The sequence below is a fragment of the Schistocerca cancellata genome, chromosome 11 (genome assembly GCF_023864275.1).
Source record: "Schistocerca cancellata isolate TAMUIC-IGC-003103 chromosome 11, iqSchCanc2.1, whole genome shotgun sequence".
Taxonomy (NCBI): Eukaryota; Metazoa; Arthropoda; class Insecta; order Orthoptera; family Acrididae; genus Schistocerca; species Schistocerca cancellata.
Genome location: NC_064636.1, coordinates 25,636,781 through 26,683,659, shown reverse-complemented (window position 1 = coordinate 26,683,659; position 1,046,879 = coordinate 25,636,781). Strand labels below are relative to the sequence as shown.

At 44.0% G+C, this 1,046,879-nt stretch overlaps 3 protein-coding genes and 3 non-coding genes across 10 annotated transcripts; all 6 read right to left on the bottom strand.

Moving 5' to 3' along the window:
• Positions 1–86,755: 86,755 nt before the first annotated feature.
• Positions 86,756–687,450, bottom strand: LOC126108960 (neprilysin-2-like). 4 transcript variants are annotated; one of them, XM_049914349.1, is made up of 16 exons: positions 687,137–687,450; positions 625,848–625,953; positions 239,375–239,508; positions 179,115–179,243; positions 170,522–170,770; positions 162,821–163,035; positions 161,512–161,688; positions 157,508–157,725; positions 152,225–152,383; positions 150,047–150,190; positions 142,137–142,233; positions 133,011–133,182; positions 112,877–112,995; positions 98,328–98,459; positions 96,793–96,974; positions 86,756–90,149 (listed from the first exon to the last, which is right to left on the bottom strand). In XM_049914349.1, the coding sequence occupies exons 2-16, from the start codon at positions 625,919–625,921 to the stop codon at positions 89,987–89,989; spliced, it is 2,364 nt and encodes a 787-aa protein (XP_049770306.1). In that variant the 5' UTR covers positions 625,922–625,953; positions 687,137–687,450; the 3' UTR covers positions 86,756–89,986. The 4 variants fall into 4 exon arrangements, with proteins under 4 accessions (XP_049770306.1, XP_049770309.1, XP_049770307.1 ...); XM_049914352.1 differs by having other exon boundaries at positions 179,115–179,195; positions 687,137–687,449; XM_049914350.1 differs by lacking the exon at positions 133,011–133,182 and adding an exon at positions 121,062–121,230 and having other exon boundaries at positions 687,137–687,446.
• On the bottom strand, positions 143,271–143,345 carry Trnat-ugu (transfer RNA threonine (anticodon UGU)). Its single transcript has one exon. It is a non-coding gene; the product is annotated as a tRNA-Thr (tRNA).
• Trnal-cag (transfer RNA leucine (anticodon CAG)) lies at positions 151,195–151,269 on the bottom strand. Its single transcript has one exon. It is a non-coding gene; the product is annotated as a tRNA-Leu (tRNA).
• Positions 687,451–813,485: 126,035 nt separating the features above from the next.
• Positions 813,486–813,560, bottom strand: Trnat-agu (transfer RNA threonine (anticodon AGU)). Its single transcript has one exon. It is a non-coding gene; the product is annotated as a tRNA-Thr (tRNA).
• Positions 813,561–879,160: 65,600 nt separating this feature from the next.
• LOC126108129 (immunoglobulin domain-containing protein oig-4-like) lies at positions 879,161–910,508 on the bottom strand. Its single transcript, XM_049913380.1, has 4 exons — positions 910,333–910,508; positions 892,593–892,785; positions 884,779–884,928; positions 879,161–879,361 (listed from the first exon to the last, which is right to left on the bottom strand). The coding sequence occupies exons 2-4, from the start codon at positions 892,767–892,769 to the stop codon at positions 879,203–879,205; spliced, it is 486 nt and encodes a 161-aa protein (XP_049769337.1). The 5' UTR covers positions 892,770–892,785; positions 910,333–910,508; the 3' UTR covers positions 879,161–879,202.
• Positions 910,509–953,521: 43,013 nt separating this feature from the next.
• On the bottom strand, positions 953,522–1,029,243 carry LOC126108127 (immunoglobulin domain-containing protein oig-4-like). Of its 2 annotated transcripts, none has more exons than XM_049913378.1 (4): positions 1,029,075–1,029,243; positions 987,318–987,537; positions 974,136–974,285; positions 953,522–954,070 (listed from the first exon to the last, which is right to left on the bottom strand). In XM_049913378.1, the coding sequence occupies exons 2-4, from the start codon at positions 987,519–987,521 to the stop codon at positions 953,912–953,914; spliced, it is 513 nt and encodes a 170-aa protein (XP_049769335.1). In that variant the 5' UTR covers positions 987,522–987,537; positions 1,029,075–1,029,243; the 3' UTR covers positions 953,522–953,911. The 2 variants fall into 2 exon arrangements, with proteins under 2 accessions (XP_049769335.1, XP_049769336.1); XM_049913379.1 differs by having other exon boundaries at positions 987,318–987,532.
• Positions 1,029,244–1,046,879: the final 17,636 nt, after the last annotated feature.

Below are 1,046,879 nucleotides of genomic sequence, written 5' to 3'. Positions count from 1 at the left end.
GACAAGAAGAGAATAGAAGCTTTTGAAATGTGGTGCTACAGAAGAGTGCTGAAGATTAGATAGGTAGATCACATAACTAATGAGGAGGTATTGAATAGGATTGGGGAGAAGAGAAGTTTGTGGCACAACTTGACTAGAAGAAGGGATCGGTTGGTAGGACATGTTCTGAGGCATCAAGGGATCACCAATTTAGTATTGGAGGGCAGCGTGGAGGGTAAAAATCGTAGAGGGAGACCAAGAGATGAATACACTTAGCAGATTCAGAAGGGTGTAGGTTGCAGCAGGTTCTTGGAGGTGAGGAAGCTTGCACAGGATAGAGTAGCATGGAGAGCTGCATCAAACAAGTCTGAGGACTGAAGACCACAACAACAACAGCATGCACCAAAACAAGATAAACGTGAGCTCTAAAGTTCATACCCTGAGAGCTGCGAGTGCTTATTCATTTTCCATACTTCTACTGAAGAAGTGCTTATAGTTCTTAGCTATGCATTTTAGAGCCGATGTTTACTACACTTTTGTACTCCGAATGATCGTTCATGTCGGATCTCTGAATATTCACAATTGCTCCTTGGACACCCTGTACATTTAAGAACAATGTTACACGAGTCATTGACTTTACAGTGAATATTATTTTTGTCATAAGTCAAAGACCGCAGACGACTTGGGAGAGATTGGATAATCTTGAGAAGAGCTTGTAGGATGAACACCGGCAAAGCTAAAAGGAAGTGATCGAGAAATTGTCGAAATTAATAAGGTGACACTCAAGATTGTAGATTAGAAAACCAGACACTAAAACAAGTAGATAAATTTTGTAATTTAGTCGAGGAAATAACTGATGGCAGATTAAGCAGGGAAGATAAAAAATGCAGGTTGGCAATATCAAGGAAAACATTCCTGAAAAAGAGAAATTTGTTAGGATCTAATATAAACTTAAATGTTAGAAATTCTTTTCGGAAGGTATTTGCACGCAGGAAGTTTTGTGGGTGATACGGTACTCAGACAAGGAGGCTTAGATTGAGAGATTGAATAACTAAACAAGAGGTAATTGAGTCAAACAAAGAAAAAATTAAATTTGGTGCACAAGGCACAACTTGACTAGAAGAAGACATCGGTTGACAGGACATAATTCCCGGAACAACATCACTTCCTACATGGTTATGAGCATGGTTTCCTCATTATGCATTTCTAACACACGACGTCTTCAGTGTCATAGGTATAGATAACTTTCGGAAAGTTTTTGTTTCAGTGCCATGTAAAAAGAAAAGAAATCATGTTCGTACAGTGTGTCTAGTGTGGTTTGTTCCTGGATCGAATATTGATTGTCTTATGGTATGTCCACAGGATACTTTAATTGTCGTGCACAATCGCAGGCGCACGGAAATAAGAGAGCATGCTCAAAAATTTGTGGAAAGAACGCATGGGCGTTCTCGTGTCCAAACGTTGCCTCATTGCGCAAGCAGTCTGCTGTGAATCTCCTTCTCTGCTTGGGACCTTGTGTTTAATGTGACGAAAAGGCGACAGAAAAAGAAAACCCAAAAGTGACTGTAAGTAAAGAGGTATGCAGGGAAATTTTTTCCACCTTGTACAAACTCTAGGGATTGACCAATGAGAAGATACGGAACAAAAAAGATCTAATGAACTTATATCTCGAAATGCATTATTTCCATGCTAGAGACCATTCATTCAATCATACTTTGTTACAGAGACTTCGGTCTAATACGCAGTGTGCCGTACAGCCACAGTTACAGTTTGCATGGTTTCCTCCTAGAGGGTGTTAGTGTTCTTCAGACGTCATGCCCTAGCGCCCTCTCCTGCCACAGTAATTGGTGATGTTGTATCCGATTCACTTCTCTGGCTGACTCACCTTGTAGTGGATGTGATACAGCGTTCTACACAATGGTTTCGTATTCGAATCGAGAGCTTGCCGACATGGTGTTTACTTACGGAAAGGCAAATGGCAGCGGGCGGTGGGGCAGCAAAGTTGTATCACCCATCGCCCGCCGACAACAATCATTCAATGTTTGTAACGCTGTTTCGCCGTTTTGTCCGAGACAGGGTCGTTCCAGGAAGCAGGAAATGATGAAGACCGTACCTGAAATGTTCGGACAGCAGACTTTGAGGAAAATGTGATTAACACTGTGGAAGGGGACCACCCGCCAGGGTAGCCGAGAGTGCTAATGCACTGCTTCCTGGACTCGGGTAGGCGCGCCAGCCCCGGTTCGAATGCGCCGGGCGGATTGACGACGAGAGCCGGTGTGCCGGCCAGCCTGGGTGTGGCTTTTAGGCGGTTTTCCATATCCCGCTAGGTGAATACTGGGCTGGTCCCCACGTTCCGCCTCAGTTACACAGCTCGCAGACATCTGAACACATTCACACTATTTCGTGGACTCCACTAGACACAGACAGTTGGGGTACACTAATTCCGTCCTGGGGGGTACAGGATGGCGGCAGAAAGGGCATCCGGCCCACCCCTTCAACTTAACATGCCACACCCGATTAACCGTGGCCGACCCTGCGTAGCCGCGGGACAAGGCGCAAGTGAGAGATAGGTAGATAGACTGTGGAAGGCGACCCCCGTGTCAGTACTAGGCAGTTGGCCCTCCAGTACAGGGTAAGCCAGACGACGACCGTGTGGAACATCCTCCGTGACAGTTGTGACTACTATTGTATTGTATGGAACTGGGGGGACCTAGAAACGACGGAGAGGCTTCGTCCCCGCCGCAGCCCGCATTGGTACACAACCGCACAACAGGCTACAGCAGTCCACTCACCCCACCGCCGCCCCACACCGAACCCAGACCCAGGGTTATTGTGAGGTTCGGCCCAGGGGAACCGCCCCCCCCCTCCTTCCCCCCGCCCAGGAACGTCTCACACCAGACAAGTGTAACCTTAATGTTTGCGTGCTACAGTAATTATGGTGATCGCGTACGTGAAGAAAGTATTAGGCAGCAATCGCCGACATAGTGTAACTGAGGCGGAATAAGGGGAATCAGTCCGCATTCGCCGAGCCAGATGGAAAACCGCCTTAAGGGGCTCCGGAACGCCCTATACTTGCAATGTTAAAATAACGCTTATAAATTACATCTTTCCTCAGAAAGTATTTGAGGTAGGAAGTTGAACTTTTTACAGATTATTTATTGGAATATGGGCTACAACTTAACACAGGGATTTTACAAAATTTTAGTTCAGTTATTAAAGATGATTTTTTTTCAATTGTAATGAAAATTCACAACATTTTTTTGCAATTTTTATTTATATATTCAAAAATATACAGTTTTTTGGAAAAAGGCTGTGTTAAATTATGCAGAAGGTACTGTGTAACATTTACTGAAAGTTTGAAACAAATATGTTTGGAAGATCCTTAGAAAACATGTAATCAGTATGAGAAAATAAAAGTTTTGGGAATCGAGCGACAAAGATTGGATTAACTTTTTAGTGCATTCCAGGTCCATAGGATGGATTATCTTCATCCTCTGCAAACTCCTCCTCCGGCTTCCTCTTGTTCCTCCTCCTGTTTACTCTTGCTTGTATTTCTAGACTCTTTACAGCCCTGTCTGCAGACCTAAGGCGTTCCTTGTCTAAAGCAAGCATCGCTCGTACCATGTTAGAATGTTATTATTTACAGTAATAACACATACCTTTGGCTTTCCAATATTTCTCCTTTTCTTAAAAGCCTTCAGAGGATTTCTAATAACTTTACTTTTACTCATTATTATACTTCAACAAAACAGAGACTCAAGAAACAGAACTAATTACGAATATTTTCGAGATAACGACAGGGTAAATAAATATGAAACAATCGACAATCACACCAGCGATATACAGTATATTGAACCATCACAGGTTAGCCACAACACATACTTTATCTCACATCACTAAAATGTACCTGATGAGCACGGACGTTAATAATACCACCATTTGACAGCAGTTTAACAGCGCCACAGTGGGTCACGCCCATGTAGAACACATTTCAAAAAAAATTTAAAAATAGTTATAGTCTTCGGAATTGAATAAATTATATATCTATTAAAAGGTAATAGTCTGCAGATTCAGAAAACGCAAAAAAGTAAAAATTGAACTTTTCATGATTTTGAGCCTTTCCGGAGCCCACATGCTGGCCGGCACACCGGACCTCGACACTAATCCGCCAGGCGGATTCGTGCCGTGGACTGGCACGCCTTGCCGCTCGGGAAGCAGTGCGTTAGACCGAACGGCTAACCGGGCCGTCGTTACTACCATTATCACTTACAGCTTGTGCAGGACTTGCTACCAACAGGCTTTCCACATCGGGAGTGACTGGTTTGTTCTACGTCTACATCTGCGTGATTACTCTGCTATTCACAATAAAGTGCCTGGCAGAGGGTTCCAATGAACCACCCTCATGCTGTCTCTCTACCGTTCCACTTTCGAACAACACGCGGGAAAAACGACCACTTAAATTTTTCCGTGAGAGCACTGATTTCTCTTATTTTATCGTGATGATCATTTCTCCCTATGTAGGTGGGTGCCAACAGAATGTTTTCGCAATCGGAGGAGAAAACTGGTGATTGAAATTTCATGAGAAGATCCCGTCGCAACGAAAAACGCCTTTGTTTTAATGATTGCAATTCACGTATCATGTCTGTGGCACTACCTCCCCTATTTCGCGATAATACAAAACGAGCTGCCCTTCTTTGTAATTTTTCGATGTCATCCGTCAGTCCCACCTGGTGCAGATCCCACACCGCACAGCAGTACTCCAGAACAGGGCAGACAAGCGTGGTGTAAGCAGTCTCTTTGGTAGGCCTGTTGCACCTTCCAAGTGTTCTGCCAATGAATCGCAGTCTTTGGTTTACTCTACACACAATATTATCTATGTGATCGTTCCAGTTTAGGTTATTTGTAATTGTAATCCCTAATTATTTAGTTGAATTTACTGCCCTTTGATTTGTGTAACTTATCGCGTAATCGAAATTTAGCTGATTTCTTTTAGTACTCATGTGAATAACTTCGCACTTTTCTTTATTCAGGGTCAATTTCCTCTTTTCGCACCATACAGATATCCTATCTAAATCACTTAGAAAGTCGTTTTGATCATCTGATGACTTTACAAGCCGGTAAATAACAGCATCATCTGCAAACAATCTAATACGCGCTGTACCGTGCAACCACAGTTACAGTTGTTGTTGCTGTTGTGGTCCAGAGACTGGTTAGATGCAGCTCTCCATGACACTCTATCCTGTGCAAGCTTCTTCATCTCCCAGTACTTACTGCAGCCTACATCCTTCTGAATCTGCTTAGTGTATTCATGGCTGTTGATATACTTTCCGGGATGTGAGGTCGTGCTCCAAGAACTTTTCTGCTCCTTACGTTTCGTCCAGGACTGCGCTGGACTTCCTCAGAGGCGCTGCTCCGCTGAGTCTTGCCGACTGACTGGTCGGGTGTCTGAGTGCGACTTATATATTGTGAGAAAGGGGGGCGTGGTTCAGGTGACACGTGATGAGCAGTGATAATCCATAGCAAAGTAAGGTTGACTATCGATTACCACCTTGTTAAAGATAAAAATTGTTAGCAATTCTGTAGAGCCACTGTCCATATATCGCTAAGTTTCATAGCCTCCTCTTTCCTATTAAAATTATCGTGATGTTTATAAATTTCGATAGCTTCTCTATATAGCCGTGGATAGTAATTTAACGTTGTAGATAAAACTTGGGTATCCGAAAACTTCACTTGGTCGTTTCCTGGTTGAAGAGCATGTTCCGCTACAGCTGACTTTTCTATTTTTCCAAGTCGACAAAGACTTTTATGCTCTTTCAGTCGCGTGTTTACGCTTCTTTTGGTAGTACCAATGTAATAGAATTTTATACACACCACATGTCGACAGGGGAGGGCGTTTATCCTTCACAGATCGTAGTACTTGACTTATTTTCTTTGTTGGTTTAAAGACCGGTTTTATGTCATGTTTTCGTAAAATCTTACCGATTCGATCTGTTACTTTTTTAATAAAAGGGAGAACTACTGTATTTTTCTGTCGTTGTGGTTCATTCTTATCTTCTGGGTTTCTGTTCCTTGGACGCAATATTCTATTTATCTCTTTCCTTGAGTAGCCGTTTTTTTTTTTCAAAAGCCTGATTCAGATGTTTCACTTCAGCATCCAAATGCTCAGGTGTACATATCCGTTCCGCTCGATCGACAAGGCTTTTTATGACACCTCTTTTTTGTTGAGGATGATGATTAGAATTTTTATGTAAATATCTGTCCGTATGTGTTGCCTTCCGAAAAACTTTATATTCCAAGCTTCTATCGGACCGTCTCATAACTAAGACATCCAAGAAAGATATTCTGTTATCCTTTTCTATTTCCATGGTAAACTGTATTTTTGGGTGAATTTTATTTAGATAATCAAAGAAATCGTCCAAGGCCTTTCTGCCATAGGACCAAACCACAAATGTGTCATCTACATATCGATACCAACGAGATGGTTTGTTATTAGCTTTGTCTAGGGCTGATTGTTCAAACTTCTCCATATAAAGATTGGCAATCGCAGGGCCTAACGGATTACCCATTGCTACTCCATCAAGTTGTTCATAAAATTCATTATCCCACTGGAACTGACTTGATGTAAGACAATGTCTGAAAAGAACAGTCAAATCTTCTGGAAAAATATCCGCTATGAAAATCATAACTTCGTTAACAGGAATCATTGTGAATAAGGACACAATGTCAAAACTTACAAGAATAACTTCAGGGGCCAGAGTTACTCCCTCTAGTTTTTCAATAAAATGACGCTAGTCTTTTATATATGAGTCAGTTTTTCCAATAAATGGTTGTAAACAAGTTGTTAAATATCTTGCTATTTCATAAGTGGGAGAATTGATGGCACTGACTATGGGTCTTAAAGGAAATTCTATTTTATGAATTTTAGGTACACCATACAATCGAGGACACATAGCTTCACTTTTCAATAAAGTTCTTTTATCTTCTTTTCGGATAGAGGTAGATGACTTAATCAAATTATTTGTTTTCCTAAGTACACTGGCAGTAGCATCCCTCGCAAGTTTTTTATACTGTCCTGACGTTAAAAAATTCAAAATTTTCCTTCGGTAATCTTCTGTATTCATAACAACAGTAGCGTTCCCTTTATCTGCGGGAAGAATCACTATTTCTTCATCTGCATTCAAATCCTTAAGAGCCTTCCTCTCACCTTTTGTTAAATTACTTTCTAGAGGTCTGCTGTGGCTTAAAACTCTAGTGGTTTCAATTCGAATTGCATCGCGGTTGCCTTACGGATATTTCGTATACCTGCTTCTACATTCGCGATAATATCTTCAAGTGGTACTTTTACAGGTGTTATAGCGTAATTTCCTCCTTTTGCAAGGAAGGAAATCTCGTCTTGATATAACACTTTCTTTGACTTGTTTATAACAGTATCAGTCATCATCGTATTACTTGTAGTTGTTACATTAGCTTGTAACTTTCCGAACTTTTTCTTATGTCTACTAGTAGTCATTTCTATCGTAGCTTCCATAGTTGTAAACGTAAGATAATCAATTTTATTCCACAGGTCTATCTGTATCTTACAAGCTAAGAATAAATGAAGCTTTAGTAACTCACAGTCAACAGAATCCATTTCTCGTCTTGTGTAATGTATCCTTTTTCGGAGTAATGCTCTTTCTGTATAATCATAAATCCGGTGTACACGAGCTGTCCGGAACATCCTCTTCAGCTTTAAAAAGTTCGGTATAGAAGACGAGTCTCTACAACGTAACAAAAAAGTTAAAGTACAAATTAAATGTGCTCTCTTCTTTCTTAAAAATTCCAGGCGTCTAACTGATTTTGAGAAATCCTCCCCGAGATAAGAATGAACCACGACGACAGAAAAATCCAGTAGTTCTCCCTTTTATTAACAAAGTAACAGATCGGATCGGTAAGATTTTTACGAAAACATGACATAAAACCGATCTTTAAACCAACAAAGAAAATAAGTCAAGTACTACGATCTGTGAAGGATAAACGCCCTCCCCTGTCGACATGTGGTGTGTATAAAATTCCATGTACCTGTGGTAAAGTTTACATTGGTACTACCAAAAGAATCGTAAACACGCGACTGAAAGAGTATAAAAGTCTTTGTCGACTTGGAAAAATAGAAAAGTCAGCTGTAGCGGAACATGCTCTTCAACCAGGCAACCACCAAGTGAAGTTTTCGGATACCCAAGTTTTATCTACAACGTTAAATTACTATCCACGGCTATATAGAGAAGCTATCGAAATTTATAAACATCACGATAATTTTAATAGGAAAGAGGAGGCTATGAAACTTAGCGATATATGGACAGTGGCTCTACAAAATTGCTAACAATTTTTATCTTTAACAAGGTGGTAATCGATAGTCAACCTTACTTTGCTATGGATTATCACTGCTCATCACGTGTCACCTGAACCACGCCCCCCTTTCTCACAATATATAAGTCGCTCTCAGACACCCGACCAGTCAGTCGGCAAGACTCAGCGGAGCAGTGCCTCTGAGGAAGTCCAGCGCAGTTCTGGACGAAACGTAAGGAGCAGAAAAGTTCTTGGAGCACGACCTCACATCCCGGAAAGTATATCAACAGCCATGTCACCCGCTCGTGAAAGCCTTCATTCTACAATTAGTGTATTCATCTCTTGGTCTCCCTCTACGATTTTTACCCTCCACGCTGCCCTACAATGCTAAATCTGTGATCCCTTGATGCCTCAGAACATGTCCTACCCACCGGTCCCTTCTTCTAGTCAAGTTGTGCCACAAACTTCTTTTTTCCCCAATTCTATTCAATACCTCCTCATTAGTTATGTGATCTACCCATCTAATCTTCAGTATTCTTCTGTAGCACCGCACTTCGAAAGCTTCTATTCTCTTCTTGTCCAAACTATTTATCGTCCACATTTCACTTCCATATATGGCTACACTCCATACAAATACTTTCAGAAACGACGTGCTGACACTTAAAGCTATACTCGATGTTAACAAATTTCTCCTCTTCAGAAACGCTTTCCTTGCCATTCCCAGTGTACATTTTACATCCTCGCATAATCTTTATAGAATCTTATAGGTATCTCATTTGGTCCTAATGCCTTTCCACTACTAAGCGATTGTAGCTGCTTTTCAGTTGCGCGATCGGTTATCTCAATATCTGCCGTTTCGAGTTTCCGTCGACGATTGAAAGGAGGGACAGTGTTAAGATCTTCCGCGGTGAAACAACTCCGGAAGACCGAATTCAGTATTTCGGCCTTCTCTCTGTTATCTTACGTTTCGGTGCCGGTGTGGTCGCTGAGAGAATGAATAGATGATTTTGACCCGCTTACTGATTTCAGATACGACCAAAATCTCATAGGCTTACTTGCCTCCCCTGTTGGAAAAAGTGCCATTGGTAATTCGAAGGGTTATGTGGCTGCTACGTGATGGTGCTCCGACCCACTTCACTGTTAACGTCCAGACACACCTCAGTCGTGTCTTCCCTGGTAGATGAATCAGTTGCATGGCCTGCTCGTTCACTGGATCTCAACCCGTACAATTTCTGGTTATGGTGCCATCCCAAAAGTATCGTTTTTGCAGAGTCCATTCCAGATATGGAGCAGAGTATTCATGCTGCCTTTGACACTGTTGGTATGCAGGCTGGGAGATGTAAACGTGTGAAACAGAACACCCAACGGCGCATACACGCATGTGTTGACCCACATGGAAACCACTTCCAACACATACTGTAACTGGAATACTCTCTTTCAAATTCTGAAGGTGGCAGGGGTAAAATACAGGGAGCGAAAGGCTATTTACAATTTGTACAGAAACCAGATGGCAGTTATAAGAGTCGAGGGACATGAAAGGGAAGCAGCGGTTGGGAAGGGAGTGAGACAGGGTTGCAGCCTCTCCCCGATGCTATTCAATCTGTATATTGAGCTAGCAGTAAAGGAAACAAAAGAAAAATTCGGAGTAGGTATTAAAATCCATGGAGAAGAAATAAAAACTTTGAGGTTCACCAATGACATTGTAAGTCTGTCAGAGACAGCAAAGGACTTGGAAGAGCAGTTGAACGGAATGGACAGTGTCATGAAGGGAGGATATAAGATGAACATCAACAAAAGCAAAACTAGGATAATGGAATGTAGTCGAATTAAGTCGGGTGATGCTGAGGATATTAGATTAGGAAATGAGACACTTAAAGTAGTAAATGACTTTTTCTATTTGGGGAGCAAAATAACTCATGATGGTCGAAGTAGAGAGCATATAAAATGTAGACTGGCAATGGCAAGGAAAGCGTTCATGAAGAAGAGAAATTCGTTAATATCGAGTATTGATTTAAGTGTCAGAAAGTCGTTTCTGAAAGTATTTGTATGGAGTGTAGCCATGTATGGAAATGAAACGTGGACGATAAATAGTTTGGACAAGAAGAGAATAGTAGCTTTCGAAATGTGGTGCTACAGAAGAATGCAGAAGATTAGATAGGTAGATCACATAACTAATGAGGAGGTACTGAATAGGACTGGGGAGAAGAGGAGTTTGTGGCACAACTTGACTAGAAGAAGGGATCGATTGGTAGGACATGTTCTGAGGCATCAAGGGATCACCAATTTGGTATTGGAGGGCAGCGTGGAGGGTAAAAGTCGTAGAGGGAGACCAAGAGATGAATACACTAAGCAGATTCAGAAGGATGTAGGCTGCAGTAGGTACTGGGAGATGAAGAAGCTTGCACAGGATAGAGTAGCATGGAGAGCTGCATCAAACCAGTCTCAGGACTGAAGACCACAACAACAACAACTGCTGCAACTGTGGTTGCACGTTACAGCGCGTATTAGACCGGCGTCTCTCTGACGATGATCGTTGAAGAAATGGTCTGTAGCATGAAAACCGTGCATTTCCGGGCATAAGTTCATTAGACCATTTTGTTTGGTGCTAAGTTCCTATGGAACGAAACCGCTGAGGTCATCGGTCCCTAGGCTTACACACTACTTAAACTAACGTACGCTAAGAACAACACACACACCCATGCCCGAGGGAGGACTCGAGCCTCCGACGGGTAGGGTGGGGGGAGGTGGGAGGGGGAGCCGCGCGAACCGTGTCAAGCCTTTTTTTTCCGCACCCTCTCATCGATAAATCCCTAGAGTTCGTACACGGTGGAAAAAATAACCCTGCGTAAACAACAGAGGTATGAGAATTACTAAGTGATAAAAACGTTTTGTCTGCAAATGCCGGCCGGATTGGCCGAGCGGATCTAGGCGCTACAGTCTGGAACCGCGCGGCCGCTACGGTCGCAGGTTCGAATCCTGCCTCGGGCATGGGTGTGTGTGATGTCCTTAGGTTAGGTTTAAGTAGTTCTAACAAGGGGAAGGCCTCAGATACGCCTAACCGATTCGGCTCAAATTTGGCAGGTCGCTTGTGTACGACCTAAAACGAAGGAATCTAAGATATTTTGGGTCAACAGCCACGCGTTTTTGAGAAAATCACCCCTAAAGGTTATGACGAGCAATCGACTCAAAATTGGCGAGGTCGATAGATAATTGTAACTAGAGCATTTTTCATCATCAGGTATGGGGTCCGAAAACGCATACTTTTCTAGAAATCAAGGTAAGAAAGTTTCACAACTGCCGCTTCTGTACCCACATGGTAAACGCTTTTCGCCGACAGCACCGATAGCGCAACGGCCAAGGCGCCGGTACGGTAGCTCAGCGTGTTCGGTCAGAGAGCTGGTTGGCCTCTGTAATAAAAAAAACTGAGTGGAAGGATCAACTTTAGCGAATGTCATAACAATAAGGAATGATAATAAGGTAGGCAAATAAATTTATCAAATCTCCTGGGGTAGTTAACAACTAAAATGTTACTCCAGGTAACTTTACAATGGCTCTTCCAGTCACTGTTACGTGTCCTCACTTTTCTTCGAACAACTACATCGATGGAACTTGTCATATAAACATTCGAAACAAATATACTCACGGCACCAAGAACACCTAATGAATGCAATCTTTAGACAGCTACACTGTTCCTTCCGAAGAGTCGGCGGAAAACAAACTTGGTTTACATTTAAAAATGTGTCTTTTTCGGGAATTAATTTTGATGTGTACCAAGCGTACGATATCATTGCCTGAAAAATCGGTGCTGAAAGTTGGTTATGAATTATGCTGTGAATAGTTATTGCATCCGTGAGGTTGCGCAATTCCCGCTGAGTCTCCAGAAGCTCACTGCAATTCTGAAGCCTGTAAATAAAGTTTTTAGCCTGGCGATAGAAATAAACATCACACGGCCGGCACACAGGTGTGCAGTTTGGCGGTATTACTTTTACTGTGCACGTCGGCTGACCCTCGTCATCTATAAACATTGTGTCATATATTGTAGTATCAATTTGTCCACTGCAGGAATCCAATATTAGACAAAACATGTTATAATAAACGTATGGTTTTAAAACATTCTCAAGAAATGTTCTGTAAATCGCATTCGTCAGTTTCCCGGATTTGGAGCAGATAATGTAAACATTTCTCAACGAGTCGGTTAAACGATTGATCTCTTCTACAGGGTGTTACAAAAAGGTATGGCCAAACTTTCAGGAATCATTCCTCACACACAAAGAAAGAAAATATGTTATGTGGACATGTGTCCGGAAACGCGTACTTCCCATGCTAGAGCTCATTTTATTACTTCTCTTCAAATCACATTAATCATGGAATGGAAACACACAGCAACAGAACGTACCAGCGTGACTTCAAACACTTTGTTACCGGAAATGTTCAAAACGTCCTCCGTTAGCGAGGATACGTGCATCCACCCTCCGTCGCATGGAATCCCTGATGCGCTGATGCAGCCCTGGAGAATGGCGCATTGTATCACAGCCGTCCACAATACGAGCACGAAGAGTCTCTACATTTGGTACCGGGGTTGCGTAGACGAGAGCTTTCAAATGCACCAATAAATGAAAGTCGAGAGGGCTGAGGTCAGGAGAGCATGGAGGCCACGGAATTGGTCCGCCTCTACCAATCCATCGGTCACCAAATCTGTTATTGAGGAGCGTACGAACACTTCGACTGAAATGTGCAGTAGCTCCATCGTGCATGAACCACATGTTGTGTCGTACTTGTAAAGGCACAGGTTCTAGCAGCACAGCCATGCAAGCTGCTTCATCTCCCAGTACGTACTGCAGCCTACATCCTTTTGAATCTGCTTAGTGTATTCATCTCTTGGTATCCCTCTACGATTTTTACCCTTCACTCTGCCCTCCGATACAAACTGGTGATCCCTTGATGCCTCAGAACGTGTCCTACCAACCGATCCCTTCTTCTAGTCAAGTTGTGCCACAAACTGCTCTTCTCCCCAGTTCTATTCAGTACCTCCTCATTAGTTATGTGATCTACCCATCTAATCTTCAGCATTCTTCTGTAGCACCACATTTCGAAAGCTTCTATTCTCTTCTTGTCCAAACTATTTATCGTCCATGTTTCACTTCCATACATGGCTACATACAAATGCTTTCAGAAACGACTTCCCGACACTTAAATCTATACTCTATGTTAACAAATTTCTCTTCTTCAGAAACGCTTTGCTTGCCATTGCCAGTCTACATTTTATATCCTCTCTACTTCAACCATGATCAGTTATTTTGCTCCGTATGAAATCATGATAACGTGCTCCAGTGAGTGTAGATAGAAGAACATGGGGCCCAATCGAGACATCAGCAACAATGCCTGCCCAAACGTTCACAGAAAATCTGTGTTGATGACATGATTGTACAATTGCGTGCGGATTCTCGTCAGCCCACACATGTTGATTGTGAAAATTTACAATTTAATCACGTTGGAATGCAGCCTCATCCGTAAAGAGAACATTTGCACTGAAATGAGGATTGACACATTGTTGGATAAACCATTCGCAGAAGTGTACCCGTGGAGGACAATCAGCTACTGATAGTGCCTGCACACGCTGTACACGGTACGGAAACAACTGGTTCTCTCGTAGCACTCTCCATACAGAGACGTGGTCAACGTTACCTTGTACAGCAGCAACTTCTCTCACGCTGACATTAGGGTTATCGTCAACTGCACGAAGAATTTCCTCGTCCATTGCAGGTGTCCGCGTCGTTCTAGGTCTTCCCCAGTCGCGAGTCATAGGCTGGAATGTTCCGTGCTCCCTAAGACGCCGATCAATTGCTTCGAACGTCTTCCTGTCGGGACACCTTCGTTCTGGAAATCTGTCTCGATGCAAACGTACCGCGCCACGGCTATTGCCCCGTGCTAATCCGTACATCAAATGGGCATCTGCCAACTCCGCATTTGTAAACATTGCACTGACTGCAAAACCACGTTCGTGATGAACACTAACCTGTTGATGCAACGTACTGATGTGCTAGATGCTAGTACTGTAGAGCAATGAGTCGCATGTCAACACAAGCACCGAAGTCAACATTACCTTCCTTCAATTGGGCCAACTGGCGGTGAATCGAGGAAGTACAGTACATACTGACGAAACTAAAATGAGCTCTAACATGGAAATTAAGCGTTTCCGGATACATGTCCACATAACATGTTTTCTTTATTTGTGTGTGAGGAATGTTTCCTGAAAGTTTGGCCTTACCTTTTTGTAACACCCTGTATAACCCGAGGGCCAAAAGTAAAATTCGTTTCTTGTAAACACAGGAAAACCTTAGGCAACCCTTTTCTAGAGGCTGTGATGTCATCTTGCGCCGTGTACGAATGTGTTAGTTTGTTTTTACTACCGACTGCGACAAGGGTTCGTTTTTCTCCCTTATGCGATAACGTGCGTTGAATGTTCACCCGATACTCGCATCCTGTTTGATCGGTGTTGATCACGTAATCACAATTAAAACCGGTCAAAAGCGACGCCGTTTGCGTGCTGAAAAGAGCCGCCACTTTCTGTATATCTTCTATATTTTGTACCTCCTTATGAGAGACGTATTTAGTGACGTGCCGTTGACTAATTTTATACTCCGATTTGAAATTTCTTGCCCAAGGTAATAATGCAGCAAACGTAAAATCCTTGTTGCCCGTATACTGAAGCGCTGCACCTGGACCCCAGTCCTGAAGTATTTTCGTTGTTACATTCTCGTTACGGCAACGAGATTCGACAAATCGGTCGTATGTCCACTTATTTATCGCCTGGTATTTGTCGTATCTTGTCCCTCCTTTAACGATATCACTTTCCCACAATTTCAACTTCTTCCTTTTCAGGGCTGTTGTTGTTCCATTCTTTTGCAAATGGTTCAAATGGCTCTGAACACTATGGGACTTAACATCTGAGGTCATCAGTCCCCCAGAACTTAGAACTACTTAAACCTAACCAACCTAAGGACATCACACACATCCATGTCCGAGGCAGGATTCGAACCTGCGACCGTAGCGGTCGCGCGGTTCTAGACTGAAGTGCCTAGAACCGCTCGGCCATTTCGGCCGGCCCATTCTTTGGCAGTGTTTGTAAGTTCCAATTTGTATGACTCCTGGCTAGCGCTACCGCCTTTACTTTTACTTCAAGGGGTATACCGCCGTAGTTCGATCGTTTAGTAATCTGTTCGTAATACTCATCGGGAACAGATGAAGAACATATTCTCAGTGACGTGTAATGACCATTTTGCGATTAACTAGTCGGGATATCTTCCACTGAATCACCTTCTGCTTCGTCTTCATGGTATATTACTTCAGTATCAACATAAGTCATTTCGTTCGTCAGCTCCAACAAGCGCTCGACGATAGCCGCTCCTATCAATCTGGAACGCTGAGAAACAGAACTGCCTGCTTCCGGTAGTGCATTGATAACGCATCTGTCTTGCAACACTTTTACAAACCAAAACACAGCTTCCGTAACTTCCCGCTTGCCATCGTCTGTGACAGGCTCCCAACTATACAGGGCTATTACAAATGATTGAAGCGATTTCATAAATTCACTGTAGCTCCATTCACTGACATATGGTCACGGCACACTGCAGATACGTAGAAAAACTCATAAAGTTTTGTTCGACTGAAGCCGCACTTCAGGTTTCTGCCGCCAGAGCGCTCGAGAGCGCAGTGAGACAAAATGGCGACAGGAGCCGAGAAAGCGTATGTCGTGCTTGAAATGCACTCACATTAGTCAGTCATAACAGTGCAACGACACTTCAGGACGAAGTTCAACAAAGATCCACCAACTGCTAACTCCATTCGGCGATGGTATGCGCAGTTTAAAGCTTCTGGATGCCTCTGTAAGGGGAAATCAACGGGTCGGCCTGCAGTGAGCGAAGAAACGGTTGAACGCGTGCGGGCAAGTTTCACGCATAGTGATGTGAAAGATTCAGTGTTTAAACCTCCTCTACCAAGAAACGTGCCAGAACTGTGAGCTCGCATCAACAATGCTTTCGAACTCATTGATGGGGACATGCTGCGCCGAGTGTGAGAGGAACTTGATTATCGGCTTGATGTCTGCCGAATCACTAAAGGGGCACATATCGAACATTTGTGAATGCCTAAAAAAACTTTTTGAGGTTTTGTATGTGTGTGCAAAGCATTGTGAAAATATCTCAAATAATAAAGTTATTGTAGAGCTGTGAAATCGCTTCAATCATTTGTAATAACCCTGTATATTAACAGCGCTAGTCGAAGCGTGTACGTCCTCCATTATTCAGATTATGCACCTCAAAGATATGACACAACAAACAATAACTAGTTACTACGGCATAAACAGACGAGCTAATAACTACAAACTACATACAGTACTCGTCATATGTTACTTACGGAAGAACACTGTATTCATTCACAAAACGTATTGTATTCGGCGCATTAACGATAGAAAAAATCACTACATGTATCCGCGAGGTCCGCGGCAGCCTAATGACGGAAAGCAACTCTTTCCGATTGACTTCTACAAGTCTCGTGCTGGACACCTTCACTCTTCCAGGTTCACAACTATGATATGACGAAGAGGCAACCGGGACAACACAACTCTTCCTGCGTGCATTCTGTCCCGTGCTTCGCTGTAAACAAGCTTCGCGTGGTTGGCTATCTCTGATCCCTAATGAGAAATTCGCATCACTCTTATCGGAGTTGTTTTCATGTGACAAGGCTGGTTGGTTGGTTGGTTTGAGGAAGGAGACCAGACAGCGTGGTCATCGGTCTCATCGGATTAGGGAAGGATTGGGAAGGAAGTCGGCCGTGCCCTTTCAGAGGAACCATCCCGGCATTTGCCTGGAGCGATTTAGGGAAATCACGGAAAACCTAAATCAGGATGGCCGGACGCGGGATTGAACCGTCGTCCTCCCGAATGCGAGTCCAGTGTCTAACCACTGCGCCACCCCGCTCGGTGTGTGACAAGGCTCAAAAGTTTAATACTCTACTAACTCACGGCGTTTGGGAAATTAGTTTTCCTACCTTATTATTATCATTCCTTATTGATTTACTTACCTTGTTAACCATCCTATCCCTATCAATTGGAATATGGAAAAATACAAACGTAAAGAATGATATCCGCCAGGTTTCTTCGAGATTCGAACCCGGGTTTTCCGATCCCCAGCCAGTTACCTTGGCCGTTGCAATAAGCATTTTTTATTTAATTTGGACAAAATTTTATTCAGATATTACAATTTGTTCTTTAACAACCACTCTGTGTTTTAGTTAATAAATCAGTAACATTAACTTATTCCCTCTCATTTACTATTCCAATAGGTACTGTATTTCGTCTCCTTTTACTACTCAAGACCAAAGCCCACCGATATATCCCAAAACTGAATGTCTCGTGAAATTTTCAGATATTCAGTAACAGATCATAGAGTATATACAAAGAAGTGTAACACGTTACTGATGTGTTGACCGAGTGCACACAAAAAAGTGTTGTACGTTACAAACGTGACGACTCGCCCTAGAGAATTATAAAAATGTTGAACTACCTGAATCGACGGACACTCGCAGGACGGATTTTATATCGCGAAAACTTGCTATAAAATGACAGCAATGGATTGTCAGGTGCAAAGTACAGCATACTGCGATGTTAAGGGTGACAACATCATCCGTGCGTGCAACACGAAGGCCTATCATACAAAGTATAACAGCAGGCCTTAAGTCATTTTACGATGTGTTCATTGATCAGCAATTCTCAAAATGCATCGTGACAAGTCTCTTAAAAATTTGTGTTTATCTTTTGCGTTCGGCGAATATTTTCTTTCTCACAAAACATAGCCAGCATCTAACTATTTCTTCGTGGTGAAAAATTTAGTGGCACTCTGCCTACAACGTAAGCAAGAAAATAAAAATTTCGACCGTGACAGGACTCGAACCTGCAATCTTCGGATCCGAAGTCCGATGCCTTATCCATTTTTTTCAATTCCACAAAAAAAGTAACAAAAACGGCCACAATGAAATGACATAAATAAGGTGACAGATAATTGCAGTCATAAATTACAGCATTCCAAGAATGAGGAATCGTATTCAGTCTTTAGCAGTAGCACACATTTAGCACCTGGACTGTCACCTTCAACTGGTGGCGGTTCAGCACGCACATTTTCTTCTTCTGCAGCCTGAGGTCCCTCATCATCATTTCCCAGACCCGAATTACTCATTCAGTAAATCCTTGATGTGTGTTCCTTCCAGGGTAAATTACGTGGGCAGAGGAGCAGTCTCGAACAGCGACATCGCAAAATACTTCACTGCCTTGTTATTTTTGTCAGTTCCAGCATTCTAAACGCATCCTTAGGGAGTTCAAGATCTTCCTTTACATCACACACCTGATGTTTGTCGCCATATTCTTGTACCTGCTGTACTACTGATTTATTTTCCATGTGTGACTTGCAGGCGAGGTTAGGGTCGGGAACGTGATCCAACCCATTCCCTCTCTTCTAGGAATCTAGTTCCTAACCTATACCCATTCTGTTGAAGACAATTCGGAGCATGTTACCATATTTCTTATTGTGATTCTGATATTTAAGTATTTTCTCGAATTCATTTTCCACATACATCTTGTATTCAATATGTTCATTGCTCCCAATATTGTTAAAAACGTAACTTGTATATTTGCCCATTAACCAAATCGCTGCGTTATTTTTTGGCTGAGGGTAGTAACTTTCCTCTGGTCTGAAGAAAATGTTAGTCGGTACATTGTTTGTTGAAGTTCTTCTTATTTGAGCAATTTTTTTTCCCTGGTCCACCTCCAGTTGATAATCCGATCTCCACATGTGTAACGATGAGGCACACTATCAACGAGGTTGCATTTGGTGCAGAGGTTTGTGTCACTTAAACCGATGGCAAAGAGACGCTCATTAGTGCTGATGTTATTGACTACCTTGTACCACGCTGTTCTCACGTCAGACGAAATAACAGCACTACTGATGGTTTTCCACACCACATTCCATGCTATTCCACCATATTTAGTTCCTATGTTATTTTTCCTTTCATATTTCCGTCTTTCAGCTAAAATCGCCTTTGCTGTAACATTTTTGGAGTTTAAAAGCTTTTTGCTAAGATAACTTAGTTCAAGATAATACTTCCTAATGTGTTTTAGCTTAAAACTTATTTTTTGTATATTTATCCGCGGCTCTACACTTTCTGGCCTGACAATATCGTATAGCTTTGTTATAATGCCCCATGTTCGTTTGACATACAATGCCATCACTTTACACTTGATGTCGCGGCGCTGTGGGCGAGAAGCGTTTACCATGTGGATACAGAAGCGTCAGATGTAAAAGTTTCTTTCCTCGATTTCTGGAAAAGTTCGCGTTTGCGGACCCCATATCTGATGATGAAATATGCTCTATTTACAGTTATCTATAGATTCCTCCAGTTTTGAGTCGATTGCTCGTCGTATTCTTTAGGGCTGATTTTCTAAAAATTGGGGGGGGGGGGGGGGAGGGGTTTTGACCCAAAATTACTCAGAGTCCTTCGTTTTAGGTTGTACACAAGCGACCTGCCAAACCTGAGCCGAATCGGTTGGCCGTGTCTGAGGCCTTCCCCTTGTATGTTCTAGGGGACTGATGACCTCAGCAGTTAAGTCCCAGAGTGCTCAGAGCCATTTGAACCTTTTTTTGTCTGCAAATTTCAGGAGGTCACCGCGAAATTTCAGATTTTATGCTTGGGAAAATGCAGTGATAAGGCTGGTAATGACATTTTGTTAGCTAGTAACCGGCGAGTTACACACTCGTTTGAATTATTTATTACTGATTTCATAACAAAGCACTTCAGTTCTATCAAGTTTGTAACTCGTAATGTGGAATAAAGGTAATTTATTATTTGATTGTTTTAAACCCCCTTTTCACTGTAGGAAATACCTAAGCTTGTGAAATTGGAAATTTGTGATAAGGTCTTATGTGACTAAACTGGTGAGGTCATCAGTCCCGAAGCTTACGCACTACTTAATCTAACTTAAACTAACTTACGTTAAGGGCAAGACACCTAAGCTTGTGATTATTTGCGTATTTTGTTCCTATACAATAATACAGTTAGAGATTCAAATAGCTCTGAGCACTATGGGACTCAACTTCTGAGGTCAGCAGTCCCCTAGAACCTAGAACTACAAAAACCTAACTAACCTAAGGACATCACACACATCCATGCCCGAGGCAGGAGCCGAACCTGCGACCTTAGTGGTTCCAGACTGAAGCGCCTAGAACCGCTCGGCCACACAGGCCGGCTTGCCTGTTTACATCTCTCTGTATTTAAATACGCATGCCTATACCACTTTGTTTGGAGCTTCAGTGTAAAATTGTGCAACGTAGAGTAATTACTTGCTATCCCGTGAAAGCACGGACTCATCATAACGTCTTGCGAATGAAATCGGTCGAAGTAAGGAGACTGCCACACTCCGATTAGAAGAATCCGGCACCTGTGGTGCGTGATAAGGCGGGAAACGTTCCGAATGTCACGAAACATGACGGGGCAGAAAGGCGCTTCGTGACGTCGTAGGCTTGTATATCGCAGTTCTGACGTCAACCGAAGTTCGGGTTGCAATGGATTTCTTGCAAGGGTACGTTACCCACAACGCTGCGCCCAAGGCGTGCTTACGTCCTATTCGATTGCTTAATTAATTAATGTATTTATTTATGTCTTTATTTACCAATTTCCATGTGATGGCGCGAGAAAGAGCTACACGCTCAGGGAAACAGCTAGTGCATCGTTTACAGATTGCCGAATAGAACATTCATTAGTAAAAGAATTAACGAATTAATAAAACACGAAATAATTGTGAGAAACTATACGAATTACTAACACACTGCAGACGAAGTTCTCAACTACTGCGAGCTAACTTCTGTGCACACTGGCGCAAAACCAGTCGCAACACCAAAAAATTAATTAATGTAATGAAATTGGGTATGGTATTGGAAGCCTATCCCCATTGCTATTCAATCTGTATATTGAGCAAGCAGTAAAGGAAACAAAAGAAAAATTCGGAGTAGGAATTAAAATCCATGGAGAGGTTCGCCGATGACATTATAATTCTGTCAGAGACAGCAAAGGACCTGGAAGAGCAGCTGAACGAAATGGACAGTGTCCTGAAAGGAGGATATAAGATGAACATCAACAAAAGCAAAACGAGAATAATGGAATGTAGTCGAATTAAATCGGGTGATGCTGAGGGTATTAGATTAGGAAATGAGACGCTTGAAGTAGTAAATGAGTTTTGATATTTGAGGAGGAAAATAACTGATGATGGTCGAAGTAGAGAGGATATAAAATGTAGACTGGCAATGGCAAGGAAAGCGTTTCTGAAGAAGAGGAATTTGTTAACATCGAGTATAGATTTAAGTGTCAGGAAGTCGTTTCTGAAAGTATTTGTATGGAGTGTAGCCATGTATGGAAGTGAAACGTGGACGATAAATAGTTTGGACAAGAGGGGAATAGAAGCTTTTGAAATGTGGTGCTACAGAAGAATGCTGAAGATTAGATGGGTAGGTCACATAACTAATGAGACGGTATTGAAGAGAATTGGGGAGAAGAGGAGTTTGTGGCACAACTTGACTAGAAGAAGGGACCGGTTGGTAGGACATGTTCTGAGGCATCAAGGGATCACCAATTTAGTACTGGAGGACAGCGTGGAGGGTAAAAATGGTAGAGGGAGACCAAGAGATGAATACACTAAGCAGATCCAGAAGGATGTAGGTTGCAGTAAGTACTGGGAGATGAAGAAGCTTGCACGGGATAGAGTAGCATGGAGAGCTGCAGCAAACCAGTCTCAGGACTGAAGACCACAACAACAACAACAACAACAACAATGAAATTGCCGTAATACATTTGTCTAAGTAACATATTTAAGTGATTAACATTGCAAGATCACACGTTGTTGTAAGCGCGAGATATGTAATTCCAAATGTGAAATGCTGATATATTAATAACCGCTGTAACCGCCAGAATGTTGAACGCAAGCACGTGTGTGCTTTGTGCCGTACAGGTGGCGGATGTCAGCTTGTGGGGTGGAGTCCCACGGCTGTTGCACTCGGTCCGTCATTACAGGGACGGTCTATGCTGTTCGTGGGTGACGCTGGAGTTGTCGTCCGATGCTGTCCCATACGTGCTCCGTTGCAGACAGGTCTGGTGATAGACCAGGCCAAGACAACATGTCCGCACTCTGTAGAGCTTGCTGCGTTACAACAGCGGTATGTGCGCGAGCGTTATCCTGTTGGAAAACGCCCCCTAGAATGCTCTTCATTAATGGCAGCGCGACTAGTAAAATCACCAGACTGACGTACAGATCTGCAGTCAGGGTAGAAAGACAACACGAGTGCTTTCGCTGTTATATCTACATGTACATTTATACTCCGCAAGCCACCCAACGGTGTGTGGCGGAGGGCACTTTACGTGCCACTGTCATTACCTCCCTTTCTTGTTCCACTCGCGTATGGGGAACAACGACTGGCCGGAAAGCCTCCGTGCGCGCTCGAATCTCTCTAATTTTACATTCGTGATCTCCTCGGGAGGTATAAGTAGTGAGAAGCAATATATTCGATACCTCATCCAGAAACGCACCCTCTCGAAACCTGGCGAGCAAGCTACACCGCGATGCAGAGCGCCTCTCTTGCAGAGTCTGCCACTCGAGTTTGCTAAACATCTCCGTAACGCTGTCACGCTTACCAAATAACCCTGTGACGAAACGCGCCGCTCTTCTTTGGATCATCTCTATCTCCTCCGTCAACCCGACCTGGTACGGATCCCACACTGACGAGCAATACTCAAGTATAGGTCGAACGAGTGTTTTGTAAGCCACCTCCTTTGTTGATAGACTACGTTTTCTAAGGACTCTCCCAATGAATCTCAACCTGGTACCCGCCTTACCAGCCGGCCGGTGTGGCCGTGCGGTTACAGGCGCTTCAGTCTGGAACCGCATGACCGCTACGGTCGCAGGTTCGAATCCTCCCTCGGGCATGGATGTGTGTGATGTTCTTAGGTTAGTTAGGTTTAATTAGTTCTAAGTTCTAGGCGACTGATGACCTCAGAAGTTAAGTCGCATAGTGCTCAGAGCCATTTGAACCATTTTGAACCCGCCTTACCAACAATTAATTTTATATGATCATTCCACTTCAAATCGTTCTGCACGCATACTCCCAGATATTTTACAGAAGTAACTGCTACCAGTGTTTGTTCCGCTATCATATAATCGTACAATTAAGGATCCTTCTTTCTATGTATTCGCAATACATTACATTTGTCTATGTTAAGGGTCAGTTGCCACTCGCTGCACCAAGTGCCTATCCGCTGCAGATCTTCCTGCTTTTCGCTGCAATTTTCTAATGCTGCAACTTCTCTGTATACTACAGCGTCATCCGCAAAAAGCTGCACGGAACTTCCGACACTATCTACTAGGTCATTTATATATATATTGTGAAAAGCAATGGTCCCACAACACTCCCCTGTGGCACGCTAGAGGTTAGTTTAACGTCTATAGACGTCTCTCCATTGATAACAACATGCTGTGTTCTGTTTGCTAAAAACTCTTCAATCCAGCCACACAGCTAGTCTGATATTCCGTAGGCTCTTACTTTGTTTATCAGGCGACAGTGCGGAACAGTATCGAATGCCTTCCAGAAGTCAAGGAAAATAGCATCTACCTGGAGACTGTATCTAATATTTTCTGGGTCACATGAACAAATAAAGCGAGTTGGGTCCTACACGATGGCTGTTTCCGGAATCCGTGTTGATTCCTACAGAGTAGATTCTGGGTTTCGAGGAATGACACGATACACGAGCAAAAAACATGTTCTAAAATTCTACAACAGATCGACGTCAGAGATATAGGTCTATAGTTTTTGGCATCTGCTCGACGCCCCTTCTTGAAAACTGGGACTACCTGTGCTCTTTTCCAATCATTTGGAACCTTCCGTTTTTCTAGGGACTTGAGGTATACGGCTGTTAGAAAGGGGCAAGTTCTTTCGCGTACTCTGTGTAGAATCGAATTGGTATCCCGCCAGGTCCAGTGGACTTTCCCCTGTTGAGTGATTTCAGTTGCTTTTCTATTCCTTGGACTCTTATTTCGATGTCAGCCATTTTTTCGTTCGTGCGAGGATTTAGAGAAGGAACTGCAGTGCGGTCTTCTCTGTGAAACAGCTTTGGAAAAAGGTATTTAGTATTTCAGCTTTACGCGTGTCATCCTCTGTTTCAATGCCATCATCATCCCGGAGTGTCTGGATATGCTGTTTCGAGCCACTTACTGATTTAACGTAAGACCAGAAGTTGCTAGGATTTTCTGTCATGTCGGTACATAGAATTTTACTTTCGGATTCACTGAACGCTGCACGCATAGCCCTCTTTAAGCTAACTTTGACATCGTTTAGCATCTGTTTCAGAGGTTTTGGCTGCGTATAAATTTGCTGTGAAGCTCTCTTTGATTTTGCAGTAGTTTCCTAACTTTGTCGTTGAACCACGGTGGGTTTTTCCCGTCCCTCACAGTTTTACTACCCTCGAGTAAAAAGTTTACTTTCTTTATTTTCGCAAAGTTACGATCTGTCCGTTCGTTCATTGACGTCTCTGTTCACTGTAATAAGTTTAGTGTCTGTGTTTTGCGACCGCACCGCAAAACCGTGCGATTATAGACGAAAGGACGTGCCTCTCCAATGGGAACCGAAAACATTTGATCGCAAGGTCATAGGTCAACCGATTCCTCCACAGGAAAACACGTCTGATATATTCTATACGACACTAGTGACGGCATGTGCGTCACATGACAGGAATATGTTGTCGACCCACCTAACTTGTACACTTGGCGATTGGGTAAAAAGATTCTTCTACCTTGCCCGATTTAGGTTTTCTTGTGGATGTGATAATCACTCCCAAGAAAGTGATGAAAACATAAGAGTTTGCCACATAAACTGCAACAAATGAATGCAACAGTTTCACAGTCGCACAGTTTTCCCTGTGCTCTGTCAAAACTTATGTTTTTGACATTTTCAAATTTTTTCGTGTGTAGACCGTTAAATCCTATGTCCAAGCAAATCTGAACATGTCCTGGAATTTTGGAGAGCGAAGTTGATTATGTGTCAGTGCGTAAACTTTGATAATTGGCACACGATCACGTAAACAATACTGCTCTGTGTACCTGTGCAACTGCGCAAAATCGTAGAATCTTTGCACTTGCCGAAAACCTCGCATCGGACGGACGGACGGACAGATAATAATTGCCTGAAAATTAAAAAATAAACTTTTCACTCGAGGGAAGACTTGAACCAAGGACTTCTCGTTCCGCAGCTGCCCACGCTAACCACGGGACCACGGCGCTCCTGAACTCACGCCCGGGTTCCCGGGTTCGATTCCCGGCGGGGTCAGGGATTTTCTCTGCCTCGTGATGGCTGGGTGTTGTGTGCTGTCCTTAGGTTAGTTAGGTTTAAGTAGTTCTAAGTTCTAGGAGACTTATGACCACAGCAGTTGAGTCCCATAGTGCTCAGAGCCATTTGAACCATTTTTGCTCCTGAACTCACAGTCTCCTTGATGTTGCCTATCTTGCCCATGGACTACTCAGTTTGTATATTTTATTAATTTTTTTCATAGTTCCACACAACTTCTTCCTGTTTTCTCGATTCATCTGTGTTCAGTTTTTCAAGGCCTACCCACTGTGCCAACTTATAACTAAATCTGAGGGGGGTGCGATGGGGAGGTTCCCTCGTCAGATTGCTGCTGCAGATGCAGTCGAATGCGGCAGAGCCGTACACCGAACACGATGCTCTCCCGCCTTGGTAGTGCCACGTGACCGTCTCGAGGCTGGTCTTCCTGCGACCTTAAGTTTTCGCGACCACCGCTGCCAGCAACCACGTACAGTGGCTGCCTTCCTGACAAGTCCTACAACAATATCGCAGAAACCACATCCAGCTTCTGGTAGCCCTATTACACGACTTCGTTGAAAACTCGGTAAGGTGTTGATAAAGGCTTATTTGTCGTTTTAAAGACATTCCTGACTAACATCAACCCACCAGGTAACTAACGCAAAGGTAACTAACCCTCACGACCGTTACAGCGTGTACTTAAAGCAAAGTTTTTCGGAGTATGCTGATGCATTACCTCCATACTTAACAATCATATACGACCGTTCGCTCGACGAAAGATCCGTACCCAAAGACTGGAAAGTTGCACAGGTCACACCAATATTCTAGAAATGGAAAGTGCGCGTCATTTACGACGGCGGCCGAGTTTAGGTTCGTTCTGCGCATCTGACGTCACAAAGCACAGTCAGCCAGTGAACAGAGAACGACGATGCCAGAGCTCGACTGCAGTACAGAGCACGGACGAGTGTCTTCAGTTTTAGAAACGTTCAGTCACAAATAAAGTAATTGAACAAAAGCAATGTCTTGATAGCAGACTTTCGATAAAAGTTTGGAAAAAGCATTCTCTATACCAGTTGCTTCATATTCTATTAATTAATTAAACCAAACAAGCAATAAGCCTTCTAATTCAGGCGATAGCAAGGAAATTCATTCTCACTAACCGCTTTTTCGCAATAAAGAACAGTGGTAATTGTTTATTTCCTATTGTACTTCGACGAAACGTGAGTAATTCATAGTCATACCAACAGTGTTCGTCGGTATTTTGCGTGATTCTTTAAAGTCCTCCAGGAAATCAATTGAATCACAAGCTGCGGTAGCGTAATGGTTAAGGCAGGGGCGGGCAAACGTTGCACGCGGCTCGTGAGCGCACAGCGCTGCACGTGTGCTGCTCGCGTGCAGGCGTCGAATGGGGCAGCGGCGACAGCCGGCAGGTTGCGGCAGTGTGGTGCCAGGCTAAAAGCCGCGGACGTTGATGCGTAGCGACCACTACGTAGCGAACGTCGTATTTCAAGAACCGGAAAATGCAGATTGAATCAAGGAAACGGAGAATTGGAGATTTGCTATCTTTTAAAAAGGAATGGGAGAATCATTTTTTTCTCTGTGCAAAAACGTGAAAATTGGAAATGTTTAATATGTGGCAGTATTCTCGCTGGTCAGCGGAAGTTTAGTATTGAAGGCCATTATAACAAATTTCACAAGGACGAGTACAATTTATTGTCGGATTCTGAGCGGATGGAGAAATTGACTGAGCTTAAGAAGAGCGATCTGACGATACTAGATGAATCTGTCGTAGTTGCTGTGGTCACGAGAGATCTGCAACTTCCTTTCGTCATGTCTCTCGTCTAACTGATTTAACATTTTATGGAGCACTGTTTTCGATTTTTCAGGACAACAACAATAATAGCCCAGCGGTATGTACAGTTATAAGATTGCGCTTAATATAGTGAGAGGTGGAAAACCATTTGCTGAATTAGTAAGTGTCGGTTAAGAGCAAACATCAGTGATGAAAATTTAAGTAACTGTTTGTGTTTGTCTGTGTGTAGAAATTTTGTTCCATTCCACCTGTGATAATTAAATAAAATGTATCGTAGGTAATAGGTACTCTTTCAAAACACGACATCTTTTAAGCACTCCTACTAACCTTATTTTGTTTCACTCCACCTGTGATAATTAAATACGATGTATCGTACGTAATAGGTACTCTTTCAAAACACGACATCTTTCAAGCACTCCTACTAACCTTATTTTGTTCCACTCCACCTGTGATAATTAAATAAAACGTATCGTAGGTAATAGGTACTCTTTCAAAACACGATATCTTTCAAGCACTCCTACTAATCTTATTCCTTCATCAATAAAGCAAGCTAGGAAACAAAACGCATTGCAGAGGAAGGAGCGGACTGAAGGTATGGTGGGGAGGGGAGATAAGCGGGTGGCCAGCTTGCCCCTGTGTGCACGCAGAACACCTGTTAACTGCACGCGTGCAAGTGCACTCCACACGTGCACGATTCCTGCCCGTCCCTGGGTTAAGGTGTTTGGATTCAAAGCAAAAGATTCTGGCTTCAGACGTTATTCCATGCTTAATATTTTCTTTATTTAAAAACAATTTCGAAGTGTCTTACTTCATGAATTTCATTCGTTTGAATGTAATTTTTTGAAATATGTAGTAGCAACGAAAATGAACCATACGGAAAGTATACGCTGTGCACTTTTCGTGCAATGGTTTACTACATTTAATGCTGCACAATAACTGCGTTGAACATCGAAAGAAAATTAAGTCATTTATGGGGGAAGGTATCACTCAACAAGATGTGTAAAAATCAAATTTTTGGGCCAAATAGTTTTTGTGAAATAGAATGGTAAGTGTGTCAAAGCAGTCGGAACACCGTGTGTCTGCACAGTCGAGGAGTGCAGTGATGACAAAATGCGGGGAGCACGTCTCTGTAGCAGCGGAAGGGTTAAGGCGGCCGTGGTGGCTTTACTTCATAAACTGCGCGCTCCCCCCTAAACGTAAGTTTGCGAACTATACTATACTATGGCGCTGCTTCTCTTGGCGCGTGCAACTGGCAACGCAGCAATCTCCCGCGTCTGGGCGGGCATGCGCGAACCGCCAAGATAAAATAATTGAACTATAGTAGGAGTAATCCACTAAATTACAGGTCCATACCGTTAACGTCGATATGCAGCAGGATTTTAGAACATATATTGTGTTCGAACATTGTGAATTACCCCGAAGGAAACGGTCTGTTGACACACCGTCAACATGGATTTAGAAAACATCGTTCCTGTGAAACACAACTAGCTCTTTATTCGCATGGAGTGCTATTGACAAGGGATTTCACATCGATTCCATACTCCTGGATTTCGGGAACGCTTTCGACACTGTACCACACAAGCAGCTTGTAGTGAAATTGCGTGCTTATAGAATATCGTCTCAGTTACGTGACTGGATTTGCGATTTCCTGTCAGAGAGGTCACAGTTCGTAGTAATTGACGGAAAGTCATCGAGTAAAACAGAAGTGATTTCTGGCGTCCCCCAAGGTAGTGTTATAGGTCCTTTGCTGTTCCTTATCTATATTAACGATTTGGGAGACAATCTGAGCAGCCGTCTTCGGTTGTTTGCAGATGACGCTGTCGTTTATCAACTAATAAAGTCATCAGAAGATCAAAACAAACTGCAAAACGATTTAGAAAAGATATCTGAATGGTGCGAAAAGTGGCAGTTGACCCTAAACAACGAAAAGTGTGAGGTCATGCACTTGAGTGCTAAAACGAACTCGTTAAACTTCGGTTGCACGATAAATCAGTCAAATCTAAAAGCTGTAAATTCAACTATATACCAAGGTATTACAATTACGAACAACTTAAATTGGAAGGAACACATAGAAAATGTTGTGGGGAAGGCTAACCAAATTTAGAATACTGCTGTGCGGTGTGGGATCCTTACCAGATAGCACTGACGGAATACATCGAAAAAGTTCAAAAAAGGGCAGCACGTTTTGTATTATCGCGAAATATGGGAGAGTGTCACAGAAATGATACAGGATTTGGGCTGAAATCATTAAAAGAAAGGCGTTTTTCGTTGCGACGGAATCGTCTCACGAAATTACAATCACCGACTTTCTCCTCCGAATGCGAAAATATTTTGTTGACACCGACCTACATAGGGAGGAACGATCACAACGATAAAATAAGGGAAATCAGAGCTCGTACGGAAACATATAGGTGTTCATTCTTTCCGCGCGCTATAGGAGATTGGAATAATAGAGAATTGTGAAGGTGGTTCGATGAACCCCCTGCCAGGCACTTAAATTTGGTTTGCAGAGTATTCGTGTAGATGTAGATGTAGATATAGAAAACACTCTTACACGACTTGCACGAAACTTGAATAGACGTCATCTTGCAGATGTAGACACACGCCTACCAAACTTCGCTTAGCCGGCCGGTGTGGCCGAGCGGTTCTAGGCGCTTCAGTGTGGAACCGCGCGACTGCTACGGTCGCAGGTTCGAATCCTGCATTGGACATGGATGTGTGTGATGTCCTTAGGTTAGTTAGGTTTAAGTAGGTCTATGTTGTAGGGGACTGATGACGTCAGGAGTTAAGTCCCATAGTGCTCAGAGCCAACCTTAGTTTATGTCGCACAACTCGTTCCTGGTGTCGCGATTTTGCTTTTCTGGCAGTGTGGATAGAAAGAGTTTGCCAAAAAGGAAACTTGGATACTTGTAATTTATCACTCAATTTTTTTTTTCTGTTTCTGCTGCCGGCAGTTGAAATGAAACCTACTGAACTGTGCACATCTTTCTTCCTCTACGTCTACACCCTGCAAGCCACCTCGCGGTGTGTGGCGGAGGGTACTTTCTGTACCGCCGTCGCTTTGCCCCCTTTCCCGTCCCAGACGAGAATCTAGCGTTGCTGCCTCTGCATCATGGCGTCCCGGGTTCGATTCCCGGTCGAGTTGGGAATTTCCTCTGCCCGAGGACTGCGAGTTCGTGTTGTCCTCATCATTTCATCATCATTCGTGAAAGTGACTATACTGGCGTGTGTAAGGATTGGGACTTTGTACGGGCGTTGAGGACCGCGCAGTTGAGCGCCCAATAAAGCAATCATCGCCAGACGAGAGTAGTTGGCGGGAAGAATGGTGAGTCTCTCTGTGGAGTCGAATCTCACCAATTTTACCTTCGTGGTCTTTTGGCGATATACGTAGGACGAAGAAGTATACTCTTATTTGTTGACTCTTCCAGGGACGTACGCTGTGTTTAACATTAAACCACGACATTATGGAGAACTACCCCGTTAAAGCGTCTTGCCATTGGAATTGGTTGAACATCTCTGTGATTCTTTCGCGCTTGCTAAACGAACCTGTGACGAAACGTGCAGCTCTTCTCTGGATCTTCTCTGTTTCCTCTGTAAGTCCTATCCGGTGCGGATCCCATACTGACGAGCAGTATTCAAGTACTGTTAGAACATGTCTTGAGGTTTCTCTCAAAGACTACCAGTCTGGGATCTGCCCTATCTTTGATTAGTTTTATGTCATAGTTTCTCTTTAAATCGCTCCGTACGGCACCCCCAACATAACCGTATAGCGTCAACACCTTCCAGTGATGGTTCTGCAATCGTGTAATCACAAAATAATTGGTCTTCCTGCATATGTAAGAGGGTTGGAAGTTTAATAGTGGCAACTATTTATTTACAGCTTGTACAAAATAGATACGTGTTTCAAAGTTTTACTGACCTTCAAAGTAGTCACCGGCATTGTGTATAACCCGTTTCCAGCGATGTGGAAGTCGTAGGATACTCTTAGCAGTGCCAGTTGTGTTGACAGTTCGAGCGGCGCGGTCTATTGCCCGACGAATTTGTAGCAGTTCTGAAGCGAATGCTGTGAAGTGTTTGCTTCGGTTGTAAAATCGAGTTGAATTCACGAGGGTTTAAGTCAGGGGAGTGCAGTAGGTGGTATAGCATTTAGCAGCCCCATCAGTCAAACCAATCAGGAGCTCAGTTCGTCAGCGCACCTGACGACGGCGACATGTCTGATCGCCGAAATATTGTGCCAGTTGGACACTATGGACTGGCAGTATACCCGTGGACTGTTCGAGCAACAAATACGCCGGGAGAAACTGAAGAATCTCAAATCAGTAACAGCTTGCACTGTACTTGCTTGAGCATTTCCCGCAAAATGATGGTCAGGTCCTGCAGAAAGTGTCAAATGGCTCTGAGCACTATGCGACTTAACTTCTGAGGTCATCAGTTCCCTAGACCTTAGAACTACTTAAACTTAACTAACCTAAGGACGTCACACACATCCATGCTCGAGGCAGGATTCGAACCTGCGACCGTAGCGGTCGCTCGGTTCCAGACTGTAGCGCCTAGTGTGGTGTCACCGCCAGACACCACACTTGCTAGGTGGTAGCCTTTAAATCGGCAGCGGTCCGTTAGTATACGTCGGACCCGCGTGTCGCCACCATCAGTGATTGCAGACCGAGCGCCGCCACACGGCAGGTCTAGAGAGACTTCCTAGCACTCGCCCCAGTTGTACAGCCGACTTTGCTAGCGATGGTTCACTGACAAAATACGGTCTCATTTGCCGAGACGATAGTTAGCATAGCCTTCAGCTACGTCATTTGCTACGACCTAGCAAGGCGCCATTACCAGTTACTATTGATGCTGTATAACATGTACCGTCAAGAGCGACGTTCACCATTAATGGATTAAAGTTAAGTATTCCACCAGCTACGTCAGTTTTTTCTACAGCCTAATTTCCTTGTCCTGTTCCAGACCTCACGCCAGCCTGCGTGAGCTAAAACGCGTGCCTTTCGGCTTCCTCTCATACCGGTGTTGGCTCTCCTGCCAACCCACAACTCCTAGAAAATGTCATCACTTCTGTCTCTAAGCTGTTCGTAGGTTGTGTTCCAAAAATGAACAGCTTAGAGACAGAAGTGGTGACACTTTCTGCAGCACCTGACCATCATTTTGCAGGACAATGCTCAAACACGTACAGTGCAAGCTGTTATTTGTTTGACTGATGGGGCTGCTAAGTGCTATACCACACATTGCACTCCCCCGATTTAAGCCCTCGCCAGTCCAAATCGATCGCTAAACTGAAGGAAACACTTCACGGCATTCGATTCAGAACTGCTACAAATTCGTCGGGCAATAGACCGCGCCGCTCGAACTGTCAACACAACCGGCACTGCTAAGGGTATCCTACGACTTCCACATCTCTGGCAACGTGTTATGCGCAATGCTAGTGACTACTTTGAAGATCAGTTAAACTTTGAATCGCGTATGTATTTTGTACGAGCTGTAAGTAAATGGTTCCCACTATTAAAGTTCCAACCCTTGTATCCACGATACGTTACATATGTGTACCGGATGATCAAAAAGTCAGTATAAATTTGAAAACTTAATAAACCACGGAATAATTGACGCACATGCTTGGAATGACATGGGGTTTTCTCAAAAAAAAAAAAGAAAAAAAAGTTCACAAAATGTTCGATGGATGGCGCTGGACAGCAAAACGTCAATGACTGCGCATGACAATCGTGTATAAAATGAGCTGTAATGAGAGAGAGAGAATCAGATGCACCAGCAGTAGCAGCATGTTGACGTTACCTGAAAAGGCACTTTTAGTGGAGCTGTATTATCAGAATGGGGAATGTGCTAGTTCAGCGTTACGATCATATCGCCATAGGAAGGGGATTCGAACGGGTAAAGGTCCGTTGACAAATGCAGCTGTGGCGAGAATGATTTCGAAGTTCGAAGCCACGGGTTGTTTAGACGATAGACCCCGTGGTGGCCGACCGAGCACAAGGCGTAATGCTGCTGAGACAGTTCAGGAAGAAATGGCGACTGTAGCGGGTTCGTCTATGCACGGGGAAGTCAGCGCTCGTGCAGTCGCACGTCGCACCGGCATTCCGTACACTACTGTTTGGTTGGCACTTAGGCGTACCCTCCGATGCTATCCGTACAAAATCCATCGGCATCATGAACTGCTACCTGGCGATTTAGTGAAACGGAGGACATTTGCGGTGTGGGCGTTTCAAAATATGGCGGAAGATGACGATTGGTCGAGTAACGTGTTGTGGATCGACGAAGCTCATTTCACGCTCCGAGGGTCTGTCAACGTCCACAACTGCAGCATTTGAGCTACCGAAAATCCTAGAACTGTCGTGGAAACTCCATTGCACGACGAGAAAGTCACTGTACGGGTTGGATTTACCACATCTACTGTTATCGGACCTTTTTTCTTCAAGGAAATGCGTGATTCTGGTTTTGTAGCTGCTACCGTGACGGGTGAGTGGTACGCCGATATGTTACAGAATCGCATCATTCCCAGCCTGGCTGCCGTGCGATTATTGGCTTTGGGGTTACCTGAAGTCGGAAGTGTATCGTGATCGACCGACATCTCTAGGGATGCTGAAAGACAACATCCGACGCCAATGCCTCACCATAACTCCGGACATGCTTTACAGTGCTGTTCACAACATTATTCCTCGACTACAGCTATTGTTGAGGAAAGATGGTGGACATTTTGAGCATTTCCTGTAAAGATCATCATCTTTGCTTTGTCTTACTTTGTTATGCTAATTATTGCTATTCCGATCAGATGGAGCGCTATCTGTCGGACATTTTTGAACTTTTCTATTTTTTTGGTTCTAATAAAATTCCACATCATTCCAAGCATATGTGTCAATTTATACCTCTCTATCTACATTATTCCGTGATTTATTCAGTTTTCAAATTTATACTGACTTTTTGATCACCCGGTATATAACTGCAGATTTCACCGCTCTTTCTAGTACCAGAATAATATTTCATTTTTAACAAGCATCCATATAGTTTGTATATTTTATATTTACCTGTCGAAAGTGTCCATGGAGCGCTATAAGGCTATTGTAAGGCAGCGCAATGAGTAGAAGAAACATGACATTCAAAACATTGGTGATGGTCTCTCATACAGCATTATGCATTTAAATATAAGTACAGTTACTGTTATTAATCAATTAGTCATCCGCTCACACAGGGAAGGCAACAAGCAACTAAAATGTCATCACTTTGGGGTAACTGAGGTTGGCAGAAATTTGAAACAGAGAACAGCCGACACGAAATTTTAACGATCATTGTTTGGAGGCTGGGGAACTGTTGGGAGCTCATAACACATTAATGTATTTAGTTTACTAATTAATAATGAAGTCGGTACACACGCAGCCCGACATGCCATCGTATAACGCCACTGTTGCCTGTTGCACATGAAAGTTTGACAACCACCGCTCTAAGTGATACGACTTTTGATAATAAGCGTGGGTGTAGTACTGAGTCAAGTGCTTTTCCGAAACAGGGAAATGCTGCATCTACTGGGCTGCCTTGGAACAATGCTTTGAGGATTTCAGGCGAGAAAGGCGTGAGTATGGTTTGACATGAACGGTGTTTCCGGAATCCATGCTAGGTGGCATGGAGAAGGTCATCCTGTACGAGATACCTCAGTGCGTTGAATCCCAGAATATGTTTTAACATTAAAAAAAAATTTTTTTTGAGTGAATTAACTGACTGCATTTTAGAATAATGCCACGAGGAGAATCCAGTCGCACCTTACGAGGGAAACTTCCCATCGCATCCCCCACAGGTCTGGTAGCAGCAATAATAGTAATTTTATTTTCATCCAGCAACTACAGCAACAGACAACGTCACACATATTATACGAGGGTGGTTTGAAGAGTACTCGGAACAGAAAAGAAAAAAAGTACTTACATCGCTGAAACTTTTTTTTGTTTTGTTTTTCAGTGTAGCCTCCTTGTAGATTAATGCACATGGTCCCACGATGTTCCAGTGCCTTGATCTTATCTGGAAAATGAGCTTCCTCCAGGCCTCCAAATTTGTTGTCAACTCTGGCTATGACTTCCTCGTTTGAAGTGAATCTTCGTTCACCAAGAAAAATTTTTAGTTTTGGGAAGAGATGGAAGTCTGACGGATACATATCAGGTGAATAAGGCGGGTGTGGCAACAATCCAATCCTTAGTTTATGTAATTCTGCCATGGCGACGGCACATGTGTGCGGCCGCGCAGTGTCTTACTGGAAGATGACTTTCTCCCTTGCTAAACCTGGCCTTTTTCGCGTATCTTTTGTTGCAATTTGTCCAGGAGGTTAGCAAAGTATTCTCCAGTAATTGTTTTCCCAGTAGGGAGATAATCTATAAGCAGAATTCCCTTCGCACCCCACAACACCAATGCCATGACCTTTCCCACCAAAGGAATTGTCTTTGCTTTATTTCGTGGCGGAGAATCAGCATGTTTCCACTGCTTCGACTCTTCTTTTGTCTCATCTGTGGTCACAAACTGGCTCAAAAAATCTTGTTCATTTCTCCTAAACTGGCCCAACATTGTTCTGATATGACCATTCTCTTGCACTTTTGATCCAGCGTCAAGAGTCGCGTTACCCATCTTGCAGATAATTCTTTTCATTTCTAATTCTTCAGTTAAAATGTGACATACCCTTTCAGATGACATCTGGCAAGTGTGAGCAATTTCATCCACTTTCAATCGCCGATCCTCCGTGACCATTTTCTGCACTTTTGCAATGATTTCTGGAGTAGTGACACTTGTTGGCCGACCACTGCGTTGATCATCATCTAAGCTCTCCCGATCAAACTTAAATTCATTTGTCCACTTGGCAACAGTTACTGTATGATTAAATGATGATGGCGTCCTCTTGGGTAAAATATTCCGGAGATAAAATAGTCCCCCATTCGGATCTCCGGGCGGGGACTACTCAAGAGGATGTCGTTATCAGGAGAAAGAAAACTGGCGTTCTACGGATCGGAGCGTGGAATGTCAGATCCCTTAATCGGGCAGGTAGGTTAGAAAATTTAAAAAGGGAAATGGATAGGTTAAAGTTAGATATAGTGGGAATTAGTGAAGTTCGATGGCAGGAGGAACAAGACTTCTGGTCAGGTGACTATAGGGTTATAAACACAAAGTCAAATAGGGGTAATGCAGGAGTAGGTTTAATAATGAATTGGAAAATAGGAATGCGGGTAAGCTACTACAAACAGCATAGTGAACGCATTATTGTGGCCAAGATAGATACGAAGCACACACCTACTACAGTAGTACAAGTATATATGCCAACTAGCTCTGCAGATGACGCAGAAATTGAAGAAATGTATGATGAAATAAAAGAAATTATTCAGATAGTGAAGGGAGACGAAAATTTAATACTCATGGGTGACTGGAATTCGAGTGTAGGAAAAGGGAGAGAAGGAAACGTAGTAGCTGAATATGGATTGGGGCTAAGAAATGAAAGAGGAAGCCGCCTGGTAGAATTTTGCACAGAGCACAACTTAATCATAGCTAACACTTGGTTTAAGAATCATGATAGAAGGTTGTATACATGGAAGAACCCTGGAGATACTAAAAGGTATCAGATAGATTATATAATGGTAAGACAGAGATTTAGGAACCAGGTTTTAAATTGTAAGACATTTCCAGGGGCAGATGTGGACTCTGACCACAATCTATTGGTTATGACCTGTAGATTAAAACTGAAGAAACTGCAAAAATGTGGGAATTTAAGGAGATGGGACCTGGATAAACTGAAAGAACCAGAGGTTGTACAGAGTTTCAGGGAGAGCATAAGGGAACAATTGACAGGAATGGGGGAAAGAAATACAGTAGAAGAAGAATGGGTAGCTTTGAGGGATGAAGTAGTGAAGGCAGCAGAGGATAAAATAGGTAAAAAGACGAGGGTTAGTAGAAATCCTTGGGTAACAGAAGAAATATTGAATTTAATTGATGAAAGGAGAAAATATAAAAATGCAGTAAATGAAGCAGGCAAAAAGGAATACAAACGTCTCAAAAATGAGATCGACAGGAAGTGCAAAATGGCTAAGCAGGCATGGCTAGAGGACAAATGTAAGGATGTAGAGGCTTATCTCACTAGGGGTAAGATAGATACTGCCTACAGGAAAATTAAAGAGACCTTTGGAGATAAGAGAACCACTTGTATGAACATCAAGAGCTCAGATGGAATTCCAGTTCTAAGCAAAGAAGGGAAAGCAGAAAGGTGGAAGGAGTATATAGAGGGTCTATACAAGGGCGATGTACTTGAGGACAATATTATGGAAATGGATGAGGATGTAGATGAAGATGAAATGGGAGATACGATACTGCGTGAAGAGTTTGACAGAGCACTGAAAGACCTGAGTTGAAACAAGGCCCCCGGAGTAGACAACATTCCATTGGAACTACTGACGGCCTTGGGAGAGCCAGTCCTGACAAAACTCTACCATCTGGTGAGCAAGATGTATGAAACAGGCGAAATACCCTCAGACTTCAAGAAGAATATAATAATTCCAATCCCAAAGAAAGCAGGTGTTGACAGATGTGAAAATTACCGAACAATCAGTTTAATAAGTCACAGCTGCAAAATACTAACACGTATTCTTTACAGACGAATGGAAAAACTAGTAGAAGCCGACCTCGGGGAAGATCAGTTTGGATTCCGTAGAAATACTGAAACACGTGAGGCAATACTGACCTTACGATTTATCTTAGAAGAAAGATTAAGGAAAGGCAAACCTACGTTTCTAGCATTTGTAGACTTAGAGAAAGTTTTTGATAATGTTGACTGGAATACTCTCTTTCAAATTCTAAAGGTGGCAGGGGTAAAATACAGGGAGCGAAAGGCTATTTACAATTTGTACAGAAACCAGATGGTAGATGGAGTCGAGGGGCATGAAAGGGAAGCAGCAGTTGGGAGGAGAGTGAGACAGGGTTGTAGCCTCTCCCCGATGTTATTCGTTCTTCATATTAGGCAAGCAGTAAAGGAAACAAAAGAAAAGTTTGGAAGAGGATTTAAAATCGATGGAGAAGAAATAAAAACTTTTAGGTTTGCTGATGACATTGTAATTCTGTCATAGACAGCAATGGACCTGTAACAGCAGTTGAACGGAATGGACAGTGTCTTGAAAGGAGGATATAAGATGAACATCAACTAAAACAAAACGAAGATAATGGAATGTAGTCGAATTAAATCGGGTGATGCTGAGGGTATTAGATTAGGAAATGAGACACTTAAAGTAGTAGATGAGTTCTATTTGGGGAGCAAAATAACTGATGATGGTCGAAGTAGCGAGGATATAAAATGTAGATTGGCAATGGCAAGGAAAGCGTTTCTGAAGAAGAGAAATTTGTTAACATCAGGTATAGATGTGTCAGGGAGTCGTTTCTGAAAGTATTTGTGTGGAGTGTAGCCATGTATGGAAGTGAAACATGGACGATAAATAGTTTGGACAAGAAGAGAATAGAAGCTTTCGAAATGTGGTGCTACAGAAGAATGCTGAACATTATATGGATATATCACGTAACTAATGAGGAGGTATTGAATAGAATTGGGGAGAAGAGGAATTTGCGGCTCAATTTGACTAGAAGAAGGGATCATTTGGTAGGACATGTTCTGAGGCATCAATGGATCACAAATTTAGTACAGGAGGGCAGCTTGGAGGGTAAAAATCGTAGAGGGGGACCAAGAGATGAATACACTTAGCAGATTCAGAAGGATGTAGGTTGCAGTAGGTACTGGGAGATGAAGGAGCTTGCACAGGATAGGGTAGCATGGAGAGCTGCATCAAACCAGTCTCAGGACTGAAGACAGCAGCAGCAACAACAACAACAACAACAACATGTCAGTATGCTTTGGAAGAAAGTAAAATAGGATGTTCTAACACACTTTTCGGGGACACAATCCATAAGTCACCTTAACAGATAAATTACACTTGACAGCTTGCCACTAATATATTGTATGTGATGACGCCAAGATAATTTATCGTCTAAATAGACCCCCAAGAACTTAACATAACTAGGACCATATAATGGAAGCTTGTCTTTCAGACTAAAAACCATGTGCTGTGTTTTGTTGTCATTCAATCAGAAGCCATTTGCTTTAAACCAGTTGAAAGCTTGGTCAATTGTCTTTGTAACACAACTTTTAAGGATGCTGAGATCACTACTACAGTGAAGAAAGGTTTTATCATCTGCATATAGAACTGTACTAGAGTATATAAATGACAGCAGATCGTTGATCATTATTAGGAACAAAAAAGGGCCTAATACAGACCCTTGGGGAACATCTACCTTAGCTTGTTCTATTCTCGACATTTCCTTGCCAATACAGACAAGTTGCCTACAGTTTTGTAGATACGATTTTAATAGTTTAAGGCTGTTACCTCCAATGCCATAGATTGCAATTGTTTACAGAAGTGGTGTGTGCTCTACACAGTCAAAATCTTTACTTACATCACAAAAAGTGGCTTGAGATAAGCCTTTATCCTCAAACACTTGATGTACATATTTAACTACATAGTCTATAGCATCAACCATTGGCAGTGTTAACATGGTCCAGTGGATAGCATGTGAAATGCTAAACACAGATCAAGGATGAAAACAGGAAGAAGATGTACTAAACTGTGGAAAAAAAGCGAAGTAGAAACAGGAACAGTCCATGTTCAAGTTGAACAGTAGCGAGTGCGTTTGAATAGCAACACCATCGTGCTTATGTGGTCACGGTGTTGGAGTACGAAGGAGAAGGTCTGGGTTCAAATCTCCCTAAAGTTCCATATTTTGTGTCAAAAAATTATTAGCTGTCCGTCCAGTCATAGACGTGTCTGTTTGCTATATTCCAATTTGTGTATGTGTCGTGGTGTAACGTCTGTTTGCAACAGCGAGGCGTATGGAAGTGACCTCCAGACATATATAACTTCTGTTTGTTCAGCACAAGTATCACATGTTACGACTCTTGAGTTTCGTTTTGGGAGTTTCGACTCTTGTATTCCATTGTTGTACCGTAGTTCGGATGTGTCTATTTGTTGTTTTCTGTTTTGTAAGAGGTCTATGCGGTATCTTGCCTGCTATCACTTTTCTTGACATTTACTCACGACGATAACACATTCTTTCCGCATAACTCACATACTGACATCGAAATAAGTATCCAACGAATAGAAAAGCAACAGAAATCACTCAACAGAGGAAAGTCCACTGGATCTGACGGGATACCAATTCGAATCTACACAGAGTACGCGAAAGAACTTGCCCCCCTTCTAACAGCCGTGTACCGCAAGTCTATAGAGGAACGGAAGGTTTTATTTGTTCATGAGACCCATAAAATATTAGATACAGAATCCCAGGCAGATGCCATTTTCCTTGACTTCCGGAAGGCGTTCGATACAGTTCCTCACTGTCGCTTGATAAACAAAATAAGAGCCTACGGAATATCAGACCAGCTGTGTGGCTGGATTGAAGAGTTTTTAGCAAACAGAACACACCATATTGTTCTCAATGGAGAGACGTCTACAGACGTTAAAGTAACCTCTGGCGTGCCACAGGGCAGTGTTATGGGACCATTGCTTTTCACAATATATATAAATGACTTAGTGGATAGTGTCGGAAGTTCCATACGGCTTTTCGCGGATGATGCTGAAGTATACAGAGAAGTTGCAGCATTAGAAAATTGCAACGAAATGCAGGAAGATGTGCAGCGGATAGGCACTTGGTGCAGGGAGTGGCAACTGACCCTTAACATAGACAAATGTAATGTACTGCGAATACATAGATTATTGTATGATTATATGATAGTGGAACAAACACTGGTAGCAGTTGCTTCTGTAAAATATCTGGGGGTATGCGTATGGAACGATTTGAAGTGGAATGATCATATAAAATTAATTGTTGGTAAGGCGAGTGCCAGGTTGAGATTCATTTGGAGAGTCCTTAGAAAACGTAGTCAATCAAAAAAGGAGGTGGCTTACAAAAGACTCGTTCGACCTATACTCGAGTATTGCTCATCAGTGTGGGATCCGTACCAGATCGGGTTGACGGAGGAGATAGAGAAGATCCAAAGAAGAGCGGCGCGTTTCGTCACAGGGTTATTTTGCAAGCGTGATAGCGTTACGGAGATGTTTAGCAAACTCGAGTGGGAGACTCTGCAAGAGAGGCGCTCTGCATCGCGGTGTAGCTTGCTGCCCAGGTTTCGAGAGGGTGCGTTTCTGGATGAGGTATCGAATATCTTGCTTCCCCCTACTTATACCTCCAGAGGAGATCACGGATGTAAAACTAGAGAGATTCGAGCGCGCACGGAGGCTTTCCGGCAGTCGTTCTTTCCGCGAACCATACGCGACTGGAACAGGAAAGGGAAGTAATGACAGTGGCCCGTAAAGTGCCCTCCGCCACACACCGTTGGGTGGCTTGCGGATTATAAATGTAGATGTAGAATGTAGATGTAGATACTACACTGGAGAGCCAAAGAAACTGGTGGACCTGCCTAATATCGTGTGGGGCTACCCTGAGCACGCAGAAGTGCCGCAACATGACGTGGCATGGACTCGACTAATGTCTGCAGCAATGCTGGAGGGAACTGACACCATGAGTCCTGCTGGGCTGTCCATAAATCCGTAAGAGTAGGAGGGGGGTGGAGATCACTTCTGGACAGCACGTTGAAAGGCATCCCAGACAGGTCGAATACTGTTCATGTCTGTGGAGTCTGGTCGCCAGCGGAACTGTGTTCCTGGAGCCACTCTGTAGAAATTCTGGACGCGTGGGGTGTAGCATTGTCCTGCTGGAATTGCCCAAGTCCGTCGGAATGCACAATGGATACGAATGGATGCAAGTGATCAGACAGGATGCTTACGTACGTGTCACTTGTCACAGTCGCATCTAGACATATCAGGGGTCCCATATCACTCCAACTGCACATGCCCCTCACCATTACCGAGCCTCCACAAAGCTTTAACACTCCCCTGCTGATATGCAGGATTCATGGATTCATGAGGTTGTCTCCATACCTGTACACGTCCATTCGCTCGCTACAATTTGAACCGGGTCTCGTCCGACCAGGCAACATGTTTCCAGTCAGCAGTGTCGGCGCTGACGGAACCAGGCGAGGCGTAAAGCTTTGTGTCGTGCTGTCATCAAGGGTACTCGAGTGGGCCTTCGGCTCCAAAAGCTTATATCCATTATGAAACTTCCTGGTAGATTAAAACTGTGTGCCGGACCGAGACTCGAACTCGGGACCTTTGCCTTTCGCGGGCAAGTGCTCTACCAACTGAGCTACCCAAGCACGACTCACGCCCCGCCCTCACAGCTTACTTATGGCAGTACCTCGTCTCCTACCTTCCAAACTTTACAGAAGCTCTCCTGCGAACCTTGCAGAACTAGCACTCATGAAAGAAAGGATACTGCAGAGACATGGCTTAGCCACAGCCTGGGGGATGTTTCCAGAATGAGATTCTCACTCTGCAGAGGAGTGTGCGCTGATATGAAACTTCCTGGCAGATTAAAACTGTGTGCCCGACCGAGACTCGAAGTCGGGACCTTTGCCTTTCGCTGGCAAGTGCTCTACCAACTGAGCTACCCAAGCACGACTCACGCCCCGTCCTCACAGCTTACTTCTGCCAGTACCTCGTCTCCTACCTTCCAAACTTTACAGAAGCTCTCCTGCGAACCTTGCAGAACTAGCACTCCTTTCTGTCAGGAGTGCACACATTTCTAATCCGCCACGAAGTTTCATATCAGCGCACACTCCGCTGCAGAGTGAACATCTCGTTCTGGATATATCGATTATGTTTCTTTGAATGGTTCGCACGGTGACCCTTGTTGATGGCCCAGCACTGAAATCTGCACTTCTGACACGTTGAACGATTCTCTTCAGTCGTCGTTGGTCCCGTTCTTGCAGGATCTTTTTCCGGCCGCAGCGATGTCGGGATTTGATGTTTTACCGGATTCCTGATATTCACGGTATATTCGTGAAATGGTCGTACTGGAAAATCCCCACTTCATCGCTACCTCGGAGATGCTGAGCGCCGACTATAAAGCCACGTTAAAACTCACTTAAATCTTGAAAACATGGCATTGTAGCAGCAGCAACCGATCTAACAACTGCGCCAGACACTTGTCTTATATAGACGTTGCCAACTGTAGCGCCGTATTCTGCCTGTTTATATATCTCTGTATTTGAATACGCATGCTTATACCAGTTTCTTTGGCACTTTAGTGTATAACCAATGTATAGTATTACACTACTGCCCATTAAAATTGCTACACCAAGAATAACTGCAAATGATAAACGGGTATTCATCGGACAAATATATTATACCAGAACTGAGATATGATTACATTTTCACGCAATTTGGGGGTCATAGATGCTGAGAAATCAGTACCCAGAACAACCACCTCTGGCCGTAATAATGGTCTTGATACGCCTGGGAATTGAGTCAAAGAGAGCTCGGATGGCGGGTACACGTACAGCTGCCCATGCAGCTTCAACACGATACCACAGTTCATCGAGAGTAGTGATTGGCGTATTGTGACGGGCCAGTTGCTCGGCCACCATTGACCAGACGTTTTCAATTGGTGAAAGATCTGGAAAATGTGCTGGCCAGGGCACCAGTCGAAATATTTCTGCATCCAGAAAGGCCCGTACAGGACCTGCAACATGCGGTCGTGCATTATCCTGCTGAAATGTAGGGTTTCGCAGGGATTGAATGAAGGGTAGAGCCACGGGTCGTAAGACATCTGAAATGTAACGTCCACTGTCCAAAGTGTCGTCAATGCGAACAAGAGGTGACCGAGACGTGTAACCAATGGCACCCCATACATCACGCCGGATGATACGCCAGTATGGCGATGACGAATACACGCTTCCAATGTGCGTTCACCGCGATGTCGCCAAACACGGATGCGACCATCGTGAGGCTGTAAACAGAACCTGGATTCAACCGAAAAAATGACGTTTTGCCATTCGTGCACCCAGGTTCGTCGTCGAGTACACCGTCGCAGGCGCTCCTGTCTGTGATGCAGCGTAAAGGATAACCGCAGCCACGGTCTCTGAGCTGATAGTCCGTGCTGCTGCAAACGTCGTCGAACTGTTCGTGCAGATGGTTGTTGTCTTGCAAACGTCCCCCTCTGTTGACTCAGGGATCGAGACGTGGCTGCACGATCCGTTACAGCCGTGCGGATAAGACGCCTGTCATCTCGACTGCTAGTGATACGAGGCCGTTGGGATCCAGCACGGCGTTCCGTATTAGCCTCCTGAACCCACCGATTCCATACTCTGCTAACAGTCATCGGATCTCGGTCAACGCGAGCAGCAATGTGGCGATACGATAAACCGCAATCGCGATAGGCTACAATCCGACCTTTACCAAAGTTGGAAACGTGATGGTACGCGTTTCTCCTCCTTACACGAGGCATCACAACAACGTTTCACCAGGCAACGCCGGTGAACTGCTGTTTGTGTATGAGAAATAGGTTGGAAACTTTCGTGTAAGCACGTTGTAGGTGTCGCCACCGGCGCCAACCTTGTGTGAATGCTCTCAAAAGCTAATCATTTGTCTATCACAGCATCTTCTTCCTGTCGGTTAAATTTCGCGTCTGTAGCACGTCATCTTCGTGATGTAGCAAGTTTAATGCCCAGTAGTGTATTTAGTAACCCCATCTAGTGGCTGTCAGTATAAGACGTATACCACATGCAGCAATCTCGGAGAAAACGATTCTAGGCTGCCTCTCGCGCCAATTGTTTGTCCTTGGCCGAGTTGAACCTTTCGCTGGCTCACGCGTTTAGACGAGTGCCGGCAGTTTCTTTTGAAATATCGTAGCGGTGAGAGAACTGGTAGGCGGGTCGTGGAAGGCCAATGTCTTATGCAGCACAATAGCCTTTTCGTCGCGTACACATTTCTGATATGCTGGGTGATTCCGTGGTGGTGTTACAGACTGTCAAAGATTTTGGAGAAAATTAGATGTATCGTTTTGAGGTGAGGGAAACAACCGAATTGAAAGCTGTAATCGAAAATCATTCTCATTCCATTGACAGTGGAATATATGTATAGGGCCGCTAAAAAACGAAAAAACTACAACGAACGAAACTTGTCTAGCTTGAAGGGGAAACCAAATGGCGCTATCGTCGGCCCGCTAGATGGCGCTGCCATAGGCCAAACCGATATCAACTGCGTTTTTTTTAAAAATAGGAACCCCCATTTTTTATTACATATTCGTGTAGTACGTAAAGAAATATGAATGTTTTAGTTGAACCACTTTTTTCGCTTTGTGATAGATGGCGCTGTAATAGTCACAAACGTATAAGTACGTGGTATCACGTAACATTCCGCCAGTGCGGACGGTGTTTGCTTCGTGATACATTACCCGTGTAATTTTACCAATTGCGGGCAAGTGCTCTACCAACTGAGCTACCCAAGCACGACTCACGCCCCGTCCTCACAGCTTTACTTCCGCCAGTACCCCGTCTCCTACTTTCCAAACTTCACAGAAGCTCTCCTGTGAACCTTGCAGAACTAGGTCTCCTTGGTAGCTCAGACGGGAGAGCACTTGCTCTTGAAAGGAAAAGGTCCCGAGTTTGAGTCTCGGTCCGGCACACAGTTTTAATCTGCCAGGAAGTTTCATATCAGCGCGCACTCCGCTGCAGAGTGAAAATCTCATTCTGGAAACATCCCCCAGGCTGTGGCTAAGCCATGTCTCCGCAATATCCTTTCTTCCAGGAGTGCTAGTTCTGCCAGGTTCGCAGGAGAGCTTCTGTAAAGTTTGGAAGGTAGGAGACGAGGTACTGGCAGAAGTAAAGCTGTGAGGGCGGGGCGTGAGTCGTGCTTGGGTAGCTCAGATGGTTCGCCGGCACGGTAGCTCAGCGTGTTCGGTCAGAGGGTTAGCTGCCCTCTGCAATAAAAAAACTGAATTAATCGATCAACAACGAACTTAAACGGATGTCTTATGACGTCCGCCCCGAGCAGATGCAACGAACAAAAGCGAACAAAAATGAGATTAAAAATAAAAAAGTTGGTAGAGCACTTACCCGCGGAAGGCAGAGGTCCAAAGTTCGAGTCTCGGTCCGGCACACAGTTTGAATCTGCCAGGAAGTTTCATATTCGTAATAAAGTTCCCGAATTAACTGTCCTCCCGGAAAGTTCTCGCGCTAAAATTATTTTTGGGATCGAGAGCTCGCTGAAATCCGAAGTGGAAAGCTCTGAGATACTTAACGAGTCGTGGAACGTATATGGGAAAGGCAGATTACAGGCCATAGGAGGGGAAGAGTTCATTGCAGTTGACAAAAATATTGTCTCTATTGAAGTCGAAAATGAGTGTGGCAGTTAAGTCGCCTGGTCGCGTATAACAGGTGTAGGCGGAACCAGGTTAATTGTTGGATGTTTTTACCGGGCAAGCGAATCTGCTCTGACAGTTCTAGTCATCCAAAGAAAGTCTACGGTCAATAGCGCGTAAATACTCAGCTCATGCAACAATACTACTTGAAAGTGACTTTAACCTGCCAAGTATACGCTGTGTTGTCTATGGATTACTTGCAAGGGGGGGGGGGGGGGGGCAGACAGACAGACAGTCTTGCGAAATGCTTTTTATTTATTTATTTATTTACATGTCAAGTTCCGTAGGACCAAATTGAGGAGCAAATCTCCAAGGTCATGGAACGTGTCACTACATGAAATTACAACATAAACCTAATAACAGATAAAAATAAATGTTCATGAACCTTAAAAAAAGTCCGTCCATAAGTTTAAGTAAACGCTATCAGCAATACAGTAAAAATCAGCTTAATTTTTCAAAGAACTCCTCGACAGAATAGAAGGAGTGACCTATGAGGAAACTCTTCAGTTTCGATTTGAAGCCGGCCGGAGTGGCCGAGCGGTTAAAGGCGCTACAGTCTGGAACCGCACGACCGCTATGGTCGCAGGTTCGAATCCTGCCTCGGGCATGGATGTGTGTGCTGTCCTTAGGTTAGTTAGGTTTAAGTAGTTCTAAGTTCTAGGGGACTTATGACCACAGCAGTTGAGTCCCATAGTGCTCAGAGCCATTTGAACCATTTTTTTCGATTTGAAAGCGCTTGGATTACTGCTAAGATTTTTGAATTCGAGTGGTAGCTTATTGAAAATGGATGCAGCAGTATACTGCACACCTTTTTGCACAAGAGTTGGAAGGAAGTCCGATCAAAATGCAGGTTTGATTTCTGCCGATTATTAACCGAGCGAAAGCTGCTTATTCTTGGGAATAAACTAGTACTGGTAACAAGAAACGACAATAAGGAATATACATATTGAGAGGCCAATGTCAAAATACCCAGACTCGTGAACAGAGGTCGACAAGAGGTTCGTGAACTCACACCACTTATTGCCCGAACCGCCCGTTTCTGAGCCAAAAATATCCTTTTAGAACGAGCACAGCTACCCCAAAATATAATACCATACGACAATAGCGAATGAAAATAAGCAAAGTAGACTAATTTTCGTGAAGAACGATCACTCAATTCTGATACCGTTCGAAGAGTAAAAATGGCAGTATTAAGTCTTTGAACAAGATCCTGAACGTGGGCTTTCCACGACAGCTTGCTGTCTATCTGAACACCTAGAAATTTGAACTGCTCAATTTCACTAATCATATGCCCATTCTGTGAAATTAAAACGTCAGGTTTTGTTGAATTGTGTGTTAGAAACTGTAAAAACTGAGTCTTACTGTGATTTAACGTTAGTTTATTTTCTACAGGCCATGAATTGAGGTCAACCGAGCCAACGTTTACTACCAAGCTAGTGTCATCAGCAAACAGAAATATTTTAGAGTTACCTGTAATACTAGAGGGCGTATCATTTATATAAATAAGGAACAGGAGTGGCCCCAACACTGATCCCTGGGGCACCCCCCACTTAACCGTATGCTATTCAGACCCCACATCACAGCCGTTATCGACATTGTGAGTTATGACCTTTTGTTGCCTGTTGCTAAAGTAAGAGGTGAACCAATTGTGAGCTACTCCCCATATTCCGTAATGGTCCATCTTCTGAAGCAACATTTTGTGATCAACACAATCAAATGCCTTAGTTAAATGAAAAATTATGCCAAGCGTTCGTGCTATTGAATACGTTCTCTGAAAATTGTCTTGAGCTGCAGGCTCGGCACCCCACACGCAGTGTAGCTACAAATGGGCCGGACCTTCTCAAAAATTTCAGTATAGAAAAGGGAATTAGCGATCAAGATGTAATTACAGCAACTATGATTACGAAAACTAATAAACTGATCAAGGCCGGCCAGAGTGGCCGTGCGTTTCTAGGCGCTTCAGTCTGGAGCCGCGTGACCGCTACGGTCGCAGGTTCGAATCCTGCCTCGGGCATGATTGTGTGTGATGTCCTTAGGTTAGTTAGGTTTAAGTAGTTCTAAGTTCTGAGGGACTGATGACCTCAGAAGTTAAGTCCTATAGTGCTCAGAGCCATTTGAACCATTTCGAAATCGATCAAGAAGGCTAGAAGAGTGTTTGTGCTAGATAGAGCAGATAAGCAATTATTAGAGTCTCAGTTAGACAGTAAGTTGGCGTCAATTAGTTCCAGTAAGATGGATGTAGAGGAATTATTGGCAAAGTTTAAGCAGACTGTAAATCGTGGTCTGGAGAGCTACGTGCCTAGTAAGTGGATAAAGGATGGAAAAGACACACCATCGATAAATAATGACATTCGGCGAATGCTGAGGAAGCAAAAGCGCTTTATTTGTTCATGAGACCCAGAAAATACTAGATACAGGCTCCCAGGTAGATGCCATTTTCCTTGACTTCCGGAAGGCTTTCGATACTGTTCCACACTGTCGCCTGATAAACAAAGTAAGAGCCTACGGAATATCAGACCAGCTGTGTGGCTGGATTGAAGAGTTTTTAGCAAACAGAACACAGCATGTTGTTCTCAATGAAGAGACGTCTACAGACGTAGAAGTAACCTCTGGCGTGCCACAGGGGAGTGTTATGGGACCATTGCTTTTCACAATATATATAAATGACTTAGTAGATAGTGTCGGAAGTTCCATGCGGCTTTTCGCGGATGATGCTGTAGTATACAGAGAAGTTGCAGCGTTAGAAAATTGTAGCGAAATGCAGGAAGATCTGCAGCGGATAGGCACTTGGTGCAGGGAGTGGCAACTGACCCTTAACATAGACAAATATGTATTGCGAATACATGGAAAGAAGGATCCTTTATTGTAAGATTATATGATAGTGGGACAAACACTGGTAGCAGTTACTTCTGTAAAATATCTGGGAGTACGCGCACAGAACGATTTGAAGTGGAATGATCTATTAAAATTAATTGATGGTAAGGCGGGCGCCAGGTTGAGATTCATTGGGAGAGTCCTTAGAAAATGTAGTCCATCAACAAAGGAGGTGGCTTACAAAACACTCGTTCGATCTATACTTGAGTATTGCTCATCAGTGTGGGATCCGTACCAGGTCGGGTTGACAGAGAAGATCCAAAGAAGAGGGGCGCGTTTCGTCACAGGGTTATTTGGTAAGCGGAGATGTTCAGCAAACTCGAGTGGCAGACTCTGCAAGAGAGGCGCTCTGCATCGCGGTGTAGCTTGCTGTACAGGTTTCGAGAGGGTGCGTTTCTGGACGAGGTATCGAATATATTGCTTCCCCCTACTTATACCTCCTGAGGAGATCACGAATTTAAAATTAGAGAGATTCGAGTGCGAATGGAGGCTTTCCAGCAGTCGTTCTTCCTGCGCACCATAGGCGACTGGAACAGGAAAGGGAGGTAACGACAGTGGCACTTAAAGTGCCCTTCGCCACACACCGTTGGGTGGCTTGCGGAGTATAAATGTAAATGTAGATATTGCACTGTAGGTTCAAAAGCGAACGCGCGAATGACGACAAGGGAAGGCTGGTAGAGATTAGTGCGTCTGTGAGAAGACCTATGCGCAAAGCGTACAACTATCACCGTTACACCTGAGCAAAAGATATGGCACAGAACCCAAGAAATTTCTGGTTTATATAATTCGCTAAGCGGACTAAGGCTTCCGTTCAGTCACTTATTGACCAGTCTGGCGCGGCAGTTGAAGACGGCAAAACGAAACTCTAAGTTTTAAATTTCACGTTCGAGAAACCGTTCAGGCGGGAGAGTCGTACAAATATACCGCCATTTGACCATCGGACAGACTCCAGTATGGACGACGTAGTAGTCAGCATCCCTGGTGTAGAGAAACGACTGAATGTTTTGGAACTAAACAAACCATCAGTCCCAGATAGAAGCCCAGTTCGATTTTACAAAGAGCACTCTACGGCATTCGCCCCTTACCTAGCTTGCATTTATGTGACGCTCTCGCCCAGCGCGAAGTCCCAAGCGACTGGAAAAAAGGGCATCTCACTGCAGTAAACAGGGTGGCACATTTATCGTGACCAGGCCAAATATCTCACGAAATAAGCGTCAAACGAAAAAACTATAAAGAACGAAACTCGTCTAGCTTGAGGGGGGAAACCAGATGGCGCTGCCATAGGTCTAACGGGTATCAACTGCGTTTTTTTTTTTTTTTTAGGAACCCCCATTTTTAATTACATATCCGTGTAATACGTAAAGAAATATAAATGTTGTAGTTGGACCACTTTTTTCGCTTTGTGATAGATGGCACTCTGATAGTCACAAACATTTGGCTCACAGTTTTAGACGAACACTTGATAACAGATGGATTTTTTAAATTAAAATACAGAACTTAGGTACGTTTGAACATTTTATTTCGGTTGTTCCAATTTGATACATGTACCTTTGTGAACTTATCATTTATGAGAACGTTGCTGTTACAGCGTGATTACCTGTAAATACCACATTAATGCAATAAATGCTCAAAATGATGTCCGTCTACGTCAATGCATTTGCCAATACGTGTAACGACATTCCTCTCAACAGCGAGTAGTTCGCCTTCCGTAATGTTCACACATGCATTGACAATGCCCTGACGCATGTTGTCAGGCGTTGTCGGTGGATCACGATAGCAAATATCCTTCAACTTTCCCCACAGAAAGAAAACCGGGGACGTCAGATCCGGTGAACGTGCGGGCCACAGTATGGTGCGTTCGACGATCAATCCACCTGTCATGAAATATGCTATTCAATACTGCTTCAACCGCACGCGAGCTATGTGCCGGACATCCACCATGTTGGAAGTACATCAGAATTCTCTCATGCAGTGAAACATCTCGTAGTAAAATCCATAGAACATTACGTAGGAAATCAGCATATATTGCACCATTTAGATTGCCATCGAATAAATGGGGGCCAATTATCCTTCCTCTGATAATGCCGCACCATACATTAACCCGCCAAGGTCTCTGATGTTCCACTTGTCGCAGCCATTGTGGATTTTCCGTTGACCAATAGTGCATATTAAGCCGATTTACGTTATCGCTGTTGGTGAATGACGCTTCGTCGCTAAATAGAACGCGTGTAAAAAATCTGTTATCATCCCGTAATTTCCCTTGTGCCCAGTGGCAGAACTGTACACGACGTTCAAAGTCGTCGCCATGCAATTCCTGGTGCATAGAAATATGGTAGGAGTGCAATCGATGTTGATGTAGCATTCTCAACAGCGACGGTTTTGAGATTCCCGATTCTCGCGTAATCTGCCTGCTACTAATGTGCGGATTAGCCGCGACAGCAGCTAAAACACCTACTTGGGCATCATCATATGTTGCAGGTCGTGGTTGACGTTACACATGTAGCTGAACACTTCCTGTTTCCTTAAATAACGTAACTATCCGGCGAACGGTCCGGACACTTGGATGATGTCGTCCAGGATACCGAGCAGCATACATAGCACACGCCAGTTGGGCATTTTGATCACAATAGCCATACATCAACACGATATCGACCTTTTCCGCAATTGATAAATGCTCAATTTTAACACGGGTAATGTATCAAGAAGCAAATACCGTCCGCACTGGCGGAATGTTACGTGATACCACGTACTTACACGTTTGTGACTATTACAGTACCATCTGTCAAAAAGCGAAAAAAGTGGTCCAACTAAAACATTCATATTTCTTTGCGAACTACACGAATATGTAATAAAAATAGGGGTTCCCATTTTAAAAAGCGCAGTTGATATCCGTTTGACGTATGGCAGCGCCATCTAGTGGGCCAACCATAGCGCCATCTGGTTTGCCCCTTCAAGCTAGACAAGTTTCGTTCTTTGTAGTTTTTCGTTTGGCGCTTGTTTCGTGAGATATTTGGCTGGGTCGCGATCAATGGACCACCCTGTATATGTAGATGTATAAATCCGCTGCTGAGAATCCTTGCACTCGTTGCAGACGATAGGAATAGTCGCGGTTGTCATGAGGATACACATAATAGGCTTACAACATGTTGGTGGGCCACATCCTGGAGTTTGTACCAGGGTTCATCTCAATATCCTGTAGAACCCGGTCCTCCAAATCTGGTGCACGCACAGTCCGCTGCTTCCTTGCACGTTCATTTATCTGAATGGACCCGTGATGACACAAACGCCCTGTTGTTGTTGTGGTCTTCAGTCCTGAGACTGGTTTGATGCAGCTCTCCATGCTACTCTATCCTGTGCAAGCTGCTTCATCTCCCAGAAGTTACTGCAACCTACATCCTTCTGAATCTGCTTAGTGTATTCATGTCTTGGTCTCCCTCTACGATTTTTACCCTCCACGCTGCCCTCCAATACTAAATTGGTCATCCCTCGATGCCTCAGAACGTGTCCTACCAACCGATACCTTCTTCTAGTCAAGTTGTGCCACAAACTTCTCTTCTCCCCAATCCTATTCAATACTTGCTCATTAGTTATGTGATCTACCCATCTAATGTTCAGCATTCTTCTGCAGCACCACATTTCGAAACGTTCTATTCTCTTCTTGTCCAAACTGTTTATCGTCCATGTTTCACTTCCATACATGGCTACACTTCATACAAATACTTTCACAAACGACTTCCTGACATTTAAATCTATATTCAGTGTTAACTAATTTCTCTTCTTCAGAAACGCTTTCCTTGCCATTGCCAGTCTACATTTTATATCCTGTATATTTCGACCATCATCAGTTATTTTGCTCCCCAAATAGCAAAACTCCTTTACTACGTTAAGTGCCTCATTTCCTAACTCACTCAGCATCACCCGATTTAATTCGACTACATCCCATTATTCTCGTTTTGCTTTTGTTGATGTTCATTTTATACCCTCCTTTCAAGACACTGTCCATTCCGTTCAACTGCTCTTCCAAGTCCTTTGCTGTCTCTGACAGAATTACAATGTCATCCGCGAGCCTCAAAGTTTTTATTTCTTCTCCACGAATTTTTCTTTTGTTTCCTTTACTGCTTGTTGAATATACAGATTGAATAACATCGGGTTGAGGCTACAACCCTGTCTCACTCCCTTCCCAACCACTGTGTCCCTTTCATGTCCCTCGACTCTTACAACTGCCATCTGGTTTCTGTACAAATTGTAAATAGCCTTTCGCTCCCTGTATTTTACCCCTGCCATCTTTAGAATTTGAAAGAGGGTATTCCAGTCAACATTGTCAAAAGCTTTCTCTAAGTCTACAAATGCTAGATACGTTGGTTTGCCTTTCCTTAATCTAGCTTCTAAGATAAGTCGTAGGGTCAGTATTGCCTCACGTGTTCCAACATTTCTACGGAGTCCAAACTGATCTTCCCCAAGGTTGGCTTCTACTAGTTTTTCCGTTCGTCTGTAAAGAATTCGCGTTAGTATTTTGCAGCCGCCCTAAAGGGTAGAAATATTGTGTGGTGTGGTTGGTGTCTGTGAGGGTACTTGTTTCGGTATAGCCGTGCTATCTCTCGATCCTTTCTATCTGCTCGGCCGTACACGAACACCATCTCGACTTGTTCCCGACACGATTACCGGACCATTCAGTTCCTTACAGTACGCTGCGCCAGTCACACAGCCTGCGCCTCACAATTTTTTTTTGTTTATTGAATTTCAATTCCCCCCCCCAAGGGGGCAGGCTGGCAGCAGCTTAGTATGCCGCTCTTCAGCCTACAAATTTTGTGAGAAAGATCAAGAGAATAAATAATAAAACACAGGCGATAAAATCGGAGACTTAAAGAGTAACATGGCGAAAAGAAATCGTGGAACTTAAAACAAGCAACAGAGGGATGATGATGCTAATAAAATACATACGAAGCAGACAGGGAAAACAATAGACAGACAATTAAAAAAACACGGCGACAGTCTGGATTCTGTTCGCAAAAGACATAAAATTCACACGTAGCGACAGCATGGTTTCTGTTCGCAACACGAGAAAGACAAACAACACTGAATAGTCACTGGAACACTGCACTAAAAAGTTGGCAAATGTGACATACCACAGCCGAGAGCAGGTGGGAGGAAACTGGACAGAAGATGGGAAAACAAAAAAGGGGGGAAAGGAGAGTAAAAGCGAAGGGGGGAACCGGGAAAGGAGCTGATGGAGGATGAGGACCCATAAGAGGGGTGGGGGGCAGACGCGACAGGGAGTGGGGTAGGCAGAGGAGGGGAATACAAAAGGACTTGGGGGGGAGAAGGGAGGTAGGGAGAGGTTTACTGGGGAGAAAACAGGACGGAAGGGGGGGGGGAAGAGGGAGCCCAGGGAAAGGACAGAGGAAAGGAGGGGGAGTGAGCATCAGAGTTGATAGGAAGGATAAATGGAGGGAGAGAGGGCATCGTCCGGGAGGGGGAGTTGACGGAAGCCACCTTGGGAAAGGAGATGGAGGGTGTAGAGATGGAGGGTAGAGGGGACACAACGGTGAAGACGTGGCAGGGGGCGGGGATGGGAGAGGAGAGGAGCAACGAGGGGGTGAGGGGGTTCAAGACGGCGGGAGGTGTAGAGGATGTGGATATGTTCGAGGAATAGGACCAGATGGGGGAAAGGAATGAGATCATAGAGGATCCGCGTGGGGGACGGGAGGCGTATACAGAAGGTGAGGCGGAGTGCATGACGCTCAAGGATCTGGAGGGACTGATAGAATTTGGGGGGGGGGCAGATATACAGGCAGGACTGGCATAACAGAGGATGGGACGGATTAAGGATTTGTAGGTGTGGAGGATGGTAGAGGGGTGCAACCCCCATGTCCGGCCAGAGAGGAGTTTGAGGAGTCAGAGGCGGTTGTGGGCTTTGGATTGGATGGAGCGGAGATGAGGTATCCGGGTGAGGTGACGGTCAATGGTGAGGCCAAGGTAGGTGAGGGTGGGGGTGCGTCTCACAAGGAACACGCGGCACGTTATCAGAGAAAATATCATTCGTCAGCACCATCTACATTGGCAACGACTCGTCCGCCGCTCGTGGTCTCGCGGTAGCGTTCTCGCTTCCCGAGCACGGGGTCCCGGGTTCGATTCCCGGCGGGGTCAGGGATTTTCACCTGCCTCGAGATGACTGGGTGTTTGTGTTGTCCTCATCATTTCATCATCATCCAGGAAAGTGGCGAAATTGGACTGAGCAAAGGTTGGGAAATTGTACGGGCGCTGATAACCACGCAGTTGAGCGCCCCACAAACCAAACATCATCATCATCATTGGCAACGATGCAGTTCCAGACACATGTTCATAAGATCAGCAATTCGTCCCTGTAGTTTGCGGTTTTTTGTTAATATTCACCATGTATAAGTAGTGGTTAAGTTAATGGAAAATACCATCGTTTTGCACGTAAGGCACGACCAATGCATCACATCTATATCTCCATCTACATCAGGGCTTCACAACATACGTGCTCGCGGGGCAAGCTGTGAGCAGCTAGGCGCGAGCATGGAGCAGCGCGAGAACGCTACCCCCACTACCGGACCCAAGCGGAGAGTGGGGAGAGTCATGTGGGGCACACAACAGCTGCCGCCAGTCAATGTAAATCCGCGGCCACCTGCAGGGATATCACTCGCGAATTATTACTGCCTCTACATTCGCATTAATTTATTAGCTTACTGTATGCCTCTACATTCGCATTAATTTGTGAACTGTTACACAATAAAAGGTGTCACTGAAGTGTGGGATTCTCGGTTATCTTGTACTTTTTGCCCTTTACAATTGCGTCTATGTTCGGAGTAATTGTTCTTGTGCATTTTAGGCGCAGCGTGCAGTTTAAATTTCGATCAGACAATGCGTTTCTCAGGCGCGTCTTGTTACATTTCATTGCAGAGAACCGTTGTTCACAAACATACGTGGAACCGAACATTGATATTATTGTAGCCGCCAGTTTGTGCAAACGAGGAACTCTATCCTGAGGGAAGTGTCTGTAGAATTCCAAAATGTTTTTCTTGTTCTGAAATTTGTCTCTGTATTCTCTGTCACACTGCAGGTCAATAATTTCTTGCTGCAGCTCAGGACGAATCTCTTAAATATTCGCTGAATATGGAGAGCAGAACAGATCAAAATCACTGTCTAGTGCTGTCAGATATTGAAAGCGCTGATCAACTAAACTATGTGAATAACCTTCACAGTCTTTGTGAACATCTTGCATGGATGATAATTTAGGAAAATGAGCTAGGTTTCCTGTTTACAGCTGACTCACCCAAAGTGTCAATTTCATTTTAAAAGCTCGTATTCGATCTATGAAATGAGTAATTAGCAGATCTTTACCTTGTAGTAAAATGTTCAAAGCATTCAGATGGCTAGTTAAATCTGCTAAGAACGAGAGATCAGATTCAAACGCGCGCGCGCATTTCCCCTACCTCCCCTCCCACCCTACTCCGCGACCTTGCACCTGCTCGCGAGCACGTTCCTGAGCAGACGCGAGTACTCGCGCTCAAAACCGGCCAGTTGTTAAGCCCTTATCTACATGGATACTCTGCAAATCACATTCAAGTGCCTGGCAGGGGGTTCATCGAACCACCTTCACAATTCTCTACTATTCCAATCTCGTATAGCGCGCGGAAAGAATGAACACCTATATCTTTCTGTACGAGCTCTGATTTCGCTTGTTTTATCGTGGTGATCGTTCCTCCCTATGTAGGTCGGTGTCAACAAAATATTTTCGCATTCGGAGGAGAAAGTTGGTGATTGGAATTTCGTGAGAAGATTCCGTCGCAACGAAAAACGCCTTTCTTTTAATGATGTCCGTCCCAAATCCTGTATCATTTCTGTGACTCTCTCTCCCATATTTCGTGATAATACAAAGTGAGCTGCCTTTGTTTGAACTTTTTCGATGTTCTTCGTCAGTCCTATCTGGTAAGGATCCCACACTGCGCAGCAGTATTCTAAAAGAGGGCTGACAAGGGTAGTGTAGGCAGTGTCCTTAGTAGGTTTGTTACGTTTTCCAAGTGTCTTGCCAATGAAACGCAGTCTTTGGTTAGCCTACCCCACAGCATTTTCTGTGTGTTCCTTCCAATTTAAGTTGTTCGTAATTGTAATACCTAGGTATCTAGTTGAATTTATGGCTTTTAGATTAGACTGATTTATCGTGTAACCGAAGTTTAACGAGTTTGTTTTAGCACTCTTGTGCATGACCTCACACTTTTCGTTATTCAGGGTCAACTGCCACGTTTCGCACCATTCAGATATTTTTCAAAATCGTTTTGCAGTTTGTTTTGATTTTCTGATGATTTTATTAGTCGATAAATGAGAGCGTCATCTGCAAACAACCGAAGAGGGCTGCTCAGATTGTCTCCAGAATCGTTTATACAGATCAGGAACAGCAAAGGGCCTATAACACTACCTTGGGGAACGCCAGAAATCACTTCTGTTTGCTCGATGACTTTCCGTCAGTTACTACGAACTGTGACCTCTCAGACTGGAAATCGCAAATCCAGCCACCTAACTGAGACGATATTCCATAAGCACGCAAATTCACTACGAGCCGCTTGTGTTGTACAGTGTCAAAAGCCTTCCGGAAATCCATAAATACGGAATAGATCTGAAATCCTTTGTCAATAGCACTCAACACTTTGTATGAATAAAGAGCTAGTTGTGTTTCACAAGAACGGAGTTTTCTAAACCCATTTTGACTGTCAATAGACCTTTTCTTCGACGTAATTCATTATGTTCGAAAACAATATATGTTCTAAAATCCTGCTGCATATCGATATGGGCCTGTAGCGACGCTGCCGCGCGCTAATTCAAGCTCGCCGGTGTGTGTGTGTGTGTGTGTGTGTGTGTGTGTGTGTGTGTTTGTCTCAGTGCAGTGCTGTGCGGTCGTAATTACTGTACACGACGTTTGTGTAGTTCCGCACCCAGCCTCTAGAGGCGCTGTGTTTTCTAGCTTTTATATACGTTCTGTTTATTTTTATTATTCCTTGTTTTTTGAGTTAGTTAGTAGTTCCGTGCCTCCTGGCTTGTGTGGACAAGTACTGTTTTCTCTCTAATAACTACGGAAGTTTTCCCAGGATTAAGGATCCTTCTGTAGAGGCTGGAAGCAAATTTTGTAACTCCGATCGGTCCATGCATGCCGGGCGTCGTCAGATACGCGCTCGCAATATTGCTGAACTGAAGGTCTTTATTCTACTGAATCACGTTAAACAAAGTTCGGACAGCTACCAGTTTCGCTGAACCCGACAGGCCTGTAATTTGGTGGTTTACTCCTACTACCTTTCTTGAATATTGGTGTGACCTGTGCAACTTTCCAGTCTTTGGGTACGGATCTTTCGTCGAGCGAACGGTTGTATACGATTGTTATGTATGGAGCTAATGCAACAGCATACTCCGAAAGGAACCTAATTCGAGTACAATCAGGACCAGAAGAATTACTTTTATTAAGTGATTTCAGTTGCTTCACTACTCCGAGGATATTTACTTCTACGTTACTCGGGTCAACAGAAGCGTCCGATCTTACCCGTCGGCTTTGACCCGTGACGTAAGCGTGTTGTGGTGTGTGACGTCATTACGGCGCGGAGTTTGATTTGCGATTGTGGCGTGTTTGTAGATGTCTTGTTTTTGTTTGTCGTGCTCTCTGGTGGTGTGTTCATGGTTTTCGTTTGTTTCGTGTGGTGGGGTCAGTTTTCTGTTGCTCAGGTGTTGGATTTGAAGCGGAATTTCTATTAGTGAATTAATGGTTAATTTAATGCTGTTTTGTGTATTGGGTATAGGTTGGAAACATCCGATCTCACGCGTCGGCTTTGACCCGTGACGTAAGGGACCTACACATTGATCTGTAGCGTAGCCCTGAATACGAGGTTAGGTTGGGAGTTTTTTTTTGGAATGCGGCCGCGGCAGCGGCCGCCTATGATTCGAAAATATTGATTTGACACTAATGAACATGTATACGTAATATGAAGCAATTTGATGAACATATTGATCTGTAGCGTAGCCCACTTGAGGTTAGGTTGGGAGTTTTTTTTTTGGAATGCGGCCGCGGCAGCGGCCGCCTATGATTCGAAAATATTGATTTGACACTAATGAACATGTATACGTAATATGAAGCAATTTGATGAACATATTGATCTGTAGCGTAGCCCACTTGAGGTTAGGTTGGGAGTTTTTTTTGGAATGCGGCCGCGGCAGCGGCCGCCTATGATTCGAAAATATTGATTTGACACTAATGAAGCCTGTGGGGGGATGGGGGGGCACTGCAGACTCCCCCCACCGCATAACGACACATGATGATCAAATTTTGAAAAAAAATGAAAAATTTTTTCCGTACCTGCTAAACTGCATAAGTGCCGATGTATGTAGGTGTAAGGGAAGCTTTCGTTTCTTAGTTTTCTATTGGGGGATGTGATCGGTAGGTTCTGTTGAGCTATATAGGTTAAGGGAAGTGTCCGATTATGGATAGGAATGTGTTTTTTGGTATTTGGTCAGTTTTGTGATGTTGATTTATTTCGTTGTTTTGCGTGGTTTTGAATGGCGGTCGGTGGCTACATTTCTGTATATTTAGTTTCTCCGCACCCAAAAACCCCTAATTTCCCACGCTTGTCCCGTTACAGTCATTAGGCTTTTTGTGAAACTTGTGTATTTCAGTGTTTACAATACGTATGCGATGTTTTTATATCTGCCATATTGGAATTGTTTATAGTCGTTTCCGCGGTATTTGTGACGTCATGGGTCAAAGCCGACGGGTAAGATCGGACGCTTCTGTATTTCCCGTTACTCATGTTGGCAGCTGTTCTCGATTCGAATTCAAGAATATTTACTTCTTTTGTGAAGGCATTTCGGAAGGCTGTGTTTAGTAACTCTGCTTTGGCAGCACTGCCGTCGATAGTATCTCCATTGCTATCGTGCAGAGAAGGCATTGATTGTTTCTTGCCGCTAACGTACTTCACATACGACCAGAATCTCTTTGGGTTTTCTGCCAGGTTTCGAGACAAAGTTCCGTTGTGGAAACTGTTATAGGCGTTTCGCATTGAACTCCGCGCAAAATTTTGAGTTTCTGTAAAAGATCGCCAATCTTGGGAATTTTGCGTCTGTTTAAATTTGGCCTGTTTATTTCGTTGTTTCTGCAACAGTGTTCTAACCCGTTTTGTGTACCAAGGAGGATCAGCTCCGTCGTTTGTTAATTTATTTGGTATAAATCTCTCAATTGCTGCCGATACTATTACTTTGAATTTAAGCCACATCTGGTCTACACTGATATTATTAATTTGGAATGAGTGGATATTGCCCGTGAGGAAGGCGTCAAGTGAATTTTATCTGCTTTTTTGAATAGGTATATTTTTCGCTCACAAACTGTAGAGCAAACAATATCGTTATCACATACTTGCAAGCGTAGTAATATTTCTGAACGTAATTTGATTTCCATCCATTGATACGGTAACAGATTTGAATGGAGCTATAAGAAATATGAAACTAAAGACTTTGTTTTAGTTATCAAATTAATTTATTTCTAGCCATTTCGAATTTGTATGTTACATAATATGTACAAGTGTATGCATGTACGAATTTTAAAGTTCGCCGGCCGGTGTGGTCATGCGGTTGTAGGCGCTACAGTCTGGAACCGCGCGGCCGCTACGGTCGCAGGTTCGAATCCTGCCTCGGGCATGGACGTGTGTCATGTCCTTAGGTTAGTTAGGTTTAAGTAGTTCTAAGTTCTAGGGGACTGATGACCTAAGATGTTGAGTCCCATAGTGCTCAGAGCCATTTGAACCATTTTTTTAAAGTTCATGCCGCTCGTGAAGTTCTAGTTGCGCGTTGAAACGTCACAATGCTTTTTTTTCTTCATTGTTGAACTGTGTAACTAATCTCGAGTGAATAATGGTATTTAATCGGACGGAAAATAATACTTTTCCACCAAGCGAGGAACTCATGTGATGTTTAAATGTTCATGTGTCTCGGTCTATGTAGCCTCTTTGTAACGCTGACTAATGTCTTCATTCCATGATTTAAAAAAAGGAGCTCTGTATCTTTTGTTACTGTGCTTGTCTCTGTTTGCTTGTAATTTTGGGACGAAATGTCTATGTAAGTGTTCCTGAACAAACAGATGTACGGTATTGGATTTCTTAGGTCAATAACACAACATGCTAACTAAATGTTGATAGTGGATCAGACGGCGAGTTTTTGTGAGAATAATTAGGCAGCTTGGTCGTGATTTGAGCAGCTGACGTGGTGGTCATATTATTGAGATAATTATCATTTATACATTGTGTTACAAAAAGGTACGGCCAAACTTTCAGGAAACATTCCTCACACACCAATAAAGAAAAGATGTTATGTGGACATGGGTCCGGAAACGCTTAATTTCTATGTTAGAGCTCATTTTAGTTTCGTCAGTATGTACTGTACTTCCTCTATTCACCGCCAGTTGGCCCAATTGAAGGAAGGTAACGTTGACTTCGGTGCTTGTGTTGACATGCGACTCATTACTCTATAGTACTAGCATCAAGCACATCAGTACGTAGCATCAACAGGTTAGTGTTCATCATGAATGTGGTTTTGCAGTCAGTGCAATGTTTACAAATCCGGAGTTGGCAGATGCCCATTTGATGTACGGATTAGCACGGGGCAATAGCTGTGGCGCGGTACGTTTGTATCGATACAGATTTCCAGAACGAAGGTGTCCCAACAGGAAGACGTTCGAAGCAATTGATCGGCGTCTTAGGGAGCACGGAACATTCCAGCCTATGACTCGCTACTGGGGAAGACGTAGAACGACGAGGACACCTACAATGGACGAGGCAATTCTTCGTGCAGTTGACGATAACCCTAATGTCAGCGTCAGAGAAGTTGCTGCTGTAACAGGTAACGGTGACCACGTCACTGTATGGAGAGTGCTACGGGAGAACCAGTTGTTTCCGTACCGTGTACAGCGTGTGCAGGCACCATCAGCAGCTGATTGGCCTCCACGGGTACACTTCTGCGAATGGTTCATCCGACAGTGTGCCAACCCTCATTTCAGTGCAAATGTTCTCTTTACGGATGAGGCTTTATTCCAACGTGATCAAATTGTAAATTTTCACAATCAACATGTGTGGGCTGACGAGAATCCGCACGCAATTGTGCAATCACGTCATCAACACAGATTTTCTGTGAACGTTTGGGCAGGCATTGTTGGTGATGTGTCGATTGGGCCCCATGTTCTTCCACCTACACTCAATGGAGCACGTTATCACGATTTCATACGGGATACTCTACCTGTGCTGCTAGAACATGTGCCTTTACAAGTACGACACAACACGTGGTTCATGCACGATGGAGCTCCTGCACATTTCAGTCGAAGTGTTCGTACGCTTCTCAACAATAGATTCGGTGACCGACAGATTGGTAGAGGCGGACCAATTCCGTGGCCTCCACGCTCTCCTGACCTCAACCTTCTCGATTTTCATTTATGGGGGCGTTTGAAAGCTCTTGTCTACGCAATCCTGGTACCAAATGTAGAGACACTTCGTGCTCGTATTGTGGACGGCTGTGATACAATACGCCATTCTCCAGGGCCGCATCAGCGCATCAGGGATTCCGTGCGACGGAGGGTGGATGCACGTATCCTCGCTAACGGAGGACATTTTGAACATTTCCTGTAACAATGTGTATGAAGTCACGCTGGTACGTTCTGTTGCTGTGTGTTTCCATTCCATGATTAATGTGATTTGAAGAGAAGTAATAAAATGATCTCTAACAGGGAAAGTAAGCGTTTCCGGACAGATGTCCTCATAACATATTTTCTTTCTTTGTGTGTGAGGAATGTTTCCTGAAAGTTTGCCTGTACCTTTTTGTAACACCCTGTATTTATTACATAGAACAATTTATCGAAGTCCGATCTATCGGCGCGAATGGAGAGTGACGTGCTTATAATTTTGAAAATTCGTGGCCGTAAAATTTTCAACCAAGCCAGTTAATTCTAAAAAAATAATTAGTATTCATACTTTTGAAGATATTCGAGCATAGTAGTATTGCTATGGAATGCTCCGTCCGGACAGGCTCTGGAAGGCCCAGTGGTACTGACCGGTCGCCGTGTCGTCCTCAGGTCATAGGCGTCGCAGGATGCGGATATGGAGGGGCACGTGGTCATCAAGAATTCACCGTAGGTCATTTTACAATGATATTGGCTTCGTCATACAAGATGTACTAGTACGTACAGAATAATAAAATAAACTTCTGTCAATACATTATAGAATACATTTGAAGCATGGCAGTGTACCAAATTACAAAGGATAGCTTTTAAAAGTTAACGCAACAAGCTATCTTATAATCTAATATAATAATGGTATGTTATTGTTTATAGTATAAACTTTGTAATTACACACGATTAACCACAGCACAAAATAATATGTTTAACTACAGACAACTTTTAAATGCTTATATTCTCCTCAGGCATCTCAAAGAATTCTTTAATGACATAGAATGCATGATATGACAGCCAGCTGTACCACTTAATTTTAAAAGAATTTGTATCCATAGACTGAACATGAACTGGCAGTTTATTGAACATTTTGAGTGGGCTAACGTTGTGGTAATTTCCTTTTGTCGCTAATCTGTGGCGCAGTATGTCTAAATTTACGTTAGCCCTGGTGTTGTGTTCGTGTATTTTCCTTCTGGCAATAAGTTCTGAAATATTATTTTTAATATAGAGTACAGACACATAGATGTATAAATTTATAATTGTAAGTATTCTGAGTCTGGAGAAAAGAGGACGACAGTGCTCCCTATGACCTCTTTTACATATTATACGCATGACTTTTTTTTGTAATTTCAATACGTTTTTGATGTGAGGGGAGTGCCCCCATATAATAAGACCATATGAAATATGTGACTGGAATAGCCCAAAGTATGTCACCCTGAGGTACTCCAAGCTCACTACCTCCCTTAGTTTCAAGAGAAGGTATGCCACCCGAGATATTTTTTCACATACATGATTGACATGTTCCTCCCAATATAGTTTTGAGTCAATGTGAATACCTAAGAGTTTTACAGACTTATTGCCTACTTCATTTGATGTTCCCATTAGAAGTTGTTGTGTTTTGTCAGGGTTGCATAGGAGCTTATTGGCTGCAAACCAGTCCAGGGCCTTATCTATTGTTTCTTTTGTTAGGTTATTCAGATCTGAAATGTTCTGATGTGTGGTAAGTAGTGTTGTATCGTCAGCATAACACACAACAGGGTGAGCTATATTTTTAGGTAAATCATTAATAGCAACAATGAAGAAGAACGGTCCAAGGATAGACCCTTGTGGTACACCTGTGCTGATTTCCATGATGGAAGAATTTAAATTTCTGACTGAAACGAATTGTTTTCGGTTACTTAAATAAGAATTTATCACAGATAAAGTGCTCCCTCTCACCCCATAAAACTCTAGTTTCCCCAGTAGTATGTCAACTGGAATGCAATCGAAATCTTTGCTTAGGTCACGTAATACCAGTGATACCATGTTATTATTTTCAAAAGCTGTTAAGGTTTGGTCAATGATTTCCAAGATGGCCCCTGTTGTGTTCTTCCCCTTTCTAAAGCCAAATTAATTGTTACATAGGATATTGTGTTTTTCAAAGAAGTTGCTTATTTGTGTGTGTATCAGCGCCTCAAATACCTTTGAGAATATTGGAACAATGGAGAGTGGTCTGTAGCTTTGGGGGAGATGTTTGTCTCCTTTTTTAAAAACTGGGACAACTTTTGATACCTTGAGTGGATCCGGAAAAACTCCAAACTCTACACATTTATTAAAAATATAAGCTAATGGTTTGGCGATTGAGTGTATTGTCTTTTTAATTATGTTATTTGATAACCAATAACAGTCAATACTTGTAGAACCTGAAAATTTGGATACAGCTTTTATAACATCAGCCGGTGTGACAGCCCTCCATTGAAATGCCAGGTTAACAGGCAGTGGTGTTCCAACAAGGTTCATTGCAGATGAATTTGTTGCTTTGATACTGTTACTTATTTCTTTAACTGAGTTTAAAAAGTAATCATTTAATTCTTCAGGATATCACACTGCTCTCCTGGCCGTATATCATTTCATGAGACCGGAGCCGCTACTTCTCACTCGAGTAGCTCCTCAGTTTGCCGCACAATGGCTGAGTGCACCCCGCTTGCCAACAGCGCTCGGCAGACTGGACGGTCACCCATCCGAGTGCTAGCCCAGCCCGACAGTGCCGAAACTTTGTTTGACAGTTTTTTTGTTGTGCCTGTCTATTGGTGAGTAGTAACTGTCCTTTTCATAATATCGTCATTATTCCATCCTGGATTGTCCATTGTTTGAGAGAAATTACTTTTATATTTTAATGATGAATGAATGAAAAGGGTGTTTCACAATTCGTGTTACAAACTTTTAGAGCCTGTAAAGGGGGCATAGTAAATCAGGTTTTATGTAGAAATACAGGGCTATTACAAATGATTGAAGCGATTTCATAAATTCACTGTAGCTCCATTCATTGACATATGGTCACGACACACTACAGATACATAGAAAAACTCATAAAGTTTTGTTCGGCTCAAGCCGCACTTCAGGTTTCTGCCGCCAGAGCGCTCGAGAGTGCAGTGAGAGAAAATGGCGACAGGAGCCGAGAAAGCGTATGTCGTGCTTGAAATGCACTCACATCAGTCAGTCATAACAGTGCAACGACACTTCAGGACGAAGTTCAACAAAGATCCACCAACTGCTAACTCCATTCGGCGATGTTATGCGCAGTTTAAGGCTTCTGGGTGCCTCTGTAAGGGGAAATCAACGGGTCGGCCTGCAGTGAGCGAAGAAACGGTTGAACGCGTGCGGGCAAGTTTCAGGCGTAGCCCGCGGAAGTCGACGAATAAAGCAAGCAGGGAGCTAAACGTACCACAGCTGACGGTTTGGAAAATCTTACAGAAAAGGCTAAAGCAGAAGCATTTCTTAAACAGAAGATTGGAAAACCGATGGATCGGTCGTGGTGGAGATCATGATCAGCAATTCGTGTCATGGCCTCCACGCTCTCCCGACTTAACCCCATGCGATTTCTTTCTGTGGGGTTATGTGAAAGATTCAGTGTTTAAACCTCCTCTAACAAGAAACGTGCCAGAAGTGCGAGCTCACATCAACGATGCTTTCGAACTCATTGATGGGGACATGCTGCGCCGAGTGTGGGAGGAACTTGATTATCGGCTTGATGTCTGCCGAATCACTAAAGGGGCACATATCAAACATTTGTCAATGCCTAAAAAAACTTTTTGAGTTTTTGTATGTGTATGCAAAGCATTGTGAAAATATCTCAAATAATAAAGTTATTGTAGAGCTGTGAAATCGCTTCAGTCATTTGTAATAACCCTGTATATGTATCGAAACATCATCCAATGACTCTACAGTGTCAAGGTGCCAGCATCCATAAGTGTGTGTATATAAAAGGAGTGATTCCGTGATGATGTTACAAGGTTTCGAGGTTGATGGAGAAGGATAAGTGTTTCAATTTGAGGTAATGGTCCCTGCACCAGAAACGAGTGAGTCAAAAGTTATAAGCGATAACTGTTGTGGTATTTGTGACAGTGGAATACATGCACCGTTACTATTGTTGCAAATATTATAAGGTAGACAATCTTCAGAGTTGGCAGTATGGACATGTCCAGTAAACATCGGCTCTAAACTGCACATGTTCAATAGGGGAGAAGTGTTTTGCACTAGAGAAGATGAACATGTGCTTGTAGATACTCGAGTTATGCATTTTGGAGACAATGGTTAGTGCACATTTATCTTGTTTTCCTCCATACTACCACCTCTCAAAGTTACCTACCCTACATTCTTAAAACAACAACACCGGTACACGTACCGCACTGTGAGAGGTATCATAAGATTTTTGCTTGTAACTTTCGACTCGTTCATTTCTGAACCAGTGCTCCTTAACACAAATGGATGTGTTTATCTGTCTCCATCATCCTTGGATGTTTGTAACACCATCACAGTATCACCCTGCATTATACATACATTTACAGGCACTGACGACCATAACTTTCACACTCTGTGGCGTCGTCGGATGACATTTCCGGACATCGGCTCCTTTATAAAACTTGATCTACTAAGTCCCCTCTACAACCTCTAGAATTGTGTAACATGAATTGTGAAACACAATGTGTAGCCATCAAAAAGGGGTTTTACTATGGTATTACTATTATTGTTATAATAATTAGTAGTAGTGGTAGTAATAATAGTTTCATTCATTCGTAGATCACTTTCAGAAGGATACTGGACATGTCTTCATATTACAATTTAAGAACAACAAAAACAATACAATTCACACATACAGGCACTTACATACTTTTGTTTGACGAGGATGGCACTATAGTACATCTACAGGGTTATTACAAATGATTGAAGTGATTTCACAGCTCTACATTAACTTTATTATTTGAGATATTTTCACAATGCTTTGCACACACATACAAAAACTCAAAAAAAATTTTTAGGCATTCACAAATGTTCGATATGTGCCCCTTTAGTGATTCGGCAGACATCAAGCCGATAATCAAGTTCCTCCCACACTCGGCGCAGCATGTCCCCATCAATGAGTTCGAAAGCATCGTTGATGCGAGCTCGCAGTTCTGGTACGTTTCTCGGTAGAGGAGGTTTAAACACTGAATCTTTCACATAACCCCACAGAAGAAAATCGCATGGGGTTAAGTCGGGAGAGCGTGGAGGCCATGACACGAATTGCTGATCGTGATCTCCACCACGACCGATCCATCGGTTTTCCAATCTCCTGTTTAAGAAATGCCGAACATCACGATGGAAGTGCGGTGGAGCACTATCCTGTTCAAAGATGAAGTCAGTGCTGTCGGTCTCCAGTTGTGGCATGAGCCAATTTTCCAGCATGTCGAGATACACGTGTCCTGTAACATTTTTTTCGCAGAAGAAAGAGGGGCCGTAAACTTTAAACCGTGAGATTGCACAAAACACGTTAACTTTTGGTGAATTGCGAATTTGCTGCACGAATGCGTGAGGATTCTATACCGCCCAGATTCGCACATTGTGTCTGTTCACTTCACCATTAAGAAAAAATGTTGCTTCGTCACTGAAAACAAGTTTCGCACTGAACGCATCCTCTTCCGTGAGCTGTTGCAACCGCGCCGAAAATTCAAAGCGTTTGACTTTGTCATCAGGTGTCAGGGCTTGTAGCAATTGTAAACGGTAAGGCTTCTGCTTTAGCCTTTTCCGTAAGATTTTCCAAACTGTCGGCTGTGGTACGTTTAGCTCCCTGCTTGCTTTATTCATTGACTTCCGCGGGCTACGCGTGAAACTTGCCCGCACGCGTTCAACCGTTTCTTCGCTCACTGCAGGCCGACCCGTTGATTTCCCCTTACAGAGGCATCTAGAAGCTTTAAACTGCGCATACCATTGCCGAATGGAGTTAGTAGTTGGTGGATCTTTGTTGAACTTCGTCATGAAGAGTCGTTGCACTGTTATGACTGACTGATGTGAGTGCATTTCAAGCACGACATACGCTTTCTCGGCTCCTGTCGCCATTTTGTCTCACTACGCTCTCGAGCGCTCTGGCGGCAGAAAGCTGAAGTGCGGCTTGAGCCGAAGAAAACTTTATGAGTTTTTCTACGTATCTGTAGTGTGTCGTGACCATATGTCAATGAATGGAGCTACAGTGAATTTATGAAATCGCTTCAATCATTTGTAATAGCCCTGTACATCTAGGTAGATACTACGCAAGCCACCATAAGGAGCGTGGTGAAGGGTACCCTGTACTTGTCATTTCCCCTCGTGTTCCTCTCATTGCAAATAGACCGAGGGAAAAATGACTGTCTGAGCACATCTGTATGAGCCCTAATTTTTTGTCTGTTATTTTCTTGTCTGTTATTTTCACAGTCCTTATGCGCAGTGTGTGTTGGTGGCAGTAGAACTGTTCGGCACTCAGCTGCAAATGCAAGTTCTCTAAACTTTCTCAACAGGATTTCTCGAAAAAAATGTCGCCTTTTCTCCAGGGATTCCCATTTGAATTCGTGAAGCATCTCCGTAACACTTACGTTTTGTTCAAACCTACCGGTAACAAATCTAGCCGCCCTCCTCTGAATTCATTCGCTGTCTTCCTTCAATCGGATCCCAAGCACTCGAGTAGTACTCAAGAATAAGTCGTGCCAGTGTCCTGTATGCGGTCTCCTTTACAGGTGAACCACTCTTCCCTAAAATTCTCCCAATAAACCGAAGCCGACCATTTGCCTTCCCTAACACACTTTTCACATGCTGGTTGCATCTCAAATCACTTTGCAATGTTACGCTCAGATATTTAAACGACTTGACTGTGTTAAACTGGACACTTGTTACACTGTATCCAAACACGGTAGGTTTGATTTTCCAACCCGTCCACATTAACTTACATTTTTCGACATTGACAGATAGCTGCCTCGTCGTCTCATTTCTTCCTACAGTCACTCAACTTCGACACCTTACCGTACACCGCCGCATCATCAGAAAACAACCACAGATTGCTGCCGACCCTGTCCGCTAAATCATTTATGTAGAGAGCAACAACTGTCCTGTCACACTTGCCTGGGGCACTCCAGACGACACCCTCTTCTCTGATAAACACTCACCGTCGAGGACAACGTACTGGATTCTATTAGAAGCCACTTACCGTATTTACTCAAATCTAAGCCGCACTCGAATCTAAGCCACACCTGAAAAATGAGACTCGAAATCAAGAAAAAAAATTTTCCCGAATCTAAGCCGCACCTGAAATTTGAGACTCGAAATTCAATGGGAGAGAAAAGTTTTAGGCCGCAGCTCCAAATCGAATCAAAGTTGATCCATTGTAATATGAGACACAATTTAGGTCGAATGAATGATGATACAGCTATAGTAGTTTGGTTCGAGTCGTAAGCTTAGCAGTTAAGCTTTACCAGGTAGCCATTGCTATGCGTCAGGCGCTCCGTCCGTATTTATACGGGTACCCTTCCTTTTTCACATGCTTCGTCTGGTTTGAATCGATTGCTTATTTTGCTTTGATCTGATAAGTGCCGTTTTCTCTGTTATAGGTGTTTACGTCACTCTAAGTTGAAAATGCATCACTGTACTGTGTCATGCATTGTTTGTCGCATTCTGATAGTGCGTGTTTACGGCCTGTCGCCGCTCGCGGCATGGCTTGCTTTTGTGCGCGCTAGCGCCGCTTACAACTGAAAAGAGGCGAATCGTCTCATTAGCGAAGCAGTGTCAAGTTGTTACTTACACTGCTGCTTTCTTTGAGAATGATCAATAAGAACCAAATAATAGGCTGCGTATGATAGAACACGTTCTGAACGAGAGTGGGGCGAAAATTTTTCTCCGTTTGAAAATCTTTGCGGCCGCTTCTTTAGTACATCAAATTCTGCACAGAAAATAGAGGCATCTTAGATTTAAAAATCTAGACAGTTGCCGTGCTTCATTTCTGACTGTATCACTATTAGGCATAAGAATAATACAAATATCAACATGACACGCTAAGTATATTCTTCCGCGTTTGCTGTTGTCTCACTCTAGTTTCGTAGTTTATTAGGCAGACAGGATTTAAATGAGATAGCAACAAACACGGAAGAATACATGGCAAAATGTTTATATTCGTATTTTTTTTTTTTTTTACTGACGCAGAGGTTTTGGCGCCAGTATTTATCTTTGTGCCTACAATGCATGCCTGTGTAGCGCTACATATATTCGACGGCAGAAGTTAGTTGTGGCGGCACCTACCAACATTTTTCAGAACTTCCGCTTGCTTTGCACTCGATTCTAAGCCGCAGGCGGTTTTTTGGATTTCAAAAACCGGAAAAAAAGTGCGGCTTAGATTCGAGTAAATATGGTAAATATCTGTGAATGTATTCCATACACTCGTACCTTTGCTAACAGCGTGCAATGGGGCACCATGTCAAATGCTTTCCGGAAATCTAGAAATATCGAATCTGCCTGTTACCCTTCATCCATAGTTCTCGGTACTTCACGTGAGAAAAGGGCAAGCCGAGTTTCACACAAGCGATGCTTTCTAAAACCGTGCTGATTTGTGGACGTAAGCTTCTCAGTCTCAAGAAAGTTTATCACATTTGAAATGAGAATATGCTCAAGGATTCTGCAACAAACAGAAGTTAGGAGTATCGGTTTGTGATTTTGTGAGCCCGTTCTTTTACCTTTCTTATAAACTGGAGTCACAAGCGATCTTTTCCAGTGGCTTCGGACTTCGTGCCGGGTGAGTGATTCGCGATAAATGCGAGCTAGGTAAGGAGCCAATGCTGTAGATTACTCTATGTAAAATTGAACTGGAATTCCATGTGGACCTGGTGATTTCTTTGTTTTCAAATCCTTAAGTTGCTTCGCTGTGCCAGGTGTGCTTATTTCTATGTCCGTCCATACGGGAGTCTATCCGATTGTCAAATGATGGTAGCAGGAACCGTCTCGGCATTTGCCTGAAATAATTTAGGGAAACCATGGAAAACCTAAATCAGAAGGCCACATGAAGGGTGGAGCGTCCACCCTCCTGTATAATACATGCCCAGTATGTTCCACAATGGCACTACATCAATCGATTTATCCCTAGGTTACAATGCTGTTTGACAAATGAGTTACTTAATAATGTAAAAGGATAGTGCTACATTGTTCATTCGTTTCTCATTCCTAGTCACTGCACAAAAATTGTTTCACAATTCTCTCTCTCTCTCTATCTATCTATCCATCTACCAGTTGGTGTCAGGGTCCCAGCAACTATATCCATTTTACATTTTGTGTGCCTTCTTTCCTAGCCTGCAAAACTAAGTCAGTATCCCTCTATATGAGTGAGTTGTTTACCCCAGAAAGAGAATAAGTTGTTAGTATTATACATTGTGTAGCTTTGGGAGTAAGTTTTTAAAAAAACAGAGAAGAGAAGAAGAAACATAGTGTGAAAGTGTCACGTGATATGTTATGTTTGAAACTTCCTGGCAGATGAAAACTGTGTGCCGGACTGAGACTGGAACTTGGAACCTTTGCCTTTTGCGGGCAAGTGCTCTACCAACTGAGCTACCGAAGCACGACTCACGCCCTGTCCTCACAGCCCTACTCTGCCAGTACCTCGTCTCATACCTCCCAAACTTTACATAAGCTCTCCTGCGAACCTCCAGAACTAGCACTCCCGAAAGAAAAGTTATTGCAGAAACATGGCTTAGCCGCAGCCTGGGGAATGCTTCCAGAATGAGATTTTCACTCTACAGCGTTCTATGTTATGTTTGACTAATTTTATTGTTATTATTACTAGCTGACAAACCCAGCATTGCCCCAGTATTAACTTTACCAATGTTCTATTAGGAACAAAAAAAAATGATCTGTGTTTGTAGTGTAACATTGAAAAAGAAAATGAGGCTGCGAAACGAGTACCTTTGTTTTGGACTTTTGTGAGATATGATTTCTTTTCTGTCCACAGTTTTTCATCCATGTAGTCATTGCTTCAACTGTTGAGGTCATTTTGTGACCTCAACAGTACTGTTTGTGTCAAATTGAAATTCCCTCCAGGCAACACCGACTCAAAGGAAGGCCTCGGCGCTTGTTGGTAACGTCATGTCAGATAGGCACGGCGAACGCCAGGTCTGTTGCAGGCAGAAACGCCTGGGTCTATCGTAAAGCTACAAATGAAGATCATAGTTCTGTATTACTGAATGCTGCCGAAACAAGCGTAGATCAATATGACAAGATGCTTTGCCCTATTGCAAGCTTCGGAAATTTTACATTCAAGTAACTTTATTTACTTGATCCATTTTGTTATTGAAACTTACCCCAACCCCCTTACAATTAACTCGTTTCTTTTATTTATTTATTTAGTTTCGTTTGACACCGTCGCTGGAAATGTGAACTAATTTATATGTGTAAATGTCGAACTGTTGCCAGTCATTAGATTACAGTTGTTTTCAACGAAAGGAATTCTAAACAGGAAACAAAATAGCTTCTTTCATCGAAAATACTGCTGAGCTTAAACTTTTTTAAACATGCACATTAGAAAAGATAAATATTTCTCTCTTGCAACTGAAAGGAGAAACTTTATAAGATAAAAAGATTTTATTTGAATAAACAAGTATCTCTCTTTTTCCTCTTCTTCTGTCCCCCACCCCCTCCTCCAACGTGTACAATTGCAAGATATTTCATTAACATTCAGTGCTCCTCACCCCATAGTCAACCAAGATACCTAAAGAAGAGCACCAATATGTTCACAGTTTCTTGTAAAAGCAACCCAGTACAAACGTAACTTCCTCAGATTTACAAATAAGGTAAAGAAGCACGAATTCTGTTGCTACTGGACCATTAAGTTGTTTTTGTATGTCAGTCCTTAAAACAGGTGGAAATTTAAGTTCAAGAGTACACTATTTGTTAAGAAGTGTAATGAATTGCACAAGCCGGCCGGAGTGGCCGTGCAGTTCTAGGCGCTGCAGTCTGGAACCGAGGGACCGCTGCGGTCACAGGTTCGAATCCTGCCTCGGGTATGGATGTGTGTGATGTCCTTAGGTTAGTTAGGTTTAAGTAGTTCTAATTTCTAGGCGACTGATGACCTCAGAAGTTAATTTGCATAGTGCTCAGAGCCATTTGAACCATTTTTTTTAATTGCACAATTAATTGATTGCAGAAATCTCTCAGAACAATGTGTGTTGGTCAGCTACCGCCAATAGTTTCACATTTTCCTGTGTCAGAGAGGGAGACACCACCATTATGAGTACGCCTGCAACAGACCTGGCGTTCGCCGTGCCTAGCTGACGTGACGTCAAGAACAAGTGCCGAGGCCTTCCTTCGAGTCGGTGTTGCTCGAGGCCACCTTTACTTTTGTATGCTAACATGTAAAAATCACTTGTTAATACAGCAAGCTTCTGTAGTAGACTCAGTGTGAGGTGATCCCAGACAGTTTCTGTAGACTATGCTCGGCTACTTCACATGTCTACAATGCAATTTTGTAAACATCTCTATGGCAGCACGTCTTCATAGAATAAATGTATCAGAATGTCACTCGATGCGGCATTCTTTGTGCATCTGATTGTTTATGACAACACGTCTCATGAACTACGAAAGGCAGGTGGTTGTTACCTGTGGTGGGGGTACCACATTTGGCTGAAATTGGTCCAGTGGTTTAGGAGGAGATATGGAACATACACACATACTTCTATTTTTACGAAGCATGTGGATTTGTCTGTTACATTTTTTTCTGAACCCCTACTTCATGCTATCTAAGTAGTCCTTTACTGTATAGACTGCATTGCTTAATGTGCACTTTTTAATTGCCTTTTCAAATATTTATTTTCTTTGTGCAATTTATTCCTTGACAGAAAATGGTGTTGCACAGATCTTTTCAATGAGCTCGACTACTATTTTTGGTTATTATTCTTACGGTCGTTTTTTGTAGCTTGAAGACTGTGTTATGTTTTGTGCATTTCTTCCCCAAAAGAATTCCACAGTTAAGATTTGAGTGAGTGTATGAATAGCATGTAACTAAAAGACACTGGCTGTTACACACTAATGACAAGTCTTCAAGGTTCAAAAAATGGCTCTGAGCACTATGGGACTTAACATCTACGGTCATCAGTCCCCTAGAACTTAGAACTACTTAAACCTAACTAACCTAAGGACATCACACAACACCCAGTCATCACGAGGCAGAGAAAATCCCTGACCCCGCCGGGAATCGAACCCGGGAACCCGGGCGTGGGAAGTCTTCAAGGGCACAGCATATAGATACCATAACGTTTCCAAGAATCTTTGTATCTTCACACCATTTGCCTTATCATGAAGTGAAAAATTTTCCTGTTTATTTAATTTAGAATTAAGAAGAAATTTAATTTAAATAAATAACAAAAACGATTTGTTCCTGGCTTCAGTTTCCTGAGATTTGTTTCCCAGTTCTGCATTTCTGAACTCTGATTGTGCCACTTGCAGAAAGCTCTGTACTACCATTCGCATCTCTGCAGGGCGCAATAAAAGCAAGAGCGATTGTTCCTGAGTGGTCAGGTCTACGTGTCTCTTCCACCCAACGGCCCAGGTGACCGGGGCTCACGGCGTACTCCTGTAAGCCGAGGAACCCGGAGGCCAGTGTGTGGTGGGTATCAACAGATCGACTAGACTCCACCGCTTTGTGCACTTAGGCACGGCCACGGAGCCTCCATTCTGCTCTAGACAAGCGCAGATGGCAGTGCAGAGTCATCTGCGAGTGGTGGAATCAGAGTTAAGAAAACTGGAACTGGGGAATAATAAAACAAGTTGTTGTTGTTGTTGTGGTCTTCAGTGCTGAGACTGGTTTGATGCAGCTCTCCATGCTACTCTGTCCTGTGCAAGCTTCTTCATCTCCCAGTACCTACTGCAACCTACATCCTTCTGAATCTGCTTAGTGTATTCATCTCTTGGTCTCCCTCTACGATTTTTACCCTCCACGCTGCCCTCCAATACTAAACTGGTGATCCCTCGATGCCTCAGAACATGTCCTACCAACCGATCCCTTCTTCTAGTCAAGTTGTGCCACAAACTCCTCTTCTGCCCAACTCTATTCAATACCTCCTCAATAGTTACATGATATATCCATCTAATCTTCAGCATTCTTCTGTAGCACCACATTTCGAAAGCTTCTATTCTCTTCTTGTTCAAACTATTTATCGTCTATGTTTCACTTCCACACATGGCTACACCCCATACAAACACATTCAGGAATGACTTCCTGACATTTAAATCTATACTCGATGTTAACAAATTTCTCTTCTTCAGAAATGCTTTCTTTGCCATTGCCAGTCTGCATTTTATATCTTCTCTACTTCGACCATCATCAGTTATTTTGCTCCCCAAATAGCAAAACTCCTTTACTACTTTAAGTGTCTCACTTCCTAATCTAATTCCCTCAGCATCACCCGACTTAATTCGACTACATTCCATTATCCTCGTTTTGCTTTTGTTGATGTTCATCTTATACCCTCCTTTCAAGACACTCTTCAACTGCTCTTCCAAGTCCTTTGCTGTCTCTGACAGAATTACAATGTCATTGGCGAACCTCAAAGTTTTTATTCCTTCTCCATGGATCTTAATACCTACTCTGAACTTTTCTTTTGTTTCCTTTACTGCTTGCTCAATATACAGATTGAATAGCATCCAGGAGAGGCTACAACCCTGTCTCACTCCCTTCCCAACCACTGCTTCCCTTTCATGTCCCTCGACTCTTGTAACTGCCATCTGGTTTCTGTACAAATTGTAAATAGCCTTTCGCTCCCTGTATTTTACCCCTGCCACTTTCAGAATTTGAAACAGAGTATTCCTGCCAACATTGTCAAAAGCTTTCTCTAAGTCTACAAATGCTAGAAATGTACGTTTGCCTTTCCTTAATCTACTTTGTAAGATAAGCCGTGGGTTCAGTATTGCCTCATGTGTTCCAACATTTCGTTTCTACGGAATCCGAACTGATCTTCCCTGAGGTCGGCTTCTACCAGTTTTTCCATTCGTCTGTAACGAATTCGCGTTAGTATTTTGCAGCTGTGACTTATTAAACTGATAGTTCGGTAATTTTCACATCTATCAACACCTGATTTCTTTGGTATTGCAATTATTATATTCTTCTTGAAGTCTGAGGGTATTTCGCCTGTCTCATACATCTTGGCCACCAGATGGTAGAGTTTTGTCAGGACTGGCTCTCCCAACGCCGTCAGTAGTTCTAATGGAATGTTGTCTACTCCCGGGGCCTCATTTCGACTCAGGTCTTTCAGTGCTCTTTCAAACTCTTCATGCAGTATCATATCTCCCATTTCATCTTCATCTACATCCTCTTCCATTTCCATAATATTGCCCTCAGGTACGTCACCCTTGTATAGACCCTCTGTATATTTCTTCCACGTTTCTGCTTTCCCTTCTTTGCTTAGAACTGGGTTTCCAATTGAGCTCTTGATATTCATACAAGTGATTATCTTTTCTCCAAAGGTCTCTTTAAATTTCCTCTAGGCAGTATCTATCTTACCCCTAGTGAGATTAGCCTCTACATCCTGCACAAGTAGCCACATAAAAAAGTGTACATCAGTTAATTTCTTCCATCTTCCTGGAGGATTATTATTTCTTAGCAAAAAAGATAAAAATCACAGAAGTAGAGCTGAAAAGACAGCTACACACTCTGGCGTAAGAAGTGAATCACCCAGAAAACATAGCCGGACGTCAATCTAGCTTCGTAGTCGTATCAGCGAGTATGTAAATGGTAGTAGTTGCAATTCTCTGTGACCAATAAAGCGATCTCCAAGTACTTTAGTGTTGTTCGTATTGTTACTAGGTCCAGTATGGTATATAAAGGGGGAGCGAACAGCGTCAGATATCTAGGGATCACGGTGTGTGTCATGGGGATGCCATCTACTCCTGAGACAGCATTTTCAGTGCCTGACAGAACTGCTTGGTTTTTTTTTTTTTTATTTTTTTTATTTTTTTTTTCTCCCCCTCTCAGGCTGCTGACCCGCCACGAATTCCTTTCCTGTGCTAACCTCTTCTCTTCATCTCAGAGTAGCACTTGCAACCTACGTCCTCAATTATTTGCTTGACGTATTCCAATCTCTGTCTTCCTCCACAGTTTTTGCCCTCTACAGCTCCCTCTAGTACCATGGAAGTCATTCCTCATGTCTTAGCAGATGTCCTATCATCCTGTCCCTTCTCCTTACAGTGTCTTCAACATATTCCTTTCCTCTCCGATTCTGCGTAGAACCTCCTCATTCCTTACCTTATCAGTCCACCTAATTTTCAACATTCGTCTATAGCGCCACATCTCAAATGCTTCGATTCTCTTCTGTTCCGGTTTTCCCACAGTCCATGTTTCACTACCATACAAAGCTGTACTCCAGACGTACATCCTCAGAAATTTCTTCCTCAAATTAAGGCCGGTATTTGATATTAGTAGACTTCTCTTGGCCAGAAATGCCTTTTTTGCCATAGCGAGTCTGCTTTTGATGTCCTCCTTGCTCCGTCCGTCATTGGTTACTTTACTGCCCAGGTAGCAGAATTCCTTAACTTCATTGACTTCGTGACCATCAATCCTGATGTTAAGTTTCTCGCTGTTCTCATTTCTACTACTTCTCATTACCTTCGTCTTTCTCCGATTTACTCTCAAACCATACTGTGTACTCATTAGACTGTTCATTCCGTTCAGCAGATCATTTAATTCTTCTTCACTTTCACTCAGGATAGCAATGTCATCAGCGAATCGTATCATTCATATCCTTTCACCTTGTATTTTAATTCCACTCCTCAACCTTTTTTTTATTTCCATCATTGCTTCCTCGACGTACAGATTGAAGAGCAGGGGCGAAAGGCTACAGCCTTGTCTTACACCCTTCTTAATACGAGCACTTCGTTCCTGATCGTCCACTCTTGTTATTTCCTCTTGGTTGTTGTACATATTGTATATGACCCGTCTCTCCCTATAGCTTACCCCTACTTTTTTACAGAATCTCGAACAGCTTGCACCATTTTATATTGTCGAACGCTTTTTCCAGGTCGACACATCCTATGAAAGTGTCTTGATTTTTCTTTAGCCTTGCTTCCATTATTAGCCGTAACGTCAGAATTGCCTCTCTCGTCCCTTTACTTTTGCTAAAGCCAAACTGATCGTCACCTAGCGCATTCTCAATTTTCTGCTCGTTACAGGTCTCAATTTGATCAGCTGATCAAATAATTCAATTTCCAGATTTCTGGAGCATTGGGGAGTGATAGTGGCCTGACTTCAGACTGCATAGGAACTTCTCATTGAGGATTCAATTAACCGTAAAAGACAGCCACATTGTAACTCAATCACATCTACATCTACATCTACGTCCATACTCCGCAAGCCACCTGACGGTGTGTGGCGGAGGGTACCTTCAGTACCTCTATCGGTTCTCCCTTCTATTCCAGTCTCGTATTGTTCGTGGAAAGAAGGATTGTCGGTATGCCTCTGTGTGGGCTCTAATCTCTCTGATTTTATCCTCATCGTCTCTTCGCGAGATATACGTAGGAGGGAGCAATATACTGCTTGACTCTTCGGTGAAGGTATGTTCTCGAAACTTCAATAAAAGCCCGTACCGAGCTACTGAGCGTCTCTCCTGCAGAGTCTTCCACTGGAGTTTATCTATCATCTCCGTAACGCTTTCGCGATTACTAAATGATTCTGTAACGAAGCGCGCTGCTCTCCGTTGGATCTTCTCTATCTCTTCTATCAACCCTATCTGGTACGGATCCCACACTGCTGAGCAGTATTCAAGCAGTGGGCGAACAAGCGTACTGTAACCTACTTCCTTTGTTTTCGGATTGCATTTCCTTAGGATTCTTCCAATGAATCTCAGTCTGGCATCTGCTTTACCAACGATTAACTTTATATGATCATTCCATTTTAAATCACTCCTAATGCGTACTCCCAGATAATTTATGGTATTAACTGCTTCCAGTTGCTGACCTGCTATTTTGTAGCTAAATGATAAAGGATCTATCTTTCTGTATATTCGCAGCACATTACACTTGTCTACATTGAGATTCAATTGCCATTCCCTGCACCATGCGTCAATTCGCTGTAGATCCTCCTGCATTTCAATACAATTTTTCATTTGTTACAACCTCTCGGTACACCACAGCATCATCTGCAAAAAGCCTCAGTGAACTTCTGACGTCGTCCACCAGGTCATTTATGTATATTGTGAATAGCAACGGTCCTATGACATCTGTGCCTATCATCTGAGAACAAAATAACGGGATAATGATTAAAGCAGAAGAAATGGATTAAAATTTGTGCCGCAACCGGGACTCGAACCCGGGTCTTTTTGCTTGTTAGGTAGAAATGCTAACTATTACACAACCACACCACTCGGTTAACATTGCTGCACTAGCTACCGGAGCTGAGTGCCGTCGCCAACACGAACTTCAGTTCGTATCTTCCGCTTATTTTCCCTTACATTGTCACTACTGCCAGGGCTCTCCGGCATTGGAATACCACCACAGTGTTGGACGTGATGGGAAATCCCTATTCCAATGCCGGAGAACCCTGGCAGTAGTGACAATGTAAGGGAAAATAAGCGGAAGATACGAACTGAAGTTTGTGGTCGAGAGGGCACGCAACTTGGGTAGTTCGTGCACCAATGTTAACCGTAGTGCTGTCGTGGTGTATTGGTTAGCATTTCTGCTCAGCAAGCGAGGGTTCGAGTCCCGGCCGCAGTACGAATTTCAATCCATTTCTTCCACTTCGATCATTATCGCAGATAAAGAATAGACTTAAATGTCTCAGGGTGAAATATAATTATAAGATCTACAAAACAATGGATTCGCAGAATGTTGCGAGGTCATTCCACATCACTGGTCAGAGTCTAGAGGCAGCCGGACTAGAGAAGTACCGTCCCACGTTTAGGCTGCCGTCAACAGCATGGCACAGACAGCTGCACTCGGGGTGACGCCGTGACCGCGGAGCACGGACTGCCGACGAGCAGCTTCGCATTGTGTTCGGAACTGAATTGTGTTTCTGCACTACCCAGTGTTGGCAAGTACGATGGTGACTGTGCGAGATGCCCCGTTCTTCCAATGTTTTGGACAGACACAGTGGCGTTCCTCCTGGCACTACGGTGTGGGAAGCCATTGGGACGGCTTCAGGTCAGGGGTGATACTGACTGAGGGAACTCTTGACGGCACAAGAACAGCAAACATCCAGCGTCATTGTCTGTTACCTCGTGCGACAGCATTGTGATGCCATTTTTCGACGGGACCCTGTTCGTACACACGTGGCGGATGTCTCTTTGAACTGTTTGTGTGATGTCGGAGTACTCCTGTGGCCAGCAAGATTTCCAGATCCGTCCCCAAAAGAACACATGTGGGACCAGTTCTGACATCAATTCCGTACCAGTGCCAGTATTTGAGGTCTTTTACAACAGTGGTGGGCCAGATTGCCTCAGCAAATAATACAGTCACTTTGTGACTCCCTTCCCAACCAAATAAGTGAATGCATCCAGGACAGGGGGTGCAACAACGTACTGTCAGGTTCTTTGTAAATTTAACTCAATGTTGTAATCGATGACATAAAATCACGTACCATCTCAACCCATTCTCTCCTCCTCTGTATTTCACCTTTTCTATAAAAAAAAAAATTAAAAAGAGTAAGAGGTGGGGGGAGTTGCATCACTGGGTAGTAATCATAACATTCGCGATAACAAGTTTCATCCCACTCCCTCAAGAAAATAAAACAAACGGCAAGAACACTGCTAACATAAGTGAAGGTTCCAGGTTCCAGTCCCGGTCCAGCACGCATTTTTGATATGTCTACATCTACATCTACATCCATACTCCGCAAGCCACCTGACGGTGTGTGGCGGAGGGTACCTTGAGTGCCTCTATCGGTTCTCGCTTCTATTCCAGTCTCGTATTGTTTGTGGAAAGAAGGATTGTCGGTATGCCTCTGTGTGGGCTCTAATCTCTCTGATTTTATCCTCACGGTCTCTTCACGAGATATACGTAGGAGGGAGCAATATACTGCTTGTCTCCTTGGTGGAGGTATATTTTCGAAACTTTAACAAAAGTTTCTGAGCGTCTCTCCTGCAGAGTCTTCCACTGGAGTTTATCTATCATCTCCGTAACGCTTTCGCAATTACTAAATGATCCTGTAACAAAGCGTGCTGCTGTCCGTTGGATTTTCTCTATCTCTTCTATCGACCCTATCTGGTACGGATCCCACACTGCTGAGCAGTATTCAAGCAGTCGGCGAACAAGTGTACTGTAACCTACTTCCTTTGTTTCGGATTGCATTTCCTTAGGATTCTTCCAATGAATCTCAGTCTGGCATCTGCTTTACCGACGATCAACATTATATGATTATTCCATTTTAAATCACTCCTAATGCGTACTCCCAGATAATTTATGGTATTAACTGCTTCCAGTTGGTGAGCTGCCATATTGTAGCTAAATGATAAAGGAGCTTTCTTTCTATGTAATCGCAACACATTACACTTATCTACAATGAGATTCAGTTGCCATTCCCTGCACCGTGCGTCAATTCGTTGCAGATCCTCCTGCATTTCAGTACAATTTTCCATTGTTACAACATCTCGATATACCACAGCATCATCTGCAAAAAGCCTCAGTGAACTTCCGATGTTGTCCACAAGTCATTTATGTATATTGTGAATAGCAACGGTCCTACGACACTCCCCTGCTGGGAGAATGTTTCAAACACAGCACAAACTCTTGCAGCGTAGAGGATTCCTCGTGCCTTACTACTGCCACAACCAATTTATGGGTAGGAGAACATTCATTCACAAACAGCATAATGTTCATTGTGAAGATCGTTTCAAAGCATTGAGGATTTTGAGTACACTGAGTACATTTACCAGTCAGCGATGCTCATTACGTCTATTACACCTCCCTCCATGGCAGCAAGAATCAGATGGTTATTATTTTTATTACTCTCATCATTTTAATAGAACATATTTAATTATTTGATAAGATCATAAGGTCATTCATCTGCAGAATGTAGGAATTCTTTCTCAGTCACTGTGAGAAGCAGATGTATTTGTAATAATGGAGATTATGATACAGATGAAACAAACAAAAAGTTTCGGCAAGACTGTGTTATCAACTTCGCATCTGCAGTGGATAGAACCGAGTTGACAGGGTAATAGGTTTATAAATCAAGTATAAAAATGTACAAAATTACATTTTCCATGGTTTCCCTAAATTACTTCAGGTAAATGCTTGGATGAATCCCACTATATGACCACAGCAGACTAACTGCCACGTCCTTGTGAAACTACATCTGTTAAGTATGTAAATGCCTGTATATATGAATTACATTTTTATTTGTTTGTTGTTAAAGTGTAATATCATGACATGCCCAATATCTTTGTAAAACAACCCACAGATTGTAATGGTCGCCTAGTCGTAGATATTGCTAATTGCTATAATCGCACTATTTCACTCTCATTTATGGAAGTTGTTAGCACTTGATGTTAGGTTGGCGCCATTAAAATGCATTGTGGTAATCGCTGCTGCTTGCTGGATTGCTGCTGTGTCTCGATGCTGATGCTGGCTCTAAATCTGGTTGTCTAGGGTTAAAAACATGAGGTCCCGTGTTTTTTATGTGCTTTTGATAATAAAGAACGAGCGAAACCAACAAATATGTAAACTTCAAATATTTATTACTCTGGTGGCCATCTTAATTCCACTGTCCACCAAAGACCATAACACAACACAAAGTAGTACTTCCTTTACATGTTCTTTGCATTGTTTATCCACCTCAAACAATAACACACAAACACACTTTACCAAAGTGACATTCCGACTGTGCCCCCGACCCTTCTTGCTGCTTGTATTTATAACATTGTCAAAGAACTACTAAAAAGAGATATAGTTTATACGTCACATGTACATCTGTTATCGTAATTTGTGCAGAAAAGTTATTAATTTGCATCGAGTGACATAATTTAACATGTTATTAAAATGACAGACAGATTTGTTGTCTTGACAGAATAATTCTTTGTTACAAAAAGGCCGTTTTTTAGAAGTTTGTCAACTGACTTCTCTAATTTGCATAAATAAGTAAATAACATGAATTATTAAGAATTACATTGGTTTTCATCTAAAATAGGATTGATTACATGAATACTGAGTGAAAACACTCCTAGTGAACAAATAGGTTTCACCGGGTGATTTTTATTTAATGAGATCCAAGTTGGCCACTATTTTTTGTAATTAATTATTCGTAATTTAATTATTTAAGATGAACTTAGTGTTTTTACATGATGACATTTGCTGTATCAGTGATCAAGTGATAGTAACTTTTGTGTGGGTCAGTTGTTTAGTATAATTTAATGGGTTGACTGTTTATGGAGACATGTTATGCAATCATTGTTAACACACACAATAACTTTTCTATAATGATAAATACTCGTTAAACTGGTTGAATTTGGAGGATATCGCATACTTCGGTAAAGTAAAGCCTTTAATATGTTCCGTTACAAGATGAAAAAAAAAAACTACTATTATTATTGCTACTACTCAGTATACAGGGTGGTCCATTGATCGTGACCGGGCCAAATATCTCACGAAATAAGCGTCAAATGAAAAAACTACAAAGAATGAAACTTGTCTAGCTTGAAGGGGGAAACCAGATGGCGCTATGGTTGGCCCACTAGATGGCGCTGCCATAAGTCAAACGGATATCAACTGCGTTTTTTTTAAATAGGAACCCCCATTTTTTGTTACATTTTTGTGTAGTACATAAAGAAATATGAATGTTCTGGTTGGACCACTTTTTTCACTTTGTGATAGACGGCACTGTAATAGTCACAACCATATGGCTTACAATTTTAGATGAACAGTTGGCAACAGGTAGGTTTTCTAAATTAAAATACAGAACATAGGTACGTTTGAACATTTTATTTCGGTTGTTGCAATGTGATACATCTACTTTTGTGTACTTATCACTTATGAGAATGCATGCTGTTACAGTTTGATTACCTGTTAATACGACATTAATGCAATACATGCTCAAAATGATGTCCATCAACTTCAATGCATTTGGCAATACGTGTAACAACATTCCTGTCAACAGAGTAGTTCGCCTTCCGCAATGTTCGCACATGCATTGACAATGCGCTGACGCATGTTGTCAGGCATTGTCAGTGGATCACGACAGCAAATATCCTTCAACTTTCCCCACAGAAAGAAATCCGTGGACGTCAGATCCGGTGAATGTGCAGGCCATGGTGTGGTGCTTCGACGATCAATCCACCTGTCATGAAATATGCTGTTCAATACCGCTTCAACCGCACGTGAGCTATGTGCCGGACATCCATCATGTTGGAAGTGAATCGCCATTCTGTCATGCAGTGAAACATCTTGTAGTAACATTACATAGAAAATCAGCATACATTGCATCATTTAGATTGCCATTGATAAAATGGGTGCCAGTTAACCTTCTTCCCATAATGCCGCACCATACATTAACCTGCCAAGGTCACTGATGTTCCACTTGTCACAGCCATTGTGGATTTTCCGTTGCCCAATAGTGCATATTATGCCGGTTTACGTTACCGCTGTTGGTGAATGACGCGTCGCTAAATAGAACACATGCAAAAAATCTGTCACCGTGTCGTAATTTCTCTTGTGCCCAGTGGCAGAACCGTACAAGACGTTCAAAGTTGTCGCCATGCAATTCCCGGTGCATAGAAATACGGTACGGGTGCAATCGATGTTGATGTAGCATTCTCAACACCGACGTTTTTGAGATTCCCGATTCCCGGGCAATTTGTCTGCTACCGATGTGCGGATTAGCCACGACAGCAGCTAAAACACCTACTTGGGCATCATCATTTGCTGCAGGTTGTGGTTGACGTTTCACATGTGGCTGAACACTTCCTGTTTCCTTAAATAACGTAACTATCCGGCGAACGTTCCGGACACTTGGATGTCGTCGTCCAGATTACCGAGCAGCATACATAGCAAACGCCCGTTGGGCATTTTGATCACAATAGCCATACATCAACACGATATTGACCTTTTCCGCAATTGGTAAACAGTCCATTTTAACATGGGTAATGTATCACGAAGCAAATACCGTCCGCACTGGTGGAATGTTTTTGGTACTACGTACTTATACGTTTGTGACTATTACAGCGCCATCTATCACAAAGCGAAACAAGTGGTCCAACTAAAACATTCATCATTCTTTATTACACGAATATGTAATAAAAAATGTGGGTTCCTATTTTTAAAAAAAAGCAATTGATATCCGTTTGACCTATGGCAGAGCCATCTATCGGCCCAACCATAGGGCCATCTGGTTTCCCCCTTCAAGCTAGATGAGTTTCGTTCTTTGTTGTTTTTTCGTTTGATGTTTATTTCGTGAGATATTTGGCCTGGTCACTATCAATGGACCACCCTGTATATATGAAAATCATGGAATCACTGCTGTTGTGCCAAATTTGTAGCATCCAAAGTGGGTCTCAACATTCAGACAGGCAAGGGTGGTAGGGAAAGAAGAAAACAGACATAGCAACAACAACAAAAAGTCATTCTTTATTGAAACAAGAATACAAAAGCAGGTATGTATAAAGCACTTAATATGGTCCCATCTCAAGGCAAAACAGAAATAAGAATGAGATAACCTTTACAAGTGATACACTCAAATAAATTAGGCATAATACACGATGTGCTGTGTCACACGTATGATGCGACACATAACAGTGACTTATAAATATGTTTGTTTACGTGCAACTCCGAATTCCTGCCGTGCGTGAAATGTTAGATATGTAAATGAGGCAGAGGATACGACCTCTCTCACATCCAGTGCAGTGTGCTACATTTCTGATGGCGTCCGTGTTCCCTCCACGTGTGATTCGACATTTCACCACAGACCAGGCACAATTACATATCAATAAATGTTCAGTGATATACAGCGCAGTGTCTGACAGTTCTACATGTTTCACGTACCATGAACAAAAAGCAATTAACATTTATCGGACCACACTTTCAGTACTACATACATGAGATCATTTTTTTACAGATTGTTTTGATATGTTAGTAATTTGTAAATCAGTCACACATTTTTGCTGTTCTTGAAGATGCAAAAGTTATGCTATCAGTGTATAAAATGTATTGGTGACTCTACCACAATTTGACGGGAACACTCGTGCGAACATTTAATTAGGAGTAATAATGTGCAGAAAATTGAAAGGCGTGCAGGTAGTTAGCAATTACATCATATTTGAGAGCAAGTGAAGCACCACGCAGATGCTGGAACACAGTCAAATGCGTGATGTCTGCTAGTAGTGAAGGAATTAATTACTTCATTTCATCTCTGCCGGTCTCGTTAAGGATCATTACGAAAAGGCATAATCATATTTTTATTCCATTAGTGAAGTTTCACTGGTCACTACTGCTGCAGTAAATTGTTTTAACTATTGGAAGAGCTTTGTGGGTGCACAGAAGATATCATTACAGTGAACAGGACAATACTTGTGATACAGTCAGGATAAGGCACTTGGTCAAAACCCTGAAATTATCAATTTAGTTATAAGCAATAAACTTCGAGAGCCTGTCATGTCATTGAAATATTAATACTGGGAAGTGATATTAAATGGGGTGAACACATGAAATTAGCAATAGGAATGGCAAATGGAAGACTTTGACTTGCTGTGAGGGTTCTAGAAAAGTGTAGTGTGTCAGTAAGGGAAATCACATACAAAGACAGTGCAGCCAATTCTAGAGTACTGCTCCAGTGTTTGGATACTAATTGTGTAAGCATGAGAGCATACGTCAAGATAAATCAGGAGACGTGCTTGTAGAGAAACGTAGTAGGCCAGTAAAATCCATTGAAAAGTGCTGCATCAATACCTGAGGCACTTGGAGCCTATTGTACTACCAAAATTCTGTCAGGCCAGTTAGGAGACCTGCTATCAGAGGAAATCTGTGTGAAGGGTCTGCTGCGTCCATTGTTTATCTCGTGTAGGCTCAATAAGGATTAGTTAAGATAATAGAGTGTATACTAAGGTGTACCACCAGGCTATATTCTGTTACCCCGTATGCAATGGGTACACGATGGGGAATGGCTGGTATTGGTATCACCTACCATTGATGATGCAATTCACAGCAACATCTAGAGGATATACAAAGTTTCAGAAATTAATAGTAACAAAATGATGCTTATTATTTGCAGCCGAGAGTTAACTGATGTGCTGAATCAAGTTCTGTCAATCTGTAAGTAAAGCCACTTTTAAGTAGAAACTCGAGTTTTTAGAAATTTTCACGATTTCTTCCTCATGCTTTTCTGGCAGTGAACAGTGTATTTTCTCTCTGTTCTAGTAGATTATGTAGGACTGGGAAAATTTTGGACAGATACACCTGTTACAATACTATCATTCCACATTTCTTTAGCTTATGGAGTTTCTGATTTACAGTGAGAGCAGTTAAAGTGGTCTAGAACACAACTCAGTCTCCCTACAAGTGGCATCCTTTAACAAGGACTAACAGTAAGCCCAATTTCAGTTAACAAACACTCTTATCTGTTGTTTTCTATGATCACTGGGCACTTATTCCACATGTTACTACCATAACAACAAAATAAATATCCATAGCACCATTAAAAATTAGAAATTTAAGTTTTCTTCATCCGTGGTCCATTCTTAAAAACTGTAGCACCTTTTTCAGCATTTCCTCAATGATCACACTAATTACATCAGAATAAGACTACCTCAGTGTTGACAATTCTCTTCATTATTTAGTGCATTGAACTACTTTAATTACAGTGACCTTGCAGCCTTTATTGCATATTACCAAGAATTAGTTTGCAATTTGCAAACTCCACAGACCATAATGCTTCTCCAACAACAACTTATTAGACTGTTCTGCTTATTGGGTGTAACAATTCCTAGACTGGATTGATCCCATGTCATTCACTTCTCTGTTGACTGTTGCAGGAAGGCTATTGCCTAGTTTGTGTTTTCGGCTTTTTGCTGAACGGAGCGAGCACCAAATCGAGGAGTGTGCTCTTTATGTTTCTCTAAAGAATGATCCTCGTCTCTACTTCATTAACCAAAAATATCTGATTAGCTCTTTTCTCACCTCCAAAACGCAGCTGGTCTAGCTTCAAGCCAACGAGACAGTGAATATTTTTGGTCATAGGCCATTCTGTCATTACACTGGTTTAAATGACAATAATGATCACTTCACTACCTTTTGTTCAATAAATTTTGCCTTTTTCTCTCATAATTTAGTCACGGTTGGTGCCCTTTTTCTGTGCAATATTACTCCACAAAAATGAACATGCAATATTTGTAAAAATGGAAGTATTATCTAAAATTATTGATTAAATATTTAGAGTAAAGATAAGTGCTTCTGCATACAGATTTATTTGTCCACCCTAAAGAGGAGGAGGTTTTTAGGATATAAATACGTGCTCGCACACAGTAGGCAACCTCAACTGAGGATGTGCCGAAACCGTAGCAACCGCACCGTCTCCTTCCGACGCCCCACGGTTACGTCTGCCGGTCTCTTCCGAGGCCGCAACCTCGTGGTACACACGGTAAATGTCGCACGTAAACAGAACTCCGTAGTCGGAGGGTCGGCCAGCCACTGACTGCATTCAGATTCCCTTTTCTTCTGGAGAACCACTAGCACCGAGTCAGAAGGTCCGTGCAGTGTGAAGTCGCACGCGTGTGGCAAGTGTCGGCTGCCCGGAGCAGCCGTCAACGGGCGTCCGGCAGTGTGGCGTCCCCGTCGTACTCCTTACCACACCTGACACTTCTGCACCGGGTTCATGCGGGAGCCGAGCGGGCAGGCGAAGTCCTCGGCAAACTCGGGCCTGTTGCTGAGCGGGCCCAGCACGCGGAAGCGGCCCGGCGAGTGGACCCCGGTGGTAATCCGCTGGCGCATCGCCTCGGTGCGGTACCTGTCAATGGAATTGAGTGCAAACTGTCACTTGCTGTTTTTGTTTACTTCTTTCACATGGGGGCTGAAAAGTACCACTCTTTGTCTGAGAGAAATGACAAATTGAATTACAGCAGCAAAAATTTCTTAAAAGTGTTTTAGCAATTCATGAAATAAAAGGAATTTAATTATAGCACTTATTACAAACATATTTAGAGATACTGCTGAACTGTCAGTTCAATAACTCATGCTTGCAAAATATTAAAATGAATTCTTTACAGATAAATGGAAAAATTGATAGAAGCTGATGCCAGGGAAGATCAGTTGGGATTCTGGAGAAATGTAGGAACATGCGACGCAATACTGACCCTGTGAGTTACCTTCGAAGATAGGTTATGAAAGGAAAATCTACATTTGTAGCATTCGTAAACTTAAGAGAAAACTTTTGACAAAGTTGACTGGAATATGCTCTTTCAAATTTTAGAGGTGGCAGGGGTAAAATACAGGGAGCAGAGGGCTACTTACAACCTGTACAGAAACCAGATGACAATTATAAGAGTTGAGAGGTATGAAAGGGAAGCAGTAATTGTAAAGAGAGTGAGACAGGGTTGTAGCCTATCCCCGAAGTTATTCAATATGTATATTAAAGAAGCTGCAAAGGAAACCAAAGAAAAATTTAGAATAGGAATTAAATTTCAGGGAGAAGAATTAATAATGTTGAGGTCTGCCGATGACACTGTAATTTTGTCATATTTATATAATTGTATGGCTAGGGCCTCCCCCATTGGGCAGACCGTTCACCGGGTGCCGGTCTTTCAATTTGACACCACTTTGGTGACCTGCAGTTGATGAGGATGATAGGATGATGACGAGGACAGCACAACACCCAGAAAATTCCCCGACCCAGCCGGGAATTGAACCCGGGCCCAGTGGATTGACAATCCGTCACACTGACCATTCAGCTACTGGGGGCCAATATTTTGTCATAGAAAGCAAAGAACTTGGATGAGCAGTTAAATGGAATGTACAGTGTCTTGAAAGGAAGGTGTAAGATGAACACTTAACAGAAGCAAAACGAGGATAACAGAATGTAGTGGAATTAAATTAGGAAACGAGACACTAAAGTAGTAGATGAGTTTTGCTAGTTGGGCAGCAAAATAACTGATAGCCAAAATAGAGAGAATAAAAAAGTAGACTGGCAATGGCAACAAAAGCACTTCCTAAGAAGGGAAATTTGCTAACACTGAGTGCAGATTTAAGTGTCAGGAAATCTTTTCTGAAAGTATAAGTGTGAAGTGTAACCATGTAAACAAGTGAAACAGTGTAGACAAGAGGAGAATAGAAGCTTTTGAAATGTGGTGCTGCAGAAGAATGCTGGCGATTAAGTGGCTAGGCCACATAACTAACTATGAGGTACTGAACACAATTGGAGACAAACATTTGTGGGAAAACCTGAGTAGAAGAATGGATTGGTTGACAAAACACATTAAGAGACATCAAGGAATCGCTAATTTAGTATTGGACAAATGTGTCTGCATATGTGTTTGTGTGTGGGAGGGGAGGAGAGGAGGAAGTAGTGGGTAAAAATAACACATGAATACAGTAAGCGGATTCAGGAGGATGTAGGTTGTAGTAGTAATTCAGAGATGAAGAGGCTTGCTCAGGATAGGCAGCTCCCTATGCTGCCTCAAATCAGTCTTTGGTATGAAGGCTGCAACTACAATTTTATTTCTGTATAAATATTCCTACAGTGTAGCCACTCTGCCTAGCAACTAGTTCACTTGTCTACAAGCTCACTAATGGCACAAATACTTAACACATACACATATCTCACATGCGTGTATTCATAATGAACATGCCTATGTACTCACAGTACGAAAATAGGTACTTCCCTTAAATACACTGTTAATATAAACATATACATACACATACTTGGTGGTCCATTGATAGTGACCAGGCCAAATATCTCACAAAATAAGCATCAAGCGGAAAAAAATAACGAAACTTGTCTAGCTTGAAGGGGGAAACTAGAGGCACTATGGTTGGCCTGCTAGATAGTACTCCCATAGGTCGAACAGATATCAACTGCTATTTTTTAAAATAGGAACCCCCATTTTTTATTACGTATTCGTGTAGTACGTAAAGAAATATAGATGTTTTAGTTGGACCACTTTTTTTGCTTTGTGATAGATCGCACTGAAATAGTCACAAATGTATAAGTACGTGGTATCACGTAACATTCCGCCAGTGCGGACGGTATTTGCTTTGTGATACATTACCTGTATTAAAATCGACCGTTTATCAATTGCGGAAAAGGTCGATATCATGTTGATGTATGGCTATTGTGATCAAAATGCCCAATGGGCGTGTGTTATGTATGCTGCTCGGTATCCTAGACGACATCATCCAAGTGTCCAGACCGTTCACCAGATAGTTACGTGATTTAAGGAAACAGGAAGTGTTGAGCCACATGTGAAATGTCAACCACGACCTGCAACAAATGATGATGCCCAAGTAGGTGTTTTAGCTGCTGTCGTGGCTAATTCGCACATCAGTGGCAGACAAATTGCGCGAGAATCAGGAATCTCAAAAACGTTGGTGTTGAGAATGCTACATTAACATTGATTGCACCCGTACCATATTTCTACGCACCAGGAATGCGACAACTTTGAATGTTGTGTACAGTTCTGCCAATGGGCACCAGAGAAATTACGGGACGATGGCAGATTTTTTGCACGCGTTTTATTTAGCGGCGAAGCGTCATTCACCAACAGCGGTAACATAAACTAGCATAATATGCACTACTGGGCAACGGAAAATCCGCGATGGCGACAAGTAGAACATCAGCGACCTTGGCAGGTTAATGTATGGTGCGGCATTATGGGAGGAAGGATAATTGGGCCCCATTTTATTGATGGCAATCTAAATGGTGCAATGTATGCTGATTTCATACGTAATGTTCTACCAATGTTACTACATGATGTTTCACTGCATGACAGAATGGCGATGTACTTCCAACATGATGGATGTCCGGCACATAGCTCGCATGTGGTTGAAGCCGTATTGAATAGCATATTTCATGACAGGTGGATTGGTCGTCGAAGCACCATACCGTGGCCCACAAGTTCACCGGATGTGATGTCTCCGGATTTCTTTCTGTGGGGGAAGCTGAAGGATATTTGCTATCGCGATCCACCGAGAACTCCTCACAACATGCGTCAGCGCATTGTCAATGCATGTGCAAACATTATGGAATGTGAACTACTCGCTGTTGAGAGGAATGTCGTTACACGTATTGCCAAATGCATTGAGGTGGACAGACATCATTTTGAGCATTTATTGCATTAATGTGGTATTTACAGGTAATCACGCTGTAACAGCATGCATTCTCAGAAATGATAAGTTCACAAAGGTACATGTTATCACATCGGAACAACCGAAATAAAATGTTCAAACGTACCTACGTTCTGTATTTACATTTAAAAAACCTACCTGTTACCAACTGTTCATCAGAAATTGTGAGCCATATGCTTGTGACTATTACAGCGTCATCCATCAGAAAGCAAAAAAAGTGGTCCAACTAAAACATTCATATTTCTTTATGTACTACACGAATATGTAATAAAAAATGGGGATTCCTATCCTTAAAAAAATAAAAAAAAATAAAAAAAAAAATAAAAAAAAACGCAGTTGATATCCGTTTGACCTATGGCAGCACCATCTAGCGGGCCACCCATAGCACCATCTGGTTTCCCCTTCAAGCTCACAAAAATATACTGTGCCAATACATACACACACTATGGAAATTAGCACAGACACTGTACAAAGACAGACACACCACAGAAACACACATACATACTGCACAAACATAGACACCTCACAAACATGAACATGTTGTTTCTGGTGCACAGTACGAGGATTGGTCTGATGCAGTTCTCCACACTAATCTAATCCATGCAATCCTCTTTACCTATGAGTAATTACTACACCTGTATGTTGTAGTCAGGCCTTGGTTTCCCTCTACAATTTTTGCCACCCATGCTGCTACAATATTTTCTACATCTACATACAATCTACGATCTGCAAACTATTGTGAAGTGTGTGATATAGGATATTTTCCATTGCACAAAAAATTATGATTTGTTCCAAGTTGAATTCACCAATGGAATGTGGGACTGCTTATATGCCCGTATATGTGGTGTAATTAGTCTACTATTGGTTCCACAGCCCCTAAGGGCAATACATAAGGGGTTGTAATATATTCCTAGCTAGTTTTTGAATGATTACCATTGGTACTTACAGGTAGTTACCTGATAGTACTATATTTCTCTTATTTTTTGTGAAGTGTATAGTTCTATGCTTCTGAACATTTAAAGCAAGTTATCAATAAACACACCACTTTGAAATCTTATCAAGAGATGCCAGAGAATTTATGCAGCTTATTTTAAGTAATACATCTCTACAGACAAAAGCATCGTCTGCTAACAGTCTGAGGTTACTACTAATATTGCCTGGTAGGTCATTAATACAGGGTGAGTCGCTAACTATTGCCACCAAGAATAACTCTGAAAGCATGAGCTGAAAAGTTTGTGGGGAAAAAAGTTGCATGGGACAATGGGGGCTATAATATGACATTAGTTTTCTGTTGCTAGGTGGGGTCACTTCAGAAATATGAAGGTCAATTTTGTTTTTTAAAATGGGATGCTATAGTTTGGTACTATTTTCTGATAGCAGGTATTGAGATGAATCCAATGTGTAACAGTAAGGTCTTTGAAGGTCAACAAAGGTCACAAAGGTGGCGCAAACGTCCATTTACAGGAGGTGTTCGAAGTGATGACCATTGGTATCAATGCAGTGCTGCAATCTTCTTATCACGGATTGAGTGGTATTCCTTATCACGTCGGCACTTACCGAAGCACATGCTCTGACAATTCTCACTCGCACATCTTCACGTGTAGTTGGAATGTCTTTATAAACAATGTCTTTTACGAATCCCCACAAGAAAAAATCCAGAGGTGTCAAGTCTGGTGAACAAGCCGGCCATGACAAATCTCCTCTGCATCCAAACCAACGATCTGGGAATTGTCTCTGCAACTCATTTCTAGTCATCAGCGAAAAATGTGTTGGACACCCATTCTGTTCCTTGTTCCTAAAAGTATTTCTTTCAGTAACAGACCTAATGTTTCTTGCAGTAATGTGGTGTACTTCCTACCATTAAGATGTCGTTCCGTGAAATAGGGGCCTATAATTCTGTCCTCCAGAATCCCACACCGTAAATTCACTGACCACGGTTTTTTGTGTGCAACTTGCCACAGCAAACATGGATTTTCAGTTGCCCAATAATGCGTGTTATGCAAATTAACTTTTCCACGATTCGTGAATGTAGCCTCATCAGTGAATAAAATCAAATTAATAAACGAGTCATCCCCATGAATCTGAAGTTGAGCCCATCGGCAGAATTCAATGTGCTGCATACAATCCGTACCAGTTAATTCTTGAAGGAGACTGATATTGTAAGGATGATATTTATGCCAGATTCCCTTGTGATCTGACACGAGCTAACACAAGGATCTCGAGTCACAGTGGCGAGAGTACCAATTTCCATTTCATTGTTAGTAACTTTCCTTTGTCGAATATGTTTCCGATGCGTTAAAGATCCAGTTGTTCTCAATTTATCGTACACATATTTAAATGTATGATGTGTAGGGTGAGTACATTGAGGATATCTTTCAGCGTATAAGTCTCTAGCTCTCACTGAATTTCGTTGGCATTCTCCGTAAATGAGAAGCATATCGACTTGTTCTTCGAAGGAATACATCATTCACATTCACTTGATTCAATGATTCTAGTCTTACCATTCCTATTAGGGTTGTATTGCGAAACCGTCGAATGGTGTTTACATGTCAATGGCATGTTAGATGGATATGCTGTATTCAGTGAATACTTACTATTTGCAAGATATACAAGAGAGAATTGTCAGAGCACGTGCTTCAATAAGTGCCGAAGTGATAAGCAATACCACTTAAATCCACGATAAGAAGATTGCAACACTGCACTGGTAATAATGGTCATCACTGCGAACACCTCCTGTAAATGGATATCCATGCCGCCTTTGTGACCTTCGTTGACCTTCACAGACTTTACTGTTACACATGGCTGGATTTATCCCAACAGCTCCTATCAGAAAATAAATACCAAGCCATAGCATCCCTTTAAAAAAAGAGAGAGAGAGAGAGAGAGAAGAAGAAGCTGACCTTTATTTCTCTGACGCGACCCCACCTAGCAACAAAAAACCAAACTCATATTGTGGCCCCCATTGTTCCAGGCAACATTTGTCCCACAAACTTTACAGCTACTACCATACTTTCAGAGTTATTCTAAGTGGCAATAGTTAGTGACTCACCCTGTATACTACACGACAACACACTTCCCTGGGGCAGACCTAAAGTTACTGCTACTCTTGGCAATGACTCTCCACCCGACGGTGTTGTTGTGTCTTTTGTACCGAGAAATCTTCTGTGCAAAGTAACGTGCTGTGTCCTCCGTACCCAGTGAAGCTGCATCGACCGTTTGTAGGGATCACACATTTTCTTGCCACAAAGTGCTGATACAGCCTCAGGAACACAAACACACAGTGGGTGTAAGGCGGGGCTCCCAATACTCACTTGGAGCACCAAGTCTGTGCGGCGGACACCCAGAACATCTGTCGCGGAGACAATCCGGACAGTGCGGGCAGCCTCGGCTCGGATTTGCCGTTGCGGCGCTCCAGGGCGAGGTAAGCGCGGTACGCCTCCTTGATGCCGCCGTTGTCTGCGATGTTCTCCCCTTGCGTGTTGATCCCGTTAAGCTGCAACGTGACACCGTCAATCATCTTAATTCGTCCATGTGTTTTTTTTTTTTTTTTTACTTTTATTCATATTCTCCTGCTGATTACCCATGGATTTGACAAGGTCTACAAGGTGAAAATGAAGGTGTGTGCATATTCTGCTGTTTCCGTGAACATATACATTGAAGAACAGATCAGTACTGAGTTACCCTACAGTGTTACAGTATACAGAGTGATCTTACCACAAAGGACTCAGGAAGTGAAGTGCCTCGGACGAGACAGATCTTTATCGGAATAGTGATATTAGTGGAATGAAGCAGTTAAATATGGCGTATGAGGTGTTTCCTCTTTGGAACGGTGATTAGTCAGGTGGAATCAGCAGAGTATACCAGATGAGATGGATCACCACAAGCATTATGATTACACAAATAGGATAGTTGAATGTGCCAGATGAAATAAACCTTCATTGAACAAGTGATCAGTAAAATGACACAGATAAATGTGCTGTGTGAAATCCACATTCACTGAAATTATTGGACAAATGGAGCTGTCAAATAGGCCACAAGCACATGAATTTTCACAACAATGGTGATTTGTCACACGCGACAAACAAATGTACCAGAGGTAACGAGCATGTTAATGGCAATTAGTAACATTTGACAATCGAATGTGACAGTTGAAATGCACATCCATCAAAATGATTTAGTCAAATTAGACAAACACATATGGAAGATGAGATGCATCCTTGCCAGAACGGTGATTAGTCAAACACGAGCTGCCAAAAGTGCCATATAAGATGCATCCTCATCAGAATGATCAGTGAAATGTGGTAGTAAAATGTCCTGAATGAGTGGTAGAAAATGTCCTGAATGAGGTGCATCTCTTCATTGGATTCGTGATTAATGAAACAGGGCAGTCTACTGTGCCATGTGAAATTGGTCTTGGTTGAAATGGTTAGTCAAATTGGACACTCAAATGTGGCAGATGAAATGGATGCTTAATAGAATGATGAGTAGTCAGCTATTGCAGCTGAATATTTGAGATGTGTCACATGCTGTAAATCAAATGTAGAGATGAGATGCAGAATGGTGATTAATCAAATGGGCAAGTCGTCTGTGCCAGGGGAGATTCATTTTCATTGGAATGATTAGTCAAATGGGACAGTCAAATGCAACTTCACCAGAATTGTTAGCAGCCAAATGAGGCAGACAAATGTGCAAGGTGATGTGATTGTTCGCCAAATCTGTGATTAATATAATAAGGAAAAACAAGACTCACAAAATTTATTTCAAAACTGGGAGTTAATACTACTGAATACGGTGCGTAATACGTTTGGAAAAGGAGGCGCTTGGCCGAAAAAGCGGGTGTACTCACGTGCATGCCTGTCTGATCATCAGTGTAGTTCCCGTACTGCGAGATGATGCACTCTGCCTTCTTCAGGTACTCATCGCGGGTGACAGGGTCCCACCAGTCCACCAGGTTGCCATCCTTGTCAAACTGACGGCCCTGCAGTTTTTTGATCAAGTTAAAGGTCTGTTGCCACAGTTACATAAATAATGCTTACAAGATTATAACACTTTACAAACATACAGTTCCATAAATAGTTGAACAGTTACAGGTATGTTGCTACAGAACTGTAATAAATTGTTGACGATGTGACGGTTTTTATTAGTAGATTGTTAGCCATCTACATTTATTTTCCACCAGCCATTATATGGTGTGTCACAGAGATACTTTGTTTATGAATGTTGCACCCCCACTCTCTCTCTTCTGCTCCAGTCACGAATTGTAAGCAGGACGAATGATGATTGCTAAGTATCTGTGTGAGCTCAAATCATTCGACTTTTATAATTTCTTTCTGATTCTGAGGTCCATTCAAAAAATTCTGGAACTTTGTCCTCAAAATTCTTCTACACTTACCTTTTACTCACTGTTCACGGTCTCCTTCGAAATACTTTCCTCTACACTTGATACACTGCTCTCAATGCCTTCTACACTTCTGGAAGCAATCTGTGTACGCCTCTTGGTGGATCACGTGGAGCGCCATCTGTAAATTTTCTTTTATCTGGTCTATCATTGCAGCTTTTCATTCTTTCACAAGGGTTTTCAACTTTGGAAATAAAAAAAAGTGTCTGCAGAGGCCGGGTCTGTAGAGTACAGAGAATGATGCAGCACAGTGATTTCTTTTGTGTGCAATAGCCACCACCAACAGGGGTGAATGTGTGGGTGTGTTATCATGAGGCAAGAACCACGAATTGTCTCGCCACATTTCAGGCCGTTTCCATCTCACATTTTCTCGCAGGTGTCGCAACACGTCTCGATAGTACCACTGATTAACAGTTTATCCTGTGGCACAATTCATGGCGAACTAATCCTTCAAAGTCTCAGAGAACCTTTCCTGGCCCATTTTGAAGATTGAACCTCGGTCTCAACATCATAACTGTAGACCTACATCTCATCTTTATCGTCTCGACTCCTGAGCTGTGTGACAGACTTGGCAGCATCACAAAGCATTCCAAGATGCTGTTGTAGGATTTCATGACATGATCCAACTGAAATGTTACATTCTTCTGCAACCTCTCTGACAGTCTGTCTTCAATTGCGATGCACAATTTCACTGATGTTCCTGACATGAAGTTATTGGCAGACATCGAACTGTGTCATGAACGAGAGTAGCCTTTAACTTCCGTCTGGCCATTTTTAAACCATGTGAACCATTTGTAATGCTGAGAATGGCTAAAGTACTCATCACTGTAGGCTTCTTGCATCATTTGGTTTTCTTGAGTTTCACACAAAATTTACTGCAAACACATTGCTCCTCTAACTCAGCCATCTTGAAATTCGCAAACTGTGCAATACAACACAGCGTTCTACTCAATACAGCACTGAACAACAACAAATAAACATACACCAATGAAACTTCTGGGAGCTACACATTAAACACAGGCGTGTGGAGTGAATTGTGGGACACCCAGAATTTCACCTTTACTATCCTTGAAAATTAAGTTTCATTATTTACATTCATTAAGTCCTTCAACTATCAAAAATTAGTATACAAAAACTGATGTGAAAATCTAATGTGACAATCAATCTCTGCAGATACAACTTGCAACACAATACTTTCCTTGACAGTAAAATATGTGAAATTAACTGACAAGGGATGTGCAAAACGCACCAAAACCTACTGTATTTCTGCCAGCAAATAATTCTGCTACTAAATAAACTAGGACAACACCAGCACCTCGCTCACTACTCCTACAATAGTAAATACAAAACAGGTAAAAATGTGGCGGCCACTTAGCATCCATATTTACACTGCCCCCCCCCCTCCTCCCTCTCTCTCAGGGAGGTGACACAAGTGCACCATCTGTGTGTGCGCTGTGTGAACTTTGCTTTGTACGTTATCACACAGTTCCCTTATGATACACTACTGGCCATTAAAATTGCTACACCACAAAGATGACACGCTACAGATGCGAAATGTAACCGACAGGAAGTAGATGCTGTGATATGCAAATCATTAGTTTTGCAAAGCATTCACACAAGGCTGGCGTCGTTGGCGACACCTACAACATGCTGACATGAGGACAGTTTCCAATCAATTTCTCGTACACAAACAGCAGTTGACTGGTGTTGCCTGGTGAAACATTGTTGTGATGCCTCGTGTAAGGAGGAGAAATGCGTACCATCACGTTTCCCACTTTGATAAAGGTCGGATTGTAGCCTATCGCGAATGCGGTTTATCATATCGCAACATTGCTGCTTGCGTTGGTCGAGATCCAATGACTGTTAGCAGACTATGGAATTGGTAGGTAGGAGGGTAATACAGAATGCCGTGCTGGATTCCAACGGCCTCGTATCACTAGCAGTCGAGAAGACAGGCATCTTATCCGCACGGCTGTAACGTATCGTGCAGCCACGTCTCTATATCCCTGTGTCAACAGAGGGGGACGTTTGCAAGACAACAACCATCTGCACAAACAGTTCGATGATGTTTGCAGCAGCACAGACTGTCATCTCAGAGACCGTGGCTGCGGTTACCCTTGACACTCCATCACAGACAGGAGCGCCTGTGATGGTGTACTCGACGACGAACCTGGGTGCACGAATGGCAAAACGTCATTTTTCCGGATGAATCTAGGTTCTGTTCACAGCATCACGATGGTCACATCCGTGTTTGGCGACATTGCGGTGAACGCACATTGGAAGAATGTATTCGTCATCGCCGTACTGGCGTGTCACTGGGTGTGATGGTATGGGGTGCCATTGGTTACAAGTCTCAGTCACGTCTTGTTCGCAATGATGGCACTCTGAACAGTGGACATTACATTTCAGATGTGTTGCGACCCGTGGCTCTATGCTCCATTCGATCCCTGTGAAACCCTACATTTCAGCAGGATAATGCACGACCACATGTTGCAGGTCCTGTACGGGCCTTTCTGGATACAGAAAATGTTCGACTGCTGCCCTGCCAGCACATTCTCCAGATCTCTCACCAACTGAAAACGTCTGGTCAATGGTGGCCGAGCAACTGGCTCGTCATAATACGCCAGTCAGTACTCTTGACGAACTGTGGTGTCATGTTAGAGCTGCACGGGCAGCTGTACCTGTACACGCCATCCGAGCTCTATTAGACTCAATGCCCAGGCATATCGAGGCCGTTATTACGGCCAAAGGTGGTTGTTCTGGGTACTGATTTCTCAGGATCTATGCAGCCAAATTGCGTGAAAATGTAATCACATGTCAGTTCTAGTATAATATATTTGTCCAATGAATACCCCTTTATCATCTGCATTTCTTCTTGGTGTAGCAATTTTAATGCCCAGTAGCGTATTTTCTGAGGCAGAAAGTGTGGTCCAGCCCAGCAATTGGCTACCTGAGCATGGGAAAACACCTGAAACCATCAATCTATCTGGGCAGTGTACCAGAGCGAGAGTTGTTATTCTGCTGCACTGGTTAGGTCCACGTCTGGCTCACGCCCCCATTCTGCAAGCTAGCAAACTGCGCACTACACTATACCTGGCTGGCCAAGAATTCGGCTGTCAGGCTGTGCCCAGACTGAGGTGCCACCACACTCAGCCCAGCTGGTGCGTTTCCCACACTGCCACTGCTGGCTGTCTGAGCACAAGGAGGGGAACTTTTCATTATTATTTAATATGGGGCTCACTCCAAAAGAAGTGCACACTATTTTTTTTAAATCCATCTTTTATTCTACATGTTTGAAAGTTTTACAGTGTGTAGATACATCCTGTAGGAACAATATTTTCATTTCTCCACATAATTTCCATCCTCTCAACTGCCTTACACCATCTTGGAACCAGCACCCCTATACTAACACGGTAAAATTCTGGACCAACCTGTTGGAGCCACTGTTTGGGAGCATGCACAAGGGAGTCACCATCTTCAAACCTTGTTCCACGAAGAGAGTCTTTCAGTTTCCCAAAGAGATGATAGTCACACGAAGCCAGGTCAGGACTGTAAGTCGGGTGATTCAGTGTTGTTCATCCAAGTTTTGTGATCACTTCTGCGGTTTTTTGACTGAAATGTGGCTGTGCATTGTCGTGCAACAGCAAAACATCCTGCTTTTGCCGATGTGGTGAAACACGACTCAGTCAAGCTCAAAGTTTCTTCAGTGTCGTCACATATGCATTGGAATTTACGGTGGTTCCACTTGGCACAATGTCCACAAGCAAGATCCTTCAGAATTGAAAAACACCGTGGCCATAACTTTTCCAGAAGAAAGTGTGATTTGGAATTTTTTTTCTTGGGTGAATTTGCACGATGCCACTCCTTGATTCCCTCTTCGTCTCTGGTGAAAAATGATGGAGCCATGTTTCATCACCTGTCACAACTCTTCCAAGAAATTCATCTCCACCATTCTTGTTTCTTTGTGAGACACTGTCAACATCCTGGGAACCCACCTGGCACAAACATTTTTTAACGAACACTTTCAGTATTCTGCAAACACTTCCTTCCCCTATCCCTATGTAGCGTGACAATTTGTTCACTGTGATGTGTCTGTCAGCAGTCACCAATTCGTTAACTCTGTGCACATTGTCTGTAGTGTTTGCAGTACGAGGCCTGCCGCTGTGAGGACAATCCTCAATATTGCCGTGCCCGCTTTCGTCACGTAACCTGCTCGCCCACCGACTAACTGTACTGCGATCAACAGCAGCAACTCCGTACACCTTTTTCAACCTCTTGTGGATGTTTCCCACTGTTTCATTTTCACAACACAGAAATTATGTGGCAGCACGTTGCTTCTGACAAACGTCAAGTGTAGCAGCCATCTTGAAGACATGCTGTGACGGCGCCACTCACAGGAACAGGTTGAACTAAGTTTGAAAGCAAGTGGGAAGGATGTATCTATACACTGTAAAACTTTCACACATGCAGAATGAAAACTGTGTTTTTACAAAAATAGTGTGCATTTCTTTTGGAGTGACCCTCATATTTCTGGCACACTGGAGACATAATTTTTATCCACAACAATCTGTCAACGTATAGAGAGATGCAAATAATTTCACAGATTTTCCCACTCGAGTTGCCTCTAAATAGTGACTTCTTTAGTTTCGTGGTCGAGAAAGGTCTTTCCCACACCTACGTTGATCGAAATGTTGAAGCACTTTTACAACCTCGTTATGGAGATGTGGAAAGTCTACCTGAGGGAAACAATCTAGATGTCCTACACAGTTGTACCGTAAAAGCATTTGTCTTTAAAACAGGAATTACAGTGGAGATCAATCATCTACATCTGCACGTACACAGGGGCACTTTCAGCTGAAATGGCAAAGCTCTCAAAAACAGACGAAAGATTGTCAGTCTGCTCAAAATGTTTAGGAAATTATCCCTGAAATTATTTTGAAGCCACAAGGAATTCTCCAAACCTTGTTCTTCCTTTAATGCCAGTTAGCTTAAGGAACTGGACTGTTTGTCATAATGCGCCCCTTCTACAACACAATGTTCTGTTAAACTGTATCTCCATCAAATCATAAATAAGTAATTTCTCTTCTTGCAATGTCTTATTGTAGGAAACAATTTGGATGTTCCAGTTTTTGTTCCGGTACTCTTTTTTTCTTTCATAAATCCAGCAATAGAGAGTTAAACCAAAAAATTATTTGAGGCATGCCATGTGACTTAGCCAATGTACTTTGCAATAATATAGGGCTATTAAAAAAAGAAGCTACACATTTCAAACTACAAAAGATAAAAACACAATTCCAACTTTCCTGAAAATGTAAAGTTCAAATTTTGTGTGTTCAATGTGAGCACCACGTGTTACACCACAAATATGAAAACAGTTGTTCATTTCCTGACATATACAAAGCATCTGGTCTCTTGTTATCGAATTCACAGCTTTGACAATGCGATGTTGCAGACTTTTGAGAGCATCAGGCACAAGGGGGATAAAAACGTGGTCTTTTACGTAACCCCACAGATAAAACTCACAGGGTGCTAGGTCTGGAGACTTTGGGGGCCGCTGGCGATGAAGTTCATCTTCTGCTCCTCCTCTTCCAATCCGATGTCCCAGACGTCACATCTTGTGGCTTTTATCTGTGCAGTTACGTAAAAGATCGCGTTTCTATCCCCCATATGCCTGACACTCTTGAAAGTCTGTCACATTGCACTGTTGAGGCTGTAAATACAATGAAGAGCGACCAGCTGCTTCATGTGTGTAAGAAATGAGCCACCATTTTGATATTTGTGGTGCTCACACTGAACACATAAAAATTTTGATCTTTTGTAGTTTGAAATACGTTCCTTCTTTTTGAGTAGCCATTCTGCCTGCTCTTTGTTCAGTTCCATCGAAAACTGTTGCAAGTGGCAGCAGAATGATGCATCTGACACACACAAACACACACACAAAATTCAAGCTTTCGCAACCCACGGTTGCTTCATCAGAAAAGAGGGAAGGAGAGGGAAAGATGAAAGGATGTGGGTTTTAAGGGCGAGGGGAAGGAGTCATTCCAATCCAGGGAGCGGCAAGACTTACCTTAGGGGGAAAAGGGACAGGTATACACTCGCGCGCACACACACACATATCCATCCGCACATATACAGACACAAGCAGACATATGTAAAGGCAAAGAGTTTGGGCAGAGATGTCAGTCGAGGCGGAAGTACAGAGGATTCTGACTATCGTCACCTGTCAAAATACTGATCAAAAGATTATCTGTTTCACTACAAAATTTTTTGAAAAATTCTTGGGGTGGGTGTTTCCTCTCTGATATTTGTGGTTTTAGAGCAACATACATGGCAGGTAATCACGAGTGGTTTAAGTATACAGATTTATCATGATTAGCAGCAAAACCTTATATTGATCTAAGTTTGCAATAATAAAAGCAAAAAAAAAAAAAAAAAAAGTTCTATACTCCATTCACCGAAACAAGAGACGTACCGTAAACACGGCAAGGCGCATGACCACAGCGCTGCTGTCGAGGGGTGTACAAGGCAGGGGCGTCAGAAATTAAAAAATGAAAGTTGTGGTTTTTATAATTTGGCGCCTGAACATGATAAAGAGATCCGAGAACTACCTTCCGACACCTTTACTTACATTACATTAAAATTTATTGTCACTCAAAAAGAGAAATATTTAAGCTTTCAGGAAAAGTTGTTTTTTCGCGTTACTCTATATTTATCACACCATATCTCCTAAACTGTGTGTCACACAGCAAAATAATTTTATAATTGCCTTCAGTACTATATGCCGATGACGTCTGCAAATTTTCTGCTCAATAGAGTCAGTAATAGTGAAGCAATGAATTAAAATCTCACGTCTGATATAGAACTGTTACCAAATCATTGTCCGAAATATAGTAAGCGACAAACTTTTTCCCTTTACATTCTTTTGTGGGGCTGTAAGCGAGAAAAGTTTCAGAAAGGTTTGAATTTAATTTTTTAGTTTGTTCTAATGCGATGGGTGGAACCGTTTGTCCTTTATGAGCGATGCATTGTGCGGTTCGCAGGCGCGGCGCTCAGTCAGTGTGGCCGCCTCAGTTGCAGGTGTGAGCTCGTTAGTGGGTGTTGTACAGCAGGTATTTCACGATCTTAAGTTCATCTGTAAAGACGCTTGAAAGACTAGTTGTTGATTATTAGAGTAAGTATATGTGTTTGTAGTCACGCTGAGCATTCACTGTTTATGTGCACATCCAATAGCATCACATGGTTTCTTATTTTATATATTCACTTATTTCATTAGCATCACATACGGCTGTCCTCATTATGTCATCCACGGATTCAGCGAGCGAGGTTGACGTATTAGTTCTGAGTCTTAATGTGTATAGAACGGAACTTTTACATGCAGAGCAGTCGATGAGTGACATTGTTTCGAAAACAGCTGCAGCTACTGGTGTGGGACGTTCTTCAGTGCATCGTGTGATATGTGAGTACAAGGCCACACACTCTTTGAAGTCTCCCAAGAAGACTGCTGCCTTGCCGTCACCACGCTGGAGTGTGTGGTTGTGGGGACTTATTGAACTCAGTTTAACATTATTTTATCATTGTTGTTAAATGTATTTCGTACATTGTTGCCTAGGTTTATCACAGTCCGCTGTGACAGCTCGGCAGCCAGCCAAACGCCGCCAGCTGCAAAGCGTGCACCAAGGATTTTCCACACCCCTACGTATCACGTGAACACCGAATGCTTTCTCTGGAAACGAGCGTAGTCGCTCACGTGACACTGTTTATGTTTCGTCCCAGCTCTCGGTGAATAGACTGTAGTATAAGTGGATCCAAGGGATACATTGTCAGCACATATAACTGAACAACTGTTGCAGTTATGTATAATGTTATCAACAGAATATTTCTGTTTTGCTTCACACACAAATTGTGTTATCATTTTCGGTTGCATATGCAGGGTGGGTGAAAACTACCTCCCTACTGGAAATTGTTTATAACATTTTAATACATAACTGATTTCATGAAACAAATAATTTGTTTGCCCACAATGGTCGAATTTATTACACTATATCTCATTATGTCATTGCAGGTACCAATGGCAGACCACAGTGCGCCGTCTAACTCTTCGTGAGACGGCTCAGCTGTCACTCGGTACGAAATATGGGAATCCGTGGTGCAACTGCACAGATGGTGGCATAGTGTGAAAGGAGCTCGTGCCTCGATAGATGCAGAGGCTGTATGGACCTGCCATTTGAAGCTAACGAACACAGGTTCTGCATCACAGATTAGCAGACATGGTCGACCCTTAACGTCCGGGACAGAGGAAAATGTGTAAGGGGTTCAGAAAATGTTCACTCAAAGTCATCAGGTAGATGCTATTTTTCTTGACTTCCGGAAGGCGTTCGATACAGTTCCGCACTGTTGCCTGATAAACAAAGTAAGAGCCTACGGAATATCCGACCAGCTGTGTGGCTGGATTGAAGAGTTTTTAGCAAACAGAACACAGCATGTTGTTCTCAATGGAGAGACGTCTACAGATGTTAAAGTAACCTCTCCCGTGCCACAGGGGAGTGTTATGGGACCATTGCTTTTCACAATATATATAAATGACCTAGTACATAGTGTCGGAAGTTCCATGCGGCTTTTCGCGGATGATGCTGTAATATACAGAGAAGTTGCAGCATTAGAAAATTGTAGCGAAATGCAGGAAGATCTGCAGCAGATAGGCACTTGGTGCATGGAGTGGCAACTGACCCTTAACATAGACAAATGTAATGTATTGCGAAATACATAGAAAGAAGGATCCTTTACTGTATGATTAGATGATAGCGGAACAAACACTGGTAGCAGTTACTTCTGTAAAATATCTGGGAGTATGCGTGCGGAACGATTTGAAGTGGAATGATCATATAAAATTAATTGTTGGTAAGGCGGGTGCCAGGTTGAGATTCATTGGGAGAGTCCTCAGAAAATGTAGTCCATCAACAAAGGAGGTGGCTTACAAAACACTCGTTCGACCTATACTTGAGTATTGCTCATCAGTGTGGGATCCATACCAGGTTGGGTTGACAGAGGAGATAGAGAAGATCCAAAGAAGAGTGGCGCGTTTCGTCACAGGGTTATTTGGTAAGCGTGATAGCGTTACGGAGATGTTTAACAAACTCGAGTGGCAGACTCTGCAAGAGAGGCGCTCTGCATCGCAGTGTAGCTTGCTCGCCAGGTTTCGAGAGGGTGCGTTTCTGGATGAGGTATCGAATATATTGCTTCCCCCTACTTATACCTCCCGAGGAGATCACGAATGTAAAATTAGAGAGATTAGAGCGCGCACGGAGGCTTTCAGACAGTCATTTTTCCCGCGAACCATACGCGACTGGAACAGGAAAGGGAGGTAATGACAGTGGCACGTAAAGTGCTCTCCGCGACACACCGTTGGGTGGCTTGCAAAGTATAAATGTAGATGTAGATGTAGATCAGGCATCTTGCAAACCGACACACAATCTGAATATTTTTGAAGAAAGAGTTGAATGTTCATCCACGGACATCTGTCACAAATATCCGTGTCCGTTTACAGAAACTGGTAGATAATTGTGCTGCTTATGCTGAATTTTAGCTGTCCATAACAATTCTACCACGGTAAGGAACACAATGTGTTTTGTTTCATGGAAACTGGTTAAATATTAAAAAATTATAAACAACTTTTAATGGGGTTTTAATTCTCACCTACCCTGTATAAAAATTTTGAGCATATTTGTCAATGTCAATTTTCAACTACTTTCATGGAAAATTTTCTAAAATTGAAGTATTTACTGCTCAGTTTTATTCACAAGTAACACACAATGTAGGGAATTCAACAGTGCTTCGGTTTAACACTTCAATGCAAAATTAGAAGGTGTAATGCATTTATTGTATTTCTGTCAAAATTATTCCCATGGAAAGTGAAATAATTTGTAAGTTATAGAATTAAAAAGTTTCAGTATTTAACTGAAAAATAAAATAATCATACAAAAGGCAGAAATTTTATTTTTTCATTCTTGACTCTTAGTTTTATAGACAGCACATTTTTATTGATATCAAAGTAGTATAATAAATCCAGTTCTTCCTGATTTCACTAAAAGCTTTTTCAGTGTCAGAAATTGTGTTACATAGAAATAAATTGTTTCTTCTTTTAATATTTAGCACTAGAATAAATTTTTTTGATGAAAGTATGTTTATGCAGTACTTATTTGAAAAGAAATAATAACTCATTTTCATTATCACTAGATTCAGATTTTTTTTATAGGTCTTACCAAGAGCCCACGAAAAGGAAAGATTATGTGGGAGGCTCGGGGGAGCGGCGCCAAATGGTATGTTGTCTGTGCAGAAAAATATTTTCGAACTGGAACTTGATTCAGTGGGGAAAACTATTCGATAACCCAAGCTTTGAATTATTTCCTTCACTGCAGTTTATCGTATTACAAGTTTTGTTGGGATTCATTTATAGTGGGAGTAACGAACTCGCCTGATCTTTCATTACTCTATACTGGGGATGCAGTTAAGATTGTTGGTACAAAGCTCACCTCAGCTGCTTGTATTCTCACATTTGAAGTGATCCGTTAATGTTGTAGCAGTCGCGGCACAGACCTCTATATGCACACTGCAGTCTGAGATTAATTTCACGAAAGGTTTTTCTTGTTTCACTAAGGATTCAATATACAGTATGTTGCCGAAATGAATAGCTGATGACAGCCATTTTGTAAATAAAGCCTGTGGTCATGTGACATAAGTTAGTGACGACTTAGTGTGCCAATACTCGGTGAAAGCCTGTCAATTACGGAAATGCACAAATTTTTATTGCATTGTTAGAATTTTAGTTGTAGCGAAGCTTTGATCGTGACCTCCAGTGCAATACTCACAAGTATAGCGGTATATGACTGATATTGTTGTATTGAGGCTGAAGACTGGTTTGACACAAATATCCATGGTACTCTATCCTGTGCAAGCTTCAAGCTTCATCATCTTCACATAGCTAGCACGGCCTGTATCCTTCTGAACCTGCTTACTGTATTCTTCTCTTGGTCTCCCTCCACAATACTTACCCCAAAACAAAACTGATGATTTCTTGATGTCTCGGGATGTGTCCTATCAAACAATCCTTCCTTTTAGTCAAAATCTCTTTTTCTGCCAACTCAGTTCAGTATCTTCTCATTAGGTACTTACTCAATCTACCCATTCAATCTTCAGCATTCTTCTAGAGCACCTCATTTCCAAAGATCACATTCTCTTCTTGTCTGAATATGTGTGTTTCCACTCAATAATGTCTCATGGAGTAATTTTCTGTGGTAACTCATCACTTAGAAAGCAAACAGTGACTGCACAGAATCACAGAAATCATATAGATACCTCTTTGAGGAGCTGGGCACTTTCACTGCACCGTCACAATGCTTATATTCCCCCATCATAGTTTCAGAACAGTGATGTCCATACCTCCAACACTAGAGGGAAACATGACCTTTATTAAATCCATTATTCGAGCTCCCAGTAGCTCAAACAAGTTCAGTACACAGAAGCAAACAGTTTTGATCATTTACCCAACAAAATACAATATCTGACAGGTAGCAACACATGTTTTAAATCTAACTTATAATCGTTTCTCCTGGACAGCTGCTAGTCCCACAATGAATTTCAAGTAAACTGATAGGGGACAAAAGAAACTTTTTAAAAAAGTGTAGTTGCATGAGTTGGACTAAAATTATAATGTATTCATTAATGTTAACACTAATCATATACACATATCACGTAAAGTGTGATTAGTTTCACATCAGTCCAAGAAAAGAATTGGAACACGTAACTAACTAACTGAACAGCTTATGACATTGACATTTCACTTCCATAAGAGGCTACACTTCTAACAAATCCCTTCACAAAAATCTTTCCCAGCACTTCTGTTTGTATTTGACTTTAACAAATATCTCTTTTCCAAGAATGCTTTTCTTCCTATTACCAATCAACAGTTCATTTTCTCTCTACTTCAGCCATAATCATTTTTGTTGCTGCCCAAACAACATAATTTGGCTGCTTTTGATGTCTCATTTTAATCTAATTCTATGATCACCAACTAATGTAACCTACATCTACATATACATCTACATATATACTCCACTAGCCACCAGGCGGTGTATGGCCGAGGGCACAATTTGCGCCAAAGTCATATTTCCCCTCCTCTGTTCCACTCGCGGATCGCGCAAGGGAAAAATGACTGTCTGAACACCTCAGTACGAGCTCTTATTTCCCTTATCTTTGAATGATGATCATTGCATGATTTGAAAGTTGGTGGTAATAAATATATGCTCTACATCCTCAGTGAAGATTGGATTTCGGAATTTAGTGAGCAGCCCCTTCCGTATAGCATGTCATCTATCTGCAAGTGTGTCCCACTTCAAACTTTCTATGAGATTTGTAACACCCTCTCAATGGCTAAATGTACCAGTCACGAATCTCGCCGTTCTTGTTTGGACCTTCTCAATCTCTTGAATCAGACCCAACTGGTAAGGGTCCCATATAGACGAACAGTACTCCAAGACTGGATGAACTAACGTATTGTAAGCAATTTCCTTTGTTGAAGGACTGCATCGCTTCAGGACTCTACCAATAAACCGCAATCTAGAGTTCGCCTTGCCGGTTACTTGTGTAATCTGATCGTTCCATTTGAGATCATTTCGAATAGTCACACCTAGATACTTCACTGATGTTACTGCTTCCAAAGACTGATCATTTATTTTGTACTCGTACATTAATGGGGATTTTTGCCTTGTTATACGCAGTAGGTTACACTTCCTGAGATATAACTGCCAGTCATTACACCACACATTTATTTTCTGCAAATCCTCATTGACTTGTTCACAACTTTCGTGTGATACTACTTTCCTGTAGACTACAGCATCATCGGCAAACAGTCTAAGGCCGCTGTCAATACCATCAACCAGATCGTTTATGTAAATCGTAAAAAGCAGAGGACTTATTACGCTGCCCTGGGGCACACCTGAAGTTACTCTTGTTTCTGTTGAAGTTATTCCATTCAGGACGACATACTACTCCCTGTCTGTTAGAAAACTTTCCATCCAACCACTTATGTCATCAGATAGACCGTAAGCGCACACTTTTTGTAGCAAGCAACAGTGAGGAGCTGAGTCGAACACCTTTCTAAAGTCGAGAAATATGGCATCGAGCTGGGAGCCGGTATCTAGAGCCTGCTGTATATCACGCACAAAGAGGGCCAGCTGTGTCTCGCATGACCGCTGTTTCCCAAAATCGTGCTGGTTTCTGCAGATAAGCTTCTCAGAGTCTAGAAAGATCATTATGTCTGAACACAAAATATGTTCCACGATTCTATAACAAATTGATGTCAGTGAAATCGGCCGGTAATTATTTGCATCTGATTTTCTACCCATTTTATAGATTGCTATGACCTGGGCCTTCTTCCAGTCCCGTGGAACTTTCCGCTGTTCCAACGATCTCTGATAGATGACGGATAAGAATGGAGGTATATTTGTAGCATATCTTATGGGGATACCGTATGGGCCAGATGCATTTCTGGCGTCTAAGGATCTTAACTAGATTCCATTATCCTTGTGTTATTTTTAATGTTAATCTCCTTTCAAAATACTGTGTATTCCATTCAACTACTCTTCCAAGCAGTTTGACATCTCTGATAGAATTACAATGTCATAAGCAAATTTTATAATTTTCATTCCCCCCCCCCCCCCCCCCCCCGAACTTTATTTCCCTTTCCAAATTTCTCTTTTTTCTGTCTCACTCCCATCTCTGCCACTGCTTCCTATCACGTCCTTAGATATGAATAATTGCAATCTGCTCCCTGTGCAATTTGTAGATACCCTCTCGCTCCTTGGATTTTACCCCTGCTTCCCTCAGAATTTCGAACAGTGTGTTCCAATCCAACATTGTCAAAAGCTTTGTCTAAATCTGTAAATGATCTAAATGTAGGTTCAGTTTCGTCAATGTTTTTTTGTAGAGTAAGAAATACGTACCTGGTCGTCGAAGCCGTGCGTGATCTCGTGTCCGATGACGAAGCCGATGGCGCCGTAGTTCATGTACTTGGGACGCTCGGCGCTGAAGAAAGCACCTTGGAGGATGCCCGCTGGGAACTCTGTGGAATTTGTACACACTTCCGTCACTATGTGTACCGCTGTTCTGGGCCGAGCCCCCTCTGCCAGTCACTGGTAGCTATTCACTTAGATGTAACTGCCGAGACCAAGTCTCTTATTAAAATAACCAAAGTAGAAGGTAGAAGAATAATGATCGACATTCGATGAGGTGACACAATGGGATATTCTTAGTAAATAAAGTTCAGATACAGACACCCAAACCAGTGAATCAGGCATCACAGACACTTTGAGCCAGCAGACGAGTGCATTACTGGAACTAAGGCAGGTTAATCGAAAGACATTGAACTTTCCAGATACCACAATGATGGACAGATTTGTCATTATCGTAATCATCATCATTTGACATCTGTACTGGATATCTACATCTACATCCATATTCCACAAGCCACCTGACGGTGTGTGGCGGAGGGTACCTTGAGTACCTCTATCGGTTCTCCCTTCTATTCCAGTCTCGTATTGTTCGTGGAAAGAAGGATTGTCGGTGGGCTCTAATCTCTCTGATTTCATCCTCACGGTCTCTTCACGAGATATACAATATACATAGAGGGAGCAATATACTGCTTGACTCCTCATTGAAGGTATGTTCTCGAAACTTTGACAAAAGCCCATACCGAGCTACTGAGTGTCTCTCCTGCAGAGTCTTCCACTGGAGTTTATCTATCATCTCCGTAATGCTTTCGCGATTATTAAATGATCCTGTAACGATGCGCGCTGCTCTCCGTTGGATCTTCTCTATCTCTTCAATCGACCCTATCTGGTACGGATCCCACACTGCTGAGCAGTATTCGAGCAGTGGGCGAACAAGCGTACTGTAACCAACTTCCCTTGTTTTCGGATTGCATTTCCTTAGGATTCTTCCAATGAACCTCAGTCTGGCATCTGCTTTACCGACGATCAACTTTATATGATCATTCCATTTTAAATCACTCCTAATGCGTACTCCCAGATAATTTATGGAATTAACTGCTTCCACTTGCTGACCTGCTATTTTGTAGCTAAATGATAAGGGATCTTTCTTTCTATGTATTCGCAGCACATTACACTTGTCTGCATTGAGATAAAGCCTTCTTCCCCAGGTTCCAGTCTCCAGCTATATGCATCCACTTTGCAAACTGAACAAGCGCAACTTGCACACCTGTCTGAGACTGCAGACAAAGGCCTTAATGGTCGAAAAAGCTATGATACTGTGAATCTTTTTATTGTGCCTATCGCGACTCGGCATCTCCGCTATATGGCGGGTAGCAAATTTCCTTCTCTTGTATTTTTCTGGAATTAAACATGTATTTTCACCAACATATCGAGGGTAAATTAAAGTCACCAGAAACTATAATCGTACGAGTCGGGTACATGTTTGAAATCAAACTCGAGTTTTCTTGGAACCTTTTAGCAACTGTATCATCTGAATTGGGAGGTCAGTAAAAGGATCCAATTATTATTTTATTCGAGTTGCCAACAGTGACCTCTGCCCATACTAACTCACAGGAACTATCTACTTCAATTTCATGACAAGATAAACAGCTTCTAACAGCAACAAACATGTCACCGCAAAGCATGTTTACCCTATCCTTTCGGAACACCATTGTTGACTTATTTTTCCAGACATGGAAGAATAATTGTTCTGATTCATTTGATAGAGGTGTCCAAAGAAGCTTAATCTTCACTTTGCCATTTTTCTCTATAATTTTATAGATCCCATGGTTACTTCTCATTTTCCATCCATCTGTAGTTTGTATTGCACCCATTATTTTTGTAATAATTTGGCTTTCAAGTACCTCTATCCTGCCCAGCTAATAGTTCATGATTGAACACTCGCATGTATATGTAGAGTCCAGTTTTACCACTGTGCTATAGTCTTTTAGTTTTGCTTTTCTAGATATGCATTTCTTGTTGTAGCAATCATCTGCCCATATGCTCTTTCCATTTTACTAACTCTAACAGTAACTGCAATTTTTTGTGTCCATTCTATTGTATAGATTCTCCAAGATGTTTAAATTCACTAATCCTCTATATTTTAGCTGTTGGTTTTTCTTGTGTTTTGCTGCATTTTTTGTGTTTTACGAACTTTGTTTTTTTTTCTGTTGAAATTTTGAGACCAACTCTATTCACTATTTATCCAGAAAATTGGTACAAGTAACTGCATCTGTCACATTTCATGAAAGTATTGCAAAATAGTCTGCAAAATCCACACAGTTTATCTTGGCTCCATTTGTTCTGCTTCCCAGAATTATTAGTTGTGACATTTTTTGAGTCTATGCATTGGCTTAATTGTTAATTTGTATAATTTTCTTTCTGATGATGTGTTCATTCTATATTATTATTATTGATTTTTTACATCTATTTTTGAGCTTGGACCAATAAACGTGGTGTGTGTGTGTGTGTGTGTGTGTGTGTGTGTGTGTGTGTGTGTGCACATGTGTGTGAGAGCGAGTGACTCCCTACACAGAGCTGGGGGAAGACAGGAAAAATGAATGACCTGATGATAGAGGGAGATGGACATGTGATGTCACAACACATGCTGGAGTGGAGGGGTGCATATAGCTGCAGACTGGATTGTGTGGAGAAGTCTGCTGGAGTGTACAATGGATGTCACGTGGGTTGCTGATTATGATAAAGGAATAATCGTAGTTTGGAATGTGAGCTGAAAAGTGCTGGTAAATGGGTACAATAATTTAAAAAAATTAATTCATCTTGAGTCAATCTATCAAAAGCTCAATTGTGCATTCTTGATCATAAATGTCATCCTCATGCTGAGCAGTAATTATTAGAGCGGGCTACATCCAGTCCCTGTTATGGGACACACCTATGGTAACTGGACGTTCTCCATATGAGGAGATTCCCAGAGATGCTATATTTGCCTGATTTTGTTTTATTCTTACTATTCTTCTTCTTATTATTATTACACACAAATCATGATTTTTTTCCTTTTGGTTGTCTACTGAATAAGGCTACCCATTACTTGCATTCCCAAAAAAATAAATATCTATAGAAATTCCCCATTCTCACAGTATCAAACTTCCTAGCTTAATAGAAGTTATATTATTTTGCACTGTACACTTTAGCAAATGTTCACAATAATCTCAGCAGTCATTTCTCTATGGTTCATTTATGTTTCATATAAAACATTGTATGATGAAAATATTGCTTCTCGCACTAGATTTCAACTGGACTGTTCCGTATAGTCTAGAGACTAATCTTGAGAGAAATTTTGCAGTAAATGAATGGATACTACCAGATTTAACAAATTCAAAAGTTGAACTGATCATTTCTGTCATGTATCATTTGCAGCATTAATCAATAAGAAATAATAAAGAATAAATTTAAGAGTCACTGGTTAATTAAACACAAGAAATTATGTTTTTTGATGTAAATATCAAACTAAATGTGAAGTACAATGTTTTTAAATATTTATTTATATTGTGACCCAAAATCACGTTCAGTTACTGTCCTATAATATTACTTAATCAATATTGTACCCAGTCATACTTCAATAAGTAATCACATTTTGCAATTCTAATGTAAAGCAACTACCCTGCATGCACGAAAAGCTCAACAAACAGAACATACATGCATCTAAATCTACTAATAGACTAATTCAGGCAAGCAACATAATGCAGTCAACAAATGTAAGCTCTTTGGAAATAAACAAAATAAAAACATGGAAAATAATTCTCAAAATTTAGTTTACCAAATGCTGCTTCTTTCACCTTGACCAGATTCAACGTTTCCAGATTATTATATGTAAACACAGAGTTGCCAGCGATAACATGAGAGAGATTTTTTTCTATTGAATAGTATTAGACCTCCAAGAGGTTGATCTTCAGTGCTTTGTCAAACTCCTAAATATCTCAACAGAATAAAAAATTTGAAATTTTTCTGCACATAGTATTGCCATTAAGCAATATATGTATCGAATTTCATGTTCACACTAGAATTACATATGTGAAGGTTTGACTGCATGCTTTATATGAAGGCTATTTCTCAAAGTTCGTGTGACATCGGTATTCTATTTATGAATGTACATTTTTACCAATAGTAAGTAGTTTGTCTATGCATTCAAAAAGTATCTTTGCAAAGCTTTCTGATTGTTATTATTATTATTATATGCTACAGTATAGGTGGTGATTTGATTTTGGTGTATAATTGTACTTAAGAGTTATTTTTCACATTTCAAGTCTTGGCGAACCTTCTAGTTTTTCTTAGTCTGAGCATATGATCAAATACACATTTACATGGCACTTTTTGAGTGTTTTAGCATGTTCCTGTTAAAATGGCTCATCTCTGTTCAGACTTTATGCTTCGTACACTTGTACAACCTAAAACTATTACAGTCAGTCTATTTATTTACACGTAACTGACAGAAAAGCACTTCATTCTGACAACCTGAGACGTTTTCATTATGTCACCTGTTTTATTGCCAACTTGTCAACAGAATTGTAGAGGGTGGTGAGAAACTGTCTGGAAAGCTTGTAAGGCTATTATAGAGTAGGTCGTACTGAGGAATAATTGCTACAAAAAAAATTTAATACAGTGTGTTTATAAATGAATATCGGGGTTTTAATGCTTTATAATATTTATTATATTAAACTTAGTTATAAATTATATGTCAAATGAAAGAGCAACTTAAACAGTTTTACCAAGAACCTTATAAATGTTCAATGTGAGCACCATTTGTAACACAGCACACATCAAGTCTATAGTCGAGTTCATCCCAAATGTTGATTCCCAAATGTTGATAAGTGTGTCTTCAGTGATTGTAGCAACAGATGCTTCAGTCCGGTTTCTTAATTCAGGGAGGTCTACCGGTAGCGGAGGCACGTACACACAATCCTCGATGAAGCCCCAAAGGCAAAAATCGCATGGCGTTATGTCAGGTGAATGTGGAGGTCACGCAAAGCAAGCCCTGTCATTGGGCCCCTTGTGGCCTATCCAGTGCTCGTGTACAGTTAAGTTCAACCAATCGCGTACTTCGCTACGCCAGTGCTCAAATTGAACATTTGTACGGTTCTTGGTAAAACTGTTCGAGTTGTTCTTTCAATTAACATATCATTTATAACTGTAAGTTTAATGTAATAAAATTCATAAAGCTTTAAAACCCCGATATTCATTTCTAAACACCATATACATTGCACCGTGTCCAAGTTAATTAGTGCTGAATTTAGTCAATCAGGTTGTCGTGCATGCAAATTCAAGCGACCCACCAGAGACGGTGTCAACACACGTGTTCTTGGTTTGGTTTCCTAAAACCGAAGAAGAGAGAGATACAAAAACTGGTCACGGGACGGTAGCAAGACCAAACCCGAGCCAAAGGCTGAGCCGTCTCGTATGCTGTCATCTATGCTAGGAGAACAACTCACATGAATTGTATCTGGTGGATCAATTGAAACTGTGCCTGCAACAGCCTGATATGCTAACTTCAGTATCAATTAAATATATCGAATTTATTTCTTAACAATTATTTCCGACCACAAGCTACCTCGCAACACCCTTACAAGCTGTTCGAACTGTTTCTGACCGTTCTGTATCCAGGGTGATTCAAGAGGCTGTGCACAAGCTGAAGGAGAAGATACAGAAGTCAATATACAACTTTGGGACAGCAAGATGGCAGATGAATTTTAAAGATTGCTACTTACTCCAGTGCTATTTTAAAAACAAAGAAGAAGTAAGTCTGACTGTAAGGAAGAAATGTCATTGGATCTCCCTCCAACAAAATCTAGTGACTCTGAAAATTGTTCATTATCTTAGATTATTTTTACATTTCACTCCCTTTCCCCCCTTCTGACAGTCTATTCTATATCCGGATCCCGCTCCAGCCACTGCCGGGTCTGGGTGCTGACGAGTCCTCTCCATTTGGCTCGGTCCTCCCACCACTTCTCTTCCTCCACTTGCTGCCAGGTCACACCTCTCCTTTCCACAGATATTCTCACTCCACCGTGTTCTTGGGCGCCCTCTAGGTCTTTTTCCATCCATCTTTAGTTCTTCCATAATTTTGGGGAGTCTCTGCCCGTGCATCCTCTTAACACGCCCACACCATCTTAATCTCTTTTTTTTTCGATTTTTCTCTCATACTTTCTTGTTTAAGGTCCTTTCTAATATCTACATTCCTTACTCTGGCCATTCTTGTTTTCCCCTTAACTGCTCTGAGAAATTTCATTTCCCCTGCTAGCAGTCTTCTCCAGTCCCTTTCTGTCATTGTCCATGTTTCCTCTCCATAGGTAACAATAGGGAAGTAATAACTCTTATACATAAGGAGTTTTGCTTTTTCTGTTTGGTAGAAATTGCCTCCCTTCTGTAACCTCCTATTAATTTTGTTCGTTACTCTTCCATCACTAGATATTTCACTCCCTAAATAAGTGGTTTCTTCCAAGTACCATTACTTCACTCTTATATTTATTTTTAATCCATAGCTTTTCATTATATCCTTCCACACATCAAGTTGTAACTGAACATCTACCTCTTCATCACCCCATATTACCATATCATCAGCAAAAATCATCTTTTTGTCTTTTCTTTTATATCTTTAACTGCCCTATTCATTCCCTCCATCACAACATTAAAAAGTGCAAGAGATAGAATAGTTCCTTGTTTAAGTCCTTTTCTTATTTCAATGTATTCAGAGTTACCCAATGGTGTTCTAATTCTACAATTGTGTCCAATGTACGTTCTCTTTATTACATTAATTTATCCATCTTCTATATCTATATTCTTCATTTCTTCCCAGAGTCTTTCCCTGTTAATTGAGTCATATGCCTTTTCTATGTCTATAAAAACCATTACCATCCTTTTGTTATACTCCTAACTTTTTTCCATTAGTTGACAGATAGAAAATATCAGGTCGATCGTGCTTCTTCCTTTCCTAAACCCATGCTGTTCTTCACTCAGCTCCTTCTGTATCTTTTCATTTATTCAATTTAGTAAAGTTCTTCCAAAAATCTTTTTTTTTTAAGATGGGAACAATGACTCCTCTTCTCCAATCGTCAGGTACTGTACTATTTCTCCACACACTTGATAGTACTCTATACAGCCACTGCATTCCCACTGGACCTGTTGCTCTTATGATGTCCACTGATACTTCCCCAAGTCTGACCCCCCGCCCCGGTTCATCTTCTTCACAGCTATTTCCATTTCTTCCTGTGTAATTTGTCCTAATTCTGCTTCCCAACTTCTCTCAATTTCTCCATTATTTGTTCTTTCCTCGTGTACCTGCTCCTCAGCATTTAAGAGTTTCTTAACATGTTCTCTCCAGAGATCTTTTATATTTCCTGGATCGTCAATCACAGTACCTTCTTACAGTCAGGTGGATGAAATGTCATTGTGACTGTCATTAACGTTTCAAACAATTCAAAAAGCTACGGTTTGTACGAGCATCAGTAATTTTCAATTATGTTTTCATGAGAACCCCTTCCCATTACCGACCCAAAGGTGCTTAGATAATCTTATCCCATTAGTATTATACATTTCAGATAATAAGGCGTTTGTGTGCCAATTCTGGACGGAATTACCCAAGGCATTCCAGATTCATGTTTAACAAGTCACCCCCATGCTACTGCCATTCTGATTCGTAGTGGTTAAGTGTCACTAAAACTGGCACAAATCAACCCAAAGCTAAGGGATGTATAGTGGTACGTTTAGTTTTTAATTATTTTTAAATATAACCCCTCAACACACTGAACCCACCTCTAAAGGAGCTATGGGTATCTCTTGTCTCCTGGCACTAAAGCACACATGCCCCCCCCCCCCCCCCCCACACACACACACCCTGGTTGCTGGGATATGGCTGGGAAAAAACAGATCAACTGTAACCCCTCCCTCTTCCTCGTCACCACTTCTGTAGGAAAAAAAAAATAAATAAATAAATAAATAAATAATAAATAAAAAAAGCAGCTTTGATATAATACCAAACACTTCCTCAGCAGTAATAACAGCAAATGAATCTCAGAATTGTGAACACTCTGATGCACAAAAAGTTACCCTCCGGATCTCTCAACACTCGTATGCCGCAGACACCGTTCCTCGGGTTCTGTCGGCCGTTGCAGCGCAGAGTACTCACGTATGGAGTTCTCGATGGAGCTGTAGAAGGCGTTGACGATGGCCGGCCGGCCGTGGGTGATCCACTCGGTCTTGTTGACGGGCTGCCGCAGCCGGCCGAAGGAGTAATTGGTGCCGAATTTGGTCAGGTTGAGCACGCTCTCCAGGTAGAGGGTCGGGCTGACGTCCAGCTACAAGGGTACACTCGTGGGCAAAACACGTGGCAGAGCACTAGCTTACGAGGTGAGAAGCGCGTGCGGTGCTCGAGAGAAGGCTACGGGACTGCCCAGTGGCTGACAATCCTACAGCAAAGCCTCTACGTACGGGGTGGGATTCCTGTGCTCGGTCTATCCAGGTTTTCCACTGTCAGAAGGTGGAGTTCTGATAACACAGAGGCACTGAATTGAGGCTTCATTATAGTGCCCAATCAAAAAGTTTTGTGGAGTGTCTAGGGAAGCCTTAATGGCCAGACATCCAACTGTCGGGAACCCTACAGGAGATCTTCTGTGTACGGTGTGGGAGGATTCTATTCGGCCATAGTTGAACCCAACAGTGCTTCTTCTTGGGGCAAGGTAGGTTCTGGAATAACAAACACATATACTACTGGCCATGAAAATTGCTACTCCACGAAGATGACGTGCTACAGACGCGAAATTTAACCGACAGGAAGAAGATGCTGTGATATGCAAATGATTAGCTTTTCAGAGCATTCACACAAGGTTGGCGCCGGTGGCGACACCTACCACGTGCTGACATGAGGAAAGTTTCCAACCGATTTCTCATACACAAACAGCAGTTGACCGGCGTTGTCTGGTGAAACGTTGTTGTGATGCCTCGTGTAAGGAGGAGAAATGCATACCATCACGTTTCTGACTTTGATAAAGGTCGGATTGGAGCCTATCGTGATTGCAGTTTATCGTATCGGGACATGGCTGCTCGCGTTGATTGACATACAGTAACTGTTAGCAGAATATGGAATCGGTGGGTTCAGGAGGGTAATACGGAACGCCCTGCTGGATCCCAACGGCCTCGTATCACTAGCAGTCGAGATGACAGGCATCTTATGCACAAGGGTGTAACGGATCGTGCAGCCACGTGTTGACCCCTGAGTCAACAGATAGGCACGTTTACAAGACAACAACCATCTGCACCACGAACAGTTCAACAACGTTTGCAGCAGCATTGACTATCAGCTCAGAGACCTTGGCTGCGGTTACCCTTGATGTTGCATCACAGACAGGAGCGCCTGTGATGGTGTACTCGACAACGAACCAGGGTGCACGAATGGCAAAACGTCATTTTTTCCGGATGAATCCAGATACTGTTTACAGCATCACAATAGTCGCATCCATGTTTGGTGACATCGTGGTGAATGCACATTGGAAGCATGTATTCGTCATCGGCATACTGGCATATCACCCGGCGTGATGGTATGGGGTGCCATTGGTTACGCATCTCAGTCACCTCTTGTTCACACGACTGCATGTTGCAGCTCCTGTACGGGCCTTTCTAGATACAGGAAATGTTCGACTGCTGCCCTGGCCAGCACATTCTCCAGATCTCTCACCAATTGGAAACGTCTGGTCAATGGTGGCCGAGCAACTGGCTCGTCACAATACGCCAGTCAGTACTCTCAATGAACTGTGGTATTGTGTTGAAGCTGCACAGGCAGCTGTACCTGTACACGCCATCCGAGCTCTGTTTGACTCAAAGCCCATGTGTATCGAGGCCGCTATTACGGCCAGATGTGGTTGTTCTGGGTACTGATTTATCAGGATCTATGCACTCAAACTGCGTGAAAATGTAATCACGTGTCAGTTCTAGTATAATATATTTGTCCAATGAACACCCGTTTATCATCTGCATTTCGTCTTGGTGTAGCAAATTTAATGGCCAGTAGTGTAATTTGATACTTCACCAGAATGTCCAATGTAACCTTTTTCTACAGAATCTAGAGATATTATTACGGGTTTTAAAATGAAATTTACAAATCAATGACTGTCTCGACTGAACAGTTTGACCTGCTTTTGCCTCAGATTGTGGTGCTCTGTACACTTTTGAGAGCGTACGGTTTTAACAGTCAGAACTTAGGGGTTACGAGACTAACACGTTTCGGTGGGTGCAACCGACACCAGTCGTACGAGTCCCGTAGCCTTTCAGCACGGCACACAAAACACTTACCTGTTATACGGTGGCTACTTCCCTGTATGTCAAGTTCAGTTATCCTCTTGTTAGCTCAGGAGGAAAGGTCAAAACTGCAGTCAGGAGCAGCACCAAGCGGGGGATTCGACATTACGGGAAGACTGGAATGGGATTTTCAAAAATCGTCCTGGAGAGCACATCACTAGACTTTGAGCAGTGGCGGTTAGATCGACAGAGTGGGAAAGTTGCAGCGATTTGTGCCCAATGGCAGGAGTTGTTAATGTTAATCTTATGGAGCATGCAGGCAAACTCCAGCAGGTGGCATCACGTATAAAGTCTTAGCAGCCAAATTGGCAGATGCATACAAAACAGCTGGCATTTCAATTGTATGGTGAGGCATGCTGATGATGAGACAGCCTTACTCTGAGGTTGTGAAATACCAGAACTGCCAAGCCTTATCATTTTTGCATTCTGATTGCAGACACTCTCATTTAGTATCTGGACTGATAATAAGATCCAAAAGAGTCAGAAAAATGTACTTATGTCCACTCATTAAAAGCGGCTACTGGAGGTCTGCCTTCGCAAAACTACTACTATTGTTTTCTTGATGTTCCAAATACGTTTTAGGTCGGATACGTTATCCTCAGAAGACGCCCTTTATTTAAGAACCTTATTTTTTTTCCCCAGTGGTGGTTTACATGTCAAAAAGAAAGTATATTATGAAGGACTGACAGGCAGATGGTGAAGACATTGGACAATTCATACCTGTTATTCTCTGTCAGTGTAACATGCCGCTATGATGAAACTCCATTTTGGGTAGAGAATATCTGAATATTTTGATCTCCATTTGGGAGGGGAGAGCCCCAGATAAATTTCTAAAGCTGGGGAAATGTATGAATTACACTATTATGGCTACTGACCAGACATACATCTGCCCTTGTGAAAGGAATATGCCACATTCACATGCCACGTAGAACAAAACACAACGCCTTCTGTCCTTATTAAGGGTTCAACAAGAGTTGTAATTGCCAGTTATCATTCTCGTATGGTTTTCCCGCCAGCCCACCACCAGTTTTACATGAAATGTAACAGAAACATTGCACGGTACAGTTACCGACTAATTGTGAGTAACAGATTTTCAAACAGGAAACAATCCTCGATATATTACAGATTGGTATCTCTTGGGGCTGCCCTTTGGTGGTTTCTCAAAATTTGCTAAGGAGCTCTTTCTTTTAAGGTTATTGGTCAGAGCATGTTTGTATATCAGTCATTAAATTTATAGTGAGTGCCCTAAAGTACATGCACCCAAAATGCCCAAATTAAGTGTCGTCTACCAACAATGAGACTTCTGAAAATAATAGTCACTCAAAATACACACAGTTTTTCCTTCTTCTTCTTGCATCAAATGTGGCCAACAATGGAGCACATAAAGGAGATATTTTTTAAAATTAGGTTCTCCTTTATATTTTCTCACTACTTTTTCATCCTCCCACTCTGCTGTTGTTTCTGTTCCTATTTTTTCTTGAAAACTGTTGAAGCTTTTATTTTGTTTCTGCATTTCTCTCAGCTGTATTCATATCTCCTGAGTATTTTTATCTCTGATTCACTGATTTCTTGTTATTGATAAACGGGAACATTCTTTTCATTAATCTATTGTACTCCATTCTTTTCACATGTCCAAAGAAATTGGCCCACCTTCTGTTGATTGTGTCTGAGACTTTTGGAACCTTTTTTGTAGAATTCTCTGTTACTTCACAGCTTGTAGTAACAGTTTTCATTTCTGTTGGGTTCCAGAGTTTTCCAAAGAATTCCCCCCCTCCTCCCCCCCAAATATCTCTTCCTTTAAGTGTGGCAGTGAATTGTGCTGGTTTTACAGTTATCTCACAGTGCCTAATTTTCTCAGTAATGAAGATTTATTTTTTATGGTAGACTCCTTGGGGAGCTGATATGCCTTCTCATTTTCTGAGAATTGTGTCCCACTGATGAAAACAAATGGTAGTCAGAAGGGGCCAAGTCTGGTGAATACGGCGGGTGGGGTAGCAGCTCCCAGCCAAGTGTTTTGATTGTATCCTGAACCAGTTTTGCTTTGTGTGCAGGTGCGTTGTCGTGTAAAAAAATTACTTTGCCATGTCTTCTGGCCCATTCTGGTCTTTTTTCGATCAATGCATAGTTCAAATTAATCATTTGTTGTCTGTGGTAATTAGTATTCACAGTTTCACTGGGTTTTAGACGCTCGTAATACACCACACCTTTCTCATCTGACCAAACACAAAGCATTGTCTTCTTGCCGAATCGATCTGGTTTTGCAGTCAGTGTTGATGGTTGTCCCAGATTAACCCATGATTTTTCCCATTTAGGATTCTTAACATAAATCCATATTTCATCGCCAGTAACAATTTGATGCAAAATTGATTTTCTTTCATGTCTTTGTAGCAAAATTTGACAAATGGTTTTTCGGTTTTCCATCTGTCTTTCATTCAATTCATGTGGCACCCATTTTCCACACTTTTAGATCTTTCCCATGGCTTTCAAACGGTCAGAAATTGTTTATTGTGCAACAATTAGCATTGCTACCATTTGCTCCTGACTCGAAGTATCATCTTCATCCGATATTGCTTGCAATTCGGTGTCTTCAAACTTTTTTGGTAGTCTTCCACGTTCTCCGTTTCTTACATCAAAATAATTATTTCTGAACCATTGAAACCATCTTTTGCATGTTGCTTCTGATAGAGCATCATCACCGTATGCCACAACAAGCATTCGATGCGACTCTACAGCACTTTTTTTCAAATGAAAACAAAAAATTAATGCTTTCCACAAATCATCACTTTCTGGTACAAAATTCGACATTGTTAACATGATGAAAACATATGATGTTGTTTGTTCCATGACTTGATGTATACTAAATATCTTTGACAGATGTCATACCAACCAAACAAAAAAAATTAAGGCTTGTTCAAAACAAATGTTCCCTATCGACACATTTGTATCTTAACACTCATTTCATACCGGGACACCTGGTATGTTTTCAATGAAGGAGGAACACATATGATATTTGTGACGTACTCTATTTTGGATGTTGAGATTTGTAGGCCTGCTTTCTTTTAACCCGTCTGAGGAGTGACTTTGGGTGATAGCTGAATCTATTTCCTTGTCGAAGACTGCCGAGCTCGTCCACAAAGTTCAGGCATTTGATTGTGATCCGACTTTGTGTTTCGTTCCTAGTTTTATTTGTTCATTTATTCCAGCTTTCGGGAATGCATTTTCCCATTCTCTAATGATTTTTTACAAAACATAGTTGTAGGGTACAAGGTGGGAGTCCATCCCAGTGTCAGACTCCCAATTACAAGTGGTTCAGAAGTTTCACCTTCTTATCAGACTTAAATTTTCCTTTCAATACATTCACTTATTGTTAGAATGCCAACTTTTATTCTTAAACAAATCACCACTTGTACTTTTATATTAATATATCATAAATGTCAAAAATCATGCTTGTGTACAATACAGGTGCTTTTACTCAATATAAAGTAATGCACATATGATATAATACCTCTTCTGCAATGTCGGTTATGTATGTTTATAAGGTGTTAGAAACTACTGAGCAGACTGTATTGATGATGGCAGAATTATAATGCCATAGCTGCCTAGCTTCAAAATGAGGAAAAGTGAGATGAGATAGGGCTGGATGGTTCTGTGAGGACAGAAGGTACTGCTGTGCCGTGGAAAAGTTCGGCCAGCAAATTGTGAATTTTTTAAACTTTGATTACTATGCACAGCCACACAGTAGAGACCAGCTGGCCAATGTGCTAATAGAGTAAGCCACCGGTCGGTACTGCCGACATCACGGCGAAACATTTCAGCCAGGCGGGAGTCGCAACACAGGTCGACAGTCGAGTGTGTAGAACAGCTGACACTGTCTGTTTTGTGGGGCTGCCAGTACTTTCTACGTTAGTCCTGGCTGCTTTGTTTGTGTTTTTTGAGATCTTATATCAACGTTTTACACAGTACGATATGGCTAGGGACTGTGCTCGTTGTGACGGTCAACACGCTCCCAACTGATGTTCAAAGTTGCAGAGAGAAGAACGAGGTAATGTTTTGTAAGAAACTCATACGCTGCAAATTTAACCATTTCCTGGCAGATTAAAACTGTGTGCTGGACCGAGAGTCGAATTCGGGACCTTTGCCTTTTGCGGGCAAGTGCTCTACCATCTGAGCTACCTGAGAACGACTCACACTCTGTCCTCAAAGCTTCACTTCCACCAGTATGTCGTCTCCTACCTTCCAAACTTCACAGAAACCCTCCTGCAAACCTTGCAGAAGTATCACTCCTGGAAGAAAGGATATCGCGGAGACATGGCTTAGCCACAGTCTGGGGGAAGTTTCCAGAACGATATTTTCACTCTGCAGCAGAGTCTGCGCTGATATGAAACTTTCTGCCAGATTAAAACTGTGTGCCAGACCGATACACGAACTCGGGACCTTAGCCTTTTCCGAGCAAGTCTGGAAGGTAGGAGACAAGGTACTGGTGGAAGTAAAATTTTGAGGATGGGTTGTGAGTCGTGCTCGGGTAGCTCAGTCGGTAGAGCACTTGCCCGCGAAAGGCATAGCTCCCAATTTTGAGTCTCGGTCTGGCACACAGTTTTAATCTGCCAGGAAGTTTCATATCAGTACACACTCCACTACAGAGTGAAAATCTCATTCTTGAAACATCTCCCAGGCTGTGGCTAAGCCACATCTCCACAATATCCCTTCTTCCAGGAGTGCCAGTTCTGCAACGTTCGCAGGAGAGCTTCTGTGAAGTTTGGAAGGTAAGAGACGAGGTACTGGCGGAAGTGAAGCTGTGAGGACGGGGCGTGAGTCGTGCTTCGGTAGCTCAGATGGTACAGCACTTGCCCGCAAAAGGCAAAGGGCCTGAGTTCGAGTCTCAGCCTGGCATACAGTTTTAATCTGCCAGGAAAGTTTCATAATGGGCGCACACTCTGCTGCAGAGTGAAAATCTTATTCCAAATTTAACCAGACCTACCGAACTGTGCTCGGAGCAGAGTGAGCTAGGAAAAGCTGACAGGACAAGTACAACGAAGCAAACTTCCTAGCCTCCCTCCAGCAGAACAGTGTCAGAAGCGTAGCTATGAGGGTATAAATAATTGAACTTAGGGCCTCAAAGCATTCAGCCGCGCCATCATTTTATCTGCATCTCGAGCCAGAGGAAACGACAGGCTTTTGAGTTTCAGAGAAACCACGACCTGTCCTCAGTGACGGAAATTGGTCGGCAACCCGCTATTAATTAATTAAGCGAGTACCAGCACAGGGCACACCGTACCTGTGCCGCGGCAGTTGCGAGACTTCCTCCGATGCGGGGAGCTGGGGTCCGGCCAGCTTCCATCCTCTGAGCGACTTCAGCTGACAAACTGCAAACTGTCTACGATCCAACTGAGGGAGACACGCCCTCGCAACCACCTGGCCATCTAGACATCTCCGGCCTCTGTCCCGGTCTACCTCGGGGTGAGGGTTGACACTGGGGCATTGCCGATTAGCATCAGGATATCTAGTGGCAGCTAACACATCAAAGATAATGATACGAGGACAGCGTGAACGTGGGATGCTTACAGTCATCTTTGCAGCTGACAGCCCACAGATGCTGTATCAGTGGCCGCTGTGTCCTAGGACGACAGATATTACCGGGTGCGATCGGGGCGCTAGCACATTTTGTCGTTGGCTGCATTTGTGTGCACAGTGTGAGCCTGAGGCTGGACAGCGTGCTGCTTAAGGCTGTTCGAATAAATATCTGTCGATGCTACCACTGTTTCACTGCATGCCATGGTTTGCACTCACCCTGATGTGTAGCAACCCAGAATAGGCCAGGTCATTACAGTACCATCTGATCAAGAGCTTCAGTGTAATGATATAAGACTTGTAGTAAGACGGAGGAATCTTGGGTAGGTGCAAGGAAGGAACAAGTTGGAGGAAAGACACGGTGGATTTAATGGTCTGGAAATGAGAATGTGTTGAATTTGTTTTGAGACAGGATATGTAGTGTGAGTGTAACTGTGTGATTTAGGTGATACACAAATATAACATCTGAGTGCAATGTTTGGAGGTAGGGGGAAAATAATAGGATTGTTGGAGCCTAGTTTCAAGAAAATGCAGATCAGAGTTGGAGGTGAGGGAACTTGATGAGCTGGTAAAGGATTCGTGTAGGGGCAGGTAAGCAAGTGGGCGGAGAACCCGGAGTTGACTATTTGAAGGGGGTGATGATACTCTGATTGAGGGGAAATCTTTCCATTGAACTTCATATTCACACTTATGTTCACTGATATGATGACTAGCATGGGTTTCAGGATAAAAACTATACAATATGCTCTACTTTCTCTTGAACATTAATGTTTTTCTAAAGTACTGAGAGTTTCTATTTTGAAATGTAAGGGGGGCAATGATGCACTACATACCTCATTACACAACTACTCCCTCGGTTTCTGCAGAATGTCTCTGCTGGAAATAGTGTACTGTGGGAAATACACTCCACTACACAAATGAACTACATAATACCGACAACCGTCACCTTGCCTGCAATCTAATAAGCAGCACACAGCACGTGAAAACTGTCCACTTGGCAGTACTTCAACCACATCAGAGTTGCAGGGATACAAACAGGACAAACACACACCCACACACACGTGAGGTAACCGCGCACATCACACACGACGAGACAACAGCGACAATGACAGCGTGGAAATGTGACACACAAGCGACTACACGACACTAGCGGCACACCGTTACTCGTCTCGTCCAAACAGAAAGCGGCTCCAATGCACACACTCTGGAACCTTCTGTCACACTGTGGGCTGAGGAACTGGAAAGGTTTCAACAGGTCTCAATTCCTATCAAATACCTCCCACAACATTCAGAAAATATGACGACATGAACAATGAGATGCACGGAATTCTAGCTTTTCTTAAAATGGAGCTGTTTTAAAAATTCGAGTTTGACTCTTTAAAGAACTGGAGACGAAGGTGGTGTTACTGGTGAATACAGATACTGAGATGATGGGTTGAGACACGTATCGAATTACATACTCCACCACAAACCCAAGAAACTTTGTCCCTCCCTTACTCTGTGACAAGATTTTCATATATACAGCAACTGAAACCTGTGCCAGTTCAGAGTTACTGTGTAATGATACATAGCAGAAGACAAAAATTTAGAAATTATTTCTTTATTGGAGCACAATGAATTCATAAACTTTTAGTTCCACTTTCAGGTGGTACTTCTATGTCAAAACTTGACCATCTTTCGCTGTGTATATTCACAGCACAATTTCCTGATCCTCAACTGATTGACAACGTATGTGACAGAACTTTTATGAAGTAGGCAATGAGATACCGAGTGGACGAATGTACAGCTATTCTTGATATACAGGATGTTACAAAAAGGTACTGCCAAACTTTCAGGAAACATTCCTCACACACAAAGAAAGAAAATATGTTATGGGGACAAGTGTCCGGAAACACTTTCCATGTTAGAGCTCATTTTATTACTTCTCTTCAAATCACATTAATCACGGAATGGAAACACACAGCAACAGAACGTACCAGCATGACTTCAAACACTTTGTTACAGGAAATGTTCAAAATCTCCTCCGTTAGCGAGGATACGTGCATCCACCCTCCGTCGCACGGAATCCCTGATGCGCTGATGCAGCCTTGGAGAATGGCGTATTGTATCACAGCCATCCACAATACGAGCACGAAGAGTCTCTACATTTGGTACCGGGGTTGCGTAGACAAGAGCTTTTAAATGCCCCCATAAATGAAAGTCAAGAGGGTTGAGGTCAGGAGAGCGTGGAGGCCACAGAATTGGTCCGCCTCTACCAGTCCGTCGGTCACCGAATCTGTTGTTGAGAAGCGTACGAACACATCGACTGAAATGTGCAGGAGCTCCATTGTGCACGAACCACATGTTGTGTCGTACTTGTAAAGGCACATGTTCTAGCAGCACAGGTAGAGTATCCCGTATGAAATCGTGATAACGTGCTCCATTGAGCATAGGTGGAAGAACATGGGGCCCAATCAAGACATCACCCACAATGCCTGCCCAAACATTCACAGAAAATCTGTGTCGATGACGTGATTGCACAATTGCGTGCGGATTCTCGTCAGCCCACACATGTCGACTGTGAAAATTTACAATTTGATCACGCTGGAATGAAGCCTGATCTGTAAAGAGAACATTTGCACTAAAATGAGGATTGACACATTGTTCGATGAACCATTCGCAGAAGTGTACCCGTGGAGGCCAATAGGCTGCTGATAGTGCCTGCACACGCTGTACACGGTACGGAAACAATTGGTTCTCCCGTAGCTCTCTCCGTACAGTGACGTGGTCAACTTTACCTCGTACAGCAGCAACTTCTCTGGCGCTGAAATTAGGGTTTTCGTCAACTGCACGAAGAATTACCTCGTCCATTCCAGGTGTCCTCGTCATTCTAGGTCTTCCCCAGTCGCGAGTCGTAGGCTGGAATGTTCCGTGCTCCCTAAGACGCCGACCAATTGCTTGGAACGTCTTCCTGTCGGGACACCTTCATTCTGGAAATCTGTCTCGATACAAACGTACCGCGCCACGGCTATTGCCCCTTGCTAATCCGTACATCAAATGGGCATCTGCCAACTCCGGATTTGTAAACATTGCACTGACTTCAAAACCATGTTCGTGATGAACACTAACCTGTTGATGCTACGTACTGATGTGCTCGATGCTAGTACTGTAGAGCAATGAGTCGCATGTCAACACAAGCACCGAAGTCAACATTACCTTCCTTCAATTGGGCCAACTGGTGGTGAATCGAGGAAGTACAGTACATACTGACGAAACTAAAATGAGCTCTAACATGGAAATTAAGCATTTCCGGACACATGCCCACATAATATCTTTTCTTTATTTGTGTGTGAGGAATGTTTCCTGAAAATTTGGCCGTACCTTTTTGTAACACCCTGTATACATTAGTATCTAGCATTCCCTCCAACCAGTATTCTTCTCAGCTCGTAGGTTGGTTTTCCCACTGACATGGAGAAAGAGACGTATGTGTGGGAGCCTGGATCGGCCATTTTTCTTTTAATATCGTAGTGCTTTACTAACCCCCTTTTTCACTGTTTAGGTCTAACGATTACTTAGGTTCACCATTTAAGTTACCCATCATCACTGTGAGTGACCACTAACTCGAGCTGGTGCAGTTCTAGCAGTGCACCTCTGAATTAGTTTCACGTCTGCTGTCACGCCTACCGGATAAGGAGTCCACGTGCCGGAACAGTATCTGAGAATTGGACGCATCAGTTCCTCGTATGCAACTTTCTTTACAGGTGCGTCGCACTTTTCCAGAACTGATCCCAGTCTTTCTGTCACCTTACCGTTTCTAATTTCTACCACTCATAACTATTTTGTTCCTTATTATTAACTATTTTGTTCCTTATTATTCAGGCAGTGGTGAACTCGAGTTCAGCACCTAATTTTGTGTCTGACACTACTCGGTTCTTTCTCATCTGCACTGAAATCCACATTTTCTTGTGACTTAATATCCTCAAACCCCTCAAGAGGCTTCAGTTCACGAGGGATGACAATATCCATTGTGGGCAGTACCAGGCAGCAGGAATTTGTTCACAAAGTTGTCAGGATTTCGTCGGGGTTACACCGAAGGAAACGACGGGAAGGAAGACGGGGTGTAATTGTTTTTAGGAGGTCGGCAGCAGTGTGGCGGAAGCTCCAGCGGGTGACCGAGACACACGTCACAAACAGAAACAGACAGACACAAACTCAGACCACCACGGCGGTCACTCACCGGCCGCATTGTCGGACCATTCGTAGAAGGCGTTCACCTCGATAGCCGAGTCGCCGAGCGTGGTCCAGTCCGACTTGTTGACCGGCCGGTGCAGGCGGCCGAAATAGAAGTCGTACAGGAAGCGGGTCAGGTTGTTGTTGCTCTCCAGGAACTGTCCCGGGTCTGTGTCCAGCTGCCCAATGACCCAACACACACTTGAGAACAGGGGATTAGGGACCGAACCGCGTGAACTCTGTGCAGTGACTCACTGGCAGTCACAGCGATAATTTGACATCACTACCTGCGTTGTCAGTCGGTGCCTAGGACTTTGGCTCACTGCTCTTGGCGCAACTCTCTTCAAAGGAAGGCTGGTTTTCGGTAAATATTATGTCTTTAACCACCGAGGTGAATGGAATGACTGATATAAGCTAGCCTGGGCGAACATCAATTTTGATTCAGCAGAGATATGGGAACATACGAGGCAATACTGATGCTACAGAAGAATGGGCAAGCCTATGTTTATAGAATCTGTAGACTTACAGACAACTTTGGCAAGTATAGAAGCTGTAGTAATGAATTAAAATGTGTGCCAAAGCTGGGACTTGAACCCAGTTCTCCTGCTTTCTAGGCAGATGTGTGATTCACTGCACTACCCTCGCTTTGTGGTTAACACAGCTGCACTAACCTTGTCCAAATGCCCTCCTTAACACGAACTTCAGTTCTCGTCTCAGCCGATCTCGATTTTCCCCTTCTTAAATTGTCAGTATTGCTGAGGTTCTCTGATACTGGAATAGCACACCGACTTTGTATGTAATGGGGAAATCGTGCCTGTACCTCAGGTGCAAGTGATCTATTGCTCTGATAGAACTGCATTTCCTGGAGGTATATTGAGTCTCAACTTTCCCTTCGATAAGAAGGATAGGGATCGCCAAATTTATATTTCCAGGAAAAAGTAATTCTATCAGATCAATTGATCACCTGTGCCTGAGGTACATGCAAGATTTTCTCATTACATACGAGGCTGAGGAAATATCAGAGTCTCGGCTATACTGACTATCGAAGAAGAGGAAAATGAAGGTGAGACGAAGGCGTCAATTGAAGCCCGTGTTAGGGAGGACGTAATCGGTGCAACTGTGTTAGTGAAAATGCCAGTTTGGGGTAATGGATAGCAAATCTGCCTCGTAAGCAGGAGATTGGGTTTCGAGTCCCAGTCTCGGCACAAATTTTAAATCATTACCTCAGCTTCTGTTTTTATTGAAGATAAAGTTGAGACTCAATGTGTCTCCAGGAAAATGCAATCCTATCAGATCAACTTGTGGAAAAATTCTGACAAGGTTAACTGTAATAGACACTTTGAAATTTCGAAAGTAGCAGAAATAAAATACTGGGTCCAAATGAATGGAAACCAGACTACCATTATAGGAGGTGGAGTACATGAAATGGTGACAGCAGCTCAGAAAGGAGAGAGAGAGGGAGACAGAGTTGTAGCATATCCTACACAGTTACTTAGTCTCAGCATTTAGCAGGCGATATACATAACTAAGGAGAAACTTGGAAAGTCCATTAAGACCAGGAAGAAGAAACACAAATTTTAATGTTTACCAATGACATAATAATAATAATATCTCAAGAGCGCAAAGGTCTTTCAAGTTCATCTGAATGGAATGGATAGTGTCTTCAACTGAGGTTAAAATACAGGGCGACAATTATTGAACTATATGAAAAAAATGTAAATTAGTTACAAACTACGGCATGCACACACTTTATTCGATATCTAAACATCGCTACAGATATTCGGATTTAGGTTACGACATCTTCGATATGCCTGCCATCATTGGTGATGATGTGGTGCAGAGGAATAACAAAATTCTGCATCACTTGCTGAAGTGTTGGAGCATCGGTGCTCTCTGCAGCCTCCGCAATAACTATTTTTAGCTCAGAAATGTTTTTGGCATTAGTGCTGTACACCTTGTCTTTAATATAGCCCCACGAAAAGAAGTCACATGTGTTGTCAGATCCCGAGAATATGGCAGCTGATCGAGACCCGTGTCCGTGGCTTCTGGATTCCCAGGCCAGAATGCGGTCCCCAAAGTACTCCTCCAGGACATCAAACACTCTCCTGCTTCGATGGGATTGCGCTCCGCCTTGCACGGACCACATTTTGTCGAAATTAGTGTCACTTTGGATAATGGGGATGAAATCATCTTCCAAAACCTTCACGTACCATTCAGTAGGTACCGTGCCATCGAGGAATATTGCACCAATTATTCTGTGACTGGACACTGCACACCACACAGTCACCTGTTGAGGGTGAAGAGACTTCTCAATTGTGAAATATGGATTCTCAGTCCCCCACACGTGGCAATTTTTCTTAGTGATGAACCCATCCGAATCGAAGTGGGCTTCGTCGCTAAACCAAACCGAACCAAACCTTACTAATTCCCACTGTTCCCTGCGGCCAACTGTGCAGTTTGAATGTCCTAATGCAAACCATTCAGGAGTTATGACAATTTGATTTCATATAGTTTAATAATTGTCACCCTGTATGAACACCTATAACAGTTAAAAGAGGGTAATGAGGTATACACCAATCAGGTGAGGCTGAGGCAGTTAAGTAAGGAGGGGAGACACTAAAAGCACAAGATGAATTTTATTATGTGAACAGGAAAGTAATAGACAATGGCAGTAATAAAGAGGATACAAAATGTGAACTTGCCATACAGAAAAAAGTATTTCTACAAAAGAGAAATATGCTAGCATCAAACGTAAATGTTAGTGTTCAAAAGTGAAATGCAAATAATGAAGAGCCCAGGTAAAAACAGCAAAAGGGCTTTTGAAACGTGGTGTTGCAGAAGGATGCTGTGATTAGTTGTGTACTCACTAACTAATGAAGAGGTACTGAATCTAATAGGGAAGAAAATAAATTTATGGTACAACTTAACTAAAAGGTCTGATCGGCTGATAGGATACGTACTGAGGCATCAACGGGAATGTCATAGTGGGGTTAATTGCAGGTGGTAAAAATTGTAGAGGGAGACCAAGAGATGAATACACTAAGCAGATTCAGAAGGATGTAGGTTGCAGTAGGTACTGGGAGATGAAGAAGCTTGCACAGGATAGAGTAGCATGGAGAGCTGCATCAAACCAGTCTTTGGACCGAAGAGTGCATCAACAATAATGCTTACTAATAATACTCTGGGAGAACTCACAAAACTATTAGAAAGGATGGCAAAGTTACAGTGTGTATTGTCAAAATTGGGTATCACATAAAGATTTATAGCAATCATGTCTTAGCTGTTATTTATTTTACACATGTACTAAACATGGGAAAAACACTGGACCCTCCAAAGTGTCTTTACAATAATATATTTTATAACTGGGACTGAACACACACAGTTAATATTAACAATCACTGAATGTGTTGTTTGTCCAGGAATGAATGGTTATCAACAACAGTTGACACGAGATGGTTTGAATAACTCGAAAATATAAGCAAAAATTAATTACAGTCATGGTGTCTGTTAAAATGTGAGATGCATTTAAATTCCTAAAGACCTATCTTAATATTTTTAAAATATTTTTTGTGATTATTTGTAAATGACAGTTCCCACTGGCACTATTGCATAAATACAGTTTAGTCTGATGATGGAAACTATTGAAAAATAATGAAAATTTGACAAAAATTACTAGCTCATAGGTGTTTCGTCACTAAAATAAACCCTACCCATGTAATTTGAACAGCAGGAACAGGTATGTAAACATAATGACAAAATAATATGGTAAGCACATGACAATTGGGGCGTAAGGGGTGGAAGAAGCATAGTTATTTTTAAAACCATCTCTGAATTGCAACTGAAAGAGCAGACATTTTTCCTTTATGTTTTAGGAATGTACACAAGTCACAGCTGTAATGATAGCCATTTTGGATAAAATTAATATGACAGTATATTTTGGAAATATATGGAATCAGTCTGATTTGAATACACTTACTGAATGTGAAGAAGCTACATAGAAGAGAAGAGTATTTAAAAAGAACCCAAACATTTACCCTACTTCATCTCTCAGGAGCCATTGAGCTCTTAGTGGGAAGGAAAATAATGCAAAGGCTAGGATGTAGGCAACGCGAGGTCAAAAATCTGTTCTCCTCAGCCAGATCTCATACAGAACGCCGTGGAAAAATGGGAGGGTAGAAATCAACAAGAGCTGGATGGTTTGCTGGAACCTCAAAGCAGACAAGTGTACGACATTTACAGGCTGTGGAAACTGAAAGAAATATCAACATGACAGAAAAAAAGTAACTGTCATATGTTCCACATACTAAAAATGCAATGATTGAAACTGTCAAAAAAGAAAAAAATATTGTGAACAATATGAAATATGAAAACATAACAATACAAAAATATAATAATGATATAGAACAGTCACTATAAATATAGCTGTAAAATATAATAATTATTATACTCATTACAAGAAGCAAATATAATGGCAATGTACTACAGTGTTATTCACTGTATGACAGTAGGAAAAAGTTTTGCCTTATTTCACTGACAAACATACACACATGATGTCCCAAAGTCCTTATTACACAACCTCAAGAGGGTTTTGTGCTGGCTTAGCACATCACGTCGCACACATAAACAAACAAATTCAATTGCTGTTTTAAACACAGGTGGCTGGGAAGAGTCTAACTTAGTTGTTGTTCCTTGTGTATAAATGACCAATACTTACTAGTTTCTTTGTCCTTGCAGTATCTGTCATTTGTCTGTCTTTTGACATGTGTCACTGTACCTTTTCTGGGCTTCTTTTTAGATCTAAAATTTTTGTTGAAAATTTTTCTCTCCAGTAACTCACATTCGTCTAACAGGTAATGCAAGTGCTAGGCACTCTCTTGCAATATGGGCTTTACTGTGTCACTAACAGTCAACGAGAAAAGCTCTTTTTCTAGTGGGATTTGGTATTTAAAGGTGTCATAACAAACAAATCATCATGTAAGCGAGTGAGAGTATGTAGATATTACAAAGGCATACTACATTATTCTTGGTGTTCAAAAATAGTGTCAGATGCAAGGTCTGTTACAGTTTAATTATCAAATGTGATTTTATACCTATTATTTCCGTAAGCTGGCTTCTCAGACTGCAGATTCCCTGCCCCAAATTGCTCTTGAGGCATCCTCTATATCCTGTTAAATGTCTGAACTGTCTTATGGAAACACCCTGTAGATAAGAATAACCTCATGTGGGACTGTGGCCTGGTGCAGTTCTTTCTACTGGACACCACTTCAGTCAATTGTGTGCCCCTAAGCTACCCCAATTATCCAATCAGGGAAAGGGGATGCACAGTTCAATGTGGGAGCTGAATCACATACTGTATCTGCTGACTCCTTACTTCGTTAAAACAAAGACCGAATGACCCAGGGTCTGACCGAGATTCGATCCTGCAACCGCTTGGCTTCCAGTCACGTGCATCACTAGACCACCAGATGCGAGGGTGGTCCCATAAGTACCTAGCCTGATAAAGAGATGGCAGTTGTTGCTGAAAAATATATCTGAATAAGAAAACAAATGATCTATGGAGCATATGTTTCAAGTTTGAAGATGCCACCTTGTTTAGTATTTGTTTGGCACCCATTAATATTGAAGGTTGTTAGTGAACTTGTGAAAATGGAGAAAATTGGTCATCATTACGTGATACAATTTTTTTTTTTTAAGGGCTCAATGCAACCAATATTAAAACTGAGCTAGATTCTACTTTGGAAGAGTCTGCTCCTTCATCTACTTTGGAAGAGTCTGGTCCTTCACTGACAACAGTAAAATATTCTGTAGCTGAATTTAAACGACACCGTACGAGCTGCGAAGGTGAGCATCGCAGAGGTTGACCAAATGAGGTGACGACTCCAGAAATGGTGAACAAAATCCACAAAGCGGTACTGGATTATCATTTACTGAAAGTGCACAAGCTATCAGAAATAGTAGGCATTTCAAAAAGTGCGGTATATTGCATATTGAGAAACCTGTGTGCAAGGTTTGTGCCATGTTTTCTCATACTTGAGCATAGCAGGCATTTCAAAAAGTGTGGTACATTGCATACAATCTGAAAATTTGGACATGAGAAACCTGTGTGCAAGGAATGTGCCGTGTTTGCTCATACTCGAGCAAAAACAGTGTCGTGACGATGTTTGAAATGACTGTTCAGCGAAATGTTGCAGCAATAAAGCTGATTTTTTGCACAGTTTCATAACTGTGGATCAAACATGGGTCCACCACTTTACTCCTGAGACAAAAGAACAATCAAAACAATGGACACAAATTGGAGAACCGTTGAAGACCAGTTGATCTGCAGGCAAGGTCATCGCGTCAGTTTTTTGGGAAGCACGTGGGATAGTTAAATTATCAACGGGAAGTATTATGCAAACTTATTGCAACATTTGGGGGAAGAAATCAAGAGAAAACAGGCGCATTTGGCCAAGAAGAAAGTGTTGTTTCTTTAGGACAATGCACCAGCTCACAAGTTCATCACTGCAACAGCCAAAATTAATGAATTAAAGTTTAAATTGCTACCTCCTGCACCCCATTCTCCAGATTTAGCCCCCTTGGATTATTTTCTGTTCCCAAACTTGAAAAAACGTCTTGGTGGTTGAAGATTTTCAACAAATGAAGACGTGATGTTGGCAGTTAATGGCTATTTTGAGGAATTAAACAGTTCTCATTACGAAAATGGTATCAAACTTATTGAACATCACTGGGAAAAATGTATAGAGCTGAAACAAGATTATGTTGAAAAATAAATACATTTTTTTGGAAAATTTTTGTGTGTTCTTTGTTAGGTGAGGTACTTATGGGACCATCCTCGTATATGGACAGTTTACCAATAGGTTTTGACGCGTGAGTCTGCAGGTACTGAAATATGTAATTCGGGGTGATCAGGAGGAATGCCACAAAATTTGTGAGGCCACTCTGTGTGTGAAAATAAAACAAAGAAGTCCTATGGACGTGTTTCCAATTTTTGATCTTTACAGAACTGGAACGGAACCGACTACACAGATCCACGAATGGATATGAAGACAACAGTGAATTTTACTTATAAAAATGCTGTGTGGGCACTGTGGTGAATAGAATAATGGTGGGACAGAGGGCTGATCCATCTAACACGAGGTGTGGTGGTCCTCTGACAGTCGGCACCGCTGTGACATCACACCGAGGCAACGGCTACAAGAGTACCCAGTGTGCACTCGTAGGTCAGATCAGTGAACGTTTGTGCTTCAGTGTTGTTTATTTGAGCAAGTCCACTGTACCCGTGAATACCAACACACCACATATGTTTACCCGTGCAGAATATGCAGACCCGTTTGTGTACGGGTAATGTAATTGCACTGTCTGTGCAGCCGTGACAGAATACCAGAGATGTTTTCCTGATCGATGAACTCCCCCTGCCAAGGTATGTTACAGGGTTTTTCAAATGTTATATGAATCTGGAACACTACCCAGTGCACACGTAACAACAGAATGCGAGGCCATTCAGTCAGTTGAGGAAAGGGACGGCATTATGCAATGGTACAGTGGTGTACCATCACCAGTACATAGTACATATCAGTTCGATATTCCGGAAACGCGATTGTGGCATACATTATATGCTGAGGGATTGTACATATTCTGTGTGCAACATCTTCATACAGGTGACTCAGCAAGCAGACAACAATTTTGTGAAGGGTTGTATCTACACAGAGACGTCATGCAATGCACTTTATGTGCAGATGAGGCTACATTTACACACAATTGTATCACGAACACCCACGACATTAGAGTGACAACGGCAAATGTACGTGGATCACCGATTCACTGTACCCGACAAGTACTCCAGTACCTGAAGAGCACATTTCCTCAACGGAGGGTTGGCCGTGGCGGATCCATTAACTGGCCTGCCTGATCGCCCGACCTAACCCCGACTTCTGTTTACGGAGCTGGTTAAAGGGGAATGTGTATGCTACGAAGGTGGGTACACGTAAAGAACTTGTCACTTGCAACAACGATGAAGTTGCCCACATTAAAGTCCGCCGGGATGATGTTCGATGTGCAACATGACGTGCTCGAACATGTTGACAAGTGCATTCACACGCGTGGGGGACTTTTTAACACCACACGTAGGATGGAGGAGTCATCTGTCCTGCCATTATTCTATCCACTACAGCACCTTTCACAGCATTTCAGTAACTAATATTCACAGTTGTCTTCATAATCAGTCACGGATTTGTGCAGTCTTCAACACATTCCAGTTCCGTAATGATTGGAAATCGGACATACGTTCGTAGAACTTTTTTCATTTATTTTCACATGTAGAATCACTTCACAAATTATGTGACATTCCTCCTGAATAACCTTGTATGTGGTCATATCTTTTTATTGCACTGACTTAGATACTTAAACATGCCAAGGGTTTGGAGACCTTAGTGTTTGATATACATTTCAACTTGATACTTCTACCCATTCCAGAGAAAAAAAGGGTCTTTACGGGTGGCTGTATCTTTTGCTTGTGTTGACTTAGAAGCCTAAATTTTTTACACAACCGAGGGTCCATTGACCTTTGTGTTTCAAACAAATTTCAACTTGATACCTCTACCTATGCCTCAGGAAAATGGTCTTATCAGTTGGACAGACAGACAAACCCAATGAGGTTCGGTTCAGAGCCCTGAAAATGAGGCACCAGAATTAAAGTGGCCAGTGGTTTATTTAGATAAAACAAAGATTCATACATGCGACTCTGCGAGTGAACACTGTTAAAATGCAGAAACAGTATTGTCAAAAGTGGGGGTCAATTTTCAGTTGTTGTGTTATGCAAAATCATTGTCACACAAATGTGTAGTGTGGCAGCGCTAAACCCACTTAACTCACAGAAACATCAATCAAAAAATTATTTTAATCCTAGTAAACTCTTTCTCTGTGTCATGAACAGTTGATGAATCACTGTCAGTCCTGCTTCACAATACTAATGTCTTATGCCTCGTATTCTGTGTATCTCGGAAAGAGTTAGCAATGCAGATTGGTGGAAAGCTTACAAAGGGCAGGGCACAGTGACATGTGAGTTTGTCCTGCGATACTGGGGTTCCAGTGAGAGGCAATGTATTTGTTTACAAACGGACTTGGCACGGCTTACCTTCTCGTAGAACTGGTCCAACTTGTTGTCATCCAGCAGCTCGTCGGGGTACGCGATGTGGACGGCCATCGACTTGGCTTTCTCGAGCCCCTTCTTCCTGCACATCAGATCACATCACACCACATTACACATTGCCACGATCTGTAAGGTCTTTGTCGGTTAAGTGATACTGGAGAACAACAGATGAAACATTTTGCAAAGAAAGTGAAAGAATGCATCCTTGTTGCCACGTTCCTCGACTTCAGAACGGCTGTAGGAGAGTTTCACACTGTCATTTAGTGAACAGAATTCAAGCTTACCAAGTACTGGAACAGATCTGTGAATAGATTCAGGACTTGTTTGCAGATAGAATTCAACATATCATTCTTAACGGAACAAAATCACCAGGGGAAAATGTAATTTTAGCAGTGTTCGAAGTGCCACCTTCATAGATGTTGTCCACATTAAACATACCAACAACCAACAGTACTTGCATTTTGACAACTGTCATCCCTTTCACACCAAAATATCCCTCCCATACAGACTGGCCACCCAGGGATGGCATATATACAGTGACAAAAACTCCCTTGCTCAGTATGCTGAGGATCTTATCAAGGCCTTCACAGACAGGCACTATCCCCAGACCTAGTTCACAAACAGATCTCCAATGGCATTTACTCTCACACCCGCAATCCTTCCATTACTCCCAAGAACCATCCAGAAGGGAGTATCCCTTTCGTCACCCAGTACCAACCCGGACTGGAACAGCTGAACAACATCCTTCGCCAGGGCTCTGATTACCTATCATTGCGCCCTGAAATGAGAGACACCCTACCTGAGACACTTCCCATCCCTCCTAAAGTGGTGTCCCATTGCCCACCCAACATCCACAACATCCTAGTCCATCCCTATGCCACTCCCAATCCCAACCCCTTGCCACAAGGATGCTACGCCTGTGGAAGGCCCAGGTGCAAAACCTACCCAATCCACCCACCCAACTCTTCTTACAGGAAGATGGTATCTCTTCTTTCGGACATGTCGGAAAGAACAGATACCATTGGTGACCATGCAGCTCTCTCAGAATGAAGCGATATATCCCGATCCTAAGCGGTCAACAGGTGTTGATATACATCAACGGGGACAGTTGAAAATGTGTGCCCCGACCGGGACTCGAACCCGGGATCTCCTGCTTACATGGTAGACACTCTATCCATCTGAGCCACCGAGGGCACAGAGGGTAGTGCGACTGCAGGGATTTATCCCTTGCACGCTACCCATGACACCCACACTCCCAACTTGATGTCCACACACTACATTCGTAGTTCCCCTGCCTATTACACTCATTACTCATGGCAGACAATCTTACCGAGTCCCGTAAGAGTTCTGGCAGTGTGTGTGCATCCGTACAGAAGAAGAAGGTCAATGGCCAGTTGGCCTTAACTATATGAAGGTGGTATCTGTTCTTTCGGACATGTCCTATAGTGAAGGCTAACCAGCTTTTGACCTCCTTCTTCTGTGCTGGATGCACACGCATTGCCCGAACTCTTACGGGATTTGGAAAGACTGTCTGCCGTGAGTAATGAGTGTAATGGGCAGGGGAACTACGAATGTAGTGTGTGAACATTAAGTTGAAAATGTGGGTCTCATGGGGAGCGTGCAAGGGATAAATCCGTGCAGCCGCATTATCCTCTGTGCCCTCAGTGGCCCAGATGGATAGAGTATCTGCCACGTAAGCAGGAGATCCCGGGTTCGAGTCCCAGTCGGGGCACACATTTTCAACTGTCCCCGTTGATGTATATCAACGCCTGTCGACAGCTTAGGGTCTCAATTTATTAATATTTCAGCAGTTCTTATTCCAGTCCTGACACAGATTTATCCTACCCAATCAGCAGTAGGGCCACCTGTTAAAGAAGACATGTCATTTATCAGCTCTGCTACAATCATTGCACAGATTTTTACATTGGTATGACTACCAACCAGCTGCCCACCAGGATGAATGGCCACTGCCAAACTGTGGCCGAGAGCAAACTAGACCAGCCTGTAACCACAACATGCAGCTGAACGTAACACACTTGACTACAACGGCTGCTTCACTACTGGAGCCATCTGGATCCTTCCCTCCACCACCAGCTTTTCTGAACTGCGCAGATGGGAGTTATCCTTAAAACACGTTCTCCGTTCCCGTAATTATCCCGGTCTCAACCTACAGTAACATCCCTTTGTCCTATCGTATCTTCCCCATTCTCATTTCCCACTCTGTTTATTGGCAGTCCTCTGCCAATACATCCTCTCATCTCTCCCCGCCCCTTTCCATTTTTTGTTCCTTTTTTCCCCACTTTCCTGCCCCACAACCCCTGACACTGCATCTGTTGGCAGTCTAGTCCCTGCACACTTCACCAGACAGCGTCTGTCTCTCTCCCACCCATACACTACTGTGCCTTCCCCTTCTCCACCTCCTGCACATTGCTGCTTGCATCCCATGTGATGGTTCCATTCTGCACTGAGATATTGGAGTTGGCAGCCATGTGTGTGTGAGGTGTGCTTACATGTGTGAATGGTGGGTGCGTCTGTTTTACTGATGAACGCTGTGCCTGATGGCTGCATGTGAGTGTGTTTTAATTGTGGCTGTCTGCAACTGACATGTCTTCCTGATAGTAACTAATAATCTGTCTTTTCCTATACTTTTGGTATATAAAGGAAAAACATTGTTACTACACACTTTTAAAAGTACTTGACTGCTTTACTTCAAAGTCCTTACCCAGTTTACTTCAGATTTTTACATTCAATGAAAAAATTAAGAAAGTACCATCAGACATCACGAGATCGTGGGATGAGCTTGAGAATTTGACAGAAATGTGATTTACGCAATGGAACGAGGCTTGCTGTCAAGAACCTACAGCCGAATGTAATAGAGGCCACCATAATTGCAGGGTATTCAGGAGGTGAAGATATATTCATTCCTCATATTGCATTGATATGCAGTGCTTTAAACATGCCCTTCGATTTAAAGTGATTGCCGTTTCCCGTGTGGCCTGCATTTACACTACTGGCCATTAAAATTGCTACACCAAGAAGAAATGCAGATGATAAACGGGTATTCATTGGACATAGCTATTATACTAGAACTGACATGTGATTACATTTTAACGCAATTTGGGTGCATAGATCCTGAAAAATCAGTAGCCAGAACAACCACCTCTGGCCGTAATAACGGCCTCAATACGCCTGTGCATTGAGTCAAACAGAGCTCGGATGGCGTGTACAGGTACAGCTGTCCATGCAGCTCCAACACAATATCACAGTTCATCAAGAGTAGTCACTGGCGTATTGTGACGAGCCAGTTGCTCGGCCACCATTGACCAGACGTTTTCAATTGGTGAAAGATTTGGAGAATGTGCTGGCCAGGGCAGCAGGCGAACATTTTCCGTATCCAGAAAGGCCTGTACAGGCCCTGCAACATGCGGTCGTGCATTATCCTGCTGAAATGTAGGGTTTCACAGGGATCGAATGAAGGGTAGAACCACGGGTCGTAACACATCTGAAATGTAACGTCCACTGTTCAAAGTGCCGTCAATGCAGAAAAGAGGTAACCGAGACGTGTAACCGACGGCGCCCCATACCATCACGCCAGGTGATACGCGAGTATGGCAATGACAAATACATGCTTCCAATCTGCGTTCAGTGCAATGTCGCCAAACATGGATGCAACCATCATGATGCTGTAGACAGAACCTGGACTCATAAAAAAAAAAAAAAAAAAAAAAAAAAAAAAAAAAAAAAAAAAAAAGACGTTTTGCCATTCGTGCACCCAGGTTCATCATCGAGTACACCATCGCAGGCACTCCTGTCTGTGATGCAGCGTCAAGGGTAACCGCAACCAAGGTCTCCGAGATGATAGTCCGTGCTGCTGCAAACGTCGTCGAACTGTTCGTGCAGATGGTTGTTGTGTTGTAAACGTCCCCATTTGTTGACTTGGGGATCGAGATGTGGCTGCGCGATCCGTTACAGCCATGTGGATAAGATGCCTATCGTCTTGACTGCTAATGATACGAGGCCATTGGGATCCAGCACGGCGTTCTGTATTACCCTCCTGAACCCACCGATTCCATATTGTGCTAAAAGTCATTGGATCTTGACCAACGCGAGCAGCAATGTCGCGATACGATAAATCGCAACTGCGATAGGCCACAATCCAGCCTTTATCAAAGTCGGAAACGTGATGGTACGCATTTCTCCTCCTTACATGAGGCATCACAACATTTCACCAGGCAACGCAGGTCAACTGCTGTTTGTGTATGAGAAATCGGTTGGAAACTTTCATCATGTCATCTGGTTGTAGGTTTCGCCACCAGCGCCAACCTTGTGTGAATGCTCTGATGATAAGCTAATCATTTGCATATCACAGCATCTTCTTCCTGTCGCTTAAATTTCGCGTCTGTAGCAATTTTAATGGCCTATAGTGTATTTATCATTACCTGTATTTACCTTACTTAGGCTTTCTTATTTGCCCTTGTACATTTTACTCGAGTCTCTGGAATCTGGTAGATACTCCTTTCACAGTTGATTTCTATTTTACAAGCAACTTTTCCACACACAGATCTGTGCACTTTACACTGTTCTTGCTGGCCTTTTTGCCTTTGCTGAGGCTAATTTGGAACTTCCTCCACTTTCGAGATCATTCTGGCCTCGTATCCTCTTTGTTTGTCTGCTCTTCATCCTACTCTTTTGTTTCCTTGAATCATTTACCAGCTGAAGTATCAATTTCTTGCTTTCCATTTTCTTATTTCTTACTATTTTATAGACAATCCACACATTTATTTCTGCCATGCACATGGTGTCATAGAAGAAGTGCATCGACCCTCTCCATATGTACAACCTTTGAGGTACAATCTTTGAAGTACAATTACGGATCATTTGATCGACCACATCCACCCCATACTTTGTTGCACTGAGGAATGTTCTGGTTGCAGAGTTCCTCTTCTCTTCTTTGCTTATTGCTACTTCAGCATGTAGTGTCCTCAGAAGAATGACATTTTCATTCTGCGTTACTCGGTATATGGTCACAGCGCAGTGTGTTGCCAGTTTGGCCCAGGATGCTGATGGACAGTATTTCACAACTGATCTCTTCTTTGTGCTGAATAATGAAATTTTCTTTTCTTTGAAATTCTTTGCATGTTGAAGAGATGTGAAGAAGTTGTCTGTCTTCAGGCTGCTTCCACGATTTACAAATGGCTCCACAAGATGTAGAATGACATAATCTCCTGTGAACACTTCTGCTGTTTTGTGTCTTCTTTCTCCGAGGTATGGGAAAGCATTACATATATATTTTGTCACTATGGCGGTGGCAATCCAGAATTTGAGACCATATTTGTTGGGTTTATTGGGCATGAACTGAGTGGATCTGTATCTTGTTGCTCATCTCCAGCTATATATTCACGAGGGAAATATGGACAAATACTGTTTTCTTTGAACTTTCAACAAATTTCACCTAAATGAGGCAATTTGTTGGCTGGTACAAATTCAGCTCAGGTATTGTGGCAGTCTCCATAAATATGTACCTCAGCACAATGTCGATGACGATAGTAGGCCCGCAAGAATGCAATCAAAGTTCATTCGCAGATAAACCTTATGTTCAAGTGACACTCTGAGAATACATGACATTTCTCCATTTCCTCAAGCAACAAGGCCCAGTTACCATTTTCAATACTTTTTGAACACTTGATTCCGTGTATTTCCTCATAAGATGTTGCAATATTTCACCACAAATAAGACAGAAAGCACTGAACAAACATGTTTCAAAATGCCTTTCGTGGAGGGAGAATATTACCTGAATGACATGTGCCAATATGCAACAATTTCCTCATAAGCAACAATTTCCTCATAAGACGTTGCAATATTTCACCACAAATAAGACAGAAAGCACTGAACAAACGTGTTTCAAAATGCCTTTCGTGGAGGGAGAATATTACCTGAATGACATGTGAAATTGTCATTTCACTGATAGATTATTTATATATGTTCACAAGAAAAACTACAGTGGTGTCAAATTGACACTTCCCACCAATCCAAGTATATTGGACGGAATGTAAAAAAAAGTGCTCGCTTGCGTGCGATCGCATAAGCACACACACACACGCACACACACAACACACACACACACACAATATATATATACATATACGTTAGATAAAGGTAGAAAGGTCACAGGAATATTCTGTGATCTAACTAAAGCTTTTGATTCAGTGAACCATGCATTACTCCTCCACAAATTACAGATGCATGGAATGAGGGACACTGCTTTAAAATGGTTTAGCTCTTACCTGTCAGGTAGGAAACAAAGAGTAATTTTAGCTTCAAATGGAACCAATTATTTATCAGACTGGAAAACAGTTCCCCAAGGAGTCCCACAAGGTTCAATATTGGGTCCCTATCTGTTTCTTTTTTACATAAATGACCTACCACTTGCTATTGATGTTCATTCAGTCTTATTTGCTGATGATGCATCAGTTCTAATTGAAAATGAGGCATCTGAAAATATTCCAGAAAAAGCCAAAAATACTTTAGAAAAACTTGAATCTTGGTTCTGTCAAAATGGACTAAAACTAAATGTAACTAAAACCAAAATGATGCAATTTGAAGCTAAATCAGTAGAAAGGAGTGAAATAAAGATAACTTGCAATGATCAGGATATCACATAAGCAAACCGTGAAGTTCTTAGGCCTAAATCTTGACAAAAATTTTAATTGTTAGGTACACATAGATTACTTAGGAAATAAACTGAACAACTTAGCATTTGCAATGTCTATTTGGTCACGTGCCACAAATATCGATACCAGAAAGATAGCTTATCACTGCTACTTTGAGTCAGTTATTCGTTATGGCATAATCTTCTGGAGAAATCCAGCAAATGTCACTAGGCTCCTAGTATTACAAAAGAAAGTAATTAGAAAGATGTGTGTTGCAAAAAAATGGGAATCCTGTCAACCACTGTTAAAAAATTTAAAAATACTATCTATCCCCTCACTTTACATATATGAGATGGTGGTGTTCCTATATAAAAATCAACATACACTAGACACTTTCTGTTTTGACCACAACTACAGCACTCACCACAAAGATAACTTCAAACTTCCAACACATTGTTTAAAACTTTATGCCCAAACGCCAGAGTATATGGGGTTAAAAATTTTCAATAAATTAAAAGGCAGTAATATAAATGGAGATTGGTTCAATGAAAAGATTGCTCTTTACTCTACTGGTGGAAAAGTGTTATTATTCTGTCGATGAATTCATTGAGGACAGCTTCACAGTCTGAACACAGGGATTGTATTACATGTATTATTTTATGTACATGTGTAGCTGTAACTTAGAAATGTAAAATATAATGTAAACTTTTGTATTTCTCTTAAAAAAGTGAAAAAAGTTTCTTTTGCAAACCTTGACATGTCTCCTGTACATCAAATCAAATTATTTTAAAATTGTACGTAATGAGATGAATAAATCACATATCACATATATGATGTCTAATTTTTTCTCCTCTTTATGACGAAATGTATGTATAAATAATCACAAAGAGCAGAAAAAATTAGAAGTCATATGATTTCTTGAATGAAGTTAAAAAGGAATTGGATATGATATTGAAGAAAAAGGGATGACAGGTGTCATTTTGACTCTTTGTACTATTCTAGCGTTAATCTCTAATACCTGTTATATGATGGACATCTCCATATGTTTGACAAATAAGGACATCAGTCTTAAATGGAGTAACAGTTTAATAATTTAATACCTGTTATGTTATGGACATCTCCAAATTGTTTGATAAACACTGGACTGATGCTTCATGATGTAATTTCTGTCAGAGTAATTAATTTATGACGGGGTACAACTAAAGGTACTCGGGAATTTTTACGGATACAGCAGGTGAGACGTACCTGGTGCCCTCGTCCATCCAGTCCACCTCCTGGAGGATGTGCAGGAACTCCTGACGGATATCGTCCACCATCTCGAGTGCCGCCTTCTTCGCCTCCTCGTTGAAGTACTTGCGTACGTAGATGGAGCCCACAGACAGCGAAAGGCTGCAACACGAGATAAGTTAGGTTTGCACTGAACACTGGGAATGGCACACACAAATATTTGATGGCAGAAATGTGAGGAAACTACAGTGTAGCATCCACAAGGGTCAGGATTTTAATGTGAGTATTTGGCCAGAATACAATTAACACTGAAAACCTCAGTTTTGTACCTAAACCATTAACTCCAGTTGTATGACTGAAGGACATGAAAAGGAAGCAGTAGACAAGAAGGAAGTGAGACAGAGGTTGTAAGCTATTCCTCATGTGATTCAGTCTCTACACTGAGCAAGCAGTAGAGGAAACCGAGCATAAATTTGAAAAAGAAATTAAAGCTTAGGGACAAGAAAAAATTTTTGAGAATGATGGTGATGCAATTCTGTCAGAAATGCCAAATTGTCTGGAAAAACAGTTGAAGGAATGGAAAGTGTGTCGAGGAGATGCTGCGAGATGAACGTCACAAAAAGAAAAACAAATGTAACGAAATGTAGTCAAACTAAATAAGATGGCACTGAAGAATTATGTTGGGAAACACACTGAAAGCAGGAGAAGAGTTTTGCTATTTAGGCAATGAAAAAACTGATGAGGCAATGAAATAACTGATGATATCCAAAACCAGAGAGTATATAATTTGCATACTAACAATAGAAATACAAGCATTTCTTAAAAATATGTATAAATCTGAAACTTCCTGACAGATTGAAGCTGTGTGCTGGACCGAGATTCAAACTCGGGACCTTTACCTTCCGCGGGCAAGTGCTCTACCATCTGAGCTACCCAAGCACGACTCACGCCCCGTTCTCACAGCTTTACTTCTGCCAGTACCTCATCTCCTACCTTCCAAACTTTACAGAAGCTCTCCTACTAACCTTGCAGAACTAGCACTCCTGAAAGAAAGGATACTGCGGGGACATGGCTTAGCCACAGCCTGGGGGATGTTTCCAGAATGAGATTTTCAGTCTGCAGTGCAGTGTGTGCTGGTATGAAACTTCCTGGCAGATTAAAACTGTGTGCCGGACCGAGACTCGAACTCGGGACCTTTGCCTTCTGCGGGCAAGTGCTCTACCAACTGAGCTACCCAAGCACGACTCACGCCCCGTCCTCACAGCTTTACTTCTGCCAGTACCTCGTCTCTGCAATATCCTTTCTTTCAGGAGTGCTAGTTCTGCAAGGTTCGCAGGTGAGCTTCTGTAAAGTTTGGAAGGTAGGAGACGAGGTACTGGCAGAAGTAAAGCTGTGAGGACGGGGCGTGAGTCGTGCTTGGGTAGCTCAGTTGGTAGAGAACTGGCCTGCGAAAGGCAAAGGTCCCGAGTTTGACTCTCGGTCGGGCACACAGTTTTAATCTGCCAGCAAGTTTCATATCAGTGCACAATCTGCTGCAGAGTGAAAAATCTCCTTCTGGATGCATAAATCTGTTAAGACCAAATATAACATTAACTGTTAGGAAGTATTTCTGTAAGCAATATTCTTGGTTGTAACCTTGTATGAAAGTGAAACACTGATGATTAACTACTGAGACGAGAAGAGAGAAGATTTTGAATGTGGTGCCACAGAAGAGGGGTGAACACTGGATGAGTTGATCGGGCAACTAATGAGGTGCTACTCAACCGAATTGGGGAGGGAAGAAATTTTTGGTATAATTTGACTAAAAGATGGTATGAGTTAAGAGGACACATTCTGAGACATCAAGGGATCACTGACTTGGTGAGGGAGGTATAAATTGGGGAGGGAGACCGAGAGAAGATTACAGTTAGCATGTTCTAATGGATGCAGATTGCAGTAGTTATTTGGAGATGAGGAGGCCTACACAGGATAGAGCACAGCGGAGAGTCTTCGGACTGAAGATCACGACAACAACACCGACAACAATAACACCAAATGAAGGCACAGAACTGCAATTGTGTACAAAACAATATCAACTAAGATAAGCAAATGCACAGGAGTTGTGGGTTTGGGTATCTCCTGACAGGGACTCGATTATATGCCAGAAAATACACACACATATTTCTCAGTACGTAGATTTGGACAGATAACACTCACCCTCCGGCGACGATGTCGACGCACTCCTTCCAGCGGGGCTCCCGCTCCGTCTTGCCGGACAGGGCCGAGTGGTACTTCAGCTGGCGGTTGCGTAGCTCCTCAGTCATGTAGGTGACCGAAGCGCCGGCCGCTCGCCACATCACGTAGTTGGCCATCACCCTGACAAACAAGTAATTCTCAAGTCGCACACACACAGGCGATGTTCAGGTTACTCCTGGCACTCTACAACCAAATACAGTGGATCCTATACTTTAATAAGGAATTATGTGACACACTGGATCAGGCATGGATTCAGCAATGACATCACCGGGTCCTAACACCCCTCCTCACCCCCCTCCCCACAAAAAAGGATTTTGGTGAAATTCTTTACATCCATAATGTTATGATACAGGGCGTATATGCTCTGGGAAATCTGGGAAAAGCCCCGGATTTTTTTCATCCGGAAGAAACCAAGGAACTTTTTTAAATTCTGGAGATTTTTCATGTTTTAGTTTTCAGCTAAATTTTTGTAATTTTGACTGGTAAGAACTGATACACAGTAAAATATGACAGAGTCTTCAGGGCAAAGACTATGGAATATTTCATAATAATAAACTACAGCCGACAGGTGACTTCATCTACATCAACATTTATACTCCACAAGCCACTGAACGGTGTGTGGTGGAGGGCACTTTACGTGCCACTGTCATTACCTCCCTTTCCTGTTCCAGTCGCGTACGGTTTGCGGGAGGAACGACTGCTGGAAAGCCTCCGTGCGCGCTCGAATCTCTCTAATTTTACACTCGTGATCTCTTCGGGAGGTATAAGTAGGGGGAAGCAATATATTCGATACCTCATTTAGAAACGCACCCTCCCGAAACCTGGACAGCAAGCTACACTGCAATGCAGAGTGCCTCTCTTGCAGAGTCTGCCACTCGAGTTTGCTAAATATCTCCGTGACGCTATCACGCGTACCAAATAACCCTGTGACGAAACGCGCCGCTCTTCTTTGGATCTTCTCTATCTCCTCTGTCAACCCGGCCTGGTACGGATCCCACACTCATGAGCAATATTCAAGTATAGGTCGAGCGAGTGTTTTGTAAGCCACCTCCTTTGTTGATGGACTACATTTTCTAAGGACTCTCCCAATGAATCTCAACCTGGTACCCGCCTTACCAACAATTAATTTTATATGATCATTCCACTTCAAATCGTTCCGCATGCATACTACCAGATATTTTACAGAACTAACTGCTACCAGTGTTTGTTCCGCTATCATATAATCATACAATAAAGGATCCTTCTTTCTATGTATTCGCAATACATTACATTTGTCTATGTTAAGGGTCGGTTGCCACTCCCTGCACTGAGTGCCTACCTGCTGCAAATCTTCCTGCGTTTCGCTACAATTTTCTAATGCTGCAACTTCTCTGTATACTACCGCATCATCCGCAAAAAGCTGCATGGAAGTTCCGACACTATCTACTAGGTCATTTATATATATTGTGAAAAGCAATGGTCCCATAACACTCCCCTGTGGCATGCCAGAGGTTACTTTAACGTCTGTAGGCTTCTCTCCACGACTGCTTGCATCAAGTTCGTTTGAGCAGTTGCCCACGGGCTCACAGGCACGCGCAGTTGAGTTGTGTATGGCCAGTACCTTGTCCCACTATCGGCTACTTGTGAAGCGTGGCCATTAGCTGTATCAGCAGTAGCAACAAGGAGCCACATACTACCCGGAATAATTTTTCTGGCGTGCGCAAACTGCCAGATTCACATATGCGCATAGCAGTCCGGGTTGTAATGAGGTGGGGGTTAGTGTCCACGTAAGCTGCTTTACACTTTGTGATTTTGCTGTTTCCCCTCTATTTGTACTTCTCATATCAAATGAAAACAAAAGGGATTTCTGTGGGTGGGAGCTATCAAGTGAATTAAAAGACATTCACATAATTACAGAATATGTTATTAGCTTCAGTTTTCTGATTTAGTTTTATTTCCATGTTTTTGGCAGTCAAGCATTAATCGCCTTGCAGAACAATAAAGTTATTTTTGTCAGTTTGCTGAATAAATGTGGCTTTTATTAATCTTTTCCCCAGAGGCAGTCAATTTATTAGAAACAAAGTGTTTCTGCACCATTGGCTAGTTTCAACTGTTCACTGAATTTTAAGTGCACATTTTTGTCTTCTGGCACGTATGACATTACACAACAATGAAGAACCAAACACGAGCTAATACGGTACTGCTACTAAAAGAAAATTTGCATCCAAACATTGTGCCGAAAAGCTTAGTATCCCATTAGGATCTACTTCATTGTGAATCTGGATACATGAATGTGCAGTTTAAGCCAAGTTACGTATTTTAATAGTGTTTACGAAATTCCAGTGCTCTTAGAGTATCCTATTTCTTTTATGATGTCATATAAAATCTCTTACTACTATATATGTGCGAGCATACGGGCTTCCTAAGTTATTGTAGCTGCCCACAAACAGTAGGCTAACTCCTGTTTTCTGGCATTCTCTGGCAACTGCTGGAACAAAGCTATTCCTCACAGGTCGCGGGAAAAATACTGCGAATGGTGTTCTGAAAAGCATTAATTTGAAAGTAAATTTCCGTTTACGCAAGATGATTTATGTTACGTGTGCAAATGTGCATTGAATTTCTTAAATCACAGAGCGTTTGACTCTCATTCAAACTTAACACATTGACGACTAGCCTCTTAGAAGAATTTTGAGCATGGAAGACTAAAGATTGTCATTATTTAAAATTTTACTCACACATTTTTGTGGTGTATTGTAAAGTGTAACATGCAAAAATGACAATATTATATGTGAAAGCTTAGCTTCTCTCATAGCTACACTATGTGCATTAATTTAAATCATTAACTTATCCTATCTGTGTGTTCACACTACTTAACAGTGATGTTGCTATTGGCTGGCTACATCAAGTTTCTTATGCTCTGAGGTTGTCCACTATATACCCTGTTGTAACAATTGTATGTATGGATGTTCCACATCCCCTTCTACACCACTGGATTGATTTCAACCAAACTTGGTACACGTATCACTTACTGTCTGGAAAGAGCCACTGTGGGGCTAAGAACTGCATACCTCCCATGGGGCTGGGCATGAAAAAAAAGAGCATAGCTCACGACATGCAAATCGCCAAACTGTATACATCCAGCATTTGAGACTGAGAGCAGTTAGCAATTTGCAACAAACTTTACACGTAATTTCAAACCATACAAGAAGACAAAACAGCTCCCAAAAAATGATGAAAGGAGAAAAGTTATCACTTATTACATTTCCGCTGTTCACGCAGTAAAGCAGCCACATCAGGCATCAGCTTTCAATTTATTACTTCTCTAGCAATACATTAAATCTATTCAAAACACATTTTGCAGATAGGATTCAGATATACCACTGAACATGCCTGCAAAAATATATCATTGTACGACACAAAGTTCATGAGATACGATGTCACAAATATTGAGATATCTGGAAAAACTGCTGCATCGTGCATGATGTATTAATTTACTGCTTCGTTGGTACTAACTAGAATCACAACACATTCTAGAAAAAGTGTCTACATATACCACTGGATGTACATGCAACACTATATCATTGTATGGCACACTTGTCGAGGGAAATGATGCCACAGACAATAAGCTGCACGGCAACAAAATTGAAGGGTGAAATTTGGTAGAGATATGATGATGATGATGATGTTTGGTTTGTGGGGCACTCAACTGCACTGTTATCAGCGCCCGTACAAATTGCCAACCTTTGCTCAGTCCAATCTCACCACTTTCTAGAATGATGATGAAATGATGAGGACAACACAAACACCCAGTCATCTTGAGGCAGGTGAAAATCCCTGACCCGCCGGGAATCGAACCCGGAACCCCTTGCTCGGGAAGCGAAAATGCGACTGCGAGATCACAAGCTGTGGATGGTAGAAGTACGAGTGAAATATGTTAAATATATGTAAAATGTGTATATGTGGGCAAAGCAGTGGGTAAAAAGTTCGATTTCAACTAAACTTGTTACACATATTACACACCTGCAATGGAAAACTATGAACGCACAAAGCAGCGACCTTCTAGTGGGATGGGGTTGATAATGTGGAGAGAGAAGGAAAGGGGGGGGGGGGGGGGGGAAGAGATAGACAGACAGAGAGGGAGGAGGAGGAGATGGACACAGATATGGGGGAGGATGGTGGGGAGGGAGGGCAGAGATGGACAAAGGAAGAGGAGGAGATCGGATAGTGTAACAGGCATGATACAGGATTTGGGGTGGACACCATTAAAACAAAGGCATTTCTCACTGTGGCAGGATTTTCTTATGAAATATCAATCACCAGCTTTCGCCTCCAAATGTGAAAATATTTTGTTGACACTGACCTACATAGGGAGAAACGATCATCACAGTAAAATAAGGGAAATCAGAGCTTGCCCAGCAAGATATAGGCTTTCGTTTCTTCTGTGTGCTGTTCGAGACTGGAACAATAGAGAACTATATTGAAGGTGGTTTGATGATCACTCTGCCAGGCGCTTAAGTGGGATTTCCAGAGTAGCCATGTCGCAGTAGATATTTGTAAACAGACTACTGGAGTGACTTCTGACTCCTATACAGACATTAAAACTTCTTTTGCTGTCAAGATGAAAAGCCACGTACAGCACAGCACAGCATTCACACTCCAGGTGGAAGATCCTGGGATTAAAAACCGGCGCCTTCATTGTTATATTTGTGTTGCGGTATGAGACATGTGAGTAGTATTGTGTTCTCCGTTTGTTTCCTGTTGAGCTGATGTCATCTTCATATCTTGTATTTGTGTTGTGGTATGAGACGTGTGAGTAGCATCGTGTTCTCCATTTGTTTCCTGTTGAGTGATGTCGCCTTCATATGTTGTATTTGTGTTGCGGTATGAGACATGGGAGTAGTATCGCGTTCTCCGTTTATTTCCTGTTGAGCTGATGTCGCCTTCATATCTCGTATTTGTGTTGCGGTATGAGACATGTGAGTAGTATCGTGTTCTACGATTATTTCCTGTTGAGCTGATGTCACCTTTATGTGTTGTATTTGCGTTGCGGTATGAGATGTGAGTAGTATTGTGTTCTCCATTTATTTCCTGTTGAGCTGATGTCGCCTTCGTAAGTCGTATCTGTGTTGCGGTATGAGATGTGTGAGTAGTATCGTGTTCTCCGTTTATTCCCTGTCGAGCTGATGTCGGCGATCGGGCAGGCAGTTCGGAAGGGTTAGCAGCCGCAGTGTCCGCAAGTGCGCCGGCGGCCTGGCTGTGACGTACCTCTTGGGGGTGTGGCTCAGCAGGGCTTCGAGGCTCTTGAGGTAGGACGGCACCGACACGACGATCAACTCGTCGTTGGAGATGGTGACGTGCGGCGGGAGCAGCGTCTGCAGGTACTCCAGCCACGGCACCGACGGGTACTCTCGCTGCAGCTGCTCCACGGTGCGCGGGTTGTACAGCTGCGTCACGTTTCGCCGCTTCTCGCTCGGTAGGGAGATCTGCGGGACGGTGGCGACAGTGTCAGGACCGCTAACATTGCATACAGTCTATTCTACGTGGCTACGAGAAAAATACCGTAATTCTGAGGACGAATTGCTTCTCAGCTGCAGATTAAAAATGAAGATATTGCATAATTAATGACAACTGATCTCGAGAGCTTGAAAATTGGGTTGTCGATAGTTTCAAAGGCAGGTAATGGCTGACTGTAATATTGAAAACAAATACATTACAAGATGAATGCTGAGGTCTACCTACGGTTCACTGCTTTTGCATAAAATGCGAGCTACATTAGTAGAGTCTCGAATCACAACTCCTGTGGATATCTTTAAATTCTCTGGAAAAGCAAACTGAAGACAAAGATATAGTGTTACCACCATGACCAACATGATGTTTACAGGGAAGGGGGACAGTGAGTATACGAGGGGCACCCCAAAAAAAGAAATCTAAATGCTATAACTTCTCAAATTTTTTACAAAACAACCTCATCACTACAAAATACTCTCCATTACAACTAATACAAATGCTCCACCGTTGCTTCCACTGTTCGAAACATTTTTTGTAATCATCTTTAGAAATAGCTGACAGCTCCTCTCTCAATTTTTCTTAATTTCTTCAGTGTTGTCAAATCGTGTCCTTTCATACCTCTTTTCATGCATGGAAATAAGAATAAGTCACTCGGACCAGGTCAGGCGAGTAAGGTAATTGCAGCAGTGGAACTGTGCCATATTCAGCCAAAAAAACTGTCTAACAGAGGTGGCTTTGTCTCCAGGTGCATTGTCATCATGGAAGGACCAATCTCCTTTCTGCCACAAATCGGGTCTTTTTTGACGAACACTGTCGCACCATCTTCTTAGAACATCCAACTAAAAGGTTTGATTGATGATATGTGAGCTCAAGCTCTCAAACTCTCTCAGTATTTTCATCGATTCGTGTAGTTGATCGACTTCCAGAATGAAGTTTGTCATCAATCCACATGTCGCCATTTTTAAATCGAGCAAACTAATCGTACACTTGAGTTTTTCCCAAAGCGTATCTTGGTAAGCTGTTCTTAACATTAAAATAGTTTCAGCACCATTTTTACTGAGCAGAAAATAAAATTTCAGTGCTGCACATTGTTCACTTAACCTTGCCATCATAAGACACGAAACAAGAACAAAACAGCACGAGCAAAAACAATCACTGCAGCTGAACAGAACAAGCCAGGTCGACAACACAGGCGGCGCTGAACTGACAATGAGTTGCGCTATACGTGCCTAGCGGTAGAAATGCCTACTACACAAGCTCTGCCCACAGCAGTGTTATTCTCGATAATTTTTTTCCCCCATACCCATACACATCCAGGGAGCAAAAGACTATTTACAATTTGTACAGAAACCAGATGGCAGTTATAAGAGTCGAGAGGCATGAAAGGGAAGCAGTGGTTGGGAAGGGAGTGGAACAGGGTTGTAGCCTCTCCCCAATGTTGTTCAATCTGTATATTGAGCAAGCAGTAAAGGAAACAAAAGAAAAATTCGGAGTAGGTATTAAAATCCATGGAGAAGAAATAAAAACTTTGAGGTTCACCGATGACATTGTAATTGTGTCAGAGTCAGCAAAGGACTTGGAGGAGCAGTTGAACGGAATGGACAGTGTCTTGAAAGGAGGATATAAGATGAACATCGACAAAAGCAAAACGAGGATAATGGAATGTAGTCGAATGAAGTTGGGTGATGCTGAGGGAATTAGATTAGGAAATGAGACGCTTAAAGCAGTAAATGAGTTTTGCTATTTGGGGAGCAAAATAACTGATGATGGTCGAAGTAGAGAGGATATAAAATGTAGAATGGCAATGGCAAGGAAAGAGTTTCTAAAGAAGAGAAATTTGTTAACATCGAGTAGGGATTTAAGTGTCAGCAATTAGTTTCTGAAAGTATTTGTATGAAGTGTAGCAATGTAACGAAGTGAAACATGGATGATGAATAGTTTGGACAAGAAGAGAACAGAAGCTTTCAAAATGTGGTTCTACGGAAGAATGCTGAAGATTAAATGGGTAGATCACATAACTAACGAGGAGGTATTGAATAGGATTGGGGAGAAGAGGAGTTTGTGGCACAACTTGACTAGAAGAAGGGACCGGTTGGTAGGACATGTTCTGAAGCATCAAGGGATCACAAATTTAGCATTGGAGGGCAGTGTGGAGGGTAAAAATCGTAGAGGGAGACAAAGATATGAATACACTAAGCAGATTCAGAAGGATGTAGGTTGCAGTAAGTACTGGGAGATGAAGAAGCTTGCACAGGATAGAGTAGCATGGAGAGCTGCATCAAACCAGTCTCAGGACTGAAGACCACAACAACAACAACACTCCAGTATCCTTAGAAGTGGAGCACTGCCCTAAGGTACACATCTTTCAGTCAATGCCCTGTGTAGCACAATGAATAAATGCAGACAGGTGCTTTTGTTTGACAATACTCCTTGCACAGTATCACTTTACTAGCATTTACTCACAGAATCATATGGTATGAACTGACATTTCATCTAGATAAGCCACTGGCCATCTCATTTGCACTTAACTTTGTGTTTGTTCTGACACCTTTAAAAATAATTTTTGTAGCAAGAGCATTTGTTCTTACAAGTGGAGGACACGAGTCGAGATGGGGCCGAGGAATGCACTGAATGGTAAGGTATTTTAAGATATCACCTATCCCAAAATAAAACTGTTCACACTTGTCCCACCCTGGTGTAAGTGTTTCATCTTTCCTAACCACATGAGATAAAGTTATCTATCATCTATTACAACTACATCACCAATGGTGAGACAGTTATGTGTGTATAGTGTCAAATTGATGCACTGTACATAATACGTTTGGTGACAATTCTTTCATAATAATTTTTTTAATTTTTGTTGGCAGCAAAGTTATAAAACCAAAAATAAGGATGAACATCAGTGCGGGGTAGCCACGCGGTCTGAGGCGTCTCGTCATGGCCCGGGCGGCTCCCCCCCCCCCATCGGAGGTTCGAGTCCTCCCTCGGGCACGGGTGTGTGTGCGTGTTCTCCTTAGCGTAAGTTAGTTTCAGTTAGATTAAGTCATGCGTAAGCTTGGGAACCGACGACCTCAGCAGTTTGGTCCCATAAGACCTTATGAGTATTTTCCAATTTTCCAAAGATGAAGACAGCTAAATTTATGCTGAACTCCAGTTTATGGCTGCCAAATTAATATATGAAAAAGCAATGTTGTGAATATTAATGACATTAAATTTCCCTTTCAGTTTATTGAAAATTAAATGCTGCTGTGACAAAGTGTCCTTCATACAAAGTTCACAGTGAGAGAACAGTTAGCCAGCCACTGTGGCTGAGCAGTTCTAGGTACTTCAGTCTGGAACTGCGCTGCTGCTACGGTCGCACCTTCAAATCCTGCCTCGGGCACCGATGTGTGTGATGTCCTTAGGTTAGTTAGGTTTAAGTAGTTCTAAGTTCTAGGGAACTGATGACCTCAGATGATAAGTCCCATAGTGCTTAGAGCCATTTGAACCATTTGAGAGAACAGTCAAGGTTAATGGCATTTTTATGATGCGTATTACATTAAAAATGATAAATAGTAACATATCTGTACATGCCTGCTGCACATTACAAATGAAATTAATCATACTTCACCTTGTGATCTATCTTGTAACCAAATTAGAACACAGAAATTAATAGCAATTGTCAGAAGGTATGTTCTGTTTAAGGATTATTTTACAGTTGGCATGAGAATGGTGCAACTTGTTCCTCGACCCAGATGCAGTAAGGCATCTGGACTACTCACATTGGCCAAAGTTATCTCGAACTCGAGGGACTGCCTGAGCTCACGCTCAGCGCGCGCCCTGTCGGCACCCAGAAGAACTGCCAGGTCCACCTGGTACTGGTAGTAGGCATCCACCAGTTTGTCCGAGGGGCCCTTCACCAGGAACTCGCGGCTCAGCCCCAGTGACGCCTGGTCCAGCTGCAGAAACAAGAAGGAAGAGTTAGCACATACCACAGCTACAGAAACGGAGGCAGTGCAGTGAGAGGGACAGTGTGATAGAAGGAGAGACAGGGAGTGGAAGGAGGAGAGAAAGTGAAGAGATAAAGAGATGAAGGAAGAGCTGGAGAGGCAGTGTGTGAAAGAGCGGCAGAGAGGCAGAGAGAGAGAGAGAGAGAGAGAGAGAGAGAGTGCAGTGAGAGGGACAGTGTGATAGAAGGAGGGACAGGGAGTGGAAGGAGGAGAGAGAGTGAAGACACAAAGAGTGAGTGGGAGATGAAGGAAGAGACGAAGAAAGGAAGTGATACAAAGAGGGAGACATTAAGGATGAGAGAGACAGAGGAGGAGCAAGGGAGAGGAATATACATATGGAGAATGAGAGGAAGACAGAGACTAGAAGCAAAAGAAAGTCCAAGAGTGAGAGAATGAAAAAGACAGAGCTGTTGGTGTGAGAAAGAGATGCAGCCAGAGTAAGATTAAAAAGACAGAGGGTGAAAGAAATAAGGAGGCAGAGAGTTATAGTGAGAGAGAGTCAGGGAAAAGAAAGAGCAAAGGGAGAGTGAAAAAATGAGAAGACAGAGGCAGAAGAAGAGAATGGAAGCATTAGTGAGAGAAAAGAAGTGAAAAAGTAAAGGACAGACAGTGAGTGAATGAAAGGGTCAAAGAAGGGAAGAGAGAGAATCAGGCAAAGAGAGGGATAAATTACAGAACACAGCATGAATGAGTGAGTAAAATGCACAGGGGTGTAAGTGAAAGGATGAGGGGGGAAGAGGGAATAAGTAAAGCAACAGGAACTGAGGAAGATGATGATGGGCTGACAGAGAGAAACTCACACACACACACACACACACACACACACACACACACACACAGCCACATGAGAGATCTTGCAGTAATAGAATAGTTTGAATTATTTGTATGTTTGTTTCATTTCTTTGTCTCAATTTTTAAGTAAAATTTCATTAACAGTTACCATTCCGGATACTGAAATTTTAATGGCCAAGAGCATATATTATCATTTAATAGGCAGGCTGAACCAGATTGTCTCACTGCCTAATGCGTCATAAATCTGTAGACACCGATTAAGTGGACTGCGGAGCGCAGCAGTACTCACGTTGATAGAGCGGTGCGTGGAGTTGCGGGCATCGGTGGCCACAGAGAAGTCGATGAAGTAGTCGACACTGTAGCCGGCCCTGCGGAAGCGGTAGACACTCTGCCGCCAGTCGAAGCTCGCCTCGTCCCAGGAGTCGCCCTCCACGGCAGGCCAGCCACCCAGCTCTTCCTTGAGGACCCTCTGGAGTGGCGCCAGGCCACGGGACTCGATCAGTGCTGAGGGAACCCACAAGGAGATCGTCAACAAACTGAACCGCCACCGACACCTACCTTCACCCGGCATGCGGCACAAGTACATACCCTGTTCCAGACTGCACATCTATGACTCGACTATTGACTACAGACAGGAAAACTTTAAGCATGGGAAGGCTTTGCAACACTGGAAACAAACTGTGGTAGGAACATAAAAAAGAAAGAAAAAACACAATAAAATGGTTGAAACACTCAGGAAATAATTGGTTTCTGTGGTAGAGGAAACATCATTCACAGCAAATTCCTAAGAACAGAATGTGTTCAAAAAGGGTCTCTACAGAAAGCTATGAAGGTACGTACAATAAATTTTCCAATTGGGCTTCTCCACAGACAGCTACCATAGTGTTGAGGGGTGGTCCACTGATAGTGACCGGACCAAATATCTCACGAAATAAACATCAAACGAAAAAACTACAAAGAAAGAAACTCGTCTAGCTTGAAGGGGGAAACAAGATGGCGCTATGGCTGGCCCGCTAGATGGCGCTGCCATAGGTCAAACGGATGGCAACTGCCTCTTTTAAATTGGAACCCCCATTTTTATACATGTTCGTGTGGTACGTAAAGAAACATGAATGTTTTAGTTCGACCACTTTTTTCGCTTTGTGATAGATGGGGCTGTAATAGCCACAAGCGTGTAAGTACGTGGTATCACGTAACATTCCACCAGTGCGGACGGTATTTGCTTCGTGATACATTACCCATGTTAAAATGGACCGTTTACCAATTGCGGATAACGTGGATATCGTGTCGACGTATGGCTATTGTGATCAAAGTGCCCAACGGGCGTGTGCTATGTATGCTGCTCGGTATCCTGGACGACGTCATCCAAGTGTCCGTTCGCCGGATAGTTACGTTATTTAAGGAAACAGGAAGTGTTCAGCCACATGTGAAACGTCAACCACGGCCTGCAACAAATGATGATGCCCAAGTAGGTGTTTTAGCTGCTGTCGCGGCTAATCCGCACATCAGTAGCAGACAAACTGCGCGAGAATCGGGAATCTCAAAAACATCGGTGTTGAGAATGTTACGTCAACATCGATTGCTGCCCTACCATATTTCTCTGCACCAGGAATTTCACGGCGACGACTTTGAACGTCTTGTACGGTTCTGCCACTGGGCACAAGCACTCGTTCTACTTAGCGACGAAGCGTCATTCATCAACAGCAGTAACGTAAACCGGCACAATATGCGCTATTGGGCAACGGAAAATCCACGATGGCTGCGACAAGTGGAACATCAGCGACCTTGGCGGGTTAATGTATGGTGCGGCATTATGGGAGGAAGGATAATTGGCCCCTATTTTATCGATGGCAATCTAAATGGTGCAATGTATGCTGATTTCCTACGTAATGTTCCACCGATATTACTACAAGAAGTTTCACTGCATGACAGAATGGCGTTGTACTTCCAAGATGATGGATGTCCGGCACTTAGCTCCCGTGCGGTTGAAGGGGTATTGAATAGCATATTTCGTGACAGGTGGATTGGTCGTCGAAGCACCATACCGTGGCCCGCACGTTCGCCGGATCTGACGCCCCCGGATTTCTTTCTGTGGGGAAAGTTGACGGATATTTGCTACCGTGATCCACCGACAACGCCTGACAACAGGCGTCAGCGCATTGTCAATGCATGTGCGAACATTAAGGAAGGCGAACTACTCGCTGTTGAGAGGAAAGTCGTTACACGTATTGCCAAATGCATTGAGGTGGACAGACATTATTTTGAGCATTTATTGGATTAATGTGGTATTTACAGGTAATCACGCTGTAACAGCATGCGTTCTCAGAAATGATAAGTTCACAAAGATACATGTATCACATTGGAACAATCGAAATAAAATGTTCAAATTTTTTTTTTAAATTTAAAAAACCTACCTGTTACCAACTGTTCGTCTAAAATTGTGAGCCATATGTTTGTGACTATTAAAGCGCCATTTATCACAAAGCGAAAAAAGTGGTCCAAGTAAAACATTCATATTTCTGTACGTACTACACGAATATGTAATAAAAAATAGGGGTTCCTATTTAAAAAAACGCAGCTGATATCCGTTTGATGTATGGCAGCGCCATCCAATGGGCCAACCATAGCGACATCTGATTTCCCCCTTCAAGCTGGACAAGTATCGTTCTTTGTAGTTTTTTTGTTGGACGCTTATTTCCTGAGATATTTGGCCCGGTCACGATCAGTGGACCACCCTGTATAGAGAGGTGTTTCCAGGGGCCTTGAAGGATCTTCCGAAAGCAAGGCTGTCATATCATCTAGTGTTAATCAAATGGCTACCCAGAACGGCTGCAATGGTATCCAATTGCCACACCATCAAAGCTTGATTACTGTGATATCTAGAGGAGGTGCTCGAACTGGCATCGGAGGCCTCAAGGCATCTATCAGGTGGTCCATAGGAGTGGAAACTTACTTATAAAAGAAACACAGGTGTATAAATAGAGATTTAAAATCGAGTAGGCCCTAGTGTGAGACGGGAGAGAGGGGAAAACCTGTGGGGCTATGTTACCAACATGGGAGCTATTTTGGAAGCCGCTGTTTTGGATGGAGAGAATTGTGCAAGAAAAACAATAGCGGGTTTCATTTGAGCATAGTTCTATCCAGTCTCAAGTTATGACCGCTATTTCACCTTTACAGGTGTTGTGAAATCTGGCCATGGCGTTAAGTGAAACTGAACAAATTGGGATTGTCCTGATATCGGGAGAGAGGAGTGCCTGTGTTATCACAGAGGATTTCAATCAACACTACACAGAGAGACCACCTATTACCCAAATTTCTTGCAAAATTCTGTGTAGCTGATTGTCTCAGCCAGATTGAAATGGACGACTGAAAATGGCTACAGGTGAAGCATCATTCAGTAACAGTCCAGAACTCTCCTCTCCTCCAAGATTGGAGAAAACTGGGGTCAGCCACACATCAGTAACGACGATTTTGGTCACATATAAATGTTAGAACACACCACAGAGCACGATTCAGACTGTCAGTTCAGTTTTCAGAATGAACAAAAACTTTAATTTCCCTTACAACATGTGGTTTGTGAAAGAAGTTGATTTTTAAGTGAATGGTGGTGTAAATAAACAGATTTACAGACACTGGTCAGATGTCAACCGTCATGGGATCAATCAAAGGTAGTTGGGACATCAAAAATGACAGTTTGGTGTGGAATATGGAGTTATTGTATTGTTGTGCCATTCTTCATTCACTGTACACTGAGAGCACGATTGTGCCTCATCTCATTAGGGGCTAGCTGCCTGGGCATACCTGCACATCTAGTTTTCGTGGAGATGGATAGGTTGTATATGACCAGTCGGGTGGCTGCCACATTCCCCAGTTTATGTCCACCCGATTTCTACTTGTGGGGACATGTGAAGGTAATTCTGCATGCCGTGAAAATCAAACGCACGCCTCAAGGAGTGGATTATTGATACTTTTGCTTGCGTTCTGGTACATGTGTTGGTCAACATTCATGTGGAATGGGTGAAACAGGTAACAACAGCCTTACAATGTGTTGGACAACACGTCAAACACATCCTGGGTTGGGTTGCTGGGGGGAAGAGACCAAACGGCAAGGTCATCAGATTAGGGATGGACGGGGAAGGAAGTCGGCCTTGCCATTTTAAAGGAACCATCCCGGCATTTGCCTGGGGTGATTTAGGGAAATTACGGAAAACCTAAATCAGGATGGCCGGACACGGGATTGAACCGTCGTCCTCCCAAATGCGAGTCCAGTGTGCTAACCACTGCGAAACCTCGCTCGGTAACACATCCTGTAGGTTTTGTGTGTTGTCATTGGCTTTTGCCTTCTTCTGTGCAAAATGGGACATAAAGTGATAATGCATAAAGCTATCCTCAAATGAAAGGTACTATTGTTTTCCTCATGTAATTCTCTATCAGTCTGCTGTGTCCCATGACCATCTTTCCATTTATAAATTGCTAGTTGCATTCATCTCACTTTAACTTTCTTTTTATCCACCTACTTTTGTTTCATTAGTGCGGTTCTGCACCTATGAACCACCCAGTAATCTGACCCTCAATGTAACTGAGTGGCTGTCACCAACCTCCTCAAGGCTCCGCTATTACAATGCATTTCTCACGGTTTAAAGCTTTCACCTGGCTACACAGAAAGTTGCTGTCTCCAGAACATCACATAAGTGTATGCCACAGTAAATCACGTACTGAATGCGCCCAGTCTGTCTTCTGTATATTTTGCGGCAGAGGCTGCAAGAATAGACTAAAAGTGATCCGAAGGGTAAAGAAATCAGTGCAAAAGTTTCAGAACTAAAAATTTTTGCCAGTGTTGGAGAAGTTAGTTTACTGGCCACATTGCGACTGGACGTGCAGCAATCACTTTTTGAAGGGCATGTGAATTTAAAACATCTACATCTACATCTACATCCATACTCCGCAAGCCACCTGACGGTGTGTGGCGGAGGGTACCTTGAGTACCTCTATCGGTTCTCCCTTCTATTCCAGTCTCGTATTGTTTGTGGAAAGAAAGATTGTCGGTATGCCTGTGTGTGGGCTCTTGTCTCTCTGATTTTATCCTCACGGTCTCTTCGCGAGATATACGTAGGAGGGAGCAATATACTGCTTGACTCCTCGGTGAAGGTATGTTCTCGAAGCTTCAACAAAAGCCCGTACCGAGCTACTGAGCGTCTCTCCTGCACAGTCTTCCGCTGGAGTTTATCATCATCTCCGTAACGCTTTCGCGATTACTAAATGATCCTGTAACGAAGCGCGCTGCTCTCTGTTGGATCTTCTCGATCTCTTCTATCAACCCCATCTGGCACAGATCCCACACTGCTGAGCAGTATTCGAGCAGTGGGCGAACAAACGTACTGTAACCTACTTCCTTTGTTTTCGGATTGCATTTCCTTAGGATCCTTCCAATGAATCTGAGTCTGGTATCTGCTTTACCGACAATTAATTTTATATGGTCATTCCATTTTAGATCATTCCTAATGCCTACTCCCAGATAATTTGTGGAATTAACTGCTTCCAGTTGCTGACCTGCTATATTGTACCTAATGATAAAGGATCTTTCTTTCTATGTATTCGCAGCACATTACACTTGTCTACATTGAGATTCAATTGCCATTCCCTCCACCATGCGTCAATTCGCTGCAGATCCTCCTGCATTTCAGTACAATTTTCCACTGTTACAACCTCTCGATATACCACAGAATCATCCGCAAAAAGCCTCAGTGAACTTCCGATGTCATCGACCAGGTCATTTATGTATATTGTGAATAGCAACGGTCCTACGACACTCCCCTGCGGCACACTCTTACTACGGAAGGCTTCTCTCCATTGAGAATGACATGCTGCGTTCTGTTATCTAGGAACTCTTCAATGCAATCACACAATTGGTCTAGTAGTCCATATTTGTTCATTAAACGACTGTGGGGAACTGTATCGAACGCCTTGCGGAAGTCAAGAAACACGGCATGTACCTGTGAACCCGTGTCTATGGCCCTCTGAGTCTCGTGGACGAATAGCATCACTTGCACAATGGCCACCACTGCACAGTGGCTGAGGATTATGCGTGCAGAATGTTGTGTTGGCAGAAGAGCCAACACCGTGTTACTAGAGGAGGCCGAAATGCACGCATTTTAGCTCACGCACGCTGGCGTGAGGAGAGAAGAACTATACTGACGTGAGGTCTGGAACATGACAAGGAATGAGTATTGAGAGAGGGGACGTAATTATTAACTTTAATCCATTAATGAAGAACGTCGCTCTTGACGGTACATGATTCACAATATTATCTGTTTAGAATACATTCATAGCAACTGAATATGGCGCCTTGCTAGGTCGTAGCAAATGACGTAGCTGCAGGCTATGCTAACTATCGTCTCGGCAAATGAGAGAGTATTTTGTCAGTGAACCATCGCTAGCAAAGTCGGTTGTACAACTGGGGCGAGTGCTACGAAGTCTCTCTAGACCTGCCGTGTGGCGGCGCTCGGTCTGCAATCACTGATAGTGGCGACACGCGGGTCCGACGTATACTAACGGACCGCGGCCGATTTAAAGGCTACCACCTAGGAAATGTGGTGTCTGGCCGTGACACCACACAGAAGGTCAACAATACACCATTTGACGTTGCTGGAAGCTTGAAAAATTTTTAATACTTTATTAATTAGCATGGCACATTGCATTAGCACCATCCAGTAGTAGTTTGATAAATCCTGAAAGGCGAACCTGTACCTGACAAGGGAACCTCCCCATCGCAACCCCCTCAGATTTAATTATAAGTTGGCACAGTCTATAGGTCTTGAAAAACTGAAGACAGATCAATCGAGAAAACAGGAAGAAGTTGTGTGGAACTATGAAAAAATAAGCAAAATATACAAACTGAGTAGTCCACGCGCAAGATTGGCAACATCAAGGGTAGTGTGGGCCCAGGAGCGCCGTGGTCGCGTGGTTAGCGTGAGCAGCTGCGTAGTGACAGGTCCTTGGTTCAAGTCTTCCCTCAAGTGAAAAGTTTACTTTCTTCATTTTCACGAAGTTATGATCTGTCCGTTCGTTCACTGACGTCTCTGTTCACTGTAATAAGTTTAATAGACAGTAACCTGTATTGGAGCATTTCTTTCATGTAACCCACAGAAATACCATCAGATTGAAGTCGCAGTAACTCCTCTTCGTGTTCTTCGTACGGATCGTCAACAATCTCATCATCTGGTACAATCAGCAACGTACCGTCATCACCACACGTACTGTTTATCAACAAACGTAGGAAATAATCATACAAATGTTCGACAATCGTTCGATCCCTTAAGGAACTTTCCGATTCCTTACAGTTCGGAAAATATTCAGTGACCTTGTTATTGAAGTCGCGAGCTATATTTGATGGATTCATATTGCCCACGGAATACATCTCGCGTATTTAATGCACTCTCGTCCAGAGTAGCGAACAGTCGACTGCCAGCCAGGGAGCCTCGTTAGCAGGAATACTCTCTCTTCCGTGCGCTGTAGTCGACTGACGTCGTGTTTTTCGGTGTTTGTTTAGGTGTAGCGTCCCCATACTACGGAGCAGTTACCTCGCATCGGACGGACAGATAACAATTGTCTGAAAATAAAAAATTAAACTTTTCACTCGAGGGAAGATTTGAACCAAGGACGGCCTGTTCCGCAGTTGCTCACGCTAACCACGGGACCACGGCGCTCCTGAGTTCACACTATCCTTGACGTTGCCTATCCTACGCATGGACTACTCAGTTTGTATATTTTGCTTATTTTTTTCACAGTTCCACACAACTTCTTCCTGTTTTCTCGATTGATCTGTGTTCAGTGTTTCAAGGCCTATCCACTGTGCCAACTTATAACTAAATCTGACGGGGGTGCCATGGGGAGGTTCCCTTGTGAGTAGCAAGAAGTAGGTGGGGAAGATACAGTGCTTGGCGCCTGGCAGTGGGTAACTCTAGTTATAGACTGGGAAGCGAGTACTCACACTTGTTCATGCAGGCGCTGTAGAGCTTGCGCGCTAGCTGGAAGCTCCTGGGAACGGTGCCCTCAGAGTCCTCCTCTTCTATGGCGGTCCGCAGCTTCTCCAGCAGCTGGTCGTTGATGGCCGAGAAGGTGTTCACCGACGACTTGTCGTCCGGGATGTTGGTGGTGCGCAGGTAGCTGCCGCACGAGTACTGGTAGAAGTCGTCACAGGGGTCCACCGACGGGTCCAGTTTGTCCAGCACCTCGGAAGCTGTCCGGGCAGACACCGCACCGCAAATCACTACCTCGCCTCGCACCACTCTACACTCACTTACTGACTGGAATTAAGTCGGGCGATGCTGCGGGAATTAGATTAGGAAATGAGACACTTAAAGTAGTAAAGGAGTATAGGTATTTAGGGAGCAAAACAACTGATGATGGTCGAAGTAGAGAGGATATAAAATGTAGACTGGGAATGGCAAGGAAAGCGTTTCTGAAGAAGAGAAATTTGTTAACATCGAGTATAGATTCAAGTGTCAGGAAGTCGTTTCTGAAAGTATTCGTGTGGAGTGTAGCCATGTATGGAAGTGAAACAGGACTATAAATCGTTTGGACAACAAGAGAATAGAAGCTTTCGAAATGTGGTGCCACAGAATAATGCTGAAGCTTAGATGGGAAGATGACATAACTAATCAGGAGGTATTGAATAGCACTTGAGGACAATATTATGGAAATGGAAGAGGATGTAGATGAAGATGAAATGAGAGATACGATACTGCGTGAACAGTTTGACAGAGCACTGAAAGACCTGAGTCGAAACAAGGTCCCGTGAGTAGACAACATTCCATTAGAACTACTGACGGCCTTCGGAGACCCAGTCCTGACAAAACTCTACCATCTGGTGAGCAAAATGTATGAGACAGGCGAAATACCCTCAGACTTCAAGCAGAATATAATAATTCCAATCCCAAAGAAAGCAGGTGTTGACAGATGTGAAAATTACCGAACTATCAGTTTAATAAGTCACAGCTGCAAAATACTAACGTGAATTCTTTACAGGCGAATCGAAAAACTGACAGAAGCCGACATCGGGGAAGATCAGTTTGGATTCCGTAGAAATGTTGGTGCACCTGAGGCAATACTGACCCTACGACTTATCTTAGAAGATAGATTAAGGAAAGGCAAACCCACGTTTCTAGCATTTGTAGATTTAGAGAAAGCTTTTGACAATGTTGACTCGAATACTCTCTTTCAAATTCTGAAGGTGGCTGGGGTAAAATACAGGGAGCGAAAGGCTATTTACAATTTGTACAGAAAGCCAATAGCAGTTATAAGAGTCGAGGGACATGACAGGGAAGCAGTGCTTGGGAAGGGAGTGAGACAGGGTTGTAGCCTCTCCCCGATATTATTCAATCTGTATATTGAGCAGGCAATAAAGAAAACAAAATAAATGTTCGGAGTAGGTATTATAATACACGGAGAAGAAATAAAAACTTTGAGGTTCGCCAATGACATTGTCATTCTGTCAGAAACAGCAAACGACTTGGAAGAGCAGTTGAACGGAATGGATAGTGTCTTGAAAGGAGGGTATAAGATGAACATCAACAAAAGCAAAACGAGGATAACGGAATGTAGTCGAAATTAGTCGTGTGATGCTGAGGGAATTAGATCGGGAAATGAAACACTTAAAATAGTAGAGCAGTTTTGCTATTTGGGGAGCAAAATAACTGATGATGGTCGAAGTAGAGAGGATATAAAATGTAGACTGGCAATGGCAAGGAAAGCGTTTTTGAAGAAGAGAAATTTGTTAACATCGAGTATAGATTTAAGTGTCAGAAAGTCGTTTCTGAAAGTATTTGTATGGAGTGTAGCCATGTATGGAAGTGAAACATGGACGATAACCAGTTTGGACAAGAAGAGAATAGAAGCTTTCGAAATGTGGTGCTACAGAAGAATGCTGAAGAATAGATGTGTAGATCACATAACTAATGAGGAGGTATTGAATAGGATTGGGGAGAAGAGAAGTTTGTGGCACAACTTGACCAGAAGAACGGATCGGTTGGTAGGACATGTTCTGAGGCATCGAGGGATCACCAATTTAGTATTGGAGGGCAGTGTGGAGGGTAAAAATCGTAGAGGGAGACCAAGAGATGAATACACTAAGCAGATTCAGAAGGATGTAGGTTGCAGTAGGTACTGGGAGATGAAGAAGCTTGCACAGGATAGAGTAGCATGGAGAGCTGCATCAAACCAGTCTCAGGACTGAAGACCACAACAACGACTGACTGGAGCAAGAGTAGTCCTAAAAAGGGTCATTGTCCTGAGAGGAAAAATGTGATGTGCAAATTTTGTATTAATTTAATAACGAGTAAAAAAATTTTACGTTTCTTCTGCACCATATTGGCAAAGATGTAGACACTTTAAGGTATTGATTGCATTCCTGAGACCTCAGGGATTGCTGTAGCACACATGAAAAGTTTCAGTAGCATGTAGGTCTATATCTAGCTTCATGATACAATGCCATCTTTTCCTCTCTCTCAGACACACACACACACACACACACACACACACACATACACACACACACACATTTTTCTGCTTCACTCCGCCGGCCGCTGTGGCCGAATGGCTCGGAGCACTATGGGACTTAACTGCTGAAGTCGTCACTCCCCTAGAACTTAGAACTACTTCAACCTAACGACATCACACACATCCATGCCCGAGGCAGGATTCGAACCTGCGACCGTAGCGGTCACGCGGTTCTAGACTGCAGCGCCTAGAACCGCTCGGCCACTCTGGCCGGCGCTACGGTCGCAGGTTCGAATCCTGCCTCGGTCGTGGATGTGTGTGATGTCCTTAGGTTCGTTAGGTTTAAGTAGTTCTAAGTTCTAGGGGACTGATGACTTCAGCAGTTAAGTCCCATAGTGCTCCGAGCCATTTTTGTCTCTCTCCCTCGGATAGAAAAATCACTCCTTCTCTCTTGCAAACACACACACACACACACACACACACACACACACACAGCCTTTTTCTCTCTCACATATAAACCCATGACACACTTTGACTCTTATCACACACATACACATGCTTTTTCTCTTTCACACACAACCACCCCTCTCACACACACAGACACATGCGGACAAGCGACCCCCCCCCCCCCCCCGCCCCAAACAAATTAAAAAGCAATACCAGTGTACATGGCTACATGGCTAGAACACTAACAGAAAGGATGATCGTCACTACTTAAGGTTAAATCTAACTTTGGCTCAGAAGGGAGTAAATTATACTGCCACGAAAGTCTTTGGTCACTTACCTAATAGCATCAAAAGTCGGACAGATGGCCATATAGCATTTAAAAGGAAATTAAAAAAATTTCTTAATGGCAACTCCTTCTACTCAGATGAATTTTTGGATATAGTAAGTGGTCAATTTCCCCAACCGCCACAAAAAAATTAAGTGTCATGTAATATTTTGTTGTTGTTTGTTGTTGTGGTCTTCAGTCCTGAGACTGGTTTGATGCAGCTCTCCATGCTACTCTATCCTGTGCAAGCTTCTTCATCTCCCAGTACCTACTGCAACCTACATCCTTCTGAATCTGCTTAGTGTATTCATCTCTTGGTCTCCCTCTACGATTTTTACCCTCCACACTGCCCTCCAATGCTAAATTTGTGATCCCTTGATGCCTCAAAACATGTCCTACCAAACGATCCCTTCTTCTAGTCAAGTTGTGCCACAAACTTCTCTTCTCCCCAATCCTATTCAATACCTCCTCATTAGTTACGTGATCTACCCACCTTATCTTCAGCATTCTTCTGTAGCACCACATTTCGAAAGCTTCTATTCTCTTCTTGTCCAAACTAGTTATCGTCCATGTTTCACTTCCATACATGGCTACACTCCATACAAATACTTTCAGAAACGACTTCCTGACACTTAAATCTATACTTGATGTTAACAAATTCCTCTTCTTGAGAAACGCTTTCCTTCCCATTGCCAGTCTACATTTTATATCCTCTCTACTTCGACCATCATCGGTTATTTTACTCCCTAAATAGCAAAACTCCTTTACTACTTTAAGTGTCTCATTTCCTAATCTAATTCCCTCAGCATCACCTGACTTAATTTGACTACATTCCATTATCCTCGTTTTGCTTTTGTTGATGTTCATCTTATATCCTCCTTTCAAGACACTGTCCATCCCGTTCAACTGCTCTTCCAAGTCCTTTGCTGTCTCTGAGAGAATTACAATGTCATCGGCGAACCTCAAAGTTTTTATTTCTTCTCCATGAATTTTAATACCTACTCCGAATTTTTCTTTTGTTTCCTTTACTGCTTGCTCAATATACAGATTGAATAACATTGGGGAGAGGCTAAAACCCTGTCTTACTCCTTTCCCAACCACTGCTTCCCTTTCATGCCCCTCGACTCTTATAACTGCCATCTGGTTTCTGTACAAACTGTAAATAGCCTTTCGCTCCCTGTATTTTACCCCTGCCACCTTCAGAATTTGAAAGAGAGTATTCCAGTTAACATTGTCAAAAGCTTTCTCTAAATCTACAAATGCTAGAAACGTAGGTTTGCCTTTTCTTAATCTTTCTTCTAAGATAAGTCGTAAGGTCAGTATTGCCTCACGTGTTCCAACATTTCTACGGAATCCAAACTGATCTTCCCCGAGGTCGGCTTCTACCAGTTTTTCCATTCGTCTGTAAAGAATTCGCGTTAGAATTTTGCAGCTGTGACTTATTAAACTGATAGTTCGGTAATTTTCACATCTGTAAACACCTGCTTTCTTTGGTATTGGAATTATTATATTCTTCTTGAAGTCTGAGGGTATTTCGCCTGTCTCATACATCGTGCTCACCAGATGGTAGAGTTTTTTCATGACTGGCTCTCCCGAGGCAATCAGTAGTTCAAATGGAATGTTGTCTACTCCCGGGGCCTTGTTTCGACTCAGGTCTTTCAGTGCTCTGTCAAACTCTTCACGCAGTATCTTAGCTCCCATTTCGTCTTCATCTACATCCTCTTCCATTTCCATAATATTGTCCTCAAGTACATCGCCCTTGTATAAACCCTCTATATACTCCTTCCACCTTTCTGCCTTCCCTTCTTTGCTTAGAACTGGGTTGCTATCTGAGCTCTTAATATTCATACAAGTGGTTCTCTTCTCTCCAAAGGTCTCTTTAATTTTCCTGTAGGCAGTATCTATCTTACCCCTAGTGAGACAAGCCTCTACATCCTTACATTTGTCCTCTAGCCATCCCTGCTTAGCCATTTTGCACTTCCTGTCGATCTCATTTTTGAGACGTTTGTATTCCTTTTTGCTTGCTTCATTTACTGCATTTTTATATTTTCTCCTTTCATCAATTAAATTCAATATTTCTTCTGTTACCCAAGGATTTCTATTAGTCCTCGTCTATTTACCTACTTGATCCTCTGCTGCCTTCACTACTTCATCCCTCAGAGCTACCCATTCTTCTTCTACTGTATTTCTTTCCCCCATTCCTGTCAATTGTTCCCTTATGCTCTCCCTGAAACTCTCTACAACCTCTGGTTCTTTCAGTTTATCCAGGTCCCATCTCCTTAAATTCCCACCTTTTTGCAGTTTCTTCAGTTTCAATCTGCAGTTCATAACCAATAGATTGTGGTCAGAATCCACATCTGCCCCAGGAAATGTCTTACAATTTAAAACCTGGTTCCTAAATCTCTGTCTTACCATTATATAATCTATCTGATACCTTTTAGTATCTCCAGGATTCTTCCAGGTATACAACCTTCTTTTATGGTTCTTGAACCAAGTGTTGGCTATGATTAAGTTATGCTCTGTGCAAAATTCTACAAGGCGGCTTCCTCTTTCATTCCTTCCCCCCAATCCATATTCACCTACTATGTTTCCTTCTCTCCCTTTTCCTACTGACGAATTCCAGTCACCCATGACTATTAAATTTTCGTCTCCCTTCACTACCTGAATAATTTCTTTTATCTCGTCATACATTTCATCTATTTCTTCATCATCTGCAGAGGTAGTTGGCATATAAACTTGTACTACTGTAGTAGGCATGGGCTTTGTGTCTATCTTGGCCACAATAATGCGTTCACTATGCTGTTTGTAGTAGCTAACCCGCACTCCTATTTTTTTATTCATTATTAAACCTACTCCTGCATTACCCCTACTTGATTTTGTATTTATAACCCTGTAATTACCTGACCAAAAGTCTTGTTCCTCCTGCCACCGAACTTCACTCATTCCCACTATATCTAACTTTAACCTATCCATTTCCCTTTTTAAATTTTCTAACCTACCTGCCCGATTAAGGGATCTGACATTCCACGCTCCGATCCGTAGAATGCCAGTTTTCTTTCTCCTGATAACAACGTCCTCTTGAGTAGTCCCCGCCCGGAGATCCGAATGGGGGACTATTTTACCTCCGGAATATTTTACCCAAGAGGACGCCATCATCATTTAATCATACGTAGAGCTGCATGTCCTCGGGAAAAATTACGGCCGTAGTTTCCCCTTGCTTTCAGCCGTTCGCAGTACCAGCACAGCAAGGCCGTTTTGGTTAATGTTACAAGGCCAGATCAGTCAATCATCCAGACTGTTGCCCCTGCAACTACTGAAAAGGCTGCTGCCCCTCTTCAGGAACCACATGTTTGTCTGGCCTCTCAACAGATACCCCTCCGTTGTGGTTGCACCTACGGTACGGCCATCTGTATCGCTGAGGCACGCAAGCCTCCCCACCAACGGCAAGGTCCATGGTTCACTGGGGGGTATATTTTGTGTAATGTAATATCTTGTATAGACACATTTTATTAACCTGACACGTTCCACATCATTACAAAGTGTTGTATTCATGATCTATGGAACAAGTACTAATCTAATCTAATCTAATCCCCACCCCGTCCACACACACACTTTTTCTGTTTCTCTTCCACTCAAGTGCACTCATCTTTTCTTCTTCACAGCCCTTCATATCTCTCTCTCTCTCTCTACAAAAACACAGACACACTTTCCCTTGCTGTCTTTCATACCTCACTCTCCCTGCTTCTCACATGCTTCCTCTTCTCACTACACACAGCACCAGGTCTATCACGAAGTCACTGATGTCGGCAGGTACATTGATTACAAGGCATATTTCCTCTTAGTCCCAAGTGCAAAAGATTTACTACACTACTGACCATTAAAATTGGTACACCACGAAGATGACGTGCTACAGACGCGAAATTTAACCGAGAGGAAGAAGATGCTGTTATAAGCAAATGATTAGCTTTTCATAGCATTCACACAAGGTTGGCGCCGGTGGCGACACCTACAACGTGCTGACATGAGGAAAGTTTCCAACCGATTTTCTCATACACAAACAGCAGTTGACCGGCGTTGCCTGGTGACACGTTGTTGTGATGCCTCGCGTAAGGAGGAGAAATGCGTACCGTCACGTTTCCGACTTTGATAAAGGTCGTATTGTAGCCTATCGCGATTGCGATTTATCGTATCGCGACATTGCTTCTCGCGTTGGTCGAGATCCAATGACTGTTAGCAGAATATGGAATCGGTGGGTTCAGGAGGGTAATACGGAACGCCGTGCTGGATCCCAACGGCCTCGTATCACTAGCAGTCGAGATGACAGGCATCTTATCCGCACGGCTGTAACGGATCGTGCAGCCACGTCTCGATCCACGAGTCAACAGATGGGGACGTTTGCAAGACGACAACCATCTGCACCAACAGTTCGACGACGTTTGCAGCAGCACGGACTATCAGCTCGGAGACCGTGGCTGCGGTTACCCTTGACGCTGCATCACAGACAGGAGCGCCTGCGATGGTGTACTCGACGACGAACCTGGGTGCACGAATGGCAAAACGTCATTTTTTTGTGAATCCAGGTTCTGTTTACAGCTTCGTGACTGTCGCATTCGTGTTTGGCGCCATCGCGGTGAACGCACATTGGAAGCGTGTTTTCGTCATCGCCATACTGGCGTATCACCCGGCGTGATGGTATGGGGTGCCATCGGTTACACGTCTCGGTCACCTCTTGTTCGCACTGACGGCACTTTGAACAGTGAACGTTACATTTCAGATGTGTTACGACCCGTGGCTCTACCCTTCATTCGATCCCTGTGAAACCCTAGATTTCAGCAGGATAATGCACGACCGCATGTTGCAAGTCCTGTACGGGCCTTTCTGGATACAGAAAATGTTCGACAGCTGCCGTGGCCAGCAGATTCTCCAGATCTCTCACCAATTGAAAACGTCTGGTCAACGCTGGCCGAGCAACTGGCTCGTCGCAATACGCCAGTCGCTACTCTCGATGAACTGTGGTATCGTGTTGAAGCTGCACGGGCAGCTGTACGAGTACACGCCATCCTAGCTCTGGCTGAATGCCCAGGCGTATCGAGGCCGTTATTACGGCCAGAGGTGGTTGTTCTGGGTATTGATTTCTCAGGATCTATGCACCCAAATTGCGTGCAAATGTAATGACATGTCAGTTCTAGTATAATGTATTCGTCCAATGAATACATGTTTATCATTTGCATTTGTTGTTGGTGTAACAATGTTAATGGCCAGTAGTGTACGTTTATAGCTGTAAGTAGTGAGTGAGGGCAGTGGAATTACTGACCTGCGTGCACGCAGCCCGGGGTGAGGCAGACGTCCTGCAGGCTCTGTGCGCCGGACCGCGACGCCGGCGCCTGCGCTGCTCCTGCAGACACGTTCCCTCTGGACTCCATCGCCATCGGCATCAGCGACTCTGCACGGCAACAGGCGGGCGGGCGCAAGCGTTAGCCAAGCCGCAAGCTGCAAGCCGCAAGCTGGGTGCGAGCAGCGGCGTCACTACGGCCGAACACAGTCTACCGTCTGCGCTGACAAGCGGACACAGGCAACAACTGCAAGCGCTCACATATCTACAGGCTCTATACAGGGTGAAACTTCCTGGCAGATTAAAACTGTGTGCCCGACCGAGACTCGAACTCGGGACCTTTGCCTTTCGCGGGCAAGTGCTCTACCATCTGAGCTACCGAAGCACGACTTACGCCCGGTAATGACAGCTTTACTTCTGCCAGTACCTCGTCTCCTACCTTCCAAACTTTACTGAAGCTCTCCTGCGAACCTTGCAGAACTAGCACTCCTGAAAGAAAGGATATTGCGGAGACATGGCTTAGCCACAGCCTGGGGGATGTTTCCAGAATGAGATTTTCACTCGACAGTGGAGTGTGCGCTGATATGAATCTTCCTGGCAGATTAAAACTGTGTGCCCGACCGAGACTCGAACTCGGGAGCTTTGCCTTTCGCGGGCAAGTGCTCTACCAACTGAGCTACCCAAGCACGACTCACGCCCCGTCCTCACAGATTTACTTTTGCCAGTACCTCGTCTCCTGGTAGAGCACTTGCCCGCGAAAGGCAAAGGTCCCGAGTTCGAGTCTCGGTCGGGCACACAGTTTTAATCTGCCAGGAAGTTTCATATCAGCGCACACTCCGCTGCAGAGTGAAAATCTCATTCTTTATACAGGGCGTTTCACAATTCATGTTACACGCTTCTCGAGGTTGTAGAGCGGACTTAGTAGACCAAGTTTTACAGAGGAACCCATGTTCAACGACGTACAGACTTCAGTCCTGTTTACTGTCACGTTGCAACAGCTGTCCGTTTCAGGTGGACCACGTCACGAAATGCTGACACGGCATCTCGGACTGCACCGTGTTGTCGCCAAGTTCTTCTCACGGCTCGTGAGTCAGACCAGAAAGACCTTCGCCTGGCAACCTGCGAAGAGCTTTTGGATCGCCCAAACTAGAACGAGATATTCCTTAAGAGAATCACAACTGTTGATGAGACGTGTGTACGAAAACGGTAAGGTTTTCATGTTGAGACCACGGTTCAGTCTTCAAAATGGCTCGGGAAATGTTTCTCCGAGACCAAAAAAATCTCCTCAGGTCAGGTCAAATGTCGAAGCCATGCTGATAGTGTTCTTTGACTGCGAAGAATTAGTTCATCATGAATTCGTGCGACAGGGACGAACTCTTAATCCATGATACTATCGGGACGCGCTGTGACGCCTGTGAGAAAAGGTGAGGAGGAAACGGCCTGAACGTGGTGGCCGAGCGGTTCTAGGCGCTCAGTCCGGAGCCGCGCGACTGCTACGGTCGCAGGTTCGAATCCTGCCTCGGGCATGAATGTGTGTGATGTCCTTAGTTTAGTTAGGTTTAAGTAGTTCTAAGTTCTAGGGGACTGATGACCATAGATGTTAAGTCCCATAGTCCTCAGAACCATTTGAACCATTTGAAACGGCCTGAAATGTGGCGGGACAATTCGTGGCTCTCGCATCACAATAACGCACCCGCACATTCATCCTTGGCGCGTGACTGTTCCGCAAAAAACGAAATCAGTGTGCTGCCTCATCTTCAGTACTCTCAAGATCTGGGCCCTGCCGACTTTTTTTCTTATTTCCGAAGTTCAAACACCGTTGAAAGGACCAGGATTCGCAATTATAGACGAGATTCGCAGGCGGCGCTTTGCGTACCGAGACTGCTTCCGGAAGTGGAAACGGCGTTGGGAGCCATGTATCAATTGTGGAGGAGAATATATCGAAGGAGACGATTCACAATGCGTAAAAGGTAAGTGAAGAAAAATTTTGTAGTTTCGGAATTGTTTGAACAGACCCCGTGTTTTGCAAGAAGACCCTAATGGTGAAATTAGAGATTCCAGCGCACAATGAAGGGTGACATACAAGCGCGAAGGAAGTCCATGAAATACTCTCTGGAAACAAACCATCCTGGCATTTGGTTGAATGGTGCACCAAATCGTGGAAAACCTATTATGACCAGATTGTCACTTGAAAATGCACCATCCTTAATACCAGTCCAGTATCTTTCCTTTGGGCCATCCTCCCAAGATTCCTCAGTTCACGGGCATGCAGAATGGCATAATTGCACGGTTGGCAACATGGCAGCCAATGCCACGTCAAGCGACTTAGTGTATCCTTATCCCAATAGCAGAGGGGGGGAGAGACATTACATAACCTTGCTAACATGGGGATAGCATCCGATCAGATGCAAACCAGCGATTATGCTGTCAGCACCTCATCGGTTCAGAGCAGCAGACACAAATATACACGTTCAAATGCACACGAGACAGATGGCAAGAAAGTAAGTAAATTGTTTATTATTTCAAAAGTAGTCGCCGTAACTGTTAATACATTTATCCCACTGTGAGACTAGATGGATAGTGCCTTCACGGAAAAACGGTTGCGGTTGTCGACCAAACCGTGATTGTATTCTGGCGTGCATCTCTCCGTCCAAGACAAACCGACGGCCACGAACCTCTTTCCTCAGGGCTCCAAAAGTATGGAAATCGGACGGGGAGAGACTGGGAGTGCCCATGCAGACTGTCGGTCCGCCCACATACAGTATGTGATCAAAAGTATCCGGACACCCCCAAAAACATACGTTCTTCATATCAGGTGCATTGTGCTGCCACCTACTGCCGGGTACTCCAAATCAGCAACATCAGTAGTCATTAGACATCGTGAAGGAGCGGAATTCATGAACTTCGAACGTGGTCAGGTGATTGGGTGTCAGTTGCATCATACGTCTGTATGCGAGATTTCGACAATACTAAACATCCCTAGGTCCACTGTTTCCGATGTGATAGTGAAGTGGAAACGTGAAGGGACACGTACAGCACAAAAGCGTACAGGCCGACCTCGTTTATTGACTGACAGAGACCGCCGACAGTTGAAGAGGGTCGTAATGTGTAATAGGCAGACATCATCCAGACCATCACATGGGAATTCCAAACTGCATCAGGATCCACTGCAAGTACTATGACAGTTAGGCCGGAGGTGAGAAAACTTGAATTCACGGTCGAGCGGCTGCTCATAGGCCGTACATCACGCCGGTAAATGCCAAACGACGCCTCGCTCCGTGTAAGGAGCGTAAACATTGGACGACTGAACAGTGGAAAAACGTTGTGTGGAGTGACGAATCGCTGTACACAATGTGGTGATCCGATAGCAGGGTGTGGACATGGCGAATGCCCGTTGAACGTCATCTGCCAGCGTGTGTAGTGACAACTTTGAAATTCGGAGGCGGTGGTGTTATGGTGTGCTCGTGTTTTCCATGGAGATGGCTTGCACCCCTTGTTGTTTTGCGTGGCACTATCACAGCACAGGCCTACACTGATGTTTTAAGCACCTTCTTGCTTCGCACTGTTGAAGAGTAATTCGGGGATGGCGATTGCATCTTTCAACACGATCGGGCACCTGTTCATAATGCACGGCCTGTGGCGGAGTGGCTACACGACAATAACATCCCTGTAATGCACTGGCGTACACAGAGTCCTTATCTGAATCCTACAGAACACGTCCGGAATGTTTTGGAAAGCCGACTTCGTGCCAGGCCTCACCGACCGACATCGATACGTCTCCTCAGTGCAGCACTCCGTGAAGAACGGGCTGCCATTCCCCGAGAAACCTTCCAGCACCTGACTGGACGTATGCCTGCGACAGTGGAAGCTGTCAAGCCTAACGGTGGGCCAACACCATACAGAATTCCAGCATTACCAATGGAGGGTGCGAGGTCATTTTCGGTCAGGTGTCCGGATACATTTGATCACATAGTGCATTTCCAAGGTCGTTTCGACTACGCTACAGAAATTTAGCATACATACAGTCCCGCTCTCTGACGTTGCGATTTCTGTATTTTTAGAGCCCTGAAGAAAGACATTAGTGGGTACAATTACGATTTCGATCGTAAGCACAAACATTTTTGCGTGATGAGATTGACCGTGTTTTCTCACAGTGGGATAAATTCGTAATTACTTACCTTTTAGCCATCTCCCTCGTTTTCACGTAACCGCCCCTTACACATCGAAGCGTTGCTAACATGGGGGTGGCGGATGGCTGCAAGCAAGCCGACATTTCCACAATTCCACTGAGAGCGCATCACCAGTACACAATAACAAAGACTGAAGCAATATTTCAGAGCGTTGTTAACATTATGAATACAGCCAACTGCAAGCAAGCCAGCGATTGCATTGTAGGCGCATTGATTTCACAGCGGCACACAGAGGCAATATTACAAACTCTTCCTGACATGGGGATTGAAGCCGACTGCAAGCAAACGATTCTAGTGTCGAGACATCATTTCGCAGCAGCATTATGAATTACCTCGAAGAGAACGGTCTATTGACAAAAGCCGGCCGGGGTGGCTGAGCGGTTCTAGGCGCTACAGTCTGGAACCGCGCGACCGCTACGGTCGCAGGTTCGAATCCTGCCTCGGGCATCGATCTGTGTGATGTCCTTAGGTTAGTTAGGTTTAAGTAGTTCTAAGTTCTAGGGGACTGACGACCTCAGAAAAAATGGCTCTGAGCACTATGGCACTCAACTGCTGAGGTCATTAGTCCCCTAGAACTTAGAACTACTTTAACGTAACTAACCTAAGGACATCACACAACACCCAGTCATCACGAGGCAGAGAAAATCTCTCACCCCGCCGGGAATCGAACCCGAGAACCCGGGCGCGGGAAGCGACTGATGAGGGAAATAGCTCTTTAAGTTCGAACTGCCTTTATGGGCACACTGGCGCTGAGGGAGAACTTGTTTCCTCAGTATGCTCAGTTTGTGGCAGTACACAAAGGGCAACCTGAGTGCCTCGAAGTCACCCCAGCCCCACCGCATGATAAACAACAGGAGACGCCAGGGCAGCCCCCCCCCCCCCCCCCCGCCCCTTAAAGTTGTCTGCAAGAATTACTGCTTTTACTGGTGGAGATTCACCAGCCTGGCCGTAAAACTGACGGTGATACGCTCTCCAGGCCACCCACAAGCAGGTTCTCGTCGATCCTGTTTGTTTTTAGTTCGCTCGTGAAAACTGGTGTGGAAGTCTGCTGACATCTTAGCTGTCTGCACCTTCTGGTCTCTGTTCTCTTGGATTTAAAGGTACATAGCGGGAGCATGGTCGGAACTAGGGCTCTTGATAAAATATCGATGTACTGATATATCGAAATTTAATTTTTATGTACGTATGTAGCGATATGTCGATGCATCGGTATATAACGGTGTATTTCTAATATATATATATATATATATATATATATATATATATATATATATATTAGAAATACACCGTTTGTTGCAATATGCTTGGGACAACAGTACATTTTCAGGCGGACAAACTTTCGAAATTACAGTAGTTACAATTTTCAACAACAGATGGCGCTGCAAGTGATGTGAAAGATATAGAAGACAACGCAGTCTGTGCGTGCGCCATTCTGTACGTCGTCTTTCTGCTGTAAGCGTGTGCTGTTCACAACGTGCAAGTGTGCTGTGGACAACATGGTTTATTCCTTAGAACAGAGGATTTTTCTGGTGTTGGAATTCCACCGCCTAGAACACAGTGTTGTTGCAACAAGACGAAGTTTTCAACGGAGGTTTAATGTAACCAAAGGACCGAAAAGCGATACAATAAAGGATCTGTTTGAAAAATTTCAACGGACTGGGAACGTGACGGATGAACGTGCCGGAAAGGTAGGGCGACCGCGTATGGCAACCACAGAGGGCAACGCGCAGCTAGTGCAGCAGGTGATCCGACAGCGGCCTCGGGTTTCCGTTCGCCGTGTTGCAGCTGCGGTCCAAATGACGCCAACGTCCACGTATCGTCTCGTGCGCCAGAGTTTACACCTCTATCCGTACCAAATTCAAACGCGGCAACCCCTCAGCGCCGCTACCGTTGCTGCACGAGAGACATTCGCTAACGATATAGTGCACAGGATTGATGACGGCGATATGCATGTGGGCAGCATTTGGTTTACTGACGAAGCTTATTTTTACCTGGACGGCTTCGTCAATAAACAGAACTGGCGCATATGGGGAACTGAAAAGCCCCATGTTGCAGTCCCATCGTCCCCGCATCCTCAAAAAGTACTGGTCTGGGCCGCCATTTCTTCCAAAGGAATCATTGGCCCATTTTTCAGATCCGAAACGATTACTGCATCACGCTATCTGGACATTCTTCGTGAATTTGTGGCGGTACAAACTGCCTTAGACGACACTGCGAACACCTCGTGGTTTATGCGATACGGTGCCCGGCCACATCGCACGGCCGACGTCTTCAATTTCCTGAATGAATATTTCGACGATCGTGTGATTGCTTTGGGCTATCCGAAACATACAGGAGGCGGCGTGGATTGGCCTCCCTATTCGCCAGACATGAACCCCTGTGACTTCTTTCTGTGGGGACACTTGAAAGACCAGGTGTACCGCCAGAATCCAGAAACAATTGAACAATTGAACATCTCATCTGCATGTGAAGCCATTCCGCCAGACACGTTGTCAAAGGTTTCGGGTAATTTCATTCAGAGACTACGCCATATTATTGCTACGCATGGTGGATATGTGGAAAATATCGTACTATAGAGTTTCCCAGACCGCAGCGCCATCTGTTGTTGAAAATTGTAACTACTGTAATTTCGAAAGTTTGTCTGCCTGAAAATGTACTGTTGTCCCAAGCATATTGCAACAAACGGTGTATTTCTATCGCCGCTCGTTTAGTTTTTATTGCCGTTTCAAATATACCGGTCTTTTTGAAACACCCTGTATATATATATACCGATGTATCGACATATCGCTACATATGTACATAAAAATTATATTTCGATATATCAATACATCGATATTTTATCGATTTATATAATATTAAGGGGACGTTTACTATTTTTTTGGTTCAAAAAATCGATTTTTTTTTAATTGCATTTCTGGATCCATAAAAGTGTTAGGAAACACCCCTGCAACGGTTTTTCCGAATAGGGAACGGAAATGTTTGTTATTCGCTGTGGAACGATCACATAAAACACATAGTGGGGTTAAAAACCAGCAACCTCCTACTGAGCTGGGGGTGATAGGGCGGAGAGAGAAGAGATAGGAGGAGATGGACGGTGGGTGCGCCGGCTTCTACACAGACGGGTCGCGGAATTCCCTCCACTTTGCGAATGAAACCGTCAGGCCGGCAGCAGCGATCTGGAGCGCTAGAGATGGTATCGCCTTCAGGCTCCGCGCCTTTCTCCCACGCTGCACTGGCTGGCACCGCCGCCTCTGGCTGTTTCCCGTGCCTACCCCACCAGCAACGCGATAACGAAAGCTCTGCTGCACCAATCGTGCAACTCGCACAGGGAGAGTTCGCAGCAAACGCAACGCATTATTACTCGTATCTTGAATAAAATTCTGGACGAGCGGAAATATGTTGCCATCGGAGAAATAAGGTGAGTATGCTCCTATTTATTAAACGAGAATCAAATACTAAAATGTAGAGTTTCACGGCCGGAAATATCATGTCCATTATAATTATCCGGGCTGTTATGCCGCGGTCGGTTGATGAATCTGTGTCAATTCCCAACGTTTCGACCCCGTCTTCGGGGGACATCTCCAAGGGGGTCCGTAGCTCGATGGAAGGTCCAACACACCCACTGGCTCGCTACCGACTGCCGCCAAATTCCGTGTCCGCGCGCTCCCACGCCGCGGTGTGACGTCACGTGTTTTGAAAACGTCAGTGCAATTGGCCGCTGTCCGCTGCCGTCGATCGCCGTTGCCATCACCCAGTAGTGGGCGGGTGGTTCACATCTTCCTAATCACCGGCATCCATATACCGTTTAATTTCACGCCCTCCTCCTTTCGGTTGAAATTATTAGGGTGTTTGGCGATTTGGATTGCCTCCGTGTAGAGCCTTTCGTAATATCCGCTTGTGGCCGCTAGTACTTGCGTCTCCTCGAAACGAATATTGTGGTTCCCTGGCTGGAAAGCATGCTCCGCAACAGCTGATCGTTCCGTTTCTCCTCTTCTACAATTTCCCTTGTGCTCTTCCAGATGTTTAGAAACAGTTCTTTTAGTGGTGCCCACATAAAAATCTCCACAGCTGCATGGGATCCTATACACTCCAGCTTTTTCCAATGGTTTGCGAGCGTCCTTGGCAGGCTTAAGGTATTCCTGTATCTTCCTGGTGGGCTTGTAAATACGGTAATATTCCGCTTCGTCAAGACCCTCCCTATTCTTTCCGTTACATTTTAACAAACGGCAGGAAAACCTTAGATTTTGCAGTAGCCTGTACGTCACTATGATTTCTGCGTGGCTGCCTCAACGCACGTTTTATTTCGGCGGACGAATATCCGTTCTTCATCAGTGCATTGTGGAGATGTTCCATCTCAGCGTCGAGCAACTCAGGTTCACAAATATTTCTAGCTCTGTCCGCTAACGTCTTGACAACACCCCGCTTCTGTTGTGGGTGGTGGTTCGAATCCCGGTGCAAATAACGGTCCGTGTGCGTGGGTTTGCGGTATACTGAGTGCCCCAAACTACCATTTTCGTTTTTAAAAACAAGCACATCGAGGAAATGTAATTTGCCGTCTACCTATCTATTACGATTTACGAAATTTCAGTCACCAACTTTCTCTTCCGAATGCGAAAATATTTTGTTGAGCCCGACCTACATAGGTGCGCATGATCATCAAAATAAAACAACAGAAATCAGAGCTGGAACAGAAAGGTTTAGGTGTTCGTTTTTCCCGCGCGCTGTTCGGGAGTGGAATGGTAGGGAGATAGTATGATTTTGGTTCGATGAACCCTCTGCCAAGCACTTAAATGTAGATGTAGATGTACCTCCTCCTCCATTGTAAACTGGATTCTCGAGTTTATACAATTTAGATGTTCGTGGAACCGGCTTAGTTCCTCCCTGTCATTTCTCCACAGCACAAACGTGTCATCCACATATCGGAACCATATTTTTTTTTCTGGCAGTATGGTACCTGTTTTTCAAAACACGTGACGTCACGCCTCGGCGCGGGAGCGCGCGGGCACGGAATTTAGCGGCAGTCAGTAGCGAGCCAGTGTGTGTGTTGGACCTTCCATCGAGCTACGGACCCCGTCGAAGATGTCTCCCGCAGTCGGGGACGAAACGTTAGGAATTGACACAGAATTCATCAACCGACCACGGCATAACGGCCCGGATAATTATAATGAACACGAAAATCAAAGTTAGTTAGTTAGTTACGTGTTCAAATGGTTCAAATGGCTCTGAGCACTATGGGACTTAACATCTAAGGTCATCAGTCCCCTAGAACTTAGAACTACTTAAACCTAACTAACCTAAGGACAGCACACAACACCCAGCCATCACGAGGCAGAGAAAATCCCTGACCCCGCCGGGAATCGAACCCGGGAACCCGGGCGTGGGAAGCGAGAACGCTATCGCACGATCACGAGATGCGGGCAGTTACGTGTTCCATTGATCAATAGCACGGAAAAACCGTTATGATGTGGAACGTGTCAAATGCACAAGAAATGCGTATCTATTCCATTCCCTTAAACGGTACAAAATGCATATATTATATCTTCAGATTTATTAACTCATACTCAAGAATCCATCTATGGTATAGAAGGAGTTGTCAAGGAGGCATGATTTCAATTAGTTTTTGGAACTATTACTGCTGTCTGTCAGACATTTTATTTCATCTGGTAATTCATCAAAAAGTTTTATAGCAGCATATTTTACCCCTTTCTGTGCCAAAGATAGGTTAAGTAAAGGACAGTGTAGGTCTTTCTTTTTTCTGGTATAGTGATCACGAATTCTTATGTTGATTTTAAACTGGTCCACGTTGTCGAGAAAAGATTTCATTACTGAGTAAATGTACTGTGAAGTACAGTGCTGACGATAGCCTTGTCTCTGATGAACATTCCCCGTCGAGCACAGCAAACTGAGTTGTATTACTTAAGAAGTATTCCAGCCACTCACACGTCTGTGAACTTATTCCATATGCTCGTACCTTCTTTACCGGTCTGTAGTGAGCCACCATGTCCAATGCTTTCTGCAAATCTAGAAATATGGAATCTGTCTGTTGCCCTTCAGCCATTGTACTCTGTATATCATGTGAGGAAAGGGCAAGCTGAGTTTCGCGCGAGCAATTTTTTTTTAAACCACGCTGATTCGTGGACGTAAGTTTCCCAGTCTCAAGAAAGTTTATTATATTCGAACTCAGAATGTGTCTAAGGATTCTGCATATCATCTAGAATATGAAGTTTTACATTATTTCAATAACAGGAGAAACATGAACCTACTGGAAATCAACAAACACCACGACACAGGATGCCAGTCAAACAACAAATGACCAGACTCAGTTTCCATTTTCCCCTTTGGCACATTAAGTTTCCGTTACAAACACTAGATTCAAACGTACATTTATCTTATTTCTTATCTGGTTACCCCTTTATTTGTTAACTTAATTACGTCTGTGTTCCAAAAAATGTAATGTTTTCCTATGTGAACATTTTGTCATTTTCCTATTTTCTGTAAGCCGGCCGCGGTGGCCGAGCGGTTCTTGGCGCTTCAGTCAGGAACCGTGCGACTACTACGGTCGCAGGTTCGAATCCTGCCTCGGGCATGGATGTGTGTGATGTCCTTAGGTTAGATAGGTTTAAGTATTTCTAAGTTCTAGGGGACTGATGACCTCCGATGTTAAGTCCCATAGTGCTCAGGGCCATTTGAACCATTTCTTTTTATCTTCTGTACAAACAGTATCTGTGTAACTCACACATTATGTTTATGTGCGTTCGTGACATTCAGATTTGATCTTAATATGGCTTGAGAAGTTGAAAGCCGGTCCAGGAAAAAAAAATACAATTTTACAGATTATAAGGAAGTGTTTTCCCTTTTGAATATTAAAGCACAAAACCTTAAGATCTTCGCGTACCGCGTGCCATATAGGGCACACGGAACTGATAACATTTTTTTGCGTACGGAAAGCATGTAACGCCAAACGCAGAAATGCCAGTAATCTGCTCATCTTTCGAGATGTATCACGAGCTACTACAGCGCTATCAATGGTTAGTTACTGAACTCAGCTACTGTTTTTCCAGCGCCCGCAGTGGAAGAACAGCAAAACGGTGTCGAGATTGCGTAAGTGTGGTATTTTAATTCATTTATGCACATGTTAACTATCTTGAACCGAACGCTACTTTATTATCGACAGACTGTTAACGAAATACTGGCCTCCTGTAAGCACTAAGATAGCACTTGCTAATAATCTGTTGCGCGAGTTTCACGTCTCGTACATGACACAATGCACGTGTACCAAGTAAAAAAAATTTTCATTTGTAAATATTCAGCAGTAATTCGTTATCAGTTTTGGCACATTTTGTTATTTTTGAGTAATAATATGTGAAGCAGCTATAACAATCACAATAATACTTACATCATAAAAAGTTTTGCAAGCACCCGGCTCCCAGAAGTATTGAAGATAGACGTTGACTGTGGGCATTGTATCGCAGACACAGTCCCTTTGACTGTTCAAACCCGCCCAAACATGTAAACACCCACGCATGAGCAGCGCCTATTAGACGGAGGGGTCCGACAGCCGATCAGTTCCAGTCATTCCACCACGAAGGAGGTACACGGCTCGTGTTGCCTGGAGTTCAACCGTGCCTAGACGGTCAATGCCGCGGTTCGATCGTGTGCGCATTGTTACTTTGGGCCAGGAAGGAAGTGTCCAGGCGTCTCGGAGTGAACCAAAGCGATGTTGTTCGGATACGGAGAAAATACAGAGAGACAGGAACTGTCGATCACACGCCTCGCTCAGGCCGCCCGAGGGCTGCTACTGCAGTGGATGACCGCTACCTACGGATTATGGCTCGGAGGAACCCTGACAGCAACGCCAGCATGTTGAATTATGCTTTTCGTGCAGCCACAGGACGTCTTGTTACGACTCAAACTGTGCACAATAGGCTGCACGATGCGCAACTTCACTCCCGACGCCCACGGAGAGGTCCATCTTTGCAACCACGACACCATGCAGCGCGGTACAGATGGGCCCAACAACATGACAAATGGACCACTCAGGATTGGCACCACGTTCTATTCACCGATGAGTGTCGCATATGCCCTCAACCAGACAATCGTCGGAGACGTGTTTGGAGGCAACCCGGTCAGGCTGAACGCCTTAGACACACTGTCCAGCGAGTACAGCAAGGTGGAAGTTCGCTGCTGTTTTGGGGTGGCATTATGTGGGGCAGATGTACGCCGCTGGTGGTCACGAAAGGCGCCGTAACGGCTGTACGATTCGTGAATGCCATCCTCCGACCGCCAGTGCAAACGTATCGGCAACATATTGGCGAGGCATTCGTCTTCGTGGACGACAATTCGCGGCCCCATCGTGCACATCTTGTGAATGACTTCCTTCAGGATAACGACATCGCTCGACTAGGGTGGCCAGCATGTTCTCGAGACACGAACCCTATCGAACATGTCCGGGATAGATTGAAAAGGGCTGTTTATGGACGACGTGACCCACCAACCACTCTGAGAGATCTACACCGAATCGTCGTTGAGGAGTGGGGGAATCTGGACCAACAGTGCCTTGATGAACTTGTGGATAGTATGACACGCCGAATACAGACATGCATCAATGCAAGAGGACGTCCTACTGGGTATTAGAGGTACCGGTGTGTACAGCAATGTGGACCACCACCTCTGAAGGTCTCGCTGTATGGTGCTACAACACCCAATGTGTGGTTTTCATGAGCAATAAAAAGGGCGAAAATGATGTTTATGTTGATCTCTATTCCAGTGTTCTGAACAGCTTCCGGAACACTCGGAACCGAGGTGATGCAAAACTTTTTTTGGTGTGTGTATTTACGAAATATGAAATCAGTATATACCACTAAACTCCATTTACATAGTTGCTTGCCTTGAATGTGTCGTATAAGAGACATCGTTCTTTGTGGAAAATATGGCGAATAATTTTTGAAAACAAATACATTTTCTTTACGTTGTTGGTCATTCTGGTAGTGGATCTGAAGAGGTTCAAATCTTCTCCACTGTTATTTAAGACGGCGAAGAAATCATTGCCAAGAACAACTGCTGCCCTCTCGCCAGAATAAGACATGCAATCAACTACGATGCGGCACTCGGAACAGAACTATTACGAAGTCCACAGGAAGGGTTTGCGGTGTGCTGTACGTGACTCACGCATTTCTGCCTGCGCTGACTGCCACCCAGGGAAGTGAACAAATCCGTCAAAATGAATAACGCCCGTGTGGGACCAGACAAGGCGAGTGAATAAGCTACACAATGACGCAGTCGCCGTGACGCATCCTCGTGGGAGGGATGTGGACTACGTCAGCCACCGGGGATGAAGCAGTTCCCGTGTTTGCTTCGCTGCGTCCAATTAATACCTCTGCAGAAGAAATATTCGAGGTACTGCAATTATCCACTGCTTAACAAAATTACTCGAAAAACTCGTAGCACCAGCACGGTCTTAGAAAATTGTAACTGAAGTAGATACTTCCTGTGAGTTAGTATGGGGAGAGGTCATTGTTGGCAACCGGAATAAAATAATAATTGGATCCTTTTACCGACCTCCCAGTTCAGATGATACAGTTGCTGAAAGATTCAGAGAAAATTAGGATTTGATTTCAAACACGTATCCGACTCATACGATAACAGTTGGTAGTGACTTTGATTTACCCTCGATATGTTGGCGAAAATACATGTTTAATTCCGGTAGTACGCATAAAATATCATCCGAAATTCTGTTAAACGCATTCTCTGAAAATTATTTCGAGCAGTTAGTTCATGAGCCCACGCGAATAGTAAACGGTTGCGAAAACACGCTTGACCTCTTAGCAACAAATAATCCTGAGTTAATAACCAGCATCAAAACCAATATAGGGATTAGTGAACACATGGTTGTCGTAGCGAGACTGAATATTGTAATCCACAAACCCGCGAAAAATATACCTATTCAAAAAAAGCAGATAAAAATTTACTTGACGCCTTCCTGAGAGACAATCTCCACTCAGTCCAAATTAATAATGTAAGTGTAGACGAGATGTGGCTTAAATTCGAAGAAATAGTATCGGCAGCAATTGAGAGGTTTATACCAAATAAACTAACAAACGACGGACCTGATCCTCCTTGGTACACAAAACGGGTTAGAACAACGTTCCAGAAAGAACGAAACAAACATGCCAAATTTAAACAGACACAAAATCCCCAAGATTGGCGATCCTTTACAGAAGTTCGAAAATTAGCGCGGAGTTCAATGCGAGATGCCTATAACAGTTTCCCCAACGAAACTGTCTCGAAACCTTGCAGAAAATCCAAAGAGTTTTTAGTCGTATGTGAAGTATGTTAGCGGCAAGAAACAATCAATGCCTTTTCTGCGCGATTACAATGGAGATACTATCGACGACAGTGCTGCCAAAACAGATTTACTAGACACAACCTCCCGAAATGCCTTCACAAAAGAAGACGAAGTAAATATTCCATAATTCGAATCGAGAACAGCTGCCAACATGAGTAACGTAGAAGTAAATATCCTCGGAGTAGCGAAGCAACTCAAATCACTTGATAAAAGCAAGTCTCCTGGTCCTGATTGTATTCGAATTAGGTTCCTTTCAGAGTATGCTGCCGCATTAGCTCCATACTTAACAATCATATACAACCGGTCGCCCGACGACAGATCCGTACCCAAAGACTGCAAAGCTGCACAGGTCACACCAATATTCAAGAAAGGTAGTAGGAGTAATCCACTAGATTACAGGCCCATATCGTTAACGTCTATATGCAGCAGGATTTTAGAACATATATTCTCTTCGAACATTATGAATTACCTCGAAGAAAACGGTCTATTGACACACAGTCAACATGGGTTTAGGAAACATCGTTCCTGTGAAACACAACTAGCTCTTTATTCACATGAAGTGCTGAGTGCTACTGACAAGGGATTTCAGATCGATTCCGTATTCCTGGATTTCCGGAAGGCTTTTGACACTGTACCACACAAGCGGCTCGTAGTGAAATTGCGTGCTTATGGAATATCGTCTCAGTTATGTGACTGGATCTGTGATTTCCTGGCAGAGAGGTCACAGTTCGTTGTAATTGACGGAAAGTCATCGAGTAAAAGAGAAGTGATTTCAGCCGTTCCGCAAGATTGTGTTATAGGCCCTTGGCTGTTCCGTATCTATATAAACGATTTTGGAGACAATCTGAGCAGCCGTTTTCGGTTGTTTGCAGATGACGCTGTCGTTTAGCGACTAATAAAGCCACCAGAAGATCAAAACAAACTGCAAATTGCAGTTTCCGCAAATTGCTGCAGATTTCAATACTGCGCTATAAACAAGTGTCAGTGTGCGAACTGTTCGTGGAAACATCATCGATATGGGCTTTAGGAGCCAAAGGCCCACTCGTGTACCCTCGATGACAGCACGACACAAAGCTTCACGCCTCGCCTGGGCCCGTCAACACCGACATTGAACTGATGATGACTGGAAACATGTTGCCTGATCGGACGAGTCTCGTTTCAAATTGCATCGAGCGGATGCACGTCTACGGGTATGGAGACAACCTCACGTATCCATGGACCCTACATGTCAGCAGGGGAGTGTTCAAGCTGGTGAACGCTCTGCAATCGTGTGGGGTGGGTGCAGCTGGAGTGATATGGGACACCTGAGACATCTAGATACGACTCTGACAGGTGACACGCCCGTAAGCATCCTGCATCCGTTTGTGTCCATTGTGTATTCTGACGCACTTGGGCAATTCCAGCAGGACAATGCGACACCCCACACGTTCAGAATGGCTCCACGAACACTCTTCTGAGTTTAAACACTTCCGTTCGCCACCAAACTCCCTAGACGTGAACATTATTGAGCATATCTGAAATGCCTTGCAACGGGCTGTTCAGAACAGATCTCCAACCTGTCGTACTCTTACGGATTTATGGACAGCCCTGCAGGATTCATGGTGTCAGTTCCCTCCAACACTATTTCAGACATTAGTCCGTTCCATGATACGCCGTGTTTCGAGACTTCTGCGTGCTCGCGGGGGGCCTACATCTACATCCATACTCCACAAGCCACCTGACGGTGTGTGGCGGAGGGTACCTTGAGTACCTCTATCGGTTCTCCCTTCTATTCCAGTCTCGTATTGTTCGTGGAAAGAAAGATTGTAGGTACGCTTCTGTGTGGGCTCTAATCTCTCTGTTTTTATCCTCGTGGTCTCTTCGCGAGGGAGCAATATACTGCTTGACTCCTCGGTGAAGGTATGTTCTTGAAACTTCAACAAAAGCCCGTACCGAGCTACTGAGCGTCTCTCTTGCAGAGTGTTCCACTGGAGTTTATCTATCATCTCCGTAACGCTTTCGCGATTACTAAATGATACTGTAACGAAGCGCGCTGCTCTCCGTTGGATCTTCTCCATCTCTTCTATCAACCCTATCTGGTACGGATCCCACACTGCTGAGCAGTATTCAAGCAGTGGGCGAACAAGCGTACTGTAACCTACTTCCTTTGTTTTCGGATTGCATTTCCTTAGGATTGTTCCAATGAATCTCAGTCTGGCATCTCCCTTACCGACGATCAACATTATATGATCATTCCATTTTAAATCACTCCTAATGCCTCGTCCCAGCTAATTTATGGAATTAACTGCTTCGAGTTGCTAACCTGCTATATTGTAGTTAAATGATAAACGATCTTTCTTTCTATGTATTCGCAGCATATTACACTTGTCTACATTGAGATTCAACTGCCATTCCCTGCACCATGCGACAATTCGCTGCAGATCCTCCTGCATTTCAGTACAATTTTCCATTGTTACAACCTCTCGATATGTTATCCACAAGGTCATTTGCATATATTCTGAATAGCAACGGTCCTACGACACTGCCCTGAGGCACACCTGAAATCACTCTTACTTCGGAAGACTTCTCTCCATTGAGAATGACGTGGTGCGTTGTGTTATCTAGGAACTCTTCAATCCAATCACACAATTGGTCTGACAGTCCACATGCTCTTACTTTGTTCATTAAACGACTGTGGGGAACTGTATTGAACGCCTTGCGGAAGTCAAGAAACACGGTATCTACCTGGGAACCCGTGTCTATGGCCCTCTGAGTGTCGTGGACGAATAGCGCGAGCTGGGTTTCACACAACCGCCTGTTTCGAAAGCCGTGCTGATTCCTACAGAGTAGATTTCTAATCTCCAGAAAAGTCATTATAGTGGAACATAATACGTGTTCCAAAATTTTACAAGTCATAGACGTTAGAGATATAGGTCTAAAGTTCTATGTCCCTTCTTGAAAACGATATTAAACAGGTGTAGCAGTTTTTTGAGGGGGGAGGGGGGAGGCTGGCTCTTCAGTGTATATTTTGAACACATCCACGGGCGCAGGATGTCGGGTTTCGACGAAACAGCTAAAATGTGGGTCAGGTAGTCGCGGATGAGCCAGCGCCTCGAGCTGCTCGCCCTGGAGGGAGAACTGGCGGCGAGGGTCTCCCGTGCAGGGTAGCTTCGCGGCGTTGGGGGCCTTCACACACTTTCTCCGCACGGCGAACGCACAATGCACAATGCCCGCCCACCACAGCACAGTGCCGTCTGATGCAAGCCGACAGCCGCGCGCCATACCTTCAGGCTACGCTGTCGCACACGATCGTGGCTCAGCAAAGCAGACGTTGTTGTTGTTGTGGTCTTCAGTCCAGAGACTGGTTTGACGCAGCTCTCCATGCTACTCTATCCTGTGCAAGCTTCTTCATCTCCCAGTACCTACTGCAGCCTACATCCTTCTGAATCTGCTTAGTGTATTCATCTCTTGGTCTCCCTCTACCATTTTTACCCTCCGCGCTGCCCTCCAGTACTAAGTTGGTGATCCCTTGATGCCTCAGAACATGCCCTACCAACCGGTCCATTCTTCTTGTCAAGTTGTGCCACAAACTCCTCTTCTCCCCGATTCTATTCAATACCTCCTCATTAGTTACGTGATATACCCACCTAATCTTCAACATTCTTCTGTAGCACAACATTTCGAAAGCTTCTATTCTCTTCTTGTCCAAACTATTTATCGTCCATGTTTCACTTCCATACATGGCTACACTCCATACAAATACTTTTAGAAACGACTTCCTGACACTTAAATCTATACTCGATGTTAACAAATTTCTCTTCTTCAGAAACGATTTCCTTGCCATTGCCAGTCTACATTTTATATCCTCTCTACTTCGACCATCATCAGCTATTTTCCTCCCCAAATAGCAAAACTCCTTTACTACTTTAAGTGTCTCATTTCCTAATCTAATTCCCTCAGCATCACTCGACTTAATTCGACTACATTCCATTATCCTCGTTTTGCTTTTGTTGATGTTCATCTTATATCCTCCTTTCAAGACACTGTCCATTCCATTCAACTGCTCTTCCAAGTGCTTTGCTGTCTCTGACAGAATTACAATGTCATCGGCGAACCTTAAAGTTTTTATTTCTTCTCCATGCATTTTAATACCTACTCCGAACTTTTCTTTCGTTTCCTTTACTGCTAGCTCAATATACAGATTGAATAGCATCGGGGAGAGGCTACAACCCTGTCTCACTCCCCTTTCATGCCCCTCGACTCTTATAACTGCCATCAAAGCAGACGTATCTTGATGAAATGAAACTACGTGGTTCCAGAGACCTTTTCAAGTCTCAAACATCTATGAAGTACGTACGCAGACAGAAGCGATGGATAAAAATTTGTACCGAAACTGAGATTCGAACTCCTGTCTTCCGCTCACTAGTCAGATGAGCTAACCACTACTCCAATCCGGCACTGTAGCTACGCGTAATTGCACGGACTATCCGAAGAAACCTCCTTCCCCAGTGCAAATTCCTATCCATGCCTCAGCCTCCTTAGTAAGGGGGCTGACGAATGAATGAGAATTTGGATTCAGGAGGGGGGCGCGCTGGGGTAGTCCACACAGCCGTGCGCTGTGCCGGGGTGGCGTAGTACGAGGGTCATTCAATAATTAAAGAGGCAAATTGGTCTGGGGGAAAAAAGCGTTTATTTTCACAAAAAAATACTTTTTCCTCTTTCCAAGATAATCCTCTTCAACATTTATGCACTTGTTCCAACGGGCTACGAGCTTTTTTATTCCGGCTGCAAAGATCTCTTTATCTTGATGTTTGAACCCGTTTCCCAGAATCTTTTTCACGTCCTCGTTGTCCTGGAACCTCTTCCCACGTAATGCGTTCTTCAGTGCAACAAACAAACGGAAATCAAAAAAATGGCTCTGAGCCCTATGCGACTGCCGGCCGCGGTGGTCTCGCGGTTCTAGGCGGTCAGTCCGGAACCGTGGGACTGCTACGGTCGCAGGTTCGAATCCTGCCTCGGGCATGGATGTGTGTGATGTTCTTAGGTTAGTTAGGTTTAAGTAGTTCTAAGTTCTAGGGGACTGATGACCTAAGATGTTAAGTCCCATAGTGCTCAGAAGCATTTGAACCCTACGCGACTTAACTTCTGAGGTCATCAGTCGCCTAGAAGTAGAACTAATTAAACCTAACTAACCTAAGGACTGTAGCGCCTAGAACCCTACGGCCACTCCGGCCGGCAAATGGAAATCACTAGGTGCTAAATCAGGTCCTTAAAGGGGATCAGGCAGTCCTTCCCAGACCATTTTGTCGATGGTTTCACGGGTTAGTTGAGCAATGTGAGGACGTGCGTTGTCTTGCTGGAGAATCACACCTCTCATCTGATATCCGCGACGTCTCTCTCTCGTGAATGGGTCCACATTGTTTAAAAGCAAATCCGAGTAGTATTGGCTGTTCATTGTACGCTGCTCTTCGAGATAATCACAAAAAACTGGACCTTCAGCATCCCAAAACACCGTAAACGTGACTTTTCCTGCGGACTTTTTCTTGCCAGGTGAGTTGGTGTGCTTCCACTCTGTGCATTGTCTTTTTGATTCTGGCTCATAATAACGAACTCAAGTTTCACCACAAGTTAAAAATTTGTTGAGGAAGTGCTCACTTTCTCTTTCACAACGTTCCTTTAGCTATGTGCACACTCTCAACCTTGTTTCCTTGTGTAGCCGCGTCAACTCCTTTGGGACCCATCTTGCACATGTTTTGCGGTACTTCAGCTTGTTACAGATAATGCTATGAACTGTACCAGTACCGGCTTGAAGCTTATCAGCTATCATTTCCACAATCACACGGCGGTCGGCACGAATAATGTCATCAATTCGACGTTCAAGTGAGGGAGTTGAAACTGCAACTTCGACAGAACGGTGTTCGTCAGTCACTGAGTCGCGACCGTTTTTGAACTGCTCTACCAATTTCTAAAAATTCGCACGTTTTATAGAACCTTCACCATAAACATCGAGCGAGGTGGCGCAGTGGTTAGACACTGGACTCGCATTCGGGAGGACGACGGTTCAATCCCGCGTCCGGCCATCCTGATTTAGGTTTTCCGTGATTTCCCTAAATCACTCCAGGCAAAGGCCGGGATGGTTCCTCTGAAAGGGCACGGCCGACTTCCTTCCCCATCCTTCCCTAATTCGATGAGACCGATGACCACGCTGTCTCGTCTCCTTCCCCAACCAACCAACCATAAACTTCAGGTATTCTACAGTATGTATACTCACTGGTTTCTCGCCTTCATCAATTACAAAACGAATAACAGAACGTTGTTAACTAATGTGGACGTTTTAAGCGGACTCGCCATTTGAAATGTATTTTCGAGGTTAGAAACAAAAGAGTTTAGATACATCAGCTGATGTGGGCTCATTCCAGTCATGCCAACTTAAAGCCATAAAAGTACCAAACTTGCGCTACTAACAGTTTTTTCCCCCAACTCAATTTGTCTCTTTAATTATTGAATGACCCTCGTATTTATTTCCGCAAATAAAATAGGAAACAAAATGACACTGGTAAGCAATGTACTCATACACATGGGTGGAAAATCAGTATTGGTTTACTTTTGCGTTATGAATTTCTGACTCTTTTGCTGGTCCCCGCTGCGACTTCCTCTGCTGTGCTAACTTCTTCATCTCGGTCATTTAGTTACGTGTTCTATTCATCATCTGAAGGATTCTTCCATGGAAATGATGTGTAACGAGTCAGTTTACAGGATAAGTATACATTACTGACAGTACTTCTGACTTCTAATATTTTTCACCGTAGTCACTTTGCTGGGTGACTCACGAAGATATGCAAATATTTTAATATGTTACTCTAAAACTAAAACTTAAGAAAAAAGTTCATATAAACATAGGTCCACAAATGTTTAGTTATGTAGTTACGGCTAATAAAAGTTTTTGCCTGAAATTTAGCAATTTCGCTAATGTGAAGCCATGGCAATACTGTACGAGGTTAAAGTAAAACACGATTTCCCTTTCTTTTGTTGTTATTCGTCTGGTGAATCTAATAAAACGTGTCCCAGACGTGTATGTGCAGTAATTTTCCAGAACATCCAGAGAAGCAAACGCGTGAAACTGAGACGAGCAACAAAATCTCTTCATACACGTGCAGCTAAATGCATTGAATTCGGTGGAGACATTTTTGAACATTTATTGTGAATGTATTGTGAAACTGTATGTACGGTGCACAACTTCCTTCCCACTGAGCTTTGTTTTTTCCGGTTTAACTTGAATTCACGGGCACTATGGTATTAATAAAAGCAGTTATCTGACACATTCTAAAGGTAAGCCAAACTTTCAGGAAACATTCCTCACACACAAATAAAGAAAAGATGTTATGTGGACATGTGTCCGGAAACGCTTAATTTCCATTTTAGAGCTCATTTTAGTTTCGTCCATCTACGCTCAATGGAGCACGTTATCATGATTTCATACGGGATACTCTACCTGTGCTGCTAGAACATGTGCCTTTACAAGTACGATACAATATGTGGTTCATGAACGATGGAGCTCCTGCACATTTGAGTCCAAGTGTTCGTACGCTTCTCAACAACAGATTCGGTGACCGACGGATTGGTAGGGTAGAGGCGGACCAATTCCGTGGCCTCCACGCTCTCCTGACCTCAACCCTCTTGACTTTCGTTTATGGGGGCATTTGAAAGCTCTCGTCTACGCAACCCCGGTACCAAATGTAGAGACTCTTCGTGCTCGTATTGTGGACGGCTGTGATACAATACGCCATTCTTCAGGGCTGCATCAGCGCATCAGGGATTCCGTGCGACGGAGGGTGGATGCACGTATCCTCGCTAACGGAGGACATTTTGAACATTTCCTGTAACAAAGTGTTTGAAGTCACGCTGGTACGTTCTGTTGCTGTGTGTTTCCATCCCATGATTAATGTGATTTGAAGAGGAGTAATAAAATGAGCTCTAACATGGAAAGTAAGCGTTTCCGGACACATGTCCACATAACATATGACGAAAGGATGTGGGTTTTAAGGGAGAGGGTAAGGAGTCATTCCAATCCCGGGAGCGGAAAGACTTACGTTAGGGGGAAAAAAGGACAGGTATACACTCGCACACACACACATATCCATCCGCACATACACAGACACAAGCAGACATTTGTAAAGGCAAAGAGTTTGGGCAGAGATGTCAGTCGAGGCGGAAGTACGGAGGCAAAGATGTTGTTGAAAGACAGGTGAGGTATGAGCTGCGGCAAATTGAAATTAGAAATTAGCGGAGATTGAGGCCTGGCGGATAGCGAGAAGAGAGGATATGCTGAAGGGCAAGTTCCCATCTCCGGAGCTCTGACAGGTTGGTGTTAGTGGGAAGTATCCAGATAACCCGGACGGTGTAACACTGTGGCTAAACATGCCTTGGTGCACGGCCAGCACATCTTGGCACAGTGTTACACCGTCCGGGTTATCTGGATACTTCCCACTAACACCAACCTGTCAGAGCTCCGGAGATGGGAACTTGCTCTTCAATATATCCTCTCTTCCCGTTATCCACCAGGCCTCAATCTCCGCTAATTTCAAGTTGCCGCCACTCCTACTTCACCTGTCATTCGACAACATCTTTGCCTCTGCACTTCCGCCTCGACTGACATCTCTGCCCAAACTCTTTGTCTTTAAATATGTCTGCTTGTGTCTGTATATGTGTGGATGGATATGTGTGTGTGTGTGCGCGAGTGTATACCTGTCCTTTTTTCCCCCTAAGGTAAGTCTTTCCGCTCCCGGGATTGGAATGACTCCTTACCCTCTCCCTTAAAACCCAAATCCTTTCGTCTTTCCCTCTCCTTCCCTCTTTCCTGACGAGGCAACTGTTTGTTGCGAAAGCTTGAATTTTGTGTGTATGTTTGTGTTTGTTTGTGTGTCTATCGACCTGCCAGCGCTTTTCTTTGGTAAGTCTCATCATCTTTGTTTTTAGATATATTTTTCCCACGTGGAATGTTTCCCGTGTGTGTGTCCTGTTGCCTATTAGCCCCTATTAGGGGCGAATGGTGTACTGTGGTACAGTATATATATATATATATATATATATATATATATATATATATATATATGTGTGTGTGTGTGTGTGTGTGTCTGTGTGTGTGTGTGTGTGTGTGCGTGTGTGTACAGCCACAGCCACGCGATTAGAGCAGCTGATCACAACGTGACAGCGGAGTGTGCAGCCTGTGGAAGCGGCCAGACGGGGAGCTGCTAACCCGCTAATTAATCGCGCTGACTTGCACCTGTATACCGTCTCACCTGGTTGCTACGCGAGTCGTAAAGCCAAGGTGAGCCTGGCCTCTTAACGGCTCAAGCCAATAAAAAAAAATAAAAAAATAAAAAAAAAACCGACGACACTGTGTCTGTGGGTGAACCTCACTGATATGTTGAGTGGCGAGTCCTTGGAGTGCTGTGTGCACAACGACCGCTGTTTCAGCGGCTTCAGTTATTGTCATCGCCTCTCTGTTTTGGTTGCTGATGACTTGATACCAGTGTCTCAGTTTAATTTGTACACCACAGCACTGAAGATGATCACTATGCGATTGGAAATCGATTTTGCTATCAATATTACGACGAACGTTGACCTTCCTTTTAATTTCACTGATACGCTCTGTCCAGTTACTGTTAACATACAGCCAATCGTGATCTGTTTAGGTCCACCATAACCCATCGTCATCGAGGCGCAGGTTCGGCCACACAGTGGCCACCTCCACGAACAATGTCTCGAAAAAGAATACGAGGAGCTTTGTGCAGATTATCGTGACAACAGGCCACCGAACGAAGAGATCTAAACCGCAGTCAGTTTTGAGACTACATCCACTCGTGTTCAGAAAAAAAGACAGAGCACCTTGAACGACTAGAGATAGGACGTTCATATCTTTGATTGTCTCCTATGTCGTTAATATAGATCAGGAAGAATAGAGGGCCTATAACACTTCCTTGTGGAACGCCGCACATTACTTCTGTTTTACTCGATGACTTTCCGTCTATTACCACGGACTGTGACCTTTCTGACAGGAAATCACGAATCCAGTCGCACAACCGAAGCGTTCCTCCGTAGGCACGCAATTTGATTAGAAGACGCTTGTGAGGAACGGTGTCGAAAGCCTTCTGGAGATCTAAAAATATGGAATCAATAGCTAACCACAACATAAGGCTTCGAGTTGGAGTTGTGGGTCTCGTCCGAATGCAGTTTTCCCGCGCCCGGGTTCGATTCCCGGCGGGGTCAGGGATTTTCTCTGCCTCGTGATGGCTGGGTGTTGTGTGATGTCCTTAGGTTAGTTAGGTTTAAATAGTTCTAAGTTCTAGGGGACTGATGACCATAGATGTTAAGTCCCATAGTGCTCAGAGCCATTTGAACCATTTTTTGAATGCAGTTACTGTGATGTCGCTGTCCCTGTCTGCAGCGGAAACCAAAATGCGGCCATCGTTTTCAAACAGACAGCACCTCGATTCTTCCGAAAACACTGTGTGACGCCATTCCTGTGCCCAGTGACGTCGTTCCATACAGCACTGCCGTCTAGCAAGTGTCTGCACGCTCGTCAAAGGTGGGAGGAGAAGTAGACGACGCGCACGTAACCCGTGCCGTAGTAAACGGCGACGGACTGTCACCCCTGACAGTGGAAGATGTGTTACACTGTTGCGCCAGAGATGAGGAAGACGCAGTGCTATTCGTATGAGGTCGACCTACTTGGAGGGTGTTCTGGGTGGTGTGACTGTGGTGTCACCGCCAGACACCACACTTGCTAGGTGGTAGCCTTTAAATCGGCCGCGGTCCGTTAGTATACGTCGGACCCGCGTGTCGCCACTATCAGTGATTGCAGACCGAGCGCCGCCACACGGCAGGTCTAGAGAGACGTACTAGCATTCGCCCCAGTTGTACAGCCGACTTTGCTAGCGATGGTTCACTGACAAAATACGCTCTCATTTGCCGAGACGATAGTTTAAGCATAGCCTTCAGCTACGTCATTTGCTACGACCTAGCAAGGCGCCATTACCAGTTACTATTGATGCTGTATAACATGTACCGTCAAGAGCGATGTTGTCCGCCGCTCGTGGTCTCGCGGTAGCGTTCTCGCTTCCCGAGCACGGGGTCCCGGGTTCGATTCCCGGCGGGGTCAGGGATTTTCACCTGCCTCGAGATGACTGGGTGTTTGTGTTGTCCTCATCATTTCATCATCATCCAGAAAAGTGGCGAAATTGGACTGAGCAAAGATTGGGTAATTGTACGGGCGCTGATAACCACGCAGTTGAGCGCCCCACAAACCAAACATCATCATCATCATCAAGAGCGATGTTCACCAGTTATGAATTAAAGTTAAGTATTCCAGTAGTTACGTACGTTCTTTGCTACTATAAATTCCTTGTTTTGTTCCAGACCTCACGCCAGCCTGCGTAGCTTAAACGCGTGCCTTTCGGCTTCCTGTCATACTGGATTGGCTGTCTTGCCAGCCCACAACAGTGACCTAACCCATCTCGTAGTGTTCTACGGCCTTCCCTCAACCGTTCTGCACACAACCGTTGCACTTCCGAAACACTTACTTCCACACGAGCAGCAGTTTCCCGGACGGATCCATCACATTCTCTCATGCGAATAACGCGCCCTCTTTCAAACTCAGTGATTGGACGCTACGGTTCGCGCGTACCTCTTATCCTGCACGCCTGCTCAAGTCACACTGATCAGTTACCTTCGGATTACAGCGACAACGACAGCCGCTGACACGTTTTACCGTTAGGCGGTGCTGCGCCGCGATATCGATATTGACCTCGAACCCGCCGGCCAACACGATTCAAATGCTACTCGTTCCTGCAGAACATACACTACTGGCCATTAAAATTGCTACACCACAAAGAAGACGTGGTACAGACGCGAAATTTAACCGACAGGAAGAAGATGATTAGCTTTTCAGAGCATTCACACAAGGTTGGCGACGGTGGGGACACCTACAACGTGCTGACAGGAGGAAAGTTTCCGACCGATTTCTCATACACAAACAGCAGTTGACCGCCGTTGCCTGCTGAAACGCTGTTGTGATGCCTCGCGTAAGGAGGAGAAATGCATAACATCACGTTTCCGACTTTGATAAAGGTCGGATTGTAGCCTAACGCGATTGGGGTTTATCGTATCGCGAGATTGCTGCTTGCGTTGGTCGAGATCCGATGACTGTTAGCAGAATATGGAATCGGTGGGTTCAGGAGGGTAATACGGAACGCCGTGCTGGATCCCAACGGCCTCGTATCACTAGCAGTCGAGATGACAGGCATCTTATGCGCACGGCTGTAACGGATCGTGCAGCCACGTCTCGATCCCTGAGTCGACAGATAGGGACGTTTGCAAGACAACAACCATCAGCACGAACAGTTCGACGACGTTTGCAGCAGCACGGACTATCAGCTCGGAGACCGTGGCTGCATCACAGACAGGACCGCTGCGATGGTGTACTCGACGACGAACCTGGGTGCACGAATAGCAAAACGTCATTTTTTCGGGTGAATCGAGGTTCTGTTTACAGCATCACGATGGTCGCATCCGTGTCTGCCGACATCGCGGTGAACGCAATTGGAAGCGCGTATTCGTCATCGCCGTACTGGCGTATCACCCGGCGTGATGGTATGGGGTGCCATTGGTTACACGTCTCGGTCACCTCTTGTTCGCACTGACGGCACTTTGAACAGCGGACGTTACATTTCAGATGTGTTACGACCCGTGGCTCTACCCTTCATTCGATCCCTGCGAAACCCTACTTTTCAGCAGGATAATGCACGACCGCATGTTGCAGGTCCTGTACGGGCATTTCTGGATACAGAAAATGTTCGACTGCTGCCCTGGCCAGCACATTCTCCAGATCTCTCACCAACTGAAAACGTCTGGTCAACGGTGGCCGAGCAACTGGCTCGTCACAATACGCCAGTCACTACTCTTGATGAACTGTGGTATCGTGTTGAAGCTGCATTGGCAGCTGTACCTGTACACGCCATCCGAGCTCCGTTTCACTCAATGCCCAGGCGTATCGAGGCCGTTATTACGGCCAGAGGTGGTTGTTCTGGGTAGTGATTTCTCAGGATCTATGCACCCAAATTGCGTGAAAATGTAATCACACGTCAGTTCTAGTATAATATATTTGTGCAATGAATACCCGTTTATCATCTGCATTTCTTCTTGGTGTAGCCATTTTAATGGCCAGTAGTGTATTAATGTACGTGTCCTATGAATATGAACGTCTCTAGTCGTTCTAGATGTTCTGTTTTTATTTTTTTTTAATACGAGTGTACAACAACACAATAGAGTTAAGGAATTTTTTTAATTTTTTTTTCCTTTTCAGGGTTTTTATGCAATAGCAACGAGCCGCGGCTTCGCATGCGTAGCACAAGAGTCTATAGTCAACCAACTAGACCGGCGTAGCGCTGACTAATTATGTAGGCACGCAAACGTTCGTTGTGAATCAGTCTATCTAAGAGGCGACGTTAGAAAGCAAGTACACATTTCCTCCCACGCTAAGGAAATTGCATAACAAGCGTGGCGCATTCTCAGAAGAGAGTACATGTTGCGGGTTTCCCGCCAAGTTCTGTCGTGGTGTAGGTTACAGTAACCAGTGAAATGACGCTGCAACTGCAGACTTACTTCGAAGTTGCAGTACGCGGAAAAGTACGAGGGTCACTCCAAAAGAAATACACACTATTTTTTGTAAACATACAGTTTTCATTTTGCATGTGTGAATGTTTTACTGTGTGCAGATACATCCTTCCCGCTTGTTTTCAAACTTAGTTCAACCTGTTCCCGTGAGTGGTGCCGTCACAGCATGTCTTCAAGTTGGCTGCTACACTTGACGTTCGTCAGAAGCAACGTGCTGTCACACAATTCCAAAACGAGAGAGTGGGAAACATCCACAAGAGGTTGAAAAAGGTGTGCGGAGATGCTGCTGTCGATCGCAGTACAGTTAGTCGGTGGGCGAGCAGGTTACGTGACGAAAGCGGGCACGGCAGTATTGAGGATTGTCCTCGCAGCGGCAGGCCTCGTACTCCACACACTCCAGACAGTGTGCAGAGAGTTAACGAATTGGTGACTGCTGACAAATACATCACAGTGAACGAATTGTCACGCTACGTTGGGATAGGGGAAGGAAGTGTTTGCAGGATACTGAAAGTGTTGGCGTTAAAAAAAGGTTTGTGCCAGATGGGTTCCCATGATGTTCGCAGTGGCTCACAAAGAAAGAAGAAAAACGGTATGCAGCGAACTTTTGGAACAGTACGAGAATGGTGGAGATGTATTTCTTGAAATAATTGTGACAGGTGATGAAACATGGCCCCATTATTTTTCACCAGAGACGTAGAGGCAATCATTGGAGTCGCATCGTGCAAATTCACCGAAGGAAAAAAAAATTCAAAACCACACCTTCTTCTGGAAAAGTTACGGGTACGGTGTTCTTCGATTCCGAAGGACTCTTGCTTGTGGACATCGTGCCAAGTGGAACCACCATAAATTGTGAGGCATATGTGACGACACTGGAGAAACTTCGAGCTCGACTGAGTTGTGTTCGACCACATCAGCAAAAGCAGGATGTTTTGCTGTTGCACGACAATGCACGGCCACATGTCAGTCAAAAAACCGTGGAAGCGATCACAAAACTCGGATGGACAACACTGAAACACCTGCCTTACAGTCCTGACCTGGCTCCGTGTGACTGTCATGTCTTTGGGAAACTGAAAGACTCTCTTCGTGGAACAAGGTTTGAAGATGATGACTCCCTCGTGCACGCTGTCAAACAGTGGCTCCAACAGGCTGGTCCAGAATTTTACCGTGCGGGTATACAGGCGCCGGTTCCAAGATGGCGTAAGGCAGCTGAGAGGGATGGAAATTATGTGGAGAAATGAAAATATTGTTCCTAAAGGATGTATCTGCACACTGTAAAACTTTCAAACATGTAGAATAAAAGATGGATTTTTAAAAAATATTGTGCGTATCTTTTGGAGTGACCCTCGTACCATTGTTATGTACGTCCACATCTACATAGATACTCCGCAAGCCATCGGACGGTGCGTGTCAGAGATTACCGCTACTAGTCATTTTGTGCTGTGTTTCACTCGCTAATACAGGGTGAAAAGTATTTAAACCGACAAACTGTGGGAGGTTGTAGGAGACTTCAAAACAAATATTTTTCCCTAATGTCATTTTTTCCTACGAGGATTATTTAAACCGTTGGAGGCCGTATTACGCTCTTCAGCTGTTAGAGGCCATATTACGATTTTCAGTTGTTAGAAGGCCGGCCGGGGTGGCCGAGCGGTTCTAGGCGCTACAGTCTGGAACCGCGCGACCGCTACGGTCGCAGGTTCGAATCCTGCCTCGGGCATCGATGTGTGTGATGTCCTTAGGTTAGTTAGGTTTAAGTAGTTCTAAGTTCTAGGGGACTGATGACCTTAGAAGTTAAGTCCCATAGTGCTCAGAGCTATTTGAACCATTTTTTTTTTTGTTAGAAGCCGTATTACGATCTTCAATTGTTGAAGGGCGTATTACACCTTTCAGTTGTAGGCAACTGCTGTCCACCAGTGTAGTAGTGCATTGTCTCTGTTTACTAGTGGAGCGACACACCTGGAGTGAGTACACTGACACGGTTGGTGCGTCCTGCGTAGCGCACCACAACGGACGAGCTGCACAGCGGGTTTATCAACAACAATATCCTAATCGCCGTATCCCGCATCGTACGACCTTCGCTGCTGTGTACCAACGTCTGCGTGAGACCGGGACATTTAGCAGATTACCTGGACAGGGACGCCGTCGCACGGTAAGAACGCTGCAATTTGAGGAAGCTGTCTTGCAGCGTGTGGAGCGGGATCCTTCAATCAGCACTCGTGCAATTGCACGTAACATGGGGACGAAACAGACGAATGTAGGAGCTGTCCTTCGAGAGCAATTGTTACGTCCATTTCACTTACAGCGTGTCGACAACCTCGAACCAGTTGATTATCCACGCAGAGCACAGTTTTCGCAGTGGTACCTGGAACAGTGTGAAATGCATCCTACATTTCCGTCCTCTGTGTTGTTTACCGATGAAGCAACATTCGGCCGCGATGGAGTCTTCAAGATGCACAATTCGCATGTTTGGAGTGAGGATAACCCACATGCCACAGTTACTGGCGCTCATCGAGTGCGGTTCTTCGTTAATGTGTGGGTCGGTGTTGTTGGGGACTGTTTAACTGGGCCGTATCTGCTACCTAGTTGTTGTGTCTTGGTCATAAAAAATGGAAAAGTGTTTGTTGCTTTAATTTATTTGCCGCCAGAGAAATCTTCCTCCACCGGTTTAAATACTCCTCATAGGAAAAAATGACATTAGAGAAAAATATTTGTTTTAATGTCCCCTACAACCTCCCAGAGTTTGTCGGTTTAAATACTTTTCACCCTGTAGAGGGAGGGAAAAACGACCGTCTGTATGCCTCCGTATGACCCCTAATTTCTCGTGCCTCATCTTAGCGGTGTTTACGCGCACTTTATATTGTCGGTGGTAGAATCGTTCGCCACTCAGATATTTAAACGACTTGACTGTGTCATGGAGGACAGTAGTAACACTGTTCCCTAACATTACAGGTTTGTTTTTCCTACTCATGTGCTTTAACTTACATTTTTCCACACTTAGGGGATCGTTTCGTCACATGCTCATTTAGTAAGTGCAAAAGTGTCAGCTAAGTGTTCAGACTCCAATAGATGATGACACGAGAGACGGACTGTGCATCACAATGCGGTTTACTTTCAAACTAACGACAGCACACCTTTATACAAGAGTGAATCAATGCATTGCTTCCTCCTGCATGTATCAGTCAAAAAGTCCGTGAAGGTGAAATTAGATATACTGGAACTCACACTGATGCTTAAAGTCACTCATCCTTCCCATGTGCCATTTGCAGCTAAAGCAGCAAATGGGGGAGCTGAGTGTGTCTCACAAAATACCATCCACCACATAGCATTTGCCGCATCTGACTGCCCTGCTCGACTAATCACCATTGTAGTTGACTTCCTTGCCCCATTAGACCACGAACCACACCGCGTTTTTAATTTTACTTTACTCATATCATTTTTGACACGATAAACGGGTGGAAACTCGTTTGTTTAAAGCGGAGTATCAATTATTTTATAATTATACATGAGGTTACAAATAGGATTTTTGCTCTACATAATTATATTTACGTCATGCCAAAACTTAGTTAGATCATAATACGAGGGTAAGTCAATTATCATCCGCAAAGTAGTTATAAAATTTTATTGTAATGAAATAGGAAACTTACAACAACATCATTTTTCGACATGCGTTTCAACGCTCTTGGTCCATCGTTGTACAAGCTTCCTGTTGCCCTCATAAAAGAAGGTTCTCGGTTGAGCTGCGAGCCAGGAATGCGCCGCTTCTTTCGCTGCTTCGTCCGAGGCAAATCGACGGCCCCTTAATGCCTGTTTGATTGGGCCAAACAAGTGATAGACAAGGGGCAAGATCGGGACTACATGGAGATTTGAGTTTCTGGAGCGTTTCAGCAGCGTGGGCAGCTGTATGCGGACGGGCATTGTCGTGCAACAACACAACACCTTCTGATAGCAATCCTCGGCGTTTGCTTCGAATTGTAGGCTTTAGCCAGGCAGTAAGCATCTCTCTGTAACGTACACTGTCTACTGTTGTGACCCTTTCCCCATAATGTTCCAGTACTGGACCCTGTGCGTCCCAAAAATCTCTGCCGTTTACTCTCCGGCTCGTAATGACGGATCCATGTTTCGTCACCAGTAATGATCCTGCCTAAGAAGTTGTCCCCTTCGTTGCCATAGCGATACAAATGTTTTTTGCAGATGTCCAATCGCGTTTGTTTATGCAACTGTGTGAGTTGTTTTGGGACCCATATTGTACAAACTTTATGAAAACCACCTCTGTTGTGGATGATTTCGTAGGCAGAACCGTGAGTCATTTGCAGACGCTGTGCCACTTCGTCAATAGTTAATCGTCTGTCTAAGAGAATCGTTTCACGTGAGCGCTCAACGGTTTCTTCATTTGTGGCGGTAAACGGTCGTCCGGCTCCTTCATCCTGCGTAACACTTGTGCGACCGTTTCGGAATTTTTCATTCCATTCGTAGGCACTCCGTTGTGGCAAAACACTGTTCCCGTACTGTACCGAAAGTCTTCCATGAATTTCGGCCCCTGACACACCTTCCGACCACAAAAAACGGATCACTGAACGTTGCTCTTCTTTGGTGGAAATAGCGGAGCAGCCATGATTGACAGCACGAAACTAACCTAGCAGCTTGAAAATTGCAAAGATATGACAACAAATAAACAGAGCATCCGTCATCAACGTAAAACGACAGTACAACCAAAATAAACAAAAACATAACTAAATTGCGGATAATGATTGACTTACCCTTGAATATTCATAGTTTAGTCAATGCAAAACAGCAATATCCATGCCAAATATGTGCTCAAGAGTTTGGGCAGGTAACTACAAGTAATGTACACCGATAGGCCAAGACATTATGAGCAGTTGCTTAATACCATGCTGTTCCACTTTTCAGAGTATAACAGAGATCATTCTTGGCACGGATTCTACGTGTCCTTGAGAGGATTCCAGTTGTACGTGGGACCAAATGTCTCTGCACATCTCAAGCAATTCCCACAAATTATGGTATTGCTGAAACTTCCTGGCATATTAAAACTGTGTGCCGGAGCGAGACTCGAACTCGGGGCCTTTGCCTTGCCAGGAAGTTTCATATCAGAGCACACTCCGCTGCAGAGTGAAAATTTCATTCTGGTATTGCTGTTTACAGGCATGCGGCTGGCGCCCGATACGTGTTCCAGTGGGTACAGTTCAGGCACGTTTGGTGGCCGAGACATCAGCGCGACTTCACTGTAATGTTCCTCAAATCACTGCAGCACGATTCTGACCTTGTGTTGCAGAGAGTTATCCTCTTGGAAGATGTCATCACCATAGGAGGAGACTTCATGTATGAAGTGATGCAAGTGGCCCATAGTTCAGTGCTGTTACAATACCTTCGATTACCACCACAAATCTCTCGGAAACGCAGCTAAGTGTACCCCGCAGCATAATTCTGCCCTCACCGTCCTGCATCGATACACCGGTTCCCGTCAGATCACCGAAGTTAAGCGCTGTCGGGCGTGGCCGGCACTTAGATGGGTGACCATCCAGGCTGCCCTGCGCTGTTGCCATTTTTCGGAATTCACTCAGCCTCGTGATGGCAATTGAGGAGCTACTCGACCGAATAGTAGCGGCTCCGGTCAAGAATACCATCATAACGACCGGGAGAGCGGTTTTCTGACCCCACGGCCCTCCTATCCGCATCCTCCACTGAGGATGACGCGGCGGTCGGATGGACCCGGTAGGCCACTCGTGGCCTGAAGACGGAGTGCACCGTCCCGCATCTGCGGCGCGGTGCGTGTTTCGCGCAGCCATCCGCCTCGATGACGGCCTGTAAGCTCCCAGCCGTCGACGTGGTGCAACGAGAAATGCGATTCATTCTACAGGCGACACGGTGAAAACTCAGTGACGCTGAGTCCATTGCACTCGCAAATGACGATGTCGTTGGATCAACAGTGGAACGCCTAGGGGCCGTGTGATGCGCAGCTCCACGTTCTACAACAGCCTTCGAATGGTGTGCTCCGGAACACTTGTGCGTGCACCAGCAGTCTACTCTGTCGTGAGATCTCCCACAGACTGCCGCCTATCCCGGATTACACAGTGGGGCTTTCAATGACCTCTACGTTTTGTGATGGGACGTGGCCGCCCATTACCGTACGCCTACTCGTTATTCCACCACCCTTCAATAACTTTCCACGGGGACTCACAATACTAGTACGCCGACAGGCGACCAGCTTCTCCCTTTCAGGGATTCTCGTTTGCAGTCGACTTACGGATTTGCAGGCGGTATCTTTGCTATGACGACCGCGTACATTCTTTCCTTACTGAGCCACGTTCCCGCAACACAACGAGGAGGATGACAGAAAGGCCGAAATACTAAATGTCTTTTTCCAAAGCTGTTTCACAGAGCAAGACTGCACTGTAGTTCCTTCTCTAGATTGTCGCACAGATGACAAAATGGTAGATATCGAAATAGAGGGATAGAAAAACAATTAAAATCGCTCAAAAGAGGAAAGGCCGCTGGACCCGATGGGATACCAGTTCGATTTTACACAGAGTACGCGAAGGAACTTGCCCCCCTTCTTGCAGCGGTGTACCGTAGGTCTCTGGAAGAGCGTAGCGTTCCAAAGGATTGGAAAAGGGCACAGGTCATCCCCGTTTTCAAGAAGGGACGTCGAACAGATGTGCAGAACTATAGACCTATATCTCCTACGTCGATCAGTTGTAGAATTTTGCAACACGTATTGTGTTCGAGTATAATGAATTTTCTGGAGACTAGAAATCTACTCTGTAGGAATCAGCATGGGTTTCGAAAAAGACGATCGTGTGAAACCCAGCTCGCGCTTTTCGTTCACGAGACTCAGAGGGCCATAGACACGGGTTCCCAGGTAGATGTCGTGTTTCTTGACTTCCGCAAGGCGTTCGATACAGTTCCCCACATTCGTTTAACGAACAAAGTAAGAGCATATGGACTATCAGACCAATTGTGTGATTGGATTGAAGAGTTCCTAGATAACAGAACGCAGCATGTCATTCTCAATGGAGAGAGAAGTCTTCCGAAGTAAGAGTGATTTCAGGTGTGCCGCAGCGGAGTGTCGTAGAACCGTTGCTATGCAGCGAATTGACGCATGGTGTAGGGAATGGCAATTGAATCTCAATGTAGACAAGTGTAATGTGCTGCGAATACATGGAAAGAAAGATCCGTTATCATTTAGCTACAATATAGCAGGTCAGCAACTGGAAGCAGTTAATTCCATAAATTATCTGGGAGTACGCATTAGGAGTGATTTAAAAGTGAATGGCAATATAAAATTGATCGTCGGTAAAGCAGATGCCAGACTGAGATTCATTGGAAGAATCCGAAAGAAATGCAATCCGAAAACAAAGGAAGTAGGTTACAGTACGCTTCTTCGCCCACTGCTTGAATACTGCTCAGCAGTGTGGGATCGATACCAGACAGGGTTGATAGAAGAGATAGAGAAGATCCAACGGAGAGCAGCGCGCTTCGTTACAGGATCATTTAGTAATCGCGAAAGCGTTACGGAGATGATAGATAAACTCCAGTGGAAGACTCTGCAGGAGAGACGCTCAGTAGCTCGGTGCGGGGTTTCGTTGAAGTTTCGAGAACATAGCTTCACTGAAGAGTCAAGCAGTATATTGCTCCCTCCTACGTATATCTCGCGAAGAGACCGTGAGGATAAAATCAGAGAGGTTAGAGCCCACACAGAGGCGTACCGACAATCCTTCTCTCCACGAACAATACGAGACTGGAATAGAAGGGAGAACCGATAGAGGTACTCAAGGTACGCTCCGCCACACACCGTCAGGTGGCTTGCGGAGTATGGATGTAGATGTAGATGTAGACTTGGCGGTGGGCAGTAGTCCTAATGTCTTGGCTCGTCGCTGTACATTCCACACGGCCGTCACTTCCCGAGCTTCGGGTGAGTGGCGGATACTCTTCCACCTGCCCGCCGTCGCTTGCGCCCTGTTTATCTTCAGTCCTCCTTTTCCCCCCCTCAGTCCTGTCGGCAGGTGGGCCGCCTCCCTCAGGAGAACCCCCTCCCCCCCACCACCCCCCAACACACACCCGCTGCCGCCGCATTTGACTGCCCCATTAGACGGCGCGGCCGTGGTGTTTGTTTTGGATTTCGCACGCGCCTCTCTGTGCCGGCAGAGTGGCTGGCAAATATTTGCTCGCCAGGTGGGTCAGTAAACCGAAGCTCCGGCCGCCTGCGCTCCACTCCGCTGGAGTGCCAAGGGCTTTCTCCTCCTCTTTCTCACCACACACACACACACACACACACACACACACACACACAAACACATATACACACACACACACACAGAGAGAGAGAGAGAGAGAGAAAGAAGCGTGATTCTCTCACTTTTGCTTCCCTAATCTTTGGGACACACTGGTGTACTGCTTCAGAATGTGATACACGGGAAGACACAAGTAGCTAATTATTTAATTATTATCTTAACGCCGGCCGCTGTGGCCGAGCGGTTGTAGGCGCTTCAGTCCGGAACCGCGCTGCTGGTATGATCGCAGGTTCGAATCATGCCTCGGGCATGAATGTGTGTGACGTCGTTAGGTTAGTTAGGTTTAAGTAGTCCTGAGTTCTAGGGGACTGAGGACCTCAGATGTAAAGTCCCACAGGGGCTAGAGCCATTATCTTAAGCAGCAGAAAAGCAAGTGGCTTTAGCTATTTAAAGACGCAAGAAAGAAGATTAGGCTTTAACGTTTTGTCGACGATCTGATCAACAAATATGGAACTCAGCGTCCGCCTAAGTACAGATAAGGAATGATAATCATTTACGTCTGTTGCAGTGAGAGTAACGAAGCACGTAACTTAATCCCTTTAGTGAAATGACGGAAGATCTGATTTGGATGGCCACGAAGGGTTTTCAACCACAAACCTCTATAATCTGGGGCATTACCTCATTATTTTCCACTACCTGAATTATTTAAATTGCATTGTCAACACACACTATATAAATCTCCACAAATACATCAGCCTGGATCATATTCTAAGCTGCAACATTTTGATATTACTGGAGGAAAAGGAATTTACAGCGTCGAAAATCCGCAGGCGAGGAAATAACACTCGTTTAACGCACAGTTCGCTTTATTGACTAACTTTCGACATTGGCCCGTCTGTCAACTGATAACAGAGCACAATCATACGCAGTATCTTCACACATATATATACAAATATCTCGAAGAATTTTTGACTGATACAATCCAATGCGTTATGTGGAAAATGTTCCATAGAAACGGGTGTGCCCCAAGGACGCACATTAGGACAAGAAACGTTCTCAATATACATAAACGACTTATCAGATATCATCAGCAGCAGCATTTCAAGCTTGTTCGCCTATGATGATGATGACGATGATGTAAAGTAAAGTATCGTCATTGGACGATCGTAAGGAAATGCTGTAAGAATACAAATTTACGCTAGTTCTACTGAGCGGTAGCTATCGTTAAATATGAACAGAAGTGACAAAATAGCTATAACAAAGAACCCCACAGTAACCGACTACAAAATTAGTGGTGAACATATTGAGCACGTGCGTCGCATGCGTATTTAGGCGTAGTACACGGAGGTCATAAATGTCATTGGTGATAAATGTAATTGGAAATAACTAAAAATGGTGTTTCAATTACATAAAAAAAATGGTTCAAATGGCTCTGAGCACTATGCGACTTAACTTCTCAGGTCATCAGTCGCCCAGAACTTAGAACTAATTAAACCTAACTAACCTAAGGACATCACACACATCCATGCCCGAGGCAGGATTCGAACCTGCGACCGTAGCTGTCCCGCGGTTCTGGACTGAGCGCCTAGAACCGCTGCACCACCGCGGCCGGCTACATAAAAGTTTATAAAATCATTGGCGACACAGTGAGCAGATATGCTCGGGGGTGTTTATTTTGTACGACAGGTGTTAAACACTACTGCAGATGTGAGTCACTAATAATACTAATGCAAGCACCACATTTGGAGAGAACCTACGTAAATTTCTGCAGACTATTCCACATTGCTAAAGAGAAATAGTCAACCTGCACGACATCTGTAGCATTATTCCACGAAAGGAAACTCACCCCTCCACAAGTACGGCTCGCTTCTCACAAAAACAAAGAGCCGCGCGGGGTAGCCGCGCGGTCAGGGGCGCCTGGTCACGGTCCGCGCGGCTACCCCCGTCGGAGGTTCGAATCCTCCCTCGGGGATGGGTGTGTGTATTGTTAAGTTAGTTTCGGTTAGATTAAGCAGTGCGTAAGTTTAGGGACCGATGATCTCAGCAGTTTGGTCCCATAAGACCTTACCACAAATTTCCAAATTTAAAAACAAACTTTTCTGCCGTTTCTAGAATGAAATTTTCTCTCTACAGCGGAGTATGCGCTGATATGAAATTTCCTGGCAGATTAAAACTGTGTGTCGGACCGAGACTCGAAGTCGGGACCTTTGCCTACCGCGGAGAAGTGCTCTACCATCTTTTCGTTGCGGACGTCACATGACATCCGTTAAAGTTCGTTTGTTGATCTTTCGACTCAGTTTTTTTATTACAGAGGCCAATCAGCTCTCTGACCGAACACACTGAGCTACCGTGAGGGCGTCCATCTGAGCTACCCAAGCACGGCTCACGCCCCTTCCTCACAGCCTTACTTCCGCCAGTACCTCGTCTCCTACCTTCCAAACTTTACAGAAGCCCTCCTGCCAACCTTGCAGAACTAGCACTCCTGAAAGAAAGGATATTGCGGAGACATGGCTTAGCCACAGCCTGGGGGATGTTCCCAGAACGAGATTTTCACTCTGCAGTGGAGTTTGCGCTGATATGAAACTTCCTGGCAGATTGAAACTGTGTGCCCGACCGAGACTCGAACTCGGGACCTTTGCCTTTCTACGGGCAAGTGCTCTGCCAGCTGAGCTACCCAAGCACGACTCACGTCCCGTCCTCACAGCTCATTCCGGAAACATCCCCCACGCTGTGGCTAAGCCATGTCTCCGCAATATCCTTTCTTTCAGGAGTGCTAGTCCTGCAAGGTTCGCAGAAGAGCTTCTGTAAAGTTTGGAAGGTAGGAGACGAGGTACTGGCGGAATTAAAGCTGTGAGGACGGGACGTGAGTCGTGCTTGGGTAGCTCAGTCGGTAGAGCACTTGCCCCCGAAAGCCAAAGGAGCCGAGTTCGAGTCTCAGTCCGGCACACAGTTTTCATCTGACAGGGAGTTTCTTATCTGCCGTTGTTTATTTAATGTAATTTAACTTTCTACAGGCGAACATTTTCAGTGGAAGCCGCAGTTTGCGAGATGGTCAAGAAAAACTTTAAAAAGTGACGACTAAACGCCGCTCCCCCTCTCCCGACCCCCACGTCCACGTCCACATCCACCGCTCAGGAGATTTAGTGTGTTAATTCATCACGGTCTCCCCTAGCAGGGCTGCACACAAATTAGCGACTACACAACTTTTCCCCCTAATTTTCCTCCGCTGACTGGACTACACTGGACCTGTACGACGTGTGCGGACATGTCTGCGTTGATGGTCCGACGCCGTTTGCTGATAGCTGGACTCGTGGCACTCGAGGAATTTACGCAGGGCGTTTGAAAAGTCGGTGCAAAGTCCGAGAGATGGCAACACCGGCGCGTATCGAGGTCATGTTTAGTTAGTAGCGTCTTTGGGAATGAACCTACACCAAGTTTCGGCCATACTGATCTATTTCTTTGTGTTTGGCATTCTTGTCAATCAAGTAAGTCGAGTGATTCTCAATAAATGGATGAAAAAGATTTTCGTGTGGTGATTAAACACTACTTTATGACAGGCAAAACGCCTCAGGAGACTAAAGAGAAGCTTAATAAACATTACCGTGACTCTGCACCTTCGATTACAACAGTTTATAAGAGGGTTCGAAATTTTCGGAGTGGCCATATGGGCACAAGTGATGCTGAACGTTCTGGACGCCCTGTGGAGGTTACGACTCCAGACATCGTTGACAGAAATCCATGATATGGCGATGAAAGACAGAAGATTTAGGTGCATGAGATTGCTAGTGCTGTGGGCATCTCGAATGAACGGGTACATAATATTTTGCATAAGCATTTGGACATGAGAAACCTATCCGCAAGATGAGTTCCGTGATTGCTCACGCTTGACCGAAAACGCAATCGTGTGAAGTGTTGCAAGGGTGGTTTGCAGCTGTTCAGGAAGAATGAGCAGGACTTAAAGCGTCGTTTCGTCACTGCGGATGAAACTTACATACATTACTATACTCCTGAGACCAAACAACAATCTAAACAATGGGTTACCAAGGGAGGATCTGTACCAAAAAAGGCGAAGACCATTCCTTCGGCCGGAAAGGTTACGGCGACTGTCTTTTGGGTTTCGCAACGGATAATCCTCATCGACTACCCGGAAAAGGGTAAAACTATTACAGGTGCATATCATTCATCGTTAATGGAGCGTTTAAAAACGGAGCTGCAAGATAAACGCGGGGCGATTGGACCGCAAAAAAGTCCTTCTCCATCACGACAATGCACCAGCACACACATCAGCAGTTATGGTAGCAAAATTAATGGAAACAGGATTCCAACTCGTTTCACATCCCCCCTATTCTCCTCCTTGGCTCCCTCGGACTACTATTTGTTCTCCAATTTGAAGAAGTGGCTGGCGGGACAAAGATTTTATTCAAACGAGGAGGTGATTGCAGCAACTAACAGCTATCTTGCAGACTTGGACAATTCCTATTATTCGCAAGGGATCAACAAATTAGAACAGCGTTGGACGAAGTGCATAAGTCTAAAAGGAGACTATGTTGAAAAATAAAAAAGGTTTACCCCAAAAAAGTAAGTAGTTTTTATTTTTGCCAAGACTTTTCAAACACCCCTTGTATGTCGGCTTCCTGTGACCAGAAACCGTCCCTCACGCTGCAATGGGGAAATGAACCCCGTAGCTGCCGTGCTAAGTGGGAAAATGTTCTGTTTACATACAAGTCGCATTTCAACGGGTCCAGGCCATGTACTTGTTACACGCTACCATGGTAGGCTGCATTGTTGCACGGTATAGAGGAAAAATGGCAAATGTGCTGGACTGAGGCCCCCCCTTCCTACTGGGGTAAACCTGAACAGCAACTGCTACACGAGTGGAGTTTCAATATCCGAGGCACAGCCCCTGCTGTAGGCAGCTAAACGTGCCATATTTCACTAGGACAATGCTAGGAGGCTCAGCGAGCATTATTCGTGGAACGGCAGCTCTCGCTGCTTCTGTGCCTCCCTGTTCCCCTGATTTGTCACCTATCAAACTTCCAGGATACTGTAGATCTGCAGTATGTTCATCCTGGCCCTCCTGCAACCCTGACAATGCTTTGTAGACACACCTAGACGCAAATAGCACTGTGTTAGAAAACAGCACATCAAGGCCCTGTTTGAATCTATGCCACGACGTCTAGAGGTTCTGACTGCAGCATCAGGCGCCTTCGCACTGTTCTGATTTCTCCTCATCATCTGCGTAAAGTTACATTCCTAATTTGTGAAGTAAGTTTTCAGTGGTGTAGTAGTCTACACAATATTAATGGCCGCATACAACTATCACCGCACAGGTAAAAACATGCCACTGTCAAATCTCACCCGATCGGGAACTACACTATGTGATGAAATGTATCCGGACACCTGGCTGAAAATGACTTAAAAGTTCGTGGCGGGCTCCATCAGTAATGCTGGAATTCAGCATGGTGTTGGCCCACACTTAGCCTTCATGACACCTTGCGCTCTCGCAGACATACGTTAAATCGGGTGCTGGAAGGTTTCTTGGGGAATGGCAGCCCATTCTTCATGGAGTGCTGCACTGAGGAGAGGTTTATGTCGGTCGGTGAGGCCTGGCACGGAGTCGGCGTTCCAAAACATTCCAAACGTGTTCTGTAGGATTCAGGTCAGGACTCTGTGCAGGCGAGTCCATCACAGTGATGTTATTGCCGTGTAACCACCCCGCCACAGGCCGTGCGTTATGAACAGGTGCTCGATCGAGTTGAAAGATACAACCGCCATCCCCGAATTCCTCTTCAACAGTGGAAAGCAAGAAGGTGCTTAAAACATAAATGTAGGCCTTTGCTATGATAGTGCCTCGCAAAATAACAAGGAGTGCAAGCCCCCTCCATGAAAAACACGACCACAGCACAACACCACCGCCTCCGAATTTTACTGTTGGCAGATGACATTCACCGGGCATTCGCCATACCCACACCGTGCCACCGGATCGCCACATTGTGTGCCGTGATTCGTCACTACACACAACGTTTTTCAACTGTTTAGTCTTCCAATGTTTACGCTTCTTACACCAGGCGAGGCGTCGTTTGTCATTTACCGACGTGATGTGTGGCTTATGAGCAGCCCCTCGACAATGAAATCCAAGTTTTCTCACCTCCCGCCTAACTGTCATAGTACTTGCAGTGGATCGTGATGCAGTTTGGAATTCCTGTGTGACTGGCCTCGATAGATGTCTGCCTACTACTCATTAGGACCCCCTTCGGCTGCTACGGTCGCAGGTTCGAATCCTGCCTCGGGCATGGGTGTGTGTGATGTCCTTAGGTTAGTTAGGTTTAAGTAGTTCTAAGTTCTAGGGGACTTATGACCTAAGATGTTGAGTCCCATAGTGCTCAGAGCCATTTGAACCATTTTTTTTGACCCCCTTCAACGGTCAACACACGAGGTTGACCTGTACGCTATTGTGCTGTACGTGTCCCTTCACGTTTCCAGTTCACTATCACATTCGAAAGAGTGGACATATGGATGTTTAGGAGTGTGGAAATCTCTCGTACAGACGTGTGACACAAGTGGCACCCAATCACCTGACAACGTTCGAAGTCCGTGAGTTCCGCGGAGCGCCCCATTCTGCTCTTCAAATGGCTCGGAGCACTATGGGACTCAACATCTTAGGTCATAAGTCCCCTAGAACTTAGAACTACTTAAACCTAACTAACCTAAGGACATCACACACACCCAAGCCCGAGGCAGGATTCGAACCTGCGACCGTAGCAGTCCCGCGGTTCCGGACTGCAGCGCCAGAACCGCTAGACCACCGCGGCCGGCCCATTCTGCTCTCTCACGATGTCTGATGACTACTGAGGTCGCTGATATGGAGTACCTGGAAGTAGGTGGCAGCACAATGCACCTAATATGAAAAACGTATGTTTTTCGTGGCGTCTGGGTACTTTTGATCGCATAGTCACATGGTGTATATAATCACAAGTCAGTCTTTCTCGATTATGGGCGCTCTAATTCTACGAAGCTGCCAGAAGCACCCGTTGGCTAAGCAATACATAAAAAGTAGCCATAGCCAACAATCCCCCCTCCCGACCAACCCACCACTGTGTGTGCTGATAAAGCGGAGAAACCTCAGACCACAACTTTGGCGGCAAATACGTCGACAACAGCAACGGATTTTGAAATGAACAGATTACTGTTTTCCTTTTTTTTCTTCTTCTTCTTCTGCCTTCCGTCCCTCGCAGTCAGCAAAACGAACCGCGGTTTGTATTGTTGCTCGGCAATACGCGTTCCACCACAGCCTCAATTCTAGACTGTCACGTCCCAATTAGTTGCGGCAGCGGCCGCAGCGGTGCGCCCCTGTCGCAACAGCTCTGCGGTTTCCACTACCGTAGCTTCAGTTCCAACCGTGAGCGGTGGGGGCGTCTGAGCTGGCCGATTTCTCACTCTGGCCCGCTCTCTCTCTGTCCTACCTGTGTCCTTAAAGAGCGTACCCACCGGAATTACAGTTCAGTGTACAATCTGATACAGCGGTTAAGTGCTGGACATGTGTACACTGTTTTTTTTTTTTAAATAAAAAGCTTTTTCCGTTTCTCCTGCCTGATTTGTTAATCTCGCTTGCGCTCGCTCTCTCTCTCTCTCTCTGTCCTATCCATGACCTGAGAGAGCATACGTAGCCACTCGATATGATTCCCACAACTCCAGCCGCGTGTGAAATCTGACGTAGCACTACATCTACATCTACATCTACATCTACATCCACATACATACTCCGCAATCCACCATACGGTGCGTGGCGGAGGGTATCTCGTACCACAACTGGCATCTTCTCTCCCATTTCCACTCCCAAACAGAACGAGGGAAAAATGACTGCCTATACGCCTTTGTACGAGCCCTAATTTCTCTTATCTTTGTGGTCTCTCGCGAAATGTAACTTGCCGGCAGGAAAATAGTACTGCAGTCAGCCTCAAATGCTGGTTCTCTAAATTTCCTCAGCAGCGATTCACGAAAAGAACGCCTCCTTTCCTCTAGAGGCTCCCACCCGAGTTCCTGAAGCATTTCCGTAACACTCGCGTGATGATCAAACCTACCAGTAACAAATCTAGCAGCCCGCCTCTGAATTGCTTCTATGTCCTCCCTCAATCCGACATGATAGTGAAGTATCCGATACGCGCATATTTTTTTCATCAACAGCTTGTCTCTTCGCTGCCTGATTTCATCTTCCCCCCCATCTACTGTCTGTTGCTCCCTCTCCCCTCTCTATCTCCATCAAACCTCCACTTAAGACAGGCAACCCAACTTACATCGACTTCCCTGGGTGCAGTAGATGTACGAGGGTACGTCAATTATTATCCGCGATTCAGTTATATTTTTGTTTATTTTGATAGTACTGTCGTTTTACGTTGATGACGCATGCTTTCTTTATTTCTTGTTATTTCTTAGCAATTACGAGATGTTGACGGATGTGCACAAAATCAAACGTTTAGACAGTGCATTGACTTTCCTTGAGCGGTACCACAACGTCGGTGATGATTTCTTAAGCCAAATTGTTACGGGCGATGAAACACGGGTGGCCTACGTCACACCAGAATCAAAGTAACAGTCCATGGAATGGCGGCATTCAGATCCACCCAGGAAAGTGAAGTTTAAGCAAACAGTTTCTGTCCGGAAAATCATGTGCACAGTATTTTGGGACAGAAAAGGAGTGTTGCTTGTGGAATTTCTGTCTCGTAATGAGGCAATCAGTGCAGCAGCTTACAGTAAGACATTGCACGATCTGCGCCGTTGAATTCAGAACAAAAGACGTGGCAAGTTGAGCAAGGGCATCGTTTTGCTGCAAGACAATGCCCGTACTCATGTCGCGGATCAGACCAAAGATCTCATCACATCTTTTCGTTGGGAAACTCTAGCACATCCTCCGATCTTGCGCCCAGTGACTTCCATCTGCTCCTGCACTTGAAGAAACACCTAGGCGGTCAGCGTCTTCGAGACGATGACCAAGTCAAAACTGTGGCGATGCAGTGGTTAACAAGTCAGGCGGCAGACTTCTATGAGGAGGGTATTTGAAAACTGGTACCACGTTATGACAAGTGCCTTAATATTGACGGCAATTATGTAAAAAGTAGATTCAGGTACAGGCTTTCCCGCAAAAATATAATTATAGAGATATTTTAGCACCTCTTTTTATAATTTCGAAACGGTACTAAGTTAAAAAACACGACTCGTAATACGATTTAGCATGGATACACGCTATCGATACTCAACAGGTACAACGATAATTAGATCTACCGATATATCGATTGCACTATCGGCTATCGCCCGCCCATACTTCAGCCAAGATCAACTGCTGTACATTGTCGCTTAGCTGTTGTTTTGTTAATCAGTTACGTTTTACATGCAGCTCAATTTAAAGTAAACGCTGCCGTTGTTTTCTGTCTGGTGCTGTTGAGATAATTTCTAATTATTGAAAAGATTGTAACAAGAAAGAAGAGGAAAACCGGTTTAGATTCGTCCACTAGCATGATGGTAACTTAGAAATATCACCGCGCTCCTGTAATAGCCCAATTACCTATCTATCGCAGTTTAATGTTAGCACTGGGGTCCTGATTTGGAGGCTGCTGGAGCTCCGGCGTTGCAACATTTCACTATTTCAGAAGACAACGCGACGGTCAACATCATTACAAATAATGTTAAATTAAAATCAGTGCATAAAAATACACTTGGGTTTGTCTGTTTCGCCCAAAAACAGCAATGATAAACAAAAAACTTCGCCAAAACGGCGATAGTTGCATTAAAAGAAATACCACAATATTCTATCATTAGCAGCCCAAACGTGGACAACGGACGGGGTATTTCATGGCAGCATATTCAATAATCCCTTTCCAAAAGATACACTACCGGCCATTAAAATTGCTACAACAACAAAAAATGCAGATGATAAACGGGTATTCATTGGCCAACTATATTATACTAGAACTGACGTGTGATTACATTTTCACACAATTTGGGTGCATAGATCCTGAGAAATCAGTATCCACAACTACCACCTCTGGCCGTAATAACGGCCTCGATACGCCTGGACATTGACTCAAACAGAGCTCGGATGGCGTGTACAGGTACAGCTGCCCATGCACCTTCAACACGATTCCACAGTTGATCAAGACTAGTGACTGGCGTATTGTGACGAGCCAGTTGCTCGGCCACCATTGACCAGACGGTTTCAGTTGGTGAGAGGTCCGGAGAATGTGCTGGCCAGCGCAGCAGTCGAACATTTTCTGTACCCAGAAAGGCCCGTACAGGACATGCAACATGCGGTCGTGCATTATCCTGCTGAAATGTAGGGTTCCGCAGGGATCGAATGAAGAGTAGAGCCACGAGCCGTAACACATCTGAAATGTAACGTCCACTGTTCAAAGTACCGTCAATGCGAACAAGAGGTGACCGAGACCTGTAACCAATGGCACCCCATACCATCACCCTGGGTGATACGCCAGGATGGCGATCACGAATACACGATTCCAACGTGCGTTCACCGCGATGTCGCCCAACACGGATGCGACCATCCTGATGCTGTAAACAGAACCTGGATTCATCCGAAAAAATGACGTTTTGCCATTCGTGCACCCAGGTTCGTCGTCGAGTACACCATCGAAGGCGCTCCTGTCTGTGATGCAGTGTCAAGGGTAACCGCAGCCGTGGTCTCCGAGCTGATAGTCCGTGCTGCTGCAAACGTCGTAGAAACTATTCGTGCAGATGGTTGTTGTCTTGCAAACGTCCACATCTGTAGACTCAGGGATCGAGACGTGCTGCACGATCCGTTACAGCCGTGCGGATAAGATGCCTGTCATCTCGACTGCTAGTGATACGAGGCCGTCGGGATCCAGCACGGCGTTCCGTATTACCCTCCTGAACCCACCGATTCCATATTCTGCTAACAGTCATCGGATCTCGACCAACGCAAGCAGCAATGTCGCGGTACGATAAACCGCAATCGGGATAGGCTACAATCCGTCCTTTATCAAAGTCGGAAATGTGATGGTACCCATTTCTCCTCGTGTAACGAGGCATCACAACAACGTTTCACCAGGCAACGCCGGTCAACTACTGTTTGTGTATGAGAAATCGGTTGGAAACTTTCCTTATGTCAGCACGTTGTAGGTGTCGCCACTGGCGCCAACCTTGTGTGAATGCTCTGAAAAGCTAATCATTTGCATATCACAGCATCTTCTTCCTGTCGGTTAAATTTCGCGTCTGTAGCACGTCAACGTGCCTCAACGATACAGATAGCCGTACCGTAGGTGCAACCACAACGGAGGGGTATCTGTTGAGAGGCCAGACAAACGTGTGGTTCCTGAAGAGGGGCAGCAGCCTTTTAAGTAGTTGCAGGGGCAATAGTATGGATAATTGACTGTTCTGGCCTTGTAACACTAACCAAAACGGCCTTGCTGTGCTGGTACTGCGAACGGTTGAAAGCTAGGGGAAACTACAGCCGTAATTTTTCCCGAGGGCATGCAGCTTTACTGTATGGTTAAATGATGATGGCGTCCTCTTGTGTAAAATATTCCGGAGGTAAAATAGTCCCCCATTCGGATCTCCGGGCGGGGACTACTGAAGAGGACGTCGTTATTAGGAGAAAGAAAACTGGCGTTCTACGGATCGGAGCGTGGAATGTCAGATCCCCTAATCGGGTAGGTAGGTTAGAAAATTTAAAAAGGGAAATGGATAGGTTAAAGTTAGATATAGTGGGAATTAGTGAAGTTCGGTGGCAGGAGGAACAAGACTTTTGGTCAGGCGAATACAGGATTATAAATACAAAATCAAATAAGGGTAATGCAGGAGTAGGTTTAATAATGAATAAAAAAATAGGAATGCGTGTAAGCTACTACAAACAGCATAGTGAACGCATTATTGTGGCCAAGATAGACACGAAGCCCACGCCTACTACAGAAGTACAAGTTTATATGCCAACTAGCTCTGCAGATAACGAAGAAATTGAAGAAATGTATGATGAGATAAAAGAAATTATTCAGGTAGTGAAGGGAGACGAAAATTTAATAGTCAAGGGTGACTGGAATTCGACAGTAGGAAAAGGGAGGAAGCCGACTGGTAGAATTTTGCACTGAGCATAACTTAATCACAGCTAACACTTGGTTCAAGAATCATAAAAGAAGGTTGTATACATGAAAGAATCCTGGAGACACTAAAAGGTATCAGATAGATTATATAATGGTAAGACGGAGATTTAGGAACCAGGTTTTAAATTGTAGGACATTTCCAGGGGCAGATGTGGACTCTGACCACAATTTATTGGTTATGAGCTGAAGATTAAAATTGAAGAAACTGCAAAAAGGTGGGAATTTAAGGAGATGGGACCTGGATAAACTGACTAAACCAGAGGTTGTGCAGAGTTTCAGGGAGAGCATAAGGGAACAATTGACAGGAATGGGGGAAAGAAATACAGTAGAAGAAGAATGGGTAGCTCTGAGAGATGACGTAGTGAAGGTAGCAGAGGATCAAGTAGGTAAAAAGACGAGGGCTAGTAGAAATCCTTGGGTAACAGAAGAAATACTGAATTTAATTGATGAAGGGAGAAAATATAAAAACGCAGTAAATGAAGCAGGCTAAAAGGAATACAAACGTCTCAAAAATGAGATCGACAGGAAGTGCAAAATTGCTAAGCAGGCATGGCTAGAGGACAAATGTAGGGATGTAGAGGCTTATCTCAGTGGGGGTAAGATAGATACAGCGTACAGGAAAATTAAAGAGACCTTTGGAGAAAAGAGAGCTACTTTTATGAATATCAAGAGCTCAGATGGAAATCCAGTTCAAAGCAAAGAGGGGAAAGCAGAAAGGTGGAAGGAGTATATAGAGGTCTATACAAGGGCGATGTACTTGAGGACAACATAATGGAAATGGAAGAGGATGTAGATGAAGATGAAATGGGAGATACGATACTGCGTGAAGAGTTTGACAGAGCACTGAAAGACCTGAGTCGAAACAAGGCCCCGGGAGTAGACAACATTCCATTGGAACTACTGACGGCCCTGGGAGAGCCAGTCCTGACAAAACTCTACTGTCTGGTGAGCAAGATGTATGAGACAGGCGAAATACCCTCAGACTTCAAGAAGAATGTAATAATTCCAATCCCAAAGAAAGCAGGTGTTGACAGATGTGAAAATTACCGAACTATCAGTTTAATAAGTCACAGCTGCAAAATACTAACGCGAATTATTTACAGACGAATGGAAAAACTGGTAGAAGCCGACCTCGGGGAAGATCAGTTCGGATTCCGTAGAAATGTTGGAACACGTGAGGCAATACTGACCTTACGACTTATCTTAGATGAAAGATTAAGGAAATGCAAACCTACGTTTCTAGCATTTGTAGACTTAGAGAAAGCTTTTGACAATGTTGACTGGAATATTCTCTTTCCAATTCTAAAGGTGGCAGAGGTAAAATACAAGGAGCTAAGGGCTATTTACAATTTGTACAGAAACCAGATGGCAGTTATAAGAGTCGAGGGACATGAAAGGGAAGCAGTGGTTGGGAAGGGAGTGAGACAGGGTTGTAGCCTCTCCCCGATGTTATTCAATCTTTATATTGAGCAAGCAGTAAAGGAAACAAAAGAAAAATTCGGTGTAGGTATTAAAATCCATGGAGAAGAAATAAAAACTTTGAGGTTCGCCGATGACATTGTAATTCTGTCATAGACAGCAAAGGACTTGGAAGAGCAGTTGAACGGAATGGATGGTGTCCTGAAGGGAGGATATAAGATGAACATCAACAAAAGCAAAACGAGGATAATGGAATGTAGTCGAATTAAGTCGGGTGATACTGAGGGTATTAGATTAGGAAATGAGACACTTAAAGTAGTAAAGGAGTTTTGCTATTTGGGGAGCAAAATAACTGATGATGGTCGAAGTAGAGAGGATATAAAATGTAGACTGTTAATGGCAAGGAAAGCGTTTCTGAAGAAGAGAAATTTGTTAACATCGAGTATAGATTTAAGTGTCAGGAAGTCGTTTCTGAAAGTATTTGTATGGAGTGTAGCCATGTATGGAAGCGAAACATGGACGGTAACTAGTTTGGACAAGAAGAGAATAGAAGCTTTCGAAATGTGGTGCTACAGAAGAATGCTGAAGATTAGATGGGTAGATCACATAACTAATGAGGAGGTATTGAATAGAATCGGGGAGAAGAGCAGTTTGTGGCACAACTTGACTAGAAGAAGGGACCGGTTGGTAGGACATGTCCTGAGGCATCAAGGGATCACAATTTTAGCATTGGAGGGCAGTGTGGAGGGTAAAAATCATAGAGGGAGACCAAGAGATGAATATACTAAACAGATTCAGAAGGACGTAGGTTGCAGTAGGTACTGGGAGATGAAGGAGCTTCCACAGGATAGATTAGCATTAGCTGCACCAAACCAGTCGCAGGACTGAAGACCACAACAACAACAACAACAGCACGTCATGTTCGTGGTGTAGCAATTTTAATGGCCGGTAGTGTATTTTAAGCGCGCTGTTTGAATTCGTCCGATCCGACTGTGCCCTGCATCTCCCCCACACCCCTCTTTCCTTTTGCAAAATCTATTTTCACTCTTGTAATATTATAACAGCCTAAATTGTTGATCACTAAGGAAATTGTAGCATTATTATGAAATGAAAGATATTTTAACAAAATTTAAGATAGAACTGAGGAATTTGGGATGTTTTGATGTGCTGAAGGACTTCTGACTTGGTTTAATAGATGCCGTAAATTTAAATACAAGATTTGAGCAGGAGAAGATAGTTATTTTCCAAAGATACTTGACCCACTTAACTTTATAAATAATTCAGTGCAGCGTTATGCTTTTTCTGCTCTATGATAGTGAACCGTATCTTAGAAGACTTAACTGTGTTTTGTCAGCAAAGAGGCAATGCATTACAATAAAATTTCAATTCATTTTGGTGTAGAGTAAAGTTATCATATTGCTAAAAAGCGAAATATTTGATTTGCACTTGGATATGAATTTCGCACAATATACGATACACTCCTTAAGAAAAGCTTTTCTTGCGTAATACAGAGGTACAAAAAATGTATCCACTGTTTAAAAGTCCATAACTGGCAAACTAATTGACGGAGTTGTCTCATCTTTGGTAGTGTAACAGTTTGGAGTTCTGGCAATCGCCACACAAACGTTGTATTGCGTTGTTTTGTTTTGTCAGATAACAATCGCCACACAGTCAGAGTTTTGTTCTTAGTTGCACCTACTTACTCGAGTAAACATGGCTAGCGCAAGGCTTACATTCGATGAAAGGAAATCAGTTTTGAAGTGATATTTTAAGTACGAAAACACTAATGAGGTTCAACGGCAATAGTGAAATGAGTATCAAACAGAGCCACCGACACGTTGAACGATTCATCGCATTTGAGACATATTTGAAGCCGAAGACTGCGTTAAAGATGTACACAAACAACGATCTGGATGACGTGGAACAGTAACAAGTCCAGCTAACTCCAGTCGAGTGTTGCAACAATTCACTCGCTCACCACAGAAGTCTGTGAGGCAGTGCGCCCGTGAAACTGGAGTGAGTCGCTCAAGTGTTCGGCGAATTTTGAAGACAGCAAAGTGGAAGTGCCACATCCCACGGTTGCTACACGCAATGAACGAGGACGACCCAGGTCGTAGAATGGAGTACTGCGATTGGTTTGCTAACATGGTGCGCAACGATGAAGAGTTTGCAGAGATGATTGTGTGGTCTGATGAGGCACAGTTCAAACTCAGTGGTGCAGTAAATCGCCACAATTGCATTTACTGGGCCGCCGAAAATCGAACGTCCATGTAGACAAAGCCGTGAATTTGCCAGCAGTAAATGTGTGGTGTGGGTTGTCTTACCGGGGCTCGACTGGGCCATTCTTGTTTGACGGCACAGTTACCGGTGAGGTGTACCTTCGGAAGCTTCTGACATCCATTTTACCTGCCACCCGAGACTTGTATGGAGACGGAAGAGTTTACTTTCAGTAAGATGGTGCCCCAGCCCACTACCAAAATCGTGTTAGGGCGTGTCTCGACGAAAATCTACCAGGAAGATGGATAGGCCGTAGAGGTGCTGTGGAGTATCCACCACGTTCTCCAGACCTAACTCCTCTGGACTTTTACCTGTGGGGAACACTAAAGGACGTCGTTTATCGACGAAAGCCACACACATTGAACTTCTAGAATCCATCATACACGCATCTGCAAATATCCAATTGAACACGTTGCAGTCAGTGGTTCGTGCTGCAGTTCGGCGGCATCGTTTGTGGGTGGATGTTAATGGTAACGATTTCTAACACCTACAGTGATATCTTTAAGTTGGACTTTAAGCTACACTTTCAGCAAAAATGAGACAACTTCGTCAATTAGTATGCAAGTTATGGACTTTTAAACAGTGGATACATTTTTTTAGACCGCTCTGTATTTATAGACCATATACTATTTGTATGAGGGCCTCTTGAAAGCAAATTATGAACATAAAATTTGAAAAAATAAATAAGGTGTTTTCAGAATAAACGAAAAACATGAGCTTCCTTAAGTCATCTCTAACAACTGGTACACCCTGTCCTTTCGACTAAAATCTCGCTTCATTCTTGAATCAACACACAGTGAAAGTCAAGCGATCAACTGAAATGTATTCCAAAACGCCGAAATTCGGACATACTGCTGTCCACACGCCATAGCGCCAGGACGACACACATGGAATTACAGCATATCACGAAATAGTAAGTAGGAACAAGTACTTATTTAACCTTACGAAACTTGCGCTCCTAAACGTTGTATCTTGTTCAACAAGAGAATAGCAAAGCACTCTAATACGAGGTCTGATCAAAAAATTCCGGAACTTGGCCCACAAATTTTTTCTACGCTCACCTTTTACTTATTGTGCATGATCTTCGAAATACTCTCCTCCACAATTGATACACCGCTTCCAACGCCGTTTCCACTTACGGAAGCAGTGTCGGTGGCCTTTCGCTGGATCGCGGCAAGCGCCGTCAGCGATTTTGTGTCATCTCGTCTATCGTTGCAAATCTTCGCCCTTTCAGAGGAGTCTTCCACTTTGGAAATGAAAAAAAGAGTCCGCAGCGTCCAGGTCTGGAGAGTACAGACGATGAGGCAGCACGGTGATTTCGTTTTTTTGTGCAACAGTACGCACCAACAGGGATGAATGTGCGGGTGCGTTACCGTGATGAGAGAGCCACGAATTGCCTCGCCGCATTTCAGGCCATTTCCTTCTTTCATTTTCTGACAGGCGTCGCAAAACGCCCCGATAGTACCATCGATTAACAGTTTGTTCCTGTGGCACGAATTCATGGCGAACTAATCCTTCAAAGTCAAAGAAAACTATCAGATTGGCTTTGACATCTGGCCTGACCTGACGAGCTTTCTTTGGTCTCGGAGAACCGTTCCCGACCCATTGTGAAGGCTGAACCTCTGTCCCAACATCATAACCGTAGACCCACGTCTCATGGCCAACTATGGTCCTCTTAACGAACATCTCGTTCTCCTTTGCGCGACCCAAAAGCTCTCCACAGATAGCGAGGCGAAGGTTCAAATGGTTCTGAGCACTATGGAACTTAACATCTGTGGTCATCAGTCCACTAGAACTTAGAACTACCTAAACCTAACTAACCTAAGGACATCACACACATCCATGCCCGAGGCAGGATTCGAACCTGCGACCGTAGCAGTCGCGCGGTTCCAGACTGTAGCGCCTAGAACCGCGAGACCACCGCGGCCGACCGAGGCGAAGGTTTTTCTTGTCTTGACTCCTGAGCCGTGAGACGAACTTGGCGGCAAAACGATGCAGTCCAAGATGCTATGTCACGATTTCATGACACGATCCAACTGAAACGTTACATTCTTCTGCAATCTCTCGGACAGCCAGTCTTCGATTGGCACGCACAACTGCGTTCACATTCCTGACACGAGCGTCGTAGGGAAACGTCGAAGGGCGTCCCGAACGAGGCTCATCTTTAACTTCCGTCCGGTCATTTTTAAACCGTGCGAACCGTTCGTAACACCGAGTACGGCTTAAGCACTCGTCACCGTGGGCTTCCTGCATCATTTCGCGGGACTCTGTAAAGGTTTTACTGAATACCACGCAAAATTTAATGGAGACGCGTTGGTCCTCTAACTGTGCCGTCTCGAAGTTCACAAACTATGCGACACAACGTTCTACTCGTCAATAATAACCAACAGACATACAACGATGAAATTTCCGGCAGTTAAACGTAAAACGCGGACGTGTGCAGGCATGGCAACCATATTTCGTTCCAACACACCATTAGCGAGAAATTACTAATCTTCACCACTTTTTCCAACAGACCACGAACAGTAACATATCTGGAATCATTGAATAATGCAATAACGTATGTCATAAAACAAACATTAATTACACAGCAATTAAGATGCTGAATAAAAAGAATCCGAACACGTATGGCGTAAAACTAAAAACCTTTCACTCAGTTGCACAGACGTATCACATCTCCAGTTGTGTGGCTGGATTGAAGAGTTCTTAGCAAACACAACACAGCATGTTGTTATCAATGGAGAGACGTCTACAGACGTTAAAGTAACCTCTGGCGTGCCACAGGAGAGTGTTATGGGACCACTGCTTTTCACAGTATATATAAATGACCTAGTAGATAGCGTCGGAAGTTCCATGCGGATTTTCGCGGATGATGCTGTAGTATACCGAGAAGCTGCAGCATTAGAAAATTGCAGCGAAATGCAGGAAGATCTGCAGCGGATAGGCACTCGGTGCAGGGAGTGGCAATAGACCCTTAACATAGACAAATGTAATGTATTGCGAATACATAGAAAGAAGGATCCTTTATTGTATGATTATATGATAGCGGAACAAACACTGGTAGCAGTTACTTCTCTAAAATATCCAGGAGTATGCGTGCGGAACGACTTGAAGTGGAATGATCATATAAAATTAATTGTTGGTAAGGCGGGTGCCAGGTTGGGATTCATTTGGAGACTCCTTAGAAAATGTAGTCCATCAACAAAGGAGGTGGCTTAAAAAACACTCGTTCGACCTATACTCGAGTATTGCTCATCAGTGTGGGATCCGTACCAGGTTGGGTTGACAGAGGAGATAAAGAAGATCCAAAGAAGAGCGGCGCGTTTCGTTACAGGGTTATTTGGTAACCGTGATAGCGTTACGGAGATGTTTAACAGACTCAAGTGGCAGACTCTGCAAGAGAGGCGCTCTGCATCGCGGTGTAGCTTGCTCGCCAGGTTTCGAGAGGGTGCGTTTCTGGATGAGGTATCGAATATATTGCTTCCCCCTACTTATACCTCCCGAGGAGATCACGAATGAAAAATTAGAGAGATTCGAGCCCGCACGGAGGCTTTCCGGCAGTCGTTCTTCCCGCGAACCATTTACGCGACTGGAACAGGAAAGGGAGAGAATGACAGTGGCACGAAAAGTGCCCTCCGCCACACACCGTTGGGTGGCTTGCGGAGTATAAATGTAGATGTAGATATAGAAAAAAGAAACTCTTGCAGTGGTTCCAAAGTTCCAACGAAAATATTTGCCCTTAAGACGCCTCATGACGTGTGACATGTCAACTTATTACAGGTACATGCCATGTATAAGCACGTTCGTATTAGCGTTTTCCCTTTGATGTGTTCCACGTGTTAAGTTATATGGCAAGCAAAACATGCGTCACTGGTGTTCGTTAAGTCGAAACAACAGCACTTTGCGCCTGCGCAAAATGACGACCTGGCACTCGGAGACTTTTGTTAGCGAAGTTCAAAAATGGTTCAAATGGCTCTGAGCACTATGGGACTTAACATCTTAGGTCATGAGTCCCCTAGAACTTACAGCTACTTAAACCTAACTAACCTAAGGACATCACACACATCCATACCCGAGGCAGGATTCGAACCTGCGACTGTAGCGGCCGCGCGGTTCCAGACTGTAGCGCCTTTAACCGCTTGGCCACCACGGCCGGCTGTTAGCGAAGTGACAAAGGAACATAAAACTATGAGTCAGTCAGTCAAGGTAAAGACGAGAAAGTGTTACGGCTAGGAACGGAGGTGCAGGTCTTGTAACACATCATGTGTTCAGCCATTAAGAATTATCACGAGGAAAACGTCATACTGAGACACTGTGAGTATGAATCCAGAAACCAACGATCTTTTGAAACGTAACTACACTGAAGAGCCAAGAAACTGGTGCACCTGCCTAATATCTCTCAGGGCCGCCGCGAGCACGCAGAAGCGCCGCAACAGAACGTGGCATGGACCCGACTAATGTCTGAAGTAGTGCTGGAGGGAACTGACACCATGAATCCTGCAGGGCTGACCATAAATCCGTAAGAGTACGAGGGGTGGAGATCTCTTCTGAACAGCACATTGCAAGGCATTTCAGATATGCTCAATAATGTTCACGTCTAGGGAGTTTGGTGGCCAGCGGAAGTGTTTAAACTCAGAAGAGTGTTGCTGGAGCCACTCAAAGCAATTCTGTACGTGTGGAGTGTCGCATTGTCCTAGTGGAATTGCCCAAGTCTGTCGGAATGCACAATGGACACCAATGGCTGCAGGTGATCAGACAGGATGCTTACGTACGTGTCACCTGTCAGAGTCGTAGCTAGACGTATCAGGGGTCCCACATCACTCCAACTGCACACGCCCCACACTATTACAGAGCCTCCACCAGATTGAACAGTCCCCTGCTGACATGCAGGGTTAATGGATTCGTGAGGTTATCTCCATACCCGTACACGTCCATCCACTCGATACAGTCTGAAATGAGACATGTCCGACCAGGCAACATGTTTCCAGTCATCAACAGTCCAATGTCGGTGTTTACAGACCCAGGACAGGGGTAGAGCTCCGTGTTGTGCAGTCATCAAAGGTACACGAGTGGGACTTCGGCTCCGAAAGCCCATATCCATGATGCTGATGAGGCATCCGAACATCGTTCAAAAACTGAAAGCGCGGAGAATAAGTTTGGCAGGCAACATTGCTAGACCAGACACCTGTCGGGCAAAAGCCGTGCTTATGGAGAGACCTGATGGAACCCGCCAAGTCGAAAGACCCAGGAAGCGATGGATCAGCTACAGAAAGACGTCTGGCAACTAGGAGTCCGTGACAACTGGATACAAAGTGCACAAGATCGCTATACATGGAGGAGCATTGTGAGGTCGGCGCATGATCTAGAGAGTCTTCGATCGCCAATTTGATGATGATGACGATGATGATAAGACCTCGACATGAGTGCTAAAGAAATTCCGGTAACACGATAAATTATACAAATCTAAAGTCTCTCAATTCAATTACGATACATAGGGTTTACAATTGCGAACAACTTAAACTGGAAAGATCACACAGAAAATGTCTGGACGGCGAAACGAAGACCGCGTTTTGTAGGTAGAACACTTAGAAGATGGAACAAATACTCTACAGACACTCACTACCCCACGTATGTCTGTACTCTGCTGGAGTACAGCAGATACTTACCAGGTACGACTGACGGAGTACATCGGAAAAGTATAAAGAAGGCAGGTCGTTTTACGTTTTGGCGAAATGGCAGAAAGTTTTCCGAGTTAATATGCGAATTGTGGCGGCACTTACTGAAAGCCTTTCTCCTTGCCGATAGATGTTTCTAGAAAATTCAAATCAATAGCTTTCTCCTTCGAAGGGCGAAATATTTTATTGACACACACCTACACTTTATCATATAAAATAGGCGAGAGGGGAACTCGCGCAGAGATATTGAAGTGTTCGTTTTACCTCCGAGGTGTTCGAGAGTGGAACGGTCGATTAATAGCATGAAAGTAGTTCCATGTACCCTCTACCAACCACTTAAATGTGAATTACTGACTAATCACGTAGATTAGATGCCGAGATGGAGGTTTTGCGGGCTCTGTTTGAAAGGCGGCTGCCCGGCTGCTAGAGAACTTACCGCAGCAGCAGCAGCCCCTGTGAGAGGGGTACTCCTGGGGACGTGGAATGAGGTACAAAACACTGCCCACTGTTAGAATACCTGCAATGTAACGGAAGCGTGCCTCATCATCGTCATCATCATCAGGAGCAACTGACTGTTTTCATTGCTGCTATGGTGGCCTGATATAGCCTGTGGACGGCTTCTGACTGGTCGGCTTGTGATTTGTCGGCTGTCGCAGACGGTGTCAATGTCTGCGCCGGTGGCGCCACCGCTTCTGTAGGAATGTACACCCTGCAAGGAATGTCTCTGCTGCTTCTCTGCATCGACCGTTCGTTTGCAAACACCGCTCAGATAGTGTCCGTCATCGTGGTTAATGTTCTTCTCGCCCATTTCTATTTCAACAGCGGCCTTTATAATGAAATCCCAGTATTTGGAGGCACGGGACAAAATTTACATTGCCACGGAAGCGGCGGCGCCACTGGCGCAGACATTGACACCGTCTGCGACAGCCGACGAATCACAAGCCGAACAATCAGAAGCCGTCCACAGGATATATAAGGTCACCACAGCAGCAGTGAAAACAGTTGCTCCAGACGATGACGAAGGAGGCTAACGTCGAAAGCTTGACATTTTATACCGAATTGACGTGGCAAGAAAACCGAGAATGTTTTACGTGTTCATGACTGGTTTGAAGAACATTCAGGAGAATTGAGTGAATGATTTGGCCACCCACATAGCCCAACATGAATTGCATTCCAGAATCAGATTTTCACTCTATAGCGGAGTGTGCACTGTTGTGAAACTTTCCTGGCAGATTTAACTGTGTGCCGGACCGAGACTGGAACTCGGGACCTTTGCCTTTCGCGGGCAAGTGCTCTACCAACTGAACTACGCGAGCACGACTCACGCCCTGTCCTCACAGTTTTAATTCCGCCTGTACCTCGTCTCCAATTTCTAAACTTCGCAGAAGCTCTCCTGCGAACCTTGCAGAACTAGCACCCCTGAAAGAAAGGATATTGCGGAGACATGACTTAGCCACACCCTGATAGCATGTTTCCAGAATGAGATTTTCACTCTGCAGCGGAGTGTGCGCTGATATGAAACTTCCTGGCGGATTGAAACTGTGTGCAGACCGAGACTCGAACTCCAGACTAGTTTTAATCTGCCAGGAAGTTTCATATCAGCGCACACTCCGCAGAGTGAAAATCTCATTCTGAAAACATCCCCCAGGCTGTGGCTAAGCCATGTCTTCGCAATATCCTTTCTTTCAGGAGTGCTAGTTCTGGAAGGTTCGCAGGAGAGCTTCTGTAAAGTTTGGAAGGTAGGAGACGAGATACTGGTAGAAGTAAAGCTGTGAGGATGGGTCGTGAGTCGTGCTCGGGTAGTTCAGATGGTAGAGCACTTGCCTGCGAAAGGCAAAGTTCCCGAGTTCGAGTCTCGGTCTGGCACACAGTTTCAATCTGCCAGGAAGTTGCATGAATTGCACTGACGTTTATGGGGCATAATCTAGTGGACAAAAACCTGCACCGCCAACATATTGTCAATTATGGACGGCTATAGGGCCAGCGTGGCTCCATATTTCTGCAGGGGAATTCCATCAACTTGTTGCTGCACTATGCTGGAGAAAATGAGGTGCGATACAATATTGGGGGTATCCTATGGCATTTGTTACTGCAGTGTATTTTGCCCGTCATGTAGATTGTGTAAAGGCCCAATCCATACAGCGGAATACAGGAGTAGGCAATCAGTGCATAAAACATAGAGCTGTAAGCGGAGGCTGTCTAGGACAGAGCGTCCACTGTCAGACTCCAGAGCTACGTGCGGCAGCAGTGGCGGCTGAAGCGCAGCGAGAGCTTTGTTTTTGTTTGTAGTGTTTTTGTTTTGGCGGCCATACCGGACTGCTGCTGCCGCCTGGCGACGAGGACTCCCAGTGAGATGGCGAGTGCGACGGCCGCCAGGAGCGCCACCGTCGCCACCAGCGTCAGCCCGCGCTCCATGGCGGTGCGGCGGCGCCACCACGTGGGGTTCCTGCAACACGGCAGAGGAGAGGGATCCGGTCAGCACCCCGCGACACCACACGGCCGCTTATCTTGTGGCGGGTTTATGCTGCTGCCACCTGGCTGCTCGTTGCTAGCGTATTACACTGAGGCGCCAAAGAAACTGGTACAGGCATGCGTATTCAGATACAGAGATATGTAAATAGGCAGAATACGGTGCTGCAATTGGCAACGCCTATGTAAGACAACAAGTGTCTGGCACATTTGTTAGATCAGTTATTGCTGTTACAATGGCAGGTTATCTAGGTTTTAATGAATTTGAAGATGACGTTATAGTTGGCACACGAGCAATGGCACGCAGCATCACCGACATAGCGACGAAGTGGGGATTTTCCCCTATGACCATTTCAGGAGTGTACAGTGAATACCAGGAATCCAGTAAAACATCAGATCTCCGACATCGCTGCGGCCGGAAAAAGATCCTGCAAGAACGGGATCAACAATGACATAAGAGAATCGTCCAATTTGACAGGAGTGCAACCCTTTCACAAACTGCTATAGACTTCAATGCTGAGCGACCGACAAGACTCAGAGTGCAAACCATTCGACGAAACATCATCGATATGGCTTTCAGAACCGAAGCCCCATTCGTGTACCCTCAATAGTATACCCTTGATGATTCCATCGCACAAAGCTTCATGCCTCACCTGGGTCCGCCAACACCGACACTGGAAACAAGTTGCCTGGCCAGACGTGTCTCGATTCAAATTGTATCGAGCAGATGGACGTCTACCGGAATGGAGACAACCTCATGTCACCAGGGGAATGTTCAAGCTGGTCGAGGTTCTGTAATGGTGTGGGGGGTGTGCAGTTGAAGTTATATGGGACCCCTGATATGTCTAGGTACGACTGTGACAGATGACACGCACGTGAGCATCCAATCTGATCAGCTACATCCATTCGTGTCCACTGTGCATTTCGACAGACTTGAGCAATTCCAGCACGACAACGCGACATCCCACAGGTCCAGAATTGCTACAGACTGACTCCAGGAACACTTTTCTGAGTTTGAACATTTCCGCTGGCCATCAACTCCCCAGACATGAACATTATTGAGCATATCTGGGATGCCTTGCAATGTGCTGTTCGGAAGAGATTTAAACCCGCTCGTAGCTTATGGATTTATGGACAGCCCCTGCAGAATCGTGGTGTCAATCTCCTCCGGCACTACTTCAGACATTCGTCAAGTCTAAGCCACGTAGTGTTGTGGCACTGGCCGTGGCCGAGCGGTTCTAGGCCCTTCAGTCCGGAACCGCGCTGCTGCTCGGCTCCATTGTTACTTGAAAGTTGTAAACACGTTTCGATAGTTACTAACTAAACCATTTGTGGGAAAAAGTGCCGGCCGGGGTGGCCGAGCGGTTCTAGGAGCTACAGTCTGGAACCGCGAGACCGCTACGGTCGCAGGTTCGAATCCTGCCTTTGGCATGGATGTGTGTGATGTACTTTGGTTAGTTAGGTTTAAGTAGTTCTAAGTTCTAGGGGACTGATGACCTCAGGTGTTGAGTTCCATAGTGCTCAGAGCCATTTGAACCATTTGTTGTGGCACTTCTGCATGCTTGTGGGGGTCCTACAGGATATTACACAGGAGTACCAGTTTCTTTGGCTCTTCAGTGTATTGCAACCCGTTCCTCACGAATGTGGGCTTTCACTGAAAGTTGACGCTAAATGACCAGTTGGGACACTGACGCGACTTTGGCTAGATAGTTCTCATATAGACCTCGAGACTCTACTGTCAGTTCTGTTTCATGTGATGTGGCGTTTGACATCGTCAATCGAGTTATAAATACATAAAAATGAATCTCACTCTGTTATGTTCGTGACACGGTATTATTTAATGATCACCAGTCGATACCTCTTGATGCACTTCTCTTTCTGTAAACCTTCCTGGATATCTGGGCTCATCAGTCAGCCTGTTTTAAAAGTTGAGTGGAGGCCAGAGATTTAGCTCCAGTCTGCATGTGTTATGCCAACCTTGCAGTAACTGGGTAGGCATATAGCTAAAAGAACACATGGAGTGTCACATATGTTATGTTGCTTGAAACCACGCCGTCCTGCAGATGGCTAAGCAGGTTACAGAGCTGTTCCCTAGACTCTGCAAAAATGGGCACATTAAAAACAGCATGTGAACTGGCACATTACTGGTGGTCGTTTAATAATTATGACATAGTATCTGTGATGAACTTATTGTTATACTTTGGAGTCAGGTTCGAATCGTCATTTCATCAAGTAATAGTTTGAAAGCGGTTTCCTCATGTAGAAGGCAACTTAGAGAGATAATGTTTCTTTGTAAGGTAATGCACTGACAGATCAGTGTATTATCTGATTTCTAAATTCAAATGCGTGTTTGTTCAGGAAACTATTCAAATCTTTTCTATGAAAATTCACGAGATTTTATCTTTGTGCCTATGTTTATACGCTAGTCTAGATCCTTTGTGCCGAGCACACCAGATTGCCAAGTAGTTGAGCAAACCTCATCCTCAAGTAATTACCTGGATGTACACTACTGGCCATTAAAATTGCTAGACCAAGAAGAAATGCAGATGATAAACGGGTATTCATTGGACAAATATATTATACTACAACTGACATTTGATTACATTTTCACGCAATATGGGTGCATATTGAGAAATCAGTACGCAGAACAACCACCTCTGGCCGTAATAACAGCCTCGATACGCCTGGGCATTGAGTCAAACAGAGCTTGGATGGCGTGTACAGGTACAGCTGCCCATGCAGCTTCAACACGATACCACAGTTCATCGAGAGTAGTGACTGGCATACTGTGATGAGCCAGTTGCTCGGCCACCATCGACCAGACGTTTTCAACTGATGAGAGATCTGGAGAATGTGCTGGCCAGGGCAAAAGTCGAACATTTTCTGTATCCAGAAAGGCCCGTACCGGACCTGCAACTTGCGGTCGAGCATTATCCTGCTGAAATGTAGGGTTTCGCAGGGATCGAATTAAGGGTAGAGCCACGGGTCGTAACACATCTGAAATGTAACGTCCACTGTTCAAAGTGCCGTCAGCGCGAACAAGAGGTGACCGAGACGTGTAACCAATGGCACCCCATACCATCACGCCGCGTGATACGCCAGTATGGCGATAACGAATACACGCTTCCACTGTGCGTTCACCGCGATGTCGCCAAACACGGATGCGACCATCGTGATGCTGTAAACAGAACCTGGATTCATCCGATAAAAATGCTGTTTTGCCATTAGTGTACCCAGGTTCGTCGTCGAGTACACCACCGCAGGCGTTCCTGTCTGTGATGCAGCGTCAAGGGTAACCGCAGCCCCCGTCTCCGAGCTGATAGTCCCTGCTGCTGCAAACGTCGTCGAACTGTTCGTGCAGATGGTTGTTGTCTTACAAACGTCCCCATCTGTTGACTCAGGGATGGAGACGTGGCTGCACGATCCGTTACAGCCGTGCGGATAATACGCCTATCAGTCATTGAATCTCGACCAATGCGAGCAGCAGTGTCGCGATACGATAAACCGCAATCGCAATAGGCTACAATCCGACCTTTATCAAAGTCGGAAACGTGATGGGACGCATATCTCCTCCTTACGCGAGGCATCACAACAACATTTCACCAGGCAACGCCGGTCAACTGCTGTCTGTGTATGAGAATTCGGTTGGAAACTTTCCTTATGTGAGCAAGTTGCAGGTGTCGCTACCGGCGCCAACCTCGTGTGTATGCTCTGAAGAGCTAATCATTTGCATATCACAGCACCTTCTTCCCGTCGGTTAAAATTCGCGTCTGTAGCACGTCATGTTTCGTGGTGTAACAATTTTAATGGCCAGTAGTGCAGAAACTGTGCTTTGACAGTGAAATTCAGTGTCCAAGTTACGTAAAGTTTTACTATCAATTTTTTATTGTGAAAGTTACTCTGTTTTTAGCAAATGAATTAATATTGGCTTTCGCATCATCCTATTTCTGACACTGTAAACTACAACCAAGTATTGCATTATTACGTAATTGTCCAAAAGTTGGAAAATTATGTTTTGATAATCTAGTAAATTAATAATATTTACTATAAAAAACAGTCTTGATCACAAATTATTTATTCCGATAACCGGTTTCGACCACAACTGTGGTTATCTTCAGACCAATGAGCAAGAACCTCCTTCTGGTGAAATTAATGATCACTTTATTTTCTGATTATCTCGGTTCGTGCAATGGGGCAGAATTGATACTACATGGATGACGACTTTAGAAAATTATTTACGCGACAATATGCACGAAAACAATGTTATTTAAGCAATTAAATTCCAACTACGCACGTCAGCCTATTACATTTCTAGTTATAAAAAGTCTAGATCTTACTTCACCTTAGGATGCCGTCGGTTTGTGGCGTGGCTTCATTCAGCGGTAAAATGGGGCACAGGTTGATCATCTTACCATAGCATAGCCAATAACAAGGGCCCACAGTACTCTCGGTGTCACGTGAATTACTCTTGCTGCATTTGTACAGTGCCCAATAAATGCCATACACATAGCCTGCCCATATTAAACATGCGCCGAGACAACCATTTCAGTTTTCACAGCTCCGCACTTCGGAAACAGCCTTTTTATCTCCGCACTTTTGCGTAGCCATATCGGCGAGTAAACACAACCAACGACACGAATTGTCTCCGCGCGACTCCTAACTGCTACTTTTTTGGCGCGCTAGCACGCCCAGCGATAATGCATTTAACGATTTATTACACTCTTTGACAGTAGCTTTTCCCTGACTAGGCCAGCGTGTCTACTTACAAAATGCTAAAATTCCATGCGTATTCTCTTTCTTAAATAACAAACAGCATTTATAACTTGACAGCATATTTACAAGAATAATATTCAGCACAACTAATAAAGCAGACTTCGTAAAATACGTAGAAAACGTATGATCATCCACAGAGTTGTGGCGTCATATGGTGTCGCCAATCCGACTCGACACAGTGGAGACGAGGGTTGATTTGAGACATCTACAAACTGATGCACACACGTTGATTTTACAGAGTCTGAAGGAACAGAAATAAGAAAGGAAGACGGAATTCGAAGAACTTAGTAAAAAGTTGGCGCCGGCCGGAGTGGCCGTGCGGTTCTAGGCGCTACAGTGAGGAACCGCGTGACCGCTACGGTCGCAGGTTCGAATCCTGCCTCGGGCATGGATGTGTGTGATGTGCTTAGGTTAGTTAGGTTTAAGTAGTTCTAAGTTCTAGGGGACTGATGACCACAGTAGTTAAGTCCCATAGTACTCAGAGCCATTTCAAAAAGTTGGATAATCAAAACAAAAGATTTGACAAACTGGGGTTCAGATCAGATTCCCTAGCTGCTGAAAGCCGATTTAGTATGGAATCTGTTCGACACGAAGGGCTGAAGTAAGACAGGAGTCTGGCATAATTAGTCAGCTGTAGAACGAAATGGCAGGGAGAATTAGCAAAGTGCAGCAAGATCATCAGCAACTGACTGCCGTAGTGGGCAGCGCACCATGACGTTGTGTTCCAAAAACGTGAAGCTGAGGCCAGTAAAGTAACCGAAAAACCGAATGCACTTTGGGTAGCTACCGGTCAAATTTCCTTGAGCACCGAAAGTGAATTAGATTGAACGGAACTGGTGGGTGTTCCTGTAATCTGTTCATCATAAGAATGAACCTGATGTAAACATTACGCCATGTATTCTTCTGCGTTTGGTTGAATCTCACTGGATTTCCTTTAACGTGGAGCAGAAGCCAAACTGTGGCCAGTACAATCAAGTACGATCATAAGAGTACGTTTTATGCTGTGTTGGCCGGCCGCTGTGGCCGAGCGGTTCTAGGCGCTTCAGTCCGGAACCGCGCTGCTGCTACAGTCGCAGGTTCGAATCCTGCCTCCGATATGGATGTGTGTGATGTCCTTAGGTTAGTTAGGTTTAAGTAGTTGTAAGTCTAGGGGACTGATGACCTCTGATGTTAAGTCCCATTGTGCTCAGAGCCATTTTTTTATGCTGTGTTAAGGCGCATTTACATTGAGCTCAGAACATGTTTTTGTTCGGAACATTGTGTGCAACTTGTTCCCTCAACATGTTGGCAGCATTGTTCGTTGTTCGCATTCCCGTTTGCACTAGCGACTAACATCTCTACGTATTCGCATAGCCTGCTGCGGTGAACTGATAGGTTACTTTGTGTATTCACATCAAGAGATATGCTATGTCAAGTGAAGCTGAATTTGGAAGACGGCTCTGGTTTTCGTAACTTATCTAGGATGTCGCCGTCAGATTTTGAAATGTTGTTGAATATTACAAGACCAGTTGTTTCAAAGAAAGGACACAAATTTCAGAAAAGCAGTCCCTGTGAACCAAAGACTTGCTGTTACGCTTCGTTTTTTGGCCTCAGGAGACTGCTATCAAAGCCAGCCATATCTCAAATAGTTCCAAATAGTTCCATATCATCCAGGAAACATAGTTATTTAAATCCAAACCACTTCGTTTCGTAAAGAGTGTCAGTACCGCATCCAGATTTTTTACTTTCCTCTATTTTTCTTTTCTCTCGCCGGTACTGAAACAAGAGATTTAATTTTTTTGTCCACGTCACTGCTGCAAGTGCCAAGCGCCGCAGCAACTTCTTGTAATGAACCATGTTTGATTTTGGTACAGGGCTATTACAAATGATTGAAGCGATTTCATAAATTCACTGTAGCTCCATTCATTGACATATGGTCACGACACACTACAGATACGTAGAAAAACTCATAAGTTTTGTCCGGCTGAAGTCGCACTTCAGGTTTCTGCCGCCAGAGCGCTCGAGAGCGCAGTGAGACAAAATGGCGACAGGAGCCGAGAAAGCGTATGTCGTGCTTGAAATGCACTCACATCAGTCAGTCATAACAGTGCAACGACACTTCAGGACGAAGTTCAACAAAGATCCACCAACTGCCGGGCAAGTTTCACGCGTAGCCCATGGAAGGCGACGAATAAAGCAAGCAGGGAGCTAAACGTACGACAGCCGACGGTTTGGAAAATCTTACGGAAAAGGCTGAAGCAGAAGCCTTACCGTTTACAATTGCTACAAGCCCTGACACCCGATGACAAAGTCAAACGCTTTGAATTTTCGGCGCGGTTGCAACAGCTCGTGGAAGAGGATGCGTTCAGTGCGAAACTTGTTTTCAGTGACGAAGCAACATTTTTTCTTAACGGTGAAGTGAACAGCCACAATGTGCGAATCTGGGCGGTAGAGAATCCTCACGCATTCGTGCAGCAAATTCGCAATTCACCAAAAGTTAATGTGTTTTGTACAATCTCACGGTTTAAAGTTTATGACCCCTTTTTCTTCTGCGAAAAAAAACGTTACAGGACACGTGTATCTGGACATGCTGGAAAATTGCCTCGTGCCACAACTGGAGACCGACAGCGCCGACTTCATCTTTCAACAGGATGGTGCTCCACCGCACTTCCATCGTGATGTTCGGCATTTCTTAAACAGGAGATTGGAAAACCGATGGATCGGTCGTGGTGGCGATCACGATCAGAAATTCGTGTCACGGCCTCCACGCTCTCCCGACTTAACCCCATGCGATTTCTTTCTGTGGGGTTATGTGAAAGATTCAGTGTTTAAACCTCCTCTACCGAGAAACGTGCCAGAACTGCGAGCTCGCATCAACGATGCTTTTGAACTCATTGATGGGGACATGCTGCGCCGAGTGTGGGAGGAACTTGATTATCGGCTTGATGTCTGCCGAATCACTAAAGGGGCACATATCGAACATTTGTGAATGCCTAAAAAAACTTTTTGAGTTTTTGTATGTGTGTGCAAAGCATTGTGAAAATATCTCAAATAATAAAGTTATTGTAGAGCTGTGAAATCACTACAATCATTTGTAATAACCCTGTATTTTTGTAACCTGCGCAACGTACATTCCACAGGCACTCCTCTGCCTCATAGAGCGACATCAGCTGGAAAGTTTTCTGTCGTGACCTCTCCATTTCAAATAAAAAAGGAGGGGCATAAAATAAACGCACCACTACACTCCAGCAAAACAAACACCAAAACACTCACTCAGAGCAAATGAACACTAGCGCTGCATAGGGTAATTTAGTGGTAGCAGGCCACGAACAATGTTTCTCTTATCTCTACCGACACAGCCGTGGAACACTGATTTTGTGTTGCGAACATCGGTAGCCCATTACTAGCCACGAACAATGTTGCGAACTCAGTGTAAACGCGCCTTTATACGCACGTAGGCTGAAAGATAATGGGCGGGACAACAGCTTTACCGGCGCATTTAACTTGGACAGCACTGGCCAGTCGAGCGGTCCAAGTAACCTGCAATCATGTAAGCAGTTGCAATTCAGACGTAAGATACGGGCAAAGAAACAATATAGCTTGGAATGTCATTTAATTTTCAAAGAGAATGAAAAAATAATCGAAGAAAATCTTCTCAGGTATTGTTGAAAGGAAAGTGCGAGTATTAGTTGAGGACCAATTGGATGAAAATCAGTGTGAGTTTAGCTTACGGCAAATAATGCAGAAGTGTTACGAGTGGAACAGGGAATTGTATCTATGCTTTATAGATCTAGAAAAGGCATATGACCGGGTTCCTAGGAGGAAGTTATTGTCTGTTCTACGAGATTATGGAATAGGAGGCAAACTTTTGCAAGCAATTAAAGGTCTTTACATGGATAGTCAGGAAGCAGTTAGAGTTGACAGTAAATTGAGTTCGTGGTTCAGAGTAGTTTCAGGGGTAAGACAAGGCTGCAACCTGTCTCCACTGTTGTTCACGTTATTTATGGATCATATGTTGAAAACAATAGACTGGCTGGGTGAGATTAAGATATGTGAACACAAAATAAGCAGTCTTGCATATGCAGATGACTTAGTTGTGATGGCAGATTCGATTGAAAGTTTGCAAAGTAATATTTCAGAGCTTGATCGGAAATGTAAGGACTATGGTATGAAGATTAACATCTCCAAAACGAAAGTAATGTCAGTGGTAAAGAAATATAAACAGATTGAGTGCCAAATAGGAGGAACAAAGTTAGAACAGGTGGACGGTTTCAAGTACTTAGGATGCATATTCTCACAGGATGGCAACATAGTGAAAGAACTGGAAGCGAGGTGTAGCAAAGCTAATGCAGTGAGCGCTCAGCTACGATCTACTCTCTTCTGCAGTACCAAGACTAAGTTATCTGTGCACCGTTCAATCTTTCGACCAACTTTGTTGTATGGGAGCGAAATCTGGGTGGATTCAGGTTACCTTATCAACAAGGGTGAGGTTACGGATATGAAAGTAGCTAGGATGATTGCAGGTACTAGTAGATGGGAACAATGGCAGGAGGGTGTCCACAATGAGGAAATCAAAGAAAAACTGGGAATGAACTCTATAGATGTAGCAGTCAGGGCGAACAGGCTTAGATGGTGGGGTCATGTTACACGCATGGGAGAAGCAAGGTTACCCAAGAGACTCGTGGGTTCAGCAGTAGAGGGTAGGAGGAGTCGGGGCCGACCGAGGAGAAGGTACTTGGATTCGGTTAAGAATGATTTTGAAGTAATAGGCTTAACATCAGAAGAGGCACCAATGTTAGCACTGAATAGGGGATCATGGAGGAATTTTGTAAGGGGGCTATGCTCCAGACTGAACGCTGAAAGGCACAATCAGTCTTAAATGATGATGATGAAGAGAAACTCCAGCACTACCGCGCGCTTCATAGGTGACCAGACGGAAAGCATAAAATGCTCTCGTTCTTGCCTGACTTAGTATTGTGATTGCAAACAAGAGTTACGAAAAATTCTACCTTAAACACAGGTAATTTTTATGAGCAAGCTGTCTGTAATGCGAAAGCATACTGCAGGGATTTCACCGTACTACTGAATACTCAAGCCACTGCCGGACGTGGTGGCCGAGCGGTTCTAGGCGCTAGAGCCTGTAACCGCGAGACCGCTACGGTCGCAGGTTCGAATCCTGCCTCGGGGATGGATGTGTGTGATGTCCTTAGGTTAGTTAGGTTTAAGTAGTTCTAAGTTCTACGGGACTGATGACCTCAGCTGTTAAGTCCCATAGTGCTCAGAAACATTTGAACGACCCGATCCAAATGAAAGTGGGCTTTATCGCTAAACGAAACCGTGCATGCGCACACTAATTCCCAGCATGCCCTGCGGTCAACCGTGCAGTTTGAACGTCCTAGCGCAGACCGTTCACAAGTAGTGGCCATTTTATTTCATACAGTTCAGTAATTGTCACCCCGTACGTAGTTCACGAGGTGCGGTCTAGGAGACCTCGACACGTGCCGGCAACAAACCAAAAAGGATGATAACGCAACTGACAATAAAACATTATAGAGTAGGCGATGTAAGGGGGGTAGGTAGAGTAGCGCTCCGGCACAATTTACTTTGCAGAGCAAAAATTTTAGCTCGGTCTGCAAGACCACGCTCGTGAGTTCAGCCGATACGTGAAACTACAACTGACTACAGCGATGTTTCTTTCTTTCAGTTCCTCTCGAAGACTCGTTTCACTCAAAAGAATGAATGAATGACTCAACCGATACGTAAAATTGCAGTCGATTGTATCCCTGCAGGAGTTGTGTACGGGTAGTGTGTTAGTGTGTGTGTGTGTGTGTGTGTGTGTGTGTGTGGTTGGTTGGTTTGGGGAAGGAAAAGTATTTACTTGGCAGTTAGTTATATATCTTGACTCCTTGGTAAAGCATGGCGGTTTGGATCTTTACCCTATTCATTCTAGCCAGGTACAAGGAATCGCTTTATCTGGTTCAATGATCATGTATGGAGCTGTTTGCTGCATTTGCCCCACTCTTTAGCCTATGTAAAAACGGCAGTTTCGGAAAAGTATTTACTTGGAACTGTAAGAATACCCTACTTTTTGAGTAGCTAAATGTAGTGGACCCTTTTGTGAACCTTACTCATTTTTCTGATGGTTCATTTTGCAGTTTGAAGATATTTTCCGCATTCTGAGGATTTCCAACACAGAATATTATGCTATAACTGATGGCAGAATGTATGAGTGCATAATTGTTGCTTTTAGGGGGGGGGGGGTGTTGGTTGGTTTGGGGAAGGAGACCAGACAGCGAGGTCATCGGTCTCATCGGATTAGGGAAGGACTGGGAAGGAAGTCGGCCGTGCCCTTTCAAAGGAACCATCCCGGCATTTGCCTCGAGCGATTTAGGGAAATCACGGAAAACCTAAATCAGGATGGCCGGACGCGGGATTGAACCGTCGTCCTCCCGAATGCGAGTCCAGTGTCTAACCACTGCGCCACTCCGCTCGGTCGTGTGTGTGTGTGTGTGTGTGTGTGTGTGTGTGTGTGTGTGTGTGGTACAATTGTTTTGTTTTCCAGCATCCATTGGGTTCAGTTAGTGAGTGTGTATGTGTATGTGTATGTGTGTGTGTGTGTGAGAGAGAGAGAGAGAATGAGTTTAGAATGAATGGTGAAGGAATTCCCAGCGCATTGCGAGTGCTACCTACAACTCCTTCTAATTGTACGACAAAGCTAACTGTTCACAGTGAGAATACACACTTGTTACAAAACATGATTCCCTCGCGCTGCCGCTTTCCGTAGCGGCCCTTACTGCTTCGACTGCATCTACCACTCCCATTTAAAATCAACCAACTTCAAATTTGTGCACTGCAGGCGCATTGTTACAAAAAAAAAGGGCAGATACGCGCAAATAAAATTTTGTAAGCAATATTTGCGGGCTACATGTGAATTTTTCTGGAGCTGGGCCACTGAAGATCCACGGGGCACAAGTGTCATAATGTTAGTACGGGAACACGAAAATTGAAGTATCAATTTTTAATATTAATTATACAAGGAGGACACTGAAATTTATATTCTTCGAAAGGTACTTTGCCGTAGATGTGCACAAAGAAAGAAATAGGTGTATACGAATCCGTTATGAGTGGTAAAAAGGAAGTGGATGCTTTCATATTCGTGACTCTGATGACACCTTCACTATCGAGCATTAAAATCTCCAATAAGTGAACGCGGAAAATTGGAGCGCTACCAAAATCTGCCCTGCGTACAGAATGAGACACGAAAGTAACAACGATCCCTGAAATCACTTTCTAGGGCCGTTACATATGGTTCACTCTACATCTACATCTACATGGATACTCTGCAAATCACATTTAAGTGCTTGGCAGAGGGTTCATCGAACTACCTTCACAATTCTCTATTATTCCAATTTCGTATAGCAGACGGGAAGAATGAACACTTATATCTTTCCGGACGAGCTCTGATTTCCCTTATTTTATCTTCGTGATCGTTCCTCCCTAGGCAAGTCGGTGTCAAGAAAATATTTTCGCATTCGGAGGAGAAAGTTGGTGATTGGAATTTCGTGAGAAGATTCGGTCGCAACGAAAAACGCCTTTCTATTAATGATGACCATCCCAAATCCTGTATCATTTCTGTGACACTCTCTCCCATATTTCGCGATAATACAAAACGTGCTGCCTTTCTTTGAACTTTTTCGATGTGCTCCGTCAGTCCTGTCTGGTAAGGATCCCACACCGTGCAGCAGTATTCTAGAAGAGGACGGACAAGCGTAGTGTAGGCAGTCTCCTTAGTAGGTCTGTTACATTTTCCAAGTGTCCTGCCAATAAAACACAGTCTTTGGTTAGCCTTCCCCACAACATTTTCTATGTGTTCCTTCCAATTTAAGTTGTTCGTAATTGTAATACCCAGGTATTTAGTTGAATTTACGGCTTTTAGATTAGACTGATTTATCGTGTAACCGAAGTTTAACGGGTTCATTTTACCACTCATGTGGATGACCTCACACTTTTCGTTATTTAGAGTCAACTGCCAATTTTCGTACCATTCAGATATCTTTTCTAAATCGTTTTGCAATTTGTTTTGGTCTTCTGATGACTTTATTAGTGCGATAAACGAAAGCATTATCTGCAAACAACCTAAGACGACTGCTCAGATTGTCTCCGAAATCGTTTATATAGATAAGGAAGAGCAAACGGCCTATAACACTACCTTGGGGAACACCAGAAATCACTTCTGTTTTACTCGATGACTTTCCGTCAATTACAACGAACTGTGGCCTCTCTGACAGGAAATCACAGACTGTAGCGCCTAGAACCGCTCGGCCACTCCGGCCGGCAAATGTAGATCACTAGGTGCTAAATCAGGTCTTTAAGGGGGGTGAGGCAGTCCTTCCCAGACCATTTTGTCGATGGTTTCACTGGTTAGATGAGCAACATGAGGACGTGCGTTGCCTTGCTGGAGAATCACACCTCTCCTCTGACATCCACGACCTCTCTCTCTCGTGGCTGGCTTCACCTCGTTTAAAAGCAAATCCGAGTAGTATCGGTTGTTCCTCGTACACTGCTCTTCGGGATAATCACAAAAAACTGGACCTTCATCATCCCAAAACACCGTAAACGTGACTTTTCCTGTTGATCCTCGGGTTTTGAATTTTTTCTTGACGGGTGAGTTGGTGCGCTTCCACTCCATGCTTCGTCATTTTGATTCTGGCTCATAATAGTGAACTCAAGTTTCACCACAAGTTAAAATGTTGTTGAGGAAGTCCTCACTTTCTCTTTCATAACGTTCCTTTAGCTGTGTGCACACACTCAACCTTGTTTCCTCGTGTAGCCGTGTCAGTTCCTTTGGGACCCCCCTTGCGCATGTTTTGCGGTACTTTAGCTTGTTACAGATAATGCCATGAACTGTACCAATATTGACTTGAACCTTACCAATTGTCATTTCCACAGTCACACGGTGTTCGGCACAAACAATAATGTCATCAATTCGACTTTCAAGTGACGGAGTTGAAACTACAACTTCTCGGACAGAATGGTGTTCGTCAGTCACTGAATCGCGACCATTTTTGAACTGGTCTACCCACTTGTAAAAAATTTTTATGGTTGTAGGGTTGGAGCTGATTTGGGGGGGGGAGGGGGGGTTCAAAATGGTTCAAATGGCTCTGAGCACTATGGGACTTAACATCTGAGGTCATCAGTCGCCTAGAACTTAGAACTACTTAAACCTAACTAACCTAAGGACATCACACACATCCATGCACGTGGCAGGATTCGAACCTGCGACCGTAGCGGTCGCTCGGTTCCAGACTGTAGCGCCTAGAACCGCACGGCCACTCCGGCCGGCAATATTTTGCCTGGCAAGCTTATTTGGAGCTAGACAACGACAGCTTCCTCAATGAAGACACGTCGAATTCCAAAGCAGTTGTTAAATGGATGCATAGTGGTGAAAGTACTCACAGGCCAACAGGACGAGATAGCTGCGAACGTCAAACAGTTGACGAAAACTGTAGCTATCGCTCGGCGCCCGGTAGCTGACGCTATGTCACGAGGTCGAAACGGACTGAGACCGAATGTGCCTCGTCGCCAAGATGTGTGTGTGTGTGTTGTGTGTTTGCCTGTGTTATCATTCCGGGCTGGCGCCAAAGCAGACAAACGTTGGCCAGTGCGTGTTTAACTTCTGACCCAAACAGTTACGCAATGGGGTTTGTAACCGGAACAACGCAGCGCAAAACCGCCCACATCGACAAGGTAATGAAGAATTGGCGCGCTCGGACTACTTCACTGCATCACTCGTTTCATTCCATCGACACGCAAGTGTCGCAAACTTTTTCTGCTTAGAAACACTTCCAATCCATACGTGGCATACAGCAAACCAGTGCTTAACAGTATTGGTTAAAAACAGTCTTGGTTGCAATTATAGGTTTTTTATTTTTCAACGACGCGTTTCGTCTTATTTAGGCATCTTCAGGTTATCTTAATTTGGTATTTCTTAGAAGAATCCTTTAGTCAGTGTAGCCAAAGGGCATCGTCGAATATATCAGGCCAACATCGCCTTCGTTAAACTCAGTAAAAACTTTTCTAGCCCTTTGGCTACACTGACTAGAGGATTCTTCTAAGAAATACCAAATTAAGATAACCTGAAGATGCCTAAATACGGCGAAACGCGTCGTTGAAATATAAAAAACTATAATTGCAACCAAGACTGTTTTTAAACAATACTTTTTCTGCTTATTTTCTCGCGGTCGTAGAACTGCACTTTTGGAAGCAACACAGTCATACGTGCCAAAATGTACGGCCATTTAATGACATTTAGTGCAACGAGACAGCCTCACAATTATTCAGGTTCTTGGGTGAGTCGACCATAACAAAACCAGAGATGACAAGTTTGGAAAAGAAGCTGTCAGTAACGGGAACAAGAGAACTGGGAAGAGCGTCCAGCGCCATCCCCTAATTAAAAAAACACTTAGAATAAAAATCTCGATCTGAAACCTAGTTGTAAAACCTGGAAAGTGAAAAATTTCGGCCTTAAGCCACTAGTAAGAAAGACAAAATAGGGACTGGCAATTTAAAAATTAGACCTCAAAATTACGTATTTCAAAATATAAAATGCAGATATTTATTTTAAAGCAGAGTGTTTCTCGGGTGTGAAATAAGATAAATTTTCGAAAGACAAAACGATTGAAATCACTGGACATTTGTGTAAGCACAGTTGTCACCGTTCGCAGGGGTTATAAACATTTTTATCGCTCACTCTGGTGGCATTTTTCGTTCTTTATACGAAGCTGGGTATTTATACCACGCCAGCGGTCAGTTCGGCTGCCGTGTGAAATAACAGCATCGCCTGAAAAAGTACTCTAGAGTGCATGTAACACATCTGAACTTGTTTGATTTTTAAAGAGGGGATGTAACGGAAAATGTAAACATTTATTTTAAAAAATCATTACAGCCATATTTATTAATGTACAAGTCTAAAATTTTGTATGAGTAAAGCAAAAGTGCTGTGTTTTAACGGAAAAATATAATGAAATATGCAGGATTAATATTTTGCCAGAAATTTGAATTTTTAATTTTTTCATTGCCTTTTTTATAAACAGGCATAACTCAAATTCTAATCATGCAATTAATCTGAACATTTTATTGTAGTGTCCTGAGAAGATTATAAGACCACTGAAATCAAGTCATTAATTTATGGTACAAATTGTATTATTAACAGAATTTTTAATTTTGCACATCCAAAATTAAAATTTTTTCTACATACAATCCTCTAAAAATCAGAATGTAATTGCAGGATCTCGTATGTTTTTAGTTAGAGGGAGACAGCAACACGTTGAAAACAGTTCCTGAAAATTTCGTAGTATTAGCGCATATGCTTTTTGAGAAAAGGCTTCTAATAGCGTAAAGAATGTCAAACAGAGAAGATGAGGTTCAAAGATTTTCTTCTCATACTTCTACATGTCATAAACTTACCTCAATTTTAAAATACTGATACTCCTCAACCTCAAGGTTTCTCTCCTCTCCTCTTCGAATCCGCCTGGCCTGTATTTGCGGGAAAGAGACCGATCTGTCAGCGTTTCTTATCCTGCTCTCGTCGACGGTGTAAAATGCTTTTGTTGTAAACACGCCAGCTCTCTTCAGCACTTCAATTCTGCCATTATTTCTGTAATTGCAACATAAAACAGCATCACAGACACCTATTTTGAGTACTTCAAGTCCACAGAATGTCCGTTTTGAGCATGTAATCGAAATTAAATTACTGAGGCTTCCATTTGCATTTTGTGTCTTTCTGTGAAGACACTTCCTCAATAAATCACGGTTTGCAAGAAGCCCGAATGTGGGCTTAATTGCATTCCTGAAAGGTACTGGTAATGGGTTTTATGTTACAATAACGGAAATAATGGCAGAATTGAAGTGCTGAAGAGAGCTGGCATAGACCCTGGTGTGCCGGCCGCGGTGGCCGTGCGGTTCTGGAGCTGCAGTCCGGAACCGCGGGACTGCTACGGTCGCAGGTTCGAATCCTGCCTCGGGCATGGGTGTGTGTGATGTCCTTAGGTTGGTTAGGTTTAAGTAGTTCTGAGTTCTAGGGGACTTATGACCTAAGATGTTGAGTCCCATAGAGCTCAGAGCCATTTGAACCATAGACCCTGGTGTGTTTACAACAAAAGCATTTTACACCATCGAGAGAGTTGTTGTTGTTGTGGTCTTCAGTCCCGAGACTGGTTTGATGCAGCTCTCCATGCTACTCTATCCTGTGCAAGCTTCTCCATCTCCCAGTACCTACTGCAACCTACATCCTTCTGAATCTGCTTAGTATATTCATCTCTTGGTCTCCCCCTACGATTTTTACCCTCCACGATGCCCTCCAATGATAGATTTGTGATCCCTTGATGCCTCAGAACATGTCTTACCAACCGATCCCTTCTTCTGGTCAAGTTGTGCCACAAATTTCTCTTCTCCCCAATCCTATTCAATACCTCCTCATTAGTTATGTGATCTACCCATCTAATCTTCAGCATTCTTCTGTAGCACCACATTTCAAAAGCTTCTATTCTCTTCTTGTTCAAACTATTTACCGTCCATGTTTCACTTCCATACATGGCTACACTCCATACAAATACTTTCAGAAATGACTTCCTGACACTTAAATCTATACTCGATGTTAACAAATTTGTCTTCTTCAGAAACGTAGGGTCAAGAAAACTAACAGATCAGGGAGTGCATCCGAGCTTCTTTCCCATCCCTAGTGCTTTCGTCGTCGAGACGGGAAGTGAAGCCCTGACCTTGGCTGGTACCTCGGTGCACCAAGGACGCTAGTGAGTGATGTGCTGTCTAGCTTCGCCTCGCCAGGCCTTGGCTATGCGTCGCTCGCTAAGCACCTCGCGCATGTGTGCGCGCGCGTTGAGACTCTCAACCACAACACGCAGCCCCCACCTCGCCGCCTGTGTGTACGCAATCACGGCCGCTGCAGCCATACCGACACGTGGCCGAGCGGTAAACAACCTCCTGCGCACGCGTGCATCGCCCACACGACCGCGTCGATGCGCCTTTAGCGATCGCACAATTCCTGGCTTGCTGCGCGAGGTCTGTTCCAAATATTCCGGAACATTCGTACCAGGGGCGTTTGAAAAGTCCGCACAAAGTCCGAGAGATGGCACCAACGGCGCGTATCGAGGTCATGTTTAAGAAAGAGCGCACACCGGGTAGCATCAACACCGACTCAAAGGAAGGCCTCGGCGCTTGTTGGTGACGTCACGTCAGCTAGGCACGGCGAACGCCAGGTCTGTTGCAGGCACAAACGCCTGGGCGTGCTTATCACAGTAAATCTCTTATTTTTGCACAAAATGTTTGGTATTGTTTTGGATCCTGCAGTTTCATTTAGATGAAAGATTGTCTTACTATCGTAAAGCTACAAATGAAGATCATAGTTCTGTATTACTGAATCCTGTCGAAACAAACGTAGATCAATATGAGAAGACGCTTTGCCCCATTGCAAGCTTCGGAAATTTTGCATTCAAGTAACTATATTTACTTGATCCATTTTGCTATCGAAACTTACCCCAACACCCTTACAATGAACTCGTTTCTTTTATTTACTTTCGTTTGAGGTCGTCACTGGAAATGTGAACTAATTTACATGTGTAAATGTCCAACTGTTGCCAGTCATTAGATTACAGTCGTTTTCAACGAAAGGAATTCTAAACAGGAAACAAAATACATACATACATCGAAAATACTGCTGAGCTTAAACTTTTTTAAACATGCACATTAGAAAAGATAAATATTCCCCTGTTGCAACTGAAAGAAGAAACTTTATAAGATAAGAAAATTGTATTTGATAAAACAAGTATCTCTGTTTTGCCTCTTCTTCTGTCCCCCACCCTCTCCCCCAACGTGTACAATCGCAACATATTTCATTAACATTCAGTGCTCCTCAACCCATAGTCAACCAAAATATCTAAAGAAGAGCACCAATATGTTCACAATTTCTTGTAGAAGCAACCCAGTACAAACGTAACTTCCTAAGATTTACAAATAAGGTAAAGAAGCACGAATTCTGTTGGTGCTGGACCATGAAGTCCATAAAACAGGTGGAAATTTAAGTTCAGGAGTACACTATTTATTAAGAAGTGTAATGAACTGCACAATTAATTGATTGCAGAAATCTCTCAGAACAATGTGTGTTGGCCAACTACCGCCAATAGTTTCACATTTTCCTGTGTCGGGGAGGGAGACACCACCATTATGAGTATGCCTGCAACAGACCAGGCGTTCGCCGTGCCTAGCTGACGTGACGTCACCAACAAGCGCCGAGGCCTTCCTATGAGTCGGTGTTGGTAGCAGTCATCTTCACACTACGTCATCGTCACGTAAATAACCTAAATCGACTACATGAGTGCGTTTATCGATCTTTGCAGTTGTACCGATAACGTCAAAGCTAAATGTAATTACATGTGTACAAACGAAGTGACAGGAGTTATCTGTTACGCTCATCCCAGTTGAATTAATTATTATGGTGTAATCCCAACAATTTGGGATGGTATTATGTGTTTCAGGAACATAATGAATGTGTGAACGACGGAACCACATCGAAAGTAAAAAAAAAAGAAGCTTTTAGTCATTAAAAAAATCCGATGAATTGCGCATAAATCATGTGCATAGAAACGTGGAATAATTAATTATTAAGCTGCAATCCAAACAATGTGGGATGTTATTGTGTGTTTCATGAACATAACGAATATCTGGATGAAGGAAACATAACCATAATGAAAGTGTCTAGGCATTTTTAGTCCGATTAATCGTGCATAAATCATGCGGATAAAAACGTGAAACAGGGAGAAATTAAAGTGTTTCGTATTTTTACAAAGACCAATGAATTGTACATAATTCATGTGGGCAGAAACGTTAAGCCGAGAAACTGAAGTTCGAAGTAATTCCGAATGTTGCTGGAAATATTAAACTACTTAGTTCCATTTTATTTTGCCTTCATGTTGTAAATCAACTAAAAACAATGAACAGTGCAGATTCAAGACGCACACAACAGTCGATGTGTACAGAATGCACACATCAGTCGATAGGGCAACTCGTGAAACTCATGGTGACGTCACGTTGACGTGGGGCTCTCCTCACCTAGCGTGAAATGAATGCTACCCGCACAACACCAACTTTCAGCCATATTGGTCTATTTCTTTGTGTTTGGCATTCGTGCGAGTCAAGGAAGTCGAGTGAGTGTCAAAAAATGGACGAAAAAGAATTTCGAGTGGTGATTAAACATTACTTTATAACAGGCAAAACGCCTCAGGAGACTAAAGAGGAGTTTGATAAATACACTCCTGGAAATTGAAATAAGAACACCGTGAATTCATTGTCCCAGGAAGGGGAAACTTTATTGACACATTCCTGGGGTCAGATACATCACATGATCACACTGACAGAACCACAGGCACATAGACACAGGCAACAGAGCATGCAGAATGTCGGCACTAGTAAAGTGTATATCCACCTTTCGCAGCAATGCAGGCTGCTATTCTCCCATGGAGACGATCGTAGAGATGGTGGATGTAGTCCTGTGGAACGGCTTGCCATGCCATTTCCACCTGGCGCCTCAGTAGGACCAGCGTTCGTGCTGGACGTGCAGACCGCGTGAGACGACGCTTCATCCAGTCCCAAACATGCTCAATGGGGGACAGATCCGGAGATCTTGCTGGCCAGGGTAGTTGACTTACACCTTCTAGAGCACGTTGGGTGGCACGGGATACATGCGGACGTGCATTGTCCTGTTGGAACAGCAAGTTCCCTTGCCGGTCTAGGAATGGTAGAACGATGGGTTCGATGACGGTTTGGATGTACCGTGCACTATTCAGTGTCCCCTCGACGATCACCAGTGGTGTACGGCCAGTGTAGGAGATCGCTCCCCACACCATGATGCCGGGTGTTGGCCCTGTGTGCCTCGGTCGTATGCAGTCCTGATTGTGGCGCTCACCTGCACGGCGCCAAACACGCATACGACCATCATTGGCACCAAGGCAGAAGCGACTCTCATCGCTGAAGACGACACGTCTCCATTCGTCCCTCCATTCACGCCTGTCGCGACACCACTGGAGGCGGGCTGCACGATGTTGGGGCGTGAGCGGAAGACGGCCTAACGGTGTGCGCGACCGTAGCTCAGCTTCATGGAGACGGTTGCGAATGGTCCTCGCCGATACCCCAGGAGCAACAGTGTCCCTAATTTGCTGGGAAGTGGCGGTGCGGTCCCCTACGGCACTGCGTAGGATCCTACGGTCTTGGCGTGCATCCGTGCGTCGCTGCGGTCCGGTCCCAGGTCGACGGGCACGTGCACCTTCCGCCGACCACTGGCGACAACATCGATGTACTGTGGAGACCTCACGCCCCACGTGTTGAGCAATTTGGCGGTACGTCCACCCGGCCTCCCGCATGCCCACTATACGCCCTCGCTCAAACTGCACATACGGTTCACGTCCACGCTGTCGCGGCATGCTACCAGTGTTAAAGACTGCGATGGAGCTCCGCATGCCACGGCAAACTGGCTGACACTGACGGCGGCGGTGCACAAATGCTGCGCAGCTAGCGCCATTCGACGGCCAACACCGCGGTTCCTGGTGTGTCCGCTGTGCCGCGCGTGTGATCATTGCTTGTATAGCCTTCTCGCAGTGTCCGGAGCAAGTATGGTGGGTCTGACACACCGGTGTCAATGTGTTCTTTTTTCCATTTCCAGGAGTGTATTACGGGGACTCTGCACCTTCGATTAGAACAGTTTGTAAGTGGTTTTAAAATTTTTCGGAGTGGCCATATGGGCACAAATGATGATGAACGTTCTGGACGCGCTGTGGAGGTTACGACTCGAGAAATCATTAATAAAATCCGTGATATCGTGATGGATGGCAGAAGAGTTAAGGTGCGTGAGATTGCTAGTGCTGTGGACATCTTGAATGAACAAGTACATAATATTTGGCATAAACATTTGGACACGAGAAAGCTATACGCAAGATGGGTTCCGCGATTGCTCACGCTTGACTAAAACGGAATCGTGTGAAGTGTTGCAAGGACGGTTTGCAGCTGTTCAGGAAGAATGCGCAGGACTTGAAGCGTCGTTTCGTTAGTGTAGATGAAACATGGATACAATACTATACTCCTCAGACCAAACAACAATCTAAACAATGGTTTACCAAGGGAGAATTTGCATCAAAAAAGGCGAAGACCTGTCCTTCGGCCGGAAAGGTTATGGCGACTGTCTTTTGGGATTCGCAAGCGATAATCGACTATCTGGAAAAAGGTAAAACTGTTACAGGTGCATATTATTCATAGTTACTGGACTGTTTGAAAACCGAGCTGCAAGAAAAACGCCGGCGATTGGACCGCAACAAAGTCATTTTCCATCACGACAATGCACCAGCACACACCTCAGCAGTTGTGGTCGCAAAATTAATGGAAATATGATTCCAACTCGTTTTACATCCCCCGTATTCTCCAGACTTGGCTCCCTCGGACTACTAGTTGTTCCCCAATTTGAAGAAATCGCTGGTGGGACAAAGATTTTATTCAAACGAGGAGGCGCTTGCAGCAGCAATAGCTATTTTGCAGACTTGGACAATTCCTATTATTTGGAAGGGATCAACAAATTGCCGGCCGCGGTGGTCTAGCGGTTCTAGGCGCGCAGTCCGGAACCGGGGGATTGCTACGGTCGCAGGTTCGAATCCTGCCTTGGGCATGGATGTGTGTGATGTCCTTAGGTTAGTTAGGTTTAAGTAGTTCTAAGTTCTAGGGGACTGATGACCACAGATGTTAAGTCTCAGAGCCATTTGAACCATTTCATCAACAAATTAGAACGGCGTTTGACGAAGTGTATAAGTCTAAAAGGGACTACGACGAAAAATAAAAAATGTTTACCCCAAACACGTAAGCAGTTTTTATTTTTGAAGGATTTTTCAAACGCCCCTCGTAATTTCGCGCCAATGGTGTATTGGAGCGAAATGCTGTTCGCATCCTTGCACACGCCTGTTTTTAATGTGCAACTGCCGGAAGTTTGATTGTTGTCTGTCACTCAGTTATTGTTCAGTTCTGCGTTGAGTAGAACATTGTGTCGCGCAGTTTGCGAATTTCGAGATGGCAGAGTCAGAGGAGCAAAAGGCATGCATTAAATTTTGCGTGAAACTCAAGATTACCTTTACAGAGACACATCAAATGATGCCAGGAACCCCATGGTGATGAGTGATAAAGCCATACCCAGTGTTACGAATGCGCAACACACAGCTGAAATAAGCTTATCGCCTAACTGTACAACTCTTGAATAAAGCTTCAAACAACAACGTCCTGGTTTAAGATACCTAAAACGTCTTTACAATATATCTAGGACGCTGCAGGCCCTGAGAAATACAAAAGACTGGCCAGTAATATTCACACCTGACAGTACCTGTTTTTTCTGGAATTGGAATTATTTATTTTTTTACTTAACAGTTTCGTAGGACCAAATTGAGGACCAAATCTCCAAGGCCATGGAACGTGTCAGTGCATGAAATTACAACGTAACAGCAATAATAGATAAAATAAAATGTTTATGAACCCAAAAAGACAAGCGATAAGTTTATGTAAACGCAATCAATACTATAACACAGGAGCCAGCTTAACTTCTCAAGGAACTCCTCGACAGAATAGAAGGAGTGACCCATGAGGAAACTCTCCACTTTCCATTTGAAAGCGCTTGGATTACTGCCAAGATTTTTGAATTCGAGTGGCAGCTTATTGAAAATGGATGGAGCAGTATGCTGCACAGCTTTCTGCAGAGTTAAGGAAGTCCGATCCAAATGGAGGTTTGATTTCTGTCTGGTATTAACTGAGTGAAAGCTGCTTATTCTTGGGAATAAGCTGACATTGTTAATAAGAAATGACGGAGAAGAATATATACACTATGTGATCAAAAGTATCTGGACACCTAACTGAAAATAACTTACAAGTTCGTGGCGCCCTCCATCGCTAATGCTAGAATTCAGTATGGTGTTGGCCCATACTAAGCCTTGCTGACAGCTTCCAATCTCGCAGGCATACTTTCAATCAGGAGCTGGAAGGTTTCTTGGGGAATGGCAGCCCATTCTTCACGGAGTGCTGCACTGAGGAGAGGTATCGATGTCGGTCGGTAAGGTCTGACACGAAGAGGGCGTTCCAAAACATCCCAAAGGTGCTCTGTAGGATTCAGGTCAGGACTCTGTGCAGGCCAGTCCATTACAGGGATGTTATTTAAGTGTCAGAAAGTCGTTTCTGAAAGTATTTGTATGGAGTGTAGCCATGTATGGAAGTGAAACATGGACGATAACTAGTGTGGACAAGAAGAGAATAGAAGCTTTCGAAATGTGGTGCTACAGAAGAATGCTGAAGATTAGATGGGTAATGAGGAGGTATTGAATGGAACTGGGGAGAAGAGGAGTTTGTGGCACAACTTGACTAGAAGAAGTGATCGGTTGGTAGGACATGTTCTGAGGCATCAAGGGATCACCAATTTAGTACTGGAGGGCAGCGTGGAGGGAGACCAAGAGATGAATACACTAAACATATTCAGAAGGATGTAGGTTGCAGTAGGTACTGGGAGACGAAGCAGCTTGCACAAGATAGAGTAGCATGGATAGCTGCATCAAACCAGTCTCAGGACTGAAGACCATAACAACAACAACAACATTGTCGTGTAGCCACTCCGCCAGAGGCCGTGCATTATGAACAGGTTCTCGATCGTGTTGGGAGATGCAATCGCCATCCCCGAATTGGTCTTCATCAGTGGGAAGCAAGAAGGTCCTTAAAACATCAATGTTGCCCTGTGTTGTGACAGTCCCATGCAAAACAACAAGGAGTGCAAGCACCCTCTATGGAAGCCACCACCACACCATAACACCACCGCCTCCGAATTTTAAAGTTGTCACTACACACGCCGGCAGATGACGTTCAACGGGCATTCGCCATACCCACACCCTGCCATCGTATCGCCACATTGTGTACCGTGATTCGTTACTCAACACAAAGTTATTCCACTGTCTAATCGTCCAATGTTTACGCTCGTTATACCGAGCGAGACGTCGTTTCGCATTTACCGGCGTGATGTATGGCTTACGAGCAGACGCTCGACCGTGAAATCCAAGTTTCCTCACCTCCCGCCTAACTGTCATAGTACTTGCAGTGAATCCTGATGCTGTTTGGGATTCCTGTGTGACGGTCTGGATAGATGTCTGCATATTACACATTACGACCCTCTTCAACTGTCGGCGGCCTCTGTCAGTCAACAGACGAGGTCGGCCTGTAGGCTTTTGTGCTGCACGTGTCCCTTCACGTTTCCACTTCACTGTCACATCCGAAACACTGTACCTAGGCATGTTTAGGTGTGTGGAAATCTCGCGTACAGTCGTATGACACAAGTGACACCCAATCACCTGACCACGTCCGAAGTCTGTGAGTTCCGCGGAGCGCCCCATTCTGCTCTCTCACGATGTCTAATGACTACTGAGGTCTGGGATATGGAGTACCTGGCAGCAAGTGGCAGGAAAGTGCACCTAATATGGAAAACGTATTTTTCTGGCGGTGACGTTATACTTTTGACCACATAGTGTATACCTGATAGAGGTAATAGGTGCGAGAGGAAATTTATTCTGTAAAAAAAAAAAAAAAAAAAAAAAAAAAAAAAAAAAAAAAAAAACTGAGGTAGCTGGCAGCACAATGCACCTAATATGAAAATATATATTTTTTTTGGGGGGGTGGGGGGTGTCTGAATACTTTTGATCATATAGTAGATGAATTGAAGTTTTTATTGGTGAGGGCATTTAGTTGGGTAGTTCGTGCAGCAATGTTGACCATAGTGCTGCGTCAGCACCTGTGTATAGTAAGCAGGAAGACGTGGGTTCGAGTGCTGGCTGTGGAAAAGATTGTAAATCATGTCTTCAGCTTCCAGGGTTATCGTAGGTAAAGATGAGAATTAAATGTCCAAGAGAAATATTTAATTATAAGATGTTTACGATCCTGTAGCTGTTATACCACCCTGTGTAACGACTGTATTAAAGAGTTTGGCAATTAAAGTAAGCTTAATACGAAACGTCAACGGCCTTGCCGCAGTGGTTACACAAGTTCCCGTTAGATCACGGAAATTAAGCGCTGTCGGGCTGGGATAGCACTTGGATGGGTGGCCATCCTGTCTGCCGAGCGCTGTTGGCAAGCGGGGTGCTCTCAGCCCTTCTGACGCAAAGTGAGGAGCCACTTGACTGAGAAGCGGCGGCTCCGGTCTCGTAAACTGACATACGGCCGGGAGAGCGGTGTGCTGACCACGTGTCCCTCCACATCCGCATCCAGTGACGCCTGTGGACTGAGGACGACACGGCTGCCGGTCGGTACCGTTGCGCCTTCACGGCCTGACCGGTCGGCGAGAGTTCAGTACGAAACTCTTCTCATGACTTTATCTACATCTGCACCTACATTTACACTCCGCAAGCCACCCAACGGTGTGTGGCGGAGCTACTTGATTGAGAAGGACACGCGAAATCTTTGCGCCAGATACGAACTTAGAAATTTCGTCAGTTAACCGGATCGACGGACTCAGACAAACTGCGTATCCGCTTCGCACAGCTTGCGGGTACACTCGGTACTGCTGAGAAAGGAATTCTGCCGCAGGCGGCGGCGTACGCTGCCTGCGGCCTGCCTCGGCCGTTGCGCGGTGCACAGGAAGTGAAAGGCAGTCCGGGCGGGTCCGCTCACCCGCGCTAAAAATACCCGTCTCGTCTGATCTCCCACTCGCCTGTCTCTCTCTCTCTCTCTCTCTCTCTCTCTCAACTGCCGTACTTAAAGATACCCGCAGCACAATCATTTTCCTCCCCCAATGCTGCGATGTAATACAACGCATTCTAAGTTCCCTACTACACTACTGGCCATTAACTGCACCAACAAGAAATGCAGATGATAAACGGGTATTCATTGGACAAATATATTATACTAGAACTGACATCTGATTGCATCTTCAGGCAATTTGGGTGCATAGATCCTGAGAAATCAGTACCCAGAACAACCACCTCTGGCCGTAATAACGGCCTCGACACGCCTGGGCATTGAGTCAAACAGAGCTCGGATGGCGTGCACAGGTACAGCTGCCCGTGCAGCTTCAACGTGATATCACAGTTCATCGAGAGTAGTGACTGGTGTATTGTGACGAGCCAGTTGCTCGGCCACCATTGACCAGACGTTTTCAGTTGGTGAGAGATCTGGAGAATGTGCTGGCCAGGGCAGCAGTCAAACATTTTCCGTGTCTAGAAAGGCCCCTACAGGACCTGCAACATGGGGTTGTGCGTTATCCTGCTGAAATGTAGGGTTTTGCAGGGATCGAATGAAGGGTAGAGCCACGGGTCGTAACACATCTGTAATGTAACGTCCACTGTTCAAAGTGCCGTCAGTGCGAACAAGAGGTGACCGAGACGTGTAATCGATGGCACCCCATACCATCACGCCGGGTGATACGCCACTATGGCGATGACGAATACACGCTTCCAATGTGCGTTCACCTCGATGTCGCCAAACACGGATGCGACCATCGTGATGCTGTAAACAGAACCTCAATTCATTCGGAAAAATGACGTTTTGCCATTCGTGCACCCAGGTTCGTCGTCGAGTACACCATCGCAGGCGCTCCTGTCTGTGATGCAGCGTCAAGGGTAACCGCAGCCATGGTCTCCGAGCTGATAGTCCGTGCTGCTGCAAACGTCGTCGAACTGTTCGTGCAGATGGTTGTTGTCTTGCAAACGTCCCCATCTGTTACTCAGGGATCGAGACGTGGCTGCACGATCCGTTACAGTCATGCGGATAAGATGTCTTTCATCTCGACTGCTAGTGATACGAGGCCGTTGGGATCCAGCACGGCGTTCGGTTTTACCGTCCTGAACCCACCGATTCCATATTCAGCTAACAGTCATCGGATCTCGACTAACGCGAGCAGCAATGTCGCGATACGATAAACCGCAATCGCGATAGGCTACAATCCGACCTTTATCAAAGTCGGAAATGTGATGGTACGCATTTCTCCTTCTTACACGAGGCATCACAACAACGTTTCACCAGGCAATAGCGATAGGCTACAACGTTTATCAAAGTCAATAGCGATAGGCTACAACGTTTATCAAAGTCGGAAACGTGATGGTACGCATTTCTCCTCCTTACGCGAGGCATCACAACAACGTTTCACCAGGCAACGACGGTTAACTGCTGTTTGTGTATGAGAAATCGGTTGGAAACTTTCCTCATGTCAGCACGATGTAGGTGTCGCCACCTGCGCCAACCTTGTGTGAATGCTCTGAAAAGCTAATCATTTGCATATCACAGCATCGTCTTCCTGTCGGTTAAATTTCGCGTCTGTAGCACGTCATCTTCGTGGTGCAGCAATTTTAATGGCCAGTAGTGTATATGTCTTTCTGTATTAAATTTAGCCCAAATTTACCTCCCACTCCATAACCAGTCAACGTATCACCAAAAGTACCCACAATTCAGCAATTCATCAGGTTACCTTCGATTACGAAAGTGGTGCACTCAGCGACTGTGATGTGATCTATTAATTACACAGCGCAGCAATCAGTCGACTTTTTTTTTTACAGGTTTTATTTGGCAAATCCAGATTTTGGCTTAGTGCCTAGCCATTATCAATGCACTATTTTCTAGTCTCGATGCATGTCAGTTGCCTGTTGTTCGGGCATCAGTCACAATTCTTTCAATAGTAGGCACTAGCAGAAATCTGGATTTGCCAAATAAAACCTGCAAAAAAAAGGACGACTGATTGCTTGCACTCGCATTCGGGAGGACGACGGTTCAATCCCGTCTCCAGCCATCCTGATTTAGATTTTCCGTGATTTCCCTAAATCGTTTCAGGCAAATGCCGGGATGGTTCCTTTGAAAGGGCACGGCCGATTTCCTTCGCCATCCTTCCCTAACCCGAGCTTGCGCTCCATCTCTAATGACCTCGTTGTCGACGGGACGTTAAACAACACTAACCTAACCTAACCTAACTGATTGCTGCGCTGTATAATTTATAAATTCAGCAATTGCACTAACATGACGGGACTAAAGAATAATGCCATACGTAATTTGTAATAAACTGGTCACTGAAGTAATTTGACATTACGCTATCGATCGATCCCTTAAGAAGTTCAGACGACTTTCTTTACCTTATCATGATCATGGTTCAAATGTTTCTGAGCACTATGGGACTCAACATCTGAGGTCATCAGTCCCCTAGAACTTAGAACTACTTAAACCTAACTAACCTAAGGACATCACACACATCCATGCCCGAGGAAGGATTCGAACCTCCGACCGTAGCAGCAGCGCGGTTCCGGACTGAAGCGCCTAGAACCGCTCGGCGACGTGATATTCACTGGACTGTTGCCACGTCAGTGCTCTTGGAAGAGACCTGTGGCGCTGACGTGGCTCTGTTGTTGTTCCTCGGTAGTGATTTGCAAAGATGGAAAAAATCGAGGTTAGAGCAGTGATTAAGTACTTCGTAAACAAAGGTATGAAAGCAGAGGACATTCGTGCCGATTTCCAGAATACACTGGGGCGCCCTGCTCCTTCATATCCAACTGCTGCCAAGTGGACAAATGAATTTAAGTTTGCTCGGGAGAGCTTAGATGATGATCCGCTCAGTGGTCGGCCAAGATGTGTCACTACTCCAGAAATCGTTGCGAAGCCCACAAAATGGTCACGGAGGATCGATGAATGAAAGTGCATGACATTGCTCACGCATGCCAGAAGTCATCTGAAAGGGTGTATCACATTTTAAGTGAAGAATTAGAAATGAAAAGAATTATCTGGAAGATGGGTGACGCGACTCTTGACGCTGGATCAAAAGCGCAAGAGAACGGACATATCGGAACAATGTTTGGCCCATTTTAGAAGAAACGAACAAGATTTTTTGAGCCATTTTGTACCCGCAGATGAGACAAAAGAAGAGTCGAAGCAGTGGAAACATGCTGATTCTCCGCCACTAAAGTAAGCAAAGATAATTCTTCGGCGCGAAAGGTCACGGCATCGGTGTTCAGCGATGCGAAGGGGATTCTGTTTGTAGATTATCTCCCCTCTGGCAAACAATTACTGGAGAACACTATGCTAACCTCCTGGACAAATTGCAACAAAAGATACGCGAAAAAAGGCCAGGTTTAGCAAGGAAGAACGTCATCTTCCATCAAGTCAATGCGCGCCCACACATGTGCCGTCGCCATGGCAAAATTACACCAACTAACGTATGAACTGTTGCCTCACCCGCTTTATTCACCTCATGTGGTTCCTTCAGTCTTCCATCTCTTCCCAAAACTTAAAATTTTTCTTGGTGGACGAACATTCACTTCAAACGAAGAATTGGTTGCCTGAGTTGACAACTATTTTGCAGGCCTGGAGGAAACTCATTTTCGAGATGGGATCGAGACCCTGGAACATTGTTGGACCAAGTGCATTAATCTACAAGGAGACTACATTGATAAATAAAAAAAAGTTTTAGTGATGTAAGTACTTTTTTTCTCTATTCCGTTCCGAGAACTTTTCAAGCCACTCTCGTACGTTGGGGCAGGCGAATCATTCTGCAGTCACCCCCAAATGTCGCTTCTCTAGATTTTCTCTAGATTTTCGCAAAAAGAACGTCGCCTTCCCTGCAGCCATACCCACTCGAATTCACAGAGCACTTCCGTAATACTCACGTGCCGATTCAACGCACCAGTAACAAATCTAGCAGTATACCCCTGAAATGCTTCAAGCCGGCCGCTGTGGCCGAGCGATTCTAGGCGCAAAAGTCTGGAACTGCGCGACCGCACGGTCGCATGTTCGAATCCAGCCTCGGGCATGGATGTGTGTGCTGTCCATGGGTTAGTCAGGTTTAAGTAGTTCTAAGTTCTAGGCGACTGATGACCTCGGATGTTAAGTCCCACAGTGTTCAGACCCATTTGAACCATTTTTGAAATGCTTCAACATCTTCCATTAATCAAACCTAGTAGAGATCCGAAACATTCTAGCACTACTTAAGAATGGGTCACACTTTTGTTCTATATGCAGTCTCCTTCACAGATGAACCAGACTTTCCTAGAATTCTTCCAAGAAACCTAAGTCGACAGTCCGTCTTCCCTGTTATCGTCCTTACGTGCTCGTTTCATTTCACATCGCTTTGCTACTCTACGCCCAACTATTTAATCGCTGTGACTGTGTCAAACAGGAGAGACTAATAATATTTTACGCGAACATTACGAGACTGGTTTTCTTATGCTCTGCATTAAGTCTACATTTTTCGGTATTTAGACCAAGCTGCCAGTCATCACGCCAAACAGAAATTCTGTCCAAGTCGTTCGGTATACTCAACGACGACATTCCGCTGTACGTTGCTGGGTTCTCTTACCTAACAAGTCATCTAGCCATTCACACAGCTCAGAACCAGCCTCCAGACTTTTCGACTCTTTCAACAAAATCTGTTTACGTAGACACTAGTACGTACAAATACTGGAAGAAGTTTTCCCAAGCGCCTTACGGTACGGCAGAAGTTAGAATATTGTCTCATTTACAGCAATCGAAGATAACCTGTATCTGTCTTGTAGAAAAACATGTCCTTTTCCTATATACTGTTCATCGTTCATGTTATACTTCTTTAAAAAGGCTCTCCTCTGGACAAATATCTCCTAAGAAACGTTTTGATTTCTGCAACCAGCCAGCATTTCGTATCTTCTCTACTTCGGACGTCGTCAATTCTTTTGCTGCTAACTACATTTAACATTGCAGTTCCTAATATAGTTCCCAGTACCTTCTGACTTAACTGACCTACGCTGTGTTACCGTGTTTTACTTTCGTCAAAGTTTATCTTACAACGTATTTTAAGCACGTTATCTATTCCGTTGAATTGCTATTTCAGGTTTTTGCCGTCTCTGACAGAACTACAAAGTCTTATGCAAAGCAAAAAGTATTTCTTTCCTTTCCCAGAACTTCAAATCCGTTCCAATACTTATCCATAATTTCCTTTATTGCTTGCTCAACGTACAGATTCGATAGCATCGGGGAGACGCTACAACCCTCTTTCTCTCCGTTGTCAACTACTGTCTCTCTTTCGTGTTCTCCGACTCTTTAACTCCTGTCTCGTTTCAACGCAAGCTCCCAGTTTTTTTTTATCTAAAAGCAGGGAACGCTAAAAAGTACCGATCACAGTATTGCGAGGCATCAGTCGGGACAGGCGTCGAAATGTCACTGGACAACCGAAAATTTATCGTCACTTCGGAGTTCCTTGTTCAACCGAGCATTGAAGTCTCCAGTCATCAGAAATGATCCAAGGTGATTCTGCGAATGGAATTCAGTCGGGCTCCACAGTTAATACCACGACATAATACAAACGAAACAGCTCACATTACTAAGTAATTATCTGTCGTGTAGTGATAGTGCGCCAGTTTTTTTTTTTTTTTCGTCATTTAGTTGTCTTCCAAACGTCCCCATCTGTTGACTCGGGCATCGAGACGTGGCTGCATTATCCGTTACAGCCCTGCGGATAAGATGCCTATCATCTCGACTGCTAGTGATACGAGACCGTTGGGATCCAGCACGGCGTTCCGTATTACCCTCCTGAACCCACCGATTCCATATTCTGCTAACAGTCATTGGATCTCGACCGATGGGAGCAGCAATGTCGCGATACGATAAACCTCAATCGCCATAGGCTACAATCCGACCTTCATCAAAGTCGGAAACGTGATGGTTCGCATTTCTCCTCCTTACACGAGGCATCACAACAACGTTTCACCAGGCAACGCCGGTCAACTGCTGTTTGTGTATGAGAAATCGGTCGGAAACGTTCCTCGTGTCAGCACGTTGTAGGTGCCGCCACCGGCGCCAACCTTGTGTGAATGCTCTGAAAAGCTAATCATTTGCATATCACAGCATCTTCTTCCTGTCGGTTAAATTCCGCGTCCGTAGCACGTCATCTTCGTGGTGTAGCAATTTTAATGGCTAGTAGTGTATGTACATCCACCGCACAATGCATGGCGGAGAGTACATCGTAGCAATTTTATCGAGCTGATGTCCAGTTCCATTCGTGTACTGAGAAAGGGGAAAATTACTTTCCATATGCCTCTTGATGCGCCCCGATCTCTCCTATTTAAACTCATAATCTCTAAGCGTGGCTTACGTTGGTGGCAGCTCAACAGTCGCACATTTATCTTGAAATAAAGGTTCTCTAATCTAACGTAGGGACACGTAGGGACATTCCTGGGGCACTCCTGTCCCGCGCTATGTTCACTGAACAACAAAAGAAGAAGTAAGACCGGTTTTAACGTCCCATCGACATCGAGGTCATTAGAGACGGAGCGCCAGCTCGGACTGTCTCAGGGCTGGGCAAGGAAATCGGGCGTGCGCTTTCGAAGAAACTATCCCGGCATTTGCGCAGCACATCTAAATCTGGATGGCCCGCCGCAGGTCCTGAACCGAGATTCTGCCGAATGCGAATCCAGAGTGCCAGCCAGTGCGTCACCCTGCTCGATACTGCGCAACAACGTTGGCGCACTGTCAGGAGAGAGTGACAAGTTCCAAGTTTCGTGGAGAGAGAGTTCTGCTCCAGTACAGATAACAGCCGCTTCTCAGCGTGAGGCAGTGAAATGCGTGGCTACTGGAGACGTGCTTCAACAGTTGACGTACACGGGACAGTACGATTCTCGCGCGGGAAAAAGGCCTAAACTGCACACAGGTTCACCGTGAAAGTTTCACGGTATGCAATGTCGCGTACAGCCTTACTGAACTGGCGCCAGCAATTTGACCAGACGTGGACGAGGCTGATCCGCCAAACGGTCCAGACCTTGCACCGGGCGAATTTCATCTTTTCCTCGTGCCAAAAGAACCTGAGGGGTTGAAATAGATTTTTTAAAGATGAGGACGTTCCCACAGCGGTTCACAAACGAAGGAGCGGATTTGTATCGCCGAGTTAGTGAATGACTGGTAAAACGCTCCGTTCAATGTTTACGGAGACTTCCTGATAAATACAGATGGGTCCAGGAACATGACACAGTCTTTGATAGTTAATATCTTTGGAACTAAATGACGCGTCGCTGCAATTTTGCGGCGTAGCATACTCCATTGTTTTCTCAACAGATCTAGGCGCGCGTTTCCCAGCAGCTGACAGTGGAGCTATGAACGAAGTAAGATCAGTCGTTTGAGCAAGGCCGTATCCAAGTGGTACCGGAAATATAAAAACATGAGGGAGGTAAAAATGCCAATGGGGTAATACAAACATCAAAAAAAGTTTTGCATCACCCCGGTTCCCAAAAGTCCTGGAGATAGAAGTTGACTGTGGATATTGTATGACAAACACAGTCCCTTTCACTGTTCGGAGATGTCACTAAATCCACCCAAAGATGATGAAATCTTCATGGGCTTCCATCCGGGTAGCTGCGTCGAAAATCCGCGACGTTTCCATGACTCTTCTGGTGAAGATGTAACCAACCAAGCATGACCAGCGCACATTAGACGGAGGGGTCCGACAGCCGATCAGTTCCAGTTATTCAGTCAGGAAGGAGGTACACGGCTCCAGTTGTTTGTAGTTCAACCTTGCCTAGACGGTCAATACCGCGGTTCGATCGCGTCCGCATCGTTACTTTGTGCCAGGCTCTCAAGAAGCGAAGTGTCCAGGAGTCTCTGAGTGAACCAAAGCGATGTTGTTCGGACATTGAGGATATACAGAGAGACAGGAACTGTCGATGACATGCCTCGCTCAGGCCGCTCGAGGGCTACTATTGCAGTGGATGACCGCTGCCTACGGATTATGGCTCGCAGGAACCCAGACAGCAACGCCACCATGATGAACAATGCTTTTCGTGCAGCCACAGGACGTCATGTTACGACTCAAACTGTGCGCAAAAGGCTGCATGATGCGCAGCTTCACTCCCGATGTCCACGGCAAGGTCCGTCTTTGCAACCACGACACCATCCAGCGCGGTACAGATGGGCCCAACAACATGGCGAATGGACCACTCAGGATTGGCATCACGTTCTGTTCACCGTAGAATGTCGCATATGCCTTCAACCAGACAATCGATGGAGACGTGTTTGGAGGCAACCCGCTCAAGCTGAACGCCATAGAGACACTGTCTATAAATGATTATATCGGACAACCTTTACTTTTAGACACTCAGCAGCCAAAGAAACTGGTACACCACCCTAATATAGTCTAGCCCCCCCCCTCCCACCCCCGGGCGCGCAGAAGTGCCGCAACACGACGTGGGATGGACTCGACTAATGTCTGAAGTAGTGCTGGAGGGAACTGACACCGTGAATCCTGCAGGGCTGTCCACAAATGCGTAAATGTAAGAGCGGATGGAGATCTCTTCTGAACAGCACCTTGCAAGGCACCCCAGATTCGCTCAATAATGTTCATGTCTGGGGAGTTTGGTGGCCAGCGGAAGTGTTTAAACTGAGAAGAGTGTTCCTGGAGCCAATGTAGCAATTCTGGACTATGGGATGTGACATTGTCCTGCTGGAATTGCCCAAGCCCGTCGGAATGCACAATGGACACGAATGGATGCAGGTGATCAGACAGGATGCTTACGTACGTCTCACCTATCGGAATCGTATCTAGACGTATCAGGGGTCCCATATCACTCCAACTGCACACGCTCCACACCATTACAGTCTCCACCAGCTTGAACAGTCCCTACTGATTTGCAGGGTCTATGGATTCATGAAGTTGTCTCCATACCCATACAAATGGTTAAAATGGCTCTGAGCACTATGGGACTTAACTGCTGTGGTCATCAGTCCCCTAGAACTTAGAACTACTTAAACCTAACTAACCTAAGGACATCACACACATCCATGCCGGAGGCAGGATTGGAATCTGCGACCGTAGCGGTCGCGCAGTTCCGGACTGTAGCGCATACCCATACACCTGGATCCGCTCAATACAATTCTATTCACTTGATAGAATTTGAAACGACACTCGTCCGACCAGGCGCCATGTTTCTCGTCATCAACAGGCCAATGCAGTTGTCGACGGGCCCAGGCGAGGCGTAAAGCTTCGTGGTGCGCAGTCATAGAGGGTACACGAGTGCGCTTCGGCGCCTAAAGCCCATATCGATGATGTTTTTTTGAATGGTTTGCAGGCTGACATTTGTTGAAGGCCCAGCACTGAAATCTGCACCAGTTTACGGAAGGGTTGCATTTCTGTCACGTTGAACGATTCTCTTCAGTCGTCGTTGGTCCCGTTCTTGCAGGATCTTTTTCCGGTCGCAGCGATGTCGGAGTTTCGATGTTTTAACGGATTCCTGGTATTCTCGGTACACTCGTGAAATGGTCGTACGGGAAAATCCCCACTTCATCTCTACCTCGGAGATGCTGTGTCCCATCGCTCGTGCGCGGACTGTAACACCGCGTTCAAACTCACTTAAATCTTGATAACCTCGCCTAGTAGCAGCAGTAACCGATCTAACAACTGCGCCAGACACTTGCTGGCTTACATAGGCGTTGCCGACCGCAGCGCCGTATTCTACCTGTTTACATATCTCTGTAATGGAATCTACATCTACATCTACATTTATACTCCGCAAGCCACCCAACGGTGTGTCGCGGAGGGCACTTTACGTGCCACTGTCATTACCTCCCTTTTCTGTTCCAGTCGTGTATGGTTCGCGGGAAGAACGACTGTCTGAAAGCCTCCGTGCGCGCCCTAATCTCTCTAATTTTAATTAGGGGGAAGCAATATATTCGATACCTCATCCAGAAACGCACCCTCTCGAAACCTGGCGAGCAAGCTACAACGCGATGCAGAGCTCCTCTCTTGCAGAGTCTGCCACTTGAGTTTGTTAAACATCTCCGTAACGCTATCACGCTTACGAAATAACCCTGTGACGAAACGCGCCGCTCTTCTTTGGATCTTCTCTATCTCCTCCGTCAACCCGACCTGGTACGGATCCCACACTGATGAGCAATACTCAAGTATAGGTCGAACGAGTGTTTTGTAAGCCACCTCCTTTGTTGACGGACTACATTTTCTAAGGACTCTCCCAATGAATCTCAACCTGGTAACCGCCTTACCAACAATTAATTTTATATGATCATTCCACTTCAAATCGTTCCGCACGCATACTCCCAGATATTTTACAGAAGTAACTGCTACCAGTGTTTGTTCCGCCATCATATAAGCATACAATAAAGGATACTTCCTTCTGTATATTCGCAATACATTACATTTGTCTATGTTAAGGGTCAGTTGCCACTCCCTGCACCAAGTGCCTATCCGCTGCAGATCTTCCTGCATTTCGCTACAATTTTCTAATGCTGCAACTTCTCTGTATACTACAGCATCATCCGCGAAAAGCCGCATGGAACTTCCGATACTATCTACTAGGTCATTTATATATATTGTGAAAAGCAATGGTCCCATAACACTCCCCTGTGACACGCCAGAGGTTACTTTAACGTCTGTAGACGTCTCTCCATTGATAACAACATGCTGTGTTCTGTTTGCTAAAAACTCTTCAATCCAGCCACACAGATGGTCTGATATTCCGTAGGCTCTTACTTTGTTGATCAGGCGACAGTGCGGAACTGTATCGTACGCCTTCCGGAAGTCAAGAAAAATAGCATCTACCTGGGAGCCTGTATCTAATATTTTCTGGGTCTCATGAACAAATAAAGCGAGTTGGGTCTCACCCGATCGCTGTTTCCGGAATCCATGTTGATTCCTACATAGTAGATTCTGTGTTTCCACGCCGGCCGAAGTGGCCGTGCGGTTCTAGGCGCTGCAGTCTGGAACCGCGAGACCGCTACGGTCGCAGGTTCGAATCCTGCCTCGGGCATGGATGTGTGTGCTGTCCTTAGGTTGACTTTGAAAAGGCGTTTGACTCCGTTAGCCATGTAGCTGTCCTCCAAGCTTTGAGTGAGCAAGGAGTGGGAGCAGCATACATTGAAGTTCTCAGGAAAATCTACGAGAATTCTTCAGTTTATGTTAACATCGGCGAATCAACTCAAGAATTCCGCATCATGAGGGGTGTCAAGCAAGGCGATCCCATCTCCCCAAAACTGTTCTCTGCTGTATTGGAAATGGCTATGTCAAAGCTGAGCTGGGAAGGTAAGGAAATTAGAATTAATGGAAGAAGGCTTACCAACTTGAGATTTGGTGATGATATTGCCTTACTGGCCAAAGACTTCGCAGAGTTCCAAAACTTAGTTACAGATCTTGCGTGGGAATGTCAGCTGGTTGGCTTGAACATGAACCTTTCCAAAACAAAAGTAATATCCAACAAATGGGTCCCAGCTGTAGATGTGAAAGTCAAGGACAGTCTACTAGAAGAGGTCAGTGAATATGTCTACCTTGGCCAGATTATAAATATGAAGGGAGACATAAGACCAGAAATCTATCGACGCGTCAAGCTTGGTTGGCAAGCATTTGGGAAGAATTCAAAAGTATTCAGATCAAAAATGCCAGTGAATCCGAAGAAAGCAGTATTTGATCAATGCATTCTTCCTGTGATGACGTACGGATGCGAGACATGGACACTGAACTCATTCACAAAAGGGAAACTTAGGACAGCACAGAGAGCCATGGAGAGATCAATGCTGGGCTATACAGGAAAGGACAGGAAAAGGGCAGATGACATCCGGTCTGTGACGAAGGTTAATGACATCTTAGAGAGAGTAGGTTCCTTGAAATGGCAGTGGGGCCGGCCGCGGTGGTCTCGCGGTTCTAGGCGCGCAGTCCTGAACCGTGCGACTGCTACGGTCGCAGGTTCGAATCCTGCCTCGGGCATGGATGTGTGTGATGTCCTTAGATTAGTTAGGTTTAAGTAGTTCTAAGTTCTAGGGGACTGATGACCACAGCTGTTAAGTCCCATAGTGCTCAGAGCCATTTGAACCATTTTTTGGCAGTGGGCTGGCGACGTCGCAAGGAGAAAAGACAACAGGTGGACGAAGCTAGTACTGGAGTGGAGTCCGAGAGAGCACCGGAGGCCTAGAGGAAGACCACCAGACACATGGGACAAAGACATCAAGAAGATAGCTGGTAACACGTGGCAGAGAACTGCCCAAGACCGTCCCACTTGGAGAAGACTTCTGAAAGCCTACCTGAATCCACGGCTCGAAGAGGCCACATCATCTAATGATTGAATTGGCTGATGATGATGATGATGATGATGATGATGATGATGATGAAGTTCTAGAGGACTAATGACCTCAGAAGTTAAGTCGCATAGTGCTCAGAGCCATTTGAACCATTTTTGAACCTGGGTTTCCAAAAACGACATGATACCCGAGCAAAAAACATGTTCTAAAATTCTACAGCAGATCGACGTCAGAGATATAGGTCTATAGTTTTGCGCATCTGCTCGACGACCCTTCCTGAAGACTGGGACTACCTGTGCTCTTTCCCCATCACTTGGAACCTTCCGTTCCTCTAGAGACTTGCGGTACACGGCTGTTAGAAGGGGGGCAAGTTCTTTCGCGTACTCTGTGTAGAATCGAATTGGTATCCCGTCAGGTCCAGTGGACTTTCCTCTGTTGAGGAACTGCCTATACCAGTTTCTTTAGCGCCTCAGTGTTTTACAGCAAAACGCTGCCCGTCTGCTTCTATACTGACGGACCCAGCTCTCCGTACGTCTGGTGGTCAATTTCTCGTTTCACAACGTTGTCCGGACACTTTTGAATGGGCAGTGTAAACAGTGCCGTCACAGACTTCCCGCTACCGGGTGCGACGGAAAAGGAACGGCGAGAGGGAAACCGGAACCGCAATGAATGAAGGGCGAGATAAGAGCCGAAAGCCGTGGGACGGTTTCCGGGCAGACTTTCTGCCACGGGTCTGGGGCCACCTTTCACCGAAAATAGCCCCGCTCCGAGCTTTCACCGCGGCCGCTGCTCCTGGTCCATTAGTCATCTCCGTTAATCAGCTCCCTACTCGCACACTACAGCGCTTATGCGCTCCGGTTACATCCGAACGTCACCACCTCGACACCAACAGCGTTGGGTGCACGGTAGTGGAAACAGTGTTTCTAAACTTGTGGCGTTGGACATGATCCATTCACACGATGTGCTGCAAATTAAATGGGCCAGTTCAGAAAGAGGGGACCTGGACAAGGAGCCCCGACAAAAGAACTGTACGAACTGGGAGGGACCATTACAAACAACGTCGCCGAGCGGGGTAACCGCGTGGTCTTACGCGCCTTGTCACGGTTCGCGCGGCCGGCCGGTGTGGCCGTGCGGTTCTAAGCGCGTCAGTTTGGAACCGTGTGACCGCTACGGTCGCAGGTTCGAATCCTGCCTCGGGCATGGATGTGTGTGATGTCCTTAGGTTAGTTAGGTTTAAGTAGTTCTATGTTCTAGGGGACTGATGAGCTCAGTAGTTAAGTCCCATAGTGCTCAGAGCCATTTGAACCATTTTTGAACGGTTCGCGCGGCTGTCCCCGTCGGAGGTTGGCGTCCTCCCTCGGGCATGGTTGTTGTCCTTAGCGTAACTTAGTTTAAGTTAGACTAAGTGTGTAAGTCTTGGATCCGATGACCTCAGCAGTGTGGTCCCATAGGAACTTACCACAAATTTCCAAACAAACAACATCAGGAAAGAAGGGCATAGTTCCACGGACACATTTAACTCCTCCCAAACAGGTCATGAAGGCCCAAATGTACCGACCGACCGCCGTGTCATCGTCAGCCCACAGCCGTCACTGGATGCGGATATGGAGGGGCATGTGGTCAGCACACCGCTCTCCCGGCCGTATGTCAGTTTAGGAGACCGGAGCCGCTACTCCTCAGTCGAGTAGCTCCTCAATTTGCCTCACAAGGGCTGAGTGCGCCCCGCTTGCCAACAGCGCTCGGCAGACAGGATGGTCACCCATCCGGGTGCTAGCCCAGCCCGACAGCGCTTAACTGCGGTGATCTGACGGGAACCGGTGTTACCACTGCGGAAAAGCCGTCCGAGACACATAGATAGGGTGAACGAAAACAGATCGACCGAAAATAGTGACAACTAATGTGATGTCACAGCCAGACACTACACTTGCTAGGTGGTAGCCTTTAAATCGGCCGCGGTCCGTTAGTATACGTCGGAACCGCGTGTCGCCACTGTCAGTGATTGCAGACCGAGCGCCGCCACACGGCAGGTCTAGAGAGACTTCCTAGCACTCGCCCCAGTTGTACAGCCGACTTTGCTAGCGATGGTTCACTGACAAAATACGCTCTCATTTGCCGAGACGATAGTTAGCATAGCCTTCAGCTACGTCAGCATAGCCTTCAGCTACACAAACAAAGAAGAATATTCACGTGGGGTTGCAGTCCATGTATGTAACTCATTGGAAGGTTGTTAGACCTTGCTTTCTTCCCGTTTATACAATGTTCAAGTAATTTACGGGGATGCAGCCGGCTGATGTTGATTACCACCGATATTTCGGCAGGAGCACACCCTGTCAAAAAAATGGTTCAAATGGCTCTGAGCACTATGGGACTTAACATATAAGGTCATCAGTCCCCTAGAACTTAGAACTACTTAAACCTAACTAACCTAAGGACAGCACACACATCCATGCCCGAGGCAGCATTCGAACCTGCGACCGTAGCAGTGGCACGGTTCCAGACTGTAGCGCCTAGAACCGCTCGGCCACCCCGGCCGGCACACCCTGTCATTTGTCGGGCATAGCTGCAGGAAGTAAACGCAGTGCAAGCGAATTTAAAGTCTCGATTTCCAGAGCCGATGTGTTGTTGTTGTTGTTGTTGTGGTCTTCAGTCCAGAGTGGTTTGATGCAGCTCTCGATGGTACTCTATCTTGTGCATGCTTCTCCGAGTAACTACAGCAACCTACATCCTTCTGAATCTGCTTAGTATATTCATCTCTTTGTCTCCCTCTACGGTTTTTACCCTCCACGCTGCCCTCCAATACTAAACTGGTGATCGATTGATGCCTCAGAACGATTTAGGGAAATCACGGAAAACCTAAATCAGGATAGCTGGATGGGGGTTTGAACCGTCGTCCTCTGGAATGCGAGTCCAGTGTGCTAACCGCTGAACGTTCTGTACGTTGAACCAAAACGGGCAGAGTCTGTGCAGAACCACCGCCTTCAAATATTTCTATATTTTATTAATCCAGTCTCGAAACATTTTCGACTGACGGGATATCTGGCCCAGGTCAAAAGTCTCTCTTTTCCCCGTACTGTGTGACGCCACAGAGGCCGTTGCCCTCGGTGGAGCTGCGTGCTGTGGTCGGCAGCAGGTCGAGTTTCCGCTCCAGTTTTTTCTTTCCCCACTCGGCAGTTAATTTCTCTGAGATAAGACAAGACCGAGTTTGAAAGTTGCAGCTCCGTTTCCTGGCAGACCCGGGAAGCGAAAGTTTATGAGCAATGTGGACAAGTCTGGTGTACGATAGGGCAACAAGTCCGGAGCTACTTAGTACGTACAACGCTCCCCATTAAAATGGCAACACGAAGAAGGATAGCAAGTAATGACCTCTGATTTATTGCCTGTACACGGTGCAGCAGGCGGAGCAGAAGATTAAATCTGCAAGTTATTTGGGGCTATAGCAGCCGCCTCTTGGTGCAAATGGGCAGCTGGGCACGAAATCGAGCTCAGCTAGCGTGAGTACGGGCGTTAATTCCGTAATGCTTCAATTGTATGCCAGAGTCCATCAGCAGTAGTTGCTGGAGTGGTAGTGTCCCGATCTCTCGGAATTCGTGAACAGGAGTGTTCAGCGGATGAGAGATCTGCAGAATATCGTGGCTGGGGCAGCCATCCAACACCCTTCGTATCGGGTCGGTCAGCAAAACACACACATCGTGCGGTCTTGCGATATCTTGTTGAAAGACGTGAGAGCTGATCAACAAAGCTAGAGACTGACTTTTTCCTGTAACTTTCGTGCCATGAATATTTGAAAAGAGCGGGTTTCTACATCGACATCTACATCCATACTCCACAAGCCACCTGACGGTGTGTGGCGGAGGGTACCTTGAGTACCTCTATCGGTTCTCCCTTCTATTCCAGTTTCGTATTGTTCGTGGAAAGAAACATGGTCGGTATGCCTCTGTGTGGGCTCTAATCTCTCTGATTTTATCCTCATGGTGTCTTCGCGAGATATACGTAGGAGGGAGCAATATACTGCTTGACTCCTCGGTGAAGGTATGTTCTCGAAAACATTTGATACAAAAAAAAAGTTAGTGTCTAATAAAACTTTTGACCCGCCCGGTTAGCCGAGCGGTCTAACGCACGGCTTTCCGGAGCGGGAAGGAGCGCCTGGTCCCCGGCACGAATCCGCCCGGCGGACTTGTGTCGAGGTCCGGTGAGCCGGCCAGTCTGTGGATGGTTTTCAGGCGGTTTTCCATCTGCCCTCCGCGAATGCGGGCTGGTTCCCCTTACTCCGCCTCAGTTACACTACGTCGGCGATTGCTGCGCAAACAAGTTCTCCACGTACACCACCATTACTCTACCACGCAAACATAGGAGTTACACTTGTCTGGTGTGAGACGTTCCCTGGGGGTGTCCACTGGGGTCCGAACCGCACAATAACCCTGAAAGAGTGGTTCGGTGTGGGCGGGCGGAGGGGTGAAGTGCACTGCGGTAGTCGTCGTCGGGTTGTAGACCACTGCGGCTGCGGCGGGGACGGAGCCTCTCCGTCGTTTCTGGGTCCCCGGTTAACATACAATACAACAACAGTTTTACGGAAAGGAAATAAAGTAACCCGTTGATGATGGCACACAAAGTGCTGGAACATGTCTGGGTAGAACAAAATTCCAAAAGTTACTTGCATAAGCCGGAATTCCAAATCCAGTTTTGTTAGCAAGCACGGAAATAAGAACATCATTCTGTAATTGGAACAAAGCAGCGATCGGTGTAAATTGCTAAAAATCAAATTTTAAAAAAAGTCGTGTGACTAGGGCCTCCCGTCGGGTAGACCGTTCGCCTGGTGCAAGTCTTTCGACTTGACGCAACTTCGGCGACTTGCGCGTCGATGATGATGACATGATGATGATAACGACAACTCAACACCCAGTCCCTGAGCGGAGAAAATCTCCGTCCCAGCCGGGAATCGAATCCGGGCCGTTAGGTATGACATTCCGTCGCGCTGACCACTTTTTTTTCGTTTTTAAATCTCATTTTGTTCTATATTGTTCGTTGAAATTGTTCGTGGCGGACGTCCCATGACACTCGTCCAGGTTGGTCGTTGATGCGTTTACTCAGTTTTTTATTACAGAGGGTAGCTAAACCCTCTGACCCAACACGGTGAACTACCGTGCCGGCTTCCACTCGGCTACCACGGGCGGACATAAAGAACAAAAGTAACTATTATGCACTAAACTTTACAACAAATATTCTGTTACCTAATGATTCAATAAGGTGTCATGCTGTCATCGTTCAATGTGTTTTGTGTGGAGGAAGTGATGATCTGATGTTTAACTTAAAATAATCATAATTTAAATTGACGATATCTTTTAAATAAATGGTTACACAGTTGATATTTACAACATTTGTCATTTTAATGATCCGCTTCTACACTCCTGGAAATTGAAATAAGAACACCGTGAATTCATTGTCCCAGGAAGGGGAAACTTTATTGACACATTCCTGGGGTCAGATACATCACATGATCACACTGACAGAACCACAGGCACATAGACACAGGCAACAGAGCATGCACAATGTCGGCACTAGTACAGTGTATATCCACCTTTCGCAGCAATGCAGGCTGCTATTCTCCCATGGAGACGATCGTAGAGATGCTGGATGTAGTCCTGTGGAACGCCTTGCCATGCCATTTCCACCTGGCGCCTCAGTTGGACCAGCGTTCGTGCTGGACGTGCAGACCGCGTGAGACGACGCTTCATCCAGTCCCAAACATGCTCAATGGGGGACAGATCCGGAGATCTTGCTGGCCAGGGTAGTTGACTTACACCTTCTAGAGCCGTTGGGTGGCACGGGATACATGCGGACGTGCATTGTCCTGTTGGAACAGCAAGTTCCCTTGCCAGTCTAGGAATGGTAGAACGATGGGTTCGATGACGGTTTGGATGTACCGTGCACTATTCAGTGTCCCCTCGACGATCACCAGTGGTGTACGGCCAGTGTAGGAGATCGCTCCCCACACCATGATGCCGGGTGTTGGCCCTGTGTGCCTCGGTCGTATGCAGTCCTGATTGTGGCGCTCACCTGCACGGCGCCAAACACGCATACGACCATCATTGGCACCAAGGCAGAAGCGACTCTCATCGCTGAAGACGACACGTCTCCATTCGTCCCTCCATTCACGCCTGTCGCGACACCACTGGAGGCGGGCTGCACGATGTTGGGGCGTGAGCGGAAGACGGCCTAACGGTGTGCGGGACCGTAGCCCAGCTTCATGGAGACGGTTGCGAATGGTCCTCGCCGATACCCCAGGAGCAACAGTGTCCCTAATTTGCTGGGAAGTGGCGGTGCGGTCCCCTACGGCACTGCGTAGGATCCTACGGTCTTGGCGTGCATCCGTGCGTCGCTGCGGTCCGGTCCCAGGTCGACGGGCACGTGCACCTTCCGCCGACCACTGGCGACAACATCGATGTACTGTGGAGACCTCACGCCCCACGTGTTGAGCAATTCGGCGGTACGTCCACCCGGCCTCCCGCATGCCCACTATACGCCCTCGCTCAAAGTCCGTCAACTGCACATACGGTTCACGTCCACGCTGTCGCGGCGTGCTACCAGTGTTAAAGACTGCGATGGAGCTCCGTATGCCACGGCAAACTGGCTGACACTGACAGCGGCGGTGCACAAATGCTGCGCAGCTAGCGCCATTGGACGGCCAACACCGCAGTTCCTGGTGTGTCCGCTGTGCCGTGCGTGTGATCACTGCTTGTACAGCCCTCTCGCAGTGTCCGGAGCAAGTATGGTGGGTCTGAGACACCGGTGTCAATGTGTTCTTTTTTCCATTTCCAGGAGTGTATATGAAATGTCGATCGTTAAGATCGACTAAAGCGTTCGGATCTTAGCATTCAGGTCTTTGTTACAAAACTTGTGAATTTCACTTCAACAGTAAATCCTAAACTATTATAGATATGATCAATATTCAAGCTTTACTGGGATCACCATGAAAATTTATGAAGAATCGTAGATTAAAATTACGGTGTCCTGATTCCCTGTAATACTAAGAATTAAATAGGTTTCATAAATGTTTCCCTTTATGCCCGATCTTAGGTCCGCCACATTTAACACTGCTACGTCTCCTCGACCACAAACGACTTCAGTTGGGTTCCCCTATGACGTTGGTCCTCGTCTGTCTCACTCGCACGTTACAGCGCTTAGGCCTCAATAGACAACTGACGCCTGTGAGTTTCCCCGTCTCGTGGTGAATCTGGGCCCTTTGTAGCACGCGGTCTTGGACGACAGGGTTCGTTTCACAATTCTTGAAGGCTGACCCTTACGGCCATATACTTAAATGAGAGCGAAATGCTCGTTAACTGACACTATCAACCTACGGATTCGAGAGTTCTGCCGCCTATAAACATTATACATAAATGTGCAGACCTGTATCTCTAACGTCTATCAGTTGCAGAACTTTGGAACACGTATTATATTCGACTATAATGACTTTTCTGGAGACTAGAAATCTACTCTGTAGGAATCAGCATGAGTTTCGAAAAAGACGGTCGTGTGAAACCCAGCTCGCGCTATTCGTCCACGAGACTCAGAGGGCCATAGACACGGGTTCCCAGGTAGATGCCGTGTTTCTTTATACAGTTCCCCACAGTCTTTTAATGAACAAAGTAAGAGCATATGGACTATCAGGCCGCCGGCCGGAGTGGCCGAGCGGTTGAAGGCGCTACAGTCTGGAACCGCACGACCGCTACGGTCGCAGGTTCGAATCCTGCCTCGGGCATGGATGTGTGTGATGTTCTTAGGTTAGTTAGGCTTAAGTAGTTCTAAGTTCTAGGGGACTTATGACCACAGCAGTTGAGTCCCATAGTGCTCGGAGCCAACCATTTGACTATCACGGCAATTGTGTGATTGGATTGAAGAGTTTCTAGATAACAGAACGCAGCATGTCATTCTCAATGGAGAGAAGTCTTCCGAAGTAAGGGTGATTTCAGGTGTGCCGCAGGGGAGTGTCGTAGGACCGTTGCTATTCGCAATATATATAAATGACCTTGTGGGTGACGTCGGAAGTTCACTGAGGCTTTTTGCGGATGATGCTGTGGTATGTCGAGAGGTTGTAACAATGGAAAATTGTACTGAAATGCAGGAGGAGCTTCAACGAATTGACGCATGGTGCAGGGTATGGCAATTGAATCTCAATCTAGACAAGTGTAATGTGCTGCGAATACACAGAAAGATAGATCCTTTACCATTTAGCTACAAAATAGCAGGTCAGCAACTGGAAGCAGTTAATTCCATAAATTATCTGGGAGTACGCATTAGGAGTGATTTAAGATGGAATGATCATATAAAGTTGATCGTCGGTAAAGCAGATGCCAGACTGGGATTCACTGGAGGAATCCTAAGGAAATGCAATCCGAAAACAAAGGAAGTAGGTTAAAGTACACTTGTTCGCCCACTGCTTGAATACTGCTCAGCAGTGTGGGATCCATACCAGATACGGTTGATAGAAGAGATAGAGAAGATCCAACGGAGAGCGGCACGCTTCGTTACAGCATCATTTAGTAATCGCGAAAGCGTTACGAAGATGATAGATAAACTCCAGCGGAAGACTCTGCAGGAGAGACGCTCAGTAGCTCGGTACGGGCTTGAACAAAAGCGGAGGCAGATGGAAAACCGTCTGAAAACCATCTACAGACTGTTTACATATATCTGTATTTGAATACCCTTGCCTATACCAGTTTCTTTAGCAGTTCAGTGTATAATATGAATGGATTTCTACAACCGAACGAGACGTATTCTTCAGCTTTTTTTTTGTACCAAATGTTTTGTCTAAACGTTGATATGTAATAACAATTTTACGGAAAGGTAATAAAGTAAACCACTGAAGACAGGACACTAAGTGCTGAAACACGTCTGGGTAAAGGAAAACTCCAAAGGTGTCTTGCATAAGGCGGAATTCATCACCAAATCACAGAATATTAAAAAACTAAAAACCCGCCTCGATTGCGAAAAAAGCACCTAGTGTTAAGTGTTAACCCAGGTTTCGGCGTAGATAATTACACCTTCTTCAGAACAACAATAAAACCCACAAGCGCCTAAGAAGATCTTCGTCATTGATTGAAAGAACACCACAGCTATACATTCATAAACGAAAACGAAAAGGAAAACACAAACAGTACATACGCACAAAGTCAAAACCACTACTTAACTTAGTAGTGTACGCTCCACCTCACACCGGCCTATGCTCTATGGGCCATGACCCGCCATAAACCTGGGTTAACACTTAACCTAGGTGTTTCTTTCGCAATCGAGGCGGGTTTTTAGTTTTTTAATATATCAAGCAACGATTGCTGCCGCCCTGCGATGTTGAAGGTTCTTAAAATCACAGAATACTTTCTAAAATTTTAAATACACGTAGATGTGTACGTATGTACTACTTTCAAAAGTTATTACACTCTGAAAGAAAATAGGCGATCAGGAAAAACAAATTAGTTAACACTATGCTGCGCTGAAATGTGTAACAATGGAGTAAATGGAAAGTATTTTGCGTAAGACTAAACAATATTGTTTCTGTGTCTGGGACAGAAGTGAAGTCCTTATAATTTGCAAACCAATCCATAGGTGTGTGTGGTAGCAGCGAGCGCGCCTCGGCTGCTCATTGTGGCTTCTAGTGCTAACTTCAAACGGAATCGCCTGCCGTGATAGCCGTCTGACGTCAACACTTGCACGGCTTCTAATGCCGATACGCTTAGCTTTCAAAGCTGAGCCGAATCGACAACGCAGATGGCGGTGTAGACAGAACATCAGGATGCATTCAAAACGTGTTTTTTTTTAACCCATCGTGGGTCTGGAGCACTACGACTGCGATTAATGAAGGGTTTCAGAAATGATTGTAAACGTTAGGAATTTTATCTTATTTCCTTGCAGCATTGACGTTCATAATGTTACCCAAACGAACATTTAGAACCGTACACCATCTGATGATGAGACAGTAGGCCATTCAGTAAGTATTTTCAGCATTTCAACAGAACCATCAGCACGTGAGTGTGTATTGCGTGGTCTTGAAATAGAGAAATCATTGATTTGTTTTTCACTAACAGTAACGTCCTAAACTAGACCTAGGCTATAAATTCTGTGATTAAGCCCAGTCAGAGACTGCACATAACAGCAAAACTCGCAGCAGCTGAAGAACACGGCTTGTTCGGTTCTACAAATCCATTCATATTATACACTGAAGTGCTAAAGAAACTGGTATAGGCAAGGGTATTCAAATACAGATACACAGGGTGTTACAAAAAGGTACGGCCAAACTTTCAGGAAACATTCCTCACACACAAAGAAAGAAAATAAGTGATGTGGACATGTGTCCGGAAATGCTTACTTTCCATGTTAGAGCTCATTTTACTACTTCTCTTCAAATCACATTAATCATGGAATGGAAACACACAGCAACAGAACGTACCAGCGTGACTTCAAACACTTTGTTACGGGAAATGTTCAAAATGTCCTCCGTTAGCGAGGAAACATCATTCACCCTCCGTCACACGGAATCCCTTATGCGCTGATGCAGCCCTGGAGAATGGCGTATTGTATCACAGCCGTCCACAATACGAGCACGAAGAGTCTCTACATTTGGTACCGGGGTTGCGTAGACGAGAGCTTTCAAATGCCCCCATAAATGAAAGTCGAGAGGGTTGAGGTTAGGAGAGCGTGGAGGCCACGGAATTGGTCCGCCTCTACCAATCCGTCGGTCACCGGATCTGTTGTCGAGAAGCGTACGAGCACTTCGACTGAAATGTGCAGGAGCTCCAACGTGCACGAACCACATGTTGTGTCGTACTTGTAAAGGCACATGTCCTAGCAGCACAGGTAGAGTATTCCGTATGGGGCGATGAATCGAGGAAGTACAATACATTCTGACGAAACTGAAATGAGCTCTAACATGGAAATTAAGCGTTTCCGGACACATGTCCACATAACATCTTTTCTTTATTTGTGTGTGAGGAATGTTTCCTCAAAGTTTGGCCGTACCTTTTTGTAACACCCTGTATGTAAACAGGCAGAACGCCTACAAAAGACAATAAGTGTCTGCCGCAGTTGTTAGATCGGTTACTGCTGCTACTATGCCAGGTTATCAAGATTTACGAGAGTTTCAACGTGGTGTTATAGTACGCACACGATCGATGGGGCACAGCATCTCCGAGGTAGCGATGAAGTGGGGATTTTCCCGTACGACCATTTCAAAAAAAAAAAAAATGTTCAAATGTGTGTGAAATCTTATGGGACTTAAATGCTAAGCTCATCAGTCCCTAAGCTTACACACTACTTAACCTAAATTATCCTAAGGACAAACACACACACCCATGCCCGAGGGAGGACTCGAACCTCCGCCGGGACCAGCCGCACAGTCCATGACTGCAGCGCCCTAGACCGCTCGCTTAAACTCGCGCGGCACTAGGGAATAACTTGCATGAGTGAGAGAGGAATTAATATGGAAAGAGCTAGAGAGATGTAGAGGGGAAGGCAGAGATGGAATATTTCTAGTGAGTAACTGAGGACGTAGGATGTGAGTGCTACTCTGAGGTGAAGAGGTTGGCACAGTACAGGAATTCGTCGCCGGCAGCATCGAAGCAGTCAGAAAGTTGATGTTGGAAAAACATGGTGCGAACTGTGGCGATTCCCTTGCGTCGTGAAACACCTGGCACCAACGTAGCTCAAACACTAGCCTCCAACACCAGCGAGGAAAACTTTTCACTTTGCCCTATTAAGAGCTCCATTGACTTACCCTTGCATCCTGAGGCAGTCGACACTAATGCAAAGTAGAAATAAGCTTCCGCTGGGGATCCCTTAGGATGCCGATGGCGAATCGCAACCGGAGACACACGCGATACAGCAGGCGGGGACCAAGATGGGCGCGTCCAGGTCCTGAGGACGTGCGCGGTCAGTGAAACGTTCCAACAGACTGCGGGGAAGGAATATGATGAGATGGACACAGTGGCGAGATTTGGAGGGATGGTGGGGGGTTGAGATGGGTGGACTGAGGGGGGGGGGGGAGGGGGGAACAGGGACAGGTAACAGGTTGGTGCTGCGAGTGCAACAGAAGAAGAGGACAGACTGCGGTGGGAAGCGAAGCGAACAGTTACTCGGTGCGAGCCGGACTAGATGTAGGTTGTCTAACGGGGCTTCGTGCAGGCCAGGAAGTCGTCAACTTCTCGCCACTGGCCGCTGAGTGTGTCATCGGCAGCTGTGCCGGCGGCCGATTTCAGGAGTGAGTGGCAGCTACGGACTGACACACGCAAGTGAAAAACAAAATACACTCCAGAATGAGATTTTCACTCTGCACCGGAGTGTGCGCTGATATGAAACTTCCTGGCAGATTAAAACTGTGTGCCCGACCGAGACTCGAACTCGGGACCTTTGCCTTTCGCGGGCAAGTGCTCTACCAGGAGACGAGGTACTGGCAAAAGTAAAGCTGTGAGGACAGGGGCGTGAGTCGTGCTCGGGTAGCTCAGATGGTAGAACACTTGCCCGCGAAAGGCAAAGGTCCCGAGTTCGAGTCTCGGTCGGGCACACAGTTTTAATCTGCCAGGAAGTTTCACAAAATACACTACTGGCCATTAAAATTGCCACACCAAGAAGAAATGCAGATGTCAAACAGGCATTCATGGACAAATATATTATACTAAAACTGCCATGTCATTACATTTTCACGCAATTTCGGTGCATCCTGAGAAATCACTACCCAGAACAACCACCTCTGGCCGTAATAACGGCCTCGATACGCCTGGGCATTGAGTCAAACAGAGCTCGGATGGCGTGTACAGGTACAGCTGCCCGTGCAGCTTCAACGCGATACCACAGTTCATCAAGAGTAGAGACTCGCGTATTGTGACGAGCCAGTTGCTCGGCCACCATTGACCAGACGTTTTCAATTGCTCAGAGATCTGGAAAATGTGCTGGCCAGGGCAGCAGTCGAACATTTTCTCTATCCAGAAAGGCCCGTACAGGACCTGCAACATGCGGTCTTGCATTATCCTGCTGAAATGTAGCAAATAACTACAGGTCGTAACACATCTGAAATGTAACGTCCACTGTCCAAAGTGTCGTCAGTGCGAACAAGAGGTGACCGAGACGTGTAACCAATGGCACCCCGTACCATCACGCTGGGTGATACGCCAGTATGGCGATGACGAATACACGCTTCCAATGTGCGTTCACCGCGATGTCGCCAAACACGGATGCGACCATCCTGATGCTGTAAACAGAACATGGATTCATCCGAAAAAAAACGACGTTTTCCCATTCGTGCAGCCAGGTTCGTCGTCGAGTACAGCGTCGCAGGTGCTCCTGTCTGTGATGCAGCGTCAAGGGTAAACGCAGCCACGGTCTCCGAGCTGATAGACCTTGCTGCTGCAAACGTCGTCGAACTGTTCGTGCAGATGGTTGTCGTCCTGCAAACGTCCCCATCTGTTGACTCAGGGACCGAGACGTGGCTGCACGATCCGTTACAGCCGTGCGGATAAGATGCCTGTCATCTCGACTGCTAGTGATACGAGGCCGTTGGGATCCAGCACGGCGTTCCGTATTACCCTCCGGAACCCACCGATTCCATATTCGCTAACAGTCATTGGATCTCGACCAACGCGAGCAGAAATGTCGCGATACGATAAACCGCAATCGCGATAGGCTACAATCAGCCCTTTATCAATGTCGGAAACGTGATGGTACGCATTTCTCCTCCTTACACGAGGCATCACAACAACGTTTCACCAGGCAACTGCTGTTGGTGGTGCATGGCTCTGAGCACTACGGGACTCAACTGCTGTGGTCATAAATCCCCTAGAACTTAGAACTACTTAAACCTAACTAACCTAAGGACAGCACACAACACCCAGCCATCACGAGGCAGAGAAAATTCCTGACCCCAACGGGAATCGAACCCGGGGAACCCGGGCGTGGGAAGCGAGAACGCTACCGCACGACCACGAGATGCAACTGCTGTTGGTGTATGAGAAATCGGTTGGAAACTTCCTCATGTCAGCACGTTGTAGGTGTCGACACCGGCGCCAATCTTGTTGAATGCTCTGAAAAGCTAATCATTTGCATATCACAGCATCTGTAGCACGTCATTTTCGTGGTGTAGCAATTCAATGGCCAGTTCTGTATAAGCAAAAGGCTTAGGTCTTCGCCGTACGGCAACAGAGTAAAATATCTAAACTCTACAAACCACTTTATGGTGGGCGGCGGAAGGTACTTTAAACCAGTGCCCCTCCCGCCTCTCCACCACCCTTCCTGTTCCAGTCGCGAATCGTTCGCGGGAAGAACGATTGCTGGTTAGTCTCCGTCTGAGCTCGAATCTCTGCACTTTTATCTTCGTGGTCTTTTCGCGAGATGTACGTCGGAGGAAGCAATCTACATTTATACTCCGCAAGCCACCAACGGTGTGTAGCGGAGGGCACTTTACGTGCTACTGTCATTACCTCCCTTTCCTATTCCAGTCGCGTATGCTTCGCAGGAAGAACGACTGCCGGAAAGCCTCCGTGGGCGCCCGAATCTCTCTAATTTTACATTCGTGATCTCCTCGGCAGGTATAAGTAGGGGAAAGCAATATATTCGATACCTCATCCAGAAACGCACTCTCTCGAAACCTGGACAGCAAGCTACACCGCGATGCAGAGCGCCTCTCTTGCAGATTCTGCCACTCGAGTTTGCTAGACATCTCCGTAACGCTATCACGCTTACCAAATAACCCTGTGACGAAACGCGCCGCTCTTCTTTGGATCTTCTCTATCTCCTCCGTCAACCCGATCTGGTACGGATCCCACACTGACGAGCAATACTCAAGTATAGGTCGAACGAGAGTTTTGTAAGCCACCTCCTTTGTTGATGGATTACATTTTCTCAGGACTGTCCCAATGAATCTCAACCTGGCACCCGCCTTACCAACAATTAATTTTATACGATCATTTCACTTCAAATCGTTCCGCACGCATACCCCCAGATATTTTACAGAACTAACTGCTACCAGTGTTTGTTCCGCTACCATATAATCATACAATAAAGGATCCTTCTTTCTATGTATTCGCAGTACATTACATTTGTCTACGTTAAGGGTCAGTTGCCACACCCTGCACCAAGTGCCTATCCGCTGCAGATCTTCCTGCATTTCGCTGCAATTTTCTAATGCTGCAACTTCTCTGTATACTACAGCATCATCCGCGAAAAGCCGCATGGAACTTCCGACACTATCTACTGGGTCATTTATATATATTGTGAAAAGCAATGGTCCCATAACACTCCCCTGTGGCACGCCAGAAGTTACTTTAACGTCTGTAGACGTCTCTCCATTGATAACAACACGCTGTGTTCTGTTTGCTAAAAACTCTTCAATCCAGCCACACAGCTGGTCTGATATTCCGTAGGCTCTTACTTTGTTTATCAGGCGACAGTGTGGAACTGTATCGAACGCCTTCCGTAATTCAAGGAAAATGGCATCTACCTGGGACTCTGTATCTAATATTTTGTGGGTCTCATGAACAAATAAAGCGAGTTGGGTCTCACACTATCGCTGTTTCAGGAATCCGTGTTGATTCCTACAGAGTAGATTCTGGGTTTCCAAAAACGACATGATACTCGAGCAAAAAACATGTTCTAAAATTCTACAACATATCGACGTCAGAGATATAGGTCTATAGTTTTGCGCATCTGCTCGACGACCCTTCTTGAAGACTGGGACTACCTGTGCTCTTTTCCAATCATTTGGAACCTTCCGTTCCTCTAGAGACTTGCGGTACACGGCTGTTAGAAGGGGGGGCTAGTTCTTTCGCGTACTCTGTGTAGAATCGAATTGGTATCCCGTCAGGTCCAGTGGACTTTCCTCTGTTGAGTGATTCCAGTTGCTTTTCTATTCCATGGACACTTATTTCGACGTCAGCCATTTTTTCGTTCGTGAGGATTTAGAGAAGGAACTGCAGTGCGGCCTTCCTCTGTGAAACAGCAATACGTTGACTGGCTCTTCTAGGAACGCGCGCTGTCGGAATTTCAACAGTAGACCATACCGCGATGCAGAACGCCTCTCTTGCAGCGTATGCCACAGGATTTGACTGATCACCTCGGTGACGCCTTCGCGACTACAAAATATACCTGTGACGAAAGGCGCTCCTCCTCTTTGGATCTTTTCTGTTTCCTCTGTCAGTCCTACCTGGTGCGTATCTCAGACTGGCGACCAATATTCAAATATTAGTCGAGCGAGTGTTCTGCAAGCTATTTCCTTTGTTGAATGACTTTCTTTCCTGAGGATTCTTCTAATGAATTCAGTCTGAAATGTGCTTGTTCGCAATTACTTGCCCACTTTAAACCGGTCCGCATGTATGCTCTTATACAGGGTGAGTCAGCAGGAAAGGTACATCCTCTGAGCGGTGATAGTATTAAGGATTCTCAACAAAAAACTTCAGATGGACGTATGACCTATTCTCAATGGTTTCCGGGATAGAACACATTTAATATCACTTTCGTACGTTTTTCTTGAATAACTCGAAAACCGCACGCTCCAGCGAAAATGTGTCGCAGTATAAAATTAAACTATATTAAATTTCGTATAAAAAAAGGTCCAATCCATTTTTTTTTCTCTACAACTAACGGTTTGTGAGAAGAGAGCGTGAGAATGTTGAAAAATTCGCTCGACGCGGATGCGTTGTAGCTTACGTAGTTTTTGTAGGTCAATTTGAGGTAGCAGGCTCAGACGAACAGTTTTAGCCGGCCGCTGTGGACGAGCGGTTCTAGGCGCTTCAGTCTGGAACTGCGCGACCGCTACGGTCGTAGGTTCGAATCCTGCCTCGGGTATGAATCTGTGTGATGTCCTTAGGTTAGTTAGGTTTAAGTAGTTCTAAGTTCTAGGGGACTGATGACCTCAGATGTTAAGTCCCATAGTGCTCAGAGCCATTTGAACCATTTGAATGGGCCACTTGTGATCTATCAAGTCGGGAAATTACCTCAAATTGGCAATGGACAAAAGTCAGAAAATGTGGTTTTTCTTCATTTATATCAACGAATTAAACTGTACGGTTCACATATACACCGAACCAACTTCATTAGTATTATTCACCGAGCGACGTGGCGCAGTGGTTAGCACACTGGACTCGCATTCGGGAGGACGACGGTTCGATCCCGTCTCCAGCCATCCTGATTTAGGTTTTCCGTGATTTCCCTATATCGTTTCAGGCAAATTCCGGCATGGTTCCTTTGAAAGGGCACGGCCGATTTCTTTCCCCATCCTTTCCTAACCTCAGCTTGCGCTCCGTCTTTAATGACCTCGATGTCGACGGGACGTTAAACAACACTAACCTAACCTAACCTATTATTCCATATCATTTAACTGTAATTAACGGAAGGTTATAATTAGAGAACCGTAAGTTGTGAATTAATATGGTGTCTTAAATTTCAGCACAATTTATAATGACACTCTCGCGGTTCCATTATATCATTCACAAACAAATGCTAGGAGAAACATGAGTGTTGTAATTAAACCAATATTTAATTAGATAAAATTCGTACATCTCAACTCCTCAAAAACACATTTTTGGAACATTTATCAGTCATCTAAGGTATTTAACGTGGCTTGTGCACCTTATGTATCATGTCAATAACGAGAAATCAATTAGAGCAGTTGCAATTAACATTCTGATGTAAACATTATTGACTTTCGGTCATTTTGATACCTACGAAATAATGGTACACAACTTTAAGACGAAATTCCGTTCTGGCATTTTGTACTGTACCTCAATTAAAGTTGGTAATAAAATGGAAATGAGCTTATGGCATTGCTGACCGGGAGGCCCCATCCAGGGAAGTTCGGTCCCAGAGTCTTAATTCATTCGACGCCACATTGGGCGACTTGCACGCCAATGATGAGGATAGAATGATGACAACACAACACCCAGTACACGAGCGAAGAAAGTGTCCGACCCGTCGTAGAATCGAGCTTGGGCCCACTTGCATGGGAGGCGAGCACGTTACCACCCAGCTAAGCTGGCGGACGATAGGAATAAAATTAAATGTCATATCAGGATGTAATTAACGATTTTACGATAGGTATTGTTACTGAAACTTGATAACGAAAATTCCACACAAAAGTCAAAAGCCCAATGTTTAGGAATGGATTCCGAATAAATCATCATTTATTGTCTTTAAAACTGTACTAACGGTTGTTGTAAATCATTAAATTTTCATTATTCATGCCAAACAATTAAGACATGGAGCTCAAATCTCATACTATTGCACTGAGGAACAAAGTCTGACTTTGTTGCCAAACATTGCGGCGCAAGTCATAAATGCGTGAAAGTTTGGAAGTTTTCCAATATCAAGCTTCACTTAATTGCTTTCCATTGTTACTTGAAAGTTGTAAACACGTTTCGATAGTTACTAACTAAACCATTTGTGGGAAAAAGTGCCGGCCGGGGTGGCCGAACGGTTCTAGGAGCTACAGTCTGGAACCGCGAGACCGCTACGGTTGCAAGTTCGAATCCTGCCTCGGGCATGGATGTGTGTGATGTCCTTAGGTTAGTTGGGTTTAAGTACTTCTAACTTCTAGGGGACTGATGACCTCAGAAGTTAAGTCCCATAGTGCTCAGAGCCATCTGAACCATTTTTTTGGGAAAAAGTACACAAAGTCACACTCATGTAATATACATAAGCAGAGCCGATGTCTTGATATTCAATGATCTTTAAACTCTTATTTGCATAAAAATAACATGTATTTTGAGAGAATATTGACCGAAAACGTTTTTTGACGTAATCAGTCACCGTAACAACCTAACTTAACCACATATCTAACAAAGGTAAATAGTCTATTATGAACACAGTTTCCAACCGGATGTGTCCTCTGGTGATTCTTTAGTAACACATTCACTAAATCCAAAGCTAAAACCGCAAAATATTTTTAAAATAACAAAATATAGGTGTACATTAACCACAGCCCACCGATCGACAGGGCCACACCGAAATCCAAAACCTCTCGGTACAATTGTCGTAAAATCGGTGGGAGGACCGTTCGGTAGCAGGTCTCAGAAGCTTACTGAATAGGATATTTCGATGAAGAACCGAAAGTGACGTCACTACCGAGTCAAAACTACTACACCGATCGATATGAACGATACAGAATAGGGCCCCAGGGCGAACTTACAGCGCGGTTCTTCCCTCGGCCTGTGGCGGTGTAAACAGGATCTGGCGCGTCGGTACAAGTAAACAACGGCGGGAGCGCCGCGGCGGCCGCTACGAGACAAAGACATTTAGCGCAGGGGCCAGAATTGGCGGTCGAGACGCGGCGTTCGCCACAGGTGCTAATCGCCGCTGCGGCCACGTGGTCGCCTCTGACATAAGACAAGCTGTCATCTTACGCGGGGTCTGAGTCGTTAAATGCCACGGGTTGCTTCCCCATCCCGTGTTCATTATCGGTTACGTAATTACGTAATAATACAGCAACATACTGATGTGACAGAACATTATGACCACATGCCTAATAGCCGCTTTATTCCACATTGGACACAAGGGTAACAGCGGTGAAGCTTCGTGACATGGAAGCAATGAGGCGTGAGTAGGTCGCTGGACAGAGTTGGCACCACATCTCGGCACACAAGTCACCCAATTCCCATAAATTCCCAGGAGGGGGCCGATGAGCTCTGACTCCACGTTCAATCACATCCCAGATGTATTCAGTTGGGTTCAGACCTGGGGAGTTGAGAGGACAGCACATCAACTGGAATTCGCCTTTGTGTCCCTCTGAGCACTCCATCACACTCCTGGCCTTATGACACTGCGCGTTATCTTGCTGAAAAATGACACTGCCACTCGGAAACATGATAGTCATGAAGGGGTGTACGTGATCTATAGCCAGAGTTTGATGCTCAATTGCCGTCACGGAGCCTTGCACGAGCTTCACAGGATCCACGGATGCCCACGCGAATGTTCCCCAGAGTATTACACAGTCGCCGCCATTTCGTCTCCATCGCGCAGTACAGGTGTCGAGGAGCTGTTGTCCTGGAAGATGACGGATTCGCGTCCTCCCATCGACACGATGAAGAACATATCGGGATTCGAGAACATACCTTAACCGAGGAGTCAGCAGTATATTGCTGCCTCCTACGTATATCTCGCGAAGAGACCGTGAGGATAAAATCAGAGAGATAAGAGCCCACACAGAAGCATACCAACAATCTTTCTTTCCACGAACAATACAAGACTGGAATAGAAGGGTGAACAGATAGAGGTACTCAAAGCACCCTCCGCCACACGCCGTCAGGTGGCTTGCGGAGTATGAATGTATATGAAGATGCCTCGGCGAATGAGGGCTGGATCCCCTTATTCTGCAGCAGTTATACAGGGTGATTCAAAAAGAATACCACAACTTTAAAAATGTGTATTTAATGAAAGAAACATAATATAACCTTCTGTTATACATCATTACAAAGAGTATTTAAAAAGGTTTTTTTCCACTCAAAAACAAGTTCAGAGATGTTCAATATGGCCCCCTCCAGACACTCGAGCAATATCAGCCCGATACTCCAACTCGTTCCACACTCTCTGTAGCATATCAGGCGTAACAGTTTGGATAGCTGCTGTTATTTCTCGTTTCAAATCATCAATGGTGGCTGGGAGAGGTGGCCGAAACACCATATCCTTAACATACCCCCATAAGAAAAAATCGCAGGGGGTGCTACATTTTCATCACTCGTTCTCGGCCGTCCAGAACTTTTCCCTTTGCACAAACACCCATTCTCTGTAAACTGTTTATACCAACGTTTAATACACCACCTATCAGGAAGTTTAACACCATACTTCGTTCGAAATGCACGCTGAACAACGGTCGTCGATTCACTTCGGCCGTACTGAATAACACAAAAAGCTTTCTGTTGAGCGGTCGCCATCTTAGCATCAACTGACGCTGACGCCTAGTCAACAGCGCCTCAAGCGAACAAATATACAACTAAATGAAACTTTATAGCTCCCTTAATTCGCCGACAGATAGTGGCTTAGCTCTGCCTTTTGTCGTTGCAGAGTTTTAAATTCCTAAAGTTGTGGTATTCTTTTTGAATCACCCTGTAATATGTCGGCAATTGCTGCACTAACACTGTCTCCACGAACGTGTACTCCATAATTACCCTACCACACAAACATTTGGGGTTACACTGGTCTGGTATGAGACGGGTGGGTGGGGGGTGGAGGGGGGGTGCTCACTGGGGGCCGAACAGCACAATAACCCTGGATTCGGTGTGGGGCGGCAGTGGGGTGGGTGGACTGCTGCGGCCTGTTGTGGGGTTGTGAATCACTGAGGCTACAGCGGGACGAAGCCTCTCTGTCGTTTCTAGGTCCCCAGTTCCATACCACACAATACAATACAATATGGTCCAAGAGACCTTTTTCAGGTACCAAATATCTAAAATGTAAACGAAACTTCCTGGCAGATTAAACTTAGTGCTAGACCGAGAGACTCGAACTCGGGTTCTTTGCCTTTTGCGGGCAAGTGCTCTCTTCACAGAAGAGCTTCTGTGACGTCTGGATGGTACGAGGCGAGGTACTGGCAGAAGTAAAGCTGTGAGGACGGGGCGTGAGTCGTGCTTGGGTAGCTCAGTTGGAAGGGCAATATTTCGCCTTCTCTTGCACACATTGCCTCATTTCTGGTTGGTTACAGTTATGTTCGTCTGAAAGTACCTTCGACGAGAATGCCCACGACTCGGGAGATCTATAGATGTTTGATGGATCACCATGGCCGCAACATAATGGAATTCAAATACCCGTCGAGAACGTGGAACCACATTTGGTGTGCAGTGCATACTCCATTACTGTCAACAGCAGCGAGATCGATGTGGTATATTCCTATAAACTGTAAACTTGTGACCAGGAGTCGATTACATACAATTCATATGGTCGATTCTCCTCTTTGCACAAACTGTGGACTGTTAGCAACGGAAGAACATGGTTTAGTGTGTGGTGCAGCGAGGGACGTCTGGATGCTGACGCGTCGAATACTGGCCTTCCTTCGGCGCACTAACTACACAGAAATCACATCGGATGTACTTTTTCTAGCGGACAAGACCTTTTTTTCCCAAACAAAAGACGTATGCGGTCAATTGGATCGCTGGACATGCGACGAAATATTTGTATTCGTACGATATTAAGTCCGTGATGGATTATTGGATGTATTTACAAGAACAACACGAGCTCATACGGAGTCATACGAAATACAGAACTTACTTTTCAAATTTTTTAGGAAGTGTTTTTCACAATCCGCCCGACAGTTGGGGTGTCCCAGAACTGGGAAGACTCCTGCAGCAGAACGACTAGAGACAGTACTGCGCGGTTCAATTATATTGGAATATAGCACACTGAGAAGAAAAGTGGCCCCTACCTGTTGGCGCCAGTTATGACTGCATTATGTTAACGCGAAAAAAAGCACACACACACACACACAACGATGGTAAACACCGAAACCGCTTCAGATAATGGTCCTTCGAATGGTCGACGTAGGAGAAATAAATACCGCCCACACTGGCAGAAATGGTCAAGATTATATGGCTTTCTGCCAGGTTTATGATGCGACACCGCGTGCTGCAGGGATTGTGATGCAGATGATAACTTCATTTTCACTCCCGCCCGTGACTAGGATTGTCATTTACTTTATTCCTGTTACAAAAAAAAAAATAGAGGGCGGGCTTTGCGTTGATTTTATGGTTTCCAAATTGTTTTTGCTGTCTCGATACTTTTCTTATCCCTAGGACAGCATAATTGTATGATTGCTTGTTTACCGTGCCTTCCTGTTCCCCCCCCCCCCTCCCCCCCCCAAAAAAAAATAAGTGGTCGCGTTGTTGGACCATAAAGCGGAGGAACCGCGTTTTTATTTTTATTTTATTTTTTCAGAAAAAAAAGATGGATAGAAAAAAAATATAAAAAAGGGTGGATAGAGCAAAAAAAAAGCGGTTCTAGGTGCTATACAGGGCGCAAAAAAAAGTTGGTAGAGCACTTGCCAGCGAAAGGCAAAGGTCCCGAGTTCGAGTCTCGGTCCGGCACACAGTTTTAATCTGCCAGGAAGTTTAATATCAGCACACACTCCGCTGCAGAGTGAAAATTTCAGTCTGGATCTGTAACGTGTGCGTGCAGAATGAAGTGACGAATGGAAATTTGTACCAACGCTGGGATTCCAACACGGCTCTACTGCCCACTAGGCATATGCACCAACCACTTACGGCACGCCAGCAGTGGCTTTCGTATTATTACTTTTAATTTCCCACTATTTTGTATGCATGCACTGTTTGTGAAATAACTCTGTAAACGAATTTGAAGTCGTTTTGACAATTTTTCGACCGTGACTGTCTCAAGCAATATGTAAAAGATTTTTTTTTAAATTACAATATTTCAGCATACCCAGCAATAGCTTAGAATAAAAGATACATAACATGATGGTCGTTTGACTCTAGCCCCAGCAATAGCTTAGAAGTATGTCAAATAAATAGTTTATATCATGATGTGTTCAATAATATTGTAACAGGTGCTCAACTTGTAATTCATTTCGTCAACCTACATCTGTAATACGATAACAAGGCGTGCAGAAGACATGTAAACATCTGACACCACATAGATCGACAGATCGATAGTGATATCGAAACCAGCTGTATTTCGAGCGCCAACTTGTCCACTGCACTACAGATTTGCTTTTGTGATCGTGTTTCCAAGTTCCTGCTATGTTAGTGACAATTTGTGAACAGTGGCCAAGAGTGCCACGGAAATGGACACACCGCAACGCATCACAACGAGACTGCCACGCCAGAAGAACAAAGTGAGTCAGCATTACACAACATTTTCGTGCAAACAACAGTCCAGCTTCCAAAGTGGCATCGCCTCTTACTAAGTTTTCTCTTCTTCCACAGGATGACCACAGCATTTACGAAAAGACTATGTAATATCAGTATGACCTTATTGTAAAACAGTTTTTGTAATGTCATTTAGCCTGAAGATGAGGTATGACCCTCGAAACACGTCGCTAAATAAATAAGTAATACAACAGTTGGCAAAGTTTGTGACTGGTAGCGGTAATTAAAAAAAAAACTTTACATATAACTGTAAACGACGCACGCGTGCTCTTACTTCTAATTTACGACAGTGTCTCGAATCCTATAGTTGGAGTGCCGGCCGGAGTGGCCGTGCGGTTCTAGGCGCTACAGTCTGGAGCCGGTTCGAATCCTGCATCAGGCATGGATGTGTCTGATGTCCTTAGGTTAGTTAAGTTTAAATAGTTCTTTGGTTAGTTAAGTTTAAGTAGTTCTAAGTTCTAGGGGACTGATGACCTCAGAAGTTAAGTCGCATAGTGCTCAGAGCCATTTGAACCATTTTGAACTATAGTTGGAGTCATGGACAATGGCGGTTAAGTTTAGGTTTGTTCTGCGCATCTGCGTCGCGCAATCTCTGGGAACCAATAAGCGTTCAGCAATGTTCTCAGCGCTGTGCTGTGAATGTCGTAACGAACACGAGCGTTAAACGTAATCGTAGCGAGTTATTTATTGAATTTTTAATGCGTCTACTGCCATTTGTCACTACTCATGGCGGTGGTAAGTGACGAGTTTTGCGCCACCAGGCAAGAAACATAACTGGCAGTATACACGTGTCCTTCAAACGGAACGTACTTCTATGGACTTAACCGCAAACATCGCTCGGAACCGCCAACAATGCAACCCATGCGGGCTGTAAAACTTCATACCTCGGCTAATTTCGTTCGTCTAATGTGTTTGTACTTCGGATGTTTTGTTATCTCTTGTGAGTTATGTCTTTCGTGTCTCGCTCTCGCACGGTACGGACGCCATTCTGTTGTTCCTTTGTAAAGATTATTATGTAAATGATAATTAGTTGTTCTCGATATAGTATGAAGTTAATATTATTCTGTCTTTTATTTCTAACAAAAACCATGTCAAACTTCCTGGCAGATTAAAACTGTGTGCCCGACCGAGACTCGAACTCGGGACCTTTGCCTTTCGCGGGCAAGTGCTGTACCATCTGAGCTACCGAAGCACGACTCACGCCCGGTACTCACAGCTTTACTTCTGGCAGTATCTCGTCTCCTACCTTCCAATCTTTACAGAAGCTCTCCTGCGAACCTTGCAGAACTAGCACTCCTGAAACAAAGGATATTGCGGAGACGTGACTTAGCCACAGCCTGGGGGATGTTTCCAGAATGAGATTTTCACTCTGCAGCGGAGTGTGCGCTGATATGAAACTTCCTGGCAGATTAAAACTGTGTGCCCGGCCGAGACTCTAACTCGGGACCTTTGCCTTTCGCGGGAGACGAGATACTGGCAGAACTAAAGCTTTGAGTACCGGGCCTGAGTCGTGGTTCGGTAGCTCAGATGGTAGAGCACTTGCCCGCGAAAGGCAAAGGTCCCGAGTTCGATTCTCGGTCGGGCACACAGTTTCAATCTGCCAGGAAGTTTCATGTCAGCGCACACTCCGCTGCAGAGTGAAAATCTCATTCTGGAAAACCATGTCACTTTTGTGTAATTTTTAATTGTGTCTTCACAGTGCCGCGACTGCATATTCTCTGCGTCGACGGCATATTGTTAATGGACATTAATGATCGAACACCTTTTCCTTCGTGTTCAGCCATTACTTTTCATTGCGCCTTCCCCTATACGTCCCTGAGACACTTGTATCTTGTAGGATTTTCGCGCTTCGTTTGCTAACAATGACGTCCGTTGTGGGGCCTACAACAGTCACACAAAGGCTCCACGAACATTTAAAAGTTTTTTTTTTATCGCTGTTAATTTCACTTACATGTCTCATTCTCAGTTTCACACAGAACTCGGTAGGAAGCACTGGCTGTATTCCAACGCAGAGCCGCATGTGTTGCGGACGCCAACACGCGCAACCACCATCTACTACGCTTTAAAAAAAATGTATTAAATCATTGAAATTACTCTTTTTGAATGTATTTCAGGGTAGTAACGTGTATCGTTGCACAATTGTACCCACTACCCCAACTTCCTCCCTCTTCAGTCCAAATTCCCATCGACGCTGCAGGCCACTCGCTATTCCCCCTAAACTCGAACCAGGTGAACAAAATACAGGGTTATTACAAATGACTGAAGCGATTTCACAGCTCTACGATAACTTTATTATTTGAGATATTTTCACAATGCTTTGCACACACATACAAAAACTCAAAAAGTTTTTTTAGGCATTCACAAATGTTCGATATGTGCCCCTTTAGTGATTCGGCAGACATCAAGCCGGTAATCAAGTTCCTCCCACACTCGGCGCAGCATGTCCCCATCAATGAGTTCGAAAGCATCGTTGATGCGAGCTCGCAGTTCTGGCACGTTTCTTGGTAGAGGAGGTTCAAATACTGAATCTTTCACATAACCCCAGAGAAAGAAATCGCATGGGGTTAATTCGGGAGAGCGTGGAGGCCATGACATGAATTGCTGATCATGATCTCCAATACGACCGATCCATCGGTTTTCCAATCTCCTGTTTAAGAAATGCCGAACATCATGATGGAAGTGAGGTAGAGCACCATTTTCCAAACCGTCGGCTGTGGTACGTTTAGCTCTCCCTGCTTGCTTTATTCGTCGACTTCCGCGGGCTACGCGTGAAACTTGCCCGCCCGCGTTCAACCGTTTCTTCGCTCACTGCAGGCCGACCCGTCGATTTCCCCTTACAGAGGCATTCAGAAGCTTTAAACTGCGCATACCATCGCCGAATGGAGTTAGCAGTTGGTGGATCTTTGTTGAACTTCGTCCTGAAGCGTCGTTGCACTGTTATGACTGACTGATGTGAGTGCATTTCAAGCACGACATACGCTTTCTCGGCTCCTGTCGCCATTTTGTCTCACTGCGCTCTCGAGCGCTCTGGCGGCAGAAACCTGAAGTGCGGCTTCAGCTGAACAAAACTTTATGAGTTTTTCTACGTATCTGTAGTGTGTCGTGACCATATGTCAATGAATGGAGCTACAGTGAATTTATGAATTCGCTTCAATCATTTGTAATAGCCCTGTACAAGAGAACGTAATATGAGACCAACAGTCTGATTGGACTGAAGAGTTTCTAGCAAACAGGACACAGTATCACATTCTGATCGGAGGATAACTCGTAGGGTGTGTCCCAGGGGAGTGTTAATAGGACCGTTCCTTTTCACAAAACATACAAAACACGTAGTAGATAACATGGGACGTTTCATGAGGCTTTTCGCGTATGATGCTATTGCGTACTGAGAGGTCGCGACGCTAGCAAACTGTAGCGCAACACAGGAAGACCTGCACACGATCGACGCACGGTGCACGGAATGCGAGCTGAGCCATACATACAAAATGTGATCAAAAGTATGCGGACACCTGGCTGAAAATGATTTACAAGTTCGTGGCGCTCTCCATCGGTATTGCTGGGATTCAATACGGTGTTGGCCCACCCTTAGCCATGATGACAGCTTCCATTCTCGTAGGCATACGTTCAATCAGGTGCTGGAAGGTTTCTCGGGGAATGGCAGCCCATTCTTCACGGAGTGCTGCACTGAGGAGATGTATCGATGTCGGTCGGTGAGGCCTGGCACGAAGTCGGCGTTCGAAAACATCCCAAAGGTGTTCTGTAGGATTCAGGTCAGGACTCTGTGCAGGCCAGTCCATTACAGGGATGTTACTGTCGCGTAACCACTCCGCCACAGGCAGTGCACTATGAACAGGTGCTCGATCGTGTTGAAAGATGCAATCGGCATCCCTCAATTACTCTTCTAGAGTGGGAAGCAAGAAGGTGCTTAAAACATCAATGTAGGCCTGTGCTGTGATATTGCCACGCGAAACAATAAGGGGTGCAAGCCACCTTCATGAGAAACATAACCACACCATAACACCACCGCCTCCGAATTTTACTGCTGGCACTACACACGCTGGCAGATGACGTTCACCGGGCATTCGCCATAGCCACACCCTGCCATCGGATCGCCACATCGTGTACCGTGATTCGTCACTCCACACGACATTTTTCCGCTGTTCAATCGTCCAATGTTTACGCTCCTTGCACTAACCGAGGCGTCGTTTCGCATTTACCGGCGTGACGTGTGGCTTATGAGCAGCCGCTCGACCATGAAATCTGACTTTTCTCACCTCCCGCCAAAACTGTCACAGTTCTTGCAGTGGATGCTGATGCAGTTTGGAATTCCTGTGTGACGGTCTGGATAGATGTCTGCCTATTACACATTATGACCCTCTTCAACTGTCGGTAGTCTCTGTCAGTCAACAGATGAAGTCGGCCTGTACGCTTTTGTGCTGTACGTGTCCCTTCACGTTTCCACTTCACTATCACATCGGAAACAGTGGACCTAGGGGTGTTTAGGAGTGTGCAAATTTCGCGTACAGACGTATGACACAAGTGACACCCAATCACCCGACCACGTTTGACGTCTGTGAGTTCCACGGAGCGCCCATTCTGCTCTCTCACGACGTTTAATGACGACTGAGGTCGCTGATATTGAGTACCTGGCAGTAAGTGGCAGCACAATCGACATAATATGAAAAACGTATGTTTCTGAAGTGTCTGGATACTCTTGATCACATAGTGTAGACAGAAAGACCCTTTACCCTATCATTACACGATGGCAGAACAATCACTGGGGGCAGTTACTTCCATAGAACACCTGGGAGCATCCGTACAAAGCGATTTGAAATGGAGCGATCACATAAGGCGTAAGTCACATGCTAGACTTAAGATTGATTGGTCGAACCCTCAGGAAATGTAGCCCATCCACAAAGAAAGTAGCTTACAAAACACTTGTTCGACCAGTATCTGAATACTGCTCGTCAATATGGAATCCGTACCAGATAGGATCAATAGAGGAAACAGAGAGGATCCAGAGAAGAGCAGCGCATTTCGTCACAGATTCATTTAGTAAGCGCGAAAGCGCCACGGAGATCGTCAGCCAACTCCGGCGGCAGACGCTGCAAAAGAGGCTTTGTGCATCATGCTGTAGTCTAGTGTTAAAAGTTTCGACAGTGTACGTTCCTTGAAGACTCAACCAATACACTATTTTTTGTTCCTATGTGTATCTCGCAATAAGACCTGAAGATACAACTAAAGACGTGCGCGGAAGAACGGGGTAACTCCCAAATGCAGAAGCGCAGAGGTAAGTGTTGCCATCTGTTGCTGCCTATGGGTACTAATGAAAACTGACATTGGTATCACCTGTAAGTGATATTTAGGGGTGAGACCAATGTCAATTTTGATAGTTCCTGTACCCAGCAACAGATGGCAACACTTGCTTCTAAGCTTCTGCATTTGAGAGTTAGTCCATTTTTCCGCGCATGTCCTCAGTTAGAGAGATTCGAACCCTCATGGAAGCTTACCGGCAATTTTTCTTCCTGCGAGCCACTCGCGACTGGAACTGGGAAAGTGGCGCAGTATCCTCCGCCACACACCGTTAGCGGCCTGCGTAGTATACATGCAGATGTAGTCGACAGTTGCGTCACTCGTGCCTTACATAAACGCACGCACTAACGACCTGCCCTGAGGCGTAAAGTTTGCGCAAGGCACTTTTACCAGCAGCGATGGCGTCTGAAACATGGCGTGTCGACGGTCTCGCTATTAAGGTCACCCGCCTAGGCACGCCACTCCGTGCTAATAGCTGCTCGGCCGTACGTGTGCATACTTGTACATGCATGCGCGCATGCATAAAGAAACGCTCATGCCACATCGCTTCATCGCGACAGATCCTATCGTATCGTTCGGCGGAAGACCTTCATATTTACCGATGAAAGCGCAAACTGAAGATACTGAACTGTGTTACTTTGTGAAAATTTTATCGTCTGGTTCAAAATGGCTCTGAGCACTATGGAACTTAACTTCTGAGGTCATCAGTCCCCTAGGACTTAGAGCTACTTAAACCGAACTACACTAAGGACATCACACACATCCATGCCCGAGGCAGGATTCGAACCTGCGATCGCGGTTCCAGACTGAAGCGCGTAGAACCGCTCGGCCACAGCGGCCGGCTTTATCGTCTGTCTAGACTCCATATACAGGTTGTAAATTTTAAGTTAACAAACCAGAATAACTCGGAAAATAAGCTTCACACGAAAAAATGTGCAGTTGATTATTTTCGAGGGGGACATCCGCTGGTGCTAAAATTAGCGCGCCACCCCAGTCCCCTGGGGGGTAGGGCGGGAGGGAAATTTCAAATTTCAAATGAGAACCACCATTTTTTATTGCAGAATCAGATTCAACGTAAAAACTACGCACATTTTGTCTTAAGCATTTGCTTTGATTCTTGGTAGATGGCGCTGTAATTCAAGAAAATCCATGCTCTCATTTTTGCGTGGAAAATGGTTACGGATAAATAAAAAATACTTATTTAGTTCGTAAATTTTGATTCGCTAAAACTAAAGCTCTCCCTCTCTCCCCATAGAGTGGGGTTTGAGAGAGAGGAATTAAGAGTTTTACAAATGTTGACCCAAATATTAATTCTTTCCGCAGATTCGGTTAAGTTTTGTTTGTTTCGTGCTCCTGAGGCCACAACTTTTAATTATCAAACAAATCATCGGACTATCTAACTAAGTAACCAAGCATCCCACTTACTAACAAGTGAACTCATTAACTAAAAAAACTAACTGACTCACGAACCTAATATTTTATAATAAAAATTAATATGTGGGTCACATTTGTAAAACTCTAATTCCTCTCTCTCAAACCACACCATATGGGGAGAGAGGGAGAGTTTTAGAGTTATAGAATCAAAATTTACGAAGTAAATTAGTATTTTTTATTTATACGTAACTGTCTCTCAAAACGGTGTTGGGAGCATTTTTATCAGCTTTTTTTTTAAATAGATGTACTTTGCGTTTCTTTTTGATGGTGTAGGGTATTCAGCCTAGCAGCAACTGCCTTGTGGTCGCTAATCCCTGTTTTCGTCATGATACTCTCTATTTGTCCAGGATTATTTGTTGCTAAGAGGTCAAGGATGCTTTCGCAACCGTTTACGCTTCGAGTGGGCTCATGAACTAATTGTTCAAAATAGTTTTCAGAGAAAGCATTCAATACAATTTCGGATGACGTGTTATGACTGCCGCCGGCTCTAAACGTATAATTTCTCTAGCATATCGAGGGTAGATCAAAGTCACCACCGGCACAGTTAAAAGCGGCCTCAAATATTCTGTGATCCTACAGGGATCCGATCCCACGGTCTTCCGTCTTAGAGGCAAGAGCTTTGCCACTGCAGCAGCACGCCGGTCGAACTTTATGTATGACCAGAATCTCTTTGGGTTTCCTTGCCAGATTGCGAGACAGAGTTTCGTTGTGGAAATTATTAAAAGCATCTCGCATTGAAGTACGCGCTATATTTCGAACTTGTGCAAAATTTTGCCAGTCTTGGGGATTTTGCTTTCTTTTAAGTTTGGTATACTTTCGTCGCTGCTTCTGCAACAGCTATCTGACCCGTTGTGTGTAGCATGGGTGTCAGTACCATCACTTATTAATTTATGTGTTATATATCGCTCAATTGCTGTCTATACTATCTCTCTGAAATCATTCCACAACTTTTCTATGCTTACATGATCAGATCGGAAGGAGTGCAGACTGTCTCTTAAAAAGATGTTAAGAGCATTTTTATCAGCTTTTTTTAAAATAGATGTACTTTGCGTTTCTTTTTCATGATTGTGGGTGTTACGGTATTCAGCTTAGCAGCAACTGCCTTGTGGCCGCTAATCCCTGTTTTCGTCACGATACTCTCTATTTGTCCAGGATTATTTGTTGCTAAGAGGTCACGTATGCTTTCGCAACCGTTCACGCTTCGAGTGGGCTCATGAACTAATTGTTCGAAATAATTTTCTGAGAAAGCATTCGGTACATCTGATGGGAAGTTCTGTATGCAGTCGCAAATCCGGACCGCTACCCGACAAGCACGTAATTTTCCTCTTTTTTTCCCCACTAGACGGCAGTGCGGAACGGTGTGGAATGCCTTCCTGGCGTCAAGGAAGACGGCATTAGCTTGAGCGCCATTGCCTACTGCGCTGTGCAGATCACCGACAAACCGAGTGAGCTGTGTTTCGCACGATTTTGCGGAGTCTATGTTGATTTTAATGCGGAAGATGCTTTCACAGTGCATCAACACCAGGCAAGTTCCACAGTTCTGGAACAGATTGACGTTGTCTCTCGCTCCCTCACATACGCACTCTCTCTCTCTCTCTCACGTACTTCACGCGTTCCAGACGCCGCTAGCTGTCGTAAATTACACGCCCACCGGGTCCAGTTTTAGCCGCAAGGTCCCGGGGTTAATGCTGAGACCTTGCTTGTTTTCGTCGACCTCAACTAGCTGCACGTAGCTGTTACTCACGTCACACACACACACACGCACACCCACATACAGACATACTGCATTCTGTTCCTCGTAGCGCGGCTGTCTGGTACATTCGCCGTTACGCGGGAAGAAGAGAGGGTGGGTGACTTTCAACTTTCTGAGCGCTACAAGGTGAAAGAACGAAACTAAATAATAGCGGAGATAATAAGATTAAGAAGTTGATGCTCTCTAACTAGCCCACACGCTTACTCTGCTAACTACACAAGAGTACGCGAAGGAACTTGCCCGCCTTCTTGTAGCGGTGTACCGTAGGTCTCTAGAAGAGCGTAGCGTTCCAAAGGATTGGAAAGGGGCACAGGTCATCCCCGTTTTCAAGAAGGGACGTCGAACATATGTGCACAACTATAGACCTATATCGTCGATCAGTTGTAGAATTCTGGGACACTGTTCGAGTACAATGACTTATCTGGACACTAGAAATCTACTCGGTAGGAATCAGCATGGGTTTCGGAAAAGACGATCGTGTGAAACCCAGCTCACTCTATTCGCCCACGAGACTCTGAGGGCCATCGACACGGGTTCCCAGATCGATGCCGCGTTTCTTGATTTACGCAAGGCGTTCGATACAGTTCCGCACAGTCGTTTAATGATTCGATTGAAGAGTTCCTAGATAACAGAACGCAGCATGTCCTTCTCAACGGAGAGGTCTTCCGAACTAAGAGTGATTTCAGGTGTGCCGCAGGGGAGTGTCGTAGGACCGTTGCTATTCACAATATACATAAATGACCTTGTGGATGACATCGGAAGTTCACTGAGGCTTTTTGCAGATGATGCTGTGGTGTATCGACAGGTTGCAACAATGGAAAATTCTACTGAAATGCAGGAGGATCTGCAACGAATTCACGAATGGTGCAGGGAATGGGAATTGAATCTCAATGTAGACAAGTGTAATGTGCTGCGAATACATAGAAAGAAAGATCCCTTATCATTTAGCTACAGTATAGCAGGTCAGCAACTGGAAGCAGTTGATTCCATAAATTATCTGGGAGTACGCATTAGGAGTGATTTAAAATGGAATGATCATATAAAGTTGATCGTCGGTAAAGCAGATGCCAGACTGAGATTCACTGGAACAATCCTAAGGAAATGCAATCCGAAAACAAAGGAAGTAGGTTACAGTACGCTTGTTCGCCCACTGCTTGAATACTGCTCAGCAGTGTGGGATCCGTACCAGACGGGGTTGATAGAAGAGATAGAGAAGATCCAACGGAGAGCAGCGCGCTTCGTTACAGGATCATTTAGTAATCGCGAAAGCGTTACGGAGATGATAGATAAACTCCAGTGGAAGACTCTGCAGGAGAGACGCTCAGTAGCTCGGTACGGGCTTTTGTCGAAGTTTCGAGAACATACCTTCACCGAAGCGTCAAGCAGTATATTGCTCCCTCCTACGTATATCTCGCGAAGAGACCCATGAGGATAAAATCAGAGAGATTAGAGCCCACACAGAAGCATACCGACCATGTTTCTTTCCGCGAACAATACGAGACTGGAATAGAAGGGAGAACCGATAGAGGTACTCAAGGTACCCTCCGCCACACACCGTCAGGTGGCTTGAGGAGTATGGATGTAGATGTAGATGTAGATGTACTGCGCAATGCATGCCTGAACGTAACACCGATTGCAGCAGTTATCAGAGCTTCCACCCTTTCATTTGACATATGGAATGCGGGCAGTATGCCTCATTAAACGCCTCTATGATTAGTCTCGTCGTGTCTCTACGACCCCTGCGTGCACACTAACAGCCGGCCGCTGTGGCCGAGCGGTTCTAGGCACTTCAGTCCGGAACCGCGCCACCGCTACGGTCGCAGGTTCGAATGCTGCCTCCGGGATGGATGTGTGTGATGTCCTTAGGTTAGTTAGTTTTAACTATTTCTAAGTCTAGGGGACTGATGACCTCAGATGTTCAGTCCCATAGTGCTTTGAGCCATTTTCTGCACACTAACAGACGCTTGGGACTGTAGTATGCACACGGACGAAAAAAAAAAATATCGCCACACCAAGAAGCAGTGGTGCGAACGTTGGTAGGTATACAGGGCTATTACAAATGATTGAAGCGATTTCATAAATTCACTGTAGCTCCATTCATTGACATATGGTCACGACACGCTACAGATAAGTAGAAAAACTCATAAAGTTTTGTTCGGCTGAAGCCGCACTTCAGGTTTCTGCCGCCAGAGCGCTCGAGAGCGCAGTGAGACAAAATGGCGACAGGAGCCGAGAAAGCGTGTGTCGTGCTCGAAATCCACTCACATCAGTCAGTCATAACAGTGCAACGACACTTCAGGACGAAGTTCAACAAAGATCCACCAACTGCTAACTCCATTCGGCGATGGTATGCGCAGTTTAAAGCTTCTGGATGCCTCTGTAAGGGGAAATCGACGGGTCGGCCTGTAGTGAGCGAAGAAATGGTTGAACGCGTGCGGGCAAGTTTCACGCGTAGCCCGCGGAAGTCGACGAATAAAGCAAGCAGGGAGCTAAACGTACCACAGCCGACGGTTTGGAAAATCTTACGGAAAAGGCTAAAGCAGAAGCCTTACCGTTTACAATTGCTACAAGCCCTGACACCCGATGACAAAGTCAAACGCTTTGAATTTTCGGCGCGGTTGCAACAGCTCACGGAAGAGGACGCGTTTCGTGCGAAACTTGTTTTCGGTGATGAAGCAACGTTTTTTCTTAATGGTGAAGTGAACAGACACAATGTGCGAATCTGGGCGGTAGAGAATCCTCACGCATTCGTGCAGCAGATTCGCAATTCACCAAAAGTTAACGTGTTTTGTGCAATCTCACGGTTTAAAGTTTACGGCCCTTTTTCTTCTGCGAAAAAAACGTTACAGGATACGTGTATCTGGACATGCTGGAAAATTGGCTCGTGCCACAACTGGAGACCGACAGCGCCGACTTCATCTTTCAACAGGATGGTGCTCCACCGCACTTCCATCGTGATGTTCGGCATTTCTTAAACAGGAGTTTGGAAAACCGATGGATCGGTCGAGGTGGAGATCACGATCAGCAATTCATGTAATGGCCTCCACGCTCTCCTGACTTAACCCCATGCGACTTCTTTCTGTGGGGTTATGTGAAAGATTACAAAGAACGAAACTCGTATAGCTTGAAGGGGCAAACCAAATGGCGCTATGGTTGGCCAGCTATATGGCGCTGCCATAGCCCAAACGGATGTCAACTACGTTTTTTTTTATTTAAATAGGAACCCCTATTTTTTATTACATATTCCTGTAGTACGTAAAGAAATATGAATGTTTTAGTTGGACCACTTTCTTCGCTTTGTCATAGATGGCGCTGTGATAGTCACAAACGTATGGCTCACAATTTTAGACGAACAGTTGGTAACAGGTACGTTTTTTAAATTAAAATACAGAACGTAGGTACGTTTGAACATTTAGTGTCGGTTGTTCCAATGTGATACATGTACCTTTCTGAACTTATCATTTCTGAGAACGCATGCTGTTACAGCGTGATTACCTGTAAATACCACATTAATGCAATAAATGCTCAAAATTATGTCCCTCAATGCATTTGGCGATACGTGTAACGACATTCCTGTCAACAGAGTAGTTCGCCTTCCGTAATGTTCGCACATGCATTGACAATGCGCTGACGCATGTTGTCAGGTGTTCTCGGTGGATCACGACAGACAAATATCCTTCAACTTTCCCTACAGATAGAAATACAGGGACGTCAGATCCGGTGAACGTGCGGGCCACTGTATGGTGCTTTGACGACCAATCCACCTGTCATGAAATATGCTATTCAATACCGCTTCAACCGCATGCGAGCTATGTTCCGGACATCCATCATGTTGGAATTACATCGCCATTCTGTCATACAGTGAAACATCTTGTAGTAACATCGGTAGAACATTACGTAGGAAATCGGCATACATTGCACCACTTAGATTGCCATCGATAAAATGGGGGCCAGTTATCCTTCCTCCCATAATGCCGCACCATACATTAACCCGCCAAGGTCGCTGATGTTCCACTTGTCGCGGCCATCGTGGATTTTCCGTTGCCCAATAGTGCATACTATGCCGGTTTAGTTTACCGCTGTTGGCGAATGACACTTCATCGCTAAATAGAACGCGTGCAAAAAATCTGTCACCGTCCCGTAATTTCTCTTGTGCCCAGTGGCAGAACTGTACACAACGTTCAAAGTCGTCGCCATGGAATTCCTGGTGCACAGAAATATGGTACGGGTGCAATCGATGTTGATATAGCATTCTCGACACAAGACGTTTTTGAGATTCCTGATTCTCGCGCAATTTGTCTGCTACTGATGTGCGAATTAGCCGCGACAGCAGCTAAAACACCTACTTGGGCATCATCATTTCTTGCAGGTCGTGATTGACGTTTCACATGTGGCTGAACACTTCCTGTTTCCTTAAATAACGTAACTATCCGGCGAACGGTCCGGACACTTGGATGATGTCGTCCAGGGTACCGAGCAGCAAACATAGCACACGCCCGTTGGGCATTTTGATCACAATAGCCATACATCAACACGATATCGACCTTTTCCGCAATTGGTAAACGGTCCATTTTAACACGGGTAATGTATCAAGAAGCAAATACCGTCCGCACTGGCGGAATGTTACGTGATAACACGTACTTATACGTTTGTGACTATTACAGCGCCATCCATCACAAAGCGAAAAAAGCGGTCCAACTAAAACATTCATATTTCTGTACGTACTACACGAATATGCAACAAAAAATGGGGGTTCCTATTTTTAAAAAAGCGCAGTTGATATCCGTTTGACCTATGGCAGCGCCATCTAGCGGGCCAACCATAGCGCCATCTGGGTTCGCCCTTCAAGCTAAACGAGTTTCGTTCGTTGTAGTTCTTTCATTTGATGCTTATTTCGTGAGACATTTGGCCCGGTCACGATCAATGGACCACCCTGTATATACCGAACTGCAAAGTGTTAATAGCGTATTTGAACATTACAGGATTGTTTTTCTTCTCATCTGCATTAACTTACAGATACCCATCTTCGCGAAACGTTCGCCTGAGCGGAGCCAAGGCATTCCCCCGTCGGAGACAATTTCGACAGGAAATAGCTCTGCGACGGAAGACAGATTCCGCGAGCCTGCCACCAAGATGGGGTCGATTCGTCACGGGGGTGAGTTACGGCGGGGGTGGGAATCGGTCGCCTGCTCGCTGTGAAAATGCTTCCTGCCCGTGCGGCATGCGAGAGCCCGTCACAGTACGGTGAAGCATTCTGCCTCACCGACGGCTCGCAAGTACATTCGAATGGCACGTTACGAGGAGAACTCGTGAAGGCCTAATTATCGCGTCGAAAACAGTTGTTGTTGTGGTCTTCAGTCCAGAGACTGGTTTGATGCAGCTCTCCATGCTACTCTATCCTGTGCAACACTCTTCACGTCCAAGTAACTACCGCAACCTAAATCCTTCTGAATCTGCTTAGTGTATTCATCTCTTGGTGTCCCTCTATGATTTATACCCTCCACGCTGCTCTCCAATACTAAATTGGTGATCCCTTGATGCCTCAGAATATGTCCTACCAACCGATCCCTTCTTCTAGTCAATTTGTGCCACAAACTCCTCTTCTCCCCAATCCTATTCAATACCCCCTCATTAGTTATGTGATCTACCCATCTAATCTTCAACATTCTTCTGTAGCACCACATTTCGAAAGCTTCTATTCTCTTCTTGTCCAAACTATTTACTGTCCATGTTTCAGTTCCATACATGGCTACACTCCATACAAATACTTTTAGAAACGACTTCCTGACACTTAAATCTACACTCGATGTTTACTAATTTCTCATCGTCAGTAACGCTTTCCTTGCCATTGCTAGTCTACATTTTATATCCTCTTTACTTCAACCATCATCAGTTTTTTTGCTCCCCAAATAGCAAAACTCCTTTACTACTTTAAGTGTCTCATTTCCTAATCTAATTCCCTCAGCATCACCCGACTTAATTCGATTACACTCCATTATCTTCGTTTTGCTTTTGTTGATGTTCATCTTATACCCTCGTTTCAAAACACTGTCCATTCCGTTCATATGCTCTTCCAAGTCCTTTGCTGTCTCTGACAGAATTACAATGTCATCGGCGAACCTCAAAGTTTTTTATTTCTTCTCCATGGATTTTAATACCTACTCCTAACTTTTCTTTTGTTTCCTTTACTGCTTGCCCAATATACAGATTGAATAACATTGGGGAGAGGCTACAACCCTGTCTCACTCCCTTCCCAACCACTGCTTCCCTTTCATGTCCCTCGACTCTTATAACTGCCATCTGCTTTCAGTACAAATTGTAAATAGCCTTTCGCTCCCTGTATTTTACCCCTGCCACCTTCAGAGTTTGAAAGAGAGTATTCCAGTCAACAGTGTCAAAAGCTTTGTCTAAGTCTACAAATGCTAGAAACGTAAGTTTGCCTTTCCTTAATCTATCTTCTAAGATACGTGGTTGGGTCAGTATTGCCTCAGGTGTACCAACATTTCTACGGAATCCAAACTGACCTTCCCCAAGGTCACTTCTACCAGTTTTTCCATTCGTCTGTAAACAATTCGTGTTAGTGTTTTGACCAGCCGGTGTTGCCGAGCGGTTCTAGCCGCTACAGTCTGGAACCGCGCGACCGCTACATCGCAGGTTCGACTCCTGCCTCGGGGATTGATGTGTGTGATATGATTTAACCTAATCAGGTTTAGTAGTTTAAGGTTTAAGTAGTTCTAAGTTCTAGGGGACTGATGACCTCACAAGTTAAGTCCCATACTGCTCAGAGCCATTTGAACCACTTCCAACCTCTGATTCAGTTTATCCATGTCCCATCTCCTTAAATTCCCACCTTTTCGCAGTTTCTTCGGTTTCAGTCTACAGTTCATAACCAACAGATTGTGGTCAGAGTTTACATTTGCCACTGGAAATGTGTTACAATTTTAAAATGGGTCAAATGGCTCTGAGCACTATGGGACTTATCTTCTGAGGTCATCAGTCCGCTAGAACTTAGAACTACTTAAACTTGACTAACCTAAGGACATCACACACATCCATGCCTGAGGCAGGATTCGAAGCTGCGACCGTAGCGTACAATTTGAAACCTGGTTCTTGAATCTCTGTCTTACCATTATACACTATATGATCAAAAGTATCAGGACAACCCCAAAAACATACATTTTTCATATTAGGTGCACTGTGCTGCCACCTACTACCAGGGACTCCACGTCCAGCGGGGAACTGTTGAAGCTAGTGGAGGTTCTGTAATGGTGTGGAGCGTGTGTAGTGATATGGGACCCCTGATACATCTAGATACGACTCTGACAGATGACACGTACGTAAGCGTCCTGTCTGATCACCTGCATCCATTCGTGTCCATTGTGGATTCCGACGTATTTGGGCGATTTGAGCAGGACAATGCGACAATCCACACGTTCAGAATTGCTACAAAAAATGTTCATATGTGTTCTAAGTTCTAGGGGACTTATGACCTAAGATGTTGAGTCCCATAGTGCTCAGAGCCATTTGAACCATTTTTTTTGCAGCGATCTTATGGGACTTAAATGCTAAGGTCATCAGTCCCTAAGCTTACACACTACTTAACCTAAATTATGCTAAGGACAAACACACACACCCATGCCCGAGGGAGGACTCGAACCTCCGCCGGGATCAGCCGCAGAGTCCATGACTGCAGCGACCTTGCCGGCCGCGGTGGCCGTGCGGTTCTGGCGCTGCAGTCCGGAACCGCGGGACAGCTACGGTCGCAGGTTCGAATCCTGCCTCGGGCATGGGTGTGTGTGATGTCCTTAGGTCAGTTAGGTTTAAGTAGTTCTAAGTTCTAGGGGACTGATGACCTCACATGTTAAGTCCCATAGTGCTCAGAGCCATTTGAACTATTTTTTTTGCAGCGATCTCAGACCGCTCGGCTAATCCCGCGCGGCTCAGAATTGCTACAGAGCGGTTCCAGGAACACTCTTCCGAGTTCAAACACTTCCGACGCCCACCAATCTCCCCAGACATTGAACATTGTCGAGCGTATATGGGGTGCCTTGCAACGTGCTGTTCAGAAGAGATCTCCATGCCCCCTCGTATTCTTACGGATTTACTGACAGCGCTGCAGGATTTATGATGTCAGTTCCCTCCAGCAGAACTTGAGACATTAGTCGTGTTGCGGCACTTCGGCACGCTCGAGGAGACCCTACACGATATTAGGCAGGTGTACCAGTTGCTGCGGCTCTTCAGTGTATAAAACAAAAGATTATCCGTTATAATAATATATCCTCTGTTACTTAATTAGTTGACGCTGTGTCCACCCCCACCTCCCTTTCTGAGCTCCAGCAAGTAATGGATGCCCCATTATGTGACGGTGGAATATCGCGCTGGTTCTACACGGTGAGTCAGCAGGCCCTGGGCTGTCAGCTTCCTTGGCAGCGCGTCGAGTGACGCCGGCGTAACACATCTCGTGTAAATTGGGCGTCTCCGCGTTCCAGGCAAAACGCGATCCCGGGCCGACATCCTAGAAGGCGCGGGAGGGCAGAGGCGCAGGAAATCCCTCGTTTAGGCGGCGGCAAGCAGAATTGATGGCTCCAGTTGAGCCCACGGCCACGGCCGCTCACGAATGCCTTGTTTACGGCGGATTGCTGCCCGGCTGGGTCCCGTTTTTGCATTTACTCGATCCGCAGCGGTGGCCAGGGCGCTCTTCGGTGCGGGGGAGTGACTGCAGGAAACACCCGCAGTGAATTCTCACCTGTACTGTGAAGCCTCATCTACATGACAGCGAAAGGGAAGCCATCACGAGCGAACTAGTATTCGCCGACAATTCGGCAGTCTACGCTGCCCGCCGGCCTGTGTGACCGAGCGGTTCTAGGCGCTTCAGTCTGGAACCGCGTGACTGCTACGGACGCAGGTTCGAATCCTGCCTCGGGCATGGATGTGTGTGATGTCCTTAGGTTAGTTGGGTTTAAGTAGTTCTAAGTTCTAGGGGACTGGTGACCACAGAAGTTAAGTCCCATAGTGCTCAGAGCCATTCGAACCATTTAGGAGAAAAACGTATGGCAGAAGAAGAAAAATAGTGTGAAAATAGATCAATAGATGGCGCTCTATGTGTAAAAGAAAACACCTGTCACGCGCACGGCGCACTCAATTTTGTATAAACACGCGTCTGTGGTGCTCGCCATGACTGTCTCAACGCAGGATCCCGCTCTGCTTGTAAAGCTGTATTACGAGAATGATGACTGTGCACACGTCGCTCTGCAGAAGTTTCGGACACTGAAGGGTTTGAAAAAAAAAGGCGTTGGTCCGATGACTGCCGTGGGTCTGGAGAAAATGATTCGGAAATCCGATAAGACGGGTTCCTTTGGTGTGCAACCTGGTAGGCGGAGGAAACGAACTCACGCCCGCGAGAATGATATATTCACATCATCTATCATATTTTTTAAACCACTCGAATACTGCTCACCGCTGTGGGATCCGTACCAGATAGGGTTGATAGAAGAGATAGAGAGGATCCAACGGAGAGCAGCGCGCTTCGTTACAGGATCATTTAGTAATCGCGAAAGCGTTACGGAGATGATAGATAAACTCCAGTGGAAGACTCTGCAGGAGAGACGCTCAGTAGCTCTGTACGGGCTTTTGTTAAAGTTTCGAGAACATACCTTCACTGAGGAGTCAAGCAGTATATTGCTCCCCCCTACGTATATCTAGCGAAGAGACCGTGAGGACAAAATCAGATAGATTAGAGCCGACACAGAGGCATGCCGACAATCCTTCTTTCCACGAACAATACGAGACTGAAATAGAAGGGAGAACAGGCAGAGGTACGCAAGGTACCCTCGGCCACACACCGGCAGGAGGCTTGTGGAGTATCGATGCAGATGCAGAAGTGAAATGCATGCACGTTTGCCTGATTGCATTCAACATTCTGGCGGTTACACCATTCTTAATGTACCGACACTTCACATTTGTGCTGGCTTATCTCGCACTTACATTAACCTCTGACCTTACAATGTGAATCACTCATGTAACCTAGACAAATAGCATTCCGGAAATTTCATTAGTCGACATTAACCTTTTTTGGTGCTGCAATTTTTTTCCGTCGGTGTAGGTATGTTTGGAGAAGGAGCAGGAGTTCAGTTTGGGAAAGACGGGGAGAGAAACTGGCCGAGCTCTTTTCGAAGATACCATCCCGGCAGTCGCCGTAAGCGATTTCGACAAACGACGCGAAACGTAAATATTCACGGTCGGCGATCTCGCCCTGCCGAATACGAAATCAGTGTCTTGCCGCTCCCTCGCCGGGGACTATCTCGTCGTTAGTAGAGAGGCAGAGGACAGACGGAGAGGAAGAGCGGGAGAGAGAAAGAGACGAGGAAGACGAGGTCAGCACTCGGGAGACCATGAGGATAAAATGAGAGAGATTAGAGCCCACACAGAGGCGTACCGACAATCTTTCTTTCCACGAAGGAATACTAGACTGGAATAGAAGAGAGAACAGGCAGAGGTACGCAAGGTACCCTCCGCCACACACCGGCAGGTGGCTTGCAGAGTATGGATGTAGATGTAGGTGTTGAGAATGCATGCACGTTTGCCTGCTTGCATTCCACATTCTGGCGATTACACCACTTCTTAATGTACCGACACTTCACATTTGTGGTTCTAGGCGCTTCAGTGCGGAACCGCGCTGCTGCTACGGTCGCAGGTTCCAATCCTGCCTCGGCCATGGATGTGTGTGATGTCCTTAGGTTAGTTAGGTTTAAGTAGTTGTAAGTTCTAGGGGAGTGATGACCTGAGATGTTAAGTCCCACAGTGCTCGGAGCCATTTGAACCATTTCACATTTGTGATGGCTTATCTCGCGCTTACATTAACCTCTGACCTTGCAATATGAATAACTCATGTTGCCTAGACAAACAGCATTCCGGAAATTTCATTAGTCGACATTAATCATTTTTTGGTGCTGCAATTTTTTTCCGTCGGTGTAGGCTGGCTCTGAGCACTATGGGACTCAACATCTTAGGTCATAAGTCCCCTAGAACTTAGAACTACTTAAACCTAACTAACCTAAGGACATCACACACACCCATGCCCGAGGCAGGATTCGAACCTGCGACCGTAGTAGTCCCGCGGTCCGTCGGTGTAGGTATGTTTGGAGAAGGAGCAGGAGTTCAGTTTGGGAAAGACGGGGAGAGAAACTGGCCGAGCTCTTTTCCAAGATACCATCCCGGCAGTCGCCGTAAGCGATTTCGGCAAAAGACGCGAAACGTGAATGTTCACGGTCGGCGATCTCAAGTGTCGCCGTGCCGAATACGAAATCAGTGTCTTGCCGCTGCCTCGGCGGGAGGTGTCTCGGCCATAGTAGACAGACAGAGGACAGACGGAGAGGAGGAGCGGGAGAGAGAAAGAGATGAGCAAGGCGAGGTCAGCACTCGGGAGTCCGTGGAGCAGACGCGAGCGGCAGCTGACTCGGGCTGCGGCGGTGCGTGGGTAGCCCCCCACCTTCACCTTGACACAGTGCTCCGTGCGTGCGGTCCTGACCCACTTTGCTGCTCTCTGCCCCCCCCCCCCCCCCCCCACACACACACACACTCACCTCGCGCGGCCGGGTTTGTAACGGTATTCTTGAAATTCCCGAACGCATTTAATAAAGTTCAGCGCTCTCGACACGAAACGTCATTATACCGCTTTACCGAGTTTGACACTGCATTTGTAACTGCATTCACGACTTCCTTGAGGACGCGCTCAACATTAAAAAAATTTTTTTTATTTTTTTGTATCATCATCATCATCATCATCATTATTTAAGACTGATTATGCCTTTCAGCGTTCAGTCTGGAGCATAGCCCCCCTTATACAGTTCCTCCATGATCCCCTATTCAGTGCTAACATTGGTGCCTCTTCTGATGTTAAGCCTATTACTTCAAAATCATTCTTAACCGAATCCAGGTACCTTCTCCTCGGTCTGCCCCGACTCCTCCATTGTGTGGGTTCCTGTAGTCATGTCCTAGTTCATGAACCACGGGCAACGTATGAGTGGCCAAGTAAGTGGTCCCGACAGTCGGGATACCAGTTACTTCGGAATAAGGCTGGGCATCTCGGACATATTCTGAGTCGTGGTCACCTTTGTCCTCATACGGCAAAGACTACCAAATCCACCGGTTAGTCCCTCAGCCGTTAGGGGTAAAACCCAATGGGACTCGGGGCAAGTAAGGCTAGCAACCTGCTTCCCTGGCACTTTAAATATGATGCTGGCAACAATCAGAGCAAAATGCCTCGGACCTTTGGAGGTGACGGACTCCCACCTCTAACTGACAAAACAGGGACTCCTAAGATACGACTTGGCAAACAAATGGTAATGAGATGGGGAGCTATTAATATTAATTATTTTTTTATTTATTAAATTTTTTTTACATAATTAATTTGCTCTCTGCGAATTCCCTCCTATCAGCTCTATCAGGTATACACTATGTGGTCAAAAGTATAACGTCACCGCAAAAAAAAAAAAAAAAAAAAAAAAAAAGTTTTTCATATTAGGTGCATTGTGCTGTCACCTACTGCCAGGTACTCCATATCGGCGACGTCACTAGTCATTAGACAGCGTGAGAGAGCAGACCGGGGCGCTGCGCGGAACTCACGGACTTCGAACGTGGTCACTTGTGTCATACGCGAGATTTCCGCACACCTAAACATGCCTAGGTCCACTGTTTCCGATGTGACAGTGAAATGGAAACGTGAAGGGACACGTACAGAACAAAAGCGTACAGGCCGACCTCGTCTGTTGACTGACAGAGACCGCCGACAGTTGAAGAGGGTCGTAATGTGTAATAGGCAGACATCTATGCAGACCGTCACACAGGAATTAAGAACTTCATCAGGATCCACTACAAGTATAATGAGTTAGGATGGAGGTGAGAAAACTTGGATTTCATGGTCGAGCGGCTGCTCATAAGCCGGTAAACGACAAACGACGCCTCGCTTCGTGTAAGGAGCGTAAACATTGGACGATTGAAAGTGAAAAAACGTTGTGTGGAGTGACGAATCACGGTACACAATACGGCGATCCGATGGCAGGGTGTGGGTATGTCGAATGCCCGGTGAACGTCATCTGCCAGCGTGTGTAGTGCCAACAGTAAAACTTGGAGGCGGTGATGTTATGGTGTGGTCGGTTTTTGTTATGTTTTAAGCACCTTCTTCCTTCCCACCGTTGAGGAGCAATTCGGGAATGGCGATTGTATCTTTCAACACGATCGAGCACCTCTTCATAATGCACGGCATAAGGCGGAGTGGTTAGACGGCAATAACATCCCTGTAATGGACTGGCCTGCACAGAGTCCTCACCTGAACCCTGTAGAACGCCTTTGGGATGTTTTGGAACGCCGACTTCGTGCCAGGCCTCACCGACCGACATCGATACCCCTCCTCAGTGCAGCGCTCCGTGAAGAATGGGCTGCCATTCCCCAAGAAACATTCCAGCACCTGATTGAACGAATGCCTGCGATAGTGGAAGCTGTCATCAAGTCTAAGGATGGGCGAACACCATATTGTATTCCAGCATTACCGATGGAGGGCGCCACGAACTTGTAAGTACTTAGGGATTAGAATTGCCAATAACTTACATTGGAGCCATCACAAACATAATGTTTTGTGTAAGGCAAACCAAACACTACGATTTATGGGCAGTAAACTTAGAAAATTTAACAGATTTACTAAAGAGATCTTATATTACGCTTGTTTGTCCTCTACCAGAATACTGCTGTGGTGTGTGGCCTCCGCATCAGTTACGATTGACGAAAGACATCGAAAAAGTCCAGAGAAGGGCAGCTCGTTTTGCACTATCGGGAAATAGGAGAGAGAGAAAGCGCCATGGATGTGATACTCGAACTGTGGTGGCAGTCATTAAAATAATGGCGTTCTTCGTTGCGCCAGGATCTTCTCACGAAATTTCAGTCACCAACTCTCTCCTCAGAGTGAGAAAGTATTTTGTTGACGCCCACCTACATGAGGAGGAATGATCATCATAATACAGGGTGTCCGAAAAGTCTTTCCCAGATTACGTAAATTGATAACTCAGACTAGAAGTAAGACACAAATATGAAACTGGTGTCTCATTGTTTACAAACAATCAAAGTTTCGTGCATACAAAGTGCAAATCGTTCAGGCGTTGTTGCCCAATGACAGTACACGTCGATATGACTTTGCGGTCGAAATGCTATCACGTATGGAGGACGATGATGGTTATCTCAGACGAATTGCCTTTTCCGACGAGGCGACCTTTTTTGTCAGTGGAGTAGTGAATCGCCATAATGTGCGCATTTGGGGTTCACAACCCCCTGGCGAGGTCACGGAGTGCACCAGAAGCAGTCCAGAGGTGAATGTTTGGTGCGCGCTATCGCACGATCGAATTATCGGGCCATTCTTCTTCGCTGAGGCTACCGTCACATCTGCAGTCTATCTCGACGTGTTGCAACTGTATGCTGTTCCTCGGCTGCTTCAGTATCACCCCGGTGTCTCGTTTCAGCAAGACGGTGCCCCGCCTCGTTCGGGTTTGGACGTCTGTGCCTATCTCGATACGACCTTTCCTGGGCGGCGGGTTGGTCGTGGTGGGCCAACGGTTTGGCCTCCACGCTCTCCTGACATAACCCCATTAGACTTCTTTTTATGAGGTTATGTCAAGGACGAGGTCTACCGAACACGTGTACCAGATCTTGAAACCCTGCGGAAACGGATAACCACAGTCGTTGAATCGATCCCTCCAGTGATGTTGGCTAATGTGTAGACGGAAACTGAATATCATCTAGATGTGCTACGTGCTACCAACGGTGCTCATGTGGAAGTTTACTGATGTGTGGAAAAAACTTTGATAGTTTGTAAACAATTAGACATCAGTTTCATATTTGTATCTTACTTCTAGCCTGAGTTATCAGTTTATGTAATCAGGGAAAGACTTTTCGGACATCCTGTATAATAGGAGAAATCAGAGCTCGCACAGAAAAGATTTAAGTGTTCGTTTTCTCCCGCGCGCTGTTCGAGGATGAAACGGTAGAGCAATGACTTGAAGGTGGTTCGATGAATCCTCTGCCGGCCACTTAATTTTCAACCGCAGAGTAATCATGCAAATGTACAAATTTATCGTGGAAGTTCTGGCTGTTATCTTATGTGACTGGGATTTAATTTTTAGGCATTGCTTTCTGGCCGACACTCACACAATGGTAAGTACCCGCTACCACGCACTTCGCAGTCGTCTGCGGCATACAGACGTAGTTATATGTCCATGACGATGAAGTTGAATTTGACGCCAGCGATGATGATGACGATATCGACGACGTTAAATTCAGTTGACAGTGAATGCAGGTGAAGTGATATGCGTTTCGCCGTTGTGAGCTCATCTTCAGGGCGCAACCAAACCGCAGCTCTGAGCCGGCACCTGCTGTGGCCGACGCCTGGCAGCAAAGCAAGGCCGGGCTCTGCGCAATTCGCGGTCAGCGGAAACCGTCGCCGGAAGCAGCCCCCCCCCCCCCCCGAGCCCTTAAAGGTTACGTCAGCTTCCGACCACATCATCACATCACCTGCTTCTGACCCGCTGGAACAAGCCTCCTTTACGTAGGGTCAGCTTATACACTGGCGATCCGAAAGCAGTCTTCGCGTCGTACAAATATTGTATTCACATGAATACTTTGCCTTGAATACACATACTATGTGCCAAAAGTCATGCGATACATTCTAAGATTGTGCGGGACCTGCATCTGCCCGGCGTGGCAAGGACTCAAAAAGTTGTTGGAAGTGCCCTACACGAATACTGAGATATGCTGGCTCTATAGCCGTCCATAATTGCGAAAGTGTTGCTGCTTAATTTTAATTCGATGCTTATTGTTATTCATTATGTGACCAAAATGGTACTGAAACAGAGGATGAAAGACTAAAGGCTGAAATACTAAATGTTTCACAGAGGAAGACTGCACTGTAGTTCCTTCTCTAGATTGTCGCACAGGTGACAAAATGGTAGATATCGAAATAGATGACAGAGGAACAGAAAAATAATTAAAAGAGGAAAGGCCGCTGGACCTGATGGGATACCAGTTAGATTTTACACAGACTACGCGAAGGAACTTGCCCCCACCTTCTCGCAGCGGTGTACCGTAGGTCTCTGGAAGAGCGTAGCGTTCCAAAGGATTGGAAAAGGGCACAGGTCATCCCCGTTTACAAGAAGGGAAGTCGAAAAGATGTGCACAACTATAGACCTATATCTCTAACGTCGATCAGTTGTAGAATTTTGGAACACGTATTGTGTTCGAGTATAATGACAATTCTGGAGACTAGAAATCTACTCTGTAGGAATCAGCATGGGTTTCGAAAAAGACGATCGTGTGAAATCCAGCTCGTGCTATTCGTCCACGAGACTCAGAGGGCCATAGACACGGGTTCTCAGGTAGATGCCGTGTTTCTTGACTTCCGCAAGGCGTTCGATACAGTTCCCCACAGTCGTTTTAATGAACAAAGTAAGAGCATATGGACTATCAGATCAATTGTGTGACTGGATTGAAGAGTTCCTAGATAACAGAACGCAGCATGTCATTCTCAATGGAGAGTAGTCTTCCGAAGTAAGAGTGATTTCAGGTGCGCCGCAGGGGAGTGTCGTAGGACCGTTCCTATTTACAATATACATAAATGACCTTGTGAATGACATCGGAAGTTCACTGAGGCTTTTTGCGGATAATGCTGTAGTATAACGAGAGGTTGTAACAATGGAAAATTGTACTGAAATGCAGGGGGATCTGCAACGAATTGGCGCATGGTGCACGGAATGGCAATTGAATTTCAATGTAGACAAGTGTAATGTGCTGCGAATACATAGAAAGAAAGATCCCTTATAATTTAGCTACAATATAGCAGGTCAGCAACTGGGAGTAGGCATTAGGAGTGATTTAAAATGGAATGACCATATAAAATTAATCGTCGGTAAAGCAGATGCCAGACTGAGATTCATTGGAAGAATCCTAAGGAAATTCAGTCCGAAAACAAATGAAGTAGGTTACAGAACACTTGTTCGTCCACTGCTCGAATACTGCTCAGCAGTGTGGGATCCGTACCATATAGGGTCGATAGAAGAGATAGAGAAGATCCAACGGAGAGCAGCGCGCTTCGTTACCGGATCATTTAGTAATCGCGAAAGCGTTACGAAGATGATAGATAAACTCCAGTGGAAGACTCTGCAAGAGAGACGCTCAGTAGCTCGTTACGGGCTTTTGTTCAAGTTTCGAGAACATACCTTCACCGAGCAGTCATGTAGTATATTGCGGCCTCCTACGTATATCTCGCGAAGAGACCGTGAGGATAAAATCAGAGAGATTAGAGCCCACACAGAGGCATACCGACAATCTTTCTTTCCACGAACAATACGAGACTGGAATAGAAGGAAGAACCGATAGAGGTACTCAAATACCCTCTGCCACACACCGTCACGTGGCTTGCGGAGTATGGATGTAGATGTAGAATTATATATTATTATTTTCGATTATTCTCTTTTAAGAGAGCGACTGAACTTGAGTAGTCATGATTTCTTCTTCTTTCTTCGTTCTTCCCAATCTTCGTAAGTTCACTGTGTTCTCTCTTGCGTTCTTCCGACCATCTTTTTCCCGTTCTGCACTCCGTGTCTTCTTGTTTAAGTGTGTGTTTCTGTATGATGTTTCTAAACTGTTCTCTATTGTTTATGTTGTCCTGTGTGACCCCACTTCTTTAATGTCTTCTTCTGCTTCAGTGATCCACTTTGTCTTGTTTTTGCTCTTGTTTACTGTCGCAAAGATTTGCCTTGTGAGCCTGCTTTTTATTCGTCCTGCTAATATGTCCATAGAATTTCGTCCTTCTCTTTCTAATGGTGTCTGTTATTGTTTCTATGTCTTTGTAAATCTCTCTAGTTGGCCTGTTAGTCCAAATTCCTTCCCGAAACACTGGTCAATACATTTTCCTCAAAATTTTTCTCTCCTGCTTTTCAGTCTCTCTGATCTTCGTATGACCATGAATCACTGAAGTTTCTGCAGCATAAAGTGCTTCTGGTAGGACTACTGTGTAGTAATGCCTTAGTTTTGCACTGACAGAAATAGATTTCTTATTATAGTGATTCCAAGCGAACTTTTATGCTTTTTGCAATCTGGAGGTTCTATCTTTATAGGCTATTGAGCTCAGTCCTGATAGTTGGATTATCTCTCCCAGATATCTGAAGTGGACAACTTGTGCCACTTTCCCGTATTGAGCGGTAATGGGCAGATTATCTACAGGTTTGTTTTCCATACACTGTGTTTTCTCGTAGGAGATTTGTAGACCAGTTTTCTGTGAGATTTCGTGTAGTTTTTCCAATGCAAGTTTGATTTCCTCTCTATTGTTTGTTAGAATGGTAAGGTCGTCCGCGAAAGCCAGACTCTTCACCGTAATTCTCTGCTCTTTTTTAATTCCAAACAGAATTCCTTTTATTTCCTTTTTCCCACGTCCTCACAATTTTTGCCAGAACCATGTTAAATAGATGGAGGGACATTCCACCTCCTTGGCGAACACCAGTGTGGATATGAAATGCTTCTGATGTTTCTCACATGAATTTAACTTTGGAGGTTATTAGAAAAATAGATTAAGGAAAGGCAAACCTACGTTTCTAGCATTTGTAGACTTAGAGAACGCTTTTGACAATGCTGACTGGAATACTCGCTTTCAAATTCTAAAGGTGGCAGGGGTAAAATACACGGAGCGAAAGGCCATTTACAATTTGTACAGAAACCAGATGGCAGTCATAAGAGTCGAGGGGCACGAAAGGGAAGCAGTGGTTGGGAAGGGAGTGAGACAGGGTTGTAGCCTATCCCCAATGTTATTCAATACGCATATTGAGCAAGCAGTAAAGGAAACAAAAGATAAATTTGGAGTAGGAATTAAAATCCATGGAGAAGAAATTATAACTTTGAGGTTCGCCAATGACATTGTAATTCTGTCAGAGACAGCAAAGAGCTTGGAAGAGCAGTTGAACGGAATGGACAGTGTCTTGAAAGGAGGATATAAGATGAACATCAACAAAAGCAAAACGAGGATAATGGAATGTTGTCGAGTTAACTCCGGTGGTACTGAGGGAATTAGATTAGGAAATGAGACGCTTAAAGTAGTAAAGGAGTTTTGCTATTTGGGGAGCAAAATAACTGATGATGGTCGAAGTAGAAAAGATATAAAATGTAGACTGGCAATGGCAAGGAAAGCGTTTCTGAAGAAGAGAAATTTGTTAACATCGAGTATAGATTTAACTGTCAGGAAGTCGTTTCTAAAAGTATTTGTATGGAGTGTAGCCATGCATGGAAGTGAAACGTGATCGATAAATAGTTAAGAAAAGAAGAAAATAGAAGCCTTCGAAATGTGGTGCTACAGAAGAATGCTGAAGATTAGATGGGTACATCACATAACTAATGAGGAGGTATTGAACAGGATTGGGGAGAAGAGGAGTTTGTCGCACAACTTGACAAGAAGAAGGGATCGGTTGGTAGGACATGTTCTGAGACATCGAGGGATCACCAATTTAGTATTGGGGGGCAGCGTGGAGGGTAAAAATGGTCGAGGGAGACCAAGAGATGAATACACTAAAGAGATTCAGAAGGATGCAGGTTGCAGTAAGTACTTGTATACCAGATATAATCCAGACGTGAAACGGTTCCCAAAGGAACCAAGTTGATAGAACTAAGACCACACTACCCAGCAGTTGCTTTGCGAAAATACCTAGTAGCGACAGACACGTACAGAATCGCCACAAAGTGTCTACGAGGAAAATGGTCGCCTGTGATATGTGAGCCTTACTTACCTCTGGAAGGTGGCTCCTATTTGAAGCAAAGACTTCGCTCCCTGCAAGCCCACACGTGTAATGGCGCCAGTTCTGTCTGCAATTACGACTTGTACTGATCTCGCTTATCAGGCTCTCAATACTGGCTCCACTTAATGGAGGAGTAAATATTTTTAATTGGTCGACCTAACGCCATCGTATATTGCTCCTGAGACTACACTCTTTACTGATACCAAATACGATGAACGCTTTACGACGCTGTTATGGCTTCGTTGGACATACCTCTGCTATAGGTCATATTCTCATCAGTTCCCAGGTATCATATTTATACGATACCTTGAGGTTTCATTTTTTCCCTCGCGGACGCAGCTGAACGAATGTGGCAAAAATAATGCCAAATTCGGCAACAATAAGGCCAAAATTCGTAATAAACACAGTAATTGCAAAGAAACACGCAAATTGGCAACGGAACAGCGAAACTGTTTCGTTTACGCATTGGAAACGAGCTGTAGATGAGTCTAGAAGGCTGTGAAAAACTGTATCTTCCCTTGTTCCTTATTTTACAACGTGCTTTTTTGAACAGTACGGTCAACAAATTTACTTTAGTTTTTAGTTTTGCAAATATCTTCCTGTTTTGTTCGAAATAGAACACATATTCAAAAAAAATGAGGAAATGTCAAATTTCACGTGTCAAGGGGGCAGGAAATTTAAAAAACACTGTTACAGACGTTGCTCCTAAGAGTGAAGAACAATTTTCGACACAGTCACTGACTGCATCGAAGAAGAAAATTAGTGAAGCAACTGATGTTCCTGTGTACAGTACCATAGACGAGTTTTCCGGAGGATTTGGGTTAAAACCAACTTTCAGGTACCTAGGCAATCCTGAACTGTTGAAAAAAATGTGTACATGGGAAAACACAGAATACAAATGAGAGCTAAAATCACTTTATATGGTCGGGTTGTCCAAAAACAGTATTTGTGTACTGGATTGTTGTGAAGACAGCTACATGTGATTGGTTCAAATGGCTCTGAGCACTATGGGACTCAACTGCTGAGGTCATAAGTCCCCTAGAACTTCGAATTACTAAAACCTATCTAGGCGCTACAGTCTGGAACCGCGCGACCGATACGGTCGCAGGTTCGAATCCTGCCTCTGGCATGGATGTGTGTGATGTCCTTAGGTTAGTTAGGTTTAAGTAGTTCTAAGTTCTAGGGGACTGATGACCTCAGAAGTTAAGTCCCATAGTGCTCAGAGCCATTTGAATCATTTTCAACTTAAACCAAACTAACCTAAGGACATCTCACACATCCTTGCCCGAGGCAGGATTCGAACCTGCGACCGGAGTGGTCGCGCAGTTCGAGACTGTAGCGCCTAGAACCGGTCGGCCACTCCGGCCGGCGCTACATGTGATGCCTGTCTAGTGTTCAATAGTCGAACTGTAGGTAGCATTATGTGCCTGCAGCGGCTAGGCTTCCGCACAGGTGCAATTGCAATGAAGATACTCAGAAGCATCGATGAAGCGCAACTGGCCAAAGCTCAGGCTGCAGAAGAAAGAATGCAAAAGTTGTCTAGGCAAAGAAGGCAAGGGAAGAGAGTACTCGAGGAAGTCGGGGAACAGAATAAAGATTATGGATATGGACAGCATTAGACATGTAGGAATATTGTTAAAAATTGAAATAAAATCTTTAAATACGAATTGTCATAAAGTGACTTTTTTGAGCTACGTATAGTTTACCTTTTCTCAGGAACTATCAAAGATATCATCCTGTAATTTGGCATATTTGCCGGCACGGTAGCTCAGCGTGTTCAGTCAGGGGGTTTAGTTACCCTCTGTAATAAAAAAAAACTGGGTGAACGGATCAACGAACAACCTGAACGAGTGTCATCGGACGTCGGCCACGAACAAAGTCAACTAAAAATATAGAACAAAATGAGAAAAAAAGCCGGCAAGGTAGCTCAGCGTGTTCGGTCAGAGGGCTGCGTGCACTCTTAACTGAGTCAAAGAATCAACGATCAACTTGAACGGATGTCTTGTGTCGTCCGCCCACACCAAACGCAACGATCTATATCGAACAAAATGAAAAAAAAATAAATAAAAATCTAGCTGTGTGGTCAGCGCGACAGAGTGTCAATGCTAAGGCCCGGGTTCGATTCCCGGCTGGGTCGGAGATTTTCTTCGCTCAGGGACTGGGTGTTGTGTTGTCCTTATCGTCATCATTTCATCCCCATCGACGCGCAGGTCGCCAACGTGGCGTCAACTCGAAAGACCTGCACCCGGCGAACGGTCTACCCGACGGGAGTCCCTAGTCAAACGACATTTGCTTTATTTTAAGAATTACTTACTAAATAATCCTACGCAGCACTTTTCCGTTGTCTTTTCTCAGAGAAAAGTTCTCCTTTAAAATTTGAGGAAAGCAGAACAGTCCTGGGTAACGCAAAACTGAAAAATTAATTTCAAAGCAACTTTGATCTCAAACACAAATCTGTTCCACACGTTTTATTAGCCTCTTATGCAATTCAAATCTTTATAAAATGCATGTCGATGCCCATTTTCAAACAAATATTGCACAGAATATCATGCATTACGTTGTACATAATTGTCTCAAGTTTCTCTACTTTAGCTACAATATTTTTGGAACTATACAAGAATGCATTTTGCCCCAGGCCTGTCCTTAAAGGGTCGACTAATATTTAGCCGGTGAGCTTGCGTTGTGCCGATGTGCAGGTATTCTGGGGCGATGCTAAGTTGTGACATTTCAGTACTCTGCAGTAGTACGTGACGGTTCACAAGCCGAACGTGGTCGTTCAGAACGTTCACTGTAGCTCGGGAACGTGCCTTACGCGATAACAACCGTCTAGTAAGGTCATCCCAAGACCAGTATCAGCTGCAAAGCGATTTAGAAAAGATTGCTGTACGATGTGGAAGGAGGCAGTTGACGCTAAATAACGAAAAGTGTGAGATGATCCACATGAGTTCCAAAAGAAATCCGTTGGAATTCGATTACTCGATAAATAGTACAATTCTCGAGGCTGTCAATTCAACTAAGTACCTTGGTGTTAAAATTACGAACAACTTCAGTTGGAAAGACCACAAAGATAATATTGTGGGGAAGGCGAGCCAAAGGTTGCGTTTCATCGGCAGGACACTTGGAAGATGCAACAAGTCCACTAAAGAGACAGCTTACACTACACTCGTCCGTCCTCTGTTAGAATATTGCTGCGCGGTGTGGGATCCTTACCAGGTGGGATTGACGGAGGACATCGAAAGGGTGCAAAAAAGGGCAGCTCGTTTCGTATTATCACGTAATAGGGGAGAGAGTGTGGCAGATATGATACGCGAGTTGGGATGGAAGTCATTAAAGCAAAGACGTTTATCGTCGCGGCGAGATCTATTCACGAAATTTCAGTCACCAACTTTCTCTACCGAATGCGAAAATATTTTGTTGAGCCCGACCTACATAGGTAGGAATGATCATCAAAATAAAATAAGAGAAATCAGAGCTCGAACAGAAAGGTTTAGGTGTTCGTTTTTCCCGCGCGCTGTTCGGGAGTGGAATGGTAGAGAGATAGTATGATTGTGGTTCGATGAACCCTCTGCCAAGCACTTGAATGTGAATTGCAGAGTAATCATGTAGATGTAGATGTAGATGTGTTGCGACACCTCTGCGTGCTCGCGGGGGCGCTACACGATATTAGGCAGGTGTATCACTTTCTTTGGCTCTTCAGTGTAAAATAGAGGGCCGGCCGGAGTGGCCGAGCGGTTAAAGGCGCTACAGTCTGGAACCGCACGACCGCTACGGTCGCAGGTTCGAATCCTGCCTCGGGCATGGATGTGTGTGATGTCCTTAGGTTAGTTAGGTTTAAGTAGTTCTAAGTTCTAGGGGACTGATGACCACAGCAGTTGAGTCCCATAGTGCTCAGAGCCATTTTTTTGTAAAATAGCGGTGAGGCCACTAATGAGAATTTCAGCCAGTAACACGTGATGGGCCCATGCAGTTATTTATTCACCAGAACGCAGCATACGGCTGTACTCACAACATTTCCAGCTCCGCTGAGGCTGCGGAAGACAGGAGGAAAATGGTCATCCTGCGCGGGGATGATTCTCGATTCCACTGCGTGGGCGGCAGCGCCTGGCTGTGGACACAGCTACGCGGCACCCATGTCTCCACAAACAACAACAGCAACAGCTGTTGCCTCCGTGTTCCCCGCGCACTCCACGCCGGACACAACTGTGTGTTGGGCTCGGCCGCAGCGCCTATATACAGGCTGTGTTAGCGCCGATTATTAGAGCCGGCCAGCTAATGTTATTCGTCTCCCCACCAGCCGGCGGGTATTCTTGTACTCCTGTCGCGATCGCGAATTCAAGGGCAACGGACTACGGCTGGCAAATTCGTTTTCTTATGTCGACCCGAAGATAGCAATGGCAGAATTATTCAGGGTGATTCACGAAGATATCCAAATATTTTAATGTGTTATTCTTCAAGTAAAACTAAAGAAAAAAGTTCATATAAACATATCAGCGCACACTCCGCTGGAGAGTGAAAATCTCATTCTGGAAACATCCCCTAGGCTGTGGCTAAGCCATGTCTCCGCAATATCCTTTCTTTCAGGAGTGCTGGTTCTGCAAGGTTCGCAGAAGAGCTTCTGCGAAGTTTGGAAGGTAGGAGACGAGGTACTGGCGGAAGTAAAGCCGTGAATCGTGCTTGAGTTTGCTCAGATGGTAAAACACTTGCCCGCGAAAGGCACAGGCCCCGAGTACGAGTCTCGGTCCGGCACACAGCTTTAATCTGTCAGGAAGTTACATATAAACATAGGTCCGCAAATGTTTAGTTAGGAGTTACGGCTAATGAAAGATTTTGCCTGAAATTTAGCAACTTCGCTAACATGTAGCCATCGCAAACCTGTACGAGATTAAAGTAAAGCACGATTTCCATTTATTTTGTTGTTACAACACCGAAGCAGCCATTCGGACCCTTCCTTGTGAAAGGGCAGAGGAAATACGCACTGAAACAGCCAGGATACTGCGCCGAGCAAAACCACCAGCTTGCAACCTGAAGAAAGAAGAGGTACAAGCCATTAAGAATCTCAACGCCAACAAGAGTATATTGGTACTGCCTGCCGATAAGGGTAATGCGACCGTCGTAATGAAGACCGAAGATTATGACCAAAGATCCGAGACCTATTAGATCCGACGACGTACCGAAAACTAAGCGCAGATCCGACGCAGCGTATCACTCGGAATACCAATCGATTAATCAAGGCATCTTCTCTGCCGGCCGACATACAGAGAAACCTGCGCGACACAGAAGCCCTACCACCTCGGCTGTATGGATTACCCAAGATCCATAAGAACAACGTTCCACTGAGACCGATCGTTAGCGCTCCTGGCTCACCAACGTATAAACTGGCGAAACACTTGGCCTCTCTGCTCCAGCCATACGTGGGAAAGACCGACACATACATTAAGGACTCAGGACATTTCATTGAGAAGCTGAAGAAACTGAAACTTGCGCCAAACGACATCCTGGTCAGTTTTGATGTTGTTTCGTTATTTACGAAAGTGCCACTCAGCGACGCTCTAGAGCACATCGGTTCCATGTCCCTGCAAGATATTTTGTTGTTATTGGTCTGGTGAATCTAATAAAACATGTCCCAGACGTGTATCTGCAGTAGTTTTCCAGAACATCCAGAGAGGCAAGCATTATTGTTTACTTTCCATTAAGAATGTAGAAACGTTTACGTCATTGTTGGCAACCGTAAGTGAGTTGTTGCAGTCGTCTACTAACCTTGAAACGAGTTAGTTTTCTGTATTGTTCAGTGAAATAACATAACAACAACAGTGTATTTAAGTGAAACCACATAGTAGCTATTATAGTTTGTAGATTATGAATTAGGGATGCCTTTCAAATTTACGACAGAGGAATAAATGGTTCAAATGGCTCTGAGTACTATGGGACTTAACTTCTGAGGTCATCAGTTCCCTAGAACTTAGAAATACTTAAACCTAACTAACCTAAGGACATCACACACATCCATGCCCGAGGCAGGATTCGAACCTGCGACCGTAGCGGTCGCGCGGTTCCAGATTGTAGCGCCTAGAACCGCTCGGTCACCCAGGCCGGCGACAGAGGAATACGCCGATATGGTTTTTTTTTATGGAAATACACGTGACGCATTACTTGCTCGCATTATGAATGCAACAGACGAAATTAAAAACAAACCTGTGAAACTGAAACGAGCAACATCGGTTCACACACGTGCAGCTAAATGCATTGAACTCGGTGGAGACATTTTTGAACATTTATGGTGAATGCCGAAGATTAGATGGGTAGATCACACAACTAATGAGGAGGTATTGAATAGAATTAGGGAGAAGAGATATTTGTGGCACACCATGACTAGAAGAAGGGATCGGTTGGTAGGACATGTTCTGAGGCATCAAGGGATCACTAGTTTAGTATTGGAGGGCAGAGTGGAGGGTAAAAATCGTAGAGGGAGACCAACAGATGAATACACTAAGCAGATTCAGAAGGATGTAGGTTGCAGTAGGTACCGGGAGATGAAGAAGCTTGCACAGGATAGAAGAGCATGGAGAGCTGCATCAAACCAGTCTCTGAACTGAAGACCACAACAACAACAACATCGTGAAATTGTATGTACACTGTATATAACTTCCTTAACAGTGAGCTTTGTTTTCTCCCGGTTTAACATGAATTCACGTGTTCTATGGTATTAATAAAAGACATTCATACAGTTAACGTTATTACCATCATTTTTCCAAAATTAGGTTCTCTACAACTTCTGTTGAAAACTTAGTGCAGTTGTCCGGAATTTACGTTTTTGCTTCTCTGGATATTCTCGAAAACTATTGAAGATATACATCTGGGACATGTTTTGTTAGATTCACCAGACCAATAACAACAAAATACATAGATATCGTGCTTTACTTTAACCTCGTACAGTTCTGCGGTGCTTCGTATTAGTGAAGTTGCTAAATTTCAGGCATAATCTTTTATTAGCTGTAACTCCGTAACAAAACATCTGCGGACCTATGTTCATATGAACTTTTTTCTTTAGTTTTACTTGTTGAATACATCGACTACGGCCTCTGAGCCCGGAAGTTTCAACTGAAGACAACACCGGTCGTGAAAGCCTACATTGTATGATTGTGTTTATTCTGCTCAGTCTTGGATTTTCGAGACAACTATGTTTTTATTTTCCTAGGAAGACTCGCAGTTTGAAGAAATCTCAAGATATCCCCCGATTTCTACGACTGCTGCAGAAAAATATGGCTGCGAAGAGAGAGCACTGTCGAAGTCGGTCGGGCACTTCTGTTTTGCTCTGTCAGGGTCGCCACTGGAAGTCAGTGACGCTACAGTTTCTCCCTGACCGCAGCAGCTGGATGGCGCGAAGAAAGAGGGAAGATAAACAGAGCTCGAAAGCCCCAGAGGACTTTCACCTGGAGTGAAAAATAAACCGCCCACATAACTCTCTTTGTGCTGCGTTGCACACTTACACTGATGCTACGCGGAACTTCACTCGCACAAAAAGCGGCCCCTGTGGATGGGACATGATTCTACAACGCATGACGGCTAGCGATCAGATCCTTCAAAGTGTGGCATCTCCGTACTTCACAAACAACCCAACAGTAATCCATTAAACTCCGCAAATGCAGCCGCATAAACTCTACGGATGTGTTCAAATTACTAAACTAGACAATTACTTTTGATAGTTTTTAGTTTTCTGGTGTAAAAATAGGAGAGAAAAGTGAAATAATTGATTTGTTTTAATGGTTTGAATGAACTGCTAGAACACTGTCAGAGACGAGAGTGTTCTAGCAGTTCATTCAAACCAGAAGATCCCAGCAGAGTGATCGAAACGTCGATCATTTTACTAGCAACGTGACGCGGCCTAATAACCCAGAAGATTTCAACTTCAGTGACTACGGCCACGAAAGCCTGCAGACTTACATAAAAAAAATTGTCTGTTTGTCCTAGATCTGACTATCCTACTTTTCACACGCTGTACAAAACATTTGCTTGTCTACCTGCATATACTGTTGCTGTAGAAAGAAGTCTTTCAACATAGCGGCGAACAAAGACATGGCTGAGGTCGACAGTGAAGGAGGATCGGTTTAATGGCTTAGCTCTGTTGAACACTCACCGTGTCACTGATTGTCCTGCTGACGATGTAATTAACCAATTTGCCAGGAAGACTCGGCACACAGAATTAATTATTTAAGAGAACCACAATTGCAACTTTTTAATAAGGTCGCATTGTCTTCTACACGGTGAAAAGTATTTAAATCGACAAACTCTGGGAGGTTGTAGGAGACATCAAAACAAATATTTTTCCCTACTGTCATTTTTTCCTATTTATTATTTCGTTTGGCATCAAGGATACATTACTTGAATTGAACAGCAATGATGTTACTGGTAACACAATATGCATATAATACAAATTAGACTAGCCTCGAAGCGGTGTACCCCGGGCAACGTAACTAAGTTACGGCTAAATAGTCTACAGATATAGGCTGCTGGACCTCTGGTGGTCGCAAATTACCTTAGGATATCCCAGATGTTAGAGGATACATAGCAATTTTTTCCTATGAGGAGTATTTAAATCGGTAGAGGAAGATTTCTCTGGCGGCAAATTAGTTAAACCAACAAACACTTTTCCATTTTTTATGACCAAGAGACGACACATTAACAGAACCCAATTTCAATTGCAGTAGATTTTCAAAAATGCCTCCATTGGCACGTAAACAAAGGTTACACCGTCGGACCATGTTCTGTCTGACACGGGCAAAAACCACAGGAGTATCCTGAATTGTTCCTGTTGCTGCTACTATCCGGGCAACCAGATCCTCTTCTGATGCAACAGGAGTTGCGTAAACAAGGTTGCGCATCTCTCTCCACAAAAATAAGTCCATAGGGGACATATCTGGGGATCGAACAGGCCAATCCACGTTTCTGGGAACCGTCGATCCAGGAATCGACGCACACGACGACTGAAATGTGCCGGCGCCCCGTCATGTCGGAACCACATGCGTTGTCTTGTAGGGAGCTGGACGTCTTTCAGCAATTCTGGCAATGCTCTGGCGAGGAAATTGTAATAGTGCCTGTCATTTAATGGCCTAGATAGCAGATACGGCCCAATTAAACAGTCCCCAACAACACCGACCCACACATTAACGAAGAACCGCACTCGATGAGCGCTACTAACTGTGGCATGTGGGTTATCCTCACTCCAAACATGCGAATTGTGCATCTTGAAGACTCCGTCACGCCCGAACGTTGCTTCATCGGTAAACAACACAGAGGATGGAAATGTAGTATGCATTTCATACTGTTCCAGGACCACTGCGAAAACTGTGCTCTGGGTGGACAATCAACTGGTTCCAGGTGGACACGCTGTAAATGAAATGGACGTAACAATTGCTCTGGAAGGACTGTTCTTACATTCGTTCGATTCGTCCCCATGTTACGTGCAATTGCACGAGTGCTGATTGAAGGATCCCGCTCCACATGTTGCAAGACAGCTTCCTCAAATTGCAGCGTTCTTACGGTGCGACGGCGTCCCTGTCCAGGTAATCTGCTAAATGACCCGGTCTCACGCAGACGTCGGTACACAGCAGCAAAGGTCGTACGATGCGGGATACGGCGATTAGGATATTGTTGTTGATAAACCCGCTGTGCAACTCGTCCGTTGTGGTGCGCTACGCAGGACGCACCAACCATATCAGTGTACTCACTCCAGGTGTATCGCTCCGTCAGTAAACAGAGACAATGCACTACTACACTGGTGGACAGCAGTTGCCTATATAAGTGAAGAGCGCAATACAGCCTCTAACAACTGAAGAGCGTAATACGGCCTCCACCGGTTTAAATAATCCTCATAGGAAAAAATGACATTAGGGAAAAATATTTATTATGATGTCCCCTACAACCTCCCAGAGTTGGTCGGTTTAAATACTTTTCACCCTGTATACAAGACCCCGGAAGTAGGCAACATTCCATTAGAACTACTGACAGCCTTGGGAGAGCCAGTCCTGACGAAACTGTACCATCTGGTGAGCAAGATGTATGAAATAGGCGAAATACCCTCAGACTTCAAGAAGAATAAAATAATTCCAATCCCAAAGAAAGCAGGTGTTGACAAATGTGAAAATTAACGAACTATCAGTTTAATAAGTCACGGCTGCAAAATACTAACGCGGATTCTTTACAGACGAATGGAAAAACTAGTAGAAGCCGACCTCGGGGAAGATCAGTTTGGATTCCATAGAAATGTTGGAACACGTGAGGCGATACTGACCCTACGACTTATCTTAGAAGCTAGATTAAGGAAAGGCAAACCTACAATTCTAGCATTTGTAGACTTAGAGAAAGCTTTTGACAATGTTGATTGGAATACTCTCTTTCAAATTCTGAAGGTGGCAGGGGTAAAATACAGGGAGCGAAAGGCTATTTACAATTTGTACAGAAACCAGATGGCAGTTATAAGAGTCGAGGGACATGAAAGGGAAGCAGTGGTTGGGAAGGGAGTGAGACAGGGTTGTAGTCTCTCCCCGATGTTATTCAATTTGTATATTGAGCAAGCAGCGAAGGAAGCAAAAGAAAAATTCGGAGTTGGTATTAAAATCCATGGAGAACAAAAAAAAAAAAACTTTGAGGTTCGCCGATGACATTGTAATTTTGTCAGAGACAGCAAAGAGCTTGGAAGAGCAGTTGAATGGAATGGATGGTGTCTTGAAAGGAGGGTATAAGATGAACATCAACAAAAGCAAAACGAAGATAATGTAATGTAGTCGAATTAAGTCGGGTGATTCTGAGGGAATTAGATTAGGAAATGAGACACTTAAAGTAGTAAAGGAATTTTGCTATTTGGGGAGCAAAATAACTGATGATGGTCGAAGTAGAGAGGATATAAAATGTAGACTGGCAATGGCAAGGAAAGCGTTTCTGAAGAAGAGAAATTTGTTAACATCGAGTAGAGATGTAAGTGTCCGGATGTCGTTTGTGAAAGAATTTGTATGGAGTGTAGCGATGTATGGAAGTGAAACGTGAACGATAAATAGTTTGGACAAGAAGAGAATAGAAGCTTTCGAAATGTGGTGCTACAGAAGAATGCTGAAGATTAGATGGGTAGATCACATAACTAATGAGGAGGTATTGAATAGGATTGGGGAGAAGAGGAGCTTGTGGCACAACTTGACTAGAAGAAGGGACCGGTTGGTAGGACATTTTCTGAGGCATCGAGGGATCACAAATTTAGCATTGGAGGGCAGCGTGGAGGGTAAAAATCGTAGAGGGAGACTAAGAGATGAATACACTAAGCAGATTCAGAAGGATGTAGGTTGCAGTAAAGTACTGGGAGATGAAGAAGCTTGCACAGGATAGAGTAGCATGGAGAGCTGCATCAAATCAGTCTCAGGACTGAAGACCACAACAACAACAACATGTGTATAATTAGTTTAAATAAAAATTTGCATGTGACTTGGTTATTTTTTATTACAGTAAAAGTAAAGGTAGCTCAAGATATCTTTAGCGCCCTCTACTTGTTTTTCTGTATCCGCCTCAGCGTAGATCTAGCTTGTTGTCAATGCTATTGTTAGACGGAGATGTGCTGCCGTCATATCTGTCTGACGAGGACGAGACATTACCAGCTTTTTTTCAGCACGATGGTACCCCCATCTCATCACAGGCGAGTCAAGAAACATACTACTCCGTACATCTCGTGGTAATTACAGAAATTCCGGCCCGTAGAAACGCGCACTGCCAGTCTTTCTTCTCACACGAACTGCTCCCGAATGACAGCACAAGGGGAACAAATTATTCTCGTAGACGTCGCACGGGCCGCCACACACCACGGATCCTTTGCGGAGAACAGAAGTAGAAATAATCAAGACGGTTATTCCGTCGCGGCGATGGCGCATTTGACTGTGTTACGGGAGGAGAATGAATTGCTAATAAGCGGTGGAATATACCCCGCAATTTGTGCGTTGTTCACCCTTGAATACGCAATTAGTCTCTCGCCGACGGGACAAAAGAACGCAGCGCCGAGGAAAGCCATTTTGCTTGGGCGCCCCCAGAGGTTGGCAGACCTGATCAGAATTCGGCTCACGTCTTGAGTGGAAGTCTAGCGTAGCGTACGCCGCTGTCTGCCTGAGTCACGACTGTAGGGAAGAGGGGGGGGCACATAAAGTTTTACGACACTGCACTTCGCCTCTATTTCGACTTTCGCTTTTGTCAGACCGCCCGCCTGTGTTGGGCCGCCTCTTCTCTGTGTAGACGCGACCTACCATGAAACTGTGTCACTCTCGCATTATCTACCAAGATCTTAGCTCGTAGATTCTATGGAGGAAAGTACTGAAATATAGTGATATTATCTAGAGGAAGAAAAAGGGATAAGAAACATATACGGTGGATGGCAGAGGGTAAGTCCCATTCATTGTACCAGTTATTAGGGTTTCTTCCAGTTCCATTCACGTAGGACGCGCGGGTGAATGATCGAGTGCCTCTGTGTGAGCAGTAACTTACCCTCACGATCCCTTTGAGAGAGATACTCCTAGTCACCATTTACAGCCAGTCAACTGATGTATGGGATGTTGTTGTTGTGGTCTTCAGTCCTGAGACTGGTTTCATGCAGCTCTCCATGCTACTCTGTTCTGTGCAAGCTTCTTCATCTCCCAGTACCTACTGCAACCTACATCCTTCTGAATCTGCTTAGTGTATTCATCTCTTGGTCTCCCTCTACGATTTTTACCCTCCACACTGCCCTCCAATACTAAATTGCTGATCCCTTGATGCCTCAGAACATGTCCTACCAACCGATCCCTTCTTCTAGTCAAATTGTGCCACAAATTTCTCTTCTCCCCAATTCTGTTCAATACCTCCTCATCAGTTACTAATCGACCCATCTAATCTTCAGCATTCTTCTGTAGCACCACATTTCGAAAGCTTCTATTCTCTTCTTGTCCAAACTATTTACCGTCCATGTTTCAAACTATTTACTGTCCATGTTTCACTTCCATACATGGCTACACTCCATACAAATACTTTCAGAAACGGCTTCCTGACACTTAAATCTATACTCGATGTTAACAAAGTCCTCTTCTTCAGGAACGCTTTCCTTGCCATTGCCGGTCTACATTTTATATCCTCTCTACTTCAACCATCATCAGTTATTTTGCTCCCCAAATAGCAAAACTCCTTTACTACTTTATGTGTCTCATTTCCTAATCTAATACCCTCAGCATCACCCGAGTTGACTACATTCCATTATCCTCGTTTTGCTTTTGTTGATGTTCATCTTATATCCTCCTTACAAGACACTATCCATTCGATTCAACTGCTCTACCAAGTCCTTTGCTGTCTCTGACAGAATTACAATGTCATCGGCGAACCTCAAAGTTTTTATTTCTTCTCCATGGATTTTAATACCTACTCCAAATTTTTCTTTTGTTTCCTATACTGCTTGCTCAATATACAGATTGAATAACATTGGGGATAGGCTACAACCCTGTCTCACTCCCTTCCCAACCACTGCTTCCCTTTCGTGCCCCTCGACTCTTATAACTGCCATCTGGTTTCTGTACAAATTGTAAATGGCCTTTCGCTTCCTGTATTTTACCCCTGCCACCTTCAGAATTTGAAAGAGAGTATTCCAGTCAACATTGTCAAAAGCTTTCTCTAAGTCTACAAATGCTAGAAACGTATATTTGCCTTGTGTAAGGGATACAAATACTAAAAGTAACGCCTGAAAATGATCTTAGTAGTACTAGCGACGGCGAAAAAACCTACAACAGCAAAATTTGTATCCCATATTTCACTTGACCTTAATAGGTCAGCTGACGAATAGGATACTGGCCCTAGTGAAGGCGGAAAATAGCGACGTACATAATATTTGTATCCCGTACCTCAGTTGTCTCATATTTAACTAAGAACAGGGTTCTATTCATACCGTCGTAGTTCAACTGAGGTACAGGGTGGCATTATTACACATATCACTTTTTTCGTCTTTGCTAGCACTAGTATCCTTTTCTTCTGTTGACCTATATAAGCCAACTGAAGTACGGGATACAAAACTTTTCGTCTACCGGTTTTTTTGCCGTCGATACTACTAGTATCGACTGTAAAATATTGTAGTTCAAATGTGTTTGAATTCCTAAGTGACCAAATTGCTGAGGTCATCGGTCCCTAGATTTACACACTACTGAACCCTTTCAGACCCGATTTTTTTCTGGGGGAAGGAAAATTTTTATTTATGTGGTAATGCTCTTAGATGACTTTTTAAAATGGTTCAAATGGCTCTGAGCACTATGGGACTTAACATCTATGGTCATCAGTCCCCTAAAACTTAGAACTACTTAAACCTAACTAACCTAAGGACATCACACAACACCCAGCCATCACGAGGCAGAGAAAATCCCTGACCCCGCCGGGAATCGAACCCGGGAACCCGGGCGTGGGAAGCGAGAACGCTACCGCACGACCACGAGATGCGGGCTGACTTTTTAAAGAATTTATATGCAAGTTTCATACAAAATTCTGTGCCTGTTTTCAAAACATATTTCGTATATTTGACTTCATTATATGGACCAAAATAACTAATTTCGAATTTTCTCTATTGCAATAAATAGTAAAATATTCATTCAATAATTATCATGCAAAATAACAATAACAATATTCGATTATACGGTGTAATATATCGAACCAACCACAGCCGTGTATACTGTTGTTCATCATTTGCTACACTGTCTTGCTGATATTTTCACAGTGAAGCCCAACAGTTGGCAGCACTAGAACATAATGGAAAGATTCAACACTCACAAATGTATGCTTCAGGTTAACATTGGTAAAAAATACTTCTGTTGCAGACAGGACACAGTAAAATTTAATGTACACAATTATAGCCAGAGGGTCTGAAAGGGTTAAACTAACTTATGCTGAGAACAACACATACACACGCCCATGCCCAAGAGAGGACTCGAACTTCCGGCGGGACGGGCCGCGTAATCCGTGACATAGCGCCTCAAACCGTGCGGCAATATTGTACTAAGAATAGTGCTAGCGAAGGCTAAAGAACGCGACAACTGTAAAATTTGTATTCCGTACTGCAGTTTACGAACCCTGCTTCCAGTCTTCCATATTCATAGGAACAGATAAATCCATAACTACAAACGGAAAACAAAACGTAAAAATTGTCCAGAATGAAAAACTATTCTTCCAAAATATCTCAAAGTCACGAAGTATGAAAATAAGTTACGAGGGAATTGGGACGAAAAAATGATTTATCGTGCACAATGTCTAGACAGTCTTTTAAAAACTCTCATTTATTTCAATTCATAATGATGAAGCCTCGCCACAGAAGATAACCGATTTATTACCTATGGCTCGAAAATAAAGACGTTAACATCTATGAGTAAACTATGACGTCGTTGGTCAAAACCGATGGGTTGCATCCCATTGCCGGCCGTTGTGGACGAGCGCTTCTAGGCGCTTCAGTCTGGAAGCGCGCGACCGCTACGGTCGCAGTTTCGAATCCTGCCTCGGGCATGGCTGTGTGTGATGTCCTTAGGTTAGTTAGGTTTAAGTAGTTCTAAGTTCTAGGGGACTGATGACCTCAGATGTTAAGTCCCGTAGTGCCCAGAGCCATTTGAACCATCCTGCTCTGGCTCTGAGCACTATGGGACTCAACTGCTGTGGTCATAAGTCCCCTAGAACTTAGAACTACTTAAACCTAACTAACCTAAGGACAGCACACAACACCCAGCCATCACGAGGCAGAGAAAATCCCTGACCCCGCCGGGAATCGAACCCGGCAACCCGGGCGTGGGAAGCGAGAACGCTACCGCACGACCACGAGATGCGGGCTAACCATCCTGCATCCCATTCTTCAGTTGACCCAAGATCTTCAAATACGCTGTGACCAAAGTGCCTCGTATTAAAACATCTCACATATGAGGAGCGGTCAAAACGTTTACGTTCGAAGGCCATACAGTCAAGAATCGGTATGCTACTAGGGCAGAAGCATCCTATCGACGCACCAGATTGCACGTTTAAGACCAGCTTACGTTTAAATAGGAGCGAAAATCGATTGTGGATTTCCACACCCACTCAACTGGTTCAGGAAATCCGGTTTTTAGAGCCCCTATTTAAAAGGGGTGAATGATACCAAAACTTTTGCTGCAGCCAGAATGAGATGTTCACTCTGCAGCGGAGTGTGCGCTGATATGAAACTTCCTGGCAGATTAAAACTGTGTGCCGGACCGAGACTCGAACTCGGTACCTTTGCATTTCGCTGGTAAGTGCGCTAGCAACTGAGCTACCGAAGCACGACTCAAGCGCCGTCCCCACAGATATACTTCTGCCAGTACCTCGTCTCCTACCTTCCAAACTTTACAGAAGCTCTCCTGCGAACCTTCTTTCAGGAGTGCTAGTTCTGCAAGGTTCGCAGGAGAGCTTATGTAAAGTTTGGAAAGTAGGAGACCAGGTACCGGCAGAAGTATATCTGTGAGGACGAGGCGCGAGTCGTACTTCATTAGCTCAAATTGGTAGAGCACTTGCCTGCGAAAGGCAAATGTCCCGAGTTCGAGTCTCGGTCCGGCACACAGTTTTAATCTGCCAGGAGTTTCATATTTTGGTACAGCATTTTCCTTTTAATAATTTATTTTTCTAATTTGTCTCATTACATTTTGCAATGATGAGATGAACAGCAAAATCCTGAGGTATCAGAATACATTCTCAATTTTCTGCATACACACAAGTAGATACACAGTTTTTTTTCTATAATTTTCCCGATAACTGACATTCGACATTTGGGAGTGTTTGAAATATCAATTGTTCGTGTCTCCAAATCCCAAACCAATATTTCATCTGATTAACTTCTCATGATTGGGATTCACAGTCATATAATTTTTCTTAAAAGACATCATAGTCGCCGTTGACTGTATAAAATATTTATTGCTACTATTGCAGTTTCGGCCTTATGGCCATCTTCAGGTAACACTGCAAAATCACATTCTGTCAGAATATAAAAAGGCTACATTTTGACGACGACATGTACTCATGTCACATAGTTTTATATTCTGACAGAATGTAATTGCAGTGTTATACTTGAAAGTGGCCATAAGGCCGAAATTGCAATAGTAGCAATAAATATTTTATGCAGTCAACGGCGACTGCTAAAGTTTAGTGCAGGTAGTGGAACAGAGGCAGGTTCAAAGTGCCCTCCGCCACGTACCGCGGGCTGCTATAGCCGGTAGCGGCTCGCTTCTTGCAGTCCTGCCAAGCCCTCTGCGCGAAGCCGCTACATTCCGACACGTACCGCCAGCCGACGGTGAAAGTTGGCACCACTGGCGCCGGCCGCAGCAGCGCGACAGGGAAAGAAAAAACGACGAGAGGACAAAAAAGGGACAGAGACAAGAGACTGGCGCGAAACAGCTGACTGGCGCCGAGCGGGTACGTTTCACTTTTCCGGGCGATCGCACGGCGCCCGACGGGAAAGAACAAAGGGCCATCATCTCGGACGCCAGACATTTTCTCTTATTACAACCGTAACAATCTTTCTTGCATTTTCACACCTAAGAAGTTGAGCATTGTGCGTGACTTTACATACTTCTTACTCAGGGAGAGTTACAGGTTTGCTCAGGCTACAGTTACAAGTGCAGGGCGAATTCGCTGCAGATACAGAAGAAATACACGTTCAAATATCTGCATCTACATCTTCATACATACTCCGCAATCCACCATACTGTGCGTGGCGGAGGGTATCTTGTACCACATCTAGAATCTTCTCTCTCTGTTCCACTCCCAAACAGCACGAGGGAAAAATGACTGCCTATTTCCTCTGTACGAGCCCTAATCTCTCTTATCTTATCTTTGTGGTCTTTCCGCGAAATGTAAGTTGGCGGCAGTAAAATTGTACTGCAGTCAGCCTCAAATGCTGGTTCTCTAAACTTCCTCAGTAGCGATTCACGAAAAGAACGCCTCCTTTCCTCTAGAGACTCCCACCCGACTTCCTGAAGCATTTCCGTAACACTCGCGTGATGATCAAACCTACCAGTAACAAGTCTAGCAGTCCGTCTCTCAATTACTTCTATGTCCTCCCCCAATCCGACCTGATAGGGATCCCAAACGCTCGAGCAGTACTCAAGAATAGGTCGTATTAGTGTTTTATAAGCGGTCTCATTTACAGATGAACCACATCTTTCCAAAATTCTACCAATGAACCGAAGACGACTATCCGCCTTCCCCACAACTGCCATTACATGCTTGTCCCACTTCATATCGCTCTGCAATGTTACGCCCAAATATTTAATCGACGTGACTGTGTCAAGCGCTACACTACTAATGGAGTATTCAAACATTACGGGCTTCTTTTTCCTATTCATCTGCATTAATTTACATTTATCTATATTTAGAGTTAGCTGTCATTCTTTACACCAATCACAAATCCTGTCCAAGTCATCTCGTATCCTCCTACAGTCACTCAACGATGACACCTTCCCGTACACCACAGCATCATCAGCAAACAGCCGCACATTGCTATCCACCGTATCCAAAAGATCATTTACGTAGATAGAAAACAACAACGGACCTACAACACTTCCCTGTAGCACTCCAGATGATACCCTCACCTCCGATGAACACTCACCGTCGAGGACAACGTACTGGGTTCTATTACTTAAGAAGTCTTCGAGCCACTCACATACTTGGGAACCAATCCCATATGCTCGTACCTGAGTTAGGAGTCTGCAGTGGGGCACCGAGTCAAACGCTTTCCGTAAGTCAAGGAATATGGCATCCGTCTGATACCCTACATCCATGGTTCGCAAGATATCGTGTGAAAAAAGGGCGAGTTGCGTGTGACATAATATGGTAACTACAGAATGTGCCAAATATATGTGACATATGTGTACGTGGGCGAAGCTACGCGCTAAAAGCTATTGGGAATCATAGAAACTTTAATTTTCGTCTGATTTCTTCGTCGCTGTTTTTGAGACATAGCCTTTGTGCTGTTTCTTTATGAATTTCTTTATTTTTTCTGCGCTGTTTGAATGTGTCGATACAGAACCGGTCGATCACCTGCGAAAGTTGAGCGGTATAACATACTACCAATATGCCCTTTTTACTTTTGTGTCATCAGTTTTCCGACTGGTTCGCTGCTCGCCACGAATTCCTGCGCCAACCTCTCCATCATGGAGAGTAGAACTTGCAATCTACGTCCTAAGTTATATCCTGGGTGTATTCCGGTCTCTGTCTTCCTCTATAGTTTTTACTCTCTACACTTCCCCGCAGTATCATGGAAGTTATTCCGTGACGTCTTCACCACCCTGTCCCTTCTTCTTGTCAGTGTTTTCCATGTATTCCTTTCCTCTCCGATTCTTCGTAGAACGTCCTCATTCCTTACCTCATCACTCCACCTAATTTTCAATATTCGTCTGTAGCACCACGTCTTAAATGCGTCGAATCTCTTCTGTTCCGGTTTTCCCACAGTCCACGTTTCGTTGCCACTCAAGTTTGTGCTCCGAACGTACATTCTCAGAAACTTTTTTCTAAAATTAAGGCCTATGTTTGATACTCGTAGACTTCTCTTAGCCAGGAATACCCTTATCGCCGTCTAATTTTACTGTCCTCCTTCCTCCGTCCGTCACGAGTTATTTTGCTGCTTAGGTAGAACAATTTCTTAAATTCCTCTACTTCATGATCACTAATTTCGATTATTGCTCATCACTTTTGTGCTACCCCTCATTACTTCGGTCTTTCTTCAGTTTCCTCTCAACCAATATGCTGTGCCCATTAGCAGTTCATTTCATCAACATGCCCCGTAATTCTTCTTCACTTTCACTGAGGATAGTAATGTCATCAGCGAATCTGATCATTCATATCTTTTCACCCTGAATTACTCAGTCCGCAGCTCGTGGTCGTGCGGTAGCGTTCTCGCTTCCCACGCCCGGGTTCCCGGGTTCGATTCCCGGCGGGGTCAGGGAATTTCTCTGCCTCGTGATGACTGGGTGTTGTGTGCTGTCCTTAGGTTAGTTAGGTTTAAGTAGTTCTAAGTTCTAGGGAACTGATGACCATAGCTGTTAAGTCCCATAGTGCTCAGATCCATCTGAACCACCCCGAATTTTAATAGCACCCGTGAAACTCTCTTTTATTTCCGTCACTGTTTCTTCGATGTATCGATTGATCAGCAGTGGCACCAGAGTGCATCCCTGTCTTGCACCATTTTAAACCCACCACTTTTATGGTTTTCTCTTGATTCTTATACCTATTGTACACCGAAGAGCCAAAGAATCTGGTATACTGCCTAATATCGAGTAGGGCCCTGCGAGCACGCAGAAGTGCTAACGTCTGGAGTGGTGCTGGAGGGAACTGACACCATGAATCCTGCACGGCTGTACATAAATCCGTAAGCGTACGACTGGGTGGAGATCTCTTCTGAACACTACCTTACAAGGCGTCCCAGATAATGTTCATGTCTGGGTAGTTTGGTGGCCAGTGGAAGTGTTTAAACTCAGAAGAGCGTCCCTGGAGCCACTCTGGGCGTGTGGGGTGACGCACTGTCCTGCTGGAATTGCCCAAGTCCGTCGAAACGCACAATGGACATGGATGGATGCAGGTGATCAGACAGGATGCTTACGTACGTGTCACCCATCAGAGTCATATCTAGACTATCAGGGACCCGCCGGCCAAAGTGGCCTTGCGGTTAAAGGCGCTGCAGTCTGGAACCGCAAGACCGCTACGGTCGCAGGTTCGAATCCTGCCTCGGGCATGGATGTTTGTGATGTCCTTAGGTTAGTTAGCTTTAACTAGTTCTAAGTTCTAGGGGAGTAATTTTAAAGCCACCACTTTTATGGTTTTCTCTTGATTCTTATACCTATTGTACACCGAAGAGCCAAAGAATCCGGTATACTGCCTAATATCGTGTAGGGCCCTGCGAGCACGCAGAAGTGCTAACGTCTGGAGTGGTGCTGGAGGGAACTGACACCATGAATCCTGCACGGCTGTACATAAATCCGTAAGCGTACGACTGGGTGGAGATCTCTTCTGAACACTACCTTACAAGGCGTCCCAGATAATGTTCATGTCTGGGTAGTTTGGTGGCCAGTGGAAGTGTTTAAACTCAGAAGAGCGTCCCTGGAGCCACTCTGGGCGTGTGGGGTGACGCACTGTCCTGCTGGAATTGCCCAAGTCCGTCGAAACGCACAATGGACATGGATGGATGCAGGTGATCAGACAGGATGCTTACGTACGTGTCACCCATCAGAGTCATATCTAGACTATCAGGGACCCGCCGGCCAAAGTGGCCTTGCGGTTAAAGGCGCTGCAGTCTGGAACCGCAAGACCGCTACGGTCGCAGGTTCGAATCCTGCCTCGGGCATGGATGTTTGTGATGTCCTTAGGTTAGTTAGCTTTAACTAGTTCTAAGTTCTAGGGGAGTAATTTTAAAGCCACCACTTTTATGGTTTTCTCTTGATTCTTATACCTATTGTACACCGAAGAGCCAAAGAATCCGGTATACTGCCTAATATCGTGTAGGGCCCTGCGAGCACGCAGAAGTGCTAACGTCTGGAGTGGTGCTGGAGGGAACTGACACCATGAATCCTGCACGGCTGTACATAAATCCGTAAGCGTACGACTGGGTGGAGATCTCTTCTGAACACTACCTTACAAGGCGTCCCAGATAATGTTCATGTCTGGGTAGTTTGGTGGCCAGTGGAAGTGTTTAAACTCAGAAGAGCGTCCCTGGAGCCACTCTGGGCGTGTGGGGTGACGCACTGTCCTGCTGGAATTGCCCAAGTCCGTCGAAACGCACAATGGACATGGATGGATGCAGGTGATCAGACAGGATGCTTACGTACGTGTCACCCATCAGAGTCATATCTAGACTATCAGGGACCCGCCGGCCAAAGTGGCCTTGCGGTTAAAGGCGCTGCAGTCTGGAACCGCAAGACCGCTACGGTCGCAGGTTCGAATCCTGCCTCGGGCATGGATGTTTGTGATGTCCTTAGGTTAGTTAGCTTTAACTAGTTCTAAGTTCTAGGGGAGTAATTTTAAAGCCACCACTTTTATGGTTTTCTCTTGATTCTTATACCTATTGTACACCGAAGAGCCAAAGAATCCGGTATACTGCCTAATATCGTGTAGGGCCCTGCGAGCACGCAGAAGTGCTAACGTCTGGAGTGGTGCTGGAGGGAACTGACACCATGAATCCTGCACGGCTGTACATAAATCCGTAAGCGTACGACTGGGTGGAGATCTCTTCTGAACACTACCTTACAAGGCGTCCCAGATAATGTTCATGTCTGGGTAGTTTGGTGGCCAGTGGAAGTGTTTAAACTCAGAAGAGCGTCCCTGGAGCCACTCTGGGCGTGTGGGGTGACGCACTGTCCTGCTGGAATTGCCCAAGTCCGTCGAAACGCACAATGGACATGGATGGATGCAGGTGATCAGACAGGATGCTTACGTACGTGTCACCCATCAGAGTCATATCTAGACAATCAGGGACCCGCCGGCCAAAGTGGCCGTGCGGTTAAAGGCGCTGCAGTCTGGAACCGCAAGACCGCTACGGTCGCAGGTTCGAATCCTGCCTCGGGCATGGATGTTTGTGATGTCCTTAGGTTAGTTAGGTTTAACTAGTTCTAAGTTCTAGGGGAGTAATAACCTCAGCAGTTGAGTCCCATAGTGCTCAGAGCCATTTTTTTTTTATCAGGGACCCCATACCACTCCAGCGGCACATGCTCTACTCCATTACGGTCACTTGCTGACATGCAGGGTCTACGGATTAAGGAGGTTGTCTCCATACCCGTACACGTCCATCCGCTCGATACAATTTGAAACGAGAGTCTTCCGACCACGCAACATCTTTCCAGTCATCAACTGTCCACTGTCGGTGCTGACGGGCCCAGGCGAGGCGTAAAGCTTTGTGTCGTGCAGTCATCGAGGGTACACGAGTGGGCCTTCGACTCCAAAAGCCCTCATCGATCAAGTTTCGTTGAGTGGTTCGCACGCTGACATTTGTTGATGGCCCAGCACTGAAATCTGCAACAATTTGCGGAAAGGTTGCACTTCCGTCACGTTGAATGATTCTCTACAGTCCTAGTTGGTCCCGTTCTTGCGGAATCATTTTCCTGCCGCAGCGATGTCGGAGATTTGATGTTTTACTAGATTCCTGATATTCACGGTGTGGTGTCACCGCCAGACACCACGCTTGCTAGGTGGTAGCCTTAAATCGGCCGCGGTCCATTAGTACATGTCGGACCCGCGTGTCGCCACTGTCAGTAATTGCAGACCGAGCGCCACCACACGGCAGGTCTAGAGAGACGAACTAGGACTCGTCCCCAGTTGTACGACGACTTTGCTAGCGACTACACTGACGAAGCCTTTCTCTCATTTGCCGAGAGATAGTTAGAATAGCCTTCAGCTAAGTCCATGGCTACGACCTAGCAAGGCGCCATTAACCATTTCTAGAGAGAGTCTCACTTGTATCATCAAGAATGCTGTATACAAATGATGGATTAAAAGTTAAGTATTCCAGCAGCTACGTACTTTTCTTTATAGCATTCATTACGTATCCTGTTTCAGACTTAACGCCAGCCGGCGTGAGTTGACGCGTGCATTTCGGCCTCCTCCTCTAAATTAATGTGCGTTGTGTTGGCTAATCTGCCGACACAACACACGGTACACGAGAAAATCCCTACTTCTTCGCTACTTCGGAGAAGGTGTGTCCCATTGCTAGTGCGCAGACTATAACACTACGATCAAACTCACATCTTGATACCCTGCCATTGTAGCAGCGGTAACCGACCTAACAACTGCGCCAGACACTTGCTGTCTTATACAGGCGTTGCCGACCGCAGAGCCTATTCTGTCTGCTTACATATCTCCGTATTTGAATACATATGCTGGTTGGTTTGGTTGTTTGGGGAAGGAGACCAGACAGCGTGGTCATCGGTCTCATCGAATTAGGAAAGGATGGGGAAGGAAGTCGGCTGTGCCCTTTCAGAGGAACCATCCCGGGTTTGCCTGGAGTGATTTAGGGAAATCACGGAAAACCTAAATCAGGATGGCCGGACGCGGGATTGAACCGTCATCCTCCCGAATGCGAGTCCAGTGTCTAACCACTGCGCCACCTCGCTCGGTGAATACACATGCCTATACCAGTTTCCTTGACGCTTCAGTGTATATTACCCACATTTTTCTGTAGCTTATACCTATTTTTTCAGAATTTCGCACACGTTGCAATTATTTGTACTGTCGTATGCTTTTTCCAGGTCTTCAAATCCTGTGATCGTGTATGGGTTTTAGCAAGTCTTGCTTGCAAAATGGTTCAAATGGCACTGAGCACTATGGGGCTTAACTTCTGAGGTCATCAGTCCCCTAGAACTTAGAACTACTTAAACCTAACTAGTCTAAGGACATCACACACATCCATGCCCGAGGCAGCATTCGAACCTGCGACCGTAGCGGTCGCGCGGTTCCAGACTGCATCTTGCTTGCACTATCAGTCGCAACGTAAGGAATGCCTCCCTTTTGCCTGTACTTTTCCTAGAGACAAACTGATAGTCATGTAAAAGACCCTCAGTTTTCCTAGTTTTACTTTTTTGTGTGTTATTCTTGTTAGCAATTTGGATGCATGAGCTGTTAAGATGACTATGGGATAGCTCTCGCGCCGACCTGCCCTTTGTGTCTTCGGCAATGTGCGGACGATATTTACCCGAAAGTGTGATGACATGTCTTCAGACTCTTCCCAGTATTACTAAATACACTACTGGCCATTAAAATTGCTACACCACGAAGATGACGTGCTACAGACGCGAAACTTAACCGACAGGAAGAAGATGCTGTGATATGCAAATGATTAGCTTTTCAGAGCATTCACACAAGGTTGGTGCCGGTGGCGACACCTACAACGTGCTGACATGAGGAAAATTTCCAACCGGTTTCTCATACACAAAGAGCACTTGACCGGCGTTGCCTGGTGAAACGTTGTTGTGATGCCTCGTGTAAGGAAGAGAAATGCGTACCATCACGTTTCCGACTTTGATAAAGGTTGGATTGTAGTCTATCGCGATTGCGGTTTATCGTATCGCGACACTGCTGCTCGCATTGGTTGAGATCCAACGACTGTTAGCAGAATATGGAATCGGTGGGTTCAGGAGGGTAATATGGAACGCCGTGCTGGATCCGAACGGCCTCGTATCACTAGCAGTCGAGATGACAGGCATCTTATTCGCACGGATGAAACGGATCGTGCAGTCACGTCTCGACCCCTGAGTCAGCAGATGGGGACGTTTGCAAGACAACAAACATCTGCACGAACAGTTCGACGACGTTTCCAGCAGCACGGACTATCAGCTCGGAGATCGTGGCTGCGGTTACCCTTGACGCTGCATCACAGACAGGAGCACCTACGATGGTGTACTCGACGACGAACCTGGGTGCACGAATGGCAAAATGTCATTTTTTCGGATGAATCCAGGTTCTGTTTACAGCATCACGATGGCCGCATCCGTGTTTGGCGACATCGCGGTGAAAGCACATTGGAAGCGTGTATCCGTCATCGCCATGCTGGCGTATCACCCGGCGTGATGGTATGGGGTGCCATTGGTTACACGTCCCGGTCACCTCTCGTTCGCATTGACAGCACTTTGAACAGTGGACGTTACATTTGAGATGTGTTACGACCTGTGGCTCTACGCTTCATTCGATCCCTGCGAAAACCTACCTTTCAGCAGGATAATGCACGACCGCATGTTGCAGGTCCTGGAAATGGAAATGTCGTGTGGCTAGGGCCTCCCGTCGGGTAGACCGTTCGCCTGGTGCAGGTCTTTCGATTTGACGCCACTTCGGCGACCTGCGCGTCGATGGGGATGAAATGATGATGATTAGGACAACACAACATCCAGTCCCTGAGCGGAGAAAATCTCCGACCCAGCCGGGAATCGAACCCGGGCCCTTAGGATTGACAGTCTGTCACGCTGACCACTCAGCTACCGGGGCGGACGTTGCAGGTCCTGTACGGGCCTTTCTGGATACAGAAAATGTTCGACTTTTGCCCTGGCCAGCACATTCTCCAGATCTCTCATCAATTGAAAACGTCTAGTCAGTGGTGGCCGAGCAACTGGCTCGTCACAATACGCCATTCACTACTCTTGATGAACTATGGTATCGTGTTGACGCTGCATGGGCCGCTGTACCTGTACACGCCAACCAAGCTCTGTTTGACTCAATGCCCAGGTGTATCGAGGCCGCTATTACGGCCAGAGGTGGTTGTTCTGGGTACTGATTTCTCAGGATTTGTGCACCCAAATTGCGTGAATATGTAATCACATATCAGTTCTAATATAATATATTTGTCCAATGAATAGCCGTTTGTCATCTGCATTTCTTCTTGGTGTAGCAATTTTAATGGCCAGTAGTGTACCTTCACGTTTGAATTAGGATTTCGCTACGGCCGCACAAAAAAATGGTAATTGGTAATACAAGGTCAGAGTGTTTGTCTCAAGGCGGCAACCTGTTACGTTCGTGGCATGAGAAGGGTGTAACAGTAGCGACTCCAGACACTGGATGCTGCGGCGTAATGGAAGAGAATACATCTCGTATCTTGCGAGTTTTAGACCAGGATCTCATTTAACTTGGGGGGGGGGGGGGGGGGGGGAGAGTGAGCGATCTTCGAGACTACTAGGTCCGGCTAGGGTTTTAATGTCACTGTGACGTAACAACGACGCTTTGCTAGGGTCACCTTGAGCGGGAAGATGGTACCAACTCCCTTCCGCACGCCAATAAGAAAAAGTATCGCCAGCACTCGGCAGCATCTTCTCCAATAAACAGCCGATGCAAAGTTCACGGCCGATCTCCATTCCAGCGAGGTGAAGGAAAAGTTTGAGCTCTGCTAACTGCGTGTTCCGTGTCTTGTGAAACACACCGTCGTGCCTCGGGCAGGTTTATCTCCCGTCGACGTCATGATCACTACGGACCCAGCGCTTGCTCACTGTGGCAACGTTCGGAGAGATGCTGGAGTCCGATTGAACTGACGTACACCTCAGTGAAGTACGTGTCACACTGTATTGCTAATATTGCCATCATATTATCATCACTACGTGTTATCATGATCACAGACATCATCATCGACATCGACAACACCGCCGTCATTCCCGACGGTCAGGTTGTCGCTGTCAAAGTAGTCATCATCATCATCATCATCGTCAAACTCATGATCATCGCCACCACCATTACTACGGCGTGTTCAAAAAGTCTCTCCGCAGTGCCGTATGATTGTTAGCCGCACGTGCCGTATGCCGCAATGAGTATATCGATATGTCAAGTCATTCAAATAGCTAGGCGTAACGTTGCAAAGCCATACGAAATGGAACGAGCATGTGAGAACTGTGGTAGGGAAGGTGAACGGTCCACTTCGGTATATTGGCAGAATTTCAGAAAAAGAGTGGTTTACCTGTAAAGGAGACCGTATGGAGGACGCTAGCCCGACCTATTCTTGAGTACTGCTCTAATGTTTGGGATCCGTAGCAGGTCGGATTCAAGGAAGACATCGAAGCGTTTCTAGGCGCTACAGTCTGGAACCCCGCGACCGCTACGGTCGCACGTTCGAAGCCGGCCTCGGGCATGGATGTGTGTGATGTCCTTAGGTTAGTTAGGTTTAAGTAGTTATAAGTTCTAAGGGACTGATGACCTCAGAAGTTAAGTCCCATAGTGCTCAGGGCCATTTGAACCATTTTTTGAACCAATTGCGGAAAAAGGTCGATATCGTGTTGATGTATGGCTATTGTAATCAAAATGCCCAACGGCCGTGTGCTATGTATGCTGCTCGGTATCCTGGACGACATCATCCAAGTTGCCGGACCGTTTGCCGGAAAGTTACGTTATTTGAGAAACAGGAAGTGTTCAGCCACGTGTGAAACGTCAGCCACGACCTGCAACAAATGATGATGCCCAAATAGGTGTTTTAGCTGCTGTCGCGGCTAATCCGCACATCAGTAGCAGACAAATTGGGCGAGAATCGGGAATCTCAAAAATGTCGGTGTTGAGAATGCTACATCAACATCGACTGCACCCGTGCCATATTTCTATGCACCAGGAATTGCATGGCGACGACTTTGAGCGTCGGGTACAGTTCTGCCACTGGGCACAAGAGAAATCACGGGACGATGACAGATATTTTTGCACGCGTTCTGTTTAGCGACGAAGCGTCATTCACCAACAGCGGTAACGTAAACCGGCATAATATGCACTGTTGGGCAACGGAAAATGCACGATCGCTGCGACAAGTGATCAGCGACCTTGGCAGGTTAACGTATGCAGCGGCATTCTGGGAGGAAGGATAATTGGCTCCCATTTTATCGATGGCACTCAAAATGGTGCAATGTATCCCGATTTCCTACGTAATGTTCTTCCGATGTTACTACAAGATGTTTCACTGCGTGACAGAATGGCGATGTACTTCCAACATGATGGATGTCCGGCACATAGCTCGCGTGCGGTTGAAGCGGTATTGAATAGCAAATTTCATGACAGGTAGATTGGACGTCGAAGCACCATACCGTGGCCCGCACGTTCACTGGATCTGACGTCCCAGGATTTCTTTCTGTGGGGAAAGTTGGAGGATATTTGCTATCGTGATCCACCGACAACGCCTGACAACGTGCGTCAGCGCATTGTCAATGCATGTGCGAACATTACGGGAGGCGAACTGCTCGCTGTTGAGAGGAATGTCGTTAAACGTATTGCCAAATGCATTGAGGTTGACGTACATCATTTTGAGCATTTATTGTGATAATGTGGTATTTACAGGTAATCACGCTGTAATAGCATGCGTTCTCAGAAATGATAAGTTCACAAAGGTACATGTATCACATTGGAACAACCGAAATGAAATGTTCAAACGTACCAATGTTCTGTATCTTAATTTAAATAACATACCTGTTGTAATATTAGTAATTTTCGCCTCACAAACATTAATATACGCTCAATAGTAAACGCCTGATGGCCTAAAGTTATCGAACAATTGTAAAGTAAAAGATATGAAACCATCGCATAGCAGTGACAGAATCTATTATTCTTTATCTTTGCCGTTCTTGCGCGGTGCCAGTAAATCTCTATGTACATGTATCGATTAATGGTGTAAAAAAAAAAAAAAGAATTCTGTTGTTTCAAGACAAATGAGGTTTTTGGCGCCTCACCTTTTACTGTTTGTATTCCATGAGAGGCGGACGCGGACTTGCTGCGTTCCGCAACTGTATTTTATATTCTAAGTGAAAGTATTGAGTGAATATGCTAATTGTTATTTTTTCCAATCAGAAAACATGTAGGTTCTTGTAACTGATATCGAACAGACAGAGTCAAGAGGACATTTTGACTGTTATGTATAAAGTATCTAACCACAATGGTCATCTATTGTAATTTAATATGAAAAGGTACGTAGCATTAAAAAACGTGTGTTAAAGATAAGTGTGCTTATTTTCGTAAATTAACCTTGATGATTCCATCTCCTTATTTAGTTGAATGTTAATTATTTTCTGTTACTTCATCATCAGAAATACGATCACGCTGATGGGCCGAATGCAGCATGAGGCAGAAGGAACATTATCGTTTTCCTATTATTTCTGAACCAACTCCTTTTTTTTTTAATTGTGTAGTGTTGCATTTCTTTTAAAGTCTATAAATCTTCTGGTCCCTTAGTGTTGATCCGGGTATGACTACATCGCGACTATAAAAATGCATAGAAATGATAATGTTTCTTCCGAACGATCTCATATATATATATATATATATATATATATATATATATATATGCTGCTCTTATTCAGGTATTTAATGCTCAACGTATGTTATTATAATAGTGTAATCAATCCCTGATTCTGTTGCCAAGTGGCCCACCAAAATATTCACTTTTTCGACATTAAAAAAAAAAGTAACAGTTCTTTTTATTTTCGTCCCCCAAGAGCAACGCTACACTGTTACCAACTGTTCGTCAAAAATTGTGAGCCATATGTTTGTGACTGTTACAGCGGCATCTATCACAAAGCGAAAAAAGTGGTCCAAGTAAAACATTCACATTTCTTTAGGCGCTACACGAATATGTAATAAATATGGGGGTTACTATTAAAAAAAACGCAGTTGATATCCGTTTGACCTATGGCAGCGCCATCTAGCGGGCCAACCATAGCGCCATCTGGTTTCCCCCTTCAAGCTAGACAAGTTTCGTTCTTTGTAGAACTCCTCCACACACCGTCAGGTGGCTTGCGGAGTATGGATGTAGATGTAGATAATGCTTATTTAGTGAGATATTTGGCCCAGTCTCTATCAATGGACCACGCAGTATACATATATTAATGTTATATACACGTATTTTTAAACTGCGTGTGAGTCACACGAATAAATTAATGAAAATAAATGTAGTGACAGGTCGGTTGTTTCTTACGTCTTGGCTTGGCTTGCATTGATGTGAAAGAGCAGAGGCGAAGCACGCGATTCCGGTGTGTTAAGTGAGCAGCTAGCCGGTATTTTCGCCAGCGCTGCGGAGGTTGGCTGCTGCCCTTGAACCCTGAACACAGCACTCGTCTGACGTGTGCCATCTTCCTCCTCCTCCTTCTCTTTCTGTCTTTTTGCTTCGTCACGCCGCATCCACAGTCTTGGAGGCTGAGTTTACCGTCCCACGCGGTGAGTTGTGGCACCGCACGATACGGACTCAGCAGCAACAGAATAAAACCGTAGTTTTGATGCCAATTGTTTGACTCTCATTCGGGATATACTGTTGCGATTGTTATGTTGCCACCATCGTACCCGCGGATAGGAATCACGGGAATAAAATGAAATTGCTTAGGGAGTGCAAAATCACTTTACCGATTCAGATCGGAAAAGGGTAACTCACAAATGTCGGTGCAAAGTCCACTCCGCCATGCATTCCGACTTTGAGAGTACGCATCTAGAGGCACTACATATAAATACTTCCCTATAAATTAACACCACACAATTGTCACACTCTCAGGGAAAAATAAGTTCATTTTTTTCTACGACACTAATCATATCTTCCAATATTTAAACAATGAAATCAAGAAATTAAATAAAATCTGGCATAGCAGACGCCAATCTTCGTACAGCGGCAGTTCAAAAATAGTTCAAATGGCTCTGAGCACTATGGGACTTACCATCTGTGGGCATCAGTCCCCTAGAACTTAGAACTACTTAAACCTAACTAACCTAAAACATCACACAAAATGGTTCAAATGGCTCTGAGCACTATGGGACTTAACTTCTAAGGTCATCAGTCCCCTAGAACTTAGAACTACTTAAACCTAACTAACCTAAGGACATCACACACATCCATGCCCGAGGCAGGATTCGAACCTGCGACCGTAGCGGCCGCGCGGTTCCAGACTGTAGCGCCTTTAACCGCTTGGCCACCACGGCCGGCAAACATCACACACATCCATGCCCGAGGCAGGATTCGAACCAGACTGAAGCGCCTAGAACCGCTCGGCCACTCCGACCGCCACAGCAGCAGCGTAAAGCGTGATTCAAGAAGATATGGAAATATTTTAATATGTTATCCTACAAGTGACAACATTCCATTGGAACTACTGACGGCCTTGGAAGAGCCAGTACTGACAAAACTCTACCATCTGGTGAGCAAGACGTATGAGACAGGCGAAATACCCTCAGACTTCAAGAAGAATGTAATAATGCCAATCCCAAAGAAATCAGGTGTGGACAGATGTGAAAATTACCGAACTATCAGTTTAATAAGTCACAGGTGCAAAATAGTAACGCGAATTCTTTACAGACGAACGGAAAAACTGGTAGAAGCCGACCTCGGGGAACAATAGTTTGGATTCCGTAGAAATGTTGGAACACAGGAGGCAATACTGACCCTACGACTTATCTTAGAAGCTAGATTAAGGAAAGGCAAACCTACATTTCTAGCATTTATAGACTTAGAGCAAGCCTTTGACAATGTTGACTGAAATACTCTCTTTCAAATTCTAAAGGTGGCAGGGGTAAAACACAGGGAGCGAAAGGCTATTTACAATTTGTACAGAAACCAGATGGCAGTTATAAGAGTCGAGGGACATGAAAGGGAAGCAGTGGTTGGGAAGGGAGTGAGACAGGGTTGTAGCTTATCCACGATGTTATTCAATCTGTATATTGAGCAATTAGTAACGGAAACAAAAGAAAAATTCGGAGTTGGTATTAAAATCCATGGAGAAAAAATAAAAACTTTGAGGTTCGCCGATGACATTGTAATTCTGTCAGAGACAGCAAAGAGCTTGGAAGAGCAGTTGAATGGAATGGATGGTGTCTTGAAAGGAGGGTATAAGATGAACATCAGCAAAAGCAAAACAAGGATAATGGAATGTAGTCGAATTAAGTCGGTTGACTGAGGGAATTAGATTAGGAAATGAGACACTTAAAGAAGAAAAGGAATATTGGTATTTGGGGAGCAAAATAACTCATGATGGTCGAAGTAGAGAGGATATAAAATGTAGACCGGCAATGGCAAGGAAAGCGTTCCTGAAGAAGAGAAATTTGTTAACATCCAGTATAGATTTAAGTGTCAGGAAGTCGTTTCTGAAAGTATTTGTATGGAGTGTAGCCATGTATGGAAGTGAAACGTGGACGATAAATAGTTTGGACAAGAAGAGAATAGAAGCTTTCGAAATGTGGTGCTACAGAAGAATGCAGAAGATTAGATGGGTAGATCACATAACTAATGAGGAGGTATTGAACAGAATTGAGGAGAAGAGGAGTTTGTGGCACAACTTGACTAGAAGAAGCGACCGGTTGGTAGGACATGTTCTGAGGCATCAAGGGATCACAAATTTAGCATTGGAGGGCAGCGTGGAGGGTAAAACTCGTAGAGGGAGACCAAGAGATGAATACACTAAGCAGATTCAGAAGGATGTAGGTTGCAGTAATTACTGGGAGATGAAGAATCTTGCACAGGATAGAGTAGCATGGAGAGCTGCAACAAACCAGTCTCTGGACTGAAGACCAAAACAACAACAACAACAACATCCTACAAGTAAAACCAAAGAAAACGTGCATGTAAACGTAGGTCCGCAAATGTTTAGTTACGGAGTTACGGTCAATGAAAGATTTTGCCGAAATTTAGCAACTTCGCTAATATGAAGGAAGCTATGGCAAAAACTCTACGAGGTTAAAGTAAGGCACGATTTCCATTTATTTTGTTGCTATTGGTCTGGTGAATCTGATAAAACATGTCCCAGTAGTGTATCTGCAGCAGTTTTCGAGAACATCCAGAGAACAAAGAATTATTATTCAAGCAAATTTGCTTACTTTCCATTAACAATGCGGGAACGTTTGTCCTTTTTTTTAAGAGGAAGTATTGAAACAAAAAACAAAGAAATGGTATTGCCAACTGAAAGGAATTTAATTTTTTATATGGTTCACTGTCACTTTTTTTATGTGGTAAGGTCATCGGTCCCTATGCTTACGCACTACTTAATCCAACTTAAACTAACTCGTGCTAAAGACAACACATACACACCCATGCCCGAGGGAGGACTCGAAACTCCGACGGGGGGAGCAGCGCGAACTGTGACAGGACATCCGCGACCGCGGGGCTAGCCCGAGCACTGTTTCTGAATTTGATGAAACATTTGAAATGGAGAAAAAAAGCAAAGTAGAAGTTATGGAACGGAAAATATAAACTATGGTGCCGGTCAGAGGGATAATTTAGATGTACCGTACGGCAATGTAGGACGCTTGCAGCAATAATAACAACTCTATTAAAGAGGAAGAAATACCGGGTGATCAAAAAGTCAGTATAAATTTGAAAACTTAATAAACCACGGAATAATGCAGATAGAGAGGTAAAAATTGACACACATGCTTGGAATAACATGGGGTTTTATTAGAACCACCCCATATTGCTAGACGCGTGAAAGATCTCTTGCGCGCGTCGTTTGGTGATGATCGTGTGCTCAGCCGCCACTTTCGTCATGCTTGGTCTCTCAGGTCCTCAGACCTCAGTCCGTGCGATTATTGGCTTTGCGGTTACCTGAAGTCGCAAGTGTATCGTGATCGACCGACATCTCTAGGGATGCTGAAGGACAACATCCGACGCCAATGCCTCACCATAACTCCGGACATGCTTTACAGTGCTGTTCACAACATTATTCCTCGACTACAGCTATTACTGAGGAATGATGGTGGACATATTGAGCATTTCCTGTAAAGAACATCATCTTAGCTTTGTCTTACTTTGTTATCCTAATTATTGCTATTCTGATCAGATGAAGCGCCATCTGTCGGACATCTTGTGAACTTTTGTATTTTTTTGGTTCTAATAAAACCTCATGTCATTTCAAGCATGTGTGTCAATTTCTACCTCTCTATCTACATTATTCCGTGATTTATTCAGTTTTCAAATTTATACTGACTTTTTGATCACCCGGTACATCGCATTAGACCACGGAGTCGTGCGTGAAATCCGAAATCTTTATAACATAATAGATACACATTTCCGAAAGAAAATCGGAAAATATAGGAAAATGGTAAATAGTTGTTTGTACTTATACAGGGAAGGCACCCTCTGCCGTTTGCTTCGCACTGTGCAGGTTATATCCGCCATTAAAAGGGAGGGAAAGGCATCCCAAATAATAACGGAAACATTATGGGAAGATGGTTCAGCAAGTTGGGCCTTTCAATATCCCACTTGCAGTCTTATTTCTCGAATTAGGAAAGATCTGTTTCGTTTATTAAAAGGAAAATAAAAAATTATATTTTCGTACTGGCGTAACAAAAACATCTTTGCCGTCTACTTCGCATAATGTAGACTACATCGCCATTAAAAGAAGTAAATATTCGTCTATAGTTCTGAGGAAGCGGTTCAGAAAGTATACATTCAACATTCTACTCCCAAAAACTTCTTTCGTGCACTGCAAAAGATGTTGGCTAGTGTGTTATACTGGACGCCCGAGGTCCAGGTTAGGTTGAAAGCAGTTGGTTGACAGATGGCGGAACCAATACATGTGAATGGCAGTTAAAGGTAGTTATAACACGTTAGCATGTAGCGTAGCCTAATGTTCACGTTCGCCCCATATTTAAACGCTGTTCGCCATATTTAACGCACTTTTAGTCATAAAAACTAAAATTGCAGGATAAATTCTGTAAACGTAATTCGCTTACTGGCAAGTTTTCGAGTACATTCGTGCATATTATGCGGTCAAGAGAAATGTTCGATATGTCAGCTGTCACGTCACCGTTTGGTGCATATATTCACGGCTTTGATGTTAGTTGTCGAAGCCAACGAATTTGAAAGGAAAAAAGAGAAAAAACGGTTATGGTGACACACTGATCGATAGCTTGGCCCATTTGAAAAAGTCGCCAAGAACATTACGTTATAGTTTCTATATTGCTTACGCCGTTTGTTGCACGTCTCCTGTGTCACTGCCCAAAGCCAACGACTCGACCGAACATCCTTCTAAATCCCCTGTTATGTACATATATCTTAAATAAACTACAAAAAATGCAGGTGACTGCACTACATAACTATCACGAAGGTCTGCTATGTGTATTAAAAGGAACATCAAAAACAATATATTCGCACTGGTACAGCGAACGCACCCTCTGCCATCCACTTCATACGATATAGACAATACACGCCATTCGTGAAAGCTGCATACCTCTCTTCTTATGAGGCTATGGCTTAGTAAATTAATTAAATATTCGGCACTTATAGAGTTTAGGGGGACAAAATTTTCGGAAATATTTGTTTCTCACTTTTTGATCAGTTAGACTATGTTGATCTCGAAGATATTTATTTTCATCCCCGATAAAAACTTTTTAATATATAGAGAGAAAAAAATTTTTTTTCTCATTTCTTTACCGGATCACGAATATGATATTTGCAAACATCATCCAAGCTAAATCGTAACACATCAAAACACTCGGATAATATCGCCTCATTCAGTTTACACTAAAGTCAAATGACAGTGTAGTTAAGAGACAGTTCGGCGTCTGTTGTTTGCGTTTGTTCTACTAACTCGTAATGACTAGAATTTTCCCTGATTTGCGATTTAGCTTGCTACAATTTAACTTGAATGATCTTTACGCATTGTTATATTTCGATTACATGAGAATATGTTGCTATATTGTGTCAATCACATTGTTATGTTGTATTGTTACATTTTGATTAAATGACAATACTCGATAGGTGCCAAGTATTCTACTACGAAAAGTTTAAAAAAGAACTGCAACGAGGGTAAACAGCGATTCGTTTTGCTACAGTACAGTACTTACGTGACATAGGTTTCTGTTTCTTCGGACTTCCTCGCTCTTGTGTCGCAAAACCGCCATCAGCATTATTTTCACAGCCGCCCAACTTCCACATATATGTCAAGGAACGCGACTCTACTATGAGCAAAGATAGCACTACGACGTAACAGGGGGCGTGCGCGATAATTAGCATCTTTGGAGCCTCGCGCGCAGCAACTATCTCTGACCTCCAGCGGTGCACCTTAATTCTGTCTGTGCAACCGTCTCCTTAATAAGCATCGATACGACCACGGACGACCTTGCAGCGAGACTGAATATAGCACAAAACGTCGCAGAATCGGCTCGCGCAGATGTTTGAAGGCAAATAACACATCGTAATTTCTCCCCTAGTCGGTGAATAGAATCGCTGGTGGTCACGCGAGTAGAATACGAAACGCGCGCATTGAGCAGAATCCGTGTCAAGGGAAGCTGCCAAGGCGAAGGTTGTATTCCAGCCGCGAAGCTGCAGTATGTAGGATCTCTGGAAGGTCGCGTGGTCGTCGACCTTCCAAACAACGTGCCAAGGCGACAAGGGACATCCAGCATTTGCAATTACCTTCGCCTTGTGCGAAAAGAAGACGACAAGCCATTCTTGAGTTTGGGTACTGACGGTGTTTCGTAATGTAGTACGAGGCGACAAGGTACCGTACATTGAATTTGACCGGTATGTTTATCGGGTTTACTGCGTTACTTTTGTGAGTGTCTTAAAATATTTTCTTCTTCTTCTGTAGTGGTCAATCCAAGGATTTGTCTGCAACAGCTGCGTCTTTCAGCCTTTCTCTTCATTTCTTTATAGGTGTTACATCCCACATCTTTCACGATTTGATCCATGTACCTCAGCCGTAGTTTCCCTCTTGGTCTTTTTCCCTCGACATATCCCTCTATGATTGCGTTCAGGAGTCCTTTATGTCTTAATAGATGGCCTGTAAATTGCACTCTTCTTTTAAAAATGAAACTCCAGAAGCTTCTCTTCTCACCTGCCCTTTCCAGAACCACTTCGTTTGTGACCTTGTCAATCCATTTTATTTTGAGCGTGCGTCTACAGCACCACATTTCAAAAGAATTTAGCTTCTGGTCTTCCGAAAGTCCATGTTTCACACCCATAGCACGCCACACTCCACACACATGATTTCAAAAATCTTTTCCTGATTTCAAGGCTGATGCTCTTAGATGTTAAGATGTTTTTCTTCTTGTTAAAAGCAGCCTTTGCTTGAGCAATTCTGCTTCTCACTTCTGCCTTGCGCCTTCCATCCCTGGTAATATTACTGCTCAGATAAGTAAATTTATCAACTTGTTCGACCAGTTCATTGCCTACATAAACTTGGACTTTCACTCGATCTTTTTTGTCGCGTGCCATTACTTTTGTTTTTGCTTTATTAATTCTCATATTATATTCTTCCCCCATAACTTAATCCATTCTATTCAGTAGGACTATAAGATCTTCTTCACTTTCCGCCAGGACAGCTATATCATCGGCATATCTTATCATATCTATTCGTTGGCCATGAGTTACTACACCTGTCTGTGAATTTTCCCTTACTTTTTTCAGCGCCTCTTCAATGTATAGGTTAAAGATAAAAGGGGATAATGCACAACCTTGTCGGACACCTTTCCGTATCTACACCTCTTCTTGTTTTGTCCGTCCACGGATAACCTCTGTCTCGTTTTTGTACAGGTTCCATATCATTTTTCTATCTTTATAGTCTATTCCTACTGTTGTGACTTGGCAAGACAGCCAAGTCACTATGCGAGGATGCCGAAAGGCACGCGTTAAGCTCACGCAGACTGGCGTGAGGTATGGAACAGCTAAGGGAAATTGTAGTAGCAAATAAAGTACGTAGTTGATGTAATACTTAACTTTAATCCATAATTGGTGAACATCGGTCTGACGGTACAGGCATCCATAGATAAATAACAAATGTGAATGGCGCCTTGCTAGGTCGTAGTAATTGACGTAGGTGAAGCCTATGCTAACTATCGTCTCGGCAAATGAGAGCGTAATTTGTCAGTGAACCATTGCTCGCTAAGTCGGCTGTACAACTGGGGCGAGTGCTAGTACGTCTCTCTAGACCTGCCGTGTGGCGGCGCTCGGTCTGCAATCACTGACAGTGGCGACACGCGGGTCCGTCGTATACTAGCGGACCGCGGCCGATTTAAAGGCTACCACCTAGCAAGTGTGGTGTCTGGCGGTGAGGCCACACCTACTTTTTTGAGTACTTCAAACATCTTATCCCATTTAACATTATCAAAGGCTTTCTCTACATCTACGAAAGCTATGTATGTTGTCAGGTTCTTATCAAGTCGTTTCTCTATTATTAGTTACAGAGCAGATATTGCTTCTCTGGTTCCTCTATCTTTCCGGAATCCAAACTGGTCTTCGGAGAGTCCTTTTTGTCCTATGCGTTTTAGGATAGTTGAGGTTACTATTTTAGAGGCGTGAGTAACTAGGCTGAGCGTCCTATAATTTTCACATCTTGTAGCATTTGCCGTTTTTCTCAAAGTCTGTAGGAATTTTACCCTGCTCGTACATGTTGAAAACAAGATTATACAACTCCTGATTCAGTTTTGCTCCTCCAGATTTCAGAAGTTCGGCTGGGATATTGTCTATACCAGGCGATTTGTTGTTTTCCAATTTTTTCAGAGCTAGTTCAAACTCTTCCTTTAATATAGGTTCACCTATGTTGTGTGCATCTACTTCTGTTTTATTTTTATGTATTTTACACCAAACTGAGGCGCAAATGTCCATAGTCGTGGAACGAGTCAGTACATGAAATTAATATTGGAAAATTTAATAACAGATAAAATAAAATTTACACGCAGACGCAGATGAAAAGCTGCTGAGCATATACTAGCGTAATCAACAATGTAACACAGAAATTCGCTTAACTTTTTCAGACACTACCCAATAGATTAGAAGGAGTAACCGAAAGGAAATTGTTCAGTTTACACTTGAAAGTGTGCGGATTCTGCAACGATTTTTTTAATTGTTGTGGCAGCTTACTGAACATGAATGCAGCGTTATACTGCACGCCATTCTGCACAAGAATCAAGGAGGTGTGAGATCCAGATTCAAATTGGACTTCTGCCTAGTATTAACCTGGTGAAGGTTGTTAATTCCTGCGAATAAGCTCATATTCTTAACGGTAAATAACATTAAAGAAAATATATATTGAAAGCTACTGTCAGAATTTCCAGCTTCCTGATATATCGACAACAGGCTGGCCAATTTACACCACATACTGAAACTTCCTGGCAGATTAAAACTGTGTGCCCGATCGAGACTCGAACTCGGGACCTTTGCCTTTCGCGGGCAAGTGCTCTACCATCTGAGCCACCGAAGCACGACTCACGCCCGGTCCTCACAGCTTTACTTCTGCCAGTATCTCGTCTCCTACCTTCCAAACTTTACAGAAGCTCTCCTGCGAACCTTGCAGAACTAGCACTCCTGAAAGAAAGGATACTGCGGAGATATGGCTTAGCCACAGCCTGGGGGATGTTTCCAGAATGAGATTTTCATTCTGCAGCGGAGTGTGCGCTGATATGAAACTTCCTGGCAGATTAAAACTGTGTGCCCGACCGAGACTCGAACACGGGACCTTTGCCTTTCGCGGGCACATGCTCTACCATCTGAGCTACCGAAGCACGACTCACGCCCGGTCCTCACAGCTTTACTTCTGCCAGTATCTCGTCTCCTACCTTCCAAACTTTACAGAAGCTCTCCTGCGAACCTCTTTCTACACCACATACTGCTCGAATTCCAGTTTCTTAGCCAAAAATACCTTTCGAGAATGTGAAGAGTTAATCCAGAATATATTTCTGTATATCATGAGTGAATAAAAATAAGCAGAGTAGACTAATTTCCTTTTTTGGACTATGACTTATTGCAGATACCGTTCCAATGGTAAATATAGTAGCGTTCAATTTTTGAACAAGATCCTGAACATGGGCTTTCCATGACAACTTATTATGTATTTGAACAATTAGGAATTTGGCATGTTCAGACTCACCAATCATAAGCCCTTTCTGTGTATTAAAAATGTCAGTTTTAGTTGGAGTCCGCCGCTCGTGGTCTCGCGGTAGCGTTCTCGCTTCCCGAGCACGGGGTCCCGGGTTCGATTCCCGGCGGGGTCAGGGATTTTCACCTGCCTCGAGATGACTGGGTGTTTGTGTTGTCCTCATCATTTCATCATCATCCAGGAAAGTGGCGAAATTGGACTGAGCAAAGATTGGGTAATTGTACGGGCGCTGATAACCACGCAGTTGAGCGCCCCACAAACCAAACATCATCATCATCATCAGTTTTAGTTGGACGGTGTGTGTAAGAAACAGTAAAACCGATTTATTTTCCACAAGCCATGAACTTATGTCTTGAGCTGCACTGTGTGATACACTGCGCATATTGCGTTCCACCTCATTCACTACTAAGCTAGTGTCATCAACAAAAAGAAATATTTTAGTCACCTATCATAAAAAGGGCAATGGTTCCAGAACTGACCCCTGAGTCACTCCCCTCACAAAAAAGGTACCATTGTCATTACTGTTCTTAAAGTACGAGACGAATCAACAGTGAGCTACTTCTCTTATTCCGCAAGTGTCCCATGTATGAAGTAATATTTTTTGATCAACACAATCAAACTACTTAGTTAAATCAAAGAAGTCGCCTGGTGTTCGCAACTTTTTGTTTACCCGTCCAGTGACTCACTGAGAAAACATAACATAGCATTTTCAGTTGTTAACCCACTTCTTAAACAACCTTACAGCAAATTATGTGACTGAAATGATGAATTACCCTTACATATACAGTCTTTTCAATAGCTTGTGTTAGATAACTTGTCTTATATTGTACCAGCATACACTTCACCCCCAGAAACTTTAAACAATAGAATTCCCACGTATAAAACATCGAAGGTGATTATTTCACAAATGAGTTAATGTATTAAATATTTGATGTCAAACTCGTAAGTGAGGAAGAGCTTACGGAAGGTTTAGCTTTTCTAATTTGCTAAGACAGGAAAATCGCCAAACAGCCCTGCTATTTGAGAAGTTATTTCATTTTGACAACCAGTTTCGGCAATTGAATATGCCATTTTCAGGGCCCATATGCACCTCAAGTATAGACAATCAATCGCATCGATTGGGTATACTGGAAACATCAGTATCTGGATGTCGTGAATTCGTATTTCAGGTGCTTCCTTCGAAGACTTGACAAGAGTTGCTGAGGCCATGCAATTGGTCCATCTCTTAACTATTCATCCGTCACCGTATCGGTTAACACTAAAATAACGAGGTGCCCCTATTGTGCATGAAGCACATGCTTTGTCGCAGAGCTAAAGGCACGTCGCCGCGGGGGCTTAGCCGAGCGGTCTGAGGCGCTGCAGTCATGGACTGTGCGGCTGGTCCCAGCGGAGGTTCGAGTCCTCCCTCGGGCATGTTTGTGCGTGTGTTTGTCCTTAGGATAATTTCGGTTAAGTAGTGTGTAAGCTTAGGGACTGATGACCTTAGCAGTTAAGTCCCATAAGATTTCACACACATAAAGGCACAACTTGACTAGAAGAAGAGACCGGTTGGTAGGACATGTTCTGAGGCATCGAGGGATCACAAATTTAGCATTGGAGGGCAGCGTGGAGGGTAAAAATCGTAGAGGGAGACCGAGAGATGAATACACTAAGCAGATTCAGAAGGATGTAGGTTGCAGTAAGTATTGGGAGATGAAGAAGCTTGCACAGGATAGCTTGGAGAGCTGCATCAAACCAGTCTCTGGACTGAAGACAACAACAACAACAACAACACAACAACGGGGTGGTGGTTACCTGTAGTGACCACATTTAATGTTAATATTTTGTTGTTGTTTAAGTGAATTTTTGATCAATATATAAAACATGTCAAGACAATAAAACAAATGTGTTACAAGTAAAAGAAATTTGAAATTTGCAAATAATTTTAAATAAAACAACAAGTTCACTGTTACCAGTCACCGTTTTATTTATTTACACGACGCGTTTCGAAGGTTTAAAGCTCCATCATCGGGTGGATTTACATTAGTAAGTATATATTAGCAACATGCAACATGCAATCTTAAGACTCCTTGCCATGTAAATGTTTCCTCTCATATAATCACTCTTTCCTCTCTCCCTCTCTCTCTCTCTCTCTCCCTCCCTCCCTCTCTCTCTCTCTCTCTCTCTCTCTCTCTCTCTCTCTCTCTCTCTCCCCCTCTCCCTTTCACTCACACACATACACACACACACTTTTTCTCTCTCTCTACCTCTCCTTCTGCCCCCAGCCCCTCACTTCACATCTGTTTATTAACCCCAATCAAAGAGTGTAATGTATGTATGATTTTACTGTTGTAGCCAATATGATCATTGTAATTATAGCCTGTAACATTTCACGTGATTGTATAAACGAGTACGAATGTTTGCTGTTTTAACTTGTCAGAATTGGATTTATATACCACCTGAAGTACACACACATAAACAAACACCGCTAAATGCTTAAAGCAATTATTCTGTAATAATATTGTTATGATGTATATTCTTTGCACTTTGCGATTATGTCTTCACTTCTGCTATACGAACCTTGCACCCAGCTGATTCCAGACGCCATATTTGTTTACAAATGTGGCAGTATACATGTGATGTGTTACGACAGCAAAAGGAACCTGTGATCATTGAAGGTACTGTAGTTTACTTATTTAATGTTTACCATTAGATATCAGTTTAATTTTTCGTCAAAAGTAATCCTAAACCATATTCTGAAATAGCGTTTCGTTTCTCCACTAGGCAGTGCCACAAGTTCCTCCAAAAATCGTAACACAACACACACACAAATGTAACACTTACTAATGTAAATCCACCCGATGATGGAGGTTTAAACCTTCGAAACGCGTCGTGGAAATAAATAAAACGGTGACTGGTAACAGTGAACTTGTTGTTTCATTTAATGTCAGTAACAGTCACGGTAAAGCCTAACCTAAAAATGTTCGCATTTAAAATGCAAATAATTTGTCTTGCCCCACTCTGGTAAATTTTAGTGGTGTTCACCTGCCCCCCAAAGAGTTAAAAAAAAATGTGGAATACAAAGTCACCTGGAAGCCGCGTGTAGTAGTTTGTCTGGAGCTACTTGCGCTGTGACGTCACACAGGCGTTTAGACGAGGCGAGGGAGGCTGGCAGCGACCTTGCCCTTGCGCCTGACCTGTTGCGCCTGTGACGTCAGAAGCAGCGCGACTCGGAAATACACGCCTCCCCATCCCCCCCCCCCCCTAACGCTCGGCCAGTCACCCATCATCAATAACACTCTCCGTGGTGGGGCCAATGGAAACGACAACCCGACATAAGGGAAGCGTGTGTAAGCGTCGGTCGCGCTGGGCATATGCAGGACTATAGTAGTAGGTCGCCCGAGCAACTGCAACGCCCTAGCGACTGCAAAAAGAGTGCACATCATTTCCGTTTTCAAGAACGCTCGTAGGACATCCGCACAACACTACGCCACTACATCTCTGTCGTCGGTCTGTTGTAGAATTTGGAATAGGAGACAGGCAAAATAATACACTATGTTGTTGTTGTGGTCTTCAGTCCTGAGACTAGTTTGATGCAGCTCTCCATGCTACTCTATCCTGTGCAAGATTCTTCATCTCCCAGTACCTACTGCAACCTACATCCTTCTGAATCTGCTTAGTGTATTCATCTCTTGGTCTCCCCCTACGATTTTTACCCTCCACGCTGCCCTCCAATATTAAATTGGTGATCCCTTGATGCCTCAGAACATGTCCTACCAACCGATCCCTTCTTCTGGTCAAGTTGTGCCACAAACTTCTCTTCTCCCCAATCCTATTCAATACTTCCTCATTAGTTATGTGATCTACCCATCTAATCTTCAGCATTCTTCTGTAGCACCACATTTCGAAAGCTTCTATTCTCTTCTTGTCCAAACTATTTACCGTCCATGTTTCACTTCCATACATGGCTACACTCCAAACAAATACTTTCAGAAATGACTTCCTGACACTTAAATCTATACTCGATGTTAACAAATTTCTCTTCTTCAGAAACGCTTTCCTTGCCATTGCCAATCTACATTTTATATCCTCTCTACTTCGACCATCATCAGTTATTTTGCTCCCCAAATAGCAAAACTCCTTTACTACTTTAAGTGTCTCATTTCCTAATCTAATTCCCTCAGCATCATCCGACTTAATTCGACTACATTCCATTATCCTCGTTTTGCTTTTGTTGATGTTCATCTTATATCCTCCTTTCAAGACACTGTCCATTTCGTTCAACTGCTCTTCCAGGTCCTTTGCTGTCTCTGACAGAAATACAATGTCATCGGCGAACATCAAAGTTTTTATTTCTTCTCCATGGATTTTAATACCTACTCCGAATTTTTCTTTTGTTTCCTTTACTGCTTGCTCAATATACAGATTGAATAACATCGGGGAGAGGCTACAACCCTGTCTCACTCCCTTCCAAACCACTGCTTCCCTTTCATGTCCCTCGACTCTTATAACTGCCATCTGGTTTCTGTACAAATTGTAAATAGCCTTTCGCTCCCTGTATTTTACCCCTGCCACCTTTAGAATTTGAAAGAGAGTATTCCAGTCAACATTGTCAAAAGCTTTCTCTAAATGTACAAATGCTAGAAACGTAAGTTTGCCTTTCCTTAATCTTTCTTCTAAGATAAGTCATAAGGTAAGTATTGCCTCACGTGTTCCAGTATTTCTACGGAATCCAAACTGACCTTCCCCGAGGTCGGCTTCTACTAGTTTTTCCATTCGTCTGTAAAGAATTCGTGTTAGTATTTTGCAGCTGTGGCTTATTAAACTGATTGTTCGGTAATTTTCACATCTGTCAACACCTGCTTTCTTTGGGATTGGAATTATTATATTCTTCTTGAAGTCTGAGGGTATTTCGCCTGTTTCATATATCTTGCTCACCAGATGGTAGAGTTTTGTCAGGACTGGCTCTCCCAAGGCAGTCAGTAGTTTCAATGGAATCTTGTCTACTCCGGGGGCCTTGTTTCGACTCAGGTCTTTCAGTGCTCTGTCAAACTCTTCACGCAGTATCGTATCTCCCATTTCATCTTCATCTACATCCTCTTCCATTTCCATAATATTGTCCTCAAGTGCATCGCCCTTATATAGAGCCTCTATATACTCCTTCCACCTTTCTGCTTTCCCTTCATTGCTTAGAACTGGGTTTCCATCTGAGCTCTTGATGTTCATACAAGTGGTTCTCTTATCTCCAAAGGTCTCTTTAATTTTCCTGTAGGCAGTATCTATCTTACCCCTAGTGAGATAAGCCTCTACATCCTTACATTTGTCCTCTAGCCATCCCTGCTTAGCCATTTTGCACTTCCTGTCGATCTCATTTTTGAGACGTTTGTATTCCTTTTTGCCTGCGTCATTAACTGCATTTTTATATTTTCTCCTTTCATCAATTAAATTCAGTATTTCTTCTGTTACCCAAGGATTTCTAAGAGCCCTGGTCTTTTTACCTACTTGATCCTCTGCTGCCTTCACTACTTCATCCCTCAAAGCTACCCATTCTTCTTCTACTGTATTTCTTTCCCCCATTCCTGTCAATTGTTCCCTTATGCTCTCTCCGAAAGCTCTAGTTTAGTCAGTTTATCCAGGTCCCATCTCCTTGAATTCCCACCTTTTTGCAGTTTCTTCAGTTTTAATCTACAGTTCATAACCAATAGATTGTGGTCAGAGTCCACATCTGCGCCTGGAAATGTCTTACAATTTAAAACCTGGTTCCTAAATCTCTATCTTACCATTATATAATCTATCTGATACCTTTTAGTATCTCCAGGGTTCTTCCATGTATACAACCTTCTATCATGATTCTTAAACCAAGTGTTAGCTATAATTAAGTTGTGCTCTGTGCAAAATTCTACCAGGCGGCTTCCTCTTTCATTTCTTAGCCCCAATCCATATTCACCTACTACGTTTCCTTCTCTCCCTTTTCCTACACTCGAATTCCAGTCACCCATGACTATTAAATTTTCGTCTCCCTTCACTATCTGAATAATTTCTTTTATATCATCATACATTTCTTCAATTTCTTCGTCATCTGCAGAGCTAGTTGGCATATAAACTTGTACTACTGTAGTAGGCGTGGGCTTCGTGTCTATCTTGGCCACAATAATGCGTTCACTATGCTGTTTGTAGTAGCTTACCAGCATTCCTATTTTCCTATTCATTATTAAACCTACTCCTGCATTACCCCTATTTGACTTTGTGTTTATAACGCTGTAGTCACCTGACCAGAAGTCTTGTTCCTCCTACCACCGAACTTCACTAATTCCTACTATATCTAACTTTAACCTATCCATTTCCCTTTTTAAATTTTCTAACGTACCTGCCCGATTAAGGGATCTGACATTCCACGCTCCGATCCGTAGGACGCCAGTTTTCTTTCTTCTGATAACGACATCCTCTTGAGTAGTCCCCGCCCGGAGATCCGAATGGGGGACTATTTTACCTCCGGAATATTTTACCCAAGAGGACGCCATCATCATTTAATCATACAGTAAAGCTGCATGCCCTCGGGAAAAATTATGCCCGTAGTTTCCCCTTGCTTTCAGCCGTTCGCAGTACCAGCACAGCAAGGCCGTTTTGGTTATTGTTACAAGGCCAGATCAGTCAATCATCCAGACTGTTGCCCTTGCAACTACTGAAAAGGCTGCTGCCCCTCTTCAGGAACCACACGTTTGTCTGGCCTCTCAACAGATACCCCTCCGTTGTGGTTGTACCTACGGTACGGCCATCTGTATCGCTGAGGCACGCAAGCCTCCCCACCAACGGCAAGGTCCATGGTTCATGGGGGGGGGGGGGATAATACACTACTGGCCATTAAAATTGCTACACCACGAATATGACGTGCTACAGACGCGAAATTTAACCGACAAGAAGAAGATGCTGCGATGTGCAAATGATTAGCTTTTCAGAGCATTCACACAAGGCTGGCGCCGGTGGCGACACCTACAACGTGCTGACATAAGGAAAGTTTCCAACCGAATTCTCATACGGAAACAGCAGTTGACCGGCGTTGCCTGGTGAAACGTTGTTGTGATGCCTCGTGTAAGGAGGAGAAATGCGTACCATCGCGTTTCCGACTTTGATAAAGGTCGGATTGTAGCCTATCGCGATTGCGGTTTATCGTATCGCGACATTGCTGCTCGCGTTGGTCGAGACCCGATGACTGTTAGCTGAATATGGAATCGGTGGGTTCAGGAGGGTAATACGGAACGCCGTGCTGGATCCCAACGGCCTCGTATCACTAGCAGTCGAGATGACAGGCATCTTATTCGCATGGCTGTAACGGATCGTGCAGCCACGTCTCGATCCCTGAGTCAACAGATGGGGACGTCTGCAAGACAACAACCATCTGTACGAACAGTTCGACGACGTTTGCAGCAGCATGGACTATCAGCTGCGAGACCACGGCTGCGGTTACCCTTGACGCTGCACCACAGACAGGAGCGCCTGAGATGGTGTAGTCGACGACGAACCTGGGTGCACGAATGGCAAAACGTCATATTTCGGATGAATCCAGGTTCTGTTTACAGCATCATGATGATCGCACCGTGTTTAGTGACATCGCGGTGAACGCACATTGGAAGCGTGTATTCGTCATCGCCACACTGGCGTATCACGCAGCGTGATGGTATGGGGTGCCATTGGTTACACGTCTCGGTCACCTCTTGTTCGCCTTGACGGCACTTTGAACAGTGAACGTTACATTTCAGATGCGTTACGACCCGTGCTCTACCCTTCATTCGATGCCTGCGAAACCCTACATTTCAGGAGGATAATGCACGACCGCATGTTGCAGGTCCTGTACGGGCCTTTCTGGATACAGAAAATGTTCGACTGCTGCGACGAGTGAAATTGTTGAATGGGAGAACATTTTTCTGACATGTGGAAGGGCGTTTCGGAATTTGCAGCAATGTTCTTTTGGCAACCTGCTTTCGCTTCGTTAGTTGAAACTACATTATGTGATCAAAAGTATCCGTATACCTGGCTGAAAATGACTTACAAGTTCGTGGTTCCCTCCATGGGTAATGCTGGAATTCAGTATGGTGTTCGCCCACCCTAAGCCCTGATGACAGCTTTCACTCTCGCAGCCATACGTTCAGTCAGGTGCTGGAAGGTTTCTTGTGGAATGGCAGCCCATTCTTCACGGAGTGCTGCACTGAGGAGAGGTGTCGATGTCGGTCGGTGAGGCTTGGCACGAAGTCGGCGTCCCAAAACATCCCAAAGGTGTTCTGTAGGATTCAGGTCAGGACTCTGTGCAGGCCATTCCATTACAGGGATGTTATTGTCGTGTAACCACTTCGCCGCAGGCCCTGCATTATGAACAGGTGCTCGATCGTGTTGAAAGATGCAATCGCCATCCCCGTATTGCTCTTCAACAGTGGGAAGCAAGAAGGTGCTTAAAACGTCAATGTAGGTCTCTGCTGCATCCTTACACCAAGCGAGGCGTCGTTTAGCATTTACCGGCGTGAAATCCATGAAATCCATGTTTTGGTTCAAAAATGGTTCAAATGGCTCTGAGCACTATGGGACTTAACATCTATGGTCATCAGTCCCCTAGAACTTAGAACTACTTAAACCTAACTAACCTAAGGACATCATACAACACCCAGTCATCACGAGGCAGAGAAAATCCCTGACCCCGCCGGGAATCGAACCCGGGAACCCGGTCGCGGGTAACGAGAACGCTACCGCACGACCACGAACTGCGGACAAAATCCATGTTTTCTCACCTCTCGCCCGTCATAGTTCTTGCAGTGGATCCTGATGCAGTTTGGAATTCTTGTGTGGTGGTCTGGATAGATGTATGCCTATTACACATTACAACCTGCCGGCCGAAGTGGCCGAGCGGTTCTAGGCGCTACAGTCTGGAACCGCGCTACCGCTACGGTCGCAGGTTCGCATCCTGCCTCGGGCATGGATGTGTGTGATGTCCTTAGGTTAGTTAGGTTTAAGTAGTTCTAAATTCGAGGGGACTGATGACCTGAGAAGTTAAGTTCCATAGTGCTCAGAGCCATTTGAACCATTTTGAACATTACATCCCTCGGCGATCCCTTGTCAGTCAACAGACGAGGTTGGCCTGTACGCTTTTGTGCTGTACGTGTCCCTTCACGTTTCCATTTCACTATCACATCGGAAACAGTGGACATAGGGATGTTTAGGTGTGTGGAAATCTCACGTAGAGACGTTAGACACAAGTGACACCCATCACCTGACCACGTTCGAAGTCTGTGAGTTCCGAGGAGCGCCCCATTCTGCTCTCTCACGATGTCTGATGACTACTGAGGTCGCTGATGTGGAGTACCTGGCAGTAGGTGGCAGCACAATGCACCTAATATGAAAAACGTATGTTTTTCGGGGTGTCCGGATACTTTTGGTCACATAGTGTACCTGTGCAATGTACTCTGTAAGTTTGTTACTTTCAACTAATGAAGCGACAGCAGACTGCCAAAACAACATTACTAGAATCTCCAAAGTTCTTTTACATGTCAGAAAAATGTTCTCCCTTATGACAATATCACGGGTAAAAAAAAAAAAAAAAAATGCCATCTGTGGGTTTCAAACTCGAGAACTTTAACTACGTCGCTCGCAGATACCCTTTTCTTATACTTGGTAGTTCTGATGTTACTTTTAATTACCGTTTACTCATTTTCTACTGGGACCACAGCACACAGCACCAACTAAATCGATGTTTTGTCGATAATCTATCGACGCTCAACGATTGTTACAGATCTGAGTGTCTGACATGTGGAGGTTTGGGAGTTAGTTCATAATCTGTGCTCATTAAACAGTTCATTTAATTCAACGTTCTTCTTCACTGTCACTGAAGATAGCGATATTATCAGCGAATTTAATCGATAGTTTTTTCACGCCGAATTTTAATCCCACTCCTGACCACATCTTTTATTTCCGATATTGCTCTTCGATACACAGGTTGAACTGCAGAAATTTTTCATCCGAACTGCTCTATCTTTGTCTTCCATTCTCAGCAATCCCTCTTAGTTTTTGTACATGCCGTATTTACCCCCGTCTCTCTCTCGCTTGCACCTATTTTTCTGTGGATTTCAAACATCTTGCACCATTTCATATTCTTGAACGCTTTTTCTGGGTTGACAGACTCTGTGAAAATGGTTTGACTTTTCCTAAGTCTTGTTTCCATTTTCAAGCCCAACTTCAGAGCTGTATCCCGACTGCCTTTATCTTTCTTAAAGCCGAACTGAACATCACCTAATGCATCGTCAATTCCCTCCTTTTTTTCATTTTTGTGCATATTATTCTTGACAGGAACGCCGATGCATCAGCCTAATTTTGCAAGAGTACTCCACCGTTATTACCTTCTGTATTGTATTTTTTTCCGCAAGTCTGGTGATATGAGTCGACTCTCCTAGGTTCTGCAGACTAATTTGAATAATCATTGGTGGCCAACCCCAGAATGATTTTAGGAATTCCGAACCTTGCTGGATCACAAGTCTTGTTTATACACTCGAAATATCTTTTCGCTTCAAGAAAAGCACTGTTTCGCAGCTTAAAAAGATTCGCCAGGTTTGTGTCTTGAGTTGACAATTACACAGCTCCGGAATCTCAAACAAAGTTCCAAAATCTAACTGGACTGAAAAGCTACCCGTCACAGAGTCATGGCAAACAATCGCTTCGTTCGCCATTAGCTAGGTTAATATCGGGGAGCTTGAATGAAATAAAATTTAAGTCTGTCGTTCTTTAGTTGGTCGCATAAACTAGTCGACGTTGTGTAGTCGATAAAGACGATACGGTGCCGATGTAAGTACTGTAATATGAAATTAATGTATTGTACTGCACTTTCAATATGTCGTGCTCCGTAATTGCAGAGACGGAATGGAAAATGAAATGGGTAAAGTTGATTTATGGATGGTTTTGTTCTGCTTTGTTTCTGAAATGTGAAAGCCATTTGCCATAAATGAGTATTAAAATCAAGAAAATAACAAAGGAAAAGAAAGAATTTTATCCCCTTAGACAAGAAGTCTTGTAAGATATCTGCGACCATCTTTAGCACTGAATGAGAATATACTAGTCTTGGTCACCAGTATAAATTTTGTTTATCACCTCGCTGGAAGCAGTGGTTGGGAAGGGAGTGAGGCAGAGTTGTAGCCTATCCCCGATGTTGTTCAATCTGTATATTGAGCAAGCAATAAAGGAAAAGAAAAATTCGGAGTAGGTCTTAAAATCCATGGAGAAGAAATAAAAACTTTGAGGTTCGCCGATGACATTGTAATTCTGTCAGAGACAGAAAAGGACTTGGAAGAGCAGCTGAACGGAATGGACAGTGTCTGAAAGGAGGGTACAAGATGAACATCAACAAAAGCAAAACGAGGATAATGGAATGTCCTCGAATTAAGTCGAGTGATGCTGAGGGAATTAGATTAGGAAATGAGACACTTAAAGTAGTAAAGGAATTTTGTTATTTGGGGAGCAAAATAACTGATGATGGTCGAAGTAGAGAGGATATAAAATGTAGACTGGCGATGGCAAGGAAAGCGTTTCTGAAGAAGAAAAATTTGTTAACATCGAGTATAGATTTAAATGTCAGGAAGTTGTTTGTGAAAGTATTTGTATGGAGTGTAGCCATGTATGGAAGTGAAACGTGGACGATAAATAGTTTAGACAAGAAGAGAATAGAAGCTTTCGAAATGTGGTGCTGAAGATTAGATGGGTATATCACATAACTAATGAGGAGGTACTGAATAGAATTGCGGAGGAGTTTGTGGCACAACTTGACAAGAAGAAGCGACCAGTTGGTAGGACATGTTCTCAGACATCGAGGGATCACCAATTTAGTACTGGAGGGCAGCGTGGAGGGTAAAAATCGTAGAGGGAGACCAAGAGATGAATACACTAAACAGATTCAGAAGGATGTAGGCTGCAGTAGGTACTGGGAGATGAAGAAGCTTGCACAGGATAGAGTAGCATGGAGAGCTGCAACAAACCAGTCTCTGGACTGAAGACCACAACAACAACAACATGCATTTCGGGATAGGCCCGTCATCAGATCTGTGGTATGAAATATATGTAATACTGAACGGTTAGTTCGGCTCGTGGTGCATAGTACCAGATGCACTTTGGCTACCCAATGCCTTCCATGGATAACAAAAATTTCATTTACAGGATTTCATATAGTTACTGATCGAAATTAAAAATTCGAAAATTCTGTCATAATCTCGTCATTAAGAGGTATAACCTTATGTGAAACGTTTAACATAATAAATCAAGCAATAAATCATGTATTACAGTTAAAAACTGTAGAAAAGATCCAGAATGATGATGATATGAAACTTCCTGGCAGATTAAAACTTGTGTGCCAGACCGAGACTCGAACTCGGGACTTTAGCCTTTCGCGGGCAGGTGCTCTACGAACACCTACATCGCGAGTTAAATAACAGATCTACTAAAGAGACTGCCTACATTACGCCTGTCCGTCCTCTTTTTTCGAGTACTGCTGTGCGAATGTGCCAGTAAAATTTTAAATAACTGCAGAAATGGATGGTATGTGCCTGAAATGTTACTAACAAGGGAACCTCCCCATCGCACCCCCCTCAGATTTAGTTATAAGTTGGCACAGTGGATAGGCCTTGAAAAACTGAACACAGATCAATCGAGAAAACAGGAAGAAGTTGTGTGGAACTATGAAAAAATAAACAAAATATACAAACTGAATAGTCCATGCGTAAGGTAGGCAACATTGAGGACAATATGAGTTGAGGAGCGCCGTGGTCCCGTGGTTAGAGTGAGCAGCTGCGGAACGGGAGGTCCTAGGTTCGATTCTTCCCTCCAGTGAGAATTTGCTTTATTTATTTTCGCAAAGTTACGATCTGTCCGTTCGTTCATTGACGTCTATGTTCACTGTAATAGTTTAGTGTCTGTGTTTTACGACCGCACTGCAAAACCGTGCGATTAGTAGACGAAAGGACGTGCCTCTCCAATAGGAACCGAAAGCATTTGATCGCAAGGTCATAGGTCAACTGATTCCTCCACAGGAAAACACGTCTGATATATTCTATACGACACTGGTGACGGCGTGTGCGTCACATGACAGGAATATGTTGTCGACCCACCTAACTTGTACACTTGGCGAATGGGTAAAAACATTCTTCTACCTTGCCCGATTTAGGTTTTCTTGTGGATGTGATAATTACTCCCAAAAAAGTGATGAAAACATAAGAGTTTGCCACATAAACTGCAACAAATGATTGCAACAGTCGCACAGTTTTCCCTGTGCTCTGTCAAAACATGTTTTTTACGTTTTCTAATGTTTCCGTGTGTAGACCGTCAAATGCTGCATATGTCCAAGCAAATCTGAACATGTCCTGGAATTTTGGAGAGCGAAGTTGATTATGTGTGAGTGCCTGAACTTTGATAATTGTCTGAAAATAAAAAATTAAAGGCCGGCCGCGGTGGTCTAGCGGTTCTGGCGCTGCAGTCCGGAACCGCGGGACTGCTACGGTCGCAGGTTCGAATCCTGCCTCGGGCATGGGTGTGTGTGATGTCCTTAGGTTAGTTAGGTTTAAGTAGTTCTAAGTTCTAGGGGACTTATGACCTAAGATGTTGAGTCCCATAGTGCTCAGAGCCATTTGAACCATTTTTTTTTTAAAAATTAAACATTTCACTCGAGGGAAGACTTGAACTAAGGACCTCTCGTTTTGCAATTGCTCACCACGGGACCACGGCGCTCCTGAGCTCAGACTCACCTTGATGTTGCCTATCTTGCGCATGGATTACTCAGTTTGTATATTTTGCTTATTTTTTTCATAGTTCCACACAACTTCTTCCTGTTTTCTCGATTGATCTGTGTTCAGTTTTTCAAGGCCTATCCCTGTGCCAACTTATAACTAAATCTGAGGGGGGTGCGATGGGGAGGTTCCCTTGTAAGTGGCTGGTTCTCACGGTGTTAAATTTGAAAATGTCAGACGCTCACCGAATTAAGAAATTCATCACACATTCTCACACGTAACATAATTCGTCTTGCGTAAATGGAAATTTACTTTGAAAGTAACGCTTCTCAAAAGCACAATCAGCAGTATTCTACCGCTACCTGCTAGAAACGTAAACAGCTGTGACCTCACGCTCGTCGAAAGCAGTTTACTGTTAAGAGGTATTGCGTAGTCTCCGTCTTAAAGCGTTTGACTCAGTTTGCTGGCAACAGACGCTTGTGAGATGATGATGTTTGGTTTGTGGGGCGCTCAACAGCGTGGTGATCAGCGCCCGTACAATTACCCAATCTTTGCTCAGTCCAATTGCGCCACTTTCCTGGATGACGATGAAATGATGAGGACAACACAAACACCCAGTCATCTCGAGGCAGGTGAAAATCCCTGACCCCGCCGGGAATCGAACCCGGGACCCCGTGCTCGGGAAGCGAGAACGCTACCGCGAGACCACGAGCGGCGGACAACAGACGCTTGTGTTTAACTGTTGTAAATAGCTGATTTTCTTCGCAACCTAAGTTTTACGAGGGTGGTTTGAAAAGTTCTCCGGATCACCACAACAGATCAGCGCTAGCAAAACGAGTTGTTCACGTGATATTCATCGGACTGTTGCCTGTGAGCCGGCCGCGGTGGCCTAGCGGTTCTGGCGCTGCAGTCCGGAACCGCGGGACTGCTAGGTGGCAGGTTCGAATCCTGCCTCGGGCATGGATGTGTGTGGTGTCCTTAGGTTAGTTAGGTTTAAGTAGTTCTATGTTCTAGGGGACTGATGAGCTCAGTAGTTAAGTCCCATAGTGCTCAGAGCCATTTGAACCATTTTTGAACGGTTCGCGCGGCTGTCCCCGTCGGAGGTTAGCGTCATCCCTCGGGCATGGTTGTTGTCCTTAGCGTAACTTAGTTTAAGTTAGACTAAGTGTGTAAGTCTTGGGTCCGATGACCTCAGCAGTGTGGTCCCATAGGAACTTACCACAAATTTCCAAACAAACAACATCAGGAAAGAAGGGCATAGTTCCACGGACACATAAATAACTCCTCCCAAACAGGTCATGAAGGCCCAACGGTACCGACCGGCCGCCGTGTCGTCCTCAGCCCACAGGCGTCACTGGATGTGGATATGGAGGGGCATGTGGTCAGCACACCGCTCTCCCGGCCGTGTGTCAGTTTATGTTATCAAGCAGCTCCTCAGTTTGCCTCACAAGGGCTGAGTGCACCCCGCTTGCCAACAGCGCTCGGCAGACAGGACGGTCACCCATCCGAGTGCTAGCCCAGCCCGACAGCGCTTAACTTGGAGATCTGACGGGAACCGGTGTTACCACTGCGGAAAGGCCGTCCGAGACACACAGATAGGGTGAACAAAAACAGATCGACCGAAAATAGTGACAACTAATACATGGAAAACCAAATTGGTAAAGTCTACCAGACAGGGAAAAATTCAGAGAAAAAAATATTAGAAATTTCGGCAAACGCCCAAAGAGAAGAAAAAAGAAAAGAAGTGGACAGAAAAGAGGCAGAATATATGTGAGAGACTCTTGGGGAAAAAGAAGAAATAGACATAAAGATGCCACGAAAATACTGTATTAGGTCTCTCCTTAACTGAGAATTAACGTCAGTAATAATAATGATAGCCGGCCGCGGTGGTCTAGCGGTTCTGGCGCTGCAGTCCGGAACCGCGGGACTGCTACGGTTGCAGGTTCGAATCCTGCCTCGGGCATGGGTGTGTGTGATGTCCTTAGGTTAGTTAGGTTTAAGTAGTTCTAAGTTCTAAGGGACTTATGACCTAAGATGTTGAGTCCCATAGTGCTCGGAGCCATTTGATTTTTGTTGCCTGTGAACACGTGCCACGTCAGAGAGCTGTGTCGGCGACGTGGCTCTGTTGTTGTTCCCGCGTAGTGATTTGGGAAGAGTCAAGAGAGGAGTAGTGATTAAGTTACTCTAACGTGCACGTTGACGACATACAGAAGTCAACATGGCATGCCCACCTTAAAACATCTACAAAAGGTATGAAAGCAGAGGACATTCGTGGCGGTTTACAGAATACACTGGGGGACTCTGCTGCTTCATATCCAACTGTTGCCAAGTGGACAAATGAATTTAAATTTGGTCGGGAGAGCTAATACGATGATCCGCACGGTGGTCGGACAAGGTGTCATTACACGAGAAATCGTTGCAAAAGTGCGCAAAATGGCCATGGAAGATCGCCGATTGAAATTGCTCACGCTTGCCAGATGTCATCTGAAAGGTTATATCGCATTTTAACTGAAGAATTAGAAATTAAAAAATTATCTGCAAGATAGGTGCTGCGACTCTTGACGCTGGATCAAAAACGCACGAGAATGGACATATCGGAACAATGTTTGGCCCGTTTTAGGAGAAGTGAACAAGATTTTTTGCGCCGGTTTGTGACCACAGTTGAAACTTTGGTGCACTACTATACGCCAAACAACAATCAAAACAGTGGAAACATGCTGATTCTCCGCCATCAAAGAAACCAAAGGTAGGCGGGACAGGTCACGGCATCAATGTTCAGGGATGCGAAGGGGTTCTGTCTGTAGATTATCTCCCTACTGGGCAAACTATTACGGGAGAATACTATGCTAACCTCCTGAACAAACTGCAAGTTATTTTCCATCAAGACAATGCGCCCGCGCACATGTGCTGTCGCCATGGCAAAATTACACGAACTAAGGTACAAACTGTTGCCACACCTGCCTTATTCACCTTATATGGCTCCGTCAGACTTCCACTTCTTCCCAAAACTGAAAATATTTCTTGGTTGACGAAGATTCACTTCAAACAAAGAATTGATAGCTGGAGGCCTGGAGGAAACTCATTTACGAGATGGGATCAAGACACTGGAACATCGTTGGGCCAAGTGCATTGATCTACAAGGAGACTACATTGAAAAGAAAAAAAAAGTGTCGGTCATGTAAGTACTTTTTTTCTATTCCGTTCCAAGAACTTTTCAAACCACCCTCGTATTTCGGTGTTTTTTGCTCGTTTATGTTTTATTGCTGCAGCATTATTCTATAGTAGCAGGCTAAAGCCACATTCTATGTTCAGTATCAGTTCTTACCTTTCAAAATTAGAAAAATTTAACTGAAAAGTAAACTAAAGAAAAATTTCCACAGCCCTAAAAAATTCCCGGGTATTTCCCAGTTTTGTCCTGGATAAAAACACTCCAGCGGTTACACAGGTTCCCATCAGATCACGGAAATTAAGCGCTGTCGGGATGGGATAGCACGTGGATGGGTGACCATCCAGTCTGCCTATCGCTGTTGGCGAGCGGGGTGCTCTCAGCCCTTGTGAGGCAAACTGAGGAGCTACTCGACTGAGAAGTAGCGGCTACGGTCTCGTAAACTGACATACGGCCGGGAGAGCAATGTGCTGACCACACGTCCCTGCATATCCGCATCCAGTGACGTCTGTGGCTGAGGATGACACGGCGGCCGGTCGGTGACGTTGGGCCTTCGTGGCCTGTGCGGGAGTAGTTTAGTTTAGTTTTTTCCCCGGTTGTCCCGAGGGCGTGTACAGCCTGAATGTTGTTGTTGTTGTCTTCAGTCCAGAGATGCAGCTCTCCATGCTACTCTATCCTGTGCAAGCTTCTTCATCTCCCAGTACCTACTGCAACCTACATCCTTGTGAATCTGCTTAGTGTATTCATCTCTTGGTCTCCCTCTACGATTTCTACCCTCCGCGCTGCCCTCCAATATTAAATTAGTGATCCCTTGATGCCTCAGAATATGTCCTACCAACCGATGGATCCCTTCTTCTAGTCAAGTTGTGCCACAAACTCCTCTTCTCCCCAATTCTATTCAATACCTCCTCATTAGTTATGTGATCTACCCATCTAATCTTCTGCATTCTTCTGTAGCACCACATTTCGAAAGCTTCTATTCTCGTCTTGTCTAAACTATTTATCGTCCACGTTTCAGTTCACTCCAAACAATTACTTTCAGAAACGACTTCCTGACAGTTAAATCTATACCCGATGTTAACAAATTTCTCTTCTTCAGAAGCGCTTTCCTTGCCATTGCCAGTCTACATTTTATATCCTCACTACTTCGACCATCATCAGTTATTTTGCTCCCCAAATAGCAAAACTCCTTTAAGTGTCTCATTTCCTAATCTAATTCCCTCAGCATCACCCGACTTCATTCGACTACATTCCATTGTCCTCGTTTTGCTTTTGTTGATGTTCATCTTATACCCTCCTTTCAAGACACTGTCCATTCCGTTCAACTGCTCTTCCAAGTCCTTTGCTTTCTCTGGCAGAATTACAGTGTCATCAGCGAACCTCAAAGTTTTTATTTCTTCTCCATGAATTTTAATTCCAAATTTTTCTTTTGTTAATTTACTGCTTGCTCAATATACAGATTGAATAACATCGGCGATAGGCTACAACCCTGTCTCACTCCCTTCCCAACCACTGCTTCCCATTCATGTACCTCGACTCTTTTAACTGACATCTGATTTCTGTACAAATTGTAAAAAGCCTTTCGCTCCCTGTATTTTACCCCTGCCACCTTTAGAATTTGAAAGAGAGTATTCCAGTCAACATTGTCAAAAGCTTTCTGTATGTCTACACATGCTAGAAACGTGGGTTTGCCTTTCCTTAATCTATTTTCTAAGATAAGACGTAGGGTCAGTATTGTCTCACGTGTTGCAACATTTCTACGGAATCCAAACTGATCTTCCCCGAGGTCGGCTTCTACCAGTTTTTCCATTCGTCTGAAAAGAATTCGTGTTAGTATTTTGCAGCCGTGGCTTACTAAACTAATAGTTCGGTAATTTTCACATGTGTCAACACCTGCTTTCCTTGGGATTGGAATTGTTATATTCTTCTTGAAGTCTGAGGGCATTTCGCCTACCTCATACATCTTGCTCACCAGATGGCAGAGTTTTGTCAGGGCTGGCTCTCCCAAGGTGTCAGTAGTTCTAATGGAAGTCTGAATAACACACCCTGCGCTGCACAGAGTTTCGACCTGTACCCAATGGAACACCTCTGGAATAAGCTGGAACGTCGAGTTCGCTCTAGGCCACTCTGTCCAATATGCCTACCTTTGTTTCGGCTCCCGAGAAAGATGGTTCAAATGGTCTCTGAGAACTGTGGGACTTAACAACTGAGGTCATCAGTGCCCTAGAACTTAGAACTACTTAGACATAACTAACCTAAGGACATCACACACATCCATGCCCCCTCTCATATTTCTATCTTACGATTTTCCTATCTAATTGCATGCGGTGAAAAGTCGCTATTCCTTCACACGCGGACTTCCCACGGAGCGTCTCTCGTCACCCGGGTAGTCCGGTGACAGGCGGGCTCTGCGGATCTGGAAAGCGTTAAGCCGACGGGTGTGAGGGAGTCGAGTGAATGCTTTGCAGACGCCGACATTGTCAAGAGGCACGCCCGCAGGGCCTGAAGTAGCGGCTGGGCTAGAGGTTCCGTTACTTCGCAGAAACTTAGCGAAAACACTTTCTGGCGGGCTACCAGCGAGGCGTGGGAATGACTTGTGTACCCAGGCAGCTGTGGCGGGAAAATTCCCGCGCTTTCTGCAAAATAGTAACTGTGATTGGCTTGCTCAGGGCATAGCTCCGTGACGTAGCAAGATCGGCGCAGAAATTGGCGCCAAGAATCTCCATTGGTGGAATGGTAGTGTTCCGGCAATGGAGTGGAATTTTCCGCCGGTTTTCGAGTTGCTGATTGGAACGGTTAACCACGGCCACTGTCATGGGGGCGGGAACGTTCTGTGTTCGGCCTGTATGGGTGCTCTAGGTAGTCGGCTCTCGCCTTTCGGTCGAGGACGTCGAAGCAACCAGCCATCGCCTCTGGTACGCCAGATCGTGTTCTGGCAGTTAAGAAGACAGATTGGTAAGGTATGTCCGCTGCACCGGCAGACAGGGATTTTCCTAGGTGATAATCAGAGCTCAGCAGAGCGCGCCTGTCCGTCTTTTTTCTAACTTTGTTCTGTCTTGGGTAGCAGCAATTAATGTTGGGTTGGCTATGTGTTTTCTCTAAGATTTGAGTTGCAAGGAATTGGCTGCCCATACCACTTCGTCATAATCCTCACCATCTAGTTTAGGGACAACTTCACATTCACAGCGTTTGTTTGAGTATCCAATTTGAGCCAATTTGATGTATTGTAAATGTTTCATGTGTTTTTGTTTATTATTTTGTGTTTAGTCTTAATAAATCATATTGTTATTTTGGACAGAACTTTCATTCTGTTAATCGGTAGAGCAACCCCATCATTCCTCACTGTGTTAATGAAACCTTCGTTTATTTAACTTATTTATCAAATTAAATTATTGCAGGTGCCAAACTCTCTTCTACTCCACTGGCAGGGTTGATTAGAGTCAGTTCGCGTATTTTTTTTATCCTTGTGCAACAGCAAAAGTCGGAGTTAGAATAGAAGGGGGGGGGCCTTAGAGCATCATGTACATATGTAGATTCTGGAAGAATTGAGTGTTAAATACACTGCTAGCCCCGGCACCTCGCAACCGGAGCAGCAGCGCGGTTCCGGACTGAAGCGCCTAGAACCGCTCGGCCACAACGGCCTACTTCCTGAGAAAGAATGGGCTGCGATTCCTCCACAGACATTCAAGCACCTGACTAAAAGTGTCCCCAGCACTATGGAACGCACGCCGTAGTAGTGCCCACTAACTAGTGTCCGGACGCTCTTGATGAAATAGTGTACACGTGCATGAGGTCCCTGTTAGAGGAATGGCGCTGTAATGCGGTAGCATCTTCCTGCGTTTGGAATATCTTACTCCCCTTCAGTGGCGAGATAGAACGAGGTATGGAGGGATTACGCTCGGGCGGGAGAAAGAGCCGCAGACGGGTGTTTACTGCGGCGGCGAGGTTTACGGTTCCGGTTTTACGGCGTCGCCAGGAGATTCGAACCGCAATATACGCGGGTGGCTTCTGCAGCTACGTGCGCGGCAGGCGAGGAAGGCGGTCGCCAGCTTCCTTCCAGGCGGAAGAGGCGCGTACTAACAACTCCACACTGCTCGGGTTCACCCACACCTACATCCGTATCATGCAAACTACTGTTCAGTGCATGCCGAAGGAGACTCCCATTGTACCATTTACACTACTGGCCATTAAAATTGCTACACCAAGAAGAATTGCAGATGATAAACGGGTATTCATCGGACAAATATATTATACTAGAACTGACATGTGATTACATTTTCACGCAGTTTGGGTGCATAGATCCTGAGTAATCAGTACCCAGAACAACCACCTCTGGCCGTAATAACGGCCTTGATACGCCTGGGAATTGAGTCAAACAGAGCTCGGATGGCGTGTACAGGTACAGCTGCCCATGCAGCTTCAACACGATACCACAGTTCATCAAAAGTAGTGACTGGCGTATTGTGACGAGCCAGTTGCTCGGCCACCACTGACCAGATGTTTTCAATTGGTGAGAGATCTGGAGAATGTGCTGGCCAGGGCAGCAGTCCAACATTTTCTGTATCCAGAAAGGCCCGTTCACGCGGTCGTGCATTATCCTGCTGAAATGTAGGGTTTCGCAGGGATCGAATGAAGGCTAGAGCCACGGGTCGTAACACATCTGAAATGTAACGTCCACTGTTCAAAGTGCCGTGAATGCGAACAAGAGGTGACCGAGACGTGTAACCAATGGCACCCCATGCCATCACGGGTGATACGCCAGTATGGCGATGACGAATACACGCTTCCAATGTGCGTTCACCGCGATGTCGCCAAACACGGATGCGACCATCGTGATGCTGTAAACAGAACCTGGATTCATCCGAAAAAATGACGTTTTGCCATTCGTGCACCCAGGTTCGTCGCCGAGTACACCATCGCAGGCGCTCCTGTCTGTGATGCAGCGTCAAGGGTAACCGCAGCCGTGGTCTCCAAGCTGATAGTCCGTGCTGCTGCTAACGTCGTCGAACTGTTCGTGCAGATGGTTGTCGTCTTGCAAACGTCCCCATCTCTTGACTCAGGGATCGAGACGTGGCTGCACGATCCGTTACAGCCGTGCGGATAAGATGCCTGTCATCACGACTGCTAGTGATACGAGGCCGTCGGGATCCAGCACGGCGTTCCGTATTACCCTCCTGAACCCAGCGATTCCATTTTCTGCTAAGAGTCATCGGATCTCGACCAACGCGAGCAGCAATGTCACGATACGATAAACCGCAATCGCAATAGGCTGCAATCCGACCTTTATCAAATTCGGAAACGTGATGGTACGCATTTGTCCTCCTTACGCGAGGCATCACAACAACGTTTCAGCAGGCAACGCCGGTCAACTGCTGTTTGTGTATGAGAAACCTGTTGCAAACTTTCCTCATGTCAGCACGTTGTAGGTGTCGCCACCGGCGCCAACCTTGTGTGAATGCTCTGAAAAGCTAATCATTTGCGTATCACAGCATCTTCTTCCTGTCGGTTAAATTTCGCGTCTGTAGCACGCCATCTTCGTGGTGTAGCAATTTTAATGGCCAGTAGTGGAGTAAGCCTCACTTTGATTGATCAGTCTTCCTGGGAGAGTTAATAAATTAAACCTTAATCAGGCGGTGGACAGAATAGGATGCACAGAATCCAGTGAGACAAGCGTCTATGAAACAACTCCACAGAGACGTTTCAATTTTTACGGTCCCTGTCGCTGCCAGCCTATTCTTTTCTGGCGACGGCAGTTAACTCTTCAGTTTCCCAAGTTTTTAGTTTTTTTATTGTCCATGTCCTGCCGGTTAGAAGAGCGGTATGTATTTGCGAGGTCTCAAGAACGGAAATGACAAGGAGCTACACGCCGTATTGTCTTGCGCGCCTTAAGGCCGTGTCTCGTTTTAGGGAGCCTTTGCGCGTAATTCGGTTCTGCTGTTCGACCTTCGCACTTGCTCTTAACCTTGGGGAAGTCTGGTCGCGCTGGGAAAACGTGCGGCTGCAGTGCGACGAAGCCCGACTGAAGCTACGAGCGAGAGCACAGTGTTAACGAAGGTCACTTTTCAGCTTCAAGAAGTGTCATGATTGCAGCCAGATGATGTTTCCATCTCGCCATTGTATTTCGACCGAAAACTGTATAACCATCTTCAGCTCAGTGTTTTCAGTATAAAACACTTACATGAAGGTGCCCGTACGGTTCTCATTATCAACAGGATTGGGAAAATCCGACCGGTTAAAACGCATGAACGAAGTTTAGTTCTAAATAACCGGTATTCTTGGGTATTTGCTTGGTCACGGTTATAGCAGGCGTCTTCTTATTTTTTTTTATTTAAAAAAATAATAACCGAGCTCTTGTAGTTGTTGTGGTATTCAGTCCTGAGACTGGTCTGATGCAGCTCTCCACGCTACTCTATCCTGTGCAAGCTGCTTCATCTCCCAGTACCTACTGCAACCTACATCCTTCTGAATCTGCTTAGTGTATTCATCTCTTGGTCTCCCCCTACGATTTTTACCCTCCACGCTGCCCTCCAATATTAAATTGGTGATCCCTTGATGCCTCAGAACATGTCCTACCAACCGATCCCTTCTTCTGGTCAAGTTGTGCCACAAACTCCTCTTCTCCCCAATTCTATTCAATACCTCCTCATTAGTTATGTGATCTACCCATTTAATCTTCACCATTCTTCTGTAGCACCACATTTCGAAAGCTACTATTCTCTTCTTGTCCAAACTGTTAATCGTCCACGTTTCACTTCCATACATGGCTACACTCCATACAAATACTTTCAGAGAAGACTTCCTGACACTTAAATCCATACTCGATGTTAACAGGTTCCTCTTCTTCAGAAACGCTTTCCTTGCCATTGCCAGTCTACATTTTATATCCTCTGTACTTCGACCATCATCAGTTATTTTGCTCCCCAAATAGCAAAACTCATCTACTACTTTAAGTGTCTCATTTCCTAATCTAATTCCCTCAAATGGTTGAAATGGCTCTGAGCACTATGGGACTCAACTGCTGTGGTCATAAGTCTCCTAGAACTTAGAACTACTTAAACCTAACGAACCTAAGGACAGCACACAACACCCAGCCATCACGAGGCAGAGAAAATCCCTGACCCCGTCGGGAATCGAACCCGGGAACCCGGGCGTGGGAAGCGAGAACGCTACCGCATGACCACGAGATGCGGGCTAATTCCCTCGGCATCACCTGATTTAATTCGACTATTTTCCAATATCCTCGTTTTGCTTTTGTTGATATCGTTCAGCTGCTCTTGCAAGTTCTTTCCTGTCTTTGACAGAATTACAATGTCGTCGGCAAACCTCAAAAGGTTTTATTTCTTCTCCGCGAATTTTGATTCCTACATGAAATTTTTCTTTTGTTTGCTTTACTGCTTGCTCAATATACAGATTGAATAACATCGGGGAGAGGCTACAACCCTGTCTCACTCCCTTCCCAACCACCGCTTCCCTTTGATGTCTCTCGACTGTTGTAACTGCCATCTGGTTTCTGTACAAATTGTAAATAGCCTTTCGCTCTCTGCATTTGACCCCTGCCACCTTCAGAATTTGGAAGAGAGTATTCCAGTCAAGATTGTCAAAAGTTTTCTCAAAGTCTACACATGCTAGAAACGTAGGTTTGCCTTTCCTTAATCTATCTTCTAAGATAAGTCGTAGGGTCAGTATTGCCTCGGGCGCTCCAACATTTCTACAGAATCCAAAAACATTTCCCCCAAGGTCGGCTTCTGCCAGTTAATAACCAAGAACCGAAATATAATTCAGCCATAGGAGCACTGCTAAAATTTTTCGTTTTAAATAAGATGCGGCCACTATTAGGTGGGCAGTTTCTTCTGATCATATACTGTACACTGAGCGGTGGCGCTCAAAAACTAATCATTTCCATAAGAAAGCATGTCGTTCAGTCAGTTCGACTTTTGCCGCGCGCTGTCTACATTGTGCCGCAATTGTAACGACCAGACATCCATTTGCGAAGAGATGAAAACGTTGGGACGCGATTGCGGATGCTGGGAAACATCACGAGATGGGATGAGGGTGTGACGACGAGTAAAAGAAAATGAAATTAAAGGAGAAATAAGGAAGTTACGAGCAACATTTCTGTTTGCCGGCCACAGCCGCAGCAGTTTTGTCTCCTGCCAGTGCTTCGTTATGTAAGGGCGTCTTACGTCACTCCCAAGGATTCTTCGCTATCTGGGCACGAATTTGAAATGCAAAACCAGCTGATAAGGCCCGTAGTTTCCCTAAAACCTGTTCCCTTGTTGTCGCCTATCTCCTCGTAAACAGCTTTCACTGCTCTGAGGCGTCACGTACCCACAAAAGCTGCAGTTTACGTTGAGTCGCACTTTCAAGTTTTTACTGACGACCATTCAAGACAGCCGCAATGGTGGTAACGACAATGCTACACCACTCTTTTCCAATAGAACTCTTGATATTTTTAATAATATCACGATATATCGATATTTAAATAAATGTCACTATATGTCCTCTATACATCGAAGAAAATTATCGATATATCGACGGAATATACAGAGAGGTCCAAATAAATGTATCCACTGAAACTTCCTGGCAAATTAAAACTGTGTGCCCGACCGAGACTCGAACTCGGGATCTTTGCCTTTCGCGGGCAAGTGCTCTACCATCTGAGCTACCGAAGCACGACTCACGCCCGGTCCTCACAGCTTTACTTCTGCCAGTATCTCGTCTCCTACCTTCCAAACTTTACAGAAGCTCTCCTGCGAACCTTGCAGAACTAGCACTCCTGAAAGAAAGGATATAGCGGAGACATGGCTTAGCCACAGCCTGGGGGATGTTTCATTCTGGAAAGGTATCCACTGTTTAAAAGTAAATAACTTGCAAACTAATTGACAGAGTTGTCTCATTTTTAGTGAAAGCGTAGCTTAAAGTCCAACCTAAAGATATCACTGTAGGTGTTCGAAATGGTCACCATTGACATCCACACACAAACGATGCCGCCGAACTGCAGCACGAACTACTGACTGCAACGTATTCAGTTGGATATTTGCACACGAATGGATTCTCGAAGTTTATCCAATGTGCGTGACTTTTGTCGATAAACGACGTCCTTTGGTGTTCCCCACAGGTAGAAGTCCAGAGGAGTTAGGTCTGGGGAACGTGGTGGATACTCCACAGCACCTCTACGGCCTATCCATCTTCCTGGTAGATTTTTGTCGAGATGCGCCCTAACACGATTTTGGTAGTGTGCTGGGGCACCATCTTACTGAAAGTAGACTCTTCCGTCTCCATACAAGTCTCGGATGGCAGATAAAATGGATGCCTGAAGCTTCCGAAGGTACACCTCACCGGTAACTGTGCCGTCAAACAAGAATGGCCCAATCGAGCCCCGGTAAGACAACCCACACCACACATTTACTGCTGGCAAATTCACGGCTTTGTCCACACGGACGTTCGATTTTCGGCGGCCCAGTAGATGCAATTGTGGCGATTTACTGTACCACTGAGTTTGAACTGTGCCTCATCAGACCACACAATCGTCTCTGCAAACTCTTGATCGTTGCGCACCATGTTAGTAAACCACTCGCAGTACTCCATTCTACGATCTGGGTCGTCCTCGTACATTGCGTGTACCAATCGTGGGATGTAGCAATTCCACTTTGCTGTCTTCAAAATTCGCCGAACACTTGAGCGACTCACTCCAGTTTCACAGGCACACTGTCTCACAGACTTCTGTGGTGAGCCAGTGAATTGTTGTAACACACGACGGGAGTTAGCTGGACTTGTTACTGTTACAGGTCGTCCAGATCGTTGTTTGTGTACATCTTTAACGCAGTCTTCGGCTTCAAATATGTCTCAAATGCGACGAATCGTTAAACGTGTCGGTGGCTCCGTTTGATACTCATTTCGCCATTGCAGTTGAACCTCATTAATGTTTTCGTACTTAAAATACCACTTCAAAACTGACTTCCTTTCGTCGAATGTAAGCCTTGCGCTAGCCATGTTTACTGGAGTAAGTAGGTGCAACTAAGAACAAAACTCTGACTGTGTGGCGATTGTTATCTGACAAAACAAAACAACGCAATACAACGCTTGTGTGGCGATTGCCGCAACTACAAACTATTACACTACCAAAGATGAGACAACTCCGTCAATTAGTTTGGATACATTTTTTGGACCCCTCTGTATTTCAACATACCAGCCAATAACAAATACCGGCTGCACATTGTAAATACAGGATATTTCAAAAAGGACTTACAACTTTGAAAACTCATATAAATTAATTCATAATACCCACAGAAGTGATCGCAATGTCAATTTTTAGGGAAATACATCAAGTTTTGTTACGCGTGGTTCGCTAGTACCGAATCGCACCGCAAGGAGCGCTAGCGGCAATTGCGTTTAACATGGCTGCCTTCAATGGACCCGTCTTGCTTAGCCGTGTGTTTTGGTTTGAAGAATCGAAGTCAGCGACAACAGTTCAGCGTAATTTCCGCAGCATATACGCTAAAGATCCTCCTGGTAGGCCTACAGTTTATGAGAGGCGTAAATGTTTTGTAGAAACAGGGTGCCCGGTAAGAAACGGGAAATCGTCAGATCGTCGAAGCACATCTGACGACGTCATTCAGCGAGTGTGGCAACGTTTTGTCAACAGCCCTACGAAATCGACCCGGTGTGCATCTCGCGAACTGCAAATCCCACATACGACTGTTGGGCGTGGGTTGAGAAACCATTTGCTTTTGAATCCGTGGAGATTGACATTTGTAGAAGCAATAAAAGACACTGATAAAAATTGCTCCCAATAACTGCTGTGCGGATATGTTAAATCGGTTACACGATGATGAACATTTCTTGGACAAAGTCATCTTTTCTGACGAGTCGACGTTTTTTCACGTAAGTGGCAAATTAGCACATATAACTGTAGGGTTTGGGGCAGTGAAAATCCACATCAATTTGCAACATATTCGCGATAGCCCTAAACTGAAAGTTTTTTGTGCATTTAGCAAGAACAAAGTGTACGGCCCTTTTCTCCGTGAGAGAGCCATCAAACGGGACAGTGTACCTGGATATTTTGCAACAATTTTTGATACCACAGGTCGATGAGGATGACGAAGAACAAAATGTGTACTTCATGCAGGATGGTGGCCCAACCCACTTCCTGGCTGACGTCCGGGATTTTATCAGTGACCGCTTTCCAGGTCAATGGATTGGCCGTGATGCGCCAATGGCATGGCCCCCACGTTCGCCAGACCTGACACCACCCGATTTTTTTATGGGGATTCATGTTTGTACATCCTGTGCCGACTTCTCTACCTGAACTTAGGGCAAGAATTTACGCCGCCACTGAGCAAGTTACACCTGCAATGCTACAGCCAGTTTGGGAAGAAATTGACTGCCGATGGGATGTGTGCAGGATAACCAACGGAAGCCACAACAACATCTTTAGTTTAGGATTTAAAAAAAATTTAAAAAAATTGATTTGTTTCCCTACAAAATATCGCTAATCCCAGATCTATGTCGTCTTTTAAATTGTAAAGTCCTTTTTGAAGCACTAAAGGAATGCCATCATCTTGTATCAGCACTGTTAAAAATTGTTTTCTGTAAATCAGTTTTAATGTTTGCAATACGCCCTGGTCCATCGGCTGTAGAAGTGGTGTAACATTTGGCGGCAAAAACGTCACCACAATTTCTCCATCACATAATTCCTCAGTGCTGGCGCGTTATCAAATGGTTCAAATGGCTCTGAGCACTATGGGACTCAACATCTTAGGTCATAAGTCCCCTAGAACTTAGAACTACTAAAACCTAACTAACCTAAGGACATCACACACATCCATGCCCGAGGCAGGATTCGAACCTGCGACCGTAGCAGTCCCGCGGTTCCAGACTGCAGCGCCAGAACCGCACGGCCACCGCGGCCGGCTGCGCGTTGTCAATCAAAAGGACTGCACGGGGAGGCAAACGATTTTCCTCAGAAATCCGTCGAGCAGAGGGAACAAACTGGCCGTGAAAGCGTTCTTTGAACGGCTTACCATCCATCCGTGCTTTTTTTCTGGTTGCGAAATATCCGGGCGGCGACTTCACGTTGCAGTTTTTAAAAGCTCTGGGCCTAGCCTATTTGCCGATCAGCATTAAAGGCAGCTTGTAATCACCAGCAGCGTTTCCGCACGCTAATAAAGTAACACGATCTTTGCACATTTGAAAGCAGGAGCACGGCCTTCTGCTTTTGATGCCAAGCTTTTCGTTGGCAATGCCCTAAAGTTGAGGCCAGTCTCGTCAGCGTTATAAATTTGTTGGGGAGAATACGTTCCCTCTCTCATCATTTTTTCAAACTCACCCAAATATTCCTTCACTGCATCATGGTCAGAAGGAAGCTTCTCCCCAGTAACTGTTAGCTGACGGATTCCTTGACGTTCTTTGAATCTGTCCAACCAACCCGTACTCGCACTAAAAGACTCATCGCAATTCATTACGTTTTTCAGGTAAAAAGCCTTCTCCTGAACCAATGCTGCACTCATCTACATCTACATCTACGTGATTACTCTGCTATTCACAATAAAGTGCCTGGCAGAGGGTTCAATGAACCACCTTCAAGCTGTCTTTCTACCGTTCCACTCTCGAACGACACGCGGAAAAAACGAGCACTAAAACATTTCCGTGCGAGCACTGACATCTCTTATTCTATCGTGATGATCTTTTGTCCCTATGTAGGTGGGTGCCAACAGAATGTTTTCACAATCGGAGGAGAAAACTGGTGACTGATTCACGAGAAGATCCCGTAAGCGAGGTGTAGCAAAGCTAATGCAGTGAGCGCTCAGCTACGATCTACTCTCTTCTGCAAGAAGGAAGTCAGTACCGAGACTGTGAACCGTTCAATCTTTCGACCAACTTTGTTGTATGGGAGCAAAAGTCGGGTGGATTCAGGTTACCTTATCAACAAGATTGAGGTTACGGATGTGAAAGTAGCTAGGATGATTGCAGGTACTAGTAGATGGGAACAATGGCAGGAGGGTGTCCACAATGAGGAAATCAAAGAAAAACTGGGAATGAACTCTACAGATGTAGCAGTCAGGGCGAACAGGCTTAGATGGTGCGGTCATGTTACACGCATGGGAGAAGCAACGTTACCCAAAAGACTCATGGGTTCAGCAGTAGAGGGTAGGAGGAGTCGGGGCAGACCGACGAGAAGGTACCAGGATTCGGTTAAGAATGATTTTGAAGTAATAGGTTTAACATCAGAAGAGGCACCAATGTTAGCACTGAATAGGGGATCATGGAGGAACTGTATGAGGGGGGCTATGCTCCAGACTGAACGCTGAAAGGCATAAACAGTCTTAAATGATGATAATGATGATGATGATGATCCCGTCAGAACGAAAAACGCCTTTGTTTTAATAACTGCCACTCCAATTCACGTACCATGTCTGTGACACTGTGTCCACTATTTCGCGATAATACAAAACGAGTTGCCCTTCTTTGTACTTTTTCGATGTCATCCGTCAGTCCCACCTGATGCGGATCCCACACCGCACAGCAGTACTCCAGAATAGGGCGGATAAGCGTGGTGTAAGCAGTCTCTGTAGTAGATCTGTTGCACCTTCCAAGTGTTCCGCCAATGAATTGCAGTCTTTGGTTTGCTCTACCCACAGTATTATCTGTGTGATGGTTCACAATTTAGGGTATTTGTAATTGTAATCCCTAAGTATTTAGTTGAATTTACAGCCTTCAGATTTGTGTGTCTTATCGCGTAATCGAAATGTAGCTGATTTCTTTTAGTATTCGTGTGAATAACTTCACACTTTTTTTTTAAATTCAGGGTCAATTGCCACTTTTCGCACCATACGGGTATCTTATCTAAATCATTTTGCAATTCGTTTTGGTCATCTGATGACTTTACAAGACGGTAAATGACAGCATCAACTGCAAACAATGTAAGACGGCTACTCAGATTGTCTCCTACGTCGTTAATATAGATCAGGAACAATAGAGGGCCTATAACAGTTCCTTGGGGAACGCCGGATATTACTTCTGTTTTACTCGATGACTTTCCGTCTATTACTACGAACTGTGACCTTTCTGACAGGAAATCACGAATCCAGTCGCACAACTGAGGCGATACTCTGTAGGCAGGCAGTTTGGTTAGAAGACGCTTGTGAGGAACGGTGTCGAAAGCCTTCTGGAAATCTAGAAATATGGAACCAATTTTTCATCCCCTGTCGATAGCACTTATTACTTCATGAGTATAAAGAGCTAGTTGTGTTTCACAAGAACGATATTTTCCGAAACCGTGCTGACTATGTGTCAATAAATCGTTTCCTTCGAGGTACTTCAAAATGTTCGAATACAGTGTATGTTCCAAAACCCTACTGCAAATCGACGTTAGTGATATAGGCCTGTAATTCAGCGGATTACTCTTACTTCCCTTTTTGGGTATTGGTGTGACTTAAGCAATTTTCCAGTCTTTAGGTACGGATCTTTCTGCGAGTGAGTGGTTGTATACAGGGTGTTACAAAAAGATACGGCCAAACTTTCAGGAAAGATTCCTCAGGCACAAATAAAGAAAAGATGTTATGTGGACATGTGTCCGGAAACGCTTAATTTCCATATTAGAGCTCAATTTAGTTTCGTCCACCTACGCTTAATGGAGCACGTTATCATGATTTCATACGGGATACTCTACCTGTGCTGCTAGAACATGTGCCTTTACAAGTACGACACAACATGTGGTTCATGCACGATGGAGCTCCTGCACATTTCAGTCGAAGTGTTCGTACGCTTCTCAACAACATATTCGGTGACCGATGGATTGGTAGAGGCGGACCAATTCCGTGGCCTCCACGCTCTCCTGACCTCAACCCTCTTGACTTTCATTTATGGGGGCATTTGAAAGCTCTTGTCTACGCAACCCCGGTACCAAATGTATAGACTCTTCGTGCTCGCATTGTGGACGGCTGTGATACAATACGCCATTCTCCAGGGCTGCATCAGCGCATCAGGGATTCCATGCGACGGAGGGTGGATGCATGTATCCTCGCTAACGGAGGACATTTTGAACATTTCCTGTAACAAAGTGTTTGAAGTCATGCTGGTACGTTCTATGGCTGTGTGTTTCCATTCCATGATTAATGTGATTTGAAGAGAAGTAATAAAATGAGCTCTAACATGGAAAGGAAGCGTTTCCGGACACATGTCCACATAACATATTTTCTTTCTTTGTGTGTGAGGAATGTATCCTGAAAGTTTGGCCGTACCTTTTTGTAACACCCTGTGTAACTGCTAAATATGGGTATTGTATCAGCATACTCTGAGAGGAACCTGGTTGGTATACAATCTGGACCGGAGGCCTTGCCTTTATTAAGTGATTTAAGCTGCTTCGTTACTCCGAGGGTGTCTACTTCTATGTTTTCCATCTTGGCAGTTGTTGTTGTTTGGAATTCAGGAATATTTACTTCGTATTCTTTGGCGAAGGTGTTTCGGAAAACGGTGTTTAATAACTCTGCTTTAGTGGCACTGTCATCAGTGACTTCACCGTTCTTATCGAGTAGTGAAGGTATTGATTGCGTCTTGCCACTGGTGTGCTTTGTGTATGACCAGAATGTCTTTGGGTTTAAGTCGCACAGTGCTCAGAGCCATTTTCTTTGGGTTTTCTGCCAGAATTCGAGACAGAATGTCGTTGTGGAAATTATTGAAAGCATCTCGCATCGAAGTAAGCGCCATATTTGGAACTTCAGTAAAACTGCTCCAATCTTGGGGATTTTGTGTTCTTTTAAATTTGGCCTGCTTTCATCGTTGCTTCTGCAACAGCCATCTGACCAGTTTTGTGTACCATGGGGGATCAGCACCATCACTTATTAATTTATGTGCTATGTATATGTCCCCCCCCCCCCCCCATGAACCATGGACCTTGCCGTTGGTGGGGAGGCTTGCGTGCCTCAGCGATACAGATGGCCGTACCGTAGGTGCAACCACAACGGAGGGGTATCTGTTGAGAGGCCAGACAAACATGTGGTTCCTGAAGAGGGGCAGCAGCCTTTTCAGTAGCTGCAGGGGCAACAGTCTGGATGATTGACTGATCTGGCCTTGTAACAATAGCCAAAACGGCCTTGCTGTGCTGGTACTGCGAACGGCTGAAAGCAAGGGCAAACTACGGCCGTAATTTTTCCCGAGGGCATGCAGCTTTACTGTATGATTAAATGATGATGGCGTCCTCTTGGGTAAAATATTCCGGAGGTAAAATAGTCCCCCATTCGGATCTCCGGGCGGGGACTACTCAAGAGGATGTCGTTATCAGGAGAAAGAAAACTGGCGTTCTACGGATCGGAGCGTGGAATGTCAGATCCCTTAATTGGGCAGGTAGGTTAGAAAATTTAAAAAGGGAAATGGATAGGTTAAAGTTAGATATAGTGGGAATTAGTGAAGTTCGGTGGCAGGAGGAACAAGACTTCTGGTCATGTGACTACAGGGTTATAAACACAAAGTCAAATAGGGGTATGCTGGAGTAGGTTTAATAGTGAATAGGAAAATAGGAATGCGGGTAAGCTACTACAAACAGCATAGTGAACGCATTATTGTGGCCAAGATAGATACGAAGCCCACACCTACTACAGTAGTACAAGTTTATATGCCAACTAGCTCTGCAGATGACGAAGAAATTGAAGAAATGTATGATGATATAAAAGAAATTATTCAGATAGTGAAGGGAGACGAAAATTTAATAGTCATGGGTGACTGGAATTCGAGTGTAGGAAAAGGGAGAGAAGTAAACGTAGTAGGTGAATATGGATTGGGGCTAAGAAATGAAAGAGGAAGCCGCCTGGTAGAATTTTGCACAGAGCACAACTTAATCATAGCTAACACTTGGTTTAAGAATCATGATAGAAGGTTGTATACATGTAAGAACCCTGGAGACACTAAAAGGTATCAGATTATATAATGGTGAGACAGAGATTTAGGAACCAGGTTTGAAATTGTAAGACATTTCCAGGAGCAGATGTGGACTCTGACCACAATCTATTGGTTATGACCTGTAGATTTAAACTGAAGAAACTGCAAAAAGGTGGGAATTTAAGGAGGTGGGACCTGGATAAACTGAAATAACCAGAGGTTGTACAGAGTTTCAGGGAGAGGATAAGGGAACAATTGACAGGAATGGGGAAAAGAAATAGAGTAGAAGAAGAATGGGTAGCTTTGAGGGATGAAGTAGTGAAGGCAGCAGAGGATCAAGTAGGTAAAAAGGCGAGGGCTAGTAGAAATCCTTGGGTAACAGAAGAAATATTGAATTTAACTGATGAAAGGAGAAAATATAAAAATTCAGTAAATGAAGCAGGCAAAAAGGAATACAAACGTCTCAAAAATGAGATCGACAGGAAGTGCAAAATGGCTAAGCAGGGATGGCTAGAGGACAAATGTAAGGATGTAGAGGCGTATCTCACGAGGTGTATCTCTTTGAAAACATTCCACACTTACATGATCAGATCGGAAGGAGTGAAGACTGTCTCTTAAAAAGGCGTAAGGAGAGCATTTTTATCGGCCTTTTTTTTTTTACACAGATATACTGAAGTCCCACCGTACAACACGTAAGTTGTTAGCAACATGGGCACGCAATACGACAAGTCCGTCACACCGTAACTGCACTTTTACCGAGCCCGATGCCGTCTGAAACGCATGCGACCCACTATACAGTCAAAGATGGCTGGTCGATGTCACCGATCCAGGGTAAGAAAAAAAAAAAAAATTCCAACCAGGAGCTCAGGTTAGGAAATCCCGTTAACTTCGCAGGCTGCGAACGTTAGCACAAGGACACATATGCAGTCCTGGCGGAACGCGGTCAGAAAACTGGAGTAGAACGGGAAGAGGACAGTGGAGACCTGTATGTGTGTGTGTGTGTGTGTGTGTGTGTGTGTGTGTGACGTTTAGGGGGCGCCTCGTGTTTTATGACGGGGCCAGGGAGCTGTTTTACGATGCGGGTCAAGACACGAAGGCTATCGGCCGAATCTTCGCTTCCTGCCTGCCAGCTGGGGGCGAATGAGCAGTCGGCAAAACACTGGGTAGCGGAGCTGGGCTCTGCGTCGTAAGATTTTTATGGTAGCCATCCCGTATATAATGACTGACTGACTCTTCAGGGCCCTGCCCAAACCGCTAAGGATATAAACTTGAAAATTTCAAAAAAATGGTTCAAATGGCTCTGAGCACTATGGGACTCAACATCTTAGGCCATAAGTCCCCTAGAACTTAGAACTACTTAAACCTAACTAACCTAAGGACATCACACACACCCATGCCCGAAGCAGGATTCGAACCTGCGACCGTAGCATGAAAATTTCAGGGGGGGTGTTCATCTTATAGTGGAGGAGTCGTTCAAGCAGGAATTTCTCGAAATTCCACACCTAAAGGTCTGAAGCGGCGGATGAAACTTTTTTTTTTTTTTTTTTTTTTTTTTTTTTTTTTTTTTTTTTGAAATATCGCTGTAAATACCGTTCTGAAGCTAAAACTATGGAAATTGATTTTTTGACCAGAAACAAAGAAATAAGTGCTTCAGCGTTTTGGGAAATTGAACGCCTATGGTGGTGAAATAGAAGGTGAAAGATTTCATCATCATCATCATCATCATTTAAGTCTGATTATGCCTTTCAGCGTTCAGTCTGGAGCATAGCCCCCCTTATACAGTTCCTCCACGATCCCCTATTCAGTGCTAACATTGGTGCCTCTTCTGATGTTAAACCTATTACTTCAAAATCATTCTTAACCGAATCCAGGTACCTTCCCCTTGGTCTGCCCCGACTCCTCCTACCCTCTGCCGGCCGCGGTGGTCTCGCGGTTCTAGGCGCTTCAGTCTGGAACCGCGCAACTGCTACGGTCGCAGGTTCGAGTCCTGCCTCGGGCATGGATGTGTGTGATGTCCTTAGGTTAGTTAGGTTTAAGTAGTTCTAAGTTCTAGGGGACTGATGACCTAAGATGTTGAGTCCCATAGTGCTCAGAGCCATTTGAACCATTTGAAATCCTCCTACCCTCTACTGCTGAACCCATGAGTCTCTTGGGTAACCTTGCTTCTCCCATGCGTGTAACATGACCCCACCATCTAAGCCTGTTCGCCCTGACTGCTACATCTATAGTGTTAATTCCCAGTTTTTCTTTGATTTCCTCATTGTGGACACCCTCCTGCCATTGTTCCCATCTACTAGTACCTGCAATCATCCTAGCTACTTTCATATCCGTAACCTCAACCTTGTTGATAAGGTAACCTGAATCCACCCAGCTTTCGCTCCCATACAACAAAGTTGGTCGAAAGATTGAACGGTGCACAGATAACTTAGTCTCGGTACTGACTTCCATCTTGCAGAAGAGAGTAGATCGTAGCTGAGCGCTCACTGCATTAGCTTTGCTACACCTCGCTTCCAGTTCTTTCACTATGTTGCCATCCTGTGAGAATATGCATCCTAAGTACTTGAAACCGTCCACCTGTTCTAACTTTGTTCCTCCTATTTGGCACTCAATCCGTTTATATCTCTTTCCCACTGACATTACTTTCGTTTGGGAGATGCTAATCTTCATACCATAGTCCTTACATTTCTGATCTAGCTCTGAAATATTACTTTGCAAACTTTCAATCGAATCTGCCATCACAACTAAGTCATCCGCATATGCAAGACTGCTTATTTTGTGTTCACATATCTTAATCTCACCCCGCCAGTCTATTGTTCTCAACTCGGGGCAAGTAAGGCTAGCAACCTGCTTCCCTGGTGAAAGATTTTTGGAAAAAAAATCATTTATGACGCTAAATGTAAGAAGATTGTTATTTGACTTCTCAGTTCCGAAAAGAATGAAAAAAAACATGTGTTTTAGGGTTCTAGAAATTCAACCGCTAAGGGGTGAAATAGGGGATGAATTTTAATCCTCTTCGTACCTTTTTGTCGGACCCTCCCCGCAAAAAAAGTTTATCGCTTACATGATTTGGATGTCCACTGGGTAAAACTGCATCATTAGGCACAACGTTTTAAGTTATTACTTCCTCGATACTAATTTTATTCGCAAGACAGGAGTAGAGGTTGTTATTGTTGTGGTTTTCAGTCCTGAGACTGGTTTGATGCAGCTCTCGATGCTACTCTATCCTGTGCAAGCCCTTTCATCTGCCAGTACTTACTACATCCTACATCCTTCTGAATCTTAGTGTATTCATCTCTTGGTCTCCGTCTACGATTTTTACCTTCCATACTGCCCTCCAGTACTAAATTGGTGATCCCTTGATGCCTCAGAACATGTCCTACCAACCGAGCCCTTGTTCTAGTCACGTTGTGCCACTAACTCCTCCCCAATTCTATTCAATACCTCCTCATTAGTAATGTGATCTACCCATCTAATCTTCAGCATTCTTCTGTAGCACCACATTTCGAGGGCTTCTATTCTCTTCTTGTCCAAACTATTTACCGTCCATGTTACACTTCCATACATGGCTACACTCCATACAAATACTTTCAGAAATGACTTCCTGACACTTAAATCTATACTCGATGTTAACTAATTTCTCTTCTTCAGAAACGCTTTCCTTGCCATTGCCAGTCTACATTTTATATCCTCTCTACTTCGACCATCATCAGTTATTTTGCTCCCCAAATACCAAAACTTCTTTACTACTTTAAGTGTCTCATTTCCTAATCTAATACCCTCAACATCACCCGACTTAATTCGACTACATTCCATTATCCTCGTTTTGCTTTTGTTGATGTTCATCTTATATCCTCCCTTCAAGACACCATCCACTCCGTTCAACTGCTTTTCCAAGTCCTTTGCTGTCTCTAACAGAATTACAATGTCATCGGCGAACCTCAAAGTTTTTACTTCTTCTCCATGGATTTTAATACCTCCTCCGAACTTTTCTTTTGTTTCCTTTACTGCTTGCCCAATATACAGATTGAATAGCTGCGGGGAGAGGCTACAACCCTGTCTAACTCCCTTCCCAACCACTGCTTCCCTTTCATGCCCCTCGACTCTTATAACTGCTATCTGATTTCTGTACAAATTGTAAATAGCCTTTCGTTCCCTGTATTTTACCTCTGCCACCTTCAGACTTTGAAAGAGAGTATTCGAGTCAACATTGTCAAAAGCTTTCTCTAAGTCTACAAATGCTAGAAACGTAGGTTTGCCTTTCCTTAATCTTTCTTCTAAGATACGCGGTTGGGTCAGTATTGCCTCAGGTGTACCAACATTTCTACGGAATCCAAACTGATCTTCCCCGAGGTCGGCTTCTACCTGTTTTTCATTTGCCTGTAAAGAATTCACGTTAGTATTTTGCAGCTGTGACTTATTAAACTGATAGTTCGGTAATTTTCACATCTGTCGACACCTGCTTTCTTTGGGATTGTAATTATTACATTCTTCTTGAAGTCTGAGGGTATTTCGCCTGTCTCATACATCTTGCTCACCACATGGTAGAGTTTTGTCAGGGCTGGCTCTCCCAAGGCCGTCAGTAGTTCTAATGGAATGTTGTCTACTCCCGGGGCCTTGTTTCGACTCAGGTCTTCCAGTGCTCTGTCAAACTCTTCACGCAGTATCGTATCTCCCATTTCATCTTCATCTACATCCTCTTCCATTTCCATAATATTGTCCTCGAGTACACCGCCCCTGTATAGACCCACTAGTATAGTCCTTCCACCTTTCCCTTCTTTGCTTAGAACTGGGTTTCCATCTGAGCTCTTGATATTCATGCAAGTGGTTCTCTTTTCTCCAAAGGTCTCTTTAATTTTCCTGTAGGCAGTATCTAGCAATTGAAAATGTTGTGTGAGTGCCACTCTGGGACGGAGAGGTTGGCACGGGAGAGGCAGTTGTGGCAGGCCAGCCACGGGACTGGTTGAGCCGCAGCTCGTCTCACACACGACATGCAGACTCCCACTTCCGTCTGCGTGTGTGTGAGAGCCCACAGACAGGTGACAACCGCAGTATTTGGGTCGCGGACCCGTTAAGGGGGCCCGGCCCGTCCTGCAGGTGGAATCTTCCGCACGTCCCCAGCTACCCAGCTGGCCGTTTTTTTCAACAACCTGTTCTGGCGGTATGCGTGGGTGAGACGAGTGCCGCCTTCACCTCTCTCCCTCTAGTTCTCTCTCTCTCTCTCTACGTCTTTCTCCCTCTTTCCATGCATGCAGGAAACACTTCTCCACCCCCCCCCCCCCTTTTCCCCACATCCTACATCTACTGGGTTATCAAAAAGTCAGTATAAATTTGAAAACTGAATAAACCACGGAATAATGTAGATGGAGAAAGCTTTTGACAATGTTGACTGGAATACGCTCTTTCGAATTCTGAAGGTCGCAGGGGTAAAATACAGGGAGCGAAAGGCTATTTACAATTTTTACAGAAACCAGATGGCAGTTTTAAGAGTTGAGGGACATCAAAGGGAAGCAGTAGTTGGGAAGGGAGTGAGACAGGGTTGTAGCCTCTCCCCGATGTTATTCAATCTGTATATTGAGCAAGCAGTGAAGGAAACAAAAGAAAAGTTCGCAGTAGGTATTAAAATCCATGGAGAAGAAACAAAAACTTTGAGGTTCGCCGATGACATTGTAATTCTGTCAGAGACAGCAAAGCACTTGGAAGAGCAGGTGAAAGGAATGGACAGTGTCTTGAAAGGAGGATATAAGATGAACATCAACAAAAGCAAAACGAGGATAATGGAATGTAGTCGAATTAAGTCGGGTGATGCTGAGGGAATTAGATTAGGAAATGAGACACTTAAAGTAGTAAAGGAATTTTGCTATTTGGGGAGCAAAATGACTGATGATGGTCGAAGTAGAGAGGATATAAAATGTAGACTGGCAATGGCAAGGAAAGCGTTTCTGAAGAAGAGAAATTTCTTAACATCGAGTATAGATTTAAGTGTCAGGAACTCATTTCTGAAAGTATTTGTATGGAGTGTAGCCATGTATGGAAGTGAAACATGGATGATAAATAGTTTGGACAAGAAGAGAAAAGAAGCTTTTGAAATGTGGTGCTACTGAAGAATGCAGAAGATTAGACGGGTAGATCACATAACTAATGAGGAGGTATTGAATAGAATTGGGGAGAAGAGCAGTTTGTGGCACAACTTGACAAGAAGAAGGGACCGGTTAGTAGGACATGTTCTGAGGCATCGAGGGATCACACATTTAGCATTGGAGGGCAGCGTGGAGGGTAAAAATCGTAGAGGGAGACCAAGAGATAAATACAGTAAGCAAATTCAGAAGGATGTAGGTTGCAGTAGGCACTGGGAGATGAAGAACCTTGCACAGGACAGAGTAGCATGAAGAGCTGCATCAAACCAGTCTCAGGACTGCAGAGCACAACAACAACAACAATGTAGATGTACAAATTGACACACATGCTTGAAATGACATGGGGTTTTATTACAACCAAAAAAATACGAAAGTTCAAAAAATGTCCGACAGATGGCGCTTCATCTGATCAGAATAGCAGTAATTAGCATCACAAAGTAATACAAAGCAAAGATGATGCTCTTTACAGTAAATGCTCAGTATGTCCACAATCATTCCTCAACAATAGCTGTAGTCGAGGAATAATGTTGTGAACAGCACTGTAAAGCATGTCCGGAGTTATGGTGAGGCATTGGCGTCGCAGCATTCCTAGAGATGTCGGTCGATCACGATACACTTGCGACTTCAGGTAACCCCAAAGCCAATAATCGCACAGACTGAGGTCTGGGGACCTGGGAGGCCAAGCATGACGAAAGTGGCGGCTGAGCACACGACCATCACCAAACGACGCGCGCAAGAGATCTTTCACGCGTCTAGCAATATGGGGTGGAGCGCCATCCTGCATAAACGTCGTACGCTCGAGCAGGTGTTTATCAGCCAGGCTGGGGATGATGCGATACTGTAACTTATCGGTGTACCTCTCACCCGTCACGGTAGCAGTTTTGCTGCCCAGCGCCATCTGTCGGACATTTTGTGAACTTTGTTTTTTTTTTTTTTCTAATAAAACCCCATGTCATTGCAAGCATGGGTGTCAATTTTTACTTCTCCATCTACTTTATTCCGTGCTTTATTAAGGTTTCAAATTTATACTGACTTTTTGATCACCCGGTACATGGATACTCTGAAAATCACATTTAAGTGCCTGGCAGAGGGTTCATCGAACCACCTTCACAATTCTCTATTATTCCAGTCTCGCATAGCGCGCGGAAAGAACGAACACCTGTATCTTTCCGTACGAGCTCTGATTTCCCTTATTTTATCTTGGTGATCGTTCCTCCCTATGCAAGTCGATGTCAACAAAATATTTTCGCATTCGGAGGATTAGTAGTTCTGTCGCAGGCTGTTGACCGCCGTTTGCTCGGATGCATTGCATGTCAAGAGGCTGCGGTGAGGTGGGCATAAGAGTGTAAATTTAGCGATCCAAAACGCGTTGTCTGCCGCAGTTCAGACAATGCTAATTTAAAATCAGATGTGGACAGAGAGCTTTCGATATCGGCCCCCGTTATATGAACAGCATTTCAGCGCTTTTCAACTGAGCGGGCGTACTTGCGTGTCGCCTTGAATGGAGCTGTAGGCGATGTGACAGCTTCGCGGCTCCCAAGTGACAGACGTCAGCTATCAAGGAATTTTAAAAGGACTACAGCGGTTTGGTCACACAACGCGACACACCCAGCTCCTTGTGACTGCTTGTAGCACATTACACGGAAAGGCAGTCAGAGGTTGACCGCAACCGGTATTTCTAAAACAAGCTATACATAATGCAGGAGTCTCTAATTACGCAGAGGTGACGGTGGGCAGCTGCCGACCAGTCGAAAGATTGATGACGAAGAAGACGACAAAGACATCTACATCTACATTTATACTCCGCAAGCCACCCAACGGTGTGTGGCGGAGGGCACTTTACGTGCCACTGTCACTACCTCCCTTTCCTGTTCCAGTCGCGTATGGTTCGCGGGAAGAACGACTGTCTGAAAGCCTCCGTGCGCGCTCTAATCTCTCTAATTTTACATTCGTGATCTCCTCGGGAGGTATAAGTAGGGGGGAGCAATATATTCGATACCTCGTCCAGAAACGCACCCTCTCGACACCTGGACAGCAAGCTGCACCGCGATGCAGAGCGCCTCTCTTGCAGAGTCTGCCACTCGAGTTTGTTAAACATCTGTCACGCTTACCAAATAAACCCGTGACGAAACGCGCCGCTCTTCTTTGGATCTTCTCTATCTCCTCCGTCAACCCGATTTGGTACGGATCCCACACTGATGAGCAATACTCGAGTATAGGTCGAACGAGAGTTTTGTAAGCCACCTCCTTTGTTGATGGACTACATTTTCTAAGGACTCTCCCAATGAATCTCAACCTGGTACCCGCCTTACCAACAATTAATTTTATATGATCATTCCACTTCAAATCGTTCCGCACGCATACTCCCAGATATTTTACACAAATAACTGCTACCAGTGTTTGTTCCACTATCATATAATCATACAATAAAGGATCCTTCTTTCTATGTATTCGCAATACATTACATTTGTCTATGTTAAGGGTCAGTTGCCACTCCCTGCACCTGCGCTGCAGATCTTCCTGCATTTCGCTACAATTTTCTAATGCTGCTACTTCTCTGTATACTACAGCATCATCCGCGAAAAGCCGCATGGAACTTCCGACACTACCTACTAGGTCATTTATATATATTGTGAAAAGCAATGGTCCCATAACACTCCCCTGTGGCACGCCAGAGGTTACTTTAACGTCTGTAGACGTCTCTCCATTGATAACAACATGCTGTGTTCTGTTTGCTTAAAACTCTTCAATCCAGCCACACAGCTGGTTCGGCAATGAAAGAAAACCTTTTTTTGCGATAAAGTCTTTCTTTTCTTCTTCAAAATGCTCGCTCTGACTCTGGTACGTCAAAAACATGCTTATTGACGCGGTGGAAATAGATGGCCACTCATTTTTTTGTTTGACATCAGGGATCTAAAGAGTTCTTTGCGCGATGATTCAGGTGATAACAGGCAATGACACATTTTATTCGTGTGTTTTTCCGTCAGTGAATCAAATTTCTGAAGAGCTGCGAAGCAGGTGTCATTGCATGATGCTTCATGCGACGCTTTCGGCTGTTTTACCTGGTTTCGTCGATCACTTGTGGCAAGTAACTTGTTGTGTGCCATTCAGAATTATTTGGTCTTCTATTCCCTACAAGCCGGCCGGGCGGCCAAGCGGTTCTAGGCGCTACAGTCTGGAAACGCGCGACCGCTACGGTCGCAGGTTCGAATCCTGCCTAGGGCATGGATATGTTTGTTGTCCTTAGGTTCGTTAGGTTTAAGTAGTTTTAAGTTCTAGGGGACTGATGAGCTCAGATGTTTAGTGCGCAGAGCCATGTGAAGCATTTGAACACAGCATTGTATGATAGTGAAACATGGACTGTGGGAAAACGGGAACAGAAGAGAACAGAATCGGACAGGAAGGAAATATGTGGAGAAACTGACAAGAAGGAGGAACAGGACGGTAGGACATCCGTTAAGAGCCATTTGAACCATTTTGAACCATCAGAACAAAATAGCTTTCAGAATGAGATTTTCACTCTGCAGCGGTGTGTGCGCTGATATGAAACTTCCTGGCAGATTAAAACTGTTCGAGTCTCGGTCCGGCACACAGTTTTAATCTGCCAGGAAGTTTCAAAATAGCTTTGGTTCAGTACGAGACACCTGGACACTTCCCTTGTTGAAAGCCCTTCCTGGCACAAAGTAACAATGTGGACGCGATTGAACCGCGGTATTGACCTTTCAGGCATGGTTGAACTACAGATAACACGAGCCGTGTACCTTGTTCCTGGTGGAATGATTGGAAATGATCGTGTGTCGGGCCCCCTCCATATAACAGGCGCCGCTCATGCATGGTGGTTGTACGAGGTGCATTCAAGTTCTAAGGCCTCCGATTTTTTTCTCCGGACTGGAAAGAGATAAAAACATGCGCATTGTTTTAAAATGAGGCCGCGTTCATCGTCAATACGTCCCAGAGATGGCAGCACCGTACGGCAGATGGAATTTTACCGCCAGCGGCGAGAATGAGAACTGTTTTAAATACTTAAAATGGCGACGTTTTCCTTAATTGAACAGCGTGCAATCATTCGTGTTCTGAATTTGTGTGGTGTGAAACCAATTGAAATTCATCGACAGTTGAAGGAGACACGTGGTGATGGAGTTACGGATGTGTCGAAAGTGCGTTCGTGGGTGCGACAGTTTAATGAAGGCAGAACATCGTGTGACAACAAACCGAAACAACCTCGGGCTCGCACAAGTCGGTCTGACAACACGATCGAGAAAGTGGAGAGAATTGTTTTGGGGGATCGCCGAATGACTGTCGAACAGATCGCCTCCAGAGTTGGCATTTCTGTGGGTTCTGTGTACACAATCCTGCATGACGACCTGAAAATGGGAAAAGTGTCATCCAGGTGGGTGCCACGAATGCCGACGGAGGACCACACGGCTGCCTGTGTGGCATGTTGCCGAGCAATGTTGACGCGCAACGACAGCACGAATGGGACTTTCTTTTCGTCGGATGTGACAATGGATGAGACGTGGATGCCATTTTTGAATCCAGAAACAAATCGCCAGTCAGCTCAATGGAAGCACACAGATTCACCGCCACCAAAAAAATTTCGGTTAACCGCCAGTGCTGAAAAAATGATGGTGTCCATGTTCTGGGACAGCGAGCGCGTAATCCTTACCCATTGCGTTCCAAAGGGCACTACGGTAACAGGTGAATCCTACGAAAATGTTTTGAAGAGCAAATTCCTTCCTGCACTGCAACAAAAACGTCCGGGAAGGGCTGCGCGTGTGCTGTTTCACCGAGACAACGCACCCGCACATCGAGCTAATGTTACGCAACAGTTTCTTCTTGATAACAACTTTGAAGTGATTCCTCGTGCTCCCTACTCACCTGACCTGGCTCCTAGTGACTTTTGACTTTCTCCAACAATGAAAGACACTCTCCGTGGCCGCACATTCACCAGCCGTGCTGCTATTGCCTCAGCGATTTTCCAGTGGTCAAAACAGACTCCTAAAGAAGCCTTCGCCGCTGCCATGGAATCGTGGCGTCAGCGTTGTGAAAAATGTGTACGTCTGCAGGGCGATTACGTCGAGAAGTAACGCCAGTTTCATCGATTTCGGGTGAGTATTTAATTAGAAAAAAAAAATCGGAGGCCTTAGAACTTGAATGCACATCGTATTTCGTGAAATATTCATAGTGATCACCGACTCGTACAGTTTATTTTCTCTGTTATGAGACTCGTGTGTTAACTGCAGCACCCAGCATACGCTACCGAGACCAGACAGACAGCAAGTGGTCACGCTTTCTGCTCCGGCGTGCGGAGCAAGCGGTAGGAGTGTGTGTGTGTGTGTGTGTGTGTGTGTGTGTGTGTGTGTGTGTGGGTGTGTGAGAGAGAGAGAGAGAGAGAAAGAGAGAGAGAGAGAGAGAGAGAGAGAGAGAGAGAGAGAATGTGAGCGACTGTACGGCGTTGCCTTCCAGTTGACCTCCAATGTTCTCGCCGACCTTGCTTTCCGTCGAGTGGACACCAAGTTTCCGTCACAGCTGGCCAAGCTGCAGAGGTAACGGACTGGCACTGAAAAGCCTTGGTAAGTATCATCCACATGGAAATGATTTTATTTCACGACTGCCCAGTTCTCATGTCCACGTAAGCCTACATTTACACTGTGAGTACGGACGGGCAAACGAGAGCGTGAATGTGGAAACGCGAAGCTGTGTGTTGCGGTCTCCGCGTAACGGAGGTTCTCACACGGATTGTGTGGGAATACGTAGCCTAGCAGCGCTGAGCAAACAAAATTTCGCGAAAGCACGAAATACGCTTCCGCTCCTGGTCTGCCACAGAAATATGATTACGCTCGAGTTCAGTATTTCTAATGGCAATTTTGTTGATGATTTGTGTCTCTGCATATTGACTAATTTCGAACTCATCGAGGGAATGGCTTTCTTTCAGGAAATTCACTACTGGCCATTAAAATTGCTACACCAAGAAGAAATGCAGATGATAAACGGGTATTCATTGGACAAATATATTGTACTAGAATTGACATGTGATTACATTTTCACGCAATTTTTGTGCATAGATCCTGAGAAATCAGTACCCAGAACAACCACCTCTGGCCGTAATAGCGGCCTCGGTACGCCTGGGCATTGAGTCAGACATAGGATGGCGTCTACAGGTACAGCTGCCGGTGCAGCTTCAACACGATACCACAGTTCATCAAGAGTAGTTACTGGCGTATTGTGACGAGCTAGTTGCTCGGCCACCATTGACCAGACGTTTTCAATTGGTGAGAGATCTGGAGAATGTGCTGGCCAGGGCAGCAGTCGAACATTTACTGTATCCAGAAAGGACCTGCAACACGCGGTCGTGCAATATCCTGCTGAATAGAGTTTCGCAGGGATCGAATGAAGGATAGAGCCACACGTCGTAACACATCTGAAATGTAAGGTCCACAGTTCAGAGTGCCATCAACGCGAACAACAGGTGCCCGAGACGTGTAACCAATGGCACCCCATGCCATCACGCCGGGTGACACGCCAGTATGGCGATGACGAATACACGATTCCAATGTGCGTTCACCGCGATGTCGCCAAACACGGATGCGACCATCCTGATGCTGTAAACAGAAACTGGATTCATGCGAAAAAATGACGTTTTGCCATTCGTGCACCCAGGTTCGTCGTCGAGTACACCATCGTAGGTGCTCCTGTCTGTGATGCAGCGTCAAGGGTAACCGCAGCCATCGTCTCCGAGCTGATAGTCCGTGCTGCTGCACACGTCGTCGAACTGTTGGTGCATTTGGTTGTTGACTTGGAAACGTCCCCATCTCTCGACTCAGGGATCGAGACGTGGCTGCACGATCCGTTACAGCCGTGCGGATAAGATGCCTGTCATCTCGACTGCTAGCGATACGAGGCCGTTGGGATCCAGCACGGCGTTCCGTGTTACCCTCCTGAACCCACCGATTCCATATTCTGCTAACAGTCATTCGATCTCGACCAACGCGAGCAGCAATTTTGCGGTACGATAAACCGCAATCGCGATAGGCTACAATCCGACCTTTATCAAAGTCGGAAACGTGATGGTACGCATTTCTCCTCCCTACACGAGGCGTCACAACAACGTTTCACCAGGCAACGCCGGTCAACTGTTGTTTGTGTGCGAGAAATCGGTTGGAAGCTTTCCTCATGTCAGCACGTTGTAGGTGTCGCCATCGGCGCCAACCTTGTGTGAATGCTCTGAAAAGCTAATCGTTTGCATATCACAGCCTCTTCTTCCTGTCTGTTAAATTTCGCGTCTGTAGCGTCATATTCGTGGTGTAGCAATTTTAATGACCAGTGGTGTATGTGTCAGTCATCGATCTTTGGACACGTAAATGATACTCTTCCAAGATGTTTTGCTAGTTACAGAAATTATTGAACTATACGGCATCAGCCGCTGAATTGTCAGAACATCGATACTGTCGATATCCTCCTGCATGGCTATTTTCATCTCAGCAACGGTTTTGGAGTTACTAAAATGTAGACTTTCACGGCCGGAAATATCATGTCCATTATAATTATGCGGGCTGTTATGCCGTGGTCGGTTGATGAATTCTGTGTCGATTCCCAACGTTTCGTTTCCGACTGCGGGAGACATCTTCAAGGGAGTCCGTAGCTCAATGGAAGGTCCAACACACCCACTGGCTCGCTACTGACTGAGCGATATTCCTCATGCCACGGTGACTACCGAACGGTGGGTGTGTTGGACCTTCCATTGAGCTACGGACCCCCTTGAAGATGTCTCCCGCAGTCGGAGACGAAACGTTGGGAATCGACACAGAATTCATCAACCGACCACGGCATAACAGCCCGGATAATTATAATGGACGGTTTTGGAGTTACTGCTGCACACCTTGTCTTTAATGCAGTCCCACAAAAAGGAGTCGCATGTGTTCAGATCCGGAGAATATGGCTGGCAATCGAGGCCCATGCTAGTAACCTCTGGGTACCCCAGAGCCAGAATGCGGTCCCCAAGTGCCCTTCCAGGACATCAAACACTCTTCTGCTTCGACTGGGACGACCTCCGTGTTGCACGAACCACATCTTGTCGAAATCAGGGTCACTTTGGATAATGGGGATGAAATCATCTTCCAAAACCTTCACACACTGTTCGGTAGTCACCGTGCCATCGAGGAATATCGCACCGATTATTCCGTGACTAGACACTGCACACCACAGAGGCACCCGTTGAGGGTGAACGGACTTCTCGATTACGAAATGCGGATTCTCGGTCCCCCAAACGCGCCAAATTTGATTACTGACTAACCATACTAATTCCCATCATGCCTTGCGGCCAACTGTGCAGTTTGAACGTCCTAAGGGAGACCGTTCAGAAGGTATGACAATTTTATTTCATTTACTTCAATAATTGTCGCGCTGTACAAAGTAGTTGTGCATTTTAAGAGCATAAAATAAAAAATTAAGTCACTGGTATGACAGGAACGATCATTCGACGCAAAAACATCTCGCACACATGGGCTTTAAAGTGCGTACCTTACGGGCTACTGAGCACTTCCTCGTCTTCGATACTGTGAAACACATCTCTTCCGCTGCAAGATCTTTGCTTTCCATACTGTTTTAAAACAACAAAATATGGTACAGTAAACGTGGTGCATATCTTAAAAGCTATGAGCACTTATTCATGTTCGCTACTGTAAAACACATATCTTCTACTGAACAAGAGGTCATAGCTCTCATTCTAGAGCCTATGTTTACCAGAAATTTTGTTGTTGTTTTAATCCATACCAGCTCGTCCCAAAATATGGAAAGCAAAAAGCTTGCTGTAGAAGGGATTTACTTCATAGTTTGGAAGATTAAGACTTGCTTACAGCTCTTCAAGTATGCGCTTTAGATCCAATATTTACTAGACTTTTTTTTGTTCCCAGTGGTAGTTCCTGTGTCATATCTCTGAATACTAATCATTCCTCCTCAGTCACGCTCTATAACTGGTAATGGTGAGAGAGAAAATGTCGAAAGGGAATGAATGGAATGAATCAGCTGGTGATAACGAAATGATACACTGAAAACAGTGAACGAGTATCGCATATTTGGACAGCACAATAACTGATGACGACCAAAGTAGAGACGGTATAAAATTCAGGTTGTCAACAGGAAGAAATGGGTTTCTGAAAAAACTTTTATCAAATATGTTAGCGGTTGAAAGCTTTTTTTTTTTGTGAAGGTACTTGTATGGAACTGAAACGTGGATGATAAGCAGTTTAGAGAGAAGGTTCTGAAATAGTGATGCTACATAGGAAAATACTGATGATTAGGTGAGTAGATCGTATAACTAATGAGGAGTTATTGAACGGAACGGACGCAAAATTAAATACAGGGTGTCCCAGAAAAGTTGCGACGAACTTCGATGCAGTGCAGGGGATAAACTGCGGATGGAAACCCGTGTCCGAGGGCATTATCCACCGAGGCAACAGAGCACACAGCCTTCATGGTAAACACGGCTGTCCTATGCAGAAACAATGTCACTGTCTGTGTTACAAATTCATTAACACCTTCCGACGGAAGAGGGCAACAGTATTTTGCATGACGAAATCAGTTATTGACAAAACAAACTTGAAATTATGTATAATTCGAGATCCAGCGCTCCTATATATGCCGTCATCACTGAATCACATCAGTTTGCCCTCAAGAGAGCAGTGTGTCACGATAAACGCTTCGGACATTAGCCTCAATATCACATAATAACGTCTGTAAGCAACAGCTTTATAATTCTACAGATAAAACATACGGCCTTCAGTGCAGAAACCTGATATTACAGTCGCAGAGATCGCATGTTTCATTTCACGCAAGCGCACAACGTAGTCAGTGTTAATGGGCAACACAGTATTAACTGAGTCGCATATGTGGCCACTAATGAAAATTTGTTCGTAGCCGGTAGTCGAATCCTTGACATACTACTTAACAATTAACAATTAGACTATTTAAATATGTCTCCAAGAATGACGAAAGCTTTGTCACTGACGTTCCCACCTATGATTTCACTACCAGATGTTCTACCACGAATCATGTGTGAACAGAATAGCAACAACGGGAAAACGGAGTCTCGCGAAAGCAGGAAGAGTTAGTATGGCACAAAAATTTTATTACGTTGATTTCAGCACTTCTGAGAAAGGCTTAACTGATATTTCGAGTCGTTGCATTTTGACTGAGTTCATCCTCATCGAGTCATTGATTTAATTTCAGTAAATACAATTGAATTCATGTTAATTTAAATCTCGATCGGTGGTTACATAAATGATAAATTTCCACAATGTTTCATTAGCTGCAGAACACTGAAAAAGTGTTTTAATTATTATTGTAAAATTTAGATACGAACTTCATTTTTAATAGCTTCTCACTAATATTTCGATCCCCCTTCGTCTGACAATCTATCAGTTTTAAAAATAAAAAAACGTTTTAATTAAATGCTTCGTTACCCTAAAAACTCGTAGAGAATCCGTAGAACGTAGAGATACCTGTACCGTCTACACAAGGGAAAAAAAAAAATCCATTTTTCGATTAAACCAACATCATTACGAACGAACGTAAATTTTGTACACATATTAACTATAGATAGTTATAAAGTTTTCAAATAAATGTAATATCACCGTATCGTCTCCTAAAAATTCGTATAACTCTTTTTAGCAATGGCTGTATGACTTACATTAAAAATGCCTTTCATTTCTTGATTGAACCAATTTGATTCGAACATGTATCAGTCTACATAGGTTTTTCACATCCATCAGCAGAAGAATGTTATAAAGTTTTTAAATAAATAACTTTAACCTATAACGACCTAGGAAATTTCTGTTACTCGTGAGAAACGGTTGTACGGCTTACATGAAAGTAATATCACCTCTCATTTCTTGACTGATTGAATTTTATTACGACTGCGTGCGAACAAAGGTAAATTTTGCAGATCTACAGTATTAGTCGAAGACATGTGGTAAATATAAGTGTCTGTTATCACTTATAACAGGACACTTATTATAATTTTCTCCTCAGATCTCACGTTGTCATATACAGTTCACAACACTGAGCTGTATATTTAACGTAAGACACAGGAGTTCTACGCAAAAAAAAAAAAAAAAAAAAAAAAAAAACCTCACGAAATTTAACAGCCCTGCCGGTAAGAACTATGTAGAAATCTAACAGGCGATTCGTAGCACTTTTTACTGTGCACCAAGAAATGTAATAAAATATAGAAAAGAACAAAGAAACAGCTGACAGTGCACAGAAGAGAAAGCACAAGGAACGGAAGAGTACTCACTTTATAACCGTCTGCTTCATGCTGTTGGTCATCGCCGTTGGAGAATTAAAGAGATCGAAGCTCCTCTGAGCTCCGAACAATTAACGGTTAAGAAGTAAGTGCCCCTTTCCGCGTTTTATCACAGTTTATCAGCGTAGAATTTATTTTCGCCGCGTGCCGGAAATGTGTTTCTCGGTTTAGAAACCTGGAACGTCAGTTGCACGACGTGCGAAGCAACAATGCGTTATTCGTACAGTCGCCGTCAAAGCTCTTCGATACGAGAGTCAGAGACGTGTCTACGGCAGCAAAGATAATAATTAACTCGCGCCGCCTGTTGCTTCCGACGGCGATTGTCGAGCACTGCGATGGAAAGGCGCCGGCCTGCAGTACTTGTAACGTCAGGCGACAGCCAATGGCGTCCCGTCGGGTCGCGCGCCGTCAAATGGGGGAGTTGGCGCGGCGGCGGAAAGGAGGGGGTAGTGGAAGGGCGCGGGGGGGGGGGCGGGGGGGGGAGGGAAGACAGTCGCTCGGCGTCTTGGCCGGAAACAGTTGACGGCCCGGTTGCATTCTAAACACAAGAGACCCCATCAGAATGCCGCGTTGCTAGCGCCTTGATTAGACCGACTCCGTGAGTTGGAAAACGCAGCCGCGGGCCCTTTTAAGCTTCGTCAACATAGACGAGCGCGCGCATTAGTCAAGTTCAACGCCTCTTCAAGGACGGTTTTACGTAACCCAAATAGGAATGCGCTATCGGTGACGGGCCTGTTAGGAAAAGATTAGATGAGAAACTTTTACTATCTGATACAACGAATGATTCACCCTCGGACAGAATATACACCGCTACTGACGTTCGTGACGTATTCAGATTGTTAGCTGCCCCTGCAACTGACCCCACACCACGAGTTTCACAGGCAATTAATGCTCTTACCGTGTTCTTTTCGAAATTTCAGTCAACCACAGCCACTATCGCAAGAGAATCAGCGTTTACTTAGTCTTTGGAATAGCTTACCCCTCCTCTGCCTGTTATTCTCATAACTATCATCGCCATCATCATCACCAGCTGTGTATCATGTTGTTGTTGTGGTCTTCAGTCCTGAGACTGGTTTGATGCAGCTCTCCATGCTACTCTATCCTGTGCAAGCTTCTTCATCTCCCACTACCTACTGCAACCTACATCCTTCTGAATCTGCTTAGTGTATTCATCTCTTGGTCTCCCCCTACGATTTTTACCCTCCACGCTGCCCTCCAATACTAAATTGGTGATCCCTTGATGACTCAGAATGTGTCCTGTCAACCAGTACCTTCCTCTAATCAGGTTGGTCATAAATTTCTTTTCTCCACAATTCTGTGCAGTACCTCCTCATTAGTTACAAGATCTACCCCACCTAATCATCAGCTTTCTTTGTACCATCACATTTTCGAAAGCTATTCTTTCCTTCTTCTCTAAACTCTTTATTGTCCATATTTCACTTCCCTATGTGGCTACACTCCATATAAACACTTTCATAAAGGCTTCCTAACACTTGAACCTACATTCAGTTTTAACAAATTTCTTCTCTTCAGAAACGTTTCTCTTGCCACTGACAGTTTACATTCCATAACCTCTCTAGTTCAGCCATCATCTACTAATCTTAGTTTCTCATTCACTGATCTAATTCCCTCAGTATTACCTTATTTAATTCGACTATGTTCCATTGTTTTTTCTTTTAATGGTGGTCATCTTACATCCTCCTTTCAAGAAACTGCCCATTCTGTTCCACTGCCGTTCCAAGTCCTTCACATTGTCTGAGAGAATTACAATTTCGTCAACAAACTCGAAGTTTTCATTTCCCCAGGGAACGTCTGACGAGTGTAACCCCTATGTTTGCGTGGTAGAGTAATGGTGATGTACGCATACGTGGAGAACTTGTTTGCGCAGTAATCCCTGACATAGTGTAGCTGAGACGGAATGAGGGGAACCAGCCCGTATTCGCCGAAGCAGATGGAAAACTGTCCAAAAACCATCCACATCCCGCTACAGAAATCTGTGCGTTAGACCGCTCAGCTAACCAGGCAGGCCACGCTGGCCTTCTACATCTACATCTACATCCATACTCCGCAAGCCACCTGACGGTGTGTGGCGGAGGGTACCTTGAGTACCTCTATCGGTTCTCCCTTCTATTCCAGTCTCGTATTGTTCGTGGAAAGGAGGATTGTCGGTATGTCTCTATGTGGGCTCTAATCTCTCTGATTTTATCCTCATGGTCTCTTCGCGAGATATACGTAGGAGGGAGCAATATACTGCTCGACTCTTCGGTCAAGGTATGTTCTCGAAACTTTGACAAAAGCCCGTACCGAGCTACTGAGCGTCTCTCTTGCAGAGTCTTCCACTGGAGTTTATCTATCATCTCCGTAACGCTTTCGCGATTACTAAATGATCCTGTAACGAAGCGCGCTGCTCTCCGTCGGATCTTCTCTATATCTTCTATCAACCCTATCTGGTACGGATCCCACACTGCTGAGCAGTATTCGAGCAGTGGGCGAACAAGCGTACTGTAACCTACTTCCTTTGTTTTCGGATTGCATTTCCTTAGGATTCTTCCACTGAATCTCAGTCTGGCATCTGCTTTACCGACGATCAACATTATATGATCATTCCATTTTAAATCACTCCTAATGCGTACTCCCAGATAATTTATGGTATTAACTGCTTCCAGTTGCTGACCTGCTATTTTGTAGCTAAATGATAAAGGATCTATCTTTCTGTGTATTCGCAGCACATTACACTTGTCTACATTGAGATTCAATTGCGATTCCCTGCAGCATGCGTCAATTCGCTGCAGATCCTCCTGCATTTCAGTACAATTTTCCATTGTTACAACCTCTCGATACACCACAGCATCATCTGCAAAAAGCCTCAGTGAACTTCCGATGTCATCCACCAGGTCATTTATGTATATTGTGAATAGCAACGGTCCTACGCACAAGATGTCAAGTGGATAAAAATAGCGCATTATAAAAGGTTCATCACCAGTGAAATATTTAAAAACAAACAGCACTTTGTGCAACAGGCTATGTCCGTATACATTGAAAGGAGTGTACTGGGCCACACTTGGATCTGGCACCCGAAGATGATACGAATATTAATGTAAACTAAACTGAAACTATGATACACACATCAATTGAAGTTTTGCATCACCTCAGTTTCGGAACCTGTACAGACAAGTGGAATAGAGACCAACATAAACATCATTTCCACCCTTTTCATTGCTCATGGAAACCACACATTGCATGTTGATCACTCTACAGCAACAACTTCAGAGGTGGTGGTCCAGACTGCTGTACACACCGGTACCTCTAATAACAAGCAGCACGTCCTCTTGCAATGATGCGTGCCTACATTCGTCGCGGCGTACTATCCACAAGTTCAACAAGTCACTGTTGGTCCATATTGTTCCGCTCTCCAACGGCGATTCGGCGTGGTTGGTGGGTCATGTCGTCCATTAACAGCCCTTTTCAGTACATCCCAGGCATGTTCGATAGGTTTCATGTATGGAGAATATGCTGGCCACTCTAGTCGAGCTCGTTCACAAGATGTGCACGATGGGGGCGCGAATTGACGTCCATGAAGACGAATGCCTCGCCAATATACTGCCGATATGGTTGCACTATCGGTCGGAGGATGGCATTCACGTATCGCACAGCCGTTACGGCGCCTTCCGTGACCACCAGCGGCGTACGGCTGCCCCACATAATGCCACCCCAAAACAGCAGGGAACCTCCACCTTGCTGCACACGCTGGACAGTGTGCGTAAGGCTTTCAGCTTGAGCGGGTTGCCTCCAAACACGTCTCAGACGATTGTCTGGTTGAAGCCGTATGCGACACTCATCGGTGAAGAGAATGTGATGCCAATCCTGAGCGGTCCATTCGGCATGTTGTTGGGCCCATCTGTACCGCGCTGCATGGTGTCGTGGTTGCAAAGATGGACGTCGCCATGGATGTCGGGAGTGACGTTGCGCATCATGCAGCCTATCGCGCACAATTAGAGTCGTAACACGACCTCATGTGGCTGCACGAAAAGCATTATTCGACACGGTGGCGTTGCTGTCAGGATTGCTCCGAGCCATAATCGATATGGATCGGTCTTCCACTGCAGTAGTAGCCCTCGGGCGGCCTGAGCGAGGCATGTCATCGACAGTTCCTGTCTCTCTGTATCTCCTCCGTGTGCGAACAACATCGCTTTGGTTCACTCAGAGACGGCTGGACACTGCCCTTGTTGAGAGCCCTTCCTGGCACAGAGTAACAATGCGGACGCGATCGAACCGCGGTATTGACCGTTTAGGCACGGTTGAACTACAGACAACACGAGCCGTGTACCTCCTTCCTGGTGGAGTGACTGGAACTGATCGGCTGTCGGACCCCCTCCGTCTAATAGGCGCTGCTCATGCATGGTTGTTTACATCTTTGGGCGGGTCTAGTGACATCTGTGAACAGTCAAAGGGACTGTGTCTGTGATACAGTATCCACAGTCAACGTCTGTCTTCAGTTCTGGGAAGCGGGGTGATGCAAAACTTCTTTCGATGTGTGTATTATAAACTATGTATGTCTTTGATAGGCTTTATAAAGCGGAACACTGCGCACGGTCGAAGAGCCAAAGGTAGTGCTTCTGGTCTAAGATGGTAGTGTAGACGTACGAGAGCGCTTGGCCCACAGTTATTGTTGGTAGCAGTCTGTGGGGGAAAGACGATGGCGTAGGCAGTTTTTGTGGGGTGCTGTGTGAAGCCACCAAGTGTTAGATTAATTTAGATATGTCAATACTGTTGAACTTGGAAGCAGAAGTCATCAAAATGGCTCTGAGCACTATGGGACTTAACAGCTATGGTCATCAGTCCCCTAGAACTTAGAACCACTTAAACCTAACTAACCTAAGGACAGCACACAACACCCAGCCATCACGAGGCAGAGAAAATCCCTGACCCCGCCGGGAATCGAACCCAGGAACCCGGGCGTGGGAAGCGAGAACGCTACTGCACAACCACGAGATGCGGGCAGAAGTCATCATGCGAGCAAGTTAATGATATTAAATAACTGTGATTTTCGTTTTTGAAAGCCTGTTAGTATAGATGAGTGGGCTGATAATTTGTAATTGTTGAGTAACCCCAGAATGCACGTGGACTGTTTCGATAAAAAAGGCTAGTTAGGTATTTCATTTTTGCAATGCTTCTAAGATTTGTTAACAGAACTATATGTAATTTGATGATTTGCATTTATACTGGTTTAATGAGGTTAGATAATACTTGCTGTTTAAATCTCATTGTTTGTGAATGAATTGTGAGTGAAGTAACTTGAATTATCAGATTTTTTGAAAAGACAAACTTAACTTGCAAGACAATTTTGCTAAAAAAAAAACTCAGTCTTAGTAATTCACAACGATCAGTATTGCCTCCCTGTCCAGGTCATATGTTTTTCAAAAAAAGTTGGATTTTCCATAAATGTTCTCGTTTATCATCCAAATTTATTTCATGTGCATTTCAAGTATTATGGCCAGCATTGTACACTGCTGAGCCTGGAGCTACCTAGTATAATTATATTTTTTTATGAGAGACCAGAATATATCGCGTTCCACCGTTCATGTTTTAGAGGAAAGACAATTTTAATTTATTGTTATGTGCCCAGGGAGCAAGGTTATGACTTTTGAACAGGGCCAAGTCTGGAACCGCGCGACCGTTACGGTCATAGGTTCGACTCTTGCCTCAGGCATGGGTGTGTGTGATGTCCTTGGTTAGGTTTAAGTAGTTCTAAGTTCTAGGGGAGTGATGACCTCAGATATTAAGTCCCATAGTGCTCAGAGCCATTTGAACAGGGCCAGATGATTCAGTGCCTAAGGGGCTGAATGTGTTTTTGCAGTGACTGTATGTCTTTATTCGTTCAAAATGGTTCAAATGGTTCTGTGCTCATCAGTCCCCTGGATTTAGAACTACTTAAACCTAAGGACATCACACAAAACCATGCCAAAGACAGTATTCGAACGTGCGACCATAGCAGCTGCGCGATTCCGGACTGAGGCGCCTAGAACCGCTCGGCCACAGCGGCCGGCCTCTTTATTGGTACCTGGAGTTGCGTTGCCCAATCAGTTCGTGTAAAGTTTTGCTAACAATAACACAGAGTAAGCATACCACTTGCAGTTACAACTCGCTACACGATAATTCGAGTTCAGGACCCATTCCACAGATAATTCATTCAACGTAATCGTAAAGTTATTTAACTCATTATAAAAGAAAGTTACAGTAGTCAAAGTTAATTATTTACAAAAGAAAGTTACAAAATATTGCTCGTAGTTGCTTGTTAGATAAGACAGCCATGGTACACAGTAGCACAACTGTTTACATATGCTGGACAAACTGTAAACATTGCGAATTCACTTTAAATGGCTATAATATATAAGTGACAGGCATTGTTGCAAATAAGCAAATAATAACTGTCACTTGAACCTTATGCTCTCCGTCTTCAGGCCACAAATGGCCCATCGGGACCATCCGACCGCCGTGTCATCCTCAGCGGAGGATGCGGATAGGAGGGGCGTGGGGTCAGCATACCGCTCTCCCTGTCGTTACGATGGTTTTCTTCGACCGGAGCCGCTACTATTCGGTCGAGTAGCTCCTCAATTGGCATCGCGAGGCTGAGTGCACCCGGAAAAATGGCAACAGCGCATGGCGACCCGGATGGTCACCCATCCAAGTGCCGGCCACGCCCGACAGCGCTTAACTGCGGTGATCTTACAAGAGCCGGAGTATCCACTGTGACAAGGCCGTTGTCCGCTGAAACTTATACCCGATTTAAAATGGATTCGCACTATTTATCACTCTTCAGAATATGTCCGGGGTATGTAAACGTTTGATACCTGTCAGTTGTAGCTCACACGCCATTTAGGCGATGTTGGCTGTTGAACGGTTTTTCATAAGTGAACAAATCGCCCTTCAGTCTTCAGGAAGAGTTGAGCGCCATACATCCTCAGACGTTTAGGCATCTCACTGAAAGTACACCGCGGCAGTTCGAGCCACGATCAAGGCAAATTGTGGACACACCCCACATTTATGTCCACTGACAAGTGTCGGAAATTTTTGATCACGTAGTACACTTCCAAAGCAACCGTCAGTTCAGGATTCTATGTTATCAGTGGCATCTCGCATTGATGCCGTAGGAAATAAGCTATAATGACGGGGGAAAAAAAATCACAACACCAGTAATAAGTTGTGCGACATAAACGAAAGTTGGAAGGCGTGTTTCTACGGATGATGTCTGATCAAATTTCGTGCCAGTAGCATAACAGTGGTCCAAATAGAGCCACTATGATGGTGCGATTCAGAGTAGCTTTAAATACACTGTGTAACGCGCGTGAGCTTTAGGTAGCTTTGAGACTGTCCGTGGTGAGTTTATACAGGGTGTTACAAAAAGGTACGGTCAAACTTTCAGGAAACATCCCTCACACACGAAGGAAGAAAATATGTTATGTGGACATGTGTCCGGAAACGCTTACTTTCCATGTTAGACCTCATTTTATTACTTCTCTTCAAATCACATTAATCCTGGAATGGAAACACACAGCAACAGAACGTACCAGCGTGACTTCAAACACTTTGTTACAGCAAATGTTCAAAATGTCCTCCGTTAGCGAGGATACGTGCATCCACCCTCCGCCGCACGGAATCCCTGATGCAGCCCTGGAGAATGGCGTATTGTATCACAGCCGTCCACAATACGAGCACGAAGAGTCTCTACATATGGTACCGGGGTTGCGTAGACGAGAGCTTTCAAATGCCACCATAAATGAAAGTCAAGAGGGTTGAGGTCAGGAGAGCGTGGAGGCCACGGAATTGGTCCGCCTCTACCAACCCATCGGTCACCGAATCTGTTGTCGAGAAGCGTACGAACACTTCGACTGAAATGTGCAGAAGCTCCATCGTGCATGAACCACATGTTGTGTCGTACTTGTAAAGGCACATGTTCTAGCAGCACAGGTAGAGTATCCCGTATGAAATCATGGCGGTGAATCGAGGAAGTACAGTACATACTGACGAAACTAAAATGAGCTCTAACATGGAAATTGAGCGTTTACGGACACATGTCCACATAACATCTTTTCTTTATTTGTGTGTGAGGAATGTTTCCTGAAAGTTTGGCCGTTCCTTTTTGTAACACCCTGTATTAGGCAAGATTGTGTTTGAAGGTGACAGAGACGACTTTATCAACACCTCACAGTTTGAACGCGGTCGTGTGGTAGGGTTATAAAGGGTGTAAATTTTGTGTTGGCAAACCGGAATAACTCGAAAAATAAGCTTCACACGAAAAAATGTGTAGACTCCAAAGTTGATTATATTCGAGGGGGACATCTGCTGGTGCCAAAATTAACCCGCCACCACAGCCGCCTGGGGGTGGGGCGGGGGGCAACTTCAAAATTTCAAATAAGAACCCCCATTTTTTATTGCGGAATCAGATTCTACATAAAAAACTACGTGCATTTTGTCTTAAGCATTTGTTCTGATTCTTGGTAGTTGGCGCTGTAATTCAAGAAACTCCATGTTCTCATTTTTGCGTGGAACATGGTTGTGTACAAATAAAAAATGAGTTCACTCGTTAGTAAGTAGGATGTTTGGTTAGTTAGTTAGCTAGTCAGATGATCTGTTTGATAATTAAAAGTTGTGTCGCTTCATGACCACGAAACAAACAAAACTTATCCGTAAGTCTGCAGGCTTTCGTGGCCGTTGTCACTGAAAAAATCTTCTCGGTTATTAGGCTGCGTCATGTTTCTTCTAAAACGTTGGACGTTTCGACCCATCTGCTGGGATCTTCCTCAGGATCTTCTGGTGTCCACTACTGCTAGGACACTGTCGGAAAGAAGTGTAGCGTCCACTTGTAAAGGGGAGTTTTCTGGCGTTCGTGCTGGAGTAGAGATAGCACTGGTCAAAATTCACACGGCTACCATTTGTGGGCCATGGTCCTGAAGAAGATCCCAGCAGAGGGGTCGAAATGTCGAACATTTTAGAAGAAACATGACACGGCGTAATAACACAGAAGATTTTAACTTCAAAACTTACCCGAATTTGCGGAAAAATTAATATATGGGTCAAAATTGGTAAAACTCTAATTCTCTCTCTCCTAATTCCTCTCTCTCAAACCCCACCCTAAGGGGAGGGAGGGAGAGTTTTAGTTTTAGCGAATCAAAATTTACGAAGTAAATAAGTGTTTTTTTATTTATCCGTAACCATTTCCCACGCAAAAATGAGAACATGGATTTTCTTGAATTACAGGGCCAACTACTAAGAATCAGAACAAATGTTTAAGATAAAATGTACGTAGTTTTGTAAGTAGGCTGTTTAGGTTCTTATGTTGGTAACACCACATAGCGCTCTGTATGAAAATCACTGACTGTGCAGTCTGTGGCTAGTTTGCATTGTTGTCTGCCATTGTGGTGTTGGGCAGATGGATGTGAACAGCGCGTAGCGTTGCGCAGTTGGAGGTGAGCCGCCAGCAGTGGTGGATGTGGGGAGAGAGATGGGGGAGTTTTGAGAGCGGACGATCTGGACGTGTGTCCATCAGAAAGAGTAAATTTGTAAGACTGGATGTCATGATTTGATTTATATAATGATTTTTGAACACTATTAAGGTAAATACATTGTTTGTTCTCTATCAAAATTTTTCATTTGCTAACTATGCCTATCAGTAGTTAGTGCCTTCAGTAGTTTGAATCTGTTATTTAGCTGGCAGTATTGGAGCTCGCTGTATTGCAGTAGTTCGAGTAACGAAGATTTTTGTGAGGTAAGTGATTCATGAAATGTATAGGTTATTATTAGTCAGAGCCATTCTTTTGTAGGGATTTTTGAAAATCAGATTGCGTTGCGCTAAAAATATTGTGTCTCAGTTTAAGCACAGTCATTTATAATTTTTCTAAGGGGAAGTTTCAGTTTTTTATGTAGAATCTGATTCTGCATTAAAAATTGGGAGTTCCCATTTGAAATTTTGAAGTTGCCCCCCGCCCCATCCCCAGGGGGGCTGGGGTAGCGGGCTAATTTTAGCACCAGCAGATGTCCGCCCTAGAAAGTAATCTTACTTTTGATTCCGCACTTTTTTCCTGTGAACCTTATTTTTCGACTCATTCTGGTTTCTCAAAATTTACACCCTGTAGAAGCTCCATGTTCCTTCTGTGGCCGCGCGGGATTAGCCGAGCGGTCTGAGGGCTACAGTCATGGGCTGTGCGGCTGGTCCCGGCGGAGGTTCTAGTCCTTCCACGGGCATGTGTGTGTGTGTTTGTCCTTAGGATAATTTAGGTTAAGTAGTGTGTAAGCTTAGGGACTGATGACCTTAGCATGTAAGTACCGTAAGATATCACACACATTTGGACTTTTTTTTCCTTCTGCGATATTGCAGAAAGACATGGCAGAAATGTAGCCACTTGTGACGTCTCCTCTCCGCCTTTTGTTGTCGCTGTTGATGTTGAGCCGCTACTGCTACAGCTCGGTCGGTGGTATGGAGACGCGACGCGCAATGATGGTTGTCCTCGTCGGATAACGTGGAATACCACCTGAAAATCTCTACAGAAAATTGTTCCTCGCTTAACGTATGAAAGTCCGTTTGCGAGTCCGCGCAGTCTTCTCATCGATGCGAACTGCCGATTTTAATTGTCTGTTATGGTTTTATGCGTGAAGAGTTTAACAGAGCACTGAAAGACCGGAGTCGAAACAAGGCCCCCGGAGTAGATAACATTCTATTGGAACTACTGACGGCCTTGGGAGAGCCAATCCTCACAAAACTCTACCATCTGGTGAGCAAGATGTGTGAAACAGGCGAAATACCCTCAGACTTCAAGAAGAATATAATAATTCCAATGCCAAAGAAAGCAGGTGTTAACAGATGTGAAAATTACCGTACAATCAGTTTAATAAGCCACAGCTGCAAAATAGTAACACGAATTCTTTACAAACGAATGGAAAAACTAGTAGAAGCCGACCTCGGGGAAGATCAGTTTGGATTCCGTAGAAATACTGGAACACGTGAGACAATACTGACCTTACGACTTATCTTAGAAGAAAGATTAAGGAAAGGCAAACCTACGTTTCTAGCATTTGCAGACTTGGAGAAAGCTTTTGACAACGATGACTGGAATACTCTCTTTCAAATTCTAAAGGTGGCAGGGGTAAAATACAGGGAGCGAAAGGCTATTTACAATTTGTACAGAAACCAGATGGCAGTTATAAGAGTCGAGGGACATGACAGGGAAGCAGTGGTTGGGAAGGGAATAAGACAGGGTTGTAGCCTCTCCCCGATGTTATTCAATCTGTATATTGAGCAAGCAGTAAAGGAAACAAAAGAAAAATTCGGAGTAGGTTTTAAAATCCATGGAGAAGAAATAAAAACTTTAAGGTTCGCCGATGACATTGTAATTCTGTCAGAGACAGCAAAGGACTTGGAAGAGCAGTTGAACGGAATGGATGGTGTCTTGAAGGGAGGATATAAGATGAACATCAACAAAAGTAAAACGAGGATAATGGAATGTAGTCGAATTAAGTCGGGTGATGTTGAGGCTATTAGATTAGGAAATGAGACACTTAAAGTAGTGAAGGAGTTTTGCTATTTGGGGAGCAAAATAACTGATGATGGTCGAAGTAGAGAGGATATAAAATGTAGACTGGCAATGGCAAGGAAAGCGTTTCTGAAGAAGAGAAATTTGTTAACATCGAGTATAGATTTAAGTGTCAGGAAGTCATTTCTGAAAGTATTTGTATGGAGTGTAGCCATGTATGGAAGTGAAACATGGACGGTAAATAGTTTGGACAAGAAGAGAATAGAAGCTTTCGAAATGTGGTGCCACAGAAGAATGCTGAAGATTAGATGGGTAGATCACATAACTAATGGGGAAGTATTGAATAGGATCGGGGAGAAGAGGAGTGTGTGGCACAACTTGACCAGAAGAAGGGATCGGTTGGTAGGACATGTTCTGAGGCATCAAGGGATCACCAATTTAGTATTGGAGGGCAGCGTGGAGGGTAAAAATCGTAGGGGGAGACCAAGAGATGAATACACTAAGCAGATTCAGAATGATGTAGGTTGCAGTAGGTACTGGGAGATGAAGAAGTTTGCACAGGATAGAGTAGCATGGAGAGCTGCATCAAACCAGTCTCGGGACTGAAGACCACAACAACAACAACATGGTTTTATGACGATTCGCTATGCCCGGTTAGTTGGTTATTGCAGTATTGAGTGAATCATTCATCACCGGCGTCGTTTCACACCACTGAAGCGAATAAAAATTCATTCGCGGTTCAGTATCAGTAGTTGCTGTTACCTTGGTTGCTAGGCAGAATTCTTCACTACGGCACGACGCAAATCCAGAGATAATCTATAATGCCATCTTGCTTTCCTGCGTCGTGATATTATTTCGGCAAAACACTCGTTTCAATGCTCAATGTTCATCAAGTCACTCTTTCAATTAAAACCTTCACAGTTAATTAATTTTGATCATCAACTATCACACAGTTCAATAATGACGGAGTCAGTTCGTGAGATTTCCATTACTGACGAACAATTTTTATTGTTCCTTCTTAGCAGTTAGTTTATAATCATCACACTACACGCACACCGATGGATCACGTCGATTACGATTCTTTTCAGTTCGGTGATCGTGACAATTACGACAACTTTCACAATCGACGTATTTGTATTATCTTCGTGAGGTCGTATTAATGTTTCCTATTCAAGGCTAATCAGGTATTGCAGTCTTCGATACTATGTCAGTTCTTCGTTGTAACTGTTCACTTTGATGAAGGTTGAGTCCAACAATAATATCTCTAATAATATGAGTTCATTAACTCGTCGTACACTATCAGAATATCACATTAGTTCAAGTTCTGAAGTTAGAATAACTGAGTCCGCGCGTCTCTATCACGCAATAGTTCTTTTCTTTGAATACAAACAATGTCGTACCGTTCCGTTTGTAGTACTATAACAAACGGTGCTCTCTCACGACTTGATAGCAAGCAAGCTAGCAAGCGACTAACATTTCCATGATCTAGCATTGTAGACGCATTGAATTTCCTTTTCGCCGCGTTTACAACTCTGTTTCACAATACATGTTATCTCTGACCGACATATTACTTTGGACGTAACTTCGTCGTACTGATTTGCAGTTATTACTGAGATGATTGATAGCTAATTACACAACTGGCCATGAAAATTGCTAAACCACGAAGATGACGTGGCACAGACGCGAAATTTAACCGACAGGAAGAAGATGCTGTGATATGCAAACGATTAGCTTTTCAGAGCATTCACACAAGGTTGGCGCCGGTGGCGAAACCTACAACTTGCTGACACGAGGAAAGTTTCCAACCGATTTCTCATACACAAACAGCAGTTGACCGCCGTTGCCTGGTGAAACGTTGTTGTGATGCCTCGTGTAAGGAGGAGAAATGCTTACCATCACGTTTCCGACTTTAATAAAGGTCGGATTGTAGCCTATTGCGATTGCGGTTTATCGTATCGCGACATTATTGCTCGCGTTGGTCGAGATCCAATGACTGTTAGCAGAATATGGTGGTTTCAGGAGGGTAATACGGAACGCCGTGCTGGGTCCCAACGGCCTCGTATCACTAGCAGTCGAGATGACAGGCATCTTATCCGCATGGCTGTAACGGATCGTGCAGCCACGTCTCGATCCCTGAGTCAACAGATGGGGACGTTCGCAAGACGACAACCATCTGCACGAACAGTTCGACAACGTTTGCAGCAGCACGGACTATCAGCTCAGAGACCGTGGCTGCGGTCACCCTTGACGCTGCATCACAGACAGGAGGGCCTGCGATGGTGTACTCGACGACGAACCTGGGTGCACGAATGGCAAAACGTCATTTCTTCGGATGAATCTACGTTCTGTTTGCAGCATCGCGATGGTAGCATCCATGTTTGGCGACATCGCGGTGAACGCACATTGGAAGCGTCTATTCGTCATGGCCATACTGGCGTGATGGTATGGGTCCATTGGTTACACGTCTCGGCCACCTCTTGTTCGCATTGACGGCACTTTGAACAGTGGACGTTGCATTTCAGATGTGTTACGACCCGTGGCTCTACCCTTCATTCGATCACTCCAAAACCCTACATTTGAGCAGGATAATTCACGACCGTATGTTGCAGGTCCTGTACGGGCCTTTCTGGATACAGAAAATGTTCGACTGCTGCCCTGGCCAGCACATTCTCGAGATCTCTCACCAACTGAAAACGTCTGGTCAATGGTGGCCGAGCAACTGGCTCGTCACAATACGCCAGTCACTGCTCTTGATGAACTGTGGTATCGTGTTGAAGCTGCACGGGCAGCTGTACCTCTACACGCCATCCGAGCTCTGTTTGACTGAATGCCCAGCCGTATCGAGGCCGTTATTACGGCCAGAGGTGGTTGTTCTGGGTACTGATTTCTCAGGATCTATGCACCCAAACTGCGTGAAAATGTAATCACATGTCAGTTGTGGTATAATATATTTGTCCAATGAATACCCGTTTATCATCTGCAATTCTTCTTGGTGTAGCAATTTTAATGGCCAGTAGTGTAAAAATAACCTTTCTTTCTACCTTTATATCATAACATACTCAGTAATTATTGAAATTGGTGTTCATCAAAACTTTAAGCTGTTATATTATTGTCAAAGTTGTCGTACCTCTCAGGATAACACTGTTCCCTACTTTAAATCATCATGACATTCTTATTTGGGTTTTCGGGATTCTTGGGGTGTTACGCACTGTGCATGACTGCTGGCAGCGGTGATCACGATGATGTACGGTCACTAGAATACCGGGCTCTGGACGGCCAGGTGGTGCTACCGAGAGGAGAGACCGTCGTGATGGGTGTATGGCCCTGGAGCATCGTACTTCATCTGCAGCAGCAATCTGAGCAGCAGTCGGCACCACAGTGACACAACGAACTGTTGCAAATCCGTTACTTCAAGGACGGCTCCGAGCCTGACATTACGTGGCGTGCGTTACATTGACGCCAAACCACCACCATCTGCGACTTCAGCTTGTCAAGGGAGAGCTCATTGGAGGGCAGGGTGGAGGTCTGTTGTGTTTTCTGGTGGAAGCTGGTTTTGCTTCGGCGCCAGTGATGGCCGTGTGTAGGTTAGGAGGGGCCAGCTGAGGACTAGAGATGGGCAAAACTGTTCTTTTCAGAGATTGGATCAGAACTGTTCACTCCCTGAAATGAATTAGCTCTTTTTCATGACTCACCACTCATTTACAATAGAAAATAAATCGAAGGCACATTGCCCTTTAAACTTGGTTTATTCCAGTACTATACCTGTATTTTGATCTTATTTGATCCTATTGTGAAGTAACACAGATAATGAGTAAGAATTTTGTATTGTTTATTGAAATTTCCACGATATGACAAAGTTTTTGATTATTGATTTATTTTGCACTATCGTGGTTTTTTGGGTGATCGGAAAATGTTGTAACTTGAGATTTACATTAACAATATATTTGGCTATAATGTATTAAAATTTCATTAACCTCATACAAATACATCGCAAGCCATATATTTTTAAAGTGAACGTTTCCTTTGGAAGACGCCTAAAATCGCAAAGTCCGTACCGGAATAAGAAAAAAAAAATATAAATTTGACTGTAAAACGAAAGTGCTGCATATAGCCTTACGCAGAATAAAACAAGGAAAATATTGGTGTATCACATTTTGCGATACGTTTATCGGTTCGCTCGTAATTAAAGCGTAAATTCGAGTGTCCATAATAAAAATCCTATAGTAAGAGGAGTCATCAGGAACCTAATCTAATCAGTTTAAACAAATAAAAATAAAATAAAAACAATTGATGTATACATAACATAATAATGTAATACACATAGCGGTATTACTACGAAGAACAATATCCAGTGGGGATGAACTCCGATGCAGAGGCGCTGAGTCGAGCAGGTCGAGCCGCGAGCTGTATTACTGCGTGAGCTGAGACCGCAGAGACCAGAGTGGCACCTGAGTTGCTTTGCTCAACTCTCTGGCTAGAGTCGAGACGGTGGGGCGAGCGTCGAGCGGGCGAGTTCCGAGGGTGGGGGGGAGCGGTGAACTCACCCGCTCCGAGACAAATCGTCCGTTCCCTTGCGAGCAGGTTTTTGCAAGTAGTTCCTATGTTATCCGCTAGGTGCTCTCTGTCCTGTTGCTCGCATCAACTGCCCAGAGGGCAGGACGTGCGACTGAAACGATCGCCGACAGAGTGCGATGCGAAGTTAAGCTGCGCCAGACACTGCAGAGTGCACACGGCAGACGACGCACAGAGACGGCACGGCATATGTGAAACACAAAATCCAATGGGGCACTGCACAATGCAGGCAGCCAAGGTAGAAGCAGGGCAGAGGCTGGCGCTGGCTGTGTTGTGTGGCGTGCACTGTGCTCTGACCAGCAGAGGCGCTGCTGATATGCTCCGTCTCTCTCTCTCTCTCTCTCTCTCTCTGCCGTGGGAAACGTTTGGAGCTACCGTTCTTTTTTTCTGAATCACTGATTGTTCACTCCTTTGAAAGATTCAACTCTATGAATTAGTTCAAGAGCGGATCCCCCATCTCTACTGAGGACCTGCAACCAACCTGTCTGTCTGGTAGACACACTGGACCTACACCTGGAGTTGTGGTCTGCCGTGCGATTTCGTATAACAGCAGGAGCACTCTGAGGGTAGGGTTCTACATCTACATCTACATCCATACTCCTCAAGCCACCTGACGGTGTGTGGCGGAGGGTACCTCGAGTACCTCTCTCGGTTCTCCCTTCTATTCCAGTCTCATATTGTTCGTGGAAAGAAGGATTGTCGGTATGCCCCTGTGTGAGCTCTAATCTCTCTGATTTTATCCTCACGGTCTCTTTGCCAGATATACGTAGGAGGGAGCAATATACTGCTTGACTCCTCGGTGAAGGTGTGTTCTCGAAGCTTCAACAAAAGCCCGTACCGAGCTGCTGAGCATCTCTCCTGCAGAGTCTTCCACTGGAGTTTATCTATCATCTCCGTAACGCTTTCGCGATTACTAAATGATCGTGTAACGAAGCGCGCTGCTCCCCGTTGGATCTTCTCCATCTCTTCTCTCAACCCTATCTGGTACACATCCCACACTGGTGAGGGATATTCGAGCAGTGGGCGAACAAGCGTACTGTAACCTGCTTCCTTTGTTTCTGCACTGCATTTCCTTAGGATTCTTCCTATGAACCTCACCCTGGCATCTGCTTTAGCGACGATCAACTTTATATGGACATTCCATTTTAAATCACTCCTAATGCGTATTCCCAGATAATTTATGGAAGTAACTGATTCCAGTTGCTCACCTGCTATATTGTAGCTAAATGATAAAGGATCTTCATTTCTATGTATTCGCAGCACATTACACTTGCCTACATTAAGATTCAATTGCCATTCCCTGCACCGTGCGTCAATTCGCTGCACATCCTCCTGCATTTCAGTACAATTTTCCATTGTTACAACCTCTCGATACACCACAGCATCATCCGCAAAAAGCATCACTGAACTTCCGATGTCATCCACAAGGTCATTTATGTATATTGTGAATAGCAACGGTCCTACGACACTCCCTTCGGCACACCTGAAATCACTCTTACTTCGGAAGACTTCTCTCCATTGAGAAAGACGTGCTGCATTCTGTTATCTAGGAACTCTTCGATCAAATCACACAATTGCTCTGGTAGTCCATATGCTCTTACTTTGTTCATTAAATGACTGTCGGGAACTGTATTGAAGATACGTCGCGGATTTCGCAGACAGTCCGCGATTTTATGATCGAAGACGGGTGTCCTGGATGAAGAGCAAAATGTCCGCGAAAAAAACTAGTAAGTAAAAAAAAAATTTTTACGCAAGTTTTTCCACTGGCCACCGATCAAGTGTTCCATAACTTCTGCAAACTTGACCATAGCCGTTGAAGCCTGTGCTGATATTCCTTGTCACTTCAGAATCGCTCGGCTGTTTTCAGAGTGTTCTTGTTGCTGTGGTCTTCAGTCCAGAGACTGGTTTGATGCAGCTCTCCATGCTACTCTATACTGTGTAAGCTGCTTCATCTCCCAGTACGTACTGCAACCTACATCCTTCTGAATTTGCTTAGTGTATTCATCTCTTGATCTCCCCCTACGATTTTTACCCTCCAGGCTGCCCTCCAATACTAAACTGGTGATCCCTTGATGCCTCAGAACATGTCCTACCAACCGATCCCTTCTTCTGGTCAAGTTGTGCCACAAACTTCTCTTCTCCCCAATCCTATTCAATACTTCCTCATTAGTTATGTGATCTACCCATCTAATCTTCAGCATTCTGCTGTAGCACCACATTTCGAAGGCTTCTATTCTCTTCTTGTCCAAACTATTTACCGTCCATGTTTCACTTCCATACATGGCTACACTCCATACAAATACTTTCAGAAACGACTTCCTGACACTTAAATCTATACTCGATGTTAACAAATTCCTCTTCTTCAGAAACGCTTTCCTTGCCATTGCCAGTCTACATTTTATATCCTCTCTAATTCGACCATCATCAGTTATTTTGCTCCCCAAATAGCAAAACTCCTTTACTATTTTAAGTGTCTCATTTCCTGATCTAATTCCCTCAGCATCACCTGACTTAATTCGACTACATTCCATTATCCTCGTTTTGCTTTTGTTGATGTTCATCTTATATCCTCCTTTCAAGACACTATCCATTCCGTTCAACTGCTCTTCCAAGTCCTTTGCTGTCTCTGACGGAATTACAATTTCATCGGCAAACCTCAAGGTTTTTATTTCTTCTCCATGGATTTTAATACCTACTCCGAATTTATCTTTTGTTTCCTTTACTGCTTGCTCAACATACAGATTCAATAGCATCGGGTAGAGGCTACAACCCTGTCTCACTCCCATCCCAACCACTGCTTCCCTTTCATGCCCCTCGACTCTTATAACTGCTATCTGATTTCTGTACAAATTGTAAATAGCCTTTCGCTCCCTGTATTTTACCCTTGCCACCTTTAGAATTTGAAAGAGGGTATTCCAGTCAACATTGTCAAAAGCTTTCTCTAAGTCTACAAATGCTAGAAACGTACGTTTGCCTTTCCTTAATCTTTCTTCTCTAAGATAAGTCGTAAGGTCAGTATTGCCTCACGTGTTCCAGTCGAAAGTAAAAGAGTTAATGTCAGATCTCTTCCAGTATCAGCAGCTAAATTTCAATACGATGTCATGGCATTTTATCAGACAGTTACAAATTATCAGATAGAATGGAGCAAGCCTTTATCCGAACTTGAACATTTTGAGTGGATACTGTTGAAGGCTTTACCTGATTGGGAAAAAAGTTGTATGTACACTAAAGTAGATGCAAGAAAACACAACTTGCAAAGTCGATGAGAGTTTGCTATTTGACCAGATAGTGAAACTGAAATGTTTTCTTATTCAGGAAGATAACCAGAATTTGGAGAAGATGCCACATAAAAAGTGGGTTAAATTTTTTGAGGATTGTGTTTCTAAAGAGGAGTATTCAGAACTGCTTGCTATTGTGCAGTACTATTTCTGCATTCCAGGGCACAATGCCAATGTGGAGAGAGTGTTTTCCCTAGTGAATGCACAATGGACAGAAGAAAGAAACAGGCTAGCTTCAACATCAGTCAATGCAATGCTCCAAATCCAATATAACATCAAAAACACAAATTGCACAGGTTTTCATAGACTGATTCAGAATCGGGGTGATTTTCTTTCTTCTGTCCAGGGCTCAGAGAAATTCGACTGGTTTAAAGCATAAAGTGAGAGATATATACAGGGTTATTACAAATGACTGAAGCGATTTCACAGCTCTACAATAACTTTATTATTTGAGATATTTTCACAATGCTTTGCACACACATACAAAAACTCAAAAAGTTTTTTTAGGCATTCACAAATGTTCGATATGTGCCCCTTTTGTGATTCGGCAGACATCAAGCCGATAATCAAGTTCCTCCCACACTCGGCGCAGCATGTCCCCATCAATGAGTTCGAAAGCATCGTCGATGCGAGCTCGCAGTTCTGGCACGTTTCTTGGTAGAAGAGGTTTAAACACTGAATCTTTCACATAACCCCACAGAGAGAAATCGCATGGGGTTAAGTCGGGAGAGCGTGGAGGCCATGACACGAATTGCTGATCATGATCTCCACCACGACCAATCCATCGGTTTTCCAATCTCCTGTTTAAGAAATGCGGAACATCATGATGGAAGTGCGGTGGAGCACCATCCTGTTGAAAGATGAAGTCGGCGCTGTCGGTCTCCAGTTGTGGCATGAGCCAATTTTCCAGCATGTCCAGATACACGTGTCCTGTAACGTTTTTTTCGCAGAAGAAAAAGGGGCCGTAAACCTTAAACTGTGAGATTGCACAAAACACGTTAACTTTTGGTGAATTGCGAATTTGCTGCACGAATGCGTAAGGATTCTCTACCGCCCAGATTAGCACATTGTGTCTGTTCACTTCACCATTAAGAAAAAATGTTGCTTCATCACTGAAAACAAGTTTCGCACTGAACGCATCCTCTTCCACGAGCTGTTGCAACCGCGCCGAAAATTCAGAGCGTTTGACTTTGTCATCGGGTGTCAGGGCTTGTAGCAGTTGTAAACGGTAAGGCTTCTGCTTTAGCCTTTTCCGTAAGATTTTCCAAACCGTCGGCTGTGGTACGTTTAGCTCCCTGCTTGCTTTATTCGTCGACTTCCGCGGGCTACGCGTGAAACTTGCCCGCACGCGTTCAACCGCTTCTTCGCTCACTGCAGGCCGACCCGTTGATTTCCCCTTACAGAGGCATCCAGAAGCTTTAAACTGCGCATACCATCGCCGAATGGAGTTAGCAGTTAGTGGATCTTTGTCGAACTTCGTCCTGAAGTATCGTTGCACTGTTATGACTGACTGATGTGAGTGCATTTCAAGCACGACATACGCTTTCTCGGCTCCTGTCGCCATTTTGTCTCACTGCACTCTCGAGCTCTCTGACGGCGGAAACCTGAAGTGCGGTTTCAGCCGAACAAAACTTTATGAGTTTTTCTACGTATCTGTAGTGTGTCGTGACCATATGTCAATGAATGGAGCTACAGTGAATTTATGAAATCGTTTCAATCATTTGTAATAGCCCTGTATATCAATTGTAGCAGCATGATTGTGTACATGTTAATAATTTGTGTTCAGTGCTTTAATTAAAAAGTTATTTAATGTCAACTGCAATTAATTTTCTTCATCATTGACCAGTCCTTTATAAATACCATTAATGCTTGGGTTAATTTTCCTTGTTAATTGCAACTTCTTTGCTGACAGACTTACTGTTTAAATTATGGTAATTATGAAGATTTGGTTTATGTGCAGAAAGGTGAAAGGACATTGTGCGATTCCAGGTTTCAACCACATCTTCATAATTACCACTATAAAGTAACGATGAATACTCAACTGAAATGCAAACCAATGGTCACTTGCACAACATATCGGTCCGTGTTTCAACCACATCTTTATAATCACCGAAATTTGTCCTTGATTTTCGTCCTTGGATTATGGCAACCCTATCTAATGGTTATCCCACGCACCCTGACTGAGAATTTCTACGTTGGTCCGCTGATTCCACCTGTTGTGCTTTCATTCATGAACAGCATTCCAGGTGGTGCTTTCCAACAGGATAACGGTCTGCCGTATACCCAAAATACCTCTGCAGAGCATCGACATGTTGCCTTAGCCTGCTCGATCACCGTACCTGTCTCCAATACAGCACATAAGGGACTTCATCAGAAAACTCCAGCGTCACCCACAAACATAATAAACCGTCCCTGTATTGACCGACAAAGTGCAACAGGCCTTGAACTCTATCCCTCAAGGTGACATCCGGCACCTGCACGGCACAATGCATGCACGTTTGTCTGCTTGCATTCAACGTTCTGGCGGTTACACCAATTCTTATTGTACCGACACTACACATTTGCAATGGCGTATCTCGCGCTTACATTAACCTTGAAAGGGTACAGTACCACCCGACATTGAAAATAGGTACAACATTCTTCGTTATTCTTGTGAGAACAAGATATTTTTTGTAATAATAACTCAATTTCACTTAATACACCGAAGCCAGATACCAGTGTAGGAAAGAAGGACAATTTATTTATTTAATTGATCATATGTGCACTCCCACAAAATAAATTCCTACATCCAATTTGTTGAGAATTGTGAAATGAATGAATGTATGGTCGTCTGCTAACCACAGATAGTGAATGTACAATATATGATCATCTTTGAGACAGTCCTTTGTTCAACTTTGGTGGAACCAAAGAGATGAAACTTACCGGAGCTTTGAGCGCCTGAAATGTGGCTGACCAATACGGTAGCAAGGTGCTCCCCCACTTCGGCAGAGGTGCGAGCTGACCTGAAGAACGGCCATGTTTCAGCACTCTGGCGCTGGATCTTGTGTTGGAAAGACCTGCCTTAGGTGTGCTCCGTAAAGACAAAAGAGTGGTATGCATGTGAAATACTTAAGAGTAGTTTGGAATAATTATTTGTTTAATTCAGGAACTTTTGTGCGGAGAATTAAATGTCAGGCAGGTAATATTAAGGGGACTCTAGTAATCTTCGGAAGTGACCAACGGTCACAATGAAACCACGTGTAGCAATAAGTTGAAATACTTCCGAGTGCTTAAGTTAAGCTGAATTACTAGCGTGTGTACTATAAGTTGGAAATATTTAAGAAATGGCGTGTGCAGGACTTGAAATTGGAGACGAATACTTCCACGTGGTGAGTACTGTGTGAGTCTCAATCTGGGTATGAGACTAAGGATAAAGAGAAGTACTCGTCCATGGTATCAGTTGAGGACTCGCGTGTGTGACGAATATGCTCTTAATATTACTTTGTATGTTATGTTTCCGTGTGACGCTTGATTCAAACTATAATACTCTGAGAGAGAAGCAAGGTGAGTCAGCCGTCTATCCAGCAACGCCACTTGGCTTGCATTGCACAGGAAGACGTGCATATATCCTCCAGAGTTCGTAGTAGGAAAGAAAAGTTACCAAATGGGGTAGTGTCGTGTGAAACTGGGATGAATACTAATTCAAGTTGGAAAGCTGAAAGTGAAGTGATTATAGCGTTGTGACTATTCTTTGTATTGTATGTTGCAAGTGTGATGTATTTCATGAAATTTAAGTATGTGTGGTTGGCATGCGAGAGTAACAAGATAGTTTCAGAGGCAGTGGGTTATGCATGTTCCTTTTTGTACCGCTCGACCTGGAGGAAATTTTCGTAATGATGGGTGTGAGAGTCGAAGTGTGAGATATAGAAAAAGATCCACCATCCTATCCAGAAAGTGCACTGTAGCGTTAAATAATTACGAGACCATAAGATAGGGAATCACCAATGTAAAGCCATGCCCACTGGGCGGAATTTCTAATGTGTTATTGTTGTAGGTTATGGAATTTGTGTGTTTAGGTTATAGAATTTATCGGAATAAATAAAATAGTGAAAAGAAAAAGATTGGTGGCCTTTTCCTTCGAATATTAGGTTGTCATGATACCCAGAATATATAATGTGTGCGCCATTCATATTCAATGCGATGGCCACGTGTTGATCAAAGCCGTTGAATAAGAGAGAAAATGTAGTATTGGCAGAGCGTAGTGAACAATCAGAGTTGTGTAAATTCCTAATAGTCAGATGTGTGTTATCCGTTTCCTTTGCGTAATATTGAAACAGGAGAATAATTTGCAGCTTAATTGTGTGTACTATAGCTCATAGTCAGTCATTGATGTTACTCGAGAATTTAAAAAAAATCCACTCGCTTGGCAGACCACTCATCTTGCAGGCCTGACTGCTTGATGCCACAGTATGAGCAAGGAATGTGGGTTCCTCTCAACCTCTGACCATGCAATGTGAATCACTTACATATGTTACCTAGACAAATCTATCTGTCTATATCCGGATCCCGCTCCAGCCACTGCTGGGTCTGGGTGCTGACGAGTCCTCTCCATTTGGCTCGGTCCTCCCACCACTTTTCTTCCTCCACTTTCTGCCAGGTCACACCTCTTCTTTCCACAGATATTCTCACTCCACCTCTAGGTCTTTTTCCATCCATATTCAGTTCTTCCATAACTTTGGGGAGTCTCTGCCCATGCATCCTCTCAACATGCCCGTAACATCTTAACCTCTTTCTTTCAATTTCTTCTCTCATACTTTCTCGTTTAAGGTCCTTTCTACTCTCTAAATTCCTTACTCAGTACATTCTTGTTTTTACCATAACTGCTCTGAGAAATTTCATTTCCCCTGCTTGCAGTCTGCTCCAGTCCCTTTCTGTCATTGTCCATGTTTCTCCACCACAGGTGACAATAGGGAAGTAATAATTCTTATACACAAGGAGTTTTCCTTTTTCTGAAACTTTCTTATTCCAAATCAGGTGTTTTATTGTGTGGTAGAAATTGCCTCCTTTCTGTAACCTATTAATTTCGTTAGTTATTCTTCCATCCCTAGATATTTCACTCCCTAAATAAGTCAAACTTTCTACCACTTTGAGGGGTTCTCCATTCTAGGTAATATTTTCGTTGATCCCTTTCTCTCTTCCAAATACCAATACTTCACTCTTATCTTTATTTATTTTTGATCCATACCTTTTCATTATTTCCTTCCACGCGTCAAGTTGTAACTGTGTATCTACCTCTTTATCACTCCATATTACCATATCATCTGCAAAAATCATCTTTTTTAATGCTTCTTTTACTGTATCTGGACCGGCCGTTGTCGCCGAGTGGTTCTCGGCACTACATGTCTGCAACCGCACGACCGCTACGGTCGCAGGTTCGAATCCTGCCTCGGGCATGGATGTGTGTGATGTCCTTAGGTTAGTTAGGTTTAAGTAGTTCTAAGTTCTAGGGGACTGATGACCTCAGAAGTTAAGTCCCACAGTGCTCAGAGCCATTTGTACCATTTTTTTACTGTATCTTTAATTGCCCTATTCATCCCACTATCACAACCTTAAAAAGTGCAGGACATAGAATACTTCCTTGATTAAGTCCTTGTCTTATTTCGAAGTATTCAGAGTTCCCCAATGCCTCTTCTGTGTCTATAAAAACCATATGGCCCTTTTGTTATACTCCCAACTTTTTTCCATCGGTTGACGGACATAAAAAATCAGGTCAATGGTGCTTCTTCCTTTCCTAAACCCATGCTGTTCTTCACTCAGCTCCTTTTCAAATATACTCCCGAAATTTCATTACTCTACTTTCGAAACAAGGCCCCGGGAGCAGACAACATTCCATTTAGAGTTACTGACAGCCTTGGGAGAGCCAGTCGTGACAAAACTCTGCGATCTTGTGAGCAAGTCGTATAAGACAGGTGAAATGCCCTCAGACTTAAAGAAGAATATAATAATTCCAAGCCCAAAGGAAGCATGTGTGGACAGATGTGAAATTACCGAACTATCAGTTTAATAAGTCACAGCTGCAAAATACTAACACGAATTGTTTACAGACGAATGGAAAAACTGGTAGAAGCCGACCTCGGAGAAGATCAGTTTGGATTCCGTAGAAATGTTGGAACACATGAGGCAATACTGACCTTACGACGTATCTTAGAATCTAGATTAAGGAAAGGCAAACCTACGTTTCTAGCATTTGTAGACTTAGAGAAAGCTTTTGACAATGTTGACTGGAATACTGCCTTTCGAATTCTGAAGGTGGCAGGGGTAAAATACAGGGAGCGAAAGGCTATTTACAATTTGTACAGAAACCAGATGGCAGTTATAAGAGTCGAGGGACACGAAAGGAAAACAGTGGTTGGGAAGGGAGTGAGACAGGGTTGTAGCCGCTCCCCGATGTTACTCAATCTGTCTATTGAGCAAGCAGTAAAGGAAACAAAAAAAGAGTTTGGAGTAGGGATTAAAACCCATGGAGAAGAAATAAAAACTTTGAGGTTCGCCGGTGACATTGTAATTCTGTCAGAGACAGCAAAGGACTTGGAAGAGCAGTTGAATGGAATGGATGGTGTCTTGAAGGGAGGATATAAGATGAACATCAACAAAAGCAAAACGAGGATAATGGAATGTAGTCGAATTAAGTCGGGTGATGCTGAGGGTATTAGATTAGGAAATGAGACACTTAAAGTAGTAAAGGAGTTTTGCTATTTGGGGAGCAAAATAACTGATGATGGTCGAAGTAGAGAGGATATAAAATGTAGACTGGCAATGGCAAGGAAAGCGTCTCTGAAGAAGATAAATTTGTTAACATCGAGTATAGATTTAAGTGTCAGGAAGTCGTTTCTGAAAGTATATGTATGAAGTGTAGCCATGTATGGAAGTGAAACATGGACGATAAATAGTGTGGACAAGAAGAGAATAGAAGCTTTCGAAATGTGGTGCTACAGAAGAATGCTGAAGATTAGATGGGTAGATCACATAGGTAATGAGGAGGTATTGAATAGAATTGGGGAGGAGTTTGTGGCGCAGCTTGACAAGAAGGAGGGATCGGTTGGTAGGACATGTTCTGAGGCATCAAGGGATCACCAGTTTAGTACTGGAGGGCAGCGTGGAGGGTAAAAATCGTAGAGGGAAACCAAGAGATGAATACACTAAGGAGATTCAGAAGGATGTAGGCAGCAGTATGTCCTGGGAGATGAAGAAGCTTGCACAGGATAGAGTAGCATGGAGAGTGGCATCAAACCAGGGCTGAAGAGGACAACAACAACAACATTCATTATTTTTTGGTGTTGCGATTTTTTTCCCCCGTCAGTGCGTACACGCAGATGTGAAAAGCGCACATGGCGACGAGGTTGTCACGTACAGCGTGGCACGCGGCCAGTGCCTCGGCAGAGGACGGGCAGCACGGTGGGACCGAGGCAGGGGTCACGCGTGACCTGCGTCGAGGTCTCCGCTGCCTCGCCACCACCCCATAAACATTCCGCGTGCGTGGGAGCGAGCTGGCCTCTGCGCGTAGACAGCGTGCCGCGCATCTACATCTGCGTCAACACATGTAGACCAGTATCATCCACTCTCTCTTTCTTCACCTCCGCGCTCGGCGAAAAGCACGCAACAGTCTACATGTTGTTTTGTAGGGCGGGCAACCACAGCCAAACGTCGACACTTTTCCAAAGAGAATTCCGCACTGGCTGTATCGACGATTTTTATTAAATCTGCGGTTCTAGGCGCTACAGTCTGGAGCCGAGGGACCGCTACGGTCGCAGGTTCGAATCCTGCCTCGGGCATGGATGTGTGTGATGTCCTTAGGTTAGTTAGGTTTAAGTAGTTATAAGTTCTAGGGGACTGATGACCTCAGATGTTAATTACCATAGTGCTCAGAGCCATTTGAACCATTTTATTAAATCTGCGACCCGTTTCGCACCACTTATCGGTGCATCCTCAGGCAATCTGTCCAAAAAGATAATATAATAAGAGCTCATATAAACTATTCGATCGCCCAATTCTGAGATATAAACCGAACTTTTAAACAATCAGTTTTTTGAATGAGACAAGAAAGTACTCACATTCGCTATGTATAACATGGTAACGTTGCAATTCCAAAAGGCCACATTCAGGGCTTTACTACACAGGATGCATATGGTCCCATTATCTCAGGAAGCTAGGGATCGGGAATTTAAAGTAATAGTTTATCGCCTTTTTGAATGGATACATCTACATCTTCATTTACATGGATACGCTGCAAATCCCATTTAAGTGCCTGGCAGAGGGTTCATCGAGCCACCTTCACAATTCTCTATTATTCCAATCTCGTATAGCGCGCGGAAAGAACGAACACCTATATCTTTCCGCACGAGCCCTGATTTCCCTTATTTTATCGTGCTGATCGTTCCACCCTATGTACTTCGGTGTTCACAAAATATTTCTGTGACACTCTCTCACATATTTCGCGATAATACAAAACGTGCTGCCTTTCTTTGAACTTTTTCGATGTACTCCGTCAGTCCTGTCTGGTAAGGATCTCACACCGCACAGCAGTATTCTAAAAGAAGACGGACAAGCGTAGTGTAGGCAGTCTCCTTAGTAGATCTGTTACATTTTCTAAGTGTCCTGCCAATAAAACGCAGTCTTTGGTTAGCCTTCCCCAGAACATTTTCTGTGTGTTCCTTCCAATTTAACTTGTTCGTAATTGTAATTCCTAGGTATTTAGTTGAATTTACGGTTTTTAGACTAGAGTGATTTATCGTGTAACAGAAGTTTAACGCGTTCCTTTTAGCACTCATGTGGATGACTTCACACTTTCCGTTATTTAGGGTCAACTGCCACTTTTGACGCCACTCAGATATCTGTTCTAATTCGTTTTGCAGTCTGTTTTGATCTTCTCATGACTTTATTAGTCGATAAACGACAGCGTCATCTGTAAACAACCGAAGACGGCTTCTCAGATTGTCTCCCAAATCGTTTATATAGATAAGGAACAGCAAAGGGCTTATAACAGTGCCTCGGGGAATGCCAGAAATCACTTATGTTTTACTCAATGACTTCCCGTCAATTACAACGAACTGTGACCTTCGTGACAGGAAATCACAGATCCAGTCACATAACTGAGACGATATTCCATAAGCAGGCAATTTTACTACGAGCCGATTGTGTGGTACAGTGTGAAAAGCCTTCCGGAAATCCAGGAATACGGAAGCGATCTGTAATCCCTTGTGAAAAGCACGTGGATTTTGTTGGAATGATTAATGGGGATGTATTACGGAAGATAAACGTGAAGCGTAACACTGCTCGCACCCCACTCACACCCGGAACATTCACTTCCCTACAGCCAGCAGGTAGCGGATTAGCTATTCGGCGTAAATTCCCCAGGATGCCTTTTTATGGCAACATTTCAGGCAGAATCGGCAGATGCTTAAGTTCTAAGGGAATAAATCCGGCTTGTTATGTTCCTAAAAACGATGGACAGAAGTTCAGGCACAAGGAGGCTGCAACAAAAATGGTTCAAATGGCTCTGAGCACTATGGGACTTAACTAGAACTTAGAACTACTTAAACCTAACTAACCTAAGGACATCACACACATCCATGCCCGAGGTAGGATTCGAACCTGCGACCGTAGCGGTCACGCGGTTCCGGACTGAAGCGCCTAGAACCGCTTGGCCACAGCGGCCGGCTGCAGTTAGGGACTGAAGCGCCTAGAACCGCTCGGCCACAGCGGCCGGCTGCGGTTCCGGACTGAAGCGGCTAGAACCGCTCGGCCACAGCGGCCGGCTGCGGTTACGGACTGAAGCGACTAGAACCGCTCGGCCACAGCGGCCGGCTGCGGTTCCGGACTGAAGCGCCTAGAACCGCTCGGCAACAGCGGCCGGCTACGGTTACGGACTGAAGCGCCTAGAACCGCTCGGCCACAACGGCCGGTTGCGGTTACGGACTGAAGCGCCTAGAATCGCTCGGCCACAGCGGCCGGCTGCGGTTCCGGACTGAAGCGGCTAGAACCGCTCGGCCACAGCGGCCGGCTGCGGTTACGGACTGAAGCGCCTAGAACCGCTCGGCCACAGCGGCCGGCTGCGGTTCCGGACTGAAGCGCCTAGAACCGCTCGGCCACAGAGGCCGGCTGCGGTTACGGACTGAAGCGCCTAGAACCGCTCGACCACAACGGCCGGCTGCGGTTAGGGACTGAAGCGCCTAGAACCGCTCGGCCACAGCGGCCGGCTGCGGTTCCGGACTGAAGCGGCTAGAACCGCTCGGCCACAACGGCCGGCTGCGGTTACGGACTGAAGCGCCTAGAACCGCTCGGCCACAGAGGCCGGCAGCGGTTACGGATTGAAGCGCCTAGAACCGCTCGGCCACAGCGGCCGGCTGCGGTTACGGACTGAAGCGCCTAGAACCGCTCGGCCTCAGCGGCCGGCTGCGGTTCCGGACTGAAACGCCTAGAACCGCTCGGCAACATCGGCCGGCTACGGTTACGGACTGAAGCGCCTAGAACCGCTCGGCCACAACGGCCGGCTGCGGTTACGGACTGAAGCGCCTAGAACCGCTCGGCCACAGCGGCCGGCTGCGGTTCCGGACTGAAGCGCCTAGAACCGCTCGGCCACAGCGGCCGGCTGCGGTTCCGGACTGAAGCGGCTAGAACCGCTCGGCGACAGCGGCCGGCCGCGGTTACGGACTGAAGCGCCTAGAACCGCTCGGCCACAGCGGCCGGCTGCGGTTCCGGACTGAAGCGCCTAGAACCGCTCGGCGACAGCGGCCGGCTGCGGTTACGGACTGAAGCGCCTAGAACCGCTCGGGCACAGAGGCCGGCAGCGGTTACGGATTGAAGCGCCTAGAACCGCTCGGCCACAGCGGCCGGCTGCGGTTACGGACTGAAGCGCCTAGAACCGCTCGGCCACAGCGGCCGGCTGCGGTTCCGGACTGAAGCGCCTAGAACCGCTCGGCAACAGCGGCCGGCTACGGTTACGGACTGAAGCGCCTAGAACCGCTCGGCCACAACGGCCGGCTGCGGTTAGGGACTGAAGCGCCTAGAACCGCTCGGCCACAGCGGCCGGCTGCGGTTCCGGACTGAAGCGGCTAGAACCGCTCGGCGACAGCAGCCGGCTGCGGTTACGGACTGAAGCGCCTAGAACCGCTCGGCCACAACGGCCGGCTGCGGTTCCGGACTGAAGCGCCTAGAACCGCTCGGCCACAGCGGCCGGCTGCGGTTCCGGACTGAAGCGGCTAGAACCGCTCGGCGACAGCGGCCGGCCGCGGTTACGGACTGAAGCGCCTAGAACCGCTCGGCCACAGCGGCCGGCTGCGGTTCCGGACTGAAGCGCCTAGAACCGCTCGGCGACAGCGGCCGGCTGCGGTTACGGACTGAAGCGCCTAGAACCGCTCGGCCACAGAGGCCGGCTGCGGTTACGGACTGAAGCGCCTAGAATCGCTCGGCCACAGCGGCCGGCTGCGGTTCCGGACTGAAGCGGCTAGAACCGCTCGGCCACAGCGGCCGGCTGCGGTTACGGACTGAAGCGCCTAGAACCGCTCGGCCACAGCGGCCGGCTGCGGTTCCGGACTGAAGCGCCTAGAACCGCTCGGCCACAGAGGCCGGCTGCGGTTACGGACTGAAGCGCCTAGAACCGCTCGACCACAGCGGCCGGCTGCGGTTAGGGACTGAAGCGCCTAGAACCGCTCGGCCACAGCGGCCGGCTGCGGTTCCGGACTGAAGCGGCTAGAACCGCTCGGCCACAGCGGCCGGCTGCGGTTACGGACTGAAGCGCCTAGAACCGCTCGGCCACAGAGGCCGGCAGCGGTTACGGATTGAAGCGCCTAGAACCGCTCGGCCACAGCGGCCGGCTGCGGTTACGGACTGAAGCGCCTAGAACCGCTCGGCCTCAGCGGCCGGCTGCGGTTCCGGACTGAAACGCCTAGAACCGCTCGGCAACATCGGCCGGCTACGGTTACGGACTGAAGCGCCTAGAACCGCTCGGCCACAACGGCCGGCTGCGGTTACGGACTGAAGCGCCTAGAACCGCTCGGCCACAGCGGCCGGCTGCGGTTCCGGACTGAAGCGCCTAGAACCGCTCGGCCACAGCGGCCGGCTGCGGTTCCGGACTGAAGCGGCTAGAACCGCTCGGCGACAGCGGCCGGCCGCGGTTACGGACTGAAGCGCCTAGAACCGCTCGGCCACAGCGGCCGGCTGCGGTTCCGGACTGAAGCGCCTAGAACCGCTCGGCGACAACGGCCGGCTGCGGTTACGGACTGAAGCGCCTAGAACCGCTCGGGCACAGAGGCCGGCAGCGGTTACGGATTGAAGCGCCTAGAACCGCTCGGCCACAGCGGCCGGCTGCGGTTACGGACTGAAGCGCCTAGAACCGCTCGGCCACAGCGGCCGGCTGCGGTTCCGGACTGAAGCGCCTAGAACCGCTCGGCCACAGAGGCCGGCTGCGGTTACGGACTGAAGCGCCTAGAACCGCTCGACCACAGCGGCCGGCTGCGGTTAGGGACTGAAGCGCCTAGAACCGCTCGGCCACAGCGGCCGGCTGCGGTTCCGGACTGAAGCGGCTAGAACCGCTCGGCCACAGCGGCCGGCTGCGGTTACGGACTGAAGCGCCTAGAACCGCTCGGCCACAGAGGCCGGCAGCGGTTACGGATTGAAGCGCCTAGAACCGCTCGGCCACAGCGGCCGGCTGCGGTTACGGACTGAAGCGCCTAGAACCGCTCGGCCTCAGCGGCCGGCTGCGGTTCCGGACTGAAACGCCTAGAACCGCTCGGCAACATCGGCCGGCTACGGTTACGGACTGAAGCGCCTAGAACCGCTCGGCCACAACGGCCGGCTGCGGTTACGGACTGAAGCGCCTAGAACCGCTCGGCCACAGCGGCCGGCTGCGGTTCCGGACTGAAGCGCCTAGAACCGCTCGGCCACAGCGGCCGGCTGCGGTTCCGGACTGAAGCGGCTAGAACCGCTCGGCGACAGCGGCCGGCCGCGGTTACGGACTGAAGCGCCTAGAACCGCTCGGCCACAGCGGCCGGCTGCGGTTCCGGACTGAAGCGCCTAGAACCGCTCGGCGACAGCGGCCGGCTGCGGTTACGGACTGAAGCGCCTAGAACCGCTCGGGCACAGAGGCCGGCAGCGGTTACGGATTGAAGCGCCTAGAACCGCTCGGCCACAGCGGCCGGCTGCGGTTACGGACTGAAGCGCCTAGAACCGCTCGGCCACAGCGGCCGGCTGCGGTTCCGGACTGAAGCGCCTAGAACCGCTCGGCAACAGCGGCCGGCTACGGTTACGGACTGAAGCGCCTAGAACCGCTCGGCCACAACGGCCGGCTGCGGTTAGGGACTGAAGCGCCTAGAACCGCTCGGCCACAGCGGCCGGCTGCGGTTCCGGACTGAAGCGGCTAGAACCGCTCGGCGACAGCAGCCGGCTGCGGTTACGGACTGAAGCGCCTAGAACCGCTCGGCCACAGCGGCCGGCTGCGGTTCCGGACTGAAGCGCCTAGAACCGCTCGGCCACAGCGGCCGGCTGCGGTTCCGGACTGAAGCGGCTAGAACCGCTCGGCGACAGCGGCCGGCCGCGGTTACGGACTGAAGCGCCTAGAACCGCTCGGCCACAGCGGCCGGCTGCGGTTCCGGACTGAAGCGCCTAGAACCGCTCGGCGACAGCGGCCGGCTGCGGTTACGGACTGAAGCGCCTAGAACCGCTCGGCCACAGAGGCCGGCTGCGGTTACGGACTGAAGCGCCTAGAACCGCTCGACCACAGCGGCCGGCTGCGGTTACGGACTGAAGCGCCTAGAACCGTTCGGCCACAGCGGCCGGCTGCGGTTACGGACTGAAGCGCCTAGAACCGTTCGGCCACAGCGGCCGGCTGCGGTTACGGACTGAAGCGCCTAGAACCGCTCGGCCACAGCGGCCGGCTGCGGTTCCGGACTGATGCGCCTAGAACCGGTCGGCCACAACGGCAGGCTCAGCAGACACTCAGATTGGTACCAAACGTTGTACGTCGATAATCAGCCGAAACTCCCCTTTAGTTAGCACTGTGCGCTCTCGTCCTGTAGAACATGCGTAAACGTAACTACATTGAAGTGCCAAAGAAACTGGTATAGAAATGCGTATTGAAATACAGGGATACACTATGTGATCAAAAGTATCCGGACAGCTCGCTGAAAATGACTTACAAGTTCGTGGCGCCCTCCATCAGTAATGCTGGAATTCAGTATGGTGTTGGGGCACCCTTAGCCTTGATGACAGCATCCACTCTCGCAAGCGTACGTTCATTCCGGGGCTGGAAGGTTTCTTGGGGAATGGCAGCCCATTCTTCACGGAGTGCTGCACTGAGGACTCGTGTCGATGTCGGTCGGTGAGGCCTGGCACGGCGTTCCAAAACATCCCAAAGGTGTTCTGTAGGATTCAGGTCAGGACTCTGTACAGGCCAGTCCATTACAGGGATGTTACTGTCGTGTAACCACTCCGCCACAGGCCGTACATTATGAACAGATGCTCGAACATGTTAAAAGATGCAATCGCCATCCCCGAATTGCTCTTCAATAGTGGGAAGCGAGAAGGTGCTTAAGACATCAACGTAGGCGTGTGCTCTATCCTTACACCAAGCGAGGCGTCGTTTGGCATTTACCGGCGTGAAATCCATGAAATCCAAGTTTTCTGCACTCCCGCCTAACTGTCACAGTACTTGCAGTGGACCCTGATGCAGTTAGGAACTCCTCTGTGATGGTCTCGATAGTGAAACGCGTATGTATTCATTGACAGCGGTGGCGAGGCATGACAGAATCTCTGACCAGAGAGTTATTCATCGTTGCTAGTCTGCGCTTGACCGCGCGAGTGCGCAGTTCCGAGTTGGACTCAGAGCAGTTGCGTGTAGCGAGCCGGCAGGAACAGTAGTGGTACGTAGCGAGTCGCGAGAGCATGTAGTACAGTTGCGAGATGTACTCGGCCGGAGTCGGCGGGCGTCAACATGGGTCTCCGGTCACGATTCAGGACGAGGTATATTGTTAAATAAGGTAATGAAGCAGCATTGCGCTCAGCTAATAATGTACTGTAATTGTAATTAATTTGTTCAAGAAATGCCCCAATAATAATTCTGTTTTCAAAGCAATCGTTATTTAAAAGAAAAAAATCATTACAATTGAATGTTCATTTATCAATTTTTGTGTCGAGTTTACATTGGGCCATTATTTTTCAATATTTTTGTAGGGAAGGTACAGTCGTTTTTACACTCCTGGAAATGGAAAAAAGAACACATTGACACCGGTGTGTCAGACCCACCATACTTGCTCCGGACACTGCGAGAGGGCTGTACAAGCAATGATCACACGCACGGCACAGCGGACACACCAGGAACCGCGGTGTTGGCCGTCGAATGGCGCTAGCTGCGCAGCATTTGTGCACCGCCGCCGTCAGTGTCAGCCAGTTTGCCGTGGCATACGGAGCTCCATCGCAGTCTTTAACACTGGTAGCATGCCGCGACAGCGTGGACGTGAACCGTATGTGCAGTTGACGGACTTTGAGCGAGGGCATATAGTGGGCATGCGGGAGGCCGGGTGGACGTACCGCCGAATTGCTCAACATGTGGGGCGTGAGGTCTCCACAGTACATCGATGTTGTCGCCAGTGGTCGGCGGAAGGTGCACGTGCCCGTCGACCTGGGACCGGACCGCAGCGACGCACGGATGCACGCCAAGACCGTAGGATCCTACGCAGTGCCGTAGGGGACCGCACCGCCACTTCCCAGCAAATTAGGGACACTGTTGCTCCTGGGGTATCGGCGAGGACTATTCGCAACCGTCTCCATGAAGCTGGGCTACGGTCCCGCACACCGTTAGGCCGTCTTCCGCTCACGCCCCAACATCGTGCAGCCCGCCTCCAGTGGTGTCGCGACAGGCGTGAATGGAGGGACGAATGGAGACGTGTCGCCTTCAGCGATGAGAGTCGCTTCTGCCTTGGTGCCAATGATGGTCGTATGCGTGTTTGGCGCCGTGCAGGTGAGCGCCACAATCAGGACTGCATACGACCGAGGCACACAGGGCCAACACCCGGCATCATGGTGTGGGGAGCGATCTCCTACACTGGCCGTACACCACTGGTGATCGTCGAGGGGACACTGAATAGTGCACGGTACATCCAAACCGTCATCGAACCCATCGATCTACCATTCCTAGACCGGCAAGGGAACTTGCTGTTCCAACAGGACAATGCACGTCCGCATGTATCCCGTGCCACCCAACGTGCTCTAGAAGGTGTAAGTCAACTACCCTGACCAGCAAGATCTCCGGATCTGTCCCCCATTGAGCATGTTTGGGACTGGATGCAGCGTCGTCTCACGCGGTCTGCACGTCCAGCACGAACGCTGGTCCAACTGAGGCACCAGGTGGAAATGGCATGGCAAGCCGTTCCACAGGACTACATCCAGCATCTCTACGATCGTCTCCATGGGAGAATAGCAGCCTGCATTGCTGCGAAAGGTGGATATACACTGTACTAGTGCCGACATTGTGCATGCTCTGTTGCCTGTGTCTATATGCCTGTGGTTCTGTCAGTGTGATCATGTGATGTATCTGACCCCAGGAATGTGTCAATAAAGTTTCCCCTTCCTGGGACAATGAATTCACGGTGTTCTTATTTCAATTTCCAGGAATTTATTTCAATTTAACGATGTTTTGTGGGAGCTCAACAACATTTGGGTTATTATTATTCGGTAATCTTGTGGGGAAATAACTTTTGGCACGTTTTCATTATCATAGGCTTTTCTTTTTATTTTTGCTGGGAAATCAGACTTGGCTCTATTCACATTAACATTTGTATTGTCTTGTAAGAATTTGCTGGGAAGTTACGTTTAACACGATTCCCATTAACATTTAATTTTTGTCCTTTTCAAAATTTTTGTGGGGAGGTTACAATAGATGTCTGCCTACTACTCATTACGACCTCCTTCAACGGTCAACAGACGAGGTCGGCCTGTACGCTTTTGTGCTGTACGTGTCCCTTCACGTTTCCACTTCACTATCGCATCGGAAACAGTGGGCATAGGGATGTTTAGGAGTGTGGAAATCCCGCGTACAGACGTGTGACACAAGTGACACCCAGTCACCTGACCCACGTCCGAAGTCCCTGAGTTTCGCGGAGCGCCCCATTCTGCTCTCTCACGATGTCTAATGACTACTGAGGTCGCTGATATGGAGTACCTGGCAGTAGCAGCCAGCACAATGCACCTAATACGAAAAACGTACGTTTTTGGGGGTGTCCGGATACTTTTGATCACATAATGTATGTAAACTGCCAGGATACGACGTTTTGGTTGGCAACGCCTATATAAGACAAGTGTCTGGCGCAGTTGTTAGATCGGTTACTGCTGCTACAATGGCAGGTTATCAGGATTTTTGAGTGAGTTTGAACGTGGTGTTATAGCCGGCGCAGGAGCGATGGCACACAGCATCTGCGAGGTAGGGATGAAGTGGGGATTTTACCGTACGATGATTTCGCGACTGTGCCGTGATTATCAGGGATCCGGTAAAACATCAAATGTCTGACATCGCTGACGCCGGAAAAATATCCTGCAAGAACGGGACCAACCACGACTGAAGATAACCGTTCAGTGTGATAGAACTGCATCCCATCCGCATATTGCTGCAGATTTGAATGCCGCGTCATCGACAAATGTCCCCCTGCGAAGCATTCATCGAACCATCATCGATATGGGCTTTCGGAGTCCAAGGCCCACTCGCGAACCCTTGACGACTGCACGACACAAAGGTTTATGCCTCGTCTGGGACCGTCAACACCGACATTGGACTGTTGATGACTGGAAACGTGTTACCTGGTCGGCCGAGTCTCGTTTCAAATTGTATCGCGCGGATGGACGTGTACGGGTATGGAGACAACCACATGAATCCATGAACTCTGCATGTCGGTAGGAGACTGTTTGAGCTGATGGAGGCTCTGTAATGGTGGGGGCGTGTGCAGTTGGGGTGATATGGGACCCCTGATACATCTAGATACGACTCTGACAGGTGACATGTACGTAAGCATCCTGTCTGATCACCTGCGTCCATTTATGTCCATCGTGCATTCCGGCGGACTTGGGCAATTCCAGCAGGACAATGCGACACCCCACATGTCCATAATTGCTACAGAGTATCTCCAGGTTTGGGGGAAGTGGCAACAAAACGACTATTCACGTTGGTGTGTAGAATACATGAGTCTGGCGACATACCATCTGACTTTCGGAAAAGCATCATCCACACAATTCCGAAGACGGCAAGAGCTGACAAGTGCGAGAATTATCGCACAATCAGCTTAACAGCTCATGCATCGAAGCTGCTTACAAGAATAATATAGAGAAGAATGGAAAAGAAAATTGAGAATGCGCTAGGTGACGATCAGTTTGGCTTTAGGAAAGGTAAAGGGACGAGAGAGGCAATTCTGACGTTACGGCTAATAATGGAAGCAAGGCTAAAGAAAAATCAAGACACTTTCATAGGATTTGTCGCGACCTGGAAATAGCGTTCGACAATATAAAATGGTGCAAGCTGTTCGAGATTCTGAAAAAGGTAGAGGTAAGCTATACGGAGAGACGGGTCATATACAATATGTACAACAACCAAGAGGCAATAATAAGAGTGGACGATCAAGAACAAAGTGCTCGTATTAAGAAGGGTGTAAGACAAGGCTGTAGCCTTTCGCCCATACTCTTCAATCTGTACATCGAGGAAGCAATGATGGAAATAAAAGAAAGGTTCAGGAGCGGAATTAAAATACAAGGTGAAAAGATATCAATGATATGATTCGCTGATGACATTGCTATCCTGAGTGAAAGTGAAGAAGAATTAAATGATCTGCTGAACGGAATGAACAGTCTAATGAGTACAAAGTACGGTTTGAGAGTAAATCGGAGAAAGACGAAGGTAATGAGAAGTAGTAGAAATGACAACAGCGAGAAACTTAACATCAGGATTGATGGTCACGAAGTCAACGAAGTTAAGGAATTCTGCTACCTAGGCAGTAAAATAACCAATGGCGGACGGAGCAAGGAGGACATCAAAAGCAGACTCGCTATGGCAAAAAAGGCATTTCTGGCCAAGAGAAGTCTACTAATATCAAATACCGGCCTTAATTTGAGGAAGAAATTTCTGAGGATGTACGTCTGGAGTACAGCACTGTATGGCGGTGAAACATGGACTGTGGGAAAACCGGAACAGAAGAGAATCGAAGCATTTGAGATGTGGTGCTATAGACGAATGTTGAAAATTAGGTGGACTGATAAGGTAAGGAATGAGGAGGTTCTACGCAGAATCGGAGAGGAAAGGAATATGTGGAAAACACTGATAAGGAGAAGGGACAGGATGATAGGACATCTGCTGAGACGTGAGGGAATGACTTCCATGGTACTAGAGGGAGCTGTAGAGGGCAAAAACTGTAGAGGAAGACAGAGATTGGAATACGTCAAGCAAATAATTGAGGACGTAGGTTGCAAGTGCTACTCTGAGATGAAGAGGTTAGCACAGGAAAGGAAATCGTGGCGGGCCGCATCAAACCAGTCAGTAGACTGATGACCAAAAAAAAAAAAAAATCCCCAAGAACACTCTTCTGAGTTTAAACTCTTCCACTGGCCACCAAACTCGCAAGAGATGAACATTATTGAGCATATCTGGGATGCCTCGCAACGTGCTTTTCAGAAGAAGTGTCCACCCCATCCTACGGATTTATGGACAGCCCTGCAGGATTCATGGTGTCGGTTCCCTCCAGCACTACTTCAGACATTAGTCGAGTCCACGCCACGTCGTGTTGCGGCACTTCTGCCTACTTGCACACGCCCTACACGACATTGGGCAGGTGTAGCAGTTTCTTTGGCTCTTCAGTGTAGAAGTAACAGCAGAACTGCGGAGCACAGGAAAAGGATGTCTGTGAGTGTATTGTAGATCTCGTGTAGGTGAGTTATCAGAGCGGAAAGTTGTCGTCCTGCGTTCACATCCGTCTGAACACAATTTCATTAACTGTTTCTCCCGTGAAACCGTTATACGAGAGACATTTTCCTGACATGTAAATCACTTTTCGCCGTTTGTAGCAATGTTCTTTTGACGGCCTGCTTTCGCTTCGTTAGCTGAAAGCAGCAAACCTATACAGTACATCTGTCAGAACGAATCTAACGCTTTTTTGAACGTAGTTATGTATACTATCACCTTCTTCATCTTCTCTTTGTACAGGGCTATTACAAATGATTGAAGCGATTTCATAAATTCACTGTAGCTCCATTCATTGACATATGGTCACGACACACTACAGATACGTAGAAAAACTCATAAAGTTTTGTTCGGCTGAAGCCGCACTTCAGGTTTCTGCCGCCAGAGCGCTCGAGAGCGCAGTGAGACAAAATGGCGACAGGAGCCGAGAAAGCGTACGTCGTGCTTGAAATGCACTCACATCAGTCAGTCATAACAGTGCAACGACACTTCAGGACGAAGTTCAACAAAGATCCACCAACTGCTAACTCCATTCGGCGATGGTATGCGCAGTTTAAGGCTTCTGGACGCCTCTGTAAGGGGAAATCAACGGGTCGGCCTGCAGTGAGCGAAGAAACGGTTGAACGCGTGCGGGCAAGTTTCACGCGTAGCCCGCGGAAGTCGACGAATAAAGCAAGCAGGGAGCTAAACGTACCACAGGATGGTGCTCCACCGCACTTCCATCATGATGTTCGGCATTTCTTAAACAGGAGATTGGAAAACCGATGGATCGGTCGTGGTGGAGATCATGATCAGCAATTCGTGTCACGGCCTCCACGCTCTCCCGACTTAACCCCATGCGATTTCTTTCTGTGGGGTTATGTGAAAGATTCAGTGTTTAAACCTCCTCTGCCAAGAAACGTGCCAGAACTGCGAGCTCGCATCAACGATGCTTTCGAACTCATTGATGGGGACATGCTGCGCCGAGTGTGGGAGGAACTCGATTATCGGCTTGATGTCTGCCGAATCACTAAAGGGGCACATATCGAACATTTGTGAATGCCTAAAAAAACTTTTTGAGTTTTTGTATGTGTGTGTGCAAAGCATTGTGAAAATATCTCAAATAATAAAGTTATTGTAGAGCAGTGAAATCGCTTCAATCATTTGTAATAACCCTGTATAAAAGGCAATTTCCTGACTCAATGACCCTCTGATCATCGCCCAGCCCAAATCGCTAACGATAGAAACTTAAACTTTGGAGGTGTGAAGCTTATTCTGTAAGCGTCCTTTACGATGGGATTTTTCCGAACTCCGACGCTAAGCGTGTGAAGTAGGGGATGAAAGGCTTATATTGAAAAATGATGAAGGTTGGTATTTGATTTCTCAGTCAGAAATAATTACGTGTTTCAGCAATTTTGGAAATTTAACCCTCTGGGGATGTAACAGTGGGTGAAAGCTTTTTTTGAAAATATATCATTATTAAAGAACCATTAAGGTATTTTTTATTTTTAATAGTACATTTATGAACATTCGTATTAGACTTCTCGGTTACAAAAAAAAAAAAGTGTTTCATTGTTTTTGGAAACTGATGACCTAAGGCGGTGAAAAAGGCGATGAAATTTCTTATGAAAATAATTTACTATGAAAGTATTTTAAAGCTTAATCTATGAAAATTTAAATTTGGCCTCTCAACTAGAAATAAAAAAATGCGAGTTTCACTGTTTCTGGAAATTCAACCCCTGTGGGGGTGAAACAGAGGGATGAAAGTCTTTATGGAAATATTTCATTGTGCAAGCATTTTCGAAACTAAATCTATGAAAATTTGTATTTGGCTTCTTTTTTACAAATAGCATGTCACTACTTATGGAAATTAAATCCGTAAGGGGGTGAAATAGGGGATCAAACGTTTTATGAAACTATTTCATTGCGAAACGTTTTCAAAGTAAAATTTTTGAAAATAAGTCTTTAGCTTCTCGGTTGGAGATGAAAAATGAGTGTCTTACTATATTTCAAATTTCAACCAATTCGGGGCTGAAATAGGGTCAGATAGGACAGAAACTTCAATTTTGGAGAGCGTGTGGATCTTATACTGCAGGCGTCGTTTTAGAAGGGGCTGTCCTTAATTCCACCCCCAAGCGGGTGAAACAGGGGATAAAAGGCTTTTTGAAAGTATGTCGCTATTATGGGAATTTTGAAGCTAGAACTACGAAAACCAGTACTTTAGTCAGAAAATAAAAAAATACGTGTTTCAGCATTTTAGGAAATTCAACCACTAAGGGAGTAAAATAGTGGGGTTTTGAAAATAAATAATTACTAAGGAACTTCTAAAGGATTTTAAAGGCTACATCTATGACAACTGGTATTTCCTTTCTCGGTTAAAAATTAAAAAAAAAAGTTTTCCAGTGCCTCTGGAAAATCAGTCGCTAAGCGAGTGCAATAAGGGATGAAAATTTTTTAAGAAAATATTTCGTTACATGAAAATAAATTTAAAGCTAAACTTATGAAAATTTTGGTATTTCACTTCTCGGTTAGATATAAAGAAATTTTTCTTAGGGGATGTAAGTTGCTATGGAAATATCTCCATAACAACGCAAAAGGCATGATTAACAAAAACTTTGGACTCTAGGCTATCGGAATCACTTTTTTGTCAGAAGTACGTTCCAGAAAGACCATGCTGATTTGGCCTGAATCAGCGTGGAAAGCTTAGAAGGTGTTGCAGTTTGTGAACAGCATGAAAATTCGATTGAATAAAAACAACAAAAATAATCTCTGCAGGCCATACAGTCGACACCAGCTAGTTACAAATATCTATGGAACAGAAGACAGATATCTTAATTTGCTAGTTTTTTACAGCTCTTCAAGCATCTGTGAAAAAAATTTACCAAATCTTAGGGCTTTTTTCTTATATAAATGCCTTATTATTGTTGTAAATGAAAATTCCTTCCGCAGAACGTTTCACTATAGCATCGACTAAATGCACGCCAAATTTAAGCACTACAATGTCAGTAGTTTGCGAGGTAAAGGAACATAAAGTTTCCAAAATGTATGGTATTGGAACCTGAATCAAAGATTTGACGGTGTTTGTATTGGGCCTTACCTTTGCTGGGCGAACCAGTGCAAACCATATGCATTCTGCTCTTCATCCCTGAAGCAGTATTTTCTTTGCTTGTCCCCTTAGGTTTAAACTGATTTTCAAACTGACTAACAATAAGTCAGCTGCATGAAATCCCCTGATATTTCCTTCAGTATCGACCGTGTGAAAGCTCCGGAACGAAACTGTACTATTCTCCTTAGAGTCCCTAGTCTGCCAAGATTAGCACATTTAAAAACTAAACAAGCTTTACAAGGCTGCTACTTCATCATCAGTTGTGGAAAGAAATGTTGTCTTGAGGTATGGTTTTCCTATCAAAGCGCTGTAACTTTCATTAGGATTCTAAGTTTCACCACGCACACACTTTTTGTAGAAGTTCTGGATCCGCTAGCACTGAAATATTCCTCGCATTGTGACTGCATAAAACTGGACGAAAACACCGCAGGAATAAGTTCAAAATGGCTCTGAGCACTGTGGGACTTAACATCTATGGTCATCAGTCACCTAGAACTTCGAACTACTTAAACTTAACTAACCTAAGGACATCACACAACACCCAGTCATCACGAGGCAGAGAAAATCCCTGACCCCGCCGGGAATCGAACCTGGGAACCCGGCAACCCGGGCGTGGGAAGCGAGAACGCTACCGCACGACCACGAGCTGCGGACCAGGAATAAGTAATATGAGGAAATACATAACAACAAAGGGACGTGGACAAGTGCAAGAACTTGTTAACTATTATTTTAATTACACTCAGGAGGGGAATTGGAACGTAATATTCAAGAACTGGAATTTCAATAGCGTGTAGTAAACGAAGATGTAATAAAAAAATTTTTCCACAATTCTGGTTGCTTTCGCGTGCGTGCCCCCTTAAGAATTCTTTTTCGTGGGGTAACACCACCAAAGGACATTGTTGCACTTCGCGCCCGAATCAGTGAAGCTTTCAGAACTGTAGACCACTTAATGCCGACCTGTGCTAGGGCTGTTGACAAAATATCGATTTATATTTTTCCAAAAAATATCGTTAAATATGGATGACGTCTTTCCCCTGATATATCGATATCAAAACGCCAAAATCGAGTGCCGATATATTTAATTTATATTATTATATTTTTTCCCACTTTTCGGAATAATATTAGAAGATGTTCTTTTGAAGTTGAAGTAGGACATGATTTTACTTTCACTCTGTGAAGGAATCTTGGTACTTTTTGACCTTTCGTCAAGTCCAATGTTTCTCTTTGACTGTGTAAAGCAAGTATGTTGGTGTTGTGGTCTTCAGTCCTGAGACTGGTTTGATGCAGCTCTCCATGCTACTCTATCCTGTGCAAGCCTCTTCATCTCCCAATACCTACTGCAACCTACATCCTTCTGAATCTGCTTAGTGTATTCATCTCTTGGTCTCCCTCTACGGTTTTTACCCTCCACGCTGCCCTCCAATACTAAATTGGTGATCCCTTGATGCCTCAGAATATGTCCTACCAACCGATCCTTTCTTCTAGTCAAGTTGTGCCACAAACTTCTCTTCTCCCCAATCCTGTTCAATACCTCCTCATTAGTTATATGATCTACCCTAATTTTATGATCTACCCTAATTTTCAGCATTCTTCTATAGCACCACATTTCGAAAGCTTCTATTCTCTTCTTGTCCAAACTGGTTATCGTCCATGTTTCACTTCCATACATGGCTACGCTCCATTCAAATACTTTCAGAAATGACTGCCTGACATTTAAATCTATACCCGATGTTAACAAATTTCTCTTCTTCAGAAACGCTCTCCTTGCCATTGCCAGTCTACATTTTATATCCTCTCTACTTCGACCTCCATCAGTTATTTTTCTCCCCAAATAGCAAAACTCCTTTACTACTTTAAGCGTCTCATTTCCTAATCTAATTCCCCCAGCATCACCCGACTTAATTCGACTACATTCCATTATCCTCATTATCCTTTTGTTGATGCTCATCTTATATCCTCCTTTCAAGACACTATCCGTTCCGTTCAACTGCCCTTCCAAGTCCTTTGCTGTCTCTGACAGAATTACAATGTCATCGGCGAACCTCAAAGTTTTTATTTCTTCTCCCTGGACTTTAATACCTACTCCGAATTTTTCTTTTGTTTCCTTTACTGCTTGCTCAATATACTGTTTGAATAACATCGGGGAGAGGCTACAACCCTGTCTCACTCCCTTCCCAACCGCTGCCTCCTCCTCATGTCCATCGACTCTTATAACGGCCACCTGGTTTCTGTACAAATTGTAAATAGCCTTTCGCTCCCTGTATTTTACCCCTGCCACCTTCAGAATTTGAAAGAGACTATTCCAATCAACATTGTCAAAAGCTTTCTCTAAGTCTACAAATGCTAGAAACATAGGTTTGCCTTTCCTTAATCTATTTTCTATGATAAGTCGTAGGGTCAGTATTGTCTCATGTATTCCAACGTTTCTACGGAATCCAAACTGATCTTCCCCGAGGTCGGCTTCTACCAGTTTTTTCCATTCGTCTGTAAAGAATACGCGTTAGTATTTTGCACCCGTGACTTATTAAACTGATTGTTCGGTAATTTTCACATCTGTCAGCACCTGCTTTCTTTGGGATTGGAATTATTATATTCTTCTTGAAGTCTGAGGGTATTTCGCCTGTCTCGTACATCTTTCTCACCAGATGGTAGAGTTTCGTCAGGACTGGCTCTCCCAAGGCTGTCAGTAGTTCTAATGGAATGTTGCCTACTCCTGGGGCCTTGTTTCGACTCAGGTCTTTCAGTGCGCTGTCAAACTCTTCACGCAGTATCGTATCTCCCATTTCATGTTCATCTACATCGTCTTCCATTTCCATAATATTGTCCTCAAGTACATCGCCCCTGTATAGACCCTCTATATACTCCTTCCACCTTTCTGCTTTCCCTTCTTTGCTTGTAACTGGGTTTAAGTATATGAGGTTCGAAAGAAGTCCGATTGCACTGGGTGGATGGCGGTGTGAATGGAAGAGCAAGATTCCCGATGTCAAGAAACGACATAACCAGTTGCGCTGAAAAACAATTTTCAGCGCGACTAGTGTGCTATTTCTTCACAGGTACACTCTTCAAAAACAGTTGCTCAGAATGATGGACATAAGTCTAAACGATAAATCTGGACTTCGCGGCGGGCGGACACCTGTGAGGGGAATGCTCGTCGCTATAAATCCATTCAGCATAAAAATAAACCTGATGTTAACAGACACAAACGCAATAATTGGTCAGGAGTCGTAGCACGTGTACAATGGTGTTGTTAAGCTCTTGGAAGTACGTCCTACTTACGTTTTAGGTATCTCATTACTAAGTTATGTTAAATAAAACTTTAAGAGATTCAAATGTATTAACAGCCATCGCCGTTTTTCTTAATCACGCTTTAGGTACATAGTTTTTATTTCAAAAATCTGATTGTCGCGCTGTTACTGCGCAGTATGAAAATGGCTGAGGCTGTTTTCTGTTCCGTAGTGAAACACGCGCGTGGAACGCGGTTAAAAAGTGCCGAGAAATAGGCTGTTCTTAATGTTTTTCATAAATTTACAAAGATATCGGCTTGGAAGTATTCTGATTGTTGTATAAACTGCAGTTCACAAATTTGCATTGAAAGTGAAGCGCAGTCGGTAGCTAACTGGAATGTAAACTTAATGGCGGTTGTTCGTGCGTTGGTTAAAATCTTCCCAGAATAATTTATTTTTTCTCGTTCAATTTGAAATACCTACATCTCGTAATTATGAATAATGCACGTCTTCTTGTTTCTAATTACATACTGGATGCGAAAATGTTGTTTCCATGTCAAATACAAATTCTTTATTATCGATGTTCTTTGAAAGACCGTTCATAAAAGTTGTTTAAATAAAGAAACCATAACAATTGATTTTTTAAAGGCAAAAATTAAAATCCAAATCCTCTTCATTTGGACTATCACCATCGTTTTATACCACAGCGGTAGATAAGTATATTAGAAACATGAAAACGAATCATTTTCACAGCACCGAGTACATCATGCAAATGCTGCGTTTTTACATTTGCTACTGAGCGATGTGGAGGGACATGAAAGGGGAGCAGCGGTTGGGAAGGGAGTAAGACAGGGTTGTAGCCTCTCCCCGATGTTATTCAATCTGTATATTGAGCAAGAAGTAAAGGAAACAAAAGAAAAATTCGGCGTAGGAATTAACATCCATGGAGAAGAAATAAAAACTTTGAGGTTCGCCGACGACATTGTAATTCTGTCAGAGACAGCAAAGGACTTGGAAGAGCAGTTGAAATGGATTAACAGTGTCTTGAAAGGAGGATATAAGATGAACATCAACAAAAGCGAAACGAGGATAACGGTATGTAATCGAATAAGTCGGGTGATGCTCAGGGAATTAGATTAGGAAATGAGACACTTAAAGTAACAAAGGAGTTTTGCTATTTGCGGAGCAATATAACTGATGATGTTCGAAGTAGAGAGGATATAAAATGTAGACTGGCAAAACCTGTTTGTAACACCCTGTATATATATTCAGTTTTCAAATTTATACCGACTTTTTGATCACTCGGTATATATATATATATATATATATATACTCCTGGAAATGGAAAAAAGAACACATTGACACCGGTGTGTCAAACCCACCATACTTGCTCCGGACACTGCGAGAGGGCTGTACAAGCAATGATCACACGCACGGCACAGCGGACACACCAGGAACCGCGGTGTTGGCCGTCGAATGGCGCTAGCTGCGCAGCATTTGTGCACCGCCGCCGTCAGTGTCAGCCAGTTTGCGGTGGCATACGGAGCTCCATCGCAGTCTTTAACACTGGTAGCACGCCGCGACAGCGTGGACGTGAACCGTATGTGCAGTTGACGGACTTTGAGCGAGGGCGTATAGTGGGCATGCGGGAGGCCGGGTGGACGTACCGCCGAATTGCTCAACACGTGGGGCGTGAGGTCTCCACAGTACATCGATGTTGTCGCCAGTGGTCGGCGGAAGGTGCACGTGCCCGTCGACCTGGGACCGGACCGCAGCGACGCACGGATGCACGCCAAGACCATAGGATCCTACGCAGTGCCGTAGGGGACCGCACCGCCACTTCCCAGCAAATTAAGGACACTGTTGCTCCTGGGGTATCGGCGAGGACCATTCGCAACCGTCTCCATGAAGCTGGGCTACGGTCCCGCACACCGTTAGGCCGTCTTCCGCTCACGCCCCAACATCGTGCAGCCCGCCTCCAGTGGTGTCGCGACAGGCGTGAATGGAGGGACGAATGGAGACGTGTCGTCTTCAGCGATGAGAGTCGCTTCTGCCTTGGTGCCAATGATGGTCGTATGCGTGTTTGGCGCCGTGCAAGTGAGCGCCACAATCAGAACTGCATACGACCGAGGCACACAGGGCCAACACCCGGCATCATGGTGTGGGGAGCGATCTCCTACACTGGCCGTACACCACTGGTGATCGTCGAGGGGACACTGAATAGTGCACGGTACATCCAAACCGTCATCGAACCCATCGTTCTACCATTCCTAGACCGGCAAGGGAACTTGCTGTTCCAACAGGACAATGCACGTCCGCATGTATCCCGTGCCACCCAACGTGCTCTAGAAGGTGTAAGTCAACTACCCTGGCCAGCAAGATCTCCGGATGTGTCCCCCATTGAGCATGTTTGGGACTGGATGAAGCGTCGTCTCACGCGGTCTGCACGTCCAGCACGAACGCTGGTCCAACTGAGGCGCCAGGTGGAAATGGCATGGCAAGCCGTTCCACAGGACTACATCCAGCATCTCTACGATCGTCTCCATGGGAGAATAGCAGCCTGCATTGCTGCGAAAGGTGGATATACACTGTACTAGTGCCGACATTGTGCATGCTCTGTTGCCTGTGTCTATGTGCCTGTGGTTCTGTCAGTGTGATCATGTGAGGTATCTGACCCCAGGAATGTGTCAATAAAGTTTCCCCTTCCTGGGACAATGAATTCACGGTGTTCTTATTTCAATTTCCAAGAGTGTACATCGAGTGATCAAAAAGGCGGTATAAATTTGAAAACTGAATAAATCACGGAATAATGTAGATAGAGAGGTACAAATTGACACACATGCTTGGAATGACATGGGGTTTTATTACAACCAAAAAATACAAAAGTTCAAAAAACGTCCGATAGATGGCGCGTCATCTGATCAAAATGGCAATAATTAGTATAACAAAGTAACACAAAACAAAGATGATGTTCTTTACAGGAAATACTCAATATGTCCACCATCATTCCTCAATAATAGCTGTAATCGAGGAATAATGTTGTGAACATCACTGTAAAGCATGTCCGGAGTTGTGGTGAGGCATTGGCGTCGGGTGTTGTCTTTCAGTATCCCTAGAGATGTCGGCCGATCACGGTACACTTGCGACTTCAGGTAACCCCAAAGCCAATAATCGCACGGACTGAGGTCTGCGGACCTGGGAGGCCAAGCGTGACGAAAGTGGCGGCTGAGCACACGATCATCACCAAACGACGCGCGCAAGAGATCTTTCACGCGTCTAGCAATATGGGGTGGTTCTAATAAGACCCCATGTCATTCCAAGCATGTGTGTCAATTTTTACCTCTCGATCTAAATTATTCCGTGATTTATTAAGTTTTCAAATTTATACTGACTTTTTGATCACCCTTATATGGGGTGTATTAAAAGAATCATCCGATTTGGCACGTCTTTATTTCTGAAACTAATACACATATACAATGAGTTTTATTTTTTGATGAAAAGGAAAGTTTTTTTCCATACCTTTCCATAGGTGTTTAATATGCCCCCCTTGAGATGCAAGATATTCGTCAATGCGGTATTCAAATCGTTCCCACACTGCAGCGTGCATGTATTGAGTTACAGCTTCCACAGCTACTGTTATGCAATGTTGCAGTTCATTCACTGTTTTGTTGCCAACGGAGGCACATAAACAGAGTCTTTTATATACCCCCACAAGAAATAACCACATACAGTCAGGTCCGGTGACCTTGGAGGCCAGTAACGTAAGGCTGAATCTTTTGGTCCGGTGCGACTGATCCATCGTTCAGTAATCCTTTGATTTAAGAATTCCCGCACTTCCAGATGCCGGTGTGGCGATGTCCCATCCTGTTCATAAATGAAGTCGTTCGAATCAAACTGTAAGAAAGGAAAGTTTTCAAGCCTATCGAGATATGTCCTTCCTGTAACAGTGTTCTCGGCAAACAAAAATCGACCGTACACGTTTTCCCGTGAAACTGCACAAAATACATCAAATTTTAGAGAGTCCCTCTCATGGTGTACAATTGGTGTGGTTGTTCCGTACCCAAAATTCTCATATTATGACGGTTCACCTTTCCTTTTAAATGGAATAGAAGAAAACTGTCATCTTCCATCTTGTCAAGAACGGAATTACAGAACTCCACACGTTGTTGTTTGTCACCTTCACAAAGAGGTCGCAGTGGCTGAATTTTGTACTGTTGAGAGGTGGCATGAGCCCCCTCTCATATTTCTATCTTACCATTTTCCTCTCTAATTGCATGCGGTGAAAAGTCGCTATTCCTTCACACGCGGACTTCCCACGCAGCGTCTCTTGTCACCCGGGTGGTCCGGTGACAGGCGGGCTCTGCTGATCTGGAAAGGGTTAAGCCGACGGGTGTGAGGAAGTCGAGTGAATGCTTTGCAGACGCCGACATTGTCAAAAGACACGCCCGGAGGGGTCTGAAGTAGCGGCTGGGCTAGAGGTTCCGTTACTTCGCAGAAACTTAGCGAAAACACTTTCTGGCGGGCTACCAGTGAGGCGTGGGAATGACTTGTGTACCCAGGCAGTTGTGGCGGGAAAATTCCCGCACTTTCTGCAAAATAGTAACTGTGATTGGCTTGCTCAGGGCATAGCTCCGTGACGTAGCAAAATCGGCGCAGAAATTGGCGCCAAGAATCTCCATCGGTGGAATGGTAGTGCTCCGGCAATAGAGTGGAATTTTCCGCCGGTTTTCGAGTTGCTGATTGGAACGTTTAACCACGGCCACTGTCGTGGGGGCGGGAATGTTGTCTGTTCGGCCTGTACGGGTGCTCTTGTGGGTAGTCGGCTCTCGCCTTTCGGTCGAGGACGTCGAAGCAACCAGCCATCTCCTCCGGTACGCCAAATCGTGCTCTGGCAGTTAAGAAGACAGATTGGTAAGGTATGTCCGCAGCACCGGCAGACAGGGATTTTCCTAGGTGATAATCAGAGCTCAGCAGAGCGCGCCTGTTCGTCTTTTTCTAACCTTGTTCTATCTTGGGTAGCGGCAATTAATGTTGTGTTGGCTATGTGTTTTCTCTTAAGATTTGAGTTGCAAGGAATTGGCTCCACATACCACTTCATCATAATCCTCACAATCTAGTTTAGGGAGAACTTCACATTCACAGCGTTTGTTTGAGTATCCACTTTGAGCCAATTTGATGTATTGTAAATGTTTCATGTGTTTTTGTTTATTATTTTGTGTTCAGTCTTAATAAATCATATTGTTATTTTGGACAGAACTTTCATTCTGTTAATCAGTAGAGCAACCATATCATACCTCACTATGTTAATGAAACCTTCGTTTATTTAACTTTGTTGTTGTTGTTGTGGTCTTCAGTCCTCAGACTGGTTTGATGCAGCTCTCCATGCTACTCTATCCTGTGCAAGCTCCTTCATCTCTCAGTACCTACTGGAACCTACATCCTTCTGAATCTGCTTAGTGTATTCATCTCTTGGTCTCCCCCTACGATTTTTACCCTCCACACTGCCCTACAATACTAAATTGGTGATCCCTTGATGCCTCAGAACATGTCCTACTAACCGATCCCTTCTTCTGGTCAAGTTGTGCCACAAACTTCTCTTCTCCCCAATCCTATTCAATACTTCCTCATTAGTTATGTGATCTACCCATCTAATCTTCAGCATTCTTCTGTAGCACCACATTTTGAAAGCTTCTATTCTCTTCTTGCCCAAACTATTTACCGTCCATGTTTCACTTCCATACATGGCTACACTCCATACAAATACTTTCAGAAATGACTTCATGACACTTAAATCTATAATCGATGTTAACAAATTTCTCTTCTTCAGAAACGCTTTCCTTGCCATTCCCAGTCTACATTTTATATCCTCTCTACTTCGACCATCATCAGTTATTTTGCTCCCTAAATAGCAAAACTCCTTTACTACTTTAAGTGTCTCATTTCCTAATCTAATTCCCTCAGCATCACCTGACTTAATTCGACTACATTCCATTATCCTTGTTTTGCTGTTGTTGATGTTCATCTTATATCCTCCTTTCAAGACACTGTCCATTCCATTCAACTGTTCTTCCAAGTCCTTTGCTGTCTCTGACAGAATTACAATGTCATCGGCGAACCTCGAAGTTTTCATTTCTTCTCCATGCATTTTAATACCTACTCCGAATTTTTCTTTTGTTTCCTTTACTGCTTGCTCAATATACAGATTGAATAACATCGGGGAGAGGCTACAACCCTGTCTTATTCCCTTCCCAACTACTGCTTCCCTTTCATGTCCCTCGACTCTTATAACTGCCATCTGGTTTGTGTACAAATTGTAAATAGCCTTTCGCTCCCTGTATTTTACCCCTGCCACCTTTGGAATTTGAAAGAGAGTATTCCAGTCAACATTGTCAAAAGCTTTCTCTAAGTCTACAAATGCTAGAAACGTAGGTTTGTCTTTCCTTAATCTTTCTTCTAAGATAAGTCGTAAGGTCTGTATTGCCTCACGTGTTCCAGTATTTCTACGGAATCCAAACTGATCTTCCCCGAGGCCGGCTTCTACCAGTGTTTCCATTCGTCTGTAAAAAATACGCGTTAGTATTTTGCAGCTGTGACTTATTAAACTGATTGTTCGGTAATTTTCACATCTGTCAACACCTGCTTTCTTTGGGATTGGAATTATTATATTCTTCTTGAAGTCTGAGGGTATTTCGCCTGTTTCATACATCTTGCTCACCAGATGGTAGAGTTTTGTCAGGACTGGCTCTCCCAAGGCCGGCAGTAGTTCCAATTTAACTTATTTATCAAATTAAATTATTGCAGGTGCCAAACTCTCTTCTACTCCACTGGCAGGGTTTATTAGAGTCAGTTCGCGTATTTTTTTAAATCCTTGTGCAACAGCAAAAGCCGGAGTTAGAATAGGGGGGGGGGCTTAGAGCATCATTTCCATATGAAGATTCTAGAAGAATTTAGTGTTAAATACACTGCTAGCCCCAGCACCTCGCACTGTTCCGTGTGTAAACGTCTAGGCAACACACGCCAGACGGACACTGGGGGCATGTTGAGCTGTCGAGATACACGGCGAACGGATTTCTGTGGACTCCTTGGGATACTATGGCGGAAGCGTTCGACGCCTGTGTCGGACACTTGGGGACGGCCCAGCGATCTGCCTTTACACGAACAACCTGTTTCTCGGAATTGTTCACGCCACCGTCTAATGCCATGTGCTACTTCAGGATACACACCATACCTAGTTTGAAAGACACGCTGAACATTTATTACTGACCCGCACTGCGCGAAACGTAGATCACAAAACGCTTTCTGTTGTCCCCGATACCATTTTTACTTGAACTGGGCGCACACTGCTGCTACCTAGCGGGAACCGTGTAAAACTCGAGAATCTGCTCTTATCAACAGTACAATCCTCACGCACTTATCTCAAATAACATAATAGTTATGATTTTTTTTAAAAAATCGGGTGGTTCTTTTGATATACCCAATATATGACTTACAGACTTACTTAAATGGCTACACCGGGTAATTGAAATGGCCTGGGAGTCGGGACAGGTTCCATCAGACTGGACAAAAGCAGTAATCACACCAATCTTTAAACTTGGAAACAGAAAAGATTGTAACAACTACAGAGGTATCTCTTTAATCAGCGTTGTGGGTAAAATCTTCTCAGGTATTGTTGAAAGGAAAGTGCGAGTATTAGTTGAGGACCAATTGGATGAAAATCAGTGTGGGTTTAGGCCTCTTAGAGGTTGTCAGGACCAGATCTTTAGCTTACGGCAAATAATGGAGAAGTGTTATGACTGGAACAGGGAATTGTATCTATGCTTTATAGATCTAGAAAAGGCATATGACCGGGTTCCTAGGAGGAAGTTATTGTCTGTTCTACAAGATTGTGGAATAGGAGGCAAACTTTTGCAAGCAATTAAAGGTCTTTACATGGATAGTCAGGCAGCAGTTAGAGTTGACGGTAAATTGAGTTCATGGTTCAGAGTAGTTTCAGGGGTAAGACAAGGCTGCAACCTGTCTCCACTGTTGTTCATATTATTTATGGATCATATGTTGAAAACAATAGACTGGCTGGGTGAGATTAAGATATGTGAACACAAAATAAGCAGTCTTGCATATGCGGATGACTTAGTTGTGATGGCAGATTCGATTGAAAGTTTGCAAAGTAATATTTCAGAGCTAGATCAGAAATGTAAGGACTATGGTATGAAGATTAGCATCTCCAAAACGAAAGTAATGTCAGTGGGAAAGAAATATAAACGGATTGAGTGCCAAATAGGAGGAACAAAGTTAGAACAGGTGGACGGTTTCAAGTACTTAGGATGCATATTCTCACAGGATGGCAACATAGTGAAAGAACTGGAAGCGAGGTGTAGCAAAGCTAATGCAGTGAGCGCTCAGCTACGATCTACTCTCTTCTGCAAGAAGGAAGTCAGTACCAAGACTAAGTTATCTGTGCACCGTTCAATCTTCCGACCAACTTTGTTGTATGGGAGCGAAAGCTGGGTGGATTCAGGTTACCTTATCAACAAGGTTGAGGTTACGGATATGAAAGTAGCTAGGATGATTGCAGGTACTAGTAGAGGGGAACAATGGCAGGAGGGTGTCCACAATGAGGAAATCAAAGAAAAACTGGGATTGAACTCTATGGATGTAGCAGTCAGGGCGAACAGGCATAGATGGTGGGGTCATGTTACACGCATGGGAGAAGCAAGGTTAGCCAAGAGACTCATGGGTTCAGCAGTAGAGGGTAGGAGGAGTCGGGGCAGACCAAGGGGAAGGTACCTGGATTCGGTTAAGAATGATTTTGAAGTAATAGGTAAGAGGCACCAACGTTAGCACTGAATTGGGGATCATGGAGGAATTTTAAAAGGGGGCTATTCTCCAGACTGAACGCTGAAAGGCATAATCAGTCTTAAATGATGATGATGATGATGATGATGATGACTTACAGACCCGACATATATCAAGCGCAAGACTATAGCTTATGTGTTTGCTGAGAAATGTGAACAATGCAGTCTGCGAAAATGTTTGTTTGACATTAGTGTTAATTTTCACAAGTTTCAGGCGACATTAATACGAACAACGCTTACAGCACCTACTCTGCACATCTACCATCTTAACACAACTTTTTATAACTTATACTCCACAGCAGGACGATCGGTTGCTAGGCCTGCAGCGGTCTCCTAAACTACGTGCGTGAACTGGCTCGAAGCAGGCAACCGGGGATACCACGGAATTTCCAACCTCAAGTTTTTTTGAGGCCATCCGGTGAAAAGCACCGGCAGGAAATCGTCTTTCCTTTCGGCGAATTCGGCAACAGGTGCGCAATAACTCCGTCCCGGCAGAATATATTGCAAAATGGCGGAAGACCCGAAAGTCCGATATGTGCGTGTGTGTTGGCAAAACAGGTATGGAAAACAAAACAGCTTATGCAAGAACGATACAGGTACCACAGTGGTTAGCACACTCAACACTCATTTGGGAGGACGACACAGGTACCTCGCGATTCCCTTAAATCACTCCAGCTAAAAGTCGAGATGAAACCTTTCACAAATAGAGCAACTAATTTCCCTCCCCCATCGAGCTTATGATTGGATTCTAATGACCACGCTCTAGACAGGACACTTAAACCTAACCTTTCTTGCTTTACTTTTATTATGAAAGACACTGCGGATTTTTGGATCAGAGTCTTTATTTGTCATGTGACGCTATAGCGTGCGTTTTACTCTCTTGTCAAGGAACAAGAGTGACAGGATGTTTATAGTGCCGATAACATAGATGACAAATACACTACTGGCCATTAAAATTGCTACACCAGGAAGAAATGCTGATGATAAACGGATATTCATTGGACAAATATATCATACTAGAACTGATATGTGATTACATTTTCACGCAGTTTGGGCGCATAGATCCTGAGAAATCAGTACCCAGAACAACCACCTCTGGCCGTAATAACGGCCTTGATATGCCTGGGCATTGAGTCAGAGCTCGGATGGCGTGTACAGGTACAGCTGCCCATGCAGCTTCAACACGATACCACAGTTCATGAAGAGTACTGACTGGCGTATTGTGACGAGCCAGTTGCTCGGCCACCACTGACCACACGTTTTCTGTTGGAGAGAGATCTGGAGAATGTGCTGGCCAGGGTAGCTCTCGAGTTTTCTGTACCCAAAGAGCTCCGTATGGGACCTGCAACATGCGGTCGTGTATTATCCTGCTGAAATGTAGCGTTTCACAGGGATCGAATGAAGGTTAGAGCCACGGGTCGTAACACATCTGAAATGTAACGTCCACTGTTCAAAGTGCTGTCAATGCGAACAAGAGGTGAGCGAGACGTGTAACCGATGGCACCCCATACCATCAGGCCCGGTGATCACGCCAGTATGGCGATGACGAATACACGCTTCCAATGTGCGTTCATCGCGATGTCGCCGAACACGGAAGCGACCATCATGGTGCTATAAACAGTACCTGGATTCGTCCGAAAAGATGACGTTTTGCCATTCGGTTTGTCGTCGAGTACAGCCATGTGGATAAGATGCCTGTCAACTCGACTGCTAGTGATACGAGGCCGTTGGGATCCAGCACGGCGTTCCGTATTACCCTGCTGAACCCACCGATTCCTTTCTGCTAACAGCCATTGGATCTCGACCAACGCGACCAGCAATGTCGCGATACGATATACCGCAATCGCGATAGGTTACAATCCGACCTTTATGAAAGACGGAAACGTGATGGTACACATTTCTCCTCCTTACACGAGGCATCACAGCAACGTTTCACCAGGCATCGTCGGTCAACTGCTCTTTGTGTATGAGAAATCGCTTGGAAACTTTCCTCATGTCAGCATGTTGTAGGTGTCGCCAACGGCGCGAACCTTGTGGGAATGCTCTGAAAAGCTAATCATTTGCATATCACAGCATCTTCTTCCTGTCGGTTAAATTTCGCGCCTGTAGCACGTCATCTTCGTGGTGTAGCAATTTCATGGCCAGTAGTTTATTATGTAATATGCACTAAATCCAAAATCATAGCGACCGCGCCGGCCGGAGTGGCCGAGCGGTTCTAGGCGCTTCAGTCTGGAACCGCGCGACCGCTACTGTTGCAGGTTCGAATCCTGCCTCGGGCATGTATGTGTGTAATGTCCTTAGGTTGGTTAGGTTTAACTAGTTCTAAGTTCTAGCGGACTGATGACCTCAGAAGTTAAAGTCCCATAGTGCTCAGAGCCATGTGAGCCATAGCGACCGCTATTTGTCACTGCAAATTTCTTTAATTTTCTTGCAGTGTCTTACTACCATGTAAACTATGGCCATTCACAAAATGATCGGCACGTCATCATGAAGCTGACACACAAAGCTGAAACTAACGCAAAAATGAAACCTTTTGTTGAATACACTCCAGGAAATTGAAATAAGAACACCGTGAATTCATTGTCCCAGGAAGGTGAAACTTTATTGACACATTCCTGGGGTCAGATACATCACATGATCACACTGACAGAACCACAGGCACATAGACACAGGCAACAGAGCATGCACAATGTCGGCACTAGTACAGTGTATATCCACCTTTCGCAGCAATGCAGGCTGCTATTCTCCCATGGAGACGATCGTAGAGATGCTGCATGTAGTCCTTTGGAACGGCTTGCCATGCCATTTCCACCTGGCGCCTCAGTTGGACCAGCGTTCGTGCTGGACGTGCAGACCACGTGAGACGATGCTTCATCCAGTCTCAAACATGCTCAATGGGGGACAGATCCGGAGATCTTGCTGGCCAGGGTAGTTGACTTACACCTTCTAGAGCACGTTGGGTGGCACGGGATACATGCGGACGTGCATTGTCCTGTTGGAACAGCAAGTTCCCTTGCCGGTCTAGGAATGGTAGAACGATGGGTTCGATGACGGTTTGGATGTACCGTGCACTATTCAGTGTCCCCTCGACGATCACCAGTGGTGTACGGCCAGTGTAGGAGATCGCTCCCCACACCATGATGCCGGGTGTTGGCCCTGTGTGCCTCGGTCGTATGCAGTCCTGATTGTGGCGCTCACCTGCACGGCGCCAAACACGCATACGACCATCATTGGCACCAAGGCAGAATCGACTCTCATCGCTGAAGACGACACGTCTCCATTCGTCCCTCCATTCACGCCTGTCGCGACACCACTGGAGGCGGGCTGCACGATGTTGGGGCGTGAGCGGAAGACGGCCTAACGGTGTGCGGGACCGTAGCCCAGCTTCATGGAGACGGTTGCGAATGGTCCTCGCCGATACCCCAGGAGCAACAGTGTCCCTAATTTGCTGGGAAGTGGCGGTGCGGTCCCCTACGGCACTGCGTAGGATCCTACGGTCTCGGCGTGCATCCGTGCGTCGCTGCGGTCCGGTCCCAGGTCGACGGGCACGTGCACCTTCGGCCGACCACTGGCGACAACATCGATGTACTGTGGAGACCTCACGCCCCACGTGTTGAGCAATTCGGCGGTTCGTCCACCCGGCCTCCCGCATGCCCACTATACGCCCTCGCTCAAAGTCCGTCAACTGCACATACGGTTCACGTCCACGCTGTCGCGGCATGCTACCAGTGTTAAAGACTGCGATGGAGCTCCGTATGCCACGGCAAACTGGCTGACACTGACGGCGGCGGTGCACAAATGCTGCGCAGCTAGCGCCATTCGACGGCCAACACCGCGGTTCCTGGTGTGTCCGCTGTGCCGTGCGTGTGATCATTGCTTGTAAAGCCCTCTCGCAGTGTCCGGAGCAAGTATGGTGGGTCTGACACACCGGTGTCAATGTGTTCTTTTTTCCATTTCCAGGAGTGTATATAAATGACATAGTAGATAGTGTCGGAAGTTCCGTGCGGCTTTTCGCGGATGATGCTGTAGTATACAGAAAAGTTGCAACATTAGAAAATTGCAGCGAAATGCAGGAAAATCTGCAGCGGATAGGCACTTTGTGCAGGGAGTGGCAACTGACCCTTAACATAGACAAATGTAATGTATTGCGAATACATAGAAAGAAGGATCCTTTATTGTATGATTGTATGATAGCGGAACAAACACTGGTAGCAGTTACTTCTGTAAAATTGAAACGTACCCTTTGGAAAATTTTATGAATGACTGTGCTGATAAACCTCTTACGTTATTTGATTTTCAAACAGCTGAGCAGAACTGAACGTACTCAGACATTTCGCTCTTTACATATTCTGATCAACATTAAACTGACACAATATTTTTAGCTCAAGGGAAACTGACTTTCAATAATCTCTAAAAACGAATGGCCCTGGCTAACAAAACCTATACCTTTCACGAATCACTTACCTCACAAAAATCTTCGTTACTCGAACTACTACAATACAGTGAGCGCCACTACTGCCAGCTAAATAAAAGATTCTAACTACTGAAGGCACTAACTACTGATAGGCATGGTTAGCAAATGAAAGAATTAGATAGAGAACAAACAGTGTATTTTCTTAATAGCGTTCAAAGGTCATAACATATATATCAGTTGATGACATCTAGTCTTACAAATTTACAGTGTCTGATGGACACACGTCCAGATCATCCGCTCTCAAAACTCCGCCATCTCTCTCCCCACATCCACCACTGCTGGCGGCTCACCTCCAACTCCGCAACGCTACGCGCTGTTCACGTCCAACTACCCAACACTACACAAACGAATATTCCAACAATGCCAACCAGCTACAGACTGCACACAGCACAGTCAGTGATTTTCGTATAGAGCGCTACATGGTGTTACTAACATAAAAACCTAAACAGCCTACTTACAAAATATCTGGGAGTATGCAAACGGAACGATTTGAAATGGAATGATCATCTAAAATTAATATTGGTAAGGCGGGTGTCAGGTTGAGATTCATTGGGAGAGTCCTTAGAAAATGTAGTCCATCAACAAAGGAGGTGGCTTAAAAAACACTCGTTCGACCTATACTTGAGTATTGCTCATCAGTGTGGGATCCGTACCAGGTCGGGTTGACGGAGGAGATAGAGAAGATCCAAAGAAGAGCGGCGCGTTTCGTCACAGGGTTATTTGGTAAGCGTGACAGCGTTACGGAGATGTTTAGCAAACTCGAGTGGCAGACTCTGCAAGAGAGGCGCTCTGCATCGCGGTGTAGCTTGCTCGCCAGGTTTCGAGAGGGTGCGTTTCTGGATGAGGTATCGAATATATTGCTTCCCCCTACTTATACGTGCCGAGGAGATCACGAATGTAAAATTAGAGAGATTCGAGCGCGCACGGAGGCTTTCCGGCAGTCGTTCTTCCCGCGAACCATACGCGACTGGAACAGGAAAGGGAGGAAATGACAGTGGCAGGTAAAGTGCCCTCCGCCACACACCGTTGGGTGGCTTGCGGAGTATAAATGTAGATGTAGACGTAGACGCACCATATGATGCGGGGACCCTTCGAAAATCAGTGCTTAATCCGTACTCGCTGTTACAAATGGTTCACACGGTTTATAAATCGCAGGACGGAAGTTAAAGATGAGCCTCGTTCAGGACGACCTTCGACGTCTACCGACGACTCCTGTGTCAGGAACTTCAACAAAACTGTGCGTGCCAATCGAAGACTGACTGTCCGAGAGACTGCAGAAGAATGTAACACTTCAGTTGGATCATGTCACGAAATCCTGACGCAGCATCTTGGACTGCATCGTTTTGCCGCTAAGTTCGTCCCACGGCTCACGACTCAAGACGAGAAAGACCCTCGCCTCGTAGTCTGTGTAGACCTTTAGGATCGCGCAAAGCAACGAAAAAAGCACGAAAAATTTAAAAGAACGCAAAATCCCAAAGATTGGTTCAAATGGCTCAGAGCACTATGGGACTTAACATCTATGGTCATCAGTCCCCTAGAACTTAGAACTACTTAAACCTAACTGAGTTAAGGACAGCACACAACACCCAGTCATCACGAGGCAGAGAAAATCCCTGACCCCGCCGGGAATCGAACCTGGGAACCCGGGCGCGGGAAGCGAGAACGCTACCGCACGACCAAGAGCTGCGGACTCCCAAAGATTGGCAAAGTTTTACAGAAGTTCGAAATATGGTGCGTACTTCAATGCGAGATGCTTTCTATAATTTCCACAACGGATTTCTGTCTCGAAATCTGGCAGAAAACCCAAAGAGATTCTGGTTATACATAAAGCACACCAGTGGCAAGACGCAATAAATACCTTCAGTACTTGATAACAACGGTGAAGTCACTGATGACAGTGCCACTAAAGCAGAGTTATTAAACACGGTTTTCCAAAACTCCTTAACCAAAGACGAGGAACTATTCCAATCAAGAACAACTGCCAAGATGAGAAACATAGAAGTAGATATGCTCAGTGTAACAAAGCAGCTTAAATCACTTAATAAAGGCAAGGCCAGTCCAGATTGTATACCAGTCAGGTTTCTCTCAGAGTATGCTGATACAATAGCTCCATATTTAGCAATTAAATACAACACCCGCTCACAGAAAGATCCATACCTAAAGACTGGAAAATTGCTCAAGTCACACCAATACCCAAAAAGCGAAGTAGGAGTAATCCGCTGAATTACGGGTCTATATCGCTAACGTCGATTTGCAGTAGGGTTTCGGAACAGATACTGTATTTGAACATTATGAAGTACCTCGAAGCAAACGATTTATTGACATATAGTCAGCACGGATTCAGATCTTGTGAAACACAACTAGCTCTTTATACTCATAAATTAATAAGTGCTATTGACAGGGGATGTCAAATTGATTCCATATTTTTAGATTTCCAGAAGGCTTTCGACACCGTTCCTGACAATGGTCTTCTAACAAAACTGCGTTCCTATGGAATTTCGCCTCAGTTGTGCGACTGGATTCGTGATTTTGTGTCAGAAAGGTCACAGTTCGTAGTAATAGACGGGAAGTCATCGAATAAAACAGAACTGATTTCTCTAGTTCCCCAAGGTAGTGTTACAGACCCTTTGCTGTTCCTTATCTACAGGACTATTACAAATGATTGAAGCGATTTCATAAATTCGCTGTAGCTCCATTCATTGACATATGGTCACGACACACTACAGAAACGTAGAAAAACTCATAAAGTTTTGTCCGGCTGAAGCCGCACTTCAGGTTTCTGCCGTCAGAGTGCTCGAGAGCGCAGTGAGACAGAATGGCGACAGGAGTCGAGAAAGCGTATGTCGTGCTTGAAATGCACTCACATCAGTCAGTCATAACAGTGCAACGACACTTCATGACGAAGTTGAACAAAGATCCACCAACTGCTAACTCCATTCGGCGATGGTATGCGCAGTTTAAAGCTTCTGGATGCCTCTGTAAGGGGAAATCAACGGGTCGGCCTGCAGTGAGCGAAGAAACGGTTGAACGCGTGCGGGCAAGTTTCACGCGTAGCCCGCGGAAAATTGGCTCATGCCACAACTGGAGACCGACAGCGCCGACTTCATCTTTCAACAGGATGGTGCTCCACCGCACTTCCATCATGATGTTCGGCATTTCTTAAACAGGAGATTGGAAAACCGATCGATCGGTCGTGGTGGAGATCACGATCAGCAATTCATGTCATGGCCTCCACGCTCTCCCGACTTAACCCCATGCGATTTCTTTCTGTGGGGTTATGTGAAAGATTCAGTGTCTAAACCTCCTCTACCAAGAAACGTGCCAGAACTGCGAGCTCGCATCGACGATGCTTTCGAACTAATTGATGGGGACATGCTGCGCCGAATGTGGGAGGAACTTGATTATCGGCTTGATGTCTGCCGAATCACTAAAGGGGCACATATCGAACATTTGTGACTGCCTAACAAAACTTTTTGACTTTTTGTACGTGTGTGCAAAGCATTGTGAAAATATCTCAAATAATAAAGTTATTGTAGAGATGTGAAATCGCTTCAATCATTTGCAATAACCCTGTATATAAACGATTTAGGAGACTATCTGAGCAGCAGTCTACGGTTGTTTGCAGATGATGCTGTTGTCTATCTTCTAGTAAAGTCTTCAGATAAAAAAAATTGCAAAACGATTTAGAAAAGATCTCTGCATGGTGCGAGAATTGGCAATTGACACTAAATATTGAAATGTGTGAGGTCATCCACATGAGTGCTAAAAGGAATCCGCTAAACTTCGGTTACGTTATAAATCAATCAAACCCAAAGGCCGTAAGTTCAACTAAATACCTAGGCATTGCAATTGCGAACAACTGAAATTGGAAAGGACACGCAGAAGGCGAAGGCGAACTCAAGCTGCGTTTTGTAGGCAGAACACTTTGAAGATGCAAGAGATTTGCTAAAGAGATGCCTACACTACGCTTGTCCGTTCTCTTTTGGTGTACTGTTGGGCGTGGTAGGATCCTTACTAGATAGCATTAACACAGTACATCGAGAAAGTTCGAAGAAGAGCAGCACGTTTTATATTATCGAGAAATGGGGGAGAGAGTTTAACTGACATGATGCAGGATTTTGATGGGTATAATTAAAAACAAAGACGTTTTTCGTTGCACAGGAATCTTCTCACGAAATTTCAGTCACCAACTGTCTCCTGCGAATGAGAAAATATTTTGTTGACGCCGATCTACATAAGGAGGAACGCTCGTCATAGTAAAATAAGGGAAATCGGAGAACGCACAGAAAGGTGTATGCGTTCCCCCTTTCCGCAGGCTGTACGAGAGTGGAGTAACAGAGAATTATCGCGAAAGTGGTTCGGTGAACCCGTTTTCAGGCACTTAAGTGTGATCTGTATAGTCTCCATGTAGATATACAGGGTGTTTCAAAAATGACCGGTATATTTGAAACGGCAATACAAACTAAACGAGCAGCAATAGAAATACACCGTTTGTTGCAATATGCTTGGGACAACAGTACATTTTGAGGCAGACAAACTTTCGAAATTACAGTAGTTACAATTGTCAACAACAGATGGCGCTGCGGTCTGGGAAACTCTATAGTACGATATTTTCCACATATCCACCATGCGTAGCAATAATATGGCGTAGTCTCTGAATGAAATTACCCGAAACCTTTGACAACGTGTCTGGCGGAATGGCTTCACATGCAGATGAGATGTACTGCTTCAGCTGTTCAATTGTTTCTGGATTCTGGCGGTACACCTGGTCTTTCAAGTGTCCCCACAGAAAGAAGTCACAGGGGTTCATGTCTGGCGAATAGGGAGGCCAATCCACGCCGCCTGCTGTATGTTTCGGATAGCCCAAAGCAATCACACGATCATCGAAATACTCATTCAGGAAATTAAAGACGTCGGCCGTACGATGTGGCCGGGCACCATCTTGCATAAACCACGAGGTGTTCGCAGTGTCGTCTAAGGCAGTTTGTACCGCCACAAATTCACGAAGAATGTCCAGATAGCGTGATGCAGTAATCGTTTCGGATCTGAAAAATGGGCCAATGATTCCTTTGGAAGAAATGGCGGCCCAGACCAGTACTTTTTGAGGATGCAGGGACGATGGGACTGCAACATGGGGCTTTTCGGTTCCCCATATGCGCCAGTTCTGTTTATTGACGAAGCCGTCCAGGTAAAAATAAGCTTCGTCAGCAAACCAAATGCTGCCCACATGCATATCGCCGTCATCAATCCTGTGCACTATATCGTTACCGAATGTCTCTCGTGCAGCAACGGTAGCGGCGCTGAGGGGTTGCCGCATTTGAATTTTTGTACGGATAGAGGTGTAAACTCTGGCGCACGAGACGATACGTGGACGTTGGCGTCATTTGGACCGCAGCTGCAACACGGCGAACGGAAACCCGAGGCCACTGTTGGATCACCTGCTGCACTAGCTGCGCGTTGCCCTCTGTGGTTGCCGTACGCGGTCGCCCTACCTTTCCGGCACGTTCGTCCGTCACGTTCCCAGTCCGTTGAAATTTTTCAAACAGATCCTTTATTGTATCGCTTTTCGGTCCTTTGGTTACATTAAACCTCCGTTGAAAACTTCGTCTTGTTGCAACAACACTGTGTTCTAGGCGGTGGAATTCCAACATCAGAAAAATCCTCTGTTCTAAGGAATAAACCATGTTGTCCACAGCACACTTGCACGTTGTGAACAGCACACGCTTACAGCAGAAAGACGACGTACAGAATGGCGCACCCACAGACTGTGTTGTCTTCTATATCTTTCACATCACTTGCAGCGCCATCTGTTGTTGAAAATTGTAACTACTGTAATTTCGAAAGTTTGTCCGCCAGAAAATGTACTGTTGTTCCAAGCATATTGCAACAAACGGTGTATTTCTATCGCTGTTCGTTTAGTTTTTATTGCCGTTTCAAATATACCGGTCATTTTTGAAACACCCTGTAGATGCTGAGAGTGTCAGATTAGGAAACGATACACTTAAAGCAGTAGATGAGTTTTGCTATTTGGGAAGCAGAATAACTGACGACGTCCGAAGTAGAGGGGATATAAAATGTAGACTGGCAATGGCAAGAACAGCGTTTCTGAAGAAGAGAAACTTGTTAACACCGACTGTAGATTTAAGTATTAGGAAGTTTTTTCTGAAAGTATTTGTATGGAGTGTAGCCATGTATGGACGTGAACTGTGGCCGATAAATAGTTTGGACAAGAAGAGAATATAAGCTTTCGAAATATGGTGCTACAGAAGAATGCTGAAGATTGGATGGGTAGATCACATAACTAATGAGGAGGTACTAAATAGGATTGGGGAGGAGTTTGTGGCACAACTTGACCAGAAGAAGGGATCGGTTGATCGGATGCTTTCCGAGGCATCAAGGGATCACCAATTCAGTTCTGGAGGGAAGCGTGAAGGGTAAAAATCGTAGGGGGAGACCATGAGATGAATACACTAAGCAGATTCAGAAGGATGTAGGTTGCAGTAGGTACTGGGAGATGAAGAAGCTTGCACAGGATAGAGTAGCATGGAGAGCTGCATCAAACCAGTCTCAGGACTGAAGATCACAACAACAGCATCTATGAGCATTAGTTTTTGACTTGTCAGTTACAGATACGTGTTTGAATTCAACCCCTAAGGGGTAAGATAGGGGGTGAAACGTTTTATAAAAGTAGTTCGTAGCGAAGGCATTTTTAAAGCTAAATATTTCCAAATTTTTGTTTGAATTCTCGGTTGCAGATGAAAAAAATACGTGTTTCACGGTTTTGGAAATTCAATCCGTAGCCGAATGAAAGAGGATCAGACGGATTCTCTCGCTCATTATAGCCCAGTCGAAACCGGTAACGTTAGAAATTTCAGGTTCGGAGAGTGTGTCTACCTTATACTTAGGCATAGCTTTAGAATGGATAGTCCGTAATTCCACTCTTAAGGAGGTGAGATAGGGGATGAAAGGCTCTCCGAAAGTACGTCGCTATTAAGGGAATTTTTAAGCTAGAACTACGAAAAGTGGTATTTGGTATCCCGGTCAGAAAATAAAAGAAAAAGTCTGTCAGCATTTTTGGAAATTCAACCACTAAGGAGATAGAGTACTGGGTGATACGTTTGTTCGAGAATAAATAAGTTCTAAAGACGTACTAAAGCGTATGACAACTGGTATTTGACTCCTAGGATAGGGATAAAAAAAAAGTACGTTTTTCGGTGTTTCTGAAAATTCAATCCCTTAAGACAGTGCAATTGGGGATGAAAATTTTTAAGAAAATATTTTGTTAGATTAAAAAGTTGTAAAGACAAATTTGTGAAAATTAGCATTAGATGTAAAGAAATATTTGTTAGGGAACGAACGTTGCTGTGGACTCATCCTCCACAAGTACAGAAAAGGCATGATTAAGAAAAATTAGGACTCCAGCTACTAGAATCGCTTTTCGGTCAGAAGTACGCTTCTATGGCCTTAATTTCCATGAAAAGGGTTGATATTTATGCTTGACTTTGTACTGTTGCGGTGGATGACGTCATAAAGCCGGCCGTAGTGGCCGAGCGGGTTCTAGGCGCTTCAGTATGGAACTGCGCGACCGCTACGGTCGCAGGTTCGAATCCTGCCTCGGGCATGGATGTGTGTGATGTCCTTAGGTTAGTTAGGTTTAAGTAGTTCTAAGTTCTAGGTCCGCCGCTCGTGGTCTCGCGGTAGCGTTCTCGCTTCCCGAGCACGGGGTCCCGGGTTCGATTCCCGGCGGGGTCAGGGATTTTCACCTGCCTCGAGATGACTGGGTGTTTGTGTTGTCCTCATCATTTCATCATCATCCAGCAAAGTGGCGAAATTGGACTGAGCAGAGTTTGGGAAATTGTACGGGCGCTGATAACCACGCAGTTGAGCGCCCCACAAAAGCAAACATCATCATCATCTAAGTTCTAGGGGACTGATGACCTCAGATGTTAAGTCCCATAGTTCTTAGAGCCATCTGAACCATTTTTTGACATCATAAACCAGTCAGAGATTAAACTTTGTCTTTGGTTGTCCTAGTAATGAGCGAGCTCAAGAGTATATTTTCCTTTCGAATACAAATTTCCTGCCGGCCGGAGTGGCCAAGAGGTTAAAGGCGCTACAGTCTGGAACCGCGAGACCGCTACGGTCGCAAGTTCGAATCCTGCCACGGGCATGGATGTGTGTGATGTCCTTAGGTTAGTTAGGTTTAAGTAGTTCTAAGTTCTAGGGGACTGATGACCTTAGAAGTTAAGTCCCGTAGCGCTCAGAGCCATTTGAACCAATACAAATTTCCTGTCTGGCGTGCTACTTTGACAGATTGAAGCTCAGTTTGTGAGACATAGTGATGGTGACCTGTTACTAATCCTTTGTTTTTTTTTTCGATACCTCCTGTCGCTCACTGTCGAGATTTTTGGCTAAATCTTCATCAACGTAGATACTCCGCAAGCAACTGTATGGAGCATGGCGGGGAGTACTATGCACCATTACTACTCATCTCCTTTCCTGTTGCACTCGCTAATCGAGGGAAAAACGACTGTCCGTACGCCTCCGTATGAACTCCAATTTCTCGTATCTTATCTTCGTGGTCCTCACGCACAATGTACGGTGCCGGCAGAAGAATCGTTCGGCAGTCAGCTTCAAATGTCGGTTCTCTAAATTTTCTCGAAAAGAAAAAGAACGCCGGCTTCCCTCCAGGGATTCCCATTTGAGTTCCAGACCCTTCCCCGTAATACCTCCATGTTGTGCGAACGTAACCATAACAAAAATCTTGCAGCCCGCCTCTCAATTGCTTCTATGTTTTCCTTCAATCCCACCTGGTACGGATCCCAAACACTCGAGCAGTACTCAAGAACAGGTCGCACCAGCGTCCTATACGCCGTCTCTTTCACAAATGAAACACACTTCCCTAAAATTCTCCCAATAAACCAATGTCGACCATTCGCCAATCCCTACCACAGTTCTCGCATGCTCATTCCACTTCATATCGGTTTGCAACGTTAACACCCACATGTTTAAAGGACTGTGTCAATTAGGATAGTACTAATGCGGTAGTCGAATATTATGGGTTTGTTTCTCCTGCTCATCTGCTTTAACTTTCATTTTTCTACATTTAGAGGTAGCTCCCACTCATCGCATCACCTGGAAATTTTGTCCAAGTCGTCTTGTGTCCTACAATCGCTCAACTTTGACTCCATTCCGTAGATCATGTATTGAAATGGATTTTTACCTTTATGTGCTCCAGTTGGTGTTTAGTTTCTTATATTGGTATTGACGTGCAAGTGGAGATCATCTGATTTCAATACCTGTTACCGTCTACTGCCACTAATTGTGTGTTCTTTCAAACCACCGACTGTATCATCCTTTCCAGGCTATTCCATTTTGTACATTTTGGTAATGCATGATTTTGTGATTGTTATTTTAGCTTGTGCCAAGAACTCCCTCCTACCCACAGCTGTGCTGTTAATTTCAATATTTATTTTCAACGAGTCTGTATCTGATGTTCATATTTGGTCGATGTGGAATAGGGTAATGTCATTGGCCGCCATTTTGAAATCATCTTTGTCCCGCATTTTGATGACATGTTATGACATCTCTGCTCAAAATTAGCGCATGGTATCGAAGGCTCCGTTCTATTGAAATAAAAGGTAAGCCAAAAGCTATATACACTACTGGCCATTAAAATTGCTACACCAAGAAGAATTGCAGATGATAATCGGGTATTAATTGGACAAATACATTACACTAGTACTGACATGTGATTACATTTTCACGCAATTTGGCTGCATAGATCCTGAGAAATCAGTACCCAGAACAACCACCTCTGGCCGTAATAACGGCCTCGATACGCCTGGGCATTGAGTCAAACGGAGCTTGGATAACGTGTACAGTTACAGCTGCCCGTGCAGCTTCAACACGATACCACAGTTCGTCAAGAGTAGTGACTGGCGTATTGTGACGATCCAGTTGCTCGGCCATCATTGACCAGACGTTTTCAATTGGTGAGAGATCTGGAGAATGTGCTGGCCAGGGGAGCAGTCGAACATTTTCTGTATCCAGAAAGGCCCGTACAGGCCCTGCAACATTCGGTCGTGCATTATCCTGCTAAAGTGTAGGATTTCGGGACTGATCGAAGTACGGGTAGAGCCACGGGTCGTAACACATCTGAAATGTAACGTCCACTGTTCAAAGTGCCGTCAATGCGAACAAGAGGTGACAGAGACGTGTAACCAATGGCAGCACATACAATCACGCAGGGTGATACGCCAGTATGGCGATGACGAATACACGCTTCCAATGTGCGTTCACCGCGATGTCGCCAAACACGGATGCGACCATCGTGATGCTGTTAACAGAAACTGGATTCATCCGAGAAAATGACGTTTTGCCATTCGTGCAACCAGGTTCGTCGTCGAGTACACCATCGCAGGCGCTCCTCTCTGTGATGCAGCGTCAAGGGTAACGGCAGCCACGGTCTCCCAGCTGATAGTCCGTGCTGCTGCAAACGTCGTCGAACTGTTCGTGCAGATGGTTGTTGTCTTGCAAACGTCCCCATCTGTTGACTCGGGGATCGAGACGTGGCTGCACGATCCGTTACAGCCGTGCGGATAAGATGCATGTCATCTCGCCTGCTAGTGATACGAGGCCCTTGGGATCCAGCACGGCGTTCCGTATTACCCTCCTGAACCCACCGATTCGATATTCTCCTAACAATCATAGGATCTCGACCTACGCGAGCAGCAATGTCGCGATACGATATACCGCAATCGCGATAGGCTACAATCCGAACTTTATCAAAGTCGGAAACGTGATGGTACCCATTTCTCCTCCTTACACGAGGCACCACAACAACGTTTCACCGGGCAACGCCGGTCAACTGCTGTTTGTGTATGAGAAATCGGTTGGAAACTTTCGTCATGTCAGCACGTTGTAGGTGTCGCCACCGGCGCCAACCTAGTGTGAATGCTCTGAAAAGCTAATCATTTGCATATCACAGCATATTCTTTCTGTCTGTTAAATTGCGCGTCTATAGTAGGTCATCTTCGTGGTGTAGCAATTTTAATGGCAAGTAGTCTACGTAAAAAAAAAAAACAAAAAAGAACTACCATTTGTAGTGATACGGTCTCTCTTATTTAGGTTGTGTTACAATTGCTGCAGTAGTAGAAAGTCCTATTTCGTTTTATCTAGCAGACAGTGACAAAGTAGATGTTACCAAATTGAAAAACCACGCCAGTCTTGTTTACTATTCGTTTTAGCAGCTTTTTCCGTATTACACAACGACAGTTTGATCTGTCTTGTATCAAAACGTTTGACTAGCTTTGGAGAGGTAATAGATTCTTTCGTATAAAGGAAAGCATGCTTTGGAAAGGTGTAGCGAGATTAGAGGAAAATAGATGCTGGGACCTATGGATTGAAGAAATGTCTACTTTCTTGATTGTGTCTTTGTCGCTACTGGTTTTATGCTTCCTATATTTAATTTTATGTGACACAAAAGAGAAAGTTATTAGCTAATACACAATAAGCAGTGCAAATTTTCTGAAGTGTTCTTATTCTGCCAGCCACAAATAATCCCACCCACTATTAACTGAGAGTTTCCTTAAATGAGGTACGACGTCAAACCGGCCGTCTGGGAGTAGAAGAGGCACCACGAGATATTTTAATTTCCACTTCTGTGAGTATAGGTTTGGTGGCTTACAGTACAAAATATACGACGTGCATTCAAGTTCTAAGGCCTCCGATTTTTTTTGTAATTAACTACTCACCCGAAATCGATGAAACTGGCGTTACTTCTCGACGTAATCGCCCTGCAGACGTAGACATTTTTCACAACGCTGACGCCATGATTCCGCGGCAGCGGCGAAGGCTTCTTTAGGAGTCTGTTTTGACCACTGGAAAATCGCTGAGGCAATAGCAGCACGGCTGGTGAATGTGCGGCCACGGAGAGTGTCTTTCGTTGTTGGAAAAAGCCAAAAGTCACTAGGAGCCAGGTCAGGTGAGTAGGGAGCATGAGGAATCACTTCAAAGTTGTTATCACGAAGAAACTGTTGCGTAACGTTAGCTCGATGTGCGGGTGCGTTGTCTCGGTGAAACAGCACACGCGCAGCCCTTCCCGGACGTTTTTGTTGCAGTGCAGGAAGGAATTTGTTCTTCAAAACATTTTCGTAGGATGCACCTGTTACCGTAGTGCCCTTTGTAACGCAATGGGTAAGGATTACGCCCTCGCTGTCCCAGAACACGGACACCATCATTTTTTCAGCACTGGCGGTTACCCGAAATTTTTTTGGTGGCGGTGAATCTGTGTGGTTACATTGAGCTGACTGGCGCTTTGTTTCTGGATTGAAAAATGGCATCCACGTCTCATCCATTGTCACAACCGACGAAAAGAAAGTCCCATTCGTGCTGTCGTTGCGCGTCAACATTGCTCGGCAACATGCCACACGGGCAGCAGTGTGGTCGTCCGTCAGCATTCGTGGCACCCACCTGGATGACACTTTTCGCATTTTCAGGCCGTCGTGCAGGATTGTGTGCACAGAACTCACAGAAATGCCAACTCTGGAGGCGATCTGTTCAACAGTCATTCGGCGATCCCCCAAAACAATTCTCTCCACTTTCTCGATTATGTCGTCAGACCAGCTTGTGCGAGCCCGAGGTTGTTTCGCTTTGTTGTCACACCATGTTCTGCCTTCATTAAACAGTCGCACCCACGAACGCACTTTCGACACATCCGTAACTCTGTCACCACATGTCTCCTTCAACTGTCGATGAATTTAAATTGGTTTCACACCACGCAAATTCAGAAAACGAATGATTGCACGCTGTTCAAGTAAGGAAAACGTCGCCATTTTAAGTATTTAAAACAGTTCTCATTCTCGCCACTGGCGGTAAAATTCCATCTTCCGTACGGTGCTGCCATCTCTGGGACGTATTGACAATGAAAGCCGTCTCATTTTAAAACAATGCGCATGTTTCTATCTCTTTCCAGTCCGAAGAAAAAAAATCAGAGGCCTTACAACTTGAATGCACCTCGTACATGCCTGAATTCCACAGGGCGAAACACACAGACGTACGATAGAAGAATGCCGTGTGAATAGGCGTGGCACTGCACTTCGGCACACTTATGACCGAATAACATGTCTTACATTTCCTCGAACAAATGTGTTCTATAGATCAAACTCCTCAGAAAGGTATGCGCTGCTAAATCAACATTTTTTTGATAAGCAGATTCTCTTTTTTTAAATTTTTTTCGTCCTATCTGAAACGCTAGAGGAGAGGGGCGGGGGATTTACATAAACCAATCTCGTTGATGGTATTGACAGCGGCCCTACACTCTTTGGCGATGATGCTGTACTTTACAAGAGAGTAGTATCACACGAAAGGCGGGCCGGAGTGGCCGTTGCGGTTCTAGGCACTACAGTCTGGTACCGCGAGACCGCTACGGTCGCAGGTTCGAATCCTGCCTCGGGCACGGATGTGTCTGATGTCCTTAGGTTAGTTAGGTTTAAGTAGTTCTAAGTTCTAGGGGACTGATGACCACAGCAGTTGAGTCCCATAGTGCTCAGAGCCATTTCACATGAAAGTTGTGAACAAATCAGTGAGGATTTGCAGAAAATACATGTGTGGTGTAATGACTGGCAGTTATCTCTCAATATTAGTAAGTATAACCTACTGCGTATAACAAGGCGAAAATCCCCATTGATGTACGAGTACAAAATAAATGATCAGTCTTTGGAAGCGGTAACATCAGTCAAGTATCTGGGTGTGACTATTCGAATTGATCTCAAATGGAATGATCCGATTACTCAAGTAACGGGCAAGGCGAACTCTATATTGCGGTTTATTGGTAGAATCCTGACGCGATGCAGTCCTTCGGCAAAGGAAATAGCTTACAATAGGTTAGTTTATCCAGTCTTGGAGTATTTTTCGTCTGTATGGGACCCTTACCAGTTGGGTCTGATTCAAGAGATTGAGAGGGTCCAAAGAAGAACGGCGAGATTCGTGACTGGTACATTTAGCCATCGCGAGAGCGTTACAAATCTCGTACAAAGTTTGAAGTGGGACACACTTGCAGATAGACGTTACGCTAAACAGAAGGGGCTGCTCACTAAATTCCGAAATCCGATCTTCGCCGAGGATGTAGAGCATATATTATTACCACCAACTTTCAAATCGCGCAATGATCGCCATTCAAGGATAAGGGAAATTAGAGCTCGTACTGAGGCGTTCAGTCGTTTTTCCCTCACGCGATCCGCGAGTTGGAACAGAGGGGGGGGGGGGGGAATGTGACTCTGGCGCGAATTGTGCCCTCCGCCACACACCGCTGGTGGCTAGCGGAGTATATACAGGGTGTTTCAAAAATGACCGGTATATTTGAAACGGCAATGAAAACTAAACGAGCAGCGATAGAAATACACCGTTTGTTGCAATATGCTTGGGACAACAGTACATTTTCAGGCGGACAAACTTTCGAAATTACAGTAGTTACAATTTTCAACAACAGATGGCGCTGCAAGTGATGTGAAAGATATAGAAGACAACGCAGTCTGTGGGTGCGCCATTCTGTACGTCGTCTTTCTGCTGTAAGCGTGTGCTGTTCACAACGTGCAAGTGTGTAGTAGACAACATGGTTTATTCCTTAGAACAGAGGATTTTTCTGGTGTTGGAATTCCACCGCCTAGAACACAGTGTTGTTGCAACAAGACGAAGTTTTCAACGGAGGTTTAATGTAACCAAAGGACCGAAAAGCGATACAATAAAGGATCTGTTTGAAAAATTTCAACGGACTGGGAACGTGACGGATGAACGTGCCGGAAAGGTAGGGCGACCGCGTACGGCAACCACAGAGGGCAACGCGCAGCTAGCGCAGCAGGTGATCCGACAGCGGCCTCGGGTTTCCGTTCGCCGTGTTGCAGCTGCGGTCCAAATGACGCCGACGTCCACGTATCATCTCATGCGCCAGAGTTTACACCTCTATCCGTACAAAATTCAAACGCGGCAACCCCTCAGCGCCACTACCATTGCTGCATGAGAGACATTCGCTAAGGATATAGTGCACAGGATTGATGACGGCGATATGCATGTGGGCAGCATTTGGTTTACTGACGAAGCTTATTTTTACCTGGACGGCTTCGTCAATAAACAGAACTGGCGCATATGGGGAACCGAAAAGCCCCATGTTGCAGTCCCATCGTCCCTGCATCCTCAAAAAGTACTGGTCTGGACCGCCATTTCTTCCAAAGGAATCATTGGCCCATTTTTCAGATCCGAAACGATTACTGCATCACGCTATCTGGACATTCTTCATGAATTTGTGGCGGTACAAACTGCCTTAGACGACACTGCGAACACCTCGTGGTTTATGCAAGATGGTGTCCGGCCACATCGCACGGCCGACGTCTTTAATTTCCTGAATGAATATTTCGATGATCGTGTGATTGCTTTGGGCTATCCGAAACATACAGGAGGCGGCGTGGATTGGCCTCCCTATTCGCCAGACATGAACCCCTGTGACTTCTTTCTGTGGGGACACTTGAAAGACCAGGTGTACCGCCAGAATCCAGAAACAATTGAACAGCTGAAGCAGTACATCTCATCTGCGTGTGAAGCCATTCCGCCAGACACGTTGTCAAAGGTTTCGGGTAATTTCATTCAGAGACTACGTCGTATTATTGCTACGCATGGTGGATATGTGGAAAATATCGTACTATAGAGTTTCCCAGACCGCAGCGCCATCTGTTGTTGAAAATTGTAACTACTGTAATTTCGAAAGTTTGTCGGCCTGAAAATGTACTGTTGTCCAAAGCATATTGCAACAAACGGTGTAGTTCTATCGCTGCTCATTTAGTTTTTATTGCTGTTTCAAATATACCGGTCATTTTTGAAACACCCTGTATGTAGATGTAGATGTGGATGTTCAGAAATCGACTTAGAATGTGTTCGAAAATGTTAAAAAACCAATTGGGAAGTGCTCCAAAGTCAAATGAATAATCGACAGACCAATGTACGCCTGATGCTAGGCACTTTGTGAAACAAAGTTCTTTTCTTGAAGAGTATTAATTTGGCGCCCCCTGAAATTGCCGTCTGGGCCAGATAGACCCTGTTGCGTGGATGCCGAAAGGCACGCGTTAACCTCACGCAGACTGGCGTGAGGTCTGGAACAGTTAAGGGAAATTGTAGTAGTAAATAAAGTACGTAGTTGATGTAATACTTAACTTTAATCCATAATTGGTGTACATCGGTCTGACTGTACGTTAATAACAATCTCAATATAAACTGGTAATGGCGCCTTGCTAGGTCGTAGCAAATGACGTAGCTGAAGGCTATGCTAACTATCGTCTCGCCAAATGAGAGCGTAATTTGTCAGTGTAGCATCGCTAGCAAAGTCGGCTGTACAACTGGAGCGAGTGCTAGGACGTCTCTCTAGACCTGCCGTGTGGCGGCGCTCGGTCTGCAATCACTGACAGTGGCGACACGCGGGTCCGACGTATACTAACAGACCGCGGCCGATTTAAAGGCTTCCACCTAGCAAGTGCGGTGTCTGGCGGTGACACCACAGACCCCCCCCACCCCAGATCCAGACCTGCCTGCAACACATTTGTGACAGCCTCAAGACTACTGTGTTTTGCGCCCTTAGCAAACTGAAAGTGTACAACCCTTTCTTCTTCAAGAAAACTGCCACTGATATTCTAAATCTGGATACGCTCGAACTTCCTAATTCCACAGATCGATGAAGATCTTACTACCAGCACGATTGTGCACCACCACCTCACCGAAGTTCGAAGAACCCTCGATAAATGCTTCCCAGGTCGGTGGATTGGTCGTAAAGGGCCAATCGCCCGACCACCTCGTTGCCCATACTTGAAACCTCTGGATTTCTTTCTCTGGGGGTTCGTTGAAGACCGTGTTTCCTCCCCTCCCAAACAAATACCGGACCTGTAAAATCGAATCTACGCTGCTGTCGCCTAAGTTACGCCCCATTTGCTGCAACGAGTGTGGGAAGAAATTAATAAATTTGACGTTTGCCACATCACAAATGGTAGTCAAATCAAACCAAAACGAGACTTGACACTTTTATTTGAAACTTGCCGTTGGTTGCTACAAAATGACACCTCTCCCGATTCTGTACGTTATCTCACTAAAGTTCTGTACCATTCAAAAGTGGTAAAGTCATTTTCGACTCACACAGATTGACACTAATTGATCATTATGTCCAGTTGCGTAAAACATTTTTGGCGGATGTAGCAGTCAGGCAGAGGAGCAAAAGTTTGGCACGAGATGAGCAGAGCTGGAGGAAGAAGTGAAAGTAGTGAGAGTGGTGTATGAGTAAACAAAAGAAGGAAAATATCTTAGTGGATAAGGAGAGGGACTTCGAGTTTAAGCACCCTCTCCAATGCACCACTGGTGGCACACTTCGTGAAGACCGGAGCCACTGAATCCGGAGGCCGCTATTGCCAGTTTTTGCCGCCGCGCGTCGCTGCTGTAGCTCACTGGGTGTAATAACAGCGATTATCGATCTAAGTATCGCAGTGAAAGTCGACGCTGTCTTGCCGCAGGCAGCCGTCGTGTGGCTTCCAAAAATAGTACGGCCCTCAGAAATAACAGCAACATCCGTTATTAACTGACCGGTTTCAACCCGACGCAGAAACTTGCACTCGAAATAACTCGTCATTGATCTGTGTTGCTCAACGGTGTTATTTCACCATTTGACTGTACGAGGTGCATTCAAGTTCTAAGGCCTCCTATTTTTTTTCTACTTAACTACTCACCCGAAATCGATGAAACTGGCGTTGCTTCTCGACGTAATCGCCCTGCAGACGTACACATTTTTCACAACGCTGACGCCATGATTCCATGGCAGCGGCGAAGGCTTCTTTAGGAGTCTGTTTTGACCACTGGAAAATCGCTGAGGCAATAGCAGCACGGCTGGTGAATGTGCGGCCACGGAGAGTGTCTTTCATTGTTGGAAAAAGCCAAAAGTGACTAGGAGCCAGGTCAGGTGAGTAGGGAGCATGAGGAATCACTTCAAAGTTGTTGTCACGAAGAAACTGTTGCGTAACGTTAGCTCGATGTGCGGGTGCGTTGTCTCGGTGAAACAGCACACGCGCAGCCCTTCCGGGACGTTTTTGTTGCAGTGCAGGAAGGAATTTGTTCTTCAAAACATTTTCGTAGGATGCACCCGTTACCGTAGTGCCCTTTGGAACGCAATGGGTAAGGATTACGCCCTCGCTGTCCCAGAACATGGACACCATCATTTTTTCAGCACTGGCGGTTACCCGAAATTTTTTTGGTGGCGGTGAATCTGTGTGGTTCCATTGAGCTGACTGGCGCTTTGTTTCTGGATTGAAAAATGGCATCCACGTCTCATCCATTGTCACAACCGACGAAAAGAAAGTCCCATTCGTGCTGTCGTTGCGCGTCAACATTGCTCGGCAACACGCCACACGGGCAGCCGTGTGGTCGTCCGTCAGCATTCGTGGCACCCACCTGGATGACAGTTTTCGCATTTTCAGGTCGTCATGCAGGACTGTGTACACAGAACCCACAGAAATGCCAAATCTGGAGGCGATCTGTTCATCAGTCATTCGGCGATCCCCCAAAACAATTCTCTCCACTTTCTCGATCGTGTCGTCAGACCGGCTCGTGCGAGCCCGAGGTTGTTTCGGTTTGTTGTCACACGATGTTCTGCCTTCATTAAACTGTCGCACCCACGAAAGCACTTTCGACACATCCATTACTCCATCACCACATGTCTCCTTCAACTGTCGATGAATTTCAATTGGTTTCACACCACGCAAATTCAGAAAACGAATGATTGCACGCTGTTGAAGTAAGGAAAACGTCGCCATTTTAAGTATTTAAAACAGTTCTCATTCTCGCCGCTGGCGGTAAACTTAGATCTGCCTTACGGTGCTGCCATCTCTGGGACGTATTGACAATGAACGCAGCCTCATTTTAAAACAATGCGCATGTTTCTATCTCTTTCCAGTCCGGAGAAAAAAAATCGGAGGCCTTAGAACTTGAATGCTCCTCATACAACAACCACTATACACAGTGCAGCGAAGTTTCAACCTGTGATTTGGTCATCTATTTTATTCCACAAGCATATCAAATGAATAAGTCATACTAATTCCCAATAAGTTAGCCTATTACAGAAATGTTCTCACATATACTTTTGACAATATTGGTTTATGTAAGCGAAGGTACATATTTTATTGATGAGTTGTGTTATACTCAAGTGTAACGGTTCTTGATAGTGAAATCAGGCATAATAAATAAAGCATGAAATTAAACTTGTTTGAGCAGAGTTTATTGTAATATGCAACTGCTTACAACTAATGACAGGCAACAATACACACACACAAACTAAACAGAAATATCAAAAGCCAAAGCATCTAAAGAATGGAAGATAACACAATTCAAGGACAACAATATTCCTTCTTTAAGGTAACATTAACATTGTACCATTATCAGTGTTACAAAAAGAAATTACAAATTCTAAGTAAGTCCTACAAGGCTATAAATTTTTCAAATTATTTTTAACCTACTGGCTTTGTTAGAACATCAGCTTGTTGGTCATTAGAGCTAATATGCTTTAACATAACTTTCTCAGTAAAAACTTACTCGCTTGCAAATAAAATTTTCACACTTATATTCCTTAGTTTAAGATGAAACTGTGGGTTCATGCGAAGTACAACTTGGATAAAGTAAAACAGCTCCTTGACTGCCAGAAAAACTATGAAACAAATTACTGAGCCAACAGCCTTTACTAGTTGACATACTTAAGGCTACAAATTCAGATTCTGTTAATGACAGAGACACTGCGGGTCGCTTCGTAGATGCCCAAGAAACACTACAACCCAAAACTTTGAAACGATAATCACTTGTGGACTTTCTGTCTAGTCTGTGACCAGCTCAATCAGAGTCCACGTAACCAATTATAGGATCAGTACACTTTTCATCCATAGCATATAACAGCCTCAGTTGCAGAGTTCCGATAATGTAACACAAGACATGTTTTAAAGCATTGCATAAATCCAGACTTGCACATAATTTGTACCTGCTCAGAATACTTACATCTATGCAAGTGTCTGGTCTGGAACCTAACATAGCATACGTCAGTGAACCTATTACTTTTCTACGTCTTTTCTCAATGGCTTCATTTCAGGTTTTTCTCTTTCAACGTACTATGATCAAAATTTTCCTTTGTTGGGGCTGAAACAGAATTACATTCAAACCTATCGAAAACTTTCAATACTTTTTCAATATAGGTACTTCAGCAAGTAGTGATAGTACCGTGCCTCAAATTCTGGAGAATATTCATTTTAACTGTTAACATTTGAAAATGGGGTAAGATTGAAATATAGATTGTGAAATAAAACCTGTGGTAGAGTCAGATGGCGGTTATATCTTTCCAAATTTTTATGTGACTGTGGCTCCACAGCAAATTGAAATCATTAGGCATTATTTTAGTTTGGTTCTAACCCTATACGCAACACATTTTTCAAACAGTATCATTGTACAACACACAATAGATTAGACACGACTTCATAAATATTGAGATGTGTATAAGCAGTTTAACAACAAATATTTAAAACACTACCTCGTTTGCGAAGTAGGTAGACATGTGAAGCTCTTTCGTACGTGCGACTTCATTTCTCTAAAGAGGTTGTGACTGTGTAAGGGTTATCCAGAGAGAAAAAAAGATTATTTTCCACATTTTATATATTTATTGACCGAACTTAAAAATTTAAAATGCTGTCGTAATCTACTCATTAAGAACAATAATGTCGAGTTAAATCTTTGACGCAATAAAACAAGAATCAACGTAATAAACTGTAACTACATCTTGGAGCAGCATAACTCACCATGTTCATGCAGTAGTTAAATTCTAACAGCACTTGGCGACTTCCAACGAACTCCACACATAATTTCAAAACTTTACTGAACTTTTGGCAACTGACAGCCCCAGACAAAAAAATAAAAGGAAACGAGGTTACCACTTACCAAAATTTCGCTGTTCATTTAATAAATCTTCAGCATCAGGCGCAACATTATCTACACTACTGGCCATTAAAATTGCTACACCGAGAAGAAATGCAGATGATAAATGGGTATTCATTCGACAAATATACTATACTAAAACTGACATGTGATTTCATTTTCACGCAATTTGGGTGCATAGAGCCTGAGAAATCAGTACCCAGAACAACCACCTATGGCCGTATTAACGGCCTCGACACGCCTGGGCATTGAGTCAAACAGAGCTCGGATGGCGTGTACAGGTACAGCTGCCCGTGCAGCTTCAACACGATACCACAGTTCATCAAGAGTAGTGACTGCCGTATTGTGACAAGCCAGTTGCTCGGCCACCATTGACCAGACGTTTTCAATTCGTGAGAGATCTGGAGAATGTGCTGGCCAGGGCAGCAGTCGAACATTTTCTGTGTCCAGAAAGGCCCTGTACGGGCGCAACACGCGGTCGTGCATTATCCTGCTGAAATGTAGGGCTTCGCAGGGATCGAATGAAGGGTAGAGCCACGGAGCCGGCCAAAGTGGCCGAGCGGTTCGAGGTGCTACAGTCAGGAGCCGCACGAACGCAACGGGCGCAGGTTCGAATCCTGCCTCGGGCATGGATGTGTGTGATGTCCTTAGGTTAGTTAGGTTTAAGTAGTTCTAAGTTCTAGGGGACTGATGACCTCAGAAGTTAAAAGTCCCACAGTGCTCAGAGCCATTTTTTTTTGCAGAGCCCTGGGTCGTAACACATCTGAAATGCAACGTCCACTGTTCAAAGTGCCGTCAATGCGAACGAGAGGTGACTGAGACGCGTAACCAATGGCACCCCATACTATCAAGCCGGGTGACACGCCAGGATGGCGATGACGAATACACGCTTCCAATGTGCGTTCACCGCAATGTCGTCAAACACGGATGCGACCAACGTGATGCTGTAAACAGAACCTGGATTCATCCGAAAAAATGACGTTTTGCCTTTCGTGCACCCAGGTTCGTCGTCGAGTACACCATCGCAGGCGCTCCTGTCTGTGATGCAGCGTCAAGGGTAACCGCAGCCACCGTCTCCGAGCTGATAGTCCATGCTGCTGCAAACGGCGTCGAACTGTTCGTGCAGATGATTGTTGTCTTCCAAACGTCCCCATCTGTTGACCCAGGGATCGAGACGTGGCTGCACGTTACAGCCGTGCGGATAAGATGCCTGTCATCTCGACTGCTAGCGATACGAGGCCGTCGGGATCCAGCACGACGTTCCGTATTACCCTCCTGAACCCACCGATTCCATATTCTGCTAACAGTCATTGGATATCGACCGACGCGAGCAGAATGTCGCGATTTGATAAACCGCAATCGCGGTAGGCTACAATCCGACTTTTATCAAAGTCGGAAACGGATTGTACTCATTTCTCCTCCTTACACGAGGCGTCACAACAACGTGTCACCAGGCAACGCCGGTCCACGGCTGTTTGTGTATGAGAAACCGGTTGGAAGCTTTCCTCGTGTCAGCACGTTGTAGGTGTCGCCAAAGGCGCCAGCCTTGTGTGAATGCTCTGAAAAGCTAATCATTTGCACATCACAGCATCTTCTTCCTGCCGGTTAAACTTCGCGTCTGTAGCACGTCATCTTCGTGGTGTAGCAATTTTAATGGCCAGTAGTGTAATAAAGTCACGTTAAAAAGTAAAATAATATCCGAACACCTGAACGACTAGAGCCAGGACGTTCACATTTACAGGACACGTACATTAGTATCTTCTGCGGAAATGATTAGCATTTCAGTCACCTCGGTTCAGCATGATTCCTATTGCATAATAGGCACAGCGTCCTACATGTGCCCTTGTAACTCGTTCTATGCGTGATGGCATCGACGCGTATAAGGCGCGAATGGCAACCTACGGAATAGACATCAATGCTGTATTCACCTGGTTCCAAAATTCATCTGTGGTGGCCGGCATTGGGTCACAGAGCTGCACGCGTCGTTTCACCACATCCGACAAAGTTTCGGTTGGCGGCAAGATTATGATCTGGCAGGCCAGGCCTTAAAGGCGGACATTCCGTGACATGAAGACGGCACGTGTTCGCGCAGAAACATGTGGTCGTGCATTGTCTTGCTGAAAAATCGCATCTAGGGTATTGTGCGCGTCGCAGTATGTCATTCACGTAGGTCCCACTGGTCACAGTGCCCTGGACACGCACTAAGTGCGACTTCTGGGTGCACCCAGTAGCACCTCATGCCATAGGCCTCGAGTAGGCGCTGTGTGTCTTGTGGGAATGCAATCAGCGTGATGTCGCTCCCCCTTTCTGCGGCGCACCAAAATGCGGCCATCGTTTTCAAACAGACAGAACCTGGATTCGTCAGAAAACACTATTTGATGCCAGTCCTGTCCACAGTGATGTCGTTCCATACACGACTGCCGTCTAGCTAGTTTCTGAACGTTCGTCGAAAGTAGGTGGAGAAGTGGACGACCTGCACTTAACCCGTGCCGTAGTAAACGGCGATAGACTGCCACCCCTGATAGTGTACCATGTGTTAGACTATTCGACTGTTGCGCGAGAGCCGAGGACGACGCACATCTGTGCTGCAATGCTGCCTCGAGGCATCCCGCTCAGATCACCCTGATCCATTACATTCGGTTAATACGCTACTGGCCATTAAAATTGCTACACCACGAAGATGACGTGCTACAGAAGCGAAATTTAACCGACAGGAAGAAGATACTGTGATATACAGATGATAAGTTTTTCAGAGCATCCACACAAGTTTGGCAACGGTGGCGACACCTACAACGTGCTGACATGAGGAAAGTTTCCAACCGATTTCTCATACGCAAACAGCAGTTGACCGGCGTTGCCTGGTGAAACGTTGTTGTGATGCCTCGTGTAAGGAGGAGAAATGCGTGCCATCACGTTTCCGACTTTGATAAAAGTCGGATTGTAGCCTATCGCGATTGCGGTTTATGGTATCGCGACATTGCTGCTCGCGTCGGTCGAGATCCAATGACTGTAAGCAGAATACGGAATCGCTGAGTTCAGGAGGGTAATACGGAACGCCGTGCTGGATCCCAACGGCCTCGTATCACTAGCAGTCGAGATGACAGGCATCTTATCCGCACGGCTGTAACGGATCGTGCAGCCACGTCTCGATCCCTGAGTCAACAGATGGGGACGTTTGCAAGACGACAACCATCTGCACGAACAGTTCGACGACGTTTGCAGCAGCACGGACTGTCAGCTCGGAGACCACGGCTGCGGTTAACTTTGACGCTGCATCACAGACAGGGGCGCCTGCGATGGTGTTCTCGACGACGAACCTGGGTGCAAGAATGGCGAAACATCATTTTTTCGGATGAGCCAAGGTTCTGTTTACAGCATCACGATGGTCGCATCCGTGTTTGGCGACATCGCGATGAACGGACATTGGAAGCGTTTATTCGTCATCACCATACTGGCGTATCTCCTGGCGTGATGGTATGGGATGCCGTTGGTTACACGTCTCGGTCACCTCTTGTTCGCATTGACGGCACTTTGAACAGTGGACGTTACATTTCAGTTGTGTTACGGCCCGTGGCTCTACGCTTCATTCGATCCCTGCGAAACCCTACATTTCAGCGGGATAATGCACGACCACATGTTGTAGGTCCTGTACGGGGCCTTTCTGGATACAGAAAATGTTCGACTGCTGCCCTGGCCAGCACATTCTCCAGATCTCTGCCCAACTGAAAACGTCTGGTCAATGCTGGCCGAGCAACTGGCTCGTCACAATACGCCAGTCACTACTCTCGATGAACTGTGGTATCGTGTTGAAGCTGCACGGGCAGCTGTACCTGCACACGCCATCCGAACTCTGTTTGACTCAATACCCAGGCGTGTCGAGGCCGTTACTACGGCCAGAGGTGGTTGTTGTGGGTACTCATTTCTCAGCACCTGTGCACCCTTATTGCTTGAAAATGTAATCACATGTCAGTTCTAGTATAATATATTTGTCCAATCAATACCCATTTGTCATCTGCATTTCTTCTTGGTGTAGCAATTTTAATGGCCAGTAGTGTAGCGGCAGGGAGAGTCGCAGATACGTTTTACCATTAGGTGGTGGTGCTCCGCGATATCAGTGTTGACCTTGCACTCGCGGGCCGACAGGTGCCGAATGCTAATCATTTCCGCAGTACATACTGACGTACATGTCCTGTGAATGCGTACGTCCAATCTCTACTCGTCAAACGTGTTCTGTTTTTTGTGAACATGAGTGCATTAACTGTTTGCTACCAACCCTATTCGCAGCCCAGTTTTCGAACAGTGTCGTTGTACAACACACAGTACAGGAGACACGACGTCATAAACATTGAGACATATCGAAGTAGCTTAACAACAAATATTTAAAACATTACCTCGTTTAATTGCGTAGGCTTCCGCGGCCAGATTCAGTCGACATGAACGTTGTCTGGGTTTGGTATCGCGTCATAGTGTACGAGGGCAGTTCAATAAGTAATGCAACACATTTTTTTTCTCGGCCAATTTTGGTTGAAAAAACCGGAAATTTATTGTGGAATATTTTCAAACATTCCCGCTTCGTCTCGTATAGTTTCATTGACATCCGACAGGTGGCAGCGATGTACGGAGCTGTTAAAATGGCGTCTGTAACGGATGTGCGTTGCAAACAACGGGCAGTGATCGAGTTTCTTTTGGCGGAAAACCACGGCATCTCAGATATTCATAGGCGCTTGCAGAATGTCTACGGTGATCTGGCAGTGGACAAAAGCACGGTGAGTCGTTGGGCAAAGCGTGTGTCATCATCGCCGCAAGGTCAAGCAAGACTGTCTGATCTCCCGCGTGCGGGCCGGCCGTGCACCGCTGTGACTCCTGCAATGGTGGAGCGTGCGAACACACTCGTTCGATGTCCTTCCCCATGGTCAAACGATCAACTCTGAAGTGTACTGTGCTACTCTTCAGAAATTGAAGAAACGACTTCAGCGTGTTCGTAGGCACAAAAATCTGAACGAACTTCTCCTTCTTCGTGACAACGCAAGACCTCACACAAGTCTTCGCACCCGAGAGGAGCTCACAAAACTTCAGTGGACTGTTCTTCCTCGTGCACCCTACAGCCCCGATCTCGCACCGTCGGATTTCCATATGTTTGGCCCAATGAAGGACGCAATCCGTGGGAGGCACTACGCGGATGGTGAAGAAGTTATTGATGCAGTACGACGTTGGCTCCGACATCGACCAGTGGAATGGTACCGTGCAGGCATACAGGCCCTCATTTCAAGGTGGCGTAAGGCCGTAGCATTGAATGGAGATTACGTTGAAAAATAGTGTTGTGTAGCTAAAAGATTGGGGAATAACCTGGTGTATTTCAATGCTGAATAAAACAACCCCTGATTCAGAAAAAAATGTGTTGCATTACTTATTGAACTGCCCTCGTATAAGACTACTGCTGCTGGAGAAACACCAACGTTTCGGCCACGGTTGCAACGGCCTTCTTCTGGGTCTAACGGTGCGTCCTAGCTTCGCAGTGTCCTTTATATTTTGTTGTTACTGTTCACTGCACATGCCATTACGTCAGAATTTTAAAAAGGTAGTTAGTTTGATTGGTCAGTTAAGGAAGAAGGTTCAAATGGTTCAAATGGCCCTGAGCACTATGGGACTTAACTGCTGAGGTCACCAGTCCCCTATAACTTAGAACTACTTAAACCTAACTAAGGACAACACACACATCCATGCCCGAGGCAAGATTCGAACCTGCGATCGTAGAGGTCGCGCGGTTCGAGACTGTAGCGCCTAGAACCGCTCGGCCACTCTGGTCGGCCAAGGAAGAAGGAGAGAGAACTTTATTTTAATAGGTTATTGCAGTGGAGGGAGAACGTGACGTCTGTTGTCTTCTGGCGCTTGTGTTATGTACAATGACTGGTGGTCACCGTCGAGTGGTAAGTTGGCTGCTGTTTACGGAGTGCTGGACGTCGGCAGTTACTGGCCGATAGTGCTCGCGCCTCGTGTTGACATTGGGGTCTGTTGGGCTTCTTCCTTAAGTGACCAATGAAACTAACTACCTTTTTAAAATTCTGACGTAATGGCATGCGCAGTGAACAGTAACAACAACATATAAAGGACACTGCGAAGCTAGGACGCACCGTTAGACCCAGAAGAAGGCCGTTGCAGCCGTGGCCGAAACGTTGGTGTTTCTCCAGCAGCAGTAGTCTTATACACTATGACGCGATACCAAACCCAGACAACTTTCATGTCGATTACCTCGTTTGTGAAGTAGTTAGACGTCTGAAGTGTGGTGTCACCGCCAGACACCACACTTGCTAGGTGGTAGCCTTTAAATCGGCCGCGGTCCGTTAGTATACGTCGGACCCGCGTGTCGCCACTATCAGTGATTGCAGACCGAGCGCCGCCACACGGCAGGTCTAGAGACACTCCCTAGCACTCGCCCCAGTTGTACAGCCGACTTTGCTAGCGATGGTTCAGTGACAAAATACGCTCTCATTTGCCGAGAAGATAGTTAGCATAGCTTTCAGCTACGTCATTTGCTACGACCTAGCAAGGCGCCATATTCAGTTACTATATGTCTTCTGAACAGATAATATTGTGAATCATGTGCCGTCAAGAGCGACGTTAATCACTAATGGATTAAAGTTAAGTATCAAACTAATTACGTCCGCTTTCTGAATTCTCATATCTTGTCATGTTCCAGACCTCACGTCAGTTTCATACGTGCGACTTCGATTCTCTAATGAGACCCCTGCGGACCAAGCGATAGAGAAAAGATGGCATCTCGGTTGATTAGCTGAAACATTCACACCATACTACGAAGAAGGTCTGTGCAACAAGTAACTCGCCAGTTTGCCTTACTAATTCGCGAAAGCCGTTCTGAGTAAGTGCGTCATGCGATTTTTTTTTTTTTTAACATTCTGTCGGCGAAGTTCGTTTCCTTAGAGCCAATTTCAGTTACCTCAAGTAACCCATTATGAAAATAAAACGTGACCTTAGATCGATGAACGGTCGAGAAAACAACATTTCTGCATTACCTCAAAGAATACTGAAGTTTGCTCTCCTCTCGAGTCTAGCGAAGGCGAAAGAGAAATTAATTATCTGCAGTTACGTGGCACAAGATTTAGGAGGAGGGGGAGGATAATAAATGAGGAATTTAGTTAATTTAACTGTCTTTTTCTCGCCAGCTGTCAAAGAATTTAATTAAATGAAAGAAGATTGGGAATTTCTCCTTGACTGTTGAGAAGCCTTAAAAATCAGTCCGCTCGCCGTGAAATAATTTCGAATAGCAGCGAATTTTCGTGAATATAGAAATATCCGTTCCGAAAAACGGATGGTAGTTTTTCACGTTTGATGACAGCGGCCTGTCTGCACAAAGTTGCAAAATGTTTATTTAACCCTATATTACTAAACCCTCCAGAAATTTACGATTGCTGTTGGTACTAATTGACGGTTCCCGCCAATCAGGTGTCGACAATGTAGTGTGCAGTAAAACAGAACATTTTATGCTTAATTTATATCTGATATACCACTGGAGATCTTATAAGTGTAATTAATTAGTGCATAAACTATAAATTATGACGTAGAATGAGAATTTCCAGTCTGCAGCGCCGGCCGAGGTGGCCGAGCGGTTCTAGGCGCTACAGTCTGGAACCGCGCGACCGCTATGGTCGCAGGCTCTAATCCTGCCTCGGGCATGGGTGTGTGTGATGTCCTTAGGTTAGTTAGGTTTAAGTAGTTTTAAGTTCTAGGGGACTGATGACCTCAGACGTTAGGTCCCATAGTGCTCAGTGCCATTTGAATTTTGAACCAGTCTGCAGCGGAGTGTGCGCTGATATGAGACTTCCTGGCAGATTAAAACTGTGTGCCGGACCGAGACTCGAATTCGGGACCTTTCCATTTCGCGGGCAAGTGCTCTACCATCTGACCTACCGAAGCACGACTCACGCCCGGTCCTCATAGCTTTACTTCCGCCAGCACCTCGTCACCTACCTTCCAAACTTTACAGAAGCTCTCCTGCAAACCTTGCAGAACTAGCACACCTGAAAAGAAAGGATATTGCGGAGACATGGCTTAGCCACAGCTTGGGGTATGTTTCCATTCTGGTAGAGCACTTGCCCGCGAAAGGCAAAGGTCCCGAGTTCGAGTCTCGTTCTGGCACACGCTTTTAATCTGCTAGGAAGTTTCAGTTATGAAATGTCGAGCAGAAAAATTTACGATGGTTTAGTAACAATGTAACATTCCCCCTTCCCCTTTCACTGTTGTATGGTTTGTACTGCACGAGCCATTTCAAAGTCTGCCTCCATTACCTCTCCCAAAGGCAGTTGCCTTAAGCCTGAATACGAACACACAGGTGAAATAGTTTACGTGTGCCCCTTCTGTTACATTAGAAGTTAGCATATAGTTCCAGTTAATAACAATGGTAGTTGACTGTACACCCCCGTCACATAAAGTAGAGCCAAGATGGAAACGTCATCAATTTCACTTTACAATTTAAGGAGCAAAAAGGAGAGTTTTTTCGAGTTTTCAGTCTTGTGACTGGTATGACACTGCCCACCACAAATTCCTCTCTTGTGCCATCCTCTTCATCTCAGAGTAGCACTTGCAATCTACGTCCTTAGTTATTTTTTAGATGTGAAACGTCCCCTTCGAAAAATTTATGAATGACTGTGCTGATAAACCCCTTACGTTATTTCATTTTCAAACAGCTGAGCAAACCTGAACATACTCAGACATTTCTCTCTTTACATATTCTGATCATCACTAAACTGACACACAATAATTTTAGCGCAACGCAATCTGACTTTCAATAATCCCTCCAAATGAATGGCCCTGACTAACAATAACCTATACCTATCATGAATCACTTATCTCACAAACATCTTCGTTACTCGAACTACTGCAATACAGCGAAAGCCACTACTGCCAGCTAAATAAAAGATCCTAACTGCTGAAGGCACCAACTACTGATAGGCGTATTTACCAAACGAAAGATTTTGATAGAGAACAAACAATATATATATATATATATATATATATATATATACTCCTTGAAATGGAAAAAAGAACACATTGACACCGGTGTGTCAGACCCACCATACTTGCTCCGGACACTGCGAGAGGGCTGTACAAGCAATGATCACACGCACGGCACAGCGGACACACCCGGAACCGCGGTGTTGGTCGTCGAATGGCGCTAGCTGCGCAGCATTTGTGCACCGCCGCCGTCAGTGTCAGCCAGTTTGCCGGACCGCAGCGACGCACGGATGCACGCCGAGACCGTAGGATCCTACGCAGTGCCGTAGGGGACAGCACCGCCACTTCCCAGCAAATTAGGGACACTGTTGCTCCTGGGGTATCGGCGAGGACCATTCGCAACCGTCTCCATGAAGCTGGGCTAAGGTCCCGCACACCGTTAGGCCGTCTTCCGCTCACGCCCCAACATCGTGCAGCCCGCCTCCAGTGGTGTCGCGACAGGCGTGAATGGAGGGACGAATGGAGACGTGTCGCCTTCAGCGATGAGAGTCGCTTCTGCCTCGGTGCCAATGATGGTCGTATGCGTGTTTGGCGCCGTGCAGGTGAGCGCCACAATCAGGACTGCATACGACCGAGGCACACAGGGCCAACACCCGGCATCGTGGTGTGGGGAGCGATCTGCTACACTGGCCGTACATCACTGGTGATCGTCGAGGGGACACTGAATAGTGCACGGTACATCCAAACCGTCATCGAACCCATCGTTCTACCATTCCTAGACCGGCAAGGGAACTTGCTGTTCCAACAGGACAATGCACGTCCGCATGTATCCCGTGCCACCCAACGTGCTCTAGAAGGTGTAAGTCAACTACCCTGGCCAGCAAGATCTCCGGATCTGTCCCCCATTGAGCACGTTTGGGACTGGATGAAGCGTCGTCTCACGCGGTCTGCACGTCCAGCACGAACGCTGGTCCAACTGAGGCGCCAGGTGGAAATGGCATGGCAAGCCGTTCCACAGGACTACATCCAGCATCTCTACGATCGTCTCCATGGGAGAATAGCAGCCTGCATTGCTGCGAAAGGTGGATATACACTGTACTAGTGCCGACATTGTGCATGCTCTGTTGCCTGTGTCTATGTGCCTGTGGTTCTGTCAGTGTGATCATGTGATGTATCTGACCCCAGGAATGTGTCAATAAAGTTTCCCCTTCCTGGGACAATGAATTCACAGTGTTCTTATTTCAATTTCTCAAAACTCCGCCATCTCTCTCCCCACATCCACCACTGCTGGCGGCTCACCTCCAACTGCGCAACGCTACGCGCTGTTCACATCCGACTGCCCAACACTACGATAGCGAATATTACAACAGTGAGTCCAACCAGCCACAGACTGCACACAACGCAGTCAGCGATTTTCATGCAGAGCGCTACAGACCTATATCATTGACGTCGGTTTGCAGTAGGGTTTTGGAGCATATACTGTATTCAAACATTATGAATCACCTCGAATGGAACGATCTATTGATACGTAATCAGCATGGTTTCAGGAAACATCGTTCTTGTGCAACGCAGCTAGCTATTTATTCGCACGAAGTAATGGGCGCTATCCACAGGGGATCTCAGGTTGATTCCGTATTTCTAGATTTCTGGAAAGCTTTTGACATCGTTCCTCACAAGCGACTTCTAATCAACCTGCGGGCCTATGGGGTATCGTCTCAGTTGTGCGACTGGATTCGTGATTTCCTGTCAGGAAGGTCGCAGTTCGTAGTAATAGACGGCAAATCGTCGAGTAAAACTGAAGTGATATCAGGGAAGCGTCCTGGGTCCTCTGCTGTTCCTGATCTATATAAATGACCTGGGTGACAATCTGAGCAGTTCTCTTAGGTTGTTCGCAGATGATGCTGTAATTTACCGTCTAGTAAGGTCATCCGAAGACCAGTATCAGTTGCAAAGCGATTTAGAAAAGATTCCCGTACGGTGTGGCAGGTGGCAGTTGACGCTAAATAACGAAAAGTGTGAGGTGATCCACGCGAGTTCCAAAAGAAATCCGTTGGAATTCGATTACTCGATAAACAGTACAATTCTCGAGGCTGTCAATTCAACTAAGTACCTGGGTGTAAAAATTACGAACAGCTTCAGCTGGAAAGACCACACAGATAATATTGTGGGGAAGGCGAGCCAAAGGTTGCGTTTCATTGGCAGGACACTTAGAAGATGCAACAAGTCCACTAAAGAGACAGCTTACACTACACTCGTTCGTCCTCTGTTGGAATATTGCTGCGCGGTGTGGGATCCTTACCTGGTGGGATTGACAGAGGACATTGAAAGGGTGCAAAAAAGGGCAGCTCGTTTTGTATTATCACGTAATAGGGGAGAGAGTGTGGCAGATATGATACGCGAGTTGGGATGGAAGTCATTAAAGCAAAGACGTTTGGCGGTGAGATCTATTTACGAAATTTCAGTCACCAACTTTCTCTTCCGAATGCGGAAATATTTTGTTGAGCCCAACCTACATAGGTAGGAATGATCATCAAAATAAAAGAAGAGAAATCAGAGCTCGAACAGAAAGGTTTAGGTTTCCGTTTTTGCCACGCGCTGGTCGGGAGTGGAATGGTAGGGAGATAGTATGATTGTAGTTCGATGAACCCTCTGCCAAGCACTTAAATGTGAATTGCAGAGTAATCATGTAGATGTAGATGGCGTTACCAATGTAAAAACCTAAACAACTTACTTACAGATGTATTGAAATATGTGTCTCCCTCTACAGTTTTCACCCTCTACAGCTCCATCTAGTACCATGGAAGCTATTCCACGATGTCTTAACAGATACTTACGATCATATCCCTCCTTCTTGTCAGTGTTTTCCATATACTCCTTGCCATGCAGATTCTTCGGAGAATCTCCTCATTCCTCGTCAGCTCGCTTAATTTTCAATATTCTCCTGTAGCACCACATCTCAAATGCTTCGATTCTCTTCTGTTCCGGTTTCTTCACAGTCCAAATGTACAGGGCTATTACAAATGATTGAAGCGATTTCATAAATTCACTGTAGCTCCATTCATTGACATATGGTCACGACACACTACAGATATGTAGAAAAACTCATAAAGTTTTGTTCGGCTGAAGTCACACTTCAGGTTTCTGCCGTCAGAGCGCTCGAGAGCGCAGTGAGACAAAACGGCGACAGGAGCCGAGAAAGCGTATGTCGTGCTTGATATGCACTCACATCAGTCAGTCATAACAGTGCAACGACACTTCAGGACGAAGTTCAACAAAGATCCACCAACTGCTAACTCCATTCGGCGATGGTATATGCAGTTTAAAAGCTTCTGGATGCGTCTGTGAGGGGAAATCAACGGGTCGGCCTGCAGTGAGCGAAGAAACGGGCAAGTTTCACACGTAGCCCGCAGAAGTCGACGAATAAAGCAAGCAGGGAGCTAAACGTACCACAGGATGGCGCTCCACCGCACTTCCATCATGATGTTCGGCATTTCTTAAACAGGAGATTCGAAAACCGATGGATTGGTCGTGGTGGAGATCACGATCAGCAATTCATGTCATGGCCTCCACGCTCTCCCGACTTAACCCCATGAGATTTCTTTATGTGGGGTTATGTGAAAGATTCAGTGTTTAAACCTCCTCTTCCAAGAAACGTGCCAGAACTGCGAGCTCGCATCAACGATGCTTTCGAACTCATTGATGGGGACATGCTGCGCTGAGTGTGGGAGGAACTCGATTATCGGCTTGAGGTCTGCCGAATCACTAAAGGGGCACATATCGAACATTTGTGAATGCCTAAAAAAACTTTTTGAGTTTTTGTATGTGTGTGGAAAGCATTGTGAAAATATCTCAAATAATAAAGTTATTGTAGAGCTGTGAAATCGCTTCAATCATTTGTAATAACCCTGTACAGTGTCAGAAATTTCTTCCTCAAATTAAGGTCTATATCTAATACAGGCAGACTTCTCTTAGCCATGAACTCCCTTTTTGCCAATGACATCCCGCTTTTTAGTCCTACTGGAGTTCCAGTACAGCACTCGCGGCTGCCGCATCACGGTCGACAAGTGGGGCCGAGGCAGCGCCAGATACGTTTTACAGTTTGACGATAATTTATGGATTTGTAATTAGCGAGACAGTAACTATTAATTAAAAACTACAAAATCGATAGTCGATAATGCATGCGGAGTGTGGTCTCGATGGCGGCACATCGTGGCATCTCTGTTATGCCGCGCGGGGTAACCGCGCGGTCTCAGGCGCCTTGTCACGGTTCGTGCGGCTTCCCCCGGCGGAGGTTCGAGTCCTCCCTCGGGCATAGGTGTGTGTGTGTTTGTCCTTAGGATAATTTCGGTTAAGTAGTGTGTAAGCTTAGGGACTGATGACCTCAGCAGTTATGTCCCGTAAGATTTCGCACACATTTGAACATTTTTAAGAAAACAGCGGCTGAAGCTCATCGATTGCTCTCAAGTACGTATGGCAAGGACGCTGTTAGTGAAAGAACGTGTCGTGAGTGGTTTCAACGCTTCAATAACGGCGATTTTAACGTCGTAGAATGATGGAAGAGAAATGGCTCTGAGCACTATGGGACTCAACATCCGTGGTCATCAGTCCCCTAGAACTTAGAACTACTTAAACCTAACGTAACGACAGCACACACATCCATGCCCGAAGCTGTGACCGTAGCGGTCACGCAGTTCCAGACTGAAGCGGCTAGAACCGCACGGCCACACCGGCGGGCAGTGTCGGAAGAGAGAATGTTTTCGAAGATGCAGAATTGGAGACACTGCCCACTGAAGACTCGCGTCAAACTCGAGAAGAATTGGCACGATTATTGGGAGTGACACAGCAAGCCATTTCAAAACGCCTCAAGGCTATGGGTATGATTCAGAAAGAGGGAACCTGGGTCCCGTGTGAGCTGAAACCCAGAGACGTTGAACGGCGTTTGTGTGTTTGTGAACAGTTGCTTCGGAGGCAAAAACGGAAGGGATTTCTGCATCGCATTGTGACCGGCTACGAAAAATGGGTTCATTACGATAACCCTAAACGCAAAGATCATGGGCAAATCCAGGCCGTGCTTCCACGTCGACGGCCAAACCGAATTTTCATGGCTCCAAGATCATGCTCTGCATTTGGTGGGACCAGTTCGGCGTCGTGTACTATGAGGTTTTAAAACCAAGTGAAGCAGTCACAGGTGCTAGTTATCGAACGCAATTAATGTGTCTGAGCAGAGCATTAAAAGACAAACGGCCGCAATACAGCGAGAGACAAGATAAAGTGATTTTTCAGCACGACAACGCTCGTCCCCACGTTACGAAAGAGGTCAAAACGTACTTGGAAACGTTGAAATGGGAAGTCCTACCCCACCCGCCGTATTCTCCAGACGTTTCTGCCTCTGACTTTCACCTCTTTAGATCAGTGGCGCATGGCCTGGCTGACCAACACTTCCGATCTCACGAAGAAGTCACAAATTGGATCGGTTCGTAGATCGCTTCAAAAGATGAACAATTTTTTCGACGCGGGATTCGTACATTGCCCGCGAGATGGGAGAAAGTAGTGGCCAGCGATGGAAAATACTTTGAATGATACATGTGTAACGAATTTGTTGCATTAAAGCCTCAAATGTTGGAGAAAAAACGGCGGAAGCAAAGTCGTACACCTTGTATCATTTTTGACCAATTTTGCCTACGTCTTAATGTTAGTGCGCTTCCTCCACTCATTTCAGTGCTTAAATACGAACTGAGACACCTGAATTCTTCTTGTCCTGCGCCATTCTGCTTACTTCGAGTCCGGTGCTCCGGCTATGCAAGATAATCCGCTCTGAATATCAACTTTTAACATCGTCGCTGTAACGGTATGGTGTCGTACCCCGTGTGGCGATTATTAGCGCCCAAAAAACAATAAGACCTGCTCGTTATGCCGCGTTCTGTTCCCTTCTCTCTAATACAAACGCTTGTTGCTGGAAACGAGCGAATGGCGGTGAACACTGACGAATGTCTTGTCATTGCTGCTTTGTTCGTTTTCCTTCTGTCCGGCATAAACCAGACTTTAGACTTTCTCCACGCTTCCCGCCAATCATCTGCCGATAATTCTCTGTCCACGGCTCTAGCAGTTTGGAGCACTCCTATGAAGGCGATCTTTTTTTTTTTTAAAAAAAAAGAAAAAGCGTTAACAGCAGCGAAGCTCGTAACCTCTGAAAGGAGTGTACTGGGGCACATTCGTATGTTGCGCCCGAATATGACTTTATAAACGATGCATATCTTTGATAGCCTTTGTATCGCTTGTTGTGTAAGACAGCAAACGCAGAGATACTGCTTCTGGTTTGAGGCTTCGACCACAAATATAATAGACTGGCCCTGACGTCATTTTCGTGGCTCCAACATCTCTGGGCTGAAGTCACGTGAATGTTGGCAAAACATGATTGTTTCGTGTTGCGCTCATGGCTGTACTCAGCGTTTTGTCGGGGAAATGGCATTACATTTCACGTGTAAGTGTGTCTAAGATAGTGCAGATGCGTTTATTGAAATCTGCTGAAGTGACTTTTATATGTTTTTTACACTTGAAATAGAGTATTACGTAAATTAAAGTGTTGAAAGTGATGCCTGTAAAGTCAGACTCATATTACATTTTGGAAAGTATCTGTGATGATTCGGTTACAGAAGTAAGTATAACTGTTTCTCGTTCCTACTCATAGGTTCTGTAAGGATGAAAACCGAAGGTAGCTTTGGATACAGGCCTTGAAACGGAAAAACTTTAAGCCGTTTGCACATACGCGCCTTTGCTCGAAGCACTTCGAGGAGAAGTGTTTTGATAGGTTAGTTATTATTTACAATGTATATCTATAATTTGTATTTACAGTGTCTGTCATTTTTAAACCTAGCCTCCAAAATTATTTTCTGAAACTGCAAAGTCTCACCTTTCATCTAAAACATCATTTTTTTAAAACTAATAGTTTAAACTTTTGTAAAAATAGTGGGAACTGAACCTTTGAAGTGCACCTAAAATTGATACTCTAAAATGGACCTGCTCCTAAAATAAACAATTTTGACACCTATAGTTGACATAATTCCCATAGCCCATTTTCTTTTATAAGTGACTAAAGCTCGAAACGTGGCGAATACAATGTTTAAAGTTTTGACACAGCCCACTCTTACTGTTTAAAAGAATTTTAACGACATTTTACTATAATTGATGGTTTATAGTAATTTCGTCCCACTGCCCACCAGAGTGGCGTTCGATGTATTTGTTAGATTTTATAAATGGTACTGTGAACAAATCCAGGTCAAATGTAGTTCTGGCATAATTTTTCACAAATAAGAAAGTAGTTTTTGTTGGAAGCGTTTGGCAGTCAATTGAGAAATGTGGGGAAAATCCGATACAAACATAGGATGGCAGACCGCTGATTTGAAATCCCGCCACGTTTTGCCAACAGTCACGTGGTTTATGTTGGAGCCACACCAGCCGTATAGCTTCTGCACAGCAAGGCCAGTCTACTAGTAACTATGGTCGAAGTTCTGAGGTTATTACATAGAGTAAATATCTCTGGAATGAGCATTGCGTTCTGCGCATGTTGTCAACATTAAACCGGGATTGTCACGTGTTTTCGGAACTTAGCTGTGCGTGTGTGCTTTCTGCAGCGTTTGAAGTTTATAATATCAAGAGTTTTTGTTGTGTTTCACCGTTTGTTGATAGTGTAATAGCGAGGCTGAATTACTGTTGTTGCTACGAATGCAAAGAAAAATATGTGAAAGGAGGGATAGTAACTTTTCATAGGTACATTCTATATACCTCTAATTATAGTTATCATATTAGTAAGACACAATGTATATGTTTAAAAATTTCGAGACGCCTTATAATCAAGACTTGATTCTGCAGACCTATTTTTCTACGATTTTATGACTATATAACAGATATTACGGCTCGTACAAAAGCTTACAAACAATCGCTTCCTCTCGTAAATTTGCTAGTGGAACAGGAAAGGGAATGGTTAGTTGTTTCAGCAAATACTATCCTCCATGCATTTATCAGTGACTTGTCGATTATGTATATAGATTACTCCGTCTACTATTTATTTAATGAACTGGGAGCAAGTACTTAAAATGCATTAAATAAATACGTCAAAATGCCACCAGTAAGAAAAATTGTGCTTTAGGTCGCAAAAACGAGAAAATAAATACACAGAAATACAAGAAAAAAGGACGAATTAGCTGGGATATAATCGCTAATGTGTGGCAGATTCGGTGTTTTTCGGACACTTGCAAAAGTACTAGCGTACTGTCGAGTCGTTTTGCAAGACTGTCACTGCAAAAATGTATGTCAGGCTCTGTAATACTATAAAGTGCCGTATCATACCGAAAACTACCAAAAATCGAGTGCGTCTGAACTGTGACACCTATCGCAAAGAAACAGGATGTAATATCACTGCCGGCCGAAGTGGCCGTGCGGTTAAAGGCGCTGCAGTCTGGAACCGCAAGACCGCTACGGTCGCAGGTTCGAATCCTGCCTCGGGCATGGATGTTTGTGATGTCCTTTGGTTAGTTAGGTTTAACTAGTTCTAAGTTCTAGGGGACTAATGACCTCAGCAGTTGAGTCCCATAGTGCTCAGAGCCATTTGAACCATTTTGTAATATCACTTGCCCTTAAAAGTTACGTAGCTGGTTTATTCCCTGTATCATATGGATACTGTTAAAATGTCTGCGCAACATATACAAATAATTCACGACACGTACGAAAAGAATCCGTCTGTACTAGGGATGTAGTGACATTCGAAATATACAGGGCGCTATACGGACAAACACACGACGTCCCGAGAACACGTGACCAGGCCGGCAATGTATGTTGACAACACAAAATCTGTTCTGCGCATGTGAATGCTCACTCCAGAGATATTTACTCTATAGGTTACTATAGTGTTTGAGTAATTAATCAGTTCTAGGTAGCTGTCTGTGAGGGAAAGACGATGGCGTAGGCAGTTTTTGTGGTGTGCTGTGTGAAGCCACCAAGTGTTAGATTAATACAGGTATGTCAATATTGTTGAAGTTGGAAGCAGAAGTCTTCATGCAAGCAAGGTAAAGATGTTAAATAATTGCGATTTTTGCTTTCTCCAGCCCGTCAGTATAGGTGAGTTGGCTGACCGTTTGTAATTGTTGAGTAACCCCAGAACGCACGTAAACCGTTGTGATAAAGCGGCTAGTTAGATATTTCACTTTTGTGATGTTTTTAAGATTTGTTAACAGAGCTACGTGTAATTTAATGATTTGCATTTATGCTGGATTAGAGTGGTAAGATTATACTTGCTGTGTAAACCTCATCGTATGTGAATCAACTGTGAGTAATGTAGCTTCAATTGTCAGGTGTTTTTGAAAAGACAAACTTAACTTGCAGTATAATTTTGCTATAAAAAATCTCTGTGTTAGTTGTTCATCATAATACCGCCTCTCGGTCCGGGTCATATATTTTTTCAATGACGTTGGATGTTTCTTAAATGATCGTTTATGAGCGAAAAGAACTTCATGTGCATTTCAAGTATTATGGGGAGCATTGCACACTGCCAAGTCTGTAGCTAGCATAATTTTTTTTTTCATAAGAGACCAGAATATATCGCTTTACTCCGTTGCTGCTTTAGATTTAAGGGGACCACACCCTGTGTATCTAACCCATGTTAATTAAGGCAAGTATTTGATCCATTTCTGAAAAAACCATTTGATACAGGACCTTCATATTTTTACTGTATGTTACATGATGCTAATAGAGTCAACTGTACTAAAATCTACTTTATCCGTTAATTTTATTAAAATTTATTAACAAAAAATATTAAGTTTTTCTGCAGAAAATATTTTTCATGAACTTCCTAATGGGGGAATATTAATGAATGTAGTACCAGAGGTGGCTTTTTGTGTTATGCAGAGTCCCTGAAAATTTCATTCATTTATCTATGATACAATGGGGCAGATGTACTGCAAATTTTAGTTTGCGGGAAGTTGACTTTAAAGAAAAAACTTCTGAAATTTGTTACTTACAGTTAATTAAAACTGTCCTGCTGCGTATGATGGTCCTTCTTTGGCCTCTAGCGGGTCTTCCAGCTTCTTTTTCACCTTCCTAGATGTTTGTCTTGCTTTCTTGGCCGTATTAGATGCAGACCTGTCTGCATCGGCTATCCTCATTTTATCGCAATGTCATATTTTCACCAGGATTAATTCCCAGCCTTTTCAGTACCCAACACTTTCCAATGTTACCACAACTGAATGTAGTAACAGCATCATGGAATCGTTGTTGCATTGTATATATGCCTGCAAATACAGTTTTAGGAAAGCGGTTCCAAATTATGCTGATGAACCATTCATTTGGGTTCTGTGTCTGCCCACGCAGACATTTCCTTAGAAGGTCAGGATGCGCCAAGACTCTGACAATACGTTTAATTGGTGTAATAACAGCAGCAGGAAGAGAATGCTGGTGAGAATAACATTCTCCAGTTGCCTGATCCCTATTGTATTTGCACAACGAATTTTCTCCTGATGAACACAATCCATGACATGGCTTATCATGAATAGAGGACTTATGAAAGAATACGGCCCAAACATCTCCCTTCATTACCTCCAGATTTTCTTTATTTCTCCTAACTGCCTGTCCATAGTATACGTGCAAGTTTCCTATTCCAGTTTTCCTGTGTCAATTTTTACTCTCTACCTACATTATTCCGTGGTTTATTAAGGTTTCAAATTCATACTGACTTTTTTATCACCCGGTATATGCAGAAAAGTAGGTGACAGAATAGTGGGCGTGGCACATAAACACACGTGGTAGGAAAATGCTCTTTAAAGGCTCAAAAAAAATTCTTTTGAGCAAATCCTTTTCAGAGTACTTAAATAAAACCTTAATTTATGGAAATAGGATGAAAACCGAAAATCGATTTTTTTCGACCTGAACCACGGTGTGGTTTCCTAAAGACAATTTAATTTATTTGCTATGTGCACAGGGACCAAAGTTATCAGTTTTGAGCAGGGCCAGATGATATCAGTGCCTAAGGTGCTGTGACTGTATTTCTTTACTGGTATTGGGAGTTGCATTAGCCAGTCAATTCGTGTAAAATTTTTGCTAACAATAAGACAGTGTAAGCACATCACTTGCACTTACAACACGCTACACGATAATTCGAGTTCGTACCCATTCCACGGTTCAGACATTCATTCAACGTAATCATAAAATAAAATATTTTTTAAGAACGTAACACCACGTCTGGGGAAGCAACAGCTGCAGTAAATAACATGTGCTGAAATACCTGTCATGCCTGTGCAAAACGCGACGTGCAAAATGAATAACTGAAGACAAATTACTGGGGCATTAGCTGCTTGCGGTGCGGAAATACCCAGGGACGTGCAAACGTCGGCATCAGGAAAAAACCTCTACAGAGTACAAGGCGCACTCGTACACATACCACACACACACACACACCTGCATGATTACGTGTGTGGCTGGCAAGTATTTCGGGAAAAGCCCGGAGGCTAAAGGACGCGGATATCGTCTGCTTGAAGTATCGCAGCTGAAACTCTGAAATTAACACGCACTTAAAAGATCCACCGCACGATGACGTCGTTTCGGCCCCAAGCACCTCTTCAGGTGCCGGGTAAACACACTTGCTTACATTCGCTGGCGACTTCACAGCACGAGGGCCGTGCCTTCTCTCAACAAACACCACCTGAAAGTTTAATATGGGTCCCGTTGAAATTCCACCAGAGTAGAAAAAAGGAGTTCTTTGGAGTGCGGACAGCGTCTGCCTTTCGTTTAGTCGAGGTTCTAAGCATACTAAAACTCCGAAGCGGAGCTGCTAACCGTCTTTTGAGAGGTTGCATGAGGACCTCTATGGCCTACGACGCCTTTCTCAACCTCAACAGAGAAGCATATGCGTCCACTATCTTTTGACGGATGTATTCCCATCTATGTCTTCCCGAACCGTTTATACTCCCTATAACTCCCACTGGTGCCAGGCAAGTTACTCCCTGCCGTCTTAACTCATGTCCTATAAGCATGTCGCTTCATCTTGCCATTATTTCCAAAATACACTCTAAGACAAAAAAAAAAAAGGAAAAAACAGCGCACCAAGACGGAGTTATCTGAATGGAATGAAAATAGACAGATGTGACGTACGTGTCTCGACAAACAAATGATTACAATTTCACAAAAATTGGATGATTTATTCAAGAGAATGAGCTGCAAAGGCCAGATAAATGCGTAGTTGCTTTAGTAATACGACATACGCGGGTGAGTCAAATGAAAACGTTAAATTTCTAATGTTGTTGTTGCGGTCTTCAGTCCTGAGACTGGTTTGATGCAGCTCTCCATGCTACTCTATCCCGTGCAAGCTTCTTCATCTCCCAGTTCCTACTGCAACCTACATCCTTCTGAATCTGCTTAGTGTATTCATCTCCTGGTCTCCCTCTACGATTTTTACCCTCCACGCTGCCCTCCAATACTAAATTGGTGATCTCTTGATGCCTCAGAACATGTCCTACCAACCGATCCCTTCTTCTAGTCAAGTTGTGGCACAAACTTCTCTTCTCCCCAATCCTATTCAGTACGTCCTCATTAGTTATATGATCTACCCATCTAATCTTCAGCATTCTTCTGTAGCACCACATTTAGAAAACTTCTATTCTCTTCTTGTCCCAACTAGTTATCGTCCATGTTTCACTTCCATACATGGCTACACTCGATAGAAATACTTTCAGAAACGACTTCCTGACACTTAAATCTATACTCGATGTTAACAAATTTCTCTTCCTCAGAAACGCTTTCCTTGCCTTTGCCAGCCTACATTTTATATCCTCTCTACTTCGACCATCATTAGTTATTTTGCTCCCCAAATAGCAAAACTCCTTTACTACTTTAAGTGTCTCATTTCCTAATCTAATTCCCTCAGCATCACCCGACGTAATTCGACTACATTCCATTATCCTCGTTTTGCTTTTGTTGATGTTCATCTTATATCCTCCTTTCAAGACACTGTCCATTCCGTTCAACTGCTCTTCCAAGTCCTTTGCTGTCTCTGACAGAATTACAATGTCATCGGCGAACCTCAAAGTTTTTATTTTTTCTCCATGGATTTTAATACCTACTCCGAACTTTTCTTTTGTTTCCTTTACTGCTTGCTCAATATGCAGATTGAATAGCATCAGGGAGAGGCTACAACCCTGTCTCACTCCCTTCCCAACCACTGCTTCCCTTTCATGTCCCTCGACTCTTATAACTGCCATCTGCTTTCTGTAAAAATTGTAAATAGCCTTTCGCTCCCTGTATTTTACCCCTGCCACCTTCAGAATTTGAAAGAGAATATTCCAGTCGACATTGTCAAAATCTGTCTCTAAGTCTACCAATGCTAGAAACGTAGGTTTGCCTTTCATTAATCTAGTTTCTAAGATAGGGTCACTATTGCCTCGCGTGTTCCAATATGTCTACAGAATCCAAACTGATCTTCCCGAGGTCGGCTTCTATCAATTTTAAATATCGAATAACAAATCGAAATTTCGAGCCGTAATCCTGTAGGTTGGTAAGCGTGCTACAAACAGCGTGCAGAATGGCCTGTAGGTGGCAGCACAGTGCAGATGCACACATAGCGTCGCAGTATCAGTATAAAGATGGCCGCCCCACTAGCGACTTGCACCAGGGAAGAACAGCGTTCTGTTGTTCGGTTTTTGCGTAGGGAAGGTGTAAAGCCTATGGAAATTCATCGACGATTGAAGGTTCAATATGGTGATGCGTGTTTGTCACAGCAGCAAGTCTACGAATGGAGTAAGAAGTTCGCAAACGGTGTGACTTCAGTGGAAGATGCTCCTCGTCCAGGTCAGGCACAACGAGTTGTGACTCCGCAGAACATTGCAGCAGTTGAAGCCATAGTGAAGCAAAAACGCCGAGTGACACTGAATGACATTGCAACATGTTTACAGGTTAGTCACGGGTCAGCACTCCACATCGTGCACGATGTGCTCCAGATTCACAAAGTGTCTGCAAGATGGGTGCCACGGCAGCTGACTCCTGAAATGAGAGAACGACGTGCTGATGCTTGTGAAGAACTTCTTCGGCGCTTTGAACGAGAAGCTGCTGGCTTCCTTGCAAGAATCTTACTGGGGACGAAACGTGGGTTCACCTCCACCAACGGGAAATGAAGAGAGCGAGCAAGGAATGGCGCCATTCCTCATCACCAAAACCAAAAAAGTTTCGAACAGAACCACCAGCAGGGAAGGTTATGCTTGTAACGCCGGAAATGCATATCCTCCTATTTCCATCTATTGCACTGCAAATTTTTTTCCTTATTTTGTTACCTGAAGATATAACATTTCTGTGTCTTTGTATATTGTAATTGTTTTACTATTTGTATATATATGCATTTATGTCGATGTATAATTGGTTTGTGTTGTAAATATTATTTGTATTTTTACGCTGGGTCTTGCCTAGGGAAAACTATGATATCGAACGAATACATTGATAGGTCGTGTGGAGAACCGAAATGTTTAGGATCTTTGGTAGGGTTAACTCTGTTGCGTGGAGCGCGGGCAGAGAGAGTCTGCCTGGAGTAGCGAGTGGAGCAGGTGTGTTGTGTGACGCTCCCGCGAGTTGCCGCACTTTCGGGGTTGGGCAGTATGTAATTGCGCTCGAATTGCTATGATAGTTTCTGACACGGTGTCGCGGATGGGAAGCATTAGCTGGCGCACATCAAGAGCCCGTTTCGCCTGGTGACCTTGTCGAGAAGAAGGCGCGCCAACATCCAGCTTCTGCAACAGCGACGGCCGACAATGAGTGACTGTCGCCACCTCCTCGATCGACGGCTTCAAACCTTCAATCAACCAACAAGGAAGATTGGAAGCACGTAAAGTTTTAGAACTGTACGGCAGACCTCAGCTTTTCAAACTGTTCCATTTTCGTAACTTTAATTACAGCAACTTAGCTTGAACATTTGTTGCTCATTGTCCCAATTGCATTACCAAGTAGGGTCCCTTCCTTTTCCGGAACGAACCCGAGTGTCGTTGAAATTCAAACGCCAGTATCATTTGATTTCACTGCTTTAATTTCAAAGTTCAGTCAAGGTATTCATAGCTGGCTACAATATTTAGATTACACAAGCACAAATTAAGAGTGCGAGTTTTGTTACTGTATTTTAGCTTACCTGTGACTGCAGCTCAGCTTGGTACGTACTAAATTTTACTATTGTTAATTGTTCAGAATCATTTAATTCAAGTTCAAAGTTAAATCTCTTATTTCTAAATTGCGTAGATTCAAGTAGCTTTTGAAACGATTGTTGAGGTAGCCCAAGACTAACCGTATTTTACTGAATTTCGATATGCTTCAGAAACAAAGCTCACTATTAATTTCAGTCACTAAATTAACTTTCAATTTTCCGGTTTTATTAATTCTTTTGCTAAATTAAGTCAGAGTGTAGCGAAATTTAATACTTCTGACAAACTATACTCTAGCTAAATGATAAGGGATCTTTCTTTCTATGTATTCGCAGCACATTACACCTGTCTACATTGAGATTCAATTGCCATTCCCTGCACCCTGCGTCAATTCGCTGCAGATCCTCCTGCAATTCAGTACAATTTTCCATTGTTACAACATCTCGATATACCACAGCATCATCCGGAAAAAGCCTCAGTGAACTTCGGATGTCATCCACAAGGTCATTTATGTATATTGTGAATAGCAACGGTCCTATGACACTCCCCTGCGGCACACCTGAAATCACTCTTACTTCGGAGGACTTCTCTCCATTGAAAATGACATGCTGCGTCCTGTTATCTAGGAACTCATCAATCCAATCACACAATTGGTCTGATAGTCCACATGCTCTCACTTTGTTCATTAAACGACTGTGGGGAACTGTATCGAACGCCTTGCGGAAGTCAAGAAACACGGCATCTACCTGGGAACCCGTGTCTATGGCCCTCTGAGTCTCGTGGATGAATAGTGCGAGCTGGGTTTCACACGATCGTCTTTTTCGAAACCCATGCTGATTCCTACCGAGTAGATTTCTAGTCTCCAGAAAAGTCATTATACTCGAACATAATACGTGTTCCAAAATTCTACAACTGATCGACGTTAGAGATATAGGTCTATAGTTCTGCACATCTGTTGGACGTCCCTTCTTGAAAACGGGGATGACCTGTGCCCTTTTCCAATCCTTTGGAACGTCACGCTGTTCTAGAGACCTACGGTACACCGCTGCAAGAAGGGGGCAAGTTCCATCGCGTACTCTGAGTAAAATCGAACTGGTATCCCATCTGGTCCAGTGGTCTTTCCTCTTTTGAGCGATTTTAATTGTTTCTCTATCCCTCTGTCGTCTATTTCGATATCTACCATTTTGTCATCTGTGCGACAATCTAGAGACGGAACTACAGTACAGTCTTCCTCTGTAAAACAGCTTTGGAAAAAGACATTTAGTATTTCGGCCTTTAGCTTGTCATCCTCTGTTTCAGGACCATTTTGGTCACAGACTGTCTGGACATTTTGTTTTGATCCACCTACCGCTTTAACACAAGACCAAAATTTCTTAGGATTTTTTGCCAAGTCAGTACATAGAACATTACTTTCGAATTCATTGAACGCCTCTCGCATAACCCTCCTCACACTACATTTCGCTTCGCGTAATTTTTTTTTTGTTTGCAAGGCTTTGGATGTGTTTATGTTTGCTGTGAAGTTTCCTTTGCTTCCACAGCAGTTTTCTAACTCGGTTGTTGTACGACGGTGGCTCTTTTCCATCTCTTACGATCTTGCTTGGCACATATCTAACACATATTGTACGATGGTTTTGAATTTCGTCCACTGATCCTCAACACTATCTGTACTTGAGACAAAACTTTTGAGCCCCTTCCTATACCCATTTAGGTAAAGTTCCCTAATGTTTTTTGTTTATGTTTCCAGTTTTTTAATTTGATTGTTCAAATAATCCCTCTTCTTTGCACGTAGCCTACGACCAACTTGCCTTCTCATGATTTTTTTTTTTTTAGCGGATAGTTTTTGTAAAATCGTCTGAGAAAGACTGCAGGTCGTGGGCTTCGATTGTGTCATCGGGGACCGGCCGAAACGTGGCAAACACTGACGGCGTCCCCTTCTGAACAAGCGAATGGACTCGCCCGGCGCATTTGACGAAAATACTCACTGCGCATCGGTCACGTTTTCCTAGGCGGACTCTAGCCTAAGGTGATCTGTACCACTGATAAAAAAAGACGTCGCCAGCAGACCTTATCGCAGTGGCGCGTAAGTTAATCAGGGAACAGCCGCGAGTCATTTGTCTCCACAGATCGCCGCCGACGTGGCAGCGCTGGGAAAACAAAACAGCGCGACTGAAACAAGCGAGAATCGCAGTTGCGCTCCCGTTATAATTACTCGGCGTTCCACGGCTTGTTTACGCGGGGCAGACTCCGCAATGCGATGCGCAGTTCGTTACTCGCTAATAGACGCTTCCTACGCCGGACGAGACCCGATTGAGAAAAATATTTATCTTCCCGCTGCCAGGTAATTCCTGCAAGAGCAGGCACGCCGGTCTTCGTCCTTTTATTTTTTATTTTTTTGCATTCCTTCTGCTTGTATTCTGTTTTTGCCGTGCTCTCAGCGTTGAAAAATAAACTGTTTGCACAACAAGGGAACGTCGGAAGGAATTCTCTAGTTTCGCGCCTGGCTTGTCTGAAATACGATACAGTCTTCTGCAAACGGACGGAAGTGAGTTTCCGCCTACTTGTAACGGAGATAATTTGACGAACTGCTTGCGAGAGAAAAAGAGTGATGTATTCCAGTTTGCCATTCAGTCTTTCGTCATTCACTGCTGGCGTGTTCGATGTGCTGCGATTTTGACTTTGCTGATGTCTCTAGACCGCACATATACAGGGTGGTCCATTGATGGTGACCGGGCCAAATATCTAGCGAAATAAACGTCAAACGAAAAACCTACAAAGAACGAAACTCGTCTACCTTGAAGGGGCAAACCAGATGGAGCTATGGTTGGCCCGCTAGAAGACGCTGCCATTGCTCAAACGGATATCAAATGCGTTTTTTTAAAAATAGGAACCCCCATTTTTTTAATAACATATTCGTGTAGTGCGTAAAGAAATAGGAATGTTCCAGTTGGACCACTTTTTTCGCTTTGTGATAGATGGCGCTGTAATAGTCACAAACATATGGCTCACAATTTTAAAAGAACAGTTGGTAACAGGTAGGTTTTTTAAATTAAAATACAGAACGTAGGTACGTGTGAACATTTTATTTCGGTTGTTCCAATGTGGTACATGTACCTTTGTGAACTTATCATTTCTGAGAACGCATGCTGTTACAGCGTGATTACCTGTAAAAACCACATTAATGCAATAAATCCTCAAAATGATGTCCGTCAACCTCAATGCATTTGGCAATACGTGTAACGACATTCCTCTCAACAGCGAGTAGTTCGCCTTCCGTAATGTTCGCACATGTATTGACAATGCGCTGACGCATGTTGTCAGGCGTTGTCGGTGGATCACGATAGCAAATATCCTTCAACTTCCCCACAGAAAGAAATCCGGGGACGTCAGATCCGGTGAACGCGCGGGCCACGGTATGGTGCTTCGACGACCAATGCACCTGTCATGAAATATGCTGTTCAATACCGCTTCAACCGCACGCGAGCTATGTGCCGGACATCCATCATGTTGGAAGTACATCGCCATTCTGTCATGCAGTGAAACATCTTGTAGTAACACCGGTAGAATATTAGGTAGGAAATCAGTATACATTGCACCATTTAGATTGCCATCGATAAAAATGGGCCAATTATCGTTCCTCCCATAATGCCGCACCATACATTAACCCACCATCGTGGATTTTCCGTTGCCCAATAGTGCATATTATGCCGGTTTACTTTACCGCTGTTGGTGAATTACGCTTCGTCGCTAAATAGAACGCGTGCAAAAGATCTGTCATCGTCCCGTAATATCTCTTGTGCCCAGTGGCAGAACTGTACACGACGTTCAAAGTCGTCGCCATGCTATTCCTGGTGCATAGAAATATGGTACGGGTGCAATCGACGTTGATGTAGCATTCTCAACACCGACGTTTTTGAGGTTCCCGATTATCGCGCAATTTGTCTGCGACTCATGTGGGGATTAGCCGCGACAGCAGCTAAAACACCTACTTGGGCATCATCATTTGTTTCAGGCCGTGGCTGACGTTTCACACGTGGCTGAACACTTCCTGTTTCCTTAAATAACGTAACTATCCGGCGAACGGTCCGGACACTTGGATGATGTCGTCCAGGATACCGAGCAGCATACATAGCACACGCCCGTTGGGCATTTTGATCACAATAGCCATACATCAACACGATATCGACCTTTTCCGCAATTGGTAAGCGGTCCATTTTAACACGGGTAATGTATCACGAAGCAAATACCGTCCGCACTGGCGGAATGTTACGTGATACCACGTACTTATACGTTTGTGACTATTACAGCGCCATCTATCACAAAGCGAAAAAAGTGGTCCAACTAAAACATTCATATTTTTTTACATACTACAAGAATATGTAATAAAAATGGGGGTTCCTATTTTTAAAAACGCAGTTGATATCCGTTTGACCTATGGCAGCGCCATCTAGCGGGCCAACCATAGCGCCATCTGCTTTACCCCTTCAAGCTAGACGAGTTCGTTCTTTGTAGTTTTTTCGTTTGACGCTTATTTCGTGAGATATTTGGCCCGGTCACTATCAATGTCAGACCACCCTGTATAGAACTTGTAATACAGAGTTTCCATAAATATTTACTCTCATTTCACCGTTAAATTTTAATTCTACACTGAAGAGCTAAGGAAACTGGTATACCTGAGCAATGCCGTGTAGGGCCCTGCGAGCAATCAAAAGTACCGAAACATGACGTGGCTTGGACTCGACTAATGTCTGAAATAGTGCCGGAGGGAACTTACACGAAAAATTCTACAGGTCTGTCCATAAATCTATAAGAGTACGAGGGGGTGGCGATCTCTTCTGAACAACAGTACGTTACAAGGCATCCCGGATATGCTCAATAATGTTCATGTGAGGGGTGTTTGGTGACCAGCGGAAGTGTTTCGGAAGAGTATTCCTGGAGCCATTCTGTAGCGATTCTCTACGTGTGGGGTGTCGCATTGTCCTGCTGGAATTGTCCAAGTCCATCGGAATGCACGATGGGCTTGAATGGATGCAGGTGATCAGACAGGATGCTTACGTACGTGTCACCTGTCAGAGTCGTATCTAGACGCAACATGTGTCCCATATCACTCCGACTGCAGACACCCCACACCACTAAACTCAAACAGCGCCCTGCTGACATGTAGGGTTCATGGATACATGAGGTTCTTTCCATATCAACAACTGGAATCACTCAACAGAGGAAAGTCCACTGGACCTGACGGGATACCAATTCGATTCTACACAGAGTACGCAAAAGAACTTGCCCCCCCTTCTTACAGCCGTGTACCGCAAGTCTCTAGAGGAACGGAAGGTTCCAAATGATTGGAAAAGAGCACAGGTAGCCCAGTTTTCAAGAAGGGTCGTCGAGCAGATGCGCAAAACTATAGGTCTATATCTCTGACATCGATCTGTTGCAGAATTTTAGAACATGTTTTTTGATCGCGTATCATGTCATTTCTGGAAACCCAGAATCTACTCTGTAGGAATCAACACGGATTCCGGAAACAGTGATCGTGTGAGACCCAATTCGCTTTATTTGTTCACGAGACCCAGAAAATATTAGATACATTCTCTCAGGTAGATGCTATTTTCCTTGACTTCCTGAAGGCGTTCGATACAGTTCCGCACTGTCGCCTGATAAATAAAGTAAGAGCCTACGGAATATCAGACCACCTGTGTGGCTGGATTGGAGAGTTTTTAGCAAACAGAATACAGCATGTTGTTTTCAATGGAGAGACGTCTACAGACATTAAGGTAACCTCTGGCGTGCGACAGGGGAGTGGTATGGGACCATTGCTTTTCACAATATATATAAATGACCTAGTAGATAGTGTCGGAAGTTCCGTGCGGCTTTTCGCGGATGATGCTGTAGTATACAGAGAAGTTGCAGCATTAGAAAATTGCAGCGAAATGCAGGAAGATCTGCAGCGGATAGGCACTTGGTGCAGGGAGTGGCAACTGACCCTTAACGTAGACAAATGTAATGTATTGCGAATACATAGAAAGAAGGATCCTTTATTGTATGATTATATGATAGCGGAACATACACTGGTAGCAGTTACTTCTGTAAAATATCTGGGAGTATGCGTGCGGAACGATTTGAAGTGGAATGATCATATAAAATTAATTGTTGGTAAGGCGGGTACCAGGTTGAGATTCATTGGGAGAGTCCTTAGAAAATGTAGTCCATCAATAAAGGAGGTGGCTTACAAAACTCTCGATCGACCTATACTTGAGTATTGCTCATTAGTGTGGGATCCGTACCAGGTCGGGTTGACGGAGGAGATGGAGAAGATCCAAAGAAGAGCGGCGCGTTTCGTGACAGGGTTATTTGGTAAGCGTGATAGCGTTACGGAGATGTTTAGCAAACCCGAGTGGCAGACTCTGCAAGAGAGGCGCTCTGCATCGCGGTGTAGCTTGCTGTCCAGGTTTCGAGAGGGTGCGTTTCTGGATGAGGTATCGAATATATTGCTTCCCCCTACTTATACCCCCCGAGGAGATCACGAGTGTAAAATCAGAGAGATTCGAGCGCGCACGGAGGCTTTCCGGCAGTCGTTCTTCCCGCGAACCATACGCGACTGGAACAGGAAAGGGAGGCAATGACAGTGGCACGTAAAGTGCCCTCCGCCACACACCGTTGGGTGGCTTGCGGAGTATAAATGTAAATGTAGATGTAGATCTGTACACGTCCCTCTGCTCGATACAATTTGAAACGAGACCCGTTCGATCAGGTAACGTTTTTTCAGTCATCAACAGTCAAAGGTCGGTGTTGACGGGCCCAAGCTAGGCATAAAGCCTTCTGGTGTGCAGTCATAGAGGGTACACTAAAGCCCATATCGATGATGTTTCGTTGAATGGTTCGCACGCTGACAGTTGGTGATGGCCCAGCATTGAAATCTGCAGCAATTTGCGGAACAGAAGCACTTATTTCACGTTGAACGATTCTCTTCAGTCGTCGTTGGTCCCGTTCTTGCAGGATGTGTTTGCGACTGCAGCGAAGTCGGAGATTTGATGTTTTACCGGATTCCTGATGTTCACGGTACACACGTCAAATGGTCGTAAGGGAAAATCCCGACTTCATCGCTACCTGAGTGATGTTGTGTACAATCGCTCGTGCGCCAACTATTAAACACCACGTTCAGACTCACATAAATCTTGATAACGTGTGATTGTACCAGGAGTAACAGATCTAACAACTGCGCCAGACACTTCCTGTCTTATGTAGGCGTTGGGCCAGTTTATGTATCTCTGTATTTGAATACGCATGCATATACCAGTTTCTTTGCGCTTGAGTGTAATAATAATGACTAAAGTGCGCGTCATTTATGTTGGCGGCCGAGTTTAGATTCGTTCTGCGCATCTGACGTCACAAAACACGGTCAGCCAATGAACAGAGAATGACGTTGCCAGATCTCGACTGCAGTGCAGAGCACGGACAAGTGTCCTCAGTTTTAGAAACGTTCAGTCATAAATAAAGTAATAGAAAAAAAGCAATGTCTTGATCGCAGACTTTCTTTTATAGAATGTTTGGAAAAATAATTCTTTATACCAATTGCTTCATATGCTATTAATTAATTAAACCAAAAAAGCAATCATGTTGAGTCCCATAGTGCTCAGAGCCATTTGAGGCAAACAAGCAATAAGACTCCTAATTCAGGCGATAGCAAGGAAAGGTGTTTGTATCAATCTCACGAACCGCTTTTTTGCAATGAAGAACAGCGGTAATTGTTTATTTCCTATTGTACTTCGACGAAGCGTGAGTAATTCATAGTCATACCAACAGTGTTTGTCAGTATTTTGCGTGACATGTTAGAATCCTCATGGAGGTTTGTTATATCAGTAGTTACGCTAGCGTAATGGTTAAGGTGCTGGGCTGTTAAGCCACAGGTTAAGAGTTCAAACCTTGTGCGGTGCTTAATTTTCTTTATTTAAAAACAATATTGAAGTGCCTTACATCACGAATTTTATTCGTTTGAATACAATTTTTGGAAATTTCTAGTGCTTTGTCTCTTCATTAACCCTTTCGCTGCTACAGAGACGTGCTCCCCGCATTCCGCGCTGTGCGCCATTTTGTCATCACTGCACTGCTCGCCTGTGCAGACACACGGTGTTCCCACTGCTTTGACACACTTTATCATTCGATTTAACAAAAAGTATTTGGCCCAAAAATTTGATTTTTACACGTCTTCTTGACTGATACCTTCCCCCATAAGTGACTTAATTTTGTGTCGATGTTGAACGCAGTTATTGTGCAGCATTAAATGTAGTAAACCATTGCACGAAATTTTGAAGAGTTTGCAGGTGAAAGTCCATTGTGTATACTTTCCGTATGGTCGATTTTAGTCGCCACAATGTTGAGAATGAAATGTGGACAAGATACCTAAATTTCATATAAAATTTACTGTATAACTATATCTCATTTAATTTAAGTACCACATAGGTGTCGTATTTAATATTGAGAAATATTCCATCTTTGGCGACTGTAATAAAAGTTTTATTTACACCAGGCGCGTTTGGCTTTATTTTGAAGCACTTCAATCAATGAAATGTATGGCACATACACAATGGTTCTCATGTTCTCTTTCTTGTTTTTGTTCCACAGTCGCAGTTTTACCAATGGTACTGAAATATATTCCTCTTCTGCAACTGTAATAAGGGGCTTATTTAGACCAGACGCGTTTCTCTCTTTTGAAGCATCTTCAGTGGACAGTATTTTGTCTCCTCCATTGCCAAGTCACCTTTCGTAGTTTTGTGCTGCGGTAACACAATATTCAACGTTTGTGTCGGCTGATCAGTGTTTTAGCAAATAAATGCTGTTTGTGTGTGCCACACACAAAAATTATATTTGACATAGCTCAGAGCACTTCACTGATAGACGGTATGTTCAAGTCCTAATGTTTTTGTAAGTCCACAGTTTTGTTTACTGTATTTTGTCTACTTCCTTTTGATTGATTGAAGTGCTTCAAAATAAAGCCAAACGTGCCCGGTGTAAATAAAACTTTTGTTACAGTCGCCAAAGATGGAATATTTCTCAATATTACATACGACACCTATGTGGTACTTAAATTAAATGAGATATTGTTATAGAGTAAATTTTATATGAAATTTAGGTATCTTGTCCACATTTCATTCTCAACATTGTGACAACTAAAATCGACCATACGGAAAGTATACTCTGTGGACTTTTACCTCTGCAAACTCTTCAAAATTTCGTGCAGTGGTTTACTATATTTAATGCTGCATAATAATTACGTTGAACATCGAAATAAAATTAAGTCATTTATGGGGGGAAGGTATCAGTCAAGAAGATGTGTAAAAAATCTAATTTTTGGGCCATATAGTTTTTGTGGAATCGAATGATAAAGTGTGTCAAAGCAGCCGGAACACCATGTGTCTACAGAGGCGAGCAGTGCAGTGATGACAAAATGCGGGGAGCACGTCTCTGTAGCAGCGAAAGGGTTAATGCGGCCGTGGTGGCTTTACTTCACGAACTGCGCGCTCCCCCCTAAACGTAAGTTTGCGAACTATACTATACTATGGCGCTGCTTCTCTTGGCGCGTACAACTGGCAACGCAGCAATCTCCCGCGTCTGGGCGGGCATGCGCGAACCGCCAAGATAAAGGAATTGAACTATAAAAGAAAATAGCAAATAAATAAACAAATAAATAATACCAATATAGTAAATAGTTTTCCGTCTACACCGGATTGAGTAACTGAAGTTTAATTACGACCAGCCTGTAGTTCTCTGTTACTGACAAGTGGTATGAACAACTTCACGACGTTCTGATGTTATTTGCAGTATCATTGTCGGTGTTAATTATAGCATTACAGTCATCAGTCTGTACCTTGAAACTTCCTGACAGATCAAAACTGTGTGCTGGACCGAGACTCCAACTCAGGACCTTTGCCTGTCATGGGGAGGAATTCTACCATCTGAGCTACCCAGCCAGCCGGAGTGGCCGAGCGGTTCTAGGCGCTACAGTCTGGAACCGCGCAACCGCTACGGTCGCAGGTTCCGAATCCTGCCTCGGGCATGGATGTTTGTGATGTCTTTAGGTCAGTTAGGTTTAAGTAGTTCTAAGTTCTAGGGGACTGAAGACCTCAGAAGTTAAGTCCCATGATGCTCAGAGCCATTTGAACCATTTTTTTGAGCTACCTAAGCACGACTCACGCCCCGCCCTCACAGCTTTACTTCTGCCAGTACCTCGTCTCCTACCTTCCAAACTTTACAGAAGCTCTCCTGAGAACCTGTAAAGCTGTGAGGATGGAGCGTGAGTCGTGCTTGGGTAGCTCAGTTGGTAGAGCACTTCCTTGCGAAAGGCAAAGGTCCCGATTTCGTGATTCGGACCGACACACAGTTTTAACATGCCACGAAGTTTCATATCAGCGCACACTCCGCTGCAGAGTGAAAATCTCATTTTGGAATCTTTACATTGTCGCACCCCGTTCTTCCTTTTCCCAACTTAGACCTGAAGACTTTCTGGCAGTCTGATCGGAAGGTGTCATCATAAAAAAAAGTGATCCAGGCAGTCTGCCAGCGGAAACAACGGTTTCCAGTGAAGCCCGCCAGTATGAGATCTCCACCAGATTTTTCTAACCTGCGGCCACTTACTTGGATAACGCACGAAGTACCAAATGTGACTGACGAAAAGGAGAACATATAAGAACCGACAAAATGCAGCAGGCCAAAGAAATGTTGCATCTAAATAATGAGAGTGACAGGAAGTGCAAAATGGCAAAGTGGGAATGGTAATATGGGAAATACAAGAATGTAGATGTATAACCAAGGGGAAAGATAGATACGGCCTGTAGGAAGCTTAAGGAAACCTTTGGAGAAAACATAAGGAGCTGTTTGAATATCATCAGCTCAGATGGGAAACAAGTACTTAGCAAAGAAGGAAAAGCTAGAAGGTTGATGGAATATGTAGAAAGGCTATATAAGGTAAATGCATTTGAAAACAGTACTGTAGGAAGAGAAAGTAGATGGCTATGATTTGGGAGACACTATGACACTCTGAGGAGAATATATCAATGAAAGACCTAAGTCTAAGCATGCTCCCTGGAATAGACCCCACTGCCTCAGAACTGAGGCGCTGAGAATCGTAAGACCCTAAAGCACAGCATCGTCGATTTTAACATTGCAGCATATATGCACGCACCTGGTGCCTGTGGGTCTCATGGTGAACGATCTTTGTCTATACTAAATGGTTCAAATGGCTCTGAGCACTATGGGACTTAACTTCTGAGGTCATCAGTCCCCTTGAACTCAGAACTACTTAAACCTAACAAATGTAAAGACATCACAAACATCCATGCCCGAGGCAGGATTCGAACCTGCGACCGTAGCGGTTGCGCTGTTCCAGACTGTAGCGCCTAGAACCGCTTGGCCACGCCGGCCGGCTTTGTCTGTACTGTTGGTCCATATTGTACGAGGTGTCATTGGAAAGTTTTAAGAATGGATCCGCTACTGCTTACTGGTTCGATGGGCAGTCCATGGAGGCTGCGGAGTGAGTCATTGCCTTGTCCTTGGATGCTGCGTTCCCTTTATCCAGTTCCTTGTGGGAGGAGTCAAGCAGTATATTGCTCCCTCCTAGTATATCTCGCGATGAGACCGTGAGGATAAAATCAGAGAGATTAGAGCCCACACAGAGGCGTACCGACAATCCTTCTTTCCACGAACAATACGAGGCTGGAATAGAAGGGAGAACCGATAGAGGTACTCAAGGTACCCTCCGCCACACACCGTCAGGTGGCTTGCGGACTATGGATGTAGATGTAGATGTATATGTGCGCATCGGTATCCCATGAGTTTCGTCCCCACAGTGTTTATTAACATTCACGTAAATCTCTTACATCGAGTTCTCTGATAGTCACTTCCATATGGGCCCAAAGCACAAAGCATAATATTGTTAAATCAAAATATCCACGGGTGTGCTGCCGGTCTACAGTGTCCAACGGGCACAATATTTCGGCGATCATACATGTCGCCATCATCAGGTGAACTGACGGACTGAGCTCCTGGGAACGTGCCGGCACGGAGATCCGTACGCTATGGCTGCTCAGAGGGAGCTGGGTTCGGTCGCGGCGGCGGCCGATTTAAATACCCTCCGCCCGCGGCGCGCGCCCTCCGCCGTCCGCGCCCCGCGGTGGAACAGATTGCGACGGCGTCTGAGATGACGTCGGTGTGATGGCTCTGTCCGCCGTGGTCGTCACAACTATACGTTTGCTCGATTTACTCTCGATTAACCCAATCGCTGGTTCCCAAGCCTTGCTAAGATTATAGCCACAGTCACGGTTTATGAGGTCGTCATTGGTGCGAATTTCGATGGCCTCTCTAACAACGCTGTCCCAGTATCTCGACGTCTGTACCAGAATCCTCGTGCGGTCGTACTCCATGGCGTGATTTTCCGACAAACAATGTTCAGCGACCGCCGACTTGCTCGGAAGAAACACCGGGTCGGAACTGTGTTTTGTCCTCCAAATAAAACTCGTGCACTGGTGGGGAGCGCCAAAGATGACCTCGGTTTGAGGAAGGCCGGCGTGTACCAGATTCCGTGTCAATGTGGCAAGTCGTATATCGGTCACACGATACGTACCGTCGAGGATCGATGCCGTGAACACCAGAGGCACACTCGACTGATGTATCCGAGCAAGTCGGCGGTCGCTGAACATTGTTTGTCGGAAAATCACGCCATGGAGTATGACCGCACGAGGATTCTGGTACAGACGTCGAGATACTGGGACAGCGTTGTCAGAGAGGCCATCGAAATTCGCACCAATGACGACCTCATAAACCGTGACTGTGGCTATAATCTTAGCAAGGCTTGGGAACCAGCGATTGGGTTAATCGAGAGTAAATCGAGCAAATGTATAGTTGTGACGACCACGGCGGACAGAGCCATCACACCGACGTCATCTCAGACGCCGTCGCAATCTCTTCCACCGCGGGGCGCGGACGGCGGAGGGAGCGCGCCGCGGGCGGAGGGTATTTAAATCGGCTGCCGCCGCGACCGAACCCAGTTCCCTCTGAGCAGCCATAGCGTACGGACCTCCGTGCCGGCACGTTCACAGCAGCTCAGTCCGTCAGTTCACCTGATGATGGCGACATGTATGATCGCCGAAATATTGTGCCCGTTGGACACTATAGACCGGCAGCACACCCGTGGATATTTTGATTATCAAATACGCCGGGATAAACTCAAGAATCACATCATAATATTGTTACTCTGCACCGTTCAATTGTTATCTGGCACTGAATACATAATTTCGTGTCTGCGTCATGTATAAAGTAATAGTATCGTCGTAATCGGGAGTAATAGGCCTACAAGAAGTTCATCGGAATCTAAAGCCACGCATGTGCTTAATGAAAATGATGACATTGAGGGCTGAGAGGTGTTGACATAGGTCATAATTGTGCGTATGAACATAGTCATGTGTAGGGACTGTGGTTGTTGTGAGCGGACGCAAGGAGAATTGGCCACTCTTCGGGGGCAGGTGGAGGCTTTGTCTGTTAGGCTCATCGAGCTCGAGGCGCAGGCGTCGGCTCGTAGTGGCGTTGGGGCAACTGTGGTGAGACCTATGCCTACTTCGGTGGCCTCGGAATCACATGGAACCCCTGATGTCGCTGCGTCTTCCGGCAGTGAGCATCTTACCGGTCAGCCATCACTCCAGGGTGAATGGCGGACAGTGGTGGGCTCGCGCGTGCCTGGCCGAAAGGCGAAGGTGGGATCTGGCCGCGTGGCAGCTGCCTTACCCCTTTCCAACAGGTACGGGGTGCTTCCTAGTGGTGATGACATCGTTTCCGAGCCACCACAGGATGCCTCGCCTGTTGGGCCAGTGGCCGATTCTCCGGCAAGATCCCGACAGTCACAGAGGGCGGGCCTATTAGTTATAGGGAGCTCCAACGTTAGGCGGGTTATGGAGCCCCTCAGGAAAATAGCGGGTAGGTCGGGGAAGAATGCCAGTGTGCACTCGGTGTGCTTGCCGGGGGGTCTCGTCCGTAATGTGGAGGAGGCCCTTCCGGCAGCTATTGAACGCACTGGGTGTGACCGGCTGCAGATAGTAGCACATGTCGGAACGAATGACGCCTGCCGCTTGGGTTCTGAGGCCATCCTTGGTTCCTTCCGGCGGCTGGCTGATTTGGTGAAGACAACCAGCATCGCACGCGGAGTGCAAGCTGAGCTTAATATCTGCAGCATAGTGCCCAGAGTCGATCGCGGTCCTCTGGTTTGGAGCCGTGTGGAGGGTCTAAACCAGAGGCTCAGACGACCCTGCGACTATAATGGTTGCAAATTCATCGACCTCCGTTATTGGGTGGAGAACTGTAGGGCCCCCCTAGACAGGTCAGGCGTGCACTACACACCGGAAGCAGCTACTAGGGTAGCAGAGTACGTGTGGCGTGCACACGGGGGTTTTTTAGGTTAGAGGGACCCCCCCTTGGGCGAAACGATAAAATACCTGACGGCTTACCAGAGAGGACATTATCATCGTTGATAAAGAACGTCCGTCCTCAGAGACCAAAAACAGGAAAAGTTAACGTAATATTGGTAAACTGCAGGAGTATCCAGGGCAAGGTTCCTGAATTAGTATCTCTTATTGAAGGAAATAGTGCGCATATAGTATTAGGAACGGAAAGTTGGTTAAAACCGGAAGTGAACAGTAACGAAATCCTAGACACAGAATGGAATATATACCGCAAGGATAGGATAAACGCCAATGGTGGAGGAGTATTTATAGCAGTAAAGAATTCAATAATATCCAGTGAAGTTATTAGCGAATGCGAATGTGAAATAATCTGGGTTAAGCTAAGTATCAAAGGTGGGTCAGATATGATAGTCGGATGCTTCTATAGACCACCTGCATCAGCAACCGTAGTAGTTGAGCGCCTCAGAGAGAACCTGCAGAACGTCGTGAAGAAGTTTCGTGATCATACTATTGTAATAGGGGGAGACTTCAATCTACCAGGTATAGAATGGGATAGTCACACAATCAGAACTGGAGCCAGGGACAGAGACTCTTGTGACATTATCCTGACTGCCTTGTCCGAGAATTACTTCGAGCAGATAGTTAGAGAACCAACTCGTGAAGCTAACGTTTTAGACCTCATAGCAACAAATAGACCGGAACTTTTCGACTCCGTGAATGTAGAAGAGGGTATCAGTGATCATAAGTCAGTGGTTGCATCAATGACTACAAGTGTAATAAGAAATGCCAAGAAAGGAAGGAAAATATATTTGCTTAACAAGAGTGATAGGGCACAAATCGCAGAATATCTGAGTGACCACCATCAAACGTTCATTTCTGAGGAAGAGGATGTGGAACAAAAATGGAAAAAATTCAGAAACATCGTCCAGTACGCCTTAGATAAGTTCGTACCGACTAAGGTCCAAAGCGAGGGGAAAGATCCACCGTGGTATAACAATCATGTACGAAAGGTACTACGGAAACAAAGAAAGCTTCATCATAGGTTTAAGAGTAGTCGAATCATAGCTGATAAGGAAAAGCTGAACGAAGCGAAAAAGAGCGTAAAGAGAGCAATGAGAGAAGCATTCAACGAATTCGAACATAAAACATTGGCAAACAATCTAAACAAGAACCCTAAAAAGTTTTGGTCATATGTAAAATCGGTAAGCGGATCTAAATCCCCTATTCAGTCACTCGTTGACCACGATGGCACCGAAACAGAGGACGACCGAAGAAAGGCAGAAATACTGAATTCAGTGTTCCGAAACTGTTTCACTGCGGAAAATCGTAACACGGTCCCTGACTTCAGCCGTCGCACGGACGCCAAAATGGAAAATATTGAAATAAACGATATCGGAATTGAAAAACAACTGCTATCACTTAGTAGCGGAAAAGCATCCGGACCAGACGAGATACCCTTAAGATTCTACAGTGATTATGCTAAAGAACTTGCCCCCTTTCTATCAGCAATTTATCGTAGATCGCTGGAAGAACGTAAAGTACCTAGCGACTGGAAGAAAGCGCAGGTCGTTCCCATTTTCAAGAAGGGTCATAAATCAGATGCGAATAATTATAGGCCTATTTCGCTTACGTCAATCTGTTGTAGAATAATGGAACATGTTTTGTGTTCTCGTATTATGACGTTCTTAGATAATACAAATCTCCTTCATCATAACCAACATGGATTCCGCAAACAGAGATCATGTGAAACTCAGCTCGCCCTATTTGCCCAAGAAATTCACAGTGCCGTAGACACTGGCGAGCAGATTGATGCCGTATTCCTGGACTTCAGGAAGGCATTTGATACGGTTCCGCACTTACGTTTAGTGAAAAAAATACGAGCTTACGGAATATCGGACCAGGTTTGTGATTGGATTCAGGATTTCCTAGAAGAAAGAACACAACATGTCATTCTTAACGGTTCAAAATCTGCAGATGTAGAGGTAATTTCGGGAGTACCGCAAGGAAGCGTGATAGGACCTTTATTGTTTACAATATACATAAATGACTTAGTTGACAACATCGGTAGCTCCGTGAGGCTATTTGCAGATGACACGGTTGTCTACAAGAAAGTAGCAACATCAGAAGACTCGTACGTACTCCAGGAAGACCTGCAGAGGATTAATGCATGGTGCGACAGCTGGCAGCTTTCCCTAAACGTAGATAAATGTAATATAATGCGCATACATAGGGGCAGAAATCCATTCCAGTACGATTATGCCATAGGTGGTAAATCATTGGAAGCGGTAACGACCGTAAAATACTTAGGAGTTACTATCCGGAGCGATCTGAAGTGGAATGATCACATAAAACAAATAGTGGGAAAAGCAGGCGCCAGGTTGAGATTCATAGGAAGAATTCTAAGAAAATGTGACTCATCGACGAAAGAAGTAGCTTACAAAACGCTTGTTCGTCCGATTCTTGAGTATTGCTCATCAGTATGGGACCATTACCAGGTTGGATTAATAGAAGAGATAGACATGATCCAGCGAAAAGCAGCGCGATTCGTCATGGGGACATTTAGTCAGCGAGAGAGCGTTACGGAGATGCTGAACAAGCTCCAGTGGCGGACACTTCAAGAAAGGCGTTACGCATTACGGAGAGGTTTATTATCGAAATTACGAGAGAGCACATTCCGGGAAGAGATGGGCAACATATTACTACCGCCCACATATATCTTGCGTAATGATCACAACGAAAAGATCCGAGAAATTAGAGCAAATACGGAGACTTACAAGCAGTCGTTCTTCCCACGCACAATTCGTGAATGGAACAGGGAAGGGGGGATCAGATAGTGGTACAATAAGTACCATCCGCCACACACCGTAAGGTGGCTCGCGGAGTATAGATGTAGATGTAGATGTATGGTGCACTTAGCATCTGTTCTTTATGTTCTTACTCTTCCAGTGTCTCATCAATTACAAACATTACAACTGTTAAAACACGTTATTGTAACCAGCCCATAAACGGAAATTTTGCGTATTAGTCTGATTTTGTACATTATAAATAGTTTTTCGAACGCCTGCGACTGTGAAAACAATAGGTTTGTTTATAAACATCATTTCTGCTACCAGTCACAATTTTCTTGTATTCGTATTTTGCAACACGCATTTCGGGAAACGATTCCCACTTTCAAGTGTGTTTTGTCTTTGTACTGTTCTATTTTTACGTAATGTTTTCCATGTGTGAGTTCGTGCTTTGTTCTACTTACTTTACTGCAACATCGATTTTTATATGTTGTTGTTGTTGTGGTCTGAGACTGGTTTGATGCAGCTCTCCATGCTACTCTATCCTGTGCAAGTTTCTTCATCTCCCAGTACTTCCTCCATCCTACATCCTTCTCAATCTGCTTAGTGTATTCAGCTCTTGGTCTCCCTCTACTATTTTTACCCTCCACGCTGCTCTCCAATGCTAAATTTGTGATCCCTTGATGCCTCAGAACATGTCCTACCAACCAATCCCTTCTTCTAGTCAAGTTGTGCCACAAACTCCTCTTCTCCCCAATTCTATTTATCGTCCATGTTTCACTTCCATACATGGCTACACTCCATACAAATACTTTCAGAAACGACTTCCTGACCCTTAAATCTATACTCGATGTTAACAAATTTCTCTTCTTCAGAAACGCTTTCCTTGCCATTGCCAGTCTACATTTTATACCCTCTCTACTTCGACCATCATCAGTTATTTTGCTCCCCAAATAGCAAAACTCCTTTAAGTGTCTCATTTCCTAATCTAATTCCCTCAGCATCACCCGACTTAATTCGACTACATTCCATTATCCTCGTTTTGCTTTTCTTGATGTTCATCTTATACCCTTGTTTCAAGACATTCTCCATTCCGTTCAACAGCTCTTCCAAGTCCTTTGCTGTCTCTGACAGAATTACAATGTCATCGGCGAACCTCAAAGTTTTTACTTCTTCTCCATGGATTTTAATACCTACTCCGAATTTTTCTTTTCTTTCCTTTACTGCTTGCTCAATATACAGATTGAATAACATCGGGGAGAGGCTGCAACCCTGTCTCACTCCCTTCCCAACCACTGCTTCCCTTTCATGCCCCTCGACTCTTTTAACTGCCATCTGGTTTCTGTACAAATTGTAAATAGCCTTTCGCTCCCTGTATATTACCCCTGCCACCTTTATAATTTGAAAGAGAATATTCCATTCAACATTGTTAAAAGCTTTCTCTAAGTCTACAAATGCTAGAAACGTAGGTTTGCCTTTCCTTAATCTATTTTCTAAGATAAGTCGTAGGGGCAGTATTGCCTCACGTGTCCCAACATTTCTATGGAATCCAAACTGATCTTCCTCGAGGTCGGCTTCTACCAGTTTTTCCGTTCTTCTGTAAAGAATTCGCGTTAGTATTTTGCAGCTGTGACTTATTAAACTGATAGTTCAGTAATTTTCACAGCTGTCAACATCTGCTTTCTTTGGGATTGGAATTATTATATACTTCTTGAAGTCTGAGGGTATTTCGCCTGTCTCATACATCTTGCTCACCAGACGTTTGAGTTTTGTCATGGCCGGCTCTCCCAAGGCTATCAGTAGTTCCAATGGAATGTTGTCTACTCCCGGGGCCTTGTTTCCACTCAGGTCTTTCAGTGCTCTGTCAAACTCTTTTATATGTAGTTCTTCCAAATTTCGCCGCTAACTACATATGAAATCGATGACTAATTGTGCTAATGATAAAGAGTAGGCTGTTGGTACTGCAAAGATGAATAGCCCAGTGGGCAGTTCAGAGCAAGAGGAATGGATGTGTCATAAAAATGGCAATCACAGAAACTGGAAAGAAAAACATAGGTAAAAAGAAGGTAAGTGCAGAGAAACAATGGGAGCCAGAAGAAATACTTCAGCCGATCGCCGAAATAAGAAAGTACAATATTGTTCGAGGAAATCCAGCAATACAGAGATAGAAGCCACTTAGGAATGAAATAAATAGAAAGTGCAGGGAAACTAAGACGAAATGGCTGCATCAGAAGTGTGAACAAATCTAAAAAGAAATGATTGACTGAAGGACTGTCTCAGCGAACAGAAAAGAGAAAAAGAAACTTCGGTGAAATTAATGCAAGGATGGTAACATTAAGAGTGCAACGGGAATTCCACTGTTAAATCTAGAGGAGAGATCGGATATGTGGAAAGTATACATTGAAGGCCTCTATGAGGGAGTCTTATCTGATGAAGTGATAGAAGAAGAAACATGAGTCCATATAGAAGAGATATCGCATCCAGTATTAGAATCAGAATTTAAAAGAGGTTTGGAAGACAAGATCGAATAAGGCAGAAGGGATTGACAGAATGCCATCAGAATTTCTAAAACCATTGGGGGAAGTTGAAACAAAACTATTATTCACGTTGGTGTGTAGAATGCGTGAGACTGGCGATATATCTTTTGACTTTTGGAAAAATATCAGCCACACAATTCCCAACATTGAAACAGCCGACACGTGCGAGAATTATCCCACAGTTTAACAGCTGATACATCCCAGTTGGTGACAAGAATAACATGCAGAAGAATGGAAAATAAAATCGAGGATGCGTTAGATGACGATCAGTTTGGCTTTACGAAAGGTAAAAATTGTAACAGAGAGGCAATTCTGACGTTACAGGTGGTAAAGGAAGCGAGACTAAAGGAAAATCGCGACACGTTCGTAGGATTTTTATCGACCTGGAAAAAGCGGTCGACAGTGTAAAATGGTGCAAGATGTTCGAAATTCTGAGAGAAATAGCGGTAAGCTGTAGGGAGAGACGGGTAATATACAATACGTAAAAGAGCCAAGACGGAATATTGAGAGTGGACTACTTAGAACGAAGTGCTCAGATTACAAACGATGTAAGACAGGGATGTAGTCTTTCCCCTCTACTCTTCAATCTGTACATCGAAGAAGCAATGCTGGATATAAAAGGACACTTCAGGAGTGGAATTAACATTCAAGGTGAAAGGATATCAATGATAAGATTCGCTGATGACATTGCTATCCTGAGTGAAGGTGAACAAGAGTAACATGATCTGTTGAACGGAATGAACAATCTTATGAGTACAGAAATGGATTGAAGTCGACGAAAGACGAAAGTAATGAGAAGTAGCAGAAATGAGAACAACGAGAAACTTAACATCAGGGTTAGTGATGACGAGGGAGATGATTTTAGGGAATATTCATGAAGAGGCAAAGTTAGTTCTCTTTGCTGATGATACAAGTATAGTAATCACACCTGACAAACAAGAATTAACTGATGAACTTGTCAATACTGTCTTTCAGAAAGTTACTAAGTGGTTCCTTGTAAACGGACTCTCACTGAATTTTTATAAGACACAGTACATAACAGTTCCGTACAGTAAATGGTATGACGCCATTAATAAATATAGACCTTAATCAGAAGCATATAGCTAAGGTAGAATATTCCAAATTTTTAGGTGTGTCCATTGATGAGAGATTAAATTGGAAGAAACACGTTGATGATCTGCTGAAACGTTTGAGTTCAGCTACTTATGCAATAAGGGTCATTGCAAATTTTGGTGATAAACATCTTAGTAAATTAGCTTACTACGCCTATTTTCACTCGTTGGCTTTCATATGGCATCGTATTTTGGGGTAATTCATCACTGAGGAATAAAGTATTTATTGCACAAAAGCGTGTAATCAGAATAATAGCTGGAGTCCACCCAAGATCATCCTGCAGACATTTATTTAAGGATCTAGGGATATTCACAGTAGCTTCTCAGTATATATACTCTCTTATGAAATTTGTTATTAACAACCAAACCCAATTCAAAAGTAATAACAGTGTGCATAACTACAATACTAGGAGAAAGGATGATCTTCACTATTCAAGATTAAATCTAACTTTGGCACAGAAAGGGGTGAGTTATACTGGCACTAAAGTCTTTGGTCACTTACCAAATAGTATCAAAAGTCTGACAGATAACCAACAAGTATTTAAGAAGAAATTAAAAGAATTTCTGAATGACAACTCCTTCTACTCCATAGAGGAATTTTTAGATATAAATTAAAAAAAATATTAATAAAAAAATAAAAAAAACACAAAAAATGAAAAAGTTGTTATATTAACTTAAGTATGTTGTTAAATTAACTTAATTATGTCATGTATTGGAAAATTTGACTCGTTCCACATCATTACGAAATATCGTATTCATGATCCATGGAACTAGTATTTATCTAATCTAATCTAATCTAATCTAATCTAATCCAGGCAGTAAAATAATCAATAACGGACGGAACAAAGAAGACACCAAAAGCAGACTAGCGATGGCTAAAAGAGCATTCCTGGGCAAGAGAGGTCTACTAGTGTGTAGGACAGGTCGTAATTTGGGAAGAAATTTCTGAGAGTGTACGTTTGAGGCGCAGCAGGAGGATCGTACAAACATACCGCTGTCTGAGGCTCATACAGATTCCCGCATGGAGGACATAGTGATAGACATCCCTGGGGTTGTGAAGCAGCTGAATAGATCGAAAGTAAATAAATCGCCAGGTCCTGATGGGATTCCAATTCGGTTTTACAGAGAGTACTTTACTGCATTGGCACCTTACTTAGCTTGCGTTTATCGCGAATCTCTTGCCCAACGTAAAGTCCCGAGCGACTGGAAAAAAGCACAGGTGACACCTGTATATAAGAAGGGTAGAAGGACGGATCCTCAAAATTACAGACCAATGTCCTTAACATCGCTTTGTTGCAGGATTCTCGAACATATTCTCAGTTCGAATATAATGAAGTTCCTTGAGACAGAGAAGTTGCTGTCCATGCATCAGCACGGCTTTAGAAAGCATCGCTCCTACGAAACGCAACTCGCCCTTTTTTCACACGATATCTTGCGAACCGTGGATGAAGGGTATCAGACGGATGCCATACTCCTCGACTTCTAGAAAGCGTTTGACTCAGTGCCCCACTGCAGACTCCAAAGGTACGACCATATGGGATTGGTTCCCAAGTATGTGAGTGGCTCGAAGACTTCTCAAGTAATAGAACCCAGTACGTTGTCGTCGACGGTGAGTGTTCATCGGAGGTGAGGGTATCATCTGGAGTGCCCCAGGGAAGTGTGGTAGGTCCGCTGTTGTTTTCTATCTACATAAATGATCTTTTGGATAGGCTGCATAGCAATGTGCGGCTGTTTGCTGATGATGCTGTGGTGTACGGGAAGGTGTCGTCGTTGAGTGACTGTAGGAGGATACAAGATGACTTGGACAGGATTTGTGATTGGTGCAAAGAATATATAAATATAGATAAATGTAAATTAATGCAGATGAATAGGAAAAAGAATCACGCAATGTTTGTATACTCCATTAGTAGTGTAGCGCTTGACACAGTCACGTCGATTAAATATTTGGGCGTAACATTGCAGAGCGATATGAAGTGCGACAATCATGTAATGGCAGTTGTGGGGAAGGCGGATAGTCGTCTTCGGTTCATTGGTAGAATTTTGGGAAGATGTGGTTCATCTGTAAAGGAGAACGCTTATAAAACACTAATACGACCTATTCCTGAGTACTGCTCGAGCATTTGGAATCCCTATCAGGTGGGATTGAGGGAGGACATAGAAGCAATTCAGAGGCGGGCTGCTAGATTTGTTACTGGTAGGTTCGATCATCACGCGAGTGTTACGGAAATGCTTCAGGAACTCGGGTGGGAGTCTCTAGACCAAAGGAGCCGTTCTTTTCGTGAATCGCTACTGAGGAAATTTAGAGAACCAGCATTTGAGGCTGACTGCAGTACAATTTTACAGCCGCTAACTTACATTTCGCGGAAAGACCACAAAGATAAGATAAGAAAGATTAGGGCTGGTACAGAAGCATATAGGCAGTCATTTTTCCGTCGTTCTGTTTGGGAGTGGAACAGGGAGAGAAGATGTTAGTTGTGGTAAGAGGTACCATCCGCCACGCACCGTACGGTGGATTGCGGAGTATGTATGTAGATGTAGATGTAGATGTAGATTTAGTGAGACATGGACTGTGCGAAAACAGGAAAAGAAGAGATTCGAAAGATTTGACATGTACTGCAGAAGAATATTGAAAATTAGATGTATTGATAAGGTAAGGAATGAGGAGGTTCTGCGCAGAATCGGAAAGGAAAGGAATATGTGCAAAACAATGAAACGAAGAAGGACAATAAGGACGCATGTTAAGACGTGAGGGAATGACTCTCATGGTACTAGAGGGAGCTGCAGACGGCAAAAACTGTAGAGGAAGACAGAGATTGGAATACATGCAGAAAGTACGAGGGAGTTCAATAAGTAATGCAACACATTTTTTTTCTCGGCCAATTTTGGTTGAAAAAACCGGAAATTTCATGTGGAATATTTTCAAACATTCCCGCTTCGTCTCGTATAGTATCATTGACTTCCGACAGGTGGCAGCGCTGTACGGAGCTGTTAAAATGGCGTCTGTAACAGATGTGCGTTGCAAACAACGGGCAGTGATCGAGTTTCTTTTGGCGGAAAACCAGGGCATCTCAGATATTCATAGGCGCTTGCAGAATGTCTACGGTGATCTGGCAGTGGACAAAAGCACGGTGAGTCGTTGGGCAAAGCGTGTGTCGTCATCGCCGCAAGGTCAAGCAAGACTGTCTGATCTCCCGCGTGCGGGCCGGCCGTGCACAGCTGTGACTCCTGCAATGGCGGAGCGCGCGAACACACTCGTTCGAGATGATCGACGGATCACCATCAAACAACTCAGTGCTCAACTTGACATCTCTGTTGGTAGTGCTGTCACAATTGTTCACCAGTTGGGAATTTCAAAGGTTTGTTCCCGCTGGGTCCCTCGTTGTCTAACCGAACACCGTAAAGAGCAAAGGAGAACCATCTGTGCGGAATTGCTTGCTCGTCATGTGGCTGAGGGTGACAATTTCTTGTCAAAGATTGTTACAGGCGATGAAACATGGGTTCATCACTTCGAACCTGAAACAAAACGGCAATCAATGGAGTGGCGTCACACCCACTCCCCTACCGACAAAAAGTTTATAAAGCCATACCCTCAGCCGGTAAAGTCACGGTTACAGTCTTCTGGGACGCTGAAGGGGTTATTCTGTTCGATGTCCTTCCCCGTGGTCAAACGATCTACTCTGAAGTGTATTGTGCTACTCTTCAGAAATTGAAGAAACGACTTCAGCGTGTTCGTAGGCACAAAAATCTGAACGAACTTCTCCTTCTTCGTGACAACGCAAGACCTCACACAAGACTTCGCACCCGAGAGGAGCTCACAAAACTTCAGTGGACTGTTCTTCCTCGTGCACCCTATAGCCCCGATCTCGCACCGTCGGATTTCCATATGTTCGGACCAATGAAGGACGCAATCCGTGGGAGGCACTACGCGGATGATGAAGAAGTTATTGATGCAGTACGACGTTGGCTCCGACATCGACCAGTGGAATGGTACCGTGCAGGCATACAGGCCCTCATTTCAAGGTGGCGTAAGGCCGTAGCATTGAATGGAGATTACGTTTAAAAAGTAGTGTTGTGTAGCTAAAAGATTGGGGAATAACCTGGTGTATTTCAATGCTGAATAAAACAACCCCTGTTTCAGAAAAAAAATGTGTTGCATTACTTATTGAACTGCCCTCGTAATTGAGGGCGTAGGTCGCCAGTGCTACTCTGAGATGGAGAGGTTGGCATAGGAAAGGAACACGTGGCGGGCCGCCTCAAACCAGTCAGAAGACTGGTGACCCAAAAAACAAAACAAAAAGGCAAAGGCTAGTTAGTGCGTCACCGCATTGGGTAGCAACACACCGCTGTCACGTCACCGATACGTGGCTCAGGTCTGACGTGCTTTTAGCAGTGTTTCCGTGCCAGGAAAAGTTCGCCACATTTCTTAGCGAATCCTAATGTACGCGGGTGGCCTTTCTTGGTAGCATTTCGCGTAATTCTTGCAACGCCCCACTATACAGAAATGTTCGCACTGTTCTTTGAAATGACGTTCACAAAGAAAATTCCTCCACAGAGTCCTTGGTCATTATGGATTTCCTTCTAAAATGCGTCAGCCACGCAGAAATTGCTTAAATTACAGTTCTTCCAGAAAGAACAGCGGTGATCTACATCTACATCTGCATCTACATGGATACTCTGCAAATCACATTTAAGTGCCTGGTAGAGGGTTCATCGAACTACCTTCACAATTCTCTACTATTCCAATCTCGTATAGCGCGCGGAAAGAACGAACACCTGTATCTTTCCGAACGAGCTCTGTTTTCCCTTATTTTATCGTGGTGACCGTTCCGCCCTATGTAGGTCGGCGTCAACAAAATATTTTCGCATTCGGAGGAGAAAGTTGGTGATTGGAATTTCGTGAGAAGATTCCGTCGCAACGAAAAACGCCTTTCTTTTCAATGATGACCATCCCAAATCCTGTATCATTTCAGCTACACTCTCTTCCCTGTTCCGCGATAGTAAAAAATGTGCTGCCCATTTTTTAACTTTTTCGATGCACTCCGTCAGTCCTACCTGGTAAGGATCCCACACCGCGCAGCAGTATTCTAAAAGAGGGCGGACAAGGGTAGTGGAGGCAGTCTCCTTAGTAGGTCTGTTACATTTTCCAAGTGTCCTGCCAATGAAACGCAGTCTTTCGTTAGCCTTCCCCACAACATTTTCTATGTGTTCCTTCCAATTCAAATTGTTCGTAATTGTAATTCCTAGGTATTTAGTTGAATTTGCGGCTTGTAGATTAGACTGATTTATCGTGTAGCCGAAGTTTAACGCGTTCCTTTTAGCACTCATGTGAATGACTTCAGACTTTTCGTTATTTGGTGTCAACTGCCACTTTTCGCACCATTCAGATATTTCTTCTACATCGTTTAGGAGTTTTGTTTTGATCTTCTCATGACTTTATTAGTCGATAAACGACAGCGTCATCTGCAAACAACCGAAGACGGCTGCTCAGATTGTCTCCCAAATCGTGTATATAGATAAGCAACAGCAAAGGGCCTATAACACTACCTTGGGGAACACCAGAAATCACTTCTGTTTTACTCGATGACTTTCCGTCAATTAGAACAAACTGTGACCTCTCTGACAGGAAATCACAAATCCAGCCCCAAAACTGAGACGATATTCCATGAGAACGCAATTTCACTACGAGCCGCTTGTGTGGTACAGTGTCAAAAGCGTTCCGCAAATCCAGAAATACGGAATCGATCTGAAATCCCTTGTGATCAGTTGCTAGGTGGGAAGGCATGGTTTTGTGGAAACTCGCAGCTACATACTACACGAGCCAATGCACAGTGAGTGCCAGAGGGTGCATCTTACGTATATGATCGATTTTCTGTCCTGTTGTGTTCAGAAAATGTCTGTAACCACCGTAATTTTATTTCTCGTGGTCCCCCTCCTCGAAAAACACCGCGAAAGATTTATGTAAATTGGTTACAAATTAATATTCGTACACGTATGGATGGAAGGTGTGAAACTGTAAACATTGGCAGCCAATGGCTGAAGTGTAAACCTGCAGTGCAGTTTCTACACCCACCTGGCAGGGATAGAGCAAACTGGGAATGTGCCTTTTATTTATTTATTAGTTTTCGAGTCCTCAGTCTTCTGACTGGTTTGATGCCCACTACCACGAATTCCTCTCCTGTGCTAACCTCTTCATATCAGAGTAGCACTTGCAACCTACGTCCTCAATTATTTGCTTGACGTATTCGAATCTCACTCTTCCTCTACAGTTTTTACCCTCTACAGCTCATTCTAGTACCGTGGAAGTCATTCTGCGGTGTCTTAAAAGATGTCCTATCATCCTGTCCCTTCTGCTTATCAGTGTTTTCCACATATTCCTTCCCTCTTCGATTCTACACGGAACCTCCTCATTCCTTACCCTATCAGTCCACCTAATTTTCGACGTTCGTCTGCAGCACCACATCTCACATGCTTCAATTCTCTTCTGTTCCGGTTTTCCCACAGTCCATGTTTGACTACCATACAATGTTGTGCTCCAAATGTATATCCTCAGAAATTTCTTCCTCAAATTTAGGCCTATGTCTGATACTAGCAGATTTCTGTTGGCCAGGAATGACCTTTTCGCCATTGCTAGTCTGTTTTTGATGTCCTCCCTGCTCCGTCCGTCATTGGTTATTTTACTGCCCCGGTAGCTGCTTAAGTTTCTCGCTGTTCTTATTTCTGCTACTTCTCATTACTTTCGTCTTTGCTCGCGGTTCATATTGTGCACTCATTAGACTGTTCATTCCATTCATCACATCCTGTAATTATTCTACACATCCACTGAGGACAGCAATGTCATCAGCGAATCTTATCATTCATATCCTTTCACCTTGAATTTCAATTCCGCTCTTTCTTTTATTTCCGGTATTGCTAATTCGATGTTTTGAACTAACCAGTAGGAGCGAAAGACTACATCACTGTGTTACACCTTTTTTAATCCGAGCATTTCTTTCTCGATCTTCCACGCTTATTCCTCCCTCTCGGCTCTTGTCGTATATTACTCGTTTTTCTTTATAGCTTACCCCTATTTTGCTCAGAACTTCGAACACCTTGCACCACTTAACATTGTGGAGTGCATCTTGCAGCTCGACACAGCCTATGAACGTTTCTTGATTTTTCTTCAGTTTTGCTTCCATTGTCAGCCGACATCTGCCTCTCTGGTGCCTTTGCCTTTCCTAAAGCCAAACTGCTTGTCATACCAGCGCACAAAGTCTGCGAATTTCACTGCGTGTGCACATCTGAACCGCAGCTATACCTCACAGACAGGCATGTGGACCATGTATGCAGATGGTCAGCAGAGAACGTGTGGTTGGGCTCAAGGACGCCGGTTGGAGTAATCCGTGAATCTCTCGACAAAAAAATGGTTCAAATGGCTCTGAGCACTATGAGGTCATCAGTCCCCTAGAACTTAGAACTACTTGAACCTAACTAAGCTAAGGACATCACACACATCCTTGCCCGAGGCAGGCTTCGAACCTGCGACCGTAGCAGTCGCGCGGTTCCGGACTGAAGCGCCTACAGCCGCTCGGCCACAGCGGCCGGCGAATCGCTCGACATTTGAACAGAAGCGATACCACTATTCAGCGATGTAGGCAGGAATGTGTAACCGTGTCCAAATGCAGTGTCAAAGACGAAGCGGTCTACCTAGAGAGACGACAGAATGCGAGGATGAAGCAGGAGTCAGAGAAACACTCGGAGCCCCGAATTCGCCTAAGACTTTGTCATCATCCGCACTTCTATGTCTGCAAAGTGAGTAGAATAATGTGTGCAAACTTAGCTTACCACTTAGCGGGGAAATGCACAAAATATCTGAGCTGTCTTTTCGAGGGCAGCGTGTTGAACAGACATTCTAAATAAGTATGAAGCTGGCCCTGAAAGGCAGCTAATATCATGTGCAGATCATAACCAAAATCACGTAACTACACTCCTGGAAATGGAAAAAAGAACACATTGACACCGGTGTGTCAGACCCACCATACTTGCTCCGGACACTGCGAGAGGGCTGTACAAGCAATGATCACACGCACGGCACAGCGGACACACCAGGAACCGCGGTGTTGGCCGTCGAATGGCGCTAGCTGCGCAGCATTTGTGCACCGCCGCCGTCAGTGTCAGCCAGTTTGCCGTGGCATACGGAGCTCCATCGCAGTCTTTAACACTGGTAGCATGCCGCGACAGCGTGGACGTGAACCGTATGTGCAGTTGACGGACTTTGAGCGAGGGCGTATAGTGGGCATGCGGGAGGCCGGGTGGACGTACCGCCGAATTGCTCAACACGTGGGGCGTGAGGTCTCCACAGTACATCGATGTTGTCGCCAGTGGTCGGCGGAAGGTGCACGTGCCCGTCGACCTGGGACCGGACCGCAGCGACGCACTGATGCACGCCAAGACCGTAGGATCCTACGCAGTGCCGTAGGGGACCGCACCGCCACTTCCCAGCAAATTAGGGACACTGTTGCTCCTGGGGTATCGGCGAGGACCATTCGCAACCGTCTCCATGAAGCTGGGCTACGGTCCCGCACACCGTTAGGCCGTCTTCCGCTCACGCCCCAACATCGTGCAGCCCGCCTCCAGTGGTGTCGCGACAGGCGTGAATGGAGGGACGAATGGAGACGTGTCGTCTTCAGCGATGAGAGTCGCTTCTGCCTTGGTGCCAATGATGGTCGTATGCGTGTTTGGCGCCGTGCAGGTGAGCGCCACAATCAGGACTGCATACGACCGAGGCACACAGGGCCAACACCCGGCATCATGGTGTGGGGAGCGATCTCCTACACTGGCCGTACACCACTGGTGATCGTCGAGGGGACACTGAATAGTGCACGGTACATCCAAACCGTCATCGAACCCATCGTTCTACCATTCCTAGACCGGCAAGGGAACTTGCTGTTCCAACAGGACAATGCACGTCCGCATGTATCCCGTGCCACCCAACGTGCTCTAGAAGGTGTAAGTCAACTACCCTGGCCAGCAAGATCTCCGGATGTGTCCCCCATTGAGCATGTTTGGGACTGGATGAAGCGTCGTCTCACGCGGTCTGCACGTCCAGCACGAACGCTGGTCCAACTGAGGCGCCAGGTGGAAATGGCATGGCAAGCCGTTCCACAGGACTACATCCAGCATCTCTACTATCGTCTCCATGGGAGAATAGCAGCCTGCATTGCTGCGAAAGGTGGATATACACTGTACTAGTGCCGACATTGTGCATGCTGTGTTGCCTGTGTCTATGTGCCTGTGGTTCTGTCAGTGTGATCATGTGATGTATCTGACCCCAGGAATGTGTCAATAAAGTTTCCCCTTCCTGGGACAATGAATTCACGGTGTTCTTATTTCAATTTCCAGGAGTGTAGAACGCATGAATTAATAAAGGAGAAAGTTTGGCGTCAATCCTATAAAGACAAAAGCTCTATTCCCTCTTTTATTCTACATATAATTTATCAACTGTGCTTTCAGGGGTCAAGTGATATACAACAGTCCTGTTCATTTACTTTTGACACTCAATGACAAAATATTTAACTCTTGGACATATTGAACTGACGATTATAAAGCGATCATAAAGCGCTTACAGCATCGGTCATTTCAGCCGTAAATAGAAATCTTAAAAAAGCTAGGAAGATTTTTCTGTTTAGCAAAAGTGACAAAAAGCAGATTTCAGAGTACTTGACGCATCAATACAAAAGTTTTATCTCAAGTGCAGATAGTGTTGAGGATCAGTGGACAATGTCCAAAAGCATCGTACAACATGCGTTAGATGACTATGTGCCAAGCAAGGTCGTATGAAATAGAAAAAAACCACCGTGGTACAACAACCGAGCTAAAAAACTGCTACAGAAGCAAAGGGAACTTCACAACTAACATAAATATAGCCAAAGCCTTGCAGACAAACAAAAATTACACGAAGCGTAATGTAGTATGAGGAGGGCTATGCGAGAGGCGTTCAATGAATTCGAAATTAAAGTTCTATGTACTGTCTTGGTAGAAAATCCTAAGAAATTTAGGTCTTATGTCAAAGCGGTAGGTGGATCAAAACAAAATGTCCAGACAGTCTGTGACCAAAATACTAAATGAAAATGACCGAAATACTAACTGTCTTTTTCCAAAGCTGTTTCACAGAGGAAGACTGCACTGTAGTCCCTTTTCTAGATTGTCGCAAAGATGACAAAATGGTAGATATCGAAATAGATGACAGAGGGATAGAAAAACAATTAAAATGGGATACCAGTTCGATTTTACACACAGTACGCGAAGGAACTTGCCCCTCTTCTTGCAGCGGTGTACCGTAGGTCTCTAGAAGAGCATAGCGTTCCAAATGATTGGAAAAGGGGCACAGGTCATCCCCGTTTTCAAGAAGGGACGTCCAACAGATGTGCAGAACTATAGACCTATATCTCTAACGTCGATCAGTTGTAGAATTTTGGAACACGTATTGTGTTCGAGTATAATGACTTTTCTGGAGAATAAAAATCTACTCTGTAGAAATGAGCACGGGTTTCGAAAAAGACGATCGTGTGAAACCCAGCTCGCGCTATTCGTCCACGAGACTCAGAGGGCCATAGACACGGGTTCCCAGGTAGATGCCGTGTTTCTTGACTTCCGCAAGGCGTTTGATAGAGTTCCCCACAGTCGTTTAACGAACAAAATAAGAGCATATGGATTATCAGACCAATTGTGTGATTGGATTGAAGAGTTCCTAGATAACAGTACGCAGCATGTCATTTTCAATGGAGACAAGTCTTCCGAAGTAACAGTGATTTCAGGTGTGCCTCAGGGGAGTGTCGTAGGACCGTTGCTATTCACAATATATATTAATGACCTTGTGGATGACATCGGAAGTTCACTGAGGCTTTTTCCGGATGATGCTGTGGTATATCGAGAGGCAGTACACTTGTTCGCCCACTGCTTGAATACTGCTCACCGGTGTGGGATCCGTACCAGATAGGGTTGATAGAAGAGATAGAGAAGATCCAACGGAGAGCAGCGCGCTTCGTTACAGGATCATTTAGTAATCGCGAAAGCGTTACGGAGATGATAGATAAACTCCAGTGGAAGACTCTGCAGGAGAGACGCTCAGCAGCTTGGTACGGGCTTTTGTTGAAGTTTCGAGAACATACCTTCACCGAGGAGTCAAGCAGTATATTGCTCGCTGTTACTTATATCTCGCGAAGAGACCATGAATATAAAGTAGATTAGAGCCCACACAGAGGCATACCGACTGGAATAGAAGGGAGAGCCGATAGAGGAACTAAAGGTACCCTCCGCCACACACCGTCAGGTGGCTTGCGGAGTGTAGATGCAGATGTAGATGTAGGTTTGTACTCACGGAAATTGACCAGACGCCAAGACAATAGCCAGGTGTGGTTTGTTGCAGACTCATCACCCACTCGCAGGTGTACATATGTATGTACGACGTGTGTGAAGAGCGGTGAATCACGCCGCAGACTGAACACGTGTTCCTTCGCCCAGACCACAAGCGCACGAGACCCGCATAGTGCGTACTAGCAGGACAAATGGACAGCACGTCAGTATATTACGATCCAAGCCTGCTAGCGGTACCCACCCGGTTCATCGTAAACGCGTCGCTCATGTGGCTTCAGTGGGTCATGGGTTTTCCTCTCACCAGAGCGGTGTTCCGACACCGTCTACGTCAGGGTGGTAGAACTTGGGCTTACGTGTCGATCAGGAGCTCAACTGAGCAAAAACTACGATGGCCAGTCAAAATCTTCACTGTACAGGCTAATTCACGAAGATACACAAATATTTCAGCATGTTATTCTAGTAGGATAATTTTGTATGTTCTGGCGCACTAACGCAATGTTAAAATAAATTCTTTACTTTGTAAGTAAAACAACTGATTTTTAAAAATTATACTAAAGATTCAGTATATTTAATTAAATCGACCGATTTCATTAGCGTTAACTAACTACCTATTTTTTTGCAATAACAGAACTAAGTACAATAAACAACTGATTTCTAACTTCATTATTTAATTTAGTACGTGATTGTAGCGTAATAACATGTATTAGTTAACAAAAGTAAGTTATTTTTTAAAAAAATCACATTGTGAAGATAAGTAAATTAATAAAATGTATTAGTTAAGAAAGGTAAATTATATTAAAAATTACATGGTCCACAAAAAATGGATAACATTAATAAAAATATATATATATTGGTTTAACAAACAAATATAACGTATGTTAGGTTAAACAAACGTATATATATAAATATATTTGTTTAACTAACGGACATAACGTATGTTACGTTAAACAAACATATATATATATATATATATATATATATATATATATATACACATTTTTTAACAAACGAAGATAACATATGTCATGTTAAACAAACGTATATATAAAATATATTTGTTTAACAAACGAACATAACGTATGTTACGTTAAACAAACGTTAACATACGTTATGTTCGTTTGTTACACAAAGATATATATTTTTTATTAATGTTGTCCATTTAATTTTTAATATAATTTACCTTTGTTCACTACTACAATTTAATTAGTTTACTTATCTTCACAATGTGATTTTTTTAAAAAAATAATTTACTTTTATTAACTAATACGTGTTATTATACTACAACCACGTAATAAATTAAATAATAAAGTTAGAAATCAGTTGTTTATCGTATTTAGTTATGTTATTGTAAAAAATAGGTATATAGTTCGTTAATAAAGTCGGTCGATTTAATTAAATATACTGAACATTAAATTTAATTTTTAAAAATCAGTTGTTTTGTTTATAAAATACAGAATTTATTTTAACATAGCGTTAGCGCGCCAGAACATACAAAATTATCCTACTTATTCTACAAGTAAAACTAAAGGAAAAAGTTCATATGAACATAGGTCCACAAATGTTTAGTTACGGGGTTCCGGAAATTTAGCAACTTCCCTAATATGAAGCCATCGCAAAATTGTACGAGGTTGAAGTAAAGCACGATTTCCATGCATTTTGTTGTTTTGATCTGGTGAATCTAATAAAACATGTTGCGGACATGTATCTGCAGTAGTTTTCAGAACTTCCAGACAAGAAAAGAAGTAATTTCCTGAGATTTTTAATTTATTAACTACTTGGCCCAATTTGTTTTTTTTTTTTTTTATTTCAGACAATTGCACAAAGTTTTCAACAGAAGTTGTAGAGAATTGAATTTTGGAAAAATGATGGGAATAACGTTAACTGAAACTGTGCGAACGTGTCAGTATTTCATAAATAATCTACAAAATACGACAGTTGTAAGCAGGCTGTTTATGTTTTCTTATTGGCAACGTTATCTAGCGCTCCGTATGAAAATCACTGGCTGTGCTGTGTGCAGTCTGTGGCTAGTTTGCATTGTTGTCTGCCATTGTAGTGTTGGGCAGCGGCAGCTGGATGTGAACAGCGCGTAGCGTTGCGCAGTTGGAGGTGAGCCGCCAGCAGTGGTGGATGTGGGGAGAGAGATGGCGGAGTTTTGAAATTTGTAAGACTGGATGTCATGAACTGCTATATACTTTATGACTGTTAAGGTAAACACATTGTTTGTTCTCTATTAACATCTTTCAATTGCTAACTATGCCTATCAGTAGTTAGTGCCTTCAGTAGTTAGAATGTTTTATTTAGCTGGCAGTAGTGGCGCTCGCTGTATTGCAGTAGTTCGAGTAACGAAGATTTTTGTGAGGTAAGTGATTTGTGAAAGGTACAGGTTAATGTTAGTCAGGGCCATTCGTTTGTAGGGATTTCTGGAAGTCAGATTGCGTTGCGCTAAAAATATTGTGTGTCAGTTTAAGCACAGTCATGTATAAATTGTTCTAAGGGGACGTTTCACAGTTACTATATGGTTCCACATGAGTACACTGTTATTTTTATGTTCTTTCTCTAAATAATACAGAAAACTGATTAAAAAGATAGGAAACGACTGAAACAACTCACTAACGGTTACCAACGATGACATAAACGTTTCTGCATTCTTAATGGAAAGTAAAGAAATTTACTTGTATAATAATCTTCGCTTCTCTGGATGTCCTGGAAAACTACTGCAGATACACGTCTGGCACATGTTTTATTTGATTCATCCGATAACAACAAAATGCATGGAAATCGTGCTTTACTGTAACGTCTTACAGTTTTGCGATGGCTTCACATGAGTGAAGTTGCTAAATTTCCGAAAAAAATCTTTTATTAGCCGTAACTGCGTACCTAAACATTTGCGGACCTATGTTTATACGAAGTTTTTTCTTTAGTTTTACTTGTGGAATAACATGTAAAAATATTTGCATATCTTGGTGAATCGCCGTGTATATGAAGAGGACAACGATGACGACGACGAGGAAGTACGAGAAGAATGTTCAGATGACGATTTTCAGGGATTTTAAATGTCGGTTCGGTTTTATAGACTAAGAATTTTGTGCAATCTAATAATAAAAATGGTAGAAATGTTACTTGTTTCTTTTTTTAATTGCTTGAAAGTTAAAGTGCGTCTTATGGTCCATAGCGTCTTATAGTCAGCAAACAACTGTTAGAATCAATATATTAAATGAAATAGGCAAATAAGAGAAAACTTTGAAACTTCCTGGCAGATTAAAACTGTGTGCCCGACCGAGACTCGAACTCGGGACCCTTGCCTTCTCATTCTGGAAACATCCTCCAGGCTGTGGCTAAGCCATGTCTCCGCAATATCCTTTCTTTCAGGAGTGCTAGTTCTGCATGGTTCGCAGGAGAGCTTCTGTAAAGTTTGGAAGGTAGGAGACGAGGTACTGGCAGAAGTAAAGCTGTGAGTACCGGGCGTGAGTCGTGCTTCGGTAGCTCAGTTGGTAGAGCACTTTCCCGCGAAAGGCAAGGGTCCCGAGTTCGAGTCTCGGTCGGGCACACAGTTTTAATCTGCCAGGAAGTTTCATATCAGCGCACCCTCCGCTGCAGAGTGAAAATCTCATTCAAGAGAAAACTTTGTTCGTCGACCGTTCGCTGCTTTTCTCGAAAAGTGACAAGAGGTTGAATATCACAAAAATTATTACCATTATTCTTCTGTTGATTACAATTTTATGCAACTGTACTCAAAAATCACATTCTAATCGGGGACCATATCATTGTCTGGGCTTTATGAATAGCCAGTGCTACAGGGTGAAAACTGACGTTGGAGAATCCCGTTTCTTCTTGTTAATTTGCCCGTTTTTAACCCTCAAATGGCGTTGTGGGGTCCTCTTTGATACCAGTCAAACTGTACACACGTGCCGTTTCCTCTGTTGGTCACTCTATTGTTGGTGGTTCTACACACCTTCTCGGCACTTGACAGTGAACCTGCTGACGAACTAGCAGCGTTGTCGAGTTGTTCTCTTTCTCAGTGCACAGCTGTAAAGTTTGGGTGCTGCCACTGTTGACCCCACGACACCGTAAGTGTTTCTGTTTGCCCTACGTCAAAAGTTTACTTATCAACGAAACGTCATTCTATTTTTGGGCTTAGTGAGCGTTTTCATGTATTTTCAGTGTTACTATGGCTTCGAGCTCTCACTCACGTATGTCAGTGCTCCATCCAAGTTTTCCAGGCTTTGTGACAAAAACGCTAGAAGAGCTAGAAGGACTCTAGTGGATCAGGTAAATTAGAGAGAAATAAACATGGAGGGGAATCATCTAGCTTCTATGGCAGAAATGGGTATAAGTGGTCCAGTCTAGATCCTCAAAGGAATGTGAGAACACCAGCCCTCAACTCGATAATAGAAGTTCCTACACTGAAAGGCGCTGCAAGCCGCTTGGGAGACTCATGCAGTCCATTGGAAGCGTGGGAGTGTCTGTTTACCAGAGACATGTTAGAAGAAATCGTGAGTCATACCAATGTCAAAATTTCTTCATAGCGATCAAAATTTTCTGATCAGCAGCCCACAGAACTACGAGACATGAACGTCAATGAACTTAGGGCACTATTTGGGTTGTTATACAGGGTTATTACAAATGATTGAAGCGATTCCACAGCTCTACAATAACTTTATTATTTGAGATATTTTTACAATGCTTTGCATACACATACAAAAACTCAAAAAGTTTTTTTAGGCATTCACAAATGTTCGATATGTGCCCCTTCACTGATTCGGCAGACATCAAGCCGATAATCAAGTTCCTCCCACACTCGGCGCAGCATGTCCCCATCAACGAGTTCGAAAGCATCGTTGATGCGAGCTCGCAGTTCTGGCACGTTTCTTGGCAGAGGAGGTTTAAACACTGAATCTTTCACATAACCCCACAGAAAGAAATCGCATGGGGTTAAGTCGGGAGAGCATGGAGGCCGTGACATGAATTGCTGATCGTGATCTCCACCACGACCGATCCATCGGTTTTCCAATCTCCTGTTTAAGAAATGCCGAACATCACGATGGAAGTGCGGTGGAGCACCATCCTGTTGAAAGATGAAGTCGGCGCTGTCGGTCTCTAGTTGTGGCATGAGCCAATTTTCCGCAGGCTACGCGTGAAACTTGCCCGCACGCCTTCAACGGTTTCTTCGCTCACTGCAGGCCGACCCGTTGATTTCCCTTTACAGAGGCATCCAGAAGCTTTAAACTGCACATACCATCGCCGAATGGAGTTAGCAGTTGGTGGATCTTTGTTGAACTTCGTCCTGAAGTGTCGTTGCACTGTTATGACTGACTGATGTGAGTGCATTTCAAGCACAACATACGCTTTCTCGGCTCCTGTCGTCATTTTGTCTCACTGCGCTCTCGAGCGCTCTGGCGGCAGAAACCTGAAGTGCGGCTTCAGCCGAACAAAACTTTATGAGTTTTTCTGCGTATCTGTAGTGTGTCGTGACCATATGTCAATGAATGGAGCTACAGTGAATTTATGAAATCGCTTCAATCATTTGTAATAGCCCTGTACTTTTAGTGCCATTTCCAAATCTAATCGTGAAAATCTGGAGTCTATGTTTGCAACAGACGGCACTGGAAGAGATATTTTCCGCGTCACGCTATCCATGAATAGTGTGCTGATATTGCATTACTGTCTAAGATTTGATGACATAACTAACAGAGATGAGAGGAAGAAAAGTGACCCAGCAGCAGCGATTTCTTGGATTTTCGATAGAATGGTTCACAATTCTCAGGCATCTTATAACATATGTTTACATGCATGCGTGGATGAAATTCTGGTTGGTTTTCGTGGGAGATGCGCATTTAGGGTTTATATGGCTAGTAAACCAGCGAGATATGGGCTACAAATAATGATTTTAGTTGATGTTAAAAGAAATTACTATTCTGAATGCCTATTTATACACTGGAAAAGACAGTGATGGCGTTGGCTTGACACCAGAAGAAAAGAAATTTCAGAAACCTACTCAATCTGTCCTGAGCACATTTACGGTACAAACTGTGGTGTCACCGCCAGACACCACACTTGCTGGGTGGTAGCCTTTAAATCGGCCGCGGTCCGTTAGTATACGTCGGACCCGCGTGTCGCCACTGTCAGTGATTGCAGACCGAGCGCCGCCACACGGCAGGTCTAGAGAGACTTCCTAGCACTCGGCGCAGTTGTACAGCCGACTTTGCTAGCGATGGTTCACTGACAAATTACGCTCTCATTTGCCGAGACGATAGTTAGCATAGCCTTCAGCTACGTCATTTGCTACGACCTAGCAAGGCGCCAGTATCATTTGCTATTTATCTTGTGACGCCTGTACCGTCAGAACGATGTACACCAATTGCGGATTAAAGTTAAGTATTCCAGCAGCAACGTACCTTATTGTCTATATTAATTACATTGTCCTGTTCCAGACCTCACGCCAGCCTGCGTGAGCTTAACGCGTGCCTTTCGGCTACCGGTCATAGTGGCTTGGCTGTCTTGCCAAGTCACAACACATGGCTTAGCCACAGCCTAGGGAATGTTTCCAGAATGAGATTTTCACTCTGCAGCGGAGTGTGCGCTGATATGAAACTTCCTGGCAGATTAAAACTGTGTGCCGGACCGAGACTCGAACTCGGGACCTTTGCCTTTCGCGGGCAAGTGCTCTACCATTTTGTGATTTTTATAGAGATTTTTTTAGTTTAACTGAAGTTTTGTGTTGTAACATAGGCAATTAAGGAATTTGTAAATAAATATTTCTAATGAAAGCAAAGTAAATTAATTTTCGTGGACAAAATTGACTGGTATCCTTTTCGATTCCACAACACCATTTATGATACTAAGAAGTCACCACTCCGTTTTCAGGGACTACAAGGAGATAAAGGCTTATTAGGTAGACACAGGGAGGAGATCAGTTATTTTCTGTGTTTATTCTTTACTGCGAATGGATTTCGTTAAGATTTTAATATACCTATGACTTATCATAGCCGGCCGAAGTGGTCATGCTGTTCTAGGCGCTGCAGTCTGGAACCGCGAGACCGCTACGGTCGCAGGTTCGAATCCTGCCTCGGGCATGGATGTGTGTGATGTCCTTAGGTTAGTTAGTTCTAAGTCTAGGGGACTAATGACCTCAGAAGTTGAGTCCCATAGTGCTCGGAGCCATTTGAACCATTTTTGAACTTATCATAATTTGCCGTGCGGTTAAAGGCGCTGCAGTCTGGAACCGCAAGACCGCTACGGTCGCAGGTTCGAATCCTGCCTCGGGCATGGATGTTTGTGATGTCCTTAGGTTAGTTCGGTTTAAGTAGTTCTAAGTTCTAGGGGACTAATGACCTCAGCAGTTGAGTCCCATAGTGCTCAGAGCCATTTTATCATAATTTTCTTCGATTTTTTATTTGTTAGAAATGGCAGACAGATCTGTAATCTCTTAAAACAGGTGAAGCATAGTACTTCATTGTTACGTCATTTTATAAAAATATTTCCATTCTGCAGTACGGCGGGAAACTGCCGTGCAGACCAGGTGGGTCCCAAATCCTGCACACTGCATGTTCACTGCGTGCCTTAAGCCACACAACACACGGCGGCAGGGGCATCACCGTCTCAGTAATGCTGTACCAATTCTTATGCCAAGTTTGCATTGTAAATAAAAACCGCCTTTTCTTGCCGCACTGTAATTTATTTCTCGCAGCCGCATTTCGAATCTTCTTACTCTAAGGCATCTTCAGTGGCATCTAGAACGACGCAAGTTATTTTTAGATTATAAAACAGTTCACGTCGCGCTTCATACGTAAATAAGAAGTCACTTATAGTTTTATTTCCATAAAAAGCGCGACGAGAACTGTTTTATGACCTGAAAGTAACACGCGTCAAAACAAATCTGTATTGTTCTACATCCCACTGAAGATGCCTTAGAGAGAGAAAAAAAAAAAGGCTAAACGCGACTAGGAGAAGTAAATTACAGTGCAGCAATAAAAGGCGGTTTTTATTAACGAAACAAATATTTCTGCGCCTGCTGCGTAGAATGGCCGCGCAAACAGCATTCTTACGACACGTGTCTGTTACTGACACTGACCGCTTATTCCATTTTCATGTTTCAAAGCAATGTAAGTTTTACGAATAAAAGCTACTCCGTTTTTTAAAAAAGGTTTATTTGGATCTTAAAAATCCTACCACTGCAGCTGTGCCTAATTTCTTCTTCTTCTTCTTCTTCTTCGCGGATGGATCACTTAGGACCACGCGTAATCAACATTTGTCGGCCTTCCTTTTCGCCCAGTATTCCTTCATAAACAAGACCATGTATGTCGGTTAGTTTTTCTCTCTTCTTCCCCCAAACTCCCTTGTGTTTGTGATTTTTCTGATTTCATTTCTATCATGTAGATTTGGAGACCCTAATTCTCTCAGGTCTTTTTCCGTCTGTTTGTACCAGTTCGGTCTTGTAGTTTTGTTCTTTAAAAATGTATGGATTTTGTGCGTTAACCTGTTAGAGTCCATTCTTTCTAAGTGCCCCATGAATTGGATTCTTCTCATGCGCATTGTGTCTGTTATTTTGGAGATATTTTTATATATTTCTGCATTGGGTTCAAAATGGTTCAAATGGCTCTGAGCACTATGGGACTTAACATCTATGGTCATCAGTCCCCTAGAACTTAGAACTACTTAAACCTAACTAACCTAAGGACAGCACACAACACCCAGCCATCACGAGGCAGAGAAAATCCCTGACCCCGCCGGGAATCGAACCCGGGAACCCGGGCGTGGGAAGCGAGACCGCTACCGTACGACCACGAGATGCGGGCTTCTGCATTGGGTTTTGGATTATGTACCCCATGTTTAGTTCTTGGTCCTAGGATTTTCCTCATTATCTCACGTTCTTTCACTTCTAATTCCTCTTTTAGTGTTCTGTGTTGAAGGTTTAGTGTCTCAGATGCGTAGAGAGCTTCGGGTCTAATTACTGTTGTATAGTGTCGTATTTTGCAGTTACACGAGAGACTCTTTTTGTTGTAAATGTTTTTCGTTAACTGAAACGCCGTCTGCATTTTCTGGACTCTTGTTCTGACAGATTTCTCTTCATTACAATTTCCTGCAATCCATTCACCTAAATATTTAAATTCTTTTACTCGAGAGATGTAGTTATTACCAATTTTGAGGTCAGAAGGTGCATCTTTGACGTCAGTCATAAATTTTGTTTTTTCAAATGAAATTTGTAATCCTATTTTAGCTGCCTGCTCTTGTAATAATTCTGGCTGTTTCTGTGCCTCGGTAATGTATTGTGCGGTCAGTGCCATGTCATCAGCAAACGGTAAACAGTGTAATTCTATTCCCTTACGTCTTGCTCCCAGTCTGTGTGCTGGTGCACCTGCTTTTCTCCATGCTCTAACAACTTTTTCAAGAGCACAATTGAAGAGCACTGGGGACAGTACATCCCCTTGTCGTACTCCTGTGTCTATTTCAAATTCTGTGTGCCTAATTTATATTTAGGTGTTTTTTTTCTCGGTTATTAGCAGAAAATAAATAAAACACCTGTTCTAACCTGTTATAACCGTTATAACACATGAGGCGATACTGACCCTGGGACTTACCTTAGAAGATAGATTAAGGGAAGGCAAACCTACGTTTCCAGCATTTGTAGACTTACAGAAAGCTTTTGACAATGTTGATTGGAATACTCTCTTTCAAATTCTGAAGGTGGCAGGGGTAAAATACAGGGAGCGAAAGGCTATTTACAATTTGTACAGAAACCAGATGGCAGATATAAGAGTGGAGGGGCATGAAAGGGAAGTAGTGGTTGGGAAGGGAGTGAGACAGGGTTGTAGCCTATCCCCGATGTTATTGAATTTGTATATTGAGCAAGCAGTAAATTAACAAAAGAAAAATTTGGAATTAAAATTCATGGAGAGGAAATAAAAACTTTGAGGTCTGCCGATGGCATTGTAATTCTGTCAGACAGCAAAGGACTTGCGAGAGCAGTCGAAAGGAGTGGGCAGTGTCTTGAAAGGAGGATATAAGATGAACATCAACAAAAGCAAAACGAGGATAATGGAATGTAGTCGAATTAAGTCGGGTGATGTTGAGGGTATTAGATTAGGAAATGAGACACTTAAAGTAGTAAAGGAGTTTTGCTATTTGGGGAGCAAAATGACTGATGATGGTCGAAGTAGAGAGGATATAAAATGTAGACTGGCAATGGCAAGGAAAGTGTTTCTGTAGGAGAGGAATTTGTTAACATCGAGTATAGATTTAAGTGTCAGGATGTCGTTTCTGAAAGTGTTGGTATGGAGTGTAGCCACGTATGGAAGTGAAACATGCACGATACATAGTTTGAATAACAAGAGAATACAAGGTTTCTATATGTGGTGCTACAGAAGAATGCTGAAGATTAGATGGGTAGATCGCGTAACTAATGAGGGCTATTGAATAGGATTGGGGAGAAGAGAAGTTTGTGGCACAACTTGACTAGAAGAAGGGATCGGTTGGTAGGACATGTTCTGAGGCATCAAGGGGTCACCAATTTAGTACTGGGGGGCACCATAGAGGGTAAAAATCGTAGAGGGAGACCAAGAGATGAATACACTAAGCAGATTCAGAAGGTTGTAGGCTGCAGTACGTACTGGGAGATGAAGAAGCTTGCACAGGATAGAATAGCATGGAGAGCTGCATCAAACCAGTCTCAGGACTGAAGATCACAACAACAACAACAACACAACCAAAAGCAAACAAATATTGAAAAATACCGAAACTACAACACCGGTATCTGTTTTAACCGGTCGCTTTGTCCAATCCCTAGTCCTGGGTGTGTCACTGAGAGCCCCAGACATTGGGCAGAAGCAACCACCGGAAATATGTCGATTCACCAACGCCAAAAAAGGCGTACACCCAACCATAGCCGGCCGCTGTGGCCGAGCGGTTCTAGGCGCTTCAGCCCGGAACTGCGCTGCTACTACGGTCGCAGGTTCGAATCCTGCCTCGGGCATGGGTGTGTGTGATGTCCTTAGGTTAGTTAGGTTTAAGTAGTTCTAAGATCTAGGGGACTGATGACCTCAGATGTTAAGTCCCATAGTGGTCAGAGCCATTTGAACCAACCCAACCACAGTGGGGCAGGGTGATGTTGACTATTTTTTGGGACTGACGCGGTGCGGTGTTAGTAGATTACGTTCGTCGTGGCCGGATTCTCCGGGGAGAGTATTACAGCTATCTCGTGGCCAGGTTAGGGGATGCAGTCAAGACGGAGCAGGCTGGGAACATGACCGAGGTGAAGTTTTTGCTCCACCACAACAGCCCTATTCATTGTACACACGGCGCACGCACACATGTGGCTATTATTTTTTTCTGTATTTACTTACACTAATTACCATTAAAATTGCTACAGCACGAAGAAGACGTGCTACAGACGCGAAATTTAACCGACAGGAAGAAGATGCTATGATATGCAAGTGATTAGCTTTTCAGAGCATTCAGACAAGGTTGGCGTTGGTGGTGACACCTACGACGTGCTAACATGACGGAAGTTTCCAACCGATTTCTCATACACGAACAGCAGTTGACCGGCGTTGCCTGGTGAAACGTTGTTGTGATGCCTCGTGTAAGGAGGAGAAATGCTTACCATCACGTTTCCGACTTTGATAAAGGTCGGAGTGTAGCCTATCGCGATTGTGGTTTATCGTATCGCGACATTGCTGCTCGCGTTGGTAGAGATCCAATGACTGTTAGCAGAATATGGAATAGGTTGGTTCAGGAGGGTAATACGAAACGCCGTGCTGGATCCCAACGGCCTCGTATCACTAGCAGTCGAGATGACAGGCATCTTATCCGCACGGCTGTAACGGATCGTGCAGCCACGTCTCGATCCCTGAGTCGGCAGATGGGGACGTTTGCAAGACAACAACGATCTGCACGAATAGTTCGACGACGTTTGCAGCAGCACGGACTGTCAGCTCGGAGACCGCGGCTGCGGTTACCCTTGACGATGCATCACAGACTGGAGCGCCTGCGATGGTGTACTCGACGACGAACCTGGGTGCACGAATGGCAAAACGTCATTTTCTCGGATGAATCCAGGTTCTGTTTACAGCATCACGATGGTCGCATCCGTGTTTGGCGACATCGCGGTGAATGCACATTGGAAGCGTGTATTCGTCATCGCCATACTGGCGTGTCACCCGGCGTGATGGTATAGATTCACCTCTTGTTCCAGTTCACTCAGTTTCTAGAAAATGCACTCACAACCACACAGAACATTGTTCGGACCACGAATGACAATTTGTACCGCCTCCTGTCTTATTTCTCGCTGTGAATATACTTGAAAAAGATGACTTAATATCTTTCTGTAGCATGTCAAGTACATCGAATGAAAAGGAAAAGGACAATCAGCACGATTTGTTATCTGTGTAGGCAATGATTAAAGAAGACAATATATAGCCTACTCTGTTAATTTTCATTTGTCGAATAAAAAAGAAGACATCGTACCCCTTCGACTAGTACCGCTGACCTAGCAACACGCACTCTTCCTAAATTCCATATTAAGAAGTCTGTAATAAATGTTATAATTGTTAATTTATCTAAATGGCTTTCAAATTACAAAATGTTATTGCTTACTACTGAAACAATATTTTATTTATAAAAGAACTGAGTCCTTTCCTGCCGTTATTAACAGTTTTATTAATAACGATCTTCCGTATTGTTGTCCGCCATTACAGTCGGTACAACTATTTTTGATAATTACAACTCTTCTAGCCCATATATTATAGAGATAACTTATTCAGGTTATGCATATATGAAAGTATTGGAGCATCTCCGCCATTATTTTCATTTCCAGATGCAAATTTTGCCGCACTGGGCCACAAATATCGAGTGCATTATTTTCCACGTACCCGCCATTACAGAGAAAGCTGTAACTAAACATGCTTCATGCAGTTAAAATTAACAAACCAGTGTGCTACTAATAGATATACATACATACGAGCCCTACAGTTTCAAAACCTGACACCAAAAGAGATCTGTTTTTCCTTTGGTGTGCAATAACGTATATGCACGATAACGTAACTTCAATCAATAGGAAATAATTACAATAAATTATTTAGCACACCGAAGTGTTGGCTGTATAAATCTGCGTTAACATTTTTATAGTATACAAGATTGTAAGAAGATCTATGATAAAAATAATTAACTATTAATAATTAACAGTTTCCTAGGCTCTTCAGTGTATCGTTAAAAATTAACCTTGAAATGAGAGTAAATATTTATGGACACTCTGTATTACAAGTTCTATACAGGGTGGTCCATTGATAGTGACCGGGCCAAATATCTCACGAAATAAGCATCAAACGAAAAAACTACAAAGAACGAAAGTCGTCTAGCTTGAAGGGGGAAACCAGATGGCGCTATGGTTGGCCCTCTAGATGGCGCTGCCATACGTCAAACGGATATCAACTGCGTTTTTTAAATAGGAATCCCCATTTTTTTATTACATATTTGTGTAGAACATAAAGAAATATGAATGTTTTAGTTGGATCACTTTTTTCGCTTTGTGATAGATGGCGCTGTAATAGTCACAAACGTGTAAGTACGTGGTATCACGTAACATGCGCCCATTGCGGACGGTATTTGCTTCGTGATACATTACCCGTGTTAAAATGGACCGTTCACCAATTGCGGAAACGGTCGATATCGTGTCGATGTATGGCTATTGTGATCAAAATGCCCAACGGGCGTGTGCTATGTATGCTGCTCGGTATCCTGGACGACATCATCCAAGTGTCCGGACCGTTCGCCGGATAGTTACGTTATTTAAGGAAACAGGAAGTGTTCAGCCACATCTGAAACGTCAACCACGACCTGCAACAACTGATAATGCCCAAGTAGGTGTTTCAACTGCTGTCGTGGCTAATCCGCACATCAGTAGCAGAGAAACTGCGCGAGAATCGGGAATCTCAAAAACGTCGGTGTCGAGAGAATGCTACATCAACATCGATTGCACCCGTACCACATTTCTGTGCACCAGGAATAGCATGGCGACGACTTTGAACGTCGTGTACAGTTCTGCCACTGGGCACAAGAGAAATTACGGGACGATGACAGATTTCTTGCACCCGTTCTATTTAGCGACGAAGCGTCTGTGGTGTCACCGCCAGACACCACACTTGCTAGGTGGTAGCCTTTAAATCGGCCGCGGTCCGCTAGTATACGTCGGACCCGCGTGTCGCCACTATCAGCGATTGCAGACCAAGCGCCGCCATACGGCAGGTCTAGAGACACTTCCTAGCACTCGGCCCAGTTGTACAGCCGACTTTGCTAGCGATGGTTCACTGACAAAATACTCTCTCATTTGCCGAGACGATAGTTAGCATAGCCTGCAGCTACGTCATTTGCTACGACCTAGCAAGGCGCCATTACCAGTTACTATTGAGATTATGAATAATGTACCGTCAAGAGCGATGTTCACCATTTATGGATTAAAGTTAAGTATTCCACCAGCTACGTCCGTTTTCTCTAAATTCTAATTTCCTTGTCCTGTTCCAGACCTCACGCCAGCCTGCGTGAGCTAAAACGCGTGCCTTTTGGCTTCCTCTAGTAACCCGTGTTGGCTCTTCTGCCAGCCCACAACAGAGTCATTCTCCGCACCATTATCGAGCTTCCAGCAGCCTGAACACATGCAGAATCCATGGGTTCATGCGGTTGTCTTCATAGCCATACTCGTCCATCTGCTTGACACAATTTAAAACGAGTGTCGTCCGACCCGCCAACATGTTTCCAGTCATCAACGGTCCGATGTCGGTGCTGACGGAACCAGGCGAGGCATAAAGTTTTCTGTCGTGCAGTCATCAACAGCACACGAATGGACCTTTGGCTCGGAAAACCCATATCGATGATGTTTCGTCTGAAAGGGTACAGTACCGCCCGACATTGAAAATAGGTACAACATACTTCATTATTCTTGCCAGAACAACATATTTTTTGTAAAAATAACTCAATTTCAATTAATACAGCGAAGCCGGATACCAGTGTGGGAAAGAATGACAATTTATTTATTTAATTGGTCACATGTGCACTCCCACAAAATAAATCCCTACATCCAGTTTGGTGAGATCTGCGAAATGAATGAATGTATGGTCGTCTGCTAACCGCAGATAGTGAATGTGCAATATATGATCATCTTTGAGACGATCCTTTGGCCACCTTTGGTGGAACCAAAGAGATGAAACTTACCGGAGCTTTGAGCGCCTGAAATGTGGCTGACCAATGCGGTAGCAAAGTGCTCCCCCACCTCGACAGAGTTGCGAGCTGACGTGAAGAACGGCCATGTTTCAGCACTCTGCCGCTGGATCTTGTGTTGGTAAGACCTGTCTTAGGCGTGCTCCGTAAAGACAAAAGAGTGGAGACATGGTATGCATGTGAAATACTTAAGAGTAGTTTGGAATAATAATTTCTCTATTTCAAGAACTTTTGTGGGGAGAATCAAATGTCAGGCAGGTAATATTAATGGGATCGTAGTAATCTTCGGAAGTGACCAACGTTCACAATGAAACCACGTGTAGCAATAAGTTGAAATCCTTCCGAGTGCTAAAGTTAAGCTGAATTACTAGCGTGTGTACTATAAGTTGGAAATATTTAAGAAATGGCGTGTGCAGGACTTGAAATTGGAGACGAATACTTCCACGTGGTGAGTACTGTGTGAGTCTCAATCTGTGTATGAGACAAAGGATAAAGAGAAGTACTCGTCCATGGTATCAGTTGACGACTTGCGTGTGTGATGAATATGCACTTAATATTACTTTGCACGTTATGTTTCCATGTGACGCTTGATTCAAACTATAATACTCTGAGAGAGAAGCAAGGTGAGTCAGCCGTCTGTCCAGCAACGCCACCTGGCTTCCATTGCACAGGAAGACGTGCATATATCCTCCAGAGTTCGTAGTAGGAAAGAAAAGTTACCAAATGGGGTAGTGTCGTGTGAAACTGGGATGAATACTAATTCAAGTTGGAAAGCTGAAAGTGAAGTGATTATAACGTTGTGACTATTCTTTGTATTGTATGTTGCAAGTGTGATGTATTTCATGAAATTTAAGTATGTGTGGTTGGCATGCGAGAGTAACAAGATAGTTTCAGAGGCAGTGGGTTATGCATGTTCCTTTTTGTACCGCTCGACCTGGAGGAAATTTTCGTAATGATGGGTGTGAGAGTCGAAGTGTGAGATATAGAAAAAGATCCACCATCCTATCCAGAACGTGCACTGTAGCGTTAAATAATTACGAGACCATAAGATAGAGAATCACCAATGTAAAGCAATGCCCACTGGGCGGAATTTCTCGTCTGTTATTGTTGTAGGTTATAGAATTTGTGTGTTTAGGTTATAGAATTTATCAAAAATGATTCAAATGGCTCTGAGCACTATGGGACTTAACAGCTATAGTCATGAGTCCTCTAGAACTTAGAACTACCTAAGCGTAACTAACCTAAGGACATCACACAACACCCAGTCATCACAAGGCAGAGAAAATCCCAGACCCTGCCGGGAATCGAACCCGGGCGTGGGAAGCGAGAACGCTACCGCACGACCACGAGCTGCGGACTAGAATTTATCGGAATAAATAAGATAGTGAAAAGAAAAAGATTGGTGGCCTTTTTCTTCGAATAGTATGTTGTCATGATACCCAGAATATATAATGTTTGCGCCATTCATATTCAGTGCGATGGCCACGTGTTGATCAAAGCCGTTGAATAAGAGAGAAAATGTGGTATTGCCAGTGCGTAGTGAACAGAGTTGTGTAAATTTTTAATAGTCAGATGTGCGTTATCCGTTTTCGTTGGTTAATATTCAAACAGGAGAATAATTTGTAACATAATTGTGAGTACTAGAGCCCATGTTACTTGATAAATAAAAAAAAAATGAATCCACTCGCTTGGCAGACCATGCATCTTGCAGGCCTGACTGCTTGATGCCACAGTATGAGCAAGGCATGTGGGTGCCCCTCACGTCGAATGGTTGGCACGCTGACATTTGTTGATGGCCCAGCACTGAAATCTGCATCAATTTGCCGAAGGGTTGCACTTCTGTCACGTCGAACGATTGTCTGCAGTCGTCGTCGGTCCACTTCCTGAAAAATCTTTTTTCGACCGCGGCGATGTCGGAGATTTGATGTCTTGGCGAATTCCTGTTGTTCGCAGTACACTCGTGGAATGGTCGTACGGGAAAATCCCCACTTAATCGCTACCTCGGAGATGCTGTGTTCTAAAGCTCGTGCGCCTGTAACACCACGTTCAAACTCACTTAAATCGTGATAACCTGACGTTGTAGCAGCAGTGACCGATCTAACAACTGCGCCAGACACTTGCTGTCTTATAGAGGCATTGCCGACCGCAGTGCCGTATTCTGCCTGTTTACATGTCTCAGTATTTGAATACGCTTGCCTATACTAGTTTCGTTGTTGTTGTTGTTGTGGTCTTCAGTCCAGAGACTATTTTGATGCAACTTTCCATGCTACTCTATTCTGTGCAACCTTCTTCATCTCCCAGCAAGCACTGCAACTTACATCCTTCTGAATCTGTTTAGTGTATTCATCTCTTGGTCTCCCTCTACGATTTTTACCCTCCACGCTGCCCTCAAATACTAAGTTGGTGATCCCTTGATGCCTCAGAATATGCCCTACCAAGCGATCCCTTCTTCTAGTCAAGTTGTGCCACAAATTTCTCTCTCCAATTCTGTTCAATACCTCCTCGTTAGGTATGTGATCTATCCATCTAATCTTCAGAATTCTTCTGTAGCACCACATTTCGAAAGCTTCTATTCTGTTCATGTCCAAACTATTAATCACCCACGTTTCACTTCCATACATGGCTACACTCCATACAAATACTTTCAGAGAAGACTTCCTGACACTTAAATCTATACTCGATGTTAACAAATTTCTCTTCTCCAGAAACGCTTTCCTTGCCATTGCCAGTCTACACTTTATATCCTCTCTACTTCGACCATCATCAGTTATTTTGCTCCCCAATTAGCAAAACTCCTTTATTACTTTAAGTGTCTCGTTTCCTAATCTAATTCCCTCAGCATCACCCGACTTAATTCGACTACATTCCATTATCCTCGTTTTGCTTTCGTTGATGTTCATCTTATATCCTCCTTTCAAGACACTGTCCATTCCGTTCAACTGCTCTTCCAAGTCCTTTGCTGTCTCTGACAGAATTACAATGCCATCGGTGAATCTCAAAGTTTTTATTTCTTCTCCATGGATTTTAATACCTACTCCGAATTTTTTTTTGGCTCCTTTACTGCTTGCTCAATATGCAGATTGAATAACATCAGGGAGAGGCTACAACCCTGTCTCACTCCCTTCTTAACCACTGCTTCCCTTTCATGCCCCTCTACACTTATAACTTACATCTTGTTTCTGTACATATTGTAAATAGCCTTTCGCTGCCTGTATTTTAACCCTGTCACCTTCAGAGTTTGAAAGAGAGTATGCAGTCAACATTGTCAAAAGCTTTCTCTAAGTCTACAAATGCTAGAAACGTAGGTTTGCCTTTCCTTAATCTTTTTTCTAAGATAAGTCGTAGGGTCACTACTGCCTCACGTGTTCAAACATTTCTACGGAATCCAAACTGATCTTCTCCGAGGTCGGCTTCCACCAGTTTTTCCATTCGTCTGTAAAGAATTTCAGTTAGTATTTTGCAGCCGTGGCGTATAAAACTGATAGTTCGGTAATTTTCACATCTGTGAACAGCTGCTTTCTTTGGGATTGGGATTATGATATTCGTCTTGAAGTCTGAGGGTAGATATACAGGGTGATTCAAAAAGAATACCACAACTTTAAAAATGTGTATTTAATGATAGAAACATAATATAACCTTCTGTTATACATCATTACAAAGAGTATTTAAAAAGGTTTTTTTTCACTCAAAAACAAATTCAGAGACGTTCAATATGGCCCCCTCCAGACACTCGAGCAATATCAACCCGATACTCCAACTCGTTCCACACTCTCTGTAGCATATCGGGCGTAACAGTTTGGATAGCTGCTGTTATTTCACGTTTCAAATCATCAATGGTGGCTGGGAGAGGTGGCCGAAACACCATATCCTTAACGTACCCCCATAAGAAAAAATCGCAGGGGGTAAGATCAGGGCTTCTTGGAGGCCAGTGATGAAGTGCTCTGTCACGGGCTGCCTGGCGGCCGATCCATCGCCTCGGGTAGTTGACGTTCAGGTAGTTACGGACAGATAAATGCCAATGTGGTGGAGCTCCATCCTGCTGAAATATGAATTGTTGTGCTTCTTGTTCGAGCTTAGGGAACAGCCAATTCTCTAACATCTCCAGATACTGTAGTCCAGTTACAGTAGCACCTTCGAAGAAAAAGGGACCAAAAACTTTATTGGCTGAAATGGCACAGAAAACGTTCACCTTAGGCGAGTCACGTTCATACTGAGTTGTTTCCCGCGGATTCTCAGTGCCCCATATACAGACATTGTGACGGTTGACTTTCCCGTTAGTGTGGATTCACTTCTGCCGTACTCAATAACACAAAAAGCTTTCTGTTGAGCGGTCGCCATCTTAGCGTCAACTGACGCTGACCCCTAGTCAACAGCGCCTCAAGCGAACAAATGTACAACTAAATGAAACTTTATAGCTCCCTTAATTCGCCGACAGATAGTGCTTAGCTCTGCCTTTTGTGGTTGCAGAGTTTTAAATTCCTAAAGTTGTGGTATTATTTTTGAATCACCCTGTATATATAATTGCTCTATACCTTGCAACGTATCGAGATCGTTGATAAGGTGCTGTTCGTGGTCAAATAGAAAAACGCAATCACCAGGCTTCGGTAGCTTGCATCTGTATTTATGCTGAAGCGTGCGTTTTTTCGCGGCGTTTCTATAAATTCGGGCAGCCCCTGCACACGCTAGAGACCAGATGTTACAAGGTAGGCAGCTCGCAACAGCAGGTGACCAGATTCCTCTCCTAACATGGTCAAGCGCAGAGGCGGCGATCTCACGCGAATGCAGATGGGACGATGCCCTTCAGGATAAGGAATCGCAGACCGCCTGCCAAGAGGACACAGTGCCAGTAGTCCGGGGAGCCACCTGGCGACCGCGTCACGCACCAGGAATGTGTGTGTGTGTGTGAGAGTGCGTGCATTTCCATACCGGGTCAGGGGTCGTGTTTACATACGAGACGCACAAGGTCGGCACATCCGCCGGCGTGGAACCACAGACCGGGAACGCGATGTGTTTCAGGTGTTTTCAGGGGGTTGTTTTGGTCTACTTCTACATCCCCTTAGGCCGGTATTACACTATCAAATTTCTTTGTCAAATATCTTTGTGGTGTCACCGCCAGACACCACACTTGCTAGGTGGTAGCCTTTAAATCGGCCGCGGTCCGCTAGTATACGACTTACCCGCGTGTCGCCACTGTCAGTGATTGCAGACCGAGCGCCGCCACACGGCAGGTCTAGAGAGACGTACTAGCACTCGCCCCAGTTGTACAGCCGACTTTGCAAGGAACGGTTCACTGACAACTACGCTCTCATTTGCCGAGACGATAGTTAGCATAGCCTTCAGCTGCATTTGCTACGACCTAGCAAGGCGCCGTATTCAAATGATATTGATATTCTATTAATGTATCATCAGGAGCGATGTTCTACAAATGTGGATTAAAGTTAAGTATTCCAGAAGCTACGTACTTTTCTTTATAGCATTCATTACGTATCGTGTTTCAGACCTCACGCCAGCCTGCGTGAGTTTAAGCGCGTGCCTTTCGGCTTCATCTCATTGTGTCTAGGCTGTCTTGTCTAGACACAACAATCTTTGTCAAAAATCTTTGTCAAAGATATTTGATGGTGTAATAGGAACTTCGTCAAATGTCGTCCAATATTTGATCAAATCTAGGGCCTCGCTGTAGATTTGATCAAAGAAATCGTTTGTCTTCTGTTCGCTGCAATGTGACATGTTACCACATGGAGCGCTAGCATCGCTGCAGCGTTCTGTCATCTGTAGTGTTTTTATAAACATTGCCGGTAAATACAATTGGTGTGTGTCGACAACTACAAAATTAATAGAGATGTACGGTGCTGATGGGGCGCTTTACAACGTGAGGCACCCTGAGTACAAAAATAGATTAAGAAGATTGGAGACCTGACCTGACCTAACCTAACCTAACCTGACCTAACCTAACCTAACCTAACCTCTCTTGTAGCAAGGAATCGGAGTGTTACAGCAGTTCTTAAGTGAATATTGTGCTCTGTGGTATGAGGACACACTTCACTGAGCACATACAGAAATGTATGCTCATCCATTCTTAAGTAATTGATGTACGACTTGACGTCTTCCACTGTAAGCTCACGTAACAAGTTTTGTTGAATGCTTTTATCGTGTCGTCGTAAAACCCACGGCTTCACCCAGATTAGATTAGTTTTTCGTTCCATAGATCCGTGCTGAGGAGAGCCTCGTGGATGTGGAACATGTCGATTTTTTTTAGCTGAAATAACAATACTAATAGTATGAATAAATACAATACATCATTTGTTTCTATTAAAAATTTCGTCAATGGAGTAGAATGAGTTGGCCACTAGTAAGTTTTTCAGGCACCTTTTAAATTGATCTTTATTTGCAACTAAATTTTTTATGTTTGCTGCCAAATTATTGAAGATAAGAGTAGTCGACCCCTTTTTGAACTAAAGTAAGTGCTTTTAAGTTCTTGTGCAGATCATTTTTGTTCGTGGTATTGTATGTATGAACTGAGTTGTTTGTTGGAAAAAAGAGATATATTACTTAGGACAAATTTCATTAAGGAGTAAATATCCTGAGAGGCAGTAGTTAGTATACCCAGTTCTTTGAAGAGGTTTCTGCAGGACGTCCGTGAATTTACTCCACAAATAATACGTATTACACGCTTTTGGACTCTGAAAACTTTTGTTTGACTCAAAGAGTTACCCCAAAATATTATACCATATGACATTATGGAATGAAAGTAGGCAAAGTATGCAAGATTTTTTCATTTTTATGTTGCCTGTGTCTGCTAACATTCGAATTGCAAATACAGATTTGTTAAAGCCTTTCTGCAGTTCTGTGGTGTGCTCCTCCGAACTGAATTTATTATCAAATTGTAATCCCAGGAATTTAAGACTGTCAACTTCGTATGTACGGTTCATTTTTTTCCCCCCACTTCTTTTCCGCATGTGCACACAATGCAATTGCGGTACGTGCAACTGCTGAGGTTAATAACAAGTTGTTGCCAGCCATCTTGAACTTTGACGACAATTTGATGACAGCGCTACGTCAAAGATCTTTGTCAAATATATTTGACGGAATATCTGATCACATCTTTGATCAAATCTTTGACAAAAGAAATTTGATAGTGTAATACCGGCCTTACACAGTCCGCAAGCCACCATACGGTGCATGGCGGAGGGTACCTACTGCCAATGCTAGTTTCTGCGTTCGCTGTTCCACTTGTCAATGGAGTGTACGCGTCGTGAGCGCAATTTTCTCTCATCTTGGCCTTACACACTCCGCAAGCCACCATACGGTGCATGGCGGAGGGTACCTACTGCCAATGCTAGTTTCTGCGTTCGCTGTTCCACTTGTCAATGGAGTGTACGCGTCGTGAGCGCAATTTTCTCTCATCTCGGCGTCGCGGTCCTTACAGAAAATATACTTTGGCGGCAGTACAATCGATCTGCGGTCAAGTCGAAAGTGCCGCTTCTCCAAATTATCTCAGTAGTCATAACATGTAAGCTTTCACGGCCGGCGTCTTCATTAATTAAAACTTCCGGGTTGAATTGCCGTGGTCCATACATTAAACGGGCAGATGGGACTTTAGGGCACAAGGTATATAGGGAAGACACACACGCCGATCGTTACCTATATAAGGCATCGAATCATCGTCCTAGGCAGAAAAGAGGAGTCATAAAAACTTTAGTGGACAGGGCTAATAACATCTGTGAGCTAATTTATTTGCAAGATGAATTAAGCTATTTGCGTACGGCTTTCGAGAGAAATGGGTACACTGACAACGAAATGGATCGAGCACTCCATCCTAGAAGAAAAGGGTCCGAAAATACACGACAACAACAACCGTCAGCTGGAAAAGTTTTTCTTCCGTTTATTCATAACATCACGGAAAGTTTGTATTGGGAAAGTTTTGGCCAAGTTTCAAGTGGAGACAATCTTTCGACCTGCCAAGAAAATTAGTGAAAGTTTAAGATCGGCGAAAGACGCACGACACCCCTTAGCTACCCCAGGTGTGTATGAAATTCCGTGTAGCTGTGGCACGGTTTATATTGGTACAACTAAAAGGAGTGTTAAGGGGCTCCGGAAAGGCTCAAAATCATGAAAAGTTCAATTTTTACTTTTTTGCGTTTTCTGAATCTGCAGACTATTACCTTTTAATAGATATATAATTTATTCAATTCCGAAGACTACAACTGTTTTTAAATTTTTTTTGAAATGTGTTCTACATGGGCGTGACCCACTGTGGCGCTGTTAAACTGCTGTCAAATGGTGTTATTATTAACGTCCGTGTTCATCAGGTACATTTTAGTGATGTGAGATAAAGTATGTGTTGTGGCTAACCTGTGATGGTTCAATATATATCGCTGGTGTGATTGTCGATTGTTTCATGTTTATTTACTCTGTCGTTATCTCGATAATATTCATAATTAATTCTGTTTCTTGAGTCTCTGTTTTGTTGAAGTATAATAATGAGTAAAAGTAAAGTTGCTGTTGCGACTTTCAATGATGGCAACATTGTAAGGTATTTAGAAATATGGGAATGAAGATAGGTTCTAACATGGTACGAGCGATGCTTGCTTTAGACAAGGAACGCCTTCGGGCTGCAGACAGGGCTGTAAGGAGTCTAGAAATACAAGCAAGAGTAAACAGGAGGAGGAACAAGAGGAAGCTGGAGGAGGAGTTTGCAGAGGATGAAGGTAATCCATCCTATGGACCTGGAATGCACTAAAAAGTTAATCCAATCTTTGTCGCTCGATTGCTGAAACTTTTATTTTCTCATACTAATTACATGTTTTCTAAGGATCTTCCAAACATATTTGTTTCAAACTTTCAGTAAATGTTACACAGTACCTTCTGCATAATTTAACACAGCCTTTTTCCAAAAAACTGTATATTTTTGAATATATAAATAAAAAATTGCAAAAAAATGTTGTGAATTTTCGTTACAATTGAAAAAAAATCATCTTTAATAACTGAACTGAAATTTTGTAAAATCCCTGTGTTAAGTTGTAGCCCATATTCCAATAAATAATCTGTAAAAAGTTCAACTTCCTAACTCAAAAACTTTGTGAGGAAAGATGTAATTTATAAGCGTTATTTTAACATTGCAAGTATAGGGCGTTCCGGAGCCCCTTAACACCCGCCTAGCGGAACACAGAAGGAACTGTAGATTGGGACAGATTGACAAATGAGCTGTAGCGGAACACGTTTTCAAAGACAGTGATCACGAAATAAAATTTAATGAGACAAACGTGATAGCTAGGACCTCACATTATTATACCCACATGTATAGAGAAGCTATAGAGATCTACAAGCACGAAAATAATTTTAATAAAAAAGAAGAAGGATTAAAACTAGACAAGATATGGCGTTCGACTTTGTACCAACGAAGTGACATTCGATTACCTGTCTTCCGTTAATCCGACCTGTTGGGAGTCCCAAGCACTCGTGCAGTAAACAAGAGCCGACCTCTGGTGGCCGAGCCGTTCTAGGCGCTTCAGTCTTGAACCGCGCGACCGCTACGGTCGCAGGTTCGAATCCTGCCTCGGGCATGAATGTGTGTGATGTCCTTAGGTTAGTTAGGTTTAAGTAGTTCCAAGTTCTAGGGTACTGATGACTTCAGAACTTAAGTCCGATAGTGCTCAGAGCCATTTGAACCATTTTAGTAAACAAGAATGGATCGCTCTCATGTTGTACGGGGTATTTACGTAAGAGAGTGCAAAAATTTAACACGACATAGAGGATGCTTCTCGAACAATTTGAGATGGGGAAGATCTGAGCACTATGGGACTTAACATCTGAGGTCCTCAGTCCCCTAGAACTTAGAACTACTTAAACCTAACTAACCTAAGGACATCACACACATCCATGCCCGAGGCAGGATTCGAACCTGCGACAGTGGCAGTCACGCGGTTCCGGACTGAAGCGCCTAGAACCGCTCGGCCACAGCGGCCGGTGTATATTCTCAGAAATTTCTTCCTCAAATTAATTCCTGTATTTGATGCTACTGGACCTTGAAAGGTCTCTGTTGGATTCCTTTCATGTTGATTTCTAAAATCTGTTGTCATTTACGGCATAAATTCCTCTTCTAAATTTACTGTGGCGTTTCTGACTATCTGGGAGGAGACTGAGCAGTGGAACGTGTTACTTTTACACATAAACAAGAACGATCTGTCACACAACTACACTTTAAAACACAATTTATATGTAATTCATGTCACACAGTCTCATACGGAACCTACATCTGCTTTCTTTTATATACTGTACTTGATAAGATACTGTTATCCCCCTTCCCTTCTGTGTGAGAGGATGAATGAGCAAATGTATTTCTAGTTGCATGCTTGATGGTAGCAGACAAGCCTGTCTGCTAGAGAGCAGTAGGACCAACGTCGGAACAGGTAGCTACCCTTTCTAAAAGCAAAGAGGTTTCTATCCTTTGTATGGTCCTGTCCGTCCCTGGTCATGTTGGTATAGGAAGCTGCCCCTCTGGCCACTTCCGTTTGTATTTGTGAGCCACCCTCAGGAAGGGACCAGGGCAGTCTGTCCGTGGCGAGTGTCTGAAGTGCTAAGATCTCCGGCTAAGCGCGTGTCTGCTAAGTCCGTAGGACAATGGATTTCTCAAGTTCAGCGTAACTGAAAATTTAATCACCTTTATTTCAGGTTTAGCTCTAAAATATCTAATGTTACCTTGAATTGCAACGCAGTGTAATTCGAGTGTGAAGTTCAGAATATATTCCGATAGTTGCTTTGTCACTACTTTATGAGTAAAGTGGAACCACATGTTGATCAGTAACTCTAACTAGCATCATCAATCTTCAATGCGAATGTGCATGAGATTATAACGTCTCGCCTTGACAATATTTTTCAATATAGCAACTTTTCTTTATGTTCAACCCATGGGGTGTGTACTTTGTGAGACCAGTACCACGTGCTTATACAATTGTTTGACCCATCTGGTTAATAGTAAGGCGATAGTAACCAGTTCGAGGTTTTTCTTTTGTAAATTGCTTTTCGATCTAATTTATTTTAATTATCAAAATTATTGTGGAGTTACACTCTTTGTGTAAACCAAGTTGACCACGTGAAGCATGTGCTGTAATCATGGAAGTAGCCCTCAGCTATTCTTTTCGGGAAGATTTGACAGAGAGCTAGTATGAATTTAGTATACCAGTGTGTGGTAATTACATAACGGACAGGATTGTGCTGCAAACGTAACTTCTTTGGGTGAAAATTGAATCGGTTGGTTGTGGTTAATTTCCTCTAGCATATGTTTCAACGTTCTTCGTGTGTTATTTTATGAATGCAGTGTTGTATGCAGTCTCCCAATCTTGGCTCCATATTTGATGTGTTCCGTAAGATTACAAACTCACATTTTCACAGTCCTAAATAAGGCACCAGCTTAGTTATAACTCAAGTTTAATATGCTGAAATTTCAATGATCAATGTTAAAATAAATTTCCAAATATAAACTGATTTATTTCTTTTCACTTAAATTCTCATATATATATATATAAAAGAAAGATGATGAGACTTACCAAACAAAAGCGCTGGCAGGTCGATAGACAGACAAACAAACACAAACATACACACAAAATTCTAGCTTTCGCAACCAACGGTTGCCTCGTCAGGAAAGAGGGAAGGAGAGGGAAAGACAAAAGGATTTGGGTTTTAAGGGAGAGGGTAAGGAGTCATTCCAATCCCGGGAGCGGAAAGACTTACCTTAGGGGGAAAAAAGGACAGGTATACACTCAGATGTACATCTCTGCCCAAACTCTTTGCCTTTACAAATGTCTGCTTGTGTCTGTGTATATGCGGATGGATATGTGTGTGTGTGCGAGTGTATACCTGTCCTTTTTTCCCTTCCGCATGTAACCGTGCCGACCAAGGGTAAACTACAGGACAATGGAATTACGCTAGTGGCCATTAAAATTGCTACACCAAGAAGAAATGCAGATGATAAATGGCTATACAGTGGACAAATATATTATACTAGAACTGACATGTGATTACATTTTCACGAATTTTCGGTGGATAGATCCTGAGAAATCAGTACCCAGAACAACCACCTCTGGCCGTAATAATGGCCTCGATACCCCTGGGCATTGAGCTCGGATGGCGTGTACAGGTACAGCTGCCCATGCAGCTTCAACACGATACCACAGTTCATCAAGAGTAGTGACTGGCGGATTGTGACGGGCCACTTGTTCGGCCACCATTGACCAGACGTTTTCAGTTGGTGAGAGATCTGGAGAATGTGCTGGCCAGGGCAGCAGTCGAACATTTTCTGAATCAAGAAAGGTCCGTACAGGACCTGCAACATAAGGTCGTGCATTATCCTGCTGAAATGTAGGGTTTCGCAGGGATCGAATGAAGGGTAGAACCACAGGTCGTAATACATCTGAAATGTAACGTCCACTGTTCAAAGTGCCGTCAATGCCAACAAGAGCTGACCGAGACGTGTAACCAATGGCACCCCATACCATCACGCAGGGTGATATGCCAGTATGGCGATGACGAATACACGCTTCCAGTGTGCGTTCACCGCGATGTCGCCAAACACGGATGCGACCATCGTGAGGCTGTAAACAGAACCTGGATTCAACCGAAAAAATGACGTTTTGCCACTCGTGCACCCAGGTTCGTCGTTGAGTACACGATCGCAGGCGCTCCTGTCTGTGATGCATCGTCAAGGGTAACAGCAGCCACGGTCTCCGAGCTGATAGTCCGTGCTGCTGCAAACGTCGTCGAACTGTTCGTGCAGATGGTTGTCGTCTTGCAAACGTCCCCATCTGTCCACTCAGGGATCGAGACGTGGCTGCACGATCCGTTACAGCCGTGCGGATAAGATGCCTGTCATCTCGACTGCTAGTGATACGAGGCCGTTGGGATCCAGCACGGCGTTCCGTATTACCCTCCTGAACCCACCGATTCCATATTCTGCTAACAGTCATCGGATCTCGATCAACGCGAGCAGCAATGTCGCGATACGATAAACCGCAATCGCGATAGGCTACAATCCGACCTTTATCAAACTCGGGATGGTACGCATTTCTCCTCCTTACACGAGGCATCACAACAACGTTTCACTAGGCAACGCCGGTCAACTGCTGTTTGTGTATGAGAAATCGGTTGGAAACTTTCCTCATGTCAGCACGTTGTAGGTGTCGCCACCGGCGCCAACCTCGTGTGAATGCTCTGAAAAGCTAATCATTTGCTTATCACAGCATCTTCTTCCTGTCGGTTAAATTTCGCGTCTGTAGCACGCCATCTTCGTGGTGTAACAATTTTAATGGCCAGTAGTGTAGGTAAAGAAGAAGAAGAAGAAGAAGAAGAAGAAGAAGAAGAATCCGAAAAGCGAGTAGCGCTTGTTGTTGGCAAAGTTGCCTTACCCAGAAGAATGCTACAGCTGCCGTACAGGATATCTGAGACTCATTTTTTCCTCTAGCAGTATAGAAGAGTGTGCAGAGATATACGCAGATTCTGACCGTATGCGTTCCTTGCGTTGCTCGTATCACTATCTCGTATACCTACCCCGTGTACTGTTAATGGACTTTGCAGAAAGTAGACAGACACCCGGCCATCTCTGTGGACACTGCGTTCCCAATGATTTACAAGGCGCGTTGCGGAGGTTCGCCGTAACCTTGTGAAACACCCTTCGTCGCTGCTTGTGACGTAGACAGGGGAACCACCTGTTCGCTCTTTATTTTGCTGGCTTACGATGCAGCGAATTGCGCAGTGCGGTATCTTATCTTCCTTTGAACTGCACCCCCCCCCTCTCCTCTGCCTCTTCACCACCACACTGTACACCCCCTCACCCTCTGAACACAGTTTATCACTTGTTACGGTTCTACTGCATTTACATGTGCTACCAACAATGCTTGATCTTAACCCCTCTTCCTATACACTGTGTGATCAAAAGTAGCTGGACACCCCCAACAATATACGTTTCTCATACTAGCTGCATTGTGCTGCCACCTACTGCCAGGTACTCCATATCAGCGACCTCAGTCGCCATTAGACATCGTGAGAGAGCAGAATGGGGCGCTCCGCGGAACTCACGGACTTCCAGCGTGGTCAGCTGATTGGGTGTCACTTGCGTCATACGTCTGTACGCGAGATTTCCACACTCCTAAACATCGTTAGGTCCACTGTTTCCGATATTAAAGTCGAAACGTAAAGGGACACGTACAGCACAAAAGCGTACAGGCCGATTGTAGTGGACTGACAAGACAGCCAGTCCACAGTGACGTGTAACCGAAAGGCACGCGTTTACACACGCCGGCTGGCGTTGGGTCTGAAACAGGATATGTAATGAATGCTATAAAGAAAAGTACGTAGCTGCTGGAATACTTAACTTTAATCCATCATTTGTATACAGCATTCTTAATGATACACGTGAGACTCTCTCTAGAAATGGTTAATGGCGCCTTGCTAGGTCGTAGCCATGGACTTAGCTGAAGGCTATTCTAACTATCTCTCGGCTAATGAGAGAAAGCCTTCGTCAGTGTAGTCGCTAGCAAAGTCGTCGTACAACTGGGGCGAGTGCTAGTCCGTCTCTCTAGACCTGCCATGTGGTGGCGCTAGGTCTGCAATTACTGACAGTGGCGACACGCGGGTCCGACATGTACTAATGGACCGCGGCCGATTTAAAGCTACCACCTAGCAAGTGTGGTGTCTGGCGGTGACACCACACCGACCTCGTCTGTTGACTGACAGAGACCACCGACAGTTGAAGAGGGTCGTAATGTGTAATAGGCAGACATCTATCCAGACCATCACACAGGAATCCCAAACTGCATCAGGATCCACTGCAAGTACTATGACAGTTAGGCGGGAGGTGAGAAAACTTGGATTTCACGATCGAGCGGCTGCTCATAAGCCACACATCACGCCGGTAAATGCCAAACGATGGCTCTCTTGGTGTAAGGAGCGTAAACACTGGACGATTGAACACTGGAAAAACGTTGGGTGGAGTGACGAATCACGGCACACAATGTGGCGATCCGATGATAGGGTGTGGGTATGGCGAATGCCCGGTGAACGTCATCTGACAACGTGTGTAGTGCCAACAGTAAAATTCGGAGGCGGTGGTGTTATGGTGTGGTCGTGTTTTTCATGGAGGGGGCTATCACAGCACTATCACACCACAGGCCCACATTGATGTTTTAAGCAGCATGTTGCTTCCCACTGTTGAAGAGCAATTGCGTGATGGCGACTGCCTCCTTCAACGTGATCGAGCACCTGTTCACAATGCACGGCCTGTGGCGGAGTGGTTACACGGCAATAACATCCATGTAATGGACTGGCCTGCACAGAGTCCTGACCTGAATACTACAGAATGCCTTTGGGATGTTTTGGAACGCCGACTTCGTGCCAGGCCTCACCGACCGACATCGATACCTCTCCTCAGTGCAGCACTCCGTGAAGAATGGGCTGCCACTCCCCAAGAAACTTTCCAGCTCCTGACTCAACGTATGCCTGCGAGAGTGGAAGTTCTCATCAAGGCTATAAGGGTGGGTCAATAGCAAATTGAATTCTAGTATGGAGGGCGCCACGAACTTGTAAGTCAGTTTCGACCAGGTGTCCGGATACTTTTGATCACATAGTGTATGTTTTACATATCAAACTTTTCAGAAGGACGTGCGCTACAAAACTAACCTATTTATTGAAAAATCGGTTTTTACAAAGTTTGGAAGTTCTACCGCGAACTCTTGGGGGCCACTATCAAGATTTTGCCCCGGTTGGGAAATATCGTAGATCCGTAGCTACATGGGTAGAAAAGTGGTTCAAATGGCTCTGAGCAGTATGGGATTTAGTATCTGAGGTCATCAGTCCCCTAGAACTTGGAACTACTTAAACCCAACTAACCTAAGGACGTCACACACATCCATGCCCGAGGCAGGATTCGAACCTGCGTCCGTAGCAACAGCGCGGTTCCAGACTGAAGCTCCTACAACCGCTCGGCCACATCGGTCGGCGTAGAAAAGTGCTTCCACGAAACGTTAATAGTTCTGTTGCACACTTCTGCCATACTTAGTAGTTGAACGGCACGGCGCAAAAACCGTGCTCGTGTTGGCAGCATTGAGAAACATGGCGAAAATTATTCCGTTCCTTAGAGCTGTGGGGGGGGGGGGGGGGGGTAGTCATCGCTCAACCTACCCCTCCAACTTCAGGGTTCATCAAAAAGGGATCGGATTAGAGTGGTACGCCCAAATGTCAACTGGTACGCAGTGACAAAATCTCTGCGAGCTGCTGCTCTAGATACGCAACATGGGGACCGTTTTAGACTGTTCGTAATGCGGATTGCACATCTGTCGATGGATTCATAGCGGCACCGGAAACGGAACCTCGTATAAATAAATAAATAAACGATAGCCTTGTAGCACCCCAGCTCTGCTTAATTGGCTGCTAGCCACGTCCTGAGTGACGTAAATGCGGTGTGACGTTCGCCTGCCTTTCGCTGTATTTTAGCGGAGCGGCCGTCGGGCGAACGACGCGCATTAAGTGTTTGGATCCCGGCAGAAGTCAAACAGGCAGAAGGGCACAAATAGAAACAGTCACCGGCTGCAGCGTACACGTGTACACTGTCTGTCCAGTTGCAGTAATGTGACCACCTGTGAGAACCTCGAATGACCACATTTTCCAGCGCGAGGAGGAGGTTCTGTTGGGACGCAGGTGTGGAGATGGGTCGACTGCAGTGCGTTGGCCATCTGCGGCAGGTATCTCTGTTGAGGATCCGAGGTGCGAACAGCCCGATCGACATGGTCCCACAGATTCTCGATTATCTTCGATGATGACGATGTTTGGTTTGTGGGGTGTTCAAGTGCGGGGTCATCAGCGCCTGTACAATGTCCCAATCTTCACACAATCCTATTTTGCCACGGTCGCGAATTATGATGAAGACGATGAAACGGTGGGAACACAAACACCCAGTCCCCCGGGCAGAGAAAATCCACAATGCGACCGGGAATCGAACCCGGGACCCCGTGATAGAGAGGTAGCAACTCTAGCCACTAGACCACAGGCTGCAGATGAATAGGTTCGAGTCTGGGCAGTTTGGTGTCCAGGGCAGAACAGTAAACTCAACCTGGTGCTCTTCGAACCAGGTATGTACACTACAAGCCGCGAGATATGTTGCGTTGTCCTGCTGGTAGATGCCATCGTACTGACAAAAGGCAAATTCCAATGTAGGAGTGGACAAGGCCCCTAAGGGTAGGTGCATACTTGTACTGTTCTACTGTGCCTTCCAGAGTGACGGGATCACCGAGGAAGTGTCACAAAAACAATCACCAGACCATAACGACCCTTCATCTGGCCTGTACCCTTCCAACAATTGTTACAAGTTGTTATAGTGTCCCTTTGAAGTATTCAAACCGATATATTTGAAGAAAATAATAAAAGGACTCTGAAAAATATTATATGCACATAAACGACAAATTAATTATGAAAATGTATTAAATTAGCTTCAAAGAAAGACTATGTCGATTGCAATGTAATAAAAGAACATTATTTATATTAGATGAGATCGTAGTGCATAACGTTCTCGAAACTAACATTTTTATTACGGTATATTGATAATTTTTACTTATGGACCGTCTGACAGCAACAGAATAAAACACAATTTTAGGGCGAAACGCGTTTCGCCTTTATTTTTATTGCAATGAAACAAGCGTTCGGTTCGTAGATTGGTGGACGTAACTGGCCGAAATTCTGTTGTTGTTGTTGTGGTCTTCAGGCCAGATACTGGTTTGATGCAGCTCTCCATGCTACTCTGTTAGGCGCAAGCTTCTTCATCTCCCAGCAAGCACTGCAACTTACATCCTTCTGAATCTGTTTAGTGTATTCATCTCTTGGTCTCCCTCTACGATTTTTACCCTTCACGCTGCCCTCCAATACTAAGTTGGCGATCCCTTGATGCCTCAGAATATGCCCTACCAAGCGATCCCTTCTTCTAGTCAAGTTGTGCCACAAATTTCTCTTCTCCCCAATTCTGTTCAATACCTCCTCGTTAGTTATGTGATCTACCCATCTAATCTTCAGCATTCTTCTGTAGCACCACATTTCGAAAGCTTCTATTCTCTTCTTGCCTAAACTATTTATCGTCCACGTTTCACTTCCATACATGGCTACACTCTATACGAATACTTTCAGAAATGACTTCCTGACGCTTAAATCTATACTCGATGTTAACAAATATCTCTTCTTCTGAAACGCTTTCCTTGCCATTGCCAGTCTACATTTTATATCCTCTCTACTTCGACCATAATAAGTTATTTTGCTCCGCAAATAGCAAAACTCCTTTAAGTGTCTCATTTCCCAATCTAATTCCCTCAGCATCACCCGACTTAATTCGACTGCATTCCATTATCCTCGTTTTGCTTTTGTTGGTGTTCATCTTATATCCTCCTTTCAAGACACCATGCATTCCGTTCAACTGCTCTTCCAAGTCCTTTGCTGTCTCTGACAGAATTACAATGTTATCGGCGAACCTCAAAGTTTTTATTTCTTCTCCATGGATTTTAATACCTACTCCGAATTTTTCTTTTGTTTCCTTTACTGCTTGCTCAATATACAGATTGAATAACATCGGGGAGAGACTACAACCCTGTCTTACTCCCTTCCCAACCACTGCTTCCGTTTCATGCCCCTCCATTCTTATAACTGCCATCTGCTTTCTGTACAAATTGTAAATAGCCTTTCGCTCCCTGTATTTTACCCCTGCCACCTTTAGAATTTGAAAGAGAGTATTCCAGTCAACATTGTCAAAAGCATTCTCTAAGTCTACGAATGCTAGAAACGTAGGTTTGCCTTTCCTTAATCTTTCTTCCAAGATAAGTCGTAAGGTCAGTATTGCCTCACGTGTTCCAGTATTTCTACGGAATCCAAACTGATCTTCCCCGAGGTCGGGACCGAAATTCTGGCGTATTTTATTCTGGAGAATTTCACCGACAAAAGAGTATGTCGCTGCACATTCTTCACAAAAGCGTCCAGCAAAGTTAACGAAATCTCAAAATCACTGTTAGCAACACTATTACTGCAAGACGTAACAGAGGTAGAGTGTGTCAACGCATTGTTATTTCAAGCGGCGCAACAATAAGTTTAGTTATGTAGTCTTGTAGCGAGCAGCAGAGCCAATGTCGCGGTGAATTGGTCGCGATAGGCTTCGATACTCAGTTGTTGGCAGTATAGGTACCACCTCAAATACAGTGTTATTACAAATGATTGAAGCGATTTCACAGCTCTACAATAACTTTATTATTTGAGATATTTTCACAATGCTTTGCACACGTATACAAAAACTCAAAAAGTTTTTTTAGGCATTCACAAATGTTCGATATGTGCCCCTTTAGTGATTCGGCAGACATCAAGCCGATAATCAAGTTCCTCCCACACTCGGCGCAGCATGTCCCCATCAATGAGTTCGAAAGCATCGTTGATGCGAGCTCTCAGTTCTGGCACGTTTCTTGGTAGAGGAGGTTTAAACACTGAACCTTTCACATAACCCCACAGAAAGAAATTGCATGGGGTTAAGTCGGGAGAGCGTGGAGGCCATGACATGAATTGCTGATCGTGATATCCACCACGACCGATCCATCGGTTTTACCATCTCCTGTTTAAGAAATGGAAGTGCGGTGGAGCACCATCCTGTTGAAAGATGAAGTCGGCGCTGTCGGTCTCCAGTTGTGGCATGAGCCAATTTTCCGCGGGCTACGCGTGAAACTTGCCCGCACGCGTTCAACCGTTTCTTCGCTCACTGCAGGCCGACCCGTCGATTTCCCCTTACAGAGGCATCCAGAAGCTTTAAACTGCGCATACCATCGCCGAATGGAGTTAGCAGTTGGTGGATCTTTGTTGAACTTCGTCCTGAAGTGTCGTTGCACTGTTATGACTGACTGATGTGAGTGCATTTCAAGCACGACATACGCTTTCTCGGCTCCTGTCGCCATTTTGTCTCACTGCGCTCTCGAGCGCTCTGACGGCAGAAACCTGAAGTGCGGCTTCAGCCGAACAAAACTTTATGAGTTTTTCTACGCATCTCTAGTGTGTCGTGACCATATGTCAATGAATGGAGCTACGGTGAATTTATGAAATCTCTTTAATCATTTGTAATAGCCCTGTATTTGGCGGGCCTCATACCGGGGATGTCCGGCCAGCTAACACGGACCGGTTTCGGCCCGCGGGCCGTAGTTTGGAGACCCCTGCTCTAGACGCCGCTGGCCGCAATGATACTCCACAACTAAACCAGCGATATGACAATACGCCTACAAGTTCTGCTGCCTGCAGTACGCTGCGTCAGTCACCCAGCCTGCAACACAAGAGGAACACCCACGGCACGTGGTCGGAGGAAATGCCATTCGCCAGCGCCGTCCACCGTGGCAACGATGCATTTCCGGACACACGTTCGCATAACCTTTCTTCCGTCCCATGCGGTTTGTCGGTTTTATTGAAGTTCTACATCTACATTTACATACATACTCCGCAATCCACCATACGGTGCGTGGCGGAGGCTACCTCGTACCACAACTACCATCTTCTCTCCCTGTTCCACTCCCAGACAGAACGAGGGAAAAATAACCGCCTATATGCCTCTGTACGAGCCTTAATCTCTCTTATCTTTGAGGTCTTTCCGCGAAATGTAAGTTGGCGGCAGTAAAATTGTACTGCAGTCAGCCTCAAATGTTGGTTCTCTAAATTTCCTCAGCAGCGATTCACGAAAAGAACGCCTCCTTTCCCACCCGATTTCCTGAAGCATTTCCGTAACACTCGCGTGATGATCAAACCTACCAGTAACAAGTCTAGCAGCCCGCCTCTGAATTGCTTCTGTGTCCTCCCCAAATCCGACCTGATAGGGATCCCAAACGCTCGAGCAGTACTCAAGAATAGGTCGTATTAGTGTTTTATAAGCAGTCTGGTATGCAGATGAACCACATCTTCCCAAAATTCTACCAATGAACCGAAGACGACTATCCGCCTTCCCCCACAACTGCCATTACATGCTTGTCCCACTTCATATCGCTCAGCAATGTTACGCCCAAATATTTAATCGACGTGACTGTGTCAAGCGCTACACTACTAATGGAGTATTCAAACATTACGGGATTCTTTTTCCTATTCATCTGCATTAATTTACATTTATCTATATTTAGAGTTAGCTGCCATTCTTTACACCAATCACAAATCCTGTCCAAGTCATCTTGTATCCTCCTACAGCCACTCAATGACGACACCTTCCCGTACACCACAGCATCATCAGCAAACAGCCGCACATTGCTATCCACCCTATCCAAAAGATCATTTATGTAGATAGAAAACAACAGCGAATCTACCACACTTCCCTGGGGCACTCCAGATGATACCCTCACCTCTGATGAACACTCACCATCGAGGACAACGTACTGGGTTCTATTACTTAAGAAGCCTTCGAGCCACTCGCATACTTGGGAACCAATCCCATATGCTCGTACCTTAGTTAGGAGTCTGCAATGGGGCACCGAGTCAAACGCTTTCCGGAAGTCGAGGAATATGGCATCCGTCTGATACCCTTCATCCACGGTGTAACATTACGAGTCAAGATAGATGTAACTGCCGGCCCTGGGCGAGCGGTTCTAGGCGCTTCAGTCCGGAACCGCGCGTCCGCTACGGCCGCAGGTTCGAATCCTGCCTCGGGCATGGATGTGTGTGATGTCCTTAGGTTAGTTAGGTTTAAGTAGTTCTAAGTTCTAGGGGACTGATGACCTCAGCTGTTAAGTCTCATAGTGCTCAGAGCCATTTGAACCATAGATGTAACGGAACTTGAATAGCCTATTTGCCTCTATTGGTTACGGTAGAGAGATCGATATTTCGGTCCTGTCTGTATATTTATATATAATATTGCCTGAATAAAGGCTGGGCGAGTGTAAAGCTGTCGTTAAAAACGCACGCCGCGCGATTTGTTACGATTTGGTCGGTCATAATAATAATAACATGCTTTTGAATACAATTAAAACATAACGGCGATACCTGTTTAGTGTTATTGGAAATAATACGTAGTAAATTAATGAGGTAGCCGATCCTATAATAAAAGGTAAAATTGGGCATATTAAGGTGTTCTGCTTTATATCGACGAAGCCGATGATACGGCGTCTTTTTTTTCGTTTACTCTTAGAAATAAACAAGTAAAGAAGTGCTAATTGTGCGTTGTGAAAAAATGTAGGGGCGAGTTGTAAATAGCTACGGTGTACAATCAGACTAACAAATGGACATTTAGTTACTTGAAATCGCGAATAGCGATGTGTGGTAATCAAATTGAGTACACCTACAGGGCGATCAATTCCGGGACAAATCTATTCGCATCTCACGAGGGACGCGGTATTGAGACCGTTTTTTTTTTTTAATTATATCGTGGAGAGCGGGCTTCAATTTATCAAAAGGAGAAAAGCTGTATCATTATCATTCACTGTTGGTGTCAAGCAACCAAAACTGTTCATCAAAGGGTTTCGGTGAATGAGTGGTGAATGCGAAATAAAACTGTGAAAGAAGTTATGTTAAATAAAACAGAAGAGACAAGACAGTTTGGTCGTATCTGTTATTATTCCATAAACTGTAGCATTTCTTATCGTTGTACGAAGCCTTTATAGACGATCGTTAATGACAATTTGCTTCGAAGGGATCTCGTTACGAGTTAAGTTTTGGAGACCTGGTCAAGAGGGGGTAGTTGGTAGATCCTAACTACTGCAGCTATTCTGGAATCAGGTGCTACCGTGACCGTTGTGTGTTGTCAATGGCTTAAGGTCATCATATCTCATGCTCTAAGATCGACGCGCCTTTCCACTCGGTATAACGGTGCCTCACGGTAACAACGACAACGCCGACGACGAAGGAAGATACGGTAGAACGGTTCGCAAGATATCATGTGAAAAAAGGGCAAGTTGCGTTTCGCAGGAGCCATGCTTTCTAAAGCCGTGCTGATGCGTGGACAGCAACTCCTCTGTCTCAAGGAAATTCATTATATTCGAACTGACAATATGTTCGAGAATCCTGCAACAAACCGATGCGTTCTCGCTTCCCACGCCCGGATTCGATTCCCGGCGGGGTCAGGGATTTTCTCTCCCTCGTGATGATTGGGTGTTGTGTGATGTCCTTAGTTTTTTTTTTTTTTTGGTCATCAGTCTACTGACTGGTTTCATGCGGCCCGCCACGAATTCCTTTCCTGTGCTAACCTCTTCATCTCAGAGTAGCACTTGCAACCTACGTCCTCAATTATTTGCTTGACGTATTCCAATCTCTGTCTTCCTCTACAGTTTTTGCCCTCTACAGCTCCCTCTAGTACCATGGAAGTCATTCCCTCATGTCTTAGCAGATGTTCTATCATCCTGTCCCTTCTCCTTATCAGTGTTTTCCACATATTCCTTTCCTCTCCGATTCTGCGTAGAACCTCCTCATTCCTTACCTTATCAGTCCACCTAATTTTCAACATTCGTCTATAGCACCACATCTGAAATGCTTCGATTCTCTTCTGTTCCGGTTTTCCCACAGTCCATGTTTCACTACCATACAATGCTGTACTCCAGACGTACATCCTCAGAAATTTCTTCCTCAAATTAAGGCTGGTATTTGATATTAGTAGACTTCTCTTGGCCAGAAATGCCTTTTTTGCCATAGCGAGTCTGCTTTTGATGTCCTCCTTGGTCCGTCCGTCATTGGTTATTTTACTGCCTAGGTAGCAGAATTCCTTAACTTCATTGACTTCGTGACCATCAATCCTGATGTTAAGTTTCTCGCTGTTCTCATTTCTACTACTTCTCATTACCTTCGTCTTTCTCCGATTTACTCTCAAACCATACTGTGTACTCATTAGACTGTTCATTCCGTTCAGCAGATCATTTAATTCTTCTTCACTTTCACTCAGGATAGCAATGTCATCATTGATATCCTCTCACCTGGTATTTTAATTCCACTCCTGAACCTTTCTTTTATTTCCATAATTGCTTCCTCGATGTACAGATTGAAGAGTAGGGGCGAAAGGCTACAGCCTTGTCTTACACCCTTCTCAATACGAGCACTTCGTTCTTGATCGTCCACTCTTATTATTCCCTCTTGGTTGTTGTACATATTGTATATGACCCGTCTCTGCCTATAGCTTACCCCTACTTTTTTCAGAATCTCGAGCAGTGTAATATTGTAACTTTAATTTTGTATGCTGAAGTGTAATATTGTTACTCTAATTTTGGTATACTGAAATCGGTGCTAATTGACAATAAAAGTGGGTAAAAGCCGTGATCTGTCTGGGGACGTTAACCGTGGATTACTGGGCAACTGTTTCATCAGATATTTAGTCTAGGTTTACCAAGCAGACTAACATTAATGATAATCTTTTAATAGTCTTACAAAACCGGTAATTTATATATATAAAGGATAATTTAAATAAAAAGAAAGAAATCAGTTTATATTTGGAAATTTATTTTAAGATTGTTCATTGAAATTTCAGCATATTATACGTGAGTTATAACTGAGCTGGTGCCTTATTTACGATTAAAAAAAAATGTGAGATTGTAATTTTACGGAACACATAAAATATGGACCCAAGATTGGGAGACTGGATACAACACTGCATTCATAAAATAACACACGAAGAACATTGAAACATAAGCAAGAAGAAATTAACCACAACCAACAGATTCAGTTTTTACCCGAAGAAATTACGTTCATACCACAACCCTGTCCGTCATGTAATTACCACACACTGGTATACTAAATTCATATTAACTCTTTGTGAAGTCTTCGCAAAAAGAATAGCTGAGGGCTACTTTGATGATTACACCACATGCTTCACGTGGTCAACTTGGTTTACACAAAGCGTACAACTCCACAATAATTTTGATAATTAAAATACATTAGATCGAAAAGCAATTGACAAAAGAAAAACCTTGAACTGGTTACTAACATCTTACTATTAACCTGATGGGTCAAACAGTTATATAAGCACGTGGTAGTGGTCTCGCAAAGTACACCCCACGTGAGCTGAACATAAAGAAAAGTTGCTATATTGAAAATATAGTCAAGACGAGACGTTATAATCACACAAACATTCGCATTTAAGATTGATGAACTTAGTTAGAGTTACTGATCAACACGTGGTTCCACTTTACTCACAAAGTAGTAACAAAGCAACTACCGCAAAATAATCTGAATTTAACACGAGAATTACACTCCGCTGCACTTTAAGATAGCATTAGATATTTTAGAGCTAAACCTGAAATCAAGATGATTAAATTTTCAGTTAGGCTGAACTTAAGAAATCCATTGTCCTACGGACTTAACAGACACGCGCTTAGCCGGAGATCTTACCACTTCAGACGCTCGCCACGGCCACACAGCAACTGCCCTACTTCCGAGCGAGCTTCCTGAGGGGTGGCTCACAAAGACCAACGGAAGTGGCCAGAGGGGCAGCTTCCTATACCAACATGACAACGGACGGACAGGACCATACTAAGAATAGAAACCTCTTTGCTTTTAGGAAGCGTAGCTACCTGTTCCGACGTTGGTCCTACTGTTCTCTAGCAGACAGCCTTGTCTGCTACCCTCAAGCATGCAACTAGAAATACATATGCTCATTCATCCTCTCACACAAAAGGGAAGGGGGATGACAGTATCTTATCATATACAGTATATAAAAGAAAGCGGATGTAGGTTCCGTATGAGACTGTGTGACATGAATTACATATAAGAATTACATATAAACTGTGCTTTAAAGTGTAGTAGTGTGACAGATCGTTCTTGTTTATGTGTAAAAGTAACACGTTCCACTGCTCAGTCTCCTCCCAGATAGTCAGAAACGCCACAGTACATTTAGAAGAGGAATTTATTCCATAAATGGCAACAGATTTAAGAAATTAAACATGAAAGGAATCCAACAGAGACCTTTCACAACCCCAACGCTCCGGGAAAAGACTGTGCAGGGAATTTTCTGGCCATGCTAGGACATTCCCAAGCAGGCTTCTCACACCCTACTTAAACCAAAAGTGTAAAAGAAAAGGCAAAAGGACACCAGCTACTTGCTAAAACACAATAATTTCAACACATCTTTAGAATCTACCAATTTCAAACAGAAAAAAAAGAACACAGTCTGTGACACCTATTTAAAAGGTAGTGTAGACCTAATTCGGTCAGCAAGTAAAAACAATGGTTCCTGTGTCATTAATATGAAAACAATTTCTGGTTGTTACCCTTATGGAGTTCACCAGTATTTGCTCATTGCAAGAGCCAACTGATCACAGGAAAATTTATGACTGTTTATTAACAAGCAAAATTTATGAAAATAGCAAAGGTGCCACAGCAATTAAAAAAAGAACATCAAATAACATCGGTATTAAAAAGCAGAACATAACAATGCACAATCTGCAAAAGCAACAAAATGATAAGAGAAAAAACATGTTTTACAAAGTGGTTATCGCAAAAAAATTCTATATCGTATAAAACTAATAATTTGTAGAATTAAAATAACTATGTGGCACTCATTTAATCACTCTACTATATTTCAATTAGCTAGCAAACAATGAGCACTGTGTCATTATACTGAAACTACAATAATTATGTGATTGTTACCCTTAAGGGGTTCCTCACAGTAAATATGCCCCATGCAAAGGCTAATCGATCACAGTTCAATGAGAATAAAAAGCTATCTCACTGATAAACGAAGCAATGCCACAGCAATGAATTTACGAAACAAAATATCACAAATCTAATACATCACACAAAAACAAACATTGCTAAATAAAACAGTACAATAGTCAACATCTAAAACAAAAAAAAACATCAATAAATAAAACACCTGCAAAATACAAGAGTCAGTCTAATAAACACCAATAAATCGAACTCCTGCAAAACACACGAGTCAGAGTTTCTCTGACAGAAACACACGTATATGCACTGGACTAAGAACCGTATAATCACTGTTCACTGACACACTCAGTACTTCCACTGTTCCGAGGCACAATATAGGGGAAAGAGGGGGGGTTCGTCGCCGCAGCTGTCGGTAGGGATTTTTTTTTTTTTTGTCCATCTGTTGCGTGTGATCCCTCCGTCTCTGCCCTCTCATGAAGTTTCTCCCGTGTCACGTCATCTCGATTTGGTTCCATGTTTGTGTTGTCAAATTCGTGCGGTATCCTCGTTTGACACGCCAGGTTGATATTCCTGGGCAAGGATGACACTTAATGGCTCTTCTTTTGTGCCACGCTTAGCGACCAGAGAACATCGAACCATAATTTACTGTCGCTTGACAGTAGGCATCCATCAGGAAATGTCGATAGGCCTCGTTGACGTCTGCAAGTTTCTCTGGGCAGTACCTGTCAAAAGGCTCCACGCCCCTTGTGTTGTTTCACCGCGGCCGTCTCGTCACGGTCGCGTGCGTGTGGTGCGTTGCCAGGAGATGGATTTCCGCGCGGTGGACCGCTCGCCCATCTCAGGTCATCGCCTCGAGGAAGGGTCGCCCGGGGCGGCCGCCCATTAGCTCCAGGTACAAGGGAAAGTGTTTGCCGCTTACTCTCCTTTTGTTGTCGGCCGCGCTCCCAAAGTGGCCCGGATGACAGCGTGTCCCGCTGGGAAACCCGCCAGTTTACAACTAGTCCGGCTGCTCCCGCTGTCTCTTAAGAGTTTTGCTGGTTCGCCTTCACGTTCTCAACTGCATTCACAGAAATTTTTCATCATCCTTACGTGATTACACAATGTCATACATAATACCACTTAGTATTGTCTTTCACTATTTTTAAGAACAAAGTGAGACTTAATATTTTTTTTAATAAAAAAATTAGATGAATCGACAATATAAAATAAAATTTAAATGACTTGACAATGTAAAAAAAAATAAACGTGATATGACTTGACAGTATAAAAATAAAAATTTAAATGAACTGACAATATAATATTTAAATCCACATCACTAATGTGGTTCACTTACGTTTTAATAAATCAAATGCTATTTATTAATTCACTAAAATGAATACTATTATGCCTTGTGCAAGTATAGGTCAGGACAGCATAGGGTTCACATGTTATTTACACACACATACATGCACACCTGTTGTTTATTCTACAAACTAACTACCCATAAACATGCATTACTCAATATTCTACTTCTATCCACTACTAGTTAAGCCAATAAGCTACTTCAATGCTATTTCAACACCGTGTATATACCACTACAACATTGTTCTAATTCGTCCTCTTCTTGACGCTCGCGGCATACGTCTTGTCACATGATAAATATGGAGAACTTTCCTTAAACATACACATTAAAAAGAACAATGGTTATTTACACGCCAAAACATTTATACTAGTTCGCACACCTGAAAAGATACTCGCAATTATACATTTATCATACTCATATATTCACACATAAAACAGTCAGAAAATTTCACCTAAAATTACGTTATCACAACAATTAATCACGCAGATGACTCTGAGAAGGTTAAAGATATTTGTATTATACAGTTTATATTACATTTTCTTACCCATTTTGCTGCGATTTCGTTCCTTCTTTACGTTACCTTTCGCTTCCAAATCAGTTATTTCGCCTGTGGTGGTTATTCTGGATTCATTTCTCATGAATGGCAAAATTGTGGTCACCTCTATTCTGTAAAACAGTATCATCTTAACATATTGAACTTACAACAGACACAAAAGATCCGAATCCTCCTGCAGTTTAAATGACAAATGTTTTGCTTTATCCTTATTACCTTAAACCAAGCTTTCCTTCGTTCCCATAATCAAAATTATTTAATCATCCTCTACCTTCAAGAGGGAAATTTCCTCAGTACAAACCATATAGGCTGCAGTGCATCCCGCACCAGCGAAAACGGTAAGCTGTAATGCTCACAGCATCAGCAAAACACATAAACGTCGCTTTTCTAGGACAAGTATTAACGCAGAATAATTTTTTTAGGCTTTGGCTCAACATCAATCAAGACTACAAAAAGGATCCATATTTCCGTTCCATTCTCCATTTGCTGAAAAGCTGCTCGTATTTGACTACCACAATAATATTTCAGAGCCACGTAAATTACACAAACCACAATTCTTCTTTCACCTTGAAGGGAATCAATATACTTACGAAATCCACAGACAGCACTTTACATACTCAGCTATAAAGAACAAAAAAAGACATATATCATCAATATTAACGTATCATCGCATATTGGAAGCCAATGGTTCAACAATCGTATTATCGCATCCTGTTTTCAAGATTCCAAACTTACTCATTCCTTTCTCAGAGTTCTCCTATCTTAAAATATTCATACAGCACGCATACTATAGTAAGAGATCCTCATTTACACTGACAGATATAGAATAGTAATAGATAGATACTAGCACTGAAAGCAGAAAATCGGAAACAAGGCTACTAACAGCTGGGGACCTGGGTTTGCCAGACCCATAATACCCACAGATCGGATATTCCCCTGAGTTTATGCACTAATTCAGCAACGATCTTGCTTTCCTCAGGAGCGACTCTTTTCAATTTACACAAAAAAAAAATATAAACAGCATTTTACTCGTTCACAAAGAAACCTTTTATCTTCACGTTTGAATCAAACTAAATCCTAATTGCACAAGGAAAGAAAAATAACTAAAAACGTCACTTCAATCAATCACATAGAAACAGCTTTATCATTATTTTTACTAACATATTATTCAAAATGCATACGTCACAAATCTAAACTAATCAATTATTTCTCCTCACCGTCCTCTCTACTTCTCACTGTCCTTTCTACTCATTTGCCATGTCGCTCATTTGTTCCGATTGGGCGCCTTTTGCGCTGATCGTTTGTCATTGCCGGTTTCGTTCATTTCCATTTGCTGGATTATGTCTAGGGTTAGCCGGCCGAATTTCAACATCATGAGGTGCTCCGCCTACAGTCCTATTCCCACCGTATTCATCATAGTGTCGATTCTGGTTGCCGTACCTGTAGCGTTCACGGTCCTGTCTACGTCCCCGATCATTTCTGTTGTTCCACCTGTGTTCGCGACTGTCACCCCAGTTTGTATACGGCCGGTCCCGATTATTGTTCCGTTCGCGTCGCGACGACCAGTCACGCCGTTGATTAGTACTACGGCCACGACTGCGGTCGCGCTGCTGTGCCCCGTAATAACTTTGTGCCTGATTAGGCGGGCATTCTCCTGTATTGTATTCCAACTCTTGGAGAAGCGTCTTAAACGTTTCCACGTTCTCTTTGCATCGTCCCGCAAGAATGACGTGCCGCAAGTGCATCGGCAATTGGGTGATGCATATCCTAATTAGTTCCGCCGGCCCGTATGGGTCGTATAGGAATTGATTTGCCTGCAGCATGTGGTCGAATAGGCGTGCAGGGCTGCCGAAACCAGACTGGTTCAAATTTGGCAGCATAATTATGCCATGTTTGACCCTATCTTGTGCCACTTCCGACCAATAGGCGGACAGAAAGGCTTGTCGAAACTCCCGAGTGGAGTTGCAGTGACGCGCTGCCGACCTCATGCGAATCGCCGGTTCGCCTTCCAAATAGCCACACATATATTCTATCTTATGTGAACTTGCCCAGTCAGGGGGAAGACAAAACTCAAATTGCTCGAGCCATGCACGTGGATGTATTCCTTTTTGCGAATTTCGGAATATCTCAAACTTTCTTACCGTAAGGAAATGTTTGAAATCAAATCCCCGCATTTCCTCCTGGCGAGGCCCTTGAATGTTTCTGTTTCTCTCATGTCTGCCCCTTAAATTACATTCTTCCCTGTCGTCAAAATCTCCCTCGTGGCCGGAGTCCCTCTCTGCACTGTTCGTACGGCTATTTTTAGTGCTATTGGCGAGTTAGGAATCACACGCCATGCGGTTTTCCAGATGCGCCACGCGTTCTTGTAATTCGCCTGTTACAGCTTTGTGTTGTCTGTTCACTTCAAACTGTCCCTTCTGAAATCTAAGAAGCGAACGCACTTCTTCGGTCTCTGCGGCCGCTACCGGTGTAGTATTGTTCTCACTTTCTGTCAGCTTCATCATATCTACAGTGTCCGCTAATGTCGCAATCTTATCATCAATTTGTCTCTTGTCCTCCGCCCCAGTCTGCTTCAATTGTCCTATTTGCTGTTCCAACGCGTGGATCGCTAAACTGTTGTCCGCTATTGTGTTGCTAACGGACGTGGGACAATGCGTTTCCGCCTCTTGAACCCTCGAGATTACCTACTGGTGTTCCCTTTGGCATTCTTCCCTCAGCTCTTGGAAATTCCTAAGTAGCCGTTCTTCGCTTTCTTTAGATTCGGTATCGCCCCTCCGCTTGCTCTGTTCTAAAGCTTGCAGACGATCATCGATTTGTTCAAATGTACGGCCTAATTCTTTCATAATATCACTTTTTATCTCACTTGCCAGATTGTTTATTCTTTGTGAGATATCATCCGACACTCTCTGCATCGACTTGTCGACTTTATTTGTCTGCTGGATTAGTTTTTCGTCTATTTGTTCGCCTAGCTCTCGGATCGATTTTTCGGATGATTCTTTTTGTTCTCGGATCGATTTTTCTGATGATTCTTTTTGTTCTCGGAACGATTTTTCAAATGATTCTTTATTTTGTTGCAATAAGGCTTTCATGAGTTCTGCCAAATCAATTAGGTTAGTTGAAGGCAAATTAATTTGTGGCTCTGATGTGAGCCCGTTCGTCCTGTCTTGCATTTCGTCTGAAGTATTCCCCATTGCATTTTCGGAACCGCCCGACGCGTTAACATTCGAAATTAAATTATCCCCTTGGTCCATGTTGCTTAGGTTGTCGGACCGCTTACTTTTAGTTTGGTTACGTGTCTGCATTAGTGCAATTTATAACCGGTATGCGACACACTAATCAAAATAAATGTGTCCCACAAAAATTACGACAGTCACACGAAAGATACCCAACCTAGTACGCACTTTTTCACACGCAAAACAAATTTTTTATCTTAGATCGAAACAGTGGAATTTACAAGCGAGAATAAAAAACACACAGACATATAAAACACACAAGTATAAAAAACAAAACAAGACAAACAACGCAACGCCGATCAAAACGCCGTGAATCTTTTGAAAGTCTGCTCGGAAACAACACAGAAGTTGTTTGAGCGCTGTAGGAAAAAAAAATTAAGATTATAACGCGCTCGCAATCTAACGTTTCAGAGATTCCAGAGTCTAGCGGAATCACAGAACAGGGTCGCCATGTGTAATATTGTAACTTTAATTTGGTATGCTGAAGTGTAATATTGTTACTCTAATTTTGGTATACTGAAATCGGTGCTAATTGACAATGAAAGTGGGTTAAAAGCCGTGATCTGTCTGGGGACGTTAACCGTGGATTACTGGGCAACTGTTTCATCAGATATTTAGTCTAGGTTTACCAAGCAGACTAACATTAATGATAATTTTTTAATAGTCATACAAAACCGGTAATATATATATATAAAGGATAATTTAAATAAAAAGAAAGAAATCAGTTTATATTTGGAAATTTATTTTAAGATTGTTCATTGAAATTTCAGCATATTATACGTGAGTTATAACTGAGCTGGTGCCTTATTTACGATTAAAAAAAAATGTGAGATTGTAATTTTACGGAACACATAAACTATGGAGCCAAGATTGGGAGACTGTATACAACACTGCATTCATAAAATCACACACGAAGAACATTGAAACATAAGCAAGAAGAAATTAACCACAACCAACAGATTCAGTTTTTACCCGAAGAAATTACGTTCATACCACAACCCTGTCTGTCATGTAATTACCACACACTGGTATACTAAATTCATATTAACTCTTTGTGAAGTCTTCGCAAAAAGAATAGCTGAGGGCTACTTTGATGATTACACCACATGCTTCACGTGGTCAACTTGGTTTACACAAAGCGTACAACTCCACAATAATTTTGATAATTAAAATACATTAGATCGAAAAGCAATTGACAAAAGAAAAACCTTGAACTGGTTACTAACATCTTACTATTAACCTGATGGGTCAAACAGTTATATAAGCACGTGGTAGTGGTCTCGCAAAGTACACCCCACGTGAGCTGAACATAAAGAAAAGTTGCTATATTGAAAATATAGTCAAGACGAGACGTTATAATCACACAAACATTCGCATTTAAGATTGATGAACTTAGTTAGAGTTACTGATCAACACGTGGTTCCACTTTACTCACAAAGTAGTAACAAAGCAACTACCGCAAAATAATCTGAATTTAACACGAGAATTACACTCCGCTGCACTTTAAGATAGCATTAGATATTTTAGACCTAAACCCGAAATCAAGATGATTAAATTTTCAGTTAGGCTGAACTTAAGAAATCCATTGTCCTACGGACTTAACAGACACGCGCTTAGCCGGAGATCTTACCACTTCAGACGCTCGCCACGGCCACACTGCAACTCCCTACCGCCCAGCGTGCTTCCTGAGGGTGGCTCACAAAGACCAACGGAAGTGGCCAGAGGGGCAGCTTCCTATACCAACATGACAATGGACGGACAGGACCATACTAAGGATAGAAACCTCTTTGCTTTTAGGAAGCGTAGCTACCTGTTCCGACGTTGGTCCTACTGTTCTCTAGCAGACAGCCTTGTCTGCTACCCTCAAGCATGCAACTAGAAATACATATGCTCATTCATCCTCTCACACAAAAGGGAAGGGGGATGACAGTATCTTATCATATACAGTATATAAAAGAAAGCGGATGTAGGTTCCGTATGAGACTGTGTGACATGAATTACATATAAGAATTACATATAAACTGTGCTTTAAAGTGTAGTAGTGTGACAGATCGTTCTTGTTTATGTGTAAAAGTAACACGTTCCACTGCTCAGTCTCCTCCCAGATAGTCAGAAACGCCACAGTACATTTAGAAGAGGAATTTATTCCATAAATGGCAGCAGATTTAAGAAATTAAACATGAAAGGAATCCAACAGAGACCTTTCAACAGCTTGCACCATTTTATATTGTCGAACGCTTTTTCCAGGTCGACAAATCCTATGAAAGTGTCTTGATTTTTCTTTAGCCTTGCTTCCATTATTAGCCGTAACGTCATAATTGCCTCTTTCGTCCCTTTACTTTTCCTAAAGCCAAACTGATCGTCACCTGGCGCATGCGTCCTTAGGTTGGTTAGGTTTAAGTAGTTCTATGTCCTAGGGGACTGATGACCACAGCAGTTAAGTCCCACAGTGCTCAGAGCCATTTGAACAAACCGATGTTAAGGATATTGGTCTGTAATTTTGAGGATCTGTCCTTCTACCCTTCTTATATACAGGCGTCACCTGCGCTTTTCATCCGTACAGTAAGCACGTGAGACGTTCGGCAGACGCCGATGTAGAGGTGACCTACCGACGCGGTCCGCGGTTCGACTCCCGGAGTGTGCGCGCAGTTGTGAGCCCGACATGCGGCCGGCGCTGGGCACGTGCTGTGACGTCACGGCCCCGTTGCGCGCCACGTGTCCCCGGCACGTGCCTCCGCTGTCCGGAAATTCCGCCGGCCTCTCGCGCCGGGCTTCTGCTGAACGCCGTGTGGCGGGCATTACGGCCGCTGTGACGTCACGGCGCCAGGTAGGGCGGTGTTTGTTGACGGCGGCGCTGCTGAATATGCAGGCGGCCGGCATCTGCGTCGCAGAACACTTTCTGCTGCCGCGCGTGTCAGCTAGCTACCTCCTTACTCCCCGCCACCGTCTCACCCTAATGAAGTTCCCGAAAACAAACTGCGTCGGTGGAAAGTTTCGCAGCTCTTCTGCGGCGTCAACCTCAGGACCGTACACCTGCTGATCACAAGTGTCCGGACAGTGGACTGTAGTAGGGGGCCGGCCGGAGTGGCCGACCGGTTCTGGGCGCTTCAGTCTGGATCATAAGTAATTTTGGTCTTATGTCAAAGCGGTAGGTGGATCAAAACAAAATGTCCCGACACTCTGTGACCAAAATGGCACTGAAACAGAGGATGACAGGCTAAAGGCCGAAATACTAAATGTCTTTGGTTCAAATGGCTCTGAGCACTATGGGATTTAACATCTGTGGTCATCAGTCCCCTAGAACTTAGAACTACTTAAACCTAACTAACCTAAGGACATCACACACATCCATGCCCGAGGCAGGATTCGAACCTGTGATGGTAGCGGTCGCGCGATTCCAGACTGAAGCGCCTAGAACCGCACGGCCACATCGGCCGGCCTAAATATCTTTTTCCAAAGCTGTTTCACAGAGGAAGACTGTACTCCCTTCTCTAGATTGTCGCACAGATGACAAAATGGTAGATATCGAAATAGACGACAGAGGGATAGAAAAACATTTAAAATCGCTCAAAAGAGGAAAGGCCGCTGGACCTGATGGGATACCAGTTCGATTTTACACAGAGTACGGGAAGGAACTTGCCCCCCTTCTTGCAGCGGTGTACTGTAGGTCTCTAGAAGAGCGTAGCGTTCCAAAGGGGACGGAAAAGGGCACAGGTCATTCCTGTTTTCAAGAAGGGACGTCGAACAGATGTGCAGAACTGTAGACCTATATCTCTAACGTCGATCAGTTGTAGAATTTTGGAACACGTATTGTGTTCGAGTATAATGACTTTTCTGGAGACTAGAAATCTACTCTGTAGGAATCAGCACGGGTTTCGAAAAAGACGATCGTGTGAAACCCAGCTCGCGCTATTCGTCCACGAGACTCAGAGGGCCATAGACACGGGTTCCCAGGTAGATGCCGTGTTTCTTGACTTCCGCATGGCGTTCGATACGGTTCCCCACAGTCGTTTAATGAACAAAGTAACAGCATATGGACTATCAGACCAATTGTGTGATTGGATTGAGGAGTTCCTAGATAACAGAACGCAGCATGTCATTCTCAATGGAGAGAAGTCCTCCGAAGTAAGAGTGATTTCAGGTGTGCCGCAGGGGAGTGTCATAGGACCGTTGCTATTCACAATATACATAAATGACCTTGTGGATGACATCGGAAGTTCACTGAGGCTTTTTGCGGATGATGCTGTGGTATATCGAGAGGTTGTAACAATGGAAAATTGTACTGAAATGCAGGAGGATCTGCAGCGAATTGACGCACGGTGCAGGGAATGGCAATTGAATCCCAATGTAGACTAGTGTTATGTGCTGCGAATATATAGAAAGAAAGATCCCTTATCCTTTAGCTAGAGTATAGCAGGTCAGCAACTGGAAGCAGTTAATTCCATAAATTATGTGGGAGTACGCATTAGGAGTGATTTAAAATGGAATGATCATATAAAGTTGATCGTCAGTAAAGGAGATGCCAGAGTGGGATTCATTGGAAGAATCCTAAGGAAATGGAATCCGAAAACAAAGGAAGTAGGTTACAGTACGCTTGTTCGCCCAATGCTTGAATACTGCTCAGCAGTGTGGGATCCGTACCAGATAGGGCTGATAGGAGAGACAGACAAGATCCGACGGAGAGCAGCGCGCTTCGTTACAGGATCATTTAGTAATCGCGAAAGCGTTACGGAGATGACAGATAAACTCCAGTGGAAGATTCTGCAAGAGAGACACTCAGTAGCTCGGTACGGGCTTTTGTTGAAGTTTCGAGAACATACCTTCACCGAGGAGTCAAGCAGTATATTGCTCCCTCCTACGTACATCTCGCGAAGAGACCATGAGGATAAAATTAGAGAGATTAGAGCCCACACAGAGGCATACCGACAATCCTTCTTTCCACGAACAATACGAGACTGGAATAGAAGGGAGAACCGATAGAGTTACTCAAGGTACCCTCCGCCACACACCGTCAGGTGGCTTGCGGAGTATGGATGTAGATGTAGAGACCGCTACGGTCGCAGGTTCGAATCCTGCCTCGGGCATGGATGTGTGTGATGTCCTTAGGTTAGTTAGGTTTAAGTAGTTCTAAGTTCTAGGGGACTGATGACCACAGAAGTTAAGTCCCATAGTGATCAGACCCATTTGAACCACTTTTTTTTTGTAGTACGGGCTTCAGTTGTCCTGGGGACACTTTCAGTGAATATCTATGGAGGAAAGTAGCCAATTCCTCTTCGAGAAGCAAAATCAGTGAATGTAGTGATATTGTACACTCTGGTCTGGAGTGAAGTCGATCTTCTGATTCCACCGAAAGGTGTTCCATTTGGTTGAGGTTGCGGACTCTGGGCTGGCCAGTCGATTTGGCGAATGTTATTGTCCACAACTAGTCCAACGCCCTGGTCGCAATGGTAACACCGGTTCCCTTCAGATCATCGAAGTTAAGCGCTGTCTGGCTGGGCCAGCACTTGGATGGGTGACCGTCCAGTCTGCCGAGCGCTGTCGGCGATCGGGGTGCACTCAGCCCTTGATGAGGTCAATTGAGGAGCTACTCGACTGACAAGGGAACATCCCCATTGCACCCCCCTCAGATTTAGTTATAAGTTGGCACAGTGGATAGGCCTTGAAAAACTGAACACTGATCACTCGAGGAAACAGGAAGAAGTTGTGCGAAACTATGAAAAAATGAGCAAAATATACAAACTGGGTCGTCCATGCGTAAGATAGGCAACATTAAGGGGAATGTGAGGCGAGGAGCGCCGTGGTCCTGTGGCTAGCGTGAACAGCTGCAGAACAAGAGGTCTTCAGTTCAAATCTTCCCTCGACCGAAAATTTTAACTTTTTATTTTCAGTATATGTGAAAAACTCTTATGTTTTCATCACTTTCTTTGGCATGATTATTACATCCACAAGAAAACCTAAATCGGGCAAGGTAGAAGAATCTTTTCACCCATTCGCCAAGTGTACTAGTTAGGTGGGTCGACAACATATTCCTATCATATGACGCACATGCTGTCACCAGTGTTGTATACAATATATCAGACGTGTTTTCCTGTGGAGGAATCGGTTGCCCTATGACCTTGCGATCAAATATTTTCGGTTCCCATTGGAGAAGCACGTCCTTTCGTCAACTAATCACACGGTTTTGCGGTGCGGCCGCAAAACACAGACACTAAACTTATTACAGTGAACGGAGACGTCAATAAACGAACGGACAGATCATAACTTTGCGAAAATAAAGAAAGCAAAATTTTCAGTCGAGGGCACATTTGAACCAAGGACCTCTCGTTCCGCAGCTGTTCACGCTAACCACAGGACCACAGCGCTCCTCGCCTCACATAGCCCTTGATGTTGCCTATCTTACGCATGGACGACCCAGTTTGTATATTTTGCTTATTTTTTCATAGTTCCACACAACTTCTTCCTGTTTTCTCGATTGATCTGTGTTCAGTTTTTCATGGCCTATCCACTGTGCCAACTTATAACTAAATCTGAGGGGGGCGCGATGGGGATGTTCCCTTGTGAGAAGTAGCGGCTGCGGTCACGAAAACTGCCAACGGCTGGGACAGCGGTGTGCTGGCCACCTGCTCCTTCGTATCTGAATCCGGTGATAGAATTCGAAGAAAAATCAGCATTGCACACATTTTGTTGTTTTATTGTCAGCAAAATCGATTTTCAGTCACGTAGTGACCGTCCTCAGTGCTGTAGCACACAATTAAAATTGGTAGGCACTAGCCTCAAGCTATAACCACAAGCTTAGAGCGATCACGTAAACTAAGTTATTCTATCCACTATTTGGTCGTGGTGCACACAAAACTCCATGGAGTAGCCAATCAATGAATCCGGTGTCTTCTAAGGGCAGAGGATGTCACGACGGCCGGTCGGTGCCGTTAGGCATTCAAAGCCTGTTTGGACTGTTGCATGGGGGCTTAATTAAATTTTTACTAAAATAATTTTACTGTCTGTGCGGTTACGCTGTCTCGTAACCGGTTGGCCCTGACTAGTTTTAGTACGCAATCTGACTGCATGGAATAACAACAAAGAATGAAATGAAAATTTTCTGTCAACACAATTAATTAATTAAGTCCCCAGCAACTATAAGCCCTACGAAACAACAGACACAAGTGTAGCTGTTCTGTGTGCGAAGTATGACTCAACGTACACATCTGGCATGGTTCTTTTTCAATAAGATAAGAAATTTTAAGTACAATTTATATTGAAGTAATTAAAAAAAAATAGAAACACTATAATTACGCAAGAAAACCAGAATTACACTGTAACACAAGAACACGAGCCAGATGCTTTGTTGACTGAACGTCTAATGACGCATTATTCTAGACATTGAAATAATGAAAAAAAAGCGAGTTTGTTACCTTCATATATATTGACGAAATGCACTCTAATCATTACAATATCTCCATTGGAACAACATCTGCTGTCTAGCCCATCAAACAACTGCATAAAATATGGAACAAGCACTCATTACTACAACAACTGCACAAGCACTCCCTACTACGACCTCTCGACAAGCACTGCACTCCGCTACTTCTCAATAATCACTGCCAGTGGAGGCGGCGGAACAAAACTCTCTAGCGCGATCTCTGGCGCTGTGGCTCAGTGTAGCCACCTTTCACTGTGCTCCGAGCGGTCTAAGGCGCTGCATTCATGGACTGTGTGTGCGGCTGGTCCCGGCGGAGGTTCCAGTCCTCCCTCGGGCGTGGGTGTGTGTGTTAGTCCTTGGGATAATTTGGGTTAAGTAGTGTGTTAGCTTAGCGACTGATGACCTTAGCAGTTAAGTCCCATAAGATTTGACACACATTTGAAATTTTTTTTGGACTGTGCTTGTTTGTTTTTATTGTCCACAAACTGCTGTCTCGTATTCTATAGGCAATACACGATGGTGTAAAATGTGTTCACATCCTTCCGGATTTAGCATTTTCTTAAGACCCTTAATGGGATCAAAATTTCCGTACAATCTAGACTCCTGGAAATTGAAATAAGAACACCGTGAATTCATTGTCCCAGGAAGGGGAAACTTTATTGACACATTCCTGGGGTCAGATACATCACATGATCACACTGACAGAACCACAGGCACATAGACACAGGCAACAGAGCATGCACAATGTCGGCACTAGTACAGTGTATATCCACCTTTCGCAGCAATGCAGGTTGCTATTCTCCCATGGAGACGATCGTAGAGATGCTGGATGTAGTCGATGCCATTTCCACTTTGCGCCTCAGTTGGACCAGGGTTCGTGCTGGACGTGCAGACCGCGTGAGACGACGCTTCATCCAGTCCCAAACATGCTCAATGGGGGACAGATCCGGAGATCTTGCTGGCCAGGGTAGTTGACTTACACCTTCTAGAGCACGTTGGGTGGCACGGGATACATGCGGACGTGCATTGTCCTGTTGGAACAGCAAGTTCCTTTGCCGGTCTAGGAATGGTAGAACGATGGGTTCGATGACGGTTTGGATGTACCGTGCACTATTCAGTGTCCCCTTGACGATCACCAGTGGTGTACGGCCAGTGTAGGAGATCGCTCCCCACACCATGACGCCGGGTGTTGGCCCTGTGTGCCTCGGTCGTATGCAGTCCTGATTGTGGCGCTCACCTGCACGGCGCGAAACACGCATACGACCATCTTTGCACCGAGGCAAAAGCGACTCTCATCGCTGAAGACGACACGTCTCCATTCGTCCCTCCATTCACGCCTGTCGCGACACCACTGGAGGCGGGCTGCACGATGTTGGGGCGTGAGCGGAAGACGGCCTAACGGTGTGCGGGACCGTAGCCCAGCTTCATGGAGACGGTTGCGAATGGTCCTCGCCGATACCCCAGGAGCAACAGTGTCCCTAATTTGCTGGGAAGTGGCGGTGCGGTCCCCTACGGCACTGCGTAGGATCCTACGGTCTTGGCGTGCATCCGTGCGTCGCTGCGGCCCGGTCCCAGGTCGACGGGCACGTGCACCTTCCGCCGACCACTGGCGACAACATCGATGTACTGTGGAGACCTCACGCCCCACGTGTTGAGCAATTCGGTGGTACGTCCACCCGGCCTCCCGCATGCCCACTATACGCCCTCGCTCAAAGTCCGTCAACTGCACATACGGTTCACGTCCACGGTGTCGCGGCATGCTGCCAGTGTTAAAGACTGCGATGGAGCTCCGTATGCCACGGCAAACTGGCTGACACTGACGGCGGCGGTGCACAAATGCTGCGCAGCTAGCGCCATTCGACGGCCAACACCGCGGTTCCTGGTGTGTCCGCTGTGCCGTGCGTGTGATCATTGCTTGTACAGCCCTCTCGCAGTGTCCGGAGCAAGTATGGTGGGTCTGACACACCGGTGTCAATGTGTTCTTTTTTCCATTTCGAGGAGTGTATATCGAACTCACACTCCGCAAACAACTGTGAAGTTCATGCCAGAGGGTACTTCCAATTCTACCAGTTTGTAGGGCTTCTTACAGATGCATTCACATATGGAATGGAGGAGGACTGGTTGTCTAAGTACTGCCATGCATGCTCTGATTAATCTATGTCGTCAGGATCCCTATAAGGAGCGGTACGTAGATGATTGTAGTGTATTCCTAGAGTACTCATTTCAAGCCAGTTGAAAGTTCGTACGTGGGCACTCTCGGGATAGTTTGCGTCTATCTATTTGTGTGACTTATCGCGTAATCGAAATTTAGAAGATATCTTTTAACTATGTCCGCTCCTCTTCGAAAAGGCCTTTGGCAAAACGGGACTGACCTCTGGTGACGAAAGTCACCGGCCGCCGTTGCTGAAGATTTTTATTCCAGATTCGGACAGTGCCTGGTTTCGAACCGGGGACCGAGGATCTTATCTGTGAAAGAGCCTACCCCTGGACCGCGCGTCTTCCCTACCTGCGCGATACCTCAGACCCAGTTAACGTGTGGCACACGTTTTCTGCGCAACGCAACGTTCACCGCTGCTTGCGTCAGTTCGTCGATTCTCGGGTACACACACGAGGCGGCCGTAACAACAACAGCAATCTTCAGTGATGCGCGGACATCTGCTGTTGCGTCAGAAACCTGTTTTTCGACCGATCTCCGTCAGGAGGCCCGGGGTGTTGTCGTTGTCAAGAGGGCTCGCGACCTGATCTTGATTGTATTAGCAACTGCAGGTCTGCATTGCGTCATACCGAGACGGTGAATCCCACAACATTTCACGGTAAAAAAAAAAAAAAAAAAAAAAAAAGGAAAGAGTAACCTCTCTGCGACTTAGATAACTGGAGCAGAACTTGCGGACTCGAACTTCACTGCTGCAGAATTTCTTCCATTCTGACGATCAAAAACTAGCTACTGATGAATTGATCCTTGGCCTAATGAAGGTTCAAATGTCTGTGAAATCTTATGGGACTTAACTGCTAAGGTCATCAGTCCCTAAGCTTACACACTACTTAACCTAAAGTATCCTAAGGACAAACACACACACCCATGCCCGAGGGAGGACTCGAACCTCCGCCGGGACCAGCCGCACAGTCCATGACTGCAGCGCCTGAGACCGCTCGGCTAATCCCGCGCGGCTCAAGAACGTGTCTGATAAAGTACACTGAAGCGCCAAAGATACTGTTATAGGCATATGCAGTCAAATACAGAGATACAAGACAACAAGTGTCTGGCGCATTTGTTACATGGGTTACTGCTGCTACAATGGCAGGTTATCAACATTTAAGTGAGTTTGAACGTGGTATTATATGTAAGTAGACTGTTTAGGTTTTTATATTGGTGACGCCACGTAGCACTCTCTGTATGAAAATCACTGGCTGTGCTGTGTGCAGTCTGTGGCTAGTTTGCATTGTTGTCTGTCATTGTAGTGTTGGGCAGCGGCAGCTGGATGTGAACAGCGCGTAGCGTTGCGCAGTTGGAGGTGAGCCGCCAGCAGTGGTGGATGTGGGGGGAGAGATGACGGAGTTTTGAAATTTGTAAGACTGGATGTCATGAACTGTTATATATATTATGACTTTTGATGACTGTTAAGGTAAATACATTGTTTTTTGTCTATTAAAATCTTTCATTTGCTAACTATGCCTATCAGTAGTTAGTGCCTTCCGTAGTTTGAATCTTTTATTTAGCTGGCAGTAGTGGCGCTCGCTGTATTGCAGTAGTTCGAGTAACGAAGATTTTTGTCAGGTAAGTGATTTGTGAAAGGTATAGGTTAATGTTAGTCAGGGCCATTCTTTTGTAACGATTTTTGAAAGTCAGATTGCGTTGCGCTAAAAATATTGTGTGTCAGTTTAGTGTTGATCAGAATAGGTAAAGAGCGAAATGTCTGAGTGCGTTCAGTTCTGCTCAGCTGTTTGAAAATCAAATATGGTAAGGGAATTACCAGCACAGTAATTCACTAATTTTTCTAAGGGGACGTTTCATATAGTCGGCGCACGATCGTTGGGACACAGCATCTCAAAATGGTTCAAATGGCTCTGAGCACTATGGGATATCTGAGATCGTCAGTCCCCTAGAACTTAGAACTACTTAAACCTAACTAACCTAAGGACATCAAACACATCCATGCCCGAGGCAGGATTCGAACCTGCGACCGTAGCGGTCGCGCGGTTCCAGACTGTAGTGCCTAGAACCGCTCGGCCACACTGGCCGGCGGACACAGCATTTCCTATGTAGCGATGAATTGGCAATTATCCCGTACTACCATTTCACGAGTCTACCGTGAATATCAGGAATCCGTTAAAACATCAAATCTCCGACATCGCTGCGGCCGGAAAAAGATTCTGCAAGAACGGGACCGACGATGAGTGAAGAGAATCGTTCAACGTGACAGAAGTGCAACCCTTCCGCATATTGCTGCAGATTTCAGTGCTGGGCAGTGAACAAGTCTCAGCGTGCGAATCATTCGACGAAACATCATAGAGATAGGCTTTCACAGGCGAAGGCCCACTCGTGTGCCCTTGATGACTGCACGACACAAAGCTTTACGCCTCGCCTGGGCCCTTCAACACCGACATCGGACTGTTGGTGTCTGGAAACATGTTGCCTGGTCGGAAGAGTCGCGTTTCAAATTGTATCGAGCGGATGGGTAACGCGCTAAACAGAAGGAGCTGCTCACTAAATTCCGAAATTCAATCTTCGCCGAGGATGTAGAGCATATATTATTTCCACCAACTTTCAAATCGCGTAACGATCACCATTTAAAGATAAGGGAAATCAGAGCTCGTACTGAGGCGTTCAGACAGTCGTTTGCCCCTCATGTGATACGCGAGTGGAACAGAGGGTGGGAAATATGACTTTGGCGCGAATAGTGCCCTCCGCCACACACCGCTTGATGGCTAGCGGAGTATATATGTAGATATGTAGGTGGAGACTACTGCAGATATCATTGCAAAAGTGCACAAAATGGTCACCGAGGATCGCCGATTGCTCACGCTTGCCAGATGTCATCTGAAAAGGTGTATCACATTTTAACTGAAGAATCAGAAATGAAAAAATTATCTGCAAGACGGGTACCGCGACTCCTGACGCTAGATCAAAAACGCATGCCGTCGCCATGGCAACATTACACGAACTAAGGTATGAATTACTCACCTGATATGGCTCCGTCAGACTTCCGTCTCTTCCCAAAACTGAAATTTTTTCTAGGTCGACGAAGATTCACTTCAAACGAAGAACTGATAGCCGGAGTTGACAACTATTTTCCAGGCCTGGAGGAAATTCATTTTCCAGATGGGGTCGAGACACTGGAACATTGTTCGACCAAGTGCATTAATCTACAAGGAAACTACATTGATAAATAAAAAAAGTTTTAGTGATGTAAGTACTTTTTTTTTCTATTCCGCTCCGAGAATTTTTCAAACCACCCTCGTACGTTGGGGCAGGCGAATCATTCTGCTGTCACCCACAAATGTCGCTTCTCTAGATTTTCTCAATACTGTTTCGCAAAAAGAACGTCGCCTTCCCTGCAGGTATACCCACTCGAGTTCACGAAGCGCTTCCGTAATACTCACGTGCTGATTCAACGCACCAGTAACAAATCTAGCAGTATACCTCTGAAATGGTTCAAGCCGGCCGCTGTGGCCGAGCGGTTCTAGGCGCTACAGTCTGGAACTGCGCGACCGCTACGGTCGCAGGTTCGAATCCAGCCTCGGGCACGGATGTGTGTGATGTCCTTAGGTTAGTTAGGTTCAAGTAGTTCTAAGTTCTAGGGGACTGATGACCTCGGATGTTAAGTCCCATAGTGTTCAGAGCCATTTGAACCATTTTTGAAATGCTTCAACATCTTCCATTAATCAAACCTAGTAGCGATCCGAAACATTCTAGCACTACTTAAGAATGGGCCACACTATTGTTCTATATGCAGTCTCCTTCACAGATGAACCAGACTTTCCTAGAATTCTTCCAAGAAACCTAAGTCGACAAGTCGACTTCCCTGCTATCGACCTTACGTGCTCGTTTCATTTCACATCGCTTTGCTGCTCCACGCCGAACTATTTAATCGATATGACTGTGTCAAACAGGAGAGGCTAATAATATCGTACGCGAACATTACGAGGCTCTTTTTCTTATGATGTGATGTAGACGTACGGGTATGGAGACAACCTCACGAATCCGTGGACCCTGATTGTCAGCAGGGGACTCTTCAAGCTGGTGGTGTAATGGTCTGTAATGGTGTGGGGAGTGTGCAGTTGGAGTGATATGGAACACCTGATACGACTCTGACAGGTGACACGTACGTAAGCATCCTGTCTGATCACCTGCATCCATTAGTGTCCATTGTGCATTCCGACGGATTTGGGCAACTCCGGGAGGACAATGCGATACCGATAAATGCTACAGAGTGGCTCCAGGAACACTTTTCTGAGTTTAAACACTTTCGCTGCCCACCAAACTCCCCAGACACGATTGTTGAGCATATCTGGAATGCCTTGCTACCTGCTGTTCAGAAGAAATCTCAACCCCCCCCCCCCCCCCCGGTATTGTTACGGATTTATGGATAACCCAGCAGGTTTCATGGTGTCAGTTCTCTCGAGCAGTACTTCAGACATTAGTAGAGTCCATGCCACGTCATGTTGAGTCACTTCTGTGTGCTCGCTTAGGCAGGTGTACCAGTTTCTTTGGCTCTTCAGTGGTGGCTCGCACTAAGCCTAATCAAGATAATACAAGCATATGGAGTATCGGACCAGCTGCGTGACTGGATTGAACATTGTTACACTACTGGCCATTAAAATTGCTACACCAAGAATATGACGTGCTACAGTCGCGGAATTTACCGGACAGGAAGAAGATGCTGTGGTAAGCAAATGATTAGCTTTTCAGAGCTTCCACACAAGGTTGCCGCCGGTGGCGACACCTACAACGTGCTGACATGAGGAAAGTTTCCAACCGATTTCTCATATACAAACAGCAGTTGACCGGCGTTGCCTGGTGAAACGTCGTTGTGATGCCTCGTGTAAGGAGGAGAAATGCGTACCATCACGTTTCCGGCTTTGATAAAGGCCGGATTGTAGCCTATCGCGATTGCGGTTTATCGTATCGCGACATTGCAGCTCCCGTTAGTCGAGATCCAATGACGGTTAGCAGAGTATGGAATCGGTGGGTTCAGGAGGGTAATACGGAACGCCGTGCTGGATCCCAACGGCCCCGTATCACTAGCAGTCGAGATGACGGGCATCTTATCCGCACGGCTGTAACGCATCGTGCAGCCACGTCTCGATCCCTGAGTCAACAGGTAGGGACGTTTGCAAGACAACAACCATCTGCACGAACAGTTCGACGACGTTTGCGGCAGCACGGACTATCAGCTCGGAGACCGTGGCTGCGGTTACCCTTGACGCTCTGCATCACAGACAGGAGCTGCTGCGATGGTGTACTCGACGACGAACCTGGGTGCACGAATGGCAAAACGTCACTTTTTCGGATGAATCCAGGTTCTGTTTACAGCATCACGATGGTCGCATCCGTGTTTGGCGACATCGCGGTGAACGCACATTGGAAGCGTGTATTCGTCACCGCCATACTGGCGTATGAGCCGGCGTGATGGTATGGGGTGCCATCGGTTACACGCCTCGGTCACCTCTTGTTTGCATTGACGGCACTTTAAACAGCGGACACTACATTTCAGATGTGTTGCGACCCGTGGCTCTACCCTTCATTCGATCCCTGCGAAACCCTACATTTCAGCAGGATAATGCACGACCGCATGTTGCAGGTCCTGTACGGGCCTTTCTGGATACAGAAAATGTTCGGCTGTTGCCCTGGCCAGGACATTCTCCAGAGCTCTCGCCAATTGAAAACGTCTGGTCAATGGCGGCCGAGCAACTGGCTCGGCACAATACGCCAGTCACTACTCTTGATGAACTGTGGTATCGTGTTGAATGTGCAACCAAGCTCTGTTTGACTCAACGCCCAGGCGTATCAAGGCCGTTATTACGGCCAGAGGTGGTTGTTCTGGATACTGATTTCTCAGGATCTATGCACCCAAATTGCGTGAAAATGTAATCACATGTCAGTTCTAGTATAATATATTTGTCCAATGAATACCTGCTTATCATCTGCATTTCTTCTTGGTGCAGCAATTTTAATGGTCAGTACTGTATTATTACGCAGAGCCTGTGAACGGCGAAGGTGGTCGAATGTTCACGTGCTACTGTCGTGAGCATCTGCCGAAAAAGGTAGAAGGACAGTGGAACTACCACTATGCTCTAAATGGTTGGACGCCCATGACTGTTCACAGAACGTGGGGTTCCGAAGCTTGTCTGCTCTGTAATGTGAACAGTTTAGAATACGTCCAACATATGTAAACAGATGTGCTATTGGCTACCGTGTCTGTGCGATGTAACAAGCGGCTGTGGGCATTATGTATGTCGACATGGTGCAAGGTGCTCTATGTTTTTAAATATTTTAACAATAACTAACCTTTTATAACGGGCTTATTTTATCCACCCGACATCTTCTGCGCGATGTTCAGCGTAAGATGAACACGTTTTACAACAAAGAGCTTTTTAAGCTGTTGATGACAGCCAAGCCTATTGAACGCGGCTGGCTTAAATAAGGAGATGTTCTATGCGATCTCGGCTGTTGAATAGTTTTAACAATTAAAAGAGATCGTCCTTCAGTACTCGCAAAATCAGAAGATTCAGTATCCTACACCCGTCTGGCCGGAAATCCTTGTCTTCTTTCCACTTCACTTCACTCACCCCCGCTGTATCCAGATCGAGCTCTTGCCTTTCCTTTTTTTAGATTTTGCAGCTTCCCTACCACATTCAAACCTCCGACATTCCACGCCCCGACTCGTAGAACTCTACTCTTTCGTTGGTCATTCAATGTTTTCCTCATGGTAGCCTCCGCTTTGGCAGTACCCTCTCGCAGGTCTGAATCGGGGACTAGTCCGGAATCTTTTGCCAATGGAGAGATCAACATGAAACCTTCTCGGTTACAGGCCACATGTCCTGTGGATACACATTGTGTGTCTCTGATGAAGTGGTTTCCATTGCTTTCTAAGTACTGGTGACGTTGATCATTCCTGATTCTTCCGCCTTTAGGGGCACTTTCCCATCCCAAGGCCAAAAGATTGGGGAAAAGAGTGCTCTGAACCTCTGTTCGTTTCGCCACCATTTTTTGCATTTATTACTTATTTATTTATTAATAAATGTCAAAAAGGGATGGAGAAATGAAAAGAGGTTCAGGGCCCTTTTTGACATGGTATAAGACGTGTATATCTCTATTGTCTATTGTCAAATCACAATTTATGAAAGATGTTTATATTTTATTAATAGGATTATGGAGGAATAATTAATATTTGTCATGTTGGAAAATAATTGTGGTAGCAGGGAATGTCTGCACCAAAGTATTGTTGGCAGGAGAGACCGGACATTGATATAATTTGAAAAAAAAACGGCGGGAGGCACCGCGTATGGATACATTGTAAGTAGGCTGTTTATGTTTTCTTATTGGCAACGTTACATAGCGCTCTGTATGAAAATCTCTGGCTGTGCTGTGTGCAGTCTGTGGCTAGTTTGCATTGTTGTCTGCCATTGTAGTGTTGGGCAGCTGGATGTGAACAGCGCGTAGCGTTGCGCAGTTGGAGGTGAGCCGCCAGCAGTGGTGGATGTGGGGAGAGAGATGGCGGAGTTTTGAGTACAGAATGGATATTATGAACTGCTATGTATATTATGCTTTTTCAACACTATTAAGGTAAATACATTGTTTGTTCTCTATTAAAATCTTTCATTTGCTAACTATGCCTATCAGTAGTTAGTGCCTTCTGTAGTTTGAATCTTTTATTTAGCTGGCAGTAGTGGCGCTCGCTGTATTGCAGTAGTTCGAGTAACGGAGATTTTTGGTGAGGTAAGTGATTTGTGAAAGGTACAGGTTAATGTTAGTCAGGGCCATTCCTTTGTAGGGATTTTTGAAAGTCAGATTGCGTTGCGCTAAAAATATTTTGTGTGAAACGTCCCCTTAGAACAATAGTACATGACTGTGCTTAAACTGACACACAATTTTTTTTTTTCCTTAGAACCAACAATGCTGTTATCCAGTCCGACGTTTCAACATTTTAAGAAAAGGGCGGGAAAGACCGCGCACTGATGCATTTTGTAATGGTAGCAGGGACTGTCTGCACCAGAAAGCACTGTTGGCGGGAGAGACCGCACTTTCCTTCGTTCGTTCGTAGGAAGTCAGTAGTAAGCGAGAAGTGAAGCGAGTGGGTAGCAGGTCTGAAGCGAGAGGTTGAGAGGAGTAGTGTGCCTGCCAGCCACCAGCTGTGGTTTACAAGAGATTGTAAACGGACGTACAGAGACATCAGCTGACTATTATCATAAGAGGAACTAATATTATTGATTTTTTTTTTTTTTTTTTTTTTTTAGAAACTCGAGACTACTGAAGGTATGTTTGCGCATTGCTAGTTGTAAGATTATTGTAAAAATTAAGTCCCATTTGAACGTTTGTAAAATCATTTCATTCAGAATATAATTAACTTTTGCCAGCAATATTGCATTTCTAATTATAATCCATCCCAAAAACCATCAACGTACAACTTTGAAAAAATTTTATTGTTGTCAAGAAAAAGTGTAACTATGAATTGCGTAACTTCAGTCAAATTACTTGAAGAATAACGTCAGCTTTGCTAATAAAGACTAACGTCAGCTTTGCTAATAAATACAGCCACTTATTACGACAGCCCAACAGCAGCTAATAGAGTATAGTAAAACAGAGTAAATATATTCATGTCGCACTTCGATGTAGCAGTCAGATGGCGATCCAGTAACAGAAAAAAAAGGTGAGGAACAGTTTTGGGTTATTGCAGGTAACGACTGAGGGCCACGACGACGATACATTCTATGTTTCGTCGAAATAATCAGAAAATCGCTTTTAATAATCAGTGATTAAATTTGTATGCGAAGATTGAGAAAGAGAATAAATTTCAAAGGGATGATTTCATTTGTTATTATTAAGCAAGAGATAGAAATCCTAAGGGAAGGTTACATAGGTTATTGTAAAAGGAAAGGTTATCATTAACAAAAGAGGTATAGAGCAGACGGGAAGGTTTCAATGGCCGTTGGCAGAATGAGGGTGACTTCTTATACCGGAAGTCTTCGGCCGCCTACACTGATTTTTTTATCCAGAATTCAAGCAGTGGCAGAGTTCAAGTCCGTGACCGAGTACATTTTGACTAGTGACCAATGAATTTAAACCTACACCACTGCTGCACCCGCACATGTTCGTCTATAACACATGATTTCAAGTAAAGTACGAATCAGGAAGGGCAAAGTGTAGATAATGTATCAATAGATAACTGTTACTGCAAATGATAGCTACACTACTGGCCATTAAAATTGCTACACCAAGAAGAAATGCAGATGATAAACGGGTATTCATTGGACAAATATATTATACTAGAACTGACATCTGATTACATTTTCACGCAATTTGGGTGCATAGATCCTGAGAAATCAGTCCCCAGAACAACCACCTCTGGCCGCAATAACGGCCTTGATACGCCTGGGCATTGAGTCAAACAGAGCGTGGATGGCGTGTACAGGTACAGCTGCCCATGCAGCTTCAACACGATACCACAGTTCATCGAGAGCAGTGACTGGCGTATTGTGACGAGTCAGTTGCTCGGCCACCATTGACCAGACGTTTCCAATTGAATTGATGAGTGATCTGGAGAATGTGCTGGCCAGGGCAGCAGCCGAGCATTTTCTGTATCCAGAAAGGCCCGTACAGGACCTGCAACATGCGGTCGTGCATTATCCTGCTCAAATGTAGGGTTTCGCAGGGATCGAATGAACGGTACAGCCACGGGTCGTAACACATCTGAAATGTAACGTCCACTGTTCAAAGTGCCGTCAATGCGAACAAGAGGTGACCGAGACGTGTAACCGATGGCACCCCGTTCTATCACGGTGGGTGATACGCCACACTGGCGATGACGAATACACTCTTCCAATGTGCGTTCACCGCGATGACGCCAAACACGGATGCGACCATCGTGATGCTGTAAACAGAATCTGCATTCATCCGAAAAAATGACGTTTTGCCATTCGTGCACCCAGGTCTTCGAGGTGATAGTCCTTGCTGCTGCAAACGTTGTCGAACTATTCGTGCAGATGGTTGTTGTCTTGCAAACACCCCCATCTGTCGATTCAGGGCTCGAGACGTGGCTGCACGATCCGTTACAGCCGTAGACACCTGTCATCTCGACTGCTAGTGATACGAGGCCGTTGCGATCCAGCACGGCGTTCCGTATTACCCTCCTGAACCCACCGATTCCATATTCTGCTAACAGTCATCGGATCTCGACCAACGTGAGCAGCAATGTCGCGATACGATAAACCGCAATCGCGATAGGCTACAAATCCGACCTCTATCAAAGTCGGAAACGTGATGGTACGCATTTCTCCTCCTTACACGAGGCATCACAACAAGGTTTCACCAGGCAACGCCGGTCAACTGCTGTTTGTGTATGAGTAATCGGTTGGAAACTTTCCTCATGTCAGCACGTTGTAGGTGTCGCCAACCCATGTGAATGCTGTGAAAATCTACTGATTTGCATATCACAGCATCTTCTTCCTGCCGGTTAAATGTAGCCTCTGTAGCACGTCATCTTCATGGTGTAGCAATTTTAATGCCCAGTAGTGTATTACTGCAAACTATTGTTAGATCGTCGAGGTTAAGTACAAAACGTTGTAAGGTTCAAATGAATTATTTTACCTCATCTGTGATGCCTGTCAAATGCCACAATACGAGGTTTGTTCAAAAACCATTCCGAAACATTCGTAACAACGCGCCAATGGTGCGTCAGAACGAAATGCAATTGGGATCATTATCTGGAGAAATTTCGCAAATCTTCCCTCATCATCGTACCCAGTCTTGGTATGACTCAAAGTTCTCATTCTATTTTTCACTAGTTTCCTCTGCAATCTCAGGTGATAATGGATGCTCCTCGAAGTCTCTCTCGGCTGTAGTGACTCCAGCTTACATACGCTGCCTGACAAATACAGGGGAACGAGAATCCTGAGTAGTTCTGCTGGGCTACTTACCCGCCCACAGTGTCGACCAGCAGCTCCTCGTCGTCTTCAGAAGACTCCAGCGTGCTGAACTTGGCCACGGGCATCTCGATGCCTTCCTGCGCCCTTCGAGGAGTTCCTGAGGAAACAAAAGCAGTACAGGGTGTTATTTATTGAGAAAATGAAATTGTGTGCGGTGGAAACTGAGCAGCCGTGGTAAAAGTTGCTGTTTTGAAGAGCGCGCCGCAGCGCGTAGTGTGGAGCAGTCGCCCTGCGTTTCTGGCGGTGGCGCCGCTGTGGCAGTCGCAGCTTTGGTGTCTCCCTCTGGAGGGGAAGCGGAAAGGTAGGCTGTTCACGTGCATTTATGGTCTCATGTTGAACTGGAACGTGACGGATGGCGTTCTGGTAGTGAAGGGTGTAGGGACGGTCGCCGTATTGTGAAATGAGCACATCGTTACACCTTCACATCTGTGCTTGCCCTCCGTGAACAACTAATTGGTCGGAGTAGCGAGCTACATCTACATCTACATCTAGATCTACATACATACTCCGCAATCCACCATACGGTTCGTGGTGGAGGGTACCTCGTACCACAACTAGCATCTTCTCTCCCTCTTACACTCCCAAACAGAACGAGGGAAAGATGAATGCCTATATGCCTCTGTACGAGCCCAAATCTCTCTTATCTTATCTTTGTGGTCTTTCCGCGAAATATAAGTTGGCGGAAGTAAAATTGTACTGCAGTCAGCCTCAAATGCTGGTTCTCTCTAAATTTCCTCAGTAGCGATTCACGAAAACAGCGCATCCTTTCCTCTAGAGACTCCCACCCGAGTTCCTGACATTTTCGTAACACTCGCGTGATGATTAAACCTACCAGTAACAAATCTAACAGCCCACCTCTGAATTGCTTCTATGTCCTCCCTCAATCCGACCTGACAGGGATCCCAAACGCTCGAGCAGTACTCGAGAATAGCTCGTATTAGTGTTTTATTAGCGGTCTCCTTTACAGATGAACCACATCTTCCCAAAATTCTACCAATGAACCGAAGACGACTATCCGCCTTCCCCACAACTGCCATTACATGCTTGTCCCACTTCATATCGCTCTGCAGTGTTACGCCCAAATATTTAATCGACGTGACTGTGTCAAGCGCTACACTACTAATGGAGTATTCAAACATTACACGATTCTTTTTCCTATTCATCTGCATTAATTTACATTTATCTATATTTAGAGTTAGCTGCCATTCTTTACACCAGTCACAAATCCTGTCCAAGTCATCTCGTATCGTCCTACAGTCAGTCAACGACGACACCTTCCCGTACACCACAGCATCATCAACAAACAGCCGCACACTGCTATCCACCCTATCCGAAAGATCATTTATGTAGATAGAAAACAACAGCGGACCTACCACACTTCCCTGGGGCACTCCAGATGATACCCTCACCTCTGATGAACACTCACCATCGAGGACAACGTACTGGGTTCTGTTACTCAAGAAGTCACTACCACACCATGTGGAGGCTCTCTTTAGAATTATGACAAGCGTGACTGGAAAAGCAATGTCATCTCATGGATGGTGTTGCACTAACTTCGCCCCCCTCCCCCTCCCCTGTGATCCTTCTCTCACTCTGGATGAGCTTGTCAGCGATCACGGCGTCGACCTGTGGACGGGTCCAGTTCGTCCACTGTTTTGGAGAGGCACAGTGGTGTTATTACTGGCACCATGCTGTGGGCAGCGATCGGTTATGTCTTCGGGCCACGGAACTCTTGACGGCACAGTGGTGCATCGCAGACACCTTGCCCCCTCGTGTGTTAGGCCTCACCCGACACTTTTGTCGTGTCATTCTTAGCAGGGTAATGCTTGTCCACACATGCGTGTGTATTTATGAACTGCCTACATGACGTTGAGGTACTTTCGTGGTTTGCCGAATCGCCAGATATAACGTGTGTCGGACCAGCTCTAACGTGGACAGTGTCCCACTGCCAGTATATGGGGTACTGGCTGCATCTGGCCACAATTTGCTGTGGCTCGGTCTGCTCAAATGGAAAAGAAAGGAAAGAGGAAGCACACGTTTCTAATCTGTATGGTAGTTGGACATATGAGGTGTGACAGTAAAGTAATGAGACTGATTTTCTTTGCAAGATGTGGCAACCCTGCAGACTTGCGTAGGAACAATATCTTTGACCTTGGGCTATAAGCTGCTTCTAGTCTAAGCGGCACATTGATGCAACCGCTCAGTCGTGAGTCGTTCTGTAACGAGTTAACACGTGTTTGTGTCTCTCGTCACGGAAATGGAACCGCATACTGACCGGTCAGTACGGGTCAGTCTCTCGTCCCCCAGCTTGCTCGTCTGTCTCTCGTCCGCATTTGTTAGGCAGTTAGTGTCTGTCTGTCGTTCGAAGTGCTAGTATGTCTGTCGTTCGGATCAACCTTAATAAAGCTGACGAGGTGAGAGTCTTGCCACTCCGCCAGTAAGAGAACTCAGCGAGTGTTCGCCCGGTGGGGGCTGAGTTCCTGCATCTGAGTCTGCGCGTTAGGCCGCCAGTCTGCTCGAGTTTGCTCAGGCAGTGGTCATTGGCCGTTGGATCGGTCGGTCGGTCGGTCGCGCACTGAGACACGAGATGACTTGTCCGACTTGAGCGTCGGCGCGTGTGAGGTCGCCACGTGAGTCCAGTGGGCCGCGCCGTATAGCGAGGGGTAGTGGCTTCGCGGCCGACACGAGAGCGACAGGAGTCAACCCACGACGTCGGTCTAGCCGGTGCGAGTTGCGACACCGTGAGACGGGAGAGCGGCGCGCCTCAGTCCGTCTGATGAAGCGGCTGGCAGCGGACGGTTCGGGAGAGCGATTTGGGGGTGCTGCGCCAGGTCTTCCCCAGACATCGTAGTTTATTAGAAGTTAAGTAATTCTTCATATGTTGTTTCATTTCTTGTTAAATTCTACTTGTTTTGTTGGTCACTCTCTCGTCCCCAGCTTGCTCGTCTGTCTCCCGTCCGCCGGCCGCGGTGGTCTAGCGGTTCTACGCGCTCAGTCCGGAACCGCGCGACTGCTACGGTCGCAGGTTCGAATCCTGCCTCGGGCATGGATGTGTGTGATGTCCTTCGGTTAGTTAGGTTTAAGTAGTTCTAAGTTCTAGGGGACTGATGACCACAGATGTTAAGTCCCATAGTGCTCAGAGCCATTTGAACCATTTTTTTGTCTCCCGTCCGCATTTGTTAGGCAGTTAGTGTCTGTATGTCTGTCTGTCGGTCTGCAGTACGTTAATAGCTGCCTCTGTCATGTTTGTCGGACTCGGTGTTAACGAATTTATTGCTTAAAGTGTAAAGGCCGAATTCCTTAAATATGTTTTTATCTTGCCTATCATCTTGCGAGGTGGTATATGTGTAATGTAGAGCATGTTGGTACATTTTATGTAAAACTGTATTTCATGGATTTTATTTAAATGGTCTTTTTAGTATATATAGTTGCCACCCTTCCACCGTAAGAGTTCTTTTAAAAACAAGTTGCACTTCCGGTGGCAAATAATTTTTAATGTGAGTGTTTTGTACCATTTCCATCCCTCTTACGGGGTCCATAGTTTATGCGTTCGTATGAATTGTTAAAATTTTTTGTTTAAAGTAATCTGGTGTGTTGCAGATTTGCACCAGTGTAGTGTTTCAGAGGTTGTTGTGAGCAGTGGTGACTACGGCCGTGTTAAAAGGGACCGGCAAGGTTCTCAGCCTGAAAGCTCATACAGTCAAAACTTGTTTCTTTCTGCCTCTGAATAAATTGTAACTTGATATTTAGAGGGTTCTCTCTGATTATAATTTCAAACCTGTTTCTTTTAAAAAATGGTTTAGGCAGTATTAAAGTGAATAAAATTCCCATTTGTTAAAAGGAATTTGGTTCTGATTTCATCAGTTACTCCCTGGCAACTACTTCCACGCTTACATGTGTTAATGTTCTTGATGAATCGCTAGTAAATAAAATAAATTCATAACTATATTCTTTGAAAACAAATCACAGTTCAGAAACGCAAGTGGAACACAGGACTTTGGTTGTAGCGAGGAAGCATTAAGCAAGATCCTGTAACACGGTCCGATATTTGTGGGACCACCAGCTATGTTCGACGTCTACGTGCAGTAACCACTAACAGGCAGCAGGTGGCATCACTAGCGGTGTCATAAAGTGGAAACAGAGGGATTTACACTACGTGATCAAAAGTATCCGGACACCTGGCTGAAAATGACTTACACGTTCGTAGGCGCCCTCCATCGGTAATGCTGGAATTCGATATGGTGTTGGGCCACCGTTAGCCTTGATGACAGGTTCCATTCTCGCAGGGATACGTTCAATCAGGTGCTGGAATGTTTCTTGGGGAATGGGAGCCCATTCTTCATGGAGGGCTGCACTGAGGAGAGGTATCGATGTCGGTCGGTGAGGCCTGGCACGAAGTAGACGTTCCAAAACATCCCAAAGGTGTTCTATAGGATTCAGGTCAGGGCTCTGTGCAGGCCAGTCCATTACAGGGATGTTACTGTCGTGTAACCACTCCGCCACAGGCCGTGCATTATGAACAGGTGCTCGATCGTGTTGAAAGATGCAGTCGCCATCCCCGAATTGTTCTTTAACAGTGGGAACCAAGAAGGTGCTTGGAACATAAATGTTGGCCTATGTGGCCGAGCGGTTCTAGGCGCTACAGTCTGGAACCGCGCGACGGCTACGGTCGCAGGTTCTAATCCTGCCTCGGGCATGGATGTGTGTGATGTCCTTAGGTTGGCTGGATTTGAGTAGTTCTAAGTTCTAGGGGACTGATGGCCTTAGAAGTTAAGTCCCAAAGTGCTCAGAGCCATTTGAACCATTTGTTGGCCTATGCAGTGATAGTGGCACACGAAGCAATATAGGGTGCAAGCCCCCGCCATGGAAAACACAACCACACTACGGCACCACCGCCTCCGAATTTTACTGTTGGCACTACACACGGTGGCTGATGACGTACACTGGGCATTCGCCATAACCACACCCTGCCATCGGATCGCCACATCGTGTACCGTGCGTGATTCGTCACTCCACCCAACGTTTTGCCACTGTTCAGTAGTCCAATGTTTACGCTCCTTACACCAGGCGAGGCGTCGTTTGTCATTTACCGACGTGATGTGTGGCTTATGAGCAGCCGCTCGACCATGAAATCGATCTATCCTCACCTCGCGCTTATCTGTCATAGTACTTGCAGAGGATCCTGATGCAGTCTGGAATTTCTGTGTGTCAGTCTGGATAGATGCCTGTCTATTATGGCCCTCTTCATATGTCACAGTCTCTGTCAGTCAACAGACGAGGTCGGCTTGTACGCTTTTGTGCCGTACGTGTCCCTTCACGTTTCTACTTCACTATCACATCGGAAACAGTTTAGGAGAGTGCAAATCTTGCGTACAGACGTATGACACAAATGACACCCAATCACCTGACCACATTCGAAGTCCGTATCACAGAGCGCCCCATTCTTCTCTCTCACGATGTCTAATGGCGACTGAGGTCGCTGACAGGGAGTACCTGGTAGTAGGTGGCAGCACAATGCACCTAATATGAAAAACGTATGTTTCTTGGGGGTGTCCGGATACCTTTGATTACGTAGTGTATCTGGGGTCCAGAAGGGCACTGTTACACCATCGCCAGGGTACCCCTGCCGGCAGGCAACACATCTAACACGACACAGGACTGAGGTTGCCTATACCCAAAGGCGTAAGCAATGGTAAACATCGGCTGTTTTGGAAACAGACATTCCACGTACTACTTCCTGCAGAGGGAGTTCGAGATGACCTGCAGGATGTTTTACTACACCAACATCTGATTGGCTGACCAATATTATTTAAAGGCGAGAACCAGCACCGGACGTCAGTTGACGCTGAATACCGACCTCATGGACGTCTCCCCGGAAGACTACGTCTTCGTCATCGGAATAGGACTTGGAATTAAGTGTATGTGTGTTACAACGGACTCTTGTGGGAAACTTAGAAGTTATATTTTGTTGCCTCTAGTAGGAAATTCTTACTGGCTTTGTGATTGCGACTTTTCGATGTTTTCAGTCATTTCCATGTAGACTCACGTAAATAAAACTTGTCTTGCAAAAAATTTTAAATTCTCTCTAACAATAGACACGATTATTGGCTTACAGGCCAAGGGTAGATGCATTTCCGAAACGACAAAGCTTGTGAACTGTTTACCTGCCGCGTGGTTAAAGTTCAGGGTGGTCCAAAAGTCCGGAAACACCCTGATAAAATCCAAATGGAGTAGCAAACAAGGAAATAGAGTCCCTACACACGAGGAACGGGAAGGGGGGAACTTTATAGGCTATGCCACCAACATGGCGGCCATCTTGAAAGCCACCATCTTGGATTCAACTCCAAAATTTCATATGGGCATGTGGTCATGTGACATATCAGACAGGTAGAGAATTTCACCAGAAAAACAACGCCGTTGTTATTTTAAACGCAGCTTTATTCATTCTTGGGTTATATGCAATTACTTGCGGCAGCAGTGGGACGCTCGGCAGCGTGAGTATTACGTACTGAGAAGTCATAAAATGGAGTCTGAAAGAGTGCAAAGTGACTATCCCATGCCTGATATTTTACATGTGTTTAACTGTTAGGTATCAGTTACTCATGCTAACGTTTTAATCATTGTTTCCTTATTTATAGGTTACAAAATGTCCTTAACACATGGAGAATGCGTTGAAATCATCTTGATGCCAGGAGAAAGAAGCACACGGGTCATTGCTGAGGATTTCAACAGTCGTCACCCAATCAGAGGGCCCATGACTCGCAGCGCAGTTGCGAAGCTTTTGGCCAAATTCCGAGCAACAGGTTCTGTCGCAGACAAATCTCAGGCTGGAAGACCGAAATCCGCCACCGATGAAGCAATAAGAGTGAGCTTGTAGGCATCATTTAGCAAGAGTCCGCAACGGAGTACTCGTCGCCTGTCACAAGACTGTGGGGTTGGCCGTACCTCCATACTGGGAATTTTATCGCAGCCAATCCATAAGGATGTTCCTGCCCTGGAGATGAACAGATTGCGCTCCAGACACCCCTCTTTAAAAAAAATGGCAAAAAATACGCATCCTCTCAACCCGGATTATGGCAACCTCTGGAAAACGCGGTGGAAAGAATCTGTGCCCCAAAACCTGCAGAATATGCCATGTATCAATGTCCATCCACCAGGATTCAATTTGCCAAGGAAAACTTGGACGACCTTGAATCGAATTCGGACAGATAACGGCAGATGTGCAGACAGCCTCCACAGGTGGGGTAAAATCACCTCCCCGAGATGTGACTGCGGTGCGGACCGGCAGTCGACTCGTCACATCGTGGAAGATTGCCCTCTGAGACGTTTTGCAGGAGACCCCAATGAGTTTCTGACCGCGACTGAAAGTGCAGTAGACTATGTCACAAATCTGGATGTTTGTTTGTGAACTTTTGTTTGTTATATACACTATTTTAAATACTTTTATATCTACAACTATATGTTATACACTGTGACTACTAATTATTTCTGTGTCTTATGATTTTTATGTCTTTTTTTTATATGATGTGTTACATGCCATAAGCTAAATAAATAAATAAATCGCAGCACAAATGGCACCCGTACAAAATTCAGCTGCTCCAACACCTGAACGAGGATGACCCAGACCCTCGGCTACAGTTTAGAGAATTGGTGATACAGGAGCTGCAGATAAACCCACGTTTCCCCTGTCAGGTGCGGTTTAGTGATGAAGCCAATTTCTTTATCAATGGTGAAGTGAACAAGCAGAACCACAGATACTGGTCCGACACAAATCCATATTGGCTTGATGCTTCCAAAACGGTCGACTCACAAGAAGTGACGGTCTGGTGTGGTGTGTGGGGTACCAAAGTCGTTGGACCTTTTTATTGATGGTACTGACTATGCAAATGTAGACGAGATGTGGCTCAAATTCAAACATACAGTAGCAACAGCAATTGAGAGATTCATACCTAATAAATCGGTAAGAGATCGAACTGATCCCCCGTGGTACACAAAACAGGTCCGAACACTGTTGCAGAGGCAGCGGAAAAAGCATGCGAAGTTCAGAAGAACGTGAAATTCCGAAGATTGGCTAACATTTACAGACGCGCGAAATTTGGCACGGACGTCAATGCGGGATGCCTTTAATAGGTTCCACAACGAAACATTGTCTCGAAATTTGGTAGAAAATCCGAAGATATTCTGGTCGTATGTAAAGTACACAAGCGGCAAGACGCAGTCAATACCTTCGCTGCGCAGTGTACATGATACTGTTACCGACGACTGTGCCGCTAAAGCGGAGTTGTTGAACGCAGTTTTCCGAAATTCCTTCACCAGGGAAGACGAATGGAATATTCCAGAATTTGAAACACGAACAGCTGCTAGCATGAGTTTCTTAGAAGTAGATACCTTAGGGGTTGCGAAGCAACTCAAATCGCATGATACGGGCAAGTCTTCAGGTCCAGATTGTATACCGATTAGGTTCCTTTCAGATTACGCTGATACAATAGCTCCCTACTAAGCAATCATATACAACCGCTCGCTCACCGATAGATCTGTACCTACGGATTGGAAAATTGCGCAGGTCGCACCAGTGTTTAAGAAGGGTAGTAGGAGTAATCCATCGAACTACAGACCTATATCATTGACGTCGGTTTGCAGTAGGGTTTTGGAGCATATACTGTATTCAAACATTATGAATCACCTCGAAGGGAACGATCTATTGATACGTAATCAGCACGGTTTCACAAAACATCGTTCTTGTGCAACGCAGCTAGCTCTTTATTCGCACGAAGTAATGGCCGCTATCGACAGGGGATCTCAAGTTGATTCCGTATTTCTAGATTTCCGGAAAGGTTTTGACACCGTTCCTCACAAGCTACTTCTAATCGAGCTGCGGGCCTATGGGGTATCGTCTCAGTTGTGCGACTGGATTCGTGATTACTCGATGATTTTCCATCCAGTAAAACTGAAGTCATATCAGGTGTTCCCCAGGGAAGCGTTCTGGGACCTCTGCTGTTCCTGATCTATATAAATGACCTGGGTGACAATCTGAGCAGTTCTCTTAGGTTGTTCGCAGATGATGCTGTAATTTACCGTCTAGTAAGGTCATCCTAAGACCAGTATAGTTGCAAAGCGATTTAGAAAAGATTGCTGTACGGTGTGGCAGGTGGCAGTTGCCGCTAAATAACGAAAAGTATGAGGTGATCCACAAGAGTTCCAAAAGAAATCCGTTGGAATAGGATTACTCGATAAATAGTACAATTCTCAAGGCTGTCAATTCAACTAAGTACCTGGGTGTAAAAATTACGAACAACTTCAGTTGGAAAGACCACATAGATAATATTGTGGGGAAGGCGAGCCAAAGGTTGCGTTTCATTGGCAGGACACTTACAAGATGCAACAAGACCACTAAAGATACAGGTTACACTATACTCGTTCGTCCTCTGTTGGAATATTGCTGCGCGGTGTGGGATCCTTACCGGGTGGGATTGACGGAGGACATCGAAAGGGTGCAAAAAAGGGCAGCTCGTTTTGTATTATCACGTAATAGGGGAGAGAGCGTGGCAGATATGATACGCGAGTTGGGATGGAAGTCATTAAAGCAAAGACGTTTTTCGTCGCGGCGAGATCTATTTACGAAATTTCAGTCACCAACTTTCTCTTCCGAATGCGGAAATATTTTGTTGAGCCCAACCTACATAGGTAGGAATGATCATCAAAATAAAATAAGAGAAGTCAGTGCTCAAACAGAAAGGTTTAGGTGTTCGTTTTTCCCGCGCTCTGTTCGGGAGTGGAATGGTAGAGAGATAGTATGATTGTGGTTCGATGAACCCTCTGCCAAGCACTTGAATGTGAATTGCAGAGTAATGATGTAGATGTAGATGTACGTTAACAGCCAACGGTTATCTGAGGTTATTGGATGAAGAAGTGTTTCCCTCGTTGTTAACAGAGGACGGAACATTTCCAGAATTCTTCCAGAATGATGGAGCCCCACCACATTATGGGCGCAATGTGCGAGCATACCTGGATGTGCAGTTCCCTCAAAAGTGGGTTGGTCACAGAGATGCTGTGGAGTGGCCACCACGTTCACCAGATTTGACTCCTTTGGATTTTTATCTTTGGGGTCATGTCAAAGCACTGGTTTACTCTGTGAAAATACGGGATTTGCATCATCTAAAGCAGCGCATTGTTGATGCGTGTGGTCAAATTCAGCCAGGTGTGTTGGTCACAGTTCATCAGGACTGGGTTCAGAGGACAGCATTAACAATCCAACATAATGGACAACATATCGAGTCATTCCCATGACTGTTGATGGTCTCTCGGGACTGTGTAACATCGGCGTAATGCCTCTCCGGCACATAACACACGTGCTGCCGAGCGTCCCGCCGCTGCCACATGTAACTGGCTATAACCCGAGAATGAATAAAGCTATGTTTAAAATAACAACGGCATTGTTTTTCTGGTAAAAACACATCGTATCACTAATGCGATTGCAACAGTAACAGAGGAAATGTTACAAAGAACTTGGCATTGAATATAGACTTCGTGCTACAAATGTTTCACATGTAGAGGTGTATTGATGATAAATAAATAAATAAATTCTTTGAGATACTCTATCAGTGTTGTGCATTTTTCATTGTCGTATCTACTGTATTTATTTTTCCTGAGTCTTTGAAATGAGGGAGGTTTAAGTGGGACACCCTGTACTTAACGAGACATATATACTACTGCCCATTAAAATTGCTAAACCACGAAGATGACGTGCTACAAACGCGAAATTTAACCGAGGGTAAGAAGATGTGATACGCAAATGATTAGTGGCGACACCTACAACGTGCTGACATGAGGGAAGTTTCCAGTCGATTTATCATACACAAACAGCAGTGGACCGACGTTGCCTAGTGAAACGTTGTTGTCATGCCTCGTGTAAGGAGGAGAAATGCGTACCATCACGTTTCCTACTTTGATAAAGGTTGGATTGTAGCCTATCGCGATTGCGGTTTGTCGTATCGCGACATTGCTGCTCGTGTTGGTCGAGATCCAATGGCTGTTAGCAGAATATGGAATCGGTGGGTACAGGAGGGTAATACGGAACGCCGTGCTGGATCCCGACGGCCTCGTATCACTAGCAGTCGAGATGACAGGCATCTTATCCGCACAGCTGTAACGGATCGTGCAGCCACGTCTCGATCCCTGAGTCGACAGATGGGGACGTTTGCAAGACAACAACCATCTGCACGAACAGTTCGACGACGTTTGCAGCAGTACGGACTGTCAGCTCGGAGACCGTGGTTGCGGTTACCCTTGACGCTGCATCACAGACAGGAGCGCCTGCGATGGTGTATTCGACGATGAACCTGGGTGCACGATTCGCAAATTGTCATTTTTCCGGATGAATCCAGGTTCTGTTTACAGCATCGCGATGGTCGTATCCGTGTTTGGCAACATCGCAGTGAACGTACATTGGAAGCGTGTATTCGTCATCGCCATACTGGCGTATCACTCGGCGTGATGGTATGGGGTGCCATTGGTTACACGTGTCGGTCACCTCTTGTTCGTACTGACGGCACTTTGAACAGTGGACGTTTAATTCCAGATGTGTTACGACCCGTGGCTCTACCCTTCATTTGATCCCCGCCAAACCCTACATTTCAGCAGGATAATGCACGACCGCATGTTGCAGGTCCTGTACGGGCATTTCTGGATACAGAAAATGTTCGACTGCTGCCCTGGCCAGCACATACTCCAGCTCTCTCACCAATTGAAAACGTCTGGTCAATGGTGGTCGAGCAACTGGCTCGTCAGAATACGCTAGTCACTACTCTCGATGAACTGTGGTATCGTGTTGAAGCTGCACGGGCAGCTGTACCTGTACACGCCATCCTAGCTCTGTTTGACTGAATGCCCAGGCGTATCGAGGCCGTTATTACGGCCAGAGGTGGTTGTTCGCTGTACTGATTTCTCAGTATCTATGGACCCAAACTGAGTGAAAATGTAATCACATGTCAGTTCTAGTAAAATATATTTGTCCAATGAATACCCGTTTGTCATCTGCATTTCTTCTTGGTGTAGCAATTTTAATGGCCAGTAGTGTAGAAATCAAACTTGGCAATTGATAAATAAACCCGTAGCAACCGGAACAGCAACGTGGGAAACAAAAACGCTACGAACTTTGGTAGCAAACAAATATTATGTGTCGATATTGTTCTACTATTTTTCTTTGTGTGAAAATTATCTTCTGTCTGCAAGCCTTATGGGAAAAATAAATAAATAAATAAAAAAGCAAAAAAATCGTTCACTTACAGTGTCGATACTGTGATTGAAAAAAAGACTATTCTGTAGTTACGTTCACCTTGTCCTTCAACACAAGCGTTTCAGGCGTACAAGCGTACTGAGAGTGATAACAAGGCCTCTCCAAACCGGACAGGAGTGTTTCGTAAACAAAACCGTTTCACGGAGATAAGCGACCCAAGGCAAACCACAGGGCCCCATGGTCATCACCTCCCCCCTTCCACCTCCCCCCCCCCAAACAAAAATAATGAGACTTATCAGTAGAAGACAACTCCACTTGTAGCCACAGTGTAAACAATGTTGCGCGTAACAGCGACGAGATTCGCTATCTTCTCTATTGTTTTCGAAGGAGGGTTTTACTTGTGGCTCGGTACGCGAAGGCGTAAACATTCCGTGCGCAAGAGGAATTCCGATGATAACGACGAGGAGAAAGCGGGAAGGTGCAAAGAGTACACTGAAGAACTTTACCGGTGGGAGGATCTGTCTGATGATGTACGTGGTGCATTCAAGTTCTAAGACCACCGATTTTTTTTCTAATTAACTACTCACCCGAAATCGATGAAACTGGCGTTACTTCTCGACGTAATCGCCCTGCAGACGTACACATTTTTCACAACGCTGACGCCATGATTCCATGGCAGCGGCGAAGGCTTGTTTAGGAGCCTGTTTTGACCACTGGAAAATCGCCGAGGCAATAGCAGCACGGCTGGTGAATGTGCGGCCACGGAGAGTGTCTTTCATTGTTGGGAAAAGCCAAAAGTCACTAGGAGCCGGGTCAGGTGAGTAGGGAGCACGAGGAATCACTTCAAAGTTGTTATCACGAAGAAACTGTTGCGTAACGTTAGCTCGATGTGCGGGTGCGTTGTCTCGGTGAAACAGCACACGCGCAGCCCTTCCCGGACGTTTTTGTTGCAGTGCAGGAAGGAATTTGTTCTTCAAAACATTTTCGTAGGATGCACCTGTTACCGTAGTGCCCTTTGGAACGCAATGGGTAAGGATTTTACGCCCTCGCTGTCCCAGAACATGAACACCATCATTTTTTCAGCACTGGCGGTTACCCGAAATTTTTTTGGTGGCGGTGAATCTGTGTGCTTCCATTGAGCTGACTGGCGCTTTGTTTCTGGATTGAAAAATGGCATCCACGTCTCATCCATTGTCACAACCGACGAAAAGAAAGGCCCACTCATGCTGTCGTTGCGCGTCAACATTGCTCGGCAACGTGCCACACGGGCAGCCGTGTGGTCGTCCGTCAGCATTCGTGGCACCCACCTGGATGACACTTTTCGCATTTTCAGGTCGTCGTGCAGGGTTGTGTGCACAGAACCCACAGAAATGCCGACTCTGGAGGCGATCTGTTCGACAGTCATTCGGCGATCCCCCAAAACAATTCTCTCCACTTTCTCGATCGTGTCGTCAGACCGGCTTGTGCGAGCCCGAGGTTGTTTCGGTTTGTTGTCACACTGTGTTCTGCCTTCATTAAACTGTCACACCCACGAACGCACTTTCGACACATCCGCAACTCCGTCATCACACGTCTCCTTCAACTGTCGATGAATTTCAATTGGTTTCACACCACGCAAATCCAGAAAACGAATGATTGCACGCTCTTCAAGTAAGGAAATCGTCGCCATTTTATTTAAAACAGTTCTCATTCTCGCCGCTGGCGGTAAAATTCCATCTGCCGTACGGTGCTGCCATCTCCGGGACGTATTGACAATGAACGCGGCCTCATTTTAAAACAATGCGCATGTTTCTATCTCTTTCCAGTCCGGAGAAACAAAATCGGAGGCCTTAGAACTTGAATGCACCTCGTAATGGAGAAAGACAGTGGAGTCAGTATGGGAGACATAGGGGATCGAGTGCTAGGACCACAGTTTAATGGAGCTTTGGAAGAATAGTGATCAGATAAGGCGGAAGAGCTCGCTAACATCTCATCACTGGGGAAAGTGGCAACCAAACGACAATTCAAGCTGGTTGTTAGAATCTGCGACGCTTGAGAGGATAGCAGTGGGACATCGGTGCCAGAACAAACGCACAACCGGCTTCAGTGTGCATGAAGCCACGTTGCTTACAAGAGTAGTGTAGAGAAGAATAGAAGAGAAAACTGAGGATCTAGAATGAGATTTTCACTCTCCAACGGAGTGAGCGCTGATATGAAACTTCCTGGCAGATTAAAATTGTGTGCCAGACCGAGACTCGAACTCGGGACCTTGGCCTTTCGGGCGCAAGTTCTCTCCCGAGCTACCCAAGCACGACTCACGCCCCGTCCTCAAGAATTCGAGTCTCGGTCGGGCACACCGTTTTAATCTGCCAGGAAGTTTCATATCAGCGCACACTCCGCTGCAGAGTGAAAATCTCATTCTGGAAACATCCCCCAGGCTGTGGCTAAGGTAATGGTAGATATCGAAATAGACGACAGAGTGATAGAGAAACAATTAAAATCGCTCGAAAGAGGAAAGGCCGCTGGACCTGTTGGGATACCAGTTCTATTTTACACAGAGTACGCGAAGGAACTTGCCCGCCTTCTTGCAGCGGTGTACCGTAGGTCTCTAGAAGAGCGTAGCGTTCCAAAGGGACGTCGAACAGATGGGCACAACTATAGACCTATATCTCTAACGTCTATCAGTTGTAGAAGTTTGGAACACGTATCATGTTCGAGTATAATGACTTTTCTGGAGACTAGAAATCTACTGTGTAGGAATCAGCATGGGTTTCGAAAAAGACGATCGTGTGAAACCCAGCTCGCGCTATTCGTCCACGAGACTCAGAGGGCCATAGACACGGGTTTACACGTAGATGCCGCGTTTCTTGACTTCCGCAAGGCGTTCGATACAGTTCCCCACAGTCGTTTAATGAACAAAGTAAGAGCATATGGACTATCAGACCAATTGTGTGATTGGATTGAAGAGTTCCTAGATAACAGGACGCCGCATGTCATTCTCAGTGGAGAGAAGTCTTCCGAAGTAAGAGTGATTTCAGGTGTGCCGCAGGGGAGTGTCGTAGGACCGTTGCTATTCACAATATACATAAATGACCTTGTGGATGACATCGGAAGTTCACTGAGGCTTTTTCCGGATGATGCTGTGGTATATCGAGAGGTTGTAACAATGGAAAATTGTACTGAAATGCGGGAGGATCTGCAGCGAATTGACGCACGGTGCAGGGAATGGCAATTGAATCTCAATGTAGACAAGTGTAATGTGCTGCGAATACAAAGAAATAAAGATCCCATATCATTTAGCAACAATATAGCAGGTCAGCAACTGGAAGCAGCTAATTCCATTAATTATCTGGGAGTACGCATTAGAAGTGATTTAAAATGGAATGATCATATAAAGTTGATCGTCGGTAAAGCAGATGCCAGACTGAGATTCATTGGAAGAATCCTAAGGAAATGCAGTCCGAAAACAAAGGAAGTAGGTTACAGTACACTTGTTCGACCACTGCTTGAATACTGCTCAGCAGTGTGGGATCCGTACCAGATAGGGTTGATATAAGGGACAGACAAGAACCAACGGAGAGCAGCGCGCTTCGTTACAGGATCATTTAGTAATCGCGAAGGCGTTACGGAGATGATAGATAAACTCCAGTGGAAGACTCTGCAGGAGAGACGCTCAGTAGCTCGGTACGGGCTTTTGTTGAAGTTTTGAGAACATACCTTCACCTAGGAGTCAAGCAGTATATTGTTCCCTCCTTCGTATATCTCGCGAAGAGACCGTGAGGATAAAATCAGAGAGATTAGAGCCCACACAGAGCCATACCGACAATCCTTCTTTCCACGAACAATACGAGACTGGAATAGAAGGGAGAACCGATAGAGGTACTCAAGGTACCTTCCGCCACACACCGTCAGGTGGCTTGCGGAGTATGGATGTAGATGTAGATGTAGATGTCTCCGAAATATCCTTTCTTTCGCGAGTGCTAGTTCTACAAGGTTCGCAGGAGAGCTTCTGTAAAGTTTGGAAGGTAGGAGACGAGGTACTGGCAGAAGTAAAGCTGTGAGGACGGGGCGTTAGTCGTCCTTGGGTAGCTCATTTGGTAGAGCTCTTGCCCGGAAAGGCAAAGGTCCCGAGTTCGTGTCTCGGTCCGGCACACAGTTTTAATCTGCCAGGAAGTCTCAACTGAGCATCTGTTAGAGACCATCATTTTGACTTTAGGGAAGGTAAAGGCACAAGAGAGGCAGTTCTGATGTTGCTTTCAATAATGGAAAAAATTTCGTGTTACACCAATAGCGTTAAAAAAGTCGCCTTACTGTAGTCTGGTTGTGTGGTGTAATGAGTGGGACAACAGCAACCGGTGTGCGAAGCTGTAGGTTCGAATCGCAGCAGAACCACAAAATATTTTTCCGTTTGTAAATCTGCAGCCGTCACGGTAGCTCAGCGTGTTCGGTCAGAGGGTTAGCTGCCCTCTGTAATAAAAAAAAAAAACTGAGTCAAAGGCTCGACACTGAACTTGAACGGGTGTCATGGGACACCCGCACTGAACAGATGCAACGAACAAAATGAGAACAATAAAAAAAATCGCAGCAGAACCACTAAATATTTTTCTATTCGTAAATCTTTACCGAAATTACTTCCATCATCATTTTTATTCAATTAATTGGTTTAAATTAATTTTTTATTTCTGTTCCTTTGTCACATCGTTTTAATCACTGCCCTAAATTTTTCATGTGTCTCATTTTTTTTACATCATTCTTTTTCCAATCAGAAGTTTTGTGCAAATAGAATTAATTGTATTTATCTATTATAATATTCATTTATTTGATAATTCCGATCTGCCAGTAACAAAACAAAAGACGATATAATCTAATTATCTACGTGCAGTGGTGTGAAAAATGTATTTTTGTTAGCAGATTTGCGACTTATTTGCACCATAATTGTCGAACAAACATATAAAACATAACCTAAATACCTACTGCACAACGCATAAAATAACGAAGGTGAAAATTTAAATGAAAGGTAGGTATAGAAGTAAAACGAAATTCAAGCAAAACGAGAAATAGATACAACGAACGAAATACAATGTGGACGAAAAACAGGGTGATAAAAAGAAAAAAAACTTAAATCGAAATTAGTACATAAAACTAATTAAAAATATATAAACGAAAATTTGAAGTGCTAAAGAATGTTAGGAAGAAAAATATGAGCAAGTGAGAAAGTTGATACTATGATTAAACTTAAGTGATAAGTGAATGGAATTTACAAAATTACATTTAGTTAACTGAATAAAAACATTGGTGGAAGCCATTTCGATAAAGATTTAAAAATAAAAATAAATTAGTATACCTGCCGAAATTCGAACCCATGACCTCCTGTACCGGAGGGCTATAGGGCCTCTCCCCTCCCCCCCCCCCCCCCTCAAACGGAGTATCATATTACACTGGATAAAATGAATTCATAAATCAGCGAATATATTACTTCAACAGATTCAATCAATTTTTTTTTATAATTATGTAGCAATATAGGCTGCAATGTATTTTAAACATATTTCAACAAAAGAATAAGAGTGGAAAATAGCTTACTATCTAAACCAACACATACCATTTAACTTAAAATGGGCGTCTTATGATTGTACCACTTACAATGATCGAGAAAGCTAAATGTGCTGGGTATGCCTACCAACACTTAAATTGCTGAACCCAGAAAAAAACTTCGAAAATCGGAGGACGTCTGGGTCAAATCGTATTATTTTCCCGGGCACACACACTCTGTAGACACGTTTTTACCCTGAACTCCAAAACAGTTACCGAAGAAGTACTTTAAGCAACACGAAATTTTACCAATTTGTTGGTGGAGGACACCGACTCTCCTCTTGTTGTTGTAGTTGTTGTTGTGGTCTTCAGTCCTGAGACTGGTTTGATGCAGCTCTCCATGCTACTCTATCCTGTGCAAGCTTCTTCATCTCCCAGTACCTACTGCATCCTACATCCTTCTGAATCTGCTTAGTGTATTCATCTCTTGGTCTCCCCCTACGATTTTTACCCTCCACGCTACCCTCCAATACTAAATTGGTGATCCCTTGATGCCTCAGAACATGTCCTACCAACCGATCCCTTCTTCTGGTCAAGTTGTGCCACAAACTTCTCTTCTCCTCAATCCTATTCAATACTTCCTCATTAGTTACGTGATCTACCCATCTAATCTTCAGCATTCTTCTCTAGCACCACATTTCGAAAGCTTCTATTCTCTTCTTGTCCAAACTATTTATCGTCCATGTTTCGCTTCCATACATGGCTACACTCCATACAAATACTTTCAGAAATGACTTCCTGACACTTAAATCTATACTCGATGTTAACAAATTTCTCTTCTTCAGAAACGCTTTCCTTGCCATTGCCAGTCTACATTTTATATCCTCTCTACTACGACCATCATCAGTTATTTTGCTCCCCAAATAGCAAAACTCATTTACTACTTTAAGTGTCTCATTTCCTAATCTAATACCCTCAAAATCACCCGACTTAATTCGACTACATTCCATTATCCTCGTTTTGCTTTTGTTGATGTTCATCTTATATCCTCCTTTCAAGACACTGTCCATTCCGTTCAACTGCATTTCCAAGTCCTTTGCTGTCTCTGACAGAATTACAATGTCATCGGCGAACCTCAAAGATTTTATTTCTTCTCCATGGATTTTAATACCTACTCCGAATTTTTCTTTTGTTTCCTTTACTGCTTGCTCAATATACAGATTGAATAACATCGGGGAGAGGCTACAACCCTGTCTTACTCCCTTCCCAACCACTGCTTCCCTTTCATGTCCCTCGACTCTTATAACTGCCATCTGGTTTCTGTACAAATTGTAAATAACCTTTCGCTCCCTGTATTTTACCCCTGCCACCTTTAGAATTTGAAAGAGAGTATTCCAGTCAACATTGTCAAAAGCTTTCTCTAAGTCTACAAATGCTAGAAACGTAGGTTTGCCTTTCCTTAATCTTTCTTCTAAGATAAGTCGTAAGGTCAGTATTTCCTCACGTGTTCCAGTATTTCTACGGAATCCAAACTGATCTTCCCCGAGGTCGGCTTCTACTAGTTTTTCGATTCGTCTGTAAAGAATTCGTGTTAGTATTTTGCAGCTGTGGCTTATTAAACTGATTGTTCGATAATTTTCACATCTGTCAACACCTGCTTTCTTTGGGATTGGAATTATTATATTCTTCTTGAAGTCTGAGGGTATTTCGCCTGTTTCATACATCTTGCTCACCAGATGGTAGAGTTTTGTCAGGACTGGCTCTCCCAAGGCCGTCAGTAGTTCCAATGGAATGTTGTCTACTCCAGGGGCCTTGTTTCGACTCAGGTCTTTCAGTGCTCTGTCAAACTCTTCACGCAGTATCGTATCTCCCATTTCATCTTCATCTACATCCTCTTCCATTTCCATAATATTGTCCTCAAGTACATCGCCCTTGTATAGACCCTCTATATACTCCTTCCACCTTTCTGCCTTCCCTTCTTTGCTTAGAACTGGGTTCCCATCTGATCTCTTGATGTTCATACAAGTGGTTCTCTTATCTCCAAAGGTCTCTTTAATTTTCCTGTAGGCAGTATCTATCTTACCCCTATTGAGATAAGCCTCTACATCCTTGCATTTGTCCTCTAGCCATCCCTGCTTAGCCATTTTGCACTTCCTGTCGATCTCATTTTTGAGACGTTTGTATTCCTTTTTACCTGCTTCATTTACTGCATTTTTATATTTTCTCCTTTCATCAATTAAGTTCAATATTTCTTCTGTTACCCAAGGATTTCTACTAGCCCTCGTCTTTTTACCTACTAGGTCCTCTGCTGCCTTCACTACTTCATCCCTCAAAGCTACCCATTCTTCTTCTACTGTATTTCTTTCCCCCATGCCTGTCAATTGTTCCCTTACGCTCTCCCTGAAACTCTGTACAACCTCTGGTTCTTTCAGTTTATCCAGGTCCCATCTCCTTAAATTCCCACCTTTTTGCAGTTTCTTTAGTTTTAATCTACAGGTCATAACCAATAGATTGTGGTCAGAGTCCACATCTGCCCCTGGAAATGTCTTACAATTTAAAACCTGGTTCCTAAATCTCTGTCTTACCATTATATAATCTATCTGATACCTTTTAGTATCTCCAGGGTTCTTCCATGTATACAACCTTCTATCGTGATTCTTAAACCAAGTGTTAGCTATGATTAAGTTGTGCTCTGTGCAATATTCTACCAGGCGGCTTCCTCTTTCATTTCTTAGCCCCAATCCATATTCACCTACTACGTTTCCTTCTCTCCCTTTTCCTACACTCGAATTCCAGTCACCCATGACTATTAAATTTTCGTCTCCCTTCACTATCTGAATAATTCCTTTTATTTCATTTTATTTCTCTCCTCTTGTTAAGCGATATTCCATTCCCCCAAAACCCCTCAACCCCTCCGCCATTGGCATCCCCCCCCCTCCCACACACACACACACACACACAAACACACACTTGACCGACTTGTAGATTCGCCCCTGCCTAGAGAGGCTGTATACAGAGAGATTGGCCGTAGGTGAAGTTGCCCGTGATTAGTTGATTAGCTTTGGCGCCATTTTTCTGCCAAACGTCTCTGGCGCTTCCTATGTTCGCCGTGCTTTTGAGCTGAATTGAAGTTCAGAGGACTTTTGGAAACGATTAAAAGATATTTTAATTATTGAGAGACTTGTTATGCATTGTGCATGCATGTTCGATTTAGTTGTATATCGTTTTGGTATGTAATTAGCGTTTGCGTGCATACTGGTAGCATCAAAAGTTTTTCTAAAGCCAATATCTGACAGTCCTTACTGGAAACGGAAAGTTCCTGTATCGTTGTGCCATGCTTATTCGACTTTATAGCGACAAACTTTATTTCGGTCCGAATCGAAACACTAGGCATTGTTTTGGTTTCAGTATTATTGCCTGACTGTTAACGCAGGCAAGTTGTAAGCACATTTTCCGCAGTAGTTGTGGTTGGTGAAACATTATTCCTAGTAAATAATTGTAGGTACTCTTGAAGAAACTTTTTAATAGGCCCAGTTAATGTGGGGTAGAAGGGATACGGTTGTTTTCTTGTTACATTTGGTCACTATTACAGTAGCCTACGTTTAACATTACCTGATTTTTTGTAATCTTTTTCGTTTGTTATCTACGAGAGGTATTTAGTATATACAGGGTGTTACAAAAAGGTACGGCCAAACTTTCAGGAAAGATTCCTCACACACAAATAAAGAAAATATGTTATGTGGACATGTGTCCGGAAACGCTCAATTTGCATGTTAGAGCTCATTTTAGTTTCTTCCACCTACGCTCAATGGAGCACGTTATCATGATTTCATACGGGATACTCTACCTGTGCTGCTACAACATGTGCCTTTACAAGTACGACACAACATATGGTTCATGCACGATGGAGCTCCTGCACATTTCAGTCGAAGTGTTCGTACGCTTCTCCACAACAGATCCTTTATCAAAGTCGGAAACGTGATGGTACGCATTTCTCCTCCTTACACGAGGCATCACAACAATGTTTTACCAGGCAACGCCGGTCAACTGCTGTTTGTGTATGAGAAATCGATTCGAAACTTTCCTCATGTCAGCACGTTGTAGGTGTCGCCACCTGCTACAACCTTGTGTGAATGCTCATTTGCATATCACAGCATCTTCTTTCTGTCGGTTAAATTTTGCTTCTGTAGCACGTCATCTTCGTGGAGTAGAAATTTTAATGGCCAGTAGTGTGTATTTGGTAGGTTCAGGAAGACCTTTGTGGTTTAATGAAGATCGTTTGGACACGTTAATCCACAATCATCCATGTCAATGTAGTCTAGACCTACCAAATACACACTACTGGATATTAAAATTGCTACACCACGAAGATGACGTGCTTCAGACGCGAAATTTAACCGACAGGAAGAGAAGATGCTGTGATATGCAAATGATTAGCTTTCCAGAGCATTCACTCAAGGTTGGCGCCGCTGGCGACACCTACAACGTGCTGACATGAAAGTTTCCAACCGATTTCTCATACACAAACACCAGTTGACGGGCGTTACCTGGTGAAACATTGTTGTGATGCCTCGTGTAAGGAGGAGAAATACGTACCATCACGATTCCGACTTTGATAAAGGTCGGATTGTAGCCTATCGCGATTGCGGTTTATCGCATCACGACATTGCTGCTCGCGTTGGTCGAGATCCAATGGCTGTTAGCAGAATATGGAATCGGTGGGTACAGGAGGGTATACGGAACGCCGTGTTGGATCGCGACGGCCTCGTATCACTAGCAGTCGAGATGACAGGCATCTTATCCGCACGGCTGTAACGGATCGTGCAGCCACGTCTCGATCCCTGAGTCAACAGATGGGGACGTTTGCAAGACAACAACCATCTGCACGAACAATTTGACGATGTTTGCAGCAGCACGGACTATCAGCTCGGAGACGGTGGCTGCGGTTACCCTTGACGCTGCATCACAGACAGGAGCGCCTGCGATGGTGTACTCGACGACAAACCTGGTAAAACGTCATTTTTTCGGATGAATCCAGGTTCTGTTTACAGCATCACGATGGTCGCATCCGTGTTTGGCGAAATGGCGGTGAACGCTCATTGGAAGCGTGTATTCGTCATCGCCATACTGGCGTGTCACCCGGCGTGATGGCATGGGGTGCCATTGGTTACACGTCTCGGTCACCTCTTGTTCGCATTGACGACACTTTGAACAGTGGACGTTACATTCGAGATGTGTTACGACCTGCTTCTCTACCCTTCATTCGATCCCCGCCCAACCCTACATTTCAGCAGGATAATGCACGACCGCATGTTGCAGGTCCTATACGGGCCTTTCTGGATACAGAGAATGTTCGACTGCTGCCCTGGCCAGCACATTCTCCAGATCTCTCGCCAACTGAAAACGTCTAAGCAATGGTGACCGAGCAACTGGCTCGTCACAATACGCCAGTCACTACTCTCGATGAACTGTGGTATCGTGTTGATGCTGCACGGGCAGCTGTACCTGTACACGCCATCCGAGCTGTGTTAGATTCAATGCCCAGGCGTATCGAGGCCGTTATTACAGCCAGAGGTGGTTGTTCTGGGTACTGATTTCTCAAGATCTACGCACCCAAATTGCGTGAAATTGTAATCACACGTCAGTTCTAGTATAATATATTTTTGTCCAATGAATACCCGTTTATCATCTGTATATTTCTTCTTGGTGCAGCAACTTTAATGGCCAGTAGTGTATAATGAACTGTGACCATTCCACCTTCGTACATTTCCTTGGAGAAGGGGCCTCGCGGGGTAGCCGCGCGGTCTAAGGTACTCTGTCACGGTTTGTGCGGCTCCCCTATTCGGAGGTTCGAGTCCTCCCTCCAGGATGGGTGTGTGTGTGTTGTCCTTAGCGTACGTTAGTCTAAGTTAGTTTAATTAATGTGCAAGCCTAGGGACCGATGACCTCAGCAGTTTGCTCCCATCGAACCTGACCACAAATTTCCAAAGTATGGTTCGACAATCGAGTGTATGCCTACCACACGATCTACGCCAAAATCACAAAAACCAGCGGGTGACCACGTGTGGATCTCTTGCTTGCCCGTCATCAATTCGCTCGTGAACAACATCGTACATTCCTGTCCTGTATCGATACTGGTGCCGAGGAATGCTGTCTTTATGCTAACATTAGGAAGGGAAAGGAGCGACTCAGCCCAAACAAAGCAGTATCTCCTCGGACAAAGACCTGCACACATCCAAAAAAGACGATGTTATGCATCTGATGGAAAAGCGACGGTGCGGTGTGCTACGAATCGCTTCCTGCAGGTGTAACCACCACTGTTGACATTTAAGACAACAACAACTGATATGAAACTTCCTGGCAGATTAAAACTGTGTGCCGGACCGAGACTCGAACTCGGGACCTTTGCCTTTCGCGGGCAAGTGCTCTACCAACTCCGCTACCGAAGCACGACTCACGCCCGGTCCTCACAGCTGTACTCCTGCCAGTATCTCGTCTCCTACCTTCCAAACTTTTCATTCTGGAAACAACTGAAATGTCTTGCAGACGCAATGCGAGGACAACGACCAGGAAGACTGTGCGATGCGGCGCTACTTCGTGATATCCTATTAGACCGACAAAAAGAGACTGTACAGGAGTTGGGTTGGGAAGTCATTCCGGACCCAGCTTTTCACCTGAACTTGCGCCCGCAGATTTTCGTATTTTCCGCTCCCTACATTTCCAGGGGCGGATGTGGAGTCGGACCACAATCTATTGGTTATGAACTGTAGATAAAACTCAAAAAACTACAAAAAGGTGGCAATTTAAGGAGATGGGACGTGGATAAACTGAAAGAACCAGAGGTTGTACAGAGTTTCAGGGAGAGCATAAGGGAACAATTGACAGGAATGGGGGAAAGAAATACAGTAGAAGAAGAATGGGTAGCTTTGAGGGATGAAATAGTGAAGGCAGCAGAGGATCAAATAGGTAAAAAGACGATGGCTAGTAGAAACCCTTGGGTAATAGAAGAAATATTGAATTTAATTGATGAAAGGAGAAAATATAAAAATGCAGTAAATCAAGCAGGTAAAAGGGAATACAAACATCTCAAAAATGAGATCGACAGGAAGTGCAAAATGGCTAAGCAGGGATGGCTAGGTAACAAATGTAAGGATGTAGAGACTTATCTCACTAGGCGTAAGATAGGTACTGCCTACAGGAAAATTAAAGAGACCTTTGGAGAAAAGAGAACCACTTGCAGGAATATCAAGAGCTCAGATGAAAACCCAGTTCTAAGCAAAGAAGGGAAAGAAGAAAGGTGGAAGGAGTATATAGGCGGTCTATACAAGGGCGATGTACTTGAGGACAATATTATGGAAATGGAAGAGGATGTAGATGAAGATGAAATGGGAGATATCATACTGCGTGAAGAGTTCGACAGAGTACTGGAAGACCTGAGTCGAAACAAGGACCCGGGAGTAGAAAACATTCCATTAGAACTACTGACGGCCTTGGGAAAGCCAGTCATAACAAAACTCTACCATCTGGTGAGCAAGATGTATGAGACAGGCGAAATGCCCTCAGACTTCAAGAAGAATATAATAATTCCAATCCCAAGGAAAGCAGGTGTTGACAGATGTGAAAATTACCGAACTATCAGTTTAATAAGTTACAGCTGCAAAATACTAACGCGAATTCTTTACAGACTAATGGAAAAACCTGACAGAAGCCGACATCGGGGAAGATCAGTTTGGATTCCGTAGAAATGTTGGAACACATGAGGCTATACTGACGCTGCGGCGTATCTTAGCAAATACGAGGGCAGTTCAATAAGTAATGCAACATATTTTTTTCTCGTCCAATTTTGGTTGAAAAAACCGGAAATTTCTTGTGGAATATTTTCAAACATTCCCTCTTCGTCTCGTATAGTTTCATTGACTTCCGACAGGTGGCAGCGCTGTACGGAGCTGTTAAAATGGCGTCTGTAACGGATGTGCGTTGCAAACAACGGGCAGTGATCGAGTTTCTTTTGGCGGAAAACCAGGGAATCTCAGATATTCGTAGGCGCTTGCAGAATGTCTACGGTGATCTGGCAGTGGACAAAAGCACGGTGAGTCGTTGGGCAAAGCGTGTGTCATCATCGCCGCAAGGTCAAGCAAGACTGTCTGATCTCCCGCGTGCGGGCCGGCCGTGCACAGCTGTGACTCCTGCAATGGCGGAGCGTGCGGACACACTCGTTCGAGATGATCGACGGATCACCATCAAACAACTCAGTGCTCAACTTGACATCTCTGTTGGTAGTGCTGTCACAATTGTTCACCAGTCGGGATATTCAAAGGTTTGTTCCCGCTGGGTCCCTCGTTGTCTAACCGAACACCATAAAGAGCAAAGGAGAACCATCTGTGCGGAATTGCTTGCTCGTCATGTAGCTGAGGGTGACAATTTCTTGTCAAAGATTGTTACAGGCGATGAAACATGGGTTCATCACTTCGAACCTGAAACAAAACGGCAATCAATGGAGTGGCGCCACACCCACTCCCCTACCGAGAAAAAGTTTAAAGCCATACCCTCAGCCGGTAAAGTCACGGTTACAGTCTTCTGGGACGCTGAAGGGGTTATTCTGTTCGATGTCCTTCCCCACGGTCAAACGATCAACTCTGAAGTGTATTGTGCTACTCTTCAGAAATTGAAGAAACGACTTCAGCGTGTTCGTAGGCACAAAAATCTGAACGAACTTCTCCTTCTTCGTGACAACGCAAGACCTCACACAAGTCTTCGCACCCGAGAGGAGCTCACAAAACTTCAGTGGACTGTTCTTCCTCGTGCACCCTACAGCCCCGATCTCGCACCGTCGGATTTCCATATGTTTGGCCCAATGAAGGGCGCAATCCGTGGGAGGCACTACGCGGATGATGAAGAAGTTATTGATGCAGTACGACGTTGGCTCCGACATCGACCAGTGGAATGGTACCGTGCAGGCATACAGGCCCTCATTTCAAGGTGGCGTAAGGCCGTAGCATTGAATGGAGATTACGTTGAAAAATAGTGTTGTGTAGCTAAAAGATTGGGGAATAACCTGGTGTATTTCAATGCTGAATAAAACAACCCCTGTTTCAGAAAAAAAATGTGTTGCATTACTTATTGAACTGCCCTCGTAGATTAAGGAAAGGCAAACTCACGTTTCAAGCTTTTGTAGACTTAAAGAAAGCTTTTGACAATGTTGACTGGAATACTCTGTTTCAAATTCTGAAGGCGGCAGGGGTAAAATACAGGGAGCGAACGGCTATTTACAATTTGTACAGAAACCAAATGGCAGTTACAAGAGTCGAGAGGCATGAAAGGGAAGCAGTGGTTGGGAAGGGAGTGAGACAGGGTTGTAGCCTATCCCCGATGTTATTCAATCTGTATATTGAGCAAGCAGTAAAGGAAACAAAAGAAAAATTCGAAGTAGGTGTTAAAATCCATGGAGAAGAAATAAAAACTTCAAGGTTTGCCGATGACATTGTAATTCTGTCAGAGACGGCAAAGGACCTGGAAGAGCAGCTGAACGGAATGGGCAGTGTCTTGAAAGGAGGTTATGAGATGAACATCAACAAAAGCAAAACGAGGATAATGGAATGTAGTCGAATTAAGTCGGGTGATGCTGAGGGAATTAGATTAGGAAATGAGACGCTTAAAGTAGTAAATGAGTTTTGCTAATTAGGGAGCAAAATAATTGATGATGGTCGAAGTAGAGAGGATATAAAATGTAGAATGGTAATGGCAAGGAAAGCGTTACTGAAGAAAGATTTGTTAACATCGAGTATAGATTTAAGTGTCAGGAAATCGTTTCTGAAAGTATTTGTATGGAGTGTAGTCATGTATGGAAGTGAAACATGGACGATAAATAGTTTGGACAAGAAGAGAATAGAAGCTTTCGAAATGTGGCGCTACAGAAGAGCGCTGAAGATTAGGTGGGTAGATCACATAACTAATGAGGAGGTATTGAATAGAATTGGGGAGAAGAGAAGTTTGTGGCACAACTTGACTAGAAGAAGGGACCGGTTGGTAGGACATATTCTGAGGCATCAAGGGATCACCAATTTAGCATTGGAGGGCAGCGTGGAGGGTAAAAATCGTAGAGGGAGACCAAGAGATGAATACACTAAGCAGGTTCAGAAGGATGTAGGTTGCAGTAGGTACTGGGAGATGAAGAAGCTTGCACAGGATAGAGTAGCGTGGAGAGCTGCATCAAACCAGTCTCAGGACTGAAGACCACAACAACAACAACAATCGAATCACCGTCAAGGATCTTCCTTTCCGGATACGCTTCCAACACGCTCGAGGAGTTCTTCCCCTCAAAGCGACGTGATTTCTACACACGCGGATTCGAGAAGTCGCCCATCGTTGCCAGACTTGTAAATAGGGAAGCAGAACATTTTACTGATGGCTAAAGTCTCTGTTACGTGTATCTGTTCTGTTTATGAAACTTATGGAAAAGCGCTACGAAGTTGTGCACCAACCCAATATTTCCGCGTAAATAAAAATTAATGGCATTTTTGGCAAAAAAACTTGATAATATGGAAAACTGAGATGAATGCTGAATTCTGGATCAGATATCATCCTTTACCAACCTTGTTTGTGAAATATTTCCGACATTAGATCGCAACATACAATTAAAACTTTGCAGATTTAAACATCTAAGTGTAGTTATTCACCTCTGAAATATGAAACCACAAATGAGACTAAATTGAAGCTTTATACAACAATGACAATGGTGTTATAACACGGACGTGAGGTGTCCGTTCTCCGGAACAAAGGCAGAAGGAAAAATGACATCAGCGGAGCTTCAATTTCTCAAGGCAGTCAAAGGCCGCTAGCTGATGGACAAAATACAGGGATTGGATGAAGAATAACAATACCATGACAGTGTTGCTAATTTCATGGAGTTCCTTTTTTTCGAAGTAGAGCAGTAATTTATTTTTGTGGTTGTTCCATGTCAAACATCGTACCTCATCTGATTTCATCAATTATAAGTGGTTCTGAAAGCCTGCAACTGTGAAAACAATAGATTTGCTTATACGAGTAAATAATTCTTCTGCTACCAGTCACGATTTTCTTTATTTTGCTTTTCACCCGAGGCGTTTCGAGAAATGATTCCCATTTTCAAGTGCGTTTTATTGTGTTTGTTACGCCATTTCTATGTGGTGTTGCTGATGTGTGAGAGACTGCTTCATTTCGTTGACTTTAGTGCAATATACAGTGAAACATGTGTTTTTTTTCATCTCTAATCGAGAAGTCAAACATTAATTTTCAAAAATTTAGCTTTAAAAATGCTTTCGCGATGAGATATTTTCATAAAATGTTTCATCCCCTATTTCACCCCATTAGAGGTTGAATTTTCAAAAGCAGTAATATGCTTACGTTTTATTTCTAACACAGAAGCCAAATCCAAAATTTGATAGATTTAGCTTAAAAAATGAGTGGTATATTTTTTAAAAAATCTTTCACCCACCTTTTCACCCTCTAACAAGCCTACCACAACAAAGGTAAAAAATAATTATGATTGTAGTGTTGGTCAAGCTTCTAAATATTGCATTTTTGGGCAACAACAAAGTTACATTATGTGGCAGGTGTCATTAGAGGACAGTTAATAAAGTCATTTAATGTTATAATGGATAAACTAGGCACTCATCTTTTCGTGTTTCCCACGCTGGTCTCGTTGTGAACTCGTGGCTCAACGTCGAAAGTCTAGGTAGTGATGATTCCAAGCTCGGATGCAAAGAGGCCTAGGTGCTATTCTGCGATATTCAGAAGTTTTATAGATGTGTTTCATAAACCATTCTTGAAGATTAAACTTTTGCAAGTTAGGACAATGGTGATGTAAAAAAGTAATCAGCACTCCGAATTTAAGTTACACTTCTTTTTTATTACTTTTGTTGCAATATCACGTAACTCGTTCCGAAACATCACTTCACAAATATAAAACATACTTGAAAATATCTTCCTCACTGTTAAAGTTCACATTTCCTAAACTGACTACAATTTGCGTCTTTTTAACATGACGACCAAAGCTTGACTCTCTAATAACCGCTTACGCGCCCAAAAATCAGAGTTACAACTACATCAAAGATCATGGTGCCAAAAGAAAGAATACACATAAGAATAATATCATTGCAATATATACATATCGATGTATCGATGAACCTCTACATTGATGAAATCAAATCTGAATGTTGTCACAGAAATATGTTAACTATTTTACAGAAACACAGCAGAATATTGCTGGTATCGAGAGGTTGAGGTGAGCTGCCGTAATGGTTACGTAATTCAACTGTCATTACAATCCCCATAGGGTCAAATTACCAAAAATGCTGAAACACGTATTTCTTTATTTCTGACCGAGAAACCAAATACCAGTTTTCGTAGGTCTAGCTTCAAAATTGCCTTATTAGCGACATTTTTGCAAAAAAAGAAAATACGTTCACCTTCTATTTAATTCCCTTACGAGTGGAATTTGGGGCAATTAAAGTTAACATTTCCTAAACTGACTACAATTTGCGTCTTTCTAACATGACGACCAAAGCTTGACTCTCTAATAACGGCTTACGCGCCCAAAAATCAGAGTTACAACTACATCAAAGATCATGGTGCCAAAAGAAAGAATACACATAAGAATAATATCATTGCAATATATGCATATCGATGTATCGATGTATCTCTACATTGATGAAATCAAATCTGAATGTTGTCACAGAAATATGTTAACTATTTTACAGAAACACAGCAGAATATTGCTGGTATCGAGAGGTTGAGGTGAGGTGCCGTAATGGTTACGTAATTCAACTACCATTACGACCCCCATAGGGTTAAATTACCAAAAATGCTGAAACACGTATTTCTTTATTTCTGACCGAGAAACCAAATACCAGTTTTCGTAGGTCTAGCTTCAAAATTGCCTTATTAGCGACATTTTTGCAAAAAAAAAAAAATACGTTCATCTTCTATTTAATTCCCTTATGAGTGGAGTTTGGGGCAATTAAAGTTCACATTTTCTAAACTGACTACAATTTGCGTCTTTTTTACATGACGACCAAAGCTTGACTCTCTAATAACCGCTTACGCGCCCAAAAATAAGAGTTACAAGTACATCAAAGATCATGGTGCCAAAAGAAAGAATACACATAAGAATAATATCATTGCAATATGTACATATCGATGTATCGAAGTACCTCTACATTAATCAAATCAAATCTGAATGTTGTCTCAGAAATATGTCAACTACTTTACAGAAACGCAGTAGAATATTGCTGGTATCGAGAGGTTGAGGTGAGGTGCCGTAATGGTTACGTAATTCAACTATCATTACAACCCCCATAGGGTTAAATTAGCAAAAATGCTGAAACAGGTATTTCTTTATTTCTGACCGAGAAACCAAATACCAGTTTTCGTAGGTCTAGCTTCTAAATTGCCTTAATAGCGACATTTTTGCAAAAAAAAAAAAAAAAAAAAGAAAATACGTTCATCTTGTATTTCATCCCCTTACGAGTGGGATTTGGGGCAATCCCTTCTCAAACGACATCTACAGTATAAGATCTACACTTCCTCCAAATTCCTAGTTTCCATCGTTAGAGTTTTGGGCTGGGCGGTGATCAGTTAATGTCAGGATGTCAGAACATTGCCTTTTATTTGTAGAGATCCTCATTCGACTTCACTAACGTGTAGTTGTCCATTGCCATCTACTGGCCGGTTTTTGCACTCGTCTTTGACTTCCATAAAGCCCCCGTCAGTTCAGGTACGTGTGTCGAGTTTTACGTCTCTACCCACATTACTCTGTCAATTAACGCATCTTCAAATGTTACCGGACTTCTGGGTCACCCTGTGTACATCGAAGGAGCAATGACGGAAATAAAATCTTCGACGTGGAGTTAAATTCCGGGCTGAAAGAAAGTCAGTGATAAGATTCGGTGACGCCACTGCTATCCCGAGTGAAGACGACGAGGAACAGTAGAACCTCTCAAGCGGAATGAACAGAGTAGTGAGTTTAACTGCATCCTCTCCCCGTTTATCGAGTGTAAACATGACGCAGCACAACTTACTTCCTGCACAGGTAAAAAATTCGAGATTTGCATCAGATATATAGATGTCTATGACATACGCTCAGCTTCGATTAACATGTTGACTATACAGTGTTTTTAGACTCTCAGGATTTTTAATCGTCACTTCTGCTTAGTGATTTTAATGCTTCCAAGTTCATATTACTTGTTTTATTCCCATTTAATCTCTATATTTAAACCTACACGGTTATTACTTCTCTACATTTCTTCTCTCGAGCAGCACGTGGGAAAAACGAACACTTTAAACCTCGCGGTGCGAGTTATGATTTCTCTTATTTTATTACGATGGTCGTTTCTCGATGCTTCCCGCGCCCGGGTTCCCGGGTTCGATTCCCGGCGGGGTCAGGGATTTTCTCTACCTCGTGATGACTGGGTGTTGTGTGCTGTCCTTAGGTTAGTTAGGTCTAAGTAGTTCTAAGTTCTAGGGGACTGATGACCATTGATGTTAAGTCCCGCAGTGCTCAGAGCCATTTGAACCATTTGAACCGTTTCTCGATATGGAGGTCCGAGTCAACAAAATATTTACACACACTTTTTCCTGACTGAAACTTCATGAGCGAGAAACGCCTCCGTTTTAACGATTGCCATCCCAAGTCGCTTATCATATCCACGACATTGTGTCCCCTATTTCGCGGTAATACAAACTTTTTCGATGTCCTCCACTAATTCTGTCTGGTAAGAATCCCACACCGCACAGCAGTACTCTAGTAGAGGACGGACAGGCAATCTCTTCAGTAGATCTGTTTGTTGCATCTTTCAAATGTTGTGCGCCGGCCGCTGTGACCGAGCGGTTTTAGGCGCTTCAGTCCGGAACCGCGCGACCGCTACGGTCGCAGGTTCGAATCCTACCTCGGGCATGGATGTGTGTGATGTCCTTAGGTTAGTTAGGTTTAAGTAGTTCCAAGTTCTAGGGGACTGATGACCTCAGATGTTTAGTGCTCAGAGCCATTTCAACCAAATGTTTTGCCAATCAGGAGTAGTCTTTGGTTCTTCTGCCCCCATAACATTCCCTATGTAACGCTCCCAATTTAAGTGGTTTGTAATTGTTCTCCCTAGGGACGTAGTTGTATCGAAACCCTTTAGATTTCTGTCTTTTATACTGTAACAATACTGTAAGCAGTGGTTGGGAAGGGAGTGAGACAGGGTTGTAGCCTCTCCCCGATGTTATTCAATCTGTATATTGAGCAAGCAGTAAAGGAGACAAAAGAAAAATTCGGAGTAGGTATTAAAATCCATGGAGAAGAAATAAAAACTTTGAGGTTCGCCGATGACATTGTAATTCTGTCAGAGACAACAAAGGACTTGGAAAAGCAGTTGAACGGAATGGACAGTGTCTTGATAGGAGGATATAAGATGAACATCAACAAAAGCAAAACGAGGATAATGGAATGTAGTCGAATTAAGTTGGGTTATGCTGAGGGAATTAGATTAGGAAATGAGACACTTAAAGTAGTAAAGGAGTTTTGCTATTTGGGGTGCAAAATAACTGATGATGGTCGAAGTAGAGAAGATATAAAATGTAGACTGGCAATGGCAAGGAAAGCGTTTCTAAAGAAGCGAAATTTGTTAACATCGAGTATAGATTTAAGTGTCAGGAAGTCGTTTCTGAAAGTATTTGTATGGAGTGAAGCCATGTATGGAAGTGAATCATGGACGATAAATAGTTTGGACAAGAAGAGAATAGAAGCTTTCGAAATGTGGTGCTACAGAAGAATGCTGAAGATAAGGTGGGTAGATCACGTAACTAATGAGGAGGTATTGAATAGGATTGGGGAGAAGAGAAGTTTGTGGCACAACTTGACTAGAAGAAAGGACCGGTTGGTAGGACATGTTCTGAGGCATCAACGGATCGCAAATTTAGCATTGGAGGGCAGCGTAGAGGGTCAAAACCGTAGGGGGAGACCAAGAGATGCAAGCACTAAGCAGATTCAGAAGGATGTAGGTTGCAGTAAGTACTGGGAGATGAAGAAGCTTGCACAGGATAGAGTAGCATGGAGAGCTGCATCAAACCAGTCTCAGGACTGAAGACAGCAACAACAACAACAACAATATTGTAACCGAAATTTCAAGACTTTTTAGCATTCATATGGCAAACTTCGCACTTTTCCTTATTCGGAGACAATTGCCACTTTCCACACCGTACAGAAATCGCGTCTATGTCATTTTGCCATCGCTTTTGATCTCCTGATGACTTTACTAGACTATAAATCACAGCACCATACCAAAAAGGTTTGAGAGGGCTGCTCAGATTGTCTTCAGAATCCTCGGGGAAACCTGCTATCAGTTCTGTTTCAGACGATATCGTCCCGCCATTTACTACGAACCGTGCGAGCTATGATTTCTAACAGGATACCACAAATCCAATTGCGCAACTCAGGCTACAGACCGTAGGCACGCGTTGATAAGATGTGTCTCTTGAGGGACCGTATAAAAAGCCTTCTGCAAGTCTGCAAATACGGAATCAATGTACGATCCAATGTCATTGTGACTCGTTACTGTCTGAGAATAAAGAGCCAGTTGTGTTTCACAAGAACTTTTTCTGAATGCGCGCTGGTTATGCGTCAATACATCGTCTTCTTCGAGGTATTTCATAATGTCGAAGGACAACATTTATTCAAAAATCATACTGCTATGTAATTGTAGCTCTGAAAGTGTTATTTCCAGGACAGAAACTTTATCAGCTGCGGACTTAACACATCAAACTGCCATTATACGAGATGACGGGGAAAATCAGATACGAAAGGAAGTCATAAAGTTTCAATTATTATCTAAGAAATCAAACCATTGAACATATAAAGACAGATGCTGTCAGATACATTCCTACTGAATCGTTTATCCGTATCTGATTATCACTCTATAAAGAAAGAAAGTGCGATTACCAGAAGCGCATCACAGGAAAAGCATAAACTGAACTCATCTTCCAGAATGAGATTTTCACTCTGCAGCGGAGTGTGCGCTGATATGAAACTTCCTGGCAGATTAAAACTGTGTGCCCGGCCGAGACTCGAACTAGGGACCTTTGCCTTTCGCGGGCAAGCGCTCTACCATCTGAGCTACCGAAGCACGACTCACGCCCCGCCCTCACAGCTTTACTTCTGCCAGTACCTCGTCTCCTACCTTCCAAACTTTACAGAAGCTCTCCTGCGAACCTTGCAGATCCAGCACTCCTGAAAGAAAGGATATTGCGGAGACATGGCTTAGCCACAGCCTTGGGGATGTTTCCAGAATGAGATTTTCACTCTGCAGCGGAGTGTGCGCTGATATGAAACTTTCTGGCAGAGCACTTGCCCGCGAAAGGCAAAGGTCCCGAGTTCGAGTCTCGGTCGGGCACACAGTTTTAATCTGCCAGGAAGTTTCATATCAGCGCACACTCCGCTGCAGAGTGAAAATCTCATTCTGGAAACATCCCCAAGGCTGTGGCTAAGCCATGTCTCTGCAATATCCTTTCTTTCAAGGGGGGGGGGGGGGGTGGGTTGTTTTGGGGAAGAGACCAAACAGCGAGGTCATCGGTCTCATCGGATAAGGGAAGGACGGGGAAGGAAGTCGGCCGTGCCCTTTCAAAGGAACCATCCCAGCATTTGCCTGGAGCGATTTAGGGAAATCACGGAAAACCTAAATCAGGATGGCCGGACGCGGGATTGAACCGTCGTCCTCCCGAATGCGAGTCCAGTGTCTAACCACTGCGCCACCTCGCTCGGTCTTTCTTTCAGGAGTGCTAGTTCTGCAAGGTTCGCAGGAGAGCTTCTGTAAAGTTTGGAATGTAGGAGACGAGGTACTGGCAGAAGTAAGGCTGTGAGGACAGGGCGTGAGTCGTGCTTCGGTAGCAGCTCAGATGGTAGAGCACTTGCCCGCGAAAGGCAAAGGTCCTGAGTTCGAGTCTCGGTCGGCCACACAGTTTTAATCTGCCAGGAAGTTTGAACTCATCTTGTAGGCAGAAGGTACGAGAAATGGCTAAGTCTCTCATCAACGGTCCTACAAGACACGAAATTACCTTAATTTCAGTATCCGTTTGACATCTCTCTCAATACAGTCCAAGTATTATACAAGCCAAACGATTTAAGAAACGGGAATGGTATCAGTTACGAACCACCTGTTATCAAGTGGCTGTGCTTGTGAGACACCGTTTCAGTTACGCGACTGGATTCGTAATTTCCTGTCAGAGAGGTCACGGTTCGTAGTAATTGACGCAAAGTGGTAGAGTGAAACGGAAGTGATTTCTGGCGTTCTGAAAGGTATTGTTATAGGACCTCTGCTGTTCCTTATCTACGAGGTTAAGTCAATTATTATCCGCAATTTTGTTATACCGGGTGATCAAAAAGTCAGTATAAATTTGAAAACTGAATAAATCACGGAATAATGTAGACAGAGAGGTCCAAATTGACACACATGCTTGGAATGACATTAGAACCAAAAAAATACAAACGTTCAAAAAATGTCCGACAGATGGCTCCTCATCTGATCAGAATAGCAATAATTAGCACAACAAAGTAAGACAAAGCAAAGATGATGTTCTTTACAGGAAATGCTCAATATGTCCACCATCATTCCTCAACAATAGCTGTAGTCGAGGAATAATGTTCTGAACAGTACTGTAAAGCATGTCCGGAGTTATGGCGAGGCATTGGCGTCGGATGTTGTCTTTCAGCATCGCTAGAGATGTCGGTCGACCACGATACACTTGCGACTTCAGGTAACCCCAAAGCCAATAATCGCACGGACTGAGGTCTGGGGACCTGGGAGGCCAAGCACGACGAAAGTGGCGTCTGAGCACACGGTCATCACCAAACGACGCGCGCAAGAGATAAAAAAAAGTGGTTCAAATGGCTCTGAGCACTATCAGACTTAACTTCTGACGTCATCAGTCCCCTAGAACTTGGAAGTACTTATACCTAACTAACCTAAGGATATCAGACACATCCATGCCCGAGGCAGGATTCGAACCTACGACCGTAGCGGTCGAACGGTTCCGGACTGTAGCGCCTAGAACCGCTCGGCTACAGCGGCCGGCTGCAAGAGGTCTTTCACGCGTCTAGCAGTACCTTTTTATTTTCTACTAATAAAACCCCATGTTTTACCTCGCACTCTACATTATTCCGGGGTTTATTAAGTTTTCAAATTTATACTGACTTTTTGATCACCCAGTACTTTTCTTTATTTTGGTAGCACTGTCGTTTTACCTTGACGACGCATGCTTTGTTTATTTGTTGTTATATCTTTGCAGTTTTCAAGCTGCCAGGTTAGTTCGTTATCGCTGCCGTACTGTTAATCATGCCTGCTCCGCTGTCTATTTGCACCAAAGAAGAGCAACATTCAGTGATCCGTTTTTTGTATTCGGAAGGCGTATCAGGGGCCGAAATTCTTCGAAGTCTTTCGGTACAGTACGGGAACAGTTTTTTGCCACAACGGAGTGTCTACGAATGGATTGAAAAATGCCGAAATGGTCGCACAAGTGTTACGCACGATGAAGGAGACGGACGACCGTTTACCGCCACGAATGAAGAAACCATTGAGCGTTCACGTGAAACGATTCTCTTAGAGAGACGAAGTGGCACATCGTCTGCAAATTAGTCACGGTTCTGCCTACGAAATCATCCACAAGAGACGTGGTTTACATAAAGTTTGTACAATATGGGTCCCAAAACAACTCACACAGTTGCATAAACAAACGCGCATGGACATCTGCAAAAAACATTTGTATCGCTATGGTAACGAAGGGGACAACTTCCTAGGCAGGATCATTACTGGTGACGAAACATGGATACATCGTTAAGAGCCGGAGAGTAAACGGCGGAGTATGGAATGGAAACATCAAATTCGCCGTGCAAGAAAAAGTACAAGACCCAACCGGCCGCAGGAAAACTGATGCTTACGGTTTTTTGGGACGCACAGGGTCCAGTACTGGAACATTATGGGCAAAGGCGCACAACAGTAAACAGTGTACGTTACAGAGAGATGCTTACTGCCAGGCCAAAGCCTGCAATTCGAAGCAAACGCCGAGGGTTGCTGTCAGAAGGTGTTGTGTTCAGAATGAGATTTTCACTCTGCAGCGGAGTGTGCGCTGATATGAAACTTCCTGGCAGATTAAAACTGTGTGCCCGACCGAGACTGTGAGTACCGGGCGTGAGTCGGGCTTCGGTAGCTCAGTTGGTAGAGCACTTGCCCGAGAAAGTCAAAGGTCCCGAGTTCGAATGTCTCGGTCGGGCACACAGTTTTAATCTGCCAGGAAGTTTCATATCAGCGCACACTCCGCTGCAGAGTGAAAATCTCATTCTGGAAACATCCCCCAGGCTGAGGCTAAGCCATGTCTCCGCAATATCCTTTCTTTCAGGAGTGCTAGTTCTGCAAGTTTCGCAGGAGAGCTTCTGTAAAGTTTGGAAGGTAGGAGACGAGGTACTGGCAGAAGTAAAGCAGTGAGTACCGGGCGTTAGTCGTGCTTCGGTAGCTCAGTTGGTAGAGCACTTGCCCGCGAAAGGCAAAGGTCCAGAGTTCGAGTCTCGGTCGGGCACACAGTTTTAATCTGCCAGGAAGTTTCATATCAGCGCACACTCCGCTGCAGAGTGAAAATCTCATTCTGGAAACATCCCCCAGGCTGAGGCTAAGCCATGTCTCCGCAATATCCTTTCTTTCAGGAGTGCTAGTTCTGCAAGTTTCGCAGGAGAGCTTCTGTAAAGTTTGGAAGGTAGGAGACGAGGTACTGGCAGAAGTAAAGCAGTGAGTACCGGGCGTGAGTCGTGCTTCGGTAGCTCAGTTGGTAGAGCACTTGCCCGCGAAAGGCAAAGGTCCAGAGTTCGAGTCTCGGTCGGGCACACAGTTTTAATCTGCCAGGAAGTTTCATATCAGCGCACACTCCGCTGCAGAGTGAAAATCTCATTCTGGAAACATCCCCCAGGCTGAGGCTAAGCCATGTCTCCGCAATATCCTTTCTTTCAGGAGTGCTAGTTCTGCAAGTTTCGCAGGAGAGCTTCTGTAAAGTTTGGAAGGTAGGAGACGAGGTACTGGCAGAAGTAAAGCAGTGAGTACCGGGCGTGAGTCGTGCTTCGGTAGCTCAGTTGGTAGAGCACTTGCCCGCGAAAGGCAAAGGTCCCGAGTTCGAATGTCTCGGTCGGGCACACAGTTTTAATCTGCCAGGAAGTTTCATATCAGCGCACACTCCGCTGCAGAGTGAAAATCTCATTCTGGAAACATCCCCCAGGCTGAGGCTAAGCCATGTCTCCGCAATATCCTTTCTTTCAGGAGTGCTAGTTCTGCAAGTTTCGCAGGAGAGCTTCTGTAAAGTTTGGAAGGTAGGAGACGAGGTACTGGCAGAAGTAAAGCAGTGAGTACCGGGCGTGAGTCGTGCTTCGGTAGCTCAGTTGGTAGAGCACTTGCCCGCGAAAGGCAAAGGTCCAGAGTTCGAGTCTCGGTCGGGCACACAGTTTTAATCTGCCAGGAAGTTTCATATCAGCGCACACTCCGCTGCAGAGTGAAAATCTCATTCTGGAAACATCCCCCAGGCTGAGGCTAAGCCATGTCTCCGCAATATCCTTTCTTTCAGGAGTGCTAGTTCTGCAAGTTTCGCAGGAGAGCTTCTGTAAAGTTTGGAAGGTAGGAGACGAGGTACTGGCAGAAGTAAAGCAGTGAGTACCGGGCGTGAGTCGTGCTTCGGTAGCTCAGTTGGTAGAGCACTTGCCCGCGAAAGGCAAAGGTCCAGAGTTCGAGTCTCGGTCGGGCACACAGTTTTAATCTGCCAGGAAGTTTCAGGTGTTGTGTTGTTGCACGACAATGCCCGTCCGCATACTGCTGCCCAAACTGCTGAAACGCTCCAGAAACTCAAATTTGAAGTACTGGAACATCTTCCATACAGTCCCGATCTCGCCCCTTCTGATCATTACTTGTTTGGCCCACTCAGACAGGCATTAAGGGGCCGTCGATTTGCCTCGGACGAAGCAGCGAAAGAAGCGGCGCATTCCTGGCTCGCAGCTCAACCGAGAACCTTCTTCTACGAGGGCGTCAGGGAGCTCGTACAACGATGGACCAAGCGCGTTGAAACGCAAGGAGACTGTGTCGGAAAATGTTCTTCTAAGTTTCCTATTTCATTACAAAAAATGTTATAACTTCTTTGCGGATAATAATTGACTTACCCTCGTATATAAACGATGTTGGAGATAATCATATGCAGGTTGTTTGCACGTGATGCTGTCGTTTATCGTCTAGGAAAACGATTAGAAGATCAAAACCAAACGGTTTAGAAAAGGTATCTGTATGGTGCGAATATCAGCAATTGACCCTAAGTAATCAAAAGTGTGAGGTCGTTCAGCTGAGTGCTATATTAAATCCGTTAAACTTTGGTTACATGATAAATGAATCAAATCTAAAGGCCGCATATTCATCTAAAGACCTACGAATAGCGATTACGAACAACTTAAATTGGAAGGAACACACAGAAAATCTTGTGGGAAAGGCTAACCAAAGACATTTTATTGGCAGGACACTCAGGAAATGTAACGGACCTACATCTACATCTACATCTACATCTATACTCCGCGAGCCACCTTACGGTGTGTGGCGGAGGGTACTTATTGTACCACTATCTGATCCCCCCTTCCCTGTTCCATTCACGAATTGTGCGTGGGAAGAACGACTGCTTGTAAGTCTCCGTATTTGCTCTAATTTCTCGGATCTTTTCGTTGTGATCATTACGCGAGATATATGTGGGCGGTAGTAATATGTTGCCCATCTCTTCCCGGAATGTGCTCTCTCGTAATTTCGATAATAAACCTCTCCGTATTGCGTAACGCCTTTCTTGAAGTGTCCGCCACTGGAGCTTGTTCAGCATCTCCGTAACGCTCTCGCGCTGACTAAATGTCCCCATGACGAATCGCGCTGCTTTTCGCTGGATCATGTCTATCTCTTCTATTAATCCAACCTGGTAAGGGTCCCATACTGATGAGCAATACTCAAGAATCGGACGAACAAGCGTTTTGTAAGCTACTTCTTTCGTGGATGAGTCACATTTTCTTAGAATTCTTCCTATGAATCTCAAACTGGCGCCTGCTTTTCCCACTATTTGTTTTATGTGATCATTCCACTTCAGATCGCTCCGGATAGTAACTCCTAAGTATTTTACGGAGACTGCCTACACTACGCTTGTCCGTCCTCTTTTAGAATACTGCTGCGCGGTGTGGGATCGTTACCAGATAGGACTGACGGAGTACATCGAGAAAGTTCAAAGAAGGACAGCACACTTTGTTCTATCGCGATATAGGGGAGAGAGCGTGACTTACATGATACAGGATTTGGGGTGGACATCATTTTGGCGTTTCTCGTTGCAGTGGAATCTTCTCACCCAATTTCAAGCACCAGCTTTCTCCTTCGAATGCGAAAACGTTTTGTTTACGATGACCTACATAGGGAGAAACGATCATCACGATAAAACAGGGAAGATCAGAGCTCGCACAGGAAGGTACAGGTGTTCGTTTTTTTCCGTGAGCTGTTCGAGAGCGTAACAATCGAGAATTATTGTGAAGGTGGTTCGATTAACCCTCTGCCAGGTACTTCTGTCTGTCTACACATGTAGATGTAGACGCAGATGGTACTGGACGCCCCTGGGGCCACAGTACGGTTGTATCTACACAGATGGCTGTAAAAGAGAAGAAGGACTTCATAGAAAATGGTTCAAATGGCTCTGAGCACTATGGGACTCCACTGCTGAGGTCATCAGTCCCCTAGAACTTAGAACTACTTAAACCTAACTAACCTAAGGACATCAGACACATCCATGCCCGAGGCAGGATTCGAACCTGCGACCGTAGCGGTCTCGCGGTTCCAGACTGCAGCGCCAGAACCGCGAGGCCACTTCGGCCGACAAGGACTTCTTATGCCCTTCTTATGACACCTATGAAAAGAGTGGTCTTCCATCTATACAGTGGATGTATCAGCCATAAGAGACGCTATTTATTACGGAATACAGACATTTACAGACCTGGCCAATTTATTAGACGCACTACGGTTTTTAAGCAAATTTTAATTTGTTGTTGTTGTTGTGGTCTTCAGCCCTGAGACTGGTTTGATGCAGCTCTCCATGCTACTCTATCCTGTGCAAGCTCCTTCATCTTCCAGTACCTACTGCAACATACATCCTTGTGTATCTGTTTAGTGTATTCATCTCTTGGTCTCCCTCTACGATTTTTACCCTCCACGCTGCCCTCCAGTACTAAATTAGTGATCCCTTGATGCCTCAGAACATGTCCTACCAACCGACCCCTTCTTCTAGTCAAGTTGTGCCACAAACTTCTCTTCTCCCCAGTCCTATTCAATACCTCCTCATTAGTTATGTGATCTACCCATCTAATCTTCAGCATTCTTCTGTAGCACCACATTTCGAAAGCTTCTATTCTCTTCTTGTCTAAACTATTTATCGTCAACGTTTCACTTCCATACAAGGCTACACTCCATACAAATTCATTCAGAAACGACTTCCTGACACGTCTGGAATATTTTACCGAAGAGGACGCCATCATCATGTAACCATACAGTAAAGCTGCATGCCCTCGGTAAAAAAATTACGGCCGTAGTTTCCCCTTGCTTTCAGCCGTTCGCAGTACCAGCACAGCAAGGCCGTTTTGGTTATTGTTACAAGGCGAGATCAGTCAATCATCCATACTGTTGCCCCTGCAACTACTGAAAAGGCTGCTGCCCCTCTTCAGGAACCACACGTTTGTCTGGCCTCTCAACAGATACCCCTCCGTTGTGGTTGCACCTACGGTACGGCCATCTGTATCGCTGAGGCACGCAAGCCTCCCCACCAACGGAACGGCAAGGTCCATGGTTCATGGGGATTGCACACTAAATATGTGCTTCCATAAATATATGTAGCATTTGGGCAACAAACATTCAGCAACACGTGAACAAACTGCTTCAGCGAAACAAACTAAATGGTAAAAAAAATAATCATTTACAGCCACTAGAATCCTGCACTGTTACCACAATGTATCATACGTATAACCGCTGGAAACAGAAAGTTCACAGTTGTTTTCGAAATAATACTGGTTCCTGTAACAGAAATAAGGGGGGGGGGGGCGTGGCGGCATACATGACAGCAACTTCTAACCGTATATATATATGTTATCTTTCATTTGAAATCCTATAATGTATACAGGGTGTTACAAAAAGGTACGGCCAAACTTTCAGGAAACATTCCTCGCACACAAATAAAGAAAAGATTTTACGTGGACATGTGTCCGGAAACGCTTAATTTCCATGTTTAGAGCTCATTTTAGTTTGGTCAGTATGTACTGTACTTCCTCGATTCACCGCCAGTTGGTCCAATTGAAGGAAGGTAACGTTGACTTCGGTGGTTGTGTTGACATGCGACTATTTGCTCTACCGTGTACAGCGTGTGCAGGCACTATCAGCAGCTGATTGGCCTTCTGCGAATGGTTCATCCGACAATGTGTCAATCCTCTTTTCAGTGCAAATGTTCTCTTTACGGATGAGGCTTCATTCCAACGCGGTCAAATTGTAAATTTTCATAATCAACATGTGTGGGCTGACGAGAATCCGAACGCAATTGTGCAATCACGTCATCGACACAGATTTTCTGTGAACGTTTGGGCAGGCATTGTTGGTGATGTGTCGATAGGGCCCCATGTTCTTCCACCTACGCTCAATGGAGCGCGTTATGATGATTTCATACGGGATACCCTACCTGTGCTGCTAGAACATGTGCCTTTACAAGTATGACACAACATGTGGTTCGTGCACGATGGAGCTCCTGCACATTTCAGTCGAAGTGTTCGTACGCTTCTCAACAACAGATTCGGTGACCGACGGATTGGTAGAGGCAGAGCAATTCCGTGGCCTCCACGCTCTCCTGACCTCAACCCTCTCGACTTTCATTTATGGGGGCATCTGAAAGCTCTCGTCTACGCAACCCCAGTACCAAATGTAGAGACTCTTCGTGCTCGTATTGTGGACGGCTGTGATAGAATACGCCATTCTCCAGGGCTGCATCAGCGCATCAGGGATTCCGTGCAACGGAGGGTGGATGCATGTATCCTCGCTAACGGAGGACATTTTGAACATTTCCTGTAACAAAGTATTTGAAGTCACGCTGGTACGTTCTGTTGCTGTGTGTCTGCATTCCATGAACAATGTGATTTGAAGAGGAGTAATAAAATGAGCTCTAACATGGAAAGTAAGCGTTTCCGAACAAATGTCCACATAACATATTTTCTTTCTTTGTGTGTGAGGAATGTTTCCTGAAAGTTTGGCCGTACCTTTTTGTAACACCCTGTATAGGTCATTTTTCATTTGAAACCCTATAATGTGTATATCAGTGTAATCAGGAAAGAGTATAGAATTTAATGAAGTCATAAAAAATTTCGATTTTTCCACGGTTTCTAAGTACCCTGCATCGTTAAGCTACACTCGTCCCTTCGTGTCGTCTTCAGTTCTCTGCGGTGTAGACGCTTGTTGACAGGTACGAGCGAATGGTGGTGAACACAGAACCCTGGGACGCCCGCATCTCGTGGTCGTGCGGTAGCGTTCTCGCTTCCCACGCCCGGGTTCCCGGGTTCGATTCCCGGCGGGGTCAGGGATTTTCTCTGCCTCGTGATGGCTGGGTGTTGTGTGATGTCCTTAGGTTAGTTAGGTTTAAGTAGTTCTAAGTTCTAGGGGACTGATGACCGTAGCAGTTAAGTCCCATAGTGCTCAGAGCCATATGAACTGAACCCTGGGAGCAGCGCACGAATGCTCGCTGGGTTGTGTCCGCCACCATAAGCTGCGGACTAAAGTGCTCTGAGCAGAGACAGCGGTCAGGATGCACGGAGAAGTGGGTTGCAGCCAACGTGCTTCAGGTGCGTGTGGACGCAGCAGTCGGACCGATAAGATAGCAGTTTGGCGTCGCCAAAGCACACAAACAGAGAGTGCTTAATTTGTCAGATCAATAGGCGAGACTGCAGTCGAGATAAGCAAGCTGCCACACGCGTTACTGCATCAGGGCACAGATACGCGGCGAGTTTACTCCGCTAGGTGGCCTGCAAAACCTAAATAGGGAACCACTCGTGTGTAGATGCATAGTAAAACATTTATTATGAAACTTGGGGAGCCAAATTGTTTTTCGTCACAAAAGGATTACCTGTTAAACGAATTATGCTAAAAATAATCTGTATTCTCGATTTTAATCCTTGACTCACAAGCCGTGGTCTCTCACACTGGTGCAAATTTTCGAACTCGCTCTCCAAGGCCATTTGTGGTGGAATGCCTCTACACTCCCCATGTTGTTGTTGTTGTTGTTGTTGTCCCTAACAAAAATTCACTGATATTACATCAGCTACATAATAGAAAAAACAGTGATCTATTAATAACTTATTACGTAACATTATGAAAAATCATTCATTAAACTTGTGACATTAATGTCGTATATCGGTCCTGCGATATCGATTCATTTCATGGACAGTAGAATGAAGTCACAAAAGTTATGGGATATCTCCTAATATCATATTGTTGTTGTTGTGGTTTTCAGTCCTGAGACTGGTTTGATGCAGCTCTCCATGTTACTCTATCCTGTGCAAGCTTCTTCATCTCCCAGTACCTACTGCAACCCACATCCTTCTGGATCTGCTTAGTGTATTCATCTCTTGGTCTCCCTCTACGATTTTTACCCTCCACGCTGCCCTCCACTACTAAATTGGTGATCCCTTGATGCCTCAGAACATGTCCTACCAACCGATCCCTTCTTCTAGTCAAGTTGTGCCACAAACTCCTCTTCTCCCCAATTCTATTCAATACCTCCTCATTAGCTATGTGATCTACCCATCTAATCCTCAGCATTCTTCTGTAGCACCACATTTCAAAAGCTTCTATTCTCTTCTTGTCCAAACTAGTTATCGTCCATGTTTCACTTCCATACATGGCTACACTCCATACAAATACTTTCACAAACGACTTCCTGACACTTAAATCTATACTCGATGTTAACAAATTTCTCTTCTTCAGAAACCCTTTCCTTGCCATTGCCAGTCTACATTTTATATCCTCTCTACTTCGACCATCATCAGCTATTTTGCTCTCCAAATAGCAAAACTCCTTGACTACTTTAAGTGTCTCATTTCCTAATCTAATTCCCTCAGCATCACACGACTTAATTCGACTACATTCCATTATCCTCCTTTTGCTTTTGTTGATGTTCATCTTATACCCTTCTTTCAAGACACTGTCCATTCCGTTCAACTGCTCTTCCAACTCCTTTGCCGTCTCTGACAGAATTACAATGTCATCGGCGAACCTCAAAGTTTTTATTTCTTCTCCATGGATTTTAATACCTACTCCGAATTTTTCTTTTGTTTCCTTTACTGCTTGCTCAATATACAGATTCAATAGCATCGGGGAGAGGCTACAACCCTGTCTCACTCCCTTCCCAACCGCTGCTTCCCTTTCGTGCCCCTCGACTCTTATATCTGCCATCTGGTTTCTGTACAAATTGTAAATAGCCTTTCGCTCCCTGCATTTTACCCCTGCCACCTTCAGAATTTGAAAGAGAGTATTCCAGGCAACATTGTCAAAAGCTTTCTCTAAGTCTACAAATGCTAGAAACGTGGGTTTGCCTTTCCTTAATCTTTCTCCTAAGATAAGTCGTATGGTCAGTATTGCGTCACGTGTTCCAACATTTCTACGGAATCCAAACTGATCTTCCCCGACGTCCGCTTCTACCAGTTTTTCCAATCGTCTGTAAAGAATTCGCGTTAGTATTTTGCAGCGGTAACTTATTAAACTGATAGTTCGGTAATTTTCACATCTGTCAACACCTGCTTTCTTTGGGATTGGAATTATTATATTCTTCTTGAAGTCTGAGGATATTTTGCCTGTCTCACACATCTTGCTCACCAGATGGTAGAGTTTTGTCAGGGCTGGCTCTCCCAAGGCCGTCAGTAGTTCTAATGGAATGTTGTCTACTCCCGGGGCCTTGTTTCGACCTACCCTCCTTAAATTGCGGAGCCTACGATGTTTTGCTGTCGGTTGCGTTATCGCCTCCTGTGTTTGCTGTCGACACGTGTTACTGATGGGTGTTGGAGTCTCCCAGACCGCGCCTTGTGACTACGTACCTGTTTTCTTCAGTACGGTACCCTGTAGCTCAAAATGTGTTGGCAGGATTGTGTAATTTTTAACTTTCTCCCAGTTCGATTAAAATTGTTGTCGATCTATGGAGGAAGGTGTCAGCGATACAGATCAAGAAATAACAAAAAAGACGACGATTTTACATTAGCCAGTGATCACATTTCTGCTATCGAACAAGAGTGCCATTCAGAGCAAGAACTTAAGGAAACTTGTGATGGGGACCTGTCTGTTTCTTCAGTGAAATACTTGGAGTGTCTGTTAAAATCGAATGTGTTCTGAGTGGTGATAAGAAAACTCTAGTTCACAGGAATAAATGTCAATTTGACAGACTTTCTTTTTGTACCTATCGGGTCCAATTTTTGTGCGCAAATGAGTGCTAAGAGGAAACCGTTTAACTTCGATTGCACGATAAACCAGTCAACTCTAAAGGCAGTAAATTCAATTAAATACCTAGGAATTACAATTACGAACAACTTAAATTCGAAGAAACATATACAAAATGTTCGGGGGAAGGCTAACCAAAGACTGCGTTTTATTGGCAGGACACTTTCACAATGTAACAGACCTACTAAGGAGACTGCCTACACTACGCTTGTCCGACCTCTTTCAGAATACTGCTGCGCGGTGTGGGATCCTTACCACATAGGACTGACTGAGTACATCGAAAAAGTTCAAAGAAAGGCAGCACGTTTTGTATTATCGCGAAATATGGGAGAGAGTGCCACAGAAATGATACAGGATTTGGGCTGAACATCATTGAAAGAAAGCCGTTTTTCGTTGCGACAGAATCTTTTCACGAAATTCCAGTCATCACATTTCTTCTCCGAATGCGATAATATTTTGCTGACACCGACCTACATAAGGAAAAACGATCGGCACTATAAAATAAGGGAAATCAGAGCTCGTACGAAAAGATATAGGTGTTCGTTCTTTCCCCGCGCTATAGGAGACTGGAATAACAGAGAATTGTGTAGGTGGTTCGATGAACCCTCTGCTAGGCACTTAAATGTAATTTGCAATCCATGTAGATGTAGATGTAGATGTAGATGAAACCTTGGAATTTAGTTTTATTTGGAAATCTATTTGCTACGGAGATTGTACAATTCTTCAGAATGTAACATTCAGTACTGCAACAGTCTGTTTATGTGTACTATTTAACAGTAATAGTAGTAGTATGGTATTCAGCCTTACAGCAGGTCTTGTCATGGGCTAAGCCTCCTCCACTTTCTTCTGTCCATAGCCAGTCTTTTCATATCTGAATATATGTCTCCTTTTATATTGTCCAGCATTTGATATCTTCTTTTTCATCTTCCTTTTTTCCCTCCACCATTCATTCTATTCCTTCCTTCAATAAACAGTCCGTTTTCTCTTTCTGATGACTTTCATCATGTTTCTTTCTTCTGCAACTCTTCTTAATACTTCTTCATTCCTTACTCGGTCTTCCCATTTCACTTTTTCCATTCTTCTGCATATCCACATCTCTACTGCCTCTAATCTTCTTTCATCTTCCTTCCTCAATGTCCAGGTCTCCGCACCATACAGCACAACGCTACAGATGTAACATATGGGCAAGTCTTTTCCTCCGATCTTTGTTTAGTGGTCCACAAAGTAATTTCTGTTTCCTCTTGAATGCTTCTTTTGCCATTTCAATTCTTTTCCTAATTTCTGTTGAGCAATACATTTCAATAAATTGTTACGCTTCCCAAGTAATTGAAGTTATTCACTTGCTCTATTTCCTCTCCACCTATTTTCATACGGCATTTTCTCCCCTTTCCTCCAATTACCATGCTTTTCGTTTTCTTCTCGTTAATCTTCATTCCATATTCTTCTAATTTTGTGTTTAGATCATCTAACATTTGTTACATCTCTCGTGCACTCTCTGCCATCACAACCATGTCGTCTATTAATTAATTTATTATCTATTTAAGAGAACCACACAAAATTATGTGCATTTGTGTGGTAAATAGTATAATGCTGCAGGCCTTATTTAGTGCAATAAAATAAACTACAAGCATTTAGACAACACTTAAATCGGGTTCCTGGGTTCGATTCCCGGCGGGGTCAGGGATTTTCTCTGCCTCGTGATGACTGGGTGTTGTGTGATGTCCTTAGGTTAGTTAGGTTTAAGTAGTTCTAAGTTCTAGGGGACTGATGACCATAGATGCTAAGTCCCATAGTGCTCAGAGCCATTTGCACCATTTTTTTGAACAACACTTAAATAATTGTAAAAATAGATGTTATATAACTTAAAAATTTCAAATGATTTTTGTCTTAAATCTTGGTTTAAACGTAGGTGTCCCAGAGACCCCACCTTTGTGGTATACTGTAAGGCGCGTTTACATTGAGCTCAGAACATGTTTTTGTTCGGAACATTGTGTGCAACTTGTTCCCTCAACATGTTGGCAGCATTGTTCGTTGTTCGCATTCCCGTTTACACTAGCGACCAACATTTCTACGTATTCGCATAGTCTGCTGCGGTGAACTGATAGGTTACTTTGTGTATTCACATCAAGAGATACGCTATGTCAAGTGAAGATGAAGCATTAATGTCATTTGGTGCTGCATTAATAATACTTAACGAAATAAACAGATGAAGAAAACGGTGTAGTCGTCGTCGGTGGACCAAAACGTACTATAGAAGACGTGGCGGGAATGACATGCTTTGTGAGCTGAATTTGGAAGACGGTTCTGACTTTCGTAACTTCTCTAGGATGTCGCCGTCAGATTTTGAAATGTTGTTGAATATTGTAGGACCATTTGTTTCAAAGAAAGACACAAATTTCAGAAAAGCAATCCCTGTGAACCAAAGGCTTGCTGTTACTCTGACGGATGACATCGAAAAAGTACAAAGAAGGGCGGCTCGTTTTGTATTATCGCGAAATAGGGGAGGTAGTGTCACAGACATGATACGTGAATTGGAGTGGCAATCATTAAAACAAAGGCGTTTTTCGTCGAGACGGGACCTTCTCATGAAATTTCAATCACCACTTTTCTCCTCCGATTGCGAATACATTATGTTGGCACCCACCTACATAGGGAGAAATGATCATCACGATAAAATAACAGAAATCACGGCTCGCACAGAAAAATTTACTCGTTTTTCCCGCGTACCGTCCGAGAGTGGAATGGCAGAGAGGCAGCTTAATGGTGGTTCATTGAACCTCGTATCTAAGACGGCTACTCAGATTGTCTCCTATGTCGTTAATATAGATCAGGAACAATAGAGGGCCTATAACACTTCGTTGGGGAACGCCGGATTTTATTTCTGCTTTACTCGATGACTTTCTGTCTATTACTACGAATTGTGACCTCTCTGACAGGAAATCACGAATCCAGTCGCACAACTGAGGCGATACTCTGTAGGCACGCAGTTTGGTTAGAAGACGCTTGTGAGGAACGGTGTCGAAAGCCTTCCGGAAATCTAAAAATATGGAAGAATATTCACATCCTCTGTCGATAGCACTCATTACTTCATGAGTATAAAGAGCTAGTTGTGTGGTGTCAATAAATCGTTTTCTCTGAGGTAATTCATAATGTTCGAAGTCAGTATATGTTCCAAAACCGTACTGCAAATCGACGTTAGTGATATGGGCCTGTAATTTAGCGGATTGCTCCTACTTCCCTTTTTGGGTATTGGAGTGACTTGAGCAATTTACCAGTCTTCAGGTACGGATATTACTGTGAGCGAGTGGTTGTATGTAACTGATAAATATGGAGCTATTTTATCAGCTTACTCTGAGAGGAACCTGACTGGTATACATTCTGACCCGGAGGCCTTGCCATTATTAAGTGATTTAAGCTGCTTCGTTACTGCGAGGATAGCTACTTCTACGTTTCTCATCTTGGCAGTTGTTCTTGATTGGAATTCAGGAGTATTTACTTCGTCTTCTTTGGTGAAGGAGTTTCGGAAAACCGGTGTTTAATAACTCTGCTTTAGTGGCACTGTCATCAGTGACTTCACCGTTGTTATCGCGCAGTGAAGGTACTGATTGGGTCTTGCCACTGGTGTGCTTTATGTATGACCAGAATCTCTTTGGGTTTCCTGCCAGATTTCGAGACAGAGCTTCGTTGTGGAAATTATTAAAAGCATCTCGCATCGAAGTACGCGCTATATTTCGAACTTGTGCAAAATTTTGCCAGTCTTGGGGATTTTGCTTTCTTTTAAGTTTGGCATACTTTTTTCACTGCTTCTGCAACAGCTATCTGACCCGTTTTGTGTAACGTGGGTGTCAGTACGATCACTTATTAATTTATGTGTTATATATCGCTCAACTGCTGTCTATACCATCTCTCTGAAATCATTCCACAACTTTTCTACGCTTACATGATCAGATCGGAAGGAGTGCAGCCTGTCTCTCAAAACGGTGTTGGGAGCATTTTTATCAGTTTTTTTAAATAGATGTACTTTGCGTTTCTTTTTCATGGTTGTGGGTGTTACGGTATTCAGCTTAGCAGCAACCGCCTTGTGGCCGCTAATCTCTGTATTCGTCACGATACCCCCTGTTTGTCCAGGATTATTTGTTGCTAAGAGGTCAAGTATGCTTTCGCAACCATTTACGCTTCGAGTGGGCTCATGAACTAATTGTTCAAAATAATTTTCAGAGAAAGCATTCAATACAATTTCGGATGACGTTTTACGACTGCCGCCGGCTTTAAACGTACAATTTCTCTAGCATATCGAGGGTAGATTAAAGTCACCACCGGCACAGTTAAAGGCGACCTCAAATATTCTGTGATCCTACAGGGATCCGATCCCACGGTCTTCCGTCTTAGAGGCAAGAGTTTTACCACTGCAGCAGCACGCCGGTCGAACTTACATCGGAAATTCTGCTTGTAAAATTATGGAGAACATTATGAGCTATAATTTATACAGATTTCTGGCTGGAATATCTGTCTCACGAAATAAAAAAAAATTGACAAATTCTTGAACAACGACAAATAAGAAATTTTGGATTAGATGGTTGAATGACGAAATAAATAATGAACTACGATTAATATGGAATTTTGGCTTAGATGGAAGACTCACAAAACTAGTAATGGAGAAGATTGTGAACAAAAATTAAATTAAAACTTTTATCCATTTTGCATTTGGAACACAGCGACTGTGTTGTTAAAGTTTTCAGGAATTACTGCAACCAATCGCCGTTTTCTCTTCAATTTTTATTTATTCATGACCTGTTTCCAATCGCCTGGCGATTCATCATCAGGTGATACAATTTAGTTTGCAATATTGTAGAGGTCGTGCATTTTTTTTATCCTGGTTGCAAGCATTGTTCTGGAAGTATGTGGGAGTCGCCATCGGTGGAAAAGTGCCTGTTTCACCTGATATTTAACGATACTGGAAAGCATACATTATGCTTTCCAGAGCAGTGCTTGCAACAGGAATAAAACCAATGCACAAGCCCTACTAAATCGTATCATTTGATGATGAATCGCCAGGCGATATGAAACCGGTCATGTACGAATTAAAATTGAAGATACAACGGCGATTGGTTGCAGTAATTCCTGAAACCTTTAAAAATTAAATTAAAATTTTGGCTTCAAAACGTACGTAACGAAGTAAAAAATGGAGATCATATTGAACAGTAATTAATAATGATTATAAAAATCGGTTTATAGATAATTTTGGCTTTGATGGACGACTTACGAAACAAATAATGTTGACAATTGTTAATGATAGTGAATAGACAATTTTGTCTTCAATAGCCGACGAACAAAATAAACAAATTAATAATAAAGAAATTAATTAACAATGATGACAGAAAGAATTTACTCTTATATGACCGAGTAACGAATTAAACAGACTATATACTGCAAAAATCTTAAACAAATTTTAGTAGAGAATTTTATCCTAAATGGCAACATAAATAGTGAAGAAGATTATGAACAACAGCTAACAGAGAATTTTGAAATGGCCTACTAACTGAGGAAATAAAATAAGTAATTGAGATAATCACGAACAAAAATTAACAGAGAATTTTTAATCAGACGTATGGCTAACGAGACAAATAAAATAAATAAAGGAGAAGACCACAAACAACGATTAATGAAAAATTTCGGCTTCCATGGCAGATAATGAAATAAAGTTGGACAAGATTATGAAGGATAATTAACAGGGAATTTTTTCTTACAGTCACTAACGAAATTTTCTTCTTCTTCTGAACATCATAGTCTGTGCAAAATGCCTGTTCTGAATTCACGTTCAGACTTGTTCCCATCTTTTCCTACGTCCTGCAGGATCTCTCCTTTCTTGTCGCTTGTGAAGCCTTGTCTGTTTTGGCTGTCTCTCCCCATTCATTGCTTGTTCTTTCCATTTTATTCTGTTATCATTGATGTTTTCCCCGGCATGATAAACGTTAAGTTCTCTTCTTATTTCTTCGTTGGGTAATCTGTCTAATCTGCAGCATTTTAATGTCTCTTAAAAGTTTCATTTTTGCTGTTTGGATCTCACTCACTTCCTTCAGTATAGTCGCCCAAGTCTCTGTCCCATTTATTAAAATTGGTGTTGCACCTAATGTACAAATTTTGATTCTAGTATCCTTTCTTGTTGTTCAACGTTTTCTCTATAGTGTAGTGAACATATATGTTCATGCTGTTGAATCTTAGTTTGTGTATCTCGATCTTTATTGCAACTTATGTCTGCTCCAAGATAACGGAAATGAGAGATGGCGGATTTGTGCTGCGTGCTTTCTCTTGATAATTATCTTTTGAAACGACTATTATTCCCTGAGATGCTATTACTCTAGTTTTAGGTAGTGAAATTTGTAATATTCTTTGACAACTTGTTCAAGTCTATATACAGACCTATGAAGATCATCTTCTCTTTTTTGTGTGATTGTAAGGTAATCCGCAAACAGTAAAACATTTATTCCTGTGTCATGATTTACGAATAATCTCCAACAAAATATATGTACAGGGTAATTAAAAAATTATGCCCCATAGGGCGTATAAGTTGGACCAGAACACCACTGATAAATTTTCAAAGGTGGCAGCATGCATCAAAACGAGAGAAAAACATGTCCAGTAAAGAGGGTATCTAAAGTGCATTGTGTTGAGAACTATCATCACTTGTTCAGTAGATGAGATGTGTTTCTCAGTAGCAAACACAAAGAAGTGCTCTTTTCTCATTAGGAATGAATTTAAGAGCCCAAATGTATTGGACTTTTTTTGTTGTTTTGGTCCATACTTCCACCACTTCAGGGTTTCTCGCTAGAGTTCCGGTTCATCCTATTTGTCCTATCAGATATGACTATGGAATCACCCTATATGATAAAGAAGAAAATGAAGAATAAGTAGCAAAGAATTTTGGCTCAGATGGTCAGCTTGAAACGTCCCCATAAAACAATTTATACAAGACTGTGCTTAAACTGACACACAATAATTTTTAGCGCAACGCAATCTGACTTTCAATAATCCCTACAAAACAATGGCCCTGACTAACTTTAACCTATACCTTTCACAAATCACTTACCTCACAAAAATCTTCGTTACTCGAACTACTGCAATACAGCGAGCGCCACTATTGCCAGCTAAATAAAAGATTCAAACTACGGAAGGCACTAACTACTGATAGGGATAGTTAGCAAATGAAAGATATTAATAGAGAACAAACAATGTATTTACCTTAATAGTCATAGTATATATAGCAGTTCATGACAAATTACAAAACTCCGCCATCTCTCTCCCCACATCCACCACTGCTGGCGGCTCACCTCCAACTGCGCAACGCTACGCGCTGTTCACATCCAGCTGCCCAACACTACAATGGCAGACAACAATGCAAACTAGCCACAGGCTGCACACAGCACAGCCAGTGATTTTCATACAGAGAGCTACGTAACGTTGCCAATAAGAAAATATAAACAGCCTACTTACAAGCTAACGAAATGAATATAAAAAGTAATGGACGGAACTGAGAATAGTAACTAATACAGAATATTTGGTTTCAATAGCTGCGTAACGAAATAAATAAAATAAATAATAATGGAGATCTCGAAAAATGATTGACGAGGAATTTTGGTTTAGATGGCCGGATAACGAAGTAAATAATGGGAAAGATCTTTCGATGCGAGCTCTGATTTTCTTCATTTTATCGTGGTGATGGTTTCTCCCTTTGTAGATCGACGTCAACAAGATATTTTCGCATTCGGTGGAGGTAGTTAGTGATCGGAATTTCGCGAGAAGATTCCGCCGCAACCAGAAACGCTTTTGTTTTAGTGATATCGACCCCAATTCTTTATCATTTCAGTGAAACTCCCCCCTCTGCTTCACCCTTCTTTGAACTTTCTCTATATACACCGTTAATTCCATCTGGTAAGGACCCCACACCTCGCAGCAGTACTCGAAAAGAGGACGGAAAAGTGTACTATAGGCAGCCTCCTTAGTAGATCTGTTGCATCTTCTAAGTATTCTGCCAATAAATCGCAGTCTTTGGGTCGCCTTCCCCCTACAACATTTTCTGTGTGCTGTCTGCAATTCAAGTTGTTGGTAACTGTAATTCGGAGGTATTTCGTCGAATATACGGCCTTTAAATTTGACTGATTCATCGTGTAACCGAAATTTGACGGATTCCATTTAGCACTAATATGTATGACCTCATACTTTTCATTATTTAGGGTCAACTGCCAATTTTCGCACCATTCAGGTATCTTTTCTAAATCGTTTTGCAGTTTGTTTTGATCTTCTGATGACTTTACTAGACGCTAAACGACAGCATCATCTGTAAGAAACCTAAGATGGCTCCTCAGATTGTCTCCTAATTAGTTTGTACAGATATGTAACAGCAGAGGGCCAAAAACACTACGTTGGGGAACGCCAGAAATCACTTCTGTTTTACTCGATGACTTTCCGTCAACTCCTACGAACTGTGACCTCTCTGACAGGAAATTACAAATCCAGTCACATAACTGCGACGATATTCCATAAGCACGCAATTTCACTACGAGCCGCTAATGTGGTACAATGTCAAAAGGTGTCTGGAGCTAGTTTTGCTGAAACGTCCCCTTAGAACAATTTTACACGACTGTGCTTATCCTGACACACAATATTATTTAGCGCAACGCAATCTGACTTTCAAAAATCCCTACAAAAGAATGGCCCTGACTAACATTAAACTATACCTTTCAGAAATCACTTACCTCACCAAAATCTTCGTTACTCGAACTACTGCAATACAGCGAGCGCCACTACTGCCAGCTAAATAAAAGATTCAAACTACTGAAGGCACTAACTACTGATAGGGATAGTTAGCAAATGAAAGATATTAATAGAGAACAAACAATGTATTTACCTTAATATTCATAATTGACATCCAGTATTACAAATTATCAAAACTCCGCCATCTCTCTCCCCACATCCACCACTGCTGGCGGCTCACCTCCAACTGCCCAACGCTACGCGCTGTTCACATCCAGCTATAGCAGTTCATGACAACAATGGCAGACAACAATGCAAACTAGCCACAGGCTGCACACAGCACAGCCAGTGATTTTCATACAGAGCGCTACGTGGCATTACCAATATAAAAATCTAAACAGCCTACTTACATTGCTTCACAAGAACGATGTTTCCTAAATCCATGTTCAGTGTGTGTCAATCGATTGTTCTCTTCGAGGTGACTCATAATGTTCAAAAAATGCTTCAAATGGCTCTGAGCACTATGGGACGCAACATCTGAGGTCATCAGTCCCCCTTAGAACTACTTAAACCTAACTAACCTAAGGACATCACACATGTCCATGCCCGAGGCAGGATTCGAACCTGCGACCGTAGCGGTCGCGCGCTTCCAGATTGTAGCGTCTAGAACCGCACGGCCGCATCGGCCCGGCTCATAAAGTTCGAACACAATATATGTTCCAGAATCCTGCTGCATATCGACGATAATGATATGGATCTGTAATTTAGTGGATTACTCCTACTAGCTTTCCCGAATATTGATGTGACCTGTGCAACTTTCCAGTCTTTTGGTACAGATCTTTCGTCGAGCAAGCGGTTGTTTACTGTTGTTAAGTATGGAGCTGTTGCATCAGTGTGCTCTGAAAGGAACCTAATTAGTATACAGTATGGACCGGAAGAGGTGTTTTTATTAATCGATTTAAGTTGCTTCACTACTCTGAGGATATCTACTTTCTGAGTTACTCATGTTGGTATCTGTTGTTGACTGAATTCTGGAATATTTGATTTAGATTAGATTAGATTAAATTTACTTTCATTCCAATTGATCCGTAGTGAGGAGGTCCCCCAGGCTGTACAACATGACAGAAAAACAACAATAGATGACCAATATCTACAACTAAAACAAATAAGCTAATGCCCGAGGTCCCAAGTGGAATGATCGTCATTTTTTAATGAACACTATATAAAAGAGTCATTTTACAAATACTAATGCACTGAATTTAAAATAAAAAAGTTTATTTATTTATTTATAAGGCAATAAGCGTGTAATACAACTATTATAATACTTATTTACAGTGAACACATTACTGCACTGAAATGGTGCAGAAGTTATATTGTACTTATATACACACACAAATGAGTTGGTTTTACTGAGAAAGTCATCAATCAAGTAGGAGTTGGCCACCAATAAATCCTTTAGGCTTCTCTTAAACTGAATTTCATTGGTTGTTAAGCTTTTTATGGCTGCTGGCAAGTTATTGAAAATGTGTGTTCCTGAATAATGCACACCTTTTTGAACAAGACTAAGTGACTTTAAATACTTGTGAAGATTAATCTTATTTCTAGTATTGATTCCATGAATTGAGCTGTTGGTTTGAAAAAGTGATATATTTTTAACCACAAATTTCAATAAGGAATAAATATATTGGGAAGCAGTAGTTAGTATCCCTAACTCTCCAAATAGGCTTCTGCAGAATGTTCTTGAGTTCACACCACATGTAACACTTACTGCACGTTTTTGTGCCCGGAAAACTTTATCTTGGCTTGATGAATTACCCCAAAAAATAATCCCTTATGACATTATGGAATGAAAGTAAGCATAGTATGGCAGCTTTTTCATTTTTATGTCCCCTACGTCTGACACAATTCGCACTGCAAATAGAGATTTGTTTAGACGCTTCAGCAGTTCTGTGGTGTGCTCCTCCCAGTTGAATTTATTATCAAACTGTAATCCAAAGAATTTAACACCGTCCGCTTCTTCTACCTTCTTGTCATCGTATGTTAGGCATATACTCGTGCGACACCCCTTACAAGTTCTGAACTGCATGTAGTGTGTTTTTTTTTTCAAAGTTTAGTGACAAAGAACCGGCCAGAAACCAGTGATTCATGTCCACGAATATTTTACTAGCTGATCTTTCTAAGACTACACTTGATTTTTGTGTATTCTTTGGTGGTGGAATTTCGGAAGGCTGTGTTTTTTAACTCTGCTTTGGCAGCACAATGATGAATAAAGAATTTAGGCGACCACCACAGAATGAGGCTAGCCATAAGGGGAAGATTAGCGGATATGAGAATGTATCAATGCGAGATGCTTATAACAGTTTCCACAACTAAACGTTGTCTCGAAACCTGGGGGAAAATCCAAAGAGATTCTGGTCGTATGTGAAGTATGTTAGCGGCAAGAAACAATCAATGCCTTCTCTGCGCGACAACAATGGAGATATTATCGAAGACAGTGCTGCCAAAGCAGAGTTACTAAACACATCCTTCCGAAATGCCTTCACAAAAGAAGTAAATATTCTTGAATTCGAATCCGGAACAGCTGCCAACATGAGTAACGTAGAAGTAAATATCCTCGGAGTAGTGAAGCAACTCAACTCGCTTAATAACAGCAAGTCTTCTGGTCCTGATTGTATTCGAATTAGGTTCCTTTCGGAGTACGCTCATGCATTAGCTCCATACTTAACAATCATATACAATCGTTCGCTCGACGAAAGATCCGTACCCAAAGACTGGAAAAGTTGCACAGGTCACACCAATATTCAAGAAAGGTAGTAGGAGTAATCCACTAAATTATAGCCCCATATGGTTAACGTCGATATGCAGCAGGATTTTAGAACATATATTGTGTTCGAACGTAATGAATTACCTCGAAGGAAACGGTCTATTGACACACAGTCAACATGGATTTAGAAAACATCGTTCTTGTGAAACACAACTAGCTCTTTATTCACATGAAGTGCTGAGTGTTACTGACAAGGGATTTCAGATCGATTCCGTATTCCTGGATTTCCGGAAGGCATTTGACACTGTACCACACAAGCGGCTCGTAGTGAAATTGCGTGCTTATGGAATATCGTCTCAGTTATGTGACTGGATCTGTGATTTCCTGTCAGAGAGGTCACAGTTCGTTGTAATTGATGGAAAGTCGTCGAGTAAAACAGAAGTGATTTCAGGCGTTCCCCAAGGTAGTGTTATAGGGCCTTTGCTGTTCCTTATCTATATTAAAGATTTCGGAGACAATCTGAGCAGCCGTCTTCGGTTGTTTGCAGAGGACGCTGTCGTTTATGGACTAATAAAATCATCAGAAGATCAAAAACTGCAAAACGATTTAGAAGAGATATCTGAATGGTGCGAAAAGTGGCAGTTGAATCTAAATAACGAAAATTGTGAGGTCATTCACATGAGTGCTAAAAAGATCGCGTTAAAATTCGGTTACACGATAAATCCGTCGAATCAAAAAGCCATAAATTCAACTATATACCTAGGAATTACAATTACGAACAATTTAAATTGGAAGGAACACATAGAAAATGTTGTGGAGAAGGCTAACCAAAGACTGCGTTTTATTGGCATGGCACTTAGAAAATGTAACAGACCTACTAAGGAGACTGCCTACACTACGCTTGTCCGTCCTCTTTTAGAATACTGCTGCGCGGTGTGGGATCCTTACCAGATAGGACTGACGGAGTACATCGAAAAAGTTCAAAGAAAAGCAGCACTTTTTGTATTATCGCGAAATATGGGAGAGAGTGTCACAGAAATGATACAGAATTTGGGATGGAAGTAATTAAAAGAAAGGCGTTTTTCGTTGCGACGGAATCTTCTCACGAAATTCCAATCACCAACTTTCTCCTCCGAATGCGAAAATATTTTGTTGACACCGACCTACATAGGGCGGAACGATCACCAAGACAAAGTAAGGGAAATGAGAGTCGTACAGAAAGATATAGGTGTTCATTGTTCACGCGCGCTATATTGTTGTTGTGGTCTTCAGTCCTGAGACTGGTTTGATGCAGCTCTCCATGCTACTCTATCCTATGCAAGCTTCTTCATCTCCCAGTACCTACTGCAACCTACATCCTTCTGAATCTGCTTAGTGTATTCATCTCTTGGTCTCCCTCTACGATTTTTACCCTCCATGCCGGCCGCGGTGGTCTAGCGGTTCTGGCGCTGCAGTCCGGAACCGCGGGACTGCTGCGGTCGCAGGTTCGAATCCTGCCTCGGGCATGGGTGTGTGTGGTGTCCTTAGGTTAGTTAGTTAGTTAGTAGTTAGTAGTTCTAAGTTCTAAGTTCTAGGGGACTTATGTCTTAAGATGTTGAGTCCCATAGTGCTCAGAGCCATTTGAACGATTTTTTTACCCTCCACGCTGCCCTCCAGTACTAAATTGGTGATCCCTTGATGCCTCAGAACATGTCCTACCAAACGATCCCTTCTTCTAGTCAAGTTGTGCCACAAACTTCTCTTCTCCCCAATTCTATTCAATACCTCCTCATTAGTTATGTGATCTACCCATCTAATCTTCGACATTCTTCTGTAGCACCACATTTCGAAAGCTTCTATTCTCTTCTTGTCTAAACTATTTATCGTCCATGTTTCACTTGGAAATACCTGGCTACACTCCATATAAATACTTTCAGAAACGACTTCCTGACACTTCACACTATACTCTATGTTAACAAATTTCTGTTCTTTAGAAACACTTTCCTTGCCATTGCCAGTCTACATTTTATATCCTCTCTACTTCGACCATCATCAGTTATTTTGCTCTCCAAATAGCAAAACTCTTTCACTACTTTAAGTGTCTCATTTCCTAATCTAATTCCCTCAGCATCACCCGACTTAATTCGACTACATTCCATTAACCTCGTCTTGCTTTTGTTGATGTTCATCTTACACCCTCCTTTCAAGACACTGTCCATTCCGTTCAACTGCTCTTCCAAGTCCTTTGCAGCCTATGACAGAATTGCAATGTCATCCGCGAACCTCAAAGTTTTTATTTCTTCTCCATGTATTTCAGTGCCTATTCCGAACTTTTCTTTTGTTTCCTTTGGTGCTTGCTCAATATACGCGCTATACGAGATTGTAATAACAAGAGAACTGTGAAGGTGGTTCGATGAACCCTCTGCCAGGCACTTAAATGTGATTTGCAGAGTATCCATGTAGATGTAGATATTTATTAAGTACTTACTTGAGTTGAGCTTCTGGATGTAGCGTCGGCCGTGAGGAGATGTGAAGCGTAGAGGCGTACAGTTCCGCGCGGTTCGGCAGAAAACACCGCCACAAACACAACACAACACAACACGACACCGGACTGTGTACCCACAGCTGGACAGAACACTCGCGTGGGAACTTCGCCTCACCGATAGCTGGGAAATGAAGGCGAGGCAGTGGTTGCCCGGAACACGGTATATGCCAGACTGGCGATCTCTGGACGCCTTCCCCTCCTACCGACACAAAAAGACGGCCAGACACACCTACACGAACACACAAACACCGCCTCGCGTGCGTGTGAGTGTGTGTGTGTGCGGGAGGCTGAGGCGGTACTGACGTAGCGCCGTGCCAGAGAGTATTAATAGCGGTCGCACATGTGGCGAGAAAAGGGTCAACGAGGCCGCAGATAAGCGCCGCAGATACGATAAAGCGGCCAGCAGCAGAAATCACAAAGGAGTGGGCTGTCTGCGTGTGTGTGTGTGTGTGTGTGTGTGTGATGCAGGCAGCTCCTGTTGTCGCGAGTTACGCAGCAGCCGTGTGACGTAATGTGACATCAGTAAGGCCGGTATTACACTATCAAATTTCTTTGTCAAAGATTTACCAAAGATGTGATCCAATATTCCGTCCAATATACTTGACAAAGATCTTTGACGTAGCGCTAGAGGGGGTATTACACTGTCATCAAATTTTTCGTCAAAGTTCAAGATGGCTGACAACAACTTGTTATTTAACCGCAGCAGTTCTACGTACTCCAATTGCATTGTGTGCACATGCGGAAAAGAAGTGGGAGGAAAAAAATGGAACCATACATACGAGGTTGACAGTCTTAAAAGTCCTGGGATTACAACTTGATAATAAATTCAGTTGGGAGGAGTACACCACAGAACTGCAGAAAGGCCTTAACAAATCTGTATTTGCAATTCGAGTGTTAGCAGACATAGGAAACATAAAAATGAAAAAGCTTCCATACTTTCATTCTATAATGTCATATGGGATAATATTTTGGGGTAAATCTTGAAGTCAAACAAGTTTTCAAGGTCCAAAAGCGTGTAATACGTATTATTTATGGAGTAAATTCACGGACCTCCTGCAGAAACCTCTTCAAAGAACTGGGTATACTAACTACTGCCTCTCAGTATATTTACTTCTTAATGAAATTTGTCGTAAATAATATATCTCTTTTTCCAACAAACAACTCAGTTCATACATACAATACCAGGAACAAAAATGATCTACACAAGGACTTAAAAGCACTTACTTTAGTTCAATTAGGGGTCCACTACTAAGGAACACTCATCTTCAATAATTTGCCAGCAAACATAAAAAATTTAGTTAGAAATAAAGATCAGTTTAAAAGGAGCCTGAAAGACTAACTACTGGCCAACTCCTCCTACTCCATTGGCGAAATTTTTAATGGAAACAAATGATGTATTGTATTCATTCATACTATTAGTATTGTTATTTCAGCTTAAGAAAAATTGACATGTTCCACATCCACGAGGCTCTCCTCAGCACGGATCTATGGAACGATAAAGTAATCTAATCTGGGTGAAGCCGTGGGTTTTACGACGACACGATAAAAGCATTCAAGAAAACTTGTTACGTGAGCTTACAGTGGAAGACGTCAAGTCGTACATCAATTACTTAAGAATGGATGAGCATACATTTCTGTATGTGCTCAATGAAGTGTATCCTCATATCACAAAGCACAATATTCACTTAAGAACTGCTACATCTTCAGAAGACAGGCTCACTATAACACTCCGATTCCTTGCTACAGGAGAGGGTTATGTTATGTTAGGTTAGGTTAGATCAGGTTAGGTCTCCAATCTTCTTAATCTATTTTTGTATTCAGGGTGCCTCACGTTGTAAAGCGCCTCATCAGCTTCAGACATCTCTATTAATTTTGTAGTTGTCGGCACACACCAATTGTATTTACCGCCAATGTTTATAAAAACACTACAGACGACAGTACGCTGCAGCGATGCTAGCGCTCCATGTGGTAACATGTCACATTGCAGTGAACAGAAGACAAGCGGTTTCTTTGATCAAATATACAGCGAGGCCCTAGATTTGATCAAATATTGGACGACATTTGACAAAGTCCCTATTACACTATCAAATATCTTTGACAAAGATTTTGGACAAAGATATTGGACAAAGAAATTTGATAGTGTAATACCGGCCTAACGTTGTGGTTGCTGTGGTCCCGAGTACCTAAACACTGGAAGTACCGGACTTCGCTGTGCCCCTAGTGGTACCATGTGCGCCATTTTTGACTAGAGATGGGTAGTTCGCGAACGAACGGGTGCAAAGGAACGGTTCACCAAGATGAACGTAAGGACCGAGGAACGAATTCCGAGGAACGATCGGTTCATAGTCCACTTCGGTCGCGGCGGTCTACCCATAGTTCCCGGGAACGAGGAACGATCGGTTCGTAGTTCACTAGTTCCCTTGGGCAGTTCTCGTTGCAGCCTCGGTCGCGTGCCCGTCTCAGTCTCGGTCTCCCTCGGTCGCCCTCGGTCGTTCTTCTCAGTTCCACTGCCGACTGCTCCTAGTTAGTTCAGTATCCAGTTTTCACTTAAAACTTCCGGGCTGATAGGCAGTGGTCGAAGTATAAAACTCTCCCCTGACGTTTCGTCTCCGACTGCGGGAGACGTCCTCGGAGGTAAAGCGGCGAACTGCGAAGTGTCCAGTTATTCGTTTCGTTCACTGCGCTCGCCTATTTTACGTGTGTTCCAAACTGTTCTTGCACTTGGGTCTGGCTATTCAGCGTCCACGACCGGTATCAAAAAGTATTTTATAGTTAGGAAAATTACATAAAAATCACGTTGTATGTAATAGGTACGTCTTTTCAGGTAACAAAAGGGTATATCAGCTCACTTCATTATATCGATGAACAGCAGAAGACATACTTATAAAAAGGCACGTTTTTGTTGTTATTCATACATTTTTTGGTTTGAAACTTCCTGGCAGATTAAAACTGTATGCCCGACCGAGACTCGAACTCGGGACCTTTTCCTTTCGCGGGCAAGTGCTCTATCATCTAACCTACCGAAGTACGACTCACGCCCGGTCCTCACAGCTTTATTTCTGCCAGTATCTCGTCTCCTACCTTCCAAATTTTTTGGTTTCATCGACTTGATTTAGCGACTAACTTTCAATTATTTGCTTAATTTTTAGTTTAACAAAATTCATATAAAACGATTTTCGTGTATCTTTCATATACAAAACATCACACTTAGGAAGGCTCTAATTATTTTTCAGTTTGGTTTTTTCCAATTTGCATTACCTGCTAGTTTGGTTTCCTTAAAAAAATGGGTTGTGGGTCATTTTGGCTCAGTAGGAAAAGCATTGCCTCTCCATTTGAAAAGACATAGATTGCCATAAAATCGTATTTACTTATTATCTCAAAAACATTTGTTCAGAAAGAGCTTTCAAACCAAAAACTTTATTACTGTGAACTTTATTGTTATTATTATTATTATTATTATTGCTGCATTAACTTTCATAATGCAACATATAACCTAATTTTTACTAAGCGTCTGACGCAAGTATGAGACAACCACATTTTATTTTATGCTTCCATAAAGTCTCTACTTCGCTTACGAACTCAGAGAGAAGGTGAAGTATATATAGGGTGTAAACGATTATTGTTTACAACGTAGCATAGCTATGTAGTGAAGTCGAAACGAAGAATTTTATACAAGACACTTGCGGTCTATTAAGTTGGGAAACAGCCAACAAAAGGTTTTTCTGTTTCTTGTATCTGCTCGTAACGGGCAACACATCGTCCGTAACTGGCGAGCAGTCTGTACTCGGGGCCGGTTTTCCGTGCGCCACCCTATATTATTCCCCTGCGATCAGCCACACAAGGCTACGGTTGGCTAAACGAGAGGTTCTGCAGAATCACAGAAATTACTTCTAAAAGTGTGTAAGAATTCTGTAATGACTAAAAACTCTATACTCCAGGGGGGAGGCAAGTGCCCCCTCTTGGTGCCCTCCATCCTTCAGTCGCCTACACTGTTAGTTTTCAGTTTTTCATAAGAACCATATACCAAGCACAAATGAACGGTGAACGAGATAAAATGAACGGTTCCCAAAAAAGAACGATCAGCAGTGAACTAGTTCTCAAGGATGAAGGAGTTTGTCCATCTCTATTTTTGACCCACAGTAGAAAACCACCGTTTTATCCGCATTTGGATGGTGTTTTGAGCGTCTTCATGCTGACTATTAGATAACATTAGATTAGTACTCGTTCTATGCATCATGAATACGACACTTCGTATTGATGTGGAACGTGTCAGGTTAATAAAAGGTCTCTATACAAGATATTACATTACACAAAATATTACATGACACTTAACATTTTTTTTTCAGAAGTAAACTTTGTATATTTTAAATTTTACAGAAATCTTCTTTACAACAAGCAAGTAAAAACAATGCTGCCGTATCACCCGGCATGATGGTATGGGGTGCCATCGGTTACACGTCTCGGTCACCTCTTGTTCGCATTGACGGCACTTTGAACACTGGACGCTACATTTCAGATGTGTTACGACCCGTGGCTCTACCCTTCATTCGATCCCTGCGAAACCCTACCTTTTAGCAAGATCTACATCTACATCTACATCTTCATGAGCAATTCACATTTAAGTGCTTGGCAGAGGGTTCATCGAACCACAATCATACTATCTCCCTACCATTCCACTTCCGAACAGCGCGCGGGGAAAAACGAACACCTAAACCTTTCTGTTCGAGCTCTGATTTCTCTTATTTTATTTTGATGATCATTCCTACCTATGTAGGTTGGGCTCAACAAAATATTTTCGCATTCGGAAGAGAAAGTTGGTGACTGAAATTTCGTAAATAGGTCTCGCCGCGACGAAAAACGTCTTTGCTTTAATGACTTCCGTCCCAACTCGCGTATCATACCTGCCACACTCTCTCCCCTATTACGTGATAATACAAAACGAGCTGCCCTTTTTTGCACCCTTTCGATGTCCTCCGTCAATCCCACCTGGTAAGGATCCCACACCGCGCAGCAATATTCTAACAGAGGACGAACGAGTGTAGTGTAAGCTGTCTCTTCAGTGGATTTGTTGCATCTTCTAAGTGTCCTGCCAACGAAACGCAACCTTTGGCTCGCCTTCCCCACAATATTATCTATGTGGTTTTTCCAACTGAAGTTGTTCGTAATTTTAACACTCAGGTACTTAGTCGAATTGACAGCCTCGAGAATTGTACTGTTTATCGAGTAATCGAATTCCAACGGATTTCTTTTGGAACTCGTGTGGATCACCTCACACTTTTCGTTATTTAGCGTCAACTGCCACCTGGCACACCGTACAGCAATCTTTTCTAAATCGCTTTGCAACTGATACTGGTCTTCGGATGACCTTACTAGACGGTAAATTACGGCATCACCTGCGAACAACCTAAGAGAACTGCTCAGATTGTCACACAGGTCATTTATATAGACCAGGAACAGCAGAGGTCCCAGGACGCTTCCCTGGGGAACACCTGATATTAATTCAGTTTTACTCGACGATTTGCCGTCTATTACTACGAACTGCGACCTTCCTGACAGGAAATCACGAATCCAGTCGCACAACTGAGACGATACCCCGTAGGCCCGCAGCTTGATTAGAAGTCGCTTGTGAGGAACGGTGTCAAAAGCTTTCCGGAAATCTAGAAATACGGAATCAACTTGAGATCCCCTGTCGATAGCGGCCATAACTTCGTGCGAATAAAGAGCTAGCTGCGTTGCACAAGAACGATGTTTTCTGAAACCATGATGATTACGTATCAATAGATCGTTCCCTTCGAGGTGATTCATAATGTTTGAATACCACTGGTGAGGTGATATTATTGGAACACAACTGGTGATGTTGGATTATAGATACCCAATAATTTCCATGGCCCTGATACTTCAATGGTGAAGGAGAAATGAAACGTTTCTACATACATTGCGAAAGTATCTTTTATTGACATCTCTGAACAACTTTTGGCAGCAGAAAATTATTTACAGTGAACAGAATAGACAATTTTTCAAATATATGTAAGTCCATAACAAATTTTGCAACATGTCACGAAATACATACACTCCTGGAAATGGAAAAAAGAACACATTGACACCGGTGTGTCAGACCCACCATACTTGCTCCGGACACTGCGAGAGGGCTGTACAAGCAATGATCACACGCACGGCACAGCGGACACACCAGGAACCGCGGTGTTGGCCGTCGAATGGCGCTAGCTGCGCAGCATTTGTGCACCGCCGCCGTCAGTGTCAGCCAGTTTGCCGTGGCATACGGAGCTCCATCGCAGTCTTTAACACTGGTAGCATGCCGCGACAGCGTGGACGTGAACCGTATGTGCAGTTGACGGACTTTGAGCGAGGGCGTTTAGTGGACATGCGGGAGGTCGGGTGGACGTACCGCCGAATTGCTCAACACGTGGGGCGTGAGGTCTCCACAGTACATCGATGTTGTCGCCAGTGGTCGGCGGAAGGTGCACGTGCCCGTCGACCTGGGACCGGACCGCAGCGACGCACGGATGCACGCCAAGACCGTAGGATCCTACGCAGTGCCGTAGGGGACCGCACCGCCACTTCCCAGCAAATTAGGGACACTGTTTCTCCTAGGGGATCGGCGAGGACCATTCGCAACCGTCTCCATGAAGCTGGGCTACGGTCCCGCACACCGTTAGGCCGTCTTCCGCTCACGCCCCAACATCGTGCAGCCCGCCTCCAGTGGTGTCGCGACAGGCGTGAATGGAGGGACGAATGGAGACGTGTCGTCTTCAGCGATGAGAGTCGCTTCTGCCTTGGTGCCAATGATGGTCGTATGCGTGTTTGGCGCCGTGCAGGTGAGCGCCACAATCAGGACTGCATACGACCGAGGCACACAGGGCCAACACCCGGCATCATGGTGTGGGGAGCGATCTCCTACACTGGCCGTACACCACTGGTGATCGTCGAGGGGACACTGAATAGTGCACGGTACATCCAAACCGTTATCGAACCCATCGTTCTACCATTCCTAGACCGGCAAGGGAACTTGCTGTTCCAACAGGACAATGCACGTCCGCATGTATCCCGTGCCACCCAACGTGCTCTAGAAGGTGTAAGTCAACTACCCTGGCCAGCAAGATCTCCGGATCTGTACCCCATTGAGTATGTTTGGGACTGGATGAAGCGTCGTCTCACGCGGTCTGCACGTCCAGCACGAACGCTGGTCCAACTGAGGCGCCAGGTGGAAATGGCATGGCAAGCCGTTCCACAGGACTACATCCAGCATCTCTACGATCGTCTCCATGGGAGAATAGCAGCCTGCACTGCTGCGGAAGGTGGATATACACTGTACTAGTGCCGACATTGTGCATGCTCTGTTGCCTGTGTCTATGTGCCTGTGGTTCTGTCAGTGTGATCATGTGATGTATCTGACCCCAGGAATGTGTCAACAAAGTTTCCCCTTCCTGGGACAATGAATTCACGGTGTTCTTATTTCAATTTCCAGGAGTGTATATCTGCAAATTTTTTATAAACAAATAAACCAAATTTTAATATTACAGTATAAAGCAACAATGTACCTTTATAAAAGCACATTATTTTTTGACAAGTTATTGCACACAGAAGAATTGGCAAGCCATTACTCTACGCAATCTGGTCATACAGGCATCGTGCAGGCTTCGCAAATCGGTACGCTGCAGCTGTTACAGACCTTTTTCGTTTTTCTGTCAGAGACTGGTGGGAGCTTCTTACTCCCCACTTGTTTGCCCAAGTCTCGTCTGGCTTCACACGGAACTGGTATCTTGAGAATTCTGCTGATGTTTAGCCGCAGTTCACGGGGCAAATGGTCGTTTTGAAGTCGAAGATTGAGATGAGGGTCTTGGAGTTCCTTGGCAAGATTTTTGATGTATTCCAATCTGGTTAGCTCTGGATTCCCTGGGAATCCACGGTAGATAACATAGGCATTCACTAGGCTAATGTTCATTACAATGAAAAATATGGCTAATGGGCATCGCCTTGTGCGTCGACTTGTTGAGTATTCTGTGCGTTTCTCATCTAAGGCGTCGACCCCATCTTCTGTTTTGTTATAAAAGGCAATGATTTGTGGTTTCTGGGTTTCTGGACCAGTTGACTGGGTATGGTGCACTGAGGATACAAGTAGGATGGCATTGCCTTTCTTTGGTACATAAGGGAGTAGTGTAGTCTCCTTTGTGAAACCATAGAGAGCTTCTCCTACTTCTCTTTCCTTGGCAGGTAAAAATTCTTTCGGCATTTCTTGTTTATTTTTTCGCAGTGTTCCTACGTATGTCAAGCCCCTTTTACGTAGTTCCTGTACGAGGGCAGTGGACGAAAACCAATTATCTGCTGTGATATTGCTGTTACTTTTGATAATGGATTTGGTCAATTGCAACACTGCTTGAGTTGGCTTGGAAAATTTCTTCTCCTGATCAGTGAGTGTTCTGCCATCACTATCCTTTCCGGAGTAAATGTAGGCGTTTAGCAAGTAGTGGGTTTTTGCATCTGCCAAAGCCATTATTTTGAGTCCATATTTTCTAGGTTTGCTGGGGATATACATTTTAAAGCGGCGTCGACCACGAAAGCCCACCAACATTTCGTCAATGCAAGCGTACATTCCAATTGAGTAACTGGCCATACAGTTTTTAATAAACTCTTGGGAAACCAGTTTTATAGGAGCTGTTGGATCACATTTTTTCCTCACATCTCTGTCTGAGGCGTCATCAAAACGTTTACTGAGCAGTAACACCAAAACCCTCTTCAGCGACATTGTACAACGAAAAATATCACGACCAGCACCGTCGGTTACAAACATAGCGTGAAGATCTTCATTATTAGATTTGAAGATGGTTGTGAACATGAGAATCCCCAAAAAAAGCCTTGAGCTCGATCAGATCCAAGTCTTTGAGGTCAGTTCTTGTATCACCAGACAACTTCTCCCTCATGAGGGCCAATTTTTTATTGGTTTGCAGAATTATTTCATTCACTATTTTCTGACTAAAAAGTAGCGTCCAAGCAGTCTGCGGTCTACAAATCTGACCAAGGGCTTTAGCAGGGCCAATTATTCCCGGTAAATGTGAAACGATATTATGTTTACTTGTGCGAACATTTGAAGGTGGAGGTTTTTTGGACCAAATGATTCAAATAGCTCTGAGCACTATGGGACTTAACTTCTGAGGTCATCAGTCCCCTAGAACTTAGAACTACTTAAACCTAAGTAACCTAAGGACATCACACACATCCATGCCTGAGGCAGGATTCGAACCTGCGACCGTAGCAGTCTCGCGGGTCCAGACTGCAGCGCCTAGAACCGCTCGGCCACTTCGGCCGGCGTAGTGAACTTGGCGGTGATCCAGGAACTGTAGCATTAGGTATACCATGCACTTCATTCTCAGCTTCACATACTTCTTGCTCTGATTCGGTTTACAGGGCAATCTCTTTCATTCCCACTACATTCACTCTCACACTCATCCAGTATAGATCTCGCCCAGTCACCAAATCCAGGATCACTAGGATTCAGAGACCACCTTCTAGATGAAATGTCAGCTGAAAATCGGAAAACGAGAAAATCTCAGGGTAACTAACGAGGTTATCAATAAGCAGAGTTTCTAGTAAAAACGAATCAAATAAACTCACTGCTTTGATGAGAACTGCATCCAGGGTTATTACACTACTGGCCATTAAAATTGCTACACCAAGAAGAAATGCAGATGATAAGCGGGTATTCATTGGACGAATATATTATACTAGAACTGACATGTGATTACATTTTCACGCAATTTGGGTGCATAGATCCTGACAAATCAGTACCCAGAACAACCACCTCTGGCCGTAATAACAGCCTCGATACGCCTGGGCATTGAGTCAAACAGAGCTTGGATGGCGTATACAGGTACAGCTGCGCATGCAGCTTCAACACGATACCACAGTTCATCAAGAGTAGTGACTGGCGTATTGTGAAGAGCAAGTTGCTCGGCCACCATTGACCATACGTTTTCAATTGGTGAGAGATCTGGAGAATGTGCTGGCTAGGCCAGCAGTCGAACATTTTCTGTATCCGGAAAGGCCCGTACAGGACCTGCAACATGCGCTCGTGCATTATCCTGCTGAAATGTAGGGTTTCGCAGGGACCGAATGAAAGGCAGAGCCACGGGTCGTAACACATTTAAAATCTAACGTCCACTGTTCTAAGTGACGTCAGTGCGAACAAGAGGTGACCGAGACGTGTAAGCAATGGCACCCCATACCATCACGCAGGGTAATACGCCAGTATGGCGATGACGAATACACACTTCCAGTGTGCGTTCACCGCGATGTCGCCAAACACGGATGCGACCATCGAGATGGTATAAACAGAACCCGGAATCACCCTAAAAAAATGACGTTTTGCCATTCGTGCGCCCAGGTTCGTCGTCGAGTACACCATCGCAGGCGCTCCTGTCTGTGATACAGCGTCAAGGGTAACTGCAGCCACGGTCTCCGAGCTGATAGTCCGTGCTGCTGCAAACGTCGTCGAACTGTTCAACTGTTCGTGCAGATGGTTGTTGTCTTGCAAACGTCCCCACCTGTTGACTCTTGGATCGAGACGTGGCTGCACGATCCGTTACAGCCGTGCGGATAAGATGCCTGTCATCTCGACTGCTAGTGATACGAGGCCGTTGAAATCCAGCACGGCGTTCCGTATTACCCTCCTGAACTCACCGATTCCATATTCTGCTAACAGTCATCGGATCTCGACCGACGAGAGCAGCAATGACGCGATGCGATAAACCGCAATCGCGATAGGCTACAATCCGACCTTTATCAAGTCGTAAACGTGATGGTACGCATTTCTCCTCCTTACACGAGGCATCACAACAACGTTTCACCAGGCAACGCCGGTCAAGTGCTGTTTGTGTATGAGAAATCGGTCGGAAACTTTCCTCATGTCAGCACGTTGTCGGTGTCGCCACCGGCGCCAACCTTGTGTGAATGCTCTGAAAAGCTAATCATTTGCATATCACAGCATCTTCTTCCTGTCGGTTAAATTTCGCGTCTGTAGCACGTCATCTTCGTGTTGTAGCAATCTTAATGGCCAGTAGTGTAGTTATCACAGGAAACCTACTAGATGCCATACTACCTATAAAATAGAATAGGAGAATATTCCAAAAAAAGGTCCGCAACTGGTGAGGTTGGGTTAAAAATACACACTAACTTTAAAAAAATCGCGTATAAAATCAAACAACTGACCGCTCTGTTGAGAACCGCGCTTCAGGCCGACTTGCAGCAAACTGACTCGAAGGTATAGGAACCAACAATGATGTACTCACCAGAATCTGCTAATAATGGGGCTTCAAAGATTTAGCTGGGTGTCTGACACCCAACATCACCAGTTACGGGTTAAATATCAGTGACTGAAGAGTAGAAGTTATTTCATAAATGATACTGGCGCACTAAGAACCCCGCGCCACACACCGCACGGAGGCTTCCGGAGTACTGTTTACTGTAAATGAAATAGCAGGAAATGTTCTTCGGGTATGAGTGTAGTTTTCGACGCTAGCACGCCTCCGCTGACGGTAAGTGCGAGGGGGAACAACCGCTAACAGGGTTGCCACCTTATCAGAAGGGAGCGCGATTGGCTGTACCTGCCGATGAGCTAAGCGGCACGTGAAATTGAGTCGGCAAACGCGACGGAAAATTAGCTCCCCTCCTCCATGCTTCATCACACGCTGCCTAATGTGGCAGACAGCTTCTTCTTTCATTTTTCGAAAAATTATGTCCCTTCATATCCCACGCTCTTCGACCGTCGGATCTACTTCTACATCTACGTGGATACTCTGGAAGTCAAATTCAAGTGTCTGGCAGAGGGTTTATCCAACCACCTTCACAATTATACGGGGTGAGTCACCTAACATTACCGCTGGATATATTTCGTAAACCACATCAAATACTGACGAATCGATTCCACAGACCGAAGTGAGGAGAGGGGCTAGTGTAATTGGTTAATACAAACCATACAAAAATGGACGGAAGTATGTTTTTTAACACAAACCTACGTTTTTTTTAAATGGAACCCCGTTAGTTTTGTTAGCACATCTGAACATATAAACAAATACGTAATCAGTGCCGTTTGTTGCATTGTAAAATGTTAATTACATCCGGAGATATTGTAACCTAAAGTTGACGCTTGAGTACCACTCCTCCGCTGTTCGATCGTGTGTATCGGAGAGCACCGAATTACGTAGGGATCCAAAGGGAACGGTGATGGACCTTAGGTACAGAAGAGACTGGAACAGCACATTACGTCCACATGCTAATACCTTTTTATTGGTCTTTTTCACTGACGCACATGTACATTACCACGAAGGGTGAGGTACACGTTCGACGGGCGTTTCGTAGGACGTGGAGGACGCATAAATTGGCCAGCCCGTTCTCCTGATCTTACACCTCTGGACTTCTTTCTGTGGGGTACGTTAAAGGAGAATGTGTAACGTGAGGTGCCTACAACCCCAGAGGATATGAAACAACGTATTCTGGCAGCCTGCGGCGACATTACACCAAATGTACTGCGGCGTGTACGACATTCATTACGCCAGAGATTGCAATTTTGTGCAGCAAATGATGGCCACTACATTGAACATCTATTGGCCTGACATGTCGGGACACACTCTATTCCACTCCGTAATTGAAAATTAGCAAACTTACTCATTCCTAACATAAAATCAAATACGCAAACATACAACAGCAGTGGAGTGTACAAAGTAGCATGCCCCAGTTGTCCTGTAGGGAAAACAGGCAGAAACTTCAAAACCCGTTTCCAAGAATATTTAAATGCTTTCAGGCTCAACCACTTTGAAAAATCAGTCATTGCACTACATATGTTGGAAACGAAACATGTCATCAACACTCTAGAAAACAATTTGGTAGTATTACATAATGAAGCCAATGGTAAGACCCTAAATCTGTTAGAACAACTGGAGATATACCTCCACAAAATCAAAAAAACAGAATCGATGTTAAATGAACAAACAGATTTCGCAAGCCACAGCTGTTACAGTAATTTTAAAGATCTGTTCTAAAGTTATTTGCTGCATATGTCAATTGTTTCTTGCATATGTCAATTGTTTAATAATTATATCCTTAGCACTACGAAAAATTCGTCTTTGACCACTCTATGTACAAAATTTACAAACATGTGTTTGCGAATGTGCCTCTTGAATGAAGGGATATGCTTGAAAACGAAGGAGGACAAAGCTTATGTTGTTACTAAAGCGTTAAAAACGCTTTTGTTGGATTATTTGCTAAGTTTACACTATTGATCTTTTCCGCTATTCCGCACATATTTTCCGCGTCTGACTTACGAAATTCGTAACCTACCATCAAACCTTTTCGTGACAGAAACAAGCATTTCATCTCATTCAATAAAGCATGTATTAAGACAAATTACACCTGAAGATGGACCCACAGTGTCCGAAATGCATCGTTTACTGAATAAAACACGAAAAATTGTGACTAAAGGCATTTTTTAATTCATATCTCGAGTATATTGAGTACAGTCACATTTGTAGCTGCAAAATATGAATAAGATATTAAAAAAAGTTCACGATGTGCTCAGTGGACATTACGGTAGTCCTCCCTCTTAGTGGCCACATGTGGTCGCCCGGAATCTTGCTGAAGAGTATGTTTGGGCTGATGTTCCCGTGCGGTCCAACTTGGGGCAAAACGAAAATATGGATGTTGCACTGTTCTACCAGCTCCCCAAATGGAGACCCTTTCAAACTCTGTCTGGTGCTAATAACAATGTATGATGCATGTGCTCATCGTTTCCGTGTCCTTCAAAGCGATAACTCAACATCAGGGCACAGGTCATCTCCGGTTTCAAGAAGGGACGTCGAACAGATGTGCAGAACTACGGACCTATATCTCTAACGTCTATCAGGCACAATCAGGCCAACTCCTACAGTGTGGCTGCCCGTTCTCAGTAACATAGCCCCTCCTAACCTGCGCCGTGAACACGCTCTGGTTAGAGAATTTCAAAAAATCATGACCAACCCTCAATTACAAATCCATGAAGATACTCACGACATCCAAGGAAACCGACTCCGGTCTAGGCATCCTCCACTAAAGACCGCACAGGCTCTGCACCAAACCAACTTCAAAATAAATGACCGATGGAAAGAGGAATGGGAGAGCAGAACAGTAGTAAACTGCCACAGTATGCCATGCATCTTTAGTAAACCAAAAGGATTTGATTGCCCTCGCAAAGTTTGGTCAACTCTTAATCGCATCAGAACCAACTGTGGGAGATGTGCCGACTCCTTACACAGATGGGGTAAACTTCCTTCGGCCGCTTGCGACTGTGGCGCTGAGAGACAGACGGTCAAACACATCGTGCAGGAATGCCCACTAAGGGCATACGAGGGTGACCCACAAGATTTCCTAATGGCGACCCAAGAGGCAATCGACTATTTACTATCTAAGCTGGACGTCTGCTTGTGACTGGTCTTCTGTGAGTGTAACGTTACAATTGGCGGTGTCCTTATATACAAACTGTTATTTATTGCTCTGTTTATACATATGTGATTTTTTTTAATCGTGTTGTTTCTGTAATTTTTACTGTGATGTTATGAGCCATACGCTAAATAAATAAATAAATATGCCTCTGACAGACTAAAGGCCGAAGTACTAAATGACTTTTTCCAAAGCTGTTTCACTGAGTAAGACTCCACTGTAGTTCCTTCTCTACATTGTCGCACAGATGATAAAATGGTAGATATCGAAATAGACGACAGAGGGATAGAGAAACAATTAAAATCGCTCGAAAGAGGAAAGGCCGCTGGACCTGATGGGATACCAGTGCGTTTTACACAGAGTACTCGAAGGAACTTGCGTTTCTTCTTGCAGCGGTGTACCGTAGGTCTCTAGAAGAGCGTAGCGTTCCAAAGGATTGGAAAAGGGCACAGGTCATCTCCGGTTTCAGGAAGGGACGTCGAACAGATGTGCAGAACTACGGACCTATATCTCTAACGTCTATCAGGTGCAGAATGTTGGAACACCTATAATGTTCCAGTACAATGACTTTTCTGGAGACTAGAAATCTACTCTGTAGGAATCAGCATGGGTTTCGAAAAAGACGATCGTGTGAAACCCAGCTCGCGCTATTCGTCCACGAGACTCAGAGGGCCGTAGACACGGGTTCACAGGTAGATGCCGTGCTTCTTGACTTCCGCAAGGCGTTCGATACAGTTCCCCACAGTCGTTTAATGAACAAAGTAAGAGCATATGGACTATCAGACCAATTGTGTGATTCGATTGAAGAGTTCCTAGATAACAGAACGCAGCATGTCATTCTCAATGGAGAGAAGTCTTCAGAAATAAGAGTGATTTCGGGTGTGCCGCAGGGAAGTGTCGTAGGACCGTTGATATTCACAATATACATAAATGACCTGGTGGATGACATCGGAAGTTCACTGAGGCTTTTCGCGGATGATGCTGTGATATATCGAGAGGTCGTAACAATGGAAAATTGTACTGAAATGCAGGAGGATCTGCAGCGAATTTACGCACGGTGCAGGGAATGGCAATTGAATTTCAATGCAGACAAGTGCAATGCGCTGCGAATACATAGAAAGAAAGGTCCCGTATCCTTTAGCTACAATATAGCAGGTCAGGAACTTCAAGCAGTTAATTCCATAAATTATCTGGGAGTACGCATTAGGAGTGATTTAAAATGGAATGATCATATAAAGTTGATCGTCGGTAAAGCAGATGCCAGACTGAGATTCATCAGAAGAATCCTAAGGAAATGCAGTCCGAAAACAAAGGAAGTAGGTTACAGTACGCTTGTTCGCCCACTGCTCGAATACTGCTCAGCAGTGTGGGATCCGTACCAGATAGGGTTGATAGAAGAGAGAGAGAAGATCCAACGGAGAGCAGCGCGCTTCGTTGCAGGATCATTTAGTAATCGCGAAAGCGTTACGGATATGACAGATAAACTCCAGTGGAAGACTCTGCAGGAGAGACGCTCAGTAGCTCGGTACGGGCTTTTGTTGAAGTTTCGAGAACATACATTCACCGAGTAGTCGAGCAGTATATTGCTCCCTCCTACGTGTATCTCGCGAAGAGACCGTGACGATAAAATGAGAGAGATTAGAGCCCACACAGAGGCATACCGACAATCCTTCTTTCCACGAACAATACGAGACTGGAATAGAAGGGAGAACCGATAGAGGTACTCAAGGTACCCTCCACCTGAAGGTGGCTTGCGGAGTATGGATGTAGATGTAGATGTAGATCTGGCTGGATGGCCACACGTGTTAATGCGACCTCTTCCAGGACAGGGAGGTACGCGGACCCAGATCGAAAGAGGGGTCGGTGCGCCAGCCAGAGTCGATGTGGTTTTTCTATGCAGTTTCGCACGACCCATTAGGAGAATACCGAGCTGGTTCCCATGTTTCCCCTCGGACACACGCTACGCAAACATTTAGAAAACTTTTTCACACTCGCATGTACCCTATATGCAGACTGTCTGGGTTCACAGCTTCCTTTCTGCAGGGTCAATAGGAGTTAGTTAGTTAGTTGGTTGTGTGTTCCATTGATCAATCGCATGGTACGGTAGCCGTTATGATGCGGAACGTGTCAAGTGCACAAGAAATGCACATATGAAACAAAATTAATATATATATATATATATATATATATATATATATATATATATATATATATATATTGCTACTGAAGATTAGATGGGTATCATCATCAAACAGTGTCAGTTCAGCTTCCTGTTTCAGATACGAAGGGAGGTCGTTCAAATACATCAAGAACAGAAGGGGACCCATGATTGAACTCTGTGGAACACCTAATGTAGTTTCACCCCAGTTAGATGAAGTGGCAAACTTATTTAAATCACTTGACCCATATCAGGAAACTCTTTATTTCCTGTTCTGTAGGTATGACTTAAACCACTCATATGCTATTCCATTTATACCATAGAATTGTAATTTCTGTAACATAATGTAATGGTTCACACAATCTAGTGCTTTGGACAAGTCTGATGACATTCGTTGCTTGGGATCTTCAACAGTCGATCCCAATGAGATTCTGTTTCATACTGACCTTACGACTTATCTTAGAAGAAAGATTAAGCAAAGGCAAAACTACGTTTCTAGCATTTTTAGACTTAGAGAAAGCTTTTGACAATGTTGACTGAATACTCTCTTTCAAATTCTAAAGGTGGCAGCGATAAAATACAGGGAGCGAAAGGCTATTTACAATTTGTACACAAACCAGATGGCGGTTATAAGAGTTGAGGGACATGAAAGGGAAGCAAGGCTTGGGAAGGGAGTGAGACAGGGTTGTAGCCTATCCCCTATGTTATTCAATCTGTATATCGAGCAAGCAGTAAAGGAAACAAAAGAAAAATTCGATGTAGGTATTAAAAGCCATGGAGAAGAAATAAAAACTTTGAGGTTCGCCGGTGACATTGTAATTCTGTCAGAGACAGCAAAGGACTTGGAAGAGCAGTTGAACGGAATGGACAGTGTCTTCAAATGAGGATATAAGATGAACATCAACAAAAGTAAAACGAGGATAATGGAATGTAGTCGAAATAAGTCGGGTGATCCTAAGGGAATTAGATTAGGAAATGAGACACTTAAAGTAGTAAAGGAGTTTTGCTATTTGGGGAGCCAAATAACTGATGATGGTCGAAGTAGAGAAGATATAAAATGTAGACTGGCAATGGCAAGGAAAGCGTTTCTGAAGAAGAGAAATTTGTTAAAATCGAGTATACATTTAAGTGTCAGGAAGTCTTTTCTGAAAGTATTTGTATGGAGTTTAGCCACGTATGGAAGTGAAACATGGACAATGAAGAGTTTGGACAAGAAGAGAATAGAAGCTTTTTAAATGTGGACCTACAGAAGAATGCTGAAGATTAGATGGGTAAATCACATAACTAATGAGGAGGTATTGAATAGAATTGGGGAGAAGAGGAGTTTGTGGCACAACTTGTCAAGAAGAAGGGATCGGTTGGTAGGACATGTTCTGAGGCATCAAGGGATCACCAATTTAGTACTGGAGGGCAGCGTGGAGGTTAAAAATCGTAGAGGGAGACCAAGAGATGAATACACTTGATACAGAAGGATGTAGGTTGCAGTAGGTACTGGGAGATGAAGAAGCTTGCAGAGGATAGAGTAGCATGGAGAGCTGCATCAAACCAGTGTCTGGACTGAAGACCACAACAACAAGGACCACTTTTATACTGTACAAGTCCTGGCTACAACTCCGAACACAAACAATACTGTCACAGGGAATTGCAACTCTAATCATTTTTCATATTGGACAAAAGTGTGTCCATGTACCAAGTTACCTTGCGATCTGAACGTATCTTTTGGATGCTTCACTTCTATTGTCGGGTGGTATATTAGCAACAAGTGACAGATTCGAGCAGGAGCAATGGAAATGAGGCACACAGAGAGAGAGAGAGAGACAGACAGGAAGAGAGAGAAAGAGAGGGAGGCTAGGGAAAAGAGTAGAGTGGGGAGGATCTGTTCTGGGAAAGAGTGGTCCCGTTGCGGTCGTTAACCACACTGTGTTGCGTGTCACGTTTCTAATTAGAGAGCACGTCTTCAGGCACGAGCAATTAGCCTGCTGCTACCGACAGAGCGGCGCCTGCCGTTAGCGGCAAGTACTGCTTCTGTGCGCTTAGCCTTCCTGTCTACAGGGCAAACGGACGCGAAAATCACAAACACTCATCTATATAATGTGTGTCGGACATCACCACCCACATGGCACACTGTTGAGGGATTTGCACTAAATTATGCCCGGAGACATTCTTCTCATTTTCACTGGCTTCATCTCTCTTTTGTTTCTATCTTCTTCTCTCCTTTTTATATTTGTCTCTATTTCTCTCTGTATTCTTTTCCTCTGTCTTTTCTCTCTATCTTTGATGCCCGCTCCTGTACTCTGAGTCTCTGTATTACTCTCTCACACACACGTTTTCACTAGCCTTTGTGTCTATTGCTATTGTTTCCTCTCTCTCTCTGACACCCTCTCTTATGCCCTGTCTCTTTATCACTCTCTCTCTCACACTCACCATTTCGCTTACTCCTTCAATCTCTTGTTCTCTTTCTACTTCAGCCACTTTTTGATGTATATTTCCACTTCATCTCTTTCATGAACACATGACAAGGGATAGAGTGGTACTACAAGGCCCACCGCTGACATTTCCTCTCTTCTTGTTTCTCTGTCTTGTTGCCCTTTTTTGCTCTCTCTCGATTCTCTCTTTCTTTGTATGCTTTTCTCCATATTTCTCTCTCTTTCTAAGTGTTCTCTCTGCATGTCTGCCTCTCCCCCTCTTTCTCTCTCTTTGTCCCAATGCTTTATCTTTTCTTGATGGTCTTAGGACAGCAACCAGCCCCAAATTTACTTTGAGTTCCTTTATTCAAAGGAAACCGTTACCGGTTTCGAATCGTTGCGATACATCATCAGACGGTTTACATGCTTTCTTTCTGACATTTGGTGTGTTTTTATAGATTAATTGTCCTAAAATATAAATAAAACATAATTACAAACACGCCACACACAGATGGTTGCATTGCAGATTTTCGTTGCATGTGACTTACGTGAAACGTCAGTTTCGAGTGATTGTTTCCATAACGTTCATCCAATCGATGTAAATGCATTCCCACTGGATCCTCGTTGTTGCACACGTAAATAGTTCTCACTGTACACTTTAGATTTGTCGTTGAGATCATTCCAACCACGCACCACATGTTTTGGTACATACAAAGAGCTTACAAACATATGGGTGTCACAGATGCTATGATATATCGTAACATTTGACGATGATGTCCTATGTTTCGAAAGGATCATATATTCTTTACAAAACTGTAATGTCTTTTACATTAGTACAGAGAGATTGAATTTTTTTTTAAATCTGTTATTGCTAATTTAATTATAAAGTTTTTTATATATATTTAGAACTGTATAGGTAAAATAGTATATTATTTTATTACATTTGGAAGCATGAGAATTATAGTAACATATAAATTTTCTATTTGATCTGCAGATAGGTGTATTAATATTATTTGCTTTGGAGGCTGGAAAGTAATTTTTGGAAATTTTTCCGGAAAGGGGTGTTAGCCAACTCTGTTTGATCGTTAAGGATATAGTGTGGGGTGCTGTTTTTGTGTGTGTGTATTTCTAATTCTTCTAATATATTCATGGTAGCTCCTTTTTCTGTTAGATGCAAAATCTTTAAGTTGTCCTCAATGTTTCCCACTGAATAGTTTTCTTCAGCAATATGGGCTGCAAATGCTGATTTGTTCAAGTTACCAAGTCTTAGAGCGTCAATATGTTCTTTGTATCTAATTTCAAAACTTCTGCCTGTCTGTCCAATGTAGAATTTTGGGCATGTATCACATCTGAGTTTGTATATTCCTGATTTACGGTAGGGACTCTTGGAGGTGTTTACATCATGGATTACTTTTTGTTGTAATTTATTATTTGTGGAAAAGCTGATTTATCTTTTATTCTGATTGTCTTTCTTTCCATTTTATCCCTCTCTCTTTCCCACCCTCTCTCTCTCTCTCTCTATCTCCCACTTTCCCTTACTGTTTTACTGCTTTCCCTTTTCCCAATTTCTCAATCAGTCTCTGTCTTTGGTTGGTCAGGTGTTTGTTTTTGGGGAGGAGACAAAACTGAAGTCGTCGCTCCCTCAGTTTTGGAAAAGAAGTCGACCTGTGCCCTTTCAAAGGAACCATCCCGGCATTTGCCTTAAACAATTTAGGGAAATCACAGAAAACCTAAATTTGGATGGCCCAAAGTGGGTTTGAAGCGTCATCTTCCCGAATGCGTATTCAGTGTGCTAACCACTGCGCCACCTCACTCTGTCTCTGTCTTTTCGACTCGCTGTATCTCTCTGTTTTCTCTCCTCTCTCTCAATCTCTCTCTCTGATGTGACCTAGCAGTTGATTACTCTCATGCACCTAATAGAAGGAGTCTTTGTGGCACCAGAAACGATGTGAGACCTGGAATGAGATTTTCACTCTGCAGCAGAGTGTGCACTGATATGAAACTTCCTGGCAGATTAAAACTGTGTGCCGGACCGACACCCGAAGTCGGGGCCTTTGCATTTCGCGTGCAAGTCTCGGTCCGGCACACAGTTTTAATCTGCCAGGAAGTTTCAATGTGGGACCTAGTGATAATATGTGTAGTAGTAGATGCCATGGCCAGACATTTCCACTAGTTTCCTTTATCACATTTTCTCTCCTTGTCACATTGTCTCCTCTGTCTTTATCTTGTTCTCTCCCTGTCTCTTCTTTTGCCTTTCTCCTATTTTCCCCTCTTTCTCTCATTGCATCTTTATCAATCTTTTACTATCTTTACTCTCTTTTTGATGTGAATTGCAAGAAAAACATGCTCATGCACAGAAGTTAGGTGATAAAGGTGTACGCAACAACATCGAGCACACAGTTTTCGAACAACATAATGCCTTTGCGACAGTGCCTCTCTCTTTCTCCTTCTCCTTCTCATTCCCTTTGTCATTCTCCGTCCTCTTCCTCTCTCTTTGTGTCTTTCTCTCTGCCTTTATTTTTTTGTATTGCTCGTCTTTGCCTCCCATCCTCTCTCTCTTTCTATCTTTGTTGTCCCTGTCTCTCCGATTATCTGCCTCCTTGCCATTGTGCCCCGCCATCTCTTTCTTTTTGAATAGCACTTTGCCTTTCTCCCACTCTCCATTTCTCTTTTTCAAACTTTCTTTTCAAATTCTCTGCCTCTCTCTCTTTTTCTCCTCTCTCTCTCTCTCTCTCTCCCTCTCTCTCTCTATCTCTCTCTCTCTCTTTCTCTCTCTCTCTTTCATGTGACCTAGGTGCTCATCATATTTAAGGCATCTTTGACCTATATGAAAGAACACTGATTATAGCTGTAGTGTGTACGCTACGATGTGCCCTCACAACACTATTCAAGATCTACCAGGAAAGTACGGCTGCTATACAGGGTGTTACAAAAAGGCACGGAAACATTCTTCACACACAAAACATTCCTCACACACAAAGAAAGAAAATATGTTATGTGGAGATGTGTCTGGAAACGCTTACTTTACATGTTAGAGCCCATTTTATTACTTCTCTTCAAATCACATTACTCATGGAATGGAAACACACAGCAACAGAACGTACCAGCGTGACTTCAAACACTTTGTTATAGTAAATGTTCAAAATGCCCTCCGTTATCGAGGAGACATTGCCTGGGGTATTTGTGTATCTGACACCACATTAAGTATACAGGGTGTTACAAAAAAGTACATGGACAAGACTAGTGTAGGAATTAGTGCTGGAGGGAATTTACACCATGAATGATGCAGGGCTGTCCATAAATCCGTAAGAGTACGAGAGGACCACTTCTCAACAGCACGTAGCAAGGCATTCCACATATGTTAACTAATGTTCATGTCTGAGGCGTTTGGTGGCCAGAAGAATGTTCCTGGAGCCACTCTGTAACAATGCTGAACGTGTGGGGTGTCGCATTGTCCTGCTGGAACTGCCCAAGTCCGTAGGAATGCACAAAAGGACGTGAATGGATGCGGGTGATCAGACAGAGTGGTTACGTACGTGTCACCTGTCAGAGTCGTATCTAGACGCATTAGGGGTCTTGAACAGTCCCCTGCTGACATGCAGGGAACATGATTCGTGAGGTTGTCTCCATATCTGTACACGTCCATATGCTCGCTACAATCTGAAACGGGACTCGTCCGACCAGACAACATGTTTCTAGTCCTCAGCTGTCCAGCGTCGGTCTTGATGGGCCCAGGCGAGGCGTAAAACTTTGTGTCGTGCAGTCATCGGAGGCACACACGAGTGATATCTTGTCGAATGGTTCGCTCGCTGACACTTGTTGATGGCCCAGCATTGAAATCTGAAGCAGTCTGTTGAAGAGTTGCACTTCCGTCACGTTGCACGATTCTCTTCAGTCGTCGATGGTCCCGTTCTTGCAGCCGCAACGATCTCGGAGTTGTTGACGTTTTTCCGGATTCCTGATATTCACGGTACACTCTTGAAATGGTCGTACGCGAAAAATCCCCACTCCATCGCTACTTCGGAGATTCGGGGTCGCATCGCTCGTGCGCGGCCTACAACACCACGTTCAAACTCAATTAAATCTTGATAACCTTCCATTAGATTAGGAAATGAGACACTTGAAGCAGTAAAGGAGTTTTGCTATTTGGGGAGCAAAATAACTGATGATGGTCGAAGTAGAGAGGATATAAAATGTAGACTGGCAATGGCAAGGAAAGCGTTTCTGAAGAAGAGAAATTTGTTAACATCGAGTATAGATTTAAGTGTCAGGATGTCATTTCTGAAAGTATTTGTATGGAGTGTAGCCATGTATGGAAGTGAAACATGGACGGTAAATAGTTTGGACAAGAAGAGAATAGAAGATTTCTAAATGTGGTGCTACAGAAGAATGCTGAAGATTAGATGGGTAGATCACATAACTAATGAAGTATTGAATAGAACTGGGGAGAAGAGAAATTTGTGGCACAACTTGACTAGAAGAAGGGATCGATTAGTAGGACATGTTCTCAGGCATCAAGGGATGACCAATTTAGTATTGGAGGGCAGCGTGGAGGGTAAAAATCGTAGGGGGAGACCAAGAGATGAATACACTAAACAGATTCAGAAGGATGTAGGTTGCAGTAGGTACTGGGAGATGAAGAAGCTTGCACAGGATAGAGTAGCATGGAGAGCTGCATCAAACCAGTCTCAGGACTGAAGACCACAACAACAACAACAACAACCTTCCATTGTAGCAGCAGTAACCAATCTAACAACTGCGCCAGACACTTGTTTTACATAGGCGTTGCCGACGGCTGCGCCGTATTCTGCCTGTTTATATGCCTCTGTATTTCAATACGCATGCCTATATCAGTTTCTTTGGCGCTTCAGTGTACTGCACTTCAGTTTTTCTGTTGTATGAAAATGATATTCAAATATCTCTGCGCACATTAATTACTGTTTGGACATTCCATACATGCAACATAAAATATTTTGTAAGAAATATTGTAAAATGTTCCTTGAATACGGTAACCACCCACAAGACGAAACATTGCCGAGTCCCCAGAGTTGGGGAAAAAATGACGGTCGATTCAGCCAGTTATATAGGAGCTCTAGCCACCAGATGGCAGTACAGTACAACAGTTTATCCCTTTCCGCTTGGCATAAATACCTCTAGACAGCGCCCGGGTTCCCGGCTTCGATTCCCGGCGGGGTCAGAGATTTTCTCTGCCTCGTGATGACTAGGTGATGTGTGATGGCCTTAGGTTAGTTAGGTTTAAGTAGTTGTAAGTTCTAGGCGACTGATGACCATAGATGTTAAGTCCCATAGTGCTCAGAGCTGTTTCAACCATTTGAACCTCTAGACAGTAGCACGCGCCTCAGATATGCCATTTCACTCACTGTATAGTTCGGACGTCAGTGTATGTTATAGTTATACTAATAGAAAAACCTAGATTCTGCATGAGATACGGTTTATTAACTTATACTGATAGAACAACCTAGATTCTGTATAAGATACAGTTTATTCAGTTTTGGTATTTTAAACAGACGCAAAATCCCCAAGATGGCGATCTTTTACAGAAGCTCGAAATTTAGTGCGGACTTCAATGTGAGACGCTTATAACAGTTTCCACGACGATACTTTGTCTCGAAACCTGGCAGTAAATCCAAAGGGATTCTGGTCGTATGTGAAGTATGTTAGCGGCAAGAAACAATCAACGCTTTCTCTGCGCGACAACAATGGAGATACTGTCGAAGACAGTGCTGCCAAAGCAGAGTTACTAAACACAGCCTTCCAAAATGCCTTCACAAAAGAAGACGAAGTAAATATTCCAGAATTCGAATCGAGAACAGCTGCCAACATGAGTAACGTAGAAGTAAATACCCTCGGAGTAGTGAAGCAACTGAAATCACTTAATTAAAGCAATTCTTCTGGTCCTGATTGTATTCGAATTAGGTTCCTTTCGGAGTATGCTATTGCATTAGCTCCATACATAACAATCATATACAACCGTTCGCTCGACGAAAGATCCGTACCCAAAGACTGGAAAAGTTGCACAGGTCACACCAATATTCAATAAAGGTAGTAGGGGTAATCCACTAAATTACAGGCCCATATCGTTAACATCGATATTCCGCAGGATTTTGGAACATATATTTTGCTCGAACATTACGAATTATCTCGAAGAAAACGGTCTATTGACACACAGTCAACATGGGTTTAGAAAACATCGTTCCTGTGAAACACAAGTAGCTCTTTATTCGCATGAAGTGTTGAGTGCTATTGACAAGGGATTTCAGATCGATTCCGTATTCCTGGATTTCCGGAAGGCTTTTGACACTGTACCACACAAGCGGGTCGTAGTGAAATTGCGTGCTTATGGAATATCGTCTCAGTTATGTGACTGGATTTGTGATTTCCTGTCAGAGAGGTCACAGTTCGTAATAACTGACGGAAAGTCATGGAGTAAAACAGAAGTGATTTCTGGCGTTCTCCAAGGTAGTGTTATAGGCCCTTGGCTGTTCGTTATCGATATAACCGATTTGGGAGACAATTTAAACACTCGTCTTCGGTTGTTTACAGATGACGCTGTCGTTTATCGTCCAATAAAGTCATCAGAAGATCAAAAGAAACTGCAAAACAATTTTGAAAAATATCTGAATGGTGCGAATAGTGGTAGCTGACCCTAAATAACGAAAAGTGTGAGGTCATCCACATGAGTGCTAAAAGAAACTCGTTAAACTTCGGTTACACTATAAATCGGTCTAATGTACAAGCCCTAAATTCAACTAAATACCTAGGTATTACAATTACGAACAACTTAAACTGGAAGGAACACACAGAAAATGTTATGGGGAAGGTTAACCAAAGACTGCGTTTTATTGGCAGGACACTTGGAAAATGTAACAGACCTACTAAGGAGACTGCCTACACTACGCTTGTCCGTCCTCTTTTAGAATAGTGCTGGGAGATGTGGGATCCTTACCAGATAGGACTGACGGAGTACATCGAAAAAGTTCAAAGGAAGGCTGCACGTTTTGTATTATCGCGAAATATGGGAGAGAGTGTCACAGAAATGATACAGGATTTGGGCTGGACATCGTTAAAAGAAAGGCGTTTTTCGTTGCGACGGAATCTTCTCACGAAATTCCAATGACCAACTTTCTCCTTCGAATGCGAAAATATTTTGTTGGCACCGATCTACATAGGGGAGAACGGTCACCACGATAAAATAAGGGAAATCAGAGCTCGTACGGAAAGATACAGGTCTTCATTCTTTCCGCGCGCTGTACGAGATTGGAATAATAGAGAATTGTGAAGGTGATTCGACGAACTGTCTACCAGGCACTTAAATGTGATTTGCAGAGTATCCATGTAGATCGTACAGCAATCTGTCTGAGACTCTGAGAACTATAAAGTACATCACCGTCGATTGTGAGATTGTAGCGTTTATGCGCGCTTCTGACAACCGTTGATATCACGAAAGTCCGTCTCACTGGTTTCTCTGACGTTCCCTTGAATGTGGGGTGAAGACGGTGTGCTTCCGGCCCATAAGGATCTCAGCACCTCATTTGTAAGTGACCCTGTTGGTAGACAGAAGTACTTGAATTTAATCATTTTCACAAACGGCAATTTGTGGTTGTTAGCGTGCAGCAATTGGGTTTCGTCTGCAGTATCAATATGAAGTCTGTTGAATATATTTTAAGCGCTAACAGAAAAGAAAATTCCGAGTAAAAGTTAGCGGCAGAGGAACTATGGGCTCCCTGACCAGATTCGTTGATTGAGAGAGTGACGTAATCAAATAACCCTGACTAAAAGCGAACACTTAACAAAGAAGTGCGTAAGTTGTTGTGTGGGTGCAATGTAAGAATGATTTTCAGCCCGGAAGTTAATTCGTTAACTAATACCGGGAGATCAAAAAGTCAGTATAAATTCGAAAACTTAATAAACCACGGAATAATGTAGATAGAGAGGTAAAAATTGACACACATGCTTGGGATGAGATGGGGTCTTACTAGAACAAAAAAAAAAAAAAAAACGTTATCACGCCTTTTTTTCTTTGACGAATGTGTGATCCTGGTTTTCTAACTGCTACCGTGACGGGTGAGAGGTACGCCGATATGTTACAGAATCGCATCATCCCCAGCCTGGCTGATAAACACCTGCTGGAACGTACGATGTTTACGCAGGATGGCGCTCCACTCCATATTGCTAGACGCATGAAAGATCTCTTGCGCGGGCCGTTTGGTGATGATCGTGTGCTCAGCCGCCACTTTCGTCACGCTTGGCCTCCCAGGTCCCCAGACCTCAGTCCGTGCGATTATTGACTTTGGGGTTACCTGAGGTCGCAAGTGTATCGTGATCGACCGACATCTCTAGGGATGCTGAAAGACAACATCCGACGCCAATGCCTCGCCATAACTCCGGACATGCTTTACAGTGCTGTTCACAACATTATTCCTCGACTACAGCTATTGTTGAGGAATCATGCTGGACATATTGAGCATTTCCTGTAAAGAACATCATCTTTGCTTTGTCTTACTTTGTTATGCTAATTACTGCTATTCTGATCAGATGAAGCGCCATCTGTCGAACATTTTTCAACTTTTGTATTTTTTTGGTTCTAATAAAAACCCCATGTCATTCCAAGCATGTGTGTCAATTTGTACCTCTCTGTCTACATTATTCCGTAATTTATTCATTTTTCAAATTTATACTGACTTTTTGATCACCCGGTACACGTGTTAGGGATTTTGTAGATTCGTCCAAAAATTAAAAAAAAATTAAAAATGAAAAAGCACGAAAACTCACAAATACACAGAAATGCGAAACGAAGAGCAGCGAAAGCTTACACGTTATATCGTTCCTGTCCTAAACTGTTTTTAATTATGTGCAAAACAACAAAATTCAACAAAAACAATTCTTTCGTTTTTCAGACAAGTTATGTATATTGTTATTATTATAATTATTATTGCTACTATTACTGTTATTTTAAAAAAAAGGAATAATACAGTCAACTCGTGGCAAATAACTTTGGTATAACTGACCTAGATTTCTACACCTACTAGGGGTGTCTTAATCAGAACAAAATTATTGAGGAATCCTAAAATTACACTGCGAGAAAGCAATGGTCGGAATTTAGAACACGTATGCTCAAGTCAAAATTGAAATGAAATACGTTCCAGCCTTGTCATCAGTCAGATGTTATTCCTAGCTAGGCATACGTGATAAGGCTGGAACATATTTTATTTCTATTTTGACTTGAGCATAGCTGCTCTGAATTCCGACCACTGCTCTTTCGCACTGCAATTTTACGATTCTTCAATAATTTCATTCTGATGAAGACATCCCTAGTAGGTGTCGAAACCTAGGTCAGTTGTAACAAAGTTACCTGCAACCAGATGGTTGTAAAACTCCTTTGCTTAAAAATTGTATGCGGTTGCTGAGAAACAGCCATGTTCAAAATTGTACTGCTAGTTTTATTATTGGCAGTGGCTGTAGGTGTAAGCGGGCAACGGCCTTGACGCAGTGGATACACCGGATCCCATCGGACCACTGAAGTTAAGCACTGTCGGGCGTGGTCGGCACCTGGATGGGTGACCATTGGGCCACCATGCGCTTTTGCCATTTTTCAGGGTGCACTCAGCCTCGTGATGCCAATTCAGGAGCTACTCGACCCAACAGTAGCGTCTCCGCTCAAAGAAAACCATCATAACGACCGGGAGAGCGATGTGCTGACCACACGCCCCTGCTATCCGCATCCTCTTCTGAGGATGACACGGCGGTCGGATGGTCCCGATGGGCCACTTGTGGCCTGAAGACGGAGTGCCTTTGTAGGTGTGTAAATACTTCGATAAGTATAACTGTTATACAGCAGATGCTACTAATTTCACACTCCCCCATTCATCTGAAGCTAAAAATTTTTTAACACCCAAAACGTATACTCACGTGCCATCACTGCTGAAAATGCTATAAAAGCTCTCAACTGTGACAACATCAAATCATGTGTGGACTCGAATACATCACCCACTTCGACTAACATGTTTCAACTTTCAAATTATAACAAATGCCTTCACTTTGCTGACACGGGGCAAAGTTTTGTGTGCTTATGGTATGATGGCTTTGCTGACAGTTCATTCCTCTTGTACCACCGCAAAATTTAATTTGCAAGTACGGTGTGACGTCTGTGCATATCAAAACAAGAATCGAATGATGTTAGTGGGTTTGTTTAGCCCAGTGCAGAAAACTATTTCGATTCTGTGGACTTAAAACCTCTGGTTCCTGAAGGTTCCTTCATGCCACGTGACAGCAAATTTGGCATAATTCAAAAGAGAAAAAAACAGTGTGAACTTATGACTTCAGGAGAAGTAGCTGAAACAATTAGCATTCCTGAAGTCTTGAAGCCCAACCATGTAATTACAATGAAACCTCAAGATTGTTTTGACTTTGCTGCCGGAGCCGATGCATGTCTGAGTGTGACTTTTTTTTGGAATAAGCACCCTCAACTGGATTCCGATTTTAAAAGATTTCCTGATGATTAAAACCAGGCAGTCGTTTCATCAGCTTGAAATGGCCATCAGTTTTCAGAGTTGGCAGCGCTGGGGAGAAGACTCGTTCTCAATAAGGCAAAAAAGAAAGGCTTATTATTAATGATGGACAAAATATTATCAAAACTTCCCCTGAACAGAGTGGTAGATACTTTAGACAAACAACTGGGAGAATATCAGGGTGGTTTTTTGGAGGGATGATCCTGTGCAGAACAAATTTTTAACTTGAAGTATATATATATATATATATATATATATATATATATATATATATATATATATATATATATATTAAACAAAAAAACAAATTGGAACAAATTAATTCAAAATAACCAAAACAATACACAATGTTAACCAGCAAACCAAGAATAGTGTCATTTACTGATTTCAAGAAAACATTTGATTGTATAGACAGAGAAACAATAGATAAGTGTATTAGAGAATTTTGTGTTAAATCAAAATTAGCAAATATAATTCGTGAAAGACTAACAGGTACAAAATCTAAAGTCAAATTTATGAGAGAAGTATCTCAGCCATTTGAAATAAAAACTGGTGTTAGACAAAGTGACGGTTTATCACCATTACTGTTTGATTGTGCTCTAGAAAAATTTGTAAGGATCTGGAATTCGGAGCTAAGAAATCACAAAATTAAACTAATAACTATGGAAAGGAAAACAGATGGAATTAAGGTAAACTGCTTGGCTTTTGTGGATGATTTTGATATACTTTCAGAAAACCCGACAGAAGCAGTTATTCAGATAAACCTTTTGGAAAAAATAGCAAACTGGTCTCAAAATTTCAGCTGAAAAAGCAAAATTCATGACAAAAATAAAAAATGCGCCAAAATTCATAGAAACAAAATAAGTAAAATAGAGTGAGTAAATAAATTTAAATATCTTGGACAAACTATACAACGGAATGGACTGAAAAATCTGCAATAGATGTAAGAATTAACAAAATGAATATATGGTTTGACAAAAATATTTACAACAAAAAATGTATATCTAAAAAAACATAACTAAAATATTAAACGACAGTGGTATGACCAGAATCTTTATATGGATCTGAACGCCTAACGATGAACTATAAGATGGTCAAACTTGAGGTGCAGGAAAGAAGGATTATTAGAAAAATAATGGGTGCAATAAGAACTTCAGATGGTTGGAAAATAAGGAGATCTACAAAAATATAGAGAAAATATCTGAAATAATGGCCCAATGAAGATTAACCTATTTTAGACACCTCTACTAAATGGATGGAAATAGACTATCAAATCAAATACAGCCCGCATCTCGTGGTCGTGTGGTAGCGTTCTCGCTTCCCACGCCCGGGTTCCCGGGTTCGATTCCCGGCGGGGTCAGGGATTTTCTCTGCCTCGTGATGGCTGGGTGTTGTGTGCTGTCCTTAGGTTAGTTAGGTTTAAGTAGTTCTAAGTTCTAGGGGACTTATGACCACAGCAGTTGAGTCCCATAGTGCTCAGAGCCATTTGAACCATTTTTTTGAAATCAAATACTCCTATATATCTGTAAGAAGAAATCGACAATAGCACAGATTACAAAAGTAATGAAAAATCTAGAAGAAGAAACATAGAAGAATCAGAAATAGCGGAAAGAAACCGTTTAAAAAAATAAAATACTAAATTTGGAAGGCTTTCAAAGCAGAACAACTAAAAAAATCGGGAAAAACATGGACAGAAGACAGGAAGAGACTTCATGGGGAGAAAATGAGGGAATACTGGAAAAATAGGAAACAACAACAAAGGAAGAACTGAAGTTGCTAACGTGATCCTAGTTGGTCAACACTATAGTAAAAAAAGAAAAAAGAAAAAAGAAAAGAAAGAAGGAAAAAAAGAAAGATGGACTTTCTGGATGAAATGTGTCATTCATTTTAAAGGGAAATTTGTCCTAACAAATGTACTCACGAAGGGATACTGATTGTGTTGGACCCTCCATTCCGATAATGTCTTCTCGTGTAGCAACCACATTGTGAATAATCCTGAAAATTCAGTTTACAGTATAATAAGTGAGCACATTTCTTCAATTTGGAAGAATTTTTTCTAATAAAGTGGGTACCATAGTCGTCACAAATAGTATTTTACTTCTCCTGAAATATTTCATTTATTTTCTAAAGAGCAAACCGCCACCTGACTGTCTATTCCTATATTTGTCTTCTGTGCTATATAGGTTTCGGCTTTTATGCCATTATCAGGTACAATGCTAAAAGTTGTTAGACCATCATTATGTCATATTTTATTTTTGGTACTTACTACCTTTCCCATGTCAATTAATTATGCAGGTCGGCGGTTGGTCCCTAATTTTAATATGGTGAATTTGCATATGTTTTGTGGGCTAGTTTCCTGTAACTCAGGAATACCGTTTTAGCCTTTGCTAGTCTGCTTTTTACGTCTTCCTTGCTTCGTCCTTCCCTCACTTTGCCTACTTTGTGGCAGCCAGTTTTGATATTAATTGTATCACTAATGTAATTTCTGTTTCTCCACATTAGTTTCTTCTTTCTTCGGTTTATTCTCAGTTCATAGCGTGAGCTCATTAGATTACTCCGTTCACCATATCGTGAAATTCAAAAGTCAAATCTATTTTACACGATGACATTAAGTTGTAAGACACGTTTCTGATTTTGTGTATTACTGCGGACAGAGTGACAACAGTGTACGGTTCGTTTCTGTCGTTTGGTGAATACCAAAATCTTGGCTGAAACGAAAGTTTCGGGAGTTGCGAGTAATAGCAAACTTAATGCTTGTCTGCGTAAAATCGAAACATGAGAAAATATTTAAGAGACGTCTTGGAATTCGTGATTAGATAAAAAAAAGTCAGCTCTGCTTTTCATCTTTTTTTGTCTGTTGGGACTCATATTCGTCTCTATTCGTATTTTTCGTATTCGTCTCTGCAGCAGACATTCGATGTTCCACACCGAGATTCGTCGCTTGTGTTTTTCGTAATTCATTTGCGTATTTGTTTCCAATGGAATTAATTTTGTTCTATAACGCAGCCTGGAAACGGAAAAAGTGCTAAATAAATATTTTCTTGCGTGTGAAAAAAACGAAGTGACAAAAACATAAAAGCCAATAAACTAAGATAATAGTCGTATCTGCGATACAACGAAATGAAAGAAAATACAATGTTCATTGTTCACACTAATTGTGTAATGACTGTGATACTATTAACACTTACTCCTGTTCGAGTCCTTGGCAGAATAAGATCAAACTTGTACACTAACATTTTATTACGTGGATGGAAAGTTGTGTGATGTAATAATTTCTGTTTGTTATCTCAGAACATAATTATTGTTCGTTAGCACAAGATAACTGATTTTATTTAATGTTCATATGTGTGTAAAACACCTTTCCTCCGAGCTGTTGGCATTTTTAGTGCATCTGATGTACGTTAATTGTTGGCAGCCATTGTCGCAACTATCTAAATTCAGTTAAGGCTGGGCCTTAACATATTCGCTAACAACTGGTTTGATTAATCAAGAGAAGTAAAATGCGCAAGCAATACAAGCACATATGATCAGAATTTTAAAATATTTCAGGTACAACAGGACACAGCTAGCCACGTATATTAAACAACGACGCAGCTCATTTTCTTTTGCTACTTTCAGCTAGTTATGTTTTTGAGTCATCAGCAGCTGTTGTAGTGATTTTTTCGTGTGTTGGGTGTATGTATGAGTGAGTATACGTGTGCTGTTGTTAATAATACATCGTAAGATCACATAAGGCTACACATAGCATATTCACAACAACTTCTTATTATTATTTTTGATATTGTTAGGGCTTTCGATATTCAACTGCCCGATAAATAAATCACTTTGGAGTGTCTGTATAGACGTAAAATAAATTAGGAACGGCTCGGTGCGAAGCATCTTCATCTTTTACATTTAGAAATATCTCAGGTTTGTAATTTAATGTCTTTGCAACTAAGTAATAATTTATACATTCGTGGATTGGCATGGAGAAACATGTTTTGCATGGTACACTTATTATTAATCCAAAGCTGATACCTTTCTTAGCTGTGAAAATCTAGTCACTTACTTTTTTAATAAGTTAGGATTTATCGCATCAGATATCATGAGTCTTTACTTGTTCACATCTGGTATGACGTCATCGAATGCCGTAACACATTATTGCTTCTGACTGCTGTCAACATTTTGGAAGTCCCATTCACCTGTATAGTATACTACTGGCCATTAAAATTGCTACACCACGAAGATGACGTGCTACAGACGCGAAATTTAACCGACAGGAAGAAGATGCTGTGATATGAAAATGATTAGCTTTTCAGAGCATTCACACAAGGTTGGCGCCGGGGGCGACACCTTAAACGTGCTGACATGAGGAAAGCTTCCATCCGATTTCTCATGCACAAACAGCAGTTGATCGGAGTTGCTTAGTGAAACGTTGTAGTGATGCCTCGTGTAAGGAGGAGAAATGCGTACCATCACGTTTCCGACTTTCATAAAGGTCGGATTGTAGCCTATCGCGATTGCGGTTTATCGTATCGCGACATTGCTGCTCTAGTTGGTCGAGATCCAATGGCTGTTAGCGAATATGGAATCGGTGGGTTCAGGAGGGTAATACGGACGCCGTGCTGGATCCCAACGGCCTCGTATCACTAGCAGTCGAGATGACAGGCATGTTATCCGCACGGCTGTAACGGATCGTGCAGCCACGTCTCGATCCCCGAGTCAACAGATGGGGACGTTTGCAAGACAACGACCATCTGCACGAACAGTTCGACGACGTTTGCAGCAGCACGGACTATCAACTCGGAGACCGTGGCTGCGATTACCCTTGACGCTGCATCACAGACAGGAGGGCCTGCGATGGTGTACTCGACGACGAACCTGGGTGCACGAATAGCAAAACGTCGTTTTTTCGGATGAATCGACGTTCTGTTTACGTCATCACGATGGTCGCATTCGTAGTTGGCGACAACGCGGTGAACGCACATTGGAAGCGTGTATTCGTTATGGCCATACTGACGTATCACTCGGCGTGATGGTATGGGGTGCCATCGGTTATACGTCTCGGTCACCTCTCGTTCGCACTGACGGCAGTTTGAACAGTGTACGTTACATTTCAGATGTGTTACGACCCGTGGCTCTACCCTTCATTTGATCACTGCGAAACCCTACATTTCAGCAGGATAATGCACGACCGCATATTCCAGGTCCTCTACGGGCCTCTCTGGATACAGAATATGTTCGACTGCTGCCATGGCCAGCACATTCTCCAGATCTCTCACCAATTGAAAACGTCTAGGCAATGGTGGCCGAGCAACTGGCTCGTCACAATACGCCACTCACTACTCTCGATGAACTGTGGTATCGTGTTGAAGCTGCACGGGCAGCTGTACCTGTACACGCCGTCCAAGCTCTGTCTGACTCAATGCCCTGGCGTATCGAGGCCGCTATTGCGGCCAGAGGTTGTTGTTCTGGGTACTGATTTCTCAGGATCTATGCACGCAAAATGCGTGAAAATGCAATCACACGTCTAGTGTAATATACTTGTCCAATGAATACCTGTTTATCATCTGGTTTTCTTCTGGTTGTAGCAATTTTAATGGCGAGTAGTGTATATAGTTTCTTTAGTGACTTGCGCAACTGCTCGCGCAATGTTGCTGGAGCCGCAGTTTCGTGACTACGTTTCGCAACCCAGTGTCGAAGTGTAAACTAGCCTTTACTGGTTTGAATTCCGGTGACAACAGTGCAACGTCCGAGGTGTCGGCCGATGGCTTGGTAAGACGATCGGTGTTCTTTTTGAAATGTGGCGGTCGCCACTGTAAAACACCAGTTGTCGTCGCCTCACCGGTTGTTTGCCCTGCCCTGGGCGAGTCGTTAGGACCAGCTGTTACGTGGGCAGAACGACCTACCGTCGGCCCAGATGCGGGCTGTGTTTATGCTTTCGTGTCGGGCAGGCCGCGGCGTTCCCAGAAAAAACTCGGTTTGCGCGAACCCATTAGCCGGGCCGACGCAACGCCTTGGCGCCTGTCCACGAGCTTTCCTTCCTCTTCTGGGAACCGACTGGCGCCGCGGCTCTCATACACGGCGGTGGAGACTTTCCGTAGCGACGCTTTGTCACCTGCACCCCGGCTCTGGCTGGGGCAACAGTGGCGCCGATATCGGTGGATTCCGCCGACGTCCGACCGACATCCGTCGGAGTCGGCCGATCTTTTCAGATCAGTACGCCACTACGTGCGCGGTCATACTAAAAAAAACTAAACTAAACTCCGTCCGAACAGTTCCAACGGTAACGACCGACCGACCGCCGTGACATCACAGGCCCAACGGTACTAACCGACCGACCGACCGACCGACCGCCGTGTCATCACAGGCCTAACGATACCGACCTACCGACCGACCGCCGTGTCATCAGAGGCCCAACGGTACCGACCGACCGACCGACCGACCGACCGACCGCCGTTTCATCACAGGCCCAACGATAGCGACCTATCGACCGACCGCCCTGTCATCAGAGGCCCAACGGTACCGACCGACCGACCGACAGACAAACCGTGTCATCACAAGCCCAACGATACCGACCTACCGACCGACCGCCGTGTCATCAGACGCCCAACGGTACCGACCGACCGAACGACCGACCGCCGTGTCATCACAGGCCCAACGATACCGACCTATCGACCGACCGCCCTGTCATCAGAGGCCCAACGGTACCGACCGACCGACCGCCGTGTCATCACAAGCCCAACGATACCGACCTACCGACCGACCGCCGTGTCATCAGAGGCCCAACGGTACCGACCGACCGACCGACCGACCGCCGTGTCATCACAGGCCCAACGATACCGACCGACCGCCGTGTCATCAGAGGCCCAACGGTACCGACCGATCGGCCGACTGACCGCCATGTCATCACAGGCCCAACGGTACCGACCGACCGACCGCCGTGTCATCACAGACCCAACAGTACTGACCGTCCGACCGACCGACCGCCGTGTGATCACTGGCCCAACGGTACCGACCAACCGACCACCGCCGTGTCATCACAGGCCCAACGGTACCGGCCGACCGACCGACCGACCGCCGTGTCATCCACAGGTTTCACTGGATGCAGATATGGAGGCGCATTTGGTCAGCTCACCGCTCTACCAGCTGTATGTCAGTTTACGAGACCGGAGCCGCTACTTTTCAATCAAGTAGCTCCTCAGTTTGCCTCAAAAGGGCTGAATGCACCCCGCTTGCCAACAGCGCTTGCAGATCTGATGGTCATCCAGCCAAGTGCTAGCCCAACAGCGCTTAACTTCGGTGATCAAACGGGAATCGGTGTTACCACTGCGGCACACTATAGCCGATCCTATCTGTCTAATGCACAAACTTCGGACTATATATATACTAAGATGGTATTAGTTTTTTCGGACATGTCCGAAAGAACAGATACCATCGGTGACCATGCAGCTCGTTAGAATGAAATTACAATGAAGTGAACACCCTTAGCTGCTTACAGTTGTCCCAAAGAACAGATACCATCTTGGTATATATATATATATATATATATATATATAGTTAAGGCTGACCCGCCACTTGATCGTCTTCTTCTTGTGTGCGAATGCACAAACAGTGCCCGAACTCTTACGGGGATCGATAACGCGCCGCGATTAATGAGTATAATGGGCGGGGGCACTACGAATGTAGTGCGGGACAATACGTTGAGAATGTGGGTGTCGCGGGAGGCGCGCCAGAGATTAATCCCTGCAGTCGCGCTGTCCTCTGTGTCCTCAGAGGCTCAGATGGATAGGGCGTCTGCCATGTAAGCAGGAGATCGCGGGTTCGAGCCCCGGTGGGGGCACACATTTTCATCTGTCCCCGTTGACGTTTGTCAACGCATGTAAGCAGCTAAGGGTGTTCATTTCATTGTAATTTCAAACTTCGGACGACTGTCGGTGAAATTCAATTCAGTTTGTTTTCTCCGTTCAAATCGACCAACGTTCTCGCACACGAAATATGGGGCGTGAGAAACTGATAAGTTTAGTCGAGGAACGAGAGACTTTGTGATATCCTGGGGATGAAAATTTCGTAATCGGGATGTAGTATGGAATCTACGGACTGAGATGGGAGGTTTATTCGAAACTTCAATGAGGCAAAATCTTTATTGGAAATTTTAGGCATATATTACAACATCAAAAATACACTCCTGGAAATTGAAATAAGAACACCGTGAATTCATTGTCCCAGGAAGGGGAAACTTTATTGACACATTCCTGGGGTCAGATACATCACATGATCACACTGACAGAACCACAGGCACATAGACACAGGCAACAGAGCATGCACAATGTCGGCACTAGTACAGTGTATATCCACCTTTCGCAGCAATGCAGGCTGCTATTCTCCAATGGAGACGATCGTAGAGATGCTGGATGTAGTCCTGTGGAACGGCTCGCCATGCCATTTCCACCTGGCGCCTCAGTTGGACCAGCGTTCGTGCTGGACGTGCAGACCGCGTGAGACGACGCTTCATCCAGTCCCAAACATGCTCAATGGCGGACAGATCCGGAGATCTTGCTGGCCAGGGTAGTTGACTTACACCTTCTAGAGCACGTTGTGTGGCACGGGATACATGCGGACGTGCATTGTCCTGTTGGAACAGCAAGTTCCTTGCCGGTCTAGGAATGGTAGAACGATGGGTTCGATGACGGTTTGGATGTACCGTGCACTATTCAGTGTCCCCTCGACGATCACCAGTGGTGTACGGCCAGTGTAGGAGATCGCTCCCCACACCATGATGCCTGGTGTTGGCCCTGTGTGCCTCGGTCGTATGCAGTCCTGATTGTGGCGCTCACCTGCACGGCGCCAAACACGCATACGACCATCATTGGCACCAAGGCAGAAGCGACTCTCATCGCTGAAGACGACACGTCTCCATTCGTCCCTCCATTCACGCCTGTCGCGACACCACTGGAGGCGGGCTGCACGATGTCGGGGCGTGAGCGGAAGACGGCCTAACGGTGTGCGGGACCGTAGCCCAGCTTCATGGAGACGGTTGCGAATGGTCCTCGCCGATACCCCAGGAGCAACAGTGTCCCTAATTTGCTGGGAAGTGGCGGTGCGGTCCCCTACGGCACTGCGTAGGATCCTACGGTCTTGGCGTGCATCCGTGCGTCGCTGCGGTCCGGTCCCAGGTCGACGGGCACGTGCACCTTCCGCCGACCACTGGCGACAACATCGATGTACTGTGGAGACCTCACGCCCCACGTGTTGAGCAATTCGGCGGTACGTCCACCCGGCCTCCCGCATGCCCACTATACGCCCTCGCTCAAAGTCCGTCAACTGCACATACGGTTCACGTCCACGCTGTCGCGGCATGCTACCAGTGTTAAAGACTGCGATGGAGCTCCGTATGCCACGGCAAACTGGCCGACACTGACGGCGGCGGTGCACAAATGCTGCGCAGCTAGCGCCATTCGACGGCCAACACCGCGGTTCCTGGTGTGTCCGCTGTGCCGTGCGTGTGATCATTGCTTGTACAGCCCTCTCGCAGTGTCCGGAGCAAGTATGGTGGGTCTGACACACCGGTGTCAATGTGTTCTTTTTTCCATTTCCAGGAGTGTATTTTGTTCAAGTGAAAAGGATGGCGAATCTCATATGCTTATAGCCACTGTACTGGATCTCATTTGTGGGAGGTTGTCATTAGTTGTCTACAAATTATTATTACTGCTTACTGGCGTTTTATGCCAGTAGTCACAGTGTTAATGTGAAGTGGTTTGCAAATGTGGTGTACGGTATGTCCGAGGGCTATTCAGAAAGTATGGAACGCTTCCGTCTAACGCCGCTAGTCGCGCGCCAATCGCATATACCGGGTGATCAAAAAGTCAGTATAAATTTGAAAACTGAACAAATCACGGTATAATGTAGATAGAGAGGTACAAATTGACTCACAGGCTTGGAATGACAAAGTTCACAAAATGTCCGACAGATGGCGTCGTTTGGTGATGATCGTGTGCTCAGCCGCCATTTTCGTCACGCTTGGCCTCCCAGGTCCCCAGACCTCAGTCCGTTCGATTATTGGCTTTGGGGTTACCTGAAGTCGCAAGTGTATCGTGATCGACCGACATCTCTAGGGATGCTGAAAGACAACATCCGACGCCAATGCCTCACCGTAACTCAGGACGAGCAGATGCGCAAAACTATAGACCTATATCTCTGACGTCGATCTGTTGTAGAATTTTAGAACATGTTTTTTGCTCGAGTATCATGTCGTTTTTGGAAACCCAGAATCTACTATGTAGGAATCAACATGGATTCCGGAAACAGCGACCGTGTGAGACCCAACTCGCTTTATTTGTTCATGAGACCCAGAAAATGTTAGATACAGGCTCCCAGGTAGATGCTATTTTTCTTGACTTCCGATACAGTTCCGCAATGTCGCCTGATAAACAAAGTAAGAGCCTACGGAATATCAGACAAGCTGTGTGGCTGGATTGAAGAATTTTTAGCAAACAGAACACAGCATGTTGTTCTCAATGGAGAGACGTCTACAGACGTTAAAGTAACCTCTGGCGTGCCACAGGGGAGTGTTATGGGACCATTGCTTTTCACAATATATATAAATGACCTAGTAGATAGTGTCGGAAGTTCCATGCGGCTTTTCGCGGATGATGCTGTAGTATACAGAGAAGTTGCAGCATCAGAAAACTGTAGCGAAATGCAGGAAGATCTGCAGCGGATAGGCACTTGGTGCAGGGAGTGGCAACTGACCCTTAACATAGACAAATGTAATGTATTGCGAATACATAGAAAGAAGGATCCTTTATTGTATGATTATACGATAGCGGAACAAACACTGGTAGCAGTTACTTCTGTAAAATATCTGGGAGTATGCGTACGGAACGACTTGAAGTGGAATGATCATATAAAATTAATTGTTGGTAAGGCGGGTACCAGGTTGAGATTCATTGGGAGAGTCCTTAGAAAATGTAGTCCATCAACAAAGGAGGTGGCTTACAAAACACTCGTTCGACTTATACTTGAGTATTGCTCATCAGTGTGGGATCCGTATCAGATCGGGTTGACGGAGGAGATAGAGAAGATCCAAAGAAGAGCGGCGCGTTTCGTCACAGGGTTATTTGGTAAGCGTGATAGCGTTACGGAGGTGTTTAGCAAACTCGAGTGGCAGACTCTGCAAGAGAGGCGCTCTGCATCGCGGTGTAGCTTGCTCGCCAGGTTTCGAGAGGGTGCGTTTCTGGATGAGGTATCGAATATATTGCTTCCCCCTACTTATACCTCCCGAGCAGATCACGAATGTAAAATTAGAGAGATTCGAGCGCGCACGGAGGCTTTCAGACAGTCGTTCTTCCCGCGAACCATACGCGACTGGAACAGGAAAGGGAGGTAATGACGGTGGCACGTAAAGTGCCCTCCGCCACACACCGTTGGGTGGCTCGCGGAGAATAAATGTAGATGTAGATATGCTTTACAGTGCAGTTCACAACATTATTCCTCGACTACAGCTATTGTTGAGGGAATGATGGTGGACAAATTGAGCATTTCCTGTGAAGAACATCATCTTTGCTTTGTCTTACTTTGTTATGCTAATTATTGCTATTCTGATCAGATGAAGCGCCATCTGTCGGACATTTTATGAACTTTTGTATTTTTTTGGTTCTAATAAAACCCCATGTCATTCCAGGCATGTGTGTTAATTTGTACCTCTCTATCTACATTATTCCGTGATTTATTCGGTTTTCAAATTTATACTGACTTTTTGATCACCCATTATATTTTGGTACGTGTGTGCTCAGCAGCTCAGTCGGCGTCCACCCGTGACAGCGGGAATGTCTCTGCACGTCTCGTTTTTTGATATTCGAATTTGAAATGTGCGCTGCAATCGAAAATGGCGCCAGTTGTGAGGTGCGGTCTGTGATACGGTTTTTGTTGGCAAAATACCTAAAACCCACAGAAATTTATCGCGAACTGTCCGAAGTGTACGGAAACAACGTAATAAGTAAATGTTCCGTTCGGAAACGGTACATTCGGTTTAAAAATGGCCGAACCAACGTTTACGTTGAAGAGAGGACTGGACGCCCGAGCATTGCGACTGACGGTTTGCTAAAGTTGATGAAACGACTCGTGGAAACCGTCGCTTGACAATAACGGAACTTTCGGTTTCTTTTACACAAATTTCATGCACTTTGTTGTTTGAAATTGTCATTCAAAAGCTCGGCTACCACAAATTTTGTGCACGGTGGGTGACCAAAATGCTTACAGAGCACCACAAAGAACAGCGAATGGGGGCAACGTTGACATTTCTGGAGGCCTACCAGAAACATGGTGATTCGTTACTGGATCGAATCGTAACTGGTGACGAGTCTTGGGTGAAACACGCCAATTGAGAGACAAAATTACAGTCCATGGAGTGGGGGCTCACAAGGTCCCCCCCAAAAACCAAGAAAATGTTTGCAAACATTGTCAGCAAGGAAGTTGATGGCGACAGTGTTTTGGGATAGGCAAGGTGTGCTTCTTATTGATTTTCTCGAACGTGGAGCAACCATAAATTCTGCCCGGTACAGCCAAACTTCGCACGGCCTTAGAAGAGTAGTTAAAAACAAACACTGAAGAAAGCCGACGTCCATAATTTTGTTTTTACGTGACAATGCCCGACCTCACACGGTAAATCGCACTAAAGAACTCGTTGTCGTTGTTGTGGTCTTCCGTCCAGAGACTGGTTTGATGCAGCTCTCCATGCTACTCTATCCTGTGCAAGCTTCTTCATCTCCCAGTACCTACTGCAACCTACATCCTTCTGAATCTGCTTAGTGTATTCATCTCTTGGTCTCCCCCTACGATTTTTACCCTCCACGCTGCCCTCCAATGTTAAATTGGTGATCCCTTGATGCCTCAACACATGTCCTACCAACCGATCCCATCTTCTTGTCAAGTTGTGCCATAAACTCCTCTTCTCCCCAATCCTATTCAGTACCTCCACATTAGTTATGTGATCTACCCATCTAATCTTCAGCATTCTTCTGTAGCACCACATTTTCAAAGCTACTATTCTCTTCTTGTCGAAACTATTTATCGTCCATGTTTCACTTTCATACATGGTTAGACTCCATACAAATACTTTTAGAAACGACTTCCTGACACTTAAATCTATACTCGATGTTAACAAATTTCTCTTCTTCAGAAACGCTTTACTTGCCATTGCGAGTCTACATTTCATATCCTCACTATTTCGACCATCATCAGTTATTTTGCTCCCCAAATAGCAAAACTCATTTACACCTTTGAGTGTCTCATTTCCTAATCCAATTCCCTCAGCATCACCCGACTTAATTCGACTACATTCCATTATCCTCGTTTTGCTTTTGTCGATGTTCATCTTATATCCTCCTTTCAAGACACTGTCCATTCCGTTCAACTGCTCTTCCAAGTCCTTTGCTGTCTCTGACAGAATTACAATGTTATCGACGAACCTCAAAGTTTTTATTTCTTCTCCATGGATTTTAATACCTGCTCCGAATTTTTCTTTTGTTTCCTTTACTGCTTGCTCAATATACGGATTCAATAGCATCGGGGAGAGGCTACAACCCTGTCTCACTCCCTTCCCAACCACTGCTTCCCTTTCATGTCCCTCGACTCTTACAACTGCCATCTGGTTTCTGTACAAATTGTAAATAGCCTTTAGCTACCTGTATTTTACCCCTGCCACCTTCAGAATTTCAAAGAGTATTCCAGTCAACATTGTCGAAAGCTTTCTCTAAGTCTACAAATGCTAGAAACGTAGGTTTGCCTTTGCTTAATATTTCTTCTAAGATAAGTCGTAAGGTCAGTATTGCCTCACATGTTCCATCATTTTTGTGGAAACCAAACTGATCTTCCCCGAGGTCGGTTTCTACCAGTTTTCCATTCGTCTGTAAAGAACTTAATCCATTCAAATGGGAAATTTTCCCTCATCCGCCCTACAGCCCCGATCTAGCACCAAGCGACTTCCACTCTTTTCCCAAGATGAAGGACTGGCTCGCAACGCAGCCCTTTGATGACGACGCGGAACTCCAGGCGACCGTGACTCACTGGCTGAAGTCGCAGGCGGCAGAATTTTACGACGAAGGTATTTCAAATCTTGTCCGTCACTATGATAAGTTCCTGAATATGTTTGGTGACTATGTGAGAAAGTAATAAGTCAGTCGCTCTTTCAGATGTATATAATAAAACGTATTTCTTGTACTTAGTTTTTTTTTAATGCTTTCTGAATAGTCCTCGTATTCCCACTTCCAAGTGCTTTAGGTTTTCAGAGCGCCTTATGCTAAACTTTGTGCTTGTCTTTCACTCGTGTGCTAAATGACAGTCATTGGGCGTCAATTTACGAACGTCTGCACAACTTTAAATAAATACACCGAAATTTGCTTTGCTCTCTGCAGGAGAGACGCTCAGTAGCTCGGTACGGGCTTTTGTTGAAGTTTGGAGAACATACCTTCACCGAAGAGTCAAGCAGTATATTGCTCCCTCCTACGCATATCTCGCGAAGGGACCGTGAGGATAAGATCAGAGAGATTAGAGCCCACACAGAGGCATACCAAGAATCCTTCTTTCCACGAACAATACGAGACTGGAATAGAAGGGGGAACCGATAGAGGTACTCAAGGTACCCTCCGCCACACACCGTCAGGTGGCTTGCGGAGTATGGATGTAGATGTAGAATTTTCGCCTGTAGACAACAGAAGGTTTCTCCCGTTATCTCATATCTTCGTAAAACTCGTTATTCCCATAACTCGGGACACTGTGTATAGTTCTCGCCACGTTCTTTACGAAACAGGAAAGCTGATTCACACACATTCAGCGTCTCTGTAATAGCAGAAGCCGCTACACGGCACCTATGTCCAGGCACAAAGGTGTCGTCGTATACACTACACCCTAAGAGGTTGAAATCTATCCTACTGTATGCATGCAAGAGATTCTAACCTAACCTAACCTCCTCGACCCTGTCAAAAACTGTTGAAGGGGATCGAACAAAAAAAAAAAAAAAAAAAAAAAAAAAAAAAAAAAAAAAAAAAAAAAAAAAGTTCAAATGGCTCTGAGCACTATGGGACTTAACTTCTGAGGTCATCAGTCAACTAGAACTTGGAACTACTTAAACCTAACTAACCTAAGGACATCACACACACCGTAGCGGTCGCGCGGTTCCTGACTGTAGCGCCTAGAACAGTCTGTGACCAAGCTGTCGGCCGATGTAATCGCGCGATATCTGGCGACCGTTCTCGGTGCCGCTGCGAACGTAGCATAACACCAGAGCGAATGCAAGACAACGAGCGTCAGCGATTGAGACTAATTGTACGCTAGTCTGTAGGCTTTCGTGACTGTTGTCACTAAAGCTAAAATCTTCCGGGTTGTTAGGCCGCGTCATATTTCTTTAACCAATCGGCGTTTCGACTCATCTCCTGGTATCTTCTTCAGTATCATGTGGTGCCCCCTGTTGATTGAGAATGAGATTGAGATCCCAGCAGAGGAGTCGAAACGTAGATAGTTCGAAGAGAAAAATTCTCTCTCATGTGTAAGCAGCAGGCTACAACGAAAAACTGCTGTTGTGTACATAGTTCCACGTAGTCAGCGCGTACACAACTTTCCCACTAGAGCGTGCCCCGCTAAGCATAACAGCGCAGGCGCAGCGCTCGTCCGTCTCCGCACTACAAGATGGCGCTGCCATAGAGACGGACCAAATTCTGCTTCCGCCGATCCGCATATTAATATGTAATCCAGCCAATGAGATTGCTGCTAACGTAGAACCTTTTCTCCTCGCGGATCACACTCGCGCAGTGATACATGAACGCGCGAGGTATTGTCACGAGTGTACAAACTTACGATTAGTCAGTCTGCATTTGTCTGCACCAGTCTATAGTCAAGTTTCAGTCTGCGCCTAATAAGAGTACCATATTCCTGTACATAGCCATGAAGAGAAGTGTATAGACACTTTTGTCAAGTATCAGAGATATATGTGAGTATAAGATTAGCGTACCAATACCAAAGGAACTTCAGATTGTCAATTGTAACTAGCATCCAGAACCAAGTTAAGTAATTTTTATGCTTGTTATTATTTTAATAAATGTGTTTGAAAATTAATCAAGTTCTGTTTAAAGTTGGTCTGCAGCGAATTGCCGCATGGTGCAGGGAATGGCAATTGAATCTCAATGTCGACAAGTGTAACGTGCTGCGAATACATAGAAAGATAGATCCCTTATCATTTAGCTACAAAATAGCAGATCAGCAACTGGAAGCAGTTAATTCCATAAATTATCTGGGAGTACGCATTAGGAGTGATTTAAAATGGAATGATCATATAAAGTTGATCGTCGGTAAAGCAGATGCCAGACTGAGATTCATTGGAAGAATCCTAAGGAAATGCAATGCGAAAACAAAGGAAGTAGGTTACAGTACGCTTGTTCGGCCACTGCTCGAATACTGCTCAGCAGTATGGGATCTGTACCAGATAGGGTCGATAGAAGAGATAGAGAAGATCCGACGGAGAGCAGCGCGCATCGTTACAGGATCATTTAGTAATCGCGAAAGCGTTACGGAGATGATAGATAAACTCCAGTGGAAGACTCTGCAGGAGAGACGCTCAGTAGCGCGGTACGGGCTTTTGTTAAACTTTCGAGAACATACCTTCACCGAAGAGTCGAGCAGTATATTCCTCCCTCCTACGTATATCTCGCGAAGAGACCTTGAGGATAAAATCAGAGAGATTAGAGCCCACGGAGTAGGATACCGACAATCCTTCTTTCCACGAACAATACGAGACTGGAATAGAAAGGAGAACCGATAGAGGTACTCAAGGTATCCTCCGCCACACACCGTCAGGTGGATTGCGGAGTATGGATGTAGATGTAGATGGTCACCATCAATCTGCTACTCTAAGCGTGCAAGTGGCATTCCTACCGTCTGACCTAACGGCAGAAGATAAACACGCCACGATAAGACCACGAGACATATTGCTGACACTCGCCTACTTCGTTAGAGCGACAAGTTAAATAATCTGATGGTGTGTGTACTGAAGGTCTTACAGTACGCACACCACAACTGCATTGTGCCGTGTTCGGTTCGCATTCGCTAGTATTCGCAAGAGTTTGTCTGGTTGCCGTACTTTTAGTGAACCATTAAAGCAAGTTCGTGTTCTCTCCACTTTGGCGCAAGCAGTATAGAAAGTTTTCGTCTGGTACGTTGATGGAGTGGTCTGAAGAAACTGTGATGTAGCTGATGGGAGAATATAGATGCTGACGAAATTTTACAGTTTTTTTCCATTTTGACCGCCTCAGCTGGAAATGAAATAAATGAAATGGGCAAAGTACACAGTTCTCCAGAAAAATGTATACACACTTTAAGGAAAGGAAAGTATTACTTATGTGTCTATTTTACATTTAGTAATTGATCACACATGTTGTACAACCTTCAGTTTAGCACATGTTTACTTTGTTGTTGTTGTGGTCTTCAGTTCTGAGACTGGTTTAATGCAGCTCTCCATGCTACCCTATCCTGTGCAAGCTTCTTTATCTCCCAGTACCTACTGCAACCTACATCCTTCTGAATCTGTTTAGTGTATTCATCTCTTGGTCTCCCTCTACGATTTTTACCCTCCACGCTGCCCTCCAATACTAGATCGGTGATCCCTCGATGCCTCAGAACATGTCCTACCAACCGATCCCTTCTTATTGTCAAGTTGTGCCACAAATTTCTCTTCTCCCCAATCCTATTCAATACCTCCTCATTAGTTATGTGATCAACCAATCTAATCTTCAGCATTCTTCTGTAGCACCACATTTCGAAAGCTTCCATTCTCTTCTTGTCTAAGCTATTTATCGTCCACGTTTCACTTCCATACATGGTTACACTCCATACAAATACTTTCAGAAACGACTTCCTGACACTTAAATCAATACTCGATGTTAACAAATTTCTCTTCTTCAGAACCGCTTTCCTTGCCATTGCCAGTCTACATTTTATGTCCTCTCTGCTTCGACCATCATCAGTTATTTTGCTCCCCAAATAGCAAAACTCCTTTACTACTTTAAGTGTCTCATTTCCTAATCTAATTCCCTGATCATCACCCGACTTAATTCGATTACATTCCATTATCCTCGTTTTGCTTTTGTTGATGTTATCTTTATCCTCCTTTCAATACACTATCCAGTCCGTTCAACTGCTCTTCTAAGTCCTTTTGCTCTCTCTGACAGAATTGTAATGTTATCGGTGAACCTCAATGTTATTCCAGAATGAGATTTTCCCTCTGCAGCGGAGTGTGCGCTGATATGAAACTTCCTGGCAGATTAAAACTGTGTGCCCGACCGAGACTCGAACTCGGGACCTTTGCCTTTCGCGGGCAAGTGTTCTACCATCTTTTTTTTCCCCTGTTTTAGTGTCTGATCTGTGTTCCGTTTTTGACAGGCTATGCACTGGCCCCTTTTAATACGAAATCTGAGGGCGACGCGGTGGGGAGTTTGCCTAGTCAGAAGAATAACAGGATAATTCAGTCAACTAAACCGCTAAACTGTGCTTAGAGTATCGTACAATTGCCAAGACTACAGAAGGAGAACAGACAGGTCAGTGACCGTATGGACAGTTAACAATTTCGTGGGGAAAAAAAAAAAAATGATAAGCTACGAACGGGATTTGAACCCAGGTTTTTTTTGTTGTTTTCTCTATCCATCTTTTTTTTGTTTTTTTGTTTTTGTTTTTAGAAGAGTAATCATTCTCTGCTTCAAATTGTTAAGGAGACTGGTGGAAATTATCAAAGAAAAACGTTTTTAAAGGTTAAAAAAAATGGCTCTGAGCACTATTTTTTTTACGCTCTATCCGTCTTTTTTTTTAATGTCCCAAAAGAAAAATCATATATAAAAAAGAAGGAAAAGAAATATAGGACTGAAGTGACATCCTCGTCACTTCACTGGGAGTACATCCTATCCCTCGAAACAACGTAAACCTGGGACTCCCCACCGTTTCGGGGGGTTATGAAACATGCTGCCTAGAAAGTTCGCAAAATTCGTTTTATATTTAGAGTGGCGTTGGATGATTTCGTGTTGTTCTAGTAGATAATGCCAATAGTCCATGCCCGATATCAATGTCCGCGAGAGCACGTAGTACGATGCGTGTCCACCAATCCATCGGATTGCCGAAGTTTTTTGTGAGGAAAAAAATACAGCGTCAGGGAAAAATAAAGCGTCCGTCGTGATCGTTGATTCGTCGGTGCGTCTGAGGATGGCCATGATGCGTTGCGTCAATCTGAGCTACCGAAGCACGACTCACGCCCGGTCCTGACAGGTTTACTTCTGCCAGTATCTCGTCTCCTACCTTCGAAACTTTACAGAAGCTCTCCTGCGAACCTTGCAGAACTAGCACTCCTGAAAGAAAGGATATTGCGGAGACATGGCTTAGCCACAGCCTTAGGGTTGTGAGTACCGGGCGTGAATCGTGCTTCGGTAGCTCAGATGGTAGAGCACTTGCCCGCGAAAGGCAAAGGTCCCGAGTTCGAGTCTCGGTCGGGCACACAGTTTTAATCTGCCAGGAAGTCGCAATGTTTGTATTTGTTCTTTACTTTAAGTGTTCAAAATGTTCACCGTTGGCGGCTGTCCACATAACAGAAGGACGAACGGTCGCCTCAGCTACGTCAGTCAATGTTACAGTGGATATGGCTGCACATGTCGCGTCATGTCCTGGCGAAGTTACTTCAGCGTGCCTGGTTTACGTCGATAGACATCCAAAGTTTCCCACAGGTGTTAGATCTGGCGACCGTGGAGGGAACTCAATAGGCGCTCTTCCACCAAGCCGATGCCGGGGAAAATTGTCATCCAGGAAAGCTTGTACAGCTAGGTGGTAGTGTAGGGCGTCCCGTCCTGTTGGTTGAAGACCTCTTCCACAGTTCCATCAAGCGCACGTAAACCTGGCAAAAGTGATGTGCGTGACATTTCCAGGTACACTTCTCCAGTGACAGCAGCATCAAAGAAAAGGGCTCTTGCTAAGCCCCTAGCTGGTAGTCCACACCACACACGAACCCCTGGTAGACTGACCGCTTTATCCACACAAACATGTGGATTTTCCGGCGCCCAATACACACTTTTATGCCGATTCGCAGTTCCATTAAGTGTTAATATTGCCTTGTCACTCCACACTACCTCTGCCAGAAATTGTGCGTCATCAGTTACCATTCGCTGATACCATTCGCAAAATTAGAAATCTACTCTGTAGGAATCAGCATGGGTTTCGAAAAAGACGATCGCGTGAAACCCAGCTCGCGCTATTCGTCCACGGGACTCAGAGGGCCGTAGACACGGGTTCCCAGGTAGATGCCGTGTTTCTTGACTTCCGCAAGGCGTTCGATACAGTTCCCCACAGTCGTTTAATGAAAAAAGTAAGAGCATATGGACTATCAGACCAATTGTGTGATTGGATTGAGGAGTTCCTAGATAACAGAACGCACCATGTCATTGTGAATGGAGAGAAGTCTTCCGAAGTAAGAGTGATTTCAGGTGTGCCGCAGGGGGGTGTCGTAGGACCGTTGCTATTCACAGTATACATAAATGACCTTGTGCATGACGTCGGAAGTTCACTGAGGGTTTTTGCGGATGATGCTGTGGTATATCGAGAGGTTGTAACAATGGAAAATTGTACTGAAATGCAGGAGGATCTGCAGCGAAAATTGACGCATGGTGCAGCTAATGGCAATTGAATCTCAATGTAGACAAGTGTAATGTGCTGCGAATACAAAGAAATAAAGATGCCATATCATTTAGCTACAATACAGCAGGTCAGCAACTGGAAGCAGTTAATTCCATATATTATCTCGGAGTAGGCATTAGGAGTGATTTAAAATGGAATGACCATATAAAATTAATTGTTGGTAAAGCAGATGCCAGACTGACATTCATTGGAAGAATCCTAAGGAAATGCAATCCGAAAACAAACGAAGTAGGTTACAGTACGCTTGTTCGCCCACTCCTCGAGTACTGCTCAGCAGTGTGGGATCCGTACCAGATAGGGTTGATAGAAGAGATAGAGAAGATCCAACGGAGAGCAGCGCGATTCGTTGCAGGATCATTTAGTAATCGCGAAAGCGTTACGGAGACGACAGATAAACTCCAGTGGAAGACTCTGCAGGAGAGACGCTCAGTAGCTCGGTACGGGCTTTTGTGGAAGTTTCGAGAACATACCTTCACCGAAGAGTCAAGCAGTATATTGCTCCCTCCTACGTATATCTCGCGAAGAGACCGTGAGGATAGATTAGAGCATACAGACAATCCTTCCTTCCAAGAACAATACGAGACTGGAACAGAAGGGAGAACCGATAGGAGTACTCAAGGTACCCTCCGCCACACACCGTCAGGTGGCTTGCGGAGTATGGATGTAGATGTAGATGTAGATTATAAACGGCTATCAGTATCGTCATCATTAATCGCGTGAAGTAGTCGTGCAATGTAAACTTTCCACTTCGCAGCTTTCAGAATTTTTCGTACACTTGTACTGCTAACCCCCACCTCACGCACACATTGCGTAGCACACTTCTGTGGAGAACTGACGAACGTTTCCAACACGAGAGCCGAAGAAGCAAGACTTGCAGCTATACGCTGTCTTCCTGCCCTCGCCTAGACAATATCAGAAATCGTTCCACTCAATTCAAACTTGACAATTGTTAGGCGGGTTGCTAATTCTGTTTCAAACTCCCGCCTCCACTCACGTTGCACTTCATCGGCATTGTCAAACTTGAAAAACCCCTTTGCAACACATTTTCGTTGCTCGAATGTCAAGTGTGCGCCAGCCATCTTGTTTTCCCAATAGTGAAATGAAACTACTAACATCTGTTGAGCCAAAGACTATACAGCAACACACTCGTAACTCAGATCGAACGACAATATCGATATCTCGATAGAGCCTGCAAAAAAAGTATACATTTTACGGCGGACTCTGTAGAATAAGAATAATCAAATTTACTCACTACTCAACAGCTACAGACCTATCTTCGCGTGGCAGCATGCCTCGAATCAGAAAGAATGTACACTACTGGCCATTAAAATTGCTACACCAAGAAGAAATGCAGATGATGAACGGGTATTCATTGGACAAATATATTGTACTAGAACTGACATGTGATTACATTTTCACGCAATTTGGGTCAATAGATCCTAACGGCGGTGATACACCTGGGCATTGAGACAAACACAGCTCGGATGGCGTGTACAGGTACAGCTGCCCGTGCAGCTTCAACACGATACCACAGTTCATCAAGAGTAGTGACTGGCGTATTGTGACGAGCCAGTTGCTCGGCCACCATGGACCAGACGTTTTCAGTTGGTGAGAGATCTGGAGAATGTGCTGGCCAGGGCAGCAGTCGAACATTTTCTGTATCCAGAAAGGCCCGTACAGGACCTGCAACACGCGGTCGCGCGTTATTCTGCTGAAATGTAGGGTTTCGCAGGGATCGAACGAAGAGTAGAGCCACGGGTCGTAACACATCTGAAATGTAACGTCCACTGTTCAACGTGCCGTCAATGCGAACTACAGCTGACCGAGACGTGTAACCGATGGCACCCCATACCATCACGCCGGGTGATACGCCAGTATGGCGATGACGAATACACGCTTCCAATGTGCATTCACCGCGATGTTGCCAAACACGGATGCGACCATCGTGATGCTGTAAACAGAACCTGGATTCATCCGAAAAGAATGACGTTGTGCTATTCGTGCAACCAGATTCGTCGTCGAGTACACCATCGCAGGCGCTCCTGTCTGTGATGCAGCGTCAAGGATAACCACAGCCAAGATCTCCAAGCTGCTAGGCCATGCTGCTGCAAACGTCGTCGAACTGTTCGTGCAGATGGTTGTTGTCTTGCAAACGTCCCCATCTGTTGACTCAGGGATCGAGACGTGGCTGCACGATCCGTTACAGCCGTGCGAATAAGATGCCTGTCATCTCGACTGCTGGTGATACGAGGCCGTCGGGATCCAGCACAGCGTTCCGTATTACCCTCCTGAACCCACCGATTCCATACTCTGCTAACAGTCACTGGATATCGACCAACGCGAGCAGCAATGTCGCGATAAACTGCCATCGCGATAGGCTACAATCCGACATTTATCAAATTCGGAAACGTGATGGTACGCATTTCTCCTCCTTACACGAGGCACCGCAACAACGTTTCACCAGGCAACGGCTGTCAACTGCTGTTTGTGTGTGAGAAATCGGTTGTAAACTTTCCTCATGTCAGCACGTTGTAGGTGTCGCCACCGGCGCCAACCCTGTCTGAATGATCTGAAATGCTAATCATCTGCATATCACAGCACCTTCTTCGTTTCGGTTAAATTTCGCGTCTGTAGTACATCTTCGCGATGTGGCAGTTTTAATAGCCTGTTGTGTACGTGTAGTCGTTTCTGAGAAACGGTATTTTTAACAGTCGGGTAGGTAGTCAGTTAATGTTATGAACTGACTTGAACCTTTTTTTTTGTCATCAGTCTACTGACTGGTTTGATGCGGCCCGCCACGAATTCCTTTCGTCTGCTAACCTCTTCATCTCAGAGTAGCACTTGCAACCTACGTCCTCAATTATTTGCTTGACGTATTCCAACCTCTGTCTTCCTCTACAGTTTTTGCCCTCTACAGCTTCCTCTAGTACCATGGAAGTCATTCTCTCATGTCTTAGCAGATGTCCTATCATCCTATCCCTTCTCCTTATTAGTGTTTTCCACATATTCCTTTCCTCTCCGATTCTGCGTAGAACCTCCTCATTCGTTACCTTATCAGTCCACCTAATTTTCAACATTCGTCTATAGTACCACATCTCAAATGCTTCGATTCTCTTCTGTTCCGGTTTTCCCACAGTCCATGTTTCACTACCATACAATGCTGTACTCCACACGTACATCCTCAGAAATTTCTTCCTCAAATTAAGGCCGATATTTGATATTAGTAGACTTCTCTTGGCCAGAAATGCCTTTTTTGCCATAGCGAGTTTGCTTTTGATGTCCTCCTTGCTCCGTCCGTCACTGGTTATTTTACTGCCTAGGTAGCAGAATTCCTCAACTTCATTGACTTCGTGACCATCAATCCTGATGTTAAGTTTCTCGCTGTTCTCATTTCTACTACTTCTCATTAGCTTCGTCTTTCTCCGATTTACTCTCAAACCATACTGTGTACTCATTAGACTGTTCATTCCGTTCAGCAGATCATTTAATTCTTCTTTACTTTTACTCAGGATAGCAATGTCATCAGCGAATCGTATCATTGATATCCTTTCACCTTGTATTTTAATTCGACTCCTGAACCTTTCTTTTATTTCCATCACTGCTTCCTCGATGTACAGATTGAAGAGTAGGGGCGAAAGGCTACAGCCTTGTCTTACACCCTTCTTAATACGAGCACTTCGTTCTTGATCGTCCACTCTTATTATTCCCTCTTGGTTGTTGTACATATTGTATATGACCCGTCTCTCCCTATAGCTTACCCCTACCTTTTTCAGAATCTCGAACAGCTTGCACCATTTTATATTGTCGAACGCTTTTTCCAGGTCGACAAATCCTATGAAAGTGTCTTGATTTTTCTTTAGCCTTGCTTCCATTATTAGCCGTAACGTCAGAAGTGCCTCTCTCGTCCCTTTACTTTCCCTAAAGCCAAACTGATCGTCACCTAGCGCATTCTCAATTTTCTTTTCCAGTCTTCTGTATATTATTCTTGTAAGCAGCTTCGATGCATGAGCTGTTAAGCTGATTGTGCGATAATTCTCGCACTTGTCAGCTCTTTCCGTCTTCGGAATTGTGTGGATGATGCTTCTCCGAAAGTCAGATGGTATATCGCCAGACTCGTATATTCTACACACCAACGTGAATAGTCGTTTTGTTGCCAATTCCCCCAATGACTTTAGAAATCATTATCAACTATGATTTCCACAGTCACACGTCAGTCTACACGAATGATGTCATCAGTACGACTCCCAAGTGAGGGAGTTGAAACTGCAACTGGTCGGCCAGAACGGTGTTCGTCAGTCACAGAGTCGCAACCATTTTTGAACTGCTCTACCCACTTGTAAAACTTTGCATGGTTCATACAACTTTTACCATAAGCTTTAGACATTCTACAGTATATCTTCACTGCTTTCTCACCCTCAGCAAGTAGAAAACGAATAACAGAACGTTGTTCAACTAATATAGACGTTTCAAGCGGACTCGCCATGTTGAAATGTATTTTTGAGGTTATAAACAAACCGATGTTGATACATCAGCTGATGGAGAGATGTGAAAATTACCGAACAATCAGTTTAATAAGCCACAGCTGCAAAATACTAACACGAATTCTTTACAGACGAATGGAAAAACTAGTAGAAGCCGACCTCGGGGAAGATCAGTTTGGATTCCGTAGAAATACTGGAACACATGAGGCAATACTGACCTTACGACTTATCTTAGAAGAAAGATTAAGGAAAGGCAAACATACGTTTCTAGCATTTGTAGACTTAGAGAAAGCTTTTGACAATGTTGACTGGAATACTCTCTTTCAAATTCTAAAGGTGACAGGGGTAAAATACAGGGAGCGAAAGGCTATTTAAAATTTGTACAGAAACCAGATGGCAGTTATAAGAGTCGAGGGGTATGAAAGGGAAGCAGTGGTTGGGAAGGGAGTGATACAGGGTTGTAGCCTCTCCCCGATGTTATTCAATCTGTATATTGAGCAAGCAGTAAAGGAAACAAAAGAAAAATTCGGAGTAGGTATTAAAATCCATGGAGAAGAAATAAAAACTTTGAGGTTCGCCGATGACATTGTAATTCTGTCAGAGACAGCAAAGGACTTGGAAGAGCAGTTGAACGGAATGGATGGTGTCTTGAAGGGAGGATATAAGATGAACATCAACAAAAGCAAAACGAGGATAATGGAATGTTGAGGGTATTAGATTAGGAAATGAGACACTTAAAGTAGTAAAGGAGTTTTGGTATTTGGGGAGCAAAATAACTGATGATGGTTGAAATAGAGGGGATATAAAATGTAGACTGGTAATGGCAAGGAAAGCGTTCGTCAAGAAGAGAAATTTGTTAACATCGAGTATAGATTTAAGTGTCAGGAAGTCATTTCTGAAAGTATTTGTATGGAGTGTAGCCATGTATGGAAGTGAAACATGGACGGTTAATAGTTTGGACAAGAAGAGAATAGACGCTTTCGAAACATGGTGCTACAGAAGAATGCTGAAGATTAGATGGGTAGATCACATAACTAATGAGGAAGTATTGAATAGGATTGGGGAGAAGAGAAGTTTGTGGCACAATTTGACCAGAAGAAGGGATCGGTTGGTAGGACATGTTCTGAGGCATCAAGGGATCACCAATGTAGTATTGCAGGGCAGCGTGGAGGGTAAAAATCGTAGGGGGAGACCAAGAGATGAATACACTAAGCAGATTCAGAAGGATGTAGGTTGCAGTAGGTACTGGTAGATGAAGAAGCTTGCACAGGATAGAGTAGCATGGAGAGCTGCATCAAACCAGTCTCTGGACTGAAGACCAGAACAACAACAACATCAGCTGATCAGGACTCATCCCAGTGATGCCAACTTAAAGCCATAAAAGTAACAAACTTGCTCTACTAACAGGTTTTTCCCCAGAACAATTTGTCTCTGTAATTATTGAATGACCGTCGTTAGATGTTAACAGTTCTGCAATGACGAAGATGACATGCACCCCTCATAGCGTGCTTCGATTTTTCTTCAGTCTTTCTTCCATTATCAGCCGCAAAGTCATGGCCGTTTCAAACGCAGAATTTGGGACTGTATGCGGGATAGAAAAGGTGATCAGTGATGGAGACTTACCTGCACTAAACTGGGCCAGTAGGTTGGGGAACGGTCAGCTAGCGAAAAGAGGACATAGGCAGAACGAGACAGAGGATAGACCACAATTGCCCTGCCGAAACGCTTTATGGTCAGAGTGTTTTAGTGGCGTTGTAAACCGCTGTGGAGAGCGGAATGCATCACGAAACACACACACACAGGCATATCAACAACTGGCCAGTCTTAAAACGGGCCAACTCCACATATACGACTGTACATAGCCAGAATGTAGTGCATTTATATACTTACATATTCTAACAGCTAATGCCTTGCTGACGTAACTGCTCTCTTTTGTTACTGGCTTTTAGTCTCAGTTTCATGTAATTGTCATATGTTCTCCCCTTCTCGACGTGTTCAAAACAGTTTTCTCTAGGAATCAGATGGACCATCATTGACTTGGAAAAACTTTAAATGCGAACATTTTAGGTTAGGCTATAGCGTGACTGTTGTTGATATTAAATGGAACAACACGTTTACTGTTACCAGTCACTGTTTATTATTTCCACGATGCGTTTCAAAGATTTAAACCTCCATCATCAGGTGAATTTACATTTTTTAGTATGGCGTGCGTGCGTGTGTGTGTGTGTGTGTGTGTGTGTGTGTGTGTGTGTGTGTCTGTGTGTCTGTTTGTTGCGTCACAGTTTTTTGGAGGCACTTGTGGCACTGTCTACTGGAGAAAAAAACACTATTTCAGAACATGGTTATAGGTTTCTTTTGACATAAAACTAAACGTATATCTAACAATAGAAATAAATTAAGTAAAGTACAGTACCTCCAGTGGTCACAGGCTCCCTTCACTGTCATCACACATTACATGTATACTGTCATATTTCGTAAACAATTATGGCGTCTGGAAATAAACCTTAAATGACAGAAACGACAATATTTACGATAGTATCATCTCTGATTTCAGCAACTGCCTGCGTTATTAAATTTGCATGCACACACACAGACACACACACACACACACACACACACACACACACACACACACACACACACACACACTCACATGAACGCACGCACCTTTATATTTACCATTTACAAACATAGAAAACGTTTCTCTCATCGGTAAGTGGGAGCTATTCTTCAGAAGTATGCTACAGCGGGCTATTCCGCTTATTTCAACTATAAGCCGTGATAAAATGACGTGAAACCTTTTTAAAAATCTGTCAATGTGATGCATTCGTTGATGCTCTTGTTGTTGTTGTCTTCAGTCCAGAGACTGGTTTGCTGCAGCTCTCCATGCTACTCTATCCTGTGCAAGTTTTTCATCTTCCACTACCTACTGCAACCTACATCCTTCTGAATCTGCTTAGTGTATTCATCTCTTGGACTCCCCCTACGATTTTTACCCTCCACGCTGCCCTCCAATGCTAAATTTGTGAACCATTGATGCCTCAGAACATGTCCTACCAACCGGTCCCTTCTTCTAGTCAAGTTGTGCCACAAACTCCTCCCCAATTCTATTCAATACCTGCTCATTAGTTATGTGATCTACCCATCTAATCTTCAGCATTCTTCTGTAGCACCACATTTCGAAAGCTTCTATTCTCTTCTTGTCCAAACTATTTATCGTCCGTGTTTCACTTCCATACATGGTTACACTCCATACAAATACTTTTAGAAACGACTTCCTGACCCTTAAATCTATACTCGATGTTAACAAATTTCTCTTCTTCAGAAACGGTTTCCTTGCCATTGCCAGTCTACATTTTATATCCACCCTACTTCGACCATCATGTTATTTGGCTCCCCAAATAGCCAAACTTCTTTACTACTTTAAGCGTCTCATTTCCTACTCTAATTCCCTCAGCATCACCCTACTCAATTCGACTACATTCCATTATCCTCGTTTTGCTTTTGTTGATGTTCATCTTATATCCTCTTTTGAAGACACTGTCCATTCCGTTCAGCTGCTCTTCCAGGTCCTTTGCTGTCTCTGACAGAATTGCAATGTCAATGGCGAACCTCAAAGTTTTTATTTCTTCTCCATGTATTTTAATACCTACTCCGAACTTTTCTTTTGTTTCCTTTACTGCTTGCTCAATATACAGATTGAATAACATCGGGGAGAGGCTACAACCCTGTCTCACTCCCTTCCCAACCACTGCTTCCCTTTCATGTCCCTCGACTCTTATAACTGCCATCTGGTTTCTGTATTAATTGTAAATAGCCTCTCGCTCCCTGTATTTTACCCCTGCCACCTTCAGAATTTGGAAGAGAGTATTCCAGTCAACATTGTCAAAAGCTTTCTCTAAGTCTACAAATGCTAGAAACGTAGGTTTGCCTTTCCTTAATCTATTTTCTTAGATAAGTCGTAGGGTCAGTATTGCCTCACGTGTTCCAACATTTCTACGGAATCCAAACTGATCTTCCCCGAGGTCGCTTCTACCAGTTTTTCCATTCGTCTGTAAAGAATTCGTGTTAGTATTTTGCAGCTGTGGCTTATTAAACTGATTATTCGGTAATTTTCACATCTGTCAACACCTGCTTTCTTCGGGATTTGAATTATTATATTCTTCTTGAAGTCTGAGGGCATTTCGCCTGTCTCATACATCTTGCTCACCAGATGGTAGAGTTTTGTCAGGACTGGCTCTCCCAAGGCCGTCAGTAATTCTAATGGAATGATGTCTACTCCCGGGGCCTTGTTTCGACTCAGGTCTTTCAGTGCTCTGTCAAACTCTTCACGCAGTATCATCTGTCCTATTTCATCTTCATCCAGATTCTCTTCCTTTTCTGTAATATCGTCCTCAGGAACATCGCCCTTGTATAGACCCTCTATATACTCCTTCCACCTTTCTGCTTTCCCTTCTTTGCTTAGAGCTGGGTTTCCATCTGAGCTCTTGATATTCATACAAGTGGTTCTCTTTCCTCCAAAGGTCTCTTTAATTTTCCTGTAGGCAATATATATCTTACCCCTAGTGATTCAGTTATGGTATGTTAATTGTGAATACATTCCAGTTTATGAAAGGTCGAAATTCCTTTCACGAATAAAGTATTGAAGGAACACGTGAAGAAGGCAGAAATACGGTACCACTGTTCCGCTCAGTTTAGATGATATTTCGCCTGACGCATTCCAGTGTCAAAATCACAAGCATTTATCTCAAGTAAACAACTTTCGTCCTTTTGCATCCACACACATTCCGTGAAAGCATGTACCACTTTACCCAAGAGGGGCTGCCTACAACACTTGTTACTGGTTGTCTGATATCTTCCTCGGGCCATGCAGCACTTGGCTTTTTCCCTCTGGCTGTACGGACCATCTGAAAAGAAACCAAGAAAACGTCTTCTCTAGAACTTCGCAGTAAAACATCAATTTAACTAATAATTTGACTGAGCGGAAATAGCCCCACGTATACGGGGAGAAATAGCCCTGTCTGGAGACACCTGCGAAAGACGCGGCAAATCAGACCTTTGTGGAAAAATGCCCGGGATATTTGTTGATACACAAACTACATATCCGGTGTTCTTGTACAAGTAACAACAAGGTACACCTTAACGTATTAGGTCGTATTCTGTAACTGCGGCAATAATCCATCACAATTCGTTTACCTCTTAGGGTTTGTTCTTCTGTCCTGTCAATAATGTAACAGAAAACACCCTTACTACAGTGACATGGCGGCGACACAGAGATACTTGGCTACGGTCGCAGGTTCGAATCCTGCCTCGGGCATGGGTGTGTGTGATGTCTTTAGGTTAGTTAGGTTTAAGTAGTTCTAAGTTCTAGGGGACTCATGACCTAAGATGTTGAGTCCCATAGTGCTCAGAGCCATTTGAACCATTTTTTAGAGATACTTGCACACGCTGAAGTCAAAACGACATCGAATATGTGAGGAACTAGCGCAGTGTTGCAACATTTTTTTATTTCAGGCGGAATAGTCCCTTGAGCGGATAAACCTTGCTCTATCCTATGAAGGAAATAGTACTGGGCAGGAAGGATATAATATAAGTTAATCAATTGTATCACGAAGAAAAGCACAAAAATAAACGTCAATATGTTTGAAGAAGAGGCCAATATTAGGAAAGAAGTTAGATAAGGGTGTCACAAACCGCAGTATTTATTTAATATGCTCAGTAACAAAGCTATAAAGATCAAGAAGGAGGAAGACAGAGGGAGTAGCGGCCAATGGTGAAAGGGTGCATTGCGTCTACATCTACATCTACATCTACATCCATACTCCGCAAGCCACCTGACGGTGTGTGGCGGAGGGTACCTTCAGTACCTCTATCGGTTCTCCCTTCTATTCCAGTCTCGTATTGTTCGTGGAAAGAAGGATTGTCGGTATGCCTCTGTGTGGGCTCTAATCTCTCTGATTTTATCCTCATGGTCTCTTCGCGAGATATACGTAGGAGGGAGCAATATACTGCTTGACTCTTCGGTGAAGGTATGTTCTCGAAACTTTGACAAAAGCCCGTACCGAGCTACTGAGCGTCTCTCCTGCAGAGTCTTCCACTGGAGTTTATCTATCATCTCCGTAACGCTTTCGCGATTACTAAATGATCCTGTAACGAAGCGCGCTGCTCTTCGTTGGATCTTCTCTATGTCTTGTATCAACCCTATCTGGTACGGATCCCACACTGCTGAGCAGTATTCAAGCAGTGGGCGAACAAGCGTACTGTAACCTACTTCCTTTGTTTTAGGATTGCATTTCCTTAGGATTCTTCCAATGAATCTCAGTCTGGCATCTGCTTTACCGACAATCAACATTATATGATCATTCCATTTTAAATCACTCCTAATGCGTACTCCCAGATAATTTATGGTATTAACTGCTTCCAGTTGCTGACCTGCTATTTTGTAGCTAAATGATAAAGGATCTATCTTTCTGTGTATTCGCAACACATTACACTTGTCTACATTGAGATTCAGTTGCCATTCAGGTTTGCTGGTGACATCACGATAGTTGCAGACTCCAAAAAAGAGATGAACAGAATTCTGCAAGCTCTATGAGACAAACTTAAACTCCGTAAATGAAATGTAAACAAACGGGAAACGAAGCTATTGGTTGTGAGGAAAAATATGGAACTAATTCAGAGAAATATAAAAAACTGATGACGTTAGAACTGCAGTTCCTTCTCTAAATCCTCGCACGAACGAAAAAATGGCTGACATCGAAATAAGTGTCCACGGAATAGAAGAGCAACTGAAATCACTCAACAGAGGAAAGTCCACTGGACCTGCCGGGATACCAATTCGATTCTACACAGAGTACGCGAAAGAACTTGCCCCTCTTCTAACAGCCGTGTACCGCAAGTCTCTAGAGGAACGGAAGGTTCCAAATGATTGGAAAAGAGCACAGGTAGTCCCAGTCTTCAAGAAGGGTCGTCGAGCAGATGCCCAAAATTATAGACCTATATCTCTGACGTCGGTCTGTTGTAGAATTTTAGAACATGTTTTTTGCTCGCTCATCATGTCATTTCTGGAAACCCAGACTCTACTCTGTAGGAATCAACACGGATTCCGGAAACAGCGGTCGTGAGAGACCCAACTCGCTTTATTTGTTCATGAGACCCAGAAAATATTAGATACAGGCTCCCAGGTAGATGCCATTCTCCTTGACTTCCGGAAGGCGTTCGATACAGTTCCGCACTGTCGCCTGATAAACAAAGTAAGAGCCTACGGAATATCAGACCAGCTGTGTGGCTGGATTGAAGAGTTTTTAGCAAACAGAACACAGCATGTTGTTCTCAATGGAGAGACGTCCACAGACGTTAAAGTAACCTCTGGCGTGCCACAGGGGAGTGTTATGGGACCATTGCTTTTCACAATATATATAAATCACCTAGTAGATAGTGTCGGAAGTTCCGTGCGGCTTTTCGCGGATGATGCCGTAGTATACAGAGAAGTTGCAGCATTAGAAAAAGGAAGATCTGCAGCGGATAGGCACTTGGTGCAGGGGGTGGGAACTGACCATTAACATAGACAAATGTAATGTATTGCGAATACACAGAAAGAAGGATCCTTTATTGTATGATTATATGATAGCGGAACAAACACTGGTAGCAGTTACTTCTGTAAAATATCTGGCAGTATGCGTACGGAACGACTTGAAGTGGAATGATCATATAAAATTAATTGTTGGTAGGGCGGGTACCAGGTTGAGATTCATTGGGAGAGTCCTCAGAAAATGTAGCCCATCAACAAAGGAGGTGGCTTACAAAACACTCGTTCGACCTATACTTGAATATTGCTCATCAGTGTGGGATCCGTACCAGGTCGGGTTGACGGAGGAGATAGAGAAGATCGAAAGAAGAGCGGCGCGTTTCGTCACAGGGTTATTTGCTAAGCGTGACAGCGTTACGGAGATGTTTAGCAAACTCGAGTGGCAGACTCTGCAAGAGAGGCGCTCTGCATTGCGGTGTAGCTTGCTGTCCAGGTTTCGAGAGGGTGTGTTTTTGGATGAGGTATCGAATATATTGCTTCCCCCTACTTGTACCTGCCGAGGAGATCACGAATGTAAAATTAGAGAGATTCGAGCGCGCACGGAGGCTTTCCGTCAGTCGTTCTTCCCGCGAACCGTACGCGACTGGAACAGGAAAGGGAGGTAATGACAGTGGCACGTAAAGTGCCCTCCGCCACACACCGTTGGGTGGCTTGCGGAGTATAAACGTAGGTGTAGAGAACTGATCAGGTGTAACAGTTGTATGATCTTGGTAGTGTAATTACATAGGACAAATAGACGTCAAACTGAAGTAAAGACAAGGATTGCACAGACGAAATAGACATTTATCACCAAGAGAAGCATTTTAACCAGCGAAAATACTAATATACAGGGTGTATCAAAACGAATCATCCGGTTTGGCTCGTCTGTATTTCTGAAACTAATAAACATATATGATGAATTTTGCTTTTTGATGAAAGGGAAACTCAAAATCTTTTTCTCATACCTTTTCATGGGTGTTCAGTTGCCCCTCTTGGGATGCACGGGTTATGTCAATGCGGTATTCAGACTGTTCCCACTGGAGAGAGCTTGTCTTGAGTTACAGCTTCCACAGCTGCTGTTATACTACACTACTGGCCACTAAAATTGCTACGCCACGAAGATGACGTGCTACATACGCGAAATTTAACCGACAGGAAGAATATACTGTGATATGCAAATGATTAGCTTTTCAGAGCATTCGCACAAGGTTGGCGCCGGTGGCGACACCTACAACGTGCTGACATGAGGAAAGTTTCCAGCCGATTTCTCATACACACAACAGCAGTTGACCGGCGTTGCCATTGTTGTGATGCCTCGTGTAAGGAGGAGAAACGCGTACCATCACGTTTCCGACTTTGATAAAGGTCGGATTGTAGCCTATCGCGATTGCGGTTTATCGTATCGCGAAATTGCTGCTCGCGTTGGTCGAGATCCAATGACTGGTAGCACGATATGGAATCGGTGGGTTCAGGAGGGTAATACGGAACGCCGTGGTGGATCCCAGGGGCCTCGTATCACTAGCAGTCGAGATGACAGGCATCTTATCCGCACGGCTGTAACAGATCGTGCAGCCACGTCTCGACCCCCGAGTCAACAGATGGAGACGTTTGCAAGACAACAACCATCTGCACGAACAGTTCGACGACGTTTGCAGCAGCACGGCCTATCGGCTCGGAGACCGTTGACGGTGCATCACAGAGAGGAGCGCCTGCGATGGTGTACTCGACGACGAACCTGGGCGCACGAATGGCAAAACGTCATTTTTTCGGATGAATCCAGGTTCTGTTTGCAGCACGATGGTCGCATCCGTGTTTGGCGACATCGCCGTGAACGCACATTGGTTACACGTCTCGGTCACCTGTTGTTCGCACTGACGGCACTTTGAACAGTGGACGTTAGATTTCAGATGTGCTACGACCCGTGGCTCTACCCTTCATTCGATCCCTGCGTAGTCTTACATTTCAGCAGGATAATGCACGACCGCATGTTGCAGGTCCTGTACGGGCCTTTCTGGATACAGAAAATGTTCGACTGCTGCCCTGGCCAGCACGTTCTCCACATCTCTCACCAACTGAAAACGTCTGATCAATGGTTGCCGAGCAACTGGTTCGTCACAATACGCCAGTCACTACTCTTGATGAACTGTGGTATCGTGTTGAAGCTGCACGGGCAGCTGTACCTGTACACGTCATCCGAGCTCTGTTTGACTCAATGCCCAGGCGTATCGAGGCCGTTATGACGGCCAGAGGTGGTTGTTCTGGGTACTCATTTCTCAGGAACTATGCACCCAAATTGAATGAAAATGTAATCTAATGCAGTTCTAGTATAATATATTTGTCCAATGAATACCCGTTTAACATTTGCATTTCTTCTTGGTGTAGCAATTTTAATGGCCAGTAGTGTATGTATGAGTTCATTCATTGGTGTTGGTTATCGGAGGCACATAAACAGAGTCTTCTATAAACCCACGTACAGATACGGTGATCTCCGAGACCATTAAAAGGCTGAATCTTTTGGTCCAGTGCAACCGATCCATTGCTCAGTAATCCTTCGACTGAAAAATTCCCGCACTTGCAGATAGCAATGTGGCGGTGCTCCATGCTATTGGTAAATGAAGTTCAAATCAGTCTCCTACTGTGAGAAAAGGGTGTTCTAAGCACATCGCGATATCTGCTTCCCGTAACAGTGCTCTCGGCAAAGAAAAATGGACTGTACAGCTTTTCCCGTGAAACTGCAGAAACCCATTAAATTTTGGGGAGTCTCTCTCTCACGTTGTACAATTGACGTGGTTGTTCCGTATCCCATATTTTCACATTATAGCGGGTCACCTTTCCATTTAAATGGAATGTTGCCTTTTCACTAAACACTAAGCGTGGAAGAAAACTGTCATCTTCCATCTTGCCAAGAACGAAATTACAGACCTCCACACGTTGTTGGTTGTCACCTTCACGAAGAGCTTTCAGCAGCTGAATTTTATATGGCCTGATATACAAACCTTTCGTTGATTATTCAATCTTTTTCTCATGGTAACCTCCCACTGGAATTAAAATACAAGGTGAAAGGATATCAATGATACGATTCGCTGATGACATTGCTATCCTGAGTGAAAGCGAAGAAGAATTAAATGATCTGCTGAACGGAATGAACAGTCTAATGAGTACACAGTACGGTTTGAGAGTAAATCGGAGAAAGACGAAAGTAATGAGAAGTAGTAGAAATGAGAACAGAGAGAAACTTAACATCAGGATTGATGGTCACGAAGTCAATGAAGTTAAGGAATTCTGCCACCTACGCAGTAAAATAACCAATGACGGACGGAGCAAGGAGGACATCAGAAGCAGACTCGCTATGGCAAAAAAGGCATTTCCGGTCAAGAGAAGTCTACTAATATCAAATACCGGCCTTAATTTGAGGAAGAAATTTCTGAGGATGTACGTCTGGAGTACAGCATTGCATGGCGGTGAAACATGGACTGTGGGAAAACCGGAACAGAAGAGAATCGAAGCATTTGAGATGTGGTGCTATAGACGAATGTCGAAAATTAGGTGGACTGATAAGGTAAGGAATGAGGAGGTTCTACGCAGAATCGGAGAGGAAAGGAATATGTGGAAAACACTGATAAGGAGAAGGGACAGGATGATAGGACTTCTGGTAAGACATGAGGGAATGACTTCCGTCGTACTAGAGGGAGCTGTAGAGGGTAAAAACTGTAGAGGAAGACAGAGATTGGAATACGTCAAGCAAATAATTGAGGACGTAGGTTGCAAGTGCTACTCTGAGATGAAGAGGTTAGCACAGGAAAGGAATTCGTGGCGGGCCGCACCAAACCAGTCAGCAGACTGATGACAAAAAAAAAAAAAAAAAAAAATACAAACCTCGACACACGCCAGACGGACATCTGGGGCATGCTGAGCAGACGAGCTGCACGGCGAACGGATATCTGCGGACTCCTTGTGAAACTATGGAGGATGAGTTGGACGTCTGTGTCGGACACTCGGGGACGCCTGGCGATTTGCCTTTACACAAACAAACTCTTTCTCGCAATTGTTCACGCCATCGTGTAATGCTCTGTGCTGTAGGAGGAACCACACCATACCTAGTACGAAAGTCACGATGAACAGTTATTACTGACCCGCACTGCGGAAAACCTAGAACAAAAAACGCTTTCTGTTGTCCCGACACCATTTTTACTAGAACTGAAGTGGGCGCACACTGCTGCTACCTAGCGGAAACCATGTAAAACTCGACAGTTATGCGCTTTCTAACAGTACATTGTTCACGCGCGTATCTCAAATAACATAATAGTTTGAAACTCCCTGGCAGATTAAAACTGTGTGCCGGACCGAGACTCGAACTCGGGACCTTTGCCTTTCGCGGGCAAGTGCTCTACCGACTGAGCTACCTTTTTTTTTTTTTTTTTTTTTTTTTTTTTTTTTTTTTTTTTTTTTTTAATCTCATTTTGATCGCTTTCCTTCGCGTTCGGTGCATCTGCTCGGGGCGGAAATCGTAAGACAGCCGATGAAGTTCGATATTGATCGATTGCCTCAGTTTTTTTTATTACAGAGGGTAGCTAACCTCCTGACCGAACACGCTGAGCTACCGTGCCGGTTATTTTTTTTTTTTTTATTGGCAACGGCGCGCACGACTCACACCCGGTCCTCACAGCTTTACTTCTGCCAGTACCTCGTCTCCTCCCTTCCAAACTTTACAGAAGCTCTCCTGCGAACCTTGCAGAACTAGCACTCCTGAAAGAAAGGATATTGCGGAGACATGGCTTAGCCACAGCCTGGGGGATGTTTCTTCCAGGGGTGCTAGTTCTGCAAGGTTCGCAGGAGAGCTTCTGTGATGTTTGGAAGGTAGGAGACGAGGTACTGGCAGAAGCAAAGCTGTGATGACGGGGCGTGAGTCGTGCTTGGGTAGCTCAGTCGGTGGAGCACTTGCCCGCGAAAGGCAAAGGTCCCGAGTTCGAGTCTCGGTCCGGCACACAGTTTTAATCTGCCAGGAAGTTTCATATCAGCGCACACTCCTTTGCAGAGTGAAAATGCCATTCTAGAATAATAGTTATGATTTTTTAAAAATCGGTTGATTCTTTTTGATACACTCTATGTTTGTCAGATAATTCTTCAAAATGGCTCTGAGCACTATGGGACTTAACATCTGTGGTCATCAGTCCCCTAGAACTTGGAACTACTTAAACTTACCTAACCTAAGGACATCACACACATCCATGCCCGAGGCAGGATTCGAACCTGCGACCGTAGCAGTCGCGCAGATAATTCTTTGCAGAATCATTTGTAAGCAGTGCGCTGCTGTATGTAAGTGAAAACTGGACTCCGGTTTAACAGGAAAGTAATGGACTTGAAGCTGCTGAAATGTGGATATGGCGGAAAACGACAAGAACGACCTGGACGGAAGGAAAAACCAACGCGGAAGTGTTGAGGGAACTCAATGAGGAGAGAAGATTATTATTGGAAATAGAAAAGAGAAAAATAAAATTTATTGTACGTCTCACCAGACACAACACCTTCATAATTAACATTCTTGAAGGGAAAGTTCTGGGAAGGAATGGAAGTGCAGGTAGTAGCAGTACTAGCGATTTTCTTTCGTAGTTCGGGTGCTGAACGAGGTAAAGATGGTTGTCCGTATAGCTGCGTACGCCCCGTAACGTCTCACATCTCACTCTCATGATCTCTAAGCGAGATGCACAATGCCGTCAGCACAAGTCGCACAGTCTACTGTCAAGACAGGTTCTCCAAATTTACCCAACCCCGGTTGCCGAGCGTTAGGGGGAGTCTGGGGCAGGTTGGCCCACTGTTTTTTCCTCGATCTTTCTCAGCTCGTGTTTTAAATCTTTCCATCTATATTTTAATATCGAAACATTGGCACATTGTTTCAGTAATTATGGCGTCTCACTGGCTACGTGTTCATAAAAAAAGTACAGGGTGACAATTATTGAACCGTGATTTATTTTCAAAGAATATTCTTAAGAATTTATTTTATTTACTAGCGATTCATCAAGAACATTAACACATTTAATCACACTATGTAAGCATGGAATTAGTTGCGAGGGAGTAACTGATGAAATCATAAGCAAATTCCTTTTAGCAAATGGGAATTTATTCACTTTAACAGCGCCTACAGGCATTTTTTAAAAGAAACAGATTTAAAATTATAATCAGAAAGCACCCTCTAAATATCAAAGTTACAATTTATTCAGTGGCAGAAAGAAACAAGTTTTGACTGTATGAGCTTTCAGGCAGAGAACCTTGCCGCTCCGTTTTGACACGGCCGTAGTTACGACCGCTCACAACAGCCTCTGAAAGACTACACTGGTGCAAATCTGCAATACACCAGATAACTTTAAACTAAAAGTTTTAACAATTTACACAAGCACGCAAACTATGCACCCCCGTAGGAGGGATTCAAATGGTACAAAACACTAAAAATTAGAATATTAACTTTGCCACCGAAGGTGCAACTTGATTTTAACTTCTAAGAAAAGTCTTACGGTGAAAGGGTGGGAACTTAATATACTAAAATGATCATTTAAATAAAAGCCCATAAAATGCAATCTTATATAAAATTCTACACGGTTGGCCAAACAAGTTAAGATGCTCTACAGTACACAGATACCGCCTCTCAAGATGGTAGGCAAGATCAAAACATATTTCAGGAATTAGGCCGTTACACTCCAAACAATAAATTCGTTAACACACCAAATCCGACAAACATGACAGAGGCAGCTACTAACGTACGGTAGATTGATAGGGAGATTACCGAACAACCCGAACCGCAGGTTGCTCTAACCCGCCCCTACTCCACAAGGGAAAAACGGACCACCCAATTTATAAACAACCACCTTCCCGCGGGTGGGCAAACGGAGGAGAATTGTGGGACGACCCCAAAGCAAAACGGCTGGTGACCTCACCAAGAAAATAAGAAGAATTTGACAAGAGTAAATCAAACAAGATATCACCATCACTTAAGTTCTAATAAACTGCGCTTTCTCGAGAAGACCCTGGCGCAGCACCCCCACATCTCTCTCCCGAACCGTCCGCCGCCAGCCGCTTCAACGGACGCAGGGAGTCGCGCCGATCTCCCGCCTCACGGCGTCGCAGCTCGCGCCGGCCAGACCGACGTCGTGGGTTGGCTCCTGTCGCTCTCGTGTCGGCCACGAAGCCACTACCACTCGCTGTACGGCGCGGCCCACTGGACTCACGTGGCGACCTCACATGCGCCGACGCTCAAGGCGGACAACTCATCTGGTGTCTCGGTGCGCGACCGACCGACCGACCGATCCAACTGGAGCAGACTGGCGGCCTAACGCGCAGACTCAGATGCAGGAACTCAGCCCCGACCGGGCGACCACTCGCTGAGTTCTCTTACTGGCGGAGTGGCAAGACTCCCATTTCGTCGGCTTTATTAAGGTTGAACGACAGACATACCAGCACTCCGAACGACAGGCAGACACTTAACTGCCTAACAAATGCGGACGAGACAGACTAGCAAGCGGGGGACGAGAGAATGGCCCAGACTCCCTCACTGGCGAACTCATAGCGCCCCTTAAATGCACGTGAACAGGCAACCTTTCCCCTTCCCCAACAGAGGGAGACACCAAAAGTTGCGATTGCCACAGCGAGGCCACCGCCAGAAACGGAGGGCGACTGCTTCACACTAAAATGGTTCAAATGGCTCCAAGCACTATGGGACTTAACATCTGTGGTCATCAGTCCCCTTAGAACTATTTAAACCTAACTAACCTAAGGACATCACACACATCCATGCCCGAGGCAGGAACCCGCGACCGTAGCAGTAGCGCGGTTCCAGCCTGAAGCGCCTAGAACCGCTCGGCCACAGCGGCCGGCGCTCTTCGAAACAGCAACTTTTACCACGGCTCATATATGAAAAAAAAAAACGTAAATTTGTTACAAGCTACGGTGTGCACACACTTTATTCAACGTGTGAACGTCACTACAGATATTTCGATTTAGGTAATGACATGTTCGATACGCCTCTGCTCATTGGCGATGATATGGCGCAGATGAATAGCGAAATCCTACATGACTCGCTGAAGTGTCGGAACATCGATGCTGTCGATGATCTCATGAATGCCTCTTCTCAGCTCAGCAATGGTTTCGGGGTTATTGCTGTACACCTCGTCTTTAATACAGCCCCGCAAAAAGGAGACGCATGTGTTCAGATCCGGAGAATACGGCGGCCATCGAGGTCCATGCCAGTACTCTACTGCATTGGCTCCTTACTTAGCTTGCATTTATCGCGAATCTCTTGCCCAACGTAAAGTCCCGAGCGACTGGAAAAAAGCGCAGGTGACGCCTGTATATAAGAAGGGTAGAAGGACGGATCCTCAAAATTACAGACCAATATCCTAAACATCGGTTTGTTGCAGGATTCTCGAACGTATTCTCAGTTCGAATATAATGAATTTCCTTGAGACAGAGAAGTTACTGTCCACGCATCAGCACGGCTTCAGAAAGCATCGCTCCTGCGAAACGCAACTCGCCCCTTTTTCGCATGATATCTTGCGAACCATGGATGAACGGTATCAGACGGATGCCATATTCCTTGACTCACGGAAAGCGTTTGACTCGGTGCCCACTGCAGACTCCTAACTAAGGTACGAGCATATGGGATTGGTTCCCAAGTATGTGAGTGGCGCGAAGACTTCTTAAGTAATAGAACCCAGTACTTTGTCCTCGAACGGTGAGTGTTCATCGGAGGTAAGGGTATATCTGGATTGCCCCAGGGAAGTGTGGTAGGTCCGCTGTTGTTTTCTATGATCTTTCGGATAGGGGGGATAGCAATGTGCGGCTGTTTGCTGATGATGCTGTGGTGTACGGGAAGGTGTCGCCGTTGAGTGACTGTAGGAGGATACGAGATCACTTGCACAGGATTTGTGATTGGTGTAAGGAATGGCAGCTAAATATAGATAAATGTAAATTAATGCAGACGAATAGGAAAAAGAATCCCGTAATGTTTGAATACTCCATTAGTAGTGTAGCGCTTGACACCGTCACGTCGATTAAATATTTGGGCGTAACATTGCAGAGCGATATGAAGTGGGACAAGCATGTAATGGCAGTTGTGGGGAAGGCGGATAGTCGTCTTCGGTTCATTGGTAGAATTTTGGGAAGATGTGGTTCATCTGTAAAGGAGACCGCTTATAAAACACTAATACGACCTATTCTTGAGTACTGCTCGAGCGTTTGGGATCCCTATCAGGTCGGATTGGGGGAGGACATAGAAGCAATTCAGAGGCGGGCTGCTAGATTTGTTACTGGTAGGTTTGATCATCACGCGAGTGTTACGGAAATGCTTCAGGAACTCGGGTGGGAGTCTCTAGAGGAAAGGAGGCGTTCTTTTCGTGAATCGCTACTGAGGAAATTTAGAGAACCAGCATTTGAGGCTGACTCCAGTACAATTTTAGTGCCGCCAACTTATATTTCGCGGAAAGACCACAAAGATAAGAGAGATTAGGGCTCGTACAGAGGCATATAGGCAGTCATTTTTCCCTCGTTCTGTTTGGGAGTGGAACAGGGAGAGAAGATGCTAGTTGTGGTACGAGGCACCCTCCGCCACGCACCGTATGGTGGATTGCGGAGTATGTATGTAGAGTGCCTCTGGGTACCCCAGAACCAGAATGCGATCCCCAAAGTGCTCCTCCAGGGCATCAGACAGTCTGGGGCTTCGATATGGGATCGAGCTCCGTCTCGCGTGAACCACATCTTGTAGAAATCAGGGTAACTTTGGATAATGTGGATGAAGCCATCTTCCAAAACCTTCACGTACCATTCGGTAGTCACCGTGCCATCGATGAATATCGCACCGATTATTCCGTGACTGGGCATCGTACAGCACACAGTCACCCGTTAAGGATGAAGAGACCTCGATCGCGAAATGCGGATTCTCAGTCTCCCAAATGCACCAATTTCGCTTATTGACGAATTCGTCCAAATGAAAGTGAGCTTCGTCGCGAAACCAAACCTTACAGTGGATACTAATTCCCATCGCGCCCCACTGCACTGTTTGAACGTCCTAATGCAAACAGTTCAGAAAAAAATGTTAAAATGTGTGTGAAATCTTAAGGGACTTAGCTGCTAAGGTCATCAGTCCCTAAGCTTACACACTTCTTAAGGGGCTCCGGAACGCCCTATACTTGCAATGTTAAAATAACGCTTATAAATTACATCTTTCCTCACAAAGTATTTGAGGTAGGAAGTTGAACTTTTTACAGATTATTTATTGGAATATGGGCTACAACTTAACACAGGGATTTTACAAAATTTTAGTACAGTTATTAAAGATGATTTTTTTTCAATTGTAATGAAAATTCACAATATTTTTTTGCAATTTTTATTTATATATTCAAAAATATACAGTTTTTTGGAAAAAGGCTGTGTTAAATTATGCAGAAGGTACTGGGTAACATTTACTGAAAGTTTGAAACAAATATGTTTGGAAGATCCTTAGAAAACATGTAATTAGTATGAGAAAATAAAAGTTTTGGGAATCGAGCGACAAAGATTGGATTAACTTTTTAGTGCATTCCAGGTCCATAGGATGGATTATCTTCATCCTCTGCAAACTCCTCCTCCAGCTTCCTCTTGTTCCTCCTCCTGTTTACTCTTGCTTGTATTTCTAGACTCTTTACAGCCCTGTCTGCAGCCCGAAGGCGTTCCTTGTCTAAAGCAAGCATCGCTCGTACCATGTTAGAACCAAAGTTTACAGTAATAACACATACCTTTGGCTTTCCAACATTTCTCCTTTTCTTAAAAGCCTTCAGAGGATTTCTAATAACTTTACTTTTACTCATTGTTATACTTCAACAAAACAGAGACTCAAGAAACAGAATTAATTACGAATAGTTTCGAGATAACGACAGAGTAAATAAACATGAAACAATCGATAATCACACCAGTGATATATATTGAACCATCACAGGCTAGCCACAACACATACTTTATCTCACATCACTAAAATGTACCTGATGAACACGGACGTTAATAATAACACCATTTGACAGCAGTTTAACAGCGCCACAGTGGGTCACGCCCATGTAGAACACATTTCAAAAAAAAAAAAAAAATTAAAAATAGTTGTAGTCTTCGGAATTGAATAAATTATATATCTATTAAACGGTAATAGTCTGCAGATTCAGAAAACACAAAAAAGTAAAAATTGAACTTTTCATGATTTTGAGCCTTTCCGGAGCCCCTTAACCTAAATTATCCTAAGGACAAACACACACACCCATGCCCGAGGGAGGACTCGAACCTCCGCCGGGACCAGCCGCACAGTCCATGACCGCAGCGCCTGAGACCGCTCGGCTAATCCCGCGCGGCAAACAGTTCAGAAGCTATGACCTCAGTCATGAGGTAAGTTGGTCCAACAATTGGGGCAAGTTGGCCAACATGATTTTACCATTTAATTAGTTACGACAATGGTTATTTAACTGAAAATGTATCGCCTTTAAGACAGTTTATTTTAATATAAATTTCTACACCTTTGTGACAAAAATAACAATCATAAATTGAGTGAATGTGATTATACAAGGTATACAACTTTGCTTCCGCCGTTTTTTTTTTCAAAATTTGAAGCTTTAATGAAACAAATTGCTTACACATGTGTCATTCAAAGTATTTTCCATCGCTGGCCACTACTTTCTCCCATCTTTCGGGCAGTGTACGAATCCCGCGCCGAAAAAATTGTTCATCTTTTGAAACGCTCCACGAATCGATCCAATTTGTGACTTCTTCATGAGATCGGAAGTGTTGGTCAGCCAGGCCATGCGCCATTGATCTAAAGAGGTGAAAGTCAGAGGCAGAAATGTCTGGAAAATACGGCGGGTGGGGTAGGACTTCCCATTTTAACGTTTCCAAGTACTTTTTGACCTCTTTCGTAACGTGGGGACGAGCGTTGTCGTGCTGAAAAATCACGCCATCGTACCTCTCGCTGTATTGCGGTCGTTTGTCTTTTAAAGCTATCTGCTCAGACACATTAATTGCGTTCGATAACTATCACCTGTGATTGTTTCACTCGGTTTTAACGCCTCACAGTACACGACGCCGAGCTGGTCCCACCAAATGCAGAGCACGACCTTGGAGCCGTGAATATTCGGTTTGGCCGTCGACGTGGAAGCACGGTCGGGATATCGCCATGATTTTTTGCATTTAGGGCTATCCTAATGAACCCATTTTTCGTCCCCGGTCACAATGCGATGCAGAAATCACTTCCGTTTTTGCCTCTGAAGCAACTGTTCAGAAAGACACAAACACCTTCCAACGTTTCTTGCTTTCAGCTCACACTGGACTCAAGTTCCTTCTTTCTTAATCATGCCCATAGCCTTGAGACATTTTGAAATGGCTTGCTGTGTCACTCCCACTAATCGTGTGAATTCTTCTTGAGTTTGACGCGAATCTTCTCTCAGCAATGTCTCCAATTCTGCATCTTAGAAAACATTCTTTCTTCCAATACTATGCCAGTCTACGACCTTAAAATCACCGTTCTTCGAGCGTTGAAACAACTCACGATACGTTCTTTCACTAGTTGCGTCCTTAAGATACCAAGCTGAGAGCACTCGATGAGACTCAGCTGCTGTTTTCTTCATATTCAAGCAAAACAGTAACACCTCCCGAAAATGACGAGAATTAGGCTCGTAAACTGACATTTTCAATCAAGAACAACTTTATGACGAAATCACAAATCGACTAATGTTTGAATGAGGTTATGTTGACCGAGGTCCTAGCTAACTGCCTGACGTCTGCGATCTGTTTCTTTCGACCGCTACTTACCGTTGTCGCCACCTATCGGCAAACGGCGGAAGCAAAGTTGTGCACCTTGCAGTAAAAATTTGACACAAAAGTATGTCCAGAACTTTCATCGGTCTTTGAATGTCCGATAGGAACTTCACAGTTCGAACATTCCTCAAAAAAAATTTTTTTCATGTCATTTTCAACACATGACCGATGTGCCCACCATTTGCAATTTGCCGACTGAATCCTAAGACATAGGTCACCCTCATCTTGATTTTCTCCATCTCGAAGAACCTTCTCAGCAATGTCTCGCGTCCGTCGTAATTTAATTTATTATTAACTACAGAAATTGATTGGTAATGGTGATTGTTACCGACTTACGTGGTGGGCCTTAATCAAAATGATATTTCATTCAATTTTGATTTACAATTAAACGCCTTTGGGAAGTTTTCTCGCCGGCCGGGGTGACCGAGCGGTTCTAGGCGCTGTAGTCTTGAACCGCGCGACCGCTACGGTCGCAGATTCGAATCCTGCCTCGGGCATGGATGTGTGTGATGTCCTTAGGTTAGTTAGGTTTAAGTAGTTCTAAGTTCTAGGGGACTGATGACCACAGCAGTGAAGTCCCATAGTGCTCAGAGCCATTTGAACCATTTTGAAGTTCTCCTTTTTAACAATATTAATCTTCAGTGTAAATTATTTGTTACATTAATGACTGTAAGAGCCGCTGAATCTTAAAACATGAGCATATAAGTTGTACAATGGAATAAACTTTTCATATTAATTTCCTCGGCTAGTCAGTTCACTTTAAAGCAAAAAATCTTTAGTTATTAATTACAATTGCGGCCCTCACACGCGCGAGAGTATTTCTTCTTACTTCCGTTAACCACAGCGTTGTAGTCGGAGTCCTGGCTTTGCCTCTCGGCTGTTGTACTGAAAATAAGAATCTTAAAGCTACGTATTTTCTGCAGCGTGGGGCGGCTGTGGAAAAAAATGTATATCATGTTAGTAGCGGCCGAGTTTTTCGCTTCTGCTAATTTTTATAAGTTAGTATCGCCACGTAATGGCGTCGTTGACTGCATCGGCCGCTGCGATTGTTGCACTGTAAATTACTTGAATGCAGGTTAATTCAAGGAAGGCGGACATGAAATCGGGATCAACTCTTACAAATTAAAAGTGAACAATAATATTAAATCAATATATTATCTGCTTTACTAGTACAAATATGCTTACATTTGCCAGCACTCACAAGATGTCCGTCCACACGCAACCAAGACAAGAGAAGAAGTAGAAGACGACTAAAAAATTAACAAAAGAGTGTATCTTGTCGTCTCTTTAGATCATTTTGTTATATTTCATTGCCCTCGTAACTTACACAGAGAAATTATTATAATACGGATACATGAGAAAAATGTACCGGGTGATCAAAACGTCAGTATAAATTTGAAAACTGAATAAATCACGGAATAATGTAGATACAGAGGTACAAATTGACACACATGCTTGGAATGACATGGGGTTTTATTAGAACCAAAAAATACAAAAGTTCAAAAAATGTCCGACAGATGGCGCTTCATCTGATCAGAATAGCAATAATTAGCATAACAAAGTAAGACAAAGCAAAGATGATGTTCTTTACAGGAAATGCTCAATATGTCCACCATCATTCCTCAACAATAGCTGTAGTCGAGGAATAATGTTGTGGAGAGCACTGTAAAGCATGTCCGGAGTTATGGTGAGGCATTGGCGTCGGATGTTGTCTTTTCGCATCCCTAGAGATGTCGGTCGATCACGACACACTTGCGACTTCAGGTAACTCCAAAGCCAATAATCGCACGGACTGAGGTCTGGGGACCTGGGAGGCCAAGCATGACGAAAGTGGCGGCTGAGCACACGATCATCACCAAACGACGCGCGCAAGAGATCTTTCACGCCTCTAGCAATATGGGTGCTTCTAATAAAATCCCATGTCATTCCAAGCATGTGTGTCAATTTTTATCTCTCTATCTACATTATTCCGTGGTTTATTAAGTTTTCAAATTTGTACTGACTTTTTGATCACCCGGTATGTTCGCCTGAGCGGCTAATGTTCACTTATTATTTAATTTTTTAAATGTCTCTTCTTTATAAATACTGAATTGTCATGTGATTTAGCTGGACCGCGGGCACTTTTTTTTAGAAAACACGTTTTTGCGTAGTCATTTGTATTTCACTTTAAAGTTCTTTCTTTTCTGTCTGCGGAGGTTTGCTATATATATATTTATTGATGTGTATGGCTACTGTAGATTTGTATGTTTCTGATTCGAGAATAATGATAATTCAGTGGAGTGTCTGTCAGTGTCGCTTATGTTCTTTGTCGTTAGTTTTTTTGTGGTTTTTCTTGGTTGCCATTTCTCAAATGGCGCGAATTCTTCGCGCGTTAGTCAGCTGAAGTGACGTTCAACTTAACGGACATTGTTTTGAGAGAATAGGCCTACTACTGTGTTCCCGAGAAATTGGAGGACCCGCTTTAGCAATGAAACCAGAACCTCCAGCCTTAGGATCAAGTCTGTCTGTTTCGTGCGAAGGCACCGGTGAAAATCAAAAGCTTTAAGAGAAATAAAAATTATAATCGCATACACGTTACCGGTTTAAAATCAATGGAAGGCACAATCTGCTTACGTAAAAACTACATTGGATGCGATTTAGAATTTGATAACGAATGTAGCTATTAAAATAATAAGAGTACTTATTTACATGAAGACAGCGGGGCAGATTGTCAATGTGGGCCAACATGCCCCTATCACAGTAGCTGTTGTGCCCCATCTCCATATTGCAATTATTTTAGAAAATTTACGGAAACATTTTAAATATTTATCGCTGTGAAGAGTGTCAAAATAGTACTTAAGCGCTGGACTTCAATAGATGCGTTTACTTCTATAGTAAGAGCTTGTCTTCGTGTGCACAACAAAATATCCCGAGTAAGCAGAAAATTACTTTCACCAACAAGAGAACATAAAATGCTTACCCATCTTCGCGCGACAATGTTGCTGCATTGACGCCTTTGTGGAGAAAAAGACAACATTGTTGTTACCAACCTCCTTCGTGGTTGTCATGTTCTGGTGGTAATTTAACGAAATAATACCAACTGGCCATCGCTCCCCTGTGGCAAAATGCCCTGGTCTCCCTAACGTCGTAATTTCTTCCAAGGAATCCCAGTTAAGTTCCCCGAGAATTTCTGTATCTGCGCTATACCGAACTATTACGATCTCAGCAACGCTTCTCTCTATTTATTTTAACAAAACGGTGATACAGACATAACGAAATGCGTGCACAATTGTCAAAGCAACGAAATGAAACCAACCATCTTTGGTAATGTCAACCAACGATGCTCGGAGCGAATTTGGAAGATCAGCGACAGCGACCACGTTTCAAATAATGAACTACGCAGGAGAACTTTTGTTCTTTGTGGCCCACAGTGCAAAATATGTCTTTTAATGAATAATTATTATGAATAATAGCCAGCTACATTGCTATGTAAATTGTTTATATTTTATGTTATTCACGATGACCCCATTTCGCAGACTGCCATCGCCAGGTGCTCTGTAAATAAATAAATACTCGATGGTCTTAATATAATGGTCTTGTAACTGTGATCTGAAAAGCTATAATATATGACTAGGTGTTATTATCCTACACGTAACATCGTTGCCCTCATGACCTGTCTATTTTAGAATTATTACTTTCTCCCAGGTGTACACTAGAGATGTATATCGGATTTTACTTGTTTTCCATGTATGCTACTTTTCTGACAGCTAGGATGACAGTGCATCAGCGATATTACATGTTTGCATAGTTACCATTATAATAAGTGACGTGTAAAATTCAGTTATTTTTTTATTATTTTTATAGGTTTGGTTTTAATTATGTTTTTGTCTAAAGTTTGTTTTAGTTTTATTTGAGATTTTTACGTTGTTAATTTTTTCCGTTATAATTATTGTTGTCTATGATTTATGTTGGTGTTACGTCTCTGTTTTATACTACTCATGTTGTTATCGCTGTTGCTGTTGTTATGTGTTGCTTATAGTCTCTGATTTTCTTATTTTTACCCGTTTTCCCGGTTTATAAAGTGAATAAACTTTTCTATTTATTTTTTGTGCTTTAGGCCGGTTTGTTCGTTCAGTAAATGGGTCGCTACATGCCTGTGAACGTATCTCTATTTCCTCAAGTATGTTCATGAATGTTCTCTTCTGCGTAATATGGAGGATTTCTAGTGCTTCATTTATGTGTTTTACGTCGTGTTTCTCTGCTTATAAAGAGCACACCCATCCACATTTTTTCAACATTTACATCTAATTTTCAAGTTTCTACCAGTCTGCCCTATGTAGAATTTGTGGCATGTGTTACACGAAATTTTGTAAACGCCGGGATTGTTGTGTATGGGAATTTTCGAGCTGCTGCTGTGAATTCCGTGTTTGAGACTGTGTGTTTTCAAATGCAAATGGAACGTCGGTTTTGTTAAATAATTTGTTGATTTTGTTCGAGACGTTTCCTAGATAAGCCGTGGTTACGATTTTTGTTTTCTCCTTTTTAGTTGTGTGTATGTTTAGTGTTATTTCTTTACGTATATTGTGCCTTTCAAGTTGCATTTCATTGTGGTATAATTGTATTACATTTTTGGGGTCATAATCGTTTTGCTGGGCGATGTATTCTAAGATTTTTATTTCCTTGTAGATTGCTTCGTCATCTAGTGGTAAATCTATTTATCTGTTCAGCATTGTGTGGAAGAATGCGAGTTTGTGGGTTTTTGGATGACGTGATAACACAGTCTGCTGTAGTAGGCTTTCTGTAAATTCTGAAGCAATGTTTGTTGGTGTATAAATAGGCTGTATGGGTTTTTATGTTGGTAACGCCAAATCACTGGCTGTGCTGTGTGCAGTCTGTGGCTGGTTTGCATTGTTGGAATATTTGCTATTGTAGTGTTGGGCAGTTGGATGTGAACAGCGCGTAGCGTTGCGCAGTTGGAGGTGAGCCGCCAGCAGTGGTGGATGTGGGGAGAGAGATGGCGGAGTTACGAGAGCGGACGATCTGGACGTGTGTCCATCAGAGAGAGTAATTTTGTAAGACTGGGTGCAAGAACTGATATATATATATATATATATATATATATATAATGACTTTTGAACACTATTAAGGTAAATACATTGTTTGTTCTCTATCAAAATCTTTCATTTGCTAACTATGCCTATCAGTAGTTAGTGCCTTCAGTAGTTTGAATCTTTTATTTAGCTGGCAGTATTGGCGCTCGCTGTATTGCAGTAGTTCGAGTAACGAAGATTTTTGTGAGGTAAGTGATTCATGAAAGGTATAGGTTAATGTTAGTCAGGGCCATTCTTTTGTAGGGATTATTGAAAGTCAGATTGCGTTGCGCTAAAAATATTGTGTGTCATTTTAGTGTTGATCAGAATAAGTAAAGAGAGAAATGTCTGAGTACGTTCAGTTTTGCTCAGCTGCTTGAAAATCAAATAACCTAAGGGGATTACCAGCACAGTAATTTATTAATTTTTCTAAGGGGATGTTTCATGTTGGCAGTGTTCTTAAGAGTTAGGTCGAGGAAGTTAATTATTTTGTTAGTTTCGTGTTTTAGGGTAAATTTCATTATGGGGTGTAGTTGATTCAGTGCGTTATGTATTTCGTCTGTGTCAGTTAGGTCACCTTCTATAATCATTAAAGTGTCTACGTACCTGTAATGGCATATGATTAGGTTTCCGCAGTATGCAGAAAGTGATTGCTGAAAGAAAACTATAGCTTGCAGGACATGTTCTACATATCAAAGCTGGAACAATCCCCAGAACACTACCGCTGCTGTGCAAACAAACGGATCGATACAGCAGCAGAGGAAGGTGTAGAGCGAACATATGCGTGCGGGTAAGCTGAAAATCTGTCAACTGATGGGGGTAGCCGGAGGACACGTGTTGTGCGATATGCTACCTGGCGTCGAAGGAATTAAGCCTAACAAGGAAATGTTCTGGACGCTTCAGTCCGGAACCGCGCTGCTGCTACGGTAGCAGGTTCGAATCCTGCCTCGGGCATGGATGTGGGTGATGTCCTTAGGTTAGTTAGGTTTAAGTAGTTCTAAGTTCTAGGGGACTGATGACCTCAGATGTTAAGTCCCATAGTGCTCAGAGCCATTTGAACCACTCGAAAATGTTCCCAGCGGTGGTATGGACTTTTTGAAACTTTCTGTAGGGTTATATAGGTCAAGATCCCAGGTGTCACATACTGCATCCATTCACCCTGGTGGTCCCTCGCTTGCGAGTAATTGACGAAAAATGTTTCGGAATTTTGCGTGACTCTCAATAGAGTTAACAGAGTTGTATCACGTAGGCTAATTGTGTCGTGTAATGGGTAGGGTAAGGGCTGTTTTCATGCAGGAGGTTGTGGGTTCGAATCGAGTCAGGCGAATTAGATTCCTTTTATTTTTAAATCTTTATCAGAATGACTCTGATCATAATTTTTATTCAATTAATTGATTTACACTGAAGCGCCAAAGAAACTGGTATAGGGGATTTCGCTGTACGACCATATCACGAGTCTACCAAGAAAATCAGGATTCTGGTGAAATATCAAATCTCTGACATCTCTGCGGCCGGAAACGATCCTGCAGGAACGGGACCAACGACGACTGAAGAGAATCGTTCAACGTGACAGAAGTGCAGCCCTTCCGTAAATTGCTGCAGATTTCAATGCTGGACCATAAACAAGTGTCAGTGTGCGAAGCATTGAACGAAACATCATCGATACAGGCTTTCGGAACCGAAGGCCCACTCGTGTACTCTCGATGACTGCACGACCCGGGGCTTTACGCCTCGCCTGGGCCTGTCAACACCGACATTGGACTGTTGATGACTGGAAACATGTTACCTGATCGAACGAATCTCGTTTCAAATTGTATCGAGCGGATGGACGTAAACGGATAAGGAGACAACAGCATAAATCCATGAACTGTGCATGCCAGCAGGGGACTGTTCAAGCTGGTGTAGGCTCTGTAATGGTGTGAGGCGTGTGCGGTTGGAGTGATATGGGACCCCTGATACGTCTAGATACGACTCTGACAGGTGACACGTACGTAAGCATCCTGTCTGATCACCTGCATCCATTCGTGTCCATTGTACGTTCCGACGGACTTGGACAATTCCAGCAGGACAATGCGACACCCCGCACGTCCAGAATTGCTACAGAGTGGCTCCAGGAACACTCTTCTGAGTTTAAACACTTCCGCTGGCCACCGAACTACCCAGACATGAATATTATTGAGCGTATCTGGGATGCCTTGCAACGTACCGTTCAGAAGAGATCTCCACCCCTTCGTATTCTTACGGATTTGTGGAGAACCCTGCAGGAGTCATGGTGTCAGTTCCTCCAGCAGTCCTTCAGACATTAGTCCAGTCCACTCCACGTTGTATTGTGGCACTTCTGCGTGCTGTCGGGGGCCCTACACGAATTTAGGCAGGTGTAGCAGTTTCTTTGGCTCTTCAGTGTAAATGGCCGCATGTTTTGACTGTGCTGGCTTAGAACCCAATATTTTTGACGCCGCCAAGTGACAGTAGACATTAATATACGACATAAATTTCACCTACACAGGGTGGTCCATTGATCGCGACCGGGCCAAATACCTCATGAAATAAGCTTCAAACGAAAAAACTACAAAGGACGAAATTTGTCTAGCTTGAAGGGGGAAACCAGATGGCGCTATCGTTGGCCCACTAGATGGCGCTGCCATAGGTCAAACGGATATCAACTGCGTTTTTTAGAATAGGAACCCCCATTTTTATTACATATTCCTGTAGTACGTAAAGAAATATGTTCTTGTTGGACCACTTTTTTCGCTTTGTGATAGATGGCGCTGTAATAGTCACAAACATATGGCTCACGATTTTAGGCGAACAGTTGGTAACAAGTAAGTTTTTTAAATTAAAATACAGAACGTAGGTACATTTGAACACTTTATTTCGGTTGTTCCAATGTGGTACATGTCCCTTTGTGAACTTATCATTTCTGAGAACGCATGCTGTTACAGAGTGATTACCTGCAAATACCAAATTAACGCAATAATAGCTCAAAATAATGTCCGTCAATCTCAATGCATTTGGCAATACGTGTAACGATATTCCTTTCAACAGCGAGTAGTTCGCCTTCCGTAATGTTCGCACATGCATTGACAATGAGCTGACGCATGTTGTCAGGCGTTGTCGGTGGATCACGATAGCAAATATCCTTCAACTTTCCCCAGTGAAAGAAATCCGGGGACTTCAGATCCGGTGAACTTGCGGGCCATGGTATGGTGCTTCGACGACCAATCCACCTGTCACGAAATATGCTATTCTATACCGCTTCAACCACACCCGAGCGATGTGCCGGACATCCATCATGTTGGAAGTACATCGCCATTCTGTCATGCAGTGAAACATCTTGTAGTAACATCGGTAGAACATTGCGTAGGAAATCGGCATACATTGCACCATTTAGATTGGCATCGATAAAATGGGGGCCAATTATCCTTCCTCCCATAATGCCGCACCATACATTAACCCGCCAAGGTCGCTGATGTTTCACTTGTCGCAGCCATCGTGCGTTTTCCGTTGCCAAATAGTGCATATTATGCCGGTTTACGTTACCGCTGTTGGTGAATGACGCTTCGTCACTAAATAGAATGCGTGCAAAGAATCTGTCATCGTCCCGTAATTTCTCTTGTGCCCAGTGGCAGAACTGTACACGACGTTCAAAGTCGTCGCCATGCAATTGCTGGTGCATAGAAATATGGTAGTGGTGTAATCGATGTTGATGTAGCATTCGCAACACCGACGTTTTTGATATTCCCGATTCTCGGCAATTTGTCTGCTACTGATGTGCGGATTAGCCGCGACAGCAGCTAAAACACGTTCTTGGGCATCATCATTTGTTACAGATCGTGGTTGACGTTTCACACGTGGTTCAGGACTTCCTGTTTCCTTAAATAACGCAACTATCCGGCGAACGGTCCGGACACTTGGATGTCGTCGTCCAGGATACCGAGCAGCATACACGACAGTTCTGCAAAAAGCGTTTGGATCGCTATGGTAACGAAGGGGACAACTTCTTAAACAGGCTCATTACTGGTGACGAAACACGGATACATCATTACGAGCCGGACAGTAATCGGCAGAGTACGGAATGGAAACATCCAAATTCGCCGTGAAAGAAAAAGTTCAAGACCCTACTGTCCGCACGAAAACTGATGCTTACTGTTTTTTGGGACGCACAGGGTCCAGTACTGGAACATTACGGGGAAAGGGGCACAACAGTAAACAGGGTACGTTACAGAGAGATGCTTACTGCCAGACTAAAGCCTGCAGCTCGAAGCAAACGCCGAGGATTGCTGTCAGAAGGTGTTGTGTTGTTGCACGACAATTCCCGTCCACATACAGCTGCCCACACTGCTGAAACGCTCCAGAAACTCAAATCTGAAGTACTGGATCATCCTCCGTATAGTCCCGATCTTGCCCCTTCTCACTACCACTTGTTTGGTCCACTCAGACAGGCATTAAGAGGCCGTCGGTTTGCCTCGGACGAAGCAGCGAAAGAAGCGGCGCATTCCTGGCTCGCAGCTCAACCGAGAATCTTCTTCTTTTTTTTTTTTTCCTTTCGAATAACCCATTTGGAGGGTACGATGAATCAACTTTGGCTACTCTTCATTGTATTAGATTTCTTCAGTTTCCAAATTTCCTACATCCTTTTAGAGTGTTGCTCCCTTTCTTCTTGAGTCCACTTTCGTCTAGTTATTTTCTTTCTCTCCTGAAATTCTGCCTTTTGAACTGCCTTTCTGCAATGTGTTCTGTTTTCTATTGTGTCTATTGTAACTCCAGCATTTTCAATGTCCTTTTCAGTCTCTATGAACCATGCTGACTTGGATTGGTAGCTATTGAGTAATGTGAATATCCGCTTGGTTAGTCTGTTGTTATCCATTCTGAATATATGTCCAAAAAACTGTAGTCTCCTCTTCCTCATTACATCAGTTAGTTTCTCCGTTTTCAGATATAGCTCTCTGTTTGGTCTTAACCTGTATTCAGCATTATCGTTTCTTTTAGCTCCCAGTATTTTCCTTAAAATTCTTCTTTCGACCGTCTCTAGTTTCTCAAGATCTCCATTTCTCGTTAGTTTAAGTGTTTCTGCCGCATAGAGAGCTTCAGGTCTGGCCACTGTTTGGTAGTGTCTTAATTTCGTGTTCCAGCACAAGGATTTTTTATTATAAACGTTTTTGGTCACATGAAACACTCTTTCCATTTTGTGCACTCTAGTTTCTATAGCTATCTTTTCTTTGGCATTGTATGTAATCCACTCTCCTAGGTATTTAAAGGCATCTGTTTTGTGTATTGTGTTGTTGTCAACTGCAATATTTTGAGCAGCATCACAGATGTTTGTCATAAACTTTGTTTTTTCATAGGACATTTGTAGTCCTACTTTGGCTGCTTGTTTTTGTAGTTCTCTTTTATGAGGGCAACAGGAAGCTTTTACAACGATGGACAAAGTGCGTTAAAACGCAAGGAGACTATGTCGAAACATGCTGTTCTTGTAAATTTCCTGTTTGAGTAAAATAAAATTTTATAACTACTTTGCGGATAATAATTGACTTACGTTCGTAAAGAGAGCGATGTCAGCGCTCCGAGTGGTTAACGTTTCACACTGCAGTCGACAGAAGACGAACGACTTTTATGATCAAATCTACGGCGCGGCCCTAGATCTGATGATATTTCTTTGACGAAAGGCGAGTTTTAACAAAGTCCTCTATTACACTACCAACTTTTTTTAGATAGATATTTGACGTGTCAACTTCGGAAAAGAAAAATGAGAGTGTAGATACCGGCCTAAGGCCGGTATTACACTATCAAATTTCTTTGTCAAAGATTTGATCAAAGATGTGATCCAATATTCCGTCCAATATATTTGACAAAGATCTTTGACGTAGCGCTAGAAGGGGTATTACACTGTCATCAAATTTTTCGTCAAAGTTCAAGATGGTTGAAAACAACAGCAGTTGTACGTACCCCAATTGCATTGTGTGCACATGCGGAAAAGAAGTGGGGGAAAAATGGAACCATACATACGAGGTTGACAGTCTTAAAGTCCTGGGATTACAACTTGATAATAAATTCAGTTGGGTGGAGCACACCACAGAACTGCAGAAAGGCCTTAACAAATTTGTATTTGCAATTCGAGTGTTAGTAGACATAGGCAACATAAAAATGAAAAAGCTTGCATACTTTGCCTACTTTCATTCCATAATGTCATATGGGATATTATTTTGGGGTGAATCTTGAAGTCAAACAAAAGTTTTCAGAGTCCAAAAGCGTGTAATACGTATTATTTGTGGAGTAAATTCACGGACCTCCTGCAGAAACCTCTTCAAAGAACTGGGTATACTAACTACTGCCTCCAAGTATATTTACTTCTTAATGAAATTTGTCGTAAATAATATATCTCTTTTTCCAACAAACAACTCAGTTCATACATGATCTGCACAAGGACTTAAAAGCACTTACTATAGTTCAAAAAGGGGTCCACTACTCAGGAACACTCATCTTCAATAATTTGCCAGGAAACATAAAAAATTTAGTTAGAAATAAAGATCAGTTTAAAAGGAGCCTGAAAAACTTACTTCTAGCCAACTCCTTCTACTCCATTGGCGAAATTTTTAATAGAAACAAATGGTGTATTGTATTTATTCATACTATTAGTATTGTTATTTCAGCTTAAAAATAATCGACATGTTCCACATCCACGAGGATCTCCTCAGCACGGATCTATGGAACGAAAAACTAATCTAATCTGGGTGAAGCCGTGGGTTTTACGACGACACGATAAAAGCATTCAACAAAACTTGTTACGTGAGCTCACAGTGGAGGACGTCAAGTCGTACATCAGTTACTTAAGAATGGATGAGCATACATTTCTCAATGTGCTCAGTGAAGTGTATCCTCATATCACAAAGCACAATATTCACTTAAGAACTGCTACATCTTCAGAAGACAGGCTCGCTGTAACACTCCGATTCCTTGCTACGGGAGAGGGTTATGTTATGTTAGGTTAGGTCAGGTCAGGTCAGTTCTGGTCAGGTCTCCAATCTTCTTAATCTATTTTTGCATTCAGGGTGCCTCACGTTGTAAAGCGCCTCATCAGCTTCAGACATCTTTATTAATTTTGTAGTTGTCGGCACACACCAATTGTATTTACCGGCAATGGTTATAAAAACACTACAGACGACAGAACGCTGCAGCGATGCTAGCGCTCTATATGGTAACATGTCACAGTACAGTGAACAGAAGACAAGCGGTTTCTTTGATCAAATATACAGCGAGGCCCTAGATTTGATCAAATATTGGACGACATTTGACAAAGTCCCTATTACACTATCAAATATCTTTGACAAAGATATTGGACAAAGAAATTTGATAGTGTAATACCGGCCTAACAAAAGAATATCAGAGAAGATGAAACGTCAGTCGGCCATCTAGCGCGCCCATTTCGACTGTCATTTGTCTGCACTCTTCGCTGGCCGTGTTCTCGTTTCGCACCCGTAACGGGAGAGACAGGTATTAGCAAACTTCTGTGAGTGTGTGTGTGTGTGTGTGTGTGTGGACCGGTGTCCCAGCTGCCGCTACGCACGCACGAACGCACGCCGACCTCCAGACCTGGAGACGCGGCCCTGATTCGCGGCTAACGGTCCGCGGTTCGACGCCCCGTTCGGCGCAGGGTGGGGTCCAGTTTTCTGGGAACGCGACCTCCGCTGCCGTCGGGCTGGCCTCGCTTCCGGGGCGGCGTGGGCGGGTCCGGCCGACGTCTGCGTCATCAGGGACACGCTCCCGGCACTGCTGTCTCTGGTGTTTACACGGTGATGTAGTCTCCATTCTCTTAGTGAAAATATGCAAACACGTGTACAGCGATGTTTGTGCGCGCCATGTAAATTGCGTGTTGCTGGGAGTAAAAATCGGCAACACTGATTGCGGCCAACATGTACCATAGCATCGCCGGCCGCTGTTGCCCGGCAATGTTTTGCGGCAATACATTCACAGTCGCGAAGTGTTTACAGAAACCACCCACACTATGGCCGTGAAATGTACAGAAGCGAGTTATACAGTTGATGATGACGGCTCTCATGCATCTGCTTTCGACAAACAAAAAAAATTAGTAAGAGAAATCGGGCTTCGTGAATATGTTGTGTTTTTTTTAGGGTCCCTCAGTCGCTAAAAACGGTGTCGTTATAGGATCACTTTGTTGTACGTGTTAGCCTGATTGCCAACCCGACTGTTAAAAATACCGTTTCTCAGGAACGACTACACATGTTAAGTGCGGTCCATTGATAGTGACTGGGCCAAATATCTCACGAAATAAGCATCATAAAAAAAACTAGAAAGAACGAAATTCATCTAGCTTGAAGGGGGAAACCAGATGGCGCTATGGTTGGCCCGCTAGATGGCGCTGCCATAGGTCAAACGGATATCAACTGCGTTTTTTAAAATAGGAACCAACATTTTTTATTACATATTCGTGTAGTACGTAAAGAAATACGAATGTTTTAGTTGGACCACTTTTTTCGCTTAGTGACAGATGGCGCTGTAATAGTCACAAACGTATAAATACGTGGTATCACGTAACATTCCGCCAGTGCGGACGGTATTTGCTTCGTGATACATTACCCGTGTTAAAATGGACCGTTTACCAATTGCGGAAAAGGTCGATATCGTGTTGATGTATGGCTATTGTGATCAAAATGCCCAACGGGCGTGTGCTATGTATGCTGCTCGGTGTCCTGGACGACATCATCCAAGTGTCCGGACCGTTCGCCGGATAGTTACGTTATTTAAGGAAACAGGAAGTGTTCAGCCACGTGTGAAACGTCAATGATGATGCCCAGGTAGGTGTTTTAGCTGCTGTTGCGGCTAATCCGCACATCAGTAGCAGACAAATTGCGCGAGAATCGGGAATCTCAAAAACGTCGGTGTTGAGAATGCTACATCAACATCGATTCCACCACTACCATATTTCTATACACCAGGAATTGCGTGGTGACGACTTTGAACGTCGTGTAAGTTCTGCCACTGGGCACAAGAGAAAGTACGGGACGATGACAGATTTTTTGGACGCGTTCTATTTAGTGACGAAGCGTCATTCACCAACAGCGGTAACATAAACCGGCATAATATACACTATTGGGCAACGGAAAATCCACAATGGCTGCGACAAGTGGAACGTCAGCGACCTTGGCGGGTTAATGTATGGTGCGGCATTATAGGAGGAAGCATAATTGGCCCCCATTTTATCGATGGCAATTAAATGGTGCAATGTATGCCGATTTCTTCCGTAATGTTCTACCGATGATACTACAAGATGTTTCACTGCATGACAGAATGGGGACGTACTTCCAACATGATGCATGTCCGGCACATAGCTCGCGTGCGGTTCAAGCGGTATTGAATAGCATATTTCGTGACAGGTGGATTGGTCGTCGAAGCACCATACCGTGGCCCGCACGTTCACCGGAACTGACGTCCCCGGATTTCTTTCTGTGGGGAAAGTTGAAGGATATTTGCTATCGTGATCCACCTACAACGCCTGCCAACATGCGTCAGCGCATTGTCAATCCATGTGCGAACATTATGGAAGGCGAACTACTCGCTGTTGAGAGGAATGTCGTTACACGTATTGCCAAATGCATTGCGGTTGACGGACATCATTTTGAGCATTTATTGCATTAATGTGGTATTTACAGGTAATCACGCTGTAACAGCATGCGTTCTCAGAAATGATAAGTACACAAAGGTACATGTATCACATTGGAACAACCGAAATAAAATGTTCAAACGTACCTACGTTCTGTATTTTAATTTAAAAAAACCTACATGTTAGCAACTGTTCGTCTAAAATTGTGTGCCATATGTTTGTGACTATTACAGCGCCATGTATCACAAAGTGAAAAAAGTGGTCCAACTAAAACATTCGTATTCCTTTACGTACTACAAGAGTATGTAATAAAAAATAGGGGTTCCTATTTTTAAAAAACGCAGTTGATATCCGTTTGACCTATGGCAGCGCCATCTAGCGGGCCAACCATAGCGCCATTTGGTTTCCCCCTTCAAGATAGACAAGTTTCGTTCTTTGTAGTTTTTTCGTTCGACGCTTATTTCGTGAGATTTATGGCCCGGTCACTGTCAATGGACCACCCTGTAAATATTAATCGAACTGGGCACAGTTTTACAACACGGTTCAAAGAAACTATCTCGCGTACAGCACATAATAAATCAGTCTTCGGACAACTTCTGAATTGTAATAATCATTCAGCAGGAGATATCATGAATAACATTAAAATTCTGCAAACTATTCCAAAAGGTTTACTTCTTCACACACTGGAATAATTAGGAATCTTTGTGGATTTCAAAAAATAATCCGTCAACCCTGTTAAATGAACATGTTGATATCCAAGAAAAAACTTTATTCGAATTCTTTGAAAACGTCATTTAAATAGACTGCTGTTTTTCTGCTTTATTTCAATTCCAGTGCTATTTTCATTTTCTAAACCAAAAACTAGGAACAGATACGTACATATGACTATGTTGTCGAGGATTTATAAACAAAATGTTGACACGAGTGACTACTGTAGATTTTTTTCCCGTTTTATTATCTGTCCATACGCTCTTTTATCTCCAGACTTCATGCGCTGACGTAATTTCTTCACAGACTACGGTTTAATAGACTTCCAAGTACATTGTTTTTTGTGAAAAAACGGTTCTGTATTGTACAATATAACCAGCATTCCAGTTTCATTATACACTACTCGCCACTAAGATTGCAACACCAAGAAGAAATGCAGATGATAAACGGGTATTCAATGCACAAATATATTATACTAGAACTGACATGTGATTACATTTTCACGCAATTTGGGTGCATAGATCCCGAGAAATCAGTACCCACAACAACCGCCTCTGACCGTAATAACGCCTGGGCATTGAGTCAAACAGAGCTTGGACGGCGTGTACAGGTACAGCTGCCAATGCAGCTTCAACACGATACCACAGTTCATCAAGAGTAGTGACTGGCGTATTGTGAAGAGTCAGTTGCTCGGCCACCATTGACGAGACGTTTTCAATTGGTGAGAGATCTGGGGAATGTTCTGGCCAGGGCAGCAGTCGAACATTTTCTGTACACAGAAAGGCCCGTACAGTGCCTGCAGAATGCGGTTGTGCATTATCCTGTTGAAATGTAGGGTTTCGCAGGGATCGAATGAAGAGTAGAGCCACGGGTCGTAACACATCTGAAATGTAACGTCCACTGTTCAAAGTGCCGTCAATGCGAACAAGAGGTGACCGAGACGTGTAACCAATGGCAGCCCATACCATCACGCCGGGTTATACGCCAGTATGGCGATGACGAATACACGCTTCCAGGTTCGTCGTTGAGTACACCATCGCAGGCTTTCCTGTTTGTGATGCAGCGTCAAGGGTAACCGCAGCCATGGTCTTCGAGCTGATAGTCCGTGCTGCTGCAAACGTCGTCGAACTGTTCGTGCAGATGGTTGTTGTCTTGCAAACGTCCACATCTGTTGATTCAGGGATCGAGACGTGGCTGCACGATCCGTTACAGCCGTGCGGATAAGATGCCTGTCATCTCGACTGCTAGTGATACGAGGCCGTTGGGATCCAGCACGGCGTTCCGTATTACCCTCCTGAACCCACCGATTCCATACTCTGCTAACAGTCATTGGATCTCGACCAACACGAGCAGCAATGTCGCGATACGATAAACCGCAATCGCGATAGGCTACAATCCGACCTTCATCAAAGACGGAAACGTGATGGTACGCATTTCTCCTCCTTACACGAGGCATCACAACAACGTTTCACCAGGCAACGCCGGTCTACTGCTGTTTGTGTATGAGAAATGGGTAAGAAACTTTCCTCATCTCAGCACGTTGTAGGTGTCGCCACCGGCGCCAATCTCGTGTGAATGCTCTGAAAAGCTAATCATTTGCATATCACAGCATCTTCTTCCTGCCGGTTAAATTTCGCGTCTGTAGCACGTCGTGGTGTAGCAATTTTAATGGCCAGTAGTTTGTGATCATACGCTATTTTATAATCAGATTTTATGTGTTGACATAATTTCACCACAAATAACGCTTCATTGGCATCCAAATAGTATTGGTGTTTTGTATAACAGGTCTGTATTACGAGTTCGAGTAGCTGTTTTGCTGGCAACGTGTAGAAAAACTTGTACTGGCGCCGCTTCAGAAGACATCACTCTGATTATCTCCGACAACTGCGATCGTCCTCAGTCGTTATGGTAACACGTGGCGTCCGTAACATATATCTTTGGTATTACCTGGCGATCTTACAAGGGAACCTCCCCATCGCACCCCCCTCAGATTTAGTTATAAGTTGGCACAGGGGATAGGCCTTGAAAAACTGAACACAGATCTATCGAGAAAACTGGAAGAAGTTGTGTGGAACTATGAAAAAAATTAATAAAATATACAAACTGAGTAGTCCACGTGCGAGATAAGCAACATCAAGGACACCCTAAGCTCGGGAGCGCCGTGGTCCCGTGGTTAGTGTGAGCAGCTGCGGAACGAGAGGTCCTTGGTTCAAGTCTTCTCTCGAGTGAAAATTTTACTTTCTTTATTTTCGCAAAGTTATGATCTGTCCGTTCGTTCATTGACGTCTCTGTTCACTGTAATAAGTTTACTGACTGTGTTTTGCGACCGCACCGCAAAACCGTGCGATTAGTAGACGAAAGGACGTGCCTCTAAAATGGGAACCGAAAATATTTGATCGCAAGGTCATAGGTCAACCGATTCCTCCACAGGAAAACATGTCTGATATATTCTATACCTCACTGGTGACGGCATGTGCGTCACATGACAGGAATATGTTGTCGACCCACCTAACTTGTACACTTAGCGAATGGGTAAAAAGATTCTTCTACCTTGCCCGATTTAGGTTTCCTTGTGGATGTGATAATCACTCCCAAAAAAGTGATGAAAACATAAGAGCTTGTCACATAAACTCAAAATAAAGAATTAATCTCTTCACTCGAGAGGGTGACTTGAACCTAGGACCTCTCGTTCCGTAGCCTGTCTCGCTAACCACGGGACCAAGGCCCTCCTCGACTCACAGTCTCCTTAATGTTGCCTATCTTCGCATGCACTACTCAGTTTGTATATTTCACTAATTTTTTCATAGTTCCACACAACTTCTTCCTGTTTTGTCGATTGATCTGTGTTCAGTTTTTCAAGGCCTATCCACTGTGCCAACTTATAACTAAACCTGAGGGGGGTGCGGTGGGAGGTTCCCTTGTTAGCAGATCGTCTCCATTGCAAGCAAAGCTATAATCAATGAATTTCATATATCAGAAATGTATTAAGTCATTTAAGGAATAATGCATTCAAGTATAAATAAACTACATTCCATTTCAACCAACAAGTTACAAACATAAGTGTATTTCTCATGTGAAGCTAAAATTCATGGATTCCATGTATGAAGTGCTGAAACAGCATTTAATCTGTAAAATGTGTGTAAACATACATTAGCGCAAAAAATTTCAGATGAGAATAGTTCAAAGTTATACCGCGACCTTCTCATCTGAAATAGTTAGAAATAGGCCATTACTAACCAACATGCCCTCTCTGTGTTACAAATTATTCTTAGCCACGCTCATTTTGTTACATTTAATTTTTGTTTAATTTTCTTTGACATTTGCATTGTATAAATTATTTTCTCATCAACTACGTAGTAAAAAATTATATGGAACCATTTTAACAATTGTTAAGCATTCAATTCGTTGTAACCTCAGGGAAATCTTTATGTATTATGTTCTTTATATTATTTTAAAAAATCATTAACAAGACTGCGACAGTGAGAGGTCTTTGCTATTAGATTCAGAAGCATCCGACCCACCTTACATTTCAAGGCGATGGGTTACTCTGTACTGTTAATCAAATAAATGAATAAACAAACAAATGGCAACGGCGTCCGTAGGTAGCAAGCTCAGGTTGGAAAAATTCGCCACGGTCTACTAAATTTCGTATTATTCAGAAAACAGTGTAACTACTTCGTAATTATAATAGATGATAATTTTACTGTTTTTATCTAAAATATAAATAAGCTGTACACATACTAACTATCTGTTAATCAGACATTTTAAATGAATAAATTTTATCTTATTCGTGTATTTCCTACTTTTATATTTTGAAAATGGTGTCATATTATGAACGCTGATTGGCAGGTGTGAAGTAGTGTGACAGGAAGTAGGCGGAGCCTCTGCATATTTCAGCTCATGCTCAGCGCTCATAACCATCAGTTGACTTCGTAGCAGCTGAGGAGAGCTCCGCCTACCATCCTAAGGGAGCCATGGGTATAATTAATTTTATTTTACCTTGTTAAATTTTGACGTCATTAGACACTTTCATTTTATTTAAAGTTTGGTTTCTAGTATTTGCTAAAATTAATCCACAGGTCTGATGATGGTTATGTAAAAATAACCGAAACCGGTTACCTATATCATTGGAAACACAAATGGTGTGATTAAGACTGAACTTTAGTCAAAATAAGATGATAATTACTTTACATAAATCCATTTGCTTATTCTATACACACAGTCCATTGATTATACTGGTTAAACAAATTATTTCCGACAGATCGTACACTAAAAAATAAAAGAAACAATTTTTAAATAATCTTATTACAGTTGCTCACTGTTTTGAACAATCTGTACTGTCTTATAGGCGCTACTTTTTTATAATGATTCACTTTTAGATAAACCGTATCGTCAAATGATACGTAACTTACGTAAATCGGTCCTCATTGACTGACGATGACGTCATGCAGCACAAACGCGCCCTCACCACATCTGTTTAACGAAGTGCTGTTTAACCAACAGCAGCAGTTTCTGCAGCTGAGGTCTACTAACCGATCTGGACATCATCACTTCATCTGATGGGTGACAACTCTTCGATTTTAGTAAGTATAAATTACTTTATTTTGAGTCACTGACTTCGTTATGCAAGTTGGACGATTTCTCTCCATTACAGATATCCTGAGCGGGTGTTGACAGATGTGAAAATTACCGAACTATCAGTTTAATACGCCACGGCTGCAAAATACTAACACGAATTCTTTACAGACGAATGGAAATATTGGTAGAAGCCGACCTCGGGGAAGATCAGTTTGCATTCCGTAGAAATGTTGGAACACGCGAGGCAATACTGACCTACGACTTATCTTAGAAAATAGATTAAGGAAAGGGAAACCTACGTTTCTAGCATTTGTAGACTTAGAGAAAGCTTTTGACAATGTTGACTGACCAAATGGCAGTTAAAGGAGTCGAGGGGCATGAAAGAGACGCAGTGGTTGGGAAGGGAGTGAGACAGGGTTGCAGCCTCTCCCCGATGTTATTCAATCTGTATATTGAGCAAGCAGTAAAGGAAACAAAAGTTCGGAGTAGGAATTAAAATACATGGAGAAGAAATAAAAACTTTGAGGTTCGCCGATGACATTGTAATTCTGTCAGAGGCAGCAAAGGACCTGGAAGAGCAGCTGAACGGAATGGACAGGGTCTTGAAAGGAGGATATAAGATGAACATCAACAAAAGCAAAACGAGGATAATAGAATGTAGTCGAATTAAATCGGGTGATGCTAAGCGAATTAGATTAGGAAATGAGACACTTAAAGTAGTAAAGGAGTTTTGCTATTTGGGGAGCAAAATAACTGAGGATGGTCGGAGTAGAGGAGACATAAAATGTAGACTGGCAATGGCAAGGAAAGCATTTCTGAAGAAGAGAAATTTGTTAACATCGAGTGTAGATTTAAGTGTCAGGAACTCGTTTCTGAAATTATTTGTATGGAGTGTAGCCATGTATGGAAGTGAAACATGGACGATAAATAGTTTGGACAAGAAGATAATAGAAGCTTTCGAAATGTGGTGCTACAGAAGGATGCTGAAGATGAGATGGGTAGATCACATAACTAATGAGGAGGTATTGAATAGAATTGGGGAGAAGAGGAGTTTGTGCCGCAGCTTGACTAGAAGAAGGGATCGGTTGGTGGGACAGGTTCTGAGGCATCAAGGAATCACCAAGTTAGTATTGGAGGGCTGAGTGGAGGGTAAAAATCGTAGAGGGAGACCAAGAGATGAATACACTAAGCAGATTAAGAAGGATGTATGTTGCAGTAGGTACTGGGAGATGAAGAAGCTTGCACAGGATAGAGTAGCGTGGAGAGCTGCACCAAGGTAGTCTCTGGACTGAAGACCAATCCTAATACCTGGCCGAAATCGGTCGTGGTTTGAAAAGTTCTCAGAACGGAATAGGAAAAAAGTATTTACATCACTGAAACTTTTTAAATTTTTCAATGTCGTCTCCTTGTACTTTTATGCACTTGTTCCAACGATGTTCTAGTGCCTTGATCCCATCTCGAAAATGAGTTTCTTCCAGGCATGCAAAATAGTTGTGAACTACAGCTATCAGTTCATCGTCTGAAGTAAATCTTCATCCACCAAGAAAAATTTTCAGTTTTGGGAAGAGACTGAAGTCTGACGGAGGTGAATAAGGCTGGTGTGGCAACAATTCATACCTTAGTTGGTGTAATTTTGCCACGGCGACGACACATGTATGCGGGCGCGCGTTGTCTTAATGGAAGATGACTTTCTTCCTTGCTAAACCCGGCCTTTTTGCGCGTATCTTTTGTTGCAGTTTGTCCAGAAAGTTAGCATAGTATTCTCCAGTAAATGTTTGTCCAGTGGAGAGATAATCTACAAACAGAATTCCCTTCGTATCCCAGAACACTGGTGCTATGATCTTTTCCACCGAAGGAATTGTCATTGTTTTCTTGGGTGGCAGAGAATAAACATTTTTCCACTGCTTTGTTGTTTTGTCTCTGCAGCATAGTAGTGCACCCAAGTTTCATCTGTGGTCACAAACCGGCGCAAAAAATTTTCTTTGTTTCTCCTAAAATGGGCCAACATCCTTAGACGCCAAAAAGGCATCTGGTACAGACGTTATCCCCGTAAGATTTTATGTTGACTATGATACAAATATAGCTCCATTGTTATCCGTCATCTATCAGACATCACTGGAATGGCGGAAAGTTCCACGGGACTGGAAGAAGGCCCAGGTCATAGCAATCTATACAAAGGGCAGAAAATCGGATGCACATAATTACCGGCCAATTTCACTGACATCGATTTGTTGTAGAATCGTGGAACATATTTTGTGTTCAGACATAATGACCTTTCTAGACGCTGAGTAGCTCATCTGCGGGAACCAGCACGGTTTCAGGAAACAGCGGTCATGCGAGACACAGCTGGCCCTCTTTGTGTGTGATATACAGCAGGCTCTAGATACCGGCTCCCAGGTTGACGCCATATCCCTCGACTTTGGAAAGGCGTTCGACTCAGTTCCGCACTGTCGCTTGCTACAAAAAATGCGCGCTTATTGTCTGTCCGATGACATATGCGGTTGGATAGAAAGTTTTCTAACAGGCAGAGAGCAGTATGTCGTCCTGAACGGGGAGTCTTCAACAGAAACGAGAGTAACATCAGGTGTGCCCCAGGGCAGCGTAATGGGTCCTCTGCTTTTTACGATTTACATAAACGATCTGGTTGGTGGTATTGACAGCGGCATTAGACTGTTTGCCTATAATGCTGTAGTCTACAGGAAAGTAGTATCACACGAAAGTTGTGAACAAAACAATGAGGATTTGCAGAAAATAAATGCGTGGTGTAATGACTCTCAGTTATCTCTCAATATTAGTAAGTGGAACCTACTGCGTATAACAAGGCGAAAATCCCCATTGATGTACGAGTACAAAAGAAATGATCAGTCTTTGGAAGCGGTAACATCAGTCAAGTATCTGGGTGTGACTATTCGAAATGGTCTCAAATGGAATGATGAGATTACACAAGTAACGGGCAAGGCGAACTCTAGATCGCGGTTTATAGGTAGAATCCTGAAGCGATGCAGTCCTTCAACAAAGGAAATTGCTTACAATAATGTAGTTCGTCCAGTCTTATTGTTCATCTGTATGGGACCCTTAACAGTTGGGTCTGATTCAAGAGATTGAGAAGGTCCAAAGAAGAGCGGCGAGATTCGCGACTGGTACATTTAGCCATAGCGAGAGCGTTACAGATCTCATAGAAAGTTTGAAGTGGGACACACTTGCAGATAGACGACACGCTAAACAGAAGGGGCTGCTCACTAAATTCCGAGATCCAATCTTCACTGGGGATGTAGAGCATATATTATTACAAGAAACTTTCAAATCGCGCAATGGCCACCATTCAAAGATGAGGGAAATTAGAGCCCATACTGAGGCGTTCAGACAGTCGTTTTTCCCTCGCGCGATGCTCGAATGGAACAGAGGGGTGAAATATGACTTTGGCGCGAATTGTGCCCTCCGCCACACACCGCTTGGTGGCTAGTGGAGTATATATGTAGATGTAGATGTAGATGCAGAAACGACATCTAGCACGCGTGAGCAATTTGACCCACTTTCAATCGCCGATCCTCCGTGACCATTTTCTGCACTTTTGCAATGATTTCTGGAGTAGTGACACTTGTTGGCCGACCACTGCGCGGACCATCATCTCAGCTCTCCCGCCCAAATTTAAATTGATTTGTCGACTTGGCAACAGTTGAATATGAAGGAGCAGAGTCCCCCAGTGTATTCTGGAAATCGGCATGAATGTCCTTTGCTTTCATACCTTTCTTTACGTAGTACTTGATCACTGCTCGAAACTCGATTTTTGCGTCTTCGCAAATCATACGCGGGAACAATAACAGAACCACGTCACCTCCACAGCTCTCTTCCAAGAGCGCTGACGAATTAAGTCGGGTGATGCTGAGGGAATTAGATTAGGAAATGAGACACTTAAAAGTAGTAAAGGAGTTTTGCTATTTGGGGAGCAAAATAACTGATGATGGTCGAAGTAGAGAGTATATAAAATGTAGACCGGCAATGGCAAAGAAAGCGTTTCTGAAGAAGAGGAATTTATTAACATCGAGTATAGATTTGAGTGTCGGCAAGTCGTTTCTGAAAGTATTTGTATGGAGTGTAGCCATGTATGGAAGTGAAAATTGGACGTTAAATAGTTTGGACAAGAAGAGAATAGAAGCTTTCGAAATGTGGTGCTACAGAAGAATGCTGAAGATTAGATGGGTAGATCACATAACTAATGAGGAGGTATTGAACAGAATTGGGGAGGAGTTTGTGGCACAACTTGACTAGAAGAAGGCACCGGTTGGAGAGCTGCATCAAACCAGTCTCAGGACTGAAGAGCATAACAACAACAACAAAATGGAATGTTGGATATTTTATAATCATTATTATTATTATATATTTGTATAATATTCTTTATCAAGCCCCTACTCTGTTTTAGCTAAGTAATCCTTCAATGTATAAAGTGTTCTGCATAACAGGTACTTTTTAGCTGCCTTTTTAAATAAGTTTATTTTGGCAATTTCTTTAATCTCTTTTGGTAATTTATTGTACAGTTTTATTCCTTGGTGGAAAATGCTGTTGAGCGTTTTATGTTTATTTTCTTCTTGGTAAATGTAAGTTGACTCTATCTCTTGTTGCATGGTCATGGACAGAGCTGTTAGTGCAGTAATTACCAATGTTATTTTTGATTTGTACAACTGACTGGTAAATGTATTCACATGGAACAGTTAAAATTCTCGTTGTTCTGAACAGATCTTTACAATGAGCTCCACTATCAGTCTTATGACTCTTTCCTGGAGTTTGAAAATTGTGTTCATATTTTGTGCATTTGTTCCCCAAAAAAGAATTACTTAGCTAAGAACTGAGTGTACATATGAATAATGTGTAACTAAAAGACACTGCATGTTACACACTGATGATTGGATTCTAAGGGCATAACATGCTGATGAAATTCTGTTTGCAAGTACCTTTGTGTGTTCACACCACTTCAACTGAGAATCAATATTCACTCCTAGAAATTTTGCATTTGTTACACAGTCTATAGAGGTGCCATCTACATTTTTCCTCTTCAAACTGAAATTCATGGCATTAGTTTTGTTTATGTTCAATGTCACTTTATTATTTATTGACCTATCATAAGCTTCTTCGAGAGTTTCATTTGCTTTCTCGGCAAGGAGTTCTCTTGTTTTCTCAGTGACTATAATATAGCTGTAGCAGCGAAGAGGATTTTTTCACCATGAGTAACACTAATGGGAAAGGTTGTCGGCGTAAAAACGGATCGTCAGCATAAAATTACAGTAATACACTCCTGGAAATGGAAAAAAGAACACATTGACACCGGTGTCAGACCCACCATACTTGCTCCGGACACTGCGAGAGGGCTGTACAAGCAATGATCACACGCACGGCACAGCGGACACACCAAGAACCGCGGTGTTGGCCGTCGAATGGCGCTAGCTGCGCAGCATTTGTGCACCGCCGCCGTCAGTGTCAGCCAGTTTGCCGTGGCATACGGAGCTCCATCGCAGTCTTTAACACTGGCAGCATGCCGCGACAGCGTGGACGTGAACCGTATGTGCAGTTGACGGACTTTGAGCGAGGGCGTATAGTGGGCATGCGGGAGGCCGGGTGGACGTACCGCCGAATTGCTCAACACGTGGGGCGTGAGGTCTCCACAGTACATCGATGTTGTCGCCAGTGGTCGGCGGAAGGTGCACGTGCCCGTCGACCTGGGACCGGACCGCAGCGACGCACGGATGCACGCCAAGACCGTAGGATCCTACGCAGTGCCGTAGGGGACCGCACCGCCACTTCCCAGCAAATTAGGGACACTGTTGCTCCTGGGGTATCGGCGAGGACCATTCGCAACCGTCTCCATGAAGCTGGGTTACGGTCCCGCACACCGTTAGGCCGTCTTCCGCTCACGCCCCAACATCGTGCAGCCCGCCTCCAGTGGTGTCGCGACAGGCGTGAATGGAGGGACGAATGGAGACGTGTCGTCTTCAGCGATGAGAGTCGCTTCTGCCTTGGTGCCAATGATGGTCGTATGCGTGTTTGGCGCCGTGCAGGTGAGCGCCACAATCAGGACTGCATACGACCGAGGCACACAGGGCCAACACCCGGCATCATGGTGTGGGGAGCGATCTCCTACACTGGCCGTACACCACTGGTGATCGTCGAGGGGACACTGAATAGTGCACGGTACATCCAAACCGTCATCGAACCCATCGTTCTACCATTCCTAGACCGGCAAGGGAACTTGCTGTTCCAACAGGACAATGCACGTCCGCATGTATCCCGTGCCACCCAATGTGCTCTAGAAGGTGTGAGTCAACTACCCTGGCCAGCAAGATCTCCGGATCTGTCCCCCATTGAGCATGTTTAGGACTGGATGAAGCGTCGTCTCACGCGGTCTGCACGTCCAGCACGAACGCTGGTCCAACTGAGGCGCCAGGTGGAAATGGCATGGCAAGCCGTTCCACAGGACTACATCCAGCATCTCTACGATCGTCTCCATGGGAGAATAGCAGCCTGCATTACTGCGAAAGGTGGATATACACTGTACTAGTGCCGACATTGTGCATGCTCTGTTGCCTGTGTCTACGTGCCTGTGGTTCTGTCAGTGTGATCATGTGATGTATCTGACCCCAGGAATGTGTCAATAAAGTTTCCCCTTCCTGGGACAATGAATTCACAGTGTTCTTATTTCAATTTCCAGGAGTGTAGCTTGCTCCCACAGAGCTGTACAACCAGTTATTTGCAACCAACAGTGGAACGGTAAAATAATGATAAGAATAACAACTAGGGTCACCTGTGATCGAAATTCGACCTAATGTAATCCGAAGAATTTCATGTACTCTAATGTGACACGAAGCAAAACTGTCTGAATCTTAGCGTTAGAAAAGACTCATAGCAAATGCTGTATTGTACCTACGAGTGTTCTTCAAATGATTCTTTGATTTCTCTTTCACTGTTCCATCATTTGAAGTGAGTCCGCGATATAGCGCGTTGAAAACTAAACTTAGTGTAAACAGCGGCGGATGAATTTTTCCCTTTTGACAACACAACGTGAATGCCGTTGTACTGCGTAAATAAAGTAACCTCAGATACGGAATCATTTGCATTACAAAATCTGCACTGTTAAATTCATCGGACTGCAATTATAATCATTTGGAATTACATTAAATGGATATTTGAACCTGTCTCTCAAAACAAGAATGGAGTTATCGTTATGAAAGTTCACCACATTCCTATTACTTTGTCTGCGCAATAGTTGGGTCTCCCTAGTTCTTAGTCTTTCAGTCCGACCCATTCAAGTTCTTCTTCGTGGTGAAGGTCCCGTATGATAATGGAAATCGTAGCTATTCAAAATAAAGAAACTGAAAATTAGGAACCATCAGATGGCAGAAAACGAACACAAAGTTAATTCCGCTTACTCTTAGACAAAAGTATGTGAAGAATGGTGTTAATAAAGAACGTTACCCCCAACGGCTTCGCTACTACGTTTTGTTTTCCGCTGCTGACGTCTTCAACGAATTAGCAGCGGTGGCGTTGTTGCTGCCCAGTATACCTGTGTTATTGCAAATGAGTATCTACCATAGCGCCTGATAGGCACATAGCGCAAATGTTGGTAACACTTCACTTTTCATTGTTCACGTGTTGGACATTTTAATGCGTGGTAGAAAAGGTTTCATCTGAGTTATGAATATGAAAGCATCTACTTGGTTTTTCCACTCTTAACGGCTACATGAGTTTTTGTTTGTGCACGTCTGTGGCAAACCACTTTTCGAAATATATGTTTCATTGGTCTCCCTGTACAACAATAGGTACTACGATTTTCTTGTTCATGTATTGATATTATGATAAGCTCTTCAGGGAGTAAATTTGTAACAATCGATGAATTTAGTTTAGTTGCTTCCTTTCTTTTCTTTCATTCCGCGAAGGCTCTACTGATAAGTTCCAAAATAAGGACCATAATGAGATGTAGGAAAATATACGCGAGACCTGGCGCTACTTCAGTCATTCTTTTCCCATTTTTCGTGCCGAAAGTCAAGTCCCTGTGGATGCAGAATCGACTTGGCGGCTAATAAAAGATACAGACAAGCGAGCCATCTACCGGTCACCGACCAATCTAGACTGACTACAGCGCCACGCTGTGGACCGTTGTGGAACCAGTTCCAGTAATACTGAAAAGGGCGCGCTGAATTGAACTTCAACGGCCATGGAACAGGTGAGCATCTATTATATAAGTCTATACTCGGCGATGTAGTACAGAGGAAGAAATTTGGAAATGTATTGGAAAGTAATTTCACTCTCTTGCATGAATGTGTCGAAACGTTTTTGAAAGTTACAAGTGTATGTAAATGAGAGCAGAAAGGCTAGTCTCCTATTTCGTTTGTTTTTATCTGCTAGGCAACTATAAATTACTGTAACTGGGAAGGTCACACTATAAGAAGGCCGGAATTTTTTTAACAGCAGGAGCAATGCTCTTTGTGACACTCTTATTCTACACATTGTAACTAAGATGTGTTGAACTGAAAACTGTTTCATCTAACAAACAGAAAATGCTATCGAAATCTGTTTCCGTGTACTTTTTACTACTCGTGTGAACACCCATAAAGCAACACTATCACTTTGCTTAATTTCTTGTAATAGACTGAAAGATACACTTGGTGTTGCCATAGTCCAAGGACGAAAATCAAGGACAAAATTCGGTGACTAGAAAGATGTGGTTGAAACAGTGACCGATGTGTTGTATAAGTGGCCATTGGTTTGCATTTCAATTGAATCTTCATCATTACTTTACAGTGGCAATTATGAAGGCGTGGTTGTAACCTGGAATGACACAATGTCCTTTCGCCTTTCTGCACGTCAGCCAAATCTTCATAATCACCATAATTCAAACAGTAATTCTGTCAACAAAGAAGTTGTAATTAACAAGGAAAATTAATCCAAGTATTAATGGTGTTTATAAAGGAGTGGTCAATGATGAAGAAAATTAATTGCAATTGACATTAAATAACTTTTTAATTAAAGCACCGAACACAAATTATTAACATTTACGTAATCATTCTGCTACAGTTCCAAATCTTCATAATCACCATAATTCAAACAGTAATTCTGTCAACAAAGAAGTTGTAATTAACAAGGAAAATTAATCCAAGTATGAATGGTGTCTATAAAGGAGTGGTCAATGATGAAGAAAATTAATTGCAATTGACATTAAATAACTTTTTAATTAAAGCACTGAACACAAATTATTAACGTTTACATAATCATTCTGCTACAGTTATATCTTTCATTTTATGCTTTAAACCAGTCATATTTCTCTGAGCCCTGGACAGAAGAAAGAAACTAGCTCCGATTCTGAATCAGTCTACGAAAATCTGTGCAATTTGTGTTTTTCATGTTATATTGGATTTGGAGCATTGCATTGACTGATGTTAAAGCTAGCCTGTTTCTTTCTTCTGTCCATTGTGCATTCACTAGGGAAGACACTCTCTCCACATTGGCATTATGCTCTGGAAAGGAGAAATTGTACTGCACAATAGCAAGCAGTTCCGAATACTGCTCTTTAGAAACACAATCCTCAAAAAATTTAACCCACATTTTATGAGGCATCATCTCCAAATTCTGGTTATCTTCCTGTGTAAGAAAACATTTCAGTTTCACTATCTGGTCAAATAGCAAACTCTCATCCATTTCGCAAGTTCTGTTTTCTTGCATCCAGTTCAGTGTACATTCAACTTTTTCTCAGTCGGGTAAATCCTTCAACAATATCCAGTCAAAATGTTCAAGTTCGGATAAAGGCTTGCTCCATTTCATCAGATAATCTGTAACTGTCTGATAAAATGCCATGACATCCTCTTGAAATTTTGACTGCTGACGCTGGGAGAGATCTGACATTAACTCTTTTACTTTCGTAGTCATGAGTTTAGATTTCTTTCTTTTCTCTAAAACATGCACGAAGTTTTTAAGTTCCAACCTAACCTCATTGACAGAGATGTCCTCTTTCTCAATGTTGGCGATAGCCTTTTGGACTCATCTGAGCAAGCAGAAAGTGTAAATACATCTCTCCACCAGCATCAGAAAAAAAAGACTTTAGAAGACTTGGACACTTATTGAGAGTCAGGAAGGATGATTTAAGAGCTTGAAACGTGTATATGAATCTTTCAATTGCAGGAAATAAGCCCATCCACCTAGTTTTCGCGTGCCTAAGTAAATCTTTGTGAGTCATATGGAGGAAATCGCAAAAATCCCTTAATGCTGCTACACGCACAGTATAAATTGAAAAGCGGTTATAGACCTTAATAATTATACTCTACATATCTTGTGAAAGTATGTCGGTTCCACTTTGAATAGCATACGCTGATAAACGAACATCTGTCTGACCCTTTCTATACCGACAACGCCAGTATGAACACGAAACGTCGATCAGTTGTAGAATTTTGGAACACGTATTATGTTGGAGTATAATGACTTTTCTGGAGACTAGAAATCTACTCTGTAGGAATCAGCATGGGTTTCGAAAAAGATGACCGTGTGAAACCCAGCTCGCGCTATTCGTCCACGAGACTCAGAGGGCCATAGACACGGGTTCACAAGTAGATGCCGTGTTTCTTGACTTCCGCAAGGCGTTCGATACAGTTCCCCACAGTCATTTAATGAACAAAGTAAGAGCACATGGACTATCAGATCAATTGTGTGATTTGATTGAAGAGTTCCTAGATAACAGAACGCAGCATGCCGTTCTCAATGGAGAGAAGTCTTCCGAAGTAAGAATCATTTCAGGTGTGCCGCAGGGGAGTGTCGTGGGACCGTTGCTATTCACAATATACATAAATGACCTTGTGGATGACATCGGAATTTCACTGAAGCTTTTTGCGGATGATGCTGTAGTATATCGAGAGGTTGTAATAATGGAAAATTGTACTGAAATGCAGGAGGATCGGCAGCGAATTGACGCATGGTGCAGCGAATGGAATTGAATCTCAATGTGGACAAGTGTAATGTGCTGCGAATACATAGAAAGAAAGATCCGTTATCATTTAGCTACAATATAGCAGGTCAGCAACTGTAAGCAGTTACTTCCATAAATTATCTGGGAGTACGCATTAGGAGTGATTTAAAATGCAATGATCATATAAAGTTGATCGTCGGTAAAGCAGATGCCAGACTGAGATTCATTGGCAGAATCATAAGGAAATGCAATCCGAAAACATAGGAAGTAGTTTACAGCACACTTGTTCGCCCACTGCTTGAATACTGCTCAGCAGTGTGGGATCCGTACCAGATAGGGTTGATACAAGAGATAGAGAAGTTCCAACGGAGAGCAGCGCGCTTCGTTACAGGATCATTTAGTAATCGCGAAAGCGTTGCGGAGATGACAGATAAACTCCAGTGGAAGACTCTACAGGAGAGACGCTCAGTAGCTCGGTACGGGCTTTTGTTGAAGTTTTGAGAACATACAGAAAAACGGGAACATTCCACAATCCAATAAAACTAGGAGTGATGAAGGAAAGAAATTGTGTTCATAGTAAATTGTAACCTTACAACTTCGCCATTTACGAAACATTGATGGCATTTATCATTTTTTTAAAATTAATCTTATTTAGATGGCGTCCTCCTATACGAATGCTTTCGTGAAATCTGCTGTCGAGATTCCTCATTGACCGCTGCAGCTGGGATCCTGTGAACTGCATCCCGAATTCTCTGTTTTAACTCATCCAGGGTTCTCGGTCGAGTCGCGTAGACTTTGCTCTTGAGGTAGCCTCACAAGAAAAAATCACAAACGGATAAATATGTCTTCCCACGCCCGGGTTCCCGGGTTCGATTCCCAGCGGGGTCAGGGATTTTCTCTGCCTCGTGATCTGGGTGTTGTGTGCTGTCCTTAGGTTAGTTAGGTTTAAGTAGTTCTAAGTCCTAGGGGACTGATGACCTTAGATGTTAAGTCGCATAGTGCTCAGAGCCATTTGAATCATTTTTTTTTTTTTTTTTGATAAATATGGCGATCTAGGGGGCCAGTGAATGTTACCGGATTGTGAGATCACACGGTTGCGAAACAATTCTCGCACATATTCCGTCGATTACCGTGCAGTGTCTCTCCGTCCTGTTGAAACCAGGCTTCTTCAACGTTCGGAAAGTTGTTCAGTGCAGGTGTAGCGAAAGCTTGTAACATCTCCAGGTGACGATGGCATTGACAGTTACTGTGTTTCTCTGTTCATTTGCGAAAAAATGCGTCCCGATAACCCCGTGTGATGAAACACCACACCATACTCTCACTTTACTAGTGTGTAAAGGGCGCTCATGAACGTCATTAGGATTTGCGTTTGCCCAGTAACGGTAGTTCTGTTTATTCACGTAACCTGTGAGACGAAAATGTGACTCATTTGATATCCACAACTTATTTAGAAATTCATCATCATTGTTTATTTTTGTTATCATTTGTTGACAGAATACTAATCGTAACCGGTAATCGTTGTCCTTCAATTGTTGCACCATCTGTAGTTCATACGGATGTAATTTTAAATCGGGATGAAGAATTCTGCGAACCGTCTCGCGGGACATTCCAACCACTGCTGCTTGCTTCGAATTGAACGCTGTGGGCTCCCTAAGGCAGACTCGCGTACATCAATGTTCGCTCGAAAACGCACAGTTCTTGGTCGTCCTGCTGGTTTCTTCTTGAGGGCAGGTCCTGTCTCTTCAAAGTTTTTAATCCAACATATTACCGCTTGTTTCGACGGGACGGCATCACGATGTCTGTGACGGTACGTCACATAAATGGACATTTGGAGAAAGGAAAAGGAAGTTTTTGTTATGAGACGTGTGAATTATAAATTATTTCAAGACTGTGTACATGTGCGCAATGTATAACAAATAGTAACGAACGTACGTTATTATTGTCAAAACACAAGTATCGAAGTAATTAACAAAACTCAGTTTTTTTGGTATAATCTCTGTGTAACATAGGCCATGAAGATCAAAGACAATGCTTTTGATTGAACCTTCGACCATAAATATAATAGACTGGCCCTGACGTCATTTTCGTGGCTCCAACATCTCTGGGCTGAAGTCACGTGAATGTTGGCAAAACATGGTTGTTTCGTGTTGCGCTTATGGCTGTACTCAGCGTTTTGTCGGGGAAATGGCATTACATTTTCACGTGTAAGTGTGTCTAAGATAGTGCAGATGCGTTTATTGAAATCTGCTGAAGTGACTTTTATATGTTTTTTACACTTGAAATAGAGTATCACGTAAATTAAAGTGTTGAAAGTGATGCCTGTAAAGTCAGACTCATATTACATTTTGGAAAGTATCTGTGATAATTCGGTTACAGAAGTAAGTATAATCGTTTCTCGTTCCTACTCATAGGTTCCCTAAGGATGAAAACCGAAGGCAGCTTTGGATACAGGCCCTGAAACGGAAAAACTTTAAGCCATTTGCACATACGCGCCTTTGCTCGAAGCACTTCGCGGAGAAGTGTTTTGATAGGTTAGTTATTATTTACAATGTATATCTATAATTTGTATTTACAGTGTCTGTCATTTTTAAACCTAGGCTCCAAAATTATTTTCTGAAACTGCAAAGTCTCACCTTTCATCTAAAATATCATTTTTTTTAAACTGATAGTTTAAACTTTTGTAAAAATAGTGGGAACTGAACCTTTGAAGTACACCTAAAATTGATACTCTAAAATGGACCTGCTCCTAAAGTAAACAATTTTGACAACTATAGTTGACACAATTCCCATATCCCATTTTCTTTTATAAGTGACTAGAGCTCGAAACGTGGCGAATACAATGTTTAAAGTTTTGACACGAGCCCACTCTTACTGTTTAAAAGAATTTCAACTACATTTTACTATAATTGATAGTTTATAGTAATTATTTCCCGCTGCCCACCAGAGTGGCGTTCGATGTATTTGTTAGATTTTATAAATGGTACTTTGAACAAATCCAGGTCAAATGTAGTTGTGGCATAATTTTTCACAAATAAAAAAGTAGTTTTTGTTGTAAGCGTTTGGCAGTCAATTGAGAAATGTGGGGAAAATCCGATACAAACACAGGATGGCAGACCGCTGATTTGAAATCCCGCCACGTTTTGCCAACAGTCACGTGGTTTATGTTGGAGCCACACCAGCCGTATAGCTTCTGCACAGCAAGGCCAGTCTACTAGTATCTATGGTCGAAGGATTGAACTAACTCTGATGTTTTGTTTCGTCTAGCGCAGGGGGGCGCAGAAAGCTATGCGCAGAAAGCAACGTGTTTTCTCAGTTGTGCGCATGACGTCACGGTGGAAGCAGCTGTGCCAAACAGTACACAGTTAGAATTGTGTGTGACTGTTTTTCTTGTGTTGTTTTGTGTTTGAAGGAGTATTTTGATTGAGTTCTTTCTTCTGAGGTACTCAGTCAACAGCGGAAACATTCGGAATTCGGGAGTGTTAACGGTTTTTGCTGTAACTGATATTTGATTCGGAACGGAAATAGTTAGCGATAGTGGGCAGCGGAATCGACATTGTGTTCGCCAGATCTATAGTTTATGGTTCGTCCTGTGAAATTCTTATTGGAGAATCTACAAGTGAGTGAGAAAATTAATTTTTACAATGCCATGCTGTGCTGTAACGGTCTGTTTTTCCTACAACTGGAACACAAAGGAAACTGACGTAATGTATCACAGTTTCCCGCGTCATGAAACATTACAAAAACTGTGGTTGTCGAAATGTTGTAGGAAAGACAGTGTAAATGTTGCGCATGCAAGAATATGTTCTCGCCATTTCGCAGAAACAGATTACTTAAGGGATTTTCAGTCTGAATTGCTTAATTTGCCCCGAAAAAGAATGCTCAAGCCAGATGCAGTTCCTTCGTGCAATTTGCCGTGCAGTAGTGCGACTGTCAATGTGTCACCCGCAACAGAAGACAGAACCAAACGGTGTAAGAAACGAGAACTACATAAGAAATCTCTGGAAACTCTGGAAAAGCTGTCACCAAATAAGAAACATCATAATAAGAGCACATGTACACTGTACAGATGACAGTTTTTTTTTTTACTTTGATGAATACTATAGCGGCTTTAGAAAGAAGGAATGCTGTTCTTACAAACAAGTGTGTGCAACTTCGAGCTCTTAAGTAAATTCATTTCAATGCGATTAAATGAATAGTTTCTGATTTATTTGAGCCGAGGTTTCGAATATCAAGTGTGTGTCAGTGTGGTTGTGATTTGACATTTTACCGATGTGTGAGGCATAAGAATATAACTCATCAGTTTTAACCGTAATATTTTAGCAGCAGAAAAGCAGTTTAGACATCTCATTTCTGGTATAAACAAAATCTTCCGCCAAAAACTTGACGTAAACGCGCATGCCGTGTCGTCTGCTTGTGAGCGCTTGCTTCCACGCTGACGTCACTAGGCCAGCCAATGGCAGAGCAGAGCGCTTAACCTTATCCTTTAGTAACCTTGGTCTAGCGGTAGTCCGCCATTGTAGTGCTGTCTGATAATTAACGCAAGTTTTATCTGTATCTTGAAAACTATAATAGAAATTGTTATTAGGAAGTGTGTATTATTGACTTAGTTGTCACTTCTCATGATCGCAACCATTAATTATAATTAACAAAATTTTTGCAGGACTTCGTAGTGCAGGGAGCTCATCTCCCCTAGCAGGATTTAGTCAGCCATTACGATGACGATTCATGTTATTAAATGTAAATGCGAGAGACTTCTCAATTTTGATCTTTCATTAATTTCGAAGTTAAAATTAATTTCAGTCACTAAAATTCACAGCACTGAATGAGTTCAGTATGTTTCATTTTGGCCGCCTAGCGGCAGACGATATTCTCTCCAGTTTTGCCTTGCAAATAATTAACAAAAAAAAATTGAAAATCATTACATTCCGCAATATCTCAGTTAATCTTTATGTAATTTGGTACATAAATAACCAGTAGCCCCTGAGACCCATATCAATAATTACAGTTTGCGTAAGAATACGCATATTTTCTTTTCTAAAGAGCAGCGCTCACGCAAAGTATTTATTAGAAGGCGGTGATCCCGCGCGTTGTGTTTAAAAAATAGTATCTCGTATGTACTTTGGGGCAGGCTACGTCCGTACGAGTGTTATCGCGGTATAAGTTAATTAAAAGTCTCATGCTAGCCCACAATATTTAAAGCCACCCCAACCAAAATCATAAAATATATAATTATAAAAATAAAAATATACAATTATCCCGTGATAAAGTGCACCAAGACACACACACATCAACATATCACATTTATACCGTGATGTGGCCTAAATTATAAGAACGTCGAAGCTCCCTCTGGACCGCTACCAAACTTTCATTGCTTTATAAAACATTTTTATGGCTAACACACGCTGATGTCCATTCCACTGATCCACGATTACTGAAATGGCGGACTGTCTACTCGCTGTCACGAACCCGCAGTGCTGCCACCTGCCCATGGCTGCCACTACTCATTTCAAACTTTCCCCTTATTCTGTGCCACCCAGTAATTTCGAAACTCGCAAACCCACCCATGAAAGGGTGATGATTACGTAGTTTTTCTGATTGTGTTCCCAGTCACGCGGCATGGGGGAATGGCTGGTATAGAAAAAAATGGTTCAAATGGCTCTGAGCACTATGGGACTTAACATCTGTGGTCAACAGTCCCCTAGAACTTAGAACTACTTAAACCTAACTAACATAAGGACGAAACTTCCTGGCAGATTAAAACTGTGTGCCCGACCGAGACTCGAACTCGGGACCTTTGCCTTTCGCGGGCAAGTAGCCCGCGAAAGGCAAAGGTCCCGAGTTCGAGTCTCGGCCGGGCACACAGTTTTAATCTGCCAGGAAGTTTCATATCAGCGCACACTCCGCTGCAGAGTGAAAATCTCATTCTGGTAACATAAGGACATCACACACATTGATGCCCGAGGCAGGTTTCGAACCTACGACCGTAGCGATCACGCGGTTCCAGACTGAAGCACCTAGAACTGCACGGCCACACTGGCCGGCTGGCTGGTATAGAATTTTTCTTACACCAGATGATGGGAACTGAAACTGTTGTGAAACCAGTCGTGTAACCCGTGAAACACTGTTGATTTAGCAACTGTCCGGCAGTTTTTTCATTTTTCAGAATCACTAACAAAAACCTAGAGGGCACTTCTCATTGGCCTAGGATCACGCAATTTGGCAAGAAGATAGTTTTCACAGTACAACCAAAGGAAAAAAAAATCCGAAAATTGTTAATTTGTAATTACATCTCTCTCTCTTTTCAAGCATAAATCCCGACTTGTGGGGTCTACTTTGTAAATACTGATGTGGCATGGTTAATTGTGAAGGGGTTGCCGGATGCCCTTCCTTTCGCGACACCGTCCCCCCTCCCCCCCCCCCCCCCCCGGGCAGAAATAGTGTCTGCATCTAACCAGGAATAGTGTGAACGTGTTACAAATGTCTGCAAGCCGTGTAATTGAGGTGGGGCGTGGGGACCAGCCCTGTATTCACCTAGTGGGATGTGGAAAACCGCCTAAAAACCACATCCAGCCTGGCCAGCTCACCAGCCCTTTGTCATTAATCCGCTGGGCGGATTCGATCCGGGGCCGGCGCGCCTACCCAAGTCCAGGAAGCTGTGCGTTAGTGCTCTCGGCTACCCTGGTCGGTCAATTTGTAATTACGTCACACGAGAAAAATATTTCTTTCATAATTTGTTATCCGCCGACAAGCATGAAATTAAAACAGTCAGTAGTTCTACATTCAGGCTGACTGGGTCAGAATGGTAAAAATCGAACATTGGACAAGGAATAATATGATTGTCATATCATGCATTTCATAACTTAGCACCGGCCGGAGTGGCCGATCGGTTCTAGGCGCTACAGTCTGGAACCGCGCGACCGCTACGGTCGCAGGTTCGAATCCTGCCTTGGGCATGGATGTGTGTGATGTCCTTAGGTTAGTTAGGTTTAAGTAGTTCTATGTTCTAGGGGACTGATGACCTTAGAAGTTAAGTCCCATAGTGCTCAGAACCATTTGAACTAACCATAACTTAGCGTCATAAACCCTTCACCTAGGCCCGTGCCCACCTTTGCCTTCGTTCGCCCCCAGACTCACTCTATTGCTGTAAGTCTTTTGACCTTAGCACACAATTAATTTTAGTAAGTAATAGCCTGAGTTGCACCTTTTGCCTAGAATTTATCTAGATTTCAGTCAGGATAACCCAACCTTCTTCAGAATAACAGTGACTACCGTCTTTCCATAGTGGACATCATCAAGCTAAAACTACAAATCCATAAATTATCGTCAGACTATAAAACTTATCCGGAACTTCATCAGCCCCACATCGCGACCGCAATGCAGCAATCACGAGTGCAGTACTGGAACTGGAACTGGAACTGGAAACGTTGAAGAAATTTAACTTCGCACGGGACTTCGCAATAGTACCTTCGTGTAGACTGATCGCTCTCAAACTGACTGTGGTGTCGGATGTGCCTAGGCCAGTGTCAGCGACGTTTTTCGGTATCGTCTTCCGGAACACTGGTCAGTATTTACAGCAGAGCTCTTTGCCCTGTACCAGGCCACACAGTGTGTCCGGAGACACAAGCTGTCCAGTTGTGTCCTCTGCTCAGACTTTCTCAGCATCCTTCAAACCCCTGTGTGCTGTACACCGCCCATCCCTTAGTGCAACCGGTCCAGGAAAGCTGTCGCCTCCTCACTCTCGATAGAGCCACTGTGCTCTTAAGGGGCTCCGGAACGCCCTATACTTGCAATGTTAAAATAACGCTTATAAATTACATCTTTCCTCACAAAGTATTTGAGGTAGGAAGTTGAACTTCTTACAGATTATTTATTGGAATATGGGCTACAACTTAACACAGGGATTTTACAAAATTTTAGTTCAGTTATTAAAGATGATTTTTTTTCAATTGTAATGAAAATTCACAACATTTTTTTGCAATTTTTTATTTATATATTAAAAAATATACAGTTTTTTGGAAAAAGGTGTGTTAAATTATGCAGAAGGTACTGTGTAACACTAACTGAAAGTTTGAAACAAATATGTTTCGAAGATCCTTAGAAAACATGTAATTAGTATGAGAAAATAAAAGTTTTGGGAATCGAGCGACAAAGATTGGATTAACTTTTTAGTGCATTCCTGGTCCATAGGATGGATTATCTTCATCCTCTGCAAACTCCTCCTCCAGCTTCCTCTTGTTCCTCCTCCTGTTTACTCTTGCTTGTATTTCTAGACTCTTTACAGCCCTGTCTGCAGCCCGAAGGCGTTCCTTGTCTAAAGCAAGCATCGCTCGTACCATGTTAGAACCTATCTTCATTCCCATATTTCTAAATACCTTGCACCTTACAATGTTGCCATCATTGAAAGTCGCAACAGCATCATACACACCAAAGTGAAGTGTTTCTATTCCAACAAATACAGTCTTGGGGATTCTCGACCATGTAACACTATTTACACTTTCATTGCGGTTTTGAGTTTTTCCGTGAATACACTTTTTCAACAGTTCAGGTGCTGCTAAGTCTCTGAAAATAGGTTAGCCACAACACATACTTTATCTCACATCACTAAAATGTACCTGATGAACACGGACGTTAATAATAACACCATTTGACAGCAGTTTAACAGCGCCACAGTGGGTCACGCCCATGTACAACACATTTCAAAAAAAAATTTAAAAATAGTTGTAGTCTTCGGAATTGAATAAATTATATATCTATTAAAAGGTAATAGTCTGCAGATTCAGAAAATGCAAAAAAGTAAAAATTGAAATTTTCATGATTTTGAGCCTTTCCGGAGCCCCTTAATGTGGGGTTCCCGGTCCCACCGGTCTGACAGGAAACGAGGCCTCTGACGGAGCTGCCAAGGCTACAGTCCTTGTACCTCAGCCCACTACTTCTTACTTCTTCCCTCAGATGATCTCTGTGTTTCCTTGTGTCAGCTGGGGGTGTTGCCCATCCCCCAGGCTGTAGGTAAGCCATGTCTCCGCAGTATCCTTTCTTCCAGGAGTGCTAGTTCTGCAAGGTTCGCAGGAGAGCTTCTGTAAAGTTTGGAAGGTAGGAGACGAGGTACTGCCAGAAGTAAAGCTGTGAGGCTGGGGCGTGTGTAGTGCTTGAGTAGCTCAGATGGAAGAGCACTTGAAGCAGGATACAAGCATTACTTAGCGGAAAGTGCCAACTACTCATAATTTTTTTTGAATCATTTCCTATACTATGTGCCCTATAAAATTTATATTGTTTAGTCACACTTTCCTCTCTGCTTCTCTTATATAATATGACATATTTTTTGTTCTTTCTTCTTCAATTTATGTATAATCTGTAGCACATGTAAAAAAAATTTTCTTCCACTTCTGCTCCACCTATCATGGTGACGTTTCCCTCATACTGTTCAACCTAACAGTGCAAAGTAGAGGAAGAGATCAAACCAGAATACACAATGCGAATGTGGCATCACAAGTGCATGACATACAGAAATTTCAACTGATAAACAATGTATTGATTATTATGCCCGTCCTGCAATGCTTTACCCAAACAAAAAAGACGACAAAGGGTTCAAGGAACAACAATAAGAGAAGAACGAAAATCGAAAAGAAAATACAAACGAAAACCTATAAAACCATAGTAACGTTAACCAACTCTAGAAATAGGTTAATAGAATGAAATGTTTCTTTATTTAAATGTATCATTTGTTAATATACTTAAATAAATATATATGGTTTAAAAAAAAATTCGAGTCTCGGTCCGGCACACAGTTTTAATCTGCCAGGAAGTTTCATGTCAGCGCACACTCCGCTGCAGAGTGAAAATCTCATTCAGGCTCCAGGTTATTAAGCCTCTCCCAGGGAGTTGGATGACCTCGTCTCAGCCCTCTCGTTGCGTCATCAACTACGAGGGCTGAATGAAAAGTAATGCCTCCACCATCGTTAATTGGGTTTGGATGAGAATATTTTAATAAATCAAACACAGAAATAATCCCTAGAATGTGATCTTTAATTACCAGTATTCACTTTTCCACATAATCACCAGCCAATTGGGTATATTTCTGCCAATCATGAACAAGTTTTCTGAAGCCGTCACGGAGGAAGTCGACGCTCTGTTTCCGCAACCACAGTCTCACAGTTCTATCAACATCTTCATCAGAAGCAGGATGATGTCCCCGCAGATTGTCTTTCACTATGGGGAACAGATGGAAGTCGGACGGTGCTAAATCTGAACTGTATGGAGGATGCCGTAGGGTGGTGCGCTGGTGGCGCGTGAATTGTGTGGTTTGGCATTGTCAATCTGCAGGAAAACATTTCCCTTTTCCTTTCGGACCCCTGTTAGCCGTTGTTTCAGAGTTCGCACCGATCGTCCTGAATCAGTCTGTCAAGATTTAGCATGTGAAACTCGGTGGTTGCTGTCACAGGACGCAGGTCGGATGTTCCCGCCTCAACATCTTTAAACTTACTCGGCCGACGACCCACAGCATTCACAACCACCATAAACTCCTCTCATTCTCTGATGAGTCTCCTTTTGGGTGACACCTTCTGCTGCCAAGAATTCTGTACGTTGCTAAAATCGCATTGACTGACCTTCTGGGCAGGGTTCCATACATTACACTGTAACAACACAACCGTTCAATGCTGAGGCTTCCCGCCAACTGGAGCTGTAGAGGAGAGACTACGGAACGAGGCAGTACCTGCCACATACCAGTGCTGCCAACTGTTGAAGACTTGCGAACGTGGAGGCGTTACTTTTCAGTCAACCCCTCGTATAATCCGTTCGTCATGAGAATAAACCTGATTGTTGGATGTGAGTTCCGCCAGTTATGCAAAACACCGTTTTTTCTCAGTACCCAAACGTGTTTCGGCACCATTGTGTCATCGTCAGTGGGTTTTCGTTTTCATTTATTCTGCAATGTGAAGATTTTTGTTAAATGATTATAAAATTATGTTCATCTTTAGTTCAAACAACAGATCGTTTCTTTTTGTAAATGCCTTTACATTTGGCGTGCATGAATATTCTGCATCACTTGTTTCTCGATTACTACAGGTAGCTTGTCATCTGCAACGGAACGATGTTGATGAGAAAGTTTTTTGCTGGGAGTTAACCTGTCTTCTAGAATGTAATTTAGTTTTTCGCGATGTTTTCACGCCTATATTCGTTTTTACTTACGTTTTCGTCTGGCAAGCACTTCCATTTTCCGCATCATGCTGAAGTGTTGTGATGCACACGTAACTATGACAAGTATTTTCCACAAATAACGTAGTAAAGCACTTTTCATCTCACCAAAACACAGTGTGATTCTGGTTTGTCATGTGTCCCAACCCAGTCAGTGTTCATTTGTTAACCAGAGAGTTCGGCGCCAAATTTGAATTTTGTTTCCATTTCATCAGTGTGTGTGTGTGTGTGTGTGTGTGTGTGTGTGTAGACTTTATCCGTGTGTGCTGTTTTTATTTGTAAAGTTCCTTTAATGTGTTAAATAGTGCGCCCATGCAGAGTGTAGTGTATTCGTTTAAGACCTGTTTTCCTTCTGCTATTGCCTTCTGTATGTGGAAGTTTTCCTCGATGGTCAGTTTGCTGTATAGGCAGTGGCTGGCTTTTAGTAAAAAAAAATGGCTCCGAGCACTATGGGACTCAACATCTTAGGTCATAAGTCCCCTAGAACTTAGAACTACTTAAACCCAACTAACCTAAGGACATCACACACATCCATGCCCGAGGCAGGATTCGAACCTGCGACCGTAGCGGTCGCTCGGCTCCAGACTGTAGCGCCTTGAACCGCACGGCCAGAAAGATTAATTATGTCACTGTGACGCACATGAAAAGCAGTGTCGATATTGCAGGAAAATCTATGGTCGGAGACTAATGAAAACAATAGAAACAGATTTTCATAATTATTTTACTTTGGTTCGAATCTTCATATGAGAGAGATGTGGACGGAGACGTATGTATCTTGTAACGTATATATATATATATATATATATACTGTTATTTAAAACCCACCCATTTATTTCGGTAGGGGTAGCATTCCTACATGTTTTTCCAGAGATTAATAACGTGCGGCACAGCCCTAGTTGTAATTTGTATTGTTGGCCGCCATTTGCAAGACAGCAGACTCTTGGTCAAATTACTCCAATATTAAGTGGCGTAAAGCAAAAATAGAGAGGGTTTACAACTAATTCTCGAGCAAACATACTAAAGGAGGCAGGATTCGAACCTGCGACCGTAGCGGTCACGCGGTTCCGGACTGAAGCGCCTATAACCGCTCGGCCACACCGGCCGGCCATAATTTTATAATCATTTAACAAAAATGTTCACATTGCAGAATAAATAAAAACGAAAACCCACTGACGATGGCACAGTGGTGCCGAAACATGTTTGAGTACTGAGAAAAAACGGTGTTTTGCATAACTGGTGGACCTCACATCCAACAATTTTAACTCTAAACACGGCCAATACAAGGAGCTGCAAATAAAAATTATGAATAAACCTGATGTAAACGAACACAAACGCGATGATTGGTCAGGAGCCGTAGTACACGTACGCTGGTGTTGTTACGCTCTTGGAAGTAGGACCCACTTATGCATCAGATTTCTTAGTACTAAGTTAGGTTAAACAAAACTTTAAGTTATTCAAATGTATTAACAGCCATCGACGTTTTTCTTAATCACGCTTTAGCTACGCAGTTTTTATTTCAAAAGTAGTGTACAGTCACAGCCTCTGCAGCGTTGTGCTTTGATTGTCGCGCTGTTACTGCGCAGTATGAAAATGGCTGAGGCTATTTTCTGTTCCGTAGTGAAACACGCATGTGGAACACTGTTAAAAAGCGCCGAGAAAGAGACTATTCTTAATGTTTTTCATAAATTTACGGAGATAATCGCTACTGAAGTTTTCCCAGCCACTGTATGGAATACAGTTCATTCTAAAATCGACAATGTATGTGTAGTGCAGTCCGTAGCGTAATGAAATATTAACGACTATCTGTTTATGATTCGTTAGTTCAAATCTCTCCAGCATAATTTTTTTTTAAATATCTGTTGTTGTTGTTGTTGTGGTCTTCAGTCCTGAGACTGGTTTGATGCAGCTCTCCATGCTACTCTATCCTGTGCAATATTCATCATCTCCCAGTACCTGCTGCAGCCTACATCCTTCTGAATCTCCTTAGTGTATTCATCTCTTGGTCTCCCGCTAAGATTTTTACCCTCCACGCTGCCCTCCAATACCAAATTGGTGATCCCTCGATGTCTCAGAACATGTCCTACCAACCGGTCCCTCCCTCTAGTCAAGTTGTGCCACAAACTTCTCTTCTCCCCAATCCTATTCAATACCTCCTCATTAGTTATGTGATCTACCCATCTCATCTTCAGCATCCTTCTGTAGCACCACATTTCGAAGGCTTCTATTCTCTTTTTGTCTAAACTATTTATCGTCCACGTTTCACTTCCATACATGGCTACACTCCATACAAATACTTTCGGAAACGACTTCCTGACGCTTAAATCTATACTTGATGTTTACTAATTTCTCTTCTTCAGAAACGCTTTCCTTGCCATAGCCAGTCTACATTTTACATCCTCTCTACTTCGACCATCATCAGTTATTTTGCTCCCCAAATAGCAAAACTCCTTTACTACTTTAAGTGTCTCATTTCCTAATCTAATTCCCTCAGCATCACCCGACTTAATTCGGCTACATTCCGATATCCTCGTTTTGCTTTTGTTGATGTTCATCTTATACCCTCCTTTCAAGACACTGTCCATTCCGTTCAACTGCTCTTCCAAGTGCTTTGCTGTCTCTGACAGAATTACAACGTCATCGGCGAACCTCAAAGTTTTTATTTCTTCTCCATGGATTTTAATACCTACTCCGAACTTTTCTTTTGTTTCCTTTATTGCTTGCTCAATATACAGATTGAATAACATCGGGGAGAGGCTACAACCCTGTCTCACTCCCTTCCCAACCACTGCTTTCCTTTCATGCCCGTCGACTCTTATAACTGCCATCTGCTTTCTGTACAATTTGTAAATAGCCTTTCACTCTCTGTATTTTATCGCTGCCATCTTCAGAATTTGAAAAGTCGTAATTATAAAACTCATGATCATTTTTTACGAATAATGCACGTCTTCTTGTTTCTAATTACATATTGGACGCGAAATTCAAATACAAATTCTTAATTATCGGTGCTTTATGAAAGACTATTCATAAAAGTTGCTTAAACTAAGAAAACATAATTTAATTTTTTCAGGCAAAAATGGAAAACCAAATCCTGTTTATTTGGACTATGTCCCCCGTTTTATACCACAGAGGTAGATAAGTATCGTAGAAACAAAAAAAACAGTTGTTTTCACAACATCGAACACACCATGTAAATGGTGCATTTTTACGTTTGCTACTGTACCATTACAATAAGAACCCAGCAGAACTGATAAGGAGCCAAGCTGCGGGATTTGGCCCGAGAAGTGACAACACTGTTAAGCTGCCAGACATACCGGAACTAACGCACGCAGCTTTTTCACACATCACTGCCCAACGCTGGTGGGATATACACTCCTGGAAATTGAAATAAGAACACCGTGAATTCATTGTCCCAGGAAGGGGAAACTTTATTGACACATTCCTGGGGTCAGATACATCACATGATCACACTGACAGAACCACAGGCACATAGACACAGGCAACAGAGCATGCACAATGTCGGCACTAGTACAGTGTATATCCACCTTTCGCAGCAATGCAGGCTGCTATTCTCCCATGGAGACGATCGTAGAGATGCTGGATGTAGTCCTGTGGAACGGCTTGCCATGCCATTTCCACCTGGCGCCTCAGTTGGACCAGCGTTCGTGCTGGACGTGCAGACCGCGTGAGACGACGCTTCATACCCCAGGAGCAACAGTGTCCCTAATTTGCTGGGAAGTGGCGGTGCGGTCCCCTACGGCACTGCGTAGGATCCTACGGTCTTGGCGTGCATCCGTGCGTCGCTGCGGTCCGGTCCCAGGTCGACGGGCACGTGCACCTTCCGCCGACCACTGGCGACAACATCGATGTACTGTGGAGACCTCACGCCCCACGTGTTGAGCAATTCGGCGGTACGTCCACCCGGCCTCCCGCATGCCCACTATACGCCCTCGCTCAAAGTCCGTCAACTGCACATACGGTTCACGTCCACGCTGTCGCGGCATGCTACCAGTGTTAAAGACTGCGATGGAGCTCCGTATGCCACGGCAAACTGGCTGACACTGACGGCGGCGGTGCACAAATGCTGCGCAGCTAGCGCCATTCGACGGCCAACACCGCGGTTCCTGGTGTGTCCGCTGTGCCGTGCGTGTGATCATTGCTTGTACAGCCCTCTCGCAGTGTCCGGAGCAAGTATGGTGGGTCTGACACACCGGTGTCAATGTGTTCTTTTTTCCATTTCCAGGAGTGTATAATGGCTCGTCATAAAAGAAGAAGAGAAAATGCGGCGCCGGGTTGACTTCGTGGATTCTGTTGTTGATGGACTCATTATCAACGTAGCAGCTGACACTTCCAGAACTGAAATGTATTTCTCGGATTCGGATGAGGAAGGAGCTAAGAGATTACCAGACGGCTTACTGTAATTAATACCTTCAGTGGCTTCCAGTCAAAGACCTTGTAAAAAATAACTAGACTCACTGATGGCGCTGCAGTCGCGGGATAATTTGAACCTTCGGCTGGACGCCATTATAGTGGTTGTAGTCTGATGTGTTGTGTAGTACTGTTGTTTATGAAGACCCTGATTGAACGTTGTATGTTTGTTGGGACGTACATACAGTATTTGTTACCCGTAATTCTACTGTCTGTACGTTCCAATCAAAAGAAGTACAATGTGAAGAGTCGTGCAGCGATTAATTGTACAAATAAATTCGAGAAAGGAACGAATATTACATTTCACAGGTAAGTGAATATTTTAAGTTGCTTTGTATGTCAGTGCACTTGCTTAATAAATGTTTTTGTAACACGGTATTAGCATAATGTCTGTGCATCTATTTGCAGGTTTCCTTTCTCAAAACCACAGCTGTTACAAAAATGGTTACACGCTGTCAGTAGGCAACATTTCCGACCGACAGAAAACCATTTTATATGTCCTGATCATTTTGAAGAAAGTTGGCTGATCGGTAGTGTTTTCGTGGTCTAGGTTAGGTTGAAACTTGATAATCTGGTCGTGAGTTGCCAAAGCACTATGCCATATATAACGCACTTCTCGTCATAAAATATAAAGCAAGGTAGAGTCAGAAAATATGTATTAATATAGTGGGCAAATCTTCGAGTATTTTGATGCATTTTGCGTACCTCTATCGTAAATGAACTACGAAAAATGCTAGGGGTCCCGTACATAACTTTTAGCTACGGCAGATTCCATGTAGTACGTAAGATAAATTCATAAACAGTGACTATTTGCTGTTTGTTCATAAATTAAAAAGTATATTGTAGTAACGTATTTAAATGAGGCATTATGTTTGGGACCTAATTCAATGGAAGGCATTTTATAACCAAAAGCGATGTATAAACATTCGAACTCCGCGCCTCAGTTTACCACTCTAATGGCCGCCGCCCAGCTATTCAATTTGCCCGCTCTTCACAGTCGACCACTCGTGATGTTGTGGGGGCCTGCTTCCAGTACTCAACAGTACGGTGAAATCCCTGCGATATGCATTCGCATTGCACACAGCTTTCTCAGAAAAGTTACCCTGTGCTGAAGTTGGAAATTTTCATCACTCTTGTTTGTAATTAGAATACTATGACAGGTGAGAACGAGTGCATTTTAATGCTTTCCGTCTGGTCACCTATGAAGCGCGCGGTAGTGCTGGAGTTTCTCCGTATATAGTTTCATTCTCTTTGAAAATTAAATGACATTCGGCGCTGTATTGCTTCTGTGTTCGTCTCTTTTTTTACGTCTGAGCTGCAACTGCTCACATCATTGCAGGTTAGTTGGACCACGGGATGGCCAATGCTGTCCAAGATAAACGCGCCGGTGAAGCTCTTGTCCCGTAATTCTCTCCGTCTATCCTCTCAGTCTGCGTACGCAGTTCGTGGTCTCGCGATAGCGTTCTCGCTTCCCGCGCACGGGGTCAGTGATTTTCTCTGCCTCGTGTTGACTAGGTGAGACCAAACTATTGCTTAGACAAAGTAATAGGAATGTGGGGAACGATAACTCCATTCTTGTTTTGAGAGACAGGTTCACATATGCATTTAATGTAATTCCAAATGATTATAATTGCAGTCCGATGAATTTAACAGTGCAGATTTTGTAATGCAAATGATTCCGTATCTGAGGTTACTTTATTTACGCAGTACAACGGCATTCACATTGTGTTGTCAAAAGGGAAAAATTCATCCGCCGCTGTTTACACTAAGTTTAGTTCTCAACGCGCTATATCGAGGACTCACTTCAAATGATGGAACAGTGAAAGAGAAATCAAAGAATCATTTGAAGAACACATAGCATTTGCTATGAGTCATTTCTAACGCTAAGATTCAGACAGTTTTGCTTCGTGAGTGTCACATTAGGGTACATGAAATTCTTCGGATTTCGATCACAGGTGACCCTAGTTGTTACTCTTATCATTATTTTACCGTTCCACTGTTGGCTGCAAATAACTGGTTGTACACCTCTGTGGGAGCGAGCTATTACTGTAATTTTATGTTGACGATCCGTTTTTACGCCGACAACCTTTGCCATTAGTGTTACTCATGGTGAAAAAATTCTCTTCGCTGATGACAACAATATTATAGTCACTGAGAAAACAAGACAACTCCTTGCCGAGAAAGCAAATGAAACTCTGAAAGAAGCTTATGATTGGTCAATAAATAATAAAGTGACATTCAACATAAAGAAAACTAATGCCATGAATTTCAGTTTGAAGAGGAAAAATATAGATGGCACCTCTATAGACTGTGTAACAAATGCAAAATTTCTAGGAATGAATATTGATTCTCAGTTGAAGTGGTGTGAACACACAAAGGTACTTGCAAATAGAATGTCATCAGCATGTTATGCCCTTAGAATCCAATCATCAGTGTGTAACATGCAGTGTCTTTTAGTTACACATTATTCATATGTACACTCAGTTCTTAGCTATGTAATTCTTTTTTGGGGAACAAATGCACAAAATATGAACACAATTTTCAAATTCCAGGAAAGAGTCATAAGACTGATAACCAAAAATATTAGTGGAGCTCATTGTAAAGATCTGTTCAGAACAATGGGGATTTTAACTGTTCCATGTGAATACATTTACCAGTCAGTTGTACACATCAAAAATAACATTGGTAATTACTGCACAATCAGCTCTGTCCATGACCATGCAACAAGAGATAGACCCAACTTACATTTACCAAGAAAAAAATAAGCATGAAACGCTAAAAAGCATTTTCTACCAAGGAATAAAACTGTACAATAAATTACCAAAAGAGATTAAAGAAATTGCCAAAATACACTTATTTAAAAAGGCAACTAACAAGGGAACCTCCCCATCGCACCCCCCTCACATTTAGTTATAAGTTTGCACAGTGGATAGGCTATGAAAAACTGAACACAGATCAATCGAGAAAACAGGAAGAAGTTGTGTGGAACTATGAAAAAATAAGAAAAATATACAAACTGAGTAGTCCACGCGAAGATAGACAATATCAAGGACACTCTCAGCTCAGGAGCGCCGTGCTCCGGTGGCAGTAGAGCATTTAAAAAAAAAACGGAACGAGAGCTCCTTGGTTCAAGCCTCCCTTCGAGTGAAAAGTTTTCTTTCTTTATTTTCGCAAAGTTATGATCTGTCCATTCGTTCATTGACGTCTCTGTTCATTGTAATAAGTTTAGTGTCTGTGTTTTGCGACCGCACCGAAAAACCGTGCGATTAGTAGACGGAAGGACGTGCCTTTCCAATGGGAACCGAAAACATTTAATCGCAAGGTCATAGGTCAACCGATTCCTCCACAGGAAAACACGTCTGATATATTCTATACGACACTGGTGACGGCATGTGCGTCACATGACAGGAATATGTTGTCGACCCACCTAACTTGTACACTTGGCGAATGGGTAAACGATTCTTCTACCTCGCCCGATTTAGGTTTTCTTGTGCATGTGATAATCACTCCAAAAAAAGTGATGAAAACATAAGGGTTTGTCATGTAAACTGCAACAAATGAATGCAACAGTTTCACAGTCGCACAGTTTTCCCCGTGCTCTGTCAAAACATATGTTTTTAACGTTTTCAAATTTTTCCGTGTGTAGACCGTCAAATCCTGCATATGTCCAAGCAAATCTGAACATGTCCTGGAATTTTGGAGAGCGAAGTTGATTATGTGTGAGTGCCTGAACGTTGATAACTGTTTGAAAATAAAAAATCAAACTTTTCGCTTGAAGGAAGACTTGAACCAAGGACCTCTCGTTTGGCAGCTGCTCACGCTAACCGCGGGACCACGGCGCTTTTCAGTTCAGTTTATCCTTGAAGTTCCATATCTTACACATGGACTACTCAGTTTGTATATTTTGCTTAGTTTTTCATAGTTCCACACAACTTCTTCCTGTTTTCTCGATTGATCTGTGTTCAGTTTTTCAAAGTCTATCCATTGTGGCAACTTATGACTAAATCTGAGGGGGTTGCGACGGGGAGGTTCCCTTGTTAGAAGGACTTACCAATACGGCGGCCCCATGGGGCTTCCCGGCCAACAATGACATACGATCTTTTCATTTTCTCATTCTGTGTACGTGTAACACAGGATAAAACATACCCTTACGATTGTACTTGATTGCTTCCGTCCCACGTGAAACGGAGTCCAATGAGATTCAAGCAACCGCGGAAGAATACATGGCGTAATGTTTACATCAGGTTTATTCTTATGATGAACATAGTAGAGGTTTTTTTACCATCGCCATTTGTTATGTGGTACTCCTAACAACTTAGCGCTTGATTGTCCGCCATTTCCTGACGGGAATGCCGTTTTTCTTAACCGCTTACATTCTCATTTATCTTTGCCGTGTTGAGCTATCGGCCATTTTAGCCAACGATGCCCGGACGGTCGACCGCATTTTGCTTCTTATCCGTCGTAGCTATAACCCTCTGCCAAGCACTTAAATGTGAATTGCGGATTAGTCATGTAGATGTAGATGTGAAGGATATTTAATTTTTATGAAATTAGAATTATGTTAATACCGTCAGCTGCGCACGGGCGTTGATATAGGTCAACGGGGACAGATGAAAATGTGTGCACCGACCGGGACTCGAACCCGGGACCTCCTGCTTACTTGGCAGACGCTCTATCCATCTGAGCCACCGATGGCACAGATGATAGTGCGACTGCAGGGACTAATTTTTAGTTCTGGACTTCCGTTTCTCTATGGCGTATTATTCTCTTCAGCCCCTTGGGTTTAACTTGTAGTAGTTTTTAACTTCTCTCTTTGTCTTCGTGTTCTACAATTCTGACGTGGGCGCATACTGCAGTATTTTCAGTATTTAACAATCATTTTCTGAGCGTTGCTGGTGAATTAAATACACTACTGGCCATTAAAATTGCTACACAGAGACGAAATGCAGATGATAAACGGGTATTTATTGGACAAATATATTATACTTGAACTGACATGTGATTACATTTTCACGCAATTGGAGTGCATAGATCCTGAGAAATCAGTACCCAGAACAACCACCTCTGGCCGTAATAACGGGCTCGATACGCCTCGGCATTGAGTCAAACAGAGCTTGGATGGCGTGTACGGGTACAGCTGCCCATGCAGCTTCAACACGATACCACAGTTAATCAAGAGTAGTGACTGGCGTATTGTGACGAACCAGTTGCTCGGCCACCATTGACCAGACGTTTTCAGTTGGTGAGAGATCTGGAGAATGTGCTGGCCAGGGCAGCAGTCGAACATTTTCTGTATCCAGAAAGGCCCGTACAGGACCTGCAACATGCGGTCGTTCATTATCCTGCTGAAGTGTAGGGTTTCGCAGGGATCGAATGAAGGGTAGAGCCACGGGTCGTAACACATCTGAAATGTAACGTCCGCTTTTCAAAGTGTCGTCTGTGTGAACAAGAGGTGACCGAAAAGTGTAACCGATGGCACCCCATACCATGACGCCGGGTGATACGCCGGTATCGCGATGACGAATACACGCTTCCAGTGTGTGTTCACCGCGATGTCGCCAAACACGGATGCGACCATCGTGATGCTGTAAATAGAACCTGGGTACATCCGAAATATGACGTTTTGCCATTTGTGCACCCAGGTTTGTCGGCGTGTACACCATCGCAGGCGCTCCTGTCTGTGATGCAGCGTCAAGGGTAACCGCAGCCACGGTCTCCGAGCTGATAGTCCGTGCTGCTGCAAACGTCGTCGAACTGTTGGTGCAGATGGTTGTTGTTTTGCAAACGCCCCCATCTGTTGACTCAGGGGTCTCAGCCATGCGGATAAGATGCCTGTCATCTCGACTGCTAGTGATACGAGGCCGTTGGGATCCAGCACGGCGTTCCGTATTGCCCTCCTGAACCCACCGACTCCATATTTTGCTAACAGTCATTGGATCTCGCCCAACGCGAGCAGCAGTGTCGCGATACGATAAACCGCAATCGCGATAGGCTACAATCCGACCTTTATCGAAGTCGGAAACGTAATGGTACGCTTTTCTCCTCCTTACACGAGGCATCACTACAACGTTTCACCAGGCAACGCCGGTCAACTGCTGTTTGTGTATGAGAAATCGGTTGGAAACTTCCCTCATGTCAGCACGTTGTAGGTGTCGCCACTGGCGCCAACCTAGTGTGAATGCTCTGAAAAGCTAATCATTTGCATATCACAGCATCTTCTTCCTGTCGGTTAAATTTGGCGTCTGTAGCATGTCATCTTCGTGGTGTAGCAATTCTAATGGCCAGTAGTGTAAAAACTTAGCTTCTACAGGGATTGATATAAGTCTCTTGGAAAGTGCCTTTCCGAGACTGTTGTCTGAAATACACCTCTGTGATACTGACAAGGGTGAGACTGAGTCAGTAATTAAATCACTGAAGACTAAGGACTTTCATGGATATGATGGAATGCCTAGCAGAGTATTAAAGTACTGTGCTGCACATGCTAGCCCTGTACTTAGGCATATTTGTAAATCTTCCTTTAGGAATGGTCAGTTTCCTGAACGATTAAAGTACTCAATAGTAAAGCCGCTTCATAAAAATGGAGAAAGGGATAATGTAGACAATTTTAGACCTATTTCTATGTCATCAGGTTTGCTAAACTTATTGAAAAGGCTACATATGTAAGCATAATTAATCATTTTATATCACGTAATAAATGTACAGATCAGCTTTATAAGCCGTTTAACACGTGGAAATGCTATATTCTCTTTCTCTGTCAGGTACTGGATGAATTAAACAAAACATTTCGAACGCTAGGCAGATTTTTTGATTTAACTAAGGCGTTTGATTCTGTTGATCACAAAATATTGTTCCGGAAGTTGGACCATTACGGAATACGGGGAGTAGCTCACAATTGGTTCACCTCTTACTTTAGCAACAGACAGCAAAAGGCAAATATTCACAGTGTTGAGAATGGCTGTGATGTGGGGTCTGAGTGGGGTATGGACAAGTGGGGGGTGCCCCAGGGATCAGTGTTGGGGCCGCTCCTGTTCCTTATTTATATAAATGATATGCACTCTAGTATTATGCGTAACTCTAAAATATTTGTGTTTGATGATGACACTAGCTTGGTAGTAAAGGATGTTGTGTGCAACATTGACTCGGTTTCAAATAGTACAGTACGTGACCTAAGTTCATGGCTTGTAGAAAATGAACTAACGCTAAATCGCAGTAAGACTCAGTTTTTACAGTTTCTAACACACAATTCAACAAAACCCGACGTTTTAATTTCACATATTGGGCATCTCATTAGTGAAACTGAAAAGTTCAAATTTCTAGGTGTGCAGATAGATAGTAAACTGTTGTGGGAAGCCGAAGTCCAGGATCTTGTTCAAAGACTTAATGCTGTCATTTTTACTATTCGAACGGTATCTGAAGTACGTCATCGTTCGACACGAAAATTAGACTAATTTGCTTTATTTTTATTCGCGTATGGCATAACTCTTCGCATTCTTAAATGATATTTTTGGTCAGAAACGGGCAGTTCGGGTAATAAATGTTGTAAGTTCAAACTGTCGTTTCTTGTTAACAATATCAGCTTATTCCCACTAATTAGCAGCTTTCAGTTAGTCAGCAGTAGGCAGAAATCGGCTCTGCATTTGGATGGCACTTCCTTGACTCGTGTGCAGAAAGGTGTGCCGTATACTGCTGCATCCTTTTCAATAAGCCACCACAAGCATTCAAAACATCTTAGCAGTAATCCACGCTTTTCAAATCGAAACAGAAGAGTTTCTTCATGGGTCACTCCTTCAATTCTGTCGAGGACTTTCGTGAAAAATTACGCTGATTCCTGTGTTATATTGGTGACTGCGTTTTCTTAAAATTAAGGCTTGTCTTTTATTGGGTTCACAAACATTTTATTTTATCTGTTATTACTTCTATGTTGTAATTTCATGTGCTAGCACGTTCCATGACCTTGGAGATTTGCTGCTCAGTTTGGCCCTACGCAACTAGACGTGTAAAATAAATAAATAAAATGTGACCTTAGTTGTTTCGCGCACTAAAACAAAACAAACAAACAAATCAGTTATCCAGGCGCGATTATTACAAGTTGTAGGTGAAGATACGGTAAAGTGACCATGGCTGCAAAAATGGCCATTGATACAGCTTATTTACGTTACATCAGAGGATTGAAAATCAGAAAAGATTTTACTAAAATATAACGGAACAAACTTCCTGCGTCAAACTCATTGGTAACACTGAAGGCGCGTATTAAAACTAGTCCAACCACTTGTTACCTCACATATCTTTAGAGTCATACTTATTCGCCATTATCAGTGTTTCAACAAAGTCTTTTCGACTTCAAATGTAGTTCGTTGTTGTTTGTTTCTGTTTGATAGTTTCATGCCGGCCGAAGTGGCCGTGCGGTTAAAGGCGCTGCAGTCTGGAACCGCAAGACCGCTACGGTCGCAGGTTCGAATCCTGCCTCGGGCATGGATGTTTGTGATGTCCTTAGGTTAGTTAGGTTTAACTGGTTCTAAGTTCTAGGGGACTAATGACCTCAGCAGTTGAGTCCCATAGTGCTCAGAGCCATTTGATAGTTTCATGTGTGGACCAGTAATGCCGGCATGTTGTCCGGTCGGGAAAAGTGGCCAAGTTGTTTACCCTGGAAAGTGTTAGTTACTTCCTACTGTCACGCAAATTCCTTCGGGTGAGATTTACTTCCAACCCCTTTTATATATATAGCTATCGCCTGAATTAATTTATATTATTTTAAATCGTCTCTGTTCTATTATACAGGGTGAGTCACCTAACATTACCGCTGGATATATTTCGTAAACCACATCAAATACTGACGAATCGATTCCACAGTCCGAACGTGAGGAGAGGGGCTAGTGTAATTGGTTAATACAAACCATAAAAAAATGCACGGAAGTATGTTTTTTAACAAAAACCTACGTTTTTTTAAATGAAACCCCGTTAGTTTTGTTAGCACATCTGAACATATAAGCAAATACGTAATCAGTGCCGTTTGTTGCACTGTAAAATGTTAATTACATCCCGAGATATTGTAACCTAAAGTTGACGCTTAAGTACCACTCCTCCGCTCTTCGATCGTGTGTATCGGAGAGCACCGAATTACGTAGGGATCCAAAGGGAACGGTGATGGACCTTAGGTACAGAAGAGACTGGAACAGCACATTACGTCCACATGCTAACACCTTTTTATTGGTCTTTTTCACTGACGCACATGTACATTACCACGAGGAGTGAGGTACACGTACACACGTGGTTCCCGTTTTCAATTACGGAGTGGAATAGAGTGTGTCCCGACATGTCAGGCGAATAGATGCTCAATGTGGTGGCCATCATTTGCTGCACACAATTGCAATCTCTGGCGTAATGAATGTCGTACACGCCGCAGTACATCTGGTGTAATGTCGCCGCAGGCTGCCACAATACGTTGTTTCATATCCTCTGGGGTTGTAGGCACATCACGGTACACGTTCTCCTTTAACGTACCCCACAGAAATAAGTCCAGAGCTGTAAGATCAGGAGAACGGGCTGTCCAATTTATGCGTCCTCCACGTCCTATGAAACGCCCGTCGAACATCCTGTCAAGGGTCAGCCTAGTGTTAATTGCGGAATGTGCAGGTGCACCATCATGCTGATACCACATACGCCGACGCGTTTCCAGCGGGACACACTCTATTCCACTCCGTAATTGAAAACGGAAATCACGTGTGTACGTTTACCTCACTCCTCATGGTAATGTACATGTGCGTCAGTGAAAAAGACCAATAAAAAGGTGTTAGCATATGGACGTAATGTGCTGTTCCAGTCTCTTCTGTACCTAAGGTCCATCACCGTTCCCTTTGGATCCCTACGTAATTCGGTACTCTCCGATACACACGATCGAACAGCGGAGGAGTGGTACTCAAGCGTCAACTTTAGGTTACAATATCTCCGGATGTAATTAACATTTTACAGTGCAACAAACGGCACTGATTACGTATTTGTTTATATGGTCAGATGTACTAACAAAACTAACGGGGTTCCATTTAAAAAAACGTAGGTTTGTGTTGAAAAACATACTTCCGTGCATTTTTTTATGGTTTGTATTAACCAGTTACACTAGCCCCTCTCCTCACGTTCGGTCTGTGGAATTGATTCGTCAGTATTTGATGTGTTTTACGAAATATATCCAGCGGTAATGTTAGGTGACTCACCCCGTATGTAGCCCAATACAAGAACGATCTGGTCAAGCGCTTGGTAATGTTTCAGATACTACACTCGTGCTCGTAAATTAAGGATAATTGCAGAATGTGGTGTCACACAACGTGGCACTACACCAAATTGGCTCTAGTAGCATAGGCACATAAAAAATGGAAATGTCGTGTGGCTAGGGCCTCCCGTCGGGTAGACCGTTCGCCTGGTGCAGGTCTTTCGATTTGACGCCACTTCGGCGACCTGCGCGTCGATGGGGTTGAAATGATGGTGATTAGGACAACACAACACCCAGTCCCTGAGCGGAGAAAATCTCCGACCCAGCCGGGAATCGAACCTGGGCCCTTAGGATTGACAGTCTGTCACGCTGACCACTCAGCTACCGGGGGCGGTAGGGGACACACATGATACAGATCTGTATGTCCACGTATTGGAGGAAACCGTCCCGAAACACACGTGCACAAAACGCCACTGTTTCCTGCGCATGTACCCCGACATCAATATGGGATATGATCACCGTGCACACGTACACAGGCCGCACAACGGGTTGGCATACTCTGCATCAGGTGGTCGAGCAGCTGCCGGGGTACAGCCTCCCATTCTTGCCCCAGTGCCTGTCGGAGCTCCTGAAGTGTCGTAGGGGTTTGAAGGCGTGCAGCGATACGTCGACCGAGAGCATCCCAGACGTGCTCGATGGGGTTTGGGTCTGGAGAACAGGCAGGCCACTACATTCGCCTGGTATCTTCTGTTTCGAGGTACTCCTCCACGATGGCAGCTCGGTGGGGCCGTGTGTTATCATCCATCTGGAGGAAGGTGGGACCCACAGCACCCCTGAAAAGGCGGACATACTGGTGCAAAATTACGTCGCGACACACCTGACCTGTTACAGTTCTTCTGTCAAAGACATGCAGGGGTGTATGTGCACCAGTCATAATCCCACCCCACACCATCAAACCACGACCTCCATACTGGTCCCTTTCGAGGACATTAAGGGGTTGGTATCTGGTTCCCGGTTCACACCAGATGAAAACCCGGCGAGAATCACTCTATATCTGGACTCGTCCGTGAACATAACCTGGGACCACTGCTCCGATGACCATGTACTGTGTTCTTGACACGAGGCTTTATGACTCTCCTGTGACCAGGAGTCAGTGGAATGCACCTCGCAGCTCTCCGGGCGAATAAACCGTGTCTGTTCAGTCGTCTGTAGACTGTGTGTCTGGAGACAACTGCCCAGTGGTTGCAAGGCTACCTGCAGTACTCCGTGGCCGTCTGCGGGCCCTGATGCTGAGATATCGGTCTCCTTGTGGTGTTGTACACTGTGGACGTCCCGTACTGTAGCGCCTGGACACGCCTGTCGGCTGGAATCGTTGCCACTTTGTGGCACACAGAGGGCCCTTGCTACGACCTGCTGTTTTTGACTAGCCTCCAGTCCCCCTAGTATTCTACTCCTCATAACGTCATCAATATGTGTTCTTTGAGCCATTTTCAATACACAGTAGCCATTAGCACGTCTGAAAACGTCTGCACACTTACTCGCTGCACCGTACTCTGACATGCACCGACACACCTCTGCGTATGTGGACTGCTGCCAGCGCCACCGTACGACGACCGCAGGTCAAATGCACCGCATGGTCACACCCCGAGGTGATTTAAACCCGCAAACTGCCCACCAGAGCGCTGTTTCACCATGTATCAGCATTATCCTTAATTTATGAGCATGAGTGTAGGATATCAAGATTGGTAGAAAGTATGTCCGAAAATCGGAACAACAAATATGTAATCCTACTGCGGAGGAACTGGCCGCATTACCCCCCTAGGTGGAGAAAAGTGTATCACTTCGTTAAGTCTTCAGAAAAATGCATATAGCTCCTGTACATTATTTCAGTTTTCACTACACAAATATATGGCCGGCCGCGGTGGTCTAGCGGTTCTGGCGCTGCTGTCCGGAACCGCGGGACCGCTACGGTCGCAGGTTCGAGTCCTGCCTCGGGCATGGGTGTGTGTGATGTCCTTAGGTTAGTTAGATTTAAGTAGTTCTAAGTTCTAGGGGACTTATGACCTAAGATGTTGAGTCCCATAGTGCTCAGAGCCACTACACAAATATTTGGTGTGATATCTTGTAATATGTATATTCAAAAAGTGTAGGCGGTAAGCTTCTATCGATAACCATTGTTTGGTGAAAATTCAGTTTCCCTTATAGTGGACACTTTACCCCGCCTTCCCCTATGTAAAACATACATTTACAGAGTAGAGTTTAAGTACAGGCTAGAGCACAAATCCGCAACCAGTAGACATTAGCAGACTAGACTGTGAATATTTGTTTCACATGCAACTTGAAAAGCCATATCTAAGTGCAGTAATCGCTCCCGGATATCTGATGACGGACAAATTGCGAAACGCGTCGTATGAGCAATAGTCATTTCTTGTTTGATGTTTTGACTTTCACCCCTGCGAACCAGTCAGCCTGACGCAGAACGCCGGCCTCGGTGGCCGTGCGGTTCTAGGCACTTCAGTCCGGAACCGCGTGACTGCTACAGTCGCAGGTTCGAATCCTGCCTCACGCATGGATGAGTGTGATGTCCTTAGGTTAGTTAGGTTTATGTAGTTCTAAGTTCTAGGGGACTGATGACCTCAGATGTTGAGTCCCATAGTGCTCAGAGCCATTTGAACCATTTGAACCATTTGATGCAGAACTGCTAACAACGTTCGCCTGCCTGTTGCATGATTTTATGCAACATATATACAACATATAGCCACAGGGGAAAAAGAATTACAGGATTTGGTGGACACCATTGCAACTAACGGAAAAAAATATGGAATGAAAATTAACACAAATAAAAGTATTGGCAATAGGAGGAAATAAGGAAATAAAAATTGTGCTGAATGGACAAACACTAGATCAAGTGCAAAATTTTAAGTATCCTGGAAGCAGGATAGACACCGACTGGAAGTGCGCCACAGAAATTAAAACAAGGATAGCAATGGCAAAAGAGGCGTTTTATAAGAAAAGGAGAATCTTCTGCAGCAGTCTGGACAGAGAACTCAGAAAGAGACTCATAAAATGTCTTGTATGGAGTGTTCTTCTACATGGCGCTGAAACATGGACTATGAGGAAAAAAGACAGAGAAAGGCTGGAGGCTTTTGAGATCTGGACATGGCGGAAGATGGAAAGTATAAGTTGGATGGACAGAGTAAAAAATGAAGAGGTACTGAGAAGAGTGGGAGAGAAAAGACAGTTACTAGATGTAATAAAGAGAAGAAAAAGAAAATGGATTGGACATATATTGAGAAAGAATGACGGACTGATAAAAACAGTTTTAGAAGGTTATGTAGAAGGGAAAAGGAAGCGAGGAAGGAAGAGATTCCAGATACTGGATGACATGATGGACGGTACAACATACAGCAGCCTTAAGAAGGAAGCAATGGATCGCAGAAAATGGAGAGGCAAAGGACCTGCTAATATAGCAGATAACTGATGATGATGATATACACTGAAACGACAAAGAAACTGGTGTGGGGCATGCATATTCAAATACAGAGATATGTAAACAGGCAGAATACGACGCTTTAGTCGACAACGCCTATATAAGATAACAATTTTCTGGTGCAGTTGTTAGATCGGTTACTGCTGCTACTATGGAACGTTATCAAGATTTTAAGTGAATTTCCACGTGGTGTTATAGTCGGCGGACGACACATCCTCTCCGAGGTAGCGATGAAGTGGGGATTTTCACGCACGACCACCTCACGAGTGTCAGGAATCCAGCCAAACATGCACTCTTCCTCATGGTTGCGGCCGGAGAAAGATACTGCAAGAACGAGACCAACGACGGCTGAAGAGAATCGTTCAATGTGACAGAAGTACAACCCTTCCGCAAATTGCTGCAGATTTCAATGCTGGGCCATCAATAAGTGTCAGCGTGCCAACTATTCAGCGAAACGTCTTGCATATTAAACTTCGTGGCAGATTAAAACTGTGTGCAGGACCGAGACTCGAACTGTGGACCTTTGCCTTTCGCGGGCAAGTGCTTTACCAACTGAGCTACCCAAGCACGACTGACGACCCCCCGTCACAGCTTTAATTGCGCCAGTACCTCGTCTCCTGCCTTCCAATGTTCACAGAAGCTCTCCTGCGAAGCCGGCCGCGGTGGTCTAGCGGTTCTAGGCGCTCAGTCCGGAACCGCGCGACTGCTACGGTCGCAGGTTCGACTCCTGCCTCGGGCATGGATGTGTGAGATGTCCTTAGGTTAGTTAGGTTTAAGTAGTTCTAAGTTCTAGGGGACTGATGACCACAGATGTTAAGTCCCATAGTGCTCAGAGCCATTTGAACCATTTTTCTCCTGCGAACGTCGCAGAACTAGTACTCCTGAAAGAAAGGATATTGCGGAGACATGGCTTAGCCACAGCCTGGGGGATATTTCCAAAATGAGATTTTCAATCTGCAGCGGAGTGTGCGCTGATATGAAACTTCCTGTCAGATTAAAACTGTTAAGTTTGGAAGGTAGGAGACGAGGTACTGGCAGAAGTAAATCTGTGAGGACAGGTCGTGAGTCGTGCTCGGGTAGCTCAGTTGATAGAGCACTGGCCTGCGAAAGGCAAAGGTCCCGAGTTCGAATATTGGTCCGGCACACAGTTTTACTCTGCTAGGAAGTTTCATATCAGCGCACACTCCGCTGCAGAGTGAAAATCTCATTCTCGAAACATCATGGATATTGGCTTTCGGAGCCGAAGGCCCTCTCTTGTACCCTTGATGACTGCACGACACACAGCCTTATGCCTCGCCTGGGCCCGTCAAACTCGACATTTTATTGTCGATCACTGGAATATGTTGTCTGGTCGGACGAGTTTCGTTTCAAATTGTATTGAGCGGATGTGCGCGTACGGGTACGGAGACAACCTCGTGAATACATGGACCCTTCATGTCAGCAGGGGACTGTTCAAGCTGGTGGATGCCTTGTAATGGTATGGGGCGTGTGCAGTTGGAGTAATATGGGACCCCTGATACGTCTAGATACGACTTTGAAAAAATGGTTCAAATGGCTCTGAGCACTATGAGACTTAACTGCTCGGGTCACCACTCCCCTAGAACTTAAAACTACTTAAACCTAACTAACCTAAGGACATTACACACATCCATGCCCGAGGCAGGATTCGAACCTGCGACCGTATCGGTCGCGCGGTTCCAGACTGTAGTGCCTAGAAGCGCTCGACCACTCTGGCCGGCTACGACTTTAACAGGTGACACATACGTAAACATCCCATCTGATCACCTGCATCCATTCATGTTAATTATGCATTCCAACAAAAGGGCCAATTCCAGGAGGACAATGCGACATCTCACACTTGCAGAATTGCTACAGAGTGGCTCCAGGAACACTTTTCTGAGTTTAAACACTTAGGCTGGCAACCAAACTCCCCAGACACGAACATTGTTGAGCATATCTGGAATGCCTTGCAACGTGCTGTTCAGAAGAGATCTCCATCCCGTCGTACTCTTACGTGATTTCTGGACAGCACTGCAGGATTCGTGGTGTCAGTTCCCTCCAGCACTACTTCAGACATTAGTCGATTCCATGCCACGTCGTGTTGCGGCAGTTCTGCGTGTTCGCAGGGGCCCAATATGATATTAGGCAGGTGTACCAGTTTCTTTTGCTCTTCAGTTCATACATTAATTAAAACATTCTGGAAAATCTTGGAAAACCAGAAACCGATATCTTGCCAGTATCAATGTCGATAACAGGCAAAAACCGTTGTGATTCTCGATTCCCGCAATGGATGACCTGTTAATACACATAATTATATTTGTACGAAACCCTCAATGCAGGAGTCTTACCATCATCTGCCCAATTTTTTTACAGCCGTCCACCCACGTTGTTCAAAGGCTCTGTTTGACAGTACGAGGTGTATTCAAGTTCTAAGGCCTCCGATTTTTTTCTCCGGACTGGAGGTCGCGTTCATTGTAAATACGTCCCAGAGATGGCAGCACCGTACGGCAGATGGAATTTTACTGTCAGCGGCGAGAATGAGAACTGTTTTAAATACTTAAAATGGCGACGTTTTCCTTACTTGAACAATGTGCAATCATTCGTTTTCTGAATTTGCGTGGTGTGAAACCAACTGAAATTCATCGACAGTTGAAGGAGACATGTGGTGATGGAGTTTACGATGTGTCGAAAGTGCGTTCGTGGGTGCGACAGTTTAATGAAGGCAGAACATCGTGTGACAACAAACCGAAACAACCTCGGGCTCGCACAAGCCGGTCTGACGACACAATCGAGAAAGTGGAGAGAATTGTTTTGGGGGATCGCCGAATGACTGTTGAACAGATCACCTCCAGAGTTGGCATTTCTGTGGGTTCTATGCACACAATCCTGCACGACGACCTGAAAATGCGAAAAGTGTAATCCAGGTGGGTGCCACGAATGCTGACGGACGACCACACTGCTGTCCGTCTGGCACGTTGCCGAGCAATGTCGACACGCAACGACAGCACGAATGGGACTTTCTTTTCCTCGGTTGTGACAATGGATGAGACGTGGATGCCATTTTTCAATCCAGAAACAAAGCGCCAGTCAGCTCAATGGAAGCACACAGATTCACCGCCACCAAAAAAATTTCGGGTAACCGCCAGTGCTGAAAAAATGATGGTGTCCATGTTCTAGGGCAGCGAGGGCAAAATCCTTACCCATTGCGTTCCAAAGGGCACTACGGTAACAGGTGCATCCTACGAAAATGTTTAGAAGAACAAATTCCTTCCTGCACTGCAACAAAAACGTCCGGGAAGGGCTGCGCGTGTGCTGTTTCACCGAGACAACGCACCCGCACATCGAGCTAACGTTACGCAACAGTTTCTTCGTGATAACAACTTTGAAGTGATTCCTCATGCTCCCTACTCACCTGACCTGGCTTCTAGTGACTTTTGGCTTTTTCCAACAATGAAAGACACTCTCCGTGGCCGCACATTCACCAGCCGTGCTGCTATTGCCTCAGCGATTTCCCAGTGGTCAAAACAGACACCTAAAGAAGCCTTCGCCGCTGCCATGGAATTATGGCGTCAGCGTTGTGAAAAATGTGTACGTGTGCAGGGCGATTACGTCGAGAAGCAACGCCAGTTTCATCGATTTCGGGTGAGTAGTTAATTAGAAAAAAAATCGGAGGCCTTACAACTTGAATGCACCTCGTATATGAGGTCCTCCAAGTCTTGCGTTGGGTATGGGTTGTTCCTTCGTGTTTCCACTTCACATCACCAACTGGCGACTTGGTCAATTTTAGAGGAGCTAAAACGTCTCTCATAAATTTAGGTAACATTGTCCGTCTGCACAGCGATCTGGGGCTACGCTTTGGTTGAAACGACACTCGAGATCGCAATAACATTTGATAGTAGACGGGTTTCGGCTTATGTTAAAGCCGTCCTCATATGTACAAGATCGTGGTTGTTGTTGTTGTTGTGGTCTTCAACCCGGAGACTGGTTTGATGCAGCTCTCCATGCTACTCTACCCTGTGCGAGCTTCTTCATCTCCAAATAACTACTGCGACCTGCATCTACATCTACATGGTTACTCTTCAGTTCACACTTAAGTGCCTGGCAGAGGGGTCATTGAACCATCCTTCTGAATCTGCTTACTGTATTCATCTATTGCTCTTCCTCTACGATTTTTACCCTCCACGCTACCCTCCAGTACCAAACTGGAGAATGCTTCATGCCTCAGAACATGTCCTACCAACCGATCCCTTCTTCTAGTTATGTTGCGCCTCAAATTCCTCTTCTCCCCAATCCAGTACCTCCTCATTAGTTACATGATCTACACATCTAATCTTCAGTATTTTTCTGTAGCCCTACATTTCGAAAGCTTCTATTCTCTCCTTGCCTAAACTATTCATCGTCCATGTTTCACTTCCGTATATAGCTACACTCCGTACAAAAACTTTCAGAAAAGACTTCCTGACACTAACATCTATATTCGATGTTAACAAATTTCTCTTCTTCAGAAACGCTTTCCTTGCGATTGCTAGTCTACATTTTACATACTCTCTACCTCGACCATCATCCGTTGCTTTGCTCCCCAAATAGCAAATCTCATCTACTATTTTCAGTGTCTCATTTCCTAATCTAATTCGCTCAGCAGCACCTAATTTATTTCGACTACATTCTATTATCCTCGTTTTCCTTTTGTTGGTGTTCATCTTATATCCTCCTGTCAAGACACTACCCATTCCGTTCAACTGCTCTTCCACGTCCATAGTTGTCTCTGACAGAATTACGATGTCATTGGCAGACCACTTAGTTTTTATTTCTTCTCCATGGATTTTGATACCTACTTCAAATTTTTGTTTCTTTTATTGCTTGCTCAATATACAGATTGAATAACATCGGGGAGAGGCTACAACCCTGTCTCACTCCCTTCCCAACCACTGCTTCCCTTTCATGTCCCTCGACTCTTACAACTGCCATCTGGTTTCTGTACAAATTGTAAATAGTCTTTCGCTCCCTGTATCTTACCCCTGCCACCTGCAGAATTTGAAAGAGAGTATTCCTGTCAACATTGTCAAAAGCTTTCTCCAAGTCTACAAATGCTAGAAAGGTGAGTTTGCCTTTCCTTAATATATCTTCTAACAAGGGAACCTCCCCATCGCACCCTCCTCAGATTTAGTTATAAGTTGGCACAGTGTTAGGCAGCAGAAGTAAAAGTTTAATTGAGGAAAAACGAGAGTTTTCGCCTTGTACAAGCTTGGGGTTGAGTCAAAAGAAAGAATTAGTCAGAAAAAGGGCAAAGCAAAAAGCTGAATCTAGATCTAAAAGACATGATAAAAATCTGAAAGTTTCAAAATTCAACCCACGAAAAATCTAGTGAACTGAAGCATGAAATTTCCTAATTCAAATATATTTATAATGGACCGTATGTGATACAGAACATTCCACACGATAATGCTTACTACCTGATCTACCCAAAATCCAAAAGACCTTTAGGTGTAATAAATGTTGTGGACCTGAAACTGTATGTTCCTAGAAGTGAGTGACCTAAGTACAATCAGAAAACAATTTGCAGTAAGTGTGCTGTATATTATGCTGAAACTAATTTATGCCAAATGTAACAAATATTTGTAAATGTATGTATACCAGTGTCGGTGTGATAATGTAGTTATGTGAGTTTCAGATTACCAAATATACTATAAATGTAAAGAGGTATGGAGAAAAGGGCTGAAAAGAAAGGATAAATGCTGTAAGCCAGATAAAAGATGGGACTGTCAAAAATGAAAATGGGCAGTATATGAGTCATAATATAAAGGACTGCCAAACACCAAAGAGGGCAGATAAATAGTCAAAGGAGAATTGTAAGTGTGGTACAGGAGATGTGATAATATGATGTGAAAAGGACTTCCCAAATCTGAATAATAGGCAGCAAATATGTGTAGTAATTTTCTAAATATTATTGTGTTTTTTTTAGTAAATAAGGAAATGGACTGCCATTCAATGCAAGCAGCAACAAATTGTTTTATAGTGTATATAGATATTTGCATTTGATTTTGTAGATAAGTGTTTGTGTCCCAAATTTTGGTTTTATTTGTCTGAGAAATTTAACAATGATGAGTAATTTGCTACTTAAATAATGTTGTGATAGGAGGTTGGACTGTGCCAAAGGCACTTAAGCAAACGATAGGTAAATGTTCTTGATGTGTTAAAAAGTATAGACTAGATATAATGTGAGTGAAAAGAAGTTGGTGGTATAAAATTTTTTGATGGGACATTCACACAAACATTCAGAACCACTGTATAAATATAAAGTTCAGTGTTCCCATCAAATTTGCACTTAGTGAAATTTACTGGAAACAGGGGCATGTGTAAGAACAACAACGCTATACTATTGTACATATAATAATTGAATTTCGATAAATTAGTATAATCGATGTTCTGATTTCATTTCTTTATTGTTTCATGCCATTATGTTGAAGAAACTGTAAACAATTTTTGATGTGAATATTAATGTTTATGTCAAATTTCAAGCAATGTTATAATAGAAGTGAAGTGTAACTAATGTTGAAACTATTGCAAGATGTTAAAGTTGTAATTGTGCGCCTGATCCATACGTAGGCAATGTATTAGGATATGTAGAATGCAAAACCTTTGGTGAATACCCTGTCTGTAGGGGAGCGGCAAAAGGGGGAGGCATGCGAGCGCGGGAAAATGCACACGGGCGCGGCACGGCAGAACGGGCTCAGCAGTAGTAGTAGTCGGAGTTGGGCATCGGTCTGAGAAACACGTTCTGGATCGAGGAGGCTCTCCTGGAAAAAGTGGTTTCGTTGAGCCTCGGATGCGCCGTTTCCGACGCCTATACAGCCTGGCTATATTCCATAGGCACTAAAAGGAAAAGTATTGCGACGCTATGAAGAAGTGAAGTGCCAATATCTCATGAGCCATTGCTGTGATCGTATGTGTGCTCTGTGCCTCGACATCTCGCTGCCTGCCGACCGCCGCATCGATACGAACAGGTTGAAACTTTTAGTACTGTATTAGTGTGGACCAGTGTTACTTTTGTTCCATACTGTTCAATGGTCAGCGTGACAGACTGTCAATCCTAAGGGCCCGGGTTCGATTCCCGGCTGGGTCGGAGATTTTCTCTGCTCAGGGACTGGGTGTTGTGTTGTCCTAATCATCATCATTTCATCCCCATCGACGCGCAGGTCGCCGAAGTGGCGTCAAATCGAAAGACCTGCACCAGGCGAACGGTCTACCCGCGGGAGGCCCTAGCCACACGACATTTCCATTTCCAATAACAATTTAAATTTTACCAGATCTGTCCTATCATTTAATTATCCTCACAACTAACCTAGACAGGGTCCTTTCCACATGTTGTGGAATCCGAGTGTCCCGAGATGAAGATTTAAAGTTTATGTTAATAATAATTACCTGCAGACCTATCTATGTTAGAATGATGTTTAAAGAACTTTGTTGTTAATGAATACATAGGTAAATAACATAGGTCTGACAAAGTCGGAAGATAAGGTTGAAATTGGTTTAGTAATGAAGTTTAATTAATTTGAGACAAAGGTAATGGTAGTTTAATGAGCAGGAAATAAGACAAAAAGAGTAGTAACTCATATATTGGAAATCTTGAATGCTTAATGCTTCCAATAATCAAAATTTTCAATACAGTGATCATAACAGTTTCAAGGTCTTCTCCCCCCTCCCTCCTTTCTTTCTTTTCTATTCATTTGAATTCTGAAGTGTACTGAACTGATTTGACCAGCAAAGTTAAAGTCAAGATAAAACCAAAATTTATCAGTGTTTTACCCTTTTTAAAATTGACATTGTATGTGTGTTTCGAAAGTGCTATTTCTAGGGTAACCTATGCCCAATTTCAATCAGATCAATAGACAATACGAAGTTTGTAGTAAACATTATAGTGTATTGTTGTGTATTTATGGCGTGTCCATATTAGTAAAGAAAGTGAAAATATTAGTTCAGTAGATTTTCTGGTTCTAGAATTTACCTTATAATGCAGTGTTACTACATGTGGTTATGCTTGAACGTACATCCATTTGCATCCACTTGTACAGGGAAGAAACTCAGTTAATGCCTAATTAGGCTGGCGACCGTATTATTAAAATTGGTAGCATCTGCTGTGTTGTTTCTTGTCCGTCCTACGTGTAGTTGCACTTCAGACTTGCTTGACGAATCATTGCTGTTACTGAGTGGGTGTAAGTCTGATGTTGCCTCCATTCAGGTACACGCGGTCAACATATTTACTAAAATCCTTTCTTATAAGGTGAATCCCGTCAACTTACCATAGTACAGGCTTTAAAGAGTATCGTGTGCATTAGCGCAGTGTTACAAAACGTTGTTGTGATGCCTCGTGTAAGGAGGAGAAATGCGTTCCATCACGTTTACGACTTTCATAAAGGTCGGATTGGAGCCTATCGCGATTGCGGTTTATACTATCGCGACATTGCTGCTCGCATTGGTCGAGATCCGATGACTTTCAGCAGAATGTGGAATCGGTGGGTTCAGGAGGGTAATACGGAACGCCGTGCTGGATCCCGACGGCCTCATATCACTAGCAGTCGAGATACAGGCATCTTATCCACATGACTGTAACGGATCGTGCAGCCACGTCTCGATCCCTGAGTCAACAGATGTGGACGTCTGCAAGACAACAACCATCTGCACGAACAGTTCGACGACGTTTGCAGCAGCACGGACTATCAGCTCGGAGACCGTGGCTGCCGTTACCCATGACGCTGCATCACAGACAGGAGCGCCTGCGATGGTGTACTCGACGACGAACCTGGGTGCACGAATGGCAAAACGTCATTTTTTCGGATGAATCCACGTTCTGTTTACACCATCACGATGGTCGCATCCGTGTTTAGCGACATCGCGGTGAACGCACATTGGAAGCGTGTATTCGTCATCGCCATACTGCCGTATCACCCGGCGTGATCGTATGGGGTGCCATTGGTTACACGTCTCGGTTCGCATTGACGGCGCTTTGAAAAGTGGACGTTACATTTCAGATGTGTTACGACCCGTGGCTCTACCCTTCATTCGATCCCTGCGAAACTCTACATTTCAGCACGATCATGCACGACCGCATGTTGCAAGTCCTGTACGGGCCTTTCTGGATACAGAAAATGTTCGACTGCTGCCCTGGCCAGCACATTCTCCAGATCTCTCACCAGCTGAAAATGTCTCGTCAATGGTGGCCGAACAACTGGCTCATCACAATACTCCAGTCACTACTCTTGATGAACTGTGGTATCGTGTTGAAGCTGCATGGGCAGCTGTACCTGTACACGCCATACGAGCTCTGTTTGACTCAATGCCCAGGGGTATCGAGGCCGTTATTACGGCCAGAGGTAGCTGTTCTGGGTACTGGTTTCTCTGGATCTATGCACCCAAATTGCGTGAAAATGTAATCACATGTCAGTTCTAGTATAATATATTTGTCCAATGAATACCCGTTTATCATCTGCATCTATCGTTGATTTGGCAATTTTAATGGCCGGTAGTGCACATCGGAAATGTGGTGGTTGGTGAGTTTGTTACTGGTGTTGATTCTAATGATTTTGAAGGTCAGAATGACTTTAATACAGATGATTTCAAGCAATATCACATACTTAAATACTCTTTTATGTACAGGTATTACTTAAGCGATACTGTCCATAACAATGGCTGAGCACATGCGAAAAAAAGCTGTTGAGCTGATGCACTGAGCAATGCATCACGCTATATAAAATTGTTTTTGTGGCCTTTCGAATTACTTGAATATTTTTTCTTGTAAATATTATGAGCATAAAATAATGTAATTAATAATGTATTCAAGATGAGTACAAAAAAAACTCAAATGTCCTATTATGTGGAGAAGCGGGAAATTTTTCTCCCCAAATTTGAGGAATTCGAGATATTAGCATTGATAGTCCTGCTCCAGTGTTCATTCCGTAAAATTATATAGTTATCACAACATTTAGGGAAATAGTTGCATTCCTCGTATTATTATGACTCACATAACTTAAAGAATGATTATGGGCTTAATAGCCTGTCAAAAATTGTTACAATATGGTGGAGGAGCTGGGATGGCTACTGCGCCTGAACTAAACATATATTGTTGGTAAGTTACACTATTCTATCGAGTGCAGATTTACTGTCTATTCTATGGCTACGTCAAAAGTTTAGAATACTATTGACAAAAATAAGCGTGATGTCGTAACAGAATTTTTCTCTACCAATTTTCCGAGTTCCTTCCTTTCTGCTTCGAAGTTCAGTTATTCTCTTGTCGAAGCAGACAGCGACATTCAGCGGCACACAGCGGCGAAAAGTTGAGTTACTTCGGCTTGTTTCTTGCTGCACGGGATGGAAAGCGTACGAATGGAGAAGTGTGTTTTTTGCTTTTGTTTTGGTTTTAGGGCGCAAAACTGCTATGGTCATTAGCGGGAGAAGTGTGCGGCCATGATGTACAAGGCAGTGTCTCGGAGATGAAATGTGACATAATGAAAAGTGAAACTGCGGTCCACTATTTAAAATTAGTCGCATCTTTGATCGAAAAATAGGCGATCAAGGACTGTTTTAAATTTCACAGGTGTTTCGTAGTTTTAAGTCGATGAGATGCTAACTTTTTTTCATACGCCGCCAAGCAATAGATATCTTTAGCATACTGATACTCTGTCACGGATTACAGGCGCCTAATTATTTTGCAACAGTTTTACTAATTATTTTCAGTTCGGATGCTCGATATGTTTAACGGTTGTAGATGCCGCCAGGCGATAAAATATGGCTAACGTTATTTGCAGGTAAACGTACTTTGTATGATAGATAGGACATGTGAAGAGGAACTGAATTTAAGACATTACTATACCATAGTCTAACATAACAGTCGCGACACTTTTTTTTTCTTTTTTTTATTTACACCAACTGCGATAGCAACGCCCCAAGCGGAAGCGGCCAGTAAACGATACTTCTGAATACGATATCGGATGAGTGCGAGTACTAATGTTTATATTAATTTGTAACATAGTTTTTACAATAGTGCAGTACCATAAAAATCGACAGCTAAAAGATTGCAGAACATATGCCTTTATTTAGTTTCCTAAGACCCTGAAGGTATGAAAAGTACATTACAGGACAGTTTATTTACGATTCTCTTGCAATGTGCAGATATTTACTGAATGCCTTGGTTTTCTGAAAAGTACATTACAGGACAGTTTATTTACGATTCTCTTGCAATGTGCAGACATTTACTGAATGCCTTCGTTTTCCTTTGAACCAAAGACTTGCTATCAAGTACCAGAAGACCCAAAGTTTTGCACAAGGACGTCTTACATATCCTCAACAAAGCAGAATTTTGTCCGCTATCAGTGTCAGCTATATCAGTGAGTGTGGAACATAGGAAACCGATATGGAATACAAGACCTGCATTATTTAACGTACCAAATAAGCCACGACAACTGTAGCTTAAAGAAAACCACACAGACGTGATAATAAAGCTTCAAAAGCAATTACACTGTTTCCTAACACGAAAGAAACCAATTCCACAACTGTTGCTAGAACTGACCCACAAACGGCAAGACCATTCAACACATTAGGCTTTGAAGAAAAGTAATTATATTTATAAAAATGTTTGTTTATTAGAAAATCGAATAAAGTCTAAGAATTGGCGAATCTTTAGACTCCATAAAATTTTTTAAGTTTTTTAAGAAAAGTGCTTATGATAATAACAATCGACAACAGAAATATATGATCCTCAAGGACGAAATATGTGTTTCTATTTTCTTCCTTTCAGCGGAATAAGCTGCATATCTATAAATATTTAATAGCATTTCTTCATGAATAAGTATCCTACACTACTGGCCATTAAAATTGCTACACCAAGAAGAAATGCAGATGATAAACGGGTATTCATCGCAGAAATATATTATACTAGAACTGACATGTTATTACATTTTCACGTAATTTGGGTGCACACATCCTGAGAAATCAATACCCAGAACAACCACCTCTGGCCGTAATAACGGCCGTGATACGCCTGGGCATTGAGTCAAACAGAGCTCGGATGGCGGGTACAGGTACAGCTGCCCGTGCAGCTTCAACACGGTACCACAGTTCATCGAGAGTAGTGACTGGCGTATTGTGACGAGCCAGCTGCTCGGCCACCATTGACCAGACGTTTTCAATTGGTGAGAGATCTGGAGAATGTGCTGGCCAGAGCAGGAGTCGAACATTTTCTGTATCCAGAAAAGCCCGTACAGGACCTGCAACATGCGCTCGTGCATTATCCTGCTGAAATGTAGGGTTTCGCAGGGATCGAATGAAGGGTAGAGCCACGGGTCGTAACACATCCGAAATTTAACGTCCACTGTTCAAAGTGTCGTCAATGCGAACAAGAGGTGATCGAGACGTTTAACCAATCGGACCCCATACCATCACGCCAGGTGATACGCGAGTATGGCGATGACTAATACACACTCCCAATGTGCGTTCACCGCGATGTCGCCAAACACGGATGCGACCATCACGATGCTGTAAACAGAACCTGGATTCATCCGAAAAAATGACGTTTTTCCATTCGTGCACCTAGGTTCGTCGTCGAGTACACCATCGCAGGCGCTCCTGTCTATGATGCATCGTCAAGGGTAACCGCAGCCACGGTCTCCGAGCTGATAGTCCGTGCTGTGCAAATGTCGTCGAACTGTTCGTGCAGATGGTTGTCGTCTTGCAAACGTCCCCATCTGTTGACTCAGGGATCGAGACGTGGCTACACGAACCGTTACAGCCATGCAGATAAGATGCCGTCATCTCGACTACTAGTGATACGGGGCCGTCGGGATTCAGCACGGCGTTCCGTATTACCCGCCGATTCCATATTCCGCTAACAGTCATCGGATGTCGACCAACGTGAGCAGCAATGTCGCGATACGATAAACCGCTATCGCGACAGGCTACAATCCGACGTTTATCAAAGTCGGAAACGTGGTGGTACGCATTCCTCCTCCTTACACGAGGCACCACAACAACGTTTCACCAGGCAACGCCGGTAAACTGCTGTTTGTGTATGAGAAATCGGTTGGAAACCTTCCTCATGTCAGCACGTTGTAGGTTGTAGGTGTGTGAATGCTCTGAAAAGCTAATCATTTTCATATCACTGCATGTTCTTCCTGTCGGTTAAATTTCGCGTCTGTAGCACGTCATCTTCGTGGTGTAGCAATTTTAATGGCCAGTAGTGTACTAACACATTGAATGCAAAAATATGATTACTATTTCGTTAATTATGGTGGAAATAATTAAAAACAAACATTATCCCTACGATGCATGTGATCGTCTGCTTTCTCACCGCTTGGAGCTCTAGTGTCGCTACAGCTGGTCAAACGGTGACAACTCTTATCGCCTGAGAATGTTGTGGCTGTATGTATTACATAGTCACAGTCCGGTGATGAAAACAGTAATTTAATAAATCTCTCCGTGTTATGGCAATGTGCAAACTAGGAGAAGCAGAGAAATTAGAAAGACAGAGCTTCCATGAGATAGTTGCTCCAAAGATTGTGAGTGTCGTTATTACCCACCAAATTCCTGTGCTCAGTGTTAATCAAAGATATTACCAGCATTAGATTGTGTTGGTTTTGCCCAATTCAGTCGGAATAATTTGTATCTCAGGCGCTCCCTGGCGTAATTTTTACGCAGACGATAAATTACAACATCTAGCTAGGTTCGAATTTAGAAATTAATATTTCTTATAACTTTGTTCGTTATCATATTCTTGTTGGCTTCAAGGAAAATTGTTTTAAATTTTTGCTGCGACCGCGAAAAAATGGTGTTACTTCTGTCTCAGCAGGAATTTCGTCAGTTTATCAGTCTTTCTTTCCTTACGATAAATGTATTCTTCTTTTTTCGTACTACATACCTTAGTTTTCACTACAGTGGTCGAACTTTTTTCGGTTTTCACGATACCTACTCTTTTCGTTTATAATAAAACATTAAATGTTTTCTTATGGCAGCCGTTACCACTTACTATTGATCACAATCTTCATTTGAGTCATATCGTAAAAGAGTAGTGATTCTGGCTTCTGTTTCTTTAAGTTTCCTTTTTGCTCCACGGCCCCTATGGGAGGTCGCCATTATAGTTACGAAGAATTTATTGCGCTTCGTTATCTTTCCTATTACATGACTTTCTTATTAATCTATGATTCAACATCGCAACCGTAACTCTATTTCTTTGTCCGATGCAGCAGATTCTCGTAATCAAAACTGACTTTTATTTACGTTTCAAAGTATGGTCTTGGATATAATGTTATAGCCCCCATGTTGTTTACGTTTCTTACGGATGTTCGGTAACTGTTCGAAACTGATGGAGAACATCCCTTTCCACCTTATCAGATATATTGCTATACCTTCAGTACGTCAAATACTGATACAAATATTTTACTTCACCTGGAGAAGAATACTGAAAATATATTAACTAGCGCAATTACATTTCCTTATTCACGTACACAATCACCTATTGCTTTCATGTTATTCCTTCTCGAATTTCTTTAGACTATCCCGTCACGGTATGAAATAAATAATGAGAACGGTCATACTGAAACCTGACACTTTTCTTCATTCGTAATTTTCCGTTATTTATTAGGGTGAATTACTTTTTTTTGTGATGACTTTTGAGCTTTTGATTCTCTTCCTGTTTAACTTTAAAAATTTGCATATGAAACGATTTTTAATTCTTAATTTGTTGCAGTTCTTTTGTGCCGCAAAAATTTTGATTTAACGTAATCTTTTGTTTGTAGGGTCGGAAATTTCGAATAATTGAGAGTTCGATGAAACGAAGCCTTGAGCGATCTAGGTGGAATCAATAGTACGTCGACATAAGGGTATCTATTACAAAAAGCAACGTTACAGACGTAGGCTTTATGTTCCGCAATACAGTCTGTACGAATTACACGATGCAGAGAGTAACAACTAGAACTCTAATAATGTAAAGTTGGTTTCTTACCGGTTTTAGTAATTTTTATTTTAATATTTCAAACAAAAGAACACACGAACATCCGAAAACATGCAAGAAAACGTAAAATTCTGTTCTTTTTCTACCAGACCTGTGGGGTGCAGCAGTGGAATACAGCGTCCCCCAAGGTAGTGTTATAGGCCCTTTGCTGTTCCTTATCTATATAAACGATTTCGGAGACAATCTGAGCAGCCGTCTTCGGTTGTTTGCAGATTACGCTGTCGTTTATAGACTAATAAAGTCATGAGAAGATAAAAAAAATTGAAAAACGATTTAGAAAAGATATCTGGATCGTAAGAAAAGTGGCAGTTGACTCTAAGTAACGAAAAGTGTGAGGTCATCCACATGAGTGCTAAAAGGAATTCGTTAAACTTCGGTTACACGATAAATCAGTCTAACCTAAAAGCCGTAAATTCAACTAAATACCTAGGTATTACAATTACGAACAACTTAAATGGGAAGGAACACACATAAAATGTTGTGGAGAGGACTAACCAAAGACTGCGTTTTATTGGCAGGACACTTGGAAAATGTAACAGACCTACTAAGGAGACTGCCTACACTACGCTTGTCCGTCCTCTTTTAGAATACTGCTGCGCGGTGTGGGATCGTTACCAGACAGGACTGACGGAGTGTATCGAGAAAGTTCAAAGAAGGGCAGCACGTTTTGTATTATCGCAAAATATGGGAGAGAGAGTCACAGAAATGATACAGGATTTGAGATGAACATAATTAAAAGAAAGGCGATTTCTTGCGACGGAATCTTCTCACGAAATTCCAATCACAAACTTTCTCCTCCGAATGCGAAAATATTTTGTTGACAATGACCTACATAGGGAGAAACGACCACCACGATAAAACAAGGGAAATCAGAGCTCGTGCGGTGAGATACAGGTGTTCGTTCTTTCCGCGCGCTGTACGAGATTAGAATAATATAGAATTGCATTCATCTCCACTTTTCACACCATTCAGATATCTTTTCTAAATCGTTTTGCAGTTTATTTTGATCTTCTAATTACTTTATAAGTCGATAAACGACAGCGTCATCTGGAAACAACCGAAGACGGATGCTCAAATTGTCTCCAAAATCGTTTATATAGATAAGGAACAGCAAAGGACTTATAACACTACCTTGGACAACGCCAGAAATCTGTTTTACTCGATGACTTTCCGTCAATTACTACGAACTGTGACCTCTCTGACAGGAAATCACAAAGCCAGTCACATAACTAAGACGATAGCCCATAAGCACCCAATTTAACTACGAGCCGCTTGTGTGGTACAGTGTCAAAAGTCTTCCGGAAATCCAGAAATACGGAATCGATCTGAAATCCCTTGTCAATAGCACTCAACACTTCATATGAATAAAGAGCTAGTTGTGTCTCACAAGAACGGTGTTTTCTAAACCCATCTTGTCTGTGTGTCAATAGACCGTTTTCTTCGAGGTAATTCATAATTTTCGAACACATCTTCTAAAATCCTGGTGCATATCGACGTCAACGATATGGGCCTGTAAGTTAGTGGATTACTCCTACTACGTTCCTTGAATATTGGTGGGACCTGTGCAACTTTCCAGTCTTTGATCGAGAACAGCTTCTCTCTACGAGTCAACAGGAATTTAGAAAGCATAGGTTGTGTGTTCAGCTTGCCATTTTCTCATTCCTCTGTAGACAGATTCCTTATTCCTAACGTTCGACCCAAAAACCACGCTGCAAACCGTTAACGAAGGTCCGAGCATACAGAATAGTTACTTAGATGCACTACTGGCCATTAACATTGCTACACCAAGAAGAGATGCAGATGATAAACGGGTATTCATTGGACAAATATATTATACTAGAACTCACATGTGATTACATTTTCACGCAATTTGGGTGCATAGATCTTGAGAAATTAGTACCCAGAACAACCACCTCTGGCCGTAATAACTACCTCGATACGCCTGGTCATTGAGTCATACAGAGCTCGGATGGCGTGTACAGGTACAGCTGCCCATGCAGCTTCAACACGATACCACAGTTCATCAAGAGTAGTGACTGGCGTAATGTGACGAGCCAGTTGCTCGGTCACCATTGACCAGACGTTTACAATTGGTGAGAGATCTGGAGAATGTGCTGGCCAGGACAGCAGACTAACATTTTCTGTATCCAGAAGGCCAGTACAGGACCTGCAACATGCGGTAGTGCATTATCCTGCTGAAATGTAGGACTACGCAGGGATCGAATGAAGGGTAGAGCCACGGGTCGTAGCACATCTGAAATCTAACGTCCACTGTTCAAAGTGCCGTCAGTGCGAACAAGAGGTGACCGAGACGTGTAACCAATGGCACCCCATACCATCACGCCGGGTGATACGCCAGTATGGCGATGACTAATACACGCTTCCAATGTGAGTTCACAGCGATGTCGCTAAACACGGATGCGAGCATCGTGATGTTGTACACAGAACCTGGATTCATCCGAAAAAATGAGGTTTTGCCATTCGTGCACCCAGGTTCGTCGTCGAGTACACCAACGCAGGCGTTCCTGTCTGTGATGCAGCGTCAAGGGTAACGGCAGTCACGGTCTCCGAGCTGATAGTCCGTGCTGCTGCAAACGTCGTCGAACTGTCCGTGCAGATGGTTGTTGTCTTGCAAACGTCCCCATCTGTTGACTCAGGGATCGAGACGTGGCTGCACGATCCGTTACAGCCGTTCGGATAAGATGCCTGTCATCTCGACTGCTAGTGATACGAGGCCGTTGGGATCGAGTACGGCGTTCCGTATTACCCTCCTGAACCCACCGATTCCATATTCTGCTAACAGTCATCGGATCTCGACCAACGCGAGCAGCAATCTCGCGATACGATAAACCGCAATTGCGATAGGCTACAATCCGACCTTTATCAAAGTCTGAGACGTGATGGTACGCATTTCTCCTCCTTACACGAGGCGTCACAACAACGTTTCACTAGGCAACGCCGGTCAACTGTTGTTTGTGTATGAGAAATCGGCTGGAAACTTTCCTCATGTCAGCACGTTGTAGGTATCGCCACCGGTGCCAACCTTGTGTGAATGCCCTGAAAAGCTAATCATTTGCATATCACAGCATCTTCTTGCTGTCGGTTAAATTTCGCGTCTGTAGCACGTCATCTTCGTGGTGTAGCAATTTTAATGACCAGTAGTGTATATGAGGGACTCGTAGCCTTTTGAAGCAGTGGAACAGAGTACGTTGTCCTGTTTATCAGAGACAAGCGTATCGTGAGGGGTGCGCCAGGGAAGTGTGTTGTTCTCTATATCCATAAACGAAATGACAGTCAGGGTAACCGGGAATCTGTGGCTGTTTGGTGATGACACTGTAGTGCATGGGAGGTATTCTCTATAAATGAGTGTAGCAGAATACAGGCTGACTTGGATAGAATTTCTATTCTGTGTGGCGAATGGCAGCTTGCTCTAAGGTTAGGCGCAAATTGAAACGGTTATAGCACGTGTGACGTGACACGACATTACAGAGCGACACGCACTTTCTGCACGTCTAACGCGTGTCCAACGCATATTGAGACGCGTACACGTACTTCGCACGCGCCGATTGGCTACGCTCTGCGCTGACAGCAACGAATCACGCGTACACTGTAATCTCTCACACGCAAACGATTTTACAGAAACTATTCAGTAAAAATATTTCATTTTTACCTTGCTTATAGCGTTATACAAGGTGCATTCAAGTTCTAAGGCCTCCGATTTTTTTTCTCCAGACTGGAAAGAGATAGGAACATGCGCATTGTTTTAAAATGAGGCCGCGTTCATTGTCAATACGTCCCAGAGATGGCAGCACCGTACGGCAGATGGAGTTTTACCACCAGCGAGAACTGTTTTAAATACTTAAAATGGCGACGTTTTCCTTACTTGAACAGCGTGCAATCATTCGTTTTCTGAATTTTCGTGGTGTGAAACCAATTGAAATTCATCGACAGTTGAAGGAGACGTGTGGTGATGGAGTTACGGATGTGTCGAAAGTGCGTTCGTAGGTGTGACAGTTTAATGAAGGCAGAACATCGTGTGACAACAAACCGAAACAACCTCGGGCTCGCACGAGCCGGTCTGACGACAGGATCGAGAAAGTGGAGACAACTGTTTTGGGGGATCGCCGAATGACTGTTGAACAGATCGCCTCCAGGGTTGGCATTTCTGTGGGTTCTGTGCTCACAATTCTGCATGACGACCTGAAAATGCGAAAAGTGTCATCCAGGTGGTGCCACGAATGCTGACGGACGACCACACGGCTGCCCGTGTGGCATGTTGCCAAGCAATGTTGACGCGCAATGACAGCAGGAATGGGACTTTCTTTTCGTCGGTTGTGACAATGGATGAGACGTGGATGCCATTTTTCAATCCAGAAACAAAGCGCCAGTCAGCTCAATGGAAGCACACAGATTCACCGCCACCAAAAAATTTCGCGTAACCGCCAGTGCTGAAAAAATGATGGTGTCCATGTTCTGGGATAGCGAGTGCGTAATCCTTACCCATTGCGTTCCAAAGGGCACTACGGTAACAGGTGCATCCTACGAAAATGTTTTGAAGAACAAATTCCTTCCTGCACTGCAACAAAAACGTTCGGGAAGGGCTGCGCGTGTGCTGTTTCACCGAGACAACGCACCCGCACATCGAGCTAACGTTACGCAACAGTTTCTTCGTGATAACAACTTTGAAGTGATTCCTCATGCTCCCTACTCACCTGACCTGGCTCCTAGTGACTTTTGGCTTTTTCCAACAATGAAAGACACTCTCCGTGGCCGCACATTCACCAGCCGTGCTGCTATAGCCTCAGCCATTTTCCAGTGGTCAAAACAGACTCCTAAAGAAGCCTTCGCCGCTGCCATGGAATCGTGGCGTCAGCGTTGTGAAAAATGTGTACGTCTGCAGGGCGATTACGTCGAGAAGTAACGCCAGTTTCATCGATTTCTGGTGAGTAGTTAATTAGAGAAAAATCGGAGGCCTTAGAACTTGAATGCACCTCGTATGTCAACCTCGTGGCGAAGTGCCCATAATCTCGCTAGTGGTTATACTTATTGTGTATGCACAGTTTAGTAAGGCGCTACGCAAAATTCGAAAAGTTTGCAATGAAAAATAGTGGTCGCTATGATTTTGCGTTTAGTGCGTATTACACCATATGTTGCCGCGTATGAAATTCAGCCAACATGCTGAATTTTTATTTAGACTTGGGAGGAAGCCTCTATCTGCCTCCGATCACGAGAAAATGTAGCGCGCTCACTTCCGATCTCACTCCCGCGAGAATGAAATATTCACATCATCAATCATATTTTTTAAACCGCACGAATACTGCTCACCGGTATGGGATCCGTACCAGATAGGGTCGATAGAAGAGATAGAGAAGATCCAACGGAGAGCAGCGCGCTCCGTTACAGGATCATTTAGTAATCGCGAAGGCGTTACGGAGATGATAAAACTCCAGTGGAAAACTCTGCAAGAGAGACGCTCAGTAGCTCGGTACGGGCTTTTGTTGAAGTTTCGGGAACATACCTTCACCGAGGAGTCAAGCAGTATATTGCTCCCTCCTACGTATATCTCGCGAAGAGACCATGAGGATAAAGTCAGAGAGATTGGAGCCCACACAGCGGCATACCGACAATCCTTCTCTCCACGGACAACACGAGACCCGATAGAGGTATTCATCACACACATCCATGCCCGAGGCAGGATTCGAACCTGCGATCGTAGCAGCCGCGTGGTTCCGGACTGGAGCGCCTAGAGCCGCTCGGTCACATCGGCCGGCGAGAGTTTGGTGTGTGATAGTACACAAGGAGGAGGGTATTTTGCCAATTCGTAAACGCACCGAACTTTCTTATCTATGGCGATATAGCAGTAGTCATACCTCCCTTTTATTTCACGCCAGTCACTGTAATTTTTTAAGAGTTGCCGACAGCTAGTGAAAAAAGAGTTTCCTAGTATGAAAATAAACACGAAATTTCTTCTCTTATGTTACTGCAAACCGACAGTATGACATTTTTCGTAAGCTATTGAGTTATTTGTTTGCCTATTGTTTAATGAGGCACTCTGTTTCAGAATTATATCGCAATAGCTGCTGCGAGGCGAGTTTGTCCTAATTATACCGTGTTTTGGCGAAGGAAGTATAATTAAACCTGTCAACAAGAGAAATGTGGCCGTTACTCATAAATGGTGATGCTTCTTCGAGTGAGAAAAGGTTAACAATTACACAAAAATAAATTGCCAGTTCTGATGGAATTTTGGTTGAATCCCCGTATTTTTAACACTGAACGACTGGACTGAAAACTTACCTAAGTACTTTATTCCTTCTCCTGATATGAGCGATATTAAAATAATGATGGCCATTGCCTTCAGGTGGAATGATAGGCCAGATGTCAGATGCCAGGTGCTGGTTGCTCACCTTCGGCTTGCCAAAGTGACGATGTGTGACTCGCGAATAAAGTAGTTGTTACTGAGAGAAATAAACAATTGATCTGTCGCACAACACAATGGTCCGTGCATTGTCAGCAGCTGAGCATAATGCGCGCGTAAGGAATGCGGAAGCTGGCCATGTGTGCCTTGTTAGTGGGAGTTCGAAAAACATTGTCGTGAAAGTAGAGCTTCCTTTGTCAGCAGTACATTTGAACAAATTAAATATATGTGCTCACCACACTATTTTCGTAATAATACCGACAATTTATTTTCATCTGTGTAGCCTGTTGTATATTTGGTTTATTGATGCTGGTAATGTGTATGCAACAATTGAAATGCTTTTTCTCAACATGGCGAGGATTATTTTCGTAATAATACCGACCATTTATTTTCATCTGTGTAGCCTGTTGTATATTTAGTTTATTAATGCTGGTAATGTGTATGCAACAATTGAAATGCTTTTTCTCAACATGGTGAGGATTACTTTCGTAATAATACCGACCATTTATTTTCATCTGTGTAGCCTGTTGTATATTTTGTTTATTAATCCTGGTAATGTGTATGCAACAATTGAAATGCTTTTTCTCAACACGGCGAGGATTAGTTTCGTAATAATACCGACCATTTATTTTCATCTGTGTAGCCTGTTGTATATTTAGTTTATTAATGCTGGTAATGTGTATGCAACAATTGAAATGCTTTTTCTCAACATGGCGAGGATTATTTTCGTAATAATACCGACCATTTATTTTCATCTGTGTAGCCTGTTGTATATTTAGTTTATTAATGCTGGTAATGTGTATGCAACAATTGAAATGCTTTTTCTCAACATGGCGAGGATTACTTTCGTAATAATACCGACCATTTATTTTCATCTGTGTAGCCTGTTGTATATTTAGTTTATTAATGCTGGTAATGTGTATGCAACAATTGAAATGCTTTTTCTCAACATGGCGAGGATTATTTTCGTAATAATACCGACCATTTATTTTCATCTGTGTAGCCTGTTGTATATTTAGTTTATTAATGCTGGTAATGTGTATGCAACAATTGAAATGCTTTTTCTCAACATGGCGAGGATTACTTTCGTAATAATACCGACCATTTATTTTCATCTGTGTAGCCTGTTGTATATTTAGTTTATTAATGCTGGTAATGTGTATGCAACAATTGAAATGCTTTTTCTCAACACGCCGAGGATTATTTTCGTAATAATACCGACCATTTATTTTCATCTGTGTAGCCTGTTGTATATTTAGTTTATTGATGCTGGTAAGGTGTATGCAACAATTGAAATGCTTTTTCTCAACACGGCGAGCCAATTAAAACATTGTTATTTGTGACTGCTTTTCGACTGTTTCTAGCTTGCAGTGGAAATGTGATGTTCACAAGTACATAGTATAATGTCTCTTATTACATCCATATCCAAGTACCGATAGTGAAACTTACGCACTTCATTCGATGGACGATTTTTTCCAGATGCACAAAGGGGTCATACCAGTGGAAATTACGCCTTTTCGACTTTTTGCAACAGATCGCAGAGATACGTCAGCCTAACTGGTGAGCCAATTAGCCACAGGGATTATATCTTCTGCCTCCACAATGTTGTCAGATCGCAAGGAGGGACAGACGATTCATCGTGAAGATAGTGAATAAGGAAGTAAGGAATATTATAAAGTCACGTGATTTACAAGCAAGGCAGGAAAGTAAAACAAGGTTACCTACTTGTTGCCTTCAGATCAAGAAGTCATTCGACAGGCTACCTGTCTCATCCAAACGGCCGTTAGTGTTACAATCCCAGGCCGACCCTTGGAAACTTCTGAGCACCTTTCCTTGTGTGCTACATAGTAATTTCACTGATTGGGTTTTAGTTATTTGGTTGATATGTGGCCTTCGGCCAAGTATTAATATCTCTTAAATTAATGTTCTTGCCGTGCCCTTAACGCATGGGATTGTTATTTTTTATAGGGACCTTCAGTCAAATTTTATATGAAAATTTTCAAGATGTTGGTATAGGAAGCTGCCTCTCTGGTCACTTCCGTTTGTATTTGTGAGCCACCCTCAGGAAGGGACCAGGCCAGTCGGTCCGCGGCGAGCGTCTGAAGTGGTAAGATCTCCGGCTAAGCGCGTCTCTGCTAAGTCCGTAGGACAATGGATTTCTCAAGTTCAGCCTAACTGAAAATTTAATCACCTATATTTCAGGTTTAGACCTAAAATATCTTATGTTATCTTACATTGTAACGCAGTGTAATTCGAGTGTGAAGGTCAGAATATCTTCCAGTAGTTGCTTAGTCACTTCTTTCTGACCAAAGTGGAACCACGTGTTGATCAGTAACTCTAACTAGCATCATCAATCTTCAGTGCGAATGTGCGTGAGATTATAACGTCTTGTCTTGACAATATTTTTCAATATAGCAACTTTTCTTTATGTTAAACCCACGTGGGGTGTACTTTGTGAGACCAGTACCACGTGCTTGTACAATTGTTTGACCCGTCAGTTTAATAGTAAGACGATAGTAACCAGTTCGAGGTTTTTCTTTTGTAAATTGCATTTCCATGTAATTTATTTTAATTATCAAAATTATTGTGGAGTTACACTCTTTGTGTAAACCAAGTTGACCACGTGAAGCATGTGGTGTAATCATCAAAGTAGCCCTCAGCTATTCTTTTCGGAAAGATTTCACAGAGAGTTAGTATGAATTTAGTATACCAGTGTGTGGTAATTTGATGACGGACAGGATTGTGCTACGAACGTAACTTCTTGGCGTGAAAATTGAATCGGTTGGTTGTGGTTAATTTCCTCTTGCATATGTTTCAACGTTCTTCATGTGTTATTTTATGAATGCAGTGTTGTATGCAGTCTCCCAATCTTGGCTCCATATTTGATGTGTTCCGTAAGATTACAAACTCACATTTTCACAATCCTAAATAAGGCACCAGTTTAGTTATGAATCAAGTTTAATATGCTGAAATTGTAATGGAACAATGTTCGATGTTAAAATAAATGTCCAAATATAAACTGATTTATTTCTTTTTATTTAAATTGTCTTTATATATATATATATATATATATATATATATATATATATATATATATATATATACAAGGTGGTTGGTAGAGGTAGCACCTTTGCTTGGGGTTGACTCAGTACTGGTCCTCACCACCCCAGGGATGAGCTGAGGAGGTATGCAAGACCTTTGCCTCTGAGGAAGCTACGTCCCAGACCGTCCGTGCGTGGTAAAGAGCCACATCCTACACGAAGTGACCCTGTTAACGCAGAACACGGCGGATCTATAGGAGAAAACCTTGAAAACAAATCTCACATTCCAAATCCTCAATGCGTCTGTACTCGAGTCGAGCGGCAGCGAGGTCAGCGTCTGTCCATCTAGTAGGTGCGGCTGTATTATATACTCCAGGAACTGACAATCCCTGGTTCTAAACACCCAGTGGAAACACTGGACCAAAACTTACAAGCTATCATGATTCGTGAGAGTAATGACAGAATTACCCCAGGTGGTAACCAATCCACTCGTCGACAGACGACAACTGGGTTTTCGGATTCTGGGGAACCCGGGCCATCACGGTCAGAGTTCTCAAGCAAACTTCGTCCCAAGGTTCCCATGTACATTGGTACCTTTAACATTCAGACCCTAATTCAACCTGGAAAATTACACAACTTAGTAACAGAGCTAGACCAACAAAACATTAAGATCTTAGCATTACAAGAAACTAGATTCACGGATGAAAACACAATAGACTATGGAAACTATCGCATCTTCAAGAGCAAGACTGACAAACGAATTGCCAATGGTACGCCACTCCTGGGCATGGCATTTGCGGTGCACAGAAATATATTAGGCTCAATTAGAGAGGTCTCTTCCATAAATAATCGCCTCATGACCATGCGTATCCAGTGCGCCAACAAGAAATACACATTGATAAATGTTCATGCACCCACAAACATAGACAACAAAAAACCCCAACTACAAACTGAAAAATTCTGGACTAAACTTGAAGATGTCATGGCCAAAATTCCCCGGGATGATATCAAAATCTTAATGGGAGATTTCAATGCACAAATTGGCAGAGAGAAAGAACATCAAAAAACTGTAGGAAAATATCCAGCACACAGATTCACCAACAGAAACGGACTGAGATTTATTGAACTATGCCAACAAAATAATCTAAAAATAATGTCTATATCTTTGAGAAAAAAACCTAGAAAACAAAAGACCTGGAGGTCCCCCATACAAGAGATCGGCGAATATCAGATTGACCACATTGCCATCTCCTATTTCGTACAGAAAGAGATCCATGATGTCCAAGTCCGCAGAGGGGCGAACATTGACTCAGACCACTACTTAACACGCATTAAAGTGAAATTCACCCCAAAAAAATTCTATCCGAAGAAAACACACATGATGAAATTTGACACACGAACAATCAAAGAAACCAATCTGAAGGAGGAGTGGGAAAAGGAACCAGCTGACTCGTGGGAAAAATTTCGAACAAAAATTACAAAGAAGGCAAAAGAACTGATCCCATTGAAAAAGAACACAAAACACCCCTGGTGGGACTCTGGATGTGAAAAAGCGCTGGAAGAAAGAAAGAAAGCCTTTCTGAAGTATAACAGTAAAAAATCCCCAGAAAATCTAGATCACTTCCACAACACCAGAAGACAAGTGGCAAAAACAATCAGACAAGTCAAGAGGAAGTACCTCAAGGAACAGTGTGAGTCTATTGAAGAAAATTTCCGTAACTATAATGTACGAGACTTCTATAAGACCTTTGCTGGGAGAATCAATGGATACGGCTCACGAAATCTATGTTTCAGAAAACCAGATGGAAAACTAGCGCTCACAAATCGGGAAAATTGTGAGGAGCTGGCGAGATACTTTTCCGGACTCCTCAATTGCCCTGAACCTTCTTCAAGATTCCCTCAAGAAACTGCTGTCTACACAAATCCAGAATCCCCACCACCTACACTAGAGGAGATCCAAAGACATATTCATAGACTGAAAAACAACAAGGCATCCGGAGAAGATAATATCACTGCAGAACTATTTAAAAATCTTGGACCAAATTCCCTCAAAGAACTCACTCAAATCATCACAGACATTTGGCAGACAGAAAAACTACCAGAAGATTGGAAATGCGCCCTAATTCATCCACTGCATAAAAAGGGAGACATTGCAGATATAAACAACTATCGAGGAATCTCCCTTCTCCAAGTCACTTATAAAATCCTCTCAGCTTGTCTTCTTCAACGAACACAAGAACAACTCGAACCAGTATTGGTGAATACCAAGCTGGCTTTCGCCCTCACCGATCCTGTGCAGAACAAATTTTCAATTTGAAGACAACACTAAAATACAAAGCAGTCAGAAACAGTCCGATCATTTGTTCCTTTGTTGATTTCGCAAAGGCTTATGATTCAATCGATAGGCAATCTCTCTTTATTATCCTTGAGGAGCTAGGACTCGATCCGAAAACCCTAAACCTTATCAAAGAAACGCTCACAAACACAACTTCTAAGATAAAATTCCTGGGTGAAATATCAGAGCCCTTCCTGATCAAAACCGGCGTCAGACAAGGTGACGGCTTGTCTCCACTCCTCTTCAACCTTGTCTTGGACAAAGTCATCCGAGAATGGGAAAAATAACTGAAGAATCAAAGTTACTGGAAGCCTATACAACTAGGAAGATCGAAAGATGGTATTAAAATTTCATGCTTGGCATTTGCAGATGACGTGGCCATTCTAGCAGAAAACGAGACCACAGCAATTAAACAGATAGACATTCTCAAAGAATGCGCCGAAAAAGTTGGGCTACAAATTTCCTTCCAAAAAACCAAATTCATCCGCTCAAAATTTGAAACTCAAAAACTGACTACAAAATATGGACAAATTGAGAGAGTTCCATTCTTTAAATGCTTAGGCGAGGTCCTAGAACCCACAGGGGGAGAGAAAACCGCACAAAAAGTTCGACCGCAAAAACTGAAAAGAGCATACTGGAAAACCCACAACATCTACAATAAAAAGTGTCTCTCCATTCACTCAAAAATACGACACTACAATACAGTAATCAAGCCCGAAGCACTATATGCCAGCGAAACACTCACACTCCATAGAAAAGGCGACCTGGAAGGCATCCTGAAAGAGGAACGCAAAATTATCAGAAAGATTCTTGGCCCAAAAAGAACTGAAGATGGATACAGGTTACAGTCTCGGAAAACTACAGAAAAATTATCTAACCTCGCCGCAGACATCCGGAAAAGAAGACTAAAATTTTACGGTCATATCCACAGACTCCCAACACCCAGACTCTCCCACAAAATTTTAATATACATTGAAAAATTGAAAACCATACCCTGGATAAAAGAAACCAAAACAAATCTAGCAAATGCACAAATAAATTCTTCAGAAGTTATAAACAAAAATGTATACAGGCAAAAAATCAATAGTTGGAAAGTACAACCCGAGAATGAAGTTTGCAAGAGACAGGGGACAAAATGGACAGAGGAAAGAAAGAGAATTCATGGGGAAAGAATGAGAGAAGTTTGGAGAATTAAAAAATTGAATCGGAAAAGCTTTGCGTGATCCGTATGGGTCCAATCGCACATAATAATATATATATATATATATATATATATATATATATATATATATATATATATATATATATATATATATATATCACCTGTTGTCGTAAGATGACTATTAACAGATTATAATTAATGTTAGTCTGGTTGGGAATTTGGTAAACTAGACTGGATACCTGGTGAAACAGTTGCTCGGTAATGCAAGGTTAACTTCCCCAGATAGCTCACAGCTTTTAACCCGCTTTTATTGTCTTGAATATCAGCACCGCTTTCAGAACAGCTTAATGCGTCAACTTTACAAGGCCTTCAGCCTGTTAGATTGAAGATTTAGAAAATATTTTTGGGTGAAACCTCCAGAAGAACCTAGTAATTCAATTTCTTTCTTAGGCCTTGTGTCTTGGATTTTGAGTGTGGCCTACAGCCGATCTAAAGTTAATCAAGGGAGGTCGATTAAAGTTTTAAGCGTTTTGCATCCTTGTTGTAATATTGTGTGTTGATAAATAAAGTTCGTATGTTGAGTGCTACTGACAGGAACTCATTTTGGCCCCTTTCGACAATCCGCTCTGTCCTGCTAGCGCAGGCATTTCAGAAGTTGTACAAGCAGAGGTGAAGTTGTGGCTTTGTCATCCATGTCAAACATTCTACAGTGGCGGTATCAACATACTGGTCTCTCGTTGCAAGAAATGTGTTCGTCGCCGGAGTGACTAAGTTGAGAAATACGTAGAAATGAGGAATAAAGATGTAGAATATTAATAAAGTTTGTATCATTTAAAGAGCTTTAAGAGTTTACACACAAAAATTTCGTAGGCATTACTTTTCAGCACGCACTTGTATTTATTCTTTCTAGAAAAGCTGTTCTGTTCAGTTCGATACACAAGAGCGTCAGTAACATTTGTTGTTGTTGTTGTTGTTGTGGTCTTCAGTCCTGAGACTGGTTTGATGCAGCTCTCCATGCTACTCTATCCTGTGCAAGCTTCTTCATCTCCCAGTACCTACTGCAACCTACATCCTTCTGAATCTGCTTAGTGTATTCATCTCTTGGTCTCACCCTACGATTTTTACCCTCCACGCTGCCCTCCAATACTAAATTGGCGATCCCTTGATTCCTCAGAACATGTCCTACCAACCGATCCCTTCTTCTAGTCAAGTTGTGCCACAAACTTCTCTTCTCCCCAATCCTATTCAGTACTTCCTCATTAGTTATGTGATCTACCCATCTCATCTTCAGCATTTTTCTGTAGCACCACATTTCGAAAGCTTCTATTCTCTTCTTGTCCAAACTATTTACCGTCCATGTTTCACTTCCATACATGGCTACACTCCATACAAATACTTTCAGAAATGACTTCCTGACACTTAAATCTATACTCGATGTTAACAAATTTCTCTTCTTCAGAAACGCTTTCCTTGCCATTGCTAGTCTACATTTTAAATCCTCTCTACTTCGACCATCATCAGTTATTTTACTCCCCAGATAGCAAAACTCCTTTACTACTTTAAGTGTCTCATTTCCTAATCTAATACCCTCAACATCACCCGACTTAATTCGACTACATTCCATTATCCTCGTTTTGCTTTTGTTGATGTTCATCTTATATCCTCCCTTCAAGACACCATCCATTCCATTCAACTGCTCTTCCAAGTCCTTTGCTGTCTCTGACAGAATTACAATGTCATCATTTCTTATTTCTTCTCCATGGATTTTAATACCTACTCCGAACTTTATTTTTGTTTCCTTTACTGCTTGTTCAATATACAGATTGAATAACATGGGGATAGGCTACAACCCTGTCTTACTCCCTTCCCAACCACTGCTTCCCTTTCATGTCCCTTGACTCTTATAACTGCCATCTGGTTTCTGTACAAATTGTAAATAGCCTTTCGCTCCCTGTAGTTTACCCCTGCCACCTTTAGAATTTGAAAGAGAGTATTCCAGTCAACATTGTCAAAAGCTTTCTCTAAGTCTACAAATGCTAGAAACGTAGGTTTGCCTTTCTAAGATAAGTCGTAAGGTCAGTATTGCCTCACGTGTTCCAGTATTTCTACGGAATCCAAACTGATCTTCCCCAAGGTCGGCTTCTACTAGTTTTTCCATTCGTCTGTAAAGAATTCGTGTTAGTATTTTGCAGCTGTGGCTTATTAAACTGATTGTTCGGTAATTTTCACATCTGTCAGCAGCTGCTTTCTTTGGGATTGGAATTATTATAGTCTTCTTGAAGTCTGAGGGTATTTGGTCAGTGTATATTCGCAAAAATCTAGAAATTTGGCGCGCAATCTTACCAAAATCAGCAAAGGCAGAAATCTCAGCATCACTCATCCTCTTCATACGTTACGAGGTGGGCGAGACTTCTTTGCACGTAATGTTACGCCATCAGAAAGCATTTACAGGAAAAATGAGCAAAATATACAGCCACATGTACATTACAAGACAGATTAAAGACTTCCCTTCCATATTTAATGAAACATATCATTTTAGGGCGATGCACTTGAGGACAATATTATGGAAATGGAAGAGGATGTAGATGAAGATGAAATGGGAGATACGATACTGCGTGAAGAGTTTGACAGAGCACTGAAAGACCTGAGTCGAAATAAGGCCCCCGGAGTAGACAACATTCCATTGGAACTACTGACGGCCTTGGGAGAGCCAGTCCTGACAAAACTCTACCATCTGGTGAGCAAAATGTATGAGACAGGCGAAATACCCTCAGACTTCAAGAAGAATATAATAATTCCAATCCCAAAGAAAGCAGGTGTTGACAGATGTGAAAATTACCGAACAATCAGCTTAATAAGCCACAGCTGCAAAGTACTAACACGAATTCTTTACAGACGAATGGAAAAACTAGTAGAAGCCGACCTCGGGGAAGATCAGTTTGGATTCCGTAGAAATACTGGAACACGTGAGGCAATACTGACCTTACGACTTATCTTAGAAGAAAGATTAAGGAAAGGCAAGCCTACGTTTCTAGCATTTGTAGACTTAGAGAAAGCTTTTGACAATGTTGACTGGAATACTCTCTTTCAAATTCTGAAGGTGGCAGGGGTAAAATACAGGGAGCGAAAGGCTATATACAATTTGTACAGAAACCAGATGGCAGTTATAAGAGTCGAGGGGCATGAAAGGGAAGCAGTGGTTGGGAAAGGAGTGAGACAGGGTTGTAGCCTCTCCCCGATGTTATTCAATCTGTATATTGAACAAGCAGTAAAGGAAACAAAAGAAAAATTTGCAGTAGGTATTAAAATCCATGGAGAAGAAATAAAAACTTTGAGGTTCGCCGATGACATTGTAATTCTGTCAGAGACAGCAAAGGACTCGGAAGAGCAGTTGAACGAAATGGATGGTGTCTTGAAGGGAGGATATAAGATGAACATCAACAAAAGCAAAACAAGGATAATGGAATGTAGTCGAATTAAGTCGGGTGATGCTGATTAGGAAATGAGACACTTAAAGTAGTAAAGGAGTTTTGCTATTTGGGGAGCAAAATAACTGATGATGGTCGAAGTAGAGAGGATATTAAATGTAGACTGGCAATGGCAAGGAAAGCGTTTCTGAAGAAGAGAAATTTGTTAACATCGAGTATAGATTTAAGTGTCAGGAAGTCATTTCTGAAAGTATTTGTATGGAGTGTAGCCATGTATGGAAGTTAAACATGGACGATAAATAGTTTGGACAAGAAGAGAATAGAAGCTTTTGAAATGTGGTGCTACAGAAGAATGCTGAAAATTAGATGGGTAGATCACATAACTAATGAGGAAGTATTGAATAGGATTGGGGAGAAGAGAAGTTTGTGGCACAACTTGACCAGAAGAAGGGATCGGTTGGTAGGACATGTTCTGAGGCATCAAGGGATCACCAATTTAGTATTGGAGGGCAGTGTGGAGGGTAAAAACCGTAGAGGGAGACCAAGAGATGAATACACTAAGCAGATTCAGAAGGATGTAGGTTGCAGTAGGTAGTGGAAGATGAAGAAGCTTGCACAGGATAGAGTAGCATGGAGAGCTGCATGAAACCAGTGTCAGGACTGAAGACCACAACAACAACATCATTTTAGAAGCTGTCTCTCATGCGAAAGTACACAACAGTTGTTATATTTACGTAGTGGTGGACGTGAGTGCGAAGATGTCAGTGCTTAACCAACAGCCTATAACGTCACTGCCAGCTGTACGTGATTGATTAAAATCTTTGTAGCTAGCAAAACATTCGCTTGGAACATGTAGGACATAAATTGTAGTAGCAGATGAATTTCATTTCTATGAAATTACCATAGCTGTCGACGTGGTGTATTTCAATGTTTATATGTGTGTTTTGAGTGCGTTTTTGCGCTTAGGGTAAAGCTAGTTAGATGGAGAACATTAGCAAGAAAACAAAATGAAGTAAAAAGAAAAGCCGATACAGTTATCAGCCGTTTTTTTTTTAGATACAAACCACTCGTTGTTGACAGGGTTCTCCTGTTAAAAGTGTTTATAAATTCTGTTATCTGTGGCCCTCTCGCAAATGCCCGGGAATAATGAATGAGAAGGGATAGCGCTGTTAATCAAACGAGATACACAAACTCACACTTTTCCAGCAGTCACGAAGTAACAGTGGTCTTGTAAAAAAGCTCTATACGATGTTACTTAAAACCAAGATAAATGGAAAGATTACCATTTGATTTCTTGCGGTATGATAAGCCTTGTCTAGCTTGTATGCATTCGCAAAATTTCAAGCTCGCGACAAATTTCATTGTGCACGTTTGCAATGCTATCGAAATCGTATGAGCCTGTACATTCAGTGGTGCGTGTTAACATACGTGTCTTGACTAGCGATCGACAATAATAACCTTTTTTTTTTTTTTTTTTTTTTGAGCGTTGGCTCACCTTTATGGTTTCATTAGCCCTGTTGGCATCAGATATTCAAGGGGAACAGAGAAAGGCATTTCTGAAAGCGTATCCTTACCAGATAGCTTTGATGGTGTACAACGAAACAATTCACAGAAACTCAGATCGGGACAGAGTCAAGGATATGATGAGCAAGTTGTGGTGAAACTAAGGTGTTATTCTTTCTGTCGAGATACTGACACGACATTTAAATCACCAACTCCCTCCTCCCCATGGCAAAATATTTTCTTGACACGTACCTGCATACGAAGACACCAACGCCGCAATAATGCGAGAGGAATCAGAGTTCACACAGATACATGTAGCTGTTCATTTTTCCCACATACTTTTCGAAATATTAAAGAAATATGAAGCTTTTGTCCATTAAGGAAAGAAAGGTCAATGTCATACAGCTACGATAAAAAATGCCGACCATCTAATATCATACTCATGTACATATTAACATGATGGCTGCAATAAAATAAATGTGTGTTAACCATAAGTTAGTAATTCCAGACCATATTAATGAATAAAGCAACAGTTCACTTTTAAGTACACTCCTGGAAATTGAAATAAGAACACCGTGAATTCATTGTCCCAGGAAGGGGAAACTTTATTGACACATTCCTGGGGTCAGATACATCACATGATCACACTGACAGAACCACAGGCACATAGACACAGGCAACAGAGCATGCACAATGTCGGCACTAGTACAGTGTATATCCACCTTTCGCAGCAATGCAGGCTGCTATTCTCCCATGGAGACGATCGTAGAGATGCTGGATGTAGTCCTGTGGAGCGGCTTGCCATGCCATTTCCACCTGGCGCCTCAGTTGGACCAGCGTTCGTGCTGGACGTGCAGACCGCGTGAGACAACGCTTCATCCAGTCCCAAACATGCTCAATGGGGGACAGATCCGGAGATCTTGCTGGCCAGGGTAGTTGACTTACACCTTCTAGAGCACGTTGGGTGGCACGGGATACATGCGGACGTGCATTGTCCTGTTGGAACAGCAAGTTCCCTTGCCGGTCTAGGAATGGTAGAACGATGGGTTCGATGACGGTTTGGATGTACCGTGCACTATTCAGTGTCCCCTCGACGATCACCAGTGGTGTACGGCCAGTGTAGGAGATCGCTCCCCACACCATGATGCCGGGTGTTGGCCCTGTGTGCCTCGGTCGTATGCAGTCCTGATTGTGGCGCTCACCTGCACGGCGCCAAACACGCATACGACCATCATTGGCACCAAGGCAGAAGCGACTCTCATCGCTGAAGACGACACGTCTCCATTCGTCCCTCCATTCACGCCTGTCGCGACACCACTGGAGGCGGGCTGCACGATGTTGGGGCGTGAGCGGAAGACGGCCTAACGGTGTGCGGGACCGTAGCCCAGCTTCATGGAGACGGTTGCGAATGGTCCTCGCCGATACCCCAGGAGCAACAGTGTCCCTAATTTGCTGGGAAGTGGCGGTGCGGTCCCCTACGGCACTGCGTAGGATCCTACGGTCTTGGCGTGCATCCGTGCGTCGCTGCGGTCCGGTCCCAGGTCGACGGGCACGTGCACCTTCCGCCGACCACTGGCGAGAACCTCACGCCCCACGTGTTGAGCAATTCGGCGGTACGTCCACCCGGCCTCCCGCATGCCCACTATACGCCCTCGCTCAAAGTCCGTCAACTGCACATACGATTCACGTCCACGCTGTCGCGGCATGCTACCAGTGTTAAAGACTGCGATGGAGCTCCGTATGCCACGGCAAACTGGCTGACACTGACGGCGGCGGTGCACAAATGCTGCGCAGCTAGCGCCATTCGACGGCCAACACCGCGGTTCCTGGTGTGTCCGCTGTGCCGTGCGTGTGATCATTGCTTGTACAGCCCTCTCGCAGTGTCCGGAGCAAGTATGGTGGGTCTGACACACCGGTGTCAATGTGTTCTTTTTTCCATTTCCAGGAGTGTATTATTCAGTAAGCTTAAAGTTTATACACTACTGGCCATTAAAAGTGCTACACCACAAATATGACGTGCTACAGACGCGAAATTTAACCGACAGGAAGAAAATGCTATGATATGCAAATGATTAGCTTTTCAGAGCTTCCACACAAGGTTGGCGCCGGTGGCGACACCTATAACGTGCTGACATGAGGAAAGTTTCCAACCGATTTCTCATACACAAACAGCAGTTGACCGGCGTTGTCTTGTGAAACGTTATTGTGATGCCTCGTGTAAGGAGGAGAAATGCGTACCATCACGTTTCCGACTTTGATAAAGGTCGGACTGTAGCCTATCGCGATTGCGGTTTATCGTATCGCGACATTGCTGCTCGCTTTGGTCGAGATCCAATGACTGTTAGCAGAATACGGAATCGGTGGGTTCAGGAGGGTAATACGAAACGCCGTGCTCGATCCCAACAGCCTCGTATCACTAGCAGTCGAGATGACAGGCATCTCATCCTCATGGCTGTAACGGATCGTGCAGCCACGTCTCGATCCCTGAGTCAACAGATGGGGATGTTTACAAGACAACAACCATCTGCACGAACAGTCCGACGACGTTTGCAGCAGCACGGACTATCAGCTCGGAGACCGTGGCTGCGGTTACCCTTGACGCTGCATTACAGACAGGAGCGCCTGCGATGGTGTACTCGACGATGAACCTGGGTGCACGAATGGCAAAACGTGGTTTTTTCGCATGAATCCAGGTTCTGTTTACAGCATCACGAGGGTAGCATCCGTGTTTGGCGACTTCGCGGTGAACGCACACTGGAAGCGTGTATTCGTCATCGCCATACTGGCGTATCACCCGGCGTGATGGTATGGGGTGCCATTGGTTACACGTCTCGGTCACCTCTCGTTCGCATTGACGGCACTTTGAACAGTGGACGTTACATTTCAGATGTGTTACGACCCGTGGCTCTACCCTTCATTCGAGTTCTGCGAAACCCTACATATCAGCAGGATAATGCACGACCGCATGTTGCAGGTCCTGTAGGGGCCTTTCTGGATAGAGAAAATGTTTGACTGCTGTGCTGGCCAGCACATTCTTCAGATCTCTCACCAACTGAAAAAGTCTGTTCAATGGTGGCCGAGCAACTGGCTCGTCACAATACGCCAGTCACTACTCTTGATGAACTGTGGTGTCGTGTTGAAGCTGCACGGGCAGCTGTACCTGTACGCGCCATCCGAACTCTGTTTGACTCAATGCCCAGGCGTATCGAGGCCGTTATTACGGCCAGAGGTGGTTGTTCTGGGTACTGATTTCTCAGGATCTATGCACCCAAATTGCGTGAAAATGTAATCACATGTCAGTTCTAGTATAATATATTTGTCCAATGAAAACCTGTTTTCGTCTGCATTTCTTCTTAGTTTGGCAATTTTAATGGCCAGTAGGTTGCGTACATGACCTGCAATTTTCTGAACCTGTAATCCGTGTAACACTATTTTTCGGCATTCGTGTTAACATTACTTTACACCAATGCATTTGCCCACACATCTATTGTATTTATTATATGCATAGAAACTAATGAATTGTTTCTGAGCGATGTATACTATATCCTTCAGATACGAACTTTCTAACGTACATCAGTTGTACAGCTCTAGTTAAGGAATTTATGGTGACAATAGGCTTTTTTTTATGCATAGTGAATAATCTGTGATGAATAAACAATTTAAATGGAAGCCACCAGGTTTATCCTAACTACCTGCTGTCATAGTAAGTAAAACACTTCGTTTTCCAAAACAACTCGCCGTATAACTCATGGTCACGCATTGAAGGTTTCTTTATCTATTTTCTTCTCACAGAGCCAGTACCTAGCATCACGCTACGGAAACAAAGCGTGTTTCTTCTGTGTGCCGCATCTGATGGTGGTCCGAAAAAAATTGGGTAACTAGTGTTTGGGGCTAAACCGATATTTCTAACATGGCCGGCCCCAGTCATCTGTATTTATATGCTAGAGAAATAGCCTTCAAATAGGCTATGCATTGCTAGATGCTTAAGTGTGAACTGCAAGACAATCATGTCGATATAGAGGTACTTGTGGAGCGCAACATTGGGTGTGAAGTAAACGATCAGAAATATGGAGAAGACAGAAATTGAAGAAATTGAAACTGGGTGTCATGGAATGAAGTTGAACGTGGGGCAGATTAGGAAAGAATTCGGAAAGTACTAAGAAGCATAGCAGAGGAATGAGGTCTTCGAAGAACGCTGCCAGGAAAAGGAAGAGGTAGTAGCACATCTGCTAGGGAATTGAGGAACAGGGAATAAAAATAGTACATTATTGGGAACAGATTTTAGAAGGTGTGGAGTGTAGTAGTTACAAAGACTTGGGAAAATCAGAACAAGATTGGAGAATGGGTAGAGAATGGAAAGAGTCGAAAGATTGAAGAAATAAAATATGTAACTCCGAATCTTGGTAAAAGAAAAGGATTAGAAAGGATGTAAAAACGTCATTTCTCTTCCAGTTCACTCGTTGGGAGAAGTTTTGAGAAAACATCGGGAGATCGGTGGATGTAAGTTTTCTGCTACGTTTCGTTTGTCGCCTGAGTGGAGTACGGAATTACAGTCTACCATTCGGATGGATTGTCGAAGCAGCGCTGATAGGGAAATTTTCCAAAGAGCTGCCGAATGGGGAAGTGGTAGTGTTGCGAGATTTGTACTTCTAGTTCCATATTTCTTAACACAACGCAGCAGTTATTGCAAGCCGGCCGCGGTGGTCTCGCGGTTCTAGGCACTCAGTCTGGAGCTGCGTGACTGCTACGGTCGCAGGTTCGAATCCTGCCTGCATGGATGTGTGTGATGTCCTTAGGTTAGTTAGGTTTAAGTAGTTCTAGGGGACTGATGACCACAGATGTTAAGTCCCATAGTGCTCAGAGCCATTTGAACCATTTGAGTTATTGCAAATACTAATATCCGTATTGTGAAACCAAGTATCTTCTCTTTAAACTCTCAATACTTCATAAAAACTCCATCCTTGGTTGCATCGGATTCTCTATTTGTAGCTTACTGAACTTGGCTCTTTCATCTCATGCAATCCCTCTTACCATATTCGGAGTAGACTGCTTATTAGCACTATGCAGGTATCAAAGAAAGTAATTAACATGGCGGCCACATAGCGTAGAGTGGGAATATCTGTTGACTGAGTATAGCATCTAGTGAAATATTCAAGTGACGCTGGTGTGAAACTGTCGTTTACGTTTCGTGCGAAAATTGAAACTTCAATATTACACTAACTTTTTTCGTTTTTCAGATGTTTATTTATTAATAACTCCAATGGTGCTAAATTACACTGTTCGACATGGGTTCTATTTCTGATATTAAAGTATGTGCTTGTAGACCATTTTACCGTGGGAAATTCAATTATGTAAACAAAATATCGTTGTCAGGGATACATTTTATGTAATGTGTATATATATGTTTATTCACAATTCATGGCAAACACAGAAACGTTATAGAGAAATACGGGTATGTTTCTACATCCAGCAGTGATAGAACGAGCTAATTCCTTGTGCAACAGCAGGTGGGAAGAATCAGACCTCATTAGATTATCCCCCGCCACACCTATGTCATTAACACCACCTGAAACATCTCATTAACTCGAACGGTGACAGCTGGTCGCTGCCTCGGCAGTAAAGCTTCACGCCTCCCAGGGGCAGGTGCATCGAGTTTACAACAGTGGTGTTAGCCGCAATTTGTGTCAGTCTTAACGAGTGGGTGTTTTGGCTGACAAGTAGCTGTCTGTCATATTTCCAAGCACGGTTGAATTTTTTAGTTCCTGTGTGTAAACTGATTGAGCCTGGTGCTGAAGGTAAAACGACTGCTTCTTTTTACACATCAGCGTTCCTCTAGTTCCCTACTATTAATTTAATACAGGTGTATTACCAAAGTGGTATTTTTAAATTTGCAGAAATGCCACGTCGTCGTGGATGTCGATATAAGCCAGACAACTTCTGCTACATCTGTGGGAAGTTCACTTTTGCCAGAAATAAGAAGAAAATTTCTTCAGTCATAAAGAAAGCATACAAACATTACTTTGGAGTAGAGGTAGGAGATCAAGATAAAAAATGGGCACCACATTTCTGTTGTGCTACATGTTACAGCAAACTAATTCAGTGGTGGAAAGGTAAAGAGAATGTGACGTTGTTTGCTGTTCCCATGGTGCGGAGGGAGCCTAAGGACCATGTTACTGATTGTTATTTCTGTCTCACAAAAATTCAGGGTTTTACAAACAAAAAATCGAAGAGGCACATTGTTTACCCAGATCTGCCTTCAGCGAGAATGCCAGTACAGCATTCCGACAACCTTCCCGTACCTTCAAGAGCTCGAGGTCAAATTCCGAGTGACAGTGAAATAAGTAGTACTGAAGAAATCACAGATGATGATTCTTTATATCACTGCACAAGTGAGTCATCGCCACATTTGTTAACACAGGCAGATTTAAATGATTTAGCACATGATCTAGGACAAAGTAAACAAAAGGCTCAGCTGCTTGGTTCAAGATTACAAGAGTATAATCTACTGCACCAAAGTACTAAAATCAGTTTGTTCAAGCACAGAGAACATGCCTTTATCTTATTTTTCAACTGACGAAGCACTGACATTTTGCAATGACGTTGCTGGCTTGATGACAGTGCTGAATGTGGTGTCACCGCCAGACACCACACTTGCTAGGTGGTAGCCTTTAAATCGGCCGCGGTCCATTAGTATACGTCGGACCCGCGTCTCACCACTGTCAGTAATTGCAGACCGAGCGCCACCACACGGCAGGTCTAGAGAGACGTACTAGCACTCGACCCAGTTGTACAGCCGACGTTGCTAGCCATGGTTCACTGAGAATTACGCTCTCATTTGCCGAGACGATAGTTAGCATAGCCTTCAGCTACATTTGCTACGACCTAGCAAGGCGCCATTACCAGTATAGATATTGAGATTCTATTAATGTATCATCAAGAGCCATGTTCTACAAATGTGGATTTAAGTTAAGTGTTCCAGAAGCTACGTACTTTTCTTTATAGCATTCATTACGTATCCTGTTTCAGTCCTCACGCCAGCCTGCGTGAGTTTAAGCGCGTGCCTTTCGGCTTCCTCTCATTGTGTCTAGGCTGTCTTGTCTAGACCCAACACTGAACTTATATTTCACAGGAGTGGAGACTTTTCATAGATTCATCAAAAGCAAGTCTGAAGGGTGTTTTGCTCCATAACGGAAATAAAATACGCTCTGTTCCAGTAGATTACGCTAGTTTGACAAAAGAGAATTACGAATTCGTAAAAAGGATGCTAAATTCATTAAAATAGAATGAACACAAATGGAAAATACGTGCAGATTTCAAGGTAATTGCTATGGTACTGGGAATGCAACAAGGCTATACAAAGTATGCCTGTTTTCTTTGCGAGTGGGATACTCGAGACCGAAATTCTCACTACGTGAAAAAGAAATGGCCTAGGCGAAGATTGAAAGTTGGCGAAAAGAATGTACAACGTGAAAGTCTGGTAGTTCCTGAATATATACTACTTCCAGCGCTTCACATCAAACTTGGCCTGATGAAATAATTCGTGAAGGCCATGGATCCAACAGGCTGTGGGTTTGCATATCTAGCTACCAAATTCCCCCGTCTTTCAGCTGCAAAAGTAAAGGAAGGTGTATTTGTGGGACCACAAATCAGGGAGCTGCAGAAAGATGCAAATTTTGAAGCATGTTTAACTGATACAGAAAAAACCGCATGGGACTGTTTCAAGATGGTGTCGGAAAACTTCCTCGGAAGAAGAAGAGCTAGTAACTACAAAGCAATGGTGAAGGATATGATCAAAGCATATCAGGATTTGGGGTGCAGTATGTCTTTGAAGGTACATATGATGGGCTCTCATCTGGATACTTCACAGAGAGTTGCAGTGACGTATCGGATGAACATGGGGAAAGATTCCATAAAGACATTTCTACCATAGAAAGGCGCTATGAAGGGAAGTGGGTACCTTCTATGTTAGCAGATTATTGCTGGAATATCATTCGAGAGAAGAAAGATTCACAATAGAAGAGAAAAAAATGATGTGCATTACAAGGCAGTGGCTCATTGTTTGTCAATTTTCGGTAATTTCTCATGTCAAATAAATGCTTCAAAGCGTATACGCAAAGGTTACTGTGTTGTATGTTATATCCCACCCTCCATTAATGTGATGAACTTATAACATCATAAAGATGTGCATTTGTTTGTCGAATTTCACCTCACATTTGCTGCACTATATCAGAAAGTGAAAAGAGAAATAAAATTGCGATTACTCATAAACCATCCCTGATAGAAAAAAAACAAAAACAGTTTTCAATTCAGCACTCAAAATACAACTAGGATCACAATATTTTTTATCAGAAATAGAAAAAAAGGTTTTTTTTTTGTAGAACAGTGCACTGTTCGACATGGGTTCTATTTCTGATATTAAAGTATGTGCTTGTAGACCATTTTACCGTGGGAAATTCAATTATGTAAACAAAATATCGTTGTCAGGGATACATTTTATGTAATGTGTATATACTGTATATGTTTATTCACAATTCATGGCAAACACAGAAACGTTATAGAGAAATACGGGTATGTTTCTACATCCAGCAGTGATAGAACGAGCTAATTCCTTGTGCAACAGCAGGTGGGAAGAATCAGACCTCATTAGGTTATCCCCCGCCACACCTATGTCATTAACACCACCTGAAACATCTCATTAACTCGAACGGTGACAGCTGGTCGCTGCCTCGGCAGTAAAGCTTCATGCCTCCCAGGGGCAGGTGCATCGAGTTTACAACAGTGATGTTAGCCGCAATTTGTGACAGTCTTAACGAGTGGGTGTTTTGGCTGACAAGTAGCTGTCGTCATATTTCCGAGCACGGTTGAATTTTTTAGTTCCTGTGTGTAAACTGATTGAGCCTGGTGCTGAAGGTAAAACGACTGCTTCTTTTTACACATCGGCGTTCCCCTAGTTCCCTACTATTAATTTAATACAGGCGTATTACCAAAGTGGTATTTTTAAATTTGCAGAAATGCCACGTCGTCGTGGATGTCGATATAAGCCAGACAACTTCTGCTACATCTGTGGGAAGTTCACTTTTGCCAGAAATAAGAAGAAAATTTCTTCAGTCATAAAGAAAGCATACAAACATTACTTTGGAGTAGAGGTAGGAGATCAAGATAAAAAATGGGCACCACATTTCTGTTGTGCTACATGTTACTGCAAACTAATTCAGTGGTGGAAAGGTAAAGAGAATGTGGCGTTGTTTGCTGTTCCCATGGTATCTACATCTACATCTACATTTATACTCCGCAAGCCACCCAACGGTGTGTGGCGGAGGGCACTTTACGTGCCACTGTCATTATCTCCCTTTCCTGTTCCAGTCGCGTATGGTTCGCGGGAAGAACGACTGTCTGAAAGCCTCTGTGCGCGCTCTAATCTCTCTAATTTTACATTCGTGATCTCCTCGGGAGGTATAAGTAGGGGGAAGCAATATATTCGATACCTCATCCAGAAACGCACCCTCTCGAAACCTGGCGAGCAAGCTACACCGCGATGCAGAGCGCCTCTCTTGCAGAGTCTGCCACTTGAGTTTGTTAAACATCTCCGTAACGCTATCACGGTTACCAAATAACCCTGTGACGAAACGCGCCGCTCTTCTTTGGATCTTCTCTATCTCCTCCGTCAACCCGATCTGGTACGGATCCCACACTGATGAGCAATACTCAAGTATAGGTCGAACGAGTGTTTTGTAAGCCACCTCCTTTGTTGATGGACCAAATTTTCTAAGGACTCTCCCAATGAATCTCAACCTGGTACCCGCCTTACCAACAATTAATTTTATATGATCATTCCACTTCAAATCGTTCCGCACGCATACTCCCAGATATTTTACAGAAGTAACTGCTACCAGTGTTTGTTCCGCTATCATATAATCATACAATAAAGGATCCTTCTTTCTATGTATTCGCAATACATTACATTTGTCTATGTTAAGGGTCAGTTGCCACTCCCTGCACCAAGTGCCTATCCGCTGCAGATCTTCCTGCATTTCGCTACAATTTTCTAATGCTGCAACTTCTCTGTATACTACAGCATCATCCGCGAAAAGCCGCATGGAACTTCCGACACTATCTACTAGGTCACTTATATATATTGTGAAAAGCAATGGTCCCATAACACTCCCCTGTGGCACGCCAGAGGTTACTTTAACGTCTGTAGATGTCTCTCCATTGAGAACAACATGCTGTGTTCTGTTTGCTAAAAACTCTTCAATCCAGCCACACAGCTGGTCTGATATTCCGTAGGCTCTTACTTTGTTTATCAGACGACAGTGCGGAACTGTATCGAACGCCTTCCGGAAGTCAAGGAAAATGGCATCTACCTGGGAGCCTGTATCTAATATTTTCTGGGTTTCATGAACAAATAATGCGAGTTGGGTTTCACACGATCGCTGTTTCCGGAATCCATGTTGATTCCTACATAGTAGATTCTGAGTTTCCAAAAACGACATGATACTCGAGCAAAAGACATGTTCTAAAATTCTACAACAGATCGACGTCAGAGAGATAGGTCTATAGTTTTGCGCATCTGCTCGACGACCCTTCTTGAAGACTGGGACTACCTGTGCTCTTTTCCAATTATTTGGAACCTTCTGTTCCTCTAGAGACTTGCGGTACACGGCTGTTAGAAGGGGGGCAAGTTCTTTCGCGTACTCTGTGTAGAATCGAATTGGTATGGAGGGAGCCTAAGGACCATGTTACTGATTGTTATTTCTGTCTCACAAAAATTCAGGGTTTTACAAACAAAAAGTCGAAGAGGCACATTGTTTACCCAGATCTGCCTTCAGCGAGAATGCCAGTGCAGCATTCCGACAACCTTCCCGTACCTTCAAGAGCTCGAGGTCAAATTCCGAGTGACAGTGAAATAAGTAGTACTGAAGAAATCACAGATGATGATTCTTTATATCACTGCACAAGTGAGTCATCGCCACATTTGTTAACACAGGCAGATTTAAATGATTTAGCATATGATCTAGGACAAAGTAAACAAAAGGCTCAGCTGCTTGGTTCAAGATTACAAGAGTATAATCTACTGCACCAAAGTACTAAAATCAGTTTGTTCAGGCACAGAGAACATGCCTTTATCTTATTTTTCAACTGACGAAGCACTGACATTTTGCAATGACGTTGCTGGCTTGATGACAGTGCTGAATGTGGTGTCACCGCCAGACACCACACTTGCTAGGTGGTAGCCTTTAAATCGGCCGCGGTCCATTAGTATACGTCGGACCCGCGTCTCACCACTGTCAGTAATAGCAGACCGAGCGCCACCACACGGCAGGTCTAGAGAGACGTACTAGCACTTGACCCAGTTGTACAGCCGACGTTGCTAGCCATGGTTCACTGAGAATTACGCTCTCATTTGCCGAGACGATAGTTAGCATAGCCTTCAGCTACATTTGTTACGACCTAGCAAGGCGCCATTACCAGTATAGATATTGAGATTCTATTAATGTATCATCAAGAGCCATGTTCTACAAATGTGGATTTAAGTTAAGTGTTCCAGAAGCTACGTACTTTTCTTTATAGCATTCATTACGTATCCTGTTTCAGTCCTCACGCCAGCCTGCGTGAGTTTAAGCGCGTGCCTTTCGGCTTCCTCTCATTGTGTCTAGGCTGTCTTGTCTAGACCCAACACTGAACTTATATTTCACAGGAGTGGAGACTTTTCATAGATGCATCGAAAACAAGTCTGAAGGGTGTTTTGCTCCATAACGGAAATAAAATACGCTCTGTTCCAGTAGATTACGCTAGTTTGACAAAAGAGAATTACGAATTCGTAAAAAGGATGCTAAATTCATTAAAATAGAATGAACACAAATGGAAAATACGTGCAGATTTCAAGGTAATTGCTATGGTACTGGGAATGCAACAAGGCTATACAAAGTATGCCTGTTTTCTTTGCGAGTGGGATAGTCGAGACCGAAATTCTCACCACGTGAAAAAGAAATGGCCTAGGCGAAGATTGAAAGTTGGCGAAAAGAATGTACAACGTGGAAGTCTGGTAGTTCCTGAATATATACTACTTCCAGCGCTTCACATCAAACTTGGCCTGATGAAACAAATCGTGAAGGCCATGGATCCAACAGGCTGTGGGTTTGCATATCTAGCTACCAAATTCCCCCGTCTTTCAGCTGCAAAAGTAAAGGAAGGTGTATTTGTGGGACCACAAATCAGGGAGCTGCAGAAAGATGCAAATTTTGAAGCATGTTTAACTGACAAAGAAAAAACCGCATGGGACTATTTCAAGATGGTGTCGGAAAACTTCCTCGGAAGAAGAAGAGCTACTAACTACAAAGCGATGGTGAAGGATATGATCAAAGCATATCAGGATTTGGGGTGCAATATGTCTTTGAAGGTACATAGGATGGACTCTCATCTGGACTACTTCACAGAGAGTTGTAGTGACGTATCGGATGAACGTGGGGAAAGATTCCATAAAGACATTTCTACCATAGAAAGGCGCTATGAAGGGAAGTGGGTACCTTCTATGTTAGCAGATTATTGCTGGAATATCATTCGAGAGAAGAAAGATTCACAATACAAGAGAAAAAAGTGATGTGCATTACAAGGCAGTGGCTCATTGTTTGTCAATTATCTGTAATTTCTCATGTCAAATAAATGCTTCAAAGTGTATACACAAAGGTTACTGTGTTGTATGTTAATCCCACCCTCCATTAATGTGATGAACTTATAACATCATAAAGATGTGCATTTGTTTGTCGAATTTCACCTCACGTTTGCTGCACTATATCAGAAAGTGAAAAGAGAATTAAAATTGCGATTACTCATAAACCATCCCTGACAGAAAAAAAAACAGTTTTCAATTCAGCACTCAAAATACAACTAGGATCACAATATTTTTTATCAGAAATAGAAAAAAAGTTTTTTTTTGTTTTTTCTTTGTAGAACAGTGTTATTGCTACTACAGATGTAAATCGAAATTCGTCAAAAGAAAGAAAAGTTATTCTTCATCTGTAAGTTAAACAAAAATCTGAGCATAGTTATTGTTTTTCTGCCTCAGACGTGGCAAACAAGTCGTATCGATATCAAAACATTAAATAGATTTTACCACTTACGGAAAATAAGAGTCAAGATTCGCATTACTCCCTATCTTCTTCGTTTCGAAGACGGAGACGATGCCAGAGAAGTTATTTCTGGTTCGTCATGGAGAAGAGAAAGACGTCTTTTGCTGGAAGGTCCGCCATTGTCTGATGTCCAACATTACAATGCGTCATAATCAACATAATGTGACGTACTTAAAATTAATATGAAAGAATGAAATGTAATGCATTTTATTACCAGAGCACATTCGCCATACTTGAAAGGACAGTAAACAAACAAAAGGCACTATCATCTTATGGATGTTGTAGCTCTTCTTATGTCTGTGCTTGCTAAGAAAAACTGTACAGGATTTCCGCCCTATGTAAGACAAAGTTTTAGCTTTGTTTTAGTCAGACATGTTTCAGCGCTATATGTGCTGTCTTAAGTGGGATTTTTGATCATTTTCTTTCTCACATGACGGTGTTACTTTTGTATGAGGGGAGCTTTAATTCTACAACACATTCTGTCACGCTTTTTCGGTACTGTGGTGTTTCACTTGCTTGTGTTGTGTTGAAGTACTTATTTCTTGCTGTAACACATGCATTATGTATAGTTTGCCAGTCAAGCACGAAGTATCCGCCACGATTTCACATGTTGTTGTCAACAACACGGTACATAATCGCTAAATTTTATATGGGGCAGAAAATGTAAAAGAAGTATACTAAAAAGGCGTAAAAAAATGAAACGCTTATAAGAAAAATCTTAAGAAATGCTTCAACTGGTGATCTCTGCGAAAGGACTTGTAACTATTGGTGAAAGGAGAGAATAATTTTTAGTTATTTCAATTATATATGTCAAATAATAGTCAAGTAAGTCAGCCATTGTTATATATTTTGTTAAATGAACCATACTGACCCGGACTAGATAAGGAATTCTATATTATCTACATCTACATCCATACTCAGTAAGCCACCTGACGGTGTGTGGCGGAGGGTACCTTGAGTATCTCTTAGAACTACTTAAACCTAACTAACCTAGGGACATCACACACACCCATGCCCGAGGCTGGATTCGAACCTGCGACCGTAGCAGTCCCGCGGTTCCGGACTGCAGCGCCAGAACCGCTAGACCACCGCAGCCGGCTCTCCCTTCTATTCCAGTCTCGTATTGTTCGTGGAAAGGAGGATTGTCGGTATGCCTCTGTGTAGGCTCTAATCTCTCTGATTTTATCCTCATGGTCTCTTCGCGAGATATAAGTAGGAGGGAGCAATATACTGCTTGACTCTTCGGTGAAGGTATGTTCTCGAAACTTTGACAAAAGCCCGTACCGAGCTACTGAGCGTCTCTCCTGCAGAGTCTTCCACTGGAGTTTATCTATCATCTCCGTAACGCTTTCGCGATTACTAAATGATCCTGTAACGAAGCGCGCTGCTCTCCTTTGGATCTTCTCTATTTCTTCTACCAACCCTATCTGGTACGGATCCCACACTGCTGAGCAGTATTCAAGCAGTGGGCGAACAAGCGTACTGTAACCTACTTCCTTCGTTTTCGGATTGCATTTCCTTAGGATTCTTCCAATGAATCTCAGTCTGGCATCTGTTTTACCGACGATCAACATTATATGATCATTCCATTTTAAATCACTCCTAATGCGTACTCCCAGATAATTTATGGTATTAACTGCTTCCAGTTGCTGACCTGCTATTTTGTAGCTAAATGATAAAGGATCTATCTTTCTATGTATTCGCAGCACATTACACTTGTCTACATTGAGATTCAATTGCCATTCCCTGCACCATGCGTCAATTCGCTGCAGATCCTCCTGCATTTCAGTACAATTTTCCATTGTTACAACCTCTCGATACACCACAGCATCATCTGCAAAAAGCCTCAGTGAACTTCCGATGTCATCCACCAGGTCATTTATGTATATTGTGAATAGCAACGGTCCTATGACACTCCCCTGCGGCACACCTGAAATCACTCTTACTTCGGAAGACTTCTCTCCATTGAGAATGACATGCTGCGTCCTGTTATCTAGGAACTCTTCAATCCAATCACACAATTGGTCTGATAGTCCATATGCTGTTACCTTGTTCATTAAACGACTGTGGGGAACTGTATCGAACGCCTTGCGGAAGTCAAGAAACACGGCATCTACCTGGGAACCCGTGTCTATGGCCCTCCGAGTCTCGTGGACGAATAGCGCGAGCTGGGTTTCACATGACCGTCTTTTTCGAAATCCATGCTGATTCCTACAGAGTAGATTTCTAGTCTCCAGAAAAGTCATTATACTCGAACACAATACGTGTTCCAAAATTCTACAACTGATCTTGCTAGTAGGAGCCTTATGTCTTTATCAAGATCGAGACAGTGCAATGAACGCATAAAATCGTAGGATTAATTTATGCCATTTGTTCACATATTTACGAGACAAGTGCTGGATAAATTCCGTAGCGCACTGGACACATAACAAATCTCGCGCAGTGTTCACCTATAAAGCTCTCATACAATGCCCTGAGTCATTTCCTTCGTATTATGCAGTTCTCCAAGGCGCTGCGCTTTTATTTTACAATGGTCATAAAGTTCAGTGTGACTGATATTTTAGTTTCCCTAAGGATGAACAAATATTGTGCTAGAAAGTAAAAGCGGGAGAATTTCGCCTGTAAAAATATTTCAGGGTATGGCCGATTTCCTACACGTTGCAGCTCCAAATTCGATTCGTATTTTTCGGGACACCTCCACTTTGGTGCACCAGGAGACCATTTTGCAATGAGGGAGCAGCATAGTTTGTGAATACAGAGACTTGGAAATGCGATCTAGTGTAGTGCAAAACGCAAACAATAATGGTGGTCATTCTTACTTTTCCTGTAACAAACAATACTGGGCAATTCTACAATGAAAGATTCCCAATAGTGGACTGGACTCTTCCAAACCAGATATACGCCGGTAATACCTCGTTTGCAAGAAATTGATAAGAAAAGTTTCAGAATTTCTTGTGATATGGTAGGGTCTTAAAAAAGCACTGCTTTCAAAGCGTTGTTCCAGCGTAGCAGGTAAATTGTGTGGCTACTTTCTGAAGGTTGTGGGTTCGAATTGTGTTGGGTGTATTTTCTACCTTTATCGAAATGACTATGTTCATTATTATTATTATTATTATTATTATTATTATTATTATTAAATTAACTGATTTGAGGATTCTTCTGACTGTTTTGATGCCTCTCGCCACGAATTTACCTCTCCTGACAACCTCTTCATCTCAGAGTAGCACATGAAACATACGTCCTCAATTATTTGCTGGACGTATTCAACTCTCTGTGTTCCTCTACAGTTTTTGCCCTCTACAGCTCCCTCTAGTACCATGGAAGTCATTCCCTCATGTCTGAACAGATGTCCTATCATCCTGTCCCTTCTCCTTATCACTGTTTTCCTTTTCTCTCCGATTCTGCGCAGAACCTCCTCATTCCTTACCCTATCAGTCTACTTAATTTTGAACATTTGTCTGCAGTATCACGTCTGCAGTGCTTCGATTCTCTTCTGTTCCGGTTTTCCCACAATCCATGTTTCGCTACCATTCAAAACTGTGCTCCAGACGCACATTGTCAGCAATTTTTTCCTGAAATTAAGGCCTATGTTTGATATTAGAAGACTTCTCTTGCCCAGGAATGTCCTTTTTTTTCAGGCCTAGTCTGCTTTTGATGTTCTCCCTGCTCCGCCAGTCACGGGTTATTTTGCTGCCTAACTGGTAGAATTCCTTAACTTCATCTACTTCATAACCATCAATCCTGATGTTAAGTTTCTCGCTGTTTTCATTTCTGCTACTTCTCATTACTTTCGTCTTCCTTCGTTTTACTCCCAATCCATAATTCTTCTTCACTTTCACCCAGGATAGCAATGTCATCAGTGAATCGTATCATTGATATCTTTTCGTCCTGCATTTTAAGATTTAATTCGATTTAATTTCTTCTTTTTCTTCATTTCATACTTTTGTCCATGGTATTGTAATTTTGATTCCTACTGTTCATTTGTGTTACGACGACGCATAAATTTTGGGCACCTCTGCACAGCCAAAACAGACTATTTCGTATATTGTTTTTTATAGATAGATCGGTACTTTCACCAACTGCGACATAATCGCGTGTACAAACGGTGATCCAATACTGTAAAATGCTTTTTTATTCCAGTCTCTGATCACAAATGAATTCTTTAGACGATGACAGGTTTCAGTCTGTAATGACCATCTTCAGATCTTTTTTATACCTTGCCCTAAAGTGATACGGTCATAATGCCATCGTCAAAACATATAAATATAATCAGCTTAGTATGAATCTTTGTGACGTTGTTTGAAATTACATGGAAAAAAATTTCAAATAAAAAGGGTTAATACCATGGTTAAAATAACATATGCAGTATGCACTCCTCCTTCAGGCTAGAAATGGCCCATCGGAACCATCCGACCGCCTTGTCGTCCTTAGTTGAGAATGCGGATAGGAGGGGCTTGGGGTCAGAACACTGCTCTCCCGGTCATTATGATGGTTTTCTTTGAACGGAGCCGCTACTATTCGGTCGAGTAGCTCCTCAATTGGCATCACGAGGCTGAGTGCACCCCGAAAAATGGCAACAGCGCATGGCGGCCTGGATGGTCACCCATCCAAGTACCGATCACGCCCGACAGCGCTTAACTAGGGTGATCTCATGGGAACCGGTGCATCCACTGGCCATTGCGCACAAAATAACATAGCAAAGGATTTTTAAAAAAATTTAAACCAGTTAGTTGGATAAATATAAAGACCGCAGACACTTCGGTAAAGATGTAAAAACCAATTTCTATCACTCGATTCGAATTCACAAGCCTCAGCATATCAGTGGAATTCCTTGACCACTGCACTATAATGCGATTGTAATACCCGTACTATTTTCAAAGCTTTAGCGTATCAGAAGAAATTCCGAATTTCTGATCGATTACTTGCAAATGAGGACCTACCACGGTGAATAGTTGCATTATTTGATACCTGGGACCCTCAACAACGCTACCGTATAGACGATTTTAAAAAGTCAGTCCCACCCTCCGAAGACCTCACCTTGTTAGGAGGGAGACGTATCACATATGAGCGAAATGCCCTCACGTTTATGCCTTCAAAGCCTTACACCAGTCTCAAAGCGGAAACAGAATGCAGTTCATTTAGACGCCTATAAAAGTTGCAGCAGAAAGTAAAAACGGAATAATACAGTCTGTAACAACTTCTCAATGTGTGTTAAATCCTGATGTACTGATGACGTAGACCCAAATTCCTATTTTTCAGAATATTTTCACTTTGCTGTACTAGGAAGCAATTTCTAAATACAGGGCTATTTCAGTTCATTGAAGCGATTTCATAAATTCAATGTAGCTCCATTCATTGACATATGGTCACGACACACTACAGGTACGTAGAAAAACTCATAAAGTTTTGTTCGGCTGAAGCCGCACTTCAGGTTTCTGCCGCCAGAGCGCTCGAGAGCGCAGTGAGACAAAATGGCGACAGGAGCCGAGAAAGCGTATGTCGTGCTTGAAATGCACTCACATCGGTCAGTCATAACAGTGCAACGACACTTCAGGACGAAGTTCAACAAAGATCCACCAACTGCTAACTCCATTCGGCGATGGTATGCGCAGTTTAAAGCTTCTGGATGCCTCTGTAAGGGGAAATCAACGGGTCGGCCTGCAGTGAGCGAAGAAACGGTCGAACGCGTGCGGGCAAGTTTCACGCGTAGCCCGCGGAAGTCGACGAATAAAGCAAGCAGGGAGCTAAACGTACCACAGCCGAAGGTTTGGAAAATCTTACGGAAAAGGCTAAAGCAGAAGCCTTACCGTTTACAATTGCTACAAGCCCTGACACCCGATGACAAAGTCAAGCGGTTTGAATTTTCGGCACGGTTGCAACAGCTCCTGGAAGAGGATGCGTTCAGTGCGAAACTTGTTTTCAGTGATGAAGCAACATTTTTTCTTAATGGTGAAGTGAACAGACACAATGTGCGAATCTGGGCGGTAGAGAATCCTCACGCATTCGTGCAGCAAATTCGCAATGCACCAAAAGTTAATGTGTTTTGTGCAATCTCACGGTTTAAAGTTTACGGCCCCTTTTTCTTCTGCGAAAAAAAACGTTACAGGACACGTGTATCTGGACATGCTGGAAAATTGGCTCATGCCACAACTGGACACCGACAGCGCCGACTTCATCTTTCAACAGGATGGTGCTCCACCGCACTTCCATCGTGATGTTCGGCATTTCTTAAACAGGAGATTGGAAAACCGATGGATCAGTCGTGGTGGAGATCACGATCAGCAATTCGTGTCACGGCCTCCACGCTCTCCCGACTTAACCCCATGCAATTTCTTTCTGTAGGGTTATGTGAAAGATTCAGTGTTTAAACCTCCTCTACCGAGAAACGTGCCAGAACTGCGAGCTCGCATCAACGATTGTTTCGAACTCATTGATGGGGACGTGCTGCGCCGAGTGTGGGAGGAACTTGATTATCGGCTTGATGTCTGCCGAATCACTAAAGGGGCACATATCGAACATTTGTAAATGCCTAAAAAAACTTTTTGAGTTTTTGTATGTGTGTGCAAAGCATTGCGAAAATATCTCAAATAATAAAGTTATTGTAGAGCTGTGAAATCGCTTCAATCATTTGTAATAACCCTGTATTGCTGCAGAATAATTTATAAAAACTCGAGCTCAGAAATAAAACAGGTGCAGGATGGAACCTTAAAGAATAGTGGTGGTTGTTCTTTCTTCTCCTGTATGAAAAATAATTGTAACATACAAGATGTGACACTTGTCGCAAGCAAGCGAAACGCCTTTGCGTTTATCTCTCCAAAGTTTTCAGCTACATCCAATCCAGATCTCCAACGCAATTTAAGCTTTTCTTATGAATCAGGTGTACAAAATCCACTCTACTTTTGCGCAGGATCTGTTTGTACTGCCGACAGTCACATTCAGAATCTGAATTTGGACGGGTGTGGCTGAAGGTAGATGCTTTATACCAACTATTTTTCATTTTCCACAGCAACTACTACCAATTTCTGCATTCAGCTTAAATACATTTTCTGCACAAATAAAATAAAAAAACACAATAGTGTAGCTAGTCAAAGTACACATTCATCTTCTTTGGTGTATTTTGCCTTCAATTTATTTTCTTCACCATTTGACTAAGAATTGTAAAATATTAGTAAACCTGTCCCCAAACTCTTTCAGTTGTGTCGCTCTCCACCTCCCTTAATGGTGTTATATGGGTCGACTGTTAGATGACCAACTGTATTTGCTTTACAGTACATTTATTCTCTGATCACCTTTTTTTTCCCTTCTTACTCACTCTACTATTAATTTAATAAACTGGGAGAAAGTGTGTAAAATGCGTTAAATAAACACTTCAAAGTGTCACCAGTAAGAAAAATTGTGTTTTAGGTCGCAAAAACGAGAAAATAAATACGCAGAAATAGCAGAAAAAAGGACGAATTAGCTGGGATATAATCGCTAATGTGAGGCAAATTCGGTGTTTTTCGGACACTTGCAAAAGTACTAGCGTACTGTCGAGTCGTTTTGCAAGACTATCACTGCAAAAATGTACGTCAGACTCTGTAATACTATAAAGTACCGTATCATACCAAAAACTACCAAAAATCGAGTGCATATGAACTGTGACACCTATCGCAAAGAAGTAGGATGTAATATCACTTGCCCTTAAAAGTTACATAGCTGGTTTATTCCCGGTATCAAATGGATACTGTTAAAATGTCTGCGCAACATATATAAATAATCCACGACACGTACGAAAAGAATCCGTCTGTACTAGGGATGTAGTGACATTCTAAATATTCAGGGCGCTATACGGACAAACACACAACGTCCCGAGATCACGTGACCAGGCCGGCAATGTATGTTGACAACATAAAATATGTTCTGCGCATGTGAATGCTCACTCCAGAGATATTTACTCTATGATTGTAAACAGAGACATTGTACAATAAAACAATAAGGGACGAAGTTGTCATTCACTACTGTTACACTAAACAGCAGTTACAGTAAAGTTTTAAACATGCTTAACATTTTACCTCATTCATTATCCAAGGCTATGTTCGACGTTATTGAACAGTTTACATCGTTGCTACTTATTTCTCCATTTATTGACTGTTTTTACATTTTGCTGGAATGTTATTGCTGCATGCATCCTAAGAAAAGTCCCTCTTCTGTGCCTCTCCATAAATACTCAATTGTTAATACTGTAGGTACAGTGTATTTCTACTACTTTTTGATGTTCTAACTATATAGCAGCCTAAAATTTACAGATACGAAATTTTTATCAAAAAACAGAACAATAATCTGGTTTGCGCGAGGATCTGCAATAAAGAGCGTAAATCGCAGGTCCCTTTGACGTCGTTGTAAGCGGTTTCGACTGTACTCTGTTCGTTGCAGTGGCGCACTAATGTGTAGCCAGAAACTAGTTTTTTTTTCTCTTTTTTTTTTTTTTTTTTTTTTGCAGGAATTGCTGTACAAAAGTGTCATAAGCTGACGAAAATATTACTACGTAATTCTTGCGAATGTGAGAAGAAACTCGGATTTCGATTACTCTCAACTTCACGCATATTTTGCACAATGGTGTAAGTAGGCTGTTTAGGTTTTTATGTTGGTAACCCCACGTAGCGCTCTGTACGAAAATCACTGACTGTGCTGTGTGCAGTCTGTGGCTGGTTGGCATTGTTGTAATATTCGCTATTGTAGTGTTGGGCAGTTGGCTGTTAACAGCGCGTAGCGTTGCGCAGTTGCAGGGGGGCGCAGAAAGCTATGCGCAGAAAGCAACGTGTTTCCTCAGTTGTGCGCATGACGTCACGGTGGAAGCAGCTGTGCCAAACAGTACACAGTTCGAATTGTGTGTGATTGTTTTTCTTGTGTGGTTTTGTGTTTGAAGGAGTATTTTGATTGAGTTCTTTCTTCTGAGGTACTCAGTCAACAGCGGAAACATTCGGAATTCGGGAGTGTTAACGGTTTTTGCTGTAATTGATATTTGATTCGGAACTGAAATAGTTAGCGCTAGTGGACAGCGGGATCAACATTGTGTTCGCCAGCTCTATAGTTTTATGGTTCGTCCTGTGAAATTCTTATTGGAGGATCTACAAGTGAGTGAGAAAATTAATTTTTACAATGCCAGGCTGTGCTGTAACGGGCTGTTTTTCCTACAATTGGAGCACAAAGGGAACTGACGTAATGTATCACAGTTTCCCGCGTAATGAAACATTACGAAAACTGTGGTTGTCGAAATGTTGTAGGAAAGACAGTGTAAATGTTGCGCATGCAAGAATATGTTCTCGCCATTTCGCAGAAACAGATTACTTAAGGGATTTTCAGTCTGAATTGCTTAATTTGCCCCGAAAAAGAATGCTCAAGCCAGATGCAGTTCCTTCGCGCAGTTTGCCGTGCAGTAGTGCGACTGTCAATGTGTCACCCGCAACAGAAGACAGAACCAAACGGTGTAAGAAACGAGAACTACGTAAGAAATCTCTGGAAACTCTGGAAAAGCTGTCACCAAATAAGAAACATCGTAATAAGAGCACATGTACAGATGACAGTTTTTTTTTCAGACACAGATAAAGTTACTTTGATGAATACTATAGCGGCTTTAGAAAGAAGGAATGCTGTTCTTACAAACAAGTGTGTGCAACTTCGAGCTCTTAAGTAAATTCATTTCAATGCGATTAAATGAATAGTTTCTGATTTATTTGAGCCGAGGTTTCGAATTTCAAGTGTGTGTCAGTGTGGTTGTGATCTGGCATTTTACCGATGTGTGAGGCATAAGCTGCGAAAGAATATAACTCATCAGTTTTAACTGTAATATTTTAGCAGCAGAAAAGCAGTTTAGACATCTCATTTCTGGTATAAACAAAATCTTCCGCCAAAAACTTGACGTGAACGCGCATGCCGTGTCGTCTGCTTGTGAGCGAGCGCTTGCTTCCACGCTGACGTCACTAGGCCAGCCAATGGCAGAGCAGAGCGCTTACTGCCCAACCTTATTATTTAGTAACCTTGCGCAGTTGGAGGTGAGCCGCCAGCAGTGGTGGATGTGGGGAGAGAGATGGCGGAGTTATATAATATATATATATATATTGTTTGATCTCTATCAAATCTTTCATTTGCTAACTATGCCTATCAATAGTTAGTGCCTTCTGTAGTTTGAATCTTTTATTTAGCTGGCAGTAGTGGCGCTCGCTGTATTGCAGTAGTTCGAGTAACGAAGATTTTTGTGAGGTAAGTGATTTGTGAAACGTATAAGTTAATGTTAGTCAGGGACATTCTTTGGTAGGGATTTTTGAAAGTCAGATTGCGCTGCGCAAAAAATATTGTGTGTCAGTTTAAGCACAGTCATGTATAATTGTTCTAAGGGGACGTTTCAATGGTTACACTTGTTGACATTGAAGGACAGCATTCTGCCGTACTGATTAGTCCTACGTGACCGTTGAAGGATAAAATTACACTTTGTACTTGCGGTAATTGCTCTCGTGCGCTAACAACACTTTTTCAGCGCAGTGTTGTTGTTGTTATTTTTTAAGGAAAACATATGCTCAACAGCTTGTCGGGAGGCTGTGTCGCGACAAAAGCGCTACTTCCGGGCATGGACCCGTATTGCACGTGGAGGCGTGGCTAGTCGAAGGCGATGCTGAAGTCGGTCTTGAAGCTGCGCCGGTCTATGGAGTACATGTTGTCGGCTGAACACTCGTACACGCCCGCGTCCATCTGCGTTGCGGGATCGATCTCCAGTTTCGACTTTATCTGGTCCTTGCCGATTGCCCACTCGTGAACCTGCGAAAAAAAATTAAATACGGCAGTCGTAAGAAGAAATTGTCATTAAAATCTACATCTACATCTACATCCATACTCTGCAATCCACCTGACGGTGTGTGGCGGAGGGTACGTTGAGTACATTGATTGGAAAAGAGCACAGGTAGTCCCAGTCTTCAAGAACGGTCGTCGAGCAGATGCACAAAACTATAGACCTATATCTCTGACGTCGATCTGTTGTAGAATTTTAGAACATGTTTTTTGCTCGAGTATAATGACGTTTTTGGAAACTCAGAATCTACTATGTAGGAATCAACATGCATTCCGGAAACAGCGATCGTGTGAGACCCAACTCGCTTTATTTGTTCATGAGACCCAGAAAATATCAGATACAGGCTTCCAGGTAGATGCTATTTTCCTTGACTTCCGGAAGGCGTTCGATACAGTTCCGCACTGTCGCCTGATAAACAAAATAAGAGCCTACGGAATATCAGACCAGCTGTGTGGCTGGATTGAAGAGTTTACATCAAACAGAACACAGCATGTTGTTCTCAATGGTGAGACGTCTACAGACGTTAAAGTAACCTCTGGTGTGCCACAGGGGAGTGTTATGGGACCATTGCTTTTCACAATATATATAAATGACCTAGTAGATAGTGTCGGAAGTTCCATGCGGCTTTTCGCGGATGATGCTGTAGTATACAGAGAAGTTGCAGCATTAGAAAATTGTAGCGAAATGCAGGAAGATCTGCAGCGGATAGGCACTTGGTGCAGGGAGTGGCAACTGACCCTTAATATAGACAAATGTAATGTATTGCGAATACATAGAAAGAAGGATCCTTTATTGTATGATTATATGATAGCGGAACAAACACTGGTAGCAGTTACCTCTGTAAAATATCTGGGAGTATGTGTGCGGAACGATTTGAAGTGGAATGATCGTATAAAATTAATTGTTGGTAAGGCAGGTACCAGGTTGAGATTCATTGGGAGAGTCCTTAGAAAATATAGTCCATCAACAAAGGAGGTCGCTTACAAAACACTCGTTCGACCTATACTTGAGTATTGCTCATCAGTGTGGGATCCGTACCAGATCGGGTTGACGGAGGAGATAGAGAGGATCCAAAGAAGAGCGGCGCGTTTCGTCACAGGGTTATTTGGTAACCGTGATAGCGTTACGGAGATGTTTAACAAACTCAAGTGGCACACTCTGCAAGAGAGGCGCTCTGCATCGCGGTGTAGCTTGCTAGCCAGGTTTCAAGAGGGTGCGTTGCTGGATGAGGTATCGAATATATTGCTTCCCCCTACTTATACCTCCCGAGCAGATCACGAATGTAAAATTAGAGAGATTAGAGCGCGCACGGAGGCTTTCAGACAGTCGTTCTTCCCGCGAACCATACGCGACTGGAACAGGAAAGGAAGGTAATGACAGTGGCACGTAAAGTGCCCTCCGCCACACACCGTTGGGTGGCTTGCGGAGAATAAATGTAGATGTAGATGTAGATATCGGTTCTCCCTTCTACTCCACTCTCGTATTGTTCGTGGAAGGATGGATTGTCAGTATGCTTCTGTGTGGGGTCTAATCTCTCTGATTTTATCCTCATGGTCTCTTCGCGAGATATACGTAGGAGGGAGCAATATACTGCTTGACTCCTCGGTGAAGGTGTGTTCTCGAAACTTTGACAAAAGCCCGTACCGAGCTACTGAGCGTATCTCCTGCAGAGTCTTCCACTGGAGTTTATCTATCATCACCGTAACGCTTTCGCGATTACTAAATGATCCTGTAACGAAGCGCGCTGCTCACCGTTGGGTCTTCTCTATCTCTTCTATCAACCCTATCTGGTACGGATCCCACACTGGTGAGCAGTATTCGAGCAGTGGGCGAACAAGCGTACTGTAACCTACTTCCTTTGTTTTCGGATTGCATTTCCTTAGGATTCTTCCAATGATCTCAGTCTGGCATCTGCTTTACCAACGATTAATTTTATATGGTCATTCCATTTTAAATCACTCCTAATCCGTACTCCCAGATAATTTATGGGATTAACTGCTTCCAGCTGCTGACCTGCTATATTGTAGCTAAATGATAAGGGATCTCTCTTTGAGATTCAATTGTCATCCCCTGCACCATGCGTCAATTCGCTGCAGATCCTCCTGCATTTCAGTACAATTTTCCATTGTTACAACCTCTCGATATACCACAGCATCATCCGGAAAAAGCCTCAGTGAACTTCCGATGTCATCCACAAGGTCATTTATGTATATTGTGAATAGCAACGGTCCTACGACACTTCCCTTGCGGCACACCTGAAATCACTCTTACTTCGGAAGACTTCTCTCCATTGACAATGACATGCTGCGTTCTGTTATCTAGGAACTCCTCAATCCAGTCACACAATTGCTCTGATAGACAATATGCTCTTACTTTGTGAATTAAACGACTGTAGGGAACTGTATCGAACGCCTTGCGGAAGTCCAGAAACACGGCATCTACCTGGGAACCCGTGTCTATGGCCCTCTGAGTCTCGTGGACGAATAGCGCGAACTGGGTTTCACACGATCGTCTTTTTCGAAACCCATGCTGATTCCTACAGAGTAGATTTCTAGACTCCGCACATCTGTTCGACGTCCCTTCTTGAAAATGGGGATGACCTGTGCACTTTTCCAATCTTTTCGAACGCTACGCTCTTCTAGAGACCTACGGTACACCGCTGCAACAAGGGGGGCAAGTTCCTTCACGTACTCTGTGTAAAATCGAAGTGGTATCCCATTAGGTCCAACGGGCCTTTCGTCTTTTGAGCGATTTTAATTGTTTCTCTATCCCTCTGTCGTTTATTTCGATATCTACCATTTTGCCATCTGTGCGACAATCTAGAGAAGGAACTACAGTGCAGTCTTCCTCTGTGATACAGCTTTGGAAAAAGACATTTAGTATTTCGGACTTAAGTTTGTCATCCTCTGTTTCAGTACCATTTTGGTCACGGAGTGTCTCGACATTTTGTTTCGATCCACCCACCGCTTTGACATAATACCAAAATTTCTTAGGATTTTCTGCCAAGTCAGTACATAGAACTTTACTTTCGTATTCGTTGAACGCCTCTCGCTTAGCCCTCCTCACACTACATTTCGCTTCGTGTAATTTTTGTTCGCCTGCAAGGCTTTGGCTATGTTTATGTTTGCTATGAAGTGCCCTTTGCTTCCGTAGCAGTTTTGTAACTCATCTTCAACTTTTGTAGTCCTGTCTTCCTCAATTGTGAGTAACATTACGGTAGATTGATAATTTTTACTTTTGGACCGTCTAGCTAAAACTGAAAGAAGCACAATTTTCGTGGCATAGACGTTTCACCTTTATTCTCTGCAAGGGCTCTTCAGTGGCCTGGAATATTTACTTAGTTTTACTATTTAGTTTAGATTTTGGGGCAGTGTACTTGTAGGTTATAAACAGTTCTGGTTTTCTAGGGCGCAGTAATATTTTAAATTCTACTTTCAGGTTGCGTGGACGATTTTCTGCATGTTATGTTTCTGTTCCATTTTTAACGCTGTTCCTCTTCTTATAATTGCCACTTGGGGTTCTTGTTTTCCACATTCCACAGCACGAGGAACTGAACACTTGTTTTGATGCAATGCTTTCGTCTGTGTTGCCGACTGTCGGATGTTATTGCCAACTTTCGAGTGTAATTTTGAGATATCTGTGACCTGTTTGTGTATGCACATATGATTTTGTGTGAAATAGTATTTGTTTTGGTGAGCTTTTATTATTATTACTACTATTATTATTATTTGTGTGTGTGTGTGTGTGTGTGTGTGTGTGTTTGCGTGTGTATGAACAGAAGGTAGAAGGGAGGAGGGAGGGAGAGAGAGAGAGAGAGGTGGATATATACAGGGTGGTCCATTGATAGTGACAGTGCCAAATATCTCACGTAATAAGCATCAAACGAAAAAACTACAAAGAACGAAACTCGTCTAGCTTGAAGGGGGAAACCAGATGGCGCTATGGTTGGCCCGCTAGATGGCGCTGCCATAGGTCAAACAGATATCAACTACGTATTTTTATTACATATTCTTGTAGTTCGTATATCAAAGAATTTCATCTAAGAGGAGACATACACTAGCACAACAGAGGGGAAAAGAAAATGGATATTCTGAGACGCAGACTAGTAAAAACAGCCCACTGACCCACAGTCTGCTCCCTAAAAATCTTTATCAGATTAACACCGTCAGCATGGTGCAAGCCTCATCAATTGTTTCAAAGAAAACTGTAGAACTGGCTGGCTGAAAATTCATTCTATGATATAATTTTTTGATGAAGAAAGGCTATTTACAATTTGTACAGAAACAAGATGGCAGTTATAAGAGTCGAGGGGCATGAAAGGGAAGCAGTGGTTGGGAAGGGAGTGAGACAGGGTTGTAGTCTCTCCCCGACGTTATTCAATCTGTATATTGAGCAAGCAGTAAAGGAAACAAAAGAAAAATTTGGAGTAGGTATTGAAATCCATGGAGAAATAAAAACTTTGAGGTTCGCCGATGACATTGTAATTCTGTCAGAGACAGCAAAGGACTTGGAAGAGCAGTTGAACGGAATGGACAGTGTCTTGAAAGGAGGATATAAGATGAACATCAACAAAAGCAAAACGAGGATAATGGAATGTAGTCGAAATAGATTAGGAAATGAGACACTTAAAGTAGTAAATTAGTTTTTCTATTTAGGGAGCAAAATAACCGGGGATGCTCGAAGTAGAGAGAAATTTAAATGTAGACTGGCAATGGCAAGGAATGCGTTTCTGAAGAAGAGAAAGTTGTTAACATCGAGTATAGATTTAAGTGTCAGGAAGTCGTATCTGAAAGTATTTGTATGGAGTGTAGCCATGTATGGAAGTGAAACATGGACGATAAACAATTTGGACAAGAAGAGAATAGAAGTTTTCGAAATGTGGTGCTACAGAAGAATGCTTAAGATTAGATGGGTAGATCACATAACTAATGAGGAAGTACTGAATAGAATTGGGGAGAAGAGGTACTTGTGGCACAACTTGGCTAGAAGAAGGGATCGGTTGGTGGGACATGTTCTGAGGCATCAAGGGATCACCAATTTAGTACTGGAGAGCAGCGTGGAGGGGAAAAATCGTAGAGGGAGACCAAGAGATGAATACACTGAACAGATTCAGAAGGATGTAGGCTGCAGTAAGTACTGGGAGATGAAGAAGCTTGCACAGCATAGAGTAGAATGGAGAGCTGCATCAAACCAGTCTCAGGACTGAAGACCACAACATCTACTGTGTATGGTCGAAGCTGGTACATCCAGGTTATTAGTGCGTGCGTGCTCGCGCGCGCACGTGAGTGTGTGTGTGTGTGTGTGTTTGTGTGAGTGAGGTAACTACATGTGAAAGAAACACGTTTTATGAGGTAGCTGCTGGTTACGTGTGGGGTTGGCTACTCACATGCAGGTAGGTGTGCGCGTACAACTCGGTACCGTCCTTGAACCACGTGATGGCGGGTCTGGGGTTGCCCTTGGCGACGCACATGAAGACGATCTTCTGGCCCAGTGTGTACTCATAGTCAAAGTGCGACCAGTTCACGATCTTGGCGCCCTGCAAACAAAAAAGGCCACATCCAGTGAGCAGCACCATCATCATCATCAGCACCACCACCATCATCATTATCATCATCATCATCATTATGATCATCATCATCATCATCACCATCACAGTCATAATCATCATACAGAGGCTGCGAAAACGTTTGACACTCCTAGCTGTGTGAGATGTCCAAAGCCTGTGACATATTGTGTATCGTATTTACCTTATTTTATTTTACACTACTGGCCATTAAAATTGCTACACCAAGATGAAATGCACATGATAAACGGATATTCAGTGGACAAATGTATTATACTAGAACTGACATGTGATTACATTTTCACGCAATTTGGGTGCATAGATCCTGAGAAATCAGTAACCAGAACAACCACCTCCGGCCGTAAAAACGGCCTCGATACGCCTGGGCATTGAGTCAAACAGAGCTTGGATGGCGTGTACAGGTACAGCTGCCCATGCAGCTTCAACACGATACCACAGTTCATCGAGAGTAGTGACTGGCGTATTGTGACGAGCCAGTTGCTCGCCCACCATTGACTAGACGTTTTCAATTGGTGAGAGATCTGGAGAATGTGATGGCCATGCCAGCAGTAGAACGTATTCTGTATCCAGAGAGGCCCGTACAGGACCTGGAATATGCGGTCGTGCATTATCCTGCTGAAATGTAGGGTTTCGCAGGGTTCGAATGAAGGGTAGAGCCACGGGTCGTAACACACCTGAAATGTAACGTCCACTGTTCAAAGTGCCGTCAATGCGAACAAGAGGTGACCGAGACGTGTAACCGATGGCATCCCATACCATCACGCCAGGTGATACGCCAGTATCGCGATGACGAATACACGCTTCCAATGTGCGTTCGCCGCGATGTCGCCAGACTCGGATGCGACCATCGTGATGCTGTAAACAGAACCTGGATTCATCCGAAAAAATGATGTTTCGCCATTCGTGCACCCAGATTCGTCGTCGAGTACACCACTGCAGGCGCTCCTGTCTGTGATGCAGCGTCAAAGGTAACCGCAGCAACAGCCTCCGAGCTGATAGTCCATGCTGCTGCAAACGTCGTCGAACTGTTGTAAGTAGGCTGTTTACGTTTTCTTATTGGGAACGTTACGTAGCGCTCTGTATGAAAATCACTGGCTGTGCTGTGTGCAGTCTGTGGCTAGTTTGCATTGTTGTCTGCCATTGTAGTGTTGGGCAGCTGGATGTGAACAGCGGGTAGCGTTGCGCAGTTGGAGGTGAGCCGCGAGCAGTGGTGGATGTGGGGAGAGAGATGGCGGAGTTTGGACATTTGTAAGACTGGATGTCATGAACTGTTATATGTAATATGACTTTTGAACAATATTAAGGTAAATACATTGTTTGTTCTCTATCAAAATCTTTCTTTTGCTAACTGTGCCTATCAGTAGTTAGTGACTTCCGTAGTTTGAATCTTTTATTTAGCTGGCAGTAGTGGCGCTCGCTCTATTGCAGTAGTTCGAGTAACGAAGATTTTTGTGAGGTAAGTGATTTGTGAAACGTATAGGTTAATTTAGTCATGGCCATTCTCTTGTAGGGATTACTGAAAGTCAGATTGCGTTGCGCTAAAAAAAAATATTGTGTGTCAGTTTAAGGACAGTCATGTATAATTGTTCTAAGGGGACGTTTCACTGTTCGTGCAGATGGTTGTTGCCTTGCAAACGTCGCCATCTGTTGATTCAGGGATCGCGACGTGGCTGCACGATCCGTTACAGCCGTGTGGATAATATTCCTGTCATCGCTACTGCTAGTGATACGAGGCCGTTGGGATCCAGCACGGCGTTCCGTATTACCCTCCTGAACCCACCGGTTTCCATATTCTGCTAACAGTCATCGGATCTCGACCAACGCGAGCAGCAGTGTCGCGATACGATAAACCGCAATCACGATAGGCTACAATCCGACCTTTATCAAAGTCGGAAACGTGATGGTACGCATTTCTCCTCCTTATACGAGGCATCAGAACAACGTTTCACCAGGCAACGCCGGTCAACTGCTGTTTGTGTATGAGAAATCGGTTGGAAACTTTCCTCATGTCAGCACGTTGTAGGTGTCGCCACCGGCTCCGACCTTGTGTGAATGCTCTGAAAAGCTAATCATTTGTATATCACAGCATCTTCTTCCTGTCAGTTAAATTTCGCGTCTGTAGCACGTCATCTTGGTGGTGTAGCAGTTGTAATGGCCATTAGTGTATTTGTGGCCATTCGGATATCATTCACACAACGAGAATTTGATACACCATATACGGGGTGTTCATAAAGTGTCTAGAAATTGCAATCCAAACGCCTATTTTCACACAATGCGATGGTTCCTCATGAATACACAATGGATTTGCAGTACTTCAAATAAGAGAATTTTGCGAGTTCATGTACACGGATAAATGAAACCATGCCTCATCAGTGAAAAACGTTTCATTAAGAATATCGCTTCCATTTTGTTGAACGAAATTTTTAAACCATTGACAATAACGCAGTCTCTTGCCATGATCAGTATTTTTCAGTTCTTGCACAACTGTCATTTTGTATGGGAAAAGTTCAAATTTTTTTCCTTACAACTGTGTGGGCCGTTCCGACACTAACATCGATTTCCTGGGCGAGTTTTCTTACTGACTTGTTCGGACTCGTGGACATTTTATCGGAAATATCGAGTAGTTTATCCTCAGACAAAACGCTAGGACGACCACTTCTCGGTGCATCTGTCACTGAACTCGTACTTCCAAATTTGTAATCAAATCTCGCACAGTATTGCGATGTGGGAGTGTTGTCTCGGGGAAAACTGAATTAAATGTTTGACGAACTGAAACTGTGTCTTTACCGCCAGCTTTGAACACTTGTTCGACTAAAAATACCCGTTTTTCAAAGGTTACCATTTTAACAGTGACGAAAACGAAACAAATGAACAAAGGAACTAAACTTGAACGTTCACATCGAGACGTGACGACACACACCAACGATACTACTGACGCTGGCTGAGATAAACGAAACAGTGGAGTGTCGGGAGAGTCCATGTGGAGGGAAGCAACCGAGGCAGGCGAACAACCGTACGGCACTGCGGAGAGACTTTTTGAACACCCCGTACTACAAATTAAGTGACACATACAGGGTGTCTCATTTCTGAACGTATTTGTATGGAGTGTAGCCATGTATGGAAGTGAAACATGGACGGTAAATAGTTTGGACAAGAAAAGAATAGAAGCTTTTGAAATGCGGTGCTGAAGATTAGATGGGTAGATCACATAACTAATGAGGAAGTATTGAATAGGATTGGGGAGAAGAGAAGTTTGTGGCACAACTTGACCAGAAGAAGGGATCGGTTGGTAGAACATGTTCTGAGGCATCAAGGGATCACCAATTTAGTATTGGAGGGCAGCGTGGAGGGTAAAAATCATAGGGGGAGACCAAGAGATGAATACACTAAGCAGATTCAGAAGGATGTAGGTTGCAGTAGGTACTGGGAGATGAAGAAGCTTGCACAGGATAGAGTAGCATGGAGAGCTGCATCAAACCAGTCTCAGGACTGAAGACCACACCGGAACCACGGGACTGCTACGGTCGCAGGTTCGAATCCTGCCTCGGGCATGGGTGTGTGTAATGTCCTTAGGTTAGTTAGGTTTAAGTAGTTCTAAGTTCTAGGGGACTTATGACCTAAGATGTTGAGTCCCATAGTGCTCAGAGCCATTTGAACCATTTGAACTGAAGACCACAACAACAACAACAGGGTGTCCGAAAAGTCTTTCCCTGATTACATAAATTGATAACTCAGGCTAGAAGAAAGATACAAATATGAAAGTTGTGTCGAATTGTTTACAGACTATCAAAGTTTTTGTTCTGTTTTAGGTTCGCAGTAGGTGAGTAGTGGATGAGCTGCAGTGCCCAAGAAGCCATGTTAACCAGTCAGGAGAAGGCACAGTGTGTCCTGTGGTACCATGAGACACAATCACCGACCACAGTGCAGAGACACTTCCAGACAACATTTGGAAGGAATCCACCTGATTTCAAGAGCATTAAAGCCTGGTATGAGAAGTTCAAGAAGACAGGATCGGTTGCTGACCTGTTGAGGTCTGGTCGACCGAGAACCTCAGCAGACTGGGTGGAAGCTGTAAGGCAGTCTTTTCTGCCAAGTCCGAAGAAATCGGTGCGCAGGGCCTCACGTGAATTACAGACGCCAAAAAGCTCTCTCCGTGACATTTTACACAAACGTTTATTGTTTCGTGCATACAAAGTGCAAATCGTTCAGGCCTCGTTGCCCAATGACAGTACACGTCGATATGACTTTGCAATCGAAATGCTATCACGTATTGAGGACGATGATGGTTATCTCAGACGAATTGCCTTTTCCGACGAAGCGACCGTCAGTGGAGTAGTGAATTGCCATAATGTGCGCATTTGGGGTTCACAACCCCCTGGCGAGGTCACGGAGTGCACCAGAGGCAGTCCAAAGGTGAATGTTTGGTGCGCACTATTGCACGATCGAATTATCAGGCCACTCTTCTTCGCTGAGGCTGCAGTGTATCTGGACACGTTGCAACTGTATGCTGTTCCTCAGCTGCTTCAGTATCTCCCCGATGTCTCGTTTCAGCAAGATGGTGCACCGCCTCATTGGGGTTTGGACGTCTGTGCCCATCTCGATACGACCTTTCCTGGGCGAGGGATTAGTCGTGATGGGCCAACGGTTTGGCCTCCACGCTCTCCTGACGTAACCCCATTAGACTTCTTTTTATGGGGTTATGTCAAGGACGAGGTCTACCGAACACGTGTACCAGATCTTGAAACCCTGCGGCAACGGATACCCACAGTCGTGGAATCGATCCCTCCGGTGATGTTGGCTAATGTGTGGACGGAAACTGAATATCGCCTAGATGTGCTACGTGCTACCGAGGGTGCTCAAGTGGAAGTTTACTGATGTGTGAAAAAAACTTTGATGGTTTGTAAACAATTAGACACCAGTTTCATATCTGAACCTTACTTCTAGCCTTACCAATTTATGTAATCAGGGAAAGACTTTTTGGACACACTGTATATTTGTACACACACACACACACACAGTAGTGACTCATACAGAATACTCGTATTGGCCATAAACATAGTAATTACATCATGATATGTCTAACTGGTAAAAATTCGTATGTATACTTTTAGAGTGACACATGTGTCAAGAGCAGTGTCTTCATTCTGGTAGAGAGTTGTAACCTTCACAGTAGTGAACACTTCAGAAAATTGGTTCTCACGTGATACCACAGTGCGGGAGGTGGTAGTCGTTCTCCATGGCATGATAACACAGGGATGTGTCAGTGAGTTCCACCTGATTAAGCTGCAGTCAGTACCATCTGTGGTTAAAGCAGAAGTCGAGTGTTGTGACCAGAGGGGGCCATAAAGTGGATCCTTGCGGCAAACTTTTGTTTGTGTAGCGAGGTTCTGTGTGTCCCTTGACTGGATTTACAGTATAATTAATGCTTCTATAGTCAATAAACGTTATAGATTGCAGATAAATATATACGGGTGGGTAAGTTAACTTTTCACTTGGTTTAGATTCAGTGTTCAACATACCACCATCAAAAGGATATTGGTGGTGCTGCACAGAGAAGAGACGATGGTGCTCCATTAACTGCAAGGAAAAAAGTTGCGGTAGCACTGATGTTGTTACTGTTCTAGTAAACACATTGGTCTTGTTCTACAAGTCCCCATTTTTGTAATACCCCTGTTGTTGTTGTACTCATGTTGTCATTTCTGTAGTGCTCATGTGTTTTTCAAAGTGCTTATGTTGTTGTTCTTGTTCTGTTCTTGTGGCGTTGTTGCTGTTGTGTTCAAGTTGCTGCAGTACTCATGTTCTAGTATTTTTGCTGTTATTGTTTTTGTGCTCATCTTGTTATTGTAGTTATTCTTGTCATAATTGTGTTCATATTGTTATTGCTGCAGTGTTCATGTTGTTCTTGGTGTTTCCCCACATTGTTGTTGTACTGATCATTTTGTTGTTGTTGTTGTTGTTGTTGTTGGGCTCGTTCTGTTGATGTACTTATTCTTCTCATCACTGTCTTCATATTGCTATTGTAGTTTTCTTGTTGTTGCAGTACCTATGTTGTCGTTGTGTCCATGTTGTTGGTGGTGTTCCTCAAAATTGTCATTGTACTGATCATTTTGTTACTGTTGTTGCTACAGTAGTGATGTTGTAGTGATGTATTAATAATAGTCGTTGTTGCAGTGCTCATCTTATTTTTGCATTATTGTGGTCGTTGTCATCATTGATGTCCATGTTGTTATTACTGTAGTTCTCCTGTCATTGTATTGTTGTTGTACTGATCATGTTGTTTTTGTTGTTGATGGGCTCATTTTGTTATTGTAGTTATTCTTCTCATCACTGTCTTCGTATTGTTATTGTAGTTTTCCTGTTGTTGCAGTACCTATGTTGTTGTTCTGTCCATGTTGTTGGTGGTGTTCCTCGAAATTGTTATTGTACTGATCATTTGATTAGATTAGATTAGATTAGATTAATACTAGTTCCATGGATCATGAATACGATATTTCGTAATGATGTGGAATGAGTCAAATTTTCCAATAATGTCATAATTAAGTTAATGTAACAACATACTGAAGTTAATATAACAACTTTTTCATTTTTTTGTTTTTTATTTTTATTTTTTAAAAATATTTTTTTGTTTTTTTAATTTATATCTAAAAATTCCTCTATGGAGTAGAAGGAGTTGTCATTCATAAATTCTTTTAATTTCTTCTTAAATACTTGTTGGTTATCTGTCAGACTTTTGATACAATTTGGTAAGTGACCAAAGACTTTAGTGCCAGTATAATTCACCCCTTTCTGTGGCAAAGTTAGATATAATCTTGAATAGTGAAGATCATCCTTTCTCCTAGTATTGTAGTCATGCACACTGCTATCACTTTTGAATTGGGTTTGGTTGTTAATAACAAATTTCATAAGAGTATATATACTGAGAAGCTACTGTGAATATCCCTAGATCCTTAAATAAATGTCTGCAGGATGATCTTGGGTGGACTCCAGCTATTATTCTGATTACACGCTTTTGTGCAATAAATACTTTATTCCTCAGTGATGAATTACCCCAAAATATGATGCCATATGAAAGCAACGAGTGAAAATAGGCGTAGTAAGCTAATTTACTAAGATGTTTATCACCAAAATTTGCAATGACCCTTATTGCATAAGTAGCTGAACTCAAACGTTTCAGCAGATCATCAATGTGTTTCTTCCAATTTAATCTCTCATCAATGGACACACCTAAAAATTTGGAATATTCTACCTTAGCTATATGCTTCTGACTAAGGTCTATATTTATTAATGGCGTCATACCATACACTGTACGGAACTGTATGTACTGTGTCTTATCAAAATTCAGTGAGAGTCCGTTTACGAGGAACCACTTAGTAATTTTCTGAAAGACAGTATTGACAATTTCGTCAGTTAATTCTTGTTTGTCAGGTGTGATTCATGTTGTTACTGTTGTTGCTGCGGTACTGATGTTGGCGTGATGTATTAATAACAGTTGTTCTTGTAGTGCCCATCTTATTTTTGCATTATTGCGGTCGTCGTCGTCCTTATTGTTCATGTTGTTATTGTTGTAGTTTTCTTGTTGTTGCAGTACAACATGTTGTTGTTGCTGTTCTACTCACGTTGTTGTTGTTGTAGTACTTGTCGGTCTCGGCGTCGCGGTACTGGCCGGTGACCGGGAGGCCGATCTGCGCGCGGGACTTGGTCCGCCCCCGCGTGCGCATGCGCCGCCCCTCCGCCCCCGGGGGCGGCGCCAGAGCCACCAGCAGCAGCAGCACGGCCGCGCCCGCCACTCGCATCCCCTGGCCGACGGCTCTGCGGCAAACGTCAGGCGCGTCGAGTGAAATTAAACAATACAGCACAAGTAAACAACATTCAAACGAAAGTGTAGGTTTCCAGAGACCAGTTCAAGCCTAAAATATCTACGATGTATACAGCGTTATTACAAATGATTGAAGCGATTTCACAGCTCTACAATAACTTTATTATTTGAGATATTTTCACAATGCTTTGCACACACATACATAAACTCAAAAAGTTTTTTTAGGCATTCACAAATGTTCGATATGTGCCCCTTTAGTGATTCGGCAGACATCAAGCCGATAATCAAGTTCCTCTCACACTCGGCGCAGCATGTCCCCATCAATGAGTTCGAAAGCATCGTTGATGCGAGCTCGCAGTTCTGGCACGTTTCTTGGTAGAGGAGGTTTAAACACTGAATCTTTCACATAACCCCACAGAAAGAAATCGCATGGGGTTAAGTCGGGAGAGCGTGGAGGCCATGACATGAATTCCTGATCATCATCTCCACCACGACCGATCCATCGGTTTTCCAATCTCCTGTTTAAGAAATGCCGAACATCATGATGGAAGTGCGGTGGAGCACCATCCTGTTGAAAGATGAAGTCGGCGCTGGCGGTCTCCAGTTGTGGCATGAGCCAATTTTCCAGCATGTCAAAGATACACGCATGGAACTTGCCCGCACGCGTTCAACTGTTTCCTCGCTCACTGCAGGCCGACCCGTTGATTTCCCCTTACAGAGGCATCCAGAAGCTTTAAACTGCGCATACCATCGCCGAATGGAGTTAGCAGCTGGTGGATCTTTGTCGAACTTGGTCCTGAAGTGTCGTTGCACTGTTATGACTGACTGATGTGAGTGCATTTCAAGCACGACATACGCTTTCTCGGCTCCTGTCGCCATTTTGTCTCACTGCGCTCTCGAGCGCTCTGGCGGCAGAAACCTGAAGTGCGGCATCAGCCGAACAAACCTTTATGAGTTTTTCTACGTATCTGTAGTGTGTCGTGACCATATGTCAATGAATGGAGCTACAGTGAATCTATGAAATCGCTTCAATCATTTGTAATAGCCCTGTATATGCAGACTGAAGTGACGAATCCAAATTTGTAACGGGGCTGGGATGGGAGTTTGGAATGAGGTGGGAAGCCCGCTACGGTAGTCCACGCAGTCGTGCAAAGCCACTGTGACTGGTGAGCAGGAAGGCGCAGGTTCGAAACCCAGCGCTGGTGCAAATTTTCTTTGTCGCTGCATTCTGCATGCATACATCGTACTGGTAAATAATATTTGGCGGCGACATTCCTAACCCAATCATATATATACACGGTGGTCCATTGATCGTGACCGGGCCAAATGCCTCACGAAATAAGCGTCAAACGAAAAAAACTGCGAAGAACGAAACTTGTCTACCTTGAAGGGGGAAACCAGATGGCGCTATGGTTGGCGCACTGGATGGCCCTGCCATAGGTCCAACGGATATCAGCTGCGTTTTTTAAAATAGGAACTCCCATTTTTATTACATATTCTTGTAGTATGTAAAGAAATAAGAATGTTTAATTGGACCAATTTTTTCGCTTTGTGATAGATGGCGCTGTAATAGTCACAAACATATGGCTCATAATTTCAGACGAACGGTTGGTAACATGTAGGTTTTTTTAAATTAAAATACACACCTTAGGTACGTTTGAACATTTTATTTCGGTTGTTCCAATGTGATACAAGTACCTTTGTGAACTTATCATTTCTGAGAACGCATGCTGTTACGCGTTATTACCTGTAAATACCACATTAACGCAATAAATGCTCAAAATGATGTCCGTCAACCTCAATGCATTTGGCAATACGTGTAACGACATTTCTCTCAACAGCGAGTAGTTCGCCTTCCGTAATGTTCGCACACGCATGTTGTCAGGCGTTGTCGGTGGATCACGATAGCAAATATCCTTCAACTTTCCCCGCAGAAATCAATCCGGGGACGTCAGATCCGGTGAACGTGCGGGCCACAGTATGGTGCTTCGACGACCAATACACCTGTCATGAAATACGCTATTCAATACCGCTTCAACCGCACCCGAGCTATGTGCCGGACATCTCTCATGTTGGAAGTACATCGCCATTATGTCATGCAGTGAAACATCTTGTAGTAACATCGGCAGAACAATACGTAGTAAATCGGCATACATTGCACCATTTAGATTGCCATCGATAAAATGGGGGCCAATTATCCTTCCTCCCATAACGCCGCACCATACATTAACCCGCCAAGGTCGCTGATGTTCCACTTGTCGCAGCCATCGTGGATTTTCCTTTGCCCAGTAGTGTATATTATGCCGGTTTCCGTTACCGCTGTTGGTGAATGACGCTTCGTCGCAAAAAAAGAACGCGTGCAAAAAATCTGTCACCGTCCCGTAATTCCTCTTGTGCCCAGTGGCAGAACTGTACACGACGTTCAAAGTTGTCGCCATGCAATTACTGGTGCATAGAAATATGGTACGGGTGCATTCGATGTTGATGTAGCATTCTCAACACCGACGTTTTTGAGATTACCGATTCTCACGCAATTTGTCTGCTACTGATGTGCGAATTAGCCGCGACAGCAGCTAAAACACCTACGTGGGCATCATCATTTGTTGCAGGTCACGTAACTATCCGGCGAACGGTCCGGACACTTGGATGATGGCGTCCAGGATACCGAGCAGCATACATAGCACACGCCCGTTGGGCATTTTGATCACAATAGCCACACATCAACACGATATCGACGTTTTCCGCAATTGGTAAACGGTCCATTTTAACACGGGTAATGTATCACGAAGCAAATACCGGTCGCACTGGCGGAATGTTACGTGATAACGTGTACTTATACGTTTGTGACTATTACAGTGCCATCTGTCACAAAGCGAAAAAAAGTGATCCAACTAAAACACTCATATTTCTTTACGTACTACACGAACAAGTAATTAAAAATGGGGGTTCTTATTTTAATAAACGCAGTTGATATCCGTTTGACCTATCGCAGCGCCATATAGCGGGCCAACCACTGCGCCATCTGGTTTCCCCCTTCAAGCTAGACGAGTTTCGTTCTTTGTAGTTTTTTCGTTCGACACTTATTTCGTGAGATATTTGGGCCAGTCACGATCAATGGACCACCCTGCATAATAGTTTTCGATCTGGGAATATTAGCAGAGGATGATACGACAGGCGTAAAATTGATAAGAACTCCCAAAGAATGCTTTGAAAGAGCAATATACTTCAAGAAACCCGAATACAACTACTCTAAAAAGCCTACTCAAAAAGTGACTGCAAGATATCGACAAACCCCCCCCTTCCCTCCTCTTTTTTCCCCGCCTCCCCCCTCTCTGCCCCCTTCTCTCCCCCGAGTCCTTTTGCATTTCCCTCCTCTGCCTCTTCTCATTCCATGTCGCGTCTGCCCTGCCCCTCCCCCCTCCTTTATGAGTCCTCTCCCTCCTTGATCCCCCCCCTTTTTACGTTTTTTCCTCTCCTCCCTCCTTGTTTTTCCCCCTCCTCAAGGTCTCCCCCCCCCCCCCCATCTGCCTTGGCACAGGAGTGCCATATTTGTGCCGCCATTTTCGTGCAGTGTTTTACAGTGTGTGTTTTTCCAGTGAGTGTTCCGTGTTGTGTCTTTTGGGAAGTGTAGCGAACAGCCATCATACTGTCGCTGGGCGTGATTTTTTTATCTCTTGCGAACAGAAACCAGACTCCAGAATGAGATTTTCACTCTGCAGCGGAGTGTGCGCTGATATGAAACTTCCTGGCAGATTAAAACTGTGTGCCCGACCGAGACTCGAACTCGGGACCTTTGCCTTTCGCAGGCAAGTGCTCTACCAAGGAAGGTAGGAGACGAGGTACTGGCAGAAGTAAAGCTGTGAGTACCGGGCGTGAGTCGTGCTTCGGTAGCTCAGTTGGTAGAGCACTTGCCCGCGAAAGGCAAATTTCCCGAGTTCGAGACTCGGTTGGGCACACAGTTTTAATCTGCCAGGAAGTTTCAGAAACCAGACTGTCGTAATGTTTTTTAATTGTGTGTCTACTATGTTACTTGTCTGATTCCTCTGTATTTTATCAACATTGCCAACCCCTTTTGATTTCTGTTTTAACTTTCCGCATTTTTACGCCATCTTACACTTTAAGTCAACCTTTCACCGCCTGTTTTTCCTTGTTTCTTTCTTCTTCCTTTTTTTTAAAATCTGTAGGCTGTAGAGCAGCGTACCAAGCTGCTGCCAGCCCGCCCCCTTCGGGGGGAATTGAAAATCAATAAAGAAAAAAAAAGTCGACGAATTGAGAGAGTTCAATGCTTCAGGTATTTTGCCGAAATCCTTGAATCAAAAGGGGAAGACAAAGTGGCACAGAAAATTTGGACGTAAGAACTTCGGACAGCTTACTGGTAGTTCTACAACATCTATAAGGAAAATCGCATTTCCACACACCAAAATCAGGCACTAAAACACAAATTTCAGGTCTTGAGGCTAGTAGCGAAACGCTTAAATTCGCAGAAAAGGTGATGTGGAACATATCCAAAACGCAAAAATCTGAGCAAGATACTTGGCCCAAAAAAATGGATGCAGACTAGAATCCTGAAAAACTATCGAATCTGGCATATGCACTCAATGAACTGCCTAGCAAACTAGTAAATTTTTTCAGGAAAGAAACGATAAATTTAGCAAAACCCAATTAATATTAGTGGCATGTGATTTGTGATGTAATTCATTGTGTCGTAAATTTCAGCAAGCTTAATTAGTTTTTACTTTACATTTTTATCGAAGTTTTTTCCTCTGTCTTTAGTCTTGTGTTGAACGTTAATAAATGTCATCTTTGACAGCCAGTTGAGAGGTTCTTCGGATGGACCTAGTCTAAGAATCCTAGGTCTGAAGCCGGCCGAAGTTGCTGTGCGGCTAAAGGCGCTGCAGTCTGGAACCGCAAGGCCGCTACGGTCGCAGGTTCGAATCCTGCCTCGGGCATGGATGTTTGTGATGTCCTTAGGTTAGTTAGGTTTAACTAGTTCTAAGTTCTAGGGGACTAATGACCTCAGAAGTTGAGTCCCATAGTGCTCAGAGCCATTTTTTAACCTCGGTCTGACTAAATCGACAACAAAACATACTTGTTTTTGTACCGATTGTTGTCCTAAAAGACGAAAACCAGTTAATCAGATATTAACTGTTCTAGAATGTTACACAAGTGCTATTTATTTTCATCCGTATTGTAACCTGTCGTCAAAGTCGCATAACATCTCTAACATAAAAGACGCTAACTGAGGAATTTTCAATGTAATTTAATACATCTTACTGATTAAAGTACTTACGTGCACGCTTTTAAATTTTGTTTACGTATGTCAGTACTCCGTGAATAGTTACTTTTTAGCCCACCAGGAGATCAGTTTAATACACAGAGCCATCGTCATGTGTATTCATGGACAATGTGGTTTTCTAAGTGGATGAACTATGGCGCCAATCTCATAGTATGACATAACTTTATTTTACTGTAGTTTAATTCTGACGTAAATTACCTAAGTTAACTTTATAAGTAAGAAACTAATTTGTCTTGTTAATATGAAAATCGTCGGTGACAGACGAAACCGGCAATTCCGTGCAGAAAGTACGTGTGATTTTGCCGAAAATAAATTATTCGCAAAACAAGCATTTCAACAACGGCTGTCGACACCGTTGAGGACTGAAATGTAATTCTTTCGTAAATTAGCTCCGGTTAATGGGGTGGGGCTTCGCTCCACGCGGATTGATTGATTCATCAGGAATACTAAACATTTTAGGAGGCGCTGTTGTTGTGGTCTTCAGTCCTGAGGCTGGTTTGATGCAGCTCTCCATGCTACTCTATCCTGTGCAAGCTTCTTCATCTCCCAGTACCTACTGCAACCTACATCCTTCTGAATCTGCTTAGTGTATTCATCTCTTGGTCTCCCCCTACGATTTTTACCCTCCATGCTGCCCTCCAATACTAAATTGGTGATCCCTTGATGCCTCAGAACATGTCCTGCCAACCGATCCCTTCTTCTAGTCAAGTTGTGCCACAAACTCCTCTTCTCCCCAATCCTATTCAATACTTCCTCGTTAGTTATGTGATCTACCCATCTAATCTTCAGCATTCTTCTGTAGCACCACATTTCGAAAGCTTCTATTCTCTTCCTGTCCAAACTATTTACGGTCCATGTTTCACTTCCATACATGGCTACACTCCATACAAATACTTTCAGAAATGACTTCCTGTCACTTAAATCTATACTCGATGTTAACAAATTTCTCTTCTTCAGAAACGCTTTCCTTGCCATTGCCAGTCTACATTTTATATCCTCTCTACTTCGACCATCATCAGTTATTTTGCTCCCCAAATAGCAAAACTCCTTTACTACTTTAAGTGTCTCATTTCCTAATCTAATACCCTCAACATCACCCGACTTAATTCGACTACATTCCATTATCCTCGTTTTGTTTTTGTTGATGTTCATCTTATATCCTCCCTTCAAGACACCATCCATTCCGTTCAACTGCTCTTCCAAGTCCATTGCTGTCTCTGACAGAATTACAATGTCATCGGCGAACCTCAAAGTTTTTATTTCTTCTCCATGGATTTTAATACCTATTCCGAATTTTTCTTTTGTTTCCTTTACTGCTTGCTCAATATACAGATTGAATAACATCGGGGAGAGGCTACAACCCTGTCTTACTCCCTTCCCAACCGCTGCTTCCCTTTCATGTCCCTCGACTCTTATAACTGCCATCTGGTTTCTGTACAAATTGTAAATAGCCTTTCGCTCCCTGTATTTTACCCCTGCCACCTTTAGAATTTGAAAGAGAGTATTCCAGTCAACATTGTCAAAAGCTTTCTCTTAGTCTACAAATGCTAGAAATGTAGGTTTGCCTTTCCTTAATCCTTCTTCTAAGATAAGTCGTAAGGTCAGTATTGCCTCACGTGTTCCAGTATTTCTACGGAATCCAAACTGATCTTCCCCGAGGTCGGCTTCTACTAGTTTTTCCATTCGTCTGTAAAGAATTCGTGTTAGTATTTTGCAGCTGTGGCTTATTAAACTGATAGTTCAGTAATTTTCACATCTGTCAACCCCTGCTTTCTTTGGGATTGGAATTATTATATTCTTCTTGAAGTCTGAGGGTATTTCGCCTGTTTCATACATCTTGCTCACCAGATGGTAGAGTTTTGTCAGGACTGGCTCTCCCAAGGCTGTCAGTAGTTCCAATGGAATGTTGTCTACTCCGGGGGCATTGTTTCGACTCAGGTCTTTCAGTGCTCTGTCAAACTCTTCACGCAGTATTGTATCTCCCATTTCATCTTCATCTACATCCTCTTCCATTTCCATAATATTGTCCTCAAGTGCATCACCCCTGTATAGACCCTCTATATACTCCTTCCACCTTTCTGCTTTCCCTTCTTTGCTTAGAACTGGGTTTCCATCTGAGTTCTTGATGTTCATACAAGTGGTTCTCTTATCTCCAAAGGTCTCTTTAATTTTCCTGTAGGCAGTATCTATCTTACCTCTAGTGAGATACGCCTCTACATCCTTACATTTGTCCTCTAGCCATCCCTGCTTAGCCATTTTGCACTTCCTGTCGATCTCATTTTTGAGACGTTTGTATTATTTTTTGCCTGCTTCATTTACTGCATTTTTATATTTTCTCCTCTCATCAATTAAATTCAATATCTCTTCTGTTACCCAACGATTTCTACCATCCCTCGTCTTTTTACTTACTTGATCCTCTGCTGCGCTAGCATAGACTAATTGGGCACGAAAGATTCCACACAGCACGTGTCCAGTTTTTATTCCCTGCAGAGACATTGTAGATTACAGATCTATGTTTTAATTTCGCGTGTTTGGTACCCCAGTTGCTGTGGGATTTGTCATCGACTGTAATTTTTGTTTTCAATTTCAAGCTGCGAAGTTGTGACTGCAGTTTAGGTAACTGAGCTTTTACCTCTGATTTTAATTTGTTGGCCAGTTCTATGGTATCGTTTGATACTTTCAGACATGAATTTTTTCTAGAGAAAGAAAAGTTTTTTTCTTTCTGTTGTAATGCTCTTAGGTGAGCTTTTTTTTAATGATTTTAGACGCAAAATTTATACAAACACTTGGCTTCTTTTCTTCTTCTTCTTCTTCTTCTTCTTCTTCTCAGCGATCACAGGCCCTGTAGATCACGCGCTGAATCAACGATCTGCTTCCACCGCCTTCTACCTCTCGCCCTCTTTAACCTGCGGAAATTTCTAATCCTTCGATGTCCTTCTCTATGTCATCTTTCCATCTTGTACGAGGTCGGCTCAATGGTCTTGTTGCCTGAAGAGTTCTGGTGATTCTGTTGTCTTCCATTCTAGCCACATGTCCAGCCCATCGCAGTCTCCTACTTTTTAACTTCTCGATGACAGTGGGTTGCTTCATTAACTGATAAATTTCATTGTTCTTTCGAATTCTCCATACGCCATTCTCCAACACAGGTCCCCCGATTTTTCTCATTGCTTTCCTTTCGAAAAAATTCAGTTTTTCTCTTTCATTCTTTGTAAGCGTCCAGCTTTCTGAACCGTACAGTACTGTGGGGCAGATGATAGTGTTGTATATCTTCATCTTTGTGGTGATTGACAAAGCTTTACTTACGAGTCGGTTGCTCAGTGGATTTCGAAGAGACCGTTCCACAACTGATAATTTGTTTACTATACGACAGATTTTTGAAAAATACTGGGAATTTAACAAAAACATCCACTGTCTCTTCATTGACTTCCAACGAGCCTATGACAGCATCCACAGAAGTAGCCTCTACAAGACATTACGAGAATTTAGTATACCCAGTAAAATCATTAGGATGATAGAACTGTGCATTGATGCCTCCCAGCCGGCCGCTGTGGCCGAGCGGTTCTAGGCACTTCAGTCCGGAACCGCGTGACTGCTACGGTCGCACGTTCGAATCCTGCCTCGGGCATGGATGTGTGTGATGTCCTTAGGTTAGTTAGGTTTAAGTAGTTCTTAGTTCTAGGGGACTGATGACCTCAGATGTTAAGTCCCATAGTGCTCACAAGGGAACCTCCCCATCGCACCCCCCTCAGATTTAGTTATAAGTTGGCACACTGGATAGGCCTTGAAAAACTGAACACAGATCAATCGAGAAAACAGTAAGGAGTTGTGTGGAACTACGAAAAAAATAAGCAAAATATACAAACTGAGTAGTCCATGTGCAAGATAGGCAACATCAAGGATGTTGTGAGCTCAGGAACGCCATGTTCCTGTGGTTAGCATGAGCAGCTGCTTGGTTCAAATCTTCCCTCGAGTAAAAATTTAAATTTTTTATTTTCAGACAATTATTATCTGTCCGTCCGTCCGTCCGTCCGATGCGAGGTAATTGCGCCGTAGTATGGGGACGCTACACCTAAACAAACATCGAAACACACGACGTCAGTCGACTACAACTCACGGAAGAGAGAGTATTCCTGCTAACGAGGCTCCCTGCCTGGCAGTCGACTGTTCGCTACTTTGGACGAGAGTGCATTAAATACGTGAGATGTATTCCGTGTACAATATGAATCCAGCAAATATAGCTCGCGACTTCAATAACAAGGTCGAAGAATATTTCTCGAACTATAAGGAATCGGAAAGTTCCTTAAGGGATCGAACGATTGTCGAACATTTGTACGATTATTTCCTACATTTGTTGATAAACAGTACGTGTGGTGATGACGATACGTTGCTGATTGCTGCGGGGCTGCACGTACCAGATGATGAGATTGTTGACGATCCGTACGAAGAACACGAAGAGGAAATACTGCGACTTCAATCTGATGGTATTTCTTTGGGTTACATGAAAGAAATGCTCCAATACAGGTTACTGTCCAAACCAATTAAAACACGCAAATATAGATTATGGAGTGAAGTAACAAATAAATTTAAGAAATTTAAGGGGATGGGGGAATAAAAGCATATTTAAATATTACAAATGTTTTCGATTCCCATTGGAGAGGCACGTCCTTTCGTCTACTAATCGCACGGTTTTGCGGTGCGGTCGCAAAACACAGACACTAAACTTATTACAGTGAACAGAGACGTCAATGAACGAACGGACAGATCATAACTTTGCGAAAATAAAGAAAGTAAAATTTTCACTCGAGGGAAGATTTGAACCAAGAACCTCTTGTTCCGCAGCTGCTCACGCTAACCACGGGACCACGGCACTCCTGAACTCAAACTATCCTTGATTATCTTTCACATTGACTACTCAGTTAGTATATTTTGTTTTTTTTCGTAGTTCCACACAACTTCTTCCTCTTTTCTCGATTGATCTGTGTTCAGTTTTTCAAGGCCTATCCACTGTGCCAACTTACAACCAAATTTGAGGGGGGTGCGATGGGGAGGTTCCCTTGTCAGAGCCATTTGAACCATTTTTGAGTTTCTGTACCTCGGTAGTAACCTGTCACGTGACAGAAGATGGCACATGTATCTAACAACTGATCAGGCAGGGAAAGGCGGCTCTCCGAAAATTAAATACTGTACTGAGTTTCAAGGTTAAAATACATTTATACAGATCCATCGTGTAACCATTAAAGATCTATGGGAGTGAGTTCTGGGAACTCACAGGAATAAATGGAAACAGAGCTTTAGAGCTGTAGAAATAGACCAATTGAGAAGAGCATGTAGAATTTGATGTGTTGGCAGAAGAGCCAACACCTTATAGCTAGAGGAGGCCGAAATGCACGCCTTAAAGCTCACGCAGGCTGGCGTGAGGTCTGGAAAATGACAAGGACTTATAGTAGCAAAAAATAGTACATAGCTTCTGGAATACTTAACTTTAATCCATAATTGGTGCACATCGCTCTTTACGGTACAGGTTTTACAATCTCAATATTAAGTGTTAATGGCGCCTTGCTAGGTCGTAGCAAATGACGTAGCTGAAGGCTATGCTAACTATCGTCTCGGCAATTGAGAGCGTATTTGTCAGTGTAGCATCGCTAGCAAAGTCGGCTGTACAACTGGGGCGTGCTAGGAAGTGTCTCTAGACCTGCCGTGTGGCGGCGCTCGGTCTGCAATCACTGATAGTGGCGACACGCGGGTCCGACGTATACTAACGGACCGCGGCCGATTTAAAGGCTACCACCTAGCAAGTGTGGTGTCTGGCGGTGACACCACAGAATAACCCAACTTGACCGCGTAATAAATGAGGAAACGAAGGGCGCAGACCCATTGTAGAACCACAGATAGAAGAAAGACAGCTAGGACGGTTTGGGCATGTAAGAAGAATGGATGAAGACAGGTGGCCCGAGAGAGGACTTTCATGGTGACCTCCTGGAAGTAAAAGAAGAAGGGGAAGATCACCGAAAGTGTGGCTAAGGGGTGTACGAGTAGTAATGGAGAGAAGAGGAATAGAAGAGGATGAAGAAGGGTGGGTGACACAGATGGGGCGACAGCTGCAGGACCCAGCAAAAAGTAAGCAAAATCGTTAATAATTCCTAAAAAAAAAAAAGGTCATGATCGTTCTTAGAAACGCATCTGGCAACAACTTATAACTGCTACAGTGAATTCAGAAAAGATCGACATTTTTTTAAAGGGAGATCGACTTTTTTTCTTAAACGACGCATTTCGTGAAGGACGCCAAAGAATACTGATACTGAAGAAAATTTGGCTGCTGTTTGAGTGTGCTTCAAGAAGACCGACGGAGGTCATACGAATTTATTCGGGCGACATTGACAATTGGTATGGGTCCAAACCTAAACTCAGTACATCAACCGTTACGCGTGAGAGAACTTTCTTGTACTTAGGTTCCACATAGAGAGACTCTCGATCACAGATAACAACTCACTGGTTGGTTGATTGGTGGGGCAAAAAGCGGGATTAACTTCTAAGGTGCCACTTCCCACTCGTTTTGGACTATCTTTACTGCTGATGAATCTTGGCTTCATGGTTATGATACCGAAAAGAAAACTCAATCCGTTCAATAGATCTTTCGAACACAACATAAGCTTGCAAAGATCCAACGAATTTGCAGTGCTCGGAATAAGATGATTGCTAGTTTTTTTTTTAAATGTGCCATATTGTCTCTATAGCACTAGAAGATAGACGTACCGTTACAGCCGACTGGTACACAAATGTCGGTAAATTTTTGGAAACGTTCTTGAAACAAAGAAAGTAATTTTCCATCACAACAATGCACAATCGCATATAGAAAAACTAACACCGTAGAATCTCAATGCCCTAATAGTCAGAATCATGGGCCCTCCAACATATGGCGCCGACCTAGTACCTAGTGATTTCTTTCTGTTTCCAAAAATTAAAGTCAAAATGGGTGGAATCACTTTTTCCAGCATCAGATGAAGCAATGGATCACCATGAAAAGCTGATTTCTGAAGAGGGGCATGACTGCTTTAACGACCTGTTTCATCGAATGCAAAAAAGAATTTATGTTAAAGGGGAATGTTTTGAAAAACAAACTATTTAAATTTTATAAAAGTCGTTCTTGTTTATAATTTATTAATTAAGGTTTCCGCCAGATTTGCATATAATATACCGTTCATTTTGAAACCATTACCTACATAAGAAGACACAATATTATTAAAAAATATGAAAGAGAATTGAAAATGGGTGTAAAATTTTAAGCTGTAAACACCTACATATGCCTATCTAATTTTAAATTTACTCAGGGATTCATGTTACATTCAAAGGACGTAAGTAGGTTGTTTATGTTTTCTTTATGTAAGTAGGCTGTTTATGTTTTCTTTATGTAAGTAGGCTGTTTATGTTTCCTTATTGGCAACGTTACGTAGCGCTCTATATGAAAATCACTGGCTGTGCTGTGTGCAGTCTGTGGCTAGTTTGCATTGTTGTCTGCCATTGTAGTGTTGGGCAGCGGCGTCTGGATGTGAACAGCGCGTAGCGTTGCGCAGTTAGAGGTGAGCCGCCAGCAGTGGTGGATGTGTGGAAGGAGATGGCGGAGTTTTGTAATTTGTCATGAACTGTTATATATATATTATGACTATTAAGGTAAATACAGTGTTTGTTCTCTATTAAAATCTTTCATTTGCTAACTATGCCTATCAGTAGTTAGTGCCTTCTGTAGTTTGAATCTTTTATTTAGCTGGTAGTAGTGGCGCTCGCTGTATTGCAGTAGTTCGAGTAATGAAGATTTTTGTGAGGTAAGTGATTTCTGAAAGGTATAGTTTAATGTTACTCAGGGCCATTCTTTTGCAGGGATCTTTGATAGTCAGATTGCGTTGCGCTAAAAATATTGTGTGTCACTTTAGTGAATGTTTGAGTACGTTCAGTTTGCTCAGCTGTTTGAAAAGCAAATAGTGTAAGAGGTTTATCAGCACAGTCGTGTATAAATTGTTCTAAGGGGACGTTTCAACTGATGTAAAAATAAATGTGTTATATATTCCATCGAAATTATGTACAGTCGAGGTTTGCAAACGCAGGTATCAAAATCCCCCTTGTACTTTCTGTTGACTTAGGATCATGAATTTTGCCAAGAAGGAAGATTTCATACTACAACCAAAGGCCAAAAATCTGAGAATTGTTAACTGGTAATTATATCACACTAAAAACTTTTTTTTTGTTATTTGTCTATTCAGCCCTTTTCTCTCAGGAGTGGCATTAAGTTGAAATTTGTCACATACTAAGGTCTATGGTCCTTTCGCGGTATAACAAACGTTACCTTCTGAGTCAATGCAATCAAAAGATAAGGACCTTTATGTCACATATTTTGATGCTCGCACACTCACTCATTGAAACCTATAGGGTACTTCACCTTGAAGTAGAATCACGAAATTTGGCTAGAATAGAGGTTTCACACTATAAATAAAGGAAAAAAATCAGAGATTTTTAATTTGTAATTATATCACACGAAAAAAATTTTTATTTTGTCATCTGTTATACGACTTCAAAATTGAAGTCTTCGAATCTATGTGATCGTTATTTCCTAGTATCAATGTTGCCGAGATCCTCGTTTTCCAGAATGGATAAACTCTCTGTAAACATGTTATTAAGTTTGTACAGCATCCACAGTGCGTGAGACCTAATTGCACCTGACCAATTTTTTAATAATATTGTACCTTCTAATGCAGGTAATGGTTGGAGAATGAACGACAAATTTCGAACAAGTCAGCAATAAAAATATTATAAGCGACTGTGACGAAAACATTAATTAATGAACTAACCCTCAGACTTCAAGAAGAATATAATAATTCCAATCCCAAAAAAAGCAGGTATGGACAGATGTGAAAATTACTGAACTATCAGTTTAATAAGTCACAGCTGCAAAATACTAACGCGAATTCCTTACAGACGAATGGAAAAACTGGTAGAAGCCGACCTCGGGGAAGATACGTTTCGATTCCGTAGAAATGTTGGAACACGTGAGGCAATACTGACCCTACGACTTATCTTAGAAGAAAGATTAAGGAAAGGCAAGCCTACGTTTCTAGCATTAGAGAAAGCTTAGAGAAAGCTTTTGCCAATGTTGACTGGAATACCCTCTTTCAAATTCTGAAGGTGGCAGGGGTAAAATACAGGGAGCGAAAGGCTATTTACAATGTGCACAGAAACCAGATGGCAGTTATAAGAGTCGAGGGGCATGAAAGGGAAGCAGTGGTTCGGAAGGGAGTGAGACAGGGTTGTAGCCTCTCCCCGATGTTATTCAATCTGTATATTGAGCAAGCAGTAAAGGAAACAAAAGAAAAATTTGGAGTAGGAATTAAAATCCATGGAGAAGAAATAAAAACTTTGAGGTTCGCCGATGACATTGTAATTCTGTCAGAGACAGCAAAGGACTTGGAAGAGCAGTTGAACGGAATGGATAGTGTCTTGAAGGGAGGATATAAGATGAACATCGACAAAAGCAAAACGAGGATAATGGAATGTAGTCGAATTAAGTCGGGTGATGCTGAGGTAATTAGATTAGGAAATGAGACACTTAAAGTAGTAAAGGAGTTTTGCTATTTGGGGAGCAAAATAACTGATGATGGTCGAAGTAGAGAGGATATAAAATGTAGACTGGCAATGGCAAGGAAAGCGTTTCTGAAGAAGAGAAATTTGTTAACATCGAGTATGGAGTTAAGTGTTAGGAAGTCGTTTCTGAAAGTATTTGTATGGAGTGTAGCCATGTATGGAAGTGAAACGTGGACGATAAATAGTTTCGACAAGAAGAGAATAGAAGCTTTCGAAATGTGGTGCTACAGAAGAATGCTGAAGATTAGACGGGTAGATCACATAACTAATGAGGAGGTACTGAATAGAATTGGGGAGAAGAGGAGTTTGTGGCACAACTTGACCAGAAGAAGGGATCGGTTGGTAGGACATGTTCTGAGGCATCAAGGGATCACCAATTTAGTATCGGAGGGCAGCGTGGAGGGTAAAAATCGTAGAGGGAGACCAAGAGATGAATACACTAAGCAGATTCAGAAGGATGTAGGTTGCAGTAGGTACTGGGAGATGAAGCTTCCACAGGATAGAGTAGCATGGAGAGCTGCATCAAACCAGCCTCAGGACAGAAGACCACAACAACAACAACGTAAATGAATTGAGTTACTGATCCTATTACTAACACAGTGTTGGAATTGCGTATATACGAGTATGTACTTGTCCGATATTTCCAAAAATTTTCAGTGTCGCCCTCGGATATGGAATGTTTCCTTCGAGTTAGTCTACACTGAATTGCGCGTCATTTACGACGGCGGTCGAGTTATGTTCATTCTGCGCATCTGACATCACAAAACACAGTCAGCCAATGAACAGAGAACGACGTTGACAGAGCTCGACTGCAATGCAGAGCACGGACGAGTGTCTTCAGTTTCAGAAACGTTCAGTCATAAATGAAGTAACAGAACGAAAGGAATGTCTCGATAGCAGACTTTCTTTTATAGAAAGTTTGGAAAAAGCATTCTCTATACCAGCTGCTTCATATTCTATTAATTAATTAAACAATCAAGCAATGAGCCTCCTAATTCAGACGATAGCGAGGAAAGGTGTTTGTATCATTCTCACGAACCGCTTTTTCGAAATAAAGAACAGCAGTAATTGTTTATTTCCTATTGTTACTTCGACGAAACGTGAATAATTCATAGTCATGCCGACAGTGTTTGTCGGTATTTTGCGTGATGTGTTAGAGTCTTCCAGATTTCAACCTAAAAGACGAGCTGCGTTAGCGTAATGGTTAAGATGTTGGGTTGCTAAGCGAAAGGTTATGAGTACATATCCTGTTAATGGTTAAGATGTTGGGTTGCTAAGCGAAAGGTTATGAGTACAAATCCTGTGTTGTGCTTAATATTTTCTTTATTAAAAAACAACATCGAAGTGCATTACTTCATGAATTTTATTCGTTTGAATGTAATTTTTTGAAATTTCTAGTGCTTTGTCTCTTCATTATGATCATAATAAGTTTTCGGTTTTTATAATTTTGTCCTCCAATATTTCTTTTCACAGCAATTAAAAACAATGAAAAGGCACACATACAATATTCTTGTTACCTGTTTTGTTTGTATATCTTCCCTTCCGCAGTCGCTGTTTTACTATTCGTATTGAAATATATTCTTTGCGACAGTATTAAAAGTATTATTTAGAGCAGAATTTCGGCTCGTACGTTGCCACGCTACTTGATTGTCTGACGCAATTCTTTGCTTCGCTGCTTTGGGAACATCATATTCAATGTTTTCGTCAACTGATCTATCTTTTGGCGAGTATATGCTGTCCATGGTTACAAACACAAATTTTTTTGTGCATTGCGCCTCACTGACAATATATTTTAGTTTCTGTGTTTTATTACTTCGACAATTCAGTTTTGTGTACTTCGCCAATTTTAGAAAAAAGCGAAATGACTCTGGTATAAATAAAACTTTTATTACAGTCGCGAAAGACGGAATATTTCTCAATATTACAACGACACCTATCTGGTGCTTAAATTAAATGAGATATTGTTATACAGTAAATTTTATATGAAATTTAGGTATATTGTCCACATTTCATTCTCAACATTGTGGCAACTAAAATCGACCATACGGAAAGTATACGCTATGGACTTTTACCACTGCAAACTCTTCAAAATTTCGTGCAATGGTTTACTACATTTAATGCTGCACAATAACTGCGTTGAACATCAAAACAGAATTAAGTCATTTATGGGCGGAAGGTATCAGTCAAGAAGATGTGTAAAAATAAAATTTTTGGGCCAAATAGTTTTTGTGAAATCGAATGATAAAGTGTGTCAAAGCAGTCGAAACAGCGTGTGTCTGCACAGGCGAGCAGTGCAGAGATGACAAAATGGGGGATCACGTCTCTGTAGCAGCGAAAGGGTTAATGCGGCCGTGGTGGCTTTACTTCATAAACTGCGCGCTCCCCCCTAAACGTAAGTTTGCGAACTATACTATACTATGGCGCTGCTGCTCTTGGCGCGTGCAACTGGCAACGCAGCAATCTCTGGGCGGGCATGCTCGAGCCGCCAAGATAAATGAATTCAACTATAGGACCTCCTAAAAATCTCGTGTTTCCTATTCCTGCCGAAGCGCCATATACACGGGTGCCTACGATGGTTTCGAGGCGTCCGTTGGACGCGAGACCTGGCGTTTACCTTCTGCAGATGTCGCGCCCAGCAGCGACCGGCGTGGTTATATGGGGCAGGCGGCGCGCGTCCGGTGGTTTGGTTGGCGGTTGACCAGGTGGTTGGACGGATGGGCGCCTTTAAGCCTGCGCAGCTGCCGGTGTGCGTGCAGTGATACTCGGGCCCCTGACCTGGCTGCAACTGACTCCGCTTACCCCCTCCACCTGGCCCACGGCGCGTCGCACACACAGCCGCAGCTGCGCCTGTGGAGGGGAGGGGCGAGGTGCGCTGGTGGTGGGGGAAGCGCAGCTGCTATCACCCACCGCCCCACTACCTACCCTCCCACGCCCCTCACGTGTTGCTCAACCTCCAGCACTTCCCTTCCCACCGAATCTGCCCTTGCGCGACTGGGACGAGATGAAAATTGTTCGGCCTATCCTGCGAGAGAGAGAATGTGGTTTCTTTTTTATCGAGGTCACATGCAACCACTTAGTTATAACTGCAATATACGATACCAGCACTTATTGTAGATCGCGATACGCTTATATTTTTTCATCATATTCCATTTCTTTGCAGGTTTTTGGCGTTAACGTGTAATTTTCAGTTGGCAAAGGTCCCGAGTTCGAGTCTCGGCCCGGCACACAGTTTTAATCTACCAGGAAGTTTCATATCAGCGCACACTCCGCTGTAGAGTGAAAATTTCATTCCAGAAACATCCCCCAGGTAGTGGCTAAGGCTGGTATTACACTATCAAATTTCTTTGTCAAAGATTTGATCAAAGATGTGATCAAATATTCCGTCAAATATATTTGACAAAGATCTTTCACGTAGCGCTAGAAGGGGTATTACACTGTCATCATATTTTTCGTCAAAGTTCAAGATGGCTGACAACAACAACTTGTTTTTAACCGCAGCAGATGCATGTACAATTGCACTGTGTGCACATGCGGAAGAGAAGCGGAAAAAAAGGAAACATAGCTGGGTGAAGCCGTGGGTTTTACGACGACACGATAAAGGCATTCGACAAAACTTGTTACGTGAGCTCACAGTGGAGGACGTCAAGTCGTACATCAATTGCTTAAGAATGGATGAGCATACATTTCTGAATGTGCTCAATGCAGTGTATCCTCATATCACAAAGCACAATATTCACTTAAGATCTGCGACATCTGCATAAGACAAGCTCACTGTAACACTCCGATTCCTTGCTACAGGAGGGGGTTAGGTCAGGTCGGGTCAGGTCAGGTCATGTCTCCAATCTTCTTAATCTATTTTTGTATTCAGGGTGCCTCACGTTGTAAAGCTTTCATCAGCTTCATACATCTCTATTAATTTTGTAGTTGTCGGCACACACCAATTCTATTTACCGGCAATGTTTATAAAAACACTATAGATGACAGAATGCAGCGATGCTAGCGCTCCATGTGGTAACATGTCACATTGCAGTGAACAGAAGACAAGCGACTTCTTTGATCAAATCTACAGCGAGGACCTAGATTTGATCAAATATTGGACGACATTTGACAAAGTTCCCTATTACTCCATCAAATATCTTTGGCAAAGGTATTGGACAAAGATATTTGAGAAAGAAATTTGTTAGTGTAATACCGGCCTAAGCCATGTCTCTGCAATATCCTTTCTTCCAGCAGAGCTAGTTCTGCAAGGTTCGCAGGAGAGCTTCTGTGAAGTTTGAAGGTAGGAGACGAGGTACTGGCAGAAGTAAAGCTGTGAGGACAGGGCGTGAGTCGTGCTTGGGTAGCTCAGTTGGTAGAGCACTTGCCTGTAGAAAGGCAAAGGTCCCGAGTTCGAGTCTCGGTCTCGGTCTCGGCACACATTTTTATTCCGCCAGGAAGTTTCATATCAGCGCACAATTCGGTGTAGAGTAAAAATTTCACTCTAGGAACATCCCCCAGGCTGTGGTTAAGCCATGTCTCCGAAATATCCTTTCTTCCAGGAGAGCTAGTTCTGCAAGGTTTGCAGGAGAGCTTCTGTGAAGTTTGGAAGGTGGGAGACGAGGTACTGGCAGGAGTAAAGTTGTAAAGCTGTGAGGACGGGGCGTGAGTCGTGCTTGGGTTGCTCAGATGGTAGAGCACTTACCCGCGAAAGGCAAAGGTCCCGAGTTCGAGTCTCGGTACGGCACACAGTTTTAATCTGCCAGGAAGTTTCATATCAGCGCACACTCCGCTGCAGAGTGAAAATCTCATTCTGGAAGATGAAAATTGTTCGGCCTATCTTGCGAGAGAGAATGTGGTTACGTTTTTATCCAGGTCACATGCAACCACTTAGCTTATAACTGCAATATACGATACCAGTACTTATTATACATCGCGATACGCTTATATTTTTTTCATCATATTCCTTTCCTTTGCAGGTTTTTGGCGTTAACATGTAATTCACAGTTGGCACTTGAAACGTTTGGTTAGTAATTTGAGGACATTGTTTCAATATGTCACTTATTTAAACATTTACACTAATAGAACAAAGCGTGGTGGTGCAGTGGTCGCACACTGGACTCGCATTCGGGAGGACGACGGTTCAATCCCGCGTCCAACCATCCTGATTTAGGTTTTCCGTGATTTCTGTAAATCGCTTCATGCAAATAATGGGATGGTTCCTTTGAAAGGCCACGGCTGACTTCCTTCCCCATCCATCCCTAATCCAATGAGACCGATGTCCTAGCTGTTTGATCTCTTCCCCCAAACAACCCAACCTGACACAATAGATAAAATAATAGAATAATGTTCGCAAAAAGGATAAATATAGTAATACTGTCCAATGTAATAATAACAGAACCCAACATCTTTACACTTACTCACCCACGACCCCCTCCCCAGAATATTGAAACGTAAAGTCAAAACAGCTGTCACCAAAATTTTCAGCCACTCGCTAACAGCTAGTACAACCGCGACCCTCCCCCCCCCCCCAAAAAAAAAAAATAAAAAATTGGTTCTATCCGCCCCTCTCTCTCACTCATACACACACACGCGGTATAAACATCATAAATAGAAAAAAAGTGGTTCAAATCGCTCTGAGCGCTATGGCACTTAACATCTGAGGTCATGAGTCCCCTAGAACTTAGAACTACTTAAACCTAACTAACCTAAGGACATCACACACATCCATGACCGAGGCAGGATTCGAACCTGCGACCGTAGCGGTCACGCGGTTCCAGACTGAAGCGCCTAGAACCGCTTTTTTTTTTTAAATCTCATTTTGTTGGTCTCAGTTCGTTGCATCTGCTCGTGGCCGACGTCACAAGACACCCGTTTCAGTTCGCCATTGATCTGTTGACTCAGTTTTTCCTTTATTACAGAGGGCAGCGCACCCTCTGACCGAACACGCTGAGCTACCGTGCCGGCAGAAGCGGTCGGCCCCATCGGCCGGCCATAAATAGAAGTTAGTAACGAACATGTACACCGTTAGGTTGGCAACAAATAGGTAAACATACCAAAGAAGATGAAACACGTACTGGAGTCGCAATATTTACGCTGTGAAAAGAAGTGTACGACGAAATAGTTGTATCGAGTGACAAAAGAAAGACAGTGCAACACAAAAAAGAATGAGAAACATGTTGAAGAGTGTGTGGATGGCGATTACACAAAGATGTGATTATACGAGGTGCATTCAAGTTCTAAGGCCTCCCATTTTTTTTCTAATTAATTACTCACCCGAAATCGATGAAACTGGCGTTACTTCTCGACGTAATCGCCCTGCAGACGTACACATTTTTCACAACGCTGACGCCACGATTCCATGGCAGCGGCGAAGGCTTCTTTAGGAGTCTGTTTTGACCACTGGAAGATCGCTGAGGCACTAACAGCGCGGCAGGTGAATGTGCGGCCACGGGGAGTGTCTTTCATTGTTGGAAAAAGGCAAAAGTCACTAGGAGCCAGGTCAGGTGAGTAGGGAGCATGAGGAATCACTTCAAAGTTGTTATCACGAAGAAACTGTTGCGTAACGTTAGCTCGATGTGCGGGTGCGTTGTCTCGGTGAAACAGCACACGCGCAGCCCTTCCCGGACGTTTTTGTTGCAGTGCAGGAAGGAATTTGTTCTTCAAAACATTTTCGTAGGGTGCACCTGTTACCGTAGTGCCCTTTGGAACGCAATGGGTAAGGATTTCGCCCTCGCTGTCCCAGAACATGGACACCATAATTTTTTCGTCACTGGCGGTTACCCGAAATTTTTTTGGTGGCGGTGAATCTGTGTGCTTCCATTGAGCTGACTGTCGCTTTGTTTCTGGATTGAAAAATGACATCCACGTCTCATCCACTGTCAGAACCGACGAAAAGAAAGTCCCATTCGTGCTGTCGTTGCGCGTCAACATTGCTCGGCAACTTGCCACACGGGCAGCCATGTGGTCGTCCGTCAGCATTCGTGGCACCCACCTGGATGACACTTTTCGCATTTTCAGGTCGTCATGCAGGATTGTGTGCACAGAACCCACAGAAATGCCAACTCTGGAGGCGATCTGTTCGACAGTCATTTGGCGATCCCCCAAAACAATTCTCTCCACTTTCTCGATCGTGTCGTCAGACCGGCTCGTGCGAGCCCGAGGTTGTTTCGGTTTGTTGTCACACGATGTTCTGCCTTCATTAAACTGTCGCACCCACGAATGCACTTTCGACACATCCATAACTTCATCACCACACGTCTCCTTCAACTGTCGATGAATTTCAATTGGCTTCACACCACGCAAATTCAGAAAACGAATGAGTGCACGCTGTTCAAGTAAGGAAAACGTCGCCATTTTAAGTATTTAAAACAGTTCTCATTCTCGCCGCTGGCGGTAAAATTCCATCTGCCGTACGGTGCTGCCATCTCTGGGATGTACTGACAATGAATTCAGCCTCATATTAAAACAATGCGCATGTTTCTATATCTTTCCAGCCCGGAGAAAAAAAATCGGAGGCCTTAGAACTTGAATGCACCTCGTATGACAGTGATAATAGTGGTAGTGCGACCTCCAGACCGGATGTGAGGAAACGCAGATGAGCAAATCGTAACTAATTTTTTTTAACAAATAATCGCGAAGTGAACTGTTTGATAATCTATAATTAACAAAACTGTATCGTTATTGATCCCACTGATGACGCCTTAGAGCCGGCCGGAGTGACCGAGCGGTTCTAGGCGCTACAGTCTGGAACCGCGAGACCGCTACGGTCGCAGGTTCGAATCCCGCCTCGGGCACAGATGTGTGTGATGTCCTTAGGTTAGTTAGGTTTAAGTAGTTCTAAGTTCTAGGGGACTGATGACCTCAAAAGTTGAGTCCCATAGTGCTCAGAGCCATTTGAACCATTTCATGATGCCTTAGAACAGGAGAAGGCGAAACGCGTATGGGATACATAACGTAACTAGCAGCAGGAAAAGGCAGTTTGATTTGCAAAACAAGTATACATTGGAGGGTTGTGCTTAGACTGACTTTTATAACGTCCAGAACAAATTTTGATTTTCCAGTGTAGCGTGCATTGATTTGGAACTCCACGACAGATTCAAACTCTGTGCTGGACTGGTTCTCATACTCGGGACCTTTGTCTTTTGCTTTACTACCAGAGCTATCTAAGGGCATTCCGATGAAAGGCAAAGATCCAAGATTTCATTCACTGTTCTAATTTGCTACGAATTTCCAATTCTGTTTATAGTGTAATATACTATCAAGGCATTTATTGTGCTACCCGATACATTAGTACTTTCTTATCATAGCGATTGTCATTTAAGCATTTCTTATGATTAATATGTTATTCTGAGGACACAACTGACACTTTTAGCCGGCCGGTGTGGCCGAGCGGTTCTAGGCGCTTCAGTCTGGTACTGCGGGACCGCTACGGTCGCAGGTTCGAATTCTGCCTCGGGCATGTATGTGTGTGATGTCCTTAGGTTCAAATGATTCAAATGGCTCTGAGCACTATGGGACTTAACTTCTGAGGTCATCAGTCCCCTAGAACTTAGAACTACTTAAACCTAACTAACCTAAGGACATCACACACATCCACGCCCGAGGCAGGATTGGAAACTGCGAGCGTAGCTGTCGCGCGGTTACAGACTGTAGCGCCTAGAACCGCTTGTTCACCCCGGCCGGCTGGCTGTCCTTAGGTTAGTTAGGTTTAAGTAGTTCTGAGGCTAGGGGACTGATGACCTCAGATGTTAAGTCCCATAGTGCTCAGAGCCATTTGATTTTTTATGACACTTTTAGGTACAAATTTGAGCCTTTCATTTCATTGTGCAATTAATTGCTGTAATAGTCGAACTAAGACTGTGAAATCAAAACACTCAGGTATGGAGGAGAACATTGTTTATGTGATATAAAATGTAAAATTTTTCGTAAACTGAAAGGCTATCACAGAAAACGAATGTAACTAAAAAATTAAAAAGATTTACAGTGTAATATAGAATCACAACATTTTGTGTCGCACGCAGCATGCTCGTTATTTTTTGATCCCGTAGCTTGTCTTCTAATGTATTTGCCATTAAAATCTCACTTTGGCTAGACAATTAATACTTTTGGTTACTAATGTGAGGACGTTGTTTCATTCTACAATTGAATATCGTAACTGGCGAAATCTGAAAACGGCCTCACAGAAGTCGGACAGACAAATATAGGTACAAAGCAGGTAATTGCTAAGGAACCTTGGGTAACAGAAAAAAGTACTTCAATTCGTCGACCAAAGAAGGAAAGACGAAAATGTTCCGGAAAAAGCAATACAGCGATCTAAGCCACTTAGGAATGAAATAAATAGGAGATCTGAGGAAGTCAAAGCGAAATGAGTGCAAGAAAAATATGAATGAATTTAAAAAGAAATGGCAGAAAAGTTAAAACAAACTTCAGTGAAACTCAAAGCAACGGCGTTACCATTTTGAGGGAAAGAGGAATTACACTGTTAAATGCATAGGAGAGAACGTATGGGTGAAGAGAGTACATTCAATGTCTCTACAACGTGGGCGACCTTTCGGAATAATATCACGAGTACAGAATATGGATTGGGAGGAAATCGAAGAAAGACGAAAGTAATAAATAGCAGGAATGAAAACAGTGAGAAACTTAACATCAGGAGTGATGGTCACCAAGTAGATGAAGTTAAGGAATTCTGCTACTAGCCAGCAAAATAACAAATGACGGAGCAAGGAGTACATAAAAAGACTAGCTGTGGCAAAAAGGGCATTCGTGGCCAAGAGAAGTCTATTAGTATCAAACATAGGCCTTAATAAGAGGAAGACATTTTTCGAAACGTTCGTTTGGAGCACAGCAATTAAAAACTATGAAAAGGCACACATACAATATTCATGCCATCTGTTTTGTTTGTATATCTTCTCTTCCGCAGTCGCTGTTTTACTATTCATATTGAAATATATTATTTGCGACAGTATTAAAAGTATTATTTAGAGCAGAATTTCGGCTCGTACGTTGCCAAGCTACTTGATTGTCTGTTACAATTCTTTGCTTCGCTGCTTTGGCAACATCATCATATTCAATGTTTTCGTCAACTGATCTATGTTTTGGCAAGTATTTGCTGTCCGTGGTGACAAACACAAATTTTTTGCACATTGCGCCTCACTGACAATAGATTTTAGTTTCTGTGTTTTATTACGTCGACAATTCAGTTTTGTGTACTTCGCCAATTTCAATCAGAACTTTTTAGAAAAAAAGCGAAATGACTCTGGTATAAATAAAACTTTTATTACAGTGGCGAAAGACGGAATATTTCTCAATATTACATACGACACTTATCTGGTACTTAAATTAAATGAGATATTGTTATACAGTAAATTTTATATGAAATTTAGGGATATTGTCCACGTTTCATTCTCAACATTGTGGCAACTAAAATCGACCATATGGAAAGTATACGCTATGCACTTTTACCACTGCAAACTCTTCAAAATTTCGTGCAATGGTTTACTACATTTAATGCTGCACAATATCTGCGTTGAACATCGAAACAGAATTAAGTCATTTATGGGGGGAAGGTATCAGTGAAGAAGATGTGTAAAAATCAAATTTTTGGCGCAAATAGTTTTTGTGAAATCGACTGATAAAGTGTGTCAAAGCAGCCGGAACACCGTGTGTCTGCACAGGCGAGCAGTGCAGTGATGACAAAATCGCGCACAGCGCGGAATGCGCGGAGCACGTCTCTGTAGCAGCGAAAGGGTTAAGGCGGCCGTGGTGGCTTTACTTCATAAACTGCGCGCTCCCCCCTAAACGTAAGTTTGCGAACTATACTATACTATGGCGCTGCTTCTCTTGGCGCCTGCGTCGTTTGCAACTGGCAACGCAGCAAACTCCCGCGTCTGGGTGGGCATGCGCGAGCCGCCAAGATAAAGGAATTCAACTATAGTACAATGGGACGAACCCTCTGCCATGCACCTCACGGTGGCTTGCAGAGCATAGATGTAGATATAGAAAGCAGACAACTGTATCCATACGCGCTTCAGCTCAATGGGGCAGCGACGATGCGCATATGCTGCTCTGCTGCGTAGATCCTGCCGGGGATTCCCCTGTTACGGTAAGAGGTGGGGACGGTCCTCCAATTGGCTGTTAACAGTTCGCTTCCCGCCCTACGCTCACCCAATCAAGCCGTGATTTGCCCTGTGCAGAGGATCTACGCAACGAGAAGAGACCTTGCAGTTTTGTACTTACCGTGTGCAGTTACGGCAAAGTCAAATAACTGCCTACATGAGCATACCTATTTACAGTGATTGGTAACCAACGCTCAGATGGTTAGGGCGTAACCTGTCACCCAAGACGACATTACTTCCACAGAAAGTTCTTGTTGTTAGCTTCATCTACACCTACACCTACATGGATTCTCTGCAAATCATACTAAGTGCACGGCAGTGGGTTCATCGAATCACCTTCACAGTAATTCGCTATTATTTCAGTCTCGTAATATCGTACAGCGCGCGGAAAAAGCTAACGTCTGTATCTTTCCGCCCGCATCTCGTGGTCGTGCGGTAGCGTTCTCGCTTCCCACGCCCGGGTTCCCGGGTTCGATTCCCGGCGGGGTCACGGATTTTCTCTGCCTCGTGATGGCTGGGTGTTGTGTGATCTCCTTAGGTTAGTTCGGTTTAAGTAGTTCTAAGTTCTAGGGGACTGATGACCGTAGATGTTAAGCCCCATAGTGCTCAGAGCCGTTTTTTTGTATCTTTCCGTGCGAGCTCTGATTTTCCCTGTTTCATTTTGATGATCGTTTCTCCCTACGTAGGTTTTCGCATTCGGAGGACAAAGTTGTCGACTGAAATTTCGCGAAAGAACCGGCCACAACGAGAAACGCCTTTAAATGAATTTTATCCATAGTGGATGCTGTCGAACTCCGAGACTGTTCCTTTATAGGGTGTAGAAAAGTATCCGCTACCAGTCACAATAAAAGGTTATTTATTCGTCACACGACCGGTTTGGGGCTTGCGCCCATCCTCAGGTGTTTATACATTCATGTACATGTTTATACTGCTGGAGATCACTGTATAAATACAAAAAAAAAAATTATTTGCTTGTGACTAAACAGATACAAGTGGGACAATTGTAAGTGGCAAGGCAGCATTTGACGAAAATATATCTATAATTACATAAAGATGAAGCACCATTATTACAGTTACGCTGTAGAGACAGTTTTGCCACAATTAGTTACACATTTATTTCATTTTCACGTCCATGTTTCAGTTTTACCGAGTGTAAAAAAAAAATGGTTCAAATAGCTCTGAGCACTATGGGACTCAACTGCTGAGGTCATAAGTCCCCTAGAACTTAGAACTACTTAAACCTAACTAACCTAAGAACATCACACACATCCAAGCCTGAGGCAGGATTCGAACCTACGACCGTAGCGGTCGCGCGGTTCCAGACTGTGTATAAGTCCCCTAGAACTTAGAACTACTTAAACCTAACTAACCTAAGGACATCACACACATCCATGCCCGAAGCGGGATTCGAACCTGCGACCGTAGCGGTCGCGCGGTTCCGGACTGTAGCGCCTAGAACCGTATGGCCATTACCAAGTGTAGCTGCATATTTCACTATTACGATGTGAACTCGTGAAATACACTGTGTTTATATACAAACATGTGGGCTGTGGCCAAAGAACTTAAATGTAGCAAATGTATGAGCAACATCTTTACATCTCCTACGTCTAAGTTCTTTGAGCACCGCCAACATGTTTGTATGTAAACATAGTGTATATCACGAGTGCACATCGTAATAGTGAAATATGCAGCTAAACTTGGTAAAACTGAAATATGGACGTGAAAATGATAATAAGTGTGTAACTAAGTGGCAAAACTGTCACCACAGCATAACTGTAATAATGATGCTTCATCTTTATGTAAGTACAGATATATTTTCGTCAAATGCTGCTTTGCCACTTACAACTTTCCCACTTGTATCTCCTTTTAGTCACAAGCAAATAATTTTTCTCGTATTTATACAGTGACCTCCAGCAGTATACACATGTACATGAATGTATAAATACCTGAGGATGGGCGCAAGCCCGAAACCGGTAGTGTGACAAATAAATAACCTTTTATTGTGACTGGCAGCCGATATTTTTCTACACCCTAGAAAGGCCTTTGTTTTAACGATATAAACCACTATATCATGTCCGTGACACTCCCTCCCCTATTTCTCGATAATGCAAAACCTGCTGCCCTTATATGAACTCTCTCGCTGTACTCCATCAATCCTATCTGGTAAGGATCCCACATCGCGCAGCAGTATTCCAAAAATGGACAGACAAACGTAGTGTAGGTAATCTCTTTAGTAGATCTGTGGCATCTTCTGATTGTTCTACATAAATCGCATTCTTTGGTTCTCCTTCCCCATCTAACAATACCACCACTCGCAAAGTAGGTTAGAAATCAGATTAATAATGTTGCTCACGCAGCATATGTTCGCTTTATCGGGCAACAACAAAGTTATTGACTGTGAATGGTATCGTCAGAATGGAAATAATGAAGTCACTGTAAAAAATTAATAATTTTGGCACTTATCTTGGATGGATTCCCACGTAGATTTCGTCGAAGTTATTATGGCTCGTCTTCTTGATTCTAGGGTGATTCCACTTAGACTACTACAAGGTCCAGATCTGTATTTTAACAATATTTGAAGACCCTAACAAATGTGTTTTTCAGGAAATTCTTAATGTTCAAACAATCCCAGATCAGAACAATGGTATGGTAGAAATTATTTTTGACTTGGTGTTGACGATCCACATTTTTATTAAACTTCTTGTAAATTCACATATGTTGTTGTGGTCTTCAGCCCTGAGACTGGTTTGATGCAGCTCTCCATGCTACTCTATCCTGTGCAAGCTTCTTCATCTCCCAATACATACTGCAGCCTACATCCTTCTGAATCTGTTTAGTGTATTCATCTCTTGGTCTCCCTCTACGATTTTTACCCTCTGTGCTGCCCTCCAATACTAAATTGGTGATCCCTTGATGCCTCAGAACATGTCCTACCAACCGATCCCTTCTTCTTGTCAAGCTGTGCCACAAACCCCTCTTCTCCCCAATCATATTCAATACCTCCTCATTAGTTACGTGATCTACCCATCTAATCTTCAGCATTCTTCTGTAGCACCACATTTAAAAAGCTTCTATTCTCTTCTTGTCCAAACTATTTATCGTCCACGTTTTACTTCCATACATGGCTACACTCCATACAAATACTCTCAGAACCGACTTCCTGACACTTAAATCTATACTCGATGTTAACATATTCTTCCTCTTCAGAAACGCTTTCCTTGCCATTGCCAGTCTACATTTTATATCCTCTCTACTTCGACCATCATCAGTTATTTTGCTCCCCAGATAGTAAAATTCGTTTACTACTTTAAGTGTCTCATTTCCTAATCTAATTCCCTCAGCATCACCCGACTTAATTCGACTACATTCCATTATCCTCGTTTTGCTTTTGTCGATGTTCATCTTATATCTTCCCTTCAAGACACTATCCATTCCGTTCAACTGCTCTTCCAAGTCCTTTGCTGTCTCTGATAGAATTACAATGTCATCGGCGGACCTTAAAGTTTTTATTTCTTCTCCATGGATTTTAATACATACTCCGAATTTTACTTTTGTTTCCTTTACTGATGGTCAATATACAGATTGAATAACATCGGGGAGAGGCTACAACCGTATCTCACTCCCTTCCCAACCACTGGTTCCCTTTCATGTCCCTCGACTCTTATAACTGCCATTTGGTTTCTGTACAAATTGTAAACAGCCTTTCGCTCCCTGTAGTTTATCCCTGCCAACTTCAGAATTTGAAAGAGAGTATTCCAGTCAACATTGTCAAAAGCTTTCTCCAAGTCTACAAGTGCTAGAAACGTAGGTTTGCCTTTTCTTAATCTAGCTTCTAAGATAAGTCGTAGGGTCAGTATAGCCTCACGTGTTCCAATATTTCTACGGAATCCAAACTGATCTTCCCCGAGGTCGGTTTCTACCAGTTTTTCCATTCGTCTGTAACGAATTCGCATTAGTATTTTGCAGCCGTGACTTATTAAACTGATAGTTCGGCAATTTTCACACCTGTCAACACCTGCTTTCTTTGGGATTGGAATTATTATATTCTTCTTGAAGTCTGAGGGTATTTCGCCTGTCTCATACATTTTGCTCGCCAGATGGTAGAGTTTTGTCAGGACTGGCTCCCCAAGGCTGTCAGTAATTCTAATGGAATGTTGTCTACTCCTGGGGCCTTGTTTCGACTTAGGTATTTCAGTGCTCTATCAAATTCTTCATGCAGTATCATATCTCCCATTTCATCTTCATCTACATCCTCTTCCCTTTCTATAACATTGCCCTCAAGTACATCGCCCTTGTATAGTCCCTCTATATACTCCTTCCACCTTTTTGCTTTCCCTTCTTTGCTTAGAAATGGGTTTCCGTCTGAGCTCTTGATATTCATACAAGTGGTTCTGTTTTCTCCAAAGGTCTCTTTAATTTTTCTGTAGGCAGTATCTATCTTACCCCTAGTGAGATAAGCTTCTACATCGTTACATTTGTCCTCTAGCCATCCCTGCTTAGCCATTTTGCACTTCCAGTCGATCTTATTTTTGAGACGTTTGTATTCCTTTTTGCCTGCTTCATTTACTGCATTTTTATATTTTCTCCTTTTATCAATTAAATTCAGTATTTCATCTGTCAGCCAAGGATTTCTACTAGCCCTCGTCTTTTTACCTACTTGATCCTCTGCTGCCTTCGCTACTTCATCCCTCAAAGCTACCCATTCTTCTTCTACTGTATTTCTTTCCCCCATTCTTGTCAATTGTTCGCTTATGCTCTTCCTGAAACTCTGTAAAACCTCTAGTTTAGTCAGTTTATCAAGGTCCCATCTCCTTAAATTCCCACCTGTTTGCAGTTTCTTCAGTTTTAATCTACAGCTCATAACCAATAGATTGTGGTCAGAGTCCACATCTGCCCCTGGACATGTCTTACAATTTAAAACCTGGTTCCTAAATCTCTGTCTTACCATTATATAATCTATCTGAAATCTGTCAGTATCTCCAGGCTTCTTCCATGTGTCCAACCTCCTTTTATGATTCACATATACTTCTTCTTAATTGTCACATAATCAAGAAAACAGTTTCGTATCAATCTTCATATATTTAGTTTCCACTTAAACCAAACACAAGACTTGACTGTTCTTTTAGAAAGCGAAATAACAACTTAACTTCTGCAAAGTGAAAAAGACTGCTCTGTGCCCATTCGTGCCAAAACGGTTACAAGTAAGTCACAAAAATACGTCTGTTACTTCGCAGAAAAGTAGTACGATATTGCTTGTATCGAGAACTGGGGTTGGAGTGTCGTAATGGTCACGTAAATAAAGAACCATTACACCCACCACAGTTTCTATGTGTTCTCTCCAATTTACGTTGTTCGTGAATGTAATTCCTAGGTATATACACTCCTGGAAATTGAAATAAGAACACCGTGAATTCATTGTCCCAGGAAGGGGAAACTTTATTGACACATTCCTGGGGTCAGATACATCACATGATCACACTGACAGAACCACAGGCACATAGACACAGGCAACAGAGCATGCACAATGTCGGTACTAGTACAGTGTATATCCACCTTTCGCAGCAATGCAGGCTGCTATTCTCCCATGGAGACGATCGTAGAGATGCTGGATGTAGTCCTGTGGAACGGCTTGCCATGCCATTTCCACCTGGCGCCTCAGTTGGACCAGCGTTCGTGCTGGACGTGCAGACCGCGTGAGACGACGCTTCATCCAGTCCCAAACATGCTCAATGGGGGACAGATCCGGAGATCTTGCTGGCCAGGGTAGTTGACTTACACCTTCTAGAGCACGTTGGGTGGCACGCGATACATGCGGACGTGCATTGTCCTTTTGGAACAGCAAGTTCCCTTGCCGGTCTAGGAATGGTAGAAAGATGGGTTCGATGACGGTTTGGATGTACCGTGCACTATTCAGTGTCCCCTCGACGATCACCAGTGGTGTACGGCCAGTGTAGGAGATCGCTCCCCACACCATGATGCCGGGTGTTGGCCCTGTGTGCCTCGGTCGTATGCAGTCCTGATTGTGGCGCTCACCTGCACGGCGCCAAACACGCATACGACCATCATTGGCACCAAGGCAGAAGCGACTCTCATCGCTGAAGACGACACGTCTCCATTCGTCCCTCCATTCACGCCTGTCGCGACACCACTGGAGGCGGGCTGCACGATGTTGGGGCGTGAGCGGAAGACGGCCTAACGGTGTGCGGGACCGTAGCCCAGCTTCATGGAGACGGTTGCGAATGGTCCTCGCCGATACCCCAGGAGCAACAGTGTCCCTAATTTGCTGGGAAGTGGCGGTGCGGCCCCCTACGGCACTGCGTAGGATCCTACGGTCTTGGCGTGCATCCGTGCGTCGCTGCGGTCCGGTCCCAGGTCGACGGGCACGTGCACCTTCCGCCGACCACTGGCGACAACATCGATGTACTGTGGAGACCTCACGCCCCACGTGTTGAGCAATTCAGCGGTACGTCCACCCTGCCTCCCGCATGCCCACTATACGTCCTCGCTCAAAGTCCGTCAACTGCACATACGGTTCACGTCCACGCTGTCGCGGCATGCTACCAGTGTTAAAGACTGCGATGGAGCTCCGTATGCCACTGCAAACTGGCTGACACTGACGGCGGCGGTGCACAAATGCTGCGCAGCTAGCGCCATTCGACGGCCAACACCGCGGTTCCTGGTGTGTCCGCTGTGCCGTGCGTGTGATCATTGCTTGTACAGCCCTCTCGCAGTGTCCGGAGCAAGTATGGTGGGTCTGACACACCGGTGTCAATGTGTTCTTTTTTCCATTTCCAGGAGTGTAGTTGAATTTACGACCTTTAGATTTGACTGTTTTGCCGTGTAACCGAAGTTTAACGGATTCCTTTTAGTACTCATGTGTATGACCTCACTCTTTTCACTATTTAGTGCCCATTACCATTTTTTTCACCCTACAGATATCTTTCCTAAATCGTTTTGCAATTTGTTTTGGTCCTCTGATGACTTTACTAGACGATAAACGACAGCATTATCTGCAAACAACCTAAGACAGCTGCTGAGATTGTATCCTAAATCGTTAATATAGACAAGGAACAGCAGAGGGTCTATAACACTATCTTGGGGAAAGCCAGAAATCACTTATGTTTCACTCGACGACAATCCGTCAGTTACTACGAACTGTGACGTCTCTTACAGGAAATCGCGAATCCAGTCACATAACTGAGACGGTATTCCATAAGCACGCAATTTGACTACAAGCCGCTTGTGAGGTGCAGTGTAAGAAGCCTTTTGGAAATTTAGAAGTACGGAATCAATTTGAAACCCCTTGTCTGCAGCACACAGAGCTAGTTGCATTTCGCAAGCTTGGTAGCGCTTGGCGGGCTATTTTTCAAAAATGGCTCTGAGCACTATGCGACTTAACTTCTGAGGTCATCAGTCGCCTAGAACTTAGAACTAATTAAACCTAACTAGCCTAAGGACATCACACACATCCATGCCCGAGGCAGGATTCGAACCTGCGACCAGAACGGTCGCGCGGCTCCAGACTGTAGCGCCTAGAACCGCTCGGCCACTCCGGCCGGCCGCGGGCTGTTTTTCCATGAGGTCATAAGCCTCATTGTTCCAGTTTGAATGTGTGAAAAACGTACGTTGGGGCAACCAAATATCCCCTGGATACATGTATGTTTGTAAAATAACCACAGTGCGTTCTTTTCCTTTTTTGCAGCTACGGCGAACGAAAGAACAGTAGAGCCAGTACATCCTGACCTCGAAAATACTATTCACCGATGGATAGTCGAATCTGAATCAGGGGAAGATGAAACTGTGAGTGAAGTTGAAGGTATCGATGAAGTTTTATCGGAACCCTATGACGAATTATCTGGCGATAATTCATGAAGAAGTAAACCAGTTACAGAATACCGTTATTATTGGTAGCCATGCTTATAAATGCACGTTAGAACCTCTTCCAACCAAAACTGTCTTAACATAGTTTTGAGAATGTTTGGAGCACGTTTCCGAGCAAGAAGCTAAATCACGAGAAATTGCCGAACAAATAGTAGAAAAAGCATGTCAAACATGTAACACGCCAGTCTTAATTGCAAATAGAAACCAATCTTTACCCAGGTTTCAAACAAAGTAATTTGGCCTTCTTCAGAAGCTACAGTTTTATACTTGACAAGGCCAAACTTTGGCATGCAGTAATTTAGTGTCACTGGCTTCTGAAGAAGGCCAAATTATTTTGGTTGAAACCTGCGTAGAGACTGGTTTATATTTGCAACTGAGGCTGGCGTGTTACATGTTTAATTATCACTGTTGCTGAAGGGGTGCACAATGTTAAAAATTCTTAAAAAGCTTGTCTTTTATACAAAATCAACAAAATCGGAAGACAAAAAGTGAGTTATGGACAAGAAGCACGGTATGTAGGTGTCGCAGATCTCATTGAGATACTGGCACTAATTGGCCACTTGTATATCTCTGGAGTTCGAGATGATTTTTACTTTTCCATGAACGACATGTTTTCTGAAGAAGGACCAAGACTATATAGCGCCATTATGAGCGAACCAAGGTTTAAATTTTCACTTTCATGCCTTCGTTTTGAGGACGAAATTTTAAGACATAAAAAAGAAAAGCTTTTGCTCCAATTTTTCGAGTTTGGTTAGCATTTATAGATAACTGTACAAGGAGTTACACTATGTGATCAAAAGTATCCGGACAGCCACAAAAACATACGTTTTTCATATTGGGTGCATTGTGCTGCCACCTACTGCCAGGTACTCCATATCAGCGACCTCAGTAGTCATCAGACATCGTGAGAGAGCAGAATGGGGCGCTCCGCGGAACTCATTGACTCCGAACGTGGTCAGCTGATTGCTTGTCACTTGTGTCATACGTCTCTACGCGAGATTTCCACACTCATAAGCATCCCTATGTCTACTGATTCCGATGTGATAGTGAAGTGGAAAAGTGAAGGGACACGTACAGCACAAAAGCGGAAAGGCCGACCTTGTTTGTTGAGTGACAGAGACCGCCGACAGTTGAAGAGGGTCGTAATGTGTAATAGGCAGATATCTACAGGGTGAGTCACCTAACATTACCGCTGGATATATTTCGTAAACCACATCAAAAACTGACGAATCGATTCCACAGACCAAACGTGAGGAGAGGGGATAGTGTAATTGGTTAATACAAACCATACAAAAAATGCACGGAAGTATGTTTTTTAACACAAACCTACGTTTTTTTAAATGTAACCCCGTTAGTTTTGTTAGCCCATCTTATCATATAAACAAATACGTAATCAGTGCCGTTTGTTGCAGTGTAAAATGTTAATTACATCCCGAGATATTGTAACCTAAAGTTGACGCTTGAGTACCACTCCTCCGCTGTTCGATCGTGTGTATCGGAGAACACCGAATTACATAGGGATCCAAAGGGAACGGTGATGGACCTTAGGTACAGAAGAGACTGGAACAGCACATTACGTCCACATGCTAACACCTTTTTATTGGTATTTTTCACTGACGCACATGTACGTTACCATGACGTGGAGGACGCATAAATTGGCCAGCCCGTTCTCCTGATCTTACACCTCTGGACTTCTTTCTGTGGGGTACGTTAAAGGAGAATGTGTACCGTGATGTGCCTACAACCCGAGAGGATATGAAACAACGTATTGTGGCAGCCTGCGGCGACATTACACCAAATGTACTGCGGCGTGTACGACAATCATTACGCCAGAGATTACAATTGTGTGCAGCAAATGATGGAAACCACATTGAACATCTATTGGCCTGGCATGTCGGGACACACTCTATTCCACTCCTTAATTGAAAACGGGAACCACTTGTGTACGTGTACCTCACCCCTCATGGTAATGTACACGTGCGTCAGTGAAAAATAAAAATAAAAAGGTGTTAGCATGTGGACGTAATGTGGTGTTCCAGTCTCTTCTGTACCTAAGGTCCATCACCGTTCCCTTTGGATCCCTACGTAATTCGGTGCTCTCCGATACACACGATCGAACAGCGGAGGAGTGGTACTCAAGCGTCAACTTTAGGTTACAATATCTCCGGATGTAATTAACATTTTACAATGCAACAAACGGCACTGATTACGTATTTGTTTATATGTTCAGATATGCTAACAAAACTAACGTGGTTCCATTTAAAAAAAAGTAGGTTTGTGTTAAAAAACATACTTCCGTGCTTTTTTGTATGGTTTGTATTAAGCAATTACACTATCCCCTCTCCTCACGTTCGGTCTGTGGAATCGGTTCGTCAGTATTTGATGTGGTTTACGAAATATATACAGCGGTAACGTTAGGTGACTCATCCTGTATAAAGACCATTACACAGTAATTCCAGACTGCATCAGGATCCACTGCAAGTACTATGACAGTTAGCCGGGAGGTGAGAAAACTTGCATTTCACGGTCGATCGGCTTCTCAGAAGCCATACGTCACGCTGGTAAATGGCAAACGACGCCTCGCTTGGATGCAAGGAGCGTAAACATTGGACCATTGAACAGTTGAAAAACGTTGTGTGGAGTGACGAATCACGGTACACAATGTGGTAATCCGATGGCAGGGTGTGGCTATGGCGAATGTCCGGTGAACGTCATCTGCCAGCGTGTGTAGTGCCAACAGTCAAATTCGGAGGTTGTGGTGTTATGATGTGGTTGTGTTTTTCATGGAGGGGGTTTGCACCCCTTGATGTTTTGCGTGGCAGTACCACAGCACAGGTCCACATTGATGTTTTAAGCACCTTCTTGCTTCCCACTGTTGAAGAGCAATTGGGCGATGGCGATTGCATCTTTCAACATGATGGAGCACCTGTTCGTAATGCACGGCCTTTGGCCGAGTGTTTACACGACAATAACATCCCTGTAATGGACTGGCCTGCGCAGAGTCCTGACCCGAATCCTACAGAACACCTTTGGGGTGTTTTGGAACGCTGACTTCGTGCCAGGCTTCACCGACCGACATTGATACCTCTCCTCAGTGCAGCACTCCGTGAAGAATGGGCTGCCATTCCCCACGAAACCTACCAGCACCTGACTGGACGTATGCCTGCGAGACTGGAAGCTGTCATCAAGGCTTAGGGTGGGCCAACACCATATTGTATTGCAGCATTACCTATGGAGGGCGCCACTAAGTTTTAAGTCAGTTTCGGCTAGGTGTCCGGATACTTTTGATCACATAGTGTATGTTCCTCATGCTCGCTGCAGAAGTGATGAGCAGATATTAGGTTTCAGAGGACACTATCCTTTTAGGGTTTACGTAGCATCGAAGCACGTTAAGTACAGGATTAAAATTAATACTGTGAGAAATAGTAGAATGTTCTGTATGATTAGTGCAAGACGCTCCGAGCAGTGAATGTATAGCTAATCAAATTGTTAAAAAAATTATCTGCTTCAGTTTGCGGAACAAACAGAAACTAAGGCAATGGATAATTATTTTACTTCGATGTCACTGGCGGATGAAGAGTATGAAAAATACTATCTTAGAATTGCTGGCCTTTTGCACCACAATAAGAAGGAGATTCCTGCTTTATTATTACCAAACAGGGAAAAGGAACTTTTACAACCTCAGTTTGCATTCATCGAAAATGCAACATTGTTCTCCGTCACATCTAGACGTTCGAATCTGTTATTTTACTACTAGTTGGGGTACCCAGCTTCATTCAGGGAGTTGATATGAGAGTGTGTGGTAGTTGGAGTAAAAGAATAAAGTATTAGAGGTAAAAAAATAATTGAAAACATATTCTGTTTACAATATTTGTTTATTAAGGGGCTTCGGAACGCCCTATACTTGCAATGTTAAAATAACGCTTATAAATTACATCTTTCCTCACAAAGTATTTGAGGTAGGAAGTTGAACTTTTTGCAGATTATTTATTGGAATATGGGCTACATCTTAACACAGGGATTTTACAAAATTTTAGTTCAGTTATTAAAGATGATTTTTTTCAATTGTAATGAAAATTCACAACATTTTTTTGCAATTTTTTATTTATATATTCAAAAATATACAGTTTTTTTTGAAAAAGGCTGTGTTAAATTATGCAGAAGGTACTGTGTAACATTTACTGAAAGTTTGAAACAAATATGTTTGGAAGATCCTTAGAAAACATGTAATTAGTAAGAGAAAATAAAAGTTTTGGGAATCGAGCGACAAAGATTGGATTAACTTTTTAGTGCATTCCAGGTCCATAGGATGGATTATCTTCATCCTCTGCAAACTCCTCCTCCAGCTTCCTCTTGTTCCTCCTCCTGTTTACTCTTGCTTGTATTTCTAGACTCTTTACAGCCCTGTCTGCAGCCCGAAGGCGTTCCTTGTCTAAAGCAAGCATCGCTCGTACCATGTTAGAACCTATCTTCATTCCCATATTTCGAAATACCTTGCACCTTACAATGCTGCCATCATTGAAAGTCGCAACAGCATCATACACACCAAAGTGAAGTGTTTCTATTCCAACAAATACAGTCTTGGGGATTCTCGACCATATAACACTATTTACACTTTCATTGGGGTTTTGAGTTTTTCCGTGAATACACTTTTTCAACAGTTCAGGTGCTGCTAAGTCTCTGAAAATAGGTTTAGCCACAACACATACTTTATCTCACATCACTAAAATGTACCTGATGAACACGGACGTTAATAATAACACCATTTGACAGCAGTTTAACAGCGCCACAGTGGGTCACGCCCATGTAGAACACATTTTAAAAAAATTTAAAAATAGTTGTAGTCTTCGGAATTGAATAAATTATACATCTATTAAAAGGTAATAGTCTGCAGATTCAGAAAACGCAAAAAAGTAAAAATTGAACTTTTCATGATTTTGAGCCTTTCCGGAGCCCCTTAACAACATTTTACATTTTGTTATCCGGGCTATCTACGTAGAAATTTTTCGAATTTCCTACTCGATAGCAAGCTACGTGTAGTTGGCCGCGAGAGAAGCGGGACTCTTTGAGGTTGATGCGGCAAGATTTTAAAGTTTGTCCTTGCTCTTTCTTAATTGTAAAACTGTACGCTTATTCGATTGTAAACTGCAGCCATTTTAAACAGGAAAGGCAGTTCAGGCGAACAGTGCTATTCTGGGGATAAACAGTGTGTGTCCTTTGTACTTTCCAGTCATAAGTTCGGCTTCGATGATTTTATTCGGTAGGTGTTTGACGATCATCCTTGTCGCATTACATACCGGGTGATCAAAAAGTCAGTATAAATTTGAAAACTGAATAAATCACGGAATAGTGTAGATAGAGAGGTACAAATTGACACACACGCTTGGAATGACATGGGGTTTTATTAGAACAAAAAAAAATACAAAAGTTCAAAAAATGTCCGACAGATGGCGCTTCATCTGATCAGAAAAGCAATAATTAGCATAACAAAGTAAGACAAAGCAAAGATGGTGTTCTTTACAGGAAATGCTCAATATGTCCTCCATCATTCCTCAACAATAGCTGTAGTCGAGGAATAATGTTGTGAACAGCACTGTAAAGCATGTCCGGAGTTATGGTGAGGCATTGGCGTCGGATGTTGTCTTTCAGCATCCCTAGAGATGTCGGTCGATCACGATACACTTGCGACTTCAGGTAACCCCAAAGCCAATAATCGCACGGACTGAGGTCTGGGGACCTGGGAGGCCAAGCGTGACGAAAGTGGCGGCTGAGCACACGGTCATCACCAAACGACGCGCGCAAGAGATCTTTCACGCGCCTAGCAATATGGGGTGGGGCGCCATCGTGCATAAACATCGTACGTTCCAGCAGGTGTTTATCAGCCAGGCTGGGGATGATGCGATTCTGTAACATATCGGTGTACCTCTCACCCGTCACGGTAGCAGCTACAAAACCAGAATCACGCATCTCCTCGAAGAAAAAAGGCCCGATAACGGTAGATGTGGTAAATCCAACCCATACCGTGACTTTCTCGTCGTGCAATGGAGTTTCCACGACAGTTCTAGGATTTTCGGTAGCCCAAATTCTGCAGTTGTGGGCGTTGACAGACCCTCGGAGCGTGAAATGAGCTTCGTCGGTCCACAACACGTTACTCAACCAATCGTCATCTTCCGCCATCTTTTGAAACGCCCACACCGCAAATGCCCTCCGCTTCACTAAATCGCCAGGTGACAGTTCAAGATGCCGATGGATTTTGTACGGATAGCTTCGGAGGGTGCCAACCAAACAGTAGTGTACGGAATGCCGGTGCGACGTGCGACTGCACGAGCGCTGACTTCCCCGTGCACAGACGAACCCGCTACAGTCTCCATTTCTTCCTGAACTGTCTCAGCAGCATTACGCCTTGTGCTCGGTCGGCCACTACGGGGTCTATCGCCGAAACAACCCGTGGCTTCGAACTTCGAAATCATTCTCGCCACAGCTGCATTTGTCAACAGACCTTTACCGTTTGAATCCCCTTCCTATGGCGACAGGAACGTAACGCTCAACTAGCACATTCCCCACTCTGATAATACAGCTTCACTAAAAGCGCCTTTTCAGATAACGTCAACATGCTGCGACTGCTGGCGCATCTGATTCTCTCTCTCATTACAGCTCCTGTTATACACGATTGTCAGGCGCAGTCACTGACGTTTTGCTGTCCAGCGCCATCTGCCGGACATTTTGTGAACTTTGTTTTTTTTTTTTGTTCTAATAAAACCCCATGTCATTCCAAGCATGTGCGTCAATTTTTACTTCTCTATCTACATTATTCCGTGGTTTATTAAGTTTTCAAATTTATACTGACTTTTTGATCACCCAGTAGTCATGGTAAATTGAGATACCTGAATAGTATGTTCAGAGATCCAGTTTTAAGTCGGTATGGAACATGTAGAGCAGTTGTTAGAGTAATCGGCTGTGAACTGAATATAGTTATTGTGTTTGTTGGTTCAAATCTCACCAGTAACTCTGTTTTGGTCAGAGAGCTGGTTGGCCTCTGGAATAAAAAAAACTGAGTGAAAGGATCAACAAACGAACTTGAACGGATGTCATGTGACGTCCGCAACTATCAAACACAACGATAAACAACGAACAAAATGAAAAAAAAGAATATCAATCCTAAGGGCCCGGGTTCGATTCCCGGTTAGGTCGGAGATTTTCTCCGCTCAGGGACTGGGTGTTGTGCAACTCGAAAGAGTTGCATCCGGCGAACGGTCTACCCGACGGGAGGCCCTGGTCACACGACATTTGCATTTACCATCGTGATATCGATCTGCATATTTTCTCTTCACCGGGAATTTTCTTTCGAATATTAAAGTTGATATCGTCGACAATATTATTTTTAGTTGCCAAAATTGCCCTTTCAAATAGCGTGTCCGGATTGGTATAGTTGTGAACAACGTGTTGATAAATTTTCTCACTGTCATTCGTGAACTAAAACGCGCTCTTCGTTTGTTTCGTTTTCTCCTTGTCCTTTTTGTTTTCGCCATTTTGCTTCAGAACTGGCAAAATCTCCCTCTCTTTTACGTTTGGGCATTGTCTGAAATGTAAATCAAATTCACTTTTTGTTAACAAATACATTAAGTTAACTTTACACATTTTTCACACTTTATTTTCGATTTAAATTCAGTCGCTATATGGTTTTAACTACTCACATTTCATTGTTTCTTTTATTCACTCACCGCTCTACTGTTTCGATTCCTCTATTCGTCACTGATAAGAAACTGACATTCGAACCCACAACTAGTCTTGCTTTATAAACCCTTACCAGTTTGCAGCCTCACCATTGGCGAATTCCAGAACGTACCAACAAGCCTTCGAATGGTCCAACATGTTCCAGAACATTCCACAAGATTCGAGAGTAGTGTTCTGGAATGTTCCGGGACGTTCCCGAAAATTCAGGAATCTTCCCAAATGGTCCAGACTATTCCCCAACATTCCGGAACACCCCAGATCATTGTGGAATATTCCAGAACATTCTGAAATGTTGTGGATTGTTGTGGAACATGGTGGACCATTGCAAGCCTTTTTTTGGTATGTTCTCGAATATTCCACAAGATTCGAGAGTAGTGTTCTGGAATATTTCACAATGATCTCCGATGTTCCGAGAAGTTCCCGAACATTGTGGAATCTTCCCGAATGTTCCATACTATTCTCCAACATTCCAGAACATCCCAGATCATTGTGGAATATTCGAGAACATTCTGGAATGTTGTGGAATGTTCTGGAACATGGTGGATCATTCCAAACCTTTTTGGTACGTTCCTGTAATTCACCAGTGGTGAGGCTACAAACACTGGATGCAGAAACAGTTAGAAATTGCCACTCCAAATTACTGACAACAGGGAGTGCCTGTGTTGCAAGAAGATCAGCTTCAAAGACAGCAGAGAATGTTGACAGAGTTCGTAAAACGTCCACGAGGAGCCGTAAGAAATCACTGCATCAAGGATCTCGAGAAAGTTGTCTTTCACGTTCCGTAGTTGCAACCGTTCTTAAGGAAGTTCGCACTTTTAACGCCGTGGAAGCCACATAATTTGCAGCAGTAACTCAACAGAGGAAAGTCCACTGGACCTGACGGTATACCAATTCGATTCTACACAGAGTACGCGAAAGAACTTGCCCCCCCTTCTAACAGCCGTGTACCACAAGTCTCTAGAGGAACGGAAGGTTCCAAATGATTGGAAAAGAGCACAGGTAGTCCCAGTCTTCAAGAAGGGTCGTCAAGCAGATGCGATAAACTATAAACCTATATCTCTGACGACGATCTGTTGTAGAATTTTAGAACATGTTTTTTGCTCGAGTATCAGGTCGTCTTTGGAAACCCAGAATCTACTATGTAGGAATCAACATGGATTCCGGAAACAGCGATCGTGTGAGACCCAACTCGCTTTATTTGTTCATGAGACACAGAAAATATTAGATACAGGCTCCCAGGTAGATGCTACTTTTCTTGATTTCCGGAAGGCGTTCGATACAGTTCCGCACTGTCGCCTGATAAACAAAGTAAGAGCCTACGGAATATCAGACCAGCTGTGTGACTGGATTGAAGAGTTTTTAGCAAACAGAACACAGCATGTTGTTATCAATGGAGAGACGTCTACAGACGTTAAGGTAACCTCTGGCGTGCCAGAGGGGAGTGTTATGGGACCATTGCTTTTCACAATGTATATAAATGACCTAGTAGATAGCGTCGGAAGTTCCATGCGGCTTTTCGCGGATGATGCTGTAGTGTACAGAGAAGTTGCAGCATTAGAAAATTGTAGCGAAATGCAGGAAGATCTGCAGCGGATAGGCACTTGGTGCAGGGAGTGGCAACTGTCCCTTAACATAGACAAATGTAACGTATTGCGAATACATAGAAGGAAGGATCCTTTATTGTATGATTATATGATAGCGGAACAAACACTGGTAGCAGTTACTTCTGTAAAATATCTGGGAGTATGCGTGCGGAACGATTTGAAGTGGAATGATCACATAAAATTAATTGTTGGTAAGGCGGGTACCAGGTTGAGATTCATTGGGAGAGTCCTTAGAAAATGTAGTCCATCAACAAAGGAGGTGGCTTACAAAACACTCGTTCGACCTATACTCGAGTACTGCTCATCAGTGTGGGATCCGTACCAGATCGGGTTGACGGAGGAGATAGAGAAGATCCAAAGAAGAGCGGCGCGTTTCGTCACAGGGTTATTTGGTAAGCGTGACAGCGTTACTTAGATGTTTAGCAAACTCGAGTGGCAGACTCTGCAAGAGAGGCGCTCTGCATCGCGGTGTAGCTTGCTTGCCAGGTTTCGAGAGGGTGCGTTTCTGGATGAGGTATCGAATATATTTCTTCCCCCTACTTATACCTCCCGAGCAGATCACGAATGTAAAATTAGAGAGATTAGAGCGCGCACGGAGGCTTTCAGACAGTCGTTCTTCCCGCGAACCATACGCGACTGGAACAGGAAAAGGAGGTAATGACAGTGGCACGTAAAGTGCCCTCCGCCACACACCGTTGGGTGGCTTGCAGAGTATAAATGTAGATGTAGATGTAGAACTTCCTGATGACCAAGGCAGAAGAATGGAGTTCAGAGAGATTTGCGCGGGTCGGAATGGTGATTGGCCTGAACTTTTTTGAGAACATTCTGCGGACTGATGAGGCAGTTTTCTACACTGGAGGATTTACGGGGTGAAAATTATTGAACCATATGAAATAACATCATGATAAGTTCTGAACGGTTTGCGTTAGGACGTCCAAACTGCACGGGTGGGGCATGACGGGGATTTTGACGTGAATATGGTTTAGCGACGAAGCCACTTGACTGGGTTCGTCAACAAGCAAAATTGGCGCTTTTGGGGTACTGAGAATCCCCATTTCGCGATGGAGAAGTCTCTTCACCCTCAATGGATGACTGCGTGGTGTGCAGTGTCCAGTCACCGAATGTTGTTATTGTTGTGGTCTTCAGTCCTGAGACTGGTTTGATGCAGCTCTCCACGCTACTCTATCCTGTGCAAGCTTCTTCATCTCCCAGTACCTACGGCAACCTACATCCTTCTGAATCTGCTTACTGTATTCATCTCTTGGTCTCCCTCTACGATTTTTACCCTCCACGCTGCCCTCCAATGCTAAATTTGTGATCCCTTGATGCCTCAGGACACGTCCTACCAACAGATCCCTTCTTCTACTCAAGTTGTGCCACAAACTACTCTTCTCCCCAATTCTATTCAGTATCTCGTCATTAGTTATGTGATCTACCCATCTAATCTTCAGCATTCTTCTGTAGCACCACATTTCGAAACCTTCTATTCTCTTCTTGTCCAAACTATTTATCCACCACGTTTCACTTCCATACATGGCTACACTCCATACAAATACTTTCAGAAACGGCTTCCTGACACTTAAATCTATACTCGATGTTAAAAAATTTTTCTTCTTCAGAAATGCTTTCCTTGCCATTGCCAGTCTACATTTTATATCCTCTCTACTTCGACCATCATCAGTTATTTTGCTCCCCAAATAGCAAAACCTCTTTACTACTTTAAGTGTCTCATTTCCTAATCTAATTCCCTCAGCATCACCCGATTTAATTCGGCTACATGCCATTATCCTCGTTTTGCTTTTGCTGATGTTCATCTTATATCCTCCTTTCAAGACACTGTCAATTTCGTTCAACTGCTCTTCCAAGTCCTTTGCTGTCTCTGACAGAATTACAATGTCACGGAATAATCGGTCTGAAATTCCTCGATGGCACGGTGGCTACCGAACGGTACGTGAAGGTTTAGGAAGATGATTTTATCCCCATTATCCAAAGTGACCCTGGTTTCGACAAGATGTTCATACAAGACGGACCTCGACCCCGTCGATGCAGGAGGGTGTTTGATGCCCTGGAGGAGCGCTTTGGGGACCGCATTCTGGCTCTGGGGTACCCAGAGGCCACTGGCTTGGGCCTCGATGGCCGCCATATTCTCCTGATCTGAACACATGCGAATCCTTTTTGTGGGGGTGTATTAAACACAAGGTGTAAAGCAATAACCCCAAAACTATAGCTGAGCTGAAAACAGCCATTCAGGAGGACATATACAGCATCGATGTATCGATACATCAACGGGTCATGCATAATTTCACTATTCGTCTCCGCCACATCATCGCCAGTGATGGCAGGCATTTCGAACACGTCATAACCTAAATCCGAATATCTTTAGTGACGTTTACATGTTGGATAAAGTGTGTGCACGCTGTAGTTTGTAACTATGAGGGTACGTCAATTATTATCAGCAATTTAGTTATATATATATATATATATATATATATATATATATATATATATATATATATATATTGTAGGTCTGTCGTTTTACGTCGATGACGCATGCATTGTTTATTTGTTGTTATATCTTTGCAATTTTCAAGGTGCTAGGTTAGTTTCGTGCTGTTAATCATGGCTGCTCCACTGTCTATTTGCTCCAAACGTTCAGTGATCCGTTTGTTGTGGTCGGAGCGCGTATCAGGGGCCGAAATTCGTCGAAGAGCACAGGTAGTCCCAGTCTTCAAGAAGGGTCGTCGAGCAGATGCGCTAAACTATAGGCCTATATCTCTGACGTCGATCTGTTGTAGAATTTTAGAACATGTTTTTTGCTCGAGTATCATGTCGTTTTTGGAAACCCAGAATCTACTATGTAAGAATCAACATGGATTCCGGAAACAGCGATCGTGTGAGACCCAACTCGCTTTATTTGTTCATGAGACCCAGAAAATATTAGATACAGGCTCCCAGGTAGATGCTATTTTTCTTGACTTCCGGAAGGTGTTCGATACAGTTCCGCACTGTCGCCTGATAAACAAAGTAAGAGCCTACGGAATATCAGACCAGCTGTGTGGCTGGATTGAAGAGTTTTTAGCAAACAGAACACAGCATGTTGTTCTCAATGGAGAGACGTCCACAGACGTTAAAGTAACCTCTGGCGTGCCACAGGGGAGTGTTATGGGACCACTGCTTTTCACAATATATATAAATGACCTAGTAGATAGTGTCGGAAGTCCCGTGCGGCTTTTCGCGGATGATGCTGTAGTATACAGAGACGTTGCAGCATTAGAAAATTGTAGCGAAATGCGGGAAAATCTGCAGTGGATAGGCACTTGGTGCAGGGAGTGGAAACTGACCCTTAAAATAGACAAATATAATGTATTGCGAATACATAGAAAGAAGGGTCCTTTATTGTATGATTATATGATAGCAGAACAAACACTGGTAGCAGTTACTTCTGTAAAATATCTGGGAGTATGCGTGCGGAACGATTTGAAGTGGAATGATCACATAAAATTAATTGTTGGTAAGGCGGGTACCAGGTTGAGACTCATTGGGAGAGTCCTTAGAAAATGTAGTCCATCAACAAAGGAGGTGGCTTACAAAACACTCGTTCGACCTATACTTGAGTATTGCGCATCAGTGTGGGATCCGTACCAGATCGGGTTGACGGAGGAGATAGAGAAGATCCAAAGAAGAGCGGCGCGTTTCGTCACAGGGTTATTTGGTAACCGTGATAGCGTTACGGAGATGTTTAACAAACTCAAGTGGCAGACCCTGCAAGAGAGGCGCTCTGCATCGCGGTGTAGCTTGCTCGCCAGGTTTCGAGAGGGTGCGTTTCTGGATGAGGTATCGAATATATTGCTTCCCCCTACTTATACCTCCAGATAAGATCACGAATGTAAAATTAGAGAGATTCGAGCGCGCACGGAGGCTTTCAGACAGTCGTTCTTCCCGCGAACCATACGCGACTGGAACAGGAAATGGAGGTAATGACAATGGCATGTAAAGTGCCCTCCGCCACACACCGTTGGGTGGCTTGCGGAGTATAAATGTAGATGTAGATGTAGATGTAGATGTAGATGTACAGTACGGCAACAGTGTTTTGCCACAACGGAGTGTCTACGAATGGACTGAAAAAATCCGAAATGGTCGCAGACGTGTTACGCACGATGAAGGAGCCGGACGACCGTTTACCGCCACAAATGAAGAAACCATTGAGTGTTCACGTGAAGCGATTCTCTTAGACAGACGATACTGGCACATCGTCTGTAAATTAGTCACGGTTCTGCCTTCAGACACTTACATAAACATACACACGTGGACATCTGCAAGAAAAAAAAAATGGATCGCTATGGTAACGAAGGGGACAACTTCTTAGACAGGATGATTACTGGTGACGAAACATGGATCCATCGTTACGAGCCGGAGAGTAAACGGCAGAGCATGGAATGGAAACATCCAAATTCACAGTGCGAGAAAAAGTTCAAGACCCAACCGTGCGCAGGAAAACTGGCGGTAACGGTTTTTTGGGACGCACCTGGTCCAGTACTGGAACATTACGGGGAAAGGGGCACAACAGTAAACAGTGTACGTTCCAGAGAGATGCTTACTCCCAGGTTGAAGCCTGCAATTCGAAGAAAACGCCGAGCATTGCTGTCAGAAGTTGTTGTGTTGTTGCACGACAAAGCACGTCCGCACTGCTGAAACGCTCCAGAAACTGAAATTTGAAGTACTGGATCATCCCTTCTGACTGTCACTTGTTTGGTCCACTCAGACAGGCATTAACGGGCCGTCGTTTTGCCTCGGACAAGGCAGTGAAATGCAGCCGCTGTGGCCGAGCAGTTATAGGCGCTTCACTCCGGAACCGCATTGCTGCTACGGTCGCAGGCTCGAATCCTGCCTCGGGCACGGATGTGTGTGATGTCCTTAGGTTAGCTAGGTTTAAGTAGTTCTAAGTTCCAGGGGACTGATGACCTCCCATAGTGCTTAGAGCCGTTTTGAGGCAGTGAAAGAAGCGGTGAATTCCTGGCTTGCACTTCAGCCGAGAACCTTCTTTTATGACTTTAACAGGAAGCTTGCACAACGATGGACCAAGTGCGTTGAAACGCAAGGAGACTATGTCGAAAAATGAAGTTCTTGTGAGTTTTCTATTTGATTGTTGTTGTTGTGGTCTTCAGTCCAGAGACTGGTTTGATGCAGCTCTCCGTGCTACTCTATCCTGTGCAAGCTTCCTCATCTCCCAGTACCTACTGCAGCCTACATCCTTCTGAATATGCTTAGTGTGTTCATCTCTTGGTCTCCCTCTACGATTTTTACCCTCCACGCTGCCCTCCACTACTAAATTGGTGATCCCTTGATGCCTCAGAACATGTCCTACCAACCGATCACTCTTTCTAGTGAAGTAGTGCCACAAATTTCTCCTCTCTCCAATTCTATCCAATACTTCCTCATTAGTTATGCGATCTACCGATCTAATCTTCAGCGTTCTTCTGTAGCACCACATTTCGTCCACGTTTCACTTCTATACATGGCTACACTCCATACAAATACTTTCATAAACGACTTCCTGACACTTCAATCAATACTCGATGTTAACAAATTTCTCTTCTTCAGAAACGCTTTCCTTGTCATTGCCAGTCTACATTGTGTATCCTCTCTACTTCGACCAAATAGCAAAACTCCTTTACTACTTTAAGCGTCTCATTTCCTAATCTAATTCCCGCAGCATCACCCGATTAATTCGACTACCTTCCATTATCCTCGTTTTGCTTTTGTTAATGTTCATAATGACCGTATTTGATTACAATAAAATTTTATGACTACGTTGCGGACAATAATTGACTTGCCCTGGTAGGCACACACTCATTTTGACCGCGCCGCGCCAACGATAAAGCCGCAGTGAAATATCCAAAACATTCCTAATATTTCATTAATGGTGTGGCAAATGATACACTCGCAAAGATGAGAGTATTTTGCCATATGGTTACTACTCGAAAGTTAATTATCCACGGTGTTACTTCACTAAATAGAGACTTTTTTGGGCCATCGATTTGAGGTGAAAAGAGAAGTGTTTTCGAAAAACATAAGTGAAGATTTACATGTTTAATTTGTAGTGAGGGTGTGTGTTTTCATAATAGAATTGTTTCAGAATTCTCTGGCAATTGCGTTTGTACAACATCGTAGAAAGGTGACATTGTGTAGTCTCCACTGTGTTATGGGAGAAGAAGCAAATTTTAACATGGCAAAAAGAGAAATTTGTAGGTTTCACTCAAAATTAGGCGCTCATGACGTTTCTCTGAAAGTTGCGAGTGGTTAACAGGTCAGCGGAAAATAAATCGCTGCATTTTTAGAAGCAAACGTGACAGACGAAAGCAGAAGTCACAGATAATTTTGAATGGTCACCACGGAAGTGTGGGTGTGGAGGACCCCCCCCCCCCCCCAATTAATACACTACTGGCCATTAAAATTGCTACACCAAGGAAAAAATGCAGATGATAAACGGGTATTCATTGGACAAATATATTATACTAGAACTCACATGTGATTACATTTTCACGCAATTTCGGTACATAGATCCTGAGATATCAGTATCCAGAACAACCACCTCTGGCCGTAATAACGGCCTTCATACACCTGGGCATTGAATCAAACAGAGCTCGGATGGCGTGTACAGGTACAGCTACCCATGCAGCTTCAACACGATACCACAGTTCATCAAGAGTAGTGACTGGCGTATTGTGACGAGCGAGTTGCACGGCCACCATTGACCAGGTGTTTTCAGTTGGTGAGAGATCTGGAGAATGTGCTGGGCAGGGCAGCAGTCGAACATTTTCTGTATCGAGAAAGGCCCGTACAGGACCTGCAACATGCGGTCATGCTGTATCCTGCTGAAATGTAGGGTTTCGCAGGGATCGAGTGAAGGGTTGAGTCACGGGTCGTAAAATATCTGAAATGTAACGTCCACTGTTCAAAGTGCCGTCAATGCGAACAAGAGGTGACAGAGACGTGTAACCAATGGCACCCCATACCATCACGCCGGGTGATACACCAGTATGGCGATGACGAATACACGCTTCCAATGTGCGTTGACCGCGATGTCGCCAAACACGGATGCGACCATCGTGATGGTGCAAACAGAACCTGGATTCATCCGAAAAAATGACTTTTTGGCATTCCTGCACCCAGGTCTCCGTGCTGATAGTCCTTGCTGCTGCAAACGTCGTCGAACTGTCCGTGCAGATGGTTGTTGTCTTGGAAACGTCCCTATCTGTTGACTCAGGGATCGAGACGTGGCTGCACGATCCGTTACAGCCGTGGGGATAAGATGCGTGTCATCTCGACTGCTAGTGATACGAGGCTGTCGGGATCCAGCACGGCGTTCCGTATTACCCTCCTGAACCCACCGATTCCATATTCTGCTAACGGTGATTGGATCTCGACCAACGCGAGCAGCAATGTCGCGATACGATAAACCGCAATCGCGATAGGCCACAATCCGACCTTTATCAGAGTCGGAAGCGTGACGGTACGCATTTCTCCTCCTTACACGAGGCATCACAACAACGTTTCACCATGCAACGCCGGTCAACTGCTGTTTGTGTATGAGAAATCGGTTGGAAACTTTCCTGATGTCAGCACGTTGTAGGTGTCGCCACCGGCGCCAACCTTGCGTGATTGCTCTGAAAAGCTAATCATTTGCACATCACAGCATCTTCTTCCTGTCGGTTAAATTTCGCGTCTGTAGCACGTCATCTTCGTGGTGCAGCAATTTTAAGGCCAGTAGTGTGTTTAGAAACAATGTGAGCATGCATTTCAGTTTTGGACGACACTTCCTCTACAGCTCTCAGCTGTTCCCCTACGGCGCTTGCCCGCAACCCCCACCACTACCCGGTGGTTTCCCCACGCTTTCCCTGCCGTTTCGTTCTTTGTAGTTTTTTCGTTTGGCGCTTATTTCGAGAAATATTTGGCCTGGTCACGATCAATGGAGCATATATATATATATATATATATATATATGCTCACACCGGTGCGTCAGACCCACCATACTTGCTCCGGACACTGCGAGAGGGCTGTACAAGCAATGATCACACGCACGGCACAGCGGACACACCAGGAACCGCGGTGTTGGCCGTCGAATGGCGCTAGCTGCGCAGCATTTGTGCACCGCCGCCGTCAGTGTCAGCCAGTTTGCCGTGGCATACGGAGCTCCATCGCAGTCTTTAACACTGGTAGCATGCCGCGACAGCGTGGACGTGAACCGTATGTGCAGTTGACGGACTTTGAGCGAGGGCGTATAGTGGGCATGCGGGAGGCCGGGTGGACGTACCGCCGAATTGCTCAACACGTGGGGCGTGAGGTCTCCACAGTACATCGATGTTGTCGCCAGTGGTCGGTGGAAGGTGCACGTGCCCGTCGACCTGGGACCGGACCGCAGCGACGCACGGATGCACGCCAAGACCGTAGGATCCTACGCAGTGCCGTAGGGGACCGCACCGCCACTTCCCAGCAAATTAGGGACACTGTTGCTCCTGGGGTATCGGCGAGCACCATTCGCAACCGTCTCCGTGAAGCTGGGCTACGGTCCCGCACACCGTTAGGCCGTCTTCCGCTCACGCCCCAACATCGTGCAGCCCGCCTCCAGTGGTGTCGCGACAGGCGTGAATGGAGGGACGAATAGAGACGTGTCGTCTTCAGCGATGAGAGTCGCTTCTGCCTTGGTGCCAATGATGGTCGTATGCGAGTTTGGCGCCGTGCAGGTGAGCGCCACAATCAGGACTGCATACGACCGAGGCACACAGGGCCTTCACCCGGCATCATGGTGTGGGGAGCGATCTCCTACACTGGCCGTACACCACTGGTGATCGTCGAGGTGACACTGAATAGTGCACAGTACATCCAAACCGTCATCGAACCCATCGGTCTACCATTCCTAGACCGGCAAGGGAACTTGCTGTTCCAACAGGACAATGCACGTCCGCATGTATCCCGTGCCACCCAACGTGCTCTAGAAGGTGTAAGTCAACTACCCTGGCCAGCAAGATCTCCGGATCTGTCCCCCATTGAGCATGTTTGGGACTGGATGAAGCGTCGTCTCACGCGGTCTGCACGTCCAGCACGAACGCTGGTCCAACTGAGGCGCCAGGTGGAAATGGCATGGCAAGCCGTTCCACAGGACTACATCCAGCATCTCTACGATCGTCTCCATGGGAGAATAGCAGCCTGCATTGCTGCGAAAGGTGGATATACACTGTACTAGTGCCGACATTGTGCATGCTCTGTTGCCTGTGTCTATGTGCCTGTGGTTCTGTCAGTGTGATCATGTGATGTATCTGACCCCAGGAATGTGTCAATAAAGTTTCCCCTTCCTGGGACAATGAATTCACGAGGAGTATATATATATATATATATATATATATATATATATATATATATATATATATATATATATATCAGTTCATGACATCCAGTCTTACAAATTTACTTTCTCTTATGGACACACGTCCAGAACATCCGCTCTCAAAACTCCGCCATCTCTCTCCCCACATCCACCACTGCTGGCGGCTTACCTCCAACTGCCCATCGCTACGCGCTGTTCACATCCAACTGCCCAACACTACAATAGCGACTATTCCAACAATGCAAACCAGCCACAGACTGCACACAGCACAATCAGTGATTTTCATACAGAGTGCTACGTGGCGTTACCAACATAAAAACCTAAACAGCCTATTTACAGTATTACTTGATACACTGTATTGTGATTTCCATTATTACATGGTGCAATTTACTCCTGTTTTTGTTGTTGTGTTCTTGTTGTTGTTGTTGTTGTTGTTGTGGTCTTCAGTCCAATTACTGGTTTGATGCATCTCTCCATGCTACTCTATCGTGTGTGAGCCTCTTCGTTTCCGGATAACTACTGCAACCTTCTGAATCTGCTTAGTGTATTCATCTCTTGGTCTCCCTCTAGGATTTTAACTCCACACACTTTCCTCCAGTCCTAAATTGGTGATACCTGGATGCCTCAGAATGTGCCCTACCAACCAATCCCTTCTTTTAGTCAGGTTGTGCCACAAATTTCTCTTCTCCCCAATTCTATTCAGTAACTCCTCATTACTTACATGGTTTACCCCACTAATCCTCAGCATTATTCTGCTGCTCATTTTCGAAAGTTTCTATTCTCCTCTTTTCTAGCCTGTTTACCTTCCATGTTTCACTTCCATACATAGCTAATCTTCGTACAAATACTTTCAGGAAAGACTTCCTGACGCTTAAATCTATGTTCGATATTAACAAATTTCTCTTCTTCATAAACATTTTGCTTGTTGCTGCGTCTCTACTTTGGCCACCAATAGTTATTTTCCGGCCCAAATACAAAAGCTCATCCACACTGTATCTGTCTCACTTCCTAACCTAGTTCCCTTGCCATTACCTGATTTAATTCGACTACATTCCATTATCCTTCTTTTGCTTTCGTTAATGTCCATCTTATACCCTCCTTTCAAGACACTATGCATTCCGATCAACCGATATTCTTTGTTGCCTCTAACAGAATAACAGTGGCATCAGCAAACCTCAAGGCTTTTATTTCTTCTCTCTGGATTTTAATTCATACTCCGAATTTTTCTTTTGTTTACTTTACTTGCTTCCTTGCTCAGTATACAGATTGAGTAACATTGGCGATAGGCTACAACCCTGTCTCACTGTCTTCTCAACCACTGCTTCCCTTTCTTCCCCATTGACTCTTATAATTGCCATCTGGCTTCTGTACAAGTCGTAAATAGCCCTTTAATCCCTGCAATTTACCTCTGCTACATTTAGAATTTGAAAGACAGTGTGCCAGACAACATAGCCAAAATGTTTCTCTAAGTCTACAAGTGATATAAACGTAGGTTTGCCTTTCCTTAAGCTATCTTCTAAGATAAGTCATAGAATCAGTTTTGTCCTGCGTGTTCTTACATTTGTGTGGAATCCAAACTGACCTTCCCTGAAGATGGGCTCTAGCAGTTTTTCCATTATTATTTAAGGGATTCGAGTTATTATTTTGGAACTGTGACTGAAGCTGCTCTTATTCAGCATTATTTACAATATTCAAAGGTGGACTATGTATCAGTTATTCAATGGACTTTTTTTCGTACAGAAATGATCGTTTTGAATGGTGTAGAATACTGACATGAAAATAACGAGATTCTTTAGTAATGTACCAGAAATTTATCTACACCCCTGATTCTTCACAGAATCGAAGTACCATATATTAAGCAGCTTCAGACCTCTGATGCATTACAAATTAGTTCACATGTTAAATATTTGACCTCAACTGTATGAGGGAGAAAAATTCTGGGAAAGGGATCAAATTATGTATAACGTTTGTCCAAAATTACTAACTGTTCTCTTTCGCAAATACAGATGACGAAATTCTGGGTAATTTGTGCGCCATGAGATATGCTACCTCCAGACACACACACACACACACAAATTGTTTCTGATTGTGTTACTTACCTTATTACGCTAAACCTTGAGCAGAACGCTTATTTGAGTAAGTTATAACAACATTCGTACAGTCTTTATGTGAAATACTGAAAATCAAAATTTTCTTCTCCTCGATGCTGTTAGACAGGCAGTCGGGCAAGCTGCTAATGGGATTATGCACTGCGTTTACTGTTTAGTAGTATAGCTATAATGTAGAAAATAACTTCTTGAACTAAAAAAAGGAAATTCCTGAGTGAAGACATGTGTAAATGTTAGTAACTGAAATAATTACTTTGATTTAGTAGAAAATTATTGTTTTTTAGACCTAACTGTTTAATGAATGTGTCTCATGAAAATTTGGGTAAAAAATCACAGTACATAAAAATTAAACTCTATCAGGGCGAAAAAATACTTGAGACATTCTCATTGGCTCTTGTGTCAATCCCCGAAAGCCTTGATTTAATTGTGGAGGAAGTCGAGTAGATACTGTACCATACAGAAAATATTAGATCACCTTATTAAACCTTGAACAATCTGAAATACTCAACTTGAAAACAATCCATGTCCACAGGAATGACGCAATGGATTCTTTTACTGTCGCTGTACGCACTCTGCTGTCGTGATGTACCATCTTCGACAAGGGACCTCGTTCTTCAGACGACACCGCACAAGAATGTTCATTTTTGTTGGAAAAAATAATGTTGTGCTCAAGTTTCCCAAATATGTAAGTTTTCGTTATACAGGGTTATTACAAATGATTGAAGCGATTTCACAGCTCTACAATAACTTTATTATTTGAGATATTTTCACAATGCTTTGCACACACATACAAAAACTCAAAAAGCTTTTTTAGGCATTCACAAATGTTCGATATGTGCCCCTTTAGTGATTCGGCAGACATCAAGCCGATAATCAAGTTCCTCCCACACTCGGCGCAGCATGTACCCATCAATGAGTTCGAAAGCATAGTTGATGCGAGCTCGCAGTTCTGGCACGTTTCTTGGTAGAGAAGGTTTAAACACTGAATCTTTCACATACCCCCACAGAAAGAAATCGCATGAGGTTAAGTCGGGAGAGCGTGGAGGCCGTGACATGAATTGCTGATCATGATCTCCACCACGACCGATCCATCGGTTTTCCAATCTCCTGTTTAAGAAATGCCGAACATCACGATGGAAGTGTGGTGGAGCACCATCCTGTTGAAAGATGAAGTCGGCGCTGTCGGTCTCCAGTTGTGGCATGAGCCAATTTTCCAGCATGTCCAGATACACGTGTCCTGTAACGTTTTTTTCGCAGAAGAAAAAGGATCCGTAAACTTTAAACCGTGACATTGCACAAAACACGTTAACATTTGGTGAATTGCGAATATGCTGCACGAATGCGTGAGGATTCTCTACCGCCCAGATTCGCACATTGTGTCTGCTCACTTCACCATTAAGAAAAAATGTTGCTTCATCACTGAAAACAAGTTTTGCACTGAACGCATCCTCTTCCATGAGCTGTTGCAACCGCGCCGAAAATTCAAAGCGTTTGACTTTGTCCTCGGGTGTTAGGGCTTGTAGCAGTTGTAAACGGTAAGGCTTCTGCTTTAGCCTTTTCCGTAAGATTTTCCAAACCGTCGGCTGTGGTACGTTTAGCTCCCTGCTTGCTTTATTCGTCGACTTCCGCGGGCTACGCGTGAAACTTGCCCGCACGCGTTCAACCGTTTTTTCGCTCACTGCAGGCCGACCCGTTGATTTCCCCTAACAGAGGCATCCAGAAGCTTTAAACTGCACATACCATCGCCGAATGGAGTTAGCAGTTGGTGGATCTTTGTTGAACTTGGTCCTGAAGTGTCGTTGCACTGTTATGACTGACTGATGTGAGTGCATTTCAAGCACGACATACGCTTTCTCGGCTCCTGTCGCCATTTTGTCTCACTGCGCTCTCGAGCGCTCTGGCGGCAGAAACCTGAAGTGCGGCTTCAGCCGAACAAAACTTTATGAGTTTTTCTACGAATCTGTAGTGTGTCGTGACCATATGTCAATGAATGGAGCTACGGTGAATTTATGAAATCGCTTCAATCATTTGTAATAGCCCTGTATTTCTTAAAAGAAACCATAATCGCCGTTAACTGTATAAAATATTTATTGTTACTATTGCAATTTCGGCCTTATGGCCATTTTCAATTAACACTGCGAAGTTACATTCTGTCAGAATATAAAACTACCTGACATGAGAACATGTCGTCGTCAAAATGCAGTCTTTTGACTGAGAGTCCCACAAGATCCGATGAGTATGACACTTATTACATCCGAGTACGTTGTTAAATATGTACTGCACCGTCACTGTTACCATCATTCTAATAATCTATCACACATACTCTTGGAGTATGTGTGATAGATTATTAGAACGATGGCTGCATTTTGACGACGACATGTGCTCATGTCAGGTAGTTCGATCTTCTGACAGAATGTAACTTTGCAGTGTTATTTGAAAATGGCCATAAGGCCGAAATTGCGAAGGTAACAATAAATATTTTATACAGTTAACGGCCCCCCATGAACCATAGACCTTGCCGTTGGTGGGGAGGCTTGCGTGCCTCAGCAATACAGATGGCCGTACCGTAGGTGCAACCACAGCGGAGGGGTATCTGTAGAGAGGCCAGACAAACGTGTGGTTCCTGAAGAGGGGCAGCAGCCTTTTCAGTAGTTGCAGGGGCAACAGTCTGGATGATTGACTGATCTGGCCTTGTAACACTAACCAAAACGGCCTTGCTGTGCTGGTACTGTGAACGGCTGAAAGCAAGGAGAAACTACGGCCGTAATTTTTCCCGAGGGCATGCAGCTTTACTGTATGGATAGTAAAATCCACGGAGAGGAAATAAAAACTTTAAGGTTCGCCGATGACATTGTGATTCTGTCAAAGACAGCAAAGGACTTGCAAGAGCAGTTGAATGGAATGGACAGTGTCTTGAAGGGAGGATATAAGATGAACATCAACAAAAGCAAAACGAGGATAATGGAATGTAGTCGAATTAAGTCGGGTGATGCTGAGGGAATTAGATTAGGAAATGAGACTCTTAAAGTAGTAAAGGATTTTTGCTAATTGGGGAGCAAAATAACTGATGATGGTCGAAGTAGAGAGGATATAAAATGTAGACTGTCAACGGCAAGCGTTTCTGAAGAAGAGAAATTTGTTAACATCGAGTATAGGTTTAAGTGTCAGGAAGTCGTTTCTGAAAGTATTTGTATGGAGTGTACCCATGTATGGAAGTGAAACATGGACAATAAATAGTTTGGAAGAGAAGAGAATAGCTTTCGAAATGTGGTGCTACAGAAGAATGCTGAAGATTAGATGGGTAGAACACATAACTAATGAGGAGGTATTGAATAGAATTGGCGAGAAGAGAAATTTGTGGCACAACTTGACTAGAAGAAGGGACCGGTTGGTAGGACATGTCCTGAGGCATCAAGGGATCACCAATTTAGTACTGGAGGGTAGCGTTGAGGGTAAAAATAGTAGACGGAGACCAAGAGATGAATACACTAAGCAGATTCAGAAGGATGTAGGCTGCAGTACGTACTGGGAGATGAAGAAGCTTGCACAGGATAGAGTAGCATGGAGAGCTGCATCAAACCAGTCTCAGGACTGAAGACCACAACAACAACAGTCAACGGGGACTATGATGTCTTTTAAGAAATATTATATGACTGTGAATCCCAACCGTGAGAAGTTTTCGTTATATCGTCGTAATGTACCAGAATTAACAATGTTGCCCCGTGTCGCAAAAACCTTCAGGCGCCACGCTACACTGCAACACATAGCCGTCGGGCTGGTTGCCTGCTCAGCCCCTGCGGCTACATGACGTAACAGCTCTGCCCTACGCAGCACGACCTGCAAAGGGCCGTCGCGTGCCCTGGACCAAAGTACAGAGGGCGTGTAAATCGGCAATAGAGGTCGCTCCTGCCGCAAACCTTTTGCTGTATCCACCACTGTGGCGTGCAGCCGTTCAGGAGGAGTCTACCTCCACCTAGCGGGTATTTAGAGCCACGCCCGTCGCGATCACAGCAGTTACGATGCAGCCAGCCAAGAAAAGAAGTTGGAACATGTACATTTGTACGAGGGTCATTCAGTAATTAAAGAGACAAACTGGTCTGGGGGTAAAAAACTGTTTGTAGGACAAGTTTGGTACTTTTGTGGCTTGAAGTTGGCATCACTGGGATGAGCCCTAATCACCTGATGTGTCGATATTGTTTTGTTTATAACCTCAAAAATACATTTCAAGATGGCCATTTTTACAAGTGGGTGGAGCAGTTCAGTGACTGACGAACACCGTTCTGGCCGACCAGTTGCAGTTTCAACTCCCTCACTTAAAAGTCGAACTGATAACATTACTTGTGCTGACAGCCATGAGGCTGTGGACATGATAGTTGATAAGGTTCATTTTAGTACTGGTACAGTCCATGACGTTATCTGTAACAAGGTGAAGTACCGCGAAATATGTGCAAGATGGGTCCCAAAAGAGATGACGCAGCTACACAAGAAAACAAGGTTGGGAATGCGCATAAAGCTAAAGGAACGTTACGAAAGAGAAAGTGAGCCCTTCCTCAACAAAATTTTAACTTGAGTTCACTATTATGAGCCAGAATCAAAAAGACAAAGTACAGAGTGGAAGAGCAACTCACCTGTCAAGAAAAAATTCAAAACCCGAGCGTCAGCAGGAAAAGTCATGTAGACGCTGTTTCGGCATGCTGAGGGTCCAGTTTTCTGTGATTATCTCGAAGAGCAGCGTCCAATGAATAGTCAATACTACTCAGATTTGCTTTTAAACAAAGAGAAACCAGCTATGAGAGAGAGACGTCTTGGATCTCAGAGTAGAGGTGTGATCTCCAGCAAGATAACGCACGTCCTCATATTGCTCAACTAAACCCTGAAACCGAGGCCAAAATGAGCAGGGAAGTACTGCCTCATCCCCCTTACAGTCCTACTTTAGGACCTAGCGTTTTCCATTTGTATGCTGCCCTGAAGGAGGCATTACGTGGGAAGAGGTTCCAAGATAATGGGGATGTGAAAAAGTTTGTGGGAAATTGGCTCAAACATCAACTTCTTTGTAGCCGGAATAAAATAGCTTGTATCCCATGGGAACAAGTGCATAAAGGTTCAAGGGGATTAATTGAAAAGCAGAAATAGTATTGTTTTGTAAAACTAAACGCTTTATTCTCCAGACCAATTTGTGTCTTTACTGAGTGACCCTATATATATATATATATATATATATATATATATATATATATATATATATATGAGGGTCATTCAGTAAATAAATATATATATATATATATATATATATATATGTGTGTGTGTGTGTGTGTGTGTGTTTTTACTGAAATGCCAGTCTTAAAACGCTATAGAAATAGAACTGCAGATCAGAATGATATATATATAGTCCCATCAAACGCAGAGCACGTGATTTGGTTTCTGCATAAAACTAGTTGAGGATAAATATGTTTTTCACTTTGGCCAAACCTTATCTTTATTTAGGAAAAAACGACATTTTGTCTATGGAGTGCGTGATTGATTCTTTTGTATTTTTTTTGTTTATTTAAAACGCAATCACATGTTTATGACACAGTCATAACCGGTTTCGGCCATATATTCTGTATCTTCAGATTCTAAAGGCGGCCTGCATTGGACACAGGTTCATGCATTGCCAAAACTTTTGACAACGCATGAACCTGTGTCCAGCGTATGCTGCCTTTATAATCTTAAGATGGTCATTGTATGGCCGAAACCGGTTATGACTGTGTCATAAACATGTGATTGTGTCTTATCTTTATGATGGAATTCAGAAATTAAAAGCTTGTTGTACGAGACATGTAAAAACAGGTGGCAACTAATTTTTGAAATACATTTAGTTTTTGTAGCAAAAAGGTTTACTCTTTATTTATCTTACTTCCTGTGCCTCCATTGCGCTATAGTGTACACACTGGTTGCGAAAATGAACTGAAATACACCGCTGTATTAAGCTTGTGGACATTCTTTAAAACACACGTTCTTTTTAACTGAGTGTTTTTATTTGTCCTATTTACACATAAATTACAACTGTACACTTACGAGAAAAATATACATTTACTTCACCATTAATTAACTGCCCCTCTTCGAAGATAATAGCTGTTCATTTCCTGCATGTGTGTCTCTCGTTTGACAGAGTCTCCAGTTTGAGGTTGGTCGTCCAGTATGCAGCACACACGGCTTTAGACTTTTGCGAAACACTGAGAGTCGTAGTTTAGTGGGCGAGTGACGTCTGTGCACAGCAGCGGGTTGTCTGACAGGCGAGGCGGCGTGTCTGCGCAGTACAGGTCTCTGGTCCCGCCACAGCGCGACATCACGGCGGCGGCCACGCCCCCCAGCGGGTGGCGCCCAGTGCTGCCAACCTCGCAGACTAGTAGGTGTAGATGACGTAGTCGGTGCGGAAGCCCCTCCTGTCCACGGAGTACTGGTTGTCCGCCTGACACTCGTAGTAGCCGGCGTCCTTCTGTGTCGCGGGGTCGATCTCCATCTTGGACTTCATCGTGTCGTTCCCTGTGGGCCACTCGTGCACCTGCAACAACACGCCCAGCCACAACACTGTTAGTCACCGGGTCCAGAAATTCCTCAACCCAAAAAACCCAACCCAGTTCTTCCGAGGCTGGCCGTACTTTTTGAGTAGCTAGACAGCTGGTGTCTGTCCCCGGTACTATGACAGCTATTCAGAAAGTAGCGAACGTTTCCGCATTAAAAAAAACTAAGGACAGGAAATACATTTTATTACACATGGTCGTCCATTGATAGTGACCGGGCCAAATATCTCACGAAATAAGCGCCAAACGAAAAAACTACAAAGAACGAAACTCGTCTAGCTTGAAGCGGCAAACCAGATGGCGTTATGGTTGGCCTGCTAGATGGCGCTGCCATAGCTCAAACGGATATCAACTACTTTTTTTTTTAATAGGAACCCCCATATTTTATTACCTATTCCTATAGTTCGTAAAGAAATATGAATGTTTTAGTTGGACCACTTTTCTCGCTTTGTGATAGATGGCGCTGTAACAGTCACAAACGTATAAGTACGTGGTATCACGTAACATTCCACCAGTGTGGACGGTATTTGCTTCGTGATACATTGCCCGTGTTAAAATGGACCGTTTACCAATTGCGGAAGAGGTCGATATCGTGTTGATGTATGGCTATTGTGATCAAAATGCCCAACGGGCGTGTGCTATGTATGCTGCTCGGTATCCTGGACGACGACATCCAAGTGTCCGGACCGTTCGCCGGATAGTTAAGTTACTTAAGGAAACAGGAAGTGTTCAGCCACATGTGAAACGTCAACCACGACCTGCAACAAATGACGATGCGCAAGTAGGTGTTTTAGCTGCTGTCGCGGCTAATCCGCACATCAGTAGCAGACAAACTGCGCGAGAATCGGTAATCTCAAAAACGTCGCTGTTGAGAATGCTACATCAACATCGATTGCACTCGTACCATATTTCTATGCACCAGGAATTGAATGGCGACGACTTTGAACGACGTGTACAGTTCTGCCACTGGGCACAAGGGAAATTACGGGACGATGACAGATTTTTTGCACACGTTCTATTTAGCGACGAAGCGTCATTCACCAACAGCGGTAACGTAAACCGGCATAATATGCACTATTGGGCAACGGAAAATCCACGATGGCTGCGACAAGTGGAACATCAGCGACCTTGGCGGGTTAATGTATGGTGCGGCGTTATGGAAGGAAGGATAATTGGCCCCCATCTTATCGATGGCAATCTAAATGGTGCAATGTATGCTGATTTCCTACGTAATGTTCTATCGATGATACTAGAAGATGTTTCACTGCACGACAGAATGGTGATGTACTTCCAACAGGATGGATGTCCGACACATAGCTCGCGTGCGGTTGAAGCGGTATTGAATAGCATATTTCATGACAGTTGGATTGGTCGTCGAAGCACCATACCGTGGCCCGCACGTTCACCTGATCTGACGTCCCCGGATTTCTTTCTGTGGGGAAAGTTGGAGGATATTTGCTATCGTGATCCACCGACAACGCCTGAAACATGCGTCAGCGCATTGTGAATGCATGTGCGAACATTACGAAAGGCGAACTACTCGCTGTTGAGAGGCATGTCGTTACACGTATTGCCAAATGCATTGAGGTTGACGGACATCATTTTGAGCATTTATTGCATTAATGTGGTATTTACAGGTAATCACGCTGTAACAGCATGCGTTCTCAGAAATGATAAGTTCACAGAAGTACATGTATCACACTGGAACAACCGAAATGAAATTTTCAAACGTACCTACGTTCTGTATTTTAATTTAAAAAACTTACCTGTTACCAACTGTTCGTATAAAATTGTGTCATATGTTTGTGACTACTACAGCGCCATCTACCACAAAGTGAAAAAAGTGGTCCAACTGAAACACTGATATTCGTTTGACCTATGGCAGCGCCATCTAGCGGGCCAACCATAGCGCCATCTGGTTTCCCCCTTCATGCTAGACAAGTTTCGTTATTTGTAGTTTTTTCGTTTGACGCTCATTTCCTGAGATATTTGGCCCGGTCACGATCAATGGACCACCCTGTATACATCTGATTGGGGGACTGACATACTACTTTTCCACTTAGTCACCAAACACATTGAGGCGCTTATCATAGTGGTGGACAACATTTGAAAGACCTTCGTCGTAAAATTCTTCAGCTTGAGGCTTCAGTCAGTGAGTCACGTCCGCCTTGAGTTCTGCGTCGTCCTCAAAGCGCTGCGTTGCAAGCCAGCAGCGCCGGCTTTAGGGTGGGGCGACCCGGGCGGTCGCCCAGGGCGCCGGGGCCCAAGGGGCGCCACGTACTAAACGCATGTAAAAAAAAAAAATTACAATTTACAATCACCCATTTCGCGAAACTAAAATATTATTCAGTCTCATTCAACATTAAGTCGCTAATCTCACGAATGCGCGATGAATCCGTGACACTGTTCGGAATGTTACAAAAAATGTTTAATCTATTTGCTGGATCGGTAAATAGATGGAAAATTTTGACCGACCATTTGAAGATATACACCCTGAAAAATGTAAGTGACACACGCTGGGAAGCTCGAATTGATAGCGTCAAAGCGGTTCGTTATCAATTATGCGAAATGCATGACGCTTTGGTTTCCTTGGCCGATGCTACTGAACAAAGCGATGCTACGGTGTCACACGAAGCGACAACACTAGGAGGACAATTAAAAGACTTCAGCTTCATTGTTTCTCTCGTGACATGGTATGATGTTCTGTTTCAAATTAACGTTGAGAGTAAAGCAAGTCAGTCACCCACAGTCAACTTTGTCGAGTTTATGGGAATCCTTGACAAATGTTGCTCTTATTTGGAAACATATAGACAAACAGGTTTCGAACAAGCAATTGTAACAGCAACTGAACTGGCTTCGGATCTTGATACGCAGCCGTCATTTAAAACACAAATGCGATTAAGACGTATTAAACGCAGGCCGGGTGAAGAGGCTGTTGATGATCAAATAACTGACCCAAAAAAGAAGTTTAAAGTAGAGTTTTTCAATGCACTGTTGGACACCGTGCACATATCCATGAAAGAAAGATTTGAACAGATGCAAGAATTTTCTGCGACGTGGAGTTTCTTGTTTGACATTAAAAAAAATCAAAATAAAGAAGAACTAATACAATGCTGTTCTAAATTACAAGAAAAGTTAACTGTCAACATGAAGTCAGATATTGATGGAAATTTGCTGTGCGACGAAATTTTAGGCCTGCAACACTATCTCGAAGACAGCCAGGCAACGCCTATTGAAGCCTTAAACTTCATAAAAAAACATAATCTTCAAGAGTTATATCCCAATATCTGGATAACGTTACGTATTTTGCTAACAATACCAGTGACTGTCGCAAGCGGCGAACGCAGTTTTTCCAAACTGAAGTTGATAAAAACGTACTTGCGGTCTACAATGTCTCAAACAAGACTAACCACTTTGGCCTCACTGTCCATTGAAAATGAAGTTGCAGAAAACCTCGACTTTGCTAATCTGATCAGAGACTTTGCCGACAGAAAAGAGAGAAAAGTAAAATTTTAGTTGTTTATAATTGTTTTTCATTAGGCGTAATATGTTTTGTGTTCAGATGACTGACAGAAAATATAGGTTTATGGCTTACAGTTATATTAAATTCAATAAAAATATGGTACCCAATTCAAAATTAGTGTTTTTTCGTTATACATATTACCTCCTATATATAAAAATCAATTGTTGTGTGTTAGTCTCACCAAAACAAAGAAATGGCTTGACCAATTTGAATAATTTTTGTTTTGTTTTGTTCGCTTTAGTACGGGGGTGCTTCAGAAAATAAAAGAAATATTTGGGATATACGAGCCTGTTTCAACCACATTTTACGCATCTTTTCTTTGTTTGGAACACGCAAAAACAATTTTCTGGAGTTTTTGTAGATGTACAGTGCAGTACTACGCAATATTTTTAGACAATTTCCCAAAACGTGAATGCCCAAACAATATATCACTGCTATACTGACTGTTACGGCAGCGACAGCAGCATGCTGGACTGACGTCACAGGCTACACAAGACTCACATGGAGCGTCTTAGCGGGCTTCCAGATTATTTGGATTTCATTTCCATTTTAAAAAATTAAATACTCAAATTTACGATGGAAAAAACCATGTTATGATCATAAGATGACGCCATTAACCACTTAAGACGATTTCTAGAAAACAGTCCAATACCGTGTTGCAAAGCACTGCCAGGTTCGCTATTTATACAATAAAGGGCGCCAACTGGACGACTCGCCCGGGGCACCTGGATGGCTAAGGCCGGCCCTGCAAGCCAGGTCTCGATCTTGGGAAACAACAAGTGGAAGTCGCCTGCTAAAGGTCGGGGCTGTAGGGTGGATGAGGGAAAATTTCCCATTTGAATGAATTAAGGAGTTCTTTAGTGCGGTTTGCCGTGTGAGGTCGGGCATTGACGTGCAAAAACAAAATTTTGGACGTCAACTTTCCTCACCGTTTGTTTTGAACTGCTCTTCTAACGCCGTGCAAAGTTTGACAGTACCGGGCAGAATTTATGGCTGCTCCACGTTCGAGAAAATCAATAAGAAGCACACCTTGCCTATCCCAAAACACTGTCGCCATTGACTTCCCTTCTGAAAAGGTTTGCAGACATTTTCTTGGTTTCTGGGGGGGGGTCTTGTGTGAGTTCTTCGTCTCACAATTGACGCGTTTCACCAAAGTCTCGTCACCGGGTACGATTCGATCCAGTAATGAATCACCATGTTTGTGGTAGTCCTACAGAAACGTCAACGTTGTCCCTATTCGCTATTCTTTTCGGTGCTCTGTAACCATTTTGGGCACCCACTGTGCACAAAATTTGTGGTAGCCTAGCTTTTCAGTGACAATTTCAAACAACAAACTCTGTCACACTTGTGGAAAAGTAAACGTAAGCACCGTTATTGTGCAGCGACGGTTTCCACGAATCGTTTCATCAACTTTAGCGACAACATAGTTAGTCAAAAATTTTCGGGCGTTGGTTCGGCCATTTTTAAACCGAATGCAACATTTCCGGACGGAACATTCCCTCATTACGTTGTTTCCGTACACTTCGCACAATTCACGATAAATATACATAGGTTTTAGATTTTTTTGCCAGCAAAAACCTTATCACAGACCGCACCTCATAACTGGCGGGATTTTCGATTGCGGCGCACATTTCAAATTCGAATATTCGAATATCGAAAAAACCAACGCAAGGAGACGTTCCCGCTGTCACGGGAGGACGCCGACTGAGCTGCCGAGAACACACGCGTCAAAATATACGCGATCTGCGCGCACTTAGCGGCGTCAAACGGAAACGTTCCCTACATTATGAATAGCCCTCATATACAGGGTTAGTCACCTAACGTTACCGCTGGATGTATTTCGTAAACCACATCAAATACTGACGAATCGATTCCACAGACCGAACGTGAGGAGAGGGGCTAGTGTAATTTGTTAATACAAACCATAAAAAAATGCACGGAAGTATGTTTTTTTAATACAAATCTACGTTTTTTTAAAATGGAACCCCGTTAGTTTTGTTAGCACATCTGAACATATAAACAAATACGTAATCAGTGCCGTTTGTTGCAGTGTAAAATGTTAATTACATCCGGAGATATTGTAACCTAAAGTTGACGCTTGAGTACCACTCCTCCGCTATTCGATCGTGTGTATCGGAGAGCACCGAATTACGTAGGGATCCAAAGGGAACGGTGATGGTCCTTAGGTACAGAAGAGACTGGAACAGCACATTCGGTCCATATGCTAACACCTTTTTATTGGTCTTTTACACTGACGCACATCTACATTACCATGAGGGGTGAGGTACACGTACACACGTGGCTTCCGTTTTCAATTACGGAGTGGAATAGAGTGTGTCCCGACATGTCAGGCCAATAGATGTTCAATGTTCAATTGCTGCACACAATTGCAATCTCTGGCGTAATGAATGTCGTACACGCCGCAGTACATCTGCTGTAATGTCGCCGCAGGCTGCCACAATACTTTGTTTCATATCCTCTGGGGTTGTAGGCACATCACGCTACACATTCTCCTTTAACGTACCCCACAGAAAGATGTCAAGAGGTGTAAGATCAGGAGAACGGGCTGGCCAGTTCATGCGTCCTCCACGTCCTATGAAACGCCCGTCCAACACCCTGTCAAGGGTCAGCCTAGTGTTAATTGCGAAATGTGCAGGTGCACCATCATGCTGATACCACATACGTCGACGCGTTTCCAGTGGGACACACTCTATTCCACTTCGTAATTGAAAACGGAAACCACGTGTGTACGTTTACCTCACCCCTCATAGTAATGTACATGTGCGTCAGTGAAAAAGACCAATAAAAAGGTGTTAGCATGTGGACGTAATGTGCTGTTCCACTCTCTTCTGTACCTAAGGACCATCACCGTTCCCTTTGGATCCCTACGTAATTCGGTGCTCTCCGATACACACGACCGAACAGCGGAGGAGTGGTACTCAAGCGTCAACTTTAGGTTACAATATCTCCGGATGTAATTAACATTTTACAATGCAACAAACGGCACTGATTCACTGATTACGGATTTGTTTATATGTTCAGATGTGCTAACAAAACTAACGGGGTTCCATTTAAAAAAACGTAGATTTGTGTTAAAAAACATACTTCCGTGCATTTTTTTATGGTTTGTATTAAGCAATTACACTACCCCTCTCCTCACGTTCGGTCTGTGGAATCGATTCGTCAGTATTTGATGTGGTTTACGAAATACATCCAGCGGTAACGTTAGGTGACTAACCCTGTATAACGACAAGTCAGTGTTTAACGTTGCTACCAAAACTCTCGAGAAGTTCACGACTAATTTACTTCAGTTGTTTTGCATGACACTATAATTAACAGTCAGTTATAAATACACTTCATTTAAATATACACTACTGGCCATTAAAATTGTTACACCAAGAAGAAATGCAGATGATAAACGTCTATTCATTGGACAAATACATTATACTATAACTGACATGTGATTATATTTTCACGCAATTTGAGTGCATAGATACTGAGAAATCAGTACCCAGAACAACCACCTCTGGCCGTAATAACGGCCTCGATACGCCTGGGCATTGAGTCAGACAGAGCTCGGATGGCGTGTACAGGTACAGCTGCCCAAACAGCTTCAACAAGATACCACAGTTCATCAAGAGTAGTGACTGGCGTACTGTGACGAGCCAGTTGCTCGGCCACCATTGACCAGACGTTTTCAGTTGGTGAGAGATCTGGAGAATGTGCTGGCCAGGGCAGCAGCCGAACATTTCCTGTATCCAGAAAGGCCCGTACAGGACCTGCAACATGCGTTCGTGCATTATCCTGCTGAAATGTAGGGTTTCGCAGGGATCGAATGAAGGGTAGAGCCACGGGTCGTAACACATCTGAAATGTAACGTCCACTGTTCAAAGTGCCGTCAATACGAACCAGAGGTAACCGAGACGTTTAACCGATGGCACCCCATACCATCACGCCGGGTGATACGGCAGTATGGCGATGACGAATACACGCTTCCAATGTGCGTTCACCGCGATGTCGCCAAACACGGATGCGACCATCGTGATGCTGTAAACAGAAGCTGGATTCATCTGAAAAAATGACGTTATGCCATTCGTGCACCCAGGTTCGTCGTCGAGTACACCATCGCGGGCGCTCCTGTCTGTGATGCAGCGTCAAGGGTAACCGCAGCCACGGTCTCCGACCTGATAGTCCGTGCTGCTGCAAACGTCGTCGAACTGTTCGTGCAGATGGTTGTCGTCTTACAAACGTCCCCATCTGTTGACTCATGGATCGAGACGTGACTGCACGAACCGTTACAGCCGTGCGGATAAGATGCCCGTCATCTCGACTGCTAGTGATACGAGGCCGTTGGATCCAGCACGGCGTTCCGTATTACCCTCCTGAACCCACCGATTCCATATTCTGCTAACAGTCATCGGATCTCGACCAACGCGAGCAACAATGTCGCGATACGGTAAACCGCAATCGCGATGGGCTACAATCCGACCTTTATCAAAGTCGGAAACGTGATGGTACGCATCTCTCCTCCTTGCACGAGGCATCACAACAACGTTTCACCTGGAAACGCCGGTCAACTGCTGTTTGTGTATGAGAAATCCGTTGGAACCTTTCCTCATGTCAGCACGTTGTAGGTGTCGCCACCGGCACCACCCTTATGTGGATGCTCTGAAAAGCTAATCATTTGCATATCTCAGCATCTTCTTCCTGTCGGTTAAATTTCGCGTCTGTAGCACGTCATCTTCGTGGTGCACCGATTTTAATGGCCAGTAGTGTATGTAATCCGAGGGATATTCGGAAAGTAAGTACCGATCGTTTATGAAATGGAAACGACTGTGAAAATCTAATAGAGCTTTGCACATATGTGTTCGACAGTATGCCTGCCAGTTGCACCACTTTGCTTTTTTCAGGTCTGAGCGGATGGTGAGCACACAAAGACGCGTAGAAAATTGTCTCTCCCGCCAAGTATGAGGCCCTGGGGAGAGATTCCGCCTGATGTTATGCAGCCCGCATTACAGAACTGCCATACGGTTCCTACTTCGTGACAATTGAAGGGCTTATTTCAATTGTGGTACAAGTCCATTTTTGGCTGAAAAATCTGCAGTTGAGATACCAGAAATATTGAAGTATATATTTAACTTTAGGACTCTGTATCTCAGAATGAAGATAAATGGACTTGAACCACTATTGAAGTAAGCCGTTCAATTCTCGGTCGCAATCGGCAGGAGCAATGAAAATGCTCCTGCGACGTTTTCGATGTGAAGTGTTTGATCAGCCGTACTACAGCCCGTAATTGGCTCTCTCTGTATTTCATCTGTGCTCACATTAACGACTGGCTATGAAGACAACATTTTCGCACAGACAACGAGCTATAGACGAGCGTAGAGAATTGGCGGTTTCCTTCTATGACGAGGGTATTGAAAAGTCGGTACAACGCTACGACAAATGTCTAAGTCGGAGTGGTGACTATTTAGAGCAGTGGCTGGAAGCTGTAGCTAAGTGTTGCAGATAAAATATTTCTGATTTTCAAAGTGATTGCGATTTCGCGATGAATCGGAACTTAAAAAAAATGGCATTTCAGTCTTTGATCGCTAAAAAAAAATATTGCGATCAAAGACTGAAATGCCATATTTTTATTTAATGAACGATCGCGGAAATCCCATTAAGACAATCATGTCTAATTCTGATAATTGGCACTTAGTTGCCGAATAGCCCTAGTATGTAGAAGGAAAACTCAATCCAATCTTCTCATTCCGAGTAGACTGAAAGAGCTAATTGCTAAAAAACATTCAACAGCTAAGATCGCATAAATATATGCTTATTTAGAACAACCGATTTCGACAGACTTCCTTGTCATCATCAGGTCTTAAAAAGAAACTTTTTGTTTTGAAACGTGTACATTATACTCTGGACCTCACGCCCGGTTCTCATGTCGATAAGCACCTGTACATGCACGACGCTTTTATAATGTGCTGATTTTTGTGTGTCATGTCGATAAAAACCAGCACATGCACAACCCTTTTATAATGGGCCGATCTTTATCGGCATGATAACATGGACGGTAAATAGTTTGGACAAGAAGAGAATAGAAGCTTTCGAAATGTGGTGCTACAGAAGAATGCTGAACATTAGATGGGTAGATCACATAACTAATGAGGAAGTATTGAATAAGATTGGGGAGAAGAGAAGTTTGTGGCACAACTTGACCAGAAGAAGGGATCGGTTGGTAGGACATGTTCTGAGGCATCAAGGGATCACCAATTTAGTATTGGAGGGCAGCGTGGAGGGTAAAAATCGTAGGGGGAGACCAAGAGATGAATACACTAAGCAGATTCAGAAGGATGTAGGTTGCAGTAGTTACTGGTAGATGAAGAAGCTTGCACAGGATAGAGTAGCATGGAGAGCTGCATCAAACCAGTCTCAGGACTGAAGACCACAACAACAACAACAACAACAACTTAGCGTGGGACCCGGCGTAAAATGAACACGTTTCATAACAAGAAGATTTCTTCATGACCAGAAGTCGACTGCAAAGTCTGTCGAAAACTGATGTTTTAAGTAAAGTAACACTTATGCGATCTTGGCTACTGAATGTTTTCAGCAGGTTTTAAACGAAAACATTGTCAGCAAAATTATGGTAAAGTTCTTGACCGGCTTACTTCCAATTTTACAAGATGCACTCATCAGAACCGTTCGGATGGAAGCAGACTTCATACATTAGAGTATATGCTGGGTGATCAAAAAGTCAGTATAAATTCGAAAACTTAATAAACCACGAAATAATGTAGATAGAGAGGTAAAAATTGACACAGATGCTTGGAATGACATGGGATTTTATTAGAACAAAAAAAAAAAAAAAACAACGTTCACAAAATGTCCGACAGATGCCGTCGGACAGCAAAACTGCTACCGTGACGGGTGAGAGGTACGCCGATATGTTACAGAATCGCATCATCCCCAGCCTGTCTGATAAACACCTGCTGGAACGTACGATGTTCATGCAGGATGGCGCTACACCCCATATTGCTAGACGCGTGAAAGATCTCTTGCGCGCGTCGTTTGGTGATGATCGTGTGCTCAGCCGCCACTTTCGTCATGCTTTGCCTCCCAGGTCCCCAGACCTCAGTCCGAGCGATTATTGGCTTTGTGGTTACCTGAAGTCGCAAGTGTACCGTGATCGACCGACATCTCTAGGGATGCTGAAAGACAACATCCGACGCCAATGCCTCACCGTAACTCCGGACATGCTTTACAGTGCTGTTCACAACATTATTCCTCGAGTACAGCTATTGTTGAGGAATGATGGTGGACATATTGAGCATTTCCTGTAAAGAACATCATCTTTGCTTTGTCTTACTTTGTTACGCTAATTATTGCCATTCTGATCAGATGAAGCACCATCTGTCGGACATTTTTTGGACTTTTGTATTTTTTTGGTTCCAATAAAACCCCATGTCATTCCAAGCATGTGGGCCAATCTGTACCTCTCTATCTACATTATTCCGTGATTTATTCAGTTTTCAAATTTTTGCTGACTTTTTGATCACCCAGTATATAAAATAAAGAGCTTCTCTGCCGATTTACTTCAAATTTTACTGCTATAATCCACATTCGTACGCACGTAGGTTGTGTATTTTGTAAAGAACTACATACAGCTTTCCTGTTAAAACCAACTATGAGAAAGAAAATGATATACTGTGCTGTGCAAATGAGCGCTTTTGTTTTACTTCTCGCATTCAGTTGTAACTATGTTAGCAGGGCATTTAAACCATTAGACAAAACGCATCTCCCACATATATTCCTTCTTAATATACATAATTGGACGTGAAAAAAATGTATACACAACTAGATTCCGTTTTGTTTTCTTTTTTTGTCTAACACTGTATTCCTGACCGTTGGTAGGGAAGGAAGAGATGGAAAAAGAGAGAGGGGGAGAGAAGCAGTTTTGGACCTATATCCAATTACCATACGTATACGTAGTAGCGAAGCGATTTCAGGTTTGCTAGCGTATTTATAAAAACCGTTGTGTACATTTAAGTACACTAACCAGCCAGAACGTTATGACCACGAGCTTTGGTGCAGAACCGAGTGGAGGGTCTGAATCAGAGGCTCAGGCGGTTCTATGACCGTGTAGGCAGCAGATTCCACGACTTGCGCCATCGGGTGGTGGGTTTCCGGGTTCCGCTGACTAGGTCAGGAGGCGGCTACACGGGTAGCGGGGGCTGTGTGGAAGGGACTGGGCGGTTTTTTTTTAGGTTAGAGGGTCTCAGGAAACCAGAGAAAGGGAGTCCGTTTAAAACGGGACAGGTGAAACAAAGGAAGGTAGTTGTAGAAACGAACGTTATTGTAGTTGTAAATTGTCCTAGCTGTGGTGGGAAAGAACAAGAGCTCCGATCCCGAATAGAAAACACTGAAGCTCAGTTATAGGTACAGAAAGCTGGCTAAAGCCGGAAATAAGTTCAGCCGAAATTTTTTCAAACAATCTAACGGTGTTGGGAAAGGATAGATGAAATGCAGCTGGTGGGAAAGCATACTTCACCTCTTAGCAACAAATAATCCTGGACAAATAGGGAGTGTCGTGGCGAATACAGGCATTAGCGGCCACAAGGCAGTTGCTGCTAGGCTGAATACCCTAACACCCACAACCATCAAAAAGAAACTAAAAGTACATCTGTTAAAAAAGCTGATAAAAATGCTCTTAACGCCTTTTAAGAAATAGTCTTCACTCCTTCCGATCTGGTCATGTAGAAAAGATGTGAAATGGTTTCAAAGAGTGTCGCCGGAAATTGAGGGATATATAGCACATAAATTAATAAGTGATGGTACAGAAAACGGGTCAGATCGCTGTTGCAGAAGCAGCGAAAAAAGCATGTCAAATTTAAAAGAACCGAAAATCCCCAAGACTGGCAAAGTTTTACAGAAGTTCGAAATATAGCGCGTACTCCAATGCGAGATGCTTTTTAAAATTTTCCACAACGAAAATCTGTCTCGAAATCTGGCAGAAAACCCAAAGAGATTCTGGTCATACGTAAAGCACACCAGTGGCAAGACGTAATCAGTACCTTCACTGCGCGATAACAACGGTGAAGTCACTGATGACAGTGCCACCAAAGCAGAGTTATTAAACACGGTTTTCCGAAACTTCTTCACCAAAGAAGACGAAGTAAATATTCGTGAATTCCAATCAAGAACAACTGCCAAGATGAGAAACATAGAAATAAATATCCTCGGCGTCACAAAGCAGCTTAAATCACTTAATAAAGGCAAGGCTTCTGATCCAGACTGTATACCAGTCAGGTTCCTCTCAGAGTATGCTGATACAATAGCTCCATATTTAGCAATTATACACAACCGCTCGCTCACAAAAGATCCGCACCTAAATACTGGAAAATTGCTCGAGTTACACCAATACCGAAAAAGGGAAGTAGGAGTAATCCGCTGAATTACAGGCGCATATCACTAACGTCGATTTGCTGTAGGATTTTGGAACATATACTGTGTTCGAGCATTATGAATTGCCTCGAAGAAAATTATATATTGACACATAGTCAGCACGGATTCATAAAATATCGTTCTTGTGAAACACAACTAGCTCTTTATATTCATGAAGTAATGCGTGCTATCTACAGGGGATGTCAAATTGATTCCATATTTTCAGATAGGCTTTCGACACCGTTCCTCACAAGCGTCTTCTAATCAAACTGCGTGCCTACGGCATATCGCCTCAGTTGTGCGACTGGACTCGTGATTTCCTGTCAGAAAGGTCACAGTCCGTAGTAGTAGACGGAAAGTCATCGAGTATATCCGGCGTTCCCCAAGGAAGTGTTATAGGCCCTCTATTGTTCCTGATCAATATTAACGACATAGCAGAAAATCTCAGTAGCCGTCTTAGATTGTTTACAGATGATGCCGTCATTTACGTCTTGTAAAGTCATCAGATGATCAAAACAACTTGCAAAATGATGTAGATAAGATATCTGTATGGTGCGAAAAGTGGCAATTGACCCTGAATAAAGAAAAGTGTGAGGTTATTCACATGAGTACCAAAAGAAATCCACTAAATTTCGATTACCCGATAAGTCATACAAATCTCAAGGCTGTAAGTTCAACTAAATACTTAGGGATCACAATTACAAACGCCCTAAATTGGAACGATCACATAGACAATTTTGTGGGTAAAGCAAACCAAAGACTGCGATTCATTGGCAGAACACTTAGAAGGTGCTACAGGTCTACTAAAGTGACTGCTTACACCACGCTTGTCCACCCTATTCTGGAGTACTGCTGTGCGGTGTGGGTTCCGCATCAGGTGGGACTGACGGATGACATCGAAAGAAGTACAGAGAAGGTCAGCTAGTTCTGTATTATCACGATGTAGAGGAGATAGTGTCACAGACACGATACGTGAATTGGAGTGGCAATCATTAAAACAAACGCGTTTTTCGTTGCGACGGGATCCTCTCATGAAATTTCAATCACCAGTTTTCTCCTCCGACTGCGAAAACATTCTGTTGTCACCCTCCTACACAGGGAGAAATGACCATCACGATGAAATAAGAGAAATCAGGGCTCGCACAGAAAAATTTAAGCGCTCGTTTTTCCCGCGTGCCGTTCGAGAGTGGAACGGTAGAGAGACAGCTTGAAGGTGGTTCACTGAACCCTCTGCCATGCACTTTATTGTGAATAGCAGAGTAATCACGTAGATGTAGATGTAGATAAAGCGATGGAAAGATAATATTTTCTCTTATGTTCTTGTGATATTTTCTGAGATATTTTGATCCATTTGATAAAGCTGTAGCACCAACCAACTCCAACCTTAAAGTCTGTTAAGTTCTACTGTAGCCCTAGCTTACGAGAGTGTATTTGAATCATTTTTGTATTAATTCCAATGCCATTTTGACGGTTTCCTTGACTCCATTTCAGTACATCATCTTCTAGTTTTGGCCATTTTGCATTCAGTCGTCTTTTTGCATATTTAGTCTTCCTCATTTTTTTTTCAGTTGTTCTTTACTAGCCTGCCAATCGTGGGTGCTTTTCTCTGGTGTTGGAAGGCCGAAATGCCGCTCAAGTGCTCTGTTTCCATGTTCTGCTGCGTATGGTATTACTTTCAATTTATAGCTTCCATAATATGCATACCTCTTATTTTTTTCCGATTACGAAACTAGCTACTAACAAAAACATTGCACTGTTACAGATAACATAAATTCCATTCGAGTTCACTGGCACGGTAGACTGCAATGACGCATCACAGGCTGGACAGTGTGCTTGGTTTGTCGCGGCAGGGAGGGAGGGAGATGGTGTTAGCGAGCTTGCGAATCCGCGCAACTCACGTTCGTCGCATCGCTGCGCTGCTGCTAAAGTTGAATCCAGTGTTGCCAGATAGAGATAGGTTTCCCGCAGCATCGAATATATGGTCATTTTTGAGACTGGCGGGAATTTTAAATCAAACACAGCATATGTCTACACTAAAATCGAGTAAACGTTGCACCTGAATTTTGGAGCCATTTTTTTGCAGAAAAAAGCGCGTCTTATAGTCCATAAAATGCGATAGATACATGAACAGCATCCACACCAAACAACTGACCAAAGTTTAGTACTGGCAACAATGCTTTGATAATTTGAATGTAACAACTGATCTCTCTTGTTGTGCAACTTCACATATTTAAACCATAGAGTAAAAATATTTCTGGAGTGAGCATTTAGAAGCGCAGAATTGATTTTGTGTTGTCAACATACGTTGCCCCAATGGTCACGTGATCTCGGGACGCCGTAGATTTGTCCGGCATTTGTCCTATAAATTTTGAATGTTGTCATATCGCTAGTAAAGACAGATTCCCTTCGTAAGTGCTGTGGATTTAGTATAGACGTTTTGCAGGCACCATAGCAGTTTACGTCTGATATTTGAAATAAATTGGGCTCTTAGCTTTGAAGAGCAAAATGAACGAGCATGACGTCACAGAAGCTTCACGTCAGCATGTATTTACAATGTCTTTCATGTCACATCTCGTCAAGTCGCTTAACACAGTACCGAACGGCGAAATTGAGGTTTTGAGTCACCATCCCTAATATGCATAAAATGTTAGAGTATAGTATCAGAACTGAGGAGCTACCAACGACAAAAGTTGTCAATGGCCGAAGCAAACTTTTTAACCTATGTTCTTGATCAATTATGTTTGGTAAATTACTGAGAAGTGAGACAACGTTTCAAAACATCGACAATTATTTGCTAGGGAAAATATGTACATTAATACACATCAAAGAAAGCTTCAAACGAATTAATGAAGCCTGTTAAACCTATCCATTATGTTTTTTCTTACGTAATTAATAACGTCATAAACAACTGTATTTGCCTCCTTCATTAAAGCTGACTGTTTTGCTTAAAATGTCATATGGTGGAATTTGATTCGTCTACTTATGTTCTTATACATATACATTGTGGGCGTCAGCGCCTTTGTGTTATGGTAAAACCTAAATAACTTTTCGCCTTCAGATATACGACCTCGGTTGTGTAAGAAAGTGGGAAAAATATCCCAGTCTTCATGGAACATCTCCAATTTGTCACTAAAACAAAGCGCTATTATAAAATAAAGATTATGAAGATACAACAGTACAAAATCCACTATTATAAGGAGAATGAACGGGGCGAAAATAGGTTAACTGAAGATGTTAACAGACTGATACCGTCAAAATTTTCTTCCCGAGAAACCTTGACGTACCGTGAAATGACGTGACGTTCCGTTGACGACCTGTGCGAATGCCTCCATTCGAAAGGTATTGTAGAATGTTTTGGTGTTATGTGACGACACGTGACGTTACCTGATGGCGGACGCGAATTGGCGTTAAACAATCGACGTCGTTCCTAGATCACGTGACAATTCCAGTTTAATGTTGACAACATGCGCAGGATGCAATGCTCACTCCAGAGATATTTCTACTCTATGATTTCAACCATAGAGTAAATTGTTGCCAGATAGAGATAGGTTTCCCGCAGCATCGAATATATGGTCATTTTTAAGACTGGCGGGAATTTTAAATCAAACACAGCATATGTCTACACTAAAATCGAGTAAACGTTGCACCTGAATTTTGGAGCCACTTTTTTTTGCAGAAAAAAGCGCGTCTTATAGTCCATAAAATGCGATAGATACATGAACAGCATCCACACCAAACAACTGACGAAAGTTTAGTACTGGCAACAATGCTTTGATAATTTGAATGTAACAACTGATCTCTCTTGTTGTGCAACTTCACATATTTAAACCATAGAGTAAATATCTCTGGAGTGAGCGAGGCGTTCTGCGCATGTTGTCAACATTAAACGGGGATTGTCACGTGTTTTCGGAACTTAGCTGTGCGTGTGTGCTTTCTGCAGCGTTACAAGTTTATAATATCAAGAGTTTTTGTTGTGTTTCACCGTTTGTTGATAGTGTAATAGCGAGGGTGAATTACTGTTGTTGCTACGAATGCAAAGAAAAATATGTGAAAGGAGGGATAGTAACTTTTCATAGGTACATACTATGTAGCTCTAATTATAGTTATCATATTAGTAAGAGACACTGTTTATGTTTAAAAATTTCGAGACGCATTATAAATAAGGCTTGATTCTGTAGACCTATTTTTCTACGATTTTATGACTATATAATAGATATTACGGCTCGTACAAAAGCTTACAAACAATCGCTTCCTCTCGTAAATTTGAGTGGAACAGGAAAGGGAATGGTTAGTTGTTTCAGCAAATACTATCCTCCAAGCATTTATCAGTGACTTGTCGATTACGTATATAGATTACTCAGTCTCTTATTTATTTAATGAACTGGGAGCAGGTACTTAAAATGCATTAAATAAATACCTCAAAGTGCCACCAGTAAGAAAAATTGTGCTTTAGGTCGCAAAAACGAGAGAATAAATACGCAGAAACACAAGAAAAAAGGACGAATTAGCAGGGATATAATCGCTAATGTGTGGTAAATTCGGTGTTTTTCAGACACTTGCGAAAGTATTAACGTACTGTCAAGTCGTTTTGCAAGACTATCACTGCAAAAGTGTACTTCAGGCTCTGTAATACTATAAAGTGCCGTATCATACCAAAAACTACCAAAAATCGAGTGCATCTGAACTGTGACACCTATCGCAAAGGAGCAGGATGTAATATCACTTGCCCTTAAAAGCTACGTAGCTGGTTTATACCCGGTATCAAATGGATACTGTTAAAATGTCTGCCCAACATTTATAAATAATCCACGACACGTACGAAAAGAATCCGTCTGTACTAGGGATGTAGTGACATTCTAAATATACAGGGTGCTATACGGACAAACACACGACGTCCCGAGATCACGTGACCAGGTTGGCTCTGAGCACTATGGAACTTAACATCTGAGGTCATCAGTCCCCTAGAACTTAGAATTACTTAAACCTAACTAACCTAAGGACATCACACACATCCATGCCCGAAGCAGGATTCGAACCTGCGACCGTAGCGGTCGCGCGGTTCCAGACTTAAGCGCCTAGAACCGCTCGGCCACGCTGGCCGGCACGTGACCAGGCCGGCAATGTATGTTGACAACACAAAATCTGTTCTGCGCATGTGAATGCTCACTCCAGAGATATTTACTCTATGATTTCAACGATAAGCAACTAAACATTTGCATTCACTTTTTCTCTTTAGCACTGGCAACAATGCTTTGGTAATTTGAATGCAACAACTGATCTCGCTTGTTGTGCAACTTCACATATTTTAACGATATTTCAACATTTGCATTGACATTTTTAAAAAAATGCGTGTACCCCAGTCACACAAAAATAAAATTTTACTACCCATATTGGTTGTACATATCACGAATTTTTAAACACTCGGTTAATACAGAGCGAAGAGACACAAGTGTAACAAATTAAGCTACAACAAGGGGGGGAAAATCTATTGTATTCATAAAGATCCGAGCGCTAGCGTTTAAATATGGGGTGTCCCAATAGGAATGGTCAGTATTCAGTGACTGACAGGAATGATCATTCCGAGAAAAAAATTCTACCAAAGATAAACTCTAAAATCGATACCCAAAGAGCTACAAGCACTTCTTTATCTTCGGTCTGTGAAACAAATTTCTTCTATTGCCAGCTCATTGCTTTCCATTTCTGGAGAGGAGGTAGCATCTAGCAAAATGTGTTTCACCAAATTTTATTTCGTGATCTCCATCCTTAAAAACATGTTTCGCTACTGCCGATTTGTCGATATGTCCCGAGCGACAGTTTCTTTTGTGCTCCGTCAACCGTGTATTGGTGCTTCTTTTTGTAGTTCCTACGTTTTGGTGAAACAAGCGTGCTAGCGAGGACGTCGCACTATTATACGCGTATGTATAGAGAGGCAATTGAAATCCGCAAACATCAATACAACAATTTTAATCGTAAAGAAGAAGGATTGAAATTGGATATGGCGGTCGACGTTGCATCAATCACGTGACAATCGATTGCCTGCTATCGAGAGAACAGACGATATCCAGAGATAGCTGCACATCTACGCCACGTGACGTGTGATGGCGCCCCCTACGATCTCCATATAAGCGGCGGCCCCAGCTCCTAGCAGAGGATACGGATCCTGTACACCTCCCGTAAACTTGATCCTCGTCATCCGCTCGTGTCCCTGATCCTCTCCCGCCCCCGCCCTCTGCCGCGCCTGTATTCCCACGTCCCACCCGGTGTCCATCTCTCCACCCTCCTTACCCTCTCCCAAGGTGGCTTCCGCCAGCTCCCCCTCCCTGATGATATCCTCGTCCCCTCCATCTACCCCTCCTCTCAACTTTGACCCTGCCCCACCCCCCACTTTCGGTGTCCTTTCCTTTCGGCACCCTCCCTCCCTTCTCTTCTCTTCCCTTCTTTTTCCTTTTGCCCTGTCCCCTCCCTCCACCCCTCTACCCCCGGGCTTCCCCTCCCCCTTCCTCCCTCCCCCCTATCTCCTCTGCCCGTGGCATCTCTGCCCTCCCCTCTCGCTCTCCCACTCCCCTTCCTCCTCCTCCTCTTTTGGCAGGTCCCCGGACTCGTACACGCTCAGTGGACTTTAGCGCGCCGGAGATCATCGCCATCTGTGTGTCGTGTGTGTGCCTCGATTTGTGTTTAGTGTTCTGTCATCGTCACGCATCAACTGTTCACGTGTGCCGTCTCCATCATCCGTGTTCTGTGCGCCGTGTCACCAAGTGTTTCCTGTTTTTTCGAGTCCAGCGTGAACGGCTTCATGTTTATTGTTTTTTAGATCTCCTTTTTTTGACCGCCGTTTTTATTATTGTTCCACTTAAGGCTGAAGAGCAGCGTACTATGCTGCTGACAGCCCGCCTGTATCAGGTGATGAAAATTACAATAAAGGAAAAAAAAAAACTCCTAGCAGCCAGTCGTCGACTCACCTCGGAAGATGTTCTCAGTAGTTGAGAACGAAACGTCAGGGAGAAGAAGTTCTACAGAGCGACCACGGCAACTTAGCCCGGAAGTGTTTACGGAATTCGTACCATTAGGGTTTAGCTGAATGGCATACTGACCTGGAAGTACTTGTGGCCGAAGAGCTCGATGCCGTCCTTGAACCAGGTAATGTGTGGCCGGGGGTAGCCCTGGGCCATGCAGAAGAAGGAGATCTTCCGGCCGAGCATGTAGTCCAGCTCAAAGTGCGACGCCTTCACGATGCGTGCTCCCTGCAACCGAGCAACATCTCTCAGCATGGCTCGAGCCATGTATGCGAGTGTACGTGTGTGTGTGTGTGTGTGTGTGTGTGTGTGTCTGAGCACACTTCAACCACTCATACACTACTGACCACTAAAACTTCAACACTGTCAGGGCAGCCCACAACAAACATCAAGTTGTCATACGTGATTGGGCCCGCATCTCGTGGTCGTGCGGTAGCGTTCTCGCTTCCCACGCCCGGGTTCCCGGGTTCGATTCCCGGCGGGGTCAGGGATTTTCTCTGCCTCGTGATGGCTGGGTGTTGTGTGCTGTCCTTAGGTTAGTTAGGTTTAAGTAGTTCTAAGTTCTAAGGGACTTATGACCACAGCAGTTGAGTCCCATAGTGCTCAGAGCCATACGTGATTGGATATGCTAATTCAATGCAACCGCCGAAAGTAGCATGAACTAACTCCATGCGTACAAAATGTTAGTGGACAGTATGCTACTTGATATTTTATTTTAGTATGTAAGCTGATGTGGTAGATGGACATATGCCAATTGAGAGTAATCTATTATTGCTATCCTTAGTTGTTGGATGTGATTTTTTTCCTTAATGTTTTAAATTTGTTCGACAATTTGTTGTTGCATGTGTAATAAAATACGCTTTTTATCATTTTGGCACTCAAAAAATGCATAAGCAGTCAAAGTAGCATATATATATACAGGGTGCTCCATTGATCGTGACCAGGCCAAATATTTCACGAAATAAGCGCCAAACGAAAAAACTACAAGCTTTAAGGTGGAAACCAGATGGTGCTATGGTTGGCCCGCTAGATGGCTCTGCCATAAGTTAAACGCATATCAACTGCGTTTTTTAAATAGGATCCCCCATTTTTAATTACATATTCGAGTAGTACGTAAAGAAAAATGAATGTTTTAGTTGGACCACTTTTTTAGCTTTGTGATAGATGCCGCTGTAATACTCAAAAACAATTGGCGCACAATTTAGGCGAACAGTTGGTAACAGGTAGGTTTTTTAAAATAAAATACAGAACGTAGGTACGTTTGAAAATTTTATTTCACTTGTTCCAATGTGATATATAGGGTGTTTCAAAAATGACCGGTATATTTGAAACGGCAATAAAAACTAAACGAGCAGCGATAGAAATACACCGTTTGTTGCAATATGCTTGGGACAACAGTACATTTTCAGGCGGACAAACTTTCGAAATTACAGTAGTTACAATTTTCAACAACAGATGGCGCTGCAAGTGATGTGAAAGATATAGAAGACAACGCAGTCTGTGGGTGCGCCATTCTGTACGTCGTCTTTCTGCTGTAAGCGTGTGCTGTTCACAACGTGCAAGTGTGCTGTAGACGACATGGTTTATTCCTTAGAACAGAGGATTTTTCTGGTGTTGCAATTCCACTGCCTAGAACACAGTGTTGTTGCAACAAGACGAAGTTTTCAACGGAGGTTTAATGTAATCAAAGGACCGAAAAGCGATACAATAAAGGACCTGTTTGAAAAATTTCAACGGACTGGGAACGTGACGGATGAACGTGCCGGAAAGGTAGGGCGACCGCGTACGGCAACCACAGAGGGCAATGCGCAGCTAGTGCAGCAGGTGATCCGACAGCGGCCTCGGGTTTCCGTTCGCCGTGTTGCAGCTGCGGTCCAAATGACGCCAACGTCCACGTATCTTCTCATGCTCCAGAGTTTACACCTCTATCCGTACAAAATTCAAACGCGACAACCCCTTAGCGCCGCTATCATTGCTGCACAAGAGACATTCGCTAACGATATAGTGCACAGGATTGATGACGGCGATATGCATGTGGGCAGCATTTGGTTTACTGACGAAGCTTACTTTTACCTGGACGGCTTCGTCAATAAACAGAACTGGCGCATATGGGGAACCGAAAAGCCCCATGTTGCAGTCCCATCGTCCCTGCATCCTCAAAAAGTACTGGTCTGGGCCGCCATTTCTTCCAAAGGAATCATTGGCCCATTTTTCAGATCTGAAACGATTACTGCATCACGCTATCTGGACATTCTTCGTGAATTTGTGGCGGTAGAAACTGCCTTAGACGACACTGCGAACACCTCGTGGTTTATGCAAGATGGTGCCCGGCCACATCGCACGGCCGACGTCTTTAATTTCCTGAATGAATATTCCGATGATCGTGTGATTGCTTTGGGCTATTCGAAACATACAGGAGGCGGCGTGGATTGGCCTCCCTATTTGCCAGACATTAACCCCTGTGACTTCTTTCTGTGGGGACACTTGAAAGACCAGGTGTACCGCCAGAATCCAGAAACAATTGAACAGCTGAAGCAGTACATCTCATCTGCATGTGAAGCCATTCCGCCAGACACGTTGTCAAAGGTTTCGGGTAATTTCATTCAGAGACTACGCCATATTATTGCTACGCATGGTGGATATGTGGAAAATATCGTACTATAGAGTTTCCCAGACCGCAGCGCCATCTGTTGTTGAAAATTGTAACTACCGTAATTTCGAAAGTTTGTCTGCCTGAAAATGTACTGTTGTCCCAAGCATATTGCAACAAACGGTGTATTTCTATCGCTGCTCGTTTAGTTTTTATTGCCGTTTCAAATATACCGGTCATTTTTGAAACACCCTGTATATACCATTGTGAACTTATCATTTCTGAGAACGCCTACTGTTACAGCGTGATTACCCATAAATACCACATTAATGCAATAAATGCTCAAAATTATGTCCGTCAACCTCAGAGCATTTGGAAATACATGTAACGACATTCCTCTCGACAGCGAGCAGTTCGCCTTCCGTAATGGTCGCACATGCATTGACAATGCGCTGACGCATGTTGTCAGGCGTTGTCGGTGGATCACGATAGCAAATATCCTTCAACATTCCCCACAGAAAGAAATCCGCGGACGTTAGATCCGGTGAACGTGCGGGCCACGGTATGGTGCTTCGACGACCAATCCACCTGTCATGAAATATGCTATTCAATACCGCTTCAACCGCACGCGAGCTATGTGCCGGACATCCATCATGTCGGAAGTATCTCGCCATTCTGTCATGCAGTGAAACATCTAGTAGTAACATCGGTAAAACATTACGTAAGAAATCAGCAAACATTCCACCATTTAGATTGTTATCGATAAAATGGGGGCCAATTATCCTTCCTCCCATAATGCCGCACCATACACTAACCCGCCAAGGTCGCTGATGTTCCACTTGCCGCAGCCATCGTGGATTTTCCGTTGCCCAATAGTGCATATTATGCCGGATTACGTTACCGCTGTTGGTGAATGACGCTTCGTCGCTAAATAGAACGTGTGCAAAAAATCTGTCATCGTCCCGTAATTTCCCTTGTGCCCAGTGGCAGAACTATACACGACGTTCAAAGTCGTCGCCATGCAATTCCTGGTGCATAGAAATACGGTACGGGTGCAATCGATGTTGATGTAGCATTCTCAACACCGTCGTTTTTGAGGTTCCCGATTCTCGCCCAATTTGTCTGCTACTGATGTGCGGATTAGCCGCGACAGCAGCTAAAACACCTACTTGGGCATCATCATTGGTTGCAGGTCGTGGTTGACGTTACACATGTAGCTGAACATTTCCTGTTTCCTTAAATAACGTAACTATCCGGCGAACGGTCCGGACACTTGGATGACGTCGTCCAGGATACCGAGCAGCATACATAGCATACGTCCGTTGGGCATTTTGATCACAATAGCCATACATCAACACGATATCGACCTTTTCCGCAATTGGTAAACGGTCCATTTTAACACGGGTAATGTATCACGAAGCAAATACCGTCCGCACTGGTGGAATGTTACGTGATACCACGTACTTATACGTTTGTGACTATTACAGCGCCATCTATCACAAAGCGAAAAAAGTGGTCCAACTAAAACATTCATATTTCTTTACGCACTACACGAATACGTAATAAAGATGGGGGTTCCTATTTACAAAACACGCAGTTTATATCCGTTTGACCTATGGCAGCGCCATCTAGCGGACCAACCATAGCACCATCTGGTTTCCCCCTTCAAGCTAAACGAGTTTCGTTGTTTGTAGTTGTTTGGTTTGACGCTTATTTCGTGAGATATTTGGCCCGGTCACTATCAATGGACCACCCTGTAAGCCGTCAAAGTTGCATATATATACAGGGTTATTACAAATGATTGAAGCGATTTCACAGCTCTACAATAACTTTATTATTTGAGATATTTTCACAATGCTTTGCACACACATACAAAAACTCAATAAGTTTTTTTAGGCATTGACAAATCATCGATATGTGCCCCTTTAGTGATTCGGCAGACATCAAGCCGATAATCAAGTTCCTCCCACACTCGGCGCAGCATGTCCCCATCAATGAGTTCGAAAGCATCGTTGATGCGAGCTCGCAGTTCTGGCAGAGGAGGTTTAAACACTGAATCTTTCACATAACCCCACAGAAAGAAATCGCATCGGGTTAAGTTGGGAGAGCGTGGAGGCCGTGACACGAATTGCTGATCATGACCTCCACCACGACCGATCCATCGGTTTTCCAATCTCCTGTTTAAGAAATGCCGAACATCACGATGGAAGTGCGGTGGAGCACCATCCTGTTGAAAGATGAAGTCGGCGCTATCGGTCTCCAGTTGTGGCATGAGCCAATTTTCCAGCATGTCAAAGATACACGCATGAAACTTGCCCGCACGCGTTCAACTGTTTCCTCGCTCACTGCAGGCCGACCCGTTGATTTCCCCTTACAGAGGCATCCAGAAGCTTTAAACTGCGCATTCCATCGCCGAATGGAGTTAGCAGTTGGTGGATCTTTGTTGAACTTCGTCCTGAAGTGTCGTTGCACTGTTATGACTGACTGATGTGAGTGCATTTCAAGCACGACATACGCTTTGTCGGCTCCTGTCGCCAATTTGTCTCACTGCGCTCTCGAGCGCTCTGGCGGCAGAAACCTGAAGTGCGGCTTCAGCCGAACAAAACTTTATGAGTTTTTCTACGTATCTGTAGTGTGTCGTGACCATATGTCAATGAATGGAGCTACGGTGAATTTATGAAATCGCTTCAATAATTTGTAATAGCCCTGTATGTATAAGATGTTGAAAGTGGCCCCTGTGACACTATTACACAATTCTACGCATATCAGGATATTTCGATACAATGGGCATAAAGTTCGCACATCGATGGCAGCAATTTCACTGTTGATGTTGCCTTTCAGTTCCTGTATTGTGTGTGCATTTGTTTCCTAGATATTGCTCTTCAAGCCTCTCCACAGAAAAAAATCACATATTCTTACATCCCTAGAATGTGGTGGCTATAAATATTTCCTGATACTTCGTTCCTCAGTGAAGACGTATGGATTCGTTCCAGGGATACCGTCGATGTGTGGCATGCTGCCCCATCTTGCCAGAAGAAGCAGTGTTATCTTTCATATTCAGCGAGTTGTATAAAGAATTTCCATATATGCAACTGTGTTGAAGGTAGTGTCGAAAAATATCGGTCCAATGTTGTGCGTTCCTGTTGCATCCAACCAAACGCCGATTTTTTCGTAACGGAGTGGTTGCTGATACACAATGTAAAGGCGCTCTGATGGCCATTACCTCGTGTTTGTGAATTCACATGACCAGAAACATGAAACCAGTGTCATCACTCACGATGTAATGGAAAGGCTTACCTAAACCATCACTGGCCACATGCAGTAATCTACACATTGTGCTGTCATCCTCCCATAACTGCTGCACCATCGTGACATGATATGGCATCAATACACGCTGACAACACCTCCTATTTACAAGCACCTCTGAATAATTCTTCAGCGGATACCTGCAATAACTTCTGGTGTGCGAACTGAAGGAATTCTTCGTCATTTTACATCAGGGCCGGCCAGAAATTCTAAACGCGTGCGGTGCTCTTCCACATGTGCAACTTCTGGGTCACAGCGTGCACGCCGCAGCCGTCAGCGTTCAGGTAGTGCATGTTTCTACGCACAGATGTCGCTCCTCTGTTACACAAAGTGCGTCGTCGACAACTCGTATGTATATCACAACCCGGGCTGTATCTGTAACATCTGTTGCTTCATCGAGCGCAACAGAGAAAGCAACAAAGTATTCGGCCTTATTTATTAGCTGCCTGTGCAGATCGCCGGCCACAGCACTGATCCGTCTTGTCACTGTTTGTTTGGATAGACTGATTTCTGGAAACCTGCTGACGTTCGTGGGACACACAAGTTCTGCAGCATCAATCAGACACCCTTTCACAAACTTCCCTTCGGAAAAGGGTTTCCCAGATTGTGCAATTCTTAAGGGGCTCCGGAAAGTATCAAAATCATGAAAAGTTCAATTTTTACTTTTTTGCGTTTTCTGAATCTGCAGACTATTACCTTTTAATAGATATATAATTTATTCAATTCCGAAGACTACAACTATTTTTAAATTTTTTTTGAAATGTGTTCTACATGGGCGTGACCCACTGTGGCGCTGTTAAACTGCTGTCAAATGGTGTTATTATTAATTATAATTTATTATTATTATTATTATTAATAATTATAATTTGAGTGTATTGGACACGTACAGAAGCGAATGGGAACAAGACTTCGGCAAGTGAAAGCTTCGTACAAAAAACAAAAACTCAGTGATGGTAATGGGTTGGATGGGAAGGGAAGGTTAACTGACAGTGTAATTGACAAAATACAGAACTATTATGGAATGGCTATTAGGCAAAATACACAAAGTGTCGACGAAATGAAGAAGGCTGTTTGGGCTCTTTTTTTTCATACTTCTTCAACCGATGAAAATCCCCAACATAGCTTGTGTCCCAAAGAAGAAGACAGTTGGTGTAAATATAACAATGGATTGCTAACTGGTGAAGTGTACACTCATAAGCATAGTCTGATTCATGCAATAATGGAGGTGATAAAACCTATTTTCAGAGACTTAGCAGCACCTGAACTGTTGAAAAAGTGTATTCACGGAAAAACTCAAAACCCCAATGAAAGTGTAAATAGTGTTATATGGTCGAGAATCCCCAAGACTGTATTTGTTGGAATAGAAACACTTCACTTTGGTGTGTATGATGCTGTTGCGACTTTCAATGATGGCAACATTGTAAGGTGCAAGGTATTTAGAAATATGGGAATGAAGATAGGTTCTAACATGGTACGAGCGATGCTTGCTTTAGACAAGGAACGCCTTCGGGCTGCAGACAGGGCTGTAAAGAGTCTAGAAATACAAGCAAGAGTAAACAGGAGGAGGAACAAGAGGAAGCTGGAGGAGGAGTTTGCAGAGGATGAAGATAATCCATCCTATGGACCTGCAATGCACTAAAAAGTTAATCCAATCTTTGTCGCTCGATTCCCAAAACTTTTATTTTCTCATACTAATTACATGTTTTCTAAGGATCTTCCAAACATATTTGTTTCAAACTTTCAGTAAATGTTACACAGTACCTTCTGCATAATTTAACACAGCGTTTTTCCAAAAAACTGTATATTTTTGAATATATAAATAAAAAATTGCAAAAATATGTTGTGAATTTTCATTACAATTGAAAAAAATCATCTTTAATAACTGAACTAAAATTTTGTAAAATCCCTGTGTTAAGTTGTAGCCCATTTCCAATAAATAATCTGTAAAAAGTTCAACTTCCTACCTCAAATACTTGTGAGGAAAGATGTAATTTATAAGCGTTATTTTAACATTGCAAGTATAGGGCGTTCCGGAGCCCCTTAATGCGATTTTAAAACTTGCTCGCAGTGAAGACTTTGTGTGGTTGTCACTCTGGAAAATTGAAAACAGTACATTGTACAGCGTACAGTAAAACAGACATAAATGTAACACAAGAAACTAAGAGTTCAAGAAGTATCAGTTACTTTGACGTACAGTAAAAACGAGTTGATATGTCTCATCCATTTTCTGAAGGACATTTCATTTTGCTTGCCGTTCTTCACTGTTGAGTACACTACACTAGTCTTTGTGATATGTATTGTAATGTCTTTCAATTGAAAACTTACACTGGACGCCTATTATTCGGCGGCACAGCAAACGCTGTGAGTTTTCACCAACGGCAACAAAAAAGAATTGCAGTTCCCAATCATTTTTAAACGACTGAGAACATAAATCTCCCGTCCTTTGCTTTTTCACGGTACCTGCCATTTCTCAGTACTTCTCTGTTAAGGTTACGGTCACCAGGGGTAAACGAGACTGGCTATGTTGCGGTCTTGCTTGTACCACAGGGAAGTGGAGCCGCCGCCGTTCATTCAGGACACATGTCTAATAACAGATGTCGCTGTCGCACACGTGCGCACATGTGCAGCACTTCCGCACGTGTGCACACTGTGCAGCGTTTGGGCGGCCCTGTTTTGCATTTTACACAGATTGTAGGTGCGCCTGTTTTTATACAGACTCTGTACTGTTCTCTTTACTGGTAGTTTCTGAGTGCTTCACCCCAAAACGTTCTCGACTTACTTCAACCGAACTTGTATTTACATATGCTTCAAAAAATGGTTCAAACCCCGCCCTGCAGCGCTCCCAACACCTTCTCCAATCCCATCTTGACCGGTTCACCGCTTGGTGCAACCAGTGGTTGCTCGAGGTCAATCCCTCCAAAACCCAGGCGATCATTGTAGGCAAAACCACCCCTTCCTTCCGCCTCCTTGATTTCTATCTCAACATCTATGGCCGTCCTATCGCCCTCGCCCCCACCCTTAAGTACCTTGGCGTCACCCTCGACCGTCGCCTCTCCTGGACTCCCCACCTCCGGACAATCCAAGCCGAGGCACGCTCCCGCCTCAGTCTCCTCAAGCTCCTCTCCGGCCTTACGCGGGGTCTGGACCCCTCCACCATCCTCCACACCTATAAATCCCTCATCCGCCCTATCCTTTGTTATGCTCACCCGGCCTGGATGTCCGCCCCCCCTACCTTTTATAAATCCCTCCAAATCCTCGAACGCCATGCTCTCCGCCTCGCCTATCGCATCCGTGTCCCCTCCCCCACGCGGATCCTGTACGATCTCATCCCCTTACCCCACCACCTCCTTTTCCTTGAAAGGATACGGATCCTGTACACGTCCCGTAAACTCGACCCTCCTCACCCGCTCGTCTCCCCGATCCTCACCCACCCCTGCCCGCTGCCGCGCCTGTATTCCCACCTCCCACCCGGTCTCCATCTCTCCACCTTCCTTACCCTCTCCCAAGGTGGCTTCCGCCAGCTCCCCCTCCCTGATGATGTCCTCCTCCCCTCCATCTACCCCTCCTATCAACTTTGATCCTCCCCAATCCCTCCCTCCTTTCCTCTTCCCCCGGGCTTCCCCCCCTTCCTCCCTTCCCCCTATCTCCCCTGCCCATGCCATCTGCTCTCCCCTCTCCCTCTCCCACCCCCCCTCCTCCTCTCTTGGCAGGTCCCCAGACTCGTACACGGTTAGTGAACATTCGCGCGCCAGGAGATCAACGCCTCGTGTTCTGTGTGTGCCGTCGTTTTGTGCATAAGTGATTCAGTGTTATTCGTTTTGTGCACCTACGTTCACGTGCGACAATTTTCGTCTCTGTCTGTATCCAAGTGTCTGAACAATTTTATCTTGGCCTCTACGCCCGTGAACGGCACATTGTATTTTAAAAAGTGTTTGTCTCCGTTTATATGTCCACCATGTTTTTTCTCTAACTGTCTTCATTTGTATATTTGTGTTTCTCTGCGGCTAAAGAGCGGCGTCGTCTGCTGCTGCATGGCCTGCCTGTAATACAGGTTTCAAAATAACAATAAAGAAAAAAAAGGTTAAAATGACCCTAAGCACTATGGGACTTAACATCTGAGATCATCAGTTCCCTAGACTTAGAACTACTTAAACCTAACTAACCTAAGGACATCACACACATCCGTGCCCAAGGCAGGATTCGAACCTGGGACCGTAGCAGAAGCGCGGTTCCGGACTGACGCGGCTAGAACCGCTCGGCCACAACGGCCAGCTACATAAGCTTCGACAAATTCACTTCTTTCCTCTATCTAAAAAAAACTAAACTCCATCAAGACCCAACGGTACCCACCGGCCGCCGTCTCATCCTCAGCCTCTAGGCGTGAGCGAATGCAGATACGGAGGGGTATGTAGTCAGCACACAGGTCTCCCGGCCGTATGCCGCGTTACGAGGCCGTCTTTCCTCTATCGATAAAGTCATTTTGCACACCCACGAAGAGAAACATCTAACTTCATTGAGGAAATAAGCTGAAATGCTGACAGAAGACTGCTAACAAGGGAACCTCCCCATCGCACCCCCCTCAGATTTAGTTATAAGTTGGCACAGTGGATAGGCCTTGAAAATCTGAAAACAGATCAATCGAGAAAACAGGAAGAAGTTGTGTGGAACTATGAAAAAAACAAGCAAAATATACAAACTGAGTAGACCATGCATAAGATAAGCAACTTCCAGGAGAGTGTGAGCTCAGGAGCGCCGTAGTCCCGTGGTTAGCGTGAGCAGCTGCAGAACGAGAGGTCTTTGGTTCAAGTCTTCCTTCGAGTGAATAATTTACTTTCTGTATTTTCGCAAAGTTATGATCTGTCCGTTCTTTCATTGACGTCTCTGTTCACTGTAATAAGTTTACTGATTGTGTTTTGCGACCGCACAGCAAAACCGTGCGATTAGTAGACGAAAGGACGTGCCTCTCCAATGGGAACCGAAAACATTTGATCGCAAGGTCGTAGGTCAACCGATTCCTCCACAGGAAAACACGTCTGATATATTCCATACGACACTGGAGACGGCATGTGCGTCACATGACAGATAATAATTGTCTGAAAATAAAAAAATTAAACTTTTCACTCGAGGGAAGACTTGAACAAAAGACCTTTTCTTCCGCAGCTGCTCACGCTAACCACGGAACCACAGTGCTCCGGAACTCACATTATCCTTGATGTTGCATATCTTGCGCATGGACTACTCAGTTTGTATATTTTGCTTATTTTTTTCATACTTCCACACAACTTCTTCCTGTTTTCTCGATTGATCTGTTTTCAGTTTTTCAAGGCCTATCCACTGTGACAACTTATAACTAAATCTGAGGGGGGTGCGATGGGGAGGTTCCCTTGTGAGAAACGATTATTGCCTAAATCTCTCCATTGTTGTAGCTGCTTACTCTATTTCAGAAGTCGAAATACTACATTCGCGTTCAAAGGAGAGGTAGGCTACTTTTAACTGCGTCACGCGATATAAGTAAACAACTAGTCGTCAAAAAATAAAAACGTATTATACACTACTGGCCATTAAAATTGCTACACCGCGAAGATGACGTGCTACAGACGCGAAATTTAACCGACAGGAGAAGATGCTGTGATACGCAAATGATTAGCTTTTCAGAGCATTCACACAAGGTTGGCAACGGTGGCGAAACCTACAACGTGCTGACATAAGGAAGTTTCCAACCGATTTCTCATACACAAACAGCAGTTGACCGGCGTTGCCTGGTGAAACGTTGTTGTGATGCCTCGTGTAAGGAGGAGTAATGCGTACCGTCACGTTTGCGACTTTGATAAAGCTCGGATTGTAGCCTATCGCGATTGCGGTTTACCGTATCGCGACATTGCTGCTCGCGTTGGTAGAGGTACAATGACTGTTAGCAGAATATGGAATCGGTGGGTTCAGGAGGGTAATACGGAACGCCGTGCTGGATCCCAACGGCCTCGTATCACTAGCAGTCGAGATGACAGGCATCTTATCCGCACGGCTGTAACGGGTCGTGCAGCCACGTCTCCATCCCTGAGTCAACAGATGTGGACGTTTGCAAGACAACAATCATCTGCACGAACAGTTCGAAGACGTTTGCGGCAGCACGGACTATCAGCTCGGAGACCGTGGCTGCGGTTACCCTTGACGCTGCATCACAGACAGGAGCGCCTGCGATGGTGTACTCGACGACGAACCTGGGTGCACGAATGGCAAAACGTCCTTCTTTCGGATGAATCCAGGTTCTGTTTACAATATCACGATAGTCGCATCCATGTTTGGTGACATCGTGATGAACGCACATTGGAAGCGTGTATTCGTCATCGCCATACTGGCGTATCACCCGGCGTGATGGTATGGGGTGCCATTGGTTACACGTCTCAGTCACCTCTTGTTCGAACTGATGGCACTTTGAACAGTGGACGTTACATTTCAGATGTGATACGACCTGTGGCTCTACCCTTCATTCGATCTCTCCAAAACCTTCCATTTCAGCAGGATAATGCACATCCGCACGTTGCAGGTCATCTACGGGCCTTTCTGGATACAGAAAATGTTCGACTGCTGCCCTGGCCAGCACATTCTCCAGATCTCTCACCAATTGAAAACGTCTGGTCAATGGTGGCCGAGCAACTGACTCGTCACAATACACTAGCCACTACTCTCGATGAACTGTGGTATCGTGTTGAAGCTGCATGGGCAGCTGTACCTGTACACGCCATCCGAGCTCTGTTTGACTCAATGCCCAGGCGTATCGAGGCCGTTATTACGGCCAGAGGCGGTTGTTCTGAGTACTGATTTCTCACGATCTATGTACCCAAATCGTGTGAAAATGTAATCACATGTCAGTTCTAGTATAATATATTTGTCCAATGAATACACGTTATCATCTGCATTTCTTCTTGATGTAGCAATTTTAATGGCCAGTAGTGTATGAAGATATCGAGACTTTACTGCTGGTACTGCATACTTGTAACGTACCTTTAAGTGGCCCTATGATTCAGTCAAAAGCCAATGAGCTTGCCAAAAATATAGGCATCGAAGAGTTCAACCACAAAAATCTAACAAATTATTTTGCTTAACAACGCGTCTGACACTACCTAGCCTCATGTGATAATATAGTTGCCGTCTATCTTCATGGCCTAGTGGCCAAAAAACAGTGTTACCAATCCTTAAAGAAAAATGCTAGAGCTGCCAGTTCAACCCCATACCCGATTATACCCTAACTTCCCCTGCTGTAAAGATTGTAATACTTGCGATCACAACGGTACTTATGCTCAGTGTCGGTGAAGTAGTCCAGTGGTCGGGTAGCTCCGGTTTGCGGTGACCCGCAGCGAACTCACGTCTTTGTGGTCGTAGTAGGGGCTGTGAGTCTGCACGATGCCAGCCAGGATGCGCGACCCGTAGGTTCGCCTGCCCCCACGCCCGCCTGCTCGCCCCCGGCCGCCGCCGCCCCCGCGCGCCGCCTCCGCCGCCCCCAGCGCCAGAGCCACCACCAGGACCACCGACAGGGCCACCGCGCCCACACAGCGGCCGCAGGCCTTCATGGGGCAGCCGGCTGACCTGCCAACATCACACAGTTGTATGACCTGCCAGTGGCAGACAGTTGTATGACCTGCCAACACCAGATAGTTCTATGACCTGCCAACATCACACAGTTGTATGACTTGCCAATGTCAGACAGTTGTATGACCTACCAACATCACACAGTTGTATGACCTGCCAATGTCAGACAGTTGTATGACCTGCCAACACCAGATGGTTCTATGACCTGCCAACATCACACAGTTGTATGACCTGCCAGTGACAGGCAGTTGTATGACCTGCCAACACCAGATAGTTCTATGACCTGCCAACATCACACAGTTGTATGACCTGGAAATGGCAGACAGTTGTATGACCTGCCAACATCAGATAGTTCTATGACCTGCCAACATTACACAGTTATATGATCTGCCAACATGGGATAGTTGTATGACCTGACAACACCAGATAGTTCTATGACCTGCCAACATCACACAGTTGTATGACATGCCAGTGTCAGACAGTTGTATGACCTGCCAATGTCAGACAGTTGTTGGGACCTGCCCTATAGACATAACAATACGTTACAGAGCTGCACATTACTGACTTAAGAGGGACAGGCTCGATAAAGTCACCGAAATTATGGGAACCAACATTATGAACAAAACACAAATGAAACAGTGGCGAATTCAAACATGGCAGAGAATGTGGGATGCATCCGACAAGGGTCTCCGAGCACACTCTTTCTTTCCTGATGTACACGAAAGACTACAACTGAAACATGTCGACCCAAGCCGGGGGATGGTTCATCTCCTGACAGGCCACAGGCTGTATCCGTTCATTTAAACCTCAGGGGACTAACTATCGATGAGTTATGTGTATTCGGAGAAACTGGGACACCAGAACGTGTCACACTGCTGTGCAACACGCTGGTACAAGTGACACCTATATAGAATGACAATGACATCGCCAGAATAACACGTAGCCCCGATGACTGGAACACAATAAATAGCATAGCTGATGTTGTATCGAACACTCTGCACGAAGAATACATGCGCCAAAACCCATATGGAAGGAGGTGTAGGCAAGCAGAAACAACACAGCAGGCCACATGGGAGGACACAAAGACGAACACAGATTCTGAAACTGAGGAACGAACTCAAAGTGAACATGGCTCGGAAGGGATCAACATGTAAGGGACCAAAACCAACAGTGTATGACACTGCGTGCCACAACACAGTCACAAACAACACAACAATCACGAAACAAATAAACACCGGCACCACATACTGAGGCTGTAGTAATGAGGTTATGTCGCTTGGCAGGAGAAGACTCGAAGAACTTTTAGTCCGAGGCTCCTCCTCCCCAATGGTATCCTGCACAGTGTTTAGAGTACAGGGTGATTCAAAAAGAATACCACAACTTTAGGAATTTAAAACTCTGCAACGACAAAAGGCAGAGCTAAGCACTATCTGTCGGCGAATTAAGGGAGCTATAAAGTTTCATTTAGTTGTACATTTGTTCGCTTGAGGCGCTGTTGACTAGGCGTCAGCGTCAGTTGATGCTAAGATGGCGACCGCTCAACAGAAAGCTTTTTGTGTTATTGAGTACGGCAGAAGTGAATCGACGACAGTTGTTCAGCGTGCATTTCGAACGAAGTATGGTGTTAAACCTCCTGATAGGTGGTGTATTAAACGTTGGTATAAACAGTTTACAGAGAATGGGTGTTTGTGCAAAGGGAAAAGTTCTGGACGGCCGAGAACGAGTGATGAAAATGTAGCACGCATCCAGCAAGCATTTGTTCGCAGCCCAGGAAAATCGACTCGCAGAGCTAGCAGAGAGCTGCAAATTTCACAATCAACTGTATGGAGAGTCCTACGAAAAAGGTTAGTTATGAAACCTGAACGTCAACTACCCGAGGCGATGGATCGGCCGCCAGGCAGCCCGTGACAGAGCACTTCATCACTGGCCTCCAAGAAGCCCTGATCTTACCCCCTGCGATTTTTTCTTATGGGCGTATGTTAAGGATATGGTGTTTCGGCCACCTCTCCCAGCCACCATTGATGATCTGAAACGAGAAATAACAGCAGCTATCCAATCTGTTACGCCTGATATGCTACAGAGAGTGTGGAACGAGTTGGAGTATCGGGTTGATATTGCTCGAGTGTCTGGAGGGGGCCATATTGAACATCTCTGAACTTGTTTTTGAGTGAAAAAAAAAACCTTTTTAAATACTCTTTGTAATGATGTATAACAGATGGTTATATTATCTTTCTTTCATTAAATACACATTTTTAAAGTTGTGGTATTCTTTTTGAATCACCCTGTATACTGCACACAAGCAGTAATGCATTGCTCGTCTTATTGTATGCAGACAGAAGTAAATTTTCTTCTCTATTCAAAGCTATAATCAATGAATTTCATATATCCGAAATTAATTAAGTTATTTAAGGAATAATGCATTCAAGTAGCAGTGAACTATATTCTATTTCAAATAACAAGTTACAAACACGAGTGTATTTATCATGCGAAGCTAAAATTCATGTATTCCATGCATGAAGTGCTCAATCAGCATTTAATCTGTATAATCTGTGTGAGCATAAATTAGCGCAAACCATTCAGAATAGCTCGAGGTTGTAGCGAGACCTTCTGCTCTGAAATAGGTAGAAATAGGCCGTTACTAACCAACATGCTACGTAGACTGCATTACTCATCCAAATACAGCATATCATTTCCCTCTATATATTACAAATTATTCTTAACCACGCTCATTGTGTTACATTTTTTTATTTTTATCTTACATTTGCATTGTATAAATTATATTCACATCAACTAGGTAGTAACAAATTATATGGAACCATTTTAAACGGTTGGTCCCGGCGGAGGTTAGAGTCCTCCCTCGGGCATGGGTGTGTGTGTTTGTCCTTAGTATGATTTAGGTTAAGTAGTGTGTAAGCCTAGGGACTGATGACCTTAGCAGTTAAGTCCCATAAGATTTGACACACATTTGAACATTTTTTAAACCATTTTAACAATTGTTAAGCATTCAATTCGCTCAAAGAAATCTTTATATATTATGTTCCTTATATTACTTTTAAAAAAAGATTTAACAACTGTATACCAACAAGACTGTAACAGTGAGAAGTCTTTGCTGTTAGATTCAGAAGCATCTGACCCACCTTACATTTCAAGGCAGTGGGTTACTCTGTACTGTTAATGAAATAAATAAATAAATAAATAAATAAAAGTTGTATTACCTGCCAACACCAGAGAGTTCTATGACCTGCCAACATTACACAATTATACACTCCTGGAAATGGAAAAAAGAACACATTGACACCGGTGTGTCAGACCCACCATACTTGCTCCGGACACTGCGAGAGGGCTGTACAAGCAATGATCACACGCACGGCACAGCGGACACACCAGGAACCGCGGTGTTGGCCGTCGAATGGCGCTAGCTGCGCAGCATTTGTGCACCGCCGCCGTCAGTGTCAGCCAGTTTGCCGTGGCATACGGAGCTCCATCGCAGTCTTTAACACTGGTAGCATGCCGCGACAGCGTGGACGTGAACCGTATGTGCAGTTGACGGACTTTGAGCGAGGGCGTATAGTGGGCATGCGGGAGGCCGGGTGGACGTACCGCCGAATTGCTCAACACGTGGGGCGTGAGGTCTCCACAGTACATCGATGTTGTCGCCAGTGGTCGGCGGAAGGTGCACGTGCCCGTCGACCTGGGACCGGACCGCAGCGACGCACGGATGCACGCCAAGACCGTAGGATCCTACGCAGTGCCGTAGGGGACCGCACCGCCACTTCCCAGCAAATTAGGGACACTGTTGCTCCTGGGGTATCGGCGAGGACCATTTGCAACCGTCTCCATGAAGCTGGGCTACGGTCCCGCACACCGTTAGGCCGTCTTCCGCTCACGCCCCAACATCGTGCAGCCCGCCTCCAGTGGTGTCGCGACAGGCGTGAATGGAGGGACGAATGGAGACGTGTCGTCTTCAGCGATGAGAGTCGCTTCTGCCTTGGTGCCAATGATGGTCGTATGCGTGTTTGGCGCCGTGCAGGTGAGCGCCACAATCAGGACTGCATACGACCGAGGCACCCAGGGCCAACACCCGGCATCATGGTGTGGGGAGCGATCTCCTACACTGGCCGTACACCACTGGTGATCGTCGAGGGGACACTGAATAGTGCACGGTACATCCAAACCGTCATCGAACCCATAGTTCTACCATTCCTAGACCGGCAAGGGAACTTGCTGTTCCAACAGGACAATGCACGTCCGCATGTATCCCGTGCCACCCAACGTGCTCTAGAAAGTGTAAGTCAACTACCCTGGCCAGCAAGATCTCCGGATCTGTCCCCCATTGAGCATGTTTGGGACTGGATGAAGCGTCGTCTCACGCGGTCTGCACGTCCAGCACGAACGCTGGTCCAACTGAGGCGCCAGGTGGAAATGGCATGGCAAGCCGTTCCACAGGACTACATCCAGCATCTCTACGATCGTCTCCATGGGAGAATAGCAGCCTGCATTGCTGCGAAAGGTGGATATACACTGTACTAGTGCCGACATTGTGCATGCTCTGTTGCCTGTGTCTACGTGCCTGTGGTTCTGTCAGTGTGATCATGTGATGTATCTGACCCCAGGAATGTGTCAATAAAGTTTCCCCTTCCTGGGACAATGAATTCACGGTGTTCTTATTTCAATTTCCAGCAGTGTATGATTTGCCAACATGGGATAGTTGTATGACCTGACAATACCAGACAGGTGTGTGATCTGCCAATGTCAGACCTGTCACCACCAGACCGTTTTATAGCTTGCTAACACCAGACAATTGTATGTCTAGTCTTAACCACATAGCAACTTGAAAATGACTGAGCACACACAACAGCTGCAGGCCGTAATGCAAAGGGTAGAGTAACGGGATAGCACCGGGCAGCTGTGTGGAATGCCACCGTCCAGTCAAACACACTCATACAGCAGCTGCAGGCATCCACGGGGGAGCCCACCTAATATAATAACACCAGATAGTTGTACAGCTTGACAACACCAGGTAAATGACAGTATTCTGCAGACTCTTCAACCTCTTCGCATACTAATATATACATACATCAAAAAAAGTTATGCATCGCCCCATTTCCCAGAACTCTGGAAGATAGACGTTGACTGTGGGTATTGTATCACAGACACAGTCTCTTTCACTGTTCAGAGATCAGCGCCTATTAGGCGGAGGGGGTCCGACAGCCGATCAGTTCCAGTCATTCCACCAGGAATGAGGTACACGGCTCGTGTTGTCTGTAGTTCAACCGTGTGTAGACGGTTAACACAACGGTTTGACCGTGTCTGCATTGTTACTTTGTGCCAGGAAGGGCTCTCAACAAGGGAAGTGTCCAGGCGTCTCGGAGTGAACCAAAGCGATGTTGTTCGGACGTGGAGGAGATACAGAGAGACAGGAACTGTCGATGACATGCCTCGCTCAGGCCGCCCGAGGGCTACTACTGCACTGGATGACCGCTACCTACGGATTATGGCTCGGAGGAACCCTGACAGCAACGCCACCATGTTGATTAATGCTTTTCGTGCAGACAAAAGACGTCGTGCGCAATAGGCTGCATGATGCGCAACTTCACTCCAGACGTCGACGGCGAGGTCCGTCTTTGCAACCACGACAACATGCAATGCAGTACAAATGGGCCCAACAACATAATGAATGGACCGCTCAGGACTGTCACGACGTTCTCTTCACCGATGAGTGTCACATATGCCTTCAACCAGACAATCATCGGTGACGTGTTTGGAGGCAACTCGGTCAGGCTGAACGCCTTAGACACACTGTCCAGCGAGTGCAGCAAGGTGGAGGTTCCCTGCTGTTTTGGGGTGGCATTATGTGGGGCCGACGTACGCCGCTGGTGGTGTGGAAGGCGGTGTAACGGCTGTACGGTACGTGAATGCCATCCTCCAACCAATATTGCAACCATATCAGCAGCATATTGGCGAGGCATTCGTGTTCATGGACCGCGATTCGCGTCCCCATCGTGCACATCTCGTGAACGACTTCCTTCAGGATAACGACATCACTTGACTAGAGTGGCCAGCATGTTCTCCAGACATGATACCTATCGAACATGCCTGGGATAGACTGCAAAGGGCTGTTTACAGACGACATGACCCTCCAACCACTCTGAGGGATCTACGCCGAATCGCCGTTGAGGAGTGGGACAATCTGGACCAACAGTGCCTTGACGAACTTATGGGTAGTTTGCCATGACGAATATAGGCACGAATCAAATGGTTCAAATGGCTCTGAGCACTATGGGACTTAACATATGAGGTCATCAGTCCCATTCAACTTAGAACTACTTAAAACTAACTAACCTAAGGACATCGCACACATCTATGCCCGAGGCCGGATTCGAACCTGCGACCGCACTGGTCGCAAGGTTCCAGACTGAAGCTCCTAGAACCGCTCGGCCACACTGGCTGGCTTGGAACAACATGAGAGAAGACATTACACGTTTATTTTGTACCGAGGACATGCTATTCACAAGCTACTGACCTTACTTTTCCTCAGTTCCTCACTTAATAAACTAAATAAACCAATGTTTCATACTTCTCTCCAATTGTGTCTGCACATAATGTTGGAGAGGTGAAAATGTGTAAATTCAGCTGTGTTTTGCGAAAAGAAAGAAATTATAACACGACAACAGGAAGAATGTGTAAGTTTTACACAAAATTCACCACTCATGGAGCTTCTCTGATAATTACAAATAGTTAACAAGCCAAGCGAAAATAAATCGCTTCGTTTTCAGCGTAATTCGCTTTAGATACTAACCAAAGCAGCGGCGACAGTAGATTTTTCTGAATGTGTGAGCATGAAGGGGTTCCACTTGTTGTTGTCGTGATCTTCACTCCAGAAACTGGTTTGAAGCAGCTCTCCTTGCTACTCTACTCTGTCCTAGCTACATCATCTCCCAGTACCTACTGGAACCTACATCCTTATGAATCTGCTTAGTGTATTCATCTCTTGGTCTCCCTCTACAATTTTTACCCTCCACGCTGCCCTCCAGTACTTAATTGGTGATCCCTTGATGCCCCAGAACATGTCCTACCAAGCGATCCCTTCTCCTAGTCAAGTTGTGCCACAAATTTCTCTTCTCCCAAATTCTATTCAATACCTCCTCATTAGTTATGTGATCTAACCATCTAATCTTCAGCATTCTTCTGTAGCACCACATTTCGAAAGCTTCTATTCTCCTCTTGCCTAAACTATTTATCCAACACGTTTCACTTCCATACATGGCTACACTCCATACAAATACTTCCATAAAAGACTTCCTGACACTTAAATCTATACTCGATGTTAACAAATTTCTCTTCTCCGCAAACGCTTTCCTTGCAGTTGCTAGTCTACATTTTATATCATCTCTACTTCGACCATCATTAGTTATTTTGCTCCCCAAATACCAAAACTCGTTTACTACTTTAAGTTTCTCATTTCCTAATCTAATTCCCTCAGCATCACTCGATTTAATTCGACTACATTCCATTATCCTCGTTTTGCTTTTGTTGATGTTCATATTATATTCTCCTTTGAAGACACTGTCCATTCTGTTCAGCTGCTCTTCCAGGTCCTGACAGAATTACAATGTCATTGGCGAAACTCAAAGTTTTTATTTCTTTTCTATGGATTTTAATTCGTACTCGGAACTTTTCTTTTGTTTCCTTTACTGCTTGCTCAATATACAGATTGAATAATCCTGTCTCACTCCCTTCCCACACGCAGCTTCCCTTTCATGCCCCTCGACTCTTTAATATTTACAAAAAACGTGAGCATAGGCTTCAGTTCAGAATGGCGCTTGCCCTTCAGTGCTCGGCATTTCCCCTACAGTGTCTGCCCATAACCCCCACCCCGACCACTCTCCCCTCGTGTGTCCTACCAATCGCGCACCTGCCGGCCACGGTATTCTGTCTGACCTGTAGAGTGCTTGTGCAGGCATGAATGTTTTGGAGCACATCGTCAAATGTGGGACTCTGCAGCAGATGACCACTACATGTTTGCATGATCAGGCGGTTAGCCAATATCGTGGTCATCAACGAGTGCAATGGGCACTACAGTGTCGACATTGTGCCGTGCACTGGTGTAAATGTATCACCTAGTGGAATGAATCTCTACTGGCTCAGTGGTTGTGCCAGGACGTGCCAAAATCCAGACAAACGGCAGCTAGAAACATTCATGCGCCGTGAACAGGGTGAATATTCCACTATGGCGACATTCACATTGGCTTCCGTGTGACCTGTGGTAGAATCGAAGGCTCCATGATAGCTATGGGTTATTGCAGACCGTCGCCATCCCTTCGTGCTCGATGTATTCCCTAACGGCAATAGCATCTTCCAGCAGGGTAACTGTCTGTGCCAGAATGCCAGAATCGTGTGGTTTGAGGAACATGCCAGTGAACGTACGATGATGTTTTGGCCACCAGACTCTCATGATCTGAACCAAATAGGACACATTTCCGATGATATTGGATGCCAGCTCCGAACCCACAAACCACTCTCCAATAATTTACGGAAGTTGCGTGTCCTCTTCGTAGACACCTGGTGCCAGAAACATAGCAAGGACTCGTCGCACCCATGCCACGCAGGATCGGTGGTTACTGCGTTCCACAGATGGACAATTTAGACCATTCTACACTCCTGGAAATGGAAAAAAGAACATACTGACACCGGTGTGTCAGACCCACCATACTTGCTCCGGACACTGTGAGAGGGCTGTACAAGCAATGATCACACACACGGCACAGCGGACACACCAGGAACCGCGGTGTTGGCCGTCGAATGGCGCTAGCTGCGCAGCATTTGTGCACCGCCGCCGTCAGTGTCAGCCAGTTTGCCGTGGCATAGGGAGCTCCATCGCAGTCTTTAACACTGGTAGCATGCCGCGACAGCGTGGACGTGAACCGTATGTGCAGTTGACGGACTTTGAGCGAGGGCGTATAGTGGGCATGCGGGAGGCCGGGTGGACGTACCGCCGAATTGCTCAACACGTGGGGCGTGAGATCTCCACAGTACATCGATGTTGTCGCCAGTGGTCGGCGGAAGGTGCACGTGCCCGTCGACCTGGGACCGGACCGCAGCGACGCACGGATGCACGCCAAGACCGTAGGATCCTACGCAGTTCCGTAGGGGACCGCACCGCCACTTCCCAGCAAATTAGGGGCACTGTTGCTCCTGGGGTATCGGCGAGGACCATTCGCAACCGTCTCCATGAAGCTGGGCTACGGTCCCGCACACCGTTAGGCCGTCTTCCGCTCACGCCCCAACATCGTGCAGTCCGCCTCCAGTGGTGTCGCGACAGGCGTGAATGGAGGGACGAATGGAGACGTGTCGTCTTCAGCGATGAGAGTCGCTTCTGCCTTGGTGCCAATGATGGTCGTATGCGTGTTTGGCGCCGTGCAGGTGAGCGCCACAATCAGGACTGCATACGACCGAGGCACACAGGGCCAACACCCGGCATCATGGTGTGGGGAGCGATCTCCTACACTGGCCGTACACCACTGGTGATCGTCGAGGGGACACTGAATAGTGCACGGTACATCCAAACCGTCATCGAACCCATCGTTCTACCATTCCTAGACCGGCAAGGGAACTTGCTGTTCCAACAGGACAATGCACGTCCGCATGTATCCCGTGCCACCCGACGTGCTCTAGAAGGTGTAAGTCAACTACCCTGGCCAGCAAGATCTCCGGATCTGTCCCCCATTGAGCATGTTTGGGACTGGATGAAGCGTCGTCTCACGCGGTCTGCACGTCCAGCACGAACGCTGGTCCAACTGAGGTGCCAGGTGGAAATGGCATGGCAAGCCGTTCCACAGGACTACATCCAGCATCTCTACGATCGTCTCCATGGGAGAATAGCAGCGTGCATTGCTGCGAAAGGTGGATATACACTGTACTAGTGCCGGCATTGTGCATGCTCTGTTGCCTGTGTCTATGTGCCTGTGGTTCTGTCAGTGTGATCATGTGATGTATCTGACCCCAGGAATGTGTCAATAAAGTTTCCCCTTCCTGGGACAATGAATTCACGGTGTTCTTATTTCAATTTCCAGGAGTGTAGTTTAACTGAAATATTTAAGTATTAGTTATAAAAAAATGAATACAATATACACTGAAGAGCCGAAGAAAGTGGTACACCTCTACATCTGCATCTACATCTACATGGTTACTCTGCAATTCACATTTAAGTGCCTGGCAGAGGGTTCATCGAACCACTTTCATACTACTTCTCTACCATTCCACTCTCTAATGGCGCGTGGGAAAAAGGAACACCTAAATCTTTCTGTTCGAGCTCTGATTTCTCTTATTTTATTAGGATGGTCATTTCTCCCTACGTAGGTGGGCGTCAGCAAAATATTTACGCATTCGGAAGAGAAAGTTGGTGATTGAAATTTAGTAAACAGATCTCGCCGCAAAGAAAACCGCTTTTGTTTCAGTGACTGCCACCCCAACTCGCTTATCAAATCGTGTGACACTCTCACCCCTATTGTGCGATAACATGAAACGAGCTGCCCTTCTTTGCACTTTTTCGATGTCAGCTGTCAGTCCTACCTGGTGAGGATCCCACACCACGCAGCAATATTCCAGCAGAGGACGGAGAAGTGTAATGTAGGCTGTCTCTTTAGTGGGTTTGTCGCATCTTCTAAGTGTTCTGCCAACAAAACGCAGTCTTTGTTTCGCCTTCCCCACAATATCATCTATGTGATCTTTCCAATTTAAGTAGCTCATAATTGTAATTCCTTGTTATTTAGTCGAATTGACAGCCCTTAGGTTTGTGCGTTTCATCGTATATCGAAATTTTATCGGATTTCTTTTAGTACCCATGTGGATGACCTCTTACTTTTCTTTGTTTAGTGCCAGTTGCCACTTTCCGCACCATTCAGAAATTCTCTCTAGATCATTTTGTAATTGAAATTGATCGTCTGATGATTTTACTACACGGTAAATTAGAGCATCATCTGCAAAAAATCTGAGGGGACTGCTCAGATTATCACCTAGTTCATTTGTGTGAATTAGGAACAGCAGAGGGCCTATGACACTACCTTGCGGAACGCCAGATATCACTTCTGTTCTACTAGTGATTTACCGACTATCACTACGAACTGTGACCTCTCTGAGACGAAATCACGAATCCAGTCACACAACTGAGACGATACTTCATATGCATGCAATTTGATTAATAGTCGCTTGTGAGGAACGGTATCAAAAGCCTTCTGGAAATCTAGGAATATGGAATCGATCTGAGATCCCCTGTCGTCAGCACTCATTACTTCATGGGAATAAAGAGCTAGCTGAGTTGCACAAGAACGATATTTTCTGAATCTAACAGCTGTTCTGGTTTCGAATTCTGGATTACTTATTTCGTCTTCTTTCGTGAAGGAATTACGGAAAACTGTATTTAGTAACTCCGCTTTAGTGGCACCATCATCGTTGATATTTCCACCGCTACCGCGCAGTGGCGGTGTTGACTGTTTTTTGCCACTGGTGTACTTTACATACGACCAGAGTCTCTTTGGGTTTTCTACCATGTTTTGAGACAATATTTCATTGTGGAAACTATTAAAAGCATCTCGCATTGACGTCAGCACTAAATTTAGAGCTTCCGTGAACTTAGCTTGTCTTGGGGCTGCCTGCCGGGGTGGCCGAGCGGTTCTAGGCGCTACAGTCTGGAACCGCGGGACCGCTACGGTCGCAGGTTCGAATCCTACCTCGGGCATGGATGTGTGTGATGTCCTTAGGTTAGTTAGGATTAAGTAGTTCTAAGTTCTAGGGGACTGTTGACCTCCCATAGTGCTCAGAGCAACTTCAGTCTTGGGGATTTTGCGTTCTTCTGAATAATATCATGTATGGCCCCAATGCGCACGCAGAACTGCCGCAACGCGACATGACACGGACTCGACTAATGTCTGAAGTAGTGCTGGAGGAAATTGACACCATGAATCGTGTAGGGTTGCCCACAAATCCGTAAGAGTACGAGGGGGTGGAGATCTCTTCTGAACACCACATTGCAAGGCGTGTCAGATATGCTCAATAATACAGTGTTATTACAAATGATTGAAGCGATTTCACAGCTGTACAATAATTTTATTATTTGAGATATTTTCACAATGCTTTGCACACACATACAAAAACTCAAGAAGTTCTTTTAGGCAGTCAGAAATGTTCGATATGTGCCCCTTTAGTGATTCGGCAGACATCAAACAGACAATCAAGTTCCTCCCACACTCGGCGCAGCATGTCCCCATCAACGAGTTCGAAAGCATCGTTGATGCGAGCTCGCAATTCTGGCACGTTTCTTGGTAGAGGAGGTTTAAACACTGAATCTTTCATATAACCCCACAGAAAGAAATCACACGGGGTTAAGTCGGAAGAGCATGGAGGCCATGACACGAATTGCTGATCATGATCTCCACCACGACCGATCCATCGGTTTTCCAATCTCCCGTTTAAGAAATGCCGAACATCACGATGGAAGTGCGGTGGAGCACCATCCTGTTGAAAGATGAAGTCGGCGCTGTCGGTCTCCAGTTGTGGCATGAGGCAATTTTCCGCGGGCTACGTGTGGAACTTGCCCGCACGCGTTCAACCGTTTCTTCGCTCACTGCACGCCGACCCGTTGATTTCCCCTTACAGAGGCACCCAGAAGCTTTAGACTGCGCATACCATCGCCGAATGGAGTTAGCAGTTGGTGGATCTTTCTTGAACTTCGTCCTGAAGTGTCGTTGCACTGTTATGACTGAATGATGTGAGTGCATTTCAAGCACGACATACGCTTTCTCGGCTCCTGTCGCCATTTTGTCTCACTGCGCTCTCGAGCGCTCTGGCGGCAGAAACCTGAAGTGCGGCTTCAGCCGGACAAAACTTTATGAGTTTTTCTACGTATCTGTAGTGTGTCGTGACCATATGTCAATGAATGGAGCTACAGTGAATTTATGAAATCGGTTCAATCATTTGCAATAGCCCTGTATTCATGTCTGGGGAGTCTGGTGGCCAACGGAAGTGTGTAAACTCAGGAAAGTGTGTCTGGAGCCATTCTGGACGTGTAGGGTGTTGCATTGTCCTGCTGGAATTGCCCAGGTCCGTCAGAATGCACGATGGACGCGAATGGATGCAGGTGATCAGGAACGTGTCACCTGTCACAGTCGTATCTAGACGTATCGGGAGTCCCATACCACTCCAACTGCACACGCCCCACACCATTACAGAGCCTGCACCAGCTTGAACAGTCCCCTGCTGACATGCAGGGTCCATGGATCCATGAGGTTGTCTCCAGAGCCGTACACGTCCATCCGCTCGATACAATTTCAAACGAGACTCTTCGACCAGCCGTTATCAACAGTCCAATCTCGGTGTTGACGGGCCCAGGCGATGCATAAAGCTTTGTGTCGTGTAGTCGTCAAGGGTGCACGAGTGACCCTTCGGCTCTGAAAGTCCATATCGATGATGTTTCGTTGAATGATTCGCACGCTGACACTTGTTGATGGCCCAGCATTGAAATCTGCAGCAATTTTCGGAAGGTGGTGGTGGTGGTGTGTTGGGGCTTATGGGCGCTCAACATCGTGATCATCAGCGCCCTGACACACATTAAAAGGAACGAATGTGGGCAGACCTAAGAAAACTAAAGCACACACTCAAAGAAAGCAGGAAAAGAAGGAAAATGCTACATAAGAAAGTAAAACCTAAGGAAAGGGGAAACATAGCAAAAAGAATGTCACAGGAAATTGTTATTGGCTGGCCACTTACATAAAACATGGGTGAGCTTGTCACACAGTGAGCAAATTAAAATCCTCTCCCTAAAATCTTTGTAAAAACATTTGACAGTGCACAGAACTTTCAAAACTTTAGCCACATTCGTCCGAGTGTTGCCCGAAAGAGATGGCAGGTCCGCTGGCAAGTCAGCCGCGACCCGCTGGTCAGAAAATAAAACGCAATCCAATAAAACGTGGCGCACAGTGACCTGGACGCCGCAAGCACCACACATTGGAGGGTCCTCTCGCCGGAGAAGGAAGCCGTGCGTCATAGGGCTGTGGCCTGTTCGAAGCCGAGTGAGGAGAACCTCGTCCCGTCGATGGGGCTGGAAGGAAGTACACCACACACGCGTTGTGGGCTCGACTCTACGGAGCTTACTGTCAGTCACTTCCAGCCACTCGTCCTCCCACCGACGCATGACCCGTGACCTCAACAGCGAGGTGAGTGCGTGCAGGGGGACAGCCAGCACGCTGAGATACTTGTGGGGCGAGACACGCCTCCTCGGCTGCGAGATCTGCCCTTTCGTTCCCAGCAATGCCGACATGCCCCGGAACCCAGCAGAAAGCTACAACCTTCCCCAGTCGCTGTAGTCGGAGGAGGGCATCCTGGATGGTCTGGACAATTTTGTCTGCCGGATACAAACGTTGCAATGAGTGAAGGGCACTGAGTGAATCGGAACAGTGAAACGTCCCCTTTGAAAAATTTATACATGACTGTGCTTAAACTCACGCACAATATTTTTAGCGCAACGCAATCTGACTTTCAAAAATCCCTACAAAAGCATGGCCCTGACTAACATTAACCTATGCCTTTCACAAATCGCTTACCTCACAAAAATCTTGGTTACTCGAACTACTGCAATACAGCGAGCGCCACTACTGCCAACTAAATAAAAGATTCAAACTACGGAAGGCACTAACTACTGATAGGCATAGTTAGCAAATGAAAGATTTTGATAGAGAACAAACAATGTATTCACCTTAATAGTGTTCAAAAGTCATAATACATATAGCAGTTCATGACATCCAGTCTTACAAATTTCAAAACTCCGTCATCTCTCTCCACACATCCACCACTGCTGGCGGCTCACCTCCAACTGCGCAACGCTACGCGTTGTTCACGTCCAGCTGCCCAACACTACAATGGCAGACAACAATGCAAACTAGCCACAGACTGCACACAGCACAGCCAGCCATTTTCATACAGAGTGCTACGTAACGTTGCCAATAAGAAAACATAAACAGCCTACTTACATAGCCCCCATGCTCCCCACAAAAAATTTTACAAATTGTTTTGGGCAGTGGCCAATACAGATTTCAAAAATTTTTCATAATTACAGTAAGACAGATATCAAATGCACACACTTATCGATACAATGTTGGTCAAAAGCTAAAATTTTCTCACAGTCCAAAAAGACAGTCCTGATCAAGGCACTAACTACTGATAGGCATAGTTAGCAAATGAAAGATTTTGATAGAGAACAAACAATGTATTCACCTTAATAGTGTTCAAAAGTCATAATACATATAGCAGTTCATGACATCCAGTCTTACAAATTTCAAAACTCCGTCATCTCTCTCCACACATCCACCACTGCTGGCGGCTCACCTCCAACTGCGCAACGCTACGCGCTGTTCACGTCCAGCTGCCCAACACTACAATGGCAGACAACAATGCAAACTAGCCACAGACTGCACACAGCACAGCCAGTGATTTTCATACAGAGCGCTACGTAACGTTGCTAATAAGAAAACATAAACAGCCTACTTACAACAGACAAGAAATTTAGGAGAGGAAGAACGTCTCATGTGCTTCAGTGCCCGCAAGATCGCAAACAATTCTGCATCAAAGACAGTAAAAGTCTGAGGCAGTCGGACCTTGAGGACACGATCCGGAAAAACAACTGAGCAACCAACACAATCCCCTTGTTTCGAGCCATCCGTAAAAACAGCTACATAGTCGTGGTGCTCAGATAAAATGGCAGAAAATGCTGCATTAAAAACGGTGGCAGGAGTGCAATCTCTCTTGTACTGCAATAAATTTAAAATCACTCTGGGCCTCTTCAGTAACCAGGGTGGCAGGCGGTTAAAACCCAGGATTTGGGGTTGTACAGACTCCACACCGAGGGACTCTAGTACACGTTGCACACGCATCCCAAACGGCAACGTAGCCCGGGGACGGCGCGAAAAAAGGCGGTCCAGAGGTGGATGGGCAACAAGACGGTGAGCGGGCGAGCTGGGAGCTGCAAGAAACTTACAGGCCTGGCGCACCAGCAGGAGCTGCCGCCGGATGGTAAGTGGCGGTTCGCCAGACTCAGCACAGAGGCTGGGTACGGGACTGGTCCGATAAGCACCCATGGCCAGTCGAATCCCAGCATGGTGAACAGCTTCAAGGATCCGCAAGTACGAGGGCAGTTCAACAAGTAATGCAACACATTTTTTTTTCTGAAACAGGGGTTGTTTTCTTCAGCATTGAAATACACCAGGTCATTCCCCAATCTTTTAGCTACACAACACTATTTTTCAACGTAATCTCCATTCAGTGCTACGGCCTTACGCCACCTTGAAATGAGGGCCTGTATGCCTGCACGGTACCATTCCACTGGTCGATGTCGGAGCCAACGTCGTACTGCATCAATAACTTCTTCATCATCCGCGTAGTGCCTCCCACGGATTGCGTCCTTCATTGGGCCAAACGTATGGAAATCCGGCGGTGCGAGATCGGGGCTGTAGGGTGCACGAGGAAGAACAGTCCACTGAGGGTTTGTGAGCTCCTCTCGGGTGCGAAGACTTGTGTGAGGTCTTGCGTTGTCACGAAGAAGGAGAAGTTCGTTCAGATTTTTGTGCCTACGAACACGCTGAAGTCGTTTCTTCAATTTCTGAAGAGTAGCACAATACACTTCAGAGTTGATCGTTTGACCGTGGGGAAGGACATCGAACAGAATAACCCCTTCAGCGTCCCAGAAGACTGTAACCGTGACTTTACCGGCTGAGGGTATGGCTTTAAACTTTTTCTTGGTAGGGGAGTGGGTGTGTCGCCACTCCATTGATTGCCGTTTTGTTTCAGGTTCGAAGTGATGAACCCGCGTTTCATCGCCTGTAACAATCTTTGACAAGAAATTGTCACCCTCAGCCACATGACGAGCAAGCAATTCCGCACAGATGGTTCTCCTTTGCTCTTTACGGTGTTCGGTTAGACAACGAGGGACCCAGTGGGAACAAACCTTTGAATATCCCAACTGGTGAACAACTGTGACAGCACTACCGACAGAGATGTCAAGTTGAGCACTGAGTTGTTTGACGGTGATCCGTCGATCATCTCAAACGAGTGTGTTCGCACGCTCCGCCATTGCAGGAGTCACAGCTGTGCACGGCCGGCCCGCACGCGGGAGATCAGACAGTCTTGCTCGACCTTGCGGCGATGATGACACACGCTTTGCCCAACGACTCACCGTGCTTTTGTCCACTGCCAGACCACCGCAGACATTCTGCAAGCGCCTACGAATATCTGAGATGCCCTGGTTTTCCGCCAAAAGAAACTCGATCACTGCCCGTTGTTTGCAACGGACATCCGTTACAGACGCCATTTTAACAGCTCCGTACAGCGCTGCCACCTGTCGGAAGTCAATGAAACTATACGAGACGAAGCGGGAATGTTTGAAAATATTCCACAAGAAATTTCCGGTTTTTTCAACCAAAATTGGCCGAGAAAAAAAATGTGTCGCATTACTTATTGAACTGCCCTCGTAAGATGGCCTCGCTGACACATATACTGTGCAGCCATAGTCCAGCCGTGAACGCACAAAAGCTCCATAAAACTGAAGGAGACGCGCCCTGTCCGCGCCCCGAGACCTGTGGCTGAGGCACTTGAGAATGTTCAGTGCTGCACTTCTGCACGTTGAACGATTCTCTTCAGTCGTCGTTGGTTCGGGCCTTGCAGGATCTTTTTCCTGCCGCAACGATATCGGATTCCTGATATTCAAGGTACACTCGTGAAATGGTCGTACGGGAAAATGCCCACTTCTTCGCTACTTCGAAGATGCTGTCCCCCATCGCTCGTGCCCCTTCTATAACACCACGTTCAAACTCACTTAAATATTCTAAGCTGCGATTGTAGCAGTAGTAATCGACCTAAGAACTGCGACAGACACTTGTCTTGTATAGGCGTTGCCGACCGCAGGGCCATATTCTGCCTTTTTACATCCCTCTGTATTTGAATGGAAAACGGAAATGAAGTCCCATGCTTCTTTACAGAGCGTAGGGGAACGATGCGGGAGACCCGCACCACCTTACTGCGCAAGGTCCTAATGGAGGTGGTTTGCCGTTGCCTTCCTCCGACCGTAATGGGGGTGAATGATGATGATGAAGACGACACAACAACACCCAATCATCTGCCGTAGCGAGTCTGCTTTTGATGTCCTCCTTGCTCCGTCCGTCATTGGTTTTTTTACTGCCTAGGTAGCAGAATTCCTTAACTTCATCTGCTTCGTGACCATCAATCCTGATATTAAGTTTCTCGCTGTTCTCATTTCTACTACTTCTCATTACGTTCGTCTTTCTCGGATTTACTCTCAATCCATACTCTGTACATCTACATCCAAGCCTTCGTGGATACTCTGCAAATCACATTTAAGTGCCTGGCAGAGGGTCCATCTAAGCACCTTCACAATTCTCTATTACTCCAATCTCGTATAGCGCGCGGAAAGAAAGAACACCTACTATATCTTTCCGTACGACCTCTGATTTCCCTTATTTTATCATGGTGATCGTTTCTGCCTTCGTAGGTCGGTGTCAACAAAATATTTTCACATACGGAGGAGAAAGTTGGTGCTTGGAATTTCGTGAGAAGATTCCGTCGCAACGAAAAACGCCTTCTTTTAATTATGTCCATCCCAAATCCTGTATCATTTCTGTGACACTCTCTCCCATATTTCACGATAATACAAAACGTGCTGCCTTTCTCTGAACTTTTTCGATGTACTCAGTCAGTCCTATCTGGCAAGGATCTCACACCGCGCAGCAGTATTCTAAAAGAGGACGGACAAGCGTAGTGTAGCCAGTCACCTTAGTAGATCTGTTACATTTTGTAAGTGTCCTGCCAACAAAACGCAGTCTTTGGTTAGCCTTCCCCAACATTTTCTATGTATTCCTTCCAATTTAAGTTGTTCATAATTGTAATACCTAGCTATTTAGTTGAATTTAGGCTTTTAGATTAGACTGATTTATCGTGTAACCGAAGTTTAACGAGTTCCTTTTAGCACTCATGTCGACGACCTGACACTTTTCGTTATTTAGGGTCAACTGCCACTTTTTGCACCATTCAGATATCTTTTCTAAATCGTTTTGCAGTTTGTTTTGATCTTCTGACGACTTAATTAGTCGATAAACGACAACGTCATCTGCAGACAGCCTAAGACGACTGCTCAGATTGTCTCCCAAATCGTTTATATACACTCCTGGAAATTGAAATAAGAACACCGTGAATTCATTGTCCCAGGAAGGGGAAACTTTATTGACACATTCCTGGGGTCAGATACATCACATGATCACACTGACAGAACCACAGGCACATAGACACAGGCAACAGAGCATGCACAATGTCGGCACTAGTACAGTGTATATCCACCTTTCGCAGCAATGCAGGCTGCTATTCTCCCATGGAGACGATCGTAGAGATGCTGGATGTAGTCCTGTGGAACGACTTGCCATGCCATTTCCACCTGGCGCCTCAGTTGGATCAGCGTTAGTGCTGGACGTGCAGACCGCGTGAGACGACGCTTCATCCAGCCCCAAACATGCTCAATGGGGGACAGATCCGGAGATCTTGCTGGCCAGGGTAGTTGACTTACACCTTCTAGAGCACGTTGGGTGGCACGGGATACATGCGGACGTGCATTGTCCATTCCCTTGCCGGTCTAGGAATGGTAGAACGATGGGTTCGATGACGGTTTGGATGTACCGTGCACTATTCAGTGTCCCCTCGACGATCACCAGTGGTGTACGGCCAGTGTAGGAGATCGCTCCCCACACCATGATGCCGGGTGTTGGCCCTGTGTGCCTCGGTCGTATGCAGTCCTGATTGTGGCGCTCACCTGCACGGCGCCAAACACGCATACGACCATCATTGGCACCAAGGCAGAAGCGACTCTCATCGCTGAAGACGACACGTCTCCATTCGTCCCTCCATTCACGCCTGTCGCGACACCACTGGAGGCGGGCTGCACGATGTTGGGGCGTGAGCGGAAGACGGCCTAACGGTGTGCGGGACCGTAGCCCAGCTTCATGGAGACGGTTGCGAATGGTCCTCGCCGATACCCCAGGAGCAACAGTGTCCCTAATTTGCTGGGAAGTGGCGGTGCGGTCCCCTACGGCACTGCGTAGGATCCTACGGTCTTGGCGTGCATCCGTGCGTCGCTGCGGTCCGGTCCCAGGTCGACGGGCACGTGCACCTTCCGCCGACCACTGGCGACAACATCGATGTACTGTGGAGACCTCACGCCCCACGTGTTGAGCAATTCGGCGGTACGTCCACCCGGCCTCCCGCATGCCCACTATACGCCCTCGCTCAAAGTCCGTCAACTGCACATACGGTTCACGTCCACGCTGTCGCGGCATGCTACCAGTGTTAAAGACTGCGATGGAGCTCCGTATGCCACGGCAAACTGGCTGACACTGACGGCGGCGGTGCACAAATGCTGCGCAGCTAGCGCCATTCGACGGCCAACACCGCGGTTCCTGGTGTGTGTGCTGTGCCGTGCGTGTGATCATTGCTTGTACAGCCCTCTCGCAGTGTCCGGAGCAAGTATGGTGGGTCTGACACACCGGTGTCAATGTGTTCTTTTTTCCATTTCCAGAAGTGTAGATAAGGAACAGCAAAGGACCTATAACACTACCTTGGGGGACGCCAGAAATCACTTTTGTTTTACTCGATAACTTTCCGTCAATTACCACGAACTGTGACCTCTCTGACAGGAAATCACATATCCAGTCACGTAACTGAGACTATATTCCATAAGCACGCGATTTCCCTACAAGCTGCTTGTGTGGTACAGTGTCGAATGCCTTCCGGAAATCCAAAAATACGGAATCGATCTGAAATCCCTTATCAATAGCACCCAACACTTCATGTGAATAAAGAGCTAGTTGTGTTTCACAAGAACGATGTTTTCTAAACCCATGTTGACTGTGTGTCAATAGACAGTTTTCCAATGGTTCAAATGGCTCTGAGCACTATGTGACTTAACTTCTGAGGTCATCAGTCTCCTAGAACTTAGAACTACTTAAACCTAACTAACATAAGGACATCACACACATCCATGCCCGAGGCAGGATTCGAACCCGCGACCGTAGCGGTCGCGCGGCTCCAGACTGTAACGCCTAGAACCGCTCGGCTACCCCGGGCGGCAATAGACAGTTTTCTTCGAGGTGCTTCATAATGTTCGAACACAATATATGTTCTAAAATCCTGCTGCATATCGACTTTAACCATATGGGTCTGTAATTTAGTGGATTACTCCTACTACCTTTCTTGAATATTGGTGTGACCTACGCAACTTTCCAGTCTTTGGGCACGGATCTTTCGTCGAACTAACGGTTGCATATGATTGTTAAGTATGGAACTAATGCATCAGCATACTCCGAAAGGAACCTAACTGGTATACAGTCTGGACCAGAAGACTTGCTTTTATTGATTTGAGTTGCTTCACTATTCGGAGGATATTTACTTCTATGTTCTTCACGTTGGCAGCTGTTCTCGATTCGAATTCTGGAATATTTACTTCGTATTGTCGCATTGAAGTCCGCTCTAAATTTCGAGCTTCTGTAAAAGATCGCCAATCTTGGGGATTTTGCGTCTGTATAAATTTGGCATGTTTGTTTCGTTGTTTCTGCGGCAGTGTTCTAAGCCGTTTTGTATACCAAGGAGCATCAGCTCCGTCGTTTGTTAATTTATTTGGTATAAATCTCTCAATTTTTTGCTCTGAGCGCTATGGGACTCAACATCTGTGGTCATCAGTCCCCTAGAACTTAGAACTACTTAAACCTAGCTAACCTAAGAACATCACACACATCCATGCCCGAGGCAGGATTCGAACCTGCGACCGTAGCAGTCGCGCGGTAAAATCTCTCAATTGCTGCCGATACTATTTCTTTGGATTTAAGCCACATCTGGTCTACACTTATACGAGGCGTGTTTTTTAAGTAAGTAGCGTTTTGAAACTGAAAAAAAAAGACGGGCTAAGATATCTCAATAGTTTTATTTTCACATGAAAGCCTGTACCTTAATCTACGCACTGACGCCATTACAGTCTGATTCTTCCTTGTTTACGTTCTGTACTGAGTGTTTAAGATGCCTCCGATAATCGTGAGTCCCGCCGAATGTGAAGTACGGGCTGTTATAAGATTTCTTAGTGCTAAAGGCGTAAAAGCAATCGATATTCATCGTGAGATCTGTGCAGTTTATGGAGAAAACATTATGAGTGAGGGAATGGAAGAAAGTGGGTGAGTACATTTAAAGATGGCCGCACAAATGTGCACGATGAACGACGGAGTGGGCGTCCTTCGGTTGTTAATGAAAGTTTGGTGCGGGAAGTGGACAATAAGGTGAGGAAAAACAGACGCTTTACGGTTTCTTCCTTGCGGAATGACTTTCCTAATGTTTCTCGTAGTGTATTGTACGGCATTATGACCGAACACTTTAATTACCGAAAATTGTGCGCACGCTGGGTACCGAAAATGTTGACGGATGTGCACAAAACCAAACGCTTAGGCAGTGCATTGACTTTCCTCAAGCGGTACCACAACGACGATGATGATTTCTTAAGCCACATTGTTACGGGCGATGAAACACGGGTGGCCTACGTCACACCAGAATCAAAGCAACAGTCCACGGAAGTTGAGCAAGGGCATTCTTTCGCTGCAAGACAATGCCCGTCCGCATGTGGCGAATCAGACCAAAGATCTCATCACAACTTTTCGATGGGAAACTCTAGATCATCCTCCGTACAGCCCCGACCTTGCGCCCAGTGGCTACCGTCTGTTCCTGCACCTGAAGAAACTCCCGGGCGGTCAGCTTCTTCGAGACGATGACGAAGTCAAAACAGTGGTGATGCAGTGGTTAACAAGTCAGGCGGCAGGCTTCTGTGAGGAGGGTATCCAAAAACTGGTACAACGTTATGACAAGTGCCTCAATATTGACGGAAATTATGTAGAAGAGTAGATTAAGGTACGGGCTTTCATGTAAAAATAAAATTGTTGAGATATCTTAGCCCGTCTTTTTTTTTCAGTTTCAAAATGCTACTTACTTAAAAAACACGCCTCGTATTATTAATTTGCAATGAGTGGAGATTGTCTCTCAGGAAGGCGTGAAGTGAATTTTTCTCTGCTTTTTTGAATAGGTATATTTTTGAAACTTGCTGTGAGAACCGGGAGTGAGTCGTGCTTCGGTGGCTCAGATGGTAGAGCACTTGCCCGCGAAAGGCAAAGGTCCCGAGTTCGAGTCTCGGTCGGGCACACAGTTTTAATCTGCCAGGAAGTTTCATATCAGCGCACACTCCGCTGCAGAGTGAAAATCTCATTCAGGTATATTTTTCGAGGATTTGGGGATTACAATATTCAATCTTGCCACGACAGCCCTGTGTTCACTAATCCCTGAATCGGTTTTGATGCTCGTTATGAGCTCAGGATTATTTGCTGCTACGAGGTTAAGTGTGTTTTCACAGCCGTCTACTATTCGCGTGGGCTCACGAACTAACTGCTCGAAATAATTTTCAGAGAATGCGTTTAGCACAATTTCGGATGATGTTTTACGCGTACCTCCGGATTTGAACATGTATTTTCGCCAACATATCGAGGGTAAATTAGTCACCACGAACTTACATCGTATCAGTCGGGTACATGTTTGAAATCAAACTGAAGTTTTCTTTGAACCTTTCAGCAACTGTATCATCTGAATTGGGAGGTCAGTAAAAGGATCCAAATATTATTTTATTGCGGTTGCCAACAATGACCTCTGCCCATAATAACTCACAGGAAGTATCTACTTCAATTTCGCAACAAGTTAAACTACTTCTGACAGCAACAAACACGCCACAGCCAACCTTGTTTAGCTTATCCTTTCGGAACACGGTTAGGTTCTTCGCAAAAATTTCGGCTGAGCTCATATCCGGCTTTAGCCAGCTTCCAGTGCCTGTAACGATTTGAGCATCAGTGCTTTCTATTAGCGCTTGGAGCTCTGCTACTTTCCCAACACAGCTACGACAATTTACAACTGTTACCCCAATGGTACCTGCATCTACGTTCTTCCTTTGTTCAGCCTGCACCCTTTGTGACTGAAGCCCTTCTTGTGTTTTCCCGAGACCCTCTAACCTAAAAAACCGCGCACTCCACTCCACACAGCCCCTGCTACCCGTGTAGCCGCCTCCTGCGTATAGCGGACACCTGACCTATTCAACGGAACCCGGAACCCAACCACCCTTTGGCGCAAGTCGAGGAATGTGCAACCTACACGACCGTTTACCGCCACAAATGAAGAAACCATTGAGCGTTCACGTGAAATGATTCTCTTACACAGACGATTAACTATTGACGATAGTGGCACATGGTCTGCAAACTAGTCACGGTTCTGCCTACGAAATCACCCACAACACACTTGGGTTTCATAAAGTTTGTGCAAGATGGGTTCCAAAACAAATCCCACAGTTGCGTAAACAAACGCCCTGGGACATCTGCAAAAAACATTTGGATCGCTGTGGTAACGGAGGGGACAACTTCTTAGATAGGATCATTACTGGTGACGAAACGTGGATACATCATTACGAGCCGGAGAGTAAACGGCAGAGTATGGAATGAAAACATCCAAATTCGTCGTGCGAGAAAAAGTTCAAGACTCAACCGTGCGCAGAAAAACTGACGATAACGGTTCTTTGGAACGCACAAGGCCCAGTACTGGAACATTACGGGGAAAGGGGCACAACAGTAAACAGTGTACGTTACAGTGAGATGCTTACTCCAAGGCTAAAGCCTGCAATTCGAAGCAAACGCCGAGGACTGCTGTCAGAAGGTGGTGTGTTGTTGCACAACAATGCCCGTCCACATACAGCTGCCCACACTGCTGAAACGCTCCAGAAACTCAAATTTGAAGTACTGGCTCATCCTCTATATGTGGTGTCACCACCAGACACCACACTTGCTAGGTGGTAGCCTTTAAATCGGCCGCGGTCCGTTAGTATACGTCGGACCCGCGTGTCGCCACTGTCAGTGATTGCAGACCGAGCGCCGCCACACGGCAGGTCTAGAGAGACTTCCTAGCACTCGCCCCAGTTGTACAGCCGACTTTGCTAGGGATGGTTCACTGACGAATTACGCTCTCATTTGCCGAGACGATAGTTAGCATAGCCTTCAGCTACGTCATTTGCTACGACCTAGCAAGGCGCCATTATCATTTGCTATTTATCTTGTGATGCATGTACCGTCAGACCGATGTCCACCAATTATGGATTAAAGTTAAGTATTCCAGAAGCTACGTACTTTTCTTCCTACTATAAACCCCTATAACTGTTCCAGACGTCACGCCAGCCTGCGTGAGCTTAGACGCGTGCCTTTCGGCTACCAATCATAGTGGCTTGGCTGTCTTGCCAATCCACAACACTATACACTCCTGATCATCACTTGTTTGGTCCACTCAGACAGGCGTTAAGGGGCCGTCCGATTTGCCTCGGACGAAGCAGCGAAAGAAGCGGTGCATTCCTGGCTCGCAGCTCAACCGAGAACCTTCCTTTATGAGGGCATCAGGAAGCCTGTACAATGATGGACCAACTGCGTCAAAACGCTAGGAGACTATGTCGAAAAATGATGTTCTTCTAAGTTTCCTATTTGATTCGAATAAAATTTTATAACTGCTTTCCGGATAATAATTGACTTACCCTCGTAAAAGGCTAGCGTAGAAAAATTTTGTGGACAGAGTTCCGAGATTTTTTGAACAGACTTTGTACGTGGCTGACGTCAAATATTTAACTGGTTTGTACATAAATGAGACGTATGAGCTGTTTTACACATGGGATATTTTATAAAACTAAGAGTTTTCTGGTGCGTGTCTAACTAACTAATCCTTTCACCCGTATCTAGTATTTGCAGTAAAACACGTGTAAATAAGTTGAGCTACCTTTCAAACGGTTACACTACTGCCAACAGTGCCTTCCGTAAAATACGTCAGAGTTTCGACGCGAAGTTCAATGACCACATAAAGAAAATACACTGCCGGATAAAAAATTGGTACACACTTTTAGAGGCTGCCAGTTTACTTAAGCTTTATTGTTGCAACGGTTCTTGTGGATTACAAATGGCTCTGAGCACTATCGGACTTAACATCTGAGGCCATCAGTCCCCTAGACTTCTTGTTGTTGTTGTTGTGGTCTTCATTCCTGAGACTGGTTTGATGCAGCTCTCCATGCTACTCTATCCTATACAAGATCTTCATCTCCCAGTACCTACTGCAACCTACATCCTTCTGAATCTGCTTAGTGTATTCTTCTCTTGGTCTCTACGATTTTTACCCTCCACGCTGCGCTCCAATACTAAACTGGTGATCCCTTGATACCTCAGAACATGTCCTACCAACCGGTCCCTTCTTCTCGTCAAGTTGTGCCACAAGCTCCTCTTCTCCCCAATTCTATTCAATACCTCCTCATTAGTTATGTGATCTACCCATCTAATCTTCAGCATTCTTCTGTAGCACCACATTTCGAAAGCTTCTATTCTCTTCTTGTCCAAACTATTTATCATCCATGTTTCACTTCCATACATGGCTACACTCCATAGAAATACTTTCAGAAACGTCTTCCTCACACTTAAATCAATACTTGATGTTAACAAATTTCTCTATTTCAGAAACGCTTTCCTTGCCATTGCCAGTCTACATTTTATATCCTCTCTACTTCGACCATCATCAGTCCTTTAATACTTTAAGTGTCTCATTTCCTAATCTAATTCCCTCAGCATCACCCGACTTAATTCGACTTAATTCCATTATCCTCGTTTTGCTTTTGTTGATGTTCATCTTATAGCCTCCTTTCAAGACACTGTCCATTCCGTTCAACTGCTCTACCAGGTCCTTTGTTGTGTCTGATACGCCCGGGTTCCCGGGTTCGATTCCCGGCGGGGTCAGGGATTTTCTCTGCCTCGTGATGACTGGGTGTTGTGTGCTGTCCTTAGGTTAGTTAGGTTTAAGTGGTTCTAAGTTCTAGGGGACTGATGACCATAGATGTTAAGTCCCATAGTGCTCAGAGCCATTTGAACCATTTGTCTCTGACAGAATTACGGTGTCATCAACGAACCTCAAAGTTTTTATTTCTTTTCTATGGAATTTAATTTCTACTCCGAATTTTTCTTTTGTTTCCATACTGCTTGCCCAATATACGGATTTAATAACATCGGGGAGAGGCTACAACCCTGTCTCACTCCCTTCCCAACCACTGCTTTCCTTTCATGTCCCTCGACTCTAATAACTGCCACCTGGTTTCTGTACAAATTGTAAATAGCCTTTCGCTCCCTGTTAGAAAACTTAAACCTAACTAACCTAAGGAGATCACACACAACAATGCCCGAGGCAGGATTCGAACCTGTGACCATAGCAGCAGCGCGGTTCTGGACTGAAGCGCCTAGAACCGTTCGATCACAGCGGCCGGTCCATGTGGATTTCGTGAAATGATAACATTTACAGATCAATAGCACAAACGGTTCTGAGGTTTCGGGTATCGTCTCCATGGGTGGCAATGGAGGCTCTGGCATCATGTCGATCGTGTAGCCGGGGAATACTTTCCTGGGATACGTTACGCCACGCATGTTCGACGTGTTTACGTACTCCTATAAGAGTTGTCGCTTGACCAGTGACACAAGTAACTTCTCGTCCCATCGTATCCCACACGTGATTGGCAGATGACAAGTCCAGAGATCGTACAGGCCAGGGAAGTTGCTGTGCGTCTTGCACAGCACTAGAGATGGGTAGTTTGCGAACGAACTGGTGCAAAGGAACGGTTCACCACGCTGAACGAAAGGACTGAGGAACGAATCCGAAGGAACGATTGGTTCATGGTTGACTTTGGTCTCGGCGATCTACTTATAGTTCCCAGGAACGAGGAACGATCGGTTCATAGTTCACTTCGGTCACGACGGTCTACTTATAGTTCCCGGGAACGAGGAACGATCGTTTCATAGTTCACTTCGGTCGTGGCAGTCTACTTATAGTTACCGGGAACGAGGAACGATTGGTTCATAGTTCACTTCGGTCGCGGCAGTCTCCTTATGGTTATGGCGGTCTACTTATAGTTCCTGGGAACGTGGAACGTTCGATTCATAGTTCACTTCGGTCCCGGCAGTCTACTTATAGTTCCCAGGAACGAGGAACGATTGGTTCATAGTTCACTTCGGTCGCGACGGTCTACTTATAGTTCCCGGGAATGAGGAACGATCGTTTCATAGTTCACTTCGGTCGTGGCAGTCTACTTATGGTTACCGGGAATGAGGAACGATCGGTTCATAGTTCACTTCGGTCGCGGCAGTCTCCTTATGGTTATGGCGGTCTACTTATAGTTCCTGGGAACGTGGAACGTTCGGTTCATAGTTCACTTCGGTTGCGGCGGTCTACTTATAGTTACCGGGAATGAGGAATGATCGTTTCATAATTCACTTCGGTCGTGGCAGTCTACTTATAGTTACTGGGAACGAGGAACGATCGGTTCATAGTTCACTTCGGTCGTTGCAGTCTCCTTATGGTTATGGCGGTCTACTTATAGTTCCTGGGAACGTGGAACGTTCGATTCATAGTTCACTTCGGTCCCGGCAGTCTACTTATAGTTCCCAGGAACGAGGAACGATTGGTTCATAGTTCACTTCGGTCGCGACGGTCTACTTATAGTTCCCGGGAATGAGGAACGATCGTTTCATAGTTCACTTCGGTCGTGGCAGTCTACTTATGGTTACCGGGAATGAGGCACGATCGGTTCATAGTTCACTTCGGTCGCGGCAGTCTCCTTATGGTTATGGCGGTCTACTTATAGTTCCTGGGAACGTGGAACGTTCGATTCATAGTTCACTTCGGTCCCGGCAGTCTACTTATAGTTCCCAGGAACGAGGAACGATTGGTTCATAGTTCACTTCGGTCGCGACGGTCTACTTATAGTTCCCGGGAATGAGGAACGATCGTTTCATAGTTCACTTCGGTTGCGGCGGTCTACTTATAGTTCCCGGGAACGAGGAACGATCGTTTCATAGTTCACTTCGGTTGCGGCGGTCTACTTATAGTTCCTGGGAACGAGGAACGATCGTTTCATAGTTCACTTCGGTCGCGGCGGTCACTTGGGGCAGTTCTCGTCCCAGCCTGGGTCGCGTGCTCGCCTCAGTCTCGGCCTCCCTCGGCCACACTCGTCGTTCTTCGCAGGACCACCTGTCTCAGTTCCACTGCCGGCTGCTGCAAGTCAGTGCAGTATCCAGGTTGTTCGTTTCGTTCACTGCGCTCGCCCATTTTACATGTGTTCCAAACTGTTCTTGCACATGGGTCTGGCTATTCAGCGTCCACGACCGGTAATCAAAAAGTATTTTATAGTTACGTAAATTACATAAAAAGTACGTCGTATGTAATAGGTACGTCTTTTCAGATAACAATAGGGCATATCAATGGCCGTTTAACAATCAGAGCAGAGCAGCGATCTTGTCGAACAAGTTTACCGATTTTTTCAATGTTTGCATCAGTTTTTGCTGACAATGGTCTGCCAGTGCGAGTGTCATCACTGGTGTCTTCGCGGCCATCTTTAAATCGTTTAAACCACTCAAACACTCGTGTTCGCGATAAACAATCATCGCCATACACTTGTTGTAACATTACAAACGTCTCACTTGGAGATTTTCCTAGTTTGAAACAAAATTTGATGTTAACACGCTGTTCTTTCTGTACACTCAACATTTTCCGACGCACAGACAAAACGTCAACTACTTAAAACAGACGCCACGGGCAGAGTGAGTGCAGGAGGCAGATGAAACTCGAGCAGTAGGCGGAGCGAGAGTCACGTGACAGGCCACGCGACTTTCAGCCTTATTGCATTCGTTTTATTGTTTCACCAGTACTAGTCCGGTTTTTTTCTAGCCACACCTCGTATACTAAGCGCAAATGAACGGTTACCAAAAAAGAACGATCAGCAGTGAACTAGTTCCCAAGGATGAACGAGTTTGCCCATCTCTACACAGCACGTTCACTTTCTCGGGCAGTGTGTGCTTGAGCATTATCCTTTTGGAACAACAAACCACCTCCGTTTTAAAAGGATGGCGAAAGAACAGCTCCAGCAACTTTCTGCACGTAGCGAGCGCTCGTTTGCGCCCTCTACAGAAAAACCAAAGGTGAACGAGAGTTGCGGATTACCGCACCCCAGACCATAAGACCAGAGGTGTGTCTCGAACGAATCCACTCTACATCTGCATCTACACTATGTGATCAAAAGTACCCGGACACCTGGCTGAAAATGACTTACAAGTTCGTGGTACCCTCCATCGGTATTACTGGAATTCAATACGGTGTTGGCCCACCCTTAGCCTTGATGACAGCTTCCACTCTCGCAAGCATACGTTCAGTCAGGTGCTGGAAGGTTTCTTGGGGAATGGCAGCCCATTCTTCACGGAGTGCTGCACTGAGGAGAGGTATCGATGTCGGTCGGTGAGGCCTGGCACGAAGTCGGCGTTCCAAAACATCCCAGAAGTGTTCTATAGGATTCAGGTCAGGCCTCTGTGCAGGACAGTCCATTACAGGAATGTTATTGTCGTGTAACCACTCCGCCACAGGCTGTGCATTACGAACAGGTGTTCGATCGTGTTCAAAAAGGCAATCGCCATCCCCCAATTGCTCTTCAACAGTGGGAAGCAAGAAAGTGCTTAAAACATCAATGTAGGTCTGTGCTGTGATAGTGCCACGCAAAACAACTAGGGGTGCAAGCCCCCTCCATGGAAAACAGGACCACACCATAACACCACCGCCTCCGAATTTTACTGTTGGTAGATAACTTTCACCGTGCATTCGCCATACCCACACCCTGCCATCGGATCGCCACGTTGTGTACTATGATTCGTCACTCCACTCGCTCGCATCTCGTGGTCGTGCGGTAGCGTTCTCGCTTCCCACGCCCGGGTTCCCGGGTTCGATTCCCGGCGGGGTCAGGGATTTTCTCTGCCTCGTGATGGCTGGGTGTTGTGTGCTGTCCTTAGGTTAGTTAGGTTTAAGTAGTTCTAAGTTCTAGGGGACTGATGACCACAGCAGTTGAGTCCCACAGTGCTCAGAGCCATTTGTCACTCCACTCAACGTTTTTCCACTGTTCAATCGTCCAATGTTTACCCTCCTTACACCAAGCGAGGCGTCTTTTGGCATTTACCGGCGTAATGTGTGACTTATGAGCAGCCGCTCGACCGTGAAATCCAAGTGTTCTCACCTCCGCCCTATCTGTCATAGTACTTGCAGTGGATCCTGGTGCTGTCTGGAATTTCTGTGTCATGGTCTGGATAGATGTCAGCCTATTACACATTACTACCCTCTTCAACTGTCGGCGGTCTCTGTCAATCAACAGACGAGGTCGGCCTGTACGATTTTGTGCAGCACGTGTCCCTTCACGTTTCGACTTCACCATCACATCGCAAACAGTGGGCCTAGGGATGTTTAGGAGTGTGGAAATCTCGCGTACAGACGTATGACACAAGTGACACCCAATCACCTGACCACGATCGAAGTCTGTGAGTTGTGCAGAGCGCCCCATTCTGCTCTCTCGCGACGTCTGATGACTACTGAGGTCGCTGGTATGGAGTACCAGGCAGTAGGTGGCAGCACAGTGCACCTGACATGAAAAATACAGGGTGATTCAAAAAGAAAACCACAACTTTAGGAATTTAAAACTCTGCAACGACAAAAGGCAGAGCTAAGCACTATCTGTCGGCGAATTAAGGGAGCTATAAAGTTTCATTTAGTTGTACATTTGTTCGCTTCAGGTGCTGTTGACTAGGCGTCAGCGTCAGTTGATGCTAAGATGGCGACCGCTCAGCAGAAAGCTTTTTGTGTTGTTGAGTACGGCAGAAGTGAATCGACGACAGTTGTTCAGCGTGCATTTCGAACGAAGTATGGTGTTAAACCTCCTGATAGGTGGTGTATTAAACGCTCGTATAAACAGTTTACAGAGAATGGGTGTTTGTGCAAAGAGAAAAGTTCTGGACGGCCGAGAACGAGTGATGAAAATGTAGCACGCATCCAGCAAGCATTTGTTCGCAGCCCAGGAAAATCGACTCGCAGAGCTAGCAGAGAGCTGCAAATTCCACAATCAACTGTATGGAGAGTCCTACGAAAAAGGTTAGTTATGAAACCTGGACGTCAACTACCCGAGGCGATGGATCGGCCGCCAGGCAGCCCGTGACAGAGCACTTCATCACTGGCCTCCAAGGAGCCCTGATCTTACCCCCTGCGATTTTTTCTTATGGGGGTATGTTAAGGATATGGTGTTTCGGCCACCTCTCCCAGCCACCATTGATGATTTGAAACGAGAAATAACAGCAGCTATCCAAACTGTTACGCCTGATATGCTACAGAGAGTGTGGAACGAGTTGGAGTATCGGGTTGATATTGCTCGAGTGTCTGGAGGGGGCCATATTGAACATCTCTGAACTTGTTTTTGAGTGAAAGAAAACCTTTTTGAATACTCTTTGTAATGATGTATAACAGAAGGTTATATTATGTTTCTTTCATTAAATACACATTTTTAAAGTTGTGGTATTCTTTTTGAATCACCCTGTATATGTTTTTTGTGTGTCAGGATACTTTGATAACATAGTGTACATGGATACTGCGCAAGTCACACTCAAGTGCCTACAAAAGAGTTCCTCGAACAATCTTCACAATAATTCTGTATTATCCCAATCTCGAACAGCTCGCAGAAGGGATGAACAGCTATACCTTTGCGTACGAGCTCTTATTTCCCTTATTTTATTATGATGATCGTTCTTCCCTAAGTATGTCGGCGTCAACAAAATAATTTCACGTTCGAAGGAGGATATTGGCGATTCAAATTTCGTGAGAAGTTTCCGCCCCAACTAAAACGCCTTTGTTTTAACGATGTCCACCCCGAATCCTGTACCAGGCCAGTGATGCACTTTCCCTACTTTGCGATTTATACAAAGCGTAATGTACTTTTTTGAACTCTCTTAATCCTATCTGGAAATGATCCCAGACCGCTCAGCAGTACTCAAAAAGCTGACGGAGAAGCGTAGCCGGCCGTTGTGGCCGAGCGGTTCTAGGCGCTTCAGTCTGGAACCGCGCGACCGCTACGTCCGCAGCTCGAATCCTGCCTCGGGCATGGATGTGTGTGATGTCCTTAGGTTAGTTAGGTTTAAGTAGTTCTAAGTTCTAGGGGACTGATGACCTCAGATGTTAGGTCCCATAGTGCTAAGAGCCATTTGAACCATTTGAACTTTCAAACGCCGAAGTAGAATGAGTGTTTAGCTCCATGAATATTGTGAAAAATAAGCTTCGGAACAGACTTTCTGAACAAACTGTAAATTCTCTTCTTCTCATCAGAAACCGACTCAAGATTAAAAACATGAGTTGCTCGACTTATGATCTCCCAAAAGATGTTATTAACCAAGTCGACAAAGGAAGGCCAAGAGAAACTGGAGAGGCTTCAACTTCTTCAGTTAGCGCAATTGATGATCCTGGAGTCTTCTTACATGATTTTGAAATTTAGTTAAAAGGATTCAGCTAATAATTATATTTTATTTCATGAAAGTGCAGCGTAATATATACATCGTGACATGTTGCATAAAAAGTCGAATCGAAGTTACTCATCATTGCGAACAACATCTGCTATGGGACCAGCCGTGAAATCGCAAAAAATTAGCTATTCCATATATTTTTTGAGTGGCATTGGTCTTGTGGTGTCACCGCCAGACACCACACTTGCTAGTTGGTAGCTTTAAATCGGCCGCGGTCCATTAGTACATGTTGGACCCGCGTGTCGCCACAGTCAGTATTTGCAGACCGAGCGCCACCACATGGCAGGTCTAGAGAGGCGGACTAGCACTCGCCCCAGTTGTACGACGACTTTGCTAGCGACTACACTGACGAAGCCTTTCTCTCATTTGCCGAGAGACAGTTAGAATAGCCTTCAGCTAAGTCCATGGCTACGACCTAGCAAGGCGCCATTAACCATATCTGGAGAGAGTCTCATTTGTATAGTCAAGAGCGATGTACCACAAGGATGAATTAAAGTTAAGTAAACAGAAGCTACGTACTTTTCTTTAATGCATTCATACGTATCCTGTTCCAGACTTCACGCCCGTCTGCGTTAGATAGCGTGCATTTCGGCCTCCTCTGTCTACAAGGTGTTGGCACATTTGCCAACACATCAGGTCTTTCTATGTGAAACAGCCTATGTTTTCCGCGATTTCAGGGTTTGTCTCATAATAAAAGTTGGAATTATGAGTAGCTACATTACTTGGGCTTTCAATGTAACACGTTTAAAATGTCACAGTGTATGTATTTTATTTTATTAATAATCTCATGTACATAGTTACAACTACAGAATTTTAATGGCTAAAAGCATACTTTTCATGTTGTCTTTTCAGATCAGAAGCTTGAGACACGAATAATTTCGATTGAGTAGAACATTTAATGGCTTCGTTTTCAAATTTAATTTTTTTCAAATTTTTGTAACTGTGCACATGTTAGACTAATTTTGTTGTTGAAAATAATAAACTTTCGTACCATTTATCAATAAATTAATGTGATCTGTAGTGTTTCATACCAAGTTTCTAAAATATCGCTGGAATAAAAGCAAAACATGACCATTAAAAATATGTTGTAAGCGTTGTAGTACACTATTGTCTGGCAATAACCAAGAGCTGAAAATAAATATAAAAAAAATGGTTCAAATGGCTCTCAGCACTATGGGACTTAACATCTGAGGTCATCAGTCCCCTAGATCTTAGAACTACTTAAATCTAACTAACCTAAGGACATCACACACATCCATGCCCGAGGCAGGATTCAAACCCGCGACGGTAGCGGTCGCGCGGTTCCAGGCTGAAGCCCCTAGAACCGCTCGGTCACACCGGCCGACAAATAAATACAATCCTCCACCCCGCCTGCCGACATATCTTTGCCCTTAAGAAAGTTTAGCGACTTCTAGCGGATTTTTAGTGACCGTCATTTTACATATCTAGCGGATTTTTCTAACACCGGCTAGCGACTTTACATATTATGCAACGGCAACTTTGATGCCCCGTCAGTGCTCTTGGAAGAGAGCTGTGGCGGCGACGTGGCTCTGTTGTTGTTGTTCCCGCGTAGTGATTTGCGAAGACGGAAAAAATCGAGATTTGAGCAGTGATTAAGTACTTCGTAAAGAAAGGTGTGAAAGCAAAGGACATCCGTGCCGATTTCCAGAATACACTGGGGGACACTTCTTCATATTCAACTGTTGCCAAGTGGACAAATGAAGCCGGCCGGAGTGGCCGTGCGGTTCTAGGCGCTACAGTCTGGAACCGAGTGACCGCTACGGTCGCAGGTTCGAATCCTGCCTCGGGCATGGATGTGTGTGATGTCCTTAGGTTAGATAGGTTTAATTAGTTCTAAGTTCTAGGCGACTGATGACCTCAGAAGTTAAGTCGCATAGTGCTCAGAGCCATTTGAACCATTTGAATTTGGACAAATGAATTTTAAATTTGGTCGCGAGAGCTTAGATGATGATCCGCTCAGTGGTCGGCCAAGATGTGTCACTATTCCAGAAATCATTGCAAAAGTCCACAAAATGGTCACGGAGGATCGGCGAATAAAAGTGCGTGAAATTGCTCACGCTTGCCAGATGTCATCTGAAAGGGTATATCACATTTCAACTGAAGAATTAGAAATGAAAAAAAATTATCTGCAAGATGGATGCCGTGACTCTCGACGCTGGGTCGAAAACGCACGAGAACGGACGTATCGGAACAATGTTTGGCCCATTTTAGGAGAAACGAACAAGCTTCTTTGCGCCAGTTTGTGACCACAGATGTAACTTGGGTGCACTACTAAACGCCAGTGACAAGACAACAGTCAAAGCAGTGGAAACACGCTGATTCTCTGCCATCAGTGAAAGCAAAGACAATTCCTTCGACGGTATAAAGACCATGGTATCAGTGTTCCGGGATGTGAGGGGGATTCTGTTTGTAGATTATCTCCCCCACTGGGCAATTACTGAAGAATACTATGCTAACCTCCTGGGCAAATAGCAACAAAAGATACGCGAAAAAAGGCCAGGTTTAGCAATTCATCTTCCATCAAGACAATGCGCGCCCTTACGCATGTGCCATCGTTATGGTAAAATCACACGAACTAAGATATGAATTGTTGCCACACCCGCCTTGTTTACCTCATATGGCTCCGTCAGACTTCCACCTCTTCCCAAAACTGAAAATTTTTCTTGGTGGACGAGAATTCACTTCAAACGAAGAACTGGTTGCCTGAGTTGACAACTGTTTTGCTGGCCTGGAGGAAACTCATTTTCGAGATGGCATCAAGGCACTGGAACATCGTTCGACCAATTGCGTTAATCTATAAGGAGACTACGTCGAAAAATAAAAAAGTTTCAGTAATGTAATTACTGTTTTTATATTCCGTTTTTAATATTTTTGTGGGATCTAAAATTTAAAAACCTCTCTCACACCGGCCTGATTTAGCTTCACTGATCAGGATAGTAAAAAACATGCGTATATTAAGGGAATTTTCATTCACAAAGCAGGCTTATCACATTCACACAGTTCAATACTGTTCTATCCTGATTAAATTGAGCTTAACTTAAATTCCACAAGGCAGTGAAGGAATTTCGAAGTCACGGTGCGACGAAAATTGTCAGTCGATCTTCTGAAAACATTTTTAATAATTATTAACTTTCGGTGATCACATGGGGAAGACCGGTGATCTGCTGGTAAGACCGTGTTAGCCCATTTATTGAAAGTAATGAACTGGATATCGTGAGCATACAAAACGGCAGGTTCTTCCAGTGTAAATCAGACGTTCCCCACTCATCCCGTGCAACACAGCGTAGTAAGCAGACACTGTCAATAGTAATCAGTTAAATAACACGCGAACACACTTACCTTAGTTTAGTTCATGTATTAAATTCCTTCTCATACAGAATCTCATCAAGATGGCGACTAGCTCAACAATACATACATATACATCCTCCTTCTTTCACGACTAATCCGCAAGAATTCCTTCATTCTTTTCATAACAGAAAACATAGATAGCAGAGAAGCTATTCCATGGAGTAAATGGACGCTCCAAGGAATAATAGGGCTTGAAACTTCGACCATAGATACTAGTAGACTGGCCTTGCTGTGCAGAAGCTATGAGGCTGGTGTGGCTCCAACATAAACCATGTGACTGTTGGCAAAACGTGGCGGGATTTCAATTCAGCGGTCTGCGATCCTATGTTTGTATCGGATTTTCCCCACATTTCTCAATTGACTGCCAAACGCTTCCAACAAAAACTACTTTTTTATTTGTGAAAAATTATGCCAGAACTACATTTGACCTGGATTTGTTCAAAGTACCATTTACAAAATCTAACAAATACATCGAACGCCACTCTGGTGGGCAGCGGGACGAAATTACTATAAACTTCGCTAAAATTCTTTTAAACAGTAAGAGTGGGCTCGTGTCAAAACTTTAAACATTGTATTCGCAACGTTTCGAGTTCTAGTCACTTATGAAAGAAATTGGCTATGGGAATTATGTCAACTATAGGTGTCAAAATTGTTTACTTTAGGAGCAGGTCCATTTTAGAGTATCAGTTTTAGGTGCACTTCAAAGATTCGGTTCCCACTATTTTTACAAAAGTTTAAACTAACAGTTTAAAAAAAATGATATTTTAGATGAAAGATGAGTCTTTGCAGTTTCAGAAAATAATTTTGGAGCCTAGGTTTAAAAATGACAGACACTGTAAATACAAATTATAGATATACATTGTACATAATAACTAACCTATCAAAACACTTCTCCGCGAAGTGCTTCGAGCAAAGGCGCGTATGTGCAAACGGCTTAAAGTTTTTCCGTTTCAGGGCCTGTATCCAAAGCTGCCTTCGGTTTTCATCCTCACGGGACCTACGACTAGGAACGAGAAACGATTATACTTACTTCTGTAACCGAATTATCACAGATACTTTCCAAAATGTAAAATGGGTCTGACTTTACAGGCATCGCTTTCAACACTTTAATTTACGTGATACTCAATTTCAAGCGTAAAAAACATATAAAAGTCACTTCAGCAGATTTCAATAAACGCATCTGCACTATCATAGAAACACTTACACGTGAAATGTAAAGCCATTTCCCCGACAAAACGCTGAGTACAGCCATAAGCGCAACACGAAACAACCATGTTTTGCCAACATTCACGTGACTTTAGACCAGAGATGTTGGAGCCACGAAAATGACGTCAGGGCCAGTCTATTATATTTATGGTCGAAGGCTTGAAACTACTTTGCTTTGGTAATCATCGTATATTAAAGTTTAGGAATCGGTAAGATAAGAAGAGATATTTCGAGATATGTACTGAGTTATATAATTTATAAAATTTCTGTAAATATCGCGGAGAGACCGCTGCAAGAGACATTGCACGTTCTGAGAACTTTTCAAACCACTCTCGTACTAGAGGGAGCTGTAGAGGGCAAAAACTGTAGAGGAAGACAGAGACTGGGATTTCATCCAGCAGATAACTGAGGATGTAGAGTGCAGTTGCTTCTCTGAGATGAAGAGGTTGGTGCAGAAGCGAATTTCATGGCGGCCACATCAAACCAGTCACAAGACCGAGGACTCGAATAAATAAATAAAATGAACTAAATAAAAAATTAAGTCCACGCGGTATTTTTTTAAAATCCTAATTATAGTAGGAGGCGTGTTTCTTAAGTAAATACCGTTATGAAATTAAAAAAAGACGTGTTAAGATATCTCAATAATTTTATTTTCACATGAAAGCCTGTACCTTAATCTACGTACTGCCGCCATTACAGTCTGATTCTTCCCTGTTTACGCTGTGTACTGAGTGTTTGAGATGCCTCCGATAATCGCGAGTCCCGCCGACTGTGAAGTACGGCCTGTTATAAGATTTCTTAGTTCTGGAGGCCTAAAAGCGATCGATATTCATCTTGAGATCTGTGCAGTTTATGGAGAAAACATTATGAGTGATGGAATGGAAGAAAGTGGGTGAGTACATTTAAAGATGGCCGCACAAATGTGCATGATGAACGACGGAATGGGTGTCCTTCGGTCGTTAACGAAAGTTTGGTGCAGGAAGTGGACAATAGGGTGAGAGAAAACAGATGCTTTACGGTTTCCTCCTTGCGGAATGACTTTCCTAATGTTTCTCGTAGTGTATTGTACGGCATTGTGACCGAGCACTATAATTACCGAAAATTATACGCGCGTTGAGTACCGAAAATGTTGACGGATGTGCCCAAAACCAAATGTTTAGACAGTGCATTGACTTTCCTCAAGCGGTACCACAACGACGGTGATGATTTCTTAAGCCAAATTGTTACGGGCGATGAAACACGGGTGGCCTACGTCACACCAGAATCGAAGCAACAGTCCATAGAAGTTGAGCAAGGGCACCGTTTCGCTGCAAGGCAAAGCCCGTCCGCATGTGGCGAATCAGACCAAAGATCTCATCACAACTTTTCGATGGGAAACTCTAGATCATCCTCCGTACAGCCCTGATCTTGCGCCCAGTGACTACCATCTGTCCCTGCACTTGAAGAAACACCTGGGCGGTCAGCGTCTTCGAGACGATGACGAAGTCAAAACAGTGGTGATGCAGTGGTTAACAAGTCAGGCGGGAGACTTCTATGAGGAGGGTATTCGAAGACCTGAGTCGAAACAAGGCCCCGGGAGTAGACAATATTCCAATAGAATTACTGGCGGTGTTGGGAGAGCCAGTCCGGACAAAACTCTACCATCTGGTGAACAAAATGTATGAGACAGGCGAAATACCCTCAGACTTCAAGATGAATATAATAATTCCAATCCCAAAAAAAGCAGGTCTTTACAGATGCAAAAACTACCGAACTATCAGTTTAATAAGTCACCGCTGCAAAATACTAACGCGAATTCTTTACAGACGAATGGAAAAACTAGTAGAAGCCAACCTCGGAGAAGACCAGTTTAGATTCCATAGAAAAGTTGGAACATGTGAGGCAATACTGACCCTACGACTTATCTTAGAAAATAGATTAAGGAAAGGCAAACAACGTTTCTAGCATTTGTAGACTTAGAGAAAGCTTTTGACAATGTTGACTGGAATACTCTCTTTCAAATTCTGAAGGTGGCAGGGGTAAAATACTGGGAGTGAAAGGCTATCTACAATTTGTACAGAAACCAGACGGCAGTTATAAGAGTCGAGGGGCATGAAAGGGAAGCAGTGGTTGGGAAGGGAGTGAGACAGGGTTGTAGCCTCTCCCCGATGTTATTCACTCTGTATATTGAGCAAGCAGTAAAGGGAACAATAGAAAAATTCGGAGTAGGTATTAAAATCCACGGAAAAGAAATAAAAACTTTGAGGTTCGCCGATGACATTGTAATTCTGTCAGAGACAGCAAAGGACTTGGAAGAGCAGTTGAACAGAATGGACAGTGTCTTGAAAGGAGGATATAAGATGAACGTCAACAAAAGCAAAACAAGGATAATGGAATGTAGTCGAATTAAGTCAGATGATGCTGAGGGAATTAGATTAGGAAATGAGACACTTAAAGTGGTAAATGAGTTTTGTTATTTGGGGAGCAAAACAACTGGAGATGGTCGAAATAGAGAGGATATAAAATGTAGACTGGCAATGGCAAGGAAAGTGTTTCTGAAGAAGAGAAATTTGTTAACATCGAGTATAGATTTAAGTGTCAGGAAGTCGTTTCTGGAAGTATTTGTATGGAGTGTAGCCATATATGGAAGTGAAACATGGACGGTAAGTAGTTTGGTCAAGAAGAGAATAGAAGCTTTCGAAATGTGGTGGTACAAAAAAAATGCTGAAGATTAGATGGTGGATCACATAACTAATGAGGAGGTATTGAATAGAATTGGGGAGAAGAGAGTGGCAGAACTTGACAAGAAGAAGGGATTGGTTGGTAGGACATGTTCTGAGGCATCAAGGGATCACCAATTGAGTATTTGAGGGAAGAGTGGAAGGCGAAAGTCGTAGAGATAGAGCAAGAGATGAGTGCAGTAAGCAAATTCCGAAGGATGTAGGTTGCTGTAAGTAATGGGAGATGAAATAGCTTGCACAGGATAGAGTAGCACGGAGAGCTGCATCAAACCAGTCTCAGGACTGAAGACCACAACAGCAACATTCAAAAACTGGTACAACGTTACGACAAGTGCATCAGTATTGACGGAAATTATGTAGAAATGTAGATTAAGGTAGAGGCTTTCATGTAAAAATAAAATTATCGACATATCTTAGCAGGTCTTTTTATAATTTCAGAACTGTAGTTACTTAAAAAACACGCCTCGTACTTCCTCTAATACACGGTTGCCAACGTTCGCTCAGTTTCGCCCAGTTACCATGTCATCTGTACCGTTGGACAATTTGACATTAGATGAGAGGTCCAGTGATCGAACGTCAAATGTGGAGCGGGGAACGAGTTTATGCAGTCTCCAACAAGACAGCTGTTCCCTGACAACAATTTTTTTTTCTTCTTTCCCCACAAATTTCCCACCGTGGTACTTACCGTGTCGTGTGGGTGGGGGGGAAGTGAGCGAGAGAGTGAGAGACGGCTGGTCGGTTCTCGGGGCGTCCTTGATGCGGCCGCGGTGTGTGGCAGGAGAGTGCTTCAGCTGCGGGCCTCCCGGCGGCGTTTTGCAGCAACGTGAGACCGACTAGCAGCTAGCAGCCGCTCCACGGGGCGGTGGGATTTTTCCTCTGGCGGGCGCGGAGCGCGGTGACGGGTGGAGGGGGGAGCGATGAGGGAGACGGAGGAGGGGCGGGAGGAAGGGAGGGGGGAGCCCCGGCCGATGTGACGGGAAGTTCGTCGTTGGAGGCCTTGCTCAACCGCTCGCCGATTGCGGCGTTGGCCAATGGTGCCAATCCCTCCCTCGCCTATTAAACAGACACGTACAGCCTGCTACAGAATACGCGCGACGCGAAGAGGCGGCTCTCAATCCAAGGGCGTACCCAGGATCTGAACTAGGAAGGGCAGGTCATACTAGTCTCAGGAAACAAGCACCCGAGACAACATACAGCACTTCTTATTAAATAAAGCAATAAACCAGTGAAAATCTAGAATGAGATTTTCACTCTGCAGCGGAGTGTGCGCTGATATGAAACTTCCTGGCAGACTAAAACTGTGCGCCCGACCGAGACTCGAACTCGGGACCTTTGCCTTTCGCGGGCAAGTGCTCTACCATCTCCTTTTTTTTTAGACCCTACCCCCCTTTTTTTTAAGACGCTACCCCTATACCACTTTTTTTTAATACCCCTAGACCACTTTTTTTCCTTTTTTTTTTTTTTTGAGCCAAGTAGTAAACAGAAATTTTTATGGTGCACAAAACACTATCACTTCATAATTGAAGGAAACTGGCTCCGCTGCTCTGCGAGAGAAGGGAAATGTGAAAACGAAAATGGGAAAGAAAAAATGCCTTCTGCATTGGTGAACATCTGAACAGTATCGTAAATTTCCGACAAGTACTATAGTCCCAGGAAGCAAATGGGATTCATGCATACAGGTCACTGGCAACCTCTGCTATCCGAAATATTGTATTTGAAGCATTTAACCATTAATTATGTTGTTCAGCATATTTCCAAATATCCTCCTGTAGTCACAATGTTGCCCGCATCTCGTGGTCGTGCGGTAGCGTTCTCGTTTCCCACGCCCGGGTTCCTGGGTTCGATTCCCGGCGGGGTCAGGGATTTTCTCTGCCTCGTGATGGCTGGGTGTTGTGTGTTGTCCTTAGGTTAGTTAGGTTTAAGTAGTTCTAAGTTCTAGGGGACTTATGACCACAGCAGTTGAGTCCCATAGTGCTCAGAGCCATTTGAACCATTTAGTCACAATGTTGTCTCATTTTAAAGTGTTCAATTTCTATGTAAGAATAATAGTCGAGGGACTGAGCTACCGAAGCACGACTCACGCCCGGTCCTCACAGCTTTACTTCTGCCAGTACCTCGTCTCCTACCTTTCAAACTTTACAGAAGCTCTCCTGCGAACCTTGCAGATCTAGCACTCCTGAAAGAAAGGATACTGCGGAGACATGGCTTAGCCACAGCCTGGGGGATGTTTCCAGAATGAGATTTTCACTCTGCAGCGGAGTGTGCGCTGATATGAAACTTCCTGGCAGATTAAAACTGTGTGCCCGACCGAGACTCGAACTCGGGACCTTTGCCTTTCGCAGGCAAGTGCTCTACCATCTGAGCCACCGAAGCACGACTCACGCCCGGTCCTCACAGCTTTACTTCTGCCAGTACCTCGTCTCCTACCTTCCAAACTTTACAGAAGCTCTCCTGCGAACCTTGCAGATCTAGCACTCCTGAAAGAAAGGATACTGCGGAGACATGGCTTAGCCACAGCCTGGGGGATGTTTCCAGAATGAGATTTTCACTCTGCAGCGGAGTGTGCGCTGATATGAAACTTCCTGGCAGATTAAAACTGTGTGCCCGACCGAGACTCGAACTCGGGACCTTTGCCTTTCGCAGGCAAGTGCTCTACCATCTGAGCCACCGAAGCACGACTCACGCCCGGTCCTCACAGCTTTACTTCTGCCAGTATCTCGTCTCCTACCTTCCAAGATACCTTAAGCCATGTCTCCGCAGTATCCTTTCTTTCAGGAGTGCTAGTTCTGCAAGGTTCGCAGGAGAGCTTCTGTATAGTTTGGAAGGTAGGAGACGAGATACTGGCAGAAGTAAAGTTGTGAGTACCGGGCGTGAGTCGTGCTTCGGTGGCTCAGATGGTAGAGCACTTGCCCGCGAAAGGCAAAGGTCCCGAGTTCGAGTCTCGGTCGGGCACACAGTATTAATCTGCCAGGAAGTTTCGTATCAGCGCACACTCCGCTGCAGAGTGAAAATCTCATTCTGGAAACATCCCCCAGGCTGTGGCTAAGCCATATCTCCGCAATATCCTTTCTTTCAGGAGTGCTAGTTCTGCAAGGTTCGCAGGAGAGCTTCTGTAAAGTTTGGAAGGTAGGAGACGAGGTACTGGCAGAAGTAAAGCTGTGAGGACCGGGCGTGAGTCGTGCTTCGGTGGCTCAGATGGTAGAGCACTTGCCCGCGAAAGGCAAAGGTCCCGAGTTCGAGTCTCGGTCGGGTACACAGTTTTAATCTGCCAGGAAGTTTCAGTGAAAATCTGCTTCTAATAAACATTTTAAGTACAAGAATGCACTTGTACAATCCGAGAAAACATGCAGCATTTCTTATTAAATAAAACAGCAAACTAGTGAAAAACTGCTTTCAATAAACATTTTAAATATAAGAATGCACTTTTTTAAAAATACAGCTTTTTAATTCAGTAATAATCTTCTAGGATTTGCTGCAAATTTCTCAGTTAATTTCTTCTCTAACATCTCGCAGTTTTCTTTTACGTAACTGCGGTGTACGCTCATGGGGCACAATCCTGTGAGCCTTTCTTCTCCCACAGTGCTTCTGAGCCACGTCTTCACTCTTCGAAGTGTGCTGAAGGATCGTTCCACAGTGACTGTTGTGCATGGAATAGTGATCAAAATTTTTAGTGCTTTTTCCATGCTAGGGAAAAAAATATTGGTGTCGTTAAACAGGTCAACGACTTCCACATCCTTTAATTTAGCTTCAGTTGTATTCTTCTTCCTCCACAAATTTTACCGTAGTTCCAGTTCTCCGGCAATATCATCCAATCCATAAAATGTTTTCAACAATTCTGTACTTTTAAGGAATTCTGTTACACTAGAGTTGCTCATATTCAAGGGATGTAGCTTATTTAGAGCAAAAGCTGGTGTATCTTCTGGTAAAAATCGTATATTTAATGATGACATGAATGATTCGATGTATGGTATTACCAGCGAACGTCGCCAGTATTCGTTGTCATTTTGGGATGGTGGATTGTTTCTGAATTTTTGCTTGCAAGCAAAACGTGGAACAGTAATTCATATTTCCAGTTCCTCTGCTATAACTTGTGCTTTTGCAAGTAATTCGCTAGTTACTCTGTCTGCTTCCTTTCGATCATTACTGAGCACGTCAAGGATTCCTCTGATGTGTTCCCTCACCGCGATCATATCTACAGACTTAGACTGCAGAACATTAGCTACTGGTTCCAAAACTGCTGAGTATTTGGCTATTGTTTCTAAAGACAAGATGAAGACTGATTTGCTAATGGCTGAATGCAACTGACACGCAGATTTCCTCGTTGCATAATTTCCCACAGTAGACAATTTTTCTAGAGCTCTCACAGCCTCTGGGAAATTTTGAGAAAATAGCCTGATGGATTTATATTTTTCAGACCATCTCGTCTCACACATTCTTGTTAAATTGGGAGCGTATTTTCGACGTGTACTCGATTCTCTAGAAAAGTTGATAGTGTCTTTCACAGTGGCAACAGTATTCCTAATTTCCGGCACTACGTTTGCATCGTTCACCACAAGGTTGAGTTTGTGGCTTGGGCAATGAACGTATGATGCTCGATAATATTTCTTTATTAAAATGGCGTGTACACCACTCTCTCTACCTGCCATTGTAGAACAGCCATCGAAGCCAAATCCTACACAGTCTTCTGCTGGAAGATTATTACTGATCAAGAAACTGTCAGTTGCTTCGGCGATTGAAGAGGCTTTTTGTGACTTCAGTTCTATAAAACCTACAAATTCTTCCCAGATTTTCACTTTTCTTTCGTCGTAGAACCGCATGCCTATTGATAGCTGTTCCTTTCCAGCTATGTCAGCTGTTTCATCAGCCAAGACTGCATAAAACGTCGTTTTTTAATGTCAGTGATTATATTCACCTTAATAACATCGCCACACAAATTTATGAATTCATTTTGTATTTTTGGCGATGTGTAAACAGCATTGCGGCGACATTTTTCCAGATGTCTCCTTAACTTGTCGTCGCCAGAATCGATTCTTAAGTTCGGTAAGTCTAATAAAACACATTCATCTGTCTGTTTTCCTCTAAGAGGCATATCATGCGTGCCGCAAAACGCTATACAAGAAAGAATGGATGACAGTATTTGCCTGTTTTTATCGATCACTCTTTGGTGCACATTCTGCAATTGGACGTCCACAGGTACATTTTCAAGAAAAGATTGCCCGCATCTCGTGGTCGTGCGGTAGCGTTCTCGCTTCCCACGCCCGGGTTCCCGGGTTCGATTCCCGGCGGGGTCAGGGATTTTCTCTGCCTCGTGATGGCTGGGTGTTGTGTGCTGTCCTTAGGTTAGTTAGGTTTAAGTAGTTCTAAGTTCTAGAGGACTGATGACCATAGATGTTCAGTCCCATAGTGCTCAGAGCCATTTGAACCAAGAAAAGATTTTGCTGCAGCTGACGCTGTTAAGTGAATGTGGGTTTTAACATGTTTCCGAGAGCCTTCATGCATATTCTTGAATTTTGTGAATGGCCTAACGATAAATGATCCCAAAACGCCTCTAACAGTGCCAGTGACAGGAGGGAACAAAACACAGTGCGTGCATACGGCGCCTTTCACAAACTTGGAGTATACTGGCCATGGTGCATATTGATCTAACCATGCATGATTAAATTTTCTTTGCAAATGGCTTGTATCACTTTCAAAATCATAATTATTTGAAGGGATCCAAGGATTTAGTAAGAGATCCTTCTTTTTGTCCACTGGTAGCTGCGTAGTTAGCCCAATAAACCGACCCAGATCATTTTCATTTCAGTAACTATTAATTACAATTTCCGAATCGTCTTCGGACACACAAGCTAGTTGGGCTGTTGAGTGAGAATAGTGAACAGGGCTTGCTATAGAGGTGCTGCTGATGAATTTGACTGTTGTTCAGCGTCACCTTTGGGTGATGATTGTGACACTTCATTTTTCTTATGATCGTCATCGCTTCCACTGCTACTATTCCGACTCCTTTTCCTTTCGTTACCGGTAGTCTCTACATAATAAATACATGTAATTTATTATCCTACTACTTTAGCCATAGAAAGAAAACAGGGTTAAGAGAAATAACGGGAAGACTTATAGGAAATGGAGGAGGGTTGCCTACATTGGACCACCTTTAGATTTTGTCACCCCAAGTCTTCAATATGTATTTAATTGAAACTAAATATACTGAACAATAATGTACAAGCTATACACTTCCATCAAATGATATTAGATGTACGCATCGAAAAGCAGGCTTGATTGACTCTTGTCCTTGCCAAATAAGGAGTTGCCCTTTAAGATCAATGTTCACGTCACAGACCTTTTTATTCTTGCAAACGTTTCACAGATTTATTTTTACAGCTGTGTCACCGGCACCAGTTCATTTTCAACCGTGCCACCGTGCTGTCTCTGGTACCAATGTCGAAGTGCCTTCCATACATTAGAGTTGGCCAACACGATTCTTTTTCAGCAATTCAATCCCACAATGCGTATCGATTCCTAATATTCGTTCACGATTCTTTCAAGTCTGCGGCGACACGATTATTACAGAATGCCAAAACGTTCTACATCTTACTCATAAATGGCAGAACATGTCTGAAAATGTCAAGGAGGTTAGAAACACGCTTATATAGATAAACTTAAAAATCAAAATCCTTGTCTAAATACAAAATTTTATCCACACCGTTAAAGCCGTTTCCGAGATACACGAAATTCGCGTTTTTATATAAAAATGTTTTTTGTGTAAAATCGCGTTCTTTTAGGAAAGACACATATATACAGATAAACATAAAAACCAAAATCTTCGCTACATTCAATCATAACACAGATTTACGAGGTGACGTTATAAAAACACGTAAAATCGCGTTTTTATATAATTTTTTTTGTAAAATTGCGTTTTTCCGAAACATACAGCTAAGTAAAAAGCAAAAACCTGTCTAAATACAAAATTTCATCCAAATCGTTAGAGCTGTTTCCGAGATATGCGAAATATTGTACGATATGTACAAGATTTGCTCGTTTAAATATATGTAAACTGTATAAAGAACGTGCGTTCGTGTTGCATTGCATCTGGAACAAATTAGATGTACGTATTTATTCATCATACTTTGATTTCTTGATTTTAATCGTGTGTATTGGCAGCTGTGTATTCGCTGTATTTTGTTTCTGTTATCAGTATCTCGTGTATTTAAAAAAACTTTTTCCAGTTCATGGCGGATTTTGGTACAGCAACCCGTGGTGAATTGACAGAAAACAAAACGAGACTGTTTTGTTTTCTGCCTCGTGTATTTAGTCAACGGCCCACGATATTCGTACCGTGCTTCTTTTGTTCACACGAGTCCCCCTCTTGACTGCTCTCTGGCGTTCGTAATCATTCGGCAAGATTCGGCAGTTGCCATCGATGCATAGCGTTCTAATGAATCGTTGAAACTTGGAATCTTCACGAGACAGAAATACGCAATCGTTCTTGCGATTCTTTTGAACGACGATTCGTCCCTACCACGATTCGATTCTTACAGTTCTTTATTTATATTCATTCAAATGAACGATTCATTCACAAATCGCCACAACTCTAATCACTAGCACGAAGCCATGTGGACACAGTGGATAGCGCAGCTGCAGGAGATATCCTAGCACGCTCCCAGATAGAAACAAATTTTCAATCTTTATCTTTCACTACTATCGTAGTGCAGAATGAAATTTTCACTCCGCAGCGGAGTGTGCGCTGATATGAAACTTCCCGGCAGATTAAAACTGTGTGACGGACAGAGACTCGAAATTGGGACCTTTGCCTCTATAAAAATAACCTTCTTTCTCAAGGAATTCAAATATACAACACAAATAAGGCAACAATTTTCCGTTCGGCTAGAACAGCATACTTTTAAGTGCTTTCTGGAGGTATCTTATGACTAATATACAGGGTTATTACGAATGATTGAAGCGATTTCACAGCTCTACACTAACTTTATTATTTGACATATTTTCACAATGCTTTGCACACACATACAAAAACTCAAAAAGTTTTTTTAGGCATTCACAAATGTTCGATATGTGCCCCTTTAGTGATTTGGCAGACATCAAGCCGATAATCAAGTTCCTCCCACACTCGGCGCAGCATGTCCCCATCAATAAGTTCGAAAGCATCGTTGATGCGAGCTCGCAGTTCTGGCACGTTTCTTGGTAGAGGAGGTTTAAACACTGAATCTTTCATATAACCCCACAGAAAGAAATCGCATGGGGTTAAGTCGGGAGAGCGTGGAGGCCATGACACGAATTGCTGATCGTGATCTCCACCACGACCGATCCATCGGTTTTCCAATCTCCTGTTTAAGAACTGCCGAACATTACGATGGAAGTGCGGTGGAGCACCATCCTGTTGAAAGATGAAGTCGGCGCTGTCGGTCTCCAGTTGTGGCACGAGCCAATTTTCCAGCATGTGCAGATACACGTGTCCTGTAACGATTTTTTCGCAGAAGAAAAAGGGGCCGTAAACTTTAAACCGTGAGATTGCACAAAACACGTTAACTTTTGGTGAATTGCGAATTTGCTGCACAAATGCGTGAGGATTCTCTACCGCCCAGATTCGCACATTGTGTCTGTTCACTTCACCATTAAGAAAAAATGTTGCTTCATCACTGAAAACAAGTTTCACACTGAACGCATCCTCTTCCGTGAGCTGTTGCAACAGCGCCGAAAATTCAAAGCGTTTGACTTTGTCATCGGGTGTCAGGGCTTGTAGCAATTGTAAACGGTAATGCTTCTGCTTTAGCCCTTTCCGTGAGATTTTCCAAACAGTCGGCTGTGGTACGTTTAGCTCCCTGCTCGCTTTATTCGTCGACTTCCGCGGACTACGCGTGAAACTTGCCCGCACGCGTTCAACCGTTTCTTCGCTCACTGCAGGCCGACCCGTTGATTTCCCCTTACAGAGGCATCCAGAAGCTTTAAACTGCGCATACCATCGCCGAATGGAGTTATCAGTTGGTGGATCTTTGTTGAACTTCGTCCTGAAGTGTCGTTGCACTGTTATGACTGACTGATGTGAGTGCATTTCAAGCATGACATACGCTTTCTCGGCTCCTGTCGCCATTTTGTCCCACTGCGCTCTCGAGCGCTCTGGCGGCAGAAACCTGAAGTGCGGCTTCAACCGAACAAAACTTTATGAGTTTTTCTACGTATCTGTAGTGTGACGTGACCATATGTCAATGAATGGAGCTACAGTGAATTTATGAAATCGCTTCAATCATTTGTAATAGCCCTGTATTTTCTGCACAGGCTTATGTGTTTCTTTCTTCTTTCTTTGAATGGACAACCTGTATTTTTCTTATGCAGTCAACAACATGAAAAATTACAAAAAGAATGGCTTTAGTTTCGCCGCAGTACATCAGTTATATGCCGAGAAATTGCAAAGTGAAACTGAAGCTTGAAATTAACGAGACGCGCCGCTATAGCACATCCTGGGATCGTTATGTGGCTGATGTACTACGACGCAACACTCGCTGTATTTATTGCTGTTTATACTGTTACTCAGTGGACTGCAAACGTAAGTTTGTGTTGAAACTAATATTCGGCTATGTCATGGAATGTACTTATTTCCATGAGAGACCCTGCCAAAGTCGTTTTTCAGTAACTATAGTTCTTCCAGAGATATTTGCGCTGAAACGTCTAAATAGGCCACACTCTACTTATACGATGGTGAGTCAAATGAAAACCTTAAATTTGTAATAACAAATCGAAATTTCTCGCCGTAATCCTGTCAGTTGGTAAGCGTGCTACATACAGTGTGCAGAATGGCCTATAGGTGGCAGCATAGTGCAGATGCACACATACCGTCGCAGTATCAGTATAAAGATGGCCGCCCCACTTCCGACTTGCACCAGGGAAGAACAGCGTTCTGTTGTTCGGTTTTTGCGTAGTGAAGGTGTGAAACCTATTGAAATCCATCGACGAATGAAGGTTCAGTACGGTGATGCATGTTTGTCACAGCAGCAAGTCTACGAATGGAGTAGGAAGTTCGCAAATGGTGTGACTGCAGTGGAAGATGCTCCTCGTCCAGGTCAGGCACGACGAGTTGTGACTCCACAGAACATGGCAGCAGTTGAATCCATAGTGGAGGAAAACCGCCGAGTGACACTGAATGACATCGCAGCATGTTTACAGGTTAGTCACAGGTCAGCACTCCACATTGTGCACGATGTGCCCCAGTTTCACAAAGTGTCTGCAAGATGGGTGCCACGGCAGCTGACTCCTGAAATGAGAGAACGACGTGTCGATGCTTGTGAAGAACTTCTTTGGCGCTTTGAACGAGAAGCTGATGGCTTCCTTGCAAGAATCTCACTGGGGACGAAACCTGGGTTCACTTCCACCAACCGGAAACGAAGAGAGCGAGCAAGGAATGGCGCCATTCCTCATCACCAAAACCAAAGAAGTTTCAAACAGAACCATCAGCAGGGAAGGTTATGCTGACTCTGTTTTGGGACGCAAAAAGGCGTCATTTTGGAGCATTACATGCCTAGAGGGACCACTGTCACCAGTGCATCATACACAGATCTCCTAAAAAATCATTTACGGTCTGCAATCAAATCAAAGCGACGTGGATTGCTGTCAGCAGGTGTGCTTTTGCAACACGACAATGCGAGGCCCCACAGTACCTGTACAACAGTTGCAACAATCACAGACCTGCATTTTGAGTGTCTTCCTCATGCACCATACTCACCAGACCTTGCCCCGAGTGATTTCCACATGTTTGGACCACTCAAAGACGCAATGGGAGGAAAGAAGTTCCGTTATGATGAAGAGGTACGCCACGCGGCGTATGAGTGGTTGCGCGGACTACCAAAAGAATTTTTTTCCAAACGAATTTATGCACTTTGTAAGCGCTGGAGGACTTGCATTGGGCGTGGGGGAGATTATGTTGAAAAGTGATACAGCTTTGTACCGCTTCTGCACAATAAATAATATTTTAAAAAATATTTAAGTTTTTCATTTGACTCACCCTCATATATTTTTCCGCCTCCAAGCTGATACTCAACGGCGAAAGGTAGAGTATATTATATACTTTCACATTGAGGAGACTAATCTTCCCAGTCAAATGAAAGGCTGCTTCGTCGTGAATATCGTCTTGGAGGCGAAATGTTCATTCTCAAGTGCTAAGTGCTTCCAAATTCGTAGCTCACGCGGACCTTTCTTTTTTTGTGGACAGTGCAACACATTTACAGTCAATGATCGGTACAGTGGGACCATAGGATCCAGGCCACGGCATGTAAACACAGGCCACACCATTATGGAGCCAGCACCAGTTTGCGCAGAGCGTTGCTGATAACTTGCATCTACATCTACATGATTACTCTGCAATTCACATTTAAGTGCTTGGCAGAGGGTTCAACGAACCACAATCATACTATCTCTCTACCATTCCACTCCCGAACAGCGCGCGGGAAAAACGAACACCTAAACTTTTTCTGTTCGAGCTCTGATTTCTCTTATTTTATTTTGATGATCATTCCTACCTATGTAGGTTGGGCTCAACAAAGTATTTTCGCATTCGGAAGAGAAAGTCGGTGACTGAAATTTCGTAAATAGATCTCGCCGCGACGAAAAACGTCTTTGCTTTAATGAATTCCATCCCGACTCGCGTATCATATCTGTCACACTCTCTCCCCTATTACGTGATAATACAAAACGAGCTGCCCTGTTTTGCACCCTTTCGATGTGCTCCGTCAATCCCACCTGGTAAGGATCCCAAACCGCGCAGCAATATTCTAACAGAGGACGAACGAGTGTAGTGCAAGCTGTCTCTTTAGTGGACTTGTTGCATCTTCCAAGTGTCCTGCCAATGAAATGCAACCTTTGGCTCGCCTTCCCCACAATATTATCTATGTGGTCTTTCCAACTGAAGTTGTTCGTAATTTTAACACCCAGGTACTTAGTTGAATTGACAGCTTTGAGAATTGTACTATTTATCGAGTGATCGAATTCCAACGGATTTCTTTTGGGACTCGTGTGGATCACCTCAGACTTTTCGTTGTTTAGCGTCAACTGCCACCTGCCACACCATACAGCAATCTCTTCTAAATCGCTTTGCAACTGATACTGGTCTTCGGATGACCTTACCAGACGGTAAATTACAGCATCATCTGCGAACAACCTAAAAGAACTGCTCAGATTGTCATCCAGGTCATTTATATAGATCAGGAATAGCAGAGGTCCCAGGACGCTTCCCTGGGGAACACCTGATATCACTTCAGTTTTACTCGACGATTTGCCATCTATTACTACGAACTGCGACATTCCTGACAGGAAATCACGAATCCAGTCGCACAACTGAGACGATACCCCATAGGCCCGCAGCTCCATTAGAAGTCACTTGTGAGGAACGGTGTCAAAAGCTTTCCGGAAATCGGGAAATATGGAATGAAATTGAGATCCCCTGTCGATAGCGACCGTTACTTCGTACGAATAAAGAGCTAGGTCCAGGGCTTTGTGGGGTCTGCGTCGCTCTCAAACCCTACCGACAGCTCTTACCAACTCCAGTCGGGACTCATCTGACCTGGCCAACCGATGCTCACGAGCCCAGGAGTCGCACTGCAGGCAACGTCGTGATGTTAGAAGAGCCACTCGCGTCGGTCGTCCGCTGCCACAGCCCAGCAAGTCCGCATTTCGCTGCCCTGATTTCTGCCGTTATTTCACACATTGTTCCTTTTCTGTTAGCAATGAGAACTCTACCCAAGAGTCGCAGCTCTCGGTCGTCGAGCTCTGCGTTGTCCATGGTGAGAGATAATGCCCGAAAGTCGATATTCTTAGACATTCTGGATACTGTAGATCATAGAATCGCGATTTTCCTAACGATTTCCGAAATTAAATGTACCATGCGTCTAGTTCCAGCTACTATTTCGCAGTCGGTGTCTGTTAATTCCCCTCTTGAGGCCATTTACACTAGTGACCATGATAAAAGGGTATTCATTGGACAGATATATTATACTGGAACTGACATGTGATTACATTTTCACCCAATTTGGGTGCATAGATCCTGAGAAATCAGTACCCAGAACAACCACCTCTGGCCGTAATAACAGCCTCGATAAGCCTGGCCATTGAGTCAAACAGAGCTCGGATGGCGTATAACGTACAGCTGCCCATGCAGCTTCAACACGACACCACAGTTCATCAAGAGTAGTGACTGGCGTATTGTGACGAGCCAGTTGCTCGGCCGCCATTGACCAGACGTTTTCAGTTGGTGAGAGATACAGAGAATGTGCTGGCCAGGGCAGCAGTCGAACATTTTCTGTATCCAGAAAGGCCCGTACAGGACCTGCAACATGCGGTCGTGCATTATCCTGTTGAAATGTAGGGTTTTGCTGGGATCGAATGAATTGTAGAGCTACGGGTTGTAACACACATGAAATGTAACGTCCACTATTCAAAGTTCCGTCAGTGCAATCAAGAGGTGACTGAGACGTGTAACCAATGGCACCCCATACCATCACACCGGGTGATACGCCAGTATGGCGATGACGAATACACGCTCCCAGTGTGCGTTCACAGCGATGTCGCCAAAAACAGATGTGACCATCGTGATGCTCTAAACAGAACCTGGATTCATCTGAAAAAAATTTTTGCCATTCGTGCACCCCGGTCCGTCGTCGAGTACACCATTGTAGGCGCTCCTGTCTGTGATGCAGCGTCAAGGTTAACCGCAGCCACGGTCTCCGAGCTGATAGTCCATGCTGCTGCACAAAAGATTGATGTAAGTCAAATTTCTTTAGCAAACCCACAAAAATAACGTCATTGTTCTGCAGGTTGATTTATCCTTGATTACTAATGATGTGGAAGTAAAATAAAATAACCGAAACTATTGACTTATTTTAATCTTCGATAATTGTGTGAGTATATTTCCATTCATTTGGTAGCTTCCTGCTTCAGAAATCCGTTGTATTTCCATTAGACGTCAGAGCTGTAAATGAAGAGAGAACAGCAAAATTGCGAAACAAGAGCGAAGTCAATTGATGACTTCCCCTCCTACCCAACGTTCAACGTTCTCCAGATAGTACGTCAACTTTGATGGCTCTACGCATGTGTAAATGTGCAATCTGGCTGCTTGCTGTTATTGCTCATAGAGCCAAAAGCCAGATTTTAAGTAGCCAGGGGCAGCAAAAGCGCTACTTAAGCTACTCAGCTCTGCGCATTTGCGTGGGCCCTGAGTTGTCATTGCATAATATGTGAAGTCGCTAGCTGGTGTTAAAAAATCCGCTAGATATGTAAAATAACGGTCACTGTATTTATTTTCGGCTCTTGGGTATTGCCAGACAATAATGTGCTACAACGCCTACAACATATTTTTAATGGACCTATTTTGATTTTATTCCATTGATATTTTAGCAACTTGGTATGAAACACTAAAAATCACATTAATTTATTGATAAATGGTACTGAAAGTTTATTATTTTCAACAGCGAAATTAGTCTAACATATACACAGTTAGAAAAATCTGAAAAAATTAAATTTGTAAACGAAGCCATTAAATGTTCCACTCAACCGAAATTATTCGTGTCTCAGAAGTTAACTTTATCGTTTACCTAGGTTTCAACGTTAGTAATAACGTCTTCTTCAGAACATAAAATATTATTTAAATGTTGTTTAAATGTTTGCCTAGTCACACGACGAGGCCCATACAACGGGCTTAAAGTGAATTTGCTACAGCTTGTTTAATAGAAGTGAAAAAACCTTATGGTTATGCATCTAGTTTTATAAAGTAGATTTAGGACATGGCTTGTTTTAGGCAAACATTTAAATAATATTTTATGTTCTGAAGAAGACGTTATTATTAACGTTGAAACCTAGGTAAACGATAAAGTTAACCTGCAACTGTAGGCTGTATATTCTTATATATAACTACTCATAACTCCAACTTTTATTATGAGACAAACCCAGAAATCGAGGAAAAAATCGGCTGTTTCACATAAAAAGACCAATGCCACACAAAAATTATATGGAATAGCTAATTTTTTGCGATTAAATGGCTGGTCCCATAGCACAAGTTGTTCACAATGATGAGTAACTTCGATTCGACTTTTGATGCAACATGTCACGATGTATATGTTACACTGCACTTTCATGAAAGAAAATATGATTATTAGCTGAATGCTTTTAACTAAATTTCAAAATCGTGTAACAAGTCTCCAGGATCATCAATTGCGTTAACTGAAGAAGTTGAAGCCTCTCCAGTTTCTCTTGGCCTTCCTTTGTCCACTTGGTTAATATCTTCTGGGAGATCATAAGTCGAGCAACTCATGTTTTTAATCTTGAGTCGGTTTCTGGTGGGAAGAAGAGAATTTACAGTTTGTTCAGAAAGTCTGTTCCGAAGCTTATTTTTCACAATATTCATGGAGCTAAACAGCCTTTCTACTTCGGCGTTTGAATGTGATAGAGGTAGAACAGCAATAGCGAAATCACTTAAATCCTTGAAGGTGTTTATTCCAATCGCATTTTTATATTCGGCTACTTTAGCCCAAAAACTAATACTGTCCCTGTTTAGCGGATTTCAATCAACGAAGTGAATAGTTTGCCACTCCTGCCAGATTTTGTCAATTTTTTCGTCGGGGTACCCAATTTCCTTTACAGGAATTGTTAATGACGTGTCTTTTGATTGTTTCAAAGTTTCTTCTTCACTCAAGAGTGTCATGTTTCTAAAGCTTTGTAGTTGGCTGGAAGTCTTTTTTGGATTTCTTCTCCTAACTTTACGTTAAAATCAATACACCGTTTTTTTATTCCTGCAATACTAACATCATGATTTACTGGAAGCTTCTGCACAGGTGACTCAAATAGATATCCGAGGTAGGGGACGGGATTATGGTGATCTCTTATTTTGAGATCTGTGTAGTCTCGGTCGGTTGTTGCTGCCGTCGGCAACAGAATTCTTTGGCAGACTGAACGCAGCAAAGCCATCAAACAACTTAACACTTTTATGGGCTTTCCTTTTTCACTGTCAAAATTAGTTCATATGTTGCTCTATGTTTTTTCGTTTCCAAATGCTTTTTCAAATCGTTAATTTTTGCATACATTTCGGACTGACAATAGCTACAATAGGCTTTAGTTGAGTTACCTGGCACAGGCTTCAACCTATGTTTGAACTCCATGCAGTTTTCCCACTCTTTTCTATAACTCTGGCTGTAGACCCTTCTTTCAGGCGGCACTTCCTTGATTTTTTTTTTTTTTTGTAACTGCGTTAATTTCACACAACTACTATCGTTACACAATCAAAACCGATAATTTGTAAACAACTGCAAGAGCTAACCACACCGCAACACATCGATACTACTAAAATGAATATGACATAAATCAAATGGTTCAAATGGCTCTGAGCACTATGGGACTTAACATCTGAGGTCATCGGTCCCCTAGAACTACTTAAGCCTAACTAACCTAAGGACATCACACACATCCATGCCCGAGACAGGATTGGAACCTGCGACCGTAGCGGTCGCACGGTTCAAGACTGAAGCGCTAGAACCGCTCGGCCACATCGGCGGGCAAATATGACATACCAAACAGTCCAGTTCCAATACAGTATTCTTGTTCTCACTCTTTGTTGAGTCACGAACCTCCTACAGTTTTTCTGCGGGTTCGCTTCTGCAGTGCTGTCAAGCGGCTGTTCTGTATAAACGCTGCGAAACAATTGTGCATTTTGTAAATGAAGTACAAAAGCACATTCAAAATAAAAATGTGGTCGTATTTCGGACTTATTATGGCAATATAAATTGCAGCAGGTTTCAAAACTATCACTTTTTCGATTTCAAAAGAATGCTGTGAGGAATCTGAATAATCATTATAGGAATTTAAAAAAATGCCCATTTTAACGTACTTACACTGTTAGGATTGCGAGGAAATATTTACATTTTCTATTCACTCGTTTGGCATCAGAACTTTGACACTTAACGAGACTGGCAAAAATCTCTTTATCATCTTTTCATGATGTTACTACTGTGTAAATGGCTGACCGTTTCTCAGATACAAATAAGCTTGTCAGTTGACAACTTTTCCAGTCTGTACCTATTAATATACTAGTATTTGGTTTCATACTTCAGTTTCATTAAAAAAGAAAAGTAAACACAGCTTTGGATTTTTGTACTAGATTAAGGATATATGTGGATCTTTTTGTACATAATTAAGATAGCCGTGTAAAAGTTTGCAAGAAAATAGTTAAAATTAGCAGGTCGTAAGAAAGTTCATGATAGCAAGGAAGCGTTTTGAATCGCAATTGGCTACGTTATGCAGCGTGGAGGGTAAAAATCGTAGAGGGAGACCAAGAGATGAATACACTAAGCAGATTCAGAAGGATATAGGTTGGAGTAAGTACTGGGAAATGAAAAGCTTGCACAGGATAGAGTAGCATGGAGAGCTGCATCAAAGCAGTCTCGGGACTGAAGACCACAACAACAACAACAACAACAACATGCGAGTATAAACGAAGAGTTCATTAAAGTCTCTAGCGCGGATACTGGTGGTGTAAAAGTATTTTGCGGTACAATAAGCATGCGTTGAGTTTTTCTCCATAGAGTAATCTTTTATTTTCGCTCCCCACATGGGTAATTAGGGGAGTAAAGGAATGTTGATATTTATTAGTTAGAGAAAATTAGCACAACACTGAGGATGTAACGGTGTTCCACAGCCGAAAGTGACTGAGTTTTAAGACCGACTCACATACAAAAGATTTAAAGGGTAACATAGTCTTGACAGCCTAAAATGTCGCTAGAAGTAGCAAAATTTTTTTTACGCTAAAGCCACAATTTTGCCCGCTAAAAGTTCATAAAATCCACTTGCGTGGGCCCACTAGCAACTGCTCAGACGAATCTCAAACCACAACTTGCATTGCCAGTATCAAAGCACTTCATTGAACACCAGGCTGTCTCTCGTGCATCATGGCAAAAAATTACACAATGTATTTCAAATGCCAGCGGAAAGGAAAATCAAGATTACATCGTCAAAAGCACCAATATGGAATGTAGTACCTTAAAAATTTAATTTGCGAAATAAGCCACCACAGCTGTAGCTTAAGAGAAAACGACACAGACGTGATAATAAATCATCAAAAGCAATAAAACTGTTTCCCAACACAGGAGAAACCAAGTCCGCAATTGCTGCTAAATTTGAGTCACAAACGGAAGAACCTTCGACACGTTTGTTTTTGAAGCAAAAATAATTGCATTTATAAAATTATTGCCGCGTTAGAAAGACGAGTGAAGTGTACGAATGGGTCAATCTTTAGACTCGATAAAATTATATGTAAGTGTCAAGGAATAATAACACACAATATAAACGAAGGCTTCGCATGCATGAAGCATTTGTTTATTTCTCTTGGTTTCAAAGGAGTGTCTCTTTAGGAGTAAGTTGTAGCTTATGTCACTGAATCAGCGTGAATCGACTGTTTAACATGTATATAACGATAATTCATGTCGCTTGGTAATTTTCTAACGCACAAAAC

Bases quoted from the DNA above. Each gene is read 5' to 3' on its own strand.
- LOC126108960 (XM_049914349.1), bottom strand. From the start codon at position 625,921: ATGCCCGTGGCCAAGTTCAGCACGCTGGAGTCTTCTGAAGACGACGAG. The intron at 157,726-161,511 runs GTGAGTAGTCCA...ACCGTCCCGCAG, and splicing joins TCGAGATAACTTTGGCCAAT to ATCTCCCTACCGAGCGAGAA. The intron at 98,460-112,876 runs GTACGTATTTCT...AAAAAACTGCAG, and splicing joins CGCACGGCTTCGACGACCAG to GGCCGTCAGTTTGACAAGGA.
- LOC126108129 (XM_049913380.1), bottom strand. From the start codon at position 892,769: ATGCGAGTGGCGGGCGCGGCCGTGCTGCTGCTGCTGGTGGCTCTGGCG. The intron at 884,929-892,592 runs GTGAGTAGAACA...TTTTGTTTGCAG, and splicing joins AGTACTACAACAACAACAAC to GGCGCCAAGATCGTGAACTG. The intron at 879,362-884,778 runs GTGAGTAGCCAA...TTTTTTTCGCAG, and splicing joins ACGCGCACACCTACCTGCAT to GTTCACGAGTGGGCAATCGG.
- LOC126108127 (XM_049913378.1), bottom strand. From the start codon at position 987,521: ATGAAGGCCTGCGGCCGCTGTGTGGGCGCGGTGGCCCTGTCGGTGGTC. The intron at 974,286-987,317 runs GTGAGTTCGCTG...GCTCGGTTGCAG, and splicing joins CCTACTACGACCACAAAGAC to GGAGCACGCATCGTGAAGGC. The intron at 954,071-974,135 runs GTCAGTATGCCA...GTGTTGTTGCAG, and splicing joins TCGGCCACAAGTACTTCCAG to GTGCACGAGTGGCCCACAGG.